Here is a 1,153,433-nt window from a genome sequence, read left to right on the forward strand (position 1 = left end):
AGTCAACGTAATGGAGGACATAGCCCTTGGATTGCAGCGCCCTGTCCAGAATGTCCGTGTTTAGCTATGTTTCTGTAAAGCGCATCACGTAGCACTCCCTGATGTCTTTCCGATGTTGAAGTTCCCATCACAGTTAGCTGGTGTGTCGTCACAGACCTGCTGATTGGCCGGTATCATAGCCCCACTGATGAAAACGTGCTCACATAATTACAAAAAATTAAATTGCAACAATTTTTGATTTTTGCAAACGCACATCAAGCATGTCATTTGCTGAACAAAAATGCCAATTTGTTTTTTTATGCAAAGTCATCAAGTGATTTCTGGTATGACAATCCACTGTTACGTCTCATTACGATTCCAATCAGGTAATCACTTTGATATGTTACAAGAATCTATCCCAGTTAAGTATGAATATTCTAACAATTCCCAGAAGAAGCATTAGTATTGCAGTTTTAAATGGTATGTGTGACATGCAGACATCACATCATGAATTCAGAATGTGAGTACTTGCAGTTACAAACGCATATTGATCTCCTAAATCAATTTTAACATCTTCCTTCCAACTGAAGACTTTTGCAATGATCTCAGCCACCTTTCATGCTCTATTTTCCTGGCTCCTTAAAGCGACCTTTCACCCCGCCTCCACTTTGAATTGCTGATGACGACCCAGCGCTTTTCTCAGGAGATACTCATTTCCAGGCAGTCTTTGATTTTGCCAGAATGTCAGAGCAAAAGTATTAAGATCTCTGCTGTAGAACCTCAGAGCTGATTGCTACTTGATAAAGAGAGCATTATCTTGAAAGAAACTAAAGGTTCTTGGACTCAAATTAGCAGGTTGAGGGCAAGGTTTTACCTCTCCCCTCTCCGTGGCTGGACTTGCACCCAGTGCTCAGAAATGACTGCCTACTAAACTGCATCTGTTTTTCTTCAATTTATCTTCAAAATTAAGTGTCTCAGTCATTATAAAGGAACCTTCCAGTTCAACATCACACATAATTTCAAAGTTGCATACTTTTGAAAATGGCTTTCTCCACTATTCCCTAAAAAAAACCATGCATTTATTGCAACAGATTACAATTTTCTGAAGTGACATACTGATCCAAACTATATCAAAGAGTCACAGTGAGACACAGCATGGAAACAGGCTCTTCTGCCCACTGAGTCCGTGCTGACCCATTTACGCTAATCCAATATTAATCCCATTTTTTTTTGTTCTCTCCACATTCTCAACAGCTCCCCCCAGATTCCACCACTCACCCACACATTAGAGACAATTTACAGTGGCCAGTTAACCTGCCAACCCTGACGTCTTTTTGAGGTGGGAGGAAAATGGAGCACCCGCAGGAGAGAATGGGCAAACTCCACATAGACAACACCAATGGTCAGCATCAAACCCTGGTCACTGAATCTGTGAGGCAGCATCACTACCCCCTGTGCCACTATACAGCTGTGATATTCTATTCTTTTATTTGCTTTATAATTAAGATACAGATGGTCACTGGCTTGATTTTGAGCCATGCACAGAATCACCACAGAACCACTGAGGAGGTTGGGATTCTGCAGATGAGATGCTGAACTGCGTCCCTAGTTTTCCCAAACAGCTGCACCACCTCAGACCGCAAGACCCTGCAGAGGATAGTGAAGTCAGCAGAAAAGATAATTGTGGGCTCTTCCTACCATGAAAGATGTCTACAACACACGATGCAGGTGAAAGGCAATAAACATAGTGAAGGACTCCACACACCCCTTGTGTAAACTGTTCACCCTTCTGCCGTCTGGTAGGAGGTACTGTAGCGTTTGGTCCCTTACGTCCAGATTGGGCAACAGTTTTTCCCCCCAAGCTATCAGACTCCTGAACTCCCAGCACATCTGTGGATAGTGTACATCTCTTAATATTTTAATGTGTTTAACTTCTATTCTAATATATTTATGTAAATATGGTCCTGGAGATACGCTATCTGGTCTTTACTGTGTGAGCATGGTATGAACGATAAGTAAAGGTGACTTGACTTGATAAGCATGCATAAATATCCCAGTACATCCATTGTGGAGAACAGTGAGAAGGGGTCCGTGCTGCTCTAACCAAAATAACATCCCTGAAACAACATCTTAGTCACATTATTTCATGGTTTGTTGCATCTTTCTCTGCACACTTTTGCCTGTTGTTTTTGGAATGGGGTGGGTGGTTTGCAAAGAGCAAGGATTCAAGTGATAATCCAGGTGGAAAGGATGAGCGATAACTTTCTGCAGTGAAGCTTTCCCTTCACACCCGTAGTACAGGAATTCACCACGAAACTCGATGCTGCCTTCTTTAAATTGGCAGTTTTAGTATTTTTGAACCCATCTTCTCAATTCCAAAAATCACACATCTGATATTTCCTAACATCCTGAAGAAAGAATAGAGGGAATTGGGAACCAGTGTTGTGAGTCTTTGAAATGAATCCTAGGAAGTGAAGGGATAGACTGGGACTTTTCACCTACCTGAAGTGTAGGTTGCTGAGGTTTATTAAATTCGTGAGGGGCACAGACTTTTCTCCAAGGGTAGGTGTATCTTAAAGCAAGAGGCATACGTTTCAGGTGACAAAGAAAAGATTTTAAAAGTCACCTGAGGGACAGCTTCTTCACATAAATGATGGTGGGTGCATGGAACGAGTTTTCAGAGGAAGTGGTAGAGCCAGGGAACAATTGTAACCTTTAAAACACACTCAGACCAGTACATGCATAGTAACGGTTTGGAGGGATACGGGACAAGTGCAGGTAAATGAGACTGGTTAGGCAAGCAGGGACATGTTGGGCTGAAGGGCCTGTTTCTGTGCCGTAGAACTCTATGACTTGTGCCCGGGGTTGCTTGAGGGTTTGACAGAGACGTAGAATTCAGAAGCCATTGGTTTTCCACAGGAGGGAATGACTGGGGATGCTCACATCCAGCAGGTCAAGAAAGAAGATTGTGATTGGGCCCCTTGAACAAAGTCAGGCTGTTTCAACAATCCCTTGTTGTCTGACTCCTGAGGTAGTTGCTGAGGGTGGTATTTCAGAAAGGCAATGATTCCAACAGTAACAGCACAGTTCATGTTCGACAATAATAAATGCACATTAAGGGGGATTGTGTTCAAGGATTGGCTAGATGAACATCTTCATTGTAATGGGCAGATCCTTGAAAATCCAGTGTAACAACCATTTTGAATGTTGACTGAAATGGGAGGTAAAGCTGATTGTGGAATTAGAGAGAGAGAAAAGGTGCATGCGTAAGAGAGGGAGAGAGAGAGAAAGTTAGAGTGAGAGAGGTTTGCATGTGGGTGTGGGTGTGTCTGTGTGTCCGTGTCTGTATTCGTGTGTCTGTGTGTGTGTGTGAGAGGGAGTGAGAGAGGAAGAAAAAGAGCACACAGCCACAGGCCCTTCAGCCCAGTGACAGTGTTGTCTATCAACCACCCCCTCACTTTCTCATCTTCCCACCAACTCCCTCAACATTCTTCCACTCATCTGCAGAAACAGTTTACAGTGGACAATTAACCTGCAAATGTTTTGGGCGTGGGAGGACGCCGGAGCACATAGAGAATTAGCTTTACAGGGGCTGACTTTGGAATTGAACCTCAGTCTCTGGCGTTGTTGGGCATGGGCTCTCCCCACACCAACACTGCGCTGCCTGTTGAAGTTATTGACGCAGATTCTGAGAATAAACCCTCAAAGGAATCCTGTGTGGAGGAGAAGAAATAAAACAACAAAAGCACAGAGGTGGTTCATTGATCAAGCAAAGTGCTGGGGTGGGGGGCGGGGGTGGGGGGTGGTGAATGGGTCAGTGCTCGTCCTCTAGTTATTTGCAACCTGCAGAAAGGGAAAGGATTTGCTGATAAATGAAAATGAGGAAGGATGTGGAATCAAAGAAAGATGCAAAGAATGGTATTATTTTTCTGACAAAAGGTGGGGGTGGGGAGTTGTTCATTATGGATAAGTCATGTGCTCTGCCTGCATCATTAATATCCAAATGACAGCACTGGCTTATGAAAATCACTGAAAAGAGAGCTCAGCTGTGAATTCAGAATCATTCGGTAGCAATTAAAGAACCTCTGAGATGGGTAAAATATTGATTTAACTGCATTTAGACGGCAATGTCATCTTATTAGGGAAGGAGAAGCTTGCATACAATCATCAGTGAAATGCCTCACAACAAGGGTGAAGAGGAAATTGAGGCCTGGTGTTTGATGCAAGGCACATTAGGGGGCAGTGATCGCAATATAACTGAGTTCCATTTGAAATTCGAAAAGGAAAGATGTGTTGGCATTTCAGTGGAGTAAAGGGAATTACAGTGGCATTAGCGAAGAGCTGGCCAAAGTAGACTGGAGGAGTCATGAGCAGGGAAGATGGCAGATGAGCCATGGATGGGGTTTCTGCAAGAAAATGGGAATGTGCATATCAAAAAAAAAGAGGAGGTATTCAAATGGAACAAGTGTCACAACTCAGGCTGACAACAGAGGTCAAAGCCAATGCGAAAGCAAGAGGGAGGGCGTGGAAGGAAGTAAATAAAATAACAGGAAGATAGAGGATTGGGAAGTTTTTATACAGCTAGTAAATAATATCAGAGTACACAAAAATCTTCTTCAAGTATATAAAGAATAAAGAGTGAGTACATTTAGGACTATTATAAAATCATGCTGTAGAAATAATAATGGGAGAAAAGAACTAAATGAATATTTTGCATCAGTCTTACCGATGGAAGACATTAGCAGTGTGCCAGATGTCAAAGGGTATCAGGGAAGGGAAGTGAGTGCAGTTACTATTACGAGGGAGAAGGTGCTCAGACATCTGAAGGTCTAAGGGTGGATAAGTCTCCCAGACCAAATGTATTGCACCCTCGGGTTCTGAAAGAAGTAGAGGTAGAGATTGTGGAAGCATTGGTAATCTTTCATGGGTTCTGGCATGGTCCCAGAGGAGTGGAAAATTGCAAATGTCACCCTATTAGTCAAGATGGGAGGGAGGCAGCAGAAAGGAAATTATGAATCAGTTAGCCTGACCTCAGTGGCTGAGAAGATGTTGGACGATTGTCAAGGATGAGGTCACGGAGTTCTCGGAGGCACATGACAGCATGGTTTCCTTCAGGGAAAATTATATTTGACAAACCTGTTGGAATTCTTTGAAGTGACAAGCAGGCTGGATGAAGGAGATGCAGTGGATCTCGTGCAGTTGGATTTTCAGACGGCCTTTGACAGGGTACTGCACATGAGGCTTCTTAACAAGAACCCATGGTATCTCAGGGAATACTGGTTGATTGGCAGGAAGCAGAGAGTCGGAATACAGGGATCATATTAAGATTGGCTGCCTGTTGCCAGTGGAGTTCCGCAAGGTTCTCTGTTGGGGATGTTTCTTTTATGAATCAGAATTAGAATTTATTGTCATGCCCAAGTCACGAAATTCAGAGTTTTGCAGCAGTATCAAACATTCATATAAACCACCTTACAACAATAATTTTTTTTTAAATAGTGCACGAAAAGCAGGGCAGTGTCTTTTGTTTAGTGATTATTCAGCAATCTGTTGACAGCGGGGAAGAAGCTGACCTTGTGCTGTTGAGTGCTCGTTTGTAGGCTCCTGTACCTTTATCCTGATGGTAGCAGAATGAAGAGGGCATGGCCTGGGTAGTGGGGATCTTTGAGGGTAGAGGCTACTATTTTTAAGACGCCACCTCTTGTAGATGTCTTCGATGGAGTGAGGTCTGGTGCCTGTGATGTCGCAGGCCAAGTTAACAACACTCTGGAGTTTATTCTTGACCTGAGAGTTGGCGCCTCTATACAAAGCAATGATGCGACCAGCCAGAATGCTCTCCACGCTATACCTGTAGAGGTTTACGAGAGCCTTTGGTGACATACTGAATCTCCTCAGACACCTCACAATGTATAGCTGCTGGTGAACCTTCTTTGTGATTGCATTAACATGGAAGCTCCAGGACAGATCCTCAGAGATGTTGGCACCCAAGAATTTAAAGTTCTTGACCCTCTCCACTACTGAGCCCTTGATGAGGACCGGGTCGTGTTCCCCTAAATTCCTCCTGTTGACCACAATCATCTCCTTGGTTTTGCTAATGTTGAGTTCAAGGTTGTTGGCATGACACCACTCAACGGACTGATCTATCTCCCTCCTGTACACTTCCTCAATGCCATTTATGATTCTATAACAACTGTGGTGTCATCGGCAAATTTGTAGATGGCATTGGAATTGTGTCTGGCCACGTAGTCATGGGTGTATAACAAGAAGAGCAGTGGGCTAAGCTCACATCACTGGGGTGCACCACTGTTAATAATCAGTGAGGAGGAGACATTGTTTCCAATTCGTACTGACTGTGGTCATCCGATGAGAAGGTCAAGTATCTCGTTACATATATCTTGTATATTAATGATTTGGATTATAGAAAGGATGGCTTCATGACTAAGTTTGTAAATGATACAAAGGAAGGTGGATGAGCTGGTTGTGTTGAGGAAAGAGGGGGGCTGCAGAAGTACAGAGAGATGAAGAGAATGGGCAAAGAAATGGCAAATAAAAAACAATGTCAGAAAGTGTCCGGTTGTGCACCTTTGGAGACAAATAGACGAGTAGTCAATTTTTTAAATGGGGAGAAATTTGAAATTGCCAAGATGCAAAGGGACCTGGGAGTCCTCGTGTAGTGTTGCCTGAAGGCAAAATTGCATGTTGAATGGTCTAAGGGTCAATAAGGCAAGTTGGGGCGGCAAGGTTGGCGTAGCAGTGACAGCAACGCTGTTACAGCACCAGGGATTGCGACCGGGGTTCGAATCCCATGCTGCCTGTAAGGAGCTTGTAAGTTCTCCACATGCGTACATGAGATTTTCCTGGAGGCTCCAGTTTCTTCCCACTGTTCAAAAAAACATACCAGTGGTGTTGGATAATTGGGTGTAACTTGGGCGGCGTGGACTCGTGGGCCAAAATGGCCTGTTAATGTGCTGCATGTCTAAATTTAAATTGGAGTCAATTTTTTTAAAATGGCGGTGCCCGGGGCTGCAGCGTCCACTTTGGCTCCATATAATTGTAAAATTTCCCACCTTGCATGTTTTGTTTATGATTGTCAAAAACTCAAAGAAAGTAGAAACACAACATGGGTCTTTTAAGTAGAGGATCTGACTTTTGAGAAACTGAGCGGTTTTAACTTGGTGAAGCAAAGGAGTCAATCTGTAGTAAACTGTGGAGCAGATTGCCAGACACAAAAGAACGGCTGCCGGAGATGCAATGAAGGCCATCGGAAGCACAGTTGCAGCAGGCAGAAGCGCAGCAAGCAGGCCAGCATCGGAGTCAGACTAAGAATGAAGTCCTTCAGACCCTGATGATCAGACTAGCAAATGTAAGATCGCCAGGGTAAATACTAGATTACCTGAGGCTGCATCTGAAGCAGAGAGAACTGCAGGGCTTCTCTGCTCTGGTGGTTACAGAAATGTGGCTCCAGGACTCCATCTCAGACTTAGCCATCCAGCTAGATGGCCTTATTTTCCTCAAAGGAGACAGAAAAGCTGCTGCTTCTGGCAAGGCCTGAGGAGGTGGACTGTGCATTTACATCAGTGAGAACTGGTTCACAGATGTCTCTGTTGTAAAGACCTTCTGCTCAACTGAGATAGAGTACCTGATGGTGAAATGCAGATGCTTCTCCCAGCCTAGGGAATTCACAGCCACGCTAATTACTGGAGTTAACGTTCTGCCTTTGGCTAATGAAGATTTTGCAATAAAGGAGCTTTATAGTGCTATCTCCACAGCCCAAAAGTTCCTGATGGTGCCATGATTGTTGCTGGTGACTTCAATCGTGCCAAGCTGAAAGCTGCTCTTCCACAGTTTCAATAGCATGTCAACTTCGCCACCAGAGGAGAGAACACCCTGGATCTGGTGTATACCAATATCCCTGGTGTGTACAAGCCTGCCCCTTGCCACCACCTTGATTACTCTGACTACATATCCATCCTGCTAACCCCAGCATACAAACAGCTGGCAAAACAAAGGAAGCCAATTTTCAGGGAGATCAAGGTGTGGACAGGGATGCGAAGGGGAGGGACCACAGCAGAGCTGCAGGACTGCTTTGAGACCATGGACTGGAGCTGTTTCAGGGAGGCAGCTGCCGACAACAGTCAAGTAAACATCGAGGAGTACATGAGCTCATTGACTGGCTACATTAGGAAATCCATTGACAATGTCTCTATAGTATGGATTGTGGAGGGTCATGTGACCTCTGTCTGGAACCCAGTGGGAGGGTGGATTGTGGAAAGTCATGTGGCCTCTCTGGCTGGAGCCTAGTTGGAAGTCACCTCAACTGCCAATCAAGGGTTAAATCTGCCCACCTGTGAGGTTGATATGTGATTGGCCCTGGCAGCTGATGTGGACTGATCCTGCATTGCGAAAGCAGCATGTGCAGTCTCTGTCTCTGTATCTCTCTCTTTGTTTTCTGCTGCCTTCAAACTATCCCTGAAGCCTAGTCTGTAGGTAGTTCCAGAAGGTAACAGGCAAGTCCCAGATCCAGAGCCGTGGTTGATGCTGGAAACCAGGCTTATGTACATATGCACTTGTTAGTTGTGACCTTTGCTGAGCTCCAGGCTGCAAGCCAACTATAGTGTGGCCATCCTGGATCCCAAGCATGGGATGCACTGGTTTATGTGCCTGTGCTCATTTATTTGTTACGTAGTATACTATGCCAGTGGGTCATAGGTGCAGAACAAGTTAAACCCTCGTTTCTCCGTATACTGTGCCTGTAGGTGGTGGGTATATAAATAAAGACCATTGTTTGTTCATAACATGTGTCCAGCCTTGAATCTCTTTGAACCCATCAAATCTATTCCAAATACAACTGTCACCGAGATCAAAAGCTTCACCAGCAGGGCTAACCAAAACCCATGGTTACATGCAAAGGTCCACACTCTTCTCAGAGCTTGTGATGCTGCCTTCAGAACAGGAGACAAGATGGTACTAAGATCAGCCAGGGTGTAACTCTCCCGTGCAATCTGGAAGACAAAGCATGGATAGGCACAGAAAATCCATAGCCAGCTGTGCGACACCGGCGACATAAGGAATACGTGGCAAGGGATAAAAACTATAAGACAATTGCCACAAGACAATTTTACGAGTCAGAGACAATGACGCCTCCCTTCAGAACAGACTGAACATCTTCTATGCATGGTTCGATGAGCGGTTAGTGTAAAGGTGACATAGTTAGAGTAGCAGTTAGTGCAATCCTGTTACAGGACCAGTGACTGGGATTGGGATTCGAGTCCTGCACTGTATGTAATGAGTTTGTGCATTCTCCTCATGTCTGCTTGGGTTTCATCCAGGTGTTCTGGTATCCTCCCACCCTTCAAAAATGTACGGGGGGGGGGGTGGTGTAGATCAATTGAATGTATTGAGGCCACTGAAAAGGCCTGTTGGGCTGAAAAGTGTACTGTATGCCTAAGCTCCAATTCCAAGGCCTCAGTTTGAAACCAACACACCAGTGCCTTACTTCACACCATCGCACCAGCCTCTGATCCCATCTAACACAGCAGGGCCCCAGTTTCCTTCTTAGAACCTTCTACTGGATTGGAAATGAGGCAAATCATCTTCGAAGAAACCGTTGTGTTTACCTAATGCCGTGAAGAGAACTCTCAGCGATGCTCAATGCTTTACTCTCACTCACTGTGGATGCCTCTGTCAATGCCCTGGGAATAGTTTTGGTGCAACGAATCAATGGCAATTTGGGCCTTTGGCATTTTTCTTCAACTATAAACTATCACCCACTCTGATGAGGTACAGTACATTCGGATGAGAACTTCTGGCTCTCGACCTCACCATCAAGCATTACCGCCATCTGTTGAAAGGCTGTCTTTTCACTATTTATAGGGACCACCAATCACTCATATATACCTCTCCCACAGTAGATCAGAACTCTTCACCGTGGGAAGCCCACCACTTGGACTTCGGCCTGCAATTCTCCATTGACATCAGGCACATCCAAGGAAAAACATATCCTGTTGCCGATGCCTTAACAAGACAAGAAGTGGATTTCAGATTTATTGTCAGAGTACATACATGACATCACATACAACCCTGAGGTCCTTTTTTCCTGCAGGCATGGCAGAATTATCACTAATTGGTAATGCAAAAAATAAACTGTACACAGCGTGAACATGTAAAGAAAGAACTGTAAACAGATAACAAATATAAACAAACTGATTGTGCAATACAGAGAGAACAAAAAGAAAATCAATACAGTGCACAAGTAAGAATCCTTAAATGAATCCCTGATTGAGTTTGTCGTTGAGGAGTCTGATGGTGGAGGGGGAGCAGCTGTTCCTGAACCTGGTGGTGTGAGTCTTGTGAAACCTATGCCTCTTTCCTGATGGCAGCAACGAGAACAGAACGTGTGGTGGGTGGCGAGGGTCCTTGATGGTGGTACCTGCTCTCCAATCGCAGCGTTCCCTGTAGATCAGGGGTCTCAAACTCAATTTACCCGGGGTCCGCTGGAGGTAGAGTCTGGGTGAGGCTGGGCCGCATCAGGTTTTCCACAAGAAAAGCTCTTACAAAAACATTCCAATGTTATCAAATGTCTTTATTTTTTATTTTTTAACACAAAATAAGATGAAAAAATAAATTAATTAACAATTCATAAGAAAAAAAATAAAATTAATCAGTAATAAATAAAAAAAATGAAAATAATAATAATGAAAATAATAATAATACAGCAGATATAGAAGACTGAAGAAACCACATATAGTTGCTGATTGGAGAAATGTAATTATTATTATTCAGATTCAAATGTCTGTATTAACAGTTCTTTAACCTTTAACTTTCTGAACATGAATGGAACATTGAACATAAACTGTTATGAACATGTCTTCTTCTGCCTACTTATTACTGCTCGAGATCTGGCAGCGCTTCCTCTCGCATAGCCGAGCCACATTTGGCTTAAGGGAGGAGGCAGTTGAGACCCTCAGTAGGGCTTGAAGATGCTCGTCAGTAAGTCTGGAGTTCAAGGTAGAAAAAAGCTTTTTGCACAAGTATGTGCTCCCAAAAAGACACATGGTCCGCTTGAACATTTGAGAAAGCTCAGGGAAGCTGGGGGGCAATTCTCTCAAAAATTGCCCAAGCTTGTCTGCTTTTCCACTCACCTCCCTGAACTTGGTTTTGAGTTCAGAGTTGCACTGCAGGTCAATGAGCTCCTTTTGAAGCACAGGAGGGGCATCTTGCACATCAAAGGAGAAGGGGTCCGCAAAAATTTGAAATGTGGCTCTGTGCATCTTGAAGTCTGCAAATCTGTGATCAAATTCCTCCTGTAGCTTCAAAATGACATCCACATACCACTGAATGGTGTGCCTGAATCCTTGCATGCTGGGAAATGGCAAAGGTTTGTCTGAGAAAGCTGGGCTTTCCATAACATAAGTTTCGCAGAGAATGCTCTCACGTTGTCAGAGGCAGCACTGACAAGTTGCCCTTGGCCTTGTAACTTCTTGTTCAGTACATTAACCTCCTGTGTAATATCAACAAGAAAAGCTAAGTCCATGAGCCATTTGGGATCACTTAGCACGGGAACAGCAACCCCATCTTTCTCCATGAAGGCTTTCACTTCTGCTCTCAACTCAAAAAACCTCTTCAATATGTTTCCCCTGCTGAGCCAACGTACCTCGGTAAAGTAGAGCACATCCCCATAATCTGACTCCATTTCCTCTAAAAAAGCACGGAAACTTCTGTGCTTTAAGCTCCTGCATCTGATTTGGTTGATGCATTTCACAACGACAGACATCAAATTGTCAAACTTCAGGCATTTGCTGCAAAGAGCCTGCTGATGGATAATGCAGTGCAGAGCAATGGCCTCCTCCACACTCTCCTCTTCCAGTTTTTTTTAACAAGTGCCACCAGTCCATTTTTCCTCCCTGTCATTGATGGCGCTCCATCGGTTGTTATTCCAACAAACCTCTTCCATGGAAAACTGGCATTCTCAATGGCATCACACAACTGGTAAAATATCTCTTGAGAGGTGGTCTGGCCATGCATTGGAATTACTGTGAGCAACTCCTCTGTGACTTCAAAATTGTCATCAACACCACAAACATAGATTGCGAGCTGGGCAGTGTCGGTGATGTCTGTGGTCTCAAGAGCGACTGAGTATACACTGAAACATTTTGCTTTCTCACACAGTTGATCATAAACGTCACTTGACAGGTCAGAAATGCGCTCTGCCACAGTGTTGGCAGAAAGGCAGATGTTGCTAAACTGACCTTTCTTTTCTGGACAGACAATACTTGCAGCCTGTAATATGCACTTTTTGACAAATTCACCTTCTGTGAATGGCTTTCCTGCTTTAACAATCATCTCACCAACCACGTAGCTAGCTTCGACTGCTGCATCATTCTCTTTGGTTGCTTTCTTAAAGAAATCTTGTTGCCTCACTAGACATGTTTTAAGATTAGCAACCCGGTTGGCTCTCTCATCTCCTTGGTATTTTGCATACTCCTCAAATTGTATTCTTTGTGCACTGCAACTTTCTCTGTGCAGATAAGACACGCCGGGATACTCCTGTGATCAACAAAGAAATATTGCACTTCCCACTTTTCCTGAAATTGTCTGTGCTCATCACCAACCTTTCTCTTCACTGCAGGCTTTGAAAAAGACATGTTTGGGGCTGTATAATATATATAATTCCACTTGGTGTCAATGTTGTGTTGAAGTTTCAGTGTTTAGCCGATGCGTCTTTTCCGCTTCTTTTTCTGTCCCGCTGAGCAACAACTTCCGGGTTCAGACTGGACGCCGAAGCGCGTGAAGCGGGAGCGGCCATGGAAATTGCGCATATGCCGCGTGCATATAATGACAAATAGAAAATGCACACAAATATGCTTATATTCGCAATAAGCCCAGCCGATGTCCCGCCCCTGAGAGCAATATACCCCACCGAGATTGGTAGGTTCGTTCAGCTCCGCACACAACACTGAAAAGTGCCAATCATATCAAACTCGCGGGCCGCACTAACATTAAACTTTCATATTAAGGCGGGGCCACAAACTATCGTCCTGAGTGCCGCAGTGGGCCCGCGGGCTGCAAGCTTGAGACCCCTCCTGTAAATGTACTCAAAAGTGGGGAGGGTTTTGCTTGTGATGCCCTTGGGTGTGACCACTACCTTTTGGAGGGCTTTACGGTCAAGGGCATCGGTGTCCCCATACCAGACCATGAGGCAGCCAGTAGGCACACTTTCCACCATACCTCTGTAGAAATTTGCCAAGATTTCTGATGTCATACCAAACCTCTGCAAACCGCTGAAGAATTAGAGGCACTGACGTGCTTTCTTCACAGTGCCATTGGTGTGTTGGGACCAAGATAGTGACTTCCAAGACCTTAAATTTTCTCACCCTCTCCACCTCTCATCCCCCAGTGATCACTGGATTGTATATCTCTGGCTTTCCTTAGTGACATTGAGTGAAGATTGTTATTGGTTCACCATTCAGCCATTTTCAGTCTCCATCCTGTACGTGGACTCATCTCCTTCCTTTATAAAATCCTCTACCCTGGTATCATCAGTGAATCTGTAGATGGTTTATTGTTGTAATGAGCCACATCGTCATGGGAGTAAAGTGAGTAGAGCAGGGGACTAAGAACAAAGCCCTGTGGTGCTCCAGTTCTGACGCAGAGAGTGAAGGAGATGTTCTTACCAATCTTCACTGAATGTGGTCTGGAGGTGAGGAAATCCATGATCCAATTACACAGTGGGCTGTTAACTCCCAGGTCTTGGAGTTTAGTGATCAGTTCTGAGGGGATGATGGTGTTGAATGCCAGGCTGCAGTCAGTGAAGACCTTCCTGATGTCTGCATCTTTGCTGACCAGGTGTTCCAGGGCCAACAACAACTGATTTTAATGCAATAGCTTGTGCACAACACAATGATCCCATGCTCATCCAGCACCGCCATTAAGATACAGCTCTCAAATTCAAAGACTTGCGCATCAGCGACACAGGTGAGACAATAGCATGTGGCTCAACTAGAATCCTTTGTGCCCAGAGCAATGCATGTGGGCTCTCCAACCTCTCCCATCTGGACAAGAAAGTGACAATCAAGCTGGCTATTGAACATTTCACCTAGCCACACATCCAGTTGGACTATAGGTGAAGACCTGCTAGTCATGCCAATGGTCCAAGGTCTTCAGACACACTAAATCCCAGGTGGTGATTTCCCTGTCCCAGATTCCTGCTCCACTCCAACCATCGAGGTTACAGCTCTTTACTCATCTGTGAAGACTGGTCTACAAGATGCCATCCCAGTCACCAAGATCTTCACAGAGACAGTAATCTGGACTTTCATTGACCGATGGATTCCAACCTTCAGTGTCGCAGGTATGCTTACAATGGACTGAGGATTACAGTTTGACTTTGCACTCTTTCAAGCACTTACCGACATTTTGGACACCAACCAGATTTGGACAATGGCTTACTTTCCACAATTAAATGGCCTCATCAAACATTTCCATCATCAACTGAAATCAGCGTTGAGAGCTGGGGAAGATACATTCTAGTTAAGTGAATGATTGCCCATGTGAAGAACACTAAATGTCTGGCTCAGCTTAACCTCATTTGCTCTTTGTTCCGTTGCAACATCTAGTAATTCCTAAATCAGGACCTCAGTTCCCATCCATCACATAAGGGCCTCGGTTCCCAGCTAACACACCAGATGCCCAGTTTCAAATACCAGGCTTCAGTTCTCATACAACATTTCAGGGTCTTTGTTCTCATCTAACACTCCTGGCCTCATTTCCTACATAACACACAGTTCCCTTCAAACACTCCAGGGCTCCACTAAACACACCAAGGCCCCAATTCCCATCAAACACACCAGGGCCTTAGTTCACATTTAACACACCAGGGCCTTGAATCCCTTCCAACACACCAGATCGCCAGTTCCCATCTAATACACTAGGTTCCAAATTCCCATCCAACACACCAGGGCCACAATTCTCATGAAACACACATGGGCCTCAGTTCTCATCCAACTCACAAGGGGCCAAATTTCCCATCATAACATCCAACTCACCAAAGCCCCACCCCATCTAACACAGATTTGGTACTAGTTTCCATTGAACACATCAGGACTTCAGTTCCCATCCAACACATGAAGGCCTCAGTTCCTATCCAACAGCTCAAATTCTGATCGATCACATAATGGCTTCAATTTCCACATAACACGCCAAGCATTCAGCACACATCACATACAACAGTGCCTCAGTTCCCATCTAAAACCAGGGCCTCAGTTACTTTACAACATTTCAGGGTCTCAGTTATCATCTAACACATCAGGCTCCGAGTTCCCATTGAATACTTCAGAGCCTCCGTACCCAGCTAACCCACCACGGCCTCAGTTCCCAACTAACATATCAGGCCCAAGATCCTAATAAACTCACCAGGGTCCTAGTTCCCATCTAACACTCGAGGGTCCCAGTTCCTATCTAATGCATCAGGTTCCCAGATCCCAACTAACACACCAGGGGCCCAGTTCCTATCTAATGCACAGGGCCCCAGTTCCCTTCAAACATACTGCAGGGAACTGGAATTCACTGTCTGTTTATTGTTTAGATGGCTAGGTCCTCCCTTGTCTTCACTCTCACCTACCCCAATATAAACCCTGGTTTTCCTGCCTTATCTCAGAGTCACCTGAGGACTATTGTGTCTATTAAAAGTGTGTTCTTACTCCTCACTTGTCTCTGAGTACAATCAGTTATGTTACACCCACCAGGCCCACAGTTCCCATCCAAAACAGCAGGATCCAAGTTCCCATATAAGGAATTCAGTTCCAATCTAACACAAGGGCCCCAAAGTCCAACTGACACACCAGGTCCTCAGTTCCCTTCTGACACAACACAACCACAGTTCTCGCCCTCATCTCACACACCAAGGCTTTGATTCCAGTCTTCCTCAGATAAACTGACATTAATTCCAACTATGATCCAGGACCATCGAGGCAAGGAATATGGGGGTTGGGTTAACCCAGGTAATGTTTTCAAAAGCTCTTATTCCTGAAAGAAAATTTCTTTTTCATTTCATTTGCATTGTTACTCTTATGCAAGTAGTTAAATAATGTGGCCTAACAGAAGACCTGGGAGATGGATTGGCTTTAAGGCATAGATTATGCAGAGATGGTTGAAAAGTCTCGTGTAATACTGGCATTAAATGATTTTAACTTGTGAGTTAATGTTTTCCTTTTCCCTTGGGGTTCAGTCATTTCTGTTGAAGTTGAGTGTAAATTCAACTTGAATTTACCTGGGTTGAACTGACCAGACGATGGTTTAACCTTGCATTACCAGGGGCCAGATGGTGGAATTGAGCACGGCAAAAATTAGATGAGATGGGCACATATTGCGTTAACACAGTTTGCAATGTTGCTTTGCCTCTTAACTCTTTATCTCAGGATTAATCCATCACTTTTCTCTCCCTAACTTCTGCTAACATAAGCCCTTTTCACACTGGCTAACCCGTAAATTGGCTGTTCAATGAACCGGTTAAAGAAGCCGTTTTTGCCGTTCACACTGGACCACTGTTAACCGGTTCTCTGTATCCTTTCACTCCCACCACCAGGCATCCACGGGAAAAGGGGCACCTATCCTCTACCGGTGATGTCTGAGTGACACATTCAGTGATGGCAAACCTGCCTCCCAAAATTCCATGCGGCAGAGAACCCCCTCCATGAGTGCTCCGTGTCGACGGCCTTTTCTCTGCTGCATGATATTCTGAGAGGGCAGGTCCGATTCTGGAGTGTTCACACTGGCCCTTTAACCAGTATATTGGCCGTTAATTATTAGAGTAAGGTGCTAGTAAGACTCCTTCTCCTTGAAGGCACTCCCATTTCCTCTTGTGTGTTCTGAACAATAGAACACAGAAACAGGCCCCTTTGCTCATCTAGTCCGTACCAAACTATTATTCTGCCTTGCCCCATTGACTGCACCCGGGCCATAGCCCTCCATATCCCTCCCATCCTTGAACCTATCTGAATTTCTCTTAAATGTTGAAATCGAACCTGTGTCCACCATCTCTGCTGGCAGCTCGATCCACACTCTCATTCCCAAATGTTCAGTGAAGAAAGCCTGCTTGCATTGACCCTATATAAACCCCACTGACCCTATATAGACTCCTCATAACCAGAGATTGGCGACACAACACTGCTCTGAAAAGTTCAACTACCTAGTTCCAATTCTATCGGCTCTGTATAGGCTTTAAATGTACTGTTTTTCAGTAAAATCCTGCAACCTTGAAGTCTGTGCCCAAGATCATGGCGCCTGTGCTCGGATGCTTCCACGAAGGGTTGCAGAGTCCGGGGTGGCAGCAAACCAGTGCAGGGCACCAGAAATGGGGATAACACCTCCCATTGAAGAGGAGAAGCATGGGAGATGACCCCACAGGATGTTGACCCAGCAGCAGATAAGTGAGGGCTTCAGTGGCTGAGGGACCCACGCAGGCTGCGGATGACTTACGATTGGGAGACTGCGAGCTGCTAGAGACTGGCTCAAGGGAAACAGGTATCAGGGCCAGGACTCGAGAGGGTGCTGATGGCAAGAAGGGCTCCCAAAGGGTATCAGTCGCTGAAGGCTTCAATACTTGATCTTGTCAGAGGTTTGGACCTGGAGCTCGGGATACCGATGAATCGAACAGGAGTATTGTAGGGCACTACCAGTAACCACAGAGACAAGCTGAGGGAATGATAAGCTTTAATGCACAGAAGAATCTTGCTGGCCCAGATCCCAGGATAGGAATGGCAGCAAGGGAAAGGTGGCTCGACCTTTATGGCCCAGGACCACAGGGGAGGAGTTATAGGGTATGAGTCATCTGTGGGCAGGCCAGCTCCATATATACAACCAACAATGATAACTATATATACAATGGAGGAAACATATCACCCCTCCTTTTAGAACAGAAACACCCTCCACTTAGATCTGGAACAGAAAAAAACTGCCAAGACTAAAGATTCATTCTCACCGGTGACCTTCTCTGACTACAGGACCTGCGGGGAGCAGGGATGGGAGTAGTCTGCTGTTCCGCCAAGGTCACCATTGGACTAGACGGAGATGGAACTGTCTGTGTCGGGCCGATGTCGATCACAGAACTGAAGGGAGGTGGGGTCAGTGCCCTGATGGGAGCTGGTCCCGCTGGAGTGATGTCCGCAGGGGGTGGTATGCCGGGTGAGTTTGGCTGTGGAGACTGCGGGTATGCTGGAGGCAAATCCACAGACACGCAGTGATTCTGAAGGTACGTGCTTGCTTCTCTTTCTGCTATCAATGACCAAAAATGTTATTTTTGGATTTTTAAAATCCATTTTGATTTGCTTTTCTCTTGAAGGTTATTTTCCTCAAATAACCTACTGGCTTTAAGCAAGCAGGAGCCCAACTAATGATCAGCTACTGTGGATGGGCATCATGGTGCTCTCAATCTGCCTGTATCTGAAATCAAAACAACTTCCACTGGAGCGCATTTTAGGAACAGAAATCGCGTCCTCCCTTTGTCACCCAAGCATAGTTTGACCACCCTCAGCAGCGACACGAATGAGCTCACACGAAGGGGACAGTCAAAGCCCAGGCACATAGAAACACAAATGAGGCGACAGAGATGTAAAAGCAGAGAGTGCTGGCAGCGCTCAGCCGATCAGGCAGCCTCCATGGAGAGAAACTGAGTTAACTTTTCATGTCGATGCCAGTTCATTATAATAAGGAAAAGTTAGAAACCAAGCATGCCGAATCAGAGGGAGGAGGGAGGGGCAAAGAGGACAAAGAAGATGAGAGCACAAGAAGAGCAGGTGGACAATCCATTCAATAGAATCAGGGCTGAGTTGCCCCAGGCCTTGACTCCTCTTCTGTCCCAGTTCCCCATTTCCCTCAATTCCCCAATGTATCACAAAATGATCAATCTCTCTTTTTAAACAACACCAGGGATAGAGAGTAAAACCACACGAGACCAGGCCTTTCAACCCATGTCCACACCAACTGCCAGTTGCATTAATCCTGTGTAAACCCCATTAATTTTATCCTCAGGACATTTTTTTCCGGATTCTAACCCTCGTCCACAGCCATTTACACTGGCCATTAACCGAGCAATCTGCACTCCTTGAGGAGGTGGGAGGGCATCAGGGGTCCTGGGGGAAGCCCACGTGCTCACAGGGAGAGTTTGCAAACTCCACACAGACAGCGCCTGAGGCCGGGATCAAATCCATCTCGACATCTTACCTTTCCAAAGAAACTCACGTACTATTTTATTCAAATTTCGAAAAAAAGGATTCTGGCACATGAATGGGCAATGTTTGAAACAAATATTGCATTCATGGAAAAATATTCATTTTAATACAATTCACATATCCTATTAACATTATTGGTAAAACTTTCCATCTTTACAAATCCTCTTCCAATTTTTTTTAACAATGGCAAATAATTTAATTTAAACAAATTATTTATATTTCTATTAATTTTAATTCCTAAATATTTAATTGTTTCATTTTGCCATTTACATGTTGTCAATCTTTTACATTGAGAGTAATCCATATTCACCATGGGCATCACTTCGCTTTTATCAACATTAATATTCTCATTTGACTGTACATGTACAACCAGATGAGCTGTGGACTTGAACTCGGGTCGCTGGCACTGTGATAGCATTGGGCTGAATATGCTGAATGCACACTTATTGTACATATTCACTGTAAATATTTGAGCCACAACTCTGGTCACTGACTTGGAGATATGGCTTGTTAACTTGAAAGAGACCATTTGTCCTCTCTTTGTTTTCTGTTCATTAGGCAGTAATCTATCCATACAGATATCTTATCCCCGACTCCTGGAATATTTATCTTAAGTAATCACTTTTGATGTGGCACTTTATCAAATGACAAAAGGCATAATGAGGATATGAAATTTCCTAAAGGATAGAATGCAGAGCTTTACAGCCTGGAAGGTTACGACTTGCACTTTTCCACAGGGGGTCACATTATGACCAGTACCCTTTCTGACACATATTCCCAAGGTTATTGAACAGCTGGGAGAGCTGCTGCCTCTCAGCTCCAGTGACCTAGGATCCAGTGACCTCTGGTACTGTCTGTGCGACACTTGCCTGCCTTCCGTGTGTCTATGTGGATTTCCTCCCAAAGGTTAATGGGCCCCTGTAATTTGAGCCGTGTGTCACTGATTGGTAGAAGTTAGGGGGAATCAGTTGAAAGGTGGGGAGAATAACATGGTTTCAACATGACAGTGGTTGTAACTTCTGCATTCTAAAAGGGAGGGAAACATAAAGTTGGAAACAAAAGACCATTCACATCTTCACAGGGAAAACCTTGGAAGCTTTTAGCAATGTGACAATAGTTGGGCTCATGAAAAAATTCAAAATAATCATCCCAGGTCAATGTGGTTTTGGGAAAGAAAATTCATGTTTTACTTTTAATTCTTTGAAGAGGTAACATACTATGGGGTACTAGGATTTGAGAAAGTAGTTGATAAGGAGCTTTCCAAAAGTCATTGATGAAAATAAAAGGAGACAGTGGAGGAAGAAATCTATTGATATGGGTAGAAGGTGGATTGGTGAACAGAAGACAGATTGCAGACATGATCGCAGCTACCTGGATGGCAATATCAAACAAGCAGTGGACCATAGGGATCAGTATTGGAGCCTTAACCTTTCATAATTCATCTCAATGAAGGCGTTGAAGAAATGGTTTCTAAATTTGATGAAAACCCGAAGATAGATAGGAAAGCAACTTGGGAAGGGAACTTATGCAGAAAAGGATACAAGTTGTCTCTATGAGTGGGCACAGATTTTGTAAATGTTGTATAAGCCAGGAAATTAATCATCTTAGGGGAGCATGGTTAACATAGCGGTAAGCTCTAGTGACCCAGGTTCGAATCTGGCGCTGCCTCAAAGGAGTTTATTTGTTCTCCCCGTGTCTGCATGGGTTTCATCTGGGTGCTCGGGTTTCCTCCCATCTCTCAGAAAAGGAACCAGCGTTGTAGATTAATCGGGTGTAATTGGGTGGCATGGGCTCATGGGGAAAAAAAAACCTGGATATTCTAAATGATGACCGATCGGACTATTCTGAGAAGATCTGATTGATCTCATTCATGGTAGCCAAAGGCTAATATCCAGATAGAAGAAATAATTGGGAAAGGTAACAGAATTATATTGTTCTTTGAGTGAGCAAATTAATCCAAAATTAGGGAAGATGTGCCTCTGTTATCTGGAGCATTGGTGAAACCAAATTGGTGTACACAGTTATGGCCTTTTGGTTTTAAAGAGAATGTCTGAATCATACAAAATACATGCAGGAGAAGGCCATTTGAGCCTGCATCACTGTTCAATACAATCATGTGTCCCCAGTACTCCAGGACCATTGACCCCCCCCCCCCTCCACTTAGCCACATGGGCCATATCCAACTCCTTAGCGAATAGATCTAACAATTTCACAACTCTGAATACATTTCTCTTCTTCTCAGTTCTAAATGGCTTCCCCCTTCTCCTTAGACTGTGAATCTTTTTTCTGTCTTCCTCAACATTCTTCCTGCATCCAGCCTGTCCAGTCATGTCAGATCCCCTCTCACTCTTCTAAATTCCATTCGGTATAACCCAAGTCCATTCAGTAGTATGTTCATTATTCTTCTCCCAGTCAAATAGGTCAGTTTACTCTGAAGGCATAGTCGATTTGAAGAGTGCATGAAACAGAAGCTACGGTACTTTTTCTGAATGGGAGCAGGGTATTTTCCTCAGGAATTGGAGTGAGTGTAGGATGCTCACACAATCACTATTTACTTAAAGCATTATGAAAGAATATAGTTTTTTTTTGGAGATAAATTGGGGCACTGTTAGTGTCGGACACATACAAACACTTTAAAACAGATCTTATTTAAAACACTGGAGCGCTGCTAATGCTAGTCATATTGGCAGAAGCTTCAGAGAGTGTCCAAGAGACTTCACTAATGGATTGTCGATAACAAAAAGGCAACAGATGAAAAAGCTTGTCGGAGCCGCATTCTGTCTGGAATGGAACTTGCTGTTCTAGGAGGGTCATGTGGTTTTGCAAGCAGAGAGAGTCAAACAGGCTTTTTCTTTCTGAGAGAGGGGGAGAGAGAGAGAGAAACACAGAGATCAGTTCTACAGTTTTAAATCAGCAACAGCAACTAGGACTGGAACCGGACAAGCTGGCAAGCTTGTGGAAAACCCCATTTGGAAGACTGGTTGTGAGTTCTTGTTTCAGCCTGGTCAAAGCCCTTGTGGTTCATGCAAGAGGAGAGGACCAGCTGTCTAATGTTTCATTGAAATAAGAGAAATAGAAAGGAACTCTGTGATGACCTGAAAGAAAGATGTTATCATCTGGAGAACCCTGAGGGGGCAAGTTTCATCCGCAAGACACTGGAGTAGCTGATTAAAAAGGGTCAGTTGTGGATGTCCTGGAACAACAAAAATCTCTCTCTGAAAACCAAAAAGAGCCTTGCTGAGTGGAAACCATTTACCTTTCAAGCATTAAAGCCTGGTGAACTTTATAAAAGTTACATTCTGTGCACAATATAAGAATTGCCTGAAACCAGTAACTTGGAGGAATGAGAAGTGAGAATTGACTGTGAATCAAAGAACTTTTCTAAACTTACACACACATTACATACACATGCACTTAGAATTAGAAGGGGGTTAATGAAAGTCAATAGTGATAAGTTAAAATATGATTCTGTTTTCATGTTTAAAGATAATTGAAAGCAACTTTTGTTTAAGTAACCATTTGTCTTGGTGAATATCTTGCTGCTGGGTTTTGGGGTCCTCTGGGCTCATAACAACAGTGCAGTCACTGGACTTGATTGACAAGTGAATTACCCAATTGCCACAATGTACAGCCTGTAAATCCAATTTTAACCATGTGACTCTGCCCCTTTTGCTCTTGAAATGGAAATGAGATTCGGTGCTTGACTCAAAAAAAAAATGTCATTGCACAAATAATTGTTTTAATGGATTTCAAGGGTCAGAGGGCAGTGTTGCCGTGCATTGATGACTATCGAGTGGGATCTCACAGTCTTCAATCAGGACCTCTCACCCTTTGACTGCCATTAGACATGTTTATTTCTTTCAGGCTAATTTATAGATGTGCATTAAAAGGAAAGGATGGCAAATGATAGAGATGATGCTACAATTAATGTCCAGATTTATGTGCCATTTGCAAAGCAATCAAGCCTTATTCTTGAGATGTGTGGTGTGATTGAATCTTTGTAGTAAGTGACATCTCATGGAGTCCCTTCCCCATCCCCCCCCCCAACCATTTGCCATTCTTAAATGGTTCGGCCAATTAAAGGGGATGGAAATTGCATTGTGAAAAGGCAGCATTTTACATGACATTAAAAAAAATCAACACGAATGAACAAACGTCAGTTAACTGATAGATGTGTGGTGTTACCACTGTGAATAAGAAAACCTGAATCTATCTCAATTTTTTTTTTCCAGCATTCTCAGGTTCACTCAAATTTGGGATTATTGCTGGAGAGAGTGGATGTGGAGAGGATGCTTCTCATGGTTGGGGATGTCTGGGACCAGAGGGCACAGCCTCAGAATGCAAAAACATCCCTTTAGAAAAGAGAGGAGGGATTTCTTTAGTCAGAGGGCAGTGAATCTGTGGAATTTGTTGCTGTCGAGGGCTGTGGATGCCGTCATTAAGACAGAGATAAAGATAAAGGAGCAGAATTGGGCTATGCAGCCCATCGAGCCTGCCCGCCATTTAATCTTGAGCTGATTTGTTTCCCCACTCAGCCCCACTGCCTGACTTACTCCCCATAATCTTTGATGCCCTGGCTAATGAAGAACCGATCAATCTCCGTCTTCCATAACCTCCTGCGGCAACACATTCTGCAGATTGACCACCCTCTGGCTGAAGATATTCCTCCGCATCTCTGTTCTCCAATCCTAAAGTTGTGCCCTCTTCTTGTCCTAGACTCTTCTACCCTGGGAAACAACCTTTCTATATCTAGTCTGTCCACGCCCATCAACATTCAAAACGTTTCAACCTCATTCTCCTAAATTCCAACAAATACAGGCCAAAGCTTTCAAACATTCCTCATATGGATAATGATAGGTTCTTGATTAGAAAGGAAATCAAGGGTTACAAAGGGAAGGCAGAAGAATGAGGATAAACAGGAGAGTAAATCAGCAGATCTGATGAGCTGAATAGCCACATTTTGCTTCTATATCTTATGGTTTTAAGGCAACTCTCAGTGTTCTCTGAATTATTCCATGATGGAAAGTTATGAAGTACTTACCAGACTGGCTGGTTGACATCATATGGAAAATGATGGAAAATGACTGCCTGTAAGATGATAAATGGCTTCATTACATTCTTTAAAAGCCTGTGTCACGGCACAGGCTGATTGAGGTCATTTGCATCACTGTCTCCACAGTCCAGGCTGTTTGCTTCTTTCTCTTTCAATGTTCATCAGGGTGACAGTTGCTTGCTGAGGGGAGGGAAGCATTTCAACCCTTTCCCACCTCAACATCAAGCCCACGCCAACCAGGCTCAGTGTGAGCCCAGGGCAGAGTAGAGCTCCTCTCGTTCTCCTCCACGTCAATCTCTGAAGCATAGCGCAGGCACATTGAGGAGCATGTTGCAAGTATGCAAGACTGTCCTTCACCTTTTCATTGAGGCTGATAACAGCGTGAAGGAGTTTAAAATTAGAAACTAGAACCAAAGAGAGAGATGGAACAGAAACAGACCCTTCGACCCATCGACATCATGCCAACCACCACCCACCCATTTACATGAGTTTATTTGCAGTGATACGAGAAGAATTCTTCAGCAAGCTGTCTAACAAGTTAGCTCTGTTGTTCTTACAACCATGTAAAGAGCAAAGTTTACAGAGTTTCAATTAAAAGATAGGTTAAATAGGACAAGGCAAGGGCAACATGAGAGTACTGTTGAGGGGTTTATTCAGGAGCCTGATGGGTGTGGGGAAGAAAATTAAGCCTGTATTTGCATGCTTTCATACTCTTGTGGCTTCTCCCTGATGGGAAGAGGGAGAAGAGAATGTGATAGACCCTTCAGTAATTTGGCTGCCTTTCCTAGCCCGTGGGTGACGTAGATTGAGGTGATGGAGGGGAGGGAAATTTGGGGAATGATCTGAGCTGCATTTACCGCTTTCTGTGGTTTCTTTTGATCTTGACCAGAGCAGCTCCCGTCCCATGTTGTGAGGCATGGTGCCAAGATAACAACCTCTCTCTCAATGTGAATAAGACAAAAGAGATGATTGTTGACTTTGTCCACATCAATGGCACTAAAGTGGAAAGAGTAAATTACTTCAAGATCTTATGAATAAATATATCCAATGACTTGACCTGACATGACAGTCAAGAAACCAACAACACGTCTATTTTCTTAGAAGACCAGGGATGTTCGTCAACAGCTTCTACACATGCACCATCGAAAGCAGACTTGCTGGATGCCACCAGAGCCTTCAGTCTCCTTCCTGTGTTCCATCTCTTTGCTACTTGACACCTGCCTAGTGACTGTGGTACTGTCGGTTAATTTGAAGGTGGGATTGGAACAGCATTTAACTGTGCAGTGGTGGGTGTAGACAGTGGTTTTCAATCATTTTCTTTCCACTCACATACCACCTTAAGGAATCCCTGTGCCAAAGGTGCTCTTTGATTAGTAAGGGATTCCTTAAGGTGATATGTGAACGGGAAGGGACAGTTGAGAACCACTGCTCAAGACCCAATTGTTGCTGAAATATTTTGCTTGAGAAAAATGGTCATTGGCCCATTTCCTTAGGAGTTCTGAAACCGTGCACATAACAAGTCAATTAGGTACGATTGAAACAGTGGTTTTCAAACTTCAGCAATCCCTTACTAAGCACAGAGCACCTATGGCATAGGGATTATTGAAGGTGGTATGTAAGTGGAAAGGAAAAAGTTTGAAAACCACTGGTGTAGAGGGAGTATAGTGTAAGCAACAGAGAACACATCCTTGAGGAGGGCTGATGTTGAGTGTAATCATGGAGGAGATATTTTTTCCCCATCGTCACTGATTGTAGTCTGTTAGGCAGGAAGTCAAATATCCAGTTGGAGAGGAGTGGTCTGAGGCCTCACCCCAAAGTTTGGGAATGATTTGCTGGGAACTGTGGTATTGAAGGCAGAGATCTAACCTGTGAACAGTGGTGATGTAGAGGTGTTGAAGGGTCCAGTGGAGAACCAGGGAGATGTGAAGTGAGCCACAGCTGGCCGGGAGGCTGGAGTTTGACGTGAGCCTCTTAAAGCACTTCATGATGGTGGATGTCAGAGCCACCAGTCGATGGTTTATTTCGGCCTGCTATTGTGCTGGTACTGGTATAATGGTGGCCTTCTTGAAGCAAGTGGCCTGTTGTAGGGAGCAGGGCTGCTGCAACACACCAGAGTACTGCTCCAGAACCTCATCAGGCTGCCCCGGCACCTCATAGGGCCACTGTCAATTATGCAACGCCAAATACGACATGGCGACCACTGAGGCCAGGTCTCGCGAGACCTCTTTGTTGCCATTTTTGGTCAACTCTAGCACCTAAAATATTAGCACTGCACCCCTGGTAGGGAGGGATGAAAGACATCTGATATTTGCACTCTGCGGGCTTTCGGGACATGTCCCGGAGTCTGTATGGGTCAGTCACTTTCCATGGGTTTACCTATCAGAAGGGTGTTCAGCGTTCATCAACATCATGAGTCCAGTGTGATTTGGATAAATTGAGGGACTGGGCAGATACATGGCAAATGCACTACAATGTGGATAAATGTGAGGTTATCTACTTTGGTAATACAAACTGGAGGGCAGATTACTATTTGAATGGCAATAGATTAAGAAATGGGGAAGTGCAGAGAGACCTAGGGGTACTTGTACACCAGTCTCTGAAGGCGAGCGTGCAGGTACAGCAGGCGGTTAAAAAGGCAAATGGTATGTTGGCCTTCATATCAAGAGGGTTTGAGTATAGGAACAAGGATACCTTACTGCAGCTGTACAGGGCCTTGGTGAGACCCCACCTGGAGTATTGTGTGCAGTTTTGGTCACCTTATCTAAGGAAGGATGTTCTTGCAATGGAGGGAGTGCAGAGGCGTTTCACCAGGCTGATACCTGGAATGGCAGAAATGACTTATGAGGAAAGATTGCGCAAATTGGGATTGTACTCGCTGGAGTTTAGAAGATTGAGAGGGGATCTCATAGAGACATATAAAATTCTGGCAGGACTGGACAGAATGGATGCAGATGGGATGTTTCCAATGATGGGAAAATCCAGAACCTGGGGCCATGGTTTGAGGATAATAGGCAAACCATTTAGGACCGAGATGAGGAGGATTTTCTATACCCAGAGGGTGGTGAATCTGTGGAATTCATTGCCACAGAGGGCAGTAGAGGCAGGTTCATTAAATATATTTAAGAGGGAATTAGATATATTTCTTCAGTATAAGGGTATTAAAGGTTACGGAGAGAAGACGGGGACGGGGTACTGAACTTTAAGATCAACCATGATCTCATTGAATGGCGGAGCAGGCTCGAAGGGACGAATGACCTACTCCTGCTCCTATCTTCTATGTTTCTATGTTTAGTCATAGCTGATGTGGATGACACCTTCTTGCTGGCTCCCTATTCAAAGTGAACACACAGCAGATTCTACATAAATCCTATTCTTTATTCTCTCCCCCTCCCCCAATTCTGATGGTCCCATTCACCCACTGGCCACTTACAGTAGCCCATTAACCTACTAACCCGAATGCTTTGAGATGTTGGGGGAATCCAGTTAAGCCAGGGAGCAGAACTCACACAGTCACAGGGAGAATGTGCAAACTCCACAGAGGAGGTCAGGATTGAACCCAGATCACTGGTGCATGAGGCAGCAGCTCCACTAGCTGTGTTACTAGGCCTATATGCCTATAAAATGACCATAAACATTGAAACTGCTCAAGGGCCAATTCAGCTCTTCTTAATGTAGGACAGCACTGCCAATATTGAATATTCCCCCACATCACCCTTGTAAAACATATGCTGGGAACTCCACTGAAATAGCTTTTGCAGCCACACACAAAAGGAATGGAGAAGCTCAGCAGGCCACGCAGCATCTATAGGAAGCAAAGGGCACCCAACGTTTTGGGCCTGAGCCTCTTGTCAAGGTATTACAGCAACTCAGCAACTGATATTTTGTGGTCAATATTTCAGCTCCAAGCACCCTGAAAATTCTCAACAGGCACTCCCCACATGACCAGAGAACCATAGCCCCAATAACACAAGTATCTCACCATCCAAGATGAATCTTTTTTTTTAAATATTTTTATTGAGTTTAACATAAACTTACATACAAAATTTTTAAGGAACACACATAACATATTATATACATATTAGTACAAAAAAATGATGTAACTCCATTAGACATGAGAAACAAGTTATTAAATTAATCTATGATAACCATGTTGAAACCTATATTTTTCAAATTAATCCAAATAAAAATGATAAAAAGAAAAAGAAAACATATTTAAAAAAAACTTTAAAAAATCTAATCCACCCCCAGCCCCCCACAGTCAAGGTAACCTTTGTAAAAGAAAATGGAAATTGTGGATCAGATAGCGATCTCCAAGATGAATCTTATTAGAGATATTATCAATGTCTCCATCCTCACCTTGGCTGCAACATGTGCCATACACAGGTGGTTATGCCATAGCTCACCAGATTCCTATGTCAGCACCTCTATAACCCATACTGCAGAACCTGCTGAGTTTATATAGCACTTTTGTGTACTGCAGATTTTCTTCTCCAAGTTTGTCCAATACCCTCCAAGCTTGGCAATGTCTTGGAGAACCTCTTCTGTGCCTTCAATTAACGTTGGCCTAACTTCGTCCTTACCCCAAGAATTAAGGAGCAAACAAGCATTAAAGCAAAGGAATGGGTTAATGGATTTGGAAGCGAATTGAAGATTTAGTTACTGAGAGAAAAATTTCTAGTTGGTATGCTGAGCGAATCATGTTACATGATAATGATCATGAGTTTACATTATACATCAAAGTTCTTACTTGCTGCGGCCAAACAAATGCTTAAAAATAACAGTGTTATACATTAAGGAAATAAAAAGATACAAGGAATGCAAAGAGAGATAGATAATAAATATTCACAGTGCAAGAAAAACGTGACTTTGCAATTGTCAAGACAGTCCTCTTGAGAAGTTGGAGCAGTCCCTGATTAGTGTAACAAGGGGAGGTTGAAGAGCCTGATGGCTGTTAGAAAGAAACTGTTCTTGAACCTAAATGTACTGGTCTTCAGGTTTCTGTACCTTCTGACTGAACGTAGCAGTGAGAATAGGTTGTGGCCAGGGTGGTGGGAGTCCTTTATGAGAGGCAGCACCTCAAATAGATGTCTTCAATTGATTGGAGGTCAGAGTCAGTGATGGACCTGGCTGCGTTTGCTACCTTCTGCAGCCTTTTGCATTACTGGGCACTCAGATTGCTAAAGCAAGCTGTGACGCAACCAGTTAGCATACCTTCCACAGTAGAAGTTTGATAGACTCTCTGACGACAAGTTGAGGTGGTCGTGTCTCCGGTGCAGAAGCTGGCCCCCAGCTCAGAAGGGAAGGGGTGGGGGAGAAGAGGAGAGTGATAGTCATTGGGGACTCGTTGGTAAGACAAGTGGATAGGAGGTTTGCTGGACAAGATTGAGGCTTCCAGATAGTATGTTGCCTCCCAGGTGCCAGGGTCAAGGACGTCTCTGATCAAGTACACAGTATGCAGGAGGGGGAGGGCGAGCAGCCAGGTGTTGTGGTCCAATGACATAAATAGAAGTGGGGATGAGGTCCTGAAGGAAGAATATAAGGAGTTAGGGAAAAAGTTAAAAAGCAGGGCCTCAAGGGTGGTCATCTCAGGATTGCTGCCTGTGCCACACGCTGGAGAGGGTAGGGATAGGAAAATGTGATGGATAAATGTGTGGCTAAAGAGTTCATTCAGGGGCAGGGGTTCAGATTTGTGGATCATTGGGAACTCTTCTGGGGAAGGTCAGACCTCTACAAAAATGATGGGCTACACTTGAACTGGTGCAGCCTGTTCCTGTGCTGTAATTGTAATGGTTTTATTTCTTAGAAGGTAGAAAGTAAAGAATTGCTGTTACTTGTGGGGTCTGATGGAAATTCCTAGTCTTTAACAAGATGCTCGGTACCAAAAGAAAGCAACATTGTGGAATTTAAAAATTTTAAATTAAGCAACCCAGCATGGTAGAGTCCCTTTCAGCCCATGAAACCCATCCCGGCGAATTACACCCTACCACCCTGTACATTTTTGGAGAGTCGGAGAAAATCGGAGCACTGGGAGAAAGTCCACGCAAGTCACGGGGAGAATGCACAAACATCCTTGCAGACAGCTCTGGATTCGAACCAGGGTCACTTGGGGTGTAATAGCATTGTGCTAACTGTGACATTAACCATGTGGTTTGTTTGTTAGAAGAGTGAGTCATCTTGTGAATGTCATAAATTCCCAAATGCTGCAAGTGAACAATGCTCAAAAATTTTTAAGGCAAAATTTATAACGTGTGCATACATGTAAAAAACATTGGTTGGTGTGAACTATTAAATCAGGAGAAATTCTCCCATGCTCAGGGTTTTCCAACATTTTAATTTGGCTTTTGGATTTCACATGGACTCAACACAAGCTGCGAAACTTCCAGTCATGGGGAACATTCCTCTATCATCTTTCCATTCCCACCTTCCCACACGTCAAGAGTGGGCAACACGAAAGAGCCAGGCAAAACCCCTGGAGTCTCAATAATTACCCTGGGCAGGCATCCAGCTTTAAGATGATTACATTAACATGAGTCCCACAACGAGAGTGTCATGAGTGAAATCCTTCTCATCTAATGAATGGATCCCAAACGGGACCTGACCACCAAAGTGCAAGTGTAAAATACCCACCCAGCCCAGTGACAACAAAAATGTGCTCCTTCAATAACTGCACTGAATAGACTGTCAAACATAGAAAGGGTATTAGGCCATTCTGCCCATCGAATCTGCCACCCATACCACATTATGAATGACTCACCTTTTCAACACCATTCAACCCCATTCTCCTGCCTTCTCCCGACAACCCTTGATTCCCTCCTGATCAAGAACTTAATAAGACCAGAGATCGGGTGAACAGAGTCTCTTGCCAGAGCAGGAGAATTGAGAATCAAAAGCTAGTGGTTGGGGGGGTGGGGAGAGAGAGATTTAACAGGAACCTGAGGGGGAACCTTTTTTTTTTGCACAGAGGGTGGTGGTTGTATGGAATAGGCTGTCGGAGGATGTGGTTGAAGGAGGTACTATTAAATGTTTAAGAAACATTTGGACAGTTAAAAGAATAGGACAGGTTTAGAGAGATATGGACAAAATGCAGGTAGGAGGGTTGGGCATTTTGGTTGGCATGGACAAGTTGGGCCACAGGGCCTTGTTTCCATGACCACATATCTTTTCCTCTGTGAAGTCCTGGATTGGAATGGCCTGAACCATTCCGAATGTAGTGCCTTGTTCAGAGAACTCAGCCAATTAGAGGCCATTACCATTCATAAGACATTGGAGGAGGAAAAGACTATTCAGCCCATCAAGTCTTCCCTGCCATTTATTCATGAGCTGATTCATTTTCCCACTCATCCCCACTGCCCGGCCTTTTCCCCATAACCTTTAATTCCCTGGCTAATCAGGAAGCTATCAATCTCTGCCTGAAATGCATCCAATGACCTGACCTCCACAACTACCTGTGGCAACAAATTCCACAGATTTACCACCCTCTGAGGAGATGCCCTTCAATCCTGAAGTTGTGTCCCCTTGCCCTACACTCTCACATCATGTGAAACCACCTTTCTATATCTTCTCTGTCCATGACTTTCGACATTCGAAATATTTCAATCAGATCCCTACTCAGTCTCCTAAATTCCAATGAATACCAGACAAGAGCCATCAAACGCTCCTAATATGATTCCTGGAATCATCCAAATGAACCTCCTTTCAACACTCTCTAACATCAGCATATTTATTATTAAATGAAGATCCCAAAGTGCTCACAATTCTCCATGTGAGGTCTCATCAGTGCCTCAACATCACATCCCTGCTCTTACATTTTATTCTTCTTGAAATGAATGCCAGCATTTCATTTGCCTTCTTCACTCCCATCTCAACCTGCAAGTTTACCTTCAGGCTCTCCTGCATGAAGACTCCCATGTCTCTTTGTGTCTGGGTTATTTTCAATTTTTTTCCCATTTAAAAAAATAGTATGCCCATTTTATCTTCTCTACATAATTGCATGACCATACACTTTGGACATTATATTTAATTTGCCCATTCTTCTAATCTGTCTAATTCTTTCTACAATCTCAGTGTTTCCTCTGCACTACCTGATCCTCCACCTACCTTTACCATCTACAAACTTGACCACAAAGTCATTCATTCCCTAATCCAAATCAAAATATGGCATAATGCCTAACACCGCCTCACTAGCAACTGGCCGCCAAGTAGAATATGATCCCTCTCTGCTTCCTGCCCATCAGTCAATGCTCTACCCCAGTGGTTCTCAACCTTTTTCTTTCCACTCACATACCATTTTATGTATTCCCTATAAACCATGGGCTCCTACCTTAAGTAGCCTCATGTGTGGCACCTAGTCAAAGGGGTTCTGGAAATGCAAATACACAGCATCCAGTGCATCTCCCTCCCTTATCCAGTCTGCTTGTCACTTTCTCAAAGAATTCCAGTGCAAAGGGACATGGGAGCCTTCATGCAGGAGGGCCTGAAGGTAAACTTGAATATTGAAACGGTGGTGAAGAAGGCAAATGAAATGCTGGCATGGATTTCAAAAGGAATAAAATATAAGAGTCGGGGTGCGATGTCACTTTCTCAAAGAATTCCAACGGGTTTGTCAAACAAGATTTTCCCTTAAGGAAACCTTGCTGGCTTTTGCCTATCCTGTCACGTGTCTCCCAGTACTCCATAACCTCCTCCTTTACAATGGTCTCTCACATCTTCCCAACCACTGACATCAAGCTAACTGGCCCACAATTTCCATTCTGCTGCCTCCCTCCCTTCTTGAATAGTAGGGTGACATTTGTGATTTTCCAGACCTCTGGGACCATACCAGAATCTATGGATTACTGAAAAAAAAATCATTACCAGTGCCTCCACAATCTCTACTGCTACTTCTTTTGGGAGGGTGCAATCCATCTGGTCCGGAGACTTATCCACCCTTAGACCATTCACCTTTCTGACCACCATCTCTCTTGAAATAGATATACTGATATACTTTGGTATCTGGCAGACTACTAATGTTCTCCACTGTGAAGACTGAAGCAACATTCTCATTTAGTTTCTCTGCCATCCCCTTGTCTCCCATTATTATTCTCTGCATCATTTTCAATGGTCCTATGTCTACTCTCACCTCTACTTTATTCTTCATATTCTTGAGGAGGCTTTTTCTATTTTTATTAATATTATTTGCTTGCTTTCATGCTTCATTTTCCACTCCTTGTGAGTTTTAAATGTACTTCTGTAAGTTTTTAAAAATCAGAATCGGAATTTATTGTCCTGAAATTCGATGCTTTGCTGCAGCATCAAAATGCAAACATTCATATTATAACCATCTTACAACATTACTATAAAAAAGTAAAATTAATAGTGCATGAAAAGTCAGGCGGTGTATGGTTCACTGATTATTCAGAAATATGACGGCAGCAGGGGAAGAGGAAGCCCTTGTGCCGTTGAGTGCTCATCTTTAGGCTCCTGTACCTTTTCCCGATGATAGCAGAGTGAAGATGGCATGGGCTGGGCGGTGGGGGTCTTTGAGGATAGAGGCTGCTTTTTTTAAGACACTACCTCATGTAGACGTCCTCGATGGAGTGGATTCTGATGCCTTTGATGTCGCGGGTCAAGTTAACAAACCTCTGGAGTTGATTTTGTCCTAAGAGAGAGTTGGCGCCTCCATACCAGGCAGTGACGCGACCAGCTGGAATGATCTTCATGGAACACCTGTAGATGTTTACAAGTCTTTGGTGTCAGACGGAATCTCCTCAGGCACTTCACAAAGTATAGACGCTGGTGAGCCTTCTTTGTGATTGCATCAACGTGGAGGTTCCAGGACAGATCCTTGGAGCTGTCGACACCCAGGAATTTGAAGTTCTTGACCCTCTCCACTACTGAGCTCTCAATGAGGACTTCCAAAACCTTTATCTTCCCACTACTTTGTGCCTTCTTGTATGCTCTTTCGTTTGCTTTCACGTGGGTTTTGACTTCGCTAGTCAGCTACAGTTGTAACATTGTTCCATACAAATATTTCCTTTTTTTGGTATGTATATATCTTGCAGAAACCCCATCCATTGCTGCTCTACCATCTTCCCTACTAGTGATTCCTTCCAATCTACCTTGGCCAGTTCCTCTCTCATGCCACACAATTCCCTTTACTCCACTGCAATACCCACAAGTTTGACTTCATTTTATCCTTGTTGAATCTCAAATTGAATCAATCATCAGTCACTGGCCCATAATGGTTCCTTTACTCTAACCTCTCTAATCACCTCACGTTCATTGTACAACACCCAATCCAGTACAGCCGATCTCTGCTTGGGCTCATCAACAAGCTGCTCTAAAAAGCTATCTTGTATGCTTTCTGCAAAATCTCTTCCTTGAGATCTAGTCCAAACCCAGTTTTCCCAATCTACTTGCATGTTAAAAGCCCCCATGATTTTACCCTTCTGACACACCTTTTCTATCTGGCGTTGCAAATTTTTGTCCATATTAACAGATACTCCTTGGAAATTTGTATATCCATATATTTCAGCATATAGGTCGACCAGCATGCAAGTCAACCCCCATTTTTCAGCCTAATTTCAAGGGTTTTATGGTATATCCGGCATATAAGTCGACCCCCATTTTTCGGGCTGCCTGGTCCTCCCAGGTACAACCCAGAATTTGCAAGGAATAAAGCTGTATATTAAGTAAGTTTAAAAAAATCTCAGCCCAACTGGACAGGAGCAGTGATGGCCCACGAAGCTGGATCGATGGCATCATGCTCCTAACGGTAGGAACACTGACCTTAGGGTCCCAGGTAGAAATTGTTATGGCAATGCCTAGTGGTGGGGAGGTGTCGGGGAGTGGCAGAGCAGGCAGTGGGGAGGTGCTTCCAGCATTGACTTATATGGCGAATTGACATCAATCAGTTTTTTTTTCACAGTGAATTTATCTGGCATACAAGTTGATCATCTTGGAGGTCCTGCTCCAGCCCAACTCCTTCAACTTATTTTGCAGGACCTCTACCCTGCTCCTGCCTATATTCATTTGTACCAGTAAGTACCATGACCTCTGGTTGCTCATTCTCCCACTTAAGAATATTCTGCACCTCCGGGAGGCATCACATTATCCTGGAATCTCTTTTGTGGCTGCAGAGGTCTGGAAAATCACAGTGGTAATCAACTCAGGACAAGCCCCCCAAAGCAATCACATCAAAATGTTCAGAGTAAATATATATAAACACCCTCCCCCCCAAAAAAACAGGTTTGAAAGGATAGGAATTCAAAAGAGAAAGTGACACACATCTTTTGTTGGAGCAGAATCTGCAAACAATTGGATCTTCACTGCAGCAGATGGTTCTCCCCAGTTATTATAGTGAAGCCTTTTATTCGCACAACAGGACGTCACAGGGTATTTTGCATTTGAAATGAGTCCTGTTCAAATTTGGTCATCTATTAAGGACATTTAAAAGACTGTTAGACAATATGGATGCAAGAAAAATAGAGGGTTATGGGTGTGAGGTAGGAAAGATTTAAAATGTTGAGTAGGTTGGCACAACATAGTGGGCCAAAGAGCCTGTACTGTGCTGTAAAGTCCCACAGTCCTTTTCTTTCTGAGCAAACAAGGAGAGATAAGGATTCAGAGAGGTAAAGACAAATTGCAGATGGGTTTGTTCTTCTCCAGTGCATAGATTCCATCGATTTGTGAAAGGCGTCACTTTTCAGAAAGGTTCAGAAGAAAGTTACAAGACATCTTCAAGCCTATTGCTTTCCAGATTCAAGAAAAGTGCTGATAAACTCCCTTCCAGAATATTACAGATACCTGGTTAACATTCTGCAAGATGATTGAGTTCTGGTCACCTCATTACAGGAAGGATGCAGATACTTTAGAGAGGTTGCAGAGGAGATTTATCAGGATGTTGCTTGGATTGGCAAACATATCTCATTAAGCAAGGCTGACGCGCTAGGGCTTTTCTCTTTAGAGCAGCAAAGGTTGAGAAGAGACTCAGCCAGCATCTTTCCCCAGGGCAACAATAGCTAATACCAGAGGTCATCTGATGAGTGGAGAAAAATTTAGGAGAGACGCCAGAGGTGAGCTTTTTACACAGTGTAGTGGGTGCTCCGAAGGAAATGCTAGGGCTGGTGATGGAGGCTGATAAAATCCAAAATACACTTAGAAACCAACATGGATATAAGAAAAATAGAGGGTTATGGGTGTGAGGTAGGGAAGGACTAGCTTACTGTGGAGTGGGCTTATATTTGTCAGCACAATAGCCTGTACTATGCTGTAATGTTCTATGTTCTGTGTACAAATATGGACTTTGTTCTATGCTTGGCACCTGACTGAGATACAAGTGCACAGCTGGTTCAGCTGAGATGGAGCTCATCAATTTCAGCTTAACTTGGACTGTAGAGATTGATCAACCACTGCACCTCCTCAGCTGTCTTTCCCTCACTCTAAGTACGTAGTCACTGGACTGGATCAGAAGCAACCCTGCGTAAATGACAGGCATTGATATTAATGGGGGAAAAAAATCAGTTGGAAAGGTCAGAGATCAACCACACAACTGCTGACACACAAACAGATCTTCTGGCGGAAATCAATGGGTCAAGCTGCATCAGTGGGAGAAAAAGAATAATCAATGTTTCAGGCCAAACCCTTTTATTGAGTCGTGATAACGGGTTTAGGCTCAAACTGTCATCTGTTCTTTATCTCCCAGGGGTCATGCTCACTCCCTTGAGTTCTTCCAGCAGATTGTGTTTCACTTCAGCTTCCAGCATCTGCAGTCTCCTATGTGTTACCACTATCTTGTTGTGCCAACCTACATAAACCTACTCCACCATCAAACTAATCCAGTGGTTCTCAATCTTTTTTCTTTCCACTCACATAGCCTATGCCATCGCTGCTCTGTGATTGGTAAAGGATTGCTTAAGGTGGTGTGTGAGTGAGAAGGTTGAGAACCACTGCTTTAGACCCAATTGTTACTGAAATATTTTGCTTGAGAAAATTTCTCCTTGGCCCATTTCCTTTAAAGTTCTGAAACCATGCACATAACGAGTCAATTAGCTATGATTATAACAGTGGTTTTCAAACTTTTTCTTTCCACCCACATACCACTTTAAGCAATCCCTTACTAATCACAGAGCACTGATGGCACAGGGAATACTTAAAGTGGTATGAGAGTGGAAAGAAAAAGGTTGAGAACCACTGATCTAATCAAACCCAACCTTGCAGCCCGTAACCCTCTGATAGTTAACAGCATTAAATCTTTTCAATGACTGGTGATTCAAGCACAGTCAATCTCCAGGAAATCAATCAATTTTGGAAATGGATCAAATTCCTTCAACAAATAAATTGGCAACCATTTAAAACAAGGTGGCAGCTCCAGTGTTCTGCTTCTGCTACATTTGCGTTGCTTTTTGTTCAATCACTTCAAATCCATTCTTTCTTCTGTCTCTTCATAATATGAACTACACCTAATTTCACTCCAATTCACACTACTTCTCAGTTTCAAAAATGTTATTTTCAAGAAAAATCATAATTCTGTTCATTGAGGCTTTTGCGGCACCATTTCCAAGATGATCCCTCCGTATGTTTTTAATAGAGGTAGAACATGTTCAATCCACCAGCCCTCAACACAAACTCACAACTTAGAAGGATTTGAAGGTTTTGCGCTGAACCACCATTGCTGCTCTGTTTTCTCTTGGATATATCCTATATGCATTTGGTGACCATTTTGCTTGGAGTACTTGAATTTATTTTTCATACATTAGTCACAGAAACTTTGATTAAATGAATTGAAGCAAAGCATAGAGCCAGTTGTTGGTTTTCTTTGGAACTACTTCTGTACCTACTCCTTTCTGAACAACCTAGAGGTTCAGGTCCAACCATGGTCTTAATGTCTTTGGAATATGAACAGACACAGCATTCTCCTCTAATTAGGAATATTTCCATCCACAGCAGCCTAATCTCGTTTTAACGACCGCAGGAGATGTGTTCAATCCAGGGTACTCTGGAACAAAAGCCCTCTTTACTGAAGCCCACTGAAACTTGGCTCTGGAATTCAATGGCACCAATCCACCACATATCATCCTCTGTGGAGCATTCTGAACACCTCATTTCCTCCCACTGGCCTGATGCCACTCAGAATTTACAACAGATGCACAATCAAGGCCATTCTCACTCAGCTGTGTACAATGGAGCCAAATCAGGTCGAGGCTCAGGCAGCTATTGCAGCCTTCCTGGTGAGAAACAATTAGCGGATTCACCATTGGGTCAGGAGAAGGTGATGAGATCACCTCCAAAGGGGTTTGTAGGTTAATTGGTGTATTTGGGCAGCACGGAATCATGAGCCAGAAGGTTCTGTAACTTTGCTGTATCTCTAAATTTAAAAAAAATTAAAACAATTGTTTTGGGTGGTTTTCAAGGGATATTTGCAGAGTAGTTGGAAGATGTATGAGCTGAAGACAACATATTCATCAATCATAATTAGGTCATTCAGGAGATAGATTAGATTACAGTAACTAAAGAGAAAGGAAAGGAAATGTTTTATTTACATAACAACTCTACAATTTTTTTTATATATTAAAGGAACCAAGAGAAACGGGTTCATGCAAGAACATGGCGAGGAGTCAGAGGTGTCAGTTCAATGGCTGATGTCACAGATCCCATGCAGGTTCCCCAGAGGTAAATGATCAGAATTAACTTATTGATAGAATATACAATTTAGCACAGAGCAGGAACAGACCCTTTGCCCCAAAATGTCTGTGCTGAACATCTTGCCCAAATTAAACTAAAGCTCCACTGATCCATATCCCTCCATTCCATCTTTGCTCATGTGTCTTTCTACAAGCCTTTAAAAAATGGACTGTTATATATGACCACATTCCCCAGAGGCTTGAGAAGGTTTATAGGATCATGAGGAACATAGATAGAATGAAAGTTCTTCCAGGGTAGAAAGTTCGAGAACAAGAGGACATTCGAAGGAGGAGATATTTAAGAGGAGCCTTAGGGGCAATTGTTTCACTCAGAGGGTGATCCACATCTGGAATGAGCTGGCAGGGGAAGCTGTACAGCAGCACGGTTAGAGTACTGTGGTGGTGGTCAGGGCAGCCCTATTGCAGTCCCAACGACCCGAGTTAGAACCCAGCCCTGTCTGTAAGGAGTTTGTAAGTTCTCCCCATGTCTGCGTGGATTTCCTCTGGGTGCTCCGGTTTCCATCCACCCTTCAAAATGTATGGGAGTTGTAGGTTAATTGGGGTATTTTGGAGGCACGAATACATGGGCTGGAAGGCCCTGTTACTGTGCCGTATGTCTAAATTTTAAGTTTTAAAATTTTTAGCAGAAATAATTCCGACATTTCAAAGACATTTGGACATATTTACGGATCGGAAGGGCTTAGAAGGATATGGATCAAACGTAGGCAAATAGAACAAGCCCTGAAAGCCACTGTGGTCAGCATGGACATTGGACCGAAGGGTCTGTTCTGTGCTGTGACTCTATGACAACCCGTTCCAGACACCCACCACTCTTGTTCCTCACACTTCTCCTTCAAGCTTCCCCTCTCCACTGCCCCTTGCAAACACATATCCTCTGGTATGCGATATTTCTACCCTGGGATTCTGACTCTCTACCTTACTCTTGTAAAAAAAAAATTTAAAGATACAGCACTGTAACTGGCCCTTCAGCCTATAAGCCTGTGCTGCCCAGGATACAACCATGTGGTCAATTACTAGCCCCATACATCTTCGGAAGGTGGGAGATAGCCAGAGCATCTGGAGGAAAATTTGTGTGGTCACAGAGAGACTGTACGTACTCTATACAGATGGTGCTGGGTTCTAACCTGGGTTGATGATGCTGTCGTAGCCCTGTGCTCACCACTACGTTAATTGTACTGCCCATCTTATAAACATCTGTCTGGCCCCCCTTTAGCCTCCAGAGAAAACAACCCCTCTCCATACCACATACCCTCTCAGCCAGGGAGAAGCATGATGAATTGAATGGTCTTTTCCTGCTTCTGTTTCTCATCTTGCTATGTCCCAAAAATCCTTCACAGACTTTGGAGAGTCCTTCACAGACAGTAGTTGAAGTGTAGTTACTGCTGTAGATTGGATTCTCTGCTTTGAGCAATGGAACCTCATTGGACTATTTGTCCAGACAGTAACAAGCCTTGGATATCTGCTTCATGAAAACAGCACTCTGCAGGTTAGCACTTACACGCTATTAAAAAAAAAAGAATGAAATGCAATTAATGAAGAACTGTAATCATATTGTTAACATTAATACCTTTAATTTAATATTATTACTGATGGTCCTTACCACAGAATCAAGAAATTAACACTAGATTTGGCATTGAAATTGCAAATTACAAGTTCTGATGTAAAAATTTTCTCCATGTAAATAGTATGAATTGCTTTTGTACAAAACAATGAAGAAGATAGCAGTTGGAGTTTAAAATAGAAATCGATTGATTCTAATTAGAATTGTAATTAGGCTCAGAATTTCTATCCAGATTTTTCAATCTGTGCTAGTCAACCATCGGACTGAAGGTTCATAAATTCAAAGTATACAGCTCCTTTATTGTCATATATGTAACTGCCCAAAGAGCTGACCTTAGTCTGGAGTTCCAGCCGAGATGAGAATGAGAAAAGAGATTCCCTTCAGAGATATCGCGTGTCCATTGATCTTGCTGCTGCCCCCCACTCTCCCCCGTAGGAGCTCTCTCTGTCAAAGTTGATTGAGAGGACCAACTGAAGGTATACGTTACAGGGTCCCATCAAGTGATAAATTGGAGAGCACCAAAGGGATCGAGATCAGCAGCAGCTCATTTGGAATATTATTGAGATGGTTTTGGGGCTAAACTCAACTGCAATGCCCCAGAAACACTGCTAATCTTTTAATATAAATTTCATAATAATTTTTCATGATTGCCTTCATTTCATATTGTAAATGTAATCCCTTGCATTTTACGGTGTGATTTTGGAAAATGCTGGTTCTAAATATTGTTAATGTTAAGGGAGAAGTTAAATTACAGGCATCTTCAAATTCAAAGAAAAGGTCCAATGTTATGTACTCAGGGAGGCATCCAGTGGGATCACACTGTAGCCATTAAAATGTTCCTTCCTTGGGAAGGACATTGCTTTACCTCAAACAAACCTTCTAAGTCAACCCACAATTTGCCAAAAGAACTCCAGCATCCACGGGAGAAGAAAGAAGAGGCAACATTGCAGGTTGAAGAGCCAGAGAAACCACGGAGAGGGAACAGAACTCCCGTCGAAGAGAGGAGTACGACCACGAGTGTGGGGTAGGAGGGCCATTGCAGCATTTATCTTTGGAGAACCTGAAGGAATGGAAGCAACATTGCTGGCTACATTTCATCGCTGGCAACACTGGTGTAAGCAATTATAGGTGACCATGGGGGTGAAAAGACAGAAACACCCATATGCGAAGACCTGACCCAGTTTGACCAGCATTGAACTGGCAGGCTGCCAAAGGCCACCCCCCCCTCCTCCACCCCCAACATTATGAACCCCATCTACACTTCCCATAGTCACAGCAAAGCAGCTAACATACTAAAGGACCTAGGCCACTCCGGTCACATTATCTCCTCTATGCTCCTGTGGGGCAGAAGATACATGAACCTTCAGATTTAAAGATAATTTCATTCCTGCTATTATCAGACTCTGAAATTGGAATGAAGATCTGGGATCTCAGTGGCTGGGATTAAGAACAATTGGGAACAAGATTTGAACATAACGTTGTCAGATGAAGATTGGTTCTCTACTCTCAGCTTGATCAATGATCCTCCATTTAGTGCAAGACTGAAATAAATATCTTGTAGCAGGTTGCTACGGTTATAGCTCAGGAAGAAGACTGGCACACCAAGAGAGTATAATAGGCATTGACTCTTTGGGCTGCAGCTCTACCCTTTATAGGCAACCGGCCGTGTCATCAGCGGGGCATGCCTTGACCGAGGCCGGCTGCTGATTGGTTGTCCCTGATGCGCGGGACCGGATTGGACTTCCTGCAATCCGCTGGCTGTGATTGGCCGATTCGACTGCTATTCCTGTGGCCTATGGGAGCGGGCATCTCCTTCCGCGTGCTGCCTGCCTGATCGTCGTGTTCGATGACTGTTTGCTGTGTAGACCGTGGACCACTAAAATCTCATTGGTTAAAGATGATCCCTTGCTCTGTTTAACTGACTGAAAAGAGAGCATTGCTGGGACAAAGAGTAGGTAAAGAGTGTAATGGATTATCTTTTACCAATAAGATAACTATAACAGTGTCTGACTGAAACACCCAACATTTTTATTTTATTATTGCATTACCTGTTGTACTTAAATATGTGTTCACCTGTCTGGATACCATGTCACATAAAGCTTTTCACTGTATCTTGGTACAGATGACTGTAAAAAATTTACATATAGTTCAGTCGATGGGACAACCTCCAATCGAGGCCTTGGGTCTGGAATGTTATTGTATGGAGCATCAGCTTCCTAACCTGAGAGTCATTCCAGGTGGCCACTATTGCTGACAACAGCATTGGAAAGCTCAGTCAAGCTCTACATTCATGGAAGAACAACTATGGTTAACTTGGATTTAATGAGGAGGGGGAAGTCGTGTCTGGGATTTCTCTGCTTAGTAGTCATCAACTGCACTCATTTTAAATGTTTACATTTTAGAAATACTGCAGGGTTATAGGCCCTTTGTGGCCATATGCCAGTGCTGCCCAATTACACCCAAATACCCGACAGCCCCCAGTACATTTTGAAGGGTGCGAGGAAACTGGAGCACCCAGAGGATACCCACGCAGATACGGGGAGAACATGCAAATTTCTCATAGACAGCGTGGAATTCGATTCCCAGTCCAGAACAATGACACTGTAAGTGTTGCGCAAACTGCCATGCGAAACATGCCACCGCACTATGCAACCATCCACCCCACTACGTATAACAGTCTTGTCCAATGACATATAAGTATCCGATTCCACTGCGTATAACCATCCCTCTGCACTATGTATAACCATCCCTCCCCACTACATATAACCATCCCTCCCCACTATGTATAACCGTCCCTCCCCACTACGTATAACCATCCCGCCCCATTACGTATAACCATCCCTCCCCACTATATATAACCGTCCCTACCCATTATGTATAACCGTACCACCCTACTACGTATAACCGTCCCTCCCCACTAGATATACAGTCCCACCTCACTACGTATAACTGTCCCTCCCCACTATATATAACCGTCCCTCCCCACTACATATAACTGTCCCTCCCCACTGCGCATAACCATCTCTCCCCACTACGTATATCCATCCCTCCCCACTATGTATAACTGTCCTGCCCCACTGCATATATCCGTCCCTCCCCACTACATATATCCATCCCTCCCCACTACGTATAACTGTCCCATCCCACTACGTATAACCATCTCTCCCCACTGTGTATATCCGTCTCGACCCACTGAGTATAACAATCCCTCCCCACTTCTAATAACCATACCGCCCCACTACATATAACCGTCTTTCCCCACTACGTATAACAGTCCCGCCCCACTATGTATAACTGTCCCTCCCCACTATGTATAACCGTCCCGCCCAACTACGTATAACCATCCCGCCCCACCACGTATAACTGTCCCTCCCCACTAGATATAACAGTCCCGCCTCACTACGTATAACTGTCCCTCTCCACTACGTATAACCGTCCCTCCCCACTGCATATATCCGTCCCTCCCCACTACGTATAACCATCTCTCCCCACTGCGTATATCCGTTTTGACCCACTGCGTATAATCGTCCCTCCCCACTACATATAACTGCCCTTCCCCCCTATGTATAACCGTTCCGCCACACTACAGTAAAACTGTCCTGACGCACTATTTATTACCATCCCATCCCACAGCAGTAACCGAGCTGCCCCACTACCTATCACCTTGCCGCCCAATTGCATTTCTCTTTGAGAATCTTGATCATATTATTGATAGAAATGGGTTCCTCTCCATGAATGACTGAATGTTTGTTAATCAGAAAAAATAATTTTTGTCCTTCATAGCCTTATTGCCCGACAACTGCCATGACTCCTTCACCTATGGTGGCAGAGATCATGGAAGGCCCCTGACAAAACTGCCTATTTTACAACTTAGCACATTGTACTCAAACATGTACTCTGTCAATCAATAGTTGTACAGACTGACAGAGCTCACCAGACTCATTTTGCTCATAACTTGATGAAGGGCTCAAGATCGAAACATTGGTTATACATATTTATCTTTGCTATATAAATTACACTGTCTGTCCCGCTGAGTTTCTGCACCATTGTTTTTACTTCATATTGTGGTGTCTAGCCTTTCATGTTGAATTTGCTGAATCACTTGTTTTGCACTTGGATAGCTGTGAATATTTATTATCTATTTTAAATATTTATGATCTCCTTTTAATCCAATTCAGTATACCATTGCAGTTGCTTTTCGAGTTGTTTTGAATGAGTGTGTTTCATGAAGTACTTGTTTGGCTGCAGAGGAAGAATTTTGATTCATATGTACATTGTACAATTTGTATGACAATAAACTCATTATGTCTGCTCGAGCTGAATAAAGTCAGCTTACCGATACAGTTCCAGTGTCTGTGCCACTTGTTGACAGCCTTGGCAGACACATTGCAGTGTGTCCTCAGGACTGTGGAGACTTCAGCTTAGTGGGGTATATGCTGCATAGGCTGGGTGACAGGAGACAGCAGCTAGTGCCTGAGAAGGAGCAGCCAGGAGACTGGGATCCTGGGAACAAGATCACAAACAGAAGACCAGCAACAACAGAAAGGCCTGCTCCGTGGGAGAGTTGGTTGTTGAACTTCAGGAGTTTTGCTGCCCGTTGAGCTGAAGGAATAAACCAATGTGTGGGCAGGTGGGAAGGACTTCCCTTGCAGAGAGATGCTCCAGGTGAACAGCCGCATCGATGAGTGAATCTCCCTGAAAACCTTGGACCCCTCCCCACATTCTGTTCATCACCACCACTCTGATACCCTGGACACCCAAAAAACTGACAAGATAGTTCAGGTGATTAATAATATTCCTCTGCTTTCCATCTACCTCTGTCGTGCATATGGCACATCAAGCAGATAACTCCTGCTTTCATTGTTTAAGGATTTCTGAGAATGGCACCTCGTAGAATGATCACTGACCTCTGCATAGAGTACTTTCTCCTCAAAGGAACTCCACTCTGCAAGTGTTTACCTGTGGTCACACACTGTGCACTAATACCCAGTGGTAGATTGTAGCCAATCAGCTGAGCATGGCGAACGTCTCCATATATTGACTGGAGGTAGACAGGTGGTACTTCTGGCCTGTGAAGTCCACACTCATCCAGTGATGAACTATCGGTTATGGGAACTCATTCGGTTTAGTTTAAGCCGATTGTCCATGTCAAGATACACTGCTGGCAAGAGAGGACAACAGCGTTCAAGTTGATTGCCACCTGTATCAAGATGGAGGTTGTTTTGTGAGCAGACTTGTGGGCATCTCATTCATAGTACAGTAGGTTAGATGCAGAACAGGAATACAAAGAAAGTGCAGTTCATATGGAGCAGCGGCAAGATCATTTTACTCCTGTGAGGTTTTAATACAGGAGTCTGATAACAGAAGAAAAGAAATTGTCCTTGAACATGGTAATGCCCGTTCTCACATTCGTGAATCTTCTTCCCATTGTGGGGACAGGGTGGGGTGAGGGGGTGTGAGAAGAATGTGGCTGGGATGGGAAGAGTCTTTTAATATGTTGGCTGCTTTTTCAAGACAGCAGCATTATAGATGGAGTCGTTGGAAGAGAAGGGAGGGGGGGATTGTGCGAGGCGTTCACAACCCTCTGCAATTTCTTGTCTTGGGCAGAACAGTGCCCGTCCTACGCAGCGATGCTCCCTGAATGGATGCTTTCAATGGTGCACCTGTAGAAGTTTGCAAGTAACCCGCCCAATTTCAATGTTCAATGTGAGGGTGTTGTTTACATGCTCTCACGGACGTGCTTTATTCCTGTGGATGTGAGGCAATGTTGGTTCACGGAGATATGCCTTCCCACAGAAGTCCATCACAACCGGTTCTTGCAGATGCACGTTGTTATTGTTTTCCACAGAGATTCGTTATTACTAGTTTTCACAGATGTGCCCAATCACTAATGCTGTTTGATCATGATGTTTTCCAGCCGTCTGATTGCTCCTTCCTTATGATATGCCAGGTCATTGCATCATCATTCAGGTTAGCGTGATCACTGATTCTTTCCACTGTATTTGATTACTCTGAATTACAAATGTTCTCAGTCTCGAATTCCTGTAATCCGTCTCTGACCCCTGCTTCACGTCGTAATTTGACCACTGATCCCGACAGATATGTGCAATCAATGCTCCCTTTAGCTGTGTCTGTAATGACTGAATCCACAATTCATGTGCCAAAAAAAGCCAACAGGTACTGTATGTCTGAGCATTGATTCACTCATTATCACAGCTGTATCTGTTCTTTTGTCTTGAGGGGTCATTCATTTTGTTGGCTGCCTCTCCCCGATAGCAGGAGATGTAGAAGGAATCCTTGGGGGGGAGGGGGGAGGTTTGTGCGATGTTCCAAGCTGCATGCACCACCTTCTGCAGCTCCTTTTCCACACTATGATGCAGCCAGCAAGCAGGCTTCTGAGGGTGCACCTGCAGTTTGTCGAGTGACATCTTTAACCTCCTTTGTCTTCGAAGAAGGAAGAGCCCTTTCTTGACCATCATGTCCACGAGCTTGTTGCACGCAGGTCCAGTTATTGGAGGTGTTTATTCCAAAGAGCTTGGCGCTCTCCAACTCTTTCGACTTCACTGCCATGAATGTGGACAGGGGTGTGGATTCTGGCCCCTCTCCTGAGGTCAACGATCATCTCCTTCATCTAGCACCTAATAGCCTGAATATGCCTGGGATTGTCTGATCTGAGACCAGGCCCCGGACTGGTCAGTACTTGGAGGGGAGTCCAACTAGGTTTCATGAGTGGCGCCTTACAGAGAACAAAAGTTAAAGAATGTCAACAGCACCTTTACTGAGGTTGAGAGAGCAGTTGTTATCTTGCAACGTGCCACCAGACCTTCAATCTCCTTCCTGTATTCGGACTCATCGTTATTTATTATCCATCCCACGATTGTGGTGTCGGTGGTGAATTTCAAGATGGAGTTGGAACAATATTCAGCTGAACATTTGTGGGTGCAGAGGGCCTGAGCACACATCCTTGAGGGGCTCCTGTATTGAGGGTGATTGTAAAGGAGATGTTATTGCTCATCTTCACTGATAATGGTCCATCAGACAGGGTCCAGTGGCTGAGACCAAAAATATCAGAAATAGAAGGCGGAGTGGGCCATTTATCTCCTTGCACCTGCTGCATCATTATACAAGACACTTTCCTCCAATGAAATAGTCAGCATTAACGAACATTTATCTTTATAGATACAGCTAACAACAACATGTAAGCCATACAAAACAAAGTATTTGTTCGCATTCCCCCTGAGATTCCTCTGCCTTTCGCCAAAAACATCAAAGATTTGAAAAGGTGATACCTTGCATCAGGAATCTTTGCTGGCCAGGCTTTTCTCTTGATCGTGATGAAATCTCTGCATTTCTGATGTGGGATAAATCACTTCTACGATGGTTGGCGTCTAGCGTTTTCACTGTTCTCCAATCTTATACTTCTGATTAGATCAACTGTTGTAGTTCAATTTCTTTGGCCCAGGTTCCTCTGGCCGTTTTGACTCACATTTCACTGGCTCAGGCCCAAGGCCCTTGTGACTTTATCGCCCTCGTGGCTGTCTGAGCACCTATTCATTTATTCTGGCCCTGAGTCTGACCCATTTACCCACCCGCAGACCTCCCACCCCTCTCCTCCCCCTGTCCTTTCTTTGTTTCTCCCCAGCCTCTTATTCAGGTGCTTTTTGCTCATACAGTACAACTCCAATGATCAGAAATAGGATATCCTCAGTAATTCAAAATTTTTTCAGCACCGAACTGACTGGGAACATTGGGCTCCCGGCAGCGGCAGCCAGTGGCTACACCTCGGGGTCCTGGCACAAGTGGGGCCACGGTGGGGAGGTGTCGATGATTGGCAGTCGCCTGCATTTTTTTTGGTCAGAATTAAACATTATTTTAATGCTTAAAAAGCCTTCCCTTGTTGTTGTTTAAACAAGTGATTTGCTGATGCTACTGAGCTGTTTATAAAAAATGACCAGTTCTCCAAAAAAAAGAAGCCCTGACTGCTTCAGATAATCAGAGTTGTACTCCACGTTGAAGAAGGGTTCACGCCGAATTGTTGGTTATATATCTTTAACTACATAAAATCACAGCATCTGCAGACTTTCAGAGGCTTCAGGACACTTGATCACTAAGATAAGGAATGACTATCATTCTTTCTCGATACCTCATTTTGGCAAGTTGGATCACCTGGTGGTACTCCTTCTGCCTGCATACAGACAGAAAAAACAGAGATCAGGGCAAGCAGAAGGTGGTCACGGAAGGCTGCAGAATGGCTACAGGACTGCCTCAAGTCAGTAGATTGGTCAGTGTTCAAGACTTAAACTGAGAATCTGAATGATTAAGCCAAGATCATTTAGGACTTTATCGAAACAGCTGTGGTCTAGAGTGTCCCCACCAAAGCATTCATGGTTTTCCCCAACAATGAAATCTAGAACCTGCTAAGAGCCAGACCATAGGGATTTAAGTCTGGAGACCCAGATCACTGCACAAGGAGCAGGGACGACTTAAGAAAAGCCATCTCCCAGGCGGTGGAGATTCTGGCGCGAATGGAAACAATGAAGGATATCTGACATCTGTAGCAGGGTCGGAGTGATGTAACCTGCTACCAAACCAAATCCAGTGCAATATGAAACACCAAAGCTTCACTCCCCGATGAGGTCAATGCCTTCTACGTGTGATGTGACCACCAGAACAAGGACAAATCATTGCACACCACCATGTCTCCTGATAATCCTGTCAGTATCCAAAGATGCCTTGAGGAGAGTGAATCTAGGGAAAGAATCTAGTCTGGACAGGGTACCTGGCCGAGAACTGAAAGCCTGTGCTGATCAACTCGCCAATGTTTTAATGGAACTCTTCAACTTGGCATGAAACCCACCTCTTTCAAATAGACCTCAATCGTACCGGTGCCCAAGAAGAATATGGTAACCTGCCTAAATGACTACTGACCAGTGGCACTTATATCCAGAGTGATGAAGTGTTTTGAGGGGCTGCTGTTGAAGCTTATCAGCTCCTGTTTGAACGGTGGCATGGATCCATTCCAATTTGCCTACTGCAGCACAGGACTATGGCAGATGCCATCTTGCTGGGTCTACACAAAACGCTGGAACATCTGAACAGTAAAGACGCATACATCAGGACGCCTTTTATCGACTACAGTTTGACAACAGACTACATGATCCCCTCAAAACAGATTAGCAAACTCCAAGACCTTGGCCTTAACAAGCCACTGTGTAATTGGATCATGGACCTCCTCACCTCCAGACCCCAATCAGAGTGGACTGGCAAGAACACCTCCTCCACAATCTCCACCAGTACCAGAGCACCAATGGGCCATGTATTTAAGCCCTGCTCTACTCACTATACATCTACAGCAGAGTGGCTTGGTTCGATAATAAGACCATTTACAAATTTACTGATGCTACCACAATATAAAAGGGGGAAATGAGTCAGCAAACAGGAGGGAGATTGAAAATTTGGCTGGATTGTGTACTAGGAACAACCTTGCACTCAATGTCACCAAAACTAAGGAGCTCATCATAGACTTCAAGAAGGGAAATCCAGAAGTGTACAATCCAGATCATTGGTGGAGAGGGTAAACAAATTTAAATTCCTCTGAGTCACTATCGCAGAGGACCTTTCCTAGACCCAACGCACTAATGGTATCATGAATAAAGTACATTAGTGTCTCTACTTCCTCAGGAGTTTACAGATGTTTGGCATGACATTGAAAACCTTGGAAAACTACTATTGATATGTAGCAGAAATTGTCCTGACCAGCTGCCATCATGTCCTGGCATTGGGAGGAAAGCCCTACAAAAGGTGGTGGACACAGCCCAGTACATCACAGGCAAAATTCTCCGCACCATCGAGAAAATCTACATGAAGTGTTGCCATTGGAGAGCAGCAACAATCATCAACGACCCACATCACCCAGGACATGTTCTGTTCTCTCTACTACCATCAGGAAAGAGGTATAGGTTCCACAAGATTCATACGTCCAGGTTCAAGAGAAGTTGATCCCCTTCCACCATCAGACTCCTAAACAATAGATTCAATCAGAGACTCATTTAAAGACTCTTACTTCACACATTATTTATTACTGAATATTTTTCTGTATTTGTACAGTCAGTTTGTTTCCATTTCTTTCTTTATTTACATTTCTATCTTTTTTGTATTGAGTACAGTTTACACTGCCGATAAGTAGAATTCTGCCTTGCCTGCAGGAAAAAGAATCTCAGGCTTATATTTGATGTTGTGTATTTAGACTTTGAACTTGAACTACTCTCCTCCCACCTGGGAAGGACAGCATTAGCTATTAACTTAGATCATGCTAAATCCATTTATAGGTAGGTATAGGTCTTCTCTTTCTCCAAGCAAGTGCAGATGGACCTCAACCTTCAGTCAGTCTCGTACCTGGTTGGGAGACAAGCCAGACATAAATAGTAAATAGTGCACGGCTGGTTTAATTTTCATTGCCTGAATTTGGGCCTACGATCGGCTTTATTTAATTCTTAGACAAAATCATTTAAGCCTGGCACTCTTCACACCCTCTGTTGATTCTGTGGGGAAATAATTGTTCCAAATCAGTATGGTGTGTTTTGTGGTTTATCTGGTAAATCCAAGTAAAGATCTTAATGACAAAACAGCTTCAGTTAATCTGACAGATATCTTTTAAGTTTGTCGATGATGCCTCCTTCATTTATTCCTCATTTCTAACCAGGGGTCACAGGCATTGAGGTTTTTATTCAATGCTCAATTTGTGGCTGCAAGGAAATATGGTGACTGCTTCTTATCAGGAAAGCAAAGATTTGCTCTACTGCTGCTAATATATTAAATGCTGTGATGCTAATTTGTATTTCATACTGTGCATGTTAGTTTAAGGCATTTTCTATGCAGGTGTGCGATTCTTTTTCAGATGAAATGCTTGTATTGTGATTAAACAGGAAAGTCTGCAGGCACTGTGATTGCAGAGCAATTCACAAGGTGCTGGAGAAACCAGCCTGCTGTGTTTTCCCCCGCGACTTTTCCCTGTTGTGGTTGTATTGTGACGTTCACTGTAAAAAAGGTTGCCCCAAATTTTGTGGCCAAATAAAGGAGTGACAGGAAATGACAAAACAGCTGGTCAGGCAGCGTCTGTGGAGAAGGGAACAGAGTTGTCAGCTCCAACAATGGGTTCAGTATGATGGCCAAAATGTGTACATATAACATAAATATTCCCAAATATTTATGTATTTTTTTAAATTATATCTTCATGTGATTATTATGTGCTGTGTATCTGTGTACTCGAGATGGCAGAGGTCGACAGCATCGAGTCCACGCTGCTGAAGATCCAGCTGCGCTGGATGGGTCACGTCTCCAGAATGGAGGACCATCGCCTTCCCAAGATCGTGTTATGTGGCGAGCTCTCCACTGGCCACCGTGACAGAGGTGCACCAAAGAAAAGGTACAAGGACTGCCTAAAGAAATCTCTTGGTGCCTGCCACATTGACCACTGCCAGTGGGCTGATAACGCCTCAAACCGTGCATCTTGGCGCCTCACAGTTTGGCGGGCAGCAACCTCCTTTGAAGAAGACCGCAGAGCCCACCTCACTGACAAAAGGCAAAGGAGGAAAAACCCAACACCCAACCCCAACCAACCAATTTTCCCCTGCAACCGCTGCAACCGTGTCTGCCTGTCCCGCATCGGACTTGTCAGCCACAAACGAGCCTGCAGCTGACGTGGACTTTTTACCCCCTCCATAAATCTTCTTCCGCGAAGCCAAGCCAAAGAAGTATCTGTGTGGAGAAAGACTTTCATCTGGTTGTATATATACAGCCAGATGACAATAAACTTGAACTTGAGATCATCCAAAAGGTTAGTGGAATGCAGATACAGGTTAAATTGCTTTATTCTTATTTTAGCCACATGGAAGTGGAAGCTGGCTCTCAGATATTCCTCCTTTCAAGAACTTGTTACCTTGCTGATTATGGCCCAAACATAGGAGGTTAGTGATTTTACTTCCACCCAATGACCCTTCAAACAACTAAATGACAAAGGGCAAATCCTCTACCATGATCTGTGTGGATCTGCTGACGAAAGATTCCTGAGAATACTGCTGGGGCTGGAAGAGTTATAAGGATAGGCTGGGCAGGCTGGGGCTTTTTGCCTAGGAGCGTAGGAGGATGACAGAGAATCTTACAGAGATTTATAAAATCTTGGTTCGGCTGGGAGTCGGAGGAGGAGCTTGGAGAGGGTCGGGCTGTGAATCAGAGGAGGAGGAGCTTGCTGAAAGTGAGGAGAAGGTAAGCTATTAAAGTCGAGGGGCTTACCGGGGCTTGGGCCTACTTGGTTCAGCTGGGAGTCGGAGGAGGAGCTTGGAGAGAGTCGGGCTCTGAGTCAGAGGAGGAGGAGCTTGCTGAAAGTGAGTCAGAGGAGGAGGAGCTTGCTGAAAGTGAGGAGAAGGTAAGCTATTAAAGTCGGGGGCTTACCGGGGCTTGGGCCTACTTGGTTCGGCTGGGAGTCGGAGGAGGAGCTTGGAGAGAGTTGGGCTGTGAATCAAAGGAGGAGGAGCTTGCTGAAAGTGAATGGGTTAATTGGTCAAGGGGCCAATAAAAGGAGTGAAAGGGGAGGGAGCGGCCAGTGAGGAGTGGCTCAGTGAGTGAGTGGAGCAGTGAAGGAGTGAGACTTCCTGGTTTTGGCTTATCAGGCTTTGGCGAAAGCAGGCAAGGAGAAAAGGTAAGCTGAGTTATTTGCCTTCGTATTCAGAGTCATGCCAATAGGGTTAGTGGTCTGTACTGGGTGTCAGATGTGGGAACAATGGGTGACCTCCACCCTCCCAAATCGCCACATCTGCACCAGGTGTACTGAGATGCAGTTACTAAGGGAGTGAATTAGGGATTTGGAGTTGCAGATTGATGACCTGCGGCTTGTAAGGGAGAGTGAGGAGTTAATCGACTCAACTTTCAGGGCGATAAATACTCCAGAACCCATGTCAGGTAAGTGGGAAACCGTCAGGGGGGGAAAGAAAAAAAGCAAGAAAAACGAGAGCACACCAGTGACTATCCCACTCAGCAACAGTTATGTTGTGTTAGATTCTGCTGAGGGAGATGTCCGGACAGAAGATGGCCATGGGCACCAGGTCAATGGCAATGAGCCTGGCAGAGTGGTGCAAAACAAAAGGAAAAGGAGAAATGCAGTAGTTATTGGGGACTCCATTGTCAGGGGTACAGACAGGAGGTTCTGTGAGCCAGATAAGTATACCCGCATGGTGTGCTGCCTCCCTGGTGCAAGGGTACGAGATATTACAAATCGGATCCAAAATATTCTGAGAGGAGAGGGAGAGCAGCCTGATGTCTTGGTACATGTGGGTACAAACGACATTGACAAGAAAAAGGAGGAGGTAATGAAAAGGGATTACAGTGAACTGGGACGAAAGCTGAAAGACAGGAACGCTAGGGTGGTGATCTTGGGATTACTACCTGTTCCAAATGCAAGTGATGAAAAGAATGTAAGGATAAGGAAAATGAATGTGTGGCTGAGGTCCTGGTGTACAAGGCAAGGATTTGGCTTCTTGGATCATTGGGATCTCTTTTGAGGAAGGCATGATCTTTACAAGAGGGACGGGTTGCACCTAAATCCAAAAGGTGTCAACATTTTGGCAAGTATGTTTGGTACAGCAGTGGGGCAAGGTTTAAACTAATTTTGCAGTAGTATGGGAACCAGAGTGATAGGAAAAAGGGTAGGGAAGATAAAGTAATGGCCAGGAAAAGTAAAATAGGAAAAGCAATGTTGGGAGGAGAAAGTAAAAAATCAGATGGTGCAGTGAGTTTTCGGGTCAATGATAGTGTTAAGAAAATTACAAAGAAAAATAGTGGGCAGAAAATCAAAAGAAAAGGTTACAGAAGTCACTAGATATTAAAAGGACAAAGAGCATAAGGGCACTTTATCTGAATGCCCGCAGTATTAGAAATAAGGTTAGTGAACTTGAGGCGCAAATCAGTACCCATGCCTATCATTTGGTAGCCATCACGAAAACATGGCTACAAGGTGACCCTAAATGGGAATTAAACTTTCAAGGGTATTAGGTGGTGCAAAGAAAGAGACAGGATGGTAAGGGAGGTGGAGTTGCACTCTTAATCAAAGAGGAGTTCCAGGCAGTAGTGAAGAACAATATAGGATCTAAAGAGCATAATGTTGAGTCCATTTGGGTAGAGATAAAGAATAACAAAGGGAAAAAATTATTGGTGGGTGTTATCTATCGTCCACCATATAACAATAGTTTAGTGGCACAGGAATCAAAATAGAAAGATAAGTGAGGCATGTAATAATGCTACGGCAGTTGTCATGGGGGACTTTAACTTCCACATAGATTGGGAAAATCAAGTTGGTCGTGGGAGTCTGGAAGAGGACTTCATAGAATGCATCCACGATAGCTTTCTTGAGCAGCATGTTAAGGAACCCACAAGAGAAAATGCTGTCCTGGATCTAGTGTTGTGCAATGAGATAGGTAGAGTAAATGATGTAATAGTCAGAGACCATCTGGGAAATAGCGATCATAGTATGATTGAATTTCTCATTCAGATGGAAGGGGAAATAGTTAGATCTAAAACTAATATATTATGCTTAAACAGGGGTGATTACCATAGGATGAGGGAGGAATTGGGCAGAGTGGACTGGGAGCACAGGCTAATTGATGAAACAGTTGAGGAACAGTGGAAGATTTTCAAATAAATATTTTGTCATGCTCAACAAAAATATATTCTGGTCAGGAAAAAGGGCAGCAAGGGAGGGAAAAATCAACCATGGTTAACAAAGGAAATAAAGGAGAGTATAAAATTGAAGGCGCAGGTATACAAAGCTGCAAAGAGCAGTGGGAAACTGGAAGATTGGGAAAACTTTAAGAGACAACAAGGGATTTCAAAGCGGGTAATAAGAAATGGGAAAAAGGATTATGAAAGTAAATTGGCACAAAATATAAAAACAGAAAGTAAAAAATTTTATAAATATACAAAACGGAAGAGGGTGGCCAGAGTTAACATAGGACTCTTGGAGGAAAAATGAGGAGATGGCCGAGGCATTAAACAAATATTTTGTGTCAGTCTTCACGGTAGAAGACATGTCCAGCTGCCCAAGTGCAGAGTTAACGATGCGAATGTTGGGGAGGGCCTTGATAAAATAGTTGTTACAAAGGAAATAGTGTTGGAGAAACTAATGGGACTAAAGCCAGACAAATCACCTGGTCCTGATGATATGCATCCAAGGGTTCTGAAAGAATTGGCAGAAGTTATAGTTGATGCATATACCAAAATTCCTTGGATTCTGGGCAGGTCCCGGCAGACTGGAAGACAGCAAATGTCACGCCACTTTTTAAGAAGGGATGTAGGCAGAAGACTGGAAATTATCGGCCAATTAGCTTGACGTCTGTGGTTGGAAAAATGCTTGAAGCCGTCATTAAAGATGAAATAGTGAAACTTTTGGAACGTAAGGGTTCAATCAGGCAGACGCAGCATGGTTTTAGAAAGGGAAGATCTTGTTTGACAAAGTTGTTAGGATTCTTTGAGGATATAATGGGCGCAGTGGATAGAGGGGAACAGGTTGATGTTGTATATTTGGATTTCCAGAAAGCATTTGATGAGGTGCCGCACAAGAGACTTCTCAGTAAATTACAGGAAAGTGGAGTCTGGGGAAGTATATTGGCCTGGATTGAAAATTGGTTGTTTGACAGGAGGTAGAGAGTCGGGATAAATGGGAGTTTTTCAGGTTGGCAGAGAGTGGTAAGTGGGGTGATGCAGGGGTCAGTGTTAGGCCCACAACTGTTCATCATTTACATTGATGACTTCGAGGAGGGGACAAAATATGGTATAGCCAAGTTTGCGGATGACACCAAATTGAGTGGAAGAGCAAATTGTAATGAGGATGTGGAGAGTCTGCAGAGGGATATAGTTAAGCTGGATGATTGAGCAAAGGTCCGGTAGATGGAGTACAATGTTAGTAAGTGTGAGGTTATCCACTTTGGGAAGAAAAATAAAAGAGCTGAATATTATTTAAAGGGTGAAAAATTGCAGCATGCTGTTGTGCAGAGGGACTTGGGAGTGCTTGTGCATGAATCGCAAAAAGTTAGGTTGCAGGTGCAGCAGGTTATTAAGAAGGCAAATGGAATATTGGCCTTTATCGCTAGAGGAATTGAATTCAGGAGTAGGGAGGTAATGTTGCAACTGTATAAGGTACTGGTGAGACCGCACCTGGAGTACTGTGTCCAGTTCTGGTCTCCATATTTGAGGAAGAATATATTGGCTTTGTAGACAGTCCAGAGGAGGTTTACTAGGTTGATCCCTGGGATGAAGGGGTTGACTTATGATGAAAATTAAATCGTCTAGGATTGTATTTGCTCGAGTTCAGAAGAATGAGAGGAGATCTTATAGAAACATATAGGATTATGAATGGTATGGATAGGATAGATGTAGGAAGGTTTTTTGAGCTGGCTGGGGAACCTAAAACGAGAGGACACAGTCTCAAGATTCGGGGGAGAAGATTTAGGACAGAGATGAGGAAAACTAGTATTTCCCAGAGAGTAGTGAATGTTTGGAATTCTCTATCCAGGGAAGTGGTTGAGGCTGCCTCATTAAACATTAAAAATTCAGTTAGATAAATTTTTACATGATAGAGGAATTAGGGGATATAGGGAGAAGGCAGGTAGGTGGAGTTAGGTCATAAATTAGATCAGCCATGATCGTATTGAATGGTGGAGCAGGCTCGATGGGCCATTTTTGGCCTACTCCTGTTCCTACTTCCTATGAGGGGCATGGATAAAAGACATCATCGAGTCATACAGCATGGAAACATACCTTCCAGTTCAATTTATCCCACAATGACTAAAATGCCTCACCTACACTAGTCCCACCTACCAGTGTCTGCCCCATGTCTTTCTAAACCATCCTATCCATGTATCAGCCCAATATTTTCTTGAACAATGCCATTATAACTGCTTCAACCACCTCTGCCTGCAGTCCATTCCATATACCCACCACTCTCTGTGTAAAAACATTACCCCTCGGGTTCCTGTAAATCTCCCTTCCTTCCCCCCCCCCCCCCCCCCCACCCCCACCGCTCACCTTAAAGATATGACCTCTGGTTACTGATTTCCCTACTCTAGGCAAAAAGTCATTGTCTTTTTCCCCAGGATCTAAAACAGTGATTCTCAACCTTTTTCTTTCCACTCACATCCCACTTTAAGTAATCCCTATGCCATCAGTGCTCTGTCATTAATAAGAGATTGCTTAAGGTGGGATGTGAGTGGGAAGGGAAGGTTGAGTATCACTGCTCTAGACCCAATTGTTACTGAAGTACTTTGCTTGAGAAAAATTGTCATTGGCCCATTTCCTTTGGAGTTATGAAACCGTGCACATAATGAGTCAATGAGGGATGATTAAAGCAGTGGTTTTCGAACTTTTTCTTTCCACCCATATACCACCTTAAGCAATCCCTTATTAATCACGGAGCACCTATGGCATAGGGAATACTTAAAGTGGTATGAGAGTGGAAAGAAAAAGGTTGAGAACCACTGATCTAAAACGAGAGGGAACACAATCTGAAACTACACTTGTTGTGGGAAGAAAAAGATTTAAATGAGACCAGAGGTTGGTTTGCATGTGGAACCAACTGCCAGAGGAAGTGGTAGAGGCACGGACATTTGTAAAGTTTAGTGTTGGCTGAAGCTAAATAGTAACTCTGCCCAGGGAAGGATCAACTGCTGAATAAAATGCTGGAATAGGATCTTTTAAATCCTTTGAGAGGAACAACCCAGTCCTTGGTTTACAGATTCGTCCTTCAGGTGACACCTGCAACAATGCTTATACCGAACTGTGAGTCTGGAGTACGACTTAATAAAATTTTTAGCTGCCTGGCCAGCAGATGGGAGTGCCATCCTTTGAGCTACAGTAGAAGGAATTTAGCCTGGAGGGTATCTATTTATAATTACTCAGAATGTTAACCTCCATGTGATAAATACAGTAGAGGGTGTCAGAATTTGGGATATTCTGCAATGAAACCCTATGATCTTATTCAATCTGTACATAAGCTGAAGTATTGATGTAATCAGAGGACACAGAAGTGCTGGAGAAACTCAGCAGGTCCGGCAACACCCAGAGGATGAAAAAAGGCACTTGCTATGTGTGATAGTACAGATTCTATCACCATTGTGTATATGTACAGATGGTAGTGTAGGATGACTGTGATTGGCTGAGAGTGTAGCCACACCATCTGGCAGGTCTTAAAGGATTGCTCCTAGCCAGACCAGGTTATTCTGGACTGGTCGACCTACTTGTGATATGCTCCAATCTTTTAGTTAATAAAAGCCTTGGTTTGGTTCTTTCGACGCGTATTACACCATGTCAGTCCTGAACCCTTCGTCAGGTGTGTTGAATAAAAAGGTGGGACGGGGGGGCAGGAAGGGCCAACGGGGAGGAGTTAATAGGTGGATACCAAAGGTCAGGGCCTGTGGGTTTGAGAGTGATGCTGGGATTGGTGAGGAGAGAATGGAGGGTAATGCATTCTGAGGAGGTAAGACTGATTAAAATGCCAATGGTCTTGTCACTAATGCGACGCACAGAAGTATTACATGCCTTATTAATATTGAAATGATATGCAAATTTTGCAAAAGGGCAAATGAGCACATCTTTCATGTCTTTTCTTTCCACTGGTGGTAGATTATGATAATTTCTGCAGGTTGCAATTCTTTAAATCAGGGATTAAAAAGGTACATGAAGTGGTCTCCCTGAACCAGCCATGATGAGCAACGTTGTGAGGCATACAGGAGTAGAGGAAAAACTGAATGATCTTGATGCCTTTGAGGTGGCACGGTCAGCATAGCAGTTTAGCACAGCATTCGAATCCCGCACTGCCTATAAGGAATTTGCACATTTTCCCCCAGATCTGTGTGGGTTTCCTCCCACCCTCCAAAACATACGGGGTTGTAGATTAATTTGGGTATTTGGGTAGCACAGGCTCATGGGCTGGAGGACCTGCTAGGTCTAAATGATCAGAAGCCGTGCCTCAACACGTGGGGGAGACTCTGTGAAGTCATTTTCAATGACTGTTGGGTCTCAACATGATTTCCCCTTTGCGGCCCCTCTTAAAAATGGTTTTCAGGAGAATGGAAGTTAATATTTTAAGGCAGATCGGGACAGTTAAATGATCAAGTCAGACATGTTGTTATCCTTTGGCAAGTTTCCAAGGCTTTAAAATAAGCCAAAACAAGCATTGAAAATTGTACAGAAACACAACATCCATTTTAACATGATTAATAATGCGGCATTTCTCCAGATATTATCAATCTCAGTCCATTTATTAACCACACTACCGTTACCTGCATTGTGCTTCCCACTGACTACATTTCAAACAGATGAAGTATGAGTCACTTTGGGAAGATTTCAAACCTAATTAATTGGTGCTTATCAATCTGACATTACTTTTTTTAATGTAGCTTGCCAAGGACAATAAAATGCTGTCTTTATTTTTTGTTCCCACTTTTTATAGAACACAGAACTGGCCATTCAGCCCATATTTCTATACTGAATGCAATATCCAAATCAAATTAAAACTCCATTGCTATCTCCTGATAGACATCACCTCCATCCCCTGCATATTCAGGTGTCTATCAAGAAGCCTCAAAAATGCTACTATTCTACCTGCTTCCACAACTACTCCTGGCACCTACCACTCTCCGTGCAAAATATTTGCCCCATACATCTCCATTAAAATTTCTTTCCCTCACCTTGAAAGTGTCATCGAGTGGGTGACACTTTTGCCCTGGGGAAAAGATTCTGACTGTCCACCCTATCAATACCTTTCATGAATATATAAGCCTCCATCAGGTTTCCCCCTCAGCCTTCTGCGCTCAAGAGAAGGCAACCGAAGTTTGCCCAACCTCTCCCCCATCATTCATGGCAGCATCCTGGTAATCCTCCACATCTCTCCTGTAATGGGGCACCTGGAATTCCATGCAATATTGCTGGTTTCCGTGCTCTCTTAAAGAGCCAGACTCTTTGACTGAAGGAGGCATCGGGTTGCCTGGAGGGGGGGTTGAAACAGTAGTGGTGAGACAACAAAGGCCAGATTTGAAGTTTGAGCATCCGACAAATTGAGTCAGGCGATATTACCATCTTGCTGGTGGTCACCAAACTGTCCAATCTTCCACAGAGTAAAAGTTTGCTCCAACACTGGATTTTATTGGTTGTAAAACTTAAAGCAGCAGTCTTTGAGTGTCTTTGCTCTTCCGTTTTCTCCAAAAGGCTGTCATTTTTAATATTTTATCCTTCAGACATCGCTTACAAAAGCCTTCGCTGTTTCCCTTTGATGAAAACATTTCTGCATAGAAACCAAACTATTCGATTCATATTCGAATCTGTGCTCATTCACACCCTAACAATTGCAAAAAGCTGCAGGTTCCTTTTGAACAGTTCAGCCAGACTCCCAATAACAGCCGTTTTATAGAATTAAATGAAATAGCAGCAGCTGCTGTCAACACAACAGAAGCAAATAATTTCATTGACTGAAATCAAAGGCAAACTCTTCCTGCTTTGCCAGAAATATTATTGACAAGGTTGAGAAAAAAGTGCCAAGAATTATGCTGGAGAAAAAGGGAATCTTCTTGGTCACTTGCCTGCCTTTTTTTAAAAGCTGTGCGGTTTTTATAATTTTCAAATTCATGAAAAGAATACAGCAGGTTCCCACGTATGAGACACCCCATGATATTGTTTGTGTGTGTTAATTGGATGTAATAAGAGGAGAGGTGAGAAATAATTTTGGCTCTGTGAAAGGAGACAGAGGGAAAAGGATTGGGGGGGGGGAAATAAAAGGGTGGGGGTTTTAACAGAAACCGATGAAGTCAATGTTAATGCCATCTGTTTGGAGGGTGCACAGACGGAAGATGAGGAGTTGTTCTTCCAATTTGCAGGTAGTTTCAGTCTGGCAGTGCATGTGCGCGTGCACGTGTTTTGCCACTGAAGGGGAAGTTATAGGGCAAGTTTTTGGCAAGGGTGCTGAATCTTTGAGATTTGTGGAGATGGGATCATTTTAAAGACAAATCTTTGAAAGATAGCAATGGGGAAAAGGGGCTGAGAGGAGGTGAGGCCTGCAGCAGACCATGTTGAATGTTGTGGTGGGCGTCATCTGCAGCTCCTTTATTCTTAGGTCAACATGTATGTCAGTTTGTAATTGCATCTAGCGCTAGACAGCAGATTTTCTTAGCTGAAGGATATCGGTGAGGCAGGAGTTTCAAAACCACTATTACCACTGCTAACAAAATAACAATAGTTTAGTGGCACAGGAAATAAATAGAGAGATAAGTGAGGCATGTAATAATGATACGGCAGTCATCATGGGGGACTTTAACTTCCACATAGATTGGGAAAATCAAGATGATCGTGGGAATCTGGAAGAGGATTTCATAGAATGCATCTGCGATAGCTTTCTTGAGCAGCATGTTAAGGAACCCACAGAGAAAATGCTCTCCTGAATCTAGTGTTGTGCAATGAGATAGGTAGAGTAAATGATGTAATAGTCAGAGACCATCTGGGAAATAGCGATCATAGTATGATTGAATTTCTCATTCAGATGGAAGGGGAAATAGTTAGATCTAAAACTAATATATTATGCTTAAACAGGGGTGACTACCATAGGATGAGGGAGGAATTGGGCAGAGTGCACTGGGAGCACAAGCTAATTGATGAAACAGTTGAGGAACAGTGGAAAATTTTCAAATAAATATTTTGTCATGCTCAACAAAAATATATTCCGGTCAGGAAAAAGGGCAGCAAGGGAGGGAAAAATCAACCGTGGTTAACAAAGGAAATAAAGGAGAGTATAAAATTGAAGGCGCAGGTGTACAAAGTTGCAAAGAGCAGTGGGAAACTGGAAGATTAGGATAACTTTAAGAGACAACAAGGGGTTACAAAGTGGGTAATAAGAAATGGGAAAAAGGATTATGAAAGTAAATTGGCACAAAATATAAAAACAGAAAGCAAAAAAAAATTTTAAATTATATAAAAAGGAAGAGGGTGGCCAGAGTTAACATAGGACCCTTGGAGGATGAGAAAGGAAAACTGGTAGCAAAAAATGAGGAAATAGCCGAGGCATTGAACAAATATTTTGTGTCAGTCTTCACGGTGGAAGACATGTCCAGCATGCCCAAGTGCGGAGTTAAGGATGCGAATGTTGGGGAGGGCCTTGATAAAATAGATGTTACAAAGGAAGTAGTGATGGAGAAACTAATGGGACTAAAGCCAGACAAATCACCTGGTCCTAATGATATGCATCCAACGGTTCTGAAGGAAATAGCAGAAGTTATAGTTGATGCATTGATGGTCATATACCAAAATTCCTTGGATTCTTTTCAGGTCCCGGCAGACTGGAAAACAGCAAATGTCATGCCACTTTTTAAGAAAGGATGTAGGCAGAAGACTGGAAATTATCGGCCAATTAGCTTGATGTCTGTAGTTGGAAAAATGCTTGAAGCCGTCATTAAAGATGAAATAGTGAAACTTTTGGAACGTAAGGGTTCAATCAGGCAGACGCAGCATGGTTTTAAAAAGGGAAGATCATGTTTGACAAACTTGTTAGGATTCTTTGAGGATATAATGGGTGCGGTGGATAGAGGGGAACAGGTTGATGTTGTATATTTGGATTTCCAGAAAGCGTTTGATAAGGTGCCGCACAAGAGACTTATCAGAAAGTTACAGGAAAGTGGAGTCCTGGGAAGTATATTGGCCTGGATCGAAAATTGGTTGTCTGACAGGAGGCAGAGAATCGGGATAAGTGGGAGTTTTTCAGTTTGGCAGAGAGTGGTAAGTGGGGTGATGCAGGGGTCAGTGTTAGGCCCACAACTGTTCATCATTTACATTGATGACTTGGAGGAGGGGACAAAATGTGGTGTAGCCAAGTTTGCGGATGACACCAAATTGAGTGGAAGAGCAAATTGTAATGAGGATGTGGAGAGTCTGCAGAGGGATATAGTTAAGCTGGATGAGTGGGCAAAGGTCTGGCAGATGGAGTACAATGTTAGTAAGTGTGAGGTTATCCACTTTGGGAAGAAAAATAAAAGAGCTGAATATTATTTATAGGGTGAAAAATTACAGCATGCTGTTGTGCAGAGGGACTTGGGAGTGCTTGTGCATGAATCGCAAAAAGTTAGGTTGCAGGTGCAGCAGGTTATTAAGAAGGCAAATGGAATGTTGGCCTTCATTGCTAGAGGAATTGAATTCGGGAGTATGGAGGTAATGTTGCAACTGTATAAGGTACTGGTGAAACTGCACCTGGAGTACTGTGTCCAGTTCTGGTCTCCATATTTGAGGAAGAATATACTGGCTTTGGAGATGGTCCAGAGGAGGTTTACTAGGTTGATCCCTGGGATGAAGGGGTTGACTTATGATGAAAGATTAAATCGTCTAGGATTGTATTTGCTCGAGTTCAGAAGAATGAGAGGAGATCTTATAGAAACATGTAGGATTATGAAGGGTATGGACAGAATAGATGTAGGAAGATTTTTTGAGCTGGCCAGGGAAACTAAAATGAGCGGACACATTCTCAAGATTCGGGGGAGTAGATTTAGGACAGAGATGAGGAAAACTAGTTTTTCCCAGAGTAGTGAATGTTTGGAATTCTCTATCCAAGGAAGTGGCTGCTTCATTAAACATATTTAAAATTCGGTTAGATAAATCTTTACATGAAAGAGGAATTAGGGGATATGGGGAAAAGGCAGGTAGGTGGAGTTAGGTCATAAATTATATCAACCATGATCTTATTGAATGGCGGAGCAGGCTCGATGGGCCATTTTTGGTCTACTCCTGTTCCTATTTCTTATGTTCCTATGTAACACTTGATTTGAGATTCATGCAATATCGTGAATTTGAAATTCTCTGCAGCTGCAGAGTTTTGCAGACTCAGTTCCCTGGATGCAGGTAAGAATTATCCACTGTTTTGGTATCACCCCCGATATGTTCACCTCTCACAAGTAAAATAAGGTTCTGATGTCTCTCCATAATTATATACTGAGTTGGTATTGCTGTATTATGTATGGGTTAACTAACTGGATGGCATGCAAAACAATCTCTGTACATCTGACAACAAACCTAAAGGACAAACCAAGCTCTTTATTGAACTGATGCAGTCAGACAGGGAGAGAGATTGAGAGCACCCTCTTTATGTATTTAATTTTTTTTTGGGTTGGGGGAGGGAACATCACAACATTGCCGAACTCTGTGGTTATAGTTTGGACCAGAAAAGTGACAAAATCTGAGCAAGTTGGTCACTGGTCATAAAAGAGTAGGATAGGGGTAAGTATTGGTGAATTATTCCAAAATATTTACACATTTATTTTATATATGTCCTTATGTGTATAAGTGATAATTATGTGTTGGTATTGTGTGTACACTGTGGTTCAGAGAAATGCTATTTCATCTGGTTTTATATGTACAGTCAGATGATAATAAACTTGAATATATGCCATATGATAGCACTGTTGATGTCTGATTGGGCAGTACTTAGTTGGATAAGATACTCTACCTGGGCAATTTTCTTTGTCATCTGGTGGATGTCAGTGTTTGTGATTGTGCTCAGTGGGAGGCAGAGTTTGTTCGCAAGCGCAGATCTTCAGAGCGAGAACCTGGATGTTGTCTGATCCCAGCTTCGTGGTATCCAGTGGTCCCAGTAGTTTCACATGGACTACATCACATTGGCTGGAGCCCAGCTGCAGTGAGGGTGGAGATCTCAGGAGGGAGCCAAAATGGATCAGACTGAACATGCTTATGAATTCTTCAGCCTCATCTTTTGTTCTTTAGTATAACAACTGGTTACATCACAGCCTGGGAATTCGAAAGGCTGCAGAGGGTAGCAAACATAGCCAGGTCCATCTCAGACTCTGACCAGTGATCTGTTTGAGACATGTATGTGAGGCACTGAGTCAAGAAGCAGCCAACATCATCAAGGACTCCCATCATCCTGGTCACAAACTCTTCTCACTGCTATCTTCAAGCAGAAGATACAGATGACTGGAGACCAGCTCATCTACATTTAGAAGTAAAACACCAAAGTCTACAGATACCGTGGTTGAAGTAAAAACAAAGCTGGAGAACTCAGCAGGTCAAACAGCGGCCTTTATGTAACAAAGATAATGATACAGAAACGACATTTCAGACTTGAGCCCTACATGAAAATATGTCTGCAGGCATTTGAACCAAAATGGGTGGCTTTATGTAGCAAAGGTAAAGATACAGGATCGACATTTCAGACTTGAGCCCTATATGAAAATATGTCTGCAGGCACTCGAACAAAATGGGTGGAGGGGCAGGGGGAGGAGCACGGTCCCAAAGGCAGGAAGTACGGCAAATCAGGTGTTGCTCCTCCAATCTTGGTAGGATAGCACATGAGGCCTGCCTTTGGGACTGTGCTCTGCCCCCTGCCCCTCAGAGAATGGTGAGAATGAGGTGTGACTGAGCAGCCAGCTGAAGTGGTGAAAGCAGGCTTGATTTTGACAAGAAAAAAATTAGATTGTGCATGGATGAGAGGGGTATGGCGAGGTATGGTCTGGCTGCAGGGCAATGAGACCAGGCAGAATAATAACAGCACAGATTAGATGGGTTGAAGGACCTGCTTCTGTGCCGTGGTGTTCTGTGGTTCAGTGGTTCTGTGATAGTTACTGTTTTATAAAATATTTGTTCAGCCGCAGTAATTAAGCATTTTGGTGCAAATGTACATTGTACAATGAGCATGGCAATGAACTCATGGCAATTAATTGATGCATTGTCTGCTGCCCTCTGCCACATCCTCACCATCTCGCATTCAAAGGTAGTGGGATTTTGGCACCAATGCAATTGTATTGTTTCTGTCACTTTGGTATTTCCTGACAGGATCGTGGAAGCAGACACAAAGTCTTTGCATCTGCTGAAAACATGACTTCTCAATCCTTCTCATCTTTATGGGCTATCTGTGGGAATGAAACTTCCATACTCCAATGGGTTCTGTTGGTGGTGTTTGTAAAGATTCGCACAGAGTGGGGTGGATATGCGGATCAAGCTGCCAGAGGAGGTGGAAGAGGCTGGAACAATTATGATATTTAAAAGACATTTGGATAGATACATGGATAAGGAAGGTTTTGAGGTATTTGAGCCAAACACTGGCTGGCAAATAGGACTAGATCGGATAAGTGACTCTGTGGGCATTGTTAAATTGCGACAAAGGGTTGCATTCTGTGCTATCTCCGACTCGACAATGAGGCCAGCAAACAGGGCCTTAGGTGGGGCCAGTAGTGCACAATACAGTAGTTGGGTGGTTTGTAGGCCATATGGATGGCAAATAGTCAATGCTTGGCCAGGGATGTGATGGGACCTTCCTGTCCCTGAGTGAATTATTATCTGCTTTGAATTGTGATTCATAGTGAATTGTGAGCTGGAATAAATTGTGATTTGAAGTGAATTATGATCTGGAGTGAATTGTGATGCAGAGTGAATTGTGATCCGAAGTGAACTGTCATCTGGAATGAATTGTGATCTAAAGTGAATTGTGATTTGAAGTGTATTGTGATCTGAAGTGTATTGTCATCTGGAGTGAATTACTTGAAAAATCTGTAGAAGCAGATTTTAAAAACTCAATAAAGAATGAAGTCAATACTTGAAAAGGAAATATTTGCAGGGCAAGAGTGGAGTTGGAAAGGGGCTATTTGTCAAAGGTAGCACAGGAACTCAGGGCTGAATGGTTGCTTTGTGCCACAATCCTATATAATCAGGGGTGGGGATTGAATGTTTCTGCATTTGGCTTTCATTTCAACAAGAAAAAAATGATTTTTGACTTTTGATCATCTCAATGGATTCCAGGTCTTCCTTGAGATATGCTCCGCAGGAAGAGAATATGGAGCACGGAACAATACAGAGTAGAAAGGGCCTTCATTGCAGTGCCTGCACAGAACAGAATGCCAAATTAAACAAAAGCTCTTCTGGCTGCAGAAGATCACATAAGATTCACCGAATGTTCATGTTTGACATCTGGTTACTTTCTGTAAGCGGGAGAGTACTTCAAGATGCTTTGAATACCTCAATTCCTCTACGTGAAGTCTTTGCCGTGCATATCTCTATTGATGCGCACCAGGTTTGTGCTATGGATTACAGATAGGAGAACAGATAAGGACAACTCAGCACATATGATGCATGACCAAGATCAACTGAGGAACAAGTTTCTGGAGGAAAGAGGAATCTTCTGTGAGACAGTGAAACCAGGAAAACTGGAAAGTGAGTTGTGAAGATTTATTTGACCTTTTGCTTGATAGCTTTATTTGAGACTTTTGATTTATTATCATTTCAGTTAAAATTCAGGTTATGGGAATTCATGCTTTTGTATTAATTGGAGATGAATAAAAATAATAAAAGCAGGAATGTCAATCAAAGTCAATTGCACCTGGGATGCATAACTGAATTGAGGGAAATGGATCATTTGCAGGCAGAAGATTTGAGTTTAATTTGGGCATCATGTTTGAAGCAGCCATCATGGGCCAAAGGGTCCATTCCTGCGCTGGACTGTTAAGTAATTATGTGCACTTGATGAGCATTCACTGAGGTTTTGAGAGTGTGTGTAAGCTCTGCATTCATGCCGAGTCAGCAATTTCAACCAGACAAGCGGCGGTTTAGCCTGCCTGAGTGAGATTGCCAATTTAATATTAATTTGTTCCATATGAGCTGGAGAACTGTTCAGATTCCCTGCAGCCTATTGAAAGAGGAAATATTTACTATCAGGTTGTGCAGAATTCAATCCTACAAATGGTTGACATTTAAATCTCTCATTCCATCTGCTTTCTGGCAATGTAAGATCATTGCTCAAATTGATAGCCTCTGTTTATGAATGTGGTGAAGTGCCCTTGTGCAAATGTAACAGGGCCTTCCTGACAGTTTTCTTTCGGAACTCTTTCTTCCTAGAACCATTGTAAACAATGAGATTATTGAATACGCTGAGACACACTTGGTGCAATTTTATAGCCATTATTTATCCCTCCATCCCCTTGAGATAGTTGTGAAAATGGTCAGCTTAACAATTTGATTATTGTGCTATTGGAAGAAAATCCACTTGGAAAAATGACTTTAAACCTCCGTTTCATTAACTTGGTTTCAAATATATTTCCCATGTCAAGTTCAGAACTAAAAAAGCGTTTGCATCAATAAATATTTACAGGGCTCAAGCTGGAATCATTAACCCCCCCCCCCCCTCCCCCGCCTTGCAGCCAGGAGTTATTGTTCCAGTAATTTCTCAAAGGCTGTTTGCCTTGTGACATTATCTTCTGCACAAGTGGGTGCAATGACACTTGAAAAGGAAGGAGATGGCAGAGGAACTAAATGAGTATTTTTCACCTGTCTTCACTGTGGAAGATATTAGCAATGCACCAGATTTCGAAGGGTATCAGGGAAGTGAATGCAGTTACTATTTCAAGAGGGAAGGTGCTCAGAAAGCTGAAGGGTCTAAGGGTGGATAAGTCTCTGGGGCCAGAAGCATTGCACACTCGAGTTCTGAAAGAGGTAGAGGTAGAGATTGTGGAGGCATTGGTAATGTCTTTCAGAAATCAATAGATTCTGGTACAGTCCCTGACCACAGGAAAATCACAAATGTCATCCCACTATTCAAGAAGGGAAGAAGGCAGCAGAAAGTAAATTGTCGACCAGTTGGGCTAGGAAGATGTTGGAGTTGATTGTCAAGGATGAGATTATGGAGTACCTGGAGGCACATGACAAGATAGGCCAAAATTTTCCGTGAGGAAAAGTTTTCCCTGACACACCTATTGGAATTCTTTGGAAACGGGCTAGATTAAGGAGATGCAGTGAATGTTGTATATCTGCATTTTCAAAAGACCTCTGACAAAGGGCTGCACACAAGGCTATTTAACAAGAGCTCACTGTAATACAGGAAACATATTAGTGTGGGTAGAACATTGGCTGATGGCAGGAAGCAGAGAGTTGGAAAACAGGGATCATATTCTGGCTCCCTGCCATTTGCTAGTAGTGTTTCACAGGGAATGGTTGACAATGGTCAACATAATGGTCAGTGTAGAAGCCAGTTCTTTTCATTTTGCATGTTAATGATTTGGATTATGGGATGAATGGCTCCGTAGCCAAGTTTGCAGATGATACAAAGGTAGGTGGAGGATCAGGTTGTGTCAAGGAAACTGGGAGGCTGCAAAAGGACATCAACAGATTAGGAGAATGGGCAGAGAAGTGCCAAATGGAAAAATAATATCAGAAACTGTACGGTCGTTCACTTTAGTAGAAAAAAATAAATTTTTTAAGTGGGGGAAAAAAATTGAAAATAAAAACACACCAAAATGCTAGAGGAAGTTAGCCAGTCTTTCAGCATCCAGAGGAGATAAAGATATGTCACCGACATTTCGGGCCTGAGCCCTTCTTCAAAGAATAAGCAGAATAAGGCAGAAGCAGGAAATCTCAGAAAGACTCAGAATTCAAACAAAGGGGGAGGAATCCAGACCAACAAAAGGTGTTAATTGGATGTGATAAGGGAGGAGGCAAGAATTCATCATGTTTGTGCAAAAGGAGATGGAATGGAGAGACAGAGTTAGGGGAAGGCAACAAGGGAAGGGGAAGGGGCTTAACGAAAGCCAGAAAAGTCAATACAGTATTAATGCCATCTGGTTGGAGAGTGCCCAGTCGGAAAATGAAATGTCTTTGCTCCAATTTACGGTTGATCTCAGTCTGGCAGTGCATAAGACCATGGACAGACATGTCAACAAGGAATACTGAAATGGGTGGGCACTGGGAGATCCACGCTATGGCAGCGGACAGAGCCGAGGTGCTCAACAAAGCCATCTCCCAGTCTGCATCCAGTCTCTCCGATGTAGAGGAGACCACAGCGGGAGCATCTTATACAATAGAAAATCCCTGCAGATTCACATGAAATGTTTCTTTACTTGGAAGAACCATTTGGGGCCCTGAATAGTGTTGAGCAAGGAGGTGTGGATGCAAGTGGAGCATCTACTGTAGTCATAAGGGTAGGTCCCAAGGGGAAAATTGTTGGGGAGGGAGGAATGGACAAGGGATTCATGGATGGAATGGTCCCTGCAGAAGCCGGAGAGGGAGGGGTGGGGGGGGAGAGGGGAATATATATCTAACGGTGGGATCATATAATGGTGGGCTGAAATGGTGGAGAAGGATGTGTTGGATGTTGAGGTTGGTGAGGCTGGTGGGGTGGTAGATGAGGACAAGAGGACTCCTACCTTGTTGTGCATGGGGGTGGAGGGAGGCAGAGAAGATGTACAGGTAATGGAGGATATGCGGGTGAGCATCGAGTTGATGGTGGTAGAGGGAAAGCCACATTGTTTGAAGAAGGAGGACATCTCTGATGATCTGGCATGGAAGTCCTGGGAGCAGATGCAATGGAGATGGAGGAATTGAGAGAATAGAATGGAATCCTTCCAGGGGACAGGGCAGGAAGGGGAGTAGTCGAGGTAGCTGTGGGGGTTGGTGGGTTTATAGAAGATAAAGTCGAGAGTTTGTTTCCTGAGACGGAGACAGAAAAATTGAGGAAAGGGACAGTGTTGCCAGAGATGGACCAAATGAATTTGAGGTCAAGGTGGAAGTTGGCAGCAAAGTGGATGAAGTCAATGAGCTCATCGTGGGCACATGAGGCAGCACCAAAGTAGTCATCGATGTAGCAGAGGAAGAATTGCGTGGCCTTGCCTGTGCAGACTTGTAGCATGGATTGCTCCACGTAGCCGACAAAAAGGCAGGCATAGCTGGGGCCCACACGGGTATCCATATCTAACCCTTTAACCTGGAGAAAGTGTGATGAATCATTGAGGGTGAGGAGGCAGGCCTACTGTTGAAAATTGAAAATACCCAAATGCAAAGGTACCTGGGAGTCTTCATGCAGAATAGCCTGAAGGTAAACCTGCATGTTGATTCATTTCAAGAGAAATAGATTATAAGAGCAGGGATATGATGTTGAGACTTTTTAAGGCACTAGTGACACCTCTCTTGGAGTATTGTGGTGGTACACCACCGGCCTACTGCAGGGGGCAACCTCTGTACCTTCAGGAGTGTAAGGGTCAGGACAACACCTGGCCAACTGCCAATCAGTCGGCCTGACTGGATCAAGCCCCGCCCGGTCAGGTGTCAATCACCCTCCGGGATATAAGCCTGTGCCGGCCTCCCGAGGCCTCACACTGAGCTGTTGCAGCCACAGCCAGCAACAAACAAGACCTCTGTAGAGGTTTTTGTGGATTAAAGCTTGTTGTTCAGTCTTTACCTTGTGTGTGTCTGATTCTGTCTAACAGCAAACCACAATTTAATCCACAAAATTTTCCCACGGCTGCTATGGAAAAACTCCAGAATGCAGGGAGCCTCAAGGTCGACCCATGCCACCCGGAAGCTCAGACATGCTTTGAGATCTGGCAGCACAGTCGAGGCAATCATCGAGGCACACAAGGACGACATTCTGGACTCCGATCGGAAGAGGTTGGTTCTACTCCGGTCAAAGCTGGGTCCCCACGCCTTCCAGGTAATCAAAGGCTGCTCCATGTACAAGAGCACAATGGACACTCTCGAGAACTTGTACAAGCCCCCCATGAATGCAGTCTGTGCAAGGTACCTCCTCAACACCCGAGCCCAGCAACCCAGGGAGACGGCTGAGTCTTACCTTGGACACTTGCGAAAGATGGCCCGAACATGTCTGGCTGAACCTGGGGTAGGTGTAAAGGACGTCAAGAGGCTGATCCGGGACGCCTTCGTCCGAGGGCTACGCTTAAGGGCCATCCGGCAGAAGCTGCTGGAAGACAACATCTATGCCCTAACCAGGACTGTGGAAGTGGTCCAAACCCTGGAAGCAGCAGCCCTGCATGTCAAAGCCTTTGATTCCGGGTTCCCCCAGGCTCCCTCATGGCTCTCTCATACTGCAGCTGCAGCCCCAGGCTGACCCGGGGAGGAGAACATCGCTGCGGTAGGCGCCCGGTGCCCCTGTAAGTACGGTGGGTCCTGGTGTGGGTCAGATCGACGATCGCGCCAAAACTGCCCAGCTAGGAACCAGTATTGTTCCCGATGCGGCAAGAAAGGCCACTTTGCAAAAGTGTGCCTCTCTATACCTGCCGGCAGCTCAGCGGCACTCTATGACCTCACTACCTCCCCTGCAGACCTCCCACGTGCACGTGCTGAGTGGCGCCATTATCCCCGTGATGACTTCCGCCTTCCCCGACTTCGACCGTGCAACATTCAGCCCCGCCAGTAACCATTACAACATGTATCCCGAGCATCTGCACCAGCCCTTGCCCTTGCCAGTTGCTGAGAACTACAGCAATGTCACTTCTGGCTCATGGTGTGACGTCACATCCGGCTGACGTAATGACGTCACTGCCGCCAGCCGTGATGATATCACTCCCCCCGGCGCAGTAGACACAGCTGGGGAAGGAGGCCAGCCACGCAGCGACTCCCCACATGCCGCCGCCACCTTGGACCAGGCAGCGCCCGACACAGAGGGCCCCCGATGACATTGAGAATGATGTGGTCAACACGGACGATGACTGGGCTGCCTGACCGATGCTCCCCATACCTTCGGGTGCCATCAGCTGCCGCACGCTGCACCCAGCGACCGACGGCAACGTGGTCAACATGTGCGATGACCAGGCCGCCCTACCAATGCTTCCCACGCCTCCGGAGGCCATTGACTACTGCATGCTGCACCTCATGACCGATGTCGACGTGGTCATCACGGGCGATGATCAGGCCACCCTATCAATGCTCCCCATCCCTCCGGATAGCGACAACTCCGACTCTGAGGTGGTCCTGGCCGCCCCCATGTTGACCAGGGACATTCCCCATGATCTCGGGCACTCCACGATGGACATGTGAGCCTACAGGCAGGTAAAAAAGTGCCTGTTGGACAGTGGCTGCACTGAGAGCTTCATTCACCTAAGCGTGGCTCACTCCCTAAGGTTAAAATTCCATCTCACCACCTGCTCGATCGCCCTCGCCACCAAGGATAAGACTATTGGTATCCTCGGGTGCTGCTCGGTCGATATAATGGTGGGAGGGGAGACTTACACAGGATTCAGGCTCCTGCTCATGCCCAAACTCTGCACACCACTCGTTCTGGCCCTGGATTTCCAGTGCCACCTGCAGAGTGTCACCCTTGCCTTTGGGGGGCCCCAACCTCCACTCACATTGCACAGCATGCCAAGCTACCAGCCCCGGCCAACCTGTGGCCTCTCCACACTGCGCATCACCCCACCGACGCTCTTTCAACATCTTGTGCTAGGTTGCAAGCTGATCGCTGTCAGATGTAGGTGCTATTGCACTGCAGGCAGGGACTTCATCAAGGCAGAGGTGCGGCAACTCCTGGCGGAAGGCATTATAGAGTCCAGTAACAGCCCTTGGAGAGCCCAAGTCCTGGTGGTCAAAGGGGGAAGTAAACCGAGGATGGTCGTGGATTACAGCCAGACCATTAATCGGTACACCCAGCTGGATGCCTAACCCCTGCCGAGGATCGCCGACATGGTCAATGAGATTGCCCGCTACCGGGTTTTCTCCACGATTGACCTGAAGTTGGCGTATCACCAAATCCCTATCCACCCAAAGGACAAGCTCTACACCGCCTTTGAGGCGGATGGGCACCTGTACCAGTTCTGCCGGGTTCCTTTTGGGGTCACGAACAGGGTCTTCGTCTTCCAGCAGGAGATGGATCGCATGGTAGACCAGCATAAGCTAAAGGTGATGTTCCCATATCTGGAAAACGTTACTATCTGCGGCCGTGACCAACAGGACCACGAATATAACCTGGAAAAATTAATTTAGACGGCCGCGGAGCTGAACCTCACTTACAACAAGAAGTGTGTGTTCAGCACCACCCGCCTCACCATCCTGGAGTACATCATGGCAATGGAGTCGTTGGTCCAGATCTGGAAAGGATGCACCCATTAATGGAGTTAACCCTCCCCCCACCCACGCTAAAGGCCCTCCACAAGTGCCTGGGCCTGTTCCTTATTACTTGCAGTGGGTCCCTCACTTCTTGGACAAGGTCTGCCCACTGGCCCAAGCCACAACTTTTCCCCTCCCACCTGAGATGCAGGCAGCCTTCATCCGCATCAGGCAAGACATCATGTATGCCACAATGCAGGCTGTGGATGAGGACTTCCCCTTCCAGGTGGAGAGCGATGCCTCAAAGGTGGCCCTCGTTGCTACCCTCAACCAAGGGGGGTGGCTCGTCGCCTTCTTCTCCAGGACCCTCCACGGCTCCGAGCTAGGGCACTCCACTGTTGAAAAGGAGGCCCAGGCAATTGTGAAAGCGGCCCACCACTGGTGCCACTACCTGGCTGGCAGGAGATTCACACTCCTCACGGACCAGTGGGCCGTGGCATTCATGTTTAACACTACCCACAAGAGCAAGATAAAGAACAACAAGATCCTGCGCTGGAGAGTCGAGCTGGCAACCTACAGCAATGACATCCAGTACTGTCCCGGGAAGTTTAACAACTCCCCTGATGCTCTCTCTCGCACCTGCGCGTCTATGCATGATGACAGGCTGCAGGCATTACATGAGTCCCTCTGCCATCTGGGCGTCACCTGGTTGTACCATTTCATTAAGTCCCGAAATCTGCTGTACACCATCAGGGACGTCAGGGACATGACCGAGGCCTGTTGGGTCTGTGAGAAATGTAAACCCCATTTCTTCCGCACCCCCCCCCCACACCACCCAGGCCCACATTGTAAAGGCTACTCAGCCTTTCAAGCATCTCGGCGTGGACTTCAAAGGGCCCCTGCCTTCCACGAACCGAAACGTCTACTTCCTCTCGGTAGTGGATGAGTACTCATGCTTCCCTTTCGCTATCCCTTGTCTGGACACCTCCACAGCCACCGTCATCAGGGCTTTGGGACAGATTTTCACCATGTTTGGCTACCACCCCTTCATCCACAACGACCGGGGGTCTAGTTTCATGAATGACGAGCTGATGGCGAGGGGTATCACGGCCAATCGCACGACAAGCTATAACCCAAGAGGCAATGGGCAAGTGGAATGCGAGAATGGGATGGTGTGGAAGGCAGTCCTCCTGGCTCTCAGGTCAAAAGGATGGGCCATTGAATTCTGGCAGGACGTCCTGCTCGAAGCACTCCATGCCATTTGGTCACTGCTGTGCACAGCTACCACCGAGACCCCTCACAAACATCTGTTCTTATTCCCCAGGAGGTCGGCGACTGGAATGTCACTCCCAGCATGGCTCATGTCCCAGGGACCGGTACTTCTGTGTAAGCATGTACGGACACACAAGGCCGAAGCCCTGGTGGAGCAGGTTTTCCTCCTTCATGCAAACCATAACTACGCTTACGTTAGGTTCGGCAGTGGCAGGGAGGACACCGTCTCAACTAGGGACCTGGCACCAGCAGGAGCACCCACCACACCATGCCACCCTCCTACCCAGGACAACGCTGACCGGGCATACACCCCAATCACCATGCAGCTATGGGGCACGCAAGGCCTCCTTGACCACTAGGGGCCCGCTTCAGCCTTAGGAGACAAGCCTGCCCCCCACCCATCCAATATGACCCGCATTCATCAATCCTGGCCCCCCTGGCCACCCTTCTGCGCGGCACCACACCAGCCACACGCACCCCTGCTGCCAGCCACCCCCCCCCCCCCACTTCCCCTCTGACCAGTGACTGGGAGTCAGTCCTACGACGGTCACAGAGACCCCGGCGGCCACCGAATTGTCTCGACCTGTAAATATTGCATGTACATAGTGGGTGCGATTCGTTGTTACTGCCCGCCCCCCCCACCCCCCCGGACAATTTTAAAGGGGGTGAATGTGGTGGTACACCATCGGCCTACTGCATGGAGCAACCTCTGTACCCGCAGGAGTATAAGGGGACAGGACAACACCTGGCTGGTTGCCAATCAGCCGGCCTGAATGGATCAAGCCCCACCCGGTCGGGTGTCAATCACCTTCAGGGATATAAGCCTGCGCCGGCCTCCCGAGGCCTCACACTGAGTTGCTACAGCCACAGCCTGCCAGGCTCTGTGGAAGTCTTTGTGGATTAAAGCCTGTTGTTCAGTCTTTACCTTGTGTGTGTCTGATTCTGTCTAACAATTTAAAGCATTATTTGGGGAAATAAACAGCACAATGGTGATCCAAATTTGCATTAGTTGGCAATTATTTGAAAATTGCATTCAAGAGTGTCAGATTGGGAGATATAGAACAATAAAACTGGTGTAAAGTGGAGAGGGTAAATAGAGTCAAGGTCTTAGGAATAGACAGGATGATCAAGAAAGCACATCAATGCCTCAACTTTCTTTGCACAAAAACTGTAAAAGGTGGTGAATGCAGCTCCGAACGTCATGGAAGTGCCCCTGCCCTCCATGGATTGAGCAAAATCAAAATGTCCCAACCATTTTTTCAAGAGCAGGAACATGACACCTTTTAGATGAAGAAACACATGGTCCAATGATAATGGAGTTATTAGCTAATTGAAGCCATCAATTTCAAGTAGGCACCAGTGAGACGAGGCATGAAGCAGAAAGCCCTTTATTAAAGGAAAGAGTTGGCCACTTACTTCTATCAAACATACTACAGTGACGAAAAGAAACCTATCAACAAAAATATCACAGTGACATTGGAGGGTGGGGGAGCCACCAGAAATAATGAAGTATAAAGCATTTGGCAAATATCTGTATTTTAAAATAACCCCTTGTGAATTATAGGATAGAGGAGGGAAAAGAGAGTCTCAGGCAACACTGAAATCCACATATCATTTCCCAAGTCAGTTGTTAATCTGAATTTCTCTTGGTTGCAATAAAACAACTGTCCGTTTCCCTGTGGCCTGTCAGTGCACTTCCAATCTCAGGCACTCTGCTCATGCTGTATTTTTTATAGGGTCACAGAGAGAGCACAGAAACAAACCCTTTGCCCACCGGGTCCAAGCCCACCATTGTGCATCCACTTGCATAGTATCATTTTATTCTCATATTCTCACCTGCTCCCTTCAGGTTATCCAAATTCAATAATCCTTCATTTTCTCCTTCTTTTTCCCTCTTTTTCTCCCTCCCTCCCTCTTCCATAAGGTTCAATCTTATTAAATGTTAGACATACAGCACGGTAACAGGCCATTTCGGGCCACAAGTCCGTGCTGCCCAATTTACATCCAATTAACCTACACCCCTGATACATTTTGAATGATGGGAGGAAACCAGAGCCCCCGGGGAAAACCCACGCAGGCACGGGGAGAACATACAAACTCCTTACAGATAGTGCGGGATTCAAACCCCGGTCCCGATGGTTGGCGCTGTAAAGGCGTTGCGCTAACCGCTTCTGTCAACCGTGCCACCCCAGATCCTAATTTTAGTGAATATTAATCACAGCGCAATTTGCCCTTCAAAACTGTGATCTAAAATAGTGACTGATCTTAATGTAGTCAGTCACAACTATTCGTCATAATTTCATCTTCTAATTTGCAACCCAGAAAGTTAATAGTTGAATCGTTCTAATAATTGATTGTGCAATGTACAATTCAATGGGCTTTTCATTAATCTAGCTTCCAGCAAATTTCCATTATTTTTAAAACATCAGACCCATCTATTTAATTTGCCCAACCTCAATTATTAATTTGATTCTGATATGTAACCTTATTTCGTCATCCATTGTAGCAATGAATAACATTTGACGACGTGTGCAAAGGGAAAAGCATCTTGTTGTGGGGGGTGGGGGAGGGAAATCAACCAGCAAGAACTTCAGAAGGAGATATTCAAAGCGAAACGATTCAGTGTTGTAAGTGCAACATGTCCTGAAATAAGATCACTCCTGACCAAGTTTCCAACCAAAAACGTTGACTGGCCGTTTCTACCCGTTTCAAGGATACCGCCTGCTCAGCTGAGTTCCTCCAGCAGCTTATTGTTCGCTCCTAATTACAAACAGCAATCACTGCCACTAGAGTCCTAACTTCTTTCATCAGATGGAACGGCAACTCCTACTTTTTTATACAGCTTCAGACAGATGGGCTAAAAGCAATTCGAAAATTATTTCAGCTTGTTATGGACTGTTAGCGCTGCAGGCAGTACTCGGGAACCAAGTCAAACTTTCACTGATGTCTGGACAATAATTCTGTGAAATGCTGACAAGTTCAAAATCTGCAAATCAGGGAAGTGGCTGAGATTTATCATCTCTAACGGCCAACAGAATCGGGGTGTGCAGCCGAGTGGGAGGCAATTAAAATTAGCATGCCAACTGAGGAATCTTGCTTTATTTTTGTAGCAGTACCTTCAGAATATGAATGGCAGCAAATAAGAATATGAAGTGAAATAAATGTGTTTGGAAAAGCAAATTAATTTTATTGCTTTCCTGTTGAAAATTCTTTGCTGTGTTCCCAGACCGGCCATTCTTTTAGGCAGAGGTACTTGGTGAGACAACACTGTTCAATTTAATGCAGAGCTCGTGTTCAATTCAGATTCAAATCACTGCTGAGGCTGTAATGTTACCCATCTTCGATCTTTGCTGTATCTTTTGCACAACTTTCCTTGATCTCAAACCATGACCACCCCAATTTTCCAAAACGTACAGGTTCCTGCATGTTGAAAGTAGCAAATTACTGCCCACCTGCCTCTCATGTACCAAGTCTCAATCTTCCTGCACACCTGACTAGAACTCAGAACATAGAAGGTAGAACATTACAGCACTCTACACCCCTCAACCCAAGAGATTGTGCTGACATATGGAAACCTACTTCTCGACAATCTAATTTTTTCCTCCGCCACACCCATAATGTTCATTTTTATTACATCCATGCCTATTTCTCTTTGCGACACTTAAGTTGGAGTCCATCTGTCCCACCTTATCCGATCATCCATAGAACCATAGAACACTAGAGCACAGACACAGGCCCCTCAGCCTACCAAGTCCATGATGAACCATTTACTCTACGTAATCCCATTAATCTGCACCCTAACCATAGCTCTCCATGCCCCTCTTGTCCAAGTCAAAGTAAAGCCCAAATCCACAACTTCCATTGGAGGCTTGTTCCACACCCCCAACATCCTTTGAGTGAAGACGTTCACCTAATGTTATCCTTAGACGTTTCACCTTTCACCATTGTTTATTCTCCAATGATGGCCTCCTGTACACTACTGCCACTGCAACCTACAATCTATGGGCAAATAAATGGCTGCCTACCCCATTCTACCCCATACCACCCCACGAGCTTCTGCATCCAACATATTATTCTCCACAATTTACACCACCTGCATCAGGATCTTATCACCAGACACATGTTTCCTTCCTCTTTGCACCCGACTTTCCTCAGAGCTTGCTCCTTCTGCGCCACCTTTATCTACTCATCACTTCCTACCAATTGCCCCCCAAACCACCATTCAGGGCCCCGAATAGTCCTTCCAAGAGAAGTAGCACTTTGCCTGTGAATCTGTAGGAGTCATTTATTGAATATGGTGCCCTCAAAGCAGCCTCCACTACATCGATGTGACTGGGTGCAGACTGGGAGATCACTTCATTGACCATTTACGTTCTGTCCTATGTGAAAGCAAAGATCTCCTAGTGTCCAGTCACTTCAATTCCACACACCATTTCCATGTCACTGAAGACTCTCGTAAACTTCCACAGGTGTACCATGGAGAGATTCTGGATGGTTGCATCACTGCCTGGTATGGAGGCGCCAACTCTCAGGGCAAGAATAAACTCCAAAGGGTTGATAACTCAGTCTGCGATATCACAGGCACCAGACTCCACTCCATCGAGGACATCTACATGTCTTAAAAAAAGCAGCCTCTATCTTCAAAAACCTCCACCACCCAAACCACGCCCTCTTCACTCTGCTACCATCGTGGAAAACGTACAGGTGCCTAAAGACGAGCACTCAGCGGTACAAGGACAGCTTCTTCCCTGCTGCCATCAGATTCCAGAATGATCAATGAACCAAAGACACTGCCTCGCTTTTCATGCACTATTAATTTATTTTTTACATGAATGTTGTAAGATGGTTATAATATAAATGTTTACACTATGATGCTGGTGCAAAACACCGAATTTCATGACTTGTTCATGATAATAAATTCTGAATCTGATTCAGCTGGTCAGGATACTTCCCCATCTGTGGAAGTTTTCCAGGGTTTTCAATGACATGCTGAAGCTCTGCAGACTCCCAAGGAAGAAGAGGTGCCATTCTGCTTTCTTCACAGACATTTCTGTGATGGACAGAATTCTGAATTAGTAACACCCAGGAACTTAAAGGGGCTGATCTTCTCGACCTCTGATCCCCTCATGATTACTGGATCACATGCCTGTGGTTCTCCTTTCCTAAAGTGTACAATCAGTTCCTTGATCTTGTTGCCATTGAACGACCGGTTGTTGTTAATACCATTCAGCCAAGTTTTCAGTCTCCCTCCTGCATGTTGATTCTTCATCCTCTTTTGTACAACCCGATACTGTGGTATGGTCAGCAAATTTGCATACGGTGTTCTTCTTGTACTTAGTCATTGGTTTGAAGCCTGTCGAGCAGGTGCTAAGTATGCAATTTTGTGGTGCCCTGGTGGTGATGGAGATTGTGGAGGAGCTGTTTTTGCAAATCTGAACTGACTGGGGTCTGGAGGTGAGGAAATTTGTTGCACAATGGAGTATTGAGGCCCAGGTCTTGGAGTTTGCTAATCACTTTTGAGAGGATAATGGATTAGAATGCTGAGTTATAATCAATAAAGAGTATCCTGATGGATATGTATTTGCTATACAGATGATCCAGGATTTTGTGAAAAGCCTGTTGTTATGGTAGGCAAATTGGAATGGATCCATTCAGACAGGATTTGATATGCTTCTGTCACTATAATCTCAATGGAAATAAATAATTTTTGCATCAGTGCAGACAGTCCTTTTGTGGTTGTCTGAGATGTTGCTGGTTCATGTAATAAGGGAAGGTTCGAGAGCCTGATAGCTGTTGAAAAGAAACTGTTCTTGAACCTAAAGGTTCTAGTCTTCAGGCTGCAGTACTTACTGCTTGAAGGTATTAGCAAGAAGAGGTTGTGGCCTGGGTGATTGGGGGGGTGGTGGGGTCCTTTACAATGTTGGCAGCCATTTTGGGGCAGTGCCTTGCATAGATGCATTCAATGGATTGGAGGTGGGAGCCTGTGATGGAAACCAGGCAGTGATGTAACCTGTCAGTATTCTTTCCATGTAGAAGTTTGTTAGAGTAACCAACGACTTGCCAAGTCTCCTGAGAAATTGGAGGTGTTTGCGTACCTTCCTCACGGTTGCCTTGATACGCTGGCACCAGGAAACATCTTCTGAAACAGGTGCTTCCAGAGACTTGAAGGTTCTAACTCTCTCCTCCGCTGTCCCATCAACACAGAGAAGTGTGAGTTGCCTCAGCCTCTCCATCTTAAGATCAACCTGGAATTGGTGATGCTGAAAACCAGATCATTGATCGGGCATCACCCAACCAGGTTCTTGATCTTCATTCTGAACTATCATTCCCATTTATACAATTAAACCCGGAGGAGTGTACACATTGTGTACCACGCCCAAATGAAAATTGTCGCCATTTGGCATTTTGAAAGTAGGCATTATCTTATTCAAATGGGCCCTCCATCTCCCTCTGTTGGCCAGTGTAGGCATTCTCAGTATAGCGAGTCACCAGTATGGATTCTGAGAACCTCAGCAGATCTTGCAGCATCCATAGGAGGTAAAAATATCTCACCAACATTTTGAAGCTGAGCCCTTCTTCAAGGAATGAGCAAAAAACAGGCAGGTGCCTGAATAAACAGGCTGGAGGAAGGGGGAAGAAAGGGAGGGGGGGAGGAACACAGGCCAACAGACAAGAGATGATCATTTTACGTAGATAGGAGGACAGGAGAGATGCAAAGTAAGAATTGATCGGGGGAGGGGTAGACCTGTGAATGCAGAGCTGGAGGGAAAGAGACAGAGGGAAAGGGAAAGAGAGAGAGAGAGAGCTAGAAAAAAGGAGAGATAAGCGAAGGGGAGAGAAAGTGGAAGCTGCTAATGAAAACCAGAGAAGTTGATGTTAATGCCATCTGGTTGGAGGGTGGCCAGATGTTATATGAGGTGTTGTTCGTCCAATTTGCAGGTGGTCTCAGTTTGGCAGTGCACGAGACCATGGACAGACATGGGAATATGGCAGGAAATTGAAATGGATGGCCACTGGGAGATCCCTGCTATTGTGGAAAACAGAGCTAAGGTGCTGAATGAAGCGATCTTCCAGTCTGCGTCCAGTCTATCTGATGTAGAGGAGACCAGAACATGAGCACTGAATGCAGTAGATGACACCTGCAGATTCAAAATTGAAGTGTTGCTTCACTTGGAAGGATTGTTTGGGGTCCTGAATGGTGGTGAGGGAGGAAGTGTAGGTGCAAGTGGAGCACTTCCTGTGGTCCCAGGGGTAGGTGACAAGGTGTCGATTGGTGGAAAGGAAGGAGTGGAGTTGGGAGTCATGAAGGGAGCTGCGTGCCAGACTACCAGGAGACTGGTGTTGAGGGGAGGATAAGATGCCTACTGACCCAAGTCACTGCAAAGTGATAGGATACATCGAGAGAGAGCGAGGGAGAGATGGTGAAATTAATAGGCACATTGGTAAAGCAACATTGATCCTTGCTTGGCTCTCCTCGTGCGTCTGGGAGAATCAGAAACTCGCTACCATGACCGAGACTGCTGTGTACAATGAATGCATTGTCAGCATCCTCCTGTAGGATAGAGAATCTCGGACCAAGCAGGAGAGGAATCTCAATAGTTTTCACCTGTGCAGCCTTTGCCGCATCACCCGGAGAGACAAAGTCCCAAATTCTGAAGTCAACTCCCGCGCTGGACTTCCCACAATGTTCACGTTTTTAAGACAATGCAGACTGCACTGGTTGGGCCATGTCCATCATATGAATGATGGTAGACTGTCAAAGGACATCCACTACAGAGAACTAGCAATAGGCAAGTGGCAGACTCCAGCTTTGCTTCAAGGACCTTTGCAAGCGCGACATGAAAGCCTTAAAATCATCACAGAGTATTGGGAGGATACAGCAGATGACCACAACAAATGGGAAGGTACTCTTCATCAACACCTAGAGCAAGACGAAAGAGTGACCTTGAGTCACTTTGAGGAGCAGAGAGCACAGCGGACAGTGGACAACAATTCAACGGTGCCTGATGCCCTACACAGGCAGCAGCTGTGGCAGAGCCTACCATTCCAGGATCAGCCTCCATAGCCACAATCAATGCTGCTCAACAAACCAGTGACTCTCATACACACACACACACACACACACACACACACACACACACGATCAGAGCAGCCAAAAGCTCTCATGTTTCCCTGTGTGGATAACTAAGATACAAAGATTTAGACCTAGGAAATGTTGTAGAGCAGAGTACAGGTACATAAGGTGGTCAAAAAGGCTTTGGTCATATTGGTCCTATGAGGCAGAGTATTGAGTACAGAAATTGAAGGTCATCCTGCAGTTGCATGAGATGTTGGTGAGGTCCCCTTTGGAGTATTGTGTTCAGTTTTGATCACCGTACTATAGGAAAGATGTTGTCAAGCTGAGGAGGGAATTTGCAAGTATGTTGTCAGGACACAGGGGCCTGAGCTAAAGGGAAAAGTTGAACAGAGTTGGACTTTATTGCTTCGAGTTCAGGAGAATGAGGAGTGACCTCTTAGAGGTGTATAAAATCATGAAAGGAATGGATCGGGTGAACTCAGAGAGTCTTTTGCCCAAAGTAGCAGAATCAAGAATCAGAGGGCATAAGTTTCAGGTGAGGAGTGAGAAATTTAACAGGAGCCCGAAGGGTAATGCTCTTACACAGGGGATGGTGGGTGTATGGAGTAGGTTGCTGGAGGAGGTGCTATTAAATGTTTAAGAAAAAAATTGACGGGATACAGTACATGGCTAGCATGGGTTTAGAGGGATATGGGCCAAAAGCAGGCAGGTGGGACTAATGCAGGTGGGACATTTTGGTTTCCCTGGGCAAATTGGGCTGGAGGGCCTGTTTCCATTCTTTATGACTTTCATCAAAAAAACTAACTAAATGTGTATGTTTGGTAAATTAACATCCAATTATCCAAAATATCCACCAGTCCAGCACTCCCAGTCCCAAGAGCAACAAATCATTAAAATGCCTCTGAAGCAAAGAAAAATTCGTAACACAAAGGGCAGAACCCTGGAGATCTTTGGAGGAAGAAATTTTAAATGCTGTGTTAGTGTTTTTAAATTCTTGCATGAATAAATTAAACTGGACGGAATGATCAAGCTCCACTGTAATAACTTCATTATCTTTAGGAATGTCTCACCAATTAACTTCTTTTGAATTTCCACTGAACTTTGTGATGCGATATATGCGGGGACATGTATTCTGCTCTGGAAACATATTGTTTACACGCACTGTGAGAAATGGAGAGAGGAAAGTAGAATGATTTTATTTGGGGCAAAATAATGAGAATCATTGGGTAAGGCAGCAACCATGGACAGAACCCTTTCTCAAAATGAATATGGGATTGGGAGATAAAAAGGAGGAGGGAAGGGCGAGTCAGAGGCTGAGGGGTTACAGAAGGGAGTCAGGCATTGATGTGGGGATGGACGCCACTGAGGGGTTCAGCGAATACAAGTACCGGATTCAGTTGGGAAAACGGGATGAGGAGAAGGATAAATGGAAACAATGGAACTGATGAAGGAGTGTGTTACCCAAATAGAAATATTCAATGTTCATACAGTTGGGTTTTTGGCTACCCAGGTGGAAAATAATACACTGGTTTTCAAGTTTGGGTTTGGCTTCACCCTGGCAAAGGACAAGGTCGAGGACAGGAATGTCTGTGTGATAATAGGAAGGAAAATTAAAATAGTGAGCACTTGGGAGTTCCAGTTAATATGAGAAGACAGAGCACAGGTGGTCAACAAAACAGTCACTCGCTCTGCATCAGTCCCGCTCATGTAGAGGAGGCCACATTGACCGCAATGGGTGCAGTGGAAAAGGTTGGAGGAGGTGTTCTCAATATTGTCTTCCACCACATATGGAGGCAACGTGAGTGAGGCCCCAGGAACCATCAATATCAGGGTTAGGCCATGGTTCCTGCAAAAAGGAGAACATTTTAGATATCCAAGAATGGAAAGCCTTGTGCTGAGGTCAAATGCAAAGAAGGTGAGAGAAAGGAATGGTGTCCTCAGGATTGGAGGAGGCGCCATCTATGGAGCTGTGGAGGTCTGTAGGGTTGGGTTATAGAAGGTATTAGTGAATAGTTGGTCTCCTCAGAAGGAGATTGAGGGATCCAGAAAAGAGAGGGAAACAGGCCAAATGAACTTGAGAGTTAGGTAGAAAGAATTTGGTGCCAAAGGTTGACCATCTTTGTTATGATCCACATGGGTGCAGGAGGCAGCAGCAATGTTGTCATCGATGTGGAGGAGGAAGAGTTGAGGAGTAGCGTCCAAGTAGTTTGGAATAAGGACTGTTCCACATAGCAGACAAAAAGGCATCTCGGACCCAGGCGAGTGCCCCTGCCTACATATTTGATTTGAAGCAGAAGTTATGGATGGTGAGAACAAGTTCCACCAGGCCAATGTGTGTTAACGGAAGGGAACTGCTTTGATCTTTGTTCCAGATGTAAGCAGAAGGCTCCAAGGCTTTTTTGGTGGGGGATGGAGGGGCACAAAACCTGGATATCTCTGAGTGAAGCCGAGAGAGTGGGGGGAGAGGGGCAGGGAATAGGAAGCTATTAAAGGGCAGAGGGTGTGGGAGGTTTCTCAGATGTAGATGAGAAGGGACTGGGCAAGAGGAAACAGTAAAGAATCAAGGCACGAGGTGATAGGTTCAGTGGGGCAAGAGTGAGCCCATGTTGGAAAGGGAACACACAGTGTCCAAGGGGACAGTGGCCGAGTGCAGTGTTTTAATTTGATGTGTAATACCATCTAATAGAGAGGTGGTCGTAATTACTGCTTCTCACAGTTTTGTTGCTACGTGTTATGGTGGTTTTTGGTTTTAGTTGTAACTTTATGTGTGTTTTGTGTTTGTAATGTTGTAGTTTGAATAAAGATTGAATAAAGAACAGGCAGAAACAATTGATATACCAAGACAGTCCTGTAGGTGTAGTCCCTGTTTTGGGTAGAAAGGAAAAATACATCAGCCATGATGTGAATGGTGGAGCAGGCTGGAAGGGACAAATGGCCTAATTCTGCTTATGGTCTCCACTTATACCCTCCACTTTGTTGGAACTATTGTAGAACCTACTTAAATCTGCAATATGACAACCAGGGCATCCACTATTTTCAAAATCCTGTGATGCCACTCATTCATTGGCTTTCAGATCCATTTATTTATCTAATTCTCTAAATCACTCTAGACCTGCACCTTTCCATTATTTGTGAGAGGTTTACATTCTCTTCTTCCATGTCCTTTTCTATGCCAAGTCCTACCCAACAGCATTTCTCCAGTCTCTCCATGAAACCACATTAGCCTCACCTGATCTTTTCCTTTTACATCAGTGGTTCTCAACTTTCCCTTCCCACCCACATACTACCTTAAGCAATCCCTTACTATCACAGAGCACCGATGGCATAGGGATTGCTTAAAATGGTATGTGCGTGGAAAGAAAAAGGTTGAGAACCACAATGTATACTATTAGTTTTTCAACCAAGTACCCGTTTGCCTGCAACAAGCAAGAATTTAGGTTGCATCTGCACATTGTGCAATGCATATGACAATAAACTAAATTGTTGTTATCAAATTCTAGTTTGTCCAGAAGTTTCTGGAATTTCTCATTCCTTGGTCAAGTTACATCCATGTCTCTCATGATTATGGGAACATTGAGACACAAGCATCCACGGATGCTGGGATCCAGACCGAACAACGGGTGGACTCGATAGGTCTGGTAATATCCGTGGGTAGAAATAGACAACTCAGAATCGACTTACACACAAAATCAGAGCAAGTGGGAACACACCATGCTCTTGATCATGAATTGTTCCTGTCTTCTGTCAAAATCTCATGATCCCTGTTTTATTTCTGTCATTAATTTTGTTCAAGTCTAGATTTATTATTGTCTGACTATACTTATAGAACCAGATGAAACATTCTTTCTCTGAACCATGGTTCACACACACACACACACATATGGTATACCGCACAGAGTAATAATCTATACACATATAAATATAATATAAAATAATTATGTATTGATCTTGTGTTTAAAGAAATAGCCTCATTTTCCCTTTGTTCCATTTCAACCTGCTTTGACTTCAGTCGATGTTATACTGATATATTTGACTGTTCTGTCTCTTCTGATAACTCTTGCCTCCCTGCCGTTTCTCCTAAAATGTACAGAATGTTCCCTCATCAGAACATTTCCCCCAGTTATTCAGTTGGAAGCCTTGCTTATGACTCCAGTTACCCAAGTGAGATCTGTCCCAGTGGAACAGTTCCCTCTTTCTCCACCACTAGTGTCAGGACCCGTGAGTGTCTTGGGCACCGGTCTTTGAGTCATGCTTTCAAGTTCTCATTGACCCTCTATAAACTTATAGGCCCAGCTTGGAATGAAGGCGGCAGATCTGTTGCCACTGTTGTAATGGTGTTGCTGATGTGGACCCTGGAGAAGCAGGACCATGGTGTCTCTAGGGTCCTTCTGTCTGTCCCTAAATCTTGATGGTCCTCATTGCAGGTCAATTGCAGTTTTGACTCCAAAGATGTTTAGAGGTCCAAGTTCAGGATGGTTGCTCTCACAGTGAACGGCCAGATGCAGGGAACTGTGAGGAGTGGAGGAAGCAACTGATTGGTGAAAGGTGCCGGATGTGTGAACACCCCAACCACCCATCCCCTCCTCTCAGAAGGATAAGCTCTGGAGAAGTTTGCAGTGGCCCAGGTCAGCCAGGCTGGGGTCTGGGTATGCTGAGGCTTCTGTCAGTCCTATTGGGTCACCATACAGAGCATGAGCAGCTAAACGTAGCTGCAGAGGTGGGCTCTGGCTCAGGGCTCAGAGGCCAAAGGCCTCAGGTTGCTGGTGACTGGAATCTAGAGGCCAGGAAATGACTCCAAGATCCATGAGGGTGCTAATGGTGAGCAGAGCTCCCAAAGGTTTCCCCATGATCTGGGGAACCAGGGATAAAGGAGGTGTGATTGGGTCCTGAGCTTGAGTTCACTGCTAGAACAGGTAAGAGGCCATGCAGCTATGGAGGTTACAAGGGCGCAGGAGGTGACGACATTGGAGAAGATGGCGGGATCCACAGCCAAAAGTGATCTCATTTTCCTTCTCTATCATTTTATAGATACAGCTGTGGAGGCCAAATTATTGGGTGATTTGGAGGTAGATAGTTGTTGATCAGAAGGAGAATCAAGGGATCAAGGGTCACAGGGAGAAGGCAGGAGATCCGGATTGAAAGGGATAGGAAATCAGCCATGATAGAATGGTGGGGCACACTCAATGAGCTGAATAGCCGCTCCTGTCCAATGGTTTTAATGGCGCTGGATTACTTGGCCACTCTTGCCTTTGCAGGGTAAACGAAGGACAGATTCTTGTGCATTTTGTGCACCTGATAATAAATTGATTCTTGACCTTAATCCAGAATTTACCTGATTGTTCTTCATTTTGACCCAAACTCTTCATTTCTGTGGGTTCTAATGACTGTATCATTCCCGAACACTCCACAAACTCAAGTTGTGTAGAGGAGCATTGAGATCAGAGATACTTGTGAATAGTTTGATGGAAAGGAGGTTGAAAATGTGGTTAAAAAATATAACAGAGGTACACAGGAAGAGTAAATCGCTAGGATTGAAGAATAAGTCCTGCAGGGTTACGCAAAGGTAAATGAGGAATGTGCTGGAGGAGCTCAACGTGTCAGGTGGCATCTGCAGAAGGCAATAAACCAGGGTGGGCAACCATTTTTTTTAAAACTCACATTCCCCCTTAAGTATTCCCTATGCCATAGGTGCTCTGTGATTAGTAAAAGATTGCTCAAGGGAGTATGTGGGTGGAAAGAAAAAGTTTTAATCATACCTCATTGACTCATTATGTGCTCGGTTTCAGAACTCCAAAGGAAATGGGCCAATAACAATTTTTCTCAAGCAAAATATTTCAGTAACAATTGGGTCGAGAGCAATGGTTCTCAACCTTCTCTTCCCACTCACATCCCACCTTAAGCAATCCATAATCACAGAACATTTATGGCACAGGGTTTTTTTTAAAAATGTTTTTTTTTAAAAAGTTGCCCACCCCTTCAATCGATCTCTTGGGTCAAAGCCCCTTCATCAGGAAGAGCAAGAACTAGTGATTCCTGAGGGAGGAAAGGAGCAGAGGGCCAAGAAAGATTCTGATAGGAGGGAAGTGGGTGGGGAGCTGGAGGAAGGAAGGTGTGGATGACAGATGAATGGAGAGGATAGGGAAGGGAAAGAGAAGAGGGAGTGGGGCAGAGAAAGCGGGATGGGGGGAAAAGGGGTGACCAGAAATTGGAGAAGTCAATATTAATGCCATCTGGTTGGAAGCTGCTGAGATAATTCATAAGGTGTTGCTCCTCCAGCTTACGTATGGCACTACATGAAGCCATGGACAAATCTGTCAGTGCGGGGGTGGAGATGAAGTGGTTGGCCTCTTGGAGGTTCTTGCTGTTGTAGTGGACAGAGCGAAGATGCTGAAAAGAGTGATCTCTCAGCCTGCTTATAATATCCCTGATGTAGAAGAGGCCACATTGAGAGCAGGCAGGATGCTGGCCTTCGAAATAAGGGCACAGAGCAAAGGAATCAAGATGAATCTCATTAACCTCACTGAACTCCAAGCAGATTGCATCCAGTTCAAGACACCACATTTTAGGAAAGATGTGAAGGTTTAGAGAGGGGGCTGAAACGTCTTGCCAAAATGATTCCAGTGATGAGAGACTTTACAGAGAACAATGCCACAAGATATGTATCCCTCCATTTCCTGCATATTTAAATGTCCATCTAGAAGCCTCTTCAATGCCACTATTGCAAATGTCCATCTAGAAGCCTCTTCAAAGCCACTATTGTCCCTCCTACCACCACTACCCCTGGCAGCCTGTTTCAGGCACCCACCACTCTCTGGCACTGCTAGCATAGCTGTTAGCGCAACACTATTGATCCAGCTGCACTGGGTGGGTCACATCTCCAGAATGGAGGACCATCGCCTTCCCAAGATCGTGTTATATGGCGAGCTCTCCACTGGCCACTGTGACAGAGGTGCACCAAAGAAAAGGTACAAGGACTGCCTAAAGAAATCTCTTGGTGCCTGCCACATTGACCACCGCCAGTGGGCTGATATCGCCTCAAACCGTGCATCTTGGCACCTCACAGTTCGGCGGGCAGCAACCTCCTTTGAAGAAGACCGCAGAGCCCACCTCACTGACAAAAGGGAAAGGAGGAAAAACCCAACACCCAACCCCAACCAACCAATTTTCCCCTGCAGCCGCTGCAACCGTGTCTGCCTGTCCCGCATCGGACTTGTCAACCACAAACGAGCCTGCAGCTGACGTGGACTTTTACCCCCTCCATAAATCTTCGTCCGCGAAGCCAAGCCAAAGAAGATTACAGCACCAGAAACCTGGGTTCGAGTAGTTTGTATGTTTTCCCCGTGTCTGTATTACTCTCCTTTGGTTTCCTCCCACCCTTGAAAACAGAGGGGTTGTAGGTTAATTGGGTGTATTTGGGCAGCATGGGCAATTTAAAAACTTTAAATTTAAATGTAAAATTTATTTTCACTTGTGAAGCTGGGCAAGTATTTGTAAGGAAAAATTTATTGGCTTGTAGAAGAGGCAAAAGAGTGGGAGCAGCTGAACTGCTCTCACATAGACCTTGGAATCATGAAGAGACATGGCTTCCTTCAGTGCTGTTGTCCATTCTGTGATTCTGCAGACAACCACAGTGGGGCAGGAGGTCTAACATGAGAGCTTAACAGCAGTTCCTGGGGCTTTGTCACCAGCAGAGGGAGGTCAATGGCCAAAGCACCATCCACACTGAACAGGTCAAGAACCTCCAGTCATTCCACGCCTGTGCCTGACACATTCCAACAGGTTTTCACATGGTTGAAGACTCAAGCCTCCATTTATAGTCCTGAATGCAAGGCACAATGTAAAGTTTTCCTTTGCTTACCCTGCAAAGGCAAATTAAAAGTCACCAAGTATTGGCACCACTATTAGAAAGAGAAGAAAAAGAGAGCCCCTTCCGAGACATCGATCTCGCCTCCTCCTCCGATGTGGCAGCCTCCATATCCACCATAGCTACTCTCCACGTGAGTCTGACCTCCAACCCCAGTGTTCGGATCCTACCTTCTTCACCCCTGGTTCCAAATCCACCCCAACCAGTGGGAAGCTGCCAGCGCCTGAGACCTTTAGGAGGGCCCTGCTCGCCATCGGCACCCTTATGGATCCTGGAACTGATTTCCTAGTTTCTAGACACCTGGAGAGAGGCCATCATTCACTGAGACCCGAACTGGAGCCATCACTACAACTGTATTTAACTGTGTAGTGACCCACTGGGACCAACAGATGCTTCCCTGACCATTCCTGCACCTTGGCCGTGACGGACCTGAACCTCTGCTGTAGTTTCCTTTACGTCAGAGCTTCTCCTTGCCTTGCTTCTATGAACATCATTGGATATTGCCCTCTGCTGTGATGTGGCTTTGTCACAGTTCATCCAACCAATCCTTCATTTTTCCATCATATTGGCTGTGCTCTATTCGCAATGTTTGATCTTTATCCCCACAACATACACCACATATCAGAAGGCATTGCAGGAGAACCATTGGGACTTACTCATATTGTTAATATCAGGCAGCATGGTTGGCGTAGCAGTTAGCACAATGCCTTTACAGTGCTGGTGATCAGGACTGGGTTCGAATCCCGCGCTGTCTGTAAGGAGTTTGTATGTTCTCCCTGTGTGGGTTTTCCCCAGGGGCTCTGGTTTTCTCCCACCATTTGAAATGCAGTGGGGATTGTAGGTTTTAATTGGGTGTAAAGTGGGCGGCATGGACTCGTGGGCCAAAATGGCCTGATGTCGTGCTGCTTGATTAAATAAAATTAATTGTATTTGTCACTCAAATATTACGTCTGTATGTGTGTTTGCAGTGTTTTGCACTGAGAACCAGAGAACATCAGGTTGTACTTATACAATCAGATGATAAACAGACATGAACTTGAACTTGACATACCTTAAAAGGCAACAGTGAGTGAAAATGGAATTCTGGTTATAGTCTGGAAGAGGATGGGAGGGAGGAAGTTTGGAGATGCTGAAGTCTAACGCAATACACAAAGATGCTGGAGAAACTCAGCAGGCCACGCAGCATCTGTAGGAAGTAAAAGCCAGTCAGCATTTCGGGCCTGAGCCCTTGGTCAGGAATCAGGAAAATCAGGCAAATGTTTGAATAGAGTTGTGGGGAGGAGGTGAGGAGGGAGGAAGGAAGGGGGTGGAACACAGTCTAATAGGCAAACAAATCTAGGTGATTACAACATCGCCAAGACCAAGGATCTTCTTGTTGTTACAGAGTCCAGAGGACCCCAAAAACCAACAGCAATAGATATACACCACAATACAGGGTTACTTAAACAAAAGTAGTTTTTAATTATATTTGAACAAGAAAACAGAATTAAACTTTAACTTGTTACTTAACCTACTTACTTAATCTACCTAACCTACTTAATCCCCCCTCTAATATTAAGCGCAGGTGTGTGTAATGTGTATTTAAGATTAGAAAAGTTATTTGGAACACAGTCCAATCTCACTGATTGCAGGCAATTTGTTAGCATTAACAAAGTTCACCAATCTTTGGTGCTTAACAGGCAAATGGTTACCACTCCGGAAGGTTCTTGTTGGTCTTCAGAGAGAGATTCCTTTTGTTCCAGGACATCTGCACCTGATTCCTGTTTAATAAGTCTTGCTGATGAAACTTGCCCCCTTCAGGGTTCTCCAGATGATCCTCCTTCTTTCAGGTCACCTTTCAGACAGACACCCTTATCCTTTGACAAGACAGTCTTCCAAAAGTTTGCCAGCTTTGTCCTTCTTGAACTGATTTCTGTCTCCTTTCTCTCTGTTTCACATCCCTCTCTGAGAGCAAAACTGTTCTGTCTGCCTGCAAAAATTACATGCTCTCCCAGGCAAGCTGTATGATGCAACTTTGTTGCTCTTTTTGCAAAAAGCATTCTGCAAAAGTCCTGCAAATATTCTATGTTTTAAAATGTTTGTGTGCAACCTGCTCTCACAATTCTTCCCAAACCACCTCTAAATAAGGAAGGAGAGGCCGGGGACCACGCACCTGTCTGCTTTGATGAGACAGATATGGAGAGGGTCAGATCTTTGAGATTCTGTGGGTCCATATTTCAGAAATCGTCTCCCGGAGCCATCATTTCAAGGCAACTAAGGAGATATGGCATGTCTCTGGGCACTCAATCAAACACCTGCACGCGCACTCTGGAAAGTATACTGACTGGTTGCATCACATGCTGGTTTGGTAATTCAAGTGCCCAAGAACACAAAAGGTAGCAAACATAGGTCCACCACAGGCTCCGACCTCCCATACAGCTGTGTGAGATGCTGCCTCAAGAATGCAGCCAATCATCATAAAGGACCATCGTCACCCTGGTCACAACGTCTTCTCATTGCTGCCACATAACCGTTTACAGCGCGGAAACAGGCCATGTCGGCCCTTCAAGTCCGTACCGGTTCACTTAAACAACTCCACTAGCTCCTCCTCAAACTCCTGAGGAAGTAATTTTCCACAGCCAACTATTTCTCCATTGTTTACTCAAATCAAGATACACCAAGAGGAAACAGTTTAAAAAAAAAATCTCCATTCACTTATTTTCCTTCAGATTAGAGAAAGTAGACCCTTAGAAACAAATTCCCTGAAGCACGGAGAACACTGTACACAATGCTTCAAATGTGGCCTCCCCATTAATCTCCCAATTTCTATACTTAACACTCTGATTGACAAAGGCCAACGAGCCAAAAGCTTTTTTTGACCATTCCATTTTCAAAGTACTATTTTCTTTTCCTCGCAGATCCCTCTGGATGACATCTGAGGGGTTGGATACAGGACAGTGAGGGATTTGAGAATCCAGGAGGGGTGAAGATCAGTGAGCAGTCAGAAGGTGATGGAAGAATGGGCTTGGGAGTTAAACTCAGGGGAAAGAGGGGGTGAAATGGGGAAGAACAGTTTCTGGGGCTGGGGGTGGGTGGGTGGGAGTCAGAGGAGGGTGGGGGAGCCATAGTGTGAGTGACAGCAGGTGAGGATGGGGAAAAGAGCCAGCAGGATGGAGGAGCCAAAGGCATGACACCTCTCCAGCTCCCCCACTGGCCAATCCATTCTCCTTCTACCATCCTGACCTCATTACTTCAGCTCTGTTTCCTCCGCGCTCTCAGCCCTGACAAAGGGTTAAACTTTCAGATTTTCCCACTAATTCTGCTCGACAGCTGAGTTCCATCAGCAGATTGTCCATTGAAATAAAAATCGTAGACGCTGGTAATCTGAAACAAAAACAGTGACCGTTGGAAGCACCAGATTTCAGGCAGCAGCTGTAGATTAAGAAATAGAGTTTAGCTTCAAGAAAGGGCCTTGGACTTGAAATAAACTTTATTTCTTTTTTTCACAGATGCTGCCTGACCCGCATTTTCTGCTTTTGTTTCAGTTTGTCCCATTGCTTGCCTCTTTCCTATCACGAGTTTTGTATTCAACGACACAGCACGGTAGAAGGCCCCTGCAGGCTAGGATAACCGTGCCTCCCAATTACACCTGATTAACCTACCAACACTGTGCATTTTGGAGGGTGGGAGGAAACCGGAGCACCCAGAGGAAACCCACACAAGTTATGAGGAGAATGTACCAGCTCCAACAGACAACATCGGATTTGAACACAGGTCACTGACATGGTAATAGCACTGAGCAAACCGCAATACTAAATGATTTCCAGATGATAGCTATATGCTGTGAGAAGTACTTCCTTATGTTAATCTCTGGTTCCTTTGACAGTAAACCTTTACTAAAATGAACCCTCTGCAAAATCACTGCAGGAACAGAGAGGAGAATCTTAATCTGCTTTGTTTTCACGTATCCATTCATTGCATGGTACTCAGGAGTGCTGAGCAACCCAGCAGGTCGCGCAGTCTCCATAGGAAGTAAAAGGTAACCATGAAGGGCTCAGGCCCGAAATGTTGTTTACCTCCTATGGATGCTGTGTGACCTGCTGAGTTTCTCCAGCACTTTGTATACTGCACTGGACCCCAGAATCTGCAAAATGTTCTTGTGGAGCTCCATCCAGTGCATCCCTGACGATTTGATAAAATTCAAAAGCAGGGAATGAATCCTAATCGTCACCATCTGTTGCTCACTGTCTTTCAAGAATAGCATTCTCGATGTGAATGTTACGGAATATTTTGCCTCTGGAGTTGAGATTCAGAAATCTTGAATTACACTTCATGGCTTTGACTGCTGAGATAGGATGTTGCATTGTTTTATGCAAACATTTTAAAATCGAAGGTTGGAAACTCAAGAAAACTGGATTTGTTAAAAAGCAGTCACAACACAGTCCAATAGGCTATCCTCCTTGACGTTCCGTATCATTAAATAGCTGTTCTGTTGGTGATGACTGACACGATGTGAATGTGAATGAGAATTCACACTTAACTTACTACATCCCAGGAGGTTTGTTAGTGGTCTTACAGAGCATTTAACCACATCGATGACAGATGTCTTACAATCTGAAAGTTAGGGCAGGAAGCAAAGAGGAAGAAATATTTTTACATCTCTGCCCATCCACGACTGTGTTTTCAGCTTTGATTTTGCCCAGAACAGCGATCCTTTGAGTTAAAAGATGGCAAGAAAATGGAGAATTGGATTCTCCAGTACAGTAGTCCCTACACCCTTGTTACCTGCAAATACTTCTGTGGTGAAATGTTTCCTCCATTGTATATAGTTATTGTTGGCTATGGAACTGGCCCGCCCACTGATGACTCATATCCTCTGACTCCTCCCCCTTGGTCCTGGGCCATAAAGGTCGAGCCACCTCTCCCTACCCTCCATTCCTATACCTGGATCCGGGCCAGGAAGATTCTTCTGTATATTAAATCCTATCGTTCCCTCAGCCTAGTCTTGGTGGTTACTGATAGTGCACTACAGTGCCTCTAATGCTGTCCTCTCTTTCAAATCCTTGGCCTCAAACCTCCACCATTGGTCACCATGTTTGACTGCCCCAGGAAACTCTTCTTATCTCTCTTTCTCTCTCTCTCTCATTTCCCTGCTCTTAGTACTTCAGTCAAGCTTATCATCAGCTGTTTAAGATTTCCTTTAGTGTCAGATTTTATCTGAATAGCCTCCTGTGAAGTGATACATAATGTAATTTGTTGACGATTTGTATCAGACAAGACTGGAATAGTTTTCACACAGTAATGCTGCAGGGAGTAAAGCCCTTCAGCCTACTCTGCACTGACCATCAAGCACCCACTAATCCTATTTAATTATCACCTCATTCTCATCAACTCCATCCAGGTTTAGAGACTTTAAGGGCCATTTTACATTGTTAAGAATCACTGTTCGGAATCGGAATTTATCGTCATGAACATGTCTCAAAATTCATTGTTTTGCGGCACCATTACAGTACAAATATTGCTATAAATGTCATTTCAAAAATAGTGCAAAATATAGGAGAAAGTGAGGTAGTGTCTGGGGTTCATTGCCCATTCAAGAATCCGATGACAGAGGGGAAGAAGCTGTCCTTGTGCCGCTGAGTGCTTGTCTTCAGGCTCTTGTACCTTTTTCCCGAGGGTAGTGAAGAGGGCATGGCTTGGGTGGTGGGGGTCCTTGAGGAGAGAGGCTGTTTTCATAGGACACCAACTCTTGTAGACGGCCTCGATAGAGTGTAGACTGGTGCCTGCTATATTGATGCCCGAGTTAACGATGCTCTGGAGTTTTTTTTCCCTATCCTATGCATTGACACCTCCATCCCAGGCAGTGATGCAACCAGACAGATGCTCTCCAGGGTACACCTGTGGATATTTTTGAGGTCCTTTGGTGACCTACCTAATCTCCTCAAACTCCTCAGAAAGTATACCTGCTGTTTCCTCAGAAACGTTGACACCCAGGAAGTTGGTCCTTGACCCTCTCCACTGCTGCCCCCTCGATGAGGACTGGTTCACATCCTCCTGACTTCCTCCTGAAGTCAATGGTCAGCTCTTTGGATTTGCTAATGTTGAGCGCAAGGTTGTTGTTGTGACACCACTCAACGAGCTGATCTCTCTCCCTTCTGTACGCTTCCTCATTGCCGCCTGTGATTCTGCCGACAAACATGATGTCGTCGACAAATTTGTAGATGGCATTTGAAATGTGCCTGGCCACACTGTGATGGGTGTAGAGGGAGTAGAGCAGACAGTGAAGCACACATCTTTGACATCTGCCTGAGCTGATCGTTTCCACATTGTTTCCAATTCGTACTGACTGAGGTCTTCCGATGAGGAAGTCGAGGATCCAGTTGCAGAGTGGGATGCAGAGGCCCAGGGTTTGGAGCCTGTTGTTCACCACTGAGGAAATAATGACGTTGAAGGATGAGCTGTAGTCAATGAAGAGTAACCAGATGTATTGTGTTGCTGTTGTCTAGGTGATCCAGAGCTGAGTGGATATTGCATCTGCTGTGGAACAATTGTGTTGGGGGTAGGCACATTGCAGTGGGTCCAGACCTTTAGTTTGGTGCATGATCATTCTAGCCATGACCAAACTCTCAAAGCATTTCATTACAGTCGATGTGAGTGCTATCCAATTGACCAATTGACATACCAACCGGCCCTTCCTTAGGACATGTGAGGAAACCGGAGACATGGTTACAAGGAAAACATGCAAACTCTACATGGACACGCAGCGGAGGTCAGGATTGAAGCGGAATTGCTGGAAGTACGAGGCAGCAACTGTGTTAACTGTGCCCACCAATCTAGTGTTAAAACATCATTTGTGTTGTCTGCAGATGTAAAAGTTGGGCAGGAAAGATGATTAGTATAGAATCCGTCTAATTTTACTTCCACTAATCTTAATGATCATAGAGTAATTGCATTGAACTTGCCTTTTTCCCCAACTTGTCCATGCTGACCCAACTGTCCCACCAATGATATTGACGATGAGTTTATTGATAATGAGTACATTGTATATGCACATATGCACCAACATTCTTATTACAATCGCCAAACAGGTGCTTGTAAAGAAAGACTGTAATAGTTAATGAAAATTAATTAAATTAAGAGACAATAATTACCTAAGATACAGGTAATAAGTATTAACATTTATCCTAGTGCGTAAAAAGTGACATGGAATGCAAGGAAAGTCAAGCTGGTTCCAGTGAGCATTTAGCTCTTTCCAATGACAAATGAAGCAACAAATAGGAAGTAAAGGCCAAGATCTACTTGTTATATAATAATGGCAGATACAAGGTAAACAGAGGGGTGGGCAGCCAACACCTTTTTCTCAGGCCAATACCAGATGATATCTGTTTAAGATAAATGGAGGAAAATTTAGGGGAGACGCCAGATGTAAGTATTGTTTTTCACAGAATGATGGTGCCTGGAACGCATTGCCGGGGTTATAATGGAGGCTGGTACAACACGGAAATTCAAAAGATTCTTTGATAGGCACATGGATGTAAGAAAAATATAGGGTTATGGGTGTGAGGTAGTGAAGAGCTATCAATGGTTCTTAACCTTTTCCTTTCCACTTACATACCACTTTAAGTAATCCCTATGCCATCGGTGCTCTGTGATTAGTAAGGGATGCTTAATGTGGTACGTGGGTGGGAAGGGAAGGTTGAGAATCACTGCCCTAGATCCAATTATTACTGAAATATTTTGCTTGAGAAAAATTGTCATTGGCCCATTTCCTTTGGAGTTCTGAAACCGTGCACATAACGAGTCAATTAGGTACGATTTAAACAGTGGTTTTCAACCTTTTTCTTTCCACCCACATACCACTTTAAGCAATCCCTTACTAATCACAGAGCACCTATAGCATCTTCTTTCTCTTCTTTGGCTTGGCTTCGCGGACGAAGATTTATGGAGGGGGTAAAAAGTCCACGTCAGCTGCAGGCTCGTTTGTGGCTCACAAGTCCGATGCGGGACAGGCAGACACGATTGCAGCGGTTGCAAGGGAAAATTGGTTGGTTGGGGTTGGGTGTTGGGTTTTTCCTCCTTTGCCTTTTGTCAGTGACGCGGGCTCTGCGGTCTTCTTCAAAGGAGGTTTCTGCCCGCCAAACTGTGAGGCGCCAAGATGCACGGTTTGAGGCGTTATCAGCCCACTGGCGGTGGTCAATGAAGCAGGCACCAAGAGACTTCTTTAGGCAGTCCTTGTACCTTTTCTTTGGTGCACCTCTGTCATGGTGGCCAGTGGAGAGCTCGCCATATAATACAATCTTGGAAAGGCGATGGTCCTCCATTCTGGAGACGTGACCCATCCAGCGCAGCTGGATCTTCAGCAGCGTGGACTCGATGCTGTCGACCTCTGCCATCTCGAGTACTTCGACGTTAGGGGTGTAAGCGCTCCAATGGATGTTGAGGATGGAGCGGAGACAACGCTGGTGGAAGCGTTCTAGGAGCCGTAGGTGGTGCCGGTAGAGGACCCATGATTCGGAGCCGAACAGGAGTGTGGGTATGACAACGGCTCTGTATACGCTTATCTTTGTGAGGTTTTTCAGTTGGTTGTTTTTCCAGACTCTTTTGTGTAGTCTTCCAAAGGCGCTATTTGCCTTGGCGAGTCTGTTGTCTATCTCATTGTCGATCCTTGCATCTGATGAAATGGTGCAGCCGAGATAGGTAAACTGGTTGACCGTTTTGAGTTTTGTGTGCCCGATGGAGATGTGGGGGGGCTGGTAGTCATGGTGGGGAGCTGGCTGATGGAGGACCTCAGCTTTCTTCAGGCTGACTTCCAGGCCAAACATTTTGGCAGTTTCCGCAAAGCAGGACGTCAAGCGCTGAAGAGCTGGCTCTGAATGGGCAACTAAAGCGGCATCATCTGCAAAGAGTAGTTCACGGACAAGTTTCTCTTTTGTCTTGGTGTGAGCTTGCAGGCGCCTCAGATTGAAGAGACTGCCATCCGTGCGGTACCGGATGTAAACAGCGTCTTCATTGTTGGGATCTTTCATGGCTTGGTTCAGCATCATGCTGAAGAAGATTGAAAAGAGGGTTGGTGCGAGAACACAGCCTTGCTTCACGCCATTGTTAATGGAGAAGGGTTCAGAGAGCTCATTGCTGTATCTGACCCGACCTTGTTGGTTTTCGTGCATGACAAGGTTGTCATCCTGGGCGACTTCAACGCTCGTGTCGGCAAAGACTCAGAAACCTGGCCAGGAATCCTGGGCAAGCATGGCGTCGGCAAGTGCAACGACAATGGGCGCCTCCTGTTGGAGCTCTGCGCAGAACAGCGACTTGTCATTACAAACACCCTTTTTCAGCAGAGGGACAGCCTTAAGACCACCTGGATGCATCCCCGATCCAAACACTGGCACCTCCTGGACTACATCCTGGTGCGAGAAAGTGACAAACAAGATGTGCTCCACACCAGGGTCATGCCTAGCGCGGAATGCCACACTGACCACCGGCTGGTTCGCTGCAAGCTCAACCTTCACTTCAAGCCAAAGCCCAGGAACAATAAAGCCCCCAGAAAGAGGTTCAATGTTGGAAACCTGCAGTCAGACGAAGCGAGAGGAAACTTCCAGGCAAACCTCAAAGCAAAGCTCGACGTTGCAACCCGCCTCACGGACCCGTCCCCTGAAACCCTCTGGGATCAGTTGAAGACTACCATACTGCAATCCACTGAAGAGGTACTGGGCTTCTCCTCCAGGAAAAACAAGGACTGGTTTGACGAAAACAGCCAGGAAATCCAGGAGCTGCTGGCAAAGAAGCGAGCTGCCCGCCAGGCTCACCTTACAAAGCCGTCCTGTCCAGAGAAGAAACAAGCCTTCCGTCGCGCATGCAGCCATCTTCAGCGCAAACTCCGGGAGATCCAAAATGAGTGGTGGACTAGCCTCGCCAAACGAACACAGCTCAGCGTGGACATTGGCGACTTCAGGGGTTTCTACGAGGCTCTAAAGGCTGTGTACGGCCCCTCACCCCAAGTCCAAAGCCCGCTGCGCAGCTCAGACGGCAAAGTCCTCCTCAGCGACAAGATCTCCATCCTCAACCGATGGTCAGAACACTTCCAATCTCTTTTCAGTGCCAACCGCTCAGTCCAAGATTCCGCCCTGCTCCAGCTCCCTCAACAGCCCCTAAGGCTAGAGCTGGATGAGGTTCCCACCCTGGATGAGACATATAAGGCAATCGAACAACTGAAAAGTGGCAAAGCAGCAGGTATGGATGGAATCCCCCCAGAAGTCTGGAAGGCTGGCGGCAAAACTCTGCATGCCAAACTGCATGAGTTTTTCAAGCTTTGTTGGGACCAAGGTAAACTGCCTCAGGATCTTCGTGATGCCACCATCATCACCCTGTACAAAAACAAAGGCGAGAAATCAGACTGCTCAAACTACAGGGGAATCACGTTGCTCTCCATTGCAGGCAAAATCTTCGCTAGGATTCTACTAAATAGAATAATACCTAGTGTCGCCGAGAATATTCTCCCAGAATCACAGTGTGGCTTTCGCGCAAACAGAGGAACCACTGACATGGTCTTTGCCCTCAGACAGCTCCAAGAAAAGTGCAGAGAACAAAACAAAGGACTCTACATCACCTTTGTTGACCTCACCAAAGCCTTCGACACCGTGAGCAGGAAAGGGCTTTGGCAAATACTAGAGCGCATCGGATGTCCCCCAAAGTTCCTCAACATGATTATCCAACCTATAGCATAGGGAATACATAAAGTGGTATGTGAATGGAAAGAAAAAGGTTGAGAACCACTGGGTTAAATTGTTGTGGAATAGGTTTACATAGGTCAGTTCAACATTGCAGGCGGTACTGTTTTGAGTTCTGTTCTAAGTATAAGTAATAAATGTATAGAACTGTGAGAAGAAATTCCAACATCTTCATTAAATGAAGATGAAGTGGAGCCAGTGTTTATACACAAAACAGACTGGTGATGATATATCCTCAAAGGTTCAGAAGCAGAATGAAGCTTGTTTCCCACACAGATGCGGAGACACCTGTTCCTCATGTTCTGTGGATTACTGATATGTTGACTGAAAGCTAAACTTTAGGAATTCACATCTCCCATTGACATACACAGTGCCTGACCACAAACCTTAAGGATTCTCCTCCCCCCAAGCCAATTGCTTTAAAGGTCATCATGGTGCAAGCACCACTTCTGAAATTTGAGTGATGTTTGGGAAATTGATTGGCCAATATCACATTAAGGACGGAAGGTGTTAGAAAGAAGGGATTTCTTATGTTCCACAAAGCGTGCAGTTTTTGTTGATGAAAACATTCAATATCTGAATCCACACATTCTCTGATTTTTATAATTCTATTTTTAGTGCAAAGTCTGGCTCATCAGAACTAAACTATTTTAACACTCAACAACGTTGACCATGTCACCAGTAAACCAGACTAAAAATAATATAGACAAACTCCAATAATCTGGACTTTGGTGGTGGATTGGCAGATTTTCTGGACTATTGGATATTACTCTCCCAATACCCAAAACTCACTTTGTCACACGATTGTATCATAAATATTTTGCTGAACGCATTGAGATTAAAAGGAGTGGGAAATAAGCAGGCACTCTGGACCCAAGCTCCATCAGCATACTCCTCATTAGACTGGAAGGCACAGCAGCACCTAAATTTACAAAGGAGGTTTGGAGGGGCAAAACCACCAGGCTCCATCTTGACAACATTTTACAGAAGTGCAATTGAGAGTGTCCTGTCTGGCTGCAATCATTATGAGGTATGGTAGCTGCAAAGCATTGGACCGTAAGTCAATACAGAGGATCATCAAAAGAGCCAAGAAAGCCACAGGCATCTCCCTTTCCTCTATTGACAACATTTACTAGGAATGTTGCTTGAGTAGGGCTCAAAATGATTGAGGACCCTTTTCAGACAGCAAACAGTAATTCTGACCCACTACCATCAGGAAGGAGGTACAGCAGCATCAAATCAGGACTGTCAGGCTGGGAAATAGCTTCTTCCTGCAGGCTGTGAGATTGATGGACAATGCAAATTATTCCAATATAATTATTTTATCTTATATTGTTATGTATTTCTGTGATTAATATGTGTTGTGTATAGTGTGTATATGTGTGCACCATGGCCCAGAGGAATTTTGCTTCAACTGGTTGAATATGTACAGTTAAATAATAATAAGCTTGAATGTAAACTTGAACACACCTACCCACATTCCAGACCCCCGATGTACTGGAACCCAACGCTTGCTCTGACGACACGACCCACTCACATTCCGGACCCTCATCTCAGGACCCCCAGCATTCATTCTAGACCAGTGGTTTTCAAACTTCCCCCCTAAATCCCTATGCCATAGGTGCTCTGTGATTAGTAAAAGATTGCTTAAGGTGGTTTGTGGGTGGAAAGAAAGAGTTTGAGAACCACTAATCGCACCTAATTTACTCGTCATGTGCATGGTTTCATAACTCCAAAGGAAATGTCAACCTTCCCTTTCCACTCACATCCCACCTTAAGCAATCCCCTACTAATCACAGAGCACAGATGGCATAGGGGTTACTTAAGGTGGAATGTGAGTTGGGGGGTGGGAGACAGTTTGAAAACCACTGTTCTAGACCAATGAGTGAACTGGATGTTAAATGATCAGGGTCTCCCAACAATTGGATGCTGGATTATCGAAATTTTAATCCAAGAAGTAACCAAGTAACTGTAACAGGGAGGGCATGAATTGTTGGTGTAAAATGGACACACAGCAATTCACCCACTATTTTACATTGAGCTCAATTTCCCCTCCTATTTATTTCAATGGAAACAAAAACTATCCACAGCTAAATAACTTTGATTTGATTTTGTTCTAAGCAGGTGGTGAGGGAAATTGTATACACTGTACTCATATAGAACGAGTTGGTGCAAAGGTGGAGAAGCAGCCTTATATCACTTCTGACCTGTACTTGATGCCATGGCTCAATTAAAGGTTCATGTTGATGGGCACCAGGTAGCAATGATAACATTTTATTTTCGCGAACCTAATACGGGGAAATCTCATACAAGGTATAACAAGTAAGACAAAGTACGGAAGTCCAGAGTTACAAAGGGAGATCAGTTGGTACAGAGCAAAGGCAGCATTATTTTACCAGTGTAACACAAAAGTCTGCAGAGGCCATGATTGTAGTAAATACACAAAATGATGGAAGAACTCAGCAGGCCTTGCAACATCCATAGGAGGTAAAGGTACATTACCAACTTTTTTTTCATCAAAAATAGACGTAATTCACAATGAATTATTTAGAAATAGAAAGCCGTTCAAAGACTCTTCACATCCTTAGTTTAGTATTCATACACTTCCATCACTGTACATTGTTTCAGTCATTTCTATTTAGCAGGATTGCCACCACTGTGGGATCTTGTCATTATTCCCCCCTCTGTTGCTTGAGGGGCTTCACCCTCAGTCTCAATTCCTCAATGCTAGTAACAGAAGGACTCCAGACTAGTCCTTCCCAACAGCTTGGCTGTGCCAAGGCTCAGTGTGTCTTCGGTTTACTCCTGCAGCCTGGAATGTGCCAGTCGAAGAGCAGTCCTGCACGGACATCTCTGTGTGCTGAAAGACCAACAGATTTCGGGCAGACCTAAGTGTGTCGTTCACTGAGTTGCATATCTTCCAGCATTTCTGGATGTCTGTGTGCATCCCTGGGAACAGCCATAAATCAGACAGTCCTCTGTCATACTGCTTCTGGGGATGAACTATGACAAGGACCCTTACACACACACTCTTAGCAAATCAGCATTCTACAAAGGGGTGGGCGATTGTCTCCACTTCACTGCAATCATCTTGGGGACAATGTACATTGTGGGTGATGTTCTGGTTGTACAGGAAGGATCTGATTGAGAGGGCTTCTCTCATTTCCTTCAGGCCAAGTCCTGGTGCTTGTTCATGAGGACCGGTGATGAGGCATTCCACCAGATGACCTAAATGGTCTTTTCAGGGAACCACCCCACCACATCCATCGAGTCCTTGTCCCTTGTGGTCAAAGATAATTGATCTGGAAAAACTTTTCCACGAAGGATAGGTGGTGTGGTAAAGTCCATCTAACTGGGACATTGTGCAGCATCAGGCCGAGGCCCATCCTTTCATAACACCTGGGACAGGTAAAATCTCAGTACCTGCACATAGCGGCACCTGGTGCCCTTGTACTTTGGTTCACTGTACAGCCTGATGCAACTACACATGAAGGTGGTGATCAGGATGAGGATCTCATTGGCTCTTGTGCTGTTGTTTGCCGACTTGTACATGGAAACCTTCAGAACCATTCCATCTTGGACCCCAATTTGAATTGGAAAACTGTTTTGGTAACTGCCAGGGAGGAAGTGCGGAGGATGGGCCACATTTGCGCCACATAGAGTGATACCGAGAGCACCTTGAACCTGATGACCAGGTTCTTCCCTTTGATTGACAGGGAGCGCTACGTCCACAGACCCAATTTTTGGTGGACCTTTGTGATCCTCTATGATCAGCTTTTCTTGCATGACTTGGCCCCTCTAAACCAGATCCCCAACACCTTCAGGTAGTCAGATCTAACTGTGATGGAGGTAGTGGACCAATAGTACCAGATACCTCACTCATCTTCCAGTGTACAATGCAGTCTCAAAATGACCAAAGATGCTGATTGGTCTCTGTACCAATTGTGTCTGAACAAAAGATGGCAGGTCCAGGGACACTTCATCCCACAGAGCCGTACACAACTCAGCTGGTATGCTGTCACTTTCCCAGAGTTTTACTTGACCAAAAGGAATAGATCAAGTCTGTTAGGTTTCTCAGGGTAATTGACTGGTCCAGACTCTTCAGCTTGCTTGCATCTGACTTCTGTGATGGAAGACAGGAAGTTCTGGGAGGCCATTCTCTGTAGCCTTAGTGTTGTGCAGTTTGGTGTAAGAGGATCTGCTGATCCTCTGTATGCTTGTCTGCGAGGATGTGACTGAGTCGTCCTTTTCCTTAAGGCTGTAGATCACAGAGCTCCTTAAATCACTTTAGGATGAAATGAGCACATCTCATCCTGCTCCACTGTACAGACTCTGCAGCAGAAGGTGATCTTGGAGGACACTGAGGCTTGTTGGCTCTTTGTCTCTCAGAGTTCCTCTCTCACATCCACCCCTCTCAACTGTAGAAGGAGGTGTTGCTGCATGTTAGTCTGGCTTTGGATCAGATCCCTCTACCTCTGTCCTGCTCTCTAGAAAGAATCTCTTGATGTTCTCATTGGTCACTTCCCACCAGTTCACTGGGGTATCAAAGAAGGGTTTCAGCGTACTCGGTCTTTAGTTCCTCTACATTCTCTGGGGTCAGCAACTTCACGTTCAGCTTTCACGTTCCCCTGCTCACTTTCTGGTCCTCCTGTAGGTGACAGGAAGGACGAAGGAGGCTGTGGTCAGGGAAGAACACTGGCATGGACTTGGTGGTCCTGACCGTGTCAGCCTTCAATACTAAGACAAAATCTTTCTGAGACCAAATCCAGCCGTCCAATCTCGACCAGATGTATCCTTTACCAAATCTATCAGCAGTCTGGAGAAGCTGTCCAATCTACATTCAGCACTGCTGGATCTTCCAGCTGCAGTGATGATGCAGTTGAAGTCACTGGCCAGAACAACCGGCCTGGTTGTTGTGATGGTGTGAGCTGCTGGAAGATGGCTAGCCTCTCGCTCCACACGGGTGAAGTGTACACATTGATCAGTTGGGGCAGGCTGTCACAATACGTTAGATCTACCATGAGGTGATGACCCTGTTTTCTGTCTCTAAGACTGGATGTGTAACAATCTTCCCCCCCCCCCCCGCCCCACCAACCATACAAAAAGCCCATGGGGCCATCATTGTGACCATCTCCGATTGTTCCTGAGGTGTGGCAGCAACACTCATGTTGGAAAGCTACATCTGCCTTGACTTCAGTAAGGTATTGCAATGTGTTTGACACTGAGCACATTGAGGGTTCTTGTTTTAACCTCCATTGTGGTTTATTTGGAGTCTCCAGTTCGCAATCCTCGTAGCCCAGAGTTAATCAGCCTGAGTACTCATGCCCACCGCTTTTGTGAGCTGCAGCACTTATTTCAGGCTCAGGAACTGAGGGCGATCTTCCTCTGGGAGTGGAGTCTCCTCAGGCAAAGCTGGTGGTTTTGGTAGGGAGGAGATCCAGTCGTGCTCCTGCTTCTCCACCTCCTGGCTGGCTTGTACTCTCCTTCTCCTGAAGCTGCGGGGTGAAGTGACAGCTTCTGCACTGCTCCCAGTCTCCCAGAGTTCGGGGTCTCTGGGTGCTCTACATCCTACAGTCAGACTTACTCGTAACCTGTTGTCCTCCTTTCTCTCCCCCTCCATCTTGACGCTTCCACTCTGCCTTCGTCTGGTGATTGTGCTTGTTTCATCCTCGTTGATGAGAGGTCACTGGCTTCTGTTTGTGCCTTGACCCTTTCCTTTCCACTGCTTGCAGGCTCGGTTGCCACTTTCTTCCCTGGGGGCTTTTGGGTTGTCTTTCTTTTCTTCACCGTCTACCATTTTTCCTTTGCTGTTCCCTCCTCCGTTGACTCAGCTTCCTTAGGAGGGGCCTCTGGCATCGTGGCTGAGATTTGAGGTGGACGTGGTTGGAGTCTCCTCGCACGCCCTGGTCTTGGTCTCTGCCGCAGTCGAGGTTGACGGGGCTTTGACCACACTGGAAGGGGTGATGTTGGCCATTACCCCTCTTGTCACCTGTGCATAGGTGCCTATATGTTTTGGGCAGGCTCTGTAAAAATGGCCAGCTTCCCCACACAAATTGCAGTCTTGATCTCTGAACCATCCTTTGCCTGATGACCTTCCTGCTTGTGGCTCTTGCAGATGACTGTGCTGCATTGGGGCACCACATGTCCAGGTTTGTTACAGTTCCTGCACACACCTGTGAGCTGTCCAACATATTCCAAGTACCTATAGTTTCCTCCATTGACAAACACTGAGGTGGGGGTTAGATGATTGTCCTTTTGCCCTCGTTCAGTTTCGCCTTCACTTGGCGTTTGCTGGTCTAAATTCCAAACATGTCTTTGACGTCCACTCAGGTCCCTGTCCTCTTGACGTAATGGCCTGGGAGGGTGATCATGTCCACTACTGGCACATGTGCACCATTATCACTCATTCCCTCTGCGTTGGAAGGATGAAGAGTCATTGGACCTTGAATAGCGAGTGTAGAACCATCTGGTGTCCAAAACCCTCAGACAAGGTTGGTGCTGTTGTGGTCTGGCGCATTGAAGCCAAGCAGTGACTCTCAGGCACTTCCTCTTACCCCTCCAACCAGACTCCACCAAAACTCATCAAACCACTGTCTCACGCACAATTCCTTTTCTTTTTAAAAATATTTTTATTATGTTTAACTAATTTTTTAAAATACCCACTTGTAAACCCAATATATATGCTGGAATATAAGAAAAGACAGATAATTTGTACATTTCAAATAAAAATCTTGATCACACACAGTACAAATTGTGGATACCCTTCCCAATCAAACCCATTATATCAAAATATTAAAAAAGGAAAAAAATGGAAAAGCTAAAATTCGCTTCTGAGATGAATGAACAATATTTCTTCTTCTTGAGAAAATAATTTGATAAATTTTGAAAATAATTTTTCAAAAAATGTTCTAAGCTCAGGCAAGCTCAAAGCATATGTATCAATGAAGCCTCAACAATTTTACATTTACCACATAATGGATCAATATCAGAATAAAAGCGAGATAGTTTAACTTATGAAATGTGCACTCTGTGCACCACTTTGAACTGCAACAAATAACGATGTGCACCGAAAGAGGATTCATTAATCAAATTTAAAAACGATATCCCAGTCCTCGTCTGTTAGTGACAAATCCAAGTCATGCTCCCAACCACTCTTGACCTTAACTAATGAAGCTATTCTCAAGTCCATCAAATAACTATAAATAATTGATATGCCTCTATGAGAAAATTAAAAGTCAAAAGTATATCAAGAATGTTTTTTCCTGAAATCTGTGGAAAATCAGAAAGTTTGAACTGAATAAAATGTTTGACTTGTAGATAACAGAAAAGGAGTGTATTGGGTAATTTAAATTTTGCCCTTAATTGTTCAAAAGAAGCAAAATTATGTTGAATAAAAAGATCTTTAAAATTGCTGATACCCAGTCTATACACCTGTATCTCACACAATCTCTGAATTCATTACTTCACGTCATTTTACTTCCATGGCTCCAACCTCATTGTTTCCTAACTCTGCACTCCCCAGTTCTGCCTCCCACTCAAGATTTACAAACCCAATTGTTCTGATAGACCCATTGTTTCCATATGCTCCTACCCCACCGAATTGGTCTCAACTTACCTCCTTTTTGACCCCCCCTGTCCGGTCGCCTACATCCGCGATACATGCTTTCCACCATGTCAACAATGTCCAGTTCCTTGAACTCAATTCCACCATGGACATCCAATCACTGTTCACTTCCATCTCCCATACCCTTTGTTTCTTCCTCGACATCAGACCCAACCAGACCCCTCCACCTCCACCCTCCTCCGGCTGACAGAACTTCTCCTCACCCTCAATAACTTTTCCTTTACTCATCCCACTTTCTCCAAGTCAAAGGGGTAGCCATGGGTACCCACATGGGCCCAGCTATGTCTGCCATTTTGTTGGCTGCAGGGACATATTGATGCTACAAGCCTACACAGGCAAGGCGCCTCTGCTAATCGATGACTACTTTGGTGCTGCCTCATGCATCCATGATGAGCTCTTTGACTCTATACCTCTTCACTCCCTGTTCCCTGACAAGATTCTATTCCTTTCTTGTAATTCCTCCGATTCTGTCACATCTGCTCCCAGGAAGAGGTCTGACAAGCCACATCATCTGAGATGATCATCTTTCTTGAAATAAAGTAGCTTCCTTCTATTATCATCAACTTGGCCCTCACCTGCATATCTTCCACTGACCGCACATCTGCCCTTGCCCCTCCGTTCCCACACACAACAAGAACAGTTCCTTGACCTCATCTATCACCCCACTGGCCTCTGCATGTATTTCATCCTATGCCACTCCTGCCGCCTACTCTGTGATCTCGCCACCACACACATCTTTCCCTCTCGCCCCCTTCTCTGAATTCCACAGAGACTGCTCCCTCTGTGACTCCCTTGTCCCTTCCTACCAATTGCCTACTTGGCACCTACCCCTGTGACTACAAGAAATGCTACACTTGCACTCACACCTCCTCCTTCAAGACCATTCGGGGCCCCAAACAAGTGAAACTCATCCGCGTTGCTTCCAGGGCGATCGTCAGTGGGCCTAAAACCTGAACATTAAAAAAAATAAAAATAAAAGAATCAGAAGAAATCTGCACATTGAATGATTCTGAACGCACAGGTCATTAGTGCTAATTGTACATTTCTATGTCTAGGGACCAGCTGACGGGTTGTGTGGTTACATAACCATTTAAATAAATCTTGCTGTTCTGCAACTGTAATTTTTCTCAGACCTCCTTGCTGCACAGCAACAGAGTATTTAGCATTCACAGCAACACTAGTCCGATACCTTAATATACCAACACAATACAGCAGTGAATGGGAAGAAAAGGATCTGTTCTTGCAAGTCTGCACACAGTCGGATTTGCTTTGTTCGGGGACATATACACGAGTTCCCCTGAGATGTCTTCACAACAGAAGAACTGGAACACGGTTTAAGCAGCTTGAGAGCAAGGCAGTTGTATCAAGGTTAAATCAGTCTGTGCCAAATCACATAAGACAGCCTATAAAGAATTGTGTTCTGAGTTTTTAAATTTAAATGTTTAAATTTAGACATACAGCACAGTAACAGGCCATTTCTGCCCACAAGCCCATGCGGCCTAATTGGACCCAATTGACTTCCAACTCCCAGTATGTTTTGAACAGTGGGAGGAAACTGGATCCCCTGGGAAAAAAAAGCTACACAGACATGGGGAGAATGTACAAACAGAAAGCACAGGATTCGAATCCTGGGCCCGATTGCTGGTGGTGTAACAGCGTGAACCGCTACCGCCAACCGTGATGTCTCATCCTGTTTAACTTACTGTCCTGATTCACCTCTTAAAAGAGAATTAAGAGTTGGTTTTGGGTCAGGGAAAGGATTGTCACCTTTAGAAGGACATGATCCGTGGGGTGACACGGTTGGTATAGTGGTCAGCACAACGTCTTGACAATAGGGTCCGGGTTTCAAAGCCCGGAATGTCTTTAAGGAATTTGTGCATTCTCCCTGTGTCTGCGTGGGTTTTCCCCGGGGGCTCCGGTTTCCACCCACCGTTCGAGACTCACCCGGGGTTGTAGGTTAATTGGGTGTAAATTGGGCAGCAAAAGTTCATTGGCAGAAATGGACTGTTACCAGGCTGTGTCTCTAAATTCAATTTTAATTTTAATTTAACTGCTGAATCGCCAAGACACAGAGGCTATGGATGAAGTTCTGCTAATTGGGATGGGTCAACATGGCCATGGGAGCTAGGGTGAGTGTGTAGGGCCTTTTTCTATGCTGCATGACTCTATCTAGCCTATATTTCACCCTGTACATCACTGAGCCTACACCCATGCAGGAGAAACACAAAAGCTGAAGATGCCAGAATCTTGAGCAGACAAAGAATTGTTGGAGGAACTCAACCAGTCAGACAGCACCCTGACAAGTGGCTCAGGCCAAAACATTGACTGCCTTTTACCTCCTGTAGATGCTGTGTGACTGGCAGACTTTCTCCGACATGTTTGTGTGCTGCATGGGTGGTAATGGTTTTCTTTTACTAAAGAAGGGATAGTCAATATTCTGGCCCAAATGCAAAAGCAGTACAGTGAGAGCTGTCCTTCTGGAAAGAGACTGACAAGAGCTCAAAGCAGAGATGAGTGGGAGGAGGAGGAGCTCACAGAAGTAGCAGCTGAGGAACAGGAGGATGAACAGAGTGAGGCAGAGGAGGTAGAAAAATTTTGCTTCAGCATTCAGCAGGGAGAGGGCCTTGAGGTCAATGTAATACAGGTAAATGTGTGTGCTGAGGGTGAGAAAGAGGTAGTATTGGAGCTTCTGTAAAACATCAGGATGGAGAAGTCCTTGACACCAGATGGGATATATCCCAGGTCCCATCAGGAAGTGAAGAAAGAGATTGCTGGGACTTTGGTGATGATGTTTGCATCCTCCCTGGCACAAGTATGGTACCAGAGTTTTGGGCGATGGAAAATGTAGTTTCCCAGGTCAAGAAAGGTAATCGGGAGAATCTTGGGATTTATAGACCAGTGAGTCTTACGTCAGATGTAAGCAAACTCCTGGAGAGGATTCTTAAAGATGAGCACTTGGTGAAGTCAGGGATAGTCAGTGTGGCTTTGTGTGAGGCAGGTCATGCCTCAAGAGTTTTTCGACAAAACATATTGATGAAGGTATAGAGGTAGATGTGGTATATATGAATTTTAGTAATGCATTTGCCATGGTAGGCTCATCCAGAAAGTCAGATGTTTGAGATGAGTGGGTTCATAGGAACTCTGTAAGGGATCCCCAGAATAAGGGAGCAGAGCCAAGCCTGGAGGTAGGTGCAGTACTGCAATCTTGAAGAAACAATGAGCTGCAATGGTTCAGGCAGCATCCATGGGCAGAAAAGGTCAGTCACCATTTTCAATTAGGAATGGGTGATGCCAAGTATATCAAGGGGGAAAGAAGCTGAGGAGGGCCTAACAAGTGATAATATGTTGGATAGAAGGTGGGAGGAGCGGAAAAACAGGAGATCACTGGGAAAAGATTGGAGAGAAAAGTAAAAACCGGAGTAGGTAAAGAAGAGATGGAAATAGTGAGTGTGACTTAAAATTAGAAAACTGATATTCATGTTTTTGGGTTTAAGGCTGTCCAGGAGGAAATGATGCGTTGTCCCTCTTTTGCATGGGGCTTCCTCCAGATATGTCCATGTGGGAATGGTGAAGAGAATTGAAATGGGTCACTACAGTAAGCTCAAGTTTAAATCCACCGAGAGAGCACTGGTGTTTAGCAGAGCAGCTGCTCAATCTCACCCTCATGGACCTTGGTGCATTGAATGCAGTAGATCAGGCTGGACAAGGTGCATGTAAAGCTTTGCCTCACCTGGCAGGTCTGTTTGAGGCCCTGGATGGAGGTGAGGATGGAGATGTAGGGACAAGTCTGCAATTACAGGGGTAAGTTCCACAGGGATGGAAGATGTTTTCCTGGAAAGTCACAAAACACCCTATATTCTATCCAAGCTCTCAAAACACAGGTATATATTACTGAACTCTAATTTGCAGATTAAAAGTGGCTTCCTGCCTGAAAGGGGCATACATGTCAGAACCTTGCCAGATATAGAGAGACTTTACCTTCACTAGGAAATTCAATAACCTGTTTAAGGAACATTTTCTTACCATACTGAGTGTCATGTTATCTTTCACTCAACTGTTCCCACTTTCGATGTCATAACTGGTCATGTTAATATTATTAAGATGAATATCCTGCCAAAATGTTATATATTTTTCAATCTGGACCAGTTTTTTGTTCCTAAATCCTTTTTTGATTCTTCGGACTCTCTTATATCTTCCTTTATATGGAATAATAAGCTTCCCCATCTTAAAAAAAACCTCTCCTTCAAAATATTAAGGAAAATGGAGGCTTGGCATGACCTAATTTTAGAATTTACGACTGGACAGCTAATATCAGATACATTATTTTTTTTAGATTCATCATAAGTTTCTTTTAGGAGCTTCAGGTTGGATTAGTTTAGAAATTAAATCTACTAAAATGTTCTCCCTTATTTAAATACTTGGAGTTCCTTTCCCTTTCTCTGGTTCTAGATTATCAGGTAATCTTGTTGTCAGACATACAATGAGAATTTGGTTCAATTTAAGAAACATTTTGGATACCATAGATTCTTATTATTATTTGGTTCTATCATAAGTAATTTTTTTTCCTCGATCTGTTCAAGATATTTGTCTACCTTTGGCATCCGATCTTCCTTGAACCTTTTTATCAACCACAATCCTGCCTCTTTCGAACAACTATCTGTTAAATTTAATATACCCAGACACCACTTTTCTCGTTATTTACGGATTAGGAATTTTTTTAACTTTGAGACTTCCTCGGGACTTGGAGTTTAATGTTACATGGAAAATACATAATTTTTCAACTGGACCATAAACGGCTGTTGTCTGGCCTGCATGAGCTACTTTTGCTCTCTAAGGATAATTCCCTGGATGGAATTTTTTTTTAAACTATGGGAACAAGACTTACAACAAATATTTTCTGAGACTACATGGGATTCTACCCAATTGGCTAAATTCTATCCCAACTTACCTTCTAAATGCGATAAATATAAAACTGAAGATGGTTCATTGTATCATATGTTTTGGTATGTCCTTCTCTTCTCAACTATTGGGAAGATGTATTTCATACTCCTTTCGTTCTTAATATTAATTTGGCCTCATCTCATTTTATTGCCCTGTTTGGAATATGTGGGTCCAATGATCTGACATTGAATCCCATGTAAGTAGCTTTTGCCTCCCTGATTGCCGGAAGGGCCATACTCATGAAATGGAAAGATGCAGTCCTTCCCACTCACACTCAATGGCCATCTGATACGATGGCTTGTTGGTCTGTAGAAAAAAATGAGATTTTCTGCAATTAATGTAAACTTTATTTTTTATGGGGTTCTTTTCTTCATTATTCTTCGTGATGCCACCATCATCACCCTGTACAAAAACAAAGGCGAGAAATCAGACTGCTCAAACTACAGGGGAATCACGTTGCTCTCCATTGCAGGCAAAATCTTCGCTAGGATTCTACTAAATAGAGTAATACCTAGTGTCGCCGAGAATATTCTCCCAGAATCACAGTGCGGCTTTCGCGCAAACAGAGGAACCACTGACATGGTCTTTGCCCTCAGACAGCTCCAAGAAAAGTGCAGAGAACAAAACAAAGGACTCTACATCACCTTTGTTGACCTCACCAAAGCCTTCGACACCGTGAGCAGGAAAGGGCTTTGGCAAATACTAGAGCGCGTCGGATGTCCCCCAAAGTTCCTCAACATGATTATCCAACTGCACGAAAACCAACAAGGTCGGGTCAGATACAGCAATGAGCTCTCTGAACCCTTCTCCATTAACAATGGCGTGAAGCAAGGCTGTGTTCTCGCACCAACCCTCTTTTCAATCTTCTTCAGCATGATGCTGAACCAAGCCATGAAAGACCCCAACAATGAAGATGCTGTTTACATCCGGTACCGCACGGATGGCAGTCTCTTCAATCTGAGGCGCCTGCAAGCTCACACCAAGACACAAGAGAAACTTGTCCGTGAACTACTCTTTGCAGACGATGCCGCTTTAGTTGCCCATTCAGAGCCAGCTCTTCAGCGCTTGACGTCCTGCTTTGCGGAAACTGCCAAAATGTTTGGCCTGGAAGTCAACCTGAAGAAAACTGAGGTCCTCCATCAGCCAGCTCCCCACCATGACTGCCAGCCCCCCCACATCTCCATCGGGCACACAAGACTCAAAACGGTCGACCAGTTTACCTATCTCGGCTGCACCATTTCGTCGGATGCGGGGATCGACAATGAGATAGACAACAGACTCGCCAAGGCAAATAGCGCCTTTGGAAGACTGCACAAGGGAGTCTGGAGGAGCAGCCAACTGAAAAACCTCACGGAGATGAGCGTGTACAGAGCCGTTGTCATACCCACACTCCTGTTCGGCTCCGAATCATGGGTCCTCTACCGGCACCACCTACGGCTCCTAGAACGCTTCCACCAGCGTTGTCTCCGCTCCATCCTCAACATCCATTGGAGCGCTTACACCCCTAACGTCGAAGTACTCGAGATGGCAGAGGTCGACAGCAACGAGTCCACGCTGCTGAAGATCCAGCTGCGCTGGATGGGTCACGTCTCCAGAATGGAGGACCATCGCCTTCCCAAGATCGTGTTATATGGCGAGCTCTCCACTGGCCACCGTGACAGAGGTGCACCAAAGAAGGGGTACAAGGACTGCCTGAAGAAATCTCTTGGTGCCTGCCACATTGACCACCGCCAGTGGACTGATAACGCCTCAAACCGTGCATCTTGGCGCCTCACAGTTTGGTGGGCAGCAACCTCCTTTGAAGAAGACCGCAGAGCCCACCTCACTGACAAAAGGCAAAGGAGGAAAAACCCAACACCCAACCCCAACCAACCAATTTTCCCTTGCAACCGCTGCAATCGTGTCTGCCTGTCCCGCATCGGACTTGTCAGCCACAAACGAGCCTGCAGCTGACGTGGACTTTTTACCCCCTCCATAAATCTTCGTCCGCGAAGCCAAGCCAAAGAAAAGATTTCCTAGATTTGTAATTTTTAATTATTGACCTCATTGTTTATTTTTCTTTTCATTATCAGATAGTGGATAGAAGCACAGAAAACAGGCCATTCAGCCCTTCCGACCTGTGCCAACCAATAAAAATAGGTAGTCCCATAACCCTCCAAACCACTCCTATTCATGAATTTGTAGATTAGTCACTTTCTTTTTTTAATTTTTGCTTATATTCTTTTTTTAAATGGTGACTTAGGTTTTGTCATTACTGATATTAAATTTGGTTCTTGTTCTATTCATGATTATTTACCTATGTAACATTTGCTAAATGAAATTAATAAAAATATTCAAAGGAGTTATAAAATGACTGGCTATTAATTACCAAGTTCTTGCACAGTGTGCCCAGAGTCTCAGAACCAGGGAGTCAGAGAACTCCTCAGCACATCCATTGACCCTTTTGCCCATCAAGTCCAAGCTGAACTACTGATCCTCCTAAGTCCCATTGGCCTGTACCCAGACTGTAGCCCTCCATACCTCTCCCATCCATGTACCTACCCAAATTTCTCTTAAAAGCTCACTTTTTCCACCTCTGCTGGCAGCGTATTCTACACTCTCACCTCCCTCTGAGTGAAGGAGATGTTTCTCTCAATTTTCCCTTTAAACATTTCACCTTTCGCCCTTCACCCATGTCCTCTTGTTCTTGTCTCACCAAACAGTAGAAAAAGTCTGCTTGAATTTACCAAAACCTATACCCCTGTGCTATTCTTGCAATCCACTCCAGACAAAAATTTAGCAGTCATCGTCATGAGAATAGTTAATCCCAAAATAATACTTGTTCCAGTCAGAGTTTTATTGGCAGCCGATTGCTACAGAAATTGCCTGGTTTATCCAGATAAGTAGATAAAACTGTTGGAGGAAATGGTTACAAGCTTTCCTGTGCTCGATCTTTACTCTAGATTTAAGTTTGTCAAATTAAACCCAGGTCTCTTGATGGGACATTATAATCAACCTTTATGGACCTGTCTGAGGCCAATGGCAAAAATATCAGTTCTACATTTTATTTCCTGTTAAAATGTCCTCCATTAACTTGCAATATTCTGGCACCACTGATGAAATACGATCATTTTCTGTGCTGACCCCACACCCGACTGAGTCTATACTGAAGTTTAAACTAAATTTCTTTCGCTTATACATGATCCATATCTCTCCATTTCCTGCATATTCACGTGTCCACATAACAGCCTCCAGACACGAAGAACCATGGAACCATAGAACCCCACAGCACATGCATAGGCCTTTAGGCCTATCTGGTTCAAGCTGAACTATTTATCTTGCCAAGTCCCATTCACCTGCACCCTGACTGTAGCCCTCCATACCCCTCCCATCCATGTACTTACCCAAATTTCTCTTAAATGCTGAAACACAACCACAATGTCTGCTTTTAGCACTACTCCTGGCACCCCATCCCAGGAACGCACCACACTCTGTATAATAAAACTTGCTCAGCAAAAGTCCTTTAAACATCCCTCCTTCCCCACCTCTCCTTTGAAATTTTTGCATGCTGGTGGGTCAGCCGGAGCTGACTTTGCTTGCAGTATGCTGGTGCGTTCAGAATGGCCCTGACTTTAATTGATAGGGAAGAACCAGTTTTAAACTTCCTTGAAGCCCATTTACGCTTTCCTTTACACCACTTATGCCAGTAATCTTTTCCACATATTTTATCCGAATGTACCTCCTACATTTGCTTCTCTGTTCTGGAGTTGACTCTCTGATGAAGTGCCCCAACAAAGTTGTGTAGGTAAACCCTCCACATGGAACTAGAGGTCCCGATGTTACAGCACAATGAGGCTGTTCCAGCTAAAGAAGAAACTCATCACCTCTTCCTCAAGGACAATGGCCATCGGGTCTCAAAATGTAGAAACAGGCCCTTTGCCCCAACTTTCCCATGTATTAGTGTGACCTGCCTGTGTTTGGTCCATGTCCCTCTAAACCCATCCTATCTATGCATCCAACCACCAGCCTCTGTGTACACCTCAGGTTCTTATTAAATCTCCCCTCTCTCACTTGAAACCCATGTCCTTTGTTCCATCCACTCTGGGGGTAAAGTCTCTCTACATTCACCCAATCCACTCCTCTCATATTTTTCTACACCAAGGAATAAAGCCCCGGCCTGCTCAACTTCACCTTTTGGTCAGGCCCGCAAGTCCTGGCCACATCCTCGCATATCCTCTCCAGCTTGACATAATCTTTTCTGCAGTATGGTGACCAAAAACTCAATGCAATGCTCCAAATGGGGTCCCACCAACAACTGTAACATGACCTCCTAATTTCTATACTCATCTTTCTCTGCTTTACCATTTGACAATGGATGCAGAGGACCTGAAGTCACATGTCGAAAATCATACTCTTCTGCAAAGTTCTGGAATTCTCTACAGCTGTAGATTGGTCCATTGTCACTTAAGACAATTTGAGGAATTCCATATCTTGCAAAGATTGATTTCATATATTTGATCACACAAGCAGCAGACATGTTAGGAAGGAGCACAATCTCTGGATAGTTTGACAGATAGTCAATAACCAGCAAGTAATTCTTTGCATCCACGTGGAACAGATCAATCCCAACTTTCTGCCACGGTTCTGCTGGTGTGTCAGTTATTATCACAGGGTTCTTTTGTCTGCTCTGCATAATAACATATAGTCTAGGTATTATTACAGATTTTTCCATAGGCTGCGCATAGTTTTGGTTTTTGTTAAGTGCCACATCCTTTACAATTGAATGTTTCTCCATCTTTTTGTTGTTTTCTAGGTCTCATTCCTTGTTTAAGTGTGCGTCCAGACTCTGTGGCAATGGCTATGTCTTCATTTTCACCAGCTTTTGCACTCTCACTGAACTTTTTTGGATGCTGCAGAGCTAATTCACTGGTGTGGCATATCTTCACAGCTGCAGCTAAGGAAAGCTCTGTCTCTCGCAGCAACCTCTCTCACTTTTTTATCAATATCCCAAAGTCAATTTGATCACCGACCATTGAATCTTGCAGTGATCCAAAATTGCATGTTCTTGCTTTTAATTTCAAGTCCATTAAAAAAGTATCAAAGCTCTCTCCCTGCAGCTGCGTGCGCGAGCAAAACATGTACCACTCAAAAGTTTCTTTTTTTTTTGATGCACAGTGTTTATCAAACATCTCGTTAGCATTGTCAAATTTGCTCTGGTCTTCTGTCTTGGCAAAAACAAATGTGTTGAGAACCTCTAGTGCTTGAGGTCCTGCCATGGTAAGTAGCAGTAGCTTTGTCTTCTACTGATCTTTCTTGCCTTTTCCTCCCCCTTCCGCTTTCCTGTCTTTCCATTTCTCCCCTCCCTCCCCCCTTACCCACCTAGCCATCCCTCCTCCCCTTCATTGTTGCTGACCCCTCCCTCCCCTCACCTGCCTATCATCTTCTGCCTTTGCCACCTCCCCTCTACCCCTACACTTTTGTTTGGATACCTGCCAGTATTCTCTCATACCTTGATGAAATGCTCAGGCCCAAAATGTTAGTTATGAATTTCCACCTTTGCTACATAAAGGACATTGTTTGACCTGCTAAGCTCTCCAGTATTTTTGCTTTTTATTTCAACCACGGTGTCTACACATTTACTTCAAGGTAGCAGTGCAATCTTTCATACCTCAGGTTTGCTATCGAGTCCAATTGCTTTCAGGTAAAACATAAAATTTTGTTTGAACAACCTCCACTCGTGGTTGACATTTCCAGTCCAATTTACAACATCAGGAGTCTTCACACTTTCCATTTCTCTGCTGCTATATCAACTAATTTCTCATTCCATGTGATGTTTCTTTTATTGTAATAAAGAAATTTGGGCTCATTTAAAACAACTACATTTATTGGCTGGAACACACATAGACAAGACATAGTGGAGGCATCCATTTTGAATACACAAGATGCATCAGCTCATCTCCTGACTCCCTCTAGTGGTCAGGATTAGTACCAGGACTTGTACTAGCACAGTACAACAACATTGCATCTCGGCTTGGTGGAGAAACTGGACCCAGACTGGGAGATCGTTACGTTGAGCACCTTTGCTCTAACTGCTGCTATAGCAAAGACATTCCAGTGGCCAACCATTTTGATTCCACATAGCACTGCCACAGTGATATGTCTGTCCATGACCCTATGTATTGCCAAACCAAGGCCACCCATAAATTGTAGAAACACTTTATATTCCATCTCGGCAGTCTCAAACGAGATGCCATCAATATCGACCTCCATTTTATGTAAACCCTCTACCCCCGGTCTCTCTCTTTCCCTACCCCTTGATATCTATTCCTCCAGCACCCCAACCCTTCCCTTCCATTTCCTTATCTCCCGTCCGAGAGCTGTCCTCCTTTGCCCTCTGCCCTCTCCTCCATCAGTATCAACTTCTACCCTCCCACCTGTTTCCACCTATTACCTCTTACCTGTTTGCTCGTGCTCCTCCCACTACCCCCTCCCCCAACCCCCACTCCTTCCTCTTTCTGCCTTTTCATTCAGGCACCTATCTATTTTTCTTATTCCTGATGAAGGACCGAGGCCCAAAACGTTTCCCTTTACTTCCCATAGATGCTGAGTGACCTACTGAGTTTATCCAGCACTCTTGCGTATTGCACGTGACCTCAGCATCTACAGATGTCTTTGCTTAACTCCATTTGGCTTGTGACTCTGGTTTGTGAGCCTTGCCCTGTGAGCAAATCATGTTTAAACCATGGTTTCAGCAGCTCATTATTCATGACCTTTGACTTCCATTGGCCACAAAACCTTCAGCCAACTCTGTCTCTCCCATTGACAAAAGCCTGAGATAACATTATGAACGCCACAACCAAACAAATCTATTCAAAATGGATCTGACAGAAAATCCACCAATCTAACTACATTCTCATAACTCTTTTAGCGAGATAGGTTTTGACCACTTGCTCCTGTCTTCAGGAAATTTTGGAGTTTTGTTTTGAAAATTTTATTTGTCACTTGTATCAATACCAAACAATTATTCAATTATATATAGAAAATTCATTACAAGATGATACCAAAAAAGTTGTATTCCCTCCACAGCCTCCGTCCCCCCTCCGCCCAAGGAGGAATAGAAAATACCTAGACTATATATTAGTCATTAATCATATTCTCTTGATAGAACTATTGTATCTCCTGATTATTGATTGAGAGGAGTGGGTGATGTGGATGGGTTTTTATTAACAAATTCGATATATGGTTTCCCAAATCTTATAAAAAATCCCAATCTGATACCTTAATTATAAGTATTTTTTTTCTAATAGTGAACAATTTTGTATTTCCGTGTTCCATCTCTCCATCGTTATAAAATTAGCTGTTTTCCATGTCACTGCTACACATTTTTTTTGCTACCACTATTGCTGTATTAAGAAATTTTTCTTGATACATCCAACTTCAATTTCACATCTTTTTCATATACATTACCAAGTAAAGATATTCTTGGATTCTTTTGTATTTTTATTTTCTTAATAATGTACTCAAATCTTCCCACTTTAACACAGGACCAAACTGAATGTACAAAGTTCCCTACTTTCTTATTACATCTAAAACATTTATCAGAATAATTGGAGTTTAATCCTTTTAATTTATATGGAATATAATACAACTGATGTAGAAAATTATACTGTACCATATTATATCTAACATTAATTGTATTTGTTACACTCTCTTGGCACATTCTTGATATATTGTATATTTAGATCTTTTTCCCATTTTTGTATATTTGTATATTTAGATCTTTTTCCCATTTTTGTTTTGGTTTATATTGTTCTTTTTTCCCCATAGTATCTTGTAATTTTATAGACATATTTGTAATAAATTTCTCAATAAATATATCTGTAATTAAATATTCAAATTGACTCTGTTCCAGCAGTCTTAAACTTGCACAATTTGCCTTTTAGATATATTTTGTTAATAATGTGAAAAAAATTGTATTATTTGGTATTTCATATTTCTCTTTCATTTCTTCATAAAAAAGGAACCTAAAAAAAAATCTTTCATCCTCTGTAACCTTTACTGTATCAAATATCAACCTGTTCATAATATTTCTGTCGAGTTCTCATTATTTCTCTTTCTACTCTATAAGTTTGTACTATATTAAATCTTAAGTTTTTTGATTCCAATAATCTTTTTTATCTTCATTTTTTGGATATTTAATTCCTTCCCTAAATTTAATATTTCCTTTTCCAATTTGTCTACCACTTTCATATGTTCTTTCTTTATATTAGATGTATAACTTATTATTTGACCTCTTAGATATGCGTTTGTGGAATCCCATATAGTAAAATTATTCATTAGTGAATTTTCATTAGTTTCTAGAAAAAAATGTATCTGTTTTCTCATAAAATCACAAAAATCTTTTCCCTTTAATAATATTGTATTATGTCTCCATCTGTAACCTATATTTTGTTCATCTTACAATGCAATTGACAAAATTAAAGGTGAATGATCAGATAAAACTCTCGCTTGCTATTCTACCTTTTGAACTCTAGCTTGTAACTGTGCAGAGACTATAAACATATCCATACATGAATATGTTTTATGTCTAAAATAGTCTCTATCACTTGGATGAAATTTCTCCAAATATCTATGTCCTATATCTTTCATTAAATCTATAGCAATCTTACCTACTTTACTTTTTATAATTTTACTACCCAATCTATCTAACTTTGGATCTAAGGTAAAATTGAAATCTTCACCTACTAATATTTTCCCTTTTGTACTCGTTAATTGCAGAAATATGTCATATAAATTTTACAGCATCTACATTTGGTGCATAAACATTCAAAAAACTCCAATATTCTGAATAGATTTGACAAGTAACCATTACATACATTCCTGCTGTATTTATAGTAGTATTTAATATTCTAATTGGTAAATTTTTATGTATTAATATTACCACACTCCTAGCTTTTGAATTAAATGAAGATGCCATTACCAATCCAACCCAAACTCTTTTCAACTTTTGATGCTCCTTTTCGGTCAAATGAGTTTCTTGCAAAAAATATGTATCTACTTTTGGGTTTTTTTCATATATATTAGTAATTTTTTTTCAGTTTTATTTGATTCTATATTCCATTTATATTAATACTTGCAAAATTTAATCTCCCTGCCAATAGGTACCTCTATAAAATCCTTTGTCCATCCATCCAACTTCCCCCATTTCTCCCACTTTCACGGTATTAGCAGCATATCTAGTATTAATCTTAATTAATCTATGAGTACAAGTATAGAAAAAACAACAAAAAAAGAAAAGAGAAAATAAATTCTTTCCCCCCCTCCCCCCCCCCCCCCCCCCCCCCCCCACAATCCCCAAAGACACATGATGTTTTAATGGCTTTAACTACCTGATCTATACGGGTTGTGGTAAAAACCACACTTGCTTACACGATTCCGCAGTAGTCAGCTCCATTTTCCCAATTAACTCACTCAAAATACAATACATTTCCCCGTTGCGTTATGATTATTCATTCTTATTCATTCAAGAATCTTTTTAAATATATATAGATCAATTGTAGGTGAAAACCTTCCTCCCAGTTAAGCTCTTTTGAAATTTTCAGTTACATTTGAACTCTTTCACACTCATAGAGGCCTTTCAAGTATCAACAGCTGCTTGCCTCTCTCTATCTCTCTCTCTCTCTCTCTCTCTCTCTCTCTCTCTCTCTCTCTCCCTCTGGCAAAGAATCAGTGTACACCTTTGCCTCATTAGGCTCTGCAAAAAAATCTAATTTTTTTTCCAAATACCTCAAGACAAAGGCATAACCTTTGTTCCGCAATACATTTTTAACTGCATTAAATTCCTTTCTCTTTTTTAACAATCTAAAACTTATACCAGGGTAAAAGAAAATCTTCTCCCGTTATAAACCAAAGGTAATTGACTTTTTTTTTGCCTGTTTAGCCACCAGTTCCAAAATCTTCTCTCTTACTTCATAACGAAGAAATTTAGAAAGTATCGGACGAGGTCTCTGATCTGGTTGTGGCTTTGGTCTCAGTGGTCTATATGCTCTCTCAAACTCAATGTCTCCTTGGAATTCAGTTACTCACAAAGTTTTCAGAATCTAACGCTGTAAAAACTTATTAATTTCCCGTCGTTCATCGACTCCTTTAAGTCCAACAATCTTTATGTTGTTCCTTCTGCTGAAATTTTCTAAAATGTCAATTTTTGCATTAATTGTTCTTTTGTTGCAGCCTTCATCATTTGTTCCTTAATGCCTTGAAATTCAAATTAATTTCCTTTAATTTTTTCATCCAGAACTACCAATCTTTTGTCCACCTGCTGCATCATTTTTTCCACTTTCCTTGTAAAACTCTTATTTTTCCACTACATTCTCTCCACATTTCTTAACTTCTTCTGTTAATAACATCATAGTTTGCTGGAAATTATCCATCTAATTCTTCATATCAGCTGTAGAAATAAATATCTCTTTCATTTTCCCCATCATTCTGTCCATAAACCCTTGTTCAGAGAGTTTTTCTTGCTTTCCTTCCTGTCCACTGGAGCTGGAAGTCCCAAGCCTTTTTTAAAACTGCCTCCATTTTTTTGCACTCCTCGTGCATGCGTAGTCGCTCCATCACCTGTAGTGGGCGGCCATTGTCGCAAGAGACCTTGCACAGCAATGTTCAAGGTCTCTCCAGCTCCTGGCTTGTCTCCCTTGGCCAGTACCTTACGCACAGCTCCTGGATCCTTCCTCAAGGTAGGCCTGTCTTCTTTATCTCAAACTTTTTCTTGCTCCATTTCTTGTGTTGCTACAGCTGGCTTTTCTTTCTTCGGTGGCATTTTAAATTGTTCTTTAAATCTTCAGATACTTCTTTCTTCTATTTTCCTTAACCTTTTCAACCTTTTTTGACTCACTTTCTCAACATTTTTGAGGAGAGTAGGGATTTGAAGTTTAACCCCACGTCATTACGTGACACCCCCTCCCCCAAGTTTTGGGGTTTTGTAGGTCATCTGATTTCTAGATTTCAGATTTATTGTCAGAGGACATACATGACATCACATACAACCCTGAGATTCCTTTTTCCTGCGGTCGCAGCAGAATTGCCACTAATTGGTAGTGCAAAAAGGTAAACTATACACAGCTTAAAACATGTAAACAAAGAAGAACTGTAAATAAACTGACTGTGCGATACTGAGCGAACAAAAAGAAAATCAATAAAGTGTACATGTAAGAGACCTTAAATGAGTGTGTGATTGAGTTTCTGGTTGAGGAGGGGCAGCAGCTGTTCCTGAACCTGGTGGTGCGAGTTTCGTGGCACCTATACCTATTGCCTCAGAGAAATGAATGAGGTACCACCTCCTATCTGTGGCCAAAATCAACACCTGGATGCTTAAAGGACATCAATGGAGGAGATGCTTGAGCGCAATCAGGTGAAAAACGCTCTTTGGCCTGACTGAGGCATGTTGCTCTTTCAGTAAAGTGAGAAGTCAGTGAGGGAATACTTGCGACTGACACATAGACGCAGTGAGGCTTGGTGCCGCCAATGCGAGAGCGGCTGTGGGGAAGGACCACAGTTTAGGATCCTCTCTGCCACTGGACCGAGTGGAAACCCCTCAAACAACAGGAGGAGGAGAAACTGCAAAGGGCCACAGTGGAGGCAATGGTGCTACGTAGAGGATTAATGTAACAAGTAACACTAATGAGATGTAGGAATATGGCACCAAGGAGATGAAATGACTTGTCACAGTTTTCCTTTGCACATAATTTTATTGTGACAAATATTTTCTTTTTTATAAAAAAATGTTGATTCTGATGCAGAAAAAGCAATCAATATTAAACAGCTACCATGGAAATGTCATAAAATAGACACTGTCAAGTCACTTGCTGCAGGTCAATAATAACAGCAATATTTTCAGATGTGGACTCATTACCTGTAAACAAGAGCAAAAGAAGAACATCACCAAATACCGAACTGAAGTAATTCATCCATATCAACCTGCACTTCTTTTCAAAGCAAATTACAAACTCATTACACGCCACAGCCAGGTTTGAAAGGACTTGAAGTCTCTTGAGCTTTGTCACACGCAGAATCCCATTAGAACCCGGGCCTGAAAACAAGAGCAAAGAGTCATGACTGCAAATTTTACACACATTACTCGCACACTCAAGCATGCACATCCTTCATGCAACATTTAACAATCGCACGAACATTCTTATTCACTGGTGGTGAAGAAAATGAACTTGATTTCCCTCATCAAATCCCCAGCTGACAATTTCCCACATTCTGCCATTTTTTCAATTAAAACGTGTTCCTTATAGTGAATGATTCATATGCAACAGTGTAGATTAAAGCACACTATCGCCCATTGAATGTAAATTACAGTACGTACTGGACTAGTTTGAACCTGAAGGGAGATTTAATCTTTATATTGTGCCCATTCTTTCTTTTTCTTTGGCTTGGCTTCGCGGACGAAGATTTATGGAGGGGGTAAAAAGTCCACGTCAGCTGCAGGCTCGTTTGTGGCTGACAAGTCCGATGCGGGACAGGCAGACACGGTTGCAGCGGTTGCAGGGGAAAATTGGTTGGTTGGGGTTGGGTGTTGGGTTTTTCCTCCTTTGCCTTTTGTCAGTGAGGTGGGCTCTGCGGTCTTCTTCAAAGGAAGTTGCTGCCCGCCAAACTGTGAGGCGCCAAGATGCACGGTTTGAGGCGTTATCAGCCCACTGGCGGTGGTCAATGTGGCAGGCAACAAGAGATTTCTTTAGGCAGTCCTTGTACCTTTTCTTTGGTGCACCTCTGTCACGGTGGCCAGTGGAGAGCTTGCCATATAACACGATCTTGGGAAGGCGATGGTCCTCCATTCTGGAGACGTGACCCATCCAGCGCAGCTGGATCTTCAGCAGTGTGGACTCGATGCTGTCGACCTCTGCCATCTCGAGTACTTCGACGTTAGGGATGAAAGCGCTCCAATGGATGTTGAGGATGGAGCGGAGACAACGCTGGTGGAAGCGTTCTAGGAGCCGTAGGTGGTGCCGGTAGAGGACCCATGATTCGGAGCCGAACAGGAGTGTGGGTATGACAACGGCTCTGTATATGCTTATCTTTGTGAGGTTTTTCAGTTGGTTGTTTTTCCAGACTCTTTTGTGTAGTCTTCCAAAGGCGCTATTTGCCTTGGCGAGTCTGTTGTCTATCTCATTGTCGATCCTTGGATCTGATGAAATGGTGCAGCCGAGATAGGTAAACTGGTGGACCGTTTTGAGTTTTGTGTGCCCGATGGAGATGTGGGGGGGTTGGTAGTCATGGTGGGGAGCTGGCTGATGGAGGACCTCAGTTTTCTTCAGGCTGACTTCCAGGCCAAACATTTTGGCAGTTTCCGCAAAGCAGGACGTCAAGCGCTGAAGAGCTGGCTCTGAATGGGCAACTAAAGCGGCATCGTCTGCAAAGAGTAGTTCACGGACAAGTTTCTCTTGTGTCTTGGTGTGAGCTTGCAGGCGCCTCAGATTGAAGAGACTGCCATCCGTGCGGTACCGGATGTAAACAGCATCTTCATTGTTGGGGTCTTTCATGGCTTGGTTCAGCATCATGCTGAAGAAGATTGAAAAGAGGGTTGGTGCGAGAACACAGCCTTGCTTCACGCCATTGTTAATGGAGAAGGGTTCAGAGAGCTCATTGCTGTATCTGACCCGACCTTGTTGGTTTTCGTGCAGTTGGATACATTGTGCCCATAGTCACACGAGTATTGACTGATGAGCAAAATAGTGGAGGGGGGGTTTTTTGTTTCGATGCTCAATTTTGAGATGATTTTATGGATAGCATATTGGAGCCAAGACCTTTGGTAAAGCAGCTTGTAATTGTTGCTGTTTTATTAATGAACTCTTTGCACCATCTTCTCATACTGGCTGGGTTTATCTTTCTCTACACATTATATCTTGCCTGTTGGGCAGGGTGATAAACCATCAGTGACTCAAAAGACTGAAGATGAGCAAAACTGATAGGCTTTCATCTGCAATAGAATGAAGGCACATCCCTGCTGGTGGACTGTCCCAGACTGAGGAGGGGGGCTGGGGGGCAGTCACCTTTATTCAGAACCTGTGGGAGGGGCCACAGGTACAGTCGGCCAACGGGTGTGTCTAGACAGATAAATATACACATACAGTAGTTTACCACATTCACCCCTTGTTTTAAAAGAGTCTTTTGGGTGGTTTGGTTTTCCATTGTGACCATCCTAGTACCAGCTGTGCCTACAGTGCACCGATGAGGTTCTGGACACCTGTATGTGGATGAGCTAGTGGGTGTACGGCGACGAGTCTGGTGTGTCATTTGTTGGGGGAAAGGTATTGTGCCTTAGCCCTGGTGCATTGTGATGGCAAGGGGTGGGAGGGGTGTGGAGTGATCAGTGGTGGTCTCAAGAGCCCCTGAGGCCACCAGGTCTCTAACAGATGCAGTGACCTCTTGCCCATTGGGTTATGCCACATAGGCTTATTGGGGATTGGCATGGAGGAGGTGGACCCTTTTGACCAATGGGCTGGATTTGTGACTCCTCAGATGTTTCCGGAGTAGGACCAGGCCTGGGGACATCAGCCATACCAGCACCATGGTCTCTGTTGGCAATTTCTTGGGAAAGGAATATATATGTTCATGTGGTGTCGTATTGGTGGATGTTGCCAGGACTTGTGGAACTGAGATACAGGAAAAGGCTGAACAAGTTAGAAATATATTCTCTAGAGTGTTAGAGACTTGACAGTGATATTCAAAATGATGCAAGCAGGCTTTTTCCACTGAGGTTAGATGAATGAAGAACTACATGGACATGAGTTAAGGATGAAAGGTAAAATGCTTAAAGGGGAACTTCTTTACACAGAGAGTGGAGAGAGTGTGGAATGAACTGCCAGCTGAAGTGAATGTGGGGTCAATTTCGACATTTAAAAAATATTTGCATAGGTACATTGAAAGGAGGGCTATGGTTTGGGACTGGATATCTTGAAAGTTCTGCATAGTGCTGTTTGGGAGATAAATTGGGGAGGTTTGTTAGAGCAGATCACACACAAACACTAGAACACAGAATTTTTGCAGGAGTTTTGCAGAGTTCTCAGAGACTCATGATGGACTGCTATTTGCAAAAGGCAACAATGTAGCAGCAGCAGTTTGTCTGGAAAACAGTTTGCTGTCTGGAACAGCATGTGATCTTTGCAGGCAGATGCAGAACAGCTTTGCTCTCAGAGTGGGAGGGAGTTAGAGAGAGGAGAGATAGAGACTTCAGTTCCAGCAGGACAAGCTGGCAAGCTTTGGAAGACGGCCTGGTCAAAGGAGAGGATTGGCTGTCTGGTGTTTCCCTTGGAATAGGAGAGGCAGGAAGGAACTCTGTGGTGACCTGAAGCAAAGAGGTTATCATCTGGAGAACCTTGAAGGGGGCAAGTTTCATCAGCAAGACACTGGAGTGGCTGTCCTGGAATAAGAAAACTCTCTCAGTGGTAACCATTTACCTGTTAAGCACCAAAGCCTGGTGAACTTTATTAATGCTAGCTTATGTGCACAGTACAAGAATTGCCTGAGACCAGTGAGATTGGACTGTGAACCAAAGAACTTTTCTAAACTTTTATACACATTACACACACGTGCTTAGAATTAGAAGGGGGTTAAGTAGGTTAAGTAAGTCAATAGCGATAAGTTAAAGTTTCATTCTGTTTTCATGTTCAAAGATTTGAATGATGGGGTGGTTAACTGGGTAAGTAAATACGCAGACAATATGAAAATAGGGGGAGTGGTGGATAGTGAGGAAGATTTTTAGGGATTACAGAGGGTTGTGGTTTGTCTAGAAAATTGGGCTGAAAGATGGCAGATAGAATTTAATGTAGAGAAGTGTGAGGTGCTTCATTTCAGAAAAAATAATCAAAATAGGACATATGTAGTAGAGGGGAGGACATTGGGGAATGCACAAGACAAAGAGATCTTGGAGTTATGGTGCAGCGTTCCTTGCAGGTTGACAGGATAGTTAAGAAGGCATTTGGTATTTTAGCCTTCATAAATCATAGCATGAAGTATAGGAGCTGGGAAGTGATTCTACAACTGTTTAAGGCATTGGTGAAGCCAGGTTTAGAGTATTGTGTTCAGTTCTGGTCTCCAAATTATAAGAAGGATATAGAGGGTGGAGAGGATGCAGAGATTTACAAGGATATTGCCTGGCTTAAAATACCTAGAGTACAGAGAAAGATTGAAGAGGTTAGGACTTTAGGATTTGATAGAGGTGTTTAAAATTATGAAGGGAATAGATAGACTAGATGCAAGTAGACTCTTCCCCCTGAGAGCAGGGGAGGTTGAAACAAAAGGACACAAGTTGAGGGTAAGGGAGCAAAATTTTAGGGGAAACATTAGAGGATGTTTCTTCACTCAGAGAGTGGTGGCTGAATGGAATAATCTTCCAGAGGAAATAGTTGAGGCAGAGTCAATTCTTTCATTTAAGAGGAAGCTGGATATATATATGGATAGGAGGGGGTTGGAGGGCTATGGGCGGAGAATAGATGGGGGGATCTAGTGGAGTTGTTTGAGTGAACTGCCATGGACTTGAAGGGCCGAGTGGCCTCTTTCCATGTCATAAACTGTTGTATAAGATAATTAAAAGCAACCTTTTTTTAAGTAACCCTTTGTCATGGTGCATATCTATTGCTGCTAAGTTTTAGGGTCCTCTGGACTTGTAACAATAGAAAAGATGGGTCAGAGGACATGTTTCAGAGGCGGAGACAATGAACAAATTTAAATTCTTGGGAGTCACCATCTTGGAGAAACTTTCCTGGACCCTTCACACAAATGTCATTGTAAAGAAAGCACTTCAGCACATCTAGTTCCCCAGTAGTTTGTGGAGGTTTGGTATGACAATGTAAACCTTGGCAAACCTCTACTGATGTGCAGTGAAAAGTGTGCTGACCGGCTGCATCACGGCCTGGTATAGGGGCACGAATATCTCTGAATGGAAAGCCATGCAAAAGGTAATGGACACAGCTCAGAGGCAGAACTTGAGAAAGTCTACTGTATATACTTGTGTAAAAGTCAATACCATGTAAATGTCAACTCCCCCCACCATTGTTTGCCCAAAAAATGTGCTATTTTCTATATATTGCATGGAAAAGTCAACCCTGGTCTCTCACCTTGGCCCTGGTTCCTGACCCCTCGGTCGTGAACTCGAACCTTGGATCCAGCCACGTACCCATTGAAGCTTGCGACACTTCAATTCTGGATTTCCCACCTGACACTAGCCGTCCACCTATCAGAGTTCCCAATGCTTTGTCTGTGGACTCCCCATCCAGTCCAAGCCGCCCACCCGCTCATCGGAGCTCCCGACTCCTCGAATGCAGACTTCCCACCTGCTCCCAGCCACTCGCCCATTGAATTCCCGATGATGCAGATACTTACTGGGGTCAAAAATACTATCTGTGTATTAGTTGACTTCATAAATTTAACATTAAAAACAATCTACAAAATCTGGTTTTCATACGAAGATATATGGTATCTGGAATGCTGCCGTCGGAGAGCAGCAACAATTTCAAGGATCCATATCAGTCAGGACACGCTCTGTCCTCACTTTTACCATCAGAAAAGATGTATTGGTGCCACAAGACTCGAATCACCAGCTTCAAGAGCAGTAGCTACCCCACAACCATCAGACTCCTAAATAACAGACTCAATTAGAGACCTATTTAAGGACTTTTACTTTGCACATAAGTTATTACTGAATATTTGTTTTTTTTCTGTATTTGCACAGTTAGTTTGTTTACATTTTTTCTTTGCTTACATTTCTCTCTTTTGTTTACGTATCTTTTTCTTGAGTACATTTTACACTATTGATAAGTAGCAATTCTGCCAAGCCTACAGGATAAAGAATCTCAGGATTATATATGATGTCATGTGTGAACTCTGACAATAAATCTAAACTTGAACTTGACCTGTGTTGACGTATTTTATGGTTCTGTAGAATAGTTCAGCTGACCAACCGGGCATGTTACCATGGGGTGATGTCAGCTTCCTACTCTAATATCCCCACTGCAGAGGGAACCTCCACATCCACTTGAAAAATTGAAGGAGGAAAGTAAAAGCTCAGGCGAAATCTTGTGAAAACCAGGAGATCACTGTACAATGCCAAATGGCAATGAAGATATTTCCAAGAGATGTGCCTCTTGTGAATCACCTCTCTCCATGTTGCAGATAAATGCCAGCAAATCTCCTATCCCTTGTGATAATTCTGGCTGACTCCACACATCACAGTGAAGCAGGTGGGAGAGCAACTACCTCACAGTCCAGTTCAATCCTGATGTAGCCCATATGGAGTGATGATGTATCGGCTGCTCCAGATTCCTCCCACATCCCAAAGATGTGGGTTTACAGGTTAACTGGCAGCTGTAAATTATTGGCAGTGTCCAGATATGTAGTAGAATATGAGGGGAGTTGAGCCGTTAACACAGTGGTACTCAACCTTTTTTCTTTCCACTCACCTACCACTTTAAGTAATCCCTATGCCTTCGGTGCTCTGTGATCAGTAAAGGATTGCTTAAGGTGATAGATGGAAAGAAAAAGTTTGAAAACCACTGTTTTAATCATACCAAATTGACTCATTATGTGCATGGTTTCATAACTCCAAAGGAAATGGGCCAATTACCATTTTTTTCTCAAGCAAATTATTTCAGTAACAATTGGGTCTAGAGCAGAGATTCTCAACCTTTCCTTCCCACACACCTACCACCTTAAGCAATCCCTTACTAATCACAGAGAAAGGTTGAGAATCATTGTGTTAAATATGGAAGATTCTTTCCTGTTTTTGCCCTGTAAGCACACAAAGAGGTACCATGCACCATGATTGAGATGACAAAGAGAAACAAACGAGAGACCCTTCAGAGACACCAAATGTCCATGGATCCCACTACCTCCTCCGCTGTCACCCTGTTCAGCTGTGGCCCTCGTGGGGAGGGGATAGGGCATAGGGCCCCTGTGAGAAGATCTGACCTAAACAACAGGTTCTTCCTGCTCCCAACCAGAAATAGAAGCAAGTTTCGTCAGAGAAATCAATTGTCCACGGATCCCACCACCTCCCCCGATGTCATTATGACCAGTGCTCACGCAACTTCCTTAGCCACTTGCCCTCCTGTCCGTTCCAGTGGTGAACCTGATCTCCAGGCATCCAAAACACCTTCCTCGGCCCCTGGTTCCCAACCCCTGATATGATCAGGAAACCATCAGTGCCTGAGGCCCTTTGGGAGCTCTTCTCAATGTTGGCACCCTCAGAGATTCTGGCCCCAACACCTAGTTCCCACGAGCTGGTCTCCAGATACAAGTACTCTGGCCTGTGAGCCCCTCGCTGGTCCCACTGCTGTGGTCTCATACCCTGTGGCTTTTCATTCCCAGCAGCAGAGGTGAGGAGAGAGTATTCTCCTGCTCCGGTGCCCTGCGCCCGATTGCTGCTTCCCCCTGGGGCCCACACCACTCATGGACTGGGCAGGCAATTGTGTGCACCACCATTTTAGGTATGACCCCTAGGGGTTCTCTTATGTTGAAGATAAATGCCGCCGACCCCCTTCTACAGGTGGTTTAAACCAGCACTGGGCCTTCAGGTAGGACCTTGCGAGAGGAAGATGGGTTCCTGTTCCCCTCGGTGCACATCAGCAGCAGGCCCTGGACCTTTATGAAAAGCAAAATAACATGAGATCCAGGTCAAACGGGTCCAGGACAACGGTTACCGCAGGGGCTATCAGGCAGCGAGGCGGTGGGGGGGGGGCAGTCAGGCAGTGGTGTGGGGGGGGTCTGTCAGATAGCAGGGTGAGGTAGTGGAGCTGTCAGGCATCGGGGCGGGGGGGTCTGTCGGGCAGTCAGGTGGCAGAGCTGTCAGGCTGCAGGGTGGTGGGGCTGTTGCAGGGCACCCATTGCTGGGCTACACATCCTACCCCCTTTTTCCCTGAGAAGTTGGCGTGCTGCTCCAGGTGACATAAAAGTACTGAACGATCTGCCTTTTCCATCCACTACATAAAAGGTAAATTCACCTTTTTTTTAAAAAAACCTTGAGCAGGCAATAACATGGACTTTTGCACATAAACCCCCCATTCACTGTATCACTCTGTGCCTCCAATCCCTCGCATTGTTACTCACTATGAAAAGAAGCACCTTGCACTCGAGAAAATCCTTTTTACCTTTGGACTTTTCCTGGACTGTTTGAGGTACCATCACCAATAATTTCAAAGGGTTCGATCCTATCTCTTCAAATTTGATGTGAAAAGCCCATCCGCCTCAAGCGTGTCCTGGAACCTAAGACTGGGATTCTTGCCAACAATTCATCCATCTGTCTCTGAACCATTGCCAGTTAATCACACATCACAAGAGGATGCCAAAAATGAATACAGATGTTATCGGACATTTCTGAGTAAAAATCCCTGCTGCATGTAGATTTTCCTACATCACCACCTCCCCCCACCCCCCCAACTGTCCTTGTAAAGTACCACGCTGACTTTAAATCATTTTCAGACTTGTAAAGGGCATTCGAGAAATACAGGACAACCTGCAGAAAGGCCACAACTTATTTTCTATGTCTGAAATTATTGCATCTACAATGGGCATCAAAAACTGTTCAAAGCATTAGAAGCTGCAGCAAATAAAAACAACTGCTGGGGGAGGTGGGCTGTGGTGATGGAGAGTTTAGTGGGTTGAGAAACATCGGGTGGGGGAGGGGGAGGGGGAAGTAGTTGTCAGAGTTTTGGGTCAAAACACTGCATCAGGAGTGAAGAGGGAAGATAGTCAGTGCAAAGTGCAGAAGGAGAGGGGTGATGCCATGTGGTTTAAATGGTGAAAGCGTGCAGCCTGCTGTTGTGCAGAGCGACTTGGGCGTGCTTGTGCATGAATCACAAAAGGTTGGTTTGCAGGTGCAGCAGGTAATCAGGAAGGGAAATGGAACATTGGGCTTCATCACTAGAGGGATTGAAATTAACAGCAGGGAGTTTCTACTGCCAGTGTATGGGGTACTGGTGAGGCCGCACCTAGAGTACGGTGTGCTGTTCTGGTCCCCTTGAGAAAGGATATACAGACTTGGGAGGCAATGTAGAGGAGGTTAACCAGGTTGATTCTAGAAATGAGGTGGTTAGCCTATGAGGAGAGATTAGCCCTTTTCAAGTTGCCATATAAAATAGGGTTAACTGGGCAATTTGCACGGTTAGCAACCCAGTTTCATGGCGATTTGAAAGGATCCAACTGGGTCAACCCAGTCAGAAGCTAATGGGGTCACTGACCTACTTCTGAGGTGGGCAAAGAAGACAGCCATTGCTCCCACACTCCCCCATTGAGCTATCACTGTGAACCGGAGCAGCACGTCGTGACCACCCTCTCGCCCTCCCATTCGCAGCAGTGACATATCGCTGGGGGGGGGACATGACTGACAAGGTGGGTGGCGATTGATGGCAGGGGTGGTAACTGATGGGGAGATCGACTGACGGGGTGGGTGTAGTTGATGAGGGGTGGTGGCTGATGAAGGGGTGGGTGACGATTGACGGTGAGAGTAGCGACTGACGGGGGAAGGGGGCTACTGACAGCCGGTGGGGTTTGGGAGGGGAGGGGGAGACTGTCGGCCGATAGTTCCCATATGCGTCTCTCACCACGTCATCATGGGGACAGGATCCCCCTTAAACTGCTGGGTTGGCGATTTAACAGGTAGGTCCACCTGCGATTTGAAAGGTGCATCTTGCATCCACGACCCAGCGATCACACCCGGGTCCCAGGAGGGCTACCCAGGTGCTGCAATTTGAAAGGGCCTAGAGAGCCATCTGCCACTGTATTCACTGGAGTTCAGAAGAATGAGAGGTGATCTTACATAAATCGCTAAAATTATGAAAGGAATAGATGAGATAGAGGCAGGAAAGTTGTTTCCACTGGTAGGTGGGATAAGAATGAGGGGACACAGCCTCAAGATTCAGGGGAGTAGGTTTAGGATGAAGACAAGGAGGAACTAATTCTCCCAGAGAGAAGTGAATCTGGAATTCTCTGCCCAAAGAAGCAGTAGAGACTAACTCATTAAATGTATAAAGATTAATATAAACAAATATAAATAAATAAACAAATGAATAACTAGATATAAATAAAAACATAAATAAACAAAACTACATCAATAAATAAATGTTAATATAAGTATTAAATATATGCAAGCCAGAGTAAGGTAGATTGTTGCATAATAGGGAAGTTAGAGGCTGGTGTTGAAGCAGCTCCTGTCCGAGCTACTGCCATCTCACTAGTGTTACACAAAGCCCCAGAACATCTGGCAGCAGAAGCATATGCATCGAGACGCTCTTTATCGATGACAGTTCAGCATCTTAAACCACCTCAAAATTGATCAGCAAATTCCAAAACCTGGGCCTTAATGCCCCACTGTGTAATTGGACCCTGGATTTATCATCTCCAGACCCCAATCAGTGAGGATTGGTAAGAACGTCTCTTCCACAATCTCCATCAGCACTGGAGCACCATGGGACAGTGATCGTAGCCCCCTGCTCTCCTTGCTTTACACCTCTGACTGTGTGGTTCAATACAACAACAACAGCACCATCTACAAATTTCCTCTCAATACCACAGTCTCTCTCTTTGGCTTGGCTTCGCGGACGAAGATTAATGGAGGGGTAATGTCCATGTCAGCTGCAGGCTCATTTGTGGCTGACAAGTCCGATGCAGGACAGGCAGACACGGTTGCAGCGGTTGCAAGGGAAAATTGGTGGGTTGGGGTTGGGTGTAAAGCAGGGCATTGAGTCAGCAGACAGGAGGGAGATTCCAAACTTGGTTGAATGGTATATTAACAACAACCTCTCACTCTATGTCAACAAAACCAAGGATTTTTTTTATTTTAGTAGGTGAAAAGTAGAATTGTATGATCTAGTGATCATAGGGGGATCAGAGGTGGAGAGAGTGAGCACATTTAAATTCCTAACTGAACTAATGAAGAAACTACATCAGTGCCTCTACTTCCTCAGGAGTTTGCAGAGGTTTGGTATGACAACAGAAACATTAGCAAACTTCTGCAGATATATAGTGGAAAGTGTGCTGACTGGCTGCATCACGGCCTAGTATGGGGACACCAATACCTCTGAGCAGAAAACCCTGCAAAAGTTAGTAGACACAGCCCAGGACATCACAGGCAAAACCCTTCGCACCAACATGTAAGGGGAACGCTGCCATCAGAGACCAACAGCAATCATGAAGGATCCACACCACCCAAGACATGTTCTGTTCTCACTGCTGCCATCAGGAAAGAGGACTCACACCAGCAGGTTCAGGAACAGCTGCCCCTATTCCACCATCAAACTCCTCAACAACAGACTCAATCAGCGACTCATTTAAAGACTCTTACCTTGCACATTCTTTATTGCTGAATATTTTTGCTCGAAATTGCACAATCAATTTGTTTCCATTTCTCTCTTTTGTATGTGTATATTTCCTTGATAACAGTTTTTTGCATTACTGATAAAGTAAAAATTCTGTCAGGGCCACAAGAACAAAGAATGGTAGAGTTGTATATGATGTTATGTATCTATTCTGACAATAACATTGAACTTCGACAGTGAATTTTGAACTTTGAATGAATGATTATAGAGTGGGTAAGAGGACCGCAGTCCACAGCTGGATGAGCTATGATCTTATTAAATGTCCGAGCAGGCTCAATGGGCCAGATGACCGACTTCTACTAATATTTTTCTGATTGAATGCCAGGGACCAGTAAGTGATAGGTGGACCAAGGACAGCTGAGGGATGATGGACATCATCTGGCTCTTTCTCCCCATCATCTCTCACCCCTCCTTGGTCTATCTATCGTCTGCTTAACCCCTCTCCTCACTTCTGCATGCAGCTTATCTTCCCTCTCCACTCCCCGTCGCTGATACAGGATCTTGAGCAGAAACGTTAATAATTCTCACCAAGGATTCCTGCTCAACCTGCTGAGCTCTTGCAGCCATTCATTTTATCTGCAGATTCTACTGTCAATGCTCACTTGTGTTTCCTTATTGGTATTCGAAGTATGGTGAAGTAAAATCACACGCTAACATCACATCCAGTCATAGTTCTGAGGCAGAGGGACACAATCTTGCCAGGGCCATATTAAGGCCAACTGATGCCTCAAGCACAGCCCAACAATGGTTCCCCCTTGACCCTTCCATTGTCTAAATGACAAGACAATAAGTGATGAATGTGAAATAATGGAGGGGGCGGAGCTTTTAATCAAATAATTAACAGTAGGCTAGGATAACCATCAAGTTTATTTTTAAATTACATTATGCACACGCATCAGCGAATCTAAAATCTAACACCATTAATGATCAGAAAGAATTTAGGCCAGAACAGATACACTGAAGAAATAACCTGGAAAACCAGGTGACGATGAAAGTCACATAGAAATTCAACTCCAAACAGACCAATCTATCCAAATAAGTTGACTGGTGTGGCGATCCGCACCACTCCATTATCGAACTGGCATCTGTAGTTGCGGGTCCCCGCAGGATCAGGTGTTCCCGGCGGCCGGTGGTGGGGGGGGTGTGTGCAAAGGACTCTGGGAGGTGAGATGGTGATGGTGCGCGAACTGTATTTATTGAAACTCCTACGAAGGTTCCATTAAACAATTCTGTTGGTTCTGCTCACAGATGACCCCTGTTGTGTTTTGCTCACTGCACCACTCGCTACACTGGGTCTATTTAATGGCAAGATTGAGCGTGAACCAGAGGATCACCTTCTGACAATGGCTTTTACTCATGATACAAAGCCAAAGATAGAGAGGCTTTCAGATCTAGTCACAGAGTTCATGTTGTTTAAGTGCTTTCATCTGATTTATAGAATAGAGAACAATAAAACACAGGAACTGGCCCTACGGATCACAATATTTGTGTTGAGCAATGTCCAAATCCAACCTAAACTGCACAAGATTCATATTCTTCTATTCTCTGCATATTCATGTATCTATCTCAAAGCTCCTTAAATGCCACTACTGCATCTGCTTTCACCACTACACCTGCCAGTCCAGCCCAGGTACCCACTACTCTCTGTGCAAAGAAAATCTGTCCCGCTTAATTACTGTAAACTTTCCTCCCCTCATCTTAAATGCATGGTCCCTAAGGGCATTGACCTTTACCAATGGAAGGTCCATTCAGGAGTCTGAAAACAGCGGGAAATAAACTCTTTGAATCTGGTCCTGCATGTTTTCAAACTCACGCATCTTCTGCCAGATGGAGGGGATGGGGGGGGTTGGAGAAGAGAGTGTGATTGGGATGAGATCCTTTAATCCAATCCCTCTGGTGAAGGTGCTCTCACAGTGCTACTGGGAAAGGAGTTTCCGAATATAGACCCAGTGATTATAAAAGACAGATATGTTTTCCATTTCTTGATGTTCTGCCTTGAAACAAGCCCTGAGACAGATGTTCTTTCTGCGTCATATTTTGGTTATGATAACATCCCAGTTTTGATGGTCTGAAAACAGAAAGATTATGTTAAACATTGCCTTTAAACCAGTTAATGTATCTCAGGTCACCTCATGCATTATTGGCCACCTAACAATGATGAAAAAAATTTTGACCAGAGGTTTGTGATGAACTGAGCATGGGCAAGGTATAGAAAGAGAACTCCAGAACCTTGGCAGCTTGTTCAAAGATGACGGAGCATTTAAAAATGAAGATGGAAGTATGGCATTGGAGTGGAAGAATGTGGAGAGATGTGAGAACAAGAACAGATGTCAAAGGGAGCAGCAAGGTTGGAGCAAATAATTTCAGAGGAGTTGTGTCAAATGTAGGATCATTGCTAGTCCTGTAAAGGTTGAGCTGGGAATAATCCAGTCTGGCCAAATCCAAAGAGGTGAGCAAGTCACAAAGAAGGCAGGGAGAGGTGCACAATCCTGAGGCTGAAATGAATGGCTCAGATCAGATGTCCATCTCAGCTTGGTGGGGCATGTGCAGCGAGGCTGAGACAGACAGCAGGGGAGGGAGAAGTTTTGTCGACTTGGGATCAAAGTCGACAGCTTCAATTTTTGCCCTGTTAAGGCAGAGGAAGTTTCTTCTTCTTCCATCCTGGATGTTAACCAGTCAAACTTGCAACCTAAAGGCAGTGAAGCAGTCTGAGAAATGACAGCTAGGTTGAACTGGTTGCTATTAACTGACATTTGAAAAGTGATTCTCTATTTACTGAGAGTATTGCCAAGATAGACCAGGTAAATGAGAAATTGCAGGGTCAGACCTAACGAAGGGCCCGGGCCTGAGCTTTTGTTACCCTTTACTTCCTGTGGATGATGAGTGACTTGCTGAGGTTCTCCAACATATTTATGTATTATGCTTGAGAAATTGGATGATACCCAGACATGATATTCCCACCGATGGACCACCAATCATTCACAAAAGGCTGAGTAGTGAAGCAATCAGGCTTTTAATAGCTAAAGACTGGAACACAATCAAACAACCATCCATCTCCTCACTGATCAGAGCAAAAGGAAAGGGGTAGCCTGCAAGGGGCTATGGGTAGGATCAGTCTCAGGAGGCGTGTCCAGTCAATAGCAGCCAATCACCATGTAACAGTGGTTTACCACACTCACTAAGCTAGAGAATGAAGGAAAGGTTTCAGAGGACATTGTGTGCTCACCTGAGCCGCACGTTTGAGGAAGGCCAACAGGACAAGGTAGGGAAATCACGTTTGTCGCTCCTTCACAGTAAGTCAGTCACTGAGGGAGCCTAAACCTATTTGGAAAGATTCAGATAAAGTTCCTGGAATGACGGGCATAACCCTGGGAGGTAGCACAGGTTCAAGATCCCAATAAAGGGCTTAGGCCCAGAACGTTGGTTACCCTTTCACTTCCTATGGATGTGGCGTGACTTGCTGAGTTTCTACAGCCCCTTCATGCATTGCTCACATCCAAACAAATCTTCAGATTTTCTTGTTTATAACTCAAGTTCAAGAACCTTGAAGAGGAAATTAAGTTTGGAAATAAATGAGCAAGAACAGTAGTCAAGAAGGATTATCCCCTGAACCTGACAGCATTTATGGGGGAGAAAGCTGAGATTTGTTACAATAATGCATAGCTAGGAATCTCAAAATCCAATCATTCCTCTGAGAACTGCCATGAATAGCATATTTTACCTCCATCTGTGAATATGGTGACATTTCAGAAAGATATTTATATGCACTACTAAGAAATTGTTATGGGAATTAACTATTAAATGCTGGCCATGTCTCCAGGGAAGACGACCAGATGATTCTTATTGTATTCAAAGATGGATCTGGTCGGGTTTGTTTCTTGATCAAACTCCAAACCAGTCAAAGAAATAGATGCCAAGGTTCATTGAACTGAATCCAGATTGTAAATGTTTACTCTGAATAGATTAAACTGTATGAAAGAAGCTCTTCTCTCATACAAATTTCTTTTATTTTTCCATGAAGTAATGATGAGATATCGGAATAGTTCAGCACCTCTCTGTGGATTGAAATATCCTCCTGTCCACTTTTCTTTCCCACAGGGAGCATTTAAATTATTACTGGCTGCATTGAAGTCTTAATTAGACATTTTATAGAAATAATAAAAGACCAGAATACAGTGAAATGTCTTAACTTGAAATTACCTTCAGCTAACTCTGGGTTACTCTTGGAGATACTGAAATCCTGAGCAAAAAAAAACAAACTGCTGGAAGAATTCAGTAGGTCAGGCAGAATCCGTGGAGGAAAATAGACACCCGACATTTCGGGTTGGGTACCTGCTTCAGTCCGATCAACTATATTCCAGGAAGCACTGCCCAGTCAGTGATCTGTAGAAAGTGTACTGTTTTGTCACAGTTCGGCCTGGTTTGAAAACTCAAGTGCAGAGCCTAAAGCTATCAGGGTCTTGAATCTTCTTATAGTAAGTACTCTTATCAGCATAGCTCTGTCTGCATTGTTATAGGATCACATTTGTTTGTACTAACTGAAGCTGTGAATATTTATCTATTCTTTCATACTTATTATGTTTCTTGCCCAATAATTTACTTTAGACCTACTTGTGTTTTACGTACCTGTGTGGCTGCAGCAAGGGAGAATTTCCGTGCATCTTCACCTTGTACTTATTGGTATGACTATAAGCTCTAATCTCACCATCCAGGACAAAGCAGCTCACTCTATCATCATCCCGTCTACCTCCAAATCATAATAGCTACACATTTACAAAATGCAGGGGTTTCTTATCGAGGCTACTTTGACAACACCTCCCAAATCTGTGACTTCTCCTTTCAACAATCTCTCATTATTATCAGCCTGCAAAGAAGGGCTCAAGCCCGAAACATCGGTAATATAGCTTTACCTCCTATGGACGCTGTGGGACTTGCTGAGTTCCTCCAGCATTTCTGTAGTTTTTTTTACGGCTATCAGGATTAAAATTGTCCAGCATCTAATAGGCAGGAATGAGTTAGTCAGGGGGTTAGTGCAATGCCATTACTGCGCCAGCGACCAGGGTTCGAATTCAGTGCTGTCCCTAAGGAGTTTGTACGTCCTCCCCGTGACTGCGTGGATTTCCTCCGGGTACTCTAGATTTCTCCAAAGACGTACAGGGTTGGTACATTAATTGGCCACAAGGGTGTGTCACAAAGCAGTGTCACTAAATTTTTTTAAAGTTAATTCATATGCATTAAATGGTAGGCTATTGAGATGTGCAGAGCAACAAAGGGATTTAGGAGTTGTGGTAAATAGTACCCTCAGGGCTGATACTCAGGTAGATGGTGTGGTGAAGAAGGCATTTGGAATGTTGGCCTTCATAAATCGGAGTATTGAATTCAAGAGTAGGGAGGTTATGATGAAATTGTACAAGGCATTGGTGAGGCCAAATTTGGAGTACTGTGTACAGTTTTGGTCACCAAATTATAGGAAAGATATAAACAAAATAGAGAGAGTGCAGAGAAGGTTCACGAGAATGTTGACAGGATTTCAAGGTTTGAGTTACAGGGAAAAGTTGTGCAGACTGGGGCTTTTTTCTCTGGAGCGTAGAAGATTGAGGGGGGACTTGATAGAGGTGTTTAAGATTTTAAAAGGGACAGACAGAATAAATGTGGATAGGCTTTTTCAATTAAGAGTGGGGGAGATTCAAACTAGAGGGCATGGTTTAAGGTTGAAGGGGGAAAATTATAAGGGGAACATGAGGGGAAATTTCTTTATGCAAAGGGTGGTAGGGATGTGGAATGAGCTACCAGCAGACATGGTTGAGGCGGGATCATTGGTTACATTTAAGGAAAGACTGGATAGTTACATGGAGAGGAGAGGACGGGAGGGGTATGGACCGGGTGCTGGTCAGTGGGACTAGGAGGGTGGGGATTTGTTACGGCATGGACTAGTAGGGCCGAACTGGCCTGTTTTGTGCTGTAAGTGGTTATATATGGTTTTATGTACACATATATATACACGGTTATATATGGAGTGTAAGAAGAACTGTGACAAATTTTTAATTTTTAAAAACATTTAGAAATACAGCACAGTAACAGGCCATTTTGGCCCACGAATCCATGCCACCCAATTTACAACCTATTAATCTACACCCTCGGTATGTTTTCAACAGTGGGAGGAAACCAGAGGCCCCGGAGAAAAGCCTCACAGACACGGGGAGAACATACAAACTCCTTACAGACAGACAGCGTGGGATTTGAACCACAGTCCCGATCACTGGCACTGTAAAGGCATTGCACTAACCACTATGCCAACTATGCTGCCCCCATCCTCTATGGTAAACGTGCCGCCCCCTAACTGCTACGCCAACTGTACCACCTGTCCTGGGGAAGTGCCAGGTAATATTGTCGAATAACCATCAATGAATTCTGCAGACTTTAAATTAGTACCCAATAATGAACTTGGAAAAACAAAGGGATTTAATGACATCAGTATTGGCTTTTTGAAGGAAGTATCCAATCTTTCAGAAGTTTTTATCAACAAGGTTAATGAAGTATTTGGCTCCACTTGAAGCCTTTCAATTATAATACTTATCTGTGTGTAGCAAGGCTCTGTCTTGAATATTTACTGCAATGGCAGAAATGACAAACTTCAGAAGAATATTGATTTAGTGCAGTTGGTGGAGAGAGTCATTCTTTAATTTAAACCATTAAATTATGATCAGACAATTGATAAATTGAAATTAATATCAACTGAGGAAGCCATGTTCCAAGCTACGAACATTTAAAAGGCAAAAAAAAAAATCTTGGGTGTAAGCAACTTTCGTCAAAATGTAATTATGGGAAAGCAGACAGAATTGATGAGCCTGAAGCTATACAGGCATCAAAAGAATGCACATTCCTCCACAGAGTGTATGGAGTATCGAATGGACTTTCATGAAAGACATTTAATGCCAAGATAATTAATGCATTTACGAAGGAGCTTAAAATGTGGAACCAAAATGTAGAACAAATTACACACATTGGAGCTGAAGGGTCAGATTGCAGATCTGAGAAGTCACTGAATTGAGCGGATTGATAGCTTAGGTTTGAATACCTGAACTTCATTGGCTTGAGGTTTAGCAAGGGCTGGTCCTAGCCCTGCTGTGGTGGTACAGTTGGTATTGGCTTCATTAGAGCCCTGGATTTAATTTAATGTGTTCAATAAGAAAAAATTTGCAGATGCTGGGGTCAAGTGCAGTACGCAAAAATTTGGGACAAACTCAGTAGGTCGCGCAGTGCCCGGAGGAAGTAAAAGGTAACCAATGTTTCGGGCCCTAGCCCTTCAATCAGGAATCTAGAAAAACAGGCAGATGCCTGAGTTAAACAGTGGGGGGTGGGGAGGGGAGGGGGGCCAGGGAAATGGAAGGAGCACAGGTAAGAGGTCAAAATTTAATCAGGTTAGAATTTAAACAGACACAGAAGGGTCTCAGCAGGCCAAAAGGCGTCTATGGGTAGAAATGGTGTTTCAGGATATTTTATTGAGGTGAAAGTCTCTCTAGCAATTCTATGTCTGCTCAAGATTTCTGCATCTGCACTCTTTGTGTTTCTGAATTTAAACATGATGTAAACCAAAGAGTACCTACGTTATAGGCCATTCAAACTCCCAGGCAGTGCAAAATGTCCAGCATAGATAAATGTTGCATTCGGTTGATAATATGAAGATTTATTTCCAACTTTAACAAAGTGTTAAAACTTTCCACTGCACTTTTAATTGGAGAAAATTTTATCTGTTACTCATCTCACCTTGACATTTCGATGTCTTGAAGAAAGTATACAAGTGCTGAAATTCCACAGGTTTTGGCTTGCTGCCTGTCAGTGGTGTGAGAGCAAGTTTCATAAATCTATAGGTCAGATTTATGTTCGGGGAGGTGATCCACATAAACATGGGGCAGTGGGATATGGAACATAGTACGTTACTGCTCAGTACAGGCCCTTCAGCCTATGATGTACCAACCTGTGTAAATCTAATTTTTCCCAGCCTCACACCCATAACCCTCTATTTTTCTTATATCTCTATCCATGTGCATATCTAAAAGTCTTTTGAATTTCCCAATTGTACCAGCCTCCACCACCACCCCCAGCAAAGCAATCCAGGCATCCAGCACTCTCTGTGTATACAACCTACCTCTGACATCTCCCTAAGCTTAGCTCCGCTCACTTATACAGATTTCCTATGGTAGTTACTATTTTAGGCTGGAGAAAAAGGTGCCAGCCTTCATAAGTTTAAACCTCAATTGTCACCTCTCATCCTTCGTCACTCCAAAGAGAGAAGCCCAAGCTCTGTCAACCTTGCCTCAAAGACATGTTCTCCAATCCAGGCCACATCTTGCCATATCTCCTCTGCCCCCTCGCCCAAGCATCTACCGCCTTCCTGAGTCTGAAGTGTTGGTGAGTCAAGGGTGATTGGAGAGAAGGCCCATTATAGCCTCAGCTGAAATGAGGGGTGGAGGGATATCATGGGTTGCTGCCGATCGTGGGTTCGGGCTAGAGATCGGAGGGTAGAGCTGAGAAGAGCATCATTCCCGAGCTCTGGGGAATTGCTTGGATGGTCAAAGGACTTGCAGGAGGATCGGACTTAGGGGAGAGGATTGTTGGGCAGGGCAGTCCAGGAGATTGAGAGGCCAGGAGGAAGATTGTTTGATGGTTGAGGTTAGGGGAGAAAAGAGTGTTGGGTAGGCGATCAGAGGCTGATGGAAGGAACGATATGATGCAGGCACAACGGATTCTTACCATTGGTCAAAGGCAGAAGAGGTGACAAAGTTTATGTTTACTTGTCACATTACACCTATTACAATGAAAAGAGTTCTTCTGCAAGCAGTCTAACAGGTTAACTCTAAGCATCACACAATAGAGAACATGCAATTAAGGGGAGGGGATGTATGGGGCAAATACGTATTTTATACAGAGAGTGGTGGGTGCCTGGAATGGGCTGCGAGAGGTAGTAGTGAAAGCAGATACAAGAGACCTTGATAGACACATCGAGATGAAGGGGATGGAGGAGTATCTAGCAGGTGCAAGCAGCAGAATTTGACTTTGACATCATGTTCAGCACAGACACAAAGGCTTGCTCCTGTGCTGTTCTAACATCCCTTTAGCCATAAAAAATAGAGCACAATTACAGAGTTGAAATTAAAAACTAAAGATGAATTAGCACCAAGCAAGGGCAGTATGATCACACTGTTCATTCAGGACCCTGATGGCTGCATGGAAGAAATTACCTTTAAGTTTGTTAGTGTCTGCTTTCTCACTCTTAAACGTTCTCCCCTGTGGGAGGCGGGAGAAGAGAGTGCGACCAGCATATGATGGGCCCTTCCTAGGCGGAGGGAGATGCAGATAGAGTCCATGGAGGGGAGGGAAGTTTGCGAGATGTTCTGAGCTGCATTCACCGGCTTCTGCAATTTCTTCTGTCCTGTAACATAGCAGCTCCTGTACGATCTTTTGATGCATGCATCCAGTGTGCTTTTGATGGTGCACCTATAGAAGCTGTTGAGGGACAGGGTGGACGTGCCGAACTTCCTTCATCTTCTAAGAAAGTGGAGGCATGGCATGTTTTCTTGTTTATTTCAGGTCAGTCCACTGGAAATGTTTACCCCCAATAACCTGAAGTTCTCTCTATTTCGGTGGCATTAATGAGGACAGGGGTGTGATTTTTTTTGTCTCCTGAAGTCAATGATCATCTCTTTCCCCTTAATGATATTGAGAGAGAGGTTATTATCTTAGTAACATGCCACTAGACTTTAGGTATCTTTGCTCTATTCAGCCTCATCATTGTTTGATATCCTATCCGTGACTGTGGTGTAATTGGTGAATTTGAAGGTGGAGTTGGAAAGATATTCAGCTGTACAGTGTAGATGTAGAGAAGAGTTGGGGACTGAGGATTCATCCATGAGGAATGCCTGTGGTGAGTGTGATTATGGAGGAGACGCTGTTACCATCTCTAAGGATTGTGGTCTGTTGGACAGGAAGTCAAGGATCCAGTTGTGGGAGTGAGTAGTTTGCGGTGGGGGGGGGGTGGGGGAAGAGGGAGAGTTAGGTCCCAAAGTTTTGGTATGTTTTCTTTCATATTGCGTGGAGAACTTCAGTCTACTGTCCTTGGTATCTAGTTGTTCCAGGACTGAGTGGAAGACTAGGGAGATGGATTCTTCTATGAACCTGCATGGACAATATTCAAATTGAAGTGGGTCAAGGCTGCCTGGAGTTGATGTGAGCCCTGAGCAGCCTTTAATGATGGATGTCAGAGCCACCGGGCAGCAGTCAGTTTGGCCCATTATTGAGCTTTTTCCCAGCACTGGTACAATAGTAGTCTGTTCTCATGAGTTCAATGAAATGATATCTTCTCTAAGATATTGAACATGAGTCTCCACAAATCCACTCCACATTTACAAGGTAGGAGGGTGGGATGGGTCATGAGAGTCCAACCCAAGGATTCAATTAATGATGCCAGACAGATGGTTGTCTTTCCCTTGTGAGATGTAAATAATATAACTCAATCCAATATAAGAAATAAAAGCTACGTACAGTCATTCAGATTACGATTCATTTACTGTGCTAAGCTATGTTTCTTGATTCAAACTGTGTCTGAACCTGCTCAGTCCTCCTGAAGGGAGGGTTCTAAAGATTCACCACACTCTGGGTGATGAAAGTTATTCTTATCGCTCTCCTGCATTCCTGATATCTCATTTTGTGTTGTGATTCCTAGTTTTTAGATCTGATGCCAGGGGAAACTTCATCTCTTGTATTTTAAATGATTAACATTTAAAATTTATTTATAACACAGTAGAAGCCATTTCCAGCTATTGAAGCCTGTGCCAACCAATTGCACCCAATTAACCAACCCTCGTGCAGGGTTTTGGAAGGTAGGAGAAAACTCAGAGCAACCAGAGAAAACCCATGCAGGTTGAGAGGAGAACGTGCAAACTCCTTACAGACAGTGGTGGATTTGATCCTAGTTGCTGGCTCTGTAATAGCTTTATGCTAAAAATGCCTCCCAGTGATCATGTATCCCACATTTTCTAAGGCCACCTAAAATTGTAAATACACTAAAGCGATCGGTTTATTTTAACTACTTTACCTTTGCGACATCAGCAAGCTCAAACGGATTGACAAACTTTTTTTCCTTTCATAATTCCATGTTGACTCTGCGCAAACCTATATCACTTCATATCCAAAGTTCCGAAAATGGAAAAGATGAAAAAACTGAACTTTTTTTCGGTGCCAACGTGACATCACAAGTGGAAAAACGATTCACCATCTGACTTGCCCTTGTGCGCCTCTGGCGCTCTGTTGGCGCAGGTTTGATTACAATAACAGTTTTTAAAAAACACAAAATCTTTGCTTCTGGCTGGGAAGATGTCAAACGGAGCTGGGTCCAGAGCTGCAGCCGGGGTCAGCGAAGGTGACTCCATTCTCAACATCAGGTGCGGTACCATTTGCATTGAAGAAGTTGTCTCAGGCTCCCGGGCAGGAGCGGCGACCTCAGGCTCCCAGAGGAGCAGGGATCTCGGGCTCCTGGCACAAGCAGGGACTTCAAGCTCCCGGGCAGGAATGGGGACATCGGGTTCCTGGACAGGAGCAGGGACCATGGTCGAGGACCAGAGGAGGTTATTGGGAGGTGTCGGGGACTGGTAGCAGAGATCTTTTTTTGGTACGTATTAAACATTATTTCTTTTGAATTTTCCACTTGTGGCATCATGTTATTGTTTGTTGTTGTTTAACCGCTGATACAAGTATTCTGCTTCTACTGTTTAAGTTTTTTTTAATTGGTTTTGTTCCAAAAACCAAATAATGTCCGGTCCCAAGCATTTCGGATACGAGGTACTGCACCTGTACTGTAACATTTCCCAAATGTCCTGTTTCCATTTAGCTCCTCTTTCCTCTCTCCCTCCTTCCTTGAAGAGCTGGGCATCCAATCTGCAGCAACTATTCCAGAACCCACAGATATTTGAAGATGGTGGCCAAAGCATAAATGATCTCCTCTTTCAGGACATTAAGAGAGCGGAAGAGTAAGGGGATCACGCCGCAGCTATTCAAAACTTTGGTTAGGCTGCACTAGGAATACTGCGTGCATTTCTGGTTTCTGTGTTTCAGGAAGATTGTCGAGGCTTTGATTAGAATAAAGAATTATGTTGCCTTGTTCAGAGGGTATGAGCAATGAGGAGAGGTTGAATAAAGGGATGTTTTGAATGTCGGAGGCTGGGAGGATGGAAAGTTATCTAATCATAAGTGGTATTGGTAGGGTGGACAGTCAGAATTTTTTTTTTCCCCGAGTAAAAACGCCAAATACTCAAGGAAATGTATTAAAGGTGAGAGATAGTTTAAAGATGTTGTGGTGATACCCCACTAGCCTACTGCAGGGGGCGACCTGTGTACCTGCAGGAAGAGCACTGGAGGACAAGTCAACACCTGGCCGACTGTTAATCAGCCAACCTGAATGGACCAAGCCCCACCCAGTTGGCTGCCAAATACCCTCCAGGATATAAGCCCCATCTGGCCCCTCGAGGTCAGTCTCAGAGCCAGCACAGCTACTCTCACAGCCAGCTCTGTGGAAGTTTGTGTGGAATAAAGCCTGTTGAACATACTTTATGTTTTGTGTTTGCTTTCTGCTTGATAGCGCATCACAGAAGTTCAGGGCAAGATTATATACAGAGTAATAGGTGCCAGGAGTAGAGGTAGAAGCAGATGGGTTTAGTAGTTTAAGTGGTGTAGATAGACACATGAATATGCAGGAAATAGAGGGAGATTGATGCAATGTGGAGAAACTCAGCAGGCCCCATAGCATTGACAGGAAGTAAAGAGTCACCAACCTTTCAACCCTGAGCCTTTTGTCAAGCATAGGAAAAAAACCAGATCGATGCTGGGATAGAAAAAGGGGAGAGGAGGGGGGTGAGGAGGAGAGGAGAAAAGGGAGGAAGAGGAAGGGGATGAGCACAGAAGCTGAGAAATGATAACAAGAGTGCAGAGGGTAGATCTCCGATAAGAGGGGAAAGGGAAGGAGTGGGGAGCTGGAGGAAAGGAGACAGAGGGGTATTGAAAGAGAGGCATGGGAGGAGTCATGTGATGGAGTAGAGGCTGGTCAGGTAAAACCAGCCCTCTCCAGAAAAAAAGTTAGGAAAAGAGAAATATAAAATATAAGAAATAGATAAAGTTACAGAGAAGAGAAAGAAGATGGCACCCAAGGAGAAAGTAAAAACAACCGAAAAAAAAGAAAAGTCACTGGAGAAGAAAGAAGAAGGCCTTACCTCCACGAAGGAGCAGGGAGCTGTGGTGGTGAGGAGCGCCCAATCCCCAAGGTTGGTGCCTGCCCTGAGGAGTCACGGCCTCCCGACCGGTGGAATTCAAAAATAGCTCTCGGAGCCAAACAAAAGTGTGCAGTGCACAATCAAAGGAAAAAGAAAACACCGACAGGAGTGGGGCTCAGCAGAGGAGTGGGCAACCACAGTGCGACCAGCTGAGGGACGCCCGACACCTGGGCGCTCAGCTGGATGATGAGGATTGCGTCGGGGAGGGAGCGAGGAAATAGACGAGGGAGAAAGACGGCGGGGTTACCGACGAGAGGATCAACGGCAGGAGGCCCGACAGACAGGCAGCCCAGGAGGGGAGGACCAACAACAAGAGGCCCAGCAAGAGGAGACCGACAAAGAAATATAAGCAACTCATCGGGAAAAACAGAAGAGACAAAGAAGAGAAGAAGAAGACACAAACACAGGTACAGACACAGAAGAAGAGGAAGAAGAAGAAGACCAAAATCTTCACAGAGAAATAGAAGGTAAAACAAATGGACAGAACATAGATAAAGCTTTTTTTTAAGAACAAATGAGATCATTAACAGAATGGTTGTCATTAGAATTTAGTGCAATTAAAAGAAAATTGAAAAGAGCAGAAGATAAAATGCAAAGTTTAGAATTGGTCATGACAGAAATAGGGAAAAGAATAGAGAATGTGGAAGAGCGGGAAATGCCTGTAGAAATGGAAGTAAATGACTTAAAAATTGGAAGAAAGTGACAAAAAAAATTAAAGAGATACAAGAGTATCTCAGAAAATTGATATGTTGGAAAATTATAGTAGGTGAAACAACATAAAAATAGTGGGCCTGAAGGAGGGTGAAGAAGGCACAGACATGAAGGAATTTATAAAAGGATGGATTCTGAAGGTCCTGGGAATGACAGAAATGCAGGAAGAAATGGAAATAGAAATGGCACACAGAACACTAGCTCCGAAACTGCAGACACATCAAAAACCAAGATCCATCTTAGTAAAATTTTTGAGATATACAACAAGAGAAAATATACTGGAACAGGCAAGGAATAAAATTAGAGAAGACAAAAAAAACCATTGGAATACAAGGGTCAACAAATATTTTTTTACCCAGACATATGTTTTGAACTCTTAAAGAGGAGGAAGGAGTTTAATACAGCAAAAACGATTTTATGAAAAAAAGGTTATAAATTCATGTAAGACATCCAGCCATGCTTAAAATATTTATACAGACTGTTCTCAGATCTGAAGGAAGCACAAGAATTTGCAGAATGTTTGCAGGACAGAAGAAGAGATGAAGAAATGTAACAAGAAAGAAGAACAGCGATGAAGTATATATAAAGATGTAAAAACAATGTATATGTAAAGAACTAAAGAGGGAAAAAGAAGGGAAGGAAGGGAGTAAGGAGGAAAGAAAGAGAGAGCTTTGTTATATGTGTAAAAAAAAGTGTTTTCTGGCGGGGCTGGGAGGAGAGGAAATAACCATCACTGCAAAATCAGTTGACGCTTGTGAGCAAGATTGCAATCCAAATGGAAAGGGGAGTTGTGGTTGCCCGGCAAGGGATAAGGGGCAACTCAGAGGGGGGGGAGCATTTGGGGTTAAGGTATTAAGAGGTGTAAGCAAAATATAAGATGGCCATGTTGAACTATATGACTATAAACATTAATGGAATACATAACCAAATTAAAAGAAAGAGGCTACTAAATTTACTGAAGAAAGAAAAAATAGATACAGCATTTGTGCAGGAAATGCATCTAACTGAAGTGGAACATAACAAATTAAAGAGAGACTGGGTAGGACATGTAGCGGCAGCATCATATAATTCAAAAGCTAGAGGTGTAGCCATATTAGTTAACAAAAATGTACCTATCAAAATAGAGGAGGAAATAATAGATCCAGCAGGGAGGTATGTAATGATAAAGTGTCAGATATATTCAGAATTTTGGAATTTCCTCAATATATATGCACCTAATGAGGAGAATCAAAAGTTTATGCAAGATTTTTATTGAAAATTGCAGACACACAAGGAAATATATTGATAGGAGGGGATTTTATCCTTAATTCGGATCCAATGTTGGATAAAACTGGACAAAAGACAAACAAAAAGAATAAAGTAGCCAAATTTATGATTAAATCAATGCAGGAAATGAAGCATGGATATATGGGGGAGGCAACACCCAAGAGAGAAGGAATATTCATATTATTCGAGTAGGCATAATACATACTCAAAGATTGATATGTTTTTGTTGTCAGCCCATATTCAAGGGAGAGTTAGAAAAACTAAATATAAAGCTAGATTACTATCATATCATTCACCCCTGTTATTAGCAATAGAACTGGAGGACATCCCACCAAGAACATATAGATAGAGATTAAACTCCATGCTACTTAAAAGACAGGAATTTAGAGAGTTTATTGAACGCCAAATTAAAACATATTTTGAAATAAACACAGAATCAGTGAAAGACAAATTTATATTATGGGACGCAATGAAAGCCTTCATTAGAGGGCAGATAATAAGTTATGAAACTAAGTTGAAAAAGGATTACAATCGCGAAATAGAGCAGTTGGAAAGGGAGATAGTAACTGCAGAAAAGGAACTAGTAAAAAGGGATGATATAACAAAAAAGAGAGAATTGGCGGACAAAAAAATAAAATACGAAACATTACAAATGTACAAGGTGGAGAAGAACATAATGAAAACAAAGCAAAAATATTACGAACTGGGAGAAAAAACACATAAAATATTAGCCTGGCAACTTAAAACAGAACAAGCTAAAAGAACTGTATTGGCATCAAGGAAAAAGGACAAACAAATTACATATAACCGAACAGAGATTAATGAAAACTTTAAAGAATTTTATGAACAATTATACCAAACTGAGAACAAGGGGAAAGATGATAAAATAGAGGAATTTTTAGCTAAAATTGTACTGCCAAAATTGCAAGAAGAGGAACAAAGCAAACTAATAAAATCATTTGAAATAGAGGAAGTACAGGATATATTTTAAAAGCTGCTGAACAATAAAACACCTGGAGAGGATGGTTTCCAATAGAATTTTATAAAACATTTAGAGTTATTAATTCCTCCTCCCTCTCCTGGAAGTAATGAACCAGGTAGAAGAAACACAAAACTTGCCAGATTCATGTAAGACAGCAATAATTACAGTAAATCCAAAGATGGGGAAGGATCCATTAACACCAGCATCATATAGACCAATATCTCTACTTAACTCAGATTATAAGATAATAGTGAAATTATTAGCAAACAGATTGGCCGATTGTGTACAATAGTAAAACAAGATCAAACTGGATTTATTAAGAAAAGACGAACAGCAGCCAATGTTTGTAAACTTATTAATCTAATTCATGCAGTTCAAGGAAATAAGAAACCAACAGTGGCTGTTGCTTTAGACGCAGAAAAAGCTTTTGACAGAGTAGAGTGGAACTACTTATTTAAAGTATTACAGAAGTTCAATCTACTAGAAAAATATATTAATTGGATTAAAGCATTCTATAATGGACTGTTGGTGAAGGTAGCAGTAAATGGATAAGTATTGAACCAATTTAAATTAAGTAGGTCAACTAGACAGAGATGTCCATTATCCCCCTCATTGTTCACCTTAGCAATAGAACTCAATCTTCATATTTGCAATGAAAATTGGAATAAAATTCTGCGACTGGTAAACTCTTCTTCTCTATGTGCAAAACATTCACTAATACAGTTTAAAGTTGTTCATAGAGCTCATATGTCTAAAGATAAACTCCATCGCTTTTATTCTCATATCGATCCTATATGTGATAAATGTCAATTGGAAATAGCTTCCCTTACACATATGTTTTGGTCTTGTCCCTCTTTACAGAATTATTGGAAGGAAATTTTTTCCATTATATCTACTGTTTTGAATATTGATTTACAACCACATCCCATTACTGCAATTTTTGGATTACCTATGATAGATTTGACTTACTTATCTCTTCCTGCGAATCGTATGATTGCTTTTCTTACACTAATGGCTAGAAGATCTATACTATTGAATTGGAAAGAGGTTAATCCTCCCACTGTTTTCCAATGGTTTACCCAAACTATACTATGTTTAAATTTAGAGAAAATTAGAAACTCTGTCTATGAATCCCCTTCTAAGTTTGAGTTAACCTGGCGACCATTTATTCAATATTTTCATTTGTGGTGAGTTGATCTGGCTCTGTTTTCTTTCTATGATTATGTATGATAATTGGGCTGTAAGGTGAGATCGGAGTGATCGGCGTGGTAGGTTTTTTTTAAGTTTTTTTAATTCAGATTTGTTTTTTCTTCTTTTTTGGGGTTTTTTTTTCTCTTTTTTCATATATTGCTATTAATTATATACTTTTTTTTAGAGATAGTTCACACCCTAAACTGATTTAAAAAATTTTTTATGATATATTTTTATTCTGTAATATTATTGTTTAATATCTCTGTATTAATTCATTACTTACTATGTATTTTTATATCTCTTTGAACTGTATGTGTTTATAAATTATAATAATAATAAAAAGATTGAAAAAAAAGAAAGCAATAGAACCTTTGGCAGAACTGATAAGAATAGAAAATAAAATAAAAGGGATAAAAATAAAGGAGAAGGAGTATAAAATCAGCTTATTTGCAGATGACATTATAGCATACCTAACAGAACCAGAGCTATCAATAAAAGAATTACATAAGAAATTGAAGGAATATAGAGAAATATCAGGATACAAGATCAATGCAAAGATAAATGAAGTGATGCCAATGAGTAATGTGGATTATACAGAATTTTTAAAAGAATCACCATTTAAGTGGCAAACACAAGCAATCCGATACCTAGGTATCAGGTTAGATAATAAATTAAGCCACTTGTACAAACTAAATTATCAGCCACTAATAAAGAAATTGCAGGAAGACTTAGAACATTGGAAAGAATTACCGCTAACGTTGATAGGGAGGGTAAATTGCATTAAAATGAAAGTGTTCCCAAGGATACGATACTTATTTCAAAGGTTACCAATTCCCTTAACAGAAAATTTTTTTAATGAACTAAAGGGAATAATAAGGAAATTCTTGTGGAAAGGGAAGAAACCAAGAGTAGTGTTAGATAAATTAACAGAGAGGTATAACCAAGGTGGTTTGCAGTTACCAAACTTTAGAAATTATTATAGAGCCAAACAATTAAGTTGTTTATCAGATTTTTACCAGACAAGGGAAAAACCAGACTGGACTAAGATAGAACTAGATAAAATAGGGGAGAAGGTACCAGAACATATACTTTATAAATGGGATGAAAAGTTGGTGAAATATAAAAGCTCACCAGTATTGCTTAATTTACTTAATATATGGAAGAAGATCCACTTAGAAAGGAAAAAAAAAACAAATTGCCAAATACCAAAATTGTTATTGACGCAAAATACACTAATCCCTTTTACAATAGATAACCTTTCCTTGAGAGAATGGGAGAGAAAAGGAATCAAAAGAATAGAAAGTTGTTTTTTGGGAAATAATTCATTAACATTTGAACAGTTGAAGTACAAATATGGAATAACTCATGGTACAATCTTTGCATATCATCAACTGAAAGCTTATTTAAAGGATAAATTGGGAAACAGATTGAGATTACCTAAAGGAAGCAGCTTTGAATATGTGATTACAGGCACAATGATAATTTAAAAATTTATAACGAACATTATATTAGGCCCATATATCCCCTAACCTCTCCTATCCATGGACCTGTCCAAATGTCTTTTGAAACATTACGATTGTCCTTTCCTCTACCACAACCTCTTGCACTTGATTCTATGTCCCCTCCTCCCTCTATGTCAGAAAGTTGACTCGTGGTTCTTTTTTAAATCTTATCCCTCTCACTTAAATCTTTGTCCTACCCTGGGAAAAAGCCTATGGTTATTCACCTCATCCATTTCCCTCGTATTGTTATAAATCTCAGTGGTCCTCCCCGCCTATCCTTAAAGTCCAAGCCCAGTAACAATCTCTGGAATCTTTCACACTTTCCAACTTCATGATATCCTTTCTATAGGAAGGACATAGATAAGGTGGAGAGGGTACAGAGAAGATTTATAAGGATGTTGCCTGGCTTACAACATCTAGAGTACAGGGAAAGATTAAGGAGACTGGGACTTTATTCATTGGAATGTAGATGGTTGAGAGGGGATTTAAAAGAGGTATTTAAAATTATGAAGAGATTAGAGATACTAGACATGAGTAGACTCTTTCCCCTGAGGGCAGGGGAGGTTGGAAGAAGAGGGCATAAGTTAAGGGCAAGAGGGGAAAAACTTTAGGAGAAATGTTAGAGGAGGCTTCTTCACTCAGAGAGTTGTGGCGGAATGGAATGATCTTCCAGAGGAGATAGTTGCGGCAGGGTCCTTTCTGTCATTTAAGAGAAGGTTGGATGTGTACATGGATATGAGGGGGCTGGAGGGTTATCGGCAGAGAGTGGGAGGGGGGAACTACTGGAGTTGTTCAAGTGAACTGGCGCGGACTCGTAGGGCCGATATGGCCTGTTTCCATGCTGTAAACTGTTATATGGTTATATGTTATATGTACATTAAGCTACAACATAAGGAAAATTATGAAATAAACTAAACAAAAGTGGGAAAAGGATTTAAACATAAAGATAAAAAATGAAGTATGGGAAAAGTTATGTTCTGGAACTATGAAGAATACAATAAACACAAGGTTACGCATGATACAGTATAAATAGTTCTTTGGCTTGGCTTCACGGACGAAGATTTATGGAGGGATATGTCCACGTCTGCTGCAGGCTCCTTGGTGACTGACAAGTCCGATGCGGGACAGGCAGGCACGGTTGCAGCAGTTGCAAGGGAAAATTGGTTGGTTGGGGTTGGGTGTTGCGTTTTTCCTCCTTTGTCTTTTGTCAGTGAGGTGGGCTCTGCGGTCTTCTTCAAAGGAGGTTGCTTCCCACCGACTTGTGAGGCGCCAAGATGCACAGTTGGAGGCCATATCAGCCCTCTCGTGGTGGTCAATGTGGCAGGCACCAAGAGATTTCTTTAAGCAGTCCTTGTACCTCTTCTTTGGTGCACCTCTGTCTCAGTGGCCAGTGGAGAGCTCACCATAGAACACGATCTTGGGAAGGCGATGGTCCTCCATTCTGGAGACGTGACCCACCCAGCCCAGTTGGGTCTTCAGCAGCATGGATTCGATGCTTGCGGACTCTGCCAGCTCGAGAACTTCGATGTTGGTGATGAAGTCATTCCAATGAATGTTGAGGATGGAGCAGAGACAGCGCTGATGGAAGCGTTCTAGGAGCCGTAGTTGATGCCGGTAGAGGACCCATGATTCGAAGCCGAACAGGAGCGTGGGTATGACAACGGCTCTGTACACGCTGATCTTTGTGTGTTTCTTCAGGTGGTTGTTTTTCCAGACTCTTTTGTGTAGTCTTCCAAAGGTGCTATTTGCCTTGGCAAGTCTGTTGTCTACCTCTTTGTCGATCCTTGCATCAGATGAAATGGTGCAGCCGAGGTAGGTAAACTGGTTGACCGTTTTGAGTTCAGTGTGCCTGATGGAAATGTGGGGGGGCTGGTGGTCATGGTGGGGAGCTGGCTGATGGAGGACCTCAGTTTTCTTCAGGCTGACTTCCAGGCCAAACATTTTGGCAGTTTCCGCAAAGCAGGACGTCAAGCGCTGGAGAGCTGTCTCTGAATAGGCAACTAAAGCGGCATCGTCTGCAAAGAGTAGTTCACGGACAAGTTGCTCTTGTGTCTTGGTGTGAGCTTGCAGGCGCCTCAGATTGAAGAGACTGCCATCCATGCGGTACCGGATATAAACACTGTCTTCATTGTTGAGGTCTTTCATGGCTTGTTTCAGCATCATGCTGAAGAAGATAGTAAGGAGGGTTGGTGCGAGAACGCAGCCTTGCTTCACGCCGTTGTCAATGGAGAAGGGTTCGGAAAGCTCATTGCTGTATCTGACCCGATCTTGTTGGTTTTCGTGCAGTTGGATAACCATGTTGAGGAACTTGGGGGGGGCATCCGAGGTGCTCTAGTATTTGCCAAAACCCTTTCCTGCTCACGGTGTCAAAGCTTTGGTGAGGTCAACAAAGGTGATGTAGAGTCCTTTGTTTTGTTCTCTGCACTTTTCTTGGAGCTGTCTGAGGGCAAAGACCATGTCAGTAGTTCCCCTGTTTGTGCGAAAGCCACACTGTGATTCTGCGAGGACATTTTCAGCGACACTAGGTATTAGTCTATTAAGGTGAATCCTAGTGAAGATTTTTCCTGCAATGGAGAGCAGCGTGATTCCCCTGTAGTTTGAGCAGTCTGATTTCTCGCCTTTGTTTTTGTACAGGGTGATGATGATGGCATCATGAAGGTCCTGAGGCAGCTTTCCTTGGTCCCAGCAGAACATGAAAAACTCATGCAGTTTTGTATGCAGAGCTTTGCCACCAGCCTTCCAGACCTCTGGGGGGATTCCATCCATACCTTCTGCTTTTCCACTTTTCATTTGTTCAATTGCCTTATATGTCTCATCCAGGGTGGGAACCTCATCCAGCTCTAGCCTTAGGGGCTGTTGAGGGAGCTGGAGCAGGGAGGAATCTTGGACTGAGCGGTTGGCACTGAAAAGAGATTGGAAGTGTTCTGACCATCGGTTGAGGATGGAGATCTTGTCGCTGAGGAGGACGTTGCCGTCTGAGCTGCGCAGCGGGCTTTGGACTTGGGGTGAGGGGCCGTACACAGCCTTTAGAGCCTCGTAGAAACCCCTGAAGTCGCCAATGTCCGCGCTGAGCTGGGTTCGTTTGGCGAGGCTAGTCCACCACTCATTTTGGATCTCCCGGAGTTTGCGCTGAAGATGGCTGCATGCGAGACGGAAGGCTCATTTCTTCTCTGGCCAGGACGGCTTTGCAAGGTGAGCCTGGTGGGCAGATCGCTTCTTTGCCAGCAGCTCCTGGATTTCCTGCTTGTTTTCATCAAACCAGTCCTTGTTTTTCCTGGAAGAGAAGCCCAGTACCTCTTCAGTGGATTGCAGTATGGCCGTTTTCAGCTGATCCCAGAGGGTTTCAGGAGACGTGTCCGTGAGGCAGTTTGCATCCTCGAGCTTTGCTTGGAGGTTTGCCTGGAAGTTTCCTCTCACTACGTCTGACTGCAAGTTTCCAACACTGAACCTCTTTCTGGGGGCTCCACTGTTCTTGAAGTTTGGCTTGAAGTGAAGGTTGAGCTTGCAGTGAACAAGCCGATGATTAGTGTGGCATTCCGTGCTGGCATGACCCTGGTGTGGAGCACATCTCGTTTGTCTCTTCCTCGCACCAGAACGTAGTCCAGGAGGTGCCAGTGTTTGGATCGGGGATGCATCCAGTTAGTCTTCAGGCTGTCTCTCTGCTGGAAAAGGGTGTTAGTAATGATAAGCCGCTGTTCTGCACAGAGTTCCAACAGGAGGCGCCCGTTGTCATTGCACTTGCCAACACCATGATTGCCAAGGATTCCTGGCCAGGTTTCTGAGTCTTTACCGACGCGAGCGTTGAAGTCGTCAAGGATGACAACCTTGTCGGCTGTAGGGGTGCGTTGGATGAGGTTGCGCAGATCAGTGTAGAACGTCCTTTTCTGCTGGTTTTGCCTGAAGGGTTGGAGCATAGACACTGATGAGAGTGATGCATTGCTTGTTTTGAAGTGGGAGTCGCATGGACATGATCCGGTCAGTGTGGCCTGTCGGGAGGTTTTCGAGTTTGGAGGCAATGGAGTTCTTGACCATGAAGCCAACACCAGATAGGCGTCGTTCAGCCTGATGCTTGCCAGACCAGTAGAGTGTGTAGCCCGCGCCGTGTTCTTGGGGGCTGCCTCCATCTGCAAGGCGGATTTTGCTGAGAGCGGCCATGTCGATGTCGAGTCTGAGATCATGTGCGATGAGGGCAGACCGACGTTCAGGTCGGTGGCTGTCAGCCTTGTCTAGCATGATTCTGATGTTCCAACATGCTAGCTTGAGTTTGTGTGCATCTTTTGAGGGGGAGATCGTGGTTACACAGGGTATATATCACTCCTCAAAAATTAAAAGAATGGGATCCAACATTATCAGATAGATGTTTTCATGGTAAGAAGGAAATGGGAACAACAGTACATGCAACTTGGGCATGTACGAAAGTGAATACGTTTTGGGAAGATCTAAATCAGATATTAAATAAAATCACAAAAAATAACATACCAAAAAATCCAGAGATCTTTCTTTTAAGTAACATAAGAAGTAAAGAATTAGGCCTCAAATTGGATAAAGCGCAAAAAAATGTATAATGTCAACTTCGAAAATGGAAGCGAGGGTGAGAATACAGCAATGGTACAAAGAAATGAATAAATGTATTCCATTGGAAAAAAAAAACATATAATTTAAAAAATAAAGTCACATTATTTGAACAAATTTGGGAACCATACAAGGAACATAACAGAGAGGGCTTTCCTACAATCTCCATCCCCTAAAATGAGAATGAAAATGAAAACGAGTAGATTCAGTGTGTGAAGATATTGTTTTATGGCTTTATTGTATTGTATATGTTGAATATTTATGGGTTTTGGAGGGGGGGTGGGAAGAGGGGAGGGAGGGAAAGGGGGGGAAAAAGGGAGAAAATGCCACTGTGTATATTTAATGAGAAACGTTGGTACATATTTTGGTTGAAATAGTTCACAGTGTGAAAAATAAAATAAAATTTAATAAAAAAGAAAGAGAAACACGGGGAAGGGGTTAACAGAAATTGGAGAATTTACATTTTAACCCCCTCTCCCATTTTCACTCATTCCCTTTCCTGTCTCCTTCCTCCAGCTCCTCATCCCCCTTCCCTCCCTTCACCTACCAGAGACCTACCCATTGCCCTCACCCCAAATCACTTGACCCCCTTCATCAAGATATGGAAAAATATCACCAAGCATCTGATTAAAACAGTTGGGGAGGAGCATGGTAGAAAAGGCCTTTGCAACTATGTTCCTCCCCATGCCTTCCTTCCTAGATTTTTTATTCAGATGCCTGCCGACATTTTCCCATTCCTTGATGAAGGACTCAAGCCTGAAATGTCGGTTATGTATTTTTACCTTTGCTGTATAAAGGACACTGTTTGACCTGCTGAGTTTCTCCAGCATTGTGTTTTTACTTCAACATATAGCATGGTTACAGGCCATTTCGGCCCACATGTTCCTGCCACCCAATTAAACCCAATGGACCTACAACTCCCAGTACTTTTTGAAGGGTGGGAGGAAACCAGAGCATCCAGAGGAAACCCACACAGACACAGGTAGAATGTTCAAACAGACAGCGTGGGATTCGAATCCTTGTCCCGATCGCTAGTGTCTGCAGACTTTTGTGCTTTACTTCCCCTTGTCACTCGTCAGCTTCTTTCCCTTCCACCTTCCCACTATACCTACCTATTACCTCTTACCTTCGGTGAGGCTGCACTTGTTCTCCTCCCCACTTGTACTGCATGTACTCCTCCCAATTCCCCCTTCATGCCTCCTCTCCCCAACCTTTTCATTCAGTTTCCTACGTGCTTTTACTGACAAAGGGTCCAGGTCTGTCAAATTGGTTACCCTTTACTTCCTGTGGATGCTGCATTGCATGCTATGTTTGTATATTGTATTAAGTTTGGGCAATGTGTTTGAACCACTTAAACTGCAATCACTGAACAGCCTTAGCGCTGTTCGTGTTATTGGAGTTAAATACTTTATTGTTCCAGATTTTGGTATGATGGCGGAGACCCAATGAACTGGTCTAATTGGTCACTCCTATGAGTCAGGTGTCACATATTAAAATACCCACCCAAAATATCAAAACACACCGATGTAATGATCTAGCTCAAAGGGTCAGCGTGCCATAATCTCGCGCATACGCCCAGTGCTCTAATTCTCATTTGTCCCACACTGGCAAGTTGGATCTCAATAAAATGTCCTGACCTGACTGTTTCCCTCCACCTTCTCTTTGTTCACAAGACCATAAGACATCAGAGCAGAAGTTAGCTCTTCGGCCCTTCGAGTTTGTCGTACCATTCCTTCATGAGTGACTTACGATCCTTTTTCACCTCGTTCTCCTGCCTTCTCCGCAAAATCCTTGAACCCCTTTCTAATCAAGAACCTATCTACTTCTATCTTGAATTTACCCAATGACTTGGCCTCCACAGCCATCATCGACAGTGAATTCCACAGATTCACCATCGTTTGGGTAAAGAAATTCCTCCTCATCTCTGTTCTAAAGGATGCTTTGGTATTCTGAGGATGTGCTCTCTGGTCCCAGACTTCCTAGCCATAGGAAACCTCCTCTCCACTTCCCCTCTATCCAGGACTTTCAGTATTCACTCAACTTTGCAGTACTCTCAGGTTTTTCTTGCACTTCTCAGTGACGTCTTTGATTGATTCAAAATACTTTGCCCCCAAGTCTGGTTCAGGGACCTAACCCAATGGGTCCATAGTTACATCAGCAAGAGCTAGGTTAAATAATTTTCTCACACTGAAATCTGTCTATTGTGTGTCCGTGAAGCCATCCTGAAATGCAAACTTTCGGCTGATTTCAAGATTATTTGCTGAGATTCTGAAGAATGACTGAGCTTACAGTGTTTGCGATTGGAAGCAAAATCCTCACTGTGTTTGTGGTGAGAGTGAAATGATGCAAACTATCCAATAAGATTTTAATTACTTGTAATCTCATGCTTATTTCCAACAACAATCCTTTTTCATTGAACTGCAATGCCAATTTCAAGCTTTGTAAAAATTCTGATCCTGACAGCTAATCACATTTAGCTGAAATTTAAATTGGTCAGTAAATAAATTGAAATGCAATGCAAATCCATTCCAACAGATCTTGAAATTAGAGCTTTATTGGAGCACAAATGCAGCTTTATCTCCATTGTTTGAACAAGATGAGTTTTATTGGTGTGCTGGCAACAAGAGGTGGATGGGAGTCTGCTGGGAGTTTATGGAGAAGCACTTTGTCCCTCTAACCTGTCCTGCCATTCAACAGGATTATGGTTATCCTGACCTCAGCTCTTCTTCTGTGGCAGTTAGAACATAGAAATCTACAACACAGCACAGGCCATTCAGCCCACGTCCTGTGCATCATAATTACCTTCGCTACCAACTGCCTAGAAATTCCCTACAGCTTAAGCCTCCATCTGTTCCACATTCCTATCTGATTGTCTCCTCTGAGATCTGATTGTACCTGCCTCCACCACCAATGCTGGCAGGTCATTACGCCCACCCACCACTCTCCGTGTGAAAAGCCTACTTCTTACATCCCCCTGTATCTATTCCCAATCACCTTAAAACAATGTCCCTTTGTATTAGCCATTTCAGCCTTAGGAAAAAGCCTCTGACCATGTTCACGATTAATGCCTCTCATCATCTTGTAGACCTCTATCAGGACACCTCACATTCACCATCCAGGAGTGAAGACCAAGTTCACTCAACTCATTCCGATCTTTCAAACAGTTATTCACCTCCTCTTTAAATGCCCCAGGAGATCCTGCTGAGGGAGAGAAGACCAGGGACTCACAAGCCTCCATGAGAATATATTTTGAGACTCCTTGGCTGTAAATGACCGGCCCCTTTATCTTGCAAATAAAGGAGACATTTTGAGTTCATAATCCTTGAGCTCACAGACTTCTGGGGCTCTTAAACTCACGACAATGTTTCAAATTTACTTACCATTTGCTGCAAAAGGGTCACCTAACCCACTGCCTGAGACTTGTGGGTCTTTCTGTGTAAGGAGATGTCAGTAAGTGAAAGGAGCAGGAGAACGAGCTCAGGGATGCACTGAAGTTTGGTGTAGCTACCCGAAAAGCTCCATGGGAAAGGACTAGGTCATGTCAGACTGGTCACTGAGAGACTAGGCCTTATGTAACAGCCTCTCAAACACTCCACGACACAATGTTTAAAGGGGAAAGACGAGTGGTGTTGGTGCACTGTAGAGATACACAGAGGATACGGGCTCAGACTTGAAGGTGAAATAAGGGAATATTAGGAGGAATCTTCTTCACTGAGAGTGTGGAATGAGCTGCCAATAGAGGAGGTGAATGCGAGTTTGATTTTGACATTTATGGGTAAATTGGATAGGGAGATGGATGGGAGGGGTATGGAGGGATATGATCTGGATGCAGTCAATGGGATTAGGCTGAACAAATAGTTTGGCATGAAATAGATAAGCTGAAGGACAGTAGTGTTCAGCTGCAGGGTTCTATGGAATTGATGGCACACTGAACATCAAGAAGGCAAGCGACATTATAAAGGACTGCCATCACACTGGCCACATCCTGCTACCTTTGGGTGGATGGTACAGAAGCCTGACTAATTTAACTGCAATGAGGACCTTAAACGTCCCTGAGCACTGATCCAGAATCTGTCTGCCGTATTGGCTAAATACCGGTTTTTATTTTACGAACAACAACCGTTAATATTATCTATCCGTTTATACTTATTGTCTTTTATTTCTGTGTGGCAATTTAAATTATACTTAGTGTTTGCTAATGTATTTACCTACTTGTGCAGATGCAAGTGCATTTCAGTGCATCTGTACTGTGTGTATGAAAAGAAACTCTTATCCCCATCAGAGAGAACAAAGTGTTACTAATTATATTTGATACCCACTCTTCATATTATGGTTTTGAAATAGAAGGATACTCTCTTCTGAATAATATTAGCATTGCCTCAGTGGTAGAACTCTTTCCATCGAGTTAGATGGTCTCCCAATGTTTTAGGGATCTGAAGAAAGATAAAGATGGCCTGGAATCAAGAAGAAAGAGAATATAGTTTTTTTTTAGGAAGTAGGGACCATTTAATGCACACAGGAAATACACTCACCAAACCCACACCCACACCCCCCCCCCCGACATCAATTCCATCTATAACACGCTGCCTTGGAAAAGTGACCAACATATTGGGGCAATCTCTGGACCTGCAGGAAGACCACCTAAGGGGCTGACTCCACCTGGACAGCTGCAAATCAGCTGACCCGAATAGAGACCTGAGCCGGCCCCTCCTGAGCCAGTCACACAGGGAGATACCAAGGCATGAAATGGTGTTTGGACCTTTACTGGAATAAAGCCTGATGTACAGTCTTTCGAGTTTTGTGCTTGCTCGCTGCTACCTCAGCGCACCACAACATTATGAAGGAGATAAACAAGAAACTCAGCAAGTCACACAACATTATTTTTTTATGTAGCAAAGATAAAGATACACAAACCAACATTTCGGACCTGAGCTCTTCATCGAGAAATGAGCAAAATGCAGGCAGGTGCCAGCATAAAATGGTGGTTGGGGGGTGGGGGGGAAGGGCAGGGGGAGAAACACAAGCCCCACAGGCAAGAGGTGGAAATAGATGGGTGGGCACAAGAGAAAAAAAGCTGAAGCGGAAGGGGAGAAGATAGCTCTTTGAATGGAGAGGAAGGGGAAGGGGGTGGGAAAGAGACAGAGGGATGAAGAAGAGAAGGAGAGAGGGGAGGAGCCTAATGGAAATGAGAGAAGTTGATGTTCATGCCACTCAGTTGGAGGGTGCTCAGACGAAATGGACATTGCTCTGGTTTGGCAGTGCGTAAGGCTGTCTCTGCATTCTGTTCATACCTTGATGGAGGGCTAAAGCCCAAAATGGTGGCTATGTATCTTTACTCTTTGCCACGCTGCGTGACTTGCTGAGTTTCACCAATATTTTTTGTGCAAACATATTAAACGACTCGTTCCACCCTGGCCGTTTTCTCATCACCATCCTACCATCAGTAAGAAGATTCACGGGTGTGAGATCGTGCACCATCAGATCCAAGGACAGTTTTTTTCCGCCATTATCAGACACCTGAATGAACCTCAAAATAGTAAAATCATGTTGCATTTTTGGCCCATACCAACTTAATTTGCTCTGTAACTGCACATTCCTACTTCAGTACTGTGCTTTACTTATCGTACCATGAACAAGATGTCTACTGATCTGCTTGCAAAACAACTTCTATCACTGCATATATGTGACAATAAACTTGAACTTGATTGACCATGAATATCATGCATATCGCCTGTGCCATCTCTATTTAAACTGGGGAGTCATGAGAACAACAGAATTAGGAGCAGGAGTATCCTATCTAAACATTCAAGGCTGTTCTGTCGAGTACCATGGTCGTTGTTCATCTTCTACCTGTTGACTTTAGGAACCAGAGGCAAAGGGACTATACACCTGTCTGCATTGATGGATGGTGGTTGAGAGGAATCCAAGGAGTCCATATTTCAGAAGAACTTCTCCTTAAAGTAGCACTTGAAGCCGTTGTGAAGAAGGCACACGAATGCCTCTACTTTCTAAGTAGTCTGAGAAGATTTGGCATGGCATCAAATACTCTTATCAAACTTCACTATATAAAGTATACTAACTTGTTGCATTACAGCCTGGATTGAGTGAATAAAGTGGCAAAGAGTGAATAAAGCTCTAGAAGATAACAAACCTAGCCAAATCCATCACAGGTTCTAACTGAAAATCCATTGCAAATATCTAAATGAAGTGCTGCCTTAAGAAGGCAGCCAACATCATTAAGAACCCCCTCACTCTGGTCACAACCTATTCTCGCTGCTACCTTTGGGCAAAATGTGGCCTGACTGATTGAAAACAAGAAAATCTGGACATTTGTAAAAATGGCAGGCAGCATTTATGAGGAAGAAACCCAACATGGTTAATGTCAGAAACCTAGCATGGTTAATGTCAAAAACTTAGTATGGTTAATGATGGAAACCCAGCATGGTTAATGATGGAAACCCGGCATGGTTAATGTTGGAAACACAACATGGTTAATGATGGAAACCCGGCATGGTTAATGTTAAAAATTTAGCATGGTTAATGATGGAAACCCAGCATGGTTAATGTTGGAAACCCGGCATGGTTAATGTTGGAAACACAACATGGTTAATGATGGAAACCTGGCATGGTTAATGTCAAAAACTTAGCATGGTTAATGATGGAAACCCAGCATGGTTAATGTTGGAAACCCAGCATGGTTAATGTTGGAAACACAACATGGTTAATGATGGAAACCCGGCATGGTTGTATCCAGTGTTGATTTTTGAGGGTTGTAAAATTGGAAGATGAGATGCTGTTCCTTGCAGTGATCTTGGGCTCATTGGAATCCAATGAAGAAACGAAAGGCAGAGGGGGATGGAGAATCAGTGATTGGGCAACTGGTCGGCCAGAGTCGCACCTTCACAGTGAATGGAGATGTTCATCAAAGTAGTCTCCACAATCCCCATTCAGTTTTGTCCAATGTAAAGGCAAACTTGTGAGCACCTACATAGAACACCAGGCTGGCCGAAGGACTGTCGCTATTCCTGGGCGACAGAAGGGAAGAGGCAAATATCGAGATATGAAATCTGCAGTTGAGTGGAAGGTGCTGAGTGGACCTTGGTAAAGATGGAAAGGTGAACCAGGGCAATGTTATCCAGAGAAAATTTTCCTTGGTGTTTGGCTATCTGGAGAATATAGCTGGGGTGGTGGTGGGGGGGAAACCATAATGCATGGTTTGTATAATGCCTTTAGATTCGAGCATACAACTGAGAGGACTGTGACAGAGGTGCAGGCACTGTGATTGCAGTAAAAATACAAAAATGCTGGAGGAAATCAGCAGGTCACGCAGTGTCCATCGGGTGTTAAAAGATGTACAACCCTCAGTCTTCATCTGGAGCTCACCACCACAATTTTTTTTTCTTCAAGATTAATCATGACAGTGGAAGCCAGTGCTACTAAAAAAAGTTCAGATTATGGAAATCTGAAGCAAGATCAGAAAATGCAGAAACACTCAGCAGGTCAAGCGGCATCTGTGGGAAGAGAAGCAGAGGCAATGTTTCAGACCTTCTTAATTTAATGTGGACATTTCACAAGCCATTTCACCCCACAAGTCTGTGCCACCCAATTAACCCCCGGTTGAATGGAGGGAGGAAGCTTGAGGCCCCAGGAAAAACCCACGCAGACATGGGGAGAACGCACCAAGTCTTTACAGACAGCACTGGATTCAAACCCCAGTCCCGATCGCCAGCAAGGCAAAGGCGTGGCACCAATCCCTACGCCAACCGTACCACCTAATTAGCAAGTTTGTTGATGACTCTAAAATATCTGGCACCATAGGCTGTGAAGATGGTTTTCAAAAATTGTAGTAGGATCATGATCGATTGGGCAGATGGTTGATGGAATTTAACACAGAAAAATGTGAGGTGTTACATTTTGGGACGTTTAACATAGATAGGAACCATACAATTCGTGGTAGTGATCCAGGGCAAGTTGTCGAACAGAGATCTGGGAGTACAAGTACAATGTACCTTGAATGTGGTGTCATAGGAGGCTAAAGTGTTCAAATAGGCTTTCGGCACATTGACCTTCATCAGTCAGACTATTGAGTATGGAAGTTGGGAGGTCCTGTTGCAGTTGGATGTGACATTGGTGAGGCCCCATTTGAAGTATTTATGTTCCAATTTGGTACTGTGCTCTGGGAAAGATACACGGTGAAGATGGTGCAGAGAAGATTTACAAGCATTTTAACAGGACTCAGGGGGCTTGAACTATAGGGCGAGGTTGAGCAGGCCTTGAGGATGAGAGGTGATCTCAGAAATGTATACAGAATCATTTGAAGAATGGATTGGGTGAACACAGAGAGTCTTTTTTCCCCAGAGCACAGGAATCGAGAACTTGAAGGCAAAGGTGTAAGGTGAGGGGGGAGAGATTTAACAGGAGTCTGGGGGGTAACATCCTTACACAGAGGGTGGAGGGTGTATAGAATAGGCTGCCAGACGAGGTGGTTGAGGCAAGTACTAGTGCAATGTTTAAGAAAAAAATTGGATTCATGGATAGGATGGATTTAGAGAGATAAGGGCCAAACGCAGGCAGGTGGGAGTAGTGTGGGTAGGACATTTTGGTCAATGTGGGCAGCTTGGGTCAAAGGGCATGTTTTCACACTGTATGGCTCTGTGACTAGGGTATAAATTTTATTCTTCGTTTGATGTTGTCTGTGCAAGAATAACATCAGCCTTTGCTGTCAGTGAGTTCAGTTTAATTTCAATCTTGAATCCTTCTGTTAGGTATGTGACCACTGAGAACTCCTGCAGAGTTTCTGACACAAAGAGAACACAAGGATCATTTGTTTTCTGCGGAACTGTTCTGCTGGGTATTTGAAGAATCGATTTGCATCACAAAAAAGTCAAAACAGGCAGTTGACATTTCAACTTCATGCCTACAATTTTTACAGTGGATAAGTTGGTGAGGTTTTGTTGTTTAATAAGAAGCAGTAATTTATGGCTCGATTGTGGATGCCTCGGGATGTTTGTTTCTCAGCCGACTGTGTGCTGTGGATGGATGTCAATGATAATAAAGGAGCACTTAGAGTTTGCTTGGCGGCAGCCTATCTCTGCTCCGAGCTCCCTGGAGCTTCCCTCACTTCCTCACTTGGTCTAACATCTGCCACGCAGTCCACACATCTTCGCTTCAAAAATCCTTTTGCGGTGCGACGTTACTCCTGGAAGGGATAAATGTTGGGAGGTCCATTCCCACATCCATAGAACGTGGTTTTAGAGTGCCTCCCAATCAGGTCCAACCCGTTGTACACGTGAGGCATCCAGCCTGTAACAGGCACGGACCACTGGCTGTTGGGCTTGGGCGGCAAGCTCCGTCTTCCACCTTTTGCCTGTCCATTTGTTTGAGGCACTGAACGTTCTGAATCTATCCCAACCTTCTCAAACCACTTTAGGTTGGATAGATCTGGATGCTAATCAGCCTTGGCGGTGTGGTTCTTGAGACCTCACTGCCCAGAAATCCCTGACAATTTTTGAGATAAAAAGAATGACATGGCAAGCAAAAAAGATCAAATCAAGTCTGAGAGGTTATCTGGCTGCGTGGAAATGTCTCATTTTCAAAGGCATTTAAAAACTATTGAACATGGAACAGGAACGGGTTTTTTGGCCCACGCGTCTGTGCCAAATGTTTCTCTCTACTATTTTCTTCTTTCCTCCTTTTTTTTGTATTATTAGGTTTTTTTTTCTAAAATATATATATACACTATTTAGAATATGAATTATGGATATGATTTACAATTTATGCATGTTAGTGAGATACATGATATCTTATTTAGTTTATGTAACCATTCGTACTATCTTATTAAATTGAATCCTTTTTGTTTGCAAAAGTTCTTTATTAAAATCAATAAAAATACTTTTAAAAAGAAAAGGAGTAAAAATTCTGACTGTTTACCCTGTCAATTTTAATTTTATAAACCTCTGTCAGGTCTCCCTTTAGACTCCGACACTCCACAGAAAATAACCCAAATTTGTTCAACCTCTGCTCACAGCTCATCATCCAGTCAACATCTTAGTAAATCCCTTTTGTGGCCTCCACGTCCTTCCAAAAATGAGTGACAGGAATTCCCGACAGTATTTCAGGTTTTCTATCCTTTACTCCTTACTTTGATACCCTTTCTATATATTATATAAACATTATACACTTCTCTACTATTAATATATGAAAATAATTTTAATTAGCAAAAGTTACTTGATTTCAATATTTTAAATTATTTACGTAATTTATGTTTTAACATTTTTTTAAATATTTTTTAACTAGATATAAAATGTAAATGAACACTAAAACAAATTATATAATACCCCCTTCCCCTTCAGAAATCGCTTAGGATTAAGAATGGCTTGCTTTCCCATTTGTTTTTGTGAGTTTTGTGAGGTCAATGTGGCCGTGGTATGATCCCGTCAACAGACTTTCCAATGTTCACCTACAAAGTTTGGTGGAGTCTTGTAAAATCTCTTTCAGTTATCTCCGGATATTGAAGGGGACCCAGAACAGAAGAAGGTAAGCTGGGAGAGTTAGAGCTATAGGCCTGAGCTGGTGGCTGGGAGACTCTTGTGGGATGACTGGGCCGAATTTGTTTTAGAACAGTGGATCTCGACCTTTTTCTTTCCACTCACATCTCACTTTAAGTAATCCCTATGCAATTGCTTAAGGCGGGATATGGGTGGGAAGGGAAGGTCCAGAGGGAAGGGTCACTGCTCTAGACCCAATTGTTACTGAAATATTTTGCTTGAGAAAAATGGTCAGTGGCCCATTTCCTTTGGAGTTCTGAAACCATGCACATAACGAGTCAATGAGGGACGATTAAAACAGTGGTTTTCAAACCTTTTTAGTTCGACGCACATACCACCTTAAGCAATCCCTGACTAATCACAGAGCACCTCTGGCATAGGGATTACTTAAAGTGGTATGTGAATGGAAAGAAAAAGGTTGAGAACCACTGTTTTAGAGTGATGGAGCCTGCAAAATGTTTACCCCAAATAATATTTCAAAGATCTCTTTAGATTAATAATACCTTTGACAATATCATATTTCCTTCTGTTTATGGCTTTACTCCTTGGCACTAGGAAGGATTATAAAGCTTTGGACAATTTCAACGATATAACCAAAGTTGACTTATTTCCTGGGTTTGTTTGATTCAGTGCTCATATCTAATTTATAGTCCCAATTGATCCGTTGCATCTTGCCATTAGAACTCTATATTCCCAATGGGAATGGCATTGCATGCATATCTCACATCGATATGGGGTTTCCAGCTCTCCTGGTTGAACAGATGTTTTGTTTCTGGAACCAGATTTATGCTCGTTATGAACAGATGCAAATATCATGTCCCCCAACAGCAGCTGTCAGGAAACAGGCCCCTGCATCAGATTTACTGATGATTTATCCCACAAGACCATGATACACTCCAGTCCCAAATGAGAGGCCACAATATGAACACACAATATGAACACTCTGGAAATTACAATAAAATATTACTGTGATCATACACAGATCTCTCTATAATATTATTCAAAAGTACAATATCCTGTTGGGGTTCATGAGAGGGGGTGTACAGATGTCCTTGGCCCTGGCAGAATCAGGAGTCACTGACTCAGAACAAGGGTAACCTATTTGTTACTGAGTTGAGGAAAAACGTCTTCCCTCAGAGTGGCAAACGGTTTGATTTCTCTTCTCCAAAGGGTGGCTGTCGCTCAGACACTCAGAAAAGATGGATAGGGTTCAGTCGGTCTCAGAATGGAGAGTCACAGAAACGTACACTGATTCGTCAGGTTGTATGTACAGTCAGATGATAATTCTTTCTCTTTGGCTTGGCTTCGCGGACGAAGATTTATGGAGGGGTATGTCCACGTCTGCTGCAGGCTCGTTGGTGACTGACAAGTCCGATGCGGGACAGGCAGGCACGGTTACAGCGGTTGCAAGGGAAAATTGGTTGGTTGGGGTTGTGTGTTGGGTTTTTCCTCCTTTGTCTTTTGTCAGTGAGGTGGGCTCTGCGGTCTTCTTCAAAGGAGGTTGCAGCCCGCCGAACTGTGAGGTGCCAAGATGCACGGTTGGAGGCGATATCAGCCCACTGGCGGTGGTCAATGTGGCAGGCACCAAGAGATTTCTTTAGGCAGTCCTTGTACCTCTTCTTTGGTGCACCTCTGTCTCAGTGGCCAGTGGAGAGCTGGCCATAGAACACGATCTTGGGAAGGCAATGGTCCTCCATTCTGGAGACGTGACCCACCCAGCGCAGTTGGGTCTTCAGCAGCATGGATTCGATGCTTGCGGACTCTGCCAGCTCGAGTACTTCGATTTTGGTGATGAAGTCATTCCAATGAGTGTTGAGGATGGAGCGGAGACAGCGCTGATGGAAGCGTTCTAGGAGCCGTAGGTGATGCCGGTAGAGGACCCATGATTCGGAGCCGAACAGGAGCGTGGGTATGACAATGGCTCTGTACACGCTGATGTTTGTGTGTTTCATCAGGTGGTTGTTTTTCCAGACTCTTTTGTGTAGTCTTCCAAAGGCACTATTTGCCTTGGCCAGTCTGTTGTCTATCTCTTTGTCGATCCTTGCATCAGATGAAATGGTGCTGCCGAGGTAGGTAAACTGGTTGACCGTTTTGAGTTCAGTGTGCCCGATGGAGATGTGGGGGAGCTGGTAGTCATGGTGGGGAGCTAGCTGATGGAGGACCTCAGTTTTCTTCAGGCTGACTTCCAGGCCAAACATTTTGGCAGTTTCCGCAAAACAGGACGTCAAGCGCTGAAGAGCTGGCTCTGAATGGGCAACTAAAGCGGCATCATCTGCGAAGAGTAGTTTACGGACAAGTTGCTCTTGTGTCTTGGTGTGAGCTTGCAGGCGCCTCAGATCGAAGAGACTGCCATCCATGCAGTACCGGATGTAAACTCCGTCTTCATTGTTGAGGTCTTTATTGGCTTGTTTCAGCATCATGCTGAAGAAGAAGAAGAAGAAGAAAATAGATGATAATTAACCTGTATTTAAATATACAGCACAAACACTTCCTCCCTGCACCTGCCTTCAAACACCCAAAACTCACCCTCAATTATTTCTATTTGTGTATTCTCCATCTTACCCCTAGCTCCTACCACTCACTGACACACTCAGCGCAGGTCAATTAACCTGCCAACTTGCATGTCGATGTGGGTGGAACCCCCACACTGTCACATGGAGAGGCTGCAAGCTCCACACCAAACAGGATCACATCCTGTCTCTGGCACAGTGAATTAACAGCTCCGCTTGCTGTACCACAGTGGATATGCCAAGAGAATCTAGAGACGTGGGGATAATGTTTTGAAATGGCACGGAAATGGATCAGAAATAGTCTTGATAAATGGGGGCTTGCTGTACGGGCTAAGGCTTAGAGTGCCGGATGACCCACTCCATTTCTGATCATCGAGTTGATGGAAAGATTGGGCAACAAAGAACACCCCCATTTTCAGTCCCTGATGCTGGCAGAAACCGCTCTACAGAGCTCATGGGCTGGAAGGGCTTGTCACTGTGCCATTTCTAAATTAGAACATCTAATTAGGCCTGTTCTGTGCTGTAATGTTCCATGTTCTACAATAAGCTGTGCCTCTCAATCAAAAGGCTGCATATTCAAGGCACACATGACCAGGAAAATATCAGCTGGCATGTATGTGTAGCCCTGAGGTTGGATGGATCAGAATTGTGAGAGAACACATGGCACTGGGTGAAAGAAGGTAGGGAATTAATTGTGGATTTTCTCTTTGCGTGGCCATTGATTTCAGTTTGGAGATGTCAAAATCTTACGAAAGAATTTTCTCAGACTGTCATCCTCTGCTCTCTTTGCTTGGCTATATTATGTCCCATGACACCATTTCATAGTCTGCTGTCTGGCCCGTTATGAGCTTAGAACACTTGCTTCCTGTTTAGCTCACATACAAGTTTCCCTGTTGTCGCCACTGAATGCTGAGTGAAACCAGCAACGAAATGGGGTATTTAGCTGTGAGGTTATATTACACCAATCCAATGCCTACTGTGGTCTACTGATTCTGATGGAATACCACGTTGCAAAGATCCATCTCATCTCTGTCACTGTACGTTTGTGGTTGTATATGTGCCTGCAGGTCTGACTTCAATCCATGGATAAAAGAAATAATGCCTATGTGAATAGTAGGGATCTGGTGAGCGTTGTAGAGCAGAGTTACCTATTCAACAGTTCAATTCAGGAACAAACCACAGCTCATGAACTACCTTTGAAGTTCAGCTACATTATAATGGCAGATCATGACAGACAGCAATATCCAATAAGTACTATTAAAATAATGACCACATAATCATTATGACCATTTTATCTACTTGTGACACCTGTCAAGGTACTAGGTAACTCTGCTCTACAACGCTCCCCAGATCCCTACTATTCACATAGGCAATATTTCTTTTATCCATGAATTGAAGTCAGACCTGCAGGCACATATACAACCACGAATGTACAGTGACAGAGTTGAGATGGATCTTTGCAACGTGGTATTCCATCAGAATCAGTATACCATAGTAGGCATTGGATTGGGATAATATAACCTCACAGCTGAATACCCCTTTTCGTTGCTGGTTTCACCGAGCATTCAGTGGCGACAGCAGGGAAACTTGTACGTGAGCTAAACAGGAAGCAAGTGTTCTAAGCTCATAATAAGCCATCAGTTGGCTAATTCCTTGTTTAAATACCCTACAACTGCAGACATGGGAAGAGGTGCAGAGGGGCCAAATGTGGAGAGACTGGATCTTTACTCCCTCGAGCATAGGAGGCTCAGGGGTAACCTTATAGAGGTTTTGGGAATGGACAAAGTGAATTTACATAGGCTGTGCCCTGGGGTAGATGATTCCAGGTCAAGAGGGGACAGATTTAGGGTGATAAGGGACGACTTAAGTGGGACTTGACGGACAATTTTTCACTCATAAGGTGATCTGTAACTGGAATGAGCTGCTAGTAGAAGACACAATTCTGACATTCGAAAGACATAAGGAGAGATTGTTGTTAAACAAGAAAATCTGAAGAAACTGGGGTCGAGTGCAATGCACAGGTGCTAGAGAAACTCAGCAGGTCACGCAACATCTGTAGGAAGTGAACGGTAACCAATGTTTTAGGCCTGAGCCCTTCATCAGGAATGAGGAAAAACAGGCAAACACAAGTAAAAAGGTTGGGGGGGGGGAGGAGGAGTGGAGGGAGGAAGAGAAGGTGAGGTGCAATAGCTAACAGGTAAGAAGTCATAGGTGGACATAGGTGGGAAGGTAGAGGAATAGAAGCTGAGAAGTGATGGGGACAAGGGCTGAGAAAGATTGCTCTCTGATTGGACAAGGAAAGGAAGGGGTGAGAGGTGGAGAAAAATTGACAGAGGACTGGAGAGCGAGAGAGACTGTGAGGGGGGTTAACAGAAATTGGAGAAGTTGCCAAGGTGAAATATAATGTATTGTTCCTCCAGATTGCAGCTGGCTTTGATTTGTCAATAAATGAGGCCATGGGCAGACATGTGGCAATGGTGTGTGAAATTAAAATGGTTGACTACTGGGAGATCCATGCTGTTGCAGCGAATAGAGCAAAGCTGTTCATCAAAACAACCATCTGCTTGCAGTCTCTCCGACGTAGAGGAGGCCGCATCAGGAGTACCGGACACCATAAATAACCCCTGCAGATTCACAAGTGAACTGCTGATTCATTTGGAAAGCACTATTTGGGGCCCCAAATCGTATTGAAGGCGGCACGTGTCAGTACAGGTGTAGCATTTCGTGCAATCACTAAAGGTACGTCGGTGGGATAGAAAGGGCTTGGAAGGATATTGTCCAAAACCAGGCAAATAGGGCTGCTCCAAAAGTCAACACGTCAGAATGGGCAAGTTGGGCTGAAGGACCTGTTCTGTGCAGTGTGACTGCGACTCAATGATTCTGCCACTGGGCTGACTCTGTCAATTCTGTTCATTCATGGCAGTTTTTAGACAGGCACAGTCTACCTTGAATGAGTGAGCACAACGGCAGTGACTGAAGCTTCACTAAGTGAGGCCCAGAGCCACCAGACCGATGAAGCAGGTATGAGAATGAGCAACAGGACCTTGGTGAAGTGGTTCCGATCCAAGATATAGAGTGTACACACGAGGTAAACAACAAATGCCACCAGCTCATTGGTGTTGGAGTTAGAATAAACACCCTTGAACAAAGCTCCTGAATTCTACATTCAGTTTAACAGAAGGAAGTGAGAAATCCCAGCATTTTCCAAGGTCATCTTTAGCTGTAAACTGCCTGAAAGGAATGTGACAAGAGCTAAATAAAATGTAAATCTCTCAGTCTCTCGGTTTTTTTCTTTTCCCACACAGCTATTTTAAAGGACACTGGCAGGAGTAACGAGAGTAGAAGGAGAAAAAAAGTTACCTCCAACTCTCCAGGGCAGCCTCAGCATGTGGGCCTGGGAAAGCTCCGTCCCATCAAGCACAGTCAAGGCCGGGACATAGGTGGCGAGTTAGACACAGAATAGACCCCTTCACCCGGTGTGCACTGGATCAAGAGTGGCATTATCTTTCTGCTACCATCAAAGACGCACAGCAGGTGGTCAGGTGCAAAGTAAATTACCTCAACATCATCCCACAACACATCCCCCTGGCTGACAAAGTGCAAGTTGAACACCGGACAAATGCTAGAATACTAGAGAATTCCAGAACAGGAAAAGTTGAGCAAAACACTTTTTTTTTGCAATGATATGTTCAAGTTCAATTTTACTATTATCTGACTGTACAAAAACAACCAGACAAAACAGTGCTTCATCGATTGTAAAGCCCACACATACACACACAATACATAGTGCATAACAATCACATGAATACATAAAGATATAATTTAAATTAAATATGTATATAAATAATTTCCTTGGTTAAAGGATACTCTTCATCATTCTCACAGCCTGTGGGAAGAAGCTATTTTCCAGCTTGATAGACCTGATTTTGATACTTCTGCACCACCTCTGTGATGGTACTTGGCCAAAGATACTCTGTGCTGGATAGAAAGGGCCTTCTATAATTCTTTGAGCCCTGTTTAAGCAATGCTCCTGCTGAATGTTGTCAGTGGAGGAAAGGGAGACCCCAGAGATCTTCTCGGCCATTATGATGGATCCTTTGCATTGAGTTATCGTCCAATGCTTTCAGCTACCACACCACACATTGATGCAGCCGGACAGGACACTCTCAACTGTGCTCCTGTAAAATGCTGTCAAGATGGGGCCAGAAGCCTTGCTCCACTTCCCCACCAACACCAAACCCCCCCCCCCACACCCCATCCCTGCCCCCGAACCTCTTTTGGAAGTGTAGTAGCGGCTGAGCCTTCCTGACAAACGAGGAGATATTGTGGGTTATATTTTCGCTGTACAAAGATTTCAGATTTATTATCATCTGATTGTACATATACAACCAGAATAAAGAGCGTTCCTCCAGACGACAGTGTTCACACATACACATAAAACACTTCTCACAAATTCAGCACATAATAATCTCATACATACATAAAATACAGTACCGTATAAAATGAAGAGTTTTATTTATAAGGGAGCCACGGTTACAAGATACCATTCATTCATCATCAGTTCTGGTACAGATTCTATCCATTACGCTCTGATCTCTATTTTATAAAAATGTCTTTCTACAGCTCTGTTAGCTGGAAGATTCTGAAAGGTTTCATTCAACACGTTTTCCTCAAAGTGTCAGAGCTCATTGGTTAATTGTACATCTTTTTAAATTCTATTTCTGTACTATAGATCTGTATTTTCCTGACAGCAGATGTTTTCTGAGTGAATGCAATGTGGAATCCAAATCTCCTTCACGTCAGTATCTAATGATGTATTTTTTTAAAGCATGCTCATTTTGATTCTTAGCTTTGTGATAACTCCCAGCCTTTAAATTCTATCACAGGGAGTAATTTTGGGCATACACTATGGTTTCTATGGAAAACAGAAAGACCATAGATTTTGTTACGATCTAACAACCCTTTTAATTTTGTTTGGGACTAAAGAGACTTTGTTACCACTTACAGAGAAATAGCAATGGCAAAAATTCACCGTACAATGGTAAATTCAAAATAATAGTTTGAAAGTGGGGTGTGCAGGTGCAGCAGGCGGTGAGGAAGGCGAGTGGGATGTTGGCGTTCATAGCAAGAGGATTTGAGTCCAGGAGTACAGAGATCCTACTGCAGTCGTACAGGGCTTTGGTGAGACCACACCTGGAGTACTGCGTGCAGTTTTGGTCTCCTTATCTGAGGAAGGATATCCTTGCCATGGAGGGGGAGCAGAGAAGGTTCACTAGAATGATACCAAGGATGGAAGGACTTGCATATGAAGAAAGGCTGGATAGACTAGGTTTGAATTCTCTGGAATTTAGAAGATTGGCGGTGGGGGGGGGGGGGGGGATCTTATAGAAACATATAAGATTCTTCAAGGTTTAGACAGATTAGATGCAGGAAGGTTGTTTCCAATGCTGGGAAAAACCAGAACCAGGATCAGGGGAAAGCTTTTTAGGACTGAGATAAGGAAAATTTCATTCTCTCAGAAGGTGGTGGATCCATCATAATGGCCGAGAAGATCACTGGGGTGTCCCTTTCCTCAACTGACAACATTCAGCAGGAGCACTGCATAAACACGGCTCAAAGAATTATAGAAGGCCCTTTCTATCCAGCACAGAGTATCTTTGGCCAAGTACCATCATGGAGGTGGTGCAGAAGTATCAAAATCAGGTCTATCAAGCTGGAAAATAGCTTCTTCCCACAGGCTGTGAGAATGATGAAGAGTATCCTTTAACCAAGGAAATTATTTATATATATTTTTAATTTAAATTATATCTTTATGTATTCATGTGATTGTTATGCACTATGTATTGTGTGTGTATGTGTGGGCTTTACAGTCGATGAAGCACTGTTTTGTCTGGTTGTTTTTGTACAGTCAGATAATAGTAAAATTGAACTTGAACATATCATTGCAAAAAAAAAGTGTTTTGCTCAACTTTTCCTGTTCTGGAATTCTCTAGTATTCTAGCATTTGTCCGGTGTTCAACTTGCACTTTGTCAGCCAGGGGGATGTGTTGTGGGATGATGTTGAGGTAATTTACTCTGCAGCTGACCACCTGCTGTGCATTTTTGATGGTAGCAGAAAGATAATGCCACTCTTGATCCAGTGCACACCGGGTGAAGGGGTCTATTCTGTGTCTAACTCGCCACCTATGTCCCAGCCTTGACTGTGCTTGATGGGATGGAGTTTTCCCATATAACCATATAACCACTTACAGCACAGAACAGGCCAGTTCGGCCCTACTAGTCCATGCCGTAACAAATCCCCACTCTCCTAGTCCCACTGACCAGCACCCGGTCCATACCCCTCCAGTCCTCTCCTATCCATGTAACTATCCAGTCTTTCCTTAAATGTAACCAACGATCCCGCCTCAACCTTATAGAGGCCAAAAGCTCATTCCACATCCCTACCACACTTTGTGTAAAGAAATTTCCCCTCATGTTCCCCTTATAATTTTCCCCCTTCAATCTTAAACCATGCCCTCTAGTTTGAATCTCCCCCACTCTTAATTGAAAAAGCCTATCCACATTTATTCTGTCTGTCCCTTTTAAAATCTTAAACACCTCTATCAAGTCCCCCCTCAATCTTCTACGCTCCAGAGAAAAAAGCCCCAGTCTGCACAACTTTTCCCTGTAACTCAAACCTTGAAATCCTGTCAACATTCTCGTGAACCTTCTCTGCACTCTATTTTGTTTATATCTTTCCTATAATTTGGTGACCACAACTGTACAAAGTACTCCAAATTTGGCCTCACCAATGCCTTGTACAATTTTATCATAACCTCCCTACTCTTGAATTCAATACTCCGATTTATGAAGGCCAGCATTCCAAATGCCTTCTTCACCACACCATCTACCTGAGTATCAGCCTTGAGGGTACTATTTACCACAACTCCTAAATCCCTTTGTTGCTGTGCACATCTCAATAGCCTACCATTTAATGCATATGACCTATTTAGATTTGCCTTTCAAAATGTAACACTTCACACTTATCTGTATTAAATTCCATCAGCCATTTCTCAGCCCACACCTCCAGCCTTCCTAAATCATACATGTTGAGGCTGTCCTGGAGAGTTGGAGGTAACTTTTTTTCTCCTTCTATTCTCGTTACTCCTGCCAGTGTCCTTTAAAAGAGCTGTGTGGGAAAAGAAAAAAAACCGAGAGAATGAGAGATTTACATTTTATTTAGCTCTTGTCATATTCCTTTCAGGCAGTTTACAATTCATTGCCACAGGAAGTAGTTGAGGTCAGTTCCTTGTCAATATTTAAGTGTAGGTTAGATTTGGACCTTGTGACTAAGGGGATCAGGGGGTATAGGGAAAAGGCAGGAACCGGGTACTGATCAGCCATGATCATATTGAATGGTGGTGTCGGCTTGAAGGGTCAAATGGCCTACTCCTGCACCTATTTTCTATGCTTCTATAATAACATGACATTTCTTACTTATCTCAAAGGTAAACTTTATCTTAAATACCCACTATGCACAAATGTAAATATGTGTTTGTGTGTTAAAATCCCAAACTTTGAAAAGTTAACTTTAAAACTTGAGCATCATCTTGGTCTTGCTTGAAGATCTTAAATTTTCAGTTAAGAAATAATTATGAAGTGCTTTTAAACATCATATCATCAGGCCTCTTTAAACTCACAATTTTTTCGATGTGTCGTCCTTCAGAGAGATTTTCCTTCAGATGAGTGATTTCACAAACTCCCTCTTAACTTGCTTAAGAGTTCCAGAGTCTCTTGAATGCAAATTTTTGGAATCTGTGCCCCAAACATTGAAACTGCTCCCTTTATTATAAAGGCACAGTTAGAAGTGGGCTTACTTATTTCAAAGGCTCTTATTCTGTGTTCCCCTATTTCAGGAGTAACGTAGGCACCTCTTTCCCCGCTGCAGGAAATATTGGTGCTGATCAGATCTGCATCTTAACAGGATGGTGAATTTCCTTAAACTGACTTCTTTATCTCGTATTTCAATAATATGGCCAATCTCTCATGAGTAATTAACTTTGTTTGATGGTTCTCTCCTGGTTCCGGCCTGTCTGGAATTTATTAACAAAATGGCTTCTTTCATACACAAGCAAACAATCCATTGTCCCACTTATCTCAAGAACTATCATAAAAAAATTTTATCTCTTCTCCTTCCACTGCAATCAGTGGCTATTCTGTCTTTCAAACTGGTTTCTGTGGACAATGGTGTTTAAAATGCAAAGGCATTTGATGAAGCTGAAGCCAACGACCAGCTGCAAAGAACCATGTGTGTTTAAAATGCTAATATGTTGTCTTTGTTTCCCAGACCACACAAAACTAACTTATTAAACCATATCTAGATAAAATACAGTTTTAACATTAAACTAAGGATTAATATTATCATAGATCTGTTACAATTTATACATAGAATATTAGGAAACAGTACAGGCCCTTCACTCACAATATTGTGCTGACCTATGTAAATCTACTCCGCAACAATCTCTGCATCAAACCCGTATCCCTCTATTTTTAATTTCATCTCTATGTGCCCTATCTAAGATTCTTTTGAATGTTCCTATTGCACCACCCTCCATCATCACTCTCTGGCAATACATTGCAAACACCCACTACTCTCAAAGTATAAAACTTTGGCATTACCCCTAAACTTTCCTGCACCCACCTTAATCAAAAGTCCTCTGGTATTTTGCTATTACTTTTTGTATTTGAACATTTTATTTTGGATTTTCAAAGACTTGTAAATTCAACATTATTTTCCCATGCAATATAATTTATAGTCCATTTTCGCCCTCCCCACCCCCCCCCTCCCCTCCCCTCCCCTCCCCCGGTCCATCCCTTAAATTATACAAATACAAAAACATAAGAATACAGAAATACAAAAAAACAATAAATCCTGATGAAATCAAGGATCCCTCATCAAGGATAGAGAACCCAAACATTAAATAAAAATGGGTGGGGGCAAAAACACGTTGTCTGCACCACATTCCCCAATTCACATTCTTAGTCATTTTACTTACCGGGACAGAATGTTTCTTTTCTCTTGTTCACTTATACGGGGGGGGGCAGTATGAATATTATCGACGCACTTGTGTGCCTCATATACAGTTGCCACACTTCACTTCAATGAATGTGTCATATCTCTTCCGTAAATTGTAAACTATTTTCTCCAGGGGAATGCAACCCTGTATTTCCATATTCCATCGTGCGATATTTAGCTGGGAGTCAGACTTCCACGTAACAGCCATACATTTCCTGGCTACTTACAAAAACTGCATTTAGTGTTTGGACAGTCTAAACCAGGGGTTCCCAACCTGGGATACATGTATCCCCAGTGGTACATTTGCACTTTTCAGGGGGTACTTGGGTCTGAGAGAATAACTACTACTGTACAATACATGGTGTTGTAATTTGCAGTCAGATTGCACAATGTCATGTTTTTTTATCCTTAATTTTTAGGGGTACATGGGAACTTATAAAAATGCCCAAGGGGTACGGAGAAACAAAAAGGTTGGTAACCCCTGGTCTAAGTGGTACTACCCCAGAGACCCCTAGAAGGTACAACACTGGATCTTGTGGAAAATCCAATTTTGTAATCTTTTTCAAAATGTCCCTCAGGTTTTCTCAGAAGGATCTCGCCCTTGTACACAGCCAGGTGGAGTGGACAAAGGTTCCAACCTCCACACCACACCTAAAGCGCATATCCAAAATTTCTGGCTTTGACTTGTGTAATTTTTTTGCTGTGAGGTACAACTGATGCAAGGAATTATACTGCACCAGCATGCGTCTAGCATTGACAATTCCTGTCATGCTATTCAGACATAAATCTTCCTACCATCTTTCATCAATTGTTATGCCCGACCGACTCCCATCTTTCCTTCAACCCGGTTTTGGGGCCTCATTTTGGAATATGGAATACATCTTAAAGATAAATTTACATACATTCCCCTGTCAAATTAGAATCTCCATTTCACTACAATCAGACAGGGTCATTGTTGATCCCAGTTTATTCCTTAGGAAAGATCTTAATTGTAGAAAGCAGAAGAATAACTCCAAACGTCTCTGAGATTCAGTTCTTTCATTAAGGCCAGGGTAGACTGCCACTGTGGTGATACACCACTAGCCTACTGCAGGGGGCAACCTGCGTACCTGCAGGAAGAGCACTGGAGGAAAAGGCAACACTTGGCCAGCAATCAATCAGCTGACCTGAATGGACCAAGCCCTACCCAGTCGGCTGCCAATCATCTGCTGGGATATAAGCCACATCCGGCCCCTTGAGGTCAGTCACATGGAGCCAGCACAGCTAACTGCAGCAGGGACTTTAAGTGGAATAAAGCCTGTTGGTCAGTCTTTAAGGCTTGTGTCTGTTTTCTGTATGACAGTGCACCATAGCCACCAAGGCCCTCATCACCTTCTTAGCTGACTTATCCATGACCAGATCCAGACAAAAATTGAAATCCCCTCCAATCAGTATATTCTCTTACCCCTCAACACCTTCAAAAATATATCTTGAATACATTTTTCATAGTTGAAATTCAGAGCATATATATTCCTAAGTGCTCAGGATTCTGAATATATTTGACCATGCATTATCACAAACCACCCTGCTGGGTCAGCGACCAACCCTCAGATCGCCACTGGAACATTTTTTCCCCATTAAGATTACGACTCCCCTGGCTCTTTTGAAATTTGAATGTTTCTGATTCGTAAGGTGGGTTTCCTGCAGGAATACTGTATCTGCCTGCAGCTTCTTTAGGTGTGCCAAAACTCTTTTTCTTTTAATCATCTCATTTACTTTGAGACTTATAAAATTAATTCTTTTATCCATTGGCCCAGTGTCTCTCCATCTTCCTCTTTCCCTCCACACTGGTCTTTCAAAACTTAATTTCCGTCCCTTTTGTTTTACATCAACTCCTGGTGCAGACACCCATGTGTAAACAAACTGACAAAATCGGAACCAATAATTCAAAAGAATTCATTAAAAAAAACCCAAATGATCCCTTCCCCTGTTTCCTCTGATCTACTCCTACTCTTCCCGACACCCCTATCCTAAATATTGGCTCCAACTCCCCCTCCAATCTGGAGCGTGGCACCCATCGAATCCTCGCCCCTCCTCTACTACCACCTCCCCACATAACTTTCCTCTTTAAAATTACAACATTTACAACATTCATTATGTGCAACCAGATCCCTTCTGGTTATTGACCCTCCATCCCTTTATCTTCCTTGGGGACCCTCCTGGGCTGCTTGATAGTTCATAAATAGTTTAAAGTTAAATAAACTTTGAGGGTCATAACACTCACATTTACTGTCAACTTGACTGAAAATCTGAACCAGGCTTGGTCATTAGACATTAGTTTTAAATTTTTCAATTTTAACCACACAGCGTGGTAGAAGGCCCTTCTGTCCGATCACACCTGTTCTATCCAATTACACCAAAGTAATCTCTGTATATTCTGAAGGGTGGGAGGAAACTGGAGAACCTGGGGAAAATCCTTGTAGGTCATAGGGAGAACATACAGACAGCATTGGATTCAAACCTGGGTCTCAGGAACTGTAATATCATTGGGCTAAGCTCTAGCCTGGGATGGGATGGCCAAATTTATCTGCCCCGCAACCCAATGCAAAAGTCTTTCACTGTGCTGCCACCCATCAGTGTGCACGAGCGCCACAGCCAAGCAGTGGGGCTCCCACTAATTGGCAGGGGGGCGAGCAGTAGAATGGATGGGCAGACAGCCGCCATGACTTCGGTGGGTGGCAATGCGGCCTGTCCGACTCCGACTCCGGTGACACTAGAGAAAATCGCCTCGGAAAACCACGGTGAGCCTGACGCGACACTGTGCCAAGGAGTTTGCACTCCATTCAGCACAAGTGGGCGCATTTCAAGATGGAGAAAGTGCAATGGGAAATGGACAAAGCCGTGCTGCAAGTAAGCGGCGGGAGGGGAGGGAGGGAACATTGAAAAGAAACTGCCCTGGCACACCCTGCCATAATCCTTACCTCACAGGGGATCGCCTGCTGAGGTAAAGCAAGTTTTAAAAAGTATTTTATGCAGAAGAAATGCACCAGTATTTTTTAACCACCTATTGATGCAGAGGGCCAATGGTGCACCACCATCTTGAGTTTAAAGATGGTGTCCCCTGGTTACGTCATTAGCCAAGATACCCCAGGCAAGAAATAATTGAAATTACTATTTTTAAAAAAATATTGTTAGCATCAATGTAGCCTGCTGTTCAACCACTGAAATGCCATCTGGCCCACGCATAGTAAAAGGTTGCCTGCCCCTGTGCTATGCTAACCATGCTTCCCCCATCAAGCTTTTAAAACCCTTCTTCCAAATTGAAAAGCTGAAAACGTTTTTCTAATCAAATTGAGATGGTCTTTACTGTATTATTCATTTTTCCCTTTGCTCTCTCACAACACCAAACCTCAATTATGTTTGTGCTTTTAATTACCTGAATATATCCTTGCACACGCTTGCTTTTAATTCCATTTGTCACTTTTTGTAGCCCCAATCTTATCAATTTCCTTTTGCAATTCCCTTCGATGTACTAACCAATTAACTCTGCCTTCCGCCATAGATTGGAACAACATTCTTTCTTGGCTACATCATGAGTATGGCAGCAATTAAACAATTTGCTCAAATCTAGATTAAGTATATTTAAATTAAACATGAATAATTCCAAAACTTCCATGACAATGTTTTTCAAAGTATCTTCCTTCTTTGCTGAGATTGCCTTTTCAATCATACATTTGATTCATCAACAAAAAATAACCCGCATACTCAGCCTGCGGAGGAGACTTTTGGACAGATGGTTAAATAGGGTTGACTTTAAGGGGCATCTTCAAAGTGTGGAGGGGTAGGGAGGCAGAAGGATTGAGAAAAGGAATTGCAACTTTAAGAGTGCAGGCAAAGGGAAACAGACAAGAGGCCAGTCTGGGGAACTATTAAGTTGGCTGGCTCACACCAACTTTCCCATCCTGAGCCAAGTTATAGCTGCCCTCCCAAAGACTTGGAATGCGGCAAAGAAGAAAGTAAGGAGAACGTAGAATGTGGAAGCCCGCGTTGCCACCTGCTGAAGCCATGACAGCTATGTGCCCGCTCATTCTACTGCTCATCCCCCTGCCAAATAGAAGGAGCCCCATTGCTTGGCTGCGACGCTCGTGCGCACTGATGGGCGGTGGCTCAGGGAAAGACTCTTACGTTGGGTTGCTGGCCAGATAAATTTGGTCGTTGGTTGTCCATCCCTCGCATAGCGCTTAGCCCAATGGTATTACAGCTCCTGAGTCCCAGGTTTGAACCCAGTGCTGTATGTAAGGAGTTTGTATGTTCTCTCTGTGACCTGTTGCAATTGAAGGATGGCCAAAACTCAGCAGATCACGCAGCATCCATGAAAAGCAATAGGCAGTTGATGTTTCGGGTCTGAGCCCTAAGAATCTTAGAGTCACAAGGATGGAAGCAGGTCCATTGGCCCAACTTCCCCATGTTGACCGAATTATCCCACCCAAACTAGTTCCACCTGTCTGTGTTTGGCCCGTATACCTCTAAACTCATCCTATCCATGTATCTGTAAAATCCTGCAAATGTTCCAATTGTACCTGCCACAACCACCTCTCCAGGAGCCCATTCCAGACTCCCACCACCTTCTCTGTAAAAAGAGGCTTGCCTGGTGCAGAGGTTGGCTAGACACCCTGCAGGATGAAAAAACAAGACCTGTCAAAGAGCAGACAAACCCATTTTAGAGTCAATGGCCATCCAGTAAACACGCGCTGTGAGGTGTGGAAAGAGTATCCCTTGCATCGAGCTTGGTCTAGACATTCACTGCAACAGAACTTCCCCCAGCCGTCTTGGACCTCATCAGGCCACTCGATCTGGGAGGGAATGTTGAGAGGATGGGTCTGGACCTGTGAAGCCCATCTCATCTAAATCCATTCACGCGCACACTGCTCCTTTCTGAGGAGTGGGGTATCCTCATACCAACCCCCACAAACTACTGAATGGAACCATCTTCATGACAATAAAAGGAACATTTGACCTTTGAATATGATCATCAATATCAATGGAGTGGGTTACCAGAATACATCTGGGCATGGTTGAAAGGACAGACAGAACCTCAGTTGTATAATTCACCCCACAAAGAGCACTTTTAGCAATACTCTAGTCCTTTGCCTCATTCCCACAGCTTCAGGGACACAGTTTAATCCTGATCTTGATTTCTGCCTGCGTGAACTTGGAGCATTGTCTTGGAAATTAGGTCATATTGTTCCGAGGTGGACCTACCTTCAGACATTCTCAAATCAACCGAGTCTTATTTACACTGTTTAATCACCAGGAGCAAGATTGAAGGGAAACATCTGGACTATTTTTCAGGCTCCAGGCTGTGCTGGGAAACTGCTGCTCTACTTGCTAAACACCTATGACTGTGTGGCTCGGTACAACAATAACACCGTCTATAAATTTTCTGATGATACCATGGTAGTGGGTTGTATAAAAAGGGGAGGTGAGCCAGCACACAGGAGGGAGATTGAAAACTTGGCTGAATAGACCACCAACAATAATCTCCGTCTCAACGTCACCAAAATCAAGGAGCCGATTGTTGACTTCGGCAAGAGAAAACCAGACATCTATGATCCAGTGATCATTAGGGGATCAGAGGTGGAGAGGGTGAACAAATTTAAGTTCTCGGGAGTCATTATTTTGGAGGATCTTTCCTTGACCCACACACTAATGGCCTCGTAAAGAAAGCCAGTCAGCGCCTCAACTTCCTCAGGAGGTTGTGGAGGTTTGATATGACACCAGAAATGCTGGCAAATTTCTACAGAGGTGTGGTAGAAAGTGGCCTGACTGGCTGCATCACAGTCTGGTATGGGGACACCAATACCTCTGAGAGTAAAGCCCTGAAAATGGTGGTGGGTACAGCCCAGGACATCACAAGCAAAACCCTCCCCACCACTGAGCACATCCATAGGGAACACTGCTGTTGGAGAGCAGCAGCAATTATCAAGGATTCCACCTAACACATGCTCTGTTCTCGGTGCTACCATCAGGAAAGAGGTATAGGTGCCACAAGACTCGCACCACCAGGTTCAGGGAGCATCTGCTTCCCCTCCCCCACCAGACTCAACAATAAACTCAATTTAAGGACTCTTACTTTTGCATTTTATTGATTTTTTTCCCCTCTGTATTGCAGTTTGTTTACTTTTCTTTATTTGTTTACACGTGCATGTTGTGCACAGTTTTTTTTTGCACTACCAATAAATGTAATTCTGCCTTGCCCACAGTAAAAATAATCTCAGGATGTCATGCATGGATCAATAAATCTGAACTCTGAATCTGAATCTAATGAACACTGCATAACTTTCTCCAGCATGTTCGTGCAAACTACAGTCATTGCATCTGCAGGCTTTCTTGTTTAACTCAGTTCAGGTTGGGCTGGGTGAGGGGAGCACAGGGGGCTGAGTTGGGGGGCAAGAGGCAAGAGAGCGATAATTGAAGCAAAGGTGGGGGATTGGCAGATGGGACCAGGTGCAAGAAAAATACAGAGGCTTAATTCACATTGAATACAAAGCATTGGATTCTGCTGTTCTGCATTGTTTCTCTGTTATGTTGAATAAGTGCAGACTACATCTTACATTTAGTTGTATCTTCAACTAAATGTAAGATGTAGTCTGCACTTATTCAACATAACAGAGAAACAATGCAGAACAGCAGAATCCAGTGGTTTGTATTCAATGTGAATTAAGCCTCTGTATTTTTCTTGATAGCCCAAGTAACAAAACACCCTGCACCCTTTCACTTACTTTAACACTGCAGCCTTTGATCTGCACTCTTGGACCAACTGTAATACCACACCCTGCACATTTTGACTTAGTGCAACACTGCACCCTGTACCCCTTGACTTACTGTAATACTCCACCCTCCACCCTTTGACTCACTATACCCTGAAGCTTCTTATTCCACTAGCTTTTGTACTTATGAGTTGACTTGCCTGGATAACACACAAGACAAAGCTTTACATTGCATCCTGGAACATGTTGTAGTAGACAATTCAGTTCAGTCTTTGGATGTGGTGTGATATTACATTGCTCCTCCCCAGGAGATCTGCCATGGAGTAATCAGTAATTGGGCCCCACATTTAAAAACTCAGCATGTTCCAAGGCTGAAGGCATCGAGAGTGACTGAGTGATGTTTCTTCCCTCAGAGGAGTAACAGGTATGCCTTGCAGTGGGGCCAAGTCCCAGGCTTGATAGGGGAGAGGGGTCAGGTGGTGAGCGATTGGTTTGCGTAGAGGGCTTGTTAAAGATGTCATGGATTTGGTGACAGGTCACCGGAGGGTGATGAGTCACGTGCGGTCGGGTTGGGCTTGGTTTGTTGGGGGAAGGTGTGGTGTAAGGGAGGGACTAGAGTGCTGCAGACATTCAACTAAAGAGAACCTACCCCACATGAGTTCAGATTTAAATGTCCTCATCCTCTCCACCTCTGATTCCCCAATTATCACTTGATCACACACCTTTGGTTTTCCCTTCCTGAAGTCAACAATCAACTCCTTAGTTTTGATGATATTGAGTGTGAGGTTGTTGTTGGGGCCCCATTCAGCCAAGTTTTCAATTTCCCCTCATGTATTATATATGTAGTAAAGATAAAGAATATAATGAATGTTTCGGGACTGAGCCCTTCATCAAGGTATGAGCAAAAAATAGTGGAAGGGCCACGGGGAGAAATATAGGCCCCCCAGATCATTGGTGGAAAAGGGTGCGAGAGCGAAAAAGCAAAAGACCAAGGGGTCAACTCAATGGAAAAGGAATGGGGTGGAGAGCTGGAGGAAAGGAGACAGAGGGGTAGGGGAGAATGGGGAGTGGCCTCATGGAAATCAAAGAAGTGGATGTTTATGCTATCCAGTTGGAGAGTGATCAGACAGATTATGAAATATTGCTCTTCCAGTTTGTGGGTGGCCTGGGATTGGCAAGTGCATGAGGCCATGGACAGTCGTACTGTTGTGAGGAATTGAAATGTGTTGCCAGTGGGAGATCACTGCTATTGCAATGGAAAGAGTGAAGGTGCTTAACAAAACTATCTATCAGTCTGCATCCAGTTGCTCTGATGTTGCAAAGACCACTATGCAACATCAAAGAGAATCCTGTCCTTGTTGCATCCAGGGACAGAGGGGGCCTGGAAAAAGAAGGAGAAGCAGCTAAATGCTGAGTTGATGGCGGTAGAAGGGAAGGCATGTTTTTTTTAAGGAGGAGGACATCTCGGATGATCTGGAATGGAGACTTCATCCTGGGATCAGATGTTACGAAGACAGAGGAGTTGGGAGAAAGGAATAGAATTGTACAATGGACAGGCTGTGAAGTCATCAAGTCAAGGCAAGGCAAGTTTATATTCATCTGATTCCACAAGCACAACCTGACGAAACAGTGTTTTCTGTTCCTTGGCGGAAAACATGGACGCACACATACAGACAAATAATACATATGCAGGACAAGTATTCATATATACAAATAAATAAATAAGCAAACAAATAAATAGGTATTCAATATAAGTGCCTCGGATGGTTAGTGAGAGCAGTTCCTTTGGTCGATCCGCATTCTCACTGCCCGTGGGAAAAAGCTGTTCCTCAGCTTGGTGATGCTGGCTCTAATATTCCTCTATCTCTTCCCTGATGGGAGCAGCTGAAAGATGCTGTGTGCAGGATGGAAGGGGTCCTCAATGATTTTGCACGTCTTCTTCAGACAACAATCCCAATAGATCACATTAATGGGGGGGGGGGGGGAGAAGGGAAAGGAAAACTCCATTGATCCTCTCTGCCACTCATGTTCCTCTGGATTGACCTCCAATCCATTTCTCTTCAGCAATCATACCATGTCGTGATGCAGCTCTCGACAGAGCTCTTGCAGAAGGCCAATAGCCTTGCCTGTTTCAGTCTTCTCAGGAAGTGCAGTCACTGTTGCACCTTTCTAACAAGTCAGGAGATGTGTCCATGATAGGTCACTAGTTAAGTGGCATCCAAGGAACCTGGTGCTCTCAACTCTCTCCACTACAGAGTTATTGATCTGTAGTGGAGGGTGGTCATTCCTGGTCCTCCTGAAGTCCATGATCATTCTTTTGTCTTGTCCATGTTGCGACTCAGGTTGTTACTCTCACATCATATCGAGATTTTCCACCTCTTCTCTATAGTGCAACTCTTTATTGTTGCTGATGAGGCCAACGACTGTTGTATCATCTGCAAACTTGATGACACTGTTGGTGCTTGATCTGGCGATGCAGTCGTGGGTCATTAGTGTGAACGAAGTGGGATGAGCACACAGCAAAGAGGTGTAGTCGAAGTAATTATGGAAGTTGATGGGTTTTTAGAAAATGTCTGTAGAGATTTTAACTTCCAAGATGGAGACAGAGTGATCAAAAAAGGGGAGAGTGTTGCCAGAGATGGAACAAGTGAATTTGAGGTTGGGTGAAAGATAGCAGCAATGTGGATAAAGATTTTTTTTAACTTTATTTATTCATTCAAAATACAGATAATAAGTAACATATACAACAATAAACTAAACATGAACATTATATTTTATATATATATAAAAAAAGAAATAAAAAGAGAAAGAAAAAGGAACACCCCCCCCTTCAGCCAACTCTCCTAAGGAGAGCCATAAAGAGAAAAAAAATAAAGAAAAATTAAGCATACATATTAAGATCTAATCAATGTAAATCAAAATGCAAATATTCTGAATATAACAACCACTTATTAATAAAAATACTATAGTTATCACGTGAAATAAATGTGATTATTTCCATTATTAAACAATATTTCATCTCATTATGCCATCAATCATATTTGTATCTTTCCACGTACTAGCAATACATTTTTTTCACTACGGATAATGCAAGTTGAAATTTATCTAATCCCAGACCTTTCAGAGGTTGCAAACTACCCAATAAAAATACTGTCAGATCTAAAGGTATTTTAATCTTATACAGGTATTCCAGAAACAATTGTACTTTCTTCCAAAAAGATTATATATATATACATGACCAAACCGCATAGAAAAAAGTTCCAACAGCATTACCACATCTAAAACACAAATCTGATTCATGAAAACCATATTTTTATAATTTTTCAGGTGTTAAGTATAATTGATGTAAAAAATTATAATTAATCATTGCATAGCGTGCATTTATCAGTCTAGTTACACTATCAAAACAAAATCTGACTAATCATCCTTGGAAAAAATAAAACCAATCTCCACTTCCCATTTACCTTTAGATTTATCCCAACCCTTTTTATCCATGCCATCCTGTAATATTTGATACATAACTGAAATATAACCCTTCTCTGGTACCTTCATAAGAAGTCTCAAATTTAGTCATTTCAGGTAAAATCATATCTCTACCAAACAGATGCTTTAAGAAACAAAGAATTCTCATCAATCTCATCTGATCAAAAGATAAAAAATTACCTTCTTTAAAACAATCTCCCAAATTTTCCACACCTTTAAATCTCCAATGTAATAAACTTCAATTATGTATTGAGAAAGAAATAAGTTGATTATTATACAATGGAGTCAAGGCCGACATTTCACCACTAGAACCTATCATTTTCTTTTTTGTCCATAACTTCATTAAATGTTTTAGTATAGGCACATTATGTTGCTGTAACAAATTTACATTCCATCTAAACAAAAATTTATGTATTTCAAATTCAAAGATATTTGCCATCTCAATTTTGACCCAGCTAGGGGGCCATTCCAAATCCATCAATGAACTAATAAATTTAAGTTGGGCTGCTTCATAATAATTTTGAAAATGTGGTAAACGTAGTCCTCCTAGTTCATATTTCCAAGTTAATTTATTCAAGGCTACTCTTGAAAATTTACCTCTCCATAAAAACTCCCAAACCATTTTATTCAAATCACGAAAAAAATATCAAGTAAATATGGAATAGATTGAAATAAATATTGTATACATGGAAAAATATTCATCTTAATTGTATTTATTCTACCCAATAAATTAATAGATAAATCTTTCCATTTAATCAAATCAGTTTTAATTTTTTTTATTAATGGAACATAATTTAATTTATATAAAGATTGATAATTGACATCCATAATTATACCCAAATACTTAATTCGATCCATCCACTTCAAATTAAGAATATTCTTATAAATTGAACAATCTCCTTCACTTATTGGCAATATTTCACTTTTTTCCCAATTAACTTTATATCCAGAAAGATGTCCATATTGTATTAAACACTCCTTCAAGTGCAAAATTGACTGAGCTGGGTTTATTAAATACACCAATACATCATCAGCAAATAAATTAATTTTATATTCCTCATCTAAAACTTTCATACCTTGTATCTGTGTATTCTGTCTTATCAACTGTGCCAAAGGTTCGATCACTAATGCAAACAAAGCTGGTGATAAAGGACAACTTTGACGAGTAGGTCGGGTCAGTTTAAACAGTTCTGAAATCAAACCATTCGTCAGTACTCTAGCCACCGGTTTACTATATAAAGCCTTAATCCAACCAGTAAAAAAAGGACCAAACTTTGAACAGAAAATTCCACTCAACTCTATCAAACGCTTTTTCGGCATCTAAAGATATCACCATCGGGTGGTCTGAAGATTGTCGAAATCTATTAATCAAACTAATCACACGTAAAATATTATCCGAAGCATATCTATTCTTATTGAAACCTGTTTGATCCATATGAATCAGCTTAGGTAAAAACTTAGCCAATCTATTTGCTAAAATTTTAGCTATAATTTTATAATCTACATTCAACAACGAAATCAGTCTATATGAAGATACTTTCAAAGGATCTCTATCTTTCTTTGGAATTACTGTAATTAAAGCACTAGAACAAGACTCAGGCAATTCATAATGTTCTCCAACCTGACGTAGTACATCTCCAAACACTGTGTCATCGTAAAAAAAATTTTTTAAAGTCGACCGAAAATCCATCATCACCAGGCGATTTACCGTTCGGCATTTCCATCATAGCCATTTTAATTTCAGAATCAGTAAATGGTTCTTCTAACTCCTGTATATCTACATCCTCTAATGTCCGTAAGTTCAACTGTGATAAAAAAAAGATCAATTGATCTGTTTTCTTGTTTTCCATCAGATGTATATAACTTTTTATAAAATGAACAAAATTCATCATTAATCTCACGAGGTTTATATGTGAATATAAGTGAATTCCGTCTAACAGCATTAATAGTCCTCGAAACCTGTTCTTTCTTTAATTGCCATGCCAATACCTTATATGCTTTCTCTCCCCATTCATAATATTGTTGTTTAGTCCTATTAATCATACACTCAAATTGATAAGATTGCAAAGTATTATATTCCAGTTTCAACCTGGACAATTCTATTTTCTGATCTTCTGTAACATCTCTCTGAAATTCCTTTTCTAACTCACTAATCCATTTCTCTAACTCAAGACTCTGATTTAATCAATTCTTTTTTATTTTAGAAGTATAACTAATTATTTGTCCTCTCAAATAAGCTTTCATAGCGTCCCATACTACAAACTTACTTTGGACAGAATTAGAATTTTCTTTCAAAAAGAAATTAATTTGTTCTTTCAAAAGATCAATAAATTCCGTATTTTTTAACAGCATTATATTAAACCTCCAACGATAGGCCACTTGAACTTTCTCAGAAGTTATATATGTAAAGTATAACAGAGAATGATCTGAAATCACCCTACTTTTATATTCCGCTTGTTGTATTTTCCCCTGTAAATGTGCCGATACTAAAAAAAGTCAATCATTGAAAACGATTCAGGTCTAGCTGAATAAAAGGAGAAATCCTTCTCAGTCGGATTAAGACGTCTCCAAATATCCACTAAATTGAGATCTTTCATCAACGCTTGAACCTGAACTGCCATTTTGGATTTCTTAACTTTCTTCGGGGACTTATCCAATAAAGGTTCCAAAACACAATTAAAATCACCATCTTCATTTGGGGCATAAATATTAAGTAAAGTCCAAAATCCACTAAAAATGTTACAATTTAATTTAAGAATACATCCTGCCTTTTTCTCCATTGATTGTAATTCAAAAGATAAATTCTTATGTATCAAAATTGCTACACCTTTAGCTCTGGAGTTAAATGAAGAGAGAATATACATGCCCTACCCAATCCCTCTTTAATTTCATACTTTCTTTGTGATATGTTCTTTCAGATGTGTTTCTTGTAAAAAAGCAACATCAATTTTCATTTTCTTAATATACACCAAAATACGTTTACGCTTAATCGGACTGTTTAAACTTGGAACATTAAAAGTAGCAAACCTCAACTTTGACATATCTACTAATATTACTAAAAACTAATAATATCGATATATAAAGACTCAAATCAACATAAATAGGCCCTCCAATAGGAGAAAAAGAAACCACAAATTAAAGACTAAATAAAATGAAAATAAAAAAAGATAAAGTAAAAAAAAACAAAAAAAACTACCAAAAGGTAGTAATCCCTAAACAAAACTTGGGTGTGGATCACCCACCAGTGGCTGATGACTAATAGAACATAGAGCAAATCTCTCCCTCCCCAGCCAAACAAAGGGTAACAACAAGATATCATAATGACATAAAAATAAGTAAGAATAAGAAAGTTCTTTTATTCATCCAAGAGATTCCAAACTCGGTGACCCCATTTCAAGAGAAATTGGACTCTTTCCATTCCCATTTCTCCCATTTCTACCATTTCTTCCATTTCCAGAACAACCAGATTTTTCTTTAGGAGACAATGGTGAACTACATCTTTGTCCTCTTACATCTGGCAATGAATCAGCAAAAATCATTGCTTCACGCTCATTCTCAAAAAACCGAGATTGAAAGTCTCCACAAAACACCTTCAACACTGCAGGATAGTGAAAAGTAGACTTATAGCCTTTACGCCACAAAACTTCTTTAACTGGATTAAATCAACGCCAATGCTGAATAATGTCTTGACTCAAATCAGGATAGAAAAAAACTCTACTATTCTGAATAATTAACGGAGCTTGTCTCACATTTTGTACTGCTAGACGAAGTATTGTTTCTCTGTCCAAATAATTCAAGCATCGAATTATCACGGGTCTCAGTGATTGACCAGGCAGAGATCTTCTTCTTAAGGCTCTAGGAACTCTTTCCAATACCAGGCCTCCAGAGAAAAATTCTTGCCCCAATATTTGTGGAATCCATTCAGTAAAAAAACGAAGAGGATCTTGTTCTTCCATACCTTCTGACAAACCAACAATCTTCACATTATTCCTTCTACTTTGATTCTCCAAATAATCTACTTTCCTCTCTAACTCCTTCTCACGTTCTCGCAATTCTTTATCAGATTTTTCCACCTCCAACACTTTTTCTGTATTAGAAGCCACTTGTTGTTGACATTCCAAAACAGCAACCTGAATTTTAAAAAAAATCTTCACAAGATGCTTCCATACGTATTTTAACTGTATTCAGTTCTAAACTGAGCCTTTGAGTCATTTCATTCAACATAGGCTAGATGATAACGTTGAACTGTTTACATTGAATTTCAGAAAAGCTCAGCCCTGCTTTCTCCAACGTAGTGGCAGAACCAGGTAACTGCAGCTCCTGCTGCATCTCAACAACAAGCAGTTTAACAGTTTTACTGCAGGTCTGGACTCCCAGCGATGGCACCCCGACTTCCTCAAGGGGTCGATGCTGGTCTCCCCCTGCAACCCGTTGTTGTTTCAAAAACTCACGGAAGAGATCAAGATATTCAGATTGGAGTACTTCCTGAGACATTTCAAGCAATGGAGTCATCTTCTTGTGTGCTCCCTCCGTTAAAGTCAGCAGGCTGCCAGAATCGGGATCCACTTCGGGGGCAAACGCACCTTCCTCCTGAGAATGGTTAATTCCAGCGATGTCCTTCTCCTGGTGAGTAGTAATCTTTTTTTCAGCTCCCACAGGCAATCTTTGTGGTTTAGGCATGGAAGAAAGTAAACCTGAGGCTGTAGCAGGCTGTTTAGGCCCTAAATCTTCAACACTCTGAAAATGTAGTTTCTTCTGCACTTGAGGTTTAATCTTTTTATCATTAATGGCCATAACAGTTCCTTGATACTTTAAACTAAGTTTTAAAAAGTTTAAACTTGAAAACAAAGAGTTAAAAACAGGTTCTTAAAAGTCTGGCCAGAGAGGTCAAGATTACACGCCCCCAATGTGGATAAAGTTGATGAGCTCCTCATGGGTGCATGAGGCAAAGTTATGTTCAAAGTCGAAGTTCAATTTTATTTGCAGACTACATACTTGACATCACATACAACCCTGAGATTCTTTTTCCTGCAAGCATAATTTCTACTTATCAGTAGTGCAAACAGTACTCAAGAAAAGATACGTATGCAAAGAAATGTAAAAAAAATGTATAAATATGGAAAAAGTAGTAAATATTCAGTATTTACATATTCAGTGCAATGAAAGAGTCCTTACAGGAGTCTTGATTGAGTCTGTTTAGGGGTCTGATGGTGGAGTGGAAGCAATTGTTCCTGAACCTCGTGGTACAGGCCTTGTGGAAATTGGAAAACTCATGGTCCAAATTATGGATCTTATGTTCGGATCGACTCCTCCCTGGAAGTTTCAACACTGTCAAGGCAGTACAGTTTCCTGATGTACTTCAGTCAGCCAAGTATTCATCCCAAAAGGCACAGCCACCAATATATTTAAGACGTGGATAATTGAATAGCAGCTGAATTAAGGGTTATGAGGTCCCTCCATCGACCTGGCCACCACTGCCTGTCAGGACTTTGTACCTTTTCCCCACAACCGGTGCAAATTTTCTCTGGGTGCTCTGGATCCCACCCCCCCCCCACCCCCACAACCCTTACGTTCAAAAGCCGTACAAGGTCGGTAAGTTAATTAGGTGTAATTGGCAGCACATGTTTTATGGAGCAGAAGGGCCTTATGCTGTATAATTAAAATAAAACTTTTCTGAGGAGGGATGAGAAGAGGATATAATGCCACAGGATCACACAGCATGGAAACAGGCCCTTTGGCCCAACTTGACCAAAAGGTCCTACACACATTAGTCTCATCTGTCTCTGTTTGGCCCATATTCATCTAAATCCATCCTGTCCAACATTTTCTTAAACATTGCAATAGTACCTGCCTCAATCACCTCTTCTGGCAGCCAAAGTCCACAGCCAGGTGGACAGAGTGGTGAAGAAGTAGGTGCCACACTTGCCTTCATTGGTCAGTACAAGAGCACGGATGTCATGTACAATGCTGTGAGACCATATCTGGATTGTTGCACACAGTTCTGGTCATCCAGCTCTAGGGAAAATATAATTATGCTGGCAAGGGTGCAGAAAAGTTTCCAAGAATAGAAGCACTTACGGAGGGCTTGATTTAAAAAGAAAGGCTGGACAGTCTGAGACTTTTCTCTCTGGATTGTCGTCAGCCAAGGTGTATAAAATCAGACGGGATGTCAATAAAGTAAGGGGGATCTAAAACTCAAGATTTGTGAAAGGGGAATGATTTAAGGTGGACCTGAGGAGCACATTTTCATGCAGATAGTAGTGGGCGAATGGAATGCAGAGGGTCTAGTAGAAGCGGGGATAATTGAATTGCTCAGAAGAGGTTTTTACAGGTAAATGCATAGGGAATGTTTTGAGGGATATGGGATGAATGCAGGCAAATGGGGGCTAACATGGATAGGCAATTTGGTCAGCATGATCATTTGGGCTGAAGAGCCTGTTTCCATGCTGATACATTCTATGACTATGTCTCTAAAATGGCCAAGAACCAAATGGCCCCTTGTTGTGCTCTCAGATTCTTCAATGAACTGGAGACTTTTTTTTAAAACAACACTTTCTGATTTTCAGCGTATAATCAGGGTGACTGTTGGCACAGCTAAGTGGAGATACTAGCACAGAGTACAGATACATGCTCAATTCTGACCTCCGGAGCAGTCTGCGTGGAATCTGCATGTTCTCCCAGTGACTGCATGGCTTTTCACATGCTTGACCCACATTCCAAAAACAGGCAAGTTGATAGATTAATTGGCCAGTGTAAACTGCCCCTGGTATATAGGTGAGTGGTAGAATTTGGAGGGAAATTATGGCAACAAGGGGGTATTATATAATTGGATTAATGTAAATTGTGCTCAGTGCAGGCTCAGAGGGGGTGAAATTTCACCAAAAAAAACCAGAAAGAATCCTGAAAAAGGTGAAAAATGAATATCCCAACAAGCAGTATATTTATATGTACTGATTAAGCATAATATAGAGGTGCTTCAAAGCCAATTGCAGAAGTGTTATAATGGTAGCAAGGTAATAACATGGCTTTAAGACTAATTCTCTGCAGTCTCGTCCCTGATGAAGGGGAAAGCGTAAACATCAGATGGACATAAAAGAAGTAAATATAAATCAAGGGGAGGAATGCAGTGGAATAGTAAATGTGGAAAGAAGGAATGGAGCACATAATGAGATAAGAATCAACGAATTTCCAAGACCTGGGGATTCCCACCATAGATTTTTCAAACTTGAGACAGAAAAATTGAATTGATGCCAATGTTGGTCCCAATATCTGAGAATTTTGCTGCTGGATTATAAAACTGTATTACATGAGTCCAAAGATGGAATGGAGGAGAGCACTGTGTAATGGAAAGTATTTGGGAGATAAATTAGTAAAATTAGAGTAGGTACATACATACGCACACTTTAAAACAGATCTTATTTGAAATACTGAAGAATTCATATTCAATGACTTTACAGAAACTATGGAGAATGCTATGCACATTTTGCAAGTAGGTGTTAATTGAAATGATGTCATGAAATGAAGATACCATTGTCTTGGAAGAGCCAGGTTGTCTGTTTTTTACAAGGCTTCTGGCCTTTCTACAAAGTGCTCACTCAAAGGTCAGTGAGAAGTTTGTTTATTAAAAACAACTGATGGGAGCATAAGACTAACTCCTATTGTTTGCTGAAGAAGGATGAGGTTTTTTTTGCAAGTGAGAGAAAGAAGGACATGTGGCTGGCAGTTTTGTATCTCAGATGAAGAGAGAGAGGCACAGCTGAGTGCAAGCCAGGAAGCTTGTTGGAACTGAAACAGAAAACTCCAGAGTGGCAGATGGCTGGAAGTACTATCTGTCAGATGTTTCTCTTGGAATAAGTGGAACAGAAAGGAACTCTGTAGTAGCCTGAAAGAAAGAGGTTATCATCTGGAGAACCCTGATGGGGCAAGTTTCATCAGCAAGACATTGAGGTGACTAATGGTGGTACTTTGGTTATGGAAATCCTGGAACAACAAATCCCTCTTTGCAAACCCTACGAGAACATGTTAAATTCTATGCACAGTATAAGAATTGCCTGCAACCAGTGAACTTGGAAGAATGAGAAGTGAGATTGAACTGTGAACCAAAAAAACTTTTCTTAAATTTACACACACATTACATACACATGCACTTAGAATCAGAAGGGGGTTAAGTTGGGTTAGTTAAGTTAATAGAGATAAGTTAAAGTGTGATTCTGTTTTCATGTTTAAAGATCATTAAAAGCAACTTTTGTTTAAGTAACTACTTGTCTTGGTGAATATCTATTGCTGCTGGGTTTTGGGGTCCTTTGGGCTCATATCAATTGGTTAACATAAACTAAGGGGAGGTAATTAACAGGGACAGATGACTTGAAGTTGGATTGAATACCCTTTGATATCCAGTGCTACTTGATTCAATTTGGGTACAAAATCTTTTACAGAGGAGAATTATAGACAGAGACTGCAGTTTTCCCTCTAGGTCTTCCTTGTGTCCGACAGAGCAAAGCTCCACAGGTGGGCAAGTGCACTTTTTATGGCTCCCTCCCCATAAATAAAATCATGAGAGGAAGAGAATGGAGTGAATACAAAGAGTCTATTGCCTAGTGTAGGGGAATTAAGAACCAGAGGACATAGGTTTAAGGTGATGGAGGAACATATTTAACAGGAACCTGAGGGTATATTTTTTTTTCCACAGAAGGTGGTGGATGTATGGAATAGGCTGCAGGAGGAGGTGATTGAGGCAGGTACTACTGCAATGTTTAAGAAATATGGAACAGATACTTGGATAGGATGGGTTTAAAGGGGTATGGACCAAATGAAGGCAGGTGAGACTAGTGTCAAGTTGGACCTATTTCCATGCTGTGTGACTTTGTGACTCTATGGCATTATATGAACTTCTGAGCCCTCCTCAGAAAAGTTTTATTTTATTTCAATTACATAGCACTATATAAGGCTTTTCTTGCCCATAAAACATGTGCCACACAATTAACCTGCCAACCTCACACGTCTTTGGAACATTTCAGCCCTGAGCCCTTTGTGAGGTATGAGAAAAAAAACAGGCAGGCAGGAGAGGAGAGGAGGGAAGAAGGGAAAGGGGAGGAGGAGAGGAGAGAGGGACAAAGCAACACTTCTAACTAACAATTGGGCAAATATATAAACATATAACTTAGCTCTTTGAATCTGCTCTATTATTTGATAGTATGCGATCAAGACTATAAGAGATAGGAGTGGAATTAGCCTATTCGGCCAGGCAAGTCTGCCCCACCATACACATTTTTTAATATTTAGACATACAGCACAGTAACAGGCCATTTTGGCCCATGAGTCCATGCTGCTCAATTTACACCCAATTAACCTACAATCCCCAGTATGTTTTGAATGGTGGGAGGAAACCGGAGCCCCACAGGGAGAACATACAAACTCCTTACAGACAGCAAGGGATTCGAAGCCTGGTCGATCGTTAGTGCTGTAAAGGCGTTGCGCTAACCACTACAGCAACCGTTTCCTCATGACTGATTTACTATCCTTTTCAAACTTATTCTTCTGCCTTCTTTCCATAACCCTCGATTTACTTCCTCATCAAGAATCTGATCTACCTCCAAGTTAAATACACCAATGACTTGGTCTCCACAGTGTCACGGCAACAAATTTCACAGATTCGCCAGCCTCTTGTTAAATAAAATCCTCCTTGGCCCTGATCTAGGGTGACATTTTTGTAATCTTTATATCCAAATTTACCTTAAATGTCAAAATTGATCCCACATTCACCACTTCAGATGACAGCTCGTTCCACTTTTTCACCACTCTCTGCATGAAGAAGACCCCCTAATGCTCCCTTTGACATTTCACTTTTCACCCTTGACTCATATTCTTGTCTCACCCAGCCTCAGTGGGGAAAAAACTTGCTTGCATTTACTCTATGACCCTCAGAATTTTGCACACCTCTGTCAGATCTCCCCTCATTCTCCGATGCCCCAGGGAATGAAGTCGAAACCTATTTAGCCTTTCCCTGCAACTCAGTCCTCAAGTCCTGGCAATATCCTTGCAAATCTTCTCTGCAATCTTGTTGATAGCTTTCCTGTCGTTGGGTGACTAAAGCTCCACACCAATGTCTTCTAGCACCTCATCATAACATCCCAACTCCCGTACTCAAAACTGATGAGCAGAATGGAAATGAATGGCGAGGTGATTTTCAAATAAAGATTGTATCATGTAAATCCTAAATAAAAAATATATAAATTATTATATTGGCCTATTAATTTGCAAAGAAGCATTTTACAATTCTTGCCTAATTTTAACAGTCTTATTTGGGAGTTACAAGCTGCCGAAACTATTTTTATTGCAAGAGAGGAGAATATTTCATAAGGGTAGTTAATGAAAGTTGTATTTTCTTGCTTTTATTACGACAGAAGCAAAAAAAATAGAAATAAAAAAAGATTCTCCTATTTACCAAAATCTTGCTGTCAGCAGCAAAAAGAGAAAGCAACATATTATTTATTGATGTGCATGACCATATTTTAAACTGGAATGTCCTTGCAAAATTACATTAGCCCAACAATATCTAAGCCATTTTGGCATTTGTGCAATAAGAACACTGAAACACAATTCTCAGATGAAAACAGAAATGCGATTTGGTCTCTGCTCTCTCCAATTTCTGTTATTCACCTGTATTCTGTTACATTGCTATTTTACTTTTTTTTATCCAGATAAAATTCAATTTTATCACTGTTGATTTGCAGTAGGCTAGAATATTTGCTCCCACGTTGAGATATATATACTTATAGCAGTGATTTTTGGGTCTGTTCTGAAGCAACTAAAAACAGTTTGAGCATTTAACAGTATAGCCTGGAAAGGATACGATCAAAGACCAGCCACACTGAAGAGTGCCTGACCTTGGACCTTCTGTATCAGCCGAATCTAAAAGACTTTAATTCAGTTTAATTTAGAGATACAGTATGGTAACAGGCCATTTTGGCCCACGAGTCCAAGCCATTCAAAAATAACCATTTGATCAATTAACTTACAAAGCCTGTCTGTCTTTGGAACATGGGAGGAAACTGGAGCACCTGGAGGAAACCCCACACAGGGCACAGCAAGAATGTACAAACTCCTTACAGATAGTGTCCGAATCACAGCACTAAGGGTTTAGAGCAGTGGTTCTCCACCTTTTTCTTTCCACTCACACACCACTTTAAGTAATCCCTATGCCATTGGTGCTCTGTGATTAGTAAGGGATGGCTTAAGGTGGTATTTGAGTGGGAAGGGAAGGTTGAGAACCACTGCTCTAGACCCAATTGTTACTGAAACATTTTGCTTGTGAAAAATTCTCATTGGCCCATTTCCTTTGGAGTTCTGAAACTGTGCACATAATGAGTCAATCAGGTATGATTTAAACAGTGGTTTTCAAACATTTTCTTTCCACCCACATACCACCTTAATCAATTCCTTACTAATCATAGAGCACCTATTGCATAGGGATTACTTAAAGTGATATGTGAGTGGAAAGAAAAAGGTTGAGAACCACTAGTTTAGTGGGGACTATGATGGACCAAACATAGTTAGGAAGGACTAATGTGGATGAGACATTTTGGTCAAAACGAACAAGATGGGCAAAAGGGCCAAAGATGAGTCATGAATGGCTTCATGACTCAAAGAAACTTTTGAACTTATGCACAGCAACAACAGTAAGGCTTTATAATGGAAGAGAAAAGATGATCCTTCCCTCTAGGACAAATATCAGGGCAAAAATGTGGCAACAGTCAACATCTCACTATTGGAGGGCAGAGAGGGAGAAAATCTGTGAGGATAAGAGAGGAGGCTCTCAGCTTCGAACCTGGGAAGCTGGGGGCACAACAGCCATATGTGGAGCAAGTAAAAGGTCCTAACCCAAAGCATTGTTATCTCTCCATGGATGCTGCCTGTCTTCCTGAATCCTTCTAGCTTCCAATTCCTTACTCAAACTTTCAGCATCTGCAGCATTTGTGCTTCACAAGAAGGGCCATATGGTGTTGGAAGTGAGCAGATACTTCGTTTACCTGAGGGATGGAAAGATTTTGAAGATAGAGATGAGGTGACAAAGGGATAAGAGCTTTTGCATTGGTGAAATGAATAGTAACCATTAATCGTTTGAGGGGAAAAATGTTCATATTGATCCCACCCTTCACAACATTTAATAACCTTGCCTACATAGTTTGAAGTTGGAAAATATTATTCCATTGGTGTTGGAACAGATGAACTTTTCAAACAAGGTGCCTTAGGAAAAAGAGACTGAAAGTTAATAGTTTAATTAAAAATAAAATTCTGAATTCACCTTGGGTAACAAATTTAAAATTAAAATTTTAATGACTGCCCTATCTTCCAGAATTTATATGAAAGAAGAACTGATTAGTCTCATTAATTCAAAGTTGCTGTTGTTGAATATGTTGAGGAATGAGATAAAGGCAGGCTTGCAGAAGTTCCAACTAAGTATTCAGTCCCTTGAACAATACTAGTAGGGACAGCAGATGTGATTTGACTCGGGGATGTGATTGTCCCAGAATTGATGGGCAATGAAATGAGGGCTATTGGTTTCTCATTTGACCACTCTGCACCTCCCAAGCTGGTGCTCAAACCCTAAGACTGTGACTGACTATCTCCACAGTGGTTTAGAGGTAGGGTGTGTGCAAGGGGACGCATGGTGGATATAGGGTCAGCAAGGTGATGGAGAGAGAGCCTCTGGAATTACATTTGAAGAATCCTATCCAGATTCACCACGCTTGAGGCAGGAAGTACTCTTTCCAAGACCGCAAGAAATGATAGAGAGTTGTGAACACAGCTCAGGCCATCACGTAACTCCTCCTCCACAATCGACTCTATTTTCAGCTCTCACATTCTCGGGGCATCAGCCAACATATTAAAAGACTCCCCAGTCACACCCTCTTCTCCTCCCTCCCATCGGGCGGCACAGTTGGCGTAGTGGTTAGCGCCATGCCTTTACAGTGCCCAGTGATCAGGACCGGGGTTCGAATCACATGCTGTGTCAGGAGTTTGTATGTTCTCCCGTGTCTGTGTGGGTTTTCCCCGGCGGCCGTGGTTTCCTCCCTCTGTTTGAAATGTACCAGGGGTTGTAGGTCAATTGGCTGTAAGTTGGGCGGCATGGACTCGTGGGCTGAAATAGCCTGTTACCATGATGAATATCTAAATTTAAATTGAAAATTGGGCTGAGTTTCAAAGTACACGAGAATATTCAAGAATATTTTCTTTCCCTGCTGATATCAGACTTTTGAATGAACCTTTGGTATAAGATGATGTCTCACATGGTACTCCTTAGCACCTATTTCATCACTACATTATCCCCTGAATCTTTATTATGAGCTTTGTCCTATCTGTAGTACTCTTTACAGGTTGACTTGCCTAGATAGTACACAGAACAAAGTTTTTCAATGTACTATGATATCGGTGACAATAAGCAATTCAATTTAACCTCTCATTTCTGGCCAGAGCTATGGTGAACTTATCCATTTCCACCTTATGTAGCTATCATGAAAGTTCTTCAGATGATTTGAATGTAGGACATAAAACTGTACAGTACAGGCCCTTTAGCCACCATGTATGTGCTGAATATGAAATCCATATCAAACTCTTTGCTCTTTCCAACCCGTATTGTCGTTGGAGTGGATAAATTGAATGAAAGAGAAAGAAGGAGGACACAAAAGTCATCCCAGGGGTTTGGGGAGAGACGAGGAATGTGGTATTCCAATAAAGTTCAAAGTTCACATTTATTGTCATATATGACATCACATACAATCCTGAGATTCTTTTTCCTGCAGGCCAGGAAAAATTTATAATTATTCATAACTGTAAATTGAACGAAAGAAGAAAGAATTGTATATAAAAGTATGTAAACAAAGAAAAAAATGTAAACAAGCTGACTGTGCAAATAGAGAAATAAATATTCAGCAATAAATAATGAGCCAAGTAAGAGACCTTAAATGAGTCTCTGAATAAGTCTGTGAACATGTACCTCTTTCCCAATGGGATCTGTGAGAACAGAGCATGTCCCGCGTGGTGTGGATCCTTGATGATTGCTGCTGCTCTCCGACGCCAGGGTTCCATGTAGGTTTCCTCGATGGCGAGAAATGTTTCTGCCTGTGACGTACTGGACTGTGTCCACTACCTTTTGCAGGGCTTTCCACTCAGAGGTATTGGTGCCCTCATAATTGAATTGAATGCTGAGTATCTCTGGGCCGTGTGAACCCTCGGACAGGCCTATGAATGAAAGGCCATGATGGACACGGACGACCTGATTAGCGATGCCTATGTTGCAAGCATCAGGTCCAATTACATCCGCTAGAGATTACTGGAGCAAGGTGAGCTCTGTCTGCAGAGGAAGGTTGAATTGGCAGGCACACTAGAGGTGGCCCTTCAGAACATGGAGGCCTTCGCAACAACCAACAATCATTGTGATGCAGCCGGTCAGCACACTTTCCACTGCACAATTGTTGAACTTTGCCAAGCTTTCCAATGATAGAACAGGACCCCACCCCCGCCAACTCCCAAAGCAGTAGAGGTGGTGATGACATTAGCATCCAGGAAAGATGCTCTGAGATAGTGACTCCCAGAAACTTAATTAAATTTTTTAAATCAGTCACGTAGCATTGAAGAAGCTCAATGGAGTGAATGGCCTTTATCTGCTCTCGTTTTACTCAGCTTCACTCGAAGAACCCTTCCCAACTACAAGCAGAGAAAATAACACTACAATAACTTCTGTCATTTAATCAGCTCTTGTTCTCTCTGAATCATTTCACAGATAATTCATTTTCTTTTCATTTTTTTCCCCTCTGCATTATTTCTTTCACTCTCCGTTTCTTCCAATAAGATGTTCATTTGTAACATCTGCTGTCTAACGCCAGGTCCTGAACTTGAAACAGTAACCAAAAGTGTTCCTCTTGCCAGCTTTATCGTGACTGTGGGAGGATGATGAGAAAGTCATTTGGAACTGACCCAGCATTCTCAGAGAATTGCATCCTTCCAAACAAAGATTCGCTTGAAAGGGATTTACTGTTGAACAAATCTCTCCGATTTTCCCCAGAGGGACAAAACCAATGTAAGAAATAAATAGCACATGGAAAAGTACGCCAGCAGTTTCAGCTATTAACAAAAAGCATTGTCCACTGAGAAGAGATTGACACAAGCTCTGGAGCAGAATACATCAAGTGAACAACCACAAAAGACTGATGTGCCTCTCCCCTAATCAATGGGGGCAGCTATTGTGAAAAGTTAACATTTGCAGTTGGAAGTTAAAGCAGTGAGCAAGAGGATGGGCAAATTTAAATTCCTGAGAGTAGCCATCTCGGAGGACCCTCCTCCGACCCAGCATGCGAATGTCATCGACAAGAAATGGCATCATCGCCTCTACTTTCCCAGGGGTCTGCGGAGATCTGGTAATGACATCGATAACATTGGCAAACATCCGCAGATGCGTAGTGAAGAGTGTGAGGATCGGCTGTGTCACAGCCTGGCACAGGGACAGCAATACCTCTGAGAGGAAAGCCCTGCGAAAGGTTGTGGACACAGCCCGGTAAATTGCAGGCAAAACTGCCAACCCGTGAGAAGATCTGCAGGGAACGCTGCCAACGGGGAGCAGCAGTAATCATAAAGGATCCACACCACCCACAGCAAGCTCTGTTCTCACTGCTGCCATTGTTAAATTTGTATAGGTGCCACGGACTCACCCCGCCAGGTGCAGGAGATGTCATAGAAGTACTCTGACAATAAATTTGAACTTTGTATCTCAACTGACATTATTCAGACCAGATCACACTTTGAAAGTTGTGAGGAGTTTTGGGCTGCTTCTTCAAGGAATGATATATTGGCCTAGAGCATCCAGAGGAGGTTAACTGGAATGATTCCTGGAATGAAAGTGTTATTAAATGTTTGATGGCTCTGGAACTCAAATGCAGAAAGGCCTGAATAGAGTGGACGTGGAATGGTAGTTTCTTTAGTGGTGGAGTATGGGACCAGAGAGTACTGTCTCAAAATGCAAAAAAAAAAGGCCCTTTAGAACAGAGATACAAGGAAAATTCCTTTACTCAGATGGTGGTGAATCTGTGAAATTCGTTGCTGTGGACGTCTGTGGAGGCCAAGTCATTGGGCATATTTAGGGCAGAAGTGATGAAAAAAAGGAATCAAGGGTTATGGGGAAAAGGCAGCCGAATGCAGTTGAAAAAAAGGAAATAAATCAGCCACGATGGAATGATGGAGCAGACCTGATGGGCCAAGTGGCCACCTTCTCTCCTATGACTTAAGGTCTAATGTATTATTTCCACTGTAACAAATAGAGAAGGGAGTCTGTGGTGGACATTATGCCACGCATCTGGCTGATGGAAGTGGGAATACCTAGAGGATTGTGGGCTAATGCTCCCAAGATAGCAGCAGGAGTTGGGAGGTGATGATCCTTGAGGAATCAAAAAGCCAAAGTTCAGATTTATTGTCAGAGTACATGCATGACATCATGAACAACCCTGAGACTCTTTTCAGGCACGTCGCATTGAGCAACTGGTTTGCCTGCCAAACCCTCATCCTCAACGTTGCAATCTTTCACAAGAGCAATTTAAATTAATTATCTATTTATCCTTCAACTGGCACCACTTAAATAAACCTCACCATAATCACGTCATTGTCTGTAGGACCTTGCTGTGCATAAAAATAATTAGAGATTTGACAACCCATCCTGACCAAATACACACATGACCAATCAAACTATGAGAGAAGGAACTGGAGCACCCAGAGGAAACCCATGTGGACGTGGGGAGAACTTAAAAACTCCTTACAAATGGCAGTAGATTTGAACTTGGATCACTTGAACTGTGAATAATGTTGTACTAACCACGAAGCTAACTGTACCGGCCTGTTGGTTGCCAAAACCCAACCCAAAAACTTCACCATTCCTCTGTAATTTGTTTGTTGTTACATGTATCGGAAGTTCTGAAAAATAGGGTCTTTCCTAGCAGGGAATTGGCCACGGTTTAAAACTGGCTGCTGATTGGCTAAAACACAAGGCCAGGTTCCGCCTGGGGTTCAATCACAGGCCGACTCTCTCTCCATCACTATTTCTGCCTCTGACCAGAAATGATCACCTTATACCCATTGCACAATACATCGTGCTGGAGAAACTCCACAGATCACGCACCATCCATAGGAAGTGAAAGGTAACCAATAGTTCAAACCTAGGCTCTTTTTCAGGAATAGGAAGACATGCAAATGAAAATGTGGAGGGTGGGAAAGAAGGAGAGAAGAGGCAGTAGGAAGGGGAAGAGGGGGAGAAGTACAAACTAACAGGTAAGAGATCATAGGTAGACAGGGGAAAGAAGGCAGAGCGAAGCTCTCTGCTAGGAAAAGGAATGGAAAGGGGTGGAGAGCTAGAGTAAAGGAGACAGAGGGAGAGGAAAAGAGAAAGACATCATGTGCTTGTCAACTTTATTCAGTTTATACACTCTGCGGTAAACCACTTTATGTGCATATTTATCTGTCTGGGCACACCCGTTGGCTGACTGTACCTGTGACCCCTCCCACAGGCTCCTGAATAAAGGTGAATGCCCCTCAACCCCCTCGTCAGTTCGGGACAGTCGACCAGCAGGGATGTGCCTTCATTCTATTGTGAATAAAACCCTATCAGTTTTGCTTAACTTCAATTTTTTGAGTCATTGATGGTGCATCAATTTTATTCCCAATATTCTTGACAATGGAGCAGATCCTGAAGCCAGAGAAAATGGAAATTGACCCTCAATAGCTGAGACCTCTACCAACCTTGAACTCTGGCTGTGCTGTTTTGAAGCATTCCTGCAGGCATCATCAGCCATCATTTGGTCAGAGAACAGCAAACTACAGATGATGCACTCTCAAGTCAAGATCAGGAATGATGTGTCGGATCTGGAGGTGATGGGCATATTGAAAGGCCAGTAAATGAGAAAGGTCATTGAGGTCTACACCACACACCTCCTAGTGACCTGAAAGCAGTGACCTGGGGAATTGAATGCTGAGTATCTCTGGGCCGTGTGAATCCTCGGACAGGCCTATGAATGAAAGGCCATGACGGACACGGACGACCTGATTAGCGATGCCTATGTTGCAAGCATCAGGTCCAATTACATCCGCTAGAGATTACGGGAGCAAGGTGAGCTCTGTCTGCAGAGGAAGGTTGAATTGGCAGGCACACTAGAGGTGGCCTTTCAGAACATGGAGGCCTTCGCAACAACCAACAATCATTGTTACCCTAGGTGCCGCCAACTTGGGACACACCCCACCATCACGTTCCGCCAGCGATCTGGCACGGTAGCCATACACTGCGAGCTACTATTGCGCACAACCTGCCTTGTCATCTTGGCTGTGTCATTGAGATCGGAGTCATTGGTCCTGACTCCTGACTGCATGCTTCCACTCCTGGAACTCCCCCTCCCCTACAACCTAAAGGCCCTGAAAAGGTGCCTGTGCTTCTTTTCTTACTATGCATAGTGGGTCCCCAACTATGTGGACTAGGCATGCCCCCTCGTTAAATCCACCTCTTTTCACCCAACACAAGAGGCCCATGCAGCCCTTCAGCCACATCAAGACAGACATTGCCAAAGCCATGATGCATGCTGTGGATGAATCCATCCCTTTCCAGGTGGAGAGTGATGCGTTTGACTTCACTCTGGCTGCCACACTTAACCAGACAGGCACCCGCCAAGGCCCTGAAATCCAAAACTCCTCTGACAAGGAGTGTTAGGTCTGCTTTGTTCATGAATGAGTGAGACAAACACCAGACTGAGTCGAAATCAGGGTTCTTTGTTCTTTATTACCGGATTGTAACACTTGCAACTAACCATGTTAGTCGGAGAATGCATTCTGCCGTTATCAGCAAAATGGTGATTTTTTATACCCTTGGATACGTGCTTAGAACATCATCATATCATTACTTGTCCAATGACTAAAACTGTTGCTATCCTTTCCCTGCTAGCTTCCTGCCTCTCAATCCATCAATGTCTCTCTTATCTTGTAAGTACAAGGATGCATTCACATCTTGTTACAGCCCTGTACAGGGTAACTCCTTACACATTCCCATCTCATGATGTTTTACCTTACAGGAGGTCCAAGCCATCATCGAGGCAGTATGGCACTGGTGCCACTACCTGGCCGGGAAACTATTTTCCCTACTAACCAACCAACGTGGAAATGTGTTCATGTTCAATAATCAGCAGCGATGTAAAATCAAGAATGACAAGATACTGAGGTGGAGAATTGAACTTTCCACCTACAATTATGATATCTTGTACTGACCAGGGAAACTCAATGAGCCCCCAGATACCCTATCCTGCAGGACCTGTGCCAGCGCACAAATCGACCGCTTACAAGCCCTTCACAATAATCTCTGCCACCCCAGAGTCTCCAGGCTCTTCCACTTTGTCAAAGCCCGCAACCAGCTGTACTCCATTGGAAAGATCAGGTCGATGTCCAAAATCTGCCAGGTCTGCACAGAGTGCAAACCTCACTTCTATTGGCCAGATGGAGCACAGTGGATAAAGGCCACCTGCCCCTTTGTCTGTATGTGTGTTGTCTGGTTGTGTGTCTGCATATTTTTGCACCAAGTACCGGATTGCACTTGTACAATCAGATGACAATAAAGTTGACTTGACTTAAGAGTGGGAAGAACATTTGGTGGGACTAAGGTCATTTGGGATTGTTGCAAGGAGCCTTGGTGCACCAGTTATTGCAAGCAACCCCTTCGGAGCCCCGAGGAGGGCATCCTACAGATTTTGGAGGTGGGGGGAGAGGGGGAGCTGAGGGAATCCCAGATAAAACTAGCACTTAGAGATAGGTTGACAGAGCAATCAAAAGCCACAGTGTAGTGGTAGGGGTCAGATATTAGCAGGATTTTGCACACAAGATGGGTTGGCTACCATGTGGAGCTCTTATCTGCAGCATGTAACTATGTTAGTTTACATTGCTTCAGTTTCCCAATGCTGCCCGAAAGCCAATAAAGCTTCATAGACATTTAGGAATGCTGTGTGCATGGGTATAGATGCTAAACTAGCATGGGTGATAACAAACATTTGTAACCTCCTTCCCCAATTTGGTAGATGTTATGTATCCATCCAGAAACAAGTGAGCTTCACCAATTCATCAAGATAGTAGCTTAGATAGTCAGTATGTAGACGAAAAATTGTTGCCTTTATAGACTCTTGTTTCTCTGAATGACGATGTCCATCTTGTTCCAGGAACATCTCAGCTCCATTGTGCATTGACGCTTCTACGTTTGGTGGCTATGAGTCACTGCGGCAGTGACTCTTGAGTTGGTTGGAGAGGAAGAGTGGGATTAAGGGAGAGAGAGAGAGACAGGGAGAAAGTGAGGGAGAGAATAAGAAAGAGAGAGGGGTGGTTAGAGGGAAAGAAAGGGGGGGAATGGGGAAGCAGAAAAAGAAGGGGCAAGGGAGAGAAAAAGGGAAGAGAGAGGGGTAAAGGGGGGGGGGGGGAGAGAGAGAGACTTGGACCACATTATTTCACACTTGCTTTATTCCCTTCCAGCTTTTGTTTCAATGATTTTCTTTGCAGATATTTAATTATAGAACAATTTTCCAGTTATTAATTCATACCTTCCACATGGCTTCACAAATTCTCCTTTTGAAAGTCCAGATGAATATTGCTCACTGCTGTGTACAATATTTTGATAATACACTTACAGCACTCCGTGCCCGCGAATATAATCTAAAGTACATCAGGAATGTATATTACAGCACTGGATCTCTGTTGGTGTGTGTCTGCTCTCAGTATCCAGAATGTGATTAAACTGAAGTGATAAGGAAACAACAACAGGATGTGGGAACAAACATAATGTAGCAACAAGACAACTGCAGCTCTCAGCGTAAAAGAGCAACCGTTGTTAAATGGAAAATAAACAGACCTTCATTGAAAGGAATATCCAGGTGAGGGACGACAACGGACTTCCACCCCACTGAAAGATTTTGAGACTCATTACAAATCATTCCATTAATTAGTCAAAAGATCTTTGAATTGTACAGTACAGAAAGAGATTACTCTGACAGATGTTTGTGCTGCCCTCATTAAATGCCCTTCTCCACCAAATTGCTCAGTTTTTTTTATATAACAAAAATAATCCCCATCTTCCCTCTTGCTCCCTCGCAAGTCACCCAAAGTCAGTTCGTCACCCTCCTGTCATTGGAGCTTATTTCTCTTCTACCCTACACCCTATAATATAGCTCGGTATGATAATAACACCATCTGCAAATTTGCCGGCGATACCACTGTAGTGGGTTGTATTAAGGAAGGGGATAAGTGGAGGGTGGAGATTGAAAACTTGGCTGAATGGTGCATCAACAACAACCTTGCTCTCAATGTCACCAAAACTAAGGAGCTGATGGCTGACTTCAAGAGAGGAGAGCCAGATATTGACAATCCATTGATCATTGGGGATCAGAGGTGGAGAGGGTGAGCAATTTTAAGTTCTTAGGAGTCACTATCTCGGAGGATCATTCCTGGACCCAACACACCATCATGAAGAAAGTACGTCAGCGCCTCGACTTCCTCAGGGAGTTTGCAGAGGTTTGGAATGAAACCAGAAACGCTGACAAATTTCTGTCAGCATCATGTCTGGTATAGGAACACTAATACTCCTGAGCATAAAGCCCTCCAAAAGGTAGTGGACACAGCCCAGGACATTGCAGCCAAAACCCTCCCCACTAAAGGGAATGCTGCTGGCAGACAGCAGCAGCAATCATCAAAGACCCTCACCATCCCAGGCTCTGTTCTCGCTGCTGCCATCAGGAAAGAGATATCGGTGCCACAAGACTCGCACTACCAGGTTCAGGAACAGCTGCTCCCCCTCCACCCTCAGACTCCTCAATCGCAAACTCATTTAAGGACTCTTACGTGCACTTTATTGATTTTCTTTTGCTCTCTCTGTATTGCACAGTTTGTTTAGATTTGTTATATGTTTACAGTACTTTTATTTGTTTACATGTTCACGCTGTGTAGTTTATTTTTTACACTACCAATTAGTAGTAATTCTGCCATGCCCACAGGAAAAAGGAAACTCAGGGTTGTACGTGATGTCATGTATGTACTCTGACAATAAATCTGAAATAATTATGAAAAATACCACTCTCTCCTAGTGGCCTATAAAGTGCATCCCAACTTCCCCCTTTCGGTTGAGGTACCACCTGAGCAAATCACCTCTTCGCACATGAATGAATGAATGAGTGAGAGTTTTATTTCATATACATCAGTGCAATGTACAAATGCCACTAAAATCTTACTTGCTGCAGTTACACCAAAACACACATGTCATCGTCACCACAAAGAGAAAAAAATGTAATAAAAATAAAAGGAAGCGAAAAGAAACTAAATTGTAATGAATCACAGTAGGTTGGGCGATAGTGCAAGATATTGGGTTCCATCAGTAGAACAGGGAGTTCATTCATTTGGGCAATATGGGAAGGAGATACTGGCCTTAGCATCCGTCCTTAAGCACATATCCCAACACTTCCTTTATTTAGCAGGCTTATTGACAGAGATGCTGCTGGCAATGAATGGTGAGAGAAATCGGGGAATATCTGTGCATGGTGCAGATCCAAAATTCCAGCTTCATAGATGATCCAAATGGCCATTTTTGAACATTCTGTACTGAGGGGTCTGTAATGTCTCACACAGAGCCCAGTGAGAATGAACTTCAATTGTAGTGCAAGGAGTTTTTCGATTTGACTTGTTTACCCGCAGGGTGGTGGGTGTATGGATCAGGCTGCCTGAGGAGGTGGTTGAGGCAGGTACTGTTGCAACATTTGACAAAAAATTGGACGGATACATGGATTGGATGGGTTTAGAGGATATGGGCCAAATGCAGTCAGTTTGGGTAGGACATTTTGGTGGGCATGGGAAGTTGGGCTGAAGGGCATGTTTCCATGCTCTATGACTCGATGACTAGAATTCAGGGTATTACACAAACAGTTCCCGTCCGTCAACTCCATCTACACCTCTCGCTGCTTTGTAAAAACAGCCAGCATGTCAAAAGTTTCATCCCACCCACTCTTTTAGCACCTCCACCCCGCCCCCGCCCCCCACCTGTCTGGAACGAATGTGAGATCATGACCGTACAATGATCGTACAATTTCTTCCCCGCCTTGCGAATGAACCCCCCCCCCACCAAGTTGTAAAATTCTGCTACCTTTGTCCCATCCCAACTGACCCCTCTCTGTAACTCTACGCCTTTGTACTGTCTCTTACTTGCATGAGATGCCCACTGACCAGCTCGCAAAGCAATCATTGCATCTGGGACAATAAACTGGAGCTTGAAATTGTCCATCAGGAAGCCATCTCTGTCACCCTCACAATACGTTTCCCTCTGCTGATCACTCTTCATTTCAGACACCACAGATTAGTCTCCTGAGTTTCAAACAGTTGTAGCAACATATGGCACTCATGGAGCCTCAATAAAACATCTCTGGCTCTGGTCTGATCTGCGCCACTCCATGTAGCTGTAGGTTATATTGATAGTCCTGTGAGGATATTATTTCTGGGGAAAGAAACACTTTTTGCCATCTTGGCCACTCGAGAGAATGAAAATCAATTCTGGCTGTGACACAAAATGGTCAGTAGCATATAGTTCATGAAACATGCCCTGATGGATGATTGTTTCTGTTGGGTTAAATGGAAAGGCAATTGAGCAGAGTGTATGATAGCTTCCAAACCATGACCATATATCTTGCAACCACCAGCTGCTTGTGCTTCAGACCTTCAATCTCAGCTTACAAACTCTCAGATCAAGTGTGGCTGTGCTTGGCAGAGAGCTCCCTCGACTAAGTCCAAGTAATGGTAGAAATACTCTGTTTTTGTGTCTTCAAAATAAGAAGTCTCATCCAGCTGGATTTACCAAGCACACTAGATATTTGTTCCTACAGTATTAACAAGTGCCAAACTGTTTCAAGATAATGATGTGCAATGTTAGACCATCCGGTTGCCTAGCAAGCTCCTTCCTGCAGGGAATAAAGCTCCCAATATCATTGCAAGGGCCAATTGGATGTTTGATGCAAGCTGACTAAACATCTATGTTCCATGGCTTAAATAGCAAGAGGTAGGATTGACTGTTTCTGCTTGTAGATTGTATTGACCCTTAGACAATGACAATAAATTCCAATGCTTGTAAATCCCCTAATCATGTCCAAGTCTATTGTCATCTGATTGTACAAAAACAACCCGACGAATTAGCATTCTTTGGCCCTTGGTGCAAAAACATACAGACATACAAGAAGCATAACACACATACATACACATTGCATATGCAGTACAAGTATTATACCGTTAAAAATAATAAACATTATTTTGTACAAATGGGAGTCTCATATGGTTAGTGTGAGCAGTTCCTTTGGTCATTTAGCTGAAAGATGCTGTATGCGGGGGCGGGGGGGGGGGGGGGAAGAGGTGGGGAGGGGGAGGGTCCTCAGTTATTTTGCGTGCACTCTTTAGACAGCAATCCCAGTAGATCACATCGATGTGAGGGGAAGGAGCAGCCAATTAGGAGTCCATCTCACACCCATCTCCAAAGAATTACTTAGCAGCCAAATAAAATGTCATATCAGGAATTTTGAGGGCCTTATCCAAATGCTGGAGGATGTGTGATTATAGAGGTCTACAAGATCACAAGATAAGGCAAGAGAGGTAGGCTATTTGGCCCATCAAGACTGCTCCGCCACTCCATCATGAGCTAACCATTCTCACATCTAGTTCCAATTTCCGGTCTTTTCCCATATCTCTTGATACCCTAACTAATTATCAATCTCCCCCAATAATCAGGCCTCCATAGCTGTATGTGGTAACAAATTCTAGAAATCCATGGCCCTCTGACTAAAGAAATTTTTCCTTATCTCTGTTTTAAATTCTAACTCTGTGCCCTCCTGTTCTGGACTCACCCACCAAGGGAAACATCTTATTCATGTCTACTCTGTCCAGTCCTTTCAGCATTCAAAATGTATGTATGCGATCCCCTCTCATTTTCCTGGACTCCAATTAATAGAGACCAAGAGCTGATAAATTTTCCTCATATGGTAGCCCTTGCATTCCAGGAATCATCCTGGTAAATCTTCTCTGAACTCTCTCCAACATCATAACATCCCTTCCGAGATAAGGGGCCAAAAAATGCACACAGTTCTCCAAATGAGGTCTCACTAGTGCCCCATAGAGACTCATCAACACTTCTTTACTCTTATACACTATTCCCCTTGAAACAAACTCCAACATATCATTCTCTTTCTTTACTGCTGTTCCAACCTCATGATTAACCTTCAGGTTCTCCTGCACGAGGATTCCCAAGTCTCAATGCACTTCTGAATTTTGAATTTTTTCCAAATAATAATCTGCCTGTTTATTTCCTCTTCCAAAATGTACAACCATACATTTCTCAACATTGTACCTCGTCTGCCATTTCTTTCCCCACTCTCTTAAACTGCCCAAGTCTCTCTGCAACCTTTCAGTTTCTTCAACATGTCCTACTCCACCACCCACCTTGGTGTCAACTGCAAACTTGGCCACAAAACTATTCACTCCATAATCTAAATCATTAATATACATTGTAAAAAGAAGCAGCCCCAACACCGACCCCTGCGGACCACCATTAATAACTGACAACCAAACATAACAGGATCCCTTTATTCCCATCCTTTGCCTTCTGCCTATCAGCATGCTCCACCCAATCTAATAACCTTCCTGTAATTCCATGGGCTCTCATCTTGTTAAGCAGCCTCTTATGCAGCACCTTACGAAATCAAGATGAATGCAGAAGTCTTTAGGTTAGAGTAGGGGAATCAGTAACCAGAGGACATAGGTTTAAGGTGAAGGGAGAGAGATTTAACAGGATCCTGAGGGGTAACCTTTCTTTTTATGCAGTGGATGGTAGGTGTACGGAATGTGTTCCTGGAAATGATGGTTGAGCCAGGCGCTATGCAATATTTTTTTAAAATCGGATGGATGCCCAAATAAAATGTGCTTAGAGCAGTGGTTCTCAAACTTTTTCTTTCCACTCACATACCACTTTAAGTAATCCCTATGCCATTGGTGCTCTGTGATTAATAAGAGATTGCTCAAGGTGGTATGTGGGTGGAAAGAAAAGGTTTGAAGGCCACGGTTTTAATCATATCTAATTGACTCATGTGCACAGTTTCATAACTTCAAAGGAAATGGGCCAATGAGAATTTTTCTCAAACAAAATACTTCAGTAACAATTGGGTCTAGAGCAGTGATTCTCAACCTTCCCTTCCCATTCACACCCCATCTTAAGCAATCCATTACTAATCACAGAGTACCGATGGCATAGGGATCACTTAAGGTGGTATGTGAGAGGAAAGAAAAAGCTAGAGAACCACTGGCTTAGAGGGATATGGGCCTTACACAGGCTGATGGGTCAAGTGTGGGTGGAACATTTTTGTCATTGTGGCCAAGTTGGGCCGAAGGACCTATATCCACGCTCTGTGACTCTATAGCAGATTATGATGTGGAAACTGTTGTGAGTGATTAGATTCAGAGACCTGGAAAGAATCAAGTTCCAAAAACTTTGATGCTCACACACAATGAGCTGAAGAAGGGACTTGCAAAAAAAAGGGAATGTTTGGGTTTCAACTCTGGTCCAAGAAGCCTTGGAAGAGAACAACAAAATACTGACTTCCAATTTTGTTTTTTACAAGTAAAACTGTTTTTTTTTTACTTTCTGTCACAGGACTTGGATTGGAGAAGCTGGTTGAAACAAAAATCTAAACTATTTGAGTCAACAGGACTAATAAATGCTCTAAAATCAGTTCAAACAGGTTATTCTGTCAAAAACACCAGTCATAACTTCATGTATCTTAAATCAGGAAATCATTAGTATCTTGGCTACTTGAACATAAATGAGAGTATTCATAAACTCAAGCATTTATGTTTTTGTATCTACGACGAAAAACATTATCAGGTTATGTATGTTTGAAATGAAACATGTTTAATGTGACTGGTTGTCAGAAATGATTCTTTCTGACAAAAAAAAGGATGTACACTTCTTTGTAATATGCATAGTTTATCATTCAACTCAATGACATTGAGAGAAGTGAGGGAGGAAATAGCAGAGGCTCTGGCGGTAATTTTCCAAATGTCATTAGATATGGGGATAGTGCCGGAGGATTGGCGCATTGCGCATGTGGTTCCGTTATTTAAAAAGGGTTCAAGGAGGAAGCCTGGCAACTATCGGCCTGTAAGTTTGATGTCTGTGGTAGGTAAATTAATGGAGAAAATTCTTAGAGATAGTACTTATAAACATCTGGATAGACAGGGTCTGATCAGGAGCACTCAACATGGATTTGTGGGAGGAAGGTCGTGTTTGACCAATCTGATTGAATTTTTTGAAGAGGTGACTAGGAATGTGGATGAGGGTAGCGCAGTGGATGTTGTCTATATGGACTTCAGTAAGGCCTTCGATAAGGTACCACATGGAAGGTTAGTTAGGAAGGTGCAGTCTTTAGGTATAAATTTTAAGATAGTCAAATGGATTGAACATTGGCTGAAAGGGAGAGCCAAAGGGTGGTAGTGGATAATTGTCTGTCAGGTTGGAGGCCAGTGACCAGTGGTGTGCCTCAAGGATCTGTATTGGGCCCATTGTTGTTCGTTATATACATTAATGATCTAGATGATGGGGTGGTGAATTGGATTAGTAAATATGCAGACGATACTAAGATAGGTGGAATAGTGGATAATGAAGAAGGTTTTCAAGGATTGCAGAGGGATTTGGGCTGCTTAGAAAAGTGGGCTGAAAAATGGCAGATGGAATTTAATGCTGATAAGTGTGAGGTGCTTCATTTTGGTAAGAAGAATCAGAATAGGACATACGTGGTAAATGGGAGAGCATTGAGGAATACAGAAGAGCAGAAAGATTTAGGAGTAACGGTACATCGTTCCCTGAAGGTAGAAACTCACGTGAATAGGGTGGTGAAGAAGGATTTTAGTATACTGGCCTTTATCAATCATTGCATGGAATATAGGAGTTGGGAGGTAATGTTGAGATTGTATAAGACGTTGGTGCGGCCTAATTTGGAGTTCTGTGTGCAGTTCTGGTCGCCTAATTATAGGAAGGATATAAACAGAGTGGAGAGAGTGCAGAGAAGGTTTACCAGAATGTTGCCTGGGTTTAAGCATCTGGAGTATGGGGAGAGATTGGACAGATTGGGTCTTTATTCTTTGGAGCGTAGAAGGTTGAGAGGGGATTTGATAGAAGTATTTAAGATTATGAAAGGGATAAACAGAATGGATGTGGATAGACTATTTCCGTTAAGAGGAGGAAAGATTAAAACAAGAGGACATGAGTTAAGAATTAAGGGGCAGAGGTTTAGAGGTAACATGAGGGGGAACTTCTTTACTCAGAGAGTGGTAGCCGTGTGGAATGATCTTCCGGGAGAAATAGTGGCGGCGGAGTCAATTGTGTTATTTAAGAAAAGGTTGGACAGGTATATGGATGAGAAGAAGATGGAGGGTTATGGGCATTGTGCAGGGAGGTGGGACTAGAAAGGGGTGTTTGGTTCGGTGCAGACTAGAAGGGCCTAATGGCCTGTTTCCGTGCTGTAATTGTTGTTATATGTTATATAAAAAGTGGCGTGACATTTGCTGTCTTCCAGTCTGCCGGGATCTGCCCAGAATCCAAGGAATTTTGCTATATGACCACCAATGCATCAACTATAACTTCTGCCATTTCCTTCAGAACCCTTGGATGCATATCATCAGGACCGGGTGATTTGTCTGGCTTTAGTCCCATTAGTTTCTCCATCACTACTTCCTTTGTAACACTCTTTTCAATCTTCTTCAGCATGATGCTGAACCAAGCCATGAAAGACCTCAACAATGAAGACGCTGTTTACATCCGGTACCGCACGGATGGCAGTCTCTTCAATCTGAGGCGCCTGAAAGCTCACACCAAGACACAAGAGAAACTTGTCCGTGAACTACTCTTTGCAGACGATGCTGCTTTAGTTGCCCATTCAGAGCCAGCTCTTCAGCACTTGATGTCCTGTTTTGCGGAAACTGCCAAAATGTTTGGCCTGGAAGTCAGCCTGAAGAAAACTGAGGTCCTCCATCAGCCAGCTCCCCACCATGACTACCAGCCCCCCCACATCTCCATCGGGCACACAAAACTCAAAACGGTCAACCAGTTTACCTATCTCGGCTGCACCATTTCATCAGATGCAAGGATCGACAACGAGATAGACAACAGACTCGCCAAGGCAAATTGCACCTTTGGAAGACTACACAAAAGAGTCTGGAAAAACAACCAACTGAAAAACCTCACAAAGATAAGCGTATACAGAGCCGTTGTCATACCCACACTCCTGTTCGGCTCCGAATCATGGGTCCTCTACCGGCATCACCTACGGCTCCTAGAACGCTTCCACCAGCGTTGTCTCTGCTCCATCCTCAACATTCATTGGAGCGCTTTCATCCCTAACGTCGAAGTACTCGAGATGGCAGAGGTCGACAGCATCGAGTCCACGCTGCTGAAGATCCAGCTGCACTGGGTGGGTCACGTCTCCAGAATGGAGGACCATCGCCTTCCCAAGATCGTGTTATATGGCGAGCTCTCCACTGGCCACCGTGACAGAGGTGCACCAAAGAAAAGGTACAAGGACTGCCTAAAGAAATCTCTTGGTGCCTGCCACATTGACCACCGCCAGTGGGCTGATATCGCCTCAAACCATGCATCTTGGCGCCTCACAGTTTGGCAGGCAGCAACCTCCTTTGAAGAAGACCGCAGAGCCCACCTCACTGACAAAAGGCAAAAGAGGAAAAACCCAACACCCAACCCCAACCAACCAATTTTCCCCTGCAACCGCTGCAACCGTATCTGCCTGTCCCGCATCGGACTTGTCAGGCACAAACGAGCCTGCAGCTGACGTGGACATTTACCCCCTCCATAAATCTTCGTCCGCGAAGCCAAGCCAAAGAATAAGTCCCATTAGTTTCTCCATCACTACTTCCTTTGTACCAACTATTTTATCAAGGCCCTCCCCAACATTCACATCCTTAACTCCGCACTTGGGCATGCTGGACGTGTCTTCCACCGTGAAGACTGACACAAAATATTTGTTTAATGCCTCAGCCATTTCCTCATTTTTTGCTACCAGTTTTCCTTTCTCATCCTCCAAGGGTCCTATGTTAACTCTGGCCACCCTCTTCCATTTTATATATTTATAAAATTTTTTGCTTTCTGTTTTTATATTTTGTGCCAATTTACTTTCATAATCCTTTTTCCCATTTCTTATTACCCGCTTTGTAACCCCTTGTTGTCTCTTAAAGTTTTCCCAATCTTTGAGTTTCCCACTGCTCTTTGCAGTTTTGTACACCTGCGCCTTCAATTTTATACTCTCCTTTATTTCCTTTGTTAACCATGGTTGATTTTTCCCTCCCTTGCTGCCCTTTTTCCTGACTTGGCAAGAAAAATAAAAGAGCTGAATATTATTTAAAGGGTGAAAAACTACAGCATGCTGTTGTGCAGAGGGATTTGGGAGTGCTTGTGCATGAATCGCAAAAAGTTAGGTTGCAGGTGCAGCAGGTTATTAAGAAGACAAATGGAATGTTGGCCTTCATCGCTAGAGGAATTGAATTCAGGAGTAGGGAGGTAATGTTGCAACTGTATAAGGTACTGGTGAGACCGCACCTGGAGTACTGTGTCCAGTTCAGATCTCTATATTTGAGGAAGGATATACTGGCTTTGGAGATGGTCCAGAGGAGGTTTACTAGGTTGATTCCTGGGATGAAGGGGTTGACTTATGATGAAAGATTAAATCATCTAGGATTGTATTCGCTCGAGTTCAGAAGAATGAGAGGAGATCTTATAGAAACATATAGGATTATGAAGGGTATGGATAGGATAGATGTAGGAAGGTTTTTTGAGCTGGCTTGGGAAACTAAAACGAGAGGACACAGTCTCAAGATTCGGGGGAGTAGATTTAGGACAGAGATGAGGAAGAATAGTTTTTCCCAGAGAGTAGTGAATGTTTGGAATTCTCTAACCAGGGAAGTGGTTGAGGCTGACTCATTAAACATATTTAAAATTTTTACATGATAGAGGAATTAGGGGATATGGGGAGAAGGCAGGTAGGTGGAGTTAGGTCATAAATTAGATCAGCCATGATCGTATTGAATGGCGGAGCAGGCTCAATGGGCCATTTTTGGCCTACTCCTGTTCCTACTTCCTATGTTCCTATGAAAAGTGCTTACATTCTCCAGAGATCTTGCAATGTGAATTCTTCAGTCTTTCAAATAAGATCTGTTTTAAAATGTATGTATGTATGTGACCTACTCTAAATCTTATAAATTCTCCCAAAATTAATATTGTTACACTCCACATTATGTTCCCTATCATTGTCCATGCCCTTCTCCTTGGTAATAAACACTGATGCAAAGTACTCATTTAGTACTTTGTTCACTTCCTCTGACTCCAAGTATAAATTCCCTCCATTGTCCTTGAGTGGTTCCATCCCTCCATGAGTCATCCTTTTGTTTTTAATGGTCTGGGATATTCTTTATTCTGGCTCAGTAAGGGCCCCTTTTGGCCTTTCAAATGCCTTACTTGTGCTTTTTTCTGGAACCTTTATAATGCAGCTTCCTGAATCTTGCTTTTGCCTCCTTTTCCTTCTCCACTAAGTTCATGACCTTTCTCATCATCTCTTACCTTGACATCCTTGTCCTTGCTACATATGCTGTCCTGGACTCCAAACTCTAAAGTTGGTCCTTAAACAACTGTCACATGCCAGTTGAATACTTGCTGGTTAACAGCTGCTCCCATTTAGCTTCCCTTGCTCTTGTCTAACCATGTTATAACTTGCCATCCCCCAATGTTGTACTTTTCCACAAGACCTATGCTTATCCTTGTCCATAACTATCTTGAAACTGAAAGCTGATTACTATTCCCAAAATCTTTCCTCAATGAAATTCCAATCACTGGGCTCGGATCCGTTCCCCATATAATTAATATTCCCTAATTGGACTAGCTATAAGCTGCTTCAAAAAATTCTCCTGCATGCAATGAAGAAATTCTGTCCCATCTGGCACTAATGATGACTCATTCAATACTGGGGAAATTAAAGCTTCCCACTGCAACAATCCTGTTACTTTTGAAACTCTCCATAATCTGTCTACATAGCTCTTCATTAACCTCCCAGTGGATATTGGGAGGCCTGTAGTATATCCCCATCAGAATTATTCCACCTTTCTTGCTTTTGATCTCTACTCACACTGCCTCTGCAGTTGAGCCTACCCTAAGGTTCTCTAGGTCTATTGAAAAAGTTAGGTCTGCAAGTAATCAAGAAAGCAAATGGTACATTGGCCTTCATTGAGTGAAACCGATAGGCTGCAGACGGGGTAAACGCACAAAAATGTTGGAGGCACTCAGCCGGTCTTTTCAGCATCTATAGGAGACAAAGATATATCGCCGACATTTCAGCCCTGAGCCCTTCTTCATGGAAAAATCAGAACCAGCTTTTACATTTCAAACATTTCTTCAGAATATGGATAGATATATTTGCTCTGGTGATATTCCAAAATCCAAAGAATTCAAACTCCATCTCACTATGTTTGTACTCTGATTTTTCCTTAAGAAGGACTCAGGCCTGAATCGTCAACAATATATCTTTGTCCCCTATAGATGCTGCAAAGACCAGCTGAGTTCCTCCAGCATTTTGGTGTATTTATATTGGCCTTCATTGCTGGAGGTCCTGTTGCAACTGTGCAGGGTACAGGGGAGGCCACACTTGGAGTTCTGGGTACAAGCCTGGTCTCCTTTCTTGAGAAAGGATTGACTGGCTTTGGAAGTGGTGCAGAGGAGATTTGTCAGGTTGATTCTAGAAATGAAGGTATCAGCTTATGAGGAGAGATTGGGTAGCTTGGGAATATGTCATTGGATTCAGAAGGATGAGGGGAATCATATCAAGAGGGATGCTATTCTGAAATGAATTGCTAAAACAAAAAACAGGAAGGTTGTTTCCACTGGGAGGGAAGGTGTGAAATAGGGGACAAGAGCCTTAAGGTTCAAAGGGTGATTTGGGACAAAGACAAGGATGAACAGCTTCTTTTAGAGTGTAGTATTATCTGTGGAATTCTCTGCCCATTGAAGCAGTCGAGACTGTCTTGTTAAATGTATTGAGGACACAGGTAGATTTTCGAAGAACAGTGGAATTCATGGCTATAGGTAAGTGGAGCTGACTCCATGGCCAGATCAATCGTGATCTTATTAAATGAAGGTGGCACGGTTGGTGTAGCAATTAGCGCAACGCTCTTACAATTTCAGCGATCGGGACCAGACTGGGGTTCAAATCCCACACTGCTTGTAAGGAGTTTCTATCTTCTCCCAGCGTCTGCATGGGTTTTCACTGGTTCTCCAGTTCCCTCCCACCTTTCAAAAACAAACACACACTGTGGGTGTAGGTTATTGGGCTGTAAATTGGGCCACACAGACTCGCAGGCCAAAATGGCCTGTTACCATGTTGTTTGTCTAGATTTAAATTTTTTAAAAAGTAACAGGGTCAATGGACCAGATAGCCTCCTCCTGCTCCAATTTCTTACATTCTTATGTGAATGACAATAAACTCACTCAATTATTCTTTCCATGCCCAATTCCAATGGCCCAAAGACTGCACCACGTCATATTCTTACCCTAAAAAAAGGAAATTTAGATTCACACACAGAGCCTTTGGCCCAGATTAGGGGAAATTGGTAATCAGTGGACATAAGTTGGGGCGGGGGGTGGGGGGGGGGGCGCAGTGGAGATTTGATAGAAATCTGAGGAATAACATTTTATATACAGAGGGTGGTGGGTGTGTGGAATGGGCTGCCGGAGGAGATACTTGAGGCAGGTACTATGGCACCCTTTAATTTTAAAAACTGGACAGATTCATGGATTGGATGGGTTTAGAGGGCTTGTTTCCACACTCTATGTCTCAATGAATCTATAACTACAATTAATGAACACAATTTTAATTCAACAGCACTGAACTAAATTTCCAAAATGTACTTATTTGTATTTAGACATTCACCTATCTGAAAATGTTCACAGGCTCCAGCTTTCACATTTCAAACATTTCTTCAGAATATTTGCTCTGGTGATATTCCAAAATCAATGAACAATTCATCCAAAGAATTCAAACTATTTCTCACCATGTTTGCACATCACACACAAAGACATTTCAAATGCAGCAGGCGATAAGTAACTCAAAATGTTCAGCAAAATACTCCATCCTTAAGATGAATTGAAATATGAATTTCAGCCTTTTAGAGCCAATTGATTTTTTTTTATATGATCATGAGCTCTATTCAAAAGATGCCAATATTGAAGAGAAATTGCTTTGGAAACAATAGGCAGTCATGATCAATGGCTGAATCAAAGGGTCCACAAAACTTCTTGACTCACTATTTATTGATTGGGTTCATTCAAATGTTCCTTTTCTGGTGATCATTCACCGTGGAAAGAATCCAGTTGCCTCTCTTTGAAAGAGCCATCTTATCAGACCCATTATTTCCCCTGCTGCTAACACATGCTGTCTTCAGGTCAACTATCTTTCTCACACGCTATCTAAATTTACTTTCTATTGAAGTTTAAGCAACCAATGTCAACTTATGATATTTCTCTCCGGTGAGCAAATATAAAGTTGTAGCTTAAGACCTGTTGGGGTTTACAGCCATGTCTTCTCACAAGGCAGAGGCTGAACTTGGCTTGTACTTTGGGTTGGGGAGGGGAAAAAAAGTGAATGGAAAGGTAGACCAAACAATGAGAAGCTGGAGGGGCTCAGGGATTCCATGGGGAGAGATGGGCCAGCATAGTTTCCAGTGGGATGGTTTTTTTGGAACGTTGATCCTTTGGAATGGACAGTACAACAAAGGAACTCAGCAGATCACGCGGCATCCACAGAAAGCAATAAGCAGTCGACATTTCAGGTGTGGCCCCCAAGAGCCATAGAGTCATATAGCATGGAAACAGGTCCTTTGGCCCAACTTGCCCTTGCCAACCAAAACGTCTTACCCACATTAGTCCCACCTAATCCCTCTGAACCCTTCCTATCCATGCATCTGTCCAATTTCTTTCTTAAACATTGCAGTAGTTTCACCCTCATATGAACTCAATGCCTTCTATGCCTGATTTGATTACCAGAACAAGGAAGGGCCAATGTGCACCATCTCCCATGATGATCTTCTACTGTCATTATCTGAGAATGGTGTACAGGCTACCTTCAGGAGAGTGAATTCAGGGAAAGCATCCAGTCCAAATGGAGTACCTCACTGAGTACTGAAAACACGCACTGACCAAGTTGCCAATGTATTTTCAGATATCATCAACATCTCTCTCCAGCGGGGCATGGTTCCCATCCATTTCAAACAGGCCACAATGATACCTGTGCCCAAAAAGAGTCTAATAATCTGCCTAAGTGACTCTTGACCCGTGGGCCTCACATCCACAGTGATGAAGTGTTTTGAGAGACTGCTGTTGAAGCATATTGGCTCCTGTCGGCGACATGGACCTGTTCCAATGTAGCAACAGGTCTATGACAGATGCCATCTCACTGGCTCTACACAAAACCCTGGAACACCTGGTCATCAGGATGATCTTTATAGACTATGGTCTGGCATTCAACACCATCATCCCCTCAAAAGTAATGAGCCTCAATACCCAGCTGAATAATTGCATCCTGGATTTCCTCATCTGCAGTCCACGATCAGTGAAGAGTGGTGAGAACATGTCCTGAACAATCTCCATCAGTACCGGAGCACCACAGGGCTGCGTTCTTAGCCCCCTGCTCTACTCATTTTACACCTACGACTCTGTGGTTTGGTACAACTTTCCTGACAATACCATGTTAGTGGATTGTGTAAAAGGGGACAATGAGATTGAAAATTTGGTTGAATTGCACAACAATAATAACATCCCGCTTAATGTCACCAAAACAAAGGACCTGCTTGTGGAGTTTTTGGAGGGGAAAACCAGGGATTTGTGATCCCGTGATCATTGGATCAGGGCCAGCAAATTTAAATTCTTGAGAGTCACTATCTCAGGGGTTCTTTCCTGGAGCCAATGCTGCATAAACGCCATGGTGAAGAAAGCACATCAGAGCCTCTACATCCGCAAGAGCTTGCTGAGGTTTGGTATGACATCAAAAACCTTGTCGTGGAAAGTGTGCTGGCTAGCTGCATCATGGTCTGGTATGAGAGCACCAATACCCCTAAGCAGAAAGCCCTGTAAAAGGGAAGTGGTCACAACATCACAGGCAACCGCCCCACCATCACCCAGTATCAAGAAAATCTACATGGAGCATGGCCACTGTGAGCAGCAGCCATCAACAAGGATCCACACCACATGCTCTGTCCACACTGCTGCCATCAGGAAAGAAGGAGAGGTGCCATAAGGTGTTCAGAAGCAGTTGCTTCCCCTCCACCATCACTCTCCTCAACAAACTCAATCAGAGATTCAACTGAGGAATCTTACTTTGCACATTATTTATTATTGAATATTTATTTTCTATATTGCAGTCATTTTGTTTTCACTTCTTTCTTTGTTTAGATTATATATAAATATATTTCTTTTCTTGAGTACATTTTTTTGTACTACCAATAAGTAGAAATTCTGCAGGGAAAGAATCTCAGGGTTGTATGTGATGCCGTGTACTCTGACAATAAATCTGAACTTTGAGTACTTGACTCAACCACCTCCTCTGGCAACCCATGGCTTACACTCACCAACCTTTGAGAAAATATTGCCCCCCAGGTACCTGTTAAATATCTCCCCCCCCACCCCCCCTCACCTTAAACCTCTGTCCTCTGGTTCCTGCAAAAAGACTGCATTCGCCCATTCTATTCCTCCCATGATTCGGTACACCTCTTTGAGATCACCCCTCATCCTCCAATGCTCCAAGGAATAAAGCCTCAGCCTGCTCAATCTCTCACTATAGTCCTGGCAATCGTCTTTTGAATCTCTTCTGCACCCTCTCCAACTTGGCAACATCATTCCCGCAGCACAAGGACCAAAACTGAACACCAATAGGGCCTCACCGGCGTCTTCTACAAGTGCAATGTGACCTTCCAGTACTGTGACTGGTGAATGGCTGAAATTCCTGAAGGGGTCAAGCCTGCTGCTTTCCATGGATCTGAGCGCCCTGCGGAGTTCCTCCAGCACATTGTTGCACTGTTCTCCTTCTCCACCCTCTTTTCGGGGTGTCTTCTGGGTGTACACCTACATTTGAGGCCTGGAATTTGTTGCTGGTGGCCCTGAAGGAATGGCTCCCATCGATATACCTAATGGAATCCAGAAACTGCAAAACCCCCCCATCCACGTCGCCGATCCACTCCGTGTATTTTATCTGTTCTTGTATTCTCTTGTGCATCTTCCCCACTTGAAAGGTCTAAAAGGGAACGAGGCAGTGAAATTATTCTGAACAGTTAACAGTGCCAAAGCTACACTTGGATGAGCAAACCCCATTAACCCACAATTGTCACTTCACAGTGATTCTGCATATTGAAATTGCTGCCTTGTGATGCATGGTTTTATTCCCAGGGAAGTGTTTCTATTACATTTCATGCACCAGGTACAAAATTCATTATGACCTGTCAACTGCCTGTTAATATTGCTCATTGCACTCCCACGTTTGCAATTCCATGAACAATCATCGATCTTTGCTTAAAAAGTAGAAATTAAGGGGTGGGGGGAGGGGAAAATTTCAATCTTTTGCCCCTACGAGACCACGGTCAGGAAAGAGATTGTGGGAACTTGCCCAGAAGCTGTACATGCTGAAATGTGGAGCCAAGTACAAACTGCTGGAGGAGCTCAACGGCGGTGAAGATCGAAGGGCAGCTGACGTTTCGTATCAATACCCTGTAACTAGACTCCTGAGATATCAACTTGCCGGATTCGTCAGGAGAACTATTTTCATTCATAGGACTTGCATTTGGACAGGATCGTTCACAATTCGAATTCCAGTCTGTGGTCAAGATGCACCAGAAAGGTCCATAAAGATGGCTCTGCACAGGACTAATACTACTTTTGCACACATTCATCATGCACTCGACTCAAGCTCCACAGTACAACAGGAATTTCATGCTAAGGTCTTTTTTTTTCACTAATTCCACCATTGCAAGGAGCATTAATATCCATCAAAATGAGAAGAGTGGGGAACATGACTGGAGAAAATTAGCATCCATAGGGAGTAAAAATGTAACCAATATTTCAGGCCTGGGGCCTTCATCAGACTGGACCCTTCATACCTCCAGAACAGAGTTGATGGGCTGAATGGCCATCTTCTGTTCCCCTATCTTGTGATCTTGTGATACCTGAAGGGCCGGGCCCAAAATGTTGGTTACCCCTTACTTCTGATGGGTGTTATGTGAGTTGCTGAGTTTTGCCAGCACGTTTGTGTATGGCCCTCAACCCCACATTTCATAGACCCTCTTGTTTGACGGTCACAGTTTAATTAGCTGCCTCACAGCTCCATGGACCCAGGCTCAGCCCTGAACTCCAGTCCCATCGATGTGGAGCTTGCACATACTTCTGGCCCGAGTTCTTCACTTTCCTCCCACACTCGCAAAATGTGCAGAGGGTTAATTGGCCACTGTAAATCATCACGAGTGTGTGGGTGTGACATAGATTCTGGGAGATGGCGACATGGAGAGAATAAAATGGGATTAAAGTAGGATATTGGGAGGATAATGGGCAGCACAGACTTGGTGGGCCAAAGGGCCACTCTCCATGCTCTAACTCTCCACAACTCCAATGACTACGTGACTCTCGCCCACTTTCTTTGAGTATTAGTCCACGTCCAGTCTCATCAAAGTAGAGGAGGCCACATGGTGAGCACCAGATGCAGTAAATGACCCTACAAGATTATTAAGTGAAGTGTTGCTTCACTTGGAAGAGCTGTTTGAGGCCCCAAATGGTGGTGAGGGAGGAGGTGGCATTTCTGCAACAATAGAGGTAGGTATCAGGAGGACAATTGATGGTCCGGAGGTCTGAAGATACCTTTCTCTGGTCCTCACGATGAAGTCCAGAGGATGAGTTGCTCCAGGCCTCTAGGAGGACAGCAACAGTCCTTCTGAGAGCTCCATAAATTATAACTGTGCAGTAGACTTTTTCCCCAAATGCTGGTGGACATTTTTTTTTTAAACATGTTGTCCTGGAGAGGATGGTAACCAGGCCTGTGATGGCTGCACGACCAGCAGGCCTCAGGATCGGGAACATTCTTCGTCACTTGAACTGGCGGACATTTTTAGCATCTAGTTTGCAACCAGTCTTGTGCTATTGTTTAATCTCTGAAAAATTATTTGTATGTAATACTGCTTTGGTCAAGCAGCTTTTGTAAAACCATTGTGGTCTTGAGAATGTTAATCTTGTTTTAATTCTTTACAGCGAAAACAAAAAACACACCTGATACCTGATGTGGATTGCAATATTGTGTCAACATAAAATTGGTTAGAGGGGGTGGAGGGAGGAGGGGGAGAGAGAAAAAGAGGGAAGGAATGTGCAGAGAGGTGATTAGAGGGAAACAGAAAAGGAGGATGGGAGGGAAAGGAGATGAGAGTGAGGGGAAGAGAGGAGGATTAGAGGGAAAGAAAGGAGGGAGAGAGAGAAGGGGCAAAGAAGAGAAAAAGGGAAGAGAGAGGGTAATGGGGAGAGGGAAACGGAGAGGGAGAAGGAGTGGGAGAGACTTGGACCACATTATTTCACACTTGCTTTATTCCCTTCCAGCTTTTGTTTCAATGATTTTCTTTGCAGATATTTAATTATAGAACAATTTTCCAGTTATTAATTCATACCTTCCACATGGCTTCACAAATTCTCCTTTTGAAAGTCCAGATGAATATTGCTCACTGCTGTGTACAATATTTTGATAATATACTTACAACACTCCATGCCCGCCAATATAATCTAAAGTACATCAGGAATGTATATTACAGCACTGGATCTCTGTTGGTGTGTGTCTGCTCTCGGTATCCAGAATGTGATTAAACTGAAGTGATAAGGAAACAACAACAGGATGTGGGAACAAACATAATGTAGCAACAAGACAACTGCAGCTCTCAGCGTAAAAGAGCAACCGTTGTTAAATGGAAAATAAACAGACCTTCATTGAAAGGAATATCCAGGTGAGGTAAAGAATTAGTTCAAATGGATTTCACTGCACTAAAAGATTCTAGACTCCATCTTATAACTCTTCAATTGAGCATTCAGTTATTCAGCCTGAGACCATTGAACCTCACAGCACCAAAGAAAGTCATTTCGCCATCATTCTGGGATCTGCTAATTGACTGACTTATCTGTTCACTCATCTTCTGAAAGAGTTATTTAATTTCACTCCCAGCTCGTTCTCCGCAGGTTGAATTCCTCCAGGACAGTTTGCTCTTCAATGTCCATTGTGAATGTATTTAAACAGAGCTCAAACTATTATAGAAGACTCTTTCCATCCAGCACACAGAATCTTTGGACCCTCCACCATAAGGATGGAGGTTCAGAAGGATCAATCTCTGGAGTGCCAGGCTCTGAGATTGATGAACAGTATCCTGTAACCAAGTAAATCATTCCAAACTATTTTTTTTCCGATACACAGCGTGGTAACAGGCCCCTCTGGCCCACAAGCCTATGCCGCCCAAATACACCTAATTAAACTGCAACCCTCCCTCCCCCCCCAACTATGTTTTGAACAGTGGGAGGAAACCAGAGCACCTGGAGGAAGCCCATGCAGATACGAGAAGAACGTGCAAGCTCCTTACAGACAGCGCAGGATTCACACTCAGGTCGCTGCCGCTGTCTGCACTGACCGTGCCGTCTATATATTTATTTAAAATTATATCTATTTATATATATGATTATTATGTGCTGCATATTGTATATGCACCATGGACTGGAGAACGCTGTTTCATTGGGTGGTATGTGTCAGTCACTTGATCTTGAAATAGGAGATGATTTGTCCTTAGTCATCCACCTTTTTCTCAATTGTTTGATTCCATGAACTTTAGTTACTCATCATTCTTTATATTTCCTTATTTTCTCTGCTACAAGAAAGTTAGATCAGCTTCTATAATTTACCTTAATAATATAAACCTATGATTCTTCAAGACTAGAGAAGAGAAGGTACATTTCAAACACTTCATCGTCAGCCTTGGCATTGGTGAACTGCAGCAGGGATTTCAGGCTCAGATAGAGAGTGAACTTCCACAGGATGTGAAGGCACTTGAGGCAAAGCTGGCAGTGTCCCTTGGGAGTGGGCCGAGGAGAAATAAATCCATCAGTGCATCGCTTCCCAGGCTGACTTGTTTCCTCCCTCTCTCTGAGCTGAGGAGCATTGGATGTTTCACTGTTGCCTGGCTGCTGGAGCTGGTAGGTGGGCGGTGTTCTTTCCTCACACAAGATTTCCTATCATATGTGGCCTTCCTTCCTGCCTCTCCATCTTTGCACTTCCTTTGCCCTCGCTTGCGATACACAAACGTGTCGGAGAAACTCAGCAGCATCGACAGGAAGTAGAGAGTGACCAATGTTCCAGGCCTGGGCCCTTCGTGAGTTACAAGTAGAAATAGGCAGGGTCTGGATAAAAAAGGAGGGGTAGAAGAAGGGGAAGGAGGAGGAGCAGAGGTTTACAGGCAAGAGGTCAAACCTGGATAAAGGTGGGAGGATAGAAGAGAAAGATAGGCAGAGAAGGTAGCTCTCAGAGAGGAGAAGGAAGGGAATGAAGTGGAGAGCTGGAGGAAAGGAGAGAGAGGGATAAGGAAAGAGAGAGATCCGGAGAGGGGATTAACGAAAAATGTTAATGGCATCTGGTTGGACTGTGCCAAGATGAAACATAAAAGTGTTGTTTCTCCAATTTTCCGTGGTTTGACAGTACACAAGGCCATGGATGGACATGTCAGTGTAGCAATGGTGTGTGGAATTGAAATGGCTGCCTGCAGGAGGTCCTTGCTGTTGCATTGCTCTGGCTCTGCATTTGCCCTTCACTGTGTTGTTGGATCATCAATAAAACACAATAGAAGACACTCACCATCACTATTTATGTTTTCTTCACAAGAATACCAAATTCCCGTGTGGAAATAGCAGAAGATTGGGCTGAGAGCTGGGAGGTGATGCTGCAGCTGTTTAAAGCACTGGTGAAGGCAGGTTTGGAGTACTGTGGTCAGTTCTGGTCTCCAAATTATAGAAAGGGTATAGATAAGGTGGAGAGGGTGCAGAGAAGGTTTACAAGGATGTTGCCTGGTTTACAGCATCTGGATTACAGGGAGAGATTAAGGACTTTATTAATTGGAACGTAGACAACTGAGAGGGGACTTGATAGAGGTATTTAAAATTATGAAAGGAATAGATAGACTAGACATAAAGAGTCTCTTTCCCCTGAGGGCAGGGGAGGTTGGAACAAGAGGCCATGAGTTAAGGGTAAGGGGGCAAAACTTTAGGAGAAATATTAGAGGTGGCTTTTTTACTCAGCGAGTGGTGGCAGAATGGAATGATCTTCCGAATGAGGAAGTTGCAGCAGGGTCCCTTATGTCATTTAAGAGAAGATTGGATATGTACATGGAGGTGCGGGGGTTGGAGGGTTATTGGCGGAGAGCAGGAGGTTTGATCTAGTGGAGTTGTTCTAGTGAACCGGTGCGTACTCGAAAGGCTGTCATGGTGTGTTTCCACTCCATAAATGGTTATATGGTTATAAGATAACATGTCGTTTCCACCCCCACCCCCCCTTCCATATCCCAGCTGTAATGGACTAGGTTGGAACAGGAGCTATTCTTTTGTCGTTAAAGTTGGTACAGTTTAATTTTGCTGCAGTTTGGTTTGGCACCAGTATGTTGTTATGAAAGCAGTTGGTGAAAAAAATAGGAAGCCATCAAATTCAACCCCACCGCCAATGAAGGTCTACGTTTCCTGATAGGTTTTCATTGGGCCCTGAACTATCTGTCACCCCTCAAGAGGCCAGGGAGAATCTTCACTGACAATGCAAACAGCTGGTAATTCTGGTCTGCCCTGAAACCTGGTAAACAATTCAAACCAGCACTGTGCATCTACCGCTGCAGCATTGGGAGTTAGATGGGGAGGGGTTGTACCAAGGCTAGAAGTGAGGCAAGGACAGTGGTACCCCTCCTTCAGGTGGTATCTTGGGCACATGCCCTGGCTGCCAAAGCTAGACACAATTATGGATGCAAGTGCCACTGATCGGTAGTCATTTAGACAGGTTACCACACTCTTGGGTATGGTTATGATTGAGGCCTTTCTGAAACAGGAGAGTAGTGCACGCAGTCGGAGTGAGGGCAGCATAGTTGGTGTAGCAATTAGGGCAACACCTTTACAGTGCTAGCAATCGGGACCTGGGTTCAAATCCCACGCTGTCTGTAAGGAGTTTGTACATTCTCCCCGTGTCTGCCTGGGCTTCCCCCGGGGGCTTCGGTTTCCTCCCGCCATTCAAAATGTAGCAGGGGCTGTGGGCTATTTGGGTGTAAATTGGGCAGCACAGACTCAAGGACCATCTTGCAGGGCAGATTATATTTTATATATTAATATGTCTTTCAAAGAGATAGATTGTGGGAGGTTAGTGTAGGTCACTTCATAAACAGACATTATCATTTCACAAAAGAGATCTTATTTAAAATGCAAGAGCTTTGCCTAAAGAGAGACTTCGTGTCCATAGTGACTTTACAGAAATTTTGAAGAGTGCCTATGGAGGCTTCACAAGTAGGTGTTTATTGGACTGATGCTGTGGAGTAAATGGACTATCGTCTTTAAAGCAACAGATGCCCAGGCAGAAACCAGCAATCTATCTGGTTATAGTTTGCTGTTCTCAGAGGGGTCATGTGGTTTTGGAAGCAGAGAGAGAAAAGACCAAACAGGCTTTCACACAGAGTTCTGCAGTAGCTTTTGAGGCTGCAACATGGCAAGCTGGGCAGGGTTGTTGAAACCACATCTTGAAGATGGGTTGTGAGTTCTGAGTTCAGCCTGTTCAAAACCCTTGTAGTCCTTATAAGAGGAAATGACTGGCTAGAGTGTTTCTCCTGAAATATAGGAAACAAGAGGAACTCAATGGTGACCTGGAAGAGGTTATCATTTGGAAAACCTATGATGGGGCAAGTTTCTTCAGCAAGACACTGATCCGAGGGAATCAGTTTGTGTGTCCAACAAGCAATAAATCTCTGAAACCAACGAGAACCCTCCTGAGTGAGAACCTGGTGAAAATTCATAAATGTTAAATTCTGTGCACAATATAAGAATTGCCTGAAGTGAGAAGTGAATGATTGGACTGTGAATCAAAGAACCTTCCTGAACATATACACATTACATACATGTGCACTTAGTATTAGAAGGGGGTTAAATTAATAGCAATAATAAAGTTTGACCCTCCTTTTATGTTTAAAGAAAATTAAAAGCAACTTTTGTTTAAGTAACCATTTGTCTTGGTGAATTTCTATTGCTGCTGGGTTGTGGGGTCCGCTGGGCTCATAGCTGCCAAAATAGCCTGTTATCATGCTGTATGTCAAATTTAAAATTTAGTAGATGCTGAAGATATTCCGTGAATACCTTATCAATTTGGTCAGTAGTACTTGGTTGGGTGCTCCTTTTATGCCAGCTAATTTAACTGATTCACGAGCACACAGTTTCCCTTTAAAATTATATCAAGGGAGTTTGAATTAATGCAGCTCTGTCAATGCCTCTTGGCATTCAATACTCCTTTGTCTTTGCAATGTAGAAACCATAAAGAAAACAAATTTATATGTTGCTTACCCTGCAAGCCATAGAACCATAGAACATTACAGCACAGAAACATGAAATACTTCACCCGGTGAGCTGCTGCGATGTTGACCAAAGGAGTCATGAAATTCCTCACAAAACGGAAGTAGTTCTGGATAGCTGAAAGTGAGTTTTATGGTGCAGGGATTGGGAACTTGGGGGGTTGAAAAAAAGAGGGTGGGTTGCTGAGTGCTTGGGGGGAAAAATTGGGGGATGTTAGTGGGTGCATGGGTGTAGGGGGAATGGGGTGTGGGATGTAGAGCGTTATGATGGGGTATGTGGGGGTGCGTTTTTTATGGGGGTTGAATGTGTAGGGATTGGTGGGTGGAAGGTTCTAAGGAGAGCTCGGGTGGGGGGGGGTGCTTTCCAGACCTCCTTAGTAAAATATGCAGATCAGAAAGAGATGTATGGTGATCCTCCCCACCCCCCCACCCTCCAGAGAGGGACTAAGTCTCCTGTTCAGCAAAACACTTTTTTTTAGGCTAAATCAAGAAATCCCTTCACTTTGTTTGTCTTCCTCTTATCTTCACTGTCACTGCAACACCAGTTTAATGTCTGGACATTCTCACCAAGCACTTTGTCCCAAAAATCAGTTGAGAATTCAATCTTCTACAGGATATATAAACAAAAAAACCTACCAAAATACACTTCATTATAAATCTGTTGGAAGTTCATCTGTTCCATTTCATCACACTATTTACTTCACATCAGCATGATGTCAATGTTTCTTCAATATGAATTCCTGGAGCAATAGGTCTGTGAGATTTTTAGCTGGCTACGCTCAGTGTGCACTAATGGCATTGGCTAAAATCCTGGCCTTGCACACCCCTCCCAGACCTGATCAAGCTTCAGCGTCTCCCTCAGCCCAGTGCTGGCCCTTGGAATGTACTGCACTCTGCAACATGTGGCTTCCTCGTGCAAGTGTCAAGCTAAGCAAAGCGCATCTTTGAGTAGAAATGATCAGTCAGCGTTTCTGCTTGAGACAAAGTACAAAGTACCAAGATAAAGGATCCGGACCCGAAACACCGACTGAGCATTTCTCTCCACGGATGTTGCCTGATCCCCTGAGTTTCTCTGTTTACTCAAGATTCCAATACCTGCAGTTTTTGGGTTTTTTTTGCATTGCTCCAAGTGCATTAAAGACGAGAGGGAGGAGAACATTAAAGAAGATCTGAGGGGTTGTGGTGATTTGACCACTAGCCTACTGCAGGGGGCGATCTCTGTACCTGCAGAAGGACCACCTGGGGGCTGACTCCACCTGGCTGGCTGACAATCAGACGATCCGAATATAAGCCTGAGCCGGCCCCTCCTGAGCCAGTCACTCGGGAGCCACCACAGCTGAAACTGGTGTGTACAGACTTTGAGCAGAATAAATTGTGACACGCTGTGATAGCAGCAAGCAGACACAAAACAAATGTCTGTACTACACTTGCATCACAGGGGTATGCTTCAAACAGAGGTGGTGGCTAGAGAACAGAGCAGTATTGCTCAGAATCAGCCCTCCAGGTCATGATGTTGTTCCAACTAATGTAAATCTCCTCCACAACAATCTAATACTTCCCTACCTCATACCCAGAACCCTCCATTTTTCTTACATCCATGTGTCTATCTAAGAGTCTTTTCAATGTTTCTTTTGCATCAGCCTCCACCACCATCCCCAGCAATGCATTCCAGACACCCACCATTCTCTTAAAAACTTACTTCTCACATCAGTCCTAAACCTCCGTCCACTCACCTTAAACAGATGTCCCCTGGTACTTGCTATCATTGCCCCAGGGAAAAGATGCTGACCATCCATCCTATCCAAGCCCCTCAATCTTATACACCTCGATTAAGCCACCTATCATCCATCAGCACTCCGAAGAGAAAAGCTCTAGCTCACTCAATCTTTCCTCATAAGACATGTTCTCCAATCCAGGAACATCCTGGTTAATTTCATCTGCTTCCTCTCCAAAGATCTACATAATGAGGTGATCAGAATTCAACACAATACTCCAAGTTTGGTCCAAGCAGAGTTTTATAGAACTGGATCATTACCTCATGGCTCTTGAACTCGATCTGTGACTAAATAAGGCCAACAGACCACAAGACCTATTTAACCACCCACACTGCTAGTGGTGGTGGAGGCAGAATCAAAGCAACATTTTTAAAGGGCATTTGGACAGGTACTTAGATATAGGCCTACTTAACCACTTAGACCACTGGCCTACTTAACTCAGACTGCTCAGACCATAGGCCTACTTAACCACATAGACCACTCAGACATACCCCTACTTAACTCAGAACTACAAGGCCTACTTAACCACCCACACTGCTAGAGCAGGTGGTGGAGGCAGAGTCAATGAAAAATTTAAAGGGCAAGTACTTAGATAGGAAAGGAGAAGAGGGATGCAGGCCTAGCGAAGGCAACTGGACTAAGTGTCAATATCTTCCTTAAAGCATTAGGAACCTTCCAGACTACAGCTGGATATCCTTCCAATATCATAGGATCTACCATACTTTATCAATAGACAGATTAATGACACTCAACAGAAAGAGGACAAACACATCATGTCAAGTAACTTAAAAGCAAACAGTCAGAGTTACTTGTGATTTAAAGCACTAATCCTCTTGATAATCTGATGCAACCTTGACTGTCTCCATACCAACCTTCACACCCGACGTGCGAGAGAGTGCGAGAACTTTCATAATATGCTCTGGAAAAAGTATGCAACTTGCAAAGGTAAGTGCTTGGGTAACCAGTAGTGCTTGACCTCTTGACCCATGAACCCTGCAGTTTACAGTGATCTTTAGATCCCTCTTCTGTGCCACTGATCTTTGAGGCAGTTCTGTCTGACCTGCTATTTTGTTAGCCATAATAACACAGACCAGTGGAAGAGCTCTGCAGGTCAAGCAACATCAGTGGTTGAAAAACAAATAGTCAAGTTTGGGGCCAGAACCATTCGCCAAAACTTCCTAAGAGCCCTTCTGCATGCACTTCAAAAGATCTACAAGTTTCTCTCAGACAGTCAATAATATTTTGTCGGCAAAGCTGGCTCCTTCCAGGAGAAATTGCGTCACTGGATACTTTCTCTCTGAACAAAATTGACCTTCATGACACCAGCTCTGTGCTCCCAATGTTAATACCACAGGACAAGGAAAAATCAGAGAGAGAACAGTTGCTGTATTTACTATGTCAATGTCATATACAGAAGTGCCATGAACAGATGCACTGATATTTTCACTTACTGCAGCCATGCAAGTACATCAGAGACACCAACTACAATAGGAATAAATACATCTCTACAAAATGCTCTGAGACAGAAGGATAGATCACGAGTATCAAAGGACAGATAAATAAATATTCACACCTGCAAGAAAAATAAGTGACATTTCAGTCATGCAAACAGATCTCTCGGTGGTCCCCGAGTGGTTAACGTTTTGGGTTAGGGTAGTGCAGGGAGGTTCAAGAGCCTGATAGCTGTTGGACAAAAGCAAAAATGATTGAACCTAGAGGTGCTGGACTTCAGGCTTCTGTACTTTCTGCCCAAAGGTGGCAATGAGAAGAGGTTGTGACCAGGGTGATGGGGGTCCATATGACGTTGGCTACCTTCTTGAGACAGTATCTCACATTGACGTCTTCAATGGATGGGAAGGGCTCGGCTACCTTTGCTGCTTGCTGCATCCTTCTGCATTCTTGGGCAATCGAGTTATCGAACCAGGTGAAATGCAATCAGATTCAAGATTGCTGTGACTCCACTCTGAGCTAAAATAAAAAACACCTTTGCTGCTGGCACATGTATAAACCATCGTACCCCTTGCTCAAGCCAGATGACCAGACATCAGGTTCAGACTTCAACCCTGCAGGTCAAATTGTAATTATTCACTAGATGTGACCACTAAGCTTAATTAGATAATGAGAGTGAAAGGGTCTATTGAGGGGGTTTAAATTTTTCAACAAAAGTAAATTGAAGCTGAAAACCCTGAGGATCTCAAAGTATGACATGTTAATTATTCTCCTTAAATATTTGGTAAAAACAAGCAATCTTACATTAAAATGTGTGTTGGTTTAGGGCAATGGGTGAGAATGTTAAGAGAAGTCGTCCTTCATCGGTTTGAGGTGTGTCATCCAGAGATCCCAGCCTGGATTGATGCCGAGGATCTGCTGGCAACTCTCTCCAACATTGTTGGAATTCCCTCTGCATAGACACTGTGAAACCAAGGGGCTGTTAACCCCAGAGGAAGGTACAATCAGCCAACCTTGTGCAAACAAAGGATCCAGATGTGAATAATCGGAGCTGCTAAGCAGCAAACCATGAACCGTGAAGCTGTGTCGAAGTCCAGTTGATTTTCCTTCGGGGGCACTTGACATTGGTCAGCCAGGCATCAATAATCAAAGCAGAGTTGAGAGTGATCAAAAGAGGCTTCTGTGCTCTTCAGTGCTTCCCACACCCCCAACAAGGCACACAGACTGGTTTCTGATCCTGTGAAGCTGGTGCTGCTATCCCTCTTCCTGAGCACTTCAAGCAATATCTCTTAAAACTATTTTTCATCCTAGTACTTTACACTTTCTAGACAAAGAAAAGGACACAAGTCCCACTGCAAATAGCTTTATTCATTGACACCACAAATGTAGTCTCACTCTTGCTAAGCCATTATTTTGCACTGTGATAACTGAATATTTATTATCTATCTATTTTTGTTTGTTGTGTATTTTAATTCAATTTAGTATGTGGTTGACTTTGCAAAATAAAATAACAGCTGCAAATTAACTAAAGTACCTGTTGGACTGCAGCAAGAATTTCAGTGCATATGTACATTGTACAATAAACTCATTGCCTCACACACAAGGTACTCGTTCAATATTTACCTTTGGCTCTAACTATATGATTGAGTCCTAATCACCATCAGGACTGGTCACAACCTTCTTTTCTGGTCTCCTGGAGTTCAGGGTTCTCCACTCTTCAGAAAGGTTGGTCTCCAGCCTCATGAGGATTCGGGGCTGATATCTCTTCCCGGCTTGCTGATGGGGAAGAGCCGGGGGGAAGGGGGTGGGTTGAATTAGTTTTAAGTCTGCTGTGACCTTCCAGAAAGTTCTCTGATATCCACTTTAAAGGGTCATTTTCAAATTAAATTTAGACATACGGCACGGTAACTGCCCCTTACGGCCCACTGACCCATGTCACCCAAACACACCCAATTGACATACAGTCCCAGTACATTTCTTCTTGAAAGGTAGGAGGGAACCGGAGCAGCTGGAGGAAATCCACAGACACCAGGAGAAGGTACAAACTCCTTACTGACTGTATGGGATTCGGATCCCAGTCCTGGTCACTGACAATGTATCAGCATATGTAAACCATACCACCCCCTATGTAAATCGTACCACCCCCTATGTAAACCGTACCACCCCCTATGTAAACCGTACCACCCCCTATGTAAACTGTACCACCCCCTATGCGAACCATACCACCCCCTATGTAAACCGTACCATCCCCTATGCGAACCGTGTCAGCCCCTATGCCACCAATGAATTGAGGGGGGGGGGAAACTTGAATTCTAAGTGAACCATGACCATTCTGTCTGGCTTTGCATTATTAACAACTTCCTAGACCAATAAATATGAAATATTCAATAATTCTATGGACTGATAAATTTTAACTATCCAATGACTAATAAAAGGTGGTCAGTAACCGCCATTCATGCCACCATTTCCCTAGGCTCAGCTCCATGTCTGGCCAAGCTAGCTTGTGGATTGCAACTGACACAAGTATCTGGGATCTGTTAGGTCAACTGTTCATGGTTCTCAGCTCCTTGTCTTGTTTGGTCACATCAGGAATAAGGAGGAAACCTCTGAGAGAACATTGATTATTCTGTACATAGTAAGTGGAGAATGGTAGGTAAAGGTTTCTTGAGAGACAAAGCTGCAAAAATTCAGCCCAATTAAAGCTATGTGAAAGTTCCATTATTGTAACTTAATACTACATTTAGAATGTAACATACACAAAATTCTTAAACTTTGTCTACCGTAAAGAAGACAATCGCCACTTTGTCCAGAGCCCTCACAGAAATGAGGCCCCAGCGAGGAACGAGCTCAAAACCCATGATTTAAAAGACTAGCGCTCTAACCACTGAGCTACAAAACATTGAGACCAATTTCAGGCCAGGTCTTTGGAGTTATGGGTAGGAGCGACCCGGGGAAGATTCTGCTGACAGGACAGATGCACCTTTCAATTCCTTTCAAGCCCTGACACACGTGGAGATTTGAAAGTCCCACATGACTATCCCAGTGTTTGTCAAGATTGACCTGGAAATTCAGAAGATATTATTGCCAGAGCTAGCTGAACAAAAGTTCAAGCCATAGGTGATTCACATGCTAAATATTACTGTCATTTGATGATCAGAACTGAAGATTTCCAAAAGATCGCAGGTACTCTAGGGAGTGAAGTTGATGAGGAAGGTTTCAGACAGATGTATATCAATTTTTATTCTTCTGCTGTCAATATCCTTCATAGTCTGCAGTAGTCTCTGCTGTTCCATAGCAATTGTCTTCTCTTGCTTGTAAGGTTCAAACTATTTATCTTTTATTTATTTCATCTTATTGATGGCCACCTGAAACATGAAGAAAAGGGGAGGTGCTGGAATCCAGTGACCTTTTCTCCATCCAGCCTTGCTTCCCTGAGGGAATTTAATTGAAAAGGGAATTGAAACGTGCAAAGAAAATAACCTTCTTTAAAAAAATCCTTCTTTGGTTGTCAGCAGCTCTGGTTCAAAGGTATACATCCTGGCTCATGACAGAAAGGAACAAAGACTTGAAGCTTCATAGCCTGTTAAGTGACCTCCGGATCATTGAGCAGGCTATGAATTACTTTTGTCGTGCAGTCTCGAGGTTCATCTTCCCAACGGCCATGAGTAACGGGTCCCCTTGTCATGTCGTTGGATTTTGCAGCAAACTTCCATAGGTGCACTGTGGGAAAAGTACACTGGTCACATCGCAGCCTGATTTGGGAATACAAGTGCCAAGGAACGCAGAAGGATGCACTAGGTAGCAAACGTAGTTAGGTCTATCACAGGCCCTGAACATTCATCCATGCAGATATCTATGTGAAGCATTGCTTCGAGAAGGCAGCCAACATAATGAAGCCTCCCCATCAGCACCATTCTGGTCACAACCTTGTCTCACCGCTGTCTTTGGGTCAGAAGGTACAGAAACCTGAAGACCAGCACCTCTAGGTTCAAGAACTGTTTCTTTCCAACACGTCAGGCTCTTGAACCTACCTTGTGACACTAAAGGTCTGGCTGCACTATTCATGCCACTCTGATTACTGTGAATATTCATTATCTATCTGATGTGCTTTTGTATCTTTTAATTTAATTCAGTTGACTGAGTTTTCTTTACAAGTACCTGTTCAGCTGCAGCAGGTGAGAATTTCAGTGCATGTGTGTATTGTCTGATGCACATGACACTGAAGTCATCATCATCTCTCCACCTCTTCATGCACCATTGAAGGTATCCTATCGGTGCATCACTGTATGGGACAGGAACTGCTGTATCTAGCACCACAAGAAACTGCAGAGGGTTGTGAATGTGGCTCAGACCCTCCTCTTTCCCTTCATTGACCCATCTACAACTCCCTCTGCCTTAGAAAAAGCAGCCAAACAGACTCTCTGCACCCCAGCCGCCCTCTCCTGCCACACCACCCCCCCCCCCACAAAATCAGGAAGAAGGTTCATGAGTATGAGATCATGCACTACCAGAATCAAGTACCCATGCATAGGTTAGCCCAGTGGTTAGCCCACTATTTCAATGCCAGCGTCTCGGGTTTCAATTCCCACTGTGTAAGGAGTTTGCATATTCTCCCCGTGTCTGCATGGGTTTCCATTTTCCGCCTCTGCCCCCACCGCCCCCACTGCCCCCCAGTGCCCTTATTTCCTCCCACCCTTCAAAATGCACAAGGGTGTATCTGAGGGGCACAGACTCATGGGCCGGAAGAGCCTGTTATCATGCTGTACATTAAAATAAAAAAGATTATTTCTTTTAATTTACACACATTTTCCTTGAAAACTTGAACTTGATGGAAAGCAGCAATGTTATTTTAACCAACTTATTTTGTAACAAAACCAGTCAGTGGAATGAAATATGTTCTATTAGACAAAATACAGTACATTAACAATACCCACATAGCCAGAACTGATGGAGAAGGCGAGTCTGAAACTCACCTTCAATCAAAACTGCGTATTAATTACTGCCGAGTTTCCTTCTGCTGAAACTCAGGGGAGAAAAAACAGGAAAAGAGAAAGCATGTGAACAATTCTGTTTGTTGGTTTCAGATGGATGGGCTGCAGAATGTTACTGGCAGTACAAAAACAGTGCAGGAGAAACTCAGCAGGTCACGCAACATCCACAGGAATCAAAAGGCAATCGACATTCCGGGCCTGAGCCCTTCGGTCAGGAGTTCCAAAAATTAGGCAGACGCCCTAATTAAAAGTGGCATTGGGGAGAATTTGCCACCAGTCCGATACCCAAGAGAGAAAAGGGGAAAGAGGGCGACGCAAGTCATTGATTTATTTTTAAAATTTGGTTAGGGGCAGGTTGTGCCTCGTGTACCAAAAAGTGTTTTAGAGGAAAAAAATTGATGAAGGTCAGGTAGTGGATGAGATGTATATGGATTTTAGTCATGTGTTTGACAAGTCATAAGGCATGGGATCCATGGAAATGTGGCTACTTGGATTTTGGAATTGGCTTGCCCATAGAAGGCAGAGGGTGGGAGCAGATGAAGTGTATTCTCACTGGAGGCTGGTATTCTGTTGGAATTCTTGGTCTGTGTGGTTTTTGCACATTTGGTACTGAAGACCAGAGAACGGAGTTTCATTGGGCTGCACTTACACAATCAGATGACAATAAACTTGACTTGGATAAAAAAGTCAGGGTGGGAGGGAGTTTGGAGATAACAGGAAGCTTGAAGGCTTTGTGGATAGTGCAGAGAAATGCAGACTGCAAGGGGATACAACAGGATATAGAGTTGGGCAGAGAAGGGGCAGATGGAGTTCAACCCAGAACAGTGTGGTGATACATTTTGGAAGGATGAACTTGAAGGTAGAGTCCTTTATGGCAGGATTCTTAGCAGTGTGGAGGAACAGAGAGTTCTTAGTGTCCAAGCCCATTTATCCCTCAAGGTTGCCATGCAAATTAATGTGGTAGTTAAGGCAGCATGTGGTGTGCTGGCTTTCGTTAGACAAGGGATTGAGTTTAAGAGCAATGAGGTAATGTTGCAGACCTATAAAACTCTAGTTGGACTGCACCTGGAGTATTGCGTTCAGTTGTGGTCACCTCATCACGGGAAGGATGTGGACATTTGGGAAAAAAAGGGTGCAGAGGAGATTTGGATTGGAGAACATGTTTTGTGAAGAAAGATTAGCAAGCTAGAGCTTTTCTCTTTGGACTGAAGGAGGACGAGAGGTGACAATAGAGGTATGCCTTGTGCAGAAGAGAGGCACATGTAGGGCGGATGGCCAGCCACTTTTTCCTGAGGCAACAATACCAAATACCAGAGGACATCTGTTTAAGGCGAGTGCAGGGAAGGTGACAGAGCTGTTTGATACTCATATCATACATGAAATGTATGACAGTGGTGGTAGTGGAGACTGGTATGATACAGACATTCAAAAGAGGTAGATAGATGCAAGGAACTGGAGGGTTATAGGTGTGAGAAAGGGAAAGGTTAGACTGATGTTTGAGTAGGTTTACATAGATTGGTACAACATTGTGGGCTGAAGGGCCTGTACTACAATGATCTACGTTCTGTCACTGGAACATTTATCCCAGTTTACATTACTTTCACTGATTTCAAGTTAGATGTAGACATACAGCACAGTAACAGGCCATTTTGACCCATGAGCCCGTGCTACCCATTAACACCCAATCAACCTACACCCATGTTTTGAATGGTGGGAGGAAACTGGAACTCCTGGGGAAACCCCACGCAGACATGGAGAGAACATACAAACTCCTGATAGACAATGTGGGATTCAATCCCGGTCCTGATCACTGGCGCTGTAAAGGTGTTGCGCTAACCACTACACCAACCATGCCAACCTTCATTTGGAAATACATTTCTATTTCCTTAATTTCCAAACTTTTGGAAGGAGAATGATGGTACAGAGGTAACTGCATTGAGAACAATTGGGCAGTACAGCAGCTAGAGTCCACCCAAGTTCAAACCTGAAGCTGGATCCTGTCCAGGCAGAGTCTGATGGTTCTACCCGTGACCGGATGGGTTTCCCCCACACGCTCACATTTTCTCCCACATCCAGAAGAGCATGAGATTTTGTATCTGTCTGCACTCTCTCTCTCTCTCTCTCTCTCTGTGCGCACCCTGGTTCAGTGACAAGAAGTTCCTGTATTCATGTAAAAAAAACAATTGCTGGAGAAACTCAGCCAGTCTCACAGCAACCACAGGAGGTAAAGTTAGATTGCCAACATTTTAGGCCTGAGCCCTTCATCAAGGAATAAGCAAAGAGGTCCTGTATTCATGCTCTGAGACAGTAACATTAGTTACGGAGGGCACATTGCCATGACAATGATAAAATGCAGTCACAACTGATAAGGTGAGTAGAATAGCAACAATGTGCAGCTGTGAATCTGAACTGTAAAATCCCATGATTACTTTCCAAACATTGTTTAGTTGAGGCTACAATCAGAGCAAGCAACAACTACAATGGAAACAACTGCAGAGCTGTAGCTACAATGGGAACAAAGCCTGACCAACAATTCTTTGGCTTGGTTTCGCGGACGAAGATTTATGGAGGGGTATGTCCACGTCTGCTGCAGGCTCGTTGGTGACTGTCAAGTCCGATGCGGGACAGGCAGGCACGGTTGCAGTGGTTGCAAGGGAAAATTGGTTGGTTGGGGTTGGGTGTTGGGTTTTTCCTCCTTTGTCTTTTGACAGTGAGGTGGGCTCTGCGGTCTTCTTCAAAGGAGGTTGCTGCCCGCCGAACTGTGAGGCGCCAAGATGCACGGTTGGAGGTGAGATCAGCCCACTGGCGGTGGTCAATGTGGCAGGCACCAAGAGATTTCTTTAAGCAGTCCTTGTACCTCTTCTTTGGTGCACCTCTGTCTCGGTGGCCAGTGGAGAGCTGGCCATAGAACGTGATCTTGGGAAGGCAATGGTCCTCCATTCTGGAGACGTGATCCACCCAGCGCAGTTGGGTCTTCAGCAGCAGGCATTCGATGCTTGTGGACTCTGCCAGCTCGAGTACTTTGATGTTGGTGATGAAGTCATTCCAATGAATGTTGAGGATGGAGTGGAGACAGCGCTGATGGAAGCGTTCTAGGAGCCGTAGGTGATGCCGGTAGAGGACCCATGATTCAGAGCCGAACAGGAGCGTGGTTATGACAACAGCTCTGTACATGCTGATCTTTGTGTGTTTCTTCAGGTTGTTGTTTTTCCAGACTCTTTTGTGTAGTCTTCCAAAGGCACTATTTGCCTTGGTGAGTCTGTTGTCTATCTCTTTGTCGATCCTTGCATCAGATGAAATGGTGCTGCCGAGGTAGGTAAACTGGTTGACCGTTTTGAGTTCAGTGTGCCCGATGGAGATGTGGGGGTGCTGGTGGTCATGGTGGGGAGCTGGCTGATGGAGGACCTCAGTTTTCTTCAGGCTGACTTCCAGGCCAAACATTTTGGCAGTTTCCGCAAAACAGGACGTCATGCGCTGGAGAGCTGGCTCTGAATGGGCAACTAAAGCGGCATCGTTTGCAAAGAGTAGTTCACGGACAAGTTGCTCTTGTGTCTTGGTGTGAGCTTTCAGGCACCTCAGATTGAAGAGACTGCCATCCGTGCAGTACCGGATGTAAACACCGTCTTCATTGTTGAGGTCTTTATTGGCTTGTTTCAGCATCATGCGGAAGAAGATAGTAAAGAAGGTTGGTGCGAGGACGCAGCTTTTTGAGAAGGAGAGGAAACTTCCAGGCAAACCTCCAAGCAAGGCTCGAGGATGCAAACTGCCTCACGGACACGTCTCCTGAAACCCTCTGGGATCAGCTGAAAACTGCAATCCACTGAAGAGCTATTAGGCTTCTCCTCCAGGAAAAACAAGGACTGGTTTGACGAAAACAACCAGGAAATCCAGGAGCTGCTGGCAAAAAAGTGATCTGCCCACCAGACTCACCTTGCAAAGCCTTGCTGGCCAGATAAAAAACGAGCCTTCCGTCTCGCATGCAGCCACCTTCAGCGCAAACTCCGGGAGATCCAAAACAAGTGGTGGACTAGCCTCGCCAAACGAACCCAGCTTAGTGCCAACATTGGCGACCAACAATTACAATGGGGGAAAAGCCCCACTGCATCTAAAATGCATGGCCACATTTACAGTTCAGTCTCATTCTGCACTGCAGTGCCATGATATCTAGAGCCGCTTTCAACTGGCTAGAGTACCCGAATGTAAAGCTGCCTAAAATACCCGATTGCAGCTGTCGGGAGGCCTGAAAACGGAGAACCCGTCCTTGAGGAGCACTTACTCCACCCACCTCGGGGAGGTATATTCTCCACTTGCCAGCACTCCCCCTAGGCACCTGAAAGCAGCAAGGCAAAGCAGCTGGCAGCTTTCAGGTGCCTAGCAGGGGTTGGCAACCCAACTCCCTGCGCCTGACAGCCCCCCTCCACGTGCCTGACAGCCGCCTCATGGCGCTGGATTATGGGGCTGGGGAGCTGTCGGCAGCGGGGAGGGGCACTGTCAGGTGGCTGCCCCTGCCCCGATGCAGGAGCTGGCATTTGCTCCATGGCACTTCTCCTCGCTGCGGTCCTTTCAGGAGGCAGAACACCGCCTTCAGCGCTGCCACCTGAACGTTCCTTCACAGACACCCACAGCCGGCTCCGGAGCCACATTCTCCCAGCGATTCCACCTGAAAGCAGCTTAAGAAGAGCCAAGGCAGCAGCAGGAAACATATATATAGCCAAGAGTCCCAGCCACAGGGTCAGTGATCCCATCATCAATGTTCAGTAAGTTACAAGTGTTCGGATGAATAGAAGATACATGCATTTGTCTGGACAGGGGCTCATTAGGGATAGTTAGCATGGGTTTGTAAGTGGGAGGTCATGTCTATAAATATGATCAAATTTTTTTTTGTAGATGTAACCAGATAGTTTGACGACATGTATATGGATTTCAGCAAGGCATTCGATAAAGTTCTGCACAGTCGGCTGCCCTGGAAGGTTATATCACATGGGATCCAAGGTGCGATAGCAAACTCGATAAAAAATTAAGTTCAAGTGATCTTTATCATTCATACCATGCTCACATGGTAAAGACAAGATAGCGTTTCTCCAGGACCACAGAGCATATTTACATAAATAGAATTTAAAGTAGAAGTTAAACACATTAAAATATTAAGACATATACAGTAAAAGTCCACAGTATTCTATCCACACATGTTCTAGGAATTCAGGAGCCTGACGGCTTGCGGGGGGAAAACTGTTGACCAATCTAGATGTAATGACCTGAGTGCTACGGTACCTCCTACCGGAAGGGGGAACAGTTGACATGAGGGGTGTGTGGACTCCTTCACAATGTTTATTGCCTTTCGCCTGCATCGAGTGTTGTAGATGTCCTTCATGGTAGGAAGAGAGCCCCCATCAACTTCACTATCTTCTGCAGGATCTTGTGGTGTAGAAGCAGCTTCCAAACCAGCTTCCAAACCAGGCGGTGATGCAGTTGCACAGGATGCTCTCGATACACCCTCTGTAGAATGTAGTGAGGATGGAGGGTGGGAGATGGACTTTCTTCAGCCTTTGCAGAAGTAGAGGCACTGCCTGGGCTTTCTTGACTATGGAGCTGGTGTTAAGGGACCAGGTGAGATTCTCTGCCAAGAGCACTCCAAGGAACTTTATACTTTTGACAACCTTAATGGTCAGTGGAGTGTGGTCCCACGGGCCCTCCTGAAGTTGACAACCATCTCTTTTGTTTTATTAACATTCAGATAAAGGTTGTTGGCTCTGCACCAGTCTCATCATTCTTACTAATAAGGTCCATCACGGTCGTGTCATCAGCAAAGCTGATGATATGGTTCGAGCTGTGTTTAGCTGCACAGATATGGGTCAGCAGTTGAATAGCAGTGGACTAAGCACTCAGCTCTGGGGAGGCCTCCATGCTCAATGTGATGTTGGAAGAGCTGTTACCAATCTGGGCTTCATGAGGTCTCCCTAACAGGAAGTCAAGAATCCAAGAGGGAGGTGTTTAGACCCAGCAGGCTCAACTTCCTCAACAGGTACTGTCGTATGATTGTGTTGAATGTCAACTGAATTCAATAAAGAGCATTTGAACATATGAGTCCTTGTTTTCCAGGTGGGGGAGGGCTAGATGAAAGGGAGCTTCATGGAAGAAAGCAGAGGATGATAGAGGAAGGTTGATTCACAGACTGGAGGCCTATGAGAAGTGGTTCTGTCACTATGCAGTGAACTGGGATTCACTGGGAGAAAGCTGTATTGATGACTGGTCATGCCTCCCAGCTCCACCCCTGTTTACTGAAATATAACCCTGGTTTCCTGCCTAAACCCAGAACACCTCTGAAGCCTGTTCATGAACCCTACCTGTGTTGTAAGCTAATAAATGTGTTAGTTCTTCCTCCAGTCGAGTGTGAACTTCTATCTACGCTACAATTCTTTTAGCTTACAAACAAGGATGGAGGTGTTGCTCAAGCCCAGTATAGACTCCCAATCCCCTGATGTGGCTAGACTGCTTCCAGGCCTACTTGAACGCGACCAAGGATGTCTTCCACACAGACGAACTCCAGAGGTCAGTGCTCATCTCCAGGGTAGGAACAAAGGAGTACGCAGTCATAAGAGAGTGCCAGACGTATGAAGCTGCCATTGATGCACTGAAGACTCATTACATGAAGCCCCCAAATGAGGTTCTAACAAGGCACCAGCTTGCTCTACATCACCAACGGCCTGGAGAGTCTACCTGCTGGATCTGTGAACGCTTGCTAAGAAGTGCAGGTATGAAGCGGCTTCAAGCCATGTCTGAGAAGACGAGCAGACCCGAGACTCTCTGGTCGCAGGAGTCTGCTTGAGGTATGTGAGGCAGTGACTGCTCGAGTTTGGAAAGAAGGACCATGCTAGTTATGTCGAGTTGGCCAAATCACTGGAACAAGCCAGGCTTGAAAATAACGATCTCGAAGCCAGTAAACTTGTGCTTTCAGGTGAGCACCTCCAAGGACCAACTGCTCCTGCTCTATTGGCTTCTGCTTCCCGCGCCAGGGAGTGCTTTTTCTGCAGGAAAGGTCATCACCCCTGAGCCTGTTGCCCTGCTAAAGACTCGGCCGTGGAAAGAAGGGACACTGGGTGAGGGTCTGCTGCATGATGGGAGGTCTGGGGAAGTCCACAGTCTCCAGTGCTCCAATTTCAGGCCCAAGTCATCTGCCCCAAACTTGCCCAAGATCGCCTGCTGCGCAACCCGCCACCTTCAGAAACGACACCAAAAGACTCGATGGCCATCTTACTGTGGCCCAAATTCAAATTTGGTGCCATCATTGTCAGTGGAAAGAAGGAGGGTGGCCATCTTGATATGCCACGAGGTCAGCACCATATTACATGGACAGGTCTGCTCAGGACAGAGGAGGCCACTAGACCAGAACAGACCTCACCAGCTCAGTGAGGTAACGGTGAAGATAAACAAACATTCTACCAAGTGCCTAATCGACATGGGCTCCACAGGAAGTTTTATAGACTTGGACTGTACAAAAGTTCATCTTATAAATGTATTCTACTAATTATCGAATCTTAATTTCATCTGTATATTTTGGATGAATTGTGTGCTCCAGTATTGTTGGGTCTGGACTTCCTGCGTCACCTTAAAAACATGACCTTGGAGTTTTCTGGTCCCCTCCCCGGTAACAGTTCAGAATGGAGGGCCCTCAAAAATCAGGACCCACTTGCAACCTCACCACGCTATTCCCAAGTGTCTGCCGACTGTTAGCCCATCGCCACCAAGAGCAGGAGGTACAGCACGGCAGACAGGGAGTTCATAAAGATGGAGACCCAGTGTCTGCTGGAGGAGGGGATCATCGAGCCCAGCATCAGCCTGTGGAGAGCGCAAGTGGTCGTTGTAAAGGGGGAAAAATAAGTCCAGGCTAGTAATTGACTATAGCCCAACTATTAACCAATAAACACTCCTGGACACATACCCCCTCCCTCACATTTCAGTAATGGTGAACGACATCGCACAGTATTGGGTCTATTCGATCTGAAAGCTGCCTAACAACAGCTACCAATCTGTTCCGAGGACTGCCCATACATGGCTTTTGTCCATCTTTCAGCGACTGATGGTCAGAATGGTGGACAAGTATTTGTTGAAGGCTACCTTCTCCTACCTCAATAATGTTACCATGATGCCAATCTCCAGAGCTTTTCCATGTGGCGAGCCCTGAATCTCACTTATAATTCCGACAAGTGTGCATTCAGGACTACACGACTAGCTATCCTTGGCTACATGGTGGAGAATGAAGTCATTAGCTCCAATCCCTTTAGGATGCACCCTCTGTTAGAGCTCCCTCTACCTGGGACCACAAAGGCTTTGAGGAGATGCCTGGGGTTTTTCTCATATTAAGCCCAGTGGGTCCCTCAATATGCTGACAAGGTTCATCCCCTCTTAAAGGCCACTACTTTCCTCCTCTCGGCTGAAGCCCAGACAGCTTTCAATTACCTCCGAAGCCACATTGCGAAAGCTGCCATACACATGGTGGACAAGAATATACCTTTCCAAGTGGAAAGGATGCTTTGGACGTTACCCTAACTGCTACCTTCAATCAGGCGGGCTGGCTGGTTGCATTTTCTTCCCCACCCCCCACAGATATCACAAGGCCACGAGCTCTGGAACCCATCAGTGGAAGAGGAGACTCAGGCCATTAGGCACTGAAGGCATTTTCTGGCTGGTAGCAAATGTATGCTCCTCACAGACCAGCCCAAGGTCGCATTCATGTTCAGCAATGTCAAGAGGGGAAAAAATCAAGAATGACAAAAGCATTTGTTCTCCCTCCAATCGTGAGAGAGTTTTTAATCTACGCTACACCAAGTTTGGTGTTGAGACCATTGCTGTTCGTCATCAGCATCAATGATTCAAATGAAAATGTATTTAGAATGAATAGCAAGTTTTTAGTCAACACTAAAGTATCTCGTATGGTAAATAGTGAATATGGCTACCAAATTTGCAGCAAGATCTTGATCAGATGGGCAGGTTGGTCGATGACATTTTATACAGAGAAATGAGAAGTTTTATGTTGGGAAGTCTAACATCAGTTGTTCCTTCATAATGAATGGTAGGGATCTGAAAGATGTCGTGGAGCTGATGGATCTATGAGTTCAGGTACATAATAACTTGAAAGTGGATTCACAGAGAGATAGATATCAGATTTCAAATTTCAGATGTATTGTCATAATACATCACATGCAACCCTGAGATTCCTTTTCCTGCAGGCTAAGGCACAATTATCACTTCTTAGTTGTGCAAAAGAAAATTGTACACAATGTACACATGCAAACAAATAATGTAAACAAACTGACTGCAATACAAGGAGAAATTGTAAAAGAGTCCTTAAATGAGCCTTTGATTGAGTTTATTGTTGAGGAGTCTGATAGTGGAGAGCTAGCAGCTGTTCCTGAACCTGGTAGTGTGAGACTTGTGGCACCTAGACCTCTTTCCTGATGGCAGCAGTAAGGACAGAGCATGTGCTTGGTGGTGTGGGTCTTTGAGGATTGTTGCTGCCCTCTGACAGCAGCGTTTCCCAGTAGATGTTCTCGATGGCGGGGAGGGTTTTACCCGTGGTGTTCTGGGCTGTATCCACTATCTTTTGCAAGAATTTAGCCAATCAGCACACTTTCCACCACACAACTGTAGAAATTTGCCAGGGTTTCTGATGTCATAACCAAACTGCCACAAACTCCTGAGGAAGTAGAAGTGCTGACATGCTTTATTCATGATGCCATTGCTGTGTTGGATTCAGGAAAGATGCTCCAAGGCAGTGACTCCCAAGAATTAAATTTGCTTACCCTCTCCACCTCAGATCCCCCGATGATCATTGGATCACATACATTTAATTTTCCCTTCCTGAAGGTAGAATGGCCAAAAAGATTTTCTGCACATTGGCCTTCAACAGAGTATTGAGATGTCATGTTGCAGTTGCACAAGACATTGGTGAGGTGTTCAATTTTGTCACTATGCTCCTGGAAAGATATTGTTAAACTGAAGAGGATACAGGATGTAAAAAAAGTCTGAGCTATAGAGAGGAATAAATTGGATGAGTGAAGAGTCTTTCACCCATATAACCATGTACGGAGCGGAAACAGGCCATGTTGGCCTTTCGAGTCCGCAGAGTAAGGCAATTGGTAACTAAAGGACCTGCAGTAGGGTGAGAATCTGATGCATATGGAATGGGCTGCCTGAGGTGGGAGTTGAGGCAGGTACTATTGTAACATTTAAGAAACTTTTGAATGGATACATGGATAGGATGTATTGAGCGTTATGGGCAGATGTGGGTGAGAGCTTTTGTTCAGCTTGGGAAAGCTGGACCAAAGGGCCTGTTTCCTTGCTGTATGAATGACTCCATGTGACTAACACCTTTAATAATATACATGACCACATCTACAAATGAGAACAATGTAGAATCAGGACAGTGGGGGGAAAAGATGCACTTCAACCAAATCAGAACAAGGCCGCCACAAGAAACATGTATGCCTGCACCCACAACACTGCAGCACTGTAACCACATGCAGAGCGGGGATTAAGAGAACAATTCACAGCCTCCACTGCAATGCTGTATCTGCAGTTAGATCAATGCCAAGTCATGCCAGGAATAAGGTCAACGTCTGCCTTGGCTAAAGTCCACATCTCTCAAAAATACTGAAGACTAATTTCTCTGCGCCATATTGTTTATCATTTCAACCCGTAATACTTGTGCCGGTTCCATAGGTGAGAGGTGCAATTGATTACACTCCACTGGCCTTATCCCACTGCTGTAGAAATGTTTCCTTTCACGGATTGAACAATGCTCCTTTTGTACATTTCTGCTGTCCTGGACATTCATGCAGCACATTCCAAAATATTACAACTCACCACTATATCAAAAATACACACTCAAGTTTCCAGGATATAGAAAATCGTGGACGTCAATGCAAGTGCATTAAAAATGTCATACAAATAATGAGAAAGGGCCTCTGATGTGTGATTCTCCTGGGATTCATGCTCATTTCATTAATGTGCTATTAATGTGGAAGTTACAATCACAGAAAGAGTTCTTAACCTTGCTGCGTGGTTAAAGAAACCCTTGACTTTCAGTTCTATCATTAGGACATCTATAATCACTAATCAAGTTCATTTTAGGTTTAGTCAGTGAGTTGGGAAACACAGCAGTGAATTTATAATACCACAGAAGGATGGACCAGTTTCCAGGGAAGCAATCCCATGAGTTCTGTATCCTCTCCCTCATCTCCTTGCACCTCTGCAATCTACTTTCTCCCACATATTCCCAAGGATTCACTTTTGATTTTTTTTTTGCCAAAACTCAAACTCGCACAATGATCAATTAACCTACCAATTGCACATGGAACATAGACTATTGAACATCGAACAGTATAACACACGATGTAGTACTGACCTATACTGACCTGTCCCAGTGCCAATCTAATTCCCTCCCTCACAGCCCATAACACAAAAATGCTACAGAAACTCATCAGGTCACATAGCATCAATGTAAAATGATTATTAGTCCGACTGAAAGGCCCTTCAAGTTTCAGGTCTGAGACCTTCAGCTCCAAAAGTTCCCCCGACTGATGACATCTTCAAGTCAAGTAAAGTTTATTGTCATCTGATTGTACAAGTATAACCTGACGAAATAGTGTTCTCTGTTCCTCAGGCAAAACATGCAGAAACACAACTAGACATAACACACTAACAATACATATGCAGGACAAGTATTAACCATATAATCATTTACAGCATAGAAACAGGCCAGATCAACCCTACCGGAGAAGGTGGAGGTTTTGCAAGACATGAGTCACATGCTCTTTTGAGAGAGAGAGAGAGAGAGAGAGAGAGAGAGAGAGAGATGAGGACAAGCTTTCTCAGACAGTGTGTGTGGGACACTGAACAGTGACATCCAGGAAGAACTGATGAAAAGTTCCAAAAGCAGTTGATGGCTGGAAGTACTATCTGTCTGATGTTTCTCTTGGAATAAGAGGAACAAAAGGAGCTTTGTCTGAGTCAGAAAGCAGGATGGAGATCAAGAATCTGGTTGTGTGGTGCCAGGACAACAATCTTGCTTTCAATTTCAATAAGGTTCCACCTGCATTGAATTCGCCCATCGTTATTGAATGAAGATCTACCGGGACCAATGCCTGAAGAGGGCGCACAAAATCAGTGAACCGGTGCGGACTCGAAAGGCCAACATGGCCTGTTTCCACTCTGTAAATGGTTATATGGTTACTAGTACATCCCAACATCCTCTCCCACCTAGTCACACTGGGCTGCATTCAGCCCGTAACTCTCTATACCTCTCCCGTTCATATACCTATCCAACCTTTCCTTGAATATTAATATCGATCTCACTTCTACCACCTCTGCCAGAAGTTCATTCCATACCCCCACCACCCTCTGCATGAAGAAATTCCCCTCATGTTTCCTTTAAACTTTTCCCATTTCACTCTTAATCCGTGCCCTCTTGTTTGAATCTCCCCACTCTCAATGGAAAAAGCTTATCCCCCTTATCATTTTAAATACCTCTATCAAATCACCCCTCAATCTTCTATGCTCCAGGGAATAAAGTCCCAGCCTGCTCAACCTTTCCCTGAAACTCAAACCCCGAAATCTGGCAACATTCTCGTAAACATCCTCTGCACTTTCTCTCTATACTGTTTATATCCTTTCTTTGGTGACCAAAACTGCATACAATATTCCATATTTGGCCTCACCGATGCCTTGTACAATTTCAACATAACATCCCAACTCTTATATTCAATACTCGATTTATGAAAGCCAACATACTAAATTCCTTCTTCACCACCCTATCCATGTGATTCAACTTTCAGAGAATTATGTACCACGACTCCTAAATCCCTTTCTTCCACTTCACTCCTCAATTGTCTACCATTTAACGTGTACTTCCTATTTTCATTAGTCCTACTAAAATGTAGCCCCTCCCATTTATCAGTATTAAACTCTATCTGCCATCTTTCAGCCCACTCTTAACTTACCTATAATCACCCTGTAAGCTTCGCTAATCTTTCTTGCTGTCCACAACACTGCCAACATTTTTTCATCTGCAAATTTACTAATCCAATTTGCCACCCCATCATCTAGATCATTAATATACATGACAAACAGCAGTGGACCCAGTGCCAATCCCTGAGGCACTCCACTCGTCACCAGCCTCCAATTCAACAAACTATTTTCCTCCACTACTCTCTGGAATCTCCCATTAATTTCACTATTTCATCATTAATACCCAATGCTTCCACCTTCATTATTAACCTCTTATGGGGAATCTTGTCAAAAGCCTTTCTAAAGTCCAAATAGACAACATCCACCACCTTCCCTTCAATCTTTTTAGCAACCTCTTCAAAAAACTCTATAAGATTTGTTAGAGATGATCTACCATGTTGAAAACCACCTGACCAAATAGTTGTATATACTCATCTCCAAGAACACTTTCAATTAATTTACCCACCACCAGCTGTCAGACTTACAGGCCTATAATTACCAGGTTTGCTTTTGGATCTTTTTATTTTGAACAGCAGAACAACTTGAGCCACCCTCCAGACCTCTAGCACCTCCCCCGTGGCCAGATATTTTAAATATTTCTGTCAACACCCCCACTATGTGTTCATTAATGCCCCCCCCCCCCCCCAGTTTCAGGGTCCTAGGGAATATTTTGTCAGGACCTGAAGATTTATCCACCTTTATCTTCTTTAATATAGCCAATACTACCTCCTCATTAATCCTTATATCATCCATGACCTTCTTACCATATTTTTTTCCTTAGTGAATACTGAAAAAAAGTTTACTATTTCATCCATCTCCTCCGACTTCTCAGAGAGCCTACCCCCCACCCCCCCAATCTTCAAGGGGTTCAGTTTTAACCCTCACTATTCTTTTATTTTAATGTACCCATAGAAACCCTTTGGATTTATTTTTACTTTGCTTGCCAAAGCAGCTTCATATTTCCTTTTAGCCTTTCTAATTTCTTGTTTTTTTTAAAAAAGCAAACTCCTTATATTCCCTGCTGTTTATACCTGTTGTACACATCCCTCTTCCTCTGAACAAAGTTCCCAATATCTTTTGAAAACCAAGACTCCCTATAGTTTCTAACCTTCCCTTTAATCTCAGAATTTCTCCTTTGAATATCCTCCATTTATCTGCTAAATTCTTCCCTGAAAATATCTTATCCCAATCCACATCCTCCAAATCTTTCCTTATCCCCTCAAAATTTGCTTTCTTCCAATCAAGAATCACAACCTTTGACCCATCTCTTTACTTTTCCATTACCTGCCTAAAACTAAAAGTATTGTGATCACAAGACCTAAAGTGTTCCCAACACTAGTTTGTTACCTGACCTACCTCATTCCCTAATAGGAGATCCAATATTGCTCCCTCTTGAGTCAGTTCTTCTACATATTGACCAAGAAAACTTTCCTGAACACACTTAATAAACTCTACCCCATCCAGCCCTCTTACTGTATGGGCATCCCAGTTAATATTCAGAAAGTTCAAATCTCCCATAACTACCACCTTGTGTTTATTACACATAAATGTAATCTTCTTACAAATTTGCTCCAATTCTTTCAGCCCATTTGGTGGTCTATAATACTCTTCCATTAATGTATTCATGCCTCTACCATTCTTCAATTCTACCCAAATAGCCTCACTGGATGATTCCACAAAACCATCCAGTCATCGCACTGATGTTCTCTCTAATATAAGCAATGCAGCTCCTCCTCCTTTTATTCCCCCCCCCCCCCCATTCTATCATGCCTAAAACAACAGAATTCTGAAATATTTAACTGCCAAACATGCCCTTTCAGCAACCAAGTTTCACTGATGGCCACAATATCATATTTCCATGTGGTCATCCTCCTTATTTACAATGCTCCTTGCATTAAAATATGCATTTGAGAGACTGTCCTCTACATATACTCCTTTTGTTACCAACTACCTTTACCTTCTTCCCCCTTTCATTTATTTCTGTTCCCTTCCTTCCTTCCAATCTAGGTGTCCACCCTCCCCAATCTCCGTACCCTCATTCAGATTCCCACCCCCGCCAAACTAGTTTAAACTCTCCCCAACAGCTCTAGCAATCTTGACCACCAGGATATTGGTCCCTCTAGTTCAAGTGCAGCCTGTCCCTTTCGTACAGGTCTGACTTGCCCCAGAAGAGATCCCAATGTTCCAGAAATCTAAACCCCTGCCCCAGCTCCTGAGCCACACATTCATCCTCCACAACTTCCTATTTATACCCTCACTAGCACGGGGTACAGGCAGCAATCCTGAGATTACCACCCTTGAAGCCCTGCTTTTCAACTTCTTCCCTAACTCTATAATAATCCTTCTGTAAGACCTCATCCTCACTTCTAACTATGCCATCAGTTCCAACATGGACCACAACTTCTGGCTGCTCACCCTCCCAAATGCTGTGGACTTGATCAGAGACATCCCTGACCATGGTACCTGGGAGGCAACATACCAACCGGGAGCCCCAATCTCATCCATCAAACCTCCTATCTGCTCCTCTAACCAGTAAGTCCCCAACTACAAGAGCCTTTCTTTCCCCACCCCCCACCCCCTTCCCTTCTGAGCTAAGGGTTCACCCCCTGGGTAAGAGACCTGACCTCCATGACGTCCCCTGTAGATCATCCCCTCAGCAGTATATTTATTGAGGAGAGCAGCAACCCCCGTCTTTCCTCAGAATCACCCAGTTCCTTGAATGCTGACTGTAGGGGGGTAATTGCCCCTCTATAACTCCTACCACTACCTCTGCCTCCCTCATGGTCCACAGTTCATCCAGCTGCAACTCCAGTTCCCTAACCCAGTCTTCTAGGAGTTTTTGCAGGTGTCATCATCAGGAACATCCCTGACCCTAGCACCTAGGAGGCAACATACCAGCCAGGAGTTTCTGACCTCCCAAATCCTGCAAATCAGAGCACTCAACTGCCTCCATCACCTGCTCTTCAATTTAAAGTAAATTAAAGATAAACTTTAAAACTAAACCTCTCCTCAGATCACTCCCTAGGCCATTCCTTTACCTCACCCTCTTTTTATTGGCCCTCTATCAATTAACCTAATTACCCAACTATTGTCTCCCACAAATCAACTCCCAGCTGGCTCTCTTTTTATAAGTACTTACGAAGCACTTGCTCCTCCCACTTGGTCCCTCTACACGTCTAAATAAATAAATAAAAAGTTTTAACCACTGCAGCTCATCTATATAAATAAATATGAATCTCATATGGTTAGTGTGAGCAATTCCTTTGGTTGTTCAGGATTCTTACTGCCCACAGGAAGAAACTGTTCTTCTGATACTTCTGTATCTCTTCCCTGATAGGAGGAGCTGAAAGATGCTGTGTATGCAGGATGGAAGGGTTCCTCAATGATGTTGCATACCCTCTGCAGACAATGATCCTAGTAGATCACATTGATGGGGGAGGGAGACTCCAGCGATCTTCTCTTCCACTCATGGTCCTGTCGATTGACCTCTGATCCATTTCTCTGCAGCAACCGTCCCACACTGAGATGCAGCCGGCCAGGACGGTCTCAGTTAAAGCTCCTTCAGTAGCTTTGCTCGCTTCAGTCTTCTCAGGAAACCAGTCGCTGTTGCGCCTCCTGACAAGTGAGGAGATGTTGAGTGTCCACGATCAGTCACCAGTTAAGTGAACACCAAGGAATTTGGTGCTCTCCACTCTCTCTACTACAGAGTTGTTGACGTGTAGTGGAGGGTGGTCATTCCTAGTTCTCCTGAAGTCCACAAACGTCTCCTTTGTCTTGTCCACATTGAGACTCAGGTTGTTACTCTCGCACCATTTCACAAGATTTTCCACCTCTTCCCTGTAGTGAGACTCATCCTGATGAGGCCAACAACTGTTGTGTCATCTGGAAATTTGATGACACTGTTGGAGCTGGATCTGGTGACTCAGTCATGTGCCAGTAGCTGAACAGGAGCGGGCTGAGCACACAGCGCTGAGGTTTGCTCAACGTTCTGCTACTGACCTGGACAGACCGTGGTCTTTTCATGAGGAAGTCTAGGATCCATTTACAGACAAGTATGTTGAGTCCCAGCGAGGACAGCTTCTCCACCAGCCTCTGGAGAATGATCGCATTAAACTCAAATCTGGTCAATGAAGAGCAACCTGGTATATGATATGTCGTTCTCCAGGTGGGTCAGGACAGAGTGGAGGGACAATAGCATCATCTGTTGAGTGGTTTCTTGTATAGGCAAATTGAAATGGATCCAGCATCTCTGGGAGGTGTGTTTTGATGTATGGTTTGTTGAGAAGAATTCAGACACAAACCATCTCATAATGGTGAAAGTCAGTGCCACAGGATGGTAGTCATTGAGGCCTGTTATTTTCATCCTCTTGGGTACCGGGATGATGATGGCTGTACTGAACCCAATGGGAACGACAGACTGCTGCTGTAGGGTGTTGAAGATGTCCGTGAAGATCTCTGTCAATTGCTCTGTGCAGTCCTTCAGTATCCATCCAGGTAGGTTGTCTGGTCCCATTGCCTTGTGTGGGTTCACCTTAGATAGGGCTCTCCTCACCTCGCCCACGGCTATGCAGGGTGCCCATTCAGGGAACAAGGAGCTTTTTTTTGGTGTCATCCTGCTCTTCTCATCAAACCATGCATAGAAGATGTTCAGTTTGTCCAGAAGGGAGGCATCATTGTTTTTAACACATGGGATTGACTTGCGATCCATTATAGTCTTGTTTCCTTGCCATGTGCGCCTTGTGTCACCGGTGTCACACAGCCACCTGTGGATCTTCTGTGCATTCCCCCCACTTTACCACTTTACACAGAGAGTTCAACCCCTACTGATCTTAGTGCTATCCAACACCCTGTCCTGAAGGCAGCATCACAAGTGCTGAGAAGGGCCCAGACCTCTGAATCTTTGGGAGAACATGCCAACTCCACCCAGACACCAACCAAGGGCAAGGTAAAACCATATTCTTGGAGTTATGCAATTTTTAAAATCTTTCAAACCTAATAATGTGATACCATACAAATTCTTCTTTAATGATATTGTTCAGTGGATCAATATTAGCTCATTGACATGCATTACCTGCCCTGCTCTTGGCTAGAACATAATCTGTCTACCCTGTAATGGGCTGCAATGTTGACAATGATGCAACCTCTCAGTGCAGCACTGAGGTGTATCTCTGTACTTGGTGCTTAAGGCATTGGTATGAACTTGAACTGTCTGCTTCCTGACCCAGGGACCTGTGTTCCTTGTGGACTCAAGGCAGCTTTAAGTTTAAACATCTCCAATGGCCCACCCATGTCAATGCTAGGGCCACCCGTACCTTTACCTCCTCAGAAGCCTGAGAAAATTTGGCATGTCACCTGTGTTTCTCAGTAATGACTACAGATACATGACTGGAAGTCTCCTGTCAGGGTGCACCACTGCAATGGGAACAGGAACTGTTCCACCCAAGACTGCAAGAAACATCAGGGAGTTGTGAAGGCAGCTCAGCTCATCTCACAAACAGCCCTCCTCTCCATCACCTCAATCTGTACTCCCCGCTGCTTTAGAAAAACAGCCAACCTTGGCCATGCTCTCTGTTTCTCTTGTCAGGAAGTCATGAGATTACACACCACCAGCTTCAAGAACAGTTTCCTTCATTATGAGATTCCTGAAAGTTCCTCGCACCAGTTTAACAAAAAGTATGAATGGGTTGATGAACTGGACTACTCACAAAACAAACTTTCTCACGGCTCCTCAGTGTTTGAGAGAACAAACTTGAATTTGAACTTGAATTGGTATTCCTTCAGTAGCCTTGAATTTAAGTGTCCTCAATGAGACACACTACACAGGGGATATGGGTGCTGCAATCCTGTTTCAATTGTTGAAGTGTCCTCCTGTTTCAGGCAATGAACCCTTGTCAATGTGGAAACTCAGCAGTTCAGATAAAATTCATGGTCAGTTGATGTTTCAGGTCTGAAATTTTTATCAAACTAAAAGTAGAAGAGGTGAAATAACATACACAAAACAGGAAGGAAGTTGGGAGAGGGTCCCCAGTGGTGATATAGGATAGAAGGTGTGGGAGGTGGAGAGACAGGTTGAGAGAGAAACTACAAACTACAAACTCTGTTTTGGGGATAGAGGAGCATGTGAGTTCATGAAGACTGAGTGGAAGAGCAGATCAGAGGCTGCTCACCTCCTGAGGCTCCAAATTCTTCCCATCACATATACAAAATGAGAGGAATAGATCAGGCGAATGCAGAGAGCCTTTAGCCCAGAACAGGGAAATCAGTAGCCAGAGGACATGGGTTTAAGGTGAGGGGGGTGAAATTGAACAAGAATCTGAAGGGGAAAAAAAAAATTTCCACAGAGGGTGAAGGGTGCCAGAGGAGGTGGTTGAGGCAGGTACTGCTGCAATGTTCAGGAAAACAATTGGATGGATACAGTCCCCCCCCCCCCCCCACTAAACTCACATTCCATTTTAAGCAATATCTATGATACAAGTGCTCTGTGATTAGCAAGGGATTGCTTAAGGTATGTGAGTGCGTACCTACTTGACTGGTTATGTGCATGGTTTCAGAACTCCAAAGGAAATAGACCAATGACAATTTTTCTCAAGCAAAATATTTCAGTACCAAATGGGTCTTGAGCAGTGATTCTCAACCTTCCCTTCCCACTCACGTATCACCTTAAGCAATCCTTTACTAATCACAGAGCACTTATGAATGTGAGTTTAGGAGGGCAGTTTGAAAACCACTGGTTTAGAGTGATATGGGGCAACAGTAAAGTCTCTCTTAAATCTCTTCCCACTCACCTTAAACCTCTGCACTCTGGCTCCAGGATCTTCTGCCTTGGGAGATAGACTGGGAGCTTTATCTGTGTCCCTGATAACTTTATAAACATCTGCAAGGTCAAAAGCTCATCGTTTGAACTCGGGGTGAAATCATCTGAGGCGCAGGTTTCATTTCAGGAAGGGGGAAAGCCTGGGACGTGAAGTCTCTATGGATGGTGGAGCGATGCTGAGGGACCTGCTGCTTCTTGAACTTCGTGGTTGAATCGTCATTCCACAGCTGAGAGTATGTTTCCTCTGCTTTAGTCAGTGTTGCATTTGCGTTTTGCTCACTGGTCCCTCTCTGCCACGCTGCACTCTGTACTGCATTTTTAGTGGCTGCCCTATGTATGGGTTGACAAGCTGGACAGCACCCAAAACAAACTTTGTCATTGAAGTGGAGCATTTAAAAGAAGGGGTAGTGGGAACCAGCAGTGGAGGCACCCAGGGTGGCTGAAGGGCTCAGGTTTAAAAATATTGGTTACCTTTTACTTACTCTGGATGTTGTGTGACCTGCTGAGTTTCTCCTGCACTTCTGTGTTTTGCACTTAGTCCTTGAACCTCGGTACATGTGGGCAATAAACCTGAACAACTTGTTCTGGACTTAAACCCTATTTGCTTTTCAGAATTGTCTTCCATTTAATGGCATAGCATAGCAGTAAAGCCTTCTACTGATGTACCACAATGTATGGTAATATGAAGTAACTGTCTGTTGAGTAGTGAACTCACACATCATCCAGCAATAATAATAATGGACTTATTATCATATCCATTGACAGGCATTGTACAATTTACATATGTACCAAAATCCTAACACTGAGCTACAAAGGGGTACTTAGTTAAAAAAAAATGAAACAACTACAAAGCAGTGTCAGAGCTGTGTAACAAGGGTAGATTCAAGAGCCTGCCAGCGGTTGGAAGGAATATATTCTTGAACCTAGAGGTACTGGTTTTCAGGCTTCTGTCTGAAATTAGCTGTAAAAAGAAGATGAGACCAGGGTGAAAGGGGACCTTTCTGATGTTGGCTGCCTCACATAGATACATTCAATGGATGGATGGGAGGTCAGAGCATGTGATGGACTTTGTTAGATTTGCCATTTTCTCCAGTTATGTGTTCACAGGCATCCGAGTTACCAGACCAGGTTGTTATACAATAAGTCAGTATACCTGCGGCTGCATACTTGTAAATGTTCAATAGAGTATTCATCAACGTGGCAAATTTCCTCATTTTTTTTTGATAGCAGAGGCGTTGATGTTGTTCTTCACATTTGCTTCGTCATGCTGGCTCCAAGAGAGGTCCTCTGATATGTGGACACGCAGTGAAGGAATTAGCCCTCTCCACCACTGCCCCATCAATGTGGACAGGTCTCTTGGTCTCCCTTTCTTCAAGCCTCCAAGAATCATTTTGGACTTGCTACGGTGACAGCAGGATTATTGCTCTGGTGTCACACAACCAGATTCTCAACCTCCATCCTGTATTTTAACATAATTTCCTGTTATTCAGCCACCTGCGGAGGCGTGGTCAGTGAACTTATCGCTGGTGTTAAAGCCGAAAGACACTGGAGCTTAGTACACCTGCCAAGAATAGAGAAAACTAGATCTAAACTCCCCCATCTTTGGAAAATAACATTTACTCTCTGTGCCGTGAGCCCTTGTGCACAATAATCTAATATGTGGCATCTACATAGAGTTTGCTGAAATCTAAAATGTTACCTCTACTCTGTTTGTTACATCTTTAAAATATATGACAAAACATGATTGTTCTTTTATAAAACCACTTCATCACATTTTTATTTTGATTTTCTAAGTGCTCTGGAAGTACTTATTTCAGAGTGGTCTCTGGCATTCTCCGACTGGTTTTTATTTAGCTAACTGTCCTGAAGGCCCCTACTTTCTCTTTCTCCCTTTTCTTTCACATTGGTCCTATGTTTGTGTTCTTGACATCCATTTTGGAGTGATATGCCAAAAATTGTAGTCCAGATTGTCCCCAATCTCAAATAACAGTGATGAGCAGGGAAAGAAATATTACATAAAAGGCGATCAATAAAAAAAAGATTATGTTACTGTTGCACACTTTAGGATCTCTGTTGCTTTGCTTTCTCTCATTCGTGGAGGCTCTGCGGCAGGCTGCGGCAGACATGGCTCGGTTTGTGTATGTATTGTAAGGAACTGGAAATTGTTGAGCAAATGAAAGTTTTTTCATTGCCCCCGCAATTACGTGCCCACAGCACACCGAACGCACATCTCTCCTGCAAAGAACTGAATTGCCTGCCTTCAATAAAAAGCAATGTGCCAACTAACAGATTGTCTGTCATTGCAATACATCCATTATTAGCACAACAGGTTGAATTACAAAGTATCCGACAAGAAGTTCAGAGGAGTGTGCAGATCAAGCTGCAAGCAGACAGCAATATTTTCCACCTCCAACTTCTATCTGTCTTTTGTTGACTGCTGTAATCACATTCAAGTACCTTCATTACCTCCTCTATTTAGTGCACTTGCATTAAGTAACTGGGTAGATTAGCCTCAATAATTCACTTCAGTGAAGCTACTCAAATAACCATGGCTGGCAGCTGGGAACTCTTGGGAAAGAAAGCCTTAGTATTCAAAAAAATATTCCCTCAGCTAGAGATTAGTTAACTATGGCCTCCTATGCACCGCTTTCCTTGCCATTCTTACTACAAGCAGTGGCTCGTCTGTTGGCTGTATGTGTGAGGGATAAATGCAGATTTCACAGTCACCTTGTCAATCGGCTGAGAAGCTCTCACCCATACGAAGAGGCATTTTAGCAGTAAAAGGAACAAAAATTCTCTCTGTCTCTCACTCTCTCTCTCTCTCTCTCACACACAACACACACACACACACACACACACACACACACACACACACACACACACACACACACACACACACGGCTACCTATTGTACATATTGGCAAGGGAAGTCAACAAATCAATTATGGATATGGGCAGAGAGATGACAGATGGAATTTAATCTAGACAATTGTGAGATCAAACTAACGATTCCCACCCCCAGTGAACTGTTGCCTCACTAGTGTTGCCCACCCCTACTGAACTGTTGCCTCACTGGTGACACCCACAACCAGTGAATTGTTGCCTCACTGGTGAAGCCCACAACCAGTGAGGTACTACGCAGCTCTCTATAGTTTAACAAGTTTCCCTTCGGCCTCTGACAGAATCCTCGACGTGAAATTTTAATTCTCTTCCCACAGATGCAGCCTGACCTGCTGATAATTTCCAATATTTTATCAAACATAAAACACCCCAGGGCTTTCAGCCCATGATGCTGTGCTGACCTAGTAAACCTACTCTACAACAATCTAATCCTTCCCTACCTCACGCACATAACCCTCCATTTTCCTTGCTCCATGTGCCGATCAAAGGGTCTTTTGAATGTCCCTTTTGCACCAGCCTCCACCACTCTCGGCAATGCATTCCAGGTACCACCACTCCCTGTGTAATAAAACCTACCTCTGGCATCTTCCCTAAACTTCCTTCCACTCACCTGAAACAAATGTGTGGTGGTATGAGGTATTACACCACTGTAATAACTGTATGTACTGTCATGGACCGCCCCTTCCTTCCCTTTGACACCTCCCCAGGAGATTCCCTAATAAAGATCCCAACCCAAGACCTTGCCCCCAGATCATGTCCTGCTCAGATCCAAGCCAGATGCTCTCTGAGCCACAGCTAACTACTAAGCTAATAAAAGTCTTTTGACTCTGATCTACTGCCTCGTGGAGTCACTCGATTGCCCATCAAAATGCCTTTTGGTATTTGCCGTCGCCTCCCCAGGCAAAAGGTGCTGGTTCTCCACCCTCTCTAAGGCTCTGGTAATCGATGAATGCTTTGTTGTGCGTTTGAAGAGAAAATAAACACTTTGCAAATTAGTTATGCAGCAAGCCCGGACAATGACAGGAAATGAAACAAATGATTGATCACCTCTTGCAGTGTTGGGACAGTTTTGTTGACTGTGAAGCTCATTAAAGGAGTAGTTACAAACCAGAATGAGTTGCTGCTGGGTCTATTGTTGTGATGGTTCTTGACTCATTCTAACATTACAATGCCTTGTCATCAATCTGTCAAAATATATTTTTCTACCTGACATAGTCAGAGACAAGGCAAACCAAGCTGATCTGCATCCCTGCGAGACAGTGGATGATTGTTCCTTCACCTTCACTTGCCTAGCTTTATCCAACCAAAGGTTCATTTCTCGAAAAATGCTAAGAGCCACCCATGCTAGAACCTTAAGCAAGCAATGGGCTGCTGAAGGGATTCAGCATGTCAGGCAGACTCCGTGGGGAGAGATGGAGATAAACAAGATGCTGGGGTCGAGTGCGTGCACAAAACGGTGGTGAAATTCTGCAGGTTACACACCGCCCATAGGATGTGAAAGGCAGTTAGCGTGTCGGCCCTGACCCATTCATCAGGAATCTGGAAAAACAGATAAAGAGGTGGGGGTGGGGGAAGAGGAGAGGAACAGAGAGGGGAAGGGGGAGAAGAACAGGCTAATGGATAAGAGGTAACCAGTGGATACAGTGGGAGGGTAGAAGGGAAAGAAGCTGAGGAGTGATGCTGAAGAGGCTTAGAAGGGTAGATCTCTGGTAGGAGAAGGAGTGGAAGAGGGTAGGGAGCTGAAGGAACTGAGACAGAGAGCGAATTGGAGAAGTCGACATTAATGCAGTGTGGTTAGAGACTGTTGAGACGGAATATGTTGTTTTGTTCTCTGTAAATTGTTCCTCAATTTACAGGTGGCCTCTGTTAGATAGTTCTTGAGACCATGGAAAGACATGTCAGTGTGGCAGTGGGGTGTGGAAGTGGTTGGATATTAGGAGGTCCTTGCAAAAGAACCAATTCTTGACTTGCATCCACGGATTTCTGGGGGAAGATTTCCTTTACATGAAGAAATATTTCCTGATTGCCCTTCTAAATGATTCAGTTACTGACAGAATTGCCCAGGATATGGAATACATGGCCTTGGGTTACATAGTCCAATTTCCACAAAAAAAAAACTGTGAAGGAAAATCGCAAACACAATGTGTGGATCGTGCATTCCACATGCTTCTCCCTTGCATCCTGCATGGATTTTTGCCATGTGCAGCCACAAAGGACATGACTAAGCAACACCCAACTCCGATTCTCAATTGAGACGACTCCTGTAGAAACGAACTGCCATCATACTTGTCATAATAATGTCGATAAGAGTTTGTTGTCATATACACAACACTGAAATGTAATGAATTCTCACTTTCTGCAGTTACACAGGTAGATAAAACACACAAACAATATGCTTAAATTATCATGAAAAAAAAGATAAGTATGAAAAGATAATTAAATAGTCCCTAATAGCAGTAATGCAAAATAAAACTGCTGCTTCAATAACGCAGACCCATTCGTCAAAGATTTCATGAGATCTTCCACGTGCAGGTCCCAGCCTTTATTAATTTAATAGTTCCGCCTTCCCCATTCATGCTACAAAGCCCCACCCACCTTCAAACTCAGAACCTTACACGTAGAATATGGAACATTACAGCACTCTGCAGACCCCTCAGCCCACAATGTTGTGCCAACCTATGCAAACCTACTCCACAACAATCTAATTTTTCCCGATCTCCCACCTATTAATCTCTATTTTTTTTAATGTCCATGTGCCTATCTGAGAGTTTTTTGCATGTCCCCATTGTACTAGCCTCCACCACCATCCCTGGCAAAGCATTCCTGCCTCTGGGACTACAGGACTCACACAACTCTGTTCAAGAACAGCTGCTACCCCTCCACCATTAGACTCCTAAACAATAGACTCATTTAAGGACTCTTATTTTGCATAGTATTTATTACTAAAAAAAAATTTCTGTACTTGCACAGTCAGTTTGTTTACATTTCTTTCTGTGTGTACATTTTTCTCTTTGTATATGCATATTTTTCTTGAGTACAGTTTACACACCAATAAGTAGTAATTCTGCTTGGGATGTATGTGATATCAACTGTGTGCTCTGACAATAAGTTTGAACTTGAACTTGAACTGAGTGGAAAAATAAACTTACCTCTGGAACGGTGTTGACATGTAAGGCTGCAGCACTGTGCCATCTGATGGGGTTCAGTTCCTTGAGTGTCACTGAAGCTGCAATCAAGCATGGGGCATTCTACCACACTCCTGACTGTAACTGACATACAGCACAGTAACAGGCCCTTACGGTCCATGATTCCACATCACCCAATTGCACCCATGTGAACAATTAGCCTACCAATCCCATTGATTTTGGAACATAGGAGGAAACTGGAGCACCTGGGGAAATCCATGCCGGTCACAGAGAAAATATACAAATTCCTTCAGATAGCAGCAGATTCCAAACCAGGTCACTGGCGCTGTTAGCATTGGGCTAACTGCTATGCCAACCTTGCAGATGGATATGAATGCTATTGGATGTGAGCAGGTAAGCCACTCACCACATGACATCCATCTTCCGACCTCCCTCTGGAAACACAATATTCCAGTTGCGTTTCTGGTCATTAGTGACCCCAGGATGTTAATGGTCAAATACAACCCAAAGGAATAGAATTCTCCCGTCCTAGGTGCAAAACATGTAGACACACAGCTAGACATAACACACATACAGACAAACAATACATATACAGGACATGTGTTCATATATACAAATAAATAAATATTGTTTTGCAAATATGAGTCTCTCAGATAGTTCCTTGGGTGTTCAGCATTCTCACTGCCCATGGGAAGGAGCTGATCTTCAGCCTGGTGGTACTGGCTCTGATTCTACTGAATCTCTTTCCCAACAGGACCAGCTTAAAGATGCAGTGGGGGTGCAGTGAAGAAACTCTTAATGAATGTTGAGGGTAGCTGGCAAGACTCTCTCATTGGAGGTGTCCATTGTCTGGCATAGAGAAGAGGCACTGCTACGACTGTGAGTGGATTCACAGAGACACTGCGCCGGGGATCTGGCCTCATTCATAACCTCAGGTGTTGTCTGCCTGTCTGCATCTTCTCCCTGTGACATTTCCCCACCACCCCACCCCCTCCCAAGAGCTCTGCTTTTCAAGGTTAATAGGTGAGATGGCAGCTGTAAATTGCCGCTTGTGTATGAGTGTGTGGTGAGTGAATGACAGAATCCAGCGAGTTGATGGAAATGTGTGGTTACTATAGGATTAGTATAAATGCATGGATTATGTTCAGTGTGGGCCCAATGACTGGAAGAGTCCATGCTGTGTCTTACTCTCTAAAGCTCCCTCTACAAATTATCTCAACAAGATCTCTCAAAGTTGTCGCACAAGTCGATAGGGTTGTTAAGAAGGTCTCTGGTGTGCTGGACTTCATTGGTTCAGGAATTAAATTTAAGAGATTTTATGGAATGTTGCAGCTCTTAAAAAAGCCTCTGGTTTGCCCACACTTAAGACTATTGTGTTCAGTTCTGGTCACCTTATTACAGGAAGGATGTGAAAGCTTTGGAGAGGAGATTTACTAGGATACTGCTTGGAGTGGAGAACACATCTAATGAAGAAAGGTTGCCAATGTATTCACGGATATTTTCACCATCTCACTCTGGAATGCCATGGTACCTACCTGTTCAAACAGACCTCAAATGTACCAGTGCCCAAGAAGAATATAAGAGCCTGTCGAAGTACCAGTGGAACTCACATCCAGTGTTTCGAGAAGCTGGTGTTGAAGCATATCAGCTCCTGTCTGAGCAGAGACATGGATCCGATCCAATTTGCCTGCCACAGGAACAGGAACAGCCTGTAAACTGGCATCGAGTGGCACAAAAGCAGCTTCTTCCCCACTGCCATCAGATGTCTGAATGGACAATGAACCATAGACATAACTTCATTTTCTCTTCTTTTGCTTTAATTAATTTCCTTTTAAAATGTGATTTATGGCAATATTTGCACCTGTCTCTTCTTCTTCTTTGGCTTGGCTTCGCAGACGAAGATTTATGGAGGGGTAATGTCCACGTCAGCTGCAGGCTCGTTTGTGGCTGACAAGTCCGATGCGGGACAGGCAGACACGGTTGCAGCGGTTGCAAGGGAAAATTGGTTGGTTGGGGTTGGGTGTTGGTTTTTTCCTCCTTTGTCTTTTGTCAGTGAGGTGAGCTCTGCAGTCTTCTTCAAAGGAGGTTGCTGCCCGCCGAACTGTGAGGCGCCAAGATGCACAGTTTGAGGCGATATCAGCCCACTGGCGGTGGTCAATGTGGCAGGCACCAAGAGATTTCTTTAGGCAGTCCTTGTACCTCTTCTTTGGTGCACCTCTGTCTCAGTGGCCAGTGGAGAGCTCGCCATATAACACGATCTTGGGAAGGCGATGGTCCTCCCATTCTGGAGACGTGACCTACCCAGCGCAGTTTGATCTTCAGCAGCATGGATTCGATGCTGTCGGCCTCTGCCATCTCGAGTACTTCGATGTAATGCTGCCACAAAACAACAAATTTCGTGACATGTTTACAACAATAAATTCTGATACTTATTCTGATTCTGAATATCAGAATCAGGCTTGACACAAAACTCTGGGTCACCTGGACAGCAAATATCAGAAAAATCAGGATGCTCTTTATCGACTACAGTTCGACAACAGTCTACATGATCCCTCAAAACAGATCAGCAAACTCCAAGACCTTGGCCTCAACATCCCACTGTGTAATTGGATCATGAATTTCCTCACCTCTGACCACAATCAGTGAGGATTGATCAGAACTTCTCTACAATCCCCATCAGTACTGGAGCACCACGTGGCTGTATTCTTAGCCCCCCTGCTCTATTCACTTTACATCTATGACTTTGTGGCTTGCTAGGACAACAGCACCAATAATAAATTTGCTGGCAATACCACAGTACATCACAGGCAAAACTCTCCCCACCATCAACAAAATGTACTTGGGATGCTGCCGTTTGAGAGCAGCAGCAATCATTAAGGATCCACACCACTAAGACACACTCAATTCTCATTGCTGCCATCAGGCAAAAGGTAGGGTTGCCACAAGACTCATTCCACCAGGTTCAGGAACAGTTGCTACCCCTCCTCCATCAGATTCCCAAACAGCAAACTCAATCAGAAACTCATTTAAGTTCTGGAAGTGGTCATCGACGGAGTGGGCTGAGTCAGAGTGGTAATACTTTGGCTCAACAGGCTTCGGCGAGAACAGGTAAGAGGCGAGGAATAGTCGGAGTTGAAGTCAGAAAGGGCCACCCTATTCGAGGTAAAAAAGATTCAACAGATAGGCACAGATAAGGGCAGGCTTTTTAGATATCATATATTTTGTTCATCTAGTCATAGACAATGGGGATGGCAGCCATGGTAAGAGAATGTTCCTCTTGCAAAATATGGGTTGTCCGAGAAGCCAGCAGTATCCCTGATGACTTCATCTGTGAGAAGTGCATCCAGTTCCAGATCCTGACAAGTTGAGATAAGGAATTAGAGCTGGAATTGGATGAACTCTGGATCATTTGGGAGGCAAAGGGGGTGATAGACAAGAGTAACAGGGTTATCACACCTAGAAGGCATGAGGGGATAGATGGGTGACAGTCAGGAAAGGGAAAGGAAACAGCCAAGCAGTTCAGGGCACCCTTGTGGCCGTCCTCCTCAATAATAACTATACCATTTTGGTCACTGTTGGGGAGGGACCTACCAGGGATAAGTCATGGCGATCAGGTCTCTGGCACAGAGTCTGGTCCTGTGGCTAAAAGAAGGGAAGGGATGAGAAAAGGTGAGCTGTAATGATAGGAGATTCCATAGTTAGAGGGACAGACAAGAGGTTCTGTGGAAGAAATCGAGTATCAAGGATGGTATATTACATCCCTTGTGCCAGGCTCCACAATACCTCAGATCGATTTCACAACATTCTCAGCAGGGAGGGTGAACAGCCAGAGGTCATGGTCCATAAGGACCAATGCCATGGGTAGGAAGGGTGAGGAGGTCCTTCAAGGAGAGTTCAAGAAGTTAGGCACTAGGTTGAAGGACAGGATCTCCAGGATAGTGATCTTAGGATTGCTACCCATGCCACGTTAAGTGCAGCTTAACACGTGGCTAAAGACTCAGTGCAGGAGGGAGGGCTTCAGGTTTCTGGATCATTGCACTCTCTTTCAGGGAAGGTGGGGCCGGTTCCGATGGGATGGTTTTAATCTGAGCTGGAGGGGGACAAATATCCTTGAGGGAAGGTTTGCTAGTGCTGCTCCAGTGGGTTTAAAGTAGATTTGCAGGGGAAGGGGAATCGGGCTGTCAGAGGTGTGGAGGGGCAGGACTGGCAGTTCAATGACCCAGCTTCTAGAATGGAGGGGGGGAAATGAAAGGGGGAGGAGTGGTGTAGCTCATCAGGGAAAATATCACAGCTGTGCTCAAGCAGGATACACCAGAGGGCTTGTCTACTGAAGCTATATGGGTGGAGCTGAGGACCAAGAATTGGAGGAGCAAATCTGTAGAGAGGTGGACAGCTGCATGAAACATAAGGTTGTGATGGTAGGAGATTGTAACTTTCCACATATTGACTGGGACTCTCATACTGTAAAAGGGCCGGATGGCTTGGATTTTGTCAAATGTGTTCAGAAACATTTTCTAAATCAATATATAAAGGAACCAACTAGAGAGAGTGCAATACTAGATCTCCTATTAGGGAATGAGACAGGACAAATGTACATTTGTAGGGGAACACTTCATATTGCCATTAGTTTCAAGTTAAAGGATAGTTTTGGGCCTCGGGTTGAGAGTCTACATTGGAGAAAGGTCAATTTTGAAGAAATGAGAAAGATTCTAGAATGAGTGGATTGGGATAAGTTGATTTGTGTGAGGTAAATGGAGGAACTACAAAGGTGAAATGTTTAGAGTACAGAGTTGATATGTTCCTGTCAGGATTAAAGGCAAGGCTAGCAGGCATGTGGAATTTTTTGAGGGATATTTGGATGAGTGAGCTAGGATTTTTCCTCTTTCGAGCAATGGAGGATGAGTGATATCTGTTTAAGGTGAGTGGGGTTTAGGGATGATGTCAGAGGTATGTTTTTTACTCAGAGAGCGGTGGGTGCCTGGAATGTACTGCTGTAGGTGGTAGCTGAGGCTGGTGCAATAGGGACACTGAATTTGTATGTCGAGAAATCTTTCATATGGATGTAAGAAAAAAAATAGAGGGTTATGTTGTAAAGGCCTGGGCTTGCTGGGTCTTCATTTGCTGAGTCTTGTGAATTGACTTGAAGATGATGTAATCATCAATAAACACCCAGTTGTGAACTTGTGATGGAGGGAAGTTCACCAGTGACCCAGCTGCAGCTCATTGGACATCTGCTGATCTCCTTTTCCCCTTGTATTCCACTGAGCAGTTTTATCAGAGGGCCCCCATACTCAGTTACACTTTGGCAGATCCACTCTGCTCCACAGTCGTGAGTGCTGTCAGAAATCTTCCCTGTATCATCTCCAGAACTTAATCCTTTAGTCCATGTTTGCTTCGATCAAGGTTGTAGCATCATGCTCCTGGCACAACTCGCATGAGCTTTGGCAAGGAGGTTATAGCTGAGTTTGTTCCAATAATAACCTAATAATTACAATAATTATCAAGATGTTATAATAACAATGTTGTCGCCGATACCTTCAAACTCTCTGCTGGTGATTGTGAGTATACCAGATACGAAACCAGGTGTCTGGACCGGGATCCATGAGGGTATCAATGGTGAGCAGGGCTTCTGAAGGCCCTCAGATGCTGAGAGCTTCCTCATCATATCAGGGGATCAGAACCAGGGATTGAGGAGGGAGACTTATCTGCCCTGAGCTCAGGTTCTCTGTTGGAATGGGCTGGAGGGCGTGCAGTTACCGGCACACAGGAGGTTGCGTCATGGGAGGAGGTGACGGGATCCACGGACACTCGGTGTCTCTGAAGGGACTCTCTTTTCCTTCCCTTTCTCTTTTTGACAGGGGTCTGGATTGGTGACACCTCTTTGTGTGTCTTTACAGGACAAATAAAAATAAACAAATATTGTCTATTCGTGCATATACCAGAAACCTTGAACATTTACAGACTGGGCATTAATTTGCCAGATTTAATTTGTTTTGCTTTTGTGAACTGGATATACTTGAGCTACTATCCACATTGTTGGGTAGATGGCAGTATACTGAGGCAGTTTATCTCATGCGCTCTGTTCTTTCACACAGTTGTTGTCTTTGTTGTACTCAGGGGTCTCCGATGTTCTCTGACATCATTTGGAGTGACTCGCAATGTACAAATCCATCTAACTCACTAATCTTCATGTTGGCCAGTCAGAGCTCCTGGTTGGAAAGAATGTACGAACCGCTTACAGACAGTGGTGGATTTGAACCTGGGTCGCTGGCGCGGTATTAGCATTGCAATAACCGCTAGGCCAACCGTGCTGTCCTATCACACAAGGTGTGCAGCTCAGAAAATTGAAACGCATATGACAGCTTGCTGCTACAGCAGGAGTGAAACTGGAGAATCCATCTGGCATGGCCCCGGTGCTCCTGGTCTTCCGAATCAAACCGTGTCCTGAGTAACTGCTCTGAGTGGATCAGAGTGTGAGTCCAGAACCACTGGCACATCAATAAATCATTGGTAATCTTCCTGGAGTGGAATGTGTGCTGCACATTTGCATCTCACTATCAGACAAACTGAGAAACGTTAAAATGAACTTCAAAAGTATCTTATCGCCCACGAGATTTATCTTAATGAAAAATTGCAGCTTTTGGCATTCATCTCCAAATTGCATATTTAATTGGTTTAGTCACTGACTGCTGATTGATTGCAGCTGCAGTTAGATCACAGGAACTACAGCATGTCTGGGAGAGGTAAGAGAAAGATTTCTCGACATACAAATTCTTGTTGTCTAACTGAATTTTCCCAGAATATTAGCTGCTAAACCCTCGTTAGATCAGTGTCAATTTTAAAATATAATTTCAATATCCATTTCTAACTTGTTCCTTGGGCTGATTCCTGGGGTTGAAGTCAACATGTTAAGATTAAGCAGGCTCTTTCAGCACTGGGGATGATGCAGAGGAGATTCACATGGCGTTGTCTGGGGATGGTGTTTCAGTGATAAGAAGAGGCTGGGTCTGTTCCATTTGGACGGGTGGAGGTTAAGAGTGAGGTGTATAAAATGTTGAAGAGTAAATATTGTTTTCGGACAAGGAGTAAGAATTTTAGATGAGCCTAAAGAAATCTGCCATGTCACCAGCTTCCCTGAACCACCTCTATAGGCGCACCATTGAAAGCTTCCTGTCAGGGCGCATCACCGCGGGGGACAGGAGCTGCCCTGCCCAAGGCCACAAGAGACCGCAGAAGCTTGGGAACATTGCATGCACTATGGATTCCATCTATAACTCCCACTGCCCTGGAAATACAGCGAACATTTAAAAAGACTTGCCCATCCTGGTCACACTCTTTTCAACAGCCCTTGCACCAGGAAAAAGATTCATGAGTATGAGATCAGGCACCACCAGATTCAAGAGCAGTCTCCTGATTGAACACAACATAATGAGCCAATGTTGCCTTTATTCCGTGCCAACTATTTGCTCTCGGGAACTGCATTTTGTACTTTTGTACTACGTCTTTTTTGCTGAAATATGTACAAAGATGTCTACTGTTGGACTCACAAAACAACCTCCATCACTGAATTTTTCAATGCATCTGAAAATAACTTGAACCCAAAAAAAGGTGAGTAATAGAGAATGCAATACATGAGAGACCCTATTACCTCGTGCGAGAATTTGCATCTCCAACTATCCCCAGTGACCTGTCTGGGATCATCCACTTTGATAAGATGGCCAAGATGGATCTCCAAACATGCTACCTCCAAAGAAACTGGACGTGTCCTGGCAGCCCACATCTTCCAGGGAGAATGTCTAAATGCTCAACCCAAGACCCTAAGAAGCTGAAGAGGATTGTGAACGTAGCTCAGCCATCACCCACCCCCTCTTCCCATCCATCCCAAAGGTTCGGTGAAGCATACTAAAGGACTCATCCCACCCTGGCCACACTCTCCTCACTCCTCTCCCAGTTGGAAGAAGTTCAAATTCAAGTCCAAGTTTATTAATGATGTGATTCCACAAGGACAACCCGACCAAACAGCATTCTCTGGTCCTCAGTGCATAACCATGCAAGCATACACACAAGCAATGCATCTGCAGAACAAATATACATATTTAAAAATAAATAAATATTATTTAGTAAATGGTAGTCTTAGAGGGTTGGTGTGAGCGGTTAATTTAATCGTTCAGCCGTCTCATTGCCTTTGGGAAGATACTGTTTCACCCTGGTGGGACTCGCTCTGATACTCCTGTATCTGTTTGCTGATGGGAGTAGCTAAAAGATGCTGTGTGCAGGTGGTAGGGGCCCTCAATGATTTTGTGCACCCTCTTCAGAGAACAACCCTGGTGGATCACATTGTTGGGGGGTGTGGGAGGAGAAAGAAGACCCCAGTGATCCTCTCTGCCACTCATGATCCTGTGGATTGCTGTCCAATCCTATTCTCTAGGGCATCCATATCACACTGTGATACAGCTAGCCAGGACGCTCTCAATAGAGCTCCTGTAGAAAGTTGACAGGATGGTGGCTGTCAGCTTTGCCTGCCTCGGTCTTCTCAGGAAGTGCAGTCACTGTTGGACCTTCCTGACAACTGAGGAGATGTTGTGTGTCCAGGATAGGTCACTTGTTAAGAGGACTCTGAGGAACTTGGTGTTCCCTAATCTCTCCACTACCGACCTATTAATGTGTAGTGGAGGGTAATCGTCCCTGGTCCCCCTGCACTCCAGAATCATTTCCTTAGCTTGTCAACTTTGAGACTTCATATTCTCGCACCATATCACAAGACTTTCCACCTTTTCTCTGCAGTGTGACACATCGTTGTGGCTGACAAGGCCAACTACTGTCATGTCATCTACAAACTTGATGACCCTGTTAAAGCTGGATCTGATGATGCAGTTGTGGGTCAGTAGTGTGAACAAGAGTGGATTCAGCACACAGCCCTGAGTGGCACTAGTGCTCAACATCACAGTGCTTGACGTTCTGCTGCTGACCCGGACGCAAGATTCACATGAGTGAGATCACAGACCACGGATAAATTAACAAACTTCACACGAGAAAAATAATGTTGGCTTTGCTCTGTTCAAGATGATCTCTTTCTGTAACTGTACTGTGTCTTCTTCTGATGTTCTTACATATGGATAGACTTGCTAGATACCACACTGTGAAAGTACATATTTTATCACCGATGTGTATATGTACATATGTACAGATGGCAGTGTAGGATGACTGTGATTGGCTGAGAGTGTAGCCACGCCTACTGGCAGGTCTTAAGCAGCCAGACCAGGTCATTCTGGACTGGTCGACCTACTTGTGATATGCTCCAGTCTTTTAGTTAATAAAAGCCTTGGTTTGGATCAACAAGTCTTTGGTTCTTTTGACGCGCATTACACACACAAAATGAATCTTTTCACTGCACCTCGGTGCAGGTGACAATAAACCTAAACTTAATTATTTGAGAGAGTGATGGAAGCAGTCACTGACAGTATTTAAGTAGTGACCAGCTGAACACTTGAATCGCCCAAATATCAAAGGCTACGGGCCAGAGACTGAAAGATGGGATAAATATGCGAGGTTGCTGCTTGTTTCATGGGGATGTGGTGAACTGAATGACATCCTTCCGTGACATATGACTCCACGATTGCATCAGTATAGCCTGCACTTTATTGAGTGCAGAGTAGCAAAAGATGATTTTCTAAAATTAAATTTAAATTGTATAGGATACTGGGTGGGATTGACAGGGTGAATAATGAGAGGGAAGGCCTTTTTATGGTATTATAGCTGGCTCAAGTTAATAAAAAAGACTATTTTACCTTCGATGGTGATGACCTATAAGGTGGATCTTGCAGTGCCTTTACACAGATCTGAGTTGGGAGCCAGCTTCTAGAGCTGAAGGAGGTGGAGCAAGTGGTGCAATGGCTCCGCCTGCCACCGTGATGTCAAACTTGCACGCTGAGAAGGGAAAGTGGCCTATGCTCGACAATGGTGACCAAAGAGCAGGTAAGAGTGCTAGTGGAGATCTGTACAAGGTGTCTTACGTCTCAGTCAGATCTCCTACGCAACGTAACCACATGGGCCTTTTTTTAAATCCTGGGTCATGGGCTCACAGCGTCATCCCAATGTCAACAGCTCCCCTTTGGAGTCGCATCCACTTTACAGAGGGGGTGAAGTGGCTTCACTCCACCCCTAGGCGGATGGAAGCTGGAGCAAGTTCGAGCAGGCAATTCGCCTTCAGACCTTCTACGGAGATAAGTGAAATGATGTAAAGACGGAGAATCTCTGTCCTTACATTCACCTTTTTTCTCTGTAAAAGGGCCTGGTGCTTTCCAACTGAAGTGTAATTGGGGGGATCTGTCTGATGTGAGCCCCAATTCTGACTTCAATCTCTGCTCTGAAATTGCCTTTGTATCCAAATTGTGAACACAGTTCAAACCATCACACAAAAAGCACTGTCTCAAAGTAATAGGACAGAGATAAGGAGGATTTTTTTCATAGAGTCATAAATTGTTGGAATTCTTTACCTCAGGGACCTGTGGAGTCAGAGTCAATGAATATCATACAAAGTGCTCTGTCTGGATGGATCACTGCCTGATGCAGGAACTACTTTGCACAAGGGTGCAAGGAATTGCAGAGAGATCAACACCGCTGTCTACACCTCCCGCTGCCTCGGGAAAGCTGCCAATGTATTAAAGGACCCTTCCCAGCCCGATCACACTCTCCCCTGTCCCTCAGGAAGAAGGTACATGAGTTTGGAAATATTCAAGGAGAATTGCCTCTCTGTTGATATCAGATTCTTGGATGAATCTCCCATCATGAAAAGATGATCCCATATACTGTGTATCTATTTATCTCTTTAATACTATACCCTGAACTTTTGTTATACTGCAACACTAACCTCTGACTAGTCAAATCATGGTAAGGCCCATTTGTTGAAGAACAGAGAGTCCGAGGGGTATAAGTGAATAGCTTCTTGAAAGTGGCAACTCAGGTGGATAAGGTGGTGAAGAAGGCGTTTGACACACTGGCCTTCATTGAGTACAAAAGTTGGGAGCTCATGATTCAGCTGCACAAAGTGTCATTGAGGCTATACTTAGAGCACTGTATTCAGTTCTGGTCTCCCAGCTATAGGATGGACATCAATAAATTAGAAGAGGAGATTCACCAGCATGTTGCCAGAACTGGAATTAGATCCAGATGCTGGATAGACTGATTCTTTATTCCTGAGATAAAATCATAAGGCGCAGATTCAAGTATACCTGATGAAGGGCTCAGGCCCAAAACATTGGTTACCCTTACTCTCCTTTGGATGCTGAGTTGGCATAGAAGCACAGTTGGTGTAGCGCCGAGCACAACATTATTACAGCGCCAGGGAACCTGAGTTCGAATCCCGCACTGCCTGCAAGGAGTTTGTGCCTTCTCTCTGTATATGTGTGAGTTTCCTCTGGGCGCTCTAGATTCCTCCCACCTTCCAAAAAAATGACAGGGGTGGTAGGTGAATTAGGTGTAATTGGGCAGAACTGGCATGACCGTTCCCTTCATCTAAATTTGAAATGTAAATTTAAAAGTTCTCCAGAACTTTTGTGCATTGCAGGGGCAAGGTGAAGTTTATTATTATGTGATACACATAGAACTAGATGAAAAAGTGTTTGTTCAGACCACTGTGCACTAACATACACACATAATACATTCATAAAGTGAATGCTCACAGTCTTATTCCCAGGCTAGATGATTCTGGAACTAGTGAGCATAGGTCTAAGGCGAGATGGGAAAGATCAAGAAGGGACCCGAGAGGAATATTTTTTCATGCAGAGGTTGGTCTGAATCTGGAATAAGTTTCCAAAGGAAACTGTAGAAGCAGGGCACAATGTAGAGTGCGTCGAAAGAACCAAAGACTTGTTGATCCAAACCAAGGCTTTTATTAACTCAAAGACTGGACCATATCACAAGTAGGTCGACCAGTCCAGAATGACCTGGTCTGGCTAGGAGCAATCCTTTAAGACCTGCCAGTAGGTGTGGCTACACTCTCAGCCAATCACAATCAACTATCACACACAATAGCAACATTCAGAAGACATTTGGGCAGATTTATGGATAGGAAGGGCTTGCAGGGAGATGGAACAAATGTAGCCAAATGGGAAAGGTCAGAATAACACATTAGTCGGCATGGATTAATTGATCAGAAGGGCCTGTTCGAAGCTTAATGACTCTAAACACATTTATAAGATATCAGCTTGCTGCATTAGAACCTTCAGACCTGCTCGTGCCTAGGTACCACAGCCCTGCAAAAGTAGAACTACCAACAACAGAGCATGTTTCATTTTTTTCCCCAAGGGCACTGGGAGATCACCTTGACTCTGTTGGTTGACTTGTGATCCCTATGGGTTTCTCCAGCTCACAGCACCTCGATCTATCTCCTGGCAGCAGCCCAGTGTGTTTATTCCATACCAAATAATCCGCAATCTATTACACTTTACTTTTGTACTGGAAAACTCATTGACTTCACAGCAAGCCAGCATTAGCTGATGAGAATTAATGTTAGAAACAAGCATTGCAGTGGCATTCTGAGCGGAAAAACTGTCATACATTTTCATGGCTCATCTCCTGCTGGTGTTGACAAATATGCTAAACACAATATGGAGTGGTATATTGTAATAAATATTCATGCTCTCGCAGCACATTATTTTTTTGTGTACCCTGTACAATATTATATTTAAATAGCATTACATGTCTTCAGGCAATATACAGAGTCTGTATAGCGACTGACAGATTTGCTTGGAGTCATTTGTCTTCCTGGCTTAATCCACTCTCTGTAAATACACACTGTATGAGAAACTTGACTACAGACGAGGAATACATGAAGTCAAAGCACAGGGATGAATCAAAATGTAAGGACTCCAAACTCTGTTTGATTGTTGTTTAAAATTTGCAAAAGGCTGTAGAATAATCCAGAAAAACCTGATCTTAAATTTTCATCCTGAGAATTTTAATCCTGCTCTTTTAAACAGAAAAATCAGAAACGAAAGCTATTTGTCTTTGCCCAGGGTCGTCTAGTTGTATCTCCAGCCTTAACCTAATGATCTTTAAGTGCCCTCTCGTATTATATCCAAATGCTAGCAGCTTCAACACCTTCATCTCCTGAGCAACGAGATCGGAGCCATATGTCGATCCAGAATATTTATGTTATATTTTTATGTATGTATGTGGTTATTATGTACTGTGTTTTGTGTGTGTGCACCATCGCCCAACTGTTTCATCCGGTTGTACGTACACAACCAATGACAAAAGAGTTGAACTTAAATGTGCCACAAAGTCCACATTGCTACAATAATTCCTTAAAAATTTCCAGATGGAGTGAAGGATCAGACGTGCAAGTGCAGGGAAGCTTGGATGATCAGGCTCTGGTCAAAAACAAGAAGGAGGCCTGGGGCAGGTATAAGCAGCTGGGATCTGAGGAACAAGCCAGAGAGGCTGGGGGTGGAGGGGGGTGCTAAAGAGGACAGGAGTGACCTCTGGCAGTTAAAATGAAGAATAGTCTTTGAAATTTATAGGCACCGTACATGAAAGCTGAAAGAGTAACTAGAGAAAAAATGAGTCCTGCTGAGGAATCATTGTAGTCAACTCTGTTAAGCGGCAGTTAGAAAGGGCCTGACCCAATCAACCCTGCCGGGTCCTTGACCTACCTCAGTGGTAGTCATGGAACCCAGTTAACCTAATCTAGGTCTTGTCCATGGGCGATTGGAACAGGCAAATGGGCGATCCCCTTATTCCGGTGACATCAGCACTTGCGTGCATGCGTCACCGGGCAGCCAGCATCTGACCTCCGGTAGTACTTCCGGTAAATGTATGATGCATCATTGCGTGGGCAGGATCCCCCTCAAATCGCCAGGTCGGCGATTTCATGAGTCGATCCCCCTGCAATTTAAAAGGTGCTTTCCACCTTTGCCCCAGTAATCGCACCCGGCTTCCAGGAGAGTGATCCAGGGGTCCTGAAATTTGAAATGGGCTAATGGCAGTGTCTTGAGATCGGCCAGTGTTATAGTTGAGGTGGCGCTGAATCTCCTGTTTAGTCTGGAGTTGGGTAAATCTCCTGAGCCCAATCCAATATATTGAGAACACTGTTTGAAGCTAAATCGGAAATTGCAGGCGCCCTGGCTGAGATTTATAAATTGTCATAAAGTGAAGATGAAGTGTCACGAAGATTGGAAGGTGACAAATGTATGTGATAGTACAGATTCTATCACCAATGTGTATATGTACATATGTACAGATGGTAGTGTAGGATGACTGTGATTGGCTGAGAGTGTAGCCACACCTGACCATCGGTTGAGGATGGAGATCTTGTCGCTGAGGAGGACTTTGCCGTCTGAGCTGCGCAGCGGGCTTTGGACTTGGGGTGAGGGGCCGTACACAGCCTTTAGAGCCTCGTAGAAACCCCTGAAGTCGCCAATGTCCGCGCTGAGCTGGGTTCGTTTGGCGAGGCTAGTCCACCACTCATTTTGGATCTCCCGGAGTTTGCGCTGAAGATGGCTGCATGCGCGACGGAAGGCTTGTTTCTTCTCTGGACAGGACGGCTTTGTAAGGTGAGCCTGGTGGGCAGCTCGCTTCTTTGCCAGCAGCTCCTGGATTTCCTGGCTGTTTTCGTCAAACCAGTCCTTGTTTTTCCTGGAGGAGAAGCCCAGTACCTCTTCAGTGGATTGCAGTATGGTAGTCTTCAACTGATCCCAGAGGGTTTCAGGGGACGGGTCCGTGAGGCGGGTTGCATCGTCGAGCTTTGCTTTGAGGTTTGCCTGGAAGTTTCCTCTCGCTTCGTCTGACTGCAGGTTTCCAACATTGAACCTCTTTCTGGGGGCTTTATTGTTCCTGGGCTTTGGTTTGAAGTGAAGGTTGAGCTTGCAGCGAACCAGCCGGTGGTCAGTGTGGCATTCCGCGCTAGGCATGACCCTGGTGTGGAGCACATCTTGTTTGTCACTTTCTCGCACCAGGATGTAGTCCAGGAGGTGCCAGTGTTTGGATCGGGGATGCATCCAGGTGGTCTTAAGGCAGTCCCTCTGCTGAAAAAGGGTGTTTGTAATGACAAGCCGCTGTTCTGCGCAGAGCTCCAACAGGAGGCGCCCATTGTCGTTGCACTTGCCGACGCCATGCTTGCCCAGGATTCCTGGCCAGGTTTCTCAACCGATGGTCAGAACACTTCCAATCTCTTTTCAGTGCCAACCGCTCAGTCCAAGATTCCGCCCTGCTCCAGCTCCCTCAACAGCCCCTAAGGCTAGAGCTGGATGAGGTTCCCACCCTGGATGAGACATATAAGGCAATCGAACAACTGAAAAGTGGCAAAGCAGCAGGTATGGATGGAATCCCCCCAGAAGTCCGGAAGGCTGGCGGCAAAACTCTGCATGCCAAACTGCATGAGTTTTTCAAGCTTTGTTGGGACCAAGGTAAACTGCCTCAGGATCTTCGTGATGCCACCATCATCACCCTGTACAAAAACAAAGGCGAGAAATCAGACTGCTCAAACTACAGGGGAATCACGTTGCTCTCCATTGCAGGCAAAATCTTCGCTAGGATTCTACTAAATAGAATAATACCTAGTGTCGCCGAGAATATTCTCCCAGAATCACAGTGCGGCTTTCGCGCAAACAGAGGAACTACTGACATGGTCTTTGCCCTCAGACAGCTCCAAGAAAAATGCAGAGAACAAAACAAAGGACTCTACATCACCTTTGTTGACCTCACCAAAGCCTTCGACACCGTGAGCAGGAAAGGGCTTTGGCAAATACTAGAGCGCATCGGATGTCCCCCAAAGTTCCTCAACATGATTATCCAACTGCACGAAAACCAACAAGGTCGGGTCAGATACAGCAATGAGCTCTCTGAACCCTTCTCCATTAACAATGGCGTGAAGCAAGGCTGTGTTCTGGCACCAACCCTCTTTTCAATCTTCTTCAGCATGATGCTGAACCAAGCCATGAAAGACCCCAACAATGAAGACGCTGTTTACATCCGGTACCGCACGGATGGCAGTCTCTTCAATCTGAGGCGCCTGCAAGCTCACACCAAGACACAAGAGAAACTTGTCCGTGAACTACTCTTTGCAGACGATGACGCTTTAGTTGCCCATTCAGAGCCAGCTCTTCAGCGCTTGACGTCCTGCTTTGCGGAAACTGCCAAAATGTTTGGCCTGGAAGTCAGCCTGAAGAAAACTGAGGTCCTCCATCAGCCAGCTCCCCACCATGATTACCAGCCCCCCCACATCTCCATCGGGCACACAAAACTCAAAACGGTCAACCAGTTTACCTATCTCGGCTGCACCATTTCATCAGATGCAAGGATCGACAATGAGATAGACAACAGACTCGCCAAGGCAAATAGCGCCTTTGGAAGACTACACAAAAGAGTCTGGAAAAACAACCAACTGAAAAACCTCACAAAGATAAGCGTATACAGAGCCGTTGTCATACCCACACTCCTGCTCGGCTCCGAATCATGGGTCCTCTACCGGCACCACCTACGGCTCCTAGAACGCTTCCACCAGCGTTGTCTCCGCTCCATCCTCAACATCCATTGGAGCGCTTACATCCCTAACGTCGAAGTACTCGAGATGGCAGAGGTCGACAGCATCGAGTCCACGCTGCTGAAGATCCAGCTGCGCTGGATGGGTCACGTCTCCAGAATGGAGGACCATCGCCTTCCCAAGATCGTGTTATATGGCGAGCTCTCCACTGGCCACCGTGACAGAGGTGCACCAAAGAAAAGGTACAAGGACTGCCTAAAGAAATCTCTTGGTGCCTGCCACATTGACCACCGCCAGTGGGCTGATATTGCCTCAAACTGTGCATCTTGGCGCCTCACAGTTTGGCGGGCAGCAACCTCCTTTGAAGAAGACCGCAGAGCCTACCTCACTGACAAAAGGCAAAGGAGGAAAAACCCAACACCCAACCCCAACCAACCAATTTTCCCCTGCAACCGCTGCAATCGTGTCTGCCTGTCCCGCATCGGACTTGTCAGCCACAAACGAGCCTGCAGCTGACGTGGACTTTTTACCCCCTCCATAAATCTTCGTCCGCGAAGCCAAGCCAAAGAGCCACACCTACTGGTGGGTCTTAAAGGGTTGCTCCTAGCCAGACCAGGTCATTCTGGACTGGTCGGCCTACTTGTGATATGCTCCAGACTTTTAGTTAATAAAAGCCTTGGTTTGGATCAACAAGTCTTTGGTTCTTTTGACGCGCATTACAATGTAGTGCCTCTATTCAAGAGAGGCTGCAGGGAAAAGCCTGGGAACTACAGGCCAGTCAGCTTAACATCTGTGGTTGGTAAGTTACTTGAGAGAATTCTGAGGAAGAAGAATTACATGTACTTGGATGGTCAAGGTCTGATGGGGGATAGCAGCATGGCTTGGTAACTGGGAAGCCACGTCTTACAAATCCAATTGAGTTTTTTGAAGATGTTACCAAGAAGCTTGTTGAGGGCAGAACTGTAGATGTTGCATATCTGGATTTCATCAAAGTCACTTAGTAAGATTCCACACAATAGGCTGCTCCGGAAGGTTAGATCGCTTGGGGTCTAAGGAGAGAGAAGGCAGAATGGGTGGAAAAATGGCTTCATGGAAGAAAGCAGAGAGTGGTGGTGGAAGGTTATATTTTGGACTGGAGGCCTGTGATGAGTGTGTGCCATAGGCTTCAGTGTTGAGGCCCATTGTTGTTTGTCATCAACATCAATTATTCAGATGAATGCATACATAGATTGATAATCAAATTTATGGATGACACTTAAATGACTGTCATTCTAGACAGTGAAAACGGCTGCCAAAGACTGAAGTAGGATCTTGATTGGGTGGGCAGGTGGAGGAGGAATAGTTGATGGAATTTAATGCAGAAAAAGGTGAAGTGTTACATTTTGGGAGGTCTGGAGAATATTGCAGAGCAGAGAGATCTTGGACAACAGGCACATATTACCTTGAAAATGGCATCATAGGTAGGAAGAGTGATTTTTAAAAAAATTGCTTTTGGTACATTGGTCTTCATCAGTCAACCTATTTATGATAGAAATTGGGAGGTCATTTTGCAATTGTATAAGACTTTGGTGAGGCCCCATTTTGAATATTGTGTTCTGTTTTGGTCACTGTGTTGCAGAAAGGATGGTGAGTGTGCAGCAAAAATGTATGAGGATGTTGCCAGAACCCAGGGGGAGTCAGTATGATGGTCTGAGTCATGTTCACAACCCTCTGCAATCTCTGGGGCAGAGCAATTCACCCACCATACAGTGATGCATGCTAACAGGATGCATTTAATGGTGCGCCTTTGAAAAGACTGCTCCAGTCATTGGATGGTGGGAAAGGAAGAGGCAAAAGAGCTGGTTTTGCATGACCTGTAGGTGCAGTGGAAAGTGTCGTGAGAAAGGGTCTGGTCGGTGGAAATGGAAGAATGGGCCGAGGAGTTACATAGGGTAGAGCTCTTTGGAAAATTGAAATTGGGAAAGGAGTGGGCGATGCATCTTGTGATTGGATCTTGTTGGAACCAGAGGAAATAGGGAAGCAAGATCTGTTGAACATGAAAGTTGATGGGGAGGAAAGTGAAGGCTGAAGAACTCCCATTAATTTGCCCAGGAGAAAATAGGTTGAGAACAGAGGTGTGGGATATAGATGAGATATGGTCAAGGACTCTGTCACATTCAAGAAAATGTGGTGGGGGGTGGGGTCTCAGAGGCACCTTCATCCAGCCATAGAGTTGTAGCATCACACAGCCTTGAAACAGGCCCTTCAACCCATCAACACGTCAACTGTCAAGCATCTACTAACACTGATCAAACATTCATATAAACTCTCCCCACATTATACTACTCACCCATGCACTAGGAGCAATTTACAGCAGTCATTTAACCTGCCAACCTGCACGTCTTTGGTATGTCAGGAGGAAACTGAAGCACCTGGGGGAAACCCATGAGGCAAAAGAAAAATGTACGATCTCCACACGGTTTGAACCCAGGTCTCTGGAACTTAGAGGCTGTAGTCCCACTCACTACTCCATCGTGCCATCTCTACACCTATCAATCAGCTTGCTTCACAAGTCCCCAGTTTAGAAATAACAGATGATGTCCAACAGGATAACCACGCTTCTGTTTTTACATTTAAATTTTAATGATACCGTGCAGTCGAAGGCCCATCCAGCCCATGAAACCAGTGCCCAGCAATTACACCCAATTAACCTCCCAACCCCATTGGAGGGTAGGAGGAAACTGGAGTACCCTGGGAAAACCCATGCAAGGAACAGGGAGAATGTATAAACTCCATACCAACAGCAGCAGATTTAAACCCGGGTCGCTGGCGCAGTAATAGCGCTGCACTCACTAACTGTGCTGTTATCGTGGCTTTGGAGCTGAAGAGCAGGCAGCAGACGTAAAGCCAGACAGCTACACATCTGCTGACTGTTGCACATGGAGCTGCTATTTGCAAACCACAGGAAGTTCAACAAATAAAGACAGTGATGGAACTGGCATGGGGAAAGGGCAAAACCAGAAGCTCTCGATATCAAAGACTCGCTGAAACAGCAAGCCAGGATTTCACCAGAGGGTGATGAGAATGGCACGGCAAGCAGAAGTGATTGCGGGGATCAGTACAAGGAAAATTGGCTCCTGCATGTGGATTGAGACAGGAGCTCGAGGATAACAGTTGAGAGTTAGGCGAGAAAGAATGGTGATGATAAGAGTCTATTGTCATATACATAAGTACAATGCAGAGATACATGGAAATTCTTCCTTGATGCAGCCAGATACTTAGGTTATACAAGCTACAATGGTATATACTAAATTGCTGCAATAGGGAAAGAACAGTTTAGCTCAGGATGGATTTGTAGAGCAGACTCAATGGGCCAAATGGCCTACTTCTGTTCCTTTTTCTTGTGATCTTGTGAAAACATGGATAATGTATAAATAAATAAATATTCCCATTGGTGAGGCCAAATTTGGAGGATTGTGTGCAATTTTGATCACCTAACTACTGGAAAGATATCAATAAGACTGAATGAGCACAGAGGAGATTTACAAGGATATTGCCAGGATTTGAGATGACCTACAGAGAGAGATAAATAAGTTAGAATTTTATTTCCTGGAGTGTCGGTGAATGAGGGGAGATTTGATAGAGGTAAATGCTAGCAGGTTTTATCCACTCAGGTTGATGAGTCAAGAACTTGAGGGCACAGGTTAAGGGTGAAAGTTGAAATGTTTCAGGAAAACATTCGGGGAAGTACTTCACCCAGAGGGTGTTGAGAAAGTTGTACAAGAACCCAGCAGGGGTGGTGGGTATGGTTTTGATTTTGACATCTGAGAGATTGGATAGGTACATGGATGGGAGAGGTAGATGGGGGCTATGGATTTGGTGTTGGTCAATGGGACAAGGTGAAATAAACCATTCACTATGGACTAGATGGGCCTAAGGGGCTTCTGTAGCATTCTATGTTTCTAGTTGCTGTTAGTGCAAGGTAAAAAGTGATGTTTTAATCCTGAAAATTACCCTTTAATGGTCCCCAAGTGGTAATGTGGGGAGGATCAAGACCCTGATAGCTATTGGGAATAAAACAGTTCCTGAACAGGGGGTGCTTGATTCAGGCATCTTTACCTTCTGCTTGAAGGGAGCAGTTAGAACCATAAAACCATAAAGCATCACAGCACAGAAACAGGCCCTTCAGCCCTTCTATCAGTCGCACTGACCTACATCCAGTCCGTACCCCTCTATACCCCTCCCATTCACATACCTACCCAAAAATTTCTTTAATGTTGAAATTGAGCCCACATTCACCACTTCAGTTAACAGCTCTTTCCACACTCCCACCATTCTCTGCGTGAAGAAGTCCACCCCCCTCCCCCCATGCTCCCTGTGGGTAGCATGGTTAGTGTAGCAGTTAGTACAATGCTGTTACAGCGCCAGTGATCGGGACCAGAGTTCGAATCCCGCACAGTCTGTGAAGAGTTTGTATGTTCTCCCTGTGTATACATGAGTTTTCCCCTGTGCTCTGGTTTTCTCCCACCATTTAAGTGATATGTGGGTTATAGGTCAATTGGGTGTAATTGGGCAGCATGGGCTTGTGGGAGTAAAAGGCCCTGTATGTCTAAAAACAAATTAGAAAAATTAAAAACATTTAAATAAACTTTTCCCCTTTCACCTTCAACCCATGTCCTCTGGTTTGTATAAGTGGAAAGAGCTTACTGGCTTTCTCTATCTATCCCCCTCATAATTTTGTATACCTCCATTAAATCTCCCCTCATTCTTCTATCTTCCAGGGAATAAACCCTCCCATATGCAACTTGTCAAAGGCCTTTTTAAAGTCCATGTAGACAATATCCATGGTCTTTCCTTCATCAACCTTCCATCGAAAAACTCCATAAGATCGGTCAAACAGGACCTACCACACAAAAAGCAGTGTTAACTATCCCTGACTATCTAGGTTGACAAGGGTGATGGGAATATGAGGAGGTTTGAGTGGGATACAGGCATCAGCACTGACAAGTTCTGACACCTTCCTCTTGACTCTGTAACATCCACATTCCCCACAGAAAGACATACTCAACAGCAAGCTGCTCGCTCTGCCCTCACACACACACACACAAATAAAATCAAATGTTAAACACCCTGCTCATTAATTCACATTCGATTTATTTTTCAAAGCCCTTTTGACCACCCAAATTTTACTTCATTTTTTTTTAACATTTATCTTTGCCAGCTAAGAGGGAAATCCTCAACTCATGAGGCATGCCAACTTTATAGTTTGCTCCTGGGCTAATGTGATTTGTAGAATATAGCTTAGACCATTGATCCTGCATTGTTGAGATCAGAGCAGCATCCCAATTTAATAAGTGCCTTCAAGGAAAAAATCTCTTAATTGGGTAAAATGTGAAACGTTACTAACGCTAAAATAGCATTTTGCATCAATTTTTAAAAGTGGCTCGGCAGGAAGTTTTTTTTTCAACAGAAGCTTGTGGCTGGAAACAATAATTGCTCATCCCTTGAAGTTGTAGAGAGGCAGTCACAAAATGATAATGCATGATTTATTTCTTACGCTTTGAAGTAGGTACAGCAGCATCAGCTCAAGAGATGTCCTGGAATCTGGTGCAGGCCGATTAAAAAGTTTATGTCTCCCTTTAAAACTTCTAAAAACCTTTATGTGCAAAGGTTTTGCATGTTTGCCTTCATCAGCCGGGGCTGAACTGAGTTCAGGAGGCAGAGACAACATATTACAACAAAACAAGACATCGGTGAGATCGCACTTGGACACTTTGGCTCAACCAGCTATAGGAAAGGTAGCATTAAAGCTGCCAAAGAATCCAGCAAATATTCATGATAATGCTATCAGAATTGGTAGGCATGAATTACAGTTTAAAGAGTTTCTGGATAGGACATTTCTCCATAGAAGTGAGGGTTTAGGGGGGTGGCTTATAGAAATTTATTAATGACCAAACACAAGGTAAAAAGTCATAACCTTTATCCCCAGAGTAGATCAATTTAAAACTCTGGCGTATAGACTTAAGAAGAAAGATTGAAAAAGGGCCTTCTTCACACAGAGGGTGGGTATGGGGAAATGAACATGCTGCCAGAGGAAATGTGCAGTGGGTGCATTTGTAAAGTTCATAAGGCATCTAGACATGTGCATGGATGGGAAAGGTTTGGAGGGAAATGAGACAAACTTGTTCGGCACGGACAGGTTCGGCTGAAAGGGCTGTCTCCGTGCTCTATGATTCTCTGGGTTTCTTCTCCCTGTCAAGGAGATGAGGATTCCTACTGCTCTCCAAGAAACTCCATCTCTTCTGCTTCATGCAGGATTCTGTAGGTCTCAATGCAAGCTGAGAGAGAGAGAGAGACCGGGACGACATCAGGATTCCTGTCATAGAACCCTCCTTGATCCTTCCCATTACATGGTAGGGTCTGTATATAACCAAATGCCATGGGGAAGATAAAGAAAATAATCCTGCAAATCAGTTCGGGAGGTTAATTCTCTCCAAAAGAATAGAACAGGATGTATCGTCACCACAGCCAGAAGGCTCTTGAATGAACCCCACACCAGTGACATTATGCAGCCCTTGTTTGGTCCTTGGATCTTTCATTTCATTGTAATTCTTTTCTCTTTAATTGTGCTCTGTACATGGCTGTATGAATGTGAGAGATATCCTACTGGATACCTACTGTTCCAGGTATTTTGCAACAAATAAACTTAGTCAAGTTTATTTTCATCTGATTTTACAAGTACAACTCAATGTAACAGCGCTCTCCGGTCCTCGGTGCAAAACATGAAGGAATACAACCAGACATAACTCATACATACAAACAGGGCAAATATTTAATCTACACAAATAAATGAATAAATGTTGTTTCATGAATATGAGAGTCTCAGATGGTTAGTGTGAGTAGTTCCTTTGATCATTCAGCATTCTCACTGGCCATGGAAAGAAGATATTCCTCAGCCTAGTGGTGCTGGCTCTGATACACCTTGGTGGAGAAGAGGTGGGGGGGGGGGGGGAGAATCCAATAATCTTCTCTGCCACTCTTATAGTCCTGTAGATTGACTTCTGATCCATTTCTGCACCAACCGTACCACACTGCGACGCTCTCGATCGAGCTCCTATAGAAGGTTGACATGAACTTAACACTGCAGGTAAACTGGTGGAGATTTTGGATTCAATACTCCTAATTGTTTTATCCATCCAATGGTTCATGCAATGCTGTCTGCCCTTCAGAGCGGCTTCTGAAAATTGCTGCAGCTGTTTAACAGTGAAGATTCTGGAAAAATCAAGGCGATAATAGAGCATTGTCACTGACAGATCAAGTCAGGGGCTGAGAAGTGTCTTCACACAGAGAAGGCTGAGAATGAGAAACTTGCTACCATGTGGAGATGCTGAGATGGATGATAAAGGTGGGATTATGGACAAGCTGAAACAATAGAGGGCAGTTAACAGAGTGAAAAGATCAGAAAAGAACTTTGCTCAGAACAAACACCTGAATAATTCTGCTGGGATAAAATGGGAGCTGTGAATTCCTGAAAATTTCTTCCATAGCTTCAGCTTCCATGTTCTTCATTATTTTTAACATCACAAATACCTTTATGCATTGAAACCAAATAAGTCAAGACAAGTCAGTGAGGGAAAGATTTGCACAACAGTTCTTCCCGAGGACCAGGTGCCATCATGGTACTGGTTGGTGGACAGATTTGCCTGACTCAGTGGGCATGCATTCATTCCAGGATATTTTAGAGCCATGGTACGCTGACCATTGGTGGCAGGGTTAGCGCCAGGCTGCTGCAGCACCAGCGACCCAGGTTCGAATCTGGCACTGCCACAAGGAGTTTATACATTCTCCCCATGACCTGCGTGGATTTTCTCTGGGTTCACCAGCTTCCTCCCAGCCTCCACAAAGCGTACGGAGGTTGGTCGGTTAATTGGGTGTAATTGGGCAGCACGAGATTCTTGAGGCAGAAGGGGCTGTATCATTAACATTTTAAAAAATTAAAATCTCACGAGCAGATGAACCAAGACATAAAGTTTGCCATTCCCTTCTCGTGGCCGGTCTCCATCCACATGCAAGTGACTGAACCTGGAGGATGCACGTTCAATGATTCATGGTTTGTAAACATTTATTTTTTCCAGATGAAAGGTCATGGGCCTGAAACATTATTAAACTCCTTCCACACGTGCTGGCTGGCCTGCTGAGTGCTTCCAACATGATATTTTCTGCTTTAAATTCATTTTTTTGTGAAATGTTTTTCTTATAACCCAGCAAGTTCATGAATAAGCTAAAGGGCTCATTTTAATGCTGTTTGGAGTGAAGTCTTGGCAGCTTCTGTGCAAGTTGGCTCTTAAAATGAGCAAGAGAAACTTTGCATTGGTATCAGACATGTCTGGGCCTTTTCAACCTATGAGATCTCAAAACACTGAGGACAGCATCCTCCTGCTAGTCCCCAACTCCTCCCATCTTTCCATTATTTGAGAGAAGAAGAAGACATGGGCTAAGGGTGAAAGGTGAAATGTTTAAGAGGAACATATCGGGGGAACTTCTCACAGGGGATGGTGAGAGCTGTCAGCAGAAGTGGTGAATGTGCTCTCAATGCCACCCTACTCTCACCTGGCTCAATCCGTCCATCAACCACTCCTCACCTGGATCAACCTATTGCTTGGCAGCTCCTGCCTCACCCCTCACCTTCTTATTGGGCATCTGTCTCATTTTTGACAGTCCTGAAGAAGAGCTCAAGTTTGAAAGGTTGATGGTCTGTTGCTTTCCGTGGATGCTGCATGACCTGCTGAGTTCTTCCGGTACTTTGTGTACTGAACTAGATCCCAGCATTCGCAGACTGCTTGTGTACCTCCAGTGTTCAAGAGAGTTTTAGAGAGTGCCATGAGCATGCAATGAAGGTGGGATATAGATCATGTGCAGGTAGAAGAGATTTCATTTCATTTGGCATCATGTTCATCATAGGCATTGAGGGCTGAAGGGCCTGTTTATGTGCTATACTGCTCCGACACCATAAAAGGACTGTGCGCACTATTGCAAATCACGTTTTATTGCCCTTGGATAACTGGGAATATTTATTTTACATTTTAATTCAATTAGGTTTACGATCATAGCTGTTTTACTACACAGCACCTATTTGGCAGCAGCAAGTAAGAATTTCAGTGCCTATGTACAGGTACAATGTGTATGACAACAAATACATTCCCCGCACTTGTCCTTCTTGAGTAGGTCCCACTTCCGATTACAATTGATACGGGATTAACTGGGATTAAGAGGAAACAAAGATAATAAATATAATAAAATAAATAATGAACATTCACAGAGAGTTGGCAGGTAGCACAAATAAATGCGTTGTGTCAATAGTACAGATGGAAGGGTTAGCGTGATGCCATTGAGTGATGGCTTGGGTAACATTGGGAGTTTCAAGAGCCTGATATCTGTGTGACAGGAATTTATAGATGGTGGGCGTCAGACCAAGGTAGTAGAGCAAGGAGTATCACAAGGCAGATCCCTGCAAAAATAATCCGGGAAGCAGTTGCTTGAAGGTAAATCTACAACCAACAAAAGTGAAGGCACAGGCCCGGAATGCTGGTTGTCCTTTACTTCCTATGGATGCCTCATGGCTGGCTGAATTTCTCAGGCTACATCTCCCAGGAGCTGGGGTTTGCAGCACGTACGTATATTCCACTCTACCCCAGCATCTGCGGACTTTCTTATTTAACTTCAACAAACAGGAGTCATTCAAAAATGAAATAATGGGTGTTAAAAGCCATGAGAAAGAGGTAAAGTCTAAAAAGGATGAGGTACTTGATATCTTGGCAGTCCTGGCATGAGATAAATCCCCAGCTCCTGGGAGATGTACCCTGAGTTGGTGTGAGATGCAAGGGAGGAGATTGCTTGGGTCCTTATGGAAACTTTTAAATACTTGCTGACCAGAGATGAGGTGCAAGATAGAAGGTAACAAAAATGGTACCTTTATTCAAGAAGGCAGCCAGTAAATGGTTGGTAAAGATAGGATTAATCTACACAAGATTAATCAAAGATTATTAGCATTTATTTGCTGGGGATCCTTATCTGATCAATCTTTGTTTATATTTTAGGCATACAGACCTTTCTGGCTTATGAATCTGTGCCTCCAGAAACACCAATTAACCAATAAACCCCAGAAGACACAGGTAGAGCATACAAATTCCTTATAGACAGTTCTGAATTTGAACCTGAGTCACTGGCACTATAAAAGCATTGATCTAACCATTTCACTAACAATACTGTGTACTGGTACATCCTAATCTGCTTGAACATTTTTGTAACAGTGTATGACAAGGGCATTGCAGTTGATGGAGTCTACATGGACTTCATTCTTGCCTTTGATGAGGTCCCATAGAAGAAACGAGTCAAAAACGCCAGGGCCCATGGAATCCAGGGCAAGATGACAAATGGATCCAAAATTTGCTTGTAATTAGAGACAGAGGGTGATGGTGGAGTGTTGCTTTTGTAATAGGAAGCCTGGGATGAGAGGTGTACCATAGATATTACTGCTATGACCATTCCTGTGTTATTTGTTAAGTTCATCAACAATTTGGATGTGAAGGGAGTCACGTGATGGAGTAGTGGCCGGACGGTGAACTCCAGCCCTCTCCAGAAAAGTCGGAAAAAACAAAGGAAAACACAAAGGCACAAAAATAAAAATTAAAGAAAAGTGAGTATAAAGGTGGAAAGAAGATGGCGACGAAAAAAGAAAAATCGAAATCAACGGTAAGAAGAGAGGAAGAGAAGACAACGGAAGAAGAAGGAGAAGGCCTTACCTGTTCGAAGAGGCCCGCGGTGGAGAGAGAAAACCGCTCCCTCAGGTCGGTAGAAAGTGGACTACAAAAATGGCTCGCTGAGCCGAGTAAAAGTGCGCAACCGCGCATGCCCGACTCCTCGTGCATGCGCGATGCGCATGCAAAAATACACACCGACGGGAGGGGTGACCAGCTGGGGAGTCGATCTCCACAGCCGGCAATGACAGCTGCAGAACACCTGCAGCAAGAGGAGAACATAGAAGACAACGAAAACAAGAAAGAAGAGAAGAAAAGGGCAACAAAGAAACAACAGATGGCCAACCCAGAGGTAGAAGAAGAGGAAGAGGAAGAGTACAGTGAAATAGAAGAAGGGAAAGGCAAGATAAAGGATATACTTTCTCTTATTAAAGAATACATGGAGTCATTTAAAGAATGGCAAGCGCAAGAATTTAATGATTTAAGAAGAAGAATAAACAATACAGAAGAGAAAATGAATAAAATAGATATGACCTTAACAGAAATGGGAAAGAGAATGGACAAGATGGAAGAGCGGGAAGCAGCAGTAGAAATGGAGGTAGAGGTCTTAAAAAAGAAATTAGAGGAATCTAATAAAAAAGTTATAGAGACACAAGAGTTGTTAGCTCAGAAAATAGATATAATGGAAAATTATAACTGAAGAAATAACATAAAGATAGTGGGCCTTAAGGAAGATGAAGAAGGCAAGAATATGAGAGAGTTTATAAAAGATTGGATCCCCAGGATCCTAGGATGTCCAGAACTACAGCAAGAAATGGAAATAGAAAGGGCACATAGAGCATTGGCCTTTAAACCACAACCACAACAAAAGCCAAGATCTATTTTAGTAAAATTCCTAAGATATACTACAAGAGAAAAGGTACTGGAGAAGACAATGGAAAAAGTAAGAGAGGGCAACAAGCCACTGGAGTACAAAGGGCAAAAAATCTTCATTTATCCAGATATAAGTTTTGAACTCCTGAAGAAGAGAAAGGAGTTCAATACAGCAAAGGCGATTTTATGGAAGAAAGGGTATAAATTTATACTAAAGCATCCAGCAGTATTGAAAATATTTATTCCAGGACAACAAAACAGACTATTCTCGGATCCAGAGGAAGCACGAAAATTTGCAGAACAATTACAAAATAGACTGAGGGATGAAGACGTGTAATGAGAGTACAAAAGACTGAGAACTAAAAAGACACATAAGTTTTGAACTCCTGAAGAAGAGAAAGGAGTTCAATACATCGAAAACGATCTTATGGAAAAAAAAACTATTCTCAGATCCAGAGGAAGCAAGGAAATTTGCAGAACAACTACAAAACAACCAGAGAGATGAAGATATGTAATAAGAGTAAAAATGACCACGATTTATATGTATGTGGGTAAAGAGGTATATGTGTGTATATGTATAATGTGCATACATGAATGTATCCGTATTTAGAGGAAAATATAGATAGTATAGACAAGAATTAATAAGGGAAGGAAATGGAATAGAGGGAATAAGGAGGGAACTAAAAGAGTGACCTTTGTTACATATGAAAAGTGAAATCTTTTCTGGGGGGGGCTGGGTGGGGAGGAGTTGCGGTCACTGCAAAATCAGCTGACGCTTGCGAGTGAATTCGTAAATCCAAATGGAGAGGGGAGATGTGGTTGTCTGACAAGGGATAAAGGACAACTCAGGAGGGGAAGGGGAGATTGAGGCTAAAGAAGTTTTAAATAGGAGAATAAGGAAAATGTTTGATGTTTTAGGAATGTTGTCTTATAAACGGTTCAAAACAAGAAAACAGAAATGGATAAGAAGGTAATGATGGAGAAACGGAAAGGGAAGATAAACAAAGTATAAAATGGCTACGTTGAACTATATGACTTTAAATATTAATGGAATACATAACCAAATTAAAAGGAAGAAACTGCTAAATTTACTGAAAAAAGAAAAAATTGATATAGCATTTGTGCAAGAAACACATTTAACTGAATTGGAGCACAAGAAATTAAAGAGAGATTGGGTAGGACATGTAACAGCAGCATCATATAATTCAAAAGCAAGAGGAGTAGCTATATTAATTAGTAAAAATGTGCCATTTAAAATAGAAGAGGAAATAATAGATCCAGCAGGGAGATATGTAATGATAAAATGTCTGATAAATTCGGAGTTTTGGAATCTACTCAATGTATATTCACCTAACGAAGAAGATCAAAAGTTTATGCAAGATATCTTTTTGAAGGTAGCAGATACGCAAGGGAACATATTAATAGGAGGGGATTTCAACCTGAATTTGGATTCAAATATGGACAAAATTGCGAAAAAAATTAACAGAAAGAACAAAGTAACCAAATTTATAATTAAATCGATGGAAGAAATGCAACTTTTGGATATATGGAGGAAACAACACCCAAAGGAAAAGGAATATTCATATTACTCAGCTAGACATAAAACATACTCAAGAATAGACCTATTTTTGTTATCAGCTCGTATGCAAGATAGAGTGAGAAAAACAGAATATAAAGCTAGAATACTATCGGACCATTCACCCTTAATATTGACAGTAAAGTTAGAGGACATCCCTCCAAGAATGTATAGATGGAGATTAAACCCTATGTTACTTAAAAGGCAGGATTTTAGAGAATTTATTGAAAAACAAATAAAAATGTATTTTGAAATAAATACGGAATCAGTGGAAGATAGTTTATACTATGGGATGCAATGAAAGCCTTCATTAGAGGGCAAATAATAAGTTATGTAACTAAGATGAAGAAGGACTATAATCAGGAAACAGAGCAGTTGGAAAGGGAAATAGTAAATATAGAAAAAGAATTAGCAATGAAGGAAGATACAACTAAAAGAAGAGAATTGGCGGATAAAAAAATAAAATATGAAACACTACAAACATATAAGGTGGAGAAGAATATAATGAAGACAAAACAGAAATATTATGAACTAGGGGAAAAAACGCACAAAATCCTAGCATGGCAGCTTAAGACAGAACAAGCTAAGAAAATGATATTGGCATCAAGGAAAAAAGACAAACAAATTACATATAATCCAAAAGAAATTAAGGAAAACTTTGGAGAATTCTATGAACAATTATACTGAACTGAAAACGAAGGGAAAGAAGGGAAAATAGATGAATTTCTGACTAAAATTGAACTACCAAAACTACAAATAGAGGAACAAAATAAATTAACAGAGCCATTTGGAATAGTAGAAATACAAGAGATAATAAAAAAATTACCAAATAATAAGACACCAGGAGAGGATGGATTCCCAATAGAATTCTACAAAACATTTAAAGACTTATTAATTCCGCCCCTCCTGGAAGTAATCAACCAGATTGATAAAACACAAAGCTTACCAGATTCATGTAAAACAGCAATAATTACAGTAATACTAAAGCAAGGGAAAGATCCACTCTCACCAGCGTCATATAGACCAATATCTTTACTTAACACAGATTATAAGATAATAGCTAAACTATTAGCAAACAGATTAGCAGAGTATGTAACGAAAATGGTAAATTTAGACCAAACTGGATTTATCAAAAAAAGACGCACAATAGACAATATTTGTAAATTTATTAACTTAATTCATGCAGTAGAAGGGAATAAAGCACCTATAGTAGCAGTTGCTTTAGACGCAGAGAAGGCCTTTGACAGAGTAGAATGGAATTATTTGTTCAAAGTATTGCAAAAATTCAGTTTACCGGAGAAGTATATTAATTGGATTAAAGCATTATATAAGGGACCGTTAGCGAAAGTGACAGTAAATGGACATGTATCAAAGCAATTTAACTTAAGCAGGTCAACACGGCAGGGATGCCCACTATCACCTTTATTGTTTGCGTTAGCTATAGAACCACTAGCAGAATTGATAAGAACAGATAATAATATAAAAGGAATAAAAATAAAAGACAAGGAATATAAAATCAGTTTATTTGCGGATGATGTTATAGTGTACTTAACAGAACCAGAACTATCAATAAAAGAATTATATAAGAAATTGAAGGAATATGGAGAAGTGTCGGGTTACAAGATAAATGTAAATAAAAGTGAAGCAATGCCTATGAATAATGCGGATTTCTCAAAATTTAAGAAGGAATCACCATTTAGATGGCAAATGCAAGCAATAAGATACCTAGGTGTACAAATAAACAAAAATCTCGGCCAACTATATAAACTCAATTATTATCCACTAATGAAAAAATTACAGGACGATTCAGAGCATTGGAAAGATTTACCACTAACACTAATAGGAAGGATAAACTGTATTAAAATGAACATTTTTCCAAGGATATTATACTTATTTCAGGCATTGCCAATACAACTGACAGAGAAATTCTTCAAGGAGTTAAAGAAAATAATAAGGAAATTTTTATGGAGAGGGGGGAAACCGAGGATAGCACTAGATAAATTAACAGAATGGTATAAACAAGGAGGCTTACAACTGCCAAACTTTAAAAATTATTATAGAGCCGCACAATTAAGATACCTATCAGATTTTTATCAAACAAGGGAAAAGCCAGATTGGACCTGATTAGCATTAGATAAAATAGGGGAAAAGATACCTGAACACATATTATATAAATGGGATGAAAAATTGGTACAACATAGAAGTTCTCCAGTATTACATCATCTCCTCAATATTTGGAAGAAGATTCATGTAGAAAGAAATAAAACAAATTATCAATTACCAAAACTAATATTGACGCAAAACAAGTTACTCCCTTTTACAATAGATAACCTTTCCTTTAGAGAATGGGAAAAAAAGGGATTAAAAGAATAGAAAATTGTTTTTCAGGAAATAGATTCTTATCCTTTGAACAAATGAAAGATAAGTACAATATAACTCAAGATACAGCGCTGGCATATTACCAATTGAGATCCTACTTGAAGGATAAAGTAGGAAGCAGTTTGAGTTTGCCAGAGGGAAGTAACCTTGAATATGTGATTACAGATACAATGATAATCAAAAGATTTATAACAAATATGTATATTAAACTGCAAGAAAAGGAGAATGAGGAAACAAATGGTAAAACTAAACAAAAATGGGAACAAGATTTAAATATAAAGATAAAAAAGGAAACATGGGAGAAGTTATGCTCCGGAACGATGAGAAATACAATAAATACGAGGTTACGTATGATACAATATAACTGGATACACATTACACCTCAAAAGTTAAATAAATGGGACCCAACAGTATCTGATAGATGTTTTCGATGTAAAAAAGAAATGGGAACAACAATTTATGCAATCTGGACATGTGAGAAAGTAGAAAAATTTTGGGAAGATCTAAATCAGATATTAAATAAAATAACAGTAAACAATATACCAAAGAATCCAGAGATCTTCCTCCTAAGTAACATAAAAAACAAAGAATTTGGAATTGATTTGGAGGATGCAAAAAAAGATTTGTTAAGATAGCTCTAGCCGTAGCAAAAAAATGTATTATGTCAACCTGGAAATTGGAAGATAATTTGAAAATACAACAATGGTATATAGAAATGAATAAATGTATTCCATTAGAAAAAATAACATATAGTTTAAGAAATAATATTGAAATATTCGAACAAATATGGGAGCCTTACATTAAATACAATAGCGAAAACCTACTGGGGACAATCATTACCTAAGTTAACGGAAGGAAAAGGAAATTAAAAGAATGGACTCAGTAGAATTTCTGGTGTATTTTTATTGAATGATAACATTGTCTGACTGGTTTAATGTATCCTAGATTGTATATCTTAAATGGATGGGAGGGGGGAGGTAGGGAGGGTGGGATGGGAGGAGGGAGGGGGGGAGAAAATGGCACTGTATATGTGTGAAAAGGAAAAAGTGTGTACCATGGTTAATGTGATTTATGGTGTGAAAAATAAAAAACTAAAAAAAAACAAAAAAAAAAAACTTGCATCTAAGAAGCGATGCCAAGTATCTGGTTTAGACCCAGGTGCATCAGAGTAAATTACAGTGTAGCAAGCTAAGCTTGAATTAATATTTTCTTTGGTTAACTTTGGACTGTTCATAGTTGAAAGATTGGATTTTCATTGAAGCAAGTTGTTACTTTTTTGACTTGTTGGCTTGTGAAAAAAAATACATTTAAAAGGAGCTTAAAGGCTATAGAGAAATATTATTTATTGAATATTTTATTTCTCATTTGTTAATGCTTTTTCTGGAAAGAGTTTAACTAAAACTATTATTAAACATTTATTTTAATAAGAAAAAAAAAACAATTTGGATGTCAATATAGGAACAATGACTTGTATGTTTCGAGATGATTCAAGAACTGGTGATAGAGAGAACAGTAGACATAGGCTACACGGAATGCTGTGAAATGTGAGGTGAAACATAAGAGGAGAACTACAGAGTGAAAGGTAGGATCCGAGGAAGCACTGTGGAACAGAGCAACCTCTTGTTTGAAATGATCCCTGGAGATAGCAACATTAATAAATATGGTTGTGGTTAAAGCTCATGCTACCCTAGGGCTTGATCGCAGGCAATTTGGATGAAGCTCTCTTTATGTGCAATGGTTCCTGTTCATGCTGCAGGCAAAAACAGTTGGACATCACTTCAGTAAAAAAGTTGCCCATTGGAAACTTTCTCATTGTAATTTTATTTTATTTTTAAATTTACAACACAGTAGGAACCATTGAAACCCTTGCTGCTTAATTATACCCAATTAACTTTGAATCTTCTACATTTCTTTGGGTGTTGGGGGGGAGGTAAATTGGAGCACCTGGGGAAAACCCATGCAGGTCACAGGGAGCGGGAAATGGAGGATGTGCTAAGTTGATGGCAACACCTAATATTCCTTCTGGGCACTCTCCAACCAGATGGTATTAACATCAACACCTCCGGTTTCTGCTCACCTACTCCCTATTCCCCCTCTCTTCCCCATCCATCCGCCCTCTTTCCTTCAGCTTTCACCCCTTTCAGTCTCCTTTCACAGAGCCATCCCTCCTCCCCCTGTATGCTGGTGTGCCATCCTTCCCTTATCCACCTGTTACCTCCTGCCTGCGCGACTGTGCTCTGCCCCCTGCTCCTCCACCACCCAATGTTTTGTATGGACCCCTTCCTACATTTTGCTCATACCTTGATGAAGGCCTCAAGCCCTAAACGTTAGTTACGTATCCTTATCTTTGCTATGTAAAGTTCACTGTTTGACCTGCATTGTGTTTTTAGTTCAAGCATGAGTTTGGCAGACTTATGTGGTTTACTACAGGGGATGAGAATGGTTGGGGAGGGGGGCGGGATGTGACTGGTGGAGGTGGGTGGGAAAGGGGATAAATTTGAGGAGGAAAGGTAGGAAAAGGAAGAACCTCAATGAATGACACCACATATTTGACGGGAGAGATGCAGATAAATTTTTACCCTGCAATGTGTAATGCATATTGTCACCCACTGTTGAATTATTGGATATGCTTAAAACTTAGCTAATGAGGATATTTAAGACAGAAGTTAATATATTGAGATTTTAAGGGAATCAAAGGACATGGTTAAGGTGAATGGTGGTCATTGGCAACACATCTGCAGACGTGGGGTTAGATAATGGAATGCTTTAAGCTTCAGGACATTCATTGAAAGCAAATTTTGAAAAGAGCTGGAGCATCACATAAACAGCTAGATGAACTTGGCAGGTTGAGCAGCACCCATGGGAGAAAAAGACTTGCCGACATTTCAGGCTGGATCCCTTCATCGGCACCTGATGAAGGTTTTCGGCCCAAAATGTAGACAAGATTTAAAATGAACCTGGTCATGTGTATGAAATGAGGGAAAGGTGAGAAATTTGAAAGACACATGGATGGGTACACACATAGAGAAGGTTTTAGATGGATATGGGTCAAATCCAAACAAATGGGACCAGCTTAAGCATGTTGTTGTGAACAAGATGGGCCAAAGGGCCTGTGTCTGCACTGAACGTATATGGTGAGTGCAAGAAACTGGAGATGGCATAAAAGATTGTGGAGAGTTCCAGAATCTCCTCAATTACAATGTGATGGGACCAGTGCAGATTCCCTTATTAGGCGAAGCATTGGCTGGTTAAAAAAAAAGACCTGCATTATTCTGTTGGTCCCAACCATATTCCTGACACACTGGCACATGTCCTCATGGGAGAAGTATGCATGCTGAATTTGTTCCCTTTTTGGCGGCACAGATGGCGTAGTGGTTAGCGCAACGCCTTTACAGCGCCAGCAATTGGGACCGGGATTCAAATCCTGTGCTGTCTGTAAGGAGTTTGTACATTATTCCCGTAACTGTGTGAGTTTTCCCCGGGGGCTCCAGTTTCCTCCCACCATTCAAATCATTCCGGGGGTGTGAGTTAATTGGGTGTAAATTGGGCGGCACAGACTAGTGGGCCGAAATGGTCTGTTACCTTGCTGCATGTCTAAATTTAATTTTTTTTTAAACTTTAAATTTATTACTGAACAGATGGATTCCCAAGCAGCTGAGTCGTGTGGCAAACCATTGGTGCAACACCCCGATAACTAGAAACAGAAGTTATATTCAGCTCTCTAGTAAAGAAACAAGAGAATTGTTTCTCAGCACAGACCTTGGTTTGACCTGCAGAAGATTCAGCTTAACATAGCGAAGGATGGAGAACGTGACTGGTAGGTCCTCACAGTCCTAAACACAAGCTGCTGGTGGAACTCAGTGGGTCGCGCAGCATCCGGGGAAGAAAAAGAACAGCCGACGTTTCAGGTCGGACCCCTTCATGGAGTCCACTCTTTTTCTCGCATGGTTGATGGTCACCCCGTTGAGTTCCTCCAGCAGATTGTTTGTTGCTCCAGATTCCAATGCCTGTGGTCTCCTACGCAAGTCCATTCTCATCAGCGTAATGGATCCTTGCAGCTGATGTTTTATTTCCATAATAGGCAGAACTCTCTTTGGAACTTATCCTGGATTCCTTTGTGCTGCAGAACTCCAAAGAAAACCTACATATTAAAAACAAATCTCTTTTACAATTCTCAAATCTCCATTGCCCTGTAGTTTTGCCACAGAAGTTGATCAGTGAACCAACACACCCCAAAATTATTGCAAATTATTTTCCTGTGTTAACTGAAACTGCAGAAAGGGTTCAAATTGCTCCAGTCTTAGTCTCTGCCGAGTTCTGGTTCTCGTGTATTGCAGTTCAAAGGGAGCACACAAAGCCTTTACCAAACTTTCAAGCACTCACTCAATTACCCAAATGTAATTGAGGTAATGTTTTGATTCAAGTCACCATTGAAGGAATAGAGACCAGGTTTTAACTTTAGACTCCACTGCAGACAGCATCTCAGACTTACCACTTGTGCATTAAACTGTAATTTGAGGCAGTCTGAGAATATTTCCACTAATTTGAATTAATTACTTTCACCTCTCATTGGCACAGGTACAAACAAGTAACAGCATGATCTTGGATAGATGCCTTGACATACTTTGATGTCCTTTATTCATTTTAAGTCTGAATGGGTCATGAGGTACATTACAAATTCTGTCACTAATCTAGAAACGACCTAGGGGCAATGTTGTGCTTGTGTCTTGTGTAAATCACACTTGGCCTAGTTTCAAGTGGTTCTGAGGCTGGTTGTACTCAGAGGCACAGCAGATAGAGACTCAGGTTCGATCCGACCTCTGTGTAGAATTTATATGTTCTCCCTATGTAACTGCGTGGGTTTCCCCCAGTGCTCCATTTTCCCACCACTCCTCGCTCCCCCCCCCTCCCCACCCCTGCCCATGTCCCATAGACATGCAGGTTGCTCGGATCATTAGCCAAGATAAATTGTGCTGACTGTATGCAGGTCTTAAGCACTGAAGCAAGTCTATCCCTGGACACTAACGGAGTTAGAGGTGTAGACTTGTTCATGGTAGGTTCATTCATTCACCTTCCCACCACAGTCCATGCCAAGGGATGTGTTCTCTATCTTTGACCTCGGGTCTGATCCACTCCATCTCACTTACCCCCTCCTGGAAGCCTCATCCCAGCCCTTTGATCTTCCACATTATTATATCCCCTGCCTCTGCTGGCCCCTTTGATCTTCCACATTATTATATCCCCTGCCTCTGCTGGCCGCACCTCTGCCACAACCCCTGTGATCCTCAGCACTGGAAATTTGCAAAGGTTTCAAGCTATGGACGAGACTTAATAAAGATATGTGAGGGGGTTAGATTGGGTGGACAACCAGCATCTTTTTTTTCCTGGGGCAACAATAACAAATACCAGAGGGCATCTGTTTAAAGTGAATGGAGAAGAGTTTAGGGAGACGTCAGAGGTAAATTTCTTTCTTTACGCAGAGTGTGGTAGGTGCCTGGATTGCGTGACCAGGAAGCTAGTAAAATGGGGACATACAAATACTCTCAGATAGGCACATAGAAAAATAGGGAAGGGTTAGATTGTTGTGGAGTAGAATTACATAGGTTGGAATAGCATCATGAGCTGGAGGGTCTGTACCGTGCTGTAATGTCAAATGTTCTTCCAATGAACGCTGCAATTTCCTGCTCCTTATGTGCAGTAGAAATCAAATCCTTCACCCTCACCCAATAACAACACCATCCCTTCCTTTGCCTCATCATTACTTCGATGGAAGAAACAATTCAAAGCATTCTTTTTTCCCCTCTGTAGCCACTGGGCCTTTGTTCTGTGAGTGGGTTGGGTTCTTGAACCACCTCAGTAGCAGCAGAGAATGATCACAATAACTCCCCAATATCCTCCTCCAGAGATCTGTATTAATAATCCAGTAAATAAACCAATATAACAGTGCCATCTTCTTAGACAATATCTCAAGCTTTATATGCATTTGGCCCACTCTGATGGACAAACCACATCAAACACTGTTTCCAGGTCCATCATGGCAGGGCTGATTCCAGGATCTTTTCAATGCCTCTTTGACGATCCCGATCGCACAATTAATACAGCCCAATGATGTGAACATAGACTTTTCTAATTTCCTCCCTCTCGTTTCTGTATTCCTTCTGTTCTTCCTCTTCCTACTCCATTTTTTGTCCCCTTCCCCAACCACCTCCACCCAGACCTTACCCATTCTCACCCCCCCCCCACCTCACTTGGTTTCATTCCCCCTCTACCCCTATCTCCCACTGCTCTCTTCCCTCACCCCAGTGCCCTCCCTCCAGTTCTGCCTGGTCTTGCTTTATCCCACTATTCTCACCTTCTCTGTGTATCAGATCCCAGCATTAGCCAGCCCTTGCTTTCTAATCGCCCACTCCCAGCTGTGTAACTCATCTTCCTCCACCTGACCCCTCAGTTTTCCTTTCCCCCCTCTCTCTATTTATTAGGAATCTGCCAATCTATTGCTTCTGCCCTTCATGTTTCACTTCTGCCTGGTTCATCCAATCCTACACAGATCCCCTGGTTCACATATCCCACCCTCTTCTCTTCATTGCTACTTTTCCTCAATCTTGATAAGAAATGTTTCAGTTCAAAATGTCGACCATTCTTTCTTTCCCATGGATGGCTTCTGGAATTCAGATACTCTAATCTCCTTTATCCACCCAGTTTGCCCACAAGCTCAAACATCTCTGGCAAATTTGTCAAACTGTATTTCCCTTTTATAAAAACTATGTTGACACAGCTCAATTGTCTGTGTTTTCTCCATGCTCTGCTGTTACCTACAATATTTTCACAGTGACAGGTCTTACAATAACGAGCCTACAATTTACTACTTTCCACCTCTCTCCTTTCTTGAGTAGAGGCAATTATATTTAGGGCTTTCTAATTGTCTTGGGACCACTCCCCAAACTATTGTTGTTAAGGAAACAGAAATAGGTGGAAATAACTCAGCAATATCAGGCAACATCCGTGGGAGGAGAGACAGAGTCAACGAGTTAGGTCGAAGCTCTTTCTTCTAGCCATCGTTACATGTGCAAGAGGATGGTGACGGTGTGGAGATTGATGATGTTGCTACCATCTGCCTGCTATTCTTCCCTTTTGTAGATGGTACAGGTTAATCTTTTTCAGGTACAGTGCTGGGGAAGAGACGCAACAGTAGAGTTTGTTATTCGGAAATTGCAAGAAGTCCAATTATTATTTGGCTTGGAAAATAATTCACATTTAATGAACAAATTTCAGGGCATATACATTGTACAGTGGCAATAAAATCATTATTTTTATCATCAAATTGGAGGGAATAAACTAAATAAAGATCCTCTGATGCACAGGAGACTGCAGATGCTGGAATCTGAACACAATCTGCTGGAGGAAGTTGGTGAGTCAAGCCACATCGGTGGGGGAAAAAAGGGAATGGTCCATGTTTTGAGCCAGAACCCTTCAGAGTGATGGAATGATATATTTAGCATGGATAGGAGTTTGGGAAGCTCACGGAAAACAGCGCTGGGATGAATGGTCCTTTCTTGGGCTGGTAATCAGGAACCAGCAGGACACTCCAAGAATGTGGGGGCCAAGCACATTGCAGCCACGTTTGCTGACGTGACAGAGATGAGGTGGTCAGAAGACCCAGGCAAACTACAAAAGGGATACAAACCGGTGAAGTGAGCAATCAAGGAGGAGTGTAATGTGGAAAAATGTGGAAGTGTTCACTTCAGAAGAAAGCACGTGTAGCAATTTATCATTTAAAAAGAGTTAGGCCTAGTAAAAAGGGACCCAAGGATTTGGACAACAAGGGAGAGGGATCCAAGGGGCTGAGGGTGTAAAAATCATGAAGCTTTGATGCAGGGTGCATCAGGACTGCTGTGTACAGTTTGGTCTCCATGTTTTAGGGATTAGAACTGTAAACAGAGAAAAAAATTCAAGCAAACCGACTGTGCAATACAGGGAAAATAAAAAAAAATCAATAAAGTGCACAAGTAAGAGTCCTTAAATGAGCCCCTGATTGAGTTTGTTGTTGAGGAGTCTGATGGTGGAGGGGTAGCAGCTGTCCCTGAACCTAGTGGTATGAGTCTTGTGGCACCTACACTTTTCTCCTGATGGCAGCAGCGAGAACAGTCCTTGATGATTGCTGCTGCTCTATGATGGCAGCGTTCCCTGTAGATGTTCTTGATAGTGGGGAGGCTTTTAACTGTGATGTCCTGGTCTGTGTCTACTACCTTTTGGAGGACTTTATGCTCAGGGGTATTGGTGTTTCCATGCCAGACCATGATGCAGCCAGTTAGTACACCTTCCACCACACTGCTGTAGAAATTTACCAGGGTTTCTGATGTCATACCAAACCTCCGCAAACTTCTGAGGAAGGAGAGGCTCTGACGTGCTTTCTTCATGATGCCATTAGTGAGTTGGGTCCAGGAAAGATCCTCCGAGATAGTGACTCCCAAGAACTTAAATTTGCTCACCTCGACCATTCTGTCTTTCATTGATGCTGGCTGACCAGCTAAGTTGCTCCAGCAGATTGTTGAACCCAAAGGCATCAATATTGATCTTCAATTTCTGTTAAACCCCTCCCCCAGTCTCTCTCTTTCCCTATTCCCATCTCCTTCCTTCAGCTCCCCGCTCCTCCCTTTCCTTCTTCTACCAGAAAGCTACCCTTCTTAGACCTCGTCCTCTTCCCCATCTCAGCTTCTTTCTCTTCTACCCTCCCACCTGCATCCACAGTAACAGCGAAGAACCACCTCTCCACACCCCCACGACCCCTGACAATATTATTCTGTCCGTACCTGTGGATGATGTGCATACAGCCTTCAGGAGAGTGAATCCAAAGAAAGCATCCAGTCTAGATGGAGTAAGTGACCGATTATTTCTTCAGACTGGTGGGGACAGGGAAAAGTGCTGAGTTCCAATTGGTGCAAAAACAATTTGATTCTTTCAGCACTGCGTTGTCCATGGAGTTTGATTCAATTTCGTAATTACATGGAAGAGAGAGCAATAACAAATAGAGCTTTTCAGAAATGACCCAAATGAATGCAGCTCTAGGAACCCAATAAAACATTATTAACCATTCCACTCATCACCCCCTCTTCTTCATTCTATATTACTCAAAGTGCTTTGTGTTGACCAATCAGAAGACCTTAACTGATTTGGTGCAGGTATCTAAATCCACATACTTCCTTAACGACTCTTTTCATATCACTTCCTTACAAAGAGCCCTTTGTGGTGAATTTGAAAAGGTTCTGATGATGGTAACCTCAAAAACCTATCTAATAGCAGAAGCATTGATCTCAAGTAATTCAAGGCAATGGCACTTGAGCATAACATCCTCTGTCTCGCATTGGAATAAATTAAAAAAGTCTGAATGATTCTTCATTGTGCGGATATTAACCAAATTGTTACATTGTAAGGCAGGTCAAGAAAGCTACCTTCATTGACATTCAACTTCTGTTCTAAAGCAATCAAGCACATCATACTATTTCCACTCTTTGTGTTGGTTCTGTTGAAGGAATGGGGTCTTTTGTTGATATGTGTACAGATCCCTTCAACATCTATCAATTTCCCCTCAATGTTAAAAGCATTGAGCTCAATGTTTGCGAGCATCTTGTAAAATTTTACAGGGCATCAGCAAAAATATTGCAAACCAATATCTAGGGCAAGGGTTCTTAACCTTTTTCTTTCCACTCACATAAGTATACTATAAGTATTTCCTATTGCCACAGGGGCTCTGTGATTAGTAAAGGATTGTTTAAGGCAGTATGTGGGTGGAAAGAAAAGGTTTGAAAACCACTGTTTTAATCATACCTCATTGACTCGTTATGTGCACAGTTTCAGAACTCCTAAGGGAATGGGCCAATGACCATTTTTCTCAAGCAAAACATTTCAGTAACAATTGGGTCCAAAGCAGTGATTCTCAACTTTCCCTTCCCACCCACGTACCACCTGAAGCAATCCCAGAGCACTGATGGCAGAGGGATTACTTAAAGTGGTATGTGAGTGGAAAGAAAAAGGTTGAGAACTAATGATCTGGGGGAAAGAAAGTGGGTTGCTTCAGAAAAATGGAAGTAAACAAGAAAATCTGCAGATGCTGGGGGTCCAGGTGAATATGCAAAAGTGCTGGATAAACTCAACAGGTTATGCAGCATCCGTGGGGGACAAATGATGATGCTGGCCACAGCCCTGGTATGGGGAGGTGGGATGCGGAAGAGCACAGGCTAATAGGTAAGAAGTAATAGGTAGATGCAGATGGGAGGGTAGAAGAAAAAGAAGCTGAGAAGTGACAGAGTGAAAGGTCAGAGGGCAAAGAAGGATAGAAGAATGGGATGTGGTGGAGAGTTAGAGAAAGGGAAACAGGGATAAGGGAAAGAGAGAGACTGAAGGATGGGGTAAGGGAAGTTGGGGGAAGACAATATTGATGTTGTCTGGTTGGAGTCTGCAGAGAATGAATACAAGGTGCTGAACCCCTAATTTGTGGGTGCCCCCCATGCCCCTGTTGCCCTTTGTCCAGCTCTCAACCTGTTCCCTTCCACCTATTAGAGCTACTCTTCTTTGTCCTCTGTCCAACCAAATAGGCCAAGCCTATTTCTACTAGTTCTACTAGTTCATGGTTTGGTTCAACATAAAAGCACAGCCCATCTCAACCATGTAACTAAGATACCTATGCAAATCCCCTTTCAATCTTTCAATTTGATTTTTTTAACATCCTAATTGTCCCCACATTTACCACTTCGTCTAACAGCTCATCCCATCTACCTCCCATCCTCTATGTGGAAAAAAAATCTTTTTCTGATACCCTTTTAAATTTGCCCCTCAACTTAAACCCATCCCCTCTCATTTAGGGACTCCTACCCTGGGAAAAGCACAGTGACGATCTACCCGATCACTCCCCATTTTAATGTAATAAACCTTGATAAGCTCTCCCCTCTACCTCCTCCACTCTGCGGAAAACAACCTCACCCTATCCAGTCTCCCCTTATAACTCAAGTCTTGTAAGACCAGGCAACTTTCTCATGAATATTCTCTGCTGCACACAAAAGGGCTGGAGGAACTCAGCAGGTCATGCAGCATCGTTGGAAAGCAACAGGCAGTCGACGTTCCAGGCTTGTCCCTCCATGAGCTCATATTCTGCCAGGATCAGGTCACACATAAATTGGAGGAATACCTTTATATTCCATCTCATAGTCTCCAGTCAGATGGCATCAATGCCAACTTCTCCAATTTCTGGTAACCCCCCTCCCTCAGTCTCACTTAGCCTCATCTCTCCTTTCTTGCTCTTTCCCCTGCCCGTCACCCCCATCTTCCTCCCTTCAGCTCCCCATCCCCTCCCTACTTTTCTCCAATCTTTCTTAGCCCTCTGCCCCCTACTCCAATACTGCGGCCACTTATTGGTGGTGCAAAAAATTAACTGTACTCAACATACACATGTAAATAAACTGACTGTGTAACTGACTGACAGAGAAAATAAAATCAATAAAGGGCAAAAGTAAAGAGGATGGCATGATTGGCGCAGCGGTTATCGCCTTTACAGCACCAGCGATCGGGTTCAAATCCCGCGCTGTCTCTAAAGAGTTTGCATGTTCTCTCCATGCCTGTGTGGGTTTTCCCCGGGACCTCTGGTTTCCTCCCACCGTTCAAAAATGTACTGGGGGTGTAATTGGGCGGCATGAGCTCGTGGGCCGAAATGGCCTGTTACCGTAATGTATGTCTAAATTTATAATTTAAAAATTTATAATTTTAAAACTCAAAAATGTAAGAGTCCTGAATTGAGTCCCTGATTGAGTTTGTTCTTGAGGAGTCTGATGGTGGAAGGGGAGCAGCTGTTCCTGGACCTCTCACCTCCCACCTGAATCTGCCTATCACTCCATGCTCCATCCCTACTCCACTCCCCTTCAACCTTATTTAGGTGTTTGCTTGATCTTTCCATCCCTGATGAGGGGCTCAGGCCTGAAATGTCGACTGCCTGTGGCTTTCCATGGATGCTGCTCTCCCTGCTGAGATTCCCCAGTGCCTTTGTGTACTGTTCCAGTCCTTCAGCATCTGCAGACTCCTGGTTTACCTTTGTTTTCTACACCACCTCCTGCTTAATCAAACCATTCCCACAGCAATGGTGATGAAAACAACATATAATCTTGCAAATCAGTGACTTGATTTATTTTTAGATGCAGAACTGCCAATAACTGGTTTCTGCTTTATCTTAATGATCTAAAATCATGGTTGCCCATGAGTGGCTCCATAAGTTTCTCTTGTTGCCCCCAGGGACCTGGATTCAATCCTGACCTTTGTGGAATTTGCATGTTCTCACCTGCTGACCTCAAAGATTTCTCCCACTTCCCAAGGAGATGTTTGTAGGTTAATTACCTTCAGGGAAGGAAGTGTTTTCGATCTTTTCTTTAGTTACCACCAAGTTATATGTTTGGTTCAAGCCTATTGGCACATATACTGAAGTACAGTGAGAAATTTTAATTTGGAAGCAGTCTAGCTCATTAACCCATACATAGTTCAGCAAATAAAACAGAAAGGAGTACAGAGTTTCAGGATTACAGAGAGAGATCAGTCAGAACAGAGCAAATCAGCATTACTTTACTGAGGTGTGGATGGTTCAGGATTCCAAAAACAATGGGAAAAAAAACTGTCCTTGAATGTGCTGGTGCACTGTGTCACACTCATGACCAGAGAGAAGAGACCATGGTTGGGGCAGGATGAGTCTTTTAATATGTTGGTTGTTTTTGGAGCTAAAGTTTAGGTGGCAGGTACCTTATATTCTGTCCTGGCAGTCTTCAACCAAGCCAGATGGCATCAATATTTACTTCAAATTTCCAGTAACCATCTCCATCACCCCATCTTCCCCTAACTCCCTGGCCCCACTCCTGGCATCTTACAAGACAGACCAATCTGTGAATGTTAAGGTGAGCAATTTTAGCCAATTCTCACCTTTAATCAGGGTTATTAACAGTCTATCAGTGTGGTATCTCATAGTCGCTGCACAAAGATGAAAAGAAAAACGTTTCATCGTACATAACTGCGGGGGCCCTTGAAAATCCAGGGCCCGTAGCTCATGCTACTTTTCCTACTCTGTTAATCCAGCCCTGACTGCAAGTTGTCTAGACCACTGGGATAGACACAGTTGCATGCTCCAGTCTACCATTGGATTTGGAAAAGTTTTCACCAAATTACTTCAGACTCTCACTGCATAGTATTCAGGCAATAAACTATTCAGGGCTGATGTGTCTGCACTCTTCCTACATGAAAGAGCAGACAGTGCATTCAATCATAGGAGTCAATATTGTGACTGTTAACCTCTCAGGATGTTCTCTGCTCAGCCCAATCAATATTTGTTGAAAGTGGCCTCTTGGTTTATCAATAGAATTTCATTGGAAACAAAGTGTTGGTTTCCTGGGGATACCCACAAGTAAACATAAAGAAAAGTTAAGCAATCACCCTGCACATTCACCAACGGAAGGAGAGAGGGTGAGAAAAGGAGTTTTTGCACATTTACTTGGAACCGCCAAGATTTCCTTGTATTGAACTTGATGTGCAACTGCAGGAAACTTGCCATTTCTCAATTTAAAAGCATGAAACATTAATGCACACCTTCTCTTCTAGTTCGAAGTATATTCATTTGTTCTCCCTTTGCAAATTTGAATTTGTTCTTGTGTATCCAGATCCTCCATTATTTGTCTTGTGACAGAGATGGACAGGGGCACTATTTTGACGACTTTTATGGCAATCCCCAATGTTAACATGTTCTGTTCACCTTCCCAAAGCATCATTCTTTCTTTTAAAAACAGCTGAGCTATTAAAACACAACTGTAAAGTCAATTGCAAAACATGCTCAGAACTTGCCAGAGCATGCCGCTTCTCATGAGACATTCATGTGCCAGGTCGTGTGTCAGTGATAGGATCATGCCCAGTGAACATAGAACCTGGAGGATGACAGAAACTCACTTGTCAGCTGCCGTGTGCAACTGATTCAAGGATGTACAACTAACTCTCTCGTAGTGTTTGTGAGTTTTATCAGCAACGGGCATGTCTTGACTGTGCAAGTGGAAACAAGAGTAACAGTGTCATTCCAAGATTTCTAAATTGCAAAAAGCCTCTATTTTTGGCCTGTTTTTCATACCAAAAAAATTCACTGATATCAGAATGGCTGGAGGTTAAAATGTGAATGAGTTGAATCCTTGTGTTAAAAGGAAACGCGGCACAGCGCAAGGACTGTGGGAGACGAGAGCCATTGCTCCGAGTCATCCTTTACACTGCATTCAGTCACCCAGGCAGAAAATTATCATGGGTAAAGCAAGACAAGACCTGGTGCTGCTACTTGATGTTATGTACAAAGGCTCCATAAATGACACGAAGATGAAATGCTACTTGTTGTTCTGGCCTGTATAGGATGGATGTTCTGGTCTGCAAATGAAAAGAGAAGCAATATGTTCTGAGAAGCCTGTTCACAAAGTCTCTCTGTACTCCAATGGAAATGCCTTGTTCTTTCAAGCACAGTCATATTCTTTATACATGACTTCCTCCGACACCAGAGTATGGACAGCACTGGTCATTTCACTGCTCCTGGGTTGGGGAGGGCCTTTAAAAGGTTGATGCTATTTTTTATTGTGAGCAAACTGAGTAACACAAAAAAAAAGCTGCAAATGCTAGAATCTTGAGCTATCAAAGAACTGCTGGAGGAACAAAACAGGTAGACAGCATCCATGGGTAGAAATAGTCAATCAATGTTTTGGTTAGCGATCCCTTATGGATACTAGGGTAAAAATGTGAAAGAGGGAAAGCTGGAGGATGAGCCCAGAGGTGATAGGGCAGAGGACAGAAGGCATGAGCGGTGGAGAGACAGGTAGACAACTGGAAAGGGAGAGACAAGGAGGGAGAGGGGAATCACACCTCAATAAAGGCTCCCAACCTGAAATGGTCTGACCAATTCTACCCATGGATGCTGCTTGACCTGCTGATTTCCTCCAGCAATTCTTTGTTGGTTTATAAATGTAATGCGACAGTTAATGAGAGCATTGGTGTGAGCACATCTTTGGTCCAAGAGTCCCCACCCCACACTAAAGATCCTTCCTTCCCTCTCCAGCATCTCTCCAATCCACATGGACCCATCCCTTTGGTCTCATCTTCTCTGCCAACTGCCAGAAAATTAACTGCCTTTAATTTTCAATTCCTCTCACTCTAATCTACAACCCTATTACTCAAACTGCCATAAGAAACAACCTTTCAGCGTCTGGAACTACTGTGGTCCACTGTTGGTCTACTTACTTAAGAAAGGATGTGGATGTACTGCAAGCAGTTCACCAACAATCTACTGGACTAATAGATCAAAAAGACGGGTTGTCTTATGAAGAGAGATTGCACAGACTGTGTCCTCTGAGTTCAGAAGAGTGAGAAGGAACTTGATCCAAACAAGTAATAACCAGAAGAACATTGCTAAGGTGGAGGTGGAGAGGATGTTTTCTCTTGCAAGAAAAACCAGAACTAGGGTTCAGTGTGCAAAAATAAGTGGTCATCCATTTATGACAGAAATAAGGTGATTTCTTTCTTTCTCTTAGGAATTGGTGAGGAGCTCTTTCTGATGGTGGTGAAGGCAAAACTTTATAAGGCAGAGATGGCTGGATTCTGCATGAGCAAGAGGGAGAAAGGTTATGATAGGAAGAGACGAATGTGAAGTTGTAGTTCCAAATGATGTTATAAATGGTTCGGCAGATTTAGGTGACCGGGTGGTCTACTCCTGCACCTATTCTTTCATTCTTCTGTGCTGCTGCAACTGAAAGTTTGCGTGGACCCTGGCTGACAATGTGCTGGATACAGTTTAACTGAGAATCGTCCTTTTGAATGTGATCTGTGGAAAGTTTTCAGACTAGTTGCATCGCAACCTGGTTTGGTAATTCAAGTACCCAGGAAGGCTGCAGAGGCAGCTGGCTTCCCACCCACTGCTGACATTTATGTGAGGCCCAACATCACAAAGGACCCCCATATCCCTGGTCACAACCTCTTCTCACTGTTCCCTTCAGGCAGAAGGCACAGAGGCCTGACAACCAGTATCTCTAGGATTGAGGACAGTTTATTTTCAACAGCTATCAGGCTCTTGAACCTCCCCGTTATACTAATCAGGGACTGCTCTGACTCCACAAAAGTACTGTCTGCTCCTCTTTAACACTATGTTTTTTTGTACTAGAACTGTGAATATTTGTATATATTGTCTCTTTTTTAATTCAATTATGTATTCTATTGTAGTTTTTTAATGAAGTACTTGCTCAGATACAGTAAATAAGAGTTTCTGGGCATATGTACAGTACATAATGCAAGCAACAATAAATTCTTTATCATTATCGACATCTAATTTATAGCCATGGTGTTCTCTCATAAGACTCACATTGGATTTTACTCCGATTCACAAATCAGACACTGGGCAAGAGATTTGCTCGCCTTTCTTTGGAATTTTGCATTTTTGGCAAAGGCCAGCATTTATTACCCATCCCTAATTACACTGGACAGCAAGATATTTTTTTCCTGAACACTTGTGGGTGTATTTGATGGAGTTTTGGCTGCTGATCTCGAAAATCACCTTAAATTTTTCCTGTCACATACCTTTTTTTTTAACATATGCATAACCTATTTTGCAATCTTCTGTCTTATTTTAAGTCCACTAGTATCAAGATGTTTTGGTCAGTCCAAGAATGCTTGGGCATGCACACTCAGTGCAGGTGCTACGCAAATGTTGTCTTAGGCTTGGGGATGTTTAAATAGGATAGATGCAGACAGGTAATAAAAGCAACTCACATATGCAAATGATAAAGAGATTGAACGCATGTTGATGCATGTGTTCTTCAGGCAATAGCATAGTAACTTTACTGAAGAATAGCATGTATTGTCATTAGGAAGATCTAGTACAACAGAAATGTCTCATCAATGTTGCAACAGCTGCAATACACTCCATTACATTTGTGGCGAGTGTACGCTTAAGCCTCAAATGCGCAGCATGGCTGCACTTATTCAGAAAATCTATGAGCTCTACTTCAATTGTCAAATTAGTGACCAAGACAAACCCTTGTCTCCTCACACTTGCTATGAGTCATGCAGTCAACCTGGTGCCACCATCATTATATGATTAAACATGCTAAATTCAATCAAAGTTAATTTCATGTTTCTCCAACTCTCTATGTGATAGAGCAAATCTAAAATTATCTTGGTATTCAGCTTGATGTAACTTATCATAAGCCCCATTTTTTTCAGGAAGCAAACCTTTTGAAAAAAATTGTTGTTCCATGAAACTCTTGCGACAATATTTTAGAGGAAATTTTTATTTCCCCACACTATTGGTGATTGAATCATGTGCAACCTGATTTCCTTCTCCAAGGACATGAAATACCAAGAATGTTTTCACAACGATCTGGTAGTTCCGTGATCATCACTTCCAAAGACTTGCTTGTTCAAAATTGCAAATGGTTCTCTGATTGTAAATACCATGGTGGTATCAAAACTTGGATTTCTGGGTTGTTAGTCCAGGCCTCCTGATTACTAGTCTGGTCATTCATCTGCTCAACTGCCAATCAGCAGCGAGAATCCCAGGGGACCCACATTACTTGTTACAAGTTGCATGATGCCAAACCTCGTTATGAATCAGGCATTAAACGCAGGGGGTGTGGCCAACCTTTAAATTTTTTATTTAGTAACAGGCCATTTCAGTCCATGAGTACATACTGGGGTATAGGTTAATTGGGCAGCATGGACTGAATTAAAGTCTGGTTAAGGCCACATGGACAAAGATTGTTTAAACTGTCACTGTAAAGCTCAATTCCCCAAAGAACTGCCCACACACTTCAAATAACTATGCAACTCATTTTAAAAAATCTATTCACAGTAAAAACCACCTTGAAACCACCAGATTATAATAAATCCCATCTGCTAGACTAATATCCTCCAGTGGATGGAATCTACCATCTTTCACCCAGAGTGACTCCAGATTCACCAATATGGTTGACACTTAATTGCCTCCTTAATTCTAAGAGGATGCAGGGTGACCTGGACAGAGAGGAGTATGAACAAATATGCAGTAGATGCAGTATAATGTGGATATCCACTCTGCTGGCAATAACAGGCTGCCAAATTATTATTTGAATGGTTAGAAAGAAGGAAAAGGTGAGGTGCATCGAGACCTGAGAGGTAACGGTGCATCGGTCACTGAAGGTTGGAATGCAGATACAGCAAATAAAGAAAGCATGTGGCCTGTTGGCCTTTACAGATGGCCTAGTTAGTGCAATTCTATTGCAATGCCAGTGACCCAGGTTCGAACCCACCACTGTCTGTAACAAGTATGTACGTTCTCCTCATCATGTCCGTATGGATTTTCTCCGGGTATTTGTTTCCCCTCATGGTCCAAAGATGTATGGGGTTAATTATTCATATGGGTATTTTTGGACATCATGGGATTGTGGGCTGGAAGATCCTGTAATGGTGCTGGATCTACAAATTAAACATTTTATGTTTAATCTTCTCTCAAATTTCTAGCTGCAAGGGATCTAATCTGTGTTAATTCACCTTTGCTCATGGAACAGGAAATCTAATGTGAGGCAACAAAGTCTCCCTTTGTGACCAACCTAACATTACCATTTGTTGAGATAGTTCTGAACTACAGGGGAGGGTATTTTTATTTTTAAGTTTAGACATACATCACAATAACAGGCTCTTTCGGCCCACGAGCCCGTGTCGCCCAATTACACCCAATTGACCTCCAAACCCCAGTACATTTTGAAGGGTGGGAGGAAACAGGAGCCCCCAGGGAAAACCCACACAAATATGGGGAGAACTTACAAATTCCTGACCGACAGCGTGGGATTTGAACCCCGGTCCCAATCGCTGGCACTGTAACATCATTGCACTAACCGCTACCTTAATCATGGGATGGAGCACTAAAGTTTGGATAGGCCATTGAACTCAGATGAGCTGACAAACATTGAAATGTGTTATCTTTCGAGAAGAGTAAGATTCACAAAATTGGCCAGGGGAAAATTCACTTTAGGTGTACGTCAGAGGTAATCATTAATCATTTTACAGGGGTGGAGAGTGCCTGGATTGTATTGCCAGGGGTGGTGGTGGTAGCTGATACAATAGGGACTTTTAAGAGATTCTTATAAAGGCAGATGGATGTAAGAAAAACAGAGGAATACAGATTGTGAGGGAGGGAAGGGTTAGTTTGGTGTTGGAATAGGTTTATATGTCGTAGGCTGAAGGGCTGAAATGTTCCATGTTCACTGTTAACACTGAAGTAGTTTTTAGGTTGGTGAGACGAGATAGATGCCATGGCTGATGAAAGCAAGCATACCAAATGTTTTTTTTCACTACCTTGTCTATCCATGTCACCATGTTCAGGGCACAGGTACATAGTTCCCTGAACCTGGTAATATGAGTCGACAAGGTCTCGCTGTTCCTCAACACTTTCCAGGGCCCAGCCATTTACTCTGTCAGACCTGCCCAGGTTTGAATTTCCCAAATGAAATGTCATTGTTTTCAGAGTTAAATTCCACCTGCCATTTCTTGGCAAACGTTCTTGAAATGATCCTATTGTAAACTTAGACAAGCTTCTCCACTGTCCTCAACACCATCAATTTTGGTGTCATTTGCAAACTTCTGTAAACACGGAAGGGCTTTGGGGATAAGCAGTGGCAGGAAGGATAGTGAACAGCGACATTCAGAAAGAAGCAGTGGGGTGATGCTCAACACTGTGGGGAGACGATGGAAAAAACACCATTCTCTTATGGTGACTGAATGAGTTTACACCATATCCATTCAAGATATTAAGTCATACAGAATGGAAACAGGCCATTTGGCCCATCTAATGTCTGCTAGCTATTAACCACCACTAACCTATTTTATACTCCCCACATCCCCACAACTACCGCCAAATTCTACTACTCACCTACACACTAGAGGTAGTTTACAACAGCCAATTAGCGTACCATCCGGCACATTTATGGACCATGAAATAATCTGGAGTACCTGTTTTCAAGAGCAGGCAAACTCTACACAGGAGGTCAGGATTGAACAGAGATCACTGGATATGTGAAACAGCAGTTCCATACTAGCTGTGACACTGTGCTACCATTCTTACACTTCATAGCAGGCTATTGTTGGAACAGTACGCCAGTTAGTGTTGCTAACACACAGCTCCAGAGTCAATCCTGACCTGGGATGATGGCTGTGTGGAGCTTGCATGTCTTCCCTGTGACCTCCTGAATTTCTCTCAGATACTCCAGTTTGCTCCTCTAAAGACGGGGGTGGTGGAGAGATCAAATGGCCACCGTAAATTGCCTCTAACTCAGGTGCAGGAGGGAAAAGCAGGGTAGAGTTGATGGATGTGCAGATCAGGTTACAAGGGAATAAATGTGTGAAAGAGAACTGGTCTCAGATTTGGCCTGGACTTGCTGGGCCTAATGGCCTTTTGGGAGACACATCAGAGCCTGTAGATGCTGGAAACTGGATCAAAAGAAACAATCTGTGGGGAGAACTCTGGGTCGAGTGGCATCAGTGGGAGAAAAAGAATGGTCAATGTTTCAATTCTTGTTGCTTTCATTGCTGCATGAAAATTTGAAAAATATGAGACAAGATTAACTTGTGATTTCATAACAAAACAGTCCTTTGAAAAAGTGGAATAATATATAGTTTCGCATTTGTTATACATGGATTGCAGATGGACGAATGTCTTCCTTGTCTGAAACTTATTCAGAAGTCACATCACCCGTCAATCAAAGTTGGATTCCAGCCACCCAGGAGTGGGTGAATAGGGACTTTTAAGAGATTCTTATAAAGGCCATTGGCTCATTTAAATTACCTAGCATCATTATTGGCGAGGCGCCAAGATTAGAACTGTATATAACATCAAGGCATAGTACATTCTTTGTGGTCCAAGCCCCAGATATCACGCCAAGCCAGGCTACTTCTGTGGATATTCCTGGAAGTGTCACGGGTCAAATGTGCACTACACTTGAGATGAGCCATAGTACTGTGATAGATCAGTGCTTGCAGAGAGTTGGTAAAGGGAACCGGGTGTGTGTGTGTGTGTGGGAAAGTCCCTGTCGGTGCAGTGTGTACACATGTGTGAGTGTGTAGAGTACAGGCAGCCACTGATTTCGGAGTCCAACCTGGGTCTGATGTGAATGCCTATATTGGGGTTTAAGTAATATAGTAATCAAATATCATTTGATGTTCTCCACTGTTCGTCTCCTGTGTGTTCATTAAACTTACCTCTGATTGTAACACTCGTGTCCGGATTCATCTCTCCATGACCCCACCAAATCTGATACTCTTCCAAATACGACAATGTTAAAAAACTTTAATATGAAACAAAGTCAAGTTTGCAAGCGTAGACAAGAAGTTGGGAAAGTACATCAAGCATGATTATGAAAGATATAATCAGTAGTGGCAGACACTGAATAAAATATTTCCTCATTTTCCTGAATGACAATACATCTCATTGAAATTAAGGGTCTGCACACAAGTACATCAACCCATGAGCAACTGGAGAAGCTAAATATAGTTTTGAAAGGCTATTATTAATGTAGGTGGTGGGATGACTGGGGGAAATTTAGAAAGTGGCGAAGGAAAGAACAGGGACGAACATGAGAGTGAATCCATAAGGAGCTCAATAATGGGCTGTTGTAAAGGAAGAAAATAGCAAAGGTAAATATGAGGTGGTGTTTCTCCAGTTTACAAATGGTGACTGTCTGGCAATGCATGAGTCCACGGACAGACATGTTGGCTTGGGAATAGGGAGGGGAATTGAAATTGATTGCTACTCGAAGATACCTGCTATTATAGAAGACAGAGTGAAGGTGCTGAAGAAAGCGATGTCCCAGTCTGCACCCAGTCTCCCTGATGTAGAAGAGATCACAACAGGACCACCGGCTGCAGTAGTCGACACCTGTAGAGTCACGTGAAGTGTTACTTCACTTGGAAGAACTGCTTGGCGACCTGAATGGTGGTGAGGGAGGAGACGTGGGTGTAAATGCAGCCCCTCTTGTGTTCATAAGGATGTGTGCCAAGGTGGGTGGGGTAAGGAAAGAGTGGACAAGAGAGTCACGGAGGGTGTGGACCCTGTGGAAGGTGGAGAGGAGAGGTGAAGGAAGGTGTGTCTGGTGTTGGGATCACATAGTAGGTTGCAGAAAAGGCAGTAAATTATATATTGGATGCGGAGCTAGTAGGGTGGTAGGAGAGGACAAGGGGAACATCAACCCTGCCATTGTTGTGCATTGTGGGGGGGAGGGGGAGTCGGATGGGGCCAGGGCCGATGTGCTGGTAATGGAGGAAGTGCAGGTGAAGGCCAAGTTGATGAGAGTAGAGGGGAAGCCACTTTTTTGAAGGATCAAGACCTTGTCATGGGAGCTGTTGCTAAGGAGATGGAGGAATTGCAAGAAAGGAATATGATCCTTACAGGTGACAGGGCATGAAGAGGTGTGGCCGAGGTAGGCATGGGAGTTGATAGGTTTGTAGAAAATGTCTGTCTCGGGTTTGTCTTCCAAAATGGAGACAGCGAAAGGTTGAGAAAGGGGAAAGTGTGAATTTGAGGTTGGGGTGGAAGTTGGCAGCAAATTGCATAAAGAGAGCACCAAAGTAGTCATCGATGTAGTGGATGATATGGCAGAGGAAGTGTTGAGGAGCTTTGCCTATGAAGGACTGTAGCACAGATTGCTCCACATAGCTAACAAAAAGGTCAGCATCACTGGGGCCCAAGCAGGTACTCATGGCCACCCCTTTGAATTTGAGGAAGTGGGATGAATCAAAGGAGAAGTTATTGGGGGTGATGATGAATGAGTTTTATTCCTCTGCTAATTCCAAATCTTACCACACTTTAAAGGTGTTGGGGCCCAGAAAAAGACCTGGTGGTACCACCTCTGTTAAATAGATCTCTGTCAACTGACAAAAGATCCGGGTTTGTTGAAGAGCAACGCATTAAATTTCAACACCATCCTATTTTTATTTGTACAATCTGCTTCTTTAGGTTTTTCCCTCAACTCACAAAGTTGATCACAAAGAGCCCTAGATCAATTTTTCATCCATGCTGGTTCACCATGACTTTTTCCCGAGACTGACTACAAAGCCTTCTTTGATTGCCCAGTGCAGGTAGGTAGCAGCCAAGGCAAACATCAGGAGCTTCAAAAGGTATTTAGCAAAAGGGTGGATCCAAGAGAAATCGTTTGACTCCAAGAAATGCTGATGAATATCTTATGGTAAAGAGGGATCTTGGGACACAAGTCCATAGCACTATGCAAGTGCCAACCCAGGTAAATGGGGAGGAAAAGAAGGTGTACGATATGCTTGTCTTCATTGGTTGAGGTGCTGAGTGAAAGAGTTGGGAAGTCTTGTTGCAGCTATATAAAATTTTAGTGAGACCACATATGGAACTCATTTATAATTGGTTGAGGAGGTGGTTGAGACAGGTATTGCTGCTTCAGACAAGAAGGAAAAAGTCAAACAGCTGCATGGATAGGATGGGTTTAGAGCAGTGGTTCTCAACCTTTTTCCTTCCACCCACATACCACCTTAAGTAATCCCTTACTAATCACAGAGCACCTATAACATCCTATGCCGTAGGTATTCTGCAACTGGTAAGGGATTACTTAAGGTGGCATATGGGTGGAAGGAAACAGATTGAGAACCACTGGGTTAGAGGGATATGGGCCAAATGCAGGCAGCTGGGACATTTTGGTTGGTGTGGGCAAGTTGGGCCAAAGGGCATGTTTCCACGCAGTGTGACTCCCTGATAGATGAGAGGTGCAGAGCACGTTCGATAGATAGTGTTGACATTGGGGTGTATTGGCCATAAGAGGTTCAGACGTGAATAGTTTTTGGAGTAGCTTTGGAGGTTGGGGGACAATCTGATAGATGTTTATGAACTTAGAGGTGATGTAGATTGAGTAGAGAGTCAGAGAATTGATACCAGAAAGGAAATGTTAAATGCTGGAGGGGATGGGTTCAACACCATCAATACACCACACTGCCAGGCTGTTTACTTAGTCCCCTGCTCTAGTCCCTAAACACTCCTGGTTGCGCAGCTAACTTTGGCTCCAATGCAATCTATAAATGTCATGATGATATCACCATTTCATCTGAACAATTAGAAATTATGAGTCAGAATACAGGAAGGAGGTCTTGCTGGGTGATGTCAGAACAACAATTATTGCTCCTTAATGTCACCATACCAAGGAACCTAGTGTTGATTTTCAGAAGGGGTGCCGAGGGATCGTGCACTTGCCTGCAAGGAGAGGACACAGCTGGAGAGGGTTGGAACCTTCAAGTTCCTAGGAATCCATGTACAAAAAGACCTCTGGCACCAGAACATTGAGACAAATGTGAAGAAAGCCAACCGCTTCAATTCTGCGCCCCACTCCTATGCTTACATGTCTGACCAGGTACTATCTCACCAAGAACACCTGTACATTGGAGGAACAATGCTTGATTTTCCATCTGGGCACCCTTCAACTGGATGGCCTTAACATCGACCTCTCCGATTTCTACTCTCTGTTCTCCGTCCATTCCCTTTCCTGTTGTCTTCCTTCCTCCAGCTCCCTCTCCAATCACAGAGCCATCCCTCCTCCTTCTGCTGGATGCTGTGCCCTCCCTCCCTTATCCACCTATTACCTCCTGCCTTTGGGACTGTGCTCCCTTCCCCACCCCCATCATTTTGTTCAGGTGCCTGCTGACTTTTTTTCCATACCTTGATGAAGGGCTCAACCCCAAATCGTTGGTTATGTATCTTTATCTTTGCTGTAACTGTTTGACCAGCTGAATTTCTCCAGCATTGTGTTTTTCCTCCTACTACTCTCTTCGGTACAATGTACAGAACCTGAACCTCTAGGTTCAGGAACAGTTCCTTTCCAAACTTCATCATGTTCTTGAATTTCCCCTTGTTACACTAATCAGGGACTGCTCCAACTCCACAAAAGTGCTCTGTGATTAGTAAGGGATTGCTTAAGGTGGTATGTGAGTAAAAAGGTTGAGAACCACTGCTCTAGACCCAATTTTTACTGAAATATTTTCCTTGAGAAAAACTGTCATTGGCCCATTTCCTTTGGAGTTCTGAAACCGTGCACATAATGAGTCAATTAAGTTCAATTAAAACAGTGGATTCCAAACTTTTTTCTTTCCACCCACATACCACCTTAAGCAATCTTACTTACTTAAAGTGTTATGTGAGTGGAAAGAGAAAGGCTGAGAACCACTGTGGTAGTGGGTCTATGGAACAGGCTACTGGAGGAGGTGGTTGAGTACAATACAATGCTTGAGAAACATTTGGATGGATACATGGATAAGGTGGGTTTAGAGAGATATGGGCCAAATACAGCCAGACAGGTATAGTGTAGGAAGGACATTTTGGTCTGCTTGGGCACTTAGGGCCATTTTCATACAACATGACTCTTAACACTGGATGGTTGTGCTTCCTGGATCTGGAAGCAAGATACCCTGAGACTTATAGGTGCAAGAGGAGTCCTGTATGATGCATCCATCAGCTGATTGGTACTTGTGTGCAGATGCATCCTGTGGCTCTGTGCAGATGATGGAAAAGGCCTGCAACCTATGAAAGCATCATGATAAGGGTCAAAAGACTGAGAATGTGCAGGGTTGGGGAGGAAATGCACATAGTGCTATAGTGAAGCTGACAGGGTATTACAGACCTCGCTCTGGTCAACTTTCATAAGCAGGTCAAAAACAGAAAGAAAGTTCCCCCCCCCACCAACCTCTGGGGGGTTGATGAATGCAGGAACCACTTATAGAGGAAGTACTCCAGCCTATAGTCTGGGCATCTTCTGTAACATTGCCTAGCAACTAAAAAGGATTCATGGGGGGCAGTTCTCTGCTTTCTGCTGCTTCAGTTAGTCCTCAGCAATGAATAACCAGGCACTGGTTTGTATTTGCGGTGCTGTGCTTGCTTAATTGATTCAGGAACGCCCACCGATAACTTGAAGCAAATCCAATGGTCAAATCTTCAATGTTTCATTTGTTTGTAATGCTAAGATACAAACTGTGGTTATGATTCTGGATTTATGGTTTGAGTTCAAAAACAGAGCAGTCAATCAGGGGCAATAATCCTGCCCCCTGGAAATAGAGTGTGCTACAAGACTGCTGAAGTGCAAGGAAGGCAGACAAAATCAGGCACCAAACGTTTGGTATAGCGGGCATCGCATTCCGATCATTTGTCCCTTGGGTTTCCAAATATCCGGGATTAATCTCCAGGAGCATGAAAGCAATCCTTCCTGACTCGAAGCTCCCCTGATCACAATGTCTCTGACATCACAAGTTGACCAGTCCGCACTATTGAAACAAAACACAAACATGCTGGAGAAACTCAGCAGGTCATGCAGCGTCCATGGGAAGTAACCCATGTTTTGTGCTAAGAGAAACCGGAGAAGTCGATGCTGATGCCATCTAGTTGGAGGTTCCCCAGATGGAAGATGAGGTGTTGTTTCTGAGGTGGGGACGGCACGGTTGATGTAGCGGTTATCACAATGCCTTTCCAGCGCTAGCGATTGGGACCGGGGTTCTAATCCCGCGCTGTTTGTAAGATGTTTACATTCTCCCCATGCCTGCGTGGGTTTTCCCCTTGTGGTGGGGGATGCTCCAGTTTCCTCCCACCATTCGAATGTACTGGGAATTATAGGTTAATTGGGTGTTATTGCCTATAATTGGGTGGCACGGACTTATGGGCCAAAATGGTCTGTTACCGTACTGTATGTCTAAATTTAAAAATTTAAATTTAAGTTCTCCAATTTGTGGGTAGTCCCATTCTGGCAGTGCATGAGTCCATGGACAGACACGTCAGTAAGGGAATAGGGCAGGATATTGAAGTGGGTGGCCACTGGGAGATCCCCATTGTTGCAGTAGATAGAGAAAAGTTGCTGAACAAAGCGATCTCCAAGTCTGCATTCAATCTCTCCGATGTAGATGAGAGCAAAACGGGAGCACCGGATGAAGTAGATGACCCTTTCAGATTCACAAGTGAAATGTGGCTTCACTTGGAAGGAAAAACACGACGCTGGAGAAACTCATCAGGTCAAATAGTGTCTTTTATACAGCAAAGATAAAGATACAGAACCAATGTTTTGGGCTTGAGCCCTTCATCAAGGTACGAGAAAATGTCAGCAGGTATCTGAACAAAAAGGTAAGGGGGGAGAGGAGCACAGTTGCAGAGGCAGGAGGTAATAGGTGGAGAAGGGAGGGAGAGCACAGCAGCGAGCAAGTGGAGTAGGCATCGCTGGGTGAATAGAGAGGGAAGGAGGTGGAGAGCTGAGGGAAAAAAGACAGGGAGAAGGGAAGGGAGGGAGAATGGAGTGTAGGTTAGCAGAATTTCCTTTGGAGTTATGAAATTGTGCACATAATGAGTCAATTCGAGACAATTAAAACAGTGGTTTTCAAACTTTTTCTTTCCACCCACATACCACCGTATTTCAGTAACAATTGGGTCCAGAGCAATGATTTTCAATCTTCCCTTCCCACTCACATTGCACCCTAAGCAATTCCTTTCTAATCACAGAGCACTTATAGTGTAGGGATTACTTAATGTGGGATGTGAGTGGAAAGAAAAAGGTTGAGAAACACCACTCTCTATGAAGGGGTTGATGCATTTCACGATTTTCCAATCGATATAATGACACTATCTAAAAAAATATAGGCTACGCAGTAAACTGTACCAGTTACTGTGCTGTATGTCTACTTTTTAAAAAAAATTTAAAATGTGAACATTTTAGAAGAAGAGCGTGACCATGTCATCTTCGGCCCACTGTGCTTCACCAACAATTAAACTTCCATTTTTACACTAACCTGACATTAATCCCATTTTTTATTCTTCCCACATTCTTATCTACCCAACCCACCCCCCCCACTCCATCCCCAGATTCTGCCACTCCCCCACATACTAGGGGTAATTGAGAGCAGTCAATTAACCAACCAATCCGTACATCCTTGGGATGTGGGAAGAAACTGGAGCACCGAGGGGAACCCATGCAATCGCAAGAAGAACGTCCAAACTCTGCAGTTAGCGCTGGAGGTCAGGATTGAACCCAGTGTCAGTAGCTGTGAGACTGCACCAATGAACCACTCTTAATTACTTTAATTCTTTAAATAATTTTCAACCGATTCTAAATATCTCTGTTCCTCAGGGAGATTTAAACACTGGGGAAAATGCAGGTCAGAAAATGTCAAATCAGACCACAGTTGGAACCTTAATTTATGCCACCCCAGGTCAAATAACACCATCCACTGACTACCTCGACAGCAACATTTGGAGCCATAAAGTGGCAAGAGGTTAATACTGGCTGCATCACTGTCTGGTTTGGAAATTTGAGTGTCCGAGAATGCTGAAGGATGCAGAAAGTCAACACTAGCCCAGTCCATCACATTCTCCGACCTCCTGTCTACTGAAGATATCTATGTGAGGCACTGCCTTAAGTAGGCAGCCAACATCATAAAGGAGCCCCATCACCCTGGTCACAACCTTTTCTCAGGTTCCTGAACCTCCCAAATCTAACTATAAACTAATCTCTGCACAACTGACACATCACCTTTCTTTTCTTGACACTGTGAACATTTGTCTATCTATCTTTTTATATTTATTACATATTTTTCTGTCTTGTGGCATACTGTGGTCATTTGTAGTATACTGTTGTATTGGAGTATTTTTTTGCACTAGAAGCACAAGATTTTCCGTGCATCTGCCCATTGTACTCATACACATGACAATACACTCACATGTTCATGTGAACTGGGACATCCATGAAGATATTGCCTCCCATCCACTCAAAAAAAAATATCAAGCAAGAAAGTGTATAGAACATAGAACAATACAGCACAGTACAGACCCTTCAGCCCTTCATGTTGTGCTGACCCATATATTCCTTCCTAAAAAAAAGTACTAAACCCTTCCTAATCCATAACCCTCTATTTTTCTTTCATCCTTGTGCCCATCTAAGATTCTCTTAAATGCCCCCAATGTTTTAGCCTCCACCACAATCCCCGGCAAGGCATTCCAGGCAACCCACAACTCTCTGTGTAAAAAAACACACCTGACGTCTCCCCAAAACTTCACTTTGTATGCACGTCCTCTGGTGTTTGCTGATCTAGCCCTGGGAAACAGGTGCTGGCTGTCCACCCTATTTATGCCTCTCATAATCTTGTAAACCTCCATCAAGTCTCCTCTCATCCTTCTGCACTCCAAAGGGAAAAGTCCCAGCTCTGCTAGCCTTGCCTCATAAGGCTTGTTTCCCAATCCAGGCAACATCCTGGTAAATCTCCTCTGCACCCCCTCCATAACTTCCACATCCTTCCTATAATGAGGTGACTGGAACTGAACACAGAGATTTGTAGAGTTGCAACATGACCTCTTGACTCCTGAATTCAATCCCTCTATTAATGAATCCCACTTGCTACCTTGCAGGTTTTACCTCTTTAGACAAAGGCTAGGAGAAGGTAACTCTGACTTCAAATCCCTGGGCTCAGCTAGCCTAGCCATCAGTCTGCTGCCAGACTGACATGTGCTATTTGCCCATAGCCTAGCCCTGGAAAGGGCCCCAGCTATGGGCAAATAGCACATGTCAGTCTGGCAGCAGGGGCTGGCAGCTGTGATGAGCGTGGGAAACAGTTTCCATACCAGTCTGCAGCAGCAAACTCCATGGGCAAAGGATCCGTAAGGACAACAGTCAATGAGCACAGTCTTGGAACAGACAACTGCAGGGCAATCCCGCATCACTCTGGTTGTTGTGCCTCGCACTACGCCAGGCCCAGTGGCGTGGGACCCAGAGGGAGGCATTTGTTCTGGGCAAGCACTCGCCTGCAAGTCCTTGCCCTGGCACATGGTGCCTAAAGCTCCATGGAAAACAGAACAAAAGTTCTGTGAGGACAGAAGGGCTACACGGCACCGTGCTCATCTTCACTTGCGAAGGGATGGGCCATGAAAGAGATTAATGAATCCCAGCATCCCACAGGCCTTCTTAACTATCCTATCATCCTGTGCGGCGACCTTGAGGGATGTATGGATTTGAAATATTTAGTATCATTTTTAATGTTGTGAATAATTAAATCACTGAAAAATACTTTAAAACTCTAATAAAAACAAAAAAAACAATTCAGTTAACAAGAAAATCTGCAGGTGCTGGGGTTTAGTGCAGTACACGAAGGTGTTGGAGAAACTCAGATCATGCAGCTTCCATGGAAAGCAAAAGGTAGTTGACGTTTCAGGCCGGGGCCTGTAAGGCACTACCAGTAACCACAGAGACAAGCTGAGGGAACAATAGGCTTTAATACACAGAAGAACCTTGCTGGCCCGGGATAGGAATGGCGTCAAGGGAAAGGTGGCCGACCTTTATGGCCTAGGACCATGGGGGAGGAGTCAAAGTGTATGAGTCATCCGTGGGCAGGCCAGCTCTATATATACAACCGACAATGATAACTATATACAGTAGAGGAAACATATCACCTCAGGCCCTTCATCAGGATTGCTGGAAGTTAGGTAGAGGCCTATTTATCAGGAGGGAGGAGGTGGGGGAAGCACAAGCTAACAGGTAAGAAGTAATAGGTGGATACAGGTGAGATGGTAGAAGAGAAAAAAGCTGAGGAGTGATTGAGGGAGAGGGCGGAGAGCTAAGGAAGAGCACTCTTTGATTGGAGATAAAAGAGAAGGGAGTGAGGAGCTGAGAGGTAGGGGAAGAAAGAGAGAGAGAGAGGTGGTTAACAGAAATTGGAAAAGTTGATGTTAATGTCGCCTGGTTGCATACTGCTGAGATTGTTCTTCCAATTTGCGGATAGCCTCAATTTGGCAGTACATGAGGCCATGGACAGACATCCCAGTTTGGCCGTGGTGTTTGGAATTGAAGTGGTTGGTCCTTGCTGTTTAAAGCAATTCAGTGCTATGCAATACAGCAATTCTGGGCTCCGTCAAATCACAGCCAGAGAAGCACTGATGGAGACCAGCCGGTAGTTCAGGACTTGGTAACATTCAACACCACCTCCTATTCAGACTCTCCAAGGCAATTCCATTCATTATCTGAAACACCCACTCCTCCCAACAGGCATCAGTATGGTGCAAGGTGGGTGGCACAGTGTACAGAGAAGTCTTTCCTCCCTGCTTCCTCTGGACAGAAGGCACAGAAGCTTGGAGTTCAGCACCTCCAGGTTCAAGAACAGTTCATTTCCCCAGCAGCTAACAGAATCTTGAACCTTCTCATACTACCTTAACCTTAACCATAAACTGCTCCAGGACCACCGAATAACTGAAATATCTCTTTTTTTTTTGTACTAACTGTATTGTAAATATTTATTGGTCTCTCTACTCTTTTTTCATTATTATCTCTTTCCACTCTTGGGAAATGTAATTATTATATTGTAGCTTTTTAAACAACGAGGACTTGTAGGGCTGCAGTAAGACCTAGAACCATAGAACAATGCCTGCACAGAAACAGGCCATCTCGGCCCCTCTAATCTGTGCCAAACCATTTTTTTTTGCATAGTCCCACTGACCTGAACCCAGTCCAAAGCCCTCCTTATCTCTCCCATCCATGTACTTTTCCAAATTCCTCTTAAATTGAGCCTACATTTACCACTTCAGATGGAAGCTCGTTCCACACTCCCACCACTCTCTGTATGAAGAAGTTCCCCTTATGTTTCCTCTAAATTTTTTCCCCTTTCACCCTTAACCCATGTCCTCTGGTTTGTATCTCACCTACCCTCAGTAGAAAAAAAATCCTACCTGCATTTACTCTGTTTATCACCCTCATAATTTTAAATACCTCTGACAAATCTCTCCTCATTCTTATAAGTGCCAGGGGAATAAAGTCTTAGCCATGTTTAACCTTTCCCTATAACTCAGACCCTGAAGTCCTGGCAACATTCTAGTAAATCTTCTCTGCACTCTTTCTATCTTATTAATATGTTTCCTGCAGTTAGGTGAGCAAAACTGCACACAAATTTGGCTTCACCAATGTCTTATACAACTTTAACATAAGTTCCCAACTCCTGTGCACAATACTTTGATATCTGAAGGACAATATGGCAAAAACTCCCTTTGGTGCATATGTGCATTGTACTTATTGGTATGACAGTGAACTCATTGTTAGCAGTAGGGTTGCTGCCTTACCCCAATTGGAAATTCTGTGACCTCAAGGAGATTCCTCCGGATCCTCCCATATCCCAAGGTTGCATGACTTGTTGGGTTAATTGTCCCTGGCCTGCAGGGTGTGGTAGGATCTTAGAACAAATAGATGGGAATGTGGGAAGTATATACTAGTTTAGGGTAGAATAGTTGGCATGGACTCAGTGGGCTGAAGGGCCTGTTTCTGCACTGTTTAATTCCCTAACATCAGTACAGCACGCTTGCAATGCCCATCCTCCATGTGATGCAAAGCCAATAACTCACCAAATCCATGAGCTTTATCACAAACAAGGACAAGAGCAGACAAGTGGGGCTAGCCCAGGCAAGAATGAGGTGGGCTGAAGGGCCTGTTCTGTGCAGCATCACTGAATCCATTCACTCCCAAATCACACAGCCATCCTGACTGGGAAAAATATCACAAGAATCTTCATTATCGCTCGGTCAAAACCTTGGAGGTCCCTTTAAAGGTGAGAGTTGACTGGTATGTCCCACTTGGTTTGATGTAGGATAGAACAAATCAAGTGGGTTGCCTCTTTGTTATTCAGGCCTTGTTTTCTTGGAAAGATGCATGACAAGCAGCATCTGTGATGCCAATGTCAGACTCTGCAGCTACTTTCTGACCCTCAGGACCACAGCCAAATTAAATAGCACAGAGAAGAAAATGCACATTTTTTCTCATCTCTCATCAGTCTCAGTCTCGGGGTGATGATGTATCTGACTGAGAGACAGGTGCTTGGCAAAGATGATCACCACACATGTTTCAGGTCTGCAGTGCCTTTTATCTGCTTGCCTGTCCTCCAGGACAATAACAATTTCTCCCTACCTTCACAATTTTAAAAAGTATTTTGTTAATGCCACCTTAAAAGGATGCAATTTTGTGTCATCACCATATCCTGGATTGGAGCTATCTGCTTTGTAGCCAACACTAATTTATCTATCTTGTTGAGTGCAAAGCATAATTTAACACCATCTCAAAACAATTTATTAGCTCGAGGATTCACACCCTACAATTTGTGCACCAATTATGAGAGGCTGTTAACTTATCACCATTAATAAGTGCCTTGGGGGAAAATTGCAGACACACAGAACTTCCATGAGGGAGACATACAGGCTTTAATTCCCAGGCAAGTCTTCAATCCCAAGTTGTCTCTGGTTCCCCTGAAAGCCCAATTGCTCCTCGATGGTTTTGATTGTCATTTTTTTTCAGGGTGATGGTTCTGGAGGTAAAGAGTAGCAAGTTCTCCTTTCCACCAGATTACTCTGCTTTCAACTCAAATTTGCTGATGACACCACCGTTGTTGACTGAATAACTGGAAATGATGTAAAACACACAATGCTGGAGAGATTTAAAGAGTGTCCTTCATGTAGCAAAGGCAGAGATACATAACTGACATTTCAAGCTTGAGCCCTTCATCAAAGTTTGAGAAAATGCTGGCGATGCTTATACTTTGATGAAGGGCTCAAGCCCGAAACCTCAGTTATGTATCTCTGCCTTTGCTACGTACACTGTTTGACCTGTTGAGTCTCTCCAGCATTGTATGTGTGTTTTTACTTCAACCATGGTGTCCACAGAATTCTGTTTTACAACTGGAAATGATGAGTCAAAATACAGAATGCAGATAGAGATCTTGGTTGGGTGGTGCCAGAACAACAATCTTGCTCTCAACATCCCCAAGACCAAGGAGCTCATTGTTAATTTCAGGAAGTAGAGGCTGAGGTATCGCCAACCTGTCCTCATTGAGGGGAAGGAGGTGAAAAGAGTCAGAACCTTTGAAACGTGCCAGGAGTGTAGGTTATCTGGGTGTAAATTGGGTAGCATGGATTTGTGGGCTGAAATGGCCTGTTACCATGCTGCATGTCTAAATTTAAATTTAAAAAAAACTTTTAGCTCCTAGGAATCCATTTTTCAGAAGACTGCTTTTCATTACAATTGGCTGTTTGGCTTCATCAAGTAACTTCAGTTCCAATGTGTTGTGTTCAAGAATGGGATCAAAGAGAATCAAGGCTAGACATGTGTTTTGAACAAACAGTGGGCTTTATTTACACACAGAGGAATTCACGAAAGGGCACACACTTACACAGACTAATATACACAGCACACAGACACGATATAGCCAGAAACAAGGGTTTAACATCTTCAGCACCCACCACCCATAGGCATGGTATACCTAAAAATGAAGGTTCAATTTCTTCAGCACCCACTACACACAGGCACAGTATACCTAAAAATGAGGGTTTATCTTCTTCAGCACCCATCACTCACAGGCATGGTATACCTCAAAATTAGGTTTCAACTTTTTCAGCACCCGCCACCCACAGGCACGATATATCCAGAAACGAGATTTTAACTTCTTTAGCACCCATCACATACAGGCACAGTAACTAACAAGTACATGCACATGAACCTGATCTCCAGAGTCACCACTGCTCAGGATCCAGGACTGGCACATTGAGTCAGCCCTCTGGAGCAGCCCATGGCTCGCAGCCTGGAGTTCAGCAATGCTCACAACTAATGAACACGTACACAACAATAATACACAAATAACTATACATTGGGTGTGAATAAATCACTGCTAAATTTTCACAACTCACAATTAGGAATTTGAGTACCATCAACTCTCTATCTCTAGCAGGCACAGCAGACTAACAAAATAAATTAATTACAACAAACAAGTACATCAAATGAACGTGATCTCCAGCATTGCCCATGGCTCAGGTTCTGGGACGGGCCCATTGCATTTGTCCATCCAGAGTTGCCTGTGGCCTGCAACCTGGAGTTCAGTGATAGTCTCCATGCAGCAGGAGCAAACAAAGAGAGAGGGCAGAGACTACACGTACTTGGCTTTTTCAATGCAAGACCCATCCACATTACCTACAAAGATCAATCGTGCATCAGCCTCACCTGTGGGCAGATCTAACCTTTGATTCGCAGGTGGTGACTTCCAACTAGGCTCCAGCCAGGGAGATGACATGACTCTCCGCAATCCACATTCCCACCAGATACGCGACAGAGAGGCTACATTATCCTCCCAATCCACACTCCCACCAGGTTCCAGATGGAGATGTCACATGACCCTCCACATCCACACTACAAAATGTGCATCGTACAATGTACCAGTACATAACAATAAACTCTTTACCAAGACAGCAACTGTAAAGCCACCTGCACCTTTACCACATAAGCAAAATGTACATATCTGTGCGTTCACCTATTGTGGATCTGAATTTTTGTGAGACTTCCAAAAGATTATCTATTGTTTTCATATTGGAAAGACTTTCCTGATTTCAAGGGGCAAAATTCTTATGGTGTCACCATTTTGCAAGGTATATTGCTGTATTATTGAAATGTAGGCACCCTGCATTTTTCTCTTTCCAAAATGATGTTAACTACAGCAATGATCTCAATAAGATGAATATTTATATTTTATAGATCTCTTAACCAAATCCAGAAAATTACAGGAACTCATTAATAAATCTTATTCATTCTTCTCTCTTATTGAATCCAGAAAACAATTCCTCAAATGTATCAGGAGTTCATTATCTTTCTCAAATTACCTGGTATGTTTATCCCAAGTTCTTTGCAAGTAGACTCCCACCACCATCTGTCCAGTGTTAAATTCACTTCTATGATACATTTGTTTAATCCAGACAGGCAGGGCATTTGGAACAATTAGAAGAACAAGGGGAGGCCTTACTCAAACATTCAAGATCAAAAGGGGCCTTGACGGGGTAGATGCTGAGCTGTTTTCCACTAGTGGGAGAGTCTCAATAAAGGTGGGAGAATATAAAGGGGCCACTCATTTAAAATGCAAAAATGTCTTCTTCCAAAGGGCCTGGAATCTTTGGAATTTTCTGCCCCTCAGGTTGGTGGAAGCCAGATCATTAAATGTTTGAAAGGTTGAGGGTTAATAAGTAACTATCACAGAGGAGGGAAGCATGAATCAATCATGATAATATTGGATGGCAGAGCAGGTTTGAGGGGTTAATTGGGCTCCTATTTTCTCGAGTCCCTTTCCTGGCGATGTGAAGGGTCCTACCTTTTCAAAATGCTTCCCATATGGCCTCAGGTCATAGAAAAATCAGACAGCAAAGAACAGGCCCTTCAGCCCGATTATCCATGCTGACCATTGGAATTCAGGTTGAGTCTCATATGCCTGCATTGTGTCCCTATCCTTCTGAAGCTTTCCTATACATACACCTGTCAAAATGTCTTTTGATCATTGAAAGTAGAGACATACCATGTGGAAACAGGCCCTTCGGCCCACAATACCCACATCAATCAAAAACTCCCACCAACACGAGTCCAACCTGCCTGTATTTGCCCGTATCCCTCTAAACCAAACCAGTGGTTTTCAAGTTTTTTCTTTCCACTCACATACCACCTTAGGTAATCCCTATGCCATAGGTGCTCTGTGATTAGTATGTGAGTGGGAAGAAAAAGTTTGAAAACCACTGTCTTAATCAAACCTGACTGACTCGTTATGTGCACGGATTCATAACTCCAAAGGAAATGGGCCAATGACAATTTTTTTCAAGCAAAGTATTTCAGTAACAATTGGGTCTAGAGCAGTGATTCTCATCCTTCCCTTCCCTTCCCACTCATGTACCACCATATGCAATCCCTTACTAATCACAGAGCAGCGATGGCATAGGGATTACTTCAAGTGGTATGTGAATGGAAAGAAAATATTTGAAAACCACTGCCCTAAACCCATTCGATCCATGTATCTGTCTGATTTTTTCTTGTAAACATTGCAATAGCACCTGCCTCAACCATGTCCTCCAGCATCCTTTTCCATGCACCCACCACCCTCTCTGTGTAAAAGTGAAAATCCAAGGTTTCTGCTCTCTCTGCACACCACCCCCCCCCCCCCCGCCCCCCACCAACCACTTTAAACCTCTGATTATTGATTTACCTGCTAGACAAAAGAATCTATCATGAGTTGCAGTACTCGCATAGAAGTTCATTTTTGGATAATCTTCCTTACTGCAGGAATGGACTCATTAATTAATATGGAGGCTAAGCCATCTTGTATTTTACATTCCTGAGAATTCTACCTGACAATTCTGTTTTCTAGAATATTGAGTAGCCCGTCCTATGGAGCAGATAGGTTGGAGAGCAATGGTCGAACATATTCGCTCACCAGAATCAGGCTGGTGACTTATTCTTCTAGCTCGCAACCCCCTCAACCAGGGAAGGTGTCACTAAGCTATTTCTGGGCACATAATTGTACAATCCAGAGATCTCTTACTGGGAATCAGACAATAGATTGGAGGCAACAGAGGCACAGAGACAGTTGTTGCAAGGTAACTCAGGAGGGTCGTGTGCAGAGGTGAGATCACGTGATATTGCATGGCATTCTCTCCAAATCTGTGCTGAGCACCAGCTCATAATTACACCTCTATCTCCAGTCCTTCACCTGATCCATAATCCACACCACATCTCCACAAGTTACTGTTGCAATCCCTGGTCCCAAGTCATGGTTAACCAAGAAGAATCAGCCTCTGTCCACAAGAGAGACAATTAAAGCTTTATTTATTTGTCTACCACATTTCTCTGTGTGCAATAATGGTCCTGCCTCAAAGATAAGATCAATGCAGCTAGTCATTTGAACACACAATTCCTCCCTCTTTGATGTGGAATAATATATGTATTAATATTAAAATGGATAACCTGCTTGAAACAGGTCCTTTGTGAAGAGAAGTTTCTCGAGCCCCACTGCCTTGAAGCCTCTTCATATTATTTAGATCAGAAACTTCTCCAGGATATGATGGCAATTTTTTTTAAAAAAGGTGAAACTACCTGATTATTTGCAGGAGTAACTTGAAATGCATTGGCCACATCTAAAGAAATATGCAGTGTTTCGTTGAAAAGAAAACTATCATGAATATTCCATGATTTAAAGTTTGATTGCTTGACATTTTCAAAAGTTTTGCTTTTGATGTTATTGGCGGAGCGTAGATAATGAAGGAAGAATGTTTCCCTTGTGCAGCAAAATCGCAGACCTGCCTGGAAAAGTAACTTTGCTGGATATTAAGTTGAAATCTGCTTTCACTCTGAGGGAACTAACTTTAGCATAAGCTTGAACAAAAAAAATCATCCAAATTTGTGAATTCCGCTCTATAGATCCTCTGGGTTACCTCGGTTTTATTGGAGAGTAAAGGGAACAGCTTAAAGTTTGGTGAGAATGAGGTCTCTACAATGTTAAAAGCTCTGCACTGAAGGGACCACACTGCAGGCTCCGCCCTGAAGGTCCATTCTGTCATGGAAGGCACCATGCTGAAGGTCCATGCTGTCACTGAAGGTCCACGCTGTCGCTGAACGCACTGCACTGAAGGCATCAGGCATGTTGAGTATCAAGTGCTGTTGACTACTATGTACAATGGAATTCTGTGATGACATACCAGTCAGTCAGCCAAGACTAATGATGGACAATCAGGCTACTAATAGTGGGAGCACAAGGTCTGATTGCTGGCTGGAACCTCCAGTTGCATCCAGGACCTTTTGTTGATCTGAGTTATTTATTCTGCAGGTCATAATAATTCCAAGTTATTTCAAATTCAAGTTCATTGTCATCTGATTGAACATATACATCTGCAACCTGACGGAACAGTGTATCTCTGGACCTCAGTGCACACACACAGATACACAGTACACCCTACACACAATGATTCACATGCAACAGATAGCAATCCATTTCTCAAACTGTTCAACAATCTCATCGCCTGCAGGATGAAGTTATTTCCCAGAATGGGTTTTTACTCTTCTGTACCTCTTCCTTGAAGGTAGTGTCTCAAAGATATTTCAGGCTGGATGTTAATGGTCCTCTGAGCCACCATTAAGCACCGCTCTCTGTAGATATCAACAATAGTGGGAAGGGAGACCCCCAATGATCTTCTCAGCAATTTTAAGCAACCTCTGTGATGACCTCCAAAGTGATGCTTTGCAGCTACCGTACCTCACTGTGATGTAACCAGCCAGGACACTCTGGAATGTGCTTCTGTAGAACATTGTTAGGATGGTGGCCGGTTGCCTTGCCTTCCCCAGCCTCCTTAGGAGTGCACCTTCCTGACTTATGAGGAGGTGTTGTGGATGCAGGATAGTCCATCCTTTAAATGGATGCTAAGGATCTTTGTGCTCCCTACTCCCTCTACGGTGAACCCATTGAAATGGGGAGTGGAGCTTCGTCTTCCTCATCCACATTGAGATTCAGGTTGTGGCTCTTGCACCATATCCAAGCCTTTCAACCTCCTCTCTGTAAGCTGACTCTCCACTTTTGCCAATGAGGATTCTCAGTCAGGGTGTCTGGATCCTGGATGAGCCTAGGCGAGGATTCATGATCAGGGAATCTGGATGGTAGTTAGATGGGATGATGGGAGCTTGAATGGGCAAGCAGCTGAGGTGAGGATTTGCAGTTGGTGCACCTGGATGGGTAGGTAGATGGGGTGATGAGAGCTTTGATGGGCGGTTGGCCGAGGAGAGGTTTCATGGTCAGGGCAAAAGGAGCTCCAATGGGCGGGTGGTCAGGGCATTGGGAGCTTGGATGGGTGGCAGCCAAGGCAACTCGGGACATCTGGAGCCCCGATGGGCAGGCGGTCAGGTTGTTGGGAGCTTAGATGGGTGGGCAGCCAGGGCAAGGATCCTGACCTGAATCACTGACGACTATTTCTGTTCATGGACGCTGCCTGATCTGCTGAGTTCCTCCATCACACATAAACTATAGGTGTGGAATCTTGAGCAAAGTATTGTGAGAGGTCAGGCTTCATCCATGATCACAACAATCAGTCACCTTTTACATTGGGACCCTTTATTGATCCATGCATCTGTTAGATATTTTTGGTGGGATTTTCACCATTCCACATGGGAAAGAAATTCTTCTTTCTATTCTTGATCAATTCAATTAAGTTTATTATTTTCCTGCAACCCTATAATCAAAGTCCACACAAAAACAATCTGTGTAGTTCATTGTGCCTGCATTCTTTGGATGCAGATGCACTTCTTTCATCGAGCTTCTTTTTCCAATGGAAAGCTCCTTGACCTCAGATCTTGCATCAATTTTAATACTCTCATTCTTGATTCAAATTTAGCCCTGCTTCACTCTTTTAGAAATCTGGCACTTTTGTATTTCTTTGTCTAACATATATTTAACTGAAACCCATCCTGGCTGTTATCCTTCTTCTCTGAAAGGAACTGGGGCAGGCTAGGTTCAAAAACTGCTCTGATTTCTTGTCAGTAATAATTTCCTGAAGATAACCAAATTTAGATCATTCTTATTTCAAACCTCAAACGCTCTTTGCATTCTCTCATGGTCCCTCTTCTTTCCCTCTTCCCAGCACATTATTCACACCATTATTGTATTTACCCAGTTCTCTCGAGAAGGGTAATGTTGAGAAGGGTAATGTTGAATCGACCTCATTACTCTCCTTGGCATTGTATTCCTGATCTCAATAAACTGAATTAACAAGGGCAGGCAGGGGAATCCAAAAAGAGATTTAAGGCGAAAGGGGAGATTTAAAAGGGAGACGAGGAACCCTTTCTTCGCACAGAGGGTGGTGGGCGCATAGAATGAGGAAGTGGTAGGGATGGGGAGAATTCCAGCATTTAAAAGACATTTAGGGTGTTGAAGCAAAATGAAGCACTTTTCTTCCCAGAAAGATCCTCCAGGTACATGTAAATCCATCGAAAAGGCCCAGTCATTCCACAAAAATGCTGCCCTCAAGAGCTGCTTTCAATCAGTCAGAATGGTTCTTTCCTGCAAAAATCACAGTGTCTTTGCAAATGTATTGAATTCTGGAACAGACTGACAAGCCTTCCCTCAGTTCTTCCAATGTATCGAATTGTCGCTGGGCTGTGACATGTGTTATGTTTGTGTGAAATGTTAAATTTTAACTGTGACCATTCAGTCCCTCATATCTGTACTATCCCTTACAGTGATAATCCCATTTCACTAGAACGGGAGCTTGTAATAATGCCCTTCTGGCCCACGAGCCAGCACCACTCAAATACATCTATGTGACCAATTAACCAACTAACCCTGTTCATCTTTGAAATGAGGGAGGGAACCGAAGCACCTGGAGAAAACTCACACAGATCATTGGGAGAAGGTACAAACTTCTGCCAGACAGTGGTTCTGTAATAGTATTACGCTAACCGCTGCTCTCTGGAATCAAGTCATCAATCCTTCATTGTTGCTAAATCACTCCCTTAAAGTATCACGGGAGCAGAGAAAGACATGTAACATGGAAACTAGCCCTTCAGCCCAACTTGGCCACATCAACCAAGATGTCCCATCTACATTAGTCCCACCTGCCTGCGTTTGTCCTATATCACTGTAACCCCATCATATCGATGTATCTGCCCAATATTTTTCTTAAACATTGGAATAGTACCTGCCTCAGCCACCTCCTTTGGAAGCCCGTTCCAGACACTCACCACCCTCTGTGTAAAAAAATTTACCCCTCAGGTTCCTGATAAATCTGTCCTCTCACCTGAAACCCACGTCCTCTGGTTATCGATTCCTCAACTCTAGGCAAAAGATTTGATCCATTCCTCTCATGATATTCTGCACCTCTTTAAGATCACCTCTCCCCCCCCCCCCGTCCTTCCACACTGCAAGGAATAAAGCCCAAGCCTACACAACCTTTCCCTATGGCTCTCGTGCCTGTAAATCATCTGTGCACCCTTTCCAGCTTGACGACATCATTGCTGCAGCTCGGTGACACAATACTCCAAGTGGGTCCTCATGCACCTTCACGAGGGTGACACTAGCATTCAAGGTGGCCGCTTAGCCCCAGGCAAGTAGAGATGAAATAAAACTTGCCTGCTGGTGATACCCACATTCCATAAATGAATAGGTCATAGCTAAATCGGAGGGTGTGGCTGGAAGCCCACAAGACTGCAGATCCTGGAACCTTGAGCAAACAAGACGCTGATGCAGGAACTCAGTGAGTCAGATGACATCCATGGGTAGAAATGGCCAGTCAATGCAAGGTCCCAATTGGAAACATTGACTGATCATTTCTACCTAGTGATGCTGTCTGACCTATTGAGTTCTTCCAGCAATTAATTGTTTGCAAATGTCACAACCTTTTCCAGGAATGAGGGGACAGTCCCTGCAACTACAGGTCATCAGGGTGGAGAGGACAGTCACAGCCGTTGGGCAGGTATAAACTACAGCACAAAAACAAACCTTTCAGCCCATCTGGTCCATTCTGACCATTAAAGGAGATGGCACAGATTGGTTTACGGCAGGGGTGGCCAACATTTAATTTTTAATTCAGACATGCAGCACAGTAACAGGGCATTTCGGCCTTTGAGTGCATGCTACCCCATGAACCCACACCTCTGGTACGTAATCATGGGCCAAAATGGCCTTTTAGCGTGCACTACGTCTAAACTAAAAAGTAGGCCACTCCACAGTTTAGGGGAAACTTTCTAATCAAGCAACTGAATATTTCAATCATGTAGCAGAGTGGATAAGGACAGAGCAACTGATGTTGAATAAAAGGGCGTTTGGTTTGACGAAGTTTGATGTTGAGTTTGTCAGCAGGTCTAAAGAGCTCAGTATCGAGGTGAAGCAGGGCACATTTAAAAAGTAGAAATCTGTCGAGGTGAATGGTTATTTTTAAGACAGCAGGGACTCGGGCAGCAACTCTCCAGGGTTCAGGACTACCGCTGTTTTTGACAAAGATTAATGATTTGGGTTGGAGGATATCTAGCACAGCTCCGTAACCTGAAGTCTGCACGGAGCGTAAGTGAGGCAAACCTTTGGAAGTTAATAATAGACTCAGAGGTGCAGGACGTTAGGGCAGAGACAATGCCAGGAAATCCAATGCAGAAATGCTTGATGATGGGAAGAATGAGGACCTTTACCTTTGTTTGGATTTTAAAACCCTGGATTCGGAGTAAATTAAATGTCTTCCCTCAGGCCCTTTCCTTCCCAAATTAATATTGAAACTTCTGATTGTCCACACGGTTGGATAGGTTTTTGAATAGATGAGGAATTATGGGGAATAGGCAGGTAAGTGGACAGACCCGAACTATTGAATTTCAAAATATTTTCAATATTTGAAAGATATTGATCGCTTTTCACAAATGCTCCCTGACCACTTAAGTGTTTCCAGCATGTGATATTTTCACTTCTGATTATCATTGCTGATATTGCTACCCTGTACTGTTGCTTTGTCCCTGTCTCGATTTTCTAAAAACATTTTAACCTTCTCAGTGACTTAGCTACTCAATTGTTGACCTGAAGAAAGGTTATGGATTGTGATGCAATGTGGGTCAAAATCCCTGGGCAAATACACAGAAGGTTGGAGGAACTCAGCGAGCCGGGCAGAAGGCAATGGACAGCTGACATTCCAGATGAAACCTTTTTTCTGTGCAGGGCACATCCTTGGATAAACTATTCACCTGAAGACAGCCATGAGTGTATATCTGAGTGACGTGACAGGGAGAGTGAAAACAGGAACATTTTGTTGGCCCGCGATGTAGAGTGGTTGCGAGTATAAATAACCGTGGAAACACAGAGCTTGCTTGCACCATGGCCTGCTGACCCTACATTCCCTCACTTTCTACAAGGCACTCCAATTGTGCGACTGCGGAGCTTGGGCAGAAATGTTAACCTATTAGAGGACTCACCCCACCCACCCAGCATCTTCTCCCATCAGATAGAAGATACATGTAAACACAAACATCCAGAGTCAAGAATTCCTGCTGTTAAATGGACCTCTCACTGGTAAAAGATGACGCACTTGCACTGTACTTATCATTATACCTTGCACAATGATTATCAAACCATAGAACACTTTTTCACCCATCTAATCCATACTGAACTATTATTCCACCTGGTTGCTTTGACCTTCACCCAGAACTCTTTGTAACACTGCACCTGCACTCTGACTTATCACAGCACTAGTCCTTACATAGAATAGAACATTACAGAAGAGTAAAGGCCATCAGCCCACAACGTAGTGCTGACCCCTACGTGATTTCTTTGCTTGTTATTATTGCAATGCATGCTGTACAAGCTGACCTGCCTGGGTAGCAGGCAAAGTAAAGCTTTTTTTTTACTGTATCTCAGTAACAATGAATCAAGACAATAATACAATTTATTCAAATTAGTTTCATAGTTTTCAGCTGTCGTATTCCATAGCATTGAAAGACGCCCCTTTTTATGACTTGGCAAGTGACATACTGGCATGTACCAAGTAGACCAACTGGCTTCTTCACAACAGTATTTGTACAGTCTTTTTTGTGGTTGAGAATCCAAATTCAGGGTCACCAGCCCCCAGCTTTGATGATTTGATGAAGTTTTGATGAAACTTTCAGTTTTTATGATTTCTCAGACATAATGTAGATATCTAACTTCATAACTTTCCAGATTCCTTGCTGTTATCACTCCAAACAGAATCCTGAACTCCAGTGCCTTCACCTGGTTGACATTCAAACACATTCGTCGTTTTTCATTTAATGTTAATTTAGAAATACAGTATGGTTGCAGCCCCTTCCAACCCACAAGCCTGCGTCACCCAATTCCACCAATCAACCTACCGACTCTGCACGTGGAAGTTAACTGGTGCTCCCGGAGGAAACCCACGTGGACCCAAGGAGAATGTACATACCCCTTACAGACAGCAGCGGATTCAAACTCGGGTTACTGGCGCTGCAATGGTGTTGTGTTAACACTGACACTAACTGTGTTATCAGTGGACAAGTTAGAACATTCAATGAAAACACCATAACATATTGTAAAGTTACTTGCAGAATGCTTCTGAAAATAAATGAAGTTCAACAAACATACAGAGATGAAGAAGTGATCTGCAGTTGCCTCATTAGCAGACTATTCCAATATCTCCCAGGTGATGGGTCCGTAACGGAGCACGAAGAATCAATAATTGATACTTACACCCAACCTAATTTGATTGTTTTTTTTTGCATAGTTAGCACAAAGAAGGTTGGTCCAAATGATTAGACCCTTTTTAGGAAATGGGACCTTGTTCAAGAATATTTGTTATTAATTCTTAGTGGTCCTCTATGACCTTCATCCATAACTAACTACACCACACTCATGTAAATCAATTACTGAGTTTCGGCACAACCTCATTTCTCACACAGGTCATACGGTAGAGTTCTACTGCACAGTAAAAGGCCCTTCAGCCCAACATGTTTCCCTAGCAACCAAGGTAGACACAGTTGCCTATATTTGACCCACGAATCTTTGCTGTTCATGTATCTATCAAAGTGCCTCGTGAATATGCAAACACTGTATGTATGTTTGCATATGAGCTGCTCAGCTCTCTGAACCTGTGATTTCTCCCTCCCGAAAATCCCTATAAAGGCTGTTATTGGGTCAGCAGCAGGTGTTGATGCCTTAAGATGATTAAAGCCTATTAATCACAACTCCACTTCTAATGTTGCACCACTTGCATCTCTTCTAAATCTTTCCCCTCTCACCTTAAATCTTGGCCATCTAGTTTTACATTCACCTATCCTGGGGAAAAATGGTCTATGACACTTTACCCCTCACACTTGCATAAAACTCTACAAAGTTCCACCCCACCCCCACCGCCATAAACCTCCTAAACTCCAGAAGTAGAGTCCAAGCCTCTCCTTATATTTCAAACCTACATTCTTGTGAATATTTTCTGCATCCATTCCATCTTAACACTTTCTTTCTTATAGCTGAGTGACCCAAAATTGCTCACAAGATTCCAAATGTGGTCCACCAAGGTCCTGTGCATTTGTATCATAACTTGCCTGCTTCCATACTTCATCTCCTGATCCATGAAGGTAAATATGTCAAATGCCTCCTTCACCACCTTGTCTACCCATGACACCACTTTCATGGAACCATGCACCTATACCCTAAAGTCCCTCTGTATTGCAATGCTCTCCAGGACCCTACCATTCACCATGTGAGTCCTGCTTCTGGGTTGAACCTACTAAAATACAACAGTTTGCTCCTATCAGAGTTAAATTCTCGATTAAATCTCTCAAGAGATCTGTTGGCTTTTTTTAAAATCACTTGGCACTGACTTTCCACCATTGTGTTGATATGCGTAGGTGAGGAAGTCTGAAATTGACTGCCAGAACAACTGTTGAACACACTCCTCTGAGTGTCCCTGACAGTGTAGGCTCCATTCATTCTCTCTCACATGCCTACCAACACCCATAAGACATGGAATTGGTACATTCGGCTCATAGAGTTCAGCACACTATTCCATCATGGCTGATTTACTCTCCTTTTCAACCCCATTCTCCTGCTTTATCCCCATAATCCTTGATTCCCTTGCTAATCAAGAACCTATCAACCTCTGTGTTAAATGACCCAACTGACTTGACCTCCACAGCAATTTTACACATTCACCACCCTCTTGGAAATGAAATTCCTTCTCATCTTGGCTGTAAAGTGAGGTTTTTGTATTCTGAGGCTGTGACCTCTGGTCCCAAAAGTCCCCAGCATAGGAGACATCTTTTCTACATCCACTCTATCCAGGCCTTTCAGTATTTGATTGGTTTCAATGAAATATTCCCCCCCCTCCGACCCCCCAGCTAGTACAGTCCCAGCGCTATCAAACACTCCTCACACGATAAGCCTTTCCTTCCAGGGTTCATTCCAGTGAACCTCCTCTAGATCCTCTCTATAGCTTAGATAAGGAGTTGAAAACTGCTTGCAAATACTCCAAGTTCAATGTGATGAATGCCTTATAAAGCCTCAGCATTTCAAACCTCCTTTTATACACTATCCCTCTCGAAACAAATGCTCATCCCATTTACGTTTCTTACCACTGTCTCTCCCTGCAAGTTAACCTTTCAGGAATCTTGCACGAGGACTCCCAAGTCCCTCTGCTCCTCTGATTTCCGAACTCATTACCTGCTTCTTTTGACTTACAGTATCTATACTAAGTGGTGACTCACAACAACCAAGTAACTTCCCAGCATGTCTTTGAGATGGGGAAGGGAAACAGGAGAGCTGAGTGAAACATATGGTCAGAGCGGGAAAGATACAATTCCAGGCAGTACTCAAGATCAGTATTGAAACCCATCACTTTTGAAAGTCATAATTTAGAAGCTCTGATGAAGAAGAAACATTGTGGGAGGAGCAGCAGCAAGATCATCAAGGGAGAGGAGCAATATTATCATGGCACAATATTCTTCAGTGTTCTGAGGAAAGGAAATATCACAGCGTACACACGCAAAGGGTATCATCATTCTGGACAACATCTTACAAGCAGGACTAGGGGTGAAGACCTTAGATCAAGAAGGTAGTCATCTATCGACTACTGAGGAACTTCAGCATTCCTCCCCCCCACCGCCCATCCCTCAACAACTTCTACAGGTGCACCATCAAAAGCAGGCTTGCTGGTTATATCACGGAGTGGTTCAGGCGCCGCCCTGCTCAGGTTCAGGAGCAGTAGAAGGCAGTGAATGCAGCTCAGAACATCACGCAACGATCCCTCTCCACCACCAACTCTATTGGCATCACCCGCTGCCTGGCAAAGGCAGCCAATACATTGAACGGGCCATCACACACCCGGCACACTCTCGTCTCCCTCTTCCCTTCAAAGAGAAGGCGTAAGAGTGTGAAATGATGCACCGACTGGCTTAAAGGAGCCATCAGGCTCCTGAAGGAAGCCCACAACAGTGTTCTCATGCCGCCCTTGCTTGGAGCCAAATGGTCTTCCTTTTCATTGTCATCCTACACTCCATAAATTGTAGCTTTATGAATGTCAGTGTCAACTTGTTAGACTTCTCGCCAAAGAACCCGTTAGGTAAATTGTGACAAATGTTTCTTCAGAGAGTTAGCCTGTAATATCAGTGTTGAGATGAGAGATGTCGGTCGAAAGCAGTGAAGAGAAGATAGCGTCATTAAGAAACATCATCTGCTAGCTGATAGGTTTAATTCATAAACTATTGGATCCTTTACATTTATTGAGAGGTGTCAGCAGTAAAACAAACATGCCCATTCCACTCAGTATATACCTGACACATGAAGCTTGCCTACATTTGTAACAACAAGCTTTGGTCACATCTCAGAGAATTTCCTGCCCTTTGTATGTGATCTGCACCGAGCCTTGCCGGCAGACAGAGATGTAGGCAGAGGTGGCTCTTTTTTTAACTTGGGATCATTGATGAAACGAACAGTAGGATGATAATCCCCTTGACGTGGGAGAATATTTATTTCCCCAAGGGGTTCATTTGTTTTGGAAGACCAACAAAGCGCAATTATAAGATGCAGCCGGCAAGCAGAGCAAGAAGGAGCATTCTCTTTTGTAGAATTATTGATTCATAGATCATGCAGCCTTTGAGGATGGAAGGTATTAAATCACTCATGGCATTCAAGGGGAAAACGAATCAGCGCAAGAATTAAAAATACTATAGGTGTGTTTGTGGCTGAGGATTTTTTTTTCAAAAATAACATTAGTCTCGGAAACAAAATTGTAGCTGGAGAGCCCTGCATCCTGGGGAATTTAAATTTCCTTTGCTTACACCAATTACGCTGCTTGTTTTGCTCTTTGGAAGCAAGGCAAAGCACAGCTTGAGGGACCAAACTGCAATTGCTTAATAATACTTCATGAATTTGTAAGGTTATTTTATTTTAAATAATGCAGCGAAGAACAAATTTGAGAAGATGAAGTGGAAGTTTAATTAACAGTGGCAACTAAAGTCTTACATTTTTATTGAAGGATATAGGGAAAGCTGCAGGTGATATTGAGGAAAAACAAATTAGTATTTCTGGAATAATTTATACTCACATTATTGGAAGTTTATAAAATGTTCTGTACATATTTCACGTTGCATTTGTTCAGTTTAAAATCCAAATACAATTATTGGCTGTGGATGTGTGCACTGGAACAATAAAGTGGGATGATTTGTTTATTTACAAAGTCAAAGAACATTAATCAATTAAATATCCCAAATCAACTATCTGCAGTAGTTTGAATTTATTGGCATTTCAAGGAAAAGTCCATCAAATCACAATAATTCACTGGCTTTTTCAATGTAAGATGAGGACATGTTGAAGATGAACACCTCGTCAAAAGGATGGTCTCAAAGTCCAGTTAGTGGTTGTGGAAGTGTTAAAGCTTTGCTGGTGAAGGGAGCAATGCCCCAGGGCTGCGTGCTTAGCCCCCTGCTCAATTCCCTGAACACTCATGACTGTAGTCAAGTTTGGTTCCAATGCAATCTTGAAATGTGCTGGTGAGTTATTCACTGTTTCGCATGAATAACTGGAAACGATTAGGATTGCAGGATTAATTCTGTGTATGGATCACCTTCTGAGTGGAAAATAGTTGCCCCTCTCCTCTCTCTTTTTAAAATTTTTTTTATTTTTCACACTATAAACCATACTGACCAAAATACATACAGACATTTTTCTCTTGAATATATAGTGTCATTTTCTCCCCTTTTCCCCCCTCCCTTCCCTCCCTCCCTCTCCCCTCCCTTACCATTTATTCAAAGTTCAATCTATAAGATACATTAAACCCGTTAAACAATGTCATCACTTAATAAAAATAAACAAGAAATTTTTATCTTTTACTTTTATATACTGAGTCAGTTCATTTCGTTGTCTTCTCCTTCTGTCATTTTAGGTGATGGAGGTCCATGGTAGGATTTCTCTATTGTATTTCATGTATGGTTCCCATATTTGTTCGAGTATTGTGATGTTATTTCTCCTCTCTCAACATCACCAAGACCAAGGAGCAAGACCATTGTTCTGGCACCACCCAACCAGGTTCTCCATCCTGTATTTGATGGGACGGGTGGTGGAGATGGTCAGAGCCTTCAATTTGCTGGGAGTCCATAAATCTCTCCTGGAGCCAGTACCTTAAGACAACCATGAAGAAGACACTGCAACTCCTCTACTTTCACAGAAATGTGAGGAGATTTGGCATGCCGTCAGATAGTCTATCAAACTTCCACAGGTGCACTGTGGAAAGTATACAGACTGGCTGCATCACAGACTGATTCAGAAATTTGAATGCCCAGGAATGCAGAAGACTCCAGAAGGTAATAAATGTAACCAGGTCCATCTCAGACTCCCAGCTCTCATCCACTGAAGACAATGCCTCGAAGGCAGCCAACATCATAAAACGCCCCACTCACCCTGGTGACAAACTCTTCTCACTGCTGCTTTCAGTCAGAAGGTACAGAAGACTGAAGACCAGCACCACCAAGTTCAAGAAGAATTCCCTTCAACAGTTATCAGACCCTTGAACCTCTCCTTGTTACACTAATCATGGACTGTTCTGACACACCAAAAGGGCTGTCTGATCTACTGAAAGTCCGTTTCTTTTTGCAACAGGATAGCTGTGAATATTTATGATCGATTTATATTTTTATATATATTATTTCTTTTTAATTTAATGTATTCCATTGTATTTTTGTTTAACAAGGAAGCTGTTTGGCTGTAGCAAGTAAGAATATTGGTGCATTTGCACATTTTTCAATGTATAGGACAATAATTTAACATTTATGGATCTGAAATTTTATTAGATCAATTTTTATGCAAGCAGACCACAGAAAGAAAATTACCCACTTTCCCCCCTTTTTCTGACAGATTTTATCATTTATAATACCTACAGCATTTGCCACAACACTGGCACTCATGGGCCTCAGAGCTATGCCACAATGTAACATGCGTTTAGAAAGCCTTGAGAAAAATGACAAGCGACATCAGAGGTGACAGTATTTGTGTCCTTGCCTTCACTTTTAGCTGAGATCACAGCAGATCAGGATTCTTGCCAGCATTTCCTATTCATGTGCCAATGCAAGGAAGAGGCTGCAGACAGTTTTAGCAGCAGCAAGAGGGTGCGACACTCCCTTGATGGCTCTTTCACAGAAGTCCATTGTGCAGGCAAGACCCGAGGTAACGCTGAAGCACGTCTTAATCAGCTCGACGTGAGCTGAAGGCCCCAGCCTCACCTCAGCTCCTGCTAGGACACCCTTAACGTGTCCACCCTCTTCTAAAGCCACCACCATCCCCCCACACTCTTCTTGCACAATGGTAATGGGTTCGGTCTGAGAGGCAGCATTGCTCTGAGGGCTAACTGAACTCCTTCCACTTCATAAGGAAATATATTAGAATAACAATAAGTATTATTCGCATGATACAAGAAAGTGACCATTTTATTGCAAACCATTGGTGACAGACACAGAAGCTAGACCTTTGACAGGATGGGTCTTTACTCCCTAGAGCTAAAGAGATTGAGGGGTGACCTTATAAACTCATGAGAGGCATGTAAAAATGTGAATGCTCAGTCTATGGTAGAACTGTGGCGGGGGGGGGGGGGGGGTGGTTGGTGGCAGAGATTTAAGGTAAGAGAGGAGAGTGTAAACTTTTTCACTCAGAGGATGGTCCATATCTGGGATGATCTGTCAGGGGAAACCACAGAAGTGGACGCAGTTTTGATGTTCAAAAGACATTTATGTGGATAGATAGGTAGGAAGGGTTTAGAAGAATATTCTCCAAATGCAGACAAAGGGGGCTGGGCCAGAATACCAGCATGGTTGACATGAAGAAGGCTAGTCTGTTCAGTGCTACTTGATTCTGTAATGTTATTACTCTGTTACTCACTTCATTGTGACCACTGGCCTTGGGTGCATCTGTGAAAGAGCCATCAAGTGAGTGGCCTGCATTTTCTTGATCATACTCGTTCACCCAGTGCCACGAGCCTTATCTGCCGTCATCTCAGCTGAGCCAGGGCATTTTGTCACTCCTTAAGACCATACTACAGGCACTAAAAAAACTCGAATAATCCACAATACCATTTCTCAGAAATCAGGTTCAACAGATTCTGAGCCATTTTAAACTCACTGGGGCCACTTTCCCCCATCCATATGACTATACCATGGTCCCATTCCCACTCAACCTTAAGATGGCCTGGTTCACTGCATTATACTAGAATAATACATCAGAAAAAAAATGTGTTGATGTTCTAACAGGAGCAACATTTAATAATGCAGAAAATTGGGATAGCTTGAACTTGAATCTGCCAATCCCCCATCTCAGAGTGCCAGATTGATGGGAGTTTACTGTGTAGCTTGGTGGTTGTAGTACTGCGACGTGCCAACCATTTGGTAAACAGGATGAATTTGCAAAAAGATGAACAGATGTTAAATCTGATTTCTGCGGCACAGATGGAAGAAGATGTTTCACACAATTGATATGATAATAATGCTTATGGCTTTCCATGGTCTGCCCAAGCAACGGCAGGGGCCTTGCCTGTGGCCACTGTGATGATACACTGCGGTACATCACTCGGCCAACAGGTGGCCTAGAGACACGGCACCCGGCCTAATGACATCCGACCACCAGGTATAAAGCCAGGGTCCCGACTGTGTGCTCTCCCCTTCTCCCCGGGATCACACTGTGAGCACAGCGAGCAGCAACTAGTTATTTATGTGAGTGGAATAAAGCTGTGTTGCCCCAAACAATATTGTACCTGTGTTTTCCTTTGGTGCAGCCTGCCACAACCATAGCATCCTAAACCAATACAAAGCTCACACCCTTCAGGTAGTCTTCCCTCAGCTCCAATGTTCATAGTCAGGACCAAGGAATAAAGAGGATGATCTACTGTACGTGGTGGGGTGTTTAAAGTGCAGTAAGCTGGGGAGTATGGCCTGGGTCATCTGTAAGTGATTTAAATGGTCCAATGGTCAGGAATGCACAAGTGGGTGATCAACAAAAGTTGATGAGTCATTGCCTCCTTAAATACAGCTCCACCCCACAATGTTCTAGCATTTCTGGGTCAAGAGAAAGAAAATGACTTCAAAGCACAAAACAACAAGGAGTAAAACCATTAGAACCTACCAACTTCAACAGCTGCACAAATTGGCTGCCATTTGCTTGCCAACTCCAGCCATCTTGACCTTAGTGACTCAGTCAACGAGATAGCCCCGTGTCATTGCTGCTTTGCCAATGAGTACACAGTAACAGAGAACTGGGGTGGGGGGGGGGGGGAACCAGATCCTGATGAAAACCTGAATTAAAAAGAGAAAGCACAGGGAGCATTCAGAAGGGTGCTTGGAACCACTCAGAACTCACTTCCATTGCTCATTCCACAAAATGTTCCCTTAACTACTTTGTTGGTGACATTGTTACTTCAGAACATACCTTGTTTTAGCTGCAGGGAATCCTTGTGATTTGAACACTACACAAAGTGATGGAGGAAATCAGCAGGTCACACAGCATCCATGGAAGTCAGTAGGCAATTAACATTTCACAGAAAATAGAATATTATAGCACAGTCCATAATGTTGTGCCAACCTATGTAAACCTAATCCTCCCCTACCTCACACACATAAGCTGCTATTTATTCTTACATCCATGTGCCTATTGATGAGTCTTTTAAATATCCCTATTGGACCAGCCTCCACCACCATCCCAGGCAATGCATTCCAGGCACCCATCACTCTCTGTGTAAAATACGAACCTCTGACATCTCCCCTAAACTTTCCTCCTCTCACTGTAAACAGATGCACTTTGGCATTTGTTATGTTGCCCCGGGAAAAAAGAGAGTGGCTGTCCATCCTGTCATCACCTGATGGACCTTGAGTTGGTCTACAAGTTTGCCAAAACTTGAGCATTCGCCAGAAAACAAAATTGGGGGAGGTGAGGGAAAGGGGAGTAGCTTGCAGGTGGATACAGGTGGGCAGGGGAAGAAGAGAAAAGACCTGAGAGATGATTGGGAGAGGGGACTCTCTGATGGGAGAAAAGAAGGGTAGGGATGGGGAGCTGGAGGATGGAAGAAAGGAAGGAAGGAAGGTATTGTCTTGAGCTGGTCAACAAATGTCATGCAGCAGAGCCAATGCCAATCACATAACTTTTCATTGAGAAGCAGAGCGAGGTGGAAGGCTCCCTCATACATGAAACCCAAGAGGGTTGGAGCCATAAGCCAGTCTTCAAGCCTGCATGTTGTTGCAAATGCGACCAATATTTTGGTTAAGGCAGATTTAAACAATCTAAAAATACAGATCTGACACACACCCCTCAATATTAGCTTCTTCATTAAAACAGCCTCAATCGATATAAAGATGCAAGATGGTTTGAAGAGAATGTTGCATGAAATTTCAATTTAGTGACATTAAACAGTCAAGGAATTTTGATGAGTGCAGTTAAGATTAAAAAAAGCTTCCAGCAATAATGATTGCAACAAAGTTAATTCACTTGAGGAGCCTTCTATTGAGCAAATAGAGAGCTGGCTGCGTCTGTTGGTGGAAGTTCAAACATACCAAAGGCCAGGGAAAGGCAGGAGTGTCTGTAGCTGCCGACAACAAGAAGGGATTGGCGATGGACATGTTCACGGCCAACAGAGAAGATGGGGCCTGCAGTCACATGCTCCGTATTCACGTCAATGGTGTAGCTGTGAATGCTGACCAGCTGATGGCTCAACTATAGCCTGACACAAAGTCATCAAGCACGAGGACAGGAGAAGATCATTCAGCCCTTCTAGTGTGGATTGTGGAGAGTCATGTGGCCTCTCCTTCTACAAACCTAGTTGGAGGTCGTATCACCTGCCAATCAATCTGCTCACCCATTTGTGCATACCTGACCATTGGCCCATTTAAATCACTTACAGATGACCCAGGCCATACTCCGCAGCTTACTGCACTTTAAACACCCACCACGTACAGTAGATCATCTTCTTTACTCCTTGGTCCTGACTATGAACATTGCTCTATGCCAGGACACAAACTATGGATATGGCTGGAGGAGTCATTGGTAAGATGTGCACTACACTGAAAGTGGGACAGTGGCAATATGTGAGAATATTTAGCATTGAGCCGTACCTTTTGGGAACAGGGAATGGAGAGTATTGTACAGTTGAAGTCCCTGTAGAGTAAGAGTGTGCTAGTTACTGAATATTACTGCACGGGTGTGAGGGAGAAAGAGTATCGGAGATCACTGTTTCCGATGTGACTGCTTACGTTGTTCAAAGTAGTGCATTTGTACATTGTACCATGTGCAGGACAATACACTCATGATCATTCACACTAATTAGTGCCATTTCACCAAGATGTGCAGACTATTTTCATTATTCGATCATCGAGGTCAGGTTTTCAAATCTGTTTACATTTGGCCTTGTACGTCTGCAAGCTTTTTTTTCTGAGGAAAGACTCAGCAAAGTGTCTGGCAACTTGACACCAAGCATATTGATCATTTCAAAGTATTCTTTTAAAATTTCATTGCGTCTTCCAACTGCTGATGTCGGGGAAGGATTGCCGGCAGCAAGTAGAACATCACCATTTGGACTCTGAAGCACATTTCATGGGGATTTACTGGGCTCAGGAATGCTGAAGTTTGCCAGCTAGATTTGTGACATGCCTTCTCCTGGAGACATGTGGGGAGCACGAAAGGCCACATGGAATGGCGCGTATGCGGTCCCTCTAATACAGAGGGGTGGGAAGTGAAAGAAAGATGCTAGGAAAGCCAAGTTAACAAGTTAATATCCTGCCCAACACAATTAATATTTTAACAGGGTTGTGCACAGTAATGAAGGTTTGTCACCCAGAGAAAGCCAGACCAATTTTAATCATATTCACTAGGGAGAGGATCTGAGATTAAATTATCCCAACAAGTCAAAACATGAGTTAAGCACTCCGTTTGCCCATCTTTCACTACCATGGTTCATGGCTATCAAACTGAACTCCCGTTTAATCAGTTGGATCCGGAATGTTAATGGAATTGCATATTTTTATTTGAAGAAACACCCCACAAAATGACACTTGAAGCAAAATTAACTGCAGTTTCTGTTTCTGTCCTGCCACGATTTACAACTGATAATAAATCTTACAGAACCTTGCAATAAAGGAAACAAATGTATAAGAAAATAGATCAATACAGCGCAGCACAGGCCCTTCAGCCCACGATGATGCAACGACCTATAAAAACCTCTCCACTTCAGACTAATCCTTCCTTACCTCACACTTATAACCCTCGATTTTTCTTACATTCAGGTGCCTATCTAAGAGTCTTTTGAATGTCCCTATTGCACAAGCCTCCATGACAAATCCCCAGCAATGTATCCAGGCACCCAACACTCTCAGTGTAAATAACTTAATGCTGACATCTCCCCTCAACTTTTCTCCACTCACCTTAAATGGATGTCCTCTGGTATTTTCTATTGTCATCCCGGGAAAAGAGGTGCTGGCTGACCATAATCATATTGTTGCCTTTCATCCTACGTTGCTCCAAAGAGAAAAGACTTAACTCACTCAGCCTTCCTCATAAGACATGTTCTCCAATCCAGTGAACATCCAAGTGTGATCTAACTAGAGTTTTATGGAACTGCAACATTGCCATATTATTTTTAAACATAATCTCCCAACTAATGAATGCCAGCGCACTATATGCCTTCTTAAACCTAATGACTGTCAGCAACCTTGATGGATCTATGGGCCTGGACCCCCAGGTCTCTTTGTTCCTCTACACTGCTAAGACTCCTGCCATTAACAACATACTCCACCTTCAAGTGCTTCACTTCGCACTTAGCCGGACTGAACTCCATCTGCCACTTCTCTGCCCAACTCTGCATCCTGTTTGTGGTTATATTCTGTCGTAACCTACAGCAGCCCTCTACATTATCCACAACACCTCCAATCTTCCTATCAGTTGCAAATTCATTGCATATTCTTTTCAGAATGCCTGTGTTCGATCCAGAAACACTGGTCATTCATCAGAAACACACAAAGCGTTGGAGGAACTCAGTGGGTCTGACAGTCGATTATTTCAGGCTGAAAGCCTATTATCAGGCATCCGTCTGGTTCTTGATGAAGGGTCTCGGCACGAGATGTTGACTGTTCATCGCATTCTGCGGATGCCGTCTGACCTGCTGTGCTCCTCCAGCACTTTGATAGCTGCCACGGAACCCTTGAACAAATCTCCTGTAAAGGATGCAGGTAGCTTCTTTTCCAGGCCTGAATAAGGGACATGGCTTCCTGGAAGAGGTTATTACATTCCAATGAACGGGATATGATAAGAAGTATGTTGTCATGCACACAAGAACAAGATCCTGATGCACCAAAATTCTTATTTGCTGGAACCATACAATGTCAAATATACCAACAACAATTGTACAAAGAATATTACCGTGATGTGCCATTGGACAGAAAAAGAGATAATTAACATAAAGGGTGGCACAGTTAGCGCGATGGTATTACAGAGCCAGCGACCCTGGTTCAAATCCCGCACAGTGTGCAAGGAGTTTATACCTTCTCCCCGTGTCTGCGTGGGTTTCATCCAGGTGCTCCGGTTTCCTCCTACTATTCAAAATGTGAAGGGATTGTAGGTTAATTGCTGTATTTGCGGGGGAGTGGGCTCGTGAGCCAGAAGGGCCCGTTACCAAGCTTTACGTCTGAACAACAGCTAGTGCCAAAATTGTGAACGATTGCAGTTTGATGAATACAGAGATAAATAATGATGCTACCATTTAAATCTGTAAAAACCTTGGAAGTAGGCAAGAGACTCATTCTAATATGTATCGAGTTGAAGTATTCAAAGTTATTCGAACGTAAAAACATAAATTACATAATTAACACTTCATCAGTTTGCAGTGCTCTTGAAGGTAACAACGTGTCAGGTTATAAAGCGGCATGGTGCTGTTGTGATACATTTCTAATTATCTAGCGCATTCTACTGAATGAGTAAGTGTTTAATTAATAAAAAGTGTGCTCGAGTTACTCTTTACTTTTGGGTTTAAGCATGCCTTTAATTACAACTCACTGCCAAGCCCTTATCAGTGAATTTGTAACTTGCAAGATGTTTACTCATGCTCTCAGCAAGGCTTTGAAAGTGAGAGTCATGTAATTCAGATCTCATACAGCTGAAATGTACAGCACCCCGGACCTTGTACTCAATCCCTGGATGGGACTCGAACTCTTGGATTCTTGCTTTCTCTGCCAGTGCAAATGAACTTAATGGTAAAAACGTCAAGATTCGTATTTGCCTATAAATTAATCATGCCATGTTCTAAAATGTATGGAGAAATACAAGGAGAAAACAATCAACCATTGTGCTAGCAAAAGGAGATTGAGTTTCACTCAACATCACGTTCAGCACAGACATTGTGGTGCGAGGTGTCTGTTCCCATGCTGCACCATTCTATCTTCATGACAGGCTGTTAATGCTTGTTAAAAGGTGCGTGAGGCCAAGATTTCTTGAGGCAAATATCAATTGAAAGCTTATATTAGAGAGAATGAGAAATTTATAGAAACATAGAAAGTAGGTTTGGCCCTTCAAGTCTACATCACCATTCATTATGATCATGGCTGATCATCTACTCAGTACCCAGTACCTACCTTCTCCCCATACCCCCTGATCCCCTTAGCCACAAGGGGCAAATCCAACTTCCTCTTAAATATAGATAAAGAACCGGCTTCAACTGCTACCTGTGGCAAAGAATTCCACAGATTCACCACTCTCCGAGAGAACTTTTTTTTCTCATCTCAATGCTAGAAGTCTTCCCCCTTATCCTTAAACTGTGACCCCTTGTTCTGGTTTTCCCTAACATCAGGAACAACATTCCTGCATCTAGTCTGTCCAATCCCTTAAGAATTTTATGGTTCTATAAGATCCCCCTCAATCTTCTAAATTCCAGCGAGTATAAGCCTAGTCGATCCAGCCTTTCTTCATATGGAAGTCCTGCCAACCCTGGTATCAATCTAGTGAACCTTCTCTGCATTTTCTCCATGGCAAGGATGTCTTTCCTCAGATAAGGAGACCAAAATCTGCAGTAGAACAGAGGGATCTGGGAATACAGATACATAATTCCCTGAAAGTGGCATCACAGGTGGATAGGGTTATAAAGAGAGCTTTTGACATATTGGCCTTCATAAATCAAAGAGTTGAATATAGGAGTTGGGATGGGATGTTATGTTAAAGTTGTATAAGACATTGGTGAGGCCAATTTTGGAGTTTTGTGTGCAGTTTTAGTCACCTAACTACAGGAAAGATATCAGTAAGATAGAAAGAGTGCAGAGAAGATTTATTAGGATGTTGCCTGGACCTCAGGGACTGATTTACAGGGAAAGGTTAAACAGGTTAGGACTTTATTCCCTGGAGCGTATAAGAATGAGGGGTGATTTGACAGAGGGATGTAATGGGATGTCTAGGGAGGGGTTGCACTTCTGGTGGGGGGGGGAGGGCTTGTCATGCCCTTTTCGGGCAGCTCGTCCATCTTTGGTCCCCACCTGCCTCTCAGCTCTCACCTGTTGCTCCAAGTAGTTGTAGCACCCGTAGCAGCCATACCCAAGTAAATCATCTCAGCAGATGGGCTAAACCAGGTGAGGGTAAGCCGACAGGTCTTTGATGCTTAGTGAGGTAGGGGATCTGTCAATCCCAGCATAGGGACCGATTAATGGTCCAATGGTCAAGAAGGCAGGCCCAGCAGGCATTGCTTCCCCAAGTCTGCAATACCTTATGGCCGCTGCTGGATACAGGCACCATGCCATTTTGGGCTCAAACCCTACAGTTCCAAGATTTTAAATAAAACACCGTTGGTTCCTTTCACAGGTCATTTAAAGCCTATCTGGAGCTGTCAGCAGTAGGACTCGGCAGTGGGACGCAGCAAGGCAGCGCTCCTTATTTATATGGAAGATTCTTGTGTTGGGAACGGAGGCGCTCATAGAAAGTTGAACCTGAATAAGCTTCCAAAACAGAAAGAGACCATTTAACCATCAGTTGCCATGCCAATGCTTTGGTAAACTATCCAATGAGGGTCAAGCCTTGCTCCTCTACTCTACTTTAGCATTTTATACATAGTCTATTCAAACATTGGTTCAACTGCCGTTGGAAAGGTGATTCCAAATCTGACTCCACTCTTTCTCAGATCCAAATTCAAATGGTCCACTTAATATGGTCCACTAGTGGCTGTGGGTGTTGTAAGCAAATCCATTGCTGTTCTTGTGCTTACTAGGAAACTGATATTGACTGATAGAACACACCAGGTGATGACAATAACATGCACAAGAGAAGGTCCAGATTAATGTGCTCTTTAAAACCACAATCTTATTCAAGGATAATTTTTTCAATTAAAACTGAGCATGGCTGGAATTCAGATTGCAGGATTAACAAGAAATCCATTTTCAGGAACATTATTTCTAACGTTTTATATATATATCCAAGATCCCTGAGGGTGCTGATGGCGAGCAGGGCTCCCAAAGGGCCTCAGGCGCTGACAGCTTCCTGATCGTATCAGGGGCTGGGAACAAGGAGCCGAGGAAGGTGACTCAGGTGCCTGGAGCTCAGGCTCAGTGCTGGAATGGACAGGAGGCCGGGTGGCTGTGGCGGTTGCAGGCGCACAGGAAGAGGTGGCGGGATCCACAGAGTCCCTGAAGGGACTCTCTTGTGCTCCTCCTTCTCATCTCGAGAGTGGTGCTGGATTAGCGGCACCTCTTTGTGCATCTTTACAGGGCAAACAGAGAAGACAAATTTTGTGTGCTTACGATAAGAAAATAACCTTGATCTTGCTGTACTAGATCTCATCGCCATCAAGCTCTATGCTTGATGTAAAGATGAAATATGGCAAGAGCCATTGTGCCAAAGGCTCTTGTGCATTTGAAAATATGGATGGGGGAATTGATATGCCATAAACAAGGACCAGTCTTGTATCATACCATAGGCTTTTATTAACAGAAGAAGCCACCTCTACTGACCAGTGGGATAAGTTGCACCATCTGTTATACCAGTAGGGTGGAGCCAATCAACAGTCATAACCAATAGCAAGCAGTCAGCATAATATATTATATCACTACAGGGAAATTGTTTTCACTTGAATTCATTTTATGATTCAAAACTGGAGATTCAGCATCTGGTTCCAAGTTTGCCTCCATTAACGCTCTGTGTCCTATGACCTTGGGAAGACAGAATAGAGACTGACTGTAAAAAGGTCACAGTACAGACACAAAAATAAGATTTTAGCTAAACTTAAAAAGAGCATTGTAGTAACATCAGGAACGTGAGAGGGCGTCTGCAATTTACACATTCTTCCTGATACTGTTACCGTGACTGAAATGCTCTGACTTGTCTGTGCATCAGGTAAGCTTTGGATTTCCCGCAACAAAAGATCATTCAGTGCGTCAAATCTATGACTGCTTTCAAAGTGGTCTCATCCCCCCACTGGTAAAAGCACAGAAATGCTGGAGGTAATCAAAAGGTCTCGCACCATTAATCAAAGGTAACCAACGTTTCACTCCTGATCCCTTCTCTAAGCAGACAGGCGCCTGAATTAAAAGGCTGGGAGAAGGAAATAATGAGCAGGGGGAGGAGTACAGACCAACAGGCAAAGGGTGTGAATTAGATATGGATGGGATACAGGACAGTGGAAAGGTGAGAATTGACTGGGGGAGGAAGTGCATGAGACCATGGGCAGATGTTGGAGACCTGAAATAGGAGGCCACTGGGAGATCCCTGCTATTGTGACAGACCTGAGGTCCTCGACGAAACCATCTCACAGTCTGCGCCAAGTCTCTCCAATGTAGAGGAGACAATTGATGCACCAGATGCAGTAGATGACCCCTGCAGATTCACAAATGAGTTTTGATTCCCGAATAGTAGTGAGGGTGTGGTAACGGGTATTGGTGCCAAGGAGCCAATTGGTGGGAAAGGAGGAGTGGGTGAGGTAGTCATGGAGGGAGCGGTCCTTGCAGAAGGCAGAGATGGGAGGAAAGGGGAAGATGTGTCTGGTGGTGGGATCATTTACTGGGGACAGAAATGAAGGAAGATGATATGTTTGATGCGGAGGGAGGTGGGATTTTAGACAAGGACAAGGGGAATCCTGGCCTTATTGCACATGAGAGTAGGTGGGACCACAGCAGATGTGTGGATAATGGAGGAAATGTGAGTGAGGACCGAGTTGATGGCGTCAATCTTGTGGCAGACACACTCTCCCGGACGTCCATTCAATCGATCAGCTCTTTGGCTCTGGCATTGACTACACCACTCTACCATACCACCATTTCAGGGATCAAATGGGAGGACATAAGGTTTGGACCTTCCAGGGGATATGCTTGCTCTGTGATGTATCCACTGGACAGCCAAGACCCATCGTACCGGTGGTTTGGAGGCGTCATGTATTTGATGCCATTTGTGGCTTAGTGCACCCATCCATATGGGCTATGACACAGCTGGTTGGCGATCAGTTTATGTGGCACGGCCTGTGTAAACAGATCAGCCACTGGGCAAAACTCATGTACACTGCCAGACTTCCAAGATTCAGAGGCACGTCAGACAGACAGGCGTTTGACCATTTGCACGTTGACATCGCTGGTCTCCTGCCAATCTCCAGAGGTGCTACCTATATGTTCACCATGGTTGACAGGTTTAGCAGATGGCCAGAGGCGGTACCACTCTCAGACACATCCATGATGTGCCAGGGCCCTTATTGCTAATTGGCTGTCAACGGACATAACTTTGGACAGGGGGACACAGTTCACCTCGACACTATGGTCAGCACTATCCCAGCTCCTTAGCACTCAATTGCATTGCAGCATGGTCTACCACCTGCAGTTCAATGGCCTCATCGAGAGATTTCACCACCAACTGAAAACTGCCCTGATGGCTCAACTCAGTGGCCCCAATTAGACTGTCGAATTGCCATGGGAGCTACTGGGAATCCGCACAGCGCCAAAATAATGTCTGGCCTCATCCTCTACCGAACTCGTGTATGGAACTCAGCTTACTATCACGAGTAAATTTGTACCACCGGCCCGAGGACAGGAGGAACCGCCCATAGCCCTCCTGATACGACTTCGGGAGAAAGTTGGCACCCTGGTGCCTGTCCCAATCTCATGCCATGGTCTGATGGTCTCCTACATCCCAAGGGAACTCGAGGACTGCCAGTACATGTCTGTGTGCAGGGTGATGCATTGAACTTCGCTTCAGCAGCCGTATGATGGTCCTTACAAAGTGCGCCAACACAATGGAATGACAGGTGTACTGGGCATTGGAGGCAGGGAAGAAGCATTCACCAATAACCGCCCCAAGCCAGCACACGTTGGCTTGGAGCAGCAGGTGCCGGTAGCATGCCCACAGTGGAGAGGTTGCCTGCCTAAATGAAAGAACTTTATACAACGAATGGACTTATTACCTCCTGACTCTGGTTCTGGGGGAGGGGCGGTGGGGGTATTTAGTCGGCTGCGCTGATCTGCAACCAAACCGGGTCATGGAGCTGTAGGCTTGTTCGGGGTTGAGAGCCGCGAGACCCTGCGAGCGTTGCCAGCCCTCCATGCTGACGTCACAATCGTCCCGGGTGCAGTAAAGTATCATGGGGGTTGTGCTTAAAAGCTCACCTGAGAGTTCCAGTAAAATCAGTTAAACCGGCTCACACCAACTACTGTGTCTTTGTTCGCTACAATCTTTTAATATTATACAAATACGATTGCATTCTACGAAGCAGTACATTTAGCTAAGATTTATTAATCACTACACTTACTTTAGGTAACTGACCTTTCGTGTGCGCACGTTAATTTCCTTTGTGTGCTGGTTTCAAAATCACACACACACACACACACACACACACACACACACACACACACACACACACACACACACACACACACACACACACACACACACACACACACACACACACACACCTACCTACCTTAGAAGGAACAATGGTGGCCACACATTTCAGTTCCTTGCCCCATTCCCTTGCTGACCAGGGTCTCAGGCATTCCCAGACTTAGACTACTGCAAATTGGAGGAATAACACCTCCTATGGATGCTTCAAGACCTGCTGGGTAATTACCTCCAGCATTTCTGTGATTTTACTACAATTACAGCCTCTGCAGAATTTTGTGTTTCACTTCATCCTCTCATTGACATCCCTGCAGACTGTCCACTCTCACGTTGCCCATCAACTGTCCTTGACTCTTATGCCACTCAATGACACATCTCAGGGCAGACTGGAACAGCCAATGAAATATCCAATGAGTGAGTGCTTGAGAGAGGATTGGATACTGGAGCATCCCAGTGGGGGTCACAGAGAGCCATTGAACAGGCATAGATTACAGCACAATACAGCACAGGAACAGACGCGTTACCCCACTATGTCTGCACCAACCAGATGATAATTTGATTAAATCAATCCTTCTGCACATGCCCTACATACCTCCTTTTCCTGCCTGTTCAGGGGTCTGTCCAGATGTTTCTGGAATATGTGTTTTTACCACTCTCCTGGCAGTCCGTTCCAGGTACCCACTAATCTGTGAGAAAAACCTGGCTCTCTAGTCTTCTTTAAACTTTCCCCCTCTCACTTTAAACCTATGAATTTTAGGCACATGTACATTGTACTATGTGTATGACAAAATGACCATTATCATTTGTCAAAGTGTTGTAGAGCTGCAAAGGGACATCCCAACATTTATCCTAAATACTCCTATTGTGAGAGCTATAAACACATCATGAGATTGCTCTGTGCATCAATGTTCCTCAGGGTTGAGCCATACTTCCCACTGTAATTGACCTCCTAAAATGCATCACCTCACATTAAACTCCATCTGCCAATTTTCCAAATTTTTAACTGGTCTAAGCTCTACTTCATTTCTGCCCCCAGTAAATGATCACTGTTCCCAAAATGCTCCTCCACTGAAACTTCAATCTCCTGACCAGCTGTTCATGGTCCAGTATGAAGATGGTCCTTCCCTCAATGGACTATCTTCACGCATAAACTTCATACAGGCAGCACTTGGTCCAAGTCAAAATGGGGTCACCAAAGCTGAGCAGAATCAGTGCTACCTGCTCCTCTGCTGCTCCTCTTCAGAATCAGAAATAGGAAACAATGGGATGACGCTTATAGTGCTAAGCCAACTCCAGAAAACAGCAGCTGGAAAACAAAAACTGATGCTGGAAATCAAAAAAAAAGAGAAAAAGATGCAAATACTTAACAGGTCACGCACCACCTTTGTAAATAGGAGCAGAGTTAACATGTCATGCAGAAGACCCTTTTCCAGAACTGTTGAGGGGACAAAATCTGTAGGGGAGGGGTTGGGGGGGTGTGGTGGATGTCTCTGATATGAAGAAGCCAGGGTGACCATGGGGATGTGCAACAAACCTGGTCATTACATGAAAGGAAGCTGTGAGAGAGTGAGAACATAGACTAAAAATGTAGGAGTTGTGTGAAATGTAGAGCAGTAAGATGTTTCCCGCCAGGTCAGGCTGGGTTCACCCTCCGTTTCACAGGGGAAAATGAGGCAAACAAGGGCAGCTCGACTGAAATATCACAAACTGCTCTGTGAATATTTATCTATCTTTTTATACATGTATTCATTATTTTTTTATGTCTGTCGGCATACTGTAGTAATTTAGTTCATATTATAATGTAACTTACATGCCTGGGTGACTGCAACAAATAAAATGTTTGGTGAATTTGTTATTGTATTTCTGTAGGTGACATGAAACACTCATCTCATCTCTAGTTTTTACCAGATTACTCTCCCATGCTCTCTACAGTTTAACAAGTTTCATTTCAGTCCTTCTAACAAAGTCTCTTTGATGTGAAAAGTTAACTCTTTCTCTTTCCATAGATTCATTCTGACCTGCAGAATATTTCCATTATTTTATAGAACGTAAAACAGCCCAGGTCCTTCAGTCCACAATGTTTTGCTAACCTACACAAATCTAAATGTTCCCTACCTCCCCCTCAACATTATCCCTACCCTTCCTCATGAGAAATGTTTTCCTGGCAGCAGGTCTTAGCATCCTATTATTAATGGTTCCTTAGTCACTGGGACAGTTCCAATTTGTTTCAAGCATGCTGTGGTCCAGCCCCTCCTGAAAAAACCCAACCTAGACCCCTCCACACCCAAAAACTATAGACCTGTTTCTAAACTGCCATTCCTGTCAAAGGTCCTCGAGAAGGTTGGTCTTAGCCAATTGTTGCCCTCCTTGCATCACAACAACATATCTGAAAAATTCCAGTCAGGTTATAAGGCCCACCACAGCTCAGAGTCGGCCTTACTAAGAGTATACAATGACCTGCTCCTTGCCACTGACTCAGGGAGCTCCACCATTCTAATTCTCCTGGACCTTAGTGCTGTGTTCAATATGATGGATCATGCTATTTTAATAGATCGCCTCTGGCAAAGGGTCAGTGTTGATGGCACACCCCTAAATTGGTTTAAATCTTATCTCAGTAATAGGACTTTCTCAGTCAACGTGCAAATGTTCACCCTCGACTGTTACCCTTTCCTGTGGAGTCTCACAAGGATCTATTCTGGGCCCCATTCTCTTTTCCTTATACATGCTTCCCCTCAGCCATATCAGCCAAATCATGGCAATTCCTTCCATTGCTATAATGATGACACCCAGATCTATCTACTCCTGAAGCCCAACAATCAAGCAAAAATAACCAGCCTCATTGACTGTCTGGACGACATAAAGTGCTGGATGGCTCAAAACTTACTGCAGCTAAATGAAGGCAAATCTCAGATCATTCTATTTGCGCCCCACCCACAACCCCACCAAAATCATCTCCAATACACTTAGCAATTTATCCACCCCCATCAAACCACACATCATATCCCTTGGTAGGATATTCAATTCCACCTTCAAATTTGACAAACATGTCAATGCAGTAGTAAAAGCTGGCTTTTTCCAGCTTTGCACAATTGCCAAAATCAAATAATTCCTGGTACTGAAAGACCTTGAGAAAGTTATCCACACCCTCATTTTCTCCTGTTATATATGGGAATTAGTCAGACATCATTATCCCGTCTGCAACTGGTTCAGAATGCGGCATCAAGGCTCGTGAGGAGCCAAGAAGAGGGAACCTATCACCCCTATTCTCGCCTCTCTTCACTGGCTGCCAGTTCAGCTCAGGATAGATTTTAAAGTTCTCCAGTTTGTTTGCAAAGCTATCAGTGGACTAGCCCCCTCCTATATCACCGATCTCTTAACACCTTACTCCACTTCATGACCCCTCAGATCAGCCAATTTAGGGTGCTTGGTTGTTCCTTGCTCAAATCACAAACTCAGGAGAGATCGTGGCTTCGTGATAGCAGCCCCCAAAATGTGGAACAACATTCCTCCCTCCATTAAATCAAATCCAGGCTGAAGTTGTACTTTTACTTGTAACCGTTTGGAAGTGATTGTCGATTGTTACCATGTGGTATGTACAATTTTAAACCTTGGGTACCTGTTTCATACTGCATTTTAAATAGCAGCTTAAATTAAAATGTAATTTATGATTTGTACAACACTTTGGCCAACATGAGTTGTTTTAAATGTGCTTTATAAATAAACTAAACTACTTCACACACATAACCCTCTATTTTTCTTACATCCATGTGCCAGTCCACGTTTCTTTTAAATGTCCCCATTGCATCACACTCCACCACCACCCCTGGCAATGAATTTCAGGTACTCACCACTCGGTGCAAAAAAACATCTACATCTCCCCCTGAACTTTCCTCCACTCACCTTAACCAGTTGGCCATTGCTGCTCTGGGAAATAGGTGCTAGCTCATACCAATACACTATGTACCCCTTATAATTGTATACACTTCTATAATTACCTACAGAGGATCCGATAGTTCAGGGCTCGTGAGTTTGTTCCTTGCTGGGGCCTCATTTCTGTGAGGGGCACTGGTTAACATGGCGACTCTCTGTCTTCTTTATGGTAGACAAAGTGAAAGAATGTCATGTATGTTCAACTTGTCTGTGAACTACTCTTTGCAGACGATGCCGCTTTAGTTGACCATTCAGAGCCAGCTCTCCAGCGCATGACGTCCTGTTTTGCAGAAACTGCCAAAATGTTTGGCCTGGAAGTCAACCTGAAGAAAACTGAGGTCCTCCATCAGCCAGCTTCCCACCATGACCACCAGCCCCCCCACATCTCCATCGGACACACTGAACTCAAAACGGTCAACCAGTTTACCTACCTCGGCTGCACCACTTCATCTGATGCAAGGATCGACAAAGAGATAGACAACAGACTCGCCAAGGCAAATAGCACCTTTGGAAGACTACACAAAAGAGTCTGTAAAAATAACCACCTGAAGAAACACACAAAGATCAGCATGTACAGAGCCGTTGTCATACCCATGCATGTTCAGCTCCGAATCATGGGTCCTCTACCGGCATCACCTACGGCTCCTAGAATGCTTCCATCAGTGCTGTCTCCGCTCCATCCTCAACATTCATTGTAATGACTTCATCACCAACATCGAAGTACTTGAGCTGGCAGAGTCCACAAGCATTGAATCCATGCTGCTGAAGACCCAACTGCGCTGGGTGGGTCATGTCTCCAGAATGGAGGACCATCGCCTTCCCAAGATCGTGTTCTATGACGAGCTCTCCACTGGCCACCGAGACAGAGGTGCACCAAAGAAGAGGTACAAGGACTGCTTAAAGAAGTCTCTTGGTGCCTGCCACATTGAGCACCGCCAGTGGGCTGATATCGCCTCCAACCGTGCATCTTGGTGCCTCACAGATCGGCGGGCAGCAACCTCCTTTGAAGAAGACTGCAGAGCCTACCTCAACTGACAAAAGACAAAGGAGGAAAAACCCAACACCCAATCCCAACCAACCAATTTTCCCTTGCAACCGCTGCAACCATGCCTGCCTGTCCCACATCGGACTTGTCAGTCACCAACGAGCCTGCAGCAGACGTGGACATACCCCTCCATAAATCTTTGTCCGCGAAGCCAAGCCAAAGAGAAAAAAGAAAAGTATTATGTGACAATAATGGAACCTTTACTTCCCATCCTCCATTGCTCCAGGAAGAAAAGCCACAGTTCTGTCACCCTTTCTTCAAAAGACTGGTTCTCTAATCCAGGCAATATCCTGATAAGTCTCCTATGCACCCTCCCTAAAGCTTCCACATCCTTCCTATACTGAGACGACCAAAATCGAACATGTCCAACCAGAATGTTATAAAACTGCAATATTACCTTGTGGCTCCTGAACTCAATCCCCCAACTAATGAAGGACAACACACCATGCACCTTTTTAACCACCCTATCAATTTACAGAGCAGCCTTGAGGGATCTATGAACCAGGACCCCAAGATCTCCATTTTTCCACACTGTTAAGAAACCTGTCATCAACCATATATGCTTTCTTCAGATTTTCTTCAACTCCATCTCTCACTTTTCCATTCAACTTTTCAGTGTGGATCAGTGTCTCCCTGTAACTCCCCTCTATCAAACCCCTCAGCTTCCTGAAAGACCTGGAATTCATCCAGATCCAATTCCCTAACGTGAGGAGCGGCAGCTGAGTACACTTCTCACAGGTGTGGCCATCAGTGTTTTTGCCCGGTTTACCATATCCTGCAGGTGGAGCACACCACTGGCCCATCTTCCAGAGCCCCTGTGTAATAAAGAGACTATCTGACCTCATCTTAGCCTCTGCTCACTGTAGCCCTGACACCACTCCTCACTTGGAATTTCCTCTCAGCACTGCTCCGCCCAAAAGCTTCTCACCCGTGCCTTCTTACTGAAGAACTGCTCTCACTCCCAACACCTGGGCCACTGCCTCCTGAACCAAAGCCTCAGCAACCTACTCTCACACTGACCCACTCCAAAAATGGCCACTCTGCTTGACCCTTCCTTTTTTTTATTGGCTTCTGCCAATTATTCACCAACTATTTTCAATAGGGTCACTCCTAGGCCCCTTGTCCAAGGAAGGCACCAAGTACTGAGACCTACCTCCTTTGTACCTCTGTGCCTCTCGATCCACGTCCTGGCTCCTCGTCAGTGGAATTCTCCATTTTTACTCCAGGAAGCAGTTTCTGGAGAGCTGTTTCAACCTGACGACTTTGTTTTTCCTCGGCAATTAACTATCAAGTAGTCTACGCCTTGTCTCGTCCCCAGTTCACCTCTTTTCCTTCTCCCAAAAAGTCCTTTCTGTTCCCCTTAATGAGAAGCCAGGATATACTGCACCAGTTGCAGTAGCGCCATGATTGTCAATGAATGCCCACCATCCTGGGCCATGGAATGAGAAAGAGTTTGTCATACACATAAGTATAATGCACAGAGGCACTGAAATTCCTACTGGTCTGTTGCTCTCTTGTTTTGGCCTCCATTGGTCATGATTGACCATGGGTATGGTGCCTCTAGTTTGTTTAGCATTGTCGACTGTGGATGTGGATGGCGATCCTAGAAGGGTGGGTTCTGTCACAGCGGCGGCAAATATTGGGCGTCGTTGAATTGTTGTCCGCTGTGCTCTTCGCTTAGCTCTTCGCTCCTCGCACTGACTCAAGATCACTCTCTCGCCCTTGCTCTGGGAGCTGATGAGGAGTATCTTGCCAGTTGTTGCAGTCATCCTGCTGTATCTCTCCACCACCCTGTGTTGATTTTTAAGACCTCCCTGTCGTGCTTACAGAGGTCCTTGACACGAAGCAGGGGTTGACCAACATTCCTCTTGCCTATTGCTAGTTCTCCTTAGAGGATGGCCTTTGGCAGTCTACCATCCTTCATGCGATGGACGTGGCCCAGCCAGCGCGGTGTGCGTTGCCTTAAAATTAAAAGCGTGAACATTGTGGGAAGTCCAGCGCGGGAGAGGACCTGGTATGTACTTTAAAAAAAATATTTCATTTAAAATTGAACATCACAAACATAACAATTGTTACTACAGCTAAGTACATACATAAGGTGATCAATCATTTTATATATCTGTATATATATGTAAAAAAAAAACACCTCCCAAACCTTCCCACTAATACCTTCCCATCTCCCTATCCCAACTACCCAAAGAAAGAAAAATAAGATCATTATTTAGTATTAGAATTTTATAACTTGAAAGCTTCTTGGCTGCAGGAGCGGAGACATCCACTGGAACAGACCGAGACCTCACATTTTAACATCAATAGTTTTCAAGTAAGGGCTCCAAACTTCAATTAAAAAAAAGAATATTTATCTTTCAAATGATATGTAACCTTTTCTAAAGGAATACAGGCTTTCATTTCATTATGCCATCTTTGACCTGGTAGGTACTTCATAAATATAAACAACTACAATGGTATGTATGGAAGGAGATATAAATATTAATGATAGATTGATAAGTCATCCATTGATCCCACGACTCAAGTTCAAATCCTACCATGGCAGCTGGTGAAATGAATAATTAAAAACAAATAAAATATTATAATGTCAAAGGAAAGCAGCTGTGATGCTGATCTCCTTCTGCAAGTGCATGGACATCTGCTGTCCTTAGCGTCCAGACTGTTTATGGTGTGTGTGGGATTTAAAATGGTTGGTTAAATAGAGTGTTATGGGTGTGAGGTAGGGAAGAATTAGATGGTCGTGAAGTAGGTTTACATACTGAAGGCCTGCACAACATCATGGGCTGAAGGGCCTAATATTGTGCTGTAATGTTCCATGACATCAATCCAGTCTCGGACAAAAGTGGAGCAGTCTATCTGGCTGTAGTATGAGGCTTTTACACAGGCAGCCGCCAGTGAATACGGTGTTTAGCTCAAGGAGAAGAAACTGCAATAATTCATACAATTTCACGTCAAATTATAATTAGTGTTCACTGCACATATAACAGTTGCCTTTTCCATAGCACACTGAGGCAGATCAGTCATGATGCCCCTCCAGCCAGTGTATTACTGTACACCTATTGAGAAAGATGGAATACAGTAGGCACTTCAGTTCAATTGTTATCAGGTCATTATGGATTGAGGACAGCCCTTGAAAGATGCTTCACAAAACAGAAGTGCCTCACTGCTCTGATGTATGACTTGTGAAATAGCTCACATTGTTGCCATACCTACTGAGCTGATGGACTCAAGTTACTTCTCACAAAATTCTCTCTCCTAATCAGCTGTGCCTTCCTTTCAATTCCTGCTGCAGAGGCCCCAGCAGAAGATGAAGGATCTGATCAGTTCCTGCATCCACTCAAGACTGTCCCTCTTCTGCCGTGTATCATTATGTGTTCCACTTGTAGCTGAATTAAGAGGTCAGGCTCTGATGGCCTATACTTGGCCAGGAAGGTATGCACAGTGAGTAATCACACTTGATTGGTGTAAAGAGAGTGAAATATGATCATGTTGGGGAGAAGTCGCCATTATTAGTGGTCCATTGTGTTTCTCAGACTGTTCAATGATTTTTCAACTGAATGTCATGGCAGTAATTTCATCATTTCCCCCTTTATTGATTCAGGAGGGACTTTGTAGGCTTCTCTGGGCCTCTTAAACCTGCATGCCATACTACAGGATAGTTTGTAATGTCCATTACTCTTGGCTGTGTTGCTTCAAATGGAAATTGACTAAATTTGATACAGATAAGTAGGGTATAATGTTGAGGCTTTTGGTTGGTGATAGCACCAACAGATTCCTCTGAGGACGCTGAAATTTGTGCACGAGTCAAGAGACTTGAAGCAGCATGTTGAGTGAAAAACTTTTGACTGATAGGCCCAGGAGTTAATTCCTTGCTATGGTCAGGTGCCAGGCAGAGCATGTGTGAGAAAGGATGATGCCTCATGCTCAATGGGATTCAGAGGAGAATCGACTTTCAATAAAGGATTTCCCGATAAGATAGCATGAGCAAACATTGTCTCCCTCTTGCACTGAGAAAGATGATGTAGAGGATATTTGTTTACGGTGAGTGAAAGAACATTTAGGGGAGATATCATGAGGTAGGATTTTTACACAGAGAGTGGTGGGTGCCTGGAATTCTTTCCTAGGGGTGGCGGTGTGAGCTGGTAAAATAGGGACATTCAAAAGTCTTTTTTTTCATAGGTATATGGATGTTAGAAAAATAGAGGTTATGGGTGTGAGGTAGGGAATAATTAGATTGTCGTGGAGTAGATTTACAGAGGTTGGCACAACATCATGGGCTGAAGGGCCTGTGCTGTGCTGCACTGTTCTTTGAGCTATAATCCAGCTTCTGTGGTGGCAGAGAACCTTGCCCTGGACTTCCTGCTGGGACTTGTCATTGGCCTGCCACAATCCCACTGATTTCTTCCCTCCCTTCCCCACCCTGCTTGACCAGGAATGGGAGCATGAGATGGGGGGGGGGTCAATCATCCGACGGTCAAGATTCTCCGCAAGTCCAGTTTATGCATCAGTTAATGCCCTGGACATGCAGACTCCAATTCAAGTCGGGAGTGCTAAATGTGTGAGCTGAACAAGATCGCAAGGTGAGTGCATATGTCTGACACTCCCATAGGGGCCTCGGATGCTGGCAGCTCACTGATAATATCTGGAGTTCAGAACCGGGAGCTTGGGGTCACCGCTGGAGCAGATAGGAGGCCAGTGGGCTGAAAAGGTTGTGGTAGTGAAGGAGGTAAATCCATGGACACTCAGTGTTCGTGAAGAGCCCCTCTTTGTCTTTGCTTTCTCTTAATGTTGACGGCTCTGTAATGCTGCTGGTGCCAGCCACTCTGTGTGCCTTCACTGTAGCAAGCAACAAACTTTCTATTTGATCACATTTTGTGTCTGAGTACATGACAATAGGGTCGTCACGGCTAGTGCAACACTAATACAATGCCAGTGATCCGAGTTTGAATCTGGCACTGTTTATAAGGAGTTCGACCATTCTTCCTGTCACCTGTGCTCTGGTTTCCTCCCATGTTCCAAAGCGAACAGGGTTGGTAGGTTAATTGAGTGAAATTGGGCAGTGTGAGTTTTGTGGGGTGGAAGGGCCTTGCACCATGCTATATTGTTGAAATAAACAAACAATAAAGGAATCTTAGAAATGGCAGCGGTGCTGGCATGAATTCTATTGATCTTGCCTGCTCCAAGTTCACAACTGTTTCAATTTCAGACAGGACTAAACATGATACCCTGGATGAAATCTACAGGATTACATGATGCGAAACACAGTGCCATGAAATTCAATTTCCAGGCACAAGCCTGTGATGGAGCCTCGGGCATTTCAAGAATTTACTAACTACTCCATCATGCCCTGATACTTTCATGGAATTTACATCACATCATCTCACAATCCTCTTACTCTTTTAGCACCATGCTACAAAACCTAAAATTCAAAGTTCTTTCTGCAGTGCATCACTTCACAATTGTCCGTCCTAAACATCACCTGCCACTTGCCTGCCCAACTATCAATTTCCCCCTGCATGCTATAACTCTCTATTTCACCATTTTCCACACCTTCAAACTTCCTGGTATTGGTGAATTTTAGAATTTCCCCGCTCATGTCCATTTCCAAATTATTAAAGTTATATCAGAAATGTCCTTCAAATATCCTTCAAATGTTCCTCAGGGAACTCCCAATGATTAATATGTCCTGAAGTTTTTAAACGTGTTTCAGAAGATCAGGGTATGAAATGAATTATACTGAGATGTAGGGTCAGCCAAGATGAATGTGAATTGTTGTAGAAGCTCATCGGGCTAAATGGCCTGTTTCAAATCCTCTTTATGTCAGCATGCATAAATCAGCAGGTGATGATTTGGGAACAAGCCCTCTAATCTTCCCTTCTCCTCCACCCCTTCTTCTCCTCCTCCTCCCCTTCACCTCCACCCCTTCTCCACCTCCTCCACACCTCTTCTTTGTCCTCCTCCCCTTCTCTTCTTCTCCTTCCCCTTCTCCTCCACCTCTTTGTCCTCCTTCCTCTTCTCTCCCTCCTCCACCCCTTCTCCACCGCCTCCTACTCAATTATCCACCCTATCCCTGCTTCTCCTCCCACCCCCTCCTCCACCCCTTTTCTCCATCCATGCCCTTTTTCTCCAACCCCTCTTCCTCCACGCCCTTTTTTTCACCTCCTTCACACCCTTGCACTCCACCCTTTTCCACCTCTTCTCCACCTTCTCTTACTCTCCATCCTATTCTCTACCACCCCTTCTCATACACCTTTCTTCACCATCTTCTCCTCCTCCACTCCTTCTCCTCCACCCCTTCTCCACCTGCTTCTCTTCCAACTCTTCCTCCACCCCTCTCCTTCTGGTCCTCCTCCTCCCCTTCTTCTCAACCATTTCCCTTTCTCCACACTTCTCCTCCACTCTGTCTCCTCTACCACCATCTCACCTTCTCCAGTCCCTTCTCCTCCACCATTTTCCCTTCTCCACACCTCCACCACCCCATCTCCTCTACCACCTCACCTTCTCCACTCCCTTCTCCTCCACCATTTCCCCTTCTCCACACCTCCTCCACCTCATCTCCTCTACCACCTCCTCCCCTTCTCCTCCACACCTTCTCAGCTTCCTCTCCGCCACGTCCCTCTCCTTCACTCTCCTTCACCTCCCTCTCCGCCATCTCGCTGGCCCTCCTCTTTGTATTCGAAAACCTAGACCACAGCTATGCCCTCATCAGGCTGTTGTTCACTGACAACAGCTTGGTGTTGAACACCATTAGACCAACAAAACTAATGATCAAATTCAGGGATCTGGGATGTCCCTCTGCAACTGGATCCTTGATTTCTTATTAGCAACATCACCTCCTCCTTACTAACCATCAACACAGGGGCACCTCAAGGCTGCTATCACTACTCTACACTCACAATTGCATAGCCAAGTTCAGCTCCAATTCAATCTGTAAATTTGTTGACGGCACCATCATTTTGGTCAAATAATGGGAAATGAAGAGGCAGAATGCAGGATGGAGATCTAGAATCTGGTGGAAACAATAACCTTGCTCTATCAGCAAAAACAAAGAACTTACCCTGAACTTCAGGAAGGGGAGGTCAAGGGACTATGCACATGATGTGATGGCAGTGGAGAGGGTTAGAAACGTCAAGGTCCAGGAAGCCTTCTCCTGGGGGCAGCAACTGAGGCATCCATGAAGAAGCCACTACTTTCTAAGACGTTTGGTGAGGTTTAGCATGTTGTCGGATACTCTACTGAACTTCTACAGGTGTAATAACTGGTTGCATCACAGCCCAGTTTGAAAGCTTATGTTCCCAGGAATGCAGAAAGCAGCAGAAAGTGGCAAACCTAGCACGGTCCAGCACAGGCTCTAACCTCTGTTACTTTGAAGACATCTACGTGAGAGGCTGCCTCAAGAAAGCAGCTACCCCCCCCCCCCCCACCCTACCCCATCTTCCTGGTCACAGCCTCTTCTCACTGCTGCCTCCAGGCAGAAAGTACAGAAGACTGAAGTCCAGCGCCTGTTGGTTCAAGAATTTTTTTTTCCCAAAAGCTATCAGGCTCTTGAACCTCCCCATACTACCCTCACCCTCTCCATAAACTACTCCGGAACCATCAAAAGGATCTGTCTGTCCGATTGAAGCATCATTTTTTTTCTCTTGTATTAACCACAACAGTGAATATTTATCTATCCTTTAATCTCTTGCCATTGTGTGGTCATTTAATAGATACCATTGTAGTCGGTGTACCTTACAGAAACTGTGCTTGAATCCCACAGTCTTGTATGTTCTCTCTGGCGGGAGAGGGTTTTTTTCTCATTTTCTTTTTAAAATTTTTTAAATTTCTCACACTATGAACCATATCAACCAAAATATGTACAAATGTTTCTCACTGGTGGGAGAGGGGTTGAAGAGAGAGTAGCCGGGCAGGATGAGTCTTAGCATATGTTGGTTGCTTCTCTAAGCTGTGGCAGTTAAGGCGGAGTTGATGGAGGGGAGGTGAGATTAGTGTTATGTTAACCAGCCACTATAAATTTCCCCTCACATGCAAGTGAAGGGTAAAATGTGGGAGGGAATGGGTGGAGTAGGGGAGCAAATAAATTAATTATGGAGGAGCGCATAGCATTCAGTAGGCTGAATGGCTTGCTACTGTGAATGCTGGAAGGAGACCACCACCTCAACCAAAAACACTCACCTCGTTAGTCACCACATCTGTGGTTCCCAATTGGCCTTGTCAGACATCTCGGAGGCACTAAACAAGAATGGGTGTCAGCCTCGAAACCAGAAGAACCGTCTCAGAAGAAGAACCTGTTTCGCGCGAACACAATTGTTTCCCTGTGTACATCACAACCATATTCGCTCCTGCTCGTCCAATCAGAGGACTCCCATCATTCATAAAATTCTGCTGGTAAAGGAACTCTCCTGCCTCAATTCTTGCTGCCATATACTTCATCTCAACCTTGGTCAAAGCAGAGACTTCAAGATAAATAAGCACCTGTTCTGCAATTTTGATTTGATCAGTTTGATTCATTTTTATTGAGTGCATTTAGTACAATACTTTCCAAAACTTAACTGTTACAACTTAAACATACTTCACACAAATAACAAACCGGGAATGTACAGGGAAAGCAAAACAAAAAAAAAATATTTTACAGAATTTCATTCCATATTTACAGGGTGCTGCTTGCAACATGCCTGTGCGGTTTGCGGGAACTCACGTGTAAAAGTCATGATGGACTAAGGGAGGGAGGTGGGCAATTTAGATACAACCTTGGGGCTCTGGATTTCTGTTCAGTTGGTTGTTGCCTGCTCCTGGTTCGGCATTCCCCACCTCCTTCCACTGGTCCCCAGCCTTTACCCTGCAAGGAGAGAAGAGGAGGTGAGTCAGACCTGGATAACGTGCGATTATTGCACACGTCATCACTTTAGGCATCTGATAATCAACAGCTACTAGACAAATAAAACTGAGGTAGTCAGCAGGTCAAGCAGCACCTGCGGAGAGAGAGAGAGACAAAGAGTTGAGTCTTAGATGCGTTCAAGGGTTGCTCGTGTCACAGGGAACAGGTAGATTCAGCCACAGGTAGATCTGAGATAGTAATGAGCTTATCTTGTTTGCTGATTCTGGTTCATAAATTTCAATATCCACGAATGAACTTGGTCGGGAGATATGGTCGGATCACCGAAAGTGTTTAAAGTGAAGATCATTAAATCTTTGAAGGATTGGGGAATTGGGAGCTTTGGGGAATCAGCACAGATGAAGAGTTGAGGCCTGATCATATTAAATGCTTGGGCAGGTTTGAACTGATTGGTTTGTTGTTAAATGTGCTGAGCTTTGTCCGGTGTGCTATCCAGGTAAGTCAACCCATACTCTGACACTTGGTGGGGACAAGTATCGGAGCCCGGCTGAGTTAACTTACTAATCACCTTCTGGCGGTGTGAAAGGACGACCTGCTCTTGCATTGTCACCGCTGGAGGTGGGGCCCCCTTCAAAATGTCGGGTTGCCGATTAACCAGGTAAATCATGGTGCAATGGGAAAGGCTCCTGAGTGCAGCATGCCCGATAAGTTTACCTGCTTCCTAGGAGGGTTGGTGATGTGAAAGAAGGGGTGGGGTCTTGCGGGGTGTGGTGTTACAGGAAGTCTGAGTGCAGGATGTAGAGCTACAGTAAATCAAGGAATGTAGGGTGTCGTGTTACAGTAAGTTATTGGGTGCAGGGGAGAGTGAACAAAAGAACAAAGTGTAAGGGACAGTTAAACGGTGCAAGGGGAATCATTTTTTGCAAATGTAAGATCCATTTAGAGTTTGATAACAGCAGGAAAGAAATTGCCCTTGAATCTCGAGGTTCATGTTTTCAAGCCCGTGCATCTTCTGTTCAACAGGAAGGTGGAGAAGGGTGTGTGACCAGATTCTTTAACATATTGGAGGCACCGGGCAGTTTGATGGAGAGGAGGTTGGTTTGAAGTTGTGTGGTGGTCACAACTCTCTGCAGTTCCTTGCACAGAGTGGTTTCCATCCCAAGCTGCAATGCATCCAGACAAGATACTTCCTACATTTATTTGAGGGGTCTAGTGACTTTCTCCTGCTCCTATTTTCTTATGCTCTTTGTGTCAGGGCATGCAGTCCCCGAAGAACAGCAGGCAGATTTATGAAACATTTCATATTTTATGGAACATCCAGCAGACACAATGGTTGCCATGGGATGGTGTCCCAAGCCAACAGAATGCCTCATTACCAGCACTCACAACCAGCACCAAGGTCTCACTTGGCTGGAGCTGAAAGAGGCCCTCCATGTCTGATCCTTCCGATGCAGTCGGCTCCTTGCCCATAGTGCGGACTGCACTCAAGATGGCTGTGATGAAGGTGAAGCTATTTGTAGACTGTGGATTTGCCAAGAAGTTCTGGAGAAGAATAGAAGGATTCTCGGCGAGGTTCTTCCCAAGCAGCTGCACCACAGAGGATTCTCCGATGTATGAACTGTTCGCAGGGACACAAATTGATTCCGACACCAAGCCCTGCTGGAAAACCACCAACTTGGTGAAAGACTTTCTGTGGTCTGCCAGAAACTTCCAGCACAGTGAGATGTCAGTGAGGGAATGCTGCCGACTGGCACATTCCAGGCTGCAGGAGTATGTGCTGAGGGGATGCACTGAAGCGGGGCGTAGCCAACGCAAGAGCACTATGGGGGAGGACTGCAGTCCAAGGTTCTCCTGCCACAAAACTCTGCGGGATCAAGCACAGCGTAAAACCCTCTAAGTATTCAAACAGGCCACAAATGTGCCAATGGTGCCCTGTACATAGAATGTGCCAACAGTACATTAGGGATAATCTCAAAACCTATCATCTTCTCAGTGTATGTTAGAAGCAAGAGGATAGCTAGAGAGAGAGAGAGAGAGAGAGATAAAGTAGCCTCCCTCAGTGACCAAAATGGAAACCTATGTGCGAAACCACGTAATAGGAGCAAGGTTCCAAGTTAATTCTCTAGGGAGCTGGATGTAGAGGATGGAGTGTACAGGGAAGGGTACACTGATATTCTGGGACATGCCTGCATCAGGATGGAAATAAGCTTATATTGAAAGTCATGAGCCCTGTGATCTAAGGAACCTTGGGTGCTTGGATTTGGAATTGGCTTGCCTGTGGAGGTTAGTAGTAGATGGAATATATTCTCCCTGGAGGTCAGGACCTAGTGGCATTCTAGAACTCCTGCTCTTTGTGATTTTTATAAGTAACCTGGAAAAAGAAGTGAAGGGGTGGGTCCGTAAGTTTACAGATGATATAGAGGTGTTGTGGACAGTGTAGAAGGTTGGCAGGGGTAAGTACCTTACAATGGGATATAGACAGGATGCAGAGTTGGGCAGAGATGGGGCAGATGGAGTTCAATGTGGATAAGTGTGAAGTGATTCACTTTGGAAGGTTGAACTTGAAGGCCGTGTATGTGTTAGTGGCATAATTCTTAACAGTGTGGAGGAACAGAGAGATCTTGCAATCCAGTTCCACACATCCCTTAAGGTTGCTTGCAAGTTGATAAGGTGGTTAAGAATTTATATGGTGAAGTGGCCTTCTTTAGCTGGGGGATTGAGTTCAAGACCCATGAGGTAATGTTGCAGCTCAATAAAACTCTGGTCAAACCACACTCGGTATTAGTGCGTTAAGTTCAAAAGGCCTGATTACAGGAAGGATATAGAAGCTTTGAAGAAGATGAAGAGGAGATTTACCAGGATGTTGCCTGGATTGAAGAAGATAGGTTGACAGAGTTAGGTCTTTTCAATGAAGGATGAGAGTTGACATAATAGAGATATATAAGATAATGAGGGGCTTAGTTAGGGTGGACAGCCAACAGTTTCTTTCCTGGGAAGATTGGAAAGGAGAGGGAGGTGGAAGGTTTTCACCACCCTCAGGGAATTATACAGGGAATTCCAGGCCTATTGCCTAAGGTGGCTCCAGGAATGGCTCTCAGAGATGGAAGGAAAGGAAGGGCTCACATCACATCCAATGGTCCAGAAAATCTACTAGTCTGACACCACCAGGTGTGCCAGATTAAGGGAACTTTACTGTAATTTCAGTGCATAGGACGTCAGCCATAATTCAGGGATTGCCAGTTCAAAATAGAAACACAAATTCTGCAGACGCTAGAATCTTGAGCAAAAAAGTGCTGGAGAACCAGTCAATGTTTCAGATCAGGACTCTTTATCAAGACTAAGTGTCCTGACCAGAGATGTTGACGGGACCATTTTTACTCGTGGATGCTGCCTGACCTGAGACCCTCCAGCAGTTCTTTGGAACATCTGATCAAATCCCTCCCTAGGAGCTTGAGGCTCTAAATTAATTTTACAACCAATTGTTGGGAAGAAAACCATTCTGTCCTTACCTTGACTGCTTAACATGGGATTCCAAAATGTTACATCAAACCTAAAACTGTTCAGCTCAGGAACATGCCCTCTGGGCCACAAGACCCGTGCTAACAATGATGTAAAATGAAACAAGTCCTATCTGCCTGAATATTTCGGTTCTCTGCATGCTCATGCATCAGTCTAAATTCACCTTAGATATCACAATAATATCTGCTTCCACCAACACCCTGGCAGCGTGTAATAAACTTGCTTTGTAAATCTCCTGTAAATTTCCCCTCCCTCTCACCTTAAAGCTATGCCTTTTGTACATTACTGAGTCTTTAGCGCTCTCTGAATGACGCTGGGTTCTATCCTACTAAGCAGTGGTTCTATAAGACAGCTCTACGCCGCCTCAGAGTGACCAGGAATGGACAGCAGCAATAGTTGAGCCTCATCAGTATGATCCAGGTCCGCCAAAATGAACTGAAAATGTAATGGGCGGATTCTGTGGATCTCCGCATGTGTCATACAGAATTGTTGCTATTCAGTTTACTTTGCCTGCTTTAAAGTCATCCTGCAGACCAGCACCTCTGGGTTCAAGAGCAGTTTCCTTATCACATTCTTAAACCTCCTTCTCGTCACACTACTCAGGGACAGCTCTGACACCACAGGAGGACTGTCTGCACAATTGCTAAATCACATCTTTTTTTCTTGAACTTTGGTAAATGTGAATATTTATTTTCTATTTTTTGTATTTATTTTTTAAAAATTTAATTTGATGTCTGCTGTTGTTTTTTTTTCCCCCACAAAGTACCTGAAGCAAGAATTCCGGTGGATATGTGCATTGTATAATGCATGTGTCATTAAACTCATTCTCTATTGTTCATTAAGGCCAAGAATCTGATCAACTATAATCCGTGTTCCCAGCTTCCATCATAATGCCCAATCACTCGCCACAAATGCATCTAATTGCCCACTTAACCCCTACATATGGCCAATATCAATCATGTCCCCAGCATCTTATTCAGTGAGTCTATTACATGTTCAGTTAAAAAGACATTCCTTGACCTCTCCTTCCTTCCAGACTCCTAACTCTCAAATTTGTGTCCCTTGATACTTAGCCCTCCCATGCCCTGACCAAATGGCCTATCTGAGCTGTGTCAGTTCCCTCTCATCTTCAAAACTCCAACTCACATATTGTGTCAAATAAATTATAATTTGGATCCCAGGATCTGATTGGCACAATGATTGTGAGCTGAGGCTGAATTAGGATGCTGACAGTCCTCACGGACTGATAATGCTTTTGCCAGGAGCATTACCAGCACTCACTGATCCCTGTGACCTCTGCCTGGATAATGTATCACCATCAACCTCATTACGATCAATACAGGTATCATCCATTTCTTTTGTTTGACTTGGAACATAAATCATTCATTGGAAGTTCAACCTTTTCATTTTTGCTGTTTAATTTATATACAGAGCTGATTAATGTATGGATGGTTGCTTTCAATTTGTTTTGGTATGTAGATGATAAAAGATACCTTTCACGCAATGTACTTTGTAAATTGGAATCTTTTGTCTGCTGAGGTTAAGGATTGTAAAGCCCCTGATCCACGGGAATTAAAGTTAACTCACCAGAGACAACATTGTCTTTATAAGTTCTTGTGGCAATTGTCATAAAATTATAGAATTTGTGGGGGGAGGGAGAATTTAAAAAAAAACGACTTCACTGCCAACTGATTCATAAAGAGCACGTTCCTGAAAAGGACGTTGGCAAGTGAGGCTGGATAGGTTGGTCACCCAGTGAAGGAGAGTGGAGCTGGGCAGTGTTCGTGATGTTTAAGTAAAAACCCTGCCAGGAGCCCGCTGTTTCCTTCTCTCTCTTATTCACCATCCCCCCACCCAACTTCCGAGTGGTCTCTCCCTCCACCTGTCTGCCCACCTCACACCTGTCGTGCCACCTTTGGGACTCTCGCCCAGGTCCTTCCCCCCCACCCCCTCCTTTATATACACAGCACAGGTGGCACGGTTAGTCTAACGCTGTCACAGCAACCCAGGTTTAAATCGCTGTTGTCTGTAAGGAGTTTGTACATTCTCCCCTTGATCCAGGTGCTCCTGTTTCCTCACACCCTCCAAAGAGATATGGGGTTGCTAGACTAAATGTGTGCAGTTCAGTGGCTGGAAGGGGCCACTGTGCTTGTATGGTAAATTTTTTAACAAGTACTGATCCTGATTCTATTTGATCTTAACAAGGGGTCTTGACCCGAACTGCTGACTTGACCATTTCTACTGATGCTGCCTGACTTCTTTTTGAGTTCCCTCAACAGTTCTTTGTTTGCTCCAGAGCTCCTAACCCTCCCAAAGAATGCCAATGGGCTCTGAGGCACAGATCAACTTTGAGTGGAGTCGAGGTCCAGAGAGGCGCCTTTACCCAGAGAATGGCGAGAATGAATCTTTGGCTACCAGAATCTGGGTTGGGGGGCTGAGAAAGGGGAATGCGGGGAGAGTAATGTGAGTTGGGTGGAAATGGGTGCTTGATGATTGGCATTGGGAATGTGGGCAAAAGGGCCATTTCTCTGCTATATGACTTTAAGGGGGTGACAAGGTTGGTTCGAATCCCGTGGTGTCTTCAAGGAGTTTGTATGTTCTCCCTGTGTCTGCAGGGGTTTTCCCCTGGGGGCTCCGGTTTCCTCCCATCAATTTGAAATTTGAATTGGGTGTAAATTGGACGGAAGAAACTTGTGGGCCAAAATGGCCTGTTACTGTGCTGTTTGTCTAAATTTAAAAGTTTAAAATATGAAATTTAAGAATAAGTGGTATAAATGCATTTGAAGGAAGGTAAAGATTGGCAGTGAAATAAAATGGAAGGATATGGAAGGGGAGACTATTAGTGCTGAATGACTTGTTTCTCTGTCGTACATTCTGATGTGTGATGTGCACAGCAGAGGTCTAATGTGGAACGTGGACTCGCTCTGTGAATGGATTCAGTGCAGTGCCACAGAAAGCTGGTCGAGGGACGGATTGTGTGACTTGATGTGTTTGGTTCCTAGGCTGGGGAGCTGCACCTCAGCACCTGTGAATCTAATCACCCGCTGCATTTCCACAGTTCATAGACTGCCTGCCATCAGGCCCCGTCACGAAAGCAATCGCTCAACAAGCACTTCCTCGGTCATTTGTCAAACTCTTGACAGCAGCTCCCTCGAGCTGGTTACTTTTCCCCTGACTTATTTGTTCAGCTCGAGGTGCAAAGTCTGTCACAGAGGTCAGTGGAAGAAGTCTGGCCCTTAAATAACATCCAAGATCATGAATGCAGTGATTAATGTCCAGCTGCATTACAACAATTCCCCCGAAAAAGAATCGGGTCTCTTTCCTGCTCTCACCTTTCATTCCTGTGCGAACTACCATCACCATTTCTTGAGTACCTGTACATATTCTCCTATCCCAATAGCTCAGCTTCAGTTTGGAAGTAAAATATAACTTCGTTAATTAAGAACAGCAACACGAGTGGGAACAATTTAAAGGACTATCCCCAATGTGCTCAAGGATAGATTCAGTGCAGCTCTTCCTGCTTCTCAGTCAAGTGACCTTCATCCTTTAACACCAAGATTTGGTTTTGGCTTGAATCCTACGCTGTCTGTAATCTGTAAGGGGTTCATATGCTCTCCCTGTGTCTGCGTGGGTTTTCTATGGGGCTACAGTTTCCTCCCATTGTTTGAAACGTACCAGGGGGCAAAGGTCAATAGAGCGGCATGGGCTCGTGGGCCAAAATGGCCTGTTACTTTGCTGTTTGTCTAAATTTAAAAATTAAATTTAAAGAGGTCTGTCATAAGACCATGAAACGTAGGAGTGGAAATAGGCCATTGAGTCTGCCCTGCCGTTCAATCATGGGCTGATTCTTCTGCCTTCTCTTCCTAATCAAGAACCTATCTACCTTAAATATACCCAATGATGGCCTCTACAGCTGTCCACAATGACGAAATTGCATACATTCGTCACCCTCTGGATAAAGAAATTCCCCCTCATCTCTACTCTGAAGGGACATTTTTGTGTTCTGAGGCAGTGCTCTCTGGCCCCAGACTCACGCACCAGAGAAACCCTCTCTCCACCTCCACTCCACGTCTGGTCATCAGTGTTAAACAGGAGGAATTTCCTGACATTAGCACAAGAAATAAAACTGGAATCAGTGGGAAGAAAGGAAAAAAGAATGAAGGCCAAATGACTTGGGTCAGAAAACAGCAACCCAGGTTTAAATCGCTGTTGTCTGTAAGGAGTTTGTACATTCTCCCCTTGATCCAGGTGCTCCTGTTTCCTCCCAGAAATGGGTCAGAAAACAGGATGGAGATAGAGAACCTGGTTGGGTGGTGCCAGAACAACAATCTTGCTCCCAGCATCACCAAGACCAAGGAGCTAATAGTTGATTTTAGAAAAGAAAGGCTCACACACCTACCCAAATTGATGGAATGGAGGTAGAGAGGATTAAAACTCCAGAAGACCTTTCCTGGTGCCAGCACATCGAGGTAACCGTGAAAAAGCACACCGACGCCTCTACTTCCAAAGGAGTCTGAGGAGATTTGGCATGTCATTGGATACTCTCTCAAACTCCTACAGGTGCAGGGTGTAAAGTGTACTGACTAGCTGTATTACTGTCTGGTTCGGGAATTTGAGTGCCCAGGAATGAGGAAAGCTGCAGAATATAGTAAACAAAGTCAGGTCCATCAAGGGCTGTGATCTCTCATCCACTGAAGACATCTAATGTGAGGTGCTGCTTCAAGGACCCTCATCATCCTGGCCACAGCCTCATCTCATGGCTACCTTTGGGCAGAAGGTCCAGAAGCTTGAAGACCAGCACTTCCAAGTTCAAGAACAGTTTCTTCCTCATTGCACTAATCAAGGACTCTCTGCACTACTGCAAAGTCACTGATTTGCATGAGGATAACTGTGCCTATTTATTATTTTAATTTAATTCAATTGGTTTACCCTATAATGTTTTTTTCTTTAAAACTACCAGTTCGGCTGCAGCAAGTAAGAATTTTTGATGCAGAATATGTGGATGGTAGAATGTGGATGACGATAAACTCATTACTCACTGCAATCCTATCATGCCATCTACAAAATGAACTGTGTAACTCGACAGCTCCATGAGTACTGCCACCATGGATGCCACCATAATTGGGAGCATCAATTCCAGGTTCCCTTCCAATTTATTCAGCATCGTGTGAGGAAGTATATCAGTGGAAACTTCATGATACTAGGCTGAAGGGTGACCTTTTTCAGGTTTGTAAAATGGAGAGGGGAAGTAGTCAAAGTCCTACTCTCCGTATGCTCATGCCCATGCTTTGTTTGCCAGTATATCATGTATGTTACATTTTTATGTATGTACACGGTTGACGTAGCAGTTAGTACTGCGCCTTTACGCCAGCCATCAGGACCGGGATTTGAATCCCATGCTGTCTGTAAGGAACTTGTACGTTCTACCCATATCTGTGTGGGTTTCCTCCAGGATCCTCTGGTTCTGCCCACCCTTCAAAATGTACCGGGGTTGTAGGTCGATTGGATGCAATTGGGCGGCATGGACGTTGTGGGCCGTAAGGGCCTGTAACTGTGCTGTGTGTCTAAATTAGAAAAAAAAGTACATGACAATAAAAGGAACTTTGAACATCACTCACCTATGACACTACCACTCACCCATTTTTCTTGATGGAATTGGAAGAATGAGAGGCGGTGGCCCAGAAACACAGAGAATTATGAAGGGGAAAGATAAGATAGAGGCAGGAAAGGTCTCCCTTTCCTTTCTTGACAGCATTCACCAGGAGCGATGCTGAAATCAGACTCAAAAAATTATTGCGGGCCTTTTCCATCCACCTCACATTATTTCTGACCTACATCCCCAAGGAAGGAGGTTCAGGAGCATCAAAATCAGGACTGCCAGGCTGGGAAATAGCTTCTTCCTGCAGGCTGAAGGATCCTGTGACCTTGGATCTCTTGCAAATGAAGCAGGTAAATTATTCCAAAATATTTCGATATATTCATTTTAGTTTATATCTTTATGCACATATGTGTTGTGTGTCTATGTGCGTGCATCGTGGTCCAGAGAAACACTGTTCCGTCTGGATGCATTTGTGCAGTCAGATAATAAGCGTGAACTTGTTTCCAGATGAGGCTGGCGGAGAAGATTTAGGATGATAATGAAGAGGAACTACTTCTCCCAGAGACTAGTCAATCTATGGTATTCTCTGCCCCAGGAAGCAGTAGAGGCTGGCTCATCAAATATATTTAAGACACAGTGTGACAGATTTTTTTTTTGATAAAAAGTGGGTGGGTGGAGCTGGGCCACATCCAGATCAGTCAAGATTCTTTTAGTGTCATGAAATAAAACAGAAGTTGGCTTTAGTCTGCCATAAAGCAAACATTCGCCATCAGCAGAAATTGTCCGGTAGCCCTTAGTCCAGTGGTTCTCAACCTTTTTCTTTCCACTCACACACTACTTTAAGTAATTCCTGTGCCATCGGTGCTCTGTGATTAGTCAGGGATTGCGTAAGGTGGGATGCGAGTGGGAAGGGAAGGCTGAGAATCACTGCTCAAGATCCAATTGTTAGTGAAATATTTTGCTTGAGAAAAATGGTCATTGGTTCATTTCCTTTGGAGTTCTGAAACCATGCACAAAACGAGTCAATGAAGTACGATTAAAACAGTGGTTTTCAGACATTTTCTTTCCACTCACATCTCACCTTAAGCAATCCCTGACTAATCACGGAGCATCTATGGCATAGGGAATACTTAAAGTGGGATATGAGTGGAAAGAAAAAGGTTGAGAACCACTTCCATAGTCAGTGAAAGAGAAGCAAAAGAGAGTCCCTTCAGAGTCACAGTGTCCCTGGATTTGCCTTTAGTGCTTTGCAGCCACACAAACTTCAGTCAAAACCATCGGCAACCCGAGTTCCAGATCCGAACCACCGGCTCTATAAGGAATCCCTTGGCATTCTCTCGCTTCCCAGTTCAGATACCTGGTACCCCTTCAGCCAGTCTCCAGCAGCCCGCAGCCTGGTGCGAGTCCCTTGACTGCAATCTCTAGCAGCCCAGAGTCTGCATGGGTTCCTCACACCGAGCCACCAATGGCCTGCCAACTACATGTTCTGCAGCTGCAGAGTCCCTCACTGGTTTGCCGCTGTGGTCACCGTCCCCTAGAGTTGTCTCCTTTGCTTCTCCTTGTCAAAGGGGGCAGGGGGGGGATGATTTCCCCATCTCCCCTGTGCCAGTCCTCTGTTTCCCTGGAGTCTGTAACCTCTCAAGACCCTGCTGAACACAGGTGTTGGACGCCATCTTGGGCCCAGGCCCTGCAGTCGCAGGATTTTGAAATAAATCACTATCGGCTCCTTTAACAGGCCGTTTAAAGCCTGTACGGCGCCATCAGTGGTTGGACTGGTGGAAGAATCCTGTGGAGGAGTGTTGAGTCTCTGCTTCCCGGTCTGTGTGAGTCAGAACTGCTGGGACAGCAGTTCCGGCAGTGACACCACTTGATTTTGACTTTCCCTTACTGAATGGTGGCGCAGGTCCAACGGGCCAGATGGCTAACTCCTGCTCCTATTCCTTCTGCTCTTTTGGTATGGGGGGGGGGGGGGCGGGGTAATTCAAAGTGGCCAATTAACCTTCCAATCCCCACGTCTCTGTGATGTGGGAATGAAACTGGAGAATGTGTGCTCCCAGGGAGGAAGTACAAGTTCTTCCACTGACAGGACTGGAGATGGGTTGAAGGGGCTGTGAGGTTCCCACTGTGCTGCTCTGTTTATGAAGGAAAGCTGATGCTACGGAGCATGGTTACTCCAGCGACAGTCCCTGTCGACAGGCACGTACACCGGAGGTTGTCTCACCGGCATTTTGACTGAATTGCGGTGGGTCAAACCTTCAACAGGTTTTCCTCCAAAGTTATGGGCATTTGAAGGTCTGTCAGTGCTGAATGCTCTTTCCCTCACCTTACTATGAACTATGAGATGCACTGACAGTATGGTAGATGCCTTCCTCTGAGAGTAGAGCGAATGCTGATCAAGAACAGAGGGAAAAGGAACAGGAGTTAGCCAGCTGGCCCGTTGGACCTGCTCTGTCGTTCAGTAAAATCGTAACTTATCCAGCGTGGGCTCTGATCCACTGACCTACACGTACCCCACGACCCTCCTCAACTCCCCTGCTATGGAAAAAAAAGTGATATATTAACTTAGGGCCACAGCACAGTAACAGGTCCTACTGGCTTACACCCATGTGATCAGTTTGCCTTCTAGCCCCATATATCCTTGGAACGTGGGAGGAAACTGGAGTACCCGGAGGAAACAGGTCACGGGAGAACATGGTTTTGAACCCTAGCCTTCGGTGCTGTAATAGCGTTGTGTTAACTGCTGCACTAGTTCTGGCTTTACCTTTAAACCCTGGCTGATCTGGGTGTGAACTCAGCCCCACCTAACTGCCTTTTCCCACATCCACTCCTGTTCAAAAATCTCTCGAACTCTGTCTTAAATGTAATTAATGAGGCAGCCTCTACTGCTTCCTTGGGCAGAGAATTCTACGGATCCACTACTCTGTGAGAGAAGCAGCCCCTCCTCATCACCATCACTTATATGGAGTGCACTGAGCACCCCTGTCCCAATACGAGATTTATCAGCAAAACCAAGGAGATGATTGTGGCCTTCAGGAGGGAGTTAGGGGAACACTATGCAGTCCTCATCCAGGGCTCAGTAGTGGAGAGGGTCAAAAACACCAAATTCCTGGGTGTCAATATCTCCGAGGATCTGCCCTGGAGCCTCCAGGTCGATGCAATCACGAAGTAGGCTCGCCAGCGACTATACTTGAGGAGATTCGGTATGTGACCAAAAACTCTCAAAAACTTTTACAGGTGTACCGTGGAGAGCATTCTGGCTGGTTGCATCATGATCTGGTACGGAGGCGCCAATTCTCAGGGCAAGAATAAACTCCAGGGGGTTGTTAACTCGGCCTGTGTCATCACAGGCACCAGACTTCATTCCATCGAGGATATCTACATGAGGTGGTGTCTTAAAAAAGCAGCTTCTATCCTCAAAGATCCCCCACCACACAGGCCATGCCCTCTTCCCTCTGCCACCAATGGGAAAAGGTACAGGAGCCTAAAGGTGAGCATTCAACGGCACAAGGACAGCTTCTTCCCCACTGCCATAGATTCCTGACTAATCAATGAACCACAGACACGGCCTGACTTCTCATTCACTATTATTCTTACTATTTATAGTAATGTTGTAAGATGGTTATAATGTGAATGTTTGCTCCATGACCCTGCTGCAAACCCCAAATTTCAGGACTTGTTCATGGCAATAAAATTCTGATTCTAAAGAACAACATCTGGAACTCCAACCCCTGTCACTGAGCCAAAGTTATTGTACCTGATCAAACTTTAAGAATGGTCACAGGCATTTAGAACCATTGAAGCGTTTAACACAGAAACAATCCCTTTGGCCCTTCTAGGATGCCCGAACAGTTAATCTGCCTAGTTCCATGATCCGCACCTGGGCCACCCCCTCCCATCCATGTGCCGCCAAATTTTTCTTAAATGTCACTATCAAGCTCACATTCACCGCTTCAGCGGGACGCTCGCTCCAAACGTTCGCTACTCTCTGCGTGAAGAAGTTCCCCCTACCGCTCCCATTAAACTTTTCACCTTTCTCTCTTAACCCACATCCTTTAATCCTTGTCTCACCCAACCTTGACAGAAAAAAAGTCTGCTTTGCTCTCTATACCCCTCAAAATTTTGTCTACCTCTATCAAATCTCTGCCATTCTTTGATGCTCCAGGGAATAAAGTTCTAAGCTGTTTAATCTCAGATTTACTTATTTAAATTGTGGAAAGGATGTATGCCTGAGTGATTCACAATGAGGAGGGGTGGGGGAAATCCAAGAACATATTAAAAAGCGAATAAAATTCCACACTTACCAGCAAGTTGACACAGCAACGTTGTTGAGCACCGGGTTAAACAGACATCACCGTAATTCCAACAAGTACTGACACAAAAATTAAAAGGTCCACTGATAAGAGGGTGCAAGATGACACCAGAGGTACTTCATATCGTTGTCCACCTCTCTTGCCAAGTAAGATCAGCAGATCCGCCACTTGTACCGCTTGCAAAGAATTCACGTCCTTTTTTTCTGTACAGTCAATCAAAACAGCTAACAAGGAATCTGATCCAATCTGATGCCAGCTGCATACGGATTGTATGATAAACACCAACTTTCCCCTTTGTACAAGTACGAGTGGCTCAAGATTTGCTGGCATTTAGTGTCATTGTTATCAAGACACAGACATAGTTGCAGAAAATGCAAGCAAAGAATGATTACTTCTCATCACCTTCAATATGAAGATATAAAGGACTTGGAATCCATTTCAGGGAAGGGGCAGTCTATTGGCACCGACATCTGAAGAAAATCATTCGAGAAAATAAAAAGAAATGCATCAAACAAACATCAAAGAAAAGCACAGCATGTTCTTTGGAAAATTGGGATCTTTCCTCAACTCCAGTTTTACAGGCCCTTACTTCAAAAAGAGAACGAGGTTTATTTCTTCTTTTTAAATAAAAAATGGTCATCTGTTTGAGTCTGGAATCTGTTCTGTTTTTAGGGCAGGAATGCTTGGTTTTTGAATATGCTTGAGATTCAGTCTCGTAGACAGTGGCAAGGTGTTTCCTTCATAAGAATGGTCCAGGAGATAGGGTCTGGGTCTTTGTTTTACTTTCCTCCAATGCTGCTTGGTAATGTCCTGTGGTCTTCTGCTGTCATGCCATGGCCGAAGAGGATTGGCTGATCTGTCCTCTCATCGACTGGATGCTGTTCAGGATTTTCTTCTGATGGCCGGCCAAAGTGACGCCTATCCTCAGCAAATCCCTGCAGCAAATACAAACATTTTAATTTGAACGATGTAGCATGGTAGAAGGGCCTCTCGGCCCACAAAACTTGCCCCGCCCGATTAATCGACTGGCCCTGTGTGAGTTTGGAGGGTGGGAGAAATCGGGAGCACCTGGAGGTAACCCAGCAAGTCAGGGGGGAAATGTACAAATCTATAAAGACAGCGGCAGATGTTGGCGCTGTGCTAGCGTTGAGCTTATCGCTATGCTAACCACACCAGTTATTGAAGATAACACCGCTAAAATGGGACTGCTGTTGGGTTTTGTTCCATCCTCTTTGTGCACAAGCATGGGGTAGTGTGCATTTCACCACATCCCTCCTCAACCTAGACGTGTTCATGCCTTGGGCTTCCCTGTCTCTCCATCAGTGGGTCACTTTGACCAAGAAGGCAGCTTCCTGATTAAGCTCATCCACGCCACATCGAGTTTGACCACTGCCTCAGCTGTGCCAGAACAGTGGGAGGACTGGGAACCAGGGGAACTGAAGAAGTGGCAAAGTCCAGACCTTGCTGCATAGTTGTCCGTGCCCATTGCTTAGCAGAGGGCTCGTCCTCAAGGGCTGGGTGGGATGGGAATGGAGATCTCCAGGTGAAAAGATATTTGGACAAACACACGGACGGGAAGGATGTGGACCAAATGTTGGTAAATGAGTCCTGCCCAGAATGCCATCATGGTCAGCATGGATGAGCTGGGTTGAAGGGCCTGTTCCATATTGAATGACTCTATGAAGGAGGAGTTTGCAATGCCCAGCAGCAATTCAGCTGCTTATCCCCCTGAACCTCAACTTATCATTTCCCTAAGGTCTGTTCTCAACAGGCCATAGGGGTCAGGGGAAGTCTTATTGTTATTCCCTCAGTGCTGGTTAAGAAACAACAAATTCAGGCCTCTGTTCTCCATTCTGCAACTGGATCCTTAACTTTCTGATCAGAAAACCACAGTCAATATGAATTGGAAACGACGTCTCCTCTTCGCTGATTAGCTCACTGCTCTACTCATTAAATGCCCATGACTGTGTGGCCTGGCACAATGTCAAAGCTATCTACAAGTTTGCAAATGTTATCACAGTTGTTGGCAGAATCACAAACAGCAATGAGGAAGTGTAGATAGATCAGCTCACTGAATGGTGTAATGACAACAAACTTGCGCTCAACGTTAGCAAAACCAAGGAGATGATCGTGGACTTTAGAAGAAAGTCAGGGGAACAGTCCTCATCAAGGGCTCAGTAGTGGAGAGGTTCAAGAACTTCAAATTCCTGGGTGTCAACATCTCCGAGGATCCGTCCTGGAGCCTCCACGTTGATGCAGTCACAAAGAAGGCTTGCCAGCGGCTACACTTTGTGAGGTGTCTGAGGAGATTTGGTACATCATCGAAGACTCTCGTAAACTTCTACAGGTGTATCGTGGAGAGAATTCTAGCCAGTTGCATCACTGCCTGGTATGGAGGTGTCAACTCTCAGGACAAGAATAAACTCCAGAGGGTGGTTAACTCGGCCTACGACATCACAGACACCAGATTTCACTCCATTGAGGATATCATGAGGTGGTGTCTTAAAAAATTAGCCTCTATCCTCAAAGACCCCGACCACACAGGACATGCCCTCTTCACCCTGCTACTATCAGTGCAGGAGCCTAAAGACGAGCACTCAGCGGCACAAGGACAGCTTCTTCTCTGCTGCCATCAAAATCCTGAATAATCACTGAACCAAAGACACTGCTTTACTTTTCAAGCACAATTAATTTTATTTATAGTAATGTTATAAGATGGTTATAATATGAACTTTTGAACTATGACGCTGCCACAAAACACCATATTTCTTGACAATAAATTCTGATTCTGACCTGGGATGGGGGGGGGGGGGGGGGTGGGGTGGTGGTGGTGGTGGGCGGCAGTTGTGGGGCTTACCAGAATGAGATTGGTGGTTTGACTAGCATGGTCTCGGGCAGGTTTGAACTCAAAGGTAGTGATATGTGGATGTGAACTTTTCCCATAAGGAGATGTCTCTGCGGTACTCACTCTGAAGTCATCTGTGTGCTTAACTGGAGTGAGGTGAATCCGGAGTTGAGGAAGTTCTCTTGGTACTGACTCATCTTGATTGCACTGAGCCAATCTTCGACTGAGGTAAAAGCAGTGAAGTCAGGAATGCTACGATCCAGCAGGGGCTGTGAAGGCCTGGAACCATTAGAAAAAAACATTGAGCAAAATTATTATGCTGGTCAAAATTATTACCTCAAATGTCTGTCAGTTACACCGTAGGAAAAGCTTGGGTTGCCACCCTCTGAGAGGAGAGTGATAGAGTCTGGGGTAGTCAATGAGGAGACCATAAAATGCCTTAGAACAATTGAATTAGGAGCAGGAGTTGGCCATTTGGGCAGTCTAAACTTTTCCCCATTACCCTCAATTTCCCTATTATTCAAAAATCTATCTGTCTTAAATACATTTGGTGAGGCAGCTTCTACTGCTTCCAGGGGCAGAGAATTCTACAGACTCATTACTCTCTGGGAGATGCAGTTTCTCCCCATCTATGCATTAAATCTACTCTGCTAAATCCTGAGGCTACCTCCCCTCGTTCTAGAACTTGTGTAAATATGCATGCTTGATGGACATAGAGATTTGGTGGGCAAAAGGGCTTGTTTGCTCAGCAACTCTCTCCATCAATCCATGATGTCCTTTCACGCATACTCTCAAGCTGACTTCAAACTCTAGGCTTTGCTGCAGAAAGCCACTGATTCAAAAGAACCTTTGGAGACTCGAGCAGTACCCAATTCAGACCTGCACTATTAAGGCGGCTGCCTCTTGCCTCTGATTGTTAAACAAGGGCCCGTTTTACCCATTAGCTGGTTGCAGAGCACTAATTATGGTAACATTTTCTCTTAACTAAAACGGTCATTATAAAGATATTGCATGACTGCTGGGGGATTGCCAGCAAGTCGATTGTTTTGTCTGTAAAAATCACGATGACCACATTTCCAAAAGAATTAATTGGCAGGAGAACACTTGGGACATCTTGAAGACACAAGAAGTTCTGCAGAAATAAAACTTCATTTCTACTGGAATGCCTTCTCCTTCAGAAGGGACAGTCGGGCCACACTGTTTCCACAGCCATTTTCCAAGGTCATTTGAAGCAATCAGGCCTTAGGCTCAGGAGCTATTCAAAAGAGGAACCTGGAAGCACATGTCAACTGTTCTTGTGATTTATGGAAGTCAGACAGTCTGTAGACACAAGTTGAAAAGTCTCAACATCACTTGTTTCCAGTTCTGAGCTGCCCTGGTTTTTGTTACTGTTATTAGATTATGGGTTCAGATGAATGAATGGGGGTTTTGTTTAGAAAAGGAGATTGCTCTGAAATGGAACACACTTTGGGGCCCTGGAAAGAATTTGTTCTTTCAGCTTTCCTGAGAGGACAAAATGACCCCTGGCCATTTTTAATCGACCTTTGTGGGACAGAAGTATCTGAGGGTGGGGGGTTGGAGTGGGGAAGTCTATGACGGTTATAAATACCTACTGTCTGAGAAATTAACTTGCCCGATCTTCCCTGTGGTTTACCTATTTATTGCCTTTAACTGCTTCAATTGTTTTGATAGGCTGACAAGAAAGTTAAAAAAAAGGCTTTGTCACCTTATTCAAGCAGCTTGGAGAGATATTGGAATGATTGATACCAGTTCCTGGACTGGAGGAAGATGTTACAAAGGGTGGGGAAAAGTATATGGCAGAATATACAGGTTTGAGAATTGAGAAGAGATTTATACTTGACCTTTTGACTGGTTTGCTAAAGACTGATCTCTCAGAACATTGTGTTTCCAGAGGAAGACATATTTTAGCACTCTTTTCAGGCATTTTCTCCTTCATTATGATTCTCTTTGCCTTGCTTCCAATTGCTGTTATACTGAGCAGTATGTCTTATACAGTGCCAGGGCAGCAAGCACAGTTAATGCTGTGGTTAACACAACACTATTGCAGTGCCGTGTGTCAGGTCACTCATCCTGAGTGCTACTGGTACTATGTAACCCAGTACTACCAGTCGCTTGATCGGGGACTAAACCAGCTCCCGCACCAGGCTTGCCTGGCGCGGAGGGTGGGTAGACACCCTTGCAGGATGAAAAGCTAGACCTGCCAAAGGGCGGAAGAACCCTCTTGAAGGCTCAACAGCCAACTGGCAAACACGTGCCATGAAGTGCAGAAAGGGCATCCCTTGCATTGGTCTGGCCATTCACTGCCACAGAACGTTCCCCACCATGCCACTGGATCCAGGGGGCGATATCCAGAAGGTGGGTCTGGACCTGTGTAGCCCACGACTCACCTAAATCCATTCACGCACACACTATTCCTTTTTGAAGAGTGGGGTATCCTCATATCAAACCCCACAAACTGACTGAAAGGAGCCATCATCATCTTATGGGATGGATAGCCAGAATTACAGTGCCAGTGACCTGGGTTCAAACCCGGTGTTGTTTGCAAGGTGGTTGTATGTTGTCCCTGTGATCTGTGTGGGTTTCCTCCATGTGCTCCAGTTTCCAAATACACACGGGGTCGCTTGGTGAAATGGTCACATGGGTGCATTTGGCCAACATAGGCTTATGGGACAGAAGGGTCTGTTACTGCACTGTAACTCTAAAACTAAAACCAAAGATTCTCAGCAACTTGGCCTACAGGTGGCTACATAGAAGGGTTAAGGAAGAGAGGGTACAGGAGCATGAGAGGGTGGGGTAGCGAGGGAGTTGGGCGGACAGGGTGGGTTGTGGTAACTGTGCTCGTGAGGAAGTCGATTCGGCATCCAGACCAGTCGTCAGACTGGATTGGACTCTGCTTCATCCCCGCACATTACTTGGAATTTAAATATGTGAGACAGTGTCATTCTTATTGGAGTTTTAAGCACAAAAATCGACTTAGCAAGGACTTGCAACTAGACAGCATCTTTCGTACCTCCAGAACATCTCCGATCACCTCACAGCTACTTAAACATCCTGAAGTCACTGCCATCCAAGATCTTGGCAGCCTGTCTATACACACCAAATGCCCACAACTGACAGATAGAAATTAATATTGAAATAATTATTTATTTTGTGATTCTAGTTGAGGAATAAATATTGATTGGGACACTAGGGAGACTTTCCATGATCACTTCGAATTAGGGCGATATTCCTCTCTAGAAATGTAGCACCAAGTATCATGGACCCAAGCCTTTGAAGAAAGGCTTTAAATTTAGACATACATACAGGCCCTTTTGGCCCACGAGCCCATTCCGTCCAATTACACCCAATTGACCTACAACTCCCAGCACTTTTTGAAGAGTGGGCGGAAACTAGAACCCCCAGGGAAAACCCACGCAGACACGGGGAGAACATACAGACTCCTTACAAACAACATGGAATTCGAACCCTGGTCCTGACTGTTGGCGCTGTGCTGTTACCTCTGACTCAGAGGTAGGTCAAACTGGATGCTAAACTAAATCAGGCACTGTGAGGTTTGTGGAGAAAGACTCATTCATAACTGCACTAATTCCTCCCTCGTGGGATCTGGTCATGGTGTACAGTAGAAACACTGAAAAATATTTCACGCTAGTCAGTTGTATCAGACGTGCGAGACAGACAGGCCAATATGATTCACCTTAAATCCAAAATTTATTCCAATGACTTCAGTCGAATGAGTTTGTGACAATTAGATCATACAGTTGATGCAACCATTCAGCATCATACTGATCAGGGATAACTTTTGTGGCAATTTCTTTTCACACAATAATGTAGAATAGCCTGCATAAATTTGGAATAGCCTGCATAAATTTGGAAGAAAATTGGACCCTTTGTTTCAATGCCACTTCTACATTGCAAACACCCTGGAGAAAGATCTCATACTTGCTACCTCTAAAGGCACCAGATTAGATCTGAGTGGTTAGTGTACCAGTTAGCGCAACGCTATGACAGCGCCAGCTACCCGGGTTCGAATCTGCCGCTATCTCTAAGGAGTTTGTACTTTCTCCCTGTGACCTGCGTGGGTTTGCCCCGGGTGCTCCGTTTCGGTCCCACCCTTCAAAGGCGGTACGGGGTCAACAAGTTAATTGGGCGGCAAGGGCTGGAAGGGCCTCCTAGGGTGCTGTAAATAAACTTACAATGTACACATGGAACATCTCGGGAAGGGGACCAAAATAATTCTTCCTCTCCTGTTCCTCCCACCCCCACCCACCCAGGAACAGAAGTCTTTGGCTGAAAACTGCATCTGGTCAGAAAGAGCAGGATCTGATCACTACCGCAAGCACACTCAAATGGAGAAATTGACAACATGGTCAGTCCACGCGAGACCTACACTGCGGTGATGGTGGCCATGGTCTTGAGGCTGGCTGGGTTCCGGATCATTTTGTCTAAGGTGTTGACATTCTGGGCAAACTTGGGCCTGGAATTGCGGTCCTTCTGCCAACAGTCCAGCATTAGCTGGTGCAAGGCAGCTGGGCAGTCCATGGGTGGCGGCAGGCGATAGTCCTGCTCAATGGCATTGATGACCTGAAAATACATACAGACAGAGCTGATTACAGAACAAGGTTCAAACAACAATGACAAGCCGTCAGCGTCCTCAGCTGTAACCCAGATGGAGCCAGCGAAATCCTGTGAGGTACTGCAAGACCCGTTCTTCTTACATGGGCAGCACGGCTTAGCATAACCCTATCACAGTGCCAGCGTCCAAGGTTCGAATCTGCTGCTGCCTGTGAGGGGTTTGCATGTTCTCCCCATGACTGCGTGGTATTCCTCCGGGCGTTCCAGTTTCCTACCACCTTCCAAAGATGAGCAGGGTTAGTAGGTTCATTGGTCACGTCGATGTATTTGGGAGACGCAAGATCGTGGGCCAGAAGGGCTTGTTACCGTGCCGTATTCCCAAAATGAAAAATTAAATAACATTCAAACATTCTACTCTGCTCTCCCTGCACTAACACTTTCCATCTGGCCTTGCTTGTGACTAATTGATCTTCCTTTTCATTGTAATCCTACCCTCTGCCAATTGTGCCCTTTACAGGGCTCTTTGAATGCTGGAGATAACCTGGGGTCTGCTCGCAGAAGGAGCCTTCTCACTGTGCTGGGCCTTTTGTGCCAAATAAACTTTATTGGTAAAAGAGGTAGCACTGAACAGCTGGATGAAATATTGGACATAAAGCTCCTTCTCACCCCCACACCCAACTCCCCCCTCCCAGGGTCACTGGTGTGCAATACTGTTGTGCTAACCATGACATTAACCATGCCATCCACGGGTGTGTGTTGGTCAACGTGGTCTTGGTGGGATGAAGGGCCCTCGATTCGAAAACTGTAGACAGGATCTCCGAAATCATCGAAACAACGGCCATCCATTGTGAGGGTCGAGGCCAAAATAAGTGGCCGAAGAGAGGGTTGAATGACACCACAGCAAAAAAGGTTGATCAAAATCCCTGTGGCAGTGCTTTGTTCAATGAGCAGATGACAGGCGATTAACTGATGAGAAAACTCCTCGGAATAAATTCTCAGATGGGCCAGCTGTTGCGTCCCAAATGAGCGGCCTCATCGCTGAAGATCTTAAATAGGAAAGGAAGATGAGAAACTATCAGGATGCAATGGGGAAAAAAACTGGCTCCAGGAGGGAGGACCGAAGGAGTTAATGGAGCAGTGAGTTCCAATCGGAAATAACATCATAATTTGGGATTGAGCAAAGGGTCTACATCTTGTCCGTCCCAAGACTGCCCCTTACTGCTACTGGCCCACCACAGCTCAGCTGCTGGTGAGCACTTCGTCCATGCCTTCTCCCCAGCACTTTACTGTTCAATCCAGGTCAGCCCAAGCAAAATCCACATCCTAGCCCACACTGATCCTGACCTACATTGACTGCCATCATTCTGAAATCTAAACCTTTACAATCAATCTCATCATGAGTTTGATCTATTTCTGTAACATCCTCCAGCAATCTGCCCCTCCAACTGCTGGATTTCCATGAGCTCCAATCTCACTGCCCTATTAATGCCAGCCTTACTTTCGGCTGCGCACATCCAAAGCTTCAGAATTCCTTCTCTGAACCTTTCCCCTCAGGACTTCGTTAAACTTAACTCTTTGGAAAAGTACTTGATTATCTGTCTGAGCACTGCTTATTTTGTTTATATATTAATTATGTTATCTGATAAGACCTCTCTGATACCCTAGCTTTAACTCAATTCAATGTAGAGTTCACACCCCTGTCTGGTTCCACTGTTTCCATCTCTTCTTTACGTTTACCTGTTCTTTCTAACCTTTTCCCTCCCAGATGTCTCTCCCTCTACCTGCCTCTCAACCTGTCCCATCTAGTTCCCTATCACCAGATCCCCTGGGGGAAACACACGCAGACACGGGAAGGATGCACAAACTCCTTCCAGGCAGTGTGGGATTCGAACCCTGGTCTCGATCGCTGGTGTTGTAAAGGCGTTGCACTAACAACCACACCAACCACGCCTCCCATCGCACATTACAGCGCAGTGCAGCATGCAAGCATATTGGAGGAACTCAGCAGGTCATGCAGCGCTAAGAGGAACGTTTCAGGCCTGAGCCCTTCGGCAAGGTATGAACAAAAAGCAGGCCGGTGCCTGAATTAAAAGGTGTGGGGGAGGGGAGGAGAGGAGAGGAAGGAAGGGGGAGAGGAGTGCCAACAGATAAGAGGTTATAGCTGGATATAGATGGGAGGGTAGGAAAAAAAAGCTACGTTGATGAGGGAGAGGGAAGGGGTAGCAGAGGGGGGCAGACAGAGGGATAGGGAGAGAGATGGAGGGCTTTTAATGAAAACTGGAGGTCGATGGTTGGAGAGTGCCCAGACGGAATATTAGGTGCTGTTCCTCCCATTAGTGGGAGGCCATGATTTGGCAGTGCATGAGGCCATGGATAGACATGTTAATATGGGAATGGTATGTGAAATTAAAATGGTTGGCCACTGGCAGGTCCCTGTTATTTCAGCAGACAGAGTGAAGGTGCTCAATGAAATGATCTCTCAGTCTGTGTCTAGTCTCTCTGACGTGGGGGAAGCCACAGCAGGACCATCGATTGCACTAGATGACCCCCGCAGATTCACAAGTGCTTTACTTGGAAGGACTCTTTGGGGCCCCAAATGGTAGTGAGGGAGGAGGTGCTGCACCAGATGTAGCATTTCCTGCCACCAGAGGGGTAGGTACTGAGGGGGCGATTAGTGGGGATAAATGGACAAGGGAGGCCTGGTGGGAGGGGTCCCTGTGGAAGATGGAGGGGGGGGGGAAGAAGGGAAGAGATGTCTGGTGGTGGGATCATATTGTAGGTGGGAGAAATTGCAGAGGATAATATGTTGGATGCATAGGCAGGTGGAGTGGTAGGTCAGGACAAGGGGATTTCTGTCCTTGTGCATCTCAGGGCAGAGGGAGCCAGTGCAGATGTGCGGAAAACTGAGGAGGTGGGGGTAAGGGTTGAGCTGATGGCAGTGGAGGGGGAGCCACGTGTTTTGAAGGAGGAGGACATCTTGGATATTCTAGAATGGAGGACTGAGGCTGGGAGCAGATGCGACGGAGTCAGAGGAATTGAGAGAAAGTAATAGCCATGTAGTCCAAGTAACTGTGTACACTTGACTTCCTATAGATGTTGCGTTGCCTGATGTTTCTCCAGCACTTTTGTGCATAGCACTACAATCATTGCATCTGCAGATAATTTCTCTATTACACTACAGACCAGACCCTTCAGCCCACAATGTTGTGCTGACCTATGTAAACCTACTCCACAATGATCCAATCCTTCCCTATCTCGCACCCGTACCCCTCTTTTTCTTACACTCATGTACCTATCTGAGGGCCTTTAGAATGTCCCTACTGTACCAGTCTCCAACTTCACCTCCAACAATGCATTCCAGGCACCCACCACTCTCTACGCAAAAAAAAACTTAGCTCTGTCTTTTCCCCTGAACTTTCCTACACTCACTTTCAACAAACTTCCTCTGGTATGTACTGTTGTCAACCCTAGGTGTCCATTCTATCTAAGTCCCACACCTCTATTACATCACCTCTTCACCACTCCATCAATCTTGCTTCATAAGACAAACACTTCTTCTTCGCACTCACCCTCCTATTTTCTTTCCCTCTTGCTATCACCCTTCCTAATTTTGCCTTGATATAGGGCCCCGACCCAAAACGCTGACTGAATTAAGTCCCTCCAGTTTCTCACGGTTGGCTCTCAAGTCAATAATGGGGCTTAGAAAGGACACAGATGCAGAAGATTAAGAGCAGGTCACCTTCACGTATAAGATTCCGCGACGTGGCTTTTCATTCCTGTTTTTTGCAAAAATAACAAATGCAAGGATAGCTCAGTTGGCATAGCGATTAGCACAACACCTTTACAATGCCAACGATTGGGACCCGCGCTTTCTGTAAGGAGTTTGTACGTTCTCCCTGTGTCTGTGTGGGTTTTATGCGGGGGCTCTGGTTTACTCCCAATGTTCAAAACGTACCGAGGGTGTAGGTTAATTGGGTGGCACAGACCTATGGGCCAAAATGGCCTGTATGCCTAAATTTTAAAAAATTCAGCAGGCGAAAGTAAACCCCAATGACAGGTTGCACAGAGTTGCATTTCGAAAACTGGCAAACTGATAAGGAGTTAATTATTGACCTTAAACATTTTTAATGTCCTTGGGTTCCTTCAAGTTCATGAAAAAGAAGCACTTGTTTGAGGGATGAAACCTCTTGGTGTGATGGAAGAGTGGAGCTGATTTCCATATTCAGTCAAAGCATCTGACCTCTTAGGCTGTCAGACTCAATAATTCCTTCTCACAGTTCCCCAGAGACTGTCATCAATACCAAGTGTTGGAACAAAAATAAATGGTGAAAAAATGAAGCTTGGAATAATTATTTTTAAATAGATTATTTCTTGGCAGAATTGTTGGTGATTTATAGTTCAGATGGTGATTTTATTCGAAGGTTTTATGTACGTTTGATCTCGTTCCCCTTATGACCAGCAGTTCTGTGAATTTAACATTTGAACTGCATTAACAGTCACTGGTTGATCGAATGTCAAAAAATTCTTTCCAGCTGAAAATAAGTGCTTGTACTTTCTTTTTGTCAGCCAGAGACATTCTGTCGTGCGTTAGACAGAGCTGTTGAGGAACATTTAGCACCAACTGACTGCCAGGATATGCGTGATATCTGAAACGATTCAGCTCTTGTGTGCAATGAAATACAGGAGTGGGAGATCATAATTACCATTGACTCGGGACATGTGAGATGGTTTAGGGCACCAATCTCTCTTGAAAGTCAGGAAGACAGCTCCCAGAGTGAATGTCCCTTGGAAACCTGGTCCAATGATTGCATAGCTGAGACACAATAAATAGTATCATCCACAAGGCAATGCACATTGTGGCGAGAGGCTGCAGATGGTGGAATCTTGAGCAAACAATGAGAACCTGGAGGAGCTCAGCAGGTCAGGCAGCGACCGTGGATGGAAATGTCCAGTCAATGCTGTGGGTCAGAACCCTAAGACATAGGAGCAGAAATAGGCCATTCAGCCCATCGAGTCTGGCCCTCCATTCAATCACAAGCTGATCCATTTTCCCACTCAGTCCCACTGCCCGGCCTTCTCCCCATAAACTTTGATTCCCCGGCTAATCAAGAATCTATCAATCTCTTCCTAAAATACCCAGATGCAATGAATGACCGCTACAGATTCATGTGAAGCGATGCTTCACCTGGAAGGACTGTTTGGGGTCCCGAATAGTGGTGAGGGAGGGGTGCATTTCTTCCAGTCAGTGGAATAGGTACTACGTGGTGGAAAGACATTAGTTTACGAAGGAGTTATCCCTATGGGAATCAGAGAGGGGAGGGGAAATTAAGCCTGATGATGGTAGAGAATAGTGTGTTGGGTGCAGAATCTGGTGGATCTGGACAAGAGGAACACCGTCCTTATTACATCAATGGGGGAAAGTTGCGTTCACCTGACCTACTCCTCTCATGAATTTGTACACCCCGATGAGATCACCTCTCATCCTCCTGCACTCCGAGGAATGAAGCCCCAGCCTGCTCAACCTCAAAACAGCCAAGAGCTAAATGAATGGAAAAATAATCCCACTGAATTCAGTTATCCCCTTCCTCTTGGCTTCTCTTCCAGAGGAAGTTGATTTGGCTTTAAAGAGAATAAGGGAATCGAAAGGCTTGGGAGAGAAAAAAAAAACACTTGTTTGGAAAGTAGAGTATCAAAGATATGGTCTAAAGAATAAAGGATAGAAGGATAGACCTTTGAGCTGTGGACTTCATCAATATTTATAAATGGAGGGAGTGGTTGATATTTCAGAACTTTCTTTTGTAAATGGAATTGTTGCTAGGCTACTCATTGAATTCAAATTGATTGATTTTTTGTTATCAAAGGCATGAAAGAATATGAGAAGAATATGAAGTTGTGGATCAAGCAAGATCGGTGAACGTACTGGAGTATTTTACCTTTGTCAGAGGAATTGGTGAGCCGTCTGCTCTTAATTTGTCTCAGTGAAAGATCCCACCCCATGGATGCTGCCTGACCTAGAGTTCCTCCTGCAATTTTTTGGTTTGCTCAGGCAGTGCCCAATATTCTTCACAACTGAAGTATACAATCATGAGTGGTCTGATAGGGTGGAGTTGGTGAAGATGCTTCCTCTTGTGGGAGGATCTAGAATGTGAAGTCACCGTTTAAAAATGAGGAGCATTAGCGACAAAGCCATTTATTTTTCTCTCGGGAGAATTGCGTGTATTGATTACTCTCTTCTTCAAAGGCTGGTGGAAGCGGTATTCCAGTGTATTTTTAAGATAGCTGTGGTTTGATTCTAGCAAGTGAGGAGGTGATAGATGCAGAGGTAAGATTACAATCGGTTTAATTCAGTGGCCGAAGGACTCACACTGGCTCATGGGAACCAGAGATCGGGATGCGTGAGGGTGTCAATAGTGAGCAGGGCTCCTGAGAGACCTTGCCTGTTGATGGCTTTCTGATCGAATCAGGGGTTGGGAATCGGGTGCTTGGGGCCACTGCTGGAACGGCCAGGAGGCTGCAGAAGTTGCAGGAGAGCAGGGGATCACTTTTGCTTCTATTTCTCTTATTGGTCGGCACGCCAGGCCAGTGACACCTCTTTGTGTGCCTTTACGGCAGGCAGCGGCTGACAATGAAGGAATCTTGAAGGGCAAAATAATCTCAAATTTTCCAACACTTTTCAAAAATTCCATTCCCTAAATCACATTAACTTGTCTTGTACCTGAAGCTTAAGACTAGTGGGGCAGAATTGGGGCCATTCAGCCCATCAAATCAGCCCCATCATTTCATCATAGCTGATTTACTATCTTTTCACCCCCATTCTCCTCCTTTCTCCCCATCGCCCTTGATTCCCTTCCTAATCAAGAACCTATCTGCCCAATCACAAGCATCCAGATGAATTCCACTGATTCAACACCCTCTGGTTTAAAGGAGTAAACCACAAAAATCTGCAGACATGGTGACTGAAGTAAAAGCACAACGCTGGAGAAACTCAGCAAGTCAATCAGTATCCTTGTTTAGCAAAGATAAAGATACAAAACCAACATTTTGGGCTTGGGCCCTGCAATGAGTCCGAACTTTATATCTTTGCTATATAAAGTACACAGTTTGACCTGCTTAGTTTTGCCAGCATTGTTTTTACCTTCATCTACGCTCAAAAGGGACGTTTTTATATTCTGAATGCAAGCACTGAATGATTCCCATGCCTATTGCTGCCATTCCAATTCTCTCACCATTCAAGGCTTCTCTAATCCATCTTTCTTAAATATATCGGAGGCTGCAGAGCAGAAAGCCCAAGCTGACCTGTTGGGTATCAGCATCTGTCAGAGACGCAGCACTAATCTACAGGCTGAGACTTCTCGGGGTCGCTGTCTGCAACACCTGCTTGAAACTGGGAAGCTCATGTAGGAAACTGCAAAGCACTAATCAAAGTCCATTAGCTATCAATCAGTTTGTCATTATGCATATCAGCACCGCCATTGTGAACAAGACAAAGAAATGATGTAAATCCCAGTTATCTCATACACTCTCCAAAATAACAAAGCATACCAATTAGAAGAGTTGAAAAAAATACTCGAGCATCTGCTTATGGTAATAAGTCCAATGAAATCAAATGCACCATTCCCACAGGCTTATAGTTTCACATGACGTAATCTGGAGAAACGGAATAACAACAGATGAATTATTTGGAAAAAAACTAGCATACTTGTGGTCCGTTGTGGTCGTCTACACAGGAGCACTTTTGCACAGCTTTCCTGTGTTGCGGAGTTTGTCGGAGAGGGAACGTCGTACTCATTAGGCCCATTTCTGGTCCTGCTGCAGCCACTCCGTAAAAACCGTGCAGGGGACATGGTGGTAAAATTACAGGACGGAATTCGCGTAATAAATTCCATCTCAACATTTTTATGCTGCCAGCAGAGCAGAAAATTTGTGAAAATAAAGTTTGAACGGCTTTTTTCTCCAATGCTTCTGTGAATGGCCAGCACCCCTCAGCTCAGTTGGCAATGCAGATTGTTGCAGCATCAAGGGACAATGTGGAACTGATAGAACACAGAAAAGACCATTACAGCATAGTGCAGGCCCTTCAGCCCATGACATGTGCTGACCCATGTAAACCTACTCATCCTTCACTGCCTCATACCCCCTCCCCCAATTTTTCTAATATCCATGTGCCTATCTAAGAGTCTTTAGAATGTTCCTATTGTACTATCCCCCACCACAACACTGGCAGTGCATTCCAGGCACCCACCACCCTCTGTGTAAAAAGCATCTCCGACATCTCCAAACTTTCCTCCATTCTCCTTTAACAGATGCCCTCTGATATCTTCTATTGTTGCCCTATGAAGAAGGTGCTGGCAGTCCACCCTATCTAGGCCTCTCATGATGTATATACCTCTATTAAGGTTATCCTTCATTGCTCCAAAGAGAAAGGCCTTAGCTCTATCAACTTTGCTTCATAAGACATGTTCTCCAATCCAGGCAACATCCTGGTAAATCTCCACTGCACCCTCTCCAAAGCATGTAATGAGGTGACCAGAATTGAATGCAATACTCCAAGTGAGGATAATAAAAGTCAAGCGAATGGCACTGGACCCATCAGCCTTTGCTCTGACATTGAGCAGACCAGGTCTGTGCTCACCTTTATTCTAAAGCACTTTCTGATATATTTTGGGGCTGCATTGTATAACAAGGATGCACTTACATCTTGATTCGACATGTCCCAGTAAGGTCTCTCTCCAAATGACATCACCTCCCACATGACAATTCCGTAGCTCCACACATCGCTGGCTGAGGTGAACTTGCGGTAGGCAATTGCCTCTGGGGCAGTCCATCGCACGGGAATCTTTCCGCCCTGTACAGACAAAGACAATCCACCATTAGCTTGTCCTACTTGTCGCTGAGTGTGTCCTGTCTCGGTTCAAACAGAGGTTAAGGCTTTCTCATTGCAATGCAGGAAGACAAGAATAGGGGCAGGAGAAGGTCATTCAGTCTCTCAAGCCAGACCCACCATTCAGCATGAGCACTGCTGCTCTTCCCCAGGTATCACTTCCACATCTGCGCCAGTTCCTTATAACCCTCAATACCTAATTCTTCAAATATTTATCCATCCTCACCTTAAATATATCCAATTCGTCAGCCTCTATCACCCTTGAAGGTGAAATATTCCAGTCATTGAGAGAAGATAGGCAACCAGAGTGACAGAAATGTTTGTCCTGTGAGAATGGAGAGCACAGTTCCTTGATGTGTCACATATGGGATGACCTATCCTGGACCCATAACATTTCCTCCTTAATCAGGAAGGCACAACACTTTCAAAGGAGGTTGAGGAGGGCAAGGCTACCAACCTCCATCTTGACACCATTTTATGGGAGCACCAATTGAGAGTGTCCTGTCTGGTTGCATCATTATGCGGATAGTAGCTATAAAGCATTGGACTGGAGGTCAATACAGGGGATTATCAAAATGACAGAAAAGATCATTGGGGACTCCCTTTCCTCTCTGGATGACATTGACCAGGAGCATTGCTTAAATAAGGCTCAAGGAATCATCGAGGATCCCTACCATCCATCACACATTGCCGTCAAGGAGGTGGTACAGGAGCATCAAATCAGGACTGCCTGGCCAGGAAACAGCTTCTTCTTGCAGCTGTGAGTTGATGAATGGTATCCTGTAAACCTGCATCCCTTATAAATGAGCCCTTTGTCATTAGTAGAGAGGAACAGTTAGCACGGAGGTTAGCGCAAGGCCATCACAACGCCAGCAACCCTGGTTTAATCCACCACTGTCTGAAAGGAGTTTGAACATTTTCCCCATGACCTGTGTGGGTTTCTTCTGGATGCTCTGGATTCCGACCATGTTCCAAAGATGCCTGGGATTAGCTGGTTAATTGGTCACATGGGCGTACTTAGGCGGCATGGGCTGCTTTTTTAAATTTTAAAAACTAATGCTCTGGTCCTGGGGTATTTGTCAGCTTATGCCTGACAAAGGGCTCAGGCCTGAAACATTGGTTACCCTTTACTTCCTGTGGATCCTGTGTGTCCTGCTGAGTTTCTCCAGCCCGCTTATGCATTGAACTAGGCCCCTGCATCTGGAGGTGTCCTTGTTTGACTGCATAGAACTGTGAATCTCCTTAAATTGATTGCCATCTCTCACCCAGATGAGACATTTTAACCCTTTCAGTTGTTTTCTTTCTTTTTAAAATATTTTTTATTGAGTTTAACACATAAGCAAAAATACAGAATTGACAATTATATAGTAATTCATTTGTATACAAGTAAGCACTCATGAAAAAAAGTAGATAAAATTACGTCAATAATTGCTTATCACAGCTCAAAAACATTTAATAGAAATGATTCATGCAGTCATGTTAAACCCATTGGTTAAATAACGTTTAAAATAAAGGAAAAAAAAACCTAAAATTAAATCTAATTTACCCCCTCCCTCTAATCAAGGAAGAGAGAGAGACACCACTTTGTCCAGAGTCCCTCACAGCAATGAGGCCCCTACGAGGAACGAACACGTGACCTCTGGTTTACCAGACCAGTGGGCTATCAGGATACCTTTTAAATTAATTAAAAAATATCAATATTGTGGAACGACTGGCAACCCCTGGAGAACAGGCAATGAACAACCGGAACATACAATAATTGTTACTTCCAATTATAAAAAAATTCTAGGAATGGACCCCACAACTTCATAAATTGAAACTTTCTATCTTTAATATTACATCTAACTTTTTCTAAACTTAAAATAGGATATTACGTCATGTAACCACTGTGTATGAGTAGGGAATGAATCATCATCCTATTTCAATAAAATTGCTCGTCTGGCTATCAACGTGGTAAAAGCCAAAACTTTTTCCTGAGATGCCGATATAAGTTTATCTGCATAATGAGAAGAACCAAACAAAGCAATAACAGGCAAGGTTCCAAGTTAAATTCAGTTGTTTTAAGATTGCACACATGGATTCGGCACAAATGTCCACTCAGAACTAACATCCTTTCATCATCACCCATGAACAACTCAAATTTGGATTAAAATGAGGATCAAAGACAGCACTTGCTGTAAATCTGAAATGAAAAAAAAAGAATATAAAATGATGGAAATATGGGCCCTTCATCCAAATGCTTCTGCTTTGGGATCCAGTGTGCCAACTTGTCCTGGATCCTATGGGCTCCAAAGTTGTGGACCAATCTCCCACATGGAATTTGGTCAAAGAGTTTAGTGAAGTCCATGGAGACTACATCAATTCTGCAGCGCTGTTCCACAGGGTCACAGAATCAAGGTTGACTTCAGGACCATTAAGATGCTGCCTGATCTGGCTCTCTGGTGGAATACTGAGGGCTACACATTTTACAAAGTGTGAAATTTGGATGGACAGTGCAATAGGACAGAGGGTGGCGTAGTTAGTGTAGTGGTTAGTGCAATATTGTTATAGCACCGGCAATTGGGACTGGGGTTCGAACCCTTCTCTGTGGAAGGAGTTTGCACATTCTCCCTGTGTCTGTGTGGGTTTTCCCTCAGGGCTCTGGTTTCCTCCCACTGTTCAAAAAATGTACCGGGATTGTAAATCAATTTGGGTGTAAATGAAGAACATAGACTGATGGACCAATAGGACCTGTTACCGTGCTGAATTTCTAAGCAAAAAAATATAGTTAAATTAAAACTAAAATTTGAAAAGACAGCGTTCAATTCCTGATTGAATTCAGTTAGTTTGAAAAATGACTGGATGGATAATTGATCTGAGTGGTATCAAAGGGTTAGGAGAGAACTGCAGTACTCTATTATGTTTGTCTGTAGTGTGTGTTGTGTGTGTGTGTGTGTGTGTGTGTGTGTGTGTGTGTGTGTGTGTGTGTGAGAGAGAGAGAGAGAGAGAGAGAGAGAGAGAGAGAAGACTGTCCCATACAGTTATACAGCATAGAAACATGGTTTTATGAACTTGGAGACGTATATGGATGATGGGTATGGAGGGCTATGATTCAGATGCAGGTCCATGGGATGAGACAGAATAATAGTTTGGTATGGAATGGATGGGCCAAAGAGCCTATTCTGTGCAGTAATGTACTAAATAGGTCCCTAGGCCCAACCTAGTTGCCCCTTAAGCTTCTGTTTGCTTGCATGAGGCCCACATCTCTTTCCCATTCATGTACCTGTCTAAACTTTTTAAACATGTTTTAAACATTACAAGGGTCACCATCTCAACCATTTCCTCTGACCACTCATTCCACATACTCACCATCCTCTGTGCGAAAAAGGTTACGGTTCTCTTTCAATTCTTTCATCTCTCACCTTAAATATTGCTTTAGACTCTCCTACTCTTCGAAAAAAAGACTGTTTGCCTTATCTATGCCCCTCATAATTTTATCAACCTCCAAAAAATCATCCCTCAGTCTCCGACATTCCATGGAAAAAAATCCCAACCTATTCAGCTTCACCTTATTATTCAAACCTTAAATCCCAGTGTCATCCTCATGAATCTTTCTTCTGTATCCTTCAAATTTAATTATATCCTTTACTGACCAGGAATACACTTAATAGTATAACAGGACCTTGCCAATGTCACGTCGAGCTGCAACATGTGCTCTCAACTCCTGGTCTGGCCCTCCCACTGACAGTGGCCACTTGCTGCAACAGAGGGGTAGAAATAGAGAGAGAGAAATGGAGGGGGTAGAAATAGAGGGGGAGAAATGGAGGGGGTAGAAACAGAAGGGGAGAAATGGGGGATAGAAAAAGAGGGGGAGAAACTAAGGGAATTTCTCCCCCTCTGTTTCTTCCTCATGGAATACCTTACAGAGTAATGGAGAATAACCCTGCCATTGTGGTCTTTACCTATGAATCTGTTGTGGGTGTTTACTCCATCTGGTCCTCCCAATATGGCCTCCTCTACATTTAGGCAGTCTGGGAGATGGTTCCACTACAACAGCAAGTGGCCAACTATTTCAATCCCATTTCTGTACATGGCCTCAAGTCCTGCTAAACCAAAACCACCAACAAATTAGGCGAAAAACATCCTATATTCTGTCTTGGGAGTCATCAACCAGATGGCATTAACATCGATCTCTAATTTCTGTTAACTCCCTCCCTCGTACGTGTGTGTCTCTCTCTCTCTTTCCCTACCCCTCTGCCTCCTTTCCTCCATTTCCTTCTATCAGAGAGCTCTCCTATTTATCCCTCTGCCCCCTTCACTTCTTTTTTCTTCTCTTCTATTTATATCCTACATGTTGGCCTGAGCTCCTCTCCCTGCCCCATCCATCCTCTCTCCTCACCCCACCTTTTTATTTATACACCTGCTAGTTTTAAAAAAAAATCTTGTTCCTGACAAAGAGCGCAGGCCTGAATCATTAGTGACCCTTTACTTCGGATGGGCGCTGAGTTTCTCCACCACGTTGGCATGTTGCATTCGGCCCCAGCATCTACACACTTTCTTGCGTAACTGCCAAGGTGGTGGCCCTCTGAGAAGCATTAGGTGTGAGCTTACTGTATAATTGATCATTAAAAGGGGTCCTGACACAACAAGGATGAAATGCTGCAATCTACCTGTGCGAAGCTGTCACCTCTGTGGGAAGGAGTTGGAAGAAATTTCAAACATTTCTCCAAATTATCCCTTTTAGTCTCTGTTCTTTCATTAAAGTGGGCGAGAAAAAAGCATCTCATCAAGGCACTGAGCCCTTAAATCAATGTGGGTAGTCACGTGAGGTGAAACAGAGAATTACACCAAGAACACTGAACTGCGAGCCAGTGTTCACATCACGGAAATGGACCCTCCAGCCAAACTGACCAAAATGTACCACTCACACTTATCCCACCTCCCTATTTAATGATATGAGGCCCTTTAAACCTTGCTTAGTTGTCTGTCAGAGGCACAGATAGGCTTCCCCAGTGCACAACCAATGGATATTGCTAATGGAAGTCCGAATTGGATCCTGGATTTCCTTACCTGCCAACCCCAATCAGTGTGGATTGGCAAGAACATCTCCTCCTCTCTGGAGCACCACAGGGTTATGTACTTAGCCGCCTGCTCTACTCGCGTTACACACGTGACTATGAGGCTCGGTACAATAACAACACCATTTACAAATTTTCCAATGATACCATGAAAGTGGATTGTATAAAAAGGGGTGATGAGACAGCACGTCAGGGGAAATAGAAAACTTGGCTGAATTGTGTACTAACAACCTTGTACTATTGTCACCAAAACCAAGAAGCTGATTGTGGACTTTAGGAAGTGAAAAACGGAGGTGTACACTCTAGTGATCATTGGGGGATCAGAGGTGGAGAGGGTGAGCACATTTAAATTCCTGAGAGTCACCATCTCAGAGGACTTTTCCTGGACCCAACACACGAATGTCACTGTGAAGAAAGAACGTCATCGCATTTACTTCCTCAGGAGCTTGCAGCGATTCAGTGTGATGTTGGGAACCTTGGCAAACTTCTACAGATGCGTGGTGAAAAGTGTGGTGACTGGCTGCATCACTGCCTGGTATGGAAGCACCAATATCTCTGAGCAGAGAGCCCTGCAAAAGGGAGCAGACAGAGCCCAGTACATCACAGGAAAAACGCTCCCCAAAATCGAGAAAATCTACATGGTACGCAGCTGTCGGAGAGCAGCAGTAATGATTAAGGATCCACCCTATTCTGGGCATGCTCTGTTCTTGCTGCTGCCATTAGGAAAGGCATAAGTGCCTCAAGACTCATACCTCCAGGTTCAGGAACAGTTGCTACCGTCCACCATCCTAAATAACAGATTCAGAGCCTCATTTAAGGACTCTTACTTTTCACATTATTTATGGCTGATATTTTTTCTGACTGCAGTTAGTTTGTTTACATTTCTTTCACTGTTTACATGGGGCGGCATGGTTGGCACAGTGGCTAGTGCAACACCTTTGCAGTGCTAGCGATCAAGACCGGGGTTCAAATCCCACGCTGTCTGTAAGGAGTTTGTACGTTCTTCCCATGTGTATGTGGGTTTTCCCCAAGGGCTCCGGTTTCCTTCCACTGTTCGAAATGTACTGGGGGTGTAGGTTAATTGGGTGTAGATTGGGTGGCACGGACTTATGGGCCAAATTGGCCTGTTACTGTGCTGTATGTCTAAATCTAATTTAAAAAAAAAGATTAATTTAATTTAAAAATTAATAAATTCTCTCTTTTGTAGACACATCTTTCTTCCTGAGTACAGTTTACAGTTACCGATAAGTAGAAGTTCTGCCTGGCCCACAGGAAAAAGGATCTCAAGTTTGTATGTGATGCCATGTATGTACTCTGACAATAAATTTTAACAATTTTGCAGTTGGACTGCAACCACGTTCAGCTTGGTAAGCAGAAAATACCTCGGGAAAAATTTGACCCCTTAATCTAACCCAAGTTCCACGAATTAAGACCATAAAGCCATAAGATATACCGTGGGAAGTAGGCCATGCACCCTGCTGAGTTCACTCTGCCATTCCATAATGAGTTGATTGCTCTGTATTGTAGTCAGTGGTTTACGTTCATTACCTGTTAATGCTTCTTTTGCTTGTTTACATGTTTACGCTGTGTACAGTTTACTTTTTGCACTACCAATTAGTGGTAATTCTACAGCACCCGCAGGAAAAAGGAATCTCAGGGTTGCATTTCCTCTGTACGTACTCTGACAATAAATCTAAAATCTGAATCTGATCCATTCACCCACGCAGCCCACTGCCTTCTCCCTATGATCTTTAATACCCTGACTCTTTAGGTAGCCATTAGTCTCTGCTTTAAATACACCCAATGGCCTGGCCTCCACAGCTACCCCTGGTCGCAAATTCTCTAGGTTAACTACTCGCTGGCTAAAGAAATTCCTCAGCATCTCTTATTTTAAATGGGCATCCTTCAATCCTGAAGTTCTGCCCTCTTGTTCTTGACTCCACTACCATGGTAAACAACTTCAGCCCATCCACTCTGACCAAACATTTTAACATTCAAAATGCTTCTTCGGGGTCCCCCCTCATTCTTTTGTCATCACCATAATCTGAGAGCAGTTGAAAAATCTGAGTGGGTCCTGCATGCGGCATTATTTCACTTTCAGATTTATTTATTGAGGCTACGCTGATGGAATATACAGCCAAATTTAGCTTATATTCCCAACCTCTGAAATGATCCCAGCCCTAAAATCATACTGTAGTATTGGCTTCTTTTATTTATGAGCACATCTCACGTGGGATTGCTCAATGTGAATCCGAGGCTTCCTAAAATATGACAGGAAGACTACTAACGAATGCAAGAAGAGTGCATCACATGTGGAACTTCCAACACTTGGCTATAGAAGAAGGTTAACTTGGACTCTCCTTGTCCTTGTTCTACTGACAATGCTTCTGAACAACTTCCGATCACCGAGGTGCCTTCAGTTCACGGGTCTCCCCTGCACAAGAGGAATAACATCTGCAACGCAACCGAGGAGATTCCAATCAGGAAATGGTCTGTAATGAATTATGGGGAAACTCAAAATCTAGAGCACGTTACAAAGCTTCAAAAGTGCGCTTTGCTGTTTCTGGAACGTGCAGGATAATGATCTCCACAACAATCCCCTGTCGCCTTCGGTAACGTGAACTGCTTTTGGGAGAGAAACTCAGTAACATGAGCCCATGAAGTCATGTCTGTTGTAATTAAACCCAGCAAAAGCAGAGATCCTGGACCGATTAGGTTATGAAGGATGTGGGAAAATACCTGCCGCCATCATTGTTTCTAAAGAACAGTATGTTCTTTTTTTTAATAATTTTTTTATTTTTCACACCATAAATCACATTAGCCATGATATACACTTTTTCTTTTTCACACATATACAGTGCCTTTTTCTCCCCCCGCCTCCCTCCTCCCAGGCCATCCCCCCCACCCCCACCGTCTCATCCATTTTAGGTATACAATCTAGGTTGCATTAAACAATGTTGTCATTCAACAAAAATACACCAGAAATTCTACTGAGTCCACTCTTTTCTTTCCTTCTCCTTCCATCAACTTAGGATGTTCTTAATGATTAACTAGACAAAAGGCATAATTTCCATTTGATGTCTAAGAAATCAAGACTTCAATCTCAGAACAGCACTTCCCTCTTCTACTGTCAATCACACCCTTTGAAACAAGGAACAACTTTTACATGAATGATATTACTTTGTGTCAAGTAAGAGTTAAAAATTTCCTTTAAGACTGAAAGGTATCTGAACGATACTAGCTGCATGTTGGTAGGCTTGTTTCAGACCCTAATCTAATATGGGTATTGAGCATTTGTAAAGCTGCCTCCACTTCACAACAGTAACCAAGTTGTCAGTGATCAGGGACGGAACTGCCTTTGCTTCCATTCACATTCATGGATAATCCACTGTCTGTATCATCCTGAAGAGGTCTCCTTCAAAGCAACTCAAAGCAGGAGGACATTGCAAACAGCGAGCCGTCCACGATTTTAAAAATCCGTTTCCCTTTCCCTCCCCATACACACTATAGGTTGCAGCATCAGAGGGAAAGTTAAAGCAGGGTTGGGTTGGGAAGCAACTGAGGGAATCAGCATAGATTCGACAGGCGAGAACGAGCCAATCAGAAGAGCAATGAAGTTGATCACTCAGGAGACACTATCTTCTGTTCTGACTTTAGAACAGAATGAACATCAGAATAACACTAGTGTTCACCCCAAGAATATCATTAAAAATTATAGAAGGAAGTAGAATAAGAACAATCAACATGAATCTCCCCATCCTCTTTCTAAGACAGTATGATAGCAGCAACTAGTGGTTTCTGAGGTAAACAATAAGTCTGCAGATACTGGAAAACTGGAACAATGTACAAAATGCTGGAGGAGGTCATGTTAAGGAACCAATATTACACATTACGCACACATTCCAAATAGTATTCCTACAATAGAACAATGCAGCACAGTTCAGGCCTTTTGGCCCAAGATGTTGTGCTGACCTATGTAAACTTACTCCACAACAATCTAACCCAGTGGGTCTCAACCTTTTTCTTTCCACTCACGTACCACTTTAAGTATTCCCTCTGCCATCGGTGCTCTGTGATTAGGAAGGGATTGCTTAAGGTGACAAGTGGGTGGAAAGAAAAAGTTTGAAAACCATTGTTTTAATTGTACCTAACTGACTCATTATGTGCACCATTTCATCACTCCAAAGGAAATGGGCCAATGACAATTTTTCTCAAGCAAAATATTTCAGTAGCAATTGAGTCTAGAGCAGTGATTCTCAACCTTCCCTTCCCACTCACAGACCACCTTAAGCAATCTCTTATTAATCACAGAGCACCGATGGCATAGGGATTACTTAAAGTGGTTTGTGAGTGGAAAGAAAGAGGTTGAGAACCCTTGCCTACCACACACCCATAACCCTCTATTTCGTTTACATCCATGTTCCTATCTAAGAGTTTTTAAAATGTTCCTTTTGTATCAGCCTCTACCACCATCCCCCAGCACTACATTCCAGGCACCCACCACTCTCTGCATTAAATAAAAATGTCTGCTGACGTCTCCCCGAAACCTTTTCTCCATTCATTGTAAAGAGATGCCATCTGGCATTTCCTAGTGTCACCCTGGAATAAGGTACTGGCAAGTGTTCAAGCAAGTGTCTTGGTCGTATTCTCTGCTTATGAACTAGAGAAGTTGACAATAGGGTCTCCACTGAACATTTCAATGCAAAATGGATTTATCCAGCAACAAAAAAAACCCAAAGTTAAACAGCTCTCTGATCTCTGATGTTTCTTGCTAAATACAGTGAGATCTCAAGTTGTCCAGACATGAACATTAAAGAATAATATCATCATTTCAGTTGCTCTTTGTATCGACTGAGCTTAAATGTCAGGTTTCATCTTGTTATCTGTGGCCCTTGTACAGACTATAATATTTGACATCCAGTTTCTCTTTTCCTTTTTGCCGTTAAGAGTTCTTCATCAAACATTTCTCATTTCAATTTTACTGAGTCGACCATTTCACTCAAAGGTTCCTCTGAATAACGTCTGCTTCATGACATTTGAGGGGAACCACTACCTCCTCCAACCTGGGACCTTGGTGACGTAAGAGGGTTTCTGGGATTACAGCATGCCTGGGGCGTTGACAAGAAATTCTGTATTCCTCCATAACAGGAATCTTTCAAGTTCACACTGCAGATTGGTGTGGCAGAAAGTTCATGCTGAGGCCATCCCTGATCTCCTGCCTTGAGCACAAACTGATTCAGCGCAGTATACAACGAGTGCTTACTTCTGTGGGGGTTTTTTTGGGTAATGTGGAGATACAGCGTAGTCGCAGGTCCTTCCGGCCCACTAGCCTTCTCTGCCCAAATACAACCATGTGACCAATTCACCAACTAACCCCGCCCACCTTTGGATCGTGGGAGGAAATCCAGGCAGACATTGGGAGAAAGCACTGTGGCTTTTCTCGGCTCACCAACAATGATTAGTTTCTGCACAGAGAGGTCGCAGGACATCTGCATTTATCGAACAAATGCCTTCACTGATAACAGTTCACAACAAGAAGCAGGCAAGTCACACAGAACTAAGTGTCAGTTCACACACCCACGGAGGTTTCCCTGACTTTCTCCAGAACAATGGAAGGATAGAAAGGTTGATCTCCAGAAGCATGAGTCTTCGCCTCTCCAGATCTCGATGTAATCCCCACGTTTTCTGATGTGGGGGATGTCATTTCCGCAATGGCTGCTCCCTCCCCCAAATTTTACATTTTCACATGGCTCCCGATCAGCTCAGCTGCGGCGGTTTGGGTTTGTTGGCCGAGGCTCATCTGGCCATTCTGTGTCACATTTTATTGGATCTGGCTCAAGGCGACAAAGTCTAATTACTTTATTGCTTTCTCACCCTCGTAGCAGCCTGAGCACATTCCTGAGTCTGATCATTCCACAAGTTGGTGGTTGGCAGAATCGTCCCACACGTGTGCGCCAATGTAGGTGCACATGGCAATGAACAAAGACTTTTTGTTGCTCTGCTTCCACTGTTCTTAGCTCTACAGTTCCAGTCTACAGTTCTGAATTCTTTACTGGTCTCCAATACAGCTCCCCACAGACACTTGTGGATTCAAACCCAGATCTTTGGTGCTATAACAGCATCGTGCTAACCGCTGCCCTAACCAAGGTGGCCAAGGCTATTTGCTTTGTCAAATGCTGCTTATTTGTCCCATTCCAAAGATTGAGTAACTCTCAATATCTGGCCAATATTTACCCTTAGATCAAAATACAAGAAACCAGATCAAAGGGCCATTTGTCACCATCCTGACAGGTAGAGATTGCTGCTGCCCTGTTTCCTGGGTGATAAAAGTAGTTTCAGGTGACCTCTGTGAAGAGGAATATTAGACAGAGAGGATCATCTGTGCCAATCTAAACCCAGCAAGGTTGGGCTTCCATTGAAAATGGATTTTCCCATGGATTTGGCCTTGCATTGAAAACTGAGAGTTGGGGGAGAAAAAACAACAGGTCTTTATCAGGATGTGACTGGTGGAGTGTCCCAGAGATTGGTTCTTGCCCCTCAGTTACCTACCTTTTGTATTAACGACCTGGGGAAGGAGCAGAATCTGACATGTTCCACCTTGCTACTGATGATTAGAATTTACTGTCATATACATAAATGCAATGCCAGAAAGATGGGTGGGATGAGGAAGTTTCGGATTTGCAGACTGGTTGAACGTAAAAGAATAGGAACAGGAGTCGGCCAACAACAGTTTATAGTACTTACCTCATTGTGAAAACTGGTAGACTAGATACAAACTTCATACTGAATTACTCAGATTCTTGGAGGTGATTAAGTTGTTTCTTTGTCTCATAAAAATATAAATCCTCTGGCATTTTTATTATCCTTCAATCAATCCCTTCTCTATTTCTATCTACAAATCTATATAAAAAGTTAGTTAGGCTGCACATGGAAGACTGTGTGCAATTCTGGCCGACGGGAAGAATAGGGAGGCATTGGAAAGGGTACTGGAGAGGATGTTGCCTGGATTGAAGGCATGAGCTACAAAGGAGAGTTTGAACACACTTGGGTTGTTTTACACAGAGACTGGTGGGTGCCTGGAATAGGATTCCAGGAGTAGGGGTGGAAGGAGATATGGAAGTAGCATTTAAAAGACAGATCTATGCAAGGAATAGAGAGATATGTATCTCCCTGTCCCTTCCTTCCTCTTTTCCTCTCCTTCCCCACTCGCCCCCCCCAACCTTTTTAATTCAGGCGCTTGTCTGTCTTTTGCTCATACCTTGGCAAAGGGCTCAGACCCGAGATATTGGTCATGCTTTGAGCATGGGGTGGCATGGTTGGCCTTTGCAGCGCCAGCAATCAAGACCGGAGTTCAAATCCCATGCGTTGGTACGTTCTCCCTGTGTCTACGTGGATTTTCCCTGGGGGCTCCTATTTCTTCCCACTGTTGAAAACGTACTGGGCATTGTAGGTTAATGGGATGTTGGGCAGCATGGGCTCCTGGGGCAAAATGGCCTGTTACTGTGCTGTATGTCTAAATTAACTTCCTATAGATGCTGTGTTGCTGGTGAGGTTCTCCAGCACTTTTGTGCATTGCATGGCAACCCTTGTTTAGATGAAAGAGATAGACATATGTGTCTTGTGCAAGTAGCAGAGTCTCAGTTTGACCTGGACATCATGTTGGACACAGACACTTGAGCCGAAGGGCAAGTACCAGTGCTGTACTGTTCTGTGTTTTGATTAATTTCCCCCACCCGCTCATTGGTAATAAGTGCTTGTTTATAACTCCATCAAGGGATGGCCTCAGCATCATCACTCATGGTTTTAAGATGGCAGGCGTGTAGCAGCACAATCAAGGAATTTTGCCACTACGTGGAGAGTCTAAAAAGGAATTTTAATTCCTGCACCACGATTTATCCTGCAGGGTCCCTGCGACTCTTTGGAGGAAGCCTGCAGTGTAAATCATACCGGAAAAATTCGCTGTCAGTCATCCGCTCGACTGCACGTCCAACCACTGGGACTGTTGCACTCAGGGACCTGCAGTCTAAAAAGGCACCCAGTGTAAATGGCCAAACGGGCAGTAATTATGTTAATTTTTTAAAGCCATTTTTTCTGACATTACCAAGCCACAGAGTATTTGTGGAGCTGAACCAATAAACAGTGCAATGCTACAAGCGAAAGAGCTGCCCAGATAGAGGACTTTATATCAACAATCTTTATCCTTTCTGTTTATCAAGGAACTTCAGTAACGAGGGTCACTTTGGACTGGATCTTGCACCTACAAGAGATTTCACTTGAAAGTGTAATAATGCTTTAAAACTGTATGTGGTAAAAGTTGGAGAGTTCTTTAGGTGTCTGTTGGTAGGAGGCGAGGAATGATTATCCTGTTGCCTAGCAATGAATATGTGACCAATTTTGCTGCTTGTTTCTTTTCTGGCACACTTGACCTTATTTAAAGAGGTACAGGTAAAACTTCAGTGTCCTTCTGTAGACTGGTAGCTTTCCTGCTGTTCTGTTTGAAGAGTTCCCTAAGTAAATGCTCATTGAGAGAGAGCAACAGAGAAGCATTTCTGATTAACACGACGCTATCTTTTCACATCTCAATTACTGAACTGTCAGTGAATTATTTTCCATCGTCCATGATTTTAAACCCTATTTAACTGTGTTGTTAGCCTTTCATTTGGGCTTGTTGACTCACTTGAATATAAAAGGAAAATAATAATCAGACTAATTATCAAAGACCTTCACTGATTTCCCAGATTGTTGATGTTCTCTATATACCAGGAGCTGGAAGGCTGCTTTATAATTGAATCAGTATGCTGTCAAATTAGAGATCTGCGAACTTTATCAGCTGGAGCTGCTTTTAAACAGAACATGGTCAGACATTTATAAGCTCCCAATTCAGTAGCTTCAATCTTAACTTTAATTCTTAATAGACTTAATCAGTAGATTCATAAATATGAGAACGCACACCACAGATTCAAGGACAGTTTCTTTCCTGCTGTTATCAGGCCCCTGAACGAACCTCATAAAAGTAAAACTATGTTTCCTTTCATTCGGTAACAACTGATCTCTCTCTGCACTTCTAATCATGGCACTGATAAATATATTGTCAAACACATTGTATAATATTCATATGCACCAAAATTCTTACTTGCTGCAGACACTTGTAAAGAAAAACTATAATAGTAAACTAATTGAATTAAATTAGAAGAGACAATCAGTACATAAGGCAGATAATAAATATTCACAGTGATCCCAGAGAAGAAAATTGACTCATCAATAATGCCCCAACAGCCCTTTTGTGGTGTCACAGCAGCCCCTGATTAGTGCAATAAGGGGAGATTCCAAAATCTGATTACTGTTGGAAGCAAAACTGTTCTTGAACTGAGGGTGTTGTACTCAGGCTTCTATACCTTTTACCCAAAGGTAGCAGTGAGAAGAGGCGGTGACCAGGGTGGTCAGGGTCCTTAATGGTGTAGGCTGCTGAGACGTTATTTAGCACAGAAACAGGCCAACAGGCCCGGCTTGTCCATGCCAAACAACCGTGCCCTCCTGCTTTAGTCCCATTTGCCTGCATTAGGCCTATATTCTCCCATGTAGTTATCCGTGTGCAGGTGTGTTTTTGTTTTAGTTATTGTACTAGGTATGAGATGTTGAGATGGACTGCTCGCAAAATAAAGTCTATCACTGCATGCAAGGATATGCACCTAATAAATGGGAACTTGACATTAAACAAACAACTTGTTTGTTGCTTGGAATCTGAAACAAATGGTCTGTTACCACAATCGATCACAGAGCTTTCAGCGCACATTCTGAATGACTAGGCCAGGGGTGTCAAACTCAAATTCACGGAGGGCCAAAATCAAAAACTCGGACTAAATCGAGGGCCGAACTAAATATTTATTGAAAATTTTCAACAACATCTGCATGTTTTCTCTTCTTTCAACATATGTAATGTTCAACTTTTTCTTATTAAAATAAATGTTTAATAATAGTTTTGGATAAACTCTTTCCAGAAGCATTAACAAATGAGAAATAAAATATTCAATAAATAATATTTCTCTATAGAGGATTTGTCAAATGTTGCTAGTGTGCTGTCCAATAGTAAAATCTGAGGGCTATTGAGAATGTGGGAGAATAACATGATTCCTGAAACAATCAAATGGGTGACTGATTGTGGGCATGAACTCTAGCAGGGTTATTTGCCATGCCCTTTTTCCATTGGTACAGATATCCTTTGATTTACACACTTTTCAAGTTGTATGCCTAATGAGCTTGTATCCAGGTGCAGGACCATTTTTAACCAGGAATATATTTATCACAGTGACATGAAACTATTGGAAGATCGTTTTATCCTGAGATTCAAGTTCAAATTCCTTACTCAGGCCTGTGTGCGGGAGGGGGGGGTTTGCGGGCGATCGGGTTGGACAACGACAGTGCGGGGGCATCTCGGCGGATCAGTGGCCCCGTCACCGTGAGTCGCGGGTCGGCCTGCGGCAGGGAGGGGGAGTAGGCAACGGTCCTGGTGAGGTCAGGCCCGAGGCCTCCGGTTCCGGGAGCTGGGAAGCGGCCTTGGCTTCCCCTGACACCTGCCAGGCCCCAAAACCAGAGTCCACGGTGAGACCCTGCAACGTAAACAGAGAAGGTGGGGGCGATTAGCGGGCTGACGCCAATGCATTCTGGGATTTATAGTATTAGCTGTGCATGCGCTATACTGCCGCGGCGGCCAGCGGGCCACCTCTAATACATTTTTGAAATGATCTTGCGGGCCAAATATAATTATATCGCGGGCCAAATTTGGCCCGCGGGCCAGAGTTTGACATGTGTGGACTAGGCACTCGTTGATTTGGATAATGGATGCACAAGGATGAGGAAGTATCAGCATGACTACTCGTCCACTGAGGAGGCAATCCTGCAGCTATTCTTTGTTCAGTCTTCCTTTGACCCCATTTCATTAGTATGCCGGGAGTTATTGGCCACTCTAGGTTTCCTTATGGTTAGCAAAACTCAGTGTTATGTTGCTGCTGTCTTCGGGTGGTGTACTGGGCAATCCTATATGTCTGGCCTGTCACCACTCTTAACTCTGAGTACAGTGCCACACTGGAAACCATTAAGTACAGTTTAATGGTACTTTTCCCTGCACCCCACACACCCTTAAATTGTGGCACAGGACTATTTATTACAGAGCCAGTGTTCCGGGTTCAAATCCACCATTGCCTTTAAGGGGTTTGTACACACCTCCCCTGTCGGTGTGGGTTTCCACCGGGGTGCTTTAGTTTCTTCTCACATTCCAACAATCTATGGAGTTAGTCGGTGAATTCGTCACATGGATGTTTTTGAACGGCGCAGGCGTGGTGCTGTATCTCGAAGATATAATTATTAAATAAAAAATACACCACTCACTTTTAAAAAAAGGAACCTCTCCAAATACTATTGTACGATGCACCAAATTCTTTTCCTTGCGCAATGGTAAATGTGAATATTATATTTGTATTTTAATTTAATGCATACCATTGTATTTATTTTTTGAAGTGCCTGTTGGGCCATGTGTCCATTGTACAATATGAATGATATAAACACATTATCATTATCATCCAGGGAAGGACGTTGGGCTAACGACTGTTCCATTACAGCTCCAACTTCCAGGGCTAAGGCAGAGAGAGGTGTCCTGAACCTTGATAGCAGCACAACCCACAAAATAAGTCTGCTCTAAATCACTCCCAAAAGTGCTTGGTCCAGAGTCACCTTGGGCAGAATTTCCACAAGGAAATGATTTGCTCCTAATTTCACAGAGACATGAAATGAATTTTAAGCATATGATTTGCACACAAATCTCTTGGTCCAGATACTTCTATTCCCACTGCAGGAGAAAAGTAAGAGTCCAGGTGTTTCCACTGCAAAGAGCAGATATAACTCAAGTGCATTCGATATCGTACAAATATACATATGGACAATGTATTGTATGTATTCAGACATCCCAGAGAGGAACAACATACTCCACACATAAATCATGAAGGAATAAATTAAAAATTCTTTGGGCCGTTCTTTTGTTGAGCCTGAAAAGTAAACTCCCCAAATGACCAAAAAGTTAACAATGGTTTATCTCCCATGAGCAACATTAAAGTTCGAAACAAGACTACATGTGTCAAAGTAATAACACTCATTTAACTGCACCGAAGGTCACCATTCCAAATAGGTTATCAAATCAGATTGGTGGAGATTCAGGCATGGAATGAATGCACCAGGGCTAGACAGGGCTCATTTTGATATGTTGACTTCAAGCAGAGAATGCACAGTACAGGCCCTTCAGTCCACAATGTTGTGATGACCTATGTATAATCTACTTTTTCAATACCTCACATCCATACCCCTCTATTTTTCTTACACCCATATCCCTAAGATTCTTTTGAATGTCTCCATTGCACCAAACTCCACCACCCCTGATAATGCATTCCAAGCACCCATTGCTCTCTCTGTGAAGAAAAATACCATTGACATCTCCTTCACTCACCTGAAACAGATATGGTCTGGTATTTGCTATTCCACCCAAGGAAAACAACACTAGCTGTTCACTAGCTGAACGACCAAAGGAACTGCTCACAAAGAAATATTTATTCATTTATTTGTCTATAAGAATACTTCTCTTGCATATGTATCGCTGTCTCTATGTGTGTTATGTCTGGTTGTGTGTCTCCATGTTTTGCACCCAAGACCGGAGGACGCTGTTTCGTTGGGTGGGAGTTGTGCAATCAGATAATAATAAACTTGACTTGATAATCTTATATAGCTCTATTAAGTCACCTCTCAGCCTTCATCTTTCCAAAGGGAAAAACTGCTAATGTCACTTAATCAGACATGTTCTCTAATTCAGCCAATATCCTGCTAAGTCTCCTTGCACCTTCTCCAAATTGCTCTCCATATTGTTTGAGACAAAGATACCTCTGTGGTAAATTTGTAATCAAACAATTCACCATGTGATTAAAGTGCACATTCCAGATTTTAAAGATTATTTGCATACATTTTGGTTTGACCATGTCAAAATTATAGCACTTTTTAATACATAGTCCGCTCATTTCAGGGCACCATAATATTTGGGACACAGCAATGGTGTGTATATTAAAGTCATCATATTTAGAGATTTGTTGCATATCTCTTGCATGCAATGACTGCCCGAAGTCTGGAATTCACTGGCATCACTAGGTGCAGAGTATTTTCTCTGCTGATGCTCTGCCAGGCCCCTCCTGTAGCCATCTTCAGCTCGTGCTGTTTGAGGGGCTTGCTCTTTAAATTTTCTGTTCAGCAGATGGAAGGCATGCTCAATTGGATTTAGCTCCGGTGACTGACTTGGCCATTCAAGAATTTTCCATTGTTTAGCTTTGAAAAACTCCTTTGTTGCTTTGGCAGTATGCTTGGGATCATTGTCTTGCTGTGGGATGAAACGCAATGAGTTTGGAGGCATTTGCTTGAATCTGAGCAGATAAGATGTTTCTATACACCTCAGAAATCATTTTGTACCTGCCATCGGCAGTTACATTGTCAATGAAGTTACACGCACCAGTGACTGTGGCAGTCATACATGCTCAGGCCATTACTCCACCACCACCCCACCCCCCCCACAAACTTTTTATACATGAGGTGTCCTTTACTCCTCCACACTTTGCTCTTATCTTCACTCTGACACAGGTTAATCTCGGCCTCATCTCTCCACAAGATTTTTTTGCAGAGTTCTGAAAGCTCTTTTAAATATATCTTGGCAAACTACAATTTGGATATCCTGTTTCTGTGGCAAACTAGTGGTTTGTATCTTACAGTGCAGTCTCTGTATTTCTGGTTATGAAGTCTTCCACACATCCACACCTGGGTCCTGAAGAATGGTTCTGATCTGTCGGGGATTTTTCTTCATTAAGATGAGATTCTACTGTCATCAGCAGTGGAGGCCTTGGTTGGCCCAGCAGTGGAGGCCTTGGTTGGCCTACCAGTCCTTTTGCAATTACTGAGGTCACCAATACATTCTTTCTTCTTACCAAACAGTGGATTTTGATCATCCTAAAGTTTGGGCCATGTCTCTTCCTGTTTTATTCTTGATTTTCCACCTCATATTGTTCTTTGGCTTTCAACTCTGGCCTTCATGCTGAAAAATGGCAACTACAGACTCCAAAGGTGATCAAAAGCTTGGAAGCAAGCCCAGCTCTCTTGCACTTGCACCAGTGAAGCAATTAAACATGCCCTCAAACACCTGTGAAGCCAATGCCCCAAATATTACAGGGCCCTGAAATGAGGGACTGTGTAAAAAGTGCACGGTCCAACCAAAATGTATACAAATAACTTTGAATAAAACCTGGAATGTGCACTTAAATCGCATGTGAACTGTTTGATTACAAATTTAAAACTGTGGAGCACAGGAGCAAATAAAGAAAAGAAAGTGTCTTTGTCCCAAACATTATGGAGGGCACTGCATCCACATCCTTCATGCAAGGAGCTGACCACAACTGAATGCAATACTCCAAGTGTAGTCTAACCAGAGTTTTATGGGGCTACATTATGTCATGGATCTTGAACTCAGTCCCATGAATAACGAAGGTCAACACACCATACACCTTCTTAACCACCCTATCAGCTTGCGCGGCAACCTTGACAGACTTATGAATGTCAAACCCAAGGCCTCTCTGTTTCTCCGCACTGTTATAAATCCTGCCATTAACCATGTACTCTGCCTTCAAGTTCAAACTTCCATCGTGCATCACTGAACTGAATTGAATTCCATCTGCCACTTCTGTGCCCAACTCTGCATCCTGTTGTAACCTATGACAACTTTTTATACTATTCACAACACATCCAACCTTTGCATCATCTGCAAACTTACAAGCCCAGATGGTCTCAATGAAAGCAAAAAAGTCTCCAAATTGGCCAATAAAATTGAAAGTCTGAAGCAACAGCCCCTGTCTGATGAAGGGTCATCAAACGACGGAATGGACTCGTGTTCTCTCTTCACAGATGCTGCCCAACGTGCTGAGCACTTTCTCTTTTAACTTCAGGCCAATGAAATATTGGCCATTATCCTGAGGAGGCAGGCCACGAAGGGGATGAGAGGGATGAGCACAGCATGTGGAACATCTGAAGTGAGTGCAAGGCCTGGAATTCCAGGCCCTTCACCTCAGGAGAACTAAGATGGACTTAAAATAGTAAAGGTACATGATGTCAACTCGCAGTCCAGAGCAAAGGGTGACATTCCATAAAATATAGAGCCAGCTTATTCAGGAAGGGAAAGCATGAAGCATCTTGCAAATAAAAACACCACGTTCCCCACTATCAACGTCCTGGCGTGGAGGGTCACCAATAACCGAAAACTCATGGCCACAGAAATACCCAGGTTACAGGTAAAAGGCTACAGTAAGACTCATCCTCAAGTCTTTCCACCATATACTAGGCCCAGCCGTTTATTATTATCTGGCTGTACAGATCCAAGAAGACAAAATATTGTTTTTCCGGACCACATACAGATATACAAGGGTAATTTAAAATATATATATATGTATATCAATATTTTGGAATTTTTGCTTGGTTACAGAATACCATTCATCAATCTCACAGCCTGTGGGAAGAAGCTATTTCCCAGCTTGGCTGTCCCAATTTTTATGCTCCTGCACCTCTTTTCTGATGGTAGTGTGTCAAAGACAGAAGACCTCTTCTATCCATCACACAGTATCTTCTTCATCCCCTATTTAAGCAGCGCTCCTGGCGAATGTCTTCAATGGAGGAAAGGGAGATCCCAGTGATCTTGGCTGTTTTAATGATCCTTTGTATTGGCTTCTGGTCCTATGCTTTGCAGCTACCGTACTGCATAATTTTGATGTAGACAGACAGAACCTTCTCAATTGAGCTTGTGAAATATTGTCAAGATGGGGACTGGTAGCCTTGCCCTCCTGAACCTCAGGAAGGGTAGGTGTTTCTGCACCTTCCTGACTAATGAGGAGGTGTAGAAAAACAAGGAAACCTGTGGATGCAGTGATTGAATTAAAAACACAATGGTGGACAGCAAAGATGAAGATGCATAGTCAACATTTCAGGCTTGAGCCCTTTATCAAAGTATAAGTAGAATGTAGGCAGGTGCCTGAACAAAATGGTGGGGGGGGAGAAGGCAGAGGGAGGAGCACTGGCCAACAGGTAAGAGTTAATAGGAGGATAAGGGAGGGAGGGCACTGGAGAAAACAGTGGGGGGTGGGGGGGTGATAGGTTTGTGAATGGGGTGGAGAGCTGGAGGAAAGGAGACAGATGATAAGGAAGAGAGGGAGAATGTGGAGTGGTCTAGCGGAAACTGGGGAAGTCAATGTCAATGCCATTGGATTGGCAAGTGCCCAGATGGAATATTAGGTGCTTCTCCCCAATCTACAGTTGTCAGGGGAAGGTGCCAAGGAGGCGAATGGTGGGAAGGGATGAGTGAATGAGGGGTTATGGAAGGAGTGGTCCCGAAAGAAGGCAGAGAGAGGAAGATGCGTCTGGGTGGTGGGATCATGTTGCAGTTGATGGTAATGAAAAGGTGTTGTGGGTCGAACACAGGAATCTGAAGTATTCTCCACTTTCCTGCATCATTGCAGCTCCTAGGAGTCCGTACAATCTATCTCTGAGCCATCCCAGGGCAAAGGAGTCCAAGCCACCTCACTCATTCGCCCTCTCCAATCAGCTGGGCACAATGCCTGCAAAGCTTCAGCAAAGGACACTGCAGACACCTACCTCAGCTCCTCCAACTGCAGTTGCAACCCCTCCCACCAAGAACGACCAAAAAAAAAGCATCTTTTCAGATTCTCCTTTGAACGGTGAGCCATTCTGCTTTGGAAATGTATTGGCAGTTCCTTGTGGTAGCCGGGTTGAAATTCTGGCACTTCCTAACCCAAAATCGCTTTGCAAGAAGGACGGCAGAGCAGCAACTCAAGGTTGGATCGGACTTGGCCAGGCCATCAATTCTCGCGTGTTACAAGAGTATTTCAATAAACTGCAGAGCGGGCAAGGCGCAGGCAATGAGTGAGCAGCTCTTCGATCTATTCCCCTTCAACTACTCCTGAGAAACTTGAAAGTGACAAGTTAGTGACTATGAACTGCACACAGCAACGATGTGGACAAAGAGACAGAAATCAAAATGACTCAAAGAGCATGGTGCTGACAGATAAATATTGCACCACAATTAATCATCATTTCCAAGGTTACAGTGATCGACACTGACAAATTAAAAGTGTTAAAGTCTGCTCTTTGATCCAAGTTTCTTCACCATGTCAATGCATCCGCTCATTTACTTTTAGTGACAGACCATCCTTATAAAGAAATAACAGATCATCTCTTTAAAATGTTCTCCCACATTTGGCATTTCCATTTCCCTGAGAATCCAGCCTGAGCTACAAGAAAGAGCATGGACAAAATCTACAAAGACATCACACTTGTGCCTTTGCAACCCTCCAACACTGGAAATGCAGATGTGGAACTGGAGAGGATCAGCCAAACATAAACCAATCGCTGGAAAGAGAACGCTGAAGACCAGTGCAAATCACGAGAGGACCACAAAAGCTGCGGACACTGGAATCTTGGGCAGGTAAAGAATTTCTGGACAAAGTGCAAAGGTCAGACAGCATCTGTGAGGAGAACACTGACCGATTATTTCTACCCGTGGACACTGTCTGGCCAATCAAGAAATAATCATTTTTTTGGAAAGGTGATGATTACACAAAGGCAGGGAGGAACAGATTGAATTAAATTTGTTGAGGAGGTTAGTGCAGTTTATTCACTTGGTCGATTAACTGGAAAATCTAAAACTTGTGGGTTGCAAGTGAACGCAGTGAGTTTAATGCAAAGATGATCAAACTTGCCGCAGATCAGAGTTCAGCCAATAGGCCCTTTCAAAATGCCGTGTAAAGTGGGGTCCAACCCGGTCAACCCCGTCGGAATCCAACCCGGTCCCTGATCTACCTTCAGAGGAACCCAGTTAAATTTACCTAGGTCCTGTCCACAGGTGATCTGAACAGGAAAATGGCCGACTTGCTTATTCCAGTGACGTCAGCGCTTGCATGTGTGAGTCACCGGGCAGCCAGCACCTGAATATCCAGCAGTACTTCCGGTGAGTGTGTGATGCATCATCATAGGGGCGGGAGGGGGGGGGGGGGGGGCAGAATCCCCTTTAACTTGCCGGGTTGGTGATGTAATGGATAGGACCTGCCCCCCCCCCCCCCCCACCCCGTGATTTGAAAGGTGCTTCCACCACCTTTGTCCCAGTAATCGCACCCGGGTTCCAGGAGGGCTACAGGGTGCAGTTTAAAAGGAGCTACTGACTGTGTGGGTGTATTGGTTACCACACCACCCCCCCCACCCCCCCCAAGACGTGCTTGCTGGTTGGTTATTTGGCTGTTGCAGATTGCCCCTTGTGCATAGATATGACAGAATGGGGGAGGGGAAAGAGGATAAGAATGTAGGGAGAATAAATGGATCACTGATAGTTATCAAGGAGTCAGTGGTCTGAAGGGATTGCTACTGTATGGGCTGCAAGACTCTGAAAATTGGTTCAGTACAGGAGGCAAAGGCGAATGATGGAAGGAAATGTGAGATTGAAAGGCCCCGAGATTGGCAGTCATCACTGGACAGTCCCTTACCTTTTGTGATGTGTGGACAATTTAGACAGATTCAACGACCACAATTAAGAATTCTACAGATGATATTAAAACTGGCAGTGTGGTTAACAAGGAATAACATTGCAAGTAGATATCAAATGGGGACAAAAAAAAATTGGGAATTAGTGTTTCACCCAAATGTGAAGTGACGGAGGAGACAAACGACCCAGGAGACCATACAATCAGCTGTGGGATAGAGAGGCCTTGGAATGCAGGTCTGTGGATGGCAGGGCAGCCCACAAGGGGGTTAAGAGGGCATGGGGAAACTTTCTGTTTTCAGCAAGGCACAACACTGGGAGGCACGGTTAGAACAGTGCGATGCTATTACAACACCACCAACCCGGGATCGAATCGTCTGTAAGGAGTTTGTATGCTCTCCTCGTGACCTGTGTGGGTTTCCTCCGTGTGCTTCAGTTTCTTCCCACCCTCCAGAACGTACGAGGTTAGTATGTAAATTGATCACATGGGTCTATTTGGGCAGGGTACTTTTAGTGTGCCGAATAGCTGAATTAAAATAAGAAGAACCTTAAAAAATATTAAGACACAAGTTAGGGCTTACAGTGCCGCAAAACGTCTGGTCAGCACACAAAAGAACAATGTGAGAGTAATGGAGAAGGCACAGAGGGGATTAATAAAGGGGTATCCAGGTTTGGAAAGTGATACTTCTGAGGAGAGTATGTGTTTGATTACAGAGGAGGCTGAGGGGAGATTTGATGCAGCTGTATAAAATTGGGAGGGATCCAATTAGAATGAACTGCAGGGACTAACTTCCTTACAGAGCGAGCAATGTGGGTAGATTCAGAGATATGGGAAATTGTGTCTTTCATTGCACTTAAAGTGCAATGAAAGTCCCAATTTTTTGCTGCACGTTTATGCCTCTAAGTGCTTGGTAGAAGAATTACAGGATGAAACTTTTATTTCCCATAGAAGAGGCTGGATAAGCTGGAGGATTTCTCCCAGGGGTATAGGACACTGAGAGGAGACCTTGAGGAGGTTGGTAAAATCGTGAGAGGCAGAGGAATCTCAAACGAGAGGGGATTGGGCAAAAAATGATAGGAGAAAGATTTAAAGGGGACCTGAGGTGCACCTTCTTCACACAGAGGGTGGCGGAACAAGCTGGCAGAGGAAGCTGCAATGTTTAAAAGATGATTAGACAGATACATGAGAGGAAAGGTTCAGAGGAATATGACGTGAATGCAAGCAAATATCTTGGTTGCCATGAACATTTAGTTTCGAGATACAGTGTGGTAACAGGCCCTTCTGGTCCACGAGCCTGCACCACCCAAATACACCCGTGTGTCCAATTAACTTGCCAACCCGTACATCTTTGGAACATGGGTGGAAACAGGAGCACTCAGAGGAAACCCTCGTAGGCAATGGGGTGACCGTACAAACTCATCACAGACAGCGGTGGTTTCGAACCCGGGCTGCTGGTGTTGAGATAGCATTGTGCTAACTGGTACACTAATCAGGCTGAGGGGTCTGTTTCTACGCTGAGGAATGATAACTCTGTGACTCTTTGCCTGAACGGGAGGTGAAGGGAGACTTCTTTAATGCTTTTAAATAGAATTGACAGATTGCAGGATTAAGAACCAACAACTGGCCGCTGGGAATTGGTGATACAGATCATCCTTTGCCCAGCATGGTCAAGGTGGGCTGAATGGCCTCCTTTGGCCCATGTTTCCATGATTCAGTGATGCTATCATTTTGCAAGGAACACCCTGGATCCCAGAACCTATCGTTACCAGTGTGAAATGCACACCAAATAAAAGCCTCCAGGCAGCCTTCTGTTGCTCTGTCTTGGGAGTAATTGCTTTTCCATTTCAGTAATTAATTGTTAAGCGTGGTCAAGTGTCAGCTTCTTCTGCTCCAAATAATGAAAGAGAGGGGAAGCAGCAGAATGGCTGTGGTGTTCTCTCGCTATGACAGCAACACCTGCATCACTGTCACCCACTGACACTGGTATGTATAAACTGCATGAAGCAAGCCTTTCATATTATGCAGGGACTGCCACTGACTCGCTCGGCTGCTTGCTGTCTTTGCTTCATATTAGATAGAGGCATTTGGTTTGCATTGAACTACAACCTGTCAAATACAAATAGCACAATAATGCTGACACTGAATGTGTATTTGTGTGTGTGTGAGAGTGTGTGCGTGTGAGAAAGTGTGTGAGTGTGAGAGTGTGTGTATGTGTGAGAGTTTGATAGGGTGTGTGTGCGCATGCACAAGCATGTGAGGAGTGTGTGGGTGCAAATGTGTGAGAGAGTGTGTGCATGAGTGTGTGTGTGTGTGAGTTTGAGAGAGAGAGAGAGAGAGTGTGTATGAGTGTGTGTGTGTGTGTGTGTGTGTGTGTGTGTGTGTGTTTTCCTTCCAAAGATCAATAGATTGATTGTCTGTTTTCATGTGCAGGGCCTGTGTTGAAAACTTGTGCTGGTGTGTTTTGCTGTATATTTTGGAAGCATTCAGAAAGTTGTAAATTCTCAGCTTGAGAACTGTGGAGTCTCGGCCGCTGAGGATACTCAAAGCGGAGTTATTTTCAACAGCACGGAAACAGCTCAACCTGCCCATGCTGACAGCCCAGTCCCATTTGCCTGCACTCAGCCCATATCCTTTTGAACCTTGGCATTTCATTATATGGCTGAACGTTTGTTCACCCTTTGCATGACAGCTGAATCCATTTGATCCCCCTCACTGGGGAATACCAAAGGAGGTTTGCAAGTCAGCTGCTGAGGGTGCAAATCTAAGTGCCACACAGCTGGTCTCACCTCTGGACAGACTGACTCCCTGAGAAATGTGCTGAGAGAAGCCAGGAGGTTTTTTTTTGGATATTAGGGGGTCTGAGGTGAGGAGAAAGTGAAGCTGAGATAAACAGATCAGCCCTGACCTTACTGAATGCCCGAGCCTATTCCTGCTTCCACATCACTGTGATTAGAAACACAATTTAGCTGCCAAACTGATAACAAGATTAAAGCATTAAAATGTGCTACATTTTTTACTAAATTCCACAAGAGGAGGTGGGGATACAATTCCATATAGCGACATTTTTGTCATGGAAAAGTCTTTCTCTCTCATGGTCCCTTACCCCAGCTTGTCTTATTGTCTGAAAATGGTAATCTAAGTGAGTGCAAATCCTGTTTCTCTTGATTTCTCTCACACATTCTGGTTCAGAGATCAATAAATCAAGTTCGCACCTTTGAGAGCAGAGAGCCGTGAGGAAAAGACACTATGTGCATTCCCATTTGATGGGAGACATGACTTGGCACCGCAAACATCTCAGCTACCAAGATGGACACCTGCCTCCCACATCCTGAAGATGCAGTTGGTGAAAAGATGGTGGGATTTGATTTCAGAACCAAGTTACAATGGGGGATGGACAGGCATAAGCAGGTGAGCACATTACAGGATTGCAGGGAGGTGCAAATATGGGATTGAACACAGCCGACCCTTTCAGAGATCAACACTGAGGACAGACAGGAGACTGCAGATGATGGAGTCTGAAGCTAAGCACAATCTGCTGAAGGAATCCAGAGGGTTGAGCATCATCAGTGGGAGATAAAGAATGGGGAACATTTTGAGGCTCTCTACCACGTCTTTCCATCCTCAATAAATGGCTTCAGCTCCAAACTTGGTTCATTCCGTGGTCCGGAGATAAATATTGGCTAGGCTTACCAAGGAATCAACAGTAGAGAGGAGGGAACAAAGAATCCAAACCTTCGTTGCTTCATTTTGCACTGTGGACACACCCTCCTCCATGTTCACACCCCCCCTCCACGCACACACCCTCCTTCACGTACACACCCCCCTCCACGCACACACCCTCCTCCATGTACACGCCCTCTGCCACGGACACGCCCTCCACCTTGAACACACCCTACTCCAAGGAGCCGCCCTCTACCATGTCCACACCCTCCTCCACGGACCCGCCCTCTACCATGTACACACTCCTCTTCATGTACACACCCTTTGTCATGTACACACTCTCCACCATGTTCACACCTTCCTCCACATACACACCGTCCTCCACAGGCCCATCCTCCATCATGGACACGCCATCCTCCACAGACATGCCCTCCTCCATGTGCACACCCTCCCCCACATTCACACTCTCCCTTACGTACACACAGAGGCCTTTCAGGTGGAGGGCCACATTGCTTCTGTGGAATTGAAACCACTATCCACCTATTCCTCCTCCTCCAATCGTGATAGCATCCCCTCCCACCCTATCACACACCCTCCTGCCCTCTCACCCCTCCCACTCGCAACCCAATCCATATACCCTCCCACAACCCTTCTCTCCCATCTCTCCTTACCCCTACACTCCCACCCCTTCTACTCGCTCTCCCACACCCCTCCTTCCCATTCCCTTTCTGATCGACACAATATCATCTGTTTGACATTGCTTCCCTCCCCCAATCATGATATAGTCCCCTCCCACATCACCCATCCTCCCACACCCTCACCCCTCCCTTGCAAACCCACGCCCAAACACCATCTCATATCCTTTCCTACAACCTCTCATCCCTCGCTGACACATCACCTCACCTCTCCCACTCACATCCATTTCCATATACTCTCCCACTTCCCCTTCCTCCCACACCACCCTCTCCTGCTGCACCCCCACCCAACCAACCTTTCACACCACCTCCCACGTCCTACCCAACCCTTCACACCCAATCACCCCACAACACCTCTCTCATGTTACACTGATTCCACCCCCCCGCCCACCACCACCCTCTCCCACTGCCCAAATGTTACTTTGTGTCTCCTTCCCAGCCAGCACTCTTACAGCCCAGCACGATTACTCCCATGCCCCCGCCATGCCAGGCCCTGTCCTGGTCAGGATGTGACTCACCAGCGAGCTGGTATAGGTGGGGTCAGAGGTGTCATCCTGGAGGTAACGGGAGAGGCCAAAGTCAGACACCTTGCACACCAGGTTGCTGTTGACTAGGATGTTGCGCGCTGCCAGGTCACGGTGCACATAATTCATCTCCGATAGGTACTTCATCCCTGCTGCGATGCCACGCATCATCCCCACCAGCTGGATCACCGTGAACTGCCCGTCGTTTTGCTGCAGGAAACGATAAGAGAGGTTGGTCCAGGTTCATCTCTAACACAAGAGAGGGGTGTTCATGACAGAGTGGGACGGGGGTGGGACGGGGTGGGGGGAGGTGAAGGGGGAAGTAGACATGGCCTACCGGTCACCTCAGCGCACCTGACCTGACCACCAAGACCTGGCATGTACGTCCCACTCCAGTCTCAAACCCACCCCACCCCACCCTGAACCCCCAACACACAAACTCACCCAAGCTCACAGTCCAAGCCCAAAACACAAAGCCAACCCCTAACGCACAAACTGAACCCAGCACACAAAGCCAAGCTTAATTTACAAACCAAAGCCCAAGATAGAAACCTAAACTCCAACACACAAGCTCAAACTCTAACACACCTCAACACACAAACCCACCCCTACCTCGAACCCTATGTGTATATCCCACCCCAACAATAATCAAACCCCACCCTAACTCCAACACCTGAGCCCCTCATATGTTCAATACGACCCTCAAGCACTATCCTAACTTTGAATCGCAATACGGATCCAACAACGTCCCATTCCAACACTCATGCCCCACACAAACTCCACAACACCAACATCCCGCACAATCCCCAACACTCACTCCCCAATCAGACCCCAACACCTTCTCTCCATTTCAATTCCAACATCCAAAATCCAGCAATCAAACTCCACAACTCCTGAAACCAAAGACCTTCACCCAATAACGGCCACCCTAACATCCACTCCCAGTAATGATGTTGTGAGCAAGCTTAATTCCCAGTGTAACCATACAATGGCATAATTAGGGTTGCGTAGTGGTCAGCGCAAGGCAATTACAGTGCTAACAACCTGAAAGAAATTTGTCTATAAGGAGTTTGTACATTCTCCCCATGGCCTGCGTGAGATTTCCCTGGGTGCTCCAGGGTTGGTAGGTTAATTGGGCAGCATGGATTTCAATGGCCAAAATTGGCTTCTATTGTGTTGTAAATAAGTTTAAATTTATAGTTTAGTTTCTCAGCTGGATAAAGGAACAGCAAATTAAGCAACTCGATTTGCTCTGTTGCAGGAAAGAGTCAGAGAATGTGTAAGGAGAATCTGACCTACAGTGGTGTGAGATGTGTACAAAATTATAATCACTTAAATGCACAAGTCCTGATGGATATTTTGGATTTCAGAGTGGGCGATATGCAGAGCAGGTGGCCCAGTTGAAAGAGGATGTGATTGACAGGTTGTATTAGCAATATCAATGAAGGTCTGGAAGATCTCAACCAAGGCAACATCAAAACCAGGGTCAATGCTTTGTTATGCAGCTCCACAAAGACTTTGCAGCTCACCACCAGAAGAGCTTGAGAAGTCAGTAACACAGCAACATGAAATATCTAAGGACGAATAATTGAGTAACAGTAGTAATTGAATTGTAATTTTTTTATTGCAGCCCTGTGCCCTGTAACTGTGCTCTTGCCCTACCTCACAGCTCCAGTGACCCAGGTTCGATCCTGACCTCAGGTACTGTCTTCTACAGTGAGTTTGCACGGTCTGCCTGTGATCAGTGTGACATTTTCCTCTTACAAAGAGGCTGTTGGGTTAATTGGCCAGAGTACATTGCCCCTTGTGTGTAGTGAGGTGTGTGTGTGTGTGTGTGTGTGTGTGTGTGTGTGAGGGAGGGAGAGAGAGAGACATAGGAGGGAAGGGGGAAAGGAGCAGAGGGTAGGAGAGGCAGGGGCAGGAGAAGGAAGGGAGGGAGTTTAGAGAGGAGAGATTGAGGTAGGAGAGGGAGGATGGGAAAGGGAGAAGGAGGGCAGGAGAGGATAGAAATGAGAGAGGGGAGGAAGAGATTGTGTGTATGTGAGAGAGATAGGGGCGAGAGAGAGAGAGAGAGAGGATGGAGGAGGAAAGCAGAGGAGGGGTAGGGCCAGGAGGAGGAGGGAGCAGAGGGAGATTGAAGATCAGGAGAGGGGAGGGAGAGGAGAGATTGAGGGGGAGAGGGAGTGATTTTGTGTGTGTGTGTGTGTGTGTGTGTGCGCGCGCGCGCACGTGTGCACTTATGTGCATTGGAATTTAATGGGCATGTGGAGAAAAATCACAAGATTAATGTAAATGGTGCTTATGGTCAGGGTGGACTCAACAGGCCTATTGCTGTCCTATCTAACACAACAATTTTGGATATTTCAAAGGGGAGTCACAAGAAAGCAATTAGCAGAGACAGGCTCTGACACTCAAGCCCTAGAAGGAAAAGGTGCTGCAGATAACATTCCACAGTGCAGACTGGGATAGTCCCTGGAAGGCTTCAAGTCCATGTGAATTAATGTTGGAGAGGACCCCAGCTCCTTACCAATGCACATTTGAAATAATCCCTCATTGAATTGCATGAAAATACTTCCATCCAAACACTGGCTTCAAGCTGTCAGAAAACATAGCTTGAATTTCAAATGACTTGTTAGCTCACTGGGTACAAGTCACTGACTGTGTCACAGTCGTAAAACAAAATTCAGGTTGAAGGAGCCCCTTCCAGAATTAAAACCCACATCCTTGATGTGAATTCAGCAGTGCATGTTTTTATTTATTCCCGAGTTGTTTTCCTTGTTGATTTAGGAACAGGAAAGGCCATTCTGCTCCTCAAGCTGGATTGCTTTTTAACGTGATCATGGCTGATTTGATTATAACCTCGATGGTGCCAGTAACCTTGCAGCTATTTGCCCATCGAGTCCCTATCTATTCTCTGCCAGAAAATTATTCAAAGGCTCTGCTTCCACTGACTTTTGATGAAGAGAAATCGATTTCTCACGATCCTCAGAGTGAGAGAGAAACAAAAAAAATCACCTCATCCCTGACTTAAATGGATGATCATTTATTTTTAAGCAGTGAGTGACCCCCCCCCCACCCCCCAGTTCTAGATTCTCCCAGAATCAAAACATCCTCTTCATACCCAGCATGTCAATGGACCTCATTGATTTAGCAGCAGCAAGGAATTTTGTCTGAAACCCTTCACGTTTTGAAATATTCTTGAACGTCTTTCTGGATCACAGCCTGGAGTTTAGTGGGTCAGCTGTAACTTGGTGCAGAGCCTTGTGTGCAATGAAAGCAATGGTTTGAGCAGCGCTGCTGAGTATCAGGACAAAGCGATAATGGATTGGAAACTGGGTCACTGATTATAGTTCAGCCTGCTCTCTTCACTTGACCACCACCCCCCTCCCCCAACAGAAGACCATGAATATTAAAACTTTTTTTGTCCCTGAGTGGAACACTTGTGTCCTGAAGGACTGACCGTGAGGCTCAGCTAACGCTGCCAGGTCTGGCCTCCAGGAGCAGATCTATTATTTCTGTCATCATTCCCTCATTTTGATTTGGAAGCAGCAGTCACAAGCTGCCTGACAACATGAAGCTTGTTTTGTTCCAGTGATGGTCGGGGTGGGGTGGGGGCTGAGGAGGGTCTGGTTGGGAGTAGGGAGGTCAAGAGAAGATAGTCCACAAACAGGTCTGGGGGTGAAGATAGAGAGGACAAAGGGGGTGGCAGAGATCTGGTAGAAGATGAGGGAAAGGGCAGAGGAATGGTCTCAAATGACTGGAGGATGGCAAATGTAGTTACCTCGTCCAAGAAAGATTGTGGCGACAATTGGTGGATTGTAGACTGGTGAATTTTACGTCAGAGGAGGGCAAATTATTGGAGAGCATTCTTAGGTACAGTATTCATGAGTATTTTGAAAAGCCTCGCCATATTGGGGATCATCTGCATGACTCTGTGAGGGGCCTAATTGAGTTTTACAAGGAAATGACAAAACAATTGATGGAAGATAAGGTGGTGGATGTGGCCTATAGGGATTTTAGTAAGGTTCCCCGTGGTAGACTTATCCAGAAAGTCATGAGGCATCAGATACATGGAAACTTTGGCTGCATGGATTCGCAATTGGCTTGTCTGCCATAGGTCATAGCAGATAGAGGCTGGTGATTGGTGGCATTCCACAGGGATCTGTTCTGGGATCCCTGATCTTCGTGATTTTGAAAATAACGGGTGAAGAAGTGGAGGGATGGGTTACAGATGATACAAAGGTTGGAGGCGTTGTGGATGTCGTAGTTTGCAACAGACAGGATGCAGAGCTGGGTAGATGGTTCAATCCAGATAAATCTGAAGTGATGCACTTTGGATGGTTGAAATTGAAGGGAGAGTTATGCACTCCTAATGATATTGAATTCACGCCCTTAACTCTCACGCATGCGCCCACCAAACTCCATGCATGTACCAACCGAAGACTCGCACGTGCACACAGGAATCAAGATGGCCGTGCCCAGCCTATGGACCTCGAGACACCGACTCACAAGGTAAGTGCGCACATTTTGGCTCTTACATGCCCTGAATCCCTGTTATAGTTTGTCAAATACAACAAAATCCGTGTAAACTTTATACTTTATCTTATATTTTTGAAAAAATTCGGTCATATGTGCGGATGGATACAATTCAGGGGAATACCTATATAAAATTAGGAGGGGCTTCGATATGGTGGACGGCCAGCACCATTTCAGCAGGGTGACAGTAGCAAATAGAAGAGGACTTCTGTTTAAGGTGAGTGGAGGAAAGTTTTGGGAAGGTGTCAGAGGTAAGATTTTTTTAAACACAGTGTGATGGGTGCCAGGTATTCATTGGTGGGGGGGGGGGGGGAAGGCCAGAACAATAAGGTCATTTGAAAGAGACAGGCACATGGAAGTAAAAGAAAATGGAGGGTTATGGGTGTAAGATAGGGAAGGACTAGATCAGTGGTTTTCAAACTGCCCACATAAACCAGCATTCCCCCTTAAGAAATCCCTGTGCCATCAGTGCTCTGTGATGGGTAAGGGATTGCTTAAGGTGGTGTGTGAGTGAGAAGGTTGAGAACCACTGCTCTAGACCCAATTGTTACTGAAATATTTTGCTTGAGAAAAATGGTAATTGGCTCATTTTCTTTGGAGTTCTGAAACCGTGCACATAACGATTAAAACAGTAGTTTTCAAACCTTTTCTTTCCACCCACATACCACCATAATTAATCAATGGCTTAGGGATTGTTTAAGGTGGAATGTGAGTTTGGGGGGGGAGGTGGGGGTGGGAGTTTGAAAACCACTGGACTAGATTGTTGTGGAGCAGGTTTATATGGGGCAGCATAACATTGTGGTCTGAAGGGCCTGTACCATGCTGTTCTACATTCTATGTATGAACATAGATGAGCTTTGAATCACTTGACCTACATAGCCAGGTGAAAAAACTGCTTGAGTACTTACCCTCAAGAATGAATCCAGTGCTCCATTCTCCATAAACTCTGTGATGATCATCACTGGTCGACTTTTGGTGACCACTCCTTCCAAGCGGATGATGTTGGGATGGTCAAACTGACCCATGATACTGGCCTCACTGAGAAAATCCCTCCGTTGTTTCTCAGAGTAGGCAGCCTTCAGTGTCTTGATCGCTGCGTAAATTTCCCGCTTGGCTGATAGCTTGAGGCGGCCCTTGTACACTTCCCCAAACTCTCCTGGGTTTGGGGAATGAGTGAATGTTGTTGCCCGAGAACAAGGTTAAGCAAACAGAAGAGAAATCAGGAAGTCAATTAAAAAGACAACAAAAAAAACACATCCTGCAATTACAACAACATGACAAACCGGTCAAAAGATATCCCACAAATGAGAAGAAAAGTCAATGTACACAACATCTCAAACTCAACAAGATGTACCTGCTCCAATTACTTCCTCAATTTTCACACACGAGACATCAATCTCCTTGGCAAATTCCCGGACGGCCTCATTTGGATCTTCGTAAGTAAATGGATCAATGTAGATCTTCATCCCTGGGGAACCTAGGGAGAGCAGGCAGCAGGTATCAATCAAATCACCTGTCACCAGGGCAGTTTGCAAAGCGTCCAAGTGCTGGGGCTTGTCCTGAATATAAAACAGGTTCTTTGGTGGGGGAAAGAAAATGGCAAGTTGATTTTTATGCAGCAATAGATTTGCTGTAAAGGGATGGCGTTCACTTCTCCCCTGGTTGAGGAAATCTGCAGGTTTGCAAGACTCCTTTTGATTTTGACGCACAAATATATTCTCCCCACAATAAGTGCAGGCTGGAATTATTCAGTGACTTTGCCATTATGACAGGGGAGGTAATCAGTGGTAAGGTGGTGGATTTGGTCGTGAGGAGAATTTCAGATGAATCGATCAGGTTTTCAGCCCTACTTTCTCTCTTCCATCACTTTGACCATATATTCCCGCCTCATTATAAAACTGTCAGGATCTAATGATAGGTCGAGAATCTGGCTTGAATCCTAATGTACAGTTCTTGAAATATTCATTGCAACCATTGTATGCCCTCCTTAAAGGCAAATGGGGCCAATTTGGCCAGGATGGGTAAGTTGGATGAAGGGCCTGATACCGTGCTGCATAACTCTGTGACAGGTAGGGAGCATCATGGCATCGAGGGGCAGCACAGTGAGCAACATGGCTAATGCAACACTATAACAGTGCCAGCGACCCAGGTTGGAATCCCCCACTGCCTTTAAGGTGCTTGTACGATCTCCCCGTGACCTGCGTGGATACCTTCCAGGTCCGGTTTCCACCCATGTTCCAAAAACACACGGGATAAGTCTGGCAATTAGGTGTCACTGGGCGGCATGGGTTTCAATGGCTGGAATCAGCTCTGACTGTACTGCCTTTTGGCAGTCACATTTATTTTCCCAGACCCACCACTTATGCCACCTGCTTCTTGGCGGAGTGCTTTATGTTACAAAGGGTATCATGGGTTTCTCGTTACACTGGGAGGCAAAGTGCCCTGTACAAAAGTCCTTGCAAGCTCTGGCCATCTCCCACCTATCCACCCCCAGCTCTTTGGCGAGCTTGTTACAAATTTTCAAGTCACCTACATGTAAAAGATATTACAGCTGCAGATTCACACAGCAAAAAAAAACAGGCCCGTTCGCCTGTGCTCCTCTCCCTTTCTTCCTCCTCTTATCTCCCTGCGCCTCCCCCCACCAACTTCCCCAGCTTTTTAATTGAGACGACTGCCTCTTTTTCCAGATTCCTGATGGCCCAAAGCCTCAACTGCCTTTTACTTCCTCTGGGTGCTGCATGACCTGCTGAGTTTACTGCAGCACTTTTGTGTCCAGTACAGAAACTGGCCCCATGGCCACGCTGAACAAGTTCCCATTGTTAAAGGGAACTAAAAGAGAGTCCCTTCAGAGAGATGAAATGGCCATGGGGTAACCTTATCCAGTCTAAGATCTGCGTTTAAACCTTGGCACTGGAAAATCAGACGCAAAGTGTGTCAAAGAATTTTCACATTGGAAGATAGATTTATATGCTGTCAATACTCCTATTACCATCTCCTCTGAGGTAAACGTCAGGAACCTCTGCGTACTAAACCAATTAATCAGCAGTTGGTCCATAAGCTCCCGTGCATAAGATTTCAGCACCCCTGGATGAAAACATTCTTCCTCAGATCCTCTCCTCTTAACCCTTTACCTCAAGATTGAGATATTTGTGCTGCTGGTCTGAACAAGTCTGCAGATGCTGGGGTCAAATGCCATGCTGGGCGACGTGCTGAGTTCCACCTACAGGCTCAAGGGATCGGGTCTCAAACCCCTTCAGGGCAATCTCTGTTAAATAAAATATTGGGTTAACAGGTTACCCTGCGCAATTACTTGGCCGATCGACATTTCCAGCAAGCACACGCGTTGGTTTGCGCAGGGGAGTTAGGGTGAGGGGAGCACTCCCAGTGCTCCAGCACGAGGCATGAATACTGATGCATCCAGGAATAAGCCCACTGTTCCACCAGTAACACTATCCTTCCCAGGCACTGTGAATCACGCCCGAGATGACGGCTGATCTAATATTGTGACTGCTTTACAGTAATAGGAGTATTGACAGCATATAAATCTATCTTCCAATGTGAAAATTCTTTGACACACTTTGGTCTGATTTTACAGTGCCAAGGCTTAAATGCAGATCTTTGGCTGGATAAGGTTACCCCTGGTATTTAGCTTGCTATAAAACAAGTCAAGAGACTTTAAGCATGGTTCAAATAATGGGTCAATCACAGTCTCTCTGCCTCTCCTGTTGAGAAGATTAAGCTCACTGATTACCTTGAACTCCTGCTCAGTAAAGATATCAATAAGTTTGAAAGCATGCAGAGAAGATTTACAAGGGTGTTGCTGGGACTTGAGGAGCAGAGGTACGGGGAAAAGTCAAACAGGTTGGCACTTAAACGCTACAAGATAATATTATGTGGTTATAGATAGGGTAAACGCAAGCTATTTACACTCAGGATGGGTGAGACAAGGAGAGGACATGGATTAAAGGTAAACTGTTTAATGAGGACATTGGGGGGGAACTTCATGCAGAGAGTGGCGAGCGAGTGGAACACACTGTCGACTGAAGTGGTGAATGAATGTAGGCTTGATTTTAACATTTATTTTTAAAAAAATGGATAGATACATGGATGGGAGGGGTATGGGGGGGGGGGGGCTATGGTGCGAGTGCAGTTCTGTTAGATGAGGCATAATAATAGTTTGGCACGGACCGGATGAGCTGAAGGGTCTTTTTTTATGCTGTAGTGTTTTATTATTCCAGCCAACCTTCCTTCTGCAGGAGTGGAGAGAACTTGCCAATCTTTTGCCTCTCCACTCCAAGCCACAATTTACTTATGAGATCTGTATATTATATATATACATATATATATATATAAATATATATACACACATAACACAGCATGTACCCTTGACCAGGGTCGGCACCAGAACGTATATAAGAGAGGGGCATTAGTGATTTTGAGGGGGACTGGTTTGGCAGGGCGGTGGGGGTGGGGAGGGGGGTGCTGGCAGGGACCTACCTGTCATTATTGCTATCTGCCCCTCTGATGTGGGACACAAGGACGCTCTTTTCATTTCGTCAAACTATTGACACTTGATGCACGTTAGCGGTGCAGCTAGGGGCAGGAGGAATGTCACTAGCGTGCATCTCAACCTAGATGCTACTGAAGCAGGAGGGACTGGAGTGGGTCGGTTGGCCAGGCATGGCCGCAACCGTATAGGGGGGGGCATAGCACTTCGTTTCAGGGGCAGTGCCCACGGATGGCTGGATCCTGAAAAATGCAATGTGCGCTCTGTATCTTGGGAGCTACCTCTCAGTGAAGGGAGGTATTGATGATGTAATTCACCATGATATTCGGTGTGTCACTCCAGTTTCTGGATGTTTGAAAATCCAGTGCAACACAGTCACTAGATCACTTTTTCTTTCTACTCACCATACTACTTTAAGTATTCCCTATGCCATAGACACTCTATGATAAGTCAGGGTGGGATGAGAGAAGAAAGGAAAAGTTTGAAAACCACTGTCCTAATCGTACCTAATTGACTCATTATGTGCACGGTTTCATAACTCCAAAGGAAATGGGCCAATGACAATTTTTCTCAAGCAAAATATTTCAGTAACAATTGGGTCTAGAGCAGTGATTCTCAATCTTTTCTCCCCACCCACATACCACCTTAAGCAACCCATTACTAATCACAGAACACCTATAACTTAAAGTGGTATGTGAGTGGAAAGGAAAAGGTTGAGAACTACTAGACTAGATAATTCATCTCTGAGTTCCACACCATTCTGTCTTGGAAATACATCGTCGCTGCTTTCAACTCCTGGATCAGCACTTGAGAACATCTTCATCAGAAAGACAGTGAAATGGCTCACCACTCACCCAGGATGGGGAAAAAACAACCACTGGCCATGCTAGCCACACCTATATTTCTGAAATTCCAATAACCTGACTTGGAGCAACCACATTGGTCCAAAAAATAATATACCAACAACTCTACTTTCTTGGAAGATGAAGGAAGTTCAGAATGTTCGCCCTGACCCATTTCTACGGATGCCCCATTGAAAGCAGACTTGCTGGATGCATCACCTCGTGCTACGTACGAGCTGGATTAATCGTGATCAGAAGAAGCAGCAGAAGGTGGTGAATGCAGCTCAGAACATAACGCAAACCACCCCCCCTTCCCCTCCCTGGCCTCTACTGCCTGGGAAAGGCAGCCATTACCCAGAAGGATCTATCATGCCCCTGATTACACTCTCTTTTCTTTCCTCCCACTGGGAAGAAGGCTCAGGAGAGTGAAAGCATGCACCAAAAGGCTAAAATATAGTGTCTTCCCCACAGCCACCAGACTACAGAATGAACCCACAACTGTGCTATCACACTGTCCTTGCTCAGTATCAAGTGGCCTTTCCTCCACTGAAACTCTGTAAATTATGCTCCTGTCTTTCAATATATAGTTGTATGTTCGAGATGACCTCTTTGACTGCTTGCAGAAGAACCCTTCTCACTCTACTAGCTACAACATGGCAAATACATTTAATGTAAAGAAGCAATCAATATGGCAGAAAAATATAATCTCTGTATTCCTTCCCCTATTTACATCAAATTTCATATCTCTCCCAATATCCAGAGATTCCCTTCCTCCCATAGCCCAGTGCTTCTCTCCCTCCCACAATCCAGTGCTGCTCTATCTCCCAAAATCCCAATGCTGACTTCTCTCCCGGTATCCCAGTGCTCCTCTCCCACCCATGATCCAGTGCTGCCCTCTCTCCCAATATCCCAGTGGTTTCCTTCCTCACATCTCCCAGTACTGCCCTTAGGTCCCTCCCTTCAGTTGGATTCCATTATGGTATCCCCTTCACCAGTTCATCTTGGTGAACAGTTGAATATCCTCTTCCGCTCATCTTATGCTGGGAATGCCTTGATGAAAACCACCAACTGCATCTGCCCACAATAAATATCATGGATCAATCACAGAAAGAAACGGCAGAGATCCCCAATCTCTGACCCGCACTCATTCCGTGGATCTTTGAAGCCCTGAGATACACAAGCTTGTGAAGTAATCTGAAAACCCTCTCTGCTGCAGTGTTCCATGGAATGGTCTTGAGAAACAGAATCAAAATGAACAAGCAAAGACCAGCAGATTTGGTTAATGACCAGCGCAATTAGAGCAAAGTGCTTGTGGTGCGCACTCGGCAAGAGGAGGTAAAGTGTGCTGCTACTGGTGGATACACTCACAAATCAACCCCTGTCTCCTTAATACAGCAATTTGAAGGGACTATATCACGTTATGTGTCTATATTAAGATTCGCCATATTTCAGAATTCCCTGACACTTTCATGTAAACTGAGATTACTCAGGAACATATTCAATCTGAGCTGTGACAGTGTTTATTTCGATATATTTTCAGACGAGTGTGATTAGCCAGCTGGCACCATCTGGGAGCTTAACAACTTCCCATTAACAGGATGCTGTGTATACATCAGTGCCACATAAGCTGTTAGGCACATTACCATTTACTGCTGGTGAGACATTCCTCCTAATTTACTCTGCACAAATGTGCCCTGGTCTATACGTGAATGAACCGTTGTTCAATTTTGCTGTTATTCCATGCCCACTGTTAGAAGCCTAGAACACTATGCACAGAAACAGGACCTTCGGCCCATTTAGTCTACGACAAACTATTATTCTGCCCAGAAACAATTAACCCTGAATCCGGACCATATCCCTCCACACCCCTCCCATCCATTCACCTGTCTAAACTTCTCCTAATTGTCAAAATCAAGCCCGCATTTACCACTTCAGCTCATTCCACACATTCACCACTCTCTGTGTGAAGAAGGTCAACCTAAGGTTCCCCTTAAACACTTCACCTTTCACCCTTAAGCCATGACCAATGTGGTGATACGACTACCAGCCTACTGCAGGGGGCGACCTCTGTTCTTGCAGGAAGACCACCAAAGGGCTGACTCCACCTGGCCGACTGTCAATCAGCTGACTCGGATATAAACCTGAGCTGAACCCTCCTGAGCCAATCACACAGGAGCCACCAAAGCATGAACTGGTTTTCAGACTTTTACTGGAATAAAGCCTGTTGTACAGTCTTTGAGTTTTGGGCTTGTTTGCTGCTACCTCAGCGCACCACAACCTCAAGTTCTTGTCTCACCCAACCTCAGTGGAAAAAGTCTGCTTGTATTTACTCCATCTATACCACTCATAATTTTGAATGCTTCTATCAAATCTCCACTCATGCTTCGACCCTCCAGGGAATAAAGCCTTCGCCTGTTTTACCTTCACTGGAACTCAGTTCCTCAAGTCTTGGCAACATCCTTATGAATCTTCTCTGCACTCTTTCAATCTTATTGATCAGTATGCAGACACCAACCATGCTTTTCCATCTGAGCAAGTCTCATTATCTTCCTCACCAAGTTCTGAAATTTAACTGTGATAATCTTCATTTGGTATTTCTGTCCTGGATCTACTGCAGTGAATAACAACCATAAATTGTCTGCACAAATTCCTCCTTGGGCTGTTACACTGAGAAGTCCGGGAGTGGGAAATGAAGGTGCTGCAGAGGAGAGGACGTCAGTGGTGGGGGAGGGTCAGTGAGTCCAGAAAGATCTCTGCCAGAGATTGGGGTTGTCTTGGTCTGTATTCAAGCCAATGCTTGAGGAGTGGAGAGCCGTGCTGGGCCTTCTGTCAGATCAGCCTAGAGGATATCAGATAGCGGTCAGGGCCATGGGTCAGATTGGGAGTGGGGGTAGTGGTGACTGGCCAAAAGAAGACCCAAATCTTCCACCCCAAGTTGGACAGATGAAGGCAGGCATTAGATTGGGTATTGGCAGCATTGTCAGTGGTTGGAATGACGATCCCATGAGACTGGGGTTGGGGAGTCAGACTGAGGATGGAACAGAACATCAGGACCCAGATCAGTAAGTTGGTCAGTTGATTATGTGTACATGGCCTTGGCCTGTGATAAGAGGGGAAGGGAATTTGCAAAAGAGGCACTTAGGTCGTCAGTTTAGGGTTAGCACAGGGCTTGGCGCCTTGGCCACAAACAGAGTTCTCGGAGGGATCAGAGTTTCCCTGTCCTGGTTGTCCTGTGGCACCCCAGGAAATGACATCACTCTGACTCGGATCTCTGTCACATGATACAGGAGTTGCTCAGTGGAATTTCTAGTGGCACTCTTCTTTCCAGAAAATATTCAGAAGGGCTTACCGCTTTATTGTCATACCTGTGGCACTGAACGAAAATACTACGCCACAAGGGCTCCGCTTTGGTGGTCGCCTTCCCAAGATCGTGTTATATGGCGAGCTCTCCACTGGCCACCGTGACAGAGGTGCACCAAAGAAAAGGTACAAGGACTGCTTAAAGAAATCTCTTGGTGCCTGCCACATTGACCACCGCCAGTGGGCTGATAACGCCTCAAACCGTGCATCTTGGCGCCTCACAGTTTGGCGGGCAGCAACCTCTTTGAAGAAGACCGCAGAGCCCACCTCACTGACAAAAGGCAAAGGAGGAAAAACCCAACACCCAACCCCAACCAACCAATTTTCCCCTGCAACCGCTGCAATCGTGTCTGCCTGTCCCGCATCGGACTTGTCAGCCACAAACGAGCCTGCAGCTGACGTGGACTTTTTACCCCCTCCATAAATCTTCGTCCGCGAAGCCAAGCCAAAGAAGAAGAAGATACTACAGATTCTATCACCAATGTGTATATGTACATATGTACAGATGGTAGTGTAGAATGCCCGGATTGGGGCCTCCACCTACCTCACTTGACCGAGGCTGGGGCCGCCGCTTCCCCTTCGCTTTTGCCCGGATCGGGGCCACCGCCGCCTACCCTCTGCCTGGAGCGGGGCCGGGACCGCCACTGCTTTCCCTGTGCCCGGACCGGGGCTGCCGCCGCCTCCTTCTTTCAGCCCCGGTCCAGGCAGAAGCGAGTGGGAGGCAGTGGCCCCGGCCTCGGCAGAGCGAAGCAGGCGGAGGCCCCGGTCCGGGCAGAAAGAAGGAGGCGGCGGCCCTGGTCCGGGCACAGGGAAAGCAGCAGCGGCCCCGGCCCCGGTCCGGGCAGTATGGTCCGACCGAGGAGGGGAGGCAGGCCCCTCCAGCCCAGGTAAGAAACCTGCATAGGAGAAGGTCACTCCAATATAAAACCTACGACCCAAGGACCTCGCTGCCACGTTCCAGCTTGCTTGGCCACGGCACACGAACCATGGGTGTAAAGGGTGGGGCCAGTACTGCGCACACTGCACTCCACCTAAAAGCTCCTATGCCCAGGACCGAGGACATGTCCACGTCCTCCCCCTCCACGTCCTCCCCCTCAAAAGATGCTCACAAACTCAAGCTAGCATGCTGGAACATCAGAACCATGCTAGACAAGGCTGACAGCCACCGACCTGAACGTCGGTCTGCCCTCATCGCACATGAACTCCTCAGACTCAAACATCGACATAGCCGCTCTCGGTGAAGTACGCGTTGCAGATGTAGGCAGCCTCCAAGAACGCGGCGCGGGCTACACACTCTACTGGTCTGGCAAGCCTATGGATGAACGATGCCTATCTGGTGTAGGCTTCATGGTCAAGAATTCCATTGCCTCCAAACTCAAAAACCTTCCGACAGGCCACTCGGACCGGATCATGTCCATGCGACTCCCCCTTCAAAACAAGCGTAGCATCACCCTTATCAGTGTCTATGCTCCAACCCTCCAGGCAGAACAAGCAGAAAAGGACAAGTTCTACACTGATCTGCGCAACCTCATTCAACGCACCCCTACAGCCAACAAGATTGTCATCCTTGGCGACTTCAACGCTCGCGTCAGCAAAGACTTAGAAACCTGGCCAGGAATCCTGGGCAAGCATGGTGTCGGCAAGTGCAACAACAACGGGCGCCTCCTGTTGGAGCTCTGCATAGAACAGCGGCTTGTCATTACAAACACCCTTTTTCAGCAGAGGGACAGCCTGAAGACTACCTGGATGCATCCCCGATCCAAACACTGGCACCTCCTGGACTACGTCCTGGTGCGAGAAAGAGACAAATGAGATGTGCTCCACACCAGGGTCATGCCCAGCGCGGAATGCCACACTGACCATCGGCTGGTTCGCCGCAAGGTCAACCTTCACTTCAAGCCAAAGTCCAGGAACAGTAAAGCCCCCAGAAAGAGGTTCAATTTTGGGAACCTGCAGTCAGACAAAGTTAGAGGAAACTTCCAGGCAAACCTCAAAGCAAAGATCGAGGATGCAATCCGCCTCACAGACTCGTCCCGAAACCCTCTGGGATCAGCTGAAGACTACCATACTGCAATCCATTAAAGAGGTACTGGGCTTCTCCTCCAGGAAAAACAAGGACTGGATCGACGAAAACAAGCAGGAAATCCAGGAGCTGCTGGCAAAGAAGCGAGCTGCCCACCAGGCTCACCTTGCAAAGCTGCCCTCGCCAGAGCAGAAACAAGCCTTCCGTCGCGCATGCAGCCATCTTCAGCGCAAGCTCCGGGAGATCCAAAATGAGTGGTGGACTAGCCTCGCCAAACGAACCCAGCTCAGCGCGGACATTGGCGACTTCAGGGGTTTTTACAAGGCTCTAAAGGCTGTATACGGCCCCTCACTCCAAGTCCAAAGCCCGCTGCGAAGCGCAGACGGAAAAGTCCTCCTCAGCAACAAGATCTCCATCCTCAACTGATGGTCATAACACTTCCAATCTCTTTTCAGTGCCAACTGCTCACTCCAAGAATCCGCCCTGCTCCAGCTCCCTCAACAGCCCCTCAGGCTAGAGCTGGATGAGGTCCTCACCCGGGAAGAGACATATAAGGCAATTGAACAACTAAAAAGTGGCAAAGCAGCAGGTATGGATGGAATCCCCGCAGAGGTCTGGAAGGCTGGCGGCAAAACTCTGCATGCCAAACTGCTTGAGTTTTTCAAGCTCTGCTGGGACCAAGGAAAGCTGCCTCAGGACCTTCGTGATGCCATCATCATCACCCTGTACAAAAATAAAGGCGAGAAATCAGACTGCTCAAACTACAGGGGAATCAAGCTGCTCTCCATTGCAGGCAAAATCTTCGCTAGGATTCTCCTAAATAGAATAATACCTAGTGTCGCCAAGAATGTTCTCCCAGAATCACAGTGCAACTTTCGCGCAAACAGAGGAACTACTGACATGGTCTTTGCCCTCAGACAGCTCCAAGAAAAGTGCAGAGAACAAAACAAAGGACTCTACATCACCTTTGTTGACCTCACCAAAGCCTTCGACACCATGAGTAGGAAAGGGCTTTGGCAAATACTAGAGCGCCTCGGATGCCCCCCAAAGTTCCTCAACATGGTTATCCAACTGCACGAAAACCAAGAAGGTCGGGTCAGATACAGCAATGAGATCTCTGAACCCTTCTCCATTAACAATGGCGTGAAGCAAGGCTGCGTTCTCACACCAACCCTCTTTTCAATCTTCTTCAGCATGATGCTAAAACAAGCCATGAAAGACCTCAACAATGAAGACGCTGTTTACATCCGCTACCGCACGGATGGCAGTCTCTTCAATCTGAGGCGCCTGCAAGCTCACACCAAGACACAAGAGCAACTTGTCCGTGAACTACTCTTTGCAGACGATGCCGCTTTAGTTGCCCATTCAGAGCCAGCTCTCCAGCGCTTGACGTCCTGTTTTGCGGAAACTGCCAAAATGTTTGGTCTGGAAGTCAGCCTGAAGAAAACTGAGGTCCTCCATCAGCCAGCTCCCCACCATGACTACCAGCCCCCCCACATCTCCATCGGGCACACAAAACTCAAAACGGTCAACCAGTTTACCTATATCGGCTGCACCATTTCATTGGATGCAAGGATCAACAACGAGATAGATAACAGACTCGCCAAGGCAAATAGCGCCTTTGGAGGACTACACAAAAAAGTCTGGAAAAACAACCAACTGAAAAACCTCATAAAGATTAGCGTATACAGAGCCGTTGTCATACCCACACTCTTGTTTGGCTCCAAATCATGGGTCCTCTACCGGCATCACCTACGGCTCCTAGAACGCTTCCACCAGCGTTGTCTCTGCTCCATCCTCAACATTCATTGGAGCGACTTCATCCCCAACATCGAAGTACTCGAGATGGCAGAGGCCGACAGCATCGAATCCACGCTGCTGAAGATCCAACTGCGCTGGGTAGGTCACGTTTCCAGAATGGAGGACCATCGCCTTCCCAAGATCGTGTTATATGGCGAGCTCTCCACTGGCCATCGTGACAGAGGTGCACCAAAGTACAAGGACTGCCTAAAGAAATCTCTTGGTGCCTGCCACATTGACCACCGCCAGTGGGCTGATATCGCCTCAAACCATGCATCTTGGCGCCTCACAGTTCAGCGGGCAGCAACCTCCTTTGAAGAAGACCGCAGAGCCCACCTCACTGACAAAAGACAAAGGAGGAAAAACCCAACACCCAACCCCAACCAACCAATTTTCCCTTGCAACCACTGCAATCATGTCTGCCTGTCCAGCATCGGACTTGTCAGCCACAAACGAGCCTGCAGCTGACGTGGACATTACCCCTCCATGAATCTTCGTTCGCAAAGCCAAGCCAAAGAGAAAGAGTGTAGAATGATTGTGATTGCCTGAGAGCGTAGCCACGCCTACTGGTAGGTCTTAAAGGGTTGCTCCTAGCCAGACCAGGTCATTCTGGACTGGTCGACCTACATGTGATACACTCCAGTCTTCTCATTAATAAAAGCCTTGGTTTGGATCAACATGCCTTTGATTCATTTGAAGCGCTCTACAATTTTATTAACTTGAAAATTTTAAAGGGATGAAACGTATGCTGTGGCTGGAAGCCTCGACATTGACCCACAGTCGGCTACAGCCTCAAATGACTTTAAGCACTGGGTGAGGTGCTTCGAAACATACAACTCTCTGACTCTGCCGTGATAGAGGACAGCCATCGACTACTAATATTCATGACTATGGTGTCCCCGAGAGTCTACCGGAGCATCCAGGACGCAACCACTTACACGCAGCCATGAAGGTGTTGAAAGGGCTCTACGAGCGACCAGTGAACAGGATCTACACTCGGTACAAACTAGCAACAAGGAGGCAACAGCCTGGTGAGTCCTGTAGAGCTTATATTCAAGTACTAAGGGCCATGGGCAGGGACTGTGCCTGCAGACAGAACTGCTGTGGAGACCACAGACGATCTCATTCGGGATGCCTACGTGGCCGGGGTCCGATCGAATGAGGTGAGACAAGCCTGCTAGAGCACGGGGGAGAAAACCTAGAGGATGTGATCCAATCGCAGACACAATGGAGGATGTGGTCTTAAGTATGGACGTGTACACTCAGGGCTGGACCCCATGCTCTGATGCGAGTAGGATTCCCTCCCTCAACTCTACTATCTGCTGGCACACTGATGGCCTGTCGGCTGCCGCTACGCTGCCCGATGTGACCCCGAAGTGTTATTTCTGCGAGAGGGACAAGCACAGCAGGTCCCAGTGCCTGGTGAGAAAAGCCAGGTGCCAGAAGTGCTTTCACAGCCTTTGAAGCGAATGGGTGCTATATCAATTCCTCAGGGTACCCTTTGGGGTCACGAATGCCGTCGAGGTCTTCCAGCAGGAAATGGACTGGATGGTGGACCAGAACGGGCTAACTACTACTTTCCCGTATCTGGATAATGTCACCATCTGTGGCCATGACATGGAGGATCATGATGCCAACCTTGAGAATTTTTTTCAGACTGCAACTAGGCTGAACTTGAACTACAATTTCGACAAGTGTGTCTTCTGGACCACTCGGCTCGCAATTCTGGGTTGTGTGGTGGAGAACGGGGTGGTCATGCCGGACCCTGACCGCATGCGTCCCCTCATGGACTTGCCCCACACCCAGAAGGCACTCAGACGCTGCCTGGGCTTCTTCTCTATGCCCGCACTAATGGGTTCCACACTATGCTGACAAGGCATGGCCACTCATCAAGACCACCTCCTTCCCCCTATCAATCGAAGTGAGCGGCCTTCGACCGCATCAAATCGGACATCACAGCTGCAATGCTGCATGCCATCGACGAGCCCATCCCATTCCAAGTCAAGAACGATATGTCAGATTTTGCACTGGCGGCCATTTTGAACCAGGCCGGCCGGCCAGTAGCCTTCTTTTCCAGAACCCTCCAGGGTCCTGAGAGTCGACACTCCTCTGTCAAGAAGGAAGCCCAGGCCATAGTCAAAACAGTACGTCGTTAGAGACACTACCTCACTGGCAGGCGCTTTACACTGCTGACCAACCAACGCGCGGTCTCCTTCATGTTTAGCAATGCCCAGCGAGGTAAGATCAAGAATGACAAAATCGCCAGGTGGAGAATCGAGCTCTCCACCTTTAATTATGACATACTGTATTGGTCTGGTAAACTCAACGACCTGCCAGATGAGCCATCATACAACCAGACAGGCTGCAGAGACTCCACGAGGAGCTCTGTCATCCATGGGTCACTAGGTTCGGAAATTTTGTCAAAGCTCGCAACCTGCCCTACACGGTGGAGGAGATTCGCTCCATGACCTGAGCTTGCCCAGTGTGCACTGAGTTCAAGCCCCACTTCTTCCGTCCAGAGAACATCCAAGTCATCAAAGCCACCCAACCCTTTGAGCATCTCAGCGTGGACTTCAATGGGTCCCTACCGTCGACCAACCATAATACCTACATCCTTACGGCCATCGACAAGAACTCCCATTTCCCATTGGCTGTGCCCTGCTCGGACATGACTGCCTCCTCAGTCATAGAGGCCCTGCACAGCATCTTCGGGTACCCCAGTTACATCCACAGTGACAGGAGGTCCTCGTTTATGAGCGCGGAGCCACGGCAGTACCTTCTGGAGCGTGGTATTGCTTCAAGCAGGACCACCAGCTATAACCCACGCGGTAATGGGCAGGTCGAAAGAGAGAATGCCACCATCTGGAAAGCGGTTACGCTTGCCCTCCGGTCCAAAGGTCTCCCCAACTCTGGCTGGCAGGACATTCTCACTAGTGCCCTACACTCCATCCGCTCCCTCCTATGCACCGCGACCAATGCCACCAGAAGACACACTTGTCGAAATTGTAGGTCAAGTTCAGCCGAGTTGCAGTCTGAAAAAATTTCTCAAGGTATGCTCCAGTCTTCTCATTAATAAATGCCTTGGTTTGGATCAACAAGCCTTTGATTCTTTCGACGTGCTCTACACTCTGCACAACACAGTTACAGCATTAGTGACTGAGTTTGAATCTGCCACTGTCTGTAAGCAGCTCCCCCCACCCCCTCCATGACCTGCGTGGGTTTTCTACCAGGTGTTCCAATTTCTTCATGTCGACCAAAATGTACAGGCTTGGTAGGCTAATTGGTTTCAATTGAAGCAATGTGGATTTCATGGGCCAGAAAGCCTACTATGGAGCTATGTTATTAAAATTAAATTTTAAAAAATCGACGTTTTTTTTTGCCGCAGAAGCAGATAACCTACCCCAACCTGTCCACGCTGGTGCTTGCCCAACACGAGGTGCGTTTGCCAACCAGTGGCCCACTCGACCACCACTGGCCCAAATTTCCCTTCAGTTCAATCACTTCCACAGCCTGGTCCTGCATGTTGATAAAGTCAGTTTCTAGCACTGGTTCTGGCCATGTGTTCCAAATCATGCCATCCTCTGTGTGGGGATTTCCCAGATTCCTGGTCCATGTTCGAGTTTATAGTGATGTTCTAAGTCCATCAGTCATTATCTTATCCCTTCACATAAAATAGGCTCGAATCATCAATTACTCTGACACCACAAAATGGCCTGTCTGCCCCATAGAAGTGCCACTTTTTTTCTTGCACTAAATGTAACTGTGAATAATTATGATCTGTCGATCTTTTGTCTTTATTGTTTCTTTCTACGTGGTAATTTAATTTTTAATTTAGACATTAGGGCGGCATGGTTGGTGTAGCAGTTAGCGCAACACCTTTACACTGCTAGCAATCGGGACCGGGGTTCAAATCCCGCACTGCCTGTAAGGACTTTTGTACGTTCTCCCCGTCTCTGCATGGGTTTTCCCCGGGGGGGTCCTGTTTCCTCCCACTATTCGAAAAGTTCTGGGGGGAGGGGTGTAGGTTAATTGGGTGTAAATTTGGTGGCATGGACTCGTGGGCCAAAATGACCTGTGTGGTAAACCAATGTTGTGCCATGATTGGCTGCTGCCGGCTGGACACGCTTCTGGAGACTGATCCTACCCATAGCCCTTTGAATGTTCCCCTTTCTCTTTGCTTTTGTCGGTTATTGCGGTTGATAGTTGTTCCAGTCTTTAGGTAATAAAAGCCTGATAGTTTCACAATATCAGCCTTTTGGTGATAATTGATAGTGCATCAGCCTGTTACCGTGCTGTATGTCTAAATTTTAAAAATTTAAAACCTACCGCACGGTAACAGGCCCTTACGGCCCACGAGCCCATGCTGCCCAAATACCACAACAAACCAACAACTCCCATACGTCTTGAAGGGTGGGAGGAAACTGGAGCACCTGGGAGAATGTACTAATTCCTTACGGACAGCTTATTCAAATCCGTGTCGCTCGTGCTGCAATAGCATTGCGCTAACCATGCTGTACTAACGTAGACCATTTGAGTTGTTTTTTTTAAACAAAGTACCAGTTCTTCTGCAGCAAGTAGGCATTTCCGTGCACATATACATTGCATTATGTGCGTCACTAGGCACACATTTTTATTTCAATAATTTTTTTTATTTTAGAGGCACTGTAACAGGCCCATTCTGGCCCATGAGGCCATGTTGCCCATATACACCCATGAGACCAATTCACCTACTAATCCCGTATGGGAGGAAACCCACGCAGACACAGGGAGAATGTATAAACCCTGACAGATTTGAACCCAGGTCATAGTGCCACTCAACTACTGCACTAACTGTGCACCCAGTTAGATCCTCTTATCAGATTATTATTTGTTATTAAGAGTATTGTTTTAATCTTCTAATTTTAACTGAGCATGAGCCATGGCTCCTGGCTCTTCCAATTCTGCTGGACCACGACTGCTGTCCAGCCCCTTCTATTTGTACTTCACTCAATTGACCATGTCTGATTGGTTCCAGTTGCCACCTCTGACTGGTTCCAGTTGCCACCTCTGACTGGTTCCAGTTGCCACCTCTGATTGGTTCCAGTTGCCCATCTTTGATTGGTTCTAGTTACCCACCTCTGACTGGTTCCAGTTGCCACCTCTGACTGGTTCCAGTTACCATCTCTGATTGATTCCAGTTGCCCATCTTTGATTGGTTCTAGTTGGCCACCTCTGATTGGTCCCAGTTGCCCACCTCTGCATCACATCCATGAAGCATTGGCCAAACCAAACTCTCTTTCTCTCAATCCCAAACTCTTCCAAGATTCAAGATATTGTCATTTTTGTAATAAAACAGTGTCATATTACAAGAAATTTCTTTGGCTTGCTGCAAGGGTGACAGATTCGCCACTGGCAAAAATTGCCTGAAATGCATCTTATAATAATAGAAAGAGAAGCAAATGAAAGTCCACACCACCCCCCCCCCCACCACCACCCATCTCAGATATGCTAATATCGGCAAACTTTCAAGTGCAGGAAATAGTTTGTAAAAGTACCTTATCACAAGATATAGGAGCAGAAGTAGGTCTATTAGGGATTAGGGGATATGAGGAGAAGGCAGGTAGGGGGAGTTAGGTCATAAATTAGATCAGCCATGATCGTATTGAATGGCGGAGCAGGCTCGATGGGCCATTTTTGGCCTACTCCTGTTCCTACTTCCTATGTTCCTATTGGCCCATCGAGTCCTCTGCTGTTCTAATCCACCCACCTACTCAGCCCCCCCCCTCCCAGCCTTTCTCCCCGTAACCTTTGATTTAACTTTGAATTATAAAGCTCTAATTTAATATTCAATTGGCTTTCTCAATAGACCTTGAAAGCAAGAAACAAGTCTTGAATAATCCAGATAATGCTTCAATCCCCCCACTTGCAGAAAACGCTGCGTTTTCTTTCTTCAGCCCAAGGTCCATTACTTTGACTCTCTGCTCATTCACTTCATCTCACTGTGTTTTGACAACTTCTTGGTTGCATGCAACCAAGAGTCATGCATACATAAACTATTACCAAAGGAAAGGCTTGAATGCACTAAGAAGAATGTACTGTTATAGCAAGCAACTGGAACAAATCATCATGGTCACAACCTCTTCTCACTGCTACCATTGGGTAGAAGGTACAGATGCCTGAAGAACAACATCTCAAGGTTCAAGAACTGTTTCTTGCCAACAGCTATCAGGATCTTGAACCGCCCCTTGTTACCACAAAAATGACAGTCTACTTTTATCATGAATACGGGGTTATAGGTAAATATTTATCATCCATCTATCTTTTCTTTTTATTATTTCTTTTGAATTTACGGTATACTATTATACTTTTTTCATGAAGTACCTGTTTGGCAGCAGCAAATAGGAATATCAGTGCATTTGTACATTGTACAATGTGTATGACAATAAATTCCTTGTCATTATGGGGAGAGCATGAGGTCTCCACACAGAGAGCAGGGTATTGAACCTGGGCCAGATGAGCTGTCAGATATAAACTCATCAGAATGGGCCTCTGTAATTTCACTACTCTGAGTCTCCTGTGTTGGAGTGGGCATTGCCTGAGAGGATGGCGGCTTGCTCATCAGACAGACAACATGACAACTCTGTGGAGAGACGCAACAGCTGCTCTGTCTGGGAGTCACTTACCTCGTCCAGTGCTGTAATGTTGGAGGTTATCGCTGTACACAGCCTCTTTGCCATACGCACGTTTCCTGTGACAAAAGAAGAAACAAGCATTAGTGTCATTTTGGTAGGAACAGCAATGTTATCAGAGAAGACATGGGAGCAGCAGCAAATGACGTGATTCCTAAGGCCAAAGTCAGGCAGCATCTGATATCTTAAACCAATAGGGCAGCAGTTCTGCTATGTCGGAATGTAAAAATCCAAAAATATACCAGGCTTGACACTTTGGTGCTCATATTTTGCAGATAATTGGATGTAATTCTTATAAAACCAAAAATACTTACAATTCACGTTATTTTTTGAAAGCTGCACAACATTGCAATAAATGTTCAAGTGAATGTAATAAATTTGAAGGGGGCACCAATGGGGAGTGGGAACTGGGATCCGGGTGAATTTCAGTAGGGAGTGGGAGCTGGGGTCCTTGTGAGTTTCAGTGAGGAGTGGGAACTGGATTCTGGGTGAGTTTCAGTGTGGAGTGTGAACTGGGGTCCTGGTGAGTTTCAGTGGTGAGTGAGAACTGGGATCTGAGTGAGTTTCAGTGGGGAGTGGGAACTGGGGTCCTGGTGAGTTTCAGTGGGGAGTGGGAACTGGGGTCCTGGTGAGTTTCAGTGAGGAGTGAGAACTAGGGACTTGTTGAGTTTCAATGGAGATTGGGAAATCGGATCTGAGTGAGTTTCAGTGGGGAGTGGGAACTGGGATCTGGGTGACTTTCAGTGGGGATTGGGAATGGTGGTCCTGGTGAGTTTGAATGGGGAGTGCGAACTGGGGTCCTGGTGAATTTCAGTGGATAGTGAGAACTGCAATCGCGGTGAGTTTCAGTGGGGAGAGAGAAATGGGATCTGAGTGAGTTTCAGTGGCAAGTGTAAACTGGGATCCTGGTGAGTTTCAGTGGGAAGTGGCAACTGGGATCTATGTGAGTTTCAGTGGGGAGCGGGAACTGGGCTCCCGATGAGTTTCAGTGGGCTGTGTAAATTGAGATCCGTGTTAGTTTCAATGGGGAGTGAGATCTGGGATACTGGTGAGTTTCAGTGGCGAGTGGGATCTGGGGTCCTGGTGAGCTTCAGTGGTGAGTGGGAACGGTGATCTGGGTGAGTTTCAGTGGGGAGTGGGACTGGGGTCCTGTTGAGTTTCAGTGGTGAGTGGGAACTAGGGTCCTGATGAGTTTCAGTGCGGAGTGGAAACTGGGGTCCTAATGAGTTTCAGTGGGGAGTGGGAATTGCGATCTGTATTAGTTTCAATGGAGAGTGGGAACTGGGATCCGGATGAGTTTCTGTGGAGAGTGGGAACTGGGATCTGGGTGAGTTTCGTTGGGTAGTGGGAAATCGGATCTGGGTGAGTTTCAGTGGCGAGTGGGAACTAGGGTCCTGGTGAGTTGCAGTTGTGATTGGGAACTCAGATCTGGGTGAGCTTCAGTGGGGAGTGGGAGCTGGGGTTCCTGTGAGTTAAAGTGGGGAGTGGGAACTGGGATCCTGATGAGTTTCAGTGGGGAGTGAGAACTGGGGTCCTGGTGAGTTTCTGTAGGGAGTGGGAACTGGGATCTGGGATTATTTCAGTGGGGATTGGGAACAGTGTTCCTGGTGAGTATCAGTGGGGAATGGGAACTGGGATCTGGGTGAGTTTCAGTGGGGATTGGGAACGGTGGTCCTGGTGAGTTTGAATGGGGAGTGGAAACTGAGATCTTAATGAGTTTAAGTGGGTAGTGGGAACGGGGATCTTGGTGAGTTTCAGAGGGGAATGTGATCAGGGATCTGGGTGAATTTCAGTGGGGAGTTGGAACAAGGTCCTGGTGTGTTTCAGTTGTGAGTGGGAACTGTGATCCTGGTGTGTTTTAGTGTGGAGTAGGATCTGTGTTCCTGGTGAGTTTCACTGGGGTGTGGGAACTGTGATCTGGGTGAGTTTCAGTGGTGTGTGGGAACTGGGTGAGTTTCAGTGGGGAGAAGTAACTGGGATCCTGTTGAGTTTCAGTGGGGAGCGGGCATTGGGATCCGAGTGAGTTTCAGTGGGGAGTGGGAACTGGGATCTGAGTGAGTTTCAGTGGGGAGTGGTGACTAGGATCTGAGTGAATTTCAGTGTGGAGTGTGAACTGGGGTCCTGCTGAGTTTCAGTGGTGACTTGGAACTGGGATCTGTGTGAGTTTCAGTGGGGAGTGGGAACTAGGGTCCTGGTGAATTTCAATGGTGACTGGGAACTGGGATCGGTGTGAGTTTCAGTAGGGAGTGGGAACTAGGGTCCTGATGAATTTCAAAGGTGATTTGGAAATCGGATCTAAGTGAGTTTCAGTGGGGAGTGGCAACTGGGATCAGGGAAGGTTTCAGTGGTGAGTGGGAACTGGGGTCTGGGTGAGTTTCAGAGGGGAGTGGGAACTGGGATCTCAGTGATTTTCAGTGGGTATTGGGAACTGTGATCTGAGTGTGTTTCATTTGGGAGTGTGAACTGGGATATGAGTGAGTTTCTGTGGGGAGTGGGAACTGTGATCAGGGTGAGTTTCAGAGGAGAGTGGAAACTGGGGTCCTTGCGAGTTTCAGTGGAGATTGGGAACTGGGGTCCTGGTGAATTTCAGGGGCGAGTGGGAACTGGGAACTGTGTGAGATTCAGTGGGAAGTGGGAATTGAGGTAGGTCCTGGTGAGTTTCAGTGGGGAGTGGGAACTAGGGTCCAGGTGAGCTTCAGTGGGGAGTGTGAACTGGGGTCCTGGTGAGTTTCAGTGGGGATTGTGAACTGGGGTCCTGGTGAATTTCAGGGGCGAGTGGGAACTGGGAACTGTGTGAGATTCAGTGGGAAGTGGGAATTGAGGTAGGTCCTGGTGAGTTTCAGTGGGGAGTGGGAACTAGGGTCCAGGTGAGCTTCAGTGAGGAGTGTGAACTGGGGTCCTGGTGAGTTTCAGTGGGGAGTGGGAACTGGGGTACTAATGAGTTTCAGTGGGGAGTGGGAATTGCAATCCGTGTTAGTTTCAATGGAGAGTGGGAACTGGGATCCGGATGAATTTCTGTGAGGAGTGGGAACTGGTTTCCTGGTGAGTTTGAGTGTGGAGAGGGAACTGGGATATGGGTGAGTTTCAATGGGGAATTGGAATTGGGAACTGTGATAAGTTTCAGCGGGGAGTGGGAAGTGGTATCCTGGTGTGTTTAAGTGGGTAGGGGGAACTGGGGTCCTGTTGAGTTTCAGTGGGGAGTGGGAACTCTGATCTGGGTGAGTTTCAGTGGGGATTGGGAACTGTGATCTGGGTGAGTTTCAGTGGGGAGTGGTATCTGGGGTCCTGGTAAGTTTCAGTGGGTGGTAGGAACTAGGGTCCTGAAGAGTTTCAGTGGGGAGTGGAAACTGGGGTCCGGATGAGTTTCAGTGGGGTGTGGGAACTGGGATCCGGGTGAATTTCAGTGGGGAGTGGGAACTGGGATCCGGGTGAGTTTCAGTGGGGAGTGGGAACTGGGATCCGGGTGAGTTTCAGTGGGAAGTGGTATCCTGGTGTGTTTAAGTGGGTAGGGGGAACTGGGGTCCTGTTGAGTTTCAGTGGGGAGTGGGAACTGTGATCTGGGTGAGTTTCAGTGGGGATTGGGAACTGTGATCTGGGAGAGTTTCAGTGGGGAGTGGTATCTGGGGTCCTGGTAAGTTTCAGTGGGTGGTGGGAACTAGGGTCCTAAGAGTTTCAGTGGGGAGTGGAAACTGGGGTCCGGATGAGTTTCAGTGGGGTGTGGGAACTGGGATTCGGGTGAATTTCAGTGGGGTGTGGGAACTGGGGTACTGGTGAGTTTCAGTGTGGAGTGGGAACTACGATCTGAGTGAGTTTTAGTGGGGAGGGGGAACTGTGATATGGGTGAGTTTCAGTGGGAAGTTGGAATTGGGAACTGTGAGAATTTCAGCGAGGAGTGGGAACAGATGTCCTGGTGTGTTTAAGTGGGGAGGGGGAACTGGGATCTGGATGAGTTACAGTGTGTGGTTGGAACTGTGGTCTGGGTGAGTTTCAGTGGGTGTTGGGAACAGGAATCCGTGTTAGTTTCAAAAGGGAGTGGGAACTGGGATGTCAGTGAGTTTGAGTGGGGAGTGGGAACTGGGGTCCTGGTGAGTTTCAGTGGGGAATGGGAACTGGGATCCTGTTGTGTTTCAGTGGAGAGTGGGAACTGGGATCTGAGTGAGTTTCAGTGGGGAGTGGGAACTGGGGTCCAGGTGAGATTCACTGTGAGGGGCGAATTGGGATCTGGATGAGTTTCAGTGGGGAGTGGGAGGTGCGTTCTGGATGAGTTTCAGTGGGAAGTGGGAACCGTGATCCATTTTAGTTTGAATGGGGAATGGGGACTGGGTTCCTGGTGAGTTTCAGTGGTGAGTGGGAACTGGGATCTCAGTGAGTTTCAGTTGGGAGTCAGAACTGTGGACCTGGTGTGTTTCAGTGGGGAGTGGGAACTGGGATCTGAGTGAATTTCAGTGGGGAGTGGGAACTGGGGTCTAGATGAGATTCACTGTGAAGGGGGAATTGGGATCTGGGTGAGTTTCAGTGGGGAGTGGGAGGTGCATTCTGGATGAGTTTCAGTGGGAAGTGGGAACAGCGATCCATTTTAGTTTGAATGGGGAATGGGGACTGGGTTCCTGGTGAGTTTCAGTGGTGAGTGGGAACTGGGATCTCAGTGAGTTTCAGTTGGGAGTCAGAACTGTGGTCCTGTTGTGTTTCAGTGGGGAGTGGGAACTGGGGTCCTGTTGAGTTTCAGTGGGGAGAGGGAACTGGGATCTAGGTGAGTTTCTATGGGGAGTGGGAACTGGCATTCTGGTGAATTTCAGTGGGGAGTGGGAACTGGGGTCCTGTTGAGTTTCAGTGGGGAGAGGGAACTGGGATTCTGGTGAATTTCAGTGGGGATTGGGAACTGGGATCTCAGTGAGTTTCAGTTGGGAGTCGGAACTAGGATCTAGGGGTAAGTTTCAGTGGGTAGTGTGAATAGGGACCTATGTGATTGTTAGTCGGGAGTGGGAACTAGGATCCGGGTGAGTTTCATTGGGGAATGGGAACTGTGATCTGGGTGAGTTTCAGTGGGATGTGGGAACTGAGATCTGGGTGAGTTTCAGTGGGGAGCGGGAACTGTGATCCTGGATGAGTTTCAGTGGGGAGTGGGAACTGGGGTCCTGTTGAGTTTCAGTGGGGATTGGGAACTGGGATCTGAGTGAATTTCAGTGGGGAGTGGGAAATGGGATCTGGGTTAATTACAGTGAGGAGAGGGAACTGGGGTCCTCGTGAGTTTCAGATGGGAGTGGGAACTGGGGTCCTGGTGAGTTTCAGTGGGGATTGGGAACTGGGATCTGAGTGAATTTCAGTGGGGAGTGGGAACTGGGATCTGGGTTAATTACAGTGAGGAGAGGGAACTGGGGTCCTGGTGAGTTTCAGTGGGGAATGGGAACTGTGATCTGGGTGAGTTTCAGTGGGATGTGGGAACTGAGATCTGGGTGAGTTTCAGTGGGGAGCAGGAACTGTGATCCTGGATGAGTTTCAGTGGGGAGTGGGAACTGGGGTCCTGTTGAGTTTCAGTGAGGATTGGGAACTGGGATCTGAGTGAATTTCAGTGGGGAGTGGGAACTGGGATCTGGGTTAATTACAGTGAGGAGAGGGAACTGGGGTCCTGGTGAGTTTCAGATGGGAGTGGGAACTGGGGTCCTGGTGAGTTTCAGTGGGGAGTGGGAACAGGGATCTGAGTGAATTTCAGTGGGGAGTGGGAACTGGATTCTGTGTGAATTTCTGTGGGGTGGGGGTACTGGGGTCCTGGTGAGTTTCCGTGGTGTGCAGGAAACCAGGAACCCAATGAGGTTTGGTGTTGGGTAATGGTATTAAGACCCTAGCGAGGTTCAGTGGATGATGGGGATTATGTCTCAGATACGTTGCCAGAGAATGTGGCCACCATTACCCCTGTGGCCCAGATGCTGAATCGTCAAGTTTTCCTATAGTCATGTGGCCAGTTGATTACCAGAGTTTTACCATGAAAATGAAAACTCTGTCCAATCTTAATAGGGAGATCTTTCTGGCAGAAAAGCTACTGGGAATCAGGAGGAGTTCGTTAGCAGAAAGCCCAGTCCTTTCTTTTCTTTGGCTTGGCTTCGCGGACGAAGATTTATGGAGGGGTAAATGTCCACGTCAGCTGCAGGCTCGTTTGTGGCTGACAAGTCCGATGCAGGACAGGCAGACACGTTTGCAGCGGAAAATTGGTGGGTTGGGGTTGGGTGTTGGGTTTTTCCTCCTTTGTCTTTTGTCAGTGAGGTGGGCTCTGCGGTCTTCTTCAAAGGAGGTTGCTGCCCGCCGAACTGTGAGGCGCCAAGATGCACAGTTTGAGGCGATATCAGCCAACTGGCAGTGGTCAATGTGGCAGGCACCAAGAGATTTCTTTAGGCAGTCCTTGTACCTCTTCTTTGGTGCACCTCTGTCTCGGTAGCCAGTGGAGAGCTCGCCATATAACACGATCTTGGGAAGGCGATGGTCCTCCATTCTGGAGATGTGACCTACCCAGTGCAGTTGGATCTTCAGCAGCGTGGATTCGATGCTGTCGGCCTCTGCCATCTCGAGTACTTCGATGTTAGGGATGAAGTCGCTCCAATGAATGTTGAGGATGGAGCGGAGACAATGCTGGTGGAAGCGTTCTAGGAGCCAGAGGTGATGCCGGTAGAGGACCCATGATTCGGAGCCGAACAGGAGTGTAGATATGACAACGGCTCTGTATACGCTAATCTTTGTGAGATTTTTCAGATGGTTGTTTTTCCAGACTCTTTTGTGTAGTCTTCCAAAGGCACTATTTGCCTTGGTGAGTCTGTTGTCTATCTCGTTGTCGATCCTTGCATCCGATGAGATGGTGCAGCCGAGATAGGTAAACTGGTTGACCGTTTTGAGTTTTGTGTGCCCGATGGAGATGTGGGGGGGCTGGTAGTCATGGTGGGGAGCTGGTTGATGGAGGACCTCAGTTTTCTTCAGGCTGACTTCCAGGCCAAACATTTTGGCAGTTTCTGCAAAACAGGACGTCAAGCGCTGAAGAGCTGGCTCTGAATGGGCAACTAAAGCGGCATCGTCTGCAAAGAGTAGTTCACGGACAAGTTGCTCTTGTATCTTGGTGTGAGCTTGCAGGCGCCTCAGATTGAAGAGACTGCCATCCGTGCGGTACCGGATGTAAACAGCGTCTTCATTGTTGAGGTCTTTCATGGCTTGGTTCAGCATCATGCTGAAGAAGATTGAAAAGAGGGTTGGTGCGAGAACACAGCCTTGCTTCACACCATTGTTAATGGAGAAGGGTTCAGAGAGCTCATTGCTGTATCTGATCCGACCTTGTTGGTTTTCGTGCAGTTGGATAACCACGTTGAGGAACTTTGGGGGGTATTCAAGGCGCTCTAGTATTTGCCAAAGCCCTTTCCTGCTCACGGTGTCTAAGGCTTTGGTGAGGTCAACAAAGGTGATGTAGAGTCCTTTGTTTTGTTCTCTGCACTTTTCTTGGAGCTGTCTGAGGCCCTCCATATAAACATTAAACACCCTTATCCAACACATAGTGTTATCATAAAAACACAAAATGATCCTGCCATCTAGAGAAGGAGATACAATTCCAGAACAGGCTCACTTGTGTCATTACCTGAAATGAGAACTCAGCTCCTCTCTCTGTTGACATAGCCTGAACTGCTGTGTATTTTCCTACAGCCTGCCACTGTGCAGTATTTTACTTTTGGACTTGTTCCAATATTCCACTCGTGCATGCTACTTTGCTTTTGACTGAAACAGTTTCTTCCTTCAGATCCTTTCAAAATAATGTTGGCATTTATTAAGATCTCACAAGATCACCCATTAATTCCCTAAAACCAAAAGTAAACCTTATATTTACACCATTCGTTTTATAACACAAAGCACCTTCTACCCATCGAAGGGCCAGTATTATTTAGGAAATGTACCAGCTATGTTTTACCATCATCAGTCCCAGAAATATGTCAACAACCAGCCTTATTTTACTGATTGGTTGTTAAAATTTTGGCTGGAATAAACACCCCTCCCCAAGTCACATTATGTTCATATCCACTCGAGGGGACACAACTTTCACCTCCAAGGTTGCATCTCCAACTATGGAGAATTTCCGTAGTTTGGCACTGAAGAATTGGCCTGGGTGATGTTCAAAGCTCACGGGGGAAGGGTCTGATCCCTTCACCTTAGAGGCACGAGTACTATTACTGCATCTGGATTGATGTCACCAAGGGAAAATGCAGCCTGGCCTTTACAATTTAACTCTCGACACGACCAGCATGCTTCCGTACCCCTTGATAAGCAACAGACAATCTGCTGAAGGATCTCAACAGGTTGAGTAGCATCAAGAGAGAGAAGAGTGTTTCGGGCTGGAATCCTTCATCGAGACCATCGACCTTCGTTGATGCTAGATTTTTCCTCCAGGTTCCAATGCCTGTAGTCTCCTGGGTGTCCCTTGAGATCAAGGTCCCTTTGATGTATGGAGTCGCACCAGAGGAAGAGCAGGAGCGGGGGGGTGGGGGGGGGTGGGGGAATGGTGGTGGTGGAGGTCAATAAGTTATGAGCTGGGGGGGGGGGGGGGCAGGGATAAGCTTGGGCCCTCTAAGTGGACATGAGCATAAAGTTGGCTGGGCTGACCCCGCCCATAGATTTGTGCTACTCCTTCTGTTCAGTGTGGTCAATGGAAATAACAGGACTCTTTCTGAGCTCACTCATAACAACCTGCTGCAGATGATGGAGACTGCCACCAGTGAGACAATGAAGACCACGCCCGCAGCAGCTGAGCCTGCGATCAGCGGCAACTGTTCCCTTAGATCAGACTTGTAGTCATCTGCAAGAGAGAGAAAAGGAACACTAATCAAATGTGGCCATCTGAGAGAAGGAGAAGATTCGTACTAATCAATGCAACAACAAGTTGAAAGAAGATCGGGTGCATCAATCAAGACTAAGATGGGAAATAGATTTAAATGCACAATACATGAATTGCATTCGAAAAGGAATCCGGCAGAGATTTAACTTGTACTGCTTGATTTAATACCTCCAGAAAAGGAGGTATCGAAAGATCCTTACATTTCTTATAAAACTGGGTAGGTAATTTTTTGGAATGAATTACGGGGGTCAAATTGCCTCAGGATTCGATGTTATTTTTATTGAGTAATATTAAGGCTATAAGTCCAAAATTAAAATTAAATATTTATCCAATTCAATTTGTGCTAATTGCTATAGCAGTTTCTAGGAAATGTATCGCAATATCATGGAAGTCAGAAATAGGTTTAGGCTTGGAAAGATGGCACGCAGAACTTCCCAGCTGTAAACTGTTAAGAGAAAATTACACAATCTGTGAGATAAATATCATGTATTTTGGAAAATATGGAGCCCATATTTACAAAATTTTGATTTGCATGTTTAATAGACTCTCTGAAGACCTCACTTCTTGGTAACCTCTAACAGACTTCATTGAGTAAATGTTTTATTTTCTTGGCATTCTCCAGATCTTCTTTTCTTTTAGGGGTGGGGGTGATGGGAGATGGGAGGGAGGGAATGATATATACCACATGTATAATTTCCTTTGAAATAATCAGAACTGAATATAATTATTATTATGGCTTAAAAATTTATAAATATTCAAAAAAACGGCAGGAGGTTCTGATTGAAGGGCATCAGCACCACTTTATGCAGGTTTACGTTAATAGGTAACGGGTCTCAAACACATTGATAGCATCAACCTCAAACTCAGCATTTTCAGCGAGCACATTTCCTTCCTATAACTGCCTTTGTTTTCAGGTTTCTATGCAAAGTGCCTCATAATTGAGTTAGCTGAACACATCCCACGCTGCATTTTTTTTCTGCTTTTAAATTGCAACGCTTTTGCTTCTAGAATGGTTGAAGATGGTTTAAACAAAATTAGTTCCTCAAATTGTTCTCTCTTTAAAAAGGACTGAGTAAGCCAAGGATTCCAAATGTTTGGAATTATGGTCAGAGTTCTCCATATGACTCTGGGAGAGGGAAGAGAAGGGGAAGAGAGCAAGAGAAGCCTGGATGTCACTAGCTTGGGTCCCCTAAACTATGACCGGTGGAAGGAGCTCTGTATGTGAACAAGTCACAGCATAATAAAAGGAGGGAATGCTAGAAATACTCAAAAGGTATACCAGCGTCTGTGGAGAGAGAGAGAGGGCTGATGTTTCTGGTTAATCAGAACTGGGAATATTAGACTGCAAAATTAATTTATGTTAATTTGGACACACAGCATGGTAACAGGGCCTAACCAGCCCACACCACCCTAGTATACCCAGGTGACCAATTAACCTACTAACCCTGTACATCTTTGAGATGTGGGAGGAAACTGGAGCACCTGGAGGAAACTCATGCAGACATGGGGAGAACATACAAACTCCTTACAGACAGTGCAGGAAGCTGGCATTGGAATAACATTGTGATAACTGCTGAGCTGATTTGGCCACTCTCAATAGAATATCCTCATCAGCTGTGTGTCACAGCTAGTCCAGACTGTCTGAAAGAGTGGGGGAGAATCCCCCATTTGCTTCATGTCTCCAGCCAATTGTAACAGTTTCTCAGATATTAAGGGCAGAGTTGTTAAGGGGGGTGATCAGGAAATGTTGGTTCTTTTGACCACCGCCTTTTGTAAAGGTTGTTCTCTTAAGTGGGCAACACACAAGATGTAGGGAAACCCAGCAGGACAGGTAGCATCCATGGAAGATGAAGGATTTTGGCCCGAAACATTGATTACTTATTACCTTCCATGAATACTGGCTGACTTGCTGAGCTATAAAATCATAGAGCATGGAAAAAGGCCCTTAGGCTCAATTTCCCACATTCAAATTTGCTTTCTCGGAAGGCTGACGCTCAGTCTCTGTGTTCAGTCAATACAGAGATCGATACATTTTGGAATTGAGGGATGGTGCTGGGGTAAGATTGGACATAGTCTCGTGGTGAAGGCTGGACGAACGAGTCCCTGTTCCTCTACTTAAGTTTCCATCACTTACTTCATGAGCTTAACTTCAAGTTAAATCCTACCAGTTCACGTCTGGAATTCCATGCCTGGGATAACAGGCTGGTGCTTCTCTACAGCAGTGGTTCTCATCCTTTTTCTTTCCGCTCACATACCACTTAGTAATCCCAATGCCATAGGTGCACAACGATTAGTCAGGGATTGCTTAAGATGGTTTGTGGGTGGAAAGAAAGTTTGAAAACCACTGTTCTAATCGTACCTCATTGACTCGTTATGTGCATGGTTTCAGAACTCCAAAGGAAATGGGCCAATGACAATTTTTCTCAAGCAAAATTTTTCAGTAACAATTGGGTCTAGAGCAGTGATTCTCAACCTTCCCTTCCCACTCACACGTCACCTTAAGCAATCCCTGACTAATCACAGAGCACCGATGGCAATAGGGATTACTTAAAGTGGTATGTGAGAGGAAAGAAAAAGGTTGAGAACCACTGCTCTACACATTACCCAAGGATTTTCCCTTGCTTCATGTTGTTTTAATCGACCCTCCACCTCACCCCCACCCCCACCCCCACCCACCCCCCACCCCCACCCCCACCCCCACCCACCCCCCCCCCCACACCCCCACCCCCCCAACCCCACCCCACCCCCCCCACCCCCATATTCTGCTCCTGAAACAACATCTGGTCCTTTTAATCCTTCGATTCTTTCGATGACTCTTTGCCCTGTTTATTTATTAATATGCTGCAGCCAATAATGTTTTCCTATATTTTGCTGCAAGAAAAAAATTCTCCAGTTTTTTTACTTCCCTCTGACAGTCAACAATCCTGAAATTTTCAGTCAATAATGAGAATCCGTGTGTACAAAATGATAAATCCCTCGCTGTGCTGCATTGCGGCCAGCATCACATTGATCTGTTCAGCAGCATGGAAAGAAAATCCATTTCAGCTAATGTGCAGCTCTGATATCCATGCTGTGAGCAGAAAGTAAACCCCAGGGCACTCAAAGGTTGTGAAATGGTGGGAGGAGGGGACAAGCAGAAGGGCAGAGGAGAGAGTTCACTGTTCAGTGCCCTCTACCACTGCACCGTGAGTTGGAATGAGCTTGTATCTAGCATTGGAAGGTGGCAGGTGGGACTCAGCATGCAAGGTGAGTGTAGAAAAGGCAGAGGGATCTGGGATCCAGGTCAATAGCTCATTGAAAGTGACCATGCAAGTTGATAGGGAGATAAAGAAGATGTGGCATTCTTGGCTTCACTGGAGAGGATGTTGAGTATAAAAGTAAGGCCTTCGTGCCTATCTATCTATTTATCGACATACAGCACGGTATCAGGCCCTTTTGGCCCACAAGTCCGCGCTACCCAATTAACCTACATGAAGTGTGGGATGAACCCAGAGAAAACCCATGCAGACATTGGGAGAACATACAAACACCTAACAGGCAGGTCTGGATTCAAGACTGGATCACTGGTGCTGTTACAGCATTGCACTAACCCCTACATGAAACTTTGGTTAGGCTGAACTTGGAATACCATGTGTTACTTTGGTCACCCGATTACAGGAAGGATTTGAAGGTCTTGGAAAGGGTACAGAAGAGGTTTAACAAGGTGTTGCCTAGTTTCAATGGTATGAGTTACGGGGAGAGATTGGACAAACTTGTGTTTTTCTTCCTCTCTGGAGCATCAGATTCTGAGGGGAGAAGGCATTGTTAGGATGGACAGTCAGAATTTTTAATCCAGGTTAAAGGTGTCACACTCTGAAGATGCATGTTTCAGGTGAGAGGGAGGAAGTTTAAGGAGATGTGCTAGGCAATTTTTTTTTTACAGAGAGTAATGAGTGCCTGTAACAGGCTGCCATTGGTAGTGGTGGACACATACAGTGGTAGTGTTTAAGAGGTTTCTAGATAGACATGTGAATGTGAAGGGGATGGAGGGATATCTATCAAGTGCAAGCAGCAGAGATTTAGCTTGATTTGGACATCATGTTCAGGCATGGGCTGAAGGGCCTGTTCCTGTGTTCATTGTAAATGCTGCTGACTGCTTGTCAAACTCCCTGACCAGTTTTCCATCGACAGAATTCAGCAGGAGGGCTGGGAGAACAAGAAGGCTGCATTCTCTGATTATTCAAGGGTTCATTTTGACACAGGAGGAGACTGTTTGGCCCATTATGTCCTTGTTTGCCCTCAATCCATTTCTCTGGCTCTTTCTCCCACCAATTTCACCTCTCGCATTTGCAATCAAAGAATCCATTGAACCTTTGAATAATCCTGAGATTGTCTGATCTTGGAAGCTAAACAAGTTCAGGCCTAGTCAGTACTTGGAGGGGAGACTGCCCAGGAACACCAGGTGCTGTAGGTTTCTGTGAGGAGTGCTGGACAAAGTGATGACTCTCTGTCTGCCTTATGGTTGACAAAAGTTAAAGAATTTCATGTATGTTACATTCTAAATGTAGTGTTATATTCCAATAATGGAACCTTTACCTCAGTAGTTCTCAACCTTTATCTTTCCACTTATATATCACTTTAATGTATTCCCTATGCCATAGGGATTGCTTAAGATGGTATGTAGGTGGAAAGAAAAAGTTTGAAAGCCACTGTTTTAATCATACCTAATTGACTCGTTATGTGCATGGTTTCAGAACTCCAAAAGAAATGGGCCACTGACCATTTTTCTCAGCAAAATATTTCAGTAATAAGTGGGTCTAGAGCAGTGGTTCTCAACCTTCCCTTCCCACTCACACACCACCTTAAGAAATCCCTTACTAATCACAGAGCACCGATGGCAGAGGGATTACTTAAAGTGGGATGTAAGTGAAAAGAAAATGGTTGAGAATCACTGCTTTACTTTTTAACCTTTACCTAATGATGAATTCCAGAGCACATCTGCAAGTTCACAGAGATAATGCTTGTCCATGTTCACATTTACAGAACAAACTCACCATCAACTCCACCATCCTCAATGTTCAGAAAACAGAGTTCCCTCTGACAACCTGCCCCTAGAATACAATCTGACCCAAAAGCAATCCAGGTCCACAACAGGGACCTGGGAAAAATGGATGCATTCCGTATATCCAAAGCTAAGTTCTTGGTGAAGGCAGATGAAATTCACCACTCTCCCCAGGGTGCCACCATATCCTTTGGTTGAATGAGGAAAAGGATGTAAGATATTAAATCTAACAGGAGGCTCAAAGACTACTGGGAAACAATGTCCCTTGATATCCTTCACCCTTCTGAGATATGTTTCCTAAATCTGGCACCTTAAATTTCAGGAGAGATACCACGATCGTCCAGATCCAGGGCTGGCTTGTGAGAACCAGGTGATTGGGATAGGGATTTGTGAGGGTGCTGGCGGTGAGCTGAGCTCCCGAGGGGCCTCGAGTGTTAGGGTTTTGTAACCAGGACCTCCGGGTCACCGCTGGAATGGACAGGAGCCTTTGTGGCTGCAGAGGTTGTGGAACCACAGAAGGAGAATCCATGGACACTCAAAGAGAGTATCTGAAGGGACATTCTTTTGCTTCTCTTTGTTTTTATTGGTGGGGGCTCTGGGCTAGTGGCACCTCTTTGTGCGCCTCTGCAGCAGGCAAAAGCTAAGGAATGTTGCCCTTGGCAACAAAGAAATCTTGAGCAAACCAATACCACCGCCTTCTCGTAAGTTAACATTTCTAGGATCGTTCCACCAGCTGCTGTGGCTGAGAAACATTGTCCCGCAGAGGAATCCCAAAGTGAGAAATCCACCCCCTGTTCCCTCAAATGGCAAGAGATTTACCACAGGACCAAAATTGTTCAAGGAGGATCTCACAGCTTCTCTGCAAAAAAAAATGCAACTTCCTCGCTGACTTGTGGGGAATCTCTGGCTCAGGACAGATCAAAAGTGGAGAAGGAGCTTACAGCAAGAACCTCGCATCTCTATAACAGTACCCAATGAACAAACAAGTATCTCCTGTACCAACTGCGGCAGGACCTTGACAAGGTTTCATGGACACATCGTCAGCCACCTTTCAACCCAGCAACTGAAGGAGAAGTACGACATCCTCAAACTCACCAAGATCCTATGTGGGATTGGTGGAACAAAAGGGGATTTTAGTGGCACAAATGCACTAAGATAAAATTAAGAGCTGTGACACATACTAATAAAGTTATTACAGGAGTAACCCCAGCACTGGGGTTGATTTCCAAAGGGATACGTTATCAACTGGAGAATTCATGTTAATAAACTTTTTATGGACATAAATTCCACAGGAGATGATATTTGACTCATTCTGATGATGTTCTAATGTCAATTCATGCTGGCACCACTGCTGTCTGAGTGACACATTCATTGCTAAACCATGTATTCATCTCATGGACTGCAAATCATAACTTTCTGATCCAATTTCTACTGTTAAATCATCTGTTCTGTGCATGATGAGGATATCAGCTTTGGGGTGAACTGTGAGGAAATTCGGGGTCCAATTTCTCCGATGAGTAAGACTCACCAGGAAATGAGCACACACAGATGCTGCAGAACGTTCCAAACTCGTGTGTAATGCACTACAGGGAGATATAAATAAAGAGACACGTGGAACATTTTTCTGCTCCCTTTTCGAGGCTTTCCTCTTGAACACAATAACTCTGGGTTTTTTTTAATTGTACGAGTGCTCTTTTCAACAGCTGTAAGGAACAGCTGAGGGGGCCAGAGGTTGCAACAAACTAGATGTAACTAGATCCCATCAGAGATCCTAACAGAAGAGATTGATCACTGTTGCTGCTTGTGTATCATTTACATTGTGTGAACCTCCCTTTGGATCATAAATCAGAGACAAGGGCACTTCTGCAAGTTACTTTTTTTGCACTAGGATTACTATGAATAATTATTATCGATCGGATATATTACTGTCTCTTTTAATTTAATTAGTTAACCCTTATAGTCTTTCTTTGTAATACCCATTGGCTGCACAAGTAAGAATTTCAGTGTATTGGAACACTGTACAATGTATATGACAATAAGCTCACTACCATGAATCTGCAGATCACCAGGTGCTCCAATGTGGCATCCTCTACCTCAGGGAGAATGGACTCAGACTGGGAGACTGTTTCATTGAGCACCTTTGGCTGTCTACTGCCACAGCAAGGACCTCCCAGTGGACAACTATTTTAATTCCACGCCCCACTGACATGTCTGTCCATGTCTTAAACTGCCAAAGCGAGGCCACCGGAAAATTGGAGGAATAATTCCGTCTCGGCCGTCCCCAAACATAGATCGTCTACAACCACCTTCTATTTCTGTTTATCCTCCTCCCCAGTTTCCTTCTGTCTTCACCAGCTCCCAACCCCTTCCTGCTCCTATCAGAGAGCTGCCCTTGACCCTTCATTTCTCAACTTCTTTTTCTTCTACCCTCCCACCTGTGAGCCTGTGCTCCTCCCCCTTCCCCTCTAACCCTCCTCTCCCACTACCTTTTCATTCAGGGCCCCCGTTGATTTTCCTGATTCTTGGTGAAAGGTCCATGCCCGAAATGTCGACTACCTTTCACTTCCTGTGGATGCTGCATGTGGATGCTGGGGTTCCTCCAGTGCATTTGTCCATGGCACTCGCCTCCAGCATCTGCAGACTTTCTCATTTACCTTAACCATCATAATCATTTTAGCACAGATGCTGAGTGGCCATGCCAATCTTTCCCCCTGCAGGTTGGATTCTGCTGTGATCCTCTCATGATGGAGTCAAGTGCAAAAGAGAAGAGGGCAGAAAATGTCCCCTTCTGCCTCGGGCTTTCCCTGCCTGCCTGCTACTGACAGAGTCTTTCCCTCGTCCGGTCAACTGCGAATGCATTGCAGTCTACCCTCCTCAGCAGCACCTTGGCTGCCAAGCTTACCATCCGTCAGAGTTTGGAAGCACATTTTGCCGCTGTATTTTCCGAAACCGGCGACTGTCCTCGCCCGCACCTGCACCACGTACACCACAGCAGGGCGGAGGCCTTCGATTCGAGCTGTGTTAGTCAGGCTCTTCACCACTGAAGAATTGTACTCATTCTGATCCTGGAAAAACAAACCACAATCGGCCTGTTTTCATTCTGGAATTTTTTTGTTGCAAATTTTATTTATTAATCAAAATAAGTCATACAATAAAAATACAAGTGAATAGAAATAACATTTTGTCCCATATAATCCCCAACCCCCCTCTAAACTACCCCAAAGTAAAGAAGGAAAAGATAGAATAGAAGAGAAGATCAATGTCCATAACAACCTTCAGCTATCACCATGGTTTCGTGCAAACCACAACAATTGTGGGGAAAAAAACTATTACAAATTCAAACCCATATATCTCGAATAAGGGGTCCAAACTTTAACAAAGAATCATTATTATGTAAATTGTAGGTTATCTTTTCCAACAGAATACATGTCCTCATTTCCGAATGCCACCGTTGAATACTCAAATCAGTCTCATTTTCCCAAGTAATTGCCAAACATTTTCTAGCCACAGCTAATGCCAATCTCAAAAAAGTAAATGATCTAATTTTAATTATAAACTCAATTTCTTAATATAACCCAGTAAAAATACCATAGGATCAAGCAAAATTTTAAATTTAAATAAAACTTCTAAAAGTTCCTTAATTCTATTCCAAAAAGGTTTCACTGTTTCACATAACCAAGTAGAGTGCAAGAAAGAGCCAACTTGCTTATGGCACCTAAAACATAAATCAGAAGAGATAAATTTATATTTCCTTAACTTCTCAGGAGTTAAATATAACTGATGAATAAAATTATAATGAACCAATCTATACACTACATTTACAATTTTACTCATTCTGTCCTCACATCCAATTATCCTGAGAAACAGAAATAGATAAATCTTTTTCCCATTTTAATTTAGATTTATGTATTTCTGGCTTAGACATTTCATTCTGTAATAACGCATACATCTCAGATATAAATCTCTCTACCCCCTTCAGTAAGTAAACTTTCAAATTAAGACCGCCGAGGTAACTGTAACGTATGCTAAAATTTATCCAACAATAAGACTCTAACGTGATAAGTAAATAAAGTATTTGAAGAAATTTCATATTTCTCTTTCATTCTTTGAAACAAAGTAAAGTACCCAGCCTCATAACAATCCTCAACCAATTTAATTCCTTTCTGTTCCCACACTTCAAAAAGTTGATTATTTAATGTAAAAGAAAAAAGCTTATTTTGAAATAAAGGAGTTTTAGCTGAGATTTTATCTTCCATACCATTAATTTCATTCTTCTTAGTCCATAATTCCATTAAATGTTTTAACACTGGTAAATTATAGCTCTATAAAAGCTGAGAATTCCATTTATAAATAAAATGATCCATTCTCTTCTCATCAATCTGAGACAATTCAATCTTGGCCCAAACCAAAGGTTTATCCACTTCAAAACATCCTATTAATACATTTTAACTGCGCCGATTCATAGTAAATCTGAAAATGAGGAAGTTGCAGTCCTCCTGAAGCTTATTTTCAAGTCAATTTCTGCAACAACTCCCTCGCCATTTTAACTTTCCATAAAAATTTCCTCACGAAAGCATTCAAATCTGAAAATTTTTTGGGGAATTCTGCAAGGAATAGACTGAAAAAAGTATTGAATATGGGGAAAGACATTCATTTTCACACAATTAACATGCTATTAATGTTATTGGTAAATTTTTCCACCGATTTAAATCATATTTAATTTTAGACAACTAAGGTAAATAGTTCAATTCATATAAATGATTATAGTTACCATCTATTGTAATTCTTAAATACTTAATTCGGTCAGACCACTTAAATTTCACAATATGTTTACAAAGTGAATAATCTGCATAAGCCAAAGGCATAATCTCACTCTTATCCCAATTAATCTTGTATCGCGATAATTCACCATATTGCATAAGTTGCGTTAAATATATCAAAACATCATCTGCAAACAAATGTATTTTATACTCATCTGCTTTCACCTTAATACCCTTATATTACCATCTTGTCTACTCATCTGAGCCAAAGGTTCAATAACCAATGCAAATAGAGCTGGTGACAAAGGACAGCCCTGTCTAGTCGATCTAGATAATACAAACGAAGAAGATGCCTGTCCATTTGTCACAACTCTGGCCAAAGGATTTTTACATAAAGTCTTAACCCAGACAATAAAAAGAGGCCAGAATTTAAACTTTTCCAACACTTTAAACAAAAAACTCCATTCCACTCTATCAAAGGCCTTTTCGGCATCAAGAGCAATTACCATGGTTGGCCAGATTGGTCCCGAGAAATAATGAACACCAATTCTTAATAAAACCTGCCCAGTCAACATGAATCAAATCTGGTAAATATTTAGCTAATCTATTAGCTAGAACCTTGGCAAAAATTTTATAATCTATTCAATAAAGAAATAGGTCTATATGATCCTACTTTCAATGGGTCCCTATCCTTCTTAGGAATAATTGTAATAAGTGCTCTAGAAAAAGAATCTGGAAAAAAGCCATTCTCCGTTGCCTGCTTCAGCACATCCATCAATATAGAATTAATAAATCCTGAAATTCTTTCTAAAATTCAGAAGGAAAACTGTCCTCTCCTGGAGATTTCCCACCAGGCATTGATCGCAATTCATGCCTCACCTCTGTAACAATGAAAAAGCTATCTAAATCTTTAATATCTGTATTCTTCAAAGATGGTAAAGCCAATTCAGACAAAAAAGTATCAATTTTAACATTATCTTCTGATACTTCAGAAGTATACAATTTCTCATAAAATAAATAAAATTCATCATCAGTTTTCTAAGGCTTGTAGGTAATTAGCAAGTCACGTCTAATAGCATTTATTGTTCTAGAGGCCTGTTCTGTTTTTATTTGCCACGATAATACTTTATGGACTCTTTCACCCATCTCATAATAATGCTGTTTAGTCCTCTGCAGTTACTTCTCAAATTTTGATTGTGGAATATTACAGAGATCATGGGAACAGGCCCTTCTGGCCCACGAACCTGTGCCACCCAAATACACCAATTAATCTACAAACCCTGTAGGGTTGGAAACATATGTAGACACGGAGAGAAAGTACAAACTCCTTACCGTTAGTGGCGGATTTGAACTCCAGTTGCTGGCGCTGTAATAATGCTGCTCTAACTGGGATGCCAACCATGCTGCCCTCTGCTACTGCTTTGGAAACCATCTCCTCTGCTCTTCCCCTGCATGCCTTGAAGTTTCTTCTCATGTTCATCCAATTCCCTTTCGCGCGCCATCGCTGAATCTGATACCACTGTTCCTTCAAGCAGGATGTTCCAGATCCCAGGAACTCACACTATGCAGAGAATGCTGGAGAAACTCCAGAACATTTGGGCAATGCACCGCGTTCCAGAATCTGCATAGTTTCTTGCTGGAGAAACTCAACAGGTACACGCCATCCATAGGAAGTAACAGCGAGTCAAAGTTTCAGGCCTGAGCCCTTCATTCTGCCCTTTCCTTCCTATGGATGTTGTGTGACCTGCTGTGTTTTCTCCTGTACTTTTGTGTACTGCACTCAACACCAGATCTGCAGATTTTCTCCTTTATTGTCAGAAGATCTGCGGATCCAAAGTTCCAGAAACACACAGATCTGATTTCAGGTAATGAGCCTCATCTTTCTTCTCATCGACTTCGTCCTTCTCCCCTGCTCCAATTATGTCCCCTTCCCCATTCAGCTCATTCCCCTCTTCCACGATTCCACTGAATTCTTCCTCCTCCCCATCCCTTTGGGTCAATCTGGTCCCATCATCCCCCACAGCTCTTTCCCAACAATTAAAGCATTTCTCTCATCTGACTCCAGCACTGGCAGCTTTTGTCCCTCCACATTACCCTGCTACACCTTGTGCATCCTCCATTACCAGCTTTGTGTCCTCTCGCCTCTCTCCACCTTTGTCTGACACCTGTCATTCAACTGGCTGTCATCCTTCACCCCTCCCTGATTCTTTACTCCACATCCCCCTCCCCCACCCCCTGCTATTCCTTGTCCAACCCTCTCCTCATGACACTGGCTCTCTCCCCTCCACACTCTCAGTTTTGTTAAAGGGTCCTGGGCTGAAACATCTTCCAGCTCACTGAGAGTGGCACATATATGACTGTTGGAGAATGTGATGAAGGGGACACGGAGGTCTGGTGCGGTCTGTGGGGAAGGACCACAGTCTAGAGCAGTGGTACTCAACCTTTTTCTTTCCACTTACATACCACTTAGTATTCCCTGTGCCATCAGTGCTCTGTGATTAGGAAGGGATTGCTTAAAGTGGCAAGTGGGTGGAAAGAAAAAGTTTGAAAACCACTGTTTTAATTGTACCTAACTGACTCGTTATGTGGACTGTTTCATAACTCCAAAGGAAATGGGCCAATGACAATTTTTCTCAAGCAAAATATTTCAGTAACAATTGGGTCCAAAGTAGTGATTCTCATCTTTCCCTTCCCACTCACATAACACCTTAAGCAATCCCTTACTAATCACAGCACCGATGGCAATAGGGATTATTTAAAGTGGTATGTGAGTGGAAAGTAAAAGGTTGAGAACCTCTGCTCTAGAGTCCTTCTGCTACCAGGCATGGAGGGGCTGAAATCAGAGGGGAAGTCCCTCAATAACAGGGAGTAACTACAGACACCCACAGCAGTGGCAGCGGTGTTACATAGCATATTAAAGGATTAATGCAGCAATGTACAGTAATGGAAAGTAGTATGAATATGGCCCTAAGGTTGTGGAGAGACGTTGCACTGTTTTCCTTTGTGAATAAAAGAAAAAAAGTGAATAAAGTTAATGTTTGAAATATTTTCCTCCCATTGATGGTGCTCGACCTGCTGAATTCTTCAAGTCGATTATTTGTTGCACTTAAAATGCTGTATAGAAACGACAAGCTTTGATTTATAGACACAGGATACCCAATTGTGCTGCTTTCATTCAGCACAATGAAATGGAGATGGGAATCGATGGAAACTTGCCCCATGAGCTGGACCAATGGCTTTGAGCTTGTGTCCTTGCTGTCCTTGCTATAGGCTGCCCCTTCTGGCCTCTACTCAATGACTCTCTACATTAGCATAATGGAATAAGATCTGTTCCGCCTCTATTCTCCTGTAATAGTTGCCAACGTTCGTGGAAGTGTGCGGCTATCAGAGTGTGAAGCACAGTGGACAACTTAATGGTGAACTCCTCATGGAGAATTGGAGGCTGATGGGAGATCTGACAGAATATTAGAATCTCTCTCCCATGCAAAAACTTGTCACACATGAGGACATACATTTAAGGTGTTGCGTATGGGTGACTCTAAAAGAGATGTGTGGGGCGAATATTTTACACAGAGCGTGATTGGTGTCTGGAACGGACTGGCAAGATTAGTAGACAACATGGACAAGACAAAGGAGATTAGTGTGGATGAAGGTTGACCACTTTCCACTACACATCAATGGTTCCATCGTGGAAAGCAGAAAGTTGCTTGGTGTGCCTATAACAGATGTCCTTTGATGGATCTACAGCACCATTAGTCAGGAAGGCTCAGCAGCGCCTATACTTCCTAAAGAGATGGAGAGTAAAGCTACCGACCCCCACCTATAACAGGAGCACAATTGAGTGTCCTGTCTGGCTGCATCATTCCATGTTATAGTAGCTGCAAAGCATTGGACAGGATGTCAATACCAAAGGATAATCAAAAGGGTTGAGAAGATAACTGAGGTCTTCCTTCCCTCTAATGATGACAATCACCAGGAGCATTGGGCCCAACAAATTATTAGGGGCCATTTCCATCCAGTCCACGATATCTCAGGCCCATTTCCATCAGGAAGGAGGTTGTGCTGACCAGCTGAAAGTCAAAATTGGGATTGCCAGGCTAAGAAATAGCTTTACCCTGCAGGTTGTGAGATTGACAAGTGGTATCCTGTAACTGAGTAAATTATTCCAAAAATATTTGTATATTTATTTTAAAAGTAAAACATGAAAGTCTGCAGACACTGTGGTTGAAGTAAAATCTCAATGCTGGAGAAACTCAGCAGATCAAATAGTGCACTTTATACAGTTAAATAACAAACATTTTGACTTGCTGAGTTTCCACAACATTGTGATTTTACTGTATATTTACTTTATATCTGTGATTTAAGATTGTATTGAGATCTGCAGAGGTGAAGAGTTCGAAAGAAATGCAGACAAATGGGGTTAGGTCAGCATGGAGGAATTGGGTCGAAGGACTGGTTACATTTAGTATGACTCCAAGATAATTGATCCATTGAAAATTGGAGATCGCCAAAGGTTGCAACAAGTGCCAATGAGCTGGAGCACAAGATTTTCAAGGTTGTGTCATGTGATTCAAGACAGAGATAGAGTCACCATTAACAGATGTCAGATTTATACCCAGAGTACATACATGACATCACATACAACCCTGAGATTCCTTTTCCCTGCGGGTGCGGCAGAATTACCACTATTTGGATAGCGCAAAAAATAAACTGTACACTGTGTAAAACATGTACACAACGGGGAGGTAGGGAGGGTGGGATGGGAGGAGGGGGGGGGGGGAGAAAATGACACTGTATATATTTGAAAAGGAAAATGTATGTATCATGGTCAATGTGGTTTATGGTGTGAAAAATAACAAAATTTTTTAAAAAAAGTGCATGTAAGAGTCCTCAAATGAGCCTCTGATTGAGTTTGTCATTGAGGAGTCTGCTGGTGGAGGGATAGCAGCTGTTCCTGAACCTGGTGGTGTGAGTCTTGAGGCAGCTATACCTCTTTCTTGATGGCAGCAGTGAGAACAGAGAGTGTGCTGGGTGGTGAGGGTCTTTGATGATTGCTGATGAATGCTTACAGGTAGTATTCACTGTAGATGTACTCAATAGTGGGGAGGGTTTTGCCTGTGATGTCCTGGGCTGCGTCCACTACCTTTCGGAGGGGTTTATGCTCAGGGGTATTGGTGTTTCCATACCGGTCCGTGATTCAGCTGGTCAGCACACTTTCCGCCACACCTCTGTAGAAATTTGCCAAAGTTTCTGATGTCATACCAAACCTCCGCAAACTAGGCGCTGACGTGCTTTCTTCACGAAGCCATTGTTGTGCTGGGTCCAGGATAGATCCTCCGAGATAGTGACTCCCAAGAATTTAAATTTGCTCACCCTCTCTACCACTGATCCCCCAATGATCACTGGATTGTACACCTCTCTTTTTCCCTTCCTTAAGTCAACAAACAGCTCTTTAGTTTTGGTGACATTGAATGAGAAATTGTTGTTGGAGCACCATTCAGCCAAGTTTTCAATCTCCATCCTGTGTGCTGACTCATCCCCTGCCTTTATACAACCCACTCTCGTGGTATTTTAAGCAAATTTGTAGATGGTGTTATTGTTGAACTGAGCCCCACAGTCGTAGGTGTAAAGTGAGTAGAGCACGGGCTAAGAGCTGGGGCACTAATGGAGATTGTGGAGGGTTCTTAACAACCTTAACTGATTGGTAAGAACAGTAATAATGAATGTACTATTTGCAGGGTTAATAGCAGGTGTGTTCGTTCAAGAGACTCTGGCAAGCACTGCTTGAGGGGGCTTTGCAAAAGTGCCCACCTGGTCCAATTGCATCTGAACCATAGCAATGTTAGCAAGGACTGATGCATCAGGGACAGAACAGTTTGATCACCTTGGCTCACTTCAATCCCAATCTGAATGAGGGTGCGGACCCAGATAGTCAACTGTTCTTCCTCTCCCATGGATGGTGCTCAACCTGTGGGTTTCCTCCAGCAGACTGCGTGCTGCTCAAGATTCCGCCATCTGTTCTCTTTTGCGAGTTCCCAGTGACAACACTTGGACAGGATGGTAGCCCATCATCTTTGTGATGGCACTGCAATAGTGCAGGTCCTTCCTGCTGCATGGGAGCTAGTTCTGGGTCTCAGACCTTGCTCTGCTCTTCATCCTCTGTTTAAATCGTCTTCAATTTCCACCCAAAACATTGAGGTTAGCTGGAACAAGCTTTGGGAGATTGAATGGAGCAGTTTTAACACAAATGTTTTCCACAATGGGTTTGCCGATGACAACAGCCTGGGCAACTCTCTCAGGAAACTGTTTAGAACAAGAAAATTTGCCGATGCTGGGGTCAAGTGCAGTCCACAAAGGTGCTGGAGAAACACAATTGGTCACGCAGCATCCATAGGACGTAAAAACCAGTCAATGTTTCAATGCTGATGAAGACATCAAGCCCGAAACATTGGCTGCTCTTTACTTCCCATGGATGCTGCGTGACCAATTGTGTTTCTCCAGCACCTTTGTGGACTGCAGTTGACTCCTGCTGAGTTTGTCCAGCACCTTTGTGCATTGTATATCCATCAGGCAATTGGCTGCCATGTTGTCCATAGGCAGACTGGGAATGGGAAAGGTGCCGAAGAAAGGGAACCTATTGCTTTACTTGGCCCAAATTATCTCACTGGGTACCCAGTGACACAACATACATCCCAGCACAGATCTGAGGCCCAAATGGCTCTGGAATGGGTGCAATAAATGTTGGTTCTTGATTTAGATGCCATGTTGGATGCATCACTTTAATTAGAAAGAGCAACCACATGAATGAATTGGAGGAATTTCTAGGCTAGAATGATTAATTACACATTGCCTTTAGTTTCAGCAAAGCTCTGCCTAATTAGAAACTAATTAGCCATTAATGCGTAGAACGGTTTATCAAGCTTTATATCAGCTGACTTGAAGCAGAGGTTTGCATTTTCCATGCTTGTCAGTGATGGGTAGCTAATGCAATCATAGATCAGACAAACACTGCATGCCAATTTGATGATAATGAAACGATTTGGTTTGGAACGGGGGTACATTACCCTCCTTGTTTGCTGCTTTGTCCTCTACAAAGGTTGGCTGAGGGCTGAATATGGAGGTGCTCTACCCCTGAACTCAACTGTGTCCACCTGGTCCAACAAATCCTGGCCACACAATCAACTGACAATGTGAGTTTGATGAAGGATGAGGTGACATAGAAGAGATAGATAAGATTAACTAGGGCTTAGGTAGGGTGGACAGTCAGCATCTCTCTCCTGGGGCAACAATAGTAAATACCAGAGGACATCTGTTTAAGGTGAGTGGAGGAAACTTTTAAAGAGATATCAGCGGTAAGATTTTTACACAAGGAATGGTGGGTGCCTGGAATGCAGTGGAGGCTGGTACAATCAGGACGTTTGAAATACTTTTGGATAGGCACATGGATGTAAGAAAAATGTGGGTCATGGATGTGAGGTAGGGAAGGATTGGATTGTTGCGGAGTAGGTTTACCCAGGTCAGTCCAACATCTAGGGCTGAAGGGCCTGTTCTATGTGCTGTGAAGACTAAAGTGTAGTGTTAGCAAGACATGTCAGCGGCAGAGCGTTTCGGATTCAGACTTGCATAACTTCAATCCCCGTAAGTTACACCATGACCCATCAGTTGCTCTTTGGCTCTTTGAAAGAGAATTACAATCAGTCCTGTAACAAGTAATCTGCTGGAGGAACTTAGTGGCTCAAGCAGCATGAGTATGAGAGAAAGAGTGGTAAAGATTATCAAGGCATCCAATTAGTCAGGGTATCAAAGTATATGAGGAAAAGGGCAGAAATTGGAATGTGCTGTGAGAATAGTTGAGCTCATGGTGGAGTGGTAGAGCAGACTCAATGGGCTGAATGGCCTACCTCTGTTCCTTGATCTTGTGATGCGGGGCTTCAGCCTGAAGTGTCGGCCCTTCTGTATCTCCAACTGATGCTGCTCTATCTGCTGAGCTCCTCCAGCAGATTGTTTGCAGCTCCAGATTCCGCCACCTGCCATTCCCAGGTGTTTCTCAACAACCCTATTCCCCTGCTCTTTCTCAATGGCCCCTATAATTCCCTGACAGTTATTTATCCAGTTCTTTTCAGGAAATCACTGCTGAAACCATCATTCCCTTTCCCGTCATAATGATTTTTGCCACTCTGAATGACCAAACTAATTTTGCTCTGCCTCTCTCTTCACAGATGGTGCCTGACCTCTGAGTAGTTCTGGTATTTTCCAAGGTTACTCAACATAGAACAATACAGGCCCTTCAGCCCTCAATGTTGTGCTGACCCATATATTCCTTCCTAAAAAAAAGTACTAAACACTCCTTACCCCATAACCCACTATTTTTCTTTCATCCATGTGTGTATCTAAGAATCTCTTAAATGCCCCCAATGTTTCAACCTCCAACACCATCCCCAGGAAGACATTTCAGGCACCAAAAATTCTCTGAGTAAAAAACATATACATAATGTCTCCCCTAAACTTCCCTCCCCTAACTTTGTGCTCATGTCCTCTGGTATTTGCTGATCCTGCTCTGGGAAACAGGTGCTGGCTGCCCACCCTATTTATACCCTTTTTCCACTGTCACCTTGTCCCAGCAATTAACGGGGAATTAACTGGCCAAGGGTTCAGTGGAAAAGGAAAACAACCGGCACGCCGGTGCCAAATGATGTCAAATCACACCAGGGATTAATGGCCTCAACCCCTACTCATATCCCCAGCATCAGCTGATGCCTGTGTGTCAATTAAACCATTAGAAAAAGAACAGCAGAAAGTTATCCATTTCTGATTGAAGGTAGACACTCCTATCTCAGGGATAAGTTGTGTTCAGTGGAAAATTAGACAGTGTCCCGGTTAAAGGTGGCCCAGTGGAAACAGCACAAATAGCTTCCTAACCCAGGACACTGCATGGCCAATTAACAGGGATACTAATGAAAAAATGGGCTTCTGACTCTCATAATCTTGTAGACCTCTATCAAGTCTCCTCTCATCCTTCTACACACCAAAGAGAAAAGTCCCAGCTCTGTAAACCCTGGCTCATAAAACTTGTTTCCCAATCTAGGCAACATCCTGGTAAATCTCCTCTGCTCCATCTCCATAGCTTCCACATCCTTCCTATAATGAGGTGACTAGAACTGAACACAATACTCAAAGTGTGGTTTTACCAGAGATTTGTAGAGTTGCAACATGACTTCTCTACTCCGGATTTCAACCCCGCTATTAATGAATCCCAGCATCCCATAGGCCTTCTTAACTATCCTATCAACCTGTGTGGCAACCTTGAGGGATGTATGGATTTGAACCCCAAGGTCCCACTAATCATCCACAAAGTACATCTATCAAAAGTAAAATGTGCTAATTAAACCTGTTGCCTCTCCTCACTACCTTCCCTCCTGCCTTCTCAAGGTCTTACTCCATTTCCAATTTTACTTGTGTGAGGTCTTACCCTTTGGGAGGCCACGTTAGGGGAATGTATGTATTCAGTGGATCTTAAAAGCATCAATCTGCAGAGGGATTTGGGCATCCATTTCAAGAGTTCATTAAACGTGGTCATCCAAGTGGATAGGGTGGGAAAGAAGGCGTATGGAATGTTTGGCTTCATTAAGCAGGACATTGGGTATAAAAATAAGGAAAGCACGTTGCAGCTATGGTTGCAGTTGGAGAATTATGTGCAATTCTTGTCGCTTCATTACGGGAAGGACAAGGAGGCTTTGGAAAGGGCACAGAAGAGATTAACCAGGACGTTGCCCGATTATGGGGGCAGAAGTCTTGGGAGAGGTTGGAGAAAAAGGATCTTTTCTCTGAAATGTCAGAAGCTGAGGGAGACTTGATAGAGGTTTTTAAAATCTGGGTGAAAGCATCGCACACAAGAGGACGTGCATTTAAAGTAAGGAGGAGGAAGTTTAAGGGGCCAAATATTTTTCATAGAGAGTGGTGAATGCCTGGACATGACTATCAGGAAGAAAACATCATAGCTATGTTTCAGAGGTATCCAGACAGACACATGAATATGAAGGGGACAGAGGGATATTGATCACATGCAAGCAGTAGAGTCTCAGTTTAATCTGGACATCATCTTTGGTCTATATATGTGGGCCAAAGGGCCTGTCCTTGTGCTGTACTGTACCGTGGTCTGTCATTTCTGCTCTGGATCTGAAAAGAGGCTGAGAATGGTATGGGCGGAGTTTTCCTCAAGGTAGCTTGGTTAGTGTCACGGCTAATGCAAGACTATCACAGCGCCAGTGCCCTGGGCTCTAATATGTCGCTGTCGGTAAGGAATTTGTAGGTTCTCCCCATATCTTGTGCAGGTTTGCACCATGAATTCTGGTTTCCTTCTACATTTGAAGGTAGTCAATTAATCAGTCACATTGGATGTATTTGGGTGGCTTGGGCTTATGGGCCAGAGGGGCCTGTTATCATGCTGTGTCCCTGAACCTAACAAAAAAAATTGTGCATTTCCAAAACTTTGTATTCCTCACTGACTGTTAAATCGATGTTGTTACAATGGATTTCCTGTCTGTTCAAGAATAAGACCAAGGTATGAGGGATGTTCTTCAAGCATGCCAGGGGATCTCTTAAATCTTTGTAAGAGGGCAGAAAGACAGTTAATCAAATAACTTTCCTGTCCTGCACCAGGCTCCCTATCCAGGTCTGGAAATGTCATTGTTCGATTGTGAAGGCAATCCCGAGAACGTGGTGTGGACCCGATGCCTTTCCGGGAGAATGTTCAGCACAAAAAGGTCACAAATTTAAATAAATAATTCCACTCCGCAAAACTGGAGCATCTGGAGAAAAGCCGCACGGGTCATGGGGAGAACAGCGGAGGATTCAAACCTGGGCCAGTGGTGCTGCAATAGCATTATGCTAACTGCTACCTTAATTGTGTTTCCAGATGGAGACAATAATGATGACCCAATGGGTTGAAGACCGAATGGTTTTCCACTGCGCTGTCCAAAGACATACATTCGGACCTGAAAGGAATAGGCGGAACGGGCTTTTGACTAAAGACTTTGCTGTCAATGTCATTAAAAGTCAAACACTCTTGAGAAGTATGAGATAAAAATCTAACTGCAAATTACCAGCACATTGTAAATGGCTGTAATTCCTTAATAACCAGCATTTTAAGCCATTATGTTCACTCTGCAGGAAGTACAAATAGTTTCCTTGTCTGTTGGACATCAAAAGATGCAGGAGAATATTTGATGCAAAAATTTTAAATCAAAGCAATACACCTAAAAGGAACAAAAATCACTCTGACTGTCATCAGATCAATACTTCTGCTGAAGGCATTCTTACTGAATGCATATTTGGAATTGACTTGTTAAAGGTCAATATTTTACTTGCACTCCAATTTGGGGCGATGTAGTCTCAGGACAGCAGAATGCCTCGTGCTTACAAAGGAAATTACACATTTATGAGGATGGGAGGAGGGGGATGAAATGGGCAAGAAATCCCAAGTGCAGCACAAATCTCCAGCAACCACAACATTCATCAGCATTGCTCGAGAAGGTGGTTCTGCTGGAGCTCTCTGCCACTTCGGCCAGTAGGATATAAGAGGAAATGATCCAAGTGGGATAGCAGAGGATAAGCATTTTGTGAGGGGGTAGAGGTTTAGCAGAGAAGTTTGATTTCCTCCACACAGAGTGGTGGGGGCCTCGAACGAGCTGCCAGGAGTAGTGTTTATGGGGCATCTCATTAGATGCATGAGGGATCTGGATCATGCGCTGGCAGCAGAGATTTTGTTTGACTTGGGCGTCATATCCAGCACAGACATTGTGGGCTGAAGGGCCTGTTCCTGTTCTGGTTTAATTTAAATTTAAAATTTAAATTTATTTTTTAATTTGGATGTACTGGATGGTAACAGGCCCTTTTGGGTGCCACCCAATTACATCCCATTGACCTACAACCCCTGTACATTTTTGAAGGGTGGGAGGAAACCGGAATCTGTCCCACCTTCCCGGGGAAAACTCACGCAGACACAGTGAGAACGTACAAACTCCTTACAGAAAGTGTGGGGTTCGAACCCCACTGGCGTTGTAACAGTGTTGTATCAGCAGTGCTCCCCAATTTAGCCTTCAGCTTCAGCCACCTCTGCAAAGAAACTTTAATGGATGGTCAACAGCTTCTTAATCTGCTCAGATGGCCACATAAGCTAGGGGAGTGACTTAATTGAGGTGTTTAAGATTATGAAGGGACAGCCAGCACCTTTTATCCTGGAACAACAGCAGTCAATATCAGAAGATGTCTAAGTTGAGTGGAGGCAAGCTTATGGGAGATGCCAGAGCTAGGTTTATTTACACAGAAGGTGGTGGGTGGCTAGAACGCATTGCCAGGGGTGGTGGCGGAGGCTGGTACAATGGGGCCATTCAAAAGACTCAGGGAGAGCTAAGGATGTAAGGAAAATAGAAGGTCATGGGTGTGAGGTATGGAAGGGTTAGATTGTTGTGGGGTAGGTTTACACAGGTCGATACGACATTGTGAGTGGAAGGGCCTGTTGGGCGTTGTAATATGATGTGTTCTCCAACAAGTGCAGGAATGGAAAATATCTACTGCTTGAGAATTAGACCACTTGACAACCTGGTCTGTAGACTTGGCCATGAACTACCAGTGGATTTTTCAAAAAATGAGCCATTGATGGATGCACCTTAGCAGATACACATAAGAAATAGCAGGAATTGGCCATCCGGCCCGTCGAGCCTGTTCTGCAATTCAATGAGATCACGGTTGTTCTTATCATTGACTAAACTCCACCCACCTGCCTTTCCACCAAAGGCTGCGATCTGAAAGCAATTTCCCAGTGAAACTTTGCATCACACTTATTAATTTTATCCAGTAATGTTAAAGGTATTGCTGGCTCTCTGAATGACGCAGTTTAGCATATCTCTGTGCCCCAGACACTAATCCTGCTCAGAATGATTGGTTGAGAGCTTCGTCTGATCTCTTGTCAACTAGAAAATGACTTTAGGGCACTCTCAGCCCAATTTTAATGATTAAATTGTGCCTCAAAATATCACTATCTCTTGGGAGTCTCTCCAGAATGGCTGCTACAGGAAAAAAAAAAGTGGAAAAGAAATTTATTTTAAGATGGAATTAAAACACAATCACAAAGCCAGCCAGAACTTTTCCCCCCTCTGGACCTAACCATTGCAGCTTTGGATGCCAAACATGAAGAAAGGCATTGTATTCTCAGACATTGCGACACTTGATTGAACATCTTCGATAAACGATATCAAATTATACCTCTGTTATTCTGTCAATCAACTCAGTTGTGTTTAGCAGATGCAATTTTCCTTGAAAATGTGGCGTGCTGGCCAATCTGTTGATTATAGAATTGTCAAGAGGCCTCATGGTTAAAATGGTGACTGGGAGAGGGTACGACAGGGACAAAGAGGAATTTCTTTTGGGAGACACCTTTTTGGGATTGTGGATTGCTTTAACAGAAAGAATAAAAAGAAGACCAAAAAAAGAAAATATTTTAATGAAGATTGGCTGACTCTGAAGCACAGAGAACTGTCTGATCAGGCCAGTTACTTGGTCATAGAGCCGTTCAGTGTGGAAACAGGCTTTCCCCAACCTGACCACGCTGACCAAGATGTTCCCACCCACACTAGTCTCACTTACCTGCATGGCCCTTATCCCTCTAAACCCATCCTATCCATGTATCTGTCCATTTTTTTCTCAAACATTTCAATTGTACCTGCCTCAACCATCACCTCCGGCAGCACGTTCCATACAACCACCATCTTCTGCGTCAAAAAAAAAAGGATCCCTCAAGTGGCTTTTAAATCAAGCTCCCCTCACCTTAAACCAGGGGCATAGACCATAATATGGGGAGGGGAGCTTGGAGGTAATGTTGCTTCCATGAATCTAGAGCCTTTACCCCTCATGACAGAAAGAGCTGCAGGCTTGAATGATGCTGCATGGAGGTCTTGGCGAATTACAGCTGCTCAAATTCATATACCCACATACTTTGACTCTATCACAACATTCAGCGAAGTATTCCGGGCTCGAACAACTAGGTAAGAAAACCCTTCTTCATCTCCCTCACTGCCCTTCTTGTCTGCACCATAACCTATTCCTCCGACGAGAGGAGATGATCTTTCCCTGGTCATTATTCATACTTGCAGTGAACTGGGATTCACTGGGAGAGAGCTGTATTGATGACGGGTACTGCCTCTTGGCTCTATCCCTGTTTACCCATATATAATCCTGGTCTTCCGCCTAAATCCTAGAACCCCCCTGAAGCCGACTTGTTAACCCTACCATTGTTGAAAGCTAATAAAAGCGTTTGTTCTCCCTCTAGTCGTGTGAGAGCTTTTATCTACGCTAAATACTTTTGACAATTCTAAAATGTCCTCTTTCCATTAGTTTTGCTCCTTGTTACAATTTGTAATTAGATCACAAATTCCTTCATAACTGCTTTACAACAAGAAGGTTCTCATGGCACTCAAAAGTTGCATTTCTTAAATGGTAGCTGATGTGTTTTTTTAAACCTTGGGGTGGGGGAGGGGTCCGGGCTCAAGATGGTGGTGTCCACGCTCATCAGCTCAGATTATGAGGGTTGCAGGCTCTGGGGGAGCAGTGGACTGGCACAGGGCACCAGATCACATGCCCCTCATCCCCTGCAGAGGAGCAGTGGCTTTGGGGGAGACCACAGGACCAGCGAGGGACTTGGCGGCTGGACTCTTGACTCATGGGAACCGGGTGTTGGGACTGGGATCCGTGAGGGTGCAATGACGATCAGAGCTCCCGAAGGGCCTTGGGCGCCGACAGCTCTCTGAGCATATCAGGGGTCGGAAAGCAGAGGATGAGAAGGGATATTTGGACATATGGAGCTCGAATTCACCACTGTGCGGCTAATGGGGGTACAGGAAGCAGGGCCGACAGACACACGGTAGTTCTAAAGGGACTCACTTTTCCTTCTTTGTTGCCAGGCTAGTCTAGTGTTTGCCTTATCCTGCAGGAAATTGCTGACAAATACTTTGCATTATGCACAAAACGATAAAGGAATCGTTGTGGCACAAGCTGCTTATTCTTTTAAGAGATGTTATAAATGTGATCCAAGGTTTCTATTGAGTGGGTCAAAAAACACGATGGATGCTCATGCAAAAATTCAAACATTGAACTATCATCAAAACCAACTGGGACAGCTATAATATAACAAACAGGCACTGTCTATTAAAGCATCACTGTACCTTTTCATAGTATCGTAGCTCGTAGTCCAAAATGATTCCATTGGGCTGATCAGGTTGAGGCCAGGACAGGGTGATGCTATGCATCGTGGAGCCCACCTGGTGCATGATGGGAACCGTGGAGGGAGCTGCAAAAAAAAATGTCAGGGCAGAAGGGAATTAGCCTGTGTCTTTTTTCAAAGAGAAGCCACCCTTTTCAAGTTCAAGTACAATAAGGCGAACAGAACGTGAGAGATTCCACCGTGGCTTGGAGCTAGAGTCATTGCTGCAACCATGTGTGCCTCCATTTTTGAAACATTTACACCCAACCACTTCTTCCCAGTCTCATTTAAAAATAATCTAAATTCTGGGCATCCACAACTGCATATCCAGCCATAATGCTAACTGCTAACAGAACAGTTCTGAGGAAATCTGAAGGCATCTGGTAACAAATGATGGTCAGGGAATATTCTACAAAGAACTTTAGATCTCCTCTCCCCTCCCTCCCAAAAATAAATACATCAAAAATGTCACTCAGTGTTGAAGAAGGGGGAGAGGTATAATTTTTCTCGCAGTCAGTGATGTGTGTGGCTCAATTTCCACTTCCACACTGTTGCAGAACACCCCTGCTGGGAACTCGATTTTGCCCAAATTGGTTCAGATTGTTCTGCAATGGGTTTTATGTTCAGGTCAGCTGAACAACTTCCTGAAATGGGTAACCAGTTCACTACCGGTTGCAAAATTCATGGCACTAAAGGTGAAGAACTGGGCTGAATGGGATCTGACTCCAGTGAAGGGTTTTGGCCCAAAACATCAGCTAACTATTGCCTTCCACGGATCCTACCTGACCCACTGACTTCCTCCAACACTTTGTGAGTTTCCCCACTATATAATTGTTTGGTGCTTTCTAAGGATCCATGGGGCATATCCGCGGGAATTAGGGCTTCTTGTTGTGAGCTGTACATGTTGGGAGAAAAGTGGGGAAACAGATGGTTTGCCCAATTTGCCACATTTCACTGCTAGCAACAGTTTTTCATTTTGAATCTCTGCGTTTGCTTGGAAGCATTTGCATCCACCTTGTTAAATATAAAAACAGAAAGATCCAGAATACACACAATAGTTCAGTTCATATCCACAGAGAGATTTTTTAGGAGAACACTGAAAAACATGTGTGGGTAAGTGTGTTAAAATATTACAGGAACAAGAGCTGAGTAAAGAAATAAATCAAACAAACCAAAACCAAAAGAAACCCCATGGCAATTTTGGAACATCAGAGCATAAGAAACAGGAGCAGGAGTCGGCCTTCTGGTCCGTTGAGCCTGCTCCACCATTCACTAGATAGCAGTGATCTGGCTGTGGACTCACCTTACTGACCGTTTCCCGGTACCACGCAAACTGTGGTGATACAACCACTAGACTGTCCGTGACTGCCTGTGCCTGCCTGCATTCCTGCCTGCCTACTGCAGGGGGTGACCCACCGTACTGCAGGGAGGTAACCTGGGAGACTGGTTCCACCAGCCAATCACCGGCCCCAGATAAAGGTTCACGCCAGCACTTGGGCAGGAGTAGAGTACATGGAACCAGAACCTTGTGTGCAAGTTTTAAGCTAATTACAGCCTGTAGTTTGAGCTTGCTTGTTCGAACTGCGGTGCACCACACAAATATCAATCTAACTGTGGCTTAGATATATTTAATAGGGAAGCCTCCTCTTAGGCACAAGTCCTGCCAATTCAAGCTCAAGCCTTGTATTTCTGAGCTATCTGGTGGAATTATTGCACTGCTTTGAAATACAAAGGTGGTGTAGCATTGTAAGAAGTGTTTTTAAAAGATGTTCTCCTCTAGAATGGTGTACGCCGATCTATTATGCACTCGGACATTGACTGATCTGTTTTTCACCATCCAAGTCTCCAAGTCTTATCTGGTACTGTTTGAGATTTCCGGCATACATGGGTTACGTTGATATAATCCTGACAACCCTCAGCCTCTCTGGGAGCACCTGTTTGTGCTAGCGTAAGGCTTTGCGTGACAATGCGCTATGACGCACATGTACTCAGAATGATCCATAAGAATTTAAACAGCTGATATGAGGCAGGTATGAATCCAAAAGCCTTTACATTTTGATTTTTTTTCCCCCCAGCAATGTGTCCCTGCGTGTGTGTCTATAATCCATGGACGCAGGTGTTTGTGGGTCTCCACAGATGGAGGTGTGTGTCGATCTCCCATCCACAGAAGTTGTGTGCCCACAGATGGATTGTTGCATCCAATTCAGGAACTGACTGCAAATTTGACATAAATAAGCCCCTCCCCGAGCCGACAAAAACCGCTGCAACCACCCATCCATGCGCTCATCTGCTCAACCTCCAAAACGTTATGAACCTTAAACTCATGGTCCTGTAATGATCAACCTATGTATGTTCTGTTATGCCTTAATTCCAGATTTAAAGTAAGGTCTGAAATGACTCGGTACTCTCCCTCAGAAAACAAAAATGTACTAAGCAATAATACTCGGTCGTTGAATGATTGATTTGGAATTGAAACAGCAGAGGCTACATCTTTGATATTGTTCAAAGGATAAGGTACAATATCTATTGTTTGCACTTGTTCTAGGTTGAAAAATGTGATCACGTTTTCTTGAAGACGCATGACTTAGACATAGATATTGTGACTATGCAATTATGCCATTAACCTCATTGTTTTACGTTAATGATCTGTTGCATAATTAGTGCCCAAGGACTGAACACTATAACCATATATATTAAGATGTCAGCTCTGTTCAGCTATGACTAAACCACCTTGGAATGTGACTTGACCACCGCTTGGTCCACGTGCTATATGAATAAACCACTTGAGTGTTAGATCTCATTCTATCAAGTCATGTATGCCTTGTCTCTGTTCTTTTGACTGTGTACGTTAACTATGGGAACTTCAAACTACACTCCAGTACATAAAACTCTGTCTCCTGGCTTCCTACCACTGGCGGACATGCCTTCATCAAACTGGAGCTGAAGCTTCAGATTTCCCTCTCTGGCTCTCTCTTCCTTAAAACCAAAGACATGGGCCATTTTGCTGGTCCTCTTGGCTGGGGACATTTTGCAGTGTGGAAGTTTCTTTATCATACACAATCACTGTTATGGATACCACCAGGTTCATCTTGCACGTGTTACCTTTGGAGGGGTTTTCACTCATACATTTTCCCTCATGCTTTCCCCAATCAAGTAGAATTTGGGTTCAGAATTCAACTTCACAATTAAAGCTAGAACACAGAACAAACAGAGAACATAACATATTAAAGCACAGTATGGGCCCTTCAGCCCATGAGGTTGTGCCAAACTATGTAAACCTACAACACAAGAGTTAAACAAACAAGTCTGCGGGTGCTGGGATCTAGTGTAGTGCACAAAAGTGCTGGAGAAACACAGCAGGTTACACAGCATCCACAGGATATAAAAGGTGGTCAATTTTTCGGGCCTGAGTCCTTCGTTGGGAATGTGGAAAAACAAGTGTGGCGCCGGGAGAGGGGAGGGGGTGGGGTGAGGTGGGGGAGACATTGACTGCCTTGTACATCCGAGGGATGTTGCGAGACCTGCTGAGTTTCTCCAGCATGTTTGTGTATTCCACATCAGTCTCACCCTTCCCTTGCTCACATTCCATGATCCTCCATGTTTTTCAGAATCGTATGAATATCTTGATTGTACCAGCCTCCACCACCACCCCAGTAATGCGTTCCAGGCACCCACCTCTCCGTGGGTTAAAAAAACTACCTCTAAACTTTCCTCCGTTCAGCTTAAACCGATGTCCTCTGATATTGGCTATAGCTACCCTGGGTGGCCGGCAGTCTATCACTCGTAATCTTTTACACTTCCATTAAGTCACCACTCATCTTCCGATCCCCCAAAGAGAAAAGCGGGCGGTGTACACAGGAGCTACTTCTTACATACAGGAACGTTTTCCAAAAAGCGGTTGCTGCGCTGGAGAAAACGGAACTTATCCAGTTCAAAAATCCCTTCGATTCTAGTTGGGCTTTGAGTTGTAATGCAGCAATAAAACAGCCTCTTTGGCCTAGCCTATCCATAGCGCTTATTATGTTCCTAACTCCACTAAACTCACTTTCTCAGATTCAAGCTGGTTGGATGCTTCTGTAATTTAAATATTACAGCCAAAAATAAAGCAAAATTTTAATATCCATAAAATGGGCATCTACTTTCCTTTATTTCGCTCTTCCAACTGTTTCCTCTCCTACTCTCTGCACGATTCTCATGTGACTCACCCTGCCTATCCATTGGCTCATTCACATGCACGTCATTGTAACGGCTCACTCTGACCCCGCCTATGCGCTCCCAACAGTGGCTGGCTTGCATACGCACATCTCCTTCCGAGCGCGTCACTCTGAATGAGCAACTCGCGGTGCCAAATCCAGATAGGTACATGACCTCGACGCTTCTTCCTCAGGCAGTATGACTCAGATTCCAAACACTCTCCGGATGCAAAGTTCTTCCTTAGATCTCCTCTGAACCTCTCATCCCCTAATCCTGAACCTATCCCCTTACAGTGTGGACTGCGTTTTACTTGCTCCACTTATATATGGGCCAACTTGCTGAACTGTGTGCAAAACAATTTATTTTTTCACTGTGCATGTGATAATAAACTTGAACTTCTGATAGCTCTGCTCCAGAGTAAAGTTTACTGGCTCTTACCCTATCTATGGCCCTTTTAATTTTAAATACCTTTGATATTTAAGCAATCGGCCATTCAGCTCTTATAACCTGCTCCCTTGTTTAGTAAATTATGGCTGAGACTTCACCTCGGTATCAATTTTCCTCCATTCACCCTGTCTCCTATCATTCCATCGATAGTTGAAAATTGATTTGCCTTCTGACTGGAATTTACCAGTCAATGGATGAAGCAGTTTCTTCTTATCTTCGTCCTGAATGACCAGCTTCTCATTTTGACACTGTGTCTCAATGCCAAACCAGGTTGGGGGGGTGGGGTGGGGGGGGGTGGGGGGGGTGCGTGGGGAATGTCATCCCCGAATTTACTCTGTGAAGATCTGTAAGAATCTTGTATGTTCATTTTCCGAAGTTGTGGCTAGCAAACTCCCAGTCCACTTACCCCAAGACAAAACCCCATCTGGTGAGCCTTCACTTCTGTCTTCTTGTACCTTTCCTGAGATATGGAGACCAGAGTTACGTGCAATATTCTGGACGAGGTCTCACCAAGGCTCTGTCTAATGGGAGTGGGATGTCCTTGCTCTTGAACTCAAATTCTCTTTCAATGAAAGGCTAACCCACTCCCTAATTGCTTGCTGAATCTGAACACTAACACTTTTAATCTCACACCATTTAAATATAGTCCAATGTTCTATTTTGCCAAGCTGCAGAGAAAATCAGCAGGAAAATGGAGCTTCTTCTAACTGTCCATGATGAGTATTGGTCTGTCTGTCTCTCTCTCTCTGTCACAGAGTAAACCATTTGGTCCCTGAAAGGTGACCTGCCATTCAATATGGCAGCATGTTTAGCACAAGACTATTACAGCACCAGCAACCCGAGCTCAAATCCGGCGCTCCCTGTGTGGAGTTTGCATGTTCTCCCTGTGACTGTGCGGGTTTCCTCTGGGTGCTCTAGTTTCCTTCCAGAGACATACAAGGTCAGTCAGTAAATTGTGTTCACATGGGTGTAATTGGGGAGCATGGACTCATGGGCTAGAAGGGGGGCCCATTACTGAGGTGTATCTCTAAATTTAAGTGACTACACTCAACTGAATTGAAGTGATAAATTCACCAGCAGATCTTGGGGAAGGTCAGAGCACAGACAGCACCTGAGGTCAGGATGAAACCCTGCAGCTGTGAGGCAGCAGTTGTATCAGCTGTGCCTGGCCTCCATCCGAAGCCCAAATCACTTTGGGAACCCAGTACATTTTAAGCATTAAAGTTATAATTCCCTTACCTTTTTGTTCAGGCCAGCAAACTTTTTTCCATTTGTCGATGAAGGGCTCAAGCCCGAAACAACAGTTATGTATTTTTTTTAATCTTTGCTAGATAAAGAACACTGCTTGACTTGCCGAGTTTCTCCTGCATTGTGTTTTTACTTCAACCACGGTCTTTTACTTATAATTTTTTAAAACATACAGCACAGTTACAGGCCATTTTGGCCCACAAGTCTGTGCTGCCCAATTAACCTACAACCGCCCATATGTTTTTGAACGGTGGGAGGAAACTGGAGTCCCCGGGGAAAACCCATGCCGACATGGGGAGAGCATACAAACTCCTTACAGACAGCATGGGATTCGAACCCTGCTCCCAATCGCACGCGCTATAAACACACTGCGCTAACCGCTACGGCAACCGTACCACCCTAATAAACCATGCTAATTCCCACAAAGACAGCTTGGGGTTGTAACAATTGGCCAACCCATAGAAACTTGCTGCAGAATCTTGAACATCTTAACAGCTTGTTATAGAAATACAAAAACAAGGAGTGCAACTTGCCCCCAAAAAGGGATATAATCCCTGAAACAGCTGTCCAGACTGGGAGATGGACACCCAGGGACCCAGGCTTAAATCAAGTATATGACTACAGTGTAAGTTGACTGATTGGACAGGTTCAATGAGATGTTTAGATGATTTAAAACTCTACAGGGCTGTTGGCATAATGACAGGCCTCTGCTCCTCCTGGGTCCACACCAGCAGCCCCAACGCCTGTAGAACAGGGGACTGGCGGCTATTTTTTTTTAAACAAGATGCTGGTGCTGGCAGCACAGACCACAAGCGGTATGAGCTCTGGGAGATCAGCAGGGCACAAGAATGGGAGAACCTCCTCCTCCCTCTCCACGCGGAGGAGAAGCCCGGGAGAGGACCTTATATGGTGGGAGACAGTGAGGGGCTCGGAAGCTGGAGGATGCACCTCAGGCTGTGTGTGGGCTGCTGGAGACTAGCTCGTGTGAACCAGGTGGTGGGACCAGGATCTTGTGAGCGTGACCATGGTGAGTAGGGCTCCGGGTGCTGAGAGCTTCCTGATCGAATCGGGAGTTGGGAAACCAGGGGCTGAGGAGGCCTGGAGCTCAGGTTCACCGCTGGAACATGCAGCTACAGAGGTTACGGGAAGGGGAGACATTGGCGGAGGTGGTGGGATCCATGGACACTCGGTGTCTCTGAAGAGACTCCCTTTTGCTTTTCATGATTGTGGCTCTGGGCTCGTGGCATCTCTTTGCGCGTCTATACAGAGGAAACACATGTCATGCATTTTATGCGCATGACAAGAAAGGAACCTTGAAAGAGAAGAGGAAGCTTTTCTCAGTGGATTTCCAGCGGGGGGTGGGGGGCAGAGAATAGTTATATTCAGGGACCGATGCAGCCAAAACAAAGGAGCAACGGGGCAACATTTCGATGAAGGCAGCACCTGGTGGCTCTTTGTTGTCCTGATGTCAACAAACACCTGGAAGAGTTAGTCATTAAGTGCAGAGTCTACCAAGATGGCAGACCGCAGCCACCGTCAGCACCACTCCCACTGGGACGTCCCACCCTCCAGCGCTCGGGAAAGGAGTGTTCTGCTGTTGATGCGCAGATGCTTCGGTAGATTGAGCACGCGGGCTCACACCACTGAACACCTGTAGAGTAACTTGAGACCCATTTTAGCAACACTATAGGGCACTTGTTAACTGGTTCCAGTCTTTATTTCCAAATAACTTTTAAAAAGTGAAATTGGAATGGTGGTGGAATTTTAATCCAGACTTATTAGTAGTCCAGGCCTCAGGGTATCTTGGGCATTCATACAAGCGCCACAGTCCTATGCAGTCAACTCACTCAATGTCTATCTGTTTCTCACTTGAAAGTTACAGGAACTAGCAATTACTCCCTGCTGTGTATGTGCAAGAGCTGACAGAAACTGCTCCACAAATGGACTTTCTCTTTCAGGTGTTACTCCTTACTTTCTGAGGCTTAGGAAGTGTGATTAAAACCCAAAGGATTTGATGGGAATTTTGCTTTCTTTTTGAATTCTTCTCCAGGAGAAACACATTAATCAGGATCTGTCTCACATTCACAACCAAAGTCCCAGGTGTTGCAATTCAAGTCATTCCTGAAATTGTCAATTAACGTTCCGATTCAGTGTCAGTATCTGGTTCATCAGAGGCCTTGATGAATACAAAGGAATGCCCTTGTATTTTGTTACTTCTTTGTTTTTAAATGTCAGTAATGTTGTTTGAGGATGCTGGCAGGTGCGAGGTGTGCTTAATCACCATGTCCGAACCCTGAAGGTCAGGCTAAATCTTGTCAGCATGAAACTCCAGCGGAACGAGCTGTAAGCTAAGCAAGTGCTCTAAAGACAGGGAAATATGTGAAACAAATGGCTCTGTCAGGGGTCTAATCATCATGTTGTCAAGCCTCAATCTTAGCGTCTGAAGCCAATTGCCTGACATTTCCATCTCAGCATTTGTACTACAGGTACACGGCATACAATCAGCAGTGATTGCATAAGGAGCTCTAAAGCAAGCGAGATCTCTCAAGCACACAGAGGGTGCCTATTCAAAGGGAAAGTGCGGTGATAATATTCTTTAATTCTCTCATCCATGCCATGCTCTGAATTCTGCTTAGAGTACAATTAACTTACACATAATCTCAAACAACAAAACCGGTGGCTGCAACCATGAACGAGGTGCATTGTAGCAACTTATTGTTTTCAAACATGCACCCAATACCACATCTAACCCTGAGAGGCAGCATGTGCACAGGAACCCAGTACCTAATAAGACACTGGGGTTCCTTCTCTCTTTCTATTTTTCTCAATGTGCTGGAGAAACTAGGTCCTTGCTTGGCTGTTGAAAGCAGGACAATTAAGTTGGTATCGAATGCGGCTAGTTATAAACTTCAAGAAATAAACCAAACTTTTAAGCAATTTTATTCTAAGTTATATAAGCCTGAGTCGCAAAGAAATGATAACCAAATAGAAGACTTTTTGTCACAAATAAGGCTTCCAAAGTTAAGTTTACAAGTGCAAACAGAGCTGGAGGCCCCTAAAGGAGGTGAGGGAGGCATTGAGCTCATTACAAAGTAATAAATCTCCAGGAGAAGATGGTTTCCCACCTGAATTTTATAAAGGATTTGTTGATTCCTCCTTTTATGGAAATGTTAGACCAGGCGGCATTAACCCACATTCTCCCGGACTCTTTTTCTACTGCAATAATAATCGTGTTATCAAAAAAAAAGACAGAGATCCTTTAAATCCATCATTATATAGACCCATTTCATTGTTAAATGTAGATTATAAGATAATTGCAAACATTTTAGCTAATAGATTGACAAATTTTTTACAAAAGTTGATAACAATGGATCAGATAGAGTTTGTTTAAAAAAAAGACAATCTGCAGACAATGTAACTAGATTACTTAGTATAATACATTTGGCATAAAAGAGGGGAGATCTAAGTGTGGCAGTGGCTTTAAATGCAGAAAAAGTGATTGATAGATTAGAATGTGACTTTTGTTTAAGATGTTTGAAAGATTCAGGATGGGACAGATATTTGTAAATTGGATTAGAGCTTTATATAATGAACCAAAATCTAAAGTTGTACCAAATGGGCAGGATTCAGCACCGTTTCAGTTAACTAGATCTAGTAGACAAGAATGTCCATTATTCCCTGTTCTATTTATTTTAGCAATAGTACCACTTGTAGAATTGATTCGATCTGATCCTGATATTAAAGAATTTAAAGTTAATCAAGAGGAATATAAAATTAATTTATTTGCTGATGCTCTTTTGATGTATTTGACAGAGCCATTAGGTTCATTTTAAAAGATTGGAGGAATATGGGAAAGTATCAGGCTCTAGAATAAATTGGGATAGAAGTGAAATTAAGCCCCTTACTATTGGGGATTATGCTCAGGGCCAAAAAGATACCCAATTTAAAAAGCCAATGAATGGAATAAAATATTTAGGGATATGGGTAGATAATAAATTAAATAATTTATATAAATTGAATAATTGAAAATTTGATTAAGTGGATGATATTGCCAGTATTGGGTAGAATTAATTGAGTTAAAATGAATAAATTTCCTGGAGTAAAATACCTATTTCAAACATTGCCAATAAAGTTACCACAGCATTTTTTTTCAAGAATCAAATAAATATATAAAAAGGTAAGATGTTGAGAGTTTCTTTAGATAAACTGACATGGAAGTTTGAGATAGGAGGTTTATAGTTACCAAATTTTAAAAATGATTATAAGGCAGCTCAATAAGGTTTCGTGCTTTAACTTTTGATGAGGGAGAGAAGCCAGCATGAATTAAAACAGAAATTGATAAAATAGGAGAAAGAATATCTGAAGACTTTATATATAAATGGGAATCAAAATTAATATCTGGGGCGAGGGAAGCACCTTTGTTGAAACATTTAATTAATATCAGGAATAAAGAAAACAATGAAATTAGAATGGGGTGGGTGGAGTTGTCCTGCCGAAAATGCCTTTGGTACAAATCGACTTATTCCATACTCAATAGATAATCAATTTTTTAAACATTTGGTCTCAGAATGGAATTAGATATATAGAAGATTGTTACAAAGGAAGAAATTTAAATTTGAACAAATAAAAATAAAAATGGGATACAAAATAATACACTTTTTTGTTATTATTAATTAAGTTCTTATTTAAGAAATAATGGTATTACCAAAATGTGTCAATGTGGAAATGCCGACACATAATAGACATATAAAGAAATTTATTTCAGCTATGTAGATTTTATGGCAGAAGCGGAACCCCAAACAGGGTATACGTAGATCCAGACAGTGATGGGAGATGGATTTAAATATTAATATTAATAACAAAATTTGTCAGAGTTGTGCCAAGATAGTATGACAAATACTATAAATGTTAGATATAGATTAATTCAATACAATTTTTACATCAATTACATCTCACACCACAGAAGTTAAATAGATTGAAATCAGACTTATCAAACCAATGTTTTAGATGTGGCCAGGAGATAGATACTTTTTTACCTTCTACTAGGTCCTGTCCTAAAGTGCGACCTTTTTGGATAAATTTGGCAACGTTTTTAGTACAGGTTACAGGCACTACATTCCCACAAAACCCAAGGTTATTTTTATTAGGTAATATTGAACGGATAAGATCAAAATTGTAATTATCCATTGAAGAAGATAATTAGTAAAGATTGCATTGGCAGAAGCAAGAAAATGGAGCGATGGAACACAGAAGTGCACGGCTGTGTTTCCTCTTGAGAAGATTACTTATAATCTGAGAAATAAATATGGTGTGTTTTTGAAAAATTGGTGCCCAATGGGAATTAATTTATAGATGTTTTCCCTAAACTTCAAAACCTCCTTGGAACTATTAAGAGATACAAATGGTTAGAGTCAGGTTTCCATTCTTGTTTTTTCCTACTTTTCTTTATTTCTCTTTTTCGATGCTTTTTCTTAATTTTTTTTCTCTCTTTTTTTTTCTTGGGGGCTTTGTTAAGGGGGAGGGGGTTGAGGTTTTATACCACCATGTATAATGGACTCGATATTAATGTATTGATTGTACTTTACATTTGGCTATGATTACACATATGGAAAAAAAATAATTAAATTTTCAAAATAAAATGTAGTGGAGAAATTCATCAGGTCATAGATCATCCATGGAATTCAACAGGGAAGTGAAATTTCGAGGGTGAGCCTTCCGTTGGGTATCACTGAAGAAGGGCTCAGTCCCGAAACATCAATTGCCTTTCTATGGGTGCTCGAGGTGACTCTTTGACCCAAGGAAGAACCACAGAATCTGCTCTTCTTGCTATGATTCTTTCAAAGCATTAATTTGCTGGAATCTGAGAGCTCAAAGCTCATGACTCTTTACCCATTTTAAAAAAGGGGTTTGATTTTAGACCCATTGAAAACAACTGAGAGGGCCATGACCTGGCTGAGCTTTAACTTGTTTCTATTTAACAATCACACCGGGTAACTTTGTCAACGTGCTGCGTAAATTGATGAAAATTGGTTTAATGTGTTGTAATGTCACCCAGAGATCTAGTGTCCTTTCACATAAGGAAATGAAAGATCATTTCTTACCCACTTGGAAGATGGTGTTGCTTGATGAATAAACTGCATAAGCTTCAACTATCAATGTATAGACCATTAACTTGACATGTTTCAGCCCAGACGATCAGCAGAACAGATAGCTTTTGATCATTCTTACAGGAAATTACATTTACTTATCACACAGAGTTCTAGCATGCAAAAAGATTAATCAAATTCCTACTAACTGAATTAGAAATAGGTAGGAATTATCAAGTGATTTGATGAATTTAAATATGAGAATATTGTAGCATACATAGTTTCTGAAAGCAGGCTGCTGAGATACCTACATCTCTCTACTCTAGGGGAAATGTACAATGTGGTCATTGAAGAGCCAACCATCAACCAGCTATTCACACGAATCCCCAGTTTTATTCTCCCCATCCTCCCATCAACCACAGATTTTACCCACTAATTCATCTGCCAATCAGTGCATCTTTTGGATGCGGAAGGAAGCAGGAGCAGCCTGGGTTTGGGGGTGTGGGGAGGGAAGAGTGTGCAAACTCCACACAGATAGCACCGGAGGTCGGATTTAACCTGGGGCTCTGGCGAGGGGCTTAGCAGTTGGAGGACACACCACGCCGCGGGTGCTCATGGGAGAGGGACCAGCATCCGCGAGGGTGACGATGATGAACAGGGGTTCTGAAGGGCCTCAGGCACTGACAGGTTCCTGATCATGTCTGGGGTTAGGAACCAGGAGCTCGGCAACATGGTTGAAAGGGATAGGAAGGTGTGCGGCCGCAGAAGCTGCGGGGGCACAGGAAGGAAATCCACAGACAGTCAGTGTTTCAGAAGGGGCTCTCTTCTGCTTCTCTTTCTCTTATTGATGGGACAGAAGGCTAGTGGCATCTCTTATGTGTCTCAGTCGATGACTAATTTTGTGTATCAGTACATGACAATAAATGAATCTTGAACACCTGGCTCATTGTGACCCTGACAGGCAGTAGGACCAGAAAGACTGGGAAGAACCTTGACCTGGATGGTAGGTCCAACTCCGCCCATTGAACACGTTTTTCAATAGAGAATAGTCATCTGACTCTCCCATCCAGGGCATTACAGCATGGCTTGCTGCACTGAGCACTCTCTCACATGTGGCCATCAAGCTCCGTTTGATTCCTTTCACGATTCATCTCGGGGGTTCCTTTCACGATTCATACTCGGGGGTAGTTTCAGGCATGAGTCTTGGCTGGGGAACTGGTGCATCCGGGAGATGTGGAAACGCCAAAGCTCAGGATCAAATTCAGGTCTTTGGAGCTCTCAGTGTGTGTGTGTGTGTGTGTGTGTGTGTGTGTGTGTGTGTGTGTGTGTGTGTGTGTGTGTGTGTGTGTGTGTGTGTGTGTGTGTGTGTGTGTGTGTGTGTGTGAGATGTGCACACACATCATTTGTGTGTGCACTTGTGTCTTGTGTGAGCATGCAGGTGTGTGCACACCCAGTCAATGCTTTTATCTTAATGATGGAAGATTTGCTGTAATATTCTATGCTCCTCAACCCCTTTGCATCATAACTGCTCTAAAATTCCAAATAAAAAGAACCATGTATTATCACAGCAGGTAGTACTCAGAGAATGGAACTCTCACCATCATCAAGAACGGAAACAGGAGAGTTATCCTTTGGTCAAACAACGATTATTAACTTATTCCTTTCAATCACCATCATTCCGTCAATTGTCTATCCCACTGGGAGGATACAGGAGCACCCAAAGAAAACCCGTGTAGATACCGATTAGAAAGTACAGACAGCGCTGGGTTTGAACCTGATGCTACAATGGCATTATGCTAACCTGTAGCAGACAACGAAGTGAACCAAACTATAACCTTTCCACAAAGCCCAGGACAGACCAATCAGACCATTTGCTGCCTTGTCAATCCACTGTCAATCACGGACAAAGTTACGGAAGGTACTGGGAGGCTTAGCTGAAAGAAGAATACTCTGCTCTGGGAACTCAGCAGGCCAAGCAGTGTCAGGGAAGGAAAGGATTGGTCGATGATTCGGGCTGAAGCTTTCATCAAGACCCCTATATTTGCTCCAGATTCCAGCATCTGCAGTCTTTTGTATGTCTCAAGTGAGAAGTTAGCCTAAACAATGATCATCTTTTCCACAATATGATGTTGCCACCTGCCCCGCCAATTGGTGGCATTGCCATAGATTAATCTTTCTGAAGAAAATTCAAAAGCTGGACATTAAACAGTGATCATCTTTACTACCTACAAAGGATATATCAGAAGTCTTACGTAATAGTCTGCTCGCGTGGATGAGTGCTCCTCCAACGAGATATAAGGCAAAGCAGGCCACTGAGTAGCACCCCATTTGCCATCCAAAGCATTTACTCCCTCTGTCTCATATATGCAGTGTGTTCCATCTGCTTAGGTATGGCAGCTATGCCCTGTGGTTTTCAATAGCATTCCTCAACTGTGCGATCAATGCGCGGTAGGTTCACCAGAATCACATTGAGGTTCCCTTCCTATTCGCACAGAGCTCCCTTCATTGCTGCTGTGACATTCACCAGGTGCGTTTAAATAGGGCTCAAAGAATTACTGAGGGCCCTTTCCACCCAGCACACCCTATCTCTGACCCACCACCATCAAGAAGGAGGTACAGGAGCATAGCTTGTTGTGAGATTGATAAATGGTATCCTGAAACTGAGTAAATAATTCCAAAATAATTAGATTACAGTTGCGCTGTGTCACAGCAAGAGAAAGAAGGAGTGTGACTCAAGAGGCATCCAGCTGGAAAACTGTTTACTGGTTCACACACACGCATGAGCGCTTTAAACATTCCTCCCAGGAAACCTCGCGTGCCGCGGGCCAGAAAATACATCATCTGCCAGCCCACTGTTCGCCCTGCAGTCACAGCCCTTTAGATTTCTCATCAGCAGTTCACCTGCGACTTTCTGAGCTGATTCGAACTGCGCTTAGGCGAGCTGCCATACGTTCCTCCTCAGAACCGGTGATCATCCGGTGCCTGAGCCTGTTCTGGTTGTTTGGGGTGGGCGATCCTGCTTTCGTGGTGCGGGCACTGCTACTGGTTGGCCGGGGTCTATGTGTGCTGGTTTGAGGTGGTTGGTGAATGTCTCCAATGTCCAGGATGCAAGTCGTGTCTTGGCATACCACCTTAAATGGCCCATTGTAAGAGCTCTATAGGGGCGGTCTGTGCACACATCTCTGGACAGCACTGTAAGTCCTTAGGCACAAAGGGTGTCGTAGTGCCATGGCAGGACGTTAGAATCTGAACTGCGCTTAGGTGAGCCGCCGCAAAATATATTTATTTTATATTCTATTTTCATGGATATATGTGATTATTATATGCAGTGCATTTTGTGTGTCCTAGAACGCTTCCACCAGCGTTGTCTCCGCTCCATCTTCAACATTCATTGGAGCGACTTCATCCCTAACATCGAAGTACTCGAGATGGCAGAGGCCGACAGCATCGAATCCACGCTGCTGAAGATCCAACTGCGCTGGGTGGGTCACGTCTCCAGAATGGAGGACCATCGCATTCCCAAGATCGTGTTATATGGCGAGCTCTCCACTGGCCACCGTGACAGAGGTGCACCAAAGAAGAGGTACGAGGACTGCCTAAAGAAATCTCTTGGTGCCTGCCACATTGACCACCGCCAGTGGGCTGATATCGCCTCAAACCGTGCATCTTGGCGCCTCACAGTTCGGCGGGCAGCAACCTCCTTTGAAGAAGACCGCAGAGCCCACTTCACTGACAAAAGACAAAGGAGGAAAAACCCAACACCCAACCCCAACCAACCAATTTTCCCTTGCAACCGCTGCAACCGTGTCTGCCTGTCCCACATTGGACTTGTCAGCCACAAACAAGCCTGCAGCTGACGTGGACATTACCCCTCCATAAATCTTCGTCTGCGAAGCCAAGCCAAAGAAGATATATACACTGTTGTCCAGAGAAACAACTTCATCTGAGTGCCTATGTACTATAAACTTGAGCTTGAACTCCTGGAACTCCCAGCTAAATGTGTGCCAGAGTGTGCGCCATGCAGACTGGCATGGTTCCAAGAAGGCTGCTCAAAGTCAATGAGGGTGAATGACAAATCCTGGCCTTGCCAGCAATGCCCACATCCTGCAAATGAATAGTAAGAATAACCCTTGAGCTACTTCAGTTCCAAATGACGGCATGCCTCCTCTCCTGACTCCCAGTGATCAGTTGACCATGCGATAAGATACGAATGCTGAATTGAGCTGTCAAAAGGTAGCCTATTCTCTGCTGTTTGCACACTTGGGAGTATTGTATTCAATTCTAGTCACCTCATTATAGGGAGGATGGAGATGCTTTAGAATGGGGAGGGGTGGTGGGGGTGGGGGGGGGGGGGGAAAGAAGAGATTTACCAAGATATCACCTGGAATGGAGATGAAGCAAGATTAACGGAGTTTAGGCTTTTTTTGGAGCAATAGAGGATGAGGTGACTTAATATGGGTGTATGAGGTTATGAGGGGCTTAGAAAGGGTGGACAACCAAAATCTTTTATCCTGGAGCAACAATAGCAAATGACAGAAATCATCTTTTTCAGGTGAGTGGAGGAAGGGTCATGGGAGATGCCTGAGCTAAGTTTTTTTTTAAAAAAGCAGAGAATGGTGGGTGTCTGGAACGCAATGATGGGAGTGGTAATGGAGTCTGATACAATAGGGGTATTCAGAAGACCCTTAAACAGGCACATGGATGCAAGAAGAATAGAGGGAAGGAAGGATTAGATTGCCTTGGAGTAGGATAACATAGGTCGGGTACAACATGGTGGGCTGAGGGCCTGTACCATGCTGTAATGTTCCATCTACAAAACAAGAAGCTACACACGAGATGCCCTGGTGTTCATCACCAGAGGTCAGTACTCTGGCACTGTCCATCATCTTGCTCCCTGCAGCATGGCCAAAACTCTTATCTATCAAATGATGGGCCTAATGACACGCGAGTCGACTTCTCTTTTTACAACTCTTTGTCCTTCCACTGACAAATTATGTCCAGCTTCCAGGAAACGCACCCAGTTCCCATCAACTAAACTCTGAGATTTCCCTGTCAAATTGAAGGACAGCCGTCTTCCTCCACAATGAGAAGTGAATTGGAAAACTGAAGAGGGAATCAGAGCCGACCCAGGTGAGGATAAACAACAAATTGTTACTGTAGTGACAAGAATGTTGATGGTCTGAATCCAATGAACACCAGGCCCTCTGTTCTCAACACAGTTGTGGGCCACTTGAGCCAAAGCATAACTCTCTCACTCAGTCCAGAATTGTTTTCAGCCTATAGAAAGAAAAGGTTAGTCGTAAATTTCCTACTCACTGCTGCATGTACTGTGTGGAACTCCAGTCAATAGTACAATCTCTTTAGACTGTTGAGTTGAAGTGAATTAACACCACCCCGTGTCACTTGATCTCTACTGCCCAATGAGGTTTCTGCTGATCTGAGCTTTTCAATTCCAACTGCTTGAGTCACCTGACTTCAATTGCCAGCTGCAGCCTTCAACTAAGATCCCTGCTGAAGTCTGCTCCATTGGAATTAAAATAATAACAGTAAAACTGTTCAAAAACTCCATTAATGCATAAGGTGCATTTTGATATAAACAGGAAACCAAACTTTTGAGGGAGTGCAGTGAAGATTCACCTGACTGATTCCTGGGATTGCAGAACTGGCGCATGAAGAAAGGAAGGATAAACTACGATTATGCTCATTGGAATTTGAAAGAATGAGAGGGGATCGCATTGAGACGTATAAAATTCTGACAGGAATGGACGGGTTATATTGCGAAAGGATCTTCCCAATATTTGAGAAGATCAGGACAAGGGTCACAGTCTAAAGATAAAAGGGGAAAGCCACTTGGACAAAGTTAAGGAGAAACCTCTTAACTCAGACGTGTGAACCTGTGGAACTCCCTCACATAGAGAGTTGTTGATGCCAGCTCATTAGATATATTCAAAAGGGAGTTGGATGTGGTCCTCGTGGCTGAAGGGAGAGAAGGGTCTAGAGAGAAATCAGGCGAGGCCACATGATTGCCCATGATTGCACTAAATGGTAGTGTAGATCGGAAGGGCTGAATGCCCTTCACTTGCTCAGATTTTCTTTGATTTCAACTTTTCAGAGTCCCTTGAATTCATCCTGCATCCAACAATGCCATTGTCTGAAATGCAAGTGCTTTGTAGATTATGGGTCCCTTTCCCATAATATTTACCACCATTATTGTAAATATTGATGTACTGGTTCAAAAAAGCAAAGATTACATTTTGTCTGTAAAGGGAGAGATGAAATTTCAACAGAACAGAAATCAGAGTCAGATTGAGGAAGATTTCAGAAAGAAGATAAGCAGGATAACTGAGGCAAAGATTATGAATAACCAACGTCCAATCCAAACATATATCAAAAAGGGCGACTGACACAGAGCTGCACTCAATTTGCTGCCAAAGCTTCCTCTATTAGAATTGTGACTGTTTGTTGGGCCCTTAATTGTAGTAAATTGTTTTGCGACATTCTGAGATAAGGATACTTGCTCCAAAAATGCAAGATTACATGTCAATGCTTGCCCTGTCCTTTACAAAGAGATTAAGAGCAAATTAAAAAAAACACACCAATGAAGTGAAATAAAGTACCATGGAAAGTGAAGTAGACTTGACTATAAATTTAACTCAAGGTAAGCGTGTTTGTTGTGAAAGAAATAAAGCAAATCAGATTTTAGTTTATATTAAAAAGTCAATGTTCAGCCAAATAGTAGTGATAAGATGCCATCGGATTTTTAAACAAATTTAATTTGAACAATGCAGCACGGTAGAAGTCCCTTTTGGCCCAAGAAACCTGTGCCATCCAATTGATGATCGACCAACCCTGTATATTTTGGAGGGTGGGAGGAATCCAGAGTACCTGAGGAAAACCCATGCAGGTCAGGGGGACAATGGCACAACAGTGGTTCTCAACCTTTTTCTTCCCACTTTAATTATTCCCTATGCCATCGGTGTTCTGTGATAAGTCAGGGATTACATGAGGTGGTGTGTGACTGGGTAACAATTGGGTCTAGAGCAGTGATTCTCAACCTTCCTTTCCCACTCACGTACCCCCTCATGTAATCCCTTACTAATCACAAAGCAAAGGGATGACTTAAAGTGGGATGTGGAGTGGAAAGATAAAGGTTGAGAACCACTGATGTACATGGTCCTTATAGACAGGGCCAAATTGAACCCGGTTTTTGCTTGTGCTGCCACAGCATTACACTGTGCCAGACTTTCACTTTTGGGCAGACAGCCAGGCCAATTGCAGGAAGGGAATGGGATGGCACTTTATCAGGTCTGATAATATCATCGTGCTTCTAGTCCAAGCCAAGATTAAAAAAAAAAGCAAGGCCCTGAGCCAAATGCAGCATATGTACTGAAAAGATGTGTGAAGTAATGGAACTCCTCCTACCCCACCCCATCCCTTGAACTGGTAATGAACTGATTGCAGGAAAGGTTTTTATTTACCAATGTGACCACGCTGTTAAGTTTTACGGGCACGCAGCATCTACAGCTCAACTCTTTCTCAGTGAGGATAAGTGGGATCGAGAACATGGAACATTACAGTAAATGAACAAGAGTCTTTGGTCCACACTGTCTGCACTGATCATTATCCCAGACTAACTGATCCCATCTGCCTGTACGTGGTCCATATCTCTCTGCCTATTCATGTGTCTGTGTAACTGCCTCATAAAGATCATGAACAAATCTGCTTCCACCATCTCTCCTGGCAGGTGTTCTGGCCAACTACTTTTCAGTCCAAAAATGCCTAGCAAACTTATTTCCCCCCCCCCCCACTCTTATCTAGAAGCTGTGGCCTTTATCTGTTATGGAACAGTACGGCATAAAAACAGGCCCTTTGGCCCACAATTCTGTGTTGAACACAATGTCCTAAACAAACTAAATCTCTGCAGCTTCCACCTGATGGATATTCCTCTATCCCGTTCACATTCATCTGTCTATCTAGAAGCCCCCCCTAAATGCTACTCATAGAGGCAGTGTCATATGGAGGAGAAACAGGCCATTCAGCCCAACACCAATGCTAACCAAAATATACAACCCACTCTTGTCACACCTGCCAGCATTTGGCCCATATCCTATCCATGTTACTTTAATTTTTTAAATGTTGCAACAGTACCTCCCTCAGCCATCTGCTCTGGCAGCCATTCCATATTGACCCCTCGAGTTCCCCTTAAATCTCTACCCATCACCTTGAACCTGGTTACCGACTCCTCTTCTCTGTGCAAAGGATTCCCTGTGTTCACTTGATCTATTACATCTGCTCCACCACTACTCCTGGCAGCCCATTCTAGGCAATCGCCACTCTCTGTTCAACATCTACCCTGCACATCTCCCTTAAACTCACTCACCTTTAACCCAGGTCCTCTCGCCCGTGACACTTTTACCCTAGGGAAAAGGACTCTGACATCTACCCAATGCTGTTAGGTCCACGACACTACAGAAAATAGAATCTAGGTTAGTCTCTCCATTCTAGGCAACATTGTGGTGAACTGCTCTGCCCTCTTTCCAAAGCCTCCACACCCTTCCTGCGATTCAGCGACTAGAACTGCACACAGAATTCCATTTTTATACTGTTGCAACATGACTTCCCAACGTTCATAATCAGGGTGCCAACCAACGAAGGCAAACATGCTGTATGCCTCTTTACCATCCTTTCTACGAGGTTGTTGTGGTTGCTAATGGCCCTGCACCTCAACAAATCAATGTTCCTCAGGGTGCTGCTACTTACTACATACTTTCTTTTGCATTTCAAAATGCAACAGCCAACACTTTAATTTGTTTAGACAAATAGCACAGTAACAGGCCATATCAAGTCACGAGCCCATATCACCCAAATGCACTCAATTAACCTACAACCCCTGTATTGCCTGGATTAACCTCTATCTACCATTTCTCTGCCCAAATTTTCAACTGATCTATATCCTGCTGCATTCATTTTTAATTTAGGGATAAGGCATGGTAACAGGCCCTTCCGGCTGCCCAAATACACCTGTGTGACCAATTAAACCTACTTCCCTCATACGCTTTTTGAATGTGGGAGGAAACCGGAGCACCCGGAAGAAACCCATGCAGATAAGGTGAGAGGGTACAAACTCCTTTCAGACAGCACCAGTTTCAAACCCGGGTCTCTGGGGCTGTAATAACTGAACTAACTGTGCTGCCATTTCAGACGTGCAGCACAGTAACAGGTCCCTCTAGCCCATGAGTTCGTGACGCCCAAATACTCCAATTAACCTACCACCCCTGTAGAATTTGACAGCCTCTACAATTCTGCCAATTTTTGATTCATTGGCGTGAAAAAGATGTCATAAAAGAATTGAATAAAGTAAGCCAGTTATTGGCAAAAGAAGCAAATGCTATTTCAGTGTGTGCCAGTTACCTGGGATCGAATCCGGCACTGTCTTTAAGGAGTTTATGCGTTCACCCTGTGACCTACGTGGGATTTCCTTGGGTGCTCTCCAAAGATGTAGAGGGTTGGTAGGATAATTTGGTGAAATTGGATGACGCAGGTTTCAATGGGTGGAATAGGCTTCTACCATGATGGATTGTTCAAATATATAACAAAATAGAAGAATTGATTCCCATCTAACACAGGTCCATGTATCAGAAAATTCACAAAAACTTTTAGCACAGAAGGAGGCTGTTTGGCCCATTGAATCCATGCTGGCCCTATCTCCAAGCAATTCATCTATCCCCTCTCCCCAAAGTCCTGCATATTATTCCCCTTCAGATATTTACCCAGCTCCTATCTGAACAGTAAAATCAAATTTATGTTTTCCAGCGCATGTGCTTTTACCCGATCGGCCACTGACAGCGCAGAGCGATTCTTTGTGCCGGATTTTCATCCATCTGCCAAGGCCCAAGAAGTCCCTGAATGGCAGGAAGCAGCGGGGAATGAATCTGATTTGCCTGTGGTGTTAAAGAGCCATGCCCATTATGACTGTTGTCATGGTTAATCACACTATTCTGCTTTTACCATGTTTTCTGCGAATTCTTAAATCCATGATGGATTCGGACGGACAGCGTCGATGTTTTTGTGATACCACGGCATACTGAGCTCTTCTCTGCATCTTGGGACAGCTGGCATTAAACTCCAATTTCATGTTTTTATTTTAAGGGCTCAAATTTGCTTCAGAGGGTCTGAATGTTGAGATAATCCCCGTCATGTTGGCGTTGGCCAGTTGTGATGTGATGCACATAATTTCCCTGAGAAATGGAGAGTGCTGGAACATAAATATCTCATCTTGGGTGGCAAATGGTCATGGTTTAACAAGAAGTGTGGTAACGCTCAAGTGGAAGACAAATTAGTTCATGTACTGTCAGGCAGGGATGATTCATGATCGGCTGACAGGTTGGAGAACTTTTAACTGTTTCTTGTATGATTAGAAAGGACCAGGAATCAAGATGAGGCTCACAGAAACAAAGTAGTACTGAGCCTTAGAGATATTAATTTAAATAGCATGAGTTGTATCAACACATTCCTTTTTCAGAATCAGAATCTATTGTCATGAACAAGTCAAGAAATTCGGTGTTTTGCGGCAGCATCAGAGTGAAAACGTTCATATTATAACCATCCAAATAGAGCATGAAAAGGCAGGCAGTGTCTTTGGTTCATTGATCATTCAGGAATCTGATGGCAGTGGGGAAGAAGCTGTCCTTGTCCATGTCTTTAGGCTCCTGTACCTTTTTCCCCCATTGGTAGCAGAGTGAAGAGGGCGTAGCCTGGGTGGTGGGGGGTCTTTGAGGATAGAGGCTGCTTTTTTAAGACTGCCTCATGGTGACGTCCTCGATGGAGTGAAGTTTGGTGCCCGGGATGTCGCGGGCCGAGTTAACAACCCTCTGGAGTTTATTCTTGTCCTGAGAGTTGGCGCCTCCATACCAGGCAGAGATGCAACCAACCAGAATGTTTTCCACGGTACACCTGTAGAAGTTTACGAGTCTTCAGTGACATACTGAATCTCCTCAGACACCTCAAAGTAAAGCTGCTGATGAGCATTCTTTGTGATTGCATCAACATGGAGTCTCCAGGACAGATCCTCGGAGATGTTGAGACCCAGGAATTTAAAGTTCTTGACCCTCTCCACTACTGAGCCCTCGATGAGGACTGGGTCATGTTCCCCAACTCCTTCCTGAAGTCCACAATTATCTCCTTGGTTTTGCTGACGTTGAGTGCAAAGTTGTTGTGGTGACACCACTCAACGAGCTGATCTCTCTCCCTCCTGTACACTTCCTCATTGCTGTTTGTGATTCTGCCGACAACTGTGGTGTCATCACCAGACTTGTAGATGGAATTGGAATTGTGCATGGCCACATAGTCATGGGTGTATAATGAATAGCGCTAAGCACACATCCTTGTGGTGTACCTGTGCTGATGATCAGTGAGGAGGAGACATTGTTTCCATTCATTCTGACTGTGGTCTTCCGATGAGAAAGTCAAGGTCCCAGGTGAAGAGTGGGATACAGAGTCCTAGAGTTTGTAGCTTCTTGACCAGCACTGAGGGAATAATGGTACTGGTGGTCAAGCTGTAGTCGATGAAGAGCAGCCATATGTATGATTTGCTGTTTTCAAGGTGCTCCAGGGCTGAGTTTAAAACCAGAGATATTGCATTTGCTGTGGAGAGATTGTGACAATAGGCGAATTGCAGTGGGTCCAGATATTTGCTTAGGTACATGTTAATTTGCTGTGGATGAAAGATAAAAAGAATAAAATACACCTTTCTTCACTGTAAGAGAGATAGGAGCAAAATTAGGCCATTCAGTCCATCAAAGCTGCTCTGCAATTTAATTTTTTTTTAAACCCAATCTCCTGCCTTCACCCCATAACCTTGCTCATCAAGAACCTCTGTTTTATATCCATCTATTGATGGCCTCTGTAGCTGTTTGTGGCAATGAATTCCACAGATTCATCATCCTCTGTTGGCTGAAGAAACAATTTCTCATCTCTGTTCTGAAGGGTCGATCTTTTGTTCTGAGGGTGTGCTCTCTGGAGAACTACGAGAGTTGAAAACATGGGTCATCTCAGTCCAGTTCCCTCAGACACACAGGAAGTTTTTCATTCAGGATTGAAGCATCATCCCACTTGAAGCAGATACCAAGAGGAAGGTGGGAGCGTCACAGGTAAACACGCATTGCATCAATGTTACAGGATTTCGTACCCCTGAGGTGAGGCAGGTTTAGGGACACCTAGCTTGCCAACATGCCTGAAATGCTGATTTGTCTAATGACCCAGAACAGGAAGCATTGAGAAGTGGTCAGATCGGAGGAGCTAATCCACTGATGTTTATAAGGAGATGTGCGTTCTCCCCGTGACCGTGTGGATTTCTTTTGGGTGCACTGCTTTCCTCCCACATTTCAGAGGTGTAAAGGTTAATTGGTCACATGGGGTGTATTTAGGCAGCATGAGTTTGTGGGCCTCAAGGGGCTGTCTCTAAATAAAATTCCTGAACTGAACACTGATAAAGTCTGAGAGCTGCTGGAGACCAGCGCGAGTGAGCCAGATGCCGGGAATGACAAGTATTGGGAGCTGGGATTCACCGCGGAGGTCGGACAGTAGGCCAGTGGCTACGGGGATTATGGGGATGCCGGAGGCATCAACATTGGAGGAGGCTCTCAGAAGAGAATCTTTATTTGCTTCTCTTTCTCATTGCGATAGTGTCACTGGGCGAATGCCGTCTCTTCACACGTCTTCACAGGGCAAATGGGGGAAAATGAATGTTTTTTGATTATTTTATTCATGAATTTTAAACCACAGTAATAATTGCATTACATTAAATTCAAAAATTATTTGAAAAAATTATACGTGGTATATAACCCCACCCTCCCATCTCCCCTCCCCTCCCCCAACCCCTAAGGAAAATAAAAGAAAAAGAAAAACCAGAAGATGCCAGGAGAATAAAACATTGAGACCAGAAAGTCTATATTGGAGGTTACAAAGAAATAAGGTCTTTAGAGAGTCTATTAAACATACAAACCCAGATTTTGTAAATATGGGCACCATATTGGAAGAAAGTGACAAAAAAATTAAAGAGACACAAGAGTTGTTATCTCAGAAAATTGATATGTTGGAAAATTATAGCAGGTGAAACAACAAAAATAGTGGGCCTGAAGGAGGGTGAAGAAGGCACAGACATGAAGGAATTTATAAAAGGATGGATCCCGAAGGTCCAAGGAATGACAGAAATGCAGGAAGAAATGGAAATAGAAAGGGCACACAGAGCATTAACTCCAAAACCACAGGCATATCAAAAATCAAGATCCATCTTAGTAAAATTTTTGAGATACACGACAACCAGCGCACCGGTGGCATCATGAAGAGCGCCTCTGCTTCCTCAGGAGTTTGCGGAGGAGCTAGTGGAGTTGTTCAAGTGAACCGGTACGGACTTGAAGGGCCGACATGGCCTGTTTCCATGCTGTAAACGGTTATATGGTTACATGGTTATATATTTTCCCAAAAGACATGAAATTTATCTCTCAGATTATAAATAATTTTCTCTAACGATTTACGCCATCTTTCCGTGCCCAAATCTATTTCTGACTTCCACAATATTGCAATACATTTCCTTGAAACTGATAAGCAATTAGCACAAATTCAATCTGATACATATTTAATTTTAGCATTGGACTTATAACCTTAATATTACTCAATAAAAATGAATTGGATTTTATGGGAATTTGACCCCCATAATTTGTTCCAAGACATTACCTACCCCAAACAAAAAGTGGCTAACTTCAGGGCATGGCCAAGTTGAATGCAAAAAAAGTTCCTCCAATCTCAAATCTACACCTAAAACATTGATCAGATAAGGCAGGATTTAATCTACAATTTTTGTGGAGTCAAGAGGAAACTGAATGTGGTGCATTCTGTGTTCATGACAATAGAAGAGTCTTGACCATGGAAGGTTCAGTGCAAAATTTCACTGCAGAAAATGAAAATAATGGCAGGTTTTTGCTCCCTGTGCTTGGGTGAGGGGAAGGTGGCACAGGGATGCAGTGGTCCATGCCTTGAAGTCCGAACATGTAGGTTTAGATCAAATAATATTGGGGTCATGCATAACTGGGCAATTAACACCCCCATCAAGTGCCACACTTGACACCATCTGTGCCAACTCCCCGGCCGCCAGTATCCTGAAGGTTGCCACTACAGGAACATGATCAGTTGTTCCTTTGTCCATTATCCACAAGCCAGGGTTGTCGTGGAAAACCTTGCATTCTCATTGCGGGTGCATCTGCAATCCAAAGACCCCAGCAGTTAGTTGCTCTCTCCAGCTGGACGGTATTAACATTGACCTTTCTGGTTTCTGCTAACCTGCTCTCCTTTCCCCAACCCTTCCCTTCCTCCTGTCAGCTCTTCACAGAGCCGTCCCTCCTTCCCCCGTCTGCTGTTGTGCCCTCCCTCCTGCCTTTGCAATCACACCTACCTCCCCTTGTCCTTTTATTTGGATGCCTGCTGACATTTTTCCATACCTTAATGAAGGGTTGAAGCCCGAAACGTTGGTTATGTATTTCTATCTTTGCTATCTAAATGACCTGCTGAATTTCTCCAGCTTTGTGTTTTTACAGTTAGTCATTCCATCCTATTAGACATGGTGGCAAAGCATAACCCACCAGGCTTGCTTTGAAAGCATTTTGCAAACCCATGACCACCACCATTTTGAAGGAGATGAGGACCAGGGGGCACAAATATATCAGCTGCATCCTGATTTGGAAAAGTCACCATTCCTTCATTGAGACAAGGTCAACGTTTAGCAATACCGCAACCAGGTGTGCTCTGGGAGCAGCTTCACTATACCGTGAGCATGTCTCCAAACGTGTTCCTGAGGAATTTGCAAGCATGGTCATTCAACCAGGCAACACAACTCCAACGACCCATCAAGTCCACGCTGACATCATGCCATCCGTCTGCACGAACCTAACACTACTCCCACTTAATTTTCCCCACATTCCCACAGACTCTACTGCTTTGTTTACGGGCCAGGGAAAACTTACGGACCTAACGACCCACACGTCTTTGGGAATGTGGTAGGAAGCCAGAGCACCCATGCGGTAACTGGGAGAACATACAAACTCCATGCAGACAGTGTCCGAAATCGGAACATGATTCTCCAGAGTTGTGAGGCACCAGCTCTCCCAGCTGGGCTACTGTACAGCCCTCTGTGTATCACAGTTGGATATTTAATTAAAAGGATCAACACCTTAAGTATGAAATGGTTATGATAATTACGATTCAATCCAAACTAATTAAACATTACAAAGTAGATCTCCAAAGGTTGTTCAAATCAATTGTTCCTGCAGTGAAAATGGTCAGAGTACCATTGGGGATTGATAGGTGATGGTGCCAGCTTTGGCACTCCACCAGTACCTTTCCTTCAATTCACAAAGTCATGGGTTCAAATCCTATTCCTGAGAAGGTAAGGCATACTGGCTGGGCCATCACTGTTGCAGCTACACTTGCTTTATCTAAAGCAAAAGCCTTGGTGTTCTGGCCAATGTTTACTCTTTCACAAGCATCAATGAAACATTACTTCACCTTGCTCTTTTGCATGACCAAACAGAGCATAAATTGGCTGCTGTGTTTCCTCCACTTGGCTTTAAAAGTAATTTATTGGGTGTGAGGTGAGTTGGGATTTCCTGAGATTATGAAAGGTTCTTTGGAGAGGATTGCCCTCGCTCCATCTGCAAACTTGGCTGAGGTAGTATTGTGCCACATAGTCCGCTGTGGAGGCTTGGTGCTGGAGAGCGGATGAGGCCAGAGACTCCTTGGTGTCCAATGAGTGAACAGTTGCAAGTTCAGGGCACTCCCTGACCAGTGTAATGTTTGGGGCCTCGGGAAAGCATTGGGAGTGAGGGAAAGCAACCTACCCGCCCCCTCCCCCTCATATGAAGTAAATTGCTTGAAGTACATTGTACAATTGGGAGAGGAACTGGTACGTCAAAAATATAATGAAAATGAATGGACTGGTGGCTTAAATCTGAATATTTTATCTCCACAGCTGAAGCCAATCCGTCAAGCAAAGTGCGTCGAGGGATTTTCTAGTTCATTTTTTTCCTCGCCAAATTCTATTTAAGTAAATAATGCGTTCTTTAAATGAGAAGTGTCGATGAGAAGTAGATGATTTTTAAAAAATTTAATATTCATATACGCTTCCTGATTGATGTTTATGAAACATTGAGGGATGTTTGTTCAATGCCTGGTAATGATGAAGCCACAGTGGCTGTGCAGAGGAAACAGTACTCAAAACTGGAGCACCTGGCTCAGGAGAGAGTGTGCTGCCATCGTGATTTAACGCGCTGTCCCTCTGACTTCTTTTCCATTACTTCTGGAACTTGTCACTGTCGTTTCACAAATGTACACATTTAATGCTTTATAAAAACACTCTAAGTAATGTGAGATTGGGAATGAAGGAGGCAGAAACTGTTATTTATTGCATTGTCTCCTTTCCCTTATGAGTGCCATTTATTACCAGGTTTCTCAATTTTCTGCCAGAAATATAATCATTTTTCATAGTCAAAGCATGCGTCCAAGGCACAAAGTAAAATTTATCAGCCAAGCCTCCAGATACTCCCATAGCCTATCATCTTGCCTTCTCCCGCTCTATATCTCACGAGGCTTCCGGCTCCCCTGATTGGATTCAGTTACCAGGAATACTAGGGGAACCCACCCCCCAACCCCAATCGTTTCCTCCACATGTAGCCTCAGGTTCCTTCTGAGGAAATTTGTTTCTGTGAAAGGTGGGAAGAATTCATTTAGCGCGATTGATTCATTGTTCTGTAAAGCTCGACGCAATTATGTTGCCACTCTCTTTCTCGAAGCGAGCTGCGCCAATTAGCTTGACAAATGCGGCTGGGTTTTATCTCGAATGAGGCTTTCCGCCAAGACAAGGTGCCCATTCAAACTCACCCGGAGCAGTGTGTTCCCCTCCCTCTGAGAAAACTTTCTCAGATATAAGGTAGCGATGGAAGTCAGTCAAGAAGGAGAGGACAAAAGGTAAATATTACATGAATAATCGTCTGCTGTCTTGCTGCTCTTGTCATCCCAGGAGGATGGGTGACTCTGGAGTGTGTGCGGGCTGTTTACACCAAAACCATGCCTTTCAAAATAAATATTATTACAGCCAGAGAGGTGACGGCAGAACTTGGAGCTTATTCCAACGCTGGGGTGCATTGCATCAGTGTGGCCTTAGGCATGGAGCACAGCTGTCAACGTGGTCCTCTGGTTCGGCTGGAGCCATCCTGTGCTGGGCTGCTGTGTGCTTGCGACTTGGGAGGAGGCAGCTGTACACCACTCAGGGCAGCAGGACCTACTGGGAGACACCTCGAATCATAATACCTTAAATTCTTCTCCCTTGGAGTACTATCCTTCCAACACCCCAAAAAATTCCTTTAAAAACACAAGCAGCTGAGGCAATGCAGATTCCAAAGTTCAATGAAATGCAGAGAAAAAGATTTTCCTGTTTGCCCTGTGAAGACTAACAAAGAGGCCCCACTAGTCCAACACCCTATCAAGATGAGAGAGAGAGACACTCTGGGTGTCCATGGAGCCTGCTACCTCCTCTGATGTCATTGCCTCCTGCGTCCCCATAATGTCCGTAGTTGCATGGCTTCCTGTCTGTTCCAGCAGTGAACATGAGCTCCAGACATCTGAGCCACCCTCCTCAGTCCCTGGCTCCCAAGCTCTGATTCGATCAGCGCCCGAGGGCCTTCGGGAGCCCTGCTCACCATCGGCACCCTCGCGGATCTCGGTCCTGACACCTAGTTCCCACAAACTAGTCTTCAGCAGCCCATGGGATGCTCACTGGTCCTGCTGTTGTGGACTGTAGGGTCCTCCCCCAGGCTCCTCTTTCTCACTGGGTGGGGGCATTCTCCTGCTCTTGGTGCAATGTGCTGGTCAGCTGATCCACTGGAGCCCGCACACCTCAGAGTCTGGGCTGCAGAGGGCGCATTTCGCCATCTTGGATCTAGACTCTGTTGATCTTCATAGTCAATAGAACGACACAGGGAAGAAACCCTGGGGTTATCGCACTCTTTCTCCCTTCTATTAACACCTGAATCTGTGGACAAGAGATGGTGAGGGCTGAAATGGAGGAACCAAAGTAAAAGGCCATCCAGTCCATCTAGTCTGTATCTTCTATCATTCTCTCTGTACAATGCAAATTCTGTCCATTCACACAGGGAATCAGTACCATTTTGAATGTTACTGTTGAATCTCCTAATATTACTAATTTTATTATAAAAGACAGGAACAAAATACCACCATTCAGCCCATCCAGTCTGCTGTCATTGGACCAGAAGTCAATATAGAGGATCATCAAAATGGCCGAGATGATCACTGAGGTCTCTCTTTCCCTAATGATGACATTCAGTGGGAGTGTTGCTTAAACAGGGCTCAAAGAATAATTGAAGATTCTTTTCACACAGTATTTTTAATCAACTACCATCAGGAAGAAGGTACAGAAGTACCAAGTCAGAGCTGCCAGGCTGTAAGGTTGATGAATGGTATCTTGTAATTGGGTAAATTATTCCTATATATACAAATACTTATCTTAAATTATATCTTTTTGCATATATGCGATTACAATGTAGTATGTTATCGACAACACTTACCAGGTTCTAGTATTTCCTAATTTCAAAACGTGTCCTCTTCAAGGAAACATGGGGACGATATTCCAAATTACTACCTTATTAATCCAATAAACCAAACTTTGTAGATGCAGCTTTATGAAGCTTAACTCGTTGATAAATCAGATAAACATCAAGATTTTCATAATGATGAATAATCAAAGCATATACTGTACAGCAGCAGCGGCCCCGGTCCGGGCAAAGGGTAGACGACGGCGGCCCCGATACGGGCAGGAGCAAGGGGGAAACGGCGGCCCCAGCCTCGGTCGTGTGAGGCAGGCGGAGGCCCCGATACGGGCAGAGAGTTGGAGGCGGCGGCCCCAGTCCAGGCACAGGGAGAGCAGCAGCGGCCCCGGCCCCGGTCCGGGCGAAGGGTAGACGGCGGCGGCCCCGATACGGGCAGGAGCAAGGGGGAGACGGCGGCCCCGGCCTCGGTCGAGTGGGGCAGGCGGAGGCCCCGATCCGGGCACCGAGTGGGAGACGGCGGCCCCAGTCCAGGCACAGGGTGAGCTGCGGCGGCCTCGGCCCCGGTCTGGGCAGTATGGACCGACCTAGGAGGGGAGGCAGGCCCCTCCAGCCCAGGTAAGAAACCTGCATAGGAGAAGGCCACTCCGATATAAAACCTACGACCCAAGGACCTCGCTGCCACGTCCCAGCTTGCTTGGCCACGGCACACGAACCATGGGTGTAAAGGGTGGGGCCAGTACTGCGCGCACTGCACTCCACCTAAAAGCTCCTTTGCGCAGGCCCGAGGACAGGTCCACGTCCTCCCCCTCCACGTCCTCCCCCTCCACGTCCTCCCCCTCAAAAGATGCTCACAAACTCAAGCTAGCATGCTGGAACATCAGAACCATGCTAGACAAGGCTGACAGCCACCGACCTGAACGTCGGCCTGCCCTCATTGCACATGAACTCCTCAGACTTGACATCGACATAGCCGCTCTCAGTGAAGTCCGCCTGGCAGATGTAGGCAGCCTCCAAGAACGCGGCGCGGGCTACACACTCTACTGGTCTGGCAAGCCTTCGGATGAACGACGCCTATCTGGTGTAGGCTTCATGGTCAAGAGCTTCATTGCCTCCAAACTCGAAAACCTTCCGACAGGCCTCTCGGACCGAATCATGTCCATGCGACTCCCCCTTCAAAACAAGCGTCACATCACCCTCATCAGTGTCTATGCTCCAACCCTCCAGGCGGAACCAGCAGAAAAGGACAAGTTCTACACTGACCTGCGCAACCTCATCCAACGCACCCCTACAGCCGACAAGGTTGTCATCCTGGGCGACTTCAACACTCGTGTCGGCAAAGACTCAGAAACCTGGCCAGGAATCCTGGGCAAGCATGGCGTCGGCAAGTGCAACGACAATGGGCGCCTCCTGTTGGAGCTCTGCGCAGAACAGCGGTTTGTCATTACAAACACCCTTTTTCAGCAGAGGGACAGCCTTAAGACCACCTGGATGCATCCCCGATCCAAACACTGGCACCTCCTGGACTACATCCTGGTGCGAGAAAGTGACAAACGAGATGTGCTCCACACCAGGGTCATGCCTAGCGCGGAATGCCACACTGACCACCGGCTGGTTCGCTGCAAGCTCAACCTTCACTTCAAGCCAAAGCCCAGGAACAATAAAGCCCCCAGAAAGAGGTTCAATGTTGGAAACCTGCAGTCAGACGAAGCGAGAGGAAACTTCCAGGCAAACCTCAAAGCAAAGCTTGACGATGCAACCCGCCTCACGGACCCGTCCCCTGAAACCCTCTGGGATCAGTTGAAGACTACCATACTGCAATCCACTGAAGAGGTACTGGGCTTCTCCTCCAGGAAAAACAAGGACTGGTTTGACGAAAACAGCCAGGAAATCCAGGAGCTGCTGGCAAAGAAGCGAGCTGCCCACCAGACTCACCTTACAAAGCCGTCCTGTCCAGAGAAGAAACAAGCCTTCCGTCGCGCATGCAGCCATCTTCAGCGCAAACTCCGGGAGATCCAAAATGAGTGGTGGACTAGTCTCGCCAAACGAACCCAGCTCAGCGCGGACATTGGCGACTTCAGGGGTTTCTACGAGGCTCTAAAGGCTGTGTACGGCCCCTCACCCCAAGTCCAAAGCCCGCTGCGCAGCTCAGACGGCAAAGTCCTCCTCAGCGACAAGATCTCCATCCTCAACCGATGGTCAGAACACTTCCAATCTCTTTTCAGTGCCAACCGCTCAGTCCAAGATTCCGCCCTGCTCCAGCTCCCTCAACAGCCCCTAAGGCTAGAGCTGGATGAGGTCCTCACCCTGGATGAGACATATAAGGCAATCGAACAACTGAAAAGTGGCAAAGCAGCAGGTATGGATGGAATCCCCCCAGAAGTCTGGAAGGCTGGCGGCAAAACTCTGCATCCCAAACTGCATGAGTTTTTCAAGCTTTGTTGGGACCAAGGTAAACTGCCTCAGGATCTTCGTGATGCCACCATCATCACCCTGTACAAAAACAAAGGCGAGAAATCAGACTGCTCAAACTACAGGGGAATCACGTTGCTCTCCATTGCAGGCAAAATCTTCGCTAGGATTCTACTAAATAGAATAATACCTAGTGTCGCCGAGAATATTCTCCCAGAATCACAGTGCGGCTTTCGCGCAAACAGAGGAACTACTGACATGGTCTTTGCCCTCAGACAGCTCCAAGAAAAGTGCAGAGAACAAAATAAAGGACTCTACATCACCTTTGTTGACCTCACAAAGCCTTCGACACCGTGAGCAGGAAAGGGCTTTGGCAAATACTAGAGCGCATCGGATGTCCCCCAAAGTTCCTCAACATGATTATCCAACTGCACGAAAACCAACAAGGTCGGGTCAGATACAGCAATGAGCTCTCTGAACCCTTCTCCATTAACAATGGCGTGAAGCAAGGCTGTGTTCTCGCACCAACCCTCTTTTCAATCTTCTTCAGCATGATGCTGAACCAAGCCATGAAAGACCCCTACAATGAAGACGCTGTTTACATCCGGTACCGCACGGATGGTAGTCTCTTCAATCTGAGGCGCCTGCAAGCTCACACCAAGACACAAGAGAAACTTGTCCGTGAACTACTCTTTGCAGACGATGCCGCTTTAGTTGCCCATTCAGAGCCAGCTCTTCAGCGCTTGACGTCCTGCTTTGCGGAAACTGCCAAAATGTTTGGCCTGGAAGTCAGCCTGAAGAAAACTGAGGTCCTCCATCAGCCAGCTCCCCACCATGACTACCAGCCCCCCCACATCTCCATCGGGCACACAAAACTCAAAACGGTCAACCAGTTTACCTATCTCGGCTGCACCATTTCATCAGATGCAAGGATCGACAATGAGATAGACAACAGACTCGCCAAGGCAAATAGCGCCTTTGGAAGACTACACAAAAGAGTCTGGAAAAACAACCAACTGAAAAACCTCACAAAGATAAGCGTATACAGAGCCGTTGTCATACCCACACTCCTGTTCGGCTCCGAATCATGGGTCCTCTACCGGCACCACCAACGGCTCCTAGAACGCTTCCACCAGCGTTGTCTCCGCTCCATCCTCAACATCCATTGGAGCGCTTACATCCCTAACGTCGAAGTACTCGAGATGGCAGAGGTCGACAGCATTGAGTCCACGCTGCTGAAGATCCAGCTGAGCTGGATGGGTCACGTCTCCAGAATGGAGGACCATCGCCTTCCCAAGATCGTGTTATATGGCGAGCTCTCCACTGGCCACCGTGACAGAGGTGCACCAAAGAAAAGGTACAAGGACTGACTAAAGAAATCTCTTGGTGCCTGCCACATTGACTACCGCCAGTGGGCTGATAACGCCTCAAACCGTGCATCTTGGCGCCTCACAGTTTGGCGGGCAGCAACCTCCTTTGAAGAAGACCGCAGAGCCCACCTCACTGACAAAAGGCAAAGGAGGAAAAACCCAACACCCAACCCCAACCAACCAATTTTCCCCTGCAACCGCTGCAATCGTGTCTGCCTGTCCCGCATCGGACTTGTCAGCCACAAACGAGCCTGCAGCTGACGTGGACTTTTTACCCCCTCCATAAATCTTCGTCCGCGAAGCCAAGCCAAAGATACTGTATAATTATAGAGATATAAAACTTCAAAGAGATATACAGGACAAATTCAAAGAAAATTATCTCAAGCTCACATTCCCCTTCATAGATCATTGAAGAATGAGATGCAAGCTCTTAGTCTGCACGGATATTATGACACATTATGTCATACTCACTATGGTGACACTACAAACAATAGTCTTTCTTAAGGAGATGAGCACAAAATTAACTAAAATCAAAAACACAAGGTTTACAGTGTGTATTGTATATATATGCCTCTTCACCGTGGTCCATAGAAATGCTGCTTTATCTGGTTCTTTATTTTAAATTTTAAATTGAGACATACAGCACGGTAACAGACCATTTCGGCCCACGAGTCCGTGCTGCCCAATTTACACCCCATTAACCTACACATCGGTATGTTTTGAATGGTGGGAGGATACTGGAGCCCCCGGTTAAACCACACAAGTGTGAGGAGAACATACCAACTCCTTACGCTGGATTCGAACCCTGGTCCCGATCGCTGGCACTGTAACAGTGTTATGCTAACAGTGCCGCCCTAATGATAATATCTACAATGATTATTCTCCATAATGATAATAAATTTGAACTTGGCTTATTGTCTCCACCTCTAGGGGTGAGATCCAAATCTCACCCAGACCAATGGTTTGGTTTCCCCATTCCCCCTGTCCCTTCACAAGGATGCAAAGTGAAATGAACTTTGGAAGACCCCATGAAGACCCACATGGCCATTATTCTGGCAGAAGAATCCCATTTTATTGCCAGATGTTTTTAAATTTTGCAATCACTCTCCTCATCGAAGCTGTTCCACTACATTTAATCCCAGCCAATCCATGCACAAACCTGTCTTTGGTTTGTATCTTAAACTAACAAAGAAAGTAATTATCCTGATTTTGAAGTTTCCCACTGCTTCCTTCCCCTCCACCCGCTCCCAAGGCTGAACATAGTTTTCAGGTATTATACTACTACTCGCTTCTCTGTGGACTGTCAACGTCGTGGTGGAGAAGCTTGTGTGATCTTCAGATCCCGAGAGGGATGCCGTCAGGAGCTATGTTCCTGGAAGGGTCACCCATGGCAGTAAGGTCGAGGGGGAGGTTCCTGACAAAGAAAAATCCAACCAAGACCTCAACGGTGGAACAAGCGGACAAAGTTACTTCAAATTCAACGGCTGTGAAGGCAGACGAAGCCTGCAACAAATCCACCAGCTCCAATCGTTGTGGTTTCCACACCATTGGAATGAGTTGGTTGATTTGTGAAGTATCATGTGCTTCTTGGACATTAAGTACACACTAAACAAATACAAGCATAGGCGTCTTCGCTCTATGGGATCAACAGAACAAAGGTCATCATCCTCGACCTCAAGGGAAAGCCATGATGAAGACTGTTACATGCCTTGTATCAAAAATTCTTCCCAGCATCACCCTTTCTTAATTACCTTCATTTTAAAGATTGTGCCTCTCAATGTCTGTCACTCCAACACTGGGAATTCAAAAGGTACTTTGAACATTGAGCCTGACTACTTCAATGAACAGTCTTCGACTCAAGAAACTAGCCCTTTCCCCACTCCACCTAGGTTGTCAAGGCCATCTGCAAATTTGAGGGAAAGTGCCTTGTATTCCATCTGGGCACTCTCCAACCAGACGGCATTAACATCGACACCTCTGGTTTGGGACGCTCCCTAGTTCCCAATCCTTCTGTCTCCTTTCCTGTAGTGCACCATCCCCCTCTATTCAGAGAGCTACTCCTCTCCCTCCATCAACTCCCAGCTTTTTTTCTCTTCTGCCTCCTACTTACATCAACCTATGACCTCTTGCCTGTTGGCCTGCTGCCCCTTCTTCCTTCCTCCCCCTCCAACCTTTTTAATCAGGCACCTGTGGCTTTTTTAAAACATATCTTGACGAAGGGCTCAAGAATTCCTATGAATGCTGTGTGACCTGCTGGGTTTTTCCAGCTCTTTTCTGTATTAAACTGACAATAAAAGCAGTATTTTGTTCAACATGCTCAGCTCCTGCAATTACTGGCCTTTTCTCCTTTTTAATTATTCATCCTGGTACACTTCAAGAAACCTTCTCTTTTGAAGTTTGCTTCCACCACACACTCGAGTGATCCATTACGAACCTTGGTGCCCGCAGTGTGAAGAAATGTCTCCCTTTCTCACTGACTCTTTTTCCATTTCCTTTGGTTTCCAATCTTCCTGCTGGTAGAGGGTGTTTCCCCCCACCTGGCTTATTAAAGCCCTTCATTATTCCGAGCAGTCTTTGATTGTGAAGTGGTATGGTCCCAGGTCACATCCCATCAGGTAATGTTCACCCCGTGCGTTTGAAGCTGCCAGGGCATGAGGTGGAAGGAAGCGAAGATCATGGGAAAATGCACAAAAAAGGAAACAAACCTGCACATGCATGGCGAAAACAAGATTCCGCACCTTCTACAGAAAAAGAATGCTGGTTGTAAACAGTTTATAATATTGGAAGAGTGAAGAGGAAAACATGGCTGAGGAAACTGGATTGCGGGCCTTAAAATTCAATTGCAAAAGGAATGAAGTTCATCGCTGGTTAATGCACTAATGAACTATAGAGTGGCTTCAGTGAGTTATATTCTGCAAAGTCCAATCCAATGACATCAATGGATTGAATTTTGTAATAAAAATACAATACGTTCAAGTGATTGTACACCACAATTAGTGCCATCGACAGCCCATGAACTTCCAGATAAATATAAATTAATACCTTCATTAACATATTGATTGATTTTTCAGTTGCAGATTGACTTTTAATCTATAAAGCCCATGTTCTTGATTAAAGAATATATTTGCTTTATTTTGTCAATTGGTTTGTACTGCTGGTTTGCATTCAATTCTAAGGAGGAAGAATAGTTTAGAATATAGAAATAATAATGCATGAAATTTTTCACTGGGATTGTTCGACTGCTTATTACAGATGTTATGGTTGTCCCACTTGGACTCCTGGACAATAGCCCATCAACATCAGTGGGGCCACTCAGTCAGTTCACACTGCCGACATCTAGTGGCATGTGGAAGAATTGAATAGTTTATTGTCAGATAACTGAGATACAGACAAAAAGTTTGCTGTGTCAATAAACGCTTTTCAGCAAATAAACCCATGTTTAGGGCCGTAGGTGGTTCAAGGACACAAACGTTGTTTATTTTCTGGTTTTATTTTAGAGATAGAGCCCTTCTGGCCCATGAGCTGGCGTCACCCAAAATCTCCCATGCGACCAATTACTAACCCTGTATGTCTTTGGAATGTGGGAGGAAACTGGAGGAAACCAAATGGGAAGACCATTTAAATCACTTACAGACAGCGGTGTATTTGAATCTGGGTCGCTGGTACAGGCGTCACTAGTGGGCAGCCCGGGGCGATACCATCAGAGCGGGTGACACTAAAATGACTGTCTATAAAATGTTTGTTCAGTGTTTCAGCAGAAATTTATTATATTTTATTAAAATATCCCTCTAGTTAGTTATAACATTTTTCGTAAGCTTACATTTATCAATGTATCTACAAGGCTCAAAGTCTATGCTAATTTACTTTTTGAATCTTCGAATGTGCTCCGGTCAGAGCCCCTCCCCCTCCACACCCTATGCTGCCGCCAGTGCCCCCTCCCCCTTTCCGCCACCCCGGACATACAAGGAACACACATCTGTTTCAATCAATATGCTCAGTACACTCGTACAGTCAGTGAATTACCCCACCGGGTGATATGGACCCTAGTGATGCCACTGGTCGCTGGTGCTGTAATAACATTGTACTAACCATCACACTAACCGTGCCTCCCCACATAATGCAAGACAAAAGGTGCATGGTATAGTTTTAAAGAGAAAAGTGCAGTTAAACTATCCAAAGCACTCATTTACTAATGGGAGATCCATTCTTAAACCTGTCCTTTGGTTTCCAATCCTCCTGCTGGTAGAGGGTGTTTCCCCCCACCTGGCTTATTTTGTCAATAATAATTGACATTATTCTGAGTGGTCTTTGATTGTGAAGGGGAAAGAAGCTTTGGTATGTTCCCAGGTCACGTTCCATCAGGTGATGTTCACCCCGAGCGTTTGAAGCTGGCAGGGCATCAGGTGGAAGGAAGCGAGGATCATGAGAAAATGCGCAAAAAAGGAAACACCAGCTAACACCAGGAAAAAGACGGTCCTTGAACATGGAAGCTCATGTTTTCAAACTCATGTGTCATCTACCTTATGGGAGTGGGGAGAAGAGAATGTGACTGGGGTGAGATGGGTCCACTATTATATTGGCTGCTTTCCTGGGACAGTGGAAGATGCAGATGGAGGGGAGTTGGTTTGCAAACAAAGCCCTTTGCATAAATTTGGGATGTTTCATTGATAACTGATGTTTCAATCAATAATGGCAAGAAAAAAGTTGGACAGGAAGATCACATAAGCAGGAATGGGTGCTGTAACTACATATTGGATGTGTTAGACTGAAGTGGGGGTGGGGGGAGAGGGGAGACTTGGGAGTCTGCAAGATGCTGGAATCTGGAGTAAAACACAATCTGCTGGAGGAACTCAGCGGGTCAAGCAGCAATGGGAGAAAAAGAATGGTTGGCATTTTGCACTGAAACTCTTTACTGGCACTGAGGGAATGTGGCAGCGGAACCAGTGTAAAGGGGACAGAATGGCAGGGGTTGGACAGGGTTTGGGGAAGCATGACGGACAGAGGCAGAGGACTGGCAAATACCAGAACCAGTGAGAGAGAGGCAAGAAGACCCAATGGGTCAGCTAGAGGAAGACGAGTCACACGCGGGTGATTAATGACAATGGCTGCTAGCATTGGGATTTGATAAGGTGAGAATGGGGATGTAAAGAAAAACTAGATCGAACTCGAGGAAGCGGAAGAATCCAGTGGGAAGATGGGGGTGGAGTGCAAATCAGCCTTGGGTTTGACTCAGTCATATCAGAACATTACAGCACAGTTCAGACCCTTCAGCCCATAATGTTGTGCTAACCTATGTAAACTGACTCCACAACAATCTTATGTTCCCTTATCTTGCACCCATAACCCTCCATTTTTCTTAGACAATGAACATTAATTTGTAAGAAAGAACCTCCTAAGAAATTATTAAAAAGCATACATTGCACCTCCAAAGGGAACTAGGGTAGAGTGGTTACATTTCTGGAAGAGAGGGTCAGAGACACGAGATCATATCTTGCCGCGGAGCTGGGGGCAATTTAGTTTGAATTAATGACATATTCTGGAGCTTAAATGATGATTGTCAGTCACCAAGAAACTGCGGGATTGTGGTATCCGGACAGAGGGTTGGTCTGGATCTTCAGAAATCTGGAAAATATTCCTGCAAAGATTCAGACTGAATTAAAATCCCTTTCTCCAGGACAGATGGTGATAAGCAAAAGACTCGCAACAACACTACTTCTCAAAGATGCATAAAAAAATTAAGTCAATATCTCTTGCACTGTAGTCTTTAGGGCACAGTGAGGTTGCTAAAGAGGCAGGTACCTTGACGAGCAACAGCCTCAATGAAGAATTCGGTTAAATTGATCAACATAGAGGTGCAAGTATTTGGTGTTGGTAAGTGCCATATCAAAACCTTCTCCAACTAGCTGCTCTCATGCACTCCTTCCTGGAGATAATAAACACGAGCATGTCAACTAACCCGTGGCATCCCTAAATCTACCCATCTGCTTTAGCCCGTCAGCTTGAATTCAATTGTTTATTTTGTCATATGTTCAGAGCTACCTTAAGAAGCTTAATTTTGTGTGCTATCCAGGCAAGTCAACCTAAAGAGCAAATAATGCAATAACAACAAATAAATAAATTAAATATACCCAGTCTATATCCCTCCATACCCCTCCCATCCATGTACCTGTCCAAATTTTTTGTAAATGTTAAAGTTGAGCCCACATTCACCACTTCAGCTGGCAACTTGTTCCACACTCCCACGCTCTCCCTAATATTCCCCTTAAAATTTTCCCCTTTCACCCTTAACCAATGGCCTTTGCTTTGCACCTCACCTAACCTCAGTGTCAAAAAGCCTACTTGAATTTATCTACTTACTCTGCTTTCTGAGTATACCTTCCCCATCTCTTCTGGCTCCATACATAGCTGATCACTCTGATCTTCAAGGGGACCAATTTTGTCTCTGAGTGTCCTTTTGCTCTTGATATACTTGTAGAAGCCCTTGGGGTCTTCCTTCAGCTTGCCTGCCAAAGCAATCTCATGTCTTCTTTTAGCCCTTTTGGTATTCCATTTTGCTTTGTTTTTCTTGAATTTATTATACTCCTCAAGTACCTCATTTGTAAAACTTGCTATACACCTCTTTCTTCTTCTTAACCAGATCCACAATATCTCTCAAAAACATGACAGGATCATATAAACCCTGCTCTCTCAAAAATTTTCCTTTGAAGGCTGAGCACATCCTTGCCAGAAACTACCTAACCCATTCCACGCTTTCTAGATCCTTCTTCATTTCTTCAAAATTGGGCACTCTCCAATTTAGAATCTCAACCTGAGGACCAGACCTATCCTTACCAGTCAGAAGTCCGCTCAAGTGTCTGATAACAACAGGAAAGAAACTGTCCTTGAATCTGAAGGTACGTGGTTCACACAAATGTGGCACATTTACTGAGACAGTGGGAGGCACGGATGGAGTCAATGGAGGAGGGGATGGTTTGCCTGATAGCCACACACATTGACCTGTGATGCAGCACCTTGTGTTTCTGTTTTCCAATCTGAAGCAGGGTTTATGGAGATGATAAGAGTGAGGAATGCCAGGCCACAAGGTCACAGACCACGGAGATGTACTATTCTGCAGCCCGCACTGACTTGGTACTGAGCTGCTACAGCTGCTCCAAGCTTACTCTACGATACAAAGAAAGAGAAAAAGAAAGAACATTGGAAAGAAAGAGAGAGAATGAGAAAGAAGGAAGGAAGGAAGGGAAAGATGGAGGGAGGAAGGAAGGGAGGGAGGAAGGAAGGGAGGGAGGAAGGAAGAAGGAATGAAGGGAGAGATGGAGGGAGGAAGGAAGGGAGGGAGGAAGGAAGGGAGGGAGAGATGGAGGGAGGAAGGAAGGGAGAGATGGAGGGAGAAAGGAAGGAAGGGATGAAGGAAGGAAGAAGGAATGAAGGAAGGAGAAAGGGAGGGAGGAAGAAGGGAGAGGGGAGAGAGGGGAGAAGGGAGGGAAGAACATTCATAAGAGCTGGATTACTGGCTACATCAAGGCTGTGGAATGCAATGATATCACGAATGAGTCAATACCAATACAGTAAAAAAAAATTATTATTATTATCTATCTTCATGTATGTTTATGATCTATCTTTTGCATTTGCTTTCATTTACTCAGTCATGTATGCTACTGTGGCTGATTTTTATCAAGTACCTGTTCAGTTGCAGCAGGTCAGAATTTCGGTGCAGCTGCACATTGTACAGTGTGCATGACAATAAACTTGTTTATTTGTTACCCAACCAAAAGTGCTGTGATGCACCTTGACCAACTGCGCTCCTGTCATTTGCATTCATCAGCAAAGCGATGTGCCAGGACATCACAGCAGGAGTCCCTCAGGGCAGTTTCCCTGGCTCAATCATCTCCTTGACCTTCCTTCAAGCTAAGTTCAGAATTGGGGAGCCTTGCTGATAATTTCACATGTGGAATAGTGCAGTCCAGTGGAGTGGGCTTTTGACGTGAGGGATACTTTCCCATAAGTTTCGGGTCTGGAAAACAATTTGGCTGGATTGCAGTTGAGGAGGGAAAGAAGGCTGGACGCTGGGAAGCCTTTCCCCTGACTTGCAATAATGCCATACTTCGACCAGCATCTTCCCCAATGATGTGACTTCCACCAGTGGACTCTAAACCATGCAGAGACCAAGCTTGGAACATAGAACATTGCAGCTCAGGACAGGCCCTTCAGCCCATGATGTTGTGCCAACCCATGTAAACACAACAATCTAATCCTTCCCTACTTCAAACCCATAACCCTCTGCCTTCCATCCATGTGCCTATCCAAGACTTTTGAAGGTCCCTATTGTAGCAACCTCCACCACCTCACCTAGCAATGGATTCCAAGCACCCAGCCCTCTCCAAGTAAATAAACATATCCCTGACATCTCCCCTAAACTTTCCTCCATTCACCTTAAAGAGATGTCCTCTGATATTTGCCATTGCCACCGCAGGAAAAAGATGCTGTCTTATCTACCCTATCAAAGCTCCTGATAATCTCATATTGTTGGCTTGGAACTTGCAAGATGGTGGTGATGAATAGTTAATCTCACCTGCAGGGATCCTATCACCCATTTCATTGCACAATGAATTTCACCACCCAAGTGCTTGATTAACTGAGGTGAAATCTTGAAATTTTAATGATTTTCTAATTCATTGGGTGCTGGGATATGGATATCATTTGGCAAAGCCAAAATCAATTGTTGATTTCCAACTGGCTCTGATGTGAGGGGACAGATTAGTGTCTGGAATCATGTATAATATTGAATGGTTGAGGATGGCAAATTTCCTCCGTTTGAGGTTGTCAGTTACCCAGATGGGTTTTATGATAAACCTAGGGTCTCATTCAACTATTTTCTCAGAGTTGTCGAGTTATACAGCATGGAAACAGGGCCTTCAGCCCAATTTCTCCATGGTGATCCTGGTGTTTCCCATTTTCCTACAATTGGTCCACCTAAATCTTTCCTTTCGATGTGCCTGTTGAAATTAAGTGTGTCCTGTTTGGTTGCATCATTGTGTGGACGGTCACTGCAAAATATCAGACCTAAAAGTCAATACAAAGGATCATCAAAATGGCAGAGATCACTGAGGTCTGATACAGGCGGGAGAGAAGAAGAGAAAAAAGCTGGGTGGTGAGAAGGGGGCAGGACAGGGGATAGTTCTCCAATAGGAGAAGGAAGGGGTGGGGTAAGAGAGAGAGAGGGATTAACAGATATCAGAGAGGTCGATATTGATGTCCTTTGGTTGGAGACTGCGAAGATAGAAATGAAGTGCTGTCCCTTCAATTTGTGGGTGGCCTTGGTTTGGTAGTGCAGGAAGCCATGAGCAGAGATGTCAGTGTGGTAATCTTGAGTGGAATTGAATTAGATGGCCACTGGGAAGTTCTTGCTGCGGCATCAAAGGTGTTCAACGAAACAATCTCCCAGTCTGCTCCAGTCTCCCCTGTGTGGAGAGGCACTGGATGAAGTATATGACACTTAAAGATTCACAAGTGAAGCATTTTGCTTCACTTGGAAGGATTATTTGGGGTGTGAAAGAGGTGAGGGTGCAGGTGTGGTATTTCTTAGGGTCACAGGCATAGGTACCTAGGAGGAGATTGTTGGGAAGGGACGAGGGACTCCCAGAATGAGCGGCCCCAACAGAAAGTGGGAATTCCAATGTCATCCATCACACCACTGCCCCGTCAGCCTGCAACCCCCCTCCCCCGCAGCTATGTTTCTTATACACATGACTGCTGAGACTCCAACTCCATCTGTAGCTTCACAAAGAGTTGTGAGCGCAACTCATGGTGAAGACCACCCTTCCCCTTCCACCAACCCTATCTTCACCTCCCACTGCCTCGGGAAAGCAACCAACATATGAAAGGATTCATCCCACACCAATCCTACATCTTTGAAAACACGCACCTCCAGATTCAAGTATTCTTCTCTTATTCATTCGGCTCCTTTATTTTTGAATATTTTGCTTTTGTTTTTTCCCATAAATATTCAAAGTAAACTCCTCAATATCAAAGTATATATATCGACTCTTGAATGGAACCTCCCACTGCCTTGCACTGTTTAACTGCACTGTTCTCTTTAACATGACATCATGGGCTCGTGCTGCCCAAATACACACGTGTGGCCAATTATCCTCTCAAACTGAGGCATGAATAAAAGCTCTCACGACTGGAGGGAGGACAAACGCTTTTATTAGCTTATAACTAAGGATAGGGTTCAACAGTAGCCTTCGAAAGGGTTCTGGGTTTAGGCGGGAAACCAGGGTTATATGTGGGCAGATGGGAGCAAAGCCAGGAGGTGGGGCCAGCCATCCGCACAACACCCTACCAGTGAATCCTAGGTCACTGCACAAACCTTGTATGTCTTTGGAACGTGGGAGGAAACTGGAGCACCTGGCGGAAACTTACACAGGTCATGGTGAAATGGACAAACTCCTTACAGCACTGGATTCGAACCTGGGTCGCTACCCTAATGTAACATCATATTGTTATTCTATATCAGAATCAGAATTTTATTGTCATGAACAAGTCACAAAATTCAGTGTTTTGCAGCAGCGTCACAGAGCAAACGTTCATATTAACCACCTTACAATACATTTGAAAAAATAGTGCATGTAAAGTCAGGCAGTGTCTATGGGTTCATTGATTATTTAGGAATCTGATGGCAATGGGGAAGAAGCTGTCCTTGTGCCACTGAGTGCTTGTCTTTAGGCTCCTGTACCTTTTTCCCGAAGGTAGCAGAGTGAAGAGGACATGGCCTGGGTGGTGTGGGTCTTTGAGGATAGAGGCTGCTTTATTCAGACACCTCATGGAGTGAAGTCTGGCACCTGTGTGTATAGATGTTGACTTGTCTGGTTAGCATGCAAAACAAAGTTTGTCACTGTATGGCGACAATGACCAAATTGAGTCTGAGGAGCAGCTAGTTAAAATGGGGAGGCTCTAAGTTTCAGGAAATTTTAGAACACAAGAGATAAATTTTCCTAGGATGTTGCCAGGTCTTCAGGAGCTGAGTTACCGGGAAAAACTGAACAGGTTAGGACTTTATTCCTTGGAGCAAAGAAGAAAGAGGGGAGAGTTGATAGAGGTTTACAAGATTATGAAACGTATAGACAGAGTGGATGCAAGTAGGCCTTTTCCACTTAGATTGGGGGAGAGAAATACAAGGGGTTTTGTTTAAAGCTGAAAGGGGAAAGGATCAGGGGGAACATTAGGGGAATGTTCTTCACTCGGAGAGTGCTGGTAGGGTGGAATGATCTGATGTGGTGAATGCAGGCTCAATCTTGAGTTTGAAGAATAGATTGGATAGATAAATGGATGGAAGTGGACTGGAAGGTTATGGAGCAGGAGCAGGTCAATGGGACTAGTGAAATAGTGGTCGGCACAGACTAGAAGGGCCAAATGGCCTGCTTTCTGTGCTGTAGTGTTCTATGGTTCTGAAGAAGAAATTGAAAGATGCAAACCCATTTTGTGGATAAATAAGGGAAGGAGAGGTGGGTGTAAAGAAAGATGATTCTTTAAAATTCATTGACACAATGTAATAGCAATAGGAGAATCAGTTAATGGACTGGAAAGAGCGTACAGATGAGTAAATTACACAAAATCAAACAAAAATCAATGGTGTCTTCAGAAAAAAAACCCAGAATTTAATTGAGCAATTTTCTCACTTTACTAAGGTCTCTATTGGTTGGTATAATTCACCTAAAATTGCAACACTCGAACATCACCTTGAAATCTAAGATATATATTCGATAATGGAGTGGTTTATGATTCTGACTGGAATCATTTGATACTGAGAGATAACAGGAATTTAATGATCTTCCAATAAAAATTCAGGGGAGCAGAACAGGTTTGAGGAGGTATGAGTTGGTCAGGACTGCCGAAGCCCTTAAGCTATGAGTTGGCCATTTAAAGTAACCAGAACTGTTAGAGGCCTTCCTGTTGCAGCGAGGTTAGCAATGATGAGAATGGATGATCCTTCCGTTGAGCGCATTGATTGCACTGGTAACGATCTAAGCAAATTAGTGATTTGCAGGGATACATTGTAATTCATTATTGAGGGAGAGCACATCAGTGTGGAGGTAGGAAGGGTGGGGGGGGGGGGTTGAGAGAGGCGGGATCAGGATTCCAAGGAGGTTGTTAATTCAGAGTGAATGATTTGGGCCAAAGTTGGGATTGGGTAGGTAGGAGGTGGGGAGTCTATACTATATTCCTTATATACATGACTACTAGGCCAAGTACTGGTTCAACTTTATTGGGCGTGATGTAACTTCAGTTCAAGTATGGACAGAGGGTTAATCAGATGGGGTACAAAGGGTGGACTGATTCTGGTGGCGCAGTAATAGGTGGGCGCTTGAGGGTCAGGTTGAGAGGTTACTGTTCAGGGCATGTTTAGCATAATGGTCCAGATTCAAATCTGATGCTGTCTGTAAGGAGTTTGTACGTTCTCCCCACAGATTTCCACTGAGTGCTCTGGTTTTCTTCCATATTCCACACTTGGACATCTGACAGGCGGAGTAAAATTTAATTTGTTTTTACTTTTCTGACCAAGTCAATCAATGTTTCACAGACACTCTATACCCTTTGGTTGTCCGCGGCAACATCCCATCCTCTAGATTACTATGTTTTTTTTTTAATTTAGAGATATAATCCAGTGACAGGCCCATGAGCCCCTGCCATCCGAATACACCTATGCGAGCAAATCTAAAGGAATAAACGAAAGCACTACCGGTTTAGATCATAAGATCATAATGGGGGGGTGGGGGGGGGGTAGAAACTAGCTGAATGATCCAAGTGTGAGAATTTAGTTCCATTTAACAGAAACAGCTTACTCTCTGAACTCAATTGTCACAAACATAAATAATCTTCCTCATGTTTAACAGCATTAAACATTGATAGAAAGATTAAGGGAATAGGGAAGTCATGATGCAATGTAAACAATGGATTTAATAGTCATACTCCCTCTCATGACATAGCTTCAGAAATCTTCTACACCTGCCTCGTGCTTAAAATACAAAGGCAAATATTTATATATTGTTAGGCACATAGTAAACAGTTCTTGTACATGACTTTTTGCAGGGTCGGCACAGTCGGTGTTGTGGTTAGTTCAATACCTTTACATCACCAGCGATCAGGAACGGGGTCTGAATCTCACGCTATCTGTAGGCTTTTTCAGGTGCTTTCTACGCTAAAAATGTGCCTGAAGAAGCAGAAGCCGCCCTTTAAATTGCCATTCAGGTGGCAGTGTTTAAAACGCCACGCTGGCCACCTGAAGGACACAGCAGCACAGGATGCGTCTCTGAGCACACTCCGGCTCCTGCCCAGTGTCAGCTGTGATCAGCAGACTGACCCTTTAACATCCGCTTTCATCCAGCTGCATTCAGGTGGCTGGGGGAGCCACAGAGCTGAGCTGATTATCCCTCTTGCCTCAAGAGCCCCTCCTGCACATTAAGGTGGCCTCAAAACAACCGTACGTTGCCTAAATGTGCGGCTTTTCACGCAGGGCAATTGGCCACCTGAAAGTGCCTAATAAGGAGTTTGTATGTTCTCCCTGTGTCTGCGTGGGTTTTCCCGGGGGGGGGGGGGTTCCTCCCACCATTCGAAACGCACCGAGGGTGTAGATTAATGGGATGTAAATTGGGTGGCACGGACACTTGGGCCAAAAATGGCCTGTTTACCATGCTGTATGTCTACATTTTTAAAAAAAATAAATTTAAAGATCACCTTTGCTTTCTGTAACATATATTACAAAAAAAGGTGAATATTTTCCTAATATTTCAAAAAATTACCAAACTCGTGTTAAAAAACTTTTTCTTGGTTACAGAAAACATTGATTTCTAAAATCAGATTTTTTTAAACAATTATTCATAATCCTTCATGTTATTGAAGTAAGATTGGGGTTTTTCTCCTTGGGTGACGAAGGATGAGAGGAGACTTTGACAGGATTTTGGGGGCTTAGACAAGGTGGACAACCAGCACTTTTTCCCAATAGCAAATACCAGAGGGCATCTGTTTACAGAGAGCAGAGGAAAGTTCAGGGGAGATGTCAGAGTGGTGGGTGCTTAAAGCTTAATATACATTGCCAGGGGAAGTGGTGGAGATTGGTATAATAGGGATCTTTTAAAGATGCTTATATAGATACATGAATGTAAGAAAAATAGAGGGTTATGGTTGTGAGGCAGTGAAGAGGAGATTGTTATGGGGTAGGTTTAAATAGATCGGCACGTTCTTGTGGGCTGAAAGCCTGTACTATGCTCTAATAATCAATGTTGTATTCTCTTTCAATGAAACTGAAACTGATGTGGTATTCACGGACAAAATGTCAACTTGCGACCACAAAATCACCTCTTAAAGACGATCACCCAATTGAAGCCAAGCCTGGGACCATTACGAAGTAGATACAAACACTTGCCCATCTACCCAATGCACTGGCAACTTGCCAACGTGCAGGATAAGTTACCAGGAACATGAGCACAAATGGAGTCAATTCTAAAATAGTGCGACGAGAGTCAGTGTATCAGGGTCACACAGTGAAGAAGCAGACCCTTCAGTCCAGCAGCCCAGGCCAACCAAAATGTTGCACCGACTCAAGAGATGACCTATATCCCTCTAAACCAGTGGTTTTCAAATATTTTCTTTCCACTCACATACCATTTTCAGTAATCCCTATGCTATCGGTGCTCTGTGATTCGTAAGGGATGGCTTAAGGTGGTGTGTGAGTGGGAAGGGAAGGTTGAGAATCACTGTTCTAGACCCAAATGTGACTGAAATATTTTGCTTGAGAAAAATTGTCATTGGTCCATTTCCTCTGGAGTTATGAAACCGTGCACAGAGTGAGTCAATTAGGTACCACCTTAAGTAATCCCTTACTAATCACAGAGCACCTATGGCATAGGGATAACCATTGCTCTAAACCCATGTACAGTGTTTTCCATAATGTTTGGGACAAGGACACTTTTTTTCTTGATTTGCCCCTATGCTCCAGAATTTTAAACAATTCTCATGATTACAGCCTAAATATGCCTGACACTGTCTGATCTTGAAAGCTAAGCAGGCTCAGGACTGGTCAGTACTTGGAGGGGAGACCACCTTGGGACATCAGGTGCTGTGGGTTTCTGTGAGGAGGCGCTGGACAAAGTGGCGACTCTGTCTGCCTTACGGTCGACAAAAGTTAAAGAATTTCATGTATGTTATATTCTAAATGTAGTGTTAGGTTCCAATATTGGAATCTTTACCTTTATTAAAATGCACATTCCAGATTTTATTCAAGGTTATTTGTAAATATATTGGTGTGATCATATAGAAATTACAGCAATTTTTATATATAGTTCCCCCATTTCATGGCATCATAACATTTGGTTTCACAGGTGTTTGTGAGTACTACGGTTTGTTTAATTGCTTCATTGGTGCAAGTACAAGAGAGCTGGACTTTTGATCACCTTTGGAGTCTGTAGTTGCCATTTTTCTACATGAGGATCAGAGTTGTGAAAAACTACAGGATGGCAGTTCACAAGGTTGCAGCAGAGCCTCAACAACGGTGAAGTCTCCAACCCACTACATGGCATCTATAATCAGAAAAACACTCATCGAATTTCAAAAAGCGAACTGGACTTTCAAATTAGCGGATCGGATTGGTAAGCTTCTGCGGTTTAAATCTACTGAAGTAAGGGAACATAGACAGCGGCAAAAAGTGGAGCAGATCTCAGGAGATGAGCGGGAGGTCATAGGAAGCGCTACTGAAAAAGACAGAAGTATGAAAAACAGGCCAGTATCAGGTTGGACTGAGAGTTAACCCCTTCAGATTCACACTCCCGATGATCTTAACTCTCAAATGTAAGATCGCTGGGGAACAAAATGGATTATCTGAGGCTGCATCTGAACCAGAGGGAATTGCAGGGCTGCTGTACTCTAGTGATTACAGAAACGTGGCTCCAGGCCTCCATTCCAGACGCAGTGATCCATCTGGATGGCCTCATCTCCTTCAGGGCAGACAGAGATACTGCTGCTTCTGGCAAGACTCAGTGAGGGGGTCTGTGCATCTACATCAACGAGAACTGGTTCAGCTTTGGAATTGATTTGAAGGATGCACAAAAAAGATTTGTTAAGATAGCCCTAGCCGTAGCAAAAAAATGTATTATGTCAACCTGGAAATTGGAAGATAATTTGAAAATACAACAATGGTATATAGAAATGAATAAATGTATTCCATTAGAAAAAATAACATATAGTTTAAGAAATAATATTGAAATATTCGAACAAATATGGGAGCCTTACATTAAATACAATAGCGAAAACCTACCGGGGACAAACATTACCTAAGTTGATGGAAGGAGAAGGAAAGAAAAGAATGGACTCAGTAGAATTTCTGGTGTATTTTTGTTGAATGACAACATTGTCTGATGGGTTTAATGCAACCTAGATTGTATACCTAAAATGGATGGGGGGGGGGGGGGTGGGGGGGTGGCTTGGGAGGAGAGAGGGGGGGAGAAAAAGTCACTGTATATGTGTGAAAAAGAAAAAGTGTATATCATGGCTAATGTGATTTATGGTGTGAAAAATAAAAAATTAAAAAAAACAAAAAACAAGAACTGGTTCAGCAATGTCTCAGATGTGAAGATCGTCTGTTCAGCAGATAGAGCACCTCCTTGAGAAATGCAGACCCTTCTATCTGCCCAGGGAATTATTGGCCACGCTGATTGCCACAGTCTAGGTTCCGCCTCCGGCTAATGAGGATGAAGCCCTGAAGGAGCTTTATAGTACCATCTGCAATGCTAAGACATCCCACTCTGATGGTGCCATGATTGTTACTGGCAACTTCAATTACGCCAACCTGAATAAAATCATCGTTTCACCAGCTACCAGATGAGAGAACAGCCTGGGTCGGTGAACACCAACATCCCTGGTGCATACAAGGCGGCACTTTGCCCCCACCTTGGTTATTCAGATCACAAATCTCTCCTGCTAACTCCTGCATACAGACCACTGGCAAAGCAAACAAAGTGATTTTGCAGGGAGATCAGGATGTGGCTGGGGAAGTGGGGGGAGGCGGTGGTTTGTGGCCGGAGCAGTGTTGCAGGACTACTTTGATACCACAGATTGGAGCTGTTTCAGGGAGGCAGTGGTCATGTTAACATAGAGGAATACATGAGCTTAGTGCCTGGAAACATCAGCAGTGTATTGAGGATGTCTCCGAGATCAAATAATTCACAACCAGGGCTAACCAGAAACCATGGATGGGTGCAGAGGATGCTCAAGATGCTGCCTTTAGGACAGGGTGTAGGATGGCACTAAGATCAGTCAGGGCTGAACTCTCACATGCAACCTGGAAAGCAAAGCGGGGATACACACAGAATATCCATAGACAGCTGTGTAACCATGGCAACACGAGGCACATGTGGCAAGGGATCAAGACTATTACGGATCGCAGGTCAACCGTGCAAGTTAAAGATGATGACACCTTCCTTCCGGCCCTCTTGAACATTTTCTTTGCACAGTTTGATGAGAAGAACAGGACGTTGTCCAAAAAGCTCTGCAGCCCCCTAATGAATGGGACCCCTGCATTGTCATGGCCGAGGTGAGGAGAACCCGATTCAAGGTGAAGCCACATAAGGCGGTGGGTCCAAGCAACATACTAATTGACCAATTGACTGAGGTCTTCACGGACATCTTCAACACCTCACTGGAACAGTCTATTGTTCCCGCAGGATTCAAGACAGCTATCATCATCTCGGTACCCAAGAGGGTGATAAAAATAGGCCTCAATGACTACTGCCCTGTGGCCCTGATCTCCACCATTACAAAATGCTTTGAGTGTCTGGTGAAGGAATGCATCAGAGAACACCTCTTAGAGACGCTGGACCTATTTCATTTCACCTATGTAAGGAACTGTTCCACGGATGATGCTGCAGCCTTGTCTCTTCTCTCCATCCTGACTCATCTGGAGAATGCTGCCTCATGAGCCAGGCTGCTATTCATCGACCAGCTCAGCATTTCATACGATCATTCCCCAGGGGCTGGTGGAGAAGCTGTCCTCGCTGGGACTCAACACTTCTCTCTGTAACTGGATCCAGGACTTCCTAACGGAAAGACCACAGTCTGTCTGGGTTGATAGCAGGACATTGAGCACCGTCATGCTGAGCCTTGGTGCACCTCAGGGCTGTGTGCTCAGCCCACTCCTGTTCACGCTACTGACCTACGACTATATCACCAGATCCAGCTCCAACAGTGTCATCAAGTTTGCAGGTGACACAACAGTCGTTGGCTCATCAGCAACAACGATGAGTTGCACTACAGGGAAGAGGTGGAAAATCTCGTGAAATGAAATGGTGTGTGAGTAATAACCTGAGTCTCAGCGTGGACAAGACAAAGGGGATGTGGACTTCAGGAGGACCAGGAACAGCCACCCTCCACTACACATCAACAACTCTGTACAGGTAGTCCCCAACTTACCACCGTAATGGGGACCAAAGGGTTGGTTGTAACTTGGGGTTAGTTGTAAGTCAGGGAAGGGGTTCCTCGGGCTGACCCGGGGAACGGGGACCTCGGGCTGCCATGGGGACCGCGGGCTGCCGTGGGGAACAGGGACCGCGGGCTGCCCCGGGGAATGGGGACCTCAATTGCCATGGGGAACAAGAGTGTGGACTTTGGGCTGCCGCTGGGAGTGGGGACCACTGTGTACAGTACTTTTAATACAAAATATGAGCTTGTACAATAGTTTTAATAAAGATTTTAAAAAAAATTTTGGTCATACATGCGGGTGGGCATAACTTGCGTAGGTTGGAAGTCAAGGACTACCTGTAGTAGAGAGAGTGGAGAGCATCAAGTTCCTTGGAGTTCAAATAACTAGAGACCTATTGAGAGCACACAATATCTCCTCCCTTGTCAGGAAGGTGCAAAGCGACTGCAGTTTCTGGGAAGACTGAAGACTAATTTATGCATCTAGGTGGGGGTGTTAAAGCAGCTTTAAGTGCACTCATAACCGTGTTGGGAGTTGCGAAAAGAGTTTCCACAGTCTGATGGAGGAAAACAAGCCGATTCTGGGGTCTGGCGTAGTACACAAAAATACTGGAGAAATTCAACAGGTCATGTAGCATCCATAGGAAATAAAAGGCAGTTGATATTTCAGGCCTAATCCCTTCACCTGGAAGAATTCTTTCCCCCCCTCCCCCTCATCCCCTGTCAACCTTCCCCCAGCTCCCCACCCCTTCTCTTCCTTCTCCAATCAGAAAGTTACCCTCACTAACCCTCGGCCCTCTTCTCCCACTTTCTTCAGGCGTCCACCTGATCTTCAGCACCCTTACGAAGGGCTCAGGTCGAAACGTCGATCGCCTTTTTATTTCCTGTGCTAATTTGCGGAACCTACCAAGTTTCTCCAGCACGTTTGTCTGCTGTTTCCACAGCTAAGCTTTGTTCCTCTCTTTGACTTTCAACGGCCCGCCGCCTCTCTGACCGTATTCGTATTCTACACCCGCTGCCGCACCCATGTTTCGTCACCCTCTCCAAGATGTTTCTTCACCTGTCGAAGATTTTACTCAGCGGGTATCAGCTGAACAGAATTCCGTCAGACGCCCAGCCTGGGAAAGGCAATTTGGCAGTTTGCCACTGCAAGCTGCCACATTCTACCCCCACCTTTTCCCTTCCCACTTCCATCTTCCCGTCCTGCATCCTCAAATATCCCTCTATTTCCATAACATAACAATTACAGCACGGAAACAGGCCATTAGGCCCTTCTAGTCCGCACCGAACCAAACACCCCTCTCTAGTCCCACCTCCCTGCACAATGCCCATAACCCTCCATCTTCTTCTCATCCATATACCTGTCCAACCTTTTCTTAAATAATACAATTGACTCCGCCGCCACTATTTCTCCCGGAAGCTCATTCCACACGTCTACCACTCTCTGAGTAAAGAAGTTCCCCCTCATGTTACCTCTAAACCTCTGCCCCTTAATTCTTAACTCATGTCCTCTTGTTTTAATCTTTCCTCCTCTTAACGGAAATAGTCTATCCACATCCACTCTGTCTATCCCTTTCATAATCTTAAATACTTCTATCAAATCCCTTCTCAACCTTCTACGCTCCAAAGAATAAAGACCTAATCTGTCCAATCTCTCCCTATACTCTAGATGCTTAAACCCAGGTAACATTCTGGTAAACCTTCTCTGCACTCTCTCCACTCTGTTTATATCCTTCCTATAATTAGGCGACCAGAACTGCACCCCGTCCCTAAAATCTTCAGATGGAGACGAGAGAGGCGGATGGATCATGCACAGTTTTTGTTTAATCTGCACATGATGCTTGGTGCATGGCCTGTGTCACACTGTCGTTCTGAAGTTTCAACTGCTCTGTACGGCCACATGTCACAAGGGACAAGCAGGCAGCGGGAGGAGAGGCACGGTTGTACCTGCCTACACAGGCAGCCTTGGAAATGCATTGCATGAAACTGCTATCCTTTGACATTTTCATTGACTCTGCAGTCACCATTGTAAAAGGCGACAGCTGTAATTATATTAATGACCATCTTTAAGCCAATTCTGTGGCTTGCACTGACAGGCGCAAACAGGCTTTGTAATTGCATGACATGAGATTTTTTTTGGCCATTATTTCCCTGAATAGGAAGGCTCCATTGAACACTCTAACCATCTGGTGATGTGGTGTCTGCTACAAAGGGGAGTGACTTTCATCACAGGGTTCAAAGTGAATGCCCAACCTCTCCAACCCAGTAGCAAACACTGCTGGTTGATGCAGACAAGTCTTCAATTTGCACTAACATATGGCTTTGGAATGAAGAAGGGAAAAGTTTTCTCTCACTTTGGGCTTTGATAGCTATGAGATGGGGTGGGGGTGGGGGGTCTTCTTTCTGAATGTTTCTGCTTCTCACTAAGACTGGAGGTTTCAATCTAGAGGTATTTACAAAATTGCATCCAAAATTATGTGGGGCATCGATGGAGTAAATGCACCGAGGTTACCACTGAGGTTAGGTGAGTCAGGATCTGGAGGACTAAGGGTGAAAGCTTTAAGAAAAACTTTGAGGGGAACTTCTTCACTCAGAAAGTGGTGAGAGTGTGGAACGAGCTGGCAGCTGAAATGGTGGATGAGGGTTCAGTTTTGACATTTGAAAGAATGTGGACGGGACAGGAATGAAGGGCCATGGTCTGGGTCAATAGTACTAGTGAGAATAATGGTTCAGTATGGAGTAGATGGGCCAAAGGGCCTGTTTCTATGCTGTAGTGTTCTATGATAAAGCCATTGACTTCAGTGATGGTCTCCTTTGGTGCTATAGGTTACAAAGCCTTATTGGTGCATCTAGTCTACAAAGGGAAAGGGAAGAGAGGAGTGCAGGCAAACCAGTAAGAGGTAATAGGTGGATGCAGGTGGCAAGGTAGCTGAGAAGTGATAGGGAAGGAGACAGAGTGTTAATGTTTTCCTTGACTGGTCTCTTGAGTACCAGAGATAAGAAGGTGGCTGCAATGAGAAGAAATAGTTTCACACAGAGGACAAAGTATCAGAGATTTTTAGATATAAAGGGATAATGGGTTAGTGGGGAAAATGGCCCTGTGATTAATGCATGATTTTATTGAACGCAGAGAAGTGAGAGGACTTTTATTTCCTGCTTCAACTGCTCTTGTTCTATCTAGAAGGTTTGGGAGCACCCCATGGAACTCTGTTCACTTGCAGTCTGATTATCAGCACAGTTTGGAACGTGGTAACTCGTTGGCTACATACTCCTGGGCGAGCTTTTCATTTCTCCAGAGTACTGGAACAGAGGAGGCTGAGGAGTCATTTAATTGAATTAAATAAAATTATTATGGGCCCGGTCAGAGGCTAAGAGGGGCCTATAACTCAGAGGCGTAGATTTGTATAGTATTCCTTGGAGGCAAGTTCGTTTATTGTTTTGCGAGCTATCCAGCGAGTCTATCCATACACCAGTGCTGCAGAATCAAACGGCACAGAGTAACAGTGAGAGATTGGCTTGAATTTAATAAGGACAACACCCTTTTTTGGCCAATCAGGGAGCGACTCTTGGCTCTCTTCCCCAATCACTTCTCAACTTTTTTCTCTTCCACCGTCCCTCCTGCATCCAGCTATTACCTCTTACCTATTTGCCTGTACTCCTCTCCCTTCCCCCACGTGTTCATGTTTATACCTGACAAAGGCCCCAGGCCTGAAGCGCTGGTTAACCGTTACTTTGTATGGATGCTGCGTGACCTGCTGAGTTTCGCCAGCACATTTGCATACCGCACTCCACCCCAGCATCTGACTTTCTTCTTTTAACGATGTTATTTTACAACTGTGAGCTTTATTCAGGATAAATCGGAAATCTGAATTGGAGGGCAGCGGGAAAGCAACTGACCTTGAATCCAGCAGAAGGCTGCTTGGAGGAGCTGAGGTGGGATCGGAGAACAGTTGGCACCTGGAGGGTGGTGGGAGGGCAGGACTTGCTGTCCACCGGGGAGGGAGCACTTGCAACCAGGCTTGTGGGCCAAGAGCAGTGAAAGGGGTCAGTAAGATAGTTCTCCCTCAGTTGTTGCAGACACAATACCCAAAATATTGAGTGGTGGGGGGAACCTCAGATAATTTATCCCCCTTGAGCAACATAGTGTCCTCAGAATTGTGGAGATTTATGCGGGTCCAAGGCTGTGGTCAGCCTCTGATTCTGGGTTTATGAGTGCTGAATCGCCCTAACAGTGAGCACTCTGTGTTCGGAGATATCCAACACCAGGATCATTTTCCATTCACCATGAAGGGGCAAGTTACTTTATATTAAGCTGTTTAATATTAATTGGTTTTAATTTTTTAATCTATTTATGCTTCTTTAATTTGATTTTATTTAATATTCAATTTAATAGCATTCAGAAGTTCCAACAGTTTTTGAATCTCTTCATATTTTTAATCCATGATGACTATGTCACACAGTCAAAGAGCATCAGGGCTTTACAACACAGAAACGGGACCTTTGGCCCAACTTGTCCATGCCGTCCAAGTTGTCTACCTGAGCTCCTCCTATTTGTCTGTACATGGCCCCGTCATTCCTCCTCCCTCCCTCCCAATCCTGGCCTACCATTGGTTTTTCACCAGGACGTCCGTGCCTTGGTAAGCTCCTTGGCACACAGTCAGCATCCTCTGCGCTAGAGGGAGGAGGCAGTGGACACGGGGAACAACTCTTTGGCTCTGTGACCCAAAGATTCAACAGGCCCAACTGCTCTTAAAAGTGTAAGGCCTCTGAGATCTGAGGTAAAAACAGAAAATGCTGGAAACACTCAGTAGATCAGGAAATATTTGAGGGGAGAGAGAGAGAGAGAGAGAGAGAGAGAGAGAGAGAGAGAGAAAGAGAGAGAGAGAGAGAGAGAGAGAGAGAGGGAGAGAGAGAGAGAGACAAGGTCAATGTTTCAGATCAATGATCAGAATTAGGAAAAAGTTCAAAATTGGGCATGTTTGGAGTTCCAGAGATGTGATAAATGATGAGAAAGGAAATGGTGGGTGAGTGACCATGGAAAAATGTGTGACACAAGAGGCAGTGGAGTTGGCTGGGTGCAGAGCACAAGTATGCTCGAGAAACTCACAGATCACGCAGTAAAGGATAACCAACGTTCCAGGCCTGGGCCTTGCATCGGGCATCTGGAAGCACAGGCAGATCCGGTGTGGAGAGGAGGGAGAAAGGGGATGGAGGAGGAGCACAGGCTAACAGGCAAGAGGTAATAAGTGGATACAGGTGGCAGGATGGAAACTGAGAAGTGATGGGCAGGATGGGAGAGGACCTGGAAGGGTAGCTCTCTGATAGGAGAAGGAAGGGAAGGAGGTGGGGAGCTGGAGGTAAGGAGACAGAGAGGTGAAGAAAAGACAGGGAGGGCGTCAACAGAAATTGTGGATGTTGATATTGAAGCTGCCTGGCTGGAATACAGTACAGTATCCAAAACGCTTGGGACCAGACGGTTTGCGGTTTTTGGGTGTTTTTCCGGATCGTGGAACAATGGAATTAAGCAGCACAGTCTCATCAGCAGAATATCTGTACCAGTGATAAAACTGCAACAACAATCAGCGGCTGGCTTTTCTGAGTGCCGACATGACACCACAAGTGTAGAGTTCACATAAAATAATGTTTAGTACTTCCCGAAAGAAAACTTGACCTCTGCTTACAAAAGAGGAAAATGAAACACCAAACACAAGAAATTCTTCTCGATGGCTTTTTCAAATATTTGCTCCAGTGTCACCTACCAATAGATAAGCATATACGCTTTCTCATCGCTGTCATCCATAGTGGTATCCACAGGCCTTTTCGCTATTTTCAACTATATCTTTCTACGTCAGAGCTCTGTGTTACCAAACTGGTGCCAACAGAGCATCAGAGGCCCACGTGGGCCAGTCAGGTCGCAAATTTTTTTTTCAACTTGTGATGTCATGTCAGTGCTAAAAAACGTTTGGTTTTTGGATCTTTTCGGTTTTCGGATACTGGGTACTCAACGTGTTTTAGATGAGTTCCTCCAATTTGCAGGTGACCTCAGTTTGGAAGTACATGTGGCCAAAGATGACGTGTCGGTGTGGCAATGGGTGTGAAATTGAAGTGGTTGCCCACTAGGAGGTTCTTGCTATTGTAGTGGACAGAGTGAAGGTACTCAACGAACTGATCCACCAAATGCATGCGTCCAGTCTCAACATCGGGAGTAGACCTTGTCACTGGTTGAGGGAGGGTGAGGAAGGTTTGTTAAGCCTGGTTGATCTGTCGTCTGTCGGTGTTCCTACTTCTTTGCCTGGCAATTTCTTTCCAGTCATTTCTATTCTGATAATTACTGTGCTCTCTATTTCACTGTTCCTGCATCCCTTCCTCCCACATTCTCATATTGATGAGACTGTTTATGACCACATGCAAATGAGAGGAACACCACCTCTCGGCATTCTCCAGCCCGATGGCATCAACATCGACTTTTCTAATTTCTGGTATTCTCCCCTCACCCCTTATTTTCTTAACTCCCCTCCCCCTACCTTGCTTTGACCGATCTACTTGGCTCCCTTTCTCCTTCTCTTTCCCCTTCCCCACCCTTTCTACCTGCCCGTCACCCACACCTCTTTTTTTCCAGCTCCCCAATCCCTTCCCTTCTTTCCATTATCTACTGTTTTCCTTTCAGAGGTCATCTTCCTCAGCCCCCTTCCTCTTATCACCTCCAAACTTCTAATTTCCCCCCCACTTCTTTCCCCTCTGACCTGTATTCACCTATCAACTGCTAGCCCATGCCCCTCCTGTTCTCCCTCAATCCACCATTGTTTTTGGGCTTCTGCCCTCTTCCTTGCTATTCCTGATGAAGGGTTGCAGCCCAAAATGTCGACAATCTTTTGCTTTACATGGATGCTGTCTGATCCACTGAGTTCCTCCAAAATTTCATGTTTTTGGCGTTTTCTGTCTCTCTCTCTCTCAACTCCCTTTTTCATTCCTTTCCTCTATTCCCAGCTCCTCTAGTGATCAACAACCCTCCCTCCCACTCCGTCATTCAGTCTCTCTCTCTGCCCTGTTGCACACACTCCCCCTTTTCTCTCCACCCAATCCCGACCTTTCTCTGCAAAATAAAGCACGCATGAGTTTTAACTTTTCCCGGTTTTGATGACAGATCTGAGGTTACCTGAGAAGTTACCTCTGTTTCTCTCTTCATGGCTGCTACCTGAAATCGGAGAAGTTGATCAATATCATCTTCTCCAATTTCTATGAAACGCCTCCTCCACGGACTCGTTTTCCCTCATTTAAAAAAAAACAGACATACAGCACGGTAACAGGCCATTTCGGCCCATGGGTCCACATCACCCAATGTACACCCCATTAATCTACGCCCCCAGTACATTTTGAATGGTGGGAGGAAACTGAAGAATGTACAAACTCCTTACGGACAGTGTGGGATTCGAACCCTAGTCCCGATCCTGGCACTGTAAAGCCATTACATTAACTGCGACGTCAAAGTTTCTTCAGTTCATTGTATCAGTCCCCAGCAACTGCAGACTCTATGCTCGCCTCTATCCTGCCAATTGCTCCTTTTGAAAATTCACTGTGCACAAAAGAGCAGCCACCCTGGGCTCCCGCCCATCCCTCAACACTGAGCGAGTCAAGGGAGAAAGAGGCAAATCCTATCAGATGACTCATACAATACCCAGGACCATGGAGATACAAGGCTCTCAGAATAGACAGTCTGACTGAGTGTAACATGAATAGAACAATCGAGAACCAGGGAGGTTGCTGGAGTTGGCATGATGTCACCATCACTTTCAACGGGAGACAAGGAAAAGAACTTCCTCTGCTGTCCCACCTCGTTTCTAAATAAAGCAACAAATTGACAAGGGAATAAAAAACAGCTTACCGTCACTTGGAAAAGCAAGGATATTTGCATGTCTTAACTTAATTTTGCAAAGTGCTTTGAAGCACTTACCATTGCAATGTTACCCCATCCTTGCTACTGTGGGCTGAAGTGAGGAAGGGGTAAGGTTAGAGCACCAAAGTGAGAATGAGGCTAGAAATAAATTACATGCTGTTTACTATGAAAACCCTTTAGAATGTTGGGGTGGGAATGGCACACCTACCCCTCTCCTGCGGGAATACTGGGATGATAGCCTCCTTCAACACTTACTTCAAAACAAACGGAACAGCAGCAGGGTATTCTGTTGGTCCACACCAAACTAAAACTTCACCATGATGTTGTCCTTTCTCATTCAGAACATAAGAGGAGAGGAGGGCCACTTGACCCCTCAAACCTACCCCACCGCTCAACGTGATCATGGCTGATCTATCCCCGGCCACAACGTTTCCAGAGCTCCCAATTTCTTGATCTGTCAAAAATTCATCAGTCAATCCGGTGAACACTGTCCTTTGCCCAGAATAGGCGAGTTGAGAACCAGAAGATGGGGGAGAGATTAAACAGGAACCTGAGGGGTAACTTCTTTTACACAGAGGGTGGTTGATGTATGGAACCAACTGCTGGAGGAGGTAGTTGAGGCAGGTATTGTTACAACATTTATTATAACGTTTAAGAAACATATGGATGGACACATGGATAAAATGGGTTTAGAGGGATATTGGCCAAATGCAGGCAGGTGGGACTGGTGAGGGTGAGACGATCTGGTCAGCGTGGCAAGTTGCACCGAAGGCCCTGTTTGCTCGATGTGTGATTCCACTTCAACGATCCTTCCTCTGCAACTCTCCAGAGCACAGAGACTCACTACCCTCTGTGAGCAGAAATGTCTATGTATCCTTGGTTTTAAATGACAGAAAACTCAGTCCCTCGATCGTGACAGCCCCACTATTAAAAAACATCTCAACATTACCCTGGCATGAAGGATCCTGATGATGTTTGGAACCATTCCAATGTGGCAAACTCGACACATGGGAATCTCCCAGTAGGTGAGCAGCTCAATATCTACTTCTAAGTCTGCACAGTGGATTTGTGGTAAGCAGATGGTGGCTTCATTAAATGATAAGCTTCTGGGCTCCTTGTTGCTATACAGAACCTAAGTAGGTTATGAATTCTGCTGGTCAAGTGCAGCAGGTAATGCAGCTGTCTCACAGTTCCAAGATTCGATGCTGATCTTGGGCGCCATCTGTGAGGAGTTTGCATATCTTTTCCCTACCCTGGATTTCCTTCTGATGCTCTGGTTTCCTCTAACACTCTAATGACATGCAAGTAGATTGATTGCCCCTTTGATTGAGAAAGAGAGAGAGAGAGAGAGAGAGAGAGAGAATGGCTGACAGGACATCACAGGGAAAACCCTCCTCACCATCGAGAACATCTACAGGGAACATTGCCAGCAGAGAGCAGCAGCATCATCAAGAATCCTCAGCACCCAGCCATCGCTCTGTTCTCACTGCTGCCATAAGGAAAGAGATCTAGGTGCCACAAGACTCGCACCACCAGGTTCAGGAACAGCTGCTACCCCTCCACCATCAGACTCCGCAACGGCAAACTCAATCAGAGACTCATTTGTTTTGCAGTCAGTTTATTTACATTTCTTCATCTGTATATTTTTCTTTATTTGTTTCCATGTGTACATTGTGTACAGTATTTTTCTAAATTATCAATAAGTGGTAATTCTGCCTCACCTGCAGGGAAAATAAATTCAGGGTTGAATGTGAGGTCATGTACATACTCTAACAATAAATCGGAAATTGGAACCTTGGTAAAAAAGGGGCCATGATCAGAGAAGGAGGGCCAGTGAAGAGGGCTCTCACAGCACTCCTGTTGAAGAGAGGAGTAAATCTTCAGGATAGGCATCCCTCGAAGAGACCTGGCAGTGGATTAACCCAAAGGAGGCAAACAAGAGAGACTGCAGTTGCTGGAGAAGCACACAAAATGCTGGGGGACCCCAGCATTCATTCCAGATGGAGGGTTTAAGCCCAAAACATCGATTATCTCTTGCTTTCCGTTGACGGTGCTTGATGAGTTTGTCCAGCACTTGTGCATTTCTGTTTGAAACAACCTTGGTGGTGGAGGTGGGGGCAGGGGGGGTGGGATGTCTTTTACTCACAGGTCCTCCTCCACTCTCAGTCGTCCCTCTGGCCCCAAGATCAAACCCCTTCACTGTAAATGACCACTGGATGTTTAACACGGACCTTGGCGGCTAAGCTGTCAACGGAGATCATCATTGCCCGTGTTCACTGCAGAGCACAGGCGCAAGGCTTCACCAACTCCAGAAGGATTGTGATGGGCACTTGACAGTGATCAAGAGTGAGTGGGCGCTCTCAAATGCCAAATTCTTCCATCTTGTTAAGTCGAGAAAGAAGTGCTGATAGAAATATCCTTTCCTCCAGTCACACACCTATTTCACCAGCCATCAACTAACTATATGACACCAAGCAGCTGTGCTGAGACGTCCGAAGCCAATTTCAATTGTCTCACCTCTGCACTTGACTCCCAGTGCTCAATCTGTGGTGTGAACATGCTCTTGCTCATTTACAGAGGGACATCACGTCAAGTGGAGCCAGTAACTAGGAATTCGACTCATTAAGGAAACAACCTTTCTTTTCCCAGTAACAATCAGTTGACATGAATCCCACGCTGCTACATCTCCTCACACATCTCTGCACATTCATTAGATGCTTGTGTGAGCTCAGCAATAAATTGGCTGGGTTTTGGGGTCAGGACAGGTTTATTAGGATTGTGTGAAGTGAGGTAAATCACACTTATCCCCTTGCCTTGCAGTATGTAATTTGAAATAAATAGAACCTCTGTCAAATGAAAACACGAGCTCAAAGATTATTATTCGACAGATTGCAATAATCAAAACGGCATTTCAAATGCTTTAATATTCAAGAGATGTGCAATTTACGCATGGAGTTCCTCTGGATACTTTGTTCTAGTTTGAACCAGCAGGTTTGTTGAATCTAAACGATAACGAAGGAGCTTCTGTGCTGGCTGACTTACTACGACACAGAAGAGGACCCTTAAGCCCATTCAGTCCATGCTAGCTCCCAGCAAAGCAACTGTATCAGTCATCGTTCACATTCTTACTTCACACTCGGGAGTACTGTGTCCAGTTCTGGCCATCTCATTACAGAAAGGATGTGGAAGCTTTAGAGAGGGTGCAGAGGAGATTGGTTTGGAGAACATTGCTTTACTATCATGAATAGGATGGAACGCAGCACAAGGTTGAGCAATGAGTGTCCATTCACAAGAGTGCAGAGTGATACAAGAACATCGGACCAGGAGTCAACCATCTGGACCGTAAAGCCTGCTCCGTCATTCAATAAGATCACTGCTGATCTCGCAGTGGACTCACCATCCTTTTTCCCCCCACAACCGATAATTCCCTTGCTATGCAGAAATCTAACTGTGTCTTCACTACTTCCTGGAAGAAGCAGTTCCTCCCCATCTCTGTCTGAAATCTACTCCCCCAAATCTTGAGGCCCCTGTCCCTTTGTTCTAATCTCATCCACCAGTGGAAACAGCCGTCGTGCCTCTATCTCCTCCACCCCTTTCGTAATTTTATAGGATTCTCATTCTTCGAGCGAGTACAGTCCAAGGCGACTCAATCTCTCAGACCATGAAATCTGTGAGCAGCATATCTTTGTCGAAGAATGATCACAAGGAATAATGCAAAGGGATGATGATTTGGCAAGGTGGAAATTTGAGAAGAGGTACGTGCTGAAGTGACTGGACCATTGATCCAAAGTTCTGAGGATTTTAATAAAGTGGATTTGAAATACAAGTAAACTGCTTCCAGTAAATTGTAGCTATGAAAGGACTGGAGTCTTTACAAACCCATCTCTTCATAATGGACTCAGGAGATATGTGCTGTTCTATGGGTGAAATGGGACAGTACTGGGACGGTCAATAAAACACCTGCACCCCACGATCGTAAAAGGGACAAGGGTTACCTACCAGCCTGATTGGTAGTCACGTTCACCGACACGTGTTGTGGAAAGAAGGTGCTCTTGCCCGAGACTCCGTTGACGGCCTGAATCTCGAAGGTGTACGGCGTGTGAGCCCAGAGACTGCTGATGAACACCCTGGTCTCGGTCAGGCCGTACTGCCTGGGCACAAACTCCACGTTCTCGTCACAGCGGGTGCACATCTTACGGTGGTTGTGACACTTCTTGCAGATGATGTTGTACATGACATCGTCGCGGCCCCCCACGTCGCGTGGGGGGTGCCACTCCAGGATGATGGAGGTCTCATTCACGCTGGATATCACGTTGCGTGGGCCAGATGGGACACCTGCAAAGTGGAAGGCAGAAGGTCATGAGGTGGCCTGAACACAAACTGAGCACAGGCATAAACATGCTTAATGTTTTAATGTTCACAGGTGAGGCGCCTGTTGAGTGGCGGCCCCCACCCTTCAGGATATTAATGAGGGGTCACACAACATCCAGAGGAAGTAAAAGGTAAACTGGGCCCTTCATCAGGAGTAAAAAAAAGAGAAAAGGTCTGAATGGAAAGGCAGGGAAATGTGGGAGGAGGAGAGGAGAGGAGGGAGAAAGGGGTGGTGAGCTTCTAATCTTTTGTCACAGAGCTACCCCACTTCTCTCCCCTCCCTGCCCCCCCCCCCCCCGAGGTAGTCCTCTGCCCTCTTCTCACACCAATTCTCAGCTTCTTCCTCTTCTCTCCTCTGGGGTCGGCGGCAGAATGAGTGTTAGTGGGGCGCATTAGGGTCATGGATTGGGGAGTGCAGAGTCTACCATTTGTAAAGTTGCTCAGCAGAATGGAGGTGAGGGGGGGGTGTTGCTGGTGGATCCTGGTACCTACCCGCTGCGTGATTGCTAACCTCCTCCGTCCCTCCAACGTAGCAGCTGAAAGCGCTGCTTTTATTGCGTGGCGAGTCATTAATGTGCGTCAAGCTAGACACCAGTGACGATTGGCACGCGCTAGTGACGTGGGTGGGTGCGGTTCTGACTGTGAGCAATGGCCGCAAGCATATAGGGGGCACAGGACCTCGTGCAGACAGGCGCCTCATTTCTGTTCCCGCTGACGCCGACCTTGCTCCCCGCCCACCTTTCCACCTAATACCTCTTACCTGTGAGCTTGTGCCCTTCCCCTCTCCTCCTCCTTTAAACACTCCTGATGAAAGGGTTCAGGCCTGAAACACTAACCGGCTTTTACCTCCTATGGATGCTGCGTGATCAGCTGAGATTCTCCAGTCCTCAACCCCGGCATCTGCAGCTTTTCTGTTTAAGGTCTGAGGGCTCTCATGGTTAATGCATGCGCTGTTTACAGCGGCAGTGACTGGGGTACGAATCAGGTGTTGTCCGTAAGGAGTTTGTACATTCTCCCCGCGACCACATGGGTTTCCTCCCATGATCCAACGATGCATGGGATTTGTAGGTGAATTGGTCACATGGGTGGATGAGGGTGGAGCCAGCTTGTGGGCTGGAGGGCCTGTTACCACGCCATATCTCAAATTTAGAAATTATCTCTGAAACTCAGACCACGTATGGAGTAAGTATTGGAGAATCTTGAGGTGTAATGTCTCCATGAATCCACGTCTACTCTGGGTTCACTCCTATCACCTTGCTGACAGTTATCAACTTAAAACATTACAGCTTAGTTCAGGCCTTCGGCCCATGATGTTAGGCCAATCTATGTAAACTTACTCCACACCAATCCACGTTTTCCCTGCCTCATACCCTTAACCCTCTAGGTTTCTTTCCAAAAAAAAAATGGGGGGGGGGGGGGGGTCTCGGCAAAATGACAATAGTTTTGCTGGATCGGTTCTATTGGGACAAAACTCAGGCAACAACTCCGCAATTCCTCAGTGTTTCGGCTGCGTTGCAACCGCCTGGCTTGCGGGGGGGGGGGGGGGGGTGGGGGTTTAATCCAGCCACCCAGAGCTTAAACAATACAGCTGAGATCTGCACCCAGAGAGAGAATGGGGAGAAGGTAGAACAGTCACACAGTGAGAAAGTAGCTGGAGAAGGTAACAATGACCGCAGTGGGGCGGGGGGGTGTAAAGAAAAAAAGGGGTAGAAAGTGGGGAAAATGGGTGAACAGATTAAAATGTGGAGTTGAGCAATCTGTGGTCAGAGTGAACAATTGATAGAAAGGAGAACAGAGATAGAATAATTAACACAAATATGAAGCACAACAGCTTAATAGAGGGACAGATAATGGTTGGCATGCAATAGGTGCGGAGGGAAATGCACAGGAGGATGAATAGATGGTTGGAAAGATGGAATTGTCGGCAGTGCATATAGAATACAGGGGAAGTGGATGAATGATGGTTGAGGTGGGAGAACACACAGAATGATGCTGTGGGAACACGGGTCCTTGCACTAATCGGCATTGCTGTCTTAACTTCAGTGGATGTATTTAGTGAGGACTGTTCAGCAGGTTGCAACATCCATTGGAGCACACAGAGCCAGGCAGAGGCCCACAGGGTCCACTGGTGTGCCATGTGTCATTTCACACTCCAGTGGAGTGAGATGACGTCACGGCCTCGAGAGGAAAGCTCGAGTGATTCATCAGCACTGGCCTAACCCAGATATGTCGCTTGCAGTGAAGGAGAGTGTGGCACTATGCCAGGTTACGGCAATCTGTCACGCTGGACAGATGGCTCTGCACATCCAATCATGTGGCTCTACATGAAGCAATCTCGGGAGTTAGATGTTAGGCAGGATGAGAAACATGAATTAAATGATACAGATGAACTTAAAGTAAATCTCATCAAATACATTAGCACGCATGCAAAGCATGGGTATCGTCAGGAACACAAATGTTCCTGTGACAGGGCAATATAGTTAGTGAAGCAGTAAACACAAGGATGTTACTGTGCCAGCAATCCGGACCAGGCTTCGAATCCTCACTGTCTGTAAGGAGTTTGTACGTACTCCCCATGTCTGTGTGAGTTTTCCCCGGGAGGTCTCCGGCTTCCTCCCACCTTTTGAAATGTACCGGGGGTTGTGGGTCAATTGGGCAACACAGGCTCGTGGGCAGAAATGGCCTTTTATCATGCTGTATATCCAAATTATTTATAAATCTATATGGACTGGCTGGGCTGAATCTGATGGCAACTCTATGGAATGGATGCAACAGCCACTCTCAGGACAGACCGATCCTGGGGACTTTCAGAGACTTTTCACGACTGCCTCACTGGCAAACTCCCCAGCTCACTGCTATCTTGTGAAACCGCAGATACATACATTCCCAAAGAACGCACTTAAGAGTTCATCAGAGAAGGTGTGGAGGAAATGTACTCATCAGCCTCCACAGGATCAAGGTTTGGGGCTGCTCTGTTAACCATGGAAGGTGACAGTGTGGTGATGGAGAGGCACAACTGTATCTCCTCACATAGGCATCCTCCACGAAAGTCACCGACACAAGGAAACGCCACCTCCTGCACTTCTCCCAAGTCATCCTCCATCTGATTTGGAAATATTTTGCTGATTCAGCATAATGGATTCACACAGCACGGAACAGGCCCTTCAGCCCCAACATCCATGCTGGCCATGCAAGCATACCGAGCTAGTCCCATTTGCAGCATTTGGTCCCTGTCCTTCAAAACCCTTCCTATCCATAGATCTGTCCAAATGTTTTTTTTCTCCTTCCCCCCCCCCATTCGATGTCGTAATGGCACACACTGCTATAACGTCCTCTGGTAGCATGTTCCAGATACGGACTGCCCTCAGAGTGAAACGTTGGCACCTCAGGTCCCTCTTAAGTATCCCCCTTCTCACCTGACACCTATGCCCTCACATTCTAAAATCAGCTACTCGGTGGGAGGGGGCATTGGATCTAGAATTAGAGTCATAGCGTTAGACAGCACAGAGACTTTGGCCCAACTCATCCACGCTGACCTGATTTTTCAACTGAAAAACTTACCCACATTTAGACTGTATTCCTCTCAACTTTCTGATACGTGCACCTGTCTAAATCTCTTTTAAATGTTGTAACTATATTCACTTCTATAGCTTCCTGTGGCACCTAATTCCACATACCTATTATTCTTTCTGTGAAAAAGTTGCCCTCAGGTCCTTTTAAATCTTTGCCCTCTATGCCTCCTTGAACCTGGAAGTAGACGGCAAACGTTCACTTTATGCTGCCTTTCCTGAGGAACAAAAGAGAGCTCAGGACCCTTAGGTGCACATGTATCTACTGATCTCTTGATCCACAGGGATCAAGTACCCACATCCATCAACTCGGGGCCCAGATCAGAGGCCTGATCCCACACGTGGGTGTTTATCCCTCCTGAGGCTCCAGACCCATCCCAGTTCCCACCATTTGCTGTGTTGTGGGGCAGCTGGGCCACGATGGAATGCAGAAGGCCAAGACATGCCGCCCCTCTCTGCAACCTGATGCTATCGAGGCCACCTACTACGTCCATGCTCAGAGCTGATCTCCCTTCCCTTCAGCTGCCAGGTATTTCTGAGGCCAGGCACTCCCAACTGGACAGGGTGAGGCCTGAAGACCAGTGAGCCAGATCGAATACACCCTCTCTCCAAGTATACACAGCCTATCCATCCCTGGGCTGCAGGGTCCTACTCAGTCTCTTCCTCTGTGCCTGCTGCTGCCCCCCACTTCAGATGTCAGAATCAGAATTTATTATCATGAATAAGTCATGAAATTTGGTGTTTTGTGGCAGCATCAGAGAGTAAACGTTCATATTATAACTATCTTACAAAATTACTACATAAAAAAAGTAAAATTAATAGTGCATGAAAAGTAAGGCAGTATCTTTGGTTCAGTGATTACTCAGGAATATGATGGCAGCGGGGAAGAAGCTGTTCTGTGCCGCTGAGTGCTTGTCTTTAGGCTCCTGCACCTTTTTCCTGATGGTAGCAGAGTGAAGAGGGCATGGCCTGGGTGGTGGGGGTCTTTGAGGATAGAGGCTGCTTTTTTAAGACAACGCCTCATGTAGACATCCCCGATGGAGTGAAGTCTGGTGCCTGTGATGTGGCATGCCGAGTTAAAAACCCTCTTGAGTTTATTCTTGTCCTGAGAATTGGCACCTCTATACCAGGCAGTGATGCAACCAGCCAGAATGCTCTCCACAGTACACCTGTAGAGGTTTCTTGGGTGACAGTCAACTCACAAAGTATAACCGCTGGTGAGCCTTCTTTGTTGACATCAGATGCTCGGAAATGTTGACACCCAAGAATTAGAAGTCCTTGACCCTCTCAGCTACTGAGCCCTCGATGAGTACTGGGTCGTGTGCCCCTGACTTCCTCCTGAAGTCCACAATCATCTCCTCGATGTTGCTAACGTTGAGCGTAAGGTTGTTGCCATTACACCATTCAACGAGCTGATCTATCTCTCTCCTGTACGCTTTCTGGACCGAGATTTTTTAAAAATCTTGATGTGGGCCTAGATTTTTTCAAAACTTCTAAATGCTGAGAGTGGTATTAAGAATCACTTCCAACATAGTAAATACCACGCCAAAGCTACACATAGCAACACAACCACCATTATTTTAGTTTTGCTGCACTCAATGAAACTTCGCGGCAAATTTTGCTCACATTTAGTCGATAAAAATACCCAGTGTAGCCTGTTAAATGTGCCTGCACATATGATACAAAGTATTTTTATTTTGGCCTTTTCTGATAGACGAGAAGTATGGTTATCACCTCTTACAAGAATTGCAGATTAATCTCTCTGAGCTTTCTCAGATTGGAAACATCAGGGAATTTAAATACCCTGGATGTGGAAAGCTTGCTCTCCTTCCGACTGCAGTGAGAGTCATTAACAAGCGCAAAGAACTGGACCGAGATTTAACTTCCAGCAATATGCACCTCCAATGTTGGTTGATCTAATTTAGAAGCCTTGGTCAGCTCTGTAAGTCAGTTCAAGGTGGCATAGTGTGTGGCGATGGAAGCTGCTACTTCACCATGCCAGTAACTTGGGTTCAATCCTAATGGGCCCCCACCACCCTGGTCACAGCCTCCTCTTGCTGCTCCATTTATAACTCCCAATGCCTTGTAAAAGTAGCCGGCAAATTAAAAGACTCGATCCTATCATCCAGAAGTATATTCATGAGTGTGAGATCTTGCACCTCCTCCTTCTCTCCCACAGAATGCCAGAGGAACTCAGCAGGTCAGGCAGCATCTATAGAAGGCAATAGATAATCAAAGTACTGGTTCGAAACCCTTCCTCTGGATTCTTGATGAAGGGTTTGGGTTTGAAATGTTGACTATCTATGGACGTTGCCTGACGTGCTGGGTTCCTCCAGCAATTTGTGCGTCGTTCCATTTTTCTGCAGTGTCTCTTGCTTGTCATTATCAGACTCCTGGTTGCAAAGTTATGCGGCTCCGCACTGAATAATCTGTAACTCTGCATCTTCTGTAAGGTTGTACTATGTGTATGATGAACGGTTTTCAAAACAACCTCTATCGCTGCACTTTGAGGTGTGTGACAATAAACCTGAACTCGAGGCACATTCCCATAGTGTTCTCAACGATTGAGCAGCTGAAGCCTAAAATGCAAGCCCAGGGCCTTGGACCAGGGACACAGGAGCAGCTGAGTCCCTGGCCAGATTGCAACTCGGGATTTATCGATATCACTCTGGCCAGATCCAGTTGAGGCGGCTGAAGTTACGAGGAGCCAGTCTGCATCTTTGACGCTCAGTCACCCTGATGGATAGACTGGTACGTCTGCGATTTTGGCACAAGATTGATTTGTTTTGCTCAACAACTCCAGCAAATGGACATAATAATTTTCAAATTGCGGCAATTATGCAAACTACAGGAATACTTTGTAAGATGGAGACTGTCCGCCTCCATGGGCTGCCTGCCAGAGAAGAGAGGGCAGTGAAGCCCGTGTAATAGCTGAGCTCAGAGATGGATGAATCACCCGGTCACCGTACCTCCCTCTGTCGAAACACCCAGACACCTCCTGTTAATGACCTATACCTCCCCCTGAGGAAATACAAGACAACTCTCATTGGTGATAGTCTTCAGGTTGGGTGTCATTGAACTTCAATGATGACATGATCAATTCTGGTTCTCATTAGGGTCTTCCTTTCTTGCCCACGTTAATTGAATGATAATCGATCTCACAAACATTCATTTCAATCGATGTTAAAGGGACGTAACAGGGTGCAGCTGTTTAATCAGCGTAAATTCTGAGCCTGTGTCCATGTGTGGTCAAGTGTGGAATACTAACTGCCAGTTCCTTCCGAAAATGCAACAATATTTGAAGCCCCAGTGATGCCAATGGAATTTTAGGACAAAGGGGAAGGCGAGTTCTTTTACTTCAGTGCCTCTAAATTTGAGTTAAATTGACTGCAGATCTCTCCGCTTCTCCCGATGACTTCAACCATGGTGTCTGGAGACTTTTGTGTTTTACTTATGAGTTAAATATTGGAGCCTGTCACACAGCAGCCTATTTCACAGACAACGAAGCCTAATCTGAGTTTAACTGTTGCTTAACTGCTGCATTAAGTCATTTGGTCTCACCCTTTCAGAGATATCCCCCATGTTCTACCCGTCCCTCTATCATCTTTGCTGCTACCTACAACAAATCTGTTGTTTCTGCTCTCAGTCCTGATGAGTTCCTGGGCGTCCACGTATCAGAAGTTCTCTCCTCCAGCCAGTAAATCGATGCAACCCTGAAGATGGCACACCATCATTTCTATTTTCTAAAAGGTCTGAGCAGATTTGGCATGTTGCAGGGCCAAATCTCTAGGTCTGCAGGTTCCATCACCGCCTGACTTGTGCACTCAGGTGCCCGGGAATGCAAAAGGCTGCAGAAAGTGGCAAGAAGCTGGCCCAAGTCAGGCACCGACCGACCGACCTCCCATTCATTGCCGACATCTATGTGAGGTTCTGCCTCAAGAGGGCAGCCAACATCACAAAGAACCCCCACCACCAGGTCACAATCTTCCCTCGCTGCTCTCGGCTAAAGAACAGTAACAATTTTTATCCAACACCTATCAGACTGTTGAACCCCTCCATATAACCCTAACCCTGACCATTAACTATCCCAGGACAACCAAAATATCTGCTTACGGACAGAGATGTCACCTTTTTTCTAACATGACTTAACAGTGTTTATCTCGTTCCTGTTTGTGGTCATTTACAGTTGTAATTGGTGTATATCAGCTACCTGTTTTGGCTGCAGCAATTAAGAATCTGTACATTGGGTATGTATATGACAATAAACTCACATTGAATGGTCCCACTTCTGAAACGCGGACTGTTTCTCTATCCATAGCAGCTTCCAACAACTTTCAGCAGTTATATAACTATCTAGTTAAGCTTCATTTGGCATACCGTGTGCAATTCTGGTCACCTGATCACAGGGAGGACGTGGAGGCTTTGGAAAAGGTTACAAGAATGCTGGAAAAACTCAGCAGGTCACATCACGTCCACAGGAAGTAAGACCTGAACCCTTCTTCGGGAGTCTCGGAAATCCGGTAGATTAAAAAGATGGGGGTGGGGGGAGAAGGGAGAGGAGCACAGGGTAGCATGTGGGTACTGGTGGGAGGAGAGAAGTTGAGGTGTTTGGGGAGAAGGCAGAGTGCTGCGAAAGAAAGGAGAAGGGACAGGAACTGGAGGAAGGGAGAAAGAGGGATGAGGGAAAGAGAGAGGGCAGGATGCTGCCTAGTTCAGAAGGTATGAGTTATTGGCACAGGTTGCTTTCTCCATAGTGTCAGAGGCTGAGGGGAGACCAGATAGTAGTTTTATAAAATTATGAGAGGCATTGATAGAGTAGGCAGTCAGAATCTATTCCCCTGGGGTAATTATTTCAGGTGAGGCAGAAGTTGTTTAATAGCGATGTGCGGGACAAGTTTTTAAACAGTGAGTGGTGGGTGCCTGGAATGGACTGGCCAGAGTAGCAGCGGAAACAAACCCAGTAGTAGTGCTTCAGAGGCTTTGAGACAGACTCATGAATTTGCAGGAAATCGAGAGATGGGAATCATGTATCAGCAGAAGAGTTTCAGCACAGATATGTGGGCCAAAGGGGCCTGTTCCTGTGCTGTGATCCTCTCTTCTTATTACTGATGACAGAGAAGGGCGACTGTGGCAGTAAGATCTCACATTTATTTTCTGCATCTTAATCTATTTGCAAAGGTAGACTAATACATTTTACAAAGATTTGGTGTCAAGCGCGAAGAACAATTCAGGGTTAAACTGAATTAAAAACATGAATGTGGGTCTCAGGAACAATAACCATAAAACTTGTAAGAACCATTTGGATCGTGAATGTCCAACTGGAAGGAAAGCTGTGGAACCTAACTAGTCCAGGCAGACCCACAACAGTGCCCAGAAAACTGCGCCAGCACACCACCCAGTCCAGGGACGCAGCAAGGGATAAGCAATAAATGCTGGCCTCGACAAAAGCGCCCAGCTCCCGAGAGAACAAAAGGAAGAGTCAGCTTCCAATGCAGCGTTATATCAAAAATCAGGATTATTGGCAGCTTTCCAGGATCAACAACTCATTCTCCCGAAACAAACCAGGAGAAGAGTGGAGCATTAAAAAATACCGTTCATTTCCTTCATTGATATTTATTGGATATAAAAACTACTAAAGGCTTGATGCAGACAGCGAAGAATCACTAACTATGAAGAGCCATACATTATTACTCGAGAACCAAGGCAGGAGGAGCAGTGACAGTGGGGAACCAGGACCATGTGGTGGAACTGAAGCTTCTGTCCAACTGGAGGTGGGTGGAAAGTAGGGGAGGGACAGTCATTGTGACAGATGGTTTTCCCACCACTTTGGCAAATGGCCACATCTCCAACTCCTTGCTTTTCTTGAACAGAAGGTATGAAGCTGTAGGGGGATCTATATGTTAGGGGAGATTACCGCGGACCCCGTGATCAGGCCAACAGCATCAATCTCTTAATTTATCATCACCACCAATGGCCAAGCCATTTCCACCCAGAGTCTTTGCCATGGGGTTTCCTGCCTCATTGTTTGAAGCAAATAACATTGGATGGGTTTGTCTATTATCTTCCTCACACTTCATCACATTTGCTCTGACTGCCTTTCACTTTCTGGTTGATCCAATTGGTTCTGCTTTCAGTTAATCTGATTGGTTCTGCCTCTTGGTTGATCTGATTGGTTCTGCCTTTTAGTTGGTCCGAATGGTTCTTCCTTTTAGTTGATCCGATTGGTTCTGCTTTTTAGCTGATCCAATTGGTTCTGCCTTTCAGTTGAATCGATTGGTTCTGCCTTCCAGTTGATTTGATTGGCTCAGCCTTCCGAATGATCTAATTAGTTCTGCCTTCCAGCTGATATGGTTGGTTCTACCTTTCGGTTGATCTGACACGAGTCTCTGAAATTCCCCAGTCTTCTCTTCCCTCCACATGGCCTCCACCTCCTTGGGCACTTCCCAATGTAAATGCTGAAAGTGCAAAATGTGTCCCTACATTTCCTCCCTCACCTCCATGCTCTATCCTGGGCAACAAACAGATCTTCCAGGTGAGGCAGAGTTACATGCACGTCGTCCAACCTCATCTGTGTTCGGTGTCCCCAGTCTGGCCTCGTCTACATCAGACAGATCAAACGTAGATTTGGTGACAACTTCGCCGAACACCTATGCTCAGTGTGGGGTCTAACTCTGAGCTTCCTGGAGCAATTTGTTTCAACTCCCTTAACCTTTCCTACAGTGACATGTCTATCCTCAGGCCATTATAGAAGTGAGGCTCAATTTAAACACATATTACTCCTGGTCAGCCTTAAACCTAATGGCATGAACATTGATTTAAGGAACCCCTGATTCCATGTGTGGAGAGGTTTTCTGAATAACTATCTCTAAATTGCTTTGCTGAGCATGACATGGTTATGGGTGTGATCAAGGCAGTTTCTAAGAAAGAAGTTCACAAGATCACAACGTAAGGGAACAGAAGTCAGCATTCAGCCCATCGAGTCTGTTCTGCAAATCCACCCTGAGCTAAACTGTTCTCACATCTAGCTCCAAGTTCTGGCCTTTTCCCCACGATACCCTGACTAATTAGACACCTATCAATCTCCCCCTTAAACTGCCCCAGTGATCTGGCTTCCACAGCTGAAGGTGGCAACAAATTCCACAAACCCACGTCCCTCTGGCTAAAGAAATTTCCCCGCATCTCTGTTTTAAATGGGTACCTTCTAATTCTAAGACTGTGCCCTCTTGTCCTGGATTCACCCACCAAGGGTAACAGCTTATTCACATCTACTCTGTCCAATCTCTTCAGCATTCAAAATGTTTCTATGAGATCCCTTCTCATTCTTCTATACTCCAATGAATAGAGTCCAAGAGCCAAACATTCCTCATATGTTAGCCATTGTATTCCAGGAATCATCCTGGTAAATCTTCTCTGTACTCATTCCAGCATCATTACATCTCTTCTAAGATAAGGGACACAAAAGTGCACACAGTTTTCCAAATGAGGTCTCACCAGTGCCCCACAGAGCCTCATAAAAACCTCTTTACTCTTATATACTTTTCCTCTATGGCCGCCCATAAAGTATTAAAGAAGTGAAGATCACCACTGACCATGATCCAGCAAACCCTGACACCATAGTTTCCATCACCTTACCTCAGCACGTTTTCCCCTTTCCCTCTATCTTTTCTTGCCCCCACCTCCCCTCTACTCCCAACTACGATGGTTTCTCCCTCTTCCTGTCACACCTTCTGTCTTGTCCCTAACTTTCACTCCCCCTTTATGCACATAATATAACCCCTTCCCTTCAATCTTGATGAAGGGTCCTAACCCAAAATGTTGACTGACCGTTTAGAGCATCGAACATTATATCACAGTGCAGACACTTCAGGGCCCTCTAATTTTCTGACATCCATGTGCTTATAGAAGAGTCTTTTAAATGTCCCTGTTGTACCAACCTCCACCACCTGTTCGCTGCCACTCTCTGTGTAAAAATCATACTGCTGTGACCTCTAAATTTCACTCACCTTTAACCAGTGGTTCTCAACCTTTTTCTTTCCACTCACATACCACTTTAAGTATTCCCTATACCATTGGTGCAGGAGAATAGAGCTGAAATGGATAATAAATCAGCTGTGATGGAATGGCAGGGTGGGCTCAGTAAGCCGAATGACCTGATTCCACACTGATGGTCTTATGGTATTCCCGATGTAGGGACCCTGGACATCAAGCATTGCCACATTCCTCACAAGCAGTCGGCTCGTCACTTACTTGTACAGGGCATCTCGGGGGAGTCGAAGTCCGCTCGGTAGTAGCCATTGCGACAAGTACACACGCTGGACGCTTCATTTAAAGAGCGGCTGTTGGTAGGGCAGAGGGCGCACATCTTACTGCCTTGATTTGCCTTGAAAGTCCCAGAATGGCATGCTGGAAAAGAGAGAGAGAGTCACTTAAGTTCTGAAACAAGCCCATATTTTCCAGCAGTTGAGGGAGATCACTGCTCCGGCCTGTGTGATCATTCCACTTAGAAGTGTCACTGAAATCATCCAGAAACTGCTCTGCCCACGACTGCAACAAACCACAGAAAGTTGTAAACTCAGCTTAGCCACCTGCCTGCTTTTGGCTTAAACCCTGAAGAAGGGCTCAGGTCCGAAACATTGGTTATATACCTTCATCTCCTTTGGATGCTGCGTGACCAGCTGAGTTCCTCCAGTATTTTCTTTGTGATTTTACTCCCCTCAACTCCCACTCCCTTGACAAGCAGCCAGTCCTGAGTGACTCATCTTCCACTACCCGACCCCTCGGTTTTTCCTTGCCTCTCCCACCCTTTGCCTGGCAGCTGCCAATCCACAGTCTCAGTCCATCGCACCTCACCTCTGTCTGGTCCACCAATCACACATGGGCTTGTGTCTTGCTCCTCCCACCTGGCAAATGGGCCAGGCCCGAAACAGTGGTCACCCTTTACCTCCTGCGGATGCTACGTGACCTGCTGAGTTTCTCCAGCACCCTGCCTGTCCTCTTTACACTGGCTTCTCTTCTCTGCATTCCCAGTCTTGATGAAGGGCTCTGGCCCAAGACGTCAACCGTTTCTTTTCTCCCACTGATGCTACTAGACCCGCTGAGTTCCTCCCACAGATTGGGTTTAGCTTCGGATTGCAGCATCTGCAGTCTACTGTGTATACCCAATCTACCAGTCTGCGGGAGGAAAGCGGATGATCCTGGTGAAACAGAGACAACCATGCCAAAGGCTCACCAATGCCTCGACTTTGCAAGGAGGTTTGGAATATCGTGGGATACTCTACCATTTTTCACAGAGGAAGATCTTCAGGGTAGGCATCCCCTTGATCACTGCTGTCCCCTCCCTCCCTTCTCCACCTATCACCTCCAGCCTTTGCGACCACACCACCCCACCCCACCCCAGTTCTTTTGTTTGGACACCTGCCAACATTTTTCCATACCTTTTTGAAGGGCTGTAGCCCAAAATGTCCGTTATGCATTTTTACCTTTGCCATATAAGGGACACTGCTTGTCCTGCCGAGTTTCTCCAGCTTTGTGTTTTTACTCTATCACAGTGGTTCTCAACCTTTTTCTTTTCACTCACATTCCACTTTAAGTAACCCCTATGCCATGGGGGCTCTGTGATTAGTAAGGGATTGCTTAAGGTGGGATCTGGGTGGAAACAAAAAGTTTGAAAACCACTGTTTTAATCATACCTAATTGACTTGTTATGTGCACGGTTTCAGAACTCAATGGGAAATGGGCCAATGACAATTTTTCTCAAGCAAAATATTTCAGTAACAATTGGGTCTAGAGCAGTGATTCTCAACCTTCCCTTCCCACTCACGTACCACCTTAAGCAATTGCTTACCAATCACAGAGCACTGATGGCATAGGGATTACTTGAAGTGGTTTGTGAGTGGAAGGAAAAAGGTTGAGAACCACTGGTCTATCATATTTCGACAGGTTCACTATGGAAAGTATATCATTTCACAGTCTGGTTTGGGAATTCGAGAGCGCAGTAATACAGAAGGTAACAAACATGGGCATGACCGTAACAGGGTCCAACCTCCCACCCGTTGCAGACATCTCTGTGAGGTGCTGCTTCAAGGAGCCCCATCAGCCTGGCCACAACCTCTCCTTACTGCTATCTTTGGGCACCAAGTACAGCACCTCTAGGTTCGAGAACAGCTTCTTTGCAACAGCTAGCAGGCTCTTGAACCTCCCTTTATCACACTAATCATGGATGGCTCTGATAGCACAAAAGGACTGTCTACACTATTGCAAATTACTATTTTATTTTGCATGAGGATTACTGTGAATATTTAAGATCTAGCTATTTTGTTTTATTTGTTGCCTCTTTTTCAATTAATTGAGCATACCATTATGGTTGTTATGAGTTGTTTATGTTTTAACAAAGAATCTGTTCGGCTGCAGCAGATGAGAATTTCAGTCCATATGTGGATTGTACAATATGTATCACAATAAACTTATCATCATCATGAAACCTGTGGCCACAGGGAGACCATGCAGTACCTGAGATCAGGGTTGAACCAGGATCACCAGGGCAGCAGCTTTACCCATTTGCTCAATTGTGTTGTGCATAGCCTCTTGGGTTTGTACACCCAGCTGGCCCGGTGGGAGGAAGCTGGAATTACTAGCGCTGAACTCTCTGGTCGTGACAGCACGCAGAGGATTTTTACAATCCATCTACGAATCACAGGACATCACCCTATTCGCTGTTTACATGGGAACTAAGTTAATCAGGAGACACAGGAAAGATCCGGAGCAAAACACAATATGCTAGAGGACATCTGTGGGTCGAGCAGCATCTAGGGAGAGAAAGAGTGATCAACGTTTCAGGCCGGAACCCTTCAGCAGGACAGAGAGTGCAGAGGGAAGGACAGGGTGAGAGGTGTTGGACAGGTGAAGGAAGGGGTGAAGGATGATGGCCAGAGGCAGATGCCAGATAAAGGGAGAGAGAGAGGGGGGGGGGCATGAAACCAAGGGGTGATGTGGAGGAAGATGAGCGACACAGGGTAGATCAGGAACTCTATGCGAGAATGGCAGGAAAGAGCTCACCAAGTTTACCAGTTGAAGCTGTCCCTCTCACCGCAGCTCTGGCAGTTGTTGTCCCAATGCAGACGCCAGCTCGTGCTCATTTCTGACACACGGCAGCTCCCTCCTGAGTCATTTACCGTTTATGTTGCCAGTGTAATAGACTTAAGCCGAGATTTGAATTAATAAACTGTGATTTCGCAAACTGCCACGCTATGAAGTTGTCAGATCTGTCAGCTCCTGTTACTGGCCTGCCAAGTGTTATCGCACTAATAAAAAAAAAGTCCATGTTTATTATTTCCCTCTGTAATTCTGCTGAATTCCCCACGTGTCTGGCTGGTAGTTCTCCTCAGGCCACTGAAGCAGTATTTGGAAGGTCCTAAGACAAGACTCTGTCCAGCTGGCCTATCAAGGGAGTGGTTTCGAGTGGTTAGAGAGGCATACAGCATGGAGGCCAGACGTGCCATGGAAGTAGAGGGACCATACACCTGTCTGCTTTGATGGGAGGGAGATGCAGTGAGTCAGAATCTTCAAGCTCTTGCCAGTCCATATTTCAGAGGGTCTCTCCTGCAGTCAGAATATAGAGGAAACCATGAATAAGGCACATCAATGCCTCGATTCCCTAAGATGTCTGAGGAGATTGCCGTGTCATTGTATACTCTGTCAAACCTCTACAGGTGCACTGTGGAAATCACAGCCTGGTTTTGTAATTTGAGTGCCCAGGAATGCCGAAGGGTACAGAAGCCTGCAAACATGGCCAGGACCATCACAGGGTCCAACCTCTCATCCACCGAATGCCTCTACGTGAGGTTCTGCCTCAAGAAGGCAGCCAACATCATAAAGGACCTCCATCACAACCTCCTCTCACTGTTACCTTTGCGCATAAGGGTACAGAAGCTTGAAGACCACCCCTTCTAGGTTCAGGAGTAGTTCTTTTCCAACAGCTATGAGGCTAAAGCATTGCTGCACTACTGTAATGCCAATTTTGTTCTTACGTGATGGCGACTGTGAACATTTATTGTCAAAGCACCCTCTCCAAGTCCACTCTGTCTTGTCCTTGCAGCATTTGATAGGTTTCAACGCGATTCCCCCACTCATTCTTCTAGCGAATGCAGCCCCAGAGCCTTCAATCGCTCCTCATTGATAACCCTTTCATTCCAGTGAATGTGCTCAGAAGTGAGGGAGGAGGTGTGACCACAAGTGGAGCACCTCCAGTGGTAACAGGGGAAGGTACCAAAGAGGCAATTGGTGGGAAGGGAGGAGAGGACGAGGGAAGTCACAGAGAAAGTGGTCTCTGCGGAAGGTGGAGAGGAAAGAAGAAGTGAAGGTGTTTCTGGTGGTTGGATCACATAGTAGGTGGCGGAAATGGAAGAGGATGTAATGTTGGATGTGGAGGCAGGTGGGTTGTTAGATGAGGACAAGGTGAGTACTATTCTTGTTGAGTGTGGGGGTGGAGGGGGCCAGGGTAGATGTGCGGGTAATGGAGGATATGAGGATGAGGGCCAAATTGATGGTGGTAGAGGGGAAGCCATGTTTTTTTTGAAGAAGCAGGACATCTTGGATGATCTCAAATGGAAAACCTTGCCCAGGGAGCAGATGCGATAGAGACGGAAGAATTGAGAGAAAGGAATGGAATCGTGATAGGGGACAGGATGTGAAGAGGTGTAGTCAGGGTAGTTGTGTGAATTGGTGGGTTTGTAGAAGATGTCTTTCGAGAGTTCATCTCCTGAGATGGAGGGAGAGAGATCGAGGAAAGGGAAAATGTTGCTGGAGATGGATCAAAGGAATTTGAGGTCAGGGTGGAAGTTGGCAGTAAAATGGATAAAGTTGACAAGTTCATTGTGGGTGCATGAGGCTGCACTAAAGTAGTCGTCAATGTAGCAGAAGAAGAGTCGAGGAACCGTGCTTGTGCAGGCTTGTAGCGTGGATTAATTCACGTAGTCAACAAAGAAGCAAGCACAGCTGGGGTCCAGGCAAGTACCTATGGCTACCCCTTTGACTTAGAGAAAGTGGAATGAGTCAAAGGAGAAGTTATTAAGGATGAGAACAAGTTCTGCCAGCCAGATGAGGATGGTGGTGGAGGAGAATTCATTGGAATTGTTGTCAAGAAAGAAGCAAAGGGGTTTGAGGTCTTCAGTATGTGTAATAATTAGATGTCCATGGTAAACAGGAGGTGGTCAAGTTCAGGGAACTTGTTGAAGTGATGGAGGGCATGTGAAGAGTCATGGACGTAGGATGGGAGGGACTGGACGGGGGGGGGAACATTGAGGCGGGTGGATACCAGTTTGGTGGGCCCCAGCATGCACGAACAATGGGTCTGCCAGAACAATAGGGTTTATGGTTCTTGGGTAGGAGGTAGAATGGGGTAGTTGAGAAACAATGAGGTTGGAGGCCATGTGAGGGAGCTGATTGGAAGTATTGAGTTCAGAGATAGTGCGCGAGGTTTGATGAGTTTTGGTGGAGTCCTGTTGGAGGGGTAAGAGGTGTTTGAGAGTTGTCGTCGGGCTTCAGCTAGATAGAGGTCAGTGCACAGATCACAACAGGACCAACCCTGCCTGTGGGTTTGATGGTGAGGTTGGTATTAGTGTGGAGAATGGAGGGCAATGGGTAGTGAGGGAGTGAAATTGCAATGAGTGAGGGGAGTGGTGAAGTCCAAGGTCCAGAGCAGGCAGAAGACTAAAACAAGGTGCCCAGGAGAAGGAGGAAGGTTTAAAGCGGGAGAAGGGTACTGTAGTGGGGGGATGGAAAGATTGTGACCAGGGTAATGGGGGTCCTTTACGATGTTGATATTATGATATTAAGATTAATTCTTCAGACTCTAAGACTCCTGTCTGAGAAGGATAGTGGCCTCAAAACTGAGAAGCTAGTGATGAAGGAACCTGTGTCAGTGTGGAGAATTTTGCAATAAAATTAGTTTTCACTGGAAAACTTATAAGATGAATTACTTTCAACTCTGAGGACTCCAATGCATAAACAGAAGTCCACGTGCATGAGTTGACAGCAAGTGACCTCATTTTTGCAATTAATCTGAAATCGGAAAAGGAAATATGCCTCACCCTTCAAAGACCAGACCACCTGATCAAAGGCTAAATGGCAGACTGAATCAGACACATAATCTGTTGGAACATAACTGCCTTCCAAGGAACACTTTAAATTTAACGATGCATTGAATTGGAGTAGAGACGGTAGACTTATTCTGATTTATATGCATATTGTGTCCCAGTTCATTTTAACGCTAATAAAATTTCAGATCTCACCCAGCTAACATTTGTGCCAATTTATTCAAAATTTCTTTTTCAAAAAGTGAAGGGAGAACGATCTTCATTAGAATGAGAAGTTAAACCAGCACCTTGTCTCCCCTCGATGATTTTGCTGGCAAAAAGTTATTTTTGCAACCTGTGCATATGACCTCTGCAGCAAGAACCTGGTATTTGTCAGAGTAGTGCATACAAATTGTCTAGTACAATTATAAAAGATTTTTTTTACAGATACCTAATTATCTGTAAAGTATTTAGGGATATTCTGGGCTTCTTAAACTAAATACACTGATTTTTTTCTCTCTTTCTTTGTAAATTATTTTAATTTAAAAACATTTAGACATACAGTAACAGGTTCTTTTGGCCCACGAGTCCGTGCCGCCAAATTTCCGGCCAATTAACCTACATCCCCGGTACATTTCGAACAGTGGGAAGAAACCGGAGTTGCCCGGGGGAAAACCCACACAGACCCTGGGAGAACGTACAAACACCTTACAGACAGGGTGGGATTCAAAACCTGGTCCTGATCGCTGACGCCATAATCGTGTTGCGCTAACGGCTACACCAGCCGTGCCACCCCACAGGAACTGTGACATGAATCAACAAAAAAAAAATTAGATCACCTATAAGATGTATTCAAAATACATAATCGTGCAGGTTTGGCACAGCCAAGGCTTCACCAATACCATTAGTTAAAGTAAAGCCACATTTCGACTGTGGGTTGTTTGTGCCTGAGCTTTAAACACACTTAAAACCAATCAATGCCCCTGTGTTCAGCAAGGCAGGCAATCACTCCTCAAGCTTCTATAATCAGCCTTTCACCCATCTCCACAAATGAAAGAGCAGAGGTAGAGCTTGAAATTAAACTGTATGCTTCAGAAAATGTTGCAAATTGCCCAGCAATGTTGAGGAAAGTACATCAATATGACACAGTCAGGAAGGTGTACATAGAGTACTTAGGGAGAGTGGTGGGGATGTGTGTGTGTGTGTGTGTGTGTGTGTGTGTGTGTGTGTGTGTGTGTGTGTGTGTGTGTGTGTGTGTGTGTGTGTGTGTGTGTGTGCATGTGAGTGTGCGCTTGTGCATGGGCATGGGCGGGTGTGTTGAGACAGATGATTGATTGATGAATCATGCTGGAGGCCATGTGGCAGAAAATGTCAATGACCATGTTCACCAAAATTAGAAACAAAGAACCATTACAGCACAGAAATATGCCCTTCTGCCCATCCAATCTGTGCTGAACTATTTTATTCTGCCTGGTCCCATTGACCTTCACGCAGACCATAGCTCTCTAGTTCATGTGCATGTTCAAATTTATTTTAAAGGCCGAAATTGAGCCAACTTTCACCATTTCAGCTGGCACTTTGTTCCACACTCTTCCCACTATCTGCGTGAAGTTTCTTCTAACATTGTCCTTGAACATTTCACCCTTAACCCACGTCCTCTAGCTCTTGTCTCACCCAACCTCAGAGGACAAAGTCTGCTTGCATTTACTCTATCAGTATCCATCATAATTGTGGATACCTCCATCAAATCTCCCCTCATTCCCTGACACTCCAGGTCATAAGAATAATTATGCAGACGAAGCAAATTATGACATCAATCTGTGTGCAACACAGTAAGAGATGCTGGTGAAGCCATCAGAGCTGGATATGTACAACTACTTATGGGAATCATTCATTAAGTATGGACAAGTGTCTGGGTGATTCCTTCTGGCCATTGTTAGTCAATTAAGAGTCTGGTGCTACTTGTGAGCAACGATGTAGATAGTGCGCTCAAGAACTCAGATCAAACAGTGCAGCAAGTTTGTGGATGGTCTCATCAGCAACTATGATGAGTTGGTTCCCAGAGAAGAAGAGGTTGGGAGGCTCATAAAATGGAGTGAGAACAACAATCTGAGTTTCAATGTGGACAGGAGAAAGGAGATGATTGTGGACTTAAGGAGGTCGAAGGGTCGACCACTCTCCACTACACTTCATTGGCTCCGTCGTGGAGAGAGTGCAGAGCACCAAGTGCCTTGGTGTGCATATAACGCGCAATTGATCCTGGGCCCACATCACTCCATTAGTCCAGAAGGTGCAGCAGTGTCTACACTTAAGGAGATCGAAGAGGGCAAGGCTCCCCACCTTGACAACATTTTACAGGAACACAATTGAGAGTGCCCTGCCTGGCTGCATCTTTGTGTGGTGCGGTAGCTGCAAAGCTTCCAACCAGAAGTCAACAACGAGGATCATCCAAACAACCATGAAGGTCACTGGGTCTCCCTTTCCACTCTTGGTGACATTCACCGGGAGTCTTACTTGTATCGGTCCCTATCCATCCAGCACACAGTGTCTCTGACCCACTACCATCAGGAAGGAGGTACAGGAGCATCAAAATCAGGACTTGCCAGGCTGGGAAATCACTTCTTCCCACAGACGGTGAGATTGATGAACTGTATTTTCTAATCGAGTAAATTATTCCAAAATATTTCTGTATTTTTGTATATATATGATTGTTATGTGCTGTGTATTGTGTGTGCACCGTGGTCAGGAGAAATGCTGTTTCGTCTGGTTGTTTCTGAAGTCAGATTATAATAAACTTGAACTTAAACTTTGGCCCAGAGTCTGCACTGAACATGATGCTGAATAAATGAAAACTGTTTGTACATGATAGGTATCCCTCTCTTCCCTGCATGTTCACATGTCTGCCTCAACGTCACTTAAACATGACTATTGTGTTTGCTTACATCATCAGCCCATTCCAGGCACCCTCCAATCTCCATGAGCAATATTGGTTCTGCATATCTCCCTTAACTTTCTTCCCCGACCTTAAACATAGGTCCTCTAATATGTGGCATTTGTTAATCTGGAAATTGATTCTGACTGCCTCTCATAATTTTATGAATCTCTATTGGGTCACCCCTCAGCCTCCAATATTTCAGAGGAAACTTTTAAAAAAAATTTAGACATGCAGCAGGGTAACAGGCCATTTCAGCCCACGAGTCTGTGGCACCCGATTTACATCCAATTAACTTACACCCCCAGTACGTTTCGAATGGTAGGAGGGAACCAGAGTCCACAGGGAAAACACAAGCGGATAAAGGGAGAACACACAAATTCCTTAGACAGCCCTGTCCTGATCGCTGGCGCTGTAAAGGCGCTGACGCTACCCAAGTTGCCCAACCTCTCCTCACAGCTATAGGTTTCCAGCTGACTTTCAGGCTTCTGCCATGGCCACTTGCTCCCAGACATGGGAGGTAGGCTATTCCCCCTGGGATACAGCAGTACCAGCCAAGGCACAGGTGTCAGAATATGCACCCAGCCACAGAGCAGAACAAGCTCTTGGAAGAGGAGAGGGGAGGCGAGGAGGAGGACTCTCAAGCGTACAAGTGTGACGCTCAGGGGGACATTATCAAGAGGAAGTCACACTGCCAGCCACTCCACCCTCAGCACTGGACACCCTGGTAGGAATTATCTGCTCTGCCACTACTGATCCAGGTGGCCTAATGAGGTCTGGGAGCCTCAGGGCCAAAGTTTGAAACATGAGCAGATTAACAGTTTGCAATTCAAAGCCCAGCCAATGCACAAGCAAGCACCTAATCTAGGTCAACATTCAGTCCCCTGGAGTAGACAAAATGCTTTCTCTCTATGGCAATCTGCCACATGCATTCCAGCCACCCTACCAATGGGCAGGTGGCTAGCAATGGTAATGCAACCTTGACAAGGCAGGAGGCTCTGGTTCATGAGCTACATGCACATAAACAGCTTGCACACAATGAAAGACACTCTGCCAGACCTGATCTGATGGAACAAGCGAGTGCAGCAACATTGACCAGACCTGTGCTATTGAATGCACAGGGTAACAGGGTTCCACGTGCCCTACTGCAGACAGTGCAATCCCACATGTATTACTGGCAGCCCCTGGAGTAAGTTAGAAAGTGATTGCTGGTGTGTATGAGGCAGCAGGGAGGAGTTTTTTTTTTCTGACGGGCTTTACAAGAAATCAGTCAGTGCAAACCCGATTCCTCAACAAGCCCATGTATGACTAACAGCGGCAGAGTCGCTGGCACACAGCTGCAGAGATCCAGGTTCAATCCTGGCCTTGACCTCAGACGCTATGCGCGTGGAGTTTGCACCTTCTCCCTGTTTTCCCCGAGTGCTCCAGTTTCCTCCCAAATCTCAAAGGTCATTGTAAATTCTTCCTGGTGGGCAAGTCAGGGTAGAATGAGGGTGGAGGTGAATGTGAGGGAAATGAAATGGGATGAGTGTACATGGGTGCTTAATGGTCATTGCAGACTTGATAGGCTGAAGAGCCTGTTTCTGTGCTGTATCTCCCTCTAATTGTCCACCCTACTTGGACATAACACAAAATAAAACTCCCGTTAATAGTGCCACAAATTTTACAAAATTCACAACAAACAAATGAACCTTGCATTTTTCTGTCATGTCCCTTTGCTTGTCTTCATGCCCCTTGACTCTTTTTTTTCAGTAACTGGTGGAAGAATGCTCATGTTGGAAGTGTTTTCAGCTTCACCAAGCTGGTGCCAGATGATACTGAGGTCAGGCTTGGTGATCATCAAATAGAATTCATGGCAACTGCAGCTGTGAATGCTATTTCTCTGAGAAAAAGCAGCGGCATGTGGGTTAATGGTGCCTCCGCTGGGGTGGACAGCAGTACAACCCTTCGAGGCCCATTTTGAACAGCAACATACAATTCAATTGACTTCCAAAAATGTCAGCCCTGAGGTCAGAATTTCGGAGGATCAGAACCCAATCCAGAAGCTTTCTCTGGAGTGAGGGGGTGACTTTATAGAGTATTATGAAATCATGACAGGCATTGTCAGGTTAGTCGATCACAGTCTTGGGTCTCCTGGGTAATGAAGTACAAAGCAAATTGTCATAGGTATAAAGTCAGGAGAGAGAGTTACACTGTGACAATTACAACAACTAAAAGACATTTGGCCAGGTACGTGGATAGAAAAGGGGGATGTGGGCTGAACTAGCTCGGGAAGGCACATTGGTCTGGAGGGATGAGTTGGGCTGAAGGGCCTGCTTCAGTGCTACACCATCGTACTGTAGTACTGAACATGTGCTGGGAGAGACACCATCTTTCAGATGTTAAACCTAAGCTCAGTCTGCCTTCGCTCGGGAGGGTGAGCAATTCCTTGCCAACCCTCCAAATGAAGATCAGGGAGACCTGCCGCAGTGCACTGACCAGACTGAGCGATCGAGTCCTTTCGCTGCTGTGCCTGGGACGGTTCTGTGCGCAAGCAGGCTCCTACGCTCTGGGCAGTGACTTAATTGTCCAGAGAGTCCTCCGAGGTCAGGGAATTTTCAACAACACTTTCAAAGGATCGGATCGGGTGTTCTTAACTCTCCTTCACCTTCCGCGGACTTTGGAGAGATTGCTGACTGATCAGAGAGTATGTGTTTGCAGCTGTAATTGGCATCAACTAAGGGCAGCTTGCAGAGCTGCTGGAAGCGACACCCAGGAGTTTTTAAACTGCAGGCTTCCAGCCAGATCATTCAGTGGCCTCATGCTGCCTGTAATACAGTTGCACTGTGATAAAAGCTGGTATGTGTAATTGCGAGATTAAGAAAACACTGATATTCTTGCATTGGCTGATGTCCAGTGTTGATAAACGTATCAGTCTACTCCCCAACTGGTTTCAAAGGCAACCACTGGAGGATTACAACCAGTTCCCTGCTTTCAGAAACATTTATTGTGCTCTCTCACACTTCCATGATGAAGATAATTCAAAATGTTTATTTCAATTTTCTCCAATCTTTTTCTTTAAAAGAGACCGTCTCTTGAAAATTGGATAGGATTTGATATTCGACTGAATTACATCCTTTCAAAACCTTCCTTATGAAAATAAGCCAGTTATCTGATCAAAATAAACTGCTTTGCTTATTGCATCTATTCATTTTAAAAACCAATATCGCTTATTGTTGTTTTTATATTCATCCTCCCTAGTTATTAAAGAGACATTACCTCCAAGAAAGATTTGAGCAATTTGATCTCGACAAGCTCTGTGCTAATGAAAAATATTTTATTTCCCTTCACTGATACAGGGAAGAGAGTCCGATGCCATCTACTTCTCTCTGCATTTTCATGCAAATGTCATTCATCTTCTTCAAATCAATCAATTTAATTGATGCAAAGCAGGGTGGGACACATTTGAACTGCTTTTATTTGTTTTTTTTTAGCCTGGGCTACACTTGGGAGTGAGTTCTCGCTGGGTTGAGGCAAAGGGTGAGGGCCTATCATTGCCAACTGTCCATGTCTTGGGACAGCTGTCAGCTCTGCCCATTGATCCTGGGATTCATGAACATTATTTGTTGGGCAGGTGGTTGATAGAGTGAATAGAAGGGATCTGGGGAATATTGTAGAGTAGTGGGATCGAAGAAATCAGGTATTCAGTACATTGAAAGTGGTGTCACAGGTAGATAGGTGGTCAAAAAGATTTTCAGCACATTGAACTTCTCAGGCTGTATACTGAACATAGAAGTTGGGCAGTCATGTTGTATAAGACATTGGTGAGGCTCCATTCGGAGTATTATTCTGTTTGCCCCGAGTAGGGAAATCGGTAACCAGAGGACATAGGTTTAAAATGATGGGGCAATGATTTAACCGGAATTTGAGGGGTAACCTTTATTACACAGAGGGTGGTGGATGAATGCAATTGGCTGTTGGAGGAGGTACGAGGCAGGTACAATTGTAATGTCTGAGAAATATTGGGACAGATGCATGGATAGGATGGGTTAGAGGCCAAACGCAGGTAAGTGGGATTGGTGGGGGTGGGAGGTTTCGCTTGATGTGGGCAAGTTGGGCCAAAGGGCCAGTTTCCACGCTGTGTGACCCTAGTCACTCTCTTTCCCTACCCCTCGGCCACCATTCCTCCAGCTCCCCACCCACTTCCCTTCCTTCTCCATTGACCTTTCCCCCTTTTTCTTTTCCACCCCATCTGTATCCACCTATTTACCTCTTACATGTTAGCCTGCGCTCCTCCCTCTACCCCTCCCATCCTCTCCTCTCTTACATGTTAGCCTGCGCTCCTCCCTCTACCCCTCCCATGTTAGCCTGTGCTCCTCCCTCTACCTCTCCCACCCTCTCTCCTCTTACATGTTAGCCTGCGCTCCTCCCTCTACCCCTCCCACTCTCTTCCCAAGTTTTTAATTCAGGTGTCTGTCTGATTTTCGAAACTCCTGACAAAGGGCTCAGGCCTGGCCTGTCAACTGCCTTTTACTTCCTATGGACGGAGCGTGAACTGTTGAATTTTTCTAGCACTTTTGGGGACTGCACCAGACTGCAAGACTTCCTTTTAATCATCATGGTATAATTGCACATCATTTACTGGTAGTTCAACGGACTTTTGTCTAGGTTGACTTTTTTCTTTCTTTGGCTTGGCTTCGCGGACGAAGATTTATGGAGGGGGTAAAAAGTCCACGTCAGCTGCAGGCTCGTTTGTGGCTGGCAAGTCCGATGCGGGACAGGCAGACACGATTGCAGCGGTTGCAAGGGAAAATTGGTTGGTTGGGGTTGGGTGTTGGGTTTTTCCTCCTTTGCCTTTTGTCAGTGAGGTGGGCTCTGCGGTCTTCTTCAAAGGAGGTTGCTGCCCGCTAAACTGTGAGGCGCCAAGATGCACGGTTTGAGGCGTTATCAGCCCACTGGCGGTGGTCAATGTGGCAGGCACCAAGAGATTTCTTTAGGCAGTCCTTGTACCTTTTCTTTGGTGCACCTCTGTCACGGTGGCCAGTGGAGAGCTCGCCATATAACACGATCTTGGGAAGGCGATGGTCCTCCATTCTGGAGACGTGACCCATCCAGCGCAGCTGGATCTTCAGCAGCGTGGACTCGATGCTGTCGACCTCTGCCATCTCGAGTACTTCGACGTTAGGGGTGTAAGCGCTCCAATGGATGTTGAGGATTCCAGCGTTGTCTCCGCTCTAGGTTGACTAATAGAGTGATAAATCACACTACTGGCCCTCCCAATCAAGCTAACATTCTGGGCTAGTCCCATTTGCCTGCATTTAGTCCAAGTCATTCTGAAACCCCTCTAGCCATATATCTGAGCAAATATATTTTGTACAGTTTAAAAACAACTTCAAATTTAGTTGGTTTCAAAACCAGTTAAAATGAGCTCACAGTGGGTGATGGTATGAAACCTGTTGAGTTTCTTTGGTATTGTGTTTTAACTTTCATCATAATGGTTGGTAACATCTTGTCGGAAGAGGGGACAGGTTGGAGCATTTCAAAGAAATAAACCTGCAGAATGGAGAAATGAAACTTGTTGGATTGATACACAGCATAGACCTGAGAGGCCAAATGGCCTCCCTCAGTGTTAAATAACCCCAGTGCTTTTTCAAAACTAGAGTTCCACAACCTCCCACCCGGGTAGCCTGCCATCGCAACACCAATTGCCAGTGAACTTTTGAATGGTTGAAGCTTCTCCTGTGGTATTTATTCAAACAGAATTAGTTCTGGTCATTATCTTTTACTGTTTGCAGCCTGCAGGTTAATGGAAGTTTATCAAAACAGACTTCCCTTTTTCAGCCTGAACCTCTTTCCCTCCTGGGGTCCTTTTGTCTCCAGCTCAGGGGCTTAAAAGAACAAACGGAGGCTTGTCATAACAGGATCGGCATGTGTGAAATTGCAGGATGACCGGGGAGGGGGGGGGGGGGGGGGCAAACCATGATAACCTCTGCATGGACTTTATAACCACTTTGCATGGTTAACAGTGTTTCCTGCCGTCATTATAATTAATAAAGTTTATAAAATCACTGAGTGCAGTAGAATTGCTTCCCTGTGTAAAAGCCTCGCATGAGCTAGAGGTGGCAGTGGGTGAGTTTAAAGGAGACGAATGAGGCAAATATTTTACAGGGAGAGTATTGGGTGCCTGGAATGGGGTGGTGGTAGCATTTTGGAGGCTTTGATATGGACACATGAATATGAAGGGGATGGAAAGCAAATTTGATTTGGATATTGTATTTGGCACAGACACATGGGCCAAAGGACCTGTCCTTCTGCTGTCCCATTCCATGTTCTAATTGTACCCACATTCCCACTACCCTATGAGTGAAATAAGTACCTCTCTGGTCTATTTTTAATCTTTCCCATTTCACCTTCAAGCTATACCTTTTAGTTTACCCGAAGCAAAAGACTGTAACCAGATCTGTGGGTCAGTAGCTTGAACAGGAGTGGGATGAGCATACAGCCCTGAGGTGTGCCAATGCTCTGAGAAACGATGACTGAAGGGCTCGAGTCCGGAGTATTGGTTACCTTTTACTTCTTGTAGATGCTGTACTTTTATGAATTAACACAGAGCTAATGAAAGGGGGGTGGTGGGGGTAGGGGAGGGGGAACGGGTTTGCATGATTTTATAAACCTCTGCAAGGTTCCAAACAATCTTTTTGAACTTTTTAAACTTTTTCACTTGTTTAAAATCAATTCAAACTTTAAAAAAAATTTTTCAACTTTAAGCACCTTTGACTGCCTTAGAATCCCACAAAAAATTCAAACCACAAATGTGTGGTCAGTCTTTTTCCAGCATCAAAGGTGGAACCTTGGTTCACATGCAACGCTGTGATCCAGTTGGGGAAATGGCCAGAAAGAAATGTTGTGAAAGGCAAGAGGCTGGTGAACATTGCTCAGCAAAGGGACCGGGCAGGAAAATCTTCAGATGCTGGGGTCAACTGCACGACACACATATGCTGGAGTCTAGTCAAATTTTTTGACATTTGATTGCACAAGTATAGCCCGATGAAACAGCGTTCTCCAGTCCTCGGTGCAAAAACATGCAGACATATAACCAGATATAATGCACATACAGACAGATACTACGTACACAGGACAAGAATTATATCTATATAAATAAATATGGTTAGTGTGAGCAGTTCCTTTGGTCATTCATCGTTCTCACTGTCCGTGGGAAGAAGGTGGAGGTGCTGGCTCTGATATTCCTGTATCTCTTGCCTGACAGGAGCAACTGAAAGATTCTGTGTGCAGGGTGGAAGGGGTTATTGATGATTTTGCGCGTCTTCTTCAGGCAATGATCCTGGTAGGTCACGTTGATGGTGGTGGGGTGGGGAGGGGGGGGGGGGAGGGAGACTCCAGTGATCCTCTCTACCACTCTTATGGTCCTGTGGATTGACCTCAGATCCAATTCTCTACAGCAATTGTATCACTCTGTTTGCAGCCAGCCAGGATGCTCTCGATAGAACTCCTATAGAAAGTTGACAAAATGGTCGCCGGTAACCTTGCCCACTTCTGTCTTCTCAGGAAGTGCAGTCTCTGTTGCGCCTTCCTGACAAGTGAGGAGATGTTGAGTGTCTACGATCGTTGACTAGTTAAATGAACTCCAAGGATCTTGGTGCTCTCCACTACAGAGCTGTTGATGTGGAGGGTGGTCGTACCTGGTCCTCCTGAAGTCCATGATCATCTATTTCATCTTGTCCACATTGAGACTCAGGTTGTTACTCTCACACCATTTCACGAGATTTTCCACCTCTTCTCTGTGGTGCGACTCATCGTTGTTGCTGATGAGGCCGACTACCATTGTATCATCTGCGATGCAGTCGTGGGTCAGTAGCTTGAACAGGAGTGGGATGAGCATACAGCCCTGAGGTGTGCCAATGCTCTGAGAAACGATGACTGATGGGCTCGAGTCCGGAGTATTGGTTACCTTTTACTTCTTGTAGATGCTGTACTTTTATGAATTAACACAGAGCTAATGAAAGGGGGGTGGTGGGGGTAGGGGAGGGGGAACGGGTTTGCATGAAGTAGCAACATTCTGAAGCGAGCTGACCCAAGGGAGTACTTTCCCAAAGTACTGCAATGTTAGAGCACACAGAATCCAATCTCCCCAGGAGATAAACTTTGTTGTGATAATAATCAGGTAATTCTGGATGAGTACAGAAGGCAACAGAGAAAACAAGCAAATTAGACATTAACCTTTAATCCAAGGGATTTGGAATAAACGTGAAAAGCTATTTTACGGTAATGATTAAGGGTCTTGTCAAAAGTCACTTGGACTGTTGCACTTGTTGATGCGAAGACACATTTTCTTGGAAGAAATGGGTCAAAGATGCACAAGATTAATTCCTGTGACAAGACTGAGCGCATGTTGGAAAATGGAACCGAAGGAATAGGAGGCACTAACAACCTCTCCATTCAGCAAGATCATTAGCTTGGGAAGAGAAGGAGGCCGTTCGGCCCACTGAATTCATCCTGCCATTCCATCATGGTCGCTGTGACATCCTTTACCTCATGACCCGTTCACTATTTCCCTGCATTTCTTTAATATCCGGACATTTATTCCATTCAGTTTTGGATGTAAACAATGACAGTGAGCCTCTGGGATAGAGAGCGTCATTGTCCATGGTCGGACCCATGTTGAAGTCAAGGCCAGAAAGTGTGCGAACAAATCTCTCCTCATTTCAGGAGAAAACTTCCTCTTATCTTGACACCAAGATCCTTGGTTCCAATGAAGGTGCAGCCAGCAGAGAGGAAGGTCAATAGTCTGTCTGCATCTAGAACATTACAGCACAGTACAGGCCCTTCAGAGCACGATGGCCCTTGTAAACGTACCCCAGAACAATCTAGTCCTTCCCTACCTCACACCCATAACCCTCTATTTTTCTTGCATCCATGTCCCTGTCTAAGAGTCTTTTGAATATCCCTAATGAACCAGCCATCACCACCACCCTGGCAAAGCATTCCAGGCACCCTTGCCATCTCCTCTAAACTTTTCCCTAGATGGAAGTTGCACAACTTTTGCTCTCCTTATTGGAAAAGAATGTACATGCTAGAGGGGAGCACAGCAAATATTCACTGGATTGGTTCCTGACATGGTAATTCAGTCACATAAGGGAAGATTAACTAATCAAAGCCTTTATTCTTCAGCATTTAGAAAAGTGAGAAAGTAAAGCAAGCAAAACAGCACTGTGACGGGCCAATTCGACCCGACGAGTCCATGCCGCCCAATTTTCACCCCATTAACCGACACCCCAGTAAGATTTTATTTTGAAAGGCAGGTGGAAACCGGAGCCCCCCCAGAGAAAATCCACGCAGACACGGGGAGAACGTACAAACTCCTTATAGAAGCTTGGGATTCGAACTCCATTTGAATTTTTAGAACTCTCAACCAGATAGATCTTGGGATGATACTTCCCCTAAGTTTAAAGGCTCTGAGACATTAACTCTGTTTTTCCACGGTGCAGTATGACCTGCTGAGGGCTGTTAGCATTTTTTTGCTTTTATTTCCGATTCCAGCATCCAAAGTTTTTAATTCTATTTTGGATAAAGGGTCAAAGGTGCTTTAACAGGATAGATTCAGGGAGTATCTGCCAGATGGCAGGATTAGATGTCCCAGGATAAATGGCAAGCTCCTCGAGACCAAGGTGAGCAGGAATTCCTTCACTCCGAGGATTGTGATCCTCCATAATTCCCCTTCCGCAGAGGACTGCAAATGCCAAGGCAACCAAGTGCATTCACTTCGAGGGGATCAGGTGACACGCAAAAAAGGACAAGTCAGCATCGAGGATACATCATTGGGTTTATTGAATGTCAGGGGAGACTCAAACAGACAAATGGCCTCCTATTTCTTACGCTCCCCTCTGAATGAGATCAAGGAGCATGAAATGAGATTCCGAACAGCCAGACCTGATTTAAACCTGGCTCTGATGGCCTTCAGTAGTGCCCCAACTCCCAGCAGGAACTCCTGCGACTTATATTCCAAGCAGTTGCAGTGAACGCAGATGCAGGTGGAAGCCCCAGCAGCAGACAGAACAATCTGCAGTGCTCAAACATGCATTCAGATCCATGCCAAGTAATGGGGGTGGGGGGGCAGCAATAATTGGCTGATCAATCCTGCCCAGGCACCTTTTTAATGAAGGTCATTAAGCTGTTGTGTTCCACATCCGTCTGCAATGCATGTCGCAAATGGCCCATCGGGACAGTGACAGTTAGTGTTGTGGTTAGTGCAATGCTACGACAGTGTCCAACGACCCAGGTTCTAATCCATTGCAGTGTGTAAGGAGTTCTCCCCATGACCACAGGGTTTCCACAGGTGTTCTTCCTGTTCCAAGGATGTACGGGGTTAGCAGGTTAAATGCTCACATGGATATATTTGGGCAGCATGGGCTCATGGACTGGAAGGGCCTGCTACCATGCCTGCATCTCTAAGACAATTTATAAAGAAATCAATTAGCTCCGTGGAAGTGTCGTACTGACTGCAAGGAGAGAACACATGAAATGGTCGTGTTCCAGTCCTGCACTACCATCTGCTTGTTTAATGCTGATTGGACTTCTGTCGTGATGGGAAAGAGACCCACAACACTACATTCTCACCACAATAAATCAAACTCCGGCAAGACAACGAGGTTTTGCTCGAGAAGACAAAGTTGGAAATCATGTTGCCGAGGCAACCGTGCTAAAATGAGAAACATGATCTGGGTGATTTTCTATGAAAGCTCCCGCTCCTTTTCAGGTTCTGCTGACGGAAAGGCGTGTTGCGACTTTCTGAAACTCAGCAAGCCCAATGAAGAACATTGGTGGAAGGACGGTTATTTCTCTGCTAACGGGAGGGTTCTATCAATTTTCACACAGCACAATCCCACATGAATGACGTCTGGATATTTCTTTTTCAATTTTAATGATTCAGCACAGTTGAAGTCCCTTCCAGCCCATGAAACCCATGCACACAATTACATCCAGTGGCTCATTAACCATTAGGCTGAAATCTAGGGGCTCAGAAGGTAAGGGAGTCCATGCGTGATGTAATTGATCGTCCGACAAGCCAATGAAGCGCTGGCATCCGTGCGGAAGGCATGACGTATGGCTGCGGGGGCAGTAACATCACGCAGCCGATGACGCGAATAGAGATCGGTAGCAACTGTTGCCTTGAGAATGTGTCATAGTCACGGTAGCCGTGGAGACTGTTACCCATCAACAGCTCGGGCCTGCAGCATCGTGAGTACCGCTGCGCCATCGGATTCGGGCCACAGCCGTGTCCCGGAGTGGATGCCTTCACCGCAGGCGGGGATGGATGGTGGTGGTCTCCACGCTCCCTCGGAAATCATGTGCCGCCCGGCTCTGCGTTTACCGCGTCTGCTGTAAAATGGTGAGTGATTATGGCTGGGGCTCATCGGCCCAGTTGGAGACCCGACTTGCAGCATGATCTCTCTGTATTACCGGCTACTGCACAGGGGTGATGTGTAACAATGGGAGAGAGGGTTCAGGGAGCCAGCCTGCTCTGCCACCATGTTGATTGCATCAGAAGCTGGTGGCCAACTACTTCCAGAGCAGAGAACCAGGCCGGCTTGGTGGCAGAGGGACAGGTGACATTTCAGGTCAAGACCCTCAACCAGGGCATCAGAATTCACCTCCTCATTTTTCAATGAAGGGGCAGGGCAAGATCAGGAGTGGGGGCCCAGGTGGTAGTTAATCTCCACTGATTACATCCAATTCATCTACCAACCACATCTATTTTTGGAGAGTGAGAGGAAATCAGGACACCCAGAGAAAACCAACACAGGTCACAGGGAGAACAGACAGACTCCTTACAGACAGTGCCAGATTCGAACCCAGGTCACTGGCTCTACAGTGGTGTGGCGCTAATCCCAAAGTTGGTAGAAGATACAGGTCTAACTCCCCAACCTGGGGCAAAAGGATGGCACTATCACAGGTCCATGGCAGACAGAGGCCTCTCAAACAGCCTAAGTGATCCTCGTCAGTTCTTTTTTTCCCTCTTCCAAGTATAATGGTAAAATTTCTGAGTGGTTGCCAATGGTCGGTAGAAATGGTGTGCAACTCGCTGCAGAGAAACTACAGCACAGCATCCCAGAAACAGTCAGGGTCACCAGACTCACATAACTCTATGTAATATACACATATAATAGTTAGAAATAGATGTAGATGTACACACACACACACACACACACACACACACATTGTGTGTGTGTGTGTGTGAATGGTGTGTGTGTGTACAGTGTTGGTGCACGCATGTGTGTGTATGGTGTTTATGTGTGTGCGTGTGTGTGTGTGTGTGTGCATGGTGTTCATGTGTGTGTGTACTGAGTGTGAGTATACACAATATAGATCATACACAATGATCTCTTACTCACCTAGATGTAGATAAGCACACACGCACGCACACAAACACACACAATCGCACAAAATCACACACACACCCCCACTCTCACATGCTTTCATGTCCCCAAAGTTGCCTAAATCCTTTTCAAAAAATGTAACTGTAGCTGCCTTGATTGCTTCTTCTGGCACCTTCCATGAACTCACCATCCTCTCTGCTGAAATAGATGCCCCCTCAGGTCTCATTTAAATCTTTCGCCTCTCATCTTAAACCGAAGCCTCTCATGTTAGACTCTCCTACCATGGGAAATGGCTGCGGTCATGCCTGCACTGAATAAAAAGCTTTAATGCAGCATTAAAAACGTATGTAGAGCGGGCCTGCACCATTCAAATATTCCACTAGATGAACATCTCTCCACCTCAACAGTTTACAAATTGCTTTCATTAGCACTAAATGCGCCCACTGTGCAAAGACTGGTTAATCCTGTGAGGATTCTCCCCACACAATAATCATTCCTGGAGTTTCTCATTACCACCCTTTCAGTGAATTAACACAGTGCAAATACCCGAGGTCACTCTGGAAGCTGACACTTAACCTTTGGGAAAGTTCGTGCTGTTTTGAGCGTAGAGAACGAAGAGAGTTGTTCACTCTGTCTGCTCTCATGTGACCGGAGGGTTGGGCAGAATAATTCACAGTGCACTTGTGACCCTTTGTGAGAGTGAGGGGAGGGAGAAGTAAGAATGTGTCCCCCTCCCCCACGTTGGTGTGATTTAAATCATTCTCCAAATCTTTGAATTGCCTTGGTTGACCTCCACTTCCAATGCTTCATTAGGCCCTTTCAAGCAAGGAAAATGCCTGACTGTAAAGGTGGAGGTTCTCTGCCCTTACGTCTAGAGACTTACCTTTCTGAATGTGCCGCGGCTGGCTCTGAGGCGCCGAATCCAACCCTTCTCAGGGAAGGATAAACGGCAGAGCACTGTGCTCCGCTGCCTGGCTTGAATGTACAGCCACTCTAAGTGGCTGGTTAGGGGTGGGCTGATGACGCCGTCAGCCCATGACCCTTCTCCCCACTCAGCTCTCTCCCTCCATGACCCCCTCAAGGCAGGGGCAGCGGGCGGGAGCCATCAGGCAGCGGGGGCCAAAGGGAGCCATCAGAGGGCGGCCGGAGTGGACTGTGACAACCTCGATGGGCCACATCAGCCTTCGGGGCCGCTCTCTGTGGCTCAAAACGTGGCAGAGCAATGGCCATCTTCCCTACCCATAATCCCCCACACAGCTGGAACCCCTCTGTGTTTCCCAGAATAGTTCCTCCAGCTGTGTGGGGGATTATGGGTAGGGAAGTCGGCCATTGCTCTGCCTCGCATTTATTACGGGTGGCACTACAGCACAAATCGCCCTGCCTCCCTCGGATCCGGAGGGCGCCACATGACGCCGATCGACATGAATGCGACGCTGAAGCAGCCTTTTAGGGCTGTTCTATGAAAGGTAAGTTTTAAGTTTTCTCTCTGTGTTTGTAGCCAGCCTCCAGGTGGAAGGCTGGCATGAAATTGCCTATAGATAGGGTACACCCAGGGTGGAGAACATAGATTTTTGTAACATTCTCTGGGTTACAATCCTCAGAGATGCTTGTGCTTTTTCAATTCTGTTTTACAGTAAAATTACTATTTTCTTCACCCCGAGACAACATTGCCCTCAGTCCAATTCAGCTGAACAACTCTCCTACCCTTGAGACCCTTCCCTCCTGAACACTCTGCTTCACCAGCATGAGAGGGCAGTAGGCGATGGAACGAGCTGAGACAGGAAGTGGGGGAGGCTGGGACAATTGTATCCTTCAAAAGAGGTTCAGACAGGTATGTGGACAGGGAAAAGGGGCCAAACACATATTCATATGGACAACCCAGCTGGCAAGGACTAGCTGGGCCAAGAGGAACACAGAAACGGCAGGTTACAATGCTGTAACAAGCAACGAGAAGAAGTTGAAGGGATACGTTGGGACAAGTGGCATCCATGGTCAGTCACATTTCAGCTGGGAACTCAGTTTCAATAAAGGGTCTGGAACTGAAACGTCGACTGATCTTTTCTATCCATGGATGCTGCCTGACCCACTGATACCCACTGGCAGCCCAACATTCACTCAAGATTCGAATACCTGCCGCCTTTGTTCTTTTCTTCAGAGGAAGACATTGGATGGTAATGGAAAGCTGCACCCATTTCCCAGAATGACCAAACCATACCAAGGATTTTATTCTCTTGAATTCAGCAGATTAAAAAGAGTGAATGATGGAGTTCAGGGGGAGTTGAGGAGATGTGGGGTAACCAAAAATCTGGTGTTTGTGAAAGAGTTAATGTGAATGGTTGATGGTCAGTATAGACTCAATAGGTGAAAGGCCTTCTTCTGTGCCATATCTCTCTATGAACTCAATTACCAAGGGTTTAAGGGAATGTAAACGGCATTTTAATAGGGAGGAAGAGGGTGAAGATTGATATTCAGAGAGTTTCCGCTCTGATCACAGAGAATTCCACGTACAGGTCCATGGAATTCTAGCCTTTAATTTCAATTTTTAATGTACTGATACAGCATAGGTTGGCATAGCGGTTACAGTGCCAGTGATTGGGACCAGGGTTCGAATCCCATACTGTTTGTAAGGAGTTTGTACGTTCTCTGTGTGGGTTTTCCATCGGGGGCTCTGGTTTCCTCCCACCGTTCGAAACGTGCTGAGGGTTGTAGGTCAATTGGGTCTAATCGGGCAGCATGGACTCATGGGCTGAAAGAATTTGATACCGTTCTGTATGTCTAAATTTATAAATAGCAACAGACCCTTCTGGCCCTTGAGCCTGTGCCATCCAACCACACCCCCGTGACCCATTAACCTACTAATCCCTGGGTGAGAGGAAACGGGAGGACCCAAAAGAAAACCTGCGCAGGTCATGGGGAGAATGAATAAATTCCTTATCGGCAGTGTTTGATTCAAACCTGGGTCACAGGCATGGCCATAGAACAGCGCCAACCACTACACTACCCCTGTGGTCCTTTACAATTCCTGGAAGTCTTGATCTGATCACAGAGAACCTGATCTGCATACCGGTTCCATCAATGTACCTAAGAAAAGATCTACTTCCCTAGGGGCAGAGTAATAAAGTTTCACTGAGCTGGGCTGAAGAGGCTACTGTGTCAGGACAGCTTCAGTGAGGTAGGTACACCTCTGATAAAATTCAGAAGAATGAGGTCATCTCTTTAAAATGCCAGACTTTATTTGGGTGCTGAGAGGTTTTGTCTGACTAGAACAAGAGGCAGAGTCGTAGAATAAAAGAATACGTTGTTTTGGAAATAGAGGAAAATAAATTCTTTGCCTTTTTTTCTTTGAACCTCTGGAATTCTGTATCTCAGATGCAGAGTGGGTTGTCAGTCACTGACTACATTCAAGGCTAGGACTGATAGATTTGGATTCTAAGAAAGGTGAGGGAAATAGGGATCAGGCAGGAAAATGTGAATTAAGTGATGATCTAAATGACACACATGAAGATTGGTCAGCCATGATCTTACTGAACGAGGGAGAAGGCTTAATGGGCCAGATGGCCGACTCCTGCATCTATTTTTTTTATGCTCTACTGGTGCATTGATGTTTTACTCAAAGCATCTGAGAAACAATAGTGAAAAAACACAATGCTGGAGAAACTCAGTAGGTCCAACACTGTACAGTATAGTAAAGATAAAGATACATTACCAACATTTCGGGCTTGAGCCCTTCATCAAAGAAACAGCAGTAACACCACAGAAATGCAAGTTTATCCAATTGTTATTGATTTTGCAATTTCCTCTTTTGGAAACATGTTAATGAACAAGTTATCTGAAATAAGAAAGACTAAATTAAATCACTCCATTCCAATGGTTCAGGAACTTCACACTAAAACTTCACTACTATCTCACACATGATCACTGTCAGAGTTGAAAATACTGAGCAAACAGAGAACTCCGCGGGTCAGGGAGCATCAGTCTATTGTGTTTTTTTAGGTAGAATTTCCGTGATTTTACTGGTCTGAAGAATGTCAGACATCTCAGCATTGGTCATTCACACACAAACACCCAAAACTCGAGATCTCCATTTCCTTGTGTGAGTTTAGACAGCATGCCGGAAGTACGGTAATTAAAGAGGCGGGACTTGCAATGCCTGTCATTGATACGTGGTATTCATCAGCCCATTGTTCACGGAATGTCTGCAGTTAACTTTAGACCGCAAGCATTCTGGGAAATTTACTAGGGGTCTAGGAGGTAAAATATCGGAATGGGAATGGCACATTCCTGTTCTGACCTTTTTACACAGCATGCGTTCCGGGAAAATGGCAATAATTTTACGGAACGCAGCGGCTGTGTTAAAGAAAACATAAACGTTTTGGATCTGAACCTTTTGTCAAGGGGGTGATAACATATGTAACATTGGGGAGAGAATCTGGGGGAGGCCCATCCCTTCCTCAAGGGCTCTCCCACTATCTGTCTCTTCAACTCTCACATCTTCTGTCCTGTCACCTCTAGACCCCTTTATATCCATAATATCACCTTCCCTTGATCTGAAATCCTGATAGAAGCACTGAATGACCATAGGGATATTGGATCAGAAATGGTAGAATCCTTATGGGTTGAGTTAAGAAATGGCAAGGGTAAAGGACCCCATTTGCAGTTATATACAGGACCCCAAACAGCAGTCGGGAAATGGTCTACAAGCTACAGCTGGAGATAGAAAAAACACATCAGAAGGAGAATGTCAAAATAATTAGGGAGGATTTTAACATGAGAGGGAACAGGGAAAGTCATGAAGTACTGGATCTCAGAAGAGAGAGTTTGTAGAATGGCTTTTAGAGCAGCTTGTCGACAAGCCCACGAGGGAATTGGCAGTTTTGGATTGGGTGTTGAGCAATGAACCTGAGATGATTAAGGAATGAGGTAATGGAACCCTTAGGAAGTGGTGATCATAACATGATAAGAGTTCAGTTTCATATTTGAAAAGGAAAAGCAGGTGTGCCAATATTTCAGTGGGACAAAGTGAATTACAGTGGGATGAGAGAGAAACTGGCCCAAGGTGACTGGAAAAGTCAGCTAGATGGAGGGACTGCAGAGCAGAATTGGATGATGCTTCTACAAGAAATAAAGATATATTCCAAGAAAAAAAGGAAAATTATGAATGGAAAAATGGCACAAATGTGGCTAACGAGAGAGGTTAAGGCTAAAGTAAAAGCAAAATGGAGGGCAGACAAGGAAGCAAAAATTAGTGGAGAAACTGGGACACTTTTAAAAACCGAAAGAGACAAAGTAAGACATTAGGAAAGAAAAGACGATTTATGAAAGGAAGTTGGCAAATAACATAGAAAAAGATACAAAGGTTTTTTTTTAATATGTAAAGAGTTAAAGAGAGACACAGGTAGATAGGTATAGGACCAATTGGAAATGATGCTGGAGAAATTATAATGGGTAACAAAGAGATGGGAGAGGAACTAAATGAGCACTGAGGAAGATGATAGTAATATACCTGATAGTCATAGGTCTCAGGGAACAGAATTAAGTACAGTCAAGATTACTGGAGAGATAGTGCTTAGTAAGATGAATGGACTGAATGTAGAGAAGTCTCCGGGACCAGATGGGTTCTGAAGGTGCTGGCTCTGGAGATTGTAGAGGCATTGGAATTGATTTTCCAGAAATCAATAGACACTGGCATGGTTCCTGAGGATTGGAAAGTTACAAATATAGTTCCGCTGTTAAAGAAAGGAGGGAGGCAGAAAAAAGGAAATTAGAGGCCCATTAGTCTGACTTTGGCAGTTGATCCTCAAGGATGAGGTTATGAAATACTTCGAGGTGCTTGGCATGATAGGTCCAAGCCTGCATGGTTTCATGAAGGGAAGATCCTGCCTAACCAATATATTGGAATTTTTTGAGACAATCTCAAGTAGGATGGACAAGGGAGAGGCTGTGGATATGGTATATTTGGATTTTCAAAAGACCTTCGATAAGGTGCTGCATAAAAGGCTGCTTAATAAGATGAGAGCCCATGGAATTACCGGAAAGATATTAGATTGCGTGAAGCATTGGCTGATAGGCAGAAAGCAAAAGGTGGGAATAAAGGGATCTTATTCTGGTTGGTTGTCGGTTACTAATGGTGGTCCACAGGGATCAGTGTTGGGGCCGCTTCTTTTTACAATGTATATTGATGATTTAGATTATGGAGTGAATGGTTTTGTGGCCAAGTTTGCAGGTGGGTGGAGGAGTAGGAAGTGATGAAGAAACTGAAATGTTGCAGAGAGACTTGGACAGTTTAGGAGAGTGGGCAAAGAAATGGCAGACGAGGTACAATGTTTAAAAATGTACGGTTGTACATTTTGGAAGAGGAAATAAACAGGCAGATTATTATTTAAATGGGGAGAAAATTCAAAATTCAGAAGTGCATGATAACCTAAAGGTTAACCACCAAATTGGATCGGCAGTAAAGAAAGCGAAGGCTATGTTGGCATTTGTTTCAAGGTGAATAGTGTATAAGAATAAAGAGGTGTTGATGAGGCTCTATGGGGCACTGGTGAGGCCTCATTTGGAGAACTGTGTACAGTTTTGGGCCCCTTATCTTAGAAGGGATGTAATGATGTTGGAAAGTACGGAGATGATTCCTAGAATACAAGGGCTAACATATGAGGTGCATTTATCAGCTCTTAGACTGTATTCATTGGAGTATAGAAGAATGAGAGGGGATCTCATAGAAACATTTTAAATGCTGAAAGGATTGGACAGAGTAGATGTGAATAAAATGCTTCCCTTGCTGTGTAAATCTAGGACAAGAAGACACAGTCTTAGAATTAGAAGGTACCCCATTTAAAACAGAGGAGAAATTTCTTTAGCCAGAGGGGTGTGGATTTGTTGCCACATACAACTGTGGAGGCCAGATCAGTGGGAGAGTTTAAGGGGGAGATTGATTGGTATCTAATTAGTCAGGGTATCAAGGGATTTGGGGAAAAAGCCGGAACTTGCAACTAGATGTGAGAACAGTTTAGCTCAGGGTGGATTTGTGAAGCAGACTTGATGGGCCGAAATGGCCGACTTCTGTTCCTTTCTCTTGTGACCATTTCCGGCCATGGATGTTGTCTGACCCACTGAGTTCCTCTTTGCTCATACCATGTTCTGATATTTAGATTGTCTTTTTAAGAACAGCAGAACATATCCTCCAATCAAAGGGAACTCATGACAAGTACTGGCCACACCAAGCTCTCAATTTCATCTCAGTCTGCTATGGTAACTGAGCTGGGCTAATGAACTAAAAACCATGTTTATCCAGGTGTCTGCACATCAGGGTTGCTGCTTCAGGCAAAGTACTCCCTTAAACGATGATGAATATCATGCACTCTATTTATTGCCTAATTTAAGATTAAGTACAGGTGGAATGAATCCTTTCTGAAGTTGTATGCAGGTGCGGTGAATATGGGCCAGAACTTGCTGCTGGCAATGAGTCATCTGTATTATTGGCATCTCTCTAACATTAATGAAACCTGCTGAGATTTCCAGGATATCACTTCATTTGTGCCACCACAGATATATCCTCACTGAGAGCCTGTCACCGGCTCCATGAAATATCCCATATTGTTCAGCCTTCCTCAATCAGAGTCACTGAGTCATACAGCCCATCTTGTCCAGGACTTGACATTCTGGGTTCATTCCATTAGCCTGCATTTAATCTAGGTCCTATCCATTTATCTGTCATAGTTCCTCGCAGGACAGGAGCTCGAGGTGTTTAAAATTAATGCTTAGTTCAATTTAATCCTCCAGCTCACTCCCATACTGACCTCTCTCTGACTGGGCATCGCACCGTTCAGCACTCAATAACCCTTTAACAGTTACCGCTAACCATTCTTTCTACTTTGTTTCTGAAAGATCGGTGACCTCCAGTGATGCTGATTTACTTCAAGAGGATTTCCAGCATTTGCTTTTGTCTCAGATTTTGATAATCCACAGTTTTGCTTCTGCAGTGCATATGGAACATTACAGCACAATACAGATCCTTCAGGCCACCATTTTGCGCTGACCTATTTAAACCTACTCCACCATAATCAAAACCTTCCCTACCCCATATTCATAACCCTCCATTTTTCTTACATATATGTGCCTATCCAGGAGTCTTTTAAATGTCCCTACTGTCCTCTCCCATCCCCGACAATTCATTTCAAGCATCTATCATTGTTTAAAAAAAAACCCTCTGATATCTCCCCTGAACTTTCCTCCACTCACCTTAAACAGATGTCCACTGGTCTTTGCTATTGTCAACCCAGGAAAAAGGTGCTGGCTGTCCACCCTATCTAAACCCTTCAACCTCTATTAAATTACCCCTCATCCTTTGTCACTCCAAAGAGAAAACCCCTAGCTCTGTGAACCTGGCTTCATGTGACACATTCTCCAATTCAGGCAGCATCCTGCGCCACTTCCTCTGCATCTCTGAGTACTACCTCCTCCAGACCATTCAGCTGTGATAGCCAAGCCTTCCCCACCTTCTCTTGGGAGGTGCAAGGGATCTCTCTCTTAGTCCATACACACCGGCCACAGTTCGAGTCCCTTTGGTATTCAGAGCTGACCAGTCGAGCCACTCTAATGGCCAGACATTGGAATCTCAGTCAAAGTGGGGACATGGACAGGTTTCCATGAACAGTGGATGTGCAGAAATGGCCGGGGAGCAAGGCCCCATGCTGGTTCTATGGGCCCTGGCATTTTGCCATTTTAAATGCGAGACTTAAAACACCAAATGAATTATAAGATTGATGGGCCTGCTCAATGTCATTGGGAGATACAGCAGCAGAAATGGCCCTCCATCCACATTAATTCTGTTTTATTCTCTCTGCATTCATATCAATTGTTCCCCCACCTAACCCTCAAACATATACAAGGGGGCAATTTACAACACCCAACTAATCCATGAACCTGCCTGCCTTTGGGATGAGGGATGACCTGGGGAAAGCCCATGCAGTCACAGGGAGAACCTGAGAGTGAGGACAATTTTGCATTGGGTTTATGGTACCTGTGTCGCATCCATCTCTTTGAGGGCACATCACTTTCCGAAGAGCTGCTGCCATTACATGTGGACCAGGACCAAGGTTCGTGGGGCATTCACTCCTGGTCTTACACTCCTCATGAAAGAAAACCCTCTACTGGCAAGGGTCAGGGATGTGCCTCTGCTTTCACAGAATGCACTTGTCCTTGACCTCTCTATGCTACATTAATTAAGAGCCCTGCATTGACCCAGAGAGACCCAAAAAAACTCAGGGTCAAGGGACTGTGGGATTTGTCAATGCTTGAATTGTTCTTTAAGAAAAACGCGGTCAACAGCTGGGGAACAGAGAGAGAGCAAGAGAGAGAGAGAGAGAGAGAGAGAGAGAGAGAGAGAGAGAGAGAGAGAGAGAGAGAGAGGGAGGAATGAATTTTCAGGCCTTTGGTATCAGGGAAGAGACTTTGTTCCATCTACTGAGATATTCTCTTTACTTGAACTCACGGATAGAATCAGACAGCGTGGGAAAGGGACCTTTGGCCCAACTTGCCCATGCTAACCAAAAGGTCCCGCCCACAGGAATTTGGCCAATATCCCTCCAATCTCATCTTATGCACTTATAGGTCCAATGTTTTTCTTAACCATTGCCATGGTACCATTGCATACACACCTTGCTCTGTGTAACAATGTGACCCCTCAGATTCCTGATAAATCTCTCCCCCCTCAACTTAAACTAGTGTCCTTTGGTTACTGATTTCCCCCTACTCTGAAACATGTTTTGGTTTCAGTCCTTTGCTGGAACTTTGCCTGTGCTAGTCACAGACCAGACCTAACTCAGTATTCCCAACTCAGGGCAGTCTGGGCTGCCTTCCTCTCAGAAGGGTTTCACTGTGACAACAGCTCATAAAGCAGCAGAATACTCCAATCAGCTTCGAACAAACAGTAACACCAGCTCCTGAAAGAAACCATGACAGGCAACCACACACTTGATAAAGGAGCAAGACACACAGTGCTAGAGGATCTCGGAAGGTCAGACAGCATCTGCGGAAGACAGGAAACGCTCGACATCTTGGGCCAAAACCTTTCTTAAGGCAGAAACCCGAATAATAGGCTGCAAGGTAGTGAAGGGGCAGAGTACAGGCTGGCGGGTTATGGCTTCCTGACCTCCTATCCGAGTCCATTTTCCTCAGCCCACTGACACCCCCTCCTATCACTCACTTCCCAGCAACTTCGGCTGTCCCATTCCTTTCTCCTCCTACCTGTATTCGCCTATCACCTGCCAGTCCATGCTCCTCCCCCTCCACGCCCCTCTTTTCCTGCTATTCCTGATGAAGGGCTGCGACACAAAATATTGACTGTCTGTTGCTTCCACAGCTGCTCCCTGACCCACTCGGTTCCACCAGCATTTAGCAAGTTTCTCCAGTTTGACGGCATCTGCAGACTTCTTGGTAGATGAGATAAAGGACCAGGTTTCCGGCAGGGTGCAGAAGAGAAGGGGAAAGATCTCGGTGCGCTGGAATGGGATTGGCCAAACCCCAAATATTGTCAGACAAGAAATTAGTGCAATGTCATAAACACATGGGTGACAGGAGGAGGGAACAGGATATGATCTGAGATGGGATATAGCCAATTAAATAATCCCAGGCATAACATTCATTCCAGCTTGTTGACTGCTGTGCAAATAAGGACCGAAGGATGTTAATGCCCTCTGGTTGGAGAGTGCCCAGGTGGATGGCGTTAACATTGAGTATTGCACTTTCCATTCAGCCCTCCCTCCCTCTTTCCCTCTCCTTCAGTCTCCTTTCCTCCACTCCCCCTTCCCTTCCCTCTCCATTCAGAGAGCTTCCCCCTTCCTCTAGTATTTCTGAGCCTTTTCTCTTCTGCGTTCCTACCCATGTACACCTATGACCTGTTGGCCTGTGCTCCTTCTTCCCTCCACTCCTCTCCTCCTCCCCCCCACCTTTTTATTCAGGTGCCTACCTGCTTTTTGCTCAAACCTTGATGAAGGGCTGAGGCCTGAAACATTAGGCCCTTTCAAACTGCTGTGTAAAATGGGGTATTAACTGGGCAGTTATGTGGCAGTTAGAAAGGGTTTGACCCAGTCAATATCATCAGAACCCCAGTTAAACGTTCCTAGGTCGTGTTCAAAGGCAATTTGATCAGGAAAATGGCTGACCTGCTTATTCCGGTGATGTCCGCGCTTGCGTGCGTGCGTCACCAGGCAGCCAGCTTCTGAACATCGGGCAGTACTTCTGGTGAGGGTGTGGCACGTCATGGCAGGGACAAGATTGCGCTTCAATCGCCGGGTTGGCGATTTAATGGGTTGACTCCCCCTGCAATTTGTAAGGTGTTTCCAGGACCTTTGCTCCAGCAATCACACCTGGGTCCCAGGAGGGCTACCCAGATGCTGCAATTTAAAAGGGGCTATTGGTTACCCTTTGCTTCTTATAGATGCTGCGTGACTGGCTGAGATCTCTAGCTGTCTTGGTATTGCAGTTTAAAAGTCTGTGGCATTAGGGAGACCAGTATTACTGAGGCTGGCAACCTCTGACACACTGAAGGATTCACGTTTAACAGAAGGTACGTAATCATATGTAATCTTTCATTCCTATTTACCTTTGTAAAAAAGAGGGTTGACAGGACTGGAATCAAGAAACAAATGTCTGAGCAGTTAAAATAAATAGCTTGCTTGGTGATCTTTACTTTCAGGATTCAAGCAGCTCCCCCTCTGAGCCCAAAGACATGTCATGATTGCAAAAAGTGGCTTGATGGCAAAACAGAAGAATCTCTATTAATCACACAATAAATGTTTGTTTGCGCGTAGAACCTGGCACATCTCTGTTCAAAGTTTTCAAAACTGATTGCCGTTTCTTTGAATCTCTAATGCACGTCTTCCTACAAACTATCTTCATGAGGTGTTAATTATCCTTTCAAATCTCTTCTCTTTGTGTCCACCTAACTACCTATTTAAATTAGATATATTTTTATTTAGTTGCATTCAAAAGTACACTTGTCTATATACTGCATATTAATTATCTAGGATGATAGAGATACCGCACCCCGAGGATGCAGGCTTCCCCCCACTGCTCCTCATTATTCACCCATGGCCAGCAACAATTCCAAAGCCATCTACAAATTTGCCGATGACACCATAGTTGTTGCCCAACCCACATATCGCAATGAGGAAGCATACAGGAGGGAGAGCGATCAACGACAACAGCCTTGCACTCAACAGCAGCAAAACCAAGGAGATGATTGTGGACTTCAGGAGGAAGTCAGGGGCACACGGTCCAGTCCTCATTGAGGGCTCAGTGGTGAAGGTCAAGAACTTCAAATTCCTGGGAGCCAACATCGCTGAGGAGCTGTCCTGGAGCCTCCATGCTGATGTCATCACAAAGAAGGCTCGCCAGCGCCTATATTTTGTGAGGTGTCTGAGGAAGTTCAGTCTGTCACCAAAGACTCGTAAATTTCTACAGCTATACCGTGGAGAGCGTTCTGGCTGATTTCACCACTGCCAGGTATGGAGGCGCCAACTCTCAGGACAGGAATAAACTCCAGAGGATTGTTAACTCAGCCTGCAACATCCCGGGCATCAGACTTCACTCCGTCGAGGACATCTATATGAGGCAGTGTCTTAAAAAAGCAGCCTCTATCATCAAGGACCCAACACCCAGGCCACACCCTCTTCACTCTGCTACCATCGTGGTAAAGGTACAGGAGCCTAAAGACGAGCACTCAGCGGCACAAGGACAGCTTCTTCCCCGCTGCCATCAGATTCCTGAACGATCAATGAACCAAAGACACTGCCTGCCTTTTCATGCACTATTAATTTTATTTTTTTTATTAATGTTGCAAGATAGTTATAATATGAATGTTTGCACTTACGATGCTACCGCAAAACACTGATTTTCATGACTTATTCATAATAAATCTTGATATTGTACAATGTAAACATGCAAGAAATTCTTAGTTGCTTCAGCTGTACAGACACAAAAGGACATATTAGATACTTAACTGAAATGAAAGGCAATAAATACACAAGCAATAGAAAGATCATCAATATTTGCACTTAACCCTTGTGCAAAAATAGTGACTGTGCAGGCAGTCTTTTTGTGGAGTCTGAGCAGTCCCTGATTAGGATAAAGGGGAGGTTCAATATCTGCACTAGGTTAGTAAAGTGCAACCCCTCTTCCCTTAACCAGCTCAGAGGTCATTAAAACCAGGGATTGTAGTGGTGCAATGGGTGTGACTAGGCAAGTAATCTGGAAACCTGTGCTAACAAGGCCAAAACAGGAACTCCAATCTCACCAGAGGTTCAACTCAATGTCTCCTCTGGAGACATCATCAGCAATAATAATCGCAAGAGAACCAAATTCTCCATCTTTACATGCCCACCACATACATCACTTTAAATCAACAAACGTTGTTGCTCTGAGGATGCACGAGAGACTGCAGATGCTGGAGCCTGAAGCAACACGCAATCTGTTGCAGGAATTCAGTGGGTGGGAGAGCAAACTTGGTCATTACTCTGTTCAGAACCATTCATCCAGACTGAAATTACAGAGGGGAGAAAATTAATATAATGAGGACAGGGTAGGAGGGGTTCCACGGGGGACAGTAGGTGATTGGTGAAGCAGGGTGGGGGTGAAGACCGACGGACAAATGGGGTGGAGGAGGCAGTTGATTGGCAGGTGCCAGAGGCACACCCCTTTACTCTTGCTTCTCTCTCCCTTGGTCTGGTATCTGCCAATCAACTGCCACTCTCCATTATCCTTTAACCCCTCCCCAGTTTCACCAATCCCTCTCTGGACCCTGTCCAACCGCTCCCACCCTGTCCACATTATATACCATCTGACTACCCTTCGCACTCTCAGTCTTGACAAATTTAAAAGCATCCGCCGATTTTGTTTTCGCCTCCCAACCCAAATCCGGGTTGATGACATTCCCATTTGGAACACCCACTGTCGGCAGCCAGCATCTTCCTTCACCAGACTGGGGCACCTCATCTCAGCTCCATCCTTTGACAAGCTTCCACTATTCTGCCCTGTTCATGCACCACACTAACCATATTCTTTTTCTCCTACTGTCACTGCTTGACCAGCAGATCATTTCTTCTTGCGGTTGGCTCTCAAGGAGTCCAGAAAGAAACCTCATTCAAGGACAATTATGGATGCTGGTTCTTCAGCTGACCACATCTCTTGCTAGGTGAACAAAATAACCCAAGTTGCAAAGTTGCAGCTTCAGAGTTTCTGCTCAAAAGCTTGACTACCTAACTGAGGCTGAAAGGAGATAGATATTCCTTCAAACCCCACTGACCCACTCACACAGCAGAAACATTCCAAGGTGCATTGTAACACAGCAGAGTAATTCTCCAATGGAGCCTGACCAACAGAACCAAATGCAGACTTGATGAACCCATTTATTTTAACTACACTGGTGGAATTTCAACATTTATATACAATTTGCTGGCTTTACAGAAGAGCATAAGAAATCGGAGCAGGAGTCAGTCACCCGCTCGCCCTTTCCCCATCACCCTTAATTCCCCATCACCCTTAATTCCCCAACTGAGCAGAAAATCTATCTTGAATATATTCAATGAGGCAGCCTCTACTGTTTCCTGCAGCAGAGAATTTCACAGATCCACTGCTCTGTCTGCGGGTGTATACTGTATCTTTTCTTTTAAAGAGACTCCATGCAGAGGTCCAGTTCTGTCAGGAGTTGCAGCAGGACACACTTCCTGAACACAGAGTCCACGGGGGATGCAGGCAGCCTTCCCTGAGCTCCCACACTGCGCATGAGGTCCATGACACAGATCTGAGCACCGTATTGGAGCAAGTCATCCCAACATATTGTCCTGTATTTATTTTAAATTATATGTTTATGTCTGAATGCGATTGTGTGTTGTGCACTGTGCGCATGTGTGCACCGTGGTCCAGAGAAATGCTTTTTCATCAGATTGTTTTATGTACAGCCAGATTTAAAAAAACTTGAACTTAATTGGCTCTAAGCAGCCATGGGCGTTTACAGCACGAAAACAGGTTCTTTGGGCCAACTCGAAACGTCCATCATGTTTCCTTGCTGAACTAGTCCCATTTGGCTCATATCTCTCTGAAACTTTCCGACCCAGGACCTGTCCAAGTGGTTTTTTTAAAATGTTACCGCCAGTGTCAGAATGTAAAATTCAGGCTGGAATCTCAAATGTGTTTGCCAATTTTATTTTCAGCTTCATGCAGTTATAATTGAAAGTTAAGGTGTTCACGAGCCTATTCAGGTTGATGATGTTCTCGTTTGGAACACATTTGGTGGAGTTTCGTTCACTGTTGGCAATCGTGGGCCAGCCAGCAACTTACTTCAGAAGACTGGGCACCTTGCCGTGCTCAATTCTTCACTTGCCTTCCATTTTTTTTTACCATATCTTTCACTACTCTAACCATATCACCCAGTCCCTACCCCAACTCCTTCTCCACCCCCACTCAAACTCTGAAGTTACAATGAGACCAGAAGACGCAAGTGTAGAATTAAACCTTTCAGCCCATCCAGTCTGCTCCACCATTCGAATGCATCCTTCTGCTCAACCTTATTCTCCTGCCTGCTTCCCATAATGGCCTTACCTATCAACGTCCACTTTAAATCCACCCAATGACTTGGTCTCCAGTCGTCTATGGCAACGAAATCCACAATTCATCACCATCTGACTGAAGAATTTTCCTCTTCATCTTTGTTCTAAAGGGACATTCTTTTATCCTAAGGCTGTGCCCTCTGGTCCAAGACTCTCCCATTAATGGAAACATCTCCACATCCACAACCCTTTCAATCCCTCATCCTCCATCAAAGCCCCATCAATATACCCTATCCTCCAGCTGAGACCCTTCCAGCCTTTAAAGGATGACTCAGTTCTCAACTTCCCCCATCTGAGCCGACAAAGGGTTGGCCCAATGGCTTAGCGGGTGGAGCCATTATTTTACAGCTCCAGATACCCATGCGTGATCAAGGCCGATCTCGCTCTGTGTGGAGTCTTCCCGTTGCTCCTCCAACCACGTAGGTTCCCTCCCCCCACCCCCTCCTCCCAGATGTTCCGGTTTCCTTCCACATCCCAAAGGTGCACAACTCGGTCAGTTCATTGACTGCTAATGTGAGGGTGAGTGGTAGAACCTGGTGGGGTGGGATGATGGGAATGCAGGGAGAATAAAGTGAGTGTGATGTGTGTTTGGTGTGAAATGAGTAGGTCAAAGGGCCTGTTCCTGTCTGCACCAATATCCATGATAACTCAAAGCCACATTGATAACTTCAACATGTGGGCCAATTTAGTGCAGGTTGCAATCCAGTGGTTTCAAGCCCACTCTTGGATTGCACTATACAGCAGGATATCAAGAAGTCACTGGATAGCACCACTTACTATATTTACCTGCAGACATGAAAGACAATGGGTCCTTTGAATTGACCATAATCTAAAACTGATTCACCACTTTTAAAGCTGGTACTTATTACAGACAGTATGCTCATAAAATCCTCACTGGAGAGTAATGAATTCTTGACCCATGTAAGGTGATATTGTGAAGAACTCAGTGCTGCTTATACTGTCTTCCTCCGTCTTATTTCAGCACGGTGTTGAGCTGAGTTAACCTTTCCTGGCACATGGAGTATTTCTGGATCTCGCAACGGGAAGAGAGAGCATACTTCCAAGGCCAGTCCTGGGCGAGGTGGACTGCCTTACAATTATGTTGGTACTGGAGTACCTTTTTTCCTAGAGCCCCTTCTGGTCAATATTAATCCAGACTGTAGAAAGAGGGCAAATTTTATTGAATTTTTCTTTGGTTCTGATCCTGGGATTTACTTGGTCAGATCATAGAACATGACATCACACCCTTTGGCCCATGACGTCATGCCAACCTATATAAACTTCACAACAATCTAATCCTTCCTTCCCTCCTTCATGCCCATAACCCTCTATTTTTCTTGCATCCACAAGCCTATCCAAAAGCCTTTTGAATGTTCCTATTGTCCCATTTGTCACCACCACCCCCAGCAATGCTGTCCAGACACCCAACACTCTCCTGAGTTTAAAACAAACAGACATCTGACATCTCGGCTACACTCACCTTCAACAGGTGTCCTTTGGTAATGGAAAAAGGTGCTGCTTGTCCACCCTATCCAGCTCCCTCAGAATCTTATATACTTCTACAAAGTCACCTCTGTTGTTCCCTAGTTCTGCCCACTTTGCTTCATAAGACAACATCCTGGCAAATCTCCTCTGCACTTTCTCCGAAGCATCTACCGAACATCCTTCCTGTAATGAGGCAATAAGAACTGAATGCAACGTTCACGGAATGCATGAGCATTTCTCAAGCACAAACTCCTGCCAGAGACTGCATTTGTCAATGGCTGGGATGAAATGATATACTGTGATTAAGGCGTTGATGCTCTTGTTATTGTGCAGCCTGAAGACTTCCATAAAAACAGACAACATTCATTAAATGTTCAAAAGATGAGGACTGCGTCCTCCATTTGCTTTGCCGACAGAGCTGATAACACCATGGCTTTGAATGAATTGGCCTCATCTGGACATCCAATCTCTGGACCGATTAACCTGAGCCACGTATGAGCAGCATGGAGTTCGGCAGCACAGAAACAGGACCTTTCCCCAACTTGTCCATGCTGACCAAAGCTAGTCCCACTAACCTGCACTGCGTTTACATCTCTCCAAACCTTCCCTGATCATGACAGTTTTTTCCACATTACAATCACCTCCACCTCATTAAATCAAAGAAAACCTGGTGTTTTTTTTCCACCACCAGCAAGTCAAAAGAACAGGTGGTAAACAATTAATGGTGTTTCTGGGTGACATCTCCTGTGCAAGAAAAGTTCCCTGAAGATCACTCTCTCATCCTGACTGATATTGCACGTTATCCCCGCAAATTCCTTAAATTCCCTAATCCATCCCTTGCCCTTTACGGAGCCAGAAGCCCACAAATGGGCAGGTATCAGAGCTGCTGTCTCACAGCCCCCGATAGCTTCGCCCGACTCTCAGTGCTGCCTATGCAGAGTTGGCAGGTTGGCCCCCTGACTGCATGGGTTTCTTTGCAGGTGGCCACTGTCGATTGCCCACAATGTGCAGGTGAGGGAGTGGCTGGGGGGAAATAAAATGGGTCATGGTAGGGTCAAATTGTCATGAATTTGCTTCCATGCTGTGCCTCTAAGTGACTTTACCACAAGACCACATGGTCTGGAACTGTCTCCATAAACCTCTCCACCGCGCTCTCTCCTCCATCATGAAGCTCAGTAAAACACGCTTCTTCGACCTTTTTTTGTTATTTAATATCCTCTTTGGTGCTTCCATTTCTCACAGGAACATTTCTACACATTAGAGGCACTACATGAATCCATGTGCTGGAAGTGCCTCTAGAGCACCTGAGAGGTAATTGAGTTTCTGCATTTGCAGGCGCTCTAATGTCTCTTCAGTTTTATTGAATTCTTTCTGCAGTCAAAGCACTTTCCCAGAACAAATGAAACATTAAGTTCTGATTCCTGGCAACGCGTTGATATTGATAGACTTCACCCTCCATATTTACCTACAATCTGCTTCAAAATAAACCAATTTTTCAAGAAAAGCCCACCCATGCAATGTGCACTTGCACAAGCGCGCACGCAGAGTCCACTTGGATTGGTGGCCACTTGACCTCGCTCGCTTCTCTGACTTCCTGAAGCCTTACTACTGTGACCACTGGCGCCACACCAGTCTGTAGCCTTGACGAGCCTGACTTTCATACAACATCTGGACGGATCTGGCAGCAGCTGGATCTAGTTTGCCGAGTTGCTCGATGAACCACAGCATGCAATCTATCCCACCGCCACGACAAAGGGCCCAATTGCCCACCCCCATCACGTGGTACCGTGCTTTAAACAGGCCAATATCAGCAAGCCCATGAGAGATGGGACTGCACACCAGCAAGTGGAGTTAACTGCTCTTCCCTTCGGGCAATGACCTCAGGACAAACGACAGCTTCTCAGCTTGTCCACAGTTCACTTCTGTGCTCGAGCCACATCCTCCGCATTTGAAGACAAAGCACAATTTGCCACTTCCTCAGACACAGTAAAACACTTTACGCCCAGAGAGATGTCAAAATGGGGGAGAGAGGGAAAAGGAGACCAGCAGAGAGAACTACCTACTATCCCACACTTTGGGTCCAAACACACACACTGGGACCCCTCATACTGAGGCCCCACATACTGCGTCCCCAATTAATAAGAATGTTTGAACTACTTAAAACATGCAGAAAAAGTCTTTCTAGTAATTATGCAAAAAAAAAAGCCTACACACTTGTCATTTGATCTTTGAAAGGAGCTATGTCGCTGACAAAAATAGCCCAAGCCACGGGGGTTAATAAGGGTCTGGTTGCTCACCCAGCCCAGGCTGACAACATTCTCTCCATAATGAAAGCCCACCAAGACTGTTTCGCAGATTTGAATGTTAGTTTTATCTGTCGACATGACACCCTGGATAATAAACTCTAAGATTTTTATAATCACACCATTATTCTGACACCTTGAACCATTCCTTGTTTCCGCTCCAATCCTTGGTCTTAATTAATGATCACTGCACCTGGCAATCCAGGATCTGTAAATTCTGAGGCTATTTTTAAAGTGTAATGCAATTGACTCTTAAAAATAAAGTTAAAATCTTGCTAAAGACAGACCTGATACATCTTCAAGTGTCAAGGGTGAGATCATCATCAAAACTTCCCTCTTCATTCAGGGCTCCCTCATCTTTAACAAAGATGCAGAATGTACTGCTGGGTTTTAAGGCCAATTGAGTGACTTAAGATGGTAAATCTTCACTGAATCAAACCTGGGGATGTTTTGCTGTGAGATTCCGTTTCCATCTTTACATAGCACCCTGTCATTTATATCCTGGATGCTTCACAGTGTGGTATGGTTGATGCAGTGAGATGGATTGGAGGTCAGTCCACAGGAACAGCAGCAGAGAGGATCACTGATCTCCCTCTCCCCCAGCCCCCCCCCCCCCCCGTGCCCCCATCAACAAGATCTACTGGGATCAGTGTCTTAAAAGGCTGCGCAAAATCATTGAGGACCCCTTCCACCCTGCACGCAGCATCTTTCAGCTGCTCCCACTGGGGAAGAGAATACAGAAGTATCAAAGCCAGCACCACCAGGTTGAGGAACAGCTTCTTCCCATGGGCAGTGAGAATGCTGAACGACCAAAGGAACTGCTCACACTGACCATCTGAGACTCTCGTATTCACAAAACAATATTGATTTATTTGAATATATGAATACTTCTCCTGCATGTCTATTGCTTGTCTTCATGTGTATTATGTCCGGTTGTGTGTCACCACGTTTAGCACCAAGGACCGGAGAACGCTGTTTCGTAGGGTTGTACTTGTGCACTTAAATGACAATAAACTTGACTTGACTGAAAGATACAGTAGAAAGGATTTATGTGGATGTGGTGGTACCTTCCCAGGAAGACTGGATATGCCAGCGTTCTGGGGAGGAAATCAGTACACAAATGTGCAGGAGAAACTCAGCAGGTCACGCAGCATCCAAAGGAAGTTTCAGGACTGGCTCGTCCTTCCTATGGATGGTGCGTGACCTGCTGAGTTTCTCCTGCATGCTCGTGTATGTCACTCAACCCCCAGCATCTGCAGACTTTCTGGAGAAGAAATGGTTGGAGTGAGCAGCTTTAAGACTGAGACGACGTCCAACTGAATGTGGAGAAGATACAAGAAAACTGCAGATGCTGGAATTTGGAGCAAGAAAATGAGCCACTGGAGGAAGTCAACATGCCAGGCAGCAAATGTGGGGAGAAATGGACGGTCGACGTTTGGCCTGGATGTTGGGAATCCTCCAGGGATGTCTGGGTCTAGTTTTCTCTTCCTTCTATGTTTATTTGCATTTTTCTCTTTGTGGCATCAAAATCCTGCTACATTTGTGTTGGCCTGTTCTACAAAGCTGGGAAGCTACAGCAGTTATGACTCATTGCATTAGTGTAGATGATGAGGAACTTCATTCATTCACTGGGTGTTCATCACTCGGATTCTGCACTTGGAGCTGTACGGCGCAGGCCTTTGCTGTGGGTGCTTCATGTTCACAGGTCCTGCTCAATGTTAAGCGAAAGCAAAATAACCCTTTTAGATTCCTGCATTCACAATCCTAAAATGTTGCAGCTAATGAAGAATCACCAGGTGCAGTCACTGTTGTAATTTTTTTTCATTTAGAGATACAGCACGAGCCTGCATTGCCAAAATATATCCAGGTGACCAATTAACCTACAAACGCTCTACATCTTTCGAATGTGGGAGGGAAGGGGAGCACCCGGAGAAAACCAGCATGGGCACAGGGAAAAGCGACAAACACCTTACGGAGAGTGGTGGATTCCAACCTGAGTCAGTGGTGCTGTAACAGCATTGCACAAACCATGCCGCCAAATGTGGGAATCCCAGAACCACCTTGTGAGTGGCATTGTGATCCCAAGAAGAAGGTCAAAATACATGCAGGTTAAGTGGCTGACTGAAGATTCCAATCTTGTCACCTGCACTGTAAAGCCACACAAAGAGATGTCACTATTGAGACAAGGAGGAGAAGCAAAAGAGAGTCCCTTCAGAGACTCTGAGTGTCCATGCATCCCGGCACCTTCTCAAATGCCGTGGCCTCTTGCAATCTAGTAACCTCTGAGGCTATATGGCATCCTGTCTAGTCTGGTGCTGAACCCAAGCTCCAGGCATCCAAATCTCCCTCCTTGGCCCCTGGCTCCCAACCCCTGGCAGCACCTAAGGCCCTTCAGGAGGTCCTGCTCGCCATCGGCACCTTCCCGAATCCCAGTCCCTATACCTGGTCCCACAAGCTGGTCTCCAGCAGTTTGCATGCTACTGTGAGTCCTTCAATCTCCAAGCCCCTTGCTAGGCCTGCTGCTGTGGTTTCCCACCATGTAGAGTCCTCCCCCAGGTTTCTCCGCGGCACAGGAGTAGGGGGGGTATTCCAGTGCTCTGGCGACCTGCACCAGTCCGCTGCTCCCCCAGATCCTGCACCCTTCAAGGTCTGGGCTGCCAAGCTTGGGCACTGTCATCTTGAACATGGACCACCATGAGTTCAGTGATGTAACATGAAGTGGCGGCCCCCTTTTATCTTTTCTTTCTTTGGCTTGGCTTCGCGGACGAAGATTTATGGAGGGGGTAAAAAGTCCACGTCAGCTGCAGGCTCGTTTGTGGCTGACAAGTCCGATGCGGGACAGGCAGACACGATTGCAGCGGTTGCAGGGGAAAATTGGTTGGTTGGGGTTGGGTGTTGGGTTTTTCCTCCTTTGCCTTTTGTCAGTGAGGTGGGCTCTGCGGTCTTCTTCAAAGGAGGTTGCTGCCCGCCAAACTGTGAGGCGCCAAGATGCACGGTTTGAGGCGTTATCAGCCCACTGGCGGTGGTCAATGTGGCAGGCACCAAGAGATTTCTTTAGGCAGTCCTTGTACCTTTTCTTTGGTGCACCTCTGTCACGGTGGCCAGTGGAGATCTCGCCATATAACACGATCTTGGGAAGGCGATGGTCCTCCATTCTGGAGACGTGACCCATCCAGCGCAGCTGGATCTTCAGCAGCGTGGACTCGATGCTGTCGACCTCTGCCATCTCGAGTACTTCGACGTTAGGGATGTAAGCGCTCCAATGGATGTTGAGGATGGAGCGGAGACAACGCTGGTGGAAGCGTTCTAGGAGCCGTAGGTGGTGCCGGTAGAGGACCCATGATTCGGAGCCGAACAGGAGTGTGGGTATGACAACGGCTCTGTATACGCTTATCTTTGTGAGGTTTTTCAGTTGGTTGTTTTTCCAGACTCTTTTGTGTAGTCTTCCAAAGGCGCTATTTGCCTTGGCGAGTCTGTTGTCTATCTCATTGTCGATCCTTGCATCTGATGAAATGGTGCAGCCGAGATAGGTAAACTGGTTGACCGTTTTGAGTTTTGTGTGCCCGATGGAGATGTGGGGGGGCTGGTAATCATGGTGGGGAGCTGGCTGATGGAGGACCTCAGTTTTCTTCAGGCTGACTTCCAGGCCAAACATTTTGGCAGTTTCCGCAAAGCAGGACGTCAAGCGCTGAAGAGCTGGCTCTGAATGGGCAACTAAAGCGGCATCGTCTGCAAAGAGTAGTTCACGGACAAGTTTCTCTTGTGTCTTGGTGTGAGCTTGCAGGTGCCTCAGATTGAAGAGACTGCCATCCGTGCGGTACCGGATGTAAACAGCATCTTCATTGTTGGGGTCTTTCATGGCTTGGTTCAGCATCATGCTGAAGAAGATTGAAAAGAGGGTTGGTGCGAGAACACAGCCTTGCTTCACGCCATTGTTAATGGAGAAGGGTTCAGAGAGCTCATTGCTGTATCTGACCCGACCTTGTTGGTTTTCGTGCAGTTGGATAATCATGTTGAGGAACTTTGGGGGACATCCGATGCGCTCTAGTATTTGCCAAAGCCCTTTCCTGCTCACGGTGTCGAAGGCTTTGGTGAGGTCAACAAAGGTGATGTTGTAGATTGTGTAGATTGTATAGATTGTGTAAAACTCTACGAGGCCGTCAGGCAGAAGAGCAGGTAGGCACTGTGCAGTGAAAGCCGAGAGATGGACTGAAAGTTCCCTCTTGTCTGAAATAACTGGACATTCAGATGGCATTGAAAACATGCTGTGAAATATGAGAGACAAGACGATGGGAATCAGGAACCTTGACCACTGAGTGTTTGTCAAATCTGTATACTGTCAGAAGATAAAGACTCCAGATTTCTGAATTTTAAAGGGAAACTCAGAATCAATGTCAGGTGGGACATGAAATGTACAAGAGGCTCAATTCAACAGCAGAGGGACATTTAAGATCTTCCTTGCTTAAGATGCCCTCAGATTGTAATTAAAGTTGTAGTCAGCGGTGGACACAGATACAGGATAGGAAAGGGTACGAAGCACCATTTGCCCAGCCCAAGAGGGCACAGTTAGTTCAATAGTATTACAGCCCCTGGGTTCAAATCTGGCACGGTCTGCAAGGAGTTTGTACATTCTCCCCGTGACTGCATAGGATTCCTCCAGGGGTTCTCCCACGTTTCAAACCCTATGGGGTTTGGTAAGTTGACTGGCCTTCATAAGCTTCATCAGCTGGAAAAGACTTCTAAAGTGTTGATTTGATTTAAAAAAAATTTTTAAATGGTAAATAAATTCTGAGTGGTCCCAGTTGCAGCTGTGGGAATTTCAGCCACAGAGTCTGCAGTCTGGACATGGCTATTGGACCCTCACCAATATCAAAGGGTCGACACAGAGAAGGGACTGTAGTTAGAAAAGCAAAGTGAACATCTATGTGAACCTGTGCATGATTGGATCATTCAAATATTGATTCCTTTGACAATTTACAGAGACAAAGGGAAAAAGAAGGCTAACCAATTGTCCATTGATGCATTACAGTTGGACAGCACATTGGTACAGAGTTCCATCATGAGCTCAGGTGCTGTACGTGTAGAGTTTGCACGATCTCTCTTGACTGTGTGGGCTACCAGCTGGATGCTCCAGTTTTCTCCAGTGTCTCAAAGATGTACAAGGTGGTCAGTTAATTGGAACTGTAAATTGGCTGGAGTGTGTTGTAGAGAGGGGTCAGGTGGTACAGAGCAAGGCAATGTAATTTTAAGCCAAACAATCTGCTGGGTTATGCAGCATCAGTTGCGGTTAACTCTAAACTATTACAGTGTTAGAGTCCCCTTCAAATCCACCACTGTCCGTAAGAATCAGGGCGAGCCTTGAAGACTCAGCCTCCAATTTTTGTTCCTCTCCAGCCCCGACTGATGAAGGCTTCATGGGTGAGAATCCGTTTTCGGGGAGCTGGGGAAGATGGTGCTGGAGCATGGAGTAGAACGATGGAGATCGCTGCAGAGACAACACACATGCGCAGAACTGCACGCAGGTGAGTCACAGAAGCGACTGAATCGGAGTCGGCGGATCCGACACCCAACAACGGTCGCGGGTCAGACAGGGGCGAAACAAAAAGCCCGCTTACAGTTTTAGGCCTGAGCTACATCAACGGAGGAAGAAAGATGCTGATCCTGGAGGAGAAGAAGAAAGTTTTATACAACAGTTATAAGGAGAGGAAACAGAAGAAGGAGGAGATCAATATATTCAAGGTAAAATGGGTGCATATTATGTTACCCCAAAACCTCTTGACCCACAGCTTTCTGATAATTTTTTTTGAAAAAAATTGACTTAATTAGTCAGAAAATGGATGCAAATTTTGCTGGTTAAAGTTGATTTTACTAATCAGTTGGGAGCTATTAAAGAAGAAATAACTGTACTGATAAAATATAATAAATCTATTGATAAAATTAAAATTAAGAGAAGGATTTATTGCAGAAAGTTCATATGTTGGAACATCAGAGTAGAAGAAATAATTTGAAAATCTTTGGTTTGCCTGAAGATAGATGTTGAAGGTAATACTCCAGTGAATTTTTTTCAAATTTGGCTGCATGAAATTCTGGGACCAGAGAATTTGGAGCATAGAGCTCTAAGGAAAACACCGTATCCGGGGCAACCGCCATGCTCTGTCTTGATTAAATGTTTGTGTTACCAAGATAGGGAAATGATTTTAGGAATGGCAGTTCAAAAAGCGAGAGAACAACCAAGTCCTTTAGTGATTCGGGACAATAGAGTATTTTTTATGCAGATTTGAGTCATGAAATTGTTTTTTTTATTTTTCACACTGCGAACCATATCAACCAAAATATGTACAAACATTAAATTTACACAGTGGTCTTTTCTCCCCTTTCCCCCCCCACTTCCCTTCCTCCCCTCTACCCACCCCCTCCAATACTCATAAATATTCAACATATACAATACAATTAAACCATAAAACAATATTTTCACACAAAGGAAAATAAACAAGAAAAATGCATCACCTATTTATTACACACTAAATCTAGTCGTTTTGTCTTATCATTTTCATTCTCATTTTAGGGAATGGAGGTCGGAGGCACTCTCTCTGATATGTTCCATGTATGGTCCCCAAATTTGTTCAAACATTGTGACTTTATTTTTTAAATTATATTTTGTTTTTTTCCAATGGAATACATTTATTCATTTCCATGTACCACTGCTGTATACTCATGCTCTCTTCCATTTTCCAAGTTGACATTATACATTTTTTTGCTATCGCTAAGGCTATCATAATGAATTTTTTTTTGCACTTTATCCAATTTGACGCCTAATTCTCTACTTCTTGTGTTACTTAAAAGAAATATCTCTGGTATTTTTGGTATGTTATTTTTTGTAATTTTATTTAGTATCTGATTTAATTCTTCCCAAAACTTATTTACTTTTGTACATGCCCAAGTTGCATGTAATGTTGTTCCCATTTCCTTCTTACAGTGAAAACATCTATCTGATAATGTTGAATTCCTTGAAATTGTTAAAAGAATTTAATCCAACAAAATCGGTTTGGTGGAACAAGGGATATAAATTTGCTTTTCAATGTCTAGTAGTCCTTAAAAGTATTTTTATGGACAATATCAAGCTCAATGTTTTGCCAATGAGTCTGAAGCTTTGGAATTTACCAATTCATTACCTAATATTAAGCAGAATGGAAGACAATCTTGTGTATCTCAACAAATCGAAGGGCATCAACAAAAATCGAAAGGAGCGATTCCATCTGGAGGACAGCCAACTGAAGCTCAAGTTGAAATTTATGATGACCTTGAAGAAGTTTATCATACTTGACTGATTGAAGTTTGATTTTGATATTCTGTCTGGGGGAGACAGATTCTCTATTTTTTTCCCGCTTTCCTCTTCCGAGGCGTCGTGCCACCAGTGGCGAGGGCCACTTCTTGTTATTAAGGGAATTAGCGCTGACCTATTCGGTATTTTTGGGAAGTCCGCATCGGACTTGTCAGCCACAAACGAGCCTGCAGCTGACGTGGACTTTTTACCCCCTCCATAAATCTTCGTCCGCGAAGCCAAGCCAAAGATTCGGTATTTTTGGGGATTTTTTTTTCTATTTTTAAATTTTGGGTTTGTTACTTTCTGTCTTGGAGATGGTATATGTTTTGAAAATTGGCTGTGGAGCTGGGATGACCCGGGGTGGAGAGAAGAGTTTTATGTTTTCCAAAATTAAAACATGGCAGTACAAGGTTTGAATTATGTAACAATAAATGTGAACGGGGTAAAAAATCCATTTAAAAGGAAGTGAGTTTTAGCTCATATTAAAAAAATTAAAAGTAGATATTGCTTTTTTACAGGAAACTCATTTGACAGAGAGATGATCAAAATTTGAAAATGGAATGGGTTGGACAGGTTATAGCTTTGTCTTTTAATATTAAAGCCCAAGGAGTAGCCATTTCAATTGCAATCAACAATTATTGATCCTTTTGGTAGATTTGTATCAGTAAATTGTCAAATTTATTCAGACTCTTGGATTTTTATGAATATTTATGCTTCTAATGTGGATGATGAAAAATTCATTCAAGATGTTTTTCTTAATTTGATACAAGTAAATGGAAATATAATAATTGGTGGAGATTTTAATTGTTGTTTAGATCCAATTTCAGATAAATCTACAAAATATTTAGTTAAAACGAAAATGGCCAAAGGATTACTGACATTAATGGAAGAGTTAAATTTGGTGGATATTTGGAGAAAAATGAATCCTAGATAGAGAGAGATTATTCATTTTATTCTTATTGATTTTATTCTTATTCCAGAATTGATTTTTTTTTAATTCGGTTCATTTACAAGGAAGGATTGAATATGCACAATATAAACCTAGAATTTTATCATATCATTCATCATTGGTAATGTCATGTCTAAATTCTGATAGAATTAAAACAGTTTATCGATAGATGTTTAACTCACTGTTATTAAGAAATGTAGAATTTTGAGATTATATAAGAAATCAAATACAGTTATATTTAGATACAAATGCCAATTCAGTTGATAATAAATGTTTTATGGGACACAGTAAAAGCTTATGTGAGAGGCCAAATAATAAGTTATTCGACCAAGATTAAGAAAAAATTATCTTAAGGATGTAGATAAATTAGAGAAATAAATTATGATTTTGGAAAAAAATTTACAAAAAAATCCATCGGGGGAAAAATATTTAGAACTGGTAAATAAAAAAATGTATTATAATTCAATTCAGACTTATAGGACTGAGAGATTAATTGATACATCTAAACAAAAATATTATGAGTTGGGGGAGTGAATGCATAAGGTTTTGGCTTGGCAATTGAAAACAGCAACCATCAAGTGTTACTAATGCTGTTAAAAAAATTCAAAAATTACTTATAAATCACAGGATATAAATGATTCATTTAGAGGGTATTATATCAAACTACATTAATCTCAATCATTGAATAATGAAGAAGAGATTGATGATTTTTTTGAAAAGCTTCAATTACCATCTTTAAATTGCCAAGCTCAGAAAGATTTAGATTCCCCGTTTACACTGAAAGAAGTTATTAAAGCTTTAAATTCTAGGCAAAATGGAAAATCTCCTGGAGAAGAGGGATTTACGCCTGAATTTTATAAAAAAATTTAAAGATTTATTGATGCCTTCATTAAATGGAAGTGTTAAAACAAGCAACTGTAACTTGTTCTTTGCCTGAATCTTTTTCATAGCTATAATAACAGTAATACCTAAGAAAGACAAAGATTTATTAAAACCTGAGTATTATAGACCTATAGGGTTATTAAATGTTGATTATAAAATTGTTGCTAAAGTTTTGGCTAATAGAGTAAATGAATATTAACCTGAGTTGGCCCATTTGTTAAGATATTCTGCTGACAATGTAGCTAAATTAATTAGCTTAATACATAGTTCTCAGAGTCAATTGGATCTGGCATTTGTTTTATCGTTAGATGCAGAAAAGGCTTTTGATAGATTAGAATGGAATTATTTACAAAATAACTTTTACAAAAATTTCAATTTGGGTCAAAATTTATTAATTGGATTAAAGCTTTATATAGGAATCCTTTGGCAAAGTAATTACTAATGGACAACTTTCTTCTTCTTTTCCATTAACAAGATCGGCTAGGCAAGGTGGTCCTTTATCTCCTGCATTATTTGTCTTTGCAATTGAACCATTGGCACAATCAATAAGACAAAATGTTGATATTAAAAGAATTAAAGTGAATAAAGAGGAGTATAAGATTAGTTTATCTGTGGATGATGTATTAATTTATATAACAGATCCTGAGAACTCTTTAGTTTGTTTATATAAAAAAATTACAAGATTATGGAGAAATATCTGGATATAAAATTAATTGGAATAAAAGTGAAGTTATGCTGTTAGTAGAAGGAAATTAAGTTTGCTGTAAATGTGTGGTTCAATTTAGTTGGACAAATAATCCGATTAAATATTTGAGTATGAAAATTGATAAAAATTTAGAAAATTTATATAGGTTAAATTATGTTCCATTATTAAATAAAATTAAAGATGATTTAAACAGATGGAATAATTTACCTATTACTTTAATAGTGAGAGTGAATTGTATTAAAATGAATATTTTTCAGAGGATTCAATACTTTTTTCAATCTATCCCTTGTTTAGTACCCCAAAAATTTTTTAAAGATCTTAATTTAATTGTAAGAAAATTTTTATGGAAAAAGAAAATGAATAGGGTGTCTTTGGAGAAATTTACTTGTAAATTATAATTAGGTGGTTTATAACTTCCTCATTTTCAGAATTATTATAAAACTGCACAATTGAAATTTAATAATTAATTTATTTGATATGAATAAATCTTCTATTTGGGCAAATATAGAGTTAGATAAAATTGATGAGAAGTTTATGGATGAATTTATTTACGAATGGAATTCAAAATTGTTAGCATACATCCATGAATTTTGCAACATATAATTGAAATATGGAACAAAATTGATTATCAGATAGGTGGGAAAGGAAAGACTTCAGTGAAAATGCACCTATATCAGAATAAACTTTTTCCCTTTACTGTCAATAATTATTTTTTGAAAATATGAATCAAATGGGGATTTTAAAAAGTTGAAGATTGTTTTGAAGCAGGGAAGTTTTTATCTTTCAATTGAATGAAGGAGAAGTTTCAAGTTTCTGAAAATACATTTTTTTGTTATTATCAGGTTAAAATATTTTTGTTGGAGAAATTAGGCCATAGTTTAAAATTACCTAGGCAATCTGCTTTAGAATTATTATTTACTAAGGAAGATTCAAATAAATTCATCTCTGAGATGTACAAGTTATTACAAAATAAAATGCTTAAATTGGTTATTCATAAATCAAGGGTGAAATGGGAATTTGATTTGAATAGAAGGATAGATGAAAATGTTTGGAGAAATCTGTGTAAAGATAGTATCACTAAGGTTCTTTTTTCTTCTTTGGCTTGGCTTCGCGGACGAAGATTTATGGAGGGGGTAAAAGTCCACGTCATCTGCAGGCTCGTTTGTGGCTGACAAGTCCGATGCGGGACAGGCCGACACGGTTGCAGCGGTTGCAGGGGAAAATTGGTTGGTTGGGGTTGGGTGTTGGGTTTTTCCTCCTTTGCCTTTTGTCAGTGAGGTGGGCTCTGCGGTCTTCTTCAAAGGAGGTTGCTGCCCGCCAAACTGTGAGGCGCCAAGATGCACGGCTTGAGGAGATATCAGCCCACTGGCGGTGGTCAATGTGGCAGGCACCAAGAGATTTCTTTAGGCAGTCCTTGTACCTTTTCTTTGGTGCACCTCTGTCACGGTGGCCAGTGGAGAGCTCGCCATATAACACGATCTTGGGAAGGCGATGGTCCTCCATTCTGGAGACGTGACCCACCCAGCGCAGCTGGATCTTCAACAGCGTGGACTCGATGCTATCGACCTCTGCCATCTCGAGTACTTCGACGTTAGGGATGAAAGCGCTCCAATGAATGTTGAGGATGGAGCGGAGACAATGCTGGTGGAAGCGTTCTAGGAGCCGTAGGTGATGCCGGTAGAGGACCCATGATTCGGAGCCGAACAGGAGTGTGGGTAAGACAATGGCTCTGTATACGCTAATCTTTGTGAGGTTTTTCAGTTGGTTGTTTTTCCAGACTCTTTTGTGTAGTCTTCCAAAGGTGCTATTTGCCTTGGCGAGTCTGTTGTCTATCTCATTGTCGATCCTTGCATCTGATGAAATGGTGCAGCCGAGATAGGTAAACTGGTTGACCGTTTTGAGTTTTGTGTGCCCGATGGAGATGTGGGGGTGTTGGTAGTCATGGTGGGGAGCTGGCTGATGGAGGACCTCAGTTTTCTTCAGGCTGACTTCCAGGCCAAACATTTTGGCAGTTTCCGCAAAACAGGATGTCAAGCGCTGAAGAGCTGGCTCTGAATGGGCAACTAAAGCGGCATCGTCTGCAAAGAGTAGTTCACGGACAAGTTTCTCTTGTGTCTTGGTGTGAGCTTGCAGGCGCCTCAGATTGAAGAGACTGCCATCCGTGCGGTAGCGGATGTAAACAGCGTCTTCATTGTTGAGGTCTTTCATGGCTTGGTTCAGCATCATGCTGAAGAAGATTGAAAGATATAGATTGGTACAATATAATTTTTTATATCAATTGTATTTAACTCCTCAGAAATTAAAGAAATTTGAATTAATTTCTTCAGATTTATGTTTTAAGTGTGGACTAAAATAGGTTTATTTTTTCATTCAACTTGGACTAGTTCCAAGGTTAAGAATTATTAGTTACTAGTTAAATCATTTTTTGAGTAGGTATTAAATATAAGTTTACCATTTGATCCAATGTTTTTTTTTATTTGGGAACATTAAGTTGATTGCTTTAGGGTTGAGAATGACTATGTACCAAATTGAATTTTTACGTTTGGCTGTTTCTAAAAATGTTTGGCTATTACATGGAAATCGGATTTGGTTTTAGGAATGTAAAGATGGCATATTGAAATGAAATCTTGTATTCCTTTAGAAAATATAATGTATAATTTGAGGAATAAATATCTTTGTTTTTGTAAAGTATGGAGCTCATATTTAAAAACTCTTGCTATTAAAATTTGATCTCCCACACTACTCCAGTAGACATCTCCATCTCCATTGTTTTCAGTGATGATCTCCTTTTTTTCTTTGTAGGTGGGTAGAGGAGAAAGGAGGGTGTTAGTGGGGTGGATGTTTCATTTTGTTATATAATATTTTGCATCGATATATTATAACTAATGTCATATGATTTAAAATTGTAAAATATAAAAAAAGACTGAGGAAAATGAACAGAAGCAGTGTGGTGAGGCAGGGAAAGAGGGGTGAGTCAGTGGCCCCACATGGGATTGGCCAACCATGCAGAGGTGATGGACAGAGGCAGAGAGTTGGCAGATGTCGATCAAAGGGAGAGTGAGGCAAGGAAAATCAATGGGTCAGGTAGAGGGAGGTGAGTCACATAGAGTGAAGTGGGGGCTAAGAAGACATAATCTTACTATTTCCAGAATCAGAGCTATACAGCCTAGAAACAGGCCAACCAAGTTATCCATCCAAACTCCTTCCATGGCCCATATTCCTTTGATACCTTCCTCCACAAGAACCTGTCATTCAAACGTCACAAATGTACCTGCCTCTACACCAGTGATTTTTAAAAGTTTTTTTTTCCACTCACATACCACCTTAACTAATCCCTATGCCATTGGTGCTCTGTGATTAGTAAGGGATTGTTTAAGATGGTATGTGGGTGGGAAGGGAAGGTTGAGACTCACTGTTCTAGACCCAATTGTTACTGAAACATTTTGCTTGAGAAAAATTGTCATTGGCCCATTTCCTTTGGAGTTCTGAAACCGAGTCAATGAGGTACAATTAAAACAGTGGCTTTCAGTACTTTCTTTCCACTCATATACCAGCTTAAGTAATAAAAATGTTTTTTTACACAGTCGCTGCATTCCAAGAAATTATTCTAATTTTCCCGGAACACATGCTGTGTAAAAGGTTTGGAACAGAAATGAGGGTGCCATTCCCTTTCTGACATTTTACCTCTTAGACCTTTGTCAATTTCCCGGAATGCCTGCAGTCTAAAGGGAAATGCAGGCATTCCAAGAACAACAGGCTAATGAATGGGACATCTCCGCAGTGGCATTGCAAGTTCCACCTCTTTAATTACCGCACTTCCGGTACGCTGTCTAAACTCGCGTAAAGAAACAGAGTTTTGGTCATTCGTGTGTGAATGACCTATGCCAAGATGTTGGACATTCTTCAGACCGGTAAAATCATGCAAATGCAACGTCTATCTAAAAAAAATCGTACCTTACTGATCACAAAGCACGAGGATTACTCAAGGTGGATGTAAGTGGAAAGGAAAAGTTAGAAAACACTGCTCTACATTGTCGTCTGGCAGCTCATTCCTGATCTACACCACCTTCTGTGGGAGAAAGTGGTACCTCAAGTTTCTTAAATCATTTCCATCTCAATTTAAGGCTATCCTTCCTAAATTTGGACTCCCCTACCCTTTGAGAAAAGTAATTTACCGCCACTATGTCACTCAGAATTTTATTCATTTATTCAGGAGTATGGTAAAGGCAGGGAAAAAAATCTGATGCTGCTTGATCTCATACTCATGAATCTTCTTCTTGATGGGAGGGTGAAGAGAGTGTGGCCGGGGTGGGTTGGGTCTTTTAATATTTCCCAAGAGTAGGAGTTATGCATGGAGTTAATGGGGCTGGGGAGTGGGGGGGCTGGAGAGGTTGTGTGATGAACTGAGTCATGTTTACTACCCTCTGCAGTTTCTTACCAACTCAGGTGGAGCAGTTCACGTCCCATGTAGTGATCCACCCTGACAGGATGCTTTCAATGGTGCACCTGTAGGAGTTGTTGAGGGATGCGGGTGACATGCCTAATTTCCCCAGGCTTCTCAGGAAGTAGAGGTGCTAGCGCACTTTACTGGCCATTGCATTGATGTTGGTGATCCAGAACAGGTCATCGGAGATGTTTACACCAAGCAACACAAAGCAAAGGGAAGGGGTCTTACCAGCTCAACGTTTAAGATGTGTGAGAAATAAGGATTGGCTGGAACACAGGCCCAGAAAAATAGCACACAAGACCTTTTGTCTCTGACAGAACAGAGAGGGGTAAGGGTTTTGTTGCAAAGGTCACACAACTCCCTTTCAGGAGTACACTCTCACTGGGAAATGCCTCTATTCCTCGACATCTCTCTGCTTAATTAACATAAACACATTTGTGTTCCACTGGACAGTGCATCAAGGATCCTGGGCAAGCTGCAGGCATCTAAGCCTTTTACCAGCTGAAGGATATCTGTTATCCATTAAGATTTGTAAATATCTCCCATCAGCTGTGACACATTGATTGCAGTAAATCTATTCAAACGTAATGGCTCACAAATGTGCTGCAAGCTGACACAAGCCTATCGACTGGTGAAGATACAGGCTGGCAGTTTTACTAATGATTGTCAGACTGCGCGATTAAATTGCTAACATTGGCACCAGGCAGCAATCGGATGGAGGAATGCAAAGGCAGCGGAGAAAATAATGAAAGTGAGCTTTCAGATCCTCCTGGCTATTAACTAATCCTTTGCCTTAGTTTATTCTATGGTTGTAACTATCTCTAGAAATAGAGAGGTAGGTATGCCAGCCATGTGTTTTCAGTTCTTTACCAACCCGTTCTCAATTTCTCTCTCTCTCTCTCTCTTTCTCTCACTTTTATTACCCCACACCCATCCTAACAATTTCTCCTTATTTACCTCTCACCCAGATTTCCCCATTTATGTAATTTCATCTTTGCCTCGATAAAGAGTTCAGATCCAAATTTCCACCCATAGACAGGCCTGCTGAGTTCCTCTGGCATTTTTTTGCCTGCTCTGGATTCAAGCTTCAGCAGCTTCTGTGACTTCAGAACTACTGTGGAATATCCTCGACCTGCCATTACAGATCCAGGGCTGGAATTACACACAGGTCAGAGCAGGAAATTGGAATGGGCATCTTTCACTGAAGCACAACAACCAACCAATTTGTGTTAGGCAAAGAGAAGCTGCAGATGCTGGACCCAACTTGAGCCTTTCATCAGAATGAACAAAAAATATAGACAGCTGCCTGGGTGAAAGGTGGAAGGGGCTGAGGGGTGGGGGGGTGGGTGGAGGAGAAGAGGAGGAAGGGAGAGGAAGGGGTGGGGGAGGGAGAGCACAGGCTACACAGGGTTAGCTGAAGTACTTGAAAGGAGCCAGATTAACAGTGGGGAATAGTGAAAGGTGCTCTCATTTCCCCTTCCTCCCTCCTCCCCGCTTCTCCCCGCCCCCCAACTATTTTATTTGGCCATCTCCCTGGTTTTCCTTCTTTCTCGTGAAGGGCTCAGGCCCAAAACAGAGGTCACCTTTACTTCCCATGAACTGTATGATCTGCTGAATTTCTCCCAGCACATTTGTGTGCTGCAACAGTCTTGTCGGAATGCTCATGACCTTAATAACTAGCTATTCAGTAACCACATCCAATACACACAATCCACATCCTCTCCCCCCACCCCCCCACAACCCACCGCAGCTCACAGATTCTGGTGCGCTATCGAACAGAAGCGAACACACAAAACATAAAGCCTGTTCAACAGGATTTATTTGACATAAACTTCCACAGAGCTAACTGTGAGGAATGCTGTTGCAAGCTCTGAGAGTGTCTTCAAAGGGCCGGCTCTGGCTTATCTCCCGGAGGGTGATTGACAGTTGACTGGATGGGGCTTGGTCCATTCAGGTTGGCTGATTGACAGCCAGCCAGCTGGTGTCTTGTCCCTGTGCTCTTCTGTGGGTACAGAGGTTTCCCCCTGCAGTAGGCCAGTGGTGCACCACCACACAGACTCAACACTAACTTAGCCCTCTCCCACCCCAAAACCCAAAGTGCGGCATTGCCAGAGATGAACTAGTGACTCAGTCACTCATTAAATCTGCAGCTGGTTGACCGTTTTGAGTTTTGTGTGCCCGATGGAGATGTGAGGGGCTGGTAATCATGGTGGGGAGCTGGCTGATGGAGGACCTCAGTTTTCTTCAGGCTGACTTCCAGGCCAAACATTTTGGCAGTTTCCGCAAAGCAGGACGTCAAGCGCTGAAGAGCTGGCTCTGAATGGGCAACTAAAGCGGCATCGTCTGCAAAGAGTAGTTCACGGACGAGTTTCTCTTGTGTCTTGGTGTGAGCTTGCAGGCGCCTCAGATTGAAGAGACTGCCATCTGTGCGGTACCGGATGTAAACAGCGTCTTCATTGTTGGGGTCTTTCATGGCTTGGTTCAGCATCATGCTGAAGAAGATTGAAAAGAGGGTTGGTGCCAGAACACAGCCTTGCTTCACGCCATTGTTAATGGAGAAGGGTTCAGAGAGCTCATTGCTGTATCTGACCCGACCTTGTTGGTTTTCGTGCAGTTGGATAATCATGTTGAGGAACTTTGGGGGACATCCGATGCGCTCTAGTATTTGCCAAAGCCCTTTCCTGCTCACGGTGTCGAAGGCTTTGGTGAGGTCAACAAAGGTGATGTAGACCAGTTTACCTATCTCGGCTGCACCATTTCATCAGATGCAAGGATCGACAATGAGATAGACAACAGACTCGCCAAGGCAAATAGCGCCTTTGGAAGACTACACAAAAGAGTCTGGAAAAACAACCAACTGAAAAACCTAACAAAGATAAGCGTATACAGAGCCGTTGTCATACCCACACTCCTGTTCGGCTCCGAATCATGGGTCCTCTACCGGCACCACCTACGGCTCCTAGAACGCTTCCACCAGCGTTGTCTCTGCTCCATCCTCAACATCCATTGGAGCGCTTACATCCCTAACGTCGAAGTACTCGAGATGGCAGAGGTCGACAGCATCGAGTCCACGCTGCTGAAGATCCAGCTGCGCTGGATGGGTCACGTCTCCAGAATGGAGGACCATCGCCTTCCCAAGATCGTGTTATATGGCGAGCTCTCCACTGGCCACCGTGACAGAGGTGCACCAAAGAAAAGGTACAAGGATTGCCTAAAGAAATCTCTTGGTGCCTGCCACATTGACCACCGCCAGTGGGCTGATAACGCCTCAAACCGTGCATCTTGGCGCCTCACAGTTTGGCGGGGAGCAACCTCCTTTGAAGAAGACCGCAGAGCCCACCTCACTGACAAAAGGCAAAGGAGGAAAAACCCAACACCCAACCCCAACCAACCAATTTTCCCCTGCAACCGCTGCAATCGTGTCTGCCTGTCCCGCATCGGACTTGTCAGCCACAAACGAGCCTGCAGCTGACGTGGACTTTTTACCCCCTCCATAAATCTTCGTCCGCGAAGCCAAGCCAAAGAAGAAGAAATCTGCAGCATAATGCACATTTGCAATTTCGTTGTTTAAGGTCTTTCTGTGTGAATACAGTGCTTGCATTTCCAGATTAACATTCAGTTGTGTAGGCTTGAGGCAAAAATGTGCAACAATGCAGTGAGCTTACATAATGGTAATTAGACAGATTTTTTTTATTGTCATGTAACAAAGCTGAAAATGTAAAAATATATGGAACTTTCTTTTGTACACCGTATGGCACCCCTTTCAGTCAGAGAGAAGGAGAACCAAAAGAAAGTTCCTTCAGAGTCACTGTGCTAGCCTCCATTGCTCCCGCTCCTGTTCTCTCTGATGGAGCTCCAGATCCATACTTCCGATACAATGAGGAAACCTTCAGTACTTGAGGCCCTTTGCAAGCCTTGTCCTGCCCTCAGCATCCTCTGGAATCCCAGTTCCAATACCTGGGTTCTATTAGCCAGTCTCCAGTAGCCTGCAGCCGGCAGCATGTGTGGGTCCTTGCTGATCCGCTGCCAATGTCTCAATGGGGAAGTGGGGTGGGGCGGGGTTTCCCTGTTTTTGGTCTGCTGCTCCCCCCAGAGTCTGAGATCCCACAGAGCCCATGTTTGTAGGAGTTTAAGTAAAAGCACTGTTGGCTCCTTTAAAGCCATTGGCACCAGGACCAGGCGGTTGGACCCTGCGGAGGAGCGCTGTGTCTTTGCTGCCTGCTTTTCCCGGGTCCACAGCAGCAGTGCTGTCATTACAACAGGTGGGTAGCACTGCTGTTTTTTTAAAAAAAATCAATCTTTTACCAGGTTGACATTCCTATAGTACTGGTTTGCGGCAGGCAATGGATTTCGACGGTAGCTTCATAAGACGGCCAATCGGGATGTAGCATAGTTGATCTGCGTCCTGCCAAAAGATCGTTTGGCACTCGGCCTACTCCTCCATTCTGTGGAAAGCCCAACACCAAAATTGCAATTTCTACTTAAATCCAAAGCTTGCAAAAATAATCGCAACCTCAGTCTTCAAATCGCCACCTAACTCTTGGCTGACACTCTTTCGGGGAAATCAACTGAATTGAATATTTGTCAGCGTTCAGAACTAAAGCAAGAAACTTAACTTGGTATGCTATTCAGGCAATCGAATTGGTTCAGCAGATGGTACAATAATCGCGCAAGTGATTAAATGGACACATGAATAAGTGGAAGGTGTAGTGGGACAATAGTCAAACAGTGCAAGGTGCAGAGAAAGTACCATGAAAGGGCAGAGAGAGGAGCAGAGATATAAAAGATAGTGCAAGAGGGTCTATTCTTACCAGTGAACAGATGACAATGAGAACACAAGCTGACCTTGAATCTCGGGCATTGAGTTCTTAAGTATATATCACCTAAACTCTTTGTCTGAATAAGTAACTCTTGGTACCAGAACTTGAAAATCTCAATATAATCTTATTGCTAGACCTCAACACTCAACACCCTACTGCTGGAAAGAGGTTTGCTCCATTGACCCCAACAGAAGGTCAATACGCACTAATAAGGAATTAGTAGGTGGAGTGCGGTTCCCCGGTGAGGAATCAGTAGATGAAATGAGGTTCCCCGGTGTTGAATCAATAGATAGAGTGAGGTTCCCTGGTGTGGAATCAATAGTGGAGTGAAGTTCCCCTGTGAGGCATCAGTAGGTGGAGTGATGGAATCAGTAGATGGAGTGAGGGCTCGTGGTGAGGAATCAGTAGTGGAAGTGAGGTTCCCCAGTGAGGAATCAGTAGGTGAAGTGAGGTTCCCCAGTGAGGATTCAGTAGGAGGAGTGAGGTTCCCCAGTAAGGAATCATTAGATGAATTAAGGTTCCCCGGTAAGGATTCAGTAGGTGGAGAGTGAGGTTCCCCAGTGAGGATTCAGTGGTGGAGAGAGGTTCCCCGGTGAGGCATCAGAAGGTGGAGTGAGGTTCCCCGGTGTGGAATCAGTAGTGAAGCGAGGATACCCGATGAGGAATCAGTAGATGGAGTGATGGAATCAGTAGGTGGAGTGAGGTCCCCTGTGTGAAGAATCAGAAGTGGAGTGAGGTTCCCGGTGAGAAATCAGTAGGTGGATTGTTGGAATCAGTAGGTGGAGTGGTCCCCCAATGAGGAATCAGTAGTGGGAGTGAGGTTCCCCGGTAAGGAATCAGTAGGTGAAGTAAGGTTCCCCGGTGAGGATTCAGCAGGTGACGTGAGGTTCCCTGATGAGGAATCAGTAGTGGGAGTGAGGTCCCCCACTGAGGTATCAGTAGATGGAGTGAGGTTTCCCATTGAGGAATCAGTAGATGGAGTGAGGTTCCCCACTGAGGAATCAGTAGATGGAGTGAGGTCCCCCATTGAGGAATCAGTAGTTGGGAGTGAGGTCCCCTAGTGATGAACAGTTGATTGGGGAGGTTTCCCAGTGAGAAATGAGTAGATTGGGCAGCTTTCCCAGTCCTGTTCTATCCCATGACGTTAAATCGCCTGGATGAGCTCTCTGATTCAACATGAACACAGCAAGAAGGAATAGTTTGAATGTTGGAATTCACATGCTGTAATTGCTATGTCACAATGTTCTCACACGGGGTCCCAATGGAAAGTATTGGACCGTGCCAGATTATGCAGGATGCTCAACATCTGTCATTCTTTTCCATTGCCAACTAATGCAGCGTTTAGGGGCCTTTAGAAGCTGAGAGAGCACCTGGAACAACACCATACTTTCTTGCTCACGCAGCTTCCGATTGGTAGAATTAGCTCTTCGTTCTAATTTTGGTTGAGAGTCACAGCTCACGCCATGGATGGGATGACGATTATCTGACGGCAGCACATACGGAGAAGGAATGGGCAACTGTGGCCTTGGGAAGCTTTTTACCTGTGTAAAAGTATGATGGCCAATCTGTTTTCATGGAGACAAGGAAGGCAATGGCTGTAACACCACTTCATTGAGCTTGAACTTAATGGGATCGTTAGGCTTCAATGAACAACTCACCATTTCTGAATTCTAGCCCACATCACATTGAACACTTTCACAGCACATTGTGGCAGCGTCCCGTTTGGTGAAGCCAGTGGAAAATAGGATCTAACATAACAAATGTTGAATGCAAGGATCCTGCAGAAAGCTTTGGTTAATGTTGGACTGAAAACAGGAGGCGAAGTTTGTAACTCCTGACAGGGCCCCTGAGAAGCTGGTCTGTGCAATCTGCCTTTATTTCTTTTTAGTTTTAACGATACAGCAAAGTACTCTGGCCCATGAAACCTGTGCCACCCACTGACACCCCATTAACCTACCAACCCCATATGGTTTGGGCTGTGGGAGGAGACCAGAGCACCCGCAGAAGTGGGGCAAATTTACTGGGGTTCCTGAGCAAAATGTTGAGCATCCTGCATCATCTGGCACGGTCCAATACTTTCCATTGGTCACAAGGCTGATTCCTTTCATCCACAGGACGGAAGACAGGCATACGTCGCCACAGACTGGTGGCTGCTGAGTCTGGGATTAAGTGAGGGCCTTGGTGGAATTGTGCATCTTAAGACTCTGAGTGGCAATTTAACACGTCAAGTTCTTGCTGGGAAGATCCTTGAGATATGAGTGGTTCAGCACCCGATGGCAGTGAGAAAAGAGTGAGGTGCATTAACCGCAGGTGGTGACGTGGTTAGTGTAGCGGATTGCACAACGCTATTACAGTGCCAGCCACCTGGGTTAAAAACAGCTGCTGTCTATCAGGAGTTTGTATATTCTCCCCACATCCACAAGACTTTCCCCTGGGTGTTCTGATTTACCTCCACCCTCCAAAAAATCGTATGAGGTTGGTGGGTTAATTGGGCGGCATGGGTTTCGTGGACTGGAAGGACCTTTTCTCCCCCTCTCACTTCAAGTTTTAGACTCTCCTTTGAATTTTGCCATTTTTAATGTTAAACGGGCTTAATGATCCAATTAAGAGAAAGAGGGTATTAGCTTACATTAAAAAGTTGAGTTGATATCGCTTTTTTGCAAGAGACACATTTGACTGAAAAGGAACATCAAAAATTAAAAAGAGATTGGGTTGGATAAGTTATAACATCTTCTTTTAATTCTAAAGAAAGGGGTGTTGCTATTTTAATTCATAGGAAGTTATCTTTTAAATTGGATTCCGTTTTTGAAGCCGTTGGCAGGCTTTTGATTGGCAAAAAAAAGATGGTGGCAAATTGCCTTATCGCTACTCCAATGTGTCAAAACCACTAACAGCGAGGGACAGGCACGAGAACAACCTCGACATTTCTTACCCAAAGTTATAGCTAAGCATCGGGCTTCTCCCTTTGCTCCGGAGCACAGAGTTTATGCTAAGCTTCAATGATCCATATACACTCAGGTATTAATGTTCACCCCCACCTTCTCATCAATTCCCGCAGATCCTCCCAACTCACCTGTTCTCATGCCACATTTTGCAGTAGCCAATTCACCTGCTGACCTGTGATGAGGGAGGACACTCGTACACCCAGAGGAAGAAGGTGCAAACTCCACCCAGCAAGTACCCGGGATCAGCACTGAACTAGAGTCGCTGGAGCAGAGGGAGTGGTTTTCCCTATCAGGTGCACCACTGTGCTGCCCAAGTACCTTTCCAGTTTGGAAATAACCCTTCATAAGAGGAGTTGATCGGTTGAACATAAGAAATAGGTGCAGGAGTTGGCCATCCGGCCCATCGAGCCTGCTCCACCATTCAATAGATCATGGCTGATCTGATCATTGACTCAACTCCACCTACCTGCCTTTTCCCCATATCCCTTAATTCCTTTCTTATGTAAAAATCTATCTAACTGAATCTTAAATAAGTTTAATAAAGTGGCCTCAACTGCTTCCCCGGGGAGAGAATTCCACAGATTCACTACTCTCTGGGAAAAATGTTTTTTCCTTATCTCTGTCTTAAATCTACTCCCCTGAATCTTGAGGCTGTGTCCCCTAGTTCTGGTCCCACCTACCAGTGAAAACAATTTTCCTGCCTCTATCTTATCTATCCCTTTCACAGTTTTATGTTTCTATAAGATCTCCTCTCATTCTTCTGAATTCGAGTGAATATAATCCCAGACGAATTAGTCTCTCCTCATAAGTCAACTCCCTCATCTCCAGGATCAACCTGGTGAACCTCCTCTGGGCTACTTCCAAGGCCAGTATATCCTTCCTCAAGTATGGAGACCAGAACTGAACACAGTACTCCAGGTGTAGACTCAAAAGTACCTTGTATAGTTGTAGCATGACCTCCCTGCTCTTAATTTAAATTCCTCTAGAGATGAAGGCAACCCAGCTTTTGCAATGTATGCACAAGCCCTCCCAAGTCCTTCTGCACTAGAGCATGCTGCAGTTTTTCACCATTTAAATAATAATCCGCTCTTCTATTTTTCCTACCAAAGTGGATGATCTTGCATTGAGTGCAGAGGATCTTTTGCCTCTGCAGGGGAATTGGTAACTAGAGGTTTAAGACAACAGAGGGTGGAGGGTTTATGGAATGGGCTGCCTGGGGAGGTGGTGAGGCAGGTACTATTGCAACGTTTAAGAAACACTTGGAAGGATACATGGATAGGATGGGTTGAGAGGCATTGGGGCCAACTGCAGGCAGGTGGTTCAGATACTTTGGTTGGCATGGACAAGTTGGGCCAAAGGGCCTGTTTCACTGCATGGCTCTAATTGAAGATGATGTCACTCAAATCAAGGGGGCTTCGATTTTCATTCTTGGCTGAGTTCACAATATCTTCATCTCCAAGTTTCTGAGTTGAAATCTCACTCCAGAAAGTATAGAACAAAATTCTGACACCAATGTAATATTAGTGAAGGTGTCCCAACCATTAAGTGTTGTTTTTGAGGGCTGTGCAATAGGAAGTAAGCAACAGGGGTGATGGTGGAGGGTGGGTGCTTTGCAAAGAACATCACTGCAACAGATTAGATGGTCATTTATCACTGCTGTCTTTGGGAGCTTGCTTCCTGAGACAGAGGTAGATCATTGTATCATGATAATCCATCCAACTAAATGCTTCAGCCAGATTTTACTTTTCCAGGAAATTTTTCAGGTAAAAATACACAAGGTTAAAGTTGGTTCACAGTTTTGCTTCAAGGGCTTCATCTGCAAGGGGTGGAGAGGTCTTTCAAGGGACAACTGTTTAAACTTTGATCAGCAAGGCTGATTTTTTTTTCCTGCCTCTCTGAAAGCCACCTGAATTTTTTATGCTAGTAAAACACATCAAATCTAAAGGTCCAGGTGCCTCCAGCTTACCTGGGCATCTCCCTTGATAATGCCCCACCTGGCTGCAGGTTGACAAGAGGAGTTCAGCAGGAATGGTCGAGTGATATGGGCAGCATCCCCTCCAGTTGCTGACTCACCACATAGATGCTGGTGAGAGACCTTTGGCTGCACCGAGCCCACAGTGTGAACAAACCTTGTGACATCACTAAGATGTGGGAGCAGAATGAAGCCATTCGGCCCATCGAGTCTGCTCCACCATTTGAATCAGAGCTGATGTATTTTCTCTCCCAATCCCATTCTCCTGCCTTCTCCCCATAACCTTTGACTCCAGTCATGAACCGGAGACACTCTGCTTTAAATATACCACAGGAAATAGATTCCACAGATAGAAAACCTTGCGAGGTTTTCTAGCAACAAGGTGTGTGGAAGGCAGAGGACTGGTGAACAAAGGAGTAGGAAGGCACCATGTTTAAAGCACAGAGGCCGAACCTTCAGCCTATCACATCCATGCCGGCCATCTATATTAATCCCATTTAAATAGCACATAACCTTCTGTGCCTCTCGGCTTGCCCGAGTAGTTCTGAAACGTTTGCAGTCTTCCTGCCCATCACTCTACCTCCTCAGGCAGGGCCTCCCAAACTGAAACGAATTAAAACAACTTTCTCAGATCCTTTCTGACCCACCTACTCAGCACCTCAAACCATTTCCTTGGGCTCAGGGTACGAAGTTCTCACAAATCACCCTTTTGTATCTCACGAATCACCCTTTTATACGTGATGTTTCAAATGAAAGCTGTTGCCTTGGAACAGCACAGAACAGGAACAGTCACTTCAGCCCACGATGTCTGCCCAGAATACAAGCCCCAATTAAATTAAATTTGGGGATGATTAAAGTAGATAGGGTGGACAACTAACACCGTTTTCCTGCAGCAACAATAGCCAACGCTGAAGGTAAAAATGACTGGCTCTCCACCCTACCTATACCTCTCATAATCTCATACACCCAAGTAAGTCGTCTCTCATCCTTTGTCCCTCCAATGAGAAAAGCCCAAGCTCACTCAACCTTGCTTCATAAGATGATATGACATGTTCTCAAATTCAGGCAACGTCCTGGTAAATTTCCAATGCACACTCTCTCTCTCTCTCTCTCTCTCTAAAGCTTCTACATTAATGGTTCTCAACCTTTTTCTTTCCACTCGCACACCACTTTAAGTAATTCCTATGCCAATGGTGCTCTGTGATTAGTCAGGGATTGCTTCAGGTGTTATGTGGGTGGAAAGAAAAAGTTTTAATCATACCACTGTTTTAATCGTACCTAATTGACTTGTCATGTGCAGTTTCATAACTCCAAAGGAAATGGGCCAATGACAATTTTTCTCAAGCCAAATATTTCAGTAACAATTGGGTCTAGAGCAATGGTTCTCAACCTTCCCTTCCCCCTCACATACCACCTGAAGCAATCCCTTACTAATCACAGAGCACCGATGGCTTAGGGATGACTTAAAGTGTTGTGTGAGTGGAAAGAAAAAGGTGGAGATCCACTGTTCTACATCTTTCCAAGAATGAGGCAATCAGAAATGAATCAGTTCTATCAAGCTGCAACATTAGCTCATGGCTCTTGAACTCAATCCCCTGCCCAAAGCAGGCCAGTGCATCACACGCCTTCCTAACCACATTATGAACTTGTGCAACAACTTTGGGGGGTCTGTTAACCTGGATCCCAAGATCCCTTTGTTCCTCCACACTGTTAAGAATCCTGTCATTAACCAGGATTCTACCTTCCAAACCTTCACACATATCCGGATTGAACTCTACCGGCCACTTCTCTGCTCACCTTTGCATTATGTCCGATTCCTGTTGCAACCTAAGACAGCCTTCTACTATCTACAACACCTCTAACCTTTGTATTACCTGCAAACTCACTGACCCATCCCTCCACTTCATCCAAGTTATTTTTATTCCAAAATCACAAACATCAGAGGACCTAAAACAGATTCCTGTGGAATGCCACAAGTTTATGACCGTCAAGCAGAATACTTCCATCTGCTACTACCCTCTGCCTCTACAAACAAGCCAATTCTGAATTCTTGGATCCCATGCCTCATACCTTTCTGAATGAGCTAACCAGGGGCCTTTGTCAAGCGCCTTACTAAAATGTATATACACGATATCCGTTGCCAATTCATCAATTTTCTTTGCCACCTCCTCAAAAATACTTGTTTAGGCACATGAGGCATTACCTGCCCCTCACAAAGCCATGCGAATGATCCCTGAGAATAGCCTTCTGCCAGAGGAGGTGGTGGAGGCAGGAACAATTTCAATGTCTACAAGGCATTTGGACTGGAACATGGACAGAGAAGATTTCAAGGATGCAGGCCAAACAAAGCCAAATCGGACCACTTGATCAGCAGATTGAGGTCGGCCAGAGGACCTGTTTCTGCCTGTGACATTTTGAAACTTTTCCACAGATAACCTGCATTCAACAAGCCAGACCAGAGCCCAGCATAAATCCCGATCGCCGATATTTTTTCTATCCTAGCAATTTTGTTTAAGGCAATATCCAAGGATGGTTTCCTGTCAGAGAAACAAAAACACACTTGGAAATCTAAGTGATTTCAAAGGTATGACCCTCAAGATAAAAAAGAAAAATGAAGCAACTGACTTAAATTAATGTAGTCTTTCTGTTTTCTGGAGCAAATCACTTACAATCAAGCAAGTCCGCTCACACTGGATATTTATTTGAACCACTAAATTAATAGGAATTGTGTAAAATCCAGAATAAGGGTAGTGAAAAAGATTTTTAAAAATCCTAATAAATGTTACTAACTCGGAGACATGGGATACTGGAATCTGAAACTAAACAAAAGGGAACTGCTGGAGGAACTCAGCAGCATCTGTGGGGGGAAAGGAACGGTCATCCTCAGAGTAGGTTTGTTTAAGATGAATGGAGGAAAGTTTCAGGGAGATGTCAGAAGTATGTTTTTTTTTACATAGATAGTGGTGGTGCCTGGAATTCATTGCCGGGGGGTGGTGATGGACGCTGGTACAATAAAAACATTCAAAAGTCTCTTCGACAGGCACATGGATATAATGAAAATGGAGGTTTTTGGGTGTGAGGAAGGAAAGGATTAGAGTAGGTTTACATAGGCTGAAGGGCCCATACTGTACTGCATTGTTCTATGTTCTAATGATCGGCATTTCAGGTCATAGTCCTCATGCAGGGCCTCAGCCCGGAACACTGACCATCTCCTTGCCTCCCTGAATGCTGCTTGACCAGCTAAGTGACCCCAGCAGCTTTTTGATATTAGTGTTTGAGAATCACAGGGAAGATTTATTAGAATGTTGCTGGGTCTTCAGGTGTTGAGTTACAGGGGAAGATTAAACAGGTTAGGACTTTAGTCCTTGGAATGTAGAAGAATGAGGGGAGATTTGATAGAGGTTTACAAAATTATGAGGAGTATAGACAGAGTAAATGCAAGTAGGCTCTTTCCACTTAGATTAGGAGAGATAAATATGAGAGGACATGGCTTTAGGGTGAAAGGGGAAAGGTTTAGGGGAATTTCTTCACTCAGAATGGTGTGAGTGTGGAAGGAGCTGCCATATGACGTGCTAAATATGGCCTCACTCTCAGGTTTTAAGAATAAATGGGAAAGATACACGGATGGGAGAGGGAGGGATATGGAATAGGTGTAGGTCAGTGGGACTAATGGAATGATGATTTGGCATAGACTAGAAGGGCCAAATGGCCTGTTTTCTGTGCTGTAGTGTTCTATGGTTTTAATCCACTAACAATGCAGCTTTGTTGAACTAATTTTGTTGTCTTCAGTTTCCTTTTTATTCCTGGCGCATTTTATTCCTTGGAGATCAGCATGTTCCTTTTACCATGCAGATCAATCTGGGAGCATTGCATCTATATCATTTATCATTATCAAGTGACTGGGTCCTGACAGCAACCTAGATGAGCTCAGGATGCCAGCTTACTGCTTCTGATATGTTGAAAGCACACTGCCAGAGTCTGTGCTCGAGTCAACAGCAGCTTTTACTCAGTTTTAGATGGTGGAGTCTAATGGAATCAGGAAACCTCACCTTCACTGCAGCTACCCCTCCATCATCGGACACCTCAATGACAAACTCAATCAGAGACTCATCTAAGGACTCTTACTTGTGCACTTTATTGATTTTCTTTTTTATTCTGCCTTTATTGCACAGTTTGTTTACATTCATTATCTGTTTACAGTTCTTTATTTACATGGGTAGGCTGAGTAATTTTTTTTGCACTACCAATGAGTGATAATTCAGCCTGGCCCGCAGGAAAAAAAATCTCAGGTTTGTATGTGATGTCATGTATGTACTCCGACAAAAAAATCTGAAATCAATACCATCGACCAGTGTTTCTCAACCCTTTTCTTTCCACTCACATAATACTTAAGTAATCCCTATGCCATAGGTGCTCTGTGTTTAGTCAGGGATTGCTTCAGGTGGTATGTGAGTGGGAAGGGAAGGTTGAGAACCACTGCTCTAGACCCAATTGTTACTGAAATATTTGGCTTGAGAAAAATTGTCATTGGCCCATTTCCTTTGGAGTTATGAAACCGTGCACGTGACGAGTCAATTAGGTACAATTAAAACAGTGGTATGATTAAAACTTTTTCTTTCCACCCACATAACACCTGAAGCAATCCCTGACTAATCACAGAGCACCTATGGCATAGGGATTACTTAAAGTGGTATGTGAGTGGAAAGAAAAAGGTTAAGAACCATTGCCATTGACCCCAGCAGACTCATTCCCAGGCCTCAGTATCCCTCCACCATTGGATCCTTGACCTCCTGTTTAACAGACCATAATAAGTGAATATAGGAAGCAACATCTCTTCTGCAGTTGAGCTCAACACTGGATGTGTACCCAGTTCCCTACTATTCTCCTTCTACACCCACGACTGTACAGCTAAACCCTGTTCCAACCCAGTCTTCGAATTCACCGATGATACTGCACTGATGGGCCAGGTATCAAATAACAGAGCAATGAGATATAAGGACTGAAAGTCTAGTGGCACTGTGCCAAGGCCACAGCCTCTCCCTCAACATCAATAAGATGAAGGAGAGGGTCATTGACCTCAGGAGACAGGAAAAAAATCATACTCCTGTCCAATAGCATTGAAATGGAAAGAGTGGAGAACATCTTTGGGAGTAGATATCTCCAATGGCCTAACCTGCGACAAGCATGTTGAGGAGATGGTGAGGACGTGCATCAGCACCTCAACTTCCTCAGAAGACCAAGAAGTTCTACACGTCCCCCTTGTCCCTCAACTACTTCAACAGGTGCACCACTGAAAGCAGACTGGCTGGATGCATCACATCATGGTATGGAAGCTGCTCTGCTCAGCATCAGAAGAAGGTGATGAATACAGCTTAGAGCATCACACCAATGTCTCTCCCCTCCACGGATTCCAATCTACATCTCCCACTGCCCAGGAAAGGCAGCCAACTCATCAAAGGACCCATCACACCCCGGGACACACTCTCATCCCCCTCCTCCCATCAGGGAGAAACGTCAACAGTGTGAATTGCGCAGCAACAGGCTTACAGTTTCTTCCCCACACCTATCAGGCTCCTGAATGAACCCCACAACAGAGCTCTCCTGATGCCATTGCTTGATGTTAATTGAACTTTCTTTTCATTGCAATCCTTCACTCTGCAATATGTGCTCAATACACACCTATATGAAGGTTAGAGGTAACCTTTTAGACTGCTCGCAGAAGAACCTTCCCCTTGTGCTGGGTATTTTGCGACCAATAAACTTAAAACCTCACAATCCTAGCTCTGCAGTAACCCTGACCACCAAAATAAATGATTAATCCTTGGTTTATTTGGAAGGGAATGCAACCAGATTCAAATCAAACATTCTCCCTCTGCACTGAGACCACTTGCTCTCGTTAAAGCTCTCGGACTCTGACCTGGATTTTGTTCCAACAGCTGAGTCGCTTGCCTCCAGCTCAGTGTCAGCAAGTTCAATGCCAACATCAGCTAAGAACATATAGTCGGCTTCACTGGGTTCACCAGCTTGTGTCAATCTGTACCAATTTACTCCCAGGCAGAGAGACCGTACCCCAGGAGCAGGCAATGGCTCCTGCTGCTCCACCGTTTGCCTAATGTAAACAGCAGCTTGCTCTCAAGAAATGTGTACATAACTATCCACAGCAAAGCAAACCAGGGTTGGTGCTCAGTGTCATGATCGTTCTTTATGAGCAGATTTATCTTCTTCTACCACAATGAAACAACTTAAGCTGAAGTACTTCCTTCCTTCAGATATGATAGTGCTTGAAATGTTTTGTAAATTTAATATTTTCCTCTGACTCTAATCCAGGCCACCTTTTCTTGCATCATTTATCATTCTGTACCTGACAGGGACTCTGAATCATCTTCAATCTTCTCCCATTTCTTCCGACTCTGTTGCATTTACTCTGGTGATGAGACATTTTGAGCAAATATCTTTGATATGTCTTTTTACAATCTTAATCACAGAGCCATGCAGCATGGGAACAGGCCTTTTGGCCCATCAAGTTACTGCCAGCATTCAACCATCAAATCTCATTTTCTTCTCCCCACATTCCCGTTCACTCCCCGCAAATTACAGGAAGGGTGAGGAAGCTTTGGAGAGGGTGCAGAGGAGATTTACCAGGATGGAGAATTTGTCTTCTGAGGCATCCATCACACCCCGGACACACTTTCATATAATTATGAGGGGCTTAGATGCAAGGATCGACAATGAGATAGACAACAGACTCGCCAAGGCAAATAGCGCCTTTGGAAGACTACACAAAAGAGTCTGGAAAAACAACCAACTGAAAAACCTCACAAATATTAGCGTATACAGAGCCGTTGTCATACCCACACTCCTGTTCGGCTCCGAATCATGGGTCCTCTACCGGCATCACCTATGGCTCCTAGAACGCTTCCACCAGCGTTGTCTCCGCTCCATCCTCAACATCCATTGGAGCGCTTTCATCCCTAACGTCGAAGTACTCGAGATGGCAGAGGTCGACAGCATTGAGTCCATGTTGCTGAAGATCCAGCTGCGCTGGGTGGGTCACGTCTCCAGAATGGAGGACCATCGCCTTCCCAAGATCGTGTTATATGGCGAGCTCTCCACTGGCCACCGTGACAGAGGTGCACCAAAGAAAAGGTACAAGGATTGCCTAAAGAAATCTCTTGGTGCCTGCCACATTGACCACCGCCAGTGGGCTGATATCGCCTCAAACCGTGCATCTTGGCGCCTCACAGTTTGGCGGGCAGCAACCTCCTTTGAAGAAGACCGCAGAGCCCACCTCACTGACAAAAGGCAAAGGAGGAAAAACCCAACACCCAACCCCAACCAACCAATTTTCCCCTGCAGCCGCTGCAACCGTGTCTGCCTGTCCCGCATCGGACTTGTCAGCCACAAACGAGCCTGCAGCTGACGTGGACTTTTACCCCCTCCATAAATCTTCGTCCGCGAAGCCAAGCCAAAGAAGAAGAAAAGAAAGATAGGATGCACAGACAGCACCCTTTCCCCTGGGGCAGCAAAATCAAAGACCCAAGGGTACTTGTTTAAGGTGAGAGGAGGAAAATTTAGGGGAGATGTCAGACATAGTTTTATTTACACACAGAGTAGTTAGTGGTTGGAATGAATGGCCATGGGCAGTGGTGGAGGCTGGTGCAATCGGGACCTACTCCATCTATTATCATGGTGTAACAGTCAGCCATCTCTTGAAAATCACCTACTTTTAAAATGGATGAGTGTACGGGATTTGTTTCCAGCTTTATGTGACATTCAGCAAGACCGGCTGAGATCCTCCAGCATCTCTGTGTTTTGACTCCAATCACAGCATCTGAAGACTTACGTGTTTCACTCTGTATGACATAGAGTGAATTCTGTGTGACATACAGAGTTCTGCGTGACATACAGTGAGATCTCTGTGACATACAGCGAGCTCTGGGTGACAGAGTGAATTCTGCGACATACAGCGAGCTCTGGGCGACAGAGTGAATTCTGCGACATACAGCGAGTTCTGTGTGACATACAGCGAGCTCTGGGCGACAGAGTGAATTCTGCGACATACAGCGCGCTCTGTGTGACATCCACAAGTTCTCACAGGACACTCACACTCTTGGCACAATATCACTGCAATCCCATCATGTCATTTCTGGCAGTCTAGCTGTTTTCCTTTGACATAGACAGGAGACCAAAGTAAAGCTGTTATTTCCTAGCATGCACATCTCAATCCAGTGAAAACCCAACTTTTATCATTCCAATTGTATTCAAACATGTCTGTCATATCGATCTCACTCAGAGCTTGTTTCAATCCCGGAGACATATTAGTTTCCAGATTACATTGAACAAAGGGCGGCATGTTTGGTGCAGCAGTTAGTGCAACACCTTTACAGCTCTAGGGTTCGAATTCTGCGCTATCTATAAGGAGTGTGTACGTTCTCCTCATGTCTGCGTGGGTTTTCCCTGGGAGCTCTGCTTTCCTCCCACCATTTGAAACATACTGGGGGTGTAGGTTAATTGGGTGTAAATTGGGTTGCACAGACTCATGCGCTGAAATGGCCTGTTACCGTGCTGAATGTCTAAATTTAAAATTTAAACTCATAAGGACATCAACAAGTTCTTCAACCTTCTCTTCCTAACAAGACGATACACCAATAAGCTCATCTTGAACCAATGTTTAATGAGATGTTATTGACTTATACATACAATGTACATAAACAATATGCAGACACACCAAAATTCTGACTTGCTGCAGCCACACAGGTACTTTAGATGCATGGATTGTAATAATAATTTAAATTACCATAAAAGCAAGACAGAAAAGGTCATAATAGATATCAAAGGATGGATAAATAAGCTTGAGATCACTGAGGAAATGCAATTCTGGATTGTGCAATGACCTGGATTTGATCAGGGAGCTTCAGCTAAAGGAACCCCAAGGAAGTAGTGATCACCAGAAAATGGAATTCACTCTGCAGTCCGAGGAAGAAGCTGAAATCAGAGGTGCCAACGTTACAGTGGAGTAATGGTAATTGCAGAAGCACAAGAGAGGAGCTGTCGATTGGAAGGGGAACCTGGAAGGGATGACAATCGAGTAGCAACGGCAGGAGTTTCTGGGAATCATTCAAAAGATCCAGGATCATTTCATCCCAGAGATTCAGCATTCTAAAGGCAGGGTGAGGACACTGTGGCTGACAAGGGAAGTCAGAGAGAGCATAAAGGCAAAAGAGAGGGTATACGGTATAGAAAAAATTAGTGAGAAACGAGAGGATTGGGAAGCTTTTATAAACCAAAGGAAGGCAACTAAAAAAAGCAATAAGGGGAGAAGAGATTAAATATGAAGGTAAGCCAGTCAACAATATAGAAGAGGAAACCATGTTTTCTTTTCAGGTATATAAAGAATGAAAGAGAGGCAGGAGTAGACATCGGACAACTGAAAAGGTGGTACGAAGAAATGGCAGATCACACAAATTGGTATTTTGAGTCTTGTCTTCACAGTCAATGACACCAATGAAAGAGTCAGTGAGCCAAAGTGAGTGCAATTTCTATTACTCAGGAGAAGGAGCTTGGAAAGCCGAAGGGGGATAAGACAATTGGACCAGATGGATGACACAGCATGATCCTGATAGGGTAGCTGAAGGTATTGTGGAGGCATTAGTAGTAGAATCACTAGAGTTAGGAATGGTTCCTGAGAACTAGAAATTTGCAAACGCCATTCCGAGAGAGGAAATTTGACTCCAGTTTGCCTAACTGCAGTGGTTACTAAGACCTTAGAGTCCATCATCAAGGATGAGGTGTTGGGTTACTTGATAACACAAGATAAAATAGGCCAAGGACAACATAGTTTCCTTCAAGGGAGATCTTGCCTGACAAATCTGTGGGAGTTCTTTGAGGAAGTGATGAGCAGAACACACAAAAGAGTCAATGGTTACTTGGATTTTCAGAAGGTATTTTGACAAGGTGCCACACATGAGGCTGGTAAACAAGATCGTAGCTCATAGTACGATGGGAAAGTTACCAGCATGGATAGAAGATGGGCTGACTAGCAGATGACAAAGAGTAGGAGGAATAAAGGGGCATTTTGCTGATTAATTAACAGGGTTCAGCAGGGGTCAATATTGTGTCCATGACTCTCCATGTTATAGGTAAGTGAGCCGGATGACAGAATTGTGGCCACGTTTGCAGATGATGCAAATGTAGGTGGAGGGTGGGTTGTGTTGAGGAAGCAGGGAGACTGCAGCAGGAATTGGACAGGTTGGAAGTAGTGGGGAATAGAGTGGGGAAGCACATGCAGTTTGGTGGAAGGAATAAAGGCATACAATATTTTCTAAATGGGGATAGAATTCAAAAAGTGGAGGACCGAAGGGACTTGGGTGCCCTGGTGCAGTATTCTCTAAAGGTAAACTTGCAAGTTGAGTCAGTAATAAGGACACCTACAAGAGGTGGTGTCACATCAAGGACCCTCAGCATCCCGGTCATTCCCTCTTCTCATTGTTACCATCAGGAAGGAGGTACAGAACCCTGAAGTTGAACACCCAATGTTACATAAACAGCTTCTTCCCCTCCTTCATCAGATTTCTGAATGGACAATGAACCACACACGCGACTTCACTTTTTTTCTTCTTTTGCAATAATTTATTTTTTTAAGTGTTGCCGAAATGTAATTCATAGCAATTTGCACCTGTCATTCACAATATTGCTGCCCATAACAACAAATTTTGCCACACGTTCATGACAGTAAAGCTGATTCCGATTCTTACTTTGATGCAGAAGGAAGGCAAATGCAATGTTGCCATTCAGTTAAAGAGAATTAGAATATAAAGGCAAGGATGTAATGCTGAGAGTTTCCCAGGCTTTTGTACGATCTCATTTAGAGTATTGGGAGCAATTTTGCCCCCCTCCCCCCTATCGAAGGAAGGATATGCAGGCACTGAGGATCCGGATGATGTTCACGAGAATTATCTCAGTGATGAGAGGGTTAATGAATGAGGAGCATTTGACGTCACTGGGCCTGTACTCACTGGAGTTTAGAAGGATGAGGGAGGACCTCATTGGGGTGGTAAGCGCAACGCCTTTACAGCTCCAGCGATTGGGAGCAGGGTTCAAATCCCACGCAGTCGGTAAGGAGTTTGTACATTCTCTCCATGTCTGCGAGGGTTTTCCCCGGGGGCTCCCACCGTTCGAAACGTACTGGGGGGGGGTTAATTGAGTGTAAATTGGGCGGCACAGACTCATGAGTCAAAATGGCCTGTTACCGTGCTGTACATTTAATTTTTTTTTAATCAAAATTTTCAAAATTTAAATTTAAAAAATATTAAAAGAAACCTACTGAATATTGAAAGAATGGAGTGGATGTGAGAGGATATTTCCATTAGTCTAGTCTGGAAAGTCTAGAAGTAGAGGGCACACCTCAAAGGAAAGAATGTTCCTATAGAAAAGAGACGAGAAGGAATTTTTTCAGCCATATGAGGAATTTTTTGCCACAGATGGCTGTAGAGGCCAAATCATTGAGCAGATTTAAAGTGGAGTTGGCAGGTTCTTGATTAGAAAGGGTGTTAAAGTGATGGCGTGAGGCAGGAGAATGGGGTTGAGAGAAAAAAAATACATCAGCCATGATTTCAACGGCAGAGCAGACTCGATGGTCTGAATAGTCTTATTCAGCTTTTCGTCTTATGGTGCTGGGTGAAGGCGACCGTGAAGAAGGCACACCAATACCTCTGCTTTCTCAGACTTGGGATGCCATCAAACACTCTATTAATCTTCTGCAGGTACACTGTGGAAAGCATCACATCTTTGATTGGTAATTTGAGTGGCCAGGAACATAGAAGGATGAAGGAAGTGGCAAACCTAGCCAGCTCCATTGACGACACTGGTTTCCCATTGACTGCGGTGAAATGCTGCACCTCGTAAAGGCAGCCAACATCTTAAAGGATCCTCAGTACCTCTGTCACAACTTCTTCTCACAGCTACCTTCAGGCACAAGGTACTGAAGCCCGAAGATTAGCAGCTCGGGCTTCAAGAACAATGTTCCACCCTAATCCTAACCATGAACTATTCCTGGCAACTTAAATATCTGTCTTCACTACTAAGTTACCACTTCACCGATGCCTGGTCGAAATCCCACCCACGACCAGAGCTTCAAAGATTCAGGAAGGCAACTCGCTACCACTCTCTTGCGAATGGCTAATAAATGCTGACCGTGCTAATATTATACATTTCTCTGAAATGCATATATTTTAATGCAAGAAGCATAGTGAACAAGGTAGATGAGCTTAGGGCATGGACAGATACTTGGGGTCACGATATTGTGGCAATTAGTGAGACCTGGCTACAAGAGGGGCAGGACTGGCAACTTAACGTTCCAGGAAACATTTGTTTTAGATGTGATAGATCAGGGGGTAAAAAAGGGGGAGGAGTTGCTCTGCTTGTTAAGGAGGACATTACTGCTGTGAGGTGGCAAGATGGTCTAGAAGGATCGTCCAGTGAGGCTGTTTGGGTGGAATTGAGGGGTGAAGGAGACATGAGGGTGCTAATAGGGGTGTATTACAGACCACCAAATGGGTCAAGAAAACTAGAGGAACAAATGTGAAGAGAGATAACGTATATGTGTGAGAATCATAAGGTAGTGATCATGGGAGATTTTAACTTCCCTCACATTGATTGGGATACCCATACAGTTAGAGGGCTGGATGGGCTAGAGTTCGTTAAATGTGTTCAAGATTGTTTTCTGAATCAATTAGTAGAAGAACCGACTCGGGACAGTGTAATACTGGATCTCCTGTTAGGGAACGGGCTAGGTCAGGTATCAGACATTAATGTTGGAGATCCAATTGGGTCTAGTAATCATAATTCTGTTAGTTTTAAGGTAGTTTTAGGGAAGAGCAAGGAGGGGCCTAAAGTTGAGGTTCTGGATTGGAGAAGAGCACATTTCGAAGGAATAAGAAGGGATTTGAGGAATATTGAGTGGGATAGGATATTTTCAGGTGAGGGTGTAAATGAAAAATGGAGGATATTCAAAAAAGAGATTTTGAGGGTACAGAGTAGTCATGTCCCAGTGAGGATCAAAGAAAAGGCTAGAAGTCATAGGAAGGCTTGGTTTTCGAGGAATATTGGAAATTTGGTTAGGAGAAAAAGGGAGGTGTACAAGAGGTGTAAAGAACAGGGAGCTGACAATTTGAAGGAGGACTACAAGGAGTGTAGAAGGATTCTTAAGAAAGAAATTAGAAAGGCCAAAAAAAGGCACGAAGAGGCTTTGGCAGACAGAGTAAAAATAAATCCAAAGGGTTTCTATAAGTACATTAAAAGTAAAAGATTAGTGAGGGATAAAATTGGACCCCTTGTAGATATTGAGGGTAGGCTGAGTGAGAAGTCAGAGGAAATGGGGGAAATTTTGAATGATTTCTTTGCCTCGGTATTCACTAGGGAAAAAAATATTGAACCAGTTGAGGTAAAAAAAAAATAGTGGGGAGGTAATGAAGCATACAAGGATAACCGAGGAGGTAGTGATGGGTGTGTTGAAAAAGATAAAGGTGGATAAATCTCTGGGACCGGACAAAATATTCCCAAGGACACTCAGGGAGGTTAGTGGACAGATAGTGGGGCCATTAACAGAGATGTTTAGGATGTCACTGGCCACGGGGGTAGTGCCAAAGGATTGGAGGGTAGCGCATGTGGTTCTGCTGTTTAAGGGTCTAAATGTAAACCTGGGAATTATAGGCCCGTGAGTCTGATGTCTGTGGTGGGCTGTGATGGAAAGTGTTCTGAGGGATGGTATTTACAAATATTTGGAGGTACAGGGATTGCTAGGGAGTAATCAGCATGGTTTTGTCAGGGGTAGATCATGCTTGACAAACCTGATTGAGTTTTTCGAGGGGGTTACAAAAAAGGTTGATGAAGGGAAAGCTGTGGATGTTGTCTATTTAGACTTTAGTAAAGCTTTTGACAAAGTTTCCCACAGGAGGTTAGGAAAAAAGGTGAAGGCATTAGGTATAAATGAGGAGGTAGTGAAATGGATTCAGCAATGGTTGGATGGAAGATGTCAGAGTAGTGGTAGAAAATTATTTGTCCAATTGGAGGCTGGTGACTAGTGGAGTTCCTCAGGGATTGGTCCTCAGTCCACTATTGTTTGTTATATATATTAACGATCTGGAAGTAGGGATGGAGAATTAGATAAGCAAGTTTGCGGATGATACAAAGATTGGTGGTGTTGTGGACAGTGAGAAAGATTACCGTAGATTAAAAGGTGATTTAGGAAGGCTGGAGGTGTGGGCTGAGAAATGGCTGATGGAATTTAATACAGATAAGTGTGAGGCATTACATTTTGGAATGGCAAATCTAAATAGGTTATATGCATTAAATGGTAGGCTATTGAGATGTGCAGAGCAACAAAGGGATTTAGGAATTGTGGTAAATAGTACCCTCAAGGCTGATACTCAGGTAGATGGTGTGGTGAAGAAGGCATTTGGAATGTTGGCCTTCATAAATCGGAGTATTGAATTCAAGAGTAGGGAGGTTATGATGAAATTTTACAAGGCATTGGTGAGGCCAAATTTGGAGTACTGTGAACAGTTTTGGTCACCAAATTATAGGAAAGATATAAACAAAATAGAGAAAGTACAGAGAAGGTTCACGAGAATGTTGACAGGATTTCAAGGTTTGAGTTTCAGGGAAAGGTTGTGCAGACTGAGGCTTTTTTCTCTGGAGCGTAGAAGATTGAGAGGGGACTTGATAGAGGTGTTTAAGATTTTAAAAGGGACAGAGTAAACGTGGATAGGCTTTTTCAATTAAGAGTGGGGGAGATTCAAACTAGAGGGCATGGTTTAAGATTGAGGGGGGAAAATTATAAGGGGAACATGAGGGGAAATTTCTTTACGCAAAGGGTGGTAGGGATGTAGAATGAGCTTCCAAGAGACATGGTCGAGGCGGGATCATTGGTTACATTTAAGGAAAGACTGGATAGTTACATGGATAGGAGAGGACTGGAGGGGTATGGACCAGTTAAATCTTTGCTCCTTTTTGTGGTATCAAACTGTGAAGTCAAAAGTGAAACTTAATACAGTAACTTATTTGCCTCAGGGAATAATACAATGTCAACAGATCGATAAAAGTCAACTGCTGCAGTTTTCGACTTTATTCACAGGGCTGTTGAATGAGAGAGAGAGAGAGAGAGTGTGTGTGTGTGTGTGTGTGTGTGTGTGTGTGTAATGCACACGTGGATGTGTGTGGAGTTGTATGGGAGCGTGCGTGCACTGTTGTGTGTACATTTGAGTTTTTGGATCTGGATGGGTGCATGTGTACATGCAGTCGTGTGGGACAGCAGATGCATGGATGTTGTGTGGGGGTGCTTGGAAGTGTGGGCAGGGGAGGGAGGGGGGTGTGAGCCAAAGGGATGACTGTGAGTGTTGGAGTGTGTGGAGGGGCATTATTGGAATGATGGACCATCTGCAAAACTGTGTGACTGAATCTTATTCTTCCAACTCCTAAACATCTGCAGACTCCATGAGGAGTGATTGGCAAATTTGGAGTGTCAAATGCAAGCCTGCACAACGTTGTTGACCCTGATGTATTTAAGTAACAATTCCCTTAAGATAGCAAAGAAAGGGGGAGGAGTCATGTGATGGAGTAGTGGCCGGACGGTGAACTCCAGCCCTCTCCAGAAAAGTCAGGAAAAACAAGAGAAAACACAAAGGCACAGAAATAAAAGTTACAGAAAAGTGAGTATAAAGGTGGAAAGAAGATGGCGACAAAAAAAGAAAAATCGAAAGCAACGGTAAGAAGAGAGGAAGAGAAGACAAAGGAGGAAAAAGGTGAAGGCCTTACCTGTCCGAAGAGGCCCACTGCGGAGAGAGAAACCCGCTCCCTCAGGTCGGTAAATAATGGACTACAAAAATGGCTCGCAGAGCCGAGTAAAAGTGCGCAACCGCGCATGCGCGATACTTCGCGCATGCGCGATGCGAATGAAAAAAAACACACCGACGGGAGGGGGGACCAGCTGGGGAGTCGATCTCCACAGCCGGCAACGACAGCTGCAGAACACCTGCAGCAAGAAGAGACCACAGAAGACAATAGAAACAAGAAAGAAGAGGAGGAAAGGGCAACAAAGAAACAACAGATGGTCAACCCAGAGGAAGAAGAAGAGGAAGAGTATGGTGAAATAGAAGAAGAAAAGAAAGGCAAGGTAAAGGATATACTTGCTCTTATTAAAGGATACATGGAGTCATTTAAAGAATGGCAAACACAGGAATTTAAGGATTTAAGAAAAAGAATAAACAACACAGAAGAGAAAATAAATAAAATGGAGATGACCTTAACAGAAATGGGAAAAAAAATGGACAAGATGGAAGAGCGGGCAGTAGCAGCAGAAATGGAGGTAGAAGACTTAAAAAAGAAATTGGAGAAATCTAATAAAAAAACTAAAGAGACACAAGAACTACTAGCTCAAAAAATAGATACAATGGAAAACCATAACAGAAGAAATAACATAAAGATAGTGGGCCTTAAGGAAGATGAAGAAGGCAAGAATATGAGGGAGTTTATAAAAGAGTGGATCCCTAAGACCCTAGGATGTCCAGAACTACAGCAAGAATTGGAAATAGAAAGGGCACATAAAGTATTGGCCTCTAAACCACAACCACAACAAAAACCAAGATCTATTGTAGTAAAATTCCTAAGATATACTACAAGAGAAAAGGTACTGGAGAAGACAATGGAAAAAGTAAGAGAGGGCAACAAACCACTGGAGTATAAAGGGCAAAAAATCTTCATTTATCCAGATATAAGTTTTGAACTCCTAAAGAAGAGAAAAGAGTTCAATACAGCAAAGGCGATTTTATGGAAGAAAGGGTATAAATTTATACTAAAGCATCCAGCGGTATTGAAAATATTTATTCCAGGACAACAAAACAGACTATTCTCGGATCCAGAAGAAGCACAAAAATTTGCAGAACAATTACAAAAATAGACTGAGGGAGGAAGACGGGTAATGAGAGTTAAAATGATCACGATTGATATGTATGTGGGTAAAGACAAAAATAGACTGAGGGATGAAGACGGGTAATGAGAGGAAAAATGATCACGATTGATATGTATGCGGGTAAAGAGGTATAAGAGTGAATAGAGACAATGAGCATACATGAATGTATCTGTACTTAGAGGAAAATATAGATAGTATAGACAAGAATTAATAAGGGAAGGTAATGGAATAGAGAGAATAAGGAGGGAATTAAAAGAGTGACCTTTGTGACATATGAAAAGTGAAATCTTTTCTGGGGGAGGCGGGGTGGGGGGAAATAGCGGTCACTGCAAAATCAGTTGACGCTTGCGAGTGGATTCGCAAATCCAAATGGAGAGGGGAGATGTGGTTGTCTGACAAGGGATAAAGGACAACTCAGGAGGTGAAGGGGAGATTGGGGATAAATAAGATAGAAATAGGAGAATAAGGAAAATGTTGGATGTTGTAGGAATGTTGTCTTATAAAGAGTTGAAAATAAGAAAACAGAAATGGAAAAGGAGGAAAGGTAATGATGGAAAAACGGAAAGAGAAGATAAACAAAATATAAAAGGGCTACGCTGAACTATATGTCTTTAAATATTAATGGAATACATAACCAAATTAAAAGGAAGAAACTACCAAATTTAAATGAATAAATGTATTCCATTAGAAAAAATAACATATTGGTTAAGAAATAATATTGAAATATTCGAACAAGTATAGGAGCCTTACATTAAATACAATAGCGAAAACCTACCGGGGACAAACATTACCTAAGTTGATGGAAGGAGAAGGAAAGAAAAGAATGGACTCAGTAGAATTTCTGGTGTAATTTTGTTGAATGACAACATTGTCTGACTGGCTTAATGCAACCTAGATTGTATACCTAAAATGGATGAGAGGTGGGGGGTGGGGGGGTGGTTTGGGAGGAAAGGTGGGGGGAGAAAAAGTCACTGTATATGTGTGAAAAAGAAATAGTGTATATCATGGCTAATGTGATTTATGGTGTGAAAAATAAAAAAATTTTAAAAAAAAATTATGCACAACTCGCTGTATAAAGATCATTTCAATATCTTAAACAATTATTCAGGGTGACATTTTGAAATTATAATCCAGGATGGAAATATTAAATAAAAGTAAGAGCTGTGAAAAAAAAAAGATAGCAAAGAAAGAACCATGATAGAATTTCATCCATCAACATCGCTCAACATTTTATGTAAACAAGTCTTCCACACAAAGAGGGTGCGGCCATTCTGCGGTTTTCTGGAACTTGAAAATCACTTGATTACTACATTATATAAAAACATATCAAAACCTCTCCCTGACAGATATCTGCCTTTTTATGGAACATCAGTGCAGAATAGTTAACGTGGCAGTTAGCGACCCAGGTACAAATCTGCCGCAGTCTGCAAGGAGTTTGTAGGTTCGCCCTGTGTCCTCGTGGGTTTTCTTCGAGTGCTCTGGTTTTCTCCCTCATTCCAAAAAAGTATGAGATTGGAGGGTTAATGGGTCATACAGGTGTATTTATTTGGGTGGCACGAGACCGTGGACTGGGAGGGCCTGTTACCGTGCTGTATCTCCAACTTAGAAAAATTTGAAAAGTCACAAGAGACTACAGATGTGGGAATCTGAAACAACAAAGCAATTTGGGGAGGTACTCAGCAGGAAGAACAGCATCAGTAGGAGAAAGAAGAATGTCTGACGATTGAGACTTCATCAAAATTGATAAAAGGAAGAGAGAAATTAGGATCAGAAATGATTTGGAACAAATTATGGTTGATGCAATGACTAAATAGTTTATTTCAATGGCATATATATTATTACAAGAACAGACATCTAAAGTAGATTTGTTTGACTCAAAAGAAAGATGGGAACGCGATTTAGATATATTTGAACAAGATTGGACAAATTTGTGTAAAGAAGTTATGACAAACAATATTAATATAAGATATTGATTACTTCATTATAATTTTCTACACTAACTATATATTACTCCTTAGCAATTGAGTAGATGGAGATCGAATTTATCAGATCAATGTTTTAGATGTGGAACAGAAATTAGAACATTTTTTTATTCTACGTGGCCTTGTTTAAAGGTCAACTCCTTCTAGGTTTCCATTAGTAAATTTTTGCAATGGATAACGGGGGTGAATTTTCCTTTAAACCGTGAATTACTTTTGTTTGGAAGTTTTGGAAGTGCCACTCCTAAATTGTTGCTGTCAGATTCTCAATTAAAATTTTTTTAATTGGTTTTAGTAATAACAAGGAATTGCTGTAGCACGGATGCTTCTTCAACATTAGATCGATGGCACGCTGAGATTCAAAGTTGTATTCCATTGGAAAAAAATTACGTATAATTTAAGGGATAAATAATTCTTATTTTTGCAAATTTGGGGTTCGTGTGCTAGCATAATGAAATTAAAATTATAAAATTTTCCTTTACTTTTCCTGATCAGTGAAGGTATAATAATTGTATGATGTCATTAAGGTCCCTGAGTGTCAACTGATGCCATCCCAATTAATCAATTGTAATAGTTTATTATGAAATATTATTTTAGTTTTGGGATTAGATTAGTTGTGGGGGAGGGTGGGTCATAGAGGTTTTAATTTTTATTTGTAGTAGGTAGTTTTTTTAGTTCTTAGATTTTAGTTTTATCTTATATATAGTTTCAACATATATTTGTTAACATTCTATGATATTATTCTGGTATATAATTGTCAATTATTTGGACTTATTTGTGTTGATTTTTCTTTAAACTGATAAAAGGCTCTGTCCTGAAAGTTTGACCATTCGTCTCACCGAAGCTGCTCAACCCACTGACTGTTGGCTCAAACGATGACATAGGATTGAGTATGAGGAAGGAGGTTGGTAATCAGGGTGTGGGCATTTGATACCCTGCACACTCTTCACAAATTCACGGCATGGTTGGCATAGTGGTTAGCGCAATGCCTTTACAACATCAGCAAGCGGGACTGGACCGGTGTAAGGAGTTTGTACATTCTCCCTGTTTCTGCATGGGTTTTTTCCCAGGGCTCCAGTTTTCTCCCACTGTTCAAAACATTCTGGAGGCATAGGTTAATGGGGTGTAAATTGGGCAGTACGGACTCATGGGCTGAAACTGAAATTTAATTTAAAAAATTTTAAAAACAAAATTTAATGTAATTAAATGGAAACCATTTGGCTCATGGTGTCTTGATGTTTTATTTTCCGGTGCTGACCTTTGTCCCCTGTATTTAGATCCCTTCTGATCCAGAAAGGATGCCTGCTTAGCCTGCTCCTCTACTTATTATACACCCATGACTGTGGGGCCAGGAATAATTCCAATGCCGATGACACCACAGTTGTTGGTAAAATCACAAACAGCAATGAGGAAGTGTACAGGAGGGAGAGAGATCAGCTCGTTGAATGGTGTCATGACAACAACCTTGCACTCAACATCAGCAAAATCTACGAGATGATTGTGGTCTTCAGAAGGAAGTCAGAGGAACACGACACAGTCCTGATCGAGGGCTCAGTGATGGAGAGAGTCAAGAACTTCAAATTCCTGGGTGTCAACATCTCCGAAAATCAGTCCAGGAGCCTCCACATTGATGGAATCACAAAGAAGGCTCGCCAGCGGCTAAACTTTGAGATGTGTCTGAGGAAATTTGGTATGTTACCGAAGACTCTCGTAAACTTCTACAGATGTACCGTGGACAGCATTCTGGCTGGTTGCATCAATGCCTGGTATGGAGGCGCCAACTCTCAGGACAAGAATAAATTCCAGAGGGTTGTTAACTCAGCCTGCAACATCACAGGCTGCAGACTTCACTCCATCGAGGACATCTACACGAGGTGGTGTCTTAAAAAAGCAGCCTCTATCCTCGAAGACCCCCACCACCCAGCCCATGCCCTCTTCACTCTGCTACCATCGGGTGAAAAGGTAGAGGAGCCTAAAGACAAGCACTCAGAGACACAAGGACAGCTTCTTCCCTGCTGCCGTCAGATACCTGAATGATCAATGAACCAAAGACACTGCCTTAGTTTTCATGCACTATTATTTTTACATTTTTATTGTTAAATCATAAGGAGGTTATAATATGAACGTTTGCACTATGACGCTGCAGCAAAACACCAAATTTCATGACTTGTTCATGACAATACAATTCTGATTCTGACTGAATCTACTTCTTCTGTGAGCTCTGTAAGGCAGCACTTCAATATCATGACGGCTCGGCGCCCGCAGTAAATTCGCTTCCTCTCCTGACCCTTTCATCTCTCCAGCTGCAATGGTGCTCGTGTGAGACGGACATCCATGCACAGACAAGTTCAGAGGAGGAGCAACTTGCAATGGGGAGCACACTGCTTCGATGTTGAGATGGAAACCCATCCCGACGCCTCAACATTCAACACCTAATCCCCATCAAACAAGCCCCCAAGACTTACTGCATGACCTGGAGCATGGAACTCTCAAAGAAGAAAGGAGAAAGGCGAAGGGGAAAAAAAATCTCCGTGAATTCCTAATTTTATTCTAAATGATTTAAACCAGTATAATCCCTGCTAATATCATTACACTACAACACTAATTACTTCCCTCTGCATATTTAAATTACGTTAATTTAGATGAAGTTCATTAAAAGTCAAAAGATGTACGACATAGCGCATGTTTGAAAACCTCAGTAAATATAATTGTTTAGCTATAAGCGATAACATGCAATGAATTATGGTGATTGCGACTTGATTTGCATTAATTGGGAAACACACATTTCCTTTTAACTCAGAAATTGCACATTTTATAATTGTGAAACTTTAAGAATTTAATTGTCTTGCCTCGAGGGATTGTACATGCAAATGAGTTTAATTAGAAACCACACTCCTCTATTATTTAATTAATAACAATACGTTGTACTTTCACATTGAAGCAAGTGTAAGAAGGGTAAACTCCACTGAGAAATCCTGAAATAAATAATAGGTTTATTTCCTTGCACTCCATCAATCCAAGTGGCGCCTGGTTAAGCCGCAGCATGCAGACAATGCTGTGTTCAACCCACACCTGGATTTGGCACCTAACTAATCAGCAGCACTCATCAATCATTTTCAACAGGTACTGTCACCAAAAAGCAGGGCTATCCCCAAACCAAATATTTGGATTAGATAAGAGGTGACCTAAGCTAGCTAACCCTGCAGGCGACAAAATCGTTTTACACAGAACATTATAGCACAGGATAAGCCCTTCGGCCCGCAATGTTGGACCAGCTCCGCAACAATCTAATCCAGTGGTTCTCACCCTTTTCCTTTCCACTCACATCCCACTTTAAGTAATCCCTGTGCCATTGGTGCCCTGTGATTAGTAAGGGATTGCTTAAGGTGGTGTGTGAGTGGGAAGGGAAGGTTGACGATCACTGCTCTAGAACCAATTGTTACTGAAATATTTTGCTTGAGAAAAACCCACATGCTGCTGTTATTCAAAGAAATGCAAGACTACATTTTTTGCTGGATTTAACTTTTATTCCCACATTATAGATCAGTGGTTTTCAACCTCTTTCTTTCCACTCACATACCAGTTTTAAGTATTCCTTATGCCATAGGTGCTCTGTGATTAGTTAGGGATTGCTTAAGATGGGATGTGGGTGGGAAGAAAAAGTTTGAGAACCACTGTTTTAATCGGACCTCATTGACACATTATGTTTCAGAACTCCAAAGGAAATGGGCCAGTAACCATTTTTCTCAAGCAAAATATTTCAGGAACAATTGGGTCTCGAGCAGTGACTCTCAAACTTCCCTTCTCACTCTCACACCTAATCACATAGCATCAATGCCACAGGGATGACTTAAAATGGGATGTAAGTAGAAAGAGAAAGGTTGAGAACCACTGATCCTTCCCTACTACACATCCATAACCTCCATTTTTCTGAGATCTGTGTGGCTGTCTAGAACTTTTTTTTAAAAATGTGCCTATCGTACTAATCCTGGCAATGCATTCAAGGCTCCCACCACTGTGTTTGGAAAAACTTATCCTTGATGTCTCCCCCAAGCTTTCTAGCACTATACAAGAAGCAATGAGGCTCCTTCATGAACCCAGATAGACTGTTGAAATGTCTGTTCTCCGAAATGTCCATTTGGAGCCTGTTCTGGGGTCCATGTTTCAGTTGGGAAAGGTCAACCCAAGCTACGCCCGTCAGACAGATATCAGATTTATTGTCAGAGTACATACATGACATCCCATACAACTCTGAGATTCTTTTTCTGTGGGCGGGGTAGAATTAGCACTTATTGGTAGTGCAAAAAAAAGTAAAATGTATACATGTAAACAAATAAAGAACCATAAACAGATAACAAATGTAAACAAACTGACTGTGCAATACAGAGAGAATAAAGAAAATCAATAAAGTGCACAATCAAGTCCTTAAATGAGCCCCTGATTGAGTTTTTGGTGTCAGTGCTGCGCAATTGCTCAGAAAAAGGTGTAGGGCACTCCTTCTGTCTGACAGCCTACAGGTCCCCTTGGGCAAAGTGCAGTACGTGTTTAGCCTCCTAATCAGGGTCAGGTGAAGCCATGGATTGCAGATGGTGGATGGTTTTTACAAGCAGATTCTACAAATTGGAATTTATGGTTGTGAAACTAAAAACGCTGGGTCGATGATTCTGCTGATCAATGGCCAGGGTTACCCGTCCAGAATGGACATGGCAACTGAAGGCGGCAACAGGAAACTACTTCAGTAATTGTCCTATCCTCAAAGACGCCCACCAACTGGGCCATGCCCTCTTCACTCTGCTACCATCGGGAAAAAGGTACAGGAGCCTAAAGATGATCACTCAACGACACAATGGCAGCTTCTTCCCCGCTGCCATCAGATTCCTGAATAATCAATGAACCAAAGACACTGCCTGTCTTTTTGTGGACTATTCTTTTTATAGTAATGGCATGACATGATTATAATATGAATGTTTACACTGTCATGCTGCCGCAAAACACCGAATTTATGACTTGTTCATGACAATAAATTCTAATTCTGATTCTAAAGTCAACATTGACTACGGTCTTTTGATGATATATTTTGTCTTAATTATTCTGTATGATCAAGGTTGTTAAACTTTAAATAAAATATTCCAAAAAAAAATTGACTACAGGATCTCCAGGATTGGGGCCTTCACCGAAGGAGAACTGGCAGCAACTACAATTTGGAGGGTCAGAGATCGTGAAGGATGGAGAGACATGATCGACTATGCCATATGGCAAGGCATCTGAAATGAATGACTGAGTTGTTGTTGAGGAGTCTGATGGTGAAGGGGGAGCAGCTGTTCCTGAAACTGGTGGTCCGAGTCTTGTGGCACCTATACCTCTTTCCTGATGGCAGCAGCGAGAAGAGAGCTGGGTGGAGTGGATCCTTGATGACTGCTGCTGCTCTCCAACAGCAGCGTTCCCCATAGATGCTTTTGATGGTGGGGATGGCTTTCCCTGTGATGTCCTGGGCTGTGTCCCCTACCTTTCGGAGGGCTTTACGCTTGGGGGTATTGGTGTCCCCATACCAGACCATGATGCAGCCTGTCAGCACGCTTTTCACCACACATCTGTAGAAATTTGCCAGGGTTTTTGGTGTCATTCTAAACCTCCGCAAACCCCTGAGGGCTGATGTGCCTTTTTCCTGATGCCATTAGTGTGTTGGGTCTTGGTAAGATCCTTCGAGTTAGTGACTCCCCAGAACTTACTCACTCTCTCCATCTCTGATCCCCAATGATCACTGGATTTCTGGCTTTTCCTTCCTGAAGTCAACAATCAGCTTCTTTGTTTTGGCAACATTGAATGCAAAGTTGTTGTTGGTGCACCATTCAGCCAAGTTTTCGATCTCCTTCCTGAAATCTGAATCATCATCTCTACCATGGTCCGTTGGCAAATTTGTCGATGGTGTATTGTCGTACCGAGCCACACAGTCGTAGGTGTAAAATGAGTAGAGCAGTGGGGCCATAAGAATGCAGACCTGTGGTGCTCCAGTACTGATGGAGATGTACTTAATGATCCTCAATGATTGTCCATTCTCAATGACAGTTCTGAAATGTCCCTGCAGTGAGGTCCAAGTCCGTGGCCTGATGATTGGACACAGCGAAGTTAACTTGCACACACTAACTTGGAGGGCCCCAAGTTGTGGTCAAAGAAACGTGACTGTTTTCCCATCTTGCTGTAATGCCAGACTCCTTGTGGAGTCCATGTGAGCTGGCCCTAGTGTAATAAATGCTTGGCCATTCATATCGTTGGAGTAGAACAGATGCCCAACACTAAATATTAATTAATTTCAATTTTAAAAAAATAACTGCTATGTATTTTTATGTAAAAATTACACACATGATATTTATATACATACGTGTACAGTATTTTGAAAGTTTTTAGATTTTTAAAATGTAATCCTTCCATTCATTTATAATTTTAATTGGCTTTTAATGTCCTTAAATGCTGGAAAGAATTTAAATGTTTTAACAATTCTGGCATTCTATTTCGCAGGGTTTAATCTGCCCATCTTCTGTTAAGCTTGTTCTTTCAAGAAGAACGACTTTACATGGGTTTATCAATTAACCGACTTTATTTTCCTTGTCTTGCTTCCACCGCCTCCAATGACTTCCAACTGTTCTCAACTGACGATAGCTGACAATGCTCGTGACTCTCCTCATATACTCATGTAAAGTCGTTCTTCTTGAAAGAACAAGCATAACAATCCCCTCTCTGTGAGGGAAGTACAAGGGATAATGTGAGGGATCCATTCAGTTCGGAATAACAAATTCCGGTTTACTGGAATGCTCCAGGCAAGTTCGATCTTTATTCAGAAATCCACAATCAACTCATGGTGCTCACCTCAAGTTCTAGGTCAATGTATTGAAGTCATGTTATGCTGATCTCGCAGTTCTTTGACACTGACAGTGTAGGCCGTCATACGGAGAAGTCCTCAGTTTCAATTTGATGGAATGACAAGCTGCAACCAGCATTCTTGAGAGCAGCGCAAATACTTTTAGTCATGCCCCTTTTTTGTGGGAGATTTGAGAATCTGTGACTGCAACTACAAGAGCAGGATAGAAGCTGGATGTCCTGAGTGAAGAATCTCAGCCGTTGATACCCAGAGCCTTTCCACCATCTACAAAGCACAACCCAGGATTGCTGTAGAAAGCTCCCGCTTCACCAGAATAAGTGCAACTTCAAAAACTCGCAAGAAATTCAGTACCCATCCAGGACCAGGCCACTCACTGGTCTGGTACTTTATACACTGACAAAAAGATTCATGCTTTTCACAATGTGCACCATCTACAAACTGACTGCAGTTACCAAGACTGGAACCATGGAACACCACAGCACAGAAACAGGCCATTCAGCCCATTCAGTCTGTGCCAAACTACTATTCTGCTTAATCCCATTGACCAGCACCAGACTCTAGTAATCCTTCCCCTGCTTATCCACATGCCTCTCCAGGTATTTCTTAAATGTCAACATTGTGCCCACATTCACTGCTTCAGTGGGCAGCTTGTTCCAAACCTTCACCACTCTCTGCGTAAACATTCTCCTGAATGTTCACTTCAAACGTTTCATGCCCTCTAGTTCTTGTCTCACCAAACCTCCGAGCAAAGAGCCTATTTGCATTTACTCCACCTAATGATCTTGTATCCATCTATCAAATCTCCCCTCATCCTCCAATGCATCAGGCAAAAAAGTCCTAACCTATTCCCCCTTTCCCTACAACCCAAGGTCAGGCAAAGCAACATACTTGTAAATCTTTGCACTCTCAATCTTATTGATATCTTTCCAGTACCGAGAACTGTTCTATCATCAGAAACTGGGAAGTCTTGGAAGTGGTGAAAAGTGTGGAATGAATAAAATACACATGTTCTCAGTTCAATTATTTTAATACTTTTTAGATGGATGAAAGATCAACTGGTTTTGGCTAATTTGGTTTGACAAGGGTGAACCAGTTCTGAACCACATGTGAGCATTTGACTTACCCTGCTTGACTTGAGAATAACTCCAGTTAACCACCACGGAATCTTTCTAAAGCTCTTACTCTCAACATGCAAAGGGAAAGATGGTTGACCCAACACTTCAGAAGATCTTCACACCCCCCCACCCCCCGCACCAACTCCGAGCTTCCATTGGGATTTCAGGTCAGCTTCCCTTTAGTTTTATCACCAGTTAAAAAAACACACAGAAACGCTGGAGGAACTCGGCAGTCTCGCAGCATCCGTGGGAGGTAAAGGAAATGCTGAACGAACTCAGCAGTCTCGCAGCGTCCGTGGGAAGTAAAGGAAACGCTGGAGGAACTCAGCAGTCTTGCAGCATCCGTGGGAGGTAAAGGAAACGCTGGAGGAACTCTGCAGTCTTGCAGCATCTGTGGGAGGTAAAGGAAACGCTGGAGAAACTCAGCAGTCTCGCAGCGTCCGTGGGAGGTAAAGATAATATTCCCGATATTTTGGGTTTGAGCCATTCTTCGAGGTACAAGCCAAGAAAAGGGAGGCATCAGAATAGAGGCTGACAAATGGCACAAGGAGGAGTCCAGCGCCATCTTCAACTGTTCTCCTTTGAAAGAGAGGCTCAGGCTGCATGTGCGGCAACAGAAGGAGTGGTCTCGGTTTCAGGTTAAGATCCTGCATCATTGAGCCCTGAAGTAGAGTTAACCGACTCCTAGCATCCGCGGCTGTCACTTGATCCGTTGAGTCCCTCAATAGCTCAGTTCGAAGCTGCAGTATCGGCAGTCTCCACTTTGATAGTGTGGCCACTGGTGCTTGAGAATGAAGATGACTCTTAAACTGCTACATTAATACTGGAAAAGTCTGCTTGTTAAGGGATCAAGGAGGGCCAATAAAAAAGCTGTTAGTCAATATTAAAACCAGTTAAACAGTGGCTGTTAGTATATTAGATTTTGACTTTTATTCACAACCAATGTTCAGGGGTGTTTGAAATATCAGCAATAAATGTTCAGCCTTTTGGGTGCTAATTTAAAGGTTTAGTGGATCAATTGTTTGAGTGCTCACATTTCAGTTATTCACAAGATCGATGGAGAGACAGCACTGCAAACTTCACGCCCTAGGCTCAATCTCAACCTAAGGTGCTGTCTGGATGGAGTTTGCACCTCCTCCCTGTGACTGCACAGGATTCCATGGACATCCCAAAGACGCCAGGCTTAGCAGGTTAATTAGCCACCTTAAAATGCCCCCAAAGTGTGTGGGAGAGAGGGGAATCTGGGGAGAGTTCAGGGGAGTGGGACAACAGTAAAAAAATTTGGGATGAGTGTAAATGATTGGCTGCTACTCAGTGGCATCTGTTCCAGTACTGCATCTCTCCATGTCATCTACGGTGCACTCCGTCCAGCCAGGTTTCTGGGTCAAAGTCTTTGGCAGATACAGAATGGTGAAATCAAATCCTACCATGCCAGGTGGCAACTTCATGATCAAATTTACCCTCGGCGTCCAATTCTGTGTCACCGCCCTTCAGGAGGGACGCCAGAGTCCCAGAAAGGGAACGGTCCAATTTCAGAGATTAGAGAAAGCCTCCGTGGATCGGAAGGGTACAAAGCAATTGGAGAGAAACATGATTGGTGTAGATGAGCAACTGACTGATACTATGGATACACCGGGACAAAGGGCCTTTTAGCATGTCGTATGACTTAATGAGCAGGTGTGGTGATATGTATCACTGTGCTGTGTACAAGTGGCTGGCCTGCCCACTGATGACTCGCTCCCTAGTGATTCCTCCCCTTGTGATCTGGCCATAAAGGTCAACTTCCATTCCCCTGTCCTCCATTCGAGCACATGTAGTCAGGCCAGCTACAATCGAATGAGTATTAAAGCCTATCGTTCACCTCACTCAGTCTTTGGGGTTATTGAAGAGCATTAATTCTGCCACACGAGATGGACAAGCTGCTGAGACCCGACAGGCTAAACATCGATCCTCAGGCACCAGGAGCTGCTGAATAGTATGAGCAATGGGTCACTTTCTTCTCCAACTTCCTCGAGGTTGCTGAGAGCCTGGTGGACTCCGATGAAAAGGGGCTCAAGGTTCTACAAGCGAGGGTGGGCCTCTGAGTATACCAGGCGATCAGGAACTGCACATCCTACGCAGAGGCCATGGCTGAACTCCACAACCTCTCAGACCCCGGGTGAATGAGGTGTACTCAAGAAAGCAGCAGCCCAGTGAATCTATGGACGAGTTCCTTCGGGCCATGTACCACCTGTGCCTGTAGCCCAGTGTGTGGAAGAGTTGGTCTGGGATGCCTGTCTGGGGTAAGGTCTGCCTACTTATGTCAGTGATTGCTCGAGGAAGACAAGCTGTCCATGAAAACAGCATTTCAGCTGGCCAGGACTCTCGATTCAGCCCAGCGCAATGCCAAGGCAATCACCGGTAAGAACGGGTCCTCCACGTGCGGGCCCCGAAGTCACTTCTGACTCTGAACGGCTTGACCGTGTGCGCCATCTTACCGGACGTCCCTTCCGCCTTCTTCTCCCTCATGGAAGACACCACTTCTGTCTTCCTCCTTCTTGCCCAAGACGACCGTGTGGTCAACATGGAGGCCGCCATCTTACCAACCGAGCCTCCCTTCTGACAGTGACGACAACCCCGTCCTGGATTCGATCATACTCAACCAAGGCAGTCCCCAACCAATCGCCCATTTGACGATGGAGCTAGAGGTAAACAGGAAGAGAACTAACTGCCTGTTTGACAGTGGGAGCACAGAGAGTTTCATCCATCCAGAGACTGCCAGCAAGCTCTCTCTCCCAGTTAGATCCACGAGCGGCACCATCTCGATGGCCGCTAAGGACCAATCTGCAGCGATCCGCGGGTATTGTGTAGCATGGTTAATGAGGCGAACAGTGGGACTTTGTTTTAAAAGTGGGGGGGGGGGGAGTGAATGTGGTGATATGTATATACTGTGCTGTGTACGAGTGGCTGGTCTGCCCATTGATATCAAGTACTCATGTTAATACAGAAGCACGTTCAGTGAGCTGAAATAAGGGAATCAGCAAGGATCTTTCAAAAAGTCATCTGAGAGCTTAGATAATGATTAACAACTTGCTGAAGGGTTTTCAGTGAATCAAATCTCCCCAAAATTTGCTAAGTAGCAGAGCTGTCGTCTCTGGAGAGATTAAAGCAGATAAAACCATCTCCAGTTCTGGCTCAGGACAAATGATAGAAACTCGTCTCTGGTTGTTGGTGTCAGATGTAGTGGGTTGCTGCATCAGCGCGCTGCACTCCCTTCTAAATCATGGATTTCCAGGCTGCTTGCTACATTTGTCAAGAAGTTTCCCTTCCTAAATAAGGTGCCATTTGTCACAAGCCTCTCGACCCATGCTCTTCAGTTGACAATGGCTGTATCTGCCCTGGTTTATGAGGAGACTTTAAGACTGAATTGGTCTTTACGATGGCAGGGCTGATCTTTTTTAGAGTTATTCTCCGCCAAGACTGCACAGCCTGTGAAGATTGATGGATCATTTCAGAATGAGCAATGCCACTCTCAGTGATAACTCCTCCAGTAAAACCCTCTCTCTCTCTCTCTTCCTCCTTATATTTAGCTGTTTGTCGCCACATTGTTTGACCATGATCAAGATTCCTTTATTGTCATGTAATAGTATACAAAATGTAATATTACATGAAACTGCCTCTGCCTGCCATATGGCAGACAAAGAGTCACCATTAGTGTCACCCAGCGCTCGATGCCTGAGAAAAAGAAGCAAGAGAGTCCTTTCAGAGTTGCTGGGGGTCCGTGGATTCACCGCCAGCGCTCGATCCATCAACAAACCGAGCTCCAGGACCAAACCTCCGATATGATCAGGAAGCCTTCCACGCCGGAGGCCCTTCGGGAGCCCCTCTCGCCATCAGCACCCTCCCAAATCCTGGTTCCAATACTTAGTTCCCATGAGCCAGTCTCCAGCAACCCGTGTAGGTCCCCCCGACTCAAAGTCGCCAACAGCCCCCAGCCTGCGTGGGTCCCCTCGCTGGTCCGCTGCTGTGGTCACCATCCTCTGATGCTCCTTCTCAATGAGCTGCATTCTCCCTGTTTCTGGTGCCCTGTGCTGGCTCACTGCACCCCACAAGCCCTCATGGCCACTGCCGGGCACAGGCCCATCTCCGGCACAGACCCGTGGTTGTAGGAATTCAGTTTAAAAACACTGTCGGCTCTTCTAACAGGTTGTACAGAGCTGCTAGCATTAGAACTGGCTTGTTAAACCCTTCAGGGCAGCGCTTTGTGTGATTCTGCTCCTGGGTCCACACCAGCAGCAGTGAAGTAATTACAAGACCATGGCAGTAATCTCACTGCCTCCCTGTCCTTGATCAGCGAAGAGCAGTTTTGCCATTACCCACAAAAGGACTGGGCACACTTGCAAACCACACTTTTGCTCTAGGATTACTAGGATTATGTAAATCTATCTTACAGGTGTATTGTCTTTTAATTTGATTCAATTTGTTTGCTACTGTCATTTTTCTTTGCAAGTACCTGCTTGGATGCAGCAAGGAAGAATTATGGTTCATAGATACTACATGTATGACAGCAAGCTCATCATCATCCAGCTTCAGTGTCAGAAAACAGAGAGCAGAGGGAAAGGAGACATATCTGACTTATCCAGGTGGCTTTAAGCATGATCTGTCCCTTGCGACAGAGAAGCCGCGAACAGGAAGTCACCAGTCGGCTGTATTCACCACTAGATCAGGGAAGCACTGATTTGCTACAAGCGTGGCCCATTTATCGTTTGAACGTACGCATGAATTCTACCACACCGATGCCCGTTGCATGTTCCGTCACTCTCCCATCAGAAAAGTTCTTTTCCATCACGTCGCTTTTCATTATACATCTAATGAAATGCTTTTCTCCAGTTCTCCGTAGCTACTCTTCTCGTTACCTTAACAGTGGTCACACAAATAATATTATTAGCAGGTCATAGCTCCTGCTAAAGTGAATTGAGTTAAGACACCAATGGAGGCTCCACTTCCAACAGATGATTCATCACCCAAGGCCCCTTTACAAATCCTCTGCTGCGACCTTTGCATTGCATCATCTTAGGGTCTCATTAAGTAGGATTGTCGTAGAATGAAAAGGGGAGGTTGAAATGACGTGTTAATAGATAGAGTCTGCCAATTCCTCAAGCGTCTTTCACCATTCAATCAGATTTGGCTGCCCTGCAATGCTGTCCAATAAGATTCTCAGAATCATGAGTCACACGGTGTGGAAACAGGCCCTTTGGCCCATCGAGTCTACACTGAACACAGGGCACACATTTACACCATTTAACATCTTGACTACCCCCCCCACCATATTCAGCCCATGATGTTGTGCTGACCTCTGTAAACCTACTCCACAACCATTGCAGCCCTAACCCTCTACTTTTATTACATCCATGGGCCCACCTAAGAGTCTTTTGAATGCCCCCATTGCAGCAGCCACCACCACTACCCCCCAGTTGTACATTCCAGGCACTCCCCACTCTCGGAGTGAAAACTTATCTCCCCTAAGCTTTGCTCCATAAACCTTAAACAGGCGTCTTAACCCAACAAAGATCTGATGTGATAGCTTCCACACTCAGATTTGCAATATCCTTTGTGTGGGAGAAGAAATGTCCTGATTTCATTTCCTCTTCAGCATAGCTCTATTTTTAAAGTAATGCTATTTTCTTCTTGATTCACCCGCCAGCAAATACCTATTCTGTGATCATACCACAAACTACCTTCATTTTGTATATCCACTGCAGATTGCTTCTGAACCTTTGAAACCAAATGAACTACAAGGGAAGGTAATGGAACTGGTCCTCATAATTCAAAACAATACACAAACGAACTGGAGAAACTCGGTAATCTACAGGCAGTAAAAGGCAGTCAACGTTTTGGGCCACAGCCCTTTGTCGGGAATGTGGAGAAACAGGGAGAATAAAAAGCTGGTGTGGTGGGGGGTGGGGTGGGAGAGATGGGAGGGAGGAACGGGATGGGGGAGGAGCACAGGGTTACAGGGTAAGAGGTGGTCAAAGAGAAAGAATCTGCGAAGCTTCTTTTCCTCTTTGCAATTTCACCACGAGTAAAGGTCCAAACTTTGTACCCCAGAATGGCACCTGACCCATTGAATGCCTTCAGCAGCTCATTGCCTTCTGCTGAAGAACGAATTCCAAAACTGCTCTGGTTACTGCAGGCGCTGACTGACCAAGGCGTGCTCTTTGTTTGGCTTGGCTTCGCGGACGAAGATTTATGGGGGGGGGGGTAAAAGTCCACGTCAGCTGCAGGCTCGTTTGTGGCTGACAAGTCCGATGCGGGACAGGCAGACACGGTTGCAGCGGTTGCAGGGGAAAATTGGTTGGTTGGGGTTGGGTGTTGGGTTTTTCCTCCTTTGTCTTTTGTCAGTGAGGTGGGCTCTGCGGTCTTTTTCAAAGGAGGTTGCTGCCCGCCGAACTGTGAGGCGCCAAGGTGCACGGTTTGAGGCGATATCAGCCCACTGGCGGTGGTCAATGTGGCAGGCACCAAGAGATTTCTTTAGGCAGTCCTTGTACCTCTTCTTTGGTGCACCTCTGTCACGGTGGCCAGTGGAGAGCTCGCCATATAACACGATCTTGGGAAGGCGATGGTCCTCCATCTGGAGACGTGACCCACCCAGCGCAGCTGGATCTTCAGCAGCGTGGACTCGATGCTGTCGGCCTCTGCCATCTCGAGTACTTCGATGTTAGGGATGAAGTCGCTCCAATGAATGTTGAGGATGGAGCGGAGACAACGCTGGTGGAAGCGTTCTAGGAGCCGTAGGTGATGCCGGTAGAGGACCCATGATTCGGAGCCGAACAGGAGTGTGGGTATGACAACGGCTCTGTATACGCTTATCTTTGTGAGGTTTTTCAGTTGGTTGTTTTTCCAGACTCTTTTGTGTAGTCTTCCAAAGGCGCTATTTGCCTTGGCGAGTCTGTTGTCTATCTCGTTGTCGATCCTTGCACCTGATGAAATGGTGCAGCCGAGATAGGTAAACTGGTTGACCGTTTTGAGTTTTGTGTGCCCGATGGAGATGTGGGGGGGCTGGTAGTCATTGTGGGGTGCTGGCTGACGGAGGACCTCCGTTTTCTTCAGGCTGACTGCCAAAACATTTTGGCAGTTTCCGCAAAACAGGACGTCAAGCGCTGAAGAGCTATTGATGCAACAACCTGCATATCCAGGTGTCATAGGCTACATTATCAGAATCTTATCAACCCCCTCAATTATCCTTGACATCTGCTCATGAAATTTTAAACACACGCACCTCATCCCCCCCCATCCCCCCCCCCCCCCCACACTTGTTAATTCCTTTTGGGCTTTCTTATTTCTGGCATTTCCACATTCCTTCAGCCAGTTTGAGTATGCATTGAAGATTAAACACCTCTGATCCAGCCATAACCTATTTTATTCTTGTTGCAGTCCCATCATTCTCCACATCACGTACTCCACACTAAGAACAATTTACAGCGGGAAGTCCACCATCAAGCACCCTCGAATTTAGAATGTGGGTGGAAAGTAGAGCCAGGCAGGGGAAACCCTCACGATCACAAAGAGAGAACATGTAACCTCCACCCAGACAGCACCGGATGTCGTGATTGAACCTGCTCTGCTGATGCTGTGAGGCAGCAGATCTGCCAGCTGTCCCCCACTGCCCCACGATGGAACTCGGTGCAAATTTTTGATTGGCAACCCTACCTTAAGGAGTTTTGGGCTGTTCTGGCAATATCATGTGTGCAACGTGAACACAAGTTGTCGTTGTAACGGCAAGGGACGCAGAGCAGCTTAATTAATGCTTCACCTTTTTGAATGTCACGCGAGCGACATCTTGCAATGCTCAAGGGAAGGGATATGCTTGACGAAAGGATTTGTCCTGGATTAGGTACCTGGATTGGAGAGCAAGGTTAACAGAGCTACAGCTTTTCTCTTTGGAGCGACGAAAGATGAGAGGGTTCATAATAGATTTGTTTAAGATTATGAGGGGCTTAGACAAGATGGACAGCCGGGGTGACAATAGCAAAAGCCAGAGAATATCAGTGGAAAGCGAGTGGAGGAAAGTTTAAGGAAGATGACAGTGATGTAATTTTTTTTACACATAGAATCATAGGTAACCTGGCTCCCACTGGAATACATTGATGGGAATGGTGGTAAAGGCTCCTAGATAGGCACATGGGTGTAAGAAAAATAGAGGGTTATGGGTGAGAGGAAGGAAATGGTTAGATTGTTGGGGAGTAGGTTTACATGGATCAGCACCACATCGTGGGCTGAAGGGTTTGTAATGTTCTACGTTTTAAGTTCTAATTTCAAGCAGCTGTCGTACAGCAGAGAAGCAGGCCCATTAGCCCCCGGAGTCAGCGCTGACCATCACACACCAACTCACACTCATCCTGCAGCAGTCAGATTTCTGTGCACTCATCAACTCACTCCAGCATCTAGCTCTCAGCTGCACCCCACTGGCCAATTAATCCACCCACCTGCAAGTCTCTGGGGTGAGGGAGGAAACCCACGCAGACACAGGTAGGGCGCACAGACTCCACCTGGAAGGCCGTGGAAGTCTGCAGTGCAATACACAAACTTGCTGGAGAAACTCAGCAGGTCACACAGCATCCACTGCAATTAAAGAGTCAGCAATATTTCAGGTCTGATCCCTTAAGTTGAATAGAGTTAAGGAGCCAGGTTACCCTTTACGGGCAGCACGGCTGGCATAGTGGTTAGCGTAACGCTGTTAGAGCGCCACCAATCGGGACTTAGGTTCAAATCTTGCGGGGTCTGTAAGGAGTTTGTACGTTCTCCCCATGTCTGTGTAGGTTTCTTCCGCAGGCTCCTATTTCCTCCCACGGTTCAAAATGTACAGTTGTAGGACAATTGGGCGTAATTGGACAGCATGGGCTTGTGGGCCAAAATGGCCTGTTACCATACTGTGCCTAAATTTAAAAAAAAATTAAATTAAAAAAATTAAAAATATAAAAATTTAAAATGTTCTTCTGTGGATGCAACATGACCTGTTGAGTTTCTTCCACACATTTTTGTGTTGAGGTCCGGGTTGAACCTGGATCTCGGGAGCTGTGAGGGAGCAGGTCTAGCTGTGCCACCAGACCTCCTGTGTGATCCAGTTGATCAGTGGTTAAGCCTCCTGCCCAATCTGAAAATACTTGCCGTCCTTCTTCAACATAGTAACTGCAAGTTGAAGGAAGTGCCTTAATGAAAGGCCCGGCACACATTTCCAGGTCGATTCATACTCAGACCTGGATTTGAAACTGCCATTGTCCGTAAGCAGTTTGCCCGTTCTCCCTGTGACTTCTAAGGGTTTTCTCTGGGAGTTCCCGTTTTCTCCCAGCCACCCTTAATTGTTCGCACGAATATATTTGAACGACACGGGCTCCTGGGCAGGTAGGGTCTGTTACTGTATTGTATCTCTACATTAAGATTAAATTAATTTTTTTTTTAATTAAATTAAATTTTTTAAAAAACCTGAGAAGTAGGGCTATTTGCGACAGGAGAAAGGAGAGAGTGGAAGAGACAGGAGCAAGGCTGCCCTACAAGGTGAAGCAGAGCCTTAATCTCTTGTCACCTCAACATAAATGGATGAATCAAAGCCATTTCCATGGTGAGACAACACTTGATCCTCTTAGCTCCAAGTTTCTAAATTAACATTATTACCTTGATAAATAGCAATTTTCCATTTACTACTGGGATGCCACAATATTGTTTAAAATTTAGAGGCACATGGTAACAGGCCCTATGGGCCTACGAGCCATGTGACAAATTAACCCACTCACACCATATGACTTTGGAATGTGAGAGGAAACCGAACCCCATAGATGAAATCCACGCACACATGGAGAGAATGTACAAACTCCTTACGGACAGTGGCGGATTCAAATCTGGGTCACTGGCTCTGTAATAACATTGTTCTAACCATGCTGCTCCATCATTAAAGTAAATCAAGGCAGCAAATGATGATTTAATAAATGGTGAAAGTAATCACCATTTCAGAGAAAGGTAGGGGTGTGGTGGGAGAAATCTGCTGCCAAGTCAAGGGTCTGTTGAGGCACAAAGGCCACTCTGTGCTCTAGAGGGTGAAAGACAGCACATTCCTGATCATAACCCTTGCAAATAACATAAACCACTGCAACAAACACACCACGCCTCAAATGTCTCAGTGGGCACCTGGGATCACGTGGCCTGGCGTGTGTGCTGGGATTCACACTGAAGCATTCTGCATTCAATATGTTCAATCTACTCTGAGTTTACACCCAAAACAAAGCCAGGGGAAAGGGGAGAGCTGAGCAAGGGTCTGAATTAATTGATTTGGAGCACATTAACCGTAGAGATCTTTGTCCTGTTCTCAAGAGATTTTATCGCAAATGTGAGACGCGGGGGAATTGTGTAATTTGGCCTGGCGATGAAATGCCTAAAGAAGGGAGGGATTCCATGTTGACTATGTTAAAGAAAGACCCCCCAAGCCCCTACTTCAAGGCATTGGTTGGATGTGCCAGACGTTAGAGCAGTCTACTGTATAGTCTTGCAGGTGCTAGAAGAAGCCTTTCTTCATGTGGGATGTCTCAAATTATGGGGACAGGTGTACACCACGAGAGCTATTATAGATTATCTGATTGAAATGTCCAGGTAATTGGTATCAGACCCTTCTCCTTCAAATAATAAAACACCCATTTTAAAACAACAACAGCGTCCAGAAACTTTTGGGAATAAAGACTCGTACAGCTTGCAGTCCCTTTAGCCCAACCGTCCAAAATCTCTCATCCACACTTGTGCCACCTGCTGCGTGTAGTCCATATCCCTCTAAACCAATCCTATCCATGTATCGGTTTCATTATTTTTCCCCCTCAAAGCTTGCAATAGCACCTGCCTTAACCACATCCTCTGGCAGCCCATTCCACACACCGACCATCAGATAATCAGGCTTCACTCACAACGTGTGGCAAAGCAGTTAGCGCAATGCCTTTACAGCACCAATGATTGGGACCAGGGTTCCAATCCCGCGCTTTCTGGAAGGAGTCTGTATGTTCTTCTTGTGTCTACGTGGGGCTTCTGTTTCCTTCTTCAGTTTGAAACGTAGCTGGGGTGTTGATTAATAGGGTGTCAATTGAATGGCACAGACTCGTGACTGAAAGGGCCTGTTACTGTGCTGTATGTCTAAAAATTAAATTTAAAAATCTGTTTACAAGCCATTAACACGTAAGCATTCACTTCACTCGTATTGTACTCTGCTTACTTCCAAGAAGATGACTTTCAGAAGTAGTATAATGGTTTAAATTCTTTATTGCTTGCTCTATGCTTGCCGCCAAGGATAAACTATGATGCCTTTGGACTCAGAATGGATGAAATTGGAGAAATCACAATTCCCAGTGATCCATTGTGAACAGGTTATATTTTCTCCTTGTTCTTTTAACTGGAAGTCATTTGCTTTTCATCCAAAGTTGTGAGGAGGAGGAAAATGCTATCCCACTGAATAATCCCGCTGGCAAAGATGCACTCAAGAAGGCCCTCAGGAGCTTGACCAGAAATGAAGGCACGGTGGAAACAAATGGCTTGCTGCAGAATCCCTGCAAGTCTGCAAGAGTTGACACAGAAAAGATTGCAGTACAGCTTGGGTCTGTGGTGATGGTCAATTAAAATAAATCTTTTCTGCCTGCACGTCATCGATATCCCTCCATTTTTTTTCCTTTTCTTCTTACACTGTGAATATTTACTATCTATATTTGTATTTATTATCTATTTTTATTTTAATTTAATGCACACTATTCTAGATTTTTTTTCATTAAGAACCTGTTCAGCTGCAGCAGGTAAGAATTTTGGTGCATCTGTCCATTTTATATAACAAATGTATTAACATTGTCATATTCATGTGTCTATCTAAAACAGTGATTCTCAAACTTTTTCATTCCACTCACACACCACTTTAAATAGTTGCTATGCCTTAGGTTCTCTGTGATTAGTCAGAGATTACTTAAGGTGGTATGTGGGTGGAAAGAAAAAGTTTGAAAACCACTGTTTTAATCGTACCTCATTGACTCGTCATGTGCACGGTTTCATAACTCCCAAGGAAATGGGCCAATGACAATTTTTCTCAAGCCAAATATTTCAGTAACAATTGGGTCTAGAGCAGTGGTTCTCAACCTTCCCTTCCCAGTCACATCCCACCTGAAGCAATCCCTGACTAAACACAGAGCACCTATGACATACTGAAGATGGCATGTGAGTAGAAAGAACAAGTTTGAAAACCACTGATCTGGAAGCCTCTTTACTACAACTGTTATATCTGCTTCCAGCATGACTCATTCCAAGGAGCTACCCTTCTGTGTATAGTATATAACAAATTGCCCTGCACATTGGCTTTCATTTTAGCCCTTCTCTTACCTTAAGTGCATGTCTTTCATGTTTCAAGAAAAGTCACCCTGTGCTTCCTATATTTCTAACCCTTCTCAGTAGGACAGGCTGGAGCTGGGCTTTACCACTGCACAGCTGAGAGGTCAGAGCTTTTGCATTGAATAGAATTGTGCAACATCATCAATACAAAGAAAATGTGAAAAGCAAACAAAAGCACCAACTTTTTTATAAAAAAAGTAGAACAAGAGGTCTCGATTGAAAATAACCATTTACTTCAATGGTTTTCAAACTTTTTCTTTCTACTTACATATGCCATAGGTGATTAGTAAGGGATTGCTTAAGGTGGGATATGAGTGGGAAGGGGAAGTTGAGAACCACTGCTCTAGACCCAATTGTTACTGAAGTATTTTGTTTGAGAAAAATTCTCATTGGCCCATTTCCTTTGGAGTTCTGAAACTGTGCACATGACGAGTCAATGAAGGATGATTTAAACAGTGGATTTCAAAACTTTTTATTTCCACTCATATCCCACCTTAAGCAATCCCTTATTAATCACAGAGCACCTACGGCATAGCGATTACTTAAAGTGGTATGTGAGTGGAAAGAAAAAGGTTGAAAACTCCTGATTTACTTCCTTGTAAATATAAATGTGTGCCGTATTTAATTAGCTTCCACCAAAAATAATCAATGAGCTCTTGAGCTTCAGGCAATAAAGTCTGAAGGAATTTCAGGATCTTATTCCCAGCTGGCTTTGACCACCAATCCGACACACAGATATACACTGACTGCAGGGAGTGATTTGGGGATTAGTGATTGCTCTGAGTTGCACAGGAGAGCAGAAGAGATGGCAAATTGCATTAATTGCATTAACATGCATGCGTATTGGAGACTAGGCTGCCGCTTGAGAACTAGTCCCTCGGCCCGAAATGCCATTGGGAGAAAATGTATGGCCGTACCCTCCTTCTGCACAAGCCATCTAAATCACGCATGTGTCCCCGATTAAAAGAATGCTGCGACTAATGCTCTTTGGTCCGATTCCTGCAACATGGTGATGACACTTCATTGCAAGCCTTCAAATTTTTTTCTGCAGGTGTGCTGGGCAAATACCAAGCGCTTGGAGGCTTGATATCAGGCACAGAGATCAATATTTACTAACTACAATACAGGAGGCACGTCCTTGGTTATCAAGCATCAATAACAGCTTTACTTCAGAACTGGAGTGACTTTAGGTTATTGAACCTAAGGGAAGCTATGGGCTTGTGGTTACCTTGCCTTCCAGTCAATTATGTGTGGGGTTGGTTCCTCTTCTCCCATGAATGGATCCACTCATTGTGCAATTCATTTATTCCCTGTGACTAAAAGCAGCCCTGCACTCTCTTCCCTCACCACTATTCGGGGACTGTCCTTCCAAGTGAAGCAACACCACTTAGGAATCTGTAGGCATCATAAACTGGCTAGGCTATGATGTTTGGTCGGTGCAGTATTCTTTCTTGACTCAAGGTTTTTCCACATATGATGGATTTTTTTGAACGTAACCCCGTCGTAAGTTGAGGAGTACCCCTGTAAATAGGGCAGTTCCACTTTGATGATAGAAATGGAATTTCCCCGCATTGTAATGACTTCATCCTGCCAATGAAGGCAGCAGTCAGCTGGAGGGAATGAGCAATTGCACATGGCGTGAGGGTGGCCCCAGAGGTTTACCCCCAGCACAGTTGGCGTAGTGGTTAGTGCAATGCCTTTACAGCACCAGCGACTGGGACCGGGGCTCGAACACCGTACTGTCTGTTAGGAGTTTGTACGTTCTCTCCGTGTCTCCGTGGGTTTTCCCCGGGGGCTCTGGTTTCCTTCCACCATTCAAATCGTACAAGGGGGGTGTAGTTTAATGGGGTGTAAATTGGGCCGTATGGACTTGTGGGCCGAAATGGCCTGTTACTGTGCTGTATGCCCAAAAAAAAATGGACTAATTGATCAGGAACTGCAAGCTCCTTGTGGAGGACTGATCTCTGCGAACGGTGGTGTGGGGTTTTGTGACCATCTTAATTGTAGCACTTATAGTCCTACAAACATTGAAGTCTTGGTGATTTGGTACAATCTCCTGCCATTGGATGCAAAAGAGGGAACTGATAATTGGGAGTCTGAATGCCACGTATCTATTTGCCATTCTAAAGAGTGTAACTGAAGCAGGTAAAGGGATAGAAATGATCAGACAAAAGGCAACACAGCACCACATGATTGTCATTCACTTGGGACCTCCAGAAAGTCTGGGAAGAAAGTATGTCAATAGTTGTGCAAAAATCGAGCTCATCTTGATGAAAAGATATTGTGAGCTCCACGTACAGCTATCATGTCAGGCCACTCAGGGGACAAGATGGTGAAGAAGGCATTTGGCCTGGCTTTCATTGGACAGAGTATTGAGTATAGAAGTGGGGGACCTATGATTCAGCTCTACGAGGTGTTGGTGAGGCCACACTGTGGGCCGTTCTGGATGCCCAGCCGTAAGAAGGTAAGAGGTACAAATAGATTCACCATGATGTTGCTGGGACTGGAGGATCTGAGGTTATAGGGAGAGGTGATGAGGACGGGTCTTTATTGCCTAGAGGGAAAACTATGGAGTGGTCTTGAGGTTCACACAATCATAAGAGGGCATTGATAAAGTGAATGCTCACAGGATGAATTCTTCTCTAATTAGAGGGCTTAGGTTTAAGATGAGTGAGGAAAAATTTAAGACGGACCCGAGGGGCAACTTTTTTAACCAGAGGGTGGTCCGTAACTGGAATGAGCTGCCAGAGGATACCGTGGAAGTGGGCACAACCACAGCATTCATGGTTGGCGTAGCGGTTAGTGCAATGTCCTTACAGGGCTAGCGATCAGGACTGGGGCTCGAAACCTGCGCTGTCTGTAAGGAGTTTGTACGTCCTCCCCGTGTCTGCGTGGGTTTTCGCTGTGGGCTCCAGTTTCCTCCCACTATTCGAAACGTACCAGGGGTGTAGGTTAATGGGGTGTAAATCAGATGGCACAGACATGTGTGCCGAAATAGCTGTATGTCTTAAAAAAAATTGAGGACAGATTTATGGATAGAAATGGCTTGGATGGATTTGGACTATAAATGAAGGCACTCGTCCAGAATTCCAACTTGGTCGGCATGGATGAGTTGAGCCACCAGGCCTGCTCTACGATGTCTGACAAGCAAAGAAGGGATAATGGACTGCTGGCACACATATACATGGACAAGGACTACAAGCAAGTGGATGACATTCCAAAGATCTGCATAGCTGTGGTGGGACTACAACTGGAGAATGGTTGGCAGCTGTGAGAAACATCATTTTGTGGACATCTTGTCTTGGAGACTGAGGTGTAACTTTGGACAAAGACAACAGAATCTAAGTTTGTATTCCTTAGAACTTGCACATTTGAAGTGTGATCAGATCAGTATTTTCAAGCACGGGAAAATTAGTAGTTTCTCTCTGTCCACCCTGTCTCCATTGCTTGAGGAATTGAGGACCAGGGCTCAGAATCTAAACCTTAGAGCCAGACTTCTCAGGAACGAGGTCCTACACGCAGTCAATGGTAAAAGTTTGGATCTCAATCCCAAAAGCAAAAATTGATGTTAGGTTATTTTTAAATTGCAGACTGCCAGATTTTTATGTAGGGAAAGTGGAAAAAAGGCCAGCACCTGGAGTTTTGAATGGGGAACACAAATTGAAGGAAGAAATTGGGTCACCTGTCCACTTGAGATGGATGAATTTTTGCTGGAAATGATGAGATCAAGGTAGATGGAGTTAAGATAGCCATCAACAGAGACCAAAAGGAATGGTAGTGTAGACTCAAGGGGCTGAATATTCTACTCTCGAACTGAAATAAAGAAAGAGCAACAGCACTGGCAGTGAGTGTGTGAAGATTTAATGATGAACAAGTCAAAAATAAAATCACACATGGGGAGAAAACTAAATGCAATTTCTTTTCAATTATTTGGGTATATCTGCCTTTCAAAGTGCCAACCAGCTCTGTAGAAGATCCCTCAGGGTATCTAGCTCTTAATCCTGATATAACTCATTCCTTTTCATTCCCTAAAGTATATTGCAATTCTAGCTGGGAGTGGATTTATTTATGGCATCAGCCTTTAAATTTATATTGGGGTTAAATATACTCAATTTTGAATTTGCCATTCAACCTCACCTCATTCCAGCTTTATTTGGTGTGGTGATAGAAAGCAGGCGATTATCAGGGTCAGATTGCCATGCCCCTTCCATGGCAGGAAGATGTATTTTGCTAAGATGGAAGGACTCTGATCCTCCCAGTTATGCTCAATGAATGACCCGAACCTTATCAGGTTTGAACCTCAAGAAGATTAAATGTAATGTTTTGAAAACTGAAGTTAAGTTTAATAAAATGTGGAACACTTTTATGGAATATTTTCATGTTTCTTTCTTTTTTCTTTGGCTTGGCTTCGCGGACGAAGATTTATGGAGGGGTAATGTCACGTCAGCTGCAGGCTCGTTTGTGGCTGACAAGTCCGATGCGGGACAGGCAGACACGATTGCAGCGGTTGCAAGGGAAAATTGGTGGGTTGGGGTTGGGTGTTGGGTTTTTCCTCCTTTGTCTTTTGTCAGTGAGGTGGGCTCTGCGGTCTTCTTCAAAGGAGGTTGCTGCCCGCCGAACTGTGAGGCGCCAAGATGCATGGTTGGAGGCCATATCAGCCCACTGGCGGTGGTCAATGTGGCAGGCACCAAGAGATTTCTTTAGGCAGTCCTTGTACCTCTTCTTTGGTGCACCTCTGTATCGGTGGCCAGTGGAGAGCTCACCATATAACACGATCTTGGGAAGGCGATGGTCCTCCATTCTGGAGACGTGACCTACCCAGCGCAGTTGGATCTTCAGCAGCGTGGATTCGATGCTGTCGGACTCTGCCATCTCGAGTACTTCGATGTTGGAGATGAAGTCGCTCCAATGAATGTTGAGGATGGAGCGGAGACGCTGGTGGAAGCGTTCTAGGAGCCGTAGGTGATGCCAGTAGAGGACCCATGATTCGGAGCCGAACAGGAGTGTGGGTATGACAACGGCTCTGTATACGCTAATCTTTGTGAGGTTTTTCAGTTGGTTGTTTTTCCAAACTCTTTTGTGTAGTCTTCCAAAGGCGCTATTTGCCTTGACGAGTCTGTTGTCTATCTCGTTGTCGATCCTTGCATCCGATGAAATGGTGCAGCCGAGATAGGTAAACTGGTTGACCGTTTTGAGTTTTGTGTGCCCGATGGAGATGTCGGGGGGCTGGTAGTCATGGTTGGGAGCTGGCTGATGGAGGACCTCAGTTTTCTTCAGGCTGACTTCCAGGCCAAACATTTTGGCAGTTTCTGCAAAACAGGACGCCTCCCCCTGGCTTTTGCCCGGATCGGGGCCGCCACCTCCTACCCTCTGCCCAGACCGGGGCCGGGGCCGCCGCTGCTTTCCCTGTGCCTGGACCGGGGCCACCGCCTCCTTCTTTCTGCCCGGACCGGGGCCTCCGCCTGCTTCGCTCTGCCGAGGCCACCGCCTTCCCCTCGCTTCTGCCCGGACCGGGGCCTCCGCCTGCCTCACTCTACCAAGGCCGGGGCCGCTGCCTCCCCCTCGCTTTTGCCCGGATTGGGGCCGCCACCGCCTACCCTCTGCCCGGACCGGAGCCAGGGCCGCCGCTGCCTTCCAGTTACACCCCAGTTACACAGCAGTAAGAAAGGGTGTGACTCGGTCAACCCCGTCAGAATCCAACCGGGTCCCTGACCTACCTCAGAGGTAGTTAGAGAACCCAAATTTCATGTTTAATGAACAATATAATGGAGTTTATATTTCAAAAGACCTCTCCTGGAGCTGACACATAGAGGCAACCTTGAAGAAGGCACCTCAATGTCTTTACCTTCTGAAGATAATTAGGAGATTTTGCATTTCATCGCATTCTCCATCAAACTTCTACAGATGCAATGTGGAAAGTATACTGACCATTTGCATCAAACCCTGGTTTGGCACCTCGAACGTCAGGAATGCAGAAGGTTGCAAACATTGCCAGGTCCTTCACAAGCTCCAATCTATCATCCACTGCAGATGACTCTGTGAGGCGCTGCCTTCAAGAAGGCAGCCAACGTCGTGAAGGGCCCCATCACCCCAGTCAGAAGCTCTTCTCACTGCTACCTTCAGACAGAAGGAACAGAAGCTGAAAACCTGCACCTCTAGGTTCCAGAACAGTTTCTTTCCAGCATTTTGCACCTCCCCTTGTAACATAAATAAGGGACCATTCCCACACCACAAAATAAATTCCGGACAAAGGGCTCAAGGTCAAAATGTTGACTACCTTTTATTCGGTGTGGATGCTGCGTGACCTGCTGAGTTTCTCCAGCGCTCTTCTGAACTGGGCTATCTATACCACCCATTCTCAACGAGGGCCTTAGAGCCCCCTGCGTATTTAGTGGGGGGGGGGGGGGTCACAGGCTGAAGTAATAAAATATTTTATACCTTTTTTATGTAGTCAATAGAAAGATAGAATAGGCCAACGAAACTTGACTGCTTAACATGGAAGGGGACCCATTAACTTTGTCCTAAAGGGTCCTGAAAATAGATTGAGAACAATGGGTCTACACCATTATTTCACTTTTTTTGAGTAAGGAATGCTGTGAAGATTTATTATCTAACTTGAGTATTTGTTGTCTCTCTTAAGTTAATTCAATGGGTTTACTCTTAGTTTTTCTTTACAAGTACCTGTTTGTCCGTAGCAGTTAAGATTTTCAGTGCACGTGTCGTTGTACAACGTGAAGAATTTGCAGAAGAATGGAACAGATGAAATTGCTCCCCCAGCAGCCAGCACAGTCTTGGTGGGCTGAACGGCTTCCCCTCATGCTGTAACGTTCTCTTGCTCCCTGGGCGCCGTTCCGTGCGATCCTCACCGTGCCAACACGAGGAGATGCAGCACAAAGGGAGGTCTTAGGACAGATGGATCATCCATTGAAAAGTGATCCCCCTGAATGGCAGGCTGTGAGTGAACGGCTCTAAATAGTGGGTCTCCCACCGTGGGCAGCTGCTTGTGTATCTGAGTGGGATTGGTTTGTAAAGGGCCCCTTGCCAGCCTCAAATGTTCTGTTAAAAATGTCTCATAGTTTTTGATGTGTGGCATTCTTCAGTTAAACACTTACTTTTTTTTACGCATCATTCCTGCTTGTCATTCATAGTCAAACTCATTACTTCTCGTTAATTAATGTTCACTTTTCAGAAAGACAATGCATATTGACTTCCCTGAAAGCAGTTACATTCTCAGCTCAAACTATTGATCACACCTTCCCCTCCCACCCCCAACCCCTTCCAACTTCAAGTGCTACAGGAGCACCTGCTGTACAAATTCAAATGAGATTGGATGGAAACCAGAGAACTAATAAGAATAAAGGAAGTCTGCACAGTTTAGGACGGCCCTCATCTACGGCACCCTTGCACTCTGAATGAGGCCCCACAATCAGTGATGGGCTGAGCCGCCAGACAGCACAATGTCTCAACCCTCAGCACGTCATCACGGGCAGCACTGTTCCAACAGAGAACTCCAGGTCACGACACCCAACACACCGTCAACGGGTGATACACCATCCTGTCGCACAGTCCAAACAGGCAGCATGTGACCCTAAAGTACATGTTCCTGACACACTACCATGGAATCGGGAGGCCCTTTCAAGCTGCCACGCAAACTGGGGCTAAATTTTCTGACCCGGTCAGCGTGGTCCTAATCCAACCGTGTCCCTGACCTACCTCAGAGGTAGTCAGGGAACCCAGTTAAACTTACCCAGGCGAGTTGAACGGGAAAATAGTCAATCTGGTTACTCCTGTGATTTCAGCGTTTGCTCGCAGGCACCACAGGGTGACCTCTGGCTAAAGTGCCGCGGAAGGGGAGGATACCACAATTAACGGGAGAGAGGCTGCTGCCAAGGAGGGGAGGAGGAGAGAGGTCGATGCCACAAAGAAAGAGGTCACTGCTGTGGGGGTAGCAAGATCACTGCCACGGGGCGAGAGGTCACTGCCGCGGGGGAAGAGGAGAGGGGGCCACAAACTGTTGCTGCTGCGAACACCACTCCAGTTCGCAGTGACAGGTCAACGTTCGTGGCAGCGGAATGTGTCTGGGAGGGAGGCGTGCGATTGACGGGGTGGGTGTGGATTGACGGTGAGGGTGGCGACTGACAGGGGAGGGTGACTGACTGGACGGTGGTGATTGACGGTGGTGGGGACTGATGGGGGAGGGGGGAAACTGACTGCCAGAAGGGAGGTGGGGGAGATTTACCAATAGCTTCCGCGAGTGCGTGACGCGTCACTTATTGCATCATCGCAGGGCGGGATCCCCTTAAATCACCATGTTGGCAATTGAATGGGTCGATCCCCCTGCCTGCAGCTTAAAAGATGCTTCCCTTTGCTGGTACAATGGCACCCAGGTCCCAGGAGGACTACCTAGGTGCTACAGTTTAAAAGAACCTAGTGGGTGTGCCCTTTTGAGGCATGTCTTCAGGATCTTCCATTAACTTTGTTGTGATGGTTGAGTAATGAGGTCCATGCATAAGGTGAATGGCTGGTCTTTGTGAAAGGGATAGATAACATCGAGGCAGGAAAGCTGTTTGCACTGATGGGTGACACTAGAACTCCCAGAGAGCAGTGAATTCCATCAAAGATCTGTAAAGAGCAGGGTGATGTGGCCAGGTACTTTAATACGTTTAAATGTAGTCAAAGAGGATGCAAGTTAAAAGATAGTAATAAACTGGGACACACGTCTTACTGGAGGAAGATGTTAAAGAGTTTATGACAGATCAGGACAGAGATAAAACTGTGCCACATAGATTTCAAAATGGGGAACAATGCTACATTGAAGATTATAGCACAGTACCAGTCATTCAGCCCATTATGTTGTCAACCTACTCCACAACAAACTAATTTTTGCCCCTCCTCCACTTGCATAATTTGAATTACATCCATGCGTCTATCACTTCAGATCGAAGATCGAGTACTTTTTTTTAAATGGATGAGACTAGGAACCTGCTCAAAAAGTGTAACACTTACCCGGCAAACTGAATGGCTCATGAATGGTTTGTCTTTCTTGCAAGATGCCTCGAGTGAAGAAGGGAGAAGCTGCTTTGTTGGAAGAGACCTGTAAAGATCATCGGTCCTCGTGGAACACTACAGATAACTCCCCCCTTAGCAACACCATTCAGTTCCTGCTGTAAAAATTGGAGCCCCGGTCAACTGGCCACAAAACCAAAGTTCCACTGTGGAAATTTCCAAACCCACCTCCAGAGAGAAAAACGGTCATTTCGAGCATCAAAAACTGAGGCTAACGGCTCATTCTGAGAGAAGGTACAGGGAGACGGGGGTGGGGGGTGGTGAGGATCAACAGAGCAGGTCAGAAGTTCGCCACGGGCCCCCTGAATGGTGGAAAAGGCAAGGGGTTAAATGACCTTCTCCACTCCCATATCAATTTATTTACTGCATACCAACTCTATTTTGACCAGCAAATAAAATTGTGCAGCAGTCCTTTTAATGTGATAGAATTAAATGTCCAGAAAGCCTTAAACCTTCACTTCTCAGCTCTGCTGACACTCCAAAGGAACCATCAAACACTAGAGGACAGAAAGAAACCCCACAGTCCAAGACAAATTATTTTTCAGCTAAATCCCAGTGACCTGCACCATCGCCCACCATACCCCTCCCATCCATGTACATGCCCAAATTTCAATTGAATGTCGAAATAGAACGTACATTCACCACTTCAGTTGGCAGCTCGTTCCACTCTCTCGCCAACATGAAGTTCCCCCTCGCATCCCCTTTAAACATCTCACCTTTTCCCCTTAACCTATGTCCTCTAGTTCTTGTCTCACTTAACCTCAGTGGAAAAAGCCTACTTGCGTCTATCTACTTTCCTCATAATTTTGTATACCTCTATCAAATCTCTCCTCATCCTCCACAGGGCTGCTGGCTCCCTCAGAGGAGCTCCATTTACATGAGGAGGCGGAAGTTGCAAGAAGGACTTTCCTGGGGCTGAGCCCACTTAATAAAAACAAAAATCCATGTCAAAAAGGCTCACAAATTCCATTCAAGCAAGTCTGTCAGCCAGAGGGCATAATTACAGTATATTTGATAAGTGTCAAGTCAGCTGAAGGTACAAGAGGTTTCTGTCTGCCAAGAAAATGCATAAAAAGCAATACTTGAATAACTGTGTGCAAATTGACAAGTGCAAGAGAGCTGAAAGGAATAATAACATATTCATTGCTTTGCATCATTTTACGTTAAGGCTTGATTTTAGCTTAATTTAGTCTCCAAGTTTAAACCTCCACATGCAAGCAATGATATTTTAGACCAAGATCACTGCAATACTCCCTTCCTTTGACCATATTAGTGTTACTGTACCTTTATGCTCATTTTTTACTAGGTATGGCATGCAGTTTCAAAAGCCCCTGTTAAACTGTAGCACCTGAGTAACATCCTTGGACCGATTGATGCTGGAAGCACTTTTCAAATTGCAGGGGGATCCCGCCCCCTCAATGACGCGTCACGCACTCACCGGAAGCTCGGATGCTGGCTGCCCAGTGACGCACACACTCAGGCGCTGATGTCACCGGAATAAGTGGGTCAGCCATTTTCCTGTTCAAACCGCCTGTGGACGAGACCTAGTTTAACTGGGTTCCCTGACTACCTCTGAGGTAGGTCAGGGACCTGGTTGGATTCCGACGGGTTTGACTGGGTCGCACTCTTTCTAACTGCCGTGCAACTGGGTTAACCCCGTTTGATACAGCAATTTGAAAGGGCCTCCAGAGGACAGGGTGAAGACAATTGAACTCTGTGATTCCAGAAAGGTGGAATAATTGACATGTCAAGGAAATTCAGAAGAGATTAAATATGTAAGGAGACTTCACGGAAATATATAAGATCAAGAGAGGCTTAGATAGATGGATATCCAACACCCTTTTCTCGGGCAACAATGGCAAATACCAGAGGATATGTATCGAAGGTGAGTGGAGGAAAGTTTAAAGGAGATGACAGAGGTGAAATATTTTGCACACAATGTGGTGGATGGCTGGAATACAGCACCGGGGGTGTTTTGATGGAGGCTGGTACAATAGGGACATTTAAAAGACTGTTGGATAAGCACATGAATGTAAGAAAAATGGAGAGTTATGGGTGGGAAGTGGGGAAAAATTAGATTGTTGTGGAGTAGATAGACAACGTGGGCTGAAGGGCCAAACGTTCCTCGTTCTAAGAGGACACACGTTCTTGAATGGTTTATATCTGCAAGGCCAGAGGATCGCAGACACCTTTTGTCATGCCTCTCCTCCCAAATAATGCACACGGGGGATTTCTTCAGCTCAGTGAACCCCTCACACAAATAGGACACTCAAACCAGAGGGTAGGTACGGCTGGAATGGTTCATTTCACTTGTGGGAAAGGGTCATGGGACATGAAGTCACACCACCAGGCTCAGGAGCAGCTGCTACCCCTCCACCATCGGACTCCTCAGCGACAAACTCAGTCAGGAACTGACTCATTTAAGGACTTTCACTTGTGGACTGCATTGATTTTCTTTTTGTTCTCTCTGTATTGCAGGGTTTGTTTACATTTGTTGTCTGTTTACATGTTTTACGCTGTGTACAGTTTATTTTTTGCATTACCAATTAGTGGTAATTCTGCCTAGCCCACAGGAAAAATGAATCTCAGGGTTGTATGTGATGTCATGTATGTACTATGACAATAAATCAGAATCTGAAAATCTGATGTTTATTTCAGAAAAGATTGATACTGAAGCTATTCTGCAGCTCTCTGTGGCTACAGGGTAATGATCACTTAACTTTAAGCCCATGGGGATTGCATGACATTCGTACCTCGCCCAGCACAGGTTTTAAAAGTGCAACCAGTGCCTGAACAATGGAACCAGTAATGGAGGGATACCAGGGAACACTGGGATAGCTGATCCATTATGTAAGGTCCTGGAAAACAAAATGGGGGAGGACAAGCTGTACAGAAATTCAGGTAAAGGGTGAGAATGACAGAAATGGAAGGTTAAGCTCTCATCCCTGTGCTTACATACATGTTGTACTCAATAGATTTCCCAGCACAGGACTTCAACCTGATGAAAAGTGTTGGGTCACGATAATTATTTGCCCTCTTATGAACTTCAGGTTAAGGGAAAATGGGAATTCACACCAGGTAAAGAAACAAACATGATTAAAAGGTTACGTTAGCAAGACGAGAGAGGCGGGGATTGCTCCAAAGGTTTTTCAAAAATTCACAGGGTACATCAAAAACAAATGAATGAATTGCAGGTACTGATTAACCTTGGCAGTACCCAGAATTAAGTGGGCCCAGGCGATAGGGTTTACAGGAAGGAAAGCAAACCTCGGGGAAGAGGAATTCCATGAGCGCTAACAAATGAATTTTCTTTTGTGTTGAGAAGTGACATCACCAGTTACAAGCAGGCATGAAAATATTATCGGTGGAATTAGGAGCCAGAAAATGATTTCATTTTGTAATGGGAGTTGCGTGTCTAAAGGTATTTATTTAATAGAAGTCATTACAGAATTGAGTTTAATGTTGTGTTTGAAAGGCTGAATAGTGTTTTAGCAATATGAATCTGGGTCTAGGTAAGGTGGAGATCGATAAGATTAGGCATAGTAAAGTGGGCAAAGCCGTTTATGGGTAAAATAACAGAATATCAGGGGAGTGAACAAATAATTCAAACCAATAAATAAAATGATGGTAGGCTTGAGAAGATGGAGATCTTCCAGAAGTAAGAGAAGGCTTACAAGAAGATTTGACGGTGCCTAGGTTCAGGACTGGTTCAGACAAGGCAAAGAGGGCAAGGCTCTAACTGTTAGTGGATGGTCAAGGACCAGGGAGGAGGTGGTTGAGGCACGTACTAATGCAACGCTCGAGAAACATTTGGACGGCCACATGGATAAGATGGGCTTGGAGCAATAATGGCCAAGTACAGTCAGGCAGGACTAATGTGGGTGGGGCATTTTGATCGGCATGGGCAAGTTGGTCCCAAGGAGCTGTTTCCATGCTTGATGACTGAGAAAAAGACAAAAGATCTAGCTGGAGATGAGGGAAGACTTTAAAAAAAAATCACACTGAAAATGAGGACGATTTGGAACACACTGTCAAGAGAAGCTCTCAATGTGGAATTACATAATTTGGAGAACATGAGGGAAGAAATTGATTGGGCTGTTCTACAAGGAGCCCATAAATAAGGATATAAGAGAGAGAGGCAGGCTCCTCATGTGTGTTCCACCCTGGGAAAAGCCATCACTGCTGATCTTTTCATCGGCACCGCTTACCAGTGCTAACCCTTCCCCCTCTCTGATTCTGACACGATCTGAAAAGTGAACATAGTCAGTAGCTGAACCTGAAGAGTCCACCACTATCTGGGTTTCTCATCCCCCTCTTAAGGTAGCAGTTCTCATAGTGAGATCATTACTCCTGCTTCCAGATACTTCAAGGGGAATCCTCTTTCTTGTCAACACCCCCCCTCCAACATGCACAAGAATGCATGCATGGACATTGATAAATTGCATTATAATATAAATAGTAGCCCAACACTGAGTGCAAATAAGTGCAATACAGCTCGTGTGCCAGTTAACCATGTGCCCACAACACCTCCTCATTAGTCAGGAAGGCACAGCAGTGCTTACACTTCCTAAGGAAGTTGATGTAAGAGTTAAAATGGATTTCAAGCTTGCAAGCAGTTCTGTTTGTGGCTTTCTAGATGTTGTTTATTATATTTTTATGTTGTTTCCTAGCAACATCTTTGAGGCAAGGTTACCGATGGTTTCTCGGCCATGTTAGGAAGATAAGATGTTTGGTTTTAGTTCTTTTGTTCCGTAAAAGGAAGGGATGAGAGAAGCCATCCGATAATTTCTCTTGACCATCTAACAACGTTTTAACAGTTTGTAACAATATATTGCAACTGATGATAGCATTAATAATGTTTAATATTGTTTAATAAACTCTGGAAAACTCAACCTAACTTTAATATGAATTTGTTTGAACAAGTCATAGACAACATCAGCTTTTCTGATAACCTCCAAGAGACTATGAAGGAAAATAGTCGCTACAGTTGAGAAGGGCAAGATGACTGGCCCCCATCCTGACAACATTCTACACAAGCACAATTGACTGTGTCCTGTCTGACCAGAAGTCCATACAGAGGATCATTGAGAAGGTCACTGGGGTCTCCCTTTCCAACATTGATCACAGTTACGGGGAGCATTGCTTAAAAAAAGCTCAAAGAATTATTGAGGATCCCTGCAGTCCAGTATCCTTGACCATCAGGAAGGAGGTTCAGGAGCATCAAAATCAGGCTGGGAAATAGCTCCCCCCCCCCCCCCCCCCAACAGGCTGTGAGATTGACAAATGGTATCTTGTAACTTTGGGTCTCTTAAATGAAATGAGTAAATTATTGTGAAATATTGATACAAAAGTTTTTATGTATATTTGTGATTATTATCTGCCATATTATGTGTGCATACTGTGGTCCAGAGAAACACTGTTTCGTTTGGTCATCAACTTCAACATACCATGAGCATACCATATAACATATTATCCACAATGTTTTACATGTAAAGGCAGCGAGCAAGGAGAGGGAGTGCTTACTATTGCTAATTTAATACCATGTAATCTTGGAGTACTGAGCTCCAAGGCCGTGTCACAGTCCCAGTTTAACTGGCCTCATGGTGGGAGGTGTCAGAACAAAACTGGTACTCAACCATTCTTTGTCATCAGAAAGTGCAACTCCATACATTGGACCAACACTGATGGGTAGTCAGAAAAGCTGACCAACACATCTACAACCTCAGAGGCAAAGGGAGGAAGGTACGGACCTGCACAGCTGGTAGAAAGAACACTCACCTCTGCATGACGTGGTCTTTTCAGGCTCGTACCCTGCCTTGCAGGAACAGCTCCCAATGGGAACCATCCATTCCCCATCGCCGTTGCAGTACAGCTTGATGGGCACGTCGACCTCCTCAGCATTCTGCACACAGGTGCCCGTGGCAATGACCAGCGAGGTGCTCTCCGTGCCCGTCATGGTCTCCGTAAAGATGGCGTAGTTCTGAATGATGTTCGGGCACTTCTTGAAAAATACGCGGACAGAGAGTAGGGACATGCAAGCTCCGTAGTCCTGGAAGGCAAGGTAAAACCCATTCTTGGTCAGCGGGCCAAAACTACGGATCTCAGTGTTGACCTTCATCAGTCTGCCACCAAAGTCGACCTGGGAGAAGCTCTCGTCCGCGGCGATGGTGTCCACCTTGAGGTACGGAATCTCGGTCGACACTGCAGCCCCTCTGATGCTCAGTCCAGAGTCAGTCTCGTGGTAATACAGGTTGAAGGTTTCTTTACAAGAGCCTGGGACGTTTGGGATACTGCTGCAGTCACGCACCGTGAACCTCATCTCCACATAAATACGATGGGCCCCGAGACGATTAATAAAGGTCGTCCACAGCCAGTTGTTCTGGTTGGACTCGAAGACATTGCACACCTGGTAGGTCCGGATGGTGTTTAGATTCTCATCGTAACCACTCACTTCTTCCCACTGCAAGGTGACAAAAAGAGACAAGGACACAGGCCATCAGATCAGCATTAACAAGAACTCAGAGCTGTGAAGCACTGCCTCAAGAAGGCAGCCAATATCATAAAGGGGACCCCCCCCGCCGCCTCCCCACACCAATCACCCTGGTCACAACCTCTTTCTCACTGCAAGCTTCGGGCAGAAGGGAATGAAACTGAACTGAGGGTAAATAAGATAACCAGCATTTTGAAATTCAAGAACAGTATATTCCAACTGCTATCAGGCCTTTGAACCTCCCCCTAATACACTAATCATGGACTGCTCAGACACCTCAAAAGGACTGTCTGCATTGTTGTAATGCCATTTTTTTTCTGCATGAGAATTTCTATGAATATTTAAGATCAATTTATTTTCAATATTTATTGTCTTTTTTTTGACTCAATCAAATTTACTATTTTAATTTTTTTTTCCACAAGCACCTGGAAGTAAGTAGGCAAGTGAGAATTTCTATTTTATAATTTAGAGGCAATGCATGGTAAACAGACCATTCTGGCTCATGAGCCCACATCGCCCAAGTACAACCACGTGTCCAATGGACCTACCAACTGAGGTGCATCTTTGAAATGTGGGAGGAAACTGGAGCACCTGGGAAAACCCACAGGGGCACGGGGAGAACCCAGGTCACTGCCACTGCAATAGCATTGCGCAAACCGCTACGCTGATCATGGCGCCCTTGTGTACCGTGTGCATGACAATAAACCCACCATCGAGAACTTCCTCAGCAAAAAAAAGAGAGATGCTAGCGAGGCATCTGTGACTGGACGAGGTCAGTCATCGTTTCGATCGCGTCCCTTTTTTTGAGATGAATGTTGCAAGGAAGGCAGGGTAGGTGGGCAGAAAAGAAGCAAGGGAGAGACTAAGAGGAGAGACTGCATTCTTTCTTTCTCCCCACGGATGCTCCCTGACCCATTGTTTGCTTGAGATGCCAACATCCCATCTTTCTCCAGAACTTACTCCAGTCTACATGCACCATACAAAATATTCACACTCACAAACAAGGTTGAATTTAAAGGCTTCCCTTTTAAATGATTCTCCAGGCTAAACCTTGAAGTAGGGAAAAGCTGTGACCAGATCCCCTCTTTTTTACAAAAAAAAGCATCACTCAGACTGAAGCACAACTTTGCCAATGAGCTTTTGCAGGGAAAATGCCTCTAGTATGGAGGGCGCGACTTTGCAGCTGGTGATCTGGAATTTCAAAAACATCCTGTGCCTGGCTGAATCACCAGACTCTCTCCACTGCTTACAATGGGGAGCAACTCTGGAGGGAACAAAGTCCACTTAACAAATTGAGAAGTTTCAAATTACATGAGGGTTTTTCATTTTTTTTGTGCTTTCGTATTTCTACACGTTAACTCCTTTAAAATGGTCCTTGAGCAAAACTCAAAATAGGAGCAGGAGGAGGTCATTTGGCCCCACCATTCAACATGATTGTGACTAACCTACCCCAGGTCTCAAATGCTCCTCTGTATCGGCTCCCCACAGCCCTCAATTCAAGGTTCCCTTATTGTCTCGTAAATAATACACATTTATCCACATTTGCCTGCTGTAGAGGCACACAAAAAGGTGCGAAGAGCCCAGCAGCCCCACCAATCAGATAAAGACAAGCAAACGGGAGAGTCTCCTCAGAGATGTTGCAGGTCTGTGAATCCACCTCCTGCAATCTCCGCAGCCTCAATCTTTCAAAATTTTCTTAATCTTTCAAAAATGTATCAACCTCCACCTGCTTGAAGAGCAGGAGAACGGAGTCAGCATTGTCACGTCTCCAGAATGGAGGACCATTGCCTTCCCAAGATCGTGTTATATGGCGAGCTCTCCACTGGCCACCGTGACAGAGGTGCACCGAAGAAAAGGTACAAGGACTGCCTAAAGAAATCTCTTGGAGCCTGCCACATTGACCACCGCCAGTGGGCTGATATCGCCTCAAACCGTGCATCTTGGCGCCTCACAGTTTGGCGGGCAGCAACCTCCTTTGAAGAAGACCGCAGAGCCCACCTCACTGACAAAAGGCAAAGGAGGAAAATCCTAACACCCAACCCCAACCAACCAATTTTCCCCTGCAACCGTGTCTGCCTGTCCCGCATCAAACTTGTCAGCCACAAACGAGCATGCAGCTGACGTGGACATTTACCCCTTCCATAAATCTTCGTCCGCGAAGCCAAGCCAAAGAATTACAGCACCAACAACAAGTGTTCAAACCCGCTCGCTGAGAAGAGTTCGTACGTCCTCCCTGTGACCTGCATATGTTTTATCGGGTCCTCCAGTTCCCTATCACCCTCCAAAAAAACGATACGCGGTTGGTTGGTAGGTTAATTGCGTGCAATTGAGCAGCATGAGCCAGAATTGGCTTTCACCATTTTGTAAAGAAATTTAAATGTACGGGGTGATGTGGAAATGGGTAGGTCAGGGGAGAAGATCCCCTGGCAGATCAGGTCGATGGGCCAGATGGTTGATTCTTGCTCCTGTTTCTCATGTTCTCATAATGTGGTGTCCACAACTCTCTGAGGCAGATTCATCACCTTCTGCTCAGAGACATTTCTAAAGGATGGGCCTCATGTCTTGTAACTCTATCCCTTTTATTTGATAATTCCAAGTGGTTCAAACAGCTCGACATCTGCCCTGCCGATCCCCCTTGTGACCTTATGTTTGAAGAAGACCACCCCCCACTTTTTTTCTAAGCTCCAAAGAACACCATCTCCTCACGTGGATTAGCCTGGCATTGGATGCCTCCAATAGTATCATATCCTTTTTAACCCAACCAAAACAGTGTGGCTTCGCTAGCACCACTGACAGCTGTAACAAAGCTTTCCTATTCCCAAAACCCTATCCCTTTGCAATAATGGCTGATGTGCCATTTGCCCTCTTACATATTTGCAGCAATGCGAGTACATTGGTAATTACAACCTGAATAGCACATCAGAGCCAAGGGTTCTCACATTCTATGCGGCTCAGTCTTGTACCAGAGGGTTCCCTGCTGCCTCGAACCCCACCGCATCTCAGAAGGCCGCAGCACCATAGGGCGTCACATGGAGTCAATGTGGATGTTAGGTAGTTTAGTTTTAATGATACAGCACAGCTGAAGGCCCCCCGGCTCAAGAATGGTTACCATTATGAGCAGGGACTCTCCATCAGGAAGATTGGTCATCGTTATGAGCAGGGACTCTTCATCAGGAAGACTGGTCACTGTTACGAGCAGGGACTCTTCATCAGGAAGACTGGTCACCATTACGAGCAGGGACTCTTCATCATGAAGAATGGTCACCATTACGAACAGGAACTTTTTCCTCCCATGGACGCTGCTTGACCCGTTGAGTTTCTCTGACTGGTTGTGTGTGTGGCTCCAGATTCTCCCCGTGCATCTCCATGGCATTATTGCTTGAGCCTCATGTGATAGAATTAGGAGCCAAGCTCACGTGCCCGGTAAATGATAATTTTCTGCATTTTTTACATGGAAAGTTGACCCAGTGCCACAAACACAGCCCACATTAACTTCAACATCAGCTTAAAAGCACAAATTACAAAGAGTGAAAGACATCGACATTCTCCTGCACCACCTTGAAATGCATAGCCGATGCTAAGCAAATTCACGGAAGTTTGATGAAATGGCCACATACAGCAACTCTCTGGATTGATCTCGGATTCCATAAGTTACCATGATTGCTCCTTCCCCTCTTTCACTCAGCACATGATGTCATCTATGTCTTCAATCCAAGGCATTGACAATCACTCAGATAGAGGTCAAAAGTAACATTCACACCACAGAAGTTCCAGGCAATTGTTTTTTTTTTAAATTTAAATGATACAGCACAGTCAAGGGCTCGTCTGGCACATGAAACCCTTGCTACAGAATTCCACCCAATGAATCGACCAGCCCTATACATTTTGGACAGAGTAGCTGGTCACGGGAAGAACGTGCAAACTTGTGCAGTGACAGGCTGCCCTGATTCTGAAAGATGAACAATAGAATACGTCTTCCATCACAGGCAGAAGCCCCTGAGTGATGCCGCTAACTGGTCTAAAGGTGCAGGGCAGCAGGAACACACACAGAGGGCTTTCCCGAGTATAGAGCAAGGATAAAGTTGTTTTTTTGGTTAATAGTTCATGAGGGTTCCTTATGCATCAATTATACCTAAACAGTTATAATGAAACTGTTAATTATGATTAAATCCTATAATTAATGAAGACATAATGAGTTAAGACGATGTTTCTAACAATCCTTAAAATAGAAAATTAATTGAAGCAATGGAGTTTCAAAACAAGTGGAATTAGCATCTAAGCTGCCATGCGTGTACACTGCTAACATATGAAGACAAATCTCTCCTCTATTATGCAATGCACAAACATGCTGGAGAAACTCAGCAGGTTATGCAGCATCCACAGGAAGTAAAGGGTAAACCATGTTCCAGGCTTGGACCCTTCATCAGGAATGATTGGGCTCAGGCCCGAAATCTTGGTCACCCTTTACTTCCTATGGACGCTGCGAGATCTGTCAAGTTTCTCCAGCACAGTTATGTTTTGCACTTCGACCCCAGCATCATGAGATTTTCTTGTTTGGCTTCCCCTATTAACTCCAGCCTCTGACGCTCAAAGAAGTTCATTTTCTGAGAAAGTTTGAGATTATCGTGTGAAATTGCAGCCTCAAATCCTGGATTTGGGAATAAAGTTTGCCATTCTTCACTGTCACTGGGTTTAAATCCTACCCCTTCCCTCACCATCTCCGCCGCGGAGCACATTCACCGTAAGGAACGCAGTGGGGGAAGAGATTGGCTGGGGACAGTTAGAGACAGATGATAAACACTCGCTGTGCCACCAGTCCCATTTGCTGCAAATAGACACATTAAGGGAAGCTCTGCTTGCAAACTCAAATCTTGCTTGCAAGGCACAACTGGAGATTTCTCTGAGATATCGAAGGCACTTTGTCAGTGGAAGCAGTCGTGATGGACATTGGGACGTAAATGGTTTTGTGGTTTGTCGAATGCAGGAAGTTCACGAAGTGCCGGCTCACTTCCTCCATCACCACCAATGTTTAAAAAAAATGTTCAGAGACAATATTTTTTAATGTTTTTTTAAAGTATAAGTAAACCGAAGGCATTGTCCTGAGATATTTGAGAATCCATGGTAATCCTAGAGTCAGCAGTCCAATGACAAATGACTAAAATTAAAAAACTTAAACATACAACACAGTAACAGGCCTTTTCGGCCCATGAGCCCGTGCCATTCAAATATACCCAAATGACCTACAATCCCTGGTAGGTTTCGAACGGTGGGAGGAAATCGGAGCGCCCGGACGAAACCCACACAGAAACAGAGAGAACATATAGACAGCGCCGTATTCGAACCCAGGTCGCTGGCGCAGTAACAGCATTGCGCTAACCGCACTGCCCCAAATCTCCACTACATTTCTGGGGAAGTCACACAAAGAGGCTGAGGTTCATGGACTGCTTCATGTTTCGACGCAAGAGTACGACCAGTCGAGCCAAGCAGTCGGTCTTACCTCCTATAGGCTGTGGTGAGCGTTGACTGGTTTACTCCACACATCTGCCTCTCATTGTGAGTCACTCCCAGGGAACTACAATGAGCCCATTTCATTTCCCATATTCTTCAGTTTCCACCCCACTGGCCAGTGTTAGTTGGCACTTCTGGGTGCAGTGTTCTTTGTCTCACTCCCCGTCAAGGAAGAGAATGGAAAAACAATGCAGGGCCCTGGAATATTGCCAGGTACACAGCAGGCATGAAATGAAATTTTAATTATAAAAAGCCACACTGTTAATCTGCTTTTCACTCAGACCACTGTTTTGCTTTTGGAAGAGTTCACTTACATTCTCTCAACGGAGGGTGTGAAAGCAGGGCTCAGGCATCAGATGGAAAAATGAGGGAGGGCAGAGGGGGAGGGAAACAGGCAGTGCTCTAGGAAAATCAGGGATTGGGGTAAAATCAGGAAGGGAGGAGGGAATTAGCAAACAGAAAGAAACAATAGAGCACAGAGGGAAACAGGATGGAATGAAGATGAGGGGAAAGAAGAGGGCAGGTGGGTTGAAGAGGCACCGTGGGGATCGATAGAAATGTGTCAAAGGTTCAATGGACAGGTTGCTGTTTCTCTCGTGTGCATTCTTTCACCAATCTGTGGATAATCAAAACCATACCTCATCACTGTATATCATCCCAAAGTAACGCTTCACCTCCACGATGAGACACTTGCTCATAAATCATTGCAGTTAGCCAGGAAACGACAAACAGTGGTTCGCCTCTCATGAAGCAACACTTGCTGTCTCCACTTAAGGTTTATCCTTGCACTCACTGATCTTCAAACATGTTGCTCTAATGTGATTTTTACGATCTATCAAGGAATTATGCTGCAGGCTGTTCCAACATTTTTTTTTCATCTGCACAAAGGAATTAATCACGGAGCTTTCAGCCAGCACAATCTTTTATTTATTTATTTCCTGTGCAATTGAACGGTTTGTTTCTGCTGAGCAATTAATGTTCATTTGCCTGAAATCAATAAGGGCCATTCTTCAGCTGCCGAGAGAAATACACAGCTCATTTTGCTTTAATGACAACTGCATAGAACCTATTGATTTTGTCTACATTTTGGGGAAAGGGGGAGATAATTGCCCTGGCAAATCAGTGATGTTCAGTTCAGTGAGTCTTGAGCAATTTCATTTGCATCTGCATTTATTGTTATTCTATCTGCACGACTGACGACACAATGGGAAACATTTATAGGTAGCCCTATTTATAGTCATCGAGCTACACAGCATGAAAGCAGGCCATTCAGCCCAATCTGACAATGATGACCATAAGAAACAGGAGCAGGAGCCGGCCATTCGGCCCATCGAGTCTGCTCTGCCATTCAATATGATCACGGTTGATCTGGCCGTGGACTCAGCTCCAGCTCCCTACCCGTTTCCCATAATCCTTAATTTCCCCCATCCTTCAGAAATCACTCTCTTTATATCTGAAATTAATTTAATGAGGCAGTCGCTTCTGATTCCTTGGGCAGAGAATTCCACAGATTCACTGCTCTCTGGGAGAAATAGGTCGTGCTCAACTCTCTCTTAAATTTACTCCCCCAAATCTGTCATCTGCCAATGGAAATAACCTCCCAGCTTCTACTTTACCCATTTCTTCCATAATTTTATGTCTGCATAAGATCCACACACCCCCACCCACCTTATCCTTCAATGAGAATAGCCCCAGGTTTCCCAATCTCTTAAAATGGCTTGCAGTTCTTCGCCTTGTCCCCATTGCGAGGCAGAACCTTGAACATACAATACTGCCCTGAAGTGTGATGACTCATTAGACAACTCACCCCTAGGAAGAAAATGCACAAAAAAAACATAAATCACCAACTTAATAGTTAATCAGTAGGCAAATCAATCCAGCCCATAAACAGCTACATTTGTTTAGGCTTCCATCGTCAGTGTGGGAGGGCCTGTCTTATTAATTAATGGAGACATAAGCAAACTATCCTTGTTTTCAGGGAATGGCATCCTTTCCTCTGTCCGCCACAATAGCGTGGATCTCCCAGTGGCCACCTATGTCAACTCTCCATCCCATTCCCTTGCCGACATGTCTGACCATGCACTGTCAGGCTGAGACCACCCATAAATTGGAGGAACAACACCTCATCTTCCAACTGTGCTCCCTCCAACCGGAGGGCATTAATAACAACTTCTTAGGTGCATGTAGTGTGCATGGAGAGAGAGAGAGAGAGAGAGAGAGAGAGAGAGAGAGAGAGAGAGAGAGAGAGAGAGAGAACATGTATGTATGTGTGTGAGTGAGAGAGGAGAGAGTGTGTGTGTTAGTATTTGTGTGTGTGTGAGAAAATGCGCTCTAGTGTGAGACTATTTGTGTGCAATGTGTGTGTTAACATGTCAGTTGAGAATATGTATGCGGGTGTCCGCGTTAATGTGTGAATGCATGTGCTAGGGTGTGAAAGTGTAGATCTGTGTGAGAACATGTGTGTGTGTTCATGTGAGAATGTGTGTGCAAGAGGGAGAGAGAAAGAGAGGAGAGGCTGTGGTTGAAGAGCTGTAAGCCTTGCAGGAGATGTGCTTTCCTCACAGTCTCCAGTTGGCTTGACAAGTTAGTTCGTTAATCTTTTCCAGTCCTTAGACGAGATCTAAGGACTGAGCACTGGTTTTTCTGGGAACCTCCTTCACTTCTGCCGTTTAGAGACTTCCAGGACCACCTCTCACCGAGACTTTGGAGTCTGCTTCTGTGCCCTGGTGTGCCCCACTGGTCACTCTTCTCCACAAGGCGTGTGTCTTGGGTAAACTTATACCTCTCATTTTGTTCGTTTTAGATTGGCCAGTGTTTGAGCTACCGAAAGAAAATAGACACACACACCGAGAGCAGTTCAGATTATACAAATTTTTATTACAAATTCAAAAGCTGATTTCACATTACAATATGCAAGCCTTTCCCAACTATACTTATCAACGCTTGGACTGGTCCCAACTGCCGAAGCGAGGCAGCGATTGCAGACTTGTAGTAGGTTGTCAGGGCGCCGGTAGCAGCTTCTCCACCTCTCCTGACCGGGATGTTGGCTGGACTCTAGAAGTTCTTCTTCTTGCTGAGAGATGTTGCCACCTCTCGGAGAGTCTCAAACTTCAGCAGTGGGACCATGGCTTATATTACCCAAAAACTGTTTACCCAAGCACCTATTCCCAGCACAGCAAGAAAGATAAGCGATCAAGCTAGCATGCTAGGCTTCTAACGAATAACATAATTTTCAGCTTATCACTTTGAATACAATGGTTTATTTTGCATCAAGGCTAGGCCTCTGACAGTCTGTGATCAAAACAAGCAGGAAGATTAAATGTTCTTGGTATACAGATGTCCTTTCTTCAGATAACAGCATCTCTTGCCCCTCGGTGGAATTTAGCTTATGTCTACTGATTCTAAAAACAAGCAGGTTCTCAGCCTTGCAGAAGCAAGAGATGCAAAAATGAAAACAAGCAGGTTAGAATCTTCCATTACAGTGTGTCCTCCAGAAGCAGCCGCCTGCCTGAGAAGGTGCTGCCATGCCATCAGCCAGTATTGAGACTGGGTGGTTTCAAACTGCAAGGGAATCCTGTAATTTCTCACAAAGTTCCAAACTAGCACACATTCTTCCACAGGCTGCACATGAGAAGAGCTTGCACTGCCAGTATCAGGACAAAGTGATACACAAGCAATGCTGAGGCTTTGTAAGGCATTGGTCAGGCCACATTTAGATTGTCATGAGAAGTTTTGGATCCCGTATCCAAGGAAGAATGGAGAGAGTCCAGAGGAGGTTTATGAGAATGATCCAGAGGAAAAGACCATTAATGTAAGAGGAACGTTTGATAGCTCTGGACTTGTTCTCACTGGAGTTAATAAGGATGGTGGAGGGGGGAAGGGGGTTCACTGAAACCCACCAATATTGAAGAGTGGACATGGAGAAGGTGATTTGGGTCATGGGAGAATCAAGGACCAGGGGACACGGCCTCAGAATAAAACAACAGTAATGAGGAGAAATTTCTTCAGCCAAAGGTTGGTGAATCCATGGAATTCGTTGCCACAAGTGGCCGTGGAGGCCAAGTCATTAAAACAGAAGGGGATAGATGCTTGATTAGTAATGGTGTCAAAGGTTCTGAAAGAGAAATGGAGGATCATGGGTGTAATGGAGGGAAGGATTAGATTGTTGTGGAGTGGGTTTACATAGATCGGCACAACATCATGGGCTGAAGGGTCTGTACTGTGCTGTTATATTCTAAGATATGGAAAGAAGGCAGGAGAATGGTGTCAAAAATACATCAACCATGATTCCAATGCAGCAGCAGACTCGATGGGCCAAATGGCCCCACACAGCTCCATCACGGTGTACTCTGTTGGGGGCTTTGCAATTGCAAGCCCATGATCCCTGACTCAGAAACAAGAGTGCCAATACAGCTGACACCGCCTGCCCTCTAAAGCCACCCGGTATTTCCGCATCATCTTCCCCTGGTGTTAACAGGTAGGATAATCTGCCAGGAAATTAAATTTCTTGTTCTAACATAACCCTCTGATTGTCCCTGTCCCTTTAAAGGTTCCACATTCAATTTCACATTTCTTTGGCGTGCTCCTGACACCTGTCGAAATGCAATCATTGCAGTCATTTACTGCATCACAACTGAGAGCCGCTCATTCCAAACCATTCACTCTGGTTGGCCAAGGTGATGAATTGAATGCCCCTCATGTTTTTGACCACTTCTCAGGAAATGCAATAGGCATTGGATCCCATTTGTGACTGCCACGTTGCCATTTCCGTGCTGGCATTTCAACTGATTATTACCCAGTTTGCAAATCAACGGAAAAATTAAATGAGGCATGCAGTTATCTCGTGAAGAAATATTTGATACATTCAAAGCGATGCCTGGAACCCAGGAGTCGCTTTCAGGGGCTCTCAAATCATGTCTCCACATTTAATTGAATCCCAGTGGAATTCACGGATAATTAAGATTGTTTCCGCTGTATTTTAATCCTGGGATTTTGCAATAAAATTATACTGATTTTGAAAATTAATTTATTAGTAGCTAGATAGGTCCCTCATTGAGCAGGCAATTTGAGTTCAGCTTATGTATAAAATCAAAATGACTTTCCCTGTACATCTTTTTCAAATTAATTCCCTCAAAATGCTGACCTTATTAATTCATTATTTGTACTGAGGTCAGAAATGAACTGCTCTTCCACTGCCTGGCTCTCACAAAGCGAATTAATCAAGTTCAAGGTAATTAATTGTTCAATTCATGCAACTTTAAGAGTGGGGCTGAGGAGTTCGAAGGGGAGTGTTCAGGTGATGTCACCGCCCCCCCTCCCTTTTATCTTGCTCCAAGTTGTAATTATTTTGGTTTGATATAAGTAGAAGCCACTGACAGTAATCACTGGTTAATGGAACTTTTCAGTCAGTGTTAGTTTCAGGTTAGTTAATAGAACACTGTAAGCATTATTTAGTTAAATGAGATCAACAGTGTTACAGCAACAAAGGAATTAAAGATGTTTAAAAGACCATCGAGTTTACTTTCTACCATCTGGCAGTCAACAATAATGGAATAATTGATTAATTAAGGAATTATGTAAGAGATACAATTTGTTCTGCCCAATTGCAGGTCTTCCTTTACAATGCCTCCCCGACCAACCACTTGCTGCCATCATTCCTTCCCTCTTCCGCTTGGATGGATAATCCTCAAATGAGTCGGTTATGTCAAATCATTAAAAAAATAGCACAGGCAGAAGCTATTTGACCTCTCCGATCTGTTCTTCGGAAACATCATGGCTGACCTTTGACCTCAGCAGCCCCTACTTGCATTGAGCAACCTCCCTTGATTCATAGAACAGTACAGCACATGTTGTGGTGACCCATATCAACATTAGTCCAGCCCAGTGGTTCGCCACCTTCCCTTCCCACTCACATCCCACTGTAAGTAATTCCTATACCATCAGTGCTCTGTGATGAGTAAGGGATTGCTTCAGGTGGGATGTGAGTGGGAAGGGAATGTTCAGAATCACTGCTCTACACCCATTTGTTACGGAAATTTTTGGCTTGAGGAAAATTGTTATTGGTCCATTTCCTTTGGAGTTATGAAACCGTGCACACAACGAGTCAATTAGGTACGATTAAAACAGTGGTTTTCCAACTTTTTCTTTCCACCCACATACCATCAGATGCAATCCCTCACGAATCACAGAGCACTGATGGCATAGGGATTACTTAAAGTGGTATGTGAGTCCAAAGAAAAAGATTGAGAGCCACTGATCTAGCCCTTCCCTATCTCACACCCATAATTCTCCATTTTTCTTACATCCACGTGCCTATCTAAGAATATTTTGAACATCCACCTTGTACCAGCCTCCATCACCACTCCCAGCAATGCCTTCCAGGCACCCACCACTCTCTTAAAAAAAACTAAGCTCCACCATCTCCCTGAAACTTTCTCCCACTCACTCCATTTATAGAATGATACAGCATGGAAACAGGTCTAGGGTTCACAAAGTTGGCTATCTGAACCAGAGTCATTTGACAGTGTTTCGCCTATATCCCTCAAATCCCCTCCCATTCATGCACCTGTCCAAATAAAAGTCTTATAAACATCATAATAGTACCTTCTTATACCATTTCCTCAGCTCATTCCGCATCCTCTGTGGAAAAGGTGTACCTTGCACGAATAGATGATAAACATAAAAACTAGGTGGACAAGGCCATTCAGGCCTTCAAGTCTGTACCATCATTCAATACAACCACGGCAGATCATGTGTCCTCAGTCCTCTCATCCTTCTTTATCTCCATACCACCTTGATCCCAATTGGACCCCATTCAACTTTCTTTTCAATCGACCAAGAAGGCAGCCAACATCGTAAAGGACACCAACAGCCCGGTCACAACCTCTTCCCACTGCCACTTTCGGGCAGAAAGTACCGAAGCCTGAAGATCAGCTCCATTTCGTTCATGAACAGTTTCTTTCCACCACCAATTGGACTCTTGAACCTTCCCTTGTGACACTGATCGTGGTCTGCTCTGCCATGACAAAAGGACTTTTTGTACTATTGCAAAGTCTTTCATTATCTACCTCTTTATTTTTATCTATTGTCCTTTTAATTCAAATAAATGTACTATTGTAGTTATCTCTTTAGTTGATTTTATCATGGCTTTTTTTTAACACAAAGGTACCTGATCACCTCCATCAAGTAAGAATGCCAATGTATTTGCACATTGTACAATGTGTACGACAATAAACTCATTATTATTTGTCATCAGGACTCCCAGCACTCAGTTCACAAGATGACTTTAGCGACAGAAGAGCAGACAACCATTCTGGTCTTGCAAAATGTCATCGTGCAGTAGTTTTCAGAATGATCACAGCCACCGTCTGTGAGGAAAATGCCTGTGGTCAGAGTCATGACGTTAATATGTTTTCATAGTTAGCAGAAATAACCAGCTCAGCTCCATGATATCGAGGACTGCTGCCCAGGAGATACCAGTAGTGGCAATTCACCCACCAAAGTGAGCCAAGGTGGCTTTGACCCCTTCAGTGGAGGCAGCTGAGTGCTGCTTCCTTCCTTCCCTAAGTCAAGTTCAGCACGTCAGTACCCAACAGGCATTGTGAAAGTGTAGACATGGGGTTTCAGTGGTTGGACACTGTCAGCAGGAGTGACGGAGGGGTGTATCAGGGGTCAGGTCAATTATGGAGATGTGAGAGGGGTTATGAGGGGTTGAGAGTGGTCAGGGAGTGGCATGGGGCATCAGAGTCAAGACAATGGTCAGCAAGTGGAAGGGGGTAATGGCAATAGTGGGAGTATGGGGGCAGCAAGGTCAAAGAAATAGTAGGGACGTGGGAGAGGTTATCAGGGGTCAGGGTGTGGTATCTAGGGTCAAGGAAGTCAAGGTGTAGGAAGGTTATCAGGGTCAAGGCAAACCTCGGGGTGGGGGGGGGTCTAAGATATGCTGGTTAATAGGCCACTGTAGCAGGTCCGTGTGGCCATAGATAGGAGAGGAAGACAGAATCTTTCACTCATATTAAAATCAAGTGGGCAGAGGTTTAGGGTGGAAGGAAGGAATTTTAAAGGGGAGCGGATGGGAAAGTGTTCTTTTAAACACAGACTGGTTGATATCTAGAATCTTCGCTAGGATTCTACTAAATAGAATAATACCTAGTGTCGCCGAGAATATTCTCCCAGAATCACAGTGCGGCTTTCGCGCAAACAGAGGAACCACTGACATGGTCTTTGCCCTCAGACAGCTCCAAGAAAAGTGCAGAGAACAAAACAAAGGACTCTACATCACCTTTGTTGACCTCACCAAAGCCTTCGACACCGTGAGCAGGAAAGGGCTTTGGCAAATACTAGAGCGCATCGGATGTCCCCCAAAGTTCCTCAACATGATTATCCAACTGCACGAAAACCAACAAGGTCGGGTCAGATACAGCAATGAGCTCTCTGAACCCTTCTCCATTAACAATGGCATGAAGCAAGGCTGTGTTCTGGCACCAACCCTCTTTTCAATCTTCTTCAGCATGATGCTGAACCAAGCCATGAAAGACCCCAACAATGAAGACGCTGTTTACATCCGGTACCGCACGGATGGCAGTCTCTTCAATCTGAGGCGCCTGCAAGCTCACACCAAGACACAAGAGAAACTTGTCCGTGAACTACTCTTTGTAGATGATGCCGCTTTAGTTGCCCATTCAGAGCCAGCTCTTCAGCGCTTGACATCCTGCTTTGCGGAAACTGCCAAAATGTTTGGCCTGGAAGTCAGCCTGAAGAAAACTGAGGTCCTCCATCAGCCAGCTCCCCACCATGACTACCAGCCCCCCCACATCTCCATCGGGCACACAAAACTCAAAACGGTCAACCAGTTTACCTATCTCGGCTGCACCATTTCATCAGATGCAAGGATCGACAATGAGATAGACAACAGACTCGCCAAGGCAAATAGCGCCTTTGGAAGACTACACAAAAGAGTCTGGAAAAACAACCAACTGAAATACCTCACAAAGATAAGCGTATACAGAGCCGTTGTCATACCCACACTCCTGTTCGGCTCCGAATCATGGGTCCTCTACCGGCACCACCTACGGCTCCTAGAACGCTTCCACCAGCGTTGTCTCCGCTCCATCCTCAACATCCATTGGAGCGCTCACACCCCTAACGTCGAGGTACTCGAGATGGCAGAGGTCGACAGCATCGAGTCCACGCTGCTGAAGATCCAGCTGCGCTGGATGGGTCACGTCTCCAGAATGGAGGACCATCGCCTTCCCAAGATCGTATTATATGGCGAGCTCTCCACTGGCCACCGTGACAGAGGTGCACCAAAGAAAAGGTACAAGGACTGCCTAAAGAAATCTCTTGGTGCCTGCCACATTGACCACCGCCAGTGGGCTGATAACGCCTCAAACCGTGCATCTTGGCGCCTCACAGTTTGGCGGGCAGCAGCCTCCTTTGAAGAAGACCGCAGAGCCCACCTCACTGACAAAAGGCAAAGGAGGAAAAACCCAACACCCAACCCCAACCAACCAATTTTCCCTTGCAACCGCTGCAATCGTGTCTGCCTGTCCCGCATCGGACTGGTCAGCCACAAACGAGCCTGCAGCTGACGTGGACTTTTTACCCCCTCCATAAATCTTCGTCCGCGAAGCCAAGCCAAAGAAGAAAGAAGAATGTCAGAGGAGTTGGTTAAGTCACTAAGAGGCATTTAAAGAGGCTTTTAAATAGTTTTGAAGAAGAAAGTCTGCAGATGTTGAGGTGAAGTGCGATGCATAAATGTGCTGTTGAAGGACTACTCTTTACTTCTTGTGGAAACGTTATGACCTGCTGAGCTTCTCCAGCACATTTGTGTATTGCAGGCTTTTACATAGGCAAGGAATGGAAGTTTAAGAGATCCCAAAGTGGGATGAGTGATGGTGGGCAATCAGGTCAGCATGGACATGAAGGGCTGAAGGGCCTGTTTTATGCCAAATGACTCTATAACTATGATTCATTATGGTCACGCCATCCTCAACTGCCCATCACAATGTTTCTGGTGTGTTGGATGAGCTCCCAGAACATCTCCTGTTGTGTCCCGCACTCCCCCCCCACCTTCAGCTCCCCAAAAGATGAGTCCAATTCCCTGTGCCACCTTTTGCTGACCCCCTTCTCCAATGCATTCACATCAGAAATTGTAAATTGTTGCTTGGGAGAAAAACAGGAGCCGAGGTGGTGGCCCATGCAGCCAATTCTGAACTGATGCTTCAAGCAATCAAAGTCTGGAGCACCAGGGGAAGGAAGCTGATGAGGTGTGAGAGAAACAGAATGAACTGTGCCATAGCCTGGAAGCAAACCCTTCAGCACAGGTTAATAATGAGACTAATCAAACTACAGGGGTTATGCACATATTAAACTTACTAAACTCTTTTTACATCCCTCTCCACTTTGTGCCAGCCTTTGCCCAGGGTAGCTACTGCCTCAGAGACCAGAAGAACAGGGATAAACTGCACTCCTGACTGGGAACAGAAGAGAGCAGTGCTGAGGGCCTGGTTATGACCGGAGAGAAACCATAACACTCTTAACGCTAAATGTTCACCTCATTCAACAGCAAAGGAATCCCAGTCTCTGCTCACCATTGCCAGATGTGTGCATGTTGTGCATTGACACTTACATCGAACATTGCAGCACAGTGCAGACCCTTCACCCCATGATGTTTTCCTGACCTAAAGAACAGATCACACCACATCATTAGGTGGCACAGTTAGCGTGGCGGTTCGCGCAACTGCGTTACAGCGCCAGCAGGATAGAAGCCGCCGCTGTCTATAAGGAGTTTATACATTATTCCCGTGACCTGTGTGGGTTTCCCCTGCTCCTCGTTTTCCTCCCACCCAACAAAAATGCGTGGGGTTGGCAGGATAATTGGGTGGAATTTGGCAGCATAGGTTTCAATTACTGGAATCAGTTTCCACCATATTGTTAATAAATTTAAATGCTGTGAGGGGCATTACATTTGCTGACAGGATGCATGGTTAGAATTCTATCGCATCCTGACGTCTCTGTATTAGTCTCCCTGTTGGGCAGCATGATGTTCATGAGCTACTGATTAATGGGAGTTTATTGTCATACACTCAAGTGCAACATAAAGATACACCATCATTCCTGCTGCAACCAAACAGGTGTGTAAGATACACCAACTCCACAAGGATAAACTAAATTAGCATAATATATCAAGACAGAAAAAGAATGAAGAAATATAAAAGGATAGATAAATGTTCACAGTTGCAGTTAGTGAAGGAAATAAAAGGTGAGTTTCAGAAGTGCAGACAGATCTTTGATGATCCCAGACTAGTTAATGGTTAAGATAGTGGGGAGGTTCAAGAGCCGCTAAATTAAATCAAAACTAGGTTCTTCAGGTTTCTGCACCTTCTGCCTGAAGGTAGTAGTGAGAAGAGGATGTGGCCAGAGTGATGGAGGTCCTTTGTGATGTTTTCTGCATTCATGAGGCAACATCTCACACAAGAGTCTTCAATGGATGGAAGGTTTGTGCCAATGATGGGCTTGGTTATGTCCCACTCTCTGTAGGCATTTTAGCTGCCGATTAAAGCTTGCCAAAGAACCATAGAACAATACAGCACAGAAACAAGCCCATTCGGTCTTTCTAGTCTGTGCTGAACTTTTTTGCCTAGTCCCATTGACCCACACCAGGTCCACAGCCCTCCATACCGCTCCCATCCATGTACTGTCCAAATTCTTCTTCAATGTTAAAATTCAGCCTGCATACAACAGTTCAGCTGGCACTCCCACTTCCACAACTTTTTGTGTGAAGATGTTCCTCCTCATTTTCCACCTTTCCCTCTTAACCCATGTCCTCTGGTTTGTATCTCACCTATGAGCACAGGAAAAAAGACTATAGAACAGTACAGGTCTCACGGCCCTTGATGTTGTGTCCGCCCATATATTCTTTTAAAAGTACTAAACCTTCTATTTTTCTTCCACCCATGCCCCTGTCTAAATGCCCCTAATATTTCAGCCTCCACCCTCATCCCTGGCAAGGATACCCAGGCCCCCACAACTTTCTGTGTAAAAAACTTACCCCTGACGCCTTCCCTGAACCTCCCTCCCATCACTTTGTACACCTGTCCTCTGGTGTTTGCTATTCCTGCCCTAGGAAGCAGGTGCTGCTGTCTACCCTATCTATGCTTATCATAATCTTGTAGACCTCTATTAAGTCTTCACTCATCCCTCTATGCTCCAAAGTGAATAGTCCCAGCTCTGCTCACCTTGCCTCCAATCCAAGCAAAATCCTGGTAAATCTCCTCCAAACCCACTCCATAGCTTCTACATCCTTCCTATAATGAGGTGACCAGAAATGAACAAAATACTCTAAGTGTGGCCTCACCAGAGATTTGTGGAGTTGCAACATGCCCATATTAATGAATCCCAGCATTCCACAGACCTTAACTATCCTATCAACCTGTGCGGCGACATTGAGGGTGTATGGATTTGGACCCAAGGCCTCTCTATTCATCCATTCTCTTAGCAACCACCATTTATCCTGTACTCAGCCTTCTGGTTTGTCCTTCCAAAATGCATCACCTCACACTTATCCAGATTGAACTCCACCTGCCATTTTTCTATATTTACTCTGTCTATTCCCCTCTAATTTTAAATGCCTCTTTCAAATTTCTCCTCATTCTTCTATGTACCAGGGAATAAAGTCCTAGCGTGTCTAACCTATCCCTGTAACTCAGTTCCTGAAGTCCATGGAACATCCTAGTAAATCTTCTCTGCACTCGTTTAAACTTATTGATATCTTTTCTGTAGTTAGGTGACTAAAACTGCACACAACACCCCAAATTTGGCCTCACTTATGTCTTGTACAACTTTACCATAACATCCCAACTCAAAAACTCAATACTTTGATTTATGAAAGCCAAAATGCCAAATGCTCTCTTTACAACCCAATCTTCCTGTGCTGTCACCTTCAGAGAATTATGTATCTGCGCTCCCAGATCCCTCTGTTCTATCGCACTCCTACCATTTAGCGTGCATGTCTTCTCAAAATGCAACATCTCACACTTGTCTGCATTAAATTCCATCTACCATTTTTCAGCTGGTCCAGATCCCTTTGCAAGGTCTGAAAACCTTTTTCACTGACAACAATGCCTTCAACCATAGTGTCATCTGCAAGGGGAGTCACGTGATGGAGTACTGGCCGGTAGGAGAATACCAGCCTTCTCCCGAAAAGAAGAAATAAAGAAAAAGCAAAGCCACAGACACACAAACCACAACAAATTAAAAATAAAGGTGTAGAGAAAATGGCACCAAAGAAAGAAAAGCCTAAAAAACAACGGGAAGAAAAGAAGAAGGAAAGACGTTGGAAGATAAAGGTAAAGGCCTTACCTGTACAAAGAGGTAGGGGCCCGCTGTGGAGAGAGGAGCCCGCTTCCTGAGGTCAGTGTAAACCCCGAGAGCAGGACTACAAAGAAATGCGCAACCGCGTATGCGTGAGGAGTCGCGCATGTGCGATGCGCACGACAAAAACAACACCGACGGGAAGGGGGACCAGCTGAGGAGTGGATCTCCACAGCTTGAACAGATGAGAATGACCTGACAGCAGAGCTCCCAGCAGGAAGACACAGAAAATAACAGGAACGAGAAGGAAGAAAGTGAAAAAAGGAAATCAGAGAAACAGCAGATGACCAGCCCAGAGGAAGAGGACCAACACCAAGACACCATTAATAAAAACAAAAATACCCAGCAAACTGAGATAAACAACCCAACAAGAAAGTCAGAAGAGACAGAGGTAAAGGATACAGATCCTGGAGTGGACTCAGAGGAAGAGGAGGGAGAACATCAAACTCTACACAGAGAAATGGAAGATGAAGGGAAGGGACAGTACATGGATAAAAAAAATTTCAAGAATATATGGAAGCATTAAAAGAATGGCTGACATGAGAATTCAGTGAAATAAAAAGAATAATAAAAGGTACAGAAAAAAAAGTGAATAGATTAGAGATGGTCATGACAGAAATAGGGAAAAGAGTAGACAAGGTGGAAGAACGAGAAACAGCCATAGAAATGGAGGTAGATGGCTTAAAAAAGAAATTAGAAGAATCTGATAAAAAAGTTAAAGAAACACAGGAGCTGTTAGCTCAGAAGATGGATATAATGGAAAACTATAATAGGAGAAACAATATAAAGATAGTGGGCCTTAAAGAAGATGAAGAAGGCAAAAATATGAAATAATTTATAAAAGAATGGATCCCCAGGGTCCTCGGAATGCCAGAATTACAGGAAGGAACGGAAATAGAAAGGGCACACAGAACATTAGCCCCTAAACCACAACCACAACAAAAACCAAGATCCATTCTAGTAAAATTCCTAAGATATATGACAAGAGAAAATATATTGGAGAAGGCAATGAAAAAAATAAGAGAAGACAAAAAGCCACTGGAATACAAAGGTCAAAAATTTTTTTTTCTACCCAGACATAAGTTTTGAGCTCCTGAAGAAGAGAAAGGAGTTTAACACAGCTAAATCAACCCTATGGAAAAAAGGCTACAAATTTATGTTAAGATATCCAGCAGTGCAGCAAAGCAAACTGTTCTCAGATCCGGAGAAAGCACGAGAATTTGCAGAACGCCTACAAAACAGACAGAGAGATGAAGAGATGAAACAAGAACAAGAATGATGACAAACTACATATAAAGAAGAAGAATAAAGTATAAGCAAAAAGAAGAAGAATAAAATATAAGTAAAAACTAAGAAGGGAAAGAAAGGGAAGAAAGGAAGTAAGGGAAGAATTAAGAGAGTGAGTTTTGTTATATGTGAAGATAAAAATCTTTTCAGGGGGGCTGGGTGGGGAAGAATAACAGTCACTGCGAAATCAGTTGACACTTGCGAGCGGGTTCGCAATCCAAATGGAGATGGGAGATGTAGTTGCCCGACAAGGACAAACGGCAACTCAGAGATGGGAGAGACTATTGGGGTTAAGGGAATTTTAGATGTGGGAATAGTGGAAATATTTTATGTTTTAGAAGTGTTGTCTTACAGTGTCTTAAAAAAAAACAGAAATGGATAAGGAGGGAAGGTGGTGATGAGAAAGCGGAAAGGAAAGGTAAACAAAGTATGAAATGGCCATGTTGAACTATATGACTTTAAATATTAATGGAATACATAACCAAATTAAAAGGAAGAGACTGTTAAATTTACTGAAGAAAGAAAAAATTGATATAGCATTCATACAAGAAACACATTTAACTTAAGTGGAACACAAGAAATTAAGGAGGGATTGGATAGGGCACGTAATGGCAGCATCATATAATTCTAAAGCCAGAGGAGTAGCTATATTAATCAATAAAAATGTACCAATCAAAATAGAGGAGGAAATAATAGATCCAGCAGGGAGATATGTAATGATAAAGTGTCAGATATATTCAGAATTTTAGAACTTGCTCAATGTATGCACACCTAATGAAGAAGATCAAAAATTTATCCAAGATATCTTTTTGAAGATTGCAGATACGCAGGGGAATATACTAATAGGAGGGGATTTTATCCTTAATTTGGACTCAAAGATGGATAAAACTGGAAAAAAGACTAACAGAAAGAAAATAACCAAATTTATGGTTAAATCGATGCAGGCAATGCAACTTTTGTATATATGGAGACAACACCCAAAGGAGAAGGAATATTCATATTATTCGGGTAGACATAAAACATACTCAAGGATAGACCTGTTCCTGCTGTCAGCCCACATTCAAGGGAGAGTTAGGAAAACAGAATATAAAGCTAGATCGTTATCGGATCACTCACCCTTGTTATTGGCAATAGAGCTGGAGGACATCCCACCGAGAATGTACAGATGGAGATTAAACTCCATGCTACTTAAAAGACAAGATTTTAGAGAATTCATTGAGTGACAAATTAAAATGTGCTTTGAAATAAATATGGAATCAGTGAAAAACAAGTTTATACTATGGGACGCAATGAAAGCATTCATCAGAGGGCAGATAATAAGTTATATAACTAAGATGAAGAAGGACTACAATCGGGAAATAGCAAGTACAGAAAAAGAATTAGCAATAAAGGAAGATACAACTAAAAGAAGAGAATTGGCAGACAAAAAAAAAATATGAAACACTACAAACATAAAGGTGGAGAAGAACATAATGAAGATGAAACAGAAGTATTATGAGCAAGGAGAAAAAATGCACAAAATACTAGCGTGGTAGCTTAAGACAGAACAAACTAAAAGAACGGAATTGGCACCGAGGAAAAAGGACAAAAAAAATTACATATAACCCAACGGAGATCAATGAAAAGTTCAGGGAATTCTATGAGCCACTATATTGAACTGAGAACAAAGGGAAAGAAGACAAAATAGATGAATTTCTAACTAAAATTGAACTACCGAAATTGCAAACAGAGGAGCAAAATAAATTAATAAAACCATTTGAAATAGAGGAAATACAGGAGATATTAAAAAAAAACTACCGAACAATAAAACGCCAGGAGAGGATGGACTCCCAATAGAATTCTATGAAACATTTAAATTAATATTAATTCCTCCTCTCCTGGAAGTAATGAACCAGATTGAAGAAACACAGAACATGCCAGATTCATGCAAAAGAGCAATGATTACAGTAATACCAAAGACGGGGAAAGATCCACTAACACCAGCATCGTATAGACCAATATCTCTACTTAACACAGATTATAAGATAATAGCTAAACTATTAGCAAACAGATTGGCCGACTGTGTACCAAAAATAGTAACACTAGATCAAACTGGATTTATTAAGAAAAGACAAACAACAGACAATATCTGTAAGTTCATTAACTTAATCCATGCAGTACAAGGAAACAAGACGCCAACAGTGGCAGTTGCCTTAGACGCAGAGAAAGCCTTTGACAGAGTAGAATGGAATTATTTATTAAAAGTACTACAGAGGTTCAACTTACTAGAGAAATATATTAATTAGATTAAAGCATTATATAAGGGACCATTGGTGAAGGTGACAGTAAATGGATATATATCAAACCAATTTAAATTAAGCAGATCAACTAGGCAGGGATGTCCACTATCTCCCTCACTGTTCCCGTTAGCTATAGAACCACTGGCAGAACTGATAAGAACAGAAAATAAAATAAGAGGGATAAAAATAAAAGAGAAGGAATATAAAATCAGTCTATTTGCAGATGACATCATAGTACACTTAACAGAACCAGAATTATCAATAAAAGAATTACATAAGAAATTGAAGGAATATGGAGAAGTATCGGGGTACAAGATCAACGCAAATAAAAGTGAAGCAATGTCAATGAATAATGCGGATTTCACAAAGTTTAAGAAAGAATCACCATTTAGATGGCAAACACAAGCAATTCGATACTTAGGTACATAACTAGATAATAATCTAGACCATCTATACAAACTAAATTATCAGCCATTAATGAAGAAATTACAACGCTTCCACCAGCGTTGTCTCCGCTCCATCCTCAACATCCATTGGAGCGCTCACACCCCTAACGTCGAGGTACTCGAGATGGCAGAGGTCGACAGCATCGAGTCCACGCTGCTGAAGATCCAGCTGCGCTGGATGGGTCACGTCTCCAGAATGGAGGACCATCGCCTTCCCAAGATCGTATTATATGGCGAGCTCTCCACTGGCCACCGTGACAGAGGTGCACCAAAGAAAAGGTACAAGGACTGCCTAAAGAAATCTCTTGGTGCCTGCCACATTGACCACCGCCAGTGGGCTGATAACGCCTCAAACCGTGCATCTTGGCGCCTCACAGTTTGGCGGGCAGCAGCCTCCTTTGAAGAAGACCGCAGAGCCCACCTCACGGACAAAAGGCAAAGGAGGAAAAACCCAACACCCAACCCCAACCAACCAATTTTCCCTTGCAACCGCTGCAATCGTGTCTGCCTGTCCCGCATCGGACTGGTCAGCCACAAACGAGCCTGCAGCTGACGTGGACTTTTTACCCCCTCCATAAATCTTCGTCCGCGAAGCCAAGCCAAAGAAGAAGACAAGACGATTTAGAACATTGGAAAGACTTACCACTAACACTGATAGGAAGGGTAAATTGCATGAAAATGAATATCTTCCCAAGGATACAATACCTATTTCAATTATTACAAATTCACCTAACAGAGAAATTCTTCAAGGAGCTAAAGAAAATAATAAGGAAATTCTTATGGAAAGGGGGGAACCGAGGATAGCACTAAATAAAATAACAGAATGGTGCAAACAAGGGGGCTTACAGCTACCAAAATTTAAGAATTATTATAGAGCCGCACAATTAAGATACCTATCAGATTTTTATCAAGAAAGGGAAAAACCAGATTGGACCAGATAAGAGCTAGATAAAATAGGGAAGAAGGTACCTGAACATATACTATATAAGTGAGATGAAAAGCTGGTGTAACATAGGAATTCACCAGTACTGCACCATCTGCTCAACATTTGGAAGAAGATTCATGTAGAAAGGAATAAAACAAATTATCAACTAGCAAAACTAATATTGATGCAAAATCAACTAATCCCTTTCACAATAGATAACCTTTCTTTTAGAGAATGGGAGAGAAAAGGGATCAAAAGAATAGAAAATTGTTTTTCGGGAAATAAATTATCATCTTTTGAACAAATGAAGGACAAATATGGTAGAACTCACAGTACAATGTTTGCATACCACCAACTGAAAACCTACTTGAAGGACAAATTGGGAAACAGACTGAGGTTGCTAGAAGGAAGCAATTTTGAATATGTAACTATAGACACAATGATAATTAAAAGATTTATAACAAACATGTACATCAAACTGCAAGAGAAAGAGAATGAAGAAACAAGCTGTAAACCCAAACAAAAATGGGAATAAGATCTAAACATAAAGATAAAGAATGAAACATGGGAAAAGCTATGCTCCGGAACTATGAGAAATACAATAAACACGAGGTTACGCATGATACAATATAATTGGTTACACAGGCTATACACCACGCCCGAAAAGTTAAATAAATGGGACCCAACAGTATCAGACAGATGTTTTCGTTGAAAGGAGGAAACGGGAACAACAGTACATGCAATTTGGGCATGTGAGAAAGTGGAAAAACTTTGGGAAGATCTAAACCAGGTATTAAATAAAATCACAAAAAGCAACATACCAAAAAATCCAGAGATCTCTCTTCTAAGTAATATTAGAAGTAAAGAACTTGGTTGGACTCGATTTGGATGGAGCACAAAAAAGATTTATTATGATAGCCTTAGCTGTAGCAAAAAAATGTATGATGTCAACCTGGAAATTAGAAGATGGCAATGGTACATAGAAATTAATAAATGTATTCCATTAGAAAAAATAACATATAAGAAATAACATCACAGTATTCGAACAAATTTGGGAACCGTACATGGAAAAAAACAGAGAAGTCCTACCGCGGACCTCCACCATCTAAAATGACAGAAGGAGAAGAAGACGAAATGAACTGACCCAGTATGTAAAAGTGGATGACACAAATTTCATGTTTATTTTTATTGTGTGATGACATTGTTTAATGGGTTTAATGTATCATATAGGTTGAATGTTGAGTGGGTGGGGAGGGGGGGAAAAGGGGAGAAAATGACACTGTGAATATTCAAGAGGGAAATGTTTGTGTGTACTTTGGTTAGTATGGTTCATAGTGTGAAAAATTTTCTAAAAGTTTTAAAAAAAACTACCTCCTCCAACAGCCTGTTCTATACACACCATCCTGTGGGGATTTTTTTTTAAAAACCTCTCCAATTCCTGCCAAATCTCCACCCTCACCTTGTACCTATCTTCTCAGGTTACTGACCACTTCCCCCTACTTCTGTGCAAAAGGCTCTCTGCTTTCACCCAATCTACCTCTTGTGACTTTGTACACCTCAGAGATAATCATTCATCCTTCTGCACTCCAAGGAATAAACCCCTTTGCCTGCAGCTCAAGCCTCTAAGTCCTGGCAACATCCTCATAAATCTTCTCTCTACACACTCTTCAGCTTGGCAACATCTTTCCATAGCAAGGAAACCACAGATGAACACGATCCCTCAAATGGGACCTCACCAAAATCTTGTACACCTGCAACATTACCTCCCAAATTTCCTACTCAATTCTCTGATTGAAGGCCAATATGCCAAAAGCCTTTTAGACCATCCTATCTATAATGCCACTTTCAAGGTACTATGTACAGTAGCTGTACTCAAAGATGCTTGTGCTGTACAAGATTCCCCAGATCCCTACGATTCACTGTGTAGGTCCTATCCATATTGCATCTCACATTTTTTGGTATTAAATTCCATTCCTCAGCCTGACTGATTGAGATCCTGAGGAACTGAGACTCTGCCTTCAGAGCAGGTGTCAAGATAGCCTTTGCTGTTTCAAGAGCCAAACTGTTTAAGGCCATCAGGGAAGCAAAGTGTGTGCATGCCCATTGCATTCATAGTCACTTTCTATGCATCAAGGACACGCAACGTGTGTGGCAGGGCCTCCAAGACATCGCCAACTATAAGACTACCCTATCTGCCTGTGCTTGTGATGCCTCCCTCCCAGAAGCACTGAATGACTTCTACGTGCGCTTTGAGGTGAGAAATGAGGTGGCTGCGAAGAAGACCCTCTCCTCCAAATGATCAGGTGCGGTGTCTTACAGTGGCAAGGTCAACCCATAGAAAGCTACTGGACTGGATAACATTCCCAGGGATGTGAGGGTAAGCTGCCAGATGTTCTCACTGACATCTTTAGCATCTCCCTGAGAAGAGCTGTGGTCCCAATGTGCTTCAAAGCTGCCACCATTTTCCCCATGCAAAGAAGTCATCTGTGTCCTGCTCCATTGACTGCCATCCAGTCACGCTCATGTCCACCATCATGAAGTGCTTTCAGAGGTTTGTCATGGGGAACATCAAGCTCCTGCTCCTCCATCATTGGATCCCCTGCGGTTCACATAGAGATCCAACCACTCTATGGACTATGCCATTGCCACTACCCTCCATCTAGCTCTCACCCACCTGGAAAATAAGGACAGGTACGTTCAAATGCTGTTTATTGACTTCAGCTCAGCATTCAACACAATCAGACCTCAGTACCTGATAAGGAAGTTGAGGCTGCTGGGTCTAAATTGGAACTCCTGTCGAGGAGACCTCAAACAGTTTGGATCAGTAACAGCACCTCCAAGACCATCACTATGAGCATGGGCTCTCCAGGGTTGCACACTTAGTCCACTGCCATTCATTCTGCTGACCTATGTCTGTGCAGCTAAACATAGTTTCAACCACATCATCAAGTTTGCTGACAACACAACCACGGTGGGCCTGATCAGTAAGAATGATGAGTCAGTATACAAAGATGAGGCATAGGGCCAACAACCTGTATCTGAACATTTTTTTTAAAAAGATGGTTGACTTGAGGAGGGCCAGGGGATCACTTTCTGCTGACCATTGACTGCTCGACTGCTGAGGTCGTCAAGAGTATCAAGTTCCTTGGAGTGCACTTGGCAGAGAACCTTATCTGATCCCTTAACACCCTCAATTGACAAGAAAGCCCAGCAGTGTCTCTACTTGCTGCGAAGGCTGATGAAAATTCATCTCCCACCCTCCATCCTCACTAGATGCTACAGAGAATGTATTGAGAGCACCCCTGTGCAACTGCATCACCACCTGGTTTGGAAGCTGCACCTTCTTGGGCCACAAGACCCTGCAGAGGATAGTGAAGTCAACAGAAAAGATCATTGGGGGCTTTTACTACCATGATGGACATCTGCAACACATGATGCAGGTGAAAAGCAAGAAATATTGTGAAGGACTCCACACAACCCTCAAAAACTTTTCTCCTTTCTGCCATCTGGTAGGAGGTGCTACAGCACTCGGGCCCTTGTGTCCAGATTGGGGAACAGTTTTTTTTTCCCCAAGCATCAGGCTCTTGAATTCCTAGAACATGTGTCGATAATGTACATGGACTTTTATTGTATGTCTTAATATTTTAACTTCTATTCTAACTTGCATTTGTGTAAATCTGCTCCATGGTCCTGGAGAAATGGAATCTCATCTTTACCATGCACTGCATGGTATAAACGAGAAATAAAGGTGACTTTACTTGATTCTGCTGTGAATTTTGGCAACCATCTTCACTATCCTCAGTACCACACACATTAGTGTCATCCACAATCTTGCCTATCATGCCATTTAAATTTTCATCTAAATTATTGATCCATTCTGCTATCTCATCTGGGATCCCCTGTGATTTTACCTTCCAGAAAAGCTCATTTGGTGAAGCCATCGAGTGTTGAGGCTGATAATAAACAGTGGTGATATCATGGACAAAGATAGACATTTCAGAAAATGATTTTTAAAAAAGTGTTGACAGATCTCTGTAGGTCAGGCAGCATCTGTGGAAAACAAAAGAGAAAATATTTTGGGCTGGAAAGGAGACAGAGGGATGAAGGGAGAAGAAAGAAGGGAGGGACTTACTGGAAATTGGAGATATTGATGCTGTCTGGTTGGAGATTGTTGAATGGAACATGGCGTTTTTCCTCCATTTTATTTGTGTCATCAGCTTGAGGCCCATGGACAATATGTTGGTGTATGTATAGGATCTGGAATTGTTCTGGCTGGATACTGGAGGTCCTGGGTGTCCCAAGGATCTCTGAGATGCACTGGGAGAGACAACTGAAGAGGAAGTAAAAATTGGATTGGCCAAAGGGGCAGGTTTCAAGAAAGATAAAGATGGGAATGGTTTTAAGGGAATTCCTGAAAGAACATAAAATGCTCGTGTTGATTAAAAATGATGACAAAAGGTTATTGTAAAGATTATACCAATGTACACATTGCCTTTTGCAGAATATCCCGAAACAGAGCAATCAACTAGTGAAGAAGAAAATGGTAAGGAGCTTTAAAATAGGGGAAAGTAACATGGAATTAATTCTGTGAACCCACCCCCACCCCCTCACCCCTCCCTTAAATATACTTGTGGATAATTGGCCATTTTGGACTGATGGAAATGCACTTTGATCCCTTGTCCTTCATTTATTTGTCCCTCAGTTTGGATGCCTTGGGTTCAAGAAGGAAGGTAGATATCCTGCTGCTTTTCCCTTCAGCCACATTATCAATTCTCGAGGTCGGGTGGGTTTAGGATAAAAGTGACTCATGAAAACTGCAACACTCAATGTGTCCAATGTTACGCATTATTTTAATTCTCTTGAACAGGTAACTTTTTGGATCTCTTCAAGAAGGAAGTGGAGAATGGACTATGGGTATTGTTGACAAGACCAGCATTTTATCACTGATTTTTGAAAATCAGCTCTTTCAAGGTGGGGACGAGCCTTCCACTACCACAGTCTGTGGTGAAGGTATAATTGTGGGCTGAGGGCTAGTGACTTCCAGGATTTAAACCCAGTGATAGTCAAGGAATGATGAAGAAAATGGTGTGATTTAGAAGATGTGGCATCTTCAGGCATCTGCTGCCCTTCCAGGTGGGAGGGGTCACAAGTCCAAGTGCTGCAATTGCAGAAACTTTGCATGGTTAGTACACTATTGCAGCATCAGTGCCCTGGATTAAAATCCACCATAGTCTTTAAGGAGCATGTACATTCTCGACCTGACCACATGGATTTCCTACAGATACTTCCATGTTCCAAAGATGTAGGTTATTTGGTCACATGGGTGTATTTTGGTGGCACAGGATCATAACGCAAGCTGTATCTAAACAAATGTGCAAGATTTTGTAGATGGTACTCATTGCAGCAAAAGGGCTTCAGTTACTTGCTCACCAGACAAAGAACTCTTTAGCAGGGGCTGGGGTGGGAGTTTTCAGCTGGCTATGGTGGTGCTGAAGAGGAGGTTCACCAGACTAGTTCTGGAAATGGGGGTTAGCCGATGAGGAGAGGTTTATAACCCTTGGACTATTCTCACTGGTAGTTAAAGAGATGAGGGGTGAACTTACATAGAAACTCAAAATTATCAGTGGAATTGATTAGATAGAAGCATGAAGGTTGTTTCTTCAAATTTACGTTGAGCCCTGACAATAGATGAGGCCAAGAAAAGACATGTCAGGTGCAAGTAGAGCTAATGGGGGTCATAGATTTGTGTCTGAATCATATGGCTAAATATAACATATGTATAGCTTCTGGGTTCGGGGTAGTAAATTTAAGACCAGAATGTAAATCTACGGGATTCTCTGCTCAATTAGAGACTGCTTCATTTAATGTATTTAAGGCACAGATTTTTTGAATAGTTGGGGAATGGAGGGTTGTGGGTATCAAGCAGATGCAATAAGTGGAGCTGAGCCCACCACCAGATCAGGCACGATGGGTGACTCCTGCTCCTATTTCCTGTGTTCTAATGAGTACAGCTGAGGCTGCCATTCTAATGAGTGTGCATTCCGTTACTACTCAGTGCTGACCTTGTTCCAACCATGGGTAATCCAGAGAATGAGAGGGGAAAAAAAACATGAAGAGATGGTGATGCTGGAACATGTGCAGCTTGCTTATTCAACTCCAACCACATCGTGGGTCTGCCCATGCCATCCATTGACGTGCATTCATCAGAATCCAGATTGGAGCTTTGCAGATGAGATAATTGATCACCGGATCCCCATATTCTACCCTCCTCTCCCTGGATAAACTTTAAGGTGGTGAGATTACACCTTGATTGATAAGAGGGTTTCAGAATTTAGTTCCAGAAATGAAGGAACAGTGTTATAGTTCCAAGGCAGGATGGTGTGTAACTTGGAGGGAGATCGACAGAAATGACATTAGCGTGACCTTGTTTAAGCTTCTTGAATGTTATTTGAGCCTTTGAATACTTTTAAGGTTACATTCTTGATGAACAGAGGTTGGTAGATGATACACAATCATGATCTGATTGAAAGGCATTTTTTGAAACTTGGAGATACAGCATCCCTTTCAGCCTATAAGTTCATGCTGCCCAATTGACCTGCAACCCTGTAAGTTTTCAATGGTGGGAGGAAACCAGAGTGCAAGACACGGAGAGGATGTATAAACTCCTTAGAGGCAGTGCTAGGTTCAAAATCCTGTTGCTGGCACTGTAACAGCATCGCCACCAACTGTGCCGCCATTTTTTAGATTTTCCAACACTGACAAAAATGAGGAAAATCTGAGGGAGCAGAGGTTTATGCTGCTTTTTGTGGATAGGTTATCTGATCAATATTGTTGGGTGGTTGCCAGTGCTGTTAACTGAGTGAGAAAACCTTAGCAGGAGGTGCAGCTATTCTGCATGCTTGTCTTTAGAAGTGCGGCTGGGTTGCCGGCTGGTCCTGTAGACTTTGCAGTGAAAAATCATGAAGCAGTACAGCACAATAACAGGACCTTCAGTCACCATGTCTGTGCCAAGCAGGATGCCAATCTAAAGTAATCCCATCTGCCTACAGATGCTTTCTACCCCTATGTAACATAGAACATTACAGCACAGTTCAGGCCCTTCAGCCCATGTTGTGCCAACCTATGTAATCCTCCTTCACAACAATCTAATTTTTTTATCTATCTCACACTGATGACCCTCTTTTTCATAGATTCATGTGCCTATCAGAGGCTTTTAAATGTCCCTATGGTACCAGCATCTATCACAATCCTGGCAATAGATTCCAAGCCCTCGCCACTCGGTGACGGCGGGGGGGAGAAATTCCCCTAAAATTTCCTACACTCACCTTAAACAAATGCCCTCTGGGATTTGCTATTATCGCTCCAGGAAAAGGTGCTGGCTGTCCACCATATCCAAGCCTCTCAATCTTGTATTATTAAGTCACCCCTCATCCTTTGTTGCTCCAAACATAAAATCCCAGGCTCTATTGACCATAAGACATCTTCTCATAACATCCTCCTAAATCTCCTCCTCACCCTCTCCTTCAAGAAATGAGGAGACTGTAACTGAATGCAGTACTCCAAGTGCAGTATAACCAGAGCTTTATACAACAGCACCTTGTGGCTCTTGAACTCAGTTCCCTGAATAATGAAGCCCAACACACCAAGGACATTCTTAACCACCTTATCAACTTGCACAGCGACCTTGAGGGATCTATGGATCTGGATCCCAAGATCTCTCTGTTTCTCCAAATTAAGAATCCTGCCATTAAACATGTACTCTGTCTTCAGGCTTGACATTCCCAAGTGCATCACTTCACACTTATCCAGATTGAAACTCCATCTGCCACTTCTTTGACCAACTCTATATCCTATTTATTAACTGCTGTAACCTACAACAACGTTCTGCATTATCCACATCCCTGCCAACCATTTCAGATTTCTTGTCAGAGTGCATCGTGACATCACAAGCAACCCTGAGATTCCTTTTCCTGCAGGAGTGGCAGAATTACTCCTAATTGGCTGTGCAAAATATAAATTGTACACAGTATAAACATGTAAATAAATAAAAGAGCAGTAAACAGAAAACAAATGTAAACAATGTGCAATGCGGAGAGAGCAAAGAAAATCAATAAAGTGCACCAGTAAGAGTGTTTAAATGAGCCCCTGATAAAGTTTGCCATTGAGGAGTCTGATGGTGGAGGGGTAGCAACTGTTCCTGAACCTGGTGGTGCAGGTCCTTTTTTGATCCTGGAATTCATCTGGACACTTGCATTTTCAAAGTTTGCTCCATAATCTCTACCCTAACTTTCCAAACATACTTAGAGCATCTAGGTATTTCACTTTCATATCACTGGTAACAAAAGTGGGCCATAACTTCTGATGTACCAGAATGGTCAGCGGCTAATGGCCTCCTTGTCCACAGCACCAGGAATTCTCAATTCAAGATTTTTATTGCCATTTGCACAAAACACATAAAGGCTTTCCTCTGTTTGCCCTGTAAAGGTGCCACTAGCCCAGCTCTACTATTGAGATGAGGAGGAGTATCAAAGTATTGTCTTACCACTGCTTTTGCTCCCCTAATGTAGCAACCATTTTACCAATGCATTCTTTTCCTTCCTCCTCACTTGCTATACCACAGAACAGCTATGGTGCTCTGGTCTCCGCTCGGCTCTATTCCCCATTGGAAACTCCTTTCTCCGTTACTATTTAGATCTGAAAACTGGTTAGAACCGGATGCCCGCAGGGATCTCTTGAATTGTACGAACGGTAGTCACACTGACCCAGTGCACCCTTCTGCCACAGTGACCACCCCTTGAACAATTTGATCCATTAAACTCTCAGTATCACATTAAATTTTTACATTTTTTTAAATGTTGATGATGCAATGCCATCAAACTCCTTTCCGGCCCATGAATACCGCGCTGCCCAATTACACCACTAACTTTGTATATTTTCAGAGGGTGGGAGGAAACCGGAGCCCCCAGAGGAAATCCACATGGACATAGGGAGAATGCAAAAATTCAATGATGGATTCGAACCCAGGTCACTGGTGTTGCAATAGGGTTGCGCTAACCACCACGTAGATGGGCGGTGCCAGCTGCCACTCAAGCTCAGGAACCCAGAGTTCGATTTCCTCCAGCTGATGTCTATGCACCAGTAGTCACCCTGCACATGGGGAGGATCAAGAGTTTCCCCGTCCCACAAAACGAATGTCCTATATTGTGGAAACTATGAGGTGCCAAGATGCACGGTTTGAGGCGATATCAGCCCATTGGCGGTGGTCAATGTGGCAGACACCAAGAGATTTCTTTAAGCAGTCCTTGTACCTCTTCTTTGGTGCACCTCTATCTCGTTGGCCAGTGGAGAGCTCGCCATATAACACGATCTTGGGAAGGCGATGGTCCTCCATTCTGGAGACGTGACCCACCCAGCGCAGTTGGGTCTTCAGCAGCATGGATTCGATGCTTGCGGACTCTGCCAGCTTGAGTACTTCGATGTTGGTGATGAAGTCATTCCAATGAATGTTGAGGATGGAGTGGAGACAGCACTGATGGAACCGTTCTAGGAGCCGTAGGTGATGTCAGTAGAGGACCCATGATTTGGAGACGAACAGGAGCGTGGGTATGACAACGGCTCTGTACACGCTGATCTTGTGTGTTTCTTCAGGTGGTTGTTTTTCCAGACTCTTTTGTGTAGTCTTCCAAAGGCGCTATTTGCCTTGGCAAGTCTGTTGTCTATCTCTTTGTCGATCCTTGCATCAGATGAAATGGTGCAGCCGATGTAGGTAAACTGGTTGACCGTTTTGAGCTTTGTGTGCCCGATGGAGATGTGGAGGGGCTGGTGGTCATGGTGGGGAGCTGGCTGATGGAGGACCTCAGTTTTCTTCAGGCTGACTTCCAGGCCAAACATTTTGGCAGTTTCCGCAAAACAGGACGTCATGCGCTGGAGAGCTGGCTCTGAATGGGCAACTAAAGCAGCATCGCCTACTAAGAGTAGTTCACAGACAAGTTGCTCTTGTGTCTTGGTGTGAGCTTGCAGGCGCCTCAGATTGAAGAGACTGCCATCCGTGCGGTACCGGATGTAAACACCGTCTTCATTGTTTAGGTCTTTCATGGCTTGGTTCAGCATCATGCTGAAGAAGATAGTAAAGAGGGTTGGTGCGAGGACGCAGCCTTGCTTCACGCCGTTGTCAATGGAGAAGGGTTCGGAGAGCTCATTGCTGTATTTGTCCCGACCTTGTTGGTTTTCGTGCAGTTGGATAATCATGTTGAGGAACTTTGGGGGACATCCGATGCGCTCTAGTATTTGCCAAAGCCCTTTCCTGCTCACGGTGTCGAAGGCTTTGGTGAGGTCAACAAAGGTGATGTAGAGTCCTTTGTTTTGTTCTCTGCACTTTTCTTGGAGCTGTCTGAGGGCAAAGACCATGTCAGTAGTTCCTCTGTTTGCGCGAAAGCCGCACTGATTCTGGGAGAATATTCTCGGCAACACTAGGTATTATTCTATTAAGGTGGCCTGTGTTTGGTACTCGGGGAGCGGTGCGGGCAGACCCCGTCTCGGCTGCTGTCTCTCCCCGCAATGCGGCCGTTACGCCTGAGGACTTTCCTGCAGGTGCTAGTAGAGTTTTGGATACTGTGACTGGCTGATTCTAACCTGGGTTATTGCTGCTTTAATACTAACATACTGCTGCCGTCCGGGAGGCCCGAGGTCCTGTTGCTGCTGCCGCCGGAGGCCTGAGGACCCGTTGCTGCTGCCGCCGGAGGCCTGAGGACCCGTTGCTGCTGCCGCCGGAGGCCTGAGGACCCGTTGCTGCTGCCGCCGGAGGCCTGAGGACCCGTTGCTGCTGCCGCCGGAGGCCCGAGGACCCGCTGCTGCCCGGGGGGGCCCGAAGTCCTGTTGCTGCCGCCGCCGGAGGCGTATTTCAGACTGTATTTCAGAGTTTAATACACACCTCAAAAACCAATAGTCTAACCACGAACAACTGTGAACTCCATTGCAGAGTTCTCTCCAGTCTTAAAAATTTCTACTAGAACTTTTCTTTCGCATCCTCAACCATTGCTCCATCCCCTTTACTTTGCTGCGGCAGGAGTAAATGCACGCAGGCCGATTCCAGGGCGCACCACTCCATAATTGGGGACAGCAGTCGTAGATCTCCAGCAATGTTTCGACCTAAAAGGGGAGGCAGGCCTCTTCAGCCCGATTAAGCAACCTGCATAGGAGAAGGTCACTCCGATATAAAATTTACGACCCAAGGACCTCGCTGCCACATCCCAGCTTGCTTGGCCACGGCACACGAAACATGGTTATGAAGGGTGGGGCCAGTACTGCGCACACTGCACTCCACCTAAAAGCTCCTTTGCGCAGGCCCGAGGACAGGTCCACGTTCTCCCCCTCAAAAGATGCACACAAACTCAATCTAGCATGCTGGAACATCAGAACCATGCTAGACAAAGCTGACAGCCACCGACCTGAACGTCGGTCTGCCCTCATCGCACATGAACTTCTCAGACTCGACATAGACATAGCCGCTCCCAGCGAAGTCCGCCTTGCAGATGTAGGCAGCCTCCAAGAACACGGCATGGGCTACACACTCTACTGGACTGGAAAGCCTCAGGCTGAATGACGCCTATCTGCTGTTGGCTTAATGGTCAAGAAATCCATTGTCTCCAAACTCAAAAACCTCCCGACAGGCCACTCTGACCGGATCATGTCCATGTGACCCCCCCTTCAAAACAAGCGACACATCACTCTCATCAGTGTCTATGCTCCAACCCTTCAGGCGGAACCAGCAGAAAAGGACAAGTTCTACACTGATCTGTGCAACCTCAAACAACGCACCCCTACAGCTGACAAGGTTGTCATCCTTGGCAACTTCAACGCTTGCGTCAGCAAAGACTCAGAAACCTGGCCAGGAATCCTTGGCAAGCATGGTGTCGGCAAGTGCAATGACAACGGGCGCCTCCTGTTGGAACTCTGCACAGAACAGCGGCTTGTCATTACTAACACCCTTTTCCAGCAGAGAGACAGCCTGAAGACTACTTGGATGTATCCCCGATCCAAACACTGGCACCTCCTAAACTACGTTCTGGTGCGAGGAAGAGACAAATGAGATGTGCTCCACACCAGAGTCATGCCCAGCGCGGAATGCCACACTGACCACCGGCTTGTTCGCGGTAAGCTCAACCTTCACTTCAAGCCAAAGCTCAAGAACAGTGGGGCCCCCAGAAAGAGGTTCAATGTTGGAAACTTGCAGTCAGATGCAGTGAGAGGAAACTTTCAGGCAAACCTCCAAGCGGACACGGACACGTCTCCTGAAACCTCTGGGATCAGCTGAAAACGGCCATACTGCAATCCACTGAAGAGGTACTGGGCTTCTCTTCCAGGAAAAACAAGGACTGGTTTGATAAAAACAACCAGGAAATCCAGGAGCTGCTGGCAAAGAAGCGATCTGCCCACCAGGCTCACCTTGCAAAGCCTTTCTGGCCAGATAAAAAAACGAGCTTTCTGTCTCGCATGCAGCCACCTTCAGTGCAAACTCCGGGAGATCCAAAATGAGTGGTGGACTAGCCTCGCCAAATGAACCCAGCTTAGCGCCGACATTGGCGACTTCAGGGGTTTCTACGAGGCTCTAAAGGCTGTGTACGGCCCCTCACCCCAAGTCCAAAGCCCTCTGCGCAACTCAGATGGCGAAGTCCTCCTCAACGACAAGATCTCCATCCTCAATCGATGGTTAGAACACTTCCAATCCCTTTTCAGTACCAACCGCTCAGTCCAAGAATCCGCCCTGCTCCAGCTCCCTCAACAACCCTTGAGGCTAGAGCTTATGAGGTCCTTACCCGGGAAGAGACAAATAAGGCAATTGAACAACTGGAAGGCTGGCGGCAAAGCTCTGCATACCAAACTGCATGAGTTTTTCATGCTCTGCTGGGACCAAGGAAAGCTGCCTTAGGTCCTTCGTGATGCCATCATCATCACCCTGTACAAAAACAAAGGCGAGAAATCAGATTGCTCAAACTACTGGGGAATCACGCTGCTCTCCATTGCAGGCAAAATCTTCGCTAGGATTCTCCTTAATAGACTAATACCTAGTGTCGCCGAAAATGTCCTCCCAGAATCACAGTGAATACTTAACAGAACTAGAAATATCAATAAAAGAATTACATAAGCAATTGAAGGAATGTGGAGAAGTATCGGGGTACAAGATCAATGCAAATAAAAGTAAAGCAATGCCAATGAATAATGCGGATTTCACAAAGTTTAAGAAAGAATCACCATTTAGATAGCAAACACAAGCAATTCGATACCTAAGTATACAATTAGATAATAATCTCGGCCATCTATTTAAACTAAATTATCAGCCATTAATGAAAAAATTACAAGACGACTTAGAGCACTGGAAAGACTTACCACTAACACTGATAGGAAGGATAAACTGTATTAAAATGAATATATTCCCAAGGATACAATACCTATTTCAATCATTACCAATTCACCTAACAGAGAAATTCTTCAAGGAGCTAAAGAAAATAATAAGGAAATTCTTAAGGAAAGGGGGGGGGGCCGAAAACCGAGGATAGCGCTAGATAAATTAACAGAATGGTACAAACAAGGGGACTTACAGCTACCGATCTTAAAGAATTATTATAGAGCAGCACAATTAAGATACCTATCAGATTTTTATCAAACAAGGGAAAAACCAGATTGGACCAGATTAGAGCTAGATAAAATAGGAGATAAGGTACCTGAACATATACTATATAAGTGGGATGAAAAGTTGGTGCAACGTAGGAATTCACCAGTACTGCACTATCTGCTCAACATTTGGAAGAAAATTCACGTAGAAAGGAATAATACAAATTATCAACTACCAAAATTAATATTGATGCAAAATCAACTAATCCTTTTCACAATAGATAACCTTTCCTTTAAAGAATGGGAGAGAAAATGGATCAAAAGAATAGAAAATTGTTTTTCGGGAAATAAATTATTATCTTTGGAACAAATGAAAGATAAATATAGTATAACTCACGATACAATGTTTGCATATCATCAACTGAAAACCTACTTGAAGGACAAATTGGGAAGCAGGCTGAGGTTACCAGAATGAAGCAATTTTGAATATGTAATTACAGACACAATGATAATTAAAAAATTTATAACAAACATGTACATCAAACTGCAAGAAAAGGAGAATGAGGAAACAAGCTGTAAACCTAAACAAAAATGGGAACAAGATCTAAACATAAAGATAAAGAATGAAACGTGGGAAAAGCTATGCTCCGGAACTATGAGAAATACAATAAACACGTGGTTATGCATGATACAATACAATTGGTTACACAGGCTATACATCACACCCCAAAAGATAAATAAATGGGACCCAACAGTATCAGACAGATGTTTTTGCTGTAAGAAGGAATCGGGAACAACAGTACATGCAATTTGGGCATATGAGAAAGTGGAAAAATTTTGGGAAGATCTAAACCAGGTATTAAATAAAATCACAAAAAGCAACATACCAAAAAATCCAGAGATCTTTCTTCTAAGAAATAAAGAACTTGGACTCGATTTGGATGAAGGGCAAAAAAGATTTATTATGATAGCCTTAGCTGTAGCAAAATAATGTATTATGTCAACCTGGAAATTAGAAGATAGCCTGAGAATACAGCAATGGTACATAGAAATGAATAAATGTATTCCATTGGAAAAAATAACATATAATTTAAGAAATAACATCACAATATTCGAACAAATTTGGGAACCATACATGGAACACAATAGAGAAATCCTACTACGGACCTCCACCACCTAAAATGACAGAAGGAGAAGACAACGAAATGAACTGACTCAGTATGAAAAAGTTGAAGACACAAATTTCTTCTTTAATTTCATTGTGTGACGACGTTGTTTAATGTATCATGTAGATTGAACGTTGAGTGAATGGGGAGGGGGGGATGAGGGAGGGAGGGAAGAGAGGGGGAAAAGGGGAGAAAATGACAGTATGTATATTCAAGAGGGAAATGTCTGTGTGTATTTTGGTCAGTATGGTTCATACTGTGAAAAATTTTTAAAAATTTAAAAAACCCATAGTGTCATCTGCAAACTTGCTGATCCAATTTACCAAACATAAATGACAAATAAACAATGGTTTCAGCCCCGATACCTGAGGCACACTGCTAGTCACAGGCCTCCAGTCTGTGAAGCAATCATCCATTCTCTGTCTTGAACCGTCCAGCCACTGTCGAATCCAGTTCACTACTTCACCATTAAGTTCAGCATCTGAACCTTCCTGACTAACCTCCGACGTGAGTCCTTCTCAAAGGCCTCACTAAAGTCTATGTAGACGACATCCACAGCCTTTCCTTTGCCAACTTTCCTGGTAGCCTCTTCGAAAAAATCTTATAAGATTGGATAAACATGTAACCAATACAATTAATGTTAGATATCAAATGGTACAATATAATTATACCAATTATCCAGATTATACTACACTCTGTATAAATTACATGGACTTAATTCAAATTGTTCTGACAAATATTTCAGATGTAACAAAGAAACAGAAACCTAATCACATGCAGTTTGGTCTTGTGAAAAAGTGGAAAAATTTTGGGAAGACATGAATATATTATTGGGACAAATTATGATATCAAAAGATCCCAGAGTATTTTTGCTTCGTGATTTATATGAAACTGATGCCAAATTGAAGTTCACTGCTGCTAAATTGAAGTTAGACAAATATCAATGAAAATTTTTGAATGTAGCAATAGCGGTGGCATTGAAATATATGGCAGTCAGGTGATAATTTCATATGGTTGGATAGATGGCGTAGGGAAATTCAAAACTGTACACCATTGGAAAAGATTACTTATAATTTAAGGAATCAACATGAATCAACACTCGCTCCTCCCAATTAATATGTACAGGATAGAATAACATGTTAAGAATATATGAAGTGAATGATAAATAAATTCAGGGTTTTTTTTCTTTTTTTCTCTCTTTTTCTTTGGCGGGAGGGAGGGGGATAAAAAGGAAAAATATACATATCATTTTGTATCTTTTTATTACATTGTATTGTTAAATAATGAAGAATTATATGTGTGTATTGATGCAAATGAAAAATAATTTTTCAAAATAAAAGATGCACAAAACCGGGTTGACCATCCCTAATCAGTTTCTGGCTATCCAAATAATTATATATCTGAACACCTTCCAATAATTTACCTTCTAGGCTCACTTATTTACCTAATCTAGGTTCACCAGCCTTTGGAGCCCTTTTTAAATAATGGAACAATGTGAGCTGGGTGTGAGAGAAAGAGACATTCAAGTTGATTATCATCTGACTGTTCACATACAAACAGAAACATAATTTCTCCGGTCCACAGTGCAGACACTCAATGCAAATAATGACTATCTATCTGCATAAGAATATATTTTAAAAAGGATAGAAATATTTTAGAATGATTTGCTCATTTCATATTATAAGTGCCCCAATGTTACAGGATCCCATTCATTAATTTCACAGCCTGAGGGAAGAAGCTATTTCCCAGCTGATTTTGATACTCCTGTACCTCCTTTCTGATGGCCATAGGTCAGTGAGTCAGTTATTCTTCTTCCCCACTAGCTACAATCATCTAAAATTGGATCCAAAATTGGCTTGATGATAGGAGGTTTATGGAAGAGGTTTGTTTTTGCAATTGGATGCCTGGGTCCAGAGGTCCCACAGAGAAACATGAACCCTTGTTGTTTCTAGAATTGCATGTGTGATGTTCATGTGGGAATGGAGGCAAGTTCACAAGATGGCACAAAGATTAGCAGAGTTGTTGACCGTGTGAGAGGTTGCAGGGTGATGTTGATACGCTAGGGGAATGAGCCGAGAAATGGCAGGTGAACTTTAATCCAGATAAATACGAGGAGATGAATTTTGGGAGCAGGAAATTGGTTGGGACATGGACCACAAATGGCAGGGTCTTAGGAAGTATAGAAGTACAAGTTGGGGGCAGCACAATTAGTATAGCAGTTAGTGTGATGCTATTCCAGTGCCAGCAACCCGGATTCGAATCCGCCACTATCTGGAAGAAGTGTGTACATTCTCCCTGTGACCTATGTGGGATCGCTCCGGGTGCTCTGCTTTCCTCCCATGTTCCAAAGCCATATGGGGTTAGTAGCTTAATTGGTCACATTTAAGCTGTGCGGCCTCGTGATCCAGAAAGGCCCTGTTGCTGTGTTGAATCACGAAAAATAAAAGCTTATAGATCCTTGAAGGTGGCAACACAGGTAAGTAATGTAGTTAGGAAGAAACATAGAATGCTGACCTTCACTCACGCAGACAACAAATGGAGATGTCAGAAGGTTATGGTCCAACTCAATAAAACATTAGTCAGAGCTCAGCTGAAGTAGTGCGTGCAGTTCTGGTCACCAAGACATGGAAAAGATGTGGCAGTGCTGGAGGGAGCAGAGTAGATGCACCAGATTGTTGCCTGGGATGGAAAAGTTCAGTTATGATGAGAGGCTGTGTCAAATCTCCCTGGAATGGACAAAGTAAAGAGGGAACACGATTGAGGTGTATAAAATTATGAGGGTTGACCAGGTATTTTTCATCATATCAAGAGGCAGGATAACTCTGGAGGACATGGGATATTGGAGGGAGGGGGAGAGAGATATTTTGAGGGAATATTAGGGGGGGTGAAGAAGGGCTCAGGCCTGAAACATCGTTTATATACATTTACCTCTTATGGATGCTGAAAGACAGGCTGAATTTCTCCCAGCATTTTTTACTACAGTCACAGCATCTGCAGACTTTTGTGTTTCACTACGGGGGATATTCACCCAGAGGATGGATAGAACCTGGTCTGCACTGCCTGGGAAGAGTGGCTAACATTGGGTCACTGACAGCAGTTCAAGAAAATCTAGAACTGCCAGAAATAGAGGGCTATGGACCAAGTGATGGGGGACAGGACAATCCTGGAAAGTGCTCTCTGGTCAGTGTGGACGAGTTGGGCGCAATGGCCTGCTCCCATGCTGTACAATTCAGCAACTCGAAAAGGAGAGCACATTGGCGGGTTGGTTAATACTAGGCAGCCACACAAGTGAAAATTGCCTTGCAAATCAGACACACCTCCAAGTACATGTGGGTTGAACTGGGTAATTTAGTGGATCCATTCCCGGTAATTGCGCGGTGGGAAATGTCCCAACTGGGCAGAATGAGTTAAAATCAACCTGGCTCTAACTCTTGGTGGGGGAAAGTGTCAGAGCCTGGCCAAGTTAACTCATTAATCACTCTGTGGCGGTGTGAATGGTCTACTTGAATTACCAGGTACTGTTAGTGCCTGCGTGGTTGCGTCAGCCTGTCAAGAGTGCGGCCGGACGTGCTGTGAAATAAAACTGTGCAGCCAGCAAGGCTGCCAGAGAGCAGACAGCAGGGCTATTAGTGCGTACCTGAGTTTTTAATCATCACAAGATTACTTTTAATACCTAATACTGTAGCCGACTGCTGTGAAGAAACACACTCTCACAGTGTGGGAGGTTAAGCTCTGACTTTATTGAGGTTGGAAATGCTCCTCTTATGAAGTTCCCGCCATTTGGTTGATTGGCTGACATCACTTGCATGAATAACAAAAACAGGATTCCTGCCCGTGGGAACATCCTTGCATGTGAATACCCTTCTTCCCCAGCCTGGTGTTGCTCTGTTAGCTGGGAAGCCTTGCCAGCCCCATTTTAAGGCTGCTAGTCTTGTATTGCCCCAGGTTCCAACCACGCCGGTTCGCTATGCTAGGGATCGTGTTAGTGAGTTATGCCACTGTTTATTACTGCGCATCGTGCCGGCCTGATCTCCGCAATGGCGGGCCGCCACATGACCCCCCCCCTACCCCCCCAGAACTGGTGCTACAGTTCATAGTGTCCTTGGATGCAGTCTGCAATGTCTTTGGTGGTCTGCTTCTGCATCGAGGTGCTGGCGTCTCCACGGGTTGTGTTGAGTCCATGTGTGCCAGCTTGAGCCTGTCTGCAGTGAAGACCTCTGGTTTGCCACCGATGTCCAGTTAGAAGGTGGCCCTTGTTCCGGACGACTTGGAAGGGGCTTTCATAGGGCTTCTGTAGCGGTGGACAGCATGGCCTTCTGCGCACGAACGTGTACTCAGTCTTTGAGGTCTTTGGAGAGGTTGAACTTGGCTTGCCCATGTGGAGGGTGGGATCGGAGCCAGGTTACTGACCTTTTCCCGCAGCCTGTCCAGGAAGGTAGTTGTATCCTCTTGTTGACCTCTGGTCGGTGGAACGAAATCCTCAGGATCCATGAGTGGGTTCTGTAGACGAGCTTGGCGGAGGATGTGAGGAGGTCTTCCTTTGAGGCTGTACGAATCCCCAGCAATGCCCATGCAGTTCGTCCATCCAGTTGGGGCCCTTGAGTCTGGTCATAAGGGCGGCCTTGAAGTGCCTGTGGAAGCGCTTAACCAGCCCATTAGACTGCGGGTGGTATGCTGTTGTGTGGTGTAGCTGAGTCCCCCCACAGGTTGACAATGTTGGTCCACAGGTTGGAGGTAAATCGTGCGCCTCCATCGGAGGTTATGTGGCATGGTAGCCCGAACCTTGCTCTCCACGATGAGACGAGTGCCTTGGGACAGGACTTGGTGGATGTGTCGGCTGGGGGATTGCTTCTGTCTGCCGGGTGAAGCGGTCAACCACCATGAACAGGTAGCGGAAACCCTGTGAGACTAGTAAGGGTCCCACTATGTCCTCAAACCTTCATTCCGTTGGCTTGAAAGGCTGCGAGACCTTGGCTGTTTGGCACTGCGTGCACATCTTGGCCCACCCGCTGACTTGTTACCATTCCATGCCGCGCATACTTGCTGACCACCAACTGGACTATAGTCCTGATCGATGGATGTGCCAGCGCGTGGATGGAGTCAAAATCTCATCGCCTCCATGCCACTGGGACAATAGGTTGAACCTGTCTGGTAGCCACGTCGCAAAGGAGGGTAGTGTAAACTGTGCCAGCTAGGATGTCCTGAAGCTGCAGCCTTGCAGTCCTGTACGGAGGTATCTCGTTGTCCTGCTGCTGTACCTACCGCAGTGCCACGAAATCCAGTCCGTTAGCCAGAGTGGATGCTCTGTCTCGACAAGGCATCCGCGACCACATTATCTTTTCCCAAGATGTGCCTTGCATTGATGATGTACTCCGAGACGTAAGAAAAGTGTCTCTGCTAGCAGGCCAACCAGGGATTGGAGATCTTGGCCAGGGTGAACGTCAGTGGAAGTCTATGAAAGTCCTTCCCTCTAGGAAGTACCGGAAGTGATGGATGGCTAAGAACAGCACCAACAGCTTTCTGTCGAAAGCATTGTACTTTAGCTCAGGGGGCCGCAGATGTTTGCTGAAGAAAACTAGCAGATGCCAACTTCCTTCTATCTGCTGCTCCAGAACTCTACCAATCACTGTTCCTGAGGCATCGACCGTGAGGGCTGTGGGTGCATCTGGCCTGGGGTGGACCAGGAGTGCAGGATAGCCAGGACTTCCTTTACTTCCACGAACGCTTGCGCAGAGTCGTTGTCCCAGGTCAAGACCTTTGCTTTCGGTCATCAGGGTGAAAAGTGGGCGTATCACTCGAGCAGCTGTGGAGATGAACCTGTGATAAAAATTTACCATCCCCATGAACTCCTGCAGTCCTTTGGTTGTACTAGGCCTCGAGAAGTTGTGGATGGCCTCTACCTTGCTGAATAGTGGGGTTCCGCTCCATTACTGGGCCTGCCTTGGTCTGATTGTGAGACTTCATAGCCAAGTACTTCTGTTTTGATTTCACAGAAATATCTGTCCAGGTTGTGACTTTCCAGGGGTCGCTGAAATCTGTGTCAGCCAGGAGCAGTTGGATGTCCTCTGGCAGCTGCTCCAAGAACGCCTGCTCGAACATGGTGCAGGGCTCGTGGTCTCCCAGGAGGGCCAGCATTTTGTTCATGAGTGCTGATGGGGTTCTGTCCCCTACCCCATCCAGGTGCAGCAGCCGTATCCCTCTCTCTCGCTGTGAGAGCCCAAAGGTCTCGGTTTATAGCTCTTTGAAGGCAGTGTAAGTGCCTTCCGATGGTGGCCTGCGGATGAAGTTGGCTACTCTGGATCCAGGGCGTTGACCATGTGGTAGTACTGAGTGGTCTCAGATGTGATGCCCTGAATCTGGAACTGAGCCTCATCCTGGTTGAACCACACACTGGTTGAACTGTCCAGAAGGTCGGGAGCTTGAGGCCTACTGCGCTGATCACTACTTCACTAACCATCGCTGGGTTTAGATGCCGTCTAAATCGTTGGGGTCACCAATTGTAGCTGACTGTTACAAAGAAACACACTCATGATGTGGGAGGTTAAGCTCTGAGATTTATTAAGGCTGGAAATGCTTCATTTACACAGTTGTAATTCCCGCTGTTTGGTTGATTGGCTGACATCACTCGCATGATTAACAGAAATGAGATTCCCATCCGCGGGAACATTCTTGCACATGAATCCACTTCTTCCCCGGCCTGGTGTTGCTCTGTTAGCTGGGCAGCCTGGTCAATGCCATTTTAGGGCTGCTGGACTTGTATTGCTCCAGCTTCCAACCGCACAGGTTCGCTATGCTAGGGGTTGCCTTAGTGAGTTATGCCGCTGTTTACTACCATGTGCTGTGCCGGCCCGATCTCCATGCTAGCAGGCCGCCGCAATACAATGTAATGCTATGTAAATAATTGTTATACTGTATTATTTAGGGAATAATGACAAGCTGGTCTGTGGGTTGGTCCTAAATTTGAATATTCTGTACCCCATTGCAGTAGATTTTCCCATGGTCTTTTAAACATTGAGCATGTGTGCTTTATTAAACTGCATGTTTTTCCCCCACGGTCTTTTAAATATTGATGTCCTGGAATGGAAGCCCTCATCCAAGGAGCAGATGAAGCAGTAATGGAGGACTGAAGAGCATTTGGAGACAGAAGCTGCTTACAAGAACAGATACCCTGACAAATACAAGATGCCGCATTGACTGTGTTGACAGAAGCTCAAAATGCACACTTAAAAAAAACAGATGCAACTGTTTGTTCCTACCTACATCTGAAGGCTCCAAAACCTGAGGCTTCACAATAGCATTCAACACACACATCAGTGCTTGCGCATAATCAGATCAGCTGCAGGGGAAGGGAAGGTGATTGAAAGCAAGCAACGAAAGGCTGATTAGTAAAACATCAGTTGTCAGGAAAATGTTGGAATCCGTTCAGAAGGATGTGATCACAGAAAAACAGGAGGCGATTTTCCTCAAAGGGAAATCATGCTCCATAAACCTGGAAAGCTGACAAGGAGGACTTCCATTTCGATACAGCACGATATCAGGCCCTTCCACCCATGGGACCAATTAACCTACTAACCCCGTACATCTTTGGGGCTGCGCTAACCTAGAGATAGGGGCACCAAAGACGTCACTGGTTTCTGACAGATGGATAGACTTTTGCAGAACAGGGGAATTCAGGATTATGGGAGATGGGCAGGTAGGTGGGGCTGAGTTCATGATCTTATTGAAGAGCAGAACAGGCATAACGGGCTAGATGGCTGACTCCTGTTTCTATGATACATTGCCCCAAATTCTGCACCCATCTGAAACACTTCTTCCCCACTCTGAGCTGTCATGGGCCAGAGGTTCCTAGGAGTCAAAGGGTGGCAAGGTTAGTGCAATGCAATTACAGCGCCAGTGACACAGATTCAAATCTGCAAGGGATTTGTACATCCTCCTGTGAATGCATGCGTTTTCTCCGGGTGCTCTGGGTTCCTGCCATGTTCCAAATAGTTACGGGGTTGGAAGGTTAATCAGTCACATGGTGTATTTGGGTGGCGTGGGCTTGGGGGCCAGAAGGGCCTGTGACCATTCTGCATCTCTGAGTCTGGTCAAGTTTGGTGAAGTGGCTGTTTCTACACTCTGAGTCAAAGGAGACGTTGTCCTTCAAAGAGGTTTTAAGCCCACCCTTGCATCTTTTCCTCCGCTTATCCTCCAGTCTTTTCACACAACAGAATACAAAGAAGTGGCTGCTTTGAGAGTTACCGTAAATATTCATGTATAATGCGAAAAAATTTGTACCGAAATGTAGCCGCCTACATTGATGCGTGTAGTGACTAGGTTGGGCGGCGAGGAGAGATGGCAACGCAAATCAGGCGGGCAAGGGGGGAGAGACTGCAGTGCGACTTGGGGGGTGGGGTCGTATTATACACAAGGGTAAAATTTTTCTCTTTTTCCCCTCAAAATTGGAGGGGGGGGGGGTGGTCACATTATACACGAAATGCATTACATGAATATATACGGTAAGCAAGAAACTCTGTATATGCTGGGGTCAAGTGCAATATACCAATGTGGAGAAACTCAACAGGTCACACGGCATCCACTGGATGGAAAGGCTAACCAACGGTTCATCTTGGGCCCTTCGTCGGGTATCCTTTATTTCCCATAGATGTTGTGTGACCTGCTGAGTTTCTGTTTAGGGAGAATGGTTTTGACCATGGACATACCCAATGTGGCCAGGCCCTTGCTGTCCTGGGAGAGAGGATCAAGATAGGTTCCCTAACCCCTTCTGGTGAACTGGGAAGATTCTGAGGAGAAAGGACTGGTGGTATCTTTCCAGAGTCTTGTGATGCCCGTTGCGAGTATCCCAGATCTCCAGGAGCTGACGGAAGGTCAGGGATCAATGCTGGGTGGTAGTCCCGAGTTTTTTTTTGCCAGGTCTGAGGTCTTGATTTAATCTGCCGCACGCTGAAACACGAACGGTGGCAAGTTGCAGCAGTGGAGTCGGACCTTCACCTCGACTCCTGGTTTCTACACTTCAGATTGACGCCAGGATGGAGGAGTCAAATTATGATATCCCTGACCATTTGAGTGGTGACGCTCTATAAAACGCTGGATGTACCTGGTGTGAAAAAATGATCTCCTCTAATGATAAACATCAGCCAAAGGCACGAACCTACTCGGCAGTGAAATGAGAAACCCTGCTTGGGGGCAGGACGGGAACTTCTAGGGTAGAACCCACCTGATTTGCTCAGATGTTGATTCAGCACAGTGAATGATTCAGCACACTTTGCTGCCAGCTTTATGGCAGGACTATAATGACCTCCCACCCCTCCCCTATTCCATATTCATACCTTTTACACAGAAGGTGTGGCGCAACAAAGGCACAATATTCCCGCCGTGAAGCGGCTGTGTAAAAGGGGGTAAAGTTTGATGATCTGCTTCCATGTTCCCAGAACATTTCTCCCAGGAATGAGGCTGCGTAATCTGAAGACCCCAGAGCACTATTAGGTACAGAGCACAGTTAGCGTAGTGTTTAGCGCAATGCTAGTACAGCGCCAGCGACCCGGGTTCAAAGCCACCACTGTCTGTAAGGAGTTTGTATGTTCTTCCCTGGACTTGTGTGTTTTCTCTGGGGGCTCTAGTTTCTTTCCACCCTCCAAAAACTTAAGGGATTGGTTGGTTAATTGGGTGTAATTAGGTGGCACTGGTTTCATGGACAGAAAGGGCTTCAACTGTGCTGTATCTTAAAACTTTACCAACACAAGCAGAGAGTTGATGCCTGCAGCTGTCTGACATTGATTGTGCTTGCAGAGTTCATGATGGAGAAATGCATTGATCAACAGTGATTTAGCATTTCGTAATAAATCCTACATTACCTGGTGTAGCTCCCCCCTCAGTAGCAGAGAGGAGGTGCAGCCAGAATAGCCACCTTTTCCGAGGCAGGGGAGGGCAACCTTTTTGTCTAAATTCACATAAGCTATCCCTATGCCATCGGTGCTCTGTGATTAGTAAGGGATTGCTTAAGGTGAGTGGGAAGGGAAGGTTGAGAATCATTGCACTAGACCCAATTGTTACTGAAATAATTTGCTTGAGAAAAATTCTCATTGGCCCATTTCCTTTAGAGTTCTGAAACCGTGCACATCAGTCAATTAGGTACGATTAAAAGAGTGGTTTTCAAACCTTTTTCTTTCCACTCACATACCACCTTATGCAATCCCTTACTAACTGCAGAGCACTTATGGCATAGGGATTACTTAAAGTGGGGTTATGAGTTTTAAAAAAAGGTTGCCCACCCCTGCAAGGTATCCTGCAAAAGATGAATGAAGTGATTGTAGACCCCAACAGACAACAGCCCATCTTTGTTGGAATCCCTCACACCTTTCCTTAATTTTTCCACCATGGTGCCTCCTGACCTAGAGGTGTTTAACCATGAGGTCTAATCAGAAAGGAGAGAGTTTCTTGTCAGAAACACAAGCAAAGTGTTCAGACACACCGAATTTCTGACTCGCTGCATCCTCATGGCTACATAAGATACACCAACAGCAATGGTATGCATAAAATTCTTATGAAGCAAGTTTGGCAGAGCTAGGGCTTTCCGTTCGGAGTGACGGAGGGCAAGTGGTGATTTAATAAGGTATACAAGAGGATGAGGGACGTAGATAGGGTGCATGTTTCTCATTTCTATAAATGCTGTTCTTGCATTTGTTATTCTTGCTTTTATGTCTATTGTGCATTTGCCATCAGATGTTCACCATGATCCAAGACACTTGGAAGTTGTGAACTTGTTTCAGGATTTCATTTCCCAATGCAATCCTACAATTTGAGTATCAGGTTTCTTTGGTATTCAGGGTTTTTCTTTTGTTCAAAGTTAGGCCAAGTCTTTCATTCTCTGTGTTGATGGTAGATGCTCATTACTGTAAATGTTTGCTATCATCTGCAGAGCGGAGGTACGATTAAAAGAGTGGTTTTCAAACCTTTTTCTTTCCACTCACATCCCACTTTAAGTAATCCCTATGCCATAGGTGCTCTGTGATTAGTAAGGGATTGCTTAAGGTGGTATGTGGGTGGGAAGAAAATGTTTGAAAACCATGGTTTTAATCGTACCTAATTGACTCGTTATGTGCACGATTTCATAACTCCCAAGGAAATGGGCCAATGACAATCTTTCTCAAGCAAAATATTTCAGTAACAATTGGGTCTAGAGCAGTGGTTCTCAACCTTCCCTTCCCACTCACATATGTATCGTTTCTCTGTATGTGAATTTGCAGTGTTTTACACTGAGGACCTGAAAACATAGTTTTGATGGGATGATAAATAAACTTGAGCTTGAAGATTTACTAGAATATGTAATCATTGACTCATGTCTAATAGCATTTACTGTTCGAGAAGCTTGCTCAGTCTAAGCTACAACTTTATGAGCTCTCTCATCCAACCAATAATATCGCTGTTTAGTTCTCCATAATTGTCAATGGTTGCATGAGGTAAAACACAAATGTCTGCAGACACGTGGTTGAAGTAAAAACAGCACTAGAGAAACAACTCAGCAGTTCAAACAGCGTCCTTTAGATAGCAAAGATAAAGATACATAACCGACGTTTCGGGATTGAGCCCTTCATCAAGGTAGCTGGCTGGTTGCATCTCAGCCTGCTCTAGGAATTCAAGTGACACTGGAACGCAGAAGGTAGCAAAAGAAAACAAGTCCATCACTGATTCCGACTTCCCATCCATTGAAGACCTCTGCGTCAAGGCGGCAGCCAGTATCATAAAGGGACCCCTTCCCCCCCCATCATCCTGGTCACCACCTCCCCTCACTGGCACCTTTGAGCAGATAGTACAGAAGCATGAAGGCCAGCACCGTTGTTTGTTTCCAACAGCTATCAGGCTCTGGAACCATCCCTCGTTACAGAAATCAAGAACTGTTCCGACACAAAAATAAAGGAGCATTTGTACTTCTGCGAAGTTCTCCACTAGATTACTGCGAAATTTAAAAGTAGTTCCTGACTTACAACCTATGGCCCTCCGTACATATGACCAAATTTTTTTAAATAAAGAAAAAATATATGAAAATATATAAATTATGCTTTTGGGGTGAAAGTAGGTGCCTATCTATGGAAACACAGCATCTATGGCAGGGTGGCCAACCTCTTGTGAGAGATGGCCTTGTTGTATTTGACGAAAGATAAAATGGAGACAGTGAATTTCCGACATAAGTCCATTTCGAGATACAACCAGTCAGTCAGAATGGAACCCGGTTTTACAGTGAGGAGTACCTGTGTTATCAACATCTTTTGCATTGATGGTCTCTTTCTAACTCAAATTATGTTTGTCATCCCTTTTTGAATGAAGTACCCGTTTGGCTGCAGCAAATAAGAATTTTGACGCACCTGTACATTGTGTAATATGTATGACAATAAACTTGTTATCATTATCTGGAATGAGCTGCCATAGAAGTGGGTACAATTACAACATTCAAAAGACATTTAGATAGATGCACCGATGGGAAGGGATTCAAAGGACAGGAATCAAATGCAGTATTTAAACAGGAAATGGAAAAGCATCTCATTAGTAAGGGTATCAAGGGATATGGGGAAAAGGCCGGTAATTGGAACTAGGTGTGAGTTTAGTTTAGCTTAGTACATAGTCACGGAACAGACCCGATGGGCCTAGTGGACTACTTCTGTTCCTTTATCTTGTGACCGGAATGACAAGGTGGTCAGGACGGACCTGTTCTGTATTAAAAACACAGGAAATGCTGGAGGAGCTTACAAGGTTTCACAGGTCTCCATAGGAGTTACAGATATATTACTGATGTTTCGGGTGTGAGCCTTTCTCCAAGGTATGAGAAACAGCTGGCCTTGCCTGAGTAAAGGAAATGGCAGACAAAAGGCAACAATTAGATATGGAGAAGAGGCCTGGAGAGAACTGATAAGGTGGGGGTGGGGGTGTTGGCTCCATGAATGCAGAGCTGGGGGAAAGGAGACAGAGGGTAAAGGGAAGCAAGTGAGAGTGAGCACCGGGAAAGTAATCCATCTTTTCCTCAAACAAACGCTGCGAGACCTGCTGAGTTCCAATAGCATTTCCGCGTTTTTACTACAATCACCGCATCTGCCACTTTTGTGTTTCACTTGGCCTGTTCTGTATGATCCAGATATGTCCTTGCACTGTGGGAGCCAGTTTAGAGCCCAAGAAGGAGGAACAGAATTCAATGTCCAATTCAATCAGAACAGATTGGCAGGATGCAGAAGAAATGGTCACACCCCTCCTTCCAAATGAAGGGGGTAAAGGTTTTTGTAAAACAATGTAAGTGAAACAGAAAGATGTATCAGCTGGTTCGCATGCCTGCCTGAAGGCAGCTACAGATAGTAACTAGCAAGTTTCACTTATTTGACTGAGGTTGTCCATCTTCACTGGGAAAGTTGGTTTCCCATTGACTTAAGTGTCCATCTCTTCTCACTCCTTCCCACTTGAACTGGCACGAAAATGGTAAAAGCATGTGGGTTCTTGGAAAATACGTCCACCAGTACAGGGGCTAAGACATCAGGTGAAATTCTTGCATTTCTCAGCTCAGTGTCCTCTTACAAGAATGGAAAAATCATGTTGGACTTGAGTAAACAGTATGAAGTTTGCACACTCTCCTTGCCTTTCCTCTCACATCCCAAATATCTATAAGTAGGTTGCTTCAAAGTGCCCCTTCTGGGGGAATTTGCGATGGGTGGGTGGGGGAAGGGAGAGGTTTTGGGAATGTAGGAGGGAATAAAGTGGGGTGGGCTTAAGAGCCTGTTTCCATGCTGTGTAACACGATGGTTCCAGAAACACCGCTCACTGCCTAGAAGAGTGATGGAGAGGGCAACCCCCAAGGTTGAAACGTGACACAAAATTCACTTCAAGAGCCGGCAGCAGCAAGTGTCAGGAAAGAGAAAGGTTCTTTATTTTCAAGAAAGGACACAATGGAACAAGGCCTCACTCCATCTTCCCAGTAATGATCCTACTCAGAGGCAATCCCACAAGCAGCTCCTCGGAAGGCAAAGCCAGTTTATGGAAAGGGCGAGATTGATTAATCCTGGAGGCTCAGTGCTTCCGAATGAAGCCTTTTGATGGTCCTTCGTTTTGCTGCATTGCGCTAGTTTTACTTGACACGACCAAATGCTGGCCATCTCTTTTATTGGTTATTTGTTTTATGCCCCCCCCCAGGTTAAAAAGCAATGACCTTTTCCCAATCCTCTTCTACTGCTCAGTGATGTTCACTGACCCTCAACGTGAACACCTTCACTTCACATGAGATTCTAAAAAGTGATGATCAGGTTTATCAAGGGGCAGGGCGTGCAGATGTCCCCATTTCTCTCTGCTGCTTCCCTTCTTGAAATGATTGAGTAATTATTGAGTAATTCACAAATTACTTCAATTCAATCTCACTCTCAACTCCAGATCTCATTTCATTGAAACAAAATCTGACACTGACATAAGATTAGCTTTGGCTTGAACAAGATACTGCTGTAAGAGCATAGGTAACCTCCTTTGAAGAAGACCGTAGAGCCCACCTCACTGACAAAAGACAAAGGAGGAAAAACCCAACACCAACCAACCAATTTTCCCCTGCAACCGCTGCAACCGTGTCTGCCTGTCCCGCATCGGACTTGTCAGCCACAAACGAGCCTGCAGCTGACATGGACATTTACCCCCTCCATAAATCTTCGTCCGCGAAGCCAAGCCAAAGAAAGATTAAATAGGTAAAACAATGATTTATTACTGCAGGAATCATGAAAGAAATATAGTTTCAGTGGATGAACACACAAACACAAGACCAGCCATTGAAATACTTCTGACTGATAACATGTAAAAGACAGAAACATCTCGAGATTTCATTTCCTCCAGGTCCTTTCAACCTTACTAGTTATTATGTTTGTGCATTACATTCCTTGCTGAGTGATTTTAAATCTATCAAATGCACCACCACCCTAAATGTAACATAAATTGTGCATTTGGAACACGACGCAGACAGAAAATGAGCAAACAGGCCCAAATCTTCAGATAGATTACACCCTACCCACTCCCTCCATCAGGATGCAGAAACATTTTCTAAGTTCTTTGAAGCTTGCTGACTCGAGGATGCTCACCCTCCAGTGACAAGGGTAGTATGGAGAGCGTGGCAGTCAGTGTTACACTATTACAGAGCCAACGACCTGGGCTCAAATCCGTTGCTATGTTTAATAAGTTCTCTCCAGGACCGTGTGGGTTTCCTCTGGGAGATCCAGTTTCCTCCCAAATTCCAAAGCATACAGGGTTCATTGGTCTGTTGGTCACATGAATGTAATTGGCTCATGGGCAGATAGGACCTGTTTCTGTGTTGTATCAGAAAAGTAAATTAATTAGGCCGTTCAAGTCATTTACTGAGAACAGTAGGGTGGCCAGATGTCCAGTTTTAGTCCAGCTTTTGAGGAATCTGACCTCTGGCTTGCGCTACCTCAAGCCGAACTTTAATTTGTCCTCCATTTGGGGGTGTAGGGGAAGAAAGGGCATGGGAGGGGGGCACTTACCATGTTAAATACGGTGGCCCGGGGCCCCGTGGGCCGTGCGCGGCCATGCTTCTTGCATGCGTGCGCGCGTGCCGGCTGGCGCATACACGCTGGGGCCACTAGCGTTACTTCCGTCTGAGGGAGGGGGAAGGGTAATGTCAGCGCAGAGAGGTGCGCAGAAGGTAAGGCTCCCTTTTCCCTGCCCCCTCCTGAGGGAGTTTTCTGAAGACCCTGCACGGTCCACCTTTTTGGAGCTTTGGAAATGGCCACCTGAGAGAGCCAGCCAAACAATATCTTTTGTCTGTAAAAGATTTATTCAGCAGGCCTTGCATCCTGACAGGCTGTTGCTGGTCTTTGCAACGATCGTAAAAATGTACCGTTCAGGGAGAAAGCAACAACATGAATAAATCTACATCTTAATTTTTTTTTCAAAATGATTCGAAGTCACAGAGCATGGAAATGTAATGATCATTGTCTTGTGCAGAAGCCACAGCAACAACATTAGTATGTATCAAGTTACCACAATATGTCAAGGCAGCAAAAGATAATAAATATAAAAGGATAAATATTCACAGTTGCAGTTAGTGCAACATAATAAATGATGTATCTGTGGTTTGGAGAGGTCCTGGAGTGAGCAAATTTAACTGAATGAATACATAAGATAGATAATTAATATTCAGAGTAATGTTAGTGCAAGAAATGTGACTTGCAATTCTGCAGACAGTCCTTTTGTGGTGTGGAAGTAATTCCTCATTAGTGTACAAGAAGTTCAAGAATCTAATAGCTGTTGGAAAGTGTTCTTGAACTAGTCTTCAGGCTTCTGTACCTTCTGCCTGAAGTTTTTGACCAGGGTAATAGGGGTCCTTTATGATGAGGGCTGCCTTCTTGAGGCAGTGCTCCACAGACTTGTCTTCAATGGATGGGAGATCATGCCCTTGATGGGCCTGGCTGGGTTTGCCACTATCTGGAGCCGTGTGCTTTTCTGGACACTCGAATACCCAAAGCAGGCCCTTCAGCCCAACTGAATCTGCATTAACCCGTTTACACTTTTTCTACACCAGAACAGGACTCTATACTGTCCTATTTTTATTCTCCTCAGTAATGTGGACAATTCAGATGCCACACTTAAGAAAGGATGTGATTAAAGCTCCAGAAGATGATGCTGGAAAAAATGCACCAAAATATCGAATGGAAAGAGGGCTCGAATTCTCAGAAGGAGTTGTGCCAACTGAAGGTGTTTTCACTGGGGCTGATCGGAGAGTGGTTCATAACATTCTGAGGGACACAGGTAAAGTGGCTAGTCACTTGACTTTTTCCCCAGGTTTTGTTCGTCTAAAATACAAGGGTGCAGGATCAAGGTGAAAGGTAAAAGAGTTAAAGGGGAGGGATGTTATTTTCCATAAAGGACATCTGGACAAACTGCCAGAACAGGTGGCAGAAGCAGATAAAACTGTAACATCTGGACAGTTCCATGGTCGGGAAAGGTTCAGCGGGACATGGGCTGAGCATAGGCAGTGGGTTGCCATGGACTGGCAACCTGGGTGAGTTGGGTAAAAGACCCCATATTCTGCACCTGCTGTGGAATGATATGAATTGTTTCAACCACTGAATCATATGGAAACTTACTAGCGCAACTTTGGAATGCGGCAGATAAGGAAGCCACCCCCGCCCCCCCGAGGAAACTCACCTGGGTCACAGGAAGAAACTTCAAACTCCACCCAGAGAGCCCCGCAGGTCAGGATCAAACCTGGGTGGCTGGACTGAGAGATCAGTGGCCCACTGAGCTGCGCCACTGTGCTGGCTCTGCAAGGGAATGCAATACTTCTGATGTCCTCTTGGGGCACCACGGTGGAACTACAAGAACGTAGTTGGACACTTCTCGAGTCCACGGTTCCGGCCTTGTATCTCCCTCCGAGAGCTGGATCCCCAGACTGACCCGGACTCGAACTGGGGAGCAAGCTTGTGGCTCGACAGCCTTTATGGGGCAGAAAAGGGGGAGGAGTCACAAGCCGGCCAGTGAGAGCAAGGTCAGCCAGGAAAGGCCATGACACCTACATATGGCAAATATATACAATTGTGTTTTCTCCACAGCCCCAAATATATTCATTGACATGTATCCAGTGTTTTTCTGCTGAAGGGCTTTTGCAGAGATCAAACTGGCTGTCCTAGTAGCCTGAACACAGAAGCCTAATAGCTTGAATATGTGTGAGATTGTCTGATCTTGGAAGCAAAGCAGGCACAGGGCTGGTCAGTACTTGGAGGGGAGACCGCCTCGGAAAACCAGGTTTCTGTGAGGGGCACTGAACAAAGTGGTGACTCAAAGAATTTCATGTATGTTACATTCTAAATGTAGTATTACATGACAATAATGGAACCTTTACCTCTTTCTTTCCTTATAACTGTGAACAACCTCACAACCTGTTGCGAAGTGCACTGGGCCAGATCCCCATTTGATGGAACAGTCCCGTAAGTTGGTCAACAGAAAGAGGAGAAACTGTTGCCAATTATGGTAAATACCCGCCAACAGAAACAGACTGAAATATAAATCCAACAGGAAAGCCTGTCAAATGTGTGGCAGAGTACAAGCAGATCTAATGCATTCCTAAAGTGCTGAGATTTTCCCCACACTGAGCCATTTAGTATAGAAACGTTCAGTCACTGGCAACGTTAATATCTGTTTGAACTGAATGCCTGCAGGCCAGCATTAACCTCCATTGAGGTTACTCCACTGGTAACCATTATTGAATGCACTGATTCTACCTTCCAGCCGTGCTGTATCCAGAGGTAGTGAGATTAGCAACTTCACTGCAACACGAGCATGAAAATTCGGGCCTGGAAGAGATTAGTCCACCCTCGTCAGGTGTCAGTCCGTGCACAGTGCAGTCTGAATTGAGTGGTTTGATCCAGAGAAGCGGTTCTTGGCAAGGCATTTGGGGCAGGTTGAGCTGCTTCCCGACCTGCTCCTCGAAGAAGGGGCTGCCTGCACCTGTAACGGCACTGCAACCCTCGCTCCACAGCCCCGCAACTCAAACCAAGCATGGGAGCGGCAGTTGGCAACCTGACCATTTCCAAGCTGACCATTTCCGAGGACTTCCAGAGTGTTCGCCTGCATCCCAGCCACAGTAATCCAAAGGCACCTTCTGTAATGGGGGCAGCAACAAGCCTTATACTTACCAAATAGTTAAAATCCATCTGAATATTTATTATTTTATGTATGTGGCATCTTTTTCAATTCAATGAAGTTTTATATTATAGTTTTTAAACCATCAAAAAGTTTTAATAGTCTCTTAGATAAACACATGCGTGTGAGAAAAATAGAGGGCTATAATGATGTTAGGAAGGTTTAGATTGTTGAGTAGATTTATAGAGGTCAAACATTGTGGGTGGAAGGGCCTTTAATGTGCTGTGATGCTCTAAATGCCTCTGTGGCTGCAGCAAGCAAGAATTTTGGTTGAAATGTACATTGCACAATGAATATGACAACAAACTTAAATTATTTACACCTCCAGTTCCAAGTCATGGTACACTAAACAGACAATTCCAACTGCTAGCGTCCCAAGCAAACCATTCTGATCGCCTGACTACAGAGCACAATATTCAAGCCGCTTCCTCATCAGAGGATATATCCCATGGGTGTGCAGGGAGTGAATTCAAGCCAACAGTATCCTTAGCTCAGTCACCTGTATCAACATGACAGTGCAATTCGTCAATACTTACTATCCACAGCATGATAAAATTGTTGCTTCTGCATTTTGTTTCTATTTTTCTGCACAAGTTCTGTGAGAGTGCATTGTTATTCTGAGTCTCATTTCTTTGGCTAGTAACTTGTGAATCCGGTAAAGGTAAATTTCCCAAAGTAAACTATGTTTCATGTGCTGGTTTACTCATGCGAGCACAGGTATTCCTCCGCTTTATGCCAACTTTGTTTTTATGAAAGATCGAGATTGGTATCTTTTTTCGCTATCCGAAAGAAATCTGAAGAGGATTTTCACTTTTATAATAAAAATGAAATGCAAAAATGGCATTTAGTGGACTTTCGGGAGAGCACATGGCAGTGAGATCAGTGTGGGTACTGACACAGTGCTAACGGGAGAGAGCAGTGTAGTGGGATCAGTGTGGGGACTGATAGCGGGCTGTCGGGGGAGGGAATGGGGCAGTACGATCAGTGTGGGGACTGATAGCGGGCTGTCGGGGGAGAGAGTGAGGCAGTGGGATCAGTGTGGGGACTGATAGTGGGTTGTCGGGGGAGAGAGTGGGGCAGTGGGATCATTGTGGGGACTGACAGGAGGCTGCAAGGAGAGCGGGGAGAGGATCAGTGTGGGAACTGATAGCGGGCTGTTGGGGGAGAGAGTGGGGCAGTGGGATCAGTGTGGGTACTGACAGCAGACTGCTGGGAGAAAGTGGGGGAGTGGATCTGGGAATGCTCAAAAATTTTCACATGTTAATTTAATGGCAATTGCTTCTTCACTTTACGCCATTTCAGCTTACGAAAAGTTTCATAGGAACACTCTACTTTCGGATAGCGGGGAATACCTGCTTTCCAACAGCTTGCATGCAAACCAAGGCATTTCAACACATGGATAATTAATCAGTGTATTCCTCACTTGATCATTCCAATTATCTGGATTCTGATAGAATTTGACAAAACCTGGTGGGCCCTTGTGCTGGTTTCAGAGTTTGGTGAAAGTAGAGCATCTGTCCTCAGTCAACGTGGAGTATTTCAGCCTTAATTTTATTGTGTCTAGTGAAAAGTTTTTAACACCTGTTTAAGACTGCTCATTTAACAGCAATCAGAAAACTATATCCTTTTAACTTTGAAACTAGGGCAGAAAAGCATTTAAAAGGCTGTCAACCCAATACATTAAATCTGCTTCTCTCTTCCCAGATGCTGTCTGACCAGTTGTTCATTATCCAGAAAAAAAACCTCTGAGAGAACAATCACCTTGATATATTTTTGTCCATCTCCATCTTGACTGTTCTAATGTGCATTCCTGTAATTTTTAACTTAATTTTTAAAATTTAGACCTGCAGTGTGGTAACAGGCCATTTCAACACATGGGTTTAATTTACACCCCATTAGCCTACACCCCTGGTACATTTTGAACTTAGGCAGGAAACCGAAGACCCTGGAGAAAACCCATGCAGACACAGGAGAACATATAAATTCCTTAGGGACGGCAGTTTTGCAATGTATGTTTGCTTGTGTGTATGTACAATCGCCTCAAACCGTGCATCTTGGCGCCTCACAGTTCGGCGGGCAGCAACCTCCTTTGAAGAAGACCGCAGAGCCCACCTCATTGACAAAAGACAAAGGAGGAAAAACCTAACACCCAACCCCAACCAACCAATTTTCCCTTGCAACCGCTGCAACCGTGTCTGCTTGTCCCGCATCGGACCTGTCAGCCACAAACGAGCCTGCAGCTGACGTGGACATTTAACCCTCCATAAATCTTCGTCCACGAAGCCAAGCCAAAGAAGAAAGATGTACAATATAACATCGATTATCCGAAATGGTCGGGACCGGGCCCATTTTAGATAAACTTTTTTTTTCCAGAGAACCAGTCATTTTTTAAAAGAGAAACAGCCTAGTGCCAACAGCAAACCACTTGTAACAGTGTTTAAACAACAAGATCAGGCTTTTTAAACATTAAAATAATGTTTAATTCTCACCAAAAAATAAATAAATGCTGGCCACCACCAATCACCAACACCTCCCAAATGAGGCCCCGCTCCTGCCCGGGAGCCCAAGGTTCCTGCTGCCGCTGCTGGGAGCCCGATTTCCCGGTCAGTTCGTCTCAGATAAAAATTTTGTATAATTGAGAATTTCGGAGAATCTGATTTCAGATTCTCGGAGTTGTACTGTGTGTATGTATGTTTGCTGAGTTACATATCAGGAATCCTACTTGCCGTGATCAACAATGAGATAACAATGCCCAATGCTGTTTCAGCCTTATTTATAATCACATGGAACATTAGAGCACAGTACAGGCCCTTCAGCCCATGATATATAACATATAACATAACAATTACAGCACGGAAACAGGCCATTAGGCCCTTCTAGTCCTCACCGAACCAATATAGTGTTGGCTGACAGTATATTAACCTATTTCACATCACTCTCATCCTTTCCTCCTTCACTACGCATATTCTGTATTATAAAACACAGAATAACATCATTAATATTTAAATTGCCTGCTATAGAAAGAAGCTGTTTGATGTTCCAAAGAAATGATGTCCTTTGAAATCTAGTAAAATCAGCAAAAAATAATGCGGTCTCTCAACATTTCCAGCTGTAACCTGTGCTCACGTTTAGTCGTGAAGCAGCAATCCACGCCAGGAGAGAAGCTGGAAGTAGATTCCTTGGAATGACTTTTATGAGCCAGAATTGCTGCAATACATCCTGCAGAACTGTACAAAGGATTGAGTTGGTTCCAGCACACAGCACTCTGCCACTTGATTTTGGTTTGAACGATTAACCATTCAAAGTACAGTAAAATGCCTATTATTACCAGCACAACCAGAAACTCAAACAACCCGAAGAAAATTTTGAGGAAATAAATAAATATACTCTAAATAAAAGTACAAAACCATAAAAGTAAATGCTCTCGGAAGCAACCCCCTTGGGAGCAAACATTCAGCCTGCGGAGTGCCCCAGCCGTGCCCCTCCCACGGCCGCTGTTTGAGTAAACTATCAATAAAGTTGTGTTTGAATAAAATGGCAGCGTCCAGGATGGAGAGCTGGTCGCTGCCGCTCGCCACTGGGGGCGACTCTCCCAAAGTGTCTCCCTATTCCTTCCTAGTAAGAGTCTTTATCTTTATTAGTATAGTATTAAGTATATTAATAAAGCTTTAGTTGTAAACTTGGGGAAAGAGGGTGTTGGTTAATTATGAGAGAGACACGGTTGGCACAGTGCTGTTGCAGCGCCAACGATCAGGGTTTCAATTTAAAGGAAGGTGCGCTGAGGACCAGGACACATGCGTAGAGGTGTCAGGTCGTCAGCGTGAGTGGAGGGGGTTAATTATGATGTCAGCACAGTTAGCATAGCAGATAGTGCATCTCTGTTACAGTGCGAGCGACCGGGGTTCGCATTTACATTTTGTAAGATACAGCAATTGGCTATTTAAAGTGAACTTTACAATAATTAAAGAATACTGATAATTAAAGAATACTGATACCCAACCCATTCACCAGGATCAAACCTACGGTAGCAGGTCAATGACCTGCATCGCTACATCCCCTCCATCAATCCTGCCCTAGATTTCTGACGTATGCAGAAGTAAACACAAAGTCTGCAGATGTATCGGAGAAACACGCAGCGTGCCAGTGGACAGAAGTGAACAGTCGGCGTTCCGCGCCGGAATCATTCACAGGAACTAAACCTTTCCTGATGCCCGGTTCCAACCCACAACATTAGGCCTTTTGCTTCCTATTGCTGCCTTTTTTAAATATTTTACTAATGTGATAGATTGTATATATTGCTTAGATAGTAATTATTTATATAGCTTTTATATAATGCAACACAGAATATGGGTGCTTCCTACTGGTTCCTGACCTGCTGAGTTCCCCCAGAGCTTTGGGTTGTGCTTCTGATGTATACAATACTTTACCCCTAATCAAACTGTCTGTAAGTCACATCAATGCCACAGTTAGTTACACATTCTCAAAAGACCAATAAAATTATATGACAAAGCAAACAGATTCCAAGGCTGGTCGGCAGCATTACATTAAGGAACTGTGAAACAATATTAAAAATAAAACCATTTAGTCCCACAAGCTTCTGCTTCTTTGAGAATGCCTCGATATCAAGGAACTGTGGTAGGTAATCGCAGACCTTGTAATTAATTTTGCCATAGAAGCAGCACTTCCAGGTGAATCTCAGCTTCAATGCTGTTAACCTGTTTCCAAACAACAAAGGACCAAATCGCTGAGGATCATTTTGGTTTCAATTTAATCAGGGTGGCACGGAAAGTGTAGTGGTTAGTGCAACAGTATTACAGCGCCAGCAACCCATGTGCAAATCCACTGCTGCGTGGGTTATAAGAGAAGGTTCATGTGGGTCCCACAGGTTAAGAACCAGACCGAGGTACAAAGCACAAGTTTATTCTCAAGAGAGGTAGAGAAAGCAACGGAACCTAAACTCTAAATTAACTTAAACACACAGTTCGCAAGGGGATGAATATGCACTCCGGGCAACAAACAAAAACCAACAAAACTTAGGAATGGGACAAACACACATACAATAAACAATCAGATCAAGGAAACACTACGTGCCCCCACCCCTTGACCTGTTTATGACACATCTCTAACTAAATGGCTTCAGAACTCACCCCAGCTCAATTCAGAAGGTGACACTCATGGGCCACGAGGAGTCAAGGGAGAGAGCAAAGGAAAGCATGGTCCTTGATAATGCTGGAGGGTCCAGCCCAGATCATTTAAAGGATCAAATGGCTCGGTGCCGGGAAGGTTAATCCAATTACAACAGCCAATGGCCCAAGGCCAAGTATAGGCAGGCTGGAGAGTGCAGTCCAGGTAATTTACATGGACCCAACTGCAAGATGTGCACTAATGGGTGGGACAGAACCAAACCTTGATTGGCAGCTGGTAGGGGGCAGTGCTGTCACACAATAGCCACAACCTTTCCCAATACAGTGTGCAGTGTGTAAAGAGTTTGTACATTGGCTCTGTAAGCTCGTGGATTTCCTCCAGATGTTTTGGTTTGGTCAAATGAATGTATTGGGGGGGGGGGGGGGGGGGGGGCGGCATGGGCTCGTGTCTTGGAAGGGCCTGTGACCGTGCTGTATCTCTAATTTTAAATACTTAGTTTGGATGGATGATAATTTAGGACAGTGGTTCTCAACCTTTTTCTTTCCACTCAAATACAACTTTAATTATTCCCCAGGCCATCGGTGTTCTGTGATTAGTCAGGGATTGCTTAAGGTGGGATGTGGGTGGAAAGAAAAAGTTTGAAAACCACTGTTTTAATTGTACCTAATTGACTTGTTATGTGCATGGTTTCAGAACTCCAAAGGCAGTGGGCCAATGGCAATTTTTCTCAACCAAAATATTTCAGTACCAATTGGGCCTAGAGCAGTGGTTCTCAACCTTCCCTTCCCACTCACATACCACCTGAAGCAATCCCTTACTAATCACAGAGCACCAGTGGCATAGGGATTACTTCAAGTGGTATGTGAGTGGAAAGAGAAAGGTTGAGAACTACTTGTTTAGGACAAACGAATTCACATGCAACTCAAACAAATGACAACCCCTAATTATATCATGCTGAGAAAAGACAGGGTCTTTCACACTCCAGGCTGGATTAAACCTGGCATTGGAAAATTCACAACTGCCTTAAAGCTTCCTTAAAGCCCTCTCATTACCTTTCAAATCTAAGACCCAACTTCTTGCAAAGTAAAAGCAAACCATCAATTATCTGCTGTTTACCAATGGAAAGGCAGATTAAAGGTCCTGAGGCACAGGATAAATTATCTGTTAGTTAGGATGGCACGGCAGTGCTTCTACCCCTTGTAACACTTTTTGGACATGTGAAAGGAGGGCAAATTGTGGAAGCATATGGGATCTACACCCCTACTTTCGAAGAAGCCTGAGGAGATTTGGAAACTCCATCAAACCTTCACAGGTGTACTGTGGGAAGTATACTGACTGGTTTCATCATAGCCTGGTTTGCCTCTAGGTTCAGCAACAGTTTCTTTCCAACAACTATCAGCCTCTTGAACCTCCCCTTGTTACACTAATCAGTGACTGTTCCCACATCACAAAAGGACTCTCTTCACTATTGCAAGTCACTAATTTTTTGCACTGATTTACCGTATATACTCGTGTAAAAGTTGACCCCATATTTTCAGCCAAAAAAATCTGGAATTCTCCCATACATCTCATGTAAAAGTCGACCTTAGTCTCTCAACTCGCCCCTGGCCGCCCACAAAATGGAGCTCCCGGCCCCTCTGACGATGATACAGATATTTACCGTGGTCCTGACCTCTCCCGTTCCAGCATCCATGCCCACTCCCTCACCAACTCCAACCTCAACCTCCGCAAGGCTGACATCTTGGATACCACCGCTGCTGGATTCCACAGGCTTAACCCCAGCCCCACCACCGTTCCTTACCCTTACCCTTCCCTATCCCCTCACACCTCTCCCTACACAACACCCATCTCCACCTTGAGCTCCAACTTTCCTCATCCCCCCCCCCCCCTCCCCACCAACCCTTTGTGTTTTTACAGTGACTGCAAACTTTCAGGTTTTACTCTTGTGGTTGTTGTTACTTGCTAGGACGGGTGTTTTGATGTGCAGACTCTGATATTACTTTGATTCATTGCGTTTTTGTTCTTTATTTGGACTTCTGCTACTGATATGGTATTTTGGATTAGTGTAAATTTCAGCCTCTCAAAAGTAGTTTCCATGTAATAGTCAACCCCATAAATCTAACATTACAAAATGGTCTAGAAAATTCAACTTTCACATGAGTATATTTGGTAATATCAATTGTGTATTTATAGGCAGTCGCTGGGTTGAAGACGTCTGATTTACGAACAACCCGTAGTTATGAACTGGCAAGCCAACTGGAAGGAGAATGGCGTCAACTTCCCATTCGAGCATAGTTGAGTCTAATTTATGTTATAATTTAAATTCAAACGTGGTGCCTTCCCCTCTGCCACCCGCTGCTCACTCCAACTCGGCCTCGCCCCCGGTTGCCACACTGACATCCCCCACTCACAACACGGTCCCTTAATCGCTCCTCCGAGGCGGCCCCCTCCCCGCTCTGATGTGGTTCCCCCCTCAAGGATTGGATAACTTCTGAATCAAATGGAAAAATTGGCTCCAGTTTTCCATGTGGTAAATCACCCAAATAAAACTCTGATCTGCTCATTTTGGGTGAAAGCTTGTTCTCCAAACTGGCATTGTTAAAACTCAAAGTGAGAGCATTTGCTGATGGGTCTTGAATTTTAAATGTTTTCCTCTTGGGTTTCTTCCGCTACCAGTGTGCCATTCCAAGAATACTGGCTTATCTAGTTACTTCCAAGGGTTCCCGTCTCCTGTTTGATCCTTGGATCGTTTTGTTTTTAATATAGTGAATATTAAATAGAATATGATCCACATCTACTCCCTCCCCCCAGCCCCTTGCCTAAGTCATTCCTTATACAGTAGCTTCCAACACTTAATGACACATGAAATGGGTGCTGAATGGCCAATAAAACAGATGTGATTTATTTTTTTTTACTTTATTACATTGATATGGTTGTCAAAGACTGGCTATAGAACTCTAATCAGTTTTGCTTAGAGATCAATCTTAAATTTGGTTATGTACAGTACTGCATTATTATGTTTAAGATGTTTTAGTGTTGGCAAGTGTTTTATATGTATTGAAAGGTTAAATATGCTATAAACTAAGAGAAACATTTGAGTAATTGACACTAAATAAGGAACGTATGTCCTTGTTTTGACTTAAATACAAGTTTGAGTTAAAGACAGACCGAGGTAGCGGACCTCGTATTTAACCCGGGGACTGCCTATATTGTCCCTTTTCATTTAATTCAAGAAATTTACTAATCATAGTGTTTCTTTGCAAAAACTTGTTCAGCTGCAGCAAATTAAGAGTTTTTGGACATACATACATAGTACAATGTGTATAACATTGGATTGGTTATCATTAGATAGAATGGGCTCCAGAAAGATGTACATCAAGAAGAGAGATGTTTTCGCTGTAAGATGGAAACGGGAACAACAGGACATGCAATTTGGGCATGTGAGAAATGGAAAAGTTTTGGGAAGATCTAAATCAGGTATTAAATAAAATCACAAAAAGCAACACATCAAAATATCCAGAGATCTTTCTTCTAAGTAATATAAGAAGCAAAGAACTTGGACTCGATTTGGATGGAGCACAAAAAAGATTTATTAGGATAGCCTTAGCTGTAGCAAAAAATGTATTATGTCAACCTGGAAATTAGAAGATAGCCTGAGAATACAACAATGGTACAGAGAAATGAATAAATGTACTCCACTGGAAAAAATAACATATAATTTAAGAAATAACATCACAGTATTTGAACAAATTTGGGAACCGTACTTGGAACACAACAGAGAAGTCCTACCACGGACCTCCACCACCTAAAATGACAGAAGGAGAAGAAGACGGAATGAACTGACCCAGTATGTAAAAGTAGAAGACACAAATTTCTTGTTTATTTTTATTGTTTGACAACATTGTTTAATGGGTTTAATGTATCATATATGTTGAACGTTGAGTGAGTGGAGAGGGGGGTGGTGAAGGAGGGAGGGAAGGGAGGAGGGAGAAAATGACACTGTATATTCAAGAGGGAAATGTTTGTGTGTATTTTGGTCAGTATGGTTCATAATGTGAAAAATAAAAAAAAATTTTAAAAAAGGGGAGAGATCAAAGGAGACCTAAATATTCATCTCCAATTGCTGTCCATTTCAAACTTGGCATTCTGTCCTCAGGAATGGTCCACCCTCCTTTTAGTCAGTTGGTCCATATTTGTACAGTGCATTGTCAATATAGTATTTATGTTAGCAATGGCCAGAAGGAAGACAAGCCAGCAAAGTGAGCTTAAAAACAATAGCTCCATGTTGAGTAAAGGATTTGGCCAGGGACCCTGCTCCCAATTACAACCTAATGACCCCAGCCAGGAAGGCGCACATGCAGAGTCAATAACGCTCTGGATAAAGTGAGCTTGCTGAGCCTCGCACCCTAAGGGCGTTCATGCTCAATGGCTCTTTTCAAAACACCGGTGGCCAATTGTGACATTTATGAAGAGTTTAGGTGGAAAACACGAATGTATTTTGGCTCCTAGTTAATCAGTTCACTGGGACCAACAGCAGCGATGACATTCACAAACAGCACAAAGCAATACAAAAGCAGTTTTATTCTGAGAGAGAGTTAGGAGCTGCATTTCCTCGAATATGCTTTGTTCAAAAGATCATTTCTCTGGACTGATCTTGTGCAAGATGGATGCCTGTGAGCCTGTGCTAAAGCCACTTTCTGCTGGTTTTCATACTGAATGACAAAAATGAAAGAGATCCAGAAAACCAAACATTTCTATCCAGTTGGATGGCGTGCGTGTAAGAAAATATAACTCTTGCTGGTGTACCTCTGAACCAAGATCACAGTAATGCACACATGAACACAGGAGAATAAAACACAGTGCTGAACTGGTTTCATATTGGAAGCCACGAAAGGACAGGGTCAGAGTTTTATGGGAAGAAAACAGGTCCTTCAGTCCAACTGGTCCGTGCCAAACAAGCTGTCGACCTGCGATGCAGAGAATCTCAGCAGGTCACCCAGCATCCAGAGGAAGTAATAGCAGACAACATTTAGTCCTGAGGCCTTCGTCCAGGAGTGTATGATGTGACAAATAAAGTAAACTTAAAAAGTAAAAGCCCTTCATCCCCGAGACGACTGCCTGTAACTTCTTGTGGATGAAGCAGGACCTGCTGAGCTTCTCCCACGCACTTCTGTACTGCACAAGACCCCAGATTCTCTTATTTATCTTCACACTCTCCCATTTGCCTGCAATTGGCCCATTATCCCTCCAAACTTTTCCTATCCATGTACCCGTCTCAACTTCCTTTACATGCTGCAATTGTCCCTGCCTCTACTACTTCCTCGTCCCATATAGCCACCACCCTCTATGCGAAAAAGTCCCCCCTCAGATCCCTTTCTCCTCTCACCTTAAACAGACGATGACTATTGAAGGAAGTCGAGTTTTATAAGCCCACTCCGCATCAATCCAATCTCTCCCTATCTCACACCGATAACCCTCTATTTTTCTTACATCCATGTACATACCGAAGAGGCTTTTAAAATGTTCCTATTTTACCATCCTCTACCATTACCTCCAGTAATGCATTACAGACACCCGCCCATCTCTGTGTAAAAAATCCTACCTCTGTCAGCGTCCCTAAACTTTCCTCTACTTACTTTAAACTGAGATCCTCATGGTTGCTATTGTCACTGAGAAAAAGGTGCTCGCCTTGCACCCGGTCGGTCTATGCCCCTCATAATCTTATGTACATCTAGTAAGTCCCCACTCACCCTTCAGCACTCAAAAAGAAAAGCCCTAGATCTATCAACCTTGCTTCACGTGACATGTTCTCCAATCCAGGCAACATTCTGGCAAATTGCCTCTCCATAGTCTCTCCTTCCTTCCTTCTTCTAATGAGGCCACCAGAACTGCATGGCTTACTCCAAGTGTGATCTGACCAGAGTTGCATCAATATCTCACGGCGATCCAGCCCAATCCCCTGACTAATGAAGGCCAACGCATCATGCACCTTTTTAACCACCCTCTCAACTTGCACGGCAACCTAATGGAACCCAGGATCTCTCTGTTTCTTCACTATTGAGAATACTCCCATTAACCTTCTGGATAATGTTTTAGAGTTGCACTCTTCTGCAGTTGTATGCATTGAGAAGAAAATTAAATAAAGTCAGGAGGTGGACAGACACCTGGAGACTGATGTTCTGGCAGCTGAATATCTCCAGGTTGTTAATGCAAATGTCGAAACGTCACTTTCAAAATCTGTGTCATCAATACCTTTAAATCCTGCCCTCTAAAACAGCCCAACCACAAACCCATCCAGCGGAGCTGATTACCTTCCATCAAATCCCATCTCAAATTAATCCCATCTCAAATTAATCCCAAGCTTGCAGTCCAAATTACAACTCCATAGCAAAGGCTCAGAAAACCTATTCCATGGGAATCTTAGAACTCACCAACCAAAAAAGGTTATAGTTGTGAGGTGAGGAAGGATTAGATTGTTGTGGATTGGTTCACAAAGGTCAGCATAACATCATGGACCAGAAACTGTTCGGATATCACAGTGGAGAACGATGAGAAATGGGATCAGTTAAAAATACAAAAACTGCAGATGCTGCAAATCTGAAACAAAAATTCTGGAAACACTCAGCAGAACAGGTGGCAGCTGTGGGTCAACATTGCAGTTCAGAGACCCTTCTGTTTCTGCTTTAAATGATATGAGTGTAAATGGGTGCTTAATGGTGAGTGTGAGTTATCACAAAGGGTCTATTTTCTTGCAGTATGATCAAGCCAAGTGATTCACAGCAAACTTCTGCAAAATACTGATGAGATACCAATGGCATTTTCTTCTGCTGGAGAAAAAAATTGGCCAGAGCAACAAGAAGAACCTGTCCGTCCTTACCGCAGCGCTGGAGAAACTCAGCAGATCACGCAGCATGCTTTGTTTCATTCCCACTGTCCTTAATACAGTGCCATGAGATTATTTAAACACATTTGCCACATAATTGTAACAGATATATCCTCAGGCAAAAAAAAAGTGACTGCACATGACTGATGTCACTTTTTTTTGCACCAGGATAACCCTGAATATTTATTTTCTATCTATATTTCACTGTGTATGCTGAAGATCTTGCTGCGCTGGGTGGGTCACGTCTCCAGAATGGAGGACCATCGCCTTCCCAAGATCGTGTTATATGGCGAGCTCTCCACTGGCCACCGTGACAGAGGTGCACCAAAGAAAAGGTACAAGGACTGCCTAAAGAAATCTCTTGGTGCCTGCCACATTGACCACCACCAGTGGGCTGATATCGCCTCAAACCGTGCATCTTGGCGCCTCACAGTTCGACGGGCAGCAACCTCCTTTGAAGAAGACCGCAGAGCACACCTCACTGACAAAAGGCAAAGGAGGAAAAACCCAACACCCAACCCCAACCCACCAATTTTCCCCTGCAACCGCTGCAACCGTGTCTGCCTGTCCCGCATCGGACTTGTCAGCCACAAACGAGCCTGCAGCTGACGTGGACATTTACCCCCTCCATAAATCTTCGTCCGCGAAGCCAAGCCAAAGAAATTGTCTTTTTAATTCAGTTAAGTAATGAGCATGCAATTGTTTTGTCATTATTCTATTTGCTAATCTCTTAGCTGCAGCAAGTAAGAATTTTGGCGCACGCATGCACATGCACACATGCGCTACAATGCAAGACGCAAACCACTGGTGAGCCACAGAAAGGATGACCAGGTTAGTTTGCCAAGAAAAATTTAAAAGAGCCTGCAGAATTTTGGAAAAACATCTTGTGGACAGATGAGACCAAGATTAACCTGTATCAGAGTGATGGACAAGAGCAAAGTGTGGAGGTGTGACGGAACTGCCCAAAATCCAAAGCATACCACTTTTGCATCTTGCAGAGTACCCTCTGTATTTCTTTTCATGAAGTCTTCTGTGGACAGTAGTCATTGACACATCCATGCCTGCCTCCTGAAATGTGTTTCTGATGTGTCGGACATATAGCTGTATATGACAATGTTATCATTACCATTATTATAATACAGAAGGGCACTGGTTCAGCAGCTCCAAGGCAAAGGTACTGGAGAGAGGCATGCATTCCACTGGGGCAGCATTGAGGTGTTATCATTGACCTGCATTGAAGCTCTGACAGTGAGGCACTGAGGGCCAACTCTGTGCCAAAGCTGGTATCCATGCTTTGTGAATTGAGGAGACAGTGCCATAGTCATTCCAAAGTCCACTCGGTCCACTCTGCAAGACAGTTCCAACCAAGGAGTTGCATACGAGGACAACGTTTTTTTCAGCTGGAAGCTGACTCTGCAGGTATGTTCAATAGTGGCTCAATACAACAAAAGTGAATCTTTTCCTTCACTCACAGTTGCATAGCTTAAAAAAAACAGGGCTTTGGCCCAACTCGAGTACGTCACCCACCCCTTACCTACCTCTTCCATTTGTCCGCAAATGGCTCTAATCTCTCTAAACCTTCCCTATCCTCAGCCCTTCCACTTCCTCTGTACCCACCACCCTCGGTCCATCCCAGTTTTCAGTGCTCCTCAAGTCCTTTCTAAACCTTCCCTCTCTCACCTTCAACCTCTGCCCTCAATTTTAGTCATCCACTATTCTGGGAAAAAGACTGACTTATCTATACCCCTCATGATTTTATAGATCTCTGTATGCACATCCCTCAAAATCCTATGCAGCAAGGATATAAAAGAAAGTGCCAATCTCTTTTTAATTCATTCCCTCCAATCCTGCTAACAGCCTTATTAATCCTTACTGCACCCTTTTCAACACATTAGCATCCCCATCAATTACACAGATAATGTTTGTTTTACATTAGCCAAAGTGAATGGTTTCCATAAAGCTATGGTGAGTCGGAATTTCAAATATGATGCTTTGTTCGAATGAAGAATGCAGATAATTACTGTTTTCACAACTGGTGAAGTGCACCGATTTAATGAGAGGTTTGAAGATGTTCAAGAAGTTTGGTCTTTTCAGTTCCTTGACAGGATCATTGCATCATTTATACAAAGAAAAGAGAATATTTGGCTTCCCCCTTCAGTTACCTCTGTCGTGTAAGCATCACAGATCGGATCAGATGCACAGCTTAAGGAGGAGGTTCTAGGCTTGGAGGAAGCACAACATGCTTTCACCTCTATGCTCTTGACACTAACAAGATTAAATGATTGGCACAGATTACGTAGGTCACAAAGTGGAAAAAAAAGCCTTTCAGTCCAACTTGCCGACCAAAATGTCCTACCCTCTCTCATTCCACTTGCCTGGATTTGGTTCGCATCCTCCTAATCCCATCCTATCAATGTAGTTTCAATAGCACCTGCCTCAGCACCTCCTCCAGCAGCCCCTTCCATTCCCTCACTGCCCTCTGAGTATCAACACAATGGGGTTGTGCTCACCTACTTTATTTACTAGGCAAAAGCACATAACCATTCACTCCACTCATATTGTTCTCTGCTTACTTCAATGGCGGTGGCTTTCAGAAGCAGTGCAATGGTTTAAATACTTCATTGCATGCTCTATGCTTGCAGCCAAGGATGAACTGGAACACTGCTTCATCATTCATAACTTGGCTAATGTTTCCGATCAGTGATCTGAGTTAAAAGGATTCTTTTGGAATAAGAACTATGGGGGAATGAAGAACACAAAACATAAATTTTAAAAACATAACCAAAACCTTTTATTTATATTTAAGGGGCAGTGATATCATGAAATCTACTCCCAATAAAACTATGGATTGACATGGCAATTGGAGCCTCCAAACTCGAAGTCAAAGACTGACCCAGAAGAGTCATCGCAGCAGTAATTTGCAGCAAGACATCTTGATGTACTGCCAATATTGACCTTCACATCTTTCAACCCAATATTGCTCAAAAATGGAGTGCTCGACAATGCTACGTGACAGCAGGCGCATTTCCAAGTAGTTAGTTGGCTATAAAGGGCCTTATACACTGTATTTCCTACACCTTTTTCCTTTTTAATACTTATTTCCCCCAGTCATCCTCCCCCCTACAGTGGAGAAGAATAATCATTGTCCAATGTTCTTACCCCAGAGGAAGGGTATGCTGTCCATCCCAGTTCAGCCGTGGCTATCCGAGTGTCCAACAGGGTCTCTGGAAGACAAAGAAAATAATTGGTCAGCTACTGAATGTCCACCTAATGGGTTGCCTCCTCCCTAATGAAACATCCACACATTATCTCTTGGTTCTCTCTGATAAGATGGGTCATGTAGGATTCGTCGACAATCAGTGTTGGAAGCGACACTCAACAAGCTTGGATTAGCTTCAATCTGAATCAGCAATCTGTGTTGCATTTCTGTGAAAGACCTAATCTTCATGTTATTTCCCAAAGCTTTAAGGAGCCAAGCCAAAGAAAGAAGAAATACGCAAGGACTCCAAGATGCAAATGTTTCCTTATGGTTTAAGGTCAGGGTATGGACTTACAGTGGTTAAGTTACTGGGCTGGCAGCATGTTCAAGTTCATGTACAACAGGGAAGTGTTTAAATCTAATTATCGGGAATAATAGGGAGCAAAAAGGAAAGGCTTCACCAAGAAAGACCAGATCTGACCTATACTTAATTCCTAAGCTAATCTGCAAAGTGTTTTGACTCTCAATAAGAACTTCACAGTGAAGGATGAACTAGAACACTGCTTCATCATTCATAACTTGGCTAATGTTTCCAATCAGTGATCTGAGTTAAAAGGATTCTTTTGGAATAAGAACTATGGGGGAATGAAGAACACAAAACATAATTTTAAAAACATAACCAAAACCTTTTATTATATTTAAGGGGCAGTGATATCATGAAATCTACCCCCAATAAAATTATGGTTTACATGGCAATTGGAGTCTCCAAACTAGAGGGCAAAGACTGACCCAGAAGAGTCATCTCAGCAGTAATTTGCAGCAAGACATCTTGATGTACTGCCAATACTGACCTTCACATCCTTCAACCCAATATTGCTCAAAAATGGGAGTGCTCGACAGTGCCTCATAACAGCTGGCGCAATTCCAAGTAATTAGTTGGCCATAAAGTGCTTTAGAGGGCCTTAAACACTGTATTTCCTACACCTTTTTCCTTGTTAATACTTATTTCCCCCAGTCATTCTGTGCAAGGGAAGGGCATACTTTAAATCTATTAATTCTTCCTGTGAATGAGTCCACATGGTCTCCAGTCAAGATCGTGAACTGTCCATTGTTGCTGACCATTTGGTGGTCTACATTAAGCTAATGGCACAAGGACAATCAAAAATATGTCCAAAAATAGTCTGGAAGGATGTGGGCCCAAATGCAGGCAAATGGGACTTCATCAGGAAGGTGCTTTGGCCAGCCTGAACAAGTCTGGCTGAAGGGCCTGTTTCTGTGCTGTAAAACTCAACGACTCCATAGCAAAATTTCTCCAAGTTCCACTTGACTGAGTGTCAGTCATTACTCAGGGAGATGTCATCCTGTTGAATGTTTGGGCCTGTGCTCAAACATCAGGGGGCACAGTCCAAGCAGTACTGAGAGAGTGCTTCATTGTTCACCTGATGAACTATTCAATTGTTCAAGATTACCAACAATACTTCCAAGCTGGAAGTGGCGCCCTGTTTGATATTTGTAACCCTGCCAATGAGAACAGATGAACTGAACACAACCAAAATTCATTTCAGTCAATTCAGCAAAGATAACTCTTGATTACTTCCAGCCACTCTGGATAAGTGTAAAGTGAAGCACTTTGGAAGGTTGAATTTGAAGTCAGGATTCTTAACAGTGTGGGGGAACTGAGAGATCTTGGGGGCATAAATCCCTTAAGCAACCATGAAAGTTGATTGGGTGGTTAAGAAGGTGGATGGTGTGATGTCCTTCAAAGTCAGGGGATTGAGTTCCAGAGGATTGGAAAACGTGTCTTATGAAGCAAGGCTGACTGAGCTAGGGCTAGAGTGATGAAAGAAGAAAGAAGACTTAATTGAGGTATACTAGATTATGAGAGGCCATAGATTGGGGGCACTGCCAGCTCCTGTTTCCTGTGCGACAATAGCAAAAACTAGAGGACATTTGTTTAAGGTGAATGGAGGAATGTTTAGGGAAAATGTCAGAAGTAGGATTTTGCACAGAGAGTGGTAGGTGTCTGGAATGGATTGCCAGAGGTGGTGGTGGAGGCTGGTACAATAGGGACATCCAAAAAACCCTTAGATAGATAATAAGACGCAAGAAAAATAGAGGGTTATGGGTGTGAGGTAGGGGAAGGTGAGATTGTTTTGGATTAAAACAACTTACAGTGGTTAAGTTACTGACGTTGATGTAAACTGCCCGCATTTGGCTCATAATTTGATGATGGGCTCAAGCTCAAAACATTGGTTATGTACCTTTATCTTGGCTACATAAAGTACACTGTATGAGTTTCTCCAGAATCGTGCTTTTAGATTGTTGTGGAGTGGGTTTACACAACATCATGGGTTGAAGGGCCTTCACTGTGCTGTAATGCTCTCTGTTATAGCATAGACAGTTTTGAGGAACATTGTGCACAGTAGCATCGGAAATTCTGCTGCCATTATGCCTGCCACACAGTTTTTAACTGGGAGTTTTCTGCGCTCAGGATGGAACAGTTCCAGTTGTGCATTTCAGAGTTTTATATATTACTGGAGCAGTTCCAGCAGTTCTCAAAGGGCAGAAGATGCCAGATTTTTTTCATTTTCATGCATCCCTTTCTCACAAATACAGAGGTAGATCCATGTACACAAAAGTCACAGTTAATTGTTAATTGCACGCATTTGCAATAATTAAAACCACCTTGACAAAAACCTTTGTTCCCAGTCTTCATTACTAACCCTGAAGCTCAGAGTGCCTTTCTGTTTGTGTGTGCGCCAGAACGATGAGTGGCAGAACTGCTCAGTGGATTCATGTCTGTTGGGAGGATGGAGAGATGGCCCAGGCTCACTTCAGTTAAGTCTGCCTGACAGCTGTTAGCAGGAGAAGGGCTCAATCCCATCTGTCCGAGATGCCTCTAAACCCACATCCCTGGCCCTGTGTTGTAATGCAGTGATCTTCTTTCAGAATCACTTAAATTGGCACCATCTCAAAGAAGCCCTTGAAAACACTCCAGCCCTGTTTTGTCTTTCATTTGTTTTATCTGAACTAACAATCAAACTGTCGATAAAAGTGCTGGAGAAACTCATCAGGTCATGCAGTAACAACAGGAAGTAAAGGGTATCCATAGCTTTAGGCCTGAGCCCTCCAATCAAGCATCTGGGGGTAAAAAAAAAATCAGTAGACACCGGTATGAAAAGGTGGGAGGAGCGCAGAGGAGCCTTCACCTCCCAGATTTCCAGAGGAGACCCTCTCTCCTCTCACTTTTCAGCATTTTTCTCTTCTACCCCACCTACCATCTGTATCCACTTATTACCTCTTATCTGTTCTCCTCCCCCCCCGCCCTTTCTTCCCCATTCCCCCATGTGGGTTTCCTCCCACGTTCCTAAGATATGGGGTGATCGAGCAGCACGGGTTCATGGGCCAGGAGGACCTGTTACAGCGCTGAATCTGCTATCATTGATAGTATCGGTGGGGTGACGTTAATGGAGTCTGCACTGGAGGGTAATACCAGTGGTATATGTTCTTAGAATGAACACATTAATGTTCCAGTTTTTAAAGCAAGATATCAATATAAAAATACTCCTCTCTGGGTTTCTACCCCCCCTCTCCAAATTGATTGCACGTGTTGGTATCTCGCAAACACAGGTAAGCCAAGAGACGTAATGTGGCACAATCCATCCTATCAACCCACCCAAGCTCCTGGATGTAGCACATCGAATGATCCAAAGACTTGTTAGCTCAAACCAAGGCTTTAATCAGCAAAAGACTGGAGCGTATTACAGCACGGTCGACCAATCCAGACTGACCTGGGTCTGGTTGGGAGCAGCCCTTTGTGACCTGCCAGTAGGCGTGGCTACGACTCTCAGCCAATCACAACTCTAAGCAAATATATACAAATATCCATTGGTGATTGTATCCTGTATTATCACACTGGATAATTGGGAGCAGGATGGTTTTCCTTTCTCAAGCTGTGGCCCTAATGCTCAACTTCAGATGGAGCTTAGATAAGCCTTCTCACTTAATTTCAGATTATTCCAAGACTATCTGCTGACACCCCTGAAACCTTGACATTGAGCTATTCGGTTCCATCACCTTCAGTCGTACTGTGACACCTGTTAAGTAGTAGAAGTAGAAGCTCACAACTCCAGTCGAGGCTACAGAATGCCAGTGTATATGACAATAAACTTCCATCATCATAAACTCCAACTCCGAGCATGCAACCATTGTGATGATTACATTTTTAAGATGCACGTGCCAACTAAATCTTGCTCTTCACATATTATTTATGACTGCACTGTACAATTCAATTTACAGCACTCCTGCTTCTGCTCAACACACTGCGAGTTTAAATCTCTCACCCCAAACTTCAAGTTAATCCTATGCGAACAGCTAAGTGCTGCATTGGCTGAGGAGCCTTCCATGGATGAGATGTTGCACGGCGATCCTGCTTGGTCGCCCAGTTGAACGCAAAAGATTCCAAGACAATGACTGAAAGAAGGACCTGGAAGAGCTGTGCACCAGGTGATACCTAGCACTTGACAGGACCTTGTAGTGTGCAGGAGGAGTGGGAGACTGAGGATGCTGGTACATGGAGCAACACTCTCCACAATCTGCTGGAGGAACTCAGGGGGCCTATGTGAGAGAGAGAGATAGATGGACAACACAGAGAGAGAGAGAGCAAGAGAGGTAGACCAGTGGTTCTTAACCTTTTTTCTTTCCACTCACATCCCACTTTAAGTATTCCCTATGCTATCACTGACAAAAGACAAAGGAGGAAAAACCCTACACCCAACCCCAACCAACCAATTTTCCCCTGCAACCGCTGCAACCGTGTCTGCCTGTCCCGCATCGGACTTGTCAGCCACAAACGAGCCTGCAGCTGACATGGACATTTTACCCCCTCCATAAATCTTCGTCCGCGAAGCCAAGCCAAAGACTTAAGGTGGGATGTAGGTGGAAAGAAAAAGTTTGAAAACCACTGTTTCAATCGCCCCTAATTGACTCGGTATGTGCACAGTTTCAGAACTCCAAAGGAAATGCGCCAATGACAATTTTTCTCAAGCAAAATATTTCAGTAGCAATTGGGTCTAGAGCAGTGATTCTCAACCTTCCCTTCCCACCCACACACCACCTTAAGCAATCCCTTACTAATCACAGAGCAACGATGGCACAGGGATTACTTAAAGAGGTATGTGAGTGGAACGGAAAAGGTTGAGAACCACTGAGATAGACAGACAGACAAACACAGTGTGAGAGAGACAGAAAGACCACACAGAGAGTGAGCGAGAGGGAGTGAGTGCAGGAGGGGATGAGATGAAGGGTTTCAGCCCAAAATGTCAACTGTTCTCTATCTCTCACTGATGCTGCTATCCTGCTAAGTGCCTCCAACAGGTTGTGTGTTCTTTGTAGTGTGCAAATTGGTTCAAAGCTCCCTGCACTGTTTCAGTAAACACACTAAAAATGTGGTCGTTTCAAGTCAGAGAAAGGGACATGGGTTTAAGAAAAATAAGGGGGTGGGGGGGGGTTATGGGTATGTGGGAGGGAGCAATTAGATTGATGTGGAGTAGGTTTACATAGGTTGGCACATTGTTCTATTTAATTTTGGTTCTTGCAAGGATGTGAAAAATCTTGTTCAATGATTCATTGCACAGAGTGAAAAAAAATTACTCTCAATATTGTCTGAAATATTTTAATTCTGCTGCACCAAAAGAGATCCCCTCTAGGAAATCTGATTTTGCAAATCCATGAAAACTTTACTCACACATCGCTACATGATTAATCAATAGCAAGAATCTGGCAGATTTAGCCTGGCACTTATTGCATTAAATATTGATACTCTGTAGACTTGATCAATAGTGTTTTTTTTAATTAAAAAGTTGAATGGAGTAATCAATTTTCTACACCTCAAACTGTTTCCCCCTGATCATTAGAGAGTTAGGTGCTGTTAAACAGTAATGGATGATATTAACTGATGGAACAGTCTGGGAAGATGATAAACTGCCCAGGGACAAAGGCTGCTCGTTATGGACAGTGTGGAGAAAGAGGTAGATGAATGTGGTCGGTCTACAACAAAACAACCAGGAACTGAAGCATCAACCGTACATGTTACAGAACAAAATTACACCATCAGGAAAAATCAATCACGTTGGAAGCTTAAGGTCTGTCGCTCCGCAATTTATAATATCTTCTGGTGGAAAGTTCTGGAAGATTGTGCCATCAGAGAAAGAAATGTAGAGCTCTGGTCAGTTCCTTGCATCATTTTATTATAACAACAAACCATCAATGCGTTTCAACTGCTTTGAACATTATCAGATCCAAGACATGATTCCTCTCTGACTGCAGACCAGGACTGCCTGTCTCCTTCCATCTCTCTGTACAGCCATCCTTCTTTTTCTCTGTGTCCCTATCTCTCAGGGCTCCCAGGAGCTACCAAGGAGCCAAATGCAATTTCCCCACACTTGACCCAACTCTGATTGTAAACAGGCCCAAGCCAAACCTCATCTCTCAAACCGTGACAATGTTTCCGACACTGTGATAAAGGCAATAGGTTCACTTGGCTCAGGAAGAGATATTTTAAAGACAATATTAAATATCTATAATTGTTAAATTTATAACATTTTCTGTTTATTTAAAGCATTCAAACATGATACTTCGAATAATAAAGACATTTTTTGTTATTGTATCTTAAAATACCAAATGTCCTCAATTTGATTTTTGAGATTCAGCTCAGAATTCTCATGTTGTTCGCTTCAAGTGGCTGTGTGTCTGCCCTTAACAAATAGAGAAACTAGTTCATCACTATACATCTTCTTTAGATGGTGATATACATGGATAAATGTACACTCACTGGTATTTAGACGGACCGTGAGTGTGCGAGCCAGGGCAAAAACCCAGCATGTTCTTGATCTGTGCATTTATTTTTCCCCCATGAGCCTTTCGGAAGCATAACCTCGTTCCAATTTCGAATGTAGAGAGCCCTAGTCAGCTCCATTCATCATTTTATTGGAACAAGCCAGCAACTCATTGAGCTGCTTTAAACTTTCTCAGGACCAAGTCGTAGATTTGAAAGAGTCCTTGGAAAGAAGAAAAGCCATGGGCCCTCACCTGTGGTTTCCAGGCAGAAATGTGTGCAATGACACGAGAGATGCTTTCCACATCCCTGTGCAGGATCATGAGAAGGGGGACGACATCAAAGTTTAAAGTTCAGATTTATCGTTAGAGTACATACATGGCACCTCATACAACCCGGAGTTTTTTTTTCCCTACCTACTTATTGGTAGAGCAAAAAATTATTGAAGAAGAGAGAAATGTAAACAAAAAGAAAGTGTAAACAAACTGACTGCAATACAGAAAATAAACATTCAGTAATAAATAACGTGCAAAGTGAGAGCCCTTAAGAGAGTCTCTGTTTATCATTGAGGAGTCTGATGGTGAAGGGGTAGCAACTGTTCCTTCACCTGGTGGTATGTGTCTTGTGGCACTTGTACCTCTTTCCTGATGGCAGCAGCAAGAACAGGGTGTGTGCTGGGTGGTGAGGGTCTTTGATGATTTGGTGCTGCTTTCAAACTGTCGTGTTCCAAGTAAATTTTCTCGATGATGGGAAGAGTTTTGCTAGTGATGAATTGGGCTGCATCTACGACCTTTTTCAAGGCTTTACTCTCAGAGGTGTTGGTACCTCCAAACCAGGATTCTGTATGGGGAAAGAGTGTCGTTTGTTCTTCCTTTCCCACTTAAATAATGTGAGAGAAACTCTATCCACAGGAGACTTCAGAGCCCTTTAGCCACATTCCTGGATGCTGAATATTCCATTTGCCTGCTTTTGGTCCATATGCTTCTAAACCCTTTCTCTTTCTCCAAGTGCGTCTGAAGTTTGTTTTTAGCTGCAAGCTTCTTGGCTTGCCCCTCTACCCTCCTGTTGGGGCAGCCACCTGCATAGCTGCAGGAAGTGCAAACCTTGCTGCATCAGCACATCGCACTGATGTGCATGGCAATAAGCTCTCATACCCTGTGCAAATTCCATCAGTGCTATGTTACAGGGCTATTTCCCTGATCAACTCCAGTTTCCTCCAACACCTCCTTGGGTCAAGAAAGAGCCTTCAAGTGCCTGTCATCGCCACACTGGATCACACTGTTGTCCTGAGCTTCTAATGGGCCTCAGCTGAGTTTCCAGCCTTGTATTCTCCTCACCAAACTCTGCAATACTGGCTGGTTCTGACCCTGAATCATGGGGCACATCTGTTCCTCTATGAAGGTGCAACTCAATGTAGATTGATGCCCCTTTTTTAAAACTTTCTGAGTGCACTTCAAAATTGAAATTGAGTGTCTTAATAAAAATTAACCTAAATAATTATCTGGAGAGTGGCTTTTCACATGACAGACTTTGAAATTACCTCTATATATTTGTACTGAAATCTTTATGTGACAAGTTTTAACAGTAATAATAATAAAATAGATATCTAGAAGTTATTGCCAATAAATGTCAACTGGATGTGACAGTAAAATATAATTCTAAAGAGGCTTCATTTCGCAACACTAGGAGATGCGTCAGACAGGGAAAGCAAGTTATCCTATTTTATTTAAACAAAGACACCAAACTACACTACACCCAGGAACACAGACCAGACATCTATTCAGTAATGAATTGTGCAAGATTGACAAATGCAATAATTTTCTGTTTTAAAATTCAATCAACTGAAATAACATGAATTGTCGCTTTCCCTTGAATGCAGTGGTAAGCAGTAACCCAGATGATGTTTGGTTTCACTCAGATTAACTGAGGAATTTTTTTTTTAAAAAGCAGAAGCTCCTCCTCAACGCTGCTGCTCATGGACAGGCTGACCTGACATCATCACGAGCAAACGTCTCCCTTGGAATGCGTTGCGATGGAGAACAATTCAATCTAAGGTGCTTTACAAATTTCAGAAATGGAATCAAAGGATATGTTGAACTGAGGCAGGAGGAGGTAATTCAGCTCCTCATCCCAGCCCTGCTGTTCAATAAGACCTTGACCGATATCTCAATGCCCATTCAAACCCTCGCTCCGTAATAACTAAAACGAGTTCTGAAGCTGCCCCAGCAGTAGAGCATTTCTTTAAGTTGCAAATGGCTCAACGATTCACTCACTCCTTGTTGTGCTAAGGCTGTTCCACTGTGCCTCGTGACTTTTCCCTCAGTGAATGAGGATTGTACACGTAAAAACGTCATCAACATTGCTTCTGAAACTCCAAGAATGTAAGCCACGTGAACACGAATTCTGCGCTCCAGCATCTGGCTCCAACTATTGCGCTCAGTAGTTGTCACCTCAAGACAGAAAAGATGTCACTGCTTTAAAAAGGGTACAGAGGATATTTACCATGATGTGGCCTGGATTTGAGAAAATGCTTTATGAAGCAAGGTTGACTGAGCTAATGTTATTTTTCAGAATGACAAAGGAGGAGATGTGATTTAATAATAGAGGTATATAAGATTACGAGGTGGGGGGGGGGGGGGGTCATGTAGGGAAGACAGCCTTTTCCAAGAGCATCAGTGGCAAATACCAGAGGACATCTTTTTAAGGCAAGGGAAGTTTAGGTGAGACATCAGAGGTAAGATGTTTTCCCCCCACAGAGAGTAGTAGGCTCCTGGAGTCGTGAAATGCTTCGAGTGTCTGGTGAAGGAACGCATCAAAGCTCACTTCCCAGGGATGCTGAACTCATTTCAATTTGCCTATAGAAGAAACCGTTCCATGGACGATGCTATAGCCATGTCGCTTCACTCCGTCCTGGCTACTTGGAGAACGGTGCCTCATACACCAGGCTGCTGTTTGTTGACTTCAGTTCGATATTTAATATGATCGTTCCCCAGAGGCTGTTGGAGAAGCTGTCCTCATTGGCACTTAACATCCTTCTCTGTAATTGGATCCTGGATGTCCTAATGAAAAGACCACAGTCTGTCCAGGTCAGTAGCAGAATATCGAGCAGTCACGCTGAGTGCACGCAGGCCAATGTACTCAGCCCGCTCCTGTTCACACTACTGACCCAACACTGCATCGCTAGATCCAGCTCCAACGGTGTCATCAAGTTTGCAGATGACACAACAGTTGTTGGCCTCATCAGCAATGATGATGAGTCGCACTAGAGAGAAGAGGTGGAAAATCTCATGAAATGGTGCAAGAAGAACAACCTGTCTCAACGCAACATGGACTTGAGGACGACCAAGAAAGACCTCCCTGCACTACACATCAACAACTCTGTAGTAAAGAAAGTGTAGAACAGCAAGATCCTTGGAGTTCACTTAACTAGTGACCTAGCATGGGCACTCAACATCTCCTCACTTGCCAAGAAGGCACAATAGCAACTGTACTTCCTGAGAAGACTGAAGCAGGCAAGGCTACCGGCCACCATCATGTCAACCTTCTAGAGGAGCTCTGTCAAGAGCGTCCTGGCCAGCAGCATCACAGTGTAGTACAGTTGCTGCAGAGAAATGGATCGGAAGTCAATCCATAGGACCGTAAGCGTGGCAGAGAAGATCATGGGGGTCTCCCTCACCCCTGAAGATGGCACCCAAAATCATTGAGGACCCCTTCTACCCTGCACACAGCATCTTTCAGCTGTTCCCTTAAGGGAAGAGATACAGGAGTATCAAAGCCAGCACCACCAGGCTGAGGAACAGCTTCTTCCCATGGGTAGCGAGAATGCTGAACGACCCAAGGAACTGCTCGCACTGACCACCCGAGACTCGCATATCTACAAAACAATATTTATTTATTTTATAGAAATAATACTTGTCCTGTATATGCATTATTTGTCTATATGCAAGTTTTGTCTGGTTGTGTGCCTGCATGTTTTGCACTGAGGACCGGAGAACACTGTTTCTTCGGATCATACTTATACCATCAGATGACAATAAACTTGACTTGAATGCTTTGACGGTGGTAGTGATGGAGGCTGGTACAATAAGGACATTCAAAACAATCTTAGATAGGTGCATTGATGTAAGAAAAATAGAAGGCAATGTATGTGAGGGAGGGAAGGATTAGATTGTTGTGGAGTAGGTTTACATAAGTTGGCACATCATTATAGACTGAAGCACATGGACTGTGCTGCAATGTTCTATGTTCTGTAATTTCACAAAGGACAAGAATGATCAATATTATGTGAAGCCGTAATTTGCATACAAGACACAGGTGCAAATCAGTCCCAGCTCTCGGTTCTAGTGTCGCAAGCTCCGTTGTTCACTGGTATATACCAGGAACCCCTGGTGGTATAATGTAGACAGAATAGAAAAAGACAGATTGCAAGAAAGCAAGAATCTTCTGTCACAGCACCAGAGCTCCCTCAAGGCATGCATGCAGAAGGTCACTGATATTTTAGGTTAACTGGTACTCCTGCAGGCTACAGTTGGACATTTTAAAGGATTGATTATGATGTTACAGTCAGTGACCTGCTAAATGCAATCTCCTGCCTTAGATTTTATCTTTTTTTTTAAAAGACACAGACAATTTGGAATATAGACAATTTTGTTGCCATTTTGCTTCTATAGGACCCCATGAAATCTAACAGCTTTACAATCTTTGGGTAACTAGACAGGAGCAGGAACCTCCAGGTTCCACGTGTGCTCAAAAGCTCGTCACCCTCGTCTTCAGTTCCAAACCTTTCAGCTTTAATCTGGCCGAGGCAGCAACTTGCGGTGGGAGGGCACCTGAAATATAGGGGCTGCCATCGCTGAGTGCTCCCTGCCAGAATGATGTAGCCACCACCTGCGCGACATGGCCTCGGGGGGATGGCATCGCCACTAATGTGAGCGACTGGTCAAGAGGTTAAGAGAGGCTCAGGGCACGATGGGAGGTCTCCTGGGATGAGTCACCAATCTTTCAAATGGCCAAGGAAACACTCGTCACTTTAAAAAAAAATCAGACACAGCAAGCTCCAAAAGAGAGCCACGAAGGAACTTATCTGGAAAATCTCTCCAACGTTGCTTCCAATTATGACATGGGTTTCTGCAGGCTCACGAAATGATTTGGTTTCAAAAAATCCAGACTCGCTCTCCGGCTTAGACCAAATGGACAGTGTGATAGTTTGTTGAGTTAATTCATGAGGGACAGCTAAAGGCTAAGAGGATGGGTATCTCATGACTTGATAGGTTTGGAATCACCCTGCAAAATAACAACATGGTATATATGTGTTCAAGGAACCGAAAATTCATGAGAGTGCGATGTCTTCAAGAATCCTTTACTGTCATGTACACAAAAACCTATACATATTTGTTTTCCTCGTTTGCCCTGTAGAGATGGCACTAGCCCAGCACCCCTTTCAAGATGAGAGAGAGAGAGAGAGAGAGAGAGAGAGAGAGAGAGAGAGAGAGAAGCAAAACGGAGTCCCTTCCGAGATACCAAGTGTCTGTGGATCCCCCCACCTCCTTTGGTGCCTCCTGCACCACCTGCAACTTCCAGCGGTGAACCTGAGCTCCATGTGTCCGAGTCACCCTCCTCAGTCCCTGGTTCCCAACCCACGATACGATGAGCAAGGGCCTCGCCATCGGTGCCCTCATGGATCCTGGATCCGATACCTGGGTCACGCAACCGGGTCTCTAAAGCCCTCAGCCTGGTGTGAGTCCTTGAGCCCCTCGCTGGTCCCAAGGAAGAGGCCTCCCACCCTGTAGTGTCCTCTCCCAGGCTTCCCCTTCTCATCAGGGTAAGGGGCGAGCGCTCTCCTGCTTCGAATTGAACAAGAGGATCCTATTGCTGGTGAATTTTATCCTCAACCGCTGACTTCTCAATTGATATTTAATTTCACCACAAATTCAAACATGGTCAAGCACTCAAGATATTAATTACACCACAGTCCTCTCTGTGCTGACTGCCAAGCAATGTGGTCTCCCTTGTCTGTAAATACTTTGTGTGTTTACCCTGACAAAACCCACAGGACATATTGAGCAAACAAATTTCCCTAAAGTCCGTAGCTCCCACTTCCATCTGATGTTCCCTTGATCTATGAACGCTGGCAGATGCCTTTTTAATACATACACACACTTACCGTTCCAGTAATGCCATTCGCAGCAAACCTTTCATTACTTTAGCCTCCTAAATCATTATCCTTTCTCCTTGTAAACTGATCCATGCAAACACAATCCAAATGTAGCAGTCAATTAAGGTCAAGTAAAAGAAAAATCCTTTCTCAGCCAATTGAAAGATTCACAGCTCATCCCATGAGACCTCCCCTCCATGCCCCTGAGCCCCTCTTAACCCTTGGCAGCCCCTCGCAAGTTATTAGCAATGCTATTGTTGGCCAAGTCTCAGTGGGCTGGTGGAAGCAACAATCTGACAGCGGCACACAGCAAAGGCAGCCCTGTGTATTTCAAGCAAAGCAGCAGTTGAGATCAGGTTAAATGAGAAAGGTTTGGAACAGAGCAGGCAGATGTGGATATTAACATTTTCAGGGTAATTGTGAAAAATGAAGAACCTCCCGCAGCACTCCTAGCAGTGATTTGGAACATTGTTTTATTTTTACATTCGATTGGTCACCTGCCCCTTTGTGCCCTGGAGAAGGTGGTGAGCTCTCCTCTTGGGCCACTGCTGCTTCCCTCCCTCCTACTGCTGTTGGGGAGGGAGGCTCTGGGATTTAGAACCAGAGGGGCTAGGGGCAGCACAGTTGGTACAGCAGTTAGCACTTCGCCTTTCCCGCCCCCGTGATAGGGGCTGGAGTACAAATCCCATACTGTGTGTCAGGAACTTGCACATTCTCCCTGTATCTGCATGGGTTTTCCCCAGGGGCACCGGGGACGTTGGATAGTTGGGTGTATATTTGCTGGCACGGACTCGTGGGCTGAAATGGCCTGTTACCGTGCTGTATGTCTAAAGTTATTAAATTTAAATTTGTGAATGACCTGCGATACATTCGCATGTCAGGATGGTGTATAAATTGGCAGCGCCCTTCTCATGAACAAGTCATGAAATTCGGTGTTTTGCGGTAAAATTATAGTGCAAACGTTAATCTTACAACATTACTATCAAAAATAAATAGTTCATGAAAAGTAAAGCAGTGTCTTTGGTTCATCGATAATTCAGCAATCTGATGGGGATGGGAGTGGGAAAGAAGCTGTCCTTGTGCTGTTGAGTGCTCGTCTTTAGGCTCCTGTACCTTTTTCCTGATGGTAGCAGAGTGAAGAGAGGATGGCCTGGGTGGTGGGGGATCAAAGACACCGCCTCATGCAGATGTCCTTGATGGATTGACTTCCTCCTGAAGTCCACAATCATCTGACGTTAAGTGGAAGGCTGTTGTCGTTACACCATTCAATCTCCCTCCTGTATACTTCTTCATTGCCATTTGTGATTCTGCCGACAACTGTGGTGTCATCAGCAAACCTGTAGATGGCATTGGAATTGTGACTGGCCACACAGTCATGGGTGTATAATGAGTAGAGCAATGGGCTAGCAGGCATCCTTGGGGCGTGCCTTCGCCGATAATCAGAGAGGAAGAGACTGTGGTGTTCTGAGAGACCAAGGATCCAGTTGCCAGGGAGGGGAGTGTTATAGATGATTAAAATTTGTAGCTTCTTGACCAGCACTAAGGGAATAATGATGTTGAAGGCGATATGTATGAATTGCTGCTTTCGAGGTGATCCAGAGCTGAGCAGAGAACCAATGACACTGCATCTGCTGTGGAGCGATGTGACGATAGGTCCAGATCTTTGCTTGGGTCCGTGGTAAATTCTGGCCATGACCAGCCTCTCAAAGCTTTCATTGTCCCGCTTTCCTTCATCCCTGTGACTCCCTTCCTCTAGCTCCCCACTAACCCCTTCCTTTCTCCAGTTTCAGAGAACTTTTCTCAGCCCTCACCTGCCTCCCACTATGAGCTACTTGCCCCCCCCCCCCCCATGTCCAGTTGCTCACCTGTGCTCCTCCCCCTCTCCCACCTTCTTATTCGGAAGTCTGCCTGATTTTCGGCACGCCTAAAGAAGGGCTCGGGCCCAAACGGCTGAGTGCTCTCCGTGGACGCTGCTGAGATCCTCCAGCCGAGTCCAAACTGCAGAGTGCTCTCTGTGGACCCTACGAGACCTGCTGAGATTCTCCAGCTGGGCTCAAATGACTGAGTGCTCTCCGTGGACACTGCAAGACCTGCTGAGATCCTCCAGCTCTTTTGTGCATTGTATGAGTCGCCTCCCACTGGACCAACTCTAAGGAAACAGCTGCAACCCAGGGCAGCTAAATGAAGTGTTACTAAAAACTATTATCTTGGGTTTCAAGGGCAGGATTAGCTAGGAAAGGGGTGTAACTTCTCCAACCTAAGGGCATACTTGCTGGAGAGATGCTGCATAACCCCTTCTACTTACTGCACTGTTATGAAAGGAGTAGAGCCATCCACACTAAAGGCACTTGCAAAGCACACACTCACTATTTGCGACTGGCTAATGACTTTGAAATTACATAGTACAAAATTACAGTAATAAGTATTGTGGGAAAAGGAGTATAGACAGAACTTCACATGGAAAATTGTTTAATTAATACTATAGCATTTGGTGGAATGAGTTATCATGTCATTATTAACAGCTGGATACAAGAAGATCCTTCAAATCAAGCATCAACAGTGCAAAGGAGACAGGAGAATGCCAGAGTTAAATGAGAATGTCTGCAGGTGCTGGGGTCAAGTGCACTATGCAACTGTGTGAGAGAAACACAGCAGGTCACGCAGCATCTGTGGGAAGGAAAAAAGATACGTATTGGGCCTGGGCTCTTCGTAACCTGTAGGAAAAGTCATCCAGGTGCCTGAATTTAAAAAAGGTGGAGGGAAGGGGAAGGAGAACATGCTAACAGGTGGAAAATGGATACAGGTAGGAGGAGAGAAAAGAGCTGAGAAGGCATGGGGAAGAAGGTAGCTCTGATAGAAGGGACAGGGTGGGGAGATGGAGGAAAGGAGGTAGAAGGTGTTGTAAAGCAGTGGTTCTCCACCTTTTTCTTTCCATTCACATACCACTTTAAATAATCCCTATGCCAAAGGGGCTCTGTGATTAGTCAGGGATTGCTTAAGGTGGTATGTGAGTGGAAAGAAAAAGTTTGAAAACCCACTGTTTTAATCGTACCTCATTGACTCGTTATGTGCACGGTTTCACAACTCCAATTGGCCAATGACAATTTTTCTCAAGCAAAATATTTCACTAAATAACAATTAGTTCTCAACCTTCCAACTCAAATATCGCCTTAAGCAATACTTGACTAATCATAAAGCCCCGATGGCATAGGGATTAATTAAAGTGGTATGTGAGTGGAAAGAAAATGGTGGAGAACCCACTGTTGTAAAGCAAGAGAGCTAATTGACCCTTGTGACTGGGCGATGGAACAGGATGGATCTCCAATGTTCAAATACACCCTTTTTCACAAACCTCACTCTCCCAGACTCTGACCACATGGAGCTGAGGAAACTCATGGGTCCTCAATTACAGTGTCAGGTATTGATGGAACTGGAGAGGTTGAGATTATAGGGACAGGTTGGTTAGACTGGGTCTTTATTCCTAAGAGGGTAGGAGGCTGAGTGGGTTTAAAAAAATAAATAGTGGCATCAATAAGGTGAATGCTCAGTCCACTTTTTTACGCATGGCGGATGGTTCTAGAACTAGAGGGAATTTTTAAGGTGAGGGGGAGGGCAGGTCACCCAGCATCCATAGAAAGTAATTGGTAGTCGAAGTTTTGGACATGAGCCCTTCTTCTGGGGTGCCAAAAAACAAACGAGCGCTCCAGACCCCAATCTGTTCAGATTGACAAGACCATCTCCTCCACAATCTCCAACAGCACCAGAGCACCACACCACTGAGTACTTAGCCCCATGCTGTACTCGCTCTACACTTACAACTGTGTGGCATGGTACAACAAAACCATTTACAAATTTGTTGATGATGCCACAGTAATGGGCTGCATACAGGAGAGGGAGATTGAAAACTTGCATGAATGGTGCACAAACAGCAATCTTACACTTGATGTCAACAAGACCAAAGAGTTGATTGTAGACTTTAGGAAGGAAAAACCAGAGGCGTACGATCCAGTGATCATTGGGGGAAATCAGAGTTGGACAGGGTGAGCACATTTACATTCCTAAGAATCACTAAATCTGAGCTATTTTGGACCTAACATACTCATGTCATCTAAGTGCCTCTACTTCAGTGGTTCTCAACCTTTTTCTTTTCAATCACATACCACTAAGTATTCTCTATCCCACAGGTGCTCTATGATTAGTAAGGGATTACTTAAGGAGGTATGTGGGTGTAATGAAAAAGTTTGAAAACCACGGTTTTAATTGTACCTAATTGACTCGTTATGTGTTCGGTTTCAGAACTCCAAAGGAAATGGGCCAATAACAATTTTTCTCATGCAAAATATTTCAGTAACTATTGGGTCCAGAGCAGTGATTCTGAACCTTCCCTTCCCACTCACACACCACCTTAAGCAATCCCTTACTAATCACAGAGCACCGACTGCAAAGGGATTACTTAAAGCGGTATGTGAGTTGAAAGAAAAAGGTTGAAAACTACTGCTCTACTTCCTCAGGAGTTTGCGGCAGTTCAGTATGACATTGGAAACCTGGGCAAAATTCTACAGATGTGCACTGGAAAGTGTGTTGACCAGCTGCATCGCAGTAGTATGGGGGCATCAATATATCTTAGCAGAAATCCCTGCAAAAGGTAGTGGACACAGTCCAGCACATCACAGGCAAAAATCTCTCCACCATTTACGTAGAACGCTGCCATCGGAGAGCAGCAGCAATCATCAAAGATCCACACCATCCAAGACATCCTGTGTTCTCGCTGCTGCCATCAGGAAAGAGGTACAGGTTCCACAAGACTCGCACCACAGGTTCAGGAATAGCTGCTACCCCTCTGCCATCAGACTCCAAAGAATAGACTCATTCAGAGACTCATCTAAAAATTCTGCTTTGCTCATTATTTGTTACTGAAAATTTATTTTCTGTATTTACACAGAATTCACAATATATTTATACAGTGTTTAATTTATATTTTTCTTTTGCAGTCATTTTTTGTCTTGAGTACAGTTACCGGTAATTAGAAATTATGCCTGGCTCACAGGAAGAAAACAATCTCAGGGTTGTATGTGATGTCACATGAAATTTTGAACTTTTTTCTCTGACAGAAGGAAGAAAAGCGATTGGGGAGCTGGCAGGAGTCAGCGGGATGAGGGAAGATGAGATATCGAGAGGAGGGAGTTGGAGAAGTCGATATTCATGCCATCTGGTTGGAGACACCCCTCTCACCTTCAACATGCCCTTTAATTCTAGGGCAGTGGCTTTCAAACTGCCCCACTAAACTCACATTCCACCTTAAGCAATCTCTATGCTGTAAGTGCTCTTTGATTAGTAAGGGATTGCTGAAGGTGGTAGGTGAGTGGGAAGGGAAGGTTGAGAACCACTGCTCTAGACCCATTCGTTACTGAAATATTTTACTTGAGAAAAATTGTCATTGGCCCATTTCCTTTGGAGTTCTGAATCCATGTGCATAACGAGTCAAAGGTACAATTATAGCAGTTAAATCCTTTTTCTTTCCACCCACCTACCACCTTACGCCATCCCTCACAGTGCACTTATGGCATAGGGATTACTTCAGGTGGATTGTGAGTTTAGGGGGCAGTTTGAAAAACACTGTTCTAGGGCATTTGAAGGGCAAAATTTTCACTAAGAATCTGGAACGAGCTGGAAACTAGAATCAGGCACAATTCTGACATCCATCAGATATTTGGACAGATAAAGGAGAGGAAGGGCTGAGAATGATATGGACTAGAGAGGCAAATGCCAACTTGGTTGGCATGAACAAGTTAGGCCAAAGGGCCCGTTCAACACGATGTGGCTCTATGGCTCTTAACTCCTGTAACTTCGATCAATGCTAACAGTTCCAGAGGATTGTAAGCGGTCTGTGACAATCACCAGCCATGCTAAGAATGGACAACCTACCCTTTTCATCATCGAAGTCCCGATTCAATCAACTTTCTCTTTGAACTGTTCCAGAACTCCCATTAAAAAGCCTCGGTTTAAAAGGAACAATCGGCGGAGAACCTAAAAATTCTCAAGTTCTGATGAAAAGTCGTTGACCTGAAACATCAACTCTGTTCATATCTCCACCCATCCTGCCTGACATGAGAGTTTTCAGCATTTGTATTTGCAGTAAAAAAAGTTTTATTTTTGTTTTCCAATTTCAAACATAAGATGAAAATCTCACAGCTCATTGTTTCCTAATTAACTCACCCTGACCAAATTGCCCACAGGTCATGGAAATCCATTTCCTTCCATTTGAATAAATATTTTTAAACTATTATTCTTGCAAATTTAAGTGAGGAATTGCAACGCCAGCCTTTCTACCACTTCCATGTCCACTGTCCAGGGACCCCAAACAGTCCCTCCGGGTAAAGCACTATTCAAGTTTATTATCATCTGTCTGCAGTTATACCACCAGACAAACAGCATTTCTCCAGACTATGGTACACAATATTCACAAAACATAATAGTTAGTGAGAGAAAACAAAGATCTTCAGCAAATTGCAGGCCCTTCAGCCCACAGCGCTGTGCCAACCTAGTAAACTACTCTAACAACTGACTAGAATTTCCCTGCTGCGTACCCCCCCCCCACCACTCACTCATTTTTTTCAGTTCCTGTCTAATAATCTCTTCAAAGATCCCATTGTACCTGTCTCCACAATTGGCAGCTGCACATTCCCACCTCTGTGTGAAAAACTTTTCTCTTACATCCCCCCCCTCCCCCCTTGTATTTACTCCTAAACTCTTTAAAATTACGGGAGAAAACACAAAAATCTGCAAACACTGTGGCTGAAGTAAAACCACAATGCTGGAGAAAATCAGCAGGTAAATAAGTGTACTTTATTCTTTGGCTTGGCTTCGCCGTCGAAAATTTATGGAGGGGCAAATGTCTACGTCAGCTGCAGGCTCGTTTGTGGCTGACAAGTCCGATGCGGGACAGGCAGACACGGTTGCAGCGGTTGCAGGGGAAAATTGGTTGGTTGGGGTTGGGTGTTGGGTTTTTCCTCCTTTGTCTTTTGTCAGTGAGGTGGGCTCTGCGGTCTTATTCAAAGGAGGTTGCTGCCCGCCGAACTTTGAGGCGCCAAGATGTACGGTTTGAGGCAATATCAGCCCACTGACGGTGGTCAATGTGGCAGGCACCAAGAGATTTCTTTAGGCAGTCCTTGTACCTCTTCTTTGGTGCACCTCAGTTTTCTTCAGGCTGACTTCCAGGCCAAACATTTTGGCAGTTTCTGCAAAACAGGACGTCAAGCACTGAAGAGCTGGCTCTGAATGGGCAACTAAAGCTGCATCATCTGCAAAGAGTAGTTCACGGACAAGTTGCTCGTGTCTTGGTGTTAGCTTGCAGGCGCCTCAGATTGAAGAGACTGCCATCCGTGCGGTACCAGATGTAAACAGCGTCTTCATTGTTGAGGTCTTTCATGGCTTGGTTCAGCATCATGCTGAAGAAGATTGAAAAGAGGGTTGATGCAAGAACGCAGCCTTGCTTCACGCCATTGTTAATGGAGAAGGGTTCAGAGAGCTCATTGCTGTATCTGACCTGACCTTGTTGGTTTTCGTGCAGTTGTACATAACCAATGTTTCGGATCTATGCCCCCTCGTGTTAGCCATTTCAGCCCTGGCCATCCACATGATCAATGCCTCTCATCATCTCATACTCCTCCATCTGGCCACCTCTCATCCTCTGTCAATCCACAAAGAAGACCAAGGTCACTCAATCTATCCGCATGAATCATGCTTCCCATGAGTCACCATCAGTGACTCAAAAGACTGAAGTTGAGCAAAATTGATAGGCTTTTACCCGCAATAGAATGAAGGAACATCCCTGCCGGTCGACAGTCCTGAACCGAGGAGGGGGCTGAGGGGCAGTCACCTTTATTCAGGAGCCTGTGGGGGAGGGGGGCGTCACAGGTACAGCTGGGCAATGGATGTGTGCCCAGACAGATAAATATGTATATAGAGGTCTACCAAAGCATCCTGGTAAATCTTCTCTGCACTCGCTTTATAGCTGCCACATCTTTTCCGTAATGAAATAACCCGAACTGAACACAATATTCCAAGTTGGGGCTAAACTAAGGATTTGTAGAGCTGCAACATTACCTCATGGATCTTGAACTCGAGCCCACAATTAATGAAGGCCAACGCACCATGTGCCTTCTTAACAACACCATCAACCTAAAGACACGCACGCCATGATCGCTCAGTTCATCCACACTGCTCAGAAACCTTCTATTAACATTGTATTGTACCTTCAAATCTGACCTACTGAAATGAGCCACTTTACACTTTTCTGGGTTAAACTCTGTATGCCTCTTCTCAGCCCAGCTCTGAATCCTATCAATGACCCATTGTATCCTTTAGCAACCCCCCAGGCTATCTTCAATACCATCCTCTTATATGCATAAAAATATGAGATAAAATAAATGTCTAAATATTCTGCAATAATTTTCTAATTTTAATTATAAAAGACCCAAGGTTGCAGAATAGTGTTCCTATTATTAACAGAAGACCATGGGGCTGCTCCCCATTCACCCTGGCTTAACCTTAAAAGAGATATTCCCTTTGTTCTATCCACCCCTTCACTTCTCAGTCCTGAAGAAGATGCTTTGTCCAAAAACATTAACTCCATTTCTTTTTCTACGGATGATGCCTGGTCTCCTGAAACCCAAGCATTTTTCTACTTTTATTTCAGAATCAGCATTTTCAAAATTTTCATACAAATTATCTCCACCGGGCAGGCCAGACCACTATAATATTTATTTTGCAATGCAAGGCAGCATCATAGCCCATGGTGCTGTTGTGGGAACTCAACCGGTCACAAGTTCACGTGTCTCTGAAAATTGTAACTGAGTGAGGTAATTCTGCTCATCTTTGGGGTTGGCACCATGAAAGCTATTGGATTGTAAGGACAACCCAAGCAGATGATTAACCACCACCCAATCTGGTCAACATGGTTCACATTTGGAACAGTGCAGCACAGGGTTGGTCCCCTTGACCCACAGTGTGGCACTGAGCATAATTAAATGAAATCTCTTCAATTTGCACAGGATCCCCATTCCTCCACTCCCTATTGTGTCGCTCTAAAAGCCTGTTGAACGTGACTATTGTATCTGCTTCCACCAGTAATCCCGGGCAGCCCGTTCCAGGCACCCACCACTCTGTGTAAAACTAAAGCTGTCCTGCACATCTTCTTTAAACACCCACTTGCTGCACCCTGAATGCATGTTCTCTAGTGGTTGAGGAGTTTTTAAAACCCTGGGTGAAAGGTTCTGTCTGTCATGATATTATAAACTTTGATTCATATCTTCCCTCTGATACTCCAGTGAAAATAAACCAGGTTTGTCCAAATTCTCTTTATGGGTAAACCTGGCAACATTCTGGTAAACCTCTTCTCTACCCTTTCCAAAGCCTCCACATCTTTCTAGGACAACCAGACTTTCACTCAGAATTCCGTATGTGCGAACAAAAGTTTGATACAACTGTAACCTGACCTCCTTATTTTTTTTATACTCAATGCCTCTCCCAATGAAGCATTGGGTATAAAAGGTATGAAGCACATCATGTGCCTTCTTTACCATCCTATCTTCTTCCTCAACTGGAACAAAACATGTGCAAAATATGTGTTTTCTCTGTTTGTCCTGTAAAGACACCCAAAGAGATGCCATAATCAAGACGAGAAAAAGAAGCAAGAATCCTTTCAAACATTGTGTCCGTGGAACCCGCACCTCACTTCTATATTTTGCCCCCTTTCCATCCCATCCACCCCCACCTGTTCTCATCCCAAGCATTCATTTCAAGAGGGATGGAATATAAAAGCAGGGATATAATGCTTATGCTTTCGAGGCATTGGTCGGATCAGACTTGGAGCACTGTGAGCAGCTTTGGGGACCTTATCCAAGGAAAGGCATTAGAGAGGGTCCAGGGACGTTCTCGAGAATGATCCCGGGACAGTACATGCTGGAGTCTGTAGGGGGATCTTATTGAAGCCTATCCAATACCAAAAGGCTTGGAGAGTGGACGGTGGGGGAGAATGGGACCAGAGGACACAGCGTCAGCAAAAATGTCTGTTAGAACAAAGATGGAAGGATGTCTTTACCCAGAGGAAGGTGAATCTGCGGAATTCGCTGCCACAAAAAGCCATGGAGGTCAAGTCATTGAGCATTCTTAAGACGGAGGTAGATAGGTTTTTTATTTAGAGATAGGTTCTTGATTTGGAAGGGAATCAAGGGTTATGAGAAGAAGCCAGGAGAATGGGGTTGAAATGCATCATAAATTGACAATATGGAAAGGAGGGGCACACTTGATGGACTGAATGGACGAAAATCCACTCTTGTGTCTTATCCCCCTTCACAGTGGTTCCATCACCTCCAGCCATATCTCCTCACTAGATTCCTCAGCGCTCTTTTCACCCCCTCCCCCCCTACCCTTGAGTCTACCTGGTCTCTCTTTGCACCTCCATTCTCACCTTCAGATGCCAGCACTGGCAGCCATTGTCTCTAATAATCCACTCCCTCCACTGTCATCTTCCTCCTCCTGATCCCCGATTGTTCTTGCCTCTTCTAACCCTCTGCCTGGCATATGCCAATCATCAATCTTTATTCATTATGTTTTCCATGGTCAACCAATCCCACACCAGCTCCTATCCTGCCCCTCCCATCCTGACCTCTTTGTACTGGCTTCTCTCCAACTCATCCTGATGAAGAACTCTGGCCCAAATCGTCAACCACCCAACCCGCTGTTCCTCCGTGAGAGTGCACCTACCCTCTTCCAAAGCCACCGACTCCTTCGCCCTCACAACCACCGTAGCCACACAACCTCCTGTACGTGCAGTAGTGACCCGGAGCTCCAAGCAAGTCTCCCTCCTCAGGAAGTTGTCAACGGCAGAGGCCCCTTTGCGAGCCCAGCTTGCCACCAACCTGTCATCTCGGTCCGGTGTGCGTCCTTTCGTCTCAGAGCCCACTGCTGGTCCCAATGCTGCAGTCTCCCAACTTATGGGGTCCTCTCCCAAAGCTTCCCCTTCTCTACTGGGTGGCGGGGGGGTGGGGGTGGGGGGGTTGTGGAGGGGAGGTGTGGTGTTCTCCCACTCGATTGGTTGAAGTTCCTGCTGCTTCCTCCATCAATGCATTTCCTTTGATTCGATTACCCTGGTGAAATCCAAAGCAATTCTTTCCGTAAAGCACTTCATCTAAGTGGAATATTCCCTCGTAATTGGTGGAAATAATTAAACCTGAGGAGTCCATCGAGGAACTTAATAGAGTAATTATTATGGTAACCCTGGAAACGAATACGATCTGGGTGAACCAAGAATTCACACCAGTAAAACAATAAACAGCTGAAGTTATTCAGTTCACAGAAGTGAGCAGAGTGGTTATAGTAACACGCAATTTTAAAATCTATTCAGAGTCCATGATCACCGACTTCAAAGGGCACAGTTAGTTCACAGCCGGGTGTTCTGACAAGCCCTTTCCCTTCAAATGCCAAGAGCAAAGCATTGTAATGCCTCCCTTTCTGGCTGCAACACATTCAATGCTGAACCAAAGCAGCAACAATAACAGCAGCTTTAACGCAATTAAATAACTTAGGACGGTCCAAAGCTTGTTCCAGCACCCCAATGTGAAATATGAGGAGACATAAGGATTTGGGGTGTGGATAAAATTAACGCTCAAGGTCTTTTTACCCCAGGGTAGATGATTCGAGAACAACACTGCTTCAATTTAAGGGGAGAAGTTTGAGAGGGACAACTTTTTCCTCTCAGAGGCTGATCCGTACCTGGAACGAGCTTGCTGGAGAAAACATCGGAGGTGGGCAGCATTCTGATGTACCACAAACATTTGGACCGGTATACGGACAGGAAGGGTTGAGAACAATTTGCACCTAACACAGGCACATGGGACTAGCCCAAAATGCCATCTTGGGCAGGAGAGACGAATTGGGCTGAGGGGCTTGTTCCTTGCTGCGGGACCTGGTAAGGGCAGATGGTGGAATCTGGACCCAAAAAGTGAGCAGCTGGATCAGTGGGTCAAGCCGCATCCACAGAGGGGAAATGGATGGTGCACCCCTGCACGTGGTCTGAGATCTTGGATCTGAGCCTAGCAGCAGGCATTCCATAGCCTCATAAAGAAGGAACGAGAGAGGTTCTCAGAGGTGGACGAAGAGTACAGACTCTCGGCCTGAGGTTGGTGAAGGGACAAATGTCATGGGGAGAGAGATGGGTGGGTGCACTCAGCAGGGGACTCTCACGGAGCCCATGGTGAAAGAGTGTAGTGTTTTGAGAGGGCAGCAGGGCTGGAGAAAGATACCAGCATGGCGAGAGCAATGCAGAAAAATAAAAGGGTGGGAAATGCAAATCACTGGGTCTGGGAGCACAGGGGCAAGCAAATAGGGAAGGATGTTAGTCAGAAAACACAAAGCAATGACTTGTTATTAACCAGGAAAAGGACACAGCGAAATAACAAGACTGTGCAGAATCAATATGGGCCTCAGCAAGGAAAATCATGTTTGACAAGTGTAATTTTAATTTAGATGTACAACACAGTCACGGGTCATTCTGCCCGATCCTGCACCCTCGAATACACTAATTAACCTACAATCTCCGGTTGTTTTGAAGGTGGGAGGAAGCCAGAGCACTCGGAGGAAACACATGCAGGAGTTTTTGGGTGATCTAAGAGTTCTTTTGAGGCTGCATTGAGCACAGCATGGATGGAGAACCAGCAGATATGGGCACACAGACTTCCGTGAGATAGAGAAATGTCCCAAGGCTGCGCACCTGGTCAAGGGACCTCCCCTCGTTCCACTGATCACGCATTGATCCAACACTGCAACAAGGACTACACTACAGATCAGCATTTTGGCAACTGTGAATATCTATCATCTTCTGCATTGATGATCTTTATAAAATTAATTTTATTTATATTCTTATAGTTTTCTGTTTATGAAGTAAATGTTTGGCTGCAGCAAGGAAGAATTTCAGTGCTATGTTGGGCTGACCGACGTGAACTTACTCCACAACAATCTAACCCCTCCTTACCACACACCCATAATTCTTATATCCATATGCCTGTATGAGCTTCTTGAATGCTCCTATTGTACCAGCATCCACAACCACCCCAATGCATTCGAGACACCCACCATTCTCAGAGCAAAACAAACTTACAACTGACCTCTCTAAACTTTCCTTCTTCAATAGACACCCTCTGCTCTTTAGTATTGTTTCCCCAGTAAAAGGTGCTGGCTGTCCATCCCATCGAAGCCCATCATAACCTTAATGTGAGAATGACAATAAACTAATTATAAAGGGTGGGGGGTGAGGGGGGAGGCAGTGAAACCCCATTATAAAGTGATTGTTGGGGTCCATAAAATCCTACCGCAAAAAAAATCGGGGGTTTCCCCATTTAATTTGCATACTGACACCAGTTCCATTTCTATTTTATTTGAAACATCCCAGTTATTCTGTATGCATTTTAAATCAATCTGGGAGCCTGACGCTCCCACTCCTGCAGGGAGCCCGATGGCCCCGCCCCCACCAGGAGCCTGTCGTCCCTACCACTGTAGGGAGCCCGACGCCTGAGTCCAATGACTCATTACGTTATATCCCAATTCCTGTTAAATTGGGGTGCGTAAAATCGAGGTTTCACTGTACCTCCTTCAATGGGTTGTTATGCAATGATGTGACTGAGTGTTCAGAGATCACAGTGGTTTGCTGCACTTACATCTGGCAAGTTGCTTTCAAGGATGACATTTGTTTAAATGCAACAAAGGAGGAAATCAGTGGAAGGTAAAAATGCAGCTCAAAAAATCCAAAACAGTAGAAACATGACAGATCAGGCAGCATCAGTGAAACCTAAACCAAACCAATCTTCACCATTACAAAATGCTTTGAGTGTCTGGTGATGGAACATATCAAAGCACACCTGCCAGAGACGCTGGACCCATTTCCATTCGCCTACAGAAGAAACCCTTCCATGGACCTTCTCCCTTCACTCTGTCCTGACCCAGCTGGAAAACAATGCCTCATACACAAAACTGCTGTTTATCGACTTCAGCTTGACATTTAATACGATCAATCCCCACAGGCAGGTGGAGAAGCTGTCCTCGGTGGGACTGAATTCAGGACTTCCTAACTGAAAGACTGCAGTCCGTTTGGGTCAGTAGCAGAACGTCAAGCACCATCACCCAAGACTATAGCACCAAATCCAGCTTGAAAGGTGTCATCAAGTTTGCAGATGACACAATGATCGTTGGCTTCGTCAGCAACAACGATGAGTTGCACTGCAGAGAAGAGATGGAAAATCTCGTGATATGGTGTGAGTGTAACAACCTGAGACTCAATGTGGACAAGATGAAGGAGATGACCATGGACTACACCCTCACTACACATCAACAACTCTGTAGTAGAGACCACCAAGATCTTTGGAGTTCACTTAACTAGTGACCTAGCGAGGACATTCAACATCTTCTCACTCGTCAGGAAGGCGCAACAACGACCGCACTTCCTGAAAAGACTGAAGCGGGCAAGGCTACCGGCCACCATTACGTCATCCTTCTACAGGACCTCTTTTGAGAGTGTCCTGGCTGGCACGGTTGCTGCAGAGAAATGGATCAAAGATCAATCCAAAGGACCACAAATGTGGTAGAGAGGATCACTGGTGTCTCCCTCCCCCAGCACATCAACAGGATCTACCAGGATCATCGTCTGAAGAGGGCGCACAAAGTCGTTGAGGAGTCAGCACCATTAGGCTGAGGAACAACTTCTTCCCACAAGCAATGAGAATACTGAACAAGCAAAGGAATTGCTCACACTGACCATCTAAGACTCTCAGATGTACAAAACAACATTTCTTTAATTGTATATATGAATACTTGTCCTGCATATGTATTGTTTGTCTGTATGCGTGTTCTTTCTGGTTGTGTCTGCATGTTTTGTACCAAGGATCAGAGAACACTGTTTCGTTGGATTGTACTTGTGTAATCAGATGACAATAGACTCGACTCGACCAGGAGATCTGGAGATGCTTCTTGTATTTTGGAGATTTCATTTCTGATTTCTAACATCTGCAGTTTTTTTTTGCTTTTTGAAGCCTGGTAAGTTCTGAAGTAACTCAGTTCTTTCTCTCTCTCCACAGACATTGACTGACCTGCTGAGGATTTCTACCTCTTCCAGTTTTTGTGCTGACCAGAATTTCAACTGGACCAACCATACCACGCACTGGGTCAGAGACTGGGTATCTGAGTGATTGACTCAGCTCCTGATGCTCCAATGTCTTTCAAATATCTACGGCTCAAGCAGAGTCGTGGAGGAGCACAATACTAGATCAGGGAACCTCCAACAACTCTCGAGAGGCTTGGCACCATCCAGGACAAGGGTATCATGTTAAATGGCATCCTGTTCACCACCTTGTTCCATTGCTCCATCACTCGAGTCGGCACGTACCACCCCTCTCCCACAACTCCAACAGCATCTTCAAGATCTGAGACCCAACCACCAAAAAAAGAGACAAGAACAGCAGGCAAATGTGAACACCACCCCCAATGATCCATTCCAAGTCCAGCCCCATTCTGGCGCAATTCCCCCTGGGTCTACATCTTCAAACTCTCTCCCCAACAGTGCTGAGGGTTCTGCCTTCATCAGAAAGGCAGAAGTTGTTCAAGGGGGGCAGCTCTTCTTCACATGGTCATTGTAGGGTGGGTACAGTACTTGCCTTGTCAGTGATACCCAGATACTAATGCAAACTAATAGGAAACTAAGTAATCCTTTGGTAAATAACTAGAAAAAAAATTGACTGGTCACTTACACCTGCAAAGATTGCCAGAACTATACAACACTACAGCATAGAAAACAGGCTATTTGGCCCTTCTAGTCTGTGCCAAAACATCATTTCCACTGACCTGCACCCACTCTATAACTCTCCAGACCTCTCCCATCCATGTATCTATCCAATTTATTCTTAAAACATAAGAGTGAGCTTGCATTTTTTTCTTAAGATTCAGGATTCCTTTATTGAACAGGTGTAACATTACACAAAACTGACCTCAGTCTGCCATAAGGCAGAAAAATATTCACCATCAATAGAAATGACCTGGCGAGCCCTATAGAGAAAGAGAGCCAAGAGAAGTCCCTCCCCCCCCCCCCCCACCCCCAATCAGGGATCCTGAATGTGTCCGTAGATTCATCTCCAGCACTACACTGCCTCAAGTCCAAACCATCAGTACCCCGAGTTCCAGATCCAAGCCTCTGATACAATCAGGGAGCCTTCGGTGATCTTGAATCTCTCGCCTCAGGGTTTTGATACCTGGTACCCCTTCAGCCGGGGACCCCCGCTCTATGCCAGGGTGTGCTGCCTTCCCCCCAAAAAACCTGCCCTCACCAAAGAGGAATTTAAGAAAATGGAGGAGTTAGGGAGAGTGTGATGGTCAGACAGACCCTGAGCCTCTCCCCTGCACGTGGTCCCGATGACAGCAGGAGGGTGGAGGATGTGTGGTGATTACCATTGCCTCAATGAGGCCACCATACCAGACAAATACCCCGCACCCCATATCCAGGACTTTATCACCAACTCACAAGGGGCACGGGTGTTTTCAAAGGTAGATTTAGTCAGGGGTTATCAAGTGCACCCCAAAGACATACCCAAAACCAACATAATCCCGCCCTTGGGCCTATTCGAATTCATTAGGATATCTTTCAGGCTTGGGAACGCTGCTCAGACTTTTCAGCAGCTGATGGACGTGGTGGGCCGGGATCTCCCATTTGCGTTCATCTACCTGGATGATATCTCTATTGCCAGCCGCAACCATACAGAGCACAAGGTCCACCTCACACAACTATTCACCCACCTGCAAGAGTTCGGGCTGACTGTCAATCCGCCAAGTGTCAGTTCAGGAGGGACACAATAGACTTACTGGGGCATTGGATCGACAGGTTCGGGGCAAATCCACTGCGCGAGAAGGTGGAGGCCGGTTGGCGGTTCATGAGACCTCGCATGGCATGAGGAGGCCTTGGAGGCATTCCAGAAGGCTAAGGATGCTCTGGCCAACGCCACCCTTCTGGTTCACCTCAGGCCTGAGGCACCAGCTGCCCTCACAGTGGACGCCTCCAGCTCAGTGGTTGGAGGGGTCCTCGAACAGCTTCTTGACGGGCAATGGCAGCTCCTGATCTTCTTTAGCAGGCACCTCCGGTCACCTGAACTTAAATACAGTGCCTTTGATCAGGAGCTATTGGTGCTGTACCTGCCAATCAGGCACTTCTGATACTTTCTGGAAGACAGACAATTCAAGGTCTTCACAGCCCACAAAACAATAACTTTCGCCTTTCACAAAGTATCGTCGGCCAGGTAGCAGAGACACCTTTCCTACGAGTCCAAATTCACCAAGGACATCCAACACATCACTGGCTAGAACAACCTGGTGGCTAATGCACTTTCCCATCCCGCCATTGAATCCTTCCACACCTTATCCCAGGGCGTAGACTATTCAGCCCGAGGCAGGGCACAACACGACGACCCTGAGATCCCAGCGTACAGGACAGCACTTCCTGGGCTGCAGCTGGAGGATGTTGTCACTTCCCCCAGAAAACAGACACTCCTCTGCAACGTTTCCACCGGCAAACCCCACTCCATCGTGCTGGCAGCATTGGAGTGGCAGGTCTTCAACGCAGACCACAAGAGTAAATCTGGCCATCAGAACCAAGGTAAAGATGGTGGCCAGCAGGTTGTCTGCCTGAAACAGGCCTATGTAGACATTAGTCGTCCAGTCAAGACTCAACCCTCGCAACACAGAGGAAGGCCCCCAAGCAGCAGTAGCGGGGGTGGGGGGGAGGGGGGAGAGGGGTGGGTCGTATAGCGGTCTGCGAATCAAGTCGTGACCTAGCTCACAAAATGGCCAGTCAATGCAGCGATCGTGAGGCCCCTGCAGGGACCAACGGCCGTCATCCCGTGTGACCTCCCGCATGGCGGGAAACAGCGGGAACACTGGCCAGTCAAGAGGCCGGTGCTGCGATGACGTCACTCCTGTCGTCAGAAACAGGGAGTGAATATAAGCAGAGCTGGCAGAGCAATAAATCAGTCTTCGACCTTGACTCGCCTGTGTGCATCGTTCTTACTCCACACTTCACGTAGCACGCACCCTACAGCTCGACAATAAATGATTTGCTCACAACTGGCTGCTGCTTCTAACCACCTCAACATTGACCACGTGTTACCAATTTGTTAGCAGAGTCAGAAAGACATTCTTTTGGAGACAAACAGGGCCTCGAGTGCTGGCAGCCTTCAGAACATATCGGGGGGAATCCGAACCAAGGGCCAAGGAGGCAGACCGGGATGTCTGGAGCTCAGGTTTAACCGCTGGATAGGACAGGATCACGGACGTTGTTATCAACACTACTTGGACGTGCCCGGATGTGCTGGAGAAACTCAACACGTCAATTAGCATCCATACAAAGTAAAGAGCAACCAACGTTTTCTGGTTTGGATCCTTGGTCAGAAACCAGGAAAAACAGGTAGGTGTCTGAAATAAAGAGGTGGGGTGGTGGGTAGGGAGGAAGGGAAGAGAGCAGAGAAGGGGAAGGGGAGGAGTACAGACTAATAGCTACGATGCAATAGGCAGAGGATGGAAGACATCTACATGTTCTCCAGATCCCTGATGAAGGGCTCAGGGCCGAAACGTTGGCTACCCTTTACTTCCAATGGATGACCTGTTGAATTTCTCCAACGCTTTTGAGTGCTGCACTAAAACCAAGCATCTGCAGATTCTCTTGTTTAGCTGTTTAGTTACACATGTCACATCATGGATGTTACATTCCTTCATTGCCATGACGAGATTTGAATTCTGCCTCTGTACTGCCAGTCTAGGTTTCTTTTACAAGGATGAGACAGCTGGACTCCAAACCCCCCCCCAAGAGCCCTTGGCCCCACGAACCACAATGTACGGCTGTGTGCAAGCCTGTGCACGTGGACACACGGAGACAAATTCCGAGACCCCCGCAAGCCCCTGCCAATGGCGGGTGGAACGGCTGTCAAGAAGTTCTTTGGGTTATTTTGTGATCAGTGGGAGCAGCAGAATAGAAGCAGCCCTGAGTTCTTGCCCATCATCATGAGAACCATCCCATGGCTTGTTGGGATGGTGCATATTCAGTTAAACAGACAATATCAGTTGTGCTGAAGAGGTAAAGAAGCAAAAAAAAAGTCACCTCTCTTCTTTGTTAGTCAATGGGGAGGCAGGGTTAATTCTTCCACAATGAAAAGAATTTTCATCCCATTCCCAAACAATTTGTTTAAACTCTTCCCACGAAGTCAGCCCTAGCATCACCACATTAAACGCCCACTACAGACAAATCCAGAAATACAATGCAAGAGGTTATTTGATTGCCCTGGTGTCAGTTTCTGCCAGAGTTGGATGGAGATGTAAGGAACTAGATGGGGAGCAGAATAAGTCAACACGGCTTCAAACGGCAGGCGAGCACCAAGCCATACAGTATCAATATTTGCTGCCCCTTTAAAGAAGAGAACTCGAAACAAAATCCACTGTTGTTCTACAATTTGCACAACGCCACAGCAGTTTATTCGCTCAGTCTTACATCTGACCATTCCACCTCCCTTTATCGGCAATATTCACTGGCTAAGTTCACTGGACGTAGTTGATAAAATTAGGGCTTTTCCCCTCTCCCCCAACTCTCCTTTTTTTGCCTTCAGAACAAAGTTTATTTGCAAACACCATCGCGCTGGCTTTGACTTCTCGCCTCACAATGGGAGTTTGAGGGGCACGTTTCAGAATTAACAAGCCACCAACCACGTTGTAGCATTTTCACATGGCCTCCCAACCCACGTAGTTTTGAGAAATGCAAGTACTCGGCTGCTGGACCACGATTCAGGCTGAGTCACTGACATATTTTATTTGTACAACTCTGCAGTGTAAAGGCCAACTTTTACTGCACAATTAATACTTCAAACTCATTCAGGATATATACAATAGAATTCCTGATCTAGGAACATTTTTAAACTGCAGCTGAGACTTTGAAGATGATGATATCTGATTTTTTTTTAATTGAAAGTCGTCTCAATGACCAGAATTATAGGTTTACAATGGATATTTAAACTGAGATTTCTGTAAACAGCAATGTGTATTTTCTGTCTCCCACACAAAAGCTATTTTTTTAAAAAAAGACAACTCACAAAGCTCCATTCCGACTTTACATTGACATTCCCAGAATTTCATGCAGATGTGGAGCCTAAAATTCATAAAGGGGCAAAATAAAACCATAAAATCCCATGGGGGTACCGATGGCGAGCAGGGCTCCTGAGGGACCTCGGGTGCTGACAGCTGATAGTATCAGCAGTTGGGAACCAGTAACTGAAGAACTGAAGTGGGGGGGGGAAAAGAGAGACAGATGCCTGGAGCCCGCTGGAACGGACAGGAGGCAGTGCGGCTACGTAGGAAGTGGCGGGATCCACGGACATTCGGAGTCTAGGATGGGATTCTTTTTGGCTTCTCTTTCTCGTCTTGATAGGTGCGCTGGACTAGTGCTGCCTCTTTGTGTCTCTTCACAGGGCAAACAGAGGAAACTAACTTTGTATATTTTGTGGACAAAGCAATAAAGGAACCTTGAAATTTTGCATCATGACCCAATGATACTCTTTTGTGCTTATCTTCTATATGCAGGGAGCACATGAAGATTTGTTTTTAAAAGAGTGATAGTCATAGCAGGTTACAACACAGACACAGGCCCTTCTGCCCAACTTGTCCATGCTGTCCAAGATGTCTACCTAAGCTGGTCGCATCGAGTTATTTGTCAAGTGACTGAAGTACATAAAGCTTTGTTAAGCATGGTACATTCGCCTATGGCCCATGGCCCATTAATCATTTTCCAACCACATACCCATCCATATGTTTTTTTTTTATAAATGCTGCAATTGTACCCTCATTTTCCAGCTCCATTGCCTTTCCCGCTGAGCTGTCAATCAAAGGTGGGCAAAATTCTGCCCCCAACCTCACACGGCACCCCATCACCCCCTTCCCCACCCAACCCCCAGATCTCCACAGTTGGACTTGGTTTCTGGTCTATTTTAATAAATGATTTGAGACCAGACAGCTCACAGAAGGGGGGGGGGGGGGGGGGGGGGGGAACATTTTTAGTTCCCAAGTGGATTAAAAACACTGATTTTCTCTCTCACTCTCTCACACACACACAGAGCTAGCTTTGCCAAGCTTCCAGTGGTCCCCAGGCTAATGATCTAATAATCATTAGGTTAAAAATATGTTTGTTTTTGTTCACTTTCTCCCTGATGAGATCTGTGTGTGTTCTGTCTCTGCCTGGTCTTTCACCAACACATTCATACCTCTCCTCTGCCTCCCTCTTTCCCTTCCTTCCATCTGCCAGACAGAGCTCACTATGCAGTCTGTCCTTCCTGAAGGCTCCACTTGTGATGCAATTTGAAGTCTCCGAGTTGCAGATGCCAGCCAAATTACTTCAATTTCCAAAGTATTCTTTCAGAAGCTCATGAGAACTTGTTTTTAAAAATTAGTTTAACTCAAGTCTTTCAACTCGCTATTTAACTAATTCCACAGCTTGAAAAACTGCACTGGACATCACTCACCTCTGATGAAGGCCTAATGGTGTAACAGTGGTTCTCAACCTTTCTCTTTCCACTCAAATCCCACTTTAAGTAATCCCTGTGCCATCGGTGCTCTGTGATTAGTAAGGAATTGCTTAAGGTGGAATGTGGGTGGAAAGAAAAAGGTTTGAAACCCACCGTTTTTATCGTACCTAATTGGCTCATTATATGCACAGTTTCAGAATTCCAAAGGAAATGGGCCAATGGCAATTTTTCTCAAGTAAAATATTTCAGTAGCAATTGGGTCTAGAGCAGTGGTTCTTAACCACCCACATCCCACCTTAAGCAATCCCTTACTAATCACTGAGCACCGATGGCATACGGATTACTTAAAGTGGTATGTGAGTGGAAAGAAAAAGGTTGAGAGCCTCTGCTCGACGCTGAGCTTTCGTCAGCTCCCCCCCACCACAGACCCGAGCTACCCCTGGCGCCCCTTGCTCCCCACCACAGCCCGGGTCACTCCACCAACTGAAATATTTTGCTTGAGAAAAATTCTCATTGGCCCATTTCCTTTGGAGTTCTGAAACCGTGCACATAACGAGTCAATTAGGTATGATTAAAACAGTGGTTTTCAAATTTTTCTTCCCACTCACACACCACCTTAAGCAACTAGGGTTTTGTGGGCCGGAAGGGCCCTCTACCATGCTGTGTCTTTAAAAAATAAATTAAAATAAAAAAATTTCAAAAATACACCAACTCATGGCTAGGGTATAGATTTGTTTTTACTCATACTTTAGACTTTGATGGAAAGGTTAGGTGAATAAATTGGGATTAGTGGAAATATTTGGAGTCCAGTGCAGATTCAGTGGGCTGAGGGCCTAGTTCTCTGCTGTCTGTCACCAACTGTAAGTGAGATATGCATGTTCTTAGACAGGCACCAGCTTCCAAGAGGAAGATACTGCTTGACATTCTACCATTCACATACATACTAGAGTCAAGTTACAATTGAGATGTGGGAGGAAGCTGGAGCACTTAGGGGAAAACCCGCGAACAGTACCCGAGGTCAGGATGGAACCTGGATTGCTGGAGATCTGAGGCAGCAGGTCCAATAGCTACACCTTGGAGACACCATTTCTTTAGTCCTATTGACAGTGAGTGTGTAATGAAACGCAAGACCCTTTTCTTTCCAGTCACTCTCTGCTTGGGAAAGCAAAGAAGAGCAGGCATTGTGTTAGGGAACAGGAACGAAGGAAAGATTCTGCATAGAGCAGAAACAAAGCAAAATGGGCTGAATATTCCATATCCACCACTGTCGGCCTGACTAAAAATAAGGAGCTGAAAGCATCCAGGTGTTGTCTGGAGTGCTCGACCAAAATAAAGGTTTAAAAAAAACCCACCATTTTCCAAATGAAGAATGAGGCAACTCTTTGCGATGAGCTGGTTGAACAGACGAGCTGAGATCAACAAGTCCCTCCCAGCCAAACCCCTTGTCATGCACTTCCCATTCTTGGTTTGGAAAGTAGATGGTGGTGGTGTTGAGGGAGAAGAACAATAATGGCAGCACACCTTATTGGGTTGACACTGAGGGAAGAAAACAGCACTGAGGCAAGCAATGTACCAGCTCACAGGGTCGACGGTCAGGAATTGTGTTCAGGAAAGACATGGGGTCAGTTGATTTCAATGGGGCACCAGAGGGCAGGCTTGAAATTGCAGGAGGGGCTTGTGTAGTGGGGAGAGGCAATGCAAAATAATTCCCTTATCTCCTCACTCAGAACCACAGTGTGAAGACCACATCAGCCCAATGGTGAAAGCCACCAAGATAATGTGGTTCCAGATCCCTGGTAATGCTTCAAGTGACATTAACTGCACTCCCCCTCCCCTTCCCCACCAATGCCTTCTTAAATAAGAGTAGTAATGATTTCCGCCACGTGCCTGGCCAAAATGATGAGGAAGTTGCTATTCTCACACTTTTCTCTGGGGAACAGAGAGGGAAGGGGGAAAAAAATGGACTGACACAATGGAATTTGTGGAAAGATGTCCTCATCCTTCCTGCATTATAAATACAAGGCCCAGAGTACGAGTTCATGGCCAGTCCATTTTTGACTGGCAACCCTAACCCTTGATATCCCAGACAATTAGAAAATCCAATCTCACCCTCAGAAGTTTGAATTTAATCCCAGTTTCAACAGGACTCTGGGAACAAGCATAAAGTATGATTAAACAAGAAAGCCTGAGGATGCTGACGTCTAGGGCAGTAAGTACACAAAGGTGCTGGAGAATTTCGGCAGGTCACGCAGAATCCACAGGAAGTCAAGGTTAAGGGCCCCAAATCCCTTTGTTGGGAATGTGGGAAAACAGGTAAATGCCTGAATAAAAAGGTAGGGGCTGGAGGGGGGGGGGGGGGGTGGTGGAAGGAGAAGAGGAGTAATGTGAGGAATCGCTTCTGGAGTTACCTGGTATCCCTTGTTCTGATCTCCCCCCCACTCTCTTTTCACGTCGCCGGATCCATTAAACAGCAATCCATCAATCAAACGTGGCAATGCAATGAACAGGAGGCTCTATTGCCTCAGTGGGAACGCTGCGCTCTGAATAGACTGGGGAATACTAAACAAAGAAATGTGTCCACTAATTTCTATGGAAAATTACTCAAATGTACCATCCCTCTCACAACAATGTAAAGCAGATAACATCTTGCAAGAAAAATTAGACTCTACCTGTCCCCAACCATTGTCACGCTAAGTGTTTACTGTACAGGACTCATGACCTACAAAGACTGAATAGTTTTATATAAACCAGAGGAACAAAACCAGAATCCATTTATCATAATCCTATTCAAGAGAAACAAAGCAAACCGCCAGCAATGGTCTGACTGAAAGCAAATTATCCACAGCAAGAGAATAACCGAAGTGGAGCGAGGCAAAGGATCTATTGACAATGAGTGTGTAATGAAACGCAAGACCCTTTTCTTTCTATTCTCCAGTCACTCTCTTGCTTGGGAAAGCAAAGAAGAGCAGGCATTGTGTTGGGGAAAAGGAACGATTGAGAGACTCTGCATAGAGCAGAAGCAAAACAAAATGGGCTGAATATTCCATATCCACCAATGTGGCCCTGACTTAAAATAAGGAGCTGAAAATATCCAGGTGTTATCTGGAGCACTTGACCAAAAAAAAAAGTTTTTTAAAAAAATAGGATTTTTTAGTTGAAGATTTAAACATTTCTTTGCGATGGGCATTGCTCAGGCAAAGGCTTTCAGACCTCTCCCTTTCATGGTCTACGAGTGATCTGCTTCACTGTGGGCAACAGGCCACCCACATCTTCTCCCGAGGGAAAGACCACTGGGACTCTATCTTCTCATTGTGAGAGCACAGTCCAGCCCTTCACATCCACTGTCAGTTTGCAAACCAAGCCTCCTAAATTTGAGTGTGCACGTCAGACAATTTTTTAAAAAATAACCGCTCCAGTGAAACGCAGTGGATTTGCTGCTGAGTTTAAACGGGGATATGCGGATAACCACCCGGTTCCTTGGCCCTGGGTTGGGATGGCTAAAGAACACAGCATATGAAATAGGAGCAGGAGTTGGCCATTTGGCCCATCGAACCAGCTCCGCCATCAAGATCTGGCCACGGTCTCAGCTCCACTTAAGTCGCCCAGTAAATAGGAGGGGGGGGAGTCAGCCATTCAGCCCTTCAAGCCTGCTCTGCCCATCATTGTATTAGAGTGTCTCTCCCCCCCCCCACCCTGGATCCCTGAGACCCACCATGGTCAGATAGATGACTTCTTTGGGAATTGAATACCTCAGATCCTACTTTACCAAGGGCACTTGAGCAGAAACCATAGACAGAATGATTGAAACCAGGAATCAAACATTTAGCTCCTCATTAAAGGAGATCATGGCGACCAGTGGCCCAACCCCGCTGTGTTGGTGACTCTCCAAAAACACCTATGTAAAGCTGACCATGCATCAAAAGAGTTTTCCAAATTTCTATCACCCTCTGAAAATGCAAGGTGAGAGGGGAGATATTGAGGAGCAGGGTCAATGCCAGAATGAGTGTTAGAGGAGGGCATTAGGATAACTGGGTGGGGCAGAGTCCAACAGTCGTAGACTCACTCAGCAGTGGCGGGGGGAGAAGATGCTGGTGGCGGCCTACCTGCTAATCGAACATAAACCTCCTCCGTCCCTCTGACGTAGAAACCAAAAGCGCTGCTTTTATTGCGTGGAGACTCACTGGCGGCCATCAAGGTAGAGATGCTTGAAGCACGCTAGTGACACGGGTGGGGTCGGGACTGGCGGTCAACACAACATCTTGCAAGGTGGGGGGGGAGGGGGGGGCTAAGCCAAGCAAGCATATGTGGGTGCAGCGCCTCGTAAGGAGGGGCCACGCCTGCGAATGCCCTCCCCCCTTGGTGCCAACCGTGCTGAAGGGGAACATGAAGGACAGCCTTTTCACTCAGGGGGGCGATAGAACACAAAGATATTTGAACAGATTTATGGACAGAAAGGATATAGATTAAATTAGCAGAACAGAATAAGTCCAGAATGTTACCTTGGTAAGCGCAGATGAGTTTGGCCAATAGACCTCTGACTGTGCATCCCAATTAAAGTTCACCATGAATATTCATGTCGAAGGGTCCGGGCCTAAGTGGGTAGTTACCCTTAATTTCCTATGGAAATTGTGTGACCTGCTGTTCCTGAAGAACATTTGTGTTTTGCACTCCTTCCCTGAATAACCAGCTCCCTGATGTTCCAGTGCAGCTGAAATCCCAGAACATCATAGTCTGATCTCAGAAGCTAAGCAGGCTCAGTCAGGCCTGGTCAGTACTTGGAGAGGAGACCGTCTGGGAGCACCAGGGGCTGTAGGTTTCTGTGAGGGGCGCTGGACAAAGTGGCGACTCTGTCTGCCTTACGGTAAACAAAAGTTAAAGAATTTCATGTATGTTACATTCTAAATGTAGTATTAGGTGACAATAATGCAACCTTTACCTTTTAATATCATCCACCACCTGCTTTTTTTAAATTTAGGGATACTGCACAGCAACAGGCCTTTCCAGCCCACAAGCCTGCACTGCCCAAATACACCCATGTGACCAACTGACTTACTAATAACTCCATGTGTCTTGGGAACGTGGGAGGAAACCAGAGCACCTGGTGGAAACCCATGCAGGTCACGAGGAGAACACACATACCCATTACAGACAAAGCTGGATTTCTGCTGCTGTAACTGGTCTGCTAACCGTTCCTCCTTTACACTTCCATTATGTCAGTACAGTCCACCCCCAGTATCCTGGTACAGTCAGCTCTCTGCTGCTTTGGTATTTCACTACTGTTTGCTGGACACCTGAAAGTTTAACAGCTTTTTAAGACCCCAAACAATCAAAATGTTTTTTTTTAAACCGGAGTGAGACGGGAACCATGGAAGTTGAACAAGTTATTGGCATTGGGGGGGGGGGGGTTGTGGGGGGGGGGGGGGGGTGGAAATCAAGTGAACCTCAGACTGTACCAGGCAGCTGCACTGCAACCTATTGGGGCAAAGCTTTTCGGACACCATCAGCAGACCCAGTGAGAACTCAGGAAAGGCTGGCTTCCCATCCCCACCAACGCAGCTCTGACATCCAGACAAACAGCAGGTTCTGGAAACGAAGTAAAAATAGAAAAACGCAAGGAGCCCAGCCGATTTAGCAAAGAAAATCAAATGCTAGCACTTCAGTGGGCAAGGCCTTCAACGCGACAACAACCGCTTCTCTCTCCTCAATGCTCGAGCAGCTGAGTGTTTCCAGAATGTTCTATTTTCATTGCATCCGCAAAGTTCCAGAAAAATTAATCAGGAAGCTTTGAGGAGCTCACGAAGCAGGATTCATGAAATAAAAGAGAACAAGAAGGGTCAATTGCATTGGTGGCTGTTAATACGTGGGGGGTTAGAAACAGAGAATGAAAACACTGATCAGTCAGGAATGAAAACACTGATCAGTCAGGAATGAATAAACAAGATTCATCAAATCATCCAGAGGTTGTAAGAGTGAGAAAGAATCAACAGCCCACACCCAGTCGATGCACAATGAAGTGAAGATGTTTTAGAGCGAGGCATTCTTTAAGCTGCTCCCCTTCATGTTATAACATCACAGCATGATTCCAACCTCTTGTCCCTTTGTGAAGGTCACAAAACCATAAGACAATGGAGCGCAATCCACCCATTCCGCCCCGCCATTCCATCATCATGACTGATTTAATATCCTTTTCAACCCCATTCTCCCCATAGCCCTCAATTTCCTTCCTAATCAAGAACCCTATCTACTTCTGTCTTAAAATGTACCCAGACTTGGCCTCCACAGCAGTGAATTTCACAGATTCACCACCTTCTGGGTAAAGAAATACCTCCTCATCTCTTTTGTAAAGGGATATTTTTGTATTCCGATGCAGTGCCCTGTAGTCCCAGGTTCTCCCACCATAGGAAATAGCCTCTCAACATTCACTCCATCCAGACCATTCAATATTCAATAGGTTTCAATGAGATCCCTCCTCATCTTTTTGGACACCAGAACGTACAGTCCAAGAGCCATCAAACACTCCTCAAATGATAACCATTCTACAGATCATTCTTGAGAACCTCCTCTGGACTCTCTCTGATGCCAACACATCCTTCCATCAATAAGCTGACCACAGAATGCCAGATAATCCATTTAATGGCTGAAAATCCCCAAACGTTCTTACACGCAGTCATAGATTTCTATATCTTGGCATCTCAGACCTCTTTTTCCTCCCCAAAAAATATTTTCAACAGAAAGTCACTCCAGCTCAAAGAGTCACAAAGTTTTACAGCGTGGAAAGGCTGCCCAACAGGTCCCTGCTGACAGACCCCCAAATGCCTTCTCAGAGTTTGCGGATGATCTAAAGGTTGATGAGATTGCAGTTAGAATCTGGGCAAGTCAAGTGATTGGACAAGAAACATGGTGGAGAAATGGGTTGACACGAATCATGTGCAGGACTCAATCCTGAGTGCACCACAATTAAATGACTCACGCGTGGGCGTGTGGTAGGAGAATCAGCAAGGGAGTACAAGAGCGTGAGAGACTCGGCTACAGGAAAATAGGATTGCTCTGAGAGTTGGCATTGAACCGATGAGCTAAATAGCCTCAACCTACATTGGAGGAGGGCACGAAAATGGGAGATGGAATAGAATGATCAGTATGGATTTGGTGGAGTGAAAGCTACAATCCAAAGCATACAGTGTCACGCTTTGCCAATCTATAATGCATGCAGAGCTCAACACATCACTGCACAGTGAGCACTGCTGTGGGATAGGACACCGTGGAGACCATTGCAGAATTGTATTGAATCTTCACGGAGCAGGAAAGCCCACTGCAATCCAGGGGCTTGAAAGTTGGACTGTTAGTTCCAGGTGCTTTATCAAGAGGGGCACAAGTGGTATATTCAGCCCTGCTAGAGTGACACTTCCTTCCACCAACTTCATATCCTTGATTCTTTTAACATCCAAAATCGAATCAATACTGTTTTAAAATATACTCAGTCTCTGTGTTGTTAAATGTACAAGAACCGCAATGTCAACTCAATCAATAAGATCAAGTGAACATCTGGAATGCATCATCAACAGTGCAGCTGTTCCACGATAAAGTCCAAAAACATTTTCAACACTGTTCCGTGTTTCTCAGTGTCCAAGATTTGAGATTTATTTTATTGTCATGTAATAGTACAGAACATGTAATATTATGCTGTGAGGCTAACAGAGAGTCACCATTCGTGTTGCCCGAGGTGCCTTACAGTTCTCCATTTGTGCTTACTCAATGAAACACATCTGTGACCAAGGGCCTGATCGAACTTTTCACACCTCTCTCAAATATAATAATATGGCTCTGTGAGTGCATAACCTTGAACAGAACCCACTACTGATTATTCAGGAGCTCCACACTCTACCTCTGGAATCCTTGACTAAACAGTCACGTCCGAAAAGCCAGCTCAAAACTCAACCTGCTGGAGGAACTCAGCAGGTCAGGCCAACGTCTGCAAGAGGTGCTTCATCAAGGGTCCCTATCCGAAACACTGACCTTTCTTCTTCTCCCTCTGACGCTGCTCGAAATGCTGAACTGCAGACTATGCGTTGCTCCCGACCCCATCGTGTACCATCTTCTGAAGACCAGTTTGTTGTGTGATATGATCACCAAGGGATCAGTTCCCTCAAAATAACAAGGTTTTTCCACGAATATTTTACTTGAGTGGCACTACTTTTCTATAATTTTTTTTAAAAAAAAACAAATTTCACAAAGTTAACTCGACGGCCAGCTCTTTGCTGCTTTGTAGTGGCTCCGGAGGAGTCAGGTGTTGCTGAACTAACGTATACCAATGCTGCCCCTTCAACAGAATGATGGCTCACTTCAAAAATACTATCAACCAGCAGCTCTTCTTCCAGTTATCAGACAGATTAAATGATAAACGTTAAGTTTATGGAATTTCTCTCCAACTTCTGCAACTCTCAGCCTAGTACACCTTCATTACATCCCTTGTCGCAGGCACTGGGAGAACTCAGTATACATCGTGCTACCTCAACATCCACAATCAGGCCTATACAGTCGCAAGACTCAACCCAGTTAACAGTCAGTTCTTTATGTTGGGAGCAGGAGTCACTCACTTGCACATGTTCAGGATATTCAGACACTACAACTGCCTCAAAGATAACCAACCACCAAGCACTACGAGAAATTAAGAGTAGCCGGCTCCTGGGGCCATGACTGTTTAATGTGTTATGTGGAACATGATACATCATACAGAACTCTTCAAAAATGACTGAATGAACAAAGTGTCAGTCATGGCTTAACTATAGGCACTCCTGTCCACCACCACACCCCTCCACTTCAGGTTCAGGCTCCACTCGAGAGATTAGAGCAGAAAGGCTTTGCTGACAGTTCAATACCGCCTTTCCAAAGGAATGCGAGAACAAAATCTCATCAGGCTTTCAAATTCAGATGCCATACAAGATTGAGATGGTTTGAACATGGCTGGGGGGGAGGGGGGTGGGGGTGGGGGGGGGGGAGGGGTGGTGGTGGGAGGGAAGAGGAAGAGGAAGAGAGCTGAAATCCAAAGCAAGATAGACCTGCCATCAGATTTCTAAATGGACAATGAACCACAGACACAACCTCACTTTTTTCTATTTTATTTAGATGTACAGCACGGTAAGGCCATTTCGGCCCACGAATCCGTGCCTTCCAATTAACCGACACCCCCTCCCCCTACACCCGCACGTTCCAAACAGTGGGCGGAAACTGGAGCCACAGGGGAAAACCCAGGAAAACACGGGGAGACAACTTAAACTCCTTAATGTCTTAAACTCCTTAAAGACAGTATAGGATTCAAACCCTGGTCCCGATCGCTGGCGCTGTAAAGGCGTTACACTAACTGCTACCCCAATCTTGCCACCCATGTCCAATACATGAAATCAATCTTTGCAAGACCTGTAATTCCTCAAATTGTCTACAGTGACAATGGACCATGTTACAGTTGTAGAGAATAAAGAGCACGATTTTTAACATGTGACTTCCAAGTCCTCTGCACCCCCAGTCAAATGGTAAAGCAGAAAAAGGAGTTCGCATTAGTTAAACAGCTGCTCAAGAAAGCACAAGACAGTGAGTCAGATCGTATCTCGATCTGTTGAGTTACAGAGCTTCGCCACTTGAACATGGCATGTCACCTGCTGAGCTCCTGAGGGACATAGACTATGCACCACACTTCCCTACTCTGCAGACCTGAACAAGAACAGAGATATCATACTGAAGCAAAAGCATCTACAAAGGTGTAAAAAAAAGCAAACTATGATAAGTCAGCAAGAAGTTTAGGACCACTGGCACAACATGACACAGTAAGACTCAGAGATTCCAACACCTGGGACAAGGCTACTATTTTGGAGGAGGTAAATCCAAGATCTAACACTGTCGGAACAGAGCATGATCAAATACTGAGGAAGAATCGAAAGAGCCTGCTGAAAATGCAAGTTACGCTGCAAGAACAGACAAATGCAGAAGATCCAGCCTGCACAGCCTCAGAGGAAACACCACCAGTGCCAGACAGTAGTCGACCAGCAGAGCCGACACAAGCACCTGTGTTGAAAAGATCCACATGTTATCAAAGTACCTGACAGACTGAATCTCTAAAAGAAAAAGAACTGCACACTTAAAAACTTTGTGCTGATGATGTTTGTATTAATGTTTGTCTTGAACTTTAAATTGAAATGAATAATGTATTATAGTGTGCTGTTGCTAGATTGAACATCTTAAGGAAAGGGGATGTGATGATTGGGAGTTGGCAAACCTCCTGACCACTAGAGGGAATTGGAAACAGAATGTCCTACTTTGGGTTAGTTGCACAAAATTGATGTGTTCCACGAGGTCATGAGTTGATTTAAAAAATAACATAAAAGAACCCAAGTTTCTTTATCACAATAGAAGAAATATCTTCTTTAGTAATAATTTTTTTAATTTATAGTAATTTTTTTCTCCTGTGATGCTGCTGTATAACAACAAATTTCAAGACACGTTCAAGACAAATAAATTCTGATTCTGCCAAGACAACAGTCGTCATGACACAACTCAACGTTAGAAGGAAATGGCGGTGGGGGGAAATGGGGGGAGAAATTAGACCATTGTCTATTACCAGTATATTGCTGTGTGTGTGTGTGTGTGTGTGTGTGTGTGTGTGTGTGTGTGTGTGTGTGTGTGTGTGACCACTCAATAGGAAGGGTCAACAAGGAGATAGACTAAATGCAGGCAAATGGAACTGCTCTGACTTCAGATACCAACTTGGTCGGCACGATGAGTCAGACTAAAGGGCCTGTTCCATCCTGCGTGACTCCATGACTATGACTCTACCAGCAATTATCCTGCAGCTGGAAGTTACTGCTTGTGCAGTACTCTGGGCATGTTACAGTTACCCTACCTGCTGTAGTAACGCCTTCTGCCACAGTAACTTCCCCTGCTGTGACAACACCCACTGGCTGCCTGGGCAGCTCCAAATTTCACAGCTTCTACATGCTGCTTTGTTTTCTTCTCTCACTGACCACTCAACCAGACATCTTCCACAGTAATCCTGGCTTCCCACTACCAGATCAGAAGATTTGTATTTCCCTCTCTGAAACTTGAAGCTCACTGGCCCGCTCTCTTTCCTGGTTATGCGGAAGGGTGCTTGACCTGAAATGTTAATCACTTCTCTTTCCATAGATCTGCCCGATCCGCTGAGTTTTCCCCCAATATGTTCCGTCTTTAGCTCAGTTTACATGACAAAATCCATATCACAGCAATACTGCACCAGCAGATATGGGTCACAAAGGTAAAAAATAGACTACTGAAGTTTCCTCTTCTGTACATTCAATGGCTTCCACAATAAGACAGTTTGATTAATGGTGCAAGTAGATTTGATGAAATAGTATGACCAATAAGGATTCATGCTGAGATTGAAATGGAAACTCCTAGCACTGATCACTTTGTACAGATGGGAATAATTGAGGAGTGATAAAGAAAAGCAAGAGGGCTGCGAGTATGGGACCGTGCACAAAGAAACAGGAAGTGGAATCAGTTTAGCAGAGTCAAGAAATAAGGAGGGGACAGAAAAATCTGGTGGGAGTAATCAACAGGCCGCCTCTGCAGACAGCCAGTTTGAAGGAGTGTCAATCTACCAAAATAAAGAGAGTTCACAACAAAGGCTATTTTTTTTTAGGAACTTTTAATCTTCATATAAATTGGCTAAATAAATTTGCCATAGGTCGCCCTGTGGACAAGTTCACGAAATGCACTCCCTGGAACACGTCTCGACCCAGCGAGGGGAACAGGCAATTTTCAAGTTAGTCACGGACAAGACAGGATTAATTAGCAGCCTTGCAGCAAAAAAAATCCTCTGGTAAACTGTGATCATAGGATGATAGAATTACATACTCAGCATGAAACACGAACCTTTGACTTAAATACAGGCAATTACATAGGTATGAAGGGTGAGTTGGCCAAGGTAGATTGAGAAATTAGATTAAAATGCATGACCGCAGTGGCAGACTTTCAAGAAGTTCCATCTACTCAACGAATAGCATTCCATTTAGAGATAAAGTCTCCGTGGAAAAGGCGAACCATCCGTGGCTAATCAAAGTAGTTAAAGGATTTTTGAAAGTTGCAAAGAATCATGTCGAGGATAAAGATTGGAGGACTTTTGGAAATCAGCCCAAGATGGCCAACAATAAGAGCCAACCATCACAATAGTAAAACAGATTGTAACAACTTCTACAAAAGTATAAACAAGGAAATTGGAAAAGTAAACACAAATTTCTGAGTTCAGAGTAGACAGTACGAAAATAGTTCGCAAGCTGACTGCTGCATTGTTTCCCATTTATCAGTTACTATTTTTCCAAAGAACTGACTCTTAGAATCCAGCGATATCGTTGGGTCAATACACAGCTTAGGAGGCCACACAGCATCCATGGAAAGCAATCAGCAGTCAGGCCTGAGGCCTTCTTCGAGGACACCCCAAATCAGGCAGCGACCCGAGAAAGAAAGCAGGGAGGGGTGAAGGGGAGGAGAACAGGCTGGTGGATACAGGTGGGAGGAGGAAAAAAGTGAAAGGTGATGGAGAGAGGGGGAAGTGGGTGGGCTAGGGAGATGGTCCTCTGATAAAAGGGAAGGGACGAGGTGGGGAACTGGAGGAAGGGCGTCAGAGGGTTGAGGGCAAGCAAGAGACCAGGTGAAGCGGGGTTAATGGAAGTTTAAGGCCAATATTTGTCCCGACGTCAGAGCTTACATCACAGGGGTATTCTCAAGATGAGCGGATGAGTAGTTGACATGCAATGAGGAGCACCTACTGCTCTCAGAAGGCTGCGACTTCATAGATTCTCCATACTGGAGTAGATAAGTATATTCTTGGCCATAATAAATTCTGGAGGCAAAGGGAATTGGGTAGGAATATGGAATGAGCCAACTGTTATCTGTCTGGAGGAAGGTGAAGATGCAAAGGACTACTCTGGATCACTCCCTATTTCCACATTTTAGATCTCAACCTCCCCATCCCTTCCACAGATAGGGCAGTGTTGCCTCCAGCATTTACACCTGGAAAACATGATGAACTGCTGGAGCAGGTGTACACATCTTTGCAGATATTCCATAAAAAAGTACTAAATCCTCCCCAACTGCAACCTCTATTTTTCTTCCATCCATGTTCCTGTCTAAGAGTCTCTTAAATGCCCCAAATGTTCCAGCCTCCACCACCATCCCTGGCAAGGCATTCCAGGACCCCACAACTCTCTGTGTAAAAAAAAACTTACCCCTGATGTCTCCCCTATACTTCCCTCCCTTCCCTTTGTACTCATGTCCTCTGGGGTTTGCTGATCCTACACTAGGAAACAGGCGCTGGTCGTCCATCCTATCTACGCCTCTCATAATCTCTATTGAGTCTCCTCTCATCGTTCAACGCTCCAAACAGAAAAGTCCCAGCTCTGCTAACCTTGCCTCATAAGACACATTTCCTAATCCAGGCAACGTTCTCTCCTCGCCACCCTCTCCGCAGCTTCCACATCCTTCCTGCAATGAGGTGAATATCGACAAAGGCAACAAAAGGTCCAGGTCAGTGGCTCCAACCCTCCAAACTAACATTCATGAGCTGCCACAGAAAAAAAAATGAAACTGGAGCAGAATGCTCTTTTCAGTGATAATTCTAGTTTTAAGGCTTCCAACTCTGATTGAAGGAGCTTGTTGTGTGCAGCATTTTATATGTCAAAATCCAAAAGGTGAGTGATGGTGAAACAATGCAGGGAGCAACCAGGAATTTGCCAAGCAGAGCAAAAGGTCAAATACATGGGAACAGGTGTAACCTGAGTGATCAAGGGTGGCTCAGTGATGGACAGGTGGTCAGCCAGCTATTACCTCGCTTCTGTACGCAACAGAGCCAAGATGTCTCCTGCCAGAATGTGAAGTATTTCTGCCGCAGGTGGAATTCAAAGAACAAAAAAATCCTGAGGAGAAAGTGCATTGTGTCAAAGGATGACAAACCATTACTTTCTGCTGTTTTGGAAACACGTCACTTTGATGTGGAGTGAAACTGGACTCTGTGCTCCCATGACCCTGATATAACATTGGCTCCAGTGGACGGTGTCAGGGCACACACAGAATTACAATTGTGTGTGTGAGGCTGCTGCACTAACACCTCTCAGGGGAGCCGCAGTTGGATTCTAATGGGAGTGTGGGGTGGTGGGGGGGGGGGGTGGAAATCAGCTGGCAGGGAAACTTTGATGTTAGAGAGGAGGAGGTGCATGCAGAACAAATACCTCTTTCAAACAGTGCACCCTTTCCAACGACTCTGCAATTAGTTATTAGAATGAATTTGGTGTCCCGGGGGCTGTATTTTTCCTTGTCACCACATTAAACACCAGAGATATGCAGCAAAAGGCAGCTGGAGGACCATTCATTCCCACAGAACTTCTCCAGTACTGCTCTGTCAAGACAGAATCCCCAGACTGAACCTGTACAGACAAAATCCCCAGATACCTCAGACTGAACCCATCTAGACCGAATCCCCCAGACTCTGCAGTACTACTCCGTCCTGACAGAATACCCAGACTTTGCAGACTGAACCTATCCAGACAGCATCCCCAGACTCTGCACCACTACTGTCCAGATAGCATCCCCGGATTCCAGAGACTGAACCAGTTCAGACAGAATCCACAGATACATCAGACTGAACCCATCTAGACTGAATAGACTCTGCAGTACTACTCCATCCTGACAGAATCCCCAGACCAAACCCATTCAGACAGAATCCCCGGACTCTGCAGACCAAATCCATCCAGACGGAATCCCCAGACTCCCCAGTACTACTCTGTCTACTCCACCATACCCTGCTCTTTTCATCTGAAAAACTCCATTGCCACACTGACAACATCTGCCAGTGCATTGCCAAATCAAACTACCTGCAAATTGGACAAATACCTTCCATTCCACTTTGGCAATCTCCAACCAGACGGCATTAACATTGGTTTTCTCCAATTTCTGTTAACTGCCTCCCTCAAGTCTCTCTTCCTCTCATCCAGTCTCCTTTCTTCCACCTCCCCACCCCTCTTTCCTTCCTTCTATCAGAGACCTACCCTCTTCCCCCCCTCCCCATCTCCTCAGCCTCTTTCTCTGCCCCCTCCCTCCTGTATCTGTCAATGACCTCTATGCCTGTTAGCCTGTGCTCCTCCCCTTGCCACCCCCCCCCCCCCCCCCCGCTCCCTTCTTTCCTCCACTGGGGATTCTGTCTGGACGGGTTACTGGGAGCTCTGTCTGAACTGGTTAAGTCAGGGGATTCTGTTAGGACAGAGTAGTACTGCAGAGTCTGGAGGGATTCAGTCTAGACGGGTTCAGTTTGAGGTATCTGGGGATTCTGTCTGAACGGGTTCAGTCTGGACAGAGCAGTACTGGAGAAGTTCTGTGGGAATGAATGGTCCTCCAGCTGCCTGCCTGCTTTTACTTGCACCTGACAAAGTGCCCAGCCCAAAAACGTTGGTTACTCTTTACTTCCTATTCCTGCTGAGATTTTCCAGCTTGCTTCTGCCTTGCCCTGGATTTCTCAATGTATTGTAACACTTTCCCCTGCACCATTTTTATTCTTGCACTGCCTGTTGGACCATGTAACGATTGACTTGCCCGGATAGCACGCAAAATGAAGTTTTTTCCCCACTGCATCTCAAATACCCGTGACAGCGAACAATTCATTACAGCATACAATTGTGGGGACTGCTCATGGCTAAGTGATCAGTTTGGGAACAGTGGCTGATGTGTGTACTCCAGTGAGAGCCCTGTGCATGACAACTCCAACTTGCTCCCAATTCTAGTCTGGGGGTGGAGGAGCAAAGATGACAGGTTGCACTGGGAAAGAGGATGGGGAAAGAATATTGTTAGTCCGAGGGGAAAAGGTTGACACTTTGTAGTCGGGGGGGTTTGGAGGTCAGACTTCTGAACATGGTGTGCCATTAGAAAAGGCTACGTCTCACAACTGGAAGAGTGAAAAACAAATCATTCATTCATCTGAGTGAAAATGTGTGCCAGGAGGAATGTAGGTGCTGAATCTCCGCAGGTCCACACTTGGTCTCTTCATGATCAGCCTTGATGATTTTACTCTTCCACTGCAGTGAACAGTGATTGTAATGGTCTGTCCCATAACCCAGTTTGGCTCAATCCGTCCCACTTTCTGAAGGCACACCTGCACTGCTACCGCGTCTTCTCATTTGTACCAAGCAGGACATGCAGCAACACAAGCAGATTGAAAAAAAAATCAGGCAGAACAGATAAATTGGCCCCAAAAAGAAACAGAAACATTGAAGTCTGGAATCAGTTTCAAACACAACTCCCCAGTAAGGGGGGGGGGGGGGGGGGGGGGGTGGGGGGGGGTGCAGAATAATTAAGAGGCAGAAAAGTAAGTGAGAGTTGACATGAAGATGAAATGAAATTTAAAAAGTTTGAATAAATGTGTGAAGAGGAAAAAGGTCAGCAAAGTGAGAGGAAAAAAAACCCAGCAAAACAGGACCTGCCAGAGGAACTCAGCGAGTCGGGCAGCATCAGTGGGAGAAACAGAATGGGGCAGAAACCTTTCCTTTCTCTCTCGTACAGGTGAGACCACTTCCAGTCAGAAACAAAGGGGTTTAAGATCAGAAACAAAGATAAAGGAAATCAATCCTTTTGGGCCTGCCTTCACAAAGAAGGCTTTAACCACTTTTCCCAATAGCCACTTCTGCAGGTGCACCATCAAGAGCAAACTTTTAAATTTAGACTACAGCACGGTAACGGGCCACTTCGATCCGTGAGTCCGTGCCACCCAGTTAATCTGCAATCCCAGGAGGAAAATGGAGCCCCCGGGGAAACCCAGACAGACACGGGGAGAATACACAAACTCGTTACAGACAGTGCGGGAGTTGAACCCCGGTTCCAACCGCTGGTGACGTAAAGGTGTTGCACGGACCGTCAACCGTGCCAACTTGCTGGATGCAAGATCAGAAGAAGCTGCAAAATGGTGGTGAATGCAGTTCAGGCCATCCCACAAACTTCCCTCCCCTTCATCACCCCAATCTACATTTCCCGCTGCCCAGGGAAAGTCAGTCAACAAACGGAAGGATCCATCACACCCGACTCCCATTGGGGAGGAGGCTGAAGAGTGTGAGAGCACGAACCACCCGGCTTAAAAACAGTTTCTCTCAAACAGTCATCAGGCTTCTGAATGAACCCCACAACACTCCTATTCTGCTGCCCTGGATTGATCTTCCTTACCTCTGTAATTACACACACTGTGAACTGTGCTCTTTAAATGGCTGTACGAACATTAGAGACAACCTGAAGCAGAGGAACCCTTCTCACTATACTAGACACTCTCTGACAAAGGAGTTTATATGTCCATGTGCACCAAAATTCTTACCTGCTGCATCCAAACGGGACCTTGCTTCAAAAATACAGTAGTATACTTAATTTAAAAAAGGCAATAAATACAAAATAAACAAACTTCTGATTAATCGGAGGGAATTTCTGATCCAGTGAAAAAAATCAATATTACTTGGAAATTGGGGTTAGAATAGTTGAAGGGATTCAAACCCAACAAATCCCCAGGGCCCAATCATCTGTATTCCAGAGAACATTAGGAAGTAGCCTGTGAGATGGTGGATATATTGGTGAGATATATTTTCCAATGGTCAAATCAGTTGTGGTGTAGAGAATATAATCCTTGTGTTAAATTTAAAAAAAGGAAGACAGTAAAACAAGGAATTATAGATTGGTTAGACTGAAAACTGGTAGAGGGAAAATGTTAGATTCCATTACTAAAGTTGTGGCAGCAGAGGGTTTGGAAAACACTGACAGGATTAGTGAAAGCCAGCATTGATTTATGACAAGCAGATCATCCGATAAGTTAACTGTAATTTGTTGAGGTTAAGTGCATGGGTATACTTGGGACTCTCAGAAGAATAGGTAGATGAGAGATTAGTGGGCAAAATTAGAGCACTAGGGGTTAGAGATAATGGAGCTGTGGATCACGAGCTTGCTAGCAGATGGGAAGCAGAGAGGAGTGAAGTGGTCTGTTCTCAATTGGCAGTGACTTGTGGGCTCTGCAGGGATCGTGGCTTGGACCAAAGCTATTAATGATAATCCAAGAGTTATTCAGATGAGGGAACTTAATGAAACATCTACGAGTTTGCAGATGACGCACAGCTGGGAAGGCAGTGAAGAGAGACCCAGAGTGATTCGGACAGGTTAAGGGAGTGGGGTGTGCATGGTGATGCAATGCATTGTGCCAGGATATCCACTCTGATGGCAAAAGTGACAAGAGATTAGAGACGGGGACCTGTGTGTCCTTGTGCACCCACCAAAAGTAATCAAGCAAGTACAGAAAATGATTAAAAGGATTAAAAGGCTTTATTGGCCTCATAGCAAGGGATGAGTCACTGAAGCTCGACTGGGCGAGATCCCATCTGTACTTCTGCAGGAATCAGATCTGGGACCCCTGCTCCTTGTAAATTCTATAAATTACTTAACTGAAGAAGTGCAGGTGTGAATCGGCAAGTATGAGGATGATACAAATGTTAGAGGTGTTACGGATAGTTTAGATGGTTGTTGTAGGTTACAAAGGGATATAGAAAGGATGCAAAGTTGGGCAGATAAGTAGCAGATGGAATTCAATCTGGATTAGTGTGATTCATTTTGGAAGGTCGAACTTGAAGGTGAGTGAGGTGTATAACAACCGGATGCTTAACAGGGTGGAGGGACAGAAAGACCTTGTCCCTACATCCTTCAAGGTTGATAAAGGTGGCTAAAATTTTTAATTTAAATTTTAGACATACAGCACAGTAACAGACCCTTTTGACCCACCCGCCCGTGCTGCCCAATTAAACCCAAATGACCTATAATCCACCCCCCCCACCCCGGAACATTTGAGGGTGAGAGGTAACCGGAGCCGCCGGGGAAAAACCCACGCAGGCACGGGGAAGAACATCCAGACTCCTTACAGATAGGGCAGGATACGAACCCTGGTCCTGATCAGTGGCGCTATAACAGCGTGGTTGGTGTTAACCGCTATGCTAACCGTGTCACCCTAAGGCGGTGCATGATGGGTTGGTTTTCATGAATCGAGGGATTGAGTCTAAAAGTCGTGAGGTGATGCTCCAGCTCTATCAAAGTGTTAGACCACACTTGGAATGTTGCATTCAATTCTGGTCGCTTCTTCCAGGAAGGATGTAGGTTCTTTGGAGAGGCCATAGAGGAGGTTTACCAGGACGCTGCTGAGATTTGGAGAACACATCATATGATGTAAGGATGACAGAGGCAGGGCTCATCTCCTTGGAGTGACATGGGATGAGAGGTGAGTTAACAGAGGTATGCAAGATTACGAGGGGCGTAGAGAAGGTGGACAGTCAGCACCTTCCTTCCTGGGGCAACAATAGAGTATACCAGAGAACAACAGTTTGAGAGCAGGAAGGTTGAGGAGATGTTAGAGGTAAGTTTTTTTTTGACACAGCGTAGCGGGGGCGACAATAGCATGTATCAGAGGACATCAGTTTAAGGTGAGTGGAGGAGATGCTCTAACCACAATGTCAATCTGCCCACACCTGTCACTCATCCCTCCAGTCTCTGCCTGCCTGCCTCAGTGCCTCTCCAACATTGCTCTGGCATCCGATCCCACCACCTCCCCGGCAGCACATTCCAAGGCATGTCGCACTCTGTGTCAGAAAAAGATTCTTGCCTTGTCGATTCCCTTTATACGCCCCCATCTCACCTTAAAATCTCAGCCTCGCCTCTTGTATTTAATATTTCCAGCCCGACAGGAAGCCTATTAATCCCTCTCTTGATTTAATAGGGTTCTTTCAGGTCATCCTAAAAAAGTGAATCTCAGCTATATTCAGCCCAACTCCTCTGGTTTAATTTCACTAGCTCTGTGATCATATGGGTGAAATGCCTTTGGCCAAAAAGGCGGCCTGGTTAGCGTAGCAGTTAGCGTGACGCTCTTACAGTGGCGGTGACCCATGTTCAAATTCAGTGCAAGGAGTTTGCACATTCTCCCCGTGTCTGCACGGGTTTTCCCTGGGGACTCAGGTTTTCTCCCACCTTCCAAGACATATGGGTTTGTAGATAAATAACAGTTCATCGTTCTTTGAAAGTGGATTCTTTGGAATCTTTGAAGGTTCAAAGATTTTGGTGAAGAAGGCTTTTGGTATGCTGGCCAAATCAAAGCATAGAATATAGGAGCTGGGAGGTGATGTTGAGACTGTCCAAGGCATTAGTGAGGCCAAATTTGGAATACTGTGTGCAGTTCTGGTCCCCAAATTATAGGAGAAGATGCACTAAAATGTGACCTGGATTGCAGTATCTAGAATGCAAAGGAAGACTGAGTAGACTGGGTCTTTATTCATTGGAGCGCAGAAGGCTGAGGGGGAATTTGATGGAGGTAATTTAAAATTATGAGGGGGATGGAAAGAGTAGATGTGAATAGGATCTTCCCCTTGAGAGTAGGTGAGATTGGAACGAGGGGTCATAAGTTAAGGGTTGGGGGCAAAAGTTTAGATGTAACATGAGAGGGAGCTTCTTCACTCAGAGAGTGGTGGCTGAATAGAATGACCTTCCGGAAGAGGTGGTCACAGCAGGGTCAATTTTGTAATTTATGAGAAAGTTGGACGAGTGCATGGATGTGAGGGGATTGGAGTGTTATGGACAGGGAGCAGGTAGTTGGGACAAGAAGAGATCACTTCAATCAGTGTGGACTAGAGGGGCCAAGATGGGCTGTTTCTGTACTGTAATTGTTATATGGTTATGGTAATTGGGCGGCACGAGATTAAGTGGATGGAATTTGCTTCTACCATGCTGCAAATAAATATATATTTTAACATTTAATTTAAAAACGTGGTTGCATTAACCTGTCCATTCCTGCAGGCCAAGCACTCTGCTTCCACACCCAAATACAAGCCTGCAATCAAATGACCTTTTCTGATTCCCCCGCCCCCCCACCCCCACTTTTGTTGTTAAAACCTGCATTTTAAATGTCACTCCTAGGTTTTTAATCCCCTTCACATTAGGAAGTGGTGGTAGGGGGAGGGGCGGTGGGGGAAGAGGAGAAGGTGGGATAGAGGCAGAACACTTTAACCTAGGCCAAGCCGAGACAGCGGCCAGTGTCGATGCGTCTGCAACCAGTGGGAGTTTCAATATTGTGCTCCTCCTGCCCCATCACAACCACCCCCCATCACTCAAATGCAGCTCTTCATTCCTCACCGAGCTCAATTAGTTGGGCCACCCGAGAGCAAACAGAACTCATTCAACTGAAAGAAATGTATTGGGATGACAGGCCACTGGGGGACACATAATGTCGCAACCTTCTGATTAGGAGATCACTGGGGTCTCCCTTTCCTCTACTGACGACATTCACCAGTAGTGCTGCTTAAATCGGGCTCAAAAGAATTATTTGGGAACCCCTTCCATTCAGCCCACAGTGTATTTAACCCAATACCATCAGGAAGGAGGAATAGGAGCATTAAAAACAAGACTGCCAGCCTGGGAAATAAATTCACACATTGAAGAATGGTAATCTAGTATACAATTTCAAAATATGTATGTATATTTATTTTAAATTGTATCTTTATATTTATATGTGTTCTGTATGTGCATGCTTCTCTGGAGAAATGCTGTTTCATCTGGCTGAATATGTACTGTGAGATGTTAATAAACTTAAACTTGAGTCAAGCACATCTGCTGGCCCCTGCTACCAAATCATTGGGGACTTGTCAATCTCCCCACTGCCTTCGCTGTCTCCAGGGGGGAGAAACACAGGCTTAGACACAAATGAAATTAAATATTAATACAATTAAATATTAATGCCAAACTGAGACATGCAAGGAACAAAGGTGGGTCAGCTCCTTTCAAGCATTAAGATGGATGAGGCACGAGAAGGATCCCATCGCTTTCTAATTCCGCACTGCACTGAATCATCCTTTAATTCTTCCCCCCACACTGCTGACAGGGAGATAAGGTGATCCCATCTGGAGTATAGTGCTCAGTTTTGGTCACTGTGGTACAGGTCAGATTTGTTAAACTGGAGTGGATGCAAAAATTTACGAGAACGCTGCCAAGAATCAGGGGCCTGAGCCATGGGTAGAGGCTGTGCAGGGTGTCCTGCCCTCCAAGAAGGTGGAGGGGTGATCTCATCAAAGAGTACAAAATCATGAGAGGAATAGATTGGGTGATCCCAGAGTAGGTGAGTTGGTAACCAGAGAACATGGGTTTAAGGTGGTGGAGGGGAGGGGAGATTTAACAGGAGCCTGAACCTGAGGGGCAACTTTCTAACACACAGGGTGGTGGGTGTATGGAGCAGGCTGCTCGAGGAGAGATTGAGGCAGGTACTATTACAATAGTTAAGAAGCATTTGGACAGATACATGGACAGGGTGGGTTAGAGGGATAGGGGCCAAATGCAGGCAGGTGGGACTCCTGAGAGTGGGACAGTTTGGTCAGTGTGGGCAGGATGGATCGAAGGGCTGTGACGCAAGTTCTTTCTGGCATGATGAGAGAAGAACATCTCTGCTGAGTTTGGTCTTTGGATTTCACCGAGTCTGTATGCCTGCACCTCTGATCCGCTGCCAGTTCACTTCCCAGCCACATCACGAGGATTCACATTCACAGCTCTCGATTGAGCTCTCGAGCTCATCCTATTTTCCCACAAAAGCACATCAAATAGGAGCTGGCAGAGGCAGTTCTGCCCCTTAAACCCAACCCTGCCACTCTCAATGATTATGACTGATCTCTGTGGGCCTCGGGTGCATCCAGACAATCATGGATGGTTCTCCTCACCCTTTAGCATCGAGCACAAATCCCAAAGATCACTCCAAGTTACAAACCCCTGGAAACTGTTCTGTGGTGCAAGCCCCGCAAGGAAACATCATCGAGAAGCTGGTCCACGAGACCAGCCACAACCGTCGGCAAGTCACGTCCTGATCCTTGGTCTTCACAGTGCTCCTGTCACCGAGCCTCCTGGCCATGCTCGGATGCGACCACGCACATCAGCCAGTCTTGAGATCCAGGCACGAACTCCCACAGCTTAACGAGAGGCCTCCTTCAATGGGCTGGTCAGGTTCGAGAGAACCCATCCAATGTCATGGAACTTGACCGTCCCTGGAGGCCCTGGTTAGTTGCCTCGTCACTCTAACCCCATTCGATCAGACCGAGCCACTCCCTGGCAACGGCAGTGGCAAGCAGGTCCTGATTACGCACATCAGGTGTGCGAGGATCGGGGCCGATGGTGAAAAGGGCTTTTTCTACTACCGGCTTTTTTTCTACAGCCCGACAAAGGGCTCAAGGCATGAAAAGTTGGTTACCTTTTGCTTCCTCTGGATGCTGTGTGACCTACTGAGTTTCTCCAGCACTTGTGAATATGGCTTGTAAATGGTCGATGAGATTATAAAGGGTATATGGAATGCTCGTGCACCTTTTTCAAATTAGCAGCAAGAACACATCAAACACAGCAGCCAAACGTAAACATTCCATTCGTGAACAGATCTGTTTGGTTCAGTTTCACACTAGGGCATTTACAGCCATCACAGGCACGAAAGCTGCCCTCTTTTATCCAGCTGAGATCCTCATGTTACCATGGCTTGAGATGCTTAGAGATTTGCCGGAATATTGCCTGGATTGGAGAACAAGTCAATCGAAGCAAGATCGATCGAGCTCGGGCTTTCCTCTTTGGAACGACGAAGGACAAAGGGTGACTTAATACAAGATTTTGAGGGGCATAGATAGGGTGGACAGCCAGCACCCTTTGCCTGCCACAACAGTAGCAAATGCTAGAGGACACCTGTTTCAGGTGAGTTGAAGAAAGTTTCAGTGAGACGTTAAAGTTTCTTTTTTAAAACCTGAGTGTTGGTGCCAGGGTGGAGGCTGGTACAAGTCAGTCAAAAAGTAGCCACATGGATACGAGAAAGATAGAGATTTATGGGTGGGCTGTAGGGCCTGTACTGACCTGTCATGCTCTACAGCTGATTCTTATCTCTCAGTCACCCATAGTGTTACTTGGGTGTATCAAAACAGTACTAACACACAAGTCACGGTAAGAGTGCTATGGTTAGTGAAGGCAGTACATCTATCTTCCCCAGGCAATTTGGGAACGGGTGGAAAATTATTTTCTCTCCTCCAACCATGTGACCACACAGAAATAAAAGCACTGGCAAAGAATGAAAAAACATGTTAATTAATGGCTCTGCAATACTTCACGAAAATGAGAGTCATTAACCAGGACAACCTTGATGGTTAAAGGGACAGCGCACGGACCAGTTAAACACTGCGGGAACTACCAGCAGCAGACCCACATGGCAGGTAAAGAAGACCCTACCACGTGAACGCAGAGGGGGACTACAGGTCAAGCTGAGACGTCGGGACCCGAGGCTTCTGCTCCCTACCATCCTCCGGGCCCACGTACATTCCTTGGAGAACAAACTTGATGAACTCCAAGCCAGACTTCAACATTAGAGGGTCATCAGGGAGTGGTGCAGTTTGCAGAAACAAGGCTACGCCCTCCATCGTGCTGACCGAATACAGACGTCTGGAAAAACTAGGTTAGATGGTGTCTGTGTCAACATCAATTCATCGTGTTGCACAGACGTGATGGTCACGCCTCAGTCCTACTCTCCCAGACTGGAACATCTGGTGATCAAGTATCACCCATTCTACCTGCTGAGGGAGTTCACTGCCATCATCTGGGTCACAGTATACATTCCACCCCAGGCTATCATCAGGCTGGCACTGGAGGAACTGAGCACCGTGATAAACAGCCATGAGACAGGACATCCTGATGCCTTCCCAGTCATTCTGGGAGACTTAAATCAGACCAACCTGAAGACATCTCTGACAAACTACCACCAACACATCACATGCGAGACCAGGGCTATCAACATACTCAACCACTACTAAACCACCATGAAGAACACATATCAAGCCATACCACGACTGCACTTCGGCAACTGTGATCATCTGGCTGTATCTACTCCCGGTGTACAAGCAGGGACTGAGGAACCACAGCAGTGAAGATGATAAAAGTATGATCGAAGGAGGCAGAGGAGCATCTGCAGGACAGATTTGAATTGGTGATCTGGAACATATTCAATAACTCATCCATAGACTTGAATGAATGTGCAAAATATGTCACTGACTTTATCAAGACCTACGTGGATGAGTGTGTTCCCACGCCCACATACCGGGTGTTCCCCAACTAGAACCCCTGGATGAATCAGAGAATTTGCAACCTGCTGAGGGCAAGAACAAGGGCATTTAAGGCCGGGGATCAGGATCTTTACAAGTAGTCCAGGTACGACCTGTGGAAGGTCATCTCTAAAGCAATTCCGGAAGGAAGACAGAGACAGGTACACGCCAGCTACGCAAGGAAGTGCAGGCCTTTACAGCCTACAAAGTGAGGGTGAACACTATAGATGGCTGTGATGCTTCATTACCTGATGAGCTGAACTCCTTCTATGCCGGTTTTGAGAAGAACCACAAAACAGTGCGTACTATAACCCTGAAACGGCTGGGGATCCTGTGATGTCGGTCTCTGAGGGTCATGTCATTCAAGAGGGTGAACCCTCACAAGGTGTCAGGCCCTGATGGTGTACATGGCAGGGTACTGAAAATCTGCACTATCCAACTAGCCAGAGAGTTAACGGACATTTTCAACTTCTCATTGCTGGAGTCAGAGGTTCCCACCTACTTCAAAAGGGCATCAATTATCACGGTGCCCAAGAGTAGTGGGAGCTGCCTCTTTGACTATGGCCCAGTAGCACTAACTTCTACTGTGATGAAATGCTGTGAGAGGTCAGAATTAACATGTACCTAAGCAAAGATCTGGACCCGCTGCAATTCACCTATCGTCACAATCGCTCCACAGCAGATGGAATATCACTGGCTCTCCACTTAGTTCTGGATCACCTCAAAAATAGCAATTCATAATATGGCTGCTCTTCAGTGACTACAGCTCGCCCTTCAGTACCATTATTCCCTCAGTGCTATTCAAGAAGCTACAAATTCTAGGCCTCTGTATCCCCCTCTTCAACTGGATCCTAGACTTTCTCTTCGGAAGAACACAGTCCAATACGAATTGGAAACAACGTTTCCTCTTCACTAATTATCAACACAGATCCACCCCAAGGATGTGTGCTAAGCCCACTGCTCTACTCATTAAACACCCATGACTATGTGGCCAGGCACAATTCCCATGCCATCTACAAGTTTGGCGATGACACCACAATTGTCGGCAGAATCACAAACAGCAACAAGGAAGTGTACAGGGGGGAGATAGATCAGCTCGTTGAATGGTGTAACGACAACAATCTTGTGCTCAAGATCAGCAAAACCAAGGAGACGATTGTGGACTTCAGGAGGAAGTCGGCGAACATGACCCAGTCCTGATCGAGGGCTCAGTAGTAGAGAGGGTCAAGAACCTCAAATTCCTGGGTGTCAACATCTCCGAGGATCCATTCTAGAGCCTCCATGTTGATGCAATCACAATGAAGGATCTAGGAAGTGTTTGAGGAGATTCGATATATCACTGAAGACTCTCGTAAACTTCCACAGGTGTACCGTGAAGAGCATTCTGGCTGGTTTCATCACTGCCTGGTAATGGAGGCACCAACACTCAGGACAAGTAAACTCCAGAAGGTGTTAACTTGGCCTGCGACATCACAGGCACCAGACTTCACTCTATTGGGGACATCTACATGAGGAGGTGTCTTAAAAAAGCAGCTTCCATCCTCAAAGATCCCCATCAGCCAGGCCACACCCTCTTCACTCTGCTACCATCGGGGAAAAAGGTACAGAATCCTAAAGATGAGCACTCAACGGCCCAAGGACAGCTTCTTCCCCGCTGTCAACAGATTCCTGAATAATCAATGAATCAAAGACACTTCTTTCGTGCACTACTACTTTTTTCTAGTAATGTTGTAAGATGGTTATAATATAAATGTTTGCACTTTGATGCTGCAGCAAACCCTGACTTTCAATGACAATAAATTCTGATTCTGATAATCCCAGGTAGTAGAAAGCATTTGTGACCATAATTCCAATGTTCCTGAGTGAATCTCCACGTGCATCATCCGTTCCCATCTACTCAGTTTTCCCAAACCTGGTTATTTTCTCCTCTCCCTTCACTCCCAGCTTAGTCCTTGGAAACACCAGACATGGAGCACAACATACAGTTCTGATTCCCCGATTGCATGACCTCGGTAGATTCAAACAAGAGCCCAAGGCATAGGGTTATCAGGAAACTCTTCTCAACAGTGAAAGGACAGAAGGGTGACATAACTGCAGGGTCCAAGATAATGGATACTTGGCAACAAGTAATTGGGGAAGCTAAAAATCAGGGTCAGAAATAAAACTTTGGCAAGCAAGTCTGGGGAAGACCTTCACTCAAAAAATGGATCTCATTCCTTCAGGACACAGAGGTGAAAGGTATAAGATGCATTTAAGGGGAAGCTATATGAGAGTGGAGAAGGACGGATTTCAGATCTACACCTCACATCAGAACAGGTGGGCACTGCTTTCGAGGCAATGGTTACCTCAGGTGATGGGACCTGCTGTCTGCAGTGGCTCTGAATTATTCAATGTCAAAACCCCAATCATTTTCATCAACTACTGGAGTTTCTACATGTATGAACAGAATAGATGAATTGGCAGAGGATTGACTTGTATCTCTGCTACAGGTTCAATGCCAGCAACACTGTCCACCAGAACAAGAGTGGAGATGAAAGTTAAAGCTTAAAACTATGAAAGATTGCACGGCAAAAGGCAAGGCACTGGAGAATGTGGCAGTATGACGGGGCTTGGGGGTAGAAGACCATAATTCCACAACAGCGGCAATGCAGACAGACAGGGTGGTGAAGGAGGCATTGGGAACAATGGCCTTCATCAGTCAGGGCAATGAGTGCAGGAGCAGGGATAGCACATTACAACTCTGTAGGCCGAGATATCAACAAGACCATGCAGCCTTGGTCACCCTGCTGACATGGAACGACATGGATAAGCTGCAAAGAGTGCAGAAAGATTCACGAGAATGTAGCTAATGGTTTTTTTTTTAATTTTAACGATTTAAAATTTTAAACAATACAGCATGGAAGAAGGTCCTTCCTGCCCACAAAACCCGTGCTGTCCAATTAACCTATCGACTCCATAAGTTTTTGATGGTGGGAGAAAACCAGAGTACCCAGAAAAACCCACAAAAACTCTTTACAGACTGCGGCAGTTACAACCGGATAGTTAGCACCGAAAAAGCATGGGTCTCTTTTTACTTACTCTAGTTACTTGAGTGGTAACTTGTAGTTAGTTTATCCATTGAGTAAAAGCCAACCAACATTTCGCACCATTTTTCAAAGCACACCACTGGCACTCAGTCAGACCATCTAAGATCAGTATCTATCAACCAAAGAACCATTGTGTTAAGGATCCAAAAGGTCTGCGCACATAACCTGAATTCACTATGAACTTGCTCCTATGCTGGTCAAGTCCTGGATAGCCCAAGATGATCAGATGAGAATTGCATATCATAGCAGGTCTTGCCACATCCTATGGAAGAATATATTCTTAAAAAATTATTTTAAGGGTGCAAGATCAAGAATATTTAGCAATCACTCATGCTAGCTTTAGAGTCAGCTCAGTTCACAAACGAGCTGGGGAAACTCAGCAAGTCGTGTGCCATCCATGAGTTGTACAGAACGTGGTCAACGTTTCAGACCTGAGCCCTTTGTCAAGATTGTTGAAAATCAGGCAGACGCCTGGATAAAAAAAAGTGGGGAAGGGGAGGATCACAGGCAGATACACGTTGGAGGGTAGAAGACGTGACAGGTGAGAGGGCAGAGGTCCGAAAAGGTAGCTCTCTGATAAGAGAAGGGAGGGAAGAGGGTGAGGAGGTGAAGAAAAGGAGACAGGAGGGCTGAGGAAAGAAGAGAGACCGGGGGAGAGGGTTAAACAGAAATTGGAGTATTCTATATCTATGCTGTCTAGTTGTAGATGGAATAACGGTGTTGTTCCCCCAATTTGTGGGTGGCCTCAATTTGGCAGTACACAAGACCATGGACACACAAGTTGGCCCCCACAAGGATCTCAGGTATTTGCGCTGCCTTTATGCTGTTTCTTCCCTTTAGAATTAGCTCTGCCACTTACTTTATTGGTGAAGGGAGGGGCTGCCGTGCATCAGGCAATGATCCAGAAGGAACAGATGGCAAAATGTGGACTGATTAGGCAAAACTTCTCAGTCAAACATGCAGTGTAAAAGAGAACCAGTGTTCAGCACTCGCTAAATGTTACCAACGTTCAAACGCATGGAACTTCTGCTTTCTCGGAGTGCTCTCGCTCTATAATTGGAGGTTATTCAGCTTGAAACACTTCTTAGCCAGCCTTCTGCTCTTAAGATTCAGGAGACAAAGAGATGTCAGTAGATTGATATAATCTCAGCATAATCAAGCCTGTGTAAGCATCACACATTGAAGGGTCTAATTATTCTACACCCGTGGAGTGAATGTTGATTTTGTTTCTGTCCCTCGCTCTTACAAAGACAATGAGCAAGAAATAAAACCATGACTGCTATAAACGAAGCCTTGTTGATATTCTGCCTCCAACTCTTCGCCCCCCCCCCCCACCCCCTTCCCCAGCACAGACATTTCAGCTGGTGAGGCGAGTGCTGAGGAGGGGATGTGGAATGCAAAGGTGATTACCGAGACCGCCACACTGATTACAAAACACTGAAGGGAAATTTATGCACACAGAGTAACGATCCAGGAATAATCCAGGACTTGTCTCACAGATATCTTCTGAACTAGGTGTCAAAAATGCATTAGCATGAGAGAGAGAGAGATTACAAGGGACAGATAGGAAGGGTTCAAATTATTTTGCAAGTCGGTAAGCACAAATACAGAAAGCAAACCTGCACGAAGCATGAAATCCTGCCTGGAGATATATCAAGGCAGCAGCAGCTGAAGTTGCTTCAGGGAACCAGTCCAAATTCTGGGGGATTTCTGGACTATCCTACACTTAGTATGGCAGTGAACAGTGGCACAGCACATTACACGGTCCTTGTGTGGACCTGTGTACACCTAGTTCACAATCTAACCCGTCCCTCCCTCACACAAACAAGGTTCTTTCTGCTTACCAGAAGATCAAAACTTAACTGAATGAAGAAAAGTTATTTGTTCTTAATTCAGAAAAATGACAGAATAGAGGGCCTGAAAGAGCTGGGCTGTTAAACAGCAGCAGGAGCTCCCTGCGTTGTACATGTACCCAAAACTTGGTGCATCCAAGTCACGCTCCAACTTTTGATGCAGTGCAGATGAGAAATGGCAGCCTTCTTAAACGAAATCTTTCCTGCCCAGGTGGAAGGAAGAGATCCAATGGCATAAAGGGCATCTCCAATGTCTCTCTGCATTTACACTGACCCAATCTGTCAAAGAGTCTTGCTGCATTCAAGGATTTCTTGGGGATGATCTGAAGTTCTTATCAGCAGGGCCTCACTCTTGGGTCATCAATGCAAGGCACATGCGACAATTGTGGCAGTTAGTATAATAATATTGAAGCATGTTACCTTGGAGAGTTGTCATTCTTGTGCATGCAGGTAAGAAACAGTGCAAGTAAACACCCAAAAAAAAGCAAAACACACTGGCTTCAGGCAAAGGCTCGCTGTGGGAACGTTCATCCCTGAGCAACAGACAACACACCATTCAAATCACCCCAAGCCTGAAGGCCACTTCTCCTCTGCACGATCTCTCAACAGTCCCATCACCCTGGTCACAACCTTTTCTCACTGCTACCTTTGGTCAGAAGCCTGAACATCAACACCTCTAGGTTTAAGTAAGTTTCTTTCCAACAGCTATCAGGCTCTTGAACCCCCCCCCGCCATCACACTAATCATGGACTCCTCAAGCTTCACAAAAATACTGTCTGAATTATTTGCATCACTTTTTTGGCACGAGGATTACTGTGTATTTATTATCGACATATTTAACATCTATTTCCATTTCATTCAATTAGTTTTACTATGCTAGTTTTTTAAAAAAAGTACCTGTTCATCTCTGGCAAGAAACAATTCTGATGTACGTATATATTGCAGGACTTGTCATTATCTACCTCCCAAGCAGAGCAAGCTGGGACCTTAAGTTGACTCATTTGGTGAATTCCACGGAGCATCTGAAGACTGCCCGGATTGAGTACTCATGAAAACAGTTTTCCTCCTCCATGGGGCAAAATTAAAAGGGTGCCTTCAAGATCTCGCCTTGATCCCCTGCCTCCCACTCAAGAGAAGGGCATGGGCAAATCACTCCAATTGTTCTGCCAACGTCTTTATTCATTATCAAGCCAACCAATAAAATTCTTCTGACTGGGGCAAGATGCACAGCAGCCAATTGTGGGGTCGAAAATTATCACGGTTAAGCAGATGATAAGGACACCAGCAATGTTCCTTAATGCAGCATCTTTAACAACAGAACGCTCCAGGATGCTCCGACTAAAGTTGGAACGATGAGCAAAATTTTGAAAAGGAGAGGGCTTTTCATTTTTTTTTAAAAAAGAGTGGGCGACAACTCATTGAGGAAAGGAGAGGTCACAGGGTGCTCAAGGTAAGGTCAACGGTTTGGGGGTGGGGGGGAAATCAAGGAGATTGGTGGGGAGACGACAACAACACCTATTACAACCGGGTAGCTCCATGCACTTGGTTTAATTGAGCTTCCACATATAAGTAGTATGTCACAGGAAATGAGGGGATGGGGGCAGCAAAGAGGGCTGGTGTGGAGCAAATGGAAGAGAGGGCAGAAACCAGGGACCATAAGCAGAAGAGTGGAACTGATTTCAGGTGAGACCTCCTCATCGAGAGAGTGGCAGTACTGAGGAAGGACAGAGAACAATTGGAACACATTTTAGAGGAAACCAGGTAAGCGTGAAGGAAAAGAGAATGCAAGAATGCGTTGACAGATTTGTCAATCAAAGAGAGGCTCTTTGGAAGCCTTTGCTTCCGTTGAATGTTCCTGTTAACGGACCACCTCAGCTCTCTCTGCCAACAGCAGTGCAAACAGCGGAAGCAGAAAGAGTCCACAAACAGGCTGTTCAAAGGGTGTTGACATCCAGACGATGGTTAAAGTAAACATCACCAACTCGAATGACATAACTCACATTCAGTGGTCTTCCAGAAGTGGAGTTATGCAGAGCATTAAATGCCATGTCCACGATTAGTTGGTTTTGTTTACTTCCAGTACTGGCCTGCAGGAATAACGTCATTAGAGTTTGCTTATAACTATAGCCCTTACCAAAAAAATTGCAAAAGATTGAGTGAAATGTGAACATAGAATATTACTGTACAATACCAGCACTTCAGCCCACGATGTTGCGCTGTTGACCTATGTAAACTTACTCCACAGCAATCTAATCCTTCCCTACTTCACACCCATAGCCTTCTATTTCTCTTACACCAAGAGTCTTTTGAATGTCCCTATAGTACCGCCTGTCACAGCAAGGTATTCCAGGTACCCACTACTCTCCAAGGAAAAACCTTACCTCTGCCATCTCTCCTAAACTTTCCTCCGCTCACTTTAAACTAAGGGTCTCCAAAGTGGCCGATATCAACCCCCAGGGGTCGATAAATGCCACTGGGTTGGCATGCCACTGGAGGGGGGGGGGGGCGGGGGGAGAGAGGGAGAGGGGTGATAACGTAGGGGTGGGGTTAGATTTAAAATAGCACTTCTACACCACCCCTCCATCTAGCATGAAACTTTGTGTACCCCCACTGTCGTTGCCATAGAGCCTACACCCCCAAATAGAGGAAAATTAACATCCACTTCAAGGAAGTACCAGAGGGCTCAAAAGCCAGACCTCCGGCCACCTTACCCAGCACATCCCCCCCCTCCCCCCCACCTCCAGCACACCCTCAGGCAGCCACCACCCCATCCAGCCCTCCCCTACCAGTCCAACCCCCCCCTTCCATGCCTGGGGGGGGGAGGGTCGCTGATGGGCCATATAGTCCCTGAAGGGGTCAAAGGTCTAAAATGTTTGGGAAACCCTGCCTTAAACAGATGTCCTCTGGTACTTATTATTGTTGGCTGTCCATCCAACCTAAACCCCTCATAATCTTATACACCTCTATAATGTTACCTCTTATACTTTATGGCTCCAAAGAGAAAACTCCTCGTTTTGTCAACCTTACTTCACAAGATGCATTGTCCAATCCAGGGAATGTCCTGGTAAATCTCCTCTGAACCCTCTCCAAAGCATCCCCATCCTTCCTGCAACTCTACGCAATACTCCACATGTGTGCTAACCAGAATTTTATCGAGCTGTAACATTACCCCAGGGCTCTTGAACTCAATTCCCTGATTAATGAAGACCAAACTGCCATACCTCTTCATTAGCAGAGTGAGATAACTCTGAATCAGATCTAGAACAGCTTCCCATCAAAATAACCATACTGTATCACTCTCAGGGGGGTCTGAGGGAAAAAAAAGGACACCTACTGATGTGGAGAGAGAGAGAGAGAGAGAGAGAGAGAGAGAGCCACTGAGAGGTGGAGAGAGATGGAGGAGCAAAGGAACAAAGAGAGACAGGGAGATAAAGTGAGGAGCAGAGGCAGAGACAGAAACAGAGATGGAGAGAAAGAGATAGAGGAAAAAAAGAAAGAAGGAGCACATGACAGAGAGAAACAGAGTCAGAGACAGTAAGAGAGAGAACAGAGAAGGTACAGAAGTGATGGGAAGTGGGTGGGTTGCAGGAAGAAGTTGGACTAGAGGAGCACCAGAAGCAGGCAATGATGGACAGACAGACGATTCCATTCTCAATCTGTTTCCACTCTTCGACTCTCATTTCCCCCACTTTCTTTCCCCTGTCTTCTTCCCCACACCCACCTAACCGCCACATTGGTTCCATCTTGCCTCAATCTAACTTTCCTTAACAGTACGGTACATTACACCAATATTGTCACCCTATGCCAGGACAGGCAGCCTTTGCCTTACTTATCACTCCCTCCCTCCTCCTTGTGTGACTTATCTTCCTTCACCTGACCCATAAGAAGACACAGGAGTGGAATTAGGCCATTCAGCCCATCAAGTCTGCCCCACCATCCAATCATGACTGATTTAGTATTCCTTTTAACCCCATTCTCCTGCTTTCTCCCTGTATCCCTTGGTTCCCTCCCTAATCAAGAATGCATTGTTTCGAAAAATTCCATCACTTGATGTCCACAGCCGTCTGCAGCAACAAATCTACAGTTTCACTCCCCCCAACCCCCCGACTCTGGGTAAAGAAATTAAGAAGCCTAAAGCTGCCCTCAATACCCTGTGTAGATGACCAAAGCCTTATAACATTTCATCATTACGTCGCAGCTTTTATATTCTCTCCCTCTCAAAATGAATCCAAATACTGTACTTGCCTTCTTTACCTGCACTCTCACCTTTTTCCTGTTGCCTCTCTCTTTCTGTGGCATTTGTCAGTCATCCTTCCCCTTCACCCACACCCCCATTCCCGGGTTCACCAACCTCCTACTAGCCCCTATCCAATCCCCCCCCCCCCCAACCCCAACTCCATCCACATTCTCCTGGCTGTCTCTCCTCTCCAATCTCTGTCCCGATGAAGGGTTCCAGCTCGAAACATTGACCATTCTTTTTCTCCCACTACTGTTGCTCGGCCCACCGGGTTCTTCCAGCAGATTGTGTCTTACTCCAGATTCCAATGTCTGCAGTCTCCTGTGTGTCTCCATTTTAGACGTTGTTTAAACCTGATGGAATTATGATCTGGTGAGTGCATGCTCTGCGGAACTTGAGCCTGTGCAGTAACAGCTTTGGACTGTAGCTCCTTGCAGTGGAGTTGGGAACAATAACCTCGGTCTGTTCTGCCCCCTCTACACTTCACTGTTGGAATGGATCATAGCTCAAATGGTGCAATTCCTGGCACTCTCAGTGCTATCCAACTTATTCACTAAGCCACTACTAAAATTCAATAATGGACTGGGAATCAGCCAGGATGCAAGGACGAGGCACATGCTCCAAACAGTAAACAGAGCTCAGCTTTCACCAAATGGTTCAAATTGGGAAGTGTTGGCAGCATCGTAGCTCCTCAGACCCATGAGCAAAGTAGGCCACTCAGCCCTTCCAGCCAACTCCTCCGGTTAATCAATTTGCTCTTTCCTTTTCATCAATTGTTTTGGTGCTTCTCCTCCCTCAACAAAACTTTTGATGATTCGGGAGAGTCTGGGAAACCCCGAATGGGGGCCAGAGGCCAGTGCAATACACACCAATGTGCTGGAGAGACTTGGCCGGTCATGGGAAGTCGACTGCAACCAACGAACGGAGCTGGGCCCTTTGATAACTCGATTCAGCCAGAGTTCGGTGACCTTCCATGCAGCGGGTTGGGTGATCAAACCACCCTGGCCGTAAACCTAGAGCACTTAAGTTTTGCATTCTGTGGCCAAGGGGAACAATTCTCTTTTTTATGAAATCTCTTTCACACTTTTCCTTAATCTGTGAGACTCCAAGGGCACACAGGTATAATTTTCCTTCAGCAGGCCACCAGTCTGAGAGTGACATCCAAGGACCAGCAGACAAAGATGGTGAATGAAAGGCTGCCCTTCCATTTAATACGATCAAGGCTGATCTTTGCTTGTCTTTTGTGGCAATTCCCTGTCATTTTCAATTCCTCGATGTTTCAAATCCATCTTCCATTTCAATTCTTCAAATATACCAGGTTCTGCAGAAGGAATGTTCTCCTCATCTCTACCTTGATGACTGGCTCTGAATCTTGTCACTATGCCATCACGTTTGAAGCTCTCTCACTAGCAATAACATCTCAACATCTGCCACCATTCCCCTCACGACCACATCTCAATCAATAATGTCAGCCTTCATTCTTCTGAACTTGAGGCATTGGTGAAGTGGGACCTTCGAGGTCCTACAAGTCTACATATCAGAGAACCTTTCCTGGAGCCAGCACATCGAAGCAACCATGAAGGAGGCATATTAGCCCCTCTACTTTTTAAGGAATCTGGGAAGATTGGGCAGGTCATCGGACACTCCATCAATCTTCTTCTGCACGTGCCCTGTAAAAAGTACACTGACTGGATAAATCAATGGGTGGTTTGGAAACTTGAGTACCTAGGAACACAGAAGGTGGCAAACATAGCCACGTGCATCACAGGTATTTCCTGCCCATTGAAGACATCGATGTGAAGCGGTGCCTCACAAAGGCAACCAATGTCATAAAGGACCCCCATCACTCTGGTCACAACTACCTTAAGGCACAAGGTACAGAAGCCTCAAGTCTGGCACATCTAGGTTCAAGAACAGTTATTATCCAAGTTAGCAGACTCTAGAACCTCCATGGATTATTCTAATGTGAACCATAAACTTCTCCATCACAATCAAAAGATCTGTCTGCACAACTGAAACATCATTTACAACACAACTATAACTGTAAATAATGATCTATCCTTTATTATTTATCACCTCTTTTTGGTCTTGGATTTGTGCTGTTTACATTTTTACAACTGTAGTTGGTGGATCATATGTACTTGTTCAGCTGCTGCGAGTAAGAATTTGGGTGCATCTGTACGTTCCACTTGTGTATGTGACAATAAACTTTCATTGAAAACAGACCCAGCTGGTTTCGCCTCGCTTGATAACGCAACCCTCATGTCAAGTGAATCTCTGTGGTCCGCCTCCATCCTAGTACAGTACATCTCCGATTATCCGAAATTATCCTTAACCGAAAAGAGAGACAAAGACTCTGCAGTATCAAGGAGAGAAAGAATCGGCCCTCTTCCCCATTTGTTTTCTGGATTTGTGATCAGCTCAAATGTGATAATTTTTGCATGCAAGCATCAGTTGCCATAGAAATAACATCTTCTTCCTTCTTTGGCTCTTAATTCCAAACTAAAAAAATAACTAACTGGGTTAGCGATGACACTGGTTTCCAGGCACTGATTCTTCCTTCCCTAAACATTTCTTCATTGTTTTTTTAAAAAAACCAAAATGGACTGTACTGGGTTCCATTTAAGGTCATTCTTTGTTTGCTGGGCATTAGGTTTAGAGGAGGTATGAATAGAGGGAGGAAAATGGAATTAGAATCTTCCAGATGGTTTGTACGCCACTAAATAAGAACAGCTGAACCTACCACAGCAGGAGGAGCATGACGCCACTAGGCTCTCGCGTCCTTTATCAGACAGGTGTTCCCATCTCAAAGGACAACTGCACGCTGCATACAAAAGCTTGTTCTGTCCGAGAGGCACCCACTCTCCCAACCATCAGGAGGAGGGAATGGGAGAGAGTGGTTGGAAAAGAGAGGCTCGACGTGGAGCGGAGCAGCACAAATGCAACATTGCTGCACCCACTTAATGGAAACTCAGCTGGCTGGATTGGCCTCTATTTGGTCCTCTGCTATTTTAATTCTCCATCCGCTGATGGCGTATTAAATAGTGTGGCCTGACTGTCCATCCACCACCATCCGTTTTCCACTGCTCAGAATTGGAGCGATATTAGCGCTGATTGATAGTTTATGCTGACTCAAACCTTCCCATTTAGTGGTTTAGTGGACCTCAGCCCATCAAATCCATGCTGACCATCAAGCGCCCATTTCCACTTATCCCACTTTATTCTCCTGCCTTAGACTCTACTACTCACCTAGACACAAGTGGCAATTTACAGAGATCAAACCATAGTTTTTTTTAAATGTAGGTGGAAATGAGAGAACATGCAAACTCCACATGGAGAGCATGAAGCCAGACCACTGGAGCTGAGGCAGCACTATCTCTGCAAGGAATAAAAGCTGTTATAAATGGCACAGAGATAAGCAGTCATGTGGAACACAGACCTGATAGCATGGAACTGATCTCATTAATCTATGCTGGTGATCATGCCCGACACCTCCCTGCACCCTACCGATTCAAACTTCGCCAATGCAATCCTCTTTTCCAATTCTTCCAGTGGGACTATCTGGAATGAAGTGGAGCAGTGACAAGGCAGATGGTGCACTTGCCTCCCCGTTCCAGTGACTATGGTTCGATCCTGACCTCCCCAAGTCCGTGGGGAGTTGGCACATTCTCCCTGTGACTGTGTGTGGTCTCCCCAACTCCTGTTTCCTGACAGACCGCTAAGGTGTGCAGGCTGGTCAATTGGTCGCCATCAATTGGTTCTTTACCACAGCTATCCAATAGGGGCAAAGGAAAACTAATGGACCTGTTAGAAAAAATGTCAAAGGGGGAAAAAAAGGTATAGGGAAAGGGACCAATGGCATTGCTCTGATGGGTGCCCGCATGGGCCCAGTGGGCTGAATGGCCTCCCTGTGTTGTAATAAGCAAATTGACTCCACAAGGAACTCTATCTTTCCTAACTTTTGTCATTATCTTGTTTTATTGATTCTCACCATTCCCTCTCAAGTGAGGACAGAAGATGAAGAAGGCCCAGAAAGAAATGGGAGGACAACTCTAGTACCTTGCAGGAACTAGAAGTAACCGTGGAGCCTACCACTACCTCGACTTTCTAAGGAGTCTGAGGAGACTTGGCATGTCGTCGGATACTCTATCAAAAATGTGGAAAGTCTACTGACTGGTTACATCACTGTCTGATTTGGGGATTCGGGTGCCCAGGAACATAGAAGGCGGCAGAAGGAAGCAAACGTGGCCAGGTCCATCACAGGCTCCAACCTCCCATCCATTCAATACATCGATGCAAGCACTGCCTCAAGATGGCAGCCAATATCGTAAAGGACCCTGGTCACAACCTCATCTCACTGCTGCCTTCGGGCAGAAGATATGGAAGCATGAAGACCAGCACCTTTAGATTCAAGATCCCTTTCTTTCCAACAGCCATCAGGGTCTTGAACCTCTCATTGTTACACTAATCAGAAACTGCTCTGGCACCACAAAAGGACCGTCCACACCATGGCCAAATAATTTTTTATATATAATTATTGATTATCTTTCATATTTATTGTCTTTTTTAATCAATTAGTATGCTTTTTTTCCAAACAATGTATCTGTTTGCTGTAGAATTTTAGTGCACGTGTACATTGTTATTGACAGTAAACTCATTCATTAGCTTAACCAGCTACAAGAAGAGGGAAGATTGGAGGAAATGAGAACTTACAGCACTCAACACCTTCACCTCATCCAGTACATGTCGAAGCACAACCTCCAGACAACCAAACCGATCAATTCTATCCCCAGGTTTCAACAAACCCCGCTGTAAATACTGTATGTAGTGAGTCAGGCAGAATCTAGTGTGAAGCGCAGAGTGAATGTTCCTGAAAGTTAAAGAGGAGATAGAGCTGTCCTTTACATCTTAAGATGCTGACAAAAAGGGGGTACAGAAGATGAGTGGATCTTGTAGGAAATTTAGGAAAGTTAGAGATTTTTGTAGATTTTAGACCTGGGTCTGTGGAACGAGCTTCCAGGGGAAGTTGAGAGACTAGGACAGTTGCAGCTTTTAAAAGACATTGAAGACAGGTAACATGGACAGGAAACATTTGTCGCGACATGGGACGAATGAGGGAAATGGGACTCGCGCAGGTGGGCAACTTGGTGAGCCAAAGAGTTGGATTCCACGCTGCACGGCTGCGATTCCCCTGCCTTCCCCCATTTCACAGCCCTTCCCTTCCACGCTGCAATTCCCCTGCCTTCCCCCATTTCAAAGGCCTTCCCTTCCATCAGAACATTACGTTTGGAAAAAAAAGAGGAGCAGGAGTTAGCCATCTGGTCCATCGAGCCAGCTCCACTGTTCAATACTGGCTCACCTGGCTGTGGATTCAGCTTCGGATCTGGGAGCTTATGTTCACTGCTGGAATGGACAGGAGACCGCGCAGCTGCAGTTTGTGGGAGAGCAGGAGGCAAATCCATGGACATCCCGTGTCTCCAAAGGGATTGTCTTCCACTTCTTTCCTAATAGTGGTGGGGGCGCCGACTAGCGCTGCCTCTTTGCAGGTAAAAGTTGGCAGATTTCGTGCATCATCACATTTTGTGTATTAATGCACGACAATAAAGGAACCTTGAATTTTGAAAGCATCTCCAAATCAGGCAACATGTCTGTGAATCTCTTCTGCACTCTCTCCAGCGTAATATCATCCTTCCTGCAGTGTGGGGACCATAATACAATCTTTGGACGTCGAGGAGGGGTTTATCTGAAATTTTCCATGCAAGAAGCGAATGCACGAGAAACTAGGACAAGCTCTCCCACCGAGCCAAGCTCACATCTGACAGACTGAACACACGCAAGCCAGCCAAACGCAAGGGCTGGATCAATTATTGGAAAGTATTCAGAGGGGCTGAGAAATTGGCATTAATCAGGAAAGACCAATCAAAGGAAGCATGTATTCAAGAAAAGGTCGCATCTGACCAATGCACACGGACGCTTCGAAGAGATTAAAATTGTCAATGTGGGTTGCGCATTTGAAAGCCTGCATGGACTTTAGCCAGGTTTTTGACAAAACTGATCAAAGTGAAAGCTCATGGGATTCAAAGCTGCATTTGGCTTAACTAATGGGAAGAGTTGGTTCCTCAGCTGTGGGGGAAAGAGGTGGGAAGATGTCAAGAGCTTTTGAAGGTATACATCAGTAACCTAGACAAGTGCTGTAATTGAGGAGTTTATGGTTAATGATCCCAGAACTGGCCATCTGCCTTGATGCTGGTGAAAGACTGTGGGAAGATATCAATCCCGCTGGCACGGTGCAGTGACACCATGGACTGGGGATGTCTCAGAGGACCAAGACCTGGTGGGGAAGGGTGGCAGTTGGCTGCAAGTCAGGTTGGGTGGGGAAGGAGGTTTGAAAATACCGGGTTGTTGGTTTGATCAAAGTATAGGTCAGTGGTTCTCAACCTTTCCCCCCCCCACCCACATACAACCTTAAGTAAACCCTTACTAACCACAGGGTACCTGCAGAATCCAATGATGGTTATTAAGGGATTGTTTAAACTGGCATTTGACTGGGGGAAAAAAGGTAGAGAATCACTGGTTTAGGGGGGAGAGGTAGGTGCAACACCATTGGAACATTCAAAAGATTAGGCAGATGGGTTCAAGAAAAATAGAGAGTTAAGGGCGTGAGGTTGGGAAGGGATAGACTGATGTAAAATAGGTTATTACAGGTTGGCACAACATGGTGACCCAAAGGGGGTGTATTGTGCAAGGCAGGTTTTCAGTGCCAGCTTCAACTAAGTGAGACGTACTGAGGTACAACCCTGATGAAACTGGAGGTAAGTCTCCTCAAAGAGGGCAGAGAGAACTGCTGGAGGGGTCCTCCCGTCGACAAATAGCTCAGGTTACAGAGGTAGCATCCAGCTTCACTTGCACATTCCATTCATCAGCGCCTCGGATGTGCAGAGCACCAGGAATTTAGTCCAATGCTCCACAAATCTCCAATCTCTTCCACTAAACATTGTTCTCCAGAACTCACTTCACATCAGCACAACACTGACATTCTGAAGCCAAGAGCTCTCTTATTCCTTGCGAAAGTTACTCTCCATAATTAGCAACATTAATATGTGAAAGCAACTCTGCTTCGACCACTCAAGTTAATATTCTGAGAATCTGTATTTTTGGACTGATCCCATGCTAAATTTGGCAGGACCTCCATAAACTGAAAGCTCCCAGAGGATCCAAAAGCTTTGATTTCAAAGCATTTCTTAATGTGATATATTGTTCCACATGAAGTAATTTAGTTACAGCATTACCATGCTCAACAGTCAATACAAACATTAACAAGGGCCGCAAGTCCTGTTGCATAGTTCTTGTTCTGGAGTAACCCCCAGCCTTTACTTTCACCCTTTATCCCCTAGCCAAATTATTCAGCTCAACGGAAGAAACAAGTTGAGGGGTCCTGAGACACTCCCAAAGATTTCTGAAAAAAATGTGAATGGGTGCTTCCAGCCCCACCACTCAGACTTGAACAAGAACGTCTGCAGTTCCTGGGGTCGAGGACAATACACAAATGTCCTGGAGAAACTTGGAAAGTCACGCAGCATCCTGGATGCTACCTCACTCGCTGGGTTTCTCCCGCACCTTTGTGGGTTGCCAACACTTGTCGATCGGACTTCCTGTATCCATTCTATGGAGGACCAAGGATTGAGGGTTTTTAATCTCGAGCTCTGCCACTTTCAGCTCACATCAACATCATCACGAGTCTTTCCCAACTGCGCTTGTTTACGTGTGGTCAGTGTGCATTATTGCTTGCTCTTCCCACAGATATCCCCTCCAAAAAAAATTACAGTACTATAATTTATGTTTGCCGATTTTCAAGCTCAAATTCCCCTGTTGAATACACCAGTAAAACTCTGTTAATCTGGCAAGCACAGATTAACTGGTTTTCCCAATCATTGGATGATGTTCAATTAACACTCCAACAAATTTTAATTCACTATTTTTTTTTAAGAAGTTGAATAGGAGAATAATAACTTTGCCAGTGATCCTGATAAATTGAGGGAGTGCAGCAAACATAACCAAGGGATTTGAAATGGAGCCCAGGGACCGAGGGCCTGGTGAGTGATGGGAATGGGGCCCTGGTGAATGGGCTCAGGAACCAGGGTCCATGTGGGTGGGAACCATAGAGCACAGCAGAGTTATGGATCAGAGGTCAATCTACAGGACCATAAGAGTGGCAGAGAGGATCACAGGAGTCTTCCTTTCCCCCATCCCGATTGACAGGATCTACAAGGATCATTGTCTGAACAAGGCATGCACAATTCATTGAGAAGCCTTTCCACTCTGAACATAGCATCTTCCAACTGCTTCCATAACGTCACCAGGCTGAGGAACAGCTCCCCACCCACCCCCATGGGCAGTGAGGATGCTGAATGACCAAAAGGAACTGCTCTCACTAACGATCCACAACTCTCAAATACATTAAATAATATTTATTTATATAGGAATACTTGTCCTGCATATGTATTGTTTGTCTGTATGTGCATAACGTCTGGTTGTATGTCTACGTATTTTGACCAAGGACCGGAGAAGGGTTACGTCGGGCTGTCCTTGTGCAATCAGATGACAATAAACTGGACTACAGCAAAGAAACATGCCCTTCGAGTCTGAGCTATTATTCTGCCTCGTCCCAATGGCCGGGACCATATCCCTCCATCCCATCCATATCCCTATCCAAATTTTTCTTAAATATGAAAATTGAGCCTTCATTTACCAATTCAGTTGGCAGCTCGTTCTACATTATCTGCGTGAAGAAATTACCCATAATCTTCCCTTTGAACTCTCCCCTTTCACCCTTGACTCTTGTCCTCTAATTTTTCATCTCTCCTGACCTCAGTAGAAAAAGTTGGCTTGCATTTACTTTATCCACACCCATCATTATTTTGTATACCTCCATTAAATCTCCCCTCATTATTCGACACTCCAGGCAATACAATTTTAAACTCTCCCTCCAACTCATCAGCTCCTCAAATCTTTGCAATATCCTTGTAAATCTTCTCTGCAATCTTTCAAACTTATTGATATCCTATGCATGATCCAAACTGCACACAATACTCCAAATATGGCCTCACCAATGTCTTTTGGGAACTTGGAGCCCCTGTAAGTGGAAGTAGAGGAATTTGGGGTGCCAGTGAGTGGTGTGTGGGCTCAAGAACCAGGGTCCAAGAGTGGAGGTGTGGGAACTCAGAGCCCCGATGAACAGGGCCAGTCGTCCAGTCGGGAGACTTGTGTTGTGCCCGGTCTCTGCTGGCGACAAGGATGTCGTCCAGGTAAATGAATACAAAATTCAAATCCCCGCCCACTGTGTTCATGAGGCGCTGGAAGGTCTGGGCAGCGCTCTTGGGACCGAACAGCATCCGTAGGAACTCTAATAAGCTGAAGGGGTTGATGATGGCCGTTTTGTGTATGTCCTCAGGGTGCATCAGCATTTGCTGATACCCACGTACCAGGTCGACCTTGGAGAATACCCTCGCGCCATGCAGATTGGCCTAAAGTCCTGGATGGGAGGGATCGGATAATGGTCAGGTACTGTCGTGTCATTAAGCTGTCGATAATCTCTGCAGGGACGCTGGAGGCTTTCGGCACCAGGTGGAGTGGTGAGGCCCAAGGACTGTCGGAGCGTTGAATGATCCCCAGCACCTGCAGATGCGAGAACTCTTCCTTCGCTATCTGGAGCATATCCGGCGGGAGGGGGCGTACTTGGCATGGACTGGCGGTCCTTGGGTGGGGATGTAATGAAACACCCCATGGCGTGGTGAGGTGGTGGAGAACTGCGACTTGAGGAGGGACAGGAAGTCATCCAGGATACGCTGAAACTCGTCCTTGGGCATGCTGACCGTGGCCATCTGCAGCTGCTCTGTGCGGGAGGCGTTGAGGCAAATGGATTGGAAGGTATGGGCACCTACCAGTCGCCTACCTCAAATGTCGACCAGGAGTCCGTAGGCGAGGAGGAAATCAACATCCAGGAAGGCAGTTGGAAGGGACGAAATGGTGAACCTCCACGAGAACTTCCGCTGGCTGATCTGGAAGTGGACGGTCTTGTCTCCATATGTTCGGATCTTGTCGAATCGGCTGCACGGAGTGCAGGTCCTCGAGGCCGGTTCCAGGACTCGATGGCTGTGGCCGGGATGATCTTGATCTGGGCCCCGGTGACGACGAGGAAGCTTCGGCCACTGACTGAATACCACAGGTAGAGAAGGCTGTATTCTTGGCCAGCCGCCACAGCCATTAACAACGGCTGGCCTGCTCATTTCCCTGGAACGAGCAGGACTGACGACACTTCCAAGCCTTGGCCCCCCAGCGCTGGTGGAAGAAGCAGGGGCCTGAAGTGGATGACTTGCTTCTGGCTATGCTCTTTGAGGTCCCTGCAGGGGCCGGGTGTTCCACCGCAGCGCTAGAGGAAGGCTTGGCATGGTCATGCCCGTGACTCATAACCTGCTGGACTGCTGAGCCCTCCGGGAATCGTTCGAGCTATAGCTCCTGAGCCTTTTGAGCGACCTTCCTAGGGTTGAAGTTCTCCTGGGACAGTAACAGCCGAAAGTCTTCAGGCAGATGGTCGAGGAAGATACGCTTGAAAAGTGGGCAGGTGGTGTAATCGCCTGTGAGCACGAGGATCTCGTCCATCAACTCGATTGGAGTTCTGTCCCCCAAGACGTCAAGGCGCAGCATCCAAGTGGCACGCTGGCACCTGGAGAGGCCAAGGGAGCGGTGAGCACCCGCTTGATGCTCCTGTACTCATCTTCCGCGGGTGGGTGCTGAACAAGGTGCAGCACTCATTTGGCGGTGGCCTGGTCCATGGTAAAACTTGGTCGAATCCGATTAAATATGGTGGAGGTGAAACTGAGCCTTTGCGTGGCTGAACCAGGTCTCCGGCTCCTGAACCCAGAAGTCAAGAAGCTTGATGGCTATAGTGTTGATCGAAGGGTCGTTCATGTTGGATTCAAATATATTTGAACCTGTCGGGGTGACCAATTGTAGCGGCGGCTACATTGCTAACTGAAGGATCACACAACCAGACAGGTTGAGTTCAGTGAGCAAAACTGATTTATTGAAGGCTGCCTGGCTGGTCTTATACTCCCAGCCTGGACGTGGCTGAGAACTGCACTAGAGGGCCTCGACGTCACCGGAGCGTCACGTGGGTCCCCCAGCACGGGCTTCTGAGCTGCTATTTTGGCCGGCTGCACCGCCGTGTGCATGATAAGCGGGGCCGGTTTGCCTGCCTAATGGCGTACCGCCACAATTTATTAACAACCCGTCAGAAATAGTGCCTCATTAGTTCCTCATAGATACCAACTCTCATCAAGGAATATTCAGGGAGATCATAAAAAAAATCAGCCAGTGTCAAGTTTTAAAAGAGAGTCGGGAAAGCGGGCTGTGTGTATGTAATAGGAGAACAACACCCCCCACCTCCCCCGCATTTCATGAACAGTGTTCTCTATCCACTTGGTTGACAGTTTCATTGAAATAAAAGGAACAAGCAATAAAGGCAAAAGAAATAGTGGCCACTCAGCTGACAGAAACCCACACACAGGTTGATGCTAAAATTCCCATTATTTCCCTTCCAGCCTGTACACAAGCTGGATGCCCCTCACCTCATTGCTGGCTGCATTACATTGTGCTTTACAAATTCATGGAAAGTGCTGTACTCTGTAAATGCAAGCTCTTCCTTGGTCCTATAAAAATGCTTCTTGTCACAGATATTATATTTCATAGGCACAGAAATTCTTGCTTGCTAAAGCCAAAAAGACATTTTTTAAAGAAAACCTGTCAAACTATTTGAATTAAATATAGCCCAGCCAGCATCCCTGGGGTGGGGGGGGGGGTGTGAGGCATTCAGCCTTACACGGAAGTGCTGTTGCGCCTTCTCGACAAAGGAGGAGATGTTGCGGTCAAGGAGAGGTCACTTCTTAAGTGGACGCCGAGGAAATTGGTGCTACTGAGTTATCAAGATGTAGTGGAGGATGAAATCCACGATCATCTCCTTCGTCTTATCCACGTTGAGACTGGGTTGTTATTTTTGCACCATTTCATGAGATTTTCCACCTCTGGTATTTCATCTCATTGCTGCTGACAAGGGCAATTACTGTCGTGTCATCTGCAAACTTGAGAACACTGCTGGAGATAGGATCTGGCAATACAGTCATGGGTTAGTAGCGTGAACAGAACAGGGTGAGCACCCGGTCCTGAGGTGCGCCAGTCGTCTGCGTAATAGTGCTCAACGTTTTGCTTCCAACCTGGACAAATTGTTCTTTCTGACAGGAAGTCCAGGATCCAGTTACAGAGAGGGGTGTTGAGTCCCAGTGACGACAGCTTCTCCACCAGCTTGAGGTACGATTACATTAAATGCTGAGCTGGTGTCAATGAACAATAGCCTGGCATATGAGGCATCATTATCAAGGTGGGTCAGGATGGAGTGGAGGAACAAGGCTATAGCATTGTCAGTGGAACAGTTCCCTCTGTAGCTGAATTGAAATGGGTCCAGTGTGCTTTGATACGTTACGTCAGACACTCGAAGCATTTCATAATAGTGGAGGTCGGTGCCACTGGATGGTAGTCATTGATCCTGTTACTGTCACCCTCTGTGGTACCAGGATGACAGTGGTTGCTATATATGGATTATGGAGGAACACCTAGTCTCTCTGTCTGGAACATTGTGGATTGCAGATGGTCACATGTCCTCCCTGTCTGAAACTTATTTGGAAGTCACAGCACCTGCCAATCAAGGTTGGACTCCGGCCACCCGTTAGTGCACACCTTACCGTTGGTTCATCTAAATGACTGTGTCATTATTGGCCAGATGCCCAGCTCAGAACAGTATAAAACATTGATGCACACCACATTTCTTTCTCTCTGCCCCGTGGTCCAAGCCCCAGATATCGCTCCATGCCAGTTCGCCACTGTGGACATCGCTGCAAGTGTCGTGGGTAAGGTGTGCACTACACTTAAGTTGAGCCATAATACTGCAATAGCTCAGTACCTGCAGAGAGCCACCACTCTCCCCCTCCCCCCACCCCCAACAGCACAAGGAGCCAGGAATGTTTGAAAGTCCCTGCTTGTAGAGTGTATTATTGTGTGAGAGAGTGTAGAAGATAGGCAGCCACTGGTATCGGAGTTCAACCTGGGTCTGAATGAATGTCTATGTAGTTGTTTAGTAATAAAGCAATTAAGTATCTTTTGACATGCTCCCCTGTTCGTCTCCTGTGTGTTCAATAAAGTTGCCTGTGTTTGTAACACGTGTTCAGACTCGTCTCTCTATGAACCCACCAAACCCGATACTCTTCCAAACACAACAACTGATGGCTCAAAGCATTTCATACTAGTGGAAGTCAGTGCCACTGTGTGGCAGTCATTGAAGCCTGTTACTGTCACCCTCTGTGGTACTGGAATGATGGTGGCTGACTGGAAACCCATGGGGACAATGGAGTACTGCAGTGATGTGTTGAAGCTGTCCGTAAGGGTTTCTGTCAGTTGGTCTGCACAGTCCTTCAGCACCCAGCCAGATAGGCTGTATGGTCCCACTGCCTTGCGAGTTCAGTCAGGAGAGAATTCACCTCACTTTAGCTAGGCAAGTGGCCTGTTCTTAAGGGGGTTAGGGGGGAGAAAGACAAACCTATCTTTGGCGTCAGCCCATTTTTCTTGTTGAACCGTGCAAAGATGATGCTCATCATCTTCGACACACAAGGTTGTCTGTTACAGATTTGATCCCTTGCCACATGCACCTCGTCACCGGTATCATACAGCTGTCTATGAACCCTTGGTACATAACCACACTTTGCCTTCTAGATTGTACAGGAGAGTTCAGCCCTGGCTTCAACTTGTCTGCAGTCCTGCAGGCTGCATCTTGAGCTCTGAGAAGTGCACAGACCACCCTGTCCACCCATGGTTTCTGGTCAGCCTTTGTGTAGCCTTTGATTTCCATGACATCTTCACAGCACTTGCTAATGTACCCTGTTACTGAGCTGGCTTCCACGGTCATTGTAGATGGCTGCCTTCCTGAAACAGCTCCAGTCTGTGGTTTCAAAGCAGTCCTGTAATGTTGCTGTGCACCAACCACCAACCACCCCCCCCCCACCAAAACCCCCCCCTCACACCCCCCCCCCCCGCAACTGTCCAGCCACTCCTCGATCTCCCCATGAACTGACTTCATTTTTCCAGCAGTCCAAATGCCGCTGGAGGTGCTAGTCTTTTTGGCCTGAGTTTCTGCCTGAAGGTAGCAGTGAGACGAGGTTGTGACCAGAGTAATGGGGGTCCTTTATGATGTTGGCTGCCTTCTTGATACAGCGCTTCGCAGATGTCTTCAATGGATGGGATGTCGGTACCAGTGATGAACCTGACTACGTTCGCTACCTTCTGCATTTCTGAGCACTGGAGTTAGCAATGAAGCCAGCTACGGTTACTGAGCTGCCTTAACCTTGGCCTGCACTGGGGGGGCTACAATAAAAAGTTGGTCCTGGCATTGTACTTTACTCTCCTCCCAGTAGTGGTAGTGGATAATTGTCTGTCAGGTTGGAGGCCGGTGACCAGTGGTGTGCCTCAAGGATCTGTATTGGGCCCATTGTTGTTCGTTATATATATTAATGATCTTGATGATGGGGTGGTGAATTGGATTAGTAAATATGCAGACGATACTAAGATAGGTGGAATAGTGGATAATGAAGAAGGTTTTCAAGTTTTGCAGAGGGATTTGGGCTGCTTAGAAAAGTGGGCTGAAAAATGGCAGATGGAATTTAATGCTGATAAGTGTGAGGTGCTTCATTTTGGTAAGAAGAATCAGAATAGGACATACGTGGTAAATGGGAGAGCATTGAGGAATACAGAAGAGCAGAAAGATTTAGGAGTAATGGTACATCGTTCCCTGAAGGTAGAAACTCACGTGAATAGGGTGGTGAAGAAGGCTTTTAGTATGCTGGCCTTTATCAATCATTGCATGGAATATAGGAGTTGGGAGGTGATGTTGAGATTGTATAAGACGTTGGTGCGGCCTAATTTGGAGTTCTGTGTGCAGTTCTGGTCACCTAATTATAGGAAGGATATAAACAGAGTGGAGAGAGTGCAGAGAAGGTTTACCAGAATGTTACCTGGGTTTAAGCATCTAGAGTATGGGGAGAGATTGGACAGATTGGGTCTTTATTCTTTGGAGCGTAGAAGGTTGAGAGGGGATTTGATAGAAGTATTTAAGATTATGAATGGGATAGACAGAGTGGATGTGGATAGACTATTTCCGTTAAGAGGAGGAAAGATTAAAACAAGAGGACATGAGTTAAGAATTAAGGGGCAGAGGTTTAGAGGTAACATGAGGGGGAACTTCTTTACTCAGAGAGTGGTAGCCGTGTGGAATCATCTTCCGGGAGAAATAGTGGCGGCGGAGTCAATTGTATTATTTAAGAAAAGGTTGGGCAGGTATATGGATGAGAAGAAGATGGAGGGTTATGGGCATTGTGCAGGGAGGTGGGACTAGAAAGGGGTGTTTGGTTCGGTGCAGACTAGAAGGGCCTAATGGCCTGTTTCCGTGCTGTAATTGTTATGTTATGTTATATCATTGCCAGCCACCTGTAGACTCCACCCAGACACATGCACTCACCTTCCCCTCTGGCTACAGGCCAAACACTACATGCCTTAACAGAGCCCTAATGTGTGTGTGTAATCTCCTGCAGACATTACAGCTGCAGTCTCTTCCCCACCCAGTCAAACCCCGTGTCTATATCAGATGCACGGTCAAATTACCATGAGTAAATTGGAGCCATGGATCTCACAGATTAACTGTAAATCCACATCCCCACATTAAAGTGGCAGAACTCTCTCCTCGACTTTGCGTTCGGTGCACGGTGTGGCCTCTCTACATCAGTGCGACCAAGCGCAGATTGAGGACTGCTTCGCCAAATACCTTTGCTCTGTGTGTCGGTCAAAACTCCAGATTCCTGCGACTCATCATTTCAACTCCCCCAACCATTCCTACAGTGCCCAGTCAGTCCTCTGCCCCATCCAGTGTCAGGGTGAGACCAAACATAAATTTGAGGAAGAACACATATTCCTCCTAGACAACCTTAGACCTAACTAATGAATGTGTATTTTATTAATCCCTGACCTTTACCCCATCCAATTCCACTGTTTGCATCTCTACTCTATGGTTTTCTCTGACTTTTCTCCCCCTTCCTGGTCTCATCCTTTACCTGTCTCTTCCCCTCCCGTACCTTTTGCCCATGCCCCATCATGTCTGGGGCCCTGCCCCAGCTTCCTTATGCATTCAACTTTCCCTGATTCATCTGAGTCTTGTTAAAGGGTCCCAACCCACGATGTTGACTGAGCATTTCTACCAGTGGGTGCTCTCTGACCTGCCGAGGTCCTCCAGCAATTCTTCTGCTGCTCAAGATTTCAGCTTCTACAGCTTAGAACATATAGGCCCTTCAGCACCACCCACAACTCCTCCAACTTTCATATCATGCACAAATTTACTGACCCATCCTTCCACCTCTTCATCGGGGTCGTTTATAAAGATCACGAAGAGCAGGGGGGGTCCCAGAACAGATCCTTGCAGAACTCCACTAGTCATTTATCCTCTCTGGGTTATGCTTTTGTGACACCTCTCATCAGCCTCATTACATCCCAAAAAAATCCTTGTTAAAAGGAGTGATACGATCTGCTGGAGGAAGTCAGCAGGTCAAGCAACATCCGTGGGAACAAAAGAAAAGGTGACACTTTTGGGGAGTGTTCTGATCCATTCTTCTATTCCCGCAGATGCTGCTTGACCCGCCGAGTTCCTCCAGCAGATTGGTGCTCGAGCTTCCACCATCTGCAGTTTCCCGAGTGTAAGTATTGGGCACATGAAATGCTAGAAGGGGGCCCAGCATTGCCCAGGAAGGGCCTGAGCACTGAGGCAGACCTGGTGTTGCTGTTCTGATTTACGCTGCCTGCCCCTTGCCTGTCAGGTGGCCAGAGCTCTGAGACAGGCTTATCACTGCTGTCTGGGTCTTGCTACCTGCTCCTTGCACGACTGGACCTCTGCTGTCTCTTGCTTTCTCCAACTCTTTGGGCTTGTGAAGAGCTTCTGCCAATGTTTCTTCACTTTTTTTTTGACCCAGATTGAACTGGGTTTGACCACTTATTCCGAATGTACATTGATGCATAGTGCTGTAACTAATTGAGGTGTCCCTGGTGCAAGTTCAATTCTTTTGAACTTCATATGTCTTAAGGTGAAATTCAATGTGGTCATGACATTCAACATCAAATGTTACCACAATTATCATAAACACTAATGCAAGTCAATACTAGTAAATGCTTGTATGATAAACAGTAATGCAAGTCAGTGTAAGCTGGTCAAAAAGCCCTTTTTAAACTTAATATGAACTTAAATGTTAAATTCAATGTGGTCATGACATTCAGCATCAAATGTTACCCCTCCTTGGACATTTCTGAGCGCTTCATATTGATTTGCATGAAGACCAGATAAATAAACTGGCATATATGCACAAATACATTTTAGATGTACAGTTATGATTTATGGCAGATTAAAATTGCTGTGCCCCAAACCCATTTTGAGATTGACCACTACCTTGAAGTTGCCCCACAGCTACTGCAGGATACCACATTGGCCCTGCTAAAATAGGCTTCATCGCTAGGGTACTGGTGAGCACAACACTATTGACCCAGGATCGAATCGGCCACTGTAAAGAGATTTTGTACGTTCTCCCTGTGACCTGCGTGGCTTCTCCCCACCCCTGCACCGCAAGTACTCCAGTTTCCTCCCACCCCTCAAAACACAAGGCTAATTGGGCAGCATGGGTTTCAAGGGCCAGATGATGACAGTGGTCAGCGAACCTGCACATTTTTTTTTAATGAAGTTGGAAGAAACTGGAGCACATGGTAGAAACAGGGAAAACATGGAGGCTCCACACAGACAGCACCAGAGGTCAGGATCAAACTGGTGTCTCTGGAGTTGTGGGACAGCCCACTGTATCATGCCAGACCACAGATTGGTTGCACTGATCCCCAACCAATACACAGTTATCCTAAAAGTTTTCTGTGCCTTGTAAAGTTTAGAGGTGATGTTTTGCTAGATGAAAATTGGACTTCATCCAATTTTAACATTTAAGATTCTGGACTGCGTGCAGGTCAGTAGGACTAGGCAAAAAAAAAAATGGTTCAGCAGAGACAAGAAGGGTTGAAGGGGTCTGTTTCTGTCCTGTAATGTTCTATGGTGAAAGGGACACTAAAGTGGCCTGAAGATACACCCACAATCATGGTCAAAGGTCTTGGATCCAACAAAGAACCACACAATACCACAGCAGCCTGGAGTGGCAGCAAAGGCAAGACAAAGCAAAGATTAACTCACAAAATACTGGTAAAATTAAACAAACGTTTCTGGCCTACAGGAAGCAAAGAATCCCAAGGCTGTATGTGATGTGAAGTATGTACCCTGACAACAAATCAGAACTTTGAATGAAATTACACCCAACCCATTCAAGTTGATGTTCAATGTGAGTTTATTGTCATAAGTACAGTGCACACACACACTACAATTCTTGCTTGATGTAGCCAATCAGGGATGCAAGATTCAACCAACAATGGTAAAAAAATTTAAATTACCACAGACACGAGACGGAAAATAAAATTCAAAGGATAGATAAATAACTGTTCAGTTGCAAGTAGGGAAGGGGGGGGCGCGCGCGCACTGAGGGCGGGGCGCGCGTAGAGGAAGAAGCGGTGGAGGATGAACTCAGGCTAACAGGTAAGAGGCATTAGGTGATACAGGTGGGACAGTAGAAGAGAAAGCTAAGAAGTGATGAAGAGAGAGTCAAGTGCAGCTCTCTAATAGGAGGAGGAGGGAAGAGGGTGGGGAGCTGGAGGAAGGGAAACAGAGGTGTGATGGAAAAAAAGAGATTGAGGTGGGGGGGGTTACATGAAATTGAAGTTGATGTTGATGCTGTCTGGTTGGAGAGTGCCAAGATGGGAGAGAAGGCATTGACAGGGATGGGGCCTTTCTATATTTAACCCTCATGATATAAACTTTGGATTTAACTAATTATTATGGTATTCAAGGAAGGAAAAAGTTCTGCCTTTCATTCCATACTATTTTCCCCCTCAATCCACTGAGAGAAATTAGCCTGCATCTCAGCGTAGAAAGTTGAACTCGGCATTCCTCGTGATCATCTGCCGTGCCCAAAAAAAATCACATTGGGCTGCTCCCAGCATCGGCAGTAACAGACTCCTTTGGCTTTGCCTTGACAAGTCACCAGGCTCCAGAATCCATCTGGCACACTTCAGTACAATGCTGGCTTTTAAAAGGCTTCCTCTTCCCAGCTGCTGATCGGAATTGCAAGCAAGTTTCTGCCATCCAACGCACACCAACGTGAATTAGGTGACGTCACACATCTCAGCGATCAATCCAGCCACACTCTTTCACTACAGCCCCAAGCCTCCTGCTGCTCGCTGTTCATTTCCAATCCATTCTTTTTCACACCAACAAAAGAGACAGTCTGTGCAAGCATCAATCTGAAATTGCAGCCCCGGCAACCTAAAGATAGCGGCGATGGGTGAGGACGCAATCGCACGCCATCTGTCCAGGAGATAGACTGGCTTCTGAGGAAACACTTCAGGTATGAATGAATTAGATCCTCTCCACAAAGCACAGCAGAGAATCATACTGCACCTGCTTCTCTTCCTCTGTAAAGTGGAAGCCCCACAACATCAACTACTAAATCATATACAGGTGCTCCTCAACTTACGGTGGGATAACGTTCTGGCAAACCCATCATAAATCGAAAAAGCTGTAGTCCAGAAAGAATTCCATTTTTTAATAATCACCTTTTGAATACCTTCATTCCACACTGAATAAAAACCCATTGACGTACACAGCTGAAAGCACGCTGGGCTTGACGAATATTTGAAGTATTGAACTAATTGCTGGATGGTGAGGATATTGGGGATGATGAAGCGACAGGGACACTGATTTCACTCTCATATTCGCATAATTGCAAGCGCGGCACCAGATCTGAATGCAAAGTATGCATTCGAACCGTCATAACTTCCGTAGGAAGCAGGGAAGCATGGGTAATACAGAAATCACAGAACAGGCCATTCAACCCAACAGGTCAGCACTGGCTCTTAATAGACTGATGTGTGTTTTTTTAAATGGTGAGTAGTGGCTGCCAGAGGTAGTCCTGAAGGCAGACAGGTACAAGCAAAATCTAGATGAATCCAAACAGGATAGAGAGATATCTTTCATTTACAGGCAGCAGGATCTTGGTTGGTTTCAGCACAGACACATGGGCCGAAGAGCCGGTTCCTAGTGGAGTAACTTTCTGGTTCCATCTTCACTGCATCCTCCGTAACCTTGCAAGTTTTCTCCTTCCCATATATGGGCTGACAGACAGCCACATTAGAACCTGCTCCACATCTGCAAATTTATTATCAAATCAGTCAGTTCACATACAGCGGCATTCACCCGGACCATGGTTCACACACATAAATACCCAGCACGTAATAATCACATGTATTCATTAAGATAGAATTTTAAATAAATGCCTACGTATTTTGGGATGACTAACTCGGAACCAAGATAATGCACATCAATCTCACAGCTTGTGAGAAAAAGCTATTTTCCAGCCTGTCTCCTGATTTTGCTGCTCCTTCATGATGGTGGTGGGTCAATAATCTAGTGTTGGATGCTCCACATTCCAGGCACTCACAACACCACCGTCATTCACAATACCCTTCCCCTTTATTTCGTACCCATGACCTCGAGTCCTCTTGCCCTACAACAAGGGAGCAACCTCCCACCCTCTGCACTCTCCTGGCCATGTCTCATTTTATTTACTTTCTTATCGAATCCCGAACCCACCCCATTACCCTAGAAATCCCTTCAAGGAATCGGCCCCAGCCTCTCCAAACCAGCTTTGTAATTGTGGGACTGTGGCAGTATGTCATTAGGCAGGCAAATCAGCCCCGCTTGTCATGCACGCGGCAGGGCAGCCAGCCAAAATGGCACCGTTGGGGGTTTCCTCCTGACCTTGGCTCCGGGCTCAGAAGCCAGCGCTGGGGACGCATGTGACAACCTGGTGACGTTAGGGCCCCCCAGCACAGTTCTCAGCCAGGTCTGGGCTGGGAGTACAAGACCAGCCAGGCAGCCTGCAATAAATCAGTTTTTGCTCACTGAACTCAATCCGTCTGGTTGTGCGATCTTTCAGTTAGTAGTGTAGCCGCTGCTACAATTGGTCACCCCGACAAGTTCAAATGTCTTTGAACCCAACATGAACGACCCTTCGATCAACGCTATAGCCATCAAGCTTCCTGACTTCTGTGTTCAGGAGACGGAGACCTGGTTCAGGCATGCAGAGCCTCAGTTTCACCTCCGCCAGATTTCATCGGATTCGACCAAGTTTTACCATGTGGTCACCACCCTGGACCAGGCCACCGCCAAACAAGTGCTGCACCTCGTTCAGCACCCACCCACGGAAGATAAGTATGGGACCATCAAGCGGGTGCTTAAAGGCTCCCTCGGCCTGTCCAGGTGCCAGCGTGCCGCTCGGATGCTACGCCTCGACACCTTGGGGGACAGAACTCCAATCGTGTTGATGGACAAGATGCTCGCGCTCATGGGCGATACACACCAACTGCCCACACTTTGACCACATCTTCCTCGACCATCTGCCTGAAGACATCCGGCTGTTACTGTCCCAGGAGAGCTTCATCGACCCTAGGAAGGTCGCTCGAAAGACTCAGGAGCTATGGCTCGAATGATTCCCGGAGGGCTCAGCAGTCCAGCAGGTTATGAATCACGGGCATGACCATGCCAAGCCTTCCTCTAGCGCTGCGGTGGAAAACCTGGCCCCTGCAGGGGCCTCAAAGAGCATAGCCAGAAGCAAGTCATCCACTTCAGGCCTCTGCTTCTTCCACCAGCGCTGGGGAGCCAAGGCTCGGAAGTGTCATCAGCCCTGCTCGTTCCAGGGAAATGAGCAGGCCGGCAGCTGTTAATGGGTGCAGCGGCTGGCCAAGAACACAGCCTTCTCTACCTGTGGGATTCAGTCAGCGGCCGACGCTTCCTCGTCAACACCAGGGCCAAGATCAGTGTCATCCCGGCCACAGCCATTCAGTCCCAGAACCAGCCTCGAGGACCTCCCCTCCGTGCAGCAATTCTATGGAGATCCAAACTTATGGAGACAAGACCATACACTTCCAGATCGGCCAGCAGAAGTTCTTGTGGAGGTTCACTGCTTTGTCCCTTCCAACCGCCTTCCTGGGTGTCGACTTCCTCCTTGCCCATGGACTCCTGGTCGACATTCAAGTTTGGCAACTGGTAGATACCCGTATCTTCCAATCTGTTCACCTCAAAGCATCCCGCACAGAGCAGCTGGAGATGGCCACGGTCAGCACACCCAAGGATGAGTTTCAGCGTATCCTGGATGACTTCCTGTCCCTCCTCAAGCCTCAGTTCTCCGCCGCCTCACCACGCCATGGTGTGTTTCATTACATCCCCACCTTAGGCCCGCCGGTCCACGCCAAGGCACACCGGCTCCAATGGATAAGCTCCAGATAGCGAAGGAAGAGTTCTCACATCTGCAAGGAGCTGGGGATCAATCGACGCTCTGACAGTCCTTGGGCCTCACCACTCCATCTGGTCCCGAAAGTCTCCGGTGGTTGGCACCCCTGCGGAGATTATCGACAGCTTAACGACGTGACCATTACCTGATGCCTCACATCCAGAACTTTACGACCAACCTGTATGGCACAAGGGTATTCTCCAAGGTCAACCTGGTGTGCGGGCATCACCAAATCCCAGTGCACCCTGAGGACATACCCAAAACAGCCATCACCCCCACCACTTTTGGTTGTTCGAGTTCCTACGCATGCCATTCAGGCTCAAGAATGCCGCCCAGACCTTCCAGCGCCTTATGGACACAGTGGGCAGGGATTTGAATTTCGTATTCATTTACCTGGACGACATCCTTGTCGCCAGCAGAGACTGGGCACAACACAAGTCTCATCTGCGCACCCATTTCTCCCGACTGGCTGACTTCAACCTAACGATCAGTCCGGCCAAGTGCTAGTTCGGGAAAGAGTCCATGCACTTCCTGGGCCATACGATCATGGCCGAAGGAGCCACACCTGCCGCAACAAAGGTTGCTGCAATTGGGGTTCCCATGCCCGGACAACCTCAAGGGGGTACAGGAGTTCGCGGGTATGGTCAATTTCTATAACCACTTCATTCCAGGCGCTGCGCACATCATGCATCCGCTCTTCGCCCTCATCGTGGCCAAAGACAAAACACTCGCTTGGACTCCAGAGGCCAGCAGGGCATTCGAAGCCATGAAAGATGCCCTCGCGAAGATTACCCTGCTTGTCCACCCATGCACCGACCTGCATATGCTCTCCATCAATGCCTCTGCCACAGCTGTTGGCGCCATCAGGGAATAGCAGGTTGAATCGTGAGTTGCTGGGCATGTATCTGCCGGTGCGTTATTTCTGCTATTTCTTGGAGGGGAGGCCTTTCACCATTTATACCAACCACAAACCCCTCACTCAGGTGCTCGCTATGGCAAGAGATCCCTCGTTGGCCTGCCAACAGCGTCACCTCTCCTTTGTGTCAGAGTTCACCACCGACACACACTCGCCATTTGTGTGCTGACTTCGATCAGCTCGCCCGGGACCAGAAGTCCGACAAGGAGACGTGGGTCTTCGGGACTGCCATCACGGACCTGCGGTTCCAGGACTTCCTGACTCCTCACGGTGAGGGCACTGTCCTGTACTATTTCTACATGGGCACTCCCCAGCAGTGCGCATGCAAGTCTTCAACCAAACCATGACCTTTTCCACCCTTACATCAGATCCACGGTCCGTATGGTGACAGAACGTTTCGTCTGGCACGGGCTTCGGAAGCAGATTGCGGACTGGGCCAGAACTTGCACCCATTGCCAAATTTCCAAGTTACACAGGCACACCAGAGTGCCCATACAAGATTTTGAACACGTCCGGGAACGGTTCAGCCACATACATGTGGAGATCGTCGGATCCTTACCCATTTCCCGAGGTAACAGTTACCTTTTCACAGTGGTAGACCGCACCACTCATTGGCCTGAGGCGATCCCGATGCCAGATGCCTCCACGGACTCCTGCTCCCCAGGGGTTTTGAACGGTTGGGTTGCCCGGTTCAGCGTCCCGAACCACCTCATCAGTGATCGGCACGCCCAGTTCACCTCTGCGCTCTGGGCACAGCTTGCCAACAGGCTGGGGATCAAGCTACATCACACCATGGCCTATCACCCACAGGCCAATGAGCTAGTCGAGCGATTGTACCGCCACCTTAAGTCGGCACTTATGGCCCGCCTCACTAGCCCCAACTGGGTGGACGAGCTCCCTTGGGTGCTTGACACCCAAAAAAGACCTACAAGCATCATCAGCTGAGCTGGTCTATGATGCACCACTAGCCCTAACAGGTGAGTTTGTCAACGTACCTCACAACCCCCAGCAGTCACCACACGGGCCCAGTTGGACTACTTCACACCCCCACCGCCACCCAGACACGGTACACAGGCCTCTTACGTCCCCAGCGAGCTGTACTCTGCAGAGTACGTTTTTACCAGGTGGGCCCCATCCACAGCACCTCTACAAAGACCATATGAAGGGCCATACAAAGTCGTTCAGCATTCAGGATCCACTTTCATACTGGACGTCGGTGGTAAGAGGGAACTGTTGATGGTAGACAGGTTAAAGCCAGCTTATCTCGACCCCACTGAACCAGTAGTTGTGGCCCAACCCAAGAAGTGAGGCCGCCTGGCAAAAAAGAACATTGGCGCCGGTTCTGGGGGGGCTGTGTGGCGGTACATCATTAGGCAGGCGAACCGGCCCCGCTTGTCACACATGTGGTGGGGCAGCCAGCCAAAATGGCACTGTTGGGTGTTTCCTCCCGACCAGCATCGGGCTCAGAAGTCTGCGCTTGGGGACCCACGTGACGCCCCTGTGATGATGGGGCTCCCCAGTGCGGTTCTCAGCCAGGTCCGGGCTGGAAGTACAAGATCAGCCAGGCAGCCTGCAATTAATCAGTTTTTGCTCACTGAACTCAACCCGTCTGGTTGTGCGATCCTTCAGTTAGCAATGAAGTCTCCGCTACAGGCCTTCAAATCACACTGAAACCTATCCTATTTAAAGGTCGGTATTCTTAGATACTCATTGATCAATGAACTCTCAGTTGCTGAAGATTTCTTATTTATAAAAATGCAAACATTTTATTTACAATGTGGCCCATAACCCAATTAGCCTTCAACCCCATGCTGCCCAATTAATCTTCAACTCTGCGCATTTTGGAGGGTGGGAGTAAACCTGGAGCATCTGGCAGAATCCTATATATGTCATGGGAAGAACGCGCAAACTCCTTAGTCAGTGCCAGTGTAATGATTATAATATTTGGGGAGAATTGGTAAGATTTAGAGAAGGTTACATACATGCACACATTTTAAAACAGATCTTATTTGAAATACTGAAGATCTCTGGAGAATGTAAGCACCTTTCACAAGCAAGTGTTAATTGAACTGACGTCATAAAATGTTTGGAACTGGCGCCAAGATGACGAGCATCTTTCTGCAAGGTGCTTACAGGAAGATCACTCCTGTAAGATCACTCACTGTTTATCTAACAACAGACTGAGCAGAAGAGAATTCCTGTTGATTGCTGAAGAAGGTGGGGGTTTTGCAAGTATGTTACATGTGCTTTCTAGAAGCTAGCTGAAGAGAGAGAGAGAGAGAGAGAGAGAGAGAGAGAGAGAGAGAGAAAAAAGTAAGAAGCTCTCTCAGTCAGTGTGTGTGGGACACTGAACAGTGCAATCCAGGAAGAACTGAAGAAAAGTTCCAAAGCAGTGGATGGCTGGAAGTGCTATCTGACTGATGTTTCTCTTGGAATAAGAGGAACAGAATGGAGCTTTGTGGTGGCCTAGAGGAAGAGGTTACCATCTGGAAAACCCTGATGGGCCAAGTTTCATCAGCGAGACCTTGAGGTGAGTAATGGTGGTACCTCAGTTGTGGAAATCCTGAAACAACAAATATTTCTCTCTGCAAACCCTACAAGAACCTTCCTGAGCAGTAAACATTTACCTTTCAAGCACCAAAGCCTGGTGAACTTTATACATGTTAAATTCTGTGCACAGTATAAAAATTGCCTGCATGCAGAAAACTTGTAAGAAGAAGTGAAATTGAGCTGTGAACCAAGGAACTTTTCTTGAATTTATACACACATTGCATACATGTACACTTAGAAATAGAAGGGAGTTAATTTGGGTTAAGTATAAGTATAGAGTTAAATTAAAGTTTGATTCTATTTTCATGTTTAAAGTTGATTAAAACTAACTTTTGTTTTAAAAACCATTCGTCTTGGTGAATGTCTAATGCTGCTGGATTTTGGGGATCCCTCCCCCCACCTCCCTGGTGCTGCAATAGCATTGCATTAACCGCTACGCTCATTTTGTCATGGTTTGGATGAGGATGCAAGTCGAAGGTACTAACCCCATTGAAAGCACAGTGACGCAGTAGAGTGGCACATTGGCCATGACATTTGGACAGATTCGTGGATAGGAATGTTTAAGGAAAGATATGGACCAAATGCAGGGCAAAGGAACCAACCCAGAATGCTAACTTGGCCAGCATGGACATTGGGCCGAAAGGCCTGGCCACTGAATACTTCAGGCACAGCCGAACACCAAGTTCATTGTCACATGTGCCAAGATGCAGTGATAGAGGATGCTTTGCAAGCAGACGTGTGGTACACAGTTCACCAAGTTAAGACAGCACAACGTGCAGAGTTACAGAATGATATCAGCTAGTACAGAGCAAAGGCAAAATTATTTTACTATTTTGAAATTCATTCAGGATGGCAAGGTTCATTCTGCATCTATTCATATTAGATTCAAGCAACAAAAAAGAAAGTAGATTCTTTCAATCTCTTGTTGGACAATTTGGGGATCAAGTACTTTCATTGACACTGGGTTTTTAATTATGTAAAACTCCCAAATAAATAGATGCTCCAAATGCTTGTCTGGAGCAAAGTTATCCTGTTACACAGCTGGCCAAGTGATCACAGAAGAGAGGACACAAGTATCAGGCATTCCCAGAAGAAGCCACGTCAACACAAAGTACAGCTGGCTCTCCGTGTGGGGCCTAGAAAGTCATCATCTTCCTAACTCCACTGGGAGGGGCGAGGGAGCGGGTCAAACTGGAGCAAAAGGGACAGAGAAAGGGAGGAGGACACAAAAGGAAAATGGCTGCATACAATAAGCTTTACATTAGTAAACACAAGAAAGATACCCAACATGGATTCAAGGTAAAATACACTGAAAACTTTACATGATATCACATATTTAATTTGAATTTAGGATGACAATAGGTCCTCCCTGCCCGCGAGCCCGCAGCCCCCAGTTACATCCAGACAAACGTGGGAGGAAACCAGAGGAAATTCACACAGTCACAGAGAGAATGTACAATCCCCTTACAGTGGCAGATTAGAAGCCGGGTTGTTGGTGCTAACTGTTCCGCCCATGAAGGCGGAGTGCATGGTTAACAGCAGGATTCTTGAATGTTGAAGAACAGAGAGATCTTGAGGCCTGGAGGTTCCTCAAGGTTGTCCTGCAAGTTGATGGGGTGGTCAAGAAGGCATGTGGTGTGTTGGCCTTCATTAGTCATGGGATTCAGTTCAAGAGACCACACTTGGGAGTATTGCGTTCACTTCTGGTCCCTTGTTACAGGAAGGATATAGACGCTTTGGAGAGCGTGCAGAGGAGACTTGCTATCCTGTTGCCTGGATTGGAGAACGTCTTATGAAGCAATATTGACAGTGCTCAAGATTTTCGGTTTGGAGTGATGAGGTGACTTAATAGAGGTGTTTGAGATTATGAGGGACAGAGGTCAGGTGGACAACAAGCACTGCTTGACGGGCGAGGTCTGTAAAAATTAAATTATTGTGGAGTCGATTGACATACATAGGTCGGCCCAAGTTGAAGGGCCTATACTGAGTCATAATGTTCGATAATGAAATTCTACCTCCATGCACTCCTCTCTGTAACAACTAGTCTCATCACACACTGGCCTGCACACCTCCCAATATTCCAATCAAGCAAACAACTCAAAGCTGTGAAAGGTTTTGACAGAGTACACATGAAAAAAAGTTTCCAGAGTCAGGGGTCTAGCTAGTAATCACACAAAGAAAAAACTGACATAACAAGGGGGAGTTTTGAGATCGGAGTTCAAATGGTCACCAACAAGTTCAAGAATAAGCTTCCGAAGGAAACGAGTTTAGGTTTGAATGACTGCAAGGTAGATTGAGAGAGGTAGACATTTTGGGCGATTGTTCTGAAATGGGGAGATTCTTTTGATGATTCAGTCAATGAAGAGCTGAAGTTGGAACAGATGAAATTTGATGTTGTATGCCCATCAATCTCGGATGGTTATGATTCAGTGACTGACAAGACGGCGAGTCAGCAAACTGCTGAATATACCTGAAACAACAGAGTTTCCTTGTTTCATGGAAGCTCCACGCAACATCGCTACAACCATTCCCAAATGTCTCAGCAGTCTCCAACCAGGCATAGCAATAATATCCACCTCCAATTTCCCATCACACCTTTTCCCCAGGCTCTCGTTTTCCCTCATCCTGCTGATTCCTTCCCCTCTTTTGCCAACCTGTCATCCACATCCTCCTCCTCCTCCTGGACACCTAGTTCTGGTCTTCTACCTGCTCTGGACCTTTACCTTTCCAAAGGTCACCGAGACATCAACTGCTTTGACTTCACTACCCGCCCCCACCCCACTCATTCCAATCTCACCCCTCAGAACACCTGGCCCTCCACTCTCTCTCTGCACCAATCCAAACCTCACCATCAAACCCGCAGACAAGGGTGACACTGCTGTGGTCTCGCGTGCTTATCTCTATCGGTCAGAAGCCAGACGACAACTCTCTGACACCTCCTCTTACTTACCCCTCCAACAGGACCCCACCAAAAGTTATCAAACTACTGTATCACGAACCATCTCGGAACGTCTCTTCCGGTAATCTCCCTAGCACAGCCTCCAAATTTATTGTTTCCAAAACTGTTCTGCCCTTTTCTACCTTCTCCCTAAGATTGATAAACCTAATCGTCTCAGCAGACCCATTGTTCCCACGTGCACCTGCCCTATCATATCCGCTTACCTCAACTCAGTTTTGTCCCCCAGTCCACTCTCAATCTACCTTCATCCAGGGCAATTCCCTTGCCCTCCACCACTTCAACAATTTCCAGTTCCCTGAACTCAATCGCCTCATGTTTACCATGAGCATCCAATCACAAAACACCTCCATTTCACATAATAGACCAAGCCAATCCCTCCTCTACCACCACCCTCCTCCAGCTGGCAGAACTGGTCTTCACCCTCAGTAACTTCCTTGATTCATCCAATTTTCACCAGGTCAAAGGGGTACCCATATGTGCCCCAGCTATGCCTGCCTATTTGTTGGCTACATGGAGCATCCATGCTAGAAGCCTACACAGGCAAGGCCCCTCAATTAATCAACAACAACAATTACTTTGGTGCTGCCTCGTGCACCCATGATGAGCTGATCGACTTCATCCATTTTGCTGCCAATTTCTACCCCAACCTCAAATTTACTTGGTCCTTCTCTAGCAACACTTTCCCTCTCTGTCTCCATCTTGCAAAACAAAACATCTTCTACAAACCCAGCAACTCCCACAGCTACCATGACTACACCTCTTCACTCCCTGTCCCCTGCAAGGATTTCATTCCCTTATCTCAATTATTCTGTCTCCATCACATCTGCTCTCAGGCCAGATCATCAGAGATGTCCTCCTTTTTCCCTCCACCTCCATCAACGTGGCCCTCACTCGAATATCCTCCATTACCTGCAAATCTGCCCTGGCCCGCTATGCCCCAATGCCAACAAGGACAAGAATCCCCTTGTCGTCACCTGTCACCCTACCAGCCTCCATGTCCATCATATCCTCCTCACTCATTTCTGCCGCCTACTATGTGATCCCACCACCAGACACATATTCCCCTCTCCTCCTGCAGGAACCACTCCGTCCATGACTCCCTTGTCCTCTCCTCCCTCCAGACCAATTGTCCCCATGGCACCTACCCCTCTAACCACAGGAGATGCTCCACTTGCACACACATCTCACTACCATTCGGGGCCCCAAACAGTCTTTCCAAGTGAAACAACATTCCACATGAATCTAATGCCTTTGGTGCTCCTGTTTTGGTGGTCTCTACACAGTGAGACTGAGCGCAGTCAACTTTGTTGAGCACTCGGCTCTGTCCGCTGCAATATCGTGGATCTCCAAGTGGTCACCCATTTCAATTCCCCATCCCATTCCCTTGCTGACATGTCTATCCATAGTTTCATGTACTGCCAGACTGAGACCACTTACAAATTGATGCAAATCTCTCTGGGCATCCTCAACCAGATGGCATCGACTTCTCCAGTTTCTGTTAACCACTCCCTCCCTTCTTCTTCCCCACAGCTTTCCCCCAGCTCTGTCTCTCTCCCTCCCTCCCTCTGTTTTCCCTGTCTCCATTCACAGAGCAACATCAATTCTCACCTCTTCTCTCATCCAATTAACACCTTTTGTTGGTCAGGACTTCTCTCCCTGCCATTCTTCAGTCATACTCTGACTCCTTCCTGTTCTTTTCTTATACTTGAAGGCTTAGGCCACCTCCTGTGGATGCTGTGAGTCTGACTAAGTTCTTCCAGAATTTGTTTTTTTATCCACCCTTCCCTTCTTTTCTGCTATGAAGAGCATTTTTCTCAGTCCTCTGCCCTCCTAGCACCTCTCAGCTCCTGCCTCTTCCCTCTCCCACCTGTATCCAACCATCACCTGCTAGCCTGTGCTTTTCCGTTTCCCTCCCCTCCCCTCGCAACCTCCTTCGTCAGGCATCCGCCCAATTTTCAGCCCTCCTGAAGGAGAGCTCAGGTTCAAAACTCCGACTGCCTTTTTCTCCCTGTGGATGCCGCGGGACCTGCCGGGTTCCTCCGCAACGTTTGTGTACTGAACTACTTCAACACGATCACCGTAGCCAGCCCAGTGAATCACCATTCAACAGCTCAAAACACCATCCACCCCTCCTACAGACAAGTAGAGTGTCAATGCACTGATTTTTGGTAGACTAAAGACACTCCCCATTCTGAACAACATTGAGCAGATCCAGGGAAGAGTATGTCAGAAAGGAGCGAAACTGCATGCCTGTTCGACAGGTTCTCTCCCCTCGAAGAAATTAGTCATCCAGTTTTCACAAGCAGTTTAGCGTCAATTTTTTTTTAATACCAGCCCATAAATTCAGAAACTTTAGCCACTTTCACAACCTGTCAGGAAAGGATGCCAACACAGCTATAATAGGATCACATGTCCAATACAATCCAATAGACAGTTACCCGTCCAACTCTTTGAGAATAAACCTGCAAGCACAATACTGGGTAAAGCTCACTTCAAGGAGCTACCAGCTCAACATCAGACGAGCTCAGTTGTGTTTCCGCAGTCTCTTCCTTGCTTTCTAGCCACTGTTCATGTCCTCCTTTTCTCTGGTACTCACTAGAGTGTAAAATAACAGGACAAAAAAGAGCTGAAAAACCTCAGCAGCCATGGAAGCCATTGTATCAGGCACGAGCCTTTCCTCTGGAGCACTGAACATCAGAGTGACACCTGAATCCAGCATGCGTATTGCACTGGACCCTAGCATCTGCAAATTTGCTTGACCCTTTACTTCCTATGGATGCTGCGTGACCTGCTGAGTTTCTCCAGCATGTTCGCGCAGACTTTCTGGTTTAATTCCAAGAGCGGTGGTAAAACTGGTGCTTCGGTCTGCGCAGACACAGTAGGTCAAATGGCCAACCACGTCGACGTGGTGTAGTATAACCCCAGGATATATTCCTGGAGTGGTTTGATTAGTCAGAAGGCAGCATGATCACACTCCACATTAGTTTTTGACAGCACCTCATGTGAAAACATCTCCCGCCCATGTTTTAGGCATGTGCATGCACAAATGTTGCCCACAAGGAATGCACCTCCTCCCTCACCACCGTTTGAGATCCAAAACAGCCCTTCCTAGTAAATCAACATTTCACTTGTGAACCTGTGGGGATCGTCTACATTGGAGAGTCTGGGCGCAGACTGGGAGAGTGTTGCACTGAACACCACAACTGCATTGACCTCCGCAGTAGCCAATCATTTCAAATTCCACACACTATTGCCACACTGGCACATCTGCTCATGGCCTTGTGTACTGCCGCCCAGAAATTCGAGGACCAACACCTTCTATTCTACCTTGGCAGTCTCCAGCTGGATGGCATCAATATGGACTCCAATTTGTCAACTTCCCCCTCCCCGAGACCCTCTCTCTTTCCCTATCCCTCTAGCTCTTCACCCCCTTCCACTGCTTCTCCTAATCAGAGAGCTACCCTCGGCCCTCTCCCCATCACTTCTCGGCTTTGTTCTCATCATCCTTCCCACCTGTTATCTCCTGCCTATTACCTTGTACTCCTCCTTATTCCCCTTCCTCCCCCACTCCTTTTCATTCAAGCACCTGCCTGTTTACGCTTATACCCAAGGGCCCAAGCCCGAAACGTTGGATGCTGCGTGACCTGCTGAGTTTATCCAGCACATTCGTGTATTGCACTGGACCCCAGCAGGTGTAGACTTCTTTGTTTAACTACAAACATTGACACTGCGGTGCCACAGGGGAATTATTGGTGCCAGAAGTTCAAGAGTGAAAGGGTCTTTAATGTACAGTCCCCTGTACTGTTTTAAAGTGTAGCTCCTAATGGTGTCCTGCTCAGTATGTTTCATTCCAACCACTCCTGTGGATGAGATTATCTGGTTGTTATCTCAGATTATAAGAGTTATCTTTATGCAAAGCAGCGACTCACTCCCCTTGTTCAACAATGATGTGATTCAGAAGTGCTTCTGTGGTGGCTGGAGGCAGCCCTCAAGCACAGGAAATGCTAAGAGTCAAAGGCTAGCAGGTCAAATTCCCGATAACCTCAGGTCTTCATGGCTCCCTGGGATTTACTTAGATTCCACCAAGTGTTCACTTTCTTGTCTCCTGTTGAGAACAAAAGGCTCGGGGTCTAGAAGGTCAAGGAGAAGCAGGTGATTAGAGCAGGCATCCTGGCCCACATTCCTGGAGAATCCACTCTAAACGTTTCAAAGCGCAGAGCACCGGTTGAAGGACATCAAAAGATGGCAGCAGATGGGTCTTCTGGTTGAAGTAAGTCTTGCATGCAGCTCTGGCCTTGTGGACCCTGATTTGAGGTGGATGTGGGACCAGTGGACTCTGCTAGAGGCAGGCGTGAGTTTGGAAACACAGATACAGTTCCCCGAAAGCAGTGTCACAGGTACATGGGGAGTAAAGAGAGTTTTTGGCACGTTGGCCTTCGTAAATCAAAGCAGGGAGTACACGAGTTGGGGATGTTATGTTGAAGTTGAGCAAATCATCGGTGAGGCCAAATTTGGATGATTGTGTGCACATCAGGACCCCTCAACAACAAACTCAATTAGGGACTCGTTTAAGAACTCTTACCTTTGTTTGTTGTTTTCTTCTCTCTGTACTGCCCACCTGTTTACAATTGTTTATATGTTTACATTGGGTAGTTTTTGTTTGCATCACCAGTAAATGGTAATTCTGCCTGGACCGCAGGAAAAAAGAATGTGATGTATGTGCTCTGACAATAAATGTGAATCTGACTTCTGGTCACCAAACTTCAGGAAAAATATCAGTGTTTGAAAGATGGCAGAGAAAAGATTTGCAAGGATGTTACTGGGACTCGAGGACCTGAGTTACAGAGAAAAAATAGACAGGGTAGGACTTTATTCCCAGGAGCATCAGAGAATGAGGGGAGATTTGATAACGGGTACAAAATTATGAGGAGTATAGAAAGAATAAATGTAAGCAGGGTTTGTTTCTCCCCCACTGAGGTTGGGTGAGAGAAGAATGAGAGGACATGGGAAATGTTTAAAGGGAACATGAGGCAGAACTTCCTCATGCAGAGAATGGTCAGAGTGTGAAGTGAACTGCCAGCTGGAGTGGTAAATGGGGGTTCAATTTCAACAGTTAGAGAGAGGTTTGGATAGGTGCATGGATGGGAAGAGTAGGGAGGAATATGGTCCAGGTCAACGGGATAAGACAATAATTGTTCAGCACTGACCAGATGGGCTGAAGGGCCTGTGCATTGTACTCCATGGTTCTACACTTCAAATTAAGCACAAAAACAAAATCCAGCACGCGGTACAAGGCAGTACCAGTACCCAAGCTGAAAGGAAAGGCAGGAATTACCAATTGAAAATAGAAGACATTAGCTAACAGGATTAGCACGTGGCTCAGCCGGTCAAGTCACACCTCCCCCAGTGACCTCAGTTAAATCCTGGCATCAGCTGTGGAGTTTGCACGTTCTTCCCGGGTGCTGCGGGTTCTTGAAGACATGCAGGTGACTTGGCCTCTGCAATTTTCCCCAAGGTAGGGAAGTGAGTGATTGAGAGGGGAGCTGGTGAAAACGTGGAGAACAAAACAGGGGCTAGCCAGAGTCAGCATGGAGTAGATGGGCCAAAGAGCCTGTTTCCATGCTGATTCCACAACTCCTCCGGGAACTCGGCAGGACCTCAGCCTGGACTGGAGGACACTTTGTCCACGGAGGTAGTTTGCATTCTGAGGAACCCTCTTGCTGGGTGCAAAGCACAATCCTTATCATTACCCAGAAAGGCATGGATTCACAGTTTAAATTCCAGTGACAGCAGGATCTGAACTGAGAACTGGATGCCAAAGATACTGTATGGAGGCAATCAGAGGTGGAGAGGGTGAGCAAATTTAGATTCTTAGGAGTCACCATCTCAGAGGATCTTTCCTGGACCCATGCACCAATGGCATCATGAAGAGAGCTCGCCAGATTTCAGATTTGTTGTCAGAGTACATACATGCACGTACTCTAACAATAAATCTGAAATCCATTCCCATCAGCTAGGCCCTTGCAGGAAAGGCAGATCACCAATAAGAAGCTGGGATTTTTGTTGAGGAAAGAATGTCTAATGGAAGGTAATGTCCACTGGTGAAAAGCAGAGCATTGGGTGAAAGGGAAAACGCAGCATTGGACAGTTTGAGCTCAATGTACAAACATGCTGGAGAAACTCAGTAGACCACGTAGCGTTCAGAGGAAGTAAAGGATAGCTAACATTTCAGGCCTTTTTTTAAGAAATGCCTGAATAAAAAGATGGGGGGGGGGAAGAGAGAGAGTAGAGAGGAAGTGGAGGAGGTGGAGCAGAGAGTGGCAGGCAAGAGGTCATAGGCGGATGAAGCAGGAGGATAGAAGAGAAATAATGGGGGCAGAGGGTAGTACTTAGCCCCTCTCCTCCTTTCTGAACCTTTTTATTCAGTCATCTAATTTTAAATAAAATTTTTTTTGACATATAGCTTGAAAATAGGTCATTTCGGCCCACAAGTCCATGTCATCCAATATACACTTAATCATTCTAAACCCCCCCCCCCCCGAATAATGAAAAGCAGTGGGAGGAAACCGGAGCCCACAGGGAAAACCCATGCAGACACAGGAAGAATGAACAAACAAACTCCTTACAAACAGCTCGGGATTCGAACCCTGGTCCCGATCGCTGGCGCTGTAAAAGGCAAACCGCTACGCCAACCGTGCCACCCATCTGCCTATTAGTTTTTCTTGCATCAGGACCAAAGCCTCAGGCATGAGGGGCTGGTCGCCCTTTCTTTTCCCTGCCTGACCTGCTGAGCTTCTCCACCATAATTACGCTTTGCCCCAGCTAAATTTCTTGTTTAACTCCAAAGTCAGGGAATTGCCTCTGAAGGTAGTGGGAACACGCGATCGGTTTCACTTCACCTGCGATAGGATCGAGGGCACTCGAAATAAAACAGAGATTACTGGTGAAAGAATTCCGGTAATCTCAGCACAATACAGATTGCGAAACATCAATAACTAAAAAGACAAATCACTAGCTCGAGGCCGAAATTGCTCGTTAAACAGAAAAGCAAAAAAATTTGTTTAGTTACGAGAAGTTAATAGTTACATTTTTTTTAAAAATCAAGATTGTATTGAACAAATATTGCCAGTAAACAGCCAATACCACTGGTGAAAGGAGACACAAAGCAACTCAATATATAAAAAAAATCAATACCCAAAATTTGGTAACGACTTCATGGCAGAAATCACTAAAAGGCAGAGAAGAGTTGTTATCAAAAAGCCAGAGACTGCTAGTTAATCAAAAGACCACCATCAGCTGGTGAAAGTATGTCACAGGTTAAAGAATATCAAAGGCCAGTGAAATAAAAGAAATTGAATGCTCATTGAAGAAAAGGCAGTTATATTCTTCTATGAAAACACCCACCCTCCTGCACTCCAAAGAATAAAACCTTAGCCTGTTCAACCTTTTAAAGTGCAATGTACTCCTTCATCCCTCTGCTTGATAACGCTCCCCAGATCCCTACCATTCACCCCATGTGATTCCTCCCCATGTTAGCCCACCCAAAATGCAACACCTTGTATTTCTCGGTATTAAATTCCATCAACTCTGCCCGTCTACCTGACCAATCAAGACCCTGCTGCAATCTTGGCAACCATTTTTGCTACCTACAGTGTCATCCACAATAATGATGTAATGTCCATTCTCATCTCAATCACTGACATGGATGATAAATGTATCATTAAGAGAGAAAACCAGTTGAAGAAAAGTGGGATCACTCACTGAAGGGATTAAACACAATATGAGGTAAACGGTTACGTATAGACCCGGAATCATTTAGGAGTCAGTACCCTTCAAGAAGATTCATGAAAAGACTGATCTCTAATTAAATCATAGCCCAGGTTCTATCCTGATCATAGTTGCTGTCTGTGTGGAGTTTGCCCACTCCCCTTATGACCACGCGAGTTTGCTCCAGTTGTTCTGGTTCCCTGCTACATCTCAGACATGTGGGCTAGTAGGTGAACAGTGCACTGTAAATTCTCCATCCCCTCTTGTGCAGGTAGGTGGTGGAGTCTGGCGAGGCAACGTTACAGGACAAATTATTGGGAAAGGGATTTCTCTGTAGGCCAGCATAGATTTGATGGACCAAATAGCCGTCTTTTATGTTGAAAGAAAACGTGAAAGGTGAATAAAGGCATGGATTATTAATCAACTAGTAAAAGTAGCAGGCATTCTTCTGTCTCGGAAGACAATGGTAGTGCCATAGATAGTCGGTTGGTTTTAGAGCAGTGTTAGGAATGGCTCATAAAGCCCACCCTGGCGTGAGTCTCTGCCACACTTGCTGCACACGAGGTCAGAACGATGGGTTGTGGTCAAGGCAGGAAATATTAGTTTTTAAAAAATCAGATTTTTATAGTTCATTAAAAGGCTGACCACGCTAGTTATAAAGTAGGAAGCACTTGTTAAAAAGGGGGGTAAAAAAAAGGACAAACTAATTGAAAGTGTGACTGAATGTTGAAGTTCATAATGGATTCAAAAAAGCACTGGGGCAAGAGATTTGCTTGCAAGAGAGGTGCAAATTTACATGTTGAGCTGCTAAGCTGTTAATGCAAATTCAATGGCTGTAACAATGCGACAAACCAATATCCAGAAGCAGACACACAACACAACCCTGCTGTCTAATAGGATTACAAGTGCACGAAGCAAGGGAGATGGCCATATGTTGCGTGCTTTAATGATAAAATGATACATCTGAATATGAATCCTATGCATATACACGACAGCAAATCTGGTCCGGATGCAGGCAGTTGAAGATGTGGATCTGGTGGAGGACAAAGTATTCGAGGGGTCATGGAAAGCGGGGCCCAGAGTGGTGACAAGGCTCCAGGATGCCTGCGATGGAAGCAAGGATGCCCCATAGAATCCAACGAGATAATGAGTGGTTTCAACCCAAAACGTCGACTGCCTTTCGTCTTCCACAGCTGAGGTTGAGCTCCTCCAACTGTGTATTTCTCTGGTCCAGTAACCATTTCTTTCAAGCATTCTTGGTCTGGTGTTGTGACTGTGTCAACTTCTAGATCGGATCCAAAGTCCAAAACAAAAGCTTCTGTTGGAGTTCAGTTCCTCAAACTTTCACTGGAGCCCAAACCTCGGGTTAACCCTCACCCATCAAGCCTGGACTCGTCTCACCAGAGCTTGCATTATGGACACGACCACTTCAAACACAACACTTTGACACTGAATACCCCTTGATTTCAGAAACCTCCACTGCAGTTCCCAGGAGGGCTAAGATCGTGCATGCATTTTTTCAGTGCAAACTGCATCCCTTCTGGTGAGTAACCTTGTCATATTATTGAGACTGCCATTAAGTTTAACAGGATTTCAAAACAGAAATCAAGCATGTGCTCAGTCTTCAAGAGTTCCATGGTGGCAGCACGTGGAATTGGTCTGAACTTCAAGAGCAGTGACTATCCTGAGACCTGCTTTATTGGTCCCGAGTGAGCTCCTGGTTGCTTCATTTGGAGCTGGATAATGAAAAGGAACAATGCTATATTTAAAACTACTCTCTTGCAGAACGATTTGCACATGGAGTCAATCAAAAGTGAGAGTCAATGTCACTAAACCACAATGTCCTCAGCTCTGCATGAGCACAGAGGTTTCACTTCACTCCGAGTGTCAGTGTCAGAAAATTGCAGTTTTTTTTTAAAAAATGTGGAATTAATTAGCCATTAATTCATGCAAAGCTTTCCAACGTTCTGCAAATCTGAAAGAAAACGAAGGTCCTTACCACCAACTTGTCAGGCCTTTGTGAAGCATCAAGGCACAGAATAAATAGTGGTGGAATTTAACTGTTGCGTTGTTGGCAGTGTGACACGAAGCAGGCACACAGGACTCTTCTGTCCAAGAGTAGAAAAACACATACTGGAATACAAAAGAGTACTTTCCTGGCTTGAAGTGGAACCACAATACCTTCTGGAAATGCAGGTGGTGGACAATGCCATGCAAGGTAATACTGTCCCAGCTGCATCCACCCTGTGCCTGCATTGCCCTGTACAAAGCTTTGTAGGAATTGGCCCCAGGCTTCATCCTTCAGGAGACCCTCTGTCAGGTACCCAAAGGGCTTAAAACATGCTCTAGGTGTGTGCTTAGTTGTGAATTAATGCTAGACCCTGCATTTCAGGAGCTAACCAGCTTTATGTGCACATGTCTGTGTGCATATGACATCAGCACCCTGAGGATGATGACATCATCACCCACATACATACTGTGAGCTGCGGGGAACCATTTTAGATTTGTATTAAGCAATGAATGAAGCCTCTCGTCTCCGCGTCCAGTGTATTTCTGAGCCTCGAATACATAACAGATTGGCAACGACCTCCTCAATGCTCCAAGCGCTGGAGTGAAGATTTAAAAAGGAAACACGATTATCCCCTACAATGGACCCCACAAGCTCAGTCACAGAGAACAAAGAAAAAAAAGTACAAAGCCTCAAAATGGCAGTCATAGTTTGGAAAGTTCGTGGACTCTGAAGAAAACTGGGATGACTATGTAGAAGATTTGATCATCACTCTGTGCCCATAACATTACTGACACTGTACCTTTTAATCTAAGACGGTTACTATTTTTAAGGCAAATGGGAAGTAAAACATTTCAACTGATAAAATCTCTAATAGCACCTGAAACACAAGGAACAAAAACTAATGCAGAGTTGTGTGCTATAATAGGGGCACATCCAAGTCCCAAACCACCTGTTATGGCAGAAAGATAACAATTTTATTACGGAGAATGGGAAAATCAGCAAGCCAACTTTTGACTGAATTACATGAACTATCACGACATGGTGAGTTTGGTGAATTCTTAAGTGAAGCATTATGAGACCGAGTGGTAATGGGTTTAACAGACCTCAGTGCCAGACAACGATTACTAAGTTTAAAAAAAAAGTAACAGCCTTGGGTTTCGAGATGGCCAATAATAACTTGGTCATCTGCCAAGGAGAACCACTACTGGTGGGCAAATTCTTCCACCAAGAATGCTTTCGCTGTGGGAAAAGCAACCAGCCCTGGTAAGTGTTACTTAGGAAGATCTAGATGCCATCTACATTACAAAGAGGAGCACATAAGCATCAAGTGTCCAGAAAACAAAGGTTAGAAGGACAAAAAGAAAGGCCCAAGATACGAAAGGCGACCCATAGGAGTAAGAATGGGGGAGAAGGTTGACAGCCCCAGCACTGAAACAAACAACTCGGGAGGAAGACAAGACAGTGGAAGTCATGCATGTTCTTGGATTTAAGGATAGAATAGAGAGAAAAAAAAAAAAATTGGAATTCTACAAGGTGAAAATCAACAATGAACCTCTTCGGGTGGAGTTGGACACAGACAGCAGTTTGGCTAATGCCAATAAGAGTAAAACAACAACTGCTACACGTGAAATATAAAGAACAAACACCGAAAAGATTACACTTCGACATCGTTGAGACCAAGTAGCTGGCGTTGTTTGATAGAAACTGGCCATCACACATTTAATTAGATTGGATGGAAATTGGATCCATAATGAACTTATGCCTGGAAGACGAGGGCAAGCCAAAACTGGAGCAAGTACTCAAGAAGTACCAGATGGCCTGGGGAAGAAATTCATGAAGCTGGATTTATCACAAGCACACCAACAAAGAAAATTGGATGAAGACTCAAAGAAATATGTGGCCATCAATACTCACTTGGGGTTATTCACCCGAATGCCATACAGAATATCAGCAGTCCCAACAATGTTTCAAGTGGCCATGGAGAAATTATTGCTTGGATGTAAGGTATTACCTCAATAATAACCAGTCAAAACGACTCTGAACACCTGTCCAATGTAGAAAAAGTTCCAACCTGATTACAACAAGCAAATATCCGTCTGCACCAGGACAAGGGTGTATTTATGGTACCTTCTGTAACATATTTAGGCTTTGCAATTAACAGTGAAGGAGTCCATCCGGATGGACATCGCCAGGACCGAAGCTGTCCACAGAGCACCCTACCGAACAAGCCGAGCTGAACTGCAGTCATTCCTGAGTTTGGTTAACCATTATTGGAAGCACACTCCAAGTATGTCAATGCTGCGCAACCCACTCAACCAATTATTAAGAAAAGATCAGAAATGAAGAGACCAGTAATGTGGTAGATCACTTGAAAGACCTACTAACATCAAGCACCAATGACCCAAGCAAAGAAGTGACCCAGGTGGTGGATGCTTCACCAGTCGGATTAGGAGTGGTGCTGTCACAGGTAATGGAGAAAGGGGAACAACTGGTAGCTTATGCTTCCCAGTCTTTGACGACTTGTAAACATAATTATGCACAAATGGAAAAAGGATTTGCCATAAATATTTGGTGTCAAACAATTCCTCCAATACTTATATGGTAGAAAGTTTACCTTAGTAACAGACAACAAACCACTAAGTTTGATTCTAGGTCCTAAAAAGAGAATACCAGTGCTACTGCAGCAAGAATTCAAAAGATGGGCTATGCAGCTCTCCGCATAAAATTAGAAACATAAACCAGCAGTGCCAAACAACCACACTGATGTTCCAAACAACCACGCTGATGTTCCAAACAACCACGCTGATGTTCCAAACAACCACGCTGATGTTCCAAACAACCACGCTGATGTTCCAAACAACCACGCTGATGTTCCAAACAACCACGCTGATGTTCCAAACAACCACGCTGATGTTCCAAACAACCACGCTGATGTTCCAAACAACCACGCTGATGTTCCAAACAACCACACTGATGTTCCAAACAACCACACTGATGTTCTCTCTCACTTGCCTCCTCTGGAAATTGAAAAGAAAGATAAGATAATTAAAAGGACGGCAGAGCCATCAATCAAGAACAACTTCACCACTTACCCATAACGGCAAAAACGATTTGCAAAAAGAAGCAACAAATCAAAGGTCCTATATTTCACGTTAAATGGGTGGCCAGAGGCTAAAGCCATCTCTGAAGAACTAAAACCTTATTATACAAGGCGCCAACAGATTTCAGTTGAATAAGGTTGTTTATTGTTTTGGGGTGGGGGGGCGTGGTCCAGGACACTCATTCCCACAAAATGGCAGACGGCCATGTTATCAGAGCTCCACAACAACCACCCAGGGATGGTGTGGATGAAGGCGTGGGCACAAATTCATGTCTGGTGGCCATCAATGGGCATTAATATTGAACAGACAGTAAGAAGGTGTGGCATTTGTCAAGATATGCCACCCAAAGTCCCTCAAGCTGAAGCCAAACCATGGAATCATCCATCACGACCATGGCACCAGATTCACAAGGAGTTTGCTGCTCCTTTCATGGGAGAAAATGTCCTCATTGTTGAGGAGGCACATTCTGAATGGCCAGTGGTAACACACGAGAAAACAATTACAGACCAGACAATTGAAAAATCTGCAAAGTATATTTGCATTTCATGAATTACCAATTGAACTGGTTTCCCACAATGGTCCACAGTTTGTATCGGAGGCTCTTAAGCTACTCCTGCACAATTACAGTATTCGACTCATCTTGTCAACACCCTACCACCCAAACACCTCTGGGGAAGCAGAACGCTTTGTACAGACTTTCAAGGTGGTCACGAAAACCAAGAAACCCCAAAAAGCATCATGGAGTCACCAAATCGGATACAGAAACACATTGCACTCTTCCACCAAACAAACACCAGCTGATTTGATGTTTGGATGTAACTTAAGAACAAGACTTTCCATAGTACAGCCTTCGAACAATCCACGTTTCCAAGTAAATCTATCACATCTCTAGAAGTGGGAGAACCAGTTCTGGTACGAGAGTACCAGGACAGTAGGGAGCCATGGGTGAGAGGGGGCATTCTTTTAAAAAAAAAGTCCTTGCTTGTATTCTATACTGATGGGAACTAAAATATGGTAACTGCACAATGACCAATTGAGAGCAGTGAAGGATCCTACTGCCACACCCAATGCTCGTGATTCCGATGAGATTCCCCAGAGCTCATTCCGCCATCAACGCTCCAGAATTATCGTCAAGAAATGAGGCCCCGTCTCAACTGATCAATCTGATGACTCAACAGAGCAGTCCTACACTACATCCTACAGTCCTATGCAACATCCAAATCCTTGCCACCAACTGAGGTACCAGCAGAAGGAAAAGAATCCTGAGAAGTTGCAAAGTACTCCGATGGATTCTACCTCTCTGAGACAATCAAAGAAGGAAAAAGGTCATCCAGAACAACTGAAGGATTATGTATAGTGACTTGGTGGTTTATCGTTTCATACTTACTTGATAGTGTAATTGTAATTCTCACTATTAGCATAGGGACACAACGGAATTATCGTAGTTTAGTATAAGTGCTGCCTGTAAGTAATTTTCACAAAGTATTTATTGGGGGGGGGGGGGGGGGGGGAGGAAAGGTTTATGTATATATGCCTGCATTCATATGACTTCATCACACTAAGCATGACGACGTTGTCACTCATATACATGCTGTGTGCCGTGGGGAACCATTTTAGATTGGTATTAAACAATGAATGAAGCCTCACATATCCGCGCATAGGGTATTTCAAAACCTCAAATGCATAACAGCCAAGGCCAGCATGGACCAGGCATTTTAAAATGGAATTTAACTCAGAGAAGTGTGAAGAGTGGCACATTGGTAGGTTATACCAGAGGAGCAACATGGTTAGCATCTCAGTTAGAGCAATGTTATTGTAGGGCAGCGATCCGGGTTCAAATCCAGTGCTTCTGTAAGGAGGTTGTAGTTTGCCCATGATATTACTGACACTGCACCTTTTAATCTAAGACGGTTTTCCCCCAGGTGCTCCGGTTTCCTCCCACGCTCCAAAGTAGTGGAAGGTTGGTAGGTTAATTACGTGTCGTTGGGCGGCGTGGGCTAGAAAGGCCTTTTACAGTGCTGTATCTCCAAATTAAAATTAAAGTTTTTTTTTAAAACCGCCACAGTCCCCTGCAGAGTGTGGTAGAACAGAAAGATTTAGGGGAATAGAGTTCCATGAAAGTAGGAACACAAGTAGACAGGGTGGTGAAGAAGGCTTATGCGTACAAGAGTATGGTCATTATGATACAATTGTACGAGATTTGGAGTATTGCGCACAGTTCTGGTCACCCACCTGTAGGAAAGATTACGTAGGAAAGGGGATAGAACCAATATACAAGAGTATCACTGGGACTGTAGGATACGAATTTTAAGGATTGATTGGAACCCTTTCTCCCTGAAGCAAAGGAGTGGAGCATGCAGAGATTTAGAAAAATGATAGGGAGCATAGATAAGGTAAATAATCAGTCTTTTCCCAGGGTAGGGAATTTAGACATAGACAAACAGGGTGTCACGGTTAGTGAAGCAGTTAGCGCAATGCCTTTACAGCGCCAGCGATCGGGGTTCAAATCCCGCGCTGTCTGTAAGGAGCTTGCACATTCTCCCCATGTCGGTGCTGATAGTTCTCGGGAGTTCCAGTTTCCTCCCACCCTTCAAAACATACTGGGAGTTGTAGGTTAATTGGTCAGCATAGGCGCATGGGCCGAAAGGACCTGCTACCATGGTGTACATTTAATTAGGACGGAAACAGGCCCTTCTTGTTCACAAGCCCCTGCTACCCAAATGCACCAATTAAGTACATTTTTGGAAGGTGGGAGGAAACCAGAGCATCTGAAGGAAATAGCATCACATTAACTGCTTCGATGACCGTGCCACCCGAAAACATGGGAGGAAACCAGAGCATTCGGTAATATCCTGTTAGCCTGCACTCCTCCCCTCCCTCTTCCTCCTTATTCAGATGTTGCCCATTTTTCCTGATTCCTGATGAAGAGCCCAGGGTCCAAAATATTGGTTACCCTTTACTTCCCCTGGATTCCGCGTTTCTCAAGCACCTTTGCACACCGCACGGCGATGCGTTCAAACAGAGAGCGACTGCCCATGGCTGGACACATCATTTCAAGGAGGTTAAATCACAGAGTGACTCAAAGCCAGCAAGCTGGGCTCCTCACTGAGCACTCGCTGGGGTGCAAGGCCAAAGGAGACCCCCCCCCACCCCCCTCCCCAACCCCAGTTCTGGAGAATGTGTGCCAGCGGAAGTCCACTGCCAGCTTCCTTGCAAACCACAGTGATGTTCCTAAAGCTCAGTGAATAGAAGCCTCAAAAATGCATAAATACTGTACCAGTACAGCCAACACCAATTAGAACAAACAACTTGTATCAGAGCATTAATTGGCTGGGTAGCTCATTTTCAGGCTAGTGTTAAATCTTACTTTTATCTCGTATCTGCTATCAGATTATGTGTAATGCAGCAAGCATCATCCATTGAATGTGATAAATTCCTTTCACCAGGTCATTAACAAAGCTTCCATTTTACTTAACAACCATATTCAAGTTCCTTCATTCCTCTGCTCGGATATTTTCCCCACAGCTCCTGTATGCCAACAGCCAGAAGGGCCTCCCACGAGGCAGCCAAGAGCAAGGACCCGGGAGATGCCTCTGATCACACAGGTCATTTCTATGATGCTGCTCCTTCCCAAAAGGACCAGACAATCCATGCAGCCAACACTGCATCTCCTCAAAAGGAGCAATCCCCAAAACATTTGTGGATTTCACACATCTTGGGTTTACTCGAAACTGGATAAAAGTGAGGAGCAAGAGTTAAGTTCAAGTTCAAGTGCTGCCTTTGCTTGATCTGCTACACGTGGTGGGTGATCATGTTGGCACACAGGGAACTTTGATCATCAACAATGGAAGGAAGTCATCCCCCCCCCCCAGGTATGGTAAGGGGACTCAAACACTACCCCACCCCCAGCTGATCAGGATGCCATGGTTTTAGCAGCACTTCGGGCATGAATCCTTCACCTCATGGGAGATGAGGATCTTCAGGGGGGACACATATCGCATCTTGTGCTTCTGACATGGTCTCCTCTACTCCAGGGAGGCAGGCTGTGTACAGACTGGGAGATCATTTCACTTTAATGAGGTGATTTACGTTGTTGCGGAAAATTTTAGGTGTGTTATTCCTACTTTTCCTCCTCACTCTCACTCTTTGATATCTCGCAATCTATTCGATTACTGAAGGTCATCTCCATTTCCACTTCCGTCAATGCTCCATCTCTCCCTGGACAAGGAGGCTTCATCGTTCACCCTGGTCCCAGATGTCCTGTGATCTTGCTGCATCAAGCACCAGCTCACATTTCCATTCCCATGGGCACAGATTCAAATTGCCTGTCAACTGGGTCAGCGATGCATTCCTCCACCCCCCCAATTGAAATCGATGTCTGTGAAGATCGGCAGCCCAGACCTTCAGGGCTGTGGGGGAGCAGCGGATTGGCTCAGAGCACGAAAGTGGGAAAACACCCGCCTCCTCCTGCACTGTGAAGGAGAGGCTGCTACTTGGGCTGCTGGAGACAAGCTTGTGGGAACCAGGGACTGGGATCCACGGCATGCAGGGCTCCCAAAGGACCCTGACAGCTTACTGATCGTATCGGGGGCTGGGAACCAGGGGTCGAGGAGGACGACTCAGATGCCTGGAGCTCAGACTCACCACTGGAACAGACAAGGCACAGAGATTACAGGGTGTCAGGAGGCAGAGACCTCGGAGGATGTGATGGGATCTATGGACATTCGTGTCTCAGAAGGGACTCTCCGTTGCTTTTGTTTCTCTCACTGGGCTAGTGGTGCCTCTTCGTATGTCTTTACTGGACAAACACAGGAAAATGCACTGTGTGATACATGACACTCCAGGATCTTTCGATCTTAAATTATTGGCAACACCACATTCAAACAAACCCTGAAGCTGCCTTTTGAAAAGCATACTTACAGATTTACAAAGCTTTCCCTGCTAGAACAGTGCTTGGGACTTGCTAAGTTTAGAATGCCCTGTGCAAGGGGCTGGGAGGTTGCTATGGAGATGGGTGGTTTGTTCCTTCCATATGTAACTGTACACATCACAGCCCACTCAAAGTAGTTATGACAACAGGCAAACAGCCTCCATTAAGGTAAGCAGAGATGGGAGGGCAGAAGCGAGGCATGATACACACCCTGGCGCCATTACATGTGCGGACATCAGAACAACATTTCTGAAGTTCAGGATCCCGGGGAAATATTTCTAATTTGAGATGAAAGATTAACACAATACACATCACATAGAGAGCATGTACCACATGACCGACTCAACATCTCATTAGTCAGGAAAGTCCAGCAGAGCCTACACTCCCTAAGGAGGTTAAGGAGGGCAAGGCTACCAGCACCCCCATCTTGACAACATTTTACAGGAGCACAGTTGAGAGAGCCCCGTCTGGCTGCATCTTTGTCTGGTACGGCAAATGCAAAGCATTGTACGAGAAGTCAATAATGAGGATCGTCAAAACACCTGAGAAGAACTCTGGCATCTCTCTTTCCTCTATTGATGACATTCAGCGGGAGCGTTGCTTAAATAAGAGTTCAAAGAATTATCGAGGACCCTTTCCATCCAGCACAGGATTTTTCAACCACTACCATCTAGGAGGTGGTGCGGGAGCATCAAAATCAGCACCGCCCTTCCCAAATATTTATATCTATTTTAACTGATGTGTTCATGTATATATTGGATTGTTATATGCTATTATATGTGTGCACATATCTGACAAAGCAACACTGTTTTGTTGGTTATCTATGTGCAGTCAGATGATAATAAACTTGAGCTTCTCTTTGGGTAATTCACTCAAGAACTAAACGAGTTGTTGTCTTTGTGGGAAAAGATTGAGGTGAGTGACCAGCAGTAGAAGGTCGATGGGATTTCCCCAAAGCCTTCCAATTCACCAGAGTCACAGTGACTGGGACAGCAGGTGACCAGCCAGCTCTGTCTGGCTGCCACAGGCTCAAACCAATACCAAAGAGGCTTCAGGTCATTACAATAGCAGACGCTTCTCACACATGCTGCGGGAGGTCACTCTCTCCTCCACTCCCTTCTGTCACAATGCTCAACCTTCCAAACGGCCATCGACCACATGCAGAGACGAGAGCATCAAGAAACCAGCAAACTCCAGGTAGAAGGAAAAGGATCAGGCCACTCTGCCTATCAAATGTCCCTACTATTAAGAGGTTACTGCTGATCTACTCCCTCTGTACCTGTTGCCTGAAGCTCCCAATCCTCTGCACCTTCAAAATCTATCTACTTCCTATTAAATGGCTCCAGTGAGGCGGTCTCAACTTCCTGGGGTACATAGTTCCAGAAATTCACCACCCACTTGGAGGGAAGTTCCCATCATCCCAGTTTTGAATGTCTCATGCCCTTAACCTTGAAGTATGACTGCGATCTGTGTCCTCTCTAGCCACAGGCAACATTCAACAGGACTGGAGAGCACCCAATGTTGTTGTTCTGTATAAAAAGGGCAATCAAGCAAATAAAAGGCCTGTGAACCTTGCATCTGTTGCCAGGAAGCTATGCAAGGTTCTAATAAGGTATGATTCTTCAGGATAGGTATTGGCTTTTGGAAAAGTAGGGCTTTATTCATGCTTTACAAACTTTACCGTTTTTTTTTTTAAAAGGAGGTCACAGAGATGATTAATGAGGATAGAGAAAGTTGATGTTGCCTGCATGTACTTTAGTAAGGCCTTAAATAAGTCACCTACGGCTCCTAGAACGCTTCCATCAACGCTGTCTCCACTCCATCCTCAACATTCATTGGAATGACTTCATCACCAACATCGAAGTACTCGAGCTGGCAGAGTCCGCAAGCATCGAATTCACGCTGCTGAAGACCCAACTGCGCTGGGTGGGTCACGTCTCCAGAATGGAGGACCATCGCCTTCCCAAGATCGTGTTCTATGGTGAGCTCTCCACTGGCCACTGAGACAGAGGTGCACCAAAGAAGAGGTACAAGGACTGCTTGGTGCCTGCCACATTGACCACCACCAGTGGGCTGATATCGTCTCCAACTGTGCATCTTGGCGCCTCACAGTTTGGCAGGCAGCAATCTCCTTTGAAGAAGACCGCAGAGCCCACCTCACTGACAAAAGACAAAGGAGGAAAAACCCAACACCCAACCCCAACCAACCAATTTTCCCTTGCAACCGCTGCAACCGTGCCTGCCTGTCCCGCATCAGACTTGTCAGTCACCAATGAGCCTGCAGCAGACGTGGACGTACCCCTCCATAAATCTTCGTCCGCGAAGCCAAGACAAAGAAATAAGTTCCCTTATCCACAAGATCACCACAGTCACCACCTGCCAAAGGGCCTGTCCGGTCGGTGCTGTACTCTTCCACGATGCTCCTCATTCAAGATACTCCCACTTGTGAAACTTGCAGAAAGAACAGGCAGAATCCGACAAACATTTCACAACAGCAATGACCATTCCTGGCTCACCTACTCCTGGAACCTTTAGGTCTGCTTTATGTTCAAGTTCTGCCCAGCTTGTCTTCATCTGACACAGGCACAATCAAATCCATTCACACTGACATTCTAAAGGAAAATATCACTTTACTGTTCATGGTCATTTCTCCAAACATTTTTTCTTTGAACCAAGGAGAAAAAAATATTTTAAAAACTCTAATATTGCACTCATTTAAGAAACATAGATGTATTCTCATTTTGCAAAACTATTTAGTGATTTCAGTTCAATTTCACCACCTTAAACTTAACCAATATGTGACTTGTCCAGCCAAATAAACATATCAATGTTTGCATTGCAATTCAAATTATAGGCCCACATTGCAAATTTAAACAGGGTATGCCAGTTTTCATTGCCCTATGGGTCCTATATATGCCAACTAAATATGGTGCTATGCATTTCTAATATCAGACTTGCATCTCATGACCTTATTTATACACACCAACTCAGACACACACGTAACTCATTTGTATATCACAACCAAATCAATAAGGTTATTTTTCTTTAAATGGTATTTTGGCAACTTGAGCCAAATTCTGAATTTGGTTTTCAGCTTTAAACTGTATAAATTAAATAAAGAGGCACAATGAGAGTGAAAACTCTCAGTTAACATCTCCCACTAAGTGTGTGGTTTCCTCGTGGCCCCCATCAGTTTCTACCTCAACCAGACTCCGGATCCAAAACTCCCTGATCACAGCCTCGGCACATTTCACAGGAAGGATTGAAGCCCGATAACTGTCTGGGCAGTTCAAGATGAAAGCTCCAGGGGGGAGAGGGAAGAGGGATGCTGAAACAGGAAAACACTCATACATGCAACACATACACACACTGGGTGACACACAAACACATTCAAGGAAACACATTCACCCTCAGGGAAACATTCAAAAACACATGGAGGGACACCTGTACGTGCTCATGGAGACACACAGGAACACTCAGAAAAGCCCAGAGGTACACACATGGGGAGACGCACACGTGTGTACACAGAGGTAGCAACTCAGTGGAAGGTAAACACTCGCACAAGCCAGGGAGATACATGCACGCACACAGAAGTACATCTCCTTAGAGAAGCGCACACACACACGGATGCACATCCCCTCGCTCATGGAGGCACACACTAATGCACACCCATTCTCATGCACAGATAGAAGCACAATGACAACATTCAGAGTTACAAATGCAATAGCATACACCCATGTAAGAAGTCAAAGAAATAAATCAGAAACACACAATTTCACACATAGTCCCATACACAAACATCCATCCACAGAGTACAAGAACACGCGACAGAAAGAGGTGCACACACATCTGCACAGGGAGAGGGAACAGGAGAGCGAGAGACATACAAAGGCATGCAGATAGACACATACAGTTTTTGCTTCTCATAGTACTCTGTGTTTCGTGCTTCAACAGCCCCACATCAGGTCTGAAATACTCAGTCAGCAATTGCCTCATACACGGAATTGGGAGAAGCACATTGGGAAATGCTGACAGCTCCCACAACTGGCTACACAGTACATGCATTGGGTTTTCAGCTACCCTCGATCCCCTGATGGATTTTCTGGTTGTGCCCTGCCTGTGCCCCAAAATCTGCAAAACTATCTTCCCACATCATTCCAGCCCAAGAAGAACCGTGAAGGGACACAAGCGAGTTGGTCCCCTGAAGGCCTTCGCGTGTGTGACTGCTTTCCATTTCAAGCTTAGGGGTAGGGGGTTAGAGGTCTGAGAGGGAATAAAACACAACTCTTCTTTTACCAAAAAAAACTCAAGGTGCAATGTGGAGGTTTTTCAAACAATCCCAGACAATGTTACAGCAATTTTCCTGACTGCATCAGCTGGACAGATTGCAGGTAGTCACCAGGGAATTGTCTAGGTCCCATCCTCGGTGGCAGAGAGTCACAGACCCTTGCCCTAATCTTCAGTCCACAAACCTCTCCCCTTTCTCCCAGACTGCCTTTGTTGCAAGCTGGAAGGTTTTCCTGCCGCTTTGACATCTTGCAAATCCCCCTTTGGTTTAGTGACAGAGGGAGATGTGACTTGCAAGCAAATGCGTTTGAAATGGGGAGGGGGGGGGTCGGGTTGTGAAGCCCATCTCCCCAGAGACCCTCATTAGAAGGCTCAATGGAAGCAATGCACTAATACACTCAGAGAGTGGCGACATTGAGGTAATTCTCTCACAGCTCAACAAGCATTTGCAAGGCACCGGTTGCAAATAATGAGACCATCCAGTATTGCAGGCTTCCATCCCCATCCTCCCCCACCACCACCACAGTGTCAGCTACCCTAACCTCAACTCTGGGGGCCAGTCTGTGACTTCCAAAAAAAAGCAAATGAATTTATTTACATGCCTTACAGATTCTTAAGCAGATGCAATAACAGCTTTTGCTCATTCAGATTTGGCAGGTTGGACTATATCCTGAGTTTATTGTATCTGAGATCTGATGAGGCAGGAATAGCAAAATAAAAGCAATGAGTATGTAACATCACAATTAAACACCAGGACCATGCAAGCTGGAGAATGCTGCAAATTCTGCTTCCGAGGAATTCAATGTAAAGACAAATCTTATGGTGCCCTGCCCGATGAGGGTTTTATAATATCCAGTAGACAAGAAACAAGGACAGAGCTGGGTGGGGGCAGAGCAGTAGGAGAGGGGCAAAGCAGGGGGGGGGGGAAGGCAGTGTGTAAGGGGAGTGAGGGGGGGAGCAGAGTGGGGTGGGGATCAGAGTTGCAGAGCAAATGGAGTGGGAGCAGAATGGAGGGGGGTAAAAAGAGCAGTGGGGGTAGGGGGAGCAGAGCCAGAAGGGGGGGGTGGGAAGGGGGAGGGCAGAGGGGAGTTGGGGGGGGGAGAGCGGGAGGAATTTGGGGGAGAGCTGGGGAGAGAGTGATGAGAGGGAGCCGGAGCAAGAGGAGTGGGGACTAGGGGGAATGGGAGGGGGGGGGGGGGGCACAGAACAGCGGGGAAAAACGATGAAGGCACGTTGAATTCAACTTTGCTCATGACAGCATCCCAGGCCGTTACATTTCAACGCGATGGCCAATCGTCACTACAGCGAGAGGGGTTCGGTCACTCGCAGAGCTGTTCCAATGCAGACAGAGCCCATTGTTTGAACACCGGAGCAGGGGCCAGCTCGACACCTGCCAACCCCACGTCCCCACAGCATGGGACCTGGCAAACCATCCCTGTCCGGGGAGTCGGGGCTCCGCAGCTGGGGGTGATGGGGGGGGGGGGGGTGCTTTCCGAGCAGCTGCATCCCCTGTGCTGGAATGTGCAGCCAGCCCTGTCCGTCCCCCACCCCCTCTCCCTCTCTCGCTCTCGGGGTGATGCAGGGAGCCCGATGAAATGCCCTGGGCGGCCAAGCTCGCCCATCAGCCCAACCAAGCACCTTTAAAGAAGGCTGGGCTTCGGAGGTGGTGGGGGGAGAATTTGGACCAAAACTCGCTGTCATGAAGTCGCGAAGTCCTGAGCGGGGCTTCGCGCTGCCAACGCCGACCTGTGCAGATGTAACCCCCCCCCCCCCCACCCACGCCGACCTGTGCAGATGTAACCCCCCCCCCAACCTGTGCAGATCGAACCCCCCCCACCACGCCGACCTGTGCAGATGTAACCCCCACGCCGACCTGTGCAGATGCGACCCCCCCCCCCACGCCGACCTGTGCAGATGTAAGTAACCCCCCCACCCCCCACGCCGACCTGTGCAGATGTAACACCCCCCCCACGCCGACCTGTGCAGATGTAACCCCCCCCCCCACGCTGACCTGTGCAGATGTAACCCCCCCCCACGCTGACCTGTGCAGATGTAACCCCCCCCCCACGCCGACCTGTGCAGATGTAACCCCCCCCCCACGCCGACCTGTGCAGATGCAACCCCCCCACGCCGACCTGTGCAGATGTAACCCCCCCCCACGCCGACCTGTGCAGATGTAACCCCCCCCCCCACGCCGACCTGTGCAGATGTAACCCCCCCCCCCACGCCGACCTGTGCAGATGTAACCCCCCCCCCACGCCGACCTGTGCAGATGTAACCCCCCCCCACGCCGACCTGTGCAGATGTAACCCCCCCCCCCACGCCGACCTGTGCAGATGTAACCCCCCCCCCCCACGCCGACCTGTGCAGATGTAACCCCCCCCCACGCCGACCTGTGCAGATGTAACCCCCCCCCACGCCGACCTGTGCAGAACGAGCTGCAACTTTTCCAACATGCAAGTTTCCCCACGAGGTTGCCCAGGTGAGGCTTTACCTTCCACAGCAGCAACTGCGGGCAGCAGATACAGGAGGAGAAGCGGAGCCATGGCTCTGGATCGCGCCCGCAGATCTCTCACCGGCTGGGGTGTGTGTGAGTGCGCGTTACATCGCGAGCTGGGCAGCGGAGAGGCGCTCGCACCCACAGCCGACCCCCCCCCCACCCCCCTCCCTCCCCCCTTTCCTCTCCTCTCTCCTCTTCACTCTCAACCCTTCCCCTCCCTCTCCAATCACCGCCTCTCGGCTGCTCCCCAGCTCACCAATCAGCAGCCGGTCCCGCCCACCTGGAGTCGGGAGGGAGAGGGAGCCAACTTTGCGCTCTTGCCGGAGCCGGGGGAGCGCGAACCGAAGGGAGCTGGCGCCCTCTAGTGGGAGCGCGCAGTTCCATCCCCTTTCCCTCCCCTGCTTCGGACCATGCCAGATCACTGCGGAGGCTGGGCATCCGAAACAAAAGCAGGGGACCAAAGCTGCGGATACTGGGCAGCGGCTGGAGGAATGCAGCTGGGTCGAGATGGTCGGTCCAAGTGTTCCTTGGCAGTTGTCCAACTGAGCAGTCCAGTTAAGGCATCTCATGCAGCAAAGCAGGAGTGGAGTTTCAGAGAGCGCCCCGGTTGGAATGGAGCACGCTCTTGACATCTTTCTGCAAACCGCTCGACTCCACCTGGAAGGATTCCGCTCCTGTCTCCCAATTCCTTGGTCCCCATCGCCTCTGCTCCCAGGAGGACCTCTTCTGTGCCAGATCATCAGAGATGACCACCTCCTTCAAAAAAAACTGACTTCCCCCTCTACCAGCATCAAATCAGGCCTCACTCGCCTATCCTCCATTACCTGCACATCTGCCCTGGCCCCCTTTGCCCCTATATGCGTAACAAGGACCTCATCTACCACTCAGCAGCTTTCGCTTCCAATATCTGCCATTTCCACTCAATGATCCCACTACCAGACACATCTTGCCCTCTCCTTCTACACAGGCTGCTCCTTTCATGACTCTCTCTCATGTACTCCTCCCTTCTCACCAATCCCCCCACTTTGGTACCTACCCTGTGATTGCAAGAAATCCTGCATCTGCACCGATACCTCCTCTCTTACACCATTTGGTACTTCAAATCGTCCTTCCAAGTGAATCTGCGGAGGTCATCCTGGTGCTCCTATTGTGGCCTCCTTCTAATCGGAGAGAGTGGATGGAGACTTGGAGGTCACTCCATTCAGCACCTTTACTCTGTCTGCTGCAATAGTGGGGATCTCGCAGTAGCTACCCATTTCAATTCTCCATCCCATTCCCATGAAAATATGTGTGCCCGTGGTCTCATTCGCTGTGATTTGAGGCAACCTACAAATGCGAGGAACATTAACCTTCTGGACACTCTCCAAGCAGATGACATTAACATCAAATTCTCTGGTTTCTATGAGGACCACACCCCCCCTCCCAAGTCTCCCCTTCCCCTATCCCTGTGTCCTTAACTCCAGCTCTGCATTCACAGAACCACCTCCCACCCCTACTCATGTCCAATTATAACCTTTTTTAACATTCACTCCACAGACCACTCCATCAAGGACATCTACATGAGGCAGTGTCTTAAAAAAATCAGACTCTATTCTCAAAGACCCCCACCACCCAGGCCATACCCTCTTCACCCTGCTACCATCGGGAAAAAGGTCCAGGAGCTTAAAGACAAGGACTCAGCGGCACAAGGACAGCTTCTTCTCCACTGCCATCAGATTCCTGAATAATCATTGAACCAAAGACACTGCCTTACTTTTCGTGCACTATTATTTTAACTTTTTTTTATTATTTGTAATAATTTAAGATGGTCTAAATATGAATGTTTGCAACTATGATGCTACCGCAAAACACCGAATTTCATGACTTGTTTCTGTCAATAAATTTTGATTCTGATTAAAGGTTCAAGATTCTTTTATTGTCAAATAATAAAACAGAAAACAATATTATGTGGCGGTGCACATCCTCAATGTGAACTGGCCCCGCTTGTATTGCCACATGGCGGGGCAGCCATGGGAAAATGGCGTCATCAGAGGTTTCTCTCTGACTCCAGCCTCCCTTCCAGCCCACACCCTGGGCAGTGATGATGATGTGACAATGCACCAGGTGACTGAGCTCATCTTGCCCTTATAGGGACGTGCTGAATTTGAATAAAAACAGTCATTAACGACCCTCAAAGTGGTGGCAGTGATTTACTTCAGCTCCTGCGAGCGCCACAGAGGTGACCCCAACATGCCCAGTCGTCTATCTGGACCCAGCGAACTATGGACGTAGCCGAGGTGAATGCTGTAGCCTTCAAACTTCCCCACTTCTGGCCCAATCGCCCATGGATGTGGTTCGGGCAGGTGGAGGCACAATTCCATCTCCGCCAATGCCACAAAACTTTACCACATTGTGGGCACACTGGACCAGGACACAGCAGTGAGGATGGGCATCATCATTCACCCACCACCAGCAGTGGGCAAGTATACCGCCCTCAAAAATCTACTCCTAGGGAAGTTTGGCCTCACTCCCCAACAGCATGCTTCCAGGCTCTTACACCTGGATGGGTTGGGGGATCGCAGCCCCTCAGACATCATGGTGGAAATGCTGGCCCTGGCAGAGGATCATGAATCGTGTTTCCTCTTCCACCAGATATTCCTTGAACAGATGCCAAAAGATATCCGGTTCCATCTGTCCGAAGAGGACTTTTCCGACCCCCACAAGGCTGCCAGATGCCCTCTGGCATGCAAAACAGGAAAACAAGGCAGACCTTGGCCAAGTCTCCAAGCCAGGGCCCTGCCATCCGCAGGATACCTCCAAGCACAAGCCGGAGGAAACCCAGTCAACGTAGTGCTTTTATCACCAGCACTGGGGAGTGAAAGCCCGCAAGTGCCGTCAGCCCTGTGACTTCCAGCCAGCCCTGCGACTTCCAGGGGAACGACCCTTGATGACTGCTATGGTTGGTCACATGAACAGCCTCCTTTACATCACTGACAAGTCCATGGGACGTTGGTTCCTGGTGGACACAGGGGCCGAACTGAGTGCCCTCCCCCTACAGCGCTGGAAACTCAAACCCAGAGGCCCCATCCAACACTGCGGACTGCCAATGGTTCCGCAATCAAGAACTATGGCACCTATAGGGCACAGATACAAATCGGGGATGAAAAGTTTACTTGGAGGTTCATCCTGGCATCGGTGGGCACCGCGCTGTTAGGGGCTGACTTCCTAAGGGCTCACGGTCTGCTGGTGGATGTGAGGGGCAGGAGGCTGCTCAACGCTCACACCTTTCACTCAGTGTGCCTGGGCACGGCGGACGACGACTGACCCAAAATCACCATGGTAACCACCACCACAGACGAGTTCGCTGAGATCCTCAGTGAGTTCCCTGCCATCCTGGAGCCACGCTTCGACGTTGCCTCCCCCCACCATGGAGTTTTCCATCACATCTCCACAAAAGGCCCCCCGCTGCACGCCAGAGCTAGACGGCTGCCACCTGAGAAGCTAAAACAGGCAAAGGAGAAATTCTCCAGGATCCAGGAGTTGGGCATCATTCGGCGGTCAGACAGCAATTGGGCCCAATGTCATCAGGGGGTTGGAGGCTCTGCAGAGACTACAGATGGCTAAATGACGCCATGACTCCAGACAGGTACCCAGTCCCCCATATCCAGGACTTCGCGGCCAACCTCCATGGCATACAGTTCTTTTCAAAAGTCGATCTTGTGCGCGGATATCACCAGATCCCAGTCCACCCTGATGACATTGGAGACCGCCATTATCACCCCTTTCGGCTTGTTCGAATTCTTCCGGATGCTGTTTGGGTTTAAAAACACAGCTCAGATGTTTCAGCGCATCATGGATGTAGTGGGTAAGGATTTGGACTTTGTCTTTATCTACCTAGATGACTTCCAGGTAGCCAGCCGCAGCCATGAAGAGCACAAGGCCCATCTCCATACCCTGTTCACCCGGCTGGCAGAATTCAGCCTCACGGTCAACAAGGCCAAATGTCAGTTTGGGAAACGAACTTTGCAGTTCCTTGGGCACACCATCTCAGCGTCTGGGGCAGCTCTGGCACCAGAGAAAATGGCAGCCGTCCAGCATTTTCCCAAAACCTCCTCCCTCAAGGGCCTGTAGGAATTTGTGGGAATGGTAAATTTTTACCATCGATTCATCCCCAATGCTGCCTGCATCATGTGCCCTCTTTTTGCACTGATCGCGACGAAAGAGAAGACCCTGGCTTGGTCGGAAGAGGCAGAGGAGGCCTTCGCTGCAACGAAACAGGCCCTTGCAGAGGTGACTTTGTTGGTGCACCCGCGCCCGGAAGCACACATGGTGCTCTCGGTTGACGCTTCCACCACGGCATTCGGGGGACTACTGGAACAGTGGCTGGATGGGCAGTGGCACCTGCTGGCCTTTTTTATTAAGCCGTTGCAGCCACCGGAGCTTAAATACAGTGCGTTTACCTGGGAGCTCCTGGCGCTGTACCTGACCATCCGTCACTTCCGATACTTCTTGGAGGGCAAAACTTTCACCGTTTTTACTGATCACAAGCCCCTCACCCAAGCACTGGGCTATGGCCAAGGACCCGTGGTCAGCCAGGCAACAGTGCCACCTGTCCTACGTATCCGAATTCACTACAGACATCTGGCACCGGGCGGGCAAGGACAATGTAGTCAGGGATGCGCTCTCCTGCCTGGCCATCAGCACGCTAGCTCCTGGCCTCGACTACGTGCAACTAGCGCAGGCCCAGCAGCACAACACCAAACCTCAAGCTCTCTGGACCGCCATCTCAGCTCTCCAGCTTCCTGACTCCACTCAGCCGCTGCTCTGCAACACCTCCACTGGCGCCTGGTAGTCCCACAGGAGTGGAGGACTAGGGTCGTCAGCTCTATCCACGATCTCACCCACCCCTCAGTAAAGACTAACGTGGCACAGCGATTTGTCTGGCATGGCCTCAAGAAAGAGGTGGCAGCACTAACCCGCAACTGCATCAGGTGCCAGACATCTAAAGTCCACAGGCACACGCAGGCCCCTGTTCAACATTTCAACTCGGCAACGCGGAGGTTCCAGCATAACCACGTGGATGTCGTGGACCCCTTGCCAGTGTCCAGGGAGCTGTGGTACCTGTTTACCATAATGAAGCCATCCTGATCCATGAGGCATCAGTGGAGACCTGTGCTAGAGCCCTGGTCAGCCAATGGATTGCTCATTTCGGTGTGCCGGCGCACATCTCTTTCTCTGACTGCAAGGGGCAGAAGGCACTTTTGCTATGAGCGATGGACTATGTTGATATGTGTAAAATCTTACTTACATTTTGCATTCCATATAAACTGGATTGGTTCATTTTTTTAATGTATGAAATCGATAAAAATATTTTAAAAAGAAAAGAAATATATATAAATATTTTGGAACGATTCACTCAATTACAGGATACTCTTCATCTCACAAAACATGTGGGAAGAAGCTGTTTCCCAGCCTGGCAGTACTGATTTTGATGCTCATGTATATCCTTCCAGATGGTGGGAGTGTGCGCTGGATGGAAAGAGTCCTCAATAATTCTACGAGCCCTGTTTAAGCAACAGTCCCTGTGAATGTTATTAATAGAGGAAAGGGAGACACTAGAGATCTTCTCAGATGTTTTCATGATACTATCCATTGACTTCTGAGATCCAATGCTTGGCAACTACCATTCCACACAATGATGGAGCTCCTATAGAATTTCGTTAAGATGTTGTTAAGTCTTGCCCTCCTCAACCTGCTTCGGAAATGTCGGCGCTACTGCACTTTCCTCATTAATGAGGTGCTGTGAGTCCAGAACAGGTCATCATTTACATGAACGCCGAGGAACTTGGTGCTCTCCACTTCCTCTATGATGGAGCCATTGATTTGCAGTGGAGAGTGGTCGAACCGTCGTCCTCCTGAAATCCACAGTCATCTCCTTTGTCTTGTCCACATTAAGGCTCAGGTTGCTGTTCTCATCCCATTTTTTTAAGCTGGTCAATCTCCTCTCTGACAGCCAACTAAACTTTGCTACCGCTGAATGGTCCACCAACTTGACAATTTGGTTTGAACTGAATGTTGCAGTGCATTTGTGAATAAGAAGTGTGAAGACCAGCAGGCTGAACGCCCAGCCACGAGGTGAACCAGTCATGAATCAGCAGTGTGAACACCAGCAGGCTGAACACCCAGACACGAGGTGAACCAGTCATGAAGCAGCAGTGTGAACACCAGCAGGCTGAACACCAAGCCCTGAGATGAACCATTCGTGAATCAGCGGTGTGAAGACCAGCAGGCTGAACTCCCAGCCCTGAGGTGAACCAGTTGTTAAGCAGCAGTATGAAGACCAGCAGGCTGAACAGCAAGCCCCGAGGTGAACCAGTCGTGAATCAGCAGCGTGAACTCCAGCAGCATGAACACCCAGCACCAAGCTGAACCAGTCGTGAATCAACAGTGTGAAGACCAGCAGGATGAACGCCCAGCCGCAAAGTGAACCAGTCGTGAATCAGCACTGTTAAGACCAGCAGGTGAACATCCTGCCCTGAGGTGAAACAGTCGTGAATCAGCAGTGTGAACAGCAGAAGGCTGATTGCCCTGCCCCAATCTGAACCAGTAGTAAATCAGATGTGAGAAGACCAGCAGGCTGAGAGCTCAGCCCCGAGGTGAACCAGTCGTGAATCAGCAGTGTGAGGACCAGCAGCCTGAACGCCAAGCCCTGTGGTGAACCAGTAGTGAATCAGGTGTGAGAAGACCAGCAGGCTGATAGCCCAGCCCCGAGGTGAACCAGTCGTGAATCAGCAGTGTGAGGACCAGCAGCCTGAACGCCAAGCCCTGAGGTGAACCAGTAGTGAATCAGGTGTGAGAAGACCAGCAGGCTGATAGCCCAGCCCCGAGGTGAACCAGTCGTGAATCAACAGTGTGAAGACCAGCAGGATCAACGCCCAGCCCCAAAGTGAACCAGTCGTGAATCAGCACTGTTCAGACCAGCAGGCTGAACACCCAGCCCTGAGGTGAACTAGTCGGGATCAGCAGAGTGAACACCAGCAGACTGAACGCCCAGCCCCGATTTGAACCAGTCGTGAATCAGGAGTGTGAACACCAGCAGGCTGATCGCCCAGCCGTGACGTGAACCAGTCATGAATCAGGTGTGTGAAGACCAGTAGGCTGATCGCCCAGCCCCGAGCTGAACCAGTCATGAATCAGTAGTGTGAAGAACAGCAGGCTGAACTCCCAGCCCTGAGGTGAACTAATCGTGATCAGCAAAGTGAACACCAGCAGGATTAAAGCCAAGCCCCGAGCTGAACCAGTCATGAATCAGCACTGGTAAGACCAGCAGGCTGAACATCCAGCCCCGGGGTGAACAAGTCGTGAATCACCAGTGTGAAGACGAGCAGGCTGAACATGCAGACCAGAGGTGAACCAGTCGTGAATCAGGTGTGTGAACACCAGCAAGCTGAACATGCAGCCCCGCGGTGAACCAGTCGTGAATCAGCATTGTGAAGACCAGCAGGCTGATCGCCCAGCCACGAGGTGAACAAGTCGTGAATCAGCAAAGTGAACACCAGCAGGCTGAACTCCCAGCCCTGAGGTGAACTAATCGTGATGAGCAAAGTGAACACCAGCAGGCTTAACGCCAAGCCCCGATCTGAACCAGTCGTGAATTATGTTTGTGAAGACCAGCAGGCTGAACGCCCAGCCGCGATCTGAACCTGTCCTGAATCAGGTGTGTGAAGACCAGCAGGCTGAACGCCCAGCCCCGTGTTGAACCAGTCGTGAATCAGCAGTGTGAACACCAGCATGCTGACACCCAGCCCCGATCTGAACCAGTCCTAGATCAGGAGTGTGAACACCAGCAGTCTGATCGTCCAGCCGCGACCTGAACCAGTCGTGAATCAGGTGTGTGAAGACCAGCAGGCTGAACGCCCAGCCCTGAGGTGAACTAATCATGATCAGAAAAGTGAACACCAGCAGGCTTAACGCCAAGCCCCGAGCTGAACCAGTCGTGAATCAGGTGTGTGAAGACCAGCAGGATGAACGCCCAGCCGCAAAGTAAACCAGTCGTGAATCAACTCTGTTAAGACCAGCAGGTCAACATCCTGCCCTGAGGTGAACCAGTCGTGAATCAGCAGTGTGAACACCAGCAGGCTTAACGCCAAGCCCCGAGCTGAACCAGTCGTGAATCAGCACTGTTAAGAACAGCAGGCTGAACATCCAGCCCCGGGGTGAACCAGTCGTGAATCACCAGTGTGAAGACCAGCAGGCTTAACGCCCAGCCCCGAGTTGAACCAGTCGTCAATCAGCAGTGTGAACACCAGCAGGCTGAACACCCAACCCCGAGCTGAACCAATCGTGAATCAGCAGTGTGAACACCAGCAGACTGAACTCCCAGCCTGAGGTGAACTAATCATGATCAGAAAAGTGAACACCAGAAGGCTTAACGCCAAGCCCCGAGTTGAACCAGTCCTGAATCATGAGTGTGAACACCAGCAGGCTGAACGCCCAGTCCTGAGGTCAACCAGTCGTGAATCAGCATTGTGAACACCAGCATGCTGAACACCCAGCCCTGTTCTGAACCAGGCCTGAATCAGGAGTGTGAAGACCAGCAGGCTGTAGGCCCAGCCCGGAGGTCAACCAGTCGTGAATCAGCATTGTGAACACCAGCAGGCTCAACGCCCAGCCCCGCTCTGAACCAGTCGTGAAGCAGATGTGTGAACACCAGCAAGCTGAACGTGCTGCCCCGCGGTGAACCAGTCATGAATCAGCATTGTGAAGACCAGCAGGCTGATAGCCCAGCCCCGAGGTGAACAAGTCGTGAATCAGCAATGTGAACACCAGCAGGATGAACTCCCAGCCCTGAGGTGAACTAATCGTGATGAGCAAAGTGAACACCAGCAGGCTTAACGCCAAGCCCCGATCTGAACCAGTCGTGAATTTTGTTTGTGAAGACCAGCAGGCTGAACGCCCAGCCCCGATCTGAACCTGTCCTGAATCAGGTGTGTGAAGACGAGCAGGCTGAACGCACAGCCCCGTGTTGAACCAATCGTGAATCAGCAGTGTGAACACCAGCATGCTGACACCCAGCCCCGATCTGAACCAGTCCTGAATCAGGATTGTGAACACCAGCAGGCTGATCGTCCAGCCGCGACCTGAACCAGTCGTGAATCAGGTGTGTGAACACCAGCAGGCTGAACGCCCAGCCCTGAGGTGAACTAATCGTGATCAGAAAAGTGAACACCAGCAGGCTTAACGCCAAGCCCCGAGCTGAACCAGTCGTGAATCAGGTGTGTGAAGACCAACAGGCTGAACGTCCAGTCCGGTGGTCAACCAGTCGTGAATCAGCATTGTGAACACCAGCAGGCTGAACGCCCAGCCCCGCCCTGAACCAGTCATGAAGCAGATGTGTGAAGACCAGCAGGCTGAACGCCCATCCCCGAGGTCAACCAGTCGTGAATAAGTAGTGTGAACACCAGTACGCAAAACGCCCAGCCCCGAGATGAACCATTCGACAACCAGCAATGTGAACACCAGCATGCTGAGCACCCAGCTCCGATCTGAACCAGTCCTGAATCAGGAGTGTGAAGACCAGCAGGCTGATCGTCCAACCGCGACCTGAACCAGTCGTGAATCAGGTGTGTGAAGACCAGCAGGCTGAACGCCCAGCTCCGATGTCAACCAGTCGTGAATAAGCAGTGTGAACACCAGCATGCTGAACGCCAGGCCCAGAGGAGAACCAGTCGTGAATCAGCAGTATGAAGACCAGCAGGCTGAACGCCCAGCCCCGAGTTGAACCAGTCGTGAATCAGCAGTGTCAACACCAGCAGGCTGAATGCCCAGCACCAAGCTGAACCAGTCGTGAAACAGTAGTGAGAACACCTGCAGGCTGAACTCCCAGCCCAGAGGTGAACTAATCGTGATCAGAAAAGTGAACACCAGCAGGCTTATCGCCAAGCCCCGAGCTGAACCAGTCGTGAATAAGCACTGTTAAGACCAGCAGGCTGAACAACCAGCCCCGAGCTGAACCAATCGTGAATCAACAGTGTCAAGACCAGCAGGATGAATGCCCAGCCCCAAAGTGAACCAGTCGTGAATCAGCACTGTTAAGACCAGCAGGTGAACATCCTGCCCCGAGGTGACCCAGTCGTGAATCAGCAGTATGAAGACCAGCAGGCTGAACGCCCATCCCCGATATGAACCAGTCGTGAATCAACTGTGTGAAGACCAGCATACTGAACGCCCAGCTCCGAGTTGAACCAGTCGTGAATCAACAGTGTCAACACCAGCTGGCTGTACGCCCAGCCCCGATCTGAACTAGTCGTGAATCAGCAGTGTGAACACCAGCAGGCTGAACTCCCAGCCCTGAGGTGAACTAATCATGATCAGAAAAGTGAACACCAGCAGGCTTAACGCCAAGCCCCGAGCTGAACCAGTCGTGAATCAGCAGTGTGAAGACCAACAGGCTGAACACAGGCCAAACGTGAACCCGTCGTGTATCAGCAGTGTGAACACCAGCAGGCTGTTCGCCCAGCCGCGACCTGAACCAGTCGTGAATCATGTGTGTGAAGACCAGCAGGCTGAACGCCGAGCCCCGATCTGAACCTGTCGTGAATCATGTGTGTCAAGACCACCAGGCTGAACGCCCAGCCCTGAGTTGAACCAGTCATGAATCAGTAGTGTGAAGAACAGCAGGCTGAACTCCCAGCCCTGAGGTGACTAATCGTGATCAGCAAAGTGAACACCAGCAGGATTAACGCCAAGCCCCGAGCTGAACCAGTCGAGAATCAGCACTGTTAAGACCAGCAGGCTGAACATCCATCCCCGGGGCGAAAACCAGTCGTGAATCACCAGTGTGAAGACGAGCAGGCTGAACACCCAGACCGGAGGTGAACCAGTCGTGAATAAGCTGTGTGAACACCAGCAAGCTGAACATGCAGCCCCGCGGTGAACCAGTCGTGAATCAGCATTGTGAACACTAGCAGGCTGAACACCCAGCCCCGCCCTGAACCAGTCGTGAATAAGCAGTGTAAACACCAGCATGCTGAACGCCCAGCCCCGAGTTCAACCAGTCGTGAATCAGCAGTGTCAACACCAGCATGCTGACACCCAGCCCCGATCTGAACCAGTCCTGAATCAGGATTGTGAACACCAGCAGGCTGATCGCCCAGCCTCGACCTGAACCAGTCGTGAATCAGGTGTGTGAAGACCAGCAGGCTGAACGCCCAGTCCGGTGGTCAACCAGTCGTGAATCAGCATTGTGAACACCAGCAGGCTGAACGTCCTTCCCCGCCCTGAACCAGTCGTGAAGCAGATGTGTGAAGATCAGCAGGCTGAACGCCCAGCCCCGAGTTGAACCAGTCGTCAATCAGCAGTGTGAACACCAGCATGCTGAACTCCCAGCCCTGAGATGAACTAATCGTGATCAGCAAAGTGAACACCAGCAGGCTTAACGCCAAGCCCCGAGCTGAACCAGTCGTGAATCAGCACTGTTAAGAACAGCAGGCTGAACATCCAGCCCCGGGGTGAACCAGTCGTGAATCACCAGTGTGAAGACCAGCAGGCTGAACGCCCAGCCCCGAGTTGAACCAGTCGTCAATCAGCAGTGTGAACACCAGTAGGCTGAACACCCAACCCCGAGCTGAACCAATCGTGAATCAACAGTGTGAAGACCAGCAGGATGAACGCCCAGCCCCGAGTTAAACCAGTCGTCAATCAGCAGTGTGAACACCAGCCGACTGAACTCCCAGCCTGTGGTGAACTAATCGTGATCAGAAAAGTGAACACCAGAAGGCTTAACGCCAAGCCCCGAGTTGAACCAGTCCTGAATCAGGAGTGTGAACGCCAGCAGGCTGAACGTCCAGTCCGGAGTTCAACCAGTCGTGAATCAGCATTGTGAACACCAGCATGCTGAACATCCAGCCCCGTTCTGAACCAGTCCTGAATCAGGAGTGTGAAGACCAGCAGGCTGAAGGCTCAGCCCAGAGGTGAACCAGTCGTGAATCAGCAGTATGAAGACCAGCAGGCTGAACGCCAAGCCCTGAGGTGAACCAGTCGTGAATCAGGTGTGAGAAGACCAGCAGGCTGAACGCCCAGCCCCGATCTGAACCAGTCGTGAATCAGGTGTGAGAAGACCAGCAGGCTGATTGCCCGTCCCCGATGTGAACCAGTCATGAATTAGCAGTGTGAACACCAGCAGGCTGAAAATACAGGCCAAAAGTGAACCAGTCGTGAATCAGCAGTGTGAACACCAGCAGGCTGAACGCCCATCCCCGATCTGAACCAGTCGTGAATCAACAGTGTGAAGACCAGCAGGATGAACGCCCAGCCGCAAAGTGAACCAGTCGTGAATCAGCACTGTTAAGACCAGCAGGTGAAAATCCTGCCCCGAGATGAACGAGTCGTGAATCAGCAGTGTGAACACCAGCAGGCTGAACACAGGCCAAACGTGAACCCGTCGTGTATCAGCAGTGTGAACACCAGCAGGCTGTTCGCCCAGCCGCGACCTGAACCAGTCGTGAATCATGTGTGTGAAGACCAGCAGGCTGAACGCCGAGCCCCGATCTGAACCTGTCGTGAATCATGTGTGTCAAGACCACCAGGCTGAACGCCCAGCCCTGAGGTGAACCAGTCATGAATCAGTAGTGTGAAGAACAGCAGGCTGAACTCCCAGCCCTGAGGTGACTAATCGTGATCAGCAAAGTGAACACCAGCAGGATTAACGCCAAGCCCCGAGCTGAACCAGTCGTGAATCTGCACTTTTAAGTCCAGCAGGCTGAACATCCAGCCCCCGGGTGAACCAGTCGTGAATCACCAGTGTAAAGACGAACAGGCTGAACACCCAGACCAGAGGTAAACCAGTCGTGAATCAGGTGTGTGAACACCAGCTTGCTGAACGTGCAGCCCCGCGGAGAACCAGTCATGAATCAGTATTGTGAAGACCAGCAGGCTGATCGCCCAGCCCCGAGGTGAACAAGTCGTGAATCAGCAATGTGAACACCAGCAGGCTGAACTCCCAGCCCTGAGGTGAACTAATCGTGATCAGCAAAGTGAACACCATCAGGCTTAACGCCAAGCCCCGATCTGAACCAGTCGTGAATTATGTTTGTGAAGACCAGCAGGCTGAACGCTCAGCCCCGTGTTGAACCAGTCGTGAATCAGCAGTGTGAACACCAGCATGCTGACACCCAGTCCCGATCTGAACCAGTCCTGAATCAGGAGTGTGAACACCAGCAGGCTGATCGTCCAGCCGCAACCTGAACCAGTCGTGAATCAGGTGAGTGAAGACCAGCAGGCTGAACGCCCAGTCCGGTGGTCAACCAGTCATGAATCACCATTGTGAACACCAGTAGGCTGAACGCCCAGCCCCGCCCAGAACCAGTCGTGAAGCAGATGTGTGAAGACCAGCAGGCTGAACGCCCAGCCCCGAGGTCAACCAGTCGTGAATAAGTAGTGTGAACACCAGCACGCAAAAAGCCCAGCCCCGAGATGAACCATGCGTCAACCAGCAATGTGAACACCATCATGCTGAACACCCAGCCCCGATCTGAACCAGTCCTGAATCAGGAGTGTGAAGACCAGCAGGCTGAAGGCCCAGCCCGGAGGTCAACCAGTCGTGAATCAGCATTGTGAACACCAGCAGGCTGAACACCCAGCCCCGCCCTGAACCAGTCGTGAAGCAGATGTGTGAAGACCAGCAGGCTGATTGCCCGTCCCCGATGTGAACCAGTCATGAATTAGCAGTGTGAACACCAGCAGGCTGAAAATACAGGCCAAAAGTGAACCAGTCGTGAATCAGCAGTGTGAACACCAGCAGGCTGAACGCCCATCCCCGATCTGAACCAGTCGTGAATCAACAGTGTGAAGACCAGCAGGATGAACGCCCAGCCGCAAAGTGAACCAGTCGTGAATCAGCACTGTTAAGACCAGCAGGTGAAAATCCTGCCCCGAGATGAACGAGTCGTGAATCAGCAGTGTGAACACCAGCAGGCTGAACACAGGCCAAACGTGAACCCGTCGTGTATCAGCAGTGTGAACACCAGCAGGCTGTTCGCCCAGCCGCGACCTGAACCAGTCGTGAATCATGTGTGTGAAGACCAGCAGGCTGAACGCCGAGCCCCGATCTGAACCTGTCGTGAATCATGTGTGTCAAGACCACCAGGCTGAACGCCCAGCCCTGAGGTGAACCAGTCATGAATCAGTAGTGTGAAGAACAGCAGGCTGAACTCCCAGCCCTGAGGTGACTAATCGTGATCAGCAAAGTGAACACCAGCAGGATTAACGCCAAGCCCCGAGCTGAACCAGTCGTGAATCTGCACTTTTAAGTCCAGCAGGCTGAACATCCAGCCCCCGGGTGAACCAGTCGTGAATCACCAGTGTAAAGACGAACAGGCTGAACACCCAGACCAGAGGTAAACCAGTCGTGAATCAGGTGTGTGAACACCAGCTTGCTGAACGTGCAGCCCCGCGGAGAACCAGTCATGAATCAGTATTGTGAAGACCAGCAGGCTGATAGCCCAGCCCCGAGGTGAACAAGTCGTGAATCAGCAATGTGAACACCAGCAGGCTGAACTCCCAGCCCTGAGGTGAACTAATCGTGATCAGCAAAGTGAACACCATCAGGCTTAACGCCAAGCCCCGATCTGAACCAGTCGTGAATTATGTTTGTGAAGACCAGCAGGCTGAACGCTCAGCCCCGTGTTGAACCAGTCGTGAATCAGCAGTGTGAACACCAGCATGCTGACACCCAGTCCCGATCTGAACCAGTCCTGAATCAGGAGTGTGAACACCAGCAGGCTGATCGTCCAGCCGCAACCTGAACCAGTCGTGAATCAGGTGAGTGAAGACCAGCAGGCTGAACGCCCAGTCCGGTGGTCAACCAGTCATGAATCACCATTGTGAACACCAGTAGGCTGAACGCCCAGCCCCGCCCTGAACCAGTCGTGAAGCAGATGTGTGAAGACCAGCAGGCTGAACGCCCAGCCCCGAGGTCAACCAGTCGTGAATAAGTAGTGTGAACACCAGCACGCAAAAAGCCCAGCCCCGAGATGAACCATGCGTCAACCAGCAATGTGAACACCATCATGCTGAACACCCAGCCCCGATCTGAACCAGTCCTGAATCAGGAGTGTGAAGACCAGCAGGCTGAAGGCCCAGCCCGGAGGTCAACCAGTCGTGAATCAGCATTGTGAACACCAGCAGGCTGAACACCCAGCCCCGCCCTGAACCATTCGTGAAGCAGATTTGTGAACACCAGCAGGCTGAACGCCCAGCCCCGAGGTCAACCAGTCGTGAATATGTAGTGTGAACACCAGCACGCTGAACGCCCAGCCCCGAGGTGAACCATTCGTCAACCAGCAATGTGAACACCAGCATGCTGAACACCCAGCCCCGATCTGAACCAGTCCTGAATCAGGAGTGTGAAGACCAACAGGCTGAACGCCCAGTCCGGAGGTCAACCAGTCGTGAATCAGCATTGTGAACACCAGCATGCTGAACACCCAGCCCCGTTCTGAACCAGTCCTGAATCAGGAGTGTGATTTCCAGCAGGATGAACGCCCAGCCGCAAATTGAACCAGTCGTGAATCAGCTCTGTTAAGACCAGCAGGTGAACATCCTGCCCCGAGGTGAACCAGTCGTGAATCAGCAGTGTGAACACCAGCAGGCTTAACGCCAAGCCCCGAGCTGAACCAGTCGTGAATCAGCATTGTGAACACCAGCAGGCTGAACGCCCAGCCCCGATCTGAACCTGTCCTGAATCAGGTGTGTGAAGACGAGCAGGCTGAACGCACAGCCCCGTGTTGAACCAATCGTGAATCAGCAGTGTGAACACCAGCATGCTGACACCCAGCCCCGATCTGAACCAGTCCTGAATCAGGATTGTGAACACCAGCAGGCTGATCGTCCAGCCGCGACCTGAACCAGTCGTGAATCAGGTGTGTGAACACCAGCAGGCTGAACGCCCAGCCCTGAGGTGAACTAATCATGATCAGAAAAGTGAACACCAGCAGGCTTAACGCCAAGCCCCGAGCTGAACCAGTCGTGAATCAGGTGTGTGAAGACCAGCAGGATGAACGCCCAGCCGCAAAGTAAACCAGTCGTGAATCAACTCTGTTAAGACCAGCAGGTCAACATCCTGCCCTGAGGTGAACCAGTCGTGAATCAGCAGTGTGAACACCAGCAGGCTTAACGCCAAGCCCCGAGCTGAACCAGTCGTGAATCAGCACTGTTAAGAACAGCAGGCTGAACATCCAGCCCCGGGGTGAACCAGTCGTGAATCACCAGTGTGAAGACCAGCAGGCTTAACGCCCAGCCCCGAGTTGAACCAGTCGTCAATCAGCAGTGTGAACACCAGCAGGCTGAACACCCAACCCCGAGCTGAACCAATCGTGAATCAGCAGTGTGAACACCAGCAGACTGAACTCCCAGCCTGAGGTGAACTAATCATGATCAGAAAAGTGAACACCAGAAGGCTTAACGCCAAGCCCCGAGTTGAACCAGTCCTGAATCATGAGTGTGAACACCAGCAGGCTGAACGCCCAGTCCTGAGGTCAACCAGTCGTGAATCAGCGTTGTGAACACCAGCATGCTGAACACCCAGCCCTGTTCTGAACCAGGCCTGAATCAGGAGTGTGAAGACCAGCAGGCTGTAGGCCCAGCCCGGAGGTCAACCAGTCGTGAATCAGCATTGTGAACACCAGCAGGCTCAACGCCCAGCCCCGCTCTGAACCAGTCGTGAAGCAGATGTGTGAACACCAGCAAGCTGAACGTGCTGCCCCGCGGTGAACCAGTCATGAATCAGCATTGTGAAGACCAGCAGGCTGATAGCCCAGCCCCGAGGTGAACAAGTCGTGAATCAGCAATGTGAACACCAGCAGGATGAACTCCCAGCCCTGAGGTGAACTAATCGTGATGAGCAAAGTGAACACCAGCAGGCTTAACGCCAAGCCCCGATCTGAACCAGTCGTGAATTTTGTTTGTGAAGACCAGCAGGCTGAACGCCCAGCCCCGATCTGAACCTGTCCTGAATCAGGTGTGTGAAGACGAGCAGGCTGAACGCACAGCCCCGTGTTGAACCAATCGTGAATCAGCAGTGTGAACACCAGCATGCTGACACCCAGCCCCGATCTGAACCAGTCCTGAATCAGGATTGTGAACACCAGCAGGCTGATCGTCCAGCCGCGACCTGAACCAGTCGTGAATCAGGTGTGTGAACACCAGCAGGCTGAACGCCCAGCCCTGAGGTGAACTAATCGTGATCAGAAAAGTGAACACCAGCAGGCTTAACGCCAAGCCCCGAGCTGAACCAGTCGTGAATCAGGTGTGTGAAGACCAACAGGCTGAACGTCCAGTCCGGTGGTCAACCAGTCGTGAATCAGCATTGTGAACACCAGCAGGCTGAACGCCCAGCCCCGCCCTGAACCAGTCATGAAGCAGATGTGTGAAGACCAGCAGGCTGAACGCCCATCCCCGAGGTCAACCAGTCGTGAATAAGTAGTGTGAACACCAGTACGCAAAACGCCCAGCCCCGAGATGAACCATTCGACAACCAGCAATGTGAACACCAGCATGCTGAGCACCCAGCCCCGATCTGAACCAGTCCTGAATCAGGAGTGTGAAGACCAGCAGGCTGATCGTCCAACCGCGACCTGAACCAGTCGTGAATCAGGTGTGTGAAGACCAGCAGGCTGAACGCCCAGCTCCGAGGTCAACCAGTCGTGAATAAGCAGTGTGAACACCAGCATGCTGAACGCCAGGCCCAGAGGAGAACCAGTCGTGAATCAGCAGTATGAAGACCAGCAGGCTGAACGCCCAGCCCCGAGTTGAACCAGTCGTGAATCAGCAGTGTCAACACCAGCAGGCTGAATGCCCAGCACCAAGCTGAACCAGTCGTGAAACAGTAGTGAGAACACCTGCAGGCTGAACTCCCAGCCCAGAGGTGAACTAATCGTGATCAGAAAAGTGAACACCAGCAGGCTTATCGCCAAGCCCCGAGCTGAACCAGTCGTGAATAAGCACTGTTAAGACCAGCAGGCTGAACACCCAGCCCCGAGCTGAACCAATCGTGAATCAACAGTGTCAAGACCAGCAGGATGAATGCCCAGCCCCAAAGTGAACCAGTCGTGAATCAGCACTGTTAAGACCAGCAGGTGAACATCCTGCCCCGAGGTGACCCAGTCGTGAATCAGCAGTATGAAGACCAGCAGGCTGAACGCCCATCCCCGATATGAACCAGTCGTGAATCAACTGTGTGAAGACCAGCATACTGAACGCCCAGCTCCGAGTTGAACCAGTCGTGAATCAACAGTGTCAACACCAGCTGGCTGTACGCCCAGCCCCGATCTGAACTAGTCGTGAATCAGCAGTGTGAACACCAGCAGGCTGAACTCCCAGCCCTGAGGTGAACTAATCATGATCAGAAAAGTGAACACCAGCAGGCTTAACGCCAAGCCCCGAGCTGAACCAGTCGTGAATCAGCAGTGTGAAGACCAACAGGCTGAACACAGGCCAAACGTGAACCCGTCGTGTATCAGCAGTGTGAACACCAGCAGGCTGTTCGCCCAGCCGCGACCTGAACCAGTCGTGAATCATGTGTGTGAAGACCAGCAGGCTGAACGCCGAGCCCCGATCTGAACCTGTCGTGAATCATGTGTGTCAAGACCACCAGGCTGAACGCCCAGCCCTGAGGTGAACCAGTCATGAATCAGTAGTGTGAAGAACAGCAGGCTGAACTCCCAGCCCTGAGGTGACTAATCGTGATCAGCAAAGTGAACACCAGCAGGATTAACGCCAAGCCCCGAGCTGAACCAGTCGTGAATCTGCACTTTTAAGTCCAGCAGGCTGAACATCCAGCCCCCGGGTGAACCAGTCGTGAATCACCAGTGTAAAGACGAGCAGGCTGAACACCCAGACCAGAGGTAAACCAGTCGTGAATCAGGTGTGTGAACACCAGCTTGCTGAACGTGCAGCCCCGCGGTGAACCAGTCATGAATCAGTATTGTGAAGACCAGCAGGCTGATCGCCCAGCCCCGAGGTGAACAAGTCGTGAATCAGCAATGTGAACACCAGCAGGCTGAACTCCCAGCCCTGAGGTGAACTAATCGTGATCAGAAAAGTGAACACCATCAGGCTTAACGCCCAGCCCCGATCTGAACCAGTCCTGAATCAGGAGTGTGAAGACCAGCAGGCTGAAGGCCTAGCCCGGAGGACAACCAGTCGTGAATCAGCATTGTGAACACCAGCAGGCTGAACACCCAGCCCCGCCCTGAACCAGTCGTGAAGCAGATGTGTGAAGACCAGCAGGCTGAACGCCCAGCCCCGAGGTCAACCAGTCGTGAATATGTAGTGTGAACACCAGCACGCTGAACGCCCAGCCCCGAGGTGAACCATTCGTCAACCAGCAATGTGAACACCAGCATGCTGAACACCCAGCCCCGATCTGAACCAGTCCTGAATCAGGAGTGTGAAGACCAACAGGCTGAACGCCCAGTCCGGAGGTCAACCAGTCGTGAATCAGCATTGTGAACACCAGCATGCTGAACACCCAGCCCCGTTCTGAACCAGTCCTGAATCAGGAGTGTGATTTCCAGCAGGATGAACGCCCAGCCGCAAATTGAACCAGTCGTGAATCAGCTCTGTTAAGACCAGCAGGTGAACATCCTGCCCCGAGGTGAACCAGTCGTGAATCAGCAGTGTGAACACCAGCAGGCTTAACGCCAAGCCCCGAGCTGAACCAGTCGTGAATCAGCACTGTTAAGAACAGCAGGCTGAACATCCAGCCCCGCCCTGAACCAGTCGTGAAGCAGATGTGTGAAGACCAGCAGGCTGAACGCCCAGCCCCGAGGTCAACCAGTCGTGAATAAGCAGTGTGAACACCTGCATGCTGAACGCCAGGCCCAGAGGTGAACCAGTCGTTAATAAGCAGTATGAAGACCAGCAGGCTGAACGCCCAGCCCCGAGTTGAACCAGTCGTGAATCAGCAGTGTCAACACCAGCAGGCTGAACGCCCAGCACCAAGCTGAACCAGTCGTGAATCAGCAGTGTGAACACCAGCAGGCTGAACTCCCAGCCCTGAGATGAACTAATCGTGATCAGCAAAGTGAACACCAGCAGGCTGAACGCCCAGCCTGGAGTTGAACCAGTCGTCAATCAGCAGTGTGAAGACCAGCAGGATGAACGCCCAGCCCCGAGTTAAACCAGTCGTGAATCAGCAGTGTGAACACCAGCAGGCTGAACGCCCAGCCTGTGGTGAACTAATCGTGATCAGAAAAGTGAACACCAGAAGGCTTAACGCCAAGTCCCGAGTTGAACCAGTTCTGAATCAGGAGTGTGAACACCAGCAGGCTGAACGTCCAGTCCGGAGGTTAACCAGTCGTGAATCAGCATTGTGAACACCAGCATGCTGAACACCCAGCCCCGTTCTGAACCAGTCCTGAATCAGGAGTGTGAAGACCAGCAGGCTGAAGGCTCAGCCCGGAGGTCAACCAGTCGTGAATAAGCATTGTGAACACCAGCAGGCTGAATGCCCAGCCCCGCCCTGAACCAGTCGTGAAGCAGATGTGTGAAGACCAGCAGGCTGAACGCCCAGCCCCGAGGTCAACCAGTCGTGAATGAGCAGTGTGAACACCAGCAGGCTGAATGCCAAGCCCTGAGGTGAACCAGTCGTGAATCAGCATTATGAAGACCAGCAGGTTGAACGCCAAGCCCTGAGGTGAACCAGTCGTGAATCAGGTGTGAGAAGACCAGCAGGCTGAACGCCAAGCCCTGAGGTGAACCAGTCGTGAATCAGCATTATGAAGACCAGCAGGTTGAACGCCAAGCCCTGAGGTGAACCAGTCGTGAATCAGGTGTGAGAAGACCAGCAGGCTGAACACCCAGCCCCGAGCTGAACCAGTCGTGAATCAGCAGTGTGAACACCAGCAGGCTGAACACCCAGCCCCGAGCTGAACCAATCGTGAATCAACAGTGTCAAGACCAGCAGGATGAATGCCCAGCCCCAAAGTGAACCAGTCGTGAATCAGCACTGTTAAGACCAGCAGGTGAACATCCTGCCCCGAGGTGAACCAGTCGTGAATCAGCAGTGTGAAGACCAGCAGGATGAACGCCCAGCCGCAAAGTGAACCAGTCGTGAATCAGCACTGTTAAGACCAGCAGGTGAACATCCTGCCCCGAGGTGAACGAGTCGTGAATCAGCAGTGTGAACATCAGAAGGCTGATCGCCCAGCCGCGATCTGAACCACTCGTGAATCAGTTGTGAGAAGACCAGCAGGCTGATAGCCCAGTCCCGAGATGAACCAGTCATGAATCAGCAGTGTGAACACCAGCAGGCTGAACACAAGCCAAACGTGAACCCGTCATGAATTAGCAGTGTGAACACCAGCAGGCTGATGCCCAGCCGCGACCTGAACCAGTCGTGAATCATGTGTGTGAAGACCAGCAGGCTGAACGCCGAGCCCCGATCTGAACCAGTCGTGAATCATGTGTGTCAAGACCAGCAGGCTGATTGCCCGGCTCCGAGGTGAACCAGTCATGACTCAGCAGTGTGAAGACCAGCAGGCTGAACACCCCGCACCCAGCTAAATCAGTCATGAATCAGGAGTGCGAAGACCAGCAGGCTGATGACCCAGCCCCGAGGTGAACACGTCGTGATTCAGCACAATGTAGACCAGCAGGCTGATGAACCAGCCCTGAGGTGAACCAGTCGGGAATCAGCAGTGTGAAGACCAGCAGGCTGAACACCCAGACATGAGGTGAACCAGTCATGAATCAGTAGTGTGAAGACCAGCAGGTCAACATCCTGCCCCGAGGTGAACCAGTCATGAATCAGCATTGTGAACACCAGCAGGCTTAACGTCAAGCCCCGAGCTGAACCAGTCGTGAATCAGCACTGTTAAGAACAGCAGGCTGAACATCCAGCCCCGGGGTGAACCAGTCGTGAATCACCAGTGTGAAGACCAGCAGGCTTAACGCCCAGCCCCGAGTTGAACCAGTCGTCAATCAGCAGTGTGAACACCAGCAGGCTGAACACCCAACCCCGAGCTGAACCAATCGTGAATCAACAGTGTGAAGACCAGCAGGATGAACGCCCAGCCCCGAGATGAACGATGCGTCAACCAGCAATGTGAACACCAGCATGCTGAACACCCAGCCCCGATCTGAACCAGTCCTGAATCAGGAGTGTGAAGACCAGCAGGCTGAAGGCCCAGCCCGGAGGTCAACCAGTCGTGAATCAGCATTGTGAACACCAGCAGGCTGAATGCCCAGCCCAGCCCTGAACCAGTCGTGAAGCAGATGTGTGAACACCAGCAAGCTGAACGTGCAGCCCCGCGGTGAACCAGTCATGAATCACCATTGTGAAGACCAGCAGGCTGATCGCCCAGCCCCGAGGTGAACAAGTCGTGAATCAGCAATGTGAACACCAGCAGGCTGAACTCCCAGCCCTGAGGTGATCTAATCGTGATGAGCAAAGTGAACACCAGCAGGCTTAACGCCAAGCCCCGATCTGAACCAGTCGTGAATTATGTTTGTGAAGACCAGCAGGCTGAACGCCCAGCCCCGATCTGAACCTGTCCTGAATCAGGTGTGTGAAGACGAGCAGGCTGAACGCACAGCCCCGTGTTGAACCAGTCCTGAATCAGGATTGTGAACACCAGCAGGCTGAACGCCCAGCCCCGCCCTGAACCAGTCGTGAAGCAGATGTGTGAAGACCAGCAGGCTGAACGCCCAGCCTCGAGGTCAACCAGTCGTGAAAAAGGAGTGTGAACACCAGCACGCAAAACGCCCAGACCCGAGATGAACCATTCGACAACCAGCAATGTGAACACCAGCATGCTGAGCACCCAGCCCCGATCTGAACCAGTCCTGAATCAGGACTGTGAAGACCAGCAGGCTGATCGTCCATCCGCGACGTGAACCAGTCGTGAATCAGGTGTGTGAAGACCAGCAGGCTGAACGCCCATCCCCGAGGTCAACCAGTCGTGAATAAGCAGTGTGAACACCAGCATGCTGAACGCCAGGCCCAGAGGTGAACCAGTCGTGAATCAGCAGTATGAAGACCAGCAGGCTGAACGCCCAGCACCAAGCTGAACCAGTCGTGAAACAGTAGTGTGAACACCTGCAGGCTGAACTCCCAGCCCTGAGGTGAACTAATCGTGATCAGAAAAGTGAACACCAGCAGGCTTAACGCCAAGCCCCGATCTGAACCAGTCGTGAATTATGTTTGTGAAGACCAGCAGGCTGAACGCCCAGCCCCGATCTGATCCTGTCCTGAATCAGGTGTGTGAAGACGAGCAGGCAGAACGCACAGCCCCGTGTTGAACCAGTCCTGAATCAGGATTGTGAACACCAGCAGGCTGATCATCCAGCCGCGACCTGAACCAGTCGTGAATCAGGTGTGTGAAGACCAGCAGGCTGAACGCCCAGTCCGGTGGTCAACCAGTCGTGAATCAGCATTGTGAACACCAGCAGGCTGAACACCCAGCCGCGCCCTGAACCAGTCGTGAAGCAGATGTGTGAAGACCAGCAGGCTGAACGCCCAGCCCCGAGGTCAACCAGTCGTGAATAAGTAGTGTGAACACCAGCACGCAAAACGCCCAGCCCCGAGATGAACCATTCGACAACCAGCAATGTGAACACCAGCATGCTGAGCCCCCAGCCCCGATCTGAACCAGTCCTGAATCAGGAGTGTGAAGACGAGCAGGCTGATCGTCCATCCGCGACCTGAACCAGTCGTGAATCAGGTGTGTGAAGACCAGCAGGATGAACGCCCAGCCCCGAGGTCAACCAGTCGTGAATAAGCAGTGTGAACACCAGCATGCTGAACGCCAGGCCCAGAGGTGAACCAGTCGTGAATCAGCAGTATGAAGACCAGCAGGCAGAACGCCCAGCCCCGAGTTGAACCAGTCGTGAATCAGCAGTGTCAACACCAGCAGGCTGAATGCCCAGCACCAAGCTGAACCAGTCGTGAAACAGTAGTGTGAACACCTGCAGGCTGAACTCCCAGCCCTGAGGTGAACTAATCGTGATCAGAAAAGTGAACACCAGCAGGCTTAACGCCAAGCTCCGAGCTGAACCAGTCGTGAATAAGCAGTGTGAACACCAGCAGGCTGAACACCCAGCCCCGAGCTGAACCAGTCGTGAATCAGCAGTGTGAACACCAGCAGGCTGAACACCCAGCCCCGAGCTGAACCAATCGTGAATCAACAGTGTCAAGACCAGCAGGATGAATGCCCAGCCCCAAAGTGAACCAGTCGTGAATCAGCACTGTTAAGACCAGCAGGTGAACATCCTGCCCCGAGGTGAACCAGTCGTGAATCAGCAGTGTGAAGACCAGCAGGATGAACGCCCAGCCGCAAAGTGAACCAGTCGTGAATCAGCACTGTTAAGACCAGCAGGTGAACATCCTGCCCCGAGGTGAACGAGTCGTGAATCAGCAGTGTGAACATCAGAAGGCTGATCGCCCAGCCGCGATCTGAACCACTCGTGAATCAGTTGTGAGAAGACCAGCAGGCTGATAGCCCAGTCCCGAGATGAACCAGTCATGAATCAGCAGTGTGAACACCAGCAGGTGAACATCCTGCCCCGATCTGAACCAGTCGTGAATCATGTGTGTCAAGACCAGCAGGCTGATTGCCCGGCTCCGAGGTGAACCAGTCATGACTCAGCAGTGTGAAGACCAGCAGGCTGAACACCCCGCACCCAGCTAAATCAGTCATGAATCAGGAGTGCGAAGACCAGCAGGCTGATGACCCAGCCCCGAGGTGAACACGTCGTGATTCAGCACAATGTAGACCAGCAGGCGGATGAACCAGCCCTGAGGTGAACCAGTCGGGAATCAGCAGTGTGAAGACCAGCAGGCTGAACACCCAGACATGAGGTGAACCAGTCATGAATCAGTAGTGTGAAGACCAGCAGGCTGAACGCCCAGTCCGGAGGTCAACCAGTCGTGAATCAGCATTGTGAACACCAGCAGGCTGAATGCCCAGCCCCTCCCTGAACCAGTCGTGAAGCAGATGTGTGAAGACCAGCAGGCTGAACGCCCAGCCCCGAGGTCAACCAGTCGTGAATAAGTAGTGTGAACACCAGCACGCAAAAAGCCCAGCCCCGAGATGAACCATGCGTCAACCAGCAATGTGAACACCAGCATGCTGAACACCCAGCCCCGTTCTGAACCAGTCCTGAATCAGGAGTGTGATTTCCTGCAGGATGAACGCCCAGCCGCAAAGTGAACCAGTCGTGAATCAGCTCTGTTAAGACCAGCAGGTCAACATCCTGCCCCGAGGTGAACCAGTCATGAATCAGCATTGTGAACACCAGCAGGCTTAACGTCAAGCCCCGAGCTGAACCAGTCGTGAATCAGCACTGTTAAGAACAGCAGGCTGAACATCCAGCCCCGGGGTGAACCAGTCGTGAATCACCAGTGTGAAGACCAGCAGGCTTAACGCCCAGCCCCGAGTTGAACCAGTCGTCAATCAGCAGTGTGAACACCAGCAGGCTGAACACCCAACCCCGAGCTGAACCAATCGTGAATCAACAGTGTGAAGACCAGCAGGATGAACGCCCAGCCCCGAGATGAACCATGCGTCAACCAGCAATGTGAACACCAGCATGCTGAACACCCAGCCCCGATCTGAACCAGTCCTGAATCAGGAGTGTGAAGACCAGCAGGCTGAAGGCCCAGCCCGGAGGTCAACCAGTCGTGAATCAGCATTGTGAACACCAGCAGGCTGAATGCCCAGCCCAGCCCTGAACCAGTCGTGAAGCAGATGTGTGAACACCAGCAAGCTGAACGTGCAGCCCCGCGGTGAACCAGTCATGAATCAGCATTGTGAAGACCAGCAGGCTGATCGCCCAGCCCCGAGGTGAACAAGTCGTGAATCAGCAATGTGAACACCAGCAGGCTGAACTCCCAGCCCTGAGGTGAACTAATCGTGATGAGCAAAGTGAACACCAGCAGGCTTAACGCCAAGCCCCGATCTGAACCAGTCGTGAATTATGTTTGTGAAGACCAGCAGGCTGAACGCCCAGCCCCGATCTGAACCTGTCCTGAATCAGGTGTGTGAAGACGAGCAGGCTGAACGCACAGCCCCGTGTTGAACCAGTCCTGAATCAGGATTGTGAACACCAGCAGGCTGAACGCCCAGCCCCGCCCTGAACCAGTCGTGAAGCAGATGTGTGAAGACCAGCAGGCTGAACGCCCAGCCTCGAGGTCAACCAGTCGTGAAAAAGGAGTGTGAACACCAGCACGCAAAACGCCCAGACCCGAGATGAACCATTCGACAACCAGCAATGTGAACACCAGCATGCTGAGCACCCAGCCCCGATCTGAACCAGTCCTGAATCAGGACTGTGAAGACCAGCAGGCTGATCGTCCATCCGCGACGTGAACCAGTCGTGAATCAGGTGTGTGAAGACCAGCAGGCTGAACGCCCATCCCCGAGGTCAACCAGTCGTGAATAAGCAGTGTGAACACCAGCATGCTGAACGCCAGGCCCAGAGGTGAACCAGTCGTGAATCAGCAGTATGAAGACCAGCAGGCTGAACGCCCAGCACCAAGCTGAACCAGTCGTGAAACAGTAGTGTGAACACCTGCAGGCTGAACTCCCAGCCCTGAGGTGAACTAATCGTGATCAGAAAAGTGAACACCAGCAGGCTTAACGCCAAGCCCCGATCTGAACCAGTCGTGAATTATGTTTGTGAAGACCAGCAGGCTGAACGCCCAGCCCCGATCTGAACCTGTCCTGAATCAGGTGTGTGAAGACGAGCAGGCTGAACGCACAGCCCCGTGTTGAACCAGTCCTGAATCAGGATTGTGAACACCAGCAGGCTGATCATCCAGCCGCGACCTGAACCAGTCGTGAATCAGGTGTGTGAAGACCAGCAGGCTGAACGCCCAGTCCGGTGGTCAACCAGTCGTGAATCAGCATTGTGAACACCAGCAGGCTGAACACCCAGCCGCGCCCTGAACCAGTCGTGAAGCAGATGTGTGAAGACCAGCAGGCTGAACGCCCAGCCCCGAGGTCAACCAGTCGTGAATAAGTAGTGTGAACACCAGCACGCAAAACGCCCAGCCCCGAGATGAACCATTCGACAACCAGCAATGTGAACACCAGCATGCTGAGCCCCCAGCCCCGATCTGAACCAGTCCTGAATCGGGAGTGTGAAGACCAGCAGGCTGATCGTCCATCCGCGACCTGAACCAGTCGTGAATCAGGTGTGTGAAGACCAGCAGGATGAACGCCCAGCCCCGAGGTCAACCAGTCGTGAATAAGCAGTGTGAACACCAGCATGCTGAACGCCAGGCCCAGAGGTGAACCAGTCATGAATCAGCAGTATGAAGACCAGCAGGCAGAACGCCCAGCCCCGAGTTGAACCAGTCGTGAATCAGCAGTGTCAACACCAGCAGGCTGAATGCCCAGCACCAAGCTGAACCAGTCGTGAAACAGTAGTGTGAACACCTGCAGGCTGAACTCCCAGCCCTGAGGTGAACTAATCGTGATCAGAAAAGTGAACACCAGCAGGCTTAACGCCAAGCTCCGAGCTGAACCAGTCGTGAATAAGCAGTGTGAACACCAGCAGGCTGAACACCCAGCCCCGAGCTGAACCAGTCGTGAATCAGCAGTGTGAACACCAGCAGGCTGAACACCCAGCCCCGAGCTGAACCAATCGTGAATCAACAGTGTCAAGACCAGCAGGATGAATGCCCAGCCCCAAAGTGAACCAGTCGTGAATCAGCACTGTTAAGACCAGCAGGTGAACATCCTGCCCCGAGGTGAACCAGTCGTGAATCAGCAGTGTGAACATCAGAAGGCTGATCGCCCAGCCGCGATCTGAACCACTCGTGAATCAGTTGTGAGAAGACCAGCAGGCTGATAGCCCAGTCCCGAGATGAACCAGTCATGAATCAGCAGTGTGAACACCAGCAGGCTGAACACAAGCCAAACGTGAACCCGTCGTGAATTAGCAGTGTGAACACCAGCAGGCTGATGCCCAGCCGCGACCTGAACCAGTCGTGAATCATGTGTGTGAAGACCAGCAGGCTGAACGCCGAGCCCCGATCTGAACCAGTCGTGAATCATGTGTGTCAAGACCAGCAGGCTGATTGCCCGGCTCCGAGGTGAACCAGTCATGACTCAGCAGTGTGAAGACCAGCAGGCTGAACACCCCGCACCCAGCTAAATCAGTCATGAATCAGGAGTGCGAAGACCAGCAGGCTGATGACCCAGCCCCGAGGTGAACACGTCGTGATTCAGCACAATGTAGACCAGCAGGCTGATGAACCAGCCCTGAGGTGAACCAGTCGGGAATCAGCAGTGTGAAGACCAGCAGGCTGAACACCCAGACATGAGGTGAACCAGTCATGAATCAGTAGTGTGAAGACCAGCAGGCTGAACGCCCAGTCCGGAGGTCAACCAGTCGTGAATCAGCATTGTGAACACCAGCAGGCTGAATGCCCAGCCCCTCCCTGAACCAGTCGTGAAGCAGATGTGTGAAGACCAGCAGGCTGAACGCCCAGCCCCGAGGTCAACCAGTCGTGAATAAGTAGTGTGAACACCAGCACGCAAAAAGCCCAGCCCCGAGATGAACCATGCGTCAACCAGCAATGTGAACACCAGCATGCTGAACACCCAGCCCCGTTCTGAACCAGTCCTGAATCAGGAGTGTGATTTCCAGCAGGATGAACGCCCAGCCGCAAAGTGAACCAGTCGTGAATCAGCTCTGTTAAGACCAGCAGGTCAACATCCTGCCCCGAGGTGAACCAGTCATGAATCAGCATTGTGAACACCAGCAGGCTTAACGTCAAGCCCCGAGCTGAACCAGTCGTGAATCAGCACTGTTAAGAACAGCAGGCTGAACATCCAGCCCCGGGGTGAACCATTCGTGAATCACCAGTGTGAAGACCAGCAGGCTTAACGCCCAGCCCCGAGTTGAACCAGTCGTCAATCAGCAGTGTGAACACCAGCAGGCTGAACACCCAACCCCGAGCTGAACCAATCGTGAATCAACAGTGTGAAGACCAGCAGGATGAACGCCCAGCCCCGAGATGAACCATGCGTCAACCAGCAATGTGAACACCAGCATGCTGAACACCCAGCCCCGATCTGAACCAGTCCTGAATCAGGAGTGTGAAGACCAGCAGGCTGAAGGCCCAGCCCGGAGGTCAACCAGTCGTGAATCAGCATTGTGAACACCAGCAGGCTGAATGCCCAGCCCAGCCCTGAACCAGTCGTGAAGCAGATGTGTGAACACCAGCAAGCTGAACGTGCAGCCCCGCGGTGAACCAGTCATGAATCAGCATTGTGAAGACCAGCAGGCTGATCGCCCAGCCCCGAGGTGAACAAGTCGTGAATCAGCAATGTGAACACCAGCAGGCTGAACTCCCAGCCCTGAGGTGAACTAATCGTGATGAGCAAAGTGAACACCAGCAGGCTTAACGCCAAGCCCCGATCTGAACCAGTCGTGAATTATGTTTGTGAAGACCAGCAGGCTGAACGCCCAGCCCCGATCTGAACCTGTCCTGAATCAGGTGTGTGAAGACGAGCAGGCTGAACGCACAGCCCCGTGTTGAACCAGTCCTGAATCAGGATTGTGAACACCAGCAGGCTGAACGCCCAGCCCCGCCCTGAACCAGTCGTGAAGCAGATGTGTGAAGACCAGCAGGCTGAACGCCCAGCCTCGAGGTCAACCAGTCGTGAAAAAGGAGTGTGAACACCAGCACGCAAAACGCCCAGACCCGAGATGAACCATTCGACAACCAGCAATGTGAACACCAGCATGCTGAGCACCCAGCCCCGATCTGAACCAGTCCTGAATCAGGACTGTGAAGACCAGCAGGCTGATCGTCCATCCGCGACGTGAACCAGTCGTGAATCAGGTGTGTGAAGACCAGCAGGCTGAACGCCCATCCCCGAGGTCAACCAGTCGTGAATAAGCAGTGTGAACACCAGCATGCTGAACGCCAGGCCCAGAGGTGAACCAGTCGTGAATCAGCAGTATGAAGACCAGCAGGCTGAACGCCCAGCACCAAGCTGAACCAGTCGTGAAACAGTAGTGTGAACACCTGCAGGCTGAACTCCCAGCCCTGAGGTGAACTAATCGTGATCAGAAAAGTGAACACCAGCAGGCTTAACGCCAAGCCCCGATCTGAACCAGTTGTGAATTATGTTTGTGAAGACCAGCAGGCTGAACGCCCAGCCCCGATCTGAACCTGTCCTGAATCAGGTGTGTGAAGACGAGCAGGCTGAACGCACAGCCCCGTGTTGAACCAGTCCTGAATCAGGATTGTGAACACCAGCAGGCTGATCATCCAGCCGCGACCTGAACCAGTCGTGAATCAGGTGTGTGAAGACCAGCAGGCTGAACGCCCAGTCCGGTGGTCAACCAGTCGTGAATCAGCATTGTGAACACCAGCAGGCTGAACACCCAGCCGCGCCCTGAACCAGTCGTGAAGCAGATGTGTGAAGACCAGCAGGCTGAACGCCCAGCCCCGAGGTCAACCAGTCGTGAATAAGTAGTGTGAACACCAGCACGCAAAACGCCCAGCCCCGAGATGAACCATTCGACAACCAGCAATGTGAACACCAGCATGCTGAGCCCCCAGCCCCGATCTGAACCAGTCCTGAATCAGGAGTGTGAAGACCAGCAGGCTGATCGTCCATCCGCGACCTGAACCAGTCGTGAATCAGGTGTGTGAAGACCAGCAGGATGAACGCCCAGCCCCGAGGTCAACCAGTCGTGAATAAGCAGTGTGAACACCAGCATGCTGAACGCCAGGCCCAGAGGTGAACCAGTCGTGAATCAGCAGTATGAAGACCAGCAGGCAGAACGCCCAGCCCCGAGTTGAACCAGTCGTGAATCAGCAGTGTCAACACCAGCAGGCTGAATGCCCAGCACCAAGCTGAACCAGTCGTGAAACAGTAGTGTGAACACCTGCAGGCTGAACTCCCAGCCCTGAGGTGAACTAATCGTGATCAGAAAAGTGAACACCAGCAGGCTTAACGCCAAGCCCTGAGCTGAACCAGTCGTGAATCAGCAGTGTGAAGACCAGCAGGATGAACGCCCAGCCCCGAGTTGAACCAGTCGTGAATCAGCAGTGTGAACACCAGCAGGCTGATCACCCAGCCGCGATCTGAACCACTCGTGAATCAGTTGTGAGATGACCAGCAGGCTGATAGCCCAGCCCCGAGATGAACCAGTCATGAATTAGCAGTGTGAACACCAGCAGGCTGAAAAAACATCCCAAAAGTGAACCAGTGGTGAATCAGCAGTGTGCACAGCTGCAGGCTGATTGCCCATCCGAGACCTGAACCAGTCCTGAATCAGGTGTGTTAAGACCAGCAGGATGAACGCCCAGCCGCAAAGTGAACCAGTCGTGAATCAGCACTGTTAAGACCAGCAGGTGAACATCCTTCCCCGAGGTGAACCAGTCGTGAATCAGCAGTGTGAACACCAGAAGGCTGATCGCCCAGCCCCGATCTGAACCACACGTGAATCAGTTATGAGAAGACCAGCAGGCTGATAGCCCAGCCCCGAGATGAACCAGTCATGAATCAGCAGTGTGAACACCAGCAGGCTGAACACAGGCCAAACGTGAACCTGTCGTGAATCAGCAGTGTGAACACCAGCAGGCTGATCGCCCAGGCGCGACCTGAACCAGTCGTGAATCATGTGTGTGAAGACCAGCAGACTGAACGCCGAGCCCCGATCTGAACCAGTCGTGAATCAGTAGTGTGAACACCAGCAGGCTGAACGCCCAGCCCCGAGTTGAACCAGTCGTGAATCAGCAGTGTGAACACCAGCAGGCTGAACACCCAGCCCCGAGCTGAACCAATCGTGAATCGACAGTTTCAAGACCAGCAGGATGAACGCCCAGCCGCAAAGTGAACCAGTCGTGAATCAGCACTGTTAAGACCAGCAGGTGAACATCCTGCCCCGAGGTGACCGAGTCGTGAATCAGCAGTGTGAACACCAGAAGGCTGATCGCCCAGCCGCGATCTGAACCACACGTGAATCAGTTGTGAGAAGACCAGCAGGCTGATAGCCCAGTCCCGAGATGAACCAGTCATGAATCAGCAGTGTGAACACCAGCAGGCTGAACACAGGCCAAACGTGAACCCGTCGTGAATAAGCAGTGTGAACACCAGCAGGCTGATCGCCCAGCCGCGACCTGAACCAGTCGTGAATCATTTGTGTGAAGATCAGCAGGCTGAACGCCGAGCCCCGATCTGAACCAGTCATGAATCAGCAGTGTGAAGACCAGCAGGCTGAACGCCCAGTACCAAGCTGAATCAGTCGTGAATCAGGAGTGCGAAGACCAGCAGGCTGATGACCCACCCCCGAGGTGAACACGTCGTGATTCAGCACAATGTAGACCAGCAGGCTGATGTCCCAGCCCTGAGGTGAACACGGCGTGATTCAGCACAATGTAGACCAGCAGGCTGATGACCCAGCCCTGAGGTGAACCAGTCGTGAATCAGCAGTGTTAAGAACAGCAGGCTGAATACCCAGCCATGAGGTGAACTAATCATGATCAGCAAAGTGAACACCAGCAGGCTTAACGCCAAGCCCCGAGCTGAACCAGTCGTGAATCAGCACTGTTAAGACCAGCAGGCTGAACATCCAGCCCCTGGGTGAACCAGTCGTGAATCACCAGTGTGAAGACCAGCAGGCTGATCGTCAATGCCGCGAACTGAACCAGTCGTGATTCAGCAGTGTGAACACCAGCAGGCTGAACACCAAGCCCTGACGTGAACCAGTCGTGAATCAGCGGTGTGAACACCAGCAGGCTGAACGCCAAGCCCTGACGTGAACCAGTCGTGAATCAGCAGTGTGAACACCAGCTGGTTGAATGCCCAGCCCCGTGGTGAACCAGACGTGAATCAGGAGTGTGAACACCAGCAGGCTGAACGCCAAGCCCTGACGTGAATCAGTCGTGAATCAGCAGTGTGAACACCAGCTGGTTGAATGCCCAGCCCCGTGGTGAACCAGACGTGAATCAGGAGTGTGAACACCAGCAGGATGAACGCCAAGCCCTGACATGAACCAGTCGTGAATCAGCAGTGTGAACACCAGCACGCTGATCGCCCAGGTCCGAGGTGAACCAGACGTGAATCAGGTTTGTGAACACCAGCAGGCTGAACACCCAGCCCCGATCTGAACCAGTCGTGAATCAGCAGTGTGAACACCAGCAGTCTGAACGCGAAGCCCTGACGTGATCCAGTCGTGAATCAGCAGTGTGAACACCAGCAGGCTGAACGCCCAGCCTCGTGGTGAACCAGACGTGAATCAGGAGTGTGAACATCAGCAGGCTGAACGCAAAGCCCCGAGTTGAACCAGTCGTGAATCAGCAGTGTGAACACCAGCACGCTGATCGCCCAGCCCCATGGTGAGCCAGTCGTGAATCAGGTGTGAGAAGACCAGCAGGCTGATTGTCCGGCCCCGAGGTGAACCAGTCATGAATAAGCAGTGTGAACACCAGCAGGCTGAACGCCCATCCCCGATCTGAACCAGTCGTGAATCATGTTTGTGAAGACCAGCAGGCTGATCGCCCAGCCCCGATTTGAACCAGTCGTGAATCAGGAGTGTGAACACCAGCAGTCTGAAAGCCCAGCCGTGACCTGAACCAGTCGTGAATCAGGAGTGTGAAGACCATCAGGCTGAACGCCCAGCCCTGAGGTGAACCAGTCGTGAATCCAGAAGTGTGAGGACCAGCAGCCTGAACTCCAAGCCCTGAGGTGAACCAGTCGTCAATCAGCACTGTTAAGTCCAGCAGGGTGAACATCCAGCCTCGGGGTGAACCAGTCGTGAATCACCAGTGTGAAGACGAGCAGGCTGAACAACCAGCCCCGAGGTGACCAGTCGTGAATCAGCAGTGTGAACATCAGCAGGCTGATCACCCAGCCCTGAGGTGAACCAATCGTGAATCAGCAGTGTGAACACCAGCAGGCTGAACGCCCAGCCTCGACCTGAACCAGTCATGAATCAGGTGTGTGAAGACCAGCAGGCTAATGATCCAGCCCCGAGGTGAACAAGTCGTGAATCAGCACAATGAAGACCATCAGCCTGAATGCCCAGCCCTGAGGTGAACCAGTCGTGAATCAGCAGTGTGAACACCAGCAGGCTGAACTCCCAGCCCTGAGATGAAGCAGTCGTGAATCAGCTGTATGAAGACCAGCAGGCTGAACGCCCAGCCCTGAGGTGAACCAGTCGTGAATCACCAGTGTGAAGACGAGCAGGCTGAACCCCTAGCCCCGACGTGAACCTGTCGTGAATGAGGTTTTTTTGTTAACCCGTGCTGTCTGTGATTTTTCAGTCAAGAATGGGTGGCAGGGAAATGGGGAAATATGGCCCTGCCGACCTTTGCCTATCCACTCTCAATCCATTTGCCGACATAAGGACCTTTTTTTTGCCTATATGTGTCTGTCTGAATGCCCCTTAAAGATGACGACTGTAACTGATTCCACCACCTCTGCTGGAAATGAGTTCCACATGCCAACCACTCTCACACTCCCTGTGTAATAAAACTGCTCAGCTCCTTCCTCTCACCTTAAACCTGCATCTTCTGACACCCCTACCATGGGAAAATGTGTTTGAATTTCTGACCTCTCTCTGCCTCTCTTTATCTTTTATATTTTTCTCATAAGTCCTGCAATCCGGGGATCATCCTGTTGAAACCCATCTCATTCCACTGTTTCCATCTTTTCTTTGACTACTATACTTACTTTCCTCTTGCGCTTTCTCCCCCCTCCCCCCTTCTTCTTCATGGTGTCTTCCTTCCCCTGTCTCTCCACCTTTCTGTCCTAAGAATGCCTCTGGGCACCTCATCCAGCTTCTTTCCCCCTTTATAAGTGGTATTTCATCTATTCTATCGTAATCTTGCTAAAGGGCCCTGTCCCGAAATGTATTTTGTTTTCAAATTTTATTTTTTTAGCACGTGTAACAAAATTGCATACAAAACTAGAAAATTCTTATATCAAGATCAATACATGCTTTTTTAAAATAATTTTCTCCCCCCTCCCACCCGCTCCCTCCCACACGGAAAAAAAAGCCCCAGAGACAAAGAAAACTAATGGAAGAGGAAAGATAAAGCAAAAGAAAAAGAAGACTATTTTTTTAAACAATATTGGATGTTACCTAATTCATAAATTGCGACTTAATTATTCTAATACTTACAACTACAACTATATCTTTTAAAGGTGAGATACATTATAAACTGAAATACTACTGTGTAATATATAACACTTAATTCAAAATCTAATTGTATATATAATCCATATATATAAAAACACACAAACAACATCTAGTAAAGTAAATTAAAATGAAGTGAATTGAGGTAAGGCTGGGGAGTGACAAAGTTCATATCAAATTCTACCAATTAACAAATTTGAATTACTTATAAAGTTTTGACACTGTTTTTTTGCATATATGGAAAAAAAATTCAAAAATATTGTCATATTTGTTCTTTAAATTATATGTAAACTTTGCATTTCACCATGCCCCCAAAATGTTGATTGATCGTTTCTACCTACAGACACTGTCTGACCCGCTGAGTTCCTCCAGCAGTTCTTTGCCTGCTCAGGATCCCAGCATCTGCAGCTTTTGCTTTGCTTCCAGCGAAATTGGATCCTGCCGATAATGTGGCAACCAGGACAGCACACACTACTCCAATTAACAATGGGCCTGATGGTTCATTGATAAGTAACTATGGAAATGGATGAAGTCACATGAGAATGCACACGCTGGAATGGTTCTCATTGGCACCCGCCTTACTTGTCAGATTTCAGCACCTCTGGGTTAAACAAGAAAGTCTACAGATGCTGGGATTGAGTGCAATACATCAATGTGCTGGAAAAACTCACAGGTCATACTGTATCTGTCGGAAGTAAAGGGTAACTAATATTTCAGGGTTGGCCTTCCCTTGACCTCGCCTACCAGCCTTTATATCCAACTTGCTATTCTCTGCAATTACCGACCCATGTAACATGATCCCACCACCAGCCTCATTCACCCATCCCCTCAACTCTCCACTTTCCACAGGGACAACTCCCTCAAGGACCCCTTCATCCCCTCATCTTTTCCCACATGGCCATATGCCCCTTGGTGTCTATGCCCATGACCGTGAGAAATGCTACACCTATGCCCTTACCATCAATGGGGATCCAAGCATTCCTTCCAAGTGAAGTAACACTTCACTTGTGAATCTGAAGGGGTCACTTCCTGAATCTGATGCTCCCAATGTGGCATCCTCTACATCGGGGAGACTGGATGCAGACTGGGAGATCTTCACATTGAGCACCTTCGCTCTGTCAGCTGCTACAGCAACGAACTCCCAGTAGCCAACTATTTCAATTCCACACCCTATTCCCACACTGACATGCCTGTGCATTGCCAAACTAAGGCCACCCACAAATTGGAGGAATAACACCTTATATTCCATCTCAGTTGCTTCTGATCAGAGGGTATCAATATCAACTTCTCCAATTTCCATCAACCCCTTCCCCAAGTCTTTCTCTTTCCCAAACCCTTCCTTCAGCTCCCAGCTCGCTTCCACCCTTTTCCTATTAGAGAACAACCCTTGATCCTTTCCCCTGTCACTTCTCAGATTTTATTCACTTCTACCCTGCCACCTTCTAGATCCACCTGTACCTCTTAACTGTTAACCTGTGCACCTCCCCCTTCTCCTTCCTTCACCCATCTTCCTATTGTCTCCCAACACCATTTCCCCTTTCCCCTCCCACACATTACTCCTTTGATCTGTCATCCTTCACCCCTTCCTTGGTCCTCCACTCACTTTCTGCTGCACCCAGCCACACTTCCCCCCCATTCCCCTGTCTCACCCCTCTCCATCATCCACAATCGGTGTTGAAGGGTCTTGGGCCAAAACGTTGACTGTTCATTTCTCTCCACAGATGCCTTTCTCGAGCAATTTGTGTTTCACTGTAAGTAAATACATGAATTCCTCAGTCACCATCTCCACTTCAAAATGTAACTGCTACTGGTTATTTCCTTCCACATATCCAGAGGTCCTTAGATCATATGTCCAAGGTGTCAAAGGTGACTTGGGCCACTGGAGACTCAGTCAGGAAGACATGACAAAGAAACCTTGCTCCACTGCATTCAGTGAATCATGTACAATTAATCTGCATGCATAGTGCCTTAATTGGACATCATCTGAGAGATGACACCTCTCTGGTCCCATCACCCAACAGGGTGGTTGAGAAGACCCATGATGTGCTGGCCTTCAAGAATTGGGGGATTGAGTTCATGTGCTGTGAGGTGATATTGCAGCTCGATAAAACTCTGGTTAGGCCACAATTGAGTATTACATTCAGTTCTGGTCACATTGGAGGAAGTATGTGAAGAAGATGCAGAGGAGATTCATCAGGTTGCTGTGCGGACTGGAGAACACATCTAATGAGGAAAGGACTTTTCTCTGGAATAACTGAGGATGAAAGGAGACTTGAGAAGTGTATAAGATTATGAGGGGCTAAGACAGAGTGAACAGCCAACATATTTCCCCCAGGGCTGCAATGGCCAAAACTAAAGGATATCAGTTTAAGGAAAGTTTAGGGGAAATGTCAGAGGTCATTTCTTTTCACACCCAGAGAGTGGTGGGTGCCTGGAATGCATGACTGGGGGTGGAGGATGATAAAATAGGGGCATTCAAAAGATTTTTAGATAGGCACATGGAGATCAGAAAAATGGTGGGTTGTGGATGTGAGGTGGGGAAGAGTGAGATTGATGTGGAGTCGGTATATATGGGTTGGCACAACATAATGGGGTGAAGGACCTGTGATATGCTGGTTTGTGTTCATATCGGAGACAAAAGTAAAATTGCAGGCACTGGAGGTCTGGACATGCTGAAAAAACCCAAAAGGTCAGTTAATAACTAAAAACAGAATGACAGAACCATGGAACACCACAGCATAGAAACAACCCCTTAGGCCCATCTGGTCTGTGCTGACCTATTTTCTGCCTAGTCCCATTGATCTGACCCAGACCATTCCCCTCCATACTGCTACCACCCATGTACCTATCCAAATTTCTCTTAATTATTGTAATCAAATCCTCATCTACCAACTCTACTGGATGCTCATTCCACACTCTCATCACTCTCTGAAGGAAAAATTTCCCCTTAATTTTCATTCTAAACATTTCATCTTTCACCTTAACCTATGTTCCCGTCTCACCCAACTTCAGTGCAAAAAGCATGTTTGCATTTATCCCATCTATACCCCTCATAACTTTGTATATCTCTATCAAACATCCCTCAATTCAGTGTCTGGAATAAAGTCCTTACCTATTTAACTTTTCCCTCTAACTGCTCCTCAGTTCCTAGAAATATCCTGGTAAATGTTCTCTCCACCCTTCAATCTTATTTAGAAGAGACCTCACACCTGTCTGCATTAATGAGAGGGTCAGAAACTTCAAGTTCCTGGGAGTCAATATTTCAAATGACCTCCCCTGCGACCAGCACAATAAGGCAACCATCAACACTCTGAAGAGATTTATCATGTTGTCGAATACTCTATCAAACTTTTACAGGTGTACTGTGGAAAGTATACTGGTTGCATCACAGCCTGGTTTGGCAGAACATGCCCAGGAATGCAAAAGGCTGAAAGACGGAAGCAAACAGAGCCACATCCATCAAAGCTCTTACCTTCCATCCACTGCAGACATCGAGGAAAGGTACTGCCTCAAGAAGGCAGCCAATGTCATAAAAGCCTCCCATCTCCATGGTCACAACCTCTTCTCACTACTACCTTTGTGGAGAAGATACAGAAGCCTGAAGACTTGTACCTCTGGGCTCAAGGACAATTTTTTTTCAAGGACTATCTGGCTCTTGAACCTCTCCTTGGACACCAATCAGGGACTGCCTTCTCTATTACCAGTCACCTTTTCAAGCACAAAGATTTATGTCAATATTTCTTATCTATCTGATGTATTTATTGTATCTTTTAATTTAGTTATGACTATAGTTTTTCTTTACAAGTATCTGTTTGGCTGCAGCGTCAGAATTTTAGTGCATGTGTACATTGTAAGGATCATTTCTTCATGAAGGGCTAAGGCCCAACACGTCGCTGCCTATTGCTTTCCACGGATGCTGCGTGACCTGCTATGTTCTTCCAGTGCTTTGCATACTAGGCTAGTTCTCCAGCATCTGCAGACCATCTGGCCATGGATTCAGCTCCACCTACCTGTCTTTTTCCCATGATCCTACCTTCCCCTATTTTCAAAATTCTATATCACTGTGTCTTAAATACATTCAACAAGGCTACCTCTACTGCTTCCATGGGCAGAGAATTCCACAAAACCACTACTCTCATCTAGTTCCTAGTCATCTGTGTCTTTAAATTCTCTGAGAGGATGAGAGATGATCTCGATGAAACTCGGAGAACTTGGTCAAGCTGAATGTAGAGAGGATAATTCCCCAGGCTGATATAGCATACACCAAAGGCGTCCTTCACAGAATAGGAACATCTAGGATTGTGAAGAGAAAATATTTAGTCATGTCAGTGAATCTTTGGAATTCTCTACTGAGAGCAGTCACATACCCCTTTAAGTAATTCCCTATGCCATCGGTGCTCTGTGGGGGTTGTAAGGGGTTCTTTAAGGTGGTATGAGGGTGGGAAGGAAAGATTGAGAATCACTGTTCTAGACCCAATCATGACTGAAATATTTTGCTTGAGAAAGTTGGCCCATTTCCTTTGGAGTTATGACACCATGATCATAACAAGAAAACAGTGGTTTTCAAACATTTTCTTTCCACTCACAAACCACCTTAAGCAATCCCTTACTAATCACAGAGCACCAATGGCGTAAGGATTACTTAAAGTGGTATGTGAGTAGAAAGAAAAAGGTTGAGTACCACTGGATTAGTCACTGAGTATGTTCAAACAGAGCTCAGTAAATAGAGAAGAAAAAAGCTGAAGATGCAAGAATCCAGAGTTGCTGGAGGAACTCAAATGGTCACGAAGCATCCAGGGGTAGAAATGTCAGTCAACGTTTTGGGATGGGAACATTTATCGAGACTTTATCAAGAGATCAGTACATTTCTGGATATTAAGGGCACAACACAAGGTGGGGCAAGGGCCGTTAGAAGTGGAGTTGCGGGAAGAGGAGGGCTTGTTGGCCTTGGTTGTGTTTCTTGTGTTCTTATGCATACAATTCCATAGCACTGTTAAGCAAACAGCAGAGGAGAAAAGGAAATCCTTCAAACACTATTTGAGAAAACAATTATATAGTCTCCTGCAGTTTGTGAAAGTTTATTGTGGGCAAGGTATGCTCATCACATACTGTTAACTTGTCATTCTTGGATATTTAATGGCAGATTTTCCAGACAATTGGATATTATTCCTATCAGTATCCAACACACATTTAATTCATTCTAATTAGCTTTTGCACAGTATTATAACATATTTCCCATGAAGGCAATGAGTGTAAAGAGAAAATGAGAAATGTGTCACCAGTATGATGAAGTGGAGCACTGAAATGAGGCTCTGCTGCAGCAAATATTGGCTACAGATCCAAGTCAGTCAACTGGGACGTCAGAGTTTTCCGGTTGCTCTTCTTCACCTCCCCGCGAAGGGCCGTTCTCCACTACCCACACGGGTGACGCCGGCAGCAGCCAATGTCTCACACTGCATGAATGTGAACTGTGGGTGGGCTCTTCACCATCAGCAGCCTTGAAATGAAACAAGCATAAAACATAGATCATAGAACATTACAGCACAGTACAGGCCCTTCAGCCCACAATGTTGTGCTGACCTACATAAATCTACTCAAAAAAATTTTAAGCTTCCCACCCTTTTCTTTCATCCATGTGTCTGTCTAAGTATTTTGCCAGCCTCCACCACAAAACCAGGCAACACATTCCAGGCACACTCTGCTCTCTGTTTTAAAATCATAACCCCCACATATGCCTTAAACTTTGCACCCAAATTTTGTACAGATGTCCTCTAGTGTTTGCTAATCTTGCTATCCATGCCTCTCATAATCTTGTAGACCTCTATTGAGTCACCTCTTATCCTTATTCACTCCAAAGAGAGAAGCCCTAGCCCTGCTAAACTTGCTTCATGAGGCATGTTCTCCAATTCAGACAACATCCTGGTAAATCTCCTCGGCACCCTCTCCATAGTTTCCAGATCCTTCCTGTAATGAGGCGACCAGAACTAAACACAGAATTCCAAGTGTGGTCTAAACAGACTTTTATAGTGTTGCAACTGTACACTCATTAATCTGGCTCTGCCCCATTTGGTGACTGTATCCGTGGCTCCTCCCTCTTGACCCTGTATAAAGGCTCCAGCACCATAACTCCTCCCTGGAAAGCCTGGGTCACCTCGTCTTCTCCTAGGTCAGATATCGAGTGTTCCCGATAATCAGGGGCGCCTCAATGTACAAGGACCAGTAAAAAGTGAAAGTCAATGAGGTATACGCCAGGCATATGCTGGCTACCCACAAACAGTGACAGGGTGAATCGAGCGATGAGTTCCTCTGGGCCCTACGTGAGCATGAGCATGCAACTTCCAAGCGGTGACATCTGCCAAAGCACAGAGGACATGATCTGGGATGCCTATGTCGCAGGTGTCTGGTCAGACTACTCGAGCAGAGTAAGTTAGACTTAAGAGGAGTGGTTGATTGCGTAAAATCGCTGGAACTCGCCCTCTGTAACATGGAAGCTTAATTGATGAATGGCGCGAGGCCTGCACAGGGGCCGCCATCTTGGGATGGCTCCACAGGCCAGCAGCCCACTACTGTGTTGGATGAACAAATACACCACAGCTGCAGTCTCCCAGGAGCACCCAAAGTTCTACCAAAGCATCCCCAAAAACACTGCCTGGCGAAAGATGCTACGCACTCGAAATGTAGAAAGAAGAAGGGGCTCTACGTGAAAGGTATGTCGATCGCAGTCACCTTACAGCCCCAGTGCCGCCGTGCACACAGCATGGGAGCTGCCATCTAGGGATGACCACGCCACGACACAGGGGCTGCCATCTTGGACATCGACAACTTCCGCTGATAACCATGCCGCCGCTTGGGTGCCACCATTATGCTCCTAGACTACAAGTCAACACAGGCCAAACTATGAACTGACATTAGCCTCTATGGTGTTGGTCCAAAACAGTCCACATCAACTCTCCTGGTTTAAAATGAACATCTTAATCAATGATCAGGTGACAAGGTACCATTTTGATGGTGGGAGCACTGAGAGTTTTATCCACCCTGATATGGTACAGTGTTACTCCCTTAAAGAAAAGCGAGTAAACTATAAAGTTGTCCTGGCCTTAAAGACCTACTCAGCCAAGATCTGCAACTTGTGACCCTGACCATGCTGGACATGACTTACAGGGACATTAAACTCTTCATCATGCCACAGCTCTGCGCACTAGTGCTGCTGGGGTTGGACTTTCAGAGCCATCTCAAGAGTGTCACAATGCAATACCACGGTCCCCTCCACCCGCCCCCCTCTCCTGCCACGGTCAGCAACCTGTAATTTGCCAGAACGCCACCTCCCGCTGCCCAACCGACTCACGGTCTCTCTATTCTCCATATCGATTCCCCCACCACTGTTTGCGAACCTCACCTCCAACTGTAAGCCAGGCACTACAAAAAGCAGGCAAAACAGTGAAGGGGGACAGGACGTTTATTAAAGTGGAGGTCCAGCGACTCCTGAATGAGGGACCATTGAGCTCAGTACCAGCCCATGGAGACCCAAGTGGTGGGTGTCAAGGGTGGGGGTAAACACAGGATGGTGATTGATAATAGCTCGACCATTAACCACTATAAACAGCTGGATGTGTGTCCCCTCCCTCGCATTGCGGACATGGTCAATCAAATTGCCCAATATCGTGTATTTTCCATGATTGACCTGAAATCTGCCAACTGCCAGGCCCCCATCCATCTGGAGGACCGCCAGTTTACCACCTTCGAGGCAGATGGCCACCTCTACCACTTCCTCAGGGTCCCCTTTTGGTTTTACTAATGGCGTCTCCGTTTTCCAGCTGATGGACCAGATGGTGGACCAAATTGACCTGCGTGCTATCTTCCCCTACCTGGATAATGTCACGATTTGTGACCTAACCTGCAAGATCATGATGCCAACCTCCAGGGATTCCTCGCAACAACCAAATGCCTAAACCTCACCAACAGTAATACAGGTAAATGTGTTTTCCACACTACCCATCTGGCGATCCTTGGCTGTGTGGTGGAGAATGGAGTTATTGGCCAAGACCCCGACTGCATGCACCCACTGCTAGATCTCCCCCTTCCCCACAGCCTCAAGGGCCTGAAAAGTTGCCAGGGGTTCTTTTCCTATTATGCCTAGTGGGGGCCTAATGATGCGTAGAAAGCCCAACCCCTTATCGTCCACATCCTCCCCCCTGTCAAGAGAGGTCCGTGCAGCCTTCAATAAGATAAAAGAACACATCGCTAAAGCTGCAACATATGCAGTGGACGAATCTGGCCCATTTCAGGTTGAGAGGTATGCATCCGACTTCATCATCGCCACCACCTTGAACCAGGCAGGTCGGCCCGAGGACTACTTCTCTCGTACCCTCCAGGGCCCTGAAATCCAATATCCCTCAAATTGAGAATGAGGCTCAGGCAATAGTTGAGGTGATGCAGCACTGGAGGCACAACCTGGTCAGCAGACATTTTACCCTGCTCATGGATCAATGGGCCGTGGCATTCGTGCTCAACAATAAACAGCGGGGTAAAATAAAGAATGCTAAAATTTTGAGGTGGAGGATTGAACTTCCCACCTACAACTATGATTTTCTGTACCAGCCGGGGAAGCTCAATGAGTCCCCAGATTCCTTATTCTGAGGGACATGTGCCAATGCCCAGATAGTCCACCTCAAAACCCTCCACAATGACCTCTGCCACGCCAGTGTCACAACATTTTTATCACTTTATCAAATCTCGTAATCTGCCATACTCCATTGGGAAAGTCAGAGACATGACCAGGGACTGCCAGGTCTGTGCGGAGTGCAAACCACATTTCTACCAACCCGATAGGGTGCACCTGGTGAAATTTACATGGTTGAACACCTGAGTATGGGTTTCAAGGGCCCCCTCCCCTCCACCAACCATAACATGTACTTCCTCATGGTCATCAATGAATATTCACATTTCCCCTTTGCCATTCCCTGCCTGGACATGACCATCACCACGGTCTTCAGGCACTGCACAAATTGTTCACCCCATTCAGGTATCTGTCATACATCCACAGTGACCGGGGGTATCGTTGATGAGCGACGAGCTGTGCCAATACCTGCTGGCCAGAGGTATCATCACCAGCAGGACCATTAGTCATAACCCCCGACAGAACGGCCAGGTAGAGAGGAAGAATGCCACCATGTGAAAGACCATCCTCTTTGCCCTGAAGTCCAGTGGACTGCCTGTCTCTCACTGGCAGGAAGTCCTTCCTGAAGCATTCCACACGATTTGGTCACTGCTATTTACTGCCACCAATGCTATCTATCCCTCACAAACAAATTTTCTCCTCCAGGAAGACTATGTTGGGGACCATCCTTCCATCCTGGTTGATATCCCTAAGGGCAGTCCTGCTACAGGAGCATGTGAGGGCCCATAAAACTGACCCACTGGATGAGAGATTTCAGCTCTCCATGCAAACCCCCCCAATGGGCTACCCGGATGACCATACCCTCCAAACTGCACCCTCCCCTCCCATGGGCACACCCTAGCTACGCCCCTGCCCCAGTCACTCTGGTTGTCGTCACACCACACAGCGCTGGAGGTCCAGAATGAAACAACGACCCCAGCTACAGCAGAGCAACTGACTCTCCACAGGTCACAACAGAAGACCAGGCCGCTGGACAGACTTAACCTGTAAGACTTCGTAAGACTTTGTGCCCCAAGTTACCCTGTCGGACAAAAAAAAAACAAGGGGTGAATGTGGTGAGCTGCTGTATACATTAATCTGGCTCCACCCCATCCTGTGACTATACCCATAGCTCCTCCCTCTTGACTCCGTATAAAGGCTCCTACACCATAGCCCCACCCAGAAAGCCTGAGTCACAGCATAGAATGACCTTCAAGTTTATTGTAAATAAATACCTGTCGTTCCTAACTAGTCTTTTGAGTTAGTGGTAGTGCATAAGCTGCATTACCTCTCGAATCTTGAACTCAATACCCTGGCTAATGAAGGCCAGCATACCATAAGCCTTCTTAACTACCCTATAAACCTGCATGGAAACCTTGAGTGATCGATGGATTTGAACCCCAAGGTTAGGAATCCTGCTGTTAACCATGTACTCTGCCTTCACTTTGAATTTCCAAAATAGATCACTTCACACTTGTCCAGATTGAACTCTTCCACTTTTCTGCCCAACTCTGCATCCTGTCTGTATCCTATTGTAACCTATGACAATCTTCTACACTATTCACAACACCTTCAACCTTATATTTCATCTCCAACCTGGCAACATTAAGTTTCTACTAATCCCCTCCTCTGAGTCTCTTTTCCTACCTTTCCTCCAGCTCCCCACTCCTTCCCTTCCTTCACCTATCAGAGAGATCTCCTCAAGCCTCTCCACATCACAGGCCTGTAATGTTGGTTGCCCTTTACTTCCTATGGATGCTGCGTGGCCTGCTAAGTTTCTCCAACACGCTTGTGTATTGGAAGGGAGAATCCTGATGCTGTGCTAACCACAGCCAATCCAACCAGAGCTGCCTAGCCAACTGTAGGCCCCAACACCCTCAACTGCAGCTGGACAACCACTCTATCCCTTGTTTGTAATGATGCAGGTCAGGCCTGCTGGCAGTGCTTCTCCCACATGACTACAACCGACAACCAAAGTTCGAATCCACCACTATCTGTAAGGAGTTTTTCTGTTCTCCCTGTGATATGTGTGTGGTTTCACTTGGTGCTCCAGTTTCCTCCCACATTCCAAAGATGTACAGTGTTGATAGGTTAATTGGGTCAAAATTGGGTGGGTAGAAGGGGCTTCTACTATGTTCTACCAAGCTACATCCACAACCAAGGACCCAACGACCAACCTCAACATACTGTTATTGACCATCATCAGTATGGAAAGTACTGCGTGCCCAACAGGATAATCTGTGTGGTCTCCTGCCAACCGAAAACGCATTCGCTACTGAAGGCCAGATCAGAGGTGTTTAAGTCAGGTGACCCTGTCCCCATACAACAAATCCAGGTGTGACCTCAGCATGTGACCAGAGGCAGAACTGAAGCAAGAATGATCCCAGGCCAACCTTAGGGATACCAGGCACCTATAGCAGGGCACGCATGCTACAGAGAGAAACAGAATGTTGTGGAACAGTGCATCCCTCCTCGACTTCGAGTAGGAGTGCACTGGCAGCATATCCCATGATAATATCAAGCTCACTATATCCACAGTCAATGCCGCAGACTAGCCCTCCCGAGAGTGAGATCACAGAGATCAACCGGGCCAGATGTAACCCGTGGACCTAACCCACCAGCTGGAGGCAGATATCTTCAACCAATGTCTTGAAGTGCTGCATAATGGTGGACAGTCACACAACATGGAAACAGCCCCTTTGGCCCAACTTGCTCATGCCAGCAAAAATGTCTCACCTACACTAGCCCCACTTCCTGTGTTTGGTCCATTCTCTCCAAACCCATCCATTCCATGTATCCATCCAATTGTTTCTTAGGTTGTCAGAACCACCATCACCAATCCTTTGGCACTGGAATGATCATAAAGCACCATTTCAGTACTATTTCAATAAATCCCCCAGTATATGTAACAATGAACTTGACCCATGCCTCACAAAGTCAAGGAGCCCACCTCCCATTGGAAATTTTTGGAAAAAGATTCCAAGAAAGGTAGGTAAGATAATAAGCTGGGAAGTGGAGGGGGTGGGCGAGCTGTTGGTCAGAGAGATTAGATCATGACCAAGATATGGTCATCAATGGGAGGGTTAAAAACATTGAGGATTGTCAAGAGATCTGAAACAAAAAATGGAAAATGCTGGAAACACTCAGCAGGTCAGGCAGCATCTGCAAAGAGAGAGAGAGAGAGAGAGAGAGAGAGAGAGAGAGAGAGAGAGAGAGAGTTAATATTTCAGGTCTGACAAAGGGTAACAAACAGGTCAAGCTACTGTCTTCAGCTCCAGCAACCTGAGTTCAATTCTGACTACCTGCATGGAGTTTGCATGTTCTCCCTGCGACCAGGAGCCTGGTTTCCCCCCACACCCCAAAAATGTGCAGATTGGTGAGTATATTGTTCCCAATGAATAGGTGAGTTTTAGCATCAGTGGGGGCTGATGGGAAAGTGGAGAAAATAAAAATGATTGGCATAGGATTGGTGTAAATGGGTTAACATGTACTCAGTAGGTTGTAGGACATGTATGCGGGCTGTGTGTCTCTTTAGGAGCAGGGAAAATTTATTGTCATACACATAAATGACTGAAATGCTTTCTTGATGCTCCCACACAGGTTTGTAGGATATAAAAGCTACATTAAATTACTACAAATGATATAAAGCATAGTTAGATCAGGTAGTTGCAATCAGGGCAAGTCAAAAAAGTGATTGTTCTGTGCTGCCGATGGATCTTTTGGTGGTTAGGGTGAGGGTAGTATGGGGAAGTTCAAGAGCCTTCTGTCTGTTGATCCCGGAGGTGCCCGACATCAGGTTTCTGTACCTTCTGGCCAAAGGCTTCAGTGAGAAGAGGTTGTGACCAGGGTGATAGGAGCCCTTCATGATGTTGGCTGCCTTCTTCAGGTAGTGCCTCATGTAGTTTTCTGCAGTGGATGGGAGGTCAGAGCCAGTGATGAGCTTGACTATGCTTGCTACTATCCGCAGCCTTCAGTGTTCCTGGGCACTCGAATTCTCAAATCAGTCTGTGAAGATACCAGTCAGTATATTTTACGCAGTACACCTGTGGAAGTTCAAAAGAGTATTTGATGATATTCCAAATCTCCTCAGACTTCTTAGAAAGTTGAGGTGTTGGTGTTGTCCTCTTCATGGTGCCTCAATGTGCTGGCTCCAGGAGAGCTTCTCCGATATGTGGACTCCCAGGAACTTAAAAGTACCAACTCTCTCCATCAAAGTCCACTGTCTCGCTGAAAGTGAGAGCAAGATTGTTGCTCAGTTCAAAGTACATCATGTCACATACTAGCCTTTTTTTCTTGCAGGCCATGCAGAATTTCTACTTATCAGTAACTAGACTGTACTCAAGAAGAAAGATAAGATATATATATATATATATATATATATAAATGTACACACAAAAGAGAGAAATGTAAAGAAACTTACGAGGTAAATACAGGAAAATGAATGTTCTGTAATAAGTAATGAGCAAAGTAAGAGACCTTAAATTAGTCCCTGATTGAATTTGTTGTTGAGGAGTCTGATGGTGGAGGGGGAGCAGCTGTTCCTGAACCTGCTGGTGCAAGTCTTGTGGCATTTATACCTCTTTCCTGATGGCAGCAGCGAGAACGGAGCGTGTGCTGGGTGGTATGAGTCTTTGATGATTGCTGCTGCCCTCTGCCGGCAGTGTTCCATGTAGATATTCTTGTTGGTGGGGAGAGTTTTTCCTGGACCATGTCCATTACCTTTTGCAGGGCTTTCCGCCCAGAGTTATCAATGCCCCCATACCAGGCTGCGATGTAGCCGTTCAGTATACTTTCCACTAAACGTCCATAGAAGTTTGCCATGTCTTCTTGCACCATCCAACCAGTCTCATGTTCTCTATCCTGTACTCTGACTCATCATTTACCATTATTCAGCCAACAACAGTGGTGTCATCAACAAATCTTTAGACTATGATAAAGCCGAACTTGGATATGCAGTCATGAATGTGCAGGGAGTAGAGGAGGGGATTAAGCATGCAGCCTTGAGGTGCCCCTGCGCTGAGAGTCAGTGAGGAGGTGATGACGTTGTCAATCCACACTGATTTTGGTTGGATGCTAGGGAAGTCGAGGATCCAGTTGCCGAGGGAAGTCCCAGATCCACAAGTTTGATCATGAGCTTTGCAGATATGATGGGGTTGAACACTAAGCTGTGGTCAATGAACATCAGCCTTGCATAGGTGTTCCTGTAACCCAGGTGACAAAATACGAAGTGGAGGGCCAGCAAGATGGCATCTACAGTTGACCTGTTGTGATTTCAAAGGAATGGTTCCCTGGTCCACACTTCCATATTCATCAAATATGCCCTGTCTTACCTTCACACGAAATGTGGGATATGCACCACCTCATCCTTTCCCTGGAACTTTCCCCTACAATCAAAAGAGGAGCAACACTTGCTCTGACACTTCCAAACAGGTCTTCCAAGTGCACCTGAATCTCCTCTAACCTCATCGCCTGCATCTGATGCTCCCGATGTGGCTTTTACTATATCAGCAAGATCAACCACAGACCTGAGGAATGTTTCAGAGAGCATCTACGTTCTGATAGCTGTGACCTCCCAGGTCCTATTCCCACCCTGACCTGTCTATCCTGGATGCCAGTGCCAGAGTGAGGCCCAAGGTGAACTCGAGGAACCAAAATTAGGTGATTTTGCTTATGAACATAGAACTTCACAATTTCAGGTAATGAGACTCCACTCTCCCTAATCACTTCCATTCTTCTCCCATTCCCTTCCCCTTCCCCCCTTTTCCAACTTCTGGCAATCTCTTTCTCTGTATTAGAGCTGACCATTTCTGCCATATCTGAGATATTGCCTCAGTTTATCTAGCCTGGCTGCTAAGCTGAGTGGAGGAAGGTTTAAAGGAGATGTTAGAGCTAAATATTTTTTTACACAGAGAGTGGAGGTTGCCTAGAATGCATTGAGAGGGTGGTGGTGGAGGCTGATACAATAGGGACATTCAAAAGACTCTTAAATAGATACATGGATGTAAGAAAAATAGAGGATTCTGGGTGTGTAGCGAAGTGTTAGATTGTTATGGAGTAGATTTACGTAGGTTGGCACATCATCATGGGTTGAAGGGCAAGTACTGCGTTGTATTGATCTAAGTTCTATGCCAGGGGTAACCAAATCTTGACTCATGAGCCACATGTGGCTCTTTGATGTATATTGTGCAGCTCATGGAAATATGTTGGCTGAGACAGGAATCGTGGTAGTTTTAGTGGGCATGGTTCGTTTGATATGCATGAAATAGTTGATACTATGTAAAAGTTGAACCCCCAATTTTTGTCCCCTGCCATTGATCCATCCGAGTTTGCAATGCCTCAACCACTGTCTCTCACCAGGCTCCTGCCATCCACCCTCCGGAGGTCCTGATGCCTCAACCGTGGACACTCACCTAAGCCCAGGCTGCCCGCCCGTCCTAGCTTCTGAAGTGGCGAACTCGGACTCACAACCTGGTCCAGGCGCCCACCCGACACCCCAACCACCATCTCTCAATTAGGCCCGAGCCAACTGCCCATCCGACCTCCTGAAGCATCAAACTCAGACTTGCCACCTGCACCCGCACGCCTGCCTGCCCATCTGACCTCCTGATGCAGGTACTTACTATGGTCAAAAGTGGTGTGCATGTAATAGTCAACCCCCTAAATTTTACCCTAAAAAGTGGTCCACAAAATTTGACTATTGCACGAGTGTATATGTGGTATGTGTACTTTTTGATTATTGAAACTAATACAAATGAGCAGTTTAAAACTACATCCATGAATAAATATTGTTACATGCATGTACTTCTTAATATTTATATATATTTTTTGTAATAAAATGTCCATGTAAGAGCAAAAACGTACGTAATATTTTTTTCATATCTAGCAGTTCTCAAACATCTGAAGTTTATCTTATGTGGCTCTTATATTAAGCAAGTTTGGCCACCCCTGGTCTATGTTCTATTTCTCTCTATTAACCCAGCCTATTTGCTGAGTGTTTCCATATTTTTATTTCAGTATTAACCTGTTGTTATTATGGGAAGTCATAGACTTAGTCAGCGAAGAACCATGTCCTGGAGCCCACTGAGTAAACAATGATTATCCACCAACCATTTAAACTCTCCACATTCCCCTCACTTCCCGTGAGATTCTGCCACTCACCTACACACTTAAATCCATTCACAGTGGCCAATGAGCCAACCAACTGCCACGTCTCTGGTACGTGAAAAGAAACTGGGGGTAGGGTTAGAATCAACATGGCCAGAGGGAGAATGTGAAAACTCCATGAAGACAGTGCTGGAGGTCAGGTGGCAACTCTATCCAATGTGCCATTACTCTGTCCCATAATGATTACTATGTCAGGATTAAAGAAAAAAGAATGAAGGAGTAGAAGTTTACAAGTGTTGAAAGTAGAAACAGTCTGAATCCATCTCCTGGGGTAAAAATGTCAAATACTAGTCAGAATTAATTTAAAGCAAGAGAGTAATAGATTCAATTTAATTTTAATGAGATAGCGCAGTAGAAGTATCTTCTGGTCTATGAAATCTGCACTGTCGTTACTAGGGTTGGTGTCACCCAGTGCAGTAACTTATGGAGCCAACACCCATGAACCTCCTCCCACAGTGACGGGAAAACACCAGCTATGAACACCACAGTGCGTGGCTGCAGCGTGTGCAGACAAAACCATGTGATTCGAAGGGTCGTTGTAATTGACAGCTCTGACTGGAGCACATTAGAAGGTTCAAAGAGTTTTAGCCTTGTAGGTATACATCTAAGCTAGGATAAAGAAAAATGTTTTTGTTGTTATAACTAACTACAGGGATATTTAAAAAAAAAAATAATAAATTTCTGCTGAAACACTGCACAAAAATATTAGAGACAGTCATTTTAGTGTCACCCCTCTGATGGTGTCACCCGGTATGGTCCGCACCTCCTCACACCTTTCTAGTGACGCCAGTGGAAACCTGTGTTGCCCAATTACACCCAGTGAATCTACCAACCCCATACATTTTTTGAGGGTGGGAGGAAACCGGAGCACCTGGAGAAATCCCACGCAGCTCACAGGGATGATGTGCAAATTTTTTGCGGAAAGCGACATATTCGAAACCTGGTCACTGGCGCTTTAATAACGCTGCACTAACCGCTATTAATGGAGATGTGTCGAGCAATAGTTTTGTACCACAGTGTGGTGGGTGCTGGAGTGGGACTGCTAGGGGTTAGTGCTGGAAGTAGATACAATAGCTTAAGAGACTTCTTGATGGATACCTGCAGAGCTAGAAGAATTTCCATCATGTGTCAGCAGAGAGTTAGTTTAATTTGGCCTTGTGTTTAACACAGGTATCATGGGCTGAGGGGCCTGCTCCTTTGCTGTACTGATCTGTGTTCAACGTTAGAATGGAGAGTTAGATAGTTTTTGGGTCATGGTTGGCATAGAGGTTAGCACGATGCCTTTACAGTGCAAGTGATCGGGATCTGACCGGAGTTCGAATCTTGCGCCATCCATAAAGACTTTGTACTTTCTCCCTGTGTCTGCGTGGGTTTTCTCTGGGGGCCTCTGGTTTAATCCCATCATTCAAAATGTACCGGGGGTGTAGGTTAATTGGGTGTAATTTGGGCGGCACGGACTCATGGGACGAACTGGCCTGTTACCGTGCTGTATGTCTTAATTAAACTTTTTTTTAATTGGTGAAAGTGGCAAGGTAATTTGATCAAGTGGTTAAAGAACATATTAGAGCCTGGACTTTATAAAGCAGCAGAGTAGGGAAGTCACGAATGTCCTTTACAAAACACAGTTTCCAAGACAAGGTGTGGGAGACACTAAAATCTGGAGTGTGGACCAAGCTGCTCGAGGTACTCAGTGGGTCAGGCAGCATCTGTGGAGGCAGATGGGTGATTGAAATCTGTCTGTTATCCTTCACCTCTTGCTCCATCTATCTCCAACCAGTCCCTGCCTCACCCCTCCCCTCGACCACTTAACACCAGCTCCCTTCCCTCACCACTCTCAGGCCTGATGCAGGATCCTGACCAGTCCTTTTCATCTGATACACTTTCAACTGCATCTCCAGCCTGAAATATTCCAGTCCAGTGCTTTTTATTCCATCATTTGGATGGGCACGATAGGAGCCAGGGATGAAGTGTGCCACTGGGAGTGGGAGTTGGAATGTGCTGTGGCATGTGGTTGGAGCCTGAAGTGTGACACATGGATAGTGTCTGACCAGAGCAGGGATGGGCACGAGAAGGAACTGGAACATGGAGAGTAGGGACTGGGACTGAGGGTGAACTGAAACAAGGAAAATGTGCCTGATCAGAATAGAGACCAGGAACAAGAGGGACAGGCACAGGAAGAGTGCCCAACAGAGCAGGGATGGGGAACAAAGGGGAAATGGATAAGTGTATAGCAACCTGTAAGTGAGTTTGTATGTGGTTGACTCCCGACATAAGGCACATGAAAGTGCCTGAGCCGAGCCAAGGATTGGGAACGTGCAATAACAGAGCCTGTGGAAATATCTGTTAATTGTACAATTCTATCAAGGCTGAGATCAATTAAATCAAATTGAATAATTAACTTAACCAGTGTCAGGTCCAATGCTACCCAAGAGATGGCCTTGCCCTACCTTGCCTTCTACTCTCTTTGTCCTTTCACAGACTGCAAGCCACTGTGAATGTGGCTCAGGCAATATACAAAGCCTCTTCCCCTCCATTGACTCCATCTTCACTTCCTGTTGCCTTGGTAAAGCAGTCAACATATTATAACATTAAACACTTATTTCTGACCCCCCCCCCCCCCCCCCACCTAACCTGGCCACACTCTCTTTTCCCTTCTCCCCTCACAAAGAGTTTCCTTTGCCACTGCTTTCAGACTGGTCAAATAATGTTACCTTTGCTCTGTTCTCACTGCTCTCTCTCTGTAACTGTGCTCTGTTCTGCTGTACTACACCCGACTTAGCTGGATTACTCACAAACAAAGCTTCTCACAATACATGTGGCAATAAATGTGAACTTGGACTTGACAGAAGGAGACGATTACTGTGAATGTTGAAGCCCCTACCTTCCCCATCTACTTCCCAGCTGACAACTCTTCGGGGATGTCAATCATCAAGTCCCATGTACAGCCATAAAACTTTGCACCATTTGTCTTCCTATCTTCCTCACGTCAGCGAGGACCCTTACAAGAACGCCACTGCATTCTTTGAAGGATGGACAGTGGAATGGCTCTGTCTCAGTTCAATTCCATCCACACATTACCAGCAATTAATGCATGGGTTTGTCTACTGCTCATTGCCAATATCCTGCTGTTACACCGTGACAGGTGCACCAAAGAAAAGGTACAAGGACTGCCTAAAGAAATCTCTTGGTGCCTGCCACATTGACCACTGCCAGTGGGCTGATATCGCCTCAAACCGTGCATCTTGGCGCCTCACAGTTTGGCGGGCAGCAACCTCCTTTGAAGAAGACCGCAGAGCCCACCTCACTGACAAAAGGCAAAGGAGGAAAAACCCAACACCCAACCCCAACCAACCAATTTTCCCCTGCAGCCGCTGCAACCGTGTTTGCCTGTCCCGCATCGGACTTGTCAGCCACAAACGAGCCTGCAGCTGACGTGGACTTTTACCCCCTCCATAATTCTTCGTCCGCGAAGCCAAGCCAAAGAAAGAAAAAGACTGGTGAGTTGGGACATAAGATACCTCTTCTTTTCATTGTAATGCAAAGCGTAGCTGCCTTGATACTAAGTAGAACACCCAGTTGTATTGGGATACTGATCTCAGTTCCTGAAACAACTCAAACAGGTGATGCCTATAATTTAAATTCAAGTCGCTTTGCAATGAATCAGATGGGGATCTCACTGAAGATCATTCAACCTGGTTAATTTGGCTGCTGGGACATTTCGAAGAGCTGTTGCCGAGCTCTCCTCACAGGGTAGGTTTATTTATAGCACAGATTTCAAGGAGCAATACCAGGATTCATCCATCACCAGCATGGCAGGATATACATTCAACAATTAATTACACCATACATCCACCCCAAAGCCTAGTGAGCACATGCCCAACCAGGTCTCATCCATGAAACAAAATTGTTATTTATTCTGTACAAAAAAGAATTATGCTAAACAGAATTTATTGTGAAATCTCACAAAATGCTGCAATCTGTATAAAAAATGCATCAGAAGCAGTTTTAATAATCCTTTTGTTTTGAATTAAAGGATTAATGCTGGGGAAAGAAGTGTTCAGGTTGGGACACTTCGAAGAGAGTAAAATCTATCAGTCTGGTGAGTATTTCAAATTAAAAACGGGGGTGCTAAGTATTTAAAAGGAAAAGTCAAGGTCACGGAGTAGCACAGTAGGTTTGGAGATGATAAGTGGAGTTTGTCAGGAAAGGATGCATGTTTAACAAGAATAATACAGCAGTAAACAAAGACAGGCCAAGTCAAAGTGGCAAATATTAAATGCTCTTTATCTCTGTATGTGAAACATTCATAGCAAGAGAGATGAATTAATGCAGATATAGAATGAGTTGGGTTTGATCTGATAGCCATTACAGAGCTGTGCTTGCTCAATGACAAAGTCAGGGAGCTCATTCTTCCTATTTACTCCATGTTTGATCAGGATAGGTTGAATGTCAGAAAAGGAGGTCCAGGGTTGAGAGCCCATAGATGATGTATGGGCAGTAATGAGGAATTGCGTTAGCTCAGAAAAAAGTGAAACATAAAATTCTGTGGACACTGTGACCGAAGTAAAAACACAAAAGGCTGGAGAGACTCAGCAGGTCAAACAGTGTCCTTTATGTAGCAAAGGCAGAGATACAGAACTGACGTTTCAGGTAAGATGCAGCAACATCAGCTCTGGGTTGATGGAAACAGTGGCACGATTAGCATAGCAGGTGGCGTGATGGTATTGCAGTGTTAGTGCCCAGGGTTCGAATCCTATGCTCTCTGTAAGGAGTTTGTACATTCAAATTTGGTAATTCAATGGGAAAATACAGTTAATAGGCAATTTACAGAATACTGGGATATTTGGCATTTAGGAAGAAAAGCCTAAATGGGAAAGGTAGAGATTTAGTGTTGCTACTAAAGGACAACATCTGTTTCATATAGAACATAGAGGAGTACAATACAGAAAGTCCATTGGCCTTCTTGTCTGTGCTAAACATTAATTTAAATTTTAATTTATAGATATAGCTCAGTAACAGGCCTTTTTGGACCACCCTAATACACCCATGTAATCTACCAATATACCCATGAAACCTACTAATACACCCATGTAACCCACTAGAAAAGGCAAGGGTTATAGTGGGTGAGTATATTGTTCAACACTTATTGGAATTAATGGATTAGGTATTAATCAAGATTTAAGATTCCAAATTTAATTTATTGTCATTAATATAGTGCAATATTACACAAATTTTTTAAATCTGCAGTAAGGTGGACAAATTCACCATCAGCAGTAATTACCTGAAGCACCTCTTACAGTCAGAGAAAAAGATGCTAAAGAGAGTCCCCCCAGAGTCACTGTGTGTCCATCGCTTCCGCAGGCACACAGAATCCAGTCCAAACCATCAACAGCCTGGGCTCCAAATCCGAACCTCCAACATGAACAGGAAACTTCAGTAGCTATGACATCCTCTCATATCCCAGTTCTGATACTTGGTGCCCTTCAACCGGTCTTGAACCAGTTTCCAGCACTCCTCAGCTTGGTGTGAGTCCCTCATCCGCAGTCGCCAGCAGCATGCAGTTCGCACGTGTTCCTTGCCTTGAGTCGCCAACAGCCTACTGCCTGTGTGTCCTTTAGCCTAGAGCTCCTCGCTGGTCTGCCGCCATGGTCACCAACACAGGGGTCATCTCCTCTGCTTCTCCTTCTCAACAGTGTGGGGGGTGGGGTGGGTGATCTCCTCATTTTCTGATGCCCTGCACCAGTCCTCTGCTTTGTGGGAGAGAGCGGGCGTCAGGAGGGAGGGAGGGTGGTACTGAGAGAGAGAGAGAGAAAAAGAGAAAGAGAGAACTGGCAGGTGGGAAGGAAGGAGAGAGCAAGCCTTCTCAATGGAGGAAGTGAGCACCAGCAGTGGCGACTCTGGAAGGCATGTTTGAGTAGTTTGGGCACTTTCCTCCTGTTGCCATCTTGCAAAATGGCAGCACCAAAATGTTACCTTCACATATAGGACCCAGAGTGGGTTTTTGAGGCAAAATTCCAAAAACCTACATTAAGGAGTTTTGCAAGAAACACCAATGGAATTAGCAGAAGATTTGGTTACCGTCTTCTGAAGTTGTGTGAATTCTGAAATGGTTCGTGCAGATTGCAGGAGAGAATGGCGGACTACTTTGAAAAATAGAAAACACCCGAATTTACAATAAGGGATGTAAAAAAAGACCATTAGATGATGATTCTTTCTTAAGGATTATATGTCGTCAAGATAAAATTATGAAGAAATTATGTTTGATTAATCTATTGCAGCTCATTGAGAATATATCAAATGGAGAGAGGGGACCCACCAGATGTGGTGTGTTTAATAATTTCCAGACAGAAGATAGCTAACCAAATTTGAAAGATATAATTTTTTTGAGGGGGGGTGTTGTTAGCTCGTGCAGTGATTGCTGCTTGGGGGAGAGGGCAATTATTCACAATCCTTGTCAATAGTTTGGCTGAGGGGACCAAGTTTAACATTTCCAAATCTGCGGATGGCACAAAACCGTACTGGAAAGTAATGCAGGTGCATAGAGAACTCCAGTAGTTGTAGATCTCAGGGCCCAGGTGGCAACACGATGAGGGGGAAAGTGTGAGCTCTTCCACTTCGGAAATAAAGTGAGTTTAAAAAAAAATTAACTCCTGAGGAAGGGCTTAGACCTGAAATTTTGATGGCCTTTAACTTCTTGATCTGTTGAGTTTCTCCAGCACTTCTGTGTATCACACTAGACCTCAGTATCCGTAGATATCTGAACTCCAGTAAAAGAGTGAATAATTTCTTTTTAAACAGAGATTGAGAAAAAGCTCAAAGATGTGGCATGTCCTTCTACATATATCACTGTAACATAACGTGCAGGTAAAACAGCAAAACAAAATGTTACATATGGTTTCTCAGAAAGCACGTACCTCCTTCAAAGAATTTAGGAGTTGCCAGACTGAATCCTAGCAGATGGATCTATCTATGAGGAGAAAGCTGTTTTATGAAGTCTGGAAAAACAAAAGATGAACTCGTCTGAACACACAAAACACGAAGAAAGCTCAGCAGAATAAGTATAGTTCTGTCACCTGAGAAGCCTACATCGAGGCTTTATAGTTTTCAAATAAATTGGTATTGGATTGAAAAGGAGAGATATTCACTGAGAAGATGATGAATCTCTGGAATTCTCTGCCTTGGAGGACATTGAAAGCTCAGGTATTAAATGCATTCAAGCCAAAGATCCAGAAAGCTCTCAATATTTGAGAAATTATGAGATAAAGATAAGAGCAGAAGTAAAAGATCAGCTGTGATCGTCTTCAATGCCAGAGAAAGCAGAAAAGGTCATACATGTTATTTTTATACATACATGTTACTTTTATACATATGTTATTTTATACATACATGTTATTTTTGCTTATATTTTTTATATTAAAATTGAATATTACAGAACAGTATTGTAAACATACATAACAACACTGTAACTCTTTCTAATTTCACACCCATAACCCTCTAATTTTCTTATATGGATGTGCCTATCTAAGAGTATTTTGAATGTCTCTCTTGACTAGCCTCCGCCATCATCCCCAGCAATGATTTCTAGATACCTATCGGTCTCTGGCATCTCCCCTAATCTTTCGTCTGGTATTTGCTATTGTCACCCCAGGAAAGAGTTGCTGGCCCACCATCCTTCAGAAGGCCATCATAAAGTTATGTACCGTATTTGACGACATATAGGTCGCGCCTCCCCCATCATTTTTTCCCCCCAAATTTTGCCTCAAAAACCCACTCTGGGTCCTATATGTGAAGGTAACATTTTGGTGCTGCCATTTTGCAAGATGGCAACAGGAGGAAAGTGCCCAAACTACTCAAACATGCCTTCCAGAGTCGCCATTGCTGCTGCTCACTTCCTCCATTGAGAAGGCTTGCTCTCTCCTTCCTTCCCACCTGCCAGTTCTCTCTTTCTCTTTTTCTCTCTCTCTCTCAGTACCACCCTCCCTCCCTCCTGATGCCCGCTCTCTCCCACAAAGCTTTGTGAGGAGTGCTAGGCCTCGATGATCAGCCTTTGCTCAATGAGCCTGATCATCGAGGCCCAGCACTCTCCTCAAAGCACTGTGGGAGAGAACGAGCTATGGGAGGGAGGAAGGGAGCGAGCAATGGGATCCCTGAGCAAATTGAATGAGGTAAATACGCTAAAAGAAATTTTTCACGCTAAAAATGTGAGTGGGGGAGTCTTATATGCCAGTGGGTCCTATATACCATGAACTTTAGTACATCTATTAAATTACCTCTCATCCTTCACTACTCCATAGTGTGAAGCCCTAGCTCTGACAACCTTGCTCATAAGACATGTTCTCCAGTCTAGGCAACATCCTGGTAAATCTCCTCTGCATCTTCTCCAAAGCTTCCATATCCTTCCTGTGATGAGATGATCAGAATCAAATACTTCAAGTGTGGTTTAATCACAGTTTTATTGAGCTGTAACATCACCTCACAGCTCTTGAATTCGATTCCCCAACTAATGAAGGCCAACACACCATATTGTATGCCTTCTGAATCACTCTATCAACTTGAGGGGCCATCTTGAGGGATCTATAGGCCTGGACTCTCTCTGCTTCTCCACACTGTTAAGTATCTTTCCATGCTGTTCATATTTTTTTGTTCTTAATGCCCGGCTTTCTGGAGAAAACATCATGGAGTCACTGAACAGTCTTTAATTAGGTGTGTAATAGAGCAGGGTCAATTAATACATTCAGTGTAAGGAATACTCCAGTGAACACGATCACAGTGTAAAGGAGCCTTAGACTGAGCCATGGATTTAATTTGAAACAAGACCTTTGAGTTTAAAATAAGCAAGTTCCAGAACTCTGAAGAGAGAGTGGACCAAAGTATCCATGGAATTTTGACTAAAAGGCTTGATGGTAAATAACAGTGGCAGATATTCAAAGAAATATCCCATAATTCAGATACATGGATCATTTAATTGAAAAATAAAAATGTATTATCATAATTGTCTATTGAGATCCATGCATATGGAACCATAGAAAGCTACAGGCCCTTCTGCCCAACTTCACGTTGAACTATTATTCTGCCATTGACACGTGCCTGGATCATAACCCTCCATACCCCTCCCATCCATGTACCTATCTAAATTTTTCTTCAATGCCATAATCTACTATCCTAACTTCAGCTAGAGCTTGTTCCTCACTCTCACTAGTTTCCACATGATGAAACTCCTCTCCAATGATCCCTTTAAACATTTCACCTTTCACCTTTGACTCATATCCTCTCATCCTTGCCTCACTGAATTCAGTGGAAGAAACCTCCCTGTGTCAATTCCATCAAAACCCCATCATAATTTTGTATACCTCTACTAAATCTTCCCTCATTCTCTTGATGCTTCAGGGAGTAAAGTCCTCACTTTTTCTTTTAACCTTTTCCTGTAACTCAGTTCCTCAAGTCATAAGAACACCCTTTTAAGTCACTTTTTCACTCAATTTTATTGATATCCTTCCTGTGGCTAGATAATCAAAACTGCGCACAATGCTCCAAATTTGGCCTCACCAATATCTTACACAATTTCACCATAATATTCCAAATCTAGTACTCAATACTTTGATTTATGAATGCTAACTGCAAAAAACTCTCTTCATGACTCTATCTACCTGTGATGCTACTTCTGGGGAATTATGTATCTGTAGCCCAAGATCCCATTGTTCTATCGCACTCCTCAGTTGCCTAACATTTACCTCTACACAGGCGCCATCCTCTAAGGCAGAGAATTCCATAGATTTCTCACTTCCTAAATAAAGATTTTTTTTTCCCTATTTCAATCCCTATTTCATTTAAACCCTTGGTTGGGGAAATCTTGGGCGAAGAGAATAGAAAACCTGAGCAAGGTCTGGAATTCAGCAAAGGATGATCAAACATTAATTGTGAGAGAGAGAAGAGTGCAAGAGCAAATTAAGCACTGCCTTGGACCCCCGTGACCTAGGTTCAATTCCTGGCTGCTGTCTGTGTGGAGTTTGCACACTCTTCCAGTCAGCGTATGGGTTTCCTCCAGTTGCTACAGTTTCCTCCATATCCCAGAGACATGCAGGTAGATCTGTTGGTTGACTGGCCTGTAGATGAGGGGTAGAATTTGGGGCAAGATTGATGGGAATATAAGGGGATCAAAATGAGTCCTTGATATTCGCTGAAGGGCCTGTTTTGGCTGGGCACTCTCATAAGCTTCTTTTATATTTCTCGAGGGAGGAAATGGTTCTGCAAGCCTGCAGAATAATATAAAACCAAAACAAACTTGAGTTCATAAGAAACCAAAAAACAGACAGAATTATGGCTGAGAATCAAAATATTTTGCCTGAAGAGGAACGTACAGACTACTCCAGAAATTGAGGGGATCAAAATGGTTATCAAGAGTGAGAATTATGAATTAATTAGTTGGTTAAAGAATGGGAAAAAAAAACAATAAGGGGTGAGATGCTCCACAGGGTGGTGAATGGGATGGCATTTTAAAGTGGAGGATGTGGAGATAATGGATGGTAATCTTTCAAACTGCAGTGGATTCTGGAAAGGTCCCAGCAAGTTGGAACATATGAGAAAGGAATGGGAAAAAGGGAACAACAGGTCAATTAGTCTGACATCTGCTGTGTCGAAAATGCTGGCATCCCATTATTTAGGATGCAGTCATTTTTTTTTTCAAAGAGGATGTGTTTGACAAAATTAATTTTTTTTCAAAGCAAGTAGTTAATCTGACTGAACATTTACAACTAGATGAAGCAGCATTTCTCTGGACACATAATACATAGCGCTTAATATTCACATATACATAAAGTATGTATTTAATTTGAAAAATATGTTTACAATTTACTTATGTAATGAATGTAAGTAACCGACAGAATAAGTCAAGGGAAACTGTGGATATTATGTATCTGGAATTTTAAGAGGCATTTGACAGGGAGCCACATATTAGATTGTTCACTAGACAACAAATTTTTAAAAAAAGATTTACTGGTTGAAAAAAAATGGGGATTATGATAGACAATTTCAAGAAGAACACAAAGATAATTTCAAATTTGCTGTATCATGCAGGAAGTTGGATAAACATTAACTTTTGTTGAACTTCCCGTGTTTAATAGCACGGTGATGCTATTATTCAACCGACCTAAAAAGGTTTTGCCACTGATTTTCATTTGTACTTAGCATCTGATGCCTCTTAGGTCAGTGTCCGGCAATATTCAGCCAGCATTGATGGATTCTAGTTGCCCAGATACCACTTTTCCATTGTTGCAATCTCCCGTTGAAACCTTTCATCATGTTCGTCACTGACTGCACCAAGATCAGCAGGGAAGAAGTCTAAGTGCAAATACAGAAAATGTATTTTCAATTAAATGTTATACTTCATGGTTCTTGTATGCTTGAAATATGTTGTCAATCAGTTGGATGTGCTCTATATATGTGAGTTACTTTTATAGCCTGTCTGCATCCATCCTGGCTACTCATTCCCAGACTTAAGACAAGATTTCACAGCAGAGTGAATGCCCAGGCATGCTTGGACTAACCAAAACAGCTGGCTTTGTGAGCAATACACTGGTATACTTAAAATATGACAGGAAGTCACAAAATAGGTTATATCTAAAAAAAAGGTACCCGATAGGAAAATATTTCAGTGATTTTCGTGATCAGCATCCCAAAATCCATAAACTACACCCAAAAGTGTTCAGAAAGCAAAGTTTTTGATGTTTAGTGTAATCTGGGAGGAGTGCCTTGAGAAATAATCCATTTGTGAAGTAAATAGATTGGATAAGGGACTAAACAATGGCAACAAATGGCTAGCTAACAGGATCATGTGCTATTATTAGTGGGCATGACAAAACAATCTTTTATTTACAATTCGTATCAAAGACAGATGAAAAGGGGAGGAGTAATGTGACTCAATTTCATCATGATGCAAAGTTGGGGGGGAAAGTAAGTCAACAGGGATTGGGTTATGCCAGCAAACAGGGCTGAGAAGAGTACCCACCTCTGCATATACAGTGGTGCTGAGATGGCAATGGTGGAGACAGGGTCGGCTCCAGAATGAATGTCAGAGGTGGGGTATTAGCGTGTTAGAGGGGAAGGCAATGGAACACTCATAAATTTGCACAGCGGGGGGGGGGGGGGGGCAAAGTTCAATATAGGAGATGAGGGTGCTGCTTTTATTGCATCAAGCATCACTAGATGCTACAGAAGCTTTACGCACGGTAGTGACTCAGCCGGGGGTGGGTGGAGAGTCGCTAGTGTCAGGCTAGACGCTAGTGACATGGGAGGGGATGGGGATGGGTTTGATGGCTAGCGATGGCCGCGACCATATGTGGGGCACACAGTACCTAGTTTGGGGGAGGGAAATGCCCATGGATGCCTCTCCTTGGTGCCGACCCTTCCAGCACCAGCGTCCTTGGTTTGAATCCACTGCTGTCTGCAAGGAATTTATACATTCTCCATGTGTCTGCATGGGTTTCCTCTAGGGGCTTTGGTCTCCTCCCACATTTTAAAGACGTACAGGATCAGTAGTCTACCTGGTTCATTTGGGGGACACAGGCTTGTGAGCCAGAAGTGGGTGTTACCATGCTGTATCTTTAAATTATAAATCAATTAAAATTGCCAACAACCTTTCCTGGTCCAACCACATTGCAGCAACAACCAAGAGAGTGCACCAATAACTTTATTTTCCTAGATGTAGGACATTCAGCAGGCCCCCAAGGTCTCTTACCAAGGTTTACACCACAGAAAGTATCCTCCCTGGACGCATCACTGCTCAGTACAGGAACTGCTCTGCCCAAGTCTGCAAGAGACTGTAGAGAGTTGTAAACGCCATTCTGGCCATTGCAGACAATCCACCCCTCCCACTTCTTCGGGAAAAGCCAACATGTTAAAGGACCTATCCCACCCCGATTATACTCTTTTTACCTCCCTCTGTTGGGAAGTGTGGTGGTACACCACCAGCCTACTGAAGGGGGCAACCTCTGTACCTGCAGGAGTGTAAGGGGACAACACCTGGCTGGCTGTCAATCAGTTGGCCTGAATGGATCAAGCCCCACCCGGTCGGGTGTCAATCACCCTCCAGGATATAAGCCTGTGCCGGCCTCCCAAGACCTCACTCAGAGTTGCTGCAGCCACAGCCAGCCTGGCTCTGTGGAAGTCTTTGTGGATTAAAGCCTGTTGTACAATCTTTATCTTTGTGTCTGATTCAGGTTAACAGTGCACCACAGGAAGATACATTGAACATGAAAACACGAACATCCAGATTCAAGGGCAGCTTCATTCCTGCAGTTATCAGACTTGAATGAACCCAGTAAAAGATGATGGCCCTGCACTGTGCTCTTCTCTGTGCCCTGAACTTTGCCCCAGTAACACTAAGCCCTGCCCTCTTTGGTTTACTACAATACTACATCCTGTGCTCTATGTTTAAGTAAAAGTTGACTTGCAGGGATAGATAGCTTTTCATGTGGAAAAAACAATGAGATTCAGTGCAAAGCTGGCCAGCTGTGTGTGCAAAATAGGAAAATGAAGTTTTTCATTTCCACAGGGAGAATCGGAAATTATTACTAGATAGTGAGAAATTAGTTAATTCTGTTATGAAGAAGAATTGAGCGTGCTTGAACACAAAGCATCAATTTAAAGAAGTTACTGTGAATAATTTGAAGGTAATTGCATGCTGAGCTTCATGGCAACGAAGTTGGGGGGGGTGGGTTGTGAACCACACGGAAGGGTAAGGCTGATCATGCAGTAATTTATATAGGACAGTACAAAATTGTGGGTTGAAGGGCCTGTACTGTGCTGCACTCTTCCACGTTCAATGGCATCATGGGTGATGGAGTCTTGTCAGTGCCCAGGATCATTCCTGGATCATTGGTCTCCTAGCCGAGGGTACATATTCTTCACTGCTGTTGTCCCTGGATTTATTCTTAGGTGAAGGTGGGTGACATGTGTGGAGAGAATAGTAAAAAAAATTTGAGAGATTGGGAGTTGGTCTCACTGAGCCCTAAGATCTTGAGAGGGATTGAGGGAATAACCAAGGAGAGTTTACGTCCTGAGTCTGTAGACAGAACCTAGAGCCAGGAGGCGGCCAGCGAAACATGAATACTGAAATTCTCCTCCTCTGAAGGCTGCGGATATTCATTTGTTGGGTATCATTGGGCCAGGAGTGGTAGAGCAACATTGAGCTGAGGTGGGAAAGTGAGACCCTGTGAGATGTTTTGAGGGGCCATGTGGAATTGTCCCACTTCCACTCTCTGGGGAATTGGATAAACCGTAAAATAAAATCTTTCGCATTTACTGGGGTGGGGGGAAGAGAAGGACAAGTAAGATATGACGCAGCTAAACAATTTTCTTTACTGAGTATGAAACGAGAGAGACTGAAAATGAGGGGAGGAGGAGATAAATGAGAATACCTCCGGTTACTGGGGTCTGGTGCGGTACACAAAAGTGCTGGAGGAACTTAGCAGATCACACAGCATCCATAGAAAATAAAACACAGTTGATGTTTTGGCCTGAGCCCTTCGTCAGGAATTACAATATTGTTCCAATGAAAAAAAAATCAAGACCTATATCGACTCGACTTTTCCAAAGGAATTTCCCAGGGACAACCTGCAAAGCGCTAATTTATTTATCAGTTTATCTGGACACCGGCAATGCACAGTGAGAACCCTGGGAGTCTTTCAATGTTACATTTGTGGCCAGTGGGAAAGTCAATCAGTAATTCGTCATAAAACACCTTCCTTCCCTTTCCCTCTCCCCATTTGTTTCCATAGAACATAGAACATAGAACATAGAACATAGGAGCAGGAGTAGGTCATTCAACCCTTCGAGCCTGCTCCGCCATTCAATGAGATCATGGCTGATCTTAAAGTTCAGTACCCCGTCCCCACCTTCTCTCCGTAACCTTTAATACCCTTATACTGAAGAAATATATCTAATTCCCTCTTAAATATATTCCCTCTACTGCCCTCTGTGGCAATGAATTCCACAGATTCACCACCCTCTGGGTAAAGAAATTCCTCCTCATCTCGGTCCTAAATGGTTTGCCTATTATCCTCAAACCATGGCCCCGGGTTCTGGATTTTCCCATCATTGGAAACATCCCATTGCATCCATTCTGTCCAGTCCTGCCAGAATTTTATGTCTCTATGAGATCCCCTCTCAATCTTCTAAACTCCAGCGAGTACAATCCCAATTAGCGCAATCTTTCCTCATAAGTCATTCCTGCCATTCCAGGTATCAGCCTGGTGAATCGCCTCTGCACTCCCTCCATTGCAAGAACATCCTTCCTTAGATAAGGTGACCAAAACTGCACACAACACTCCAGGTGGGGTCTCACCAAGGCCCTGTACAGCTGCAGTAAGGTATCCTTGTTCCTATACTCAAACCCTCTTGATATGAAGGCCAACATACCATTTGCCTTTTTAACCGCCTGCTGTACCTGCATGCTCGCCTTCAGAGACTGGTGTACAAGTACCCCTAGGTCTCTCTGTACTTCCCCATCTCTTAATCTATTGCCATTCAAATAGTAATCTGCCCTCCGGTTTGTATTACCAAAGTGGATAACCTCACATTTATCCACATTGTAGTGCATTTGCCATGTATCTGCCCAGTCCCTCAATTTATCCAAATCACACTGGAGCTTCCTGACCCCCTCTTCCGTGCACACAACCCCTCCTAGCTTAGTGTCATCTGCAAATTTGGAGATATTACATCCAATCCCCTCATCCAGATCATTAATGTAAATTGTGAACAGCTGGGGTCCCAGTACAGATCCCTGTGGTACCCCACTGGTCACCGCCTGCCACTCAGAAAACGAGCCATTTATCCCAACTCTCTGTCTTCTACCTGCCAGCCAGTTCTCAATCCACATCAATACTTTGCCCCCAATCCCATGAGCCTTGATTTTGGAAGCCAATCGTTTATGCGGGACCTTATCGAAGGCCTTTTGGAAGTCCAGGTACACCACATCCACTGGCTCTCCCCCATCTATTTTACCTGTCACCATCTCAAAGAATTCCAATAGATTTGTCAAGCACGATTTACCTTTTGTAAATCCATGTTGACTCTGTCCGATCCCTTCTCTGCTAGTCATATGCTCCGCTATTACATCCTTAATAATGGATTCCATCATTTTGCCCACTACTGATGTAAGGCTCACCGGCCTATAATTCCCTGCTTTTTCTCTACCCCCCTTTTTAAATAGTGGGGTAACATTAGCTACCCTCCAATCCATGGGTACTGATCCTGAGTCTATCAAGTTCTGGAAAATAATTCTTAAAGCATCTGCTATCTGAATAGCCACTTCCTTAAGTTCCCTAGGATGTAGATTATCAGGCCCTTGGGATTTATCTGCCTTCAATCCCATCAATTTCCCCAAGACCATGTCCTTAGAGATACTGATTTTTTTCAGTTCCTCCCTTGCATTAGTCTCTATGTTTCCCAACATCCTTGGGAGGTTATTTGTATCCTCTCTTGTAAAAACAGAACTAAAGTAAGAATTTAATTGGTCTGCCATTTCCTTATTCCCCATTATATATTCCCCTGATTCCGACTGCAAAGGACCTACTCTGGATTTCACCAATCTTTTCCTCTTGACATATTTATAAAGCTTTTGCAGTCGGTTTTTATATTTGCCGCAAGCTTACTTTCGTAATTTATTTTTGCTCTCTTGATTAATCCCTTTGTCCTCCTTTGGTGCATCTTGAACTGCTCCCAGTCTTCGGTTGTGATACTTTTTTTGGCCAATTGACATGCTCTCTCTTTGGACCTAATGCTGTCTCTAATTTCCCTTGTTATCCACGGTTGAGTCACCTTTTTTGGTTTATTTTTTATGCCAAACCGGTATAAACGATTTTTGCAATTTCTCCATTAGATCTGTGAATGCTTTCCATTGTCTATCCACAGTCAACTCACCCATAAACACCACCCAATCAATCTTACTCAATCATAATTCCCTTTATTTAAATTCAGGACCTTAGTCTTGGTTTTAATTTCATCACTCTCCATGTCGAGTGAGAATTCGATCATATTGTGATCGCTCCTACCCAAAGGGCCTCGTACAACAAGATTGTTGATTAGCCCCTTATCATTGCATAATACCCAATCTAAAATGGCCTGCTCCCGAGTTGGTTCCTCGACATATTGGTCTAGATAACCGTCCCGTAAACATTCAAGGAATTCCTCCTCCTCAGTATTTTTACTAATTTGGCTAGTCCAATCTATATGTAAATTAAAGTCTCCCATGATGACAGCTGTTCCCTTATTGCACGCTTTTCTAATTTCTCTTTTAATGCCTTCCCTCACCTCTACACTACTATTTGGAGGCCTAAATACCACCCCCACTAACGTTTTCTGCCCCTTGCTATTCCTCAGTTCTACCCATATAGATTCCGCATCTTCCGAGTTGATATCCTTTCTGTCAATCATGTCGGTCCCTTCTCTCACCATCAATACTACCCCACCCCCTTTTCTTTCTTGCCGATCCCTCCTAAATATCGTATACCCTGGGATGTTAAGTTCCCAGGCTTGCCCACCTTGCAGCCATGTTTCTGTAATCCCAATCAAATCATATTTGTTTATCTCAATTTTCACAGCTAATTCATCTACCTTGTTCCGAATGCTTCTTGCATTAAGATATAAAGCCTTCAGATTTGCTTTTTTCACCCTCCTTGCTCTTTCTGATTTTTTTACTTTCGCTGCCTAACCTAACTTTTCCTGTTTTATCTTTTCTGTCCTTTGCCCTATCATACAGGTTCCCACCCCCCTGCCAAATTAGTTTAAACCGCACCCGACGGCTGTACCAAACCTAGCTGCCAATATATTGACCCCTTTTGGGTTTAGGTGTAACCCATCCTTCTTGAAGAGGTCATGCCTTCCCCAAAAGAGATCCCAATGATCCAAGAAGCCAAAACCCTGTCCTTTACACCAGCCTCTCAGCCACACATTCATTTTTCTTAACCTTCCATTTTTGTCCTCAGTTGCACTTGGCACAGGTAGCAAACCAGAGATCACCACCCTGGCTGTCCTATTTCTTAGTTTCTGTCCTAGCTCTCTGTAATCCTTTTTCAGTACTTCCTCCTTCTTTTTATCTATGTCATTGGTACCCACATGTACCAAGACATCAGGCTGTTCGCCTTCCCCTTTTAGAATACCCTGGACCCGATTTGAGATATCCCGCACCCTTGCACCAGGGAGGCAGCACACCATGCGGGCATACCTATCTGGCTCACAGAATCTCCTGTCTGTATTTCTGACAATGGAGTCCCCAATGACCACTACATTCCTCTTTACCTTTTGGTCCACCATGCCAGGCTCAGTGCCAGCGACCTGGTCACTGCTGCCAGTTTCTGTCAGGTCATCTCCCTCAACAGCATCCAACAGCATCCTGTTACTGAGAGGGATATTCACAGGTGTGCTCTCCATTTTCCTGGTATTTTTCTTCCCTCCCCTGACAGTTACCCACTTACCTGACACATCTGGTCTTGGGGTAACTATGTCCCTGAAAGTTGAATCTATCAACTCCTCACTCTCCCTTACCAGCTGTAGGTCCTCAAGTTGCAGCTCCAGTTCCCCAACTCGGTCCTTAAAGAACTGGATCTCGGTGCACCTGACGCAGATGTGGCTATTTGGGAGGGTGGGACTCACCCATGGTTCCCACATCTGACATTCAGTACAAAGCACTAACCCCATAGGCATGACTGAGCTAAAATAATGCCACTTACCTTTCTCCTCGCCTGCTTTTGCCTAAGCCTGTTGAGCCAAAGGCTGGAAGTCCCACTCCTTCAGTGCCCCACTCACTCAGTGCGCCGCTCCTTGCTGGCTGCTCCCTCCCCTTTTACTCCTTTTACTGGCCCCTTGACCAATTAACCTTGACCAATTAACCTTTGACCAATTAACCTTGACCAATTAACCTTTGACCAATTAACCCAGTCACTCTCTCCAAGCTCCTGCTCCTCTGACTCACAGCTCAAACTCCAGCTGGTGCCTCCTCAGACTCCCAGCCCGATTTGAGTAGGCCCAAGCCCCAGTAAGCCCTTGTATTTAACAGCTTACCTCCACCTCACTCTCTCCGAGCTTCTCCTCCTTCGACTCCCAGCTCGAGGAAGATTTATTTGAGGCTTCTATTCTGCACCAAAACTGATGAGTTCCACGGTTTCTCATGGCATTGGAGTAGGAGTCTCTCTTGACAATAGTACAGAGCAGACTACAAGTCTGCTTTTATTCTCATTGATTTTTCCATGCTTCAGCTTCTGTTGGCCTATGCCAAGTCTTCCAAAAGTAATTCTGGTATTATTTTTAATCTCTTCCTGAACTGAACAAAGCCATAAAGCAAGTCAGGTTTCAAGAAGAAAATGGATTGCTCTTGCTTTTTAATCCATTACCTTGGGATGAAGTTTATAGTCCTGACGATGGTCAAGTGGTACAGAACTGATCACTTGAGAGATGAGAGTCTATTGTCATATACTGTGTACATCCAAAATGCTAGATGCCCCAAAATTCTTGTTTGCTGCAGCCACAGAGATAAATAAGATACACAAGCCACAGTATTACCCCAATATGCCATGAGATGATGAATACAAAAGAATAGATTGTGGCGCTCTGAGGAGCTGAAGTAAATCACTGCCACCACGTTGAGGGTCGTTATCTACTGCTTTTAATTCAAATTCAGCACGGCCCTTTAAGGGCAGCATGAGCTCAGTCACCTGGTACATTGTGACATCATCATCGCTGCCCAGGGTGTGGGCTGAAAGGGAGGCTGGAGTCAGAGAGAAACCTCTGACCAGTAAATGGATATGTATCGAACCAATTTAAATTAAGCAGGTCAACTAGGCAGGGATGTCCACTATCTCCCTCATTGTTCGCTTTAGCAATAGATCCATTGGCAGAGCTGATAAGAATAGAAATAAAAGGGATAAAAATAAAGGAGAAGGAGTATAAAATCAGCTTATTTGCAGGTGACATCATAGTATACCTAACAGAACCAGAGGTATCAGTAAAAGAATTACATAAGAAATTGAAGGAATATGGAGAAGAATCGGGGTACAAGATCAATGCAAATAAAAGTGAAGCAATGCCAATAAGTAATGCGGATTATACAGAACTTAAAAAGGAATCACCATTTAAATGGCAAGCGGAAGTAATCTGATACCTAGGGATCAGGTTGGTTAGATAATAACTTAAGCCACTTGTACAAACTAAATTATCAGCCACTAATAAAGAAATTGCAGGAAGACTTAGAATATTGGAAAGAATTACCGCTAACGTTGATAGGGAGGGTAAACTGCATTAAAATGAATGTCTTCCCAGGGATAATACTTATTTCAATCATTACCAATTCCCTTAACAGAGAAATTCTTTAATGAACTAAAGAGAATAATAAGGAAATTCTTGTGGAAAGGGGGGAAACCAAGGATAGTGTTAGATAAATTAACAGAGAGGTATAACCAAGGTGGTTAGCAGTTACCAAATTTTAACAATTATTATAGAACAGCAAAATTAAGATATTTATCAGATTTTTACCAAACAAGGTAAAAACCAGACTGGACTAAGAAAGAACTAGATAAAATAGGGGAGAAGGTACCAGAACATATACTTTATAAGTGGGATGAAAAGCTGGTGCAATATAAAAGCTCACCAGGATTGCATCATTTACTTAATATATGGAAGAAGATCCACTTAGAAAGGAAAAAAACAAATTACCAAATACCAAAATTGTTATTGACACAAAACCCACTAATCCCTTTTACCTTTCCTTTAGAGAATGGGAGAGAAAAGGAATCAAAAGAATAGAAAATTTTTTGGGGGAAATAATTTATTAACACTTGAACAGTTGAAGTACAAATATGGAATAACTCTGGTACAATGGTTGCATATCATCAACTGAAAGCTTATTTAAAAGATAAATTGGGAAACAGACTGAGATTACCAGAAGGAAGCAGCTTTTGAATATGTGATTACAGACACAATGATAATTAAAAGATTTATAACGAACATGTACATTAAGCTGCAAGATAAGGAAAATGATGAAATAAGCTATAAACCCAAACAAAAGTGGGAAAAGGATTTAAACATAAAGGTAAAAAATGAAACATGGGAAAAGTTATGTTCTGGAACTATGAAGAATATAATAAACACAAGGTTACGCATGATACAGTATAATTGGTTACACAGGCTATATATCATGCCTTAAAAGTTAAAAGAATGGGATCCAGCATTATCAGATAGATGTTTTTGTTGTAAGAAGGAAATGAGAAAGTGAAAAAGTTTTGGGAAGATCTAAATCAGATATTAAATAAAATCACAAAAATTACAAAAAGCAACATACCAATAAATCCAGAGATCACTCTTCTAAGTAATATTAGGCCTCAAACTGGATGAAGCACAAAAAAGATTTATTATGATACCCTTTGCTGTAGCAAAAAAAATGTATAATGTCAACTTGGAAATCAGAAGAAAGCCTGAGAATACAGCAATGGTACATGGAAATGAATAAATGTATTCCATTGGAAAAAATAACATATAATTTAAAAAATAAAGTCACATTATTTGAACAAATTTGGGAACCATACATGGAACACAACAGAGAGGGCTTGCCTCAGACCTTCACCCCCTAAAATGATAAGAAGACAGAATGACTTGATCCACTGTGTAAAAGTAGATGACACATTTTTCTTGTTTATTTTTCATTGTGTGATGACATTGTTTAATGGTTTTATTGTATTGTATATGTTGAATATTTATTGGTTTTGGAGGGAGGGTAGGGGGGGAAAGGGTGAAAATGCCAATGTGTATCTTTAATGAGAAACATTTGTATATATTTTAGTCGGTATGGTTCACAGTACAAAAAATAAAAAATTATTAAAAAGAAACCCCTGACGACGCCATCTCCTAATGCCTGCCCTACCACATGGCGATACAAGCGGGACTGGTTCACCATTAGGCTGTGCGCCACCACACCACCCCACCCCCAGAACCGGCTACGCATCCTGTCACTTGGGCAGTTGGCCCTGCCATTTGGGCACAGCCGCCTGGACCGATTGAGATAAGTCTAGGTGGGCGGCTATCAAGTGGTCCATGGTAAACAATTCCTCCCTGCCTCCCACATCCAAAGTAAAAGTTCCGTCCGACCACCTCGTACAGCCCCTCGTAAGGCCGCTGTAGTGGTGTTCGCTGTGGTCCCCTTCTGACAAAGACAAATTGCGCCACATCGAGTTATTTGGGCCGATGAGACGGTCGGGTGCCGTGGTGCGATGGGGGTGGTGGAGTCAGGTTGCCCAGGGGTTTACGGAGATTGGCAAGTCACTCACCTTCACTGTGCGTGGTCTCCGCTTGCGGGCTGAAGAATTCCCCTGGCAGGGAGAGTGGTGGGCTGTAGACCATTTCAGCTGATAAGGCTTGCAGGTCCTCCTTGGGCGCTGTTCTGATGCCGAGGAGGACCCAGGGCAACTCGTCCACCCAGTCGGGGCCAGAAAGCCTGGCCATCAGGGCAGACTTTAAGTGGCAATGGAACCTCTCTACCAACCTGTTAGACTGCAGGTGGTAGGCCATGGTATGGTGCAGTGTTACCCCTAAAAGCCTCGGCAACTGCGTCCATAGGGTGGAGGTAAATTGGGCACCCCTGTCGCTCGTAATATGCACCGGCATGCCGAATTGAGTGATCCATTGGCTGACCAGGGCTCTAGCGCAAGTCTCTGCTGATGGTTCAAAGACCAGGATGGCTTCTGGCCACCGGTACCTCTGTCCACTATGGTGAATAGGTACCGCAACTCCCTGGACACCAGCAAGGGGCCCATGGCATCTATGTGGATATGTTGGAATCTTCGCGGTGCCAGGTTGAAATGTTGAACAGGGGCCTGCATGTGCCTGTGGACTTTGGAGGTCTGGCATCGGACGCAATTGCGGGCTAGTGCTGCCACCCCCTTCTTGAAGCCGTGCCAGACGAATCGCTGAGCCACCTTGCTGACGGAAGTCTTTACTGAGGAGTGGGCGAGATCGTGGATGGAATTGACAACCCTAGCCCTCCAGTCCTGTGGGACTACGGGGCGTGGTGCACAGGTGGAGGTATTGCAGAGCAGCAGCTGGGCAGAATTGGGGAGGCAGATATCCTCAAGCTGGAGCTCTGATACTGTGGTGCAGAGAGCCGTTGAGCCTGTGCGAGCTGTGCGTAGTCGAGATGGGGAGCTAGCATGCTGATGGCTGGGTGGGAGAGCACATCAGTGACTACGTTGTCCTTACCCCCCCTGTGCTGGATGTCAGTGTGAATACCAAGACGTGCGACAGGTGGCGCTGTTGCCTGGCTGACCACGGGTCTTTGGCCATCGATAGTGCTTGGGTGAGTGGCTTGTGGTCAGTAAAGACGTTAAAAGTCCTGCCCTCTAGGAAATATCGAAAATGGCGGATGGCCAGGTACAGTGCCAGGAGCTCCTGATCGAACGCATTATATTTGAGTTCGGAAGGCCACAACTGACTGCTGAAAAAGGCTATTGGGCGCCACTGTCTGTCCAGCCACTGCTCGAGCACTCCTCCGACCGCCAACGAAGCATCGACCGATAGCGCCATATGTGCTTCCAGACGTGGGTGCACTAACAAAATCACCTAAGTAAGGGCCTGCTTCATCGCTGCAAAAGCCTCATCTGCCTCCCCCGACCAGGCCAAGGTCTACTCCTTTGTCACTATCAGCACAAACAGAGGGTGCATGATGCGGGCGGTGTTGGGGATGAATCGTTAGTAAAAGTTCATCATCCCCACAAATTCCTGTAGCCCTTTGAGGGAGGAGGGCTTGGGGAAACGTTGGACAGCTGCCACCTTTTCCAGTGCCGGAGCTGCCCCAGATGCTGTGATGGTATGCTCCAGCAACTGCAAAGTTTGTTTCCTGAACTGCCAGCCAGGCGAACAGGGTACGGAGATGGGCCTTGTGCTCTTCGCGAGTGTGGGTAGCTACCAGGATGTCATCTAGGTAGATAAAGGCAAAGTCCAAATCCCTACCCACTGTGACCATAAGGTGCTGGAATGTCTGGGCGGCGTTCTTCAGGCCAAACGGCATGTGGTGAAACTTGAACAGGCCAAAGGGGATTATAATGGTGGTCTTTCCAACGTCATCAGGGTGGTATCCATGCACCAGATCAACCTTTGAAAAGAACCGCGCGCTGTGGAGGTTGGCCGCAAAGTCTTGGATATGGGGGACTGGGTACCTGTCTGGAGTTGTGGCGTTGTTCAGCCGTCTGTTGTCTCTGCAGGGCCTCCAACCTCCCGATGACTTCGGGACCATATGTAGCGGCGCCGACCAAGTGCTATTCGATCTCCAAACGATGCCCAAAGATGCCCAGCTCCTGGAGTCTGGAGAATTCCTCCTTGGCTTGCTTCAGTTTCTCCAGCAGCAGCCGTCTAGCCCTGGTGTAGATTGGGGGGCCTTGTGTGGAGACATGATGGAATACTGCATGTTGGGGAGAGGCGATGTTGAAGCGAGGCTCCAGGATGGCAGGGAACTCACTGAGGATCCTGGCAATTTCGTCTTCGGTGGCAGTGACTGTGGTGATCTCCGACCTGGCATCGTCTGCCATGCCCAGCCGCATTGAGTAAAAGGTGCAAGCGTTGACCAGCCTCCTGCCCCTCACATCCACCAGCAGGCCGTGAGCCCTTAGGAAGTCAGCCCCCAACAGCACCGTGCTCACCGAGGCCAGGACGAACCTCCAAGTGAACTTCTCTTCCCCAACCTGTATCTGTGCCCAACGAGTGCCAAAGGTTTTGATTGTAGAGCCATTGGCAGCTCGCAGGGTTGGACCGGGGGTTCGAGTCTGTGTTTCCAGCACTGTGGGGGGGAAGGACGCTCAGCTCAGCCCCTGTGTCGACTAGGAACTGGCGGCCTGTGGATCTGTCTTGGATGTAGAGGAGACTGTTCACGGGGCCAACCATCACAGCTATTAACGACGGTTGGCCTGGCTGTTTCCCTGGTAATCCCAGGGCTAGGAGCACTTGCGGGCTTTAGCCCCCCCCAGCGCTGATGGTAGAAGCACCACACTGACTGGTCTTCAGGCTTGCCCTTGGGGGAATCTTGTTGATGACAGGGCGCCGGCTTGGAGACCTGGCTGAGTGCTGCCTCGTTCTCCTGCTTAGTTCGCCAGAGGCCATCCGCCCAGGTTGCTGCCTTGCGGGGGTCGGAGAAGTCCTCTTCAGACAGATGGAGCTGAATGTCCTCTGGCATCTGTTCTAGAAAGATCTGTCTGAAGAGGAAGCACGGCTTGTGATCCTCTGTCAGGGCCAGTATCTCGTCCATGAAGGCTGAGGGGCTGCGATCAACCAACCCGTCTAGATGTAAGAGTCTGGACACACGCTGCTGGGGTAAGTGGCCAAACTTCCTCACAAGCAGATTCTTGAGGGCTGTGTACTTTTCGGTCGCTGGTGGCCGATGGATGATATCATCCACCCTTGCCGCTGTGTCCTGATCGAGGGCGCCCACGACATGGTAAAACTTGGTGGGAACAGCTGTGATGTTGTGGAGGTGGAATTGTGCCTCCGCTTGGCCGAACCACATCCGTGAGTAACGTAGCCAGAAAGGGGGAAGTTTGAGGGCTACCATGTTAACCTCTGCCGTGTCCAGCGTTGGTTGGGTCCAGAAGGTCGCCTGGGCCCATCGGGGTCACCAATGTGGCGCTCTGAGGAGCTGAAGTAAATCACTGCCACCACGTTGAGGGTCATTAATGACTGTTTTTTATTCATATTCAGCACGGCTCTATAAGGGCAACATGAGCTCAGTCACCTGGTACATTGTGACATCATCATCACTGCCCAGGGTGTGGGCTGGAAGGGAGGCTGGAGTCAGAGAGAAACCTCTGATGACGCCATTTCCCCATGGCTGCCCCACCATGTGGCAATACAAGAGGGGCTGGTTCGCCATTAGGCTGTGCGCCGCCACAAGATAAATATTCACAGTTGCAGTTGCAAAAATATATGCTGCTTCAATTGTGGAGACTGATCTGTTGGTGCAGTACACAGAAACTCAGTAAGTCACGCAGCATCCATTGGAAGTAAAAGGCAGTCAATGCTTTGGGGCTGAGCCCTTCTTCAGATCCTGGAGTAGTTTATGGTTTGGGGGGGGGGGGGGTAAGGATAGATCAGAGAGGCCAACACCCGACATGGTCTGGGTGGAAAGGGACTCAGAAGGAAGTGAACAGTGCCCTTCAGTGGGCCTCCGTCACAGGCCGGCCCAGCAAGAATCACATCTCCTTCAGGTAAATGCACTTGAAACTTTTCCTTAGCGACTTGTGATTACCCCTTGAAGAAACGTTGCTTTGGGTCCCCATTTCAGCAGCCTTTTGGCCCTCCTATTTACATAAGCAATGGGCCTTGTGCCAACTTCAGGCAGATTGCATGATTCATCTTCATTTGGGCATCTTTGATTCCTGCGCCTTCTAATTAGCGTTTGATTGATTTCTGCCTTTATCTTGTTCTTTCAAAAGATTCAAGTGCTCTTCATCATAATCTGCACACTTGTATATAACACAGCCTATTCCCAGATAGATGTAATTATGAGCATTTATTCAATTTATTTCCGTATCACATTGGTCTTGAGAAACCCATTGAAAAACAAATGATTTTTTTAATGTGGAGGACAGAGGTATTGAGAGAAAGGAATAGAATCCTTACAGGAGACAGAGTGGGAAGAGGATTAGTCAAAGTAACTGTGGGAGTTAGTGCTTTTATAAAATAAGTCCATGGCTGAGTGGTCTCCCAAAATATCTTCCTCTATTGGGAATCTGAGTACTGTTAGGAAGGACAGGATTTATTTTCTGTCCTCGTACTCTTAAACCAGAGTAATACAGCGTGGAAACAAACTCTTTGGCTCAACTTGCTGACCGAAATGTCCTAAGCAGTAATGGATTAACTATCACCCGGGCCCTAAACCGAGCTTTAGTAAGGCCCCCTCTGATCTTGCCCCTCCACGGGCCCAAGTTACCCCAAGCGCTCCTTGCTCCCCACCATGGGCCTGGATATCCCAGCTGCCCCTCGCTCCCCAGCTTGGTCACCCGGGCGCCACTCACTACTGGCCTCACATTTAGCAGTACCGGCCAACGGACACCGCCGTCCACCCACCCCACTTGTCGCTCACTTACTACCGCAGGTGACAGCCTGGACACCGGTATCTCAGAACCCCCTCCTCGCAAATCTTCATGCCACCGCCGCCAGCTCCCAGAAACCACTGCGCACATCACTCTGGCAATGGCGCAACACCAACTGTGGCCCACAGTCACCCACACAGTCAGTGTGAAATGATAAACCGAGACCAGGATACCCTTCACTTCATAGAGATGGTGTGTGACCTGCTCTAGCACAGTGGTGCATTGTATTACACTCACAGGGTCTGCAGTCATAGACATGGTAAACACAATATATGTAAAAGCACTGAAATATCTCAGGCAGTTTGGGCCCCCTTACCCTCTGGGCCCTTTGGCTTCAGCCTCTTCAGCTTAATAGTTAATCTGCCGCTTGGTCCTATGCACATTTGTTCCACCTGACTGCATTTGACCCATACCCCTCTAAACCATTATATCTGTACAACTTTAATATTGCAATAGTACCTGTCTCAACAACGTCCTCTAGCAGCCCAATTCATACATCCATCCGCCTCTGTGTAAAAATGTTACCTCTCAGGTTCCAGTTAAATATCTCCTCCCACACTTTAAACCTAGCTTCATCGGTTACCCCGACTCTAGGCAAAATTCTCTTTGCGATCACCTGATGTTTTCCTCTCTTCATTTGGTGTGATTTTCCAGTCAGTCACTTTTAAGGGTCTGGAGTCACATAGCACCGAGACTTGGTAATGTTGGGATAACTGATCAGAGATGATCTCTTTCTCTCTTTCTCTTTAATGTAAAAAGTGGGCTTTCATTTGAACCTTCCAAACCAGGGGGGAATCATTCAGGAATCCATGGAATTTTGGAAAGTGACATCCAGTGGAGTCACCATCTCCACTGGCCTCTCCTTCTAAACACTGGGATGCAAGGCATCAAACCCAACTACCCTCTTTTATTTTTGAATACTAATTTCTTTCAGTGATTCAATTAATTTAGTAAGAACACACCAAAATGCTGGAGGAATTCAGCTTGTCTTTTCAGTGTCCATAAAAAGCAAAGATAGATTCCTGACATTTCGGGACTGGGCTCTTCTTCAAAGAATAAGCAGAATGAGCCAGAAGCAGGAAATCTCAGACAGTGCCAGCTTGGGAGGGAATTCAGACCAAAGAAGGTGTTGATTGGATGTGATAAGGGATGAGGAAAGAATTTATCATGTTTGTGCGAAAGGAGATGGAAGGGAGCGACAGAGTACGGGGAAGGCGACGGAGGAAGAAGTGAGGGAGAGCAAATTTAACAAAAGCAAGAGAAGTTGATATTAATGCCATCTGGTTGGAGGTTGCCCAATCAGAAGATGAGGAATTGTTCCTCCAATTTGCAGGGTTTCAGTCTGGCAGTTCATGAGACCATGGACAGACATGTCCATAAACCATATAACAATTTATGGCATGGAAACAGGCCATGTTGACCCTTCAAGTCCACGCCGTTTCACTCAAACAACTCCGCTAGATCCCCCCGCCTATTCTCCGCTCATAACCGTCTAACCCCCCTCCTATCCATGTATATATCCAACCTCCTCGTAAATGAAAGAATTGACTCTGCCTCAACTATTTCCTCTGGAAGATTATTCCATTCAGCCACCACTCTCTGAGTGAAGAAGCATCCTCTAATGTTTCTCCTAAAATTTTGCCCCCTTACCCTCAACTTGTGTCCTCTTGTTTCTACCTCCCCTGCTCTCAGGGGGAAGAGTCTACTTGCATCTAGTCTATTTATTCCCTTCATAATTTTAAACACCTCTATCAAATCCCCTCTCAACCATCTATGTTCCAATGAATAAAGTCCTAACCTCTTCAATCTTTCTCTGTACTCTAGGTATTTTGCCAGGCAACATCCTTGTAAATCTTCTCTGCACCCTCTCCACCTAATCTATATCCTTCCTATAATTTGGGGACCAGAACTGAACACAATACTCCATACCTGACCTCACCAGCACTTAAACAGTTGCAGCATCCCTTCCCAGCTCCTATACTTCATGCTATGATTTATGAAGGCTAACATACCAAATGCCTTTTTAACCACCCTGTCAACATGGGAATCCACCTTCAAGGAACGCTGCACCATAACTCCAAAGATATCTTTGTTCTTCTGCATTCCCCAATGTCCTCCCCTTACTATTTATTTTGATTATTTTTTTCCAAAATGAAGCACCTCACACTTCTCTGCATTAAATTCAGCCCAATTTTCCAGACAAACCAAATCCCTCTGTAATCCCTGAAAACTTTCCTCGCTATCCATCACTCCTGCTATTTGTGTATCTTCTGCGTATTTACTTACCCAGTTAACGACCCCATTATCCAAATCATTAATATAAATTATGAACAACAGGGGGCCTAGCTCTGATCTTTGAGGCACGCTGCTCGTCGCAGGCTTCCATCCTTTCATGTGGAACCTTATCAAAAGCTTTGCTAAAATCCAGATAGACTACATCAACTGCCCTACCTTCATCCACCTTGCTTGTCACTTCTTGGGATGGGGATGGGGAATTGAAATGGGCGGCCACTGGGAGATACGCACTATTGTGGCAGACAGAGCCGAGGTGTTCAACAAAGCGATCTCCCAGTCTGTGTCCAGTCTCTCCTTCTCCTCTATATCGGAGATCTCGTCTACATCAAGACCACTTGTTAGAAAACCACTAGTTAGCCACAGAAAGGATGGCCAGGTTACAGTTTGTCAAGACATATTTAAAAGAGCCTGTAGAATTCTGGAAATAGATCATGAGGACTGATGAAACCAAGATTAACCTGTATCAGAGTGATGGCAAGAGCCAAGTGGGAGGTGTAAAGGAACTGCCCAAGATTCAAATCATACCACCTTTGCCACAGTATTTCTGTTCATGAAGTCTTTTGTGGACGGAAATCATCGACACATCTACACCTGCCTGCTGAAGAGAGTTTCTAACCTGTCAGACATATGTTTGGGGATTCTTCTTCACTATGATGAGAATTTTTCTATTGTTATCAGTGGAGATCTTCCTTTCAATACCCGTCCCTTTGTGATGACTGAGTTCACTAGTTTTCTCTTTCTTTTCAACGATGTCCAAACTGTCAATTTTGGTAATCCTAAGATTTGGGTGAAGTCTCTTATTGTTTTATTCTTGTTTTTCAGTCTCAAAATGGCTTCCTTTACTTTCTTTGGCAAAACTCTGGTTCTCATGTTGAAAAATGGCAACTATAGACTCCAAAGATGATCAAAACCTTAGGAACAAGCCCTCCTCTCTTTTTGCATCTTGTATTCGTGTGTGTGAGTTGTTAGACAACACACGGATGAAAGAAAAGGTTCTTTACTTTAAAGTTAATGTAAACAGCCCACGAGACATGCCGTGAGGCTGCAAACCTCCATTACAGCAGTCCCTCCTTCTGTGTTAGCCCCTGCTGGCAGCCAAGTTAAATCAAACAGGAACTATAAATGCAACCACGAACACTATCATTACATCTTATACCTGCACCAATGAAACAATTGAACATCCCTGAGTGCTCACAAACACCTGTGAAGCCAAATGTCCCAAACATCATGGTGCCCTGAAATGAGGGGACAATGTGCAATAAGTGATTTAATTTCACACACACACACACACACACACACACACACACACACACACACACACACACACACACACACACACACACACACACACACACAGACACACACACACACACACACACACACACACACAAGCCCAGTAGCAACAGCAAATCATTTGTGACAATGTTTAAACAACAACAATTCTCACCAAAAAACAACCTGAACAAAATAAGATAATTCCAACACCAAAAACTCAAAATTCTACTCTGAGGTATTTTTTTTCAAAATTTTTCCACCTGTAACATCAGATCAGCTCTGAAAAAATTTCAGATAACTAAGGATTTCTGATTGTTTTGGACATCATTTATCCAATATTTTCTGGAGGTGAAATGACATCATTTTGGCTTTGAGATTTTTGGAGAAATGAGGATTTCTGATTTTTCTGAAATCCTCAATTATCCGAAAAAAATTTCAGGGCCAAAAAATTTTGGATATCTGAGGATTTTGGATAATCCAATTTCATATCATTTGAGTTGTACTGTATGTGCATACCTACGGTATAAACACACACATTCACATAATTACACACATGAAGGTATAATTCTAAATAAATATAAATACACATTTTGGAATGGTTTACTCAATTACTGGATACTATTCAGCAAATTCACAGCCTGGGAAAAGAAGCTGTTTCCCTGCCTAGTAGTCCTGATTGTAGAGCATCAAGAAACTATGTGCTGAACTGACCCAGTGTGTAAAAGTAAATGACACAATTTTCTTGTTTATTTTCATTGTGTGATGACATTGTTTAATGGGTTTAATGTATCGTATATGTTGAACGTTTAGTGGGTGGGGAGGTGGGTGGGAAGGACAGAGGGGGATAAAGAGGAGAAAATGACACTGTGTATATTCAAGAGGGAAATGTTTATGTGTATTTTGGTCAATAGTGTGAAAAATTTTTTATAAAAAAAAAGAAACTATGTGCAGTCAACAATTCTTTGAGCCTTATTTCAGCAATGCTCCCACTGAATATCATCCATAAATGAAGGGGAGACCCCAGTGATCTTCTCAATCATTTTGATGATATTTTGTATTGACTTCTGGTCCAATGGTTTGCAGCTACCATACCATAGAATGGTCAGCCATACAGGACAAAGTGCTCCTGTAAAATATTGTCAAGTTAAAGGCTGGTAGCCTTGCTCTCCTCAGGAAGTGTAGACACTGCTGCTCCTTCCTGACAAATGAGGAGCTGTTGTAGGCCCAGGATACATTGTCCATTTTTTTACATTAAGGAACTTCGTGCTCCCCTCTCTCTTGGCGACAGAGCCATTGATGTGTAATGGAAAGTGGTCGAGCTTTGTCCTCGTGAAATTACCTGCTGTCAAGTTCCAAATAATGCCTACTTGCGGAGACCTTTGTGGCATCCCCAATTAAAGAAGGCCAAGATGAAGATGAGGGAAAGCAAAAATAATTAAACAAGCACCAGAAAAAGGAGATTGGAATCTATTGGGAGATTGAATTGGAAACATCAAGGAGTTTGGGGCACCAAAGGGAACATGCTCTAATCATATGGAATGGTATTAAGACTGAGCACATCAGTAATTCCCCTGTAATGTGAATGGGCGATCCAACAGAACATAATGGTGACAGAACTAACAGGGTTGGCACAATTGGCATAGAGGTTAGAGCAACGCTTTTGCAGCGCCAGCAATTGGGACCAGGGTTCGAATCCCACGCTGTGTGTAAGGAGCTTGTACGCTACCCCTGTGTCTGTGGGAGTTTTCCCCGGGGGCTCCAGTTTCCTCCCACCATTCAAAACCTACGCGGAATGTAGGTTAATTGGGTGTAAATTGGGCAGCACAGACTCAAGGGCTGTTACCGTGGTGTAGGTCTAAATCTAACAATGCAGATCGACCATTTGTCAGGGACCATTTGTTTCAGTTACTGATCAAAAGCTGGTGACATAATGGAACAAAGTACAGTAACCAGTCACAGATTTTACAATTGTAACAGAGCACGCACAAGCAACAAGAATGCAGTTCCATCAGTGCGCATTTCATTACTGATAACAGCTCTTCAACTCCAAGCATCTATCTGCAGGGAAAGCAGACTAATGCAAGAATATTTTGGATGGAAGAATGAATGTAATAGCATACCCTTTTTTTTCTTCCACCATTTCAAAGGAATAGCAGAAATTAAAACACAAAATATATTTACAAAGGCTATTACGGAGCATTTGAAGTCAGCAAGCAGTCTTCGTAGCAGAGTTACTGTAGCTTCAAACTGTTGGGTGCTTTATTGATATAAACAAATTAGAATTTTCAAACTACAGAAATATTACTACAATGCTGAGCAGAAAATGGATAATTTTATTCTCTGAGCAGCGTTGCGTTGGAGGTTCTGGCCTAGAATTGATCTGCAACTGCACAGGAGTACTGAACTCAAGAGCATTTCTAGCCCTGGCCTCTAGGTCACGGACATTCTCTTGTGAAAATGTTTCCCTGCATTTTCAGTGTGCAGTGTTTACTTTTTCTGATAAAAGTAGCAATCATTAGTAGCACTACATGCCCGCTGGCCTTGAATTGATATCACATCTACCAATCCTGGTACACCTAATGAGTTCAAAGTCTTCATTTTGGTCAGGCATGCAAAGTGACAGTGATATTTCTGTAGGTCCTGGAATATCTAATCATCTGCCCACTGTTCTCTCTCTTGTGTTTGAAATATAGACCTAAGGATGTTTTCCAATATATTACTGCATTGTTTGTACTGTTAATGTTGAAGGATTTTGCGGCATGCTCCATAGACCACTGTCTTTCTTTACAATAGCAATGCTATTAAAATGCCCGTGACCTGGGTTTGAATCTGCTGCTGACTGCGAGAAGTTTGTATATTCTCCCGCCTCACCTGTGTGAGTTTCCTCCATGTGTTCTGGTTTCCTCCCATGTTCCAAAGATGTAAGAGGTTCATCGGTTAATTGGTCGTGTGGGTGTAATTGGGCAGTGCGGTTTGTGGGCTGGAAATGCCTGTTACTGTGCTGTATCTGGGGGGTGGAACATTGTTGCACAGTACAGGCCCTGTGGCCCATGACGTTGTGCTGACATCTGTTAACCTACACTTTAAACTTAGAGGAAAGTTTTTTGACTGTGCAACAATATTTTACCCATTTGACATATTAGCCTAAAATCTCAAAATTCCGCAGTCCCTCTGACAGGAGAATTCCTCTGGTTTCAATTTGTACCCATTGCGTGGTGAATGTCAAGTCAATACAGCTGCTCAGTTTGTTGTGATTGGGTTGACAAGGTCAGAGACTTCGATCTCTCCATTGACCACAGTGCTGAGACAGGAAAGTGTGCAGGTAACACATAGTTTCTGATGTTGAGCCTTAAATCATTACATCTCTCTCCAAGAATCCAGTTAACATGTATTGATTGTACTTAATCATTCTTCTGGCAAAGAAATGCATTTGTTGATGATAAAGCAATCTTGGTGCTGACTTTAACAGTTGTAGCCATCAGGCCTGTGGTTGAATCTGCTGAAGGGGGAAGAATCCTTCACAAGGGAAGGAAGTGGTCCCTCCCGCGATACACGCCCCCTGCTCAGCACCTGCTGGGGGAATGGCTGCCTTGAGTGGAACGTTTCTTGTCATGGCTGTCTTGGTGCAAACTAGGCTCAGCGTTGCCAGTGATAACATCTTTGGGTGAAGCCTCTCCCAAAGAGACACTCCTTGTCAGAAAGCAAAGTGATTTTGCCACCATTTGGACTTGGAGGGGAAGCATCAAGTCCAACTTGTCGCCACCAGCAACCACCTCCATCAAGGGGCCTGACCAAGAAAGTGAGGGAACCAGATAGATTTTCGTTAGAGAGCACCACCCCTCCCTTCTGATGCTGGGCCAGGCATCTTTTCCCTGGGGCGGTGATAAACTGGAGGATTTCTGTTTAAGGTGAGTGGAGGAAAGCTTGGGGAGACATCAGAGGTAATTCTTTACACAGAGGTGGGTGCCTGGAATGCATTCCTTGGGGTGGTAGTGGAGGCTGGTATAATAGGAACATTTAAAATACTCTTCGATAAGCACATAGATGTCGGAAAAAGAAAGGGTTTTGGGTGTGAGGTCAGAAAGGATTAGATTGTTGTGTAGTAGGTTTACATAGGTCAGCACAACATTGTGGGCTGAAGGTCCTCAAGCGTGCAGTAATGTTCTGTGTTAACATTTAAAATATAAGTAAAAATAGTGTTCATGATCACTGTCCTGCCAGAAGCTCCTGGGGCAGACCCCCCGGGGTGTGTGACCTTTCCAAGTTTAGAGGCCACTGTCCACGGTTGGAAGTTCCATGTCATGGGTCAGTTTTCTGGCTGAAGCCCCATGGATGGCTGGTTGCTCTGTCAGCAGGAAGTCCTTGACTCATGATCACTGTCATAGAGTCATGGTCATGGAGAAATTCAGCTCGGAGGCAGGCCCTTTGGCCCATCAAGTCTGTGCTGAACATTAAGCATTCATTTGCACCAATGCTATGTTTAATTTTCACCATGTTCCCATTGTGGTAAAGGTGTCAGCACTGCTGCGGCTGCAGAATTGGCAGCACTGCCACTTGTGCTGATCTGGGAGAGTGGGGAGCAGAGTCCTCTCTTCCAGCACTCCTCTTACCATCATACTCCCCTCCCCTTACTGCTTCAAACCACCTTTAGAATGGGGGTGGCAGTGTTTTTTTAGACCACAAGGTTTGTGGGCTCTGGGAGTGCTCCAGACCGGCACAGGGTGCCAGGCCAGGAGAACTCCATCCCCACCCCTACTCCACAAACTTCCAAGAAACAGAAGCGTGGGAAAGGACCCTACAAGGTAAGAGACCACAGCAGCAGACCAGCGAGGGGCTTGGAGGCTGAAGGACTCACACCTAGCCATGACCTTCTGGAGACCCGCTCGAGGGAGCCTGGTGTCAGGACCAGGATCCGTGACGGTGCCGATGGTAGGCAGGGCATTGATAACCTAGCTCAGGGTGGATTTATTGAGCAGACTTGATGTAATCTTGTGAACTTCCTGATTGTATCAGGGGGTTGGGAACAAGGGCTAAGAAGGGTTACCTGGACGCCTGGAACTCGGTTCACCACTACAATGGACAAGTGGCTGTGCTGCTACGTGGGGTGCAGGAGGTGGCGGGAGCCATAGACACTTGATGCCTCTAAAGGGACTCTCTTTTACTTCTCTGTTTCATCCTGATAGAGGCACAGGGCTAGTGGTACCCTTTTGGGTGTCTTTACAAGGCAAATCAAGGAAAAAATTGTTCTTGTGCATTTTGTGCACATTAATGAAGGAAGACTTGAATCTTAACCCCTTTCCCCCACAAGATTGTACTACTCACTTGCACACAGTGGACAATTGACAGCAACCAATTAATCTGCCAACCGCATGTCATTGGAACGTGGGAGGAAACTGAAGCAAATCCTTGCGGTCACGAGGCGTGTTTGCAAACTCCACTCGGCAGCACTGGAGGTCAAGTTTGAGCCAGGGTTCCTTGGTGCGGCGAGGCAGCAGCTCGATCCACTATGTCACAGTGCCATCTTTACCACAGCCATTGGCCACTTTACTGGCCAGATGGCAGGGCTGAGCGATCAGTTTCCTGGCAGGAAGCCTGGGTCATCGGTCACCCACTTACATGCGCGATCATGACTGACGGACACCCTCTGAAACCTTGGGTGGCCGCTCACTCTCCTGACTGGACATATTCAAGGGCTACATTTGTTGATTTCAGACGGCAGACGGTGAAGTAAACTCGTCAAGTTGCATTGCAGAATTAATACAGAACGTCGTGCACAACACGATTATTGCTATTTAATGTGTCAATGTGTTATGCATTATTCATATTTTGCATTCATCCACAGAGGCACTCTTGTTTCTCGAGGACAATCAAGAGCTCGCTGTACTTTTCTATGATAAAAACAGAATGTAATTTTTCTGCTGTTAACGACCACTCCTGTTACTGTGGACATTGGTAACCCATTGAGATTGGAAGTAGCAAAGACCAGTTAGCATGGAGATTCCATGTATTAAAAAAAATCAGTGTCCATTCCTTTCATACAATGAAAAGAGAGCCACAATCATCACCAACAAAATGCTGGTCAACTCAGTTTAATTAACCTGACTCTTTGAAAAGGGTCAGTTCACTGCCTCGTGCTCTTGCAACTTGGCCAGCTGCAGTAGGTCGAAGCTGCCAGTAGGCACAACTGGCCAACCGTGGTGGTATTGAAAAGGAGATGGACTCATCCCCACCACTCCCCCGAGTGTGTGTGTGTGTGTGTGTGTGTGTGTGTGTGTGTGTGTGTGTGTGTGTGTGTGTGTGTGTGTGTGTGTGTGTGTGTGTGTGTGTGTGTGTGCGCGCGCGCGCGCGCATATGCACAAGAGAGAGAGTCAGTCAGAAGGACAAAAAGTGAGAGAAGGACACATACAGAAACAGAAAGAGAAAGAGACTCAAAGTCAGGCAAGATATAGATAGACTTGAAGTAGCTGTGTGATTCTGATGGATAAGTAAGGGATTATATCTTTGCCATGCTGTCCCCTGGTAATGACCAAAAAGGTACATCCTTCACTGTCTGTGTGTAAATATAGGACAGTAGTTGTGCAATGCTATTGCAGCTGCTGAGGGACAAGGAACTTGGAGCCTGCGCAAAGTCAGGGATGTGCCTTTGCCACAAAGCATCTCAGTCCTATTAACAAAACTGCAATGGACACGATGCAACTGGTCAAGGATTCCACTTGACCATCAGCAATAGCTGCTCACCTGCAAAAACAGCCAGTGACTTTCAGCCCCTTGTGCTTATTCTCCTTATGTGGATAGTTTCTTGGTGCCTGCCACATTGACCACCGCCAGTGGGCTGATATCGCCTCAAACCGTGCATCTTGGCGCCTCGCGGTTTGGCGGGCGGCGGCCTCCTTTGAGGAAGACCGCAGAGCCCACCTTACTAACAAAAGGCAAAGGAGGAAAAACCCAACACCCAACCCCAACCAACCAATTTTCCCCTGCAGCCGCTGCAGCCGTGTCTGCCTGTCCCGCATCGGACTTGTCAGCCACAAACGAGCCTGCAGCTGACGTGGACTTTTTACCCCCTCCATAAATCTTCGTCCGCGAAGCCAAGCCAAAGAAAAAAGAAAAAAGAAGAAGATAGGTTATGGCTAATCCATATCTCAACTCCTCCAACTGGTTTTCGAGATACAGCACAGTACAGACCCTTCCGGCATATGAGCCCATGTCGCCCAGATATCATTCAGATTGTTTATTTTCATTTTAAATTTAATTTAGACATACAGCACGGAAACAGGCCATTTGGGCCCAGGAGCCCTGCTGCCTCATTACAGCCAATTGGCCTACAACCCCCAGCATATTTTTGAAGAGTGGGAGGAAACCGGAGCCCCTGGGGAAACCCACACAGGCATGGGGAGAACGTACAAATTCCTTACAGACTGTCCAGGATTCGAAGCCCTGTTCTGATTGCTGGCACTGAAACAGTGTTGGGCTAACCATGCCATCCTATGTGAATGAAATCTCGGTTGGCTCCAAGATCCAGAGCCTTTGAGAAATAGAATTTTCCATCCCCACTGGCTGACCTCAACCTTGACCGACCTTCAGTGGTGTTGGAAGGAGCTGCTGGAGGGGCTGCCAGTTCAGCAGTGTGAGAGATGATAAAATCTGATATACAAATATGAACATGAAGAAACAAAAATTGATACATGGGTAAATGAATGAAGCCAGTACAAACAGGATGAGAAATGGATATTAGAATGCAGGAAGCAGAATCAGTCTGAGTAAGATAAGAATCTCCTAGCCTTCAGAATCAGCAAGTTCACTGTATGAATGAGATAAGGATAGACAATAGATAATGGAATGTAGGAAGTAGAGTTAGTCTGAATGAGATAAGGGTCTTCTAGCCCCAGATAGAATTAGCAAGTTTGCATATGTAATTAGTAAGCCTTAGACAGTATTAGCTAGTTCTTCATATGAAGAGGACACAGCCCTGAGGGTCGGGAAGGTGTAAATTAGAACAAAGACAGGGTTGTGAATAAGGACAATGAGGATAATGACATGATAAAACACCGACAGGATACCCCCTGGTCCTCCAAGTGCACAGAAACAGCACGTAGGCAGGCAGGATTACATAATGCCAAACCTCTCCAGGAGGCAGAAGAATGTAAGGGGGAGGGTATTCCTATACTGAAATGAACTGTATAAAAGTTGGGTGAGCCCCAGTGTATGTGTGTATTCCCATGGTAAGGGGAAGCACCCAACTTTGCATTGTTGTATAATAAATGTTCTTTGTTCTCAATTTTTGTCTCGAGCAATTTCTGTGAAGGTACTTCTGTTTCTAACAAGCAGCATTCACAGATGTTGGTTTTCGGCTCCACCTTCCAGCATCTCAGGCCTCTTGCTTGGACTTTCGTGTCTTGCCATCTCTCTCCATCCCTGTCAAATGCCGCGGCCAATTTTAAGTCAATTGATCGCATCATACCTTGTTCAGTGATAAGAGTTCTTCTGCGAGCAGTCCAACAGGTTAGCTCTAACATACATACAACCGTACAAAATGAAACACAAGAGGACAATTACAGGGCGTGGAGTTACAATGCTAAAAAGATCAATTGGTGCAGAGCAAAGGCCGCCTGAGAGCGCAGTTGGGTGGAAGAAACTGTCCTTTAGTCTGTTGGTGGGCGATTTCACACTTTGAGCCTTCTCCCCGGAGGGAAGAAGGAGAAGAGAGTGTGTCTTGTGCAAGGGATGTGTTGATAATACTGGAAGTTCACGTAGAATTATATACCTTAAGTTACAGGGGTACACGCACATTTGACGAACACTATGACGCTGAGAGAGAACAAGAAAAAAACAGAATCGATGGGCCGAATGGCCTCCTTCCATTCCTTTATCTTACTTTGAAGATGTTAGTTTGGAAATGCAGAGTATAGGAGACAAGCCAATAATGGAATTAAAATGGATCACGATGGATATCAGGATGATGTGTGCTTTAAGGGAACAGTATTGGATACATTCAGCCTCGTTCTGGCAGTGCTGCAAACCCCAGATCCATTGGCAGGATTGGTATCAAGGGGGAGCATCTGTGGGCATTGCCCCCCCCCAAATGAGGTGCTATGCCCTCCCATACGGTCACAGCCATCTCTCGCCATCAGACCCACCTCCACCACCTCCCGCGTCACTAGCATCTAGCTTGATGCAAACTAGCGACTCTCCATTTGCTACAGGCCACGTCACTTGTGTGTGTCAAGCATCAGTAGCATCTAGTGATGCTTGACGCAATAAAAGGAGCACCCTCATCTCTTGTGTTGGAGGGGTGGATGGTGTTATTTACAGGTAAGTCCTGGATTCCAATAGCACCCCCTACCCAACTCTCCCAACCATCGATAGGTTGGTCCCGGCTAGCATCCCACGCCCCCACACCGACCTGTCGACTGTTCAGTCCTGGCTAGTACCCTCCCCCCTCCAGAGCGAGCTCCCACTAACATGCTAATGCCCCTCTCTAACATACATTCTGGCGCCGACCCTATCCATTTGAGTTACAGACTTCGCAAAATCAAATGTTGGGACAGGAGAGGTTTTGCAAAGCAAACTGAAGCTGTGTGATGTCAGTTCACGTGGGACGAGAGGCGGGATAAAGGAAGCTGGAGGACATTGCTTTTGAGGCCGAGCACATGGAGCTGAATAAAACCAGTCCTTTGTGAAAGGTAGGGTTAAAAAGCAGTGATATTTGAAACGACCTGAACAAAGCCTGACCTTGGTGAAGGGCAGGGTGAAAGCAGCAGCAATCTCCGAGAAGGCAGGACTGCTATTCTATCATCACAACAATCAGCTCTATAACCCTAACAAGCTGGGGGAAAATGTGACGACAACAGCAAGGAGAATTCTCTCTCAAAGCCAACTCATTAAAAGATGTGCAAGTATGTAAGAAAACTGATGCCCCATACTTGCTCTATAGAAACTTCTGGAACATAATTTAAAGAAAAGATCTTGGCGTTCGACAAGAGATTTGAAGCGGGACTTTAAAATTGATGTTTCCAGAAGCAAGCACTTGCAATAGTCTGGACTTTGAAACCACACACATACACATTTTACACTTACGCATAGTGGGGGTTAATTTCGCATGAAGTTTAGTTATTGAGAAATGTTATGTGAGGACTATTTTTCTTCAATTTACCATTGCCTGGTGACTTTTCCATTGCTGTTCCTATGTTAGAGCTAGTTAAAGGCTTGCTAGTTTGTATCACTTGAGTGTGATGGGTTCTTCAGTATGTTTAATGATAGGGATCATGGTTGCAATGCAACTAGCAATGCTTTAAGAATTCTAGCCCCCATTTGATTAGATTTGGCTGCCAGCAGGGGGTTGACACAGGGCAAGAGACAGCATGCAAGATCTGTAATGGAGGCTGCAGCCTCATGGCCAGCCTCATGTGGTGTTTATATCAACTTAAAGTAAAGAACCTTTTCCTTCATCCATGTGTTGCCTTAGAACTCACACATACGACAAGGTGAAACATGCTGTCAGAAGTGGGATGAAGAAAATTAGAAGGATATACCTTAAAAGGTAAAATCTAAAGTCAGCAACTGATCAGTGAAGAGAAACTAACACAGTGAAAAATGGAAGGATTACATCCACCAGTGAAACATCAGATGATGGGTAATGTGGCTGAAAATTGGAACAGATTTAAACAGCATTTTGGATTGTATTTAGTGGCAGTCAGAGCTGATGAGAAAAGTGATAAAGTGAAAGAAACAGTTTTCTTACATGTCGTGGTTGATGAAGTCCTGGATGTGTATAATAACTTCACATTTGCTGCTGAAGGAGAGAAAATGAAACTGGAAAAAATTGAATAGTTTGAGGCATACTGCATACCTAAATGCAACGTGATGTTTGGGAGAAACAGATTTTTCACATGTACAGAAAATGGAAGAAAGTATTGATCAGTATGTGACTGAATTGAGAAACAGAAGCAAAACATGTGAATTTGGTGAACAGACTGACTCGCAGATAAAAGACAGACTTGTGTGTGCTATTCCAAATAATAGTCGAAGGGAAAGACTGCTAAGGGAGCAAAATCTAGACCTGGAAAAAGCCATGGCACTCTGTAGGGCTGCAGAAACTGTAAAAACACAGGTAAAAGAGCTGTTAAGTAGAACTAGCTGCAAGGTGGATGCAGTGAGCAAGAACAGATATAAACCATTTAACAAAAAGCATGGCATCGTGGAAAGAGAGGCATGAAAGGTACAATCGAAAGCCATGTTGATGATGCAGTGCACAACACCTACCAAAAAAGTGTCCAGCGTCTGGTAAAACATGCAATATGTTCAACAAAAGCAACCATTATGCCTGTTGCTGTAGGATCCAAGTGCAACAAAGCAAGGTTCATGCAGTAGATGAAAGTGAGATAGAGGAATTCTATGTAGATGTTGTGACTGAAAATAAGAAAGAAAACAGAGACTGGATGTTGAGATTAAAAGTGAATGGCATACATTTCAGTTAAATTGGACAGTGGAGCACAAATTAATGTAATATCAGAGACTAATTTTAAGAAGATTAGACCGAGACCAAAGATGTATGGAACAAAAGTGAATGTGACAGGATATTCAGGTACCAATATACCTGTACAAGGAGAATGCATGGTTAAAGTGAAACACAAGGACAAAGAGTACATGCGAACATTCGTCGTGGCACCAAAGGATGTATAGGCCATACTAGTTTTAACAGACTGTGAAAAATTGAACCTAGTAAAAAGAGTCCTCGTTGTGGAAAGCAAAGGAGAGACAGTCTACGATGAACTCATGAAAGAGTACAATGACCTATTTCAGGGTCTAGGCTGCCTTCAAGGAGAACACACAATCAGATTGGATAAACGTGTGTTACCAATAATACATCCATGCAGAAAAGTTCCATTTGCACTTCAAAATCAACTAAAGGCAGAGTTGGACAGGATGGAAAGCCTGAACATGATTCAGAAGATAGATGAGCCAATGGAGTGGGTGGGTTCACTCATCATTGTGGACAAAAAGAATGGAAAGCTTAGAATTTGCTTGGATCCAAGAGATCTAAACAGAGAAATAAAGAGAGAATACTTTAAGCTTCCAATGCATGAAGAAATCATGTCACAGTTTGCAAATGCAAAGTTTTTCAGAAAGTTAGATGCATCATCAGGATTTTGGCATTTAAAATTGGATGAAGCAAGTTCAAGACTGTGCACATTCAATGGTCCATTTGGCAGATACAGATTCCTAAGATGACCCTTTGGAATTGCCTCAGCTCCTGAAGGGTATCAGAAAACTATCAATATGGTCTATGAGCACCTGGGCGGAGTTGATACCTCAATGGATGACATCATCGTCTGGGGAACCACAAGAATGGAGCATGATGTGAGACTAAGGAAAATGCTGGAGGCAACAAAGAAAGCAAACCTGAAGCTGAAAAGAGAAATGCCAGCTCGGGGTAACAGAACTGACATTTTTAGGAAATTTTATTGGCAGTGAGGGCATCAAACCAGATCCCAGAAACGTGTCCACCATTGGGAACAAGCCAAGGCCACAGTGCAAAAAGGACTTACAGAGGTTTAATGGAATTGTCAACCATATGGGTAAATTCATATCCAAACTCTCAGAAAAGATGGCTCCATTGAGAAGATGAACAGAAAAGAACATTGAATGGGAGTGGGATCATGAGCATGAAAAGTCATGGAGGGAACTAAAGAAACTGCTCACAGAGGAACCACTTCTGAGGTTTTATGACCTAGCGAAACCCACCAAGATATCATCAGATGCATCACATGGTGGCCTTGGTGCAGTTCTTCTGCAAAGATATGATGACTGGTAACCCATTGCGTATGCATCACGGTCAATAACAGACGTGGAGACACGATACGCTCATATTGAAAAGGTGCTGTTCAGCATCACATACACCTGTGAAAGATTTCATCAGTTTGTGTCAGGACAAGCAATCAGTGCAGAGACTGGCCATAAGCCATTGATTGCATTGTTCCAAAAGCCATTAAATGAATGTCCACTTACAATGATGCAATGCTATACAGTGAATGTGGTGTACACTCTGGGTAAGCTAATGTATACAGCAGACATGTTATCTAGAGCTGTTGACACGAGAGAGCACGCAAACACCAAAATGGATGAAGATCTGAATGTCTTCATGGACATGATCACAAGTGCACTGCCCATATCTGATGCAAAAATGGAGCTCATAAAGTTAGAGACAAACAAAGATGAAACATGGAGACAACTGAGAAAAAAAACATCTTGGATGGATGGCACAACATGAAGCAGAACTGCTCACCTATCGTTTCGGAGAACTGGAACTGTAGGGTGAAACTATCAGTGGTTGAAGACATCATCTACAAAGGAAATAAAATCCTTATCTCAAAGAGTCTGAGAAAAGAGATGCTAAAAAGGATCCATAGAGGACATCTCAGAATCGAAAAGTGTAAAAGAGCATGAGAGGTGATGTACTGGGCAAGAATCAACAATGATAGAACAAATGAAGTGTCAAACTGTACACTATGCCAGAAATATCAAGCAAATCTGCAAAACCATTAAAGCCACACCCAGCATCATTCAGACCTTACCAGAAGGTAGGTGCTGACCTATTCGAATGTCATCTTGTAGTCACAGACTATTACTCCCTGTATCCAGAGGTGTGTAGACTGAACATCACCACTGCAGACGCTGTAATAACAGGTATGAAAGCAATATTCTCCAGACATGGTGTGGCAAGCAAGGTCTTCACAGACAATGGATCCCAGTTTTGCAATTTAAAGCTCTGACAGTTTGCAAAAGAGTGGGACTTTCTACACACCACGTCAAGTCCTCATTTTCCACAGTCCAATTGACTAGTGGAAAAATCAGTACAGACAGTGAAAAGATTGATGTGCAAGGCAAAGACAGTGGAACAGATTTCTACCAGAACATGCTAGTATACAGCACAATGCCGCTTGAGTGTGGTATGTCACCAGCACAATTCCTTATGGGACATAGGCTAAGATCAAACCTACCCAATTCAGGAGAACCTTCTAAAAACAAAAGAGGGGGAGACAGTGAGGAAGTTCAAAGAACAATCTGAATGCACATCTGAGAAGACAATGTCTGAGGCAACAACTCAGATTCAAGGACAATCAATCAGGAGATCGTCAAGACATGTGAATCTCCTAAGAGTTTCAATGAGCAAATTTAAAGACTCCTGTTGTAGAATGAAGTAGTGCTATCTTATTCACTCTTCAAATTTTAATGTAAATGTGAACACACAAAACAAGTTTAAAAAAATGTTAACAATATTGATAATAATGAAAATGTAAGTTCTTGGTGTTAAAGTTAAAATTGCAGAGTTATATGAAGAAAACATGTTAGTTAAAAGTAAGCTACATTTGTTTTAAGGAAGGGAGTTGTAATGATAGAGATCATGGTTGCAATGCAACTAGCAATGCCTTAAGGATTATAGCTCCCATTTGATTATACTTGGCAGCCAGCAGAGGGCTGATGCAGAGCAAGAGACAGCATGTAAGATCTGTAATGGAGGCTTGCAGCCTCATGGCAAGTCTCAGGTGCTGTTATTATCAACTTTAAAGAAAAGAACCTTTTCCTTCATCCATGTGTTGCCTAAGAACTCACACATACGAATACAAGATGAAACAGGATTGTTGGCTGATTTTCATCGGTAGTGGGAGGCTTAAGGGGAGGAAACTTTATTATTTTCTTAGATGCCTTCACCATCTTCTATAGTTTCTTCTGACCTTGAGCAGAATAGCTCCCAGATCTTGCTGTGATGCATCTAATGATGTATATAGCAAGTCTGTGGATGTTGTTTTCAATCTTCTTCAGCATGATGCTGAAACAAGCCATGAAAGACCTCAACAATGAAGACGCTGTTTACATCCGGTACCGCACGGATGGCAGTCTCTTCAATCTGAGGTGCTTGCAAGCTCACACCAAGACACAAGAGCAACTTGTCCGTGAACTACTCTTTGCAGACGATGCTGCTTTAGTTGCCCATTCAGAGCCAGCTCTTCAGCGCTTGACGTCCTGTTTTGTGGAAACTGCCAAAATGTTTGGCCTGGAAGTCAGCCTGAAGAAAACTGAGGTCCTCCATCAGCCAGATCCCCACCATGACTACCAGCCCCCCCCACATCTCCATCGGGCACACAAAACTCAAATCGGTCAACCAGTTTACCTATCTCGGCTGCACCATTTCATCGGATGCAAGGATCGACAACGAGATAGACAACAGACTCGCGAAGGCAAATAGCGCCTTTGGAAGACTACACAAAAGAGTCTGGAAAAACAACCAACTGAAAAACTTCACAAAGATGAGCGTATACAGAGCCGTTGTCATACCCACACTCATGTTCGGCTCCGAATCATGGGTCCTTTACCGGCATCACCTACGGCTCCTAGAACGCTTCCATCAGCGTTGTCTCCGCTCCATCCTCAACATTCATTGGAGCGACTTCATCTCCAACATCGAAGTACTCGAGATGGCAGAGGCCGACAGCATCGAATCCATGCTGCTGAAGATCAAACTGCGCTGGGTAGGTCATGTCTCCAGAATGGAGGTCCATCGCCTTCCAAAGATTGTGTTATATGGCGAGCTCTCCACTGGCCACTGAGTCAGAGGTGCACCAAAGAAGAGGTACAAGGACTGCCTAAAGAAAGCTCTTGGTGCCTGCCACATTGACCATCGCCAGTGGGCTGATATCGCCTCAAACCGTGCATCTTGGCGCCTCACAGTTCGGTGGGCAGCAACCTCCTTTGAAGAAGACCGCAGAGCCCACCTCACTGACAAAAGACAAAGGAGGAAAAACCCAACACCCAACCCCAACCAACCAATTTTCCCTTGCAACCGTGTCTGCCTGTCCCGCATCGGATTTGTCAGCCACAAACGAGCCAGCAGCTGACGTGGACATTACCCCTCCATAAATCTTTGTCCGTGAAGCCAAGCCAAAGAAAAAGATATTGTTGAGGGATGGTGGGGGGGAGGTGGGGTTGGTGGTGAACATACAGAGCTTCCTTAGTCAACCAAGAAAGTAGAGGGTTGGTGTGCTTGTCCCAGGTCAGATCAATGGAATTATTTATTCAAAAGAAAGAGGCTCTCTGCTCTTTCCACTTCAGCACCATTAATGTGGACAGGACTGTGGCCTCTGCCCCTCTCCCAATATCAAGGATCATCTCCTTATTGACATTGAGCTATCTTGGTACCATGTCTCTAGAATTTCAATCTCCTTCCTTTATTCTAACTCATAATTACCCAGCCATCAGTGATGGTGTCTTTGGTGAATCTGTGCATCACTGACGAGGCCTAATAAAACTCAAATCAGTGGATATCCAAGAGGAACCATCTGTGATTCATCTGATATTAACTCAGTGTTCTCCATCTAGCCACCTGCTGCACCTGTCCTGCTCCTCTCTCTGCTTCACATAACACTTCCTTGTTTCTTCTAACTGCCCTCATTAACCAGAGACCCTCCACAATGCACCCCTATGGCAACCCTGTCTTCACTCTATCACAGATTGTCCCATCTATCCATCCTTAATCTTCTATGCAACTTAGAACTAACTTGCTTTTTCCTCTTCATAGATCTGAGTAATTTTTTAAGAAAATTTCTAGCATCTGCATTTTTATTTTCTCCAAGGGGAAACATCCGTCCATCTGGAGCCACAAAATAAGATGATGATCAGATGTCAATCATCCCAGCCCCAGGATAATAGCATATGAGCTCCTCAGGGTAATGTCCCTGGACTAACCATCTCCAGCTGCTTTATCAGTGATCTTCCTTTTAGGGCAGAGTTGGAGATGTTCGCTAATGATTGTGCAATGCCAGTTCCATTAGCAATTACTCAACAATTGATATAGCCCACATCTGCATATGGCAAGATCAAGGCAATATCAGACATGGGTTGATGTGGCAAAAAACACAGCCATTTGGAAGTTCACCAAAGTTTTCAATGCCATACTGAACGTCTGCAATCTATGAGGAAGTAGAGCCAATAAACACTGTTGGTTACTCGTTGGTTGAACTGGCTAATGTTGTGGATCCGTACCCAGTAATCATGAGATTTGAAGTGTCTCAACCCCTGGCAGGGTGAGTTAGATTCAACTGAGCTCTGACACTTGGTGGGGTCAAGTGTCAGAGCCTGCCCAAGTTAACTCACTAATCGCCTTCTGGCGGTGTGAAAGCAGAACTTGCTTTCACATTGTCACCACTGGAAGAGCCACCTTGTTCAAAATGCCAGGTTGCCGATTAACCATGTAAATAATGGTGCAGTGGGAAAAGGTCCTGAGTGCAGGATGCCTGGTATGTTTACCCGCTTCCTAGGAGGGTTGGCAGTGTGAAACAGTTTCTTCACGATTACATTAATATTTTGGGACCTGGACAGGTCCTCAAAGAAAGTGTTTCCTAGGAATTTAAACATTCTCACCCATTTCACCTCTGATCCCCCAGTGATCACTGGATTGTACACTTCTGGTTTTCTCTTCTTAAAGTCTATAATCAGTTTTGATGATATTGAGTGAGAGTTGTCAGTACACCATTTAGCCAAGTTTTCAATCTCCCTTCTGTATGCTGACTCATCGCCCCTTTTTAGACAGCCTATTATCATGGTATTGTCAGCAAATTTGTAAATGGTGTTGCACCAATCACACAATCATAGGTGTAAAATGAGTAGAGCAGGAACACAGCCCTATGGTGCTCTGGTACTGATGGAGATTATAGAGGAGATGTTCCAATCAATCCTCACTGATTGTGGTGTGGAGGTGAGGAAATCCAGGTTCCAATTGCACAGTGGGGTACTGAGTCCCAGGTTTTGGAGTTTTTCTGAATAGCTTTCAGGGCATGATGGTGTTGAATGCCGAACTGTAGTCAATGAAGAGCATTCTGATGTACAAGTATGTATCTTTGTTATCCAGATGTTCCAGGGTTTTGTATAGAGCAGTGGTTCTCAACTTTTTTCTTTCCACTCACAAACTTCTTTAAGTAATCCCTATGCTATCAGTACTTTGTGATTAGTAAGGGATTGCTTAAGGTGGTATGAGTGGAAAGGGAAGGCTGAGAACCACTGCTCTAGCCCCAATTCTTATTGAAATTTTTTACTTGAGAAAAATTGTCATTGGCCCATTTCCTTTGGAGTTATGAAACTGTCAATTAGGTATAATTAAAACAGGGGTTTTCAAACTTTTTCTTTCCACCCACATACCCCTTTAATCAATCCCTTATTATTCACAGAGCACCTATGGCATTGGGGTTACTTAAAGTGGTATGCGAGTGGAAAGAAAAAGGTTGAGAACCACTGGTGTAGAGCCAATGAGATGGCATCTGCCATAGATCTGTTGCTGTGGTAAGCAAATAGGAACAGATACATGTTACCTTTGTGTAAGGCAACCTTGGCTACCTGGTGTTCATCCAGTCCAAAGCCTTTTTCATATCTACTCACCAGACCTGAGAGTGGCAGAACAAAGCTTCAACAACCTTCCAAAAGCTCAACACCACTCAGAACAAAGCAGACTGCTGGGGTGGCACTCTGTAATGGTTTGCGGAGTGTTCCCTCCACAAAATGGATCATGGCTACATTCTCAGGTAACTTTGTCAACTCCTCCAAAGCCCAAGATCTTGAGATTAGGAAGCAGCAGATACATGGGGCACAGTATCCTCTAGAAAGCTTTCTCCTCGCATTCCATCCTCACAAGTAAATGTGTCATGGGTCTGCCTTCACTGCTGGGTTTAAATCCTAGAACTTCCTGCCCAACAGCTCCATTGGAGTCCTTCTCAGTTAAGGGCTGCTGCAATGATTCAAGAGAGTTCATTACTATTGATTTCTCAAGGGCATCTGGGATAGACAATAAATTGCAGCCTAGTCAACAAGACAAGATCCAAGGGAAAAAAAAAGACTTCCCCCAATCTTTCTACAGCTTCCTTTAGACATCTCCTGCATGAACCCCACCATCTTCTCCTTCAACTAAGTAGCATGCTCCCTCTTGAAATCAAAACCATCATTTCAAATGGCACCCTGGATTCACAGGAAACACAGGACACTCTCACTCCTGCTTATTCTGCCATTCAACAAATTAACGTCTGTCCTTTCTGCATCTTCAATAAGCTATGCTGCCCTTCTAAGGTTCACAAGAGCATTCTTAACAGGACTGCTTAGAGAGGACATGGAGAAGGTTTTTCCAGTCGTGGGAGAATCTCGGACCAAGGGGCATAGCCTCAGAATAAAAGGACATCCCTTTGGAACAAAGACAAGGAAGGATTTATCCGTTTAGTGGGGGGGGGGGGTGGGTGTGGCGTGAATCTGTAGAACCCGTTGCCACAGACGATTGTGAAGGCCAAGTCTTTGGGTATATTTAAAGTGGAGGTTGATAGGTTCTTGATCAGTAAGGGTGTCAAAGGTTATGGAGAGAAGGCAGGAGATTGGGGTTGAGAGGAAAAATACATCAGGCATGATACAAAACGTGGAGGAGACTCAAATGGCCAAATGACCTAATTCTGCTCCTACAACTTCTGTACATCGATTGTATACTATGTTCATACATTGCATGAACACAGGAAAAGGCCATTCAGCCTACATGTCTGTGACAATTATGTGCCAATTTAAACTAATCCCATCTGTCTACTCATGGTGTGTGGCCTTCTACTGAGGTCTCCAGGACTTTGTATCCTCTCCTCTCTGCAATCTCTCCCATCAATCCCAAAATGGCAACACCATGGCACAGTCATTTGACTTCAGGGATCCTGACCAGATATTTTCTCTGCGGAGTTTGCATGTTCATTCTTTGAGTTTCCCCTAGGGATCTGTTTTCCTGGCACATGCCAAATTCTTGCTGGTTGGTTCATTGGTGATGGGAAAGGTAATTGGTAAAGGAATTACAGGGGAAGTGACTGGCATGTGTGAGAAAGTATGAATTATTTGGAGATGGGGGAATGGAAGCTGTTGGGAGTTGACCGCCACTTAATGGGATGAATGGCCTCCTCCTGTGTCATTATAAATAAGCAAATCTTCAAATAAGTTCTCTTCCCATTTCTACATCTTTGGTGAGCCTCTGGACACCATGGTCTCTCTCTGCTTCCTACTCACAAGCAAAACCATTGAAAGAGACTCCCCGCTCCACACACCCACCTTCTGGACCAGGGGAGCTCAACGCTGCAAGTGAGCTTTCTCTCTTTCTCCGCCTGCTCCTTATAGGAGAGAATGATATGGACAAGCTCTCAGGTTATCCAGTCAACTTTGAATCTGGGTGAGAAGCATCTGCATTCTTCTGGCCCTGAGCTCAACAGCGCTCCTTTAACTATTCATTCAAGTCCACAGCTGTATTCCCTGGGCTTTGAAAACCCAGAAGTCAATTCCTCAGATGCTCTCCCAAGCCTGTAATGTGCAAACTGAAAAGAATTCTTCACAAGTCAGTGCCTCGTGTTCGAGTAGCCTCGAGCTCATGCTATTTGCAGCCATCGCATCCATTGTCCCATCCATTGTAGATATCTACGTGAGGCATTGCCTCAAGAAGGCACCCAATATCATAAAGGACCCTTTCACCCTGATCACAACCTCTTCTCATGGCTCCCTTCTGGCAGAAGAAGCCTGAAGACCAGCTCCTCTAGGTTCAAGAACAGTTTTTGTCCAACAGCTCTTGAATCTCTCTTGTTAAGTTCATCAGGAATTGATATGACACCACATAAAGACTGAACTCTTGTAAGCCACCTTTATAAACTAGGATTACTGTGAATATTTATTCCATAGTCTTTTTAAATTTACCTTCATTACTTTATTTTTAGAGTTTGTCTTTATAAGTACTTGTTTGGCTGCAGCAATAAGACGTTTGGTGCATGTGTACATATGACAATAAACATGTTATCATTATTTCTTACCAAGCTGAACCAGTTCACAGGGACTTGCAGAATTATTTTCATCACCCTTGGCTTCACATCACTGCCTCGTGTCTCCCTGACCCATCTCCTCTTGCATCCTAGCTGTCGTGGAGGGGAAGTCACAGACTTACAAGACTTGATAAATGGCACTTGTCACTGAGCACACTCTATTTTCACTTGTGCACAAGGAGAGTTTGGCCCCTGTTGCAGAACCCCTCTGAAGAATTTTGCACAGATGCTTCCTTTTATGCACTCTTTCTCCATTCGGACCTGTCTGTGTTATCTAATGCCTTAAGCCCAGAAAAGACCATCAGCTCTGACCAAAGTTGAAGGTATTCACATCCAATAATTTTAAAACTTAATTTAATTTATTGATACAACACAGCAACGGGCCAATGAACCCATGCTGCCCGAATATACCCATGTGACCAATTAACCTGCTAACCCCGCCTGTCTTTGGAAATGGGAGGAAACCGGAGTGCCTGGTCACTTACAAACAGCGATGGATTCACAAAGGTTGCTGGTGGTGTAAGATCAATGCTCTAACCATGCCATCCTATTTATTTAAATAAATGGGAATGTTATTTTGTTTATATTCTTATTTAATCATAAACCATTTGAATCCCCCTTTTATTTAAACACAAACCATGCAGCTGTTCACAAGCACCTCACAGTTTATAAGGGTCAGAACTTCAAATCTCCAGCTGTGCTGTCGTGCTTTACAGTAATTTGTTCAAATTATCCAGAGGTCCAAATACAAACAAGCCCCCTCACTCAAGCCTTGGACTCTGTACAACCGTGGTCCCATGTTGGTCAAATACAACCCTCTGGTACTGCATTGGCAGCCCTGTCGGTAAAATGCAAAAAGCAGCATGGAAAGTGAAACAGAGGCTTTGAACCAGCTTATTTGATGCAAATACGTCTAAGTGGAACTAATGAACTCAAGGCAAACAAATGCTGTGCCAATATACACTGTGGAGGCCTCAGAGGCAGGTGTTGGAGCTAGATCTATATTAACCTGAGAAATCCAGTGCCAAGCATTCTCCTCATGAATGATTCTGCTCTTATTGGATGTGCTTTGCTTCAGTTTAAGTTTGAGACTGCTCACGGGAACTACAACCTGATTTGAGTGGAATCTAATTGTCTCATTGATTGGGGATGGGAAACTCTGCAGTGAAAATGGGCAGCTAAGAGAAGGAGTTTCATCAAGCCCATATCTGGAACAAGGGAAACCAAACAGACCCCATGAATGTTGCTTGCAATGCTGTAAGGTCAAGGGGAGAGATCTCTAACCAAAAGATCAAGTTTATTATCATCTGATTGTACATACACAGCCAAACATTTCTTTCGCTCACGGTGCATGTGTGCGCAAGCGAACACACACACACACACACACACACACACACACACACACACTCACACACACACACTCACACACACACACACACACTCTCACACACACACACACACACACACACACACACACACACACACACACACACACACACACACACACACACACACACACCCATATAAACAAGTACACACATATTTTGGCATATAAGTCAAGTTGTGAAACCCTAAAAGCTTTCTCAAAAAGGGGGGTGGTCGACTTGCATGCTGGATATACTTCTGTGACCTTAAATTCACCAAAAAAAAACCCAGGTTGATGTCAATTCGGCGTACAAGTCAATGTTGGAACACACCTCCCCACTGCCAGCAGCAGCCGCTCCCTGAAAACTCCCCCCCCCCCCCCCCCCCCCGCTGCAGCCATAACCACTCCTACCTGGGACCCTGATGTCACCGTCTCTGCTTCTGTGTGGTAGGCCGGGTTTCTGCTCTTGCCAGGAGCACAATGTCACTGCTCCGGCTCCGTCTGCCATTGCTTTTCCTGTCATAGACTGAGGTTTTTTATTTAACTTACTGGTACTTTGTTACTTGCAATTGGGGTGTTTAAAAAAAATTTTTGGATCATTTCTGGGAGGTCTGGGCAGCCCGAAAAATGGGGGTCGACATACACTGGATATACCCTAAAACCATTAAAATGAGGCTAAAAGAAAAGAGGGTCAGCCTATTTGCCAGTCGATTTGTATGCCAAAGTATGCAATATATATTTGGAATGGGTTTCAGGATACTGTTAATCAATCTCACAGACTGTGGGAAGAAGCTATTTCCTAACCTCGCCGTCCTGATTTTGATGCTCCCCTACCTTTTTCCTCAAGTCGTCAAGTTTATTGTCATCTGATTGCACCAGTACAACCCGACAAAACAGCATTTTCTGGTCCTCGGTGCAAAATACGCAGACATTCAACCAGACATAACTCACATCCAGACAAACAATACACATGCAGGACAAGCTCTGTACAAACAAATAAACAAACAAATAAATAAATAAATAAATAGACATTGTTTCATGAATATGAGCGTGTCAGATGGTTAGTTCCCTTGGTCGTTCAGCATTTTCACTGCTAGATGATAGTAGGCCAAAGATCCTGGGTGCTGGATGGAAAGGGTCCTCAACAATTCCCGGAGCTCTAGTTAAACAACTCTCATGATGAATGTAGTCAATAGAGGAAAGGGAGACGACAGTTAACTTCTTGGCTGTTTCAATGATCCTCTGTATTGACCCGAGATGAACATGGAACAGGGAGAGGGCCTCCTTTCTGAAAAGTCTCATTCAGGGAGTGGGATTGGCTTCATGGCTCTTTGATACCAATTTTGCCAAGTGACAAGGAACTATGGTGTTTTATTCAATGTTGATTTTTGTTTTGTTGTGCTTAAGACAAACAGTTGGAAAATAATAAGTCTGTGAATAGAAGTTTCCCCCAGAGACTTGACATTTGTAGGATAGCAGCACTAATCCTACTGGATGATCATTTTTTTAAAAAAACATCTTATCCAGTGTCCTGCAAAGTTGAATTCCTATGTGCTGTGGCAGATGGTGAAATATTTAGAGGGAGAGAAATTGAGGGTGAAAGCAAGAGAAGGAAGAGGACAGGGAGGAGAAAGGTACATATCTCTTCCTTCCATTACAGACACAAACAGCATGCCTCAAGCATCCATCCCTATGCCTTGAAGTGAATTGCTGAAAGGAGCATAGTTGCAGCTGAACCTCTGTTGTGCGTTCTACTGCTATTTTCAGGAAGGAGGAACAGGACCATCCAAATCAAGACTGCCAGGTTGGGAAGTAGCTTCTTCTCACAGGCTGTGGGATTAATGAACTGTAAGTCAGCGCGATGAAACCCATTTCCCCAGATGTTTTCAAACGCATCCCCACTGTAGTTCTAACATCTAGCATGTGCACCAATTGATAGGAGCTCCTCATCCCCCTCCCTGTGTGAGATCACTATTGTGTTCAGTTCTGGTCACCTTTTTACAGGAATGTGATGAATGTCTGCTAAGCTGCCTGTTTCCCCCCTCTGGCGAGCCTTGCTGTACTAACATTGGCTGTGCATTATCTCTACTGTTAAGGACACTCCCCTTGGGTATAACTGTATATGCATCTATTGTCTTTCATTATTGTACCATGAGTTTCTGCTAATAAAAGCCATGATTATTGTTTGACCACATCATCTTTGTCTACTTCATCAACTGGCACTTCAAGGAAGTAGGTGGAAGCTTTAGAGAGGGTGATGAGGAGGTTTGCCTGGATTGGAGAACCTGTCTTATGAAGGAAGGCTGACAGAGCTGGAGCTTTTCTCTTCAAAGTGACAAAGGATGAGAGATGACTAAACAGATATATATAAAATTATGAGGCACTTAGATAGGATGGGCACCAGCACCTTATGGCTGGGAAATAATAAGTATCAGAGCATATCTGTTTCAGGTGAATGGAAGGAAGTTTAGGCAAGATGCTAAAGGTACGTTTTTTTTTACACAGAGTGGTGGGTATGTGGAATGCATTGCGGGAGGTGGTGGTGGTGGTGGAGGCTGGCACGATACGGGCATTCAAATGACTCTTTGATAGGCGCATGGATGGAAGGAAAATAAAATGGGCGTGAGGGAGAGAAGGACTAGATTGTTTACATAGGCCAGCAAAACGCCGCGGGCTGAAGGGCCTGTTCTGCACTGTAATGTTCGAAAATATTAGAATAAACTGCACCATTGTTGTAGTACTTTACCAAAGTCGGTGAGACAAAATGGCTCCAATGGCTTTACAAGGAATCTACCAAACTCTACAAATGGAACATGGGACAGTACAGAGCAGGAACAGGCCCTTCAGTCCATCACTTCTGTGGTGACCATGATGCTAATTTTAACTGCCTGCACATGGTCCATATACCTCCATTCTCTGCCTTTAATCTGCCTGGCTAATTGCCATTTAAATATTGCTAACATCTCCTCTTCCACCATTTTCCCCGGCATTTCAGGCGTCCACCAATCTCTGCGCAAAATACTTGCCTCACTAATCTCCCTCAAATCTCGCCCTTCTAACCTTAAACCTATGCCTACTGGTGTTTAACTTTCCACCTGGTGAAAAGGTCTCTGCCTATTTACCCTATTAATGCATCCCATTAACTTCTATCGGCTCTCCTCTCAGCCTCTTTGCCCTTGAGTGGTCCTCCGCTCCAGTTTTTCATGTCAGCGATGCAAAGACATTGAGATGACACGGAACACAAGTCAAATGACTTACTTTAGAGGCACCGTGAGTGATTTGTGTCTTAACCTGAGACATCCACTATTTCCCACGTTCAAAAAGGGTGACAACCCATGCCAGTGGTATCATTTTCAGGACTGAAACGTTTACATTTGCAGAAGCCATTTTCTGCCAATCCTCCAGGGACTCGTGTTGCAATTTCAGCAGAAGTGCCAATTAAATCACCAAAAATAGCATGTGTTTTTGGAGCACTGCATGGAAAATCTTTCTTGTCAATTCCCTGTTTTTATTTGTTTGTTCTTGGGATGTAGACAATGCTAATATTACATCAACATGAAACATCTTCTTGATGATTAAATGATCATCCCTACTGCCTCAAGGAGATTAAGCATCCAACCATTCAGTGTAGGATCAGCATACACCAGACTGCAACAGTTTATTATTTTTGAGGGATGCAACAGTCCATAATATTCATGTAATACTTTTCATTTAGAATGTAACATACATGAAATCCTTTAACTTTTGTCTACAGTAATGCAGACAAAGAGTCGCCACTTGGTCCAGCGCCCCTCACAGTATCCTACAGCACCTGGTGTTTCTGGTGGTCTCCCTTCCAAATACTGACTAGGCCTGAGTCTGCTTAGCTCCTGAGCTCAGACAATCTCAGGTGTATTCAGGTTTCTGTTTGGGTCTTTTAGATTGTCTGGTTGTTTTGCTGGCTGATTTTGTTCTTCTACTGTCAGCTCATAAATCACCAGTCATCAAGGTGTGTCTGGAAATGGATACACAAGCAATCTTCTATGGTGGAATCGTGGCCTTCCCAGAACAGGCTTGGGCTCCACCTGATGGTCATGTATTGGCCTCTTACGCAGTGTGTCATTGCGTCACAGGATTGGTGTCTTTTTTACTGTGACTAGGCAGCTCATGTCAAGACTGTGGCTACTGTATGAAAGTCACAATCAAGCAAAAACGGATCAACATATGGGAATAAAAGGCTCTTCTATTACATTCGTGGCTGGCACACAGAATCTCTTTGCAATGCCAAGATATCTGCTAACTCACTACAATGCACAAAAGCGCTGGAGAAACTCAGCAGGTCCTGCAGCATCCATAGGAAGTAAAGGGCAATTAACATTTTGGGCTCTTTGTCGGGAATTTGGACAAACAGGCAGGTCTAAAAGAAAGGTAGGATGGTGGATGGGGGGTGGGTAGAGGAGAGGAGAGAAGGGAAAGGGGGAGGAGCACAGGCTAACATGAAAGAGGTCATAGGTGGATGCAGGTGGGAAGAGTGATAAAGGAAGAGGGCCCAGGGTTAACCAGGTGTGAACCCGTGTCGGGGATGTCTGCTAACTCACGACAGCTTGGCCTATTAATGATCGCAGTGTTCAGCACACAGGTCTGCAGTCCCTATCTTACGTGTTCCATGCAAGGGGATACACACAGTACAGAAGCCTGTCGGGGCAGACAAACATATGAATAAGTTTGCCCAAAACATGGAAGATAACCATACATTTCAGATGTGTGTGGCTGAAGGACAAGCAATTGGCTCTCTCACAATCAGCTTCATTCTTCATGCCACACACTGAACAACTGTTTCCTCCTCATAAACTATAAGTGAACTCAAAGTTTCAATGGGCTGCGTGACAGCCTCCTGCTCCTATTGTCTGTATGGTATTGCAGGCTCCAATCTTGTTGCGTGCACCAACTTTACAGTATTTGCCATTTTCCCGAAGATAATTAGGTTAAAATCAACTCCTTTATCTTGCATTTATTGCCGCTCTTTAGTTGATATTATCAAAACAAGATGCATAGCTTTGTAGCTCAATTCCTGCTGTGATGCTAAATTTAAATGCCTGATCCCAGTATAATTTACAACCGAATAGAATCCTAATTGACTACATCATTTCCCATTCACTGTACTGCAGAATTCCTTGCATGAATACTGCAGAGAAAGATTATACTTGTCCAATATAAAATCTCCATCTGATCATCCTCTTATTAAAGTCCTTTAATTTTCATTGTATGGAGAAAAATGCTCCGTCGGATTCCTGAGGAAGTGAGGTCAGGAGGTCAAACTCAAGACCAGTGGATTATGCAAGAAAATGCACCAATTTTGCAAGGCCCTAGGGATTTTTATGAATGAAGGTTGAACACATTGTCACATACTGTAGTTCAATGTCTTTGAAAGTCGCTCCAATAGTTTCCTGAAAACTGTTGGGCAGGAGCGCTAGCACATTTTATTCCAAAATATCAGATATAGGAAAAGAGACCAAGGATCATTTAAAAATGGCTTCTGGTTAGAATACTGAACAACAATGATGAGCTGGAGTTGCTCCATTTGATAATGTGGAAACTGTTAATAAATGTTTGTGATATTTTCATTATTATATTGAGCATGAACATAGTATTGCAGATGCTGGACGAATGTTGGATTTAAGCGTGTTCAACATTTAAACAAAAGAACAGCACGAATACACCTGGGATTGTCTGATCTCGGAGGCTAAGCAGGCTCAGGCCTGGTCAGTACTCGGAGGGGAGACCCCCTAGGAACACTAGGGGCTGTAGGTTTCTGTGACAGGGCGCCGGACAAAGTGGCAACTCTCTGTCTTTGCCTTACGGTGGATCAAAGTCAAAGAATTTCATGTACGTTACATTCTAAAGGTAATGTCACCATCCAAAAATGGAACCTTTACCTTTGCATCCAATAACTCGAGTGCAATTCCAAGCACTTCATAAGAGGCACAGTTAATCGGACCTCGGCTGATGAAATGGCCTTTATCGGAAGAGAAAGAATTAGAGAGGCAAAGCAGTTTAGGGAGGAAATTCCTGCTTGGATATCCCAAGGAAGGTGAGAATTTGAGGATGATACAGCTTCCAGTGGATGTGCACAGGGTGCTGGAACCGAGAGGCAGGACTGGAAAAAATGGAGCATGACTGATTGAAAGTTATTACAGAGATTTGCAAATGCCTCATCTCAAAAAGCAACCGCTCTAACAATAGGAATGCCCCATTTGCACTGTATTGGCATTCTGGCATGGGATTATGGACTATGCATCCCATTTTTAACAAGCGCAGCTCAAAAAAATCCAGAGTAAAAACAATTATCTGAAAGAAGCAGATAATTGTATCGATTAGCTTTAATATTTAATTGACTCCCTCATCAAGAAACACATCCACTCATTGGATAAGTCGGTAAAGACGAATGAACAAGCAGAATAAGTATATAGACAAACCCTCCTGTGAAATCAACCATTGCGGATAAACCAGGTCACATTGATCAGCATTTTCAAAGTATATCATGTTTCAGCGTCAAATCAAACATATGCTACTAATGAAGCTTTAAGATCATCATACATGAAAAAAATAAGGTCATAAAATTAGTCCAATTTATAAAATGGTCATAGATATCTTTCTCGAGATTAATCTTGGTAATTCTAGAGTGCCGCATTTGAAAAAAATTGATACTTGCATGCAGTTCTGGTCACCTTGCTACAGGAAGGGTATCAATAAAATTGAAAGAGTGCGGAGAAGATTTACTAGGATGTGGCTGGGTCTTCAGGAGTTGGGTTACAGGGGAAGATTAAACAGGTTAGGACTTTATTCCTTGGGACGAAGAAAGATAAGGGGAGGTTTGATAGAGGTTTACAAGATTATGAGGGGTATAGACTGAGTAAATGCCAGGATGCTCTTTCCACTGAGATTAGGAGAGATAAATACACGAGTACATGGCTTGAGGGTGAAAGGGGCAAGGTTTAGGGGGAACATCTTCACTTGGAGAATGGTGGGAGGGTGGAACGATCTGCCATCTGATGTGGTGGGTGCGGACTCGATCTTGAGTTTTAAGAATTAATTGGAGCAATACGTGGATGGGAGAGATCTGGAGGGTTATGAAATGGGAGCAGGTTATTGGGACTAGCTGAACAATGGTCGGCACAGACTAGAAGGACTGAATGGCCTGTTTTCTGTGCTGTAGCATTTTATGATGCAATCTCCTTCACACTTTCAGTTCATTCAAATAAACAAGAGCATCTGAAGATGCTGGGGTCTAGTACAGTATACAAAAGTGCTGAAGAAACAGAGAGGCCATGCAGCATCCATAGAAAGCAAAAGTCAGTCAATGATTCAGGCCTGTGAGAGATGGGAAAATTGATCTAAAATTATGAACATGGAAGAAACTAAAATTCATCAGTTAATGGCTGTAACCAGTACAAACAGGATAAGCTTGGGGGTTAGGATGCAGGAAAGCAGAGTCAGCACGATTAACATAAGAATCTTCTCGTCTTTGTGACAAGACCATAAGACTAAGAAAAGGAATGGTAAGGTACAATAGAATGTAGGAAGTTGAGGTAGTCTGGATCAGATAAAGGTCTCCTAGCCCTGGACAGAAGTACCAAGTCCTACATATCTAATTAGCTAACCATACACAGATTTATACATATGAAATTAGCCAACCCTAGATAGAATGAGTCAACTCCGCATACCAAGAGATTGTAGCCCCGAGAATCAGGAAGGTGTGAATAAGAACAATGACATGATGGGACACCCACAGGATACCCCCTGGTCCTCCAAGTGTACTGAAACTGCACGTAGGCAGGAAGGATTACCTATGCCAAACCCATCCAGGGGGCAGAAGAATGTAAGGGGGAGGGCACTCTGATACTAAAATTGACTGTATAAAAGTTGGGTGAGCCCCAGTATGTGTGTGTATTCCCAGGGTAAGGGGAAGCACCCAACTTTGCATTGTTGTTGTAATAAATGTTCTTTGTTCTCAATTTTTGTCTCGAGCAATTTCTTTAAAGGTACTTTAATTTCTAACAAATGGGGGCTCGTCCGGGATCACACTCCCTCCACTGACAGAGTACCCCGACGACGAGAGTAGGTGCACCCCGGCTGATTCAGCTGGACTCACGGGCGACGGGTGGCTGGTCAGTGGAAGAAGCGAGTGATATCCGAGAAGAGGCATTGAGAACAAACGACGGAAGGAAGCGCGCTAGAGCATTGCTACTGGAACTCGGTAAGAGTAATTTTACTTGTTTATAAGTATGGGAATAATGAGTAGCAAGGAAGAGAGTCCTGGTTCAGGATGTGAACACCAGATAGCTACGTACAGCCCGTTTGGGTTGATGTTATCTGGGTGGGGCACAGGAAAGACCCGTGGGAAAGACAAACTGACAATGGTCAGGTATTGTTGTAGTCCTGGTTCAGGATGTGAACACCAGATAGCTATGTACAGCCCGCTTGGGTTGATGTTATCTGAGTGGGGCACAGGAAAGACCCGTGGGAAAGACAAACTGACAATGGTCAGGTATTGTTGTATTGAATGGGTTAAATACCCGGTTAAAGGGAGCTCCGTGTACTGGCCAAAATTCGGATCCGAGGATGAATGGATGTGTCAAGCTTTGAACCTATGGCTCTATCAAAACCAGAAAGACAATGTTGAGAGCAGGGAATATGCAGCCTGCTGGCTCAAGGGACCCATTGAACAACTGGTTTTGAATGAGAAAGAATTCAGGGATAAGAGAGAGGAGGAACCTTTTGTCCCTGAATCACAGGGTTGGGATGTGTTACATTCCCTCCCTCCACCTTATGTTCCTCCTATGCCGGCTCCTATCTTTCCTTCCCCTCCTATGACCTACCCTTCTGCACCTTCCCCTCCTCCCCCACAGCTAGAGAAAAGAGAAGAGAATAGGAGTGGTATGGTAACTCACTCACAAGGTGCTCGATTACCACCTCCGTTGACAGTAGAGGTAGAACATTGTAATTCAGAACAGCGTGAGATCCCTCAGGAAGAAGTGGCAGAACCCTGCGATTCACTTCTCAGGGAACAGGAACACAAATCTAAGAAACCAGAAATTAGCTGGATGCGACCCCTGCGGGAGGTTCCCGTGGGAGAAGGTCTTGGGTTCGTAAATGTGCCCCTGACCAGCACTGAAGTACGTAATTTTAAGAAAGAACTGACCTCCCTGATAGAAGATCCCCAGGGATGTGCCGAACAGTTAGACCAATTTTTGGGACCAAATATATATACAATATGGGGGTCTCGACATAGAATCCCCAGCAGGGGAACAATTGGTACTAACAGGTTTTGTTACCAACTCAGCCCCAGACATTAGGAGAAAATTACAAAAGACAGAAAATTGGCATGAGCAGGGAATAACCCAGCTTCTACAGATCACAAAAAAAAGCATTTGTCCAGACATCTGAGGATAAGCAGAAAGCAAAGGCTAACATTTTGATGCAAGCAGTTAAAGTAATAGTAGATGAGTAACATGAAAAAGGCAGGGACTGTGTGCCAGCTCCTGAATGTTGGGAGAAGCGTCGGGAGTGGGAGAGTAGAGACCAGAGATAATTTCATAAATCACGACTTCCCACTTCAGTCACTGACCAATATTGATTAAAATTCATGCTAAAAATTAAATGTCATAAATGATCGTTTTTCAATACTGTAGAATTAGCGAATTTAACTACCAGTTAATTCCAATTTATGAAATAAATTGTATTCAAATGTGATTTTGCACAGGGAGTACCTGACAGTTGAGTGATGTTATAACATTTGCAGGGAGAAATGTTTGCGCAAATAGGGTGAGTTCTACACGTCTTATTTTAAGTGTATGTAAGATAAAGAAAGGATCTGATGTGTAAAGTGGCTGGATCAGCCAGTTGAAGGGGGAGTGTGCATGTCCCTTTAAGTGCACTGTGGCACTTGAAATTGAGGCTTCAGGCTCTTGTCTTGCAGTTAGAGGTATGGAGCCCTATCAACACATTTAATACATTTCTTCTACACATTCAGCAGTCAAGGTCCGTGAGTTTAAAGATCACCCACCTCTGGAGAATAAAGATACCTCTGGGGATTCCTATGGGGATTCCTATAAGTTTAATCATTCATTTCTCTAGTGCATTTTCCTCCGGAGTGAAATTAATGCCTCAGCACAATTTCTCTGTATTGCCGCTGTTATTTAATTCATGATAACTTTCCCCCATTCATCAGGTTTATATTTAAATCCGGTAGTGCGGAAGTTACATTGTAAATAATCACGGAGGTAAACCCTGCGCGACTGGATTCAGCTTAATGGAGAAATAAACCTGCGAACTGGTCTATGGTGGTGTGTGAGTACTGCAATAGGTGGAATATGATTTACATTGGTGGCATCGTTCAGAACAATTGGGCGCATAGGAATAATAATAGCATTAATTACTCACAGATCTTGTACCTGATACCATTCACTACGTCCCGGCTTCAGGACTGGGAAATTGGCATGGTACAGAGAAATTGGCATGGCACCAATATTTCTGGATTCACTAATGACTCCACAAGCTCCAGGATTCATGCAGCAAAACTTTAAGTACAATATTATAGAAACTAGCCGGTACTTAAATGATTGTGTGTGCAATCAACATTGGAAAAATATGAAAGGTAATACAGGTGCTCCCCTACTTATGATTTTACGATGACACAATAGCATGACTGTCATTTACTTTCATATAATGTGTTAAAGGTCATCACAAGCATCGTTGATTTTTCCAATAAACTTTGATAATTCCTCTAAAGTGAATTTTTTGTAGCCTCGTTGGTTAATCACATTTTCGGAAAGCTTATAGGGACTGTTGGGAGAGAGCAAGGCAGCGGGATCTGTATGGGGACTGATACAGTGCTGTCAATGTTAGACAAGGTACGTCTCCAATTAAGATTTTTTTTTCAACTTATGCTGGGTCTGCTGGAACGCAACCCTATCGTAAATTGAGGAGCACCTGTGATGTTCTTCTATCTACAGCCAGCTTTAGATAAACTCTTATCATTCTGACAAATCCAGGTCTAAGTCTAATTTTCCTCCAGCCTTTGAGCAAGCGCTTCCACTGCTGCATCTTACTGATCACCTCCTCACCAATGAATCAGAAGACCATGGTGTATGGCACTCACTGCACAAGCAGTCTGAAAATGTATACAAGCCTGTTCAACTTCATTTTACAAAATCAACAATTGGTTCCAGGCTCCCCAATGCTCTCTGTGGAGAGAAAATTGCCAGATTTTTACCCTTTTAATGCCCTTGGTTATGTTTGCCTCTTCTCAAAGATTACATGGCTGCACAGAGGAGCAAGGCTGAAAGTGCCTTGAAGTAATCTGTTGGCTGCACTTGTGACCTTTAGTCAGAAAATGCATGGGCTCTTGTCTCACTTTGGGTAGTGTAGCGGTTAGTTCAACTATATTACAGTGGCAGTGATGAGTAGATGGATGTGAGGGGGTTGGAGGGTTATGGGCAGGGAGTAGGTAGGTGGAACTAGTTGGAGTTTCATGTAAATCGGTGCGGACTAGAAGGGCCAATATGGCCTGTTTCTGTACTGTTATTGCTATATGGTTATTATATGGAATATGGTTGTGAGCTGTGGCACAAGGCATTTTACTTAAGGCAAAACTAAAGGTTGAATATGTTTCAAGTTCTCTTGCAGAGGCTCTTGTGCTACAATGTCTGTTATGTACTCTAACAAATTGGAGGGTTGTGCCCCATACAGACAAGCAGCTCCAACTGCATTTTAATAAGGTCTAACATATTCAAAACCCATGCAAATATGGTTTGTGTTTCATTTTACAATTTTTACACTAACACAAAGGAAAGTCAGATTGTTATTCATTTTATTAAAATCTAGTGATTGGTTATATGTAAAAGCATGGCAGGAGGATCAACTAAAACCTGCCTGGGATGGTCCCTTCTGTGTACTTTTAATTACAGACACCGCAGTAAGAACAAGAGAGAAAGGCTGGACCCACATTCAAAGAATTAAACCAGCTTCTGAACCACAACATCACGACACATAGATTCAACCCTCAACCTGGCGTGCAGTTCCTCATCCTTCAGACCTGAAACTTACACTGCGCCGTGACAAAGTGCCGTAATGTTACATTTATTGTTGTATTTTTTTAACTGTTTATACATTTATTGTTGTATTTTTAACTGTTTATTTTTTTAACTGTTTATTCATTTATTGGGGTATTGTTTGTTAATTGTTTATGTCACTTCATTACTCACTATGTTTTAAGTCCTCCTGGAATAGGGGCAGCAGAGGTTACAATTGTGCTCCTTTAGAATGTAGACAGGGCATAGATTTAATGTATAGTCATAGTGGGATATGGGTTAACAAGGGATTCCAATACGGACCAGGGGAACTGAACAGCTTTAGTGGAGTACATCTAATTTGTATCTTAGCCTACACAGGTATTAAAGACAGGAGTTTTAAAGTGATAGCACAAAGGACATGGTGGGACAAAGACAGACAGAATGGTAGTCAGGATTGTACATGTTGCAGAGAGAGAGAGAGTTAATACATATGCTAATGTACACAGACAGGCTGCAACTCACAAGTTCAATGATACCCATGCTAATGTTAGCAGACAAGCTGCAACACACAGTTAAATCACAAGAAACAATCCCCCCCCCAGCTTGGTCTCTTTTCATCACCCCGTGAAGGGGAGCACCAGTTACCAACAACGTGAGCTGCTTGACACTTTAATATCAGGCTCCAGACAGCCTTCGGAGATCAGTGGCCCTAGGGTTCGGGGCTGAAGAGGACATCAGATACTAGCCACAATTCAACGGAACCGCCTGACTACTGCTACTCGTTCGCTGCTGAAGACAGCGTTTCTCACAGACTGCTACTTGTTCGCTGCTGAAGGCAACGTCTCTCACAGACTTCGTCAGGACAATGCTTACAAAAGTCGGGTGGTTAAAAGACACTGCTTCAATGTTTCAACGTGAATCTGCCCATGCCCATGTTCAGACGTGGCAACTTCAGACTGATGTGGGATGGACTAGACTCTTTACTGAGAACTGGAGCCTGATACTCGCAACCCTAATAAGCAGCTGGACTCGCTACTCTGACCTTCATGGTGCTCCCCTACCTAAAGACTTTACACAGAGATTACAATTCGGTTATTGACCAGCTGGGTAAAACTACACCTTACACTTGAAAGATCAGTATTACTGATCTAAAAGAAAAGTGAGGATTGTGAGAGATGGGAAAATTGATCTAAAATTATGAACATGGAAGAAACTAAAATTCATCAGTTAATGGCTGTAACCAGTACAAACAGGATAAGCTTGGGGGTTAGGATGCAGGAAAGCAGAGTCAGCACGATTAACATAAGAATCTTCTCGTCTTTGTGACAAGACCATAAGACTAAGAAAAGGAATGGTAAGGTACAATAGAATGTAGGAAGTTGAGGTAATCTGGATCAGATAAAGGTCTCCTAGCCCTGGACAGAAGTACCAAGTCCTACATATCTAATTAGCTAACCATACACAGATTTATACATATGAAATTAGCCAACCCTAGATAGAATGAGTCAACTCCGCATACCAAGAGATTGTAGCCCCGAGAATCAGGAAGGTGTGAATAAGAACAATGACATGATGGGACACCCACAGGATACCCCCTGGTCCTCCAAGTGTACTGAAACTGCACGTAGGCAGGAAGGATTACCTATGCCAAACCCATCCAGGGGGCAGAAGAATGTAAGGGGGAGGGCACTCTGATACTAAAATTGACTGTATAAAAGTTGGGTGAGCCCCAGTATGTGTGTGTATTCCCAGGGTAAGGGGAAGCACCCAACTTTGCATTGTTGTTGTAATAAATGTTCTTTGTTCTCAATTTTTGTCTCGAGCAATTTCTTTAAAGGTACTTTAATTTCTAACAGGCCTGAGCCTTTCCTTAGGTGTGCCTATACTTACCATGAGCTACTGTGCTCCTCCAACACTTTTGTGTACAGCCTATTAAGTATGTTACGAGCAGGAACACTTGACCACTGATGTAACATAGGGAAATGGATGGTTGAGCACCTTTACTCTGTTCACTGCAATAGCAAAGGGTTCCCAGTAGCCGACACATCAAAATGCTGGAGGAACTCTGCTGGTCTTTTCAGCATATATAAGAGACAAAGATATATTGTTGATATTTCAGGTCTGAGCACTTCTTCAAGGAAAAATCAGAAAAGGCAGAAAGTCTCAGAATTCAAACAATGGGAGAGGAATCCAGACCAACAAGAGGTGTTAATTGGATGCGATAAGGGACAAAGTAGAATTGATCATGTCTGTGCGACAGGAGATGGAGAATAACAGGAAGCAGGGAGTGGAGGGGGAGGGTTAATGAAAGTCAGAGAAGTCAATATTAATGCATCCGGTTGGAAGATGAGGTGTTGTTCCTCCAATTTACGGGTGGTGTCAGTCTGGCAGTACATGAGACCATGGACAGGCATGTCGGCAAGGGAATGGGATGGAGAATTGACATGGGTTGTTTGTCAGATTATGGGGATTAGTGTAGGTCACAAATAAACATAAAACACTTCACAAAACAGATTTCCTTTAAAATGCAGGAGCTCTGCTCAAACCAGGGCCTTTGTAGGGACAATGAAAATTGCTTTGTTAGAAACTTCATGAGTAGGTGTTAATTGGACCTGCTGTGGAGTAATGGCTTATTGTTTTGAAAGCAACAGATGAACAGGCTCAGAAGTTTGGGTCTGGTGCTGCAGTCTGTCTGGTTGCAGTTTGCTGTTCTAAGAAGCTCATGTGGTTTTGCAAGCAGAGAGAGAGAGAGAGAGAAGAGACCAAACAGGCTTTCTCTGGGTTGTGAGTTCTGAGTTCATCCTGTTGAAAACTCTGGTAGTCCATACAAGAGGAAATGGCTGGCTCGAGAGTTTCATCTGAAATAAGGGAAACAGAAAGAAACTCTGTGGTGACCTACAGAAGAAGTTATCAAAGTGGCTTATCGGAGGGAATCAGTTTGTGTGTGTCCAACAAGCAATGAATCTTTCTCTGAAACCAACACAAACCTTCTTGAGTGGTAACCAATTACCTTTAATCACCAGAGCTTGGTGAAAATTCATATAATTCATAAATATTAAATTCTGTGCACAGTATAAGAATTGCCTAATACCGGTGAACATGGAGTAAGATTGGACTGTGAATCAAAGAACTTTTCTGAACTTGTACACATTACATACATGTGTGCTTAGAATTAGAAGGGGGTTAAGTTAGGTTAAGTTCACAGTAATAAATTAAAGTTTGATCCTTTTTTTGTTTAAAGAAAATTAAAAGTAACTTTTGTTTAAGTCACCATTTGTCTTGGTGAATTTCTATTGCTGCTGGGTTTTGGGGTCCTCTAAACCGGTAACAGCAGCCGTTGGGAGATCCACACTATTGCAGTAGACAAAGGCGAGGAGCTCAACAATACAATCTCCCAGTCTGCGACCAATGTCTCCGATGTAGAGGAGACCACAGCAGGAGCACTTGATGCAGTCGATGACCCCTGCAGATTCACGTGAAGTGTTGCTTCACTTGGAAGGACAGTTCGGGGCCCTGAACAGTGCTGAGGGAAGAAGTGTGGGCTCAACTGGAGCATCTTCTACAGTCACAAGGGGTAAGTGCCAAGGGGAAGATTGGTGGGGAAAGAGGAGTGGACAAGGGAGTCACGGAGGGAGTGGTCCCTGTGGAAGGCGGGTCTGGTGGTGGGATCATGTAGTAGGTGGCGGAGATGGCGGAGAAGGATGTGTTGGATGCAGAGGCTGGTGGGGTGGTAGGTCCAAGAAGCCAACCACTTCAATTCCACACCCCGTTGCTACACTGAAATGTCTGTCCGTGCCCTTGTACACTGCCAAATGGAGGCCATGTGCAAAATGGAGGAACAGCACCTTAGCACTCTCCACCCACAAGGCATCAATATGTCTCCACTTTCAGTTAACCCCTCACTTAGTCTTTCAGCTTCCCCACCCCTTTGTTATCTGCCCTCACCTCACCACCCCATTTTATCCCTGTCAGAGAGCTACTTCTTTTAGCCCTCTACCCTCTCCCCCTAACTCTTTCTCTCTTCTAACCCCCGCCCACATGAATCCACCTCTTACCTATTAGTCTGTGTTCTTCCCCCTTTCCCTTCCTCCATCCTCTCCTCTCCTCCTCACCACCCCCTCCTTTTTATTCTAGCATCTACCTGTTTTTCCACATTTCCAACAAAGAGGTCAGAGCCGAAACGTCGACTGCCTTCGACATCCTAGGGATGCTGCGTGACCTGCTGCGGCAGGTTTGTGCACTGAACTAGACCCCCAACCTCTGTAGATTTTCTTTAACTCCACAATCAAAGCTAGATGAGGAATTGTTGAGGCCTTGGGCATCAGTAACATTCGGTTCTCTCTACACTCACCCTGCTCAAGGAAAGCTTCCAAAACCAGATATCTCAGGACTTCAGGAGGTCCAGAGCTGACCATCCTCCACTACACATTAACAGCTCAGTGGTGGAGAGAGTGGACAGCATCAAGTTACTCAGAGTTCAGTTAAGAAGTGACTTATCCTGGACGTAAAACATCTCCTCGCATGGGTTTTGTAGTTAATTGGTGTATTTGAGGGGCATGGTCTCACAGGCCGGAAGGGTCTGTAACTCTGCTGTATGTCAAAAATTTTTTTTTAAAAACTTCAAAACCCTGTATGTTTTTGGAACGTGGGAGGAAACTGAAGCACTAGGAGAAAATGTCCATGGTCATGGGGAGAGTGTAGTACTAACTTCCACATTAACTCCGCCACTCACTTGTTGTTTGAGATGTTTAGCTTGTATGTTTACAGTGAAGCCTCAAAAATTTTACATTTATCACAAAGAGGATCAATATCAGAATAAAAGCGAGATAGTTTAACTTTTGAAATACGTGCTCTGTGCATCACTTTGAACTGCAACAAACAACGACATGCACAAAAAGAGGATTCATTAATCAAATTTAAAAACGATATCCCAGTTCACATCTGTAAGTGACAAATCCAAGTCATGCTCCCAACCACTCTTGACCTTAACTAGTGAAGCTATTCTCAATCCACTATTATAAATAATTGATGGGCCTCTATGAGAAAATTGAAAGTCAAAAAATGTCGAGAATGTTTTTTCCTGAAATCCATGGAAAATCAGAATGTTTGGACTAAATGTCTGACTTGCAGATATCAGAAAAAAATGAGAATTGGGTCATTTAAATTTCACCCTCAATTGTTCAAAATAAGCAAAATTAAGTAAAGATCTTTAAAATTTTTGATCCTCATTTTACTCCACTCCCTAAAACCTGTATCTGACAAAGAAGTTATAAAAAGATGATTGGCTCTGATAAGACTGGGCACTACAATACTGTGTACTGTAGTTCACAATGGACATACTCCTCCTGGCTTACTCAGTATCATTGGGTAGCATGGTTATTGTAGTGGTTAGTGGAATGTTTTAACAGCACCAGAAACCCAGGTTCAAACTTGCCACTGTTTGTCAGTCGTGCTCTGGTTTCCTCCCGCCCTCCAAAAGGTATGGAGTTGGTAGGTGCATTGTGTGTAAATTTTAAATTTAGACACACAGCAGAGTAGCAGGCCAATTCGGCCCTAAGAGTCTGTGCTGCCCAATTTTCACCCCATTAACCTACACACCCCGGTACATTTTTAAAAGGTGGGAGGAAATCGGAGCCCCCGGAGAAAACCCATCCAGACACGGAGAGAATGTACAAGCTCCTTACAGACAGCTCAGAATTTGAACCCAGGCATAGTTCTGATCACTGGTGCTGCAAAGGCATTGTGCTAAATGCTGTGTATCCTGCAGCCGCAGCCAGGCCGCCCATTGTGTAATTGGGAAGCATGGGTTACATGGGCCAGAAGGGCTTTCTACTATGCTGTATCATTAAAATCTAAACATAATGATTATCTAGGCATGCACATAGACACATTAAGAGAGATCACAGCAATATCAACTCTCAGATGGAGTAATGGGGTAAAAAACAGGACTAATTTAAGCAATAATTGGTTGTGAAATGGTGTAACTGCACTTGCAGGTTGCATGAATGAAAATAGTTCACTTCAATGTCCTCTCTCATTCCCAATGATCCTGTATAAAATTGTTGAGTATGTACTCACCTCAGAAGCAAATTGACTACAATGCGTTGAAGTATTAAACAGAGAGCATGGATGTGATTTGCACTGGAACACATTGGATGTAGTTTTCATCTTGATCAGAAATAGAGATTTATTATCTGCCTTTGTCTTCTGCACCAGAAAAGTGTTAAGTCTCAGCCTTGTGCTGCCTTCCCTCACCTGAGCATTGATCGGCATTTCTCCTTGTTATTTCTACGATGTATCAGAAAGAGTAGCAGATGAAGTCACCAGACCACTTGCAAGGAGTGTAGAGATTTGTAAGAATGTTGCAGGAAATGAACTGACTTACAGGTGAGGGCTTTATTCCCTGGACCATTGGAGTACAAGGAATGATTTGATAAAGGTAAATAAAAATGAGGGGTATAGATAGGGTAAATGCAAGCAGGCTTTTTCCACTGAGATTAAGTGAGACAAGAACTGGAGGACATGGGTTAAGGGTGAAAAGTGAAATGTTTAAAGTGAATATTAGGGAGAACTTCTTCGTGCAGACAGTGGTGAGAGTGAAGAACAAGCTGCCAATGGAGTTGGTGAATACAGGTTTGATTTTGACAGTTTGAAAATATCTGGATAGGAACATGGATTGGAGGGGTATGGAGGGTTATGATCTAGGTGCAGGTCAATGGGACTACCCAGTTTGGCACAGACTAGATGGGCCAAAGGACCATATTCAGAACTGTAGTGCTTTATGGTAGTTAGTGGTGGTTTAATGTGGACTGCAAGGTGAGGCAATGGGTGGACCGTCGGCCACACAGCTCCAGAAAGCCGAGTTCAGTACTGATCATAGGTACTGCCTGTGTGGAATCTCCTTGCGACCATGTGTTCTCCCTTGGGTGCCGCGGTGTCTTCCTACCTCTCAAAGACGTGTAGGCTGGGAGGTTACTTGGCCTCTGTAAATTACCACTAGCGTGAGTGAATGGTAGGAATGGGGGAAATTTGACAGGATTGAAGGGGTCTCAGGGACAATTAGTGGGGGAATGTACTGCTCTGTGAGTTAACGTGGACATGATGGGTGAAGCAACCTCCTGTGGCATGATAGACAGAAATGGTGGAGAAACTCAGCAGGTCACACAGCATCCATAGGAAGCAAAAGGCAGTTGATGTTTTGGGTTTGGGCCTTTTGTCAGGAATTTGGAAAAACAGGAAGAAGCATGAATAAAAGGGTGGGAGGGGAAGGTGCAGAGGTGAGGAGAGGAGAAGGGTAAGGGGGAGGAGGACAGGCTAACAGTTAAGAGGTAAATAGGTGGATACAGATGGGAGGGTAGAAGATGAGAGGTTATGGGGGAAGGAAGGGTCTTCAGTATCCACCTATTACGTTTTACCTGTCATCCAGAAATCTTCTGCCTGCCTCTTCCTTCCTCCTCTCCTCCACCTCCTTTCCCCCCGTGGCAAGGATTTGGGTCTTGAGCACAACATAATGGGTGGCAGTGGCTGCATGAAGCAGCATCAAGCACTTCTGATATAAATTTTAAATTTGATTTGCCTGCCATGTTAATATTAAATGCTATCACTGCCATGAATAATTTTGTTACAGTTTTCTATGCATTATTTTGGCAGCTCCAGCGAGTCAGACAGCGTGGAAAATGACTCTTCTCTCCAACTTGCCCACAGAGACCAAAATATCCCACCCACACTAGTCCCACCTGCCTATGATTAGCCCATACCCCTCTCAGCCCATCCTATCCATGTCTCTGCCCAAATGTTGCTTAAGTGTTTCGATCATACCTACCTCAGTCATCTCCTCCAGCAGCGCGTTCCATTCACTTACCACCCTCTATGTAAAAAAAAGTTACCGCTCAGGTTCCTGTCAAATCTCTCCCCCCTCACCTTAAACCCATATCCTCTGGTTACCGATCCCCTTACTCTGGGCAAAAGACTGTGCGTTCCCCCAATCTGTTTCTCTCATGATCTTGTACAACTCTATGAGGTCGCCCCCTCATCTTTTTGCACTCCAAGGAAAAAATCTCCAGCCTGCTCAACCTTGAACTATAGCTCAAGCACCCCCCCCCTCCCCTCTCCGCGTTCTGGCAACACCCTTGAAATCTTCTCTGCACTCTCTAGCTTGACAACTTCTTTCCGTAGCCTGGTGATCAAAACTGAACACACTACTCCCAATGGGGCTTTACCAATGTCTCATACAACTGCAACATGACCTTCCATCTTCTATTCTCAATACCCTGCCTGATGAAGGCCAATATGCCAAAAGCCTTTTTGTTCAAGTTATTATAATCCAATTGTACAAATACAACTCAACAAAACATCATTCTCTGAATCACGGTGCAAAAAAATAAACACACAACCAGACATAACACTCATAAAGACCAAAATACATATACACTACATACAGTGTATATGTGTGTATATATATATATATATATATATATATATGTTTAATAAATAGTAGCGATTCAGAGGATTTGTATGAGCAGTTCTTTCAGATATTGAGCAGTTTCACTGCCTATGGGAAGAAGTTTTTTCTCAACCTGGTGGTTCTGGCTCTGATACTTCTGTATCTCTTTTCCCGTTGGGAGTAATTTAAAGATATGTGCAGGGTGGTAGGCATCCACCACAATTTTGCGAACATTCCTCAACAATAATCCCAGTAGACATGTCAATGGGGGGAGGGAGATCCCAGAGATCCTCTCTGTCACACATATGGTCCTGTAGATTGATCTCCAATCCAGTACCCTGCAGCAACCATTTCAACTGGCCAGGAAGCTCTCAATGTATTTCCTGTAGAAAGTTCACAGGTTGATGGCTGATAGACTTTACCAACCTCAGACTTCTCAGAAAGTGCAGTTATTGCACCTTCCTGATAAGTGAAATGATGTTTTGTGTCTGGGATAGTTCACTAGTGAACTCTGAGGAACTCGATGCTCTCTACTCCCTTCACTACTGAGGGTAGTCGGCCCTGGTTCTCCTGAAGTCCCCAATTGTGTCCTTTCTCTTCTCCGTTTTGAGACTCAAGTTGTTATTCTCTCACCATATCTCGAGATTTTCCACCTCTTCCCTGCAGTACGACTCATCGTTGTTGCTGATGAGGCCATCCTCCGTTGTGTCATCTGCAAACTTGATGACTCTGTTGGAACTGGATCTAGTGTGGGTCAATAGCCCAAACAGGAATGGGCTGAGCACACAGCCCTGAGGTATATCAGTGCCCGGCATGATGGCGCTCGATGTTCTGCTACCATTAGGAAGTCCAGATTCCAGTTACAGAGATAAGTGTTGAGTCCTAGCTTCTCCACCAGCCTCTGGGGAATCAAAGGCTGAGCTGAATTTGATAAACATCAGCCTGGCGAATGAGGTGTTGTTCCCCCAGGTGGGTCAGGATGGAATGGAGGTTCAAAGCTATAGCATCATCAGTGGCACCATTTTGTCTACAGGTGAATTGAAATGGGTCCAGTGACTCTGGGAGATGCTCTTTGATGGATTTCAGCTCCATATACTTAAAGCATTTGACCACCTTATCTACCCATGACACCATGAACCTGTACTCCAAGATCACCCTGCTCTACACCACTCCCCAGATTCCTACCATTCAACTTATAGGTCCTACCCACAATAGACCTCCCAAAATGAAACACCTTAAGTTTTACTGTATAAAATTCCATCAAACATTTCTCTGCCCACCTGCATAACCGATCAAGATCCTGCTTCAAACGTTGGCGACCATCTTTACTATCTACAATATCAGTCACTTTAGTGTTATCTGCAAACTTGCTGATTATGCCATGCAGATTTTATCTAAATTATTGATCTAGATGGCAAGCACTAGTTGGCCCAGTACTGAACCCTGTGGCACACATACCTGCCACATACCTCCAGACCAAAAGTCCACCTTCCATCATCACTCTCTGCTTTCTCCAATGAAGCCAATTTCTGCTATCTAATACCTATTCTGATTTATCATCTTGGATCCATGCAATCCAACCTTCCAGAAGAGCCTAGCATGCAGAACCGTATCGAATGCCTGCTGAAATCGATACATACAACATTTACATCTCTGCTCCAATTAACCTTCTTGGTCACATTTTCAAAAAACTCAATTACAAAACTATGCTGACTATCCATAATCAGACCCAATCCATCCATATCTTCTCTCTCAGAATAACTTACTGACCACAGATGTTAGGCTCACTAGCCTCTACTGTCCAGGCAGCCCTTCTTGAATAGGGGCACCAATTTGCCACCCTCAAGCCTTCTGGTATCTTACATGTACTCAATGACAACTTATACATCTCAACCAAGGCACCTGTAAATTCCCCTCTAGCTTCCGACAGTGTCCTTAGACATACAGTATCTGATCAGACCCAAAGAGATTAGCCTACCTTCATATGCATCAGAATCTTCAGCACCTCTTCAACTAGGATACTGACTGTTCTCAAGACACTAAAACTGACTGCGCCAATTCCTTAATCCTCATGTCTTTCTCCACAGTAGAAACAGTAGACCTTGCCTATCTCCTGTGATTCCATGCAGAGTTGACCACATTTATTCCAGACAGGTTCCATTTTTACTCTGGTTATCCCTTTTCCCTTAATGTACTTGTAAAATATATTGGGATTAACCTTAAGGTTACCTGCCAGTGTTGTCTCCTGTCCCCCTGTTTCCCACCTCATTTCCTTTTTAAGCTTGCTCCACAGTTCCCAAATCTCCTCCAGGTCCCATCTTGATCCTTGCTATACTTGATCCCATCTGCTTATACCTGTCCCATGCCTTCTCGCTCTTGAACTGGGCCTGAATTTTCCTCGTCATCTAAGCGCCTCTACACTTGCCTGAGCCTTCACTCTGACAGGAAGGTGCATGTCCTGGACTCTTGTCAACACTGCTTAAAAATCATCCCATTTTCGTAATGATCCTCTTCCTTCAAACAATCTATTCCTGTCTTATACCTTCAAAGTTGGCCTTGCCCCATTTCCAAATTTTAACTTGTCGTCCCAACCTGTTTCTCTCTTTAAACCTAATAGAAAAATAGTTACCGGTCCCCAAAGGCTTATCCACAGACACTTCATCCACTTGTCCTTCTCAATTTCCCTAGACTAGCATTGGCATCTCCTGTTGGGACTCTCCAAGTCATGCTGAATGAAACTTTTCTGAACTCATTTAACAAATTCTACCCTATCTAAATCATTTGCACTATGACTTTCCAAGTCAATATTTAGAAAGTTAAAATCCCCTGCTATGACCTCTTTATTTACCAACAGCTGTCAGCAATCTCCTGGCATATTTGCTACTCTAATTCCTATTGATTATTTGATGGCCTGTAGTGCACTCACAAGGTAATCATGCCTTTCTTGTTCTTCATCCCCACCCATATCCCCTCCCCCATATCCCCCCCCCCATCTCCTTTCCCCTCGCTCTGTCTGTCTGTCTCTCTCTTCTCTTTGCCTTTGTCAAAGAGCCAAAATAAATTCACACTTTTTGTCTTATCTAGATTAATATCCAATTAACACCTCTTGTCTTTTGGTCTGTACTTCCCCCTCCCATTCTTCCCCCAGCCTTTAATTCCAGCATTTCTGTGCTTTGCCTACAATCACAGTGTCTGCAGACTTTTGTGTTTCACCCATATTGCCTCACCATCTGTAATGTCACCTCTGACCATTGCTGTCACCTCTTTCTTAACCAATAATGCAACAACCCCTCCAATTTACCCCTGCCTCTCTCTTTTCTGAAACACCTGTACCCTGAAATGCTGTCCCCAGAACCTATCAAGAAAGAAACTGAAACGTCACCTTCGCAGACACCCAGCCATGTGGTCATTGCTCCGTTCCTGGGCTGGTACTCCTCAACAATATGTTCCCACAAAGCCACGTGCACACTTGCAAATTGGATTAACAATAAAGGGTGACCAAATCATGTCAAGAGTGTGGCAACAACTGAAGGAAGTGAACCAGGCGCTAACCTGCAAGCTATCCTTGCCAAGTGCTGGTGGAGAGGGGGAGAGGGAGGGAGGAATCGTTCCAGCTGTGTAGAATTGAGAGGATGTTGGTTAGACCATTAAAACAGAGGCGCTGGGTCAGAATGGCAGATCTGAATCTGCCGGCTGATTTCACATGTTTGGTACTTGCAACAGTTAAGTCAAATCAAGTTTATTGTCATCTGATTGGTCCCAGTACAATGTGACGAAACAGCGTTTTCTGGACCTCGATGCAAAACATGCAGACACACAACCAGGCATAACACAGATACAGACAAGCAATATATATACATAGGACAAGTATTCATAGATACAAATAAGTATAAATAAATAAATATTGTTTTGTAAATATGAGAGTCTCGAATGGTTAATGTGAGCATTTCCTTTGGTCGTTCATCATTCTCCCTGTCCCCATAGAAAAAAGCTGTTCCTCAGCCTGGTGGTGCTGGCTCTGATACTCCTGCATCACTTTTGCAACGGAAACAGCTGACTGAGCAATGGCTGGGGCATTTTTCACCCAGGTTTAGTGATGACGAGAAACATCTGGACTTGCTGGCAACACCCTGCACTCTACGCCCCACCAAAACTTGGGCATGTCTGAGCCCACTCTGGAACTTAATATGAAGGGCTGCACCAAGGTGAGTGCAAACGTAACCTTGCAAGGAAGGAATTCATCAGACACTCTACACACTTTTCTTTTACTTGTTGAAAGTCCAATTTTTGCCTGTTAAGCAGGCAGCTTGAATGGGACAAATGAGCAGTTGGGCCAGGGATGACCCTGCAACAATGATCCATTTCAGAATGAACCAAATGTACTTAATTAAAGACACTCATTCGGCTTGATTTAATATCTATGGGAAAACATATGGTGCTGCGAAGGAAAACATCAAGGCATATATCATCCATTTTAATTGCTACAAGTGATACAGAAACAAAAAGGCTTTCAGATGAAAATTTCTCTTGTACAGAATGAGCGAAGCTATTGATATGATAGCAATTAAATGGGTAGCAAAGTAAAATTAGTTATTTTTAAGAGGGGAAAATAATCTCATTGATAAAAGATGTCAATTAAGCAAATTTTTTTGGAGTTCTGTTTTAGTGGTACAATGAAGGGGTTGTCTGGGAGAGGAATGCATAAAAACTGCTTTTATATTTGGGTTCATCAGCACTAGATAAACAATTACTGAATGAATAATGAACTTCAAAATTGTTAACACATTTGAACCCATTTCTTCATTATGTGTGGCCTTAGAAGTATATTTCCCAGTGCCATTGCACACACTTGCAGTTGTTACGTTTCAGGACAATCGAATTCAAGGATTAATAACAGAACAGAAGATCACAATGCAGGCACTTCAGCCCACGATGTCATGCTGACCAATGTAAATCTACTTCATAACAATCTAATGCTTCCCTTTTCTTACATCCACGTGCCTATCTAAGAGGTTTTTCTTTAAATGTCCCTATTGTACCAGGCTCCACTATCACCCTGAGAAAAAAAAACTTACCTGTGACGCCTCCCCTAAATTGTTCTCCACTCACTTGATTTGCTGGCTGTCCATCCTATCTAAGCCCATCATAATCTTACATACTCCTATTCAGTTATCTCTTATCCTTCGTCACTCCAAAGAGAAAAGCCCAAAGGGAAAAGACATCTTCTCCAATCGGGGCAGCATCCTGGTCAATCTCCCCTGCACCCTCTCTAAAGCATCTACATTCTTCCTGTAATGAGGCGGCCAGAATGGAATGCAATAATGCAAATGTGATCTAACCATTGTTTTATATAGCGGGAACATTATCTCATGGCTCTTGAACTCAATCTCCCATCTAATGAAGGCCAATATTCCATATGCCTTCTCATCAACTTGTTTAGCAACCTTGTAGGATCTATGGATTAAGATCCCTTTGTTCCTCCACAGTGCTAAGAATCCTGCCATAGTTGTGATCTTCTGACACCAATGAAAACTCAAGTAAATCTTGCAGGTAGATTGATCTCGATAAACTCACTGGCTACAAGTTCGAGAGCAGTGGGATGAAATAAACTTTTAAAAATTAAAATTCAATAAAAAGAGATGCAATTACAACATTGTTTTAAAAAGAAATGACTACAAATGCAAATAATGAAAAGCGTATTTCTTTCTTGCCACAGTAATAACTCAGTGGAAAGGAGGGGCATTGCTGATGTTTTAACGTGTGTTCTGCAATCAGTGCTGGGGTATCTCAACAAGTCAAGCCTGCAACAGATTTACCAGCAATCAATAATTTTAATTTTTAAATTTTAATTTAGACATACAGCATGGTAACAGCCATTTTGGCCCAAGGGCCCGTGCCACCCAACTACATCCAATTGACCTACACCCCCGGTACATTTTTGAAGGGTAGGAGGAAACTGGAGCTCCCAGGGAAAACCAACACAAACACAGGGAGAACATGGAAATTCCTTAAAGGCAGCGCCAGAAAAATCTAAACTTAAATGGCAGAGTGATTTAGTGTTTATTTTTCCTGAAGATGATTGGGCGGATATGTGTCAGGATAATGTAATTAAATTGACAAATGTAAGATGTGGAATGGTTAATTATAATTTTTTACATCAATTATATTTGTCTCCAGAGAAACTGAAAAAATATGGGTTTAGTAATTCAGATTTATGTTTTAGGTGTGATTCATGTATTGGAACTTTTTTACATGCAGTTTGGACTTGTGTTAAAGTTCAACTATTCTGGGAAGGAATTAAAGTAGTTTTGGAAAAACTGTATAACTTTACATTACCATTAGACCCAACGATTTTCTTGTTGGGTAATTTGATTTCGTTGAGAGGATTGGGTGTGGATAAAATTCAAATTGCTTTTGTATGTTTGGTGTTATCAATAGCGCGTAAATGTGTTGCGAGTATTTAGAAAAACAATACAGAGATTAATATACTACATTGCACAATGAATTGAAAGCTTGTATTGTTATGGAAAAAAGTACCTATAATTTACATGATACTTATTCCTTTTTTGTTAGTAAATGGTCTCCATATTTGGAATATATGCATTTAGATATACTTTGAATTGTTCTTAACATTTATAATTTTTTTAAAATATAATTGATATTTTTGGCTCCCTTTAAGGGAGTTGGCAGTTGGCTGAAGGGGTGGGAGGGTGGGATTGGGTTTCTTTTGTTTTTTTTAAATATATATATATCTTTGTAAAATTAATTTTTGATTATTATTAGACTGTATGTAATGTTTTTTCTATCTTTAAATAAAGTTTGAAAAAAGGCAGCGCCAGGTTTGAACCCCGGATAAATGCTGGCAGTTTGTAGCAGAAACCGTGACATTTCCCAGCAAGTTTCTGGCCAGTGGCAAGTCCTTAGAAACATCCAGAGAATTTTCTCATTAATAACCAAACGTTATTTTCTTTTGTCAAAGATTTTGAACACATTGGAATTGCAAGAAACAGGCAAGAATAGTTATTTTTCTGAGTACACTGGTTGTACTGCAAATGTATTATTCACTTTAATAGCAGTTACGAAGCACTCGTGCTCATCTTTGGACACACGGAAGAACTAACTGGTGTCAGTAGTGGGTAGGTTACTCCAGGGGTTTCCAAGGCACATGCATTTGGAAAGACAAAGGCTGATGAAAAATGGTCAGCATGGCTCTGTTCACGAGAAATCATATCTCATGAATTTTTGAGTAGAGACCAAGAAAATTGACAAGGGGACAGAACGGTAGATGTTATCTGCATAGATGTTAACAAGGCCTTTGATAGGCACATGGTAGGTTGGGTTCAATGGTCAGATTACATGCGGTAAGTTGACCAATGGATGCAGAATCGACTTGATGCGAGGAACCAGAAGGTGGTATTTCAATCAGAGGCTTGTGTCAGTGGTTTAACCCAAGGATTGGTGCTGAGTCCACTGTTGTTTGTTATCTATATCAACAGTATGGTGTGGTTTGGAAATTTGCAGATGACACCAAAATTAATGGTGTACAGGACAGAGAAGAAGGTTATCTAACATTATAACAGCATTTAGATGAATTAGAATAGTGGGTCAAGGAATAGCAGATGGAATTTAATGCAGATAAGTGTGAGGTTGCAGTGCCCCAACACAGGCAACGGCCGTCGAACATGGCGATTGAGCAAACAGCATGCAGGATGAGATGCCTGCTTTCATAGGCCGCAGTAATAGTCAAATCGACCAATCACCACCAGCGGATCTCAGGGGTTCCAATCTGAACCCGCGCATCCGGGACAGCCATTCGACAGCCAGCCCCGTTTAAGCCACGCCCCGGTATTGACACGGCCGGGTGCCTATAAAAGGCAGAGCTGCAGTCCAATAAAGTCAGTGTTGATTACACTCCCTTCATGTGAGGGCCTTCTTTCTTTAACTGTGAGCTATAACCATTCTCAAAACTCAAAACAGTCAACCAGTTTACCTATCTCGGCTGCACCATTTCATCGGATGCAAGGATCGACAACGAGATAGACAACAGACTTGCCAAGGCAAATAGCGCCTTTGGAAGACTACACAAAAGAGTCTGGAAAAACAACCAACTGAAAAAACTCACAAAGATTAGCGTATACAGAGCCGTTGTCATACCCACACTCCTATTTGGCTCCGAATCATGGGTCCTCTACCGGCATCACCTACGGCTCCTAGAACGCTTCCACCAGCGTTGTCTCCACTCCATCCTCAACATTCATTGGAGCGATTTCATCTCCAGCATCGAAGTACTCAAGATGGCAGAGGCCGACAGCATCGAATCCACGCTGCTGAGGATCCAACTGCACTGGGTAGGTCACGTCTCCAGAATGGAGGACCATCACCTTCCCAAGATCGTGTTATATGGCGAGCTCTCCACTGGCCACCGAGACAGAGGTGCACCAAAGAAGAGGTACAAGGACTGCCTAAAGAAATCTCTTGGTGCCTGCCACATTGACCACCGCCAGTGGGCTGATATCGCCTCAAGCCGTGCATCTTGGCGCCTCACAGTTCGGCGGGCAGCAACCTCCTTTGAAGAAGACCGCAGAGTCCACCTCACTGACAAAAGACAAAGGAAGAAAAACGCAACAGCCAACCCCAACCAACCAATTTTCCCTTGCAACCGCTGCAACCGTGTCTGCCTGTCCTGCAACAGACTTGTCAGCCACAAACAAGCCTGCAGCTGACGTGAACATTACCCCTCCATAAATCTTCGTCCGCGAAGCCAAGCCAAAGAAAAAGAAAGATAACCATTCTATACCTTGACCTATAGCCATAGTGTCCCCACTGTAAGGTGGTACCCTTTGGTAGGTTAAACCAGGGCAGTGAATGGAAGGGTAATGGGGAGTGTTGTGGAACAGAAATACTTGGGAGTACAGGTACACAGTTCCATGAAAGTGGCAGACACAGGTAAACAGGGTGGTGAAGGTGTTTGACACACTTGCCCTCCTCAGGCACGGACGGCACTGAGTGCAGGAATGGGGATGTCATGTTCAAATCACTGGTGAGACCACATGGAGTACGGTCGCCCAGCGAAAGGAAAGATGTAAATCAGGAAGGGGTGCAGGAATGATTCACAAGAATGTTGACAGGTCTGGTGTGCTTGAGAGGGTGGGACTTTTCTCTCTGGAGCATAGGAGGCTGAGGAGGGACCTTTACAGAATTTATAAACCTCATGAAGGGCAAGGGTAAAGTATATACAGTCACAGCCTTTAACCCACATCAGTAGAATCTAAAACTAGGGGGCAGAGATTGAAGGCGAGAGGTGAAATGTTTTGAATGGATCTGAGGGACACCTTATGCACACAAAAGGTTGTGGGTGCGTGGAATGGATTGACAGAGGAAGTGGTGGAGGTGGGGACAATTGTAATGTTAAAAAAAATTTAAGTAAGATTATGGATAGGGAAGACTCAGAGGGACATGGGCCGATTGCAGGCAAATGGGATCCCCTCAGGGAGGCAACTTGGTGGGCATGGGCGAGTTGGGCCACAGGGTCTTTCTCCAAGCAGTATTTGATGTGGTCCCAGAGCAAATTGCAATGCTAACATCCAAACAAATATTGCAGTTAGTTCTCCACTGCTTCTGGGATCATGCTGTGTGAAATTGGTATCTGCTTTCCCCACACTGAGAAGAATTTCACTGGAGTGTTTTGAAGTCGAGACATGATAGAAATCTTTCTTCCTTCTTCAAGTAACTGGCCATGAAAGCTACGTGGATGACATGAATGGTGTAGTGGTTGGGGGCGACACTAATACAGCACCAGTACCCCGGGTTCAAATGGGGGGCTGTCTGTAAGGAGATTGTACATTCTCCTCACCTCTGCATGGGTTTCCTCCGGGCGCTCCAGTTTCCTCCCACCCTTCGAAAAAGTGAAGGGGCTGTAGTGAATTGGGGGCGGGGGGGGGAGTGCACAGGCTTATGGTCTGGAAGGATGTCTAAATTTAAAAAAATGCTTCGGAAGACACAGTAACTGCATTGATTCACCACAGCTTACGTCATCAGCGGTGGCTGGCACTTCTCCCGACAAAGGCAAATACATGACTGCAACCACAAAGCATCTACAGCCTTCCTGTATTGAGGTCTAACGAAAGAGTTCTAGATTTGCAACATCACCTCGTGGCTCTTGAATCCCCGACTAATGAAGGCCAGCACACTGTAAGCATTCTCAAACACTGCATCAACCTTGAGGGACCTGTAGACCTGGACCCTAATATCACCCTATTCCTCCACACTGATAAGAATCCTGTCATTAACCATATTGCTTCCAATGTACATCGCTTCATATTTATGCAGATTGAACTTCATCTGCCACTTCTCCATGTGCTGTTGTAAATTATGTCAACCTTCTATACTATGCACAACACTCCAACCTTTGTATCATCTGTAAATGTGTAGAAAGCTTTGGTCAAACTTTATCAATGTTAGGATCAATGCAGGGTAAAGATATTTTTCGTCTCATTGAATGAGCAATAAATGCTGAAGCCAATGAAAAACATATAAAACTGAAATGTGATCCAAAAACAGAAATAAGAAAGTTATCAGTTGGCAAGAAGCATCTGTGGGACAAAAATCCTGTCAAAGCTTTGGATCAGGGATCCCTTATGCCAGAATTGATGGTGTCATCTACAGTACATTCAGAGAAAGGGATGAATAAAATGTCTGTCAATTTCCCAAGGCTTTCTCCAGATTAGAGGGTACGCGCTATGAGGAGGGGGTTGGACAAACTTAGGTTGTTTTCTCTGGAGCGTGGGAAGCTGAGGGGAGACCTGATAGAAGTTTATGAAATTATGCATTGATAGGGAGGAGCATCAGATCTTTTTGTCAGGGTAAAAATGTCACACAATGGAGGATATGTGTTTAAGGTGGGGGGGTGGGTGGGGGAATTAAATGTGTGGGGAAAGTCTTACACAGAGAGTAGTGGGTGCCTAGAACAGGCTGTTAGGGTTAGAGGTGGAAGCAGATACCATAGTAGCGTCTAAGAGACTTTTAGACTGAGACGTGGATACGAAGGGGATGGAGAGATATGCATCATGTGCAAACAGCAGAGTTTCAGTACAATTTGGACATCATCTTCAATGCAGACATGTGGACTGAAGGGACTGCTCCTGTTCAATGTTCTGTGTTCCTTGACTGTCTTGATATTATTCCCATTTCAGACCTAGATGCTGCCTGATTTGCGCAGTTCCAGTATTTTCTAGTTTTGTTTCAGGTTCCTGATATTTATTTTGATTCTCATTTCTCATGCCTGTCCATAGATAATGATCATCTTTATGCATTAATGCAAATATATAATTTCAATACTGTGCCTCTTACAGGGTTGAATCTCCCTACATATGATGATTGTAAACCCCTGAAGTGTTATTCACGTCCATAATACAAGGAGGAAAGCAGCCACATTTGTATGTAACATCAGTGCCTTGACTTCCTCACGAGTTTGCGGAGGTTTGGGATGACACCAGAAACCCTGGCAAATTTCTGCAGAGCTGCGGTGGAAAGTGTGCTGACTGGCTACATCACCATCTGGTACGGGGACACTGAGACCCCTGAGTGTAAAGCCCGGCAAATGGTAGGGTGGGCACAGCCCAGGACATTGGAAGCCAAACCCTCTCCACCATTGAGTACATCTACAGGGAATGCTCCGCCAGAGAGCAGCAGCGATTATTGAAGACCCTCACCACTCAGCACATGCTCTGTTCTCACTTCTGCCATCAGGAAAGAGGTCTCGGTGCCACAAGACTCGCACCAGCAGGTTCAGGAACAGCTGCTGCCCCTCCACCATCAGACTCCTCAATGACAAACTCAATCAGGGACTCATTTAAGGACTCTGTGCACATTATTGATTTTCATTTTTATTCTCTCTGTATTGCAGTCAGTTTGTTTACATACATTATCTCTTTACAGTTCTTTATTTGTTTACATTTATATGCTGTGTACAGTTTACTTTTTGAACTACCCATTAGTGGTAATTCAGCCTGGCCCGCAGGAAAAAGAATCTCAGGGTTGTATGTGATGTCATGTATGTACTCTGACAATAAATCTGAAATCTGAATCTGAGACCTGAACAAAGTCCCACTAACAACAATGCAACAATTGATCAGACACCTATTTTATACAATGCTAGTTGAGATGTAAATATTAAGCCGGGGGGGCACAGATCACTCTGCAGAGTTAGAAGATCTTCATGTTCAGGTTTATTGCCACATGTACCAGGGTGCAGTAAAAATTTTCGTTTTACATGCAATTCAGCTCATAATCTGTGGGAGATTGCTTCATTGAGAACTTGCGCTCTGTCTGCTAAAACAGCAAGGACTTCCAAGAGGCAAAAACACAGAAATGCTGGTGGAACTTAACTGAACTCGCAGCATCTGTAGAAGGCAAATATACTGTATATTACTGACATTTTGGCCCTGAGCCCTTCCTCAAGTTATAGCCTCCCAGAGGCCAATCACTTCAATTCCACCCGCCATTGCCATACTGATATGTCTGTCCATGTCCTCAAGTGCTGCCAAACCAAGGCGACCGCAAACTGGAGGAACAACATCTCGTGCTCTGTCTCTGAACTCTTTTAACCAGACAACATCAATAACATCTTCTCCAATTTCTGTTAGCCCCCTTCCCATCTCTCTTTTTCTCCACCCCATCTGCCTTCACTCCTTCTCCTATCAGAGAGCTATTTTTCTTTGCCCTTTCCTCCATCACCTCAGTCCCTTTCTCTTCTAACATCCAAACCTGTTTCCACCTATGACCTCTTACCGTTTAGCCTGTGCTCCTCCCCCTTCTCCTTCTTCCCCTTCCCACACCTTTTTATTCTGTCTGATTTAAGGCACGCCTGAGGAAGAGTTCAGACCTGAAATGTCGACCATCTTTTACTTCCCTGTGGAAGATGCATGACCTGCCAAGTTTATCCAGCCCTTTTGTGCACTGCACAAGACCCCAGTGTTTGCAGATTTTCTTGTTTCTTTTTTATTTTAAATTTTTTAATTTAGATATACAGCATGGTAACAGGATCTTCCACCCCACGGGCCCATTCCACCCAATTACACCCAATTGACCTCCAACCCCGGTTTGTTTTGAAAGGTGGGAGGAAACTGGAGCACCTGGAGGAAACCCACACAGACTCGGTGACATCAATTACTCAAAGAAGGAGGGTGAGAAACCAATAGGCTTATATTCACTGAATAATGCATTCATCCTGCTTGACTGTCCTGCACTGAGGACTTTAGAACAGTCACCTTTATCCAGGAGCCTGTTAGAGGGGCCACAGGAACAGCCAGCCAATGGGTGTGTCCAACCAGACAAATACATACAAAAGTGGTTTACCATGCAGGGGAGGAATCTACAAACCCATACAAACTCCTTACAGACAGTGCCAGATTCGAACCCCGGTCTCTGGTGTTGTAACAGTGCAAGTTGTAAATTTATAGAGAGAGAGAGAGCTTAGTTGGAAAAGAACAAAGGCTAAATTATTTTACTGGTGTGGAGTTCATTCAGGGGTGTGGAAAGAGTGGGGAAGAAACTACCCTTGAATCAGATGGTGCGTGATTTCACACTTGTGTATCTTCTTCATGAGAGGAGGGGGCTAAAGAGAGTGTGGTCAGAGTGGAATGAGTCTTAATCTGTTCCATATATCCATTAATGTGGCCTTGCTTAACATTGGTTAATCTGGACTGCTTTCCCCAAAGACTGTGGCCTATTTGGATGTGTCAAATCAGAGAGGCTGACACATTTGAGCGCAGATTGTTCGCACTCTGCCAATGAAGAGCATTCATCACCTACTCTGTGGAAAGTGAGGACTGAGCCAAACCATCACAAGTGAAAAAAGCTAGAATATAGTTTTTGTATAGAATCCCACAGATTTAAACAAAATCTCCTTGTAGCTTCATTTTGGAGATCAACGAACCCTTCACTCCACACAGAGGGGGGGCAGATGGCAGATTGTAAAGCCCCATCCCTTGAAGAGCAATAGTGGGCCAGAGCTCTGCTCCACACCTCGGTGAATGTTTGCTTATCAATCGGATTCAATGGCACACCTGTTTCATTTCACTTAATCCCTTTGGCACCAAAAGCAACACTTCCTGAAAGTCAGCAATACTCTCCAAATCACAACACAAGATGTCCTTATTGGCATAAGCGTTTTGAAAAGGTTTCTCCTGCATCTACGAACATAATGAGGCAGGTCCAACAATTGTATTCATTACTACCCAAAGGCTACCACTGGTACCTGAGGACATGGCAGCTTCCAGGAGCATTAATGCCAAGGGCTTCAATCCTTCCATTAAATCATGCATCTTCTTCTCATCTCAACTGACTGTTTATTTGATTCCCCTGCAGGATTTCTGTACTTTTTGAATGTCTAATTCACATCACAGTTCCAAACAAGGACAATCCACACATCAGGTACATCAGCCTTACACGCATCCAATACACACTGAATGTTCATCTGAGGATCAGTGCTTCTCCAATTTGCTGCAACATAATTTCAAACCGTGCTAAGGAATGCCGCATCCATTAGAGGCTGATTCATAATCTGCCTTGTCGTTCCACATAGAGGAACCTAAGAAGATGTGGCAGCCATTAAACCTCTGGTCAATTATATCACTAATGATTTTAACAATTCAGGATGGTATAAAGCCCTTCCAGCCCATGAAACCTGTGCCGCCCAATTAAATGCAATTAACCTACCAACTCTGCAAGGTTTGGAAGCGAGGAAGAAATAGGAGCACACCCAGATGAAATCCCGATCCAGAGGTGCAGGTCATGGAGAGAAATAACAAACTACTTGCAGATGGCGGGAGATTTGAGTCTGGGTCGCTGTCACTGTGATAGCGTCATCCAAATGCAAATCACTATATCTACTCGGTTTGGTGCGCTTCAGCTCCTCACTCTCACCTCAGTTCACTCATCAACCTGATACAATCTTGTCCAGTGTCCCATGGTTAAAATGCTTTTTAGAAAGAGCGATTGCCAGATTTCCACTCTTTCTTCATCACCTGACACCTTAATGTACGCAATGTCTCGTGTTCTAGATACCCTGAACAAGAAGTTGTTTATATCTACCCTACAAATACTGATCTGAGAAAGAGGGGAGATTTGATAGAGGTATTCAAAATGATGAGGGATAAATGCAAACAGGCGTTTTCCACTGAGATTGGGTGAGATAAGAACTAGAGGACATGGTTTAAGGGTAAAAGGTGAAGTGTTTAGAAGGAATATTAGGGGACATGTCTTTACAGATGGACTCACTTTACAGAGAGTGATGAGAGTGCGAAATGAGCTGCCAGCTGAATGCAGGCTTGATGTCAATGTTTCATGTTAATTTAGACATGCAGCATGGCAACAGGTCCTTCCGGCCCATGACGTCTGCAGACACTGTGGTTGAAGTAAGAACCCAAAGCTGGAGAAACTTAGCAGGTCAAGCAGTATCCTTTAGGTAGCAATGGTAAAAATACATAACCGACGTTTCAGGCTTGAGCCCTTCATCATGGTATGGAAAAATGTCAGCAGACATCTGAACAAAAGAATGGGGGCGGGGGGAAGAGGTGATCGTAAAGGCTGGAGGTGATAGGTGGAGAAGGGAGGGAAGGGACGGCAGAGATCGAGGGGAGGACGGATGGCTAGGTGAATGGAGAGAGGAGAACTAGACAGGGGGAGGGGAAGGGAGGGAGGGGGAAGAGGAGAGCAGATTAGCCGAAACCAGAAAAGTCAGTGTTAATGCCATCTGGTTGGAGAGTGCCCAGACGGAAAATTAGGTGTTGTTCCTTCAATTTACAGGTGGTCTTGGTGGGACAGTGCAAAAGGCCATGGACAGCATGGGAGTGTGGGAGTGGATGGAGCAAAGGTGCTCAGCGAAGTAATCTCCCAATCTACGCGCAGCCTCTCTGATGTAGAAAAGGCCCCAAAGGGAGTAGAAAATCAATCCTGCGGTTACACAAGTAAGTGTTGCTTCACTTGAAAGGCCCATTTGGGGTCCCAGACTGTGGTGAGGGAGAAGGTGTGGGTGCAAGTGTTGAACCTCCTGTGGTCACAAGGGAAGGTGCGGGGGGGGGGGGGGTGGATGTGGAATTGATGGGGAGGGATGAGTGCACGTGGGAGTCACAGAGGGAGCAGAAGGCAGAGAGGGGAAGATGTGTCTGGTAGTGGGATCCTGTAGTAAGTGAAGGAAATTCAGGAGGATAATGTGATTGATGCAGAGGCTGGTGGGGTGGTAGGTGAGGATAAGAATGATTCTATGTTTGTTGTATCTGGGGCCAGTGCAGATGAGCAGGAAATGGAGGAGATGTGGGTGAGGGCTGAGTTGATGGTGGTGGAAGGGAACCCACATTCATGGAAGAAGGCAGACATTTCAGAAGATCTGGACTGAAAGACCTCATATTGGAAACAGATGTGGTGGAGATGGAGAAATTAAGAGAAGGGGATAGAATCCTTGCAGGGGGAAGGGTATGAGATAGTTGTGGGAGTTGGAGGGTTTGTAGTATATGTCGGTGGAAAGCTTGTCTCCCATGATGGAGACAGAGAGATCGAGGAAACGGAGAGTGTTGACAGAGATGGACCAGGTGAGTTTGAGATCGGGGTGAAAGTTGGCCGCAAAGTGGATATAGTTGACAAGCTCATTGTGGGTGCATCAGGCAGCCCCAGTGTAGTCATCGATATACCCGAGGAGGAGTTGAGGGGTCTTGCCTGTGTAGGCTTGCAGCATGGATTGCTCCACAAAACGTTGCTGCTGTCCCCTTCCTCCCTTCTCCACCTATCACTCTCTGCCTTTGTAACAATCCCGCATCCCCCTCTCCCACACCACTTTTGTTCAGGCGCTTGCTGACATTTTTCCATGTGTGGATGACAGGCTCAAGCCCGAAACATCAATTATGTATTTTTACTTTTGCCATATAAAGGACACTTCTTGACCTGTTGAGTTTCTCCAGCTTTGTGCTTTGACTTCCATCCCTTGAGCCCGAGCTGCCCGAAACCCAATTAAGTGATGACCTCGGTATATTTTGAAGGGTGGGTGGAAACTGGAGCACCTGGAGGAAACCATCCAGACATATGCAGAATGTTCAAACTCCTGATAGACAGCACTGGATTCAAACTTGGACGGCTGGCGTTATAATAGTGTTGCGCTATCGTTGTGCAATCCATGCTGCCCTAGATAAAAATTTTAAACATTTGAATTGGTACATTGAAGGGAGAAGTATGTTCTGGGTGCAGATCAGTGGGACTAGTTCAGCATGGACTAAATGGGCTGAAGGGCATGTTTCTGTGCTGGAGTGTTCCATGATTTTATGGTTGAAGCTTATTAAAAAAAACAACTCAATCAAACTAAATTTCTGTACTTGAAGCTATACAACTCCTATTTTGTATTTAACCATTTTGGCTCCATGCTCAAACTAATGAATTTGTGCTATACTCATCTAATTTCAACCCATCCTTTATGAATTACTACGCACAAATTGGTTAATCAATACTCAGGGTTGGGATCTTCATTGAGATAATTTTGGAGTAAGTTGCTGACATAAAACATATGCTCACCTTTTCTCTCCATGGATGCTTGCTGACCCACTTAATCCTTCCAACTTCTCATTCTTCACTGAAGCCTTCAAAAACTGTTGGGGGAAGTGCACATGATAAACCTGAACAAGTTTATAACCTTCATTTTTCTTACATCTACATGTGCCTACCCTATTGGAAGAGTTGGAGCTCAACTTCACATTGCATCTTGTCAGTCGTTCATCAAAGCGTGCCGGCCATAACTCAAGGGCAGAAACTTCACCTTCAGAACTGGATGACCATGCCTCCATTATTCAAGATCTGGGCATCGCTGGGAAGAGCAGCATTTATTCCCCACACTCAATTACCCTGAGAATGTGGTGATGAGACATCTTCTTGAACTGTTGATGAATGTGCTCGAACAATAAAACTGAGTAGTTAATCCTTCCCCTCCCCTGCCAATCTCTCTTTATGTCACTTGTCCTCCCCACCCCCTTCCCTTCCTTCTCCTACCCTCTTAGCACTCTGCCCTCACTTCTCTGCTTCTACTCTTCTATCTGCATCCATCTATTACCTCTTAGCCAGTGCTCCTTTCTCCTTCTTCTCCACTCCTCCTCAACCCCAACTCCCCCCCCCCCCAACCTTTTTACTCAGATGTCTACTTGTTTGTCCGGATTCCTGACGAAGGGCCCACACCCAAAGCATTGGCTGTCTTTTACTTCTTATGGATGCCGCGTGACCTGCTGAGATCCTCCAGAACTTTGGTGACTGCACGCACCCCAGGAGATTTTGCTTAAACTGAGCGGTGAGCTCCACCTCTACTCTGGAAAGCCTCTGTTTTGCATTACTCTTTTACAACACCTCTGTTGGCACAAACTGGAACATGGGAAGTTTGCTGCTTGAAGTTGTTCCGGGAATGAGGGATTACCAACCATTCTACTACTCAGCATTCATAATTAACAGAGAGATATCTGCACCCAATACTGTCAATACTCTTCTGTTCACAGACAATAGCCTCTGTTTATCATCTATATTTCTTTTGTCATTCAGAACTATGGTTATGTTAATATGTTAATACATTTATAATAAAGGCCAATAAAACGAATCATAAAAATGGGCACAAGCTGTCAAGTGTATTGATGGGCTTGTTAAGATTTCATATAGAGTTTTGAAACAAAACATTTTGAGGATTGTGGTTCATACCTTCAGAGCACAAATCAAGGTAGAGGCTTTAAATATTTGATTCCTGGCATTTTACTTCTGTAGTGTGGGTGAGTAAGACAAACGTTTCAGATATCCTGCAGTATTGTGCGGGAACTCAACTGGGGAAATAAAATATGCTTAAGAAATCACACAAAAATAAAGTATTAGGGCAGCAAGGACTTGCATTATATACAGTGCCCTCCATAATGTTTGGGACAAAGGCATATTTTTCCTTTATTTGCCCCTGCGCTCCACAATTTTAAATCTCTAATCAAACAATTCACATGTGATTAAAGTGCACATTCTAGATTTTATTTGTATACATTTTGGTTTGACCATGTAGAAATTACATCTTTTTATACATCGTCCCCTCATTTCAGGGCACCATAATATTTGGGACATTTGGCATCACAGGTGTTTGTGAGTACACGGGTATGCTTAATTGCTTCATTGGTGCAGGTATAAGAGAGCTAGGCTTGCTTCTAAGTTTTTGATCACCTTTGGAGCCTGTAGTTGCCATTTTTCAACGTGAGGACCAGAGATGTGCCAATGAAAGTCAAAGAAGCCATTATGAGGCTGAAAGACAAGATTAAACAGAAAGAGACATCGTCCAAACCTTGGGATTACCAAAATCAACAGTTTGGAACGTAGTGGTGAGAACATGCTGGGGAGCTCAATAATTGCTGAGGGACTGGCAGGCCAAGGAAGACCACTGCTGATGGCAGAAGAATTCTCATCATAATGAAGAAAAATCCCTAAATGCTCACCTGACAGATCAGAAACACTTTTTTTTATTTGAAAATTTTATTTATACTTTTACAGACTCATATTGACAAGAGTTATAGGGGAACAATCCTCCCCTTTTACAGATCATTGTCTGCCAAGTCTTCCCTTTCTCTTTTCCCTCCCCCAGCCCCTCTCCCCATCCTTCACTCTCCCTCCCAGGTAAAAGCATAAAAATCAATTATTAAAAATAATGTAAATACACGAGGGAAGAAAAAGGGAGGGGGAGCCAGCAGGATTTCTAAATTGTCTCCTCGTTCTCAGTATTTGAGGGCTTGTGAGATCCTATAATTCCTATTGAGAAAGGCCCTGAGAAAGCTAATCACACCTGCGTTTCGATGTGGCTGCCACACCTCAATAAATGCGTCGTATCTCCCTCTTAAGTTATAAGTGATTTTCTCCAGGGGAACATAACTCTGCATCTCCGTGTTCCGTCTTGCTGTCCTTAGCTGAGAGTCAGATTTCCAGGTAACCGTTATGCAATTCCTGGCCACTGTCAAGGCGACCTTCACGAATTGAATTTGATGTTTGAACAATCTTGGACTCATGTCCATAATATTCCCCATCAGGAACATGGCTGGGTCCTGCGGATACTCCATCCCGTGATTTTTTTTTTAATGTTCCCAAATTCTACGCAGAAGGCTCTCTCCTTGGCACATAGCCAGGTTGAATGCAGAAAAGATCCTGTCTCTATGCCACATCTAAATCACAAATCTGAGATTTCTGGTTTGACCTTTTGCAATTTTTGCAATGTAAGGTAAAGCTAGTGTAAAAGGTTGTATCACATCAGCCTATATCTGGCGTTAATAGCCGGCTTCATGCTATCCTAGCAGAAGTCAGATCACCATTGCTCAGGAATTGTTGTTCCCAAATCTAACTCCCATCTCTGCCTCGTTTTACGGAGGCCCGGTTTCGGGGTCTCATTTTGGAACAGGAACAGGAACAGGAACAGTGCTAAAATGAATTTACATGCGATTTCCCCCTTCGAATTAGAGCCTCCGCGTCACTACACAGCGGCAGGGCCATAGACAGGCCTAATTTCTCCCTCAAGAAAGATCCTAATTGAAGGTAGCATAAGAAGGTCTTGTTTGATAAATCAAATGTGATTTTTTAATTGCTCAAATTACATGAGCTGCCCCTTCTCATAACCGTCCTCGATACACCTAATCCCTTTCTGGCACTGGGTGTCCAGGACCTTGTTACTCATAGTCTTAGGGATTAATTTGTTCTGGGTTAGGGCCATTTTAGGGGACAACCCTACTTTTAACCCAATAATCTGGGTTTTTTCTCCATGTTTGGATTAAATGCTTTAGTATTGGGTTATCAGTTTTTTTGCGTTATTAATTTGGTATCGCATTTGTAAATAATTTCTTCTGCTGTCTCTTCCCCTACCATGTGTAGACCAATTTGTGCCCAGGAAGGTAAACCGTCCCCCTCAAAGAACGAGGTGATAAACCTCACCTGGGCTGCTCAATAATGTTTTTAAAAGTCCGAGAGTCTCATTCCTCCCAGGCTATAATCCCAGGTCAATTTGTCCATGGACACTCTAGCTACTTTATTCTTCCACAGGAATTGTTTGACACATCTGATAAAACTCTGGGGCAGCAAGTGATTACAGTAACAGCAAAAAAAACCCCAAAGCCTTTGCTTCTGGCGGAGAAGATGCTAAACGGAGCTGGGTCCAAGTCTTTGCCAATGGATGCAGCTGGAGTTGGCGACTGCAACTCCATTCTCAACATCAGGTACGGTGGTGAATGCATTGAAGGAGTCGCCTGCCCATCTGTGCTCGGTGCAGGAACCATGGCTATGTGTCAGCTCAGAAGGGGCTCAAGAGGTTCTGCATGTAGAGGGAGTATCAATGTAAGATGTCCAATGTGATCGGTCACTGGTTTGTGAGGTGGGGTGGGGGAGAGACCATTTCCCGGTCAGGAGTGAGGACCTTGGGCTCCTTAATTTTTTATTTTATAATTTATAATTGTAAAATGTTTGGGTGGGTTATGGTGGAGAGTTGGTTGGGGACTGGTGACGGTGGTGGGGAAGTGGTCAGGACTGGTCCTCTTTTCTGGCCAGAATTTTAAGGTAACCTGTTTTTGTATCTGGCCTATAAGACGCCCCCTTTTTTGGGCGTGTTTTTTAGGTGATTCCCCTCCATGGGCTAGACACTCTCTGTGTTCACCCGAATTATTCCTCTGTACACCTCGGTGAAATCACCCTGCATCCTCCTGTGCTCCAGAAAATAAATATCTGACCTGGTCAACTTCTCCTTATAGATCAGGCCCCAAGGTCCTGGCATCATCCTGGCCAATCTTCTCTGCACCTTCTCCAGCTTGATGTGCAGAGAGCCACTAAATTCCCCTTCAGGCTTCCCGGTGTGGGGCTGTGACATGAAGGCTGCCTGTCCCTGGAGCATCCAAGGATAGGAGCCTCAGGAAAAAATTAGTTCATCATCCCCCTGCAATGCCCATGCCAATTGCATGGATATTACAGTGTGCAACATGGTTTGGGTTGGCAAGGATAACTAATGAGGCAAAAATGACTTGTTAAATTTTTCTGGTGATGTGAAATACCCTGGAAATATTTCATTCTGGAATCATTAAAAATTGATTGCCAGTTGTACATAGTGTCAAAAGTGAATCACCCCATGCCACACTGACATACTTGTCCAGGAATTGCCAAGTTAAGATCACCCACAAATTGGAGGAACAGCTTATGTCTGTCTCAACAGTTTCTAACCTGATAGCATTAATACTGACTTTTCCAGTTTTCATTCACCCTCTCTCTTTTCCTATCCCTCTGTCTCCTTTCCTCCAGCCCCCTACCTCTTTCTTCCCATCTCCTATCAGAGAGCTAAACTTCTTTGCCTTCTAGCCTCTCCTATGTCACCACAGTTTTCTTCTCTTCTACCCTTCCCCCTGTATCCACCTGTCCTCTTATATGTTAGCCTGAGCTCCTCCCCTTTTCCCTCCCACCTCCTCTCCTTTGCTCCTCACCTCCCTCCAATCTTTTTTATCAGGTATCTGCCTGATTTTTGATATTCCTTACTAATCATTTCTTTTAACTAATCTTTTTTTTAAAAATACAACCATACGCCAGAGGCGGGTAGAGAAGCTGTCCTCACTGGGACTCAGCACCTCTCTCTGAAACTGGATTCTAGACCTCTTAACAGAAAGACCACAGTCTGTCTGGATTGAGAGCAGAACATCAAGCACCATCACGTTGACCGCTGGCGCACCTCAGGGCTGTGTGCTCAGCCCGCTCCTGTTCACACTACTGACCCACTACTGCATCGCCAGATCCAACTCCAACAGGGTCATCAGGTTTGCAGATGACACGACTGTAGTTGGCCTGAAAGGCAACAATGATGAGTTGCACCATAGAGAAGAGTTAGAAAATCTCATGAATAACAACAACCTGTAGATAAGATAAAGGAGATGATTATGGACTTCAGGAGGACCAAACTCAACCTCCCTCCACTACACATTAATAGCTTGGGAGTGGAGAGAGTGGAAAACACCAAGTTGCTCAGAATCCACTTAAGAAGCGATCGATCATGTACACATAACATCTCCTAACTTGTCAGGAAGGCAGAGCAGCAAATGTACTTCCTTCAAAGGCTGAGGTGGGCAAGACTATCAGCCACCATTCTGCCAACTTTCTACAGGAACTCTATCAAGAGGGTCCTGGGTGCCTACATCACACTGTGGTAAGGTTGCTGTAAAGCATCGGATCAGAGGTCAATCCACAGGACCATCAATGTGATTCACTGGGATTGTTGTCTGAAGAGGGCATGCAAAATCAGTGAGGATCCCTTCCACACCACACACAGCATCCTCCAGCTACTCCCATTGGGAAAGAGATACAGAAGTATTAGAGGCAGGCTGAGCAACAGTTTCTTCCCACAGGCAGTTCAACCACTGAATGACTGTTGATCTGTTAAAACAACTCCCTGTAACTCTACTATTTATTAAGAATATTTATTTTTAATGTAGGTTCTGTGTATCTGTATAGTGTGTTATGCAGTATGCGTGCTTGCACTGTTTATGCACCATGAACTGGAGAATGCTGTTTCATCGGGTTGCACTGTTACAATTGGATGATAAATGCACTTGAACTTCCTATGAATGCTGTGTGACCTCCTGAGTTAATCTAGAACATTTGTGCATTGCCCAAACTTATGAAAGTTAGACTGTTTTTCTCCTCGCAGAAGCTGCCTTGTCCACTGAGCTCTCTGGTTTTTATTTCAGGCTTCCAGTATCTGCAGTATTGTGCAAAACCATCCTTCTTCCTTGACAGCCACATGATCAGTGTGCTTGTCAGGTAATCAGTGCACTGGTCATGTGATTGGCACGCTGGTCAGATGTCGTTGTGCTCGACAGATGATCAGTCTGCTTTCAGGTGATCGGTGTGCTTGTCAGGTGTTTATTTGTGGTTGCCATGCAATCTTGCTACTATACATTGTTTGGCAATGAACTCCAGCTTTATTTTACTTGGATTTGCAGTTAAATATTAATTTTCATTCAATTAAAGGAGGACTTATGATGCTGAACCAGTGTATATAAACCTCCATAACTTAAAGCAGCTCCAGAAAGGTACTTTCACATTCAACACTGTGATTTTACCCACCAGCAATTTCCTCTGGCAGCTCATTCCACCCTCTGAGCGAAAAGGTTGTGCCTCGGGTCCATCTTAAATCTCTCCCCTCTCACTTTAAACCTATGCCCACCAGTTCCAGAATCAATTAGCCTGGGAAAAAAACTATCGGTGTTCACTTTATTTGTGCCCCTCATGATTTTATAAGCCCTTACAGATCATCCATCAGCTTCCTTCACTCAAGGAATAAAGACCCAGCCTATCCAACCTTGCTCTGCAACTCAACCCCTCCAGCCCGGCAACATCCTGATAAATCCTATCTGCATCCCTTCCTATCTATTGTTAACCTTCTAATGGCTGGGTGACCAGAACTGCACCCAGTGGTCTTGGGAAGCAAAGAGTTTGCAGATGCTGGAGGATGAGAACATTACACAAAAGGCCTGGAGGAACTCAGCCAGTTGTGCAGCATTTATGGAAAGCAAGGGCGGTCAACACTTTGAGCCTTACCCCTTCATCAATATTCTTAAGTGTGGTCTCATCAATTCATGAATCATGAAAACTTTGCACTCAGTCTCCTACCCAATGAAGGCCAAAGTGGCAAATGCATTCTATCACCATCCTGTACTCCTGCAGAGTTTACAAAACCCACAGTAGGAAAGCAGAAGAATCTCCATTGAAAATCCTGATGGAATTTGCTTTACTGCACCCGGAAGGAAAGGAAAGAGTGGGATCACAATCTCCAGAGAATCCTTTTACATTTACAAATTGGTTGTGAAATTGCTTTGATTGTAACTGAAATTAACCAATCTATTTTTTTTGTATTAAAGATGCTCTAAGGAATAAAAGAGTGGAAACTACTGTAGTTTTAAGATTTGTTTATCAACAAGAGGAAGAGTTGTTCATGCGTTCAATCATTCTTCAGTGATTTTGAACCATGACTTTCAATAAATTATATTGATCCATTCAATCTGATTTATCCTATTCATTTCATTTCAGTGAACTAAATGATTGTTAGAAAAGAGACTGCCAAAAGTCCTTGTGTATATACTTAGAATTTATAGAGGCTGCAGGTGCTAAAATCTGGATAAAAACAGCATCAGTGGGAGAGAAAGAATGGTTGAAGTTTCAGGCTGGAACTCTTCATCGAGAGGGGAGATAGCTGGCAGACTGAGGGCAGAGTTTGAGAATGGTTAGACAGCAGCCTGTAGGGGTTTGGTGAACAACATGAGGGATAAAGGCAATTAGAATCTTAGAACTTTGGAACACTACAGTATAGAAACAGGCCCTTCAGCCCATCTAGACCGCAGTGAACTAATTATTCCACCTTGCCCCATCGACCTACACCCAAGCCATAGCCCTCCATGCACCTTCCATCCATGTACCTATCCAATTTTTGCTTACATGTCACAATCAAGCCAGCATCCACCACCTCCACTGGCAGCTCGTTCCACACTTTCGTTACTCTCTGCATGAATAATTTTCCTCTTAAACATTTCACCCTCAACACATACCCTCTAGTTCTTGGCTCACCTTACCTCAGTGGTAAAAGCCTGTTTGCACTTACTCCTTATAATTTTGTATACCTCTATCAAATCTCCCCTCATTCTCCAGTCTTTTCCTATACCTCGCTTCTTCAAGCCCTGGCAACATCCTTGTAGATTTACCCAGCATACATTCAATCTTTTTGATATCTTTCGTTGTCAGTAGGTGACCAAAATTGCACACAATACTCCAAATTTGGCCTCACCAACGTCTTATACAACTTCAACAGTTCAACCTCTATACTCAATACTTTGATTTGTGAAGACCTGAGCTATGTGTGATGTCACTTTCTCGGAATTATGTAACTGTATCCCTCTGTTCTACTGCACTCTGCAGGGCCCTATCATTCATCATGTACAGGATGCTCTGGTTTGTCTTTCTAAAGTGCAACACCTCACACTTGTCTGCATTAAATTTCATGGCTATTTTACAGCCCAATTTTTCACCTGGTACAGGTCCCATTGCTAGCTTTGAGATCCTTCCTCGCTGTTCACTACACCCCCATCCTCATTGTTACCAGCAAATTTGCTGATCCCATTTACCACATTGATATAGATGATGAACAATGGACCCTGCACCGATTCCTAGGGCACTCACTAATCACAGGCCTCCATATAGAGAAGCAATCCTCTACTATCGCTCTCTGGCTTCAGATTCAGATTTCAGATTGATTGTCAGAGTACGTACATGACATCACATACAACCCTGAGATTCTAAAAAAGGGCCTGCATTGTGCTGTAATGTTCTATTTGTAATTCTTCCCTACTCCCCACTATTGAGAACATCTACAGGGAACACTGCTGTCAGAGAGCAGCAGCTATCGTCAAAGGCCCACACCACCCAGCACATGCTCTGTTCTCGCTGCTGCCATCAGGAAAGAGGTACAGGGGCCACAAGTCTCACACCACCACGTTTGGGAACAGCTGCTACCCCTCCACCATTAGACCCCTCAACAACAAATTCTATCAGAGACTCATTTAAGGACCCTTACTTGAGCTCCACCATTAGACTCCTCAACAACAAATTCTATCAGAGACTCATTTAAGGACCCTTACTTGAGCACATTATTGATATTCTTTTTTATTCTCTCTCTATTATACAGTCATTTTACATTCATTATCTGTTTACCGTTCTTTGTTTACATGTCTACACAGTGTAGTTTTTTTTTGCACAACCGATTAGTGGTAATTCTGCCACACCTGGAAGGAAAAAAGTATCTCATGTGATGTCATGTATGTGATGTCATGTCATGTGTGTACTCCGACAATAAATTGGAAATCTGAAAATTCCATGGAAAGTCTGTTTCAGAGAAGAAAAGAAGCCCTATTAATACATCCCAGAGCCCACTACTCACTGAGATCAGTACTGATGCTTTACTCCAGAAGGCCTCAAATTTCAAGCTGTCTCTGCAGGGTCTGTGGTTCCACTGCAAAATGAAGCTCATTGCTAATACCTCTCTGTGCTCATTGGTTTGGTTACAGCAATATTTGCCTGGGAATTGTATTATTTTTAAAATTTAAAATTTAGACATTCAGCAGGGGAACAGGTCCTTTCGACCCATGAGTTTCTGCCACTCAATTACAACTCCGGTCCGTTTTGAACAGTGGAAGGAAACTGGAGCACCAGGAGGAAACCCACACAGGCACAAAGAGAACATTAAAAAATTCCTTACAGACAGTGCCAGATTCAAACCCCGGTTGCTGGCACTGTAACCTCATTGCACTAAGAGTGGGAGGGGGTAGCTTGTTAGGAATGCAGGCTGAGAGTAAATTACCTGTAAGGGTACAAATAGAATCTCCATGCATGCACTTTAGTCTGCAGGGTCCACCTATTCAGGAGGAACAGACCCCAGATTCTGAATCAGTTGAATATTTCCTGTGAGCAGGGAAGTACAGTATTTCCTGCTTTGCAGTTTGACCCTTTATGAGCTGCCTTTGCAGATTGCAAATGTAAGGGTGAATGCCAGCAGCGATGAGAATTTGCAACACAACAGATATGCTTTGTAAAGTTGGAAGTTTCAGCCATATGACACAGTTGTAATCTTTGTAATTGATGCTCTTGAATCTGAAATGGTTTTCACAAATGTCATAGGGGTGGTTCACGAGACGACGGTAAAACTGCAAATCCACCCTGCCTGCTGGTGAGCCCTGATGGAAAGGTGGACGAGGTCTCCTCTCCTTAAGGTTAGGTGATATCTGTAATGCAGCAGACTGTGAGAAATAGAAGTAAACCTTAGGCCAGGGAGCTAAGAGTAACCCTGACCCTGGCCTGCATGAGTGGAAATGTGGAATCGTGTGAGATTGTGACAATACACCCACACCCTCACATGATTCCACATTCACAGATCGCATTGAGGATAAAATTCACAGTTTGAGTGTTAACCCATTTAAGTAGCGTGGAAGGAGGAAGGGAGAATGAAACTTGGTTCTTGTCTGTGAAAATAAGAATTGTTGATTTACAGAGCAGTGAGACTAAAAATCTCTGTCGACAAATATTTCATGTTACGTGGTAGCTCATGTAATTTGAAGGACTTTTGAACCAGAGAAAAAGATGACGGGGATAATGAAAATCCTGGTGAAAAGTCAGAAGCCACATTTCTGGGAACTGTGTCAACATACCACTGCATCGTTTCGAGAGCTGACCCATTGAATTTTTGATCCGAGTTGGCATTATTTTAGGATTTCAAAGATGAGCAGAGGGGTTAGGGCAGCTTTGAACCAATATGTATTTTTGCAGCTATCTTTCGACACACAACAGATTGTTAGAGACTGTTACATTGTTGTTCACAAGATTCACTGCGCAAATTTTGTCCACCTATCTTACATTATAGCTATGACTACTCTTCAACAGACTTCAATGGTTATAAGATACTCTGAGACACCATGAAAGAGGGGTATCATTCACTCTGAATAATAACTAACTCAGTTTTTAAATCCTGTATTGGTGGTTAAACCCAGGATTGAATTTGCCATTGCTTGACTATCTATGAATAAACAGAACTTAAAGTAGAAATAAACTGGATGCAGCTGTCCCATGTTGTACAAACCACTGACTATTCCCTCTCATCTCACTGATCCTCGCCCCCACCCGGCTTCCCTCCATCAAAAACAGTTCCAAAGCTTCTTCTGCCAAATCTTTGTCTCTGCAATTCGGGAGGTCTCCTTGGAAGTGAGGAGTTCCAGATGACATGGAGGCAATGTTAATAAACCATTCAGCACATGCTCTACTGTTGGCATAATACGGCAAAGTTTGAGAAGCTCCATACATCAAAGTGGACACAGGGATGAACTCACAAGGTGGCACTTTCTCTGCAAGGGAAAGTGCAATGCAACCAGCCTTCTCTCTGCAGTTTCTGTCCAAAGTACAATGGTGGGAGAGTGCAGAGGTATAATGAAGTGATTAATTCCCATTTGTCATTTTGAATGATGTGCCTTATGTTTTGGCAAGCCCACTGTATTGTGATTAATTTTATATTGTCATGTTGAGTGATTACACCTGGAATCTCTGCCCAGCTCCAATAATATGATCATTTTCCTTTTGTTATGTTGAATAATTGAGCTTATGTTAATGCAGTTAGTGGCGTAAATATTTTAAGCGGCTTTGTAAGACCACGGAAGCATGTTAAAATATTGAGGGATGATCAGCTTCCTCAATAGATTTTATGTGCAGTTATACCATTAAAAATAAATCAACTTAATGGGGAAATTATTAAGAATTAATAACAGTTCTGGTGGCAGCAGGCCTACCTAATTCTCAGTTGGTTCAACCAGGAACTCCTTGCTTACGTCTGTGGAATATTCGGCAATTCACCTCAACCTGGGCATAGAATCCTCTGTTTTTGAACACCACTATAATGCAAGCCCTTTGCATTTCAAGCCACAGTAAGAAGTTAATTGCACTGAAAAAAAATCCATAGAAAGGACGTGCGTTTGAGGTTGTCCCCGAAGGCTTGGAATCTTGAAGCAAATAACAGATCTACAAGAGAAATGGATTAAAATAGAAACTTCAGGGAATGGATGTAAGAGCCAGAATATTATGAATGAAAATCAAAGGATATGAACAGAAATCATAAGGGTGTGTGTAGACATTTTGCCCTCTACATTGTGCACATTCTGTTATGCTGTACATGCACACACAAAAAATATTCAACAACATTGGAGCAGAGACCACATGTTGTGTAAAGCTTTAACTGATCATGATTTACAAAGGTAAGTGCAAATGGCACATTGCAGAAGATTGACTTCAGATTTCCAATGCACCAGCATTTAATGGAGTTGGGAATTTGTATGGTTTATGTATCCTGTTTCTTCTCTTCCTTTTTTTCCGCCTATTCTCACATGGTAATGTGCAATATTTTCTTGATTAGACAAAAGATTCTACGGCACCATTCAAAGAACATGAGAGTTGCACTGGTTAATACTTATGAATCAAACTTACCGAGACTATATCAAAAGACTTGAGTTCATGAGGTAATGTTGCAGCTCAATAAAATTCTGGTTAGACCACACTTGGAGTATTGCTTGCTGGAAGGATGCAAATGCTTCAGAGAGAGCATGAAAGAGATTTAGCAGGAGGCTGTTTGGACTGGAGAATGAAAGAAGCACAGCACAGAAACAGGCCCTTTGGCCCATCCAGTCATCTTGAACTGTTATTCTCCTTTGACCCATTGGCCTGCAGCTGGACTATAACTCTCCATATCATAGGAACATAGGAAGTAGGAACAGGAATAGGCCAAAAATGGCCCATCGAGCCATTCATGTACCCATCCAAATTTGTCAAAAAGTAGCCCGCATGCATCACTTTAGCTGGCATCTCATTCTGCACTTTCATCACTCTATACGTGAAGAAGTTTCCCCAGTGATCTCTATAAACATTTTACCTTTAATTAATGTCCTCTAGTTCTTGTCTCTCCAACTCTGGTAGGAAAAAGCCTGCTGGCATTTACTCTAACCATACCTTCACAATTTTGTTTACCTTTATCATTCTTCTACGCTCCAGATAATAGTCTTAACCTGTTTAACCTTTCCCTGTAACTCAGCTCCTCAAGCCATTGCAACATCCTTGTAAATCTTATTTCCTCTTTTTCAATCTTCTTGATATCTTTCCTCCAGTTAGGTGACCAAAATAGTACACAATATCCAAATTTGGCCTCACCAGTCTTATATATCTTCAGAATAACATCATAACTCCTATGCCGAATACTTTTATTTATGAAGGCCAATGTGCCAAAAGCTTCCCATATGACCCTCTCTACCTGTAATGCCACTTTCAGGGAATTATGTGTTGTATTCCCAGAACCTTCTGTTCCGCCGCACTCCAGTTTCCTACTGTTTACTGTGTCCTATCTTGGTTCTTTCTCCCAAAGGGCATCACCTCACACTTGTTTGAATTTAGTTCCATCTGGAATTTTGCAGCCCATTTTTCCTGTTGGTCCAGATTCTACTGCAAGCTTTGAAAGCCTTCCTCACTCTCCACTACACCTCCAATCTATGTGTCATCTGATCCAATTCACCACATTATCTTTCACATTGTTCAAATGGATGACAAACAACAATGGCAGATTTTGCATTTACAGGAAGTGAATGATTGATAGAACAGAAAACATTACAGCACAGTACAGGCCCTGCAGCCCACAATGTTGTGTTGACTCATGCAAACTTACTCCACAATAATCTAATCATTCCCGATCTCACACACATAACCCATTATTTTTCTTATATCCATGAATACATATGACAAAAAACAATGGACCTAGTACTGATCTCTAAGGCACATCACTAGTCACTGGCCTCCAGTTAGATAGGCATTCATCTACTATCACTCTTTACTTTCTCCCGTAGAGCCAGATTTTATGACCTCATCCTGAAATCCAAGCGACTGAGCACTCCTGACCAACCTCCCTTACTGGACCTTGTCAAAGGCCTCACTAAAATCCACATCCAAATGTGGAAATCATTCACATCCTTTCCTTCAACAAGTTTCCTGGTAACTGCCTCAAAAACTCAATAAGATTGGTTAAACATGACCATGTTTAACCAATGACCATGACCAGAGCCATGTTGACTCTCCCCAATCACACCCATATACTTATATAATATATCTGATCTCTTGGAACATCCTCCGATAACATACCCACTATTGATGTCAGGCTCATGGCCTATAAATTCCTGAATTATTCTTACAGCCTTTTTGAAACATTAACTAGCCTCCAAAGCTCTGGAACGTCGCCAATGGCTAAGGACGTTTTAAAGATCTCTGCCAGGCCCATTGCAATTTCTACACTCACCTCCCTCAAGGTCCAAGGAAACATCTTGTCAAGCCCTGAGAATTTATCTACCCTTATTTCCCTCAAGATGGCAAGAACCTCCTCCTCTGTAAATTTATATGGGGTTCATGACCTCACTGCTTCTTTGCCTCATTTGCACAGTCTTTGAGTAAATACAGATGGAAAAACTCCTTTTAAGATCTCCCAGATCTTTTTTAGATGGCCACTCTGATCTTCAAGAGTTCCAGTTATGTCTCTTGCTATCCTTCAGCTCTTTATATATATATAATATATTTAGAAGCCCTTAGGATTTTCAAGATTCAAGATTCTTTTATTGTCATGTAATAAAACAGATGTAAAATGACACAACATTGCATTTAGTCTGATGTAAGGCAGACAGTGCTTCACCTTCAGCAGAAATTGCTCAGTGATCCTTACAGTCAGAGAAAGAGAAAGAAAAGAGAGTCTGTTCAGAGTCACTGAGTGTCGGTAGATTCACCTCCAGTGCTTCCCATAGCCCCTGCAGCCACACAGACCACAGTCCAAACCATCGGCAACCCAAGCTTCCAAAACCGTCAGGAAGCTTTCAGTGCCTGAAGCCCCTCGGGACCACTTCCCTCCCTCGGCACCCTCTCGCATCCTGATTCTGATACCCCTTCAGCCAGTTCGAGCCAGTCTGTAGCAATTTGCAATGGGACAGCACCAGATGCAGTAGCTAACCCCTGCAGCTTCACAATCAGATTTCTTATAGTCTCCTCTACATCGGAGAGATTGGATGCAGACTGGGAGATTGCTTTGTTAAGCACCTCAACTCTAATCTCCACAATAGCGTGGATCTCTCAGTGGCCACCCATTTCAATTCTCCATCCCATTCGCTTGATGACGTCTGTCCATGGTCTCATGTTCTGTCAGACTATGAGAACCTGTAAATTGGAGGAACAATGCCTCATCTTTCGAATGGGCACCCTCCAACCAGATGGCATTAATATCGACTTCTCTGGCTTTCATTAATTCCCTCCTCACTTCTTCCCCGTCACCTTCTCTTAACTCTGTCTCTCCATTCCACCTCCTTTCATCCAAACATGATAAATTTTTAGATTTTCCCTTATCATATCCAATTAACCCCTTTAGTTGGTCTGGATTCCTCCCCCAGCCGGCACTGTCTCCATTCCAAGACTGTCTAAGATTTCCTGCTTCTGGCTCATTCTGCTTAATCCATGAAGAAGGGCTCAGGCCCAAAATGTTGAGAATCTATCTTTGATTTTTATGGACGCTGAAAAAACCGGCAGAGTTCCTCCAGCATTTCGGTGTGTTTTTAGTATAATCGCAGCATCTGCAGACTTTCATGTTTCATACTGATACAGGAAACGTTCCTGAACATATTTGACATACTCTAAGCCACCCAGCCCTTTTAAAATATGGGAGTCCCAGTCAATATGTGGAAAGTTAAAATCACCCACAATCATAACTTTGTTTCCTGTAGCTATCTGCTACCCCTCTACAGATTTGTATCTTCAATTCCCCTTGACTATTTGATGGTCAATTACAATAATGTGGTCCTCCCTTTCCTATAACTTACTTCCACCCATATAGCCTCAGTCCGCCACCCAGGGAAATGGGTGGCCACTGAGAGAACTGCTGTGGCATTTTCCCTGATTAGCACTGCCACCTCTTCCCCCTTTCATATGCATCTGAAGAAAACTGAACCCTGGAATGTTGAGCTGGCAGTCGTGCCCCTCCTGCAACCAGGTCTCTCTAATAGCCACTAGGTCATACTTCCCGTGCCAACCCATGCTCTGAACTCGTCCATCTTTCGCACAAAACTCTTCACATTGAAGTAGACGCACTTCAGAAAATGATTCCCACCACACATTACCTTTGTTTCCTGTCTTTGTATGTAGGGTCAATGACATCTTTTCCCCAACCATTCCTCTGGTTCTCATCCCTCAGCAAGCCACTACGTCTTGAATAAAGAGCTTGTGCAATAATGATGATAGCATTGAATTGTTTTTGACAACCCAACAGTGGTCTTCAGGGAAGGTAGGTAATCAGCCATTTATGCCAGGCCTCCTGAACCATGTTATTCCGGTTGACTTTAAGCTGCTCCCTGATTCAGATGATTGAAGCATTTGACCCAAGGGCAAAGGGGAAGGATCATTGAGGCTGGTCAACCAACCCTGTAGCCTGGACCAATAATCCACAGACGCGAGTTCGAATCCCACTGTGGCAGTTGTGGAATTTATAACATGAATATGAGTTTTTGATGAGCAGTGAACAACTCAGTTGGTGCAAAGACCTATTTGGCTTACAAATGCTCAACAGAAGAGGATATCTGCATGTACATCTTTAATTGCTCTAGCCTACATGTAACATCAGAGCATCAATGAAGTTGACTATTTATCAAGATGGTTGAATTTTCTATCCCTTTACATTTATCTTTTTTTTTGTTGCATGAGGCATTATGGTGATTCAATTATACTCTTTTTGTTGTTGTACCTTAGAAGTCTGTGTGGTTGCTGTATGTAAACCAGGCTTTGTCTTATGAAGCTGGGGCTTTTCTCTTTGGAAAAACGAAGGGTGAAAGGTGACATAATTAGAGGTATATAGGATTATGAGAAGCTTAAGTAGGGTGGAGAGCCAGCACCATTTTCCTGGGGCAACAATAGCAAACACTAGAGGACCTCTGTTTAAGGTGAATGGAAGAGTTCAGGGCAGACATTAGATGTACGTTTTTGCCACAGAGAGTGGTGGGTGCCTGGAATGCTTTGCCTGGGATGGTGGTGGAGCCTGGTACAACAGGGATATTCAAAAGACTCTTAGATTGGCACATGGATGTAAGAAAAAAATAGCTTATGGTTGTGTGAAGTAGGAAGGGTTAGACTGATGAGGAGTGTGTTTACATAAGTCAGCATAACATTGTGGGCCAAAGGATCTATACTGTGCTGTAATGTTCTATGTAAGACTTTCAGTGCATCTATACCTTGTAGAAACTCTCATATTTCATCATATCTTAAAAATCCCTCAAATGACTATTCAAACCATTCATCTTTCACCATCAGTTTCTCAAAGGGAAATTAAGGATGGGCATTAACTGGGGTCTTGTCAGAGACACCTACATCCTGTGACTAAAGACTTCAAAGTGATGCATTTGCATGGTGACCAAGGCTTGGAATTAAATAATCCAGGTTGAAGTCTGGCGCTTATTGCCAGAGTCGATGGCAATCACTACATTTAATACATCTGAGTCAGACACTCAAAGGCATAGAAGGAGACAGATTGAGAAATGGGATTAATTTGGCTGGGCATGGATGAGGCAGGTGAAGGGCCTGTTTCTGTTCCATGACTCTGACCTGAGAATGGATAGACCCGAATGGAAAAGAAAGTGGGGGGGGGGGGGGAGAGACGGTCTTGGTCCAGGAGAACAGGAAGTAGAATCAATATGTCTAGACTGAAGAAATAACAAGAACAATAAACATTTGTACTAGTAATTTATAGCATGTGCTAAGGCTTATAAACAGGATCAGGCAGAGTATTAATCTTGAGGAAGTTGTAAGGATGAGGATAATGCCATAATCATGGGGGCTTCATGTAGACAGAGCAAATGCAACAGGCAAAAGTAATTCACAGCTGGAGTCTTGTGGAATGCTTTCAAAGGAGTTCCCTGCAGCAAATGTACCACACGACCAACAAGGCAATTGGTATTTTAGATTCATTTTCATGCACAGACCTAATTGACAATGTTACAGAAAGTGATCCTCCAAGGAAATTATTGTTACATGGATGGATTTTATATTAAATTGAGGAAAGCTATACTTTGGTCCTTCACAAAAATGAAGCCAATTCGATAGGTGTAAGGTTCATCTTTACCAAAGGAGACCGAGAAAATGAATTAAACACTTAATTTTTTGGTAATTTTAAAGATACAGCATGGTTACAGTCATTCCAGCCCAAGCCGCCCAAGTTCAGTCATTCACCGACAAACCCTAAGTGTTTTTGGCGGGTTGGAGGAAGTCAGAGTACCCAAAGGAAACCTACTACAGGTCATGAGGAAATCAGGTGATGGAACTCCACAGACAGCATAGATTCGCTGGTGTTGCAATAGTACTGCACTAACTGCTACACTAACCTAAATATTAAATACTATTATATTAAATATCAAATAAAATATTATGAAAGGTTAACAACAAACAGCATTTAAAGAGCTCTCCTTTAAAGCATAGACGCTGAGAAAACAAAGCTTTCATGAGATTATTTTCTGTGCGTGGTTGACTTAGGTGAATGACAACAGCCTTACTTTGGAAAAAAAGCTTTAGAATTTGCAGTGAACTTGAAGCTAAGAGGTTTGGAAACCAACACACACACACAAAAAATGACAAAAAGCCAAAACAGCGGGAGATGAAAATGAAAGGAAGTTAACTGGGTTCAAGACTTCCTTCTACGAAAGGAGGTAACAAATAGAAACACTGGTCCTTGAGTGGCAGAGGCAAATAAATTATAGTATGAAGCATTTAACCAGAGTGTCGAAACTGATTTTATAGCAGATGACATTAAAAAAATGATTCGAAATAATGGAAAGCCAAGGTCTGTCTGAGACTGGAGATTTTACTTCCAGTGAAGTAAAGTGTTGGTGGAATTCAGAGAACGTACAGAACATGAATCCAGAAGAAATAGTGATGGTGGACTGAAGTTCCATGATCCCAGAAAGGACAGCAAATTAAAATGGTGGCACCCAAGTTAAATTGTGGATGAGCAATTGTCAGGCCTGGAATAACAATCCAGAGGTGTAAATCCAGGACTGGACATTATCACTGCCTGTGGCGCTGACCACCTGTGCTCCAGATCTACGTGCGCTCCTAGCCAAGGGACCAGACATCATCCCAGCTTGTGCACTGAGATTGTGTGCTCCAGATCGAGTTGCACTCAAAGCTAAGCCCTTCCAGTTCAGTTACAACTGTGGCATCTATACAACAGCATGGACACAAAATAATCTATTTGCCTAATTATCAACAATTGACGTAATCATGAACAGTGTCCCTGACAGTGATATCGAGATATATTTGCTCATCACAATAATGCTCTTTGATGCTAAGTTTGGGCGTTGGGAGCTCAGGTGGACGAGCGGCTGAGGCGTTGGGAGCTCCGACGGGCGGGAGGTCTGGTTCACACATACACCTCGCTAATTTCACTGCTCGCCACACAGCCACACAAGCCACAATCATGTGACTGCAAGGCAGGCCCACTAACGCCAGACAGCCAGCATACATCCATGAGCCACACATTCATGACATGTGGCTTGCAAGCTGTGGTTTGGCCACCTCGAGCCTACAGCCCTCCCTCTACACCTGAGTGATTCAAACGCTCCAAACACTGCTCTGAATGCTGTCAGTGGCCGCTTCCACATAAATTAAAATACTGGCATTCAATCTGCACCCCCTCTTCTCCATGGTCTTGTGGTCTTTGTGGAAGATAAGCTGTTTGCACAAATTACCAGCTCATTCAGCATCATAGCCCTGGATGCAAACCTGAAGATGTTTGCTAGATCGCTCCTTTCTCCACAGAACATTACCTCAGGCAAAAGAACACATTAAAAATGTGAAATAAAAATAAAGATAATAGAGCCATGCATTTAACTTTAACAAATGGTTTCTGTTAAAGGCTGCTGTTTATTGCTCCAGGCTAGAGCTGTATGTCAGACTGGATTTGAATCACAACACGAAGGGTACAGTGAATGTTCCAATGTGAATGATGTCACAAGAGAAAACAAAACACTATTGCCAACAAATTTCTTTCTTTCACAGGAGGACTGGATCAATCAAATTATTCGCCATTCATTCCCTGATAAGAACCCACCCACGCACTCTCCCAGCATCACTGGGCAGTGCGGTTAGCGTAGTGGTTAACTCAACACTGTTACAGCGCCAGTGACCCTGGTTTGAATCCTCCGCTCTCCGCAAGGAGTTTACACTTTTTCCACATGACCTGCATGGATGCTCCAGTTTCCTCCTACCCTCCAAAAATGTCTGGGGTTGGCCTTACTGGCCAATTGGGTGTAATTGGGCTTCATGGGTGAGGAGGGCCTCTGTGGTGTACCATTGAAATTAAAATTAAATTAAATCCTCAGCGTATTATGTGAGGTTGCTGCCTTGAGCTGAATTGAATTACATTATTTATCTTGTTTTCGAGAGGGATAAAATGCAGACGTCCTCACTGACAAAAGACAAAGGAGGAAAAACCCAACACCCAACCCCAACCAACCAATTTTCCCTTGCAACCACTGCAACCGTGTCTGCCTGTCCTGCATCGGACTTGTCAGCCACAAACGAGCCTGCAGCTGACGTGGACATTACCCCTCCATAAATCTTCGTCCGCAAAGCCAAGCCAAAGAAAAAAGAAAAGAGATGTAATGTTGAGGTTTTAGAAGGCATTGGTCAAACCATACTGGGTAATGTGAGCAGATTGGAGCTCCTTATCTAAGGAAAGGACATGGACAGGGTCCAGAGGAGGTTCACCAGAATGGGCCATGGAATGAAGGGGGCTATCGCATGAGGCTCTGGAAATGTACTGGCTGGTGAAGGGAAACCTAACGAATATTGAAAGGACTGGATAGAGAGGACACGGAGAGGAGTCTGGGGGAGTCTGGGAGCAGAGGGCACAGCCTCAGAATACAAAAGGAAAAGTCCCTTTTGAACAGAAATCAGAATGAATTTCTTTACCCACACTCCTTCGCTCCATCAGTTGCAACAGCAAGGACCTCCCAGTGGCCAACCACTTCAATTCCACACCCCACTCCCACATCGGCATGTCCGTCCACAATTCCATGGTTTCATGTACTGCCAAACTGAGGAACCTCACAAATTGGAGGGATGTGATAGTACAGACCTATCACCAATGTATTTAGTTACAGTATCTAGAGTGTAATGACAGTGCTTACAGCGATTGGCTGAGAGCATAACTACACCTACTGTCTGGGCCTTAAAGGGTTGTGTCCCTAGCCAGGTCGGATCATTCCGGACTGTGAAGAGCTCCTGTTTTTTGCTAATAAAAGCCTTTGGTTCTTTCGACGAGCTCTACAAGGGACAACACGTTATATTCCATCTTGGCAGTCTCTAAACAGATGGCATTAGCATTGACCTCCAATTTCCGTGAATCCCCTGCCCGTTGTTTCTCTCATTCCCTATTCCTCGGTCTCCTTTCATCCAGCTCCCAACTCCTTCCCTTCCTTCTCCTATCAGAGAGATACCTGATGCCCTCTCCCCATCAATTCTCAGCTTCTTTATTTCTACCCTCCCACCTGTATCCACCTATTAAATATGAGCCTGTACTCCTTCCCCTTCCCCCTCCTCTACCATCCCCCTACCATCCCCCCCACCCTTTTTAATCAAGTGTTGATAAAAGCTCATACTCAACTGGAGGGAGAACAAATGCTTTTATTAGATTACAATACAGGTAGGGCTCATGCACAGGCTTCAGAGGGGTTCTGGGTTTAGGCGGGAAAGCAGGGTTATATATGGGCCCCAGGGGAGGAGCTGAGAGGCGGGACCAGTCGTCAGTACAGCACACTTCTGGTGAATCCCACCCAGTTCACTACACAGGTATCTGCCTGTTTTATCCCAGATTGCTTATGAAGGGCCTAAGCCCAAAATGCTGGTTTCCCTTTCACTTCCTCGGGATGCTACATGGCTCGATCAGTTCCTCTAGCACGTTTGTGGGTACAATTACAGTCCTAACTGAAAAGATAGCATAGCAGATGGCACAGCGCTGTTACAGCACCAGCGATCGGGACAGGGGTTTGAATCCTGCGTGTCTGTTAGGAGTTTGTACGCTCTCCCCGGGTCTGCGTGGGTTTCCTCCAGTGGAGGGGGGGTCTCCGGTTTCCTCCCACTTGGAAACAGTAATTGGGTGCAATTGGGCGGCATGGTCTTTGTTTAATGAGCTCTCTTTTGTTGCAGCTGGGCTGTGAGAACCAGTTGGCTGATGGCTTGGAGCAGCCACACTGCTGACTGATTTAATTCTGAAGCTTCTCCAGGGCACTTGCTGCAATGCAGGGTACAGTAAAGCCAAAGGATGAAAATAGAAATGGAAGGGGAATAATTGCAGCTAAGCCATGGGTGGAAAGTTTATGCAAGATGCTGAACAGCCAGGCTATTTCCTGCCCTCTAAACCCTGTCATGCACAAAACCAGAAAATTATTCCTTCACTCCAATTACTCAAGAGCTTTTATTCTTAAAAGAATAACATGGCACTCCTTCAATTCAAATGGCTTTGTAGACAGCAAACGACTTTCCTCTCCCATGTTTATTCATCGATGTCAGCCTTGAAGCAACATGCACCTTTTGAATTCTAATTGGCTTGCACTGTGCCCAAGCTATGGCATCAATGGCATCAGGCTGGAATTCTTGAGCTGTTGATCGAGAGGCAGCAAACCAGAATTCTCCACTGCCGCCAGAATTTAATGCAGGTAATTAAATACATTTGCAATAATAACACAGCTTCAGCAATGGTGATTATCTTGGCTCCTGAAGGAATCAAGGAAGATTGTACAGAAAAATAATGCTGACGTCTTAGATTAGAAGCAGAGCTGGTGCAAGGGTAAGCAAATGCCTGCTCCCGCTTCTCCCCCTTATGATATCACTGAGATGTACAACCAACCCCTCTCGGGAAGAAGTAAAAGCACACCGCAACACTGGAGGTCTTCCGGACTCCAACAAAAATATTGCTGACTTTTCAGGCCTGAGCCCTTCCTCGAGGAATAAGCAGGACAAGGAACCTCAGGAAGAGTGGAGCTGCTGGCCCCAGCCAGGTCAGTGGCTGTAGACACATAGCTCGGCAGCTGCCTCAGCAGCCCATTGAAGTTGTCTTCAGATCCCTTGGTTAATCGGCTGCTCAGGACCAGGAGAAAGACCAACAATCAATAAACAAATCTCTGCTGTCCCAAAAACCAAATGAGCTGGAGAAACTCAACTGGTCACACAGCATCTATGGGAGATACGGCAGTATAACCTCTTCAGTTTTTTTCCCCCATGCCTTTGTGCATTGCACTTGACCCCAGGGTCTGCAAAACTATTTTGTTTAACCCCATTCACCTGCTCCACTGCACAGTCTCTTCGAGGGATGCCTGCCCTGAAGTAGCTCTTCTCTGCTTCCTATGGATGGTGTCCAGCCTCTGCAGACATTTTTGTTTAACTGTTCCTAAATCCATATCCTTTTTATTACAATATACTCAGTGGATGTCTGATGAAATTCTGCTGACTTTATTTGAAGCTCTTTTTCCCCTGAATTTCTGGTCCTACACCATCTTGGGTGGGACAACCCTCTGCGAGCCTTTGGTACTGTGGCTCCTTTGAGGATCCACTCCAAATATGCCACAATGAGAATGAGTTAACTCACCACCACAATTCAACTTGGAGCAGGACCACATCATACCCGACACATGTACATTGTTATGGTTTGCTTGACTTAATTGCTTCCAATCCTGCTGGAAATAATTAGCCTTCTGTCTTTTGCGACTTGGGCTGGTTGCCAGTGTCTTTTCGTTTTTCCAGATACAAAAGCCAATATCTATAGGAAGTCTGCAGATACTGGGGTGAAGTGCAATTCACAAACATGCTGGAGAAACTCAGCAGGTCACGCAGCATCCAGGGCAAATCAGGGATCACTGACGAAGGGCCCAGGCCTGAATCGCTGGTTGCCTTTTAGTTCCTGTGGATGCTGCGTGACCTGTTGAGTTTTTCCAGCACGTTTGTGTAATGCAATATCTATAAGCTGCCATATAGTTCTACTGATGCATGGTGGAAGTTGTGCTGGCTGCTTCCCTCCCCCACACCCATCGATATGATCTACCAGGATCGTTGTCTGAAGAGGGCAAACAAAATCAATACACCCTGCATGCAACATCTTTCAGCTGTTCCCATTAGGGAAGAGATGGAGGAGTATCAGAGCCAGCACCGCCAGGCTGAGGAATAGCTTCTTCCATGAGCAGTGAGAATGCTGCATGACCAAGGGAACTACTCATGCTAACCATCCGAGAGTCTCACATCTGTTTCATCTTGTATTTGTAGGTGTGAGTTAGTAGAAAACAAATGGATAAAGGAAACGATTCTTTACTTTAAAGCTGCTGTAAGTGACACCATGATTTTTCAACGAGACCATTGGACTGTGGAAAATGAGGACTTGACGTGGTATATACAAAGTCCCACTCTTTGGCAAACTGTCGGAACTTTAAATTGCAAAACTGGGGTCCATTGTCTGTGAAGACCTTGCTTATCACATCATGTCTGGAAAATATGGCTTTCGTACCTGTTATTACAGTATCTGAAGTGGTGATGTTCAGTCTACACACCTCTGGATACAGGGAGTAATAGTCTGTGACTAGAAGATAGTCCTTCCCTTGACATTCGAATAGGTCAGCGCCTACCTTCTGGAAAGGTCTGTATGGTGCTGGGTGTGGCTTTAGTGGTTCTGCAGGATTGCTTGCTTGATATTTCCAGCATATTGTACAGTTTGACACTTCATTTGTTATATCATTGTTGATTTTTGGCCAGTACATCACCTCTCGTGCTCTTTTCTTACACTTTTTGATTCCGCGATGTCCTCCATGGATCTTTTTTAGCATCTCTTTTCTCAGACTTTTTGGGATAAAGATTTTACTTCCTTTGTAGATGTGGTCTTCAACCATTGATAGTTCCTCCCTGCAGTTCCAGTTCTCTGAAACATCATGTGAGCAGTCCTGCTTCACGTTGGGCCATCCATCCAAGATGTTTCTTCTCAGTTGTCTCAGTGTTTCATCTTTGTTTGTCTCTGGCTTTATGAGTTCCATTTTTGTATCTGATATGGGCTGTGCACTTGCGATCATGTCCACAAAGGCATTCACATCTTCATCCATTTTGGTGTTTGCGGGCTTTCTCATGTCAACAGCTCTAGGCAACATGTCTGCTGTATACATTAGTTTATTCGGAATGTACGCCTCATTCAGTATATAGCTTTGCAGTCTAATCATAATTCTTTGCATTCTAAATGGACATTCATTTAATGGCTTTTGGAACAATACAATCAAGGGCTTATGGTCTGTCTTTATACTGAAGCCCTGACACAAACTGATTAAATCTTTCACCGGCAAAACTTTCAGCAGCTCCTTTTCAATCTGAGCGTATCGTGTCTCCATGTCTGTTTTTGAGAGTGATGCATATGCAATGAGTTACCAGTCATCATATCTTTGCAGAAGAACAGCACCGAGGTCACCATGTGATGCATCTGATGATATCTTGATGGGTCTCGCTGGGTCATAAAACCTCAGAACTGGTTCCTCTGTGAACAGTTTCTTTAGTTCCCTCCATGACTTTTCATGCTCATGGTCCCACTCCCATTCAATGTTCTTTTCTGTTCATCTTCTCAATGGAGCCATCATTTCTGAGAGGTTGGATATGAATTTACCCATATGGTTGACAATTCCATTAAACCTCTGTATGTCCTTTTTGCACTGTGGCCTTGGCATGTTCCCAATAGTGGATTTTGCTTTCTTAGCAGTCTTTCACTTAGACTATTATCTGGAATACTACACACAAGTCTATCTTTTATCAGCGAGTCAGTCAGTCCACCATATTCACTCGTTTTGCTTCTGTTTCTCAATCAGTCACATGATCAATACTTTCTTCCATTTTCTGTACACATGTGAAAGATCTGTGCCTCTCAAACGTCACGTTTAGATATGCAGTATGCCTCAAACTGTTCCATTATTTTTTCCAGTTTCATTTTCTCCTTCAGCAGCAAATGCGAAGTTATTATACATGTCCAGGGCTTCATCAGTAATAAAAATTATGCTTTCACTTTATCACTTTTCTCATCAGCTCTGACTGCCACTAAATACAATCAAAAAAGCAGTTTAAGTCTGTTCCAATTTTTAGCCACATTACCTGCCAGCTGAAGTTTAGCTGGTGGGTGTAATCCTTCCATTTTTCTCTTTGTTAGCTTCTCTTCACTGATCAGTTGCTGACTTTAGATTTTATCTTTTAAAGTATTTCCTTCATCCTACTTCTGACACCACATTTCATCTTGGATTCGTATGTGTGAGTTCTTAGGCAACACATGGATGAAGAAATCGGTACTTTACTTCTTTAAAGCTGTTGTAAGCAGCACCATGAGGCAGGCCATGAGGCTGCAAGTCTCCATTACAGATACAGCATACTGTGTATCCTGTTCTGTGACAGCCCCTGCTGGCAGCCAAGTCTAATCAAACAGTAAGGCATTGCTAGTTGCATTGCAACCATTATGTCTATTATTTCAATATCATGAAATAATATTTAATGATTTGTTTATATAGATGAAATACTTGTCCTGCATATGAATTGCTTGACTGTATGTGTGTTACGTCTGGTTGTGTCTCTGTGTGTTTTGCACCGAGTAATGGAGAACGTTGTTTTGTCGGGTTGTACTTGTACAATCTGATGACAATAAACGTGACTTGATCACAGTCTGGTATGAGACACCAATACTCATGAGCATAAAGCCCTCCGAAAGTTAATGGACACAGTCAAGGTCATCACAGCCAAATTACTGCATCAGGGCTTCCAAAACTTTTTAACTCACTGAACCTTTTTGCGAAGCACTTGGAAATAGTTGAACCCCAATCATCATTTACAGTTTAAAAGACCTGGTATCTACACAAGCATATAAATAAATAGATATAAAAGGTATAAAAAAAGTAAATTAACTCACTAGCAGTGGATTAACTTCCACCTGGGCCTTAGGTCGAGCTTTAGTAAGGCCCTTCCTGACCTTGCCCAAGAATGGGCCCGAGTTACCACCGTTGCTCCTCGCTCCTCACCACAGGTCTGGCTTACCCCACCGCACCTTGATCCCTGCCATGACCCAGGCTGCCTCCACCACCTCTCAGTCCCTGCCTCTGCCCAGGCTGCCTCACTGACCCTCACTCCCTGGTGCAGCCCAGGCTGCCCGTCACGCCTCGCTCCCTGCCGCAGCCCTCTGTAAGGAGTTTGTACATTCTTCAAGCGATCTGCATGTCATGTCCCAAAGCCATACAGGGTCAGTAGCTTAATTAGTCACATGTTGTATTTGGGCAGCGGGAGCTCATGGGCTGGAAGGGCCTGTTACCCTGCTGTATCTCTCTGAACAGAGCTCTCTGCCAACCATCAGCAATAATCCCACATTGACCCCATTTCATTCTCCCCACTTTCTGATCAACTGCCTTGTGGTTCTGCCACTCAACCTCCACATTTGGAGCAGTTTAGAGTGGCCAATTGACCCACCATTTCATAAACCTTCTGGGACATGGGAGGAATCTCAAGCACCAGGGAGGAAGTGGAGGGTGGTGGGGGAATAAGCAAGGTCAACAGAGTTGGGGCTTTTCTCTTTGGAATGATGAAGGATGAGAGCTGACATAAGAGAGGTAGGCAGTATATAAGATTATGAAGGCCATAGATAGGGAGGACAGCCAGCACATTTTCCCCAGAGCAACAATAGGCAATACCAGATGATATCTGTTTAAGTGAGTGGAGGAAAGTGTGGGGCAAATGTCAGAGCCAAGTGTTTCACACAGAGTGTGGCAGATCCCTTGAATGCATTATCAAAGGTGGTGGTGGAGCATGGTACAATCGGGACATTCAAAAGACTCTTAGCCACATGGAAATAAGAAAAATAGTCATGGGTGTGAGGTAGGGAAGATTGTTGTGGTGTGGATTTACATAGGATGGCACAACATCAGGGGCTGAAGGGCCTGTACTGTGCTGTAATGATCTATGTTCTCTGCAGATGAGAGTACAAATTGTTTACTGTTCACCTATAATGGCCACGGAGAAAGTCTTAGAGACACAGACTGATTATTTCAAATTATCCGCGAACCTATTCTTTCTCACAATAACACAGGAGGCCATTTGGCCCATCAAGTTTATGCTGGCTTTAGTGAAGAAATCACCTCCGCCCCCCTTAAAAAAAATCTTTATTTCTCTTATCCTGATGATGGGCCCTGGCTCAAAATGATGACTGCCTTTTACTTCCCATGGACGCTGCTGGACCTGCTGATTTCTCCTGTGTACCGCACATAAAGGGTCCATCGTTGTCATGTAATACTACACTTAGAATGTAACATACATGAAATTCTTAAACTTTGTCTACCTGGAAGGAAGACAGAGAGTCGCCACTTGGTCCAGCGCCCCTCTCTGAAATGAGGAACGACCTCGTGAGCCCTGGTTTACAAGAACAGTGCTGTAACCACTGAGCTACTGGAGCCTCATTTACCTGTTCTCAAATCCATGTTTCATCAGACAAAGCCTTTATACACACATCATATACACATGATCCTGGAGGCACAAATGCCTTCATATTCTTGTGTGATCAACATGTACAAATGCGAATGAGTCAATAAATCTGACCCACAAATATTGCTTATTTTATGATGGCACTTAAGGTGCTATTAATGTTCTGTTCATCCATACTGGTGACAAACAATTGTCTAATTTGCTTCATTGTTAAACAAACCACCATCTGATTCACTACCTCTGACACAGAAAAGCCAATGAACAATGTGATTCATTCCAAGGTAGCTTCATTTCGCTTGATGTGCTGCCAAGACAGAAATTTGCAGTTTTGCTATCAGAACCTTGAGTCGGACAAAACTGAGAGACTGCTGTTGACTGATTCATTTTGCTTTTGTTATACTCCTCTGTAAGGACCAAGGGTTTTCTCTATAACCAGGCCTCTTTCAGAGCTTTCTAACTGCATCTTTTCCTAAAAATGCTCCATGGCCAGTTACAAACTTGCGACGCTTGCTCGCTGCCTCCCGCAGGATTTTGGCCGTCATATTTTTGAGGCAGGAACATCATCGGGGAGGCATTGGTGAATTTTGTGCCTGCCTTCACTGAGAAGGTGGCTCCTGAGAAATGGGGTGGATGGATTGTTGAGCAAACGATGAGAGGTTGGGGCACAGTTAGCACAGTGGTTAGTGCAACGCTCTCACAGTGCCAGCGACTCAGGTTCAAATCCGGCACCTTCTGCAAGGAGGTCGTACATTTTTCCAATGATCGACCTGAATCTCTTCTGTTCCAAGGGGATATCCTTTTATTCTGAGGTTGTGCACTCTGACCTAGATTCTCCATGGCGGGAAACCTCCATGCTCAGTCTCTCCAGGTGGAGACTTCAGTGAAGTAGATATTGCAAGACTGAGGCAAGTAACCTTGATGGTATGTGTGCATCATCCACAGCAGCAGCTGATGCTTTAGTTTGGGGATGTGCGGCTTGGCGTCCATCTATGCACCTTCTCTCCTGGTGCTTGCTCTACCCCCCGCAGACTAGCTGCTGATTGGTTCATCGGCTTCTGTAAATAATCTGTTACTGATGGTGAGTGGCAGATAGCATCAAAAGGGAGGCACTTGTGAAAGACCAGGGAGCAAGGAAAAAAATAGACTTGAGGGATTGCTCTCCTGGGGGCTGACATGGACCTGATGGGCTGAATGGCCTGTTGTGACATTATACTGTAAGTTACAGCAGATTGGTAAATATTGTCAGCAAGGAGAGGCTGACAGGACTTAGCAGGTCAGGCAGCATTCATGGTGAGAAATAGACAGTCAACATAGTTTGACTCAGTTGTGTAGTTTGATCAGATCAATGGTTCTCAACCTTTTTTCTTTCCACTCTCAGACTATTTTAAGTATTCCCTATGCCATCGGTGCTTTGTGATTAGTAAGGGATTCCCATGCATGGGAAGAAAAAGTTTGAAAAACCACTGTTTTAATCATACCTAATTGACTTATTATGTGCATGGTTTCAGAACTCCAAAGGAAATGGGCCAAAATGACAATTTTTCTCCAGCAAAATATTTCAGTCACAATTGGGTCTAGAGCAGTGATTCTCAAACTTCCCTTCCCACTCACAAACCAGCTTAAGCAATCCCTTACTAATCACAGAGCACCGATGGCATAGGGATTACTTAAAGTGGTATGTGAGTTGAAAGAAAAAGGGTGAGAACCATTGGATTAGATCCTGAGAGGGCTTGACATGGTAGAGGTGAACAAAAAAATCGGCAGATGATGAGGTCTAAGTGTTTGGAAATTTAGCAGGTCATGTAACGTCCATAGGATGCAAAAGGCAATCAATATCAACGGCCTTTTACTTCCTATTGATGTTGTGTGACCTGCTGAGTTTCTCTAGGATTGTTGACCGGGCAGCGTCTTGACAAAGTATCCCGACCCGAAGTGTTGACTGACTATCTCTCTGTGGATGCTGCCTCACTCAGAGTCTCTCTGGCTTCCCTTTGTTTGCTTGAGATTCCAGCATCTGTTTTTCTTTTTATGGTGGCAGCATTATTCAGCATGTAATAAAGTTTATTGGCAACATTATGTCATCACAGTCTGTTACCTTTTACATTTATAACACATGCTGCTAACTCGTGTCAGTACTGCCAGAATCAGTTCATTCAGAATCAACGTGCTTGCAGATGTTATATCAATAGATGACTTCATCAGCAAGAATGAGGAGTCAGCTTGGTGGCTCATCAAATGGTGTGACAACATCAACCCGTCTCAACATGGACAAGATAAAGGAGATGATTGTGGACTTCAGGAGGACGAAGGTCGACCATTCTTCATTACACATCGATGGTCCCATCATGGAGAGTGAGGAGAGCACAAAGATCCTTCATATGCATATAAAGGACAACCGATCCTGGACCCACAACACCTCATCAGGAAGGCACCGACACTTCCCAACGAGGATGAGGAGGACAAGGCTACCAGAACTCATCTTGACAACGTTATACTGAAGCACAATTGAGAGTGTCCTGTCTGGTTGCATCATTGTGTGTTATGGCTGCTGGAATGCATCGGACCAGAAGACAGAATCAGAATTTATTATCGCAATCAAGTTTTGTAGCAGCATCAAAGTGCAAACGATCATATTGTAGCCATCTTACAACATTATTTTTTAAAAACTTAAAATAATAGTGCACTAAGAGGAAGGCAGTGTCTGGTTCATTGATTATTCAGGAATCTGATGGCAGCGGGCAAGAAGCTGTCCTTATGCCGCTGAGAGCTCGTCTTTAGGCTCCTGTACCTTTATCCCCGATGGTAGCAGAGTGAAGAGGGCATGGGGGTCTTTGAGGATAGAGGCAGCTTTTTTAAGTCTTCGCCTCGCATAGATGTCCACGATGGACATAGTCAGTACAGAAGAGCATCAAAACAGCCAAGAAACACAGTGGAGTATCCCTTTCCCGTACTGACGACATTCACCAGGATCGATGCTTAAATTGGGCTAAAAGAATTGTCAAGGACCCTTTCCATTCAGCACACAATATCTTTGACCCACTACCATCAGGAAGGAAATACAGGAGCATCAAAATCAGGACTGGCAGGCTAGGAAATAGCTTTTTCCCACAGGCTGTGAGAGTGACCTTGAGTTTCTAATGAACGGAAATAAGAAAATAACACCAAAATATTGATACACATTCATTTCCTATCATATTTCTATGTGTATATTTGATTATTATGTGCTGTGTGAGAAATGTAATGGGTGTGTATGTGTGTGGACTGTGGGCCGGAGAAATGCTGCACCACTTTGGTTATACATATGAATTTGAACTGATGTGACATTCATTGCGTGCCATACTGGAGTAATAATGTGACAAGAATCAATCTCTTCTGACATGGTGATGCTGACGACAGCTTCCAGTTTAATGGGTCACTGGTCCTACAGTGAAGAATATAATGTGCTCCTGAATAAAAGTTTCCACTTGCACCAGCACAGTTAAGTCTTTGAGACTGATTGGTAATGGAACACAGTTATTAGTGGTAATGATGCCCATGTGGGAGGGGAGGGTCCAACTTGTTTGTATTCAGATTGACTTCAACTGAGCTCCAGCATGTGGTTTGATCTTTGTTTGATCTTTGCTACTTTTAGTCCATAAAAAGTGAAGACTGACACCCTGGATCACCGAGCAGACCCACATAAACAGTGCTCAGAACAAATCTTTACCCATGCACTCTTTCCACTTCAGCAAAAGCCATTTGTCATCCAGACAAGAAACTGGGATGAATTTGAAGTGCTCTGCAACACCCAACCAATGAGGTCAGACGAAGCCAGTACTGCCAGCACAGGCAGGCAACAGTAGCAGCATTGTGCACACCCTGCTCTCCTCCCAGTGGACGCCGCATGGTCCCTGCTGATGCTAGAAGTCTGCATCTCTGTCAGAAAGTTCCTGCTTGTGGATTCTGCCAGACAGTGTTAGCTGGCGCTCCAGAAAATGCCCAGATCATGTTATTTCAAAGGCCCATTTATTCAACAAGGGTCACGGACCATTACAGAATGGAACAGCTCCTTTGGCCCATGATGCTGTGCTGACCTTTGTAAACCTCCTCCACTACAATCTAATCCTTCCCTACCTCACACCCATAAGCTTCTACTTTCCTTCCATCCATGTGCCTAAGAATCTCTTCAATGTCCCTATTGTACCGGCCTCCACCACCAACCCTGGCAATGCATTCCAGGCACCCACCATTCTCTGTGTACAAAACCTAGTTCTGATGTCTCCCCTAGACATTCTTCCATTCACCTTAAACAGATATCCCCTAGTAAATTGGCTTTTGTCTCCTGGGTAATCTAGTTTGTAGGTCACCAGTTATAGAAGAGTGAGAACTCTCTGATGTACTGACCTACATTGGTTTCAAATGACAGTAGCAGAAGAACCGATGCTCTGCTTGCTGCTGCATTTCCAACAGAGCTCCAATGACTACCTTTTAGATCAGTGGTCTTCGATGCACAATCAATTACACAAAGACTGAAAATTGCTGAGACTGAAGGCTTTTATTTGCAAGAGATGGACAGCGTCCCCATGTTGGTCGTTCACACTGACCCAGACTTGAACTGGGGGCAGGCTTGTGGCATGACAGCCTTTATGGGGAAGAAAGGGCGAGGAGTCATGAAGCGGCCAATTCTCAACCTTTTTCTTTCCACTCACATATCACTTTAAGTAATCCCTATGCCATCAGTGCTCTGTGATTAGTAAGAGATTGCTTAAGGTGGTATGTGAGTGGGAAGGGAAGGTTGAGAACCATTACTGAAATATTTTGCTTGAGAAAAATTGTCATTGGCCCATTTCCTTTGGAGTTCTGAAACCATGCACATAACGAATCAATTAGGTATGATTAAAACAGTGGTTTTCAAATTTTTTCTTTCCATCCACATACCACCTTAAGCAATCCCTGACTAATCACACAGCACCTATGGCATAGGGAATACTTAAAGTGGTATGTAAGTGGAAAAAAAAGGTGGAAAACCACTGTTTTAGAGCAATTCTTTGGTGATGGAGCATCCTCCGCATTTGAATGTTGAATGCAGGCCTGTCTTCTGAAGACTGGAGTTGGTCTCCAGGCCATGCTGTTTCTACAGGCAAGGTGCAAACACTTTTGCTATCACCCCTGGTTGGCCGCATGCAGGGCAATGTCCTCATGCTGATGTTGTAAAATCCAACAGAGGGAGCCCTGCTTATGGATCCTTTTGGGAGGCATCAGTACGCACTTATATTTGTGATGAGCAATAAAGTACATTAGAATAATTGTAAATCCACAGAGCATTTAATTTGGTTGCCTTCATGTATTCAAAAATTAATCAGAAAGGTGAAATGCTTGGAAGAAGAATGCCTGAAGAAGTTTTGAGTTATATGTTTACGATAATAATAACTTGCATAAGTCCAGCAGATGTTCAAATATGTATTCATTACAGTTCTGGGACATCTTCCCAGTCACAGAATAATAGTTACACAGCATGGAAAGAAGCTTCTCGGCATAAATTTGTCCACATTAATAAAATCTATCTGAGCTCGTCCCATTCACCTGTGTTTGTCCCATGTCCAGATAACCATATAACCGTTTACAGCACGGAAACAGGCCATGTCGGCCCTTCAAGTCTGTACCGGTTCACTTGAACAACTCCACTAGCTCCTCCGCAAACTCGCGAGGAAGTAGAGGCTTTCTTCATGATGTAGAAACTTCTTCACATTTTTTTTTCCTCGGCTGCCTTCATTTCTAAGTTGATTTATCCATTTTTTTGTAAAAAAACACTTAATTTTAAAGTTTTAATCCTCTTTAATACTTTTCATGGAGAGCTCAATCATATCTGCCAAGATCCTTCGCATGGCCATGCCCTCACCCCTCCCCCACCCCCCTCCCCCGGTTACTGATCCCTCTACTCTGGGCAAAAGGTTTAGTGCGTTCACCCAATCTATACCCCTCATGAATGTGAGAATGTCAAATATTTTTCTAAAGAGGCTTTAAGCACATTCCCTCTGAAACTTTCTTTTCCACGTACCTGTCTAACTATCTTTTGGTTGTTACAAAAGTCCCCTTTTGCTCTGGCACTTCGTTCCGTATAGCCACCACCATCTGTGTGAAGGAGTTACCTGTTAGATTCCTTATAAATCTTTCCTCTCTCTTAAATCTATACCCTCTGGTTTTAGACAGCCCAAGCCTGGGGAAAAGATTGTGACCACCACCATCACTATATGTCACTTCTCAGAACCCTATGCTCCATTCTTGCCCCAGCATTTACCACCTACTTCAGCAGAATAAAACAGCTCACTTAGGTTCCGAGATGCTTAAGATGAGGTCATCTGGGGAGATTCAAGAGCAACTAGTATGTGTTAAGTCCAAGGTAGAGAAAAGTTCCAGGCCATGGAAAAGTACAGCATAAGAACAGACACATCAGTTCACATGTCTGTGCCCAATTCAGCATTGAGGAGGGAGATTAAAAACTTGGCTGAATGATGAACCTCTCACTCAACGTGACCAAAACCAAGAAGTTTACGATCCAATGATATTTGGAGGATCGGAGGTGGAGAGATGAGAATATTTTAATTCACCATCTTGGAAGAATTTTCCTGGACCTGACACATTAATGACATTGTGAAGAAAGTACGTACGTCAGTGTCTCTACTCTCAGGAGTTTTCTGAGGTTTGAAATCTCACCTCATTCTACAGAAAAAGCATGCTGACTGGGCAGGATCACAGCCTGGAATGGGGGTATGAGTGGAAAGCCCTGAAAAAGGCAAGGGACGCAGCCCAGGACATCACAGGCAAAACTCTACCCACTATCAGAAAAACCTACATGGAATGCTGCCATTGGAGAGCAGCAGGAATCTTCAAGGATTCTCACCTCACAGGATATGACCTGTTCTCGACGCTGCCATCAAGAAGAGGGATAGGTGCCAGAAGGCTGGCAGCAGCAGGTTCCAGGGACAGTTACTCCCCTTCCATCATCAAAAACAGACTCAGTCAAAGGCTCATTTAAGGACTCTTTGCACATAATTTATTACTGAATATTTTTTTCCAGTATTTGCCTGATTGTTTCCATTTCCTTCTTATGTATATGTATTTTTCCTCTTGTTTACAGTTACTGATAACTAGAAATTCTGCCTTGCCCAGGGCGAAAAGAATCTCAGCTTTGTATGCAATGTCATACATGTACTCCTATAATAAATTTGAACTTGAAAAATGTCCAAATCAAACTAAATCTCTGCTATTTTCTCTTGATCCATCCCTTTCATAGAAGCCCTTCAACACTTCCATCATGTCTGCTTCCAGCAGTAGTACCCCTGGCAGCCCATTCCAGGCACCCATCACTCTGTGTAAAATATTTGCCCCACACATCTCTCCTTCACCCTAAATGCAGTTCTCTTCATTATATACTGTTAATATTGTCTTTGTGTTAAGAGGAATTGGCCAAAGGCATTAAGGGGATGGTTGCTCACATTTGTTTGAGAGGCTGTGGGAGTCAGAGGTTCATCTGAAATTAAATCTGTGAGCAAACAGCACCTGCTTTTCAGCCACAATCCATCAAAACAATGGTCATTGTCCTAGAGAGGCTTTGGGTTTTATAAAATCCCGAGGGGCATAGATAAGATTGGTAGTCTCAGTTATTTTTCCACAGGAGTTTAAACCATAGGTGGGAGAGGAAGGATTTAAGGGAGACCTGAGGGACAGGTTTTTCACACCGAAGGTGAAGGGTCTATGGGACCAGCACCCAGAGGAAGTGGAAGAGGTGGGAGCAATCGCAACATTTAAAAGACATTTGGACAGGTTCATTGATGGAAAGGTTTGGAGGGACCATGGCCAAAATGCAGGCAAATGGGATGATCTCATGATGATACCTTGGTCAAGAAAAGTTGGTCTGAAGGGCCTGTTTCTGCATTGTGGAACTCAATAACTCCACAGCATGGATACAGATGCCAGAGACAGCTGCCTGCATTGAGCACCAATGGCCCACTTACACTAATCCCCCTTTTTCCTCTCCCCATTCTCATCATCCCCCCAAATTCTACCACTCAGCTACACTTCCAGGACAATTTCCAGTGGGCCATTAACCGACCAATCCACACAACATTGGGGAGTAAGAGCATTCAGAAGCAACCCATGAGATCACAGGGATAGCATGAAAACTCCACACAGACAGCACTGGAGGCCAGGTTTGAACCTATGAGGCAGTGTTGCCACAGTTGTTTTTCAGGACAACTAATTTCACTGATTATTATTATTGGGTTGCAGAACGGAACTAATGAGATAATGACAGGTAGTCCCCGACATAAGTCTGAGATCTGTTCTGACAGGTCAGATCTTGAAATGGATGCAAGTTGGACGTCGTTAGATTTACTTGAATATTGCGAGAACAGAGAGAGATGCTGTGATGTACAGAGTGGCAGGGCATATCTTTTTTCTCAGTCGTGTAAGTCACATAGGCCATAAGTCAGGGAGAGGCTGGACATATATAGCTACATTCAGATTCAGAATCAGATTTATTATCGGAGTACATACATGATATGTACAAGCCTAAGATTCTTCTTCCCACAGGCGAGGCAGAATGACCATTTACTGGCAGTGAAAAAAAAATGGACTCAACGTATACATGTAAACAGATAAAGGAATGTAAACAAACTGACTGTGCAATTCAGAGAGAAAACAAGTAATAAAGTGCAAAAGAGAGCTGAAAGGAGCGGTTGAGGAGTCTGAGGGTCGAGGGATAATGACTGATCCTGAACCTGGTGGTGCGAGTCTTGTGGCACTTATACCTCTTTCCTGATGGCAGCAGCGAGAACAAAGTATGTGCTGGTGGTGGGTTGTTGCTGCTCTTTGACAGTAGAGTTCTCTCTAGATGTCCTTGATCATGGTTTTACCCATGGTGTCCTGGGTAAAAAGATAGTGTCCACTATCTTTTGGAGGGCTTTATGCTCAGTGATATCGGTGTCCCCATGATACAGTCTGTCAGCACACTCTCCACCAGACATCTGTAGAAATTTGCCAGGATTTCTGAGGTCATTCCACATCTCTGCAAACTCTTGAGGAAGCAAAGACGCTGACATTCTTTTATCATGATACCATTAGTGTTTGAGTCCCAGAACGATCCTCCAAGATAGTGACTCCCAAAAACTTTAATTTGCTCTTCCTCTCCACCTCTTGATCCCCCAATGATCACTGGATGCTAGACATCTGGTTTTCTCTTCCTAAAGTCAACAATCAGCTCCTTAGTTTCAATGACATTGAGTGGGAGGTTGTTGTTGGTGCACCATTCAGTTAAGTTTATAATCTCCCTTTTGTATGCTGACTCAGCCCCTTTTTATACAACCCACTACCATGGTATCATCAGCGAACTTGTAGATGGTAATGCTGTCGTACCAAGCCACATGGGTGCAGGTGTAAAGTGAGTAGAGCAGGGACCCGAGAACAGTGCTCCCGTACTGATGGAGATTGTGAAGGAGATACATTGATAGCGATATATAGAACCAGACTGCAAAGAATTGAGCTTGATCATTGAAGGAGATAGAATATGACCTAACCCGGGGATGAATTCGGTGGGTATCACAAGTATCGATGTGGACCAAAGCACTCACCTGCCAAATTCAGTTCACTGTTCTTCTCCAGCCCAGAAAGTGCCAGTCCGAGGTCAGATTGGGCACTGAAGTTTCGAGTGTACACCTCATTAACATAGTATAATTCATGTGCAGCCTTAGAAGAGCACGTCACACTCCTGAACCCCAACCCAGCCCATGTAAAGCCTTTGAGAGTCTCCATGCAGAAACCAGAACATAAACATCTTTAAATTGAAAAGTGGAAAACTCATCAGGAAATATATTAAAACAATGGGTGAACTCAACAACAGGTAACATCTGTGGAAAGTGGTGGGTGAACTCAACATCAGGCAAGATTTGTGGAAAGTGGTGGGTGAACTCAACATCTGTGGAATGTGGTGGGGTGAACTCAACATCAGGCAACATCTGTGGAATATGGTGGGGTGAACTCAACATCAGGCAAGATTTGTGGAATATGGTGGGGTGAACTCAACATCAGGCAAGATTTGTGGAAAGTGGTGGGTGAACTCAACATCTGTGGAATGTGGTGGGGTGAACTCAACATCAGGCAACATCTGTGGAATATGGTGGGGTGAACTCAACATCAGGCAAGATTTGTGGAAAGTGGTGGGTGAACTCAACATCAGGCAACATTTGTGGAAAGTGGTGGGGTGAACTCAACATCAGACAACATCTGTGGAATACGGTGGGGTGAACTCAACATAAGGCAACATCTGTGGAATGTGATGCGGTGAACTCAACATCAGGCAACATCTGTGGAACAGTTCTGTTACAGCATTATGGTGAGATACAGCTCTTCAGTGCACCAAGTCCACACTGATCAACAGTCATCCATTTACACTAATCCTACACTAACCTGAGTTAACTCTAAAGATCATTCTCATAGCCAAAGGGTAGTACTGGGGATGAGCTCCCACTGCTACATAAATGCTCTTCATGGCGTGCATCTCAAACAGCCTCTGACAACAGGCCAACTCTTGACCTTCACGTGTGACATGGTTCTCATGCCGGCAGAGCTGTTTTCACTGACAGGAGAAGGGGCAAAGGCGGACCACTAGCGCCTTGAAACCAGTTGATGTGGGCAGATGGGGCTCATTAACCACGGATGGTAACTCATCTTGGAGAGAGAGAACTCAGATTTCAAATCTCCGCTGCCTTGTGGCTGTACCCGCTCATGGGAAAGGCTTTTGGAGTAAACTCTGAGGAAAAATCTGGAGTCAGAGTCCTGAAGGTGGCTGACTGCTGTACCCAATATTGGCATGGTAACTCCTGCATTGCTGCTGGCACTAAATTGTATAGACTCTTCTCATTAGCATGGGGTGGGGGGGCGGGGGAAATCCCACTGCATGGGCAACAGATGGATCTCCATATCAACTCTACTTGGCTTGCACCCTGGAGAGGCTATTCCAGCTTCGCTTAGTACCCATGGTGACCACGACTGATGGAGGCCACACAATAACCCCATTTTATTCTCCACAATGGCCCCTCAGATTCTACCATTCACACACACAATAGGGGACCTTGAACCACCCCATTTTGCAGCCCACCCTAACCATAAACTTCTCCAGTACAATCAAAAGATCAGTCTGTACTACTGAAACGTCACTTTTAATTTCCTGAACTAACTGCAACTAAATGTTTATTTATCTGTCCTTTTATATTTAAGAAACATGTGAATAACTACATGGATGGGAGGGATCAAAGGCTCTGGGCCTAATGTAGGTAAATGGTACTAAAGCAGGAGAGCAAGTTGTTTTAAATGGACAAGCTGGGTCTGTGGGCCTGGTTCTGTACTGTAGGACTCCACACTGATCATCTTTCTTTCTTTGCGGCAAATTTATACCATTGTAGTGTGTATCTAACTTACCTGTGTGGCTGCTGCAAGCCAGAACTTCAGTGCATCTGGCTATTGTACTTATGTTTTTGGCAATAATCTCTCATCTCTTAGTTTCAATTTACTCTAGCCATTTAATTGACCAGCTTGCACACTTTCAGCAAGCCAGAAGGAAACTGCTTCGCCTATGGGAGAGCTTGCAGGATTGAACCCGTGTCTCTGTTGCTGTGAAGCAGCACAGACTTGTCTCCGTCATTGGCCTGAGATGCTTGCTGTCTCTGCACGGAAATGTCAGTTGCTCCACAAAGCGGTCACCTCCAGGGCAGAGGAGACCACACTGTCAGCACCAAATACAGAAGTCTAGAATGAATCCCTGTTAAATCATGAAGGAGCTCGAGACGCTGCATGCTGGAAGCACCTCCTGTGATTGTGGTAGGCGGGGGGGGGGGTCACAAAGGAGAAATCCTTTGGAGGTCTGAAAGGATTAAGTTCCAGGAGGTGAATTTTATTGAATTAGGCAGAACTTATGAAGAATTAATTGTCCATTTTTGCCTGCTATCTTTTTGGCTCAGGTTATATTCTGCATCATGTGGTTTTGTGGATATGTCTCACTGAATACACTACAGTAAATGAAGCTGATCTGAATTATTACATTACGACATTTGGTCTCATCCTATCAGAGATACTCATCTTGTTTTACTCATTCCTCGTACTTCATCTGCAACTGAAAACTAACTTGTTTTCTTTCCTTCCCAGTCCCATTAACGCTTCCTAGAATTCTTCTTTTTCTTTCTTTGGCTTGGCTTTGCGGACGAAGATTTATGGAGGGGTATGTCCACATCTGCTGCAGGCTCGTTGGTGACTGACAAGTCCGACGCGGGACAGGCAGGCCTGGTTGCAGCGGTTGCAAGGGAAAATTGGCTGGTTGGGGTTGGGTGTTGGGTTTTTCCTCCTTTGTCTTTTGTCAGAGGTGGGCTCTGCGGTCTTCTTCAAAGGAGGTTGCTGCCCGCCGAACTGTGAGGTGCCAAGATGCATGGTTTGAGGCGATATCAGCCCACTGGCGGTGGTCAATGTGGCAGGCACCAAGAGATTTCTTTAAGCAGTCCTTGTACCTATTCTTTGGTGCACCTCTGTCTCGGTGGCCAGTGGAGACCTCGCCATATAACACGATCTTGGGAAGGTGATGGTCCTCCATTCTGGAGACGTGACCCACCCAGCGCAGTTGGGTCTTCAGCAGCATGGATTCGATGCTTGCGAACTCTGCCAGCTCGAGTACTTCGATGTTGGTGATGAAGTCATTCCAATGAATGTTGAGGATGGAGCGGAGACAGCGCTGATGGAAGCGTTCTAGGAGCCGTAGGTGATGCCAGTAGAGGACCCATGATTCGGAGCCAAACAGGAGCGTGGGTATGACAACGGCTCTGTACATGCTGATCTTTGTGTGTTTCTTCAGGTGGTTGTTTTTCCAGACTCTTTTGTGTAGTCTTCCAAAGGCGCTATTTGCCTTGGCGAGTCTGTTGTCTATCTCGTTGTAGATCCTTGCATCAGATGAAATGGTGCAGCCGAGGTAGGTAAACTGGTTGACCGTTTTGAGTTCTGTGTGCCCAATGGAGATGTGGGGAGGCTGGTAGTCATGGTGGGGAGCTGGCTGATGGAGGACCTCAGTTTTCTTCAGGCTGACTTCCAGGCCAAACATTTTGGCAGTTTCCGCAAAACAGGACGTCAAGCGCTGAAGAGCTGGCTCTGAATGGACAACTAAAGCGGCATCATCTGCAAAGAGTAGTTCATGGACAAGTTTCTCTTGTGTCTTGGTGTGAGCTTGCAGGCACCTCAGATTGAAGAGACTGCCATCCGTGCGGTACCGGATGTAAACAGTGTCTTCATTCTTGAGGTCTTTCATGGCTTGTTTCAGCATCATGCTGAAGAAGATAGTAAAGAGGGTTGGTGCGAGGACGCAGCCTTGCTTCACGCCATTGTCAATGGAGAAGGGTTCGGAGTGCTCATTACTGTATCTGACCCGACCTTGTTGGTTTTCATGCAGTTGGATAACCATGTTGAGAAACTTGGGGAGGCATCCGAGGCGCTCTAGTATTTGCCAAAGCCCTTTCCTGCTCACGGTGTCAAAGGCTTTGGTGAGGTCAACAAAGGGTGATGTAGAGTCCTTTGTTTTGTTCTCTGCACTTTTCTTGGAGCTGTCTGAGGGCAAAGACCATGTCAGTAGTTCCTCTGTTTGCGCAAAAGCCACACTGTGATTCTGGGAGGACATTTTCGGCGACACTAGGTATTAGTCTATTAAGGAGAATCCTAGTGAAGATTTTGCCTGTAATGGAGAGCAGCGTGATTCCCCTGTAGTTTAAGCAGTCTGATTTCTCGCCTTTGTTTTTGTACAGGGTGATGATGATGGCATCACGAAGGTCCTGAGGCAGCTTTCCTTGGTCCCAGCAGAGCATGAAAAACTCATGCAGTTTGGTATGCAGAGCTTTGCCACCAGCCTTCCAGACCTCTGGGGGGATTCCATCCATACCTGCTGCTTTGCCATTTTTCAGTTGTTCAATTGCTTTATATGTCACTTCCCGGGTAAGGACCTCATCCAGCTCTAGACTCAAGGGTTGTTGAAGGAGCTGGAGCAGGGCGGAATCTTGGACTGAGCGGTTGGCACTGAAAAGGGATTGGAAGCGTTCTGACCATCGATTGAGGATGGAGATCTTCTCGCTGAGGAGGTCTTCGCCGTCTGAGTTGCGCAGAGGGCTTTGGACTTGGGGTGAGGGGCCGTACACTGCCTTTCGTGTCCCATAAAAACCCCTGAAGTTGCCAATGTCGGCGCTAAGCTGGGTTCGTTTGGCGAGGTTAGTCCACCACTCATTTTGGATCTCCCGGAGTTTGCGCTGAAGATGGCTGCATGTGAGACAGAAGGTTCAGTTTTTCTCTGGCCAGGAAGGCTTTGGTGAGCAGATCGCTTCTTTGCCAGCAGCTCCTGGATTTCCTGGTTGATTTCGTCAAACCAGTCCTTGTTTTTCCTGGAGGAGAAGCCCAGTATCTCTTCAGTGGATTGCAGTATGCCATTTTCAGCTGATCCCAGAGGGTTTCAGGAGACGTGTCCGTGAGGCAGTTTGCATCCTCGAGCTTTGCTTGGAGGTTTGCCTGGAAGTTTCCTCTCACTGCATCTGACTGCAAGTTTCCAACATTGAACCTCTTTCTGGGGGCTCCACTGTTCTTGAACTTTGGCTTGAAGTGAAGGTTGAGCTTGCGGCGAACAAGCCAGTGGTCAGTGTGGCATTCCACGCTGGGCATGACCCTGGTGTGGAGCATATCTCGTTTGTCTCTTCCTTGCACCAGAACGTAGTCCAGGAAGTGCCAGTGTTTGGATCGGGGATGCATCCAGGTAGTCTTCAGGCTGTCTCTCTGCTGGAAAAGGGTGTTAGTAATGATAAGCCGCTATTCTGCGCAGAGTTCCAACAGGAGGCGCCCGTTGTCATTGCACTTGCCAACACCATGCTTGCCAAGGATTCCTGGCCAGGTTTCTGAGTCTTTGCCGACGCGAGCGTTGAAGTCGTCAAGGATGACAACCTTGTCGGCTGTAGGGGTGCGTCGGATAAGGTTGCACAGAGCAGTGCAGAACTTGTCCTTTTCAGTTGGTTCCGCCTGAAGGGTTGGAGCATAGACACTGATGAGAGTGATGCGTCGCTTGTTTTGAAGGGGGAGTCACATGGACATGCTCCGGTCAGAGTGGCCTATTGGGAGGTTTTCGACTTTGGAGGCAATGGAGTTCTTGACCATGAAGCCAACAGCAGAAAGGCATCGTTCAGCCTGAGGCTTGCCAGACCAGTAGTGTGTAGCCCACGCCGTGTTCTTGGAGGCTGCCTACATCTGCAAGGCGGACTTCGCTGAGAGCGGCTATGTCGATGTCGAGTCTGAGGAGTTCATGTGCGATGACGGAGACCGACGTTCAGGTCGGTGACTGTCAGCCTTGTCTAGCATGGTTCTGATGTTCCAGCATGCTAGCTTGAGTTTGTGTGCATCTTTTGAGGGGGAGGACGTGGACCTGTCCTTGGGCCTGCACAAAGGAGCTTTTAGGTGGAGTGCAGTGTGCGCAGTCCTGGCCCCACCCTTTATACCCATGGTTCGTGTGCTGTGGCCAAGCAAGCTGGGACGTGGCAGCGAGGTCCTTGGGTCGTAGGTTTTATATCGGATTGACCTTCTCCTATGCAGGTTACTTAACTGGGCTGAAGAGGCCTGCCTCCCCTTTTAGGTCGAACCATTTCTGGAGCTCTATGACCGCTGTCCACAGTTATGGAGTCGTGTGCCCTGGAATCGGCCTGCGTGCATTTACTCCTGCTGCGGCCGTGTAAAGGGGATGCAGCATTGGTTGAGGATCAGAAAGAAAAGTTCTAGTAGAATTTTTTTTTAAGACTGGAGAGATCTCTGCAATGGAATTCACAGTTGTTAGTGTTTGGACTATTGGTTTTTTGAGGTGTGTATTAAACTCTGAAATACACTAAACAGTTCTCATTGACCGCTCCTGGCCCGGGGCTCGGCTGCCAATGGTCGGGCTAGAATTAAAATAAGAATAAAAGAGGTTTAATATAGGGACATTGGGGCTTCAACAGCCACTGGCTGTTGAAACTGGGCAGAAGAGCAAGTTTCCCTGCTGTGTGGCTCCAGTAGTGACGATGGGCACTCAACCTCAATCTCAGGTGTCTGGAGGTGAGAGGTGGCTAGAGGCTGGTTCAATAGAGCCATTCAAAAGACTTAAATAGTAATATGGATGTAAGAAAAACAGTGGGTAGGTGATAGGCTAGGGTAGGCTTGGGGTTTCCTGGAGGTCACTCACTGACTGGTGAGGAGGAGGAAGGTAGTGCAGGAACTCTCCAGGTCTCCTGAGTACTGATCTTCAGTGTTTGGTCCAGGAGAAGTGACAGGTAGAACACATGGTGAAGAACAAGCAGAGTCTTGTGGTGCAGGAAAAGGGTGCTCACAGGGGGATTCATTACTGGGAAAATGCCACAATGTGTTGGTTCCATTGTTTTGGGAAGAGGACATCACAGGGAATAGTGGAAGGTGACAGGAAAAAGGGGTGACGTCCCACAAGAAGAGTTTACTGGTCCCAGAAGGACAGAGGGTCTATAGCTCTGATCTCTTATTGCTGCCATGGGTGAAGCGAGAAGTGCATCTACCTATGACATCTATCTGTGATCATCTCCCTGCCCCTTCCTCCCTTCTCCTCCCACCTTTTTATTCAGGTGCCTGCCCGTGTTCGATTATAGCTGAGAAAGGGCTCAGGCCCGAAACATTGGTTACCCTTTTTACTTCCTGTGGATGTTGTGTGACCTGCTGACCCCAGCATCTGCTGAATTCCCTCCTCCCACCCAAGATGACAGGGTCACGCTTCAACAGAGATGATATCACCACCCTCCAGGAGGTTAACTTGGACTGGAGGGAGGGCTAATGTAATCTGCTGGGGACAGGATGGTGTGGGGGAAACTTAGGGAGGGACCTGAAGCACAAGGAACTGGCAGAGACAAAGGACAGTGGAACTTCAAGGCAGGCTAAAGGGATGTGGAGGGGAAGTGTGCATCACCCAGGGTAGGCAGACTGCATCCATCAGCAATCACACAAGTACAACACTGTGAGCTAGTAACGGAGTTCCAGTTCAAACAAGAGGAGAAAGAGGCACTTAGTATTCCTGACGGCAGGGAAGAGCGAAAGAAGCAATCGATCAAAACACTGCCGCAGCACCAAAAATGGAAGATGCACTTGAACGGTCAAAAATGAATTCATTTGTGAACTTAAAGAACAAAGGAGCTATTATTGTGGTGAGAAGGAAAATAAAGGGGGATTCGATTAACTCAGTTTCAAAAAGTATAATGCCCCTATGAAGGGGAGGGGTACATGAAATGGGCATTTCCCTGATCAGCTTGTTGCCATCCCAAACAATATCTGGGATTAACCAGGGCAGCAGATGTACCTGCAGGGGGAGAGAAGCTTGCAGTAATAATGCAAACAATCGAATGTTTGAATGCTTTCAGTGGAAGGAGGGATCATTCCTACCGTTGGAAAGGGATTTGATTCTTTGGCTGAGTCGAAAATAGACCGGCAAAACAGAAAGCAAGCAATAGAACATGGAACATGACATGACAGGACAAACCCTTCAGCTCACAGTGTAGTGTCGACCTCTCCCACAACAATCTATCCCTTCCCTCGTTCACACCAATAACCTTCTTTTTCTTTTACATCCATGACCCTTTCTTAGAGACTTTTAAATGTTAATTTTGTGCCAGCCTCCACCACTACCCGCAGCAATGCATTCCACACACCCACCACTCTGAGTAAAAAACCTACCTGACATCTCCCCTCAACTTTCCTCCTCTTACCCTAAACAGCTGACCTCTGGTGTTGCCCTATTATCACCCGTGGACAAAGGTTGCTGGCTGTCCCCCGATCTAAGCCTCTATCATCAATTAACCTCAAATAAGTTGCCTCTTTTCCTCCATAACTCTAAACTTAACCTGCTCTTCTTACATTTTTCTCAAATGTGATCCCCAACCCCACCAGTCGTCTTTCCCTCAACCTGTGTCTCCACCTTCACCACCCTGTTCAATACCCTACCACCCCTCAGCCCCTCCCTTGATATCACCCCATCCTACTTTAGGACCCCAACCTGCAAGGTTGACCTGACCATTTCTCCCCTCGGATGCTGCCTGGGCCGTTGAGCTCACTGCCTGCTCAAGGTTCCAGTGTTGTGTTTCTCAAGAGAGACCAGGATCAAGGGGCACACCCTTAGCATAAGGCAGTTAAGACTGAGATGAGGAAGGATTTCCTCTCTCAGTCGGCTGTGGACCTTTGGAATTCTTTGCCCCAGAAAGTTGCAGGGGATAAATACTTAACTCTGTTCAAAGCTGAGATGGATCAATCTTGAATCATCAAAGGATCATGGATTATGTGAAGGCAGGAACTTGACCTTGAGGTTAGAAGAATAAACCAATGATCTTGTTGAATGGTGAAGCTGACACAATGGGCCAAAGTCTCTGCTTCTAACCCCAAGTTCATATGGTCAACTTATCAACCTGAACAACAAGAACATAGTTAGCACATCCCATGCGACTAGACAGGTTCCTATAAAGGAGGGGAGACACTTAGCCACCAAAAGGTATGCGAGCACTGGGAAAGAGTTGAAGGAGCCTTTCAAAGGAACTGAGCCAGCAGAAGCAACCTCAGGAAATTCAAGAGATCTGGAGCTTGCCAACTGAAAGCAAAAGCTTTATTGGAACAATAAAAATCACGGATGTTTGTAGGATCTCTGGAGATCGGCCAGAGGTAGGGAACAGTGACCATGGGATGCTTGAAATCAGAGAAGATAGATGTTTAATGTCTTGTTGGTCTGGAAGCCTGTGCATATTCATGCAAGCTTTGGATAAGTTCAGCCATTGGTGGGTGGAGAAGACCATTGGAACAGTCAGGACTGGCCCAAAAATGAATAACAGGCAAGATATCAATAAGATTGAAATACTGGAGAGACTTAAGGAGCTGAGTGACAGGGAAAGGCTAAACTGGTTGAGACTTTATTCCCTAGAGTGTCAGAGAATGAGTGGAAATTTGATCGAGGCATACAAAATGATGGGGGAGCAAGTGCAAGCAGGTTTTCTTCCCTGGGTGAGGCAAGAACAAAAGGACAGAGTGAAAGGTGAAATGTTCAAGGGGAGCATTCGGGGAGGGGGGGGGAATTCTTCATTCAGGAGATGGAGAGAGTGTGGAATGAGTTGCGAGCTGAGCTGTTGGATGTGGGTTTGATTTTGAATCAAGAGAAGATTGGGGAAGTGCATGGATGGGAGGGGTATGGAGGACTATGGAGGGTGCAGGAGAATAGGGCAAGGCAGAATAATTTGCCATGGATTATCTGGGTCAAAGGGCCTGTTTCTATGCTATCATTTACTATGGATTCCTCTGCTCAACACGTTGTCCAATTTTACCTTATTATACTTTATCAATTGTTTTTTTTTCTCTCCAAGAGTGCATGCATGTGTTAGCGGAGAGCAGTTTCTCTCTGGTTATCGAAATATTCTCAGTAGCTTCTTAGCACATGACAGAGTTAAACATTTTATTTTTGGGGAAGGAAGCGACCTCGTAGATTCCTGATAGATGCTTTAAACCCAGGTCCCATCTACAAAGGAGGAACATAAACTGTGAGAGCTGAGGATACACACTTAACAAAGTGAATCCCTTCCCAATATTGAGTTTCCTGATCATTCAGCTAATTTCATTTCGAATAACCACCGTACTTTCTCTTTGAAATTACATCAGTTCACTTGATAGATTCTTTCTTGCAATTATCACTTTTTCTCTCCAATTGCTCCCTCCTGCCCGTGCCGACTTGTTTTGGGGACCCGCAGGCCTTACAGATATTCAATAACCAGCAACACTTCAGCTGATCTGGGAGTGGTTGCAGCTGATGAGGTGAAACTGCAGACCATGCTCTATCCTTCAACACAGACAAATTGATCAGGAGAACACGGTCAGTGCTACTTCGCTTCAGCCAGGATTCAGCTGGTTGCCACCACATTCTGATGGGCCTCTCTGGAGATTTCTCGTAGGATTGTTGCAACGTCAGTGGTGCTGCCCAAGAAATGTAACTGTCTGCTCTTGCTGTTACACCCTTGTGCAGTTTGAGAAAACTCTAAATTAGTCTGATATTCAACAGCCATTTAAAAACAGTTAAACACCATTTGACTCCCCTGCCGCGCTCCCACGCCGCGCTCCCACGCCGCGCTCCCACGCCGCGCTCCCACGCCGCGCTCCCACGCCGCGCTCCCACGCCGCGCTCCCACGCCGCGCTCCCACGCCGCGCTCCCACGCCGCGCTCCCACGCCGCGCTCCCACGCCGCGCTCCCACGCCGCGCTCCCACGCCGCGCTCCCACGCCGCGCTCCCACGCCGCGCTCCCACGCCGCGCTCCCACGCCGCGCTCCCACGCCGCGCTCCCACGCCGCGCTCCCACGCCGGTCACCCACGCACACACACAGGACAGTCACACAGACAACCCACAGCAAGAATAGTGAGAGAAGCAGATGGAGAGCAGCAGGGATTGGGGAGACAGAAAGATGAAGCAGTTATGCGACCTCATCTTGACAAATCCTGCAAGATCCTATTTTCTGATTGTGACATTTTGTGTCTCAACATTCAGCATTATGGGGTATATCATTCCTGGAAGTGACCCTTGCAGCTCGTGCATCACGTGATCTCTGTGCCCCCTTGGCACAACCCCTTCCATACCTGCTAGGATCCCCCAGACTCCTGCTGCCTCTGCAGTGAGCTGGGAAACACACTCCTTGCCCTCAGGAATCACTGGGAAAGCCATGGTGAAGTGGACAGCAGTGTCCAACACCTGGGAGAGTGTTGCATGTGGGCGCGTGCACATGTGGGTATAGGTGTGTGAGTGTATGTGTATGCATGTGCGCTTGCGTGAGTATGTAGGCATTAGTGCATGTACATTATGCATGTGTGTGCATACGTATGTGTGAACATTAGTGCATCCACATCTATGTATGTGTGTGTACGTATGTGTGCATATGCATGAGTATGTAGGTATTAGTGCATCTACATCTATGCACGTATGTGTCCAGGGGTCCGGCCAAGCTGCCCAATCCGAGAATCTGAACTACCAGGATATGGCACGGTGGAGGTGGGAGCGTGTGAGGAGGTGACAGGAATCCATGGACACTCAGGGTGTCTGAAGGGAGTCCCTCTGCGTTTCTTTCTCATCTTGACAGTGGTGCCTCTCTGTGCGCTTGTATGGGGCAAACGAAGGAGGATTTTTGTACATTTTGTGTTAACGGAATTTTGAATCCCAAAAAGGGCATCTGTCCATCCCACAGCATAGACTGAGACAAAGAAAATCAAGCTAATTTCTGCAGAAGGCAATGGGAAATGTAGGGCACTCACAGCAACACTCCAACATACATCCCCATTTCCCAATCCTTGTCAGCTGTAATGTTTAAAATATTTCTCCAAAACCATACAGATTGTACAGGATGCTGCAAGGACAGTTAAAATTTTTTGTAAACTTGATTCTCAATTTATATTAATCAGATTACTTTGAATAGCTTTAATTTGGGAGTGATAAAAAGCCAGTTTAGAAAGCTTTCTCTGCACAGCTAATTGAGTTTTAATTAGTTTTCCTGAACAGAGAATTGTGAATTGTTTCAAACCAATAATTTCCATCAACCCCGAATGACCTCACATTCCAGCAGATTTTAACAATCTGCAAGTCACACATTTGCTTTCTCATCATCCAAAACCAATGTAATCTCAGCTAAGCCTTTCCAGTGTTTTCCGTTACTATTAACCTGTGGTGGCCTGCCACCGCGGAGATCAAGCCGGCACTTCGCACAGTAGTAAACATCAGTATAACACGCTGTAACACGTTCCTTAACACAGTGAACCGACGCAGTCGAAAGCTGGAGCAGTACAAGACCAGCAGCCTTAAAATAGCGCTGGCCAACCTGCCCAGCTAACAGATCAGCACTCTGAATATAGGCTGGGGAAGAAGGGTATTCACATGTAAGAATGTTCCTGCCTGCTATTGTTATTCATGCAACTGATGTCAGCCAATCAACAAATGACGGGAACTCCAATTATATAAAAGGAGCCTTTCCAGCCTCAATCAATCTTGGGGCTTAACCTCCCACACTGCGAGTGTGTGTTTCTTGGTAGCCGTCGGCTACAGGACAATGTTTATCTATAACTTCAGTCGCTCCACTGTACCCATGCTTTGTGATCTACAACAGTTAATGAATCAAGTCATTTTCAAGTGGAATGCACCCCTTAGAGTTATTTAGTTGATGACTGTGAGTGGCAATTTGGACTGGTCTATACTGACTAGAGTTTGAGTCCTGGTATATTAAGATCTTAAAATGTAGTGGCAGAATGAGGCCATTCAGTCCATTGAGTCTGCTCTGACATTCAAATCATGACTAATATATTTTTTATTTCAACCCCATTCTTCTGCCTTCTATCCAGAAACTTCGACACTTCCTGCGGAGGTTGAGGAAAGTCCAGCTTCCACCCTCCACTCTCAGTACATTCCACATTGAGATCATCCTATGTAACTGCATCACCACCCGGTTTGGGAACTGCACCATCGCAGAACGCAAGTCCCTGCAGCGGGTAGTAAAGATAGCAGAGGGGATTATTGGGGTCTCTCTCCCGGCCATGATGCACATTTATAATGGCCGTTGTTTGCGGAAAGCCCAAAACATTGTGAAGGACTCCACATATCCCTCCCGCAATCTATTCTCCCTCCTGCCCTAGCGACCAGATTACGGGACAGCTTTTTTCCTCAAGCCATGAGGCTTCTGAACTCCAGGGACACAGGGATAGCATATGTAACATGATATTCAATGAGTGATATGTTATTTATGATATGCTTATTTATAAAAAATGGTTTCTGAGGTAATTTATCCAGGTAAATATCCAGCTCCATGGTCTGGAGAAACACTATCTCATTTTCACTTTACACTGCAAGGTTTATAGTACACAAATAAACGCGACTTGACTTAACACCCTTACTAATCAATAACTTATCAACAATCGCTTTGGATCCACCCAATGATTTGGCCTCTACAGCTGCCTATGGCAATAAGTTCTACAGATTCACCATCCTCTGGCTGGAGGTAAGCAAGTGCCTTTCAGGGAAATCGTAAGTGGCAGAAGTGGCAATGTGCTTGATATGCCATCAATAACTTCAAAGACTAGAAGTTACCTGACTGAGAGGCTTTTATTACCTTAAATAGAAGGCATGTCTCATGTTGCTGACCCAAGACCCAAGCTTGTTCTGGGTGAGGAGTTATGGCGTTGCTGCCTTTATTAGGGAAATCAAGGGGAAGAGCCAATCAGCAAGGGGTGGGCCAACCATACACATACAAACAGTATTAACAGTGGGTCCACCCCAATTTGTTTGGAGAATACTTCATTGAGGGGGGAACAAGTAGCACTGAGATTTTGTTTCTTCCTTAGTCAGCTAGCTTTTTTCCCCTCAACAATTTTTAATCATGGTAGATGTGCTCAGACCTGTGTCATTCTTCTCCAGCACAGAGTGGGTGTTCAAGATGGGGGGCTGCTTGTGTTCCTGATGGAAAGTGAGTCCAGCCACAGGTCCTCCCTGATCACAGGGCGGCACTGGAGCTGCGCGTGGATTCATTGGAGCATCTCGTGAGTTGGTCACACAGGTTAAAGGCCAAAAGAATGATAGGGTAATGGGTGACCAACAGGCAGTGCAGTAGCAAGAAGGTAGGGTAGGAGTCCCCTGTGGAATCTCCTTCCAACACAGCTAGAGCACTCTGGATACTATTGGCAAAAATGACTTAGCAGGGGCAGGCAGCAGTGACACTGTGAGTGGTTCTGATGCACAGGAGGGCAGGAGAAAGAATAACAGGTTGGGAATTCCATGGTAAGAGAAATAAATAGGAGCTGCTGTGGCCAAAACAGGGCTCGAAGATGGTGTGTAGCCTGGGATGTCTCAGAGCACGTGAAGTGCAGGCATTCTGAAAGGGGTGGGTGAACATCCGGCTGTCATGATGCATGGAGGCACCAATGGTTCTGGAAAATAAAAGCACGATGAGGTCCTACAGGTGGAATTCAGGGAGCAAGAAGATTAATTAAAAAGTAGGACCTCAATGTTGGTCAGAGTAGAAATAGCGGGATAGGTTCGATGAATACATAACTGGAGGAGTGGTGTTGGAGGGGGGGGAAGGATTCAGACTCCTGGGGCATTGGAACAAGATCTGGAGGAGATGGAACCAGTACAAACTGATCAGTCTACGCCTGGGCAGGACTGGGATCAATGACCTGTTGGGTGGAGCGGGGTGCTTACTCGTGATATTGCCGATAAATTAATATGGCAGGATGGTGGAAGGACAGAGGGAAGTAAAAGGGAAAGGCATAAAGATAAAAAAAACAAGAAACAAAAAGGACCACCAGGTTGGAAGGCTCATTGAAACACAGCATTGTATCTTATCTCTTGCTGGTTGAGGGCAAGATGATAACTGGGAAGTGAAAATGTAGGTGGGTGGATTAGTCATTGGGGAGGGACGGATGGGAGAGTGTGTCAGCACAAAAATCATTCAAGAAGAGGTGATCAGGATGAGGGAGGAACTATCAGGAGGGGTGTTGACCTTGAGGAAATTGAAGATCAACTAGCAGGTGCTTTGAATACAGCGTCCTGCGATGCAAGAAGTCTGTGAGCAGAACCTCTCCACCTCCTATCTCGGACCTGAAACATTTCAATTTCATTACAATATGGATAACAGGCCCTTCACCCCACCAACTTTATGTAAATAAAATAAAAAAATCAGGGGTCACAGAACCCAATCCTGCGGAAATCCACTAGTCACTGACTTCCAGGCAGAATGTGTTCACTGCTACCTTTGGGCAGAAGACCAGCACCTCTCAGTCCAACGCCACAAAGGGACTATCTGCACTATTGCTGAGTCAACAGTTTTTGCACCAGCATAACTACAAATATTTATTTTCTCTTATTTTTGCATATATATTTATATTTTTAATTCAATAACTTATCTAGTTTGTGGTTGCTTTTAGTTGTTTTGTGTTTTTTTTAAAAAAAACAAAGTACCTATTGTGGTGGGAAACCACTGACCTACTGCAGGGGGCAATCTCTGTACCTGCAGGAGTGTATTGCCGGCTGACTGCAGGGGCCAACCTCTGTACCTGCAGGAGTGTATTGCCGGCCGACTGCAGGGGGCAACCTCTGTACCTGCAGGAGCGTACAGCCGGCCTACTGCAGGGGGCAACCTCTGTACCTGCAGGAGTGTATTGCCGGCCTACTGCAGGGGGAAACCTCTGTACCTGCAGGAGGGTAAGGGGGACAGGACAACACCTGGCCGGCTGCCAATCAGTCGGCCTGAAGGGATCAAGCCCCACCCGGTCGGGTGTCAATCACCCTCCGGGATATAAGCCTGCACCGGCCTCCTGCGGCCTCACACTGAGTTGCCGCAACCACAGCCATCCTGGCTCTGTGGAAGTCTTTGTGGATTAAAGCCTGTTGTACAGTCTTTACCTTGTGTGTGTCTGATTCTGGCTAACAGCACACCACACCTATTCAACAGCAGCAAGAATTTCAGGGCAGATGTACACTGTACAATTAACTCATTATCATTGATACCCAATGAATGGCATGTATCTCAGTGAGTCCACAACCTAAATACTTTACCCTCAATTCGATGAGATGTTCACCTGGGCTGGCACTCCTGGACACCATGGGCTGCCTCACTTGCAAAGCTCCCTCACAGAAACCGTAGTGTCAAATGCGATTATTTACTGACTTTTCACACAATTCTGGGTTGGGCCTCCATTCCTGTGGCATAAGGCTCTCCAGGAGCCCAAGAGGCAAGCCACATCAAAGAGGGAAAAGAAAATGCTTTCCAAATGTTTTCAGATGGAGGTATTCAGAGAAAATAATTACTGTAAACGCATCATTCAACAGATGGCAACCAGTGATCCTGCCAGTTTGAATCTTCCTGTGAGCCTGCACCAGGGTGAACAGGGCAAAGGAAAAGAAAACAAATTTCTCCAAAAGCAAACAGTGAACGACAATCCTTCCACTGCAAAAAACCATTTGCTTGTAATATTCATTTGTTAAAACCTCAAAAAGGAACCACTATGGCCGACCTGTCCTAAAACACAACAATTATTTATTTGAGTAGATATGGTATAGGTTACAGTGGTTTTCAAACATTTTCTTTCCACTCAAATACAACCTTTAGTAATCCCTATGCCATAGGTGCTCTGTGATTAGTAAGAGATTGCTTAAGGTGGAAAGACCTGACTCGTTATGTGCACGGTCTCATAACTCCAAAGGAAATGGGCCAATGACCATTTTTCTCAAGCAAAATATTTCAGTAACAATTGGGTCCAGAGCAGTGATTCTCAATCTCCCCTTTCCACTCACATCCCACCTTAAGCCATCCTTTACTAATCACACAGTACTGATGGCCGAGGGATCACTTAAAGTGGGATGCGAATGGAAAGAAAAAGTTTGAAAACCACTGATATAGAAGGACCCCTACAGTCGTGTATAATACAAATAAGTTTTCGGAACAACTTTGGAATCATCTGTATTCCTTTATTTTTGATACAAGTGCTCCCAATGTCTATGAATAGGTTGTTCATTCTCAACATTTCATCCCATCAGTCACTTTCAATATTTCTATCACTCCAATCATACTCACTGCTTGATAAATCAGAACATGCCTCTTCTAAACTTGCACTGCACAAAAAGGCAGATCAATTCCTTCTTTTTCTTAATAAATTATGATTTATTTCTCTAAGTTCTGTTATTTGCTTCACACAATGTACATAAAGGCACTGTAGTGGAGTGCCTTTTACCCTCAATGTCTGCAGTGGCAAGTTTCTCTTCCACCATGCCCACGCCAGGATCCATCCATGTTCTCAGCAGCAGTGTCTGATGCCCTCGTGGAGAGCTGTCACTTCATGAGAGGGGAAATGGTTCTAGCTCTGTGGCCATCTGCACAGGTAGTCCTGGTGAGCAGGGCAATGGTTTGCTTCCTGGGTTGGCTCAGAACATAAAATAAGTCACTCTACACAAGTGAAAAATGATCACTGCCATTTCAATCCTTCGTTAAAATCTAATCACTGTGTTATGGTTAGGGAAGCATAGTTCTTCTTTGGCTTGGCTTCGCGGATGAAGATTTATGGAGGGGGTAAAAAGTCCACGTCAGCTGCAGGCTCGTTTGTGGCAGACAAGTCCGATGCGGGACAGGCAGACACGATTGCAGCGGTTGCAGGGGAAAATTGGTTGGTTGGGGTTGGGTGTTGGGTTTTTCCTCCTTTGCCTTTTGTCAGTGAGGTGGGCTCTGCGGTCTTCTTCAAAGGAGGTTGCTGCCCGCCAAACTGTGAGGCGCCAAGTTGCACGGTTTGAGGCGTTATCAGCCCACTGGCAGTGGTCAATGTGGCAGGCACCAAGAGATTTCTTTAGGCAGTCCTTGTACCTTTTCTTTGGTGCACCTCTGTCACGGTGGCCAGTGGAGAGCTCGCCATATAACACGATCTTGGGAAGGCGATGGTCCTCCATTCTGGAGACGTGACCCATCCAGCGCAGCTGGATCTTCAGCAGCGTGGACTCGATGCTGTTGACCTCTGCCATCTTGAGTACTTCGACGTTAGGGATGTAAGCGCTCCAATGGATGTTGAGGATGGAGCGGAGACAACGCTGGTGGAAGCGTTCTAGGAGCCGTAGGTGGTGCCGGTAGAGGACCCATGATTCGGAGCCGAACAGGATTGTGGGTATGACAACGGCTCTGTATACGCTTATCTTTGTGAGGTTTTTCAGTTGGTTGTTTTTCCAGACTCTTTTGTGTAGTCTTCCAAAGGCGCTATTTGCCTTGGCGAGTCTGTTGTCTATCTCATTGTCGATCCTTGCATCTGATGAAATGGTGCAGCCGAGATAGGTAAACTGGTTGACCGTTTTGAGTTTTGTGTGCCCGATGGAGATGTGGGGGGGCTGGTAGTCATGGTGGGGAGCTGGCTGATGGAGGACCTCAGTTTTCTTCAGGCTGACTTCCAGGCCAAACATTTTGGCAGTTTCCGCAAAGCAGGACGTCAAGCGCTGAAGAGCTGGCTCTGAATGGGCAACTAAAGCGGCATCGTCTGCAAAGAGTAGTTCACGGACAAGTTTCTCTTGTGTCTTGGTGTGAGCTTGCAGGCGCCTCAGATTGAAGAGACTGCCATCCGTGCGGTACCGGATGTAAACAGCGTCTTCATTGTTGGGGTCTTTCATGGCTTGGTTCAGCATCATGCTGAAGAAGATTGAAAAGAGGGTTGGTGCGAGAACACAGCCTTGCTTCACGCCATTGTTAATGGAGAAGGGTTCAGAGAGCTCATTGCTGTATCTGACCCGACCTTGTTGGTTTTCGTGCAGTTGGATAATCATGTTGAGGAACTTTGGGGGACATCCGATGCGCTCTAGTAGCATAGTTAGCGCAGGTTCAAATCCGCTGTTGTCTGTGAGCAATTTGTACATTCCTCTTGTGACCTGAGTGGACTTCCTCCAGGTGTTCCTCCTTCCTCTAATATTCCAAAGATGGACAGGCTTAGTTGGTTAATTGGTCACATGGATGTATTTGTGCAGTACGGGCTTGTGAACAGAAGGGCCTGTTACCATGTGGGATTTTTTTTTTTAAACCACTCTTTGTATCAAGATCAAATCAAGACAAGTTTATTGTCACCTGATTGCACAAGTACAACCTAAAGAAACAGTGTTCGCCGGTCCAAAACATGCAGACACACAGACAAACAATATGCAGGGCAAGTATTCATATATAGAAATAAATAAATATTGTGTTCTAAATATGAGGGTCTCAGATGGTTCAGTGTGAACAGATCCTCGGGTCATTCAGCATTCTCACTGCCCATGGGAAGAAGCTGTTTCTCAGCCTGGTGGTGCTTCTGTAACTCTTTTCTGACAGGAGAAGCTGAAAGAAACTGTGTGTGGGGTGGAAGAGGTCCTCAATGATTTTACGTTCCTTGTTCAGACAATGAGAGAATGATCCTGGTAGATCCTGTCGATGGGGCAATGGGGGGGTGGGAGGGTGTGGGGGTGGTTGAGGGAGATACCAGTGATACATTCTTAGAGTCCTAAGGATTGACCTCCAATCCATTTCTCTGCAACAATGGTGATGCCGCTGGCTAGGACTCTCTTTACAGAGCTCCTATGGAAAGTTGACAGAATAGTGGGCAGTAGCTTTGCCCACTTCAGTCTGCTCAGGAAGTGCAGTCACTATTGTGCCTTCATGACAAGGGGGGAGATGTTTTGTGTCCACGCAACGTCACTAGTTAAGGGAACTCCAAGGAACTTAGTGCTCTCCATTCTCTCCACTACAAATTTGTGGATGTGTAGTGGAGGGTGGTCATTCCTGGTCCATCTGAAGTTCACGACCATCTCCATCGGCCTGTCCACAGTGACACTCAGGCTGTAACTCACACCAATTTGTGAGAATTTCCACATCTTCTCTGTAGAGTGACTCATTGTTGTTGCTGATGAGGTTGACGACTGTTGCGTCATCTACAAGTCTGAGGGCACTGTTGGAGCTGGAAGATATAGCGTGTTTGGTAGCCCTGCCTTTTCCAGAGAATCTTGAACCTCTGGAATATGTTGGAGCATTCTGATGTTTTGCATTGGCTGGCCAGAGATGGAAGCAAACCAACTTTATGGAGATCAGTTGATCCTTTATCATTTGAGGAAATCAGAGTGGCATTGTCCAGACTACTCTCTTTTTGGCTCAGTTTTCTCCACAGTGCTTCTGCCTCCCACAGAAGTTTGCTTACAGCTGAGAAGGATATGACTGAGTTAAACAAGAGATTCTTCAGATGTTGGGGGTCGAGTGCAACACACAAATATGCTGGAGAAACTGAGCGACCTGCTGAGTTTCTCCACATTTGGGTGTCACGGTCAGACTGAAAGAAAGGTTTCGGTTCCCATTAACTGCCACTGGAGTGAATGGGTGGGCCTGGTGCATCAGTGGTCTTTACACAGTTGTGAGGGCATCATTTGCATTGCATTGGGTCTGCGGTGGTCTTTCTCAAGATCAGGTTTATTGTCGCAGGCACCAAGAGGAAGAATACTTTTGCTCAGTCAACTGCTGGGGGAAGTCGGGTGCGGAGAGGAAAGTTTCTGAAGGTGAGGAATGAGCCAGAATCCAGTGAATTCAAGCCAAGTAAGACTTTTGGAAATTTGTTCTTGCATCATTGGCAAGGCAATTTATTTGCTGCCTCTAAAGATTGATAACAAGTAACGTGTTTGTGATAACAAAATGATGCTGGGAGACGAATTCCAAGTTCTTGTGCATGGAGCAAAAAGGCTCACTTCGTGTGGTGGAAGTCTGGATGTACCAGTGGAGGACACCCATCTGGAAATTCATTGGAAAAGCACAGAGCAGTTCAGTGCAGGAACAGGCCCTTCATCCCATGTGTCTGTGCTAGATACAACTCTCCCCCTCCCATTCTTCAAATATTCATGTTTTAAAATAAAATGAACCTCTTTAATGTGCATTAAGGTTGACATTTGAGGGTACCTCAGTTTTAGTTGATGATGTATGGTTGTTATTTTAGCAGTTTTTCTTGTGTCAAATTTGGCTAAATAAAGTCAACAGAGGTGCAATCCCATCTGATTTTTTAACCTGGCACGGCTCTCTGACAGAAAAACCAGCCAGGACACTGGGCATCACAATGAACCTACACATCCAGCTATTCAGGCACAGTATTCTGTGTTCACAAGGTGCCATCTTCTCACAGTAGTAATGCCCACACTCACAGTAGTAATGCCCACACAAGACCGCGCTCCCACAGGCTGGTCCTGATTGAAACACTAACTCAGATAGCTGCTCGGAACGCACTGCACAGCCTGGTCAGACAGTATCCCGTAACGTTCCAGAAATGATCAAACGTATTCAGCAGACTGTCAAAGGTCATCAATAAGCACAAGGATTATATTAGTTCATTAGCTGAATACCGAGAGTAATGACTAGAATGGGTCACAGAATTACAGAGGGTGATGGAGTGTTCCAGACCAGCAGTGCTACTCTATATTGGGGTCCATGCCCAAATTGGAAACAACCACCTTGACAGCAGAGACCACGACGGGTGCAGGTTCAGGGAGAAGCAGCAGATCAGCACAGGACACAAGAGAACAGCCCCCAAAGCCCTTGCCCTTCCCTCTCCCACTTCACTGAAAAGGGGAAGCCTGGGAGAGGACCCTACAGGGGTGAAACACCACGGCAGTGGGACCAGTGAGGGTGCTGGAGGGCTCACATCAGGCCGCATTGGGACCAGGATCCGTGAGGGTGCCAATGGCGAGAAGGGCTACTGAAAGCGCTGACAGTTTCCAGATGGTTGGGTACCCAGGGTTGAGGAAGGTGACTCAGATACCCGAAGCTCAGGTTCATCTCTGGATCAGACTGGAAGCTGTGCGGCCTCGGAGGCGGAAAAGGTGGCAGTCTCAGAGGAAGTGGTGGGATCTACAGACACTCGGTGTCTCTGAAGGGACTCTCTAATTTGTCTGACTTATCACAATAGTGGCGGTGGGCTAGTGGCACCTCTTTGTGTGTCTTTACGGTGCAAACAAAGGAAACACAATTTTGTGTATTTTGTCTACTCAAGAAAGGAACCTTGATCCTGTGCATGTAATGAGCCCCCCATGAGGCCACATGCTAACCACCAATCACTCAATTACATTAATTGGACACTAATCCCCTTTAATTCTCTCCATATTGCCATAACCACCTCCCCCCAGCCCCCAAACTCTCAATTCTACACACTCAGGATAATTTACAGCAGCCAATTCACCTGCTAACCTTCATCTCATTGGGAGGTGAGAGGAAGCCCATGTGGTCACGGGGGGAATGTGCAAGCTCCATGCAGACAGCACCAGAGGGTAGAATTGAAGCCAGATGATGGGGGCTGTGAACAATGCAGCTGTGCCACAATTTGTCGACTGCAGCAACAGGTCCACAGCAGATGTCATCTCACCAGCTCGACACAAAACCCTGGAACACCTGGACAGCAAAGATGCAGACATCGACCACAGTTTGGCATTCAACACCACCATTCCCTCAAAACAGATCAGCAAACTCCAAGACCTGGGCCTCAATATCTGACTGTCCAATTGGATCCTGGCTTTCCTCGCCTCCAAGTTCTCACCTCTTATGGAGCAGCACAATTGGCGTAGTGGTTCGCGCAATGCCTTCACAGCACCTGCGATTGGAACATGGGTTCAAATCCCATGCTATCTGTAAGGGGTTTGTATGCTCTCCTGTGTCTGCCTGGGTTTTCCCTGGGGGCTTTGGTTTCCTCCCACCATTCAAAACATACTGGGAGTGTAAGCTAATTGGGTACAATTGGGCAGCTTGAGCTCATGAGTCAAAAGTGCCTGTTACCATGCTGTATGTCTAAATTAAAATTTAGAAATGTAAACCCCAATCAGTATAGATTGACAAGACCATCTCTTCTCCATCAGCATCACAGTACTACTTGGTTGCGTAGTTAGACCCTGTTCTCTTCACTTCATGGCTATGAATGTGGGGTCCAAACAACAACATCATTGATAAATTTGCTGACGATACCACGGCAGTGGGTTGTATCAAAAGGGGTGATGAGCCAGCATACAGGAGGGAGACTGAAAACTTGGATGAATGGTGCACAAACAATAACCTCACACTCAATATCTCCAAACCCAACCAGCTGATTGTAGACTTCAGAAAAGGATACCCAGAGGTGTCCAATCCAGTGATCATTGGGGAAACAGAGGTGGTGAAAATGAGCAAATTTAAATTCCTGGGAGTCACTGTCTTGGGGAACTTCTGGAACCAACATATGAATGTCATTGTGAGCAGAGCACGTCAATGCCTCTACTTCCTCAGGAGTTTGCAGAGGTCTGGTACATCAGAAAATTTGGCAGACTTCTACAGATGTGTGGTGGAAAGTGTGCTGAGCGACTGCATCACAGGCTGATATGGGGGTACCAATACCACTGACACAGCCCAGCACATCACAGAAAAATCTCTCCCCACCCTTCAGAAAATCTACATGGAATGCTGCTGTCGGAGAGCAGCAGCAATCGTCAAGGATCCACACCACCCAGGATGTGCTCCTTTCTCACTGATGCCATCATGGAAAGAGCAATAGGTGCCACAAGACTCATATCACTAAGTTCAGGAACAGTTGCTACCCCTCCACCATCGGACTCCCAAACAACTTCCTGCTTTGCTTATTCCTTGAAAAAGGGCTCCGGGCTGAAACATCGGCAATGTTTCTGTTTTCTACAGACGCTGAAAAGACCAGCTGAGTTCCTCCAGAATTTTGGTGAGTTTTTACTCCAATTAGCATCTACAGACTTTCATGTTTCATTCAGACCCAATCAGAGACTCATTTAAGGATTATTGCTTTGCTCATTATTTATGACTCAATATTTATTTTCCTGCATTTGTACAGTTTTCTTACATTTCTTTTGTTGTTTGCATTTCTCTCTTTGTGTACACATCTTTCTTCTTGAGTACAGCTTTTTTGCACTTTCAAAAAGTAGAAATTCAGCCTGGCCAGCAGGAAAAAGAATCTCAGCATTGTACGTGATGTCATGTATGTACTCAGACAATAAATCTGAACTTTGACTTTGTGCATATGACAATAAACTCACACTACAATGCAGGAATCAGCTTACCAGCACAGGCTACCTTTAGGGACTCGTAGGCAAAATAAAAGTAATATGGGGCAGGTACAGAGATTAATTTGTCATTTAAAGGAACAGCAGTGGACAGGTGTAGCTGAGAGTTTTTGGCAGCAACTGCTGAAGCACAAATCTGCAGATGCTGGAAACTTGAGCAGACAAGGATGTAGAGTGCATCGAAAGAATCAAAGGCTTGTTGATCCAAACCAAGGCTTTTATCAACTAAAAGACTGGAGCGTATCATAAGTAGGTCGACCAGACCAGAATGACCTGGTCTGGCTAGGAGCAATCCTTTAAGACCTGCCAGTAGGTGTGGCTACCCTCTCAGCCAATCACAGTCATCCTACACTACCATCTGTACACATGTGCATATACACATTGGTGATAGAATCTGGACTATCACAAAGGAATTGCTGGGGGAACTCAGCAGGTCAGACAAGATCCATGGGCAGAAACGGTCAAGCAGCATCCATGGGTAGAAACGTTTCGGATTAGGACCTTTTAACAAGATAAAGAAGCACAATTCCACCTCAAAAGTGGGAAAGAAGTGGGGGAGGGAGAATCCGGAGGTGATAGGAAAAAAAATGTGAGAGGGACAGGTAGAGGGATTGACCATGAGAAAGTGGATGTGGAGGGAAGGGTTTTGGGTGCGCAGAAAATGTATAGGGAGAGAAAAATTAAGTACAAGTAAAGAAGAATTGAATCAGATGGGGGAGGGGTGGTAACTAAAACAAGAAGAAAAAAATGTTCATACCATTAGGGTTAAGGCAGTCCAGAAGGCACATGATGTGTTGTTCCTCAAGTTTGTGTTTGGCCTCACCCTGACAATGGATGAGGCAGAGGACAGACATGTCACTGGAGGAATGGTGGTGGATGGTTGGCTACAGAAAGGTCAAGTTTAGACCCACTAACAGAGCAGGATATTGTTGATCCTAATTATAGTGGATTTAAAGCTGATTTGAAGTCACACCACCACAATGGGTTTGTGTGCTCAATGACTCAAAAAATGCTTGTAATTCCAAGAAACAAGGGAGCCCACATCCTTCTCACTGCCCTGCAAGACTTGTGCATTGAAGAGTTGGGATCATGCAAGTTGTGAAAACCCATGCAATAGAGTGAACTTGTGAATATTGTTCACTTTTCTAGTATGAAGGCATTTAACTCCCAACTAATCTTTGCCATTTTTGCCCTTATAATTAACTACTTGTGTAAACTTAGTTTAATCACTGCCTCTCTGTCCATCAATAATTTGCTACTCATACAGCTAGATGAAAGTGTCTATTCCCATCAATAAAGTGCTTGCTGGCGTCTAACTAGAAGCATTGACCTTGTCATCAATAAGTAGTAAGACATGGTCTGACTTTCTTTCTGGTGATTTGCCAAGATAAAGTTAGTTAATTTAGCCAGTAGCTTACGGGCATCTAATTGGCATTGGTAGAATCAATCCATTTCAATTTGAACTAGTTATTGTAAGGCGATTTCACAATCTGTCTCAGGCACAACTCCGTTGCTGGGAGTGAAAATCAGACAGTTGCTTATTGGATTAACCAAGGATCTGCCTGATTCCCTTGGTAGATTTATGTTCGGAGGATGAAACCCGGCTGACGAGCTGGCATTCCCAATGCGCATTATCGTTTTAAATGTAATTAGTCGGATTTTCTAAGTAATTTGCTGGAAGCATCATTTGAAAGGCAGTTTCCTGTTGGACCATCAGTCTTAGGAGGGGACAGCTATACAGTAAAAACATTGAAATGCTGGAAGAACTCAGCCAGCCTTTTCAACATCTATAGGAGACAAAGATATATTGTCATCGTTTCCTGGTCCCTGGTCCCTTACCACATCCAATTAACCCCTTTTGTTGGTCTGGATTCCTCTCCCATTGTTTGAATTCTGAGACTTACTGTTATATCCTGGTTCTGCCTTTTCTGGTTTTTCCTTGAAGAGGGGCTCAGGCCTAAAACTGGCCATGTATCTTTATCTCCCATAGGTGCTGAGAAGTCCGGCTGAGTTCCTCTAGGATTTGGGTGTGTTTACTATATCACAGTGTCTCGCAGCTATACAGTTCACAGAGCTGCTGCTTCACGGCTCCTGCAACCTTGGTCTAATTCCGACCTGTCCAGCCACACAGGAAATTTCCCCATCTAGGCTTCCCCTAGATGCTCTGATTTCCCCTCACATCCCAAGGATGGTTGACAGGTTAATTGGCCATTCCCAATGACCCCTTATGTGTGGATGAGCGGTAGAATAGAAACATACAACCATAAAAACACAAAAGCTGAGAAACAGGCCTTTCAGCCCATTGAGTCCATGCTGAACTATTTTTCTGCCTAGTCTCATTGATCTGCAGATGGACGGTTTCCGACTCAGCTTCAAGATCCGCTGGGCACAGATTCCAGACCTAGTGAGTGGGGAAAGGGGAAGGAGGTGATGCTGGGGCGAATAATCATCCAACACCACAGAAACAGGCAATTCAGCCCATCTAGTCTGCCTAGGCTCATTGACTTGCACACAGACCATTGACCTCCATACCACCACCCCACCCCCCCCCCCTCCAACCATGTACCTATCCAATTTTTTCTTCAATGTTGACATTGAGCCCACAGTCACCACTTCCACTGGCAACTCATTCCACACTCTCTGCATGAATTCCCTAAATGTTCCCTTTAAATATTTCACCTTTAATCCATGCCCTCTGGTTCTCGTTTCACCCAACCCCAGTGGAAAGAGCTTGCCTGCCTTTATTCCTGCCCCTCATAATATTGCATACCTGTGGGGTATGCCACTAATTCCACTAAAATGGGATTAGTGTAAATAGATGACGGATGGTCAGCATTGACTCTGGACAGAAGGGTCTGTTCTATGCTTCTGGCTCAATGACCTAAAAAGTGGTTCCTCAATGAATTAATATGACCTTATTGAGGTGGTTAGTGAAGATTCTACACATTAGCTGGTCAAACTGGATGATACTGTTAACACAGACTCCCAATAATCCTTTCATATTAAACAACTATCATGTCAAGCTCTTAAAATCTTCAGTTTTACAGTCATACAATGTAACAGCACAGTACAGGTTCTTCAACCCATGATGTTATGCTGCATGTAAACCTCCTCAACAACAATTTGATCCTTTTTTACCTCACCTCTATAACTCTCTATTTTTCTTACATCCATATGCATAGGGATTTTTTTTTTTTTAAATATCTCACTATTGCACCAGCCTCCACCACTACCCCCAGCAATGCATTCCAGGCACCCACCACTCTGTGTTTAAAAAAAAATCTCCCCTAAACTTTCCTCCGCTCACCTTAAACAGATGACCTCTGATATTGCCTATTGTTGCCCTGAGGGAAGAGTTGCTGGCTGTCCACCCTATCTAAACCTCTATTATCCACCTCAATAAGTTGCCTCTTATCCTCTGCCTCTCTAAACTTTGTTAGCCTGCTCCTGTTCTTACTTTTCTCTCCAATGTTATTCCTAATTCCACCCTCTATCTGTCTCTCCACCTTTACCACCTTCTGCCCAATACTCCATCACCCTTCAGCCCCTCCCTTGATGCATGTGATATCACCCCATCCTACTTTAGTCTCAATAAGGTGTCCTGGCCTGAAAAGTCAACTGACCATTTCTCCCTTCATGTCTGCTCAAGGTTCAGGCGTCTGTAGTCTTTGTGCTTCGGAATTCTCAAGTGAGACCAGAATCAGGGGGCACACCCTTGCTTAAGGCAGTTAAGACTGAAGCGAGGAAGGATTTCCTCTCTCAGTCAGCTGTGGACCTTTGGAATTCTTTGCCCCAGAAAGTTAGAGGCTAAGTCTATTCAAAGCTGAGATGGATCAATCGGCAAAGGGGTCAGGGGTTATGTGAAGGCAGGAACTTGACAATGAGGTTAGAGGAATAAACCAATGACCTTGTGGAATGGTGAAGGTGGCACAATGGGCCAAAGTCTCTGCTTCTAACCCTTAGTTCCTATGGTACACAAAACAACTTGGACAACAAGAACATAGTTAACACATCCCATGGTACTGGACAGGATATGACACTTAGCCACCAAAAGGTATGTGAGCGCTGAAGAAGAGTTGAAGGAGCCTTTCAAAGGAATTGAGCCAGCAGAAGGGACCTCAGGAAATTCAGGAGATCACTATTTTTTTAATACATTAAAAAAAGCTTATCTTTGACACCTCCCTTAAATTTTCCTACACTCACCTTAAATATTTTTACCCTGGAAAAAAGGTGTTGAATGTCCACCCTCATAATCTTGAATATCTCTAGTAAATCACCTCTCATCCTTCATTGCTCCAAAGAGAAAATTCCGAGCTCTGTCATAAGACATGTTCTCAAATCCAGGCAGCGTCCTGGTAAATCTCTTCTGCGCCCTCTCCAAGCCATCTGTGGAAGGGAAGGAGATGGAAAGCTTGAGGAAGGGACAGAAAGAGAAGGGCTTACAAATCAGGAAGGCACGAAGGTGAGAAGGTGCGGTGAGTGGTGGGGGGAGGGGGCATTGCACTTCTCCGTTCTTGTTTCTTTTGCTTCAACCAGTGGAGGCAAGGTTTTAAAAAAAACACACTCCTACCTGATGTGTTATCTCCAGGGAATTTGTGCTTATGCCGGTTCCCTACACTTTTCAGGATCAGTCTTATATCTCTGACACATTCCCTTGTCTGCTTTTATGACTGAAAACGCAGAACCTCACACTTCTCCAGTCTGAATTCCATTTGCCTCTTCATCCATTCATATCCTCCTGCAGCTAGAACTTGCTTTGTATTATCCACATTGGACCTGTAAACCCAACTCCTCGTCACTAAAACTCCCAGTGATCACTAGTCTGCTTTCTGCAAACAAGTCGATCTTTGGTCCACTTGCTGGTCTCCCATGAATCCTGTGGGATGCTGCTTCCTGGATCAATCTTCCAAGTGCAGCGTTTGCCCAAATTTCTGAGAGCATCATCAAATGCTTGATCCTTATCGACAGTCTCGTGAGCTCCACAAAGAATATGACTGGCAGTCAGATGTGACCTGTCCTTCACTCTCCTTGATGAAGCTCCACCTCTCTAAATGCTCATTTATTTTGCCACTCAGAAAAATGTGTTGACAAGCAGCCCAAGACCCACGTCAGACTGAGGGGCCTGTTGTTACTCAATCCTGCCTCTACCTCTTCCAATCCTTCTGCCTGAAGCCCGTGGCCCAAGAGAATGGGAAAATGATTGTCAGAATGTACCATTTCCTCTTTCTTCAAAGCCTGGGACTTAGTTACATGGGGCCACCCTGCCCAGCCCTTTCAGTATTTGGAAAGTTTCAACAAGTTTCACTCCTTGTCCTTCTTGACCTACCACGTTCCTCTAGTGGGTTGTGCTCACAAAATCAACTTCCTCACTGCACCTCTGGACGTGCATTAACAAACTTGATATTGAATATTACATACAGCACGGTAACAGGTCATTTTGGCCCACGAGCCCGTGCTGCAAAATTTACACCCAATTGACCTACACACCCAGCATGTTTTTGAATGGTGGGAGAAAACTGGTGCCCCCAGGGAAAACCCACGCAAACGTGGAGAGAACATGCCAACTCCTGACAGACAGCATGGGATTCGAACCCTGGTCCTGAATGCTGGCATTGTAAAGGAGTTCCATTAACTGCCATGCCAACTGTGCCGCCCCTGTTCTCTCTCCATGTAGGCTGCCTCTTTGGTCACCATTCACTCCCATCTTGCTTTGTGTTCTTGCCAATGCTTTCTCATGCTTTCTCTCACTCTTCCTGATTTCCTTTTCAGTATTATTCTGCACCTTCAGCCTTCCCCAGGATGTATGTGACGTGGGAGCTCTTGGCACCCGTTGAAGGCTTAAGTGCTTTATCTCATCCCTGAAGATCTGTGGGGATCTGGAATCAGGATCTAGCCTTATCTTTACGTGTATGTATTTGTTACGGCTCTTCACTCTCTCTTTTTGAACACCCTTCATGCAGCTGCACTGAATTCCCATTAAGGAACTGTTCAAGTCCATTTATAGTACATTAAAGTACAGTCTAGGCCCTTCGGCCCATGATATTGTACGAACCTATGTAAACTTACTCTACAAGAATCTTTCCATTTCCTCCCCCACACCCTAATCCTGTATTTTTCTTACATCCACGTGCCTTTTGAATGTCACCATTGCACCAGTCTCCACCATTATCTCTGACAATCCATTCTGGACACCCATACTCCTTATGAACAAAATAACTTACCTCTGATGTCTCTCCTAAGCTTTCCTCCATTCTCCTTTAACAGATGCCTTCTGGTATTTGCTATTGTTGCCCCAGGTGCTGACCGTCCACCATATCCAAGCCCCTCATAATCTTGTACACCTCCAAGTCACCTCTCATCCCTCATTGTTATGAAAAGTCCCAGTTCTGTCAACGTACCTTCGTAAGTCATTCTTCAATCCCCGGAACGTCCTGGTACATCTCCTCAACACTCACTCCAAAGCATCGACATCCTTCCTGGAACCAGAACTGAACACAAAACTCCAAGTAAAAACACAATCCTGGAAAAACTCAACAAGCCACACAACACTTATATTGCAAAAATAAATAACCAATTTCAGGTTTGATTCCTTCTCAAGGTATGAGCAAAACGTATGTAGGCTCCTGAATAAAATGGCAGTTGGGAGAGGAGATAGCTCTGCGACCGGGGGAGGGGGGGGCGACCGGGGGAGGGGGGGGCGACCGGGGGAGGGGGGGGCGACCGGGGGAGGGGGGGGGCGACCGGGGGAGGGGGGGGCGACCGGGGGAGGGGGGGGCGACCGGGGGAGGGGGGGGCGACCGGGGGAGGGGGGGGCGACCGGGGGAGGGGGGGGCGACCGGGGGAGGGGGGGGGCGACCGGGGGAGGGGGGGGCGACCGGGGGAGGGGGGGGCGACCGGGGGAGGGGGGGGCGACCGGGGGAGGGGGGGGCGACCGGGGGAGGGGGGGGCGACCGGGGGAGGGGGGGGCGACCGGGGGAGGGGGGGGCGACCGGGGGAGGGGGGGGCGACCGGGGGAGGGGGGGGCGACCGGGGGAGGGGGGGGCGACCGGGGGAGGGGGGGCGACCGGGGGAGGGGGGGGCGACCGGGGGAGGGGGGGGCGACCGGGGGAGGGGGGGGCGACCGGGGGAGGGGGGGGCGACCGGGGGAGGGGGGGGCGACCGGGGGAGGGGGGGGCGACCGGGGGAGGGGGGGGCGACCGGGGGAGGGGGGGGCGACCGGGGGAGGGGGGGGCGACCGGGGGAGGGGGGGGCGACCGGGGGAGGGGGGGGCGACCGGGGGAGGGGGGGGCGACCGGGGGAGGGGGGGGCGACCGGGGGAGGGGGGGGGCGACCGGGGGAGGGGGGGGCGACCGGGGGAGGGGGGGGCGACCGGGGGAGGGGGGGGCGACCGGGGGAGGGGGGGGCGACCGGGGGAGGGGGGGGCGACCGGGGGAGGGGGGGGCGACCGGGGGAGGGGGGGGCGACCGGGGGAGGGGGGGGCGACCGGGGGAGGGGGGGGCGACCGGGGGAGGGGGGGGGCGACCGGGGGAGGGGGGGGCGACCGGGGGAGGGGGGGGCGACCGGGGGAGGGGGGGGCGACCGGGGGAGGGGGGGGCGACCGGGGGAGGGGGGGGCGACCGGGGGAGGGGGGGGCGACCGGGGGAGGGGGGGGCGACCGGGGGAGGGGGGGGCGACCGGGGGAGGGGGGGGCGACCGGGGGAGGGGGGGGCGACCGGGGGAGGGGGGGGCGACCGGGGGAGGGGGGGGCGACCGGGGGAGGGGGGGGCGACCGGGGGAGGGGGGGGCGACCGGGGGAGGGGGGGGCGACCGGGGGAGGGGGGGGCGACCGGGGGAGGGGGGGGCGACCGGGGGAGGGGGGGGCGACCGGGGGAGGGGGGGGGCGACCGGGGGAGGGGGGGGCGACCGGGGGAGGGGGGGGCGACCGGGGGAGGGGGGGGCGACCGGGGGAGGGGGGGGCGACCGGGGGAGGGGGGGGCGACCGGGGGAGGGGGGGCGACCGGGGGAGGGGGGGGCGACCGGGGGAGGGGGGGGCGACCGGGGGAGGGGGGGGCGACCGGGGGAGGGGGGGGCGACCGGGGGAGGGGGGGGCGACCGGGGGAGGGGGGGGCGACCGGGGGAGGGGGGGGCGACCGGGGGAGGGGGGGGCGACCGGGGGAGGGGGGGGCGACCGGGGGAGGGGGGGGCGACCGGGGGAGGGGGGGGCGACCGGGGGAGGGGGGGGCGACCGGGGGAGGGGGGGGCGACCGGGGGAGGGGGGGGCGACCGGGGGAGGGGGGGGCGACCGGGGGAGGGGGGGGCGACCGGGGGAGGGGGGGCGACCGGGGGAGGGGGGGCGACCGGGGGAGGGGGGGGCGACCGGGGGAGGGGGGGGCGACCGGGGGAGGGGGGGCGACCGGGGGAGGGGGGGCGACCGGGGGAGGGGGGGCGACCGGGGGAGGGGGGGCGACCGGGGGAGGGGGGGCGACCGGGGGAGGGGGGGGCGACCGGGGGAGGGGGGGCGACCGGGGGAGGGGGGGGCGACCGGGGGAGGGGGGGCGACCGGGGGAGGGGGAGAGAGGAGTGGTCCAGCAGAAACTGGAGAAGTCGATGTTAAGGCTATGTGATTGGTGAGTGTTCAGATGGAATTTTTAGGCGTTGCTCTCTAATTTACCTGTCTCCACCCAAAATGCTGACTGACCATTTCCTCCCACTGACGCTGCCAGACCGACTGTATCCCTCCAACTTCTCTTTGTTTCCTCAGGTTCCTACATCTGCAGTTTTTGTTTCTTCAAACAATGCTGCATTTTATTTGCTTTAACCAGCTTCAGAATTCATTATTCCAGGAAAATTTCTTGGCCTTTGATTGACATTAGATTAACAAGGAAACCAGATGAACAATAAATTCACAGTGCACCAATTTTCCCATGAGCCGAGGCAACCTGGGAGTTCATCAGCACTGAAGCTCAGATTTCTAATGTGGTCCAACTTTCACCTGTCCCAAATTCCACTGCCTGAGCACAATAAAATTCCACAGTTCTACCTGGGTCTTAGATGAACTCAGGAATCCGTACTAATTGAACGAGTAGATGGAAACACCCACCAGCCTCTAAAACTGAAGGGCAGGATAAGACTAAGCATCCTGCACTTTAGATGTCTTCTGGTGCCATAACTAAAGCCTTCCAACCAGCCCATTGGAATCATGAGGCACAAAGGAATCCTTTGTTCATTCAGGGAACCATGGCAGCACCTACACTTCCCAAGGAGAACAAAAACTACTGGCCCCCATCATGACAACATTTTACAGGAGCATGATTGAGAGTGTCCTGTCTGGCAGTGTCATCATGGAGTACAGTAGCAGCTGCCAAGCATTGAACCAGAAGACGATACTGAGCACCATCAAAACACACTGGAGTCTCCTTTTCCTTGATTGAAGACATTCTTTGGGAGCATTACTTAAATGGGGCTCAAAGAATTATTGAGGACCTTTCCATCCAGCTCATTGGACCCACTGATGTCAGGAAGGCGGTCCATGACGATTAAAATCAGGACTGTCAGGCTGGGAAATAACTTCTTCCTGTAGCCTGATTGATGAATAGTCTCCTGTAACCCAGTAAATAATTCCAATTTTATCCCTTTACATTTATTTTAAATTATATCTGCATGTATTTTATGTGATTATACTGTCCTCTGTTTTATGTGTGCAAGGTGCTATGGAGAAACAAAATTTTATCTGACCTGCAGTCAGACGATAATGAATTTGATAGCAGGACCGGATCAGTGAGGGTGCTGATGGCAACCAGGGTTCCTGAAAGTCTTTGGGCACTGACTGCACCCTTATCGTTTTGGGAATTGGGAACTGTGGGCCAAGGAGGGTGACCCAAACGCCTGGAGTTCACCACTGGAATGGGCAGGAGACTGCGCGACTCTAGAGGTGACAGGGACGCAGGAGGTGGCAACATCAAAGGAGGTGGTGGGATCCACAGACACTATTTTGATAGCAATGCCCCTTTGGGTGTCTTTACTGGGTAAGCAGAGGTGTTCATGACAGTAAAGAAACCTTGAAAGTGGCCCAGTCAATTCAGTCTCCTCTTGCTCAAGAGATCATGTGCTTTAAAGTTAAGGCATGCAGATTTTCTATATTTCCCATCCCAGTGCCCAAGAAATGGACTAGTCATATTTGTGATATGAAATCTAAATTAAGCCTACACTGAATAGATGGGGAGAAAAAAAAAATTGGTAACCAGATGACATGTTTAAGAAGACATTGGTCTGCAGTTTGTCCATTCAGTCCAAGTTCAACCCACTACTATCCTTTTTTAAACACATTGCTCTGTCTTCTCCCTGCAACCCTTGATTCTCTTCCTGATCAAGAACCCTTCTACCTTCATCTTAAATGTATCCAATGATTTGGCCTCCTCTGCCATCCGTGGCAACAAATTCCTTAGATTCATCACCCATTGGGTGTAGAAATTCCTCCTTACCTCTGTTCTTAAGGGTATTTTTGTATTCGGAGGCTGTGCCCTCTGGTCCCACTCTATCCAGTCCTTTCAGTATTCAATATGTTTCAATTAGATTTTCTTACGCTCTACCCGCTCCACCCATCCACCCCCCCCCCCACCTTAAAACTCCACTAAGGACAGTCCCAAAGCCAAACCCTTCTTATATGTTTCCCTAGAAACGATTTCATTCCAGGGATCATTTCAGTGAATCTCTCTTGGACCCTCTCAAATGCCGACATGTCATTCCTTGGATAAGGAACTTAAAACTGCTCACAATACCCAAAGTGTAGTTTGACCAATGCTTCATAAAGCCTCGAAGTGGCATGCCGCCGTGGCAATCGGGGCGGCACTCTGGGCGGCGAGCAGAACCCGGAGCCAGCAGACCGTGCAGTGGGACTGGCCCCAGCAAGTGAACCGCCATTTGTATGGGTAAGGCAACATAGGGGCCAGCATTCCCAACATGGGGCTGGCCCCTGCTGCACAGCCAACAACTTGGGGATAGTGCGCAGAGAAGGCGGCATTGTAATAAGGGAACCCGTGCGCAGGAAACCCACTATGGTTTTGAGGGCGGTGACATCAGTTGATGGGGTAAACGGTGGGAACACCAACAGTATAAAAACTGGGCTTCAGCCCCAATAAAACAGAGCTATACCTCACTACACTGTATTTGTCTTTCTCTGAGTACCGCATGGCTAAAGCCTCAGCATTACATCTTTGCGCTTATTAATATTCTATCCCTCTCAAAATGAAAGCTAAGCTAACATTGCATTTGCCTTCTTATCACTAACTCAACCTGCAAGTTAACCTTGAGGGAATCTTGCACAAGGACTCCCAAGTCCCTCTGCACCTAATTCAAAATGCAGCCCATTAAAAAAAGTCTACACCTTTATTCCTTCCATCAAAGTGCTTCCTCAACACTGCCAGGCACTCCTCCTATCTTTTTATCATCCATAAACCTGGCCACAAAGCCATCAATTCCATCACCCCAATCATTGCCATTTAATGTGAAGAGAACCAGTCCTAATACTGAGCCCTGTGGAACACCAGCAGCCAAGCAGAAGAGGTCCCCAACTCTGCCTCCTGCAGTCGGACTTCTATCTATGCGAATATCCTTCCTATAATGCCATGAGCTCTTGCTTAGCACCTTGTCAAAGGGCTTCTGAAAATCTTTATAAACTACATCCACTGACTCTCCTTTCTCAATCCTAAAGAACACCAAGTTTGTAGAGCAAATCTTCCCCTCAGGGGAATCATGCTGACATCTTCCTATTTCACCATGTGCCCCAAAACATCACCCTTGACAGTAGATTATAACATCTTGTCAACTACCAAAGTCAGACCATGGTGAGGGGGAGAGATTTAATTGAACCCAAGGGGCAATTATTTTTTTGTATACACAGAGGGTGGTGGGTGTATGAAACAGGCTGTCGGAGGAAGTTGTTGAGGCAGATACTATTGAAACCTTTAAAAATAGAAATAAAACACGAACGTTTGCAGACACTGCGGTTGAAGTAAATACAGTGCTGGAGAAACTCAGCAGGTCAAGCAGTGTACTTTATATAGCAACGATAAAATTTACATAACCAACGTTTCGGGCTAGAGTCCTTCATTGAGGTAGGGGAAAATGTCGGCAAGTGTCTGAATAAAAGGACATGGTTGCAAAGGCAAAGGGTAAGAGGTGGAGAAGGGAGGGAGGGCACAGCAGAAAGCAAGGGGAGGAGGGATGGCCAGGTAAAGGAGGTGGAGAGCTGGCAGGGAGAGGGGAGGAGGAAAGGGTTAGCAGAAATAGATTAAAAAAAATCAATGTTAACGGTATCTGGGTGGGGAGGGACCAGATGGAAAACCAGGTGGCTTCCTCCAATTTACAGCTGGTCATGGTGGGATAGTACATGATGCCATGGATAGACATGCGAATGTGGGAGTGTGACACAGAACTTAAATGGTTGGCTACTAGGAGGCCCCTGACACTGGAGCAGACGGAGCAAAAGAGCTCAGCGAAGCGATCTCCCAGTCTGCGCCCGATCTCTCCGACATAGAGAAGGCCACAAAGGGAGCCTGGAAATCGGTAAATCAATCCTTATAGTGACACAAGCCAAGTGCTGCTTCACTTGAAAGGCCTGTTTGGGACTCCGGATTGAGGTGAGTGAGGAGGTATGAGGGCAAGTGTAGCACTTCCTGTGGCCACAGGGGATGGTGCTAGGGGCTGTGTGATTAGTGGAGAGGGATGAGTGCTTGAGGGAGTCACGGAGGGAGTGGTCCCCACAGAAGGCAGAGAGGGGAGGAAAGGGGAAGATGCGTCTGGTCATGGGATCCTGTTATGTGCCTGAAATTCCAGAGGATAAGGTGTTGGATGTGGAGGCTAGTGGGGTAGTAAGGGGGATGTTTGTTGCGCCTGGGGGCAGAATGGCACAATTGTGGCATCTCCTATTGCAACATTTGAATGGATGCAACCAAAGGATGGGTTTAGTAGGATATGGGCCAAATCCAGGCAGGTGGGACATTTTGGTCAGTGTGGGAAAGATGGACCAAAGGGCCTGTTTCCATATTGCATGACTTTAACCCAACTGGTATGTAATACATAATCCAGTTAAAGGAGAATGCAAGTAACAACAACAAAAATGCTTCTAAGATAACTAATGCAACAGAATTACTTTTGACAAGCCAATTCTTGTTCCTAATTGCCAAGAGAAATTGGAGTTGAGGTGCTCTCCTGCACAGCTGCAGACCCAATGAAGGAGGGAGCTTCATGGCACATTCCCCCTTAGTGTGAGAGAGGGAGATTCAGTGAGTTGGGGGGGAAAAGAGGAAACTCCAGGAGAGGAAATAGGGGTAGGGAACTCATTGGAAGGTTTCCCTACAGGGTGAGGAACATTTGGGTGAGAGTGCTCTAAGAAGTCCACCCACAGTGAAAGGGCGGGAGATTCTGGGTAGGCATCTTGTGTGTGGGGTGGGAGGGGGGGACAGAGTGTGAGGAAACGAAGGTGGGATTGTCACCTTGAATGAGATTTGTTGGAGATAATTTTGAAGTGCATCTCCAAGCAGTGTCAACACAACATCTTACAAATATTATTGATAACAGTAGAAATGGATTTCTCTAATCCACCGTCAAAACTCAGCTGGCAAGCACTTGGAAGGAGATTGATTTCCACCCCAACCAAATTGATCTCGCTTAGGGAAAGAAATTCCAATACACACTCAGTTGGATCTCAGCCACAAAGAAAGAGGCAAGGACTTGAGGAGAAAAATTCAAAAGAGAAAAAAAAAAAGACTGAAGAGAGATTCAAAAAGAGCTGCAGGAGGAACTCAGCAGTCAGGCAAAATCCAAGAGTGGAAATGGTCAGTCGAATGTTTCTGGTCAATAGCAGGTCCCTACTTGAAACATTGACCATTTTCTCCACTAATGCTGCCTGTCCCACCCAGTTCCAACAGCAGCTCATTGTTCACTCACAATTCCAGTATCGGCAGTCTTTGTGTGTTTCTCTGAAGGGAGCTATAGCTGGTTTCAGTTTTTAGAAATGTGTTGGACCAGATCGGAGACACAACAGCTGCTGCTGCAGTTTATTTGGACATGTGAACTCTGAAGGGTTAAATGTGTGTTGGAATCACTGGGAGATCATTAGAATTTAGACTGCAATAAATTACTGGTATTCTTAGCTGCAATGGCATTAAAGCAAAATCAATTAAAGAACAAAATATTGATATTCACAATGGAAAAAGATAATTGAAGGTTAATTGGAGAATTCTGAAATGCCACCATAAGCAAATCCAACCAACATTACTTAAGGAGGGAAATGCGTCATTTCAAAATTAACAGGAAATACTCTCATTAGTAAAGTCAATTGTTCGAGTCTCAAGGTCGAATTATTTAAGGCAGTTTATGGGATCCTTTAACAAGATTGGGGATTCTATACAACTGTGTGCAACCCTTGCAGAATCAGAGCAGTGTTTTGTGGTGTTCGATCACAAGACACAAGCAGCAAAACTCTAGCTCCCATTGAAAGAATTCCAGATTAAGGCCTGCCATGTCAATAAGCAGCACATGTTGGTTGTGTTTGAATTCGGAGCAGCTTTGTGAGCCAAAGTACCAAAAAAGGTTGTTTGCTTTTAAAGGGATCAATCCCACAAAACACCATATGCTTCTCTCGAGATAGTGTGCAAAATTGTGGAACATCCTTGGCCCTGCATTGCCAGGGACCAGCTGTTGTCTTTGCTCCTACCCCGTACCCCCCCCCCCCCCATCTACTTATCAGCCCTTATCTGCTGGATGGAAAGAAAAGAGACATCAGGAGAGAATAGCACCCAGGGGTCAATGGGCTGCTGTCACCCATTTTGCCTCACCATCCAAGGCACAATGCAGCCCAAGACATAAGCAAGCATGCAGAGATTAGCATGTACAACACGTATTTGCATTCCTGGTTCTGGTGAATAGGTTTTTCTCCATCTCTCAGACAGATTTTCTGTTCCTCTTTTCCCCTCATTGCTATTGCCCCTTTGCTCTGTTAATTTCAGTCTCTCTCCTGTTTTTTTAGGCACACAATTTTGCTCTCTTATGATCCCCCCTTTTAGGACTACTTTAAACAAAAAGTAAAAATGTATCCGAGAGAAGGTTGCTGAAAACATGGAAGATTCTGTCAATGTCAGGAGACATGGGATCCATGAAAACTTGACTGCAAAGATTTGAAATCTCTTGTCCATGGAAGACAGATGGAATGCAATGTATCTGGAGGTGTATAATTAGTCATGTTCTGGAGGGATCTGTTCTGGGACTTCTAGATGAAGAAGTGGAGCAGGTATGGTTGTAGATGACATGAAGGGTGGAGGTGTTGTTGATGGTGAAGAAGTTGTTGATGTTTATAACAGGATATAGACAATACAGAACTGGCCAGAGAAGCACCAGATGGAGATAAATACCCCCAAAAATGCCAAGTAAATGCACTTCGGAATGTCAAAGTTTAGGGTGGGGTACATATTAATGGTAGGATTCTTCCGTGTGGAGGAACAGAGGGATCTTGGAGTATTGCACTCAGTTCTGATTGCCTCACTATCGGAAGGATGTGGAAGGGATGCGGAGGAGAATTATTACCAGGATATTGCCTGGATTGGAGAACACATCTTATGAAGATGAGAGAGCTTTTGGAACAAATAAGGATGAGAGATGACTTAATGGAGGTCTACAAGACGCAATGATATGGTTGATAGCCATCTCCTTTCTCCTGAGGCGACAATGGCAAATACCAGAGGACATTAAGGTGAGCGCAGGAAAGTTTAGGGAAGAGGTCAGAGGCAAGTTTTTTTTAAAATTTACAGAGTGGTGCTTGGAATGCATTGCCAAGGTTGGTGGTGGAGGTTGGTAAAGTAGTGATTTAGATAGACACATGAAGGGTTATGAATGTATGGTGAGGAAGGATTAGATTGTTGTGGAGTACAATTGTTTAGGTTGGCACAACATCGTGAGTTGAAGAGTCTGTCCTGATCTTTAGAACCACACAGCATGACAGCACAAAAACAGACTCTTCACTCTAGTCAACCTTGTCCTATCGTTATTAATCCAGACCATAGCCCTCCATACCCCTCCCATCCATGTGCCTATCCACATTTTTCTTGCATGTTAACATGGTGCCAGGATTCACCACATCAGCTGATAGCTTATTCCACATTCACACCACTCTCTGCATGAAGAAGTTCCTCTGAATGTTCTGTGTAAACATTTCATCTTTCACCCTTAACCCAAGTCCTCTAGTTTTGGCCTCATCTAACCTCACTTCTGGATCAGCTCTGTTCCTCTCTCCACAGATATTGGCTGACCCCCCATTGAGCACCACTAACATGCTGTGTTTTTAAAAAAAAAATCAAAATTTATTGAGCTCAGCTTTGAGAATTCAGGTCATTTGCACACCCTTCATCTTTTGTGACAGAGTCATCTGCCTCCACAATCCCCACTGATGTGACAAGGACTCCACAGGAGACAGTCCAGCAGAGTCCGAACAGGCTTAAAGAGCTGACCACAAGACAGCAGGGGTTAGACCAGAGATCCTGCAAAGGTCTATGTTGGAGGTCCATATCCAATCTGCCAGAGAAGGCCAGGCACATCACCAAGCACAGATCGAAAGCATCAAACTCCAGCCATGCTGGAAAGTGGAATGCAACTTGAAGGACTGCACAAGATGCAGGCTATAATGAAATCATCCAGTACCAGTCATCCAGTGACAGATTTTCAAGATGTTATTTTTACATCATTGTATAACAATCATTTTTCAGTAAACTGGGTGAGTTTAAATCACCAGGAATAAAAAAAAAAACTCCTGGTGATTTATTCTTTAAGGAATAAAAAGAAATCCTGATTATTTTGAAAGGAGTGAGACCTTAAAGTGTTCAACAGGAGCATGGAGCAAGATCCTGGAATGTTTTAAATTTAATTTTTAGTTTCAATAATACAGCACAACAGAAGGCCCTTCCAGCCTATGAAATCAATACTACCCCATTAAATGACCAACCCCGCATGGTTTGAAACGTAGAAGAAAACCAGTGGAGGGAGGGAAAACCCACAGGGAAAATGTAAAAAACTCCTGCAGGCAGCAGAGGAATTAAACCCAAGTCTCTGGTGATGTAAATAAGATGAAGCTAACGGCCGAACCATTTTTTAACTGGAGTGGGGGAGTAAGGCCCTGGCATTTTAAAACAGGAGAACTCAAATCAGGATCTTTATGAATTTAAAAGGAGCATGGAAACAGGACCCTGAGGAACCAGGTGTCAAACAATCAGCAGATTATTGGAGTTTGAATAAAAATCGTGCTGAGGAATGGGAAAGAACATGGAGAGAATAAAATGGCATTAGGGCAAATAGTTACATGATAGTTAGTATAGACTTTGCCAACCAGAGTATCTGGTTCCAAGCTGCAAGGCCCCATAATCTACTTCCAACTGCATATACACTTGAGATGCGAGATATACAACAGTCAACACCTTCACAGTAGCTCCCAGGAACAACGATGAAAATCAAGCATCATCAGCCTCAGAGTCAAGATGTCAGGATCCAGCAAATGTTCATCTATGAAACATTAGGCTTCAAACTCCGATAGATGTCTCATCTGACAAGAAGGACTCATGCAGAAATGGATTTTTAATTTTCATTCATTTTGTTCTCTAGGAGTCGAGATATTATTGTGAAATTGTACAAGATGTTAGTGAGGTCAAATTTAAACTATTCTAACCATACAACAATTACAGTACGGAAACAGGCCATCTCGGCCCCTCTAGTCTGCACTGATTTAAGTGAACTCCTCTAGTCCCACCTACCCACTTCCTGTCCATAACCCTCCATCCCCTCACATCCATATACTCATCCAGCCTTCTCTTAATTGACCCTGCTGCAACCACCTCTTCTGGAATGTCATTCCACTCAGCCACCCTCTGAGTGAAGAAGCTTCCTCTCATGTTACTATTGTGCACAGATTTAGTCATTAACTGCAGGAAATATAATCAATAAGACTGAAAGAGCATAGAGAAGATTTACAAGAATGTTGCCAGGATTTGAGAAGCTGAATTACAAGGAAAGGTTCTTTTTCAATGTTTTTATTGAAATTGAAATTCCACATTGAAGTATACAGAGTACACAAGAACACATGTTAAAAGTCAAAAAATAATACATTACACTTACATCAGACCCGTTCATCCAAGGTTTTCTCAATTAGTAATATTTTATTATAAAAAGATCTAAACCCACAACCAAAATAAGAAGCTGTTCGGCAAGGAGAGGAAAAAATAATTCTACATCAAAGTATTAAATTACCTTATTAGACAACACTTCGGCATTCATATCAAGTCAGAGATTCTGAAAATAATTCATTAAAAAGTCCCCAGTATTTTAAAGATTAAATCAAAAATTGAGCATCTAATCTTCTCTAAATTTAAACATGACATCAGGTAGCCATTGAGTACAAGTAAGCAGAGCAGTATCCTTCCATCTGAGTGACACTGCCCGCCTAGCCGTAAGTAAAAGCTACTACAAGCAAATCAGATGCCACTAGAGTAATACCACTCTTTCCAACAATACCAAACAAGGAAGTTAAAGGATTAGTCCTAAAAATCATCTTTAAGAAGTACAATAAAGGTTTGAAATACCTCATTCCAGTATTTCAAGACTCTGGCATGTCCGAAACATACAAATTAATGAAGTATCTCCATTGTTCCATCTATTACAATGATGAGAAACATCTGCATGAAAACTAGATAATTTGACTTTGGACACATGAGCTCTATGGATTACTTTAAATTGTAAGAGAGTTGCTGGCACATAAAGATTGAGGTATTAACCAATTTGAAAATTGCATTCCAAGTTTCTTCAAAGATTAAAAGTTTAAAAAAAATTTTATTTGAGGGAGCTTTTTTTATTCCCATAAACGTTAGATATTAAATCATTATAAAAAGGTTGTAAATTAAAAATTACATCTACTAAATTCTTATCAGCACTCATGGGGAATGTATGTGATGAAGATCATAAAAAATCTCTAATCTATAAATTAAAAAATGAGTATTTGGCAATCTATATTTAACTGACAGTTGATCAAAAGAAGCAAGAATTCCTTCAATAAATAAATATTTAAAGCATTTAATGTCTAATCTATACCATTCTTTAAAAGTTATGTCAATCATGGAAGGTTTAAAGAAATAATTAGAAAATAGGACAAGAAATAGAAAAATCACAGTCAACCAAAATATTTTCTAAATTATATCCAGTTCTTCAAAGTATGCTTAACCTCTGGGTTATCAGTTAATTTATTTAAAGATGTAGGAAGTGAGGATCTATAGAAGGAAATATTAGAATATTTTGTAACAGAATTAGATTCCAAAGAGACCCATATTGGACAGTCTTCACAGTTAATACAAGATTTTGTATATTGACTGCCCAATAATAAAACCTAATTTGGTAAGGCTAAACCTCCATTCTTTTTTAAGATTTTGTAAATGGACTTTGTTTAGGTGAGGATTTTTATTCTTCCATATACAAGATTGAATCAAGTGAATATAAAAAAAAGACAGGAATTAAAAACAGGCAAAGTCTGAAAAAGGTAATTAAATTTTGTTAAATTATTAATTTTAATAGAGTTGATTCGGCCAACCAACGATAAAGAAAGGGATGACCAATTTTGATAATTCCCCTCTCACGCGTTTGATTAAAGTGAATTATTCTTTGAATAATTTTTATAATTTTTTTTAAAAAGTGATTGTTACACCCAAATAGGTAGATTGATTTCTTACACTTTCAAAAGGAAGATTAGTATTTATCAGTGCCAAATTATTCAATGGAAGAAGTTCACTCTTATGTAGATTTAACATAACCTGAAGATTGACCAAAATGAGAAATTAAAGAAAGCAGAGAAGGCAATGAAGTCTCAAGATTAGGAATAAATAGCAATAAATCATCAGCAGAACTTCATGCCCTTCCTTAATATATCAGTAGATTCTCAAAAAACAATAGCCAAGGCTTCTAAAGTTGGGTCAAAAAGCAATGGACATAAAGGGCATCCTTGTCTGGTTCCACACTGAAATTGTTTAGAATTCTGAAAATTTGTCAAGACACAGGCAGGTGATGGATATAGTCACCTAATCCACTGAATAAAGTCAGCCTCAAAATTAAATTTTTCTTAAGTCTTAAATAAATAATTCCATTCTACCTGATCAAAGGTTTTCTCTGCATCCAGAGATATTACATATTCCCTAATCTCTTTAGAAAGAGAATATATTTGATAAATGGCATATATTGAAATGGGAGTAGTGATTTTTAATAAATCCAGTGTGATCAATAAATGGCAAAATATTTTGAAGTCTACGAGCCAAAACTTTGGATAAAATTTTAATGTCAACATTGAGTAGAGAAATTGGCCTACATGGAGAGCATTCAACAGGATTTTCATTATTTTTAAGCCTGATAAAAAGACTGTGGTAATTTGCCCAATTTAAAAGAATCAGGGAAAAAAAATGGAACATAGGTGAAGTGTAAGTACTGAGGAAAAAGCCTTATAAAATTCTCCAGGAAATCCATCAGGACCTGGTGACTTCCCAGAATGCAATGAATGTACAGCCTCGGCAATTTCTTTATCTGAAATAGTTCGTTCAGATTTCATTTGGTTATCATCAGACAATACAGGAATACTTAATTGATCCAAAAAAAATATTAATTACGCTATCCTTAGAAGAGTCAGAGCTATATGTTTCAGAATAAAATTCCTTAAAGGTGTAATTAATTTCTAAATGAGCATTTGTCATAACATCATTAACTTTACAAATTTCTTTGATGTGTGGTTTGTCTACTAAAGCTTAAGAGAGTCCAAAACAATAAGATTGGAAGTCTCTGCCACAGTGCTTTTTCTCCCCAAATTAAGAGTAATTTGTTCCTCCAAGAACTTTGAAAATTCCTTATCAGATAGTAGGGTTGAATTAAAATATCTTTATTTGGGGAAGACCAGGAAAGTTTAAAGATAGTAAAACAGGAGCATGGTCAGAATTTACTATATTTTTGTATTCACAAGATTGAATTAATAGGATAATTTGACTATCATTAAAAACGTCAATCCACGAATATGTATGATGGACTTAAGAAAAAAATGTATATTTCCCATCTTCTGGATGAACAAAATGCTAGGCATCAATAATACCATATTTTAATTATAAAGATTGAATGAATAAAGCCCATTTATTCAAAATGGCTGGCTTAGGAGATGAACAATCAAAAACTGGATTTAACCAACAATTAAAGCCTCATTCCACCTCTAACGTATAAAGTCTCAAATCAGAGAAGAGTGAAAAAATGTTCAAAAAAATCCAGGGTCATCCACATTCAGGGCATGAATGTTAGCAAACACCACTAATTTATTATACAATTTCCCTGTCACAATAACAAAGTAAACATTGTGTCAAAGACAACATTATGTTGAACAAAGGGAATTGTATGATATATAAAAATCAATACCCCTCTGGATTTGGCCTGAAATGATGAGTTAAAATGCAGTCATTGCATCTTCTAAAAAGACATGTCACTACTATTAAGTAGATGTGTGTCTTGATAAAAATATAATTGGGACCTTAAATTTTTTTAGTACAAGCAAAAATCTTATTTCATTTTACTGGATGATTCAACCCTTTGACATTAAAATGAAGCAACTGAATTACTTGATCCATTTTAACTCTTTAAAAAAATATCAAATATAGAACTTACATCAACATATTAAGTGAGGATCAAAACTGAAATAGATGAAAACAGGTGTGATTATGCCAAGCCAATACAACTTCAAAATATTAACATCCCTCCTTTATCCCAAAGCCAGAAAGCTTACCAAAATACAGATGGCACACAGATAACTAAATTACCCATTTCCAAAAAATCACACTGGCATAACTCCATTATAATGATACCTTGAATGTGTTCCAAAAACAAGACAAAGCAAAGCTTGTGCAGTTAATGCCAAAATCGATATAACTATAAAGTTTCCACAATAAACAGTACACATTGCCAATTAACAAAATAAACAACCTTGAAGAAAACAATGATTAAAATATTAATTTAAATGGTTATTTTTGAATCAAAGAGCTTAACATTTTATAAGCTAAATTATTTAAATATCAAAAGAAAATTTGATCAAATGTATAAACATGAAGGCATTAACTCATGTAAACCTTATTCCAATAATTAAGCATTAAAAAAATTCAAGAAGTAAATCAGCCATGTAGAATTAGAGAAACATTTACTCAGAAGGAGAAAATGTAGATTATAGATATTTGTCCAAGAATTTCTAGGCTTCTTCAATGGTGTGAAACCACTTCTTAGAATTGTCCTTCAGTGTGACATGAAGGCGCACTGGAAAATGGAGAGTAGGTTTTAAACCTTGATTGTAGCATTCTGACAATCTTTTTATATTTAACATGTTCATGCACAACTTCACATGAGTAGTCCTCGATGAAACCCATCTTCTGATCTTTGTAATCAATTCTTCCTCTACGACGAGCTTCATGAATTTCAAACTAAGGAGCTTTTACTACATGAAAGCAGACCATAACTGAACAAGGTCTCTGACCAGGAGCTGGTTTAGGGATCAATGATCTATGTGCAGAATCAGTTGGAGGGAGAGTCAGCAGAACTGCAGATCCAAACAATTCGGCCAGAAAACTTGCAAAAAATGTAGTCACCCTCAGTTGACTCTTTCAAGCCCAGAATTATTTTTTCTGCTTCTGTTTCATAAATTAATAATCTTCTAGGTTAATTTTTCATTAGTCATTAATAGGTTGTTTTTATATATATATTTATATATATATATATATATATATATATTTATATATATATATAAATAAAAACAGAGCTATTGCACATCATCCATTTTTCAATCCAAAGCATTTTTCATCATCTTGATTATGTTTTTTTCATCATCTTGATTATGTTTTTTTCATCATCTTGATTATGTTTGTCATGTTCTTCCAGGTTTTTTGAAAAAAATCCAATTTTGCATCCATCTGCTTAAATTCAATTCTGAATTGTTGAAATTCAGAGAATTCTTTTCTATTGATGTCGACAAAGCAAATCTATCATAGACTCCAAAGATGCAGGGGAATCCTTTTCTTTACTCGTAGCTTTACTCTTTGTAGTCATGTTAAGGACAGTATCAGTCATTAATCTATTTAAATTCAGCAAAGAAAGTTTAAGAGTAAAGATTTAGAAAGGTGGGAAACAGAAAGGTAAGTTGGAGCAACTTCAAAAAGCTGCTGCTCCATCAACGGCCAGCAGGAGGTTCCCTCAGGCAAAGGTTAAATCAGTTCATACTGTATTCCCTGGAGCATCAGAGGAGGGATACAAAACTGGGAGGGGTATGGATAGGGTAAATGCAAACAGACTTTTCCCACTGAGTTGGATGGGACAAGAACGTCAGGGCATGAATTAAGGGTGAAAGGTCAATGCTTGAAGGAAAATTAGCAGGAACCTCGCACAGAGCGGCATGAGCTGTCAGCAGATGAGGTAAATGTGGGCTCGATTTTGACATTTAATAAGTACATGGATGGGAGGGGTGGGGTAGTGAAGGCCTATGGCCCAGGTCAATGGGACGTGGACAGCATAATAGCTTGGCACAGACTAGATGGGCCCAAGAGGCCCGTTTCAGTGCTGGAATGTTCTATGGTTCTAAGTAATTATCAAAGGAGAATCATTTGAGCATATTAAGCATTCAGTGACATTCTTTCCACAATGAATCAAACAATACTTAAAACGTCTAAGCTTAAAATAGACAGCCACTTACATCAGTCAAATATCAATAACCACTAATTATTTAACATTGCAATTGACAAGGTTTTGATTATAGTGACCAAAGGACTCCATTTATTTCAGGCATAAACAGAAGTGCTTCCCAGAAGGCCTCTAACAAACCATTTGGTCTCCAAAAGAGATCAAGTCCTCACAGAATCAGGACAGATCAGAATCAGAATTAATTGTCATGAACAAGTCATGAAATCCGGTGTTTTGTGGCAGCATCCTAGGGCAAATATTCATATTATAACCATCTTGTAACATTACTACAATTTTAAAAAAATTAAATAATGCATGAAAAGTAAGGCAGGGTCTGTGGTTCATCGATTATTCAGGAATCTGATGGCAGCAGGGAAGAAGTTGTCCTTGTGCCGCTGAGTGCTCATTTTTAGGCTCCTGTACTTTTATCTACCCCTCACCCCCCCGAAGGTAGGAGAGTGAAGAGGGCATGGCCTGGGTGGTGGGGGTCTTTGAGAATAGAGGCTGCTTTTTTTTTAAAATATAAAAAGACATCACCTCATGTAGATGTCCTCGATGGAGTGAAGTCTGGAGCCTGTGATGTCACTGGCTGAGTTAACAATCCTGTTTTGAGAGTTGGTGCCTCCATGCCAGGTAGTGATTAAACCAGCCAGTATTCTCTCCATGGTATACCTGTAGAAGTTCGAGAGCTTTTGGTGACCTACTGGATCTACTCAGACACCTCACAAAGTATAGCCGCTGGCTATACAACATGGAGACTCCAGAACAGATCCCCAGAGATATTGACACCCAGGAATTTGAAGTTCTTGACCCTCTCCACTACCGAGCCCTCGATGAGGACTAGGAAGCACTCCCTGGACTTGGTTCTGAAGTCCAAAGTCATCGACTTGGTTTTGCTAACATTGAGCGCAAGGTTACGTTGTTACCACATTCAATGATCTATCTCCCTCCTGTACGCTTCCTCATTGCTGTTTGTGATTCTGCCGACAACTGTGGTGTCATTGGCAAACTTATAGATAGCATTGGAATTGTGCCTGATCATACAGTCACAGATGGAGGTAAACAAGAAAATCTGTAGATGCTAGAATCATGTGCATTCATCCCATTCCACTAATTGTCCCCTCAGAGTCAACCCGTGACCATAGAAAGTTCTACACTTGCACCCAAACCTCCTTACTCATCACGATTTGTGTCCTCAAGCAGTCTTTCCAAGTGAGGCAACACTTCACCTGTGAATCTGCAGGGGCTGTTTACTGCATCCAGGTGTTTCCAACACAGACTCCGCTACACAAGGGATACCAGAGCAAATTGGAAGATCATTTTGTTGAGCAACCACTCCATCCGCTGCAACAACAAATACCTGTCAGTGGCCAACAATTTTAATTCCATACTATTTGACGTGTCTGTCCATGGCCTCATTCACTGCCAAACACTGCAAACTGAGGCCACCCACAAATTGGAGGAACAACAACTTGTATTCCATCTCAGCAGTCTCTGAATGGAATTAATAGCGACTTCTCCAATTTAATGCCAATACTCCAAGTCTTTGTTTCCCCTCACCCCTCTACCTTCTTTCATCTCCGCACCCCCTTCCTTCTACCAGAGAGCTATCTTTCTTTCTTCTCTGCTCTCTCCTCCAATGACTTTCCAGTGTCTTTCTCTTCTGCTCCTCCCACCAGCAGCCACCATTGTGCTCCTCCCCTTTTCTTCACCCACCTTTGTATTCAGGCATCTCCCCGATTTTCGACATTCCTGTCGTAGGGCCCAGGCCCAAAACACTGTTTACCCTTTTCTTCTTGCGGATGCTGTGTGACCTGCTGCGTCTCTCCAGCATGGTAGGGTACTGTGCAGGACAAAGCTGAGATAGTCAGACCATACTGCCAGCACCAGCTTGTCAGAAACCCGTCATGCTTCATCCAAATAGCCTTGCAAATTCTCAAATTCATATCCCGCTCACTTTCAGAATTCCTTCAGCAATCAGCTTCCTCCCTATTTTGGGTTGAGTGCTCCATTTTCTGATAGCTCCTTAGTTTAGGATATTCTTTCTCCCCTCCCATACAGATCTTTCATTATGGTCTTGAATCTGCAACCTTTGGGCATTAACCACTCGCCAGAAGGCATGGTCTTTTTTCATCAATGTTCCTCACTGGCATTTTTTTTTAAATTTCTTCTGCAAGATGCATCAGAGTTTGGACAATGATATCACTGTGCCAGTGGCTGGGGTTGAATCTGCCGCTGTTTACATACAGTTTGTACATTCTTTCCATGTCTGCGTGGGTTTCCCCATTTCCTCTCATCCTCTAAAAACCATACGGGGTTGGTCGGTTAATTGGGCAGCACAGTGTTTCCTGGGCTGAAACCAACTTCTACTGTGCTGTATCATAAAAATTTAAATTTAAAAAATTTCAACTCTCCAGAGTCAAACCTTGAACTATCCCAATAAACCCATCAAGACCCTTGCATCTTTACTGAAGTGTGGTGCTTGGAATTGTTCCCAATACAAGCCAACCTATGAATCAAAATGTTATAAAGGGATGTTTGAGAATTTGAGATTTAACTTTAAACAGGAGACTTTTAAAAAAAAAGTCTTGTTAGTGAGTATTTTGGGCCTTTAGTTGCATCTGAGTATTTTATTTGATTTGGTGCCTTGCATATTTTGTCTTTCCCCAAATGAAGGTCAAACAGAAAATAACAAATGGAAAACTCTTTAAAATCATTCCAGTGTGGCGGCCCGCAATTGCGGAGATCGGGTCGGCTCATCACATGGCAGCAGATGTGGACCGAGATTGCTAAAGTAACTCACAGGACAACGAACCGGCGGGGGTAGAAGCTGGGGCAGCATCAAACCAACAGCCCTAAAATGGCGTTGGTCAAGCTGCCCAGCTAGCTCAGCAGAAACAGGCTGGGGAAGAAGGGTATTCATATGTATGGATGTTCCCCCCCCCCCCCCCCTATTGTTATTCATACGGCTGACTCAGTCAATCAGCAAAATTGGGCAGGAACTTGAACAGTATAAAAGCAGCCTTTCCAGCCCTAATAAAGGAGTGACCTTAATGTACACACGCATGTGTGTGCGCGCGCGCGCACATGCAAAATAGCGGAAGAAACGTCAAAATTTCAGTTCTGAATAGAAATTCAATCAACTTATTCTGGAAAAAAAATCTTATTAATCACACTTACCACAATTCTGTTCAAAACAATTACAGGCAGCTGACTTCAAGATGTTCTCAGATGACAATTTCCGGATGATTGATGGCGTTATCTATTTTTTTTAAACCTACAAACACCTGCAGTACGAATGTAACTAATCTGCATCAGGGTGCAGTCACAGCATCATTGTTTTATACTAGTCACCCTTACTATAGGCAAATGACGTGCTGAAATATAGCCTTTATAAACACATCACAATAAATATGCCCATTAAACATATAGAACCTCGCTGGACTAAAAGATAGGGAGAGAAAAATGTCATTAATTTCAAAAATAGCCAGCATGGAATCAAAGAACCAAATGGTCCCATTCTTGCTTTATCTGTCCATGATTCTGAAGAATAGGAATGCTGTGAACAGAGAATTTGTTCTGAACAGGTGACCTGCTTTGATTGGCAAAACTCAATACAATGAAACCAATTATTCACTTTGGTTATGATGTTAAAAAAAATGAATCAGACACCAGCATTATTTGAAACAAACCAAATCCAAGAACCAGCTTGCACCATCTGCCGTGATAGTTTGAATGAGGAGATTGGGTTTTGCATATCCAAGAGTGCCAATGTTTCACAGCTAAGTGGAACACTAAACTCTTGTTTGGTTTCTGGGTGTCTGGATCAAAACCTACCTCTGCTGCACACCCATCCACATCCCTGTAGGACACTCTGCCTTAGATGGAACTGGATCATCGTACCATCTAGTCAGCAGAGGGGCAATACTGTGTTTCCACCACTACAACAAAGGCTACATCGCACTATACATGGTCTTCAGATTCTGAAAGCTGCTATACAAATGCAAGGCTTTGCTTCTTTTTGTATTTCACCATGCCAGGGATCTTCCTTCTGTAGCTTTGCAAATAAAAGGCCCCATAAGGACTTGCATTTGGCTCAAGAGACACACAGATGAAGATGGTGTTGATCAACGTGAAATTATCTTGTCAATAGGATGAAAGGTGGAAATACTGTCAATCATGAGGATGGACATTCAAGGGGTTAGAGAGGTGTGCAAGCAGAATTCAGCTTAGAATCATACTCTCAGAGACAAAGGTCTGCAGCAAAGACACAGGCCCTTTGGCCCAAACCATCCATATTGACCAAGTTGTCTCACTATTGTAGTGGAATACTGTAATAAAGGCATTGTACTGGTTGGCCCTCCCCTGATAATGTAACTCATCCCCTTCAGCATTCCTAATAAAGGTGATACCACCCAATCTCCTCCCTCAGTACTGCCTTGGAATCAAGCCAACAGCATGCAGGATATGCCTGTGGAGTTTATAGTGATTAAAGCCTATTAATCTCAACTTCAGGTCTAATTGATTGCGCTACAATTTAATAACAATAATTTATGTGCCCTGGACAAAGCAATTTGAGCAGAGAAGCTGGACACTGACCCTAAGGTTCCAGAAGCTTCTGTAAAATTCGACCAGTGGATGCACTGCCTGAACGCCTTTGAGGGAACACAACATTAGAAAGTTGTTGATGAGAGGTCTGCTATTTGCACGGGTCGGCCACAATGTTTTCCAAATGATTAGAGACTGTGAGGCTTACTCAGCCATGGGGCTCTTGCAAAAGCAAGACTGGGCCTGGAACAATGTAATCTACACCAGATACCTCCTGGGCAGCTGTCAACAAGCACCTGGTGAGTTTGTTGATGAATACATTTGGGACTTGTGGGAGCTGGGGCAAGCTTGCAACTGCCCCAACGTTACGACACCCATCAACCAGGAGGAACTGATCAGGGATGCCTGCGTGGCCAGTCTCAGATCTCTTGGAGAAGGGCAATCAGACCCTGCTGGACATGATCGATCTCACCAAGGCACTAGATTCCGCCAACAGAACACGGAGGCTTACTCCTCCAGCAAAACAGTCACCACGTGGGGAGCACAGGCACTGCCATCTTGGGACTCAGTGTCCCAAACAGCAGCTGATATCGCTGAGCACCCACGGTGCTATTACTGCAGCCAGGCAAAGCACCTGCAGAAGAATTGCCCTGCTAGAAGCTCGACCTGATCAAACGGCAGAAGAAAAGGACACTACACAAGGGTGTGTAAGTCCACCTTCCCCTTGCAGTGCTGTGAGAGGACAGCAGCCATCACCATCTTGGATCTTTCACCTCATTCTCCACTTCTGGTCACGGAGAACAACTGGAGTCGACATCACTTCCGGCGGACAACTTGGAGGCTGCCGACATATGCACATACAGTCAGACAATGAAGTGACACTGGCATCCATCATTCTGGACAACAACAGTCCAGATCAATTAGGAAGGTCCACCATGGACATAAAGATAAATGGCCACATTACGAACTGCTTGTTCAACACGGAAAATGCCAAAAGCTTTACACGCCCAGGCACTGTACAACACTGCTCCCTCACAGTGACCCCAATCTCGTTGGCCTCCAAGTCCCAGTCAACCAAAATCCCTGCAACTGAGGCACTCGCTGAACCAACCACGGTCGATCAACCATTACTCCCCCTCCCTTTCCCACAACTATCAGAGACACAGTGGAAGATCCGACCCCACCATCAGCACCAGTTTCACCACCACAACCCACATCCACGTGCTCCCCACCCCCCCATCCACCCCCAACTGATTCTGTTCAGGCATCCGAATTGCAGCCCATCACACAGAGCACTGCCCAGGAGCCTACAGCAACACCACAGCCAGCACTGCAATGGTCAGCTCGATGGAAAAAAACCACTGGACAGGCTGAACCTGTAAATAGACTCTGAATGGACTCCAACACTTCACTTTGTTTCAAAAGAAGGGTGAATGTGGTAGAACACTGTAATACATGCATTGTACTGGTTGGCCCACCCCTGATACTGTAACTCCTCCCCCTTCAGGATTCCTATTAAAGGTGGTACTGCCCAATCTCCTCCCTCAGTACTGCCTTGGAATCAGGCCAACAGCTTGTAAGACATGCCTGTAAGTTTATAGCAATTAAAGTCTATTACTCTGGACTTCTGGCCTGCTGGGTCTAATTGATGTTGCTACAGCTGTCGGCTCCATTATCCTGCATTAAGCATGCATCTGCAACTGTCAGAGTCCATGACTCAGTCAGCAAAGAAATAGCCTCCTTCCAACACACATATGTGGACCATCAAGAACCCATCTGCACTCAACCCATTTAAAAAAGCATTTGGTCTGTAACCTGCTCTCACTAGGCTATTTGAAAGCTCATCCACATACACTTTGCTTGTGAGAGCACGTACTATCAACATCCCCTCATGCAATGCATTTCACGTTCCTAACACTCTCTAGTAGAGAGAAATCTTCCACAGATCCCTGCATACTGTTTACCTTCAAGCCATGTTGTCTGGTTCTATGCAAATCCAGAATGGGGAAAAGGCTCATCCTGCACTGGACCCTCAATTTTGCACACTTCTGTCAGGTCTCCCCTCAGTCTCCAGGGCATCCAGTCAGTTCTCATAGCAGAAAGGCTCCTTCCCAGATGAGATCCTGGTCAATATCCTCTGCACCCTCCCACTTCTCTCCTGCAGAGATCAGAACTTCTAATGACATTCCAGCTGTGGAGTGAAAGTTGTTCCAGTTCCCCATGACCTTCCTATTTGCCTTCCTCACCACCTCATGTCCCTGTGCTGCCCAAACAAGGTAACATTTGACCTTTGCCTCAAGATTCATCGGTTTTTATTCATTTACAAAGATGGCATTTAGAAATGAGGTCTTGGATACCAATGGAGAAGATAACATAATTTCTGGGATAAATATTATGTATTTAAAAAGATTTGGAGCCCTTATATGGATTATTCTAATTTGAAAATTTGATGTTGATCTAGAATGCCACTGGATCTCCTTACCAGATATTAAATGAATGATGTGAGTTTTTCTCCTTATCTATTTCTTTTCTTTTCTAGCTTTTCTTTTTATTGGGGCGGGGGGTTAGTTGGGTTAGAACTAAGTTAAGGAGTCAGTTTTTTTGGGAGGAAGGGAGATTAAGGTTTTTGGGAGGATTTTTTGTAATTTCTTTTAGGTTTTTTTTCTATGTAACCACGAATTATTGTGATAATTTCTTAATATTTTTATTACGCAAGTGTGGTTATTACTTTTTTTTTCTAAAATATTAGAAAAAAGATTAATCTGTTCATCGGTCTACCAATCACAATTTTCAATAGACATCCTGAAATGCACTTGTCAGGATTAAATTCCACTTGCCATTGCTCTGTCCATTTATAGATCTGAAATAGAATTCCTACATTTGCTTCCGATCCATTAAAAATATTCCATACTTCAGAATATCATCTATTTATGTGGACACATTCATCCACTTGGTCTCACCCAATCAAAGATATTCGCTTTATTCCACCCAAACTCCCCTACCTTTTCTACAACTAAAATAAAACACGTCTTCCCCCTTTCTTAGTTTTGGGCTCGAAACATCTCTCTCCCTGCAGAAGCTGCCTGATCTGCTGAATACTTCTAGCATCCTCAGTTTTTATTTCAGGTTATCAGCATCTGCAGCTTTTTTTAATTTTATTTTTTAAAAATCTCACATCCACAGTTTCTAGTCACTTTTTCTCAGAGGACCCCGAGATGTGGGTTCTCAGGTACAGCAATCTGCAAGGATTTGATCTCTATTTTAAATTTAGAGGTGTAGCACGGTAACAGGCTCTTCGGGCCCATGAGCCCATGGCATTCAATTAACTTACAACCCCTCCCCCATACATTTTTAATGGTGGGAGGAAACTGGAGTACCCAGAGGAAACCACTGGGAGAATGTACAAACTCCTTATAGACAGTGCCAGATTCTAACCCGGATTGCTGACATTTCAGGAGCGTTGCGCAAACCACTATGCTAACCAGTCTGTGTTTCTTCTTTGCTGATGGTAACTGCCTTATTTTGCACCGTCACCAGGCACTTATCCCCTTTTATCGTACAATCTGTGTCATTTGCCGGGAAGCCAGCTATGAAACACATGTTCAGTGCCTCAAGCTTACTCAGAGTTATGATTTTGACTGATGCGATCTCTAAGGGACTTGCCTCTACACAAGCTTCTCTTATCCTTTCACACAGATGTTCAAGGTCTTTAAACCTACTTTCAGTATTTCTGATTTATTACTTTCTCCTCCTTTTCCAGCATTTTGTTTATTCATTGTTGTTCCTTAAAACACTCCCAATCCTCATTTTACCATTTTGTGGAAATGTTACTCTCCTCCAAATTTCAACACGGTTAGAATAACGCTATTACACCACAAGCAAACCAGGTTCGAATCTGACGCTGTCTGTAAGAAGTTTGCATGTTCTCCCCAAAACCTGCATGGGTTTCTCTGGGTGCTCAGGTTTCCTCCCACCCACCAAAAATGATGGGGGTCCGTAGATTAATTGGGCGGCATTGACCAGAAGGGCTTCCCACTGTGTTGTAAACAAATTTCAATTTACAATTCTCCAACTAATGATCTCAACCAGAGTTGGCTCATTTTTCTTCAGAACTATTCACTTTCAAATCAAATGAACATTGTCTGGGAATTTTGCAAAGTTTATTTCAACGTTTTGTCACTTTTTAAGTATTTATGTAACTTTTAGTTCCGTTTCCCCACCTCCTTTACCCAACCCACACTCTCCCTTTCAGAACTGGTTCTCTAAAGATTCAAGTCTTGATCGTTAATTTGTGTCACCCCCAAACTGGACACACACATCCCTCCAATGGCCCTGTACACAATCACTGATTAACTATCTCATACGGTTATCAGAAAACTGTCATCTCATTTTATTTTATGGCTAATTTTATTTGTTCAATTTAACTGCAGAATACATTTTCTGAAGTTATTGCTTTACCTTTAAAGAATGGTGGCCCCAACAAATTTAGAAGGTATATGGGAACAAGGGCCTGTGAGCTTAAAGAAACTGTTAATACAACTTCAATCACAATGTTACACAGCATCGAACAGGCTCTTCAGCCCACCTCAACTGTGCCTACCCAGATGGCATTCTGAGCTCGTTCCATTTGCCTACATTTGATCTATATCCCTCTAAGCCCTTCCAAGCTATACACATGTCCAAATATCATTTGAACATTGATATTGTACCCATAGTCTTATCAGGCAGCTCGTTCCATTTATGGTCCATGCAGAGTGAAAAAATTTGCTCGTGTCCCTCTTTAATCTCTCTCACCTGAAGAAAAGGGGGACATTGTGGCTGGATTGTCTGCCGAGTAAGCATGGGCAGAAGTCAAAAATAAGAAGGGGGGTGTGTTCACTACATTGGGAGTAGTCTATAGGCCCTCAAATATTCCTCAGGACATAGAGGAGCAGCTCCATTGGGTAGATAATGGAATGATCCAGAATTAGCAAGATTGTGGTTATGGGAGACTTCAATGTCCAAAATATTGACTGGCACCTCCTTACTGCAAGAGGGATAGATGGGGCAAAATTTGTCAAGCATGTCCACGAAAGATTTCTGACAGTATGTGGACACACTGACTAGAGGAGGGGGGCCATACTGGATCTAGTACTGGGCAATGAACCTAGTCAGGTGAATGACCTCACAGTGGGGGAGCATTTCAGTGAAAGTGACCACAATTCCCTGACCTTTAGTATAAATATGGTCAAGGATTGGAGTAGAAGGAATTATGAAGTGTTTAATGGAGAGGGAGGGGCCCAATTACGAGAGGATTAGGTGGGGACTGTGGGGAGCAAATTGAGAACAGGTATTCTTGGGGAAAGGACAGAAGTAATATGATGTTTAGGGACCACTTGAGCAAAGTTCTGGATAGGTTTCTCCCATTAGACATGGAAAAGATGGTAGATAAGGGAACCCTGACTGACAAGAGGGGAGACAGCAAATTAAAAAGGAGGAGGAAGCAAAAAACCTAAATGAATAATTTCACCAGAGAAAGAGTCCTTGATCAATGTGACATCAGAAGAGAACAAACTAATACACTGGACCACGTTGAGGTTAAGAAATAGGAAGCACTGGATCTTCTTAAAAACATTAGGATTGATAAGTCTTTGGGACCAAATGAGATATACACTAGGTAACTACAGGAAATGAGGGAAGAGATTGCTCGGGTGTTGGCAATGGTCTTCAGGTATAAATAAGAAGGTAGTGAAATGGATTCAGCAATGGTTGGATGGGAGGTGTCAGAGAGTAGTGGTAGAAAATTGTTTGTCAAATTGGAGGCCAGTGACTAGTGGAGTTCCTCGGGGATCGGTCCTGGGTCCACTATTGTTTGTTATATATATTAACGATCTGGAAGAAGGGGTGGTGAATTGGATAAGTAAGTTTGCAGGTGATACAAAGATTGGTGGTATTGTGGACAGCGAGGAAGATTACCATAGCTTAAAAAGAGATATAGGAAAGCTAGAAGGGTGGGCTGAGAAATGACTGATGGAATTTAATACGGATAAGTGTGAAATGTTGCATTTTGGGAAAGGCAAATCGAAATAGATCATATACATTGAATGGTAGACAATTGAGGAGTGCAGAGCAACAAAGGGATTTAGGAGTTATGGTAAATAGTACCATCAAAGTTGATACTCAGGTAGATAGAGCGGTGAAGAAGGCATTTGGAATGTTGGCCTTCAAAAATTGGAGTATTGAATTCAAGAGTTGGGATGTGATGATGAAATTGTACAAAGCATTAGTGAGGCCAAATTTGGAATACTGTGTGCAGTTTTGGTCACCAAATTATAGGAAGGATATAAACAAAATAGAGAGAGTGCAGAGAAGGTTCACGAGAATGTTGACAGGATGTCAGGGTTTGAGTTACAGAGAAAGGTTGAGCCAGCCTGGGGCTTTTTTCTCTGGAGCATAGATTATTGAGGGGGGATTTGATGGAAGTGTTCAAGATTTTAAAAGGGACAGAGAGAGTCAACGTGAATAGGCTTTTTCAATTAAGAGTGTGGGATATTCAAACCAGAGTCCATGGTTTGAGATTGAAGGGGGAAAATTATAAGGGGAACATGAGGTGAAATTTCTTCACGCAAAGGGTGGTTGGGATGTGAAATAAGCTTCCGGCGGAGGTGGTTGAAGCAGGGACATTATTTACATTTAAGGAAAGACTGGATAATTACATGGAGGGGAGAGGATTGGAGGGGTATGGACCATGTGCTGGTCAGTGGGACTAGGAGGGTGGGGATTTGTTCCAGCATGGACTAGTAGGGCCAAACTGGCCTGTTCTGTGCTGTATATGGTTATATGTCCTCCATGGCCTCAGGGTAAGTACTGGAGGATTGGAGAATGCCAAATGTAGTCTCCATGTTTAAAAAAGTTGAGAGAGAATCCTGGGAATTTTAGACAAGCAGCTCATGTCAGTGGTGGTCAAACTATTGCTGAAGATTCTTAAAGACAGCATTTATGAGCATTTATGGAGGTATAGTCTTCTTAGTGATAGTCAGCATGGCTTTGACAGTGGAAGGTCATGCCTCACAAAATTAATTGAGCTTTTTTTGAGGAAGTAACAAAAAGAAATTGAGGAAGATGCGTATGTATGGATTTTTGTCAAGTCCCCCATGGTAAACTCATTCAAAAAATCATGAGGCATGGGATTCTTGGAACCTTGTCAGTGGGGATTCAGAATTGGCTTGCCTGCAGAAAGCAGAGGATGGTAGTAGATATAACTCATTCTATTTGGAGGTCAGTGACTAGTAGAATTCCATAGGGATCTGTCCTGGGACCCCCTGCTCTTTGACATTTTTATGAATGATCTGGATGAAGAAATAGAGGAATGAGTCAGTAAATTTGCCGATGACACAAAAATTGGAGCCGTGCAGATAGCGTGGAAGGTTGCCATAAGTTACAACAGGATTATAGACAGGCTGCAGTGTTTGGTGGAAAAGTGGCAGGTAAAGTTTAAACAGGATAAGTGTGAACTCATGTATTTTGGAAGGTCAAAGAAGGCAGTGTTCATGGTTAAGGGAAGGATTCTTAAGTAAGCAAGAACAGAGGAACCTAGGTGGTCAAAATTCATAGATCTCTCTAGGTTGACACATGCTGAAAGGACATTCAAGAAGACTTAGTATGCTGGTGTTCATTAGTCAGGCATTGAGGTCAAAGGTCCCGAGGTATTATTGCAGATCTCCAAAACTCTGGTTAGAGCACACTTAGAATATTGCATTCAGTTCTGGTCACAATAGGTCACAACACCATGCAGAGTTGGACAGATGGAGTTCAATCCTGAAAAGGATGAAGTGATGCACTTTGGAAGGGTGAATGAGGGCAGATTATGTTTTCACTGGCAGGATTCTCAACAGAGTGGATGAAGAAAGGTATCTTATGGTCCTAGTTCACAGAACCCTCAAGGTTGCCATGTAAATTGATAGGGTGTTTCAGAAGGTAAATGGTGTGCTGGCATTCATTAGTCAGGGGTTGGAGTTCAAGGGCCATGAAGTAATGCTGCAGCTCTATAAAACTCTGGTTAAACCACCACTCGAATATCATGTTCAGTTCTGGTGGCTTCATTAGAAAGAGGATATAGAAGGTTTGGAGATGGTGCAAAGGAGATGTACCAGTATGCTGCCTGTATTGGCAAGGTTGAACCAGCTGGCATTTTTCTATTTGGAATGAGAGACAAATTAACTTAGAGGTGTACTAGAATATGTGGGGAATAGACAGTCAGCTCCATTTCCCCAGGGAGACAATGGGTAATATCAGAAAACATCTGTTTCAGGCGAGGGGAGGAAAGTTTAGGGAGGCTGGCAGAGGTAAGAGAGTGGTGGATGCCTGGAATGCATTTCCGAGGTGGAGGCTGATATAATTGGGACATTTAAAAATCCCTTAGATAGGCACATGGACGTAAAAGGTTATGGTTGTGAGGTTGGCCAAGGATTAGGCTAACATCGGTTAGCACAACACAGTGGGTCAAAGAACCTGTAATGTGGTGTTATGGTCTATGTTGTAATGACTGGAGGTTTACTGGATTAGACCAAAGCTATTTATCTCCTGTGCCATCAGTTTGGCCAATTTGTGGAGAATGTTCATGTATTTGGGTAGTTTCATTTTCTCACTTTTTTTTCTGCCTTCTGCTAACCTGCCTGGTCTCCAAGTTCACTTGCTCCAATTTCAGCGTGTCAAACACGCCTCCTGAATCAGGAAACAACCAAGTTTTCAATCATGATACTGCTACATCAGCTGATGTGGTTCACTTCAAAACACCAGGAGTTGTGGGGCGTAGTTACCGAGCTGTCCTGCACCATGACAAGCCCTTCCTCCTGCTATCTGTAGTGACCCGAACTATCTCAATTCCATTTTGGGTGGTGGTTAGCTGGGAACGAGCTGTCCAAGGAGGTGGTGGAGGCAGGTACAATTGAATTGTTTATAAGGCATTCGGGCAGGTACCTGGATATGAAAGGAATGGAGGGGTAGAGGCCTAATGCAGACAAATGGGAGACAGCATGAATGTCTTTGAGGAATGGGCCCAGACCCATTCCTGCACTCGACAACAGCACAAAACTAAGGCAGGTTCATTAACTCTCCCAATTTATGGACAAGGCAGACAATGAAACAGGTCGCCTCTCAAAATGGGGAAAATTTGCTACCACAGAAGTCAAATTAATCCAAATCATTAAACATAGTCAGGAAGGAGTTAAACATTTCTGTCAGGGTTAGAGGGAATGCACAGAGAAAGCTTCAAGTGGGCACTGAGTTTGGTGGTCAGCCAATGGATGGCAAAGAGTTTGAAGGATGAATGTCTTCTAACTTGCAGTTTCCAATAACCCACGAACCCACTTATCAGCCATTTTTCTATCTGGCAGTGCTCCCCATCTACTACTCCCGAGTCACATCCACAGCTTGAAATTCACATCCCCCCCCCACCCCCCACCCCCACCCCAGGGTCCTGCCTCGAGATCTTTCCTTGAAGCTTCCTGAACTACGATCAATGTTCCCAAACAGTTCCTCCAGACACTTCCACCTCTTGCCAATCTTCTTTCCCCAAGGGGAGAATGCAGCCCCCTCCCTTGTCAGACTCTGCACACTGCTTCAGGAAACTCCCAGATGCATTTTAACAAATTCCTCCCCATCCAAGCCCCAAGAACAATGGCAGTTCCAGTCAACATGTCCGTTACAACCCTAAAACATCCATATTTCTACACTCCACCCACACAGCCAATTCCCATTAACTATTAGGAACCCTGTCTACTTCTTCTCCAGCATTGTGGTTTTTGTCTTCTTCTTCTGGCTATCCATCCCATTAGATGATGGTGTGACCAGTGAGACTCAATGCCACCAACACAATAAGGCAGAACACAACACAGAAAGATGACCCAAATCCATGGTCAATGTGTGAAGTTCAATGATAACCCAGCAGGACCACAGGTCTGGCCCAATCGCAACCCTTAAAGGCTGAAGCTCACAAATAGAAGCAATAACAGGCCAAGCTACGTCAAATCTAATCAGAAGAACGCATGCTTCTGGACTGTGGCACATCATCCCTGGGTGAAGTTTCAAGCTGGGGAGACTGAGAGGAATTGTAGGTGTACTACGCACTTCCTGCAAGCTCCTGGATCCCCCACATCTGATGGGATCCACTCACCTCCACTGATCCTTCCAACTCCAGATGCCTGGCTGTGAACTTTGACCTGAGAAACACCTGCTCCCTCCACAACCATTGCTCTTCTATTATTCTGGAATAAAAATTAAAATCATTCCCTTTGGTGATTTACAAGCCCCTGGATGCACACATTCAGCCCTGCTCAGTGTTGGCAGTGGTTCCAGATTGGATCTAGCTTCCAGTACTACTCAGGTGTTTTCCCTGACACCAATCCCAACAGTTCTCTAACCCACACACTTACAGAATCCAACTCCTTCCTTCTTTCCACAATTACAGAAAGAGGCCATTCAGCCCAATTCCTCTGCTTCTTTGGCCCAATTTATCTTGCTTCTTAATGCCCTTCTACTATTCATCTCAAATACTCATTGGGAGTATTTTCTGAACACATGGCTGTTTAATGGTTTTCTCCAACTAGATAGCATCAAGATGGACTTCTCCAATTTTGATTAACCCCTTTCCCCCGTGCTCTCTCTCTTTCCCTTATCATTCTGTCTCCTTTCTTCCAGTCCTCCCCACTCCCTTCTCTACCCTCTCCCACATCACTTCTCAGCTGTTTTCTCTTCTACCCTCCCATCTATATCCACCTCTAACCATTCTCCTCCCATTTCTTCCCTTCCCCCCTCTCCCTACCTTTTTATTCAGGCAGCTACCTGTTTATCCAACTTCCAGGTGAAGAGCTTGGGCCCAGTTTGTTGATTTCATTTTAATTTTTATGGATGGAGCATGACCTGCTGGTTTCTAGGCACTTTAAAAAAAAAGTTTTTCTTGAAATTGCTCGCAAGATTATTTCATGATTTTATGTCTAACCTGTCAAATACCATCAGGATTCTCTGTTCAACCACCTCCCATCCCTTCCCTTTGAGTCAATTTATTTTTCCCCGAATTGGGGCAGCATCTCAGTGGCACTTTCATCTTTGAATTGTTATCCTCTCAGTCCAGATATGGGCCCCATGGGGCAAGTAACACTTGACCAAGTCAAAAGCATCCATGAAAATATTTGGTTCCTGGGGCTAAACTGGAACAAGATTACAGGCCATCACTTTCCCTCAGAGCTCATGATTTCTGGGTCAACGAAAGCCACATAAACAAGCTAATAATTTTTTTTAAATAAACAATTGAATAAATTTGAAAGGCTAACATGGCCACAACAGCAGCCAATGACAAATTTCTCTTCTAGCAATTAACAATCCAACCGACTACCCAAAATCTTCCCAGCCTGGGCCAGTGTAATCACAGCAAAAAAAAAAAATCAGCCAGACAAGCGCACTGCCAGCAATGACAGGGCTGCAAACCTCAGCAGCTTTTTTGTTCAAAGCAACATTTACTGCACACAAATGATGCATCTCTGCCGCAAAACCACGGCAGCCTGGGAGAAACTCAGGTTCAATTACCTCATCTCAAGAATATATCATCCCTTTTAAAAATATATAAATCCATCTCAGGTTGTAGCTCAACTCCATTTATATTACTGAGCTGTCAGTTCCCATGTGTCACCAGTAAATGAATATTTAAACTTTAATAAATAAAAAAAATCTAATTAGATCTAGCCACTTCAGCATGTACGAATCTGCCTCTCCACACACATCCCAAAGGGGCAGATGGAGATCTATGACAATCACAGCTGCATGCACAAAATAAACAAACACTCTGAAGTGTGAACCTCCAACATTACAGTGCACAACCCTGGACACAATGCATTTTGGTTTTATGAAATCTGTAGATTATACACCCACACAGAAGCATAATGATATGTGCTCCGCACTCCAAGGACAGGTATTAGTCATCTAAAACATACCACAAACTAGGAGGACTATAGTAATTATGATGCCCTCAAACATTAACTTTTATTTCCCCTCCCTGTGGGTGCTATCTGTTCTACAACATCGAATACGTACAGGCCCTTCAGCCCATGATGTTGTGCCAACCCAACTCCATAATCTAATCCTTCCGTCCCTTACACACCTAACTCCCGATGTGCCTGCCACTTTTAAATGTCCCTATTGTACTAGCTTCCACCACCACCACCACTGGCAATGCATTACAGACACCCACCACCCTGACATCTCCCCTACACTTTCTTTCACATCACAAAGATGCCCTCTGGTATTTGCTAGAGTTGCCTCAGGAAAAAAGGGCTGGCTATGCCCTTCATTATCTTGTATAGCTCGATTGAATCACCCCTCATCCTTCTTTGTAACGCAAGACACATAACTTTGTAACGCAAGACACATTCTCCAATCCAGTCAAATTCTTGGCAAATTTCCTCTGCACCTGTTGAGAGTGAGGAAACAGGTTTGGTACGTCTCAAAGGCAAGGACTCTGAACACTGTTTTGGTAGGGAAGGATTTTGTTTACAGAAGCCAAGTTGTGGGAAATGGTAACAAACGCGCGCACGCACACACACACACAATTAATAGTAGCCGTGGGAAAGAAAAAGTGGACAATTAATAACGAGTGTGGGGAAACAAGCTTGGGAACAAAATACACACACACACAATGAACTGGTACATAGAATGATCAGGAAAAATCACTATGATGGCCCACCACCCCTCGACTCAGTGTAGGCCCGGCTCTATGTTACAAGGGACACTAATTAAAGGCTCCCAACGCTTTTAACAGTTTCTCCAGCACCCTTCCACATTTCTCGGCCTGGAGTGAAGCAGGGTGGTCCCAAAGTTGGCAAAGAGGGAAAACAAAGAAAACATGGCATCTTTATAGTGCTGGAGGTTTCAGCCCAGGTCCAATAGCTTGGTGCCTGTAGGGTTAATCCAATTATAACAACCAACAGCGCAAGGCCAAGTATAGGCAGGTTGGAGAGCCCAGTCCAGGTCATTTACATGGACCCATCAGTAAGATGTGCATGAATGGGTGGAGGCAGAACCAATCCTTGATTGGCAGCTAGTGTGTCCTCCAACTAGATAGGGGGCAGTGCTGTCACACAACAGACACCACCTTTCCCAATATAGCACCCTCTCTAAAACATCTACATAATAAAGGCAACCATAACTGAACACAATACTCCCAAGTGCTGTCTAACCAGAGTTTTATGGAGCCCTTGCACTCAATCGCTCAACTCATGAAAGTTTGTCCTTTTTTTTTTTAAACTGTCTTTGTCAAGGTTGCATGGCAATCTTGAGGGAACAATGAACCTGGACTGCAAGATCTCTTTGTTCCTCCATACTCTGAAGAATCCTATCATTAACATTTAGTTTCAACCTTCCAAAGTGCATCATTTGGGGCAGCACGGTTAGCGTAGTGGTTAGCACAACACCATTACAGCACCGTTCTCCCCGGGTCTCTGGTTTTCTCCCACCGTTTGAAACATACTGGGGGTGTCGGTTGATTGGGTGTAAATTTGGTGGCATGGACTCGTGAGCTGAAGTGGCCTGTTACCATGCTGCATGTCTAAAGTTTTTTTAAAGAAAATAACAATTATCTAGATTGAAATCTATCTGCCAGTTCTCCATTCAACTCTACATCCTGTCCATATCCTTCTGTAGCCTTCGATAACCTTCTAGAGTGTCCTCAACACCTCCAACATTCGTATCCTCTGCAAACTCACTGACGCACCTCCCCCATTTCTTTACCCATCATTTATAGAATTCACAAAGAGCAGGGGTCCGAGAACACATCCATGCAGAACACCACTAGTCACCTAGCTCCAGGCAGAATATGTTCCAATGACAACCACCCTTTGCTTTCTGCAGGCCAACCAATTCCTAATCCAAGCAGCCACTATCCAGATGTCACAAAAACATCTCTACTCTGGCATCGTTTGTTGATTTAAAATGCTCACAGAAACCTACATGGATAAAGTAAAGTGACACGATCCACTGTGGTAATGGTCACACTTGGTTTCTCTCATATAGTCGCTCCCTGACATCAGTCACTCTTCCAACAAGAACAGTCTCCATAGCCACAGCCAACGTCATTGCTTATTTATACATTCAATCACACACACCAACCACCTACCCCTCCCCCCCCCACCCACCCTTGTGTTTTCATGGTAATCTGAGCCATGTTGGATGGTGAATGGATGAAAGGCAACTGAAAGCAACAAATCCTGTTGTTAATTGAGTGGATTAATGCCCAGTTGGGAAAATGTGAGACCAGGAAATCATAGTGGGAGAGAGCCAGGAATTGCTTCTACCATCAGGCAACTTTAGATGAAACGCAAAGGTAGAAATGGCTATCCTTCTAATAGCCAGAATTATTGATGTTAAAAGTTGTCATTGACTCAATGTTTCTTTGACATTACAGGAAGGACATAGATGCTTTGGAGAAGATGCAGAAGAGATTTCCCAGGAATGTTGCCTGAATTGGAGAATGTGACATACGAAGCAAGGTTTACAGAGCTGGGGTTTTTCTCCTTGGAGCGAGAAGGCTGAGAGGTGACTTCATAGGCTCCTTGAGGGCCTAAGATAGGGCGGACAACCAGTACCTTTTACCTGCGGTAAAAACAGCAAGTAGCAGAGAACATCAGGTTTAGTGTGTGGAGGAAAGTTTATGGGATATGTCAGAGGCAAGTTTTTTTTTTTTATAAACTGAATGGTGGGTGCTTGAAATGCATTGCCAGAGTGATGGTTGAGGATGGTACAATAGGGTCATTAAAAAAAACTCTTAGATGGGCACATGGATACAAGTAGAGTGTTGTGGTAGGGAAAATTTAAATTGTTGAGTTGGTTTACATAGATCGGCACAATATCATGGACTGAAGGGTCTGCACTGTACTGTAATGTTCCACGACATTCACTGACAAAAGATTCTCAGAATACAAGACTTAGAAGTTTGGGAAATGGGATTGGTAATGGATGGGAGCTTGATGGTCTGCATGGACATGATGGGCAGAAGAGCCTCATGCTGTGCTGAGTGTTTTGACGATTCACTCAAAAGCACAAGATTGAAAAGGCAATGTCTGTTGGCCAGCAACTTTGGTCCGAAATGAACATGGCATCGAACTCACAGGCACACTGCTGACTTGGAGGTGTTGTGGGATGAGGCACGCCCGATGCTCTGGAGAAGTGCACTGTTTGAACAGCAAGGTCCATCAGCTGCTCCTGCGTCACATCAATGGACTTTGCACAGATGCAGCTGCCAGGCCCAGATGTCAGAGGACTGGATTAATGTCCCGGAGAAGGTGATTCGAGATTCTACACGACCGTGGCTGATCTCTCACCTACCCACCTCTCAGAACCCTTTCCCCTCAACTGCCAAAAATCTATCCAGGAATACCACAGCAAAATAGAATGCAAATTCTTCCATTACATGTGACAAGAATTCTAGATTGGTGGGTATAATCATGAAGGCGAGTTTATTATCACGTAGTACAACAGGACACAAAAATTCACACCAAATACACACAAAAATTCTGACTTGCTGAACAGATACTTTGAAAAAAAAAAGGAACAGTTGCAAAAAAACTAAAAAATTAAGTACTGGAGAATCTCAGCTGGTCATGCAGCATCGTAAAAAGCAAAAAGTAGCCCACGTTTCAGACCTGAGCCTTTCTTCCGGGATGCCTGAATAAGATGAAGGGAGTGGGTGTTGGTGGGGCGGGGGGTGGGGGGGTGGAAAGCCAGGTGTAGCAACTTCAATCATCAAAATACTCGTTTGGAGGCTAAGTTAGGCATTTGTCTGCGATGTGTTTCCTGAATGAATCAGAAATGAAGACCAAATGAATTTTCTTTATTGAACAAACACAAGAGGGTGACTGTCTAGAAATACCGATTAATCATAACATGTAGCGTTCCATTCTAATGTCCCTATAACTTTCTGTGTAACAGTCCATGTAACGTAACTTGTAGCACAACAGTTGAAGAAATTATCAATGCCTAACTCACCCTCCTCAAATGCCCCACTGATGACATGGGCTTGCAAACCTCCTTTTAGATGTGCACAACCCCCACCCCATGCATGTTCCTTGCAGAACATGTAGGCCTGGGCTCCAACAGCTTTCTGCCAGGGCCAAGCCAAGTGTGGATGCACGCTGGTGGATTTGCAAGCCCGGGCTGAAGCCACCACTGCCAGGGCCAAGCCTTCCGTGCACGTACAGTCATTTTCCTTTGGCTCCGTAAATGATGCTGGCATTCACCGCCGGGGAGAGGCCTACCTACGGATCCCGGGGCACCACTGATGCCTGCGGCCATGACAGATATAAACTGAGCCTTTGGCTCTTACACCGGCCCCTAATTATTATACTGAGATGCAATGTCTCTAATAAAAATTATACAATCAATGATATATAGCAATTAACAGCACAACATTTGAAACATTGCACAGGTTTTCTTTCTTCATATTTACCACCACTGCAGTTCGTGTAGTGGACAAAAGCAACAAAATAAAGTCAGTTTATATTTAAAGTTCCTCCATCTTCTGTAGAATTCTGGAGTTGAAAACCTTAACCAGTAAACCTCAGATCTTCCTCAGATAGAATTGACACTGCTCCCCTCAGGAGCTTAACACAAGGTGCATCTTCAGCATGTCGTTTGGCTTTCTTCCTTTTTCCCTGCATTCTGCTTCTCATAGCAAGAATTTGAACTTTCAGAACCAGATTTTGAAGATTTATCTGATCCTCTCGATTTTCAGTGTCTCTTTAACCTTCCCAACAACAGGTTTGTTGTCCCCTAAAGAAATCTCTTGGTGCCTGCCACATTAACCACCGCCAGTGGGCTGATATCGCCTCAAACCGTGCATCTTGGCGCCTCACAGTTTGGCGGGCAGCAACCTCCTTTGAAGAAGACCGCAGAGCCCACCTCACTGACAAAAGGCAAAGGAGGAAAAACCCAACACCCAACCCCAACCAACCAATTTTCCCCTGCAGCCGCTGCAACCGTGTCTGCCTGTCCCGCATCGGACTTGTCAGCCACAAACGAGCCTGCAGCTGACGTGGACTTTTACCCCCTCCATAAATCTTCATCCGCGAAGCCAAGCCAAAGAAGAACAGTTGGTCATAGACAAGATAATATTCAAACAACATTAGTTCTTCAAACTCATCAACAGCCACAGAATTTGTCAAATCCTTCTGTAGAGAAGTCAACTGGTTCCATCGATGGCTCCTACAAATCTCTAACTGGAACTGTAGCCTTTTCAACCACTCTGGCTTTTCCTGCAATTCCAAATCCAATTTTGCAACTTCCAATTCAATCTCAGTTTCTGACAGTTTATTTTGAAGCCTTTTATTATATTCTCTCACTGCATTTAATTCTTATGATGGGAAAATAGTGCTCTCATTATCTTTCGAGAAGTTACGAAATTGATCTGGAGGTAAAAGTTCATGTGATACATTGGTATGTCTGCTTTCAGCCCTGCTAAAGTAAACTTGAAATGCCTGAATTTCTTCATCTTGCTTCTTACATTACTGAAACCCAATATTTTTTCCTTTCTAGATCATTATTAGCTGGGCCTTTAAGATACATTCTTGATTGTTTTCTGTAGTCAGTTGTCTGGTGTTATTAACCAATGACTTGATCTCTTTCAACATCTTGTTCTCTGAAGGCATTTGCACCAGTTTTGCAGTCATTTGAGCCCTGTCTCAGATTCAATTACACAGAAATACTCACCAGCAGTATTTGCAACATCTTCTAATACTTAATTTTCATCTATTGTTGATTGAAATAATTCCTTCAATATTGGTTTAGGTGCCTAATTTATTTTCACCTTGATCAGTTTTCTTTCCGTCAGAAGTGAATTTCCAATTTACAGTCTTTTGCAGTTCCCGCAACTCTAAGTTTCACAAACAAAATCCTGTTTTTACACTTTTCACTCTCTGTTCCTGTGCAATATCATTCTTTCCTTCTTTCTAAGGATCCATTGATTGCCCATCCAAGCATAGTTTTATTAGCACAAGGTTCATTTCCCACACTCGATATTTCTTCTAGTGGTTCCAAAACCTTTGTTAGATCTGAGCCAATCAGCATTTCTACCATGGAATTAACTCCAAGTAGGTAAACCTTCCACAGATAAGACCATGGACTCTAGAATCAATTGACATCGCCTGCAGTGCTTTTGCAGAATCTTTACTCTTCTTTAACTGCCAGATTCAGTCTAGTGACAAGAGCACCTTTGTCACCGGTTGTATCTAGCCTTCATCGCTTCAGTTCTGCAAACCCTCAGTTCTTCAATATGTTTCTCCTCCATGGCAACACCTGCAGCAGCTATGGCCATTTCACTTGTTTTGTTCCACAGTCTGTCATGTGCGAGCATCAAGCCTTCACAACACAAGCCAAATTCAACAATCCCCAATGACTAGTAGCAACAAATCGAAAAGGTGTTCAAAACTTGTCTCAAATACACAAAAGGAGTCCACAGACGTAAACCTACATCTTCTGATGCATTGCTGTTAACCAGCAAGTTTTCACTGCAGCATCCATCGATAATATCACAGATTTTCAAGAAATGGCTTTACCAAAGTGTCAAAATCCTCGTCACAGATTAGAAGTTTCAAACTCTTTTTCTGGCCATGACTCAGGAAGATGGATGTGGATTACAAACTACAAAGCAACTCCACATTTCTAAGATGGTCACTTTATTGCTTTCAATATTATTCAATTTCCCCTTAGAGCAGTCCAAATGTTCCAATTAATCTTACAACTTAATTTTCTGTCGATTAATGTAGCAACTTTGATCATTAAAATATTGGCTTGGAGGCTAAGTTGGGAGTTTGTCTGTGACGTGTTTCTTGAATGAATCAGTTACGAAGCCCAAATGAATTTTCTTAATCTTCAGTAAATAAATAAGAGGGCTAACATCTGTAAATACTGATTAATCATAACATATTCTATGCTAACATTCCTGTAACATTCTGTGAAACAGGCATGTAAGTAGCAAGTAGTGTAAAGGTTGACAGAAATTTTAAACGCCTAACTCATGCTCTTCAAACCCCCCCCCACTGACCACGCGGGTTTGCGAATCTCCTTTTAGACATGTGCAAACCCCCTCCACCCCCATGCATGCTCCTTGCAGAATGCACTGACCCTGGCTCCAACTGTTTGATGCCACGACCAAGCCAAGCATGTGTGGATAGTTTCAGTCCAGGGAGCATGCGCATTGGCAGACATACCAGCCCCAGCTGAAGCAGTCACTGCCAAACCTATCGCACCCTGGCTCCATAAACGGTGCCAACCTTCTTGCACATGCCCTGCCATTTGGTTGGAGTCTGGCTAGACAATTACAAGGTGTTGTTCCTCCAGTTTGTGGGGTGGTCTCAATTTGGCAGGGCTAAGACTATGGACAGACATGTTAGTGTGTGTAGAAATGGTGTGTGGAATTGCAATGGATAGGTCAAAGTTGCTCATTCAAATGACCTCCCAGTCTGCATCCGGACTCCTAATGAGGAGGCCACATCAGATGTATCGAGGTATGTTGATACCAGTTGGTGGGGCAGGAACACACTGAGACAATTGGTCTACCTCTATCAGAACACTTGAGATTGTGTATCTTCAGTAGGAGGTGGAACCAGGCAGTGGAGGATTGGAAAACAATGAAGTTAGAGGCTTGGGAGGGAGTTGACCAGAAATGAGGAGGTCAGTGACAGAACAGGAGACAGTGGCCTGATGTTTCTCAGAGGGGTTCTGCTCAAGTAAGAAGACGTGTTTGAGAGCTGTTATGTGGCCTCAGCAAGTTAGAAGTCAGTGGACAATGGGTTCATTCTCTTCATTCATCAAACCTGTACCCAACCATTACCACTTAACTGTATACGTCCTCTTCTCTGCTCACTATTTCACCCTTTTAATTCCAGCATCTGCCTGATTTTCAGCACTCCTGATGAAGGGCTCAGGCCTAAAAATGATGACTGCCTCATGGATGCTGCATGACCTGCTAAGTTCAATAACACAATTGTGTACTGCACTGAAGCCCAGTATCTGAAGATTTGCTTGGTCACCCTCAAAATAGAACCACAATAGTTGAATAAACAACCATATGATACCAACACAGATTTCAGCATGGTGATGGACCCTTTGGGCCACACTTATATAGTAGCCTTACTCTAACCCTAGTTCATCCTTCTACTTACCCATCAACTAATCCTCCTCTGCACCAGACTCTCCCAATCACCCCCCTCCCCCCGCCACATGATAGGACAAGTTACCTACCAACCTGCATGTCTTTGGGACATGGGAGGAAATCCACATGCTCACAGGGAGAACATGCAAACTCTACAGAGATAGAAGGAGAGGAAAATATCGAACCAGGCTCTCTGGCACTGTGACACAATAGTTCCATCCACTAAACCATCATGGTTCTGATAGATTGGCATTGAGATATGGTCTGGTTAAGCCTGTTTCATATATTACCACAAACAGTTGGAGGAGCTGGATTTTTGTCTGTACTATTTAACGCATCCGGCTATAAGAATTGTTAATTAAATACAACATTGGAAGAAATCAGCATGAATGAACAGAAATAACTCGTATTGAAATTCATCTTCTGTGATTCAACACAGACATTAATGGAATTATTTTGCTGACATTAAACAACAATCTGCCTTCAGGCATCTTAAAATATCAAGGCCTTACCCGAGGTAGCTTTTAAAGTTGGTGATTCCACCAAAACTTCTCACAGAGCTGTCCAAAACAAATTGCAACAACTTCATCGTGTAGGTTTTCATATGAATTTTCAAATGTCCAGGCCTACTTGTTCCATCCACTGCCAGTCTCTCCGTCTATTGCAATGGGAATGCCATTTCACACAGGTGTTTTAAATTGGTCCCTTGATTTGAATGCTTTCCAAGGAATCTGCTCATAAAGGTTCTCTGTTGTGCAGCACTGCCCTCTTTTGGTGGGTGGTGTGTGAACTAAAATGGAGGGGGGAATGGAGCAATAGAGGAAGGGAGTGGGGGGGGTAGGGAGAGAGAGTAGAGGGGGAGATATGCCACACCAGTGAATTAGCTTTGCAGCACATGAGACAGTGAGAGTGCAAAAGCCAGTGAAAATGAAAGTATAGCTGTCGAGACAATGTGTGTCCACACACATAAACAAAAAATGTGATATAGGAAACAACAAAAAGATGGAGAGACATTCAAATACATGTGATGTGGAACTCAACGTGCACCAAAACAATGCCCAGTCTATGGAAAAGTCTGTAATAAGTGCAAAGAGCAGAATCACTACACAAAACAATGTTCTTCCAAAGGGATACAAAACAGAAGTGAAAGTGTGAACAGTGTACACACTATAGAATAAACTGCTCTCAGTGATACACTTTCCATTGGCATGATAGTACAGGAAGATTATAAACCAATAGACACTGAACACTCAAACATAAACAGAGTCGATCAGGACAAGTGGACTGTGTCATTCCATAGAAATGGAACAAATATTCCTTTCAAACTGGACACAGGGGCAAAGGTCAATTTATCTGTCAACACGACATCAGGGCAATGAAGATAAAGTCATACATCCATGCAAACCCTGTACAGCTCAAAGGCTACAATGGACACGAAAGGTACATGTGAACTCAAGGTGAAAGTTAAAGATAAAGAGCACCACCTCAGGTTCACAGTAGTCCCAGATGAACATGAATCACTGTTTGGTGACAAAACATATGAAACCTTAAGCTTAGTCAAGAGGGTGTACACACCAGGGAAACCTATTGTGTTAGCTGATGCGTTATTCAGGGCAACGACCCAGAGTGAAGCACACAATGAGAGTTCTACAGAGGCAGATGTGAATCCCCATAAGAATCTTATCACTGAATCTCTTCCTGTATCTGACATGAACTCCAAGCAGATCACAGCTGAAACAGAAATGGACACAGCTCTACAGAAGGTCATCAAGAATCTGAATGAAGAATGGCCTAGAGGTGAATGTCAGCCATACTCCAACATCAGGGCTGAGCTGAGTATTATCAGACAGAGCAAAGTTTTCATTCTTCAATCACTGCAACAAGAGATGTTGAAAAGGGTGCATGAGGGGCACATTGGAATGGAAAAAGGCAAGAGGAGGTCAAGAATTGTTGTTTATTGACCAGGGATAAATGCTGATATTGACAGGATGGTTTCAAGCTGTGAGACCTGTTTGAATGATCACTCAAACAGGCAAAGGAACCCATGATAATAATTGACATACCAGCAGAACCATGGCAGTAAGTTGGGACTGATCTGTTCCACATGGATGGAAATAATTACTTGCTGGTTATTGACTATCTATCAAACTATCTGGAGATTGCGTGGCTTCCTAACATGTCTGCTGCTTGTATGATCAAATATATGAAATCGATCTTTGCAAGACATAGGATTCCTCAAATTGTCTACAGTAACAATGGACCATGCTACAGCTGTAGAGAATTCCAGAGTATAATTTTTAACATGCGACTTCAAGTCCTCTGCACCCACAGAGAAAGGAGTTCACATAGTTAAACAGTTGCTCAAGAATGATCAAGACAGTGGCTCAGATCCGAATTCAGCTCTATCGAGTTCCAGAGCTTCATCACTTGAACATGGCATGCCACCCACTGAGCTTCTGATGGGATATAGATGACTCATAACATTTCCCTATGGTGCAGACTCAAACAAGAACAGGGATTTCAAAGATGTTGAATGGCCACAGAATGGTCTCTGCAATGGAGACGAAAAGAAAACTATGACCAGTCTGATGGCCAGAGATTCCAACACTTGGGGCAAAAGGGCCACTGTTCTGGAGGAGGTAAATCCAAGATCCTACACCTCCAGAACAGAGGATGGTCAAATACTGAGGAGGAATCAAAAGAGCCTGCTGGAAATACCAGAGACACTGCAGGAACAGACAACTGCAGATGATCCAGCTTGCACAGCCAAAGAGGAAACACCACCAGTGCCCGACAGTAGTCGACCAGCAGAGCCGACACAGGCACCTGTGTTAAGAAGATCCATGTGTCATGAAAGCACAATCTCTAAAAGAAAAAGAATAGGACACTTAAAAAGTTGCTGATATTGTATTTATGTTTGTGTTGAACTTTAAATTGAAATGAAAGCAGTGTTAGTGTGTCCTGCTGTTAGATTAAACATCTCAAGGAAAAGGGATGTAGTGATAGAGTGCTAGGGACACCCCCAACCACTAGGAGGAGTCAGAGACTAGTTTTTTGCAGCTCATTTGGATTCAAGATGGATGCCTCTACATGATCCTGAGTGAGTTTTTTAGCTAATAAAGTTTCTTTATTACAATAAAATAAACATCACATTTCTATTCCCCCACTCCTCCTCTACCACTCACATCCCCTCTATCTCCTCCTCATTTCTTCCCCCAATCCCCCTCTAGACCCCCTGGTGTGAGAGTGGGAGTGAGAGTTCATGGCGTGCAACCGAAGGGCTGCGTTTGGCCACTGGGGTCAGAGTGTGGGTGGTGTGAGGAATGGTGGCCTGGTCTCCACTGGGTTTCTCCAAAGTGGAAGAGGCAAAGTTGTGGGATGCCGTTGATTCATTAACATCTGCTGCAGGGGGTGGTGGAGCAGCTGGGACAGCGTGTGCACACTGCGATGCAGCGGTTAGTGCCACTGACTCACCCCTTGCATGCCATCAGCTCGGAGTTTACACGATATCACCCTGACTGGCTGGATTTCCCAGAAGGCTCCACTTGACTCCTACCATTCCAAAGATATGCTGGAAGGTTAATTGGCTGCTGAACATTTCCCTTAGTATGCAGGTGGGTGCTCGAATCTAATGGGGGTGGAGGTAAAGTTAATTTTAAAAAGTTGGTGGAGGGAGAGATAAAAGTATAAATGTGTGAAGTAAAACACAAAAGGCTGCAGACACTGTGCTTGAAGTGAAAACATGATGCTGGAGAAACTCAGCAGGTCAAACAGTCCATTTTATATAGCAAAGATAAATAGAAATAACCAACATTTCAGGCTTGAGTTTCTCTACCATTTGTGTGTTCAGTATAAAAGCATGGTTGGGTTAGTGTTGACTCAATGGGCTGAAGGGCCTGATTCCATGCTGAGTTGAAGAACAGGGCAATTTTAATCAATGCTGTGATAAATAGTTATAAATAAACAAAATCAAGAATTGACAGTGATGAATTTGTAATTGACAGCACTCAGCAAAGATTTCACATAGAGCTTTGATTAAAAATACTGACTTGGAGGATCAAGGGTTGCGCCACCACTTAATTCCGAGGATGCATCTCAACGTAATCAATGCAATAAATTCTTCCCATCGTGGGAAAAGAAAATAATGTGCTGCACATTTCATTGAAACTGGGAAGTCTAATGTGCTTCTTAGCCAAGGAAAGTGCTGGGTTCCATTGCAAATGAGGAAGGAATGTGAAAGGCAATGCAACAATAATCAGTTCAGATCACCAGGTGTTGGTTGAGGGATAAATACTGCCCAGAGAACTGTGGAAAACTCTAAACTAGGAGGAGAAAATGCCCAGCGGTGGAAGGGAGGAAATGGAATGAGGTCATGAGGATTGGAGAATGTGTCTCATGAAGCAAGGTGAACAAAGCTGGGACTTTTCTCTTTGGAGAGACAAAGGATGACTTAATAGATGTGTATAACATTATGAGGGCCATAGATGGAGTGGACAGGCTTTTATCTGGGGGCGGCAAAAGCAATTATTGGAGCAATTCTGTTGAAGGTGAGTAGAGGAAAATTTAGGTGAAATGTGAGAGGTATGTTTTTTAGACAGAGAGTGGTGGGTGCCTGGAATGTATTGTGGTGGAGTTTGATACAATAAGGGCATTTAGATCGGCAGGAGGATGCAAGAAATTTAAATTAAATTTAGACATACTGCACGGTCACAGGCCCTTCTGGTCCATGAGCCCGTGCCGTCCAATTATACCCAATTGACCTACAGCTCCCGTAGGTTTTGGAGGGTGAGAGAAAACCCGGAGTGTCCAGAGGAAACCCATGCAGATGCATGGAGAATGTACAAACTCCTTACAGACAATGCCAGATCTGAACCAGGGTCACTGGCACTGTAGCATTTCTCTAACCGCTACACTTACCGTTTGAGGTTGGGAAAATTTAGATCGTTGTGGAGTTGGTTTATATAGGTTGGTACAACATCATCGGCTGAAGGGCCTGTATTACACAGTAATGCGGGAGTTTGTGGACTTCTGGTGTATTCTGATGGTGAAGCCATTCTCTGAAATAGAGAGTGTAAAGTGGAAAAGAATCCAAGAAGTGTTTGAGATGGTCCATGTGAAAGATAGAGGGAGTGTTGGAGGTGCTCCATGTGAAGGTGATGGGGAGGTGGTCCACATGAAGATAACGGGGGTGTTGGAGGTGATCCACATGAAGGTAACGAGGGTATTGGATGTGGTCCACATGAAGGTGATGGGGTGGTGGTCCATGTGAAGGTGATGGGGAGGTGGCCCACATGAAGGTAATGGGGGTGTCGGAGGTGGTCCATGTGAAGGTGATGGGGTGGTGGTTCAGGTGAAAGTGACGGGGGTGTTGGAGGTGGTCCATGTGAAGATGCCGAGGTGGTAGTCCACATGAAGGTGACAGGAGGTGGTCCACGTGAAGGTGATGGGGTGGTGGTTCAGGTGAAAGTGACGGGGGTATTGGAGGTGGTTCACATGAAGGTGACAGGAAGGTGGTTCATGTGAAGGTGATGGGTAGTGTTCCACATGAAGATGACAGAGAGGTGGTCTATGTGAAGGTAACAGGGATGTTGCCCACATGAAGATGATGGGGAGGTGGTCTATGTGAAAGTGACAGGGAGGAGGTTCACATGAAGGTGATGGGTGGTGGTCCAGGTGAAGGTGACGGGAGAATTTTGAGGTTGTCCATGTGACGGTGACAGCGAATTGCAGTTTGGCAGCAGACACAAGATAATATCCTGATCCCAGTGGTGAGCAAAAATCAGCCTTGGCATGTTCATCTAAACAGCCAGGCGGTTGAAGAAATTCCAAAAAAATTGTCCATGTTTCTTTCAGTTTCTCACTAAGTAAGGCCTGGTTTGGACCAAAACCTGTTCCCACCGAAGCACTTTTTCATTGGAAGGAGTCAATGCGGCCAAATATGGAGAAAAGTGTTTTCTGAGAGAATGTTCCTTCTCTCTTTAAATTGTGTGGTGTATCTGTGAGGTGCATTTGAACAGGCAGATGGGGCCTTGACAAAGTCAGCCCTTCTGCTAGTCTCACACTCCTTCGTCACTGCACTGTCTTGTCAGCCTACATTCATGTTGCTGGAGCAGAGCCCCCTCTCACAACCCTGAAGCCAAAAATCAGAAGTGTCACTCAGTGGCGAGATGAGTCACTTCAAACAGCTTTTCCACTTTAATCTTCCCGGAAAGTTTATTCCTCGGGGTATTCAAATCCTTATCTTGTCAGATATAAAGAGAGCTCGGAGTGACCGAGTAATTAAGAAACACCCTTGTCCTCCACTGTGCATTTGGAATCAAATGCAGCTGGTATACATGCATGAAATCTTTGACATCTGTATGAAGGGAAGGGAGAAAAGTTTAGGGGAGGCATCAGGGGTAGGTTTTTTTGACACAGAGAGTTGTGGGTGACTGGAACGCCTGGATGTGACCATTAGCCAGGACAGAGAGAATAATCACAGTACAGTGCCAGGATACACCTTGTGCATTAAATCTTCCCAGGGGTGGTGGTGGAATGTGAGACTCTCGGTGCATTTAAGAGACTCTAAGACATGCACGTGGGTGAAGGAAGAATAAAGGGTTGAGGTAGGATGTGTTTAGATTTTATTTTTTGGTTGGAATATATAGGTCAGCACAACATTGAGGACCGAAGGGCCTGTGCTGTGCAGTAGTGTTTCATGTTCTGTGATCTAATGCACCAAATACCTGTACTAACTGCAATGGTGTTTAGAACAGCACATTACCTGCCCTGACTGCAGATAGTGTACAGAACAACATACCAAATTCCACCCTAATTGCAGGTGGTGCACAGTACTTGTGAGGGAACTGGACCCATGAGAACAATGTTACTGGATGGAGGAGGTCAGTGACTTAACAGAGAATGGTTCGTTCATGTGTCCACAGTCACCTAGGTGGAGTTGAATGTAACATTTTTTGCGTTATAGTGTCACACAGCAGGGAACATCCCTTTGGCCCAACTCATTCATGCTGATCAGGTTGGCATTTTGGTTTGACCCAATTGGCTTAATTTTTTGTCGCACCCTAAAGATTATGTGAATCTCCCAAAAATGTCTGGCCACCACATCCCCACAATTTCCCACCCACAATCTCCGGCTCTCACTCCGACACGATGGCCTGGTTCACCTCACTCCATCTTTAGAACTACACATACTCCACACTCCACAATCCTCAAGAAAATGACCAGTCTATCTTGTCCATTGCCTGTCTACAGCCACCAAATTGAAAGGAGCAGAATTTCAGATGTTGACGTGACCATTAGCCAGGACAGAGAGAACATTCACGGTACAGTGCCAGGACACACCTTGTGCTTCCAGGACTTTCTAATCATTTGGAAATACTGGGAGTGGGGGAAGCTAAGGGAGCTACTACCTCCACTACTCAGAAACAGGATTCTTGCCACTTCTTTCCATGGGAATGCAACATGAAGGCCCCAGGTTACATCGGAATTGGAAGACAATGGCAGTCTCTACATATTTAAAGGATATGGAGCATTACTGCTTGCTCAGAAAAGGGTTGATTTAAATTGATTGAATCATCTATTTTCATGTGCATTGAAATACACTGAAAAGCTTTGTTTTGTGTGCTATCCAGGCATGATAACCTATCCTTACACGTAGTGTAAAATAAAACAACAACACTTGGTGTGGTGTTACAGAGAAAAGGTTCAGTTAAAACAGTGCAAGGGCAGCATCATTCTACCAATGAAAAGTCCATTCAAGAATCTAATGACAGCAGGAAATACAAGCTGACCATGAATCTGTGGTTTATGTTTTCAAGTTCATGTATCTTCTATCCAAGCGGGGGTGGGGGAAGGGGGATAGAGTAGAGAGTGTAACAAGGGAAGGATGGGTCATTAATGGGTTAGCTGCTTTGCTGAGACAGTGGGAAATGTAAACAGAGTCAATAGAGGTAGGAGCATGTGTGATGGCCAACCCCCCCCCCATTTCTTGGGGCCTTTGGCAGAGCAGTTCCTGTTCCACGCTGTGATGCACCCAGACAGGATGCTTTCTATGGAGCATCAGTAAAGAACATAGAGATATGCTCAATTTTTTCAGACATCCAAGGAAGTAAAGACATTGGTGCCCTTTCTTGGCTATATGTTGACACAGTAAGGTTTACCCAAAATGACTCAGTGTCACTTGCTCTGTCTCCAGATTTAAGTTTAAGTTTTTTTTTTGTCTTAAAATACTTATAGCTGTGAGGAGAGTTTTTTCTGTGAACACTAAGGGGTTACCCAATAACCTCAGGCCTGAAACGTTAATTTCCCATTATGTCTGCAACACACAAATTGTGCTGGAGAAATTCTACAGCCTCCATAGGAAGTAAAGGGTAACCAATGTTTCAGGTCTGAGCTCTTCAACAGATATGAGCAAAAACAGGGTGACAGAATGAAAAGGTAGGGGAGGGGGGAGGAGGAGAGGAGGGAAGAAGGGGTGAGCACAGGCTAATTGGTGGGAGGGTAGAAGAGCAAAAAGCTGATGTGATGGGGAAGAGGGCAGAGGGCTAAGAAGGACAGCTCTCGGTTGGGGCAGGGAACTGGAGGAAAAGGTGAGATTTAGGGGAGGGGTTGGTGTCAATGCCATCTGGTTGGAGACAGCCAAAATGAAATAGAAGGTGTTGTTCTTCCAATTTCTAGGTGGCCTCGATTTGGTAGTAGATGAGGACATGGACACACTTGTTCATGTGTGGAATTGAAGTGGTTGGCCACTGGGAAGGTGAAGGTGCTCAGCAAAACAATCTCCCAGTCTGCGACCAATCTCCCCAAGGTAGAAGAGGCCACATCGGGAGCACCTGATTTTTACTTTCTCTGTGGCCTGGTAAGTTTCTCCAGCACCTCTGTCTAGTGCACTAACAGGTCATTTTACTAGCATTCATACACCCATGTAAAATGAACAATTTGCAGATACACATCGAGTTCCCCTTATCCAAAACCGAAGATACAAAACCCGACCTTTTTTTTTAAAATGCTAACACGACATCATGATTGGAAAAAAAAATTCAACACCTGAAGTGCCCTTATGAGTCTCTGACACTCCGTTGGCACCAATCTGATTGCAATAACAGCTTAAAAAAAACACTAAACCTTTGCTTCTGGCTGGAAAGTTGCCAAAAGGAGCTGGGTCCAAGTCCTCAGTATCGGATGCAGCTGGAGTGGGTGACGGCGACTCTATTCTCAACATCAGGTGTGGTGCCGTCTGCATCGAAGGAGTTGCTTCGGGCTCCCAGGCATGCGTGGGGACTGTAGTCGGGGACCGACAGCAGTGGTGGTGGGGAGGTATCAGAGACCGGCAAGGGCAGCGGCAGGGAGGTGGTCTTCTTTTGCAGGGAGAGATCCATTTTTTTTTGTTGATAGGTACTAAACATTATTTCATGTGTATTTTCCACTTGTAGCATCATGTCGGTGCTCAACAAGCCTGCCGTTGTTTGTGGCTGAGGTTTAACCTCTGATACAGATATTCTGCTGATGCTACTTCGTTCCAAAAACCAAATAAACTCAAAAATGTCTTGCCCCAAGCATTTCGGAATCTGGGTACTCAATCTGCAATAGGATTACAATGAAAAGGAAGATCATTGAATGGTTGAGATTAAAATCAATCCATTGATAATTCTGGAAAAGGAACATCTTAGTTGCTGCTACCTTTATATTTGCAATAGCATACATATAACTTTAATTCCCTAGTGCAGAGCACTGAGTGGGCTTGAAACCAAGAGTAGTGATGGGTTAATTCAATGAAACATTAACCTCAACTTTCTCCTTCAATGGTGGCGAGTGCTTATAGCATTTAAGCACACATTTTGCTCTAATAAGCAATTGACTTTTATTTACAGAAACACACAGTCCATCAGATTTACTTCATACAATCTGTCAGCTCACTTTGAAATATTTCTCAATATTTGACTTATGAAATGTTAATATTTATTTAACTGTCTTTTTGATTATAATAGATTATTGACTGAACTAAACTGGATTAGACTGAATAAACACCATTTCCAATTGATGACAACCTGCAGGTGGCCAATTTTGTGCCTCTCATAGTAACCCATGCAATATCAAATCAATATCTTAAATTTTTACCCCACCAGAAAGCAAATGATTTCTTCAGGTCAAAGGGGTGCTGTCATAGTCCTCTGCCTTGCAGAGGCCAGACGTCAGCTCTTGGTTACCTCTTCGTGCCCACCATTAGACTTCAACCCCACCAATACTGTCTCCCATACTGTCACAGATCTCATTGCATTAGATCTCGCCTCCAACCTCATAGTACCCCAATCCCACACTTCCAGCTTATACCTGTTACCCAAGATCCACAAGCAGGACTCTCCAGGCAGGCCTATTATTTCTGCCTGTTCTTGCCTCACTGAATCTATGTTCTCTCCCCTTGTTCAGTCTCATCCCACCTACATCCGAGATACTTCCCACATCCTTTATCACTTTGACAACTTCCAATTCTCTGGTGCCTTCAGCATGGGTAGCCTATCTCTTGACACCTTCATCCCCCCCCTCCCCATCTCAAAGCCCTCTGCATCTTCCTAGATTGACGTTCTGACCATTTTCCCTCCACCAACACTCTCTTCCTTATCTTTAAATACATCACTTTTAATGACTCTCATTTCCTTCATATCAAAGGTGTCGCCATGGACACTCATGAAGCATCCTAGCTATCTTTGCCGTTTTGTTGGCAACATGAAGCAATCTTGGTTCCTAATCTACCCTGCACCACCCCCAACTCTTCCTCATTGATGTGACAGACTGCATTGGGGCTTCTTCCTGCACCCATGCAGAACTTGTCAACTTTATTAACTTTGCCATGAACCTCCATCCTGCTCTCAAATTCTCAGACTATTTTTGACACTTCTCTCCCCTATCTAGACCTCTATGGTTCCATCTCAGGAGGCAAGCTATCTGCTAACATTCACCACAAACTC

At 44.8% G+C, this 1,153,433-nt stretch overlaps 2 protein-coding genes and 3 long non-coding RNA genes across 37 annotated transcripts; all 5 read right to left on the reverse strand.

Moving 5' to 3' along the window:
* Positions 1-9,918: 9,918 nt before the first annotated feature.
* On the reverse strand, positions 9,919-138,915 carry LOC138742978 (uncharacterized). 7 transcript variants are annotated; one of them, XR_011344558.1, is made up of 5 exons: positions 138,710-138,915; positions 138,148-138,274; positions 126,721-126,897; positions 40,186-40,437; positions 9,919-9,990 (listed from the first exon to the last, which is right to left on the reverse strand). It is a non-coding gene; the product is annotated as an uncharacterized lncRNA (long non-coding RNA). The 7 variants fall into 7 exon arrangements; XR_011344555.1 differs by lacking the exons at positions 9,919-9,990; positions 40,186-40,437 and adding exons at positions 50,560-50,892; positions 92,611-92,745; XR_011344557.1 differs by lacking the exons at positions 9,919-9,990; positions 40,186-40,437 and adding exons at positions 50,560-50,892; positions 110,756-110,839.
* Positions 138,916-382,129: 243,214 nt separating this feature from the next.
* On the reverse strand, positions 382,130-889,912 carry LOC138742284 (ephrin type-B receptor 1). 17 transcript variants are annotated; one of them, XM_069896468.1, is made up of 20 exons: positions 837,062-837,908; positions 833,956-834,042; positions 767,220-767,284; positions 701,941-702,081; positions 694,053-694,734; positions 575,322-575,477; positions 563,134-563,469; positions 498,370-498,494; positions 494,050-494,145; positions 481,294-481,456; positions 473,203-473,311; positions 464,488-464,552; positions 446,648-446,770; positions 446,202-446,449; positions 440,752-440,967; positions 412,025-412,174; positions 403,145-403,338; positions 398,860-399,015; positions 395,883-396,826; positions 382,130-382,466 (listed from the first exon to the last, which is right to left on the reverse strand). In XM_069896468.1, exons 4-19 carry the CDS (start codon positions 702,013-702,015, stop codon positions 396,718-396,720), a joined length of 3,003 nt encoding a protein of 1,000 aa, XP_069752569.1. In that variant the 5' UTR covers positions 702,016-702,081; positions 767,220-767,284; positions 833,956-834,042; positions 837,062-837,908; the 3' UTR covers positions 382,130-382,466; positions 395,883-396,717. The 17 variants fall into 17 exon arrangements, with proteins under 17 accessions (XP_069752569.1, XP_069752568.1, XP_069752574.1 ...); XM_069896467.1 differs by lacking the exons at positions 833,956-834,042; positions 837,062-837,908 and adding an exon at positions 882,988-883,048; XM_069896473.1 differs by lacking the exons at positions 701,941-702,081; positions 833,956-834,042; positions 837,062-837,908 and adding exons at positions 710,903-710,954; positions 882,988-883,048.
* A 36,663-nt stretch (positions 889,913-926,575) lies between these two features.
* Positions 926,576-966,445, reverse strand: LOC138742285 (uncharacterized). 10 transcript variants are annotated; one of them, XM_069896491.1, is made up of 7 exons: positions 963,063-966,445; positions 951,899-952,089; positions 949,272-949,413; positions 949,023-949,152; positions 930,212-930,429; positions 929,024-929,225; positions 926,576-926,681 (listed from the first exon to the last, which is right to left on the reverse strand). In XM_069896491.1, exon 1 carries the CDS (start codon positions 966,329-966,331, stop codon positions 965,588-965,590), a length of 744 nt encoding a protein of 247 aa, XP_069752592.1. In that variant the 5' UTR covers positions 966,332-966,445; the 3' UTR covers positions 926,576-926,681; positions 929,024-929,225; positions 930,212-930,429; positions 949,023-949,152; positions 949,272-949,413; positions 951,899-952,089; positions 963,063-965,587. The 10 variants fall into 10 exon arrangements, 8 of the variants coding, with proteins under 8 accessions (XP_069752592.1, XP_069752593.1, XP_069752589.1 ...); XM_069896492.1 differs by lacking the exon at positions 929,024-929,225; XM_069896488.1 differs by lacking the exon at positions 926,576-926,681 and having other exon boundaries at positions 926,689-929,225.
* Positions 966,446-1,031,731: 65,286 nt separating this feature from the next.
* On the reverse strand, positions 1,031,732-1,033,003 carry LOC138742979 (uncharacterized). The gene is made up of 3 exons (XR_011344559.1): positions 1,032,891-1,033,003; positions 1,031,879-1,032,056; positions 1,031,732-1,031,803 (listed from the first exon to the last, which is right to left on the reverse strand). It is a non-coding gene; the product is annotated as an uncharacterized lncRNA (long non-coding RNA).
* Positions 1,033,004-1,098,212: 65,209 nt separating this feature from the next.
* Positions 1,098,213-1,103,159, reverse strand: LOC138742980 (uncharacterized). 2 transcript variants are annotated; one of them, XR_011344561.1, is made up of 3 exons: positions 1,103,083-1,103,159; positions 1,100,402-1,100,491; positions 1,098,213-1,098,389 (listed from the first exon to the last, which is right to left on the reverse strand). It is a non-coding gene; the product is annotated as an uncharacterized lncRNA (long non-coding RNA). The 2 variants fall into 2 exon arrangements; XR_011344560.1 differs by having other exon boundaries at positions 1,102,654-1,103,140.
* Positions 1,103,160-1,153,433: the final 50,274 nt, after the last annotated feature.

The sequence above is a fragment of the Narcine bancroftii genome, chromosome 9 (genome assembly GCF_036971445.1).
Source record: "Narcine bancroftii isolate sNarBan1 chromosome 9, sNarBan1.hap1, whole genome shotgun sequence".
Taxonomy (NCBI): domain Eukaryota; kingdom Metazoa; phylum Chordata; class Chondrichthyes; order Torpediniformes; family Narcinidae; genus Narcine; species Narcine bancroftii.

Bases quoted from the DNA above. Each gene is read 5' to 3' on its own strand.
- LOC138742285 (XM_069896492.1), bottom strand. From the start codon at position 966,331: ATGGTAGCCCTCAAACTTCCCCCTTTCTGGCTACGTTACTCACGGATG.
- LOC138742284 (XM_069896465.1), bottom strand. From the start codon at position 889,830: ATGGCTCCGCTTCTCCTCCTGTATCTGCTGCCCGCAGTTGCTGCTGTG. The intron at 498,495-563,133 runs GTAGGTAACCCT...TTTTTTTTGCAG, and splicing joins CGTGACTACCAATCAGGCTG to CTCCCTCCACGGTTCCCATC. The intron at 440,968-446,201 runs GTAAGTACTCAA...CGTTTCCTGCAG, and splicing joins CACTGGATTCATTCTTGAGG to CAAAACGACGGGCAGTTCAC.